The following is a 1,153,433-nucleotide window of genomic DNA, read 5'->3' as shown; positions in this document are numbered from 1 at the left end:
TGGTGTTGCCATCCCACGGTAAAAAATCTCTATTATTCAGCTTTTGGTAGTTTTTTCGGTAAAGAAAAACAGTAGTGTCTCCTGACTGTTGTGACACAAAAATATATTTGTTGAAAATAGTCTTGTGTAGGCCCGACATCCCAGTGTGGGTTTGCAGTTCCACGGGTCAAATCGCTGTACTATCCAGTTTTGGGCCTTTGGTATCTAAAAAAAAAGCAGTTTGAGTGTGTCGCTCACTGTTCAGCTGCAAATATCTCTATTTAAAAAAGTGTGGTATACCCCAGTAAACAATAACTGTGGTGTTGCCATCCTACGGTAAAAAATCTCTATTATTCAGGTATAGGTAGTTTTTTCCGTAAAGAAATACAATAGTGTCTCCTGACTGTTGTGACACAAAAATATATCTGTTGAAAATAGTTTTGTGTAGGCCCAACATCCCAGTGTGGTTTCGCAGTTCCACGGGTCAAATCGCTGTACTATCCAGTTTTGGGCCTTTGGTATCTAAAAAAAAAGCAGTTTGAGTGTGTCGCTCACTGTTCAGCCGCAAATATCTCTATTTAAAAAAGTGTGGTATACCCCAGTAAACAATAACTGTGGTTTTGCCATCCCACGGTAAAAAATCTCTATTATTCAGCTTTTGGTAGTTTTTCCGTAAAGAAAAACAGTAGTGTCTCCTGACTGTTGTGACACAAAAATATATCTGTTGAAAATAGTCTTGTGTAGGCCCGACATCCCAGTGTGGTTTCGTAGTTCCACGGGTCAAATCGCTGTACTATCCAGTTTTGGGCCTTTGGTATCTAAAAAAAAAGCAGTTTGAGTGTGTCGCTCACTGTTCAGCCGCAAATATCTCTATTTAAAAAAGTGTGGTATACCCCAGTAAACAATAACTGTGGTTTTGCCATCCCACGGTAAAAAATCTCTATTATTCAGCTTTTGGTAGTTTTTCCGTAAAGAAAAACAGTAGTGTCTCCTGACTGTTGTGACAAAAAAATATATCTGTTGAAAATAGTCTTGTGTAGGCCCGACATCCCAGTGTGGTTTCGCAGTTCCACGGGTCAAATCGCTGTACTATCCAGTTTTGGGCCTTTGGTATCTAAAAAAAAAGCAGTTTGAGTGTGTCGCTCACTGTTCAGCTGCAAATATCTCTAGTTAAAAAAGTGTGGTATACCCCAGTAAACAATAATTGTGGTGTTGCCATCCCACGGTAAAAAACCTCTATTATTCAGGTTTTGGTAGTTTTTTCCGTAAAGAAATACAGTAGTGTCTCCTGTCTGTTGTGACACAAAAATATATCTGTTGAAAATAGTCTTGTGTAGGCCCAACATCCCAGTGTGGTTTCGCAATTCCACGGGTCAAATCGCTGTACTATCCAGTTTTGGGCCTTTGGTATCTAAAAAAAAAGCAGTTTGAGTGTGTCGCTCACTGTTCAGCCGCAAATATCTCTATTTAAAAAAGTGTGGTATACCCCAGTAAACAATAACTGTGGTTTTGCCATCCCACGGTAAAAAATCTCTATTATTCAGCTTTTGGTAGTTTTTCCGTAAAGAAAAACAGTAGTGTCTCCTGACTGTTGTGACAAAAAAATATATCTGTTGAAAATAGTCTTGTGTAGGCCCGACATCCCAGTGTGGTTTCGCAGTTCCACGGGTCAAATCGCTGTACTATCCAGTTTTGGGCCTTTGGTATCTTAAAAAAAAGCAGTTTGAGTGTGTCGCTCACTGTTCAGCTGCAAATATCTCTATTTAAAAAAGTGTGGCATACCCCAGTAAACAATAACTGTGGTTTTGCCATCCCACGGTAAAAAATCTCTATTATTCAGCTTTTGGTAGTTTTTTCCGTAAAGAAAAACAGTAGTGTCTCCTGACTGTTGTGACACAAAAATATATTTGTTGAAAATAGTCTTGTGTAGGCCCGACATCCCAGTGTGGGTTTGCAGTTCCACGGGTCAAATCGCTGTACTATCCAGTTTTGGGCCTTTGGTATCTAAAAAAAAAGCAGTTTGAGTGTGTCGCTCACTGTTCAGCTGCAAATATCTCTATTTAAAAAAGTGTGGTATACCCCAGTAAACAATAACTGTGGTGTTGCCATCCTACGGTAAAAAATCTCTATTATTCAGGTATAGGTAGTTTTTTCCGTAAAGAAATACAATAGTGTCTCCTGACTGTTGTGACACAAAAATATATCTGTTGAAAATAGTTTTGTGTAGGCCCAACATCCCAGTGTGGTTTCGCAGTTCCACGGGTCAAATCGCTGTACTATCCAGTTTTGGGCCTTTGGTATCTAAAAAAAAAGCAGTTTGAGTGTGTCGCTCACTGTTCAGCCGCAAATATCTCTATTTAAAAAAGTGTGGTATACCCCAGTAAACAATAACTGTGGTTTTGCCATCCCACGGTAAAAAATCTCTATTATTCAGCTTTTGGTAGTTTTTCCGTAAAGAAAAACAGTAGTGTCTCCTGACTGTTGTGACACAAAAATATATCTGTTGAAAATAGTCTTGTGTAGGCCCGACATCCCAGTGTGGTTTCGTAGTTCCACGGGTCAAATCGCTGTACTATCCAGTTTTGGGCCTTTGGTATCTAAAAAAAAAGCAGTTTGAGTGTGTCGCTCACTGTTCAGCCGCAAATATCTCTATTTAAAAAAGTGTGGTATACCCCAGTAAACAATAACTGTGGTTTTGCCATCCCACGGTAAAAAATCTCTATTATTCAGCTTTTGGTAGTTTTTCCGTAAAGAAAAACAGTAGTGTCTCCTGACTGTTGTGACAAAAAAATATATCTGTTGAAAATAGTCTTGTGTAGGCCCGACATCCCAGTGTGGTTTCGCAGTTCCACGGGTCAAATCGCTGTACTATCCAGTTTTGGGCCTTTGGTATCTAAAAAAAAAGCAGTTTGAGTGTGTCGCTCACTGTTCAGCTGCAAATATCTCTAGTTAAAAAAGTGTGGTATACCCCAGTAAACAATAATTGTGGTGTTGCCATCCCACGGTAAAAAACCTCTATTATTCAGGTTTTGGTAGTTTTTTCCGTAAAGAAATACAGTAGTGTCTCCTGACTGTTGTGACACAAAAATATATCTGTTGAAAATAGTCTTGTGTAGGCCCAACATCCCAGTGTGGTTTCGCAATTCCACGGGTCAAATCGCTGTACTATCCAGTTTTGGGCCTTTGGTATCTAAAAAAAAAGCAGTTTGAGTGTGTCGCTCACTGTTCAGCCGCAAATATCTCTATTTAAAAAAGTGTGGTATACCCCAGTAAACAATAACTGTGGTTTTGCCATCCCACGGTAAAAAATCTCTATTATTCAGCTTTTGGTAGTTTTTCCGTAAAGAAAAACAGTAGTGTCTCCTGACTGTTGTGACAAAAAAATATATCTGTTGAAAATAGTCTTGTGTAGGCCCGACATCCCAGTGTGGTTTCGCAGTTCCACGGGTCAAATCGCTGTACTATCCAGTTTTGGGCCTTTGGTATCTTAAAAAAAAGCAGTTTGAGTGTGTCGCTCACTGTTCAGCTGCAAATATCTCTATTTAAAAAAGTGTGGCATACCCCAGTAAACAATAACTGTGGTTTTGCCATCCCACGGTAAAAAATCTCTATTATTCAGCTTTTGGTAGTTTTTCCGTAAAGAAAAACAGTAGTGTCTCCTGACTGTTGTGACAAAAAAATATATCTGTTGAAAATAGTCTTGTGTAGGCCCGACATCCCAGTATGGTTTTGCAGTTCCACGGGTCAAATCGCTGTACTATCCAGTTTTGGGCCTTTGGTATCTAAAAAAAAAAGCAGTTTGAATGTGTCGCTCACTGTTCAGCCGCAAATATCTCTATTTAAAAAAGTGTGGTATATCCCAGTAAACAATAACTGTGGTTTTGCCATCCCACGGTAAAAAAGTCTCTATTATTCAGCTTTTGGTAGTTTTTTCCGTAAAGAAAAACAGTAGTGTCTCCTGACTGTTGTGACACAAAAATATATCTGTTGAATATAGTCTTGTGTAGGCCCAACATCCCAGTGTGGTTTCGCAGTTCAACGGGTCAAATCGCTGTACTATCCAGTTTTGGGCATTTGGTATCTAAAAAAAAAAGCAGTTTGAGTGTGTCGCTCACTGTTCAGCCGCAAATATCTCTATTTAAAAAAGTGTGGTATATCCCAGTAAACAATGACTGTGGTTTTGCCATCCCATGGTAAAAAATCTCTATTATTCAGCTTTTGGTAGTTTTTTCCGTAAAGAAAAACAGTAGTGTCTCCTGACTGTTGTGACACAAAAATATTTCTGTTGAATATAGTCTTGTGTAGGCCCAAAATCCCAGTGTGGTTTCGCAGTTCCACGGGTCAAATCGCTGTACTATCCAGTTTTGGGCCTTTGGTATCTAAAAAAAAAGCAGTTTGAGTGTGTCGCTCACTGTTCAGCTGCAAATATCTCTATTTAAAAAAGTGTGGTATACCCCAGTAAACAATAACTGTGGTGTTGCCATCCCACGGTAAAAAAACCTCTATTATTCAGGATTTGGTAGTTTTTTCCATAAAGAAATACAGTAGTGTCTCCTGACTGTTGTGACACAAAAATATATCTGTTGAAAATAGTCTTGTGTAGGCCCAACATCCCAGTGTGGTTTCGCAGTTCCACGGGTCAAATCGCTGTACTATCCAGTTTTGGGCCTTTGGTATCTAAAAAAAAAGCAGTTTGAGTGTGTCGCTCACTGTTCAGCTGCAAATATCTCTATTTAAAAAAGTGTTGTATACCCCAGTAAACAATAACTGTGGTGTTGCCATCCCACGGTAAAAAATCTCTATTATTCAGGTGTTTGTAGTTTTTTCCGTAAAGAAAAACAGTAGTGTCTCCTGACTGTTGTGACACAAAAATATATCTGTTGAAAATAGTCTTGTGTAGGCCCGACATCCCAGTGTGGTTTCGTAGTTCCACGGGTCAAATCGCTGTACTATCCAGTTTTGGGCCTTTGGTATCTAAAAAAAAAACAGTTTGAGTGTGTCAGTCACTGTTCAGCCGCAAATATCTCTATTTAAAAAAGTGTGGTATACCCGAGTAAACAATAACTGTGGTTTTGCCATCCCACGGTAAAAAATCTCTATTATTCAGGTTTTTGTAGTTTTTTCCGTAAAGAAAAACAGTAGTGTCTCCTGACTGTTGTGACACAAAAATATATCTGTTGAAAATAGTCTTGTGTAGGCCCGACATCCCAGTGTGGTTTCGTAGTTCCACGGGTCAAATCGCTGTACTATCCAGTTTTGGGCCTTTGGTATCTAAAAAAAAAGCAGTTTGAGTGTGTCGCTCACTGTTGAGCCGCAAATTTCTCTATTTAAAAAAGTGTGGTATACCCCAGTAAACAATAACTGTGGTTTTGCCATCCCACGGTAAAAAATCTCTATTATTCAGGTTTTGGTAGTTTTTTCCGTAAAGAAAAACAGTAGTGTCTCCTGACTGTTGTGACAAAAAAATATATCTGTTGAAAATAGTCTTGTGTAGGCCCGACATCCTAGTGTGGTTTCGCAGTTCCACGGGTCAAATCGCTGTACTATCCAGTTTTGGGCCTTTGGTATCTAAAAAAAAAGCAGTTTGAGTGTGTCGCTCACTGTTCAGCCGCAAATATCTCTATTTAAAAAAGTGTGGTATATCCCAGTAAACAATGACTGTGGTTTTTCCATCCCACGGTAAAAAATCTCTAATATTCAGCTTTTGGTAGTTTTTTCCGTAAAGAAAAACAGTAGTGTCTCCTGACTGTTGTGACACAAAAATATTTCTGTTGAATATAGTCTTGTGCAGGCCCAAAATCCCAGTGTGGTTTCGCAGTTCCACGGGTCAAATCGCTGTACTATCCAGTTTTGGGCCTTTGGTATCTAAAAAAAAAGCAGTTTGAGTGTGTCGCTCACTGTTCAGCTGCAAATATCTCTATTTAAAAAAGTGTGGTATACCCCAGTAAACAATAACTGTGGTGTTGCCATCCCACGGTAAAAAAACCTCTATTATTCAGGATTTTTTTAGTTTTTTCCATAAAGAAATACAGTAGTGTCTCCTGACTGTTGTGACACAAAAATATATCTGTTGAAAATAGTCTTGTGTAGGCCCAACATCCCAGTGTGGTTTCGCAGTTCCACGGGTCAAATCGCTGTACTATCCAGTTTTGGGCCTTTGGTATCTAAAAAAAAAGCAGTTTGAGTGTGTCGCTCACTGTTCAGCTGCAAATATCTCTATTTAAAAAAGTGTTGTATACCCCAGTAAACAATAACTGTGGTGTTGCCATCCCACGGTAAAAAATCTCTATTATTCAGGTGTTTGTAGTTTTTTCCGTAAAGAAAAACAGTAGTGTCTCCTGACTGTTGTGACACAAAAATATATCTGTTGAAAATAGTCTTGTGTAGGCCCGACATCCCAGTGTGGTTTCGTAGTTCCACGGGTCAAATCGCTGTACTATCCAGTTTTGGGCCTTTGGTATCTAAAAAAAAAGCAGTTTGAGTGTGTCGCTCACTGTTCAGCCGCAAATATCTCTATTTAAAAAAGTGTGGTATACCCGAGTAAACAATAACTGTGGTTTTGCCATCCCACGGTAAAAAATCTCTATTATTCAGGTTTTTGTAGTTTTTTCCGTAAAGAAAAACAGTAGTGTCTCCTGACTGTTGTGACACAAAAATATATCTGTTGAAAATAGTCTTGTGTAGGCCCGACATCCCAGTGTGGTTTCGCAGTTCCACGGGTCAAATCGCTGTACTATCCAGTTTTGGGCCTTTGGTATCTAAAAAAAAAGCAGTTTGAGTGTGTCGCTCACTGTTCAGCCGCAAATTTCTCTATTTAAAAAAGTGTGGTATACCCCAGTAAACAATAACTGTGGTTTTGCCATCCCACGGTAAAAAATCTCTATTATTCAGGTTTTGGTAGTTTTTTCCGTAAAGAAAAACAGTAGTGTCTCCTGACTGTTGTGACGCAAAAATATATCTGTTGAAAATAGTCTTGTGTAGGCCCGACATCCCAGTGTGGTTTCGCAGTTTCAGGGGTCAAATCGCTGTACTATCCAGTTTTGGGCCTTTGGTATCTAAAAAAAAAGCAGTTTGAGTGTGTCGCTCACTGTTCAGCTGCAAATATCTCTATTTAAAAAAGTGTGGTATACCCCAGTAAACAATAACTGTGGTTTTGCCATCCCACGGTAAAAAATCTCTATTATTCAGCTTTTGGTAGTTTTTTCCGTAAAGAAAAACAGTAGTGTCTCCTGACTGTTGTGACACAAAAATATATTTGTTGAAAATAGTCTTGTGTAGGCCCGACATCCCAGTGTGGTTTTGCAGTTCCACGGGTCAAATCGCTGTACTATCCAGTTTTGGGCCTTTGGTATCTAAAAAAAAAGCAGTTTGAGTGTGTCGCTCACTGTTCAGCTGCAAATATCTCTATTTAAAAAAGTGTGGTATACCCCAGTAAACAATAACTGTGGTGTTGCCATCCTACGGTAAAAAATCTCTATTATTCAGGTATAGGTAGTTTTTTCCGTAAAGAAATACAGTAGTGTCTCCTGACTGTTGTGACACAAAAATATATCTGTTGAAAATAGTCTTGTGTAGGCCCAACATCCCAGTGTGGTTTCGCAGTTCCACGGGTCAAATCGCTGTACTATCCAGTTTTGGGCCTTTGGTATCTAAAAAAAAGCAGTTTGAGTGTGTCGCTCACTGTTCAGCCGCAAATATCTCTATTTAAAAAAGTGTGGTATACCCCAGTAAACAATAACTGTGGTTTTGCCATCCCACGGTAAAAAATCTCTATTATTCAGCTTTTGGTAGTTTTTCCGTAAAGAAAAACAGTAGTGTCTCCTGACTGTTGTGACACAAAAATATATCTGTTGAAAATAGTCTTGTGTAGGCCCGACATCCCAGTGTGGTTTCGTAGTTCCACGGGTCAAATCGCTGTACTATCCAGTTTTGGGCCTTTGGTATCTAAAAAAAAAGCAGTTTGAGTGTGTCGCTCACTGTTCAGCCGCAAATATCTCTATTTAAAAAAGTGTGGTATACCCCAGTAAACAATAACTGTGGTTTTGCCATCCCACGGTTAAAAAATCTCTATTATTCAGGTTTTGGTAGTTTTTTCCGTAAAGAAAAACAGTAGTGTCTCCTGACTGTTGTGACAAAAAAATATATCTGTTGAAAATAGTCTTGTCTAGGCCCGACATCCCAGTGTGGTTTCGCAGTTCCACGGGTCAAATCGCTGTACTATCCAGTTTTGGGCCTTTGGTATCTAAAAAAAAAGCAGTTTGAGTGTGTCGCTCACTGTTCAGCTGCAAATATCTCTATTTAAAAAAGTGTGGTATACCCCAGTAAACAATAACTGTGGTGTTGCCATCCCACAGTAAAAAACCTCTATTATTCAGGATTTGGTAGTTTTTTCCATAAAGAAATACAGTAGTGTCTCCTGACTGTTGTGACACAAAAATATATCTGTTGAAAATAGTCTTGTGTAGGCCCAACATCCCAGTGTGGTTTCGCAGTTCCACGGGTCAAATCGCTGTACTATCCAGTTTTGGGCCTTTGGTATCTAAAAAAAAAGCAGTTTGAGTGTGTCGCTCACTGTTCAGCTGCAAATATCTCTATTTAAAAAAGTGTTGTATACCCCAGTAAACAATAACTGTGGTGTTGCCATCCCACGGTAAAAAACCTCTATTATTCAGGATTTGGTAGTTTTTTCCATAAAGAAATACAGTAGTGTCTCCTGACTGTTGTGACACAAAAATATATCTGTTGAAAATAGTCTTGTGTAGGCCCAACATCCCAGTGTGGTTTCGCAGTTCCACGGGTCAAATCGCTGTACTATCCAGTTTTGGGCCTTTGGTATCTAAAAAAAAAGCAGTTTGAGTGTGTCGCTCACTGTTCAGCCGCAAATATCTCTATTTAAAAAAGTGTGGTATACCCCAGTAAACAATAACTGTGGTTTTGCCATCCCACGGTAAAAAATCTCTATTATTTCATTTTTTGGTAGTTTTTTCCGTAAAGAAAAACAGTAGTGTCTCCTGACTGTTGTGACACAAAAATATATTTGTTGAAAATAGTCTTGTGTAGGCCCGACATCCCAGTGTGGTTTCGCAGTTCCACGGGTCAAATCGCTGTACTATCCAGTTTTGGGCCTTTGGTATCTAAAAAAAAAGCAGTTTGAGTGTGTCGCTCACTGTTCAGCCACAAATATCTCTATTTAAAAAAGTGTGGTATACCCCAGTAAACAATAACTGTGGTTTTGCCATCCCACGGTAAAAAATCTCTATTATTCAGCTTTTGGTAGTTTTTCCGTAAAGAAAAACAGTAGTGTCTCCTGACTGTTGTGACACAAAAATATATCTGTTGAAAATAGTCTTGTGTAGGCCCGACATCCCAGTGTGGTTTCGCAGTTCCACGGGTCAAATCGCTGTACTATCCAGTTTTGGGCCTTTGGTATCTAAAAAAAAAAGCAGTTTGAGTGTGTCGCTCACTGTTCAGCTGCAAATATCTCTATTTAAAAAAGTGTGGTATACCCCAGTAAACAATAACTGTGGTGTTGCCATCCCATGGTAAAAAACCTCTATTATTCAGGATTTGGTAGTTTTTTCCATAAAGAAATACAGTAGTGTCTTCTGACTGTTGTGACACAAAAATATATCTGTTGAAAATAGTCATGTGTAGGCCCAACATCCCAGTGAGGTTTCGCAGTTCCACGGGTCAAATCGCTGTACTATCCAGTTTTGGGCCTTTGGTATCTAAAAAAAAAGCAGTTTGAGTGTGTCGCTCACTGTTCAGCCGCAAATATCTCTATTTAAAAAAGTGTGTTATACCCGAGTAAACAATAACTGTGGTTTTGCCATCCCACGGTAAAAAATCTCTATTATTCAGGTTTTGGTAGTTTTTTCCGTAAAGAAAAACAGTAGTGTCTCCTGACTGTTGTGACACAAAAATATATCTGTTGAAAATAGTCTTGTGTAGGCCCGACATCCCAGTGTGGTTTCGTAGTTCCACGGGTCAAATCGCTGTACTATCCAGTTTTGGGCCTTTGGTATCTAAAAAAAAAAGCAGTTTGAGTGGGTCGCTCACTGTTCAGCCGCAAATATCTCTATTTAAAAAAGTGTGGTATACCCCAGTAAACAATAACTGTGGTTTTGCCATCCCACGGTTAAAAAATCTCTATTATTCAGGTTTTGGTAGTTTTTTCCGTAAAGAAAAACAGTAGTGTCTTCTGACTGTTGTGACACAAAAATATATCTGTTGAAAATAGTCTTGTGTAGGCCCGACATCCCAGTGTGGTTTCGCAGTTTCACGGGTCAAATCGCTGTACTATCCAGTTTTGGGCCTTTGGTATCTAAAAAAAAAGCAGTTTGAGTGTGTCGCTCACTGTTCAGCCGCAAATATCTCTATTTAAAAATGTGTGGTATACCCCAGTAAACAATAACTGTGGTTTTGCCATCCCACGGTAAAAAGTCTCTATTATTCAGCTTTTGGTAGTTTTTTCCGTAAAGAAAAACAGTAGTGTCTCCTGACTGTTGTGACACAAAAATATATCTGTTGAAAATAGTCTTGTGTAAGCCCGACATCCCAGTGTGGTTTCGCAGTTCCATGGGTCAAATCGCTGTACTATCCAGTTTTGGGCCTTTGGTATCTAAAAAAAAATCAGTTTGAGTGTGTCGCTCACTGTTCAGCTGCAAATATCTCTATTTAAAAAAGTGTGGTATACCCCAGTAAACAATAACTGTGGTGTTTCCATTCCACGGTAAAAAACCTCTATTATTCAGGTTTTGGTAGTTTTTTCCGTAAAGAAATACAGTAGTGTCTCCTGACTGTTGTGACACAAAAATATATCTGTTGAAAATAGTCTTGTGTAGGCCCGACATCCCAGTGTGGTTTCGCAGTTCCACGGGTCAAATCGCTGTACTATCCAGTTTTGGGCCTTTGGTATCTAAAAAAAAAAGCAGTTTGAGTGTGTCGCTCACTGTTCAGCTGCAAATATCTCTATTTAAAAAAGTGTGGTATACCCCAGTAAACAATAACTGTGGTGTTGCCATCCCATGGTAAAAAACCTCTATTATTCAGGATTTGGTAGTTTTTTCCGTAAAGAAATACAGTAGTGTCTTCTGACTGTTGTGACACAAAAATATATCTGTTGAAAATAGTCTTGTGTAGGCCCAACATCCCAGTGAGGTTTCGCAGTTCCACGGGTCAAATCGCTGTACTATCCAGTTTTGGGCCTTTGGTATCTAAAAAAAAAGCAGTTTGAGTGTGTCGCTCACTGTTCAGCCGCAAATATCTCTATTTAAAAAAGTGTGTTATACCCGAGTAAACAATAACTGTGGTTTTGCCATCCCACGGTAAAAAATCTCTATTATTCAGGTTTTGGTAGTTTTTTCCGTAAAGAAAAACAGTAGTGTCTCCTGACTGTTGTGACACAAAAATATATCTGTTGAAAATAGTCTTGTGTAGGCCCGACATCCCAGTGTGGTTTCGTAGTTCCACGGGTCAAATCGCTGTACTATCCAGTTTTGGGCCTTTGGTATCTAAAAAAAAAAGCAGTTTGAGTGGGTCGCTCACTGTTCAGCCGCAAATATCTCTATTTAAAAAAGTGTGGTATACCCCAGTAAACAATAACTGTGGTTTTGCCATCCCACGGTTAAAAAATCTCTATTATTCAGGTTTTGGTAGTTTTTTCCGTAAAGAAATACAGTAGTGTCTTCTGACTGTTGTGACACAAAAATATATCTGTTGAAAATAGTCTTGTGTAGGCCCGACATCCCAGTGTGGTTTCGCAGTTTCACGGGTCAAATTGCTGTACTATCCAGTTTTGGGCCTTTGGTATCTAAAAAAAAAGCAGTTTGAGTGTGTCGCTCACTGTTCAGCCGCAAATATCTCTATTTAAAAATATGTGGTATACCCCAGTAAACAATAACTGTGGTTTTGCCATCCCACGGTAAAAAGTCTCTATTATTCAGCTTTTGGTAGTTTTTTCCGTAAAGAAAAACAGTAGTGTCTCCTGACTGTTGTGACACAAAAATATATCTGTTGAAAATAGTCTTGTGTAAGCCCGACATCCCAGTGTGGTTTCGCAGTTCCATGGGTCAAATCGCTGTACTATCCAGTTTTGGGCCTTTGGTATCTAAAAAAAAATCAGTTTGAGTGTGTCGCTCACTGTTCAGCTGCAAATATCTCTATTTAAAAAAGTGTGGTATACCCCAGTAAACAATAACTGTGGTGTTTCCATTCCACGGTAAAAAACCTCTATTATTCAGGTTTTGGTAGTTTTTTCCGTAAAGAAATACAGTAGTGTCTCCTGACTGTTGTGACACAAAAATATATCTGTTGAAAATAGTCTTGTGTAGGCCCAACATCCCAGTGTGGTTTCGCAGTTCCACGGGTCAAATCGCTGTACTATCCAGTTTTGGGCCTTTGGTATCTAAAAAAAAAAGCAGTTTGAGTGTGTCGCTCACTGTTCAGCTGCAAATATCTCTATTTAAAAAAGTGTGGTATACCCCAGTAAACAATAACTGTGGTGTTGCCATCCCACGGTAAAAAACCTCTATTATTCAGGATTTGGTAGTTTTTTCCGTAAAGAAATACAGTAGTGTCTTCTGACTGTTGTGACACAAAAATATATCTGTTGAAAATAGTCTTGTGTAGGCCCAACATCCCAGTGAGGTTTCGCAGTTTCACGGGTCAAATCGCTGTACTATCCAGTTTTTGGACTTTGGTATCTAAAAAAAAAGCTTTTTGAGTGTGTCGCTCACTGTTCAGCCGCAAATATCTCTATTTAAAAAAGTGTGGTATACCCCAGTAAACAATAACTGTGGTTTTGCCATCCCACGGTTAAAAAATCTCTATTATTCAGGTTTTGGTAGTTTTTTCCGTAAAGAAAAACAGTAGTGTCTTCTGACTGTTGTGACACAAAAATATATCTGTTGAAAATAGTCTTGTGTAGGCCCGACATCCCAGTGTGGTTTCGCAGTTTCACGGGTCAAATCGCTGTACTATCCAGTTTTGGGCCTTTGGTATCTAAAAAAAAAGCAGTTTGAGTGTGTCGCTCACTGTTCAGCCGCAAATATCTCTATTTAAAAAAGTGTGGTATACCCAGTAAACAATAACTGTGGTTTTGCCATCCCACGGTAAAAAGTCTCTATTATTCAGCTTTTGGTAGTTTTTTCCGTAAAGAAAAACAGTAGTGTCTCCTGACTGTTGTGACACAAAAATATATCTGTTGAAAATAGTCTTGTGTAAGCCCGACATCCCAGTGTGGTTTCGCAGTTCCATGGGTCAAATCGCTGTACTATCCAGTTTTGGGCCTTTGGTATCTAAAAAAAAATCAGTTTGAGTGTGTCGCTCACTGTTCAGCTGCAAATATCTCTATTTAAAAAAGTGTGGTATACCCCAGTAAACAATAACTGTGGTGTTTCCATTCCACGGTAAAAAACCTCTATTATTCAGGTTTTGGTAGTTTTTTCCGTAAAGAAATACAGTAGTGTCTCCTGACTGTTGTGACACAAAAATATATCTGTTGAAAATAGTCTTGTGTAGGCCGAACATCCCAGTGTGGTTTCACAGTTCCACGGGTCAAATCGCTGTACTATCCAGTTTTGGGCCTTTGGTATCTAAAAAAAAGCAGTTTGAGTGTGTCGCTCACTGTTCAGCCGCAAATATCTCTATTTAAAAAAGTGTGGTATACCCCAGTAAACAATAACTGTGGTTTTGCCATCCCACGGTAAAAAATCTCTATTATTCAGCTTTTGGTAGTTTTTCCGTAAAGAAAAACAGTAGTGTCTCCTGACTGTTGTGACACAAAAATATATCTGTTGAAAATAGTCTTGTGTAGGCCCGACATCCCAGTGTGGTTTCGCAGTTCCACGGGTCAAATCGCTGTACTATCCAGTTTTGGGCCTTTGGTATCTAAAAAAAAAAGCAGTTTGAGTGTGTCGCTCACTGTTCAGCTGCAAATATCTCTATTTAAAAAAGTGTGGTATACCCCAGTAAACAATAACTGTGGTGTTGCCATCCCACGGTAAAAAACCTCTATTATTCAGGATTTGGTAGTTTTTTCCGTAAAGAAATACAGTAGTGTCTTCTGACTGTTGTGACACAAAAATATATCTGTTGAAAATAGTCTTGTGTAGGCCCAACATCCCATTGAGGTTTCGCAGTTCCACGGGTCAAATCGCTGTACTATCCAGTTTTTGGACTTTGGTATCTAAAAAAAAAGCAGTTTGAGTGTGTCGCTCACTGTTCAGCCGCAAATATCTCTATTTAAAAAAGTGTGTTATACCCGAGTAAACGATAACTGTGGTTTTGCCATCCCACGGTAAAAAATCTCTATTATTCAGGTTTTGGTAGTTTTTTCCGTAAAGAAAAACAGTAGTGTCTCCTGACTGTTGTGACACAAAAATATATCTGTTGAAAATAGTCTTGTGTAGGCCCGACATCCCAGTGTGGTTTCGTAGTTCCACTGGTCAAATCGCTGTACTATCCAGTTTTGGGCCTTTGGTATCTAAAAAAAAAAGCAGTTTGAGTGGGTCGCTCACTGTTCAGCCGCAAATATCTCTATTTAAAAAAGTGTGGTATACCCCAGTAAACAATAACTGTGGTTTTGCCATCCCACGGTTAAAAAATCTCTATTATTCAGCTTTTGGTAGTTTTTTCCGTAAAGAAAAACAGTAGTGTCTCCTGACTGTTGTGACACAAAAATATATCTGTTGAAAATAGTCTTGTGTAAGCCCGACATCCCAGTGTGGTTTCGCAGTTCCACGGGTCAAATCGCTGTACTATCCAGTTTTGGGCCTTTGGTATCTAAAAAAAAATCAGTTTGAGTGTGTCGCTCACTGTTCAGCTGCAAATATCTCTATTTAAAAAAGTGTGGTATACCCCAGTAAACAATAACTGTGGTGTTTCCATTCCACGGTAAAAAACCTCTATTATTCAGGTTTTGGTAGTTTTTTCCGTAAAGAAATACAGTAGTGTCTCCTGACTGTTGTGACACAAAAATATATCTGTTGAAAATAGTCTTGTGTAGGCCCAACATCCCAGTGTGGTTTCGCAGTTCCACGGGTCAAATCGCTGTACTATCCAGTTTTGGGCCTTTGGTATCTAAAAAAAAAGCAGTTTGAGTGTGTCGCTCACTGTTCAGCCGCAAATATCTCTATTTAAAAAAGTGTGGTATACCCCAGTAAACAATAACTGTGGTTTTGCCATCCCACGGTAAAAAATCTCTATTATTCAGGTTTTGGTAGTTTTTTCCGTAAAGAAAAACAGTAGTGTCTCCTGACTGTTGTGACACAAAAATATATCTGTTGAAAATAGTCTTGTGTAGGCCCGACATCCCAGTGTGGTTTCGCAGTTCCACGGGTCAAATCGCTGTACTATCCAGTTTTGGGCCTTTGGTATCTAAAAAAAAAGCAGTTTGAGTGTGTCGCTCACTGTTCAGCTGCAAATATCTCTATTTAAAAAAGTGTGGTATACCCCAGTAAACAATAACTGTGGTGTTGCCATCCCACGGTAAAAAACCTCTATTATTCAGGATTTGGTAGTTTTTTCCGTAAAGAAATACAGTAGTGTCTCCTGACTGTTGTGACACAAAAATATATCTGTTGAAAATAGTCTTGTGTAGGCCCAACATCCCAGTGTGGTTTCGCAGTTCCACGGGTCAAATCGCTGTACTATCCAGTTTTGGGCCTTTTGTATCTAAAAAAACACAGTTTGAGTGTGTCGCTCACTGTTCAGCCGCAAATATCTCTATTTAAAAAAGTGTGGTATACCCCAGTAAACAATAACTGTGGTTTTGCCATCCTACGGTAAAAAATCTCTATTATTCAGCTTTTGGTAGTTTTTCCGTAAAGAAAAACAGTAGTGTCTCCTGACTGTTGTGACACAAAAATATATCTGTTGAAAATAGTCTTGTGTAGGCCCGACATCCCAGTGTGGTTTCGCAGTTCCACGGGTCAAATCGCTGTACTATCCAGTTTTGGGCCTTTGGTATCTAAAAAAAAAGCAGTTTGAGTGTGTCGCTCACTGTTCAGCCGCAAATATCTCTATTTAAAAAAGTGTGGTATACCCCAGTAAACAATAACTGTGGTTTTGCCTTCCCACGGTAAAAAACCTCTATTATTCAGGATTTGGTAGTTTTTTCCGTAAAGAAATACAGTAGTGTCTCCTGACTGTTGTGACACAAAAATATATCTGTTGAAAATAGTCTTGTGTAGGCCCAACATCCCAGTGTGGTTTCGCAGTTCCACGGGTCAAATCGCTGTACTATCCAGTTTTGGGCCTTTGGTATCTAAAAAAAAAGCAGTTTGAGTGTGTCGCTCACTGTTCAGCCGCAAATATCTCTATTTAAAAAAGTGTGGTATACCCCAGTAAACAATAACTGTGGTTTTGCCATCCCACGGTAAAAAAATCTCTATTATTCAGCTTTTGGTAGTTTTTCCGTAAAGAAAAACAGTAGTGTCTCCTGACTGTTGTGACACAAAAATATATCTGTTGAAAATAGTCTTGTGTAGGCCCGACATCCCAGTGTGGTTTCGCAGTTCCACGGGTCAAATCGCTGTACTATCCAGTTTTGGGCTTTTGGTATCTAAAAAAAAAGCAGTTTGAGTGTGTCGCTCACTGTTCAGCTGCAAATATCTCTATTTAAAAAAGTGTGGTATACCCCAGTAAACAATAACTGTGGTGATGCCATCCCACGGTAAAAAACCTCTATTATTCAGGATTTGGTAGTTTTTTCCGTAAAGAAATACAGTAGTGTCTCCTGACTATTGTGGCACAAAAATATATCTGTTGAAAATAGTCTTGTGTAGGCCCAACATCCCAATGTGGTTTCGCAGTTCCACGGGTCAAATCGCTGTACTATCCAGTTTTGGGCCTTTGGTATCTAAAAAAAAGCAGTTTGAGTGTGTCGCTCACTGTTCAGCCGCAAATATCTCTATTTAAAAAAGTGTGGTACACCCCAGTAAACAATAACTGTGGTTTTGCCATCCCACGGTAAAAAATCTCTATTATTCAGGTTTTGGTAGTTTTTTCCGTAAAGAAAAACAGTCGTGTCTTCTGACTGTTGTGACACAAAAATATATCTGTTGAAAATAGTCTTGTGTAGGCCCGACATCCCAGTGTGGTTTCGCAGTTTCACGGGTCAAATCGCTGTACTATCCAGTTTTGGGCCTTTGGTATCTAAAAAAAAAGCAGTTTGAGTGTGTCGCTCACTGTTCAGCCGCAAATATCTCTATTTAAAAAAGTGTGGTATACCCCAGTAAACAATAACTGTGGTTTTGCCATCCCACGGTAAAAAGTCTCTATTATTCAGCTTTTGGTAGTTTTTTCCGTAAAGAAAAACAGTAGTGTCTCCTGACTGTTGTGACACAAAAATATATCTGTTGAAAATAGTCTTGTGTAAGCCCGACATCCCAGTGTGGTTTCGCAGTTCCATGGGTCAAATCGCTGTACTATCCAGTTTTGGGCCTTTGGTATCTAAAAAAAAATCAGTTTGAGTGTGTCGCTCACTGTTCAGCTGCAAATATCTCTATTTAAAAAAGTGTGGTATACCCCAGTAAACAATAACTGTGGTGTTGCCATCCCACGGTAAAAAACCTCTATTATTCAGGATTTGGTAGTTTTTACCGTAAAGAAATACAGTAGTGTCTTCTGACTGTTGTGACACAAAAATATATCTGTTGAAAATAGTCTTGTGTAGGCCCAACATCCCAGTGAGGTTTCGCAGTTCCACGGGTCAAATCGCTGTACTATCCAGTTTTTGGACTTTGGTATCTAAAAAAAAAGCAGTTTGAGTGTGTCGCTCACTGTTCAGCCGCAAATATCTCTATTTAAAAAAGTGTGTTATACCCGAGTAAACAATAACTGTGGTTTTGCCATCCCACGGTAAAAAATCTCTATTATTCAGGTTTTGGTAGTTTTTTCCGTAAAGAAAAACAGTAGTGTCTCCTGACTGTTGTGACACAAAAATATATCTGTTGAAAATAGTCTTGTGTAGGCCCGACATCCCAGTGTGGTTTCGTAGTTCCACGGGTCAAATCGCTGTACTATCCAGTTTTGGGCCTTTGGTATCTAAAAAAAAAAGCAGTTTGAGTGGGTCGCTCACTGTTCAGCCGCAAATATCTCTATTTAAAAAAGTGTGGTATACCCCAGTAAACAATAACTGTGGTTTTGCCATCCCACGGTTAAAAAATCTCTATTATTCAGCTTTTGGTAGTTTTTTCCGTAAAGAAAAACAGTAGTGTCTCCTGACTGTTGTGACACAAAAATATATCTGTTGAAAATAGTCTTGTGTAAGCCCGACATACCAGTGTGGTTTCGCAGTTCCACGGGTCAAATCGCTGTACTATCCAGTTTTGGGCCTTTGGTATCTAAAAAAAAAGCAGTTTGAGTGTGTCGCTCACTGTTCAGCTGCAAATATCTCTATTTAAAAAAGTGTGGTATACCCCAGTAAACAATAACTGTGGTGTTGCCATCCCACGGTAAAAAACCTCTATTATTCAGGATTTGGTAGTTTTTTCCGTAAAGAAATACAATAGTGTCTCCTGACTGTTGTGACACAAAAATATATCTGATGAAAATAGTCTTGTGTATGCCCAACATCCCAGTGTGGTTTCGCAGTTCCATGGGTCAAATCGCTGTACTATCCAGTTTTGGGCTTTTGGTATCTAAAAAAAAGCAGTTTGAGTGTGTCGCTCACTGTTCAGCCGCAAATATCTCTATTTAAAAAAGTGTGGTATACCCCAGTAAACAATAACTGTGGTTTTCCCATCCCACGGTAAAAAATCTCTATTATTCAGCTTTTGGTAGTTTTTCCGTAAAGAAAAACAGTAGTGTCTCCTGACTGTTGTGACAAAAAAATATATCTGTTGAAAATAGTCTTGTGTAGGCCCGACATCCCAGTGTGGTTTCGCAGTTCCACGGGTCAAATCGCTGTACTATCCAGTTTTGGGCCTTTGGTATCTAAAAAAAAAGCAGTTTGAGTGTGTCGCTCACTGTTCAGCCGCAAATATCTCTATTTAAAAAAGTGTGGTATATCCCAGTAAACAATAACTGTGGTTTTGCCATGCCACGGTAAAAAATCTCTATTATTCAGCTTTTGGTAGTTTTTTCCGTAAAGAAAAACAGTAGATTCTCCTGACTGTTGTGACACAAAAATATATCTGTTGAATATAGTCTTGTGTAGGCCCAACATCCCAGTGAGCTTTCGTAGTTCCACGGGTCAAATCGCTGTACTATCCAGTTTTGGGCCTTTGGTATCTAAAAAAAAAGCAGTTTGAGTGTGTCGCTCACTGTTCAGCCGCAAATATCTCTATTTAAAAAAGTGTGGCATACCCGAGTAAACAATAACTGTGGTTTTGCCATCCCACGGTAAAAAATCTCTATTATTCAGGTTTTGGTAGTTTTTTCTGTAAAGAAGAACAGTATTGTCTCCTGACTGTTGTGACACAGAAATATATCTGTTGAAAATAGTCTTTTGTAGGCCCGACATCCCAGCGTGGTTTCGTAGTTCCACGGGTCAAATCGCTGTACTATCCAGTTTTGGGCCTTTGGTATCTAAAAAAAAAGCAGTTTGAGTGTGTCGCTCACTGTTCAGCTGCAAATATCTCTATTTAAAAAAGTGTGGTATACCCCAGTAAACAATAACTGTGGTTTTGCCATCCCACGGTAAAAAATCTCTATTATTCAGGTTTTGGTAGTTTTTTCCGTAAAGAAAAACAGTAGTGTCTCCTGACTGTTGTGACACAAAAATATATCTGTTGAAAATAGTCTTGTGTAGGCCCGACATCCCAGTGTGGTTTCGCAGTTCCACGGGTCAAATCGCTGTACTATCCTGTTTTGGGCCTTTGGTATCTAAAAAAAAAGCAGTTTGAGTGTGTCACTCACTGTTCAGCTGCAAATATCTCTAGTTAAAAAAGTGTGGTATACCCCAGTAAACAATAACTGTGGTGTTGCCATCCCACGGTAAAAAACCTCTATTATTCAGGTTTTGGTAGTTTTTTCCGTAAAGAAATACAGTAGTGTCTCCTGACTGTTGTGACACAAAAATAAATCTGTTGAAAATAGTCTTGTGTAGGCCCAACATCCCAGTGAGGTTTCGCAGTTCCACGGGTCAAATCGCTGTACTATCCAGTTTTGGGCCTTTGGTATCTAAAAAAAAAAGCAGTTTGAGTGGGTCGCTCACTGTTCAACCGCAAATATCTCTATTTAAAAAAGTGTGGTATACCCCAGTAAACAATAACTGTGGTTTTGCCATCCCACGGTTAAAAAATCTCTATTATTCAGGTTTTGGTAGTTTTTTCCGTAAAGAAATACAGTAGTGTCTTCTGACTGTTGTGACACAAAAATATATCTGTTGAAAATAGTCTTGTGTAGGCCCGACATCCCAGTGTGGTTTCGCAGTGTCACGGGTCAAATTGCTGTACTATCCAGTTTTGGGCCTTTGGTATCTAAAAAAAAAGCAGTTTGAGTGTGTCGCTCACTGTTCAGCCGCAAATATCTCTATTTAAAAATATGTGGTATACCCCAGTAAACAATAACTGTGGTTTTGCCATCCCACGGTAAAAAGTCTCTATTATTCAGCTTTTGGTAGTTTTTTCCGTAAAGAAAAACAGTAGTGTCTCCTGACTGTTGTGACACAAAAATATATCTGTTGAAAATAGTCTTGTGTAAGCCCGACATCCCAGTGTGGTTTCGCAGTTCCATGGGTCAAATCGCTGTACTATCCAGTTTTGGGCCTTTGGTATCTAAAAAAAAATCAGTTTGAGTGTGTCGCTCACTGTTCAGCTGCAAATATCTCTATTTAAAAAAGTGTGGTATACCCCAGTAAACAATAACTGTGGTGTTTCCATTCCACGGTAAAAAACCTCTATTATTCAGGTTTTGGTAGTTTTTTCCGTAAAGAAATACAGTAGTGTCTCCTGACTGTTGTGACACAAAAATATATCTGTTGAAAATAGTCTTGTGTAGGCCCAACATCCCAGTGTGGTTTCGCAGTTCCACGGGTCAAATCGCTGTACTATCCAGTTTTGGGCCTTTGGTATCTAAAAAAAAGCAGTTTGAGTGTGTCGCTCACTGTTCAGCCGCAAATATCTCTATTTAAAAAAGTGTGGTATACCCCAGTAAACAATAACTGTGGTTTTGCCATCCCACGGTAAAAAATCTCTATTATTCAGCTTTTGGTAGTTTTTCCGTAAAGAAAAACAGTAGTGTCTCCTGACTGTTGTGACACAAAAATATATCTGTTGAAAATAGTCTTGTGTAGGCCCGACATCCCAGTGTGGTTTCGCAGTTCCACGGGTCAAATCGCTGTACTATCCAGTTTTGGGCCTTTGGTATCTAAAAAAAAAAGCAGTTTGAGTGTGTCGCTCACTGTTCAGCTGCAAATATCTCTATTTAAAAAAGTGTGGTATACCCCAGTAAACAATAACTGTGGTGTTGCCATCCCACGGTAAAAAACCTCTATTATTCAGGATTTGGTAGTTTTTTCCGTAAAGAAATACAGTAGTGTCTTCTGACTGTTGTGACACAAAAATATATCTGTTGAAAATAGTCTTGTGTAGGCCCAACATCCCATTGAGGTTTCGCAGTTCCACGGGTCAAATCGCTGTACTATCCAGTTTTTGGACTTTGGTATCTAAAAAAAAAGCAGTTTGAGTGTGTCGCTCACTGTTCAGCCGCAAATATCTCTATTTAAAAAAGTGTGTTATACCCGAGTAAACAATAACTGTGGTTTTGCCATCCCACGGTAAAAAATCTCTATTATTCAGGTTTTGGTAGTTTTTTCCGTAAAGAAAAACAGTAGTGTCTCCTGACTGTTGTGACACAAAAATATATCTGTTGAAAATAGTCTTGTGTAGGCCCGACATCCCAGTGTGGTTTCGTAGTTCCACTGGTCAAATCGCTGTACTATCCAGTTTTGGGCCTTTGGTATCTAAAAAAAAAAGCAGTTTGAGTGGGTCGCTCACTGTTCAGCCGCAAATATCTCTATTTAAAAAAGTGTGGTATACCCCAGTAAACAATAACTGTGGTTTTGCCATCCCACGGTTAAAAAATCTCTATTATTCAGCTTTTGGTAGTTTTTTCCGTAAAGAAAAACAGTAGTGTCTCCTGACTGTTGTGACACAAAAATATATCTGTTGAAAATAGTCTTGTGTAAGCCCGACATCCCAGTGTGGTTTCGCAGTTCCACGGGTCAAATCGCTGTACTATCCAGTTTTGGGCCTTTGGTATCTAAAAAAAAATCAGTTTGAGTGTGTCGCTCACTGTTCAGCTGCAAATATCTCTATTTAAAAAAGTGTGGTATACCCCAGTAAACAATAACTGTGGTGTTTCCATTCCACGGTAAAAAACCTCTATTATTCAGGTTTTGGTAGTTTTTTCCGTAAAGAAATACAGTAGTGTCTCCTGACTGTTGTGACACAAAAATATATCTGTTGAAAATAGTCTTGTGTAGGCCCAACATCCCAGTGTGGTTTCGCAGTTCCACGGGTCAAATCGCTGTACTATCCAGTTTTGGGCCTTTGGTATCTAAAAAAAAAGCAGTTTGAGTGTGTCGCTCACTGTTCAGCCGCAAATATCTCTATTTAAAAAAGTGTGGTATACCCCAGTAAACAATAACTGTGGTTTTGCCATCCCACGGTAAAAAATCTCTATTATTCAGGTTTTGGTAGTTTTTTCCGTAAAGAAAAACAGTAGTGTCTCCTGACTGTTGTGACACAAAAATATATCTGTTGAAAATAGTCTTGTGTAGGCCCGACATCCCAGTGTGGTTTCGCAGTTCCACGGGTCAAATCGCTGTACTATCCAGTTTTGGGCCTTTGGTATCTAAAAAAAGAGCAGTTTGAGTGTGTCGCTCACTGTTCAGCTGCAAATATCTCTATTTAAAAAAGTGTGGTATACCCCAGTAAACAATAACTGTGGTGTTGCCATCCCACGGTAAAAAACCTCTATTATTCAGGATTTGGTAGTTTTTTCCGTAAAGAAATACAGTAGTGTCTCCTGACTGTTGTGACACAAAAATATATCTGTTGAAAATAGTCTTGTGTAGGCCCAACATCCCAGTGTGGTTTCGCAGTTCCACGGGTCAAATCGCTGTACTATCCAGTTTTGGGCCTTTTGTATCTAAAAAAACGCAGTTTGAGTGTGTCGCTCACTGTTCAGCCGCAAATATCTCTATTTAAAAAAGTGTGGTATACCCCAGTAAACAATAACTGTGGTTTTGCCATCCTACGGTAAAAAATCTCTATTATTCAGCTTTTGGTAGTTTTTCCGTAAAGAAAAACAGTAGTGTCTCCTGACTGTTGTGACAAAAAAATATATCTGTTGAAAATAGTCTTGTGTAGGCCCGACATCCCAGTGTGGTTTCGCAGTTCCACGGGTCAAATCGCTGTACTATCCAGTTTTGGGCCTTTGGTATCTAAAAAAAAAGCAGTTTGAGTGTGTCGCTCACTGTTCAGCCGCAAATATCTCTATTTAAAAAAGTGTGTTATACCCGAGTAAACAATAACTGTGGTTTTGCCATCCCACGGTAAAAAATCTCTATTATTCAGGTTTTGGTAGTTTTTTCCGTAAAGAAAAACAGTAGTGTCTCCTGACTGTTGTGACACAAAAATATATCTGTTGAAAATAGTCTTGTGTAGGCCCGACATCCCAGTGTGGTTTCGTAGTTCCACTGGTCAAATCGCTGTACTATCCAGTTTTGGGCCTTTGGTATCTAAAAAAAAAAGCAGTTTGAGTGGGTCGCTCACTGTTCAGCCGCAAATATCTCTATTTAAAAAAGTGTGGTATACCCCAGTAAACAATAACTGTGGTTTTGCCATCCCACGGTTAAAAAATCTCTATTATTCAGCTTTTGGTAGTTTTTTCCGTAAAGAAAAACAGTAGTGTCTCCTGACTGTTGTGACACAAAAATATATCTGTTGAAAATAGTCTTGTGTAAGCCCGACATCCCAGTGTGGTTTCGCAGTTCCACGGGTCAAATCGCTGTACTATCCAGTTTTGGGCCTTTGGTATCTAAAAAAAAATCAGTTTGAGTGTGTCGCTCACTGTTCAGCTGCAAATATCTCTATTTAAAAAAGTGTGGTATACCCCAGTAAACAATAACTGTGGTGTTTCCATTCCACGGTAAAAAACCTCTATTATTCAGGTTTTGGTAGTTTTTTCCGTAAAGAAATACAGTAGTGTCTCCTGACTGTTGTGACACAAAAATATATCTGTTGAAAATAGTCTTGTGTAGGCCCAACATCCCAGTGTGGTTTCGCAGTTCCACGGGTCAAATCGCTGTACTATCCAGTTTTGGGCCTTTGGTATCTAAAAAAAAAGCAGTTTGAGTGTGTCGCTCACTGTTCAGCCGCAAATATCTCTATTTAAAAAAGTGTGGTATACCCCAGTAAACAATAACTGTGGTTTTGCCATCCCACGGTAAAAAATCTCTATTATTCAGGTTTTGGTAGTTTTTTCCGTAAAGAAAAACAGTAGTGTCTCCTGACTGTTGTGACACAAAAATATATCTGTTGAAAATAGTCTTGTGTAGGCCCGACATCCCAGTGTGGTTTCGCAGTTCCACGGGTCAAATCGCTGTACTATCCAGTTTTGGGCCTTTGGTATCTAAAAAAAAAGCAGTTTGAGTGTGTCGCTCACTGTTCAGCTGCAAATATCTCTATTTAAAAAAGTGTGGTATACCCCAGTAAACAATAACTGTGGTGTTGCCATCCCACGGTAAAAAACCTCTATTATTCAGGATTTGGTAGTTTTTTCCGTAAAGAAATACAGTAGTGTCTCCTGACTGTTGTGACACAAAAATATATCTGTTGAAAATAGTCTTGTGTAGGCCCAACATCCCAGTGTGGTTTCGCAGTTCCACGGGTCAAATCGCTGTACTATCCAGTTTTGGGCCTTTTGTATCTAAAAAAACGCAGTTTGAGTGTGTCGCTCACTGTTCAGCCGCAAATATCTCTATTTAAAAAAGTGTGGTATACCCCAGTAAACAATAACTGTGGTTTTGCCATCCTACGGTAAAAAATCTCTATTATTCAGCTTTTGGTAGTTTTTCCGTAAAGAAAAACAGTAGTGTCTCCTGACTGTTGTGACAAAAAAATATATCTGTTGAAAATAGTCTTGTGTAGGCCCGACATCCCAGTGTGGTTTCGCAGTTCCACGGGTCAAATCGCTGTACTATCCAGTTTTGGGCCTTTGGTATCTAAAAAAAAAGCAGTTTGAGTGTGTCGCTCACTGTTCAGCCGCAAATATCTCTATTTAAAAAAGTGTGGTATACCCCAGTAAACAATAACTGTGGTTTTGCCATCCCACGGTAAAAAATCTCTATTATTCAGCTTTTGGTAGTTTTTCCGTAAAGAAAAACAGTAGTGTCTCCTGACTGTTGTGACACAAAAATATATCTGTTGAAAATAGTCTTGTGTAGGCCCGACATCCCAGTGTGGTTTCGCAGTTCCACGGGTCAAATCGCTGTACTATCCAGTTTTGGGCCTTTGGTATCTAAAAAAAAAGCAGTGTGAGTGTGTCGCTCACTGTTCAGCCGCAAATATCTCTATTTAAAAAAGTGTGGTATACCCCAGTAAACAATAACTGTGGTTTTGCCATCCCACGGTAAAAAACCTCTATTATTCAGGATTTGGTAGTTTTTTCCGTAAAGAAATACAGTAGTGTCTCCTGACTGTTGGGACACAAAAATATATCTGTTGAAAATAGTCTTGTGTAGGCCCAACATCCCAGTGTGGTTTCGCAGTTCCACGGGTCAAATCGCTGTACTATCCAGTTTTGGGCCTTTGGTATCTAAAAAAAAAGCAGTTTGAGTGTGTCGCTCACTGTTCAGCCGCAAATATCTCTATTTAAAAAAGTGTGGTATACCCCAGTAAACAATAACTGTGGTTTTGCCATCCCACGGTAAAAAAATCTCTATTATTCAGCTTTTGGTAGTTTTTCCGTAAAGAAAAACAGTAGTGTCTCCTGACTGTTGTGACACAAAAATATATCTGTTGAAAATAGTCTTGTGTAGGCCCGACATCCCAGTGTGGTTTCGCAGTTCCACGGGTCAAATCGCTGTACTATCCAGTTTTGGGCTTTTGGTATCTAAAAAAAAAGCAGTTTGAGTGTGTCGCTCACTGTTCAGCTGCAAATATCTCTATTTAAAAAAGTGTGGTATACCCCAGTAAACAATAACTGTGGTGATGCCATCCCACGGTAAAAAACCTCTATTATTCAGGATTTGGTAGTTTTTTCCGTAAAGAAATACAGTAGTGTCTCCTGACTATTGTGGCACAAAAATATATCTGTTGAAAATAGTCTTGTGTAGGCCCAACATCCCAGTGTGGTTTCGCAGTTCCACGGGTCAAATCGCTGTACTATCCAGTTTTGGGCCTTTGGTATCTAAAAAAAAGCAGTTTGAGTGTGTCGCTCACTGTTCAGCCGCAAATATCTCTATTTAAAAAAGTGTGGTACACCCCAGTAAACAATAACTGTGGTTTTGCCATCCCACGGTAAAAAATCTCTATTATTCAGGTTTTGGTAGTTTTTTCCGTAAAGAAAAACAGTAGTGTCTTCTGACTGTTGTGACACAAAAATATATCTGTTGAAAATAGTCTTGTGTAGGCCCGACATCCCAGTGTGGTTTCGCAGTTTCACGGGTCAAATCGCTGTACTATCCAGTTTTGGGCCTTTGGTATCTAAAAAAAAAGCAGTTTGAGTGTGTCGCTCACTGTTCAGCCGCAAATATCTCTATTTAAAAAAGTGTGGTATACCCCAGTAAACAATAACTGTGGTTTTGCCATCCCACGGTAAAAAGTCTCTATTATTCAGCTTTTGGTAGTTTTTTCCGTAAAGAAAAACAGTAGTGTCTCCTGACTGTTGTGACACAAAAATATATCTGTTGAAAATAGTCTTGTGTAAGCCCGACATCCCAGTGTGGTTTCGCAGTTCCATGGGTCAAATCGCTGTACTATCCAGTTTTGGGCCTTTGGTATCTAAAAAAAAATCAGTTTGAGTGTGTCGCTCACTGTTCAGCTGCAAATATCTCTATTTAAAAAAGTGTGGTATACCCCAGTAAACAATAACTGTGGTGTTGCCATCCCACGGTAAAAAACCTCTATTATTCAGGATTTGGTAGTTTTTACCGTAAAGAAATACAGTAGTGTCTTCTGACTGTTGTGACACAAAAATATATCTGTTGAAAATAGTCTTGTGTAGGCCCAACATCCCAGTGAGGTTTCGCAGTTCCACGGGTCAAATCGCTGTACTATCCAGTTTTTGGACTTTGGTATCTAAAAAAAAAGCAGTTTTAGTGTGTCGCTCACTGTTCAGCCGCAAATATCTCTATTTAAAAAAGTGTGGTATACCCCAGTAAACAATAACTGTGGTTTTGCCATCCCACGGTTAAAAAATCTCTATTATTCAGCTTTTGGTAGTTTTTTCCGTAAAGAAAAACAGTAGTGTCTCCTGACTGTTGTGACACAAAAATATATCTGTTGAAAATAGTCTTGTGTAAGCCCGACATACCAGTGTGGTTTCGCAGTTCCACGGGTCAAATCGCTGTACTATCCAGTTTTGGGCCTTTGGTATCTAAAAAAAAAGCAGTTTGATTGTGTCGCTCACTGTTCAGCTGCAAATATCTCTATTTAAAAAAGTGTGGTATACCCCAGTAAACAATAACTGTGGTGTTGCCATCCCACGGTAAAAAACCTCTATTATTCAGGATTTGGTAGTTTTTTCCGTAAAGAAATACAATAGTGTCTCCTGACTGTTGTGACACAAAAATATATCTGATGAAAATAGTCTTGTGTATGCCCAACATCCCAGTGTGGTTTCGCAGTTCCATGGGTCAAATCGCTGTACTATCCAGTTTTGGGCTTTTGGTATCTAAAAAAAAGCAGTTTGAGTGTGTCGCTCACTGTTCAGCCGCAAATATCTCTATTTAAAAAAGTATGGTATAGCCGATTAAACAATAACTGTGGTTTTGCCATCCCACGGTAAAAAATCTCTATTATTCAGCTTTTGGTAGTTTTTTCTGTAAAGAAAAACAGTAGTGTCTCCTGACTGTTGTGACACAAAAATATATCTGTTGAAAATAGTCTTGTGTAGGCCCGACATCCCAGTGTGGTTTCGCAGTTCCACGGGTCAAATCGCTGTACTATCCAGTTTTGGGCCTTTGGTATCTAAAAAAAAAGCAGTTTGAGTTTGTCGCTCACTGTTCAGCCGTAAATATCTCTATTTAAAAAAGTGTGGTATACCCCAGTAAACAATAACTGTGGTTTTGCCAACCCACGGTAAAAAATCTCTATTATTCAGGTTTTGGTAGTTTTTTCCGTAAAGAAAAACAGTAGTGTCTCCTGACTGTTGTGACACAAAAATATATCTGTTGAAAATAGTCTTGTGTAGGCCCGACATCCCAGTGTGGTTTCGTAGTTCCACGGGTCAAATCGCTGTACTATCCAGTTTTGGGCCTTTGGTATCTAAAAAAAAAGTAGTTTGAGTGTGTCGCTCACTGTTCAGCCGCAAATATCTCTATTTAAAAAAGTGTGGTATACCCCAGTAAACAATAACTGTGGTTTTGCCATCCCACGGTAAAAAATCTCTATTATTCAGCTATTGGTAGTTTTTTCCGTAAAGAAAAACAGTAGTGTCTCCTGACTGTTGTGACACAAAAATATATCTGTTGAAAATAGTCTTGTGTAGGCCCGACATCCCAGTGTGGTTTCGCAGTTCCACGGGTCAAATCGCTGTACTATCCAGTTTTGGGCCTTTGGTTTCTAAAAAAAAGCAGTTTGAGTGTGTCGCTCACTGTTCAGCCGCAAATATCTCTATTTAAAAAAGTGTGGTATACCCCAGTAAACAATAACTGTGGTTTTGCCATCCCACGGTAAAAAATCTCTATTATTCAGCTATTGGTAGTTTTTTCCGTAAAGAAAAACAGTAGTGTCTCCTGACTGTTGTGACACAAAAATATATCTGTTGAAAATAGTCTTGTGTAGGCCCGACATCCCAGTGTGGTTTCGCAGTTCCACGGGTCAAATCGCTGTACTATCCAGTTTTGGGCCTTTGGTATCTAAAAAAAAAGCAGTTTGAGTGTGTCGCTCACTGTTCAGCTGCAAATATCTCTATTTAAAAAAGTGTGGTATACCCCAGTAAACAATAACTGTGGTGTTGCCATCCCACGGTAAAAAACTCTATTATTCAGGTTTTGGTAGTTTTTTCCGTAAAGAAATACAGTAGTGTCTCCTGACTGTTGTGACACAAAAATATATCTGTTGAAAATAGTCTTGTGTAGGCCCGACATCACAGTGTGGTTTCGCAGTTCCACTGGTCAAATCGCTGTACTATCCAGTTTTGGGCCTTTGGTATCTAAAAAAAAATCAGTTTGAGTGTGTCGCTCACTGTTCAGCCGCAAATATCTCTATTTAAAAAAGTGTGGTATACCCCAGTAAACAATAACTGTGGTTTTGCCATCCCACGGTAAAAAATCTCTATTATTCAGCTATTGGTAGTTTTTTCCGTAAAGAAAAACAGTAGTGTCTCCTGACTGTTGTGACACAAAAATATATCTGTTGAAAATAGTCTTGTGTAGGCCCGACATCCCAGTGTGGTTTCGCAGTTCCACGGGTCAAATCGCTGTACTATCCAGTTTTGGGCCTTTGGTTTCTAAAAAAAAAGCAGTTTGAGTGTGTCGCTCACTGTTCAGCCGCAAATATCTCTATTTAAAAAAGTGTGGTATACCCCAGTAAACAATAACTGTGGTTTTGCCATCCCACGGTAAAAAATCTCTATTATTCAGCTTTTGGTAGATTTTCCATAAAGAAAAACAGTAGTGTCTCCTGACTGTTGTGACACAAAAATATATCTGTTGAAAATAGTCTTGTGTAGGCCCGACATCCCAGTGTGGTTTCGCAGTTCCACTGGTCAAATCGCTGTACTATTCAGTTTTGGGCCTTTGGTATCTAAAAAAAAAGCAGTTTGAGTGTGTCGCTCACTGTTCAGCTGCAAATATCTCTATTTAAAAAAGTGTGGTATACCCCAGTAAACAATAACTGTAGTGTTGCCATCCCACGGTAAAAAACCTCTATTATTCAGGTTTTGGTAGTTTTTTCCGTAAAGAAATACAGTAGAGTCTCCTGACTGTTGTGACACAAAAATATATCTGTTGAAAATAGTCTTGTGTAGGCCCAACATCCCAGTGTGGTTTCGCAGTTCCACGGGTCAAATCGCTGTACTATCCAGTTTTGGGCCTTTGGTATCTAAAAAAAAAGCAGTTTGAGTGTGTCGCTCACTGTTCAGCCGCAAATATCTCTATTTAAAAAAGTGTGGTATACCCGAGTAAACAATAACTGTGGTTTTGCCATCCCACAGTAAAAAATCTCTATTATTCAGGTTTTGGTAGTTTTTTCCGTAAAGAAAAACAGTAGTGTCTCCTGACTGTTGTGACACAAAAATATATCTGTTGAAAATAGTCTTGTGTAGGCCCGACATCCCAGTGTGGTTTCGTAGTTCCACGGTCAAATCGCTGTACTATCCAGTTTTGGGCCTTTGGTATCTAAAAAAAAAGCAGTTTGAGTTTGTCGCTCACTGTTCAGCCGCAAATATCTCTATTTAAAAAAGTGTGGTATACCCCAGTAAACAATAACTGTGGTTTTGCCAACCCACGGTAAAAAATCTCTATTATTCAGGTTTTGGTAGTTTTTTCCGTAAAGAAAAACAGTAGTGTCTCCTGACTGTTGTGACACAAAAATATATCTGTTGAAAATAGTCTTGTGTAGGCCCGACATCCCAGTGTGGTTCCGTAGTTCCACGGGTCAAATCGCTGTACTATCCAGTTTTGGGCCTTTGGTATCTAAAAAAAAAGTAGTTTGAGTGTGTCGCTCACTGTTCAGCCGCAAATATCTCTATTTAAAAAAGTGTGGTATACCCCAGTAAACAATAACTGTGGTTTCGCCATCCACGTAAAACATCTCTATTATTCAGGTTTTGGTAGTTTTTTCCGTAAAGAAAAACAGTAGTGTCTCCTGACTGTTGTGACACAAAAATATATCTGTTGAAAATAGTCTTGTGTAGGCCCGACATCCCAGTGTGGTTTCGCAGTTCCACGGGTGAAATCGCTGTACTATCCAGTTTTGGGCCTTTGGTATCTAAAAAAAAAGCAGTTTGAGTGTGTCGCTCACTGTTCAGCTGCAAATATCTCTATTTAAAAAAGTGTGGTATACCCCAGTAAAAAATAACTGTGGTGTTGCCATCCCACGGTAAAAAACTCTATTATTCAGGTTTTGGTAGTTTTTTCCGTAAAGAAATACAATAGTGTCTCCTGACTGTTGTGACACAAAAATATATCTGTTGAAAATAGTCTTGTGTAGGCCCGACATCACAGTGTGGTTTCGCAGTTCCACTGGTCAAATCGCTGTACTATCCAGTTTTGGGCCTTTGGTATCTAAAAAAAAAGCAGTTTGAGTGTGTCGCTCACTGTTCAGCCGCAAATATCTCTATTTAAAAAAGTGTGGTATACCCCAGTAAACAATAACTGTGGTTTTGCCATCCCACGGTAAAAAACCTCTATTATTCAGGATTTGGTAGTTTTTTCCGTAAAGAAATACAGTAGTGTCTCCTGACTGTTGTGACACAAAAATATATCTGTTGAAAATAGTCTTGTGTAGGCCCAACATCCCAGTGTGGTTTCGCAGTTCCACGGGTCAAATCGCTGTACTATCCAGTTTTGGGCCTTTGGTATCTAAAAAAAAAGCAGTTTGAGTGTGTCGCTCACTGTTCAGCCGCAAATATCTCTATTTAAAAAAGTGTGGTATACCCCAGTAAACAATAACTGTGGTTTTGCCATCCCACGGTAAAAAATCTCTATTATTCAGCTTTTCGTAGTTTTTCCGTAAAGAAAAACAGTAGTGTCTCCTGACTGTTGTGACACAAAAATATATCTGTTGAAAATAGTCTTGTGTAGGCCCGACATCCCAGTGTGGTTTCGCAGTTCCACGGGTCAAATCGCTGTACTATCCAGTTTTGGGCCTTTGGTATCTAAAAAAAAAAGCAGTTTGAGTGTGTCGCTCACTGTTCAGCTGCAAATATCTCTATTTAAAAAAGTGTGGTATACCCCAGTAAACAATAACTGTGGTGTTGCCATCCCACGGTAAAAAACCTCTATTATTCAGGATTTGGTAGTTTTTTCCGTAAAGAAATACAGTAGTGTCTTCTGACTGTTGTGACACAAAAATATATCTGTTGAAAATAGTCTTGTGTAGGCCCAACATCCCAGTGAGGTTTCGCAGTTTCACGGGTCAAATCGCTGTACTATCCAGTTTTTGGACTTTGGTATCTAAAAAAAAAGCAGTTTGAGTGTGTCGCTCACTGTTCAGCCGCAAATATCTCTATTTAAAAAAGTGTGGTATACCCCAGTAAACAATAACTGTGGTTTTGCCATCCCACGGTTAAAAAATCTCTATTATTCAGGTTTTGGTAGTTTTTTCCGTAAAGAAAAACAGTAGTGTCTTCTGACTGTTGTGACACAAAAATATATCTGTTGAAAATAGTCTTGTGTAGGCCCGACATCCCAGTGTGGTTTCGCAGTTTCACGGGTCAAATCGCTGTACTATCCAGTTTTGGGCCTTTGGTATCTAAAAAAAAAGCAGTTTGAGTGTGTCGCTCACTGTTCAGCCGCAAATATCTCTATTTAAAAAAGTGTGGTATACCCCAGTAAACAATAACTGTGGTTTTGCCATCCCACGGTAAAAAGTCTCTATTATTCAGCTTTTGGTAGTTTTTTCCGTAAAGAAAAACAGTAGTGTCTCCTGACTGTTGTGACACAAAAATATATCTGTTGAAAATAGTCTTGTGTAAGCCCGACATCCCAGTGTGGTTTCGCAGTTCCATGGGTCAAATCGCTGTACTATCCAGTTTTGGGCCTTTGGTATCTAAAAAAAAATCAGTTTGAGTGTGTCGCTCACTGTTCAGCTGCAAATATCTCTATTTAAAAAAGTGTGGTATACCCCAGTAAACAATAACTGTGGTGTTTCCATTCCACGGTAAAAAACCTCTATTATTCAGGTTTTGGTAGTTTTTTCCGTAAAGAAATACAGTAGTGTCTCCTGACTGTTGTGACACAAAAATATATCTGTTGAAAATAGTCTTGTGTAGGCCGAACATCCCAGTGTGGTTTCGCAGTTCCACGGGTCAAATCGCTGTACTATCCAGTTTTGGGCCTTTGGTATCTAAAAAAAAGCAGTTTGAGTGTGTCGCTCACTGTTCAGCCGCAAATATCTCTATTTAAAAAAGTGTGGTATACCCCAGTAAACAATAACTGTGGTTTTGCCATCCCACGGTAAAAAATCTCTATTATTCAGCTTTTGGTAGTTTTTCCGTAAAGAAAAACAGTAGTGTCTCCTGACTGTTGTGACACAAAAATATATCTGTTGAAAATAGTCTTGTGTAGGCCCGACATCCCAGTGTGGTTTCGCAGTTCCACGGGTCAAATCGCTGTACTATCCAGTTTTGGGCCTTTGGTATCTAAAAAAAAAAGCAGTTTGAGTGTGTCGCTCACTGTTCAGCTGCAAATATCTCTATTTAAAAAAGTGTGGTATACCCCAGTAAACAATAACTGTGGTGTTGCCATCCCACGGTAAAAAACCTCTATTATTCAGGATTTGGTAGTTTTTTCCGTAAAGAAATACAGTAGTGTCTTCTGACTGTTGTGACACAAAAATATATCTGTTGAAAATAGTCTTGTGTGGGCCCAACATCCCATTGAGGTTTCGCAGTTCCACGGGTCAAATCGCTGTACTATCCAGTTTTTGGACTTTGGTATCTAAAAAAAAAGCAGTTTGAGTGTGTCGCTCACTGTTCAGCCGCAAATATCTCTATTTAAAAAAGTGTGTTATACCCGAGTAAACAATAACTGTGGTTTTGCCATCCCACGGTAAAAAATCTCTATTATTCAGGTTTTGGTAGTTTTTTCCGTAAAGAAAAACAGTAGTGTCTCCTGACTGTTGTGACACAAAAATATATCTGTTGAAAATAGTCTTGTGTAGGCCCGACATCCCAGTGTGGTTTCGCAGTTCCACGGGTCAAATCGCTGTACTATCCAGTTTTGGGCCTTTGGTATCTAAAAAAAAATCAGTTTGAGTGTGTCGCTCACTGTTCAGCTGCAAATATCTCTATTTAAAAAAGTGTGGTATACCCCAGTAAACAATAACTGTGGTGTTTCCATTCCACGGTAAAAAACCTCTATTATTCAGGTTTTGGTAGTTTTTTCCGTAAAGAAATACAGTAGTGTCTCCTGACTGTTGTGACACAAAAATATATCTGTTGAAAATAGTCTTGTGTAGGCCCAACATCCCAGTGTGGTTTCGCAGTTCCACGGGTCAAATCGCTGTACTATCCAGTTTTGGGCCTTTGGTATCTAAAAAAAAAGCAGTTTGAGTGTGTCGCTCACTGTTCAGCCGCAAATATCTCTATTTAAAAAAGTGTGGTATACCCCAGTAAACAATAACTGTGGTTTTGCCATCCCACGGTAAAAAATCTCTATTATTCAGGTTTTGGTAGTTTTTTCCGTAAAGAAAAACAGTAGTGTCTCCTGACTGTTGTGACACAAAAATATATCTGTTGAAAATAGTCTTGTGTAGGCCCGACATCCCAGTGTGGTTTCGCAGTTCCACGGGTCAAATCGCTGTACTATCCAGTTTTGGGCCTTTGGTATCTAAAAAAAAAGCAGTTTGAGTGTGTCGCTCACTGTTCAGCTGCAAATATCTCTATTTAAAAAAGTGTGGTATACCCCAGTAAACAATAACTGTGGTGTTGCCATCCCACGGTAAAAAACCTCTATTATTCAGGATTTGGTAGTTTTTTCCGTAAAGAAATACAGTAGTGTCTCCTGACTGTTGTGACACAAAAATATATCTGTTGAAAATAGTCTTGTGTAGGCCCAACATCCCAGTGTGGTTTCGCAGTTCCACGGGTCAAATCGCTGTACTATCCAGTTTTGGGCCTTTTGTATCTAAAAAAACGCAGTTTGAGTGTGTCGCTCACTGTTCAGCCGCAAATATCTCTATTTAAAAAAGTGTGGTATACCCCAGTAAACAATAACTGTGGTTTTGCCATCCTACGGTAAAAAATCTCTATTATTCAGCTTTTGGTAGTTTTTCCGTAAAGAAAAACAGTAGTGTCTCCTGACTGTTGTGACCAAAAAATATATCTGTTGAAAATAGTCTTGTGTAGGCCCGACATCCCAGTGTGGTTTCGCAGTTCCACGGGTCAAATCGCTGTACTATCCAGTTTTGGGCCTTTGGTATCTAAAAAAAAAGCAGTTTGAGTGTGTCGCTCACTGTTCAGCCGCAAATATCTCTATTTAAAAAAGTGTGGTATACCCCAGTAAACAATAACTGTGGTTTTGCCATCCCACGGTAAAAAATCTCTATTATTCAGCTTTTGGTAGTTTTTCCGTAAAGAAAAACAGTAGTGTCTCCTGACTGTTGTGACACAAAAATATATCTGTTGAAAATAGTCTTGTGTAGGCCCGACATCCCAGTGTGGTTTCGCAGTTCCACGGGTCAAATCGCTGTACTATCCAGTTTTGGGCCTTTGGTATCTAAAAAAAAAGCAGTTTGAGTGTGTCGCTCACTGTTCAGCCGCAAATATCTCTATTTAAAAAAGTGTGGTATACCCCAGTAAACAATAACTGTGGTTTTGCCATCCCACGGTAAAAAACCTCTATTATTCAGGATTTGGTAGTTTTTTCCGTAAAGAAATACAGTAGTGTCTCCTGACTGTTGTGACACAAAAATATATCTGTTGAAAATAGTCTTGTGTAGGCCCAACATCCCAGTGTGGTTTCGCAGTTCCACGGGTCAAATCGCTGTACTATCCAGTTTTGGGCCTTTGGTATCTAAAAAAAAAGCAGTTTGAGTGTGTCGCTCACTGTTCAGCCGCAAATATCTCTATTTAAAAAAGTGTGGTATACCCCAGTAAACAATAACTGTGGTTTTGCCATCCCACGGTAAAAAAATCTCTATTATTCAGCTTTTGTTAGTTTTTCCGTAAAGAAAAACAGTAGTGTCTCCTGACTGTTGTGACACAAAAATATATCTGTTGAAAATAGTCTTGTGTAGGCCCGACATCCCAGTGTGGTTTCGCAGTTCCACGGGTCAAATCGCTGTACTATCCAGTTTTGGGCTTTTGGTATCTAAAAAAAAAGCAGTTTGAGTGTGTCGCTCACTGTTCAGCTGCAAATATCTCTATTTAAAAAAGTGTGGTATACCCCAGTAAACAATAACTGTGGTGATGCCATCCCACGGTAAAAAACCTCTATTATTCAGGATTTGGTAGTTTTTTCCGTAAAGAAATACAGTAGTGTCTCCTGACTATTGTGGCACAAAAATATATCTGTTGAAAATAGTCTTGTGTAGGCCCAACATCCCAGTGTGGTTTCGCAGTTCCACGGGTCAAATCGCTGTACTATCCAGTTTTGGGCCTTTGGTATCTAAAAAAAAGCAGTTTGAGTGTGTCGCTCACTGTTCAGCCGCAAATATCTCTATTTAAAAAAGTGTGGTACACCCCAGTAAACAATAACTGTGGTTTTGCCATCCCACGGTAAAAAATCTCTATTATTCAGGTTTTGGTAGTTTTTTCCGTAAAGAAAAACAGTAGTGTCTTCTGACTGTTGTGACACAAAAATATATCTGTTGAAAATAGTCTTGTGTAGGCCCGACATCCCAGTGTGGTTTCGCAGTTTCACGGGTCAAATCGCTGTACTATCCAGTTTTGGGCCTTTGGTATCTAAAAAAAAAGCAGTTTGAGTGTGTCGCTCACTGTTCAGCCGCAAATATCTCTATTTAAAAAAGTGTGGTATACCCCAGTAAACAATAACTGTGGTTTTGCCATCCCACGGTAAAAAGTCTCTATTATTCAGCTTTTGGTAGTTTTTTCCGTAAAGAAAAACAGTAGTGTCTCCTGACTGTTGTGACACAAAAATATATCTGTTGAAAATAGTCTTGTGTAAGCCCGACATCCCAGTGTGGTTTCGCAGTTCCATGGGTCAAATCGCTGTACTATCCAGTTTTGGGCCTTTGGTATCTAAAAAAAAATCAGTTTGAGTGTGTCGCTCACTGTTCAGCTGCAAATATCTCTATTTAAAAAAGTGTGGTATACCCCAGTAAACAATAACTGTGGTGTTGCCATCCCACGGTAAAAAACCTCTATTATTCAGGATTTGGTAGTTTTTACCGTAAAGAAATACAGTAGTGTCTTCTGACTGTTGTGACACAAAAATATATCTGTTGAAAATAGTCTTGTGTAGGCCCAACATCCCAGTGAGGTTTCGCAGTTCCACGGGTCAAATCGCTGTACTATCCAGTTTTTGGACTTTGGTATCTAAAAAAAAAGCAGTTTGAGTGTGTCGCTCACTGTTCAGCCGCAAATATCTCTATTTAAAAAAGTGTGTTATACCCGAGTAAACAATAACTGTGGTTTTGCCATCCCACGGTAAAAAATCTCTATTATTCAGGTTTTGGTAGTTTTTTCCGTAAAGAAAAACAGTAGTGTCTCCTGACTGTTGTGACACAAAAATATATCTGTTGAAAATAGTCTTGTGTAGGCCCGACATCCCAGTGTGGTTTCGTAGTTCCATGGGTCAAATCGCTGTACTATCCAGTTTTGGGCCTTTGGTATCTAAAAAAAAAAGCAGTTTGAGTGGGTCGCTCACTGTTCAGCCGCAAATATCTCTATTTAAAAAAGTGTGGTATACCCCAGTAAACAATAACTGTGGTTTTGCCATCCCACGGTTAAAAAATCTCTATTATTCAGCTTTTGGTAGTTTTTTCCGTAAAGAAAAACAGTAGTGTCTCCTGACTGTTGTGACACAAAAATATATCTGTTGAAAATAGTCTTGTGTAAGCCCGACATACCAGTGTGGTTTCGCAGTTCCACGGGTCAAATCGCTGTACTATCCAGTTTTGGGCCTTTGGTATCTAAAAAAAAAGCAGTTTGAGTGTGTCGCTCACTGTTCAGCTGCAAATATCTCTATTTAAAAAAGTGTGGTATACCCCAGTAAACAATAACTGTGGTGTTGCCATCCCACGGTAAAAAACCTCTATTATTCAGGATTTGGTAGTTTTTTCCGTAAAGAAATACAATAGTGTCTCCTGACTGTTGTGACACAAAAATATATCTGATGAAAATAGTCTTGTGTATGCCCAACATCCCAGTGTGGTTTCGCAGTTCCATGGGTCAAATCGCTGTACTATCCAGTTTTGGGCTTTTGGTATCTAAAAAAAAGCAGTTTGAGTGTGTCGCTCACTGTTCAGCCGCAAATATCTCTATTTAAAAAAGTGTGGTATATCCCAGTAAACAATAACTGTGGTTTTGCCATGCCACGGTAAAAAATCTCTATTATTCAGCTTTTGGTAGTTTTTTCCGTAAAGAAAAACAGTAGATTCTCCTGACTGTTGTGACACAAAAATATATCTGTTGAATATAGTCTTGTGTAGGCCCAACATCCCAGTGAGCTTTCGTAGTTCCACGGGTCAAATCGCTGTACTATCCAGTTTTGGGCCTTTGGTATCTAAAAAAAAAGCAGTTTGAGTGTGTCGCTCACTGTTCAGCCGCAAATATCTCTATTTAAAAAAGTGTGGCATACCCGAGTAAACAATAACTGTGGTTTTGCCATCCCACGGTAAAAAATCTCTATTATTCAGGTTTTGGTAGTTTTTTCTGTAAAGAAGAACAGTATTGTCTCCTGACTGTTGTGACACAAAAATATATCTGTTGAAAATAGTCTTTTGTAGGCCCGACATCCCAGCGTGGTTTCGTAGTTCCACGGGTCAAATTGCTGTACTATCCAGTTTTGGGCCTTTGGTATCTAAAAAAAAAGCAGTTTGAGTGTGTCGCTCACTGTTCAGCTGCAAATATCTCTATTTAAAAAAGTGTGGTATACCCCAGTAAACAATAACTGTGGTTTTGCCATCCCACGGTAAAAAATCTCTATTATTCAGGTTTTGGTAGTTTTTTCCGTAAAGAAAAACAGTAGTGTCTCCTGACTGTTGTGACACAAAAATATATCTGTTGAAAATAGTCTTGTGTAGGCCCGACATCCCAGTGTGGTTTCGCAGTTCCACGGGTCAAATCGCTGTACTATCCTGTTTTGGGCCTTTGGTATCTAAAAAAAAAGCAGTTTGAGTGTGTCACTCACTGTTCAGCTGCAAATATCTCTAGTTAAAAAAGTGTGGTATACCCCAGTAAACAATAACTGTGGTGTTGCCATCCCACGGTAAAAAACCTCTATTATTCAGGTTTTGGTAGTTTTTTCCGTAAACAAATACAGTAGTGTCTCCTGACTGTTGTGACACAAAAATAAATCTGTTGAAAATAGTCTTGTGTAGGCCCAACATCCCAGTGAGGTTTCGCAGTTCCACGGGTCAAATCGCTGTACTATCCAGTTTTGGGCCTTTGGTATCTAAAAAAAAAGCAGTTTGAGTGTGTCGCTCACTGTTCAGCCGCAAATATCTCTATTTAAAAAAGTGTGGTATACCCCAGTAAACAATAACTGTGGTTTTGCCATCCCACGGTAAAAAACCTCTATTATTCAGGATTTGGTAGTTTTTTCCGTAAAGAAATACAGTAGTGTCTCCTGACTGTTGTGACACAAAAATATATCTGTTGAAAATAGTCTTGTGTAGGCCCAACATCCCAGTGTGGTTTCACAGTTCCACGGGTCAAATCGCTGTACTATCCAGTTTTGGGCCTTTGGTATCTAAAAAAAAAGCAGTTTGAGTGTGTCGCTCACTGTTCAGCCGCAAATATCTCTATTTAAAAAAGTGTGGTATACCCCAGTAAACAATAACTGTGGTTTTGCCATCCCACGGTAAAAAAATCTCTATTATTCAGCTTTTGGTAGTTTTTCCGTAAAGAAAAACAGTAGTGTCTCCTGACTGTTGTGACACAAAAATATATCTGTTGAAAATAGTCTTGTGTAGGCCCGAAATCCCAGTGTGGTTTCGCAGTTCCACGGGTCAAATCGCTGTACTATCCAGTTTTGGGCTTTTGGTATCTAAAAAAAAAGCAGTTTGAGTGTGTCGCTCACTGTTCAGCTGCAAATATCTCTATTTAAAAAAGTGTGGTATACCCCAGTAAACAATAACTGTGGTGATGCCATCCCACGGTAAAAAACCTCTATTATTCAGGATTTGGTAGTTTTTTCCGTAAAGAAATACAGTAGTGTCTCCTGACTATTGTGGCACAAAAATATATCTGTTGAAAATAGTCTTGTGTAGGCCCAACATCCCAGTGTGGTTTCGCAGTTCCACGGGTCAAATCGCTGTACTATCCAGTTTTGGGCCTTTGGTATCTAAAAAAAAGCAGTTTGAGTGTGTCGCTCACTGTTCAGCCGCAAATATCTCTATTTAAAAAAGTGTGGTATACCCCAGTAAACAATAACTGTGGTTTTGCCATCCCACGGTAAAAAATCTGTATTATTCAGCTTTTGGTAGTTTTTCCGTAAAGAAAAACAGTAGTGTCTCCTGACTGTTGTGACAAAAAAATATATCTGTTGAAAATAGTCTTGTGTAGGCCCGACATCCCAGTGTGGTTTCGCAGTTCCACGGGTCAAATCGCTGTACTATCCAGTTTGGGCCTTTGGTATCTAAAAAAAAAGCAGTTTGAGTGTGTCGCTCACTGTTCAGCTGCAAATATCTCTATTTAAAAAAGTGTGGTATACCCCAGTAAACAATAACTGTGGTGTTGCCATCCCAGGGTAAAAAACCTCTATTATTCAGGATTTGGTAGTTTTTTCCGTAAAGAAATACAGTAGTGTCTCCTGACTGTTGTGACACAAAAATATATCTGTTGAAAATAGTCTTGTGTAGGCCCAACATCCCAGTGTGGTTTCGCAGTTCCACGGGTCAAATCGCTGTACTATCCAGTTTTGGGCCTTTGGTATCTAAAAAAAAAGCAGTTTGAGTGTGTCGCTCACTGTTCAGCCGCAAATATCTCTATTTAAAAAAGTGTGGTATACCCCAGTAAACAATAACTGTGGTTTTGCCATCCCACGGTAAAAAACCTCTATTATTCAGGATTTGGTAGTTTTTTCCATTAAGAAATACAGTATTGTCTCCTGACTGTTGTGACACAAAAATATATCTGTTGAAAATTGTCTTGTGTAGGCCCAACATCCCAGTGTGGTTTCGCAGTTCCACGGGTCAAATCGCTGTACTATCCAGTTTTGGGCCTTTGGTATCTAAAAAAAAGCAGTTTGAGTGTGTCGCTCACTGTTCAGCCGCAAATATCTCTATTTAAAAAAGTGTGGTATACCCCAGTAAACAATAACTGTGGTTTTGCCATCCCACGGTAAAAAATCTCTATTATTCAGCTTTTGGTAGTTTTTCCGTAAAGAAAAACAGTGGTGTCTCCTGACTGTTGTGACAAAAAAATATATCTGTTGAAAATAGTCTTGTGTAGGCCCGACATCCCAGTGTGGTTTCGCAGTTCCACGGGTCAAATCGCTGTACTATCCAGTTTTGGGCCTTTGGTATCTAAAAAAAAAGCAGTTTGAGTGTGTCGCTCACTGTTCAGCTGCAAATATCTCTATTTAAAAAAGTGTGGTATATCCCAGTAAACAATAACTGTGGTTTTGCCATCCCACGGTAAAAAATCTCTATTATTCAGCTTTTGGTAGTTTTTTCCGTAAAGAAATACAGTAGTGTCTCCTGACTGTTGTGACACAAAAATATATCTGTTGAAAATAGTCTTGTGTAGGCCCAACATCCCAGTGTGGTTTCGCAGTTCCACGGGTCAAATCGCTGTACTATCCAGTTTTGGGCCTTTGGTATCTAAAAAAAAGCAGTTTGAGTGTGTCGCTCACTGTTCAGCCGCAAATATCTCTATTTAAAAAAGTGTGGTATACCCCAGTAAACAATAACTGTGGTTTTGCCATCCCACGGTAAAAAATCTCTATTATTCAGCTTTTGGTAGTTTTTCCGTAAAGAAAAACAGTAGTGTCTCCTGACTGTTGTGACAAAAAAATATATCTGTTGAAAATAGTCTTGTGTAGGCCCGACATCCCAGTGTGGTTTCGCAGTTCCACGGGTCAAATCGCTGTACTATCCAGTTTTGGGCCTTTGGTATCTAAAAAAAAAGCAGTTTGAGTTTGTCGCTCACTGTTCAGCCGCAAATATCTCTATTTAAAAAAGTGTGGTATATCCCAGTAAACAATAACTGTGGTTTTGCCATCCCACGGTAAAAAATCTCTGTTATTCAGCTTTTGTTAGTTTTTTCCATAAAGAAAAACAGTAGTGTCTCCTGACTGTTGTGACACAAAAATATATCTGTTGAATATTGTCTTGTGTAGGCCCAACATCCCAGTGAGGTTTCGCAGTTCCACGGGTCAAATCGCTGTACTATCCAGTTTTGGGCCTTTGGTATCTAAAAAAAAAGCAGTTTGAGTGTGTCGCTCACTGTTCAGCTGCAAATATCTCTATTTAAAAAAGTGTGGTATACCCCAGTAAACAATAACTGTGGTGTTGCCATCCCACGGTAAAAAACCTCTATTATTCAGGATTTGGTAGTTTTTTCCGTAAAGAAATACAGTAGTGTCTCCTGACTGTTGTGACACAAAAATATATCTGTTGAAAATAGTCTTGTGTAGGCCCAACATCCCAGTGTGGTTTCGCAGTTCCACGGGTCAAATCGCTGTACTATCCAGTTTTGGGCCTTTGGTATCTAAAAAAAAGCAGTTTGAGTGTGTCGCTCACTGTTCAGCCGCAAATATCTCTATTTAAAAAAGTGTGGTATACCCCAGTAAACAATAACTGTGGTTTTGCCATCCCACGGTAAAAAATCTCTATTATTCAGCTTTTGGTAGTTTTTCCGTAAAGAAAAACAGTAGTGTCTCCTGACTGTTGTGACACAAAAATATATCTGTTGAAAATAGTCTTGTGTAGGCCCGACATCCCAGTGTGGTTTCGCAGTTCCACGGGTCAAATCGCTGTACTATCCAGTTTTGGGCCTTTGGTATCTAAAAAAAAAGCATTTTGAGTGTGTCGCTCACTGTTCAGCTGCAAATATCTCTATTTAAAAAAGTGTGGTATATCCCAGTAAACAATAACTGTGGTTTTGCCATCCCACGGTAAAAAATCTCTATTATTCAGCTTTTGGTAGTTTTTTCCGTAAAGAAAAACAGTAGTGTCTCCTGACTGTTGTGACACAAAAATATATCTGTTGAATATAGTCTTGTGTAGGCCCAACATCCCAGTGAGGTTTCGCAGTTCCACGGGTCAAATCGCTGTACTATCCAGTTTTGGGCCTTTGGTATCTAAAAAAAAAGCAGTTTGAGTGTGTCGCTCACTGTTCAGTCGCAAATATCTCTATTTAAAAAAGTGTGGCATACCCGAGTAAACAATAACTGTGGTTTTGCCATCCCACGGTAAAAAATCTCTATTATTCAGCTTTTGGTAGTTTTTTCCGTAAAGAAAAACAGTAGTGTCTCATGACTGTTGTGACACAAAAATATATCTGTTGAAAATAGTCTTGTGTAGGCCCGACATCCCAGTGTGGTTTCGTAGTTCCACGGGTCAAATCGCTGTACTATCCAGTTTTGGGCCTTTGGTATCTAAAAAAAAAGCATTTTGAGTGTGTCGCTCACTGTTCAGCCGCAAATATCTCTATTTAAAAAAGTGTGGTATACCCCAGTAAACAATAACTGTGGTTTTGCCATCCCACGGTAAAAATTCTCTATTATTCAGGTTTTGGTAGTTTTTTCCGTAAAGAAAAACAGTAGTGTCTCCTGACTGTTGTGACACAAAAATATATCTGTTGAAAATAGTCTTGTGTTGGCCCAACATCCCAGTGTGGTTTTGCAGTTCCACGGGTCAAATCGCTGTACTATCCAGTTTTGGGCCTTTGGTATCTAAAAAAAAAGCAGTTTGAGTGTGTCACTCACTGTTCAGCCGCAAATATCTCTATTTAAAAAAGTGTGGTATATCCCAGTAAACAATAACTGTGGTTTTGCCATCCCACGGTAAAAAATCTCTATTATTCAGGTTTTGGTAGTTTTTTCCGTAAAGAAAAACAGTAGTGTCTCCTGACTGTTGTGACACAAAAATATATCTGTTGAAAATAGTCTTGTGTAGGCCCGACATCCCAGTGAGGTTTCGCAGTTCACGGGTCAAATCGCTGTACTATCCAGTTTTGGGCCTTTGGTATCTAAAAAAAAAGCAGTTTGAGTGTGTCGCTCACTGTTCAGCCGCAAATATCTCTATTTAAAAAAGTGTGGTATACCCCAGTAAACAATAACTGTGGTTTTGCCATCCCACGGTAAAAAATCTCTATTATTCAGGTTTTGGTAGTTTTTTCCGTAAAGAAAAACAGTAGAGTCTCCTGACTGTTGTGACACAAAAATATATCTTTTGAAAATAGTCTTGTGTAGGCCCGACATCCCAGTGTGGTTTCGCAGTTCCACGGGTCAAATCGCTGTACTATCCAGTTTTGGGCCTTTGGTATCTAAAAAAAAGCAGTTTGAGTGTGTCGCTCACTGTTCAGCCGCAAATATCTCTATTTAAAAAAGTGTGGTATACCCCAGTAAACAATAACTGTTTTTTTGTCATCCCACGGTAAAAAATCTCTATTGTTCAGGTTTTGGTAGTTTTTTCCGTAAAGAAAAACAGTAGTGTCTCCTGACTGTTGTGACACAAAAATATATCTGTTGAAAATAGTCTTGTGTAGGCCCGACATCCCAGTGTGGTTTCGTAGTTCCACGGGTCAAATCGCTGTACTATCCAGTTTTGGGCCTTTGGTATCTAAAATAAAAGCAGTTTGAGTGTGTCGCTCACTGTTCAGCCGCAAATATCTCTATTTAAAAAAGTGTGGTATACCCCAGTAAACAATAACTGTGGTTTTGCCATCCCACGGTAAAAAAATCTCTATTATTCAGCTTTTGGTAGTTTTTTCCGTAAAGAAAAACAGTAGTGTCTCCTGACTGTTGTGACACAAAAATATATCTGTTGAAAATAGTCTTGTTTAGGCCCGACATCCCAGTGTAGTTTCGCAGTTCCACGGGTCAAATCGCTGTACTATCCAGTTTTGGGCCTTTGGTATCTAAAAAAAAAGCAGTTTGAGTGTGTCGCTCACTGTTCAGCCGCAAATATCTCTATTTAAAAAAGTGTGGTATACCCCAGTAAACAATAACTGTGGTTTTGCCATCCCATGGTAAAAAATCTCTATTATTCAGGTTTTGGTTTTTTTTTCCGTAAAGAAAAACAGTAGTGTCTCCTGACTGTTGTGACACAAAAATATATCTGTTGAAAATAGTCTTGTGTAGGCCCGACATCCCAGTTAGGTTTCGCAGTTCACGGGACAAATCGCTGTACTATCCAGTTTTGGGCCTTTGGTATCTAAAAAAAAAGCAGTTTGAGTGTGTCGCTCACTGTTCAGCCGCAAATATCTCTATTTAAAAAAGTGTGGTATACCCCAGTAAACAATAACTGTGGTGTTGCCATCCCACGGTAAAAAACCTCTATTATTCAGGATGCGGTAGTTTTTTCCGTAAAGAAATACAGTAGTGTCTCCTGACTGTTGTGACACAAAAATATATCTGTTGAAAATAGTCTTGTGTAGGCCCAACATCCCAGTGTGGTTTCGCAGTTCCACGGGTCAAATCGCTGTACTATCCAGTTTTGGGCCTTTGGTATCTAAAAAAAAGCAGTTTGAGTGTGTCGCTCACTGTTCAGCCGCAAATATCTCTATTTAAAAAAGTGTGGTATACCCCAGTAAACAATAACTGTGGTTTTGCCATCCCACGGTAAAAAATCTCTATTATTCAGCTTTTGGTAGTTTTTCCGTAAAGAAAAACAGTAGTGTCTCCTGACTGTTGTGACACAAAAATATATCTGTTGAAAATAGTCTTGTGTAGGCCCGACATCCCAGTGTGGTTTCGCAGTTCCACGGGTCAAATCGCTGTACTATCCAGTTTTGGGCCTTTGGTATCTAAAAAAAAAGCAGTTTGAGTGTGTCGCTCACTGTTCAGCCTCAAATATCTCTATTTAAAAAAGTGTGGTATATCCCAGTAAACAATAACTGTGGTTTTGCCATCCCACGGTAAAAAATCTCTATTATTCAGCTTTTGGTAGTTTTTTCCGTAAAGAAAAACAATAGTGTCTCCTGACTGTTGTGACACAAAAATATATCTGTTGAATATAGTCTTGTGTAGGCCCAACATCCCAGTGAGGTTTCGCAGTTCCACGGGTCAAATCGCTGTACTATCCAGTTTTGGGCCTTTGGTATCTAAAAAAAAAGCAGTTTGAGTGTGTCGCTCACTGTTCAGCCGCAAATATCTCTATTTAAAAAAGTGTGGCATACCCGAGTAAACAATAACTGTGGTTTTGCCATCCCACGGTAAAAAATCTCTATTATTCAGGTTTTGGTAGTTTTTTCCGTAAAGAAAAACAGTAGTGTCTCCTGACTGTTGTGACACAAAAATATATCTGTTGAAAATAGTCTTGTGTAGGCCCGACATCCCAGTGTGGTTTCGTAGTTCCACGGGTCAAATCGCTGTACTATCCAGTTTTGGGCCTTTGGTATCTAAAAAAAAAGCATTTTGAGTGTGTCGCTCACTGTTCAGCCGCAAATATCTCTATTTAAAAAAGTGTGGTATACCCCAGTAAACAATAACTGTGGTTTTGCCATCCCACGGTAAAAATTCTCTATTATTCAGGTTTTGGTAGTTTTTTCCGTAAAGAAAAACAGTAGTGTCTCCTGACTGTTGTGACACAAAAATATATCTGTTGAAAATAGTCTTGTGTTGGCCCAACATCCCAGTGTGGTTTTGCAGTTCCACGGGTCAAATCGCTGTACTATCCAGTTTTGGGCCTTTGGTATCTAAAAAAAAAGCAGTTTGAGTGTGTCGCTCACTGTTCAGCTGCAAATATCTCTATTTAATAAATTGTGGTATACCCCAGTAAACAATAACTGTGGTGTTGCCATCCCACGGTAAAAAACCTCTATTATTCAGCTTTTGGTAGTTTTTTCCGTAAAGAAATACAGTAGTGTCTCCTGACTGTTGTGACACAAAAATATATCTGTTGAAAATAGTCTTTTGTAGGCCCAACATCCCAGTGTGGTTTCGCAGTTCCACGGGTCAAATCTCTGTACTATCCAGTTTTGGGCCTTTGGTATCTAAAAAAAAAGCAGTTTGAGTGTGTCACTCACTGTTCAGCCGCAAATATCTCTATTTAAAAAAGTGTGGTATATCCCAGTAAACAATAACTGTGGTTTTGCCATCCCACGGTAAAAAATCTCTATTATTCAGGTTTTGGTAGCTTTTTCCGTAAAGAAAAACAGTAGTGTCTCCTGACTGTTGTGACACAAAAATATATCTGTTGAAAATAGTCTTGTGTAGGCCCGACATCCCAGTGAGGTTTCGCAGTTCACGGGTCAAATCGCTGTACTATCCAGTTTTGGGCCTTTGGTATCTAAAAAAAAAGCAGTTTGAGTGTGTCGCTCACTGTTCAGCCGCAAATATCTCTATTTAAAAAAGTGTGGTATACCCCAGTAAACAATAACTGTGGTTTTGCCATCCCACGGTAAAAAATCTCTATTATTCAGGTTTTGGTAGTTTTTTCCGTAAAGAAAAACAGTAGTGTCTCCTGACTGTTGTGACACAAAAATATATCTTTTGAAAATAGTCTTGTGTAGGCCCGACATCCCAGTGTGGTTTCGCAGTTCCACGGGTCAAATCGCTGTACTATCCAGTTTTGGGCCTTTGGTATCTAAAAAAAAGCAGTTTGAGTGTGTCGCTCACTGTTCAGCCGCAAATATCTCTATTTAAAAAAGTGTGGTATACCCCAGTAAACAATAACTGTTTTTTTGTCATCCCACGGTAAAAAATCTCTATTGTTCAGGTTTTGGTAGTTTTTTCCGTAAAGAAAAACAGTAGTGTCTCCTGACTGTTGTGACACAAAAATATATCTGTTGAAAATAGTCTTGTGTAGGCCCGACATCCCAGTGTGGTTTCGTAGTTCCACGGGTCAAATCGCTGTACTATCCAGTTTTGGGCCTTTGGTATCTAAAATAAAAGCAGTTTGAGTGTGTCGCTCACTGTTCAGCCGCAAATATCTCTATTTAAAAAAGTGTGGTATACCCCAGTAAACAATAACTGTGGTTTTGCCATCCCACGGTAAAAAAATCTCTATTATTCAGCTTTTGGTAGTTTTTTCCGTAAAGAAAAACAGTAGTGTCTCCTGACTGTTGTGACACAAAAATATATCTGTTGAAAATAGTCTTGTGTAGGCCCGACATCCCAGTGAGGTTTCGCAGTTCACGGGACAAATCGCTGTACTATCCAGTTTTGGGCCTTTGGTATCTAAAAAAAAAGCAGTTTGAGTGTGTCGCTCACTGTTCAGCCGCAAATATCTCTATTTAAAAAAGTGTGGTATACCCCAGTAAACAATAACTGTGGTTTTGCAATCCCACGGTAAAAAATCTCTATTATTCAGGTTTTGGTAGTTTTTTCCGTAGAGAAAAACAGTAGTGTCTCCTGACTGTTGTGACACAAAAATATATCTTTTGAAAATAGTCTTGTGTAGGCCCAAGATCCCAGTGTGGTTTCGCAGTTCCACGGGTCAAATCGCTGTAATATCCAGTTTGGGCCTTTGGTATCTAAAAAAAAGCAGTTTGAGTGTGTCGCTCACTGTTCAGCCGCAAATATCTCTATTTAAAAAAGTGTGGTATACCCCAGTAAACAATAACTGTGGTTTTGTCATCCCACGGTAAAAAAATCTCTATTATTCAGCTTTTGGTAGTTTTTTCCGTAAAGAAAAACAGTAGTGTCTCCTGACTGTTGTGACACAAAAATATATCTGTTGAAAATAGTCTTGTGTAGGCCCGACATCCCAGTGAGGTTTCGCAGTTCACGGGACAAATCGCTGTACTATCCAGTTTTGGGCCTTTGGTATCTAAAAAAAAAGCAGTTTGAGTGTGTCGCTCACTGTTCAGCCGCAAATATCTCTATTTAAAAAAGTGTGGTATACCCCAGTAAACAATAACTGTGGTTTTGCAATCCCACGGTAAAAAATCTCTATTATTCAGGTTTTGGTAGTTTTTTCCGTAGAGAAAAACAGTAGTGTCTCCTGACTGTTGTGACACAAAAATATATCTTTTGAAAATAGTCTTGTGTAGGCCCAAGATCCCAGTGTGGTTTCGCAGTTCCACGGGTCAAATCGCTGTAATATCCAGTTTGGGCCTTTGGTATCTAAAAAAAAGCAGTTTGAGTGTGTCGCTCACTGTTCAGCCGCAAATATCTCTATTTAAAAAAGTGTGGTATACCCCAGTAAACAATAACTGTGGTTTTGTCATCCCACGGTAAAAAAATCTCTATTATTCAGCTTTTGGTAGTTTTTTCCGTAAAGAAAAACAGTAGTGTCTCCTGACTGTTGTGACACAAAAATATATCTGTTGAAAATAGTCTTGTTTAGGCCCGACATCCCAGTGTGGTTTCGCAGTTCCACGGGTCAAATCGCTGTACTATCCAGTTTTGGGCCTTTGGTATCTAAAAAAAAAGCAGTTTGAGTGTGTCGCTCACTGTTCAGCCGCAAATATCTCTATTTAAAAAAGTGTGGTATACCCCAGTAAACAATAACTGTGGTTTTGCCATCCCATGGTAAAAAATCTCTATTATTCAGGTTTTGGTAGTTTTTTCCGTAAAGAAAAACAGTAGTGTTTCCTGACTGTTGTGACACAAAAATATATCTGTTGAAAATAGTCTTGTGTAGGCCCGACATCCCAGTGTGGTTTCGTAGTTCCACGGGTCAAATCGCTGTACTATCCAGTTTTGGGCCTTTGGTATCTAAAAAAAAAGCAGTTTGAGTGTGTCGCTCACTGTTCAGCCGCAAATATCTCTATTTAAAAAAGTGTGGTATACTCCAGTAAACAATAACTGTGGTTTTGCCATCCCACGGTAAAAAATCTCTATTATTCAGCTTTTGGTAGTTTTTTTCCGTAAAGAGAAACAGTAGTGTCTCCTGACTGTTGTGACACAAAAATATATCTGTTGAAAATCGTCTTGTGTAGGCCCGACATCCCAGTGTGGTTTCGCAGTTCCACCGGTCAAATCGCTGTACTATCCAGTTTTGGTCCTTTAGTATCTAAAAAAAAAGCAGTTTGAGTGTGTCGCTCACTGTTCAGCCGCAAATATCTCTATTTAAAAAAGTGTGGTATTCCCCAGTAAACAATAACTGTGGTTTTGCCATCCCACGGTAAAAAATCTCTATTATTCAGCTTTTGGTAGTTTTTTCCGTAAAGAAAAACAGTAGTGTCTCCTGACTGTTGTGGCACAAAAATATATCTGTTGAAAATATTCTTGTGTAGGCCCGACATCCCATTGTGGTTCCGCAGTTCCACGGGTCAAATCGCTGTACTATCCAGTTTTGGGCCTTTGGTATCTAAAAAAAAAGCAGTTTGAGTGTGTCGCTCACTGTTCAGCTGCAAATATCTCTATTTAAAAAAGTGTGGTATACCCAGTAAACAATAACTGTGGCTTTGCCATCCCATGGTAAAAAACCTCTATTATTCAGGATTTGGTAGTTTTTTCCGTAAAGAAATACAGTAGTGTCTCCTGACTGTTGTGACACAAAAATATATTTGTTGAAAATAGTCTTGTGTAGGCGCGACATCCCAGTGTGGTTTCGCAGTTCCACGGGTCAAATCGCTGTACTATCCAGTTTTGGGCCTTTGGTATCTAAAAAAAAAGCAGTTTGAGTGTGTCGCTCAATGTACAGCCGCAAATATCTCTATTTAAAAAAGTGTGGTATACCCCAGTAAACAATAACTGTGGTTTTGCCATCCCACGGTAAAAAATCTCTATTATTCAGCTTTTGGTAGTTTTTTCCGTAAAGAGAAACAGTAGTGTCTCCTGACTGTTGTTACACAAAAATATATCTGTTGAAAATAGTCTTGTGTAGGCCCGACATCCCAGTGTGATTTTGCAGTTCCACGGGTCAAATCGCTGTACTATCCAGTTTTGGGCCCTTGGTATCTAAAAAAAAAGCAGTTTTAGTGTGTCGCTCACTGTTCAGCCACAAATATCTCTATTTAAAAAAGTGTGGTATACCCCAGTAAACAATAACTGTGGTTTTGCCATCCCACGGTAAAAAATCTCTATTATTCAGCTTTTGGTAGTTTTTTCCGTAAAGAAAAACAGTAGTGTCTCCAGACGGTTGTGACACAAAAATATATCTGTTGAAAATAGTCTTGTGCAGGCCCGACATCCCAGTGTGGTTTCGCAGTTTCACTGGTCAAATCGCTGTACTATACAGTTTTGGGCCTTTGGTATCTAAAAAAAAAGCAGTTTGAGTGTGTCGCTCACTGTTCAGCCGCAAATATCTCTATTTACAAAAGTGTGGTATACCCCAGTAAGCAATAACTGTGGTTTTGCCATCCCACGGTAAAAAATCTCTATTATTCAGCTTTTGGTAGTTTTTTCCGTAAAGAAAAACAGTAGTGTCTCCAGACTGTTGTGACACAAAAATATATCTGTTGAAAATAGTCTTGTGTAGGCTCGACATCCCAGTGTGGTTTCGCAGTTCCACGGTTCAAATCGCTGTACTATCCAGTTTTGGGCCTTTGGTATCTAAAAAAAAAGCAGTTTGAGTGTGTCGCTCACTGTTCAGCCGCAAATATCTCTATTTAAAAAGTGTGGTATACCCCAGTAAACAATAACTGTAGTTTTGCCATCCCACAGTAAAAAATCTCTATTATTCAGCTTTTGGTAGTTTTTTCCGTAAAGAAAAACAGTAGTGTCTCCTGACTGTTGTGACACAAAAATATATCTGTTGAAAATAGTCTTGTGTAGGCCCGACATCCCAGTGTTTTTTCGCAGTTCCATGGGTCAAATCGCTGTACTTTCCAGTTTTGGGCCTTTGGTATCTAAAAAAAAAGCAGTTTGAGTGTGTCGCTCACTGTTCAGCCGCAAATATCTCTATTTAAAAAAGTGTGGTATACCCCAGTAAGCAGTAACTGTGGTTTTGCCATCCCTCGGTAAAAAATCTCTATTATTCAGGTTTTGGTAGTTTTTTCCGTAAAGAAAAACAGTAGTGTCTCCTGACTGTTGTGACACAAAAATATATCTATTCAAAATAGTCTTGTGTAGGCCCGACATCCCAGTGTGGTTTTGCAGTTCCACGTGTCAAATCGCTGTACTATCCAGTTTTGGGCCTTTGGTATCTAAAAAAAAAGCAGTTTGAGTGTGTCGCTCACTGTTCAGCCGCAAATATCTCTATTTACAAAAGTGTGGTATACCCCAGTAAGCAATAACTGTGGTTTTGCCATCCCACGGGAAAAAATCTCTATTATTCAGCTTTTGGTAGTTTTTTCCGTAAAGAAAAACAGTAGTGTCTCCAGACTGTTGTGACACAAAAATATATCTGTTGAAAATAGTTTTGTGTAGGCCCGACATCCCAGTGTGGTTTCGCAGTTCCACTGGTCAAATCGCTGTACTATCCAGTTTTGGGCCTTTGGTATCTAAAAAAAAAGCAGTTTGAGTGTGTGGCTCACTGTTCAGCCGCAAATATCTCTATTTACAAAAGTGTGGTATACCCCAGTAAGCAATAACTGTGGTTTTGCCATCCCACGGTAAAAAATCTCTATTATTCAGCTTTTGGTAGTGTTTTCCGTAAAGAAAAACAGTAGTGTCTCCAGACTGTTGTGACACAAAAATATATCTGTGGAGAATAGTCTTGTGTAGGCTCGACATCCCAGTGTGGTTTCGCAGTTCCACGGGTCAAATCGCTGAACTATCCAGTTTTGGGCCTTTGGTATCTAAAAAAAAAGCAGTTTGAGTGTGTCGCTCACTGTTCAGCCGCAAATATCTCTATTTAAAAAAGTGTGGTATACCCCAGTAAACAATAACTGTAGGTTTGCAATCCCACGGTAAAAAATCTCTATTATTCAGCTTTTGGTAGTTTTTTCCGTAAAGAAAAACAGTAGTGTCTCCTGACTGTTGTGACACAAAAATATATCTGTTGAAAATAGTCTTGTGTAGGCCCGACATCCCAGTGTGGTTTCGCAGTTCCACGGGTCAAATCGCTGTACTATCCAGTTTTGGGCCTTTGGTATCTAAAAATAAAGCAGTTTGAGTGTGTCGCTCACTGTTCAGCCGCAAATATCTCTATTTACAAAAGTGTGGTATACCCCAGTAAGCAATAACTGTGGTTTTGCCATCCCACGGTAAAAAATCTCTATTATTCAGCTTTTGGTAGTTTTTTCCGTAAAGAAAATCAGTAGTGTCTCCAGACTGTTGTGACACAAAAATATATCTGTTGAAAATAGTCTTGTGTAGGCTCGACATCCCAGTGTGGTTTCGCAGTTCCACGGGTCAAATCGCTGTACTATCCAGTTTTGGGCCTTTAGTATCTCAAAAAAAAGCAGTTTGAGTGTGTCGCTCACTGTTCAGCCGCAAATATCTCTATTTAAAAAAGTGTGGTATTCCACAGTAAACAATAACTGTGGTTTTGCCATCCCACGGTAAAAAATCTCTATTGTTCAGCTTTTGGTAGTTTTTTCCGTAAAGAAAAACAGTAGTGTCTCCTGACTGTTGTGACACAAAAATATATCTGTTGAAAATAGTCTTGCGTAGGCCGACATCCCAGTGTGGTTCCGCAGTTCCACGGGTCAAATCGCTGTACTATCCAGTTTTGGGCCTTTGGTATCTAAAAAAAAAGCAGTTTGAGTGTGTCGCTCACTGTTCAGCTGCAAATATCTCTATTTAAAAAAGTGTGGTATACCCCAGTAAACAATAACTGTGGCTTTGCCATCCCATGGTAAAAAACCTCTATTATTCAGGATTTGGTAGTTTTTTCCGTAAAGAAATACAGTAGTGTCTCCTGACTGTTGTGACACAAAAATATATCTGTTGAAATTAGTCTTGTGTAGGCCCGACATCCCAGTTTGGTTTCGCAGTTCCATGTGTCAAATCGCTGTACTATCCAGTTTTGGGCCTTTGGTATCTAAAAAAAAAGCAGTTTGAGTGTGTCGCTCACTGTTCAGCCGCAAATATCTCTATTTACAAAAGTGTGGTATACCCCAGTAAACAATAACTGTGGTTTTGTCATCCCACGGTAAAAAATCTCTATTATTCTATTATTCAGCTTTTGGTAGTTTTTTCCGTAAAGAAAAACAGTAGTGTCTCCTGACTGTTGTGACACAAAAATATATCTATTCAAAATAGTCTTGTGTAGGCCCGACATCCCAGTGTGGTTTTGCAGTTCCACGGGTCAAATCGCTGTACTATCCAGTTTTGGGCCTTTGGTATCTAAAAAAAAAGCAGTTTGAGTGTGTCGCTCACTGTTCAGCCGCAAATATCTCTATTTACAAAAGTGTGGTATACCCCAGTAAGCAATAACTGTGGTTTTGCCATCCCACGGTAAAAAATCTCTATTATTCAGCTTTTGGTAGTTTTTTCCGTAAAGAAAAACAGTAGTGTCTCCAGACTGTTGTGACACAAAAATATATCTGTTGAAAATAGTTTTGTGTAGGCCCGACATCCCAGTGTGGTTTTGCAGTTCCACGTGTCAAATCGCTGTACTATCCAGTTTTGGGCCTTTGGTATCTAAAAAAAAAGCAGTTTGAGTGTGTCGCTCACTGTTCAGCCGCAAATATCTCTATTTACAAAAGTGTGGTATACCCCAGTAAGCAATAACTGTGGTTTTGCCATCCCACGGGAAAAAATCTCTATTATTCAGCTTTTGGTAGTTTTTTCCGTAAAGAAAAACAGTAGTGTCTCCAGACTGTTGTGACACAAAAATATATCTGTTGAAAATAGTTTTGTGTAGGCCCGACATCCCAGTGTGGTTTCGCAGTTCCAATGGTCAAATCGCTGTACTATCCAGTTTTGGGCCTTTGGTATCTAAAAAAAAAGCAGTTTGAGTGTGTCGCTCACTGTTCAGCCGCAAATATCTCTATTTACAAAAGTGTGGTATACCCCAGTAAACAATAACTGTGGTTTTGCCATCCCACGGTAAAAAATCTCTATTATTCAGCTTTTGGTAGTTTTTTCCGTAAAGAAAAACAGTAGTGTCTCCAGACTCTTGTGACACAAAAATATATCTGTGGAGAATAGTCTTGTGTAGGCTCGACATCCCAGTGTGGTTTCGCAGTTCCACGGGTCAAATCGCTGTACTATCCAGTTTTGGGCCTTTGGTATCTAAAAAAAAAGCAGTTTGAGTGTGTCGCTCACTGTTCAGCCGCAAATATCTCTATTTAAAAAAGTGTGGTATACCCCAGTAAACAATAACTGTAGGTTTGCAATCCCACGGTAAAAAAATCTCTATTATTCAGCTTTTGGTAGTTTTTTCCGTAAAGAAAAACAGTAGTGTCTCCTGACTGTTGTGACACAAAAATATATCTGTTGAAAATAGTCTTGTGTAGGCCCGACATCCCAGTGTGGTTTCGCAGTTCCACGGGTCAAATCGCTGTACTATCCAGTTTTGGGCCTTTGGTATCTAAAAAAAAAGCAGTTTGAGTGTGTCGCTCACTGTTCAGCCGCAAATATCTCTATTTACAAAAGTGTGGTATACCCCTGTAAGCAATAACTGTGGTTTTGCCATCCCACGGTAAAAAATCTCTATTATTCAGCTTTTGGTAGTTTTTTCCGTAAAGAAAATCAGTAGTGTCTCCAGACTGTTGTGACACAAAAATATATCTGTTGAAAATAGTCTTGTGTAGGCTCGACATCCCAGTGTGGTTTCGCAGTTCCACGGGTCAAATCGCTGTACTATCCAGTTTTGGGCCTTTAGTATCTAAAAAAAAAGCAGTTTGAGTGTGTCGCTCACTGTTCAGCCGCAAATATCTCTATTTAAAAAAGTGTGGTATTCCACAGTAAACAATAACTGTGGTTTTGCCATCCCACGGTAAAAAATCTCTATTATTCAGCTTTTGGTAGTTTTTTCCGTAAAGAAAAACAGTAGTGTCTCCTGACTGTTGTGACACAAAAATATATCTGTTGAAAATAGTCTTGCGTAGGCCGACATCCCAGTGTGGTTCCGCAGTTCCACAGGTCAAATCGCTGTACTATCCAGTTTTGGGCCTTTGGTATCTAAAAAAAAAGCAGTTTGAGTGTGTCGCTCACTGTTCAGCTGCAAATATCTCTATTTAAAAAAGTGTGGTATACTCCAGTAAACAATAACTGTGGCTTTGCCATCCCACGGTAAAAAACCTCTATTATTCAGGATTTGGTAGTTTTTTCCGTAAAGAAATACAGTAGTGTCTCCTGACTGTTGTGACACAAAAATATATCTGTTGAAATTAGTCTTGTGTAGGCCCGACATCCCAGTGTGGTTTCGCAGTTCCATGTGTCAAATCGCTGTACTATCCAGTTTTGGGCCTTTGGTATCTAAAAAAAAAGCAGTTTGAGTGTGTCGCTCACTGTTCAGCCGCAAATATCTCTATTTAAAAAAGTGTGGTATACCCCAGTAAACAATAACTGTGGTTTTGCCATCCCACGGTAAAAAATCTCTATTATTCAGCTTTTGGTAGTTTTTTCCGTAAAGAAAAACAGTAGTGTCTCCTGACTGTTGTGACACAAAAATATATCTATTCAAAATAGTCTTGTGTAGGCCCGACATCCCAGTGTGGTTTTGCAGTTCCACGGGTCAAATCGCTGTACTATCCAGTTTTGGTCCTTTGGTATCTAAAAAAAAAGCAGTTTGAGTGTGTCGCTCACTGTTCAGCCGCAAATATCTCTATTTACAAAAGTGTGGTATACCCCAGTAAGCAATAACTGTGGTTTTGCCATCCCACGGTAAAAAATCTCTATTATTCAGCTTTTGGTAGTTTTTTCCGTAAAGAAAAACAGTAGTGTCTCCAGACTGTTGTGACACAAAAATATATCTGTTGAAAATAGTTTTGTGTAGGCCCGACATCCCAGTGTGGTTTCGCAGTTCCACTGGTCAAATCGCTGTACTATCCAGTTTTGGGCCTTTGGTATCTAAAAAAAAAGCAGTTTGAGTATGTCGCTCACTGTTCAGCCGCAAATATCTCTATTTACAAAAGTGTGGTATACCCCAGTAAGCAATAACTGTGGTTTTGCCATCCCACGGTAAAAAATCTCTATTATTCAGCTTTTGGTAGTTTTTTCCGTAAAGAAAAACAGTAGTGTCTCCAGACTGTTGTGACACAAAAATATATCTGTTGAGAATAGTCTTGTGTAGGCTCGACATCCCAGTGTGGTTTCGCAGTTCCACGGGTCAAATCGCTGTACTATCCAGTTTTGGGCCTTTGGTATCTAAAAAAAAAGCAGTTTGAGTGTGTCGCTCACTGTTCAGCCGCAAATATCTCTATTTAAAAAAGTGTGGTATACCCCAGTAAACAATAACTGTAGGTTTGCCATCCCACGGTAAAAAATCTCTATTATTCAGCTTTTGGTAGTTTTTTCCGTAAAGAAAAACAGTAGTGTCTCCTGACTGTTGTGACACAAAAATATATCTGTTGAAAATAGTCTTGTGTAGGCCCGACATCCCAGTGTGGTTGCGCAGTTCCACGGGTCAAATCGCTGTACTATCCAGTTTTGGGCCTTTGGTATCTAAAAAAAAAGCAGTTTGAGTGTGTCGCTCACTGTTCAGCCGCAAATATCTCTATTTACAAAAGTGTGGTATACCCCAGTAAGCAATAACTGTGGTTTTGCCATCCCACGGTAAAAAATCTCTATTATTTAGCTTTTGGTAGTTTTTTCCGTAAAGAAAAACAGTAGTGTCTCCAGACTGTTGTGACACAAAAATATATCTGTTGAAAATAGTTTTGTGTAGGCCCGACATCCCAGTGTGGTTTCGCAGTTCCACTGGTCAAATCGCTGTACTATCCAGTTTTGGGCCTTTGGTATCTAAAAAAAAAGCAGTTTGAGTGTGTCGCTCACTGTTCAGCCGCAAATATCTCTATTTACAAAAGTGTGGTATACCCCAGTAAGCAATAACTGTGGTTTTGCCATCCCACGGTAAAAAATCTCTATCATTCAGCTTTTGGTAATTTTTTCCGTAAAGAAAAACAGTAGTGTCTCCAGACTGTTGTGACACAAAAATATATCTGTTGAGAATAGTCTTGTGTAGGCTCGACATCCCAGTGTGGTTTCGCAGTTCCACGGGTCAAATCGCTGTACTATCCAGTTTTGGGCCTTTGGTATCTAAAAAAAAAGCAGTTTGAGTGTGTCGCTCACTGTTCAGCCGCAAATATCTCTATTTAAAAAAGTGTGGTATACCCCAGTAAACAATAACTGTGGTTTTGCCATCCCACGGTAAAAAATCTCTATTATTCAGGTTTTGGTAGTTTTTTCCGTAAAGAAAAACAGTAGTGTCTCCAGACTGTTGTGACACAAAAATATATCTGTTGAGAATAGTCTTGTGTAGGCTCGACATCCCAGTGTGGTTTCGCAGTTCCACGGGTCAAATCGCTGTACTATCCAGTTTTGGGCCTTTGGTATCTAAAAAAAAAGCAGTTTGAGTGTGTCGCTCACTGTTCAGCCGCAAATATCTCTATTTAAAAAAGTGTGGTATACCCCAGTAAACAATAACTGTGGTTTTGCCATCCCACGGTAAAAAATCTCTATTATTCAGGTTTTGGTAGTTTTTTCCGTAAAGAAAAACAGTAGTGTCTCCTGACTGTTGTGACACAAAAATATATCTGTTGAAAATAGTCTTGTGTAGGCCCGACATCCCAGTGTGGTTTCGCAGTTCCACGGGTCAAATCGCTGTACTATCCAGTTTTGGGCCTTTGGTATCTAAAAAAAAAGCAGTTTGAGTGTGTCGCTCACTGTTCAGCCGCAAATATCTCTATTTACAAAAGTGTGGTATACCCCAGTAAGCAATAACTGTGGTTTTGCCATCCCACGGTAAAAAATCTCTATTATTCAGCTTTTGGTAGTTTTTTCCGTAAAGAAAAACAGTAGTGTCTCCAGACTCTTGTGACACAAAAATATATCTGTGGAGAATAGTCTTGTGTAGGCTCGACATCCCAGTGTGGTTTCGCAGTTCCACGGGTCAAATCGCTGTACTATCCAGTTTTGGGCCTTTGGTATCTAAAAAAAAAGCAGTTTGAGTGTGTCGCTCACTGTTCAGCCGCAAATATCTCTATTTAAAAAAGTGTGGTATACCCCAGTAAACAATAACTGTAGGTTTGCAATCCCACGGTAAAAAAATCTCTATTATTCAGCTTTTGGTAGTTTTTTCCGTAAAGAAAAACAGTAGTGTCTCCTGACTGTTGTGACACAAAAATATATCTGTTGAAAATAGTCTTGTGTAGGCCCGACATCCCAGTGTGGTTTCGCAGTTCCACGGGTCAAATCGCTGTACTATCCAGTTTTGGGCCTTTGGTATCTAAAAAAAAAGCAGTTTGAGTGTGTCGCTCACTGTTCAGCCGCAAATATCTCTATTTACAAAAGTGTGGTATACCCCTGTAAGCAATAACTGTGGTTTTGCCATCCCACGGTAAAAAATCTCTATTATTCAGCTTTTGGTAGTTTTTTCCGTAAAGAAAATCAGTAGTGTCTCCAGACTGTTGTGACACAAAAATATATCTGTTGAAAATAGTCTTGTGTAGGCTCGACATCCCAGTGTGGTTTCGCAGTTCCACGGGTCAAATCGCTGTACTATCCAGTTTTGGGCCTTTAGTATCTAAAAAAAAAGCAGTTTGAGTGTGTCGCTCACTGTTCAGCCGCAAATATCTCTATTTAAAAAAGTGTGGTATTCCACAGTAAACAATAACTGTGGTTTTGCCATCCCACGGTAAAAAATCTCTATTATTCAGCTTTTGGTAGTTTTTTCCGTAAAGAAAAACAGTAGTGTCTCCTGACTGTTGTGACACAAAAATATATCTGTTGAAAATAGTCTTGTGTAGGCCCGACATCCCAGTGTGGTTTCGCAGTTCCACGGGTCAAATCGCTGTACTATCCAGTTTTGGGCCTTTGGTATCTAAAAAAAAAGCAGTTTGAGTGTGTCGCTCACTGTTCAGCCGCAAATATCTCTATTTACAAAAGTGTGGTATACCCCAGTAAGCAATAACTGTGGTTTTGCCATCCCACGGTAAAAAATCTCTATTATTCAGCTTTTGGTAGTTTTTTCCGTAAAGAAAAACAGTAGTGTCTCCAGACTCTTGTGACACAAAAATATATCTGTGGAGAATAGTCTTGTGTAGGCTCGACATCCCAGTGTGGTTTCGCAGTTCCACGGGTCAAATCGCTGTACTATCCAGTTTTGGGCCTTTGGTATCTAAAAATAAAGCAGTTTGAGTGTGTCGCTCACTGTTCAGCCGCAAATATCTCTATTTAAAAAAGTGTGGTATACCCCAGTAAACAATAACTGTAGGTTTGCAATCCCACGGTAAAAAAATCTCTATTATTCAGCTTTTGGTAGTTTTTTCCGTAAAGAAAAACAGTAGTGTCTCCTGACTGTTGTGACACAAAAATATATCTGTTGAAAATAGTCTTGTGTAGGCCCGACATCCCAGTGTGGTTTCGCAGTTCCACGGGTCAAATCGCTGTACTATCCAGTTTTGGGCCTTTGGTATCTAAAAAAAAAGCAGTTTGAGTGTGTCGCTCACTGTTCAGCCGCAAATATCTCTATTTACAAAAGTGTGGTATACCCCTGTAAGCAATAACTGTGGTTTTGCCATCCCACGGTAAAAAATCTCTATTATTCAGCTTTTGGTAGTTTTTTCCGTAAAGAAAATCAGTAGTGTCTCCAGACTGTTGTGACACAAAAATATATCTGTTGAAAATAGTCTTGTGTAGGCTCGACATCCCAGTGTGGTTTCGCAGTTCCACGGGTCAAATCGCTGTACTATCCAGTTTTGGGCCTTTAGTATCTAAAAAAAAAGCAGTTTGAGTGTGTCGCTCACTGTTCAGCCGCAAATATCTCTATTTAAAAAAGTGTGGTATTCCACAGTAAACAATAACTGTGGTTTTGCCATCCCACGGTAAAAAATCTCTATTATTCAGCTTTTGGTAGTTTTTTCCGTAAAGAAAAACAGTAGTGTCTCCTGACTGTTGTGACACAAAAATATATCTGTTGAAAATAGTCTTGCGTAGGCCGACATCCCAGTGTGGTTCCGCAGTTCCACAGGTCAAATCGCTGTACTATCCAGTTTTGGGCCTTTGGTATCTAAAAAAAAAGCAGTTTGAGTGTGTCGCTCACTGTTCAGCTGCAAATATCTCTATTTAAAAAAGTGTGGTATACCCCAGTAAACAATAACTGTGGCTTTGCCATCCCACGGTAAAAAACCTCTATTATTCAGGATTTGGTAGTTTTTTCCGTAAAGAAATACAGTAGTGTCTCCTGACTGTTGTGACACAAAAATATATCTGTTGAAATTAGTCTTGTGTAGGCCCGACATCCCAGTGTGGTTTCGCAGTTCCATGTGTCAAATCGCTGTACTATCCAGTTTTGGGCCTTTGGTATCTAAAAAAAAAGCAGTTTGAGTGTGTCGCTCACTGTTCAGCCGCAAATATCTCTATTTAAAAAAGTGTGGTATACCCCAGTAAACAATAACTGTGGTTTTGCCATCCCACGGTAAAAAATCTCTATTATTCAGCTTTTGGTAGTTTTTTCCGTAAAGAAAAACAGTAGTGTCTCCTGACTGTTGTGACACAAAAATATATCTATTCAAAATAGTCTTGTGTAGGCCCGACATCCCAGTGTGGTTTTGCAGTTCCACGGGTCAAATCGCTGTACTATCCAGTTTTGGTCCTTTGGTATCTAAAAAAAAAGCAGTTTGAGTGTGTCGCTCACTGTTCAGCCGCAAATATCTCTATTTACAAAAGTGTGGTATACCCCAGTAAGCAATAACTGTGGTTTTGCCATCCCACGGTAAAAAATCTCTATTATTCAGCTTTTGGTAGTTTTTTCCGTAAAGAAAAACAGTAGTGTCTCCAGACTGTTGTGACACAAAAATATATCTGTTGAAAATAGTTTTGTGTAGGCCCGACATCCCAGTGTGGTTTCGCAGTTCCACTGGTCAAATCGCTGTACTATCCAGTTTTGGGCCTTTGGTATCTAAAAAAAAAGCAGTTTGAGTATGTCGCTCACTGTTCAGCCGCAAATATCTCTATTTACAAAAGTGTGGTATACCCCAGTAAGCAATAACTGTGGTTTTGCCATCCCACGGTAAAAAATCTCTATTATTCAGCTTTTGGTAGTTTTTTCCGTAAAGAAAAACAGTAGTGTCTCCAGACTGTTGTGACACAAAAATATATCTGTTGAGAATAGTCTTGTGTAGGCTCGACATCCCAGTGTGGTTTCGCAGTTCCACGGGTCAAATCGCTGTACTATCCAGTTTTGGGCCTTTGGTATCTAAAAAAAAAGCAGTTTGAGTGTGTCGCTCACTGTTCAGCCGCAAATATCTCTATTTAAAAAAGTGTGGTATACCCCAGTAAACAATAACTGTAGGTTTGCCATCCCACGGTAAAAAATCTCTATTATTCAGCTTTTGGTAGTTTTTTCCGTAAAGAAAAACAGTAGTGTCTCCTGACTGTTGTGACACAAAAATATATCTGTTGAAAATAGTATTGTGTAGGCCCGACATCCCAGTGTGGTTGCGCAGTTCCACGGGTCAAATCGCTGTACTATCCAGTTTTGGGCCTTTGGTATCTAAAAAAAAAGCAGTTTGAGTGTGTCGCTCACTGTTCAGCCGCAAATATCTCTATTTACAAAAGTGTGGTATCCCCCAGTAAGCAATAACTGTGGTTTTGCCATCCCACGGTAAAAAATCTCTATTATTTAGCTTTTGGTAGTTTTTTCCGTAAAGAAAAACAGTAGTGTCTCCAGACTGTTGTGACACAAAAATATATCTGTTGAAAATAGTTTTGTGTAGGCCCGACATCCCAGTGTGGTTTCGCAGTTCCACTGGTCAAATCGCTGTACTATCCAGTTTTGGGCCTTTGGTATCTAAAAAAAAAGCAGTTTGAGTGTGTCGCTCACTGTTCAGCCGCAAATATCTCTATTTACAAAAGTGTGGTATACCCCAGTAAGCAATAACTGTGGTTTTGCCATCCCACGGTAAAAAATCTCTATCATTCAGCTTTTGGTAATTTTTTCCGTAAAGAAAAACAGTAGTGTCTCCAGACTGTTGTGACACAAAAATATATCTGTTGAGAATAGTCTTGTGTAGGCTCGACATCCCAGTGTGGTTTCGCAGTTCCACGGGTCAAATCGCTGTACTATCCAGTTTTGGGCCTTTGGTATCTAAAAAAAAAGCAGTTTGAGTGTGTCGCTCACTGTTCAGCCGCAAATATCTCTATTTAAAAAAGTGTGGTATACCCCAGTAAACAATAACTGTGGTTTTGCCATCCCACGGTAAAAAATCTCTATTATTCAGGTTTTGGTAGTTTTTTCCGTAAAGAAAAACAGTAGTGTCTCCAGACTGTTGTGACACAAAAATATATCTGTTGAGAATAGTCTTGTGTAGGCTCGACATCCCAGTGTGGTTTCGCAGTTCCACGGGTCAAATCGCTGTACTATCCAGTTTTGGGCCTTTGGTATCTAAAAAAAAAGCAGTTTGAGTGTGTCGCTCACTGTTCAGCCGCAAATATCTCTATTTAAAAAAGTGTGGTATACCCCAGTAAACAATAACTGTGGTTTTGCCATCCCACGGTAAAAAATCTCTATTATTCAGGTTTTGGTAGTTTTTTCCGTAAAGAAAAACAGTAGTGTCTCCTGACTGTTGTGACACAAAAATATATCTGTTGAAAATAGTCTTGTGTAGGCCCGACATCCCAGTGTGGTTTCGCAGTTCCACGGGTCAAATCGCTGTACTATCCAGTTTTGGGCCTTTGGTATCTAAAAAAAAAGCAGTTTGAGTGTGTCGCTCACTGTTCAGCCGCAAATATCTCTATTTACAAAAGTGTGGTATACCCCAGTAAGCAATAACTGTGGTTTTCCCATCCCACGGTAAAAAATCTCTATTATTCAGCTTTTGGTAGTTTTTTCCGTAAAGAAAAACAGTAGTGTCTCCAGACTGCTGTGACACAAAAATATATCTGTTGAAAATAGTCTTGTGTAGGCTAGACATCCCAGTGTGGTTTCGCAATTCCACGGGTCAAATCGCTATACTATACAGTTTTGGGCCTTTGGTATCTAAAAAAAAAAGCAGTTTGAGTGTGTCGCTCACTGTTCAGCCGCAAATATCTCTATTTAAAAAAGTGTGGTATACCCCAGTAAACAATATCTGTAGTTTTGCCATCCCACGGTAAAAAATCTCTATTATTCAGCTTTTGGTAGTTTTTTCCGTAAAGAAAAAGAGTAGTGTCTCCTGACTGTTGTGACACAAAAATATATCTGTTGAAAATAGTCTTGTGTAGGCCCGACATCCCAATGTGGTTTCGCAGTTCCACGGGTCAAATCGCTGTACTATCCAGTTTTGGGCCTTTAGTATCTAAAAAAAAAGCAGTTTTAGTGTGTCGCTCACTGTTCAGCTGCAAATATCTCTATTTAAAAAAGTGTGGTATTCCCCAGTAAACAACAACTGTGGTTTTGCCATGCCACGGTAAAAAATCTCTATTATTCAGGTTTTGGTAGTTTTTTCCGTAAAGAAAAACAGTAGTGTCTCCTGACTGTTGTGACACAAAAATATATCTGTTGAAAATAGTCTTGTGTAGGCCCGACATCCCAGTGTGGTTTCGCAGTTCCACGGGTCAAATCGCTGTACTATCCAGTTTTGGGCCTTTGGTATCTAAAAAAAAAGCAGTTTGAGTGTGTCGCTCACTGTTCAGCCGCAAATATCTCTATTTACAAAAGTGTGGTATACCCCAGTAAGCAATAACTGTGGTTTTCCCATCCCACGGTAAAAAATCTCTATTATTCAGCTTTTGGTAGTTTTTTCCGTAAAGAAAAACAGTAGTGTCTCCAGACTGTTGTGACACAAAAATATATCTGTTGAAAATAGTCTTGTGTAGGCTAGACATCCCAGTGTGGTTTCGCAGTTCCACGGGTCAAATCGCTATACTATACAGTTTTGGGCCTTTGGTATCTAAAAAAAAAAGCAGTTTGAGTGTGTCGCTCACTGTTCAGCCGCAAATATCTCTATTTAAAAAAGTGTGGTATACCCCAGTAAACAATATCTGTAGTTTTGCCATCCCACGGTAAAAAATCTCTATTATTCAGCTTTTGGTAGTTTTTTCCGTAAAGAAAAAGAGTAGTGTCTCCTGACTGTTGTGACACAAAAATATATCTGTTGAAAATATTCTTGTGTAGGCCCGACATCCCAATGTGGTTTCGCAGTTCCACGGGTCAAATCGCTGTACTATCCAGTTTTGGGCCTTTAGTATCTAAAAAAAAAGCAGTTTGAGTGTGTCGCTCACTGTTCAGCCGCAAATATCTCTATTTAAAAAAGTGTGGTATTCCCCAGTAAACAACAACTGTGGTTTTGCCATCCCACGGTAAAAAATCTCTATTATTCAGCTTTTGGTAGTTTTTTCCGTAAAGAAAAACAGTAGTGTCTCCTGACTGTTGTGACACAAAAATATATCTGTTGAAAATAGTCTTGCGTAGGCCGACATCCCAGTGTGGTTCCGCAGTTCCACGGGTCAAATCGCTGTACTATCCAGTTTTGGGCCTTTGGTATCTAAAAAAAAAGCAGTTTGAGTGTGTCGCTCACTGTTCAGCCGCAAATATCTCTATTTAAAAAAGTGTGGTATACCCCAGTAAACAATAACTGTGGTTTTGCCATCCCACGGTAAAAAATCTCTATTATTCAGCTTTTGGTAGTTTTTTCCGTAAAGAGAAACAGTAGTGTCTCCTGACTGTTGTGAAACAAAAATATATCTGTTGAAAATAGTCTTGTGTAGGCCCAACATCCCAGTGTGATTTTGCAGTTCCACGGGTCAAATCGCTGTACTATCCAGTTTTGGGCCTTTGGTATCTAAAAAAAAAGCAGTTTGAGTGTGTCGCTCACTGTTCAGCCACAAATATCTCTATTTAAAAAAGTGTGGTATATCCCAGTAAACAATAACTGTGGTTTTGCCATCCCATGGTAAAAAATCTCTATTATTCAGCTTTTGGTAGTTTTTTCCGTAAAGAAAAACAGTAGTGTCTCCAGACTGTTGTGACACAAAAATATATCTGTTGAAAATAGTCTTGTGTAGGCTAGACATCCCAGTGTGGTTTCGCAGTTCCACGGGTCAAATCGCTATACTATACAGTTTTGGGCCTTTGGTATCTAAAAAAAAAAGCAGTTTGAGTGTGTCGCTCACTGTTCAGCCGCAAATATCTCTATTTAAAAAAGTGTGGTATACCCCAGTAAACAATAACTGTAGTTTTGCCATCCCACGGTAAAAAATCTCTATTATTCAGCTTTTGGTAGTTTTTTCCGTAAAGAAAAAGAGTAGTGTCTCCTGACTGTTGTGACACAAAAATATATCTGTTGAAAATAGTCTTGTGTAGGCCCGACATCCCAATGTGGTTTCGCAGTTTCACGGGTCAAATCGCTGTACTTTCCAGTTTTGGGCCTTTGGTATCTAAAAAAAAAGCAGTTTGAGTGTGTCGCTCACTGTTCAGCCGCAAATATCTCTATTTAAAAAAGTGTGGTATACCCCAGTAAACAATAACTGTGGTTTTGCCATCCCACGGTAAAAAATCTCTATTATTCAGGTTTTGGTAGTTTTTTCCGTAAAGAAAAACAGTAGTGTCTCCTGACTGTTGTGACACAAAAATGTATCTGTTGAAAATAGTCTTGTGTAGGCCCGACATCCCAGTGTGGTTTCGCAGTTCCACGGGTCAAATCGCTGTACTATCCAGTTTTGGGCCTTTAGTATCTAAAAAAAAAGCAGTTTGAGTGTGTCGCTCACTGTTCAGCCGCAAATATCTCTATTTAAAAAAGTGTGGTATTCCCCAGTAAACAACAACTGTGGTTTTGCCATCCCACGGTAAAAAATCTCTATTATTCAGCTTTTGGTAGTTTTTTCCGTAAAGAAAAACAGTAGTGTCTCCTGACTGTTGTGACACAAAAATATATCTGTTGAAAATAGTCTTGCGTAGGCCGACATCCCAGTGTGGTTCCGCAGTTCCACGGGTCAAATCGCTGTACTATCCAGTTTTGGGCCTTTGGTATCTAAAAAAAAAGCAGTTTGAGTGTGTCGCTCACTGTTCAGCTGCAAATATCTCTATTTAAAAAAGTGTGGTATACCCCAGTAAACAATAACTGTGGCTTTGCCATCCCACGGTAAAAAACCTCTATTATTCAGGATTTGGTAGTTTTTTCCGTAAAGAAATACAGTAGTGTCTCCTGACTGTTGTGACACAAAAATATATCTGTTGAAAATAGTCTTGTGTAGGCCCGACATCCCAGTGTGGTTTCGCAGTTCCACGGGTCAAATCGCTGTACTATCCAGTTTTGGGCCTTTGGTATCTAAAAAAAAAGCAGTTTGAGTGTGTCGCTCACTGTTCAGCCGCAAATATCTCTATTTAAAAAAGTGTGGTATACCCCAGTAAACAATAACTGTGGTTTTGCCATCCCACGGTAAAAAATCTCTATTATTCAGCTTTTGGTAGTTTTTTCCGTAAAGAGAAACAGTAGTGTCTCCTGACTGTTGTGACACAAAAATATATCTGTTGAAAATAGTCTTGTGTAGGCCCAACATCCCAGTGTGATTTTGCAGTTCCACGGGTCAAATCGCTGTACTATCCAGTTTTGGGCCTTTGGTATCTAAAAAAAAAGCAGTTTGAGTGTGTCGCTCACTGTTCAGCCACAAATATCTCTATTTAAAAAATTGTGGTATATCCCAGTAAACAATAACTGTGGTTTTGCCATCCCATGGTAAAAAATCTCTATTATTCAGCTTTTGGTAGTTTTTTCCGTAAAGAAAAACAGTAGTGTCTCCTGACTGTTGTGACACAAAAATATATCTGTTGAAAATAGTCTTGTGTAGGCCCGACATCCCAGTGTGGTTTCGCAGTTCCACGGGTCAAATCGCTGTACTATCCAGTTTTGGGCCTTTGGTATCTAAAAAAAAAGCAGTTTGAGTGTGTCGCTCACTGTTCAGCCGCAAATATCTCTATTTACAAAAGTGTGGTATACCCCAGTAAGCAATAACTGTGGTTTTGCCATCCCACGGTAAAAAATCTCTATTATTCAGCTTTTGGTAGTTTTTTCCGTAAAGAAAAACAGTAGTGTCTCCAGACTGTTGTGACACAAAAATATATCTTTTGAAAATAGTCTTGTGTAGGCCCGACATCCAAGTGTGGTTTCGCAGTTCCACGGGTCAAATCGCTGTACTATCCAGTTTTGGGCCTTTGGTATCTAAAAAAAAAGCAGTTTGAGTGTGTCGCTCACTGTTCAGCCGCAAATATCTCTATTTACAAAAGTGTGGTATACGCCAGTAAGCAATAACTGTGGTTTTGCCATCCCACGGTAAAAAATCTCTATTATTCAGCTTTTGGTAGTTTTTTCCGTAAAGAAAAACAGTAGTGTCTCCAGACTGTTGTGACACAAAAATATATCTGTTGAAAATAGTCTTGTGTAGGCTCGACATCCCAGTGTGGTTTCGCAGTTCCACGGGTCAAATCGCTGTACTATACAGTTTTGGGCCTTTGGTATCTAAAAAAAAAAGCAGTTTGAGTGTGTCGCTCACTGTTCAGCCGCAAATATCTCTATTTAAAAAAGTGTGGTATACCCCAGTAAACAATAACTGTAGTTTTGCCATCCCACGGTAAAAAATCTCTATTATTCAGCTTTTGGTAGTTTTTTCCGTAAAGAAAAAGAGTAGTGTCTCCTGACTGTTGTGACACAAAAATATATCTGTTGAAAATAGTCTTGTGTAGGCTAGACATCCCAGTGTGGTTTCGCAGTTCCACGGGTCAAATCGCTGTACTATACAGTTTTGGGCCTTTGGTATCTAAAAAAAAAAAGCAGTTTGAGTGTGTCGCTCACTGTTCAGCCGCAAATATCTCTATTTAAAAAAGTGTGGTATACCCCAGTAAACAATAACTGTAGTTTTGCCATCCCACGGTAAAAAATCTCTATTATTCAGCTTTTGGTAGTTTTTTCCGTAAAGAAAAAGAGTAGTGTCTCCTGACTGTTGTGACACAAAAATATATCTGTTGAAAATAGTCTTGTGTAGGCCCGACATCCCAATGTGGTTTCGCAGTTTCACGGGTCAAATCGCTGTACTTTCCAGTTTTGGGCCTTTGGTATCTAAAAAAAAAGCAGTTTGAGTGTGTCGCTCACTGTTCAGCCGCAAATATCTCTATTTAAAAAAGTGTGGTATACCCCAGTAAACAATAACTGTGGTTTTGCCATCCCACGGTAAAAAATCTCTATTATTCAGGTTTTGGTAGTTTTTTCCGTAAAGAAAAACAGTAGTGTCTCCTGACTGTTGTGACACAAAAATATATCTGTTGAAAATAGTCTTCTGTAGGCCCGACATCCCAGTGTGGTTTCGCAGTTCCACGGGTCAAATCGCTGTACTATCCAGTTTTGGGCCTTTAGTATCTAAAAAAAAAGCAGTTTGAGTGTGTCGCTCACTGTTCAGCCGCAAATATCTCTATTTAAAAAAGTGTGGTATTCCCCAGTAAACAACAACTGTGGTTTTGCCATCCCACGGTAAAAAATCTCTATTATTCAGATTTTGGTAGTTTTTTCCGTAAAGAAAAACAGTAGTGTCTCCTGACTGTTGTGACACAAAAATATATCTGTTGAAAATAGTCTTGCGTAGGCCGACATCCCAGTGTGGTTCCGCAGTTCCACGGGTCAAATCGCTGTACTATCCAGTTTTGGGCCTTTGGTATCTAAAAAAAAAGCAGTTTGAGTGTGTCGCTCACTGTTCAGCTGCAAATATCTCTATTTAAAAAAGTGTGGTATACCCCAGTAAACAATAACTGTGGCTTTGCCATCCCACGGTAAAAAACCTCTATTATTCAGGATTTGGTAGTTTTTTCCGTAAAGAAATACAGTAGTGTCTCCTGACTGTTGTGACACAAAAATATATCTGTTGAAAATAGTCTTGTGTAGGCCCGACATCCCAGTGTGGTTTCGCAGTTCCACGGGTCAAATCGCTGTACTATCCAGTTTTGGGCCTTTGGTATCTAAAAAAAAAGCAGTTTGAGTGTGTCGCTCACTGTTCAGCCGCAAATATCTCTATTTAAAAAAGTGTGGTATACCCCAGTAAACAATAACTGTGGTTTTGCCATCCCACGGTAAAAAATCTCTATTATTCAGCTTTTGGTAGTTTTTTCCGTAAAGAGAAACAGTAGTGTCTCCTGACTGTTGTGACACAAAAATATATCTGTTGAAAATAGTCTTGTGTAGGCCCAACATCCCAGTGTGATTTTGCAGTTCCACGGGTCAAATCGCTGTACTATCCAGTTTTGGGCCTTTGGTATCTAAAAAAAAAGCAGTTTGAGTGTGTCGCTCACTGTTCAGCCACAAATATCTCTATTTAAAAAAGTGTGGTATATCCCAGTAAACAATAACTGTGGTTTTGCCATCCCATGGTAAAAAATCTCTATTATTCAGCTTTTGGTAGTTTTTTCCGTAAAGAAAAACAGTAGTGTCTCCTGACTGTTGTGACACAAAAATATATCTGTTGAAAATAGTCTTGTGTAGGCCCGACATCCCAGTGTGGTTTCGCAGTTCCACGGGTCAAATCGCTGTACTATCCAGTTTTGGGCCTTTGGTATCTAAAAAAAAAGCAGTTTGAGTGTGTCGCTCACTGTTCAGCCGCAAATATCTCTATTTACAAAAGTGTGGTATACCCCAGTAAGCAATAACTGTGGTTTTGCCATCCCACGGTAAAAAATCTCTATTATTCAGCTTTTGGTAGTTTTTTCCGTAAAGAAAAACAGTAGTGTCTCCAGACTGTTGTGACACAAAAATATATCTTTTGAAAATAGTCTTGTGTAGGCCCGACATCCAAGTGTGGTTTCGCAGTTCCACGGGTCAAATCGCTGTACTATCCAGTTTTGGGCCTTTGGTATCTAAAAAAAAAGCAGTTTGAGTGTGTCACTCACTGTTCAGCCGCAAATATCTCTATTTACAAAAGTGTGGTATACCCCAGTAAGCAATAACTGTGGTTTTGCCATCCCACGGTAAAAAATCTCTATTATTCAGCTTTTGGTAGTTTTTTCCGTAAAGAAAAACAGTAGTGTCTCCAGACTGTTGTGACACAAAAATATATCTGTTGAAAATAGTCTTGTGTAGGCTCGACATCCCAGTGTGGTTTCGCAGTTCCACGGGTCAAATCGCTGTACTATACAGTTTTGGGCCTTTGGTATCTAAAAAAAAAAGCAGTTTGAGTGTGTCGCTCACTGTTCAGCCGCAAATATCTCTATTTAAAAAAGTGTGGTATACCCCAGTAAACAATAACTGTAGTTTTGCCATCCCACGGTAAAAAATCTCTATTATTCAGCTTTTGGTAGTTTTTTCCGTAAAGAAAAAGAGTAGTGTCTCCTGACTGTTGTGACACAAAAATATATCTGTTGAAAATAGTCTTGCGTAGGCCGACATCCCAGTGTGGTTCCTCAGTTCCACGGGTCAAATCGCTGTACTATCCAGTTTTGGGCCTTTGGTATCTAAAAAAAAAGCAGTTTGAGTGTGTCGCTCACTGTTCAGCTGCAAATATCTCTATTTAAAAAAGTGTGGTATACCCCAGTAAACAATAACTGTGGCTTTGCCATCCCACGGTAAAAAACCTCTATTATTCAGGATTTGGTAGTTTTTTCCGTAAAGAAATACAGTAGTGTCTCCTGACTGTTGTGACACAAAAATATATCTGTTGAAAATAGTCTTGTGTAGGCCCGACATCCCAGTGTGGTTTCGCAGTTCCACGGGTCAAATCGCTGTACTATCCAGTTTTGGGCCTTTGGTATCTAAAAAAAAAGCAGTTTGAGTGTGTCGCTCACTGTTCAGCCGCAAATATCTCTATTTAAAAAAGTGTGGTATACCCCAGTAAACAATAACTGTGGTTTTGCCATCCCACGGTAAAAAATCTCTATTATTCAGCTTTTGGTAGTTTTTTTCGTAAAGAAAAACAGTAGTGTCTCCTGACTGTTGTGACACAAAAATATATCTGTTGAAAATAGTCTTGCGTAGGCCGACATCCCAGTGTGGTTCCGCAGTTCCACGGGTCCAATCGCTGTACTATCCAGTTTTGGGCCTTTGGTATCTAAAAAAAAAGCAGTTTGAGTGTGTCGCTCACTGTTCAGCTGCAAATATCTCTATTTAAAAAAGTGTGGTATACCCCAGTAAACAATAACTGTGGCTTTGCCATCCCACGGTAAAAAACCTCTATTATTCAGGATTTGGTAGTTTTTTCCGTAAAGAAATACAGTAGTGTCTCCTGACTGTTGTGAAACAAAAATATATCTGTTGAAAATAGTCTTGTGCAGGCCCGACATCCCAGTTTGGTTTCGCAGTTCCACGGGTCAAATCGCTGTACTATCCAGTTTTGGGCCTTTGGTATCTAAAAAAAAAGCAGTTTGAGTGTGTCGCTCACTGTTCAGCCGCAAATATCTCTATATAAAAAAGTGTGGTATACCCCAGTAAACAATAACTGTGGTTTTGCCATCCCACGGTAAAAAATCTCTATTATTCAGCTTTTGGTAGTTTTTTCCGTAAAGAGAAACAGTAGTGTCTCCTGACTGTTGTGACACAAAAATATATCTGTTGAAAATAATCTTGTGTAGGCCCAACATCCCAGTGTGATTTTGCAGTTCCACGGGTCAAATCGCTGTACTATCCAGTTTTGGGCCTTTGGTATCTAAAAAAAAAGCAGTTTGAGTGTGTCGCTCACTGTTCAGCCACAAATATCTCTATTTAAAAAAGTGTGGTATATCCCAGTAAACAATAACTGTGGTTTTGCCATCCCATGGTAAAAAATCTCTATTATTCAGCTTTTGGTAGTTTTTTCCGTAAAGAAAAACAGTAGTGTCTCCTGACTGTTGTGACACAAAAATATATCTGTTGAAAATAGTCTTGTGTAGGCCCGACATCCCAGTGTGGTTTCGCAGTTCCACGGGTCAAATCGCTGTACTATATAGTTTTGGGCCTTTGGTATCTAAAAAAAAAGCAGTTTGAGTGTGTCGCTCACTGTTCAGCCGCAAATATCTCTATTTACAAAAGTGTGGTATACCCCAGTAAGCAATAACTGTGGTTTTGCCATCCCACGGTTAAAAATCTCTATTATTCAGCTTTTGGTAGTTTTTTCCGTAAAGAAAAACAGTAGTGTCTCCAGACTGTTGTGACACAAAAATATATCTTTTGAAAATAGTCTTGTGTAGGCCCGACATCCCAGTGTGGTTTCACAGTTCCACTGGTCAAATCGCTGTACTATCCAGTTTTGGGCCTTTGGTATCTAAAAAAAAAGCAGTTTGAGTGTGTCGCTCACTGTTCAGCCGCAAATATCTCTATTTAAAAAAGTGTGGTATACCCCAGTAAACAATAACTGTAGTTTTGCCATCCCACGGTAAAAAATCTCTATTATTCAGCTTTTGGTAGTTTTTTCCGTAAAGAAAAACAGTAGTGTCTCCTGACTGTTGTGACACAAAAATATATCTGTTGAAAATAGTCTTGTGTAGGCCCGACATCCCAGTGTGGTTTCGTAGTTCCACGGGTCAAATCGCTGTACTATCCAGTTTTGGGCCTTTAGTATCTAAAAAAAAAGCAGTTTGAGTGTGTCGCTCACTGTTCAGCCGCAAATATCTCTATTTAAAAAAGTGTGGTATTCCCCAGTAAACAATAACTGTGGTTTTGCCATCCCACGGTAAAAAATCTCTATTATTCAGCTTTTGGTAGTTTTTTCCGTAAAGAAAAACAGTAGTGTCTCCTGACTGTTGTGACACAAAAATATATCTGTTGAAAATAGTCTTGCGTAGGCCGACATCCCAGTGTGGTTCCGCAGTTCCACGGGTCAAATCGCTGTACTATCCAGTTTTGGGCCTTTGGTATCTAAAAAAAAAGCAGTTTGAGTGTGTCGCTCACTGTTCAGCCGCAAATATCTCTATTTAAAAAAGTATGGTATACCCCAGTAAACAATAACTGTAGTTTTGCCATCCCACGGTAAAAAATCTCTATTATTCAGCTTTTGGTAGTTTTTTCCGTAAAGAAAAAGAGTAGTGTCTCCTGACTGTTGTGACACAAAAATATATCTGTTGAAAATAGTCTTGTGTAGGCCCGACATCCCAGTGTGGTTTCGCAGTTTCACGGGTCAAATCGCTGTACTTTCCAGTTTTGGGCCTTTGGTATCTAAAAAAAAAGCAGTTTGAGTGTGTCGCTCACTGTTCAGCCGCAAATATCTCTATTTAAAAAAGTGTGGTATACCCCAGTAAACAATAACTGTGGTTTTGCCATCCCACGGTAAAAAATCTCTATTATTCAGCTTTTGGTAGTTTTTTCCGTAAAGAAAAACAGTAGTGTCTCCTGACTGTTGTGACACAAAAATATATCTGTTGAAAATAGTCTTGTGTAGGGCCGACATCCCAGTGTGGTTTCGCAGTTCCACGGGTCAAATCGCTGTACTATCCAGTTTTGGGCCTTTAGTATCTAAAAAAAAAGCAGTTTGAGTGTGTCGCTCACTGTTCAGCCGCAAATATCTCTATTTAAAAAAGTGTGGTATTCCCCAGTAAACAACAACTGTGGTTTTGCCATCCCACGGTAAAAAATCTCTATTATTCAGCTTTTGGTAGTTTTTTCCGTAAAGAAAAACAGTAGTGTCTCCTGACTGTTGTGACACAAAAATATATCTGTTGAAAATAGTCTTGCGTAGGCCGACATCCCAGTGTGGTTCCGCAGTTCCACGGGTCAAATCGCTGTACTATCCAGTTTTGGGCCTTTGGTATCTATAAAAAATGCAGTTTGAGTGTGTCGCTCACTGTTCAGCTGCAAATATCTCTATTTAAAAAAGTGTGGTATACCCCAGTAAACAATAACTGTGGCTTTGCCATCCCACGGTAAAAAACCTCTATTATTCAGGATTTGGTAGTTTTTTCCGTAAAGAAATACAGTAGTGTCTCCTGACTGTTGTGACACAAAAATATATCTGTTGAAAATAGTCTTGTGTAGGCCCGACATCCTAGTGTGGTTTCGCAGTTCCACGGGTCAAATCGCTGTACTATCCAGTTTTCGGCCTTTGGTATCTAAAAAAAAAGCAGTTTGAGTGTGTCGCTCACTGTTCAGCCGCAAATATCTCTATTTAAAAAAGTGTGGTATACCCCAGTAAACAATAACTGTGGTTTTGCCATCCCACGGTAAAAAATCTCTATTATTCAGCTTTTGGTAGTTTTTTCTGTAAAGAGAAACAGTAGTGTCTCCTGACTGTTGTGACACAAAAATATATCTGTTGAAAATAGTCTTGTGTAGGCCCAACATCCCAGTGTGATTTTGCAGTTCCACGGGTCAAATCGCTGTACTATCCAGTTTTGGGCCTTTGGTATCTAAAAAAAAAGCAGTTTGAGTGTGTCGCTCACTGTTCAGCCACAAATATCTCTATTTAAAAAAGTGTGGTATATCCCAGTAAACAATAACTGTGGTTTTGCCATCCCATGGTAAAAAATCTCTATTATTCAGCTTTTGGTAGTTTTTTCCGTAAAGAAAAACAGTAGTGTCTCCTGACTGTTGTGACACAAAAATATATCTGTTGAAAATAGTCTTGTGTAGGCCCGACATCCCAGTGTGGTTTCGCAGTTCCACGGGTCAAATCGCTGTACTATCCAGTTTTGGGCCTTTGGTATCTAAAAAAAAGCAGTTTGAGTGTGTCGCTCACTGTTCAGCCGCAAATATCTCTATTTACAAAAGTGTGGTATACCCCAGTAAGCAATAACTGTGGTTTTGCCATCCCACGGTAAAAAATCTCTATTATTCAGCTTTTGGTAGTTTTTTCCGTAAAGAAAAACAGTAGTGTCTCCAGACTGTTGTGACACAAAAATATATCTTTTGAAAATAGTCTTGTGTAGGCCCGACATCCCAGTGTGGTTTCGCAGTTCCACTGGTCAAATCGCTGTACTATCCAGTTTTGGGCCTTTGGTATCTAAAAAAAAAGCAGTTTGAGTGTGTCGCTCACTGTTCAGCCGCAAATATCTCTATTTAAAAAAGTGTGGTATACCCCAGTAAACAATAACTGTAGTTTTGCCATCCCACGGTAAAAAATCTCTATTATTCAGCTTTTGGTATTTTTTTCCGTAAAGAAAAACAGTAGTGTCTCCTGACTGTTGTGACACAAAAATATATCTGTTGAAAATAGTCTTGTGTAGGCCCGACATCCCAGTGTGGTTTCGCAGTTCCACGGGTCAAATCGCTGTACTATATAGTTTTGGGCCTTTGGTATCTAAAAAAAAAGCAGTTTGAGTGTGTCGCTCACTGTTCAGCCGCAAATATCTCTATTTACAAAAGTGTGGTATACCCCAGTAAGCAATAACTGTGGTTTTGCCATCCCACGGTTAAAAATCTCTATTATTCAGCTTTTGGTAGTTTTTTCCGTAAAGAAAAACAGTAGTGTCTCCAGACTGTTGTGACAGAAAAATATATCTTTTGAAAATAGTCTTGTGTAGGCCCGACATCCCAGTGTGGTTTCGCAGTTCCACTGGTCAAATCGCTGTACTATCCAGTTTTGGGCCTTTGGTATCTAAAAAAAAAGCAGTTTGAGTGTGTCGCTCACTGTTCAGCCGCAAATATCTCTATTTAAAAAAGTGTGGTATACCCCAGTAAACAATAACTGTAGTTTTGCCATCCCACGGTAAAAAATCTCTATTATTCAGCTTTTGGTAGTTTTTTCCGTAAAGAAAAACAGTAGTGTCTCCTGACTGTTGTGACACAAAAATATATCTGTTGAAAATAGTCTTGTGTAGGCCCGACATCCCAGTGTGGTTTCGCAGTTTCACGGGTCAAATCGCTGTACTTTCCAGTTTTGGGCCTTTGGTATCTAAAAAAAAAGCAGTTTGAGTGTGTCGCTCACTGTTCAGCCGCAAATATCTCTATTTAAAAAAGTGTGGTATTCCCCAGTAAACAACAACTGTGGTTTTGCCATCCCACGGTAAAAAATCTCTATTATTCAGATTTTGGTAGTTTTTTCCGTAAAGAAAAACAGTAGTGTCTCCTGACTGTTGTGACACAAAAATATATCTGTTGAAAATAGTCTTGTGTAGGCCCGACATCCCAGTGTGGTTTCGCAGTTCCACGGGTCAAATCGCTGTACTATCCAGTTTTGGGCCTTTGGTATCTAAAAAAAAAGCAGTTTGAGTGTGTCGCTCACTGTTCAGCCGCAAATATCTCTATTTAAAAAAGTGTGGTATACCCCAGTAAACAATAACTGTGGTTTTGCCATCCCACGGTAAAAAATCTCTATTATTCAGCTTTTGGTAGTTTTTTCCGTAAAGAGAAACAGTAGTGTCTCCTGACTGTTGTGACACAAAAATATATCTGTTGAAAATAGTCTTGTGTAGGCCCAACATCCCAGTGTGATTTTGCAGTTCCACGGGTCAAATCGCTGTACTATCCAGTTTTGGGCCTTTGGTATCTAAAAAAAAAGCAGTTTGAGTGTGTCGCTCACTGTTCAGCCACAAATATCTCTATTTAAAAAAGTGTGGTATATCCCAGTAAACAATAACTGTGGTTTTGCCATCCCATGGTAAAAAATCTCTATTATTTAGCTTTTGGTAGTTTTTTCCGTAAAGAAAAACAGTAGTGTCTCCTGACTGTTGTGACACAAAAATATATCTGTTGAAAATAGTCTTGTGTAGGCCCGACATCCCAGTGTGGTTTCGCAGTTCCACGGGTCAAATCGCTGTACTATCCAGTTTTGGGCCTTTGGTATCTAAAAAAAAAGCAGTTTGAGTGTGTCGCTCACTGTTCAGCCGCAAATATCTCTATTTACAAAAGTGTGGTATACCCCAGTAAGCAATAACTGTGGTTTTGCCATCCCACGGTAAAAAATCTCTATTATTCAGCTTTTGGTAGTTTTTTCCGTAAAGAAAAACAGTAGTGTCTCCAGACTGTTGTGACACAAAAATATATCTTTTGAAAATAGTCTTGTGTAGGCCCGACATCCAAGTGTGGTTTCGCAGTTCCACGGGTCAAATCGCTGTACTATCCAGTTTTGGGCCTTTGGTATCTAAAAAAAAAGCAGTTTGAGTGTGTCGCTCACTGTTCAGCCGCAAATATCTCTATTTACAAAAGTGTGGTATACCCCAGTAAGCAATAACTGTGGTTTTGCCATCCCACGGTAAAAAATCTCTATTATTCAGCTTTTGGTAGTTTTTTCCGTAAAGAAAAACAGTAGTGTCTCCAGACTGTTGTGACACAAAAATATATCTGTTGAAAATAGTCTTGTGTAGGCTCGACATCCCAGTGTGGTTTCGCAGTTCCACGGGTCAAATCGCTGTACTATACAGTTTTGGGCCTTTGGTATCTAAAAAAAAAAGCAGTTTGAGTGTGTCGCTCACTGTTCAGCCGCAAATATCTCTATTTAAAAAAGTGTGGTATACCCCAGTAAACAATAACTGTAGTTTTGCCATCCCACGGTAAAAAATCTCTATTATTCAGCTTTTGGTAGTTTTTTCCGTAAAGAAAAAGAGTAGTGTCTCCTGACTGTTGTGACACAAAAATATATCTGTTGAAAATAGTCTTGTGTAGGCTAGACATCCCAGTGTGGTTTCGCAGTTCCACGGGTCAAATCGCTGTACTATACAGTTTTGGGCCTTTGGTATCTAAAAAAAAAAAGCAGTTTGAGTGTGTCGCTCACTGTTCAGCCGCAAATATCTCTATTTAAAAAAGTGTGGTATACCCCAGTAAACAATAACTGTAGTTTTGCCATCCCACGGTAAAAAATCTCTATTATTCAGCTTTTGGTAGTTTTTTCCGTAAAGAAAAAGAGTAGTGTCTCCTGACTGTTGTGACACAAAAATATATCTGTTGAAAATAGTCTTGTGTAGGCCCGACATCCCAATGTGGTTTCGCAGTTTCACGGGTCAAATCGCTGTACTTTCCAGTTTTGGGCCTTTGGTATCTAAAAAAAAAGCAGTTTGAGTGTGTCGCTCACTGTTCAGCCGCAAATATCTCTATTTAAAAAAGTGTGGTATACCCCAGTAAACAATAACTGTGGTTTTGCCATCCCACGGTAAAAAATCTCTATTATTCAGGTTTTGGTAGTTTTTTCCGTAAAGAAAAACAGTAGTGTCTCCTGACTGTTGTGACACAAAAATATATCTGTTGAAAATAGTCTTCTGTAGGCCCGACATCCCAGTGTGGTTTCGCAGTTCCACGGGTCAAATCGCTGTACTATCCAGTTTTGAGCCTTTAGTATCTAAAAAAAAAGCAGTTTGAGTGTGTCGCTCACTGTTCAGCCGCAAATATCTCTATTTAAAAAAGTGTGGTATTCCCCAGTAAACAACAACTGTGGTTTTGCCATCCCACGGTAAAAAATCTCTATTATTCAGCTTTTGGTAGTTTTTTCCGTAAAGAAAAACAGTAGTGTCTCCTGACTGTTGTGACACAAAAATATATCTGTTGAAAATAGTCTTGCGTAGGCCGACATCCCAGTGTGGTTCCGCAGTTCCACGGGTCAAATCGCTGTACTATCCAGTTTTGGGCCTTTGGTATCTAAAAAAAAAGCAGTTTGAGTGTGTCGCTCACTGTTCAGCTGCAAATATCTCTATTTAAAAAAGTGTGGTATACCCCAGTAAACAATAACTGTGGCTTTGCCATCCCACGGTAAAAAACCTCTATTATTCAGGATTTGGTAGTTTTTTCCGTAAAGAAATACAGTAGTGTCTCCTGACTGTTGTGACACAAAAATATATCTGTTGAAAATAGTCTTGTGTAGGCCCGACATCCCAGTGTGGTTTCGCAGTTCCACGGGTCAAATCGCTGTACTATCCAGTTTTGGGCCTTTGGTATCTAAAAAAAAAGCAGTTTGAGTGTGTCGCTCACTGTTCAGCCGCAAATATCTCTATTTAAAAAGTGTGGTATACCCCAGTAAACAATAACTGTGGTTTTGCCATCCCACGGTAAAAAATCTCTATTATTCAGCTTTTGGTAGTTTTTTCCGTAAAGAGAAACAGTAGTGTCTCCTGACTGTTGTGACACAAAAATATATCTGTTGAAAATAGTCTTGTGTAGGCCCAACATCCCAGTGTGATTTTGCAGTTCCACGGGTCAAATCGCTGTACTATCCAGTTTTGGGCCTTTGGTATCTAAAAAAAAAGCAGTTTGAGTGTGTCGCTCACTGTTCAGCCACAAATATCTCTATTTAAAAAAGTGTGGTATATCCCAGTAAACAATAACTGTGGTTTTGCCATCCCATGGTAAAAAATCTCTATTATTCAGCTTTTGGTAGTTTTTTCCGTAAAGAAAAACAGTAGTGTCTCCTGACTGTTGTGACACAAAAATATATCTGTTGAAAATAGTCTTGTGTAGGCCCGACATCCCAGTGTGGTTTCGCAGTTCCACGGGTCAAATCGCTGTACTATCCAGTTTTGGGCCTTTGGTATCTAAAAAAAAAGCAGTTTGAGTGTGTCGCTCACTGTTCAGCCGCAAATATCTCTATTTACAAAAGTGTGGTATACCCCAGTAAGCAATAACTGTGGTTTTGCCATCCCACGGTAAAAAATCTCTATTATTCAGCTTTTGGTAGTTTTTTCCGTAAAGAAAAACAGTAGTGTCTCCAGACTGTTGTGACACAAAAATATATCTTTTGAAAATAGTCTTGTGTAGGCCCGACATCCAAGTGTGGTTTCGCAGTTCCACGGGTCAAATCGCTGTACTATCCAGTTTTGGGCCTTTGGTATCTAAAAAAAAAGCAGTTTGAGTGTGTCGCTCACTGTTCAGCCGCAAATATCTCTATTTACAAAAGTGTGGTATACCCCAGTAAGCAATAACTGTGGTTTTGCCATCCCACGGTAAAAAATCTCTATTATTCAGCTTTTGGTAGTTTTTTCCGTAAAGAAAAACAGTAGTGTCTCCAGACTGTTGTGACACAAAAATATATCTGTTGAAAATAGTCTTGTGTAGGCTCGACATCCCAGTGTGGTTTCGCAGTTCCACGGGTCAAATCGCTGTACTATACAGTTTTGGGCCTTTGGTATCTAAAAAAAAAAGCAGTTTGAGTGTGTCGCTCACTGTTCAGCCGCAAATATCTCTATTTAAAAAAGTGTGGTATACCCCAGTAAACAATAACTGTAGTTTTGCCATCCCACGGTAAAAAATCTCTATTATTCAGCTTTTGGTAGTTTTTTCCGTAAAGAAAAAGAGTAGTGTCTCCTGACTGTTGTGACACAAAAATATATCTGTTGAAAATAGTCTTGCGTAGGCCGACATCCCAGTGTGGTTCCTCAGTTCCACGGGTCAAATCGCTGTACTATCCAGTTTTGGGCCTTTGGTATCTAAAAAAAAAGCAGTTTGAGTGTGTCGCTCACTGTTCAGCTGCAAATATCTCTATTTAAAAAAGTGTGGTATACCCCAGTAAACAATAACTGTGGCTTTGCCATCCCACGGTAAAAAACCTCTATTATTCAGGATTTGGTAGTTTTTTCCGTAAAGAAATACAGTAGTGTCTCCTGACTGTTGTGACACAAAAATATATCTGTTGAAAATAGTCTTGTGTAGGCCCGACATCCCAGTGTGGTTTCGCAGTTCCACGGGTCAAATCGCTGTACTATCCAGTTTTGGGCCTTTGGTATCTAAAAAAAAAGCAGTTTGAGTGTGTCGCTCACTGTTCAGCCGCAAATATCTCTATTTAAAAAAGTGTGGTATACCCCAGTAAACAATAACTGTGGTTTTGCCATCCCACGGTAAAAAATCTCTATTATTCAGCTTTTGGTAGTTTTTTCCGTAAAGAAAAACAGTAGTGTCTCCTGACTGTTGTGACACAAAAATATATCTGTTGAAAATAATCTTGTGTAGGCCCAACATCCCAGTGTGATTTTGCAGTTCCACGGGTCAAATCGCTGTACTATCCAGTTTTGGGCCTTTGGTATCTAAAAAAAAAGCAGTTTGAGTGTGTCGCTCACTGTTCAGCCACAAATATCTCTATTTAAAAAAGTGTGGTATATCCCAGTAAACAATAACTGTGGTTTTGCCATCCCATGGTAAAAAATCTCTATTATTCAGCTTTTGGTAGTTTTTTCCGTAAAGAAAAACAGTAGTGTCTCCTGACTGTTGTGACACAAAAATATATCTGTTGAAAATAGTCTTGTGTAGGCCCGACATCCCAGTGTGGTTTCGCAGTTCCACGGGTCAAATCGCTGTACTATATAGTTTTGGGCCTTTGGTATCTAAAAAAAAAGCAGTTTGAGTGTGTCGCTCACTGTTCAGCCGCAAATATCTCTATTTAAAAAAGTGTGGTATACCCCAGTAAGCAATAACTGTGGTTTTGCCATCCCACGGTTAAAAATCTCTATTATTCAGCTTTTGGTAGTTTTTTCCGTAAAGAAAAACAGTAGTGTCTCCAGACTGTTGTGACACAAAAATATATCTTTTGAAAATAGTCTTGTGTAGGCCCGACATCCCAGTGTGGTTTCGCAGTTCCACTGGTCAAATCGCTGTACTATCCAGTTTTGGGCCTTTGGTATCTAAAAAAAAAGCAGTTTGAGTGTGTCGCTCACTGTTCAGCCGCAAATATCTCTATTTAAAAAAGTGTGGTATACCCCAGTAAACAATAACTGTAGTTTTGCCATCCCACGGTAAAAAATCTCTATTATTCAGCTTTTGGTAGTTTTTTCCGTAAAGAAAAACAGTAGTGTCTCCTGACTGTTGTGACACAAAAATATATCTGTTGAAAATAGTCTTGTGTAGGCCCGACATCCCAGTGTGGTTTCGTAGTTCCATGGGTCAAATCGCTGTACTATCCAGTTTTGGGCCTTTAGTATCTAAAAAAAAAGCAGTTTGAGTGTGTCGCTCACTGTTCAGCCGCAAATATCTCTATTTAAAAAAGTGTGGTATTCCCCAGTAAACAATAACTGTGGTTTTGCCATCCCACGGTAAAAAATCTCTATTATTCAGCTTTTGGTAGTTTTTTCCGTAAAGAAAAACAGTAGTGTCTCCTGACTGTTGTGACACAAAAATATATCTGTTGAAAATAGTCTTGCGTTGGCCGACATCCCAGTGTGGTTCCGCAGTTCCACGGGTCAAATCGCTGTACTATCCAGTTTTGGGCCTTTGGTATCTAAAAAAAAAGCAGTTTGAGTGTGTCGCTCACTGTTCAGCCGCAAATATCTCTATTTAAAAAAGTATGGTATACCCCAGTAAACAATAACTGTAGTTTTGCCATCCCACGGTAAAAAATCTCTATTATTCAGCTTTTGGTAGTTTTTTCCGTAAAGAAAAAGAGTAGTGTCTCCTGACTGTTGTGACACAAAAATATATCTGTTGAAAATAGTCTTGTGTAGGCCCGACATCCCAGTGTGGTTTCGCAGTTTCACGGGTCAAATCGCTGTACTTTCCAGTTTTGGGCCTTTGGTATCTAAAAAAAAAGCAGTTTGAGTGTGTCGCTCACTGTTCAGCCGCAAATATCTCTATTTAAAAAAGTGTGGTATACCCCAGTAAACAATAACTGTGGTTTTGCCATCCCACGGTAAAAAATCTCTATTATTCAGGTTTTGGTAGTTTTTTCCGTAAAGAAAAACAGTAGTGTCTCCTGACTGTTGTGACACAAAAATATATCTGTTGAAAATAGTCTTGTGTAGGCCCGACATCCCAGTGTGGTTTCGCAGTTCCACGGGTCAAATCGCTGTACTATCCAGTTTTGGGCCTTTAGTATCTAAAAAAAAAGCAGTTTGAGTGTGTCGCTCACTGTTCAGCCGCAAATATCTCTATTTAAAAAAGTGTGGTATTCCCCAGTAAACAACAACTGTGGTTTTGCCATCCCACGGTAAAAAATCTCTATTATTCAGCTTTTGGTAGTTTTTTCCGTAAAGAAAAACAGTAGTGTCTCCTGACTGTTGTGACACAAAAATATATCTGTTGAAAATAGTCTTGCGTAGGCCGACATCCCAGTGTGGTTCCGCAGTTCCACGGGTCAAATCGCTGTACTATCCAGTTTTGGGCCTTTGGTATCTATAAAAAATGCAGTTTGAGTGTGTCGCTCACTGTTCAGCTGCAAATATCTCTATTTAAAAAAGTGTGGTATACCCCAGTAAACAATAACTGTGGCTTTGCCATCCCACGGTAAAAAACCTCTATTATTCAGGATTTGGTAGTTTTTTCCGTAAAGAAATACAGTAGTGTCTCCTGACTGTTGTGACACAAAAATATATCTGTTGAAAATAGTCTTGTGTAGGCCCGACATCCTAGTGTGGTTTCGCAGTTCCATGGGTCAAATCGCTGTACTATCCAGTTTTGGGCCTTTGGTATCTAAAAAAAAAGCAGTTTGAGTGTGTCGCTCACTGTTCAGCCGCAAATATCTCTATTTAAAAAAGTGTGGTATACCCCAGTAAACAATAACTGTGGTTTTGCCATCCCACGGTAAAAAATCTCTATTATTCAGCTTTTGGTAGTTTTTTCTGTAAAGAGAAACAGTAGTGTCTCCAGACTGTTGTGACATAAAAATATATCTTTTGAAAATAGTCTTGTGTAGGCCCGACATCCCAGTGTGGTTTCGCAGTTCCACTGGTCAAATCGCTGTACTATCCAGTTTTGGGCCTTTGGTATCTAAAAAAAAGCAGTTTGAGTGTGTCGCTCACTGTTCAGCCGCAAATATCTCTATTTAAAAAAGTGTGGTATACCCCAGTAAACAATAACTGTAGTTTTGCCATCCCACGGTAAAAAATCTCTATTATTCAGCTTTTGGTATTTTTTTCCGTAAAGAAAAACAGTAGTGTCTCCTGACTGTTGTGACACAAAAATATATCTGTTGAAAATAGTCTTGTGTAGGCCCGACATCCCAGTGTGGTTTCGCAGTTCCACGGGTCAAATCGCTGTACTATATAGTTTTGGGCCTTTGGTATCTAAAAAAAAAGCAGTTTGAGTGTGTCGCTCACTGTTCAGCCGCAAATATCTCTATTTACAAAAGTGTGGTATACCCCAGTAAGCAATAACTGTGGTTTTGCCATCCCACGGTTAAAAATCTCTATTATTCAGCTTTTGGTAGTTTTTTCCGTAAAGAAAAACAGTAGTGTCTCCAGACTGTTGTGACAGAAAAATATATCTTTTGAAAATAGTCTTGTGTAGGCCCGACATCCCAGTGTGGTTTCGCAGTTCCACTGGTCAAATCGCTGTACTATCCAGTTTTGGGCCTTTGGTATCTAAAAAAAAAGCAGTTTGAGTGTGTCGCTCACTGTTCAGCCGCAAATATCTCTATTTAAAAAAGTGTGGTATACCCCAGTAAACAATAACTGTAGTTTTGCCATCCCACGGTAAAAAATCTCTATTATTCAGCTTTTGGTAGTTTTTTCCGTAAAGAAAAACAGTAGTGTCTCCTGACTGTTGTGACACAAAAATATATCTGTTGAAAATAGTCTTGTGTAGGCCCGACATCCCAGTGTGGTTTCGTAGTTCCACGGGTCAAATCGCTGTACTATCCAGTTTTGGGCCTTTAGTATCTAAAAAAAAAGCAGTTTGAGTGTGTCGCTCACTGTTCAGCCGCAAATATCTCTATTTAAAAAAGTGTGGTATTCCCCAGTAAACAATAACTGTGGTTTTGCCATCCCACGGTAAAAAATCTCTATTATTCAGCTTTTGGTAGTTTTTTCCGTAAAGGAAAACAGTAGTGTCTCCTGACTGTTGTGACACAAAAATATATCTGTTGAAAATAGTCTTGCGTAGGCCGACATCCCAGTGTGGTTCCGCAGTTCCACGGGTCAAATCGCTGTACTATCCAGTTTTGGGCCTTTGGTATCTAAAAAAAAAGCAGTTTGAGTGTGTCGCTCACTGTTCAGCTGCAAATATCTCTATTTAAAAAAGTGTGGTATACCCCAGTAAACAATAACTGTGGCTTTGCCATCCCACGGTAAAAAACCTCTATTATTCAGGATTTGGTAGTTTTTTCCGTAAAGAAATACAGTAGTGTCTCCTGACTGTTGTGACACAAAAATATATCTGTTGAAAATAGTCTTGTGTAGGCCCGACATCCCAGTGTGGTTTCGCAGTTCCACGGGTCAAATCGCTGTACTATCCAGTTTTGGGCCTTTGGTATCTAAAAAAAAAGCAGTTTGAGTGTGTCGCTCACTGTTCAGCCGCAAATATCTCTATTTAAAAAAGTGTGGTATACCCCAGTAAACAATAACTGTGGTTTTGCCATCCCACGGTAAAAAATCTCTATTATTCAGCTTTTGGTAGATTTTTCCGTAAAGAGAAACAGTAGTGTCTCCTGACTGTTGTGACACAAAAATATATCTGTTGAAAATAGTCTTGTGTAGGCTCGACATCCCAGTGTGGTTTCGCAGTTCCACGGGTCAAATCGCTGTACTATACAGTTTTGGGCCTTTGGTATCTAAAAAAAAAAGCAGTTTGAGTGTGTCGCTCACTGTTCAGCCGCAAATATCTCTATTTAAAAAAGTATGGTATACCCCAGTAAACAATAACTGTAGTTTTGCCATCCCACGGTAAAAAATCTCTATTATTCAGCTTTTGGTAGTTTTTTCCGTAAAGAAAAAGAGTAGTGTCTCCTGACTGTTGTGACACAAAAATATATCTGTTGAAAATAGTCTTGTGTAGGCCCGACATCCCAGTGTGGTTTCGCAGTTTCACGGGTCAAATCGCTGTACTTTCCAGTTTTGGGCCTTTGGTATCTAAAAAAAAAGCTGTTTGAGTGTGTCGCTCACTGTTCAGCCGCAAATATCTCTATTTAAAAAAGTGTGGTATACCCCAGTAAACAATAACTGTGGTTTTGCCATCCCACGGTAAAAAATCTCTATTATTCAGGTTTTGGTAGTTTTTTCCGTAAAGAAAAACAGTAGTGTCTCCTGACTGTTGTGACACAAAAATATATCTGTTGAAAATAGTCTTGTGTAGGCCCGACATCCCAGTGTGGTTTCGCAGTTCCACGGGTCAAATCGCTGTACTATCCAGTTTTGGGCCTTTAGTATCTAAAAAAAAAGCAGTTTGAGTGTGTCGCTCACTGTTCAGCCGCAAATATCTCTATTTAAAAAAGTGTGGTATTCCCCAGTAAACAACAACTGTGGTTTTGCCATCCCACGGTAAAAAATCTCTATTATTCAGCTTTTGGTAGTTTTTTCCGTAAAGAAAAACAGTAGTGTCTCCTGACTGTTGTGACACAAAAATATATCTGTTGAAAATAGTCTTGCGTAGGCCGACATCCCAGTGTGGTTCCGCAGTTCCACGGGTCAAATCGCTGTACTATCCAGTTTTGGGCCTTTGGTATCTAAAAAAAAAGCAGTTTGAGTGTGTCGCTCACTGTTCAGCTGCAAATATCTCTATTTAAAAAAGTGTGGTATACCCCAGTAAACAATAACTGTGGCTTTGCCATCCCACGGTAAAAAACCTCTATTATTCAGGATTTGGTAGTTTTTTCCGTAAAGAAATACAGTAGTGTCTCCTGACTGTTGTGACACAAAAATATATCTGTTGAAAATAGTCTTGTGTAGGCCCGACATCCTAGTGTGGTTTCGCAGTTCCACGGGTCAAATCGCTGTACTATCCAGTTTTGGGCCTTTGGTATCTAAAAAAAAAGCAGTTTGAGTGTGTCGCTCACTGTTCAGCCGCAAATATCTCTATTTAAAAAAGTGTGGTATACCCCAGTAAACAATAACTGTGGTTTTGCCATCCCACGGTAAAAAATCTCTATTATTCAGCTTTTGGTAGTTTTTTCTGTAAAGAGAAACAGTAGTGTCTCCTGACTGTTGTGACACAAAAATATATCTGTTGAAAATAGTCTTGTGTAGGCCCAACATCCCAGTGTGATTTTGCAGTTCCACGGGTCAAATCGCTGTACTATCCAGTTTTGGGCCTTTGGTATCTAAAAAAAAAGCAGTTTGAGTGTGTCGCTCACTGTTCAGCCACAAATATCTCTATTTAAAAAAGTGTGGTATATCCCAGTAAACAATAACTGTGGTTTTGCCATCCCATGGTAAAAAATCTCTATTATTCAGCTTTTGGTAGTTTTTTCCGTAAAGAAATACAGTAGTGTCTCCTGACTGTTGTGACACAAAAATATATCTGTTGAAAATAGTCTTGTGTAGGCCCGACATCCCAGTGTGGTTTCGCAGTTCCACGGGTCAAATCGCTGTACTATCCAGTTTTGGGCCTTTGGTATCTAAAAAAAAAGCAGTTTGAGTGTGTCGCTCACTGTTCAGCCGCAAATATCTCTATTTAAAAAAGTGTGGTATACCCCAGTAAACAATAACTGTGGTTTTGCCATCCCACGGTAAAAAATCTCTATTATTCAGCTTTTGGTAGTTTTTTCCGTAAAGAGAAACAGTAGTGTCTCCTGACTGTTGTGATACAAAAATATATCTGTTGAAAATAGTCTTGTGTATGTCCAACATCCCAGTGTGATTTTGCAGTTCCACGGGTCAAATCGCTGTACTATCCAGTTTTGGGCCTTTGGTATCTAAAAAAAAAGCAGTTTGAGTGTGTCGCTCACTGTTCAGCCACAAATATCTCTATTTAAAAAAGTGTGGTATACCCCAGTAAACAATAACTGTGGTTTTGCCATCCCATGGTAAAAAATCTCTATTATTCAGCTTTTGGTAGTTTTTTCCGTAAAGAAAAACAGTAGTGTCTCCTGACTGTTGTGACACAAAAATATATCTGTTGAAAATAGTCTTGTGTAGGCCCGACATCCCAGTGTGGTTTCGCAGTTCCACGGGTCAAATCGCTGTACTATCCAGCTTTGGGCCTTTGGTATCTAAAAAAAAAGCAGTTTGAGTGTGTCGCTCACTGTTCAGCCGCAAATATCTCTATTTACAAAAGTGTGGTATACCCCAGTAAGCAATAACTGTGGTTTTGCCATCCCACTGTAAAAAATCTCTATTATTCAGCTTTTGGTAGTTTTTTCCGTAAAGAAAAACAGTAGTGTCTCCTGACTGTTGTGACACAAAAATATATCTGTTGAAAATAGTCTTGTGTAGGCCCGACATCCCAGTGTGGTTTCGCAGTTCCACGGGTCAAATCGCTGTACTATCCTGTTTTGGGCCTTTGGTATCTAAAAAAAAAGCAGTTTGAGTGTGTCGCTCACTGTTCAGCTGCAAATATCTCTAGTTAAAAAAGTGTGGTATACCCCAGTAAACAATAACTGTGGTGTTGCCATCCCATGGTAAAAAAACTCTATTATTCAGGTTTTGGTAGTTTTTTCCATAAAGAAATACAGTAGTGTCTCCTGACTGTTGTGACACAAAAATATATCTGTTGAAAATAGTCTTGTGTAGGCCCAACATCCCAGTGAGGTTTCGCAGTTCCACGGGTCAAATCGCTGTACTATCCAGTTTTGGGCCTTTGGTATCTAAAAAAAAAGCAGTTTGAGTGTGTCGCTCACTGTTCAGCCGCAAATATCTCTATTTAAAAAAGTGTGGTATACCCCAGTAAACAATAACTGTGGTTTTGCCATCCCACGGTAAAAAATCTCTATTATTCAGGTTTTGGTAGTTTTTTCCGTAAAGAAAAACAGTAGTGTCTCCTGAATGTTGTGACACAAAAATATATCTGTTGAAAATAGTCTTGTGTAGGCCCGACAACCCAGTGTGGTTTCGCAGTTCCACGGGTCAAATCGCTGTACTATCCAGTTTTGGGCGTTTGGTATCTAAAAAAAAAAGCAGTTTGAGTGTGTCGCTCAGTGTTCAGCTGCAAATATCTCTATTTAAAAAAGTGTGGTATACCCCAGTAAACAATAACTGTGGTGTTGCCATCCCACGGTAAAAAACCTCTATTATTCAGGTTTTGGTAGTTTTTTCCGTAAAGAAATACAGTAGTGTCTCCTGACTGCTGTGACACAAAAATATATCTGTTGAAAATAGTCTTGTGTAGGCCCAACATCCCAGTGTGGTTTCGCAGTTCCACGGGTCAAATCGCTGTACTATCCAGTTTTGGGCCTTTGGTATCTAAAAAAAAAGCAGTTTGAGTGTGTCGCTCACTGTTCAGCCGCAAATATCTCTATTTAAAAAAGTGTGGTATACCCCAGTAAACAATAACTGTGGTTTTGCCATCCCACGGTAAAAAATCTCTATTATTCAGCTTTTGGTAGTTTTTTCCGTAAAGAGAAACAGTAGTGTCTCCTGACTGTTGTGATACAAAAATATATCTGTTGAAAATAGTCTTGTGTAGGCCCAACATCCCAGTGTGATTTTGCAGTTCCACGGGTCAAATCGCTGTACTATCCAGTTTTGGGCCTTTGGTATCTAAAAAAAAAGCAGTTTGAGTGTGTCGCTCACTGTTCAGCCACAAATATCTCTATTTAAAAAAGTGTGGTATACCCCAGTAAACAATAACTGTGGTTTTGCCATCCCATGGTAAAAAATCTCTATTATTCAGCCTTTGGTAGTTTTTTCCGTAAAGAAAAACAGTAGTGTCTCCTGACTGTTGTGACACAAAAATATATCTGTTGAAAATAGTCTTGTGTAGGCCCGACATCCCAGTGTGGTTTCGCAGTTCCACGGGTCAAATCGCTGTACTATCCAGCTTTGGGCCTTTGGTATCTAAAAAAAAAGCAGTTTGAGTGTGTCGCTCACTGTTCAGCCGCAAATATCTCTATTTACAAAAGTGTGGTATACCCCAGTAAGCAATAACTGTGGTTTTGCCATCCCACTGTAAAAAATCTCTATTATTCAGCTTTTGGTAGTTTTTTCCGTAAAGAAAAACAGTAGTGTCTCCAGACTGTTGTGACACAAAAATATATCTTTTGAAAATAGTCTTGTGTAGGCCCGACATCCCAGTGTGGTTTCGCAGTTCCACTGGTCAAATCGCTGTACTATCCAGTTTTGGGCCTTTGGTATCTAAAAAAAAAGCAGTTTGAGTGTGTCGCTCACTGTTCAGCCGCAAATATCTCTATTTAAAAAAGTGTGGTATACCCCAGTAAACAATAACTGTGGTTTTGCCATCCCACGGTAAAAATCTCTATTATTCAGGTTTTGGTAGTTTTTTCCGTAAAGAAAAACAGTAGTGTCTCCTGACTGTTGTGACACAAAAATATATCTGTTGAAAATAGTCTTGTGTAGGCCCGACATCCCAGTGTGGTTTCGCAGTTCCACGGGTCAAATCGCTGTACTATCCTGTTTTGGGCCTTTGGTATCTAAAAAAAAAGCAGTTTGAGTGTGTCGCTCACTGTTCAGCTGCAAATATCTCTAGTTAAAAAAGTGTGGTATACCCCAGTAAACAATAACTGTGGTGTTGCCATCCCATGGTAAAAAAACTCTATTATTCAGGTTTTGGTAGTTTTTTCCATAAAGAAATACAGTAGTGTCTCCTGACTGTTGTGACACAAAAATATATCTGTTGAAAATAGTCTTGTGTAGGCCCAACATCCCAGTGAGGTTTCGCAGTTCCACGGGTCAAATCGCTGTACTATCCAGTTTTGGGCCTTTGGTATCTAAAAAAAAAGCAGTTTGAGTGTGTCGCTCACTGTTCAGCCGCAAATATCTCTATTTAAAAAAGTGTGGTATACCCCAGTAAACAATAACTGTGGTTTTGCCATCCCACGGTAAAAAATCTCTATTATTCAGGTTTTGGTAGTTTTTTCCGTAAAGAAAAACAGTAGTGTCTCCTGAATGTTGTGACACAAAAATATATCTGTTGAAAATAGTCTTGTGTAGGCCCGACAACCCAGTGTGGTTTCGCAGTTCCACGGGTCAAATCGCTGTACTATCCAGTTTTGGGCGTTTGGTATCTAAAAAAAAAAGCAGTTTGAGTGTGTCGCTCAGTGTTCAGCTGCAAATATCTCTATTTAAAAAAGTGTGGTATACCCCAGTAAACAATAACTGTGGTGTTGCCATCCCACGGTAAAAAACCTCTATTATTCAGGTTTTGGTAGTTTTTTCCGTAAAGAAATACAGTAGTGTCTCCTGACTGCTGTGACACAAAAATATATCTGTTGAAAATAGTCTTGTGTAGGCCCAACATCCCACTGTGGTTTCGCAGTTCCACGGGTCAAATCGCTGTACTATCCAGTTTTGGGCCTTTGGTATCTAAAAAAAAAGCAGTTTGAGTGTGTCGCTCACTGTTCAGCCGCAAATATCTCTATTTAAAAAAGTGTGGTATACCCCAGTAAACAATAACTGTGGTTTTGCCATCCCACGGTAAAAAATCTCTATTATTCAGCTTTTGGTAGTTTTTTCCGTAAAGAGAAACAGTAGTGTCTCCTGACTGTTGTGATACAAAAATATATCTGTTGAAAATAGTCTTGTGTAGGCCCAACATCCCAGTGTGATTTTGCAGTTCCACGGGTCAAATCGCTGTACTATCCAGTTTTGGGCCTTTGGTATCTAAAAAAAAAGCAGTTTGAGTGTGTCGCTCACTGTTCAGCCACAAATATCTCTATTTAAAAAAGTGTGGTATACCCCAGTAAACAATAACTGTGGTTTTGCCATCCCATGGTAAAAAATCTCTATTATTCAGCCTTTGGTAGTTTTTTCCGTAAAGAAAAACAGTAGTGTCTCCTGACTGTTGTGACACAAAAATATATCTGTTGAAAATAGTCTTGTGTAGGCCCGACATCCCAGTGTGGTTTCGCAGTTCCACGGGTCAAATCGCTGTACTATCCAGCTTTGGGCCTTTGGTATCTAAAAAAAAAGCAGTTTGAGTGTGTCGCTCACTGTTCAGCCGCAAATATCTCTATTTACAAAAGTGTGGTATACCCCAGTAAGCAATAACTGTGGTTTTGCCATCCCACGGTAAAAAATCTCTATTATTCAGCTTTTGGTAGTTTTTTCCGTAAAGAAAAACAGTAGTGTCTCCAGACTGTTGTGACACAAAAATATATCTTTTGAAAATAGTCTTGTGTAGGCCCGACATCCCAGTGTGGTTTCGCAGTTCCACTGGTCAAATCGCTGTACTATCCAGTTTTGGGCCTTTGGTATCTAAAAAAAAAGCAGTTTGAGTGTGTCGCTCACTGTTCAGCCGCAAATATCTCTATTTAAAAAAGTGTGGTATACCCCAGTAAACAATAACTGTGGTTTTGCCATCCCACGGTAAAAATCTCTATTATTCAGGTTTTGGTAGTTTTTTCCGTAAAGAAAAACAGTAGTGTCTCCTGACTGTTGTGACACAAAAATATATCTGTTGAAAATAGTCTTGTGTAGGCCCGACATCCCAGTGTGGTTTCGCAGTTCCACGGGTCAAATCGCTGTACTATCCTGTTTTGGGCCTTTGGTATCTAAAAAAAAAGCAGTTTGAGTGTGTAGCTCACTGTTCAGCTGCAAATATCTCTAGTTAAAAAAGTGTGGTATACCCCAGTAAACAATAACTGTGGTGTTGCCATCCCATGGTAAAAAATCTCTATTATTCAGGTTTTGGTAGTTTTTTCCATAAAGAAATACAGTAGTGTCTCCTGACTGTTGTGACACAAAAATATATCTGTTGAAAATAGTCTTGTGTAGGCCCAACATCCCAGTGAGGTTTCGCAGTTCCACGGGTCAAATCGCTGTACTATCCAGTTTTGGGCCTTTGGTATCTAAAAAAAAAGCAGTTTGAGTGTGTCGCTCACTTTTCAGCCGCAAATATCTCTATTTAAAAAAGTGTGGTATACCCCAGTAAACAATAACTGTGGTTTTGCCATCCCACGGTAAAAAATCTCTATTATTCAGGTTTTGGTAGTTTTTTCCGTAAAGAAAAACAGTAGTGTCTCCTGACTGTTGTGACACAAAAATATATCTGTTGAAAATAGTCTTGTGTAGGCCCGACAACCCAGTGTGGTTTCGCAGTTCCATGGGTCAAATCGCTGTACTATCCAGTTTTGGGCCTTTGGTATCTAAAAAAAAAAGCAGTTTGAGTGTGTCGCTCAGTGTTCAGCTGCAAATATCTCTATTTAAAAAAGTGTGGTATACCCCAGTAAACAATAACTGTGGTGTTGCCATCCCACGGTAAAAAACCTCTATTATTCAGGTTTTGGTAGTTTTTTCCGTAAAGAAATACAGTAGTGTCTCCTGACTGCTGTGACACAAAAATATATCTGTTGAAAATAGTCTTGTGTAGGCCCAACATCCCAGTGTGGTTTCGCAGTTCCACAGGTCAAATCGCTGTACTATCCAGTTTTGGGCCTTTGGTATCTAAAAAAAAAGCAGTTTGAGTGTGTCGCTCACTGTTCAGCTGCAAATATCTCTATTTAAAAAAAGTGTGGTATACCCCAGTAAACAATAACTGTGGTGTTGCCATCCCACGGTAAAAAACCTCTATTATTCAGGTTTTGGTAGTTTTTTCTGTAAAGAAATACAGTAGTGTCTCCTGACTGTTGTGACACAAAAATATATCTGTTGAAAATAGTCTTGTGTAGGCCCAACATCCCAGTGTGGTTTCGCAGTTCCACGGGTCAAATCGCTGTACTATCCAGTTTTGGGCCTTTGGTATCTAAAAAAAAAAGCAGTTTGAGTGTGTCGCTCACTGTTCAGCCGCAAATATCTCTATTTAAAAAAGTGTGGTATATCCCAGTAAACAATAACTGTGGTTTTGCCATCCCACGGTAAAAAATCTCTATTATTCAGCTTTTGGTAGTTTTTTCCGTAAAGAAAAACAGTAGTGTCTCCTGACTGTTGTGATACAAAAATATATCTGTTGAAAATAGTCTTGTGTAGGCCCAACATCCCAGTGTGATTTTGTAGTTCCACGGGTCAAATCGCTGTACTATCCAGTTTTGGGCCTTTGGTATCTAAAAAAAAAGCAGTTTGAGTGTGTCGCTCACTGTTCAGCCACAAATATCTCTATTTAAAAAAGTGTGGTATACCCCAGTAAACAATAACTGTGGTTTTGCCATCCCATGGTAAAAAATCTCTATTATTCAGCTTTTGGTAGATTTTTCCGTAAAGAAAAACAGTAGTGTCTCCTGACTGTTGTGACACAAAAATATATCTGTTGAAAATAGTCTTGTGTAGGCCCGACATCCCAGTGTGGTTTCGCAGTTCCACGGGTCAAATCGCTGTACTTTCCAGTTTTGGGCCTTTGGTATCTAAAAAAAAAAAGCAGTTTGAGTGTGTCGCTCACTGTTCAGCCGCAAATATCTCTATTTACAAAAGTGTGGTATACCCCAGTAAGCAATAACTGTGGTTTTGCCATCCCACGGTAAAAAATCTCTATTATTCAGCTTTTGGTAGTTTTTTCCGTAAAGAAAAACAGTAGTGTCTCCAGACTGTTGTGACACAAAAATATATCTTTTGAAAATAGTCTTGTGTAGGCCCGACATCCCAGTGTGGTTTCGCAGTTCCACTGGTCAAATCGCTGTACTATCCAGTTTTGGGCCTTTGGTATCTAAAAAAAAAGCAGTTTGAGTGTGTCGCTCACTGTTCAGCCGCAAATATCTCTATTTAAAATAGTGTGGTATACCCCAGTAAACAATAACTGTGGTTTTGCCATCCCACGGTAAAAATCTCTATTATTCAGGTTTTGGTAGTTTTTTCCGTAAAGAAAAACAGTAGTGTCTCCTGACTGTTGTGACACAAAAATATATCTGTTGAAAATAGTCTTGTGTAGGCCCGACATCCCAGTGTGGTTTCGCAGTTCCACGGGTCAAATCGCTGTACTATCCTGTTTTGGGCCTTTGGTATCTAAAAAAAAAGCAGTTTGAGTGTGTCGCTCACTGTTCAGCTGCAAATATCTCTAGTTAAAAAAGTGTGGTATACCCCAGTAAACAAAAACTGTGGTGTTGCCATCCCATGGTAAAAAACCTCTATTATTCAGGTTTTGGTAGTTTTTTCCGTAAAGAAATACAGTAGTGTCTCCTGACTGTTGTGACACAAAAATATATCTGTTGAAAATAGTCTTGTGTAGGCCCAACATCCCAGTGAGGTTTCGCAGTTCCACGGGTCAAATCGCTGTACTATCCAGTTTTGGGCCTTTGGTATCTAAAAAAAAAGCAGTTTGAGTGTGTCGCTCACTGTTCAGCCGCAAATATCTCTATTTAAAAAAGTGTGGTATACCCCAGTAAACAATAACTGTGGTTTTGCCATCCCACGGTAAAAAATCTCTACTATTCAGGTTTTGGTAGTTTTTTCCGTAAAGAAAAACAGTAGTGTCTCCTGACTGTTGTGACACAAAAATATATCTGTTGAAAATAGTCTTGTGTAGGCCCGACAACCCAGTGTGGTTTCGCAGTTCCACGGGTCAAATCGCTGTACTATCCAGTTTTGGGCCTTTGGTATCTAAAAAAAAAAGCAGTTTGAGTGTGTCGCTCAGTGTTCAGCTGCAAATATCTCTATTTAAAAAAGTGTGGTATACCCCAGTAAACAATAACTGTGGTGTTGCCATCCCACGGTAAAAAACCTCTATTATTCAGGTTTTGGTAGTTTTTTCCGTAAAGAAATACAGTAGTGTCTCCTGACTGCTGTGACACAAAAATATATCTGTTGAAAATAGTCTTGTGTAGGCCCAACATCCCAGTGTGGTTTCGCAGTTCCACGGGTCAAATCGCTGTACTATCCAGTTTTGGGCCTTTGGTATCTAAAAAAAAAGCAGTTTGAGTGTGTCGCTCACTGTTCAGCTGCAAATATCTCTATTTAAAAAAGTGTGGTATACCCCAGTAAACAATAACTGTGGTGTTGCCATCCCACGGTAAAAAACCTCTATTATTCAGGTTTTGGTAGTTTTTTCCGTAAAGAAATACAGTAGTGTCTCCTGACTGTTGTGACACAAAAATATATCTGTTGAAAATAGTCTTGTGTAGGCCCAACATCCCAGTGTGGTTTCGCAGTTCCACGGGTCAAATCGCTGTACTATCCAGTTTTGGGCCTTTGGTATCTAAAAAAAAAAGCAGTTTGAGTGTGTCGCTCACTGTTCAGCCGCAAATATCTCTATTTAAAAAAGTGTGGTATATCCCAGTAAACAATAACTGTGGTTTTGCCATCCCACGGTAAAAAATCTCTATTATTCAGCTTTTGGTAGTTTTTTCCGTAAAGAAAAACAGTAGTGTCTCCTGACTGTTGTGACACAAAAATATATCTGTTGAAAATAGTCTTGTGTAGGCCCGACATCCCAGTGTGGTTTCGCAGTTCCACGGGTCAAATCGCTGTACTATCCAGTTTTGGGCCTTTGGTATCTAAAAAAAAAGCAGTTTGAGTGTGTCGCTCACTGTTCAGCCGCAAATATCTCTATTTACAAAAGAGTGGTATACCCCAGTAAGCAATAACTGTGGTTTTGCCATCCCACGGTTAAAAATCTCTATTATTCAGCTTTTGGTAGTTTTTTCCGTAAAGAAAAACAGTAGTGTCTCCTGACTGTTGTGACAGAAAAATATATCTGTTGAAAATAGTCTTGTGTAGGCCCAACATCCCAGTGTGGTTTCGCAGTTCCACGGGTCAAATCGCTGTACTATCCAGTTTTGGGCCTTTGGTATCTAAAAAAAAAAGCAGTTTGAGTGTGTCGCTCACTGTTCAGCCGCAAATATCTCTATTTAAAAAAGTGTGGTATATCCCAGTAAACAATAACTGTGGTTTTGCCATCCCACGGTAAAAAATCTCTATTATTCAGCTTTTGGTAGTTTTTTCCGTAAAGAAAAACAGTAGTGTCTCCTGACTGTTGTGACACAAAAATATATCTGTTGAAAATAGTCTTGTGTAGGCCCAACATCCCAGTGTGATTTTGCAGTTCCACGGGTCAAATCGCTGTACTATCCAGTTTTGGGCCTTTGGTATCTAAAAAAAAAGCAGTTTGAGTGTGTCGCTCACTGTTCAGCCACAAATATCTCTATTTAAAAAAGTGTGGTATACCCCAGTAAACAATAACTGTGGTTTTGCCATCCCATGGTAAAAAATCTCTATTATTCAGCTTTTGGTAGTTTTTTCCGTAAAGAAAAACAGTAGTGTCTCCTGACTGTTGTGACACAAAAATATATCTGTTGAAAATAGTCTTGTGTAGGCCCGACATCCCAGTGTGGTTTCGCAGTTCCACGGGTCAAATCGCTGTACTATCCTGTTTTGGGCCTTTGGTATCTAAAAAAAAAGCAGTTTGAGTGTGTCGCTCACTGTTCAGCTGCAAATATCTCTAGTTAAAAAAGTGTGGTATACCCCAGTAAACAATAACTGTGGTGTTGCCATCCCATGGTAAAAAACCTCTATTATTCAGGTTTTGGTAGTTTTTTCCGTAAAGAAATACAGTAGTGTCTCCTGACTGTTGTGATACAAAAATATATCTGTTGAAAATAGTCTTGTGTAGGCCCAACATCCCAGTGAGGTTTCGCAGTTCCACGGGTCAAATCGCTGTACTATCCAGTTTTGGGCCTTTGGTATCTAAAAAAAAAGCAGTTTGAGTGTGTCGCTCACTGTTCAGCCGCAAATATCTCTATTTAAAAAAGTGTGGTATACCCCAGTAAACAATAACTGTGGTTTTGCCATCCCACGGTAAAAAATCTCTATTATTCAGGTTTTGGTAGTTTTTTCCGTAAAGAAAAACAGTAGTGTCTCCTGACTGTTGTGACACAAAAATATATCTGTTGAAAATAGTCTTGTGTAGGCCCGACAACCCAGTGTGGTTTCGCATTTCCACAGGTCAAATCGCTGTACTATCCAGTTTGGGGCCTTTGGTATCTAAAAAAAAAGCAGTTTGAGTGTGTCGCTCACTGTTCAGCTGCAAATATCTCTATTTAAAAAAGTGTGGTATACCCCAGTAAACAATAACTGTGGTGTTGCCATCCCACGGTAAAAAACCTCTATTATTCAGGTTTTGGTAGTTTTTTCCGTAAAGAAATACAGTAGTGTCTCCTGACTGTTGTGACACAAAAATATATCTGTTGAAAATAGTCTTGTGTAGGCCCAACATCCCAGTGAGGTTTCGCAGTTCCACGGGTCAAATCGCTGTACTATCCAGTTTTGGGCCTTTGGTATCTAAAAAAAAAGCAGTTTGAGTGTGTCGCTCACTGTTCAGCCGCAAATATCTCTATTTAAAAAAGTGTGGAATACCCCAGTAAACAATAACTGTGGTTTTGCCATCCCACGGTAAAAAATCTCTATTATTCAGGTTTTGGTAGTTTTTTCCGTAAAGAAAAACAGTAGTGTCTCCTGACTGTTGTGACACAAAAATATATCTGTTGAAAATAGTCTTGTGTAGGCCCGACAACCCAGTGTGGTTTTGCATTTCCACGGGTCAAATCGCTGTACTATCCAGTTTTGGGCCTTTGGTATCTAAAAAAAAAGCAGTTTGAGTGTGTCGCTCACTGTTCAGCTGCAAATATCTCTATTTAAAAAAGTGTGGTATACCCCAGTAAACAATAACTGTGGTGTTGCCATCCCACGGTAAAAAACCTCTATTATTCAGGTTTTGGTAGTTTTTTCCGTAAAGAAATACAGTAGTGTCTCCTGACTGTTGTGACACAAAAATATATCTGTTGAAAATAGTCTTGTGTAGGCCCAACATCCCAGTGAGGTTTCGCAGTTCCACGGGTCAAATCGCTGTACTATCCAGTTTTGGGCCTTTGGTATCTAAAAAAAAAGCAGTTTGAGTGTGTCGCTCACTGTTCAGCTGCAAATATCTCTATTTAAAAAAGTGTGGTATACCCCAGTAAACAATAACTGTGGTGTTGCCATCCCACGGTAAAAAACCTCTATTATTCAGGTTTTGGTAGTTTTTTCCGTAAAGAAATATAGTAGTGTCTCCTGACTGTTGTGACACAAAAATATATCTGTTGAAAATAGTCTTGTGTAGGCCCAACATCCCAGTGTGGTTTCGCAGTTCCACGGGTCAAATCGCTGTACTATCCAGTTTTGGGCCTTTGGTATCTAAAAAAAAAAGCAGTTTGAGTGTGTCGCTCACTGTTCAGCCGCAAATATCTCTATTTAAAAAAGTGTGGTATATCCCAGTAAACAATAACTGTGGTTTTGCCATCCCACGGTAAAAAATCTCTATTATTCAGCTTTTGGTAGTTTTTTCCGTAAAGAAAAACAGTAGTGTCTCCTGACTGTTGTGACACAAAAAAATATCTGTTGAAAATAGTCTTGTGTAGGCCCGACATCCCAGTGTGGTTTCGCAGTTCCACGGGTCAAATCGCTGTACTATCCAGTTTTGGGCCTTTGGTATCTAAAAAAAAAGCAGTTTGAGTGTGTCGCTCACTGTTCAGCCGCAAATATCTCTATTTAAAAAAGTGTGGTATACCCCAGTAAGCAATAACTGTGGTTTTGCCATCCCACGGTAAAAAATCTCTATTATTCAGCTTTTGGTAGTTTTTTCCGTAAAGAAAAACAGTAGTGTCTCCTGACTGTTGTGACACAAAAATATATCTTTTGAAAATAGTCTTGTGTAGGCCCGACATCCCAGTGTGGTTTCGCAGTTCCACTGGTCAAATCGCTGTACTATCCAGTTTTGGGCCTTTGGTATCTAAAAAAAAAGCAGTTTGAGTGTGTCGCTCACTGTTCAGCCGCAAATATCTCTAGTTAAAAAAGTGTGGTATACCCCAGTAAACAATAACTGTGGTGTTGCCATCCCATGGTAAAAAACCTCTATTATTCAGGTTTTGGTAGTTTTTTCCGTAAAGAAATACAGTAGTGTCTCCTGACTGTTGTGATACAAAAATATATCTGTTGAAAATAGTCTTGTGTAGGCCCAACATCCCAGTGAGGTTTCGCAGTTCCACGGGTCAAATCACTGTACTATCCAGTTTTGGGCCTTTGGTATCTAAAAAAAAAGCAGTTTGAGTGTGTCGCTCACTGTTCAGCCGCAAATATCTCTATTTAAAAAAGTGTGGTATACCCCAGTAAACAATAACTGTGGTTTTGCCATCCCACGGTAAAAAATCTCTATTATTCAGGTTTTGGTAGTTTTTTCCGTAAAGAAAAACAGTAGTGTCTCCTGACTGTTGTGACACAAAAATATATCTGTTGAAAATAGTCTTGTGTAGGCCCGACAACCCAGTGTGGTTTCGCATTTCCACGGGTCAAATCGCTGTACTATCCAGTTTGGGGCATTTGGTATCTAAAAAAAAAGCAGTTTGAGTGTGTCGCTCACTGTTCAGCTGCAAATATCTCTATTTAAAAAAGTGTGGTATACCCCAGTAAACAATAACTGTGGTGTTGCCATCCCACGGTAAAAAACCTCTATTATTCAGGTTTTGGTAGTTTTTTCCGTAAAGAAATACAGTAGTGTCTCCTGACTGTTGTGACACAAAAATATATCTGTTGAAAATAGTCTTGTGTAGGCCCAACATCCCAGTGAGGTTTCGCAGTTCCACGGGTCAAATCGCTGTACTATCCAGTTTTGGGCCTTTGGTATCTAAAAAAAAAGCAGTTTGAGTGTGTCGCTCACTGTTCAGCCGCAAATATCTCTATTTAAAAAAGTGTGGAATACCCCAGTAAACAATAACTGTGGTTTTGCCATCCCACGGTAAAAAATCTCTATTATTCAGGTTTTGGTAGTTTTTTCCGTAAAGAAAAACAGTAGTGTCTCCTGACTGTTGTGACACAAAAATATATCTGTTGAAAATAGTCTTGTGTAGGCCCGACAACCCAGTGTGGTTTCGCATTTCCACGGGTCAAATCGCTGTACTATCCAGTTTTGGGCCTTTGGTATGTAAAAAAAAAGCAGTTTGAGTGTGTCGCTCACTGTTCAGCTGCAAATATCTCTATTTAAAAAAGTGTGTTATACCCCAGTAAACAATAACTGTGGTGTTGCCATCCCACGGTAAAAAACCTCTATTATTCAGGTTTTGGTAGTTTTTTCCGTAAAGAAATACAGTAGTGTCTCCTGACTGTTGTGACACAAAAATATATCTGTTGAAAATAGTCTTGTGTAGGCCCAACATCCCAGTGAGGTTTCGCAGTTCCACGGGTCAAATCGCTGTACTATCCAGTTTTGGGCCTTTGGTATCTAAAAAAAAAGCAGTTTGAGTGTGTCGCTCACTGTTCAGCTGCAAATATCTCTATTTAAAAAAGTGTGGTATACCCCAGTAAACAATAACTGTGGTGTTGCCATCCCACGGTAAAAAATCTCTATTATTCAGGTTTTGGTAGTTTTTTCCATAAAGAAATATAGTAGTGTCTCCTGACTGTTGTGACACAAAAATATATCTGTTGAAAATAGTCTTGTGTAGGCCCAACATCCCAGTGTGATTTCGCAGTTCCACGGGTCAAATCGCTGTACTATCCAGTTTTGGGCCTTTGGTATCTAAAAAAAAAAGCAGTTTGAGTGTGTCGCTCACTGTTCAGCCGCAAATATCTCTATTTAAAAAAGTGTGGTATATCCCAGTAAACAATAACTGTGGTTTTGCCATCCCACGGTAAAAAATCTCTATTATTCAGCTTTTGGTAGTTTTTTCCGTAAAGAAAAACAGTAGTGTCTCCTGACTGTTGTGACACAAAAAAATATCTGTTGAAAATAGTCTTGTGTAGGCCCGACATCCCAGTGTGGTTTCGCAGTTCCACGGGTCAAATCGCTGTACTATCCAGTTTTGGGCCTTTGGTATCTAAAAAAAAAGCAGTTTGAGTGTGTCGCTCACTGTTCAGCCGCAAATATCTCTATTTAAAAAAGTGTGGTATACCCCAGTAAGCAATAACTGTGGTTTTGCCATCCCACGGTAAAAAATCTCTTTTATTCAGCTTTTGGTAGTTTTTTCCGTAAAGAAAAACAGTAGTGTCTCCTGACTGTTGTGACACAAAAATATATCTTTTGAAAATAGTCTTGTGTAGGCCCGACATCCCAGTGTGGTTTCGCAGTTCCACTGGTCAAATCGCTGTACTATCCAGTTTTGGGCCTTTGGTATCTAAAAAAAAAGCAGTTTGAGTGTGTCGCTCACTGTTCAGCCGCAAATATCTCTATTTAAAAAAGTGTGGTATACCCCAGTAAACAATAACTGTAGTTTTGCCCTCCCACGGTAAAAAATCTCTATTATTCAGCTTTTGGTAGTTTTTCTGTAAAGAAAAACAGTAGTGTCTCCTGACTGTTGTGACACAAAAATATATCTGTTGAAAATAGTCTTGTGTAGGCCCGACATCCCAGTGTGGTTTCGCAGTTCCACGGGTCAAATCGCTGTACTATCCTGTTTTGGGCCTTTGGTATCTAAAAAAAAAGCAGTTTGAGTGTGTCGCTCACTGTTCAGCTGCAAATATCTCTAGTTAAAAAAGTGTGGTATACCCCAGTAAACAATAACTGTGGTGTTGCCATCCCACGGTAAAAAACCTCTATTATTCAGGTTTTGGTAGTTTTTTCCGTAAAGAAATACAGTAGTGTCTCCTGACTGTTGTGACACAAAAATATATCTGTTGAAAATAGTCTTGTGTAGGCCCAACATCCCAGTGAGGTTTCGCAGTTCCACGGGTCAAATCGCTGTACTATCCAGTTTTGGGCCTTTGGTATCTAAAAAAAAAGCAGTTTGAGTGTGTCGCTCAGTGTTCAGCTGCAAATATCTCTATTTAAAAAAGTGTGGTATACCCCAGTAAACAATAACTGTGGTGTTGCCATCCCACGGTAAAAAACCTCTATTATTCAGGTTTTGGTAGTTTTTTCCGTAAAGAAATACAGTAGTGTCTCCTGACTGCTGTGACACAAAAATATAACTGTTGAAAATAGTCTTGTGTAGGCCCAACATCCCAGTGTGGTTTCGCAGTTCCACGGGTCAAATCGCTGTACTATCCAGTTTTGGGCCTTTGGTATCTAAAAAAAAAGCAGTTTGAGTGTGTCGCTCACTGTTCAGCTGCAAATATCTCTATTTAAAAAAGTGTGGTATACCCCAGTAAACAATAACTGTGGTGTTGTCATCCCACGGTAAAAAACCTCTATTATTCAGGTTTTGGTAGTTTTTTCCGTAAAGAAATACAGTAGTGTCTCCTGACTGTTGTGACACAAAAATATATCTGTTGAAAATAGTCTTATGTAGGCCCAACATCCCAGTGTGGTTTCGCAGTTCCACGGGTCAAATCGCTGTACTATCCAGTTTTGGGCCTTTGGTATCTAAAAAAAAAGCAGTTTGAGTGTGTCGCTCACTGTTCAGCTGCAAATATCTCTATTTAAAAAAGTGTGGTATACCCCAGTAAACAATAACTGTGGTGTTGCCATCCCACGGTAAAAAACCTCTATTATTCACGTTTTGGTAGTTTTTTCCGTAAAGAAATACAGTAGTGTCGCCTGACTGTTGTGACACAAAAATATATCTGTTGAAAATAGTTTTATGTAGGCCCAACATCCCAGTGTGGTTTCGCAGTTCCACGGGTCAAATCGCTGTACTATCCAGTTTTGGGCCTTTGGTATCTAAAAAAAAAGCAGTTTGAGTGTGTCGCTCACTGTTCAGCCGCAAATATCTCTATTTAAAAAAGTGTGGTATATCCCACTAAACAATAACTGTGGTTTTGCCATCCCACGGTAAAAAATCTCTATTATTCAGCTTTTGGTAGTTTTTTCCGTAAAGAAAAACAGTAGTGTCTCCTGACTGTTGTGACACAAAAATATATCTGTTGAAAATAGTCTTGTGTAGGCCCGACATCCCAGTGTGGTTTCGCAGTTCCACGGGTCAAATCGCTGTACTATCCAGTTTTGGGCCTTTGGTATCTAAAAAAAAAGCAGTTTGAGTGTGTTGCTCACTGTTCAGCCGCAAATATCTCTATTTAAAAAAGTGTGGTATACCCCAGTAAACAATAACTGTGGTTTTGCCATCCCACGGTAAAAAATCTCTATTATTCAGGTTTTGGTAGCTTTTTCCGTAAAGAAAAACAGTAGTGTCTCCTGACTGTTGTGACACAAAAATATATCTGTTGAAAATAGTCTTGTGTAGGCCCGACATCCCAGTGTGGTTTCGCAGTTCCACGGGTCAAATCGCTGTACTATCCAGTTTTGGGCCTTTGGTATCTAAAAAAAAGCAGTTTGAGTGTGTCGCTCACTGTTCAGCCGCAAATATCTCTATTTAAAAAAGTGTGGTATACCCCAGTAAACAATAACTGTGGTTTTGCCATCCCACGGTAAAAAATCTCTATTATTCAGGTTTTGGTAGTTTTTTCCGTAAAGAAAAACAGCAGTGTCTCCTGACTGTTGTGACACAAAAATATATCTGTTGAAAATAGTCTTGTGTAGGCCCGACATCCCAGTGTGGTTTCGCAGTTCCACGGGTCAAATCGCTGTACTATCCAGTTTTGGGCCTTTGGTATCTAAAAAAAAAGCAGTTTGAGTGTGTCGCTCACTGTTCAGCCGCAAATATCTCTATTTAAAAAAGTGTGGAATACCCCAGTAAACAATAACTGTGGTTTTGCCATCCCCCGATAAAAAATCTCTATTATTCAGGTTTTGGTAGTTTTTTTCCGTAAAGAAAAACAGTAGTGTCTCCTGACTGTTGTGACACAAAAATATATCTGTTGAAAATAGTCTTGTGTAGGCCCGACATCCCAGTGTGGTTTCGCAGTTCCACGGGTCAAATCGCTGTACTATCCAGTTTTGGGCCTTTGGTATCTAAAAAAAAGCAGTTTGAGTGTGTCGCTCACTGTTCAGCCGCAAATATCTCTATTTAAAAAAGTGTGGTATACCCCAGTAAACAATAACTGTGGTTTTGCCATCCCACGGTAAAAAAATCTCTATTATTCAGCTTTTGGTAGTTTTTTCCGTAAAGAAAAACAGCAGTGTCTCCTGACTGTTGTGACACAAAAATATATCTGTTGAAAATAGTCTTGTGTAGGCCCGACATCCCAGTGTGGTTTCGCAGTTCCACGGGTCAAATCGCTGTACTATCCAGTTTTGGGCCTTTGGTATCTAAAAAAAAAGCAGTTTGAGTGTGTCGCTCACTGTTCAGCCGCAAATATCTCTATTTAAAAAAGTGTGGTATACCCCAGTAAACAATAACTGTGGTTTTGCCATCCCACGGTAAAAACTCTCTATTATTCAGGTTTTGGTAGTTTTTTTCCGTAAAGAAAAACAGTAGTGTCTCCTGACTGTTGTGACACAAAAATATATCTGTTGAAAATAGTCTTGTGTAGGCCCGACATCCCAGTGTGGTTTCGCAGTTCCACGGGTCAAATCGCTGTACTATCCAGTTTTGGGCCTTTGGTATCTAAAAAAAAGCAGTTTGAGTGTGTCGCTCACTGTTCAGCCGCAAATATCTCTATTTAAAAAAGTGTGGTATACCCCAGTAAACAATAACTGTGGTTTTGCCATCCCACGGTAAAAAAATCTCTATTATTCAGCTTTTGGTAGTTTTTTCCGTAAAGAAAAACAGTAGTGTCTCCTGACTGTTGTGACACAAAAATATATCTGTTGAAAATAGTCTTGTGTAGGCCCGACATCCCAGTGTGGTTTCGCAGTTCCACGGGTCAAATCGCTGTACTATCCAGTTTTGGGCCTTTGGTATCTAAAAAAAAAGCAGTTTGAGTGTGTCGCTCACTGTTCAGCCGCAAATATCTCTATTTAAAAAAGTGTGGTATACCCCAGTAAACAATAACTGTGGTTTTGCCATCCCACGGTAAAAAATCTCTATTATTCAGGTTTTGGTAGTTTTTTTCCGTAAAGAAAAACAGTAGTGTCTCCTGACTGTTGTGACACAAAAATATATCTGTTGAAAATAGTCTTGTGTAGGCCCGACATCCCAGTGTGGTTTCGCAGTTCCACGGGTCAAATCGCTGTACTATCCAGTTTTGGGCCTTTGGTATCTAAAAAAAAGCAGTTTGAGTGTGTCGCTCACTGTTCAGCCGCAAATATCTCTATTTAAAAAAGTGTGGTATACCCCAGTAAACAATAACTGTGGTTTTGCCATCCCACGGAAAAAAATCTCTATTATTCAGCTTTTGGTAGTTTTTTCCGTAAAGAAAAACAGTAGTGTCTCCTGACTGTTGTGACACAAAAATATATCTGTTGAAAATAGTCTTGTGTAGGCCCGACATCCCAGTGTGGTTTCGCAGTTCCACGGGTCAAATCGCTGTACTATCCAGTTTTGGGCCTTTGGTATCTAAAAAAAAAGCAGTTTGAGTGTGTCGCTCACTGTTCAGCCGCAAATATCTCTATTTAAAAAAGTGTGGTATACCCCAGTAAACAATAACTGTGGTTTTGCCATCCCACGGTAAAAAATCTCTATTATTCAGGTTTTGGTAGTTTTTTTCCGTAAAGAAAAACAGTAGTGTCTCCTGACTGTTGTGACACAAAAATATATCTGTTGAAAATAGTCTTGTGTAGGCCCGACATCCCAGTGTGGTTTCGCAGTTCCACGGGTCAAATCGCTGTACTATCCAGTTTTGGGCCTTTGGTATCTAAAAAAAAGCAGTTTGAGTGTGTCGCTCACTGTTCAGCCGCAAATATCTCTATTTAAAAAAGTGTGGTATACCCCAGTAAACAATAACTGTGGTTTTGCCATCCCACGGTAAAAAATCTCTATTATTCAGGTTTTGGTAGTTTTTTCCGTAAAGAAAAACAGTAGTGTCTCCTGACTGTTGTGACACAAAAATATATCTGTTGAAAATAGTCTTGTGTAGGCCCGACATCCCAGTGTGGTTTCGTAGTTCCACGGGTCAAAACGCTGTACTTTCCAGTTTTGGGCCTTTGGTATCTAAAAAAAAAGCAGTTTGAGTGTGTCGCTCACTGTTCAGCCGCAAATATCTCTATTTAAAAAAGTGTGGTATACCCCAGTAAACAATAACTGTGGTTTTGCCATCCCACGGTAAAAAATCTCTATTATTCAGGTTTTGGTAGTTTTTTCCGTAAAGAAAAACAGTAGTGTCTCCTGACTGTTGTGACACAAAAATATATCTGTTGAAAATAGTCTTGTGTAGGCCCGACATCCCAGTGTGGTTTCGTAGTTCCACGGGTCAAATCGCTGTACTATCCTGTTTTGGGCCTTTGGTATCTAAAAAAAAAGCAGTTTGAGTGTGTCGCTCACTGTTCAGCTGCAAATATCTCTAGTTAAAAAAGTGTGGTATACCCCAGTAAACAATAACTGTGGTGTTGCCATCCCACGGTAAAAAACCTCTATTATTCAGGTTTTGGTAGTTTTTTCCGTAAAGAAATACAGTAGTGTCTCCTGACTGCTGTGACACAAAAATATATCTGTTGAAAATAGTCTTGTGTAGGCCCAACATCCCAGTGTGGTTTCGCAGTTCCACGGGTCAAATCGCTGTACTATCCAGTTTTGGGCCTTTGGTATCTTAAAAAAAAGCAGTTTGAGTGTGTCGCTCACTGTTCAGCTGCAAATATCTCTATTTAAAAAAGTGTGGTATACCCCAGTAAACAATAACTGTGGTGTTGCCATCCCACGGTAAAAAACCTCTATTATTCAGGTTTTGGTAGGTTTTTCCGTAAAGAAATACAGTAGTGTCTCCTGACTGTTGTGACACAAAAATATATCTGTTGAAAATAGTCTTATGTAGGCCCAACATCCCAGTGTGGTTTCGCAGTTCCACGGGTCAAATCGCTGTACTATCCAGTTTTGGGCCTTTGGTATCTAAAAAAAAAGCAGTTTGAGTGTGTCGCTCACTGTTCAGCCGCAAATATCTCTATTTAAAAAAGTGTGGTATATCCCAGTAAACAATAACTGTGGTTTTGCCATCCCACGGTAAAAAATCTTTATTATTCAGCTTTTGGTAGTTTTTTCCGTAAAGAAAAACAGTAGTGTCTCCTGACTGTTGTGACACAAAAATATATCTGTTGAAAATAGTCTTGTGTAGGCCCGACATCCCAGTGAGGTTTCGCAGTTCACGGGTCAAATCGCTGTACTATCCAGTTTTGGGCCTTTGGTATCTAAAAAAAAAGCAGTTTGAGTGTGTTGCTCACTGTTCAGCCGCAAATATCTCTATTTAAAAAAGTGTGGTATACCCCAGTAAACAATAACTGTGGTTTTGCCATCCCACGGTAAAAAATCTCTATTATTCAGGTTTTGGTAGCTTTTTCCGTAAAGAAAAACAGTAGTGTCTCCTGACTGTTGTGACACAAAAATATATCTGTTGAAAATAGTCTTGTGTAGGCCCGACATCCCAGTGTGGTTTCGCAGTTCCACGGGTCAAATCGCTGTACTATCCAGTTTTGGGCCTTTGGTATCTAAAAAAAAGCAGTTTGAGTGTGTCGCTCACTGTTCAGCCGCAAATATCTCTATTTAAAAAAGTGTGGTATACCCCAGTAAACAATAACTGTGGTTTTGCCATCCCACGGTAAAAAATCTCTATTATTCAGGTTTTGGTAGTTTTTTCCGTAAAGAAAAACAGTAGTGTCTCCTGACTGTTGTGACACAAAAATATATCTGTTGAAAATAGTCTTGTGTAGGCCCGACATCCCAGTGTGGTTTCGTAGTTCCACGGGTCAAAACGCTGTACTTTCCAGTTTTGGGCCTTTGTTATCTAAAAAAAAAGCAGTTTGAGTGTGTCGCTCACTGTTCAGCCGCAAATATCTCTATTTAAAAAAGTGTGGTATACCCCAGTAAACAATAACTGTGGTTTTGCCATCCCACGGTAAAAAAATCTCTATTATTCAGCTTTTGGTAGTTTTTTCCGTAAAGAAAAACAGTAGTGTCTCCTGACTGTTGTGACACAAAAATATATCTGTTGAAAATAGTCTTGTGTAGGCCCGACATCCCAGTGTGGTTTCGCAGTTCCACGGGTCAAATCGCTGTACTATCCAGTTTTGGGCCTTTGGTATCTAAAAAAAAAGCAGTTTGAGTGTGTCGCTCACTGTTCAGCCGCAAATATCTCTATTTAAAAAAGTGTGGTATACCCCAATAAACAATAACTGTGGTTTTGCCATCCCACGGTAAAAAATCTCTGTTATTCAGGTTTTGGTAGTTTTTTCCGTAAAGAAAAACAGTAGTGTCTCCTGACTGTTGTGACACAAAAATATATCTGTTGAAAATAGTCTTGTGTAGGCCCGACATCCCAGTGTGGTTTCGTAGTTCCACGGGTCAAATCGCTGTACTATCCAGTTTTGGGCCTTTGGTATCTAAAAAAAAAGCAGTTTGAGTGTGTCGCTCACTGTTCAGCCGCAAATATCTCTATTTAAAAAAGTGTGGTATACCCCAGTAAACAATAACTGTGGTTTTGCCATCCCACGGTAAAAAAATCTCTATTATTCAGCTTTTGGTAGTTTTTTCCGTAAAGAAAAACAGCAGTGTCTCCTGACTGTTGTGACACAAAAATATATCTGTTGAAAATAGTCTTGTGTAGGCCCGACATCCCAGTGTGGTTTCGCAGTTCCACGGGTCAAATCGCTGTACTATCCAGTTTTGGGCCTTTGGTATCTAAAAAAAAAGCAGTTTGAGTGTGTCGCTCACTGTTCAGCCGCAAATATCTCTATTTAAAAAAGTGTGGAATACCCCAGTAAACAATAACTGTGGTTTTGCCATCCCCCGATAAAAAATCTCTATTATTCAGGTTTTGGTAGTTTTTTTCCGTAAAGAAAAACAGTAGTGTCTCCTGACTGTTGTGACACAAAAATATATCTGTTGAAAATAGTCTTGTGTAGGCCCGACATCCCAGTGTGGTTTCGCAGTTCCACGGGTCAAATCGCTGTACTATCCAGTTTTGGGCCTTTGGTATCTAAAAAAAAGCAGTTTGAGTGTGTCGCTCACTGTTCAGCCGCAAATATCTCTATTTAAAAAAGTGTGGTATACCCCAGTAAACAATAACTGTGGTTTTGCCATCCCACGGTAAAAAAATCTCTATTATTCAGCTTTTGGTAGTTTTTTCCGTAAAGAAAAACAGCAGTGTCTCCTGACTGTTGTGACACAAAAATATATCTGTTGAAAATAGTCTTGTGTAGGCCCGACATCCCAGTGTGGTTTCGCAGTTCCACGGGTCAAATCGCTGTACTATCCAGTTTTGGGCCTTTGGTATCTAAAAAAAAAGCAGTTTGAGTGTGTCGCTCACTGTTCAGCCGCAAATATCTCTATTTAAAAAAGTGTGGTATACCCCAGTAAACAATAACTGTGGTTTTGCCATCCCACGGTAAAAACTCTCTATTATTCAGGTTTTGGTAGTTTTTTTCCGTAAAGAAAAACAGTAGTGTCTCCTGACTGTTGTGACACAAAAATATATCTGTTGAAAATAGTCTTGTGTAGGCCCGACATCCCAGTGTGGTTTCGCAGTTCCACGGGTCAAATCGCTGTACTATCCAGTTTTGGGCCTTTGGTATCTAAAAAAAAGCAGTTTGAGTGTGTCGCTCACTGTTCAGCCGCAAATATCTCTATTTAAAAAAGTGTGGTATACCCCAGTAAACAATAACTGTGGTTTTGCCATCCCACGGTAAAAAAATCTCTATTATTCAGCTTTTGGTAGTTTTTTCCGTAAAGAAAAACAGTAGTGTCTCCTGACTGTTGTGACACAAAAATATATCTGTTGAAAATAGTCTTGTGTAGGCCCGACATCCCAGTGTGGTTTCGCAGTTCCACGGGTCAAATCGCTGTACTATCCAGTTTTGGGCCTTTGGTATCTAAAAAAAAAGCAGTTTGAGTGTGTCGCTCACTGTTCAGCCGCAAATATCTCTATTTAAAAAAGTGTGGTATACCCCAGTAAACAATAACTGTGGTTTTGCCATCCCACGGTAAAAAATCTCTATTATTCAGGTTTTGGTAGTTTTTTTCCGTAAAGAAAAACAGTAGTGTCTCCTGACTGTTGTGACACAAAAATATATCTGTTGAAAATAGTCTTGTGTAGGCCCGACATCCCAGTGCGGTTTCGCAGTTCCACGGGTCAAATCGCTGTACTATCCAGTTTTGGGCCTTTGGTATCTAAAAAAAAGCAGTTTGAGTGTGTCGCTCACTGTTCAGCCGCAAATATCTATATTTAAAAAAGTGTGGTATACCCCAGTAAACAATAACTGTGGTTTTGCCATCCCACGGTAAAAAATCTCTATTATTCAGGTTTTGGTAGTTTTTTCCGTAAAGAAAAACAGTAGTGTCTCCTGACTGTTGTGACACAAAAATATATCTGTTGAAAATAGTCTTGTGTAGGCCCGACATCCCAGTGTGGTTTCGTAGTTCCACGGGTCAAAACGCTGTACTTTCCAGTTTTGGGCCTTTGGTATCTAAAAAAAAAGCAGTTTGAGTGTGTCGCTCACTGTTCAGCCGCAAATATCTCTATTTAAAAAAGTGTGGTATACCCCAGTAAACAATAACTGTGGTTTTGCCATCCCACGGTAAAAAAATCTCTATTATTCAGCTTTTGGTAGTTTTTTCCGTAAAGAAAAACAGTAGTGTCTCCTGACTGTTGTGACACAAAAATATATCTGTTGAAAATAGTCTTGTGTAGGCCCGACATCCCAGTGTGGTTTCGCAGTTCCACGGGTCAAATCGCTGTACTATCCAGTTTTGGGCCTTTGGTATCTAAAAAAAAAGCAGTTTGAGTGTGTCGCTCACTGTTCAGCCGCAAATATCTCTATTTAAAAAAGTGTGGTATACCCCAGTAAACAATAACTGTGGTTTTGCCATCCCACGGTAAAAAATCTCTATTATTCAGGTTTTGGTAGTTTTTTCCGTAAAGAAAAACAGTAGTGTCTCCTGACTGTTGTGACACAAAAATATATCTGTTGAAAATAGTCTTGTGTAGGCCCGACATCCCAGTGTGGTTTCGTAGTTCCACGGGTCAAATCGCTGTACTATCCAGTTTTGGGCCTTTGGTATCTAAAAAAAAAGCAGTTTGAGTGTGTCGCTCACTGTTCAGCCGCAAATATCTCTATTTAAAAAAGTGTGGTATACCCCAGTAAACAATAACTGTGGTTTTGCCATCCCACGGTAAAAAAATCTCTATTATTCAGCTTTTGGTAGTTTTTTCCGTAAAGAAAAACAGCAGTGTCTCCTGACTGTTGTGACACAAAAATATATCTGTTGAAAATAGTCTTGTGTAGGCCCGACATCCCAGTGTGGTTTCGCAGTTCCACGGGTCAAATCGCTGTACTATCCAGTTTTGGGCCTTTGGTATCTAAAAAAAAAGCAGTTTGAGTGTGTCGCTCACTGTTCAGCCGCAAATATCTCTATTTAAAAAAGTGTGGTATACCCCAGTAAACAATAACTGTGGTTTTGCCATCCCACGGTAAAAAAATCTCTATTATTCAGCTTTTGGTAGTTTTTTCCGTAAAGAAAAACAGCAGTGTCTCCTGACTGTTGTGACACAAAAATATATCTGTTGAAAATAGTCTTGTGTAGGCCCGACATCCCAGTGTGGTTTCGCAGTTCCACGGGTCAAATCGCTGTACTATCCAGTTTTGGGCCTTTGGTATCTAAAAAAAAAGCAGTTTGAGTGTGTTGCTCACTGTTCAGCCGCAAATATCTCTATTTAAAAAAGTGTGGTATACCCCAGTAAACAATAACTGTGGTTTTGCCATCCCACGGTAAAAAATCTCTATTATTCAGGTTTTGGTAGTTTTTTTCTGTAAAGAAAAACAGTAGTGTCTCCTGACTGTTGTGACACAAAAATATATCTGTTGAAAATAGTCTTGTGTAGGCCCGACATCCCAGTGTGGTTTCGCAGTTCCACGGGTCAAATCGCTGTACTATCCAGTTTTGGGCCTTTGGTATCTAAAAAAAAGCAGTTTGAGTGTGTCGCTCACTGTTCAGCCGCAAATATCTCTATTTAAAAAAGTGTGGTATACCCCAGTAAACAATAACTGTGGTTTTGCCATCCCACGGTAAAAAAATCTCTATTATTCAGCTTTTGGTAGTTTTTTCCGTAAAGAAAAACAGTAGTGTCTCCTGACTGTTGTGACACAAAAATATATCTGTTGAAAATAGTCTTGTGTAGGCCCGACATCCCAGTGTGGTTTCGCAGTTCCACGGGTCAAATCGCTGTACTATCCAGTTTTGGGCCTTTGGTATCTAAAAAAAAAGCAGTTTGAGTGTGTCGCTCACTGTTCAGCCGCAAATATCTCTATTTAAAAAAGTGTGGTATACCCCAGTAAACAATAACTGTGGTTTTGCCATCCCACGGTAAAAAATCTCTATTATTCAGGTTTTGGTAGTTTTTTTCCGTAAAGAAAAACAGTAGTGTCTCCTGACTGTTGTGACACAAAAATATATCTGTTGAAAATAGTCTTGTGTAGGCCCGACATCCCAGTGTGGTTTCGCAGTTCCACGGGTCAAATCGCTGTACTATCCAGTTTTGGGCCTTTGGTATCTAAAAAAAAGCAGTTTGAGTGTGTCGCTCACTGTTCAGCCGCAAATATCTCTATTTAAAAAAGTGTGGTATACCCCAGTAAACAATAACTGTGGTTTTGCCATCCCACGGTAAAAAAATCTCTATTATTCAGCTTTTGGTAGTTTTTTCCGTAAAGAAAAACAGCAGTGTCTCTTGACTGTTGTGACACAAAAATATATCTGTTGAAAATAGTCTTGTGTAGGCCCGACATCCCAGTGTGGTTTCGCAGTTCCACGGGTCAAATCGCTGTACTATCCAGTTTTGGGCCTTTGGTATCTAAAAAAAAAGCAGTTTGAGTGTGTCGCTCACTGTTCAGCCGCAAATATCTCTATTTAAAAAAGTGTGGTATACCCCAGTAAACAATAACTGTGGTTTTGCCATCCCACGGTAAAAACTCTCTATTATTCAGGTTTTGGTAGTTTTTTTCCGTAAAGAAAAACAGTAGTGTCTCCTGACTGTTGTGACACAAAAATATATCTGTTGAAAATAGTCTTGTGTAGGCCCGACATCCCAGTGTGGTTTCGCAGTTCCACGGGTCAAATCGCTGTACTATCCAGTTTTGGGCCTTTGGTATCTAAAAAAAAGCAGTTTGAGTGTGTCGCTCACTGTTCAGCCGCAAATATCTCTATTTAAAAAAGTGTGGTATACCCCAGTAAACAATAACTGTGGTTTTGCCATCCCACGGTAAAAAAATCTCTATTATTCAGCTTTTGGTAGTTTTTTCCGTAAAGAAAAACAGTAGTGTCTCCTGACTGTTGTGACACAAAAATATATCTGTTGAAAATAGTCTTGTGTAGGCCCGACATCCCAGTGTGGTTTCGCAGTTCCACGGGTCAAATCGCTGTACTATCCAGTTTTGGGCCTTTGGTATCTAAAAAAAAAGCAGTTTGAGTGTGTCGCTCACTGTTCAGCCGCAAATATCTCTATTTAAAAAAGTGTGGTATACCCCAGTAAACAATAACTGTGGTTTTGCCATCCCACGGTAAAAAATCTCTATTATTCAGGTTTTGGTAGTTTTTTTCCGTAAAGAAAAACAGTAGTGTCTCCTGACTGTTGTGACACAAAAATATATCTGTTGAAAATAGTCTTGTGTAGGCCCGACATCCCAGTGCGGTTTCGCAGTTCCACGGGTCAAATCGCTGTACTATCCAGTTTTGGGCCTTTGGTATCTAAAAAAAAGCAGTTTGAGTGTGTCGCTCACTGTTCAGCCGCAAATATCTATATTTAAAAAAGTGTGGTATACCCCAGTAAACAATAACTGTGGTTTTGCCATCCCACGGTAAAAAATCTCTATTATTCAGGTTTTGGTAGTTTTTTCCGTAAAGAAAAACAGTAGTGTCTCCTGACTGTTGTGACACAAAAATATATCTGTTGAAAATAGTCTTGTGTAGGCCCGACATCCCAGTGTGGTTTCGTAGTTCCACGGGTCAAAACGCTGTACTTTCCAGTTTTGGGCCTTTGGTATCTAAAAAAAAAGCAGTTTGAGTGTGTCGCTCACTGTTCAGCCGCAAATATCTCTATTTAAAAAAGTGTGGTATACCCCAGTAAACAATAACTGTGGTTTTGCCATCCCACGGTAAAAAAATCTCTATTATTCAGCTTTTGGTAGTTTTTTCCGTAAAGAAAAACAGTAGTGTCTCCTGACTGTTGTGACACAAAAATATATCTGTTGAAAATAGTCTTGTGTAGGCCCGACATCCCAGTGTGGTTTCGCAGTTCCACGGGTCAAATCGCTGTACTATCCAGTTTTGGGCCTTTGGTATCTAAAAAAAAAGCAGTTTGAGTGTGTCGCTCACTGTTCAGCCGCAAATATCTCTATTTAAAAAAGTGTGGTATACCCCAGTAAACAATAACTGTGGTTTTGCCATCCCACGGTAAAAAATCTCTATTATTCAGGTTTTGGTAGTTTTTTCCGTAAAGAAAAACAGTAGTGTCTCCTGACTGTTGTGACACAAAAATATATCTGTTGAAAATAGTCTTGTGTAGGCCCGACATCCCAGTGTGGTTTCGTAGTTCCACGGGTCAAATCGCTGTACTATCCAGTTTTGGGCCTTTGGTATCTAAAAAAAAAGCAGTTTGAGTGTGTCGCTCACTGTTCAGCCGCAAATATCTCTATTTAAAAAAGTGTGGTATACCCCAGTAAACAATAACTGTGGTTTTGCCATCCCACGGTAAAAAAATCTCTATTATTCAGCTTTTGGTAGTTTTTTCCGTAAAGAAAAACAGCAGTGTCTCCTGACTGTTGTGACACAAAAATATATCTGTTGAAAATAGTCTTGTGTAGGCCCGACATCCCAGTGTGGTTTCGCAGTTCCACGGGTCAAATCGCTGTACTATCCAGTTTTGGGCCTTTGGTATCTAAAAAAAAAGCAGTTTGAGTGTGTCGCTCACTGTTCAGCCGCAAATATCTCTATTTAAAAAAGTGTGGTATACCCCAGTAAACAATAACTGTGGTTTTGCCATCCCACGGTAAAAAAATCTCTATTATTCAGCTTTTGGTAGTTTTTTCCGTAAAGAAAAACAGCAGTGTCTCCTGACTGTTGTGACACAAAAATATATCTGTTGAAAATAGTCTTGTGTAGGCCCGACATCCCAGTGTGGTTTCGCAGTTCCACGGGTCAAATCGCTGTACTATCCAGTTTTGGGCCTTTGGTATCTAAAAAAAAAGCAGTTTGAGTGTGTCGCTCACTGTTCAGCCGCAAATATCTCTATTTAAAAAAGTGTGGTATACCCCAGTAAACAATAACTGTGGTTTTGCCATCCCACGGTAAAAAATCTCTATTATTCAGGTTTTGGTAGTTTTTTTCTGTAAAGAAAAACAGTAGTGTCTCCTGACTGTTGTGACACAAAAATATATCTGTTGAAAATAGTCTTGTGTAGGCCCGACATCCCAGTGTGGTTTCGCAGTTCCACGGGTCAAATCGCTGTACTATCCAGTTTTGGGCCTTTGGTATCTAAAAAAAAGCAGTTTGAGTGTGTCGCTCACTGTTCAGCCGCAAATATCTCTATTTAAAAAAGTGTGGTATACCCCAGTAAACAATAACTGTGGTTTTGCCATCCCACGGTAAAAAAATCTCTATTATTCAGCTTTTGGTAGTTTTTTCCGTAAAGAAAAACAGTAGTGTCTCCTGACTGTTGTGACACAAAAATATATCTGTTGAAAATAGTCTTGTGTAGGCCCGACATCCCAGTGTGGTTTCGCAGTTCCACGGGTCAAATCGCTGTACTATCCAGTTTTGGGCCTTTGGTATCTAAAAAAAAAGCAGTTTGAGTGTGTCGCTCACTGTTCAGCCGCAAATATCTCTATTTAAAAAAGTGTGGTATACCCCAGTAAACAATAACTGTGGTTTTGCCATCCCACGGTAAAAAATCTCTATTATTCAGGTTTTGGTAGTTTTTTTCCGTAAAGAAAAACAGTAGTGTCTCCTGACTGTTGTGACACAAAAATATATCTGTTGAAAATAGTCTTGTGTAGGCCCGACATCCCAGTGTGGTTTCGCAGTTCCACGGGTCAAATCGCTGTACTATCCAGTTTTGGGCCTTTGGTATCTAAAAAAAAGCAGTTTGAGTGTGTCGCTCACTGTTCAGCCGCAAATATCTCTATTTAAAAAAGTGTGGTATACCCCAGTAAACAATAACTGTGGTTTTGCCATCCCACGGTAAAAAAATCTCTATTATTCAGCTTTTGGTAGTTTTTTCCGTAAAGAAAAACAGTAGTGTCTCCTGACTGTTGTGACACAAAAATATATCTGTTGAAAATAGTCTTGTGTAGGCCCGACATCCCAGTGTGGTTTCGCAGTTCCACGGGTCAAATCGCTGTACTATCCAGTTTTGGGCCTTTGGTATCTAAAAAAAAAGCAGTTTGAGTGTGTCGCTCACTGTTCAGCCGCAAATATCTCTATTTAAAAAAGTGTGGTATACCCCAGTAAACAATAACTGTGGTTTTGCCATCCCACGGTAAAAAATCTCTATTATTCAGGTTTTGGTAGTTTTTTCCGTAAAGAAAAACAGTAGTGTCTCCTGACTGTTGTGACACAAAAATATATCTGTTGAAAATAGTCTTGTGTAGGCCCGACATCCCAGTGTGGTTTTGTAGTTCCACGGGTCAAATCGCTGTACTATCCAGTTTTGGGCCTTTGGTATCTAAAAAAAAAGCAGTTTGAGTGTGTCGCTCACTGTTCAGCCGCAAATATCTCTATTTAAAAAAGTGTGGTATACCCCAGTAAACAATAACTGTGGTTTTGCCATCCCACGGTAAAAAATCTCTATTATTCAGGTTTTGGTAGTTTTTTCCGTAAAGAAAAACAGTAGTGTCTCCTGACTGTTGTGACACAAAAATATATCTGTTGAAAATAGTCTTGTGTAGGCCCGACATCCCAGTGTGGTTTCGTAGTTCCACGGGTCAAATCGCTGTACTATCCAGTTTTGGGCCTTTGGTATCTAAAAAAAAAGCAGTTTGAGTGTGTCGCTCACTGTTCAGCCGCAAATATCTCTATTTAAAAAAGTGTGGTATACCCCAGTAAACAATAACTGTGGTTTTGCCATCCCACGGTAAAAAATCTCTATTATTCAGGTTTTGGTAGTTTTTTCCGTAAAGAAAAACAGTAGTGTCTCCTGACTGTTGTGACACAAAAATATATCTGTTGAAAATAGTCTTGTGTAGGCCCGACATCCCAGTGTGGTTTCGTAGTTCCACAGGTCAAATCGCTGTACTATCCAGTTTTGGGCCTTTGGTATCTAAAAAAAAAGCAGTTTGAGTGTGTCGCTCACTGTTCAGCCGTAAATATCTCTATTTAAAAAAGTGTGGTATACCCCAGTAAACAATAACTGTGGTTTTGCCATCCCACGGTAAAAAAATCTCTATTATTCAGCTTTTGGTAGTTTTTTCCGTAAAGAAAAACAGTAGTGTCTCCTGACTGTTGTGACACAAAAATATATCTGTTGAAAATAGTCTTGTGTAGGCCTGACATCCCTGTGTGGTTTCGTAGTTCCACGGGTCAAATCGCTGTACTATCCAGTTTTGGGCCTTTGGTATCTAAAAAAAAAGCAGTTTGAGTGTGTCGCTCACTGTTCAGCTGCAAATATCTCTATTTAAAAAAGTGTGGTATACCCCAGTAAACAATAACTGTGGTTTTGCCATCCCACGGTAAAAAAATCTCTTTTATTCAGCTTTTGGTAGTTTTTTCCGTAAAGAAAAACAGCAGTGTCTCCTGACTTTTGTGACACAAAAATATATCTGTTGAAAATAGTCTTGTGTAGGCCCGACATCCCAGTGTGGTTTCGTAGTTCCACGGGTCAAATCGCTGTACTATCCAGTTTTGGGCCTTTGGTATCTAAAAAAAAAGCAGTTTGAGTGTGTCGCTCACTGTTCAGCTGCAAATATCTCTATTTAAAAAAGTGTGGTATACCCCAGTAAACAATAACTGTGGTTTTGCCATCCCACGGTAAAAAAATCTCTATTATTCAGCTTTTGGTAGTTTTTTCCGTAAAGAAAAACAGTAGTGTCTCCTGACTGTTGTGACACAAAAATATATCTGTTGAAAATAGTCTTGTGTAGGCCCGACATCCCAGTGTGGTTTCGCAGTTCCACGGGTCAAATCGCTGCACTATCCAGTTTTGGGCCTTTGGTATCTAAAAAAAAAGCAGTTTGAGTGTGTCGCTCACTGTTCAGCCGTAAATATCTCTATTTAAAAAAGTGTGGTATACCGCAGTAAACAATAACTGTGGTTTTGCCATCCCACGGTAAAAAATCTCTATTATTCAGGTTTTGGTAGTTTTTTCCGTAAAGAAAAACAGTAGTGTCTCCTGACTGTTGTGACACAAAAATATATCTGTTGAAAATAGTCTTGTGTAGGCCCGACATCCCAGTGTGGTTTTGTAGTTCCACGGGTCAAGTCGCTGTACTATCCAGTTTTGGGCCTTTGGTATCTAAAAAAAAAGCAGTTTGAGTGTGTCGCTCACTGTTCAGCCGCAAATATCTCTGTTTAAAAAAGTGTGGTATACCCCAGTAAACAATAACTGTGGTTTTGCCATCCCACGGTAAAAAATCTCTATTATTCAGGTTTTGGTAGTTTTTTCCGTAAAGAAAAACAGTAGTGTCTCCTGACTGTTGTGACACAAAAATATATCTGTTGAAAATAGTCTTGTGTAGGCCCGACATCCCAGTGTGGTTTCGTAGTTCCACGGGTCAAATCGCTGTACTATCCAGTTTTGGGCCTTTGGTATCTAAAAAAAAAGCAGTTTGAGTGTGTCGCTCACTGTTCAGCCGCAAATATCTCTATTTAAAAAAGTGTGGTATACCCCAGTAAACAATAACTGTGGTTTTGCCATCCCACGGTAAAAAATCTCTATTATTCAGGTTTTGGTAGTTTTTTCCGTAAAGAAAAACAGTAGTGTCTCCTGACTGTTGTGACACAAAAATATATCTGTTGAAAATAGTCTTGTGTAGGCCCGACATCCCAGTGTGGTTTCGTAGTTCCACAGGTCAAATCGCTGTACTATCCAGTTTTGGGCCTTTGGTATCTAAAAAAAAAGCAGTTTGAGTGTGTCGCTCACTGTTCAGCCGTAAATATCTCTATTTAAAAAAGTGTGGTATACCCCAGTAAACAATAACTGTGGTTTTGCCATCCCACGGTAAAAAAATCTCTATTATTCAGCTTTTGGTAGTTTTTTCCGTAAAGAAAAACAGTAGTGTCTCCTGACTGTTGTGACACAAAAATATATCTGTTGAAAATAGTCTTGTGTAGGCCCGACATCCCAGTGTGGTTTCGTAGTTCCACGGGTCAAATCGCTGTACTATCCAGTTTTGGGCCTTTGGTATCTAAAAAAAAAGCAGTTTGAGTGTGTCGCTCACTGTTCAGCTGCAAATATCTCTATTTAAAAAAGTGTGGTATACCCCAGTAAACAATAACTGTGGTTTTGCCATCCCACGGTAAAAAAATCTCTATTATTCAGCTTTTGGTAGTTTTTTCCGTAAAGAAAAACAGTAGTGTCTCCTGACTGTTGTGACACAAAAATATATCTGTTGAAAATAGTCTTGTGTAGGCCCGACATCCCAGTGTGGTTTCGCAGTTCCACGGGTCAAATCGCTGTACTATCCAGTTTTGGGCCTTTGGTATCTAAAAAAAAAGCAGTTTGAGTGTGTCGCTCACTGTTCAGCCGCAAATATCTCTATTTAAAAAAGTGTGGTATACCCCAGTAAACAATAACTGTGGTTTTGCCATCCCACGGTAAAAAAATCTCTATTATTCAGCTTTTGGTAGTTTTTTCCGTAAAGAAAAACAGTATTGTCTCCTGACTGTTGTGACACAAAAATATATCTGTTGAAAATAGTCTTGTGTAGGCCCGACATCCCAGTGTGGTTTCGCAGTTCCACGGGTCAAATCGCTGTACTATCCAGTTTTGGGCCTTTGGTATCTAAAAAAAAAGCAGTTTGAGTGTGTCGCTCACTGTTCAGCCGCAAATATCTCTATTTAAAAAAGTGTGGTATACCCCAGTAAACAATAACTGTGGTTTTGCCATCCCACGGTAAAAAATCTCTATTATTCAGATTTTGGTAGTTTTTTCCGTAAAGAAAAACAGTAGTGTCTCCTGACTGTTGTGACACAAAAATATATCTGTTGAAAATAGTCTTGTGTAGGCCCGACATCCCAGTGTGGTTTTGTAGTTCCACGGGTCAAATCGCTGTACTATCCAGTTTTGGGCCTTTGGTATCTAAAAAAAAAGCAGTTTGAGTGTGTCGCTCACTGTTCAGCCGCAAATATCTCTGTTTAAAAAACTGTGGTATACCCCAGTAAACAATAACTGTGGTTTTGCCATCCCACGGTAAAAAATCTCTATTATTCAGGTTTTGGTAGTTTTTTCCGTAAAGAAAAACAGTAGTGTCTCCTGACTGTTGTGACACAAAAATATATCTGTTGAAAATAGTCTTGTGTAGGCCCGACATCCCAGTGTGGTTTCGTAGTTCCACGGGTCAAATCGCTGTACTATCCAGTTTTGGGCCTTTGGTATCTAAAAAAAAAGCAGTTTGAGTGTGTCGCTCACTGTTCAGCCGCAAATATCTCTATTTAAAAAAGTGTGGTATACCCCAGTAAACAATAACTGTGGTTTTGCCATCCCACGGTAAAAAATCTCTATTATTCAGGTTTTGGTAGTTTTTTCCGTAAAGAAAAACAGTAGTGTCTCCTGACTGTTGTGACACAAAAATATATCTGTTGAAAATAGTCTTGTGTAGGCCCGACATCCCAGTGTGGTTTCGTAGTTCCACAGGTCAAATCGCTGTACTATCCAGTTTTGGGCCTTTGGTTTCTAAAAAAAAAGCAGTTTGAGTGTGTCGCTCACTGTTCAGCCGTAAATATCTCTATTTAAAAAAGTGTGGTATACCCCAGTAAACAATAACTGTGGTTTTGCCATCCCACGGTAAAAAAATCTCTATTATTCAGCTTTTGGTAGTTTTTTCCGTAAAGAAAAACAGTAGTGTCTCCTGACTGTTGTGACACAAAAATATATCTGTTGAAAATAGTCTTGTGTAGGCCCGACATCCCAGTGTGGTTTCGTAGTTCCACGGGTCAAATCGCTGTACTATCCAGTTTTGGGCCTTTGGTATCTAAAAAAAAAGCAGTTTGAGTGTGTCGCTCACTGTTCAGCTGCAAATATCTCTATTTAAAAAAGTGTGGTATACCCCAGTAAACGATAACTGTGGTTTTGCCATCCCACGGTAAAAAAATCTCTATTATTCAGCTTTTGGTAGTTTTTTCCGTAAAGAAAAACAGTAGTGTCTCCTGACTGTTGTGACACAAAAATATATCTGTTGAAAATAGTCTTGTGTAGGCCCGACATCCCAGTGTGGTTTCGCAGTTCCACGGGTCAAATCGCTGTACTATCCAGTTTTGGGCCTTTGGTATCTAAAAAAAAAGCAGTTTGAGTGTGTCGCTCACTGTTCAGCCGCAAATATCTCTATTTAAAAAAGTGTGGTATACCCCAGTAAACAATAACTGTGGTTTTGCCATCCCACGGTAAAAAATCTCTATTATTCAGGTTTTGGTAGTTTTTTCCGTAAAGAAAAACAGTAGTGTCTCCTGACTGTTGTGACACAAAAATATATCTGTTGAAAATAGTCTTGTGTAGGCCCGACATCCCAGTGTGGTTTCGCAGTTCCACGGGTCAAATCGCTGTACTATCCAGTTTTGGGCCTTTGGTATCTAAAAAAAAGCAGTTTGAGTGTGTCGCTCACTGTTCAGCCGCAAATATCTCTATTTAAAAAAGTGTGGTATACCCCAGTAAACAATAACTGTGGTTTTGCCATCCCACGGTAAAAAATCTCTATTATTCAGGTTTTGGTAGTTTTTTCCGTAAAGAAAAACAGTAGTGTCTCCTGACTGTTGTGACACAAAAATATATCTGTTGAAAATAGTCTTGTGTAGGCCCGACATCCCAGTGTGGTTTCGTAGTTCCACGCGTCAAAACGCTGTACTTTCCAGTTTTGGGCCTTTGGTATCTAAAAAAAAAGCAGTTTGAGTGTGTCGCTCACTGTTCAGCCGCAAATATCTCTATTTAAAAAAGTGTGGTATACCCCAGTAAACAATAACTGTGGTTTTGCCATCCCACGGTAAAAAAATCTCTATTATTCAGCTTTTGGTAGTTTTTTCCGTAAAGAAAAACAGTAGTGTCTCCTGACTGTTGTGACACAAAAATATATCTGTTGAAAATAGTATTGTGTAGGCCCGACATCCCAGTGTGGTTTCGCAGTTCCACGGGTCAAATCGCTGTACTATCCAGTTTTGGGCCTTTGGTATCTAAAAAAAAAGCAGTTTGAGTGTGTCGCTCACTGTTCAGCCGCAAATATCTCTATTTAAAAAAGTGTGGTATACCCCAGTAAACAATAACTGTGGGTTTGCCATCCCACGGTAAAAAATCTCTATTATTCAGGTTTTGGTAGTTTTTTCCGTAAAGAAAAACAGTAGTGTCTCCTGACTGTTGTGACACAAAAATATATCTGTTGAAAATAGTCTTCTGTAGGCCCGACATCCCAGTGTGGTTTCGTAGTTCCATGGGTCAAATCACTGTACTATCCAGTTTTGGGCCTTTGGTATCTAAAAAAAAGCAGTTTGATTGTGTCGCTCACTGTTCAGCCGCAAATATCTCTATTTAAAAAAGTGTGGTATACCCCAGTAAACAATAACTGTGGTTTTGCCATCCCACGGTAAAAAAATCTCTATTATTCAGCTTTTGGTAGTTTTTTCCATAAAGAAAAACAGTAGTGTCTCCTGACTGTTGTGACACAAAAATATATCTGTTGAAAATAGTCTTGTGTAGGCCCGACATCCCAGTGTGGTTTCGTAGTTCCACGGGTCAAATCGCTGTACTATCCAGTTTTGGGCCTTTGGTATCTAAAAAAAAAGCAGTTTGAGTGTGTCGCTCACTGTTCAGCCGCAAATATCTCTATTTAAAAAAGTGTGGTATACCCCAGTAAACAATAACTGTGGTTTTGCCATCCCACGGTAAAAAAATCTCTATTATTCAGCTTTTGGTAGTTTTTTCCGTAAAGAAAAACAGTAGTGTCTCCTGACTGTTGTGACACAAAAATATATCTGTTGAAAATAGTCTTGTGTAGGCCCGACATCCCAGTGTGGTTTCGCAGTTCCACGGGTCAAATCGCTGTACTATCCAGTTTTGGGCCTTTGGTATCTAAAAAAAAAGCAATTTGAGTGTGTCGCTCACTGTTCAGCCGCAAATATCTCTATTTACAAAAGTGTGGTATACCCCAGTAAGCAATAACTGTGGTTTTGCCATCCCACGGTAAAAAATCTCTATTATTCAGCTTTTGGTAGTTTTTTCCGTAAAGAAAAACAGCAGTGTCTCCTGACTGTTGTGACACAAAAATATATCTGTTGAAAATAGTCTTGTGTAGGTCCAACATCCCAGTGTGGTTTCGCAGTTCCACGGGTCAAATCGCTGTACTATCCAGTTTTGGGCCTTTGGTATCTAAAAAAAAAGCAGTTTGAGTGTGTCGCTCACTGTTCAGCCGCAAATATCTCTATTTAAAAAAGTGTGGTATACCCCAGTAAACAATAACTGTGGTTATGCCATCCCACGGTAAAAAATCTCTATTATTCAGGTTTTGGTAGTTTTTTCCGTAAAGAGAAACAGTAGTGTCTCCTGACTGTTGTGACACAAAAATATATCTGTTGAAAATAGTCTTGTGTAGGCCCGACATCCCAGTGTGGTTTCGTAGTTCCACAGGTCAAATCGCTGTACTATCCAGTTTTGGGCCTTTGGTATCTAAAAAAAAAGCAGTTTGAGTGTGTCGCTCACTGTTCAGCCGTAAATATCTCTATTTAAAAAAGTGTGGTATACCCCAGTAAACAATAACTGTGGTTTTGCCATCCCACGGTAAAAAAATCTCTATTATTCAGCTTTTGGTAGTTTTTTCCGTAAAGAAAAACAGTAGTGTCTCCTGACTGTTGTGACACAAAAATATATCTGTTGAAAATAGTCTTGTGTAGGCCCGACATCCCTGTGTGGTTTCGTAGTTCCACGGGTCAAATCGCTGTACTATCCAGTTTTGGGCCTTTGGTATCTAAAAAAAAAGCAGTTTGAGTGTGTCGCTCACTGTTCAGCTGCAAATATCTCTATTTAAAAAAGTGTGGTATACCCCAGTAAACAATAACTGTGGTTTTGCCATCCCACGGTAAAAAAATCTCTATTATTCAGCTTTTGGTAGTTTTTTCCGTAAAGAAAAACAGCAGTGTCTCCTGACTTTTGTGACACAAAAATATATCTGTTGAAAATAGTCTTGTGTAGGCCCGACATCCCAGTGTGGTTTCGTAGTTCCACGGGTCAAATCGCTGTACTATCCAGTTTTGGGCCTTTGGTATCTAAAAAAAAAGCAGTTTGAGTGTGTCGCTCACTGTTCAGCTGCAAATATCTCTATTTAAAAAAGTGTGGTATACCCCAGTAAACAATAACTGTGGTTTTGCCATCCCACGGTAAAAAAATCTCTATTATTCAGCTTTTGGTAGTTTTTTCCGTAAAGAAAAACAGTAGTGTCTCCTGACTGTTGTGACACAAAAATATATCTGTTGAAAATAGTCTTGTGTAGGCCCGACATCCCAGTGTGGTTTCGCAGTTCCACGGGTCAAATCGCTGCACTATCCAGTTTTGGGCCTTTGGTATCTAAAAAAAAAGCAGTTTGAGTGTGTCGCTCACTGTTCAGCCGTAAATATCTCTATTTAAAAAAGTGTGGTATACCCCAGTAAACAATAACTGTGGTTTTGCCATCCCACGGTAAAAAATCTCTATTATTCAGGTTTTGGTAGTTTTTTTCCGTAAAGAAAAACAGTAGTGTCTCCTGACTGTTGTGACACAAAAATATATCTGTTGAAAATAGTCTTGTGTAGGCCCGACATCCCAGTGTGGTTTCGCAGTTCCACGGGTCAAATCGCTGTACTATCCAGTTTTGGGCCTTTGGTATCTAAAAAAAAGCAGTTTGAGTGTGTCGCTCACTGTTCAGCCGCAAATATCTCTATTTAAAAAAGTGTGGTATACCCCAGTAAACAATAACTGTGGTTTTGCCATACCACGGTAAAAAAATCTCTATTATTCAGCTTTTGGTAGTTTTTCCCGTAAAGAAAAACAGTATTGTCTCCTGACTGTTGTGACACAAAAATATATCTGTTGAAAATAGTCTTGTGTAGGCCCGACATCCCAGTGTGGTTTCGCAGTTCCACGGGTCAAATCGCTGTACTATCCAGTTTTGGGCCTTTGGTATCTAAAAAAAAAGCAGTTTGAGTGTGTCGCTCACTGTTCAGCCGCAAATATCTCTATTTAAAAAAGTGTGGTATACCCCAGTAAACAATAACTGTGGTTTTGCCATCCCACGGTAAAAAATCTCTATTATTCAGGTTTTGGTAGTTTTTTCCGTAAAGAAAAACAGTAGTGTCTCCTGACTGTTGTGACACAAAAATATATCTGTTGAAAATAGTCTTGTGTAGGCCCGACATCCCAGTGTGGTTTCGTAGTTCCACGGGTCAAATCGCTGTACTATCCAGTTTTGGGCCTTTGGTATCTAAAAAAAAAGCAGTTTGAGTGTGTCGCTCACTGTTCAGCCGCAAATATCTCTATTTAAAAAAGTGTGGTATACCCCAGTAAACAATAACTGTGGTTTTGCCATCCCACGGTAAAAAATCTCTATTATTCAGGTTTTGGTAGTTTTTTCCGTAAAGAAAAACAGTAGTGTCTCCTGACTGTTGTGACACAAAAATATATCTGTTGAAAATAGTCTTGTGTAGGCCCGACATCCCAGTGTGGTTTCGTAGTTCCACAGGTCAAATCACTGTACTATCCAGTTTTGGGCCTTTGGTATCTAAAAAAAAAGCAGTTTGAGTGTGTCGCTCACTGTTCAGCCGTAAATATCTCTATTTAAAAAAGTGTGGTATACCCCAGTAAACAATAACTGTGGTTTTGCCATCCCACGGTAAAAAAATCTCTATTATTCAGCTTTTGGTAGTTTTTTCCGTAAAGAAAAACAGTAGTGTCTCCTGACTGTTGTGACACAAAAATATATCTGTTGAAAATAGTCTTGTGTAGGCCCGACATCCCAGTGTGGTTTCGTAGTTCCACGGGTCAAATCGCTGTACTATCCAGTTTTGGGCCTTTGGTATCTAAAAAAAAAGCAGTTTGAGTGTGTCGCTCACTGTTCAGCTGCAAATATCTCTATTTAAAAAAGTGTGGTATACCCCAGTAAACAATAACTGTGGTTTTGCCATCCCACGGTAAAAAAATCTCTATTATTCAGCTTTTGGTAGTTTTTTCCGTAAAGAAAAACAGTAGTGTCTCCTGACTGTTGTGACACAAAAATATATCTGTTGAAAATAGTCTTGTGTAGGCCCGACATCCCAGTGTGGTTTCGCAGTTCCACGGGTCAAATCGCTGTACTATCCAGTTTTGGGCCTTTGGTATCTAAAAAAAAAGCAGTTTGAGTGTGTCGCTCACTGTTCAGCCGCAAATATCTCTATTTAAAAAAGTGTGGTATACCCCAGTAAACAATAACTGTGGTTTTGCCATCCCACGGTAAAAAATCTCTATTATTCAGGTTTTGGTAGTTTTTTCCGTAAAGAAAAACAGTAGTGTCTCCTGACTGTTGTGACACAAAAATATATCTGTTGAAAATAGTCTTGTGTAGGCCCGACATCCCAGTGTGGTTTCGCAGTTCCACGGGTCAAATCGCTGTACTATCCAGTTTTGGGCCTTTGGTATCTAAAAAAAAGCAGTTTGAGTGTGTCGCTCACTGTTCAGCCGCAAATATCTCTATTTAAAAAAGTGTGGTATACCCCAGTAAACAATAACTGTGGTTTTGCCATCCCATGGTAAAAAATCTCTATTATTCAGGTTTTGGTAGTTTTTTCCGTAAAGAAAAACAGTAGTGTCTCCTGACTGTTGTGACACAAAAATATATCTGTTGAAAATAGTCTTGTGTAGGCCCGACATCCCAGTGTGGTTTCGTAGTTCCACGCGGCAAAACGCTGTACTTTCCAGTTTTGGGCCTTTGGTATCTAAAAAAAAAGCAGTTTGAGTGTGTCGCTCACTGTTCAGCTGCAAATATCTCTATTTAAAAAAGTGTGGTATACCCCAGTAAACAATAACTGTGGTTTTGCCATCCCACGGTAAAAAAATCTCTATTATTCAGGTTTTGGTAGTTTTTTCCGTAAAGAAAAACAGTAGTGTCTCCTGACTGTTGTGACACAAAAATATATCTGTTGAAAATAGTCTTGTGTAGGCCCGACATCCCAGTGTGGTTTCGTAGTTCCATGGGTCAAATCACTGTACTATCCAGTTTTGGGCCTTTGGTATCTAAAAAAAAGCAGTTTGATTGTGTCGCTCACTGTTCAGCCGCAAATATCTCTATTTAAAAAAGTGTGGTATACCCCAGTAAACAATAACTTTGGTTTTGCCATCCCACGGTAAAAAAATCTCTATTATTCAGCTTTTGGTAGTTTTTTCCATAAAGAAAAACAGTAGTGTCTCCTGACTGTTGTGACACAAAAATATATCTGTTGAAAATAGTCTTGTGTAGGCCCGACATCCCAGTGTGGTTTCGTAGTTCCACGGGTCACATCGCTGTACTATCCAGTTTTGGGCCTTTGGTATCTAAAAAAAAAGCAGTTTGAGTGTGTCGCTCACTGTTCAGCTGCAAATATCTCTATCTAAAAAAGTGTGGTATACCCCAGTAAACAATAACTGTGGTTTTGCCATCCCACGGTAAAAAAATCTCTATTATTCAGCTTTTGGTAGTTTTTTCCGTAAAGAAAAACAGTAGTGTCTCCTGACTGTTGTGACACAAAAATATATCTGTTGAAAATAGTCTTGTGTAGGCCCGACATCCCAGTGTGGTTTCGCAGTTCCACGGGTCAAATCGCTGTACTATCCAGTTTTGGGCCTTTGGTATCTAAAAAAAAAGCAATTTGAGTGTGTCGCTCACTGTTCAGCCGCAAATATCTCTATTTACAAAAGTGTGGTATACCCAAGTAAGCAATAACTGTGGTTTTGCCATCCCACGGTAAAAAATCTCTATTATTCAGCTTTTGGTAGTTTTTTCCGTAAAGAAAAACAGCAGTGTCTCCTGACTGTTGTGACACAAAAATATATCTGTTCAAAATAGTCTTGTGTAGGACCGACATCCCAGTGTGGTTTCGCAGTTCCACGGGTCAAATCGCTGTACTATCCAGTTTTGGGCCTTTGGTAACTAAAAAAAAAGCAATTTGAGTGTGTCGCTCACTGTTCAGCCGCAAATATCTCTATTTACAAAAGTGTGGTATACCCCAGTAAACAATAACTGTGGTTTTGCCATCCCACGGTAAAAAAATCTCTATTACTCAGCTTTTGGTAGTTTTTTCCGTAAAGAAAAACAATAGTGTCTCCTGACTGTTGTGACACAAAAATATATCTGTTGAAAATAGTCTTGTGTAGGTCCGACATCCCAGTGTGGTTTCGCAGTTCCACGGGTCAAATCGTTGTACTATCCAGTTTTGGGCCTTTGGTATCTAAAAAAAAAGCAGTTTGAGTGTGTCGCTCACTGTTCAGCCGCAAATATCTCTATTTAAAAAAGTGTGGTATACCCCAGTAAACAATAACTGTGGTTTTGCCATCCCACGGTAAAAAATCTCTATTAATCAGGTTTTTTTAGTTTTTTCCGTAAAGAAAAACAGTAGTGTCTCCTGACTGTTGTGACACAAAAATATATCTGTTGAAAATAGTCTTGTGTAGGCCCGACATCCCAGTGTGGTTTCGTAGTTCCACGGGTCAAATCGCTGTACTATCCAGTTTTGGGCCTTTGGTATCTAAAAAAAAAGCAGTTTGAGTGTGTCGCTCACTGTTCAGCCGCAAATATCTCTATTTACAAAAGTGTGGTATACCCCAGTAAGCAATAACTGTGGTTTTGCCATCCCACGGTAAAAAATCTCTATTATTCAGCTTTTGGTAGTTTTTTCCGTAAAGAAAAACAGCAGTGTCTCCTGACTGTTGTGACACAAAAATATATCTGTTCAAAATAGTCTTGTGTAGGCCCGACATCCCAGTGTGGTTTCGCAGTTCCACGGGTCAAATCGCTGTACTATCCAGTTTTGGGCCTTTGGTAACTAAAAAAAAAGCAATTTGAGTGTGTCGCTCACTGTTCAGCTGCAAATATCTCTATTTAAAAAAGTGTGGTATACCCCAGTAAACAATAACTGTGGTTTTGCCATCCCACGGTAAAAAAATCTCTATTATTCAGCTTTTGGTAGTTTTTTCCGTAAAGAAAAACAGTAGTGTCTCCTGACTGTTGTGACACAAAAATATATCTGTTGAAAATAGTCTTGTGTAGGCCCGACATCCCAGTGTGGTTTCGCAGTTCCACGGGTCAAATCGCTGTACTATCCAGTTTTGGGCCTTTGGTATCTAAAAAAAAAGCAATTTGAGTGTGTCGCTCACTGTTCAGCCGCAAATATCTCTATTTAAAAAAGTGTGGTATACCCCAGTAAACAATAACTGTGGTTTTGCCATCCCACGGTAAAAAATCTCTATTATTCAGGTTTTGGTAGTTTTTTCCGTAAAGAAAAACAGTAGTGTCTCCTGACTGTTGTGACACAAAAATATATCTGTTGAAAATAGTCTTGTGTAGGCCCGACATCCCAGTGTGGTTTCGTAGTTCCACGGGTCAAATCGCTGTACTATCCAGTTTTGGGCCTTTGGTATCTAAAAAAAAAGCAGTTTGAGTGTGTCGCTCACTGTTCAGCCGCAAATATCTCTATTTACAAAAGTGTGGTATACCCCAGTAAGCAATAACTGTGGTTTTGCCATCCCACGGTAAAAAATCTCTATTATTCAGCTTTTGGTAGTTTTTTCCGTAAAGAAAAACAGCAGTGTCTCCTGACTGTTGTGACACAAAAATATATCTGTTCAAAATAGTCTTGTGTAGGCCCGACATTCCAGTGTGGTTTCGCAGTTCCACGGGTCAAATCGCTGTACTATCCAGTTTTGGGCCTTTGGTAACTAAAAAAAAAGCAATTTGAGTGTGTCGCTCACTGTTCAGCCGCAAATATCTCTATTTACAAAAGTGTGGTATACCCCAGTAAACAATAACTGTGGTTTTGCCATCCCAGGTTAAAAAAAAATCTCTATTAATCAGGTTTTGGTAATTTTTTCCGTAAAGAAAAACAGTAGTGTCTCCTGACTGTTGTGACACAAAAATATATCTGTTGAAAATAGTCTTGTGTAGGCCCGACATCCCAGTGTGGTTTCGTAGTTCCACGGGTCAAATCGCTGTACTATCCAGTTTTGGGCCTTTGGTATCTAAAAAAAAAGCAGTTTGAGTGTGTCGCTCACTGTTCAGCCGCAAATATCTCTATTTAAAAAGTGTGGTATACCTCAGTAAACAATAACTGTGGTTTTGCCATCCCACGGTAAAAAAATCTCTATTATTCAGCTTTTGGTAGTTTTTTCCATAAAGAAAAACAGTAGTGTCTCCTGACTGTTGTGACACAAAAATATATCTGTTGAAAATAGTCTTGTGTAGGCCCGACATCCCAGTGTGGTTTCGTAGTTCCACGGGTCAAATCGCTGTACTATCCAGTTTTGGGCCTTTGGTATCAAAAAAAAAAGCAGTTTGAGTGTGTCGCTCACTGTTCAGCTGCAAATATCTCTATTTAAAAAAGTGTGGTATACCCCAGTAAACAATAACTGTGGTTTTGCCATCCCACGGTAAAAAAATCTCTATTATTCAGCTTTTGGTAGTTTTTTCCGTAAAGAAAAACAGTAGTGTCTCCTGACTGTTGTGACACAAAAATATATCTGTTGAAAATAGTCTTGTGTAGGCCCGACATCCCAGTGTGGTTTCGCAGTTCCACGGGTCAAATCGCTGTACTATCCAGTTTTGGGCCTTTGGTATCTAAAAAAAAAGCAATTTGAGTGTGTCGCTCACTGTTCAGCCGCAAATATCTCTATTTACAAAAGTGTGGTATACCCCAGTAAGCAATAACTGTGGTTTTGCCATCCCACGGTAAAAAATCTCTATTATTCAGCTTTTGGTAGTTTTTTCCGTAAAGAAAAACAGCAGTGTCTCCTGACTGTTGTGACACAAAAATATATCTGTTCAAAATAGTCTTGTGTAGGACCGACATCCCAGTGTGGTTTCGCAGTTCCACGGGTCAAATCGCTGTACTATCCAGTTTTGGGCCTTTGGTAACTAAAAAAAAAGCAATTTGAGTGTGTCGCTCACTGTTCAGCCGCAAATATCTCTATTTACAAAAGTGTGGTATACCCCAGTAAACAATAACTGTGGTTTTGCCATCCCACGGTAAAAAAATCTCTATTACTCAGCTTTTGGTAGTTTTTTCCGTAAAGAAAAACAATAGTGTCTCCTGACTGTTGTGACACAAAAATATATCTGTTGAAAATAGTCTTGTGTAGGTCCGACATCCCAGTGTGGTTTCGCAGTTCCACGGGTCAAATCGCTGTACTATCCAGTTTTGGGCCTTTGGTATCTAAAAAAAAAGCAGTTTGAGTGTGTCGCTCACTGTTCAGCCGCAAATATCTCTATTTAAAAAAGTGTGGTATACCCCAGTAAACAATAACTGTGGTTTTGCCATCCCACGGTAAAAAATCTCTATTATTCAGGTTTTGGTAGTTTTTTCCGTAAAGAAAAACAGTAGTGTCTCCTGACTGTTGTGACACAAAAATATATCTGTTGAAAATAGTCTTGTGTAGGCCCGACATCCCAGTGTGGTTTCGTACTTCCACGGGTCAAATCGCTGTACTATCCAGTTTTGGGCCTTTGGTATCTAAAAAAAAAGCAGTTTGAGTGTGTCGCTCACTGTTCAGCCGCAAATATCTCTATTTACAAAAGTGTGGTATACCCCAGTAAGCAATAACTGTGGTTTTGCCGACCCACGGTAAAAAATCTCTATTATTCAGCTTTTGGTAGTTTTTTCCGTAAAGAAAAACAGCAGTGTCTCCTGACTGTTGTGACACAAAAATATATCTGTTCAAAATAGTCTTGTGTAGGCCCGACATCCCAGTGTGGTTTCGCAGTTCCACGGGTCAAATCGCTGTACTATCCAGTTTTGGGCCTTTGGTAACTAAAAAAAAAGCAATTTGAGTGTGTCGCTCACTGTTCAGCCGCAAATATCTCTATTTACAAAAGTGTGGTATACCCCAGTAAACAATAACTGTGGTTTTGCCATCCCAGGTTAAAAAAAAATCTCTATTATTCAGCTTTTGGTAATTTTTTCCGTAAAGAAAAACAGTAGTGTCTCCTGACTGTTGTGACACAAAAATATATCTGTTGAAAATAGTCTTGTGTAGGCCCGACATCCCAGTGTGGTTTCGTAGTTCCACGGGTCAAATCGCTGTACTATCCAGTTTTGGGCCTTTGGTATCTAAAAAAAAAGCAGTTTGAGTGTGTCGCTCACTGTTCAGCCGCAAATATCTCTATTTAAAAAGTGTGGTATACCTCAGTAAACAATAACTGTGGTTTTGCCATCCCACGGTAAAAAAATCTCTATTATTCAGCTTTTGGTAGTTTTTTCCGTAAAGAAAAACAGTAGTGTCTCCTGACTGTTGTGACACAAAAATATATCTGTTGAAAATAGTCTTGTGTAGGCTCGACATCCCAGTGTGGTTTCGCAGTTCCACGGGTCAAATCGCTGTACTATCCAGTTTTGGGCCTTTGGTATCTAAAAAAAAAGCAGTTTGAGTGTGTCGCTCACTGTTCAGCCGCAAATATCTCTATTTAAAAAAGTGTGGTATACCCCAGTAAACAATAACTGTAGTTTTGCCATCCCACGGTAAAAAATCTCTATTATTCAGCTTTTGGTAGTTTTTTCCGTAAAGAAAAACAGTAGTGTCTCCTGACTGTTGTGACACAAAAATATATCTGTTGAAAATAGTCTTGTGTAGGCCCGACATCCCAGTGTGGTTTCGTAGTTCCACGGGTCAAATCGCTGTACTATCCAGTTTTGGGCCTTTGGTATCTAAAAAAAAAGCAGTTTGAGTGTGTCGCTCACTGTTCAGCTGCAAATATCTCTATTTAAAAAAGTGTGGTATACCCCAGTAAACAATAACTGTGGTTTTGCCATCCCACGGTAAAAAAATCTCTATTATTCAGCTTTTGGTAGTTTTTTCCGTAAAGAAAAACAGTAGTGTCTGCTGACTGTTGTGACACAAAAATATATCTGTTGAAAATAGTCTTGTGTAGGCCCGACATCCCAGTGTGGTTTCGCAGTTCCACGGGTCAAATCGCTGCACTATCCAGTTTTGGGCCTTTGGTATCTAAAATAAAAGCAGTTTGAGTGTGTCGCTCACTGTTCAGCCGTAAATATCTCTATTTAAAAAAGTGTGGTATACCCCAGTAAACAATAACTGTGGTTTTGCCATCCCACGGTAAAAAATCTCTATTATTCAGGTTTTGGTAGTTTTTTTCCGTAAAGAAAAACAGTAGTGTCTCCTGACTGTTGTGACACAAAAATATATCTGTTGAAAATAGTCTTGTGTAGGCCCGACATCCCAGTGTGGTTTCGCAGTTCCACGGGTCAAATCGCTGTACTATCCAGTTTTGGGCCTTTGGTATCTAAAAAAAAAGCAGTTTGAGTGTGTCGCTCACTGTTCAGCCGCAAATATCTCTATTTAAAAAAGTGTGGTATACCCCAGTAAACAATAACTGTGGTTTTGCCATCCCACGGTAAAAAATCTCTATTATTCAGGTTTTGGTAGTTTTTTCCGTAAAGAAAAACAGTAGTGTCTCCTGACTGTTGTGACACAAAAAGATATCTGTTGAAAATAGTCTTGTGTAGGCCCGACATCCCAGTGTGGTTTTGTAGTTCCACGGGTCAAATCGCTGTACTATCCAGTTTTGGGCCTTTGGTATCTAAAAAAAAAGCAGTTTGAGTGTGTCGCTCACTGTTCAGCCGCAAATATCTCTATTTAAAAAAGTGTGGTATACCCCAGTAAACAATAACTGGTTTTGCCATCCCACGGTAAAAAATCTCTATTATTCAGGTTTTGGTAGTTTTTTCCGTAAAGAAAAACAGTAGTGTCTCCTGACTGTTGTGACACAAAAATATATCTGTTGAAAATAGTCTTGTGTAGGCCCGACATCCCAGTGTGGTTTCGTAGTTCCACGGGTCAAATCGCTGTACTATCCAGTTTTGGGCCTTTGGTATCTAAAAAAAAAGCAGTTTGAGTGTGTCTCTCACTGTTCAGCCGCAAATATCTCTATTTAAAAAAGTGTGGTATACCCCAGTAAACAATAACTGTGGTTTTGCCATCCCACGGTAAAAAATCTCTATTATTCAGGTTTTGGTAGTTTTTTCCGTAAAGAAAAACAGTAGTGTCTCCTGACTGTTGTGACACAAAAATATATCTGTTGAAAATAGTCTTGTGTAGGCCCGACATCCCAGTGTGGTTTCGTAGTTCCACAGGTCAAATCGCTGTACTATCCAGTTTTGGGCCTTTGGTATCTAAAAAAAAAGCAGTTTGAGTGTGTCGCTCACTGTTCAGCTGCAAATATCTCTATTTAAAAAAGTGTGGTATACCCCAGTAAACAATAACTGTGGTTTTGCCATCCCACGGTAAAAAAATCTCTATTATTCAGCTTTTGGTAGTTTTTTCCGTAAAGTAAAACAGTAGTGTCTGCTGACTGTTGTGACACAAAAATATATCTGTTGAAAATAGTCTTGTGTAGGCCCGACATCCCAGTGTGGTTTCGCAGTTCCACGGGTCAAATCGCTGCACTATCCAGTTTTGGGCCTTTGGTATCTAAAATAAAAGCAGTTTGAGTGTGTCGCTCACTGTTCAGCCGTAAATATCTCTATTTAAAAAAGTGTGGTATACCCCAGTAAACAATAACTGTGGTTTTGCCATCCCACGGTAAAAAATCTCTATTATTCAGGTTTTGGTAGTTTTTTTCCGTAAAGAAAAACAGTAGTGTCTCCTGACTGTTGTGACACAAAAATATATCTGTTGAAAATAGTCTTGTGTAGGCCCGACATCCCAGTGTGGTTTCGCAGTTCCACGGGTCAAATCGCTGTACTATCCAGTTTTGGGCCTTTGGTATCTAAAAAAAAAGCAGTTTGAGTGTGTCGCTCACTGTTCAGCCGCAAATATCTCTATTTAAAAAAGTGTGGTATACCCCAGTAAACAATAACTGTGGTTTTGCCATCCCACGGTAAAAAATCTCTATTATTCAGGTTTTGGTAGTTTTTTCCGTAAAGAAAAACAGTAGTGTCTCCTGACTGTTGTGACACAAAAAGATATCTGTTGAAAATAGTCTTGTGTAGGCCCGACATCCCAGTGTGGTTTTGTAGTTCCACGGGTCAAATCGCTGTACTATCCAGTTTTGGGCCTTTGGTATCTAAAAAAAAAGCAGTTTGAGTGTGTCGCTCACTGTTCAGCCGCAAATATCTCTATTTAAAAAAGTGTGGTATACCCCAGTAAACAATAACTGGTTTTGCCATCCCACGGTAAAAAATCTCTATTATTCAGGTTTTAGTAGTTTTTTCCGTAAAGAAAAACAGTAGTGTCTCCTGACTGTTGTGACACAAAAATATATCTGTTGAAAATAGTCTTGTGTAGGCCCGACATCCCAGTGTGGTTTCGTAGTTCCACGGGTCAAATCGCTGTACTATCCAGTTTTGGGCCTTTGGTATCTAAAAAAAAAGCAGTTTGAGTGTGTCTCTCACTGTTCAGCCGCAAATATCTCTATTTAAAAAAGTGTGGTATACCCCAGTAAACAATAACTGTGGTTTTGCCATCCCACGGTAAAAAATCTCTATTATTCAGGTTTTGGTAGTTTTTTCCGTAAAGAAAAACAGTAGTGTCTCCTGACTGTTGTGACACAAAAATATATCTGTTGAAAATAGTCTTGTGTAGGCCCGACATCCCAGTGTGGTTTCGTAGTTCCACAGGTCAAATCGCTGTACTATCCAGTTTTGGGCCTTTGGTATCTAAAAAAAAAAGCAGTTTGAGTGTGTCGCTCACTGTTCAGCCGTAAATATCTCTATTTAAAAAAGTGTGGTATACCCCAGTAAACAATAACTGTGGTTTTGCCATCCCACGGTAAAAAAATCTCTATTATTCAGCTTTTGGTAGTTTTTTCCGTAAAGAAAAACAGTAGTGTCTCCTGACTGTTGTGACACAAAAATATATCTGTTGAAAATAGTCTTGTGTAGGCCCGACATCCCAGTGTGGTTTCGTAGTTCCACGGGTCAAATCGCTGTACTATCCAGTTTTGGGCCTTTGGTATCTAAAAAAAAAGCAGTTTGAGTGTGTCGCTCACTGTTCAGCTGCAAATATCTCTATTTAAAAAAGTGTGGTATACCCCAGTAAACAATAACTGTGGTTTTGCCATCCCACGGTAAAAAAATCTCTATTATTCAGCTTTTGGTAGTTTTTTCCGTAAAGAAAAACAGTAGTGTCTCCTGACTGTTGTGACACAAAAATATATCTGCTGAAAATAGTCTTGTGTAGGCCCGACATCCCAGTGTGGTTTCGCAGTTCCACGGGTCAAATCGCTGTACTATCCAGTTTTGGGCCTTTGGTATCTAAAAAAAAAGCAGTTTGAGTGTGTCGCTCACTGTTCAGCCGCAAATATCTCTATTTAAAAAAGTGTGGTATACCCCAGTAAACAATAACTGTGGTTTTGCCATCGAACGGTAAAAAATCTCTATTATTCAGGTTTTGGTAGTTTTTTCCGTAAAGAAAAACAGTAGTGTCTCCTGACTGTTGTGACACAAAAATATATCTGTTGAAAATAGTCTTGTGTAGGCCCGACATCCCAGTGTGGTTTCGCAGTTCCACGGGTCAAATCGCTGTACTATCCAGTTTTGGGCCTTTGGTATCTAAAAAAAAGCAGTTTGAGTGTGTCGCTCACTGTTCAGCCGCAAATATCTCTATCTAAAAAAGTGTGGTATACCCCAGTAAACAATAACTGTGGTTTTGCCATCCCACGGTAAAAAATCTCTATTATTCAGGTTTTGGTAGTTTTTTCCGTAAAGAAAAACAGTAGTGTCTCCTGACTGTTGTGACACAAAAATATATCTGTTGAAAATAGTCTTGTGTAGGCCCGACATCCCAGTGTGGTTTCGTAGTTCCACGCGTCAAAACGCTGTACTTTCCAGTTTTGGGCCTTTGGTATCTAAAAAAAAAGCAGTTTGAGTGTGTCGCTCACTGTTCAGCCGTAAATATCTCTATTTAAAAAAGTGTGGTATACCCCAGTAAACAATAACTGTGGTTTTGCCATCCCACGGTAAAAAATTCTCTATTATTCAGATTTTGGTAGTTTTTTCCGTAAAGAAAAACAGTAGTGTCTCCTGACTGTTGTGACACAAAAATATATCTGTTGAAAATAGTCTTGTGTAGGCCCGACATCCCAGTGTGGTTTCGCAGTTCCACGGGTCAAATCGCTGTACTATCCAGTTTTGGGCCTTTGGTATCTAAAAAAAAAGCAGTTTGAGTGTGTCGCTCACTGTTCAGCCGCAAATATCTCTATTTAAAAAAGTGTGGTATACCCCAGTAAACAATAACTGTGGCTTTGCCATCCCACGGTAAAAAATCTCTATTATTCAGGTTTTGGTAGTTTTTTCCATAAAGAAAAACAGTAGTGTCTCCTGACTGTTGTGACACAAAAATATATCTGTTGAAAATAGTCTTGTGTAGGCCCGACATCCCAGTGTGGTTTCGTAGTTCCATGGGTCAAATCACTGTACTATCCAGTTTTTGGCCTTTGGTATCTAAAAAAAAGCAGTTTGATTGTGTCGCTCACTGTTCAGCCGCAAATATCTCTATTTAAAAAAGTGTGGTATACCCCAGTAAACAATAACTGTGGTTTTGCCATCCCACGGTAAAAAAATCTCTATTATTCAGCTTTTGGTAGTTTTTTCCGTAAAGAAAAACAGTAGTGTCTCCTGACTGTTGTGACACAAAAATATATCTGTTGAAAATAGTCTTGTGTAGGCCCGACATCCCAGTGTGGTTTCGTAGTTCCACGGGTCAAATCGCTGTACTATCCAGTTTTGGGCCTTTGGTATCTAAAAAAAAAGCAGTTTGAGTGTGTCGCTCACTGTTCAGCTGCAAATATCTCTATTTAAAAAAGTGTGGTATACCCCAGTAAACAATAACTGTGGTTTTGCCATCCCACGGTAAAAAAATCTCTATTATTCAGCTTTTGGTAGTTTTTTCCGTAAAGAAAAACAGTAGTGTCTCCTGACTGTTGTGACACAAAAATATATCTGTTGAAAATAGTCTTGTGTAGGCCCGACATCCCAGTGTGGTTTCGCAGTTCCACGGGTCAAATCGCTGTACTATCCAGTTTTGGGCCTTTGGTATCTAAAAAAAAAGCAGTTTGAGTGTGTCGCTCACTGTTCAGCCGCAAATATCTCTATTTAAAAAAGTGTGGTATACCGTAGTAAACAATAACTGTGGTTTTGCCATCCCACGGTAAAAAATCTCTATTATTCAGGTTTTGGTAGTTTTTTCCGTAAAGAAAAACAGTAGTGTCTAATGACTGTTGTGACACAAAAATATATCTGTTCAAAATAGTCTTTTGTAGGCCCGACATCCCAGTGTGGTTTCGCAGTTCCACGGGTCAAATCGCTGTACTATCCAGTTTTGGGCCTTTGGTATCTAAAAAAAAAGCAATTTGAGTGTGTCGCTCACTGTTCAGCCGCAAATATCTCCATTTACAAAAGTGTGGTATACCCCAGTAAGCAATAACTGTGGTTTTGCCATCCCACGGTAAAAAATCTCTATTATTCAGCTTTTGGTAGTTTTTTCCGTAAAGAAAAACAGCAGTGTCTCCTGACTGTTGTGACACAAAAATATATCTGTTCAAAATAGTCTTGTGTAGGCCCGACATCCCAGTGTGGTTTCGCAGTTCCACGGGTCAAATCGCTGTACTATCCAGTTTTGGGCCTTTGGTAACTAAAAAAAAAGCAATTTGAGTGTGTCGCTCACTGTTCAGCCGCAAATATCTCTATTTACAAAAGTGTGGTATACCCCAGTAAACAATAACTGTGGTTTTGCCATCCCACGGTAAAAAAATCTCTATTACTCAGCTTTTGGTAGTTTTTTCCGTAAAGAAAAACAGTAGTGTCTCCTGACTGTTGTGACACAAAAATATATCTGTTGAAAATAGTCTTGTGTAGGCCCGACATCCCAGTGTGGTTTCGCAGTTCCACGGGTCAAATCGCTGTACTATCCAGTTTTGGGCCTTTGGTATCTAAAAAAAAAGCAGTTTGAGTGGGTCGCTCACTGTTCAGCCGCAAATATCTCTATTTAAAAAAGTGTGGTATACCCCAGTAAACAATAACTGTGGTTTTGCCATCCCACGGTAAAAAATCTCTATTATTCAGGTTTTGGTAGTTTTTTCCGTAAAGAAAAACAGTAGTGTCTCCTGACTGTTGTGACACAAAAATATATCTGTTGAAAATAGTCTTGTGTAGGCCCGACATCCCAGTGTGGTTTCGTAGTTCCACGGGTCAAATCGCTGTACTATCCAGTTTTGGGCCTTTGGTATCTAAAAAAAAAGCAGTTTGAGTGTGTCGCTCACTGTTCAGCCGCAAATATCTCTATTTACAAAAGTGTGGTATACCCCAGTAAGCAATAACTGTGGTTTTGCCATCCCACGGTAAAAAATCTCTATTATTCAGCTTTTGGTAGTTTTTTCCGTAAAGAAAAACAGCAGTGTCTCCTGACTGTTGTGACACAAAAATATATCTGTTCAAAATAGTCTTGTGTAGGACCGACATCCCAGTGTGGTTTCGCAGTTCCACGGGTCAAATCGCTGTACTATCCAGTTTTGGGCCTTTGGTAACTAAAAAAAAAGCAATTTGAGTGTGTCGCTCACTGTTCAGCCGCAAATATCTCTATTTACAAAAGTGTGGTATACCCCAGTAAACAATAACTGTGGTTTTGCCATCCCACGGTAAAAAAATCTCTATTATTCAGCTTTTGGTAGTTTTTTCCGTAAAGAAAAACAGTAGTGTCTCCTGACTGTTGTGACACAAAAATATATCTGTTGAAAATAGTCTTGTGTAGGCCCGACATCCCAGTGTGGTTTCGTAGTTCCATGGGTCAAATCACTGTACTATCCAGTTTTGGGCCTTTGGTATCTAAAAAAAAGCAGTTTGATTGTGTCGCTCACTGTTCAGCCGCAAATATCTCTATTTAAAAAAGTGTGGTATACCCCAGTAAACAATAACTGTGGTTTTGCCATCCCACGGTAAAAAAATCTCTATTATTCAGCTTTTGGTAGTTTTTTCCGTAAAGAAAAACAGTAGTGTCTCCTGACTGTTGTGACACAAAAATATATCTGTTGAAAATAGTCTTGTGTAGGCCCGACATCCCAGTGTGGTTTCGTAGTTTCACGGGTCAAATCGCTGTACTATCCAGTTTTGGGCCTTTGGTATCTAAAAAAAAAGCAGTTTGAGTGTGTCGCTCACTGTTCAGCTGCAAATATCTCTATTTAAAAAAGTGTGGTATACCCCAGTAAACAATAACTGTGGTTTTGCCATCCCACGGTAAAAAAATCTCTATTATTCAGCTTTTGGTAGTTTTTTCCGTAAAGAAAAACAGTAGTGTCTCCTGACTGTTGTGACACAAAAATATATCTGTTGAAAATAGTCTTGTGTAGGCCCGACATCCCAGTGTGGTTTCGCAGTTCCACGGGTCAAATCGCTGTACTATCCAGTTTTGGGCCTTTGGTATCTAAAAAAAAAGCAGTTTGAGTGTGTCGCTCACTGTTCAGCTGCAAATATCTCTATTTAAAAAAGTGTGGTATACCGTAGTAAACAATAACTGTGGTTTTGCCATCCCACGGTAAAAAATCTCTATTATTCAGGTTTTGGTAGTTTTTTCCGTAAAGAAAAACAGTAGTGTCTAATGACTGTTGTGACACAAAAATGTATCTGTTCAAAATAGTCTTGTGTAGGCCCGACATCCCAGTGTGGTATCGCAGTTCCACGGGTCAAATCGCTGTACTATCCAGTTTTGGGCCTTTGGTATCTAAAAAAAAAAGCAATTTGAGTGTGTCGCTCACTGTTCAGCCGCAAATATCTCTATTTACAAAAGTGTGGTATACCCCAGTAAGCAATAACTGTGGTTTTGCCATCCCACGGTAAAAAATCTCTATTATTCAGCTTTTGGTAGTTTTTTCCGTAAAGAAAAACAGCAGTGTCTCCTGACTGTTGTGACACAAAAATATATCTGTTCAAAATAGTCTTGTGTAGGCCCGACATCCCAGTGTGGTTTCGCAGTTCCACGGGTCAAATCGCTGTACTATCCAGTTTTGGGCCTTTGGTAACTAAAAAAAAAGCAATTTGAGTGTGTCGCTCACTGTTCAGCCGCAAATATCTCTATTTACAAAAGTGTGGTATACCCCAGTAAACAATAACTGTGGTTTTGCCATCCCACGGTAAAAAAATCTCTATTATTCAGCTTTTGGTAGTTTTTTCCGTAAAGAAAAACAGTAGTGTCTCCTGACTGTTGTGACACAAAAATATATCTGTTGAAAATAGTCTTGTGTAGGCCCGACATCCCAGTGTGGTTTCGTAGTTCCACGGGTCAAATCGCTGTACTATCCAGTTTTGGGCCTTTGGTATCTAAAAAAAAAGCAGTTTGAGTGTGTCGCTCACTGTTCAGCCGCAAATATCTCTATTTAAAAAGTGTGGTATACCTCAGTAAACAATAACTGTGGTTTTGCCATCCCACGGTAAAAAAATCTCTATTATTCAGCTTTTGGTAGTTTTTTCCGTAAAGAAAAACAGTAGTGTCTCCTGACTGTTGTGACACAAAAATATATCTGTTGAAAATAGTCTTGTGTAGGCCCGACATCCCAGTGTGGTTTCGTAGTTCCACGGGTCAAATCGCTGTACTATCCAGTTTTGGGCCTTTGGTATCTAAAAAAAAGCAGTTTGAGTGTGTCGCTCACTGTTCAGCCGCAAATATCTCTATTTAAAAAAGTGTGGTATACCCCAGTAAACAATAACTGTGGTTTTGCCATCCCACGGTAAAAAATCTCTATTATTCAGGTTTTGGTATTTTTTTCCGTAAAGAAAAACAGTAGTGTCTAATGACTGTTGTGACACAAAAATATATCTGTTCAAAATAGTCTTGTGTAGGCCCGACAACCCAATGTGGTTTCGCAGTTCCACGGGTCAAATCGCTGTACTATCCAGTTTTGGGCCTTTGGTATCTAAAAAAAAAGCAGTTTGAGTGTGTCGCTCACTGTTCAGCCACAAATATCTCTATTTACAAAAGTGTGGTATACCCCAGTAAGCAATAACTGTGGTTTTGCCATCCCACGGTAAAAAATCTCTATTATTCAGCTTTTGGTAGTTTTTTCCGTAAAGAAAAACAGTAGTGTCTCCAGACTGTTGTGACACAAAAATATATCTGTTGAAAATAGTCTTGTGTAGGCTCGACATCCCAGTGTGGTTTCGCAGTTCCACTGGTCAAATCGCTGTACTATCCAGTTTTGGGCCTTTGGTATCTAAAAAAAAAGCAGTTTGAGTGTGTCGCTCACTGTTCAGCCGCAAATATCTCTATTTAAAAAAGTGTGGTATACCCCAGTAAACAATAACTGTAGGTTTGCCATCCCACGGTAAAAAATCTCTATTATTCAGCTTTTGGTAGTTTTTTCCGTAAAGAAAAACAGTAGTGTCTCCTGACTGTTGTGACACAAAAATATATCTGTTGAAAATAGTCTTGTGTAGGCCCGACATCCAAGTGTGGTTTCGTAGTTCCACGGGTCAAATCGCTGTACTATCCAGTTTTGGGCCTTTGGTATCTAAAAAAAAAGCAGTTTGAGTGTGTCGCTCACTGTTCAGCTGCAAATATCTCTATTTAAAAAAGTGTGGTATACCCCAGTAAACAATAACTGTGGTTTTGCCATCCCACGGTAAAAAAATCTCTATTATTCAGCTTTTGGTAGTTTTTTCCGTAAAGAAAAACAGTAGTGTCTCCTGACTGTTGTGACACAAAAATATATCTGTTGAAAATAGTCTTGTGTAGGCCCGACATTCCAGTGTGGTTTCGCAGTTCCACGGGTCAAATCGCTGTACTATCCAATTTTGGGCCTTTGGAATCTAAAAAAAAGCAGTTTGAGTGTGTCGCTCACTGTTCAGCCGCAAATATCTCTATTTAAAAAAGTGTGGTATACCCCAGTAAACAATAACTGTGGTTTTGCCATCCCACGGTAAAAAATCTCTATTATTCAGGTTTTGGTAGTTTTTTCCGTAAAGAAAAACAGTAGTGTCTCCTGACTGTTGTGACACAAAAATATATCTGTTGAAAATAGTCTTGTGTAGGCCCGACATCCCAGTGTGGTTTCGTAGTTCCACGGGTCAAATCGCTGTACTATCCAGTTTTGGGCCTTTGGTATCTAAAAAAAAAGCAGTTTGAGTGTGTCGCTCACTATTCAGCCGCAAATATCTCTTTTTAAAAAAGTGTGGTATACCCCAGTAAACAATAACTGTGGTTTTGCCATCCCACGGTAAAAAAATCTCTATTATTCAGCTTTTGGTAGTTTTTTCCGTAAAGAAAAACAGTAGTGTCTCCTGACTGTTGTGACACAAAAATATATCTGTTCAAAATAGTCTTGTGTAGGCCCGACATCCCAGTGTGGTTTCGCAGTTCCACGGGTCAAATCGCTGTACTATCCAGTTTTGGGCCTTTGGTATCTAAAAAAAAAGCAGTTTGAGTGTTTCGCTCACTGTTCAGCCGCAAATATCTCTATTTAAAAAAGTGTGGTATACCCCAGTAAACAATAACTGTAGTTGTGCCATCCCACGGTAAAAAATCTCTATTATTCAGCTTTTGGTAGTTTTTTCCGTAAAGAAAAACAGTAGTGTCTCCTGACTGTTGTGACACAAAAATATAGCTGTTGAAAATAGTCTTGTGTAGGCCCGACATCCCAGTGTGGTTTCGTAGTTCCACGGGTCAAATCGCTGTACTATCCAGTTTTGGGCCTTTGGTATCTAAAAAAAAGCAGTTTGAGTGTGTCGCTCACTGTTCAGCCGCAAATATCTCTATTTAAAAAAGTGTGGTATACCCCAGTAAACAATAACTGTGGTTTTGCCATCCCACGGTAAAAAATCTCTATTATTCAGGTTTTGGTAGTTTTTTCCGTAAAGAAAAACAGCAGTGTCTCCTGACTGTTGTGACACAAAAATATATCTGTTCAAAATAGTCTTGTGTAGGCCCGACATCCCAGTGTGGTTTCGCAGTTCCACGGGTCAAATCGCTGTACTATCCAGTTTTGGGCCTTTGGTATCTAAAAAAAAAGCAGTTTGAGTGTGTCGCTCACTGTTCAGCCGCAAATATCTCTATTTAAAAAAGTGTGGTATACCCCAGTAAACAATAACTGTGATTTTGCCATCCCACGGTAAAAAATCTCTATTATTCAGGTTTTGGTAGTTTTTTCCGTAAAGAAAAACAGTAGTGTCTCCTGACTGTTGTGACACAAAAATATATCTGTTGAAAATAGTCTTGTGTAGGCCCGACATCCCAGTGTGGTTTCGTAGTTCCACGGGTCAAATCGCTGTACTATCCAGTTTTGGGCCTTTGGTATCTAAAAAAAAAGCAGTTTGAGTGTGTCGCTCACTGTTCAGCAGCAAATATCTCTATTTAAAAAAGTGTGGTATACCCCAGTAAACAATAACTGTGGTTTTGCCATCCCATGGTAAAAAAATCTCTATTATTCAGCTTTTGGTAGTTTTTTCCGTAAAGAAAAACAGTAGTATCTCCTGACTGTTGTGACACAAAAATATATCTGTTGAAAATAGTCTTGTGTAGGCCCGACATCCCAGTGTGGTTTCGTAGTTCCACGGGTCAAATCGCTGTACTATCCAGTTTTGGGCCTTTGGTATCTAAAAAAAAGCAGTTTGAGTGTGTCGCTCACTGTTCAGCCGCAAATATCTCTATTTAAAAAAGTGTGGTATACCCCAGTAAACAATAACTGTGGTTTTGCCATCCCACGGTAAAAAATCTCTATTATTCAGGTTTTGGTAGTTTTTTCCGTAAAGAAAAACAGCAGTGTCTCCTGACTGTTGTGACACAAAAATATATCTGTTCAAAATAGTCTTGTGTAGGCCCGACATCCCAGTGTGGTTTCGCAGTTCCACGGGTCAAATCGCTGTACTATCCAGTTTTGGGCCTTTGGTAACTAAAAAAAAAGCAATTTGAGTGTGTCGCTCACTGTTCAGCCGCAAATGTCTCTATTTACAAAAGTGTGCTATACCCCAGTAAACAATAACTGTGGTTTTGCCATCCCACGGTAAAAAAATCTCTATTATTCAGGTTTTGGTAGTATTTTCCGTAAAGAAAAACAGTAGTGTCTCCTGACTGTTGTGACACAAAAATATATCTGTTGAAAATAGTCTTGTGTAGGCCCGACATCCCAGTGTGGTTTCGTAGTTCCACGGGTCAAATCGCTGTACTATCCAGTTTTGGGCCTTTGGTATCTAAAAAAAAAGCAGTTTGAGTGTGTCGCTCACTGTTCAGCCGCAAATATCTCTTTTTAAAAAAGTGTGGTATACCCCAGTAAACAATAACTGTGGTTTTGCCATCCCACGGTAAAAAAATCTCTATTATTCAGCTTTTGGTAGTTTTTTCCGTAAAGAAAAACAGTAGTGTCTCCTGACTGTTGTGACACAAAAATATATCTGTTGAAAATAGTCTTGTGTAGGCCCGACATCCCAGTGTGGTTTCGTAGTTCCACGGGTCAAATCGCTGTACTATCCAGTTTTGGGCCTTTGGTATCTAAAAAAAAGCAGTTTGAGTGTGTCGCTCACTGTTCAGCCGCAAATATCTCTATTTAAAAAAGTGTGGTATACCCCAGTAAACAATAACTGTGGTTTTGCCATCCCACGGTAAAAAATCTCTATTATTCAGGTTTTGGTAGTTTTTTCCGTAAAGAAAAACAGCAGTGTCTCCTGACTGTTGTGACACAAAAATATATCTGTTCAAAATAGTCTTGTGTAGGCCCGACATCCCAGTGTGGTTTCGCAGTTCCACGGGTCAAATCGCTGTACTATCCAGTTTTGGGCCTTTGGTAACTAAAAAAAAAGCAATTTGAGTGTGTCGCTCACTGTTCAGCCGCAAATATCTCTATTTACAAAAGTGTGGTATACCCCAGTAAACAATAACTGTGGTTTTGCCATCCCACGGGAAAAAAATCTCTATTATTCAGCTTTTGGTTGTTTTTTCCGTAAAGAAAAACAGTAGTGTCTCCTGACTGTTGTGACACAAAAAATATATCTGTTGAAAATAGTCTTGTGTAGGCCCGACATCCCAGTGTGGTTTCGCAGTTCCACGGGTCAAATCGCTGTACTATCCAGTTTTGGGCCTTTGGTATCTAAAAAAAAAGCAGTTTGAGTGTGTCGCTCACTGTTCAGCCGCAAATATCTCTATTTAAAAAAGTGTGGTATACCCCAGTAAACAATAACTGTGGTTTTGCCATCCCACGGTAAAAAATCTCTATTATTCAGGTTTTGGTAGTTTTTTCCGTAAAGAAAAACAGTAGTGTCTCCTGACTGTTGTGACACAAAAATATATCTGTTGAAAATAGTCTTGTGTAGGCCCGACATCCCAGTGTGGTTTCGTAGTTCCACGGGTCAAATCGCTGTACTATCCAGTTTTGGACCTTTGGTATCTAAAAAAAAAGCCGTTTGAGTGTGTCGCTCACTGTTCAGCCGCAAATATCTCTATTTAAAAAAGTGTGGTATACCCCAGTAAACAATAACTGTGGTTTTGCCATCCCACGGTAAAAAAATCTCTATTATTCAGCTTTTGGTAGTTTTTTCCGTAAAGAAAAACAGTAGTGTCTCCTGACTGTTGTGACACAAAAATATATCTGTTGAAAATAGTCTTGTGTAGGCCCGACATCCCAGTGTGGTTTCGTAGTTCCACGGGTCAAATCGCTGTACTATCCAGTTTTGGGCCTTTGGTATCTAAAAAAAAGCAGTTTGAGTGTGTCGCTCACTGTTCAATCGCAAATATCTCTATTTAAAAAAGTGTGGTATACCCCAGTAAACAATAAATGTGGTTTTGCCATCCCACGGTAAAAAATCTCTATTATTCAGGTTTTGGTAGTTTTTTCCGTAAAGAAAAACAGTAGTGTCTCCTGACTGTTGTGACACAAAAATATATCTGTTCAAAATAGTCTTGTGTAGGCCCGACATCCCAGTGTGGTTTCGCAGTTCCACGGGTCAAATCGCTGTACTATCCAGTTTTGGGCCTTTGGTATCTAAAAAAAAAGCAGTTTGAGTGTTTCGCTCACTGTTCAGCCGCAAATATCTCTATTTAAAAAAGTGTGGTATACCCCAGTAAACAATAACTGTAGTTTTGCCATCCCACGGTAAAAAATCTCTATTATTCAGCTTTTGGTAGTTTTTTCCGTAAAGAAAAACAGTAGTGTCTCCTGACTGTTGTGACACAAAAATATAGCTGTTGAAAATAGTCTTGTGTAGGCCCGACATCCCAGTGTGGTTTCGCAGTTCCACGGGTCAAATCGCTGTACTTTCCAGTTTTGGGCCTTTGGTATCTAAAAAAAAAGCAGTTTGAGTGTGTCGCTCACTGTTCAGCCGCAAATATCTCTATTTAAAAAAGTGTGGTATACCCCAGTAAACAATAACTGTGGTTTTGCCATCCCACGGTAAAAATCTCTATTATTCAGGTTTTGGTAGTTTTTTCCGTAAAGAAAAACAGTAGTGTCTCCTGACTGTTGTGACACAAAAATACATCTGTTGAAAATAGTCTTGTGTAGGCCCGACATCCCAGTGTGGTTTCGCAGTTCCACTGGTCAAATCGCTGTACTATACAGTTTTGGGCCTTTGGTATCTAAAAAAAAAGCAATTTGAGTGTGTCGCTCACTGTTCAGCGGCAAATATCTCTATTTAAAAAAGTGTAGTATACTCCAGTAAACAATAACTGTGGTTTTGCCATCCCACGGTAAAAAATCTCTATTATTCAGCTTTTGGTAGTTTTTTTCCGTAAAGAGAAACAGTAGTGTCTCCTGACTGTTGTGACACAAAAATATATCTGTTGAAAATAGTCTTGTGTAGGCCCGACATCCCAGTGTGGTTTCGCAGTTCCACGGGTCAAATCGCTGTACTATCCAGTTTTGGGCCTTTGGTATCTAAAAAAAAAGCAGTTTGAGTGTGTCGCTCACTGTTCAGCCGCAAATATCTCTATTTAAAAAAGTGTGGTATTCCCCAGTAAACAATAACTGTGGTTTTGCCATCTCACGGTAAAAAATCTCTATTATTCAGCTTTTGGTAGTTTTTTCCGTAAAGAAAAACAGTAGTGTCTCCTGACTGTTGTGACACAAAAATATATCTTTTGAAAATAGTCTTGTGTAGGCCCGACATCCCAGTGTGGTTTCGTAGTTCCACGGGTCAAATCGCTGTACTATCCAGTTTTGGGCCTTTGGTATCTAAAAAAAAAGCAGTTTGAGTGTGTCGCTCACTGTTCAGCCGCAAATATCTCTATTTAAAAAAGTGTGGTATACCCCAGTAAACAATAACTGTGGTTTTGCCATCCCACGGTAAAAAAATCTCTATTATTCAGCTTTTGGTAGTTTTTTCCGTAAAGAAAAACAGTAGTATCTCCTGACTGTTGTGACACAAAAATATATCTGTTGAAAATAGTCTTGTGTAGGCCCGACATCCCAGTGTGGTTTCGTAGTTCCACGGGTCAAATCGCTGTACTATCCAGTTTTGGGCCTTTGGTATCGAAAAAAAAGCAGTTTGAGTGTGTCGCTCACTGTTCAGCCGCAAATATCTCTATTTAAAAAAGTGTGGTATACCCCAGTAAACAATAACTGTGGTTTTGCCATCCCACGGTAAAAAATCTCTATTATTCAGGTTTTGGTAGTTTTTTCCGTAAAGAAAAACAGCAGTGTCTCCTGACTGTTGTGACACAAAAATATATCTGTTCAAAATAGTCTTGTGTAGGCCCGACATCCCAGTGTGGTTTCGCAGTTCCACGGGTCAAATCGCTGTACTATCCAGTTTTGGGCCTTTGGTAACTAAAAAAAAAGCAATTTGAGTGTGTCGCTCACTGTTCAGCCGCAAATATCTCTATTTACAAAAGTGTGGTATACCCCAGTAAACAATAACTGTGGTTTTGCCATCCCACGGTAAAAAAATCTCTATTATTCAGCTTTTGGTAGTTTTTTCCGTAAAGAAAACCAGTAGTGTCTCCTGACTGTTGTGACACAAAAATATATCTGTTGAAAATAGTCTTGTGTAGGCCCGACATCCCAGTGTGGTTTCGCAGTTCCACGGGTCAAATCGCTGTACTATCCAGTTTTGGGCCTTTGGTATCTAAAAAAAAGCAGTTTGAGTGTGTCGCTCACTGTTCAGCCGCAAATATCTCTATTTAAAAAAGTGTGGTATACCCCAGTAAACAATAACTGTGGTTTTGCCATCCCACGGTAAAAAATCTCTATTATTCAGGTTTTGGTAGTTTTTTCCGTAAAGAAAAACAGTAGTGTCTCCTGACTGTTGTGACACAAAAATATATCTGTTGAAAATAGTCTTGTGTAGGCCCGACATCCCAGTGTGGTTTCGTAGTTCCACGGGTCAAATCGCTTTACTATCCAGTTTTGGGCCTTTGGTATCTAAAAAAAAAGCAGTTTGAGTGTGTCGCTCACTGTTCAGCAGCAAATATCTCTATTTAAAAAAGTGTGGTATACCCCAGTAAACAATAACTGTGGTTTTGCCATCCCACGGTAAAAAAATCTCTATTATTCAGCTTTTGATAGTTTTTTCCGTAAAGAAAAACAGTAGTATCTCCTGACTGTTGTGACACAAAAATATATCTGTTGAAAATAGTCTTGTGTAGGCCCGACATCCCAGTGTGGTTTCGTAGTTCCACGGGTCAAATCGCTGTACTATCCAGTTTTGGGCCTTTGGTATCTAAAAAAAAGCAGTTTGAGTGTGTCGCTCACTGTTCAGCCGCAAATATCTCTATTTAAAAAAGTGTGGTATACCCCAGTAAACAATAACTGTGGTTTTGCCATCCCACGGTAAAAAATCTCTATTATTCAGGTTTTGGTAGTTTTTTCCGTAAAGAAAAACAGTAGTGTCTCCTGACTGTTGTGACACAAAAATATATCTGTTGAAAATAGTCTTGTGTAGGCCCGACATCCCAGTGTGGTTTCGTAGTTCCACGGGTCAAATCGCTGTACTATCCAGTTTTGGGCCTTTGGTATCTAAAAAAAAAGCAGTTTGAGTGTGTCGCTCACTGTTCAGCCGCAAATATCTCTTTTTAAAAAAGTGTGGTATACCCCAGTAAACAATAACTGTGGTTTTGCCATCCCACGGTAAAAAAATCTCTATTATTCAGCTTTTGGTAGTTTTTTCCGTAAAGAAAAACAGTAGTGTCTCCTGACTGTTGTGACACAAAAATATATCTGTTGAAAATAGTCTTGTGTAGGCCCGACATCCCAGTGTGGTTTCGTAGTTCCACGGGTCAAATCGCTGTACTATCCAGTTTTGGGCCTTTGGTATCTAAAAAAAAGCAGTTTGAGTGTGTCGCTCACTGTTCAGCCGCAAATATCTCTATTTAAAAAAGTGTGGTATACCCCAGTAAACAATAACTGTGGTTTTGCCATCCCACGGTAAAAAATCTCTATTATTCAGGTTTTGGTAGTTTTTTCCGTAAAGAAAAACAGCAGTGTCTCCTGACTGTTGTGACACAAAAATATATCTGTTCAAAATAGTCTTGTGTAGGCCCGACATCCCAGTGTGGTTTCGCAGTTCCACGGGTCAAATCGCTGTACTATCCAGTTTTGGGCCTTTGGTAACTAAAAAAAAAGAAGTTTGAGTGTGTCGCTCACTGTTCAGCCGCAAATATCTCTATTTACAAAAGTGTGGTATACCCCAGTAAACAATAACTGTGGTTTTGCCATCCCACGGGAAAAAAATCTCTATTATTCAGCTTTTGGTAGTTTTTTCCGCAAAGAAAAACAGTAGTGTCTCCTGACTGTTGTGACACAAAAAATATATCTGTTGAAAATAGTCTTGTGTAGGCCCGACATCCCAGTGTGGTTTCGCAGTTCCACGGGTCAAATCGCTGTACTATCCAGTTTTGGGCCTTTGGTATCTAAAAAAAAAGCAGTTTGAGTGTGTCGCTCACTGTTCAGCCGCAAATATCTCTATTTAAAAAAGTGTGGTATACCCCAGTAAACAATAACTGTGGTTTTGCCATCCCACGGTAAAAAATCTCTATTATTCAGGTTTTGGTAGTTTTTTCCGTAAAGAAAAACAGTAGTGTCTCCTGACTGTTGTGACACAAAAATATATCTGTTGAAAATAGTCTTGTGTAGGCCCGACATCCCAGTGTGGTTTCGTAGTTCCACGGGTCAAATCGCTGTATTATCCAGTTTTGGACCTTTGGTATCTAAAAAAAAAGCAGTTTGAGTGTGTCGCTCACTGTTCAGCCGCAAATATCTCTATTTAAAAAAGTGTGGTATACCCCAGTAAACAATAACTGTGGTTTTGCCATCCCACGGTAAAAAAATCTCTATTATTCAGCTTTTGGTAGTTTTTTCCGTAAAGAAAAACAGTAGTGTCTCCTGACTGTTGTGACACAAAAATATATCTGTTGAAAATAGTCTTGTGTAGGCCCGACATCCCAGTGTGGTTTCGTAGTTCCACGGGTCAAATCGCTGTACTATCCAGTTTTGGGCCTTTGGTATCTAAAAAAAAGCAGTTTGAGTGTGTCGCTCACTGTTCAGCCGCAAATATCTCTATTTAAAAAAGTGTGGTATACCCCAGTAAACAATAAATGTGGTTTTGTCATCCCACGGTAAAAAACCTCTATTATTCAGGTTTTGGTAGTTTTTTCCGTAAAGAAAAACAGTAGTGTCTCCTGACTGTTGTGACACAAAAATATATCTGTTCAAAATAGTCTTGTGTAGGCCCGACATCCCAGTGTGGTTTCGCAGTTCCACGGGTCAAATCGCTGTACTATCCAGTTTTGGGCCTTTGGTATCTAAAAAAAAAGCAGTTTGAGTGTTTCGCTCACTGTTCAGCCGCAAATATCTCTATTTAAAAAAGTGTGGTATACCCCAGTAAACAATAACTGTAGTTTTGCCATCCCACGGTAAAAAATCTCTATTATTCAGCTTTTGGTAGTTTTTTCCGTAAAGAAAAACAGTAGTGTCTCCTGACTGTTGTGACACAAAAATATAGCTGTTGAAAATAGTCTTGTGTAGGCCCGACATCCCAGTGTGGTTTCGCAGTTCCACGGGTCAAATCGCTGTACTTTCCAGTTTTGGGCCTTTGGTATCTAAAAAAAAAGCAGTTTGAGTGTGTCGCTCACTGTTCAGCCGCAAATATCTCTATTTAAAAAAGTGTGGTATACCCCAGTAAACAATAACTGTGGTTTTGCCATCCCACGGTAAAAATCTCTATTATTCAGGTTTTGGTAGTTTTTTCCGTAAAGAAAAACAGTAGTGTCTCCTGACTGTTGTGACACAAAAATACATCTGTTGAAAATAGTCTTGTGTAGGCCCGACATCCCAGTGTGGTTTCGCAGTTCCACTGGTCAAATCGCTGTACTATACAGTTTTGGGCCTTTGGTATCTAAAAAAAAAGCAGTTTGAGTGTGTCGCTCACTGTTCAGCGGCAAATATCTCTATTTAAAAAAGTGTAGTATACTCCAGTAAACAATAACTGTGGTTTTGCCATCCCACGGTAAAAAATCTCTATTATTCAGCTTTTGGTAGTTTTTTTCCGTAAAGAGAAACAGTAGTGTCTCCTGACTGTTGTGACACAAAAATATATCTGTTGAAAATAGTCTTGTGTAGGCCCGACATCCCAGTGTGGTTTCGCAGTTCCACGGGTCAAATCGCTGTACTATCCAGTTTTGGGCCTTTGGTATCTAAAAAAAAAGCAGTTTGAGTGTGTCGCTCACTGTTCAGCCGCAAATATCTCTATTTAAAAAAGTGTGGTATTCCCCAGTAAACAATAACTGTGGTTTTGCCATCTCACGGTAAAAAATCTCTATTATTCAGCTTTTGGTAGTTTTTTCCGTAAAGAAAAACAGTAGTGTCTCCTGACTGTTGTGACACAAAAATATATCTTTTGAAAATAGTCTTGTGTAGGCCCGACATCCCAGTGTGGTTTCGTAGTTCCACGGGTCAAATCGCTGTACTATCCAGTTTTGGGCCTTTGGTATCTAAAAAAAAAGCAGTTTGAGTGTGTCGCTCACTGTTCAGCCGCAAATATCTCTATTTAAAAAAGTGTGGTATACCCCAGTAAACAATAACTGTGGTTTTGCCATCCCACGGTAAAAAAATCTCTATTATTCAGCTTTTGGTAGTTTTTTCCGTAAAGAAAAACAGTAGTATCTCCTGACTGTTGTGACACAAAAATATATCTGTTGAAAATAGTCTTGTGTAGGCCCGACATCCCAGTGTGGTTTCGTAGTTCCACGGGTCAAATCGCTGTACTATCCAGTTTTGGGCCTTTGGTATCTAAAAAAAAAGCAGTTTGAGTGTGTCGCTCACTGTTCAGCCGCAAATATCTCTATTTAAAAAAGTGTGGTATACCCCAGTAAACAATAACTGTGGTTTTGCCATCCCACGGTAAAAAAATCTCTATTATTCAGCTTTTGGTAGTTTTTTCCGTAAAGAAAAACAGTAGTATCTCCTGACTGTTGTGACACAAAAATATATCTGTTGAAAATAGTCTTGTGTAGGCCCGACATCCCAGTGTGGTTTCGTAGTTCCACGGGTCAAATCGCTGTACTATCCAGTTTTGGGCCTTTGGTATCTAAAAAAAAGCAGTTTGAGTGTGTCGCTCACTGTTCAGCCGCAAATATCTCTATTTAAAAAAGTGTGGTATACCCCAGTAAACAATAACTGTGGTTTTGCCATCCCACGGTAAAAAATCTCTATTATTCAGGTTTTGGTAGTTTTTTCCGTAAAGAAAAACAGCAGTGTCTCCTGACTGTTGTGACACAAAAATATATCTGTTCAAAATAGTCTTGTGTAGGCCCGACATCCCAGTGTGGTTTCGCAGTTCCACGGGTCAAATCGCTGTACTATCCAGTTTTGGGCCTTTGGTAACTAAAAAAAAAGCAGTTTGAGTGTGTCGCTCACTGTTCAGCCGCAAATATCTCTATTTACAAAAGTGTGGTATACCCCAGTAAACAATAACTGTGGTTTTGCCATCCCACGGGAAAAAAATCTCTATTATTCAGCTTTTGGTAGTTTTTTCCGTAAAGAAAAACAGTAGTGTCTCCTGACTGTTGTGACACAAAAAATATATCTGTTGAAAATAGTCTTGTGTAGGCCCGACATCCCAGTGTGGTTTAGCAGTTCCACGGGTCAAATCGCTGTACTATCCAGTTTTGGGCCTTTGGTATCTAAAAAAAAAGCAGTTTGAGTGTGTCGCTCACTGTTCAGCCGCAAATATCTCTATTTAAAAAAGTGTGGTATACCCCAGTAAACAATAACTGTGGTTTTGCCATCCCACGGTAAAAAATCTCTATTATTCAGGTTTTGGTAGTTTTTTCCGTAAAGAAAAACAGTAGTGTCTCCTGACTGTTGTGACACAAAAATATATCTGTTGAAAATAGTCTTGTGTAGGCCCGACATCCCAGTGTGGTTTCGTAGTTCCACGGGTCAAATCGCTGTATTATCCAGTTTTGGACCTTTGGTATCTAAAAAAAAAGCAGTTTGAGTGTGTCGCTCACTGTTCAGCCGCAAATATCTCTATTTAAAAAAGTGTGGTATACCCCAGTAAACAATAACTGTGGTTTTGCCATCCCACGGTAAAAAAATCTCTATTATTCAGCTTTTGGTAGTTTTTTCCGTAAAGAAAAACAGTAGTGTCTCCTGACTGTTGTGACACAAAAATATATCTGTTGAAAATAGTCTTGTGTAGGCCCGACATCCCAGTGTGGTTTCGTAGTTCCACGGGTCAAATCGCTGTACTATCCAGTTTTGGGCCTTTGGTATCTAAAAAAAAGCAGTTTGAGTGTGTCGCTCACTGTTCAGCCGCAAATATCTCTATTTAAAAAAGTGTGGTATACCCCAGTAAACAATAAATGTGGTTTTGCCATCCCACGGTAAAAAATCTCTATTATTCAGGTTTTGGTAGTTTTTTCCGTAAAGAAAAACAGTAGTGTCTCCTCACTGTTGTGACACAAAAATATATCTGTTCAAAATAGTCTTGTGTAGGCCCGACATCCCAGTGTGGTTTCGCAGTTCCACGGGTCAAATCGCTGTACTATCCAGTTTTGGGCCTTTGGTATCTAAAAAAAAAGCAGTTTGAGTGTTTCGCTCACTGTTCAGCCGCAAATATCTCTATTTAAAAAAGTGTGGTATACCCCAGTAAACAATAACTGTAGTTTTGCCATCCCACGGTAAAAAATCTCTATTATTCAGCTTTTGGTAGTTTTTTCCGTAAAGAAAAACAGTAGTGTCTCCTGACTGTTGTGACACAAAAATATAGCTGTTGAAAATAGTCTTGTGTAGGCCCGACATCCCAGTGTGGTTTCGCAGTTCCACGGGTCAAATCGCTGTACTTTCCAGTTTTGGGCCTTTGGTATCTAAAAAAAAAGCAGTTTGAGTGTGTCGCTCACTGTTCAGCCGCAAATATCTCTATTTAAAAAAGTGTGGTATACCCCAGTAAACAATAACTGTGGTTTTGCCATCCCACGGTAAAAATCTCTATTATTCAGGTTTTGGTAGTTTTTTCCGTAAAGAAAAACAGTAGTGTCTCCTGACTGTTGTGACACAAAAATACATCTGTTGAAAATAGTCTTGTGTAGGCCCGACATCCCAGTGTGGTTTAGCAGTTCCACGGGTCAAATCGCTGTACTATCCAGTTTTGGGCCTTTGGTATCTAAAAAAAAAGCAGTTTGAGTGTGTCGCTCACTGTTCAGCCGCAAATATCTCTATTTAAAAAAGTGTGGTATACCCCAGTAAACAATAACTGTGGTTTTGCCATCCCACGGTAAAAAATCTCTATTATTCAGGTTTTGGTAGTTTTTTCCGTAAAGAAAAACAGTAGTGTCTCCTGACTGTTGTGACACAAAAATATAGCTGTTGAAAATAGTCTTGTGTAGGCCCGACATCCCAGTGTGGTTTCGTAGTTCCACGGGTCAAATCGCTGTACTATCCAGTTTTGGGCCTTTGGTATCTAAAAAAAAGCAGTTTGAGTGTGTCGCTCACTGTTCAGCCGCAAATATCTCTATTTAAAAAAGTGTGGTATACCCCAGTAAACAATAACTGTGGTTTTGCCATCCCACGGTAAAAAATCTCTATTATTCAGGTTTTGGTAGTTTTTTCCGTAAAGAAAAACAGCAGTGTCTCCTGACTGTTGTGACACAAAAATATATCTGTTCAAAATAGTCTTGTGTAGGCCCGACATCCCAGTGTGGTTTCGCAGTTCCACGGGTCAAATCGCTGTACTATCCAGTTTTGGGCCTTTGGTATCTAAAAAAAAAGCAGTTTGAGTGTGTCGCTCACTGTTCAGCCGCAAATATCTCTATTTAAAAAAGTGTGGTATACCCCAGTAAACAATAACTGTGATTTTGCCATCCCACGGTAAAAAATCTCTATTATTCAGGTTTTGGTAGTTTTTTCCGTAAAGAAAAACAGTAGTGTCTCCTGACTGTTGTGACACAAAAATATATCTGTTGAAAATAGTCTTGTGTAGGCCCGACATCCCAGTGTGGTTTCGTAGTTCCACGGGTCAAATCGCTGTACTATCCAGTTTTGGGCCTTTGGTATCTAAAAAAAAAGCAGTTTGAGTGTGTCGCTCACTGTTCAGCAGCAAATATCTCTATTTAAAAAAGTGTGGTATACCCCAGTAAACAATAACTGTGGTTTTGCCATCCCATGGTAAAAAAATCTCTATTATTCAGCTTTTGGTAGTTTTTTCCGTAAAGAAAAACAGTAGTATCTCCTGACTGTTGTGACACAAAAATATATCTGTTGAAAATAGTCTTGTGTAGGCCCGACATCCCAGTGTGGTTTCGTAGTTCCACGGGTCAAATCGCTGTACTATCCAGTTTTGGGCCTTTGGTATCTAAAAAAAAGCAGTTTGAGTGTGTCGCTCACTGTTCAGCCGCAAATATCTCTATTTAAAAAAGTGTGGTATACCCCAGTAAACAATAACTGTGGTTTTGCCATCCCACGGTAAAAAATCTCTATTATTCAGGTTTTGGTAGTTTTTTCCGTAAAGAAAAACAGCAGTGTCTCCTGACTGTTGTGACACAAAAATATATCTGTTCAAAATAGTCTTGTGTAGGCCCGACATCCCAGTGTGGTTTCGCAGTTCCACGGGTCAAATCGCTGTACTATCCAGTTTTGGGCCTTTGGTAACTAAAAAAAAAGCAATTTGAGTGTGTCGCTCACTGTTCAGCCGCAAATGTCTCTATTTACAAAAGTGTGCTATACCCCAGTAAACAATAACTGTGGTTTTGCCATCCCACGGTAAAAAAATCTCTATTATTCAGGTTTTGGTAGTATTTTCCGTAAAGAAAAACAGTAGTGTCTCCTGACTGTTGTGACACAAAAATATATCTGTTGAAAATAGTCTTGTGTAGGCCCGACATCCCAGTGTGGTTTCGTAGTTCCACGGGTCAAATCGCTGTACTATCCAGTTTTGGGCCTTTGGTATCTAAAAAAAAAGCAGTTTGAGTGTGTCGCTCACTGTTCAGCCGCAAATATCTCTTTTTAAAAAAGTGTGGTATACCCCAGTAAACAATAACTGTGGTTTTGCCATCCCACGGTAAAAAAATCTCTATTATTCAGCTTTTGGTAGTTTTTTCCGTAAAGAAAAACAGTAGTGTCTCCTGACTGTTGTGACACAAAAATATATCTGTTGAAAATAGTCTTGTGTAGGCCCGACATCCCAGTGTGGTTTCGTAGTTCCACGGGTCAAATCGCTGTACTATCCAGTTTTGGGCCTTTGGTATCTAAAAAAAAGCAGTTTGAGTGTGTCGCTCACTGTTCAGCCGCAAATATCTCTATTTAAAAAAGTGTGGTATACCCCAGTAAACAATAACTGTGGTTTTGCCATCCCACGGTAAAAAATCTCTATTATTCAGGTTTTGGTAGTTTTTTCCGTAAAGAAAAACAGCAGTGTCTCCTGACTGTTGTGACACAAAAATATATCTGTTCAAAATAGTCTTGTGTAGGCCCGACATCCCAGTGTGGTTTCGCAGTTCCACGGGTCAAATCGCTGTACTATCCAGTTTTGGGCCTTTGGTAACTAAAAAAAAAGCAATTTGAGTGTGTCGCTCACTGTTCAGCCGCAAATATCTCTATTTACAAAAGTGTGGTATACCCCAGTAAACAATAACTGTGGTTTTGCCATCCCACGGGAAAAAAATCTCTATTATTCAGCTTTTGGTTGTTTTTTCCGTAAAGAAAAACAGTAGTGTCTCCTGACTGTTGTGACACAAAAAATATATCTGTTGAAAATAGTCTTGTGTAGGCCCGACATCCCAGTGTGGTTTCGCAGTTCCACGGGTCAAATCGCTGTACTATCCAGTTTTGGGCCTTTGGTATCTAAAAAAAAAGCAGTTTGAGTGTGTCGCTCACTGTTCAGCCGCAAATATCTCTATTTAAAAAAGTGTGGTATACCCCAGTAAACAATAACTGTGGTTTTGCCATCCCACGGTAAAAAATCTCTATTATTCAGGTTTTGGTAGTTTTTTCCGTAAAGAAAAACAGTAGTGTCTCCTGACTGTTGTGACACAAAAATATATCTGTTGAAAATAGTCTTGTGTAGGCCCGACATCCCAGTGTGGTTTCGTAGTTCCACGGGTCAAATCGCTGTACTATCCAGTTTTGGACCTTTGGTATCTAAAAAAAAAGCCGTTTGAGTGTGTCGCTCACTGTTCAGCCGCAAATATCTCTATTTAAAAAAGTGTGGTATACCCCAGTAAACAATAACTGTGGTTTTGCCATCCCACGGTAAAAAATCTCTATTATTCAGGTTTTGGTAGTTTTTTCCGTAAAGAAAAACAGCAGTGTCTCCTGACTGTTGTGACACAAAAATATATCTGTTCAAAATAGTCTTGTGTAGGCCCGACATCCCAGTGTGGTTTCGCAGTTCCACGGGTCAAATCGCTGTACTATCCAGTTTTGGGCCTTTGGTAACTAAAAAAAAAGCAGTTTGAGTGTGTCGCTCACTGTTCAGCCGCAAATATCTCTATTTACAAAAGTGTGGTATACCCCAGTAAACAATAACTGTGGTTTTGCCATCCCACGGGAAAAAAATCTCTATTATTCAGCTTTTGGTAGTTTTTTCCGTAAAGAAAAACAGTAGTGTCTCCTGACTGTTGTGACACAAAAAATATATCTGTTGAAAATAGTCTTGTGTAGGCCCGACATCCCAGTGTGGTTTAGCAGTTCCACGGGTCAAATCGCTGTACTATCCAGTTTTGGGCCTTTGGTATCTAAAAAAAAAGCAGTTTGAGTGTGTCGCTCACTGTTCAGCCGCAAATATCTCTATTTAAAAAAGTGTGGTATACCCCAGTAAACAATAACTGTGGTTTTGCCATCCCACGGTAAAAAATCTCTATTATTCAGGTTTTGGTAGTTTTTTCCGTAAAGAAAAACAGTAGTGTCTCCTGACTGTTGTGACACAAAAATATATCTGTTGAAAATAGTCTTGTGTAGGCCCGACATCCCAGTGTGGTTTCGTAGTTCCACGGGTCAAATCGCTGTATTATCCAGTTTTGGACCTTTGGTATCTAAAAAAAAAGCAGTTTGAGTGTGTCGCTCACTGTTCAGCCGCAAATATCTCTATTTAAAAAAGTGTGGTATACCCCAGTAAACAATAACTGTGGTTTTGCCATCCCACGGTAAAAAAATCTCTATTATTCAGCTTTTGGTAGTTTTTTCCGTAAAGAAAAACAGTAGTGTCTCCTGACTGTTGTGACACAAAAATATATCTGTTGAAAATAGTCTTGTGTAGGCCCGACATCCCAGTGTGGTTTCGTAGTTCCACGGGTCAAATCGCTGTACTATCCAGTTTTGGGCCTTTGGTATCTAAAAAAAAGCAGTTTGAGTGTGTCGCTCACTGTTCAGCCGCAAATATCTCTATTTAAAAAAGTGTGGTATACCCCAGTAAACAATAAATGTGGTTTTGCCATCCCACGGTAAAAAATCTCTATTATTCAGGTTTTGGTAGTTTTTTCCGTAAAGAAAAACAGTAGTGTCTCCTCACTGTTGTGACACAAAAATATATCTGTTCAAAATAGTCTTGTGTAGGCCCGACATCCCAGTGTGGTTTCGCAGTTCCACGGGTCAAATCGCTGTACTATCCAGTTTTGGGCCTTTGGTATCTAAAAAAAAAGCAGTTTGAGTGTTTCGCTCACTGTTCAGCCGCAAATATCTCTATTTAAAAAAGTGTGGTATACCCCAGTAAACAATAACTGTAGTTTTGCCATCCCACGGTAAAAAATCTCTATTATTCAGCTTTTGGTAGTTTTTTCCGTAAAGAAAAACAGTAGTGTCTCCTGACTGTTGTGACACAAAAATATAGCTGTTGAAAATAGTCTTGTGTAGGCCCGACATCCCAGTGTGGTTTCGCAGTTCCACGGGTCAAATCGCTGTACTTTCCAGTTTTGGGCCTTTGGTATCTAAAAAAAAAGCAGTTTGAGTGTGTCGCTCACTGTTCAGCCGCAAATATCTCTATTTAAAAAAGTGTGGTATACCCCAGTAAACAATAACTGTGGTTTTGCCATCCCACGGTAAAAATCTCTATTATTCAGGTTTTGGTAGTTTTTTCCGTAAAGAAAAACAGTAGTGTCTCCTGACTGTTGTGACACAAAAATACATCTGTTGAAAATAGTCTTGTGTAGGCCCGACATCCCAGTGTGGTTTAGCAGTTCCACGGGTCAAATCGCTGTACTATCCAGTTTTGGGCCTTTGGTATCTAAAAAAAAAGCAGTTTGAGTGTGTCGCTCACTGTTCAGCCGCAAATATCTCTATTTAAAAAAGTGTGGTATACCCCAGTAAACAATAACTGTGGTTTTGCCATCCCACGGTAAAAAATCTCTATTATTCAGGTTTTGGTAGTTTTTTCCGTAAAGAAAAACAGTAGTGTCTCCTGACTGTTGTGACACAAAAATATAGCTGTTGAAAATAGTCTTGTGTAGGCCCGACATCCCAGTGTGGTTTCGTAGTTCCACGGGTCAAATCGCTGTACTATCCAGTTTTGGGCCTTTGGTATCTAAAAAAAAGCAGTTTGAGTGTGTCGCTCACTGTTCAGCCGCAAATATCTCTATTTAAAAAAGTGTGGTATACCCCAGTAAACAATAACTGTGGTTTTGCCATCCCACGGTAAAAAATCTCTATTATTCAGGTTTTGGTAGTTTTTTCCGTAAAGAAAAACAGCAGTGTCTCCTGACTGTTGTGACACAAAAATATATCTGTTCAAAATAGTCTTGTGTAGGCCCGACATCCCAGTGTGGTTTCGCAGTTCCACGGGTCAAATCGCTGTACTATCCAGTTTTGGGCCTTTGGTATCTAAAAAAAAAGCAGTTTGAGTGTGTCGCTCACTGTTCAGCCGCAAATATCTCTATTTAAAAAAGTGTGGTATACCCCAGTAAACAATAACTGTGATTTTGCCATCCCACGGTAAAAAATCTCTATTATTCAGGTTTTGGTAGTTTTTTCCGTAAAGAAAAACAGTAGTGTCTCCTGACTGTTGTGACACAAAAATATATCTGTTGAAAATAGTCTTGTGTAGGCCCGACATCCCAGTGTGGTTTCGTAGTTCCACGGGTCAAATCGCTGTACTATCCAGTTTTGGGCCTTTGGTATCTAAAAAAAAAGCAGTTTGAGTGTGTCGCTCACTGTTCAGCAGCAAATATCTCTATTTAAAAAAGTGTGGTATACCCCAGTAAACAATAACTGTGGTTTTGCCATCCCATGGTAAAAAAATCTCTATTATTCAGCTTTTGGTAGTTTTTTCCGTAAAGAAAAACAGTAGTATCTCCTGACTGTTGTGACACAAAAATATATCTGTTGAAAATAGTCTTGTGTAGGCCCGACATCCCAGTGTGGTTTCGTAGTTCCACGGGTCAAATCGCTGTACTATCCAGTTTTGGGCCTTTGGTATCTAAAAAAAAGCAGTTTGAGTGTGTCGCTCACTGTTCAGCCGCAAATATCTCTATTTAAAAAAGTGTGGTATACCCCAGTAAACAATAACTGTGGTTTTGCCATCCCACGGTAAAAAATCTCTATTATTCAGGTTTTGGTAGTTTTTTCCGTAAAGAAAAACAGCAGTGTCTCCTGACTGTTGTGACACAAAAATATATCTGTTCAAAATAGTCTTGTGTAGGCCCGACATCCCAGTGTGGTTTCGCAGTTCCACGGGTCAAATCGCTGTACTATCCAGTTTTGGGCCTTTTGTAACTAAAAAAAAAGCAATTTGAGTGTGTCGCTCACTGTTCAGCCGCAAATGTCTCTATTTACAAAAGTGTGCTATACCCCAGTAAACAATAACTGTGGTTTTGCCATCCCACGGTAAAAAAATCTCTATTATTCAGGTTTTGGTAGTATTTTCCGTAAAGAAAAACAGTAGTGTCTCCTGACTGTTGTGACACAAAAATATATCTGTTGAAAATAGTCTTGTGTAGGCCCGACATCCCAGTGTGGTTTCGTAGTTCCACGGGTCAAATCGCTGTACTATCCAGTTTTGGGCCTTTGGTATCTAAAAAAAAAGCAGTTTGAGTGTGTCGCTCACTGTTCAGCCGCAAATATCTCTTTTTAAAAAAGTGTGGTATACCCCAGTAAACAATAACTGTGGTTTTGCCATCCCACGGTAAAAAAATCTCTATTATTCAGCTTTTGGTAGTTTTTTCCGTAAAGAAAAACAGTAGTGTCTCCTGACTGTTGTGACACAAAAATATATCTGTTGAAAATAGTCTTGTGTAGGCCCGACATCCCAGTGTGGTTTCGTAGTTCCACGGGTCAAATCGCTGTACTATCCAGTTTTGGGCCTTTGGTATCTAAAAAAAAGCAGTTTGAGTGTGTCGCTCACTGTTCAGCCGCAAATATCTCTATTTAAAAAAGTGTGGTATACCCCAGTAAACAATAACTGTGGTTTTGCCATCCCACGGTAAAAAATCTCTATTATTCAGGTTTTGGTAGTTTTTTCCGTAAAGAAAAACAGCAGTGTCTCCTGACTGTTGTGACACAAAAATATATCTGTTCAAAATAGTCTTGTGTAGGCCCGACATCCCAGTGTGGTTTCGCAGTTCCACGGGTCAAATCGCTGTACTATCCAGTTTTGGGCCTTTGGTAACTAAAAAAAAAGCAATTTGAGTGTGTCGCTCACTGTTCAGCCGCAAATATCTCTATTTACAAAAGTGTGGTATACCCCAGTAAACAATAACTGTGGTTTTGCCATCCCACGGGAAAAAAATCTCTATTATTCAGCTTTTGGTTGTTTTTTCCGTAAAGAAAAACAGTAGTGTCTCCTGACTGTTGTGACACAAAAAATATATCTGTTGAAAATAGTCTTGTGTAGGCCCGACATCCCAGTGTGGTTTCGCAGTTCCACGGGTCAAATCGCTGTACTATCCAGTTTTGGGCCTTTGGTATCTAAAAAAAAAGCAGTTTGAGTGTGTCGCTCACTGTTCAGCCGCAAATATCTCTATTTAAAAAAGTGTGGTATACCCCAGTAAACAATAACTGTGGTTTTGCCATCCCACGGTAAAAAATCTCTATTATTCAGGTTTTGGTAGTTTTTTCCGTAAAGAAAAACAGTAGTGTCTCCTGACTGTTGTGACACAAAAATATATCTGTTGAAAATAGTCTTGTGTAGGCCCGACATCCCAGTGTGGTTTCGTAGTTCCACGGGTCAAATCGCTGTACTATCCAGTTTTGGACCTTTGGTATCTAAAAAAAAAGCCGTTTGAGTGTGTCGCTCACTGTTCAGCCGCAAATATCTCTATTTAAAAAAGTGTGGTATACCCCAGTAAACAATAACTGTGGTTTTGCCATCCCACGGTAAAAAAATCTCTATTATTCAGCTTTTGGTAGTTTTTTCCGTAAAGAAAAACAGTAGTGTCTCCTGACTGTTGTGACACAAAAATATATCTGTTGAAAATAGTCTTGTGTAGGCCCGACATCCCAGTGTGGTTTCGTAGTTCCACGGGTCAAATCGCTGTACTATCCAGTTTTGGGCCTTTGGTATCTAAAAAAAAGCAGTTTGAGTGTGTCGCTCACTGTTCAATCGCAAATATCTCTATTTAAAAAAGTGTGGTATACCCCAGTAAACAATAAATGTGGTTTTGCCATCCCACGGTAAAAAATCTCTATTATTCAGGTTTTGGTAGTTTTTTCCGTAAAGAAAAACAGTAGTGTCTCCTGACTGTTGTGACACAAAAATATATCTGTTCAAAATAGTCTTGTGTAGGCCCGACATCCCAGTGTGGTTTCGCAGTTCCACGGGTCAAATCGCTGTACTATCCAGTTTTGGGCCTTTGGTATCTAAAAAAAAAGCAGTTTGAGTGTTTCGCTCACTGTTCAGCCGCAAATATCTCTATTTAAAAAAGTGTGGTATACCCCAGTAAACAATAACTGTAGTTTTGCCATCCCACGGTAAAAAATCTCTATTATTCAGCTTTTGGTAGTTTTTTCCGTAAAGAAAAACAGTAGTGTCTCCTGACTGTTGTGACACAAAAATATAGCTGTTGAAAATAGTCTTGTGTAGGCCCGACATCCCAGTGTGGTTTCGCAGTTCCACGGGTCAAATCGCTGTACTTTCCAGTTTTGGGCCTTTGGTATCTAAAAAAAAAGCAGTTTGAGTGTGTCGCTCACTGTTCAGCCGCAAATATCTCTATTTAAAAAAGTGTGGTATACCCCAGTAAACAATAACTGTGGTTTTGCCATCCCACGGTAAAAATCTCTATTATTCAGGTTTTGGTAGTTTTTTCCGTAAAGAAAAACAGTAGTGTCTCCTGACTGTTGTGACACAAAAATACATCTGTTGAAAATAGTCTTGTGTAGGCCCGACATCCCAGTGTGGTTTCGTAGTTCCACGGGTCAAATCGCTGTACTATCCAGTTTTGGGCCTTTGGTATCTAAAAAAAAAGCAGTTTGAGTGTGTCGCTCACTGTTCAGCCGCAAATATCTCTATTTAAAAAAGTGTGGTATACCCCAGTAAACAATAACTGTGGTTTTGCCATCCCACGGTAAAAAAATCTCTATTATTCAGCTTTTGGTAGTTTTTTCCGTAAAGAAAAACAGTAGTATCTCCTGACTGTTGTGACACAAAAATATATCTGTTGAAAATAGTCTTGTGTAGGCCCGACATCCCAGTGTGGTTTCGTAGTTCCACGGGTCAAATCGCTGTACTATCCAGTTTTGGGCCTTTGGTATCGAAAAAAAAGCAGTTTGAGTGTGTCGCTCACTGTTCAGCCGCAAATATCTCTATTTAAAAAAGTGTGGTATACCCCAGTAAACAATAACTGTGGTTTTGCCATCCCACGGTAAAAAATCTCTATTATTCAGGTTTTGGTAGTTTTTTCCGTAAAGAAAAACAGCAGTGTCTCCTGACTGTTGTGACACAAAAATATATCTGTTCAAAATAGTCTTGTGTAGGCCCGACATCCCAGTGTGGTTTCGCAGTTCCACGGGTCAAATCGCTGTACTATCCAGTTTTGGGCCTTTGGTAACTAAAAAAAAAGCAATTTGAGTGTGTCGCTCACTGTTCAGCCGCAAATATCTCTATTTACAAAAGTGTGGTATACCCCAGTAAACAATAACTGTGGTTTTGCCATCCCACGGTAAAAAAATCTCTATTATTCAGCTTTTGGTAGTTTTTTCCGTAAAGAAAACCAGTAGTGTCTCCTGACTGTTGTGACACAAAAATATATCTGTTGAAAATAGTCTTGTGTAGGCCCGACATCCCAGTGTGGTTTCGCAGTTCCACGGGTCAAATCGCTGTACTATCCAGTTTTGGGCCTTTGGTATCTAAAAAAAAGCAGTTTGAGTGTGTCGCTCACTGTTCAGCCGCAAATATCTCTATTTAAAAAAGTGTGGTATACCCCAGTAAACAATAACTGTGGTTTTGCCATCCCACGGTAAAAAATCTCTATTATTCAGGTTTTGGTAGTTTTTTCCGTAAAGAAAAACAGTAGTGTCTCCTGACTGTTGTGACACAAAAATATATCTGTTGAAAATAGTCTTGTGTAGGCCCGACATCCCAGTGTGGTTTCGTAGTTCCACGGGTCAAATCGCTTTACTATCCAGTTTTGGGCCTTTGGTATCTAAAAAAAAAGCAGTTTGAGTGTGTCGCTCACTGTTCAGCAGCAAATATCTCTATTTAAAAAAGTGTGGTATACCCCAGTAAACAATAACTGTGGTTTTGCCATCCCACGGTAAAAAAATCTCTATTATTCAGCTTTTGATAGTTTTTTCCGTAAAGAAAAACAGTAGTATCTCCTGACTGTTGTGACACAAAAATATATCTGTTGAAAATAGTCTTGTGTAGGCCCGACATCCCAGTGTGGTTTCGTAGTTCCACGGGTCAAATCGCTGTACTATCCAGTTTTGGGCCTTTGGTATCTAAAAAAAAGCAGTTTGAGTGTGTCGCTCACTGTTCAGCCGCAAATATCTCTATTTAAAAAAGTGTGGTATACCCCAGTAAACAATAACTGTGGTTTTGCCATCCCACGGTAAAAAATCTCTATTATTCAGGTTTTGGTAGTTTTTTCCGTAAAGAAAAACAGTAGTGTCTCCTGACTGTTGTGACACAAAAATATATCTGTTGAAAATAGTCTTGTGTAGGCCCGACATCCCAGTGTGGTTTCGTAGTTCCACGGGTCAAATCGCTGTACTATCCAGTTTTGGGCCTTTGGTATCTAAAAAAAAAGCAGTTTGAGTGTGTCGCTCACTGTTCAGCCGCAAATATCTCTTTTTAAAAAAGTGTGGTATACCCCAGTAAACAATAACTGTGGTTTTGCCATCCCACGGTAAAAAAATCTCTATTATTCAGCTTTTGGTAGTTTTTTCCGTAAAGAAAAACAGTAGTGTCTCCTGACTGTTGTGACACAAAAATATATCTGTTGAAAATAGTCTTGTGTAGGCCCGACATCCCAGTGTGGTTTCGTAGTTCCACGGGTCAAATCGCTGTACTATCCAGTTTTGGGCCTTTGGTATCTAAAAAAAAGCAGTTTGAGTGTGTCGCTCACTGTTCAGCCGCAAATATCTCTATTTAAAAAAGTGTGGTATACCCCAGTAAACAATAACTGTGGTTTTGCCATCCCACGGTAAAAAATCTCTATTATTCAGGTTTTGGTAGTTTTTTCCGTAAAGAAAAACAGCAGTGTCTCCTGACTGTTGTGACACAAAAATATATCTGTTCAAAATAGTCTTGTGTAGGCCCGACATCCCAGTGTGGTTTCGCAGTTCCACGGGTCAAATCGCTGTACTATCCAGTTTTGGGCCTTTGGTAACTAAAAAAAAAGAAGTTTGAGTGTGTCGCTCACTGTTCAGCCGCAAATATCTCTATTTACAAAAGTGTGGTATACCCCAGTAAACAATAACTGTGGTTTTGCCATCCCACGGGAAAAAAATCTCTATTATTCAGCTTTTGGTAGTTTTTTCCGCAAAGAAAAACAGTAGTGTCTCCTGACTGTTGTGACACAAAAAATATATCTGTTGAAAATAGTCTTGTGTAGGCCCGACATCCCAGTGTGGTTTCGCAGTTCCACGGGTCAAATCGCTGTACTATCCAGTTTTGGGCCTTTGGTATCTAAAAAAAAAGCAGTTTGAGTGTGTCGCTCACTGTTCAGCCGCAAATATCTCTATTTAAAAAAGTGTGGTATACCCCAGTAAACAATAACTGTGGTTTTGCCATCCCACGGTAAAAAATCTCTATTATTCAGGTTTTGGTAGTTTTTTCCGTAAAGAAAAACAGTAGTGTCTCCTGACTGTTGTGACACAAAAATATATCTGTTGAAAATAGTCTTGTGTAGGCCCGACATCCCAGTGTGGTTTCGTAGTTCCACGGGTCAAATCGCTGTATTATCCAGTTTTGGACCTTTGGTATCTAAAAAAAAAGCAGTTTGAGTGTGTCGCTCACTGTTCAGCCGCAAATATCTCTATTTAAAAAAGTGTGGTATACCCCAGTAAACAATAACTGTGGTTTTGCCATCCCACGGTAAAAAAATCTCTATTATTCAGCTTTTGGTAGTTTTTTCCGTAAAGAAAAACAGTAGTGTCTCCTGACTGTTGTGACACAAAAATATATCTGTTGAAAATAGTCTTGTGTAGGCCCGACATCCCAGTGTGGTTTCGTAGTTCCACGGGTCAAATCGCTGTACTATCCAGTTTTGGGCCTTTGGTATCTAAAAAAAAGCAGTTTGAGTGTGTCGCTCACTGTTCAGCCGCAAATATCTCTATTTAAAAAAGTGTGGTATACCCCAGTAAACAATAAATGTGGTTTTGTCATCCCACGGTAAAAAATCTCTATTATTCAGGTTTTGGTAGTTTTTTCCGTAAAGAAAAACAGTAGTGTCTCCTGACTGTTGTGACACAAAAATATATCTGTTCAAAATAGTCTTGTGTAGGCCCGACATCCCAGTGTGGTTTCGCAGTTCCACGGGTCAAATCGCTGTACTATCCAGTTTTGGGCCTTTGGTATCTAAAAAAAAAGCAGTTTGAGTGTTTCGCTCACTGTTCAGCCGCAAATATCTCTATTTAAAAAAGTGTGGTATACCCCAGTAAACAATAACTGTAGTTTTGCCATCCCACGGTAAAAAATCTCTATTATTCAGCTTTTGGTAGTTTTTTCCGTAAAGAAAAACAGTAGTGTCTCCTGACTGTTGTGACACAAAAATATAGCTGTTGAAAATAGTCTTGTGTAGGCCCGACATCCCAGTGTGGTTTCGCAGTTCCACGGGTCAAATCGCTGTACTTTCCAGTTTTGGGCCTTTGGTATCTAAAAAAAAAGCAGTTTGAGTGTGTCGCTCACTGTTCAGCCGCAAATATCTCTATTTAAAAAAGTGTGGTATACCCCAGTAAACAATAACTGTGGTTTTGCCATCCCACGGTAAAAATCTCTATTATTCAGGTTTTGGTAGTTTTTTCCGTAAAGAAAAACAGTAGTGTCTCCTGACTGTTGTGACACAAAAATACATCTGTTGAAAATAGTCTTGTGTAGGCCCGACATCCCAGTGTGGTTTCGCAGTTCCACTGGTCAAATCGCTGTACTATACAGTTTTGGGCCTTTGGTATCTAAAAAAAAAGCAGTTTGAGTGTGTCGCTCACTGTTCAGCGGCAAATATCTCTATTTAAAAAAGTGTAGTATACTCCAGTAAACAATAACTGTGGTTTTGCCATCCCACGGTAAAAAATCTCTATTATTCAGCTTTTGGTAGTTTTTTTCCGTAAAGAGAAACAGTAGTGTCTCCTGACTGTTGTGACACAAAAATATATCTGTTGAAAATAGTCTTGTGTAGGCCCGACATCCCAGTGTGGTTTCGCAGTTCCACGGGTCAAATCGCTGTACTATCCAGTTTTGGGCCTTTGGTATCTAAAAAAAAAGCAGTTTGAGTGTGTCGCTCACTGTTCAGCCGCAAATATCTCTATTTAAAAAAGTGTGGTATTCCCCAGTAAACAATAACTGTGGTTTTGCCATCTCACGGTAAAAAATCTCTATTATTCAGCTTTTGGTAGTTTTTTCCGTAAAGAAAAACAGTAGTGTCTCCTGACTGTTGTGACACAAAAATATATCTTTTGAAAATAGTCTTGTGTAGGCCCGACATCCCAGTGTGGTTTCGTAGTTCCACGGGTCAAATCGCTGTACTATCCAGTTTTGGGCCTTTGGTATCTAAAAAAAAAGCAGTTTGAGTGTGTCGCTCACTGTTCAGCCGCAAATATCTCTATTTAAAAAAGTGTGGTATACCCCAGTAAACAATAACTGTGGTTTTGCCATCCCACGGTAAAAAAATCTCTATTATTCAGCTTTTGGTAGTTTTTTCCGTAAAGAAAAACAGTAGTATCTCCTGACTGTTGTGACACAAAAATATATCTGTTGAAAATAGTCTTGTGTAGGCCCGACATCCCAGTGTGGTTTCGTAGTTCCACGGGTCAAATCGCTGTACTATCCAGTTTTGGGCCTTTGGTATCTAAAAAAAAAGCAGTTTGAGTGTGTCGCTCACTGTTCAGCCGCAAATATCTCTATTTAAAAAAGTGTGGTATACCCCAGTAAACAATAACTGTGGTTTTGCCATCCCACGGTAAAAAAATCTCTATTATTCAGCTTTTGGTAGTTTTTTCCGTAAAGAAAAACAGTAGTATCTCCTGACTGTTGTGACACAAAAATATATCTGTTGAAAATAGTCTTGTGTAGGCCCGACATCCCAGTGTGGTTTCGTAGTTCCACGGGTCAAATCGCTGTACTATCCAGTTTTGGGCCTTTGGTATCTAAAAAAAAGCAGTTTGAGTGTGTCGCTCACTGTTCAGCCGCAAATATCTCTATTTAAAAAAGTGTGGTATACCCCAGTAAACAATAACTGTGGTTTTGCCATCCCACGGTAAAAAATCTCTATTATTCAGGTTTTGGTAGTTTTTTCCGTAAAGAAAAACAGCAGTGTCTCCTGACTGTTGTGACACAAAAATATATCTGTTCAAAATAGTCTTGTGTAGGCCCGACATCCCAGTGTGGTTTCGCAGTTCCACGGGTCAAATCGCTGTACTATCCAGTTTTGGGCCTTTGGTAACTAAAAAAAAAGCAGTTTGAGTGTGTCGCTCACTGTTCAGCCGCAAATATCTCTATTTACAAAAGTGTGGTATACCCCAGTAAACAATAACTGTGGTTTTGCCATCCCACGGGAAAAAAATCTCTATTATTCAGCTTTTGGTAGTTTTTTCCGTAAAGAAAAACAGTAGTGTCTCCTGACTGTTGTGACACAAAAAATATATCTGTTGAAAATAGTCTTGTGTAGGCCCGACATCCCAGTGTGGTTTAGCAGTTCCACGGGTCAAATCGCTGTACTATCCAGTTTTGGGCCTTTGGTATCTAAAAAAAAAGCAGTTTGAGTGTGTCGCTCACTGTTCAGCCGCAAATATCTCTATTTAAAAAAGTGTGGTATACCCCAGTAAACAATAACTGTGGTTTTGCCATCCCACGGTAAAAAATCTCTATTATTCAGGTTTTGGTAGTTTTTTCCGTAAAGAAAAACAGTAGTGTCTCCTGACTGTTGTGACACAAAAATATATCTGTTGAAAATAGTCTTGTGTAGGCCCGACATCCCAGTGTGGTTTCGTAGTTCCACGGGTCAAATCGCTGTATTATCCAGTTTTGGACCTTTGGTATCTAAAAAAAAAGCAGTTTGAGTGTGTCGCTCACTGTTCAGCCGCAAATATCTCTATTTAAAAAAGTGTGGTATACCCCAGTAAACAATAACTGTGGTTTTGCCATCCCACGGTAAAAAAATCTCTATTATTCAGCTTTTGGTAGTTTTTTCCGTAAAGAAAAACAGTAGTGTCTCCTGACTGTTGTGACACAAAAATATATCTGTTGAAAATAGTCTTGTGTAGGCCCGACATCCCAGTGTGGTTTCGTAGTTCCACGGGTCAAATCGCTGTACTATCCAGTTTTGGGCCTTTGGTATCTAAAAAAAAGCAGTTTGAGTGTGTCGCTCACTGTTCAGCCGCAAATATCTCTATTTAAAAAAGTGTGGTATACCCCAGTAAACAATAAATGTGGTTTTGCCATCCCACGGTAAAAAATCTCTATTATTCAGGTTTTGGTAGTTTTTTCCGTAAAGAAAAACAGTAGTGTCTCCTGACTGTTGTGACACAAAAATATATCTGTTCAAAATAGTCTTGTGTAGGCCCGACATCCCAGTGTGGTTTCGCAGTTCCACGGGTCAAATCGCTGTACTATCCAGTTTTGGGCCTTTGGTATCTAAAAAAAAAGCAGTTTGAGTGTTTCGCTCACTGTTCAGCCGCAAATATCTCTATTTAAAAAAGTGTGGTATACCCCAGTAAACAATAACTGTAGTTTTGCCATCCCACGGTAAAAAATCTCTATTATTCAGCTTTTGGTAGTTTTTTCCGTAAAGAAAAACAGTAGTGTCTCCTGACTGTTGTGACACAAAAATATAGCTGTTGAAAATAGTCTTGTGTAGGCCCGACATCCCAGTGTGGTTTCGCAGTTCCACGGGTCAAATCGCTGTACTTTCCAGTTTTGGGCCTTTGGTATCTAAAAAAAAAGCAGTTTGAGTGTGTCGCTCACTGTTCAGCCGCAAATATCTCTATTTAAAAAAGTGTGGTATACCCCAGTAAACAATAACTGTGGTTTTGCCATCCCACGGTAAAAATCTCTATTATTCAGGTTTTGGTAGTTTTTTCCGTAAAGAAAAACAGTAGTGTCTCCTGACTGTTGTGACACAAAAATACATCTGTTGAAAATAGTCTTGTGTAGGCCCGACATCCCAGTGTGGTTTCGCAGTTCCACTGGTCAAATCGCTGTACTATACAGTTTTGGGCCTTTGGTATCTAAAAAAAAAGCAGTTTGAGTGTGTCGCTCACTGTTCAGCGGCAAATATCTCTATTTAAAAAAGTGTAGTATACTCCAGTAAACAATAACTGTGGTTTTGCCATCCCACGGTAAAAAATCTCTATTATTCAGCTTTTGGTAGTTTTTTTCCGTAAAGAGAAACAGTAGTGTCTCCTGACTGTTGTGACACAAAAATATATCTGTTGAAAATAGTCTTGTGTAGGCCCGACATCCCAGTGTGGTTTCGCAGTTCCACGGGTCAAATCGCTGTACTATCCAGTTTTGGGCCTTTGGTATCTAAAAAAAAAGCAGTTTGAGTGTGTCGCTCACTGTTCAGCCGCAAATATCTCTATTTAAAAAAGTGTGGTATTCCCCAGTAAACAATAACTGTGGTTTTGCCATCTCACGGTAAAAAATCTCTATTATTCAGCTTTTGGTAGTTTTTTCCGTAAAGAAAAACAGTAGTGTCTCCTGACTGTTGTGACACAAAAATATATCTTTTGAAAATAGTCTTGTGTAGGCCCGACATCCCAGTGTGGTTTCGTAGTTCCACGGGTCAAATCGCTGTACTATCCAGTTTTGGGCCTTTGGTATCTAAAAAAAAAGCAGTTTGAGTGTGTCGCTCACTGTTCAGCCGCAAATATCTCTATTTAAAAAAGTGTGGTATACCCCAGTAAACAATAACTGTGGTTTTGCCATCCCACGGTAAAAAAATCTCTATTATTCAGCTTTTGGTAGTTTTTTCCGTAAAGAAAAACAGTAGTATCTCCTGACTGTTGTGACACAAAAATATATCTGTTGAAAATAGTCTTGTGTAGGCCAGACATCCCAGTGTGGTTTCGTAGTTCCACGGGTCAAATCGCTGTACTATCCAGTTTTGGGCCTTTGGTATCTAAAAAAAAGCAGTTTGAGTGTGTCGCTCACTGTTCAGCCGCAAATATCTCTATTTAAAAAAGTGTGGTATACCCCAGTAAACAATAACTGTGGTTTTGCCATCCCACGGTAAAAAATCTCTATTATTCAGGTTTTGGTAGTTTTTTCCGTAAAGAAAAACAGCAGTGTCTCCTGACTGTTGTGACACAAAAATATATCTGTTCAAAATAGTCTTGTGTAGGCCCGACATCCCAGTGTGGTTTCGCAGTTCCACGGGTCAAATCGCTGTACTATCCAGTTTTGGGCCTTTGGTAACTAAAAAAAAAGCAATTTGAGTGTGTCGCTCACTGTTCAGCCGCAAATATCTCTATTTACAAAAGTGTGGTATACCCCAGTAAACAATAACTGTGGTTTTGCCATCCCACGGTAAAAAAATCTCTATTATTCAGCTTTTGGTAGTTTTTTCCGTAAAGAAAACCAGTAGTGTCTCCTGACTGTTGTGACACAAAAATATATCTGTTGAAAATAGTCTTGTGTAGGCCCGACATCCCAGTGTGGTTTCGCAGTTCCACGGGTCAAATCGCTGTACTATCCAGTTTTGGGCCTTTGGTATCTAAAAAAAAAGCAGTTTGAGTGTGTCGCTCACTGTTCAGCCGCAAATATCTCTATTTAAAAAAGTGTGGTATACCCCAGTAAACAATAACTGTGGTTTTGCCATCCCACGGTAAAAAATCTCTATTATTCAGGTTTTGGTAGTTTTTTCCGTAAAGAAAAACAGTAGTGTCTCCTGACTGTTGTGACACAAAAATATATCTGTTGAAAATAGTCTTGTGTAGGCCCGACATCCCAGTGTGGTTTCGTAGTTCCACGGGTCAAATCGCTGTACTATCCAGTTTTGGGCCTTTGGTATCTAAAAAAAAAGCAGTTTGAGTGTGTCGCTCACTGTTCAGCAGCAAATATCTCTATTTAAAAAAGTGTGGTATACCCCAGTAAACAATAACTGTGGTTTTGCCATCCCACGGTAAAAAAATCTCTATTATTCAGCTTTTGGTAGTTTTTTCCGTAAAGAAAAACAGTAGTATCTCCTGACTGTTGTGACACAAAAATATATCTGTTGAAAATAGTCTTGTGTAGGCCCGACATCCCAGTGTGGTTTCGTAGTTCCACGGGTCAAATCGCTGTACTATCCAGTTTTGGGCCTTTGGTATCTAAAAAAAAGCAGTTTGAGTGTGTCGCTCACTGTTCAGCCGCAAATATCTCTATTTAAAAAAGTGTGGTATACCCCAGTAAACAATAACTGTGGTTTTGCCATCCCACGGTAAAAAATCTCTATTATTCAGGTTTTGGTAGTTTTTTCCGTAAAGAAAAACAGCAGTGTCTCCTGACTGTTGTGACACAAAAATATATCTGTTCAAAATAGTCTTGTGTAGGCCCGACATCCCAGTGTGGTTTCGCAGTTCCACGGGTCAAATCGCTGTACTATCCAGTTTTGGGCCTTTGGTAACTAAAAAAAAAGCAATTTGAGTGTGTCGCTCACTGTTCAGCCGCAAATATCTCTATTTACAAAAGTGTGGTATACCCCAGTAAACAATAACTGTGGTTTTGCCATCCCACGGTAAAAAAATCTCTATTATTCAGCTTTTGGTAGTTTTTTCCGTAAAGAAAACCAGTAGTGTCTCCTGACTGTTGTGACACAAAAATATATCTGTTGAAAATAGTCTTGTGTAGGCCCGACATCCCAGTGTGGTTTCGCAGTTCCACGGGTCAAATCGCTGTACTATCCAGTTTTGGGCCTTTGGTATCTAAAAAAAAAGCAGTTTGAGTGTGTCGCTCACTGTTCAGCCGCAAATATCTCTATTTAAAAAAGTGTGGTATACCCCAGTAAACAATAACTGTGGTTTTGCCATCCCACGGTAAAAAATCTCTATTATTCAGGTTTTGGTAGTTTTTTCCGTAAAGAAAAACAGTAGTGTCTCCTGACTGTTGTGACACAAAAATATATCTGTTGAAAATAGTCTTGTGTAGGCCCGACATCCCAGTGTGGTTTCGTAGTTCCACGGGTCAAATCGCTGTACTATCCAGTTTTGGGCCTTTGGTATCTAAAAAAAAAGCAGTTTGAGTGTGTCGCTCACTGTTCAGCAGCAAATATCTCTATTTAAAAAAGTGTGGTATACCCCAGTAAACAATAACTGTGGTTTTGCCATCCCACGGTAAAAAAATCTCTATTATTCAGCTTTTGGTAGTTTTTTCCGTAAAGAAAACCAGTAGTGTCTCCTGACTGTTGTGACACAAAAATATATCTGTTGAAAATAGTCTTGTGTAGGCCCGACATCCCAGTGTGGTTTCGCAGTTCCACGGGTCAAATCGCTGTACTATCCAGTTTTGGGCCTTTGGTATCTAAAAAAAAAGCAGTTTGAGTGTGTCGCTCACTGTTCAGCCGCAAATATCTCTATTTAAAAAAGTGTGGTATACCCCAGTAAACAATAACTGTGGTTTTGCCATCCCACGGTAAAAAATCTCTATTATTCAGGTTTTGGTAGTTTTTTCCGTAAAGAAAAACAGCAGTGTCTCCTGACTGTTGTGACACAAAAATATATCTGTTCAAAATAGTCTTGTGTAGGCCCGACATCCCAGTGTGGTTTCGCAGTTCCACGGGTCAAATCGCTGTACTATCCAGTTTTGGGCCTTTGGTAACTAAAAAAAAAGCAATTTGAGTGTGTCGCTCACTGTTCAGCCGCAAATATCTCTATTTACAAAAGTGTGGTATACCCCAGTAAACAATAACTGTGGTTTTGCCATCCCACGGTAAAAAAATCTCTATTATTCAGCTTTTGGTAGTTTTTTCCGTAAAGAAAACCAGTAGTGTCTCCTGACTGTTGTGACACAAAAATATATCTGTTGAAAATAGTCTTGTGTAGGCCCGACATCCCAGTGTGGTTTCGCAGTTCCACGGGTCAAATCGCTGTACTATCCAGTTTTGGGCCTTTGGTATCTAAAAAAAAAGCAGTTTGAGTGTGTCGCTCACTGTTCAGCCGCAAATATCTCTATTTAAAAAAGTGTGGTATACCCCAGTAAACAATAACTGTGGTTTTGCCATCCCACGGTAAAAAATCTCTATTATTCAGGTTTTGGTAGTTTTTTCCGTAAAGAAAAACAGTAGTGTCTCCTGACTGTTGTGACACAAAAATATATCTGTTGAAAATAATCTTGTGTAGGCCCGACATCCCAGTGTGGTTTCGTAGTTCCACGGGTCAAATCGCTGTACTATCCAGTTTTGGGCCTTTGGTATCTAAAAAAAAAGCAGTTTGAGTGTGTCGCTCACTGTTCAGCAGCAAATATCTCTATTTAAAAAAGTGTGGTATACCCCAGTAAACAATAACTGTGGTTTTGCCATCCCACGGTAAAAAAATCTCTATTATTCAGCTTTTGGTAGTTTTTTCCGTAAAGAAAAACAGTAGTGTCTCCTGACTGTTGTGACACAAAAATATATCTGTTGAAAATAGTCTTGTGTAGGCCCGACATCCCAGTGTGGTTTCGTAGTTCCACGGGTCAAATCGCTGTACTATCCAGTTTTGGGCCTTTGGTATCTAAAAAAAAGCAGTTTGAGTGTGTCGCTCACTGTTCAGCCGCAAATATCTCTATTTAAAAAAGTGTGATATACCACAGTAAACAATAACTGTGGTTTTGCCATCCCACGGTAAAAAATCTCTATTATTCAGGTTTTGGTAGTTTTTTCCGTAAAGAAAAACAGTAGTGTCTCCTGACTGTTGTGACACAAAAATATATCTGTTCAAAATAGTCTTGTGTAGGCCCGACATCCCAGTGTGGTTTCGCAGTTCCACGGGTCAAATCGCTGTACTATCCAGTTTTGGGCCTTTGGTATCTAAAAAAAAAAGCAATTTGAGTGTGTCGCTCACTGTTCAGCCGCAAATATCTCTATTTACAAAAGTGTGGTATACCCCAGTAAGCAATAACTGTGGTTTTGCCATCCCACGGTAAAAAATCTCTATTATTCAGCTTTTGGTAGTTTTTTCCGTAAAGAAAAACAGTAGTGTCTCCAGACTGTTGTGACACAAAAATATATCTGTTGAAAATAGTCTTGTGTAGGCTCGACATCCCAGTGTGGTTTCGCAGTTCCACTGGTCAAATCGCTGTACTATCCAGTTTTGGGCCTTTGGTATCTAAAAAAAAAGCAGTTTGAGTGTGTCGCTCACTGTTCAGCCGCAAATATCTCTATTTAAAAAAGTGTGGTATACCCCAGTAAACAATAACTGTGGTTTTGCCATCCCACGGTAAAAAAATCTCTATTATTCAGCTTTTGGTAGTTTTTTCCGTAAAGAAAAACAGTAGTATCTCCTGACTGTTGTGACACAAAAATATATCTGTTGAAAATAGTCTTGTGTAGACCCGACATCCCAGTGTGGTTTCGTAGTTCCACGGGTCAAATCGCTGTACTATCCAGTTTTGGGCCTTTGGTATCTAAAAAAAAGCAGTTTGAGTGTGTCGCTCACTGTTCAGCCGCAAATATCTCTATTTAAAAAAGTGTGGTATACCCCAGTAAGCAATAACTGTGGTTTTGCCATCCCACGGTAAAAAATCTCTATTATTCAGGTTTTGGTAGTTTTTTCCGTAAAGAAAAACAGCAGTGTCTCCTGACTGTTGTGACACAAAAATATATCTGTTCAAAATAGTCTTGTGTAGGCCCGACATCCCAGTGTGGTTTCGCAGTTCCACGGGTCAAATCGCTGTACTATCCAGTTTTGGGCCTTTGGTATCTAAAAAAAAGCAGTTTGAGTGTGTCGCTCACTGTTCAGCCGCAAATATCTCTATTTAAAAAAGTGTGGTATACCCCAGTAAACAATAACTGTGGTTTTGCCATCCCACGGTAAAAAATCTCTATTATTCAGGTTTTGGTAGTTTTTTCCGTAAAGAAAAACAGTAGTGTCTCCTGACTGTTGTGACACAAAAATATATCTGTTGAAAATAGTCTTGTGTAGGCCCGACATCCCAGTGTGGTTTCGAAGTTCCACGGGTCAAATCGCTGTACTATGCAGTTTTGGGCCTTTGGTATCTAAAAAAAAAGCAGTTTGAGTGTGTCGCTCACTGTTCAGCAGCAAATATCTCTATTTAAAAAAGTGTGGTATACCCCAGTAAACAATAACTGTGGTTTTGCCATCCCACGGTAAAAAAATCTCTATTATTCAGCTTTTGGTAGTTTTTTCCGTAAAGAAAAACAGTAGTATCTCCTGACTGTTGTGACACAAAAATATATCTGTTGAAAATAGTCTTGTGTAGGCCCGACATCCCAGTGTGGTTTCGTAGTTCCACGGGTCAAATCGCTGTACTATCCAGTTTTGGGCCTTTGGTATCTAAAAAAAAGCAGTTTGAGTGTGTCGCTCACTGTTCAGCCGCAAATATCTCTATTTAAAAAAGTGTGGTATACCCCAGTAAACAATAACTGTGGTTTTGCCATCCCACGGTAAAAAATCTCTATTATTCAGGTTTTGGTAGTTTTTTCCGTAAAGAAAAACAGTAGTGTCTCCTGACTGTTGTGACACAAAAATATATCTGTTGAAAATAGTCTTGTGTAGGCCCGACATCCCAGTGTGGTTTCGTAGTTCCACGGGTCAAATCGCTGTACTATCCAGTTTTGGGCCTTTGGTATCTAAAAAAAAAGCAGTTTGAGTGTGTCGCTCACTGTTCAGCCGCAAATATCTCTTTTTAAAAAAGTGTGGTATACCCCAGTAAACAATAACTGTGGTTTTGCCATCCCACGGTAAAAAAATCTCTATTATTCAGCTTTTGGTAGTTTTTTCCGTAAAGAAAAACAGTAGTGTCTCCTGACTGTTGTGACACAAAAATATATCTGTTGAAAATAGTCTTGTGTAGGCCCGACATCCCAGTGTGGTTTCGTAGTTCCACGGGTCAAATCGCTGTACTATCCAGTTTTGGGCCTTTGGTATCTAAAAAAAAGCAGTTTGAGTGTGTCGCTCACTGTTCAGCCGCAAATATCTCTATTTAAAAAAGTGTGGTATACCCCAGTAAACAATAACTGTGGTTTTGCCATCCCACGGTAAAAAATCTCTATTATTCAGGTTTTGGTAGTTTTTTCCGTAAAGAAAAACAGCAGTGTCTCCTGACTGTTGTGACACAAAAATATATCTGTTCAAAATAGTCTTGTGTAGGCCCGACATCCCAGTGTGGTTTCGCAGTTCCACGGGTCAAATCGCTGTACTATCCAGTTTTGGGCCTTTGGTAACTAAAAAAAAAGCAGTTTGAGTGTGTCGCTCACTGTTCAGCCGCAAATATCTCTATTTACAAAAGTGTGGTATACCCCAGTAAACAATAACTGTGGTTTTGCCATCCCACGGGAAAAAAATCTCTATTATTCAGCTTTTGGTAGTTTTTTCCGTAAAGAAAAACAGTAGTGTCTCCTGACTGTTGTGACACAAAAAATATATCTGTTGAAAATAGTCTTGTGTAGGCCCGACATCCCAGTGTGGTTTCGCAGTTCCACGGGTCAAATCGCTGTACTATCCAGTTTTGGGCCTTTGGTATCTAAAAAAAAAGCAGTTTGAGTGTGTCGCTCACTGTTCAGCCGCAAATATCTCTATTTAAAAAAGTGTGGTATACCCCAGTAAACAATAACTGTGGTTTTGCCATCCCACGGTAAAAAATCTCTATTATTCAGGTTTTGGTAGTTTTTTCCGTAAAGAAAAACAGTAGTGTCTCCTGACTGTTGTGACACAAAAATATATCTGTTGAAAATAGTCTTGTGTAGGCCCGACATCCCAGTGTGGTTTCGTAGTTCCACGGGTCAAATCGCTGTACTATCCAGTTTTGGGCCTTTGGTATCTAAAAAAAAAGCAGTTTGAGTGTGTCGCTCACTGTTCAGCAGCAAATATCTCTATTTAAAAAAGTGTGGTATACCCCAGTAAACAATAACTGTGGTTTTGCCATCCCACGGTAAAAAAATCTCTATTATTCAGCTTTTGGTAGTTTTTTCCGTAAAGAAAAACAGTAGTATCTCCTGACTGTTGTGACACAAAAATATATCTGTTGAAAATAGTCTTGTGTAGGCCCGACATCCCAGTGTGGTTTCGTAGTTCCACGGGTCAAATCGCTGTACTATCCAGTTTTGGGCCTTTGGTATCTAAAAAAAAGCAGTTTGAGTGTGTCGCTCACTGTTCAGCCGCAAATATCTCTATTTAAAAAAGTGTGGTATACCCCAGTAAACAATAACTGTGGTTTTGCCATCCCACGGTAAAAAATCTCTATTATTCAGGTTTTGGTAGTTTTTTCCGTAAAGAAAAACAGCAGTGTCTCCTGACTGTTGTGACACAAAAATATATCTGTTCAAAATAGTCTTGTGTAGGCCCGACATCCCAGTGTGGTTTCGCAGTTCCACGGGTCAAATCGCTGTACTATCCAGTTTTGGGCCTTTGGTAACTAAAAAAAAAGCAATTTGAGTGTGTCGCTCACTGTTCAGCCGCAAATATCTCTATTTACAAAAGTGTGGTATACCCCAGTAAACAATAACTGTGGTTTTGCCATCCCACGGTAAAAAAATCTCTATTATTCAGCTTTTGGTAGTTTTTTCCGTAAAGAAAACCAGTAGTGTCTCCTGACTGTTGTGACACAAAAATATATCTGTTGAAAATAGTCTTGTGTAGGCCCGACATCCCAGTGTGGTTTCGCAGTTCCACGGGTCAAATCGCTGTACTATCCAGTTTTGGGCCTTTGGTATCTAAAAAAAAAGCAGTTTGAGTGTGTCGCTCACTGTTCAGCCGCAAATATCTCTATTTAAAAAAGTGTGGTATTCCCCAGTAAACAATAACTGTGGTTTTGCCATCTCACGGTAAAAAATCTCTATTATTCAGCTTTTGGTAGTTTTTTCCGTAAAGAAAAACAGTAGTGTCTCCTGACTGTTGTGACACAAAAATATATCTTTTGAAAATAGTCTTGTGTAGGCCCGACATCCCAGTGTGGTTTCGTAGTTCCACGGGTCAAATCGCTGTACTATCCAGTTTTGGGCCTTTGGTATCTAAAAAAAAAGCAGTTTGAGTGTGTCGCTCACTGTTCAGCCGCAAATATCTCTATTTAAAAAAGTGTGGTATACCCCAGTAAACAATAACTGTGGTTTTGCCATCCCACGGTAAAAAAATCTCTATTATTCAGCTTTTGGTAGTTTTTTCCGTAAAGAAAAACAGTAGTATCTCCTGACTGTTGTGACACAAAAATATATCTGTTGAAAATAGTCTTGTGTAGGCCCGACATCCCAGTGTGGTTTCGTAGTTCCACGGGTCAAATCGCTGTACTATCCAGTTTTGGGCCTTTGGTATCTAAAAAAAAGCAGTTTGAGTGTGTCGCTCACTGTTCAGCCGCAAATATCTCTATTTAAAAAAGTGTGGTATACCCCAGTAAACAATAACTGTGGTTTTGCCATCCCACGGTAAAAAATCTCTATTATTCAGGTTTTGGTAGTTTTTTCCGTAAAGAAAAACAGCAGTGTCTCCTGACTGTTGTGACACAAAAATATATCTGTTCAAAATAGTCTTGTGTAGGCCCGACATCCCAGTGTGGTTTCGCAGTTCCACGGGTCAAATCGCTGTACTATCCAGTTTTGGGCCTTTGGTAACTAAAAAAAAAGCAATTTGAGTGTGTCGCTCACTGTTCAGCCGCAAATATCTCTATTTACAAAAGTGTGGTATACCCCAGGAAACAATAACTGTGGTTTTGCCATCCCACGGTAAAAAAATCTCTATTATTCAGCTTTTGGTAGTTTTTTCCGTAAAGAAAACCAGTAGTGTCTCCTGACTGTTGTGACACAAAAATATATCTGTTGAAAATAGTCTTGTGTAGGCCCGACATCCCAGTGTGGTTTCGCAGTTCCACGGGTCAAATCGCTGTACTATCCAGTTTTGGGCCTTTGGTATCTAAAAAAAAGCAGTTTGAGTGTGTCGCTCACTGTTCAGCCGCAAATATCTCTATTTAAAAAAGTGTGGTATACCCCAGTAAACAATAACTGTGGTTTTGCCATCCCACGGTAAAAAATCTCTATTATTCAGGTTTTGGTAGTTTTTTCCGTAAAGAAAAACAGTAGTGTCTCCTGACTGTTGTGACACAAAAATATATCTGTTGAAAATAGTCTTGTGTAGGCCCGACATCCCAGTGTGGTTTCGTAGTTCCACGGGTCAAATCGCTGTACTATCCAGTTTTGGGCCTTTGGTATCTAAAAAAAAAGCAGTTTGAGTGTGTCGCTCACTGTTCAGCAGCAAATATCTCTATTTAAAAAAGTGTGGTATACCCCAGTAAACAATAACTGTGGTTTTGCCATCCCACGGTAAAAAAATCTCTATTATTCAGCTTTTGGTAGTTTTTTCCGTAAAGAAAAACAGTAGTATCTCCTGACTGTTGTGACACAAAAATATATCTGTTGAAAATAGTCTTGTGTAGGCCCGACATCCCAGTGTGGTTTCGTAGTTCCACGGGTCAAATCGCTGTACTATCCAGTTTTGGGCCTTTGGTATCTAAAAAAAAGCAGTTTGAGTGTGTCGCTCACTGTTCAGCCGCAAATATCTCTATTTAAAAAAGTGTGGTATACCCCAGTAAACAATAACTGTGGTTTTGCCATCCCATGGTAAAAAATCTCTATTATTCAGGTTTTGGTAGTTTTTTCCGTAAAGAAAAACAGTAGTGTCTCCTGACTGTTGTGACACAAAAATATATCTGTTGAAAATAGTCTTGTGTAGGCCCGACATCCCAGTGTGGTTTCGTAGTTCCACGGGTCAAATCGCTGTACTATCCAGTTTTGGGTCTTTGGTATCTAAAAAAAAAGCAGTTTGAGTGTGTCGCTCACTGTTCAGCCGCAAATATCTCTTTTTAAAAAAGTGTGGTATACCCCAGTAAACAATAACTGTGGTTTTGCCATCCCACGGTAAAAAAATCTCTATTATTCAGCTTTTGGTAGTTTTTTCCGTAAAGAAAAACAGTAGTGTCTCCTGACTGTTGTGACACAAAAATATATCTGTTGAAAATAGTCTTGTGTAGGCCCGACATCCCAGTGTGGTTTCGTAGTTCCACGGGTCAAATCGCTGTACTATCCAGTTTTGGGCCTTTGGTATCTAAAAAAAAGCAGTTTGAGTGTGTCGCTCACTGTTCAGCCGCAAATATCTCTATTTAAAAAAGTGTGGTATACCCCAGTAAACAATAACTGTGGTTTTGCCATCCCACGGTAAAAAATCTCTATTATTCAGGTTTTGGTAGTTTTTTCCGTAAAGAAAAACAGCAGTGTCTCCTGACTGTTGTGACACAAAAATATATCTGTTCAAAATAGTCTTGTGTAGGCCCGACATCCCAGTGTGGTTTCGCAGTTCCACGGGTCAAATCGCTGTACTATCCAGTTTTGGGCCTTTGGTAACTAAAAAAAAAGCAGTTTGAGTGTGTCGCTCACTGTTCAGCCGCAAATATCTCTATTTACAAAAGTGTGGTATACCCCAGTAAACAATAACTGTGGTTTTGCCATCCCACGGGAAAAAAATCTCTATTATTCAGCTTTTGGTAGTTTTTTCCGTAAAGAAAAACAGTAGTGTCTCCTGACTGTTGTGACACAAAAAATATATCTGTTGAAAATAGTCTTGTGTAGGCCCGACATCCCAGTGTGGTTTCGCAGTTCCACGGGTCAAATCGCTGTACTATCCAGTTTTGGGCCTTTGGTATCTAAAAAAAAAGCAGTTTGAGTGTGTCGCTCACTGTTCAGCCGCAAATATCTCTATTTAAAAAAGTGTGGTATACCCCAGTAAACAATAACTGTGGTTTTGCCATCCCACGGTAAAAAATCTCTATTATTCAGGTTTTGGTAGTTTTTTCCGTAAAGAAAAACAGTAGTGTCTCCTGACTGTTGTGACACAAAAATATATCTGTTGAAAATAGTCTTGTGTAGGCCCGACATCCCAGTGTGGTTTCGTAGTTCCACGGGTCAAATCGCTGTACTATCCAGTTTTGGACCTTTGGTATCTAAAAAAAAAGCAGTTTGAGTGTGTCGCTCACTGTTCAGCCGCAAATATCTCTATTTAAAAAAGTGTGGTATACCCCAGTAAACAATAACTGTGGTTTTGCCATCCCACGGTAAAAAAATCTCTATTATTCAGCTTTTGGTAGTTTTTTCCGTAAAGAAAAACAGTAGTGTCTCCTGACTGTTGTGACACAAAAATATATCTGTTGAAAATAGTCTTGTGTAGGCCCGACATCCCAGTGTGGTTTCGTAGTTCCACGGGTCAAATCGCTGTACTATCCAGTTTTGGGCCTTTGGTATCTAAAAAAAAGCAGTTTGAGTGTGTCGCTCACTGTTCAGCCGCAAATATCTCTATTTAAAAAAGTGTGGTATACCCCAGTAAACAATAAATGTGGTTTTGCCATCCCACGGTAAAAAATCTCTATTATTCAGGTTTTGGTAGTTTTTTCCGTAAAGAAAAACAGTAGTGTCTCCTGACTGTTGTGACACAAAAATATATCTGTTCAAAATAGTCTTGTGTAGGCCCGACATCCCAGTGTGGTTTCGCAGTTCCACGGGTCAAATCGCTGTACTATCCAGTTTTGGGCCTTTGGTATCTAAAAAAAAAGCAGTTTGAGTGTTTCGCTCACTGTTCAGCCGCAAATATCTCTATTTAAAAAAGTGTGGTATACCCCAGTAAACAATAACTGTAGTTTTGCCATCCCACGGTAAAAAATCTCTATTATTCAGCTTTTGGTAGTTTTTTCCGTAAAGAAAAACAGTAGTGTCTCCTGACTGTTGTGACACAAAAATATAGCTGTTGAAAATAGTCTTGTGTAGGCCCGACATCCCAGTGTGGTTTCGCAGTTCCACGGGTCAAATCGCTGTACTTTCCAGTTTTGGGCCTTTGGTATCTAAAAAAAAAGCAGTTTGAGTGTGTCGCTCACTGTTCAGCCGCAAATATCTCTATTTAAAAAAGTGTGGTATACCCCAGTAAACAATAACTGTGGTTTTGCCATCCCACGGTAAAAATCTCTATTATTCAGGTTTTGGTAGTTTTTTCCGTAAAGAAAAACAGTAGTGTCTCCTGACTGTTGTGACACAAAAATACATCTGTTGAAAATAGTCTTGTGTAGGCCCGACATCCCAGTGTGGTTTCGCAGTTCCACTGGTCAAATCGCTGTACTATACAGTTTTGGGCCTTTGGTATCTAAAAAAAAAGCAGTTTGAGTGTGTCGCTCACTGTTCAGCGACAAATATCTCTATTTAAAAAAGTGTAGTATACTCCAGTAAACAATAACTGTGGTTTTGCCATCCCACGGTAAAAAATCTCTATTATTCAGCTTTTGGTAGTTTTTTTCCGTAAAGAGAAACAGTAGTGTCTCCTGACTGTTGTGACACAAAAATATATCTGTTGAAAATAGTCTTGTGTAGGCCCGACATCCCAGTGTGGTTTCGCAGTTCCACGGGTCAAATCGCTGTACTATCCAGTTTTGGGCCTTTGGTATCTAAAAAAAAAGCAGTTTGAGTGTGTCGCTCACTGTTCAGCCGCAAATATCTCTATTTAAAAAAGTGTGGTATTCCCCAGTAAACAATAACTGTGGTTTTGCCATCTCACGGTAAAAAATCTCTATTATTCAGCTTTTGGTAGTTTTTTCCGTAAAGAAAAACAGTAGTGTCTCCTGACTGTTGTGACACAAAAATATATCTGTTGAAAATAGTCTTGTGTAGGCCCGACATCCCAGTGTGGTTTCGTAGTTCCACGGGTCAAATCGCTGTACTATCCAGTTTTGGGCCTTTGGTATCTAAAAAAAAAGCAGTTTGAGTGTGTCGCTCACTGTTCAGCCGCAAATATCTCTTTTTAAAAAAGTGTGGTATACCCCAGTAAACAATAACTGTGGTTTTGCCATCCCACGGTAAAAAAATCTCTATTATTCAGCTTTTGGTAGTTTTTTCCGTAAAGAAAAACAGTAGTGTCTCCTGACTGTTGTGACACAAAAATATATCTGTTGAAAATAGTCTTGTGTAGGCCCGACATCCCAGTGTGGTTTCGTAGTTCCACGGGTCAAATCGCTGTACTATCCAGTTTTGGGCCTTTGGTATCTAAAAAAAAGCAGTTTGAGTGTGTCGCTCACTGTTCAGCCGCAAATATCTCTATTTAAAAAAGTGTGGTATACCCCAGTAAACAATAACTGTGGTTTTGCCATCCCACGGTAAAAAATCTCTATTATTCAGGTTTTGGTAGTTTTTTCCGTAAAGAAAAACAGCAGTGTCTCCTGACTGTTGTGACACAAAAATATATCTGTTCAAAATAGTCTTGTGTAGGCCCGACATCCCAGTGTGGTTTCGCAGTTCCACGGGTCAAATCGCTGTACTATCCAGTTTTGGGCCTTTGGTAACTAAAAAAAAAGCAGTTTGAGTGTGTCGCTCACTGTTCAGCCGCAAATATCTCTATTTACAAAAGTGTGGTATACCCCAGTAAACAATAACTGTGGTTTTGCCATCCCACGGGAAAAAAATCTCTATTATTCAGCTTTTGGTAGTTTTTTCCGTAAAGAAAAACAGTAGTGTCTCCTGACTGTTGTGACACAAAAAATATATCTGTTGAAAATAGTCTTGTGTAGGCCCGACATCCCAGTGTGGTTTCGCAGTTCCACGGGTCAAATCGCTGTACTATCCAGTTTTGGGCCTTTGGTATCTAAAAAAAAAGCAGTTTGAGTGTGTCGCTCACTGTTCAGCCGCAAATATCTCTATTTAAAAAAGTGTGGTATACCCCAGTAAACAATAACTGTGGTTTTGCCATCCCACGGTAAAAAATCTCTATTATTCAGGTTTTGGTAGTTTTTTCCGTAAAGAAAAACAGTAGTGTCTCCTGACTGTTGTGACACAAAAATATATCTGTTGAAAATAGTCTTGTGTAGGCCCGACATCCCAGTGTGGTTTCGTAGTTCCACGGGTCAAATCGCTGTACTATCCAGTTTTGGGCCTTTGGTATCTAAAAAAAAAGCAGTTTGAGTGTGTCGCTCACTGTTCAGCAGCAAATATCTCTATTTAAAAAAGTGTGGTATACCCCAGTAAACAATAACTGTGGTTTTGCCATCCCACGGTAAAAAAATCTCTATTATTCAGCTTTTGGTAGTTTTTTCCGTAAAGAAAAACAGTAGTATCTCCTGACTGTTGTGACACAAAAATATATCTGTTGAAAATAGTCTTGTGTAGGCCCGACATCCCAGTGTGGTTTCGTAGTTCCACGGGTCAAATCGCTGTACTATCCAGTTTTGGGCCTTTGGTATCTAAAAAAAAGCAGTTTGAGTGTGTCGCTCACTGTTCAGCCGCAAATATCTCTATTTAAAAAAGTGTGGTATACCCCAGTAAACAATAACTGTGGTTTTGCCATCCCACGGTAAAAAATCTCTATTATTCAGGTTTTGGTAGTTTTTTCCGTAAAGAAAAACAGCAGTGTCTCCTGACTGTTGTGACACAAAAATATATCTGTTCAAAATAGTCTTGTGTAGGCCCGACATCCCAGTGTGGTTTCGCAGTTCCACGGGTCAAATCGCTGTACTATCCAGTTTTGGGCCTTTGGTAACTAAAAAAAAAGCAATTTGAGTGTGTCGCTCACTGTTCAGCCGCAAATATCTCTATTTACAAAAGTGTGGTATACCCCAGTAAACAATAACTGTGGTTTTGCCATCCCACGGTAAAAAAATCTCTATTATTCAGCTTTTGGTAGTTTTTTCCGTAAAGAAAACCAGTAGTGTCTCCTGACTGTTGTGACACAAAAATATATCTGTTGAAAATAGTCTTGTGTAGGCCCGACATCCCAGTGTGGTTTCGCAGTTCCACGGGTCAAATCGCTGTACTATCCAGTTTTGGGCCTTTGGTATCTAAAAAAAAAGCAGTTTGAGTGTGTCGCTCACTGTTCAGCCGCAAATATCTCTATTTAAAAAAGTGTGGTATTCCCCAGTAAACAATAACTGTGGTTTTGCCATCTCACGGTAAAAAATCTCTATTATTCAGCTTTTGGTAGTTTTTTCCGTAAAGAAAAACAGTAGTGTCTCCTGACTGTTGTGACACAAAAATATATCTTTTGAAAATAGTCTTGTGTAGGCCCGACATCCCAGTGTGGTTTCGTAGTTCCACGGGTCAAATCGCTGTACTATCCAGTTTTGGGCCTTTGGTATCTAAAAAAAAAGCAGTTTGAGTGTGTCGCTCACTGTTCAGCCGCAAATATCTCTATTTAAAAAAGTGTGGTATACCCCAGTAAACAATAACTGTGGTTTTGCCATCCCACGGTAAAAAAATCTCTATTATTCAGCTTTTGGTAGTTTTTTCCGTAAAGAAAAACAGTAGTATCTCCTGACTGTTGTGACACAAAAATATATCTGTTGAAAATAGTCTTGTGTAGGCCCGACATCCCAGTGTGGTTTCGTAGTTCCACGGGTCAAATCGCTGTACTATCCAGTTTTGGGCCTTTGGTATCTAAAAAAAAGCAGTTTGAGTGTGTCGCTCACTGTTCAGCCGCAAATATCTCTATTTAAAAAAGTGTGGTATACCCCAGTAAACAATAACTGTGGTTTTGCCATCCCACGGTAAAAAATCTCTATTATTCAGGTTTTGGTAGTTTTTTCCGTAAAGAAAAACAGCAGTGTCTCCTGACTGTTGTGACACAAAAATATATCTGTTCAAAATAGTCTTGTGTAGGCCCGACATCCCAGTGTGGTTTCGCAGTTCCACGGGTCAAATCGCTGTACTATCCAGTTTTGGGCCTTTGGTAACTAAAAAAAAAGCAATTTGAGTGTGTCGCTCACTGTTCAGCCGCAAATATCTCTATTTACAAAAGTGTGGTATACCCCAGGAAACAATAACTGTGGTTTTGCCATCCCACGGTAAAAAAATCTCTATTATTCAGCTTTTGGTAGTTTTTTCCGTAAAGAAAACCAGTAGTGTCTCCTGACTGTTGTGACACAAAAATATATCTGTTGAAAATAGTCTTGTGTAGGCCCGACATCCCAGTGTGGTTTCGCAGTTCCACGGGTCAAATCGCTGTACTATCCAGTTTTGGGCCTTTGGTATCTAAAAAAAAGCAGTTTGAGTGTGTCGCTCACTGTTCAGCCGCAAATATCTCTATTTAAAAAAGTGTGGTATACCCCAGTAAACAATAACTGTGGTTTTGCCATCCCACGGTAAAAAATCTCTATTATTCAGGTTTTGGTAGTTTTTTCCGTAAAGAAAAACAGTAGTGTCTCCTGACTGTTGTGACACAAAAATATATCTGTTGAAAATAGTCTTGTGTAGGCCCGACATCCCAGTGTGGTTTCGTAGTTCCACGGGTCAAATCGCTGTACTATCCAGTTTTGGGCCTTTGGTATCTAAAAAAAAAGCAGTTTGAGTGTGTCGCTCACTGTTCAGCAGCAAATATCTCTATTTAAAAAAGTGTGGTATACCCCAGTAAACAATAACTGTGGTTTTGCCATCCCACGGTAAAAAAATCTCTATTATTCAGCTTTTGGTAGTTTTTTCCGTAAAGAAAAACAGTAGTATCTCCTGACTGTTGTGACACAAAAATATATCTGTTGAAAATAGTCTTGTGTAGGCCCGACATCCCAGTGTGGTTTCGTAGTTCCACGGGTCAAATCGCTGTACTATCCAGTTTTGGGCCTTTGGTATCTAAAAAAAAGCAGTTTGAGTGTGTCGCTCACTGTTCAGCCGCAAATATCTCTATTTAAAAAAGTGTGGTATACCCCAGTAAACAATAACTGTGGTTTTGCCATCCCATGGTAAAAAATCTCTATTATTCAGGTTTTGGTAGTTTTTTCCGTAAAGAAAAACAGTAGTGTCTCCTGACTGTTGTGACACAAAAATATATCTGTTGAAAATAGTCTTGTGTAGGCCCGACATCCCAGTGTGGTTTCGTAGTTCCACGGGTCAAATCGCTGTACTATCCAGTTTTGGGTCTTTGGTATCTAAAAAAAAAGCAGTTTGAGTGTGTCGCTCACTGTTCAGCCGCAAATATCTCTTTTTAAAAAAGTGTGGTATACCCCAGTAAACAATAACTGTGGTTTTGCCATCCCACGGTAAAAAAATCTCTATTATTCAGCTTTTGGTAGTTTTTTCCGTAAAGAAAAACAGTAGTGTCTCCTGACTGTTGTGACACAAAAATATATCTGTTGAAAATAGTCTTGTGTAGGCCCGACATCCCAGTGTGGTTTCGTAGTTCCACGGGTCAAATCGCTGTACTATCCAGTTTTGGGCCTTTGGTATCTAAAAAAAAGCAGTTTGAGTGTGTCGCTCACTGTTCAGCCGCAAATATCTCTATTTAAAAAAGTGTGGTATACCCCAGTAAACAATAACTGTGGTTTTGCCATCCCACGGTAAAAAATCTCTATTATTCAGGTTTTGGTAGTTTTTTCCGTAAAGAAAAACAGCAGTGTCTCCTGACTGTTGTGACACAAAAATATATCTGTTCAAAATAGTCTTGTGTAGGCCCGACATCCCAGTGTGGTTTCGCAGTTCCACGGGTCAAATCGCTGTACTATCCAGTTTTGGGCCTTTGGTAACTAAAAAAAAAGCAGTTTGAGTGTGTCGCTCACTGTTCAGCCGCAAATATCTCTATTTACAAAAGTGTGGTATACCCCAGTAAACAATAACTGTGGTTTTGCCATCCCACGGGAAAAAAATCTCTATTATTCAGCTTTTGGTAGTTTTTTCCGTAAAGAAAAACAGTAGTGTCTCCTGACTGTTGTGACACAAAAAATATATCTGTTGAAAATAGTCTTGTGTAGGCCCGACATCCCAGTGTGGTTTCGCAGTTCCACGGGTCAAATCGCTGTACTATCCAGTTTTGGGCCTTTGGTATCTAAAAAAAAAGCAGTTTGAGTGTGTCGCTCACTGTTCAGCCGCAAATATCTCTATTTAAAAAAGTGTGGTATACCCCAGTAAACAATAACTGTGGTTTTGCCATCCCACGGTAAAAAATCTCTATTATTCAGGTTTTGGTAGTTTTTTCCGTAAAGAAAAACAGTAGTGTCTCCTGACTGTTGTGACACAAAAATATATCTGTTGAAAATAGTCTTGTGTAGGCCCGACATCCCAGTGTGGTTTCGTAGTTCCACGGGTCAAATCGCTGTACTATCCAGTTTTGGACCTTTGGTATCTAAAAAAAAAGCAGTTTGAGTGTGTCGCTCACTGTTCAGCCGCAAATATCTCTATTTAAAAAAGTGTGGTATACCCCAGTAAACAATAACTGTGGTTTTGCCATCCCACGGTAAAAAAATCTCTATTATTCAGCTTTTGGTAGTTTTTTCCGTAAAGAAAAACAGTAGTGTCTCCTGACTGTTGTGACACAAAAATATATCTGTTGAAAATAGTCTTGTGTAGGCCCGACATCCCAGTGTGGTTTCGTAGTTCCACGGGTCAAATCGCTGTACTATCCAGTTTTGGGCCTTTGGTATCTAAAAAAAAGCAGTTTGAGTGTGTCGCTCACTGTTCAGCCGCAAATATCTCTATTTAAAAAAGTGTGGTATACCCCAGTAAACAATAAATGTGGTTTTGCCATCCCACGGTAAAAAATCTCTATTATTCAGGTTTTGGTAGTTTTTTCCGTAAAGAAAAACAGTAGTGTCTCCTGACTGTTGTGACACAAAAATATATCTGTTCAAAATAGTCTTGTGTAGGCCCGACATCCCAGTGTGGTTTCGCAGTTCCACGGGTCAAATCGCTGTACTATCCAGTTTTGGGCCTTTGGTATCTAAAAAAAAAGCAGTTTGAGTGTTTCGCTCACTGTTCAGCCGCAAATATCTCTATTTAAAAAAGTGTGGTATACCCCAGTAAACAATAACTGTAGTTTTGCCATCCCACGGTAAAAAATCTCTATTATTCAGCTTTTGGTAGTTTTTTCCGTAAAGAAAAACAGTAGTGTCTCCTGACTGTTGTGACACAAAAATATAGCTGTTGAAAATAGTCTTGTGTAGGCCCGACATCCCAGTGTGGTTTCGCAGTTCCACGGGTCAAATCGCTGTACTTTCCAGTTTTGGGCCTTTGGTATCTAAAAAAAAAGCAGTTTGAGTGTGTCGCTCACTGTTCAGCCGCAAATATCTCTATTTAAAAAAGTGTGGTATACCCCAGTAAACAATAACTGTGGTTTTGCCATCCCACGGTAAAAATCTCTATTATTCAGGTTTTGGTAGTTTTTTCCGTAAAGAAAAACAGTAGTGTCTCCTGACTGTTGTGACACAAAAATACATCTGTTGAAAATAGTCTTGTGTAGGCCCGACATCCCAGTGTGGTTTCGCAGTTCCACTGGTCAAATCGCTGTACTATACAGTTTTGGGCCTTTGGTATCTAAAAAAAAAGCAGTTTGAGTGTGTCGCTCACTGTTCAGCGACAAATATCTCTATTTAAAAAAGTGTAGTATACTCCAGTAAACAATAACTGTGGTTTTGCCATCCCACGGTAAAAAATCTCTATTATTCAGCTTTTGGTAGTTTTTTTCCGTAAAGAGAAACAGTAGTGTCTCCTGACTGTTGTGACACAAAAATATATCTGTTGAAAATAGTCTTGTGTAGGCCCGACATCCCAGTGTGGTTTCGCAGTTCCACGGGTCAAATCGCTGTACTATCCAGTTTTGGGCCTTTGGTATCTAAAAAAAAAGCAGTTTGAGTGTGTCGCTCACTGTTCAGCCGCAAATATCTCTATTTAAAAAAGTGTGGTATTCCCCAGTAAACAATAACTGTGGTTTTGCCATCTCACGGTAAAAAATCTCTATTATTCAGCTTTTGGTAGTTTTTTCCGTAAAGAAAAACAGTAGTGTCTCCTGACTGTTGTGACACAAAAATATATCTTTTGAAAATAGTCTTGTGTAGGCCCGACATCCCAGTGTGGTTTCGTAGTTCCACGGGTCAAATCGCTGTACTATCCAGTTTTGGGCCTTTGGTATCTAAAAAAAAAGCAGTTTGAGTGTGTCGCTCACTGTTCAGCCGCAAATATCTCTATTTAAAAAAGTGTGGTATACCCCAGTAAACAATAACTGTGGTTTTGCCATCCCACGGTAAAAAAATCTCTATTATTCAGCTTTTGGTAGTTTTTTCCGTAAAGAAAAACAGTAGTATCTCCTGACTGTTGTGACACAAAAATATATCTGTTGAAAATAGTCTTGTGTAGGCCCGACATCCCAGTGTGGTTTCGTAGTTCCACGGGTCAAATCGCTGTACTATCCAGTTTTGGGCCTTTGGTATCTAAAAAAAAGCAGTTTGAGTGTGTCGCTCACTGTTCAGCCGCAAATATCTCTATTTAAAAAAGTGTGGTATACCCCAGTAAACAATAACTGTGGTTTTGCCATCCCACGGTAAAAAATCTCTATTATTCAGGTTTTGGTAGTTTTTTCCGTAAAGAAAAACAGCAGTGTCTCCTGACTGTTGTGACACAAAAATATATCTGTTCAAAATAGTCTTGTGTAGGCCCGACATCCCAGTGTGGTTTCGCAGTTCCACGGGTCAAATCGCTGTACTATCCAGTTTTGGGCCTTTGGTAACTAAAAAAAAAGCAATTTGAGTGTGTCGCTCACTGTTCAGCCGCAAATATCTCTATTTACAAAAGTGTGGTATACCCCAGTAAACAATAACTGTGGTTTTGCCATCCCACGGTAAAAAAATCTCTATTATTCAGCTTTTGGTAGTTTTTTCCGTAAAGAAAACCAGTAGTGTCTCCTGACTGTTGTGACACAAAAATATATCTGTTGAAAATAGTCTTGTGTAGGCCCGACATCCCAGTGTGGTTTCGCAGTTCCACGGGTCAAATCGCTGTACTATCCAGTTTTGGGCCTTTGGTATCTAAAAAAAAAGCAGTTTGAGTGTGTCGCTCACTGTTCAGCCGCAAATATCTCTATTTAAAAAAGTGTGGTATACCCCAGTAAACAATAACTGTGGTTTTGCCATCCCACGGTAAAAAATCTCTATTATTCAGGTTTTGGTAGTTTTTTCCGTAAAGAAAAACAGTAGTGTCTCCTGACTGTTGTGACACAAAAATATATCTGTTGAAAATAGTCTTGTGTAGGCCCGACATCCCAGTGTGGTTTCGTAGTTCCACGGGTCAAATCGCTGTACTATCCAGTTTTGGGCCTTTGGTATCTAAAAAAAAAGCAGTTTGAGTGTGTCGCTCACTGTTCAGCAGCAAATATCTCTATTTAAAAAAGTGTGGTATACCCCAGTAAACAAGAACTGTGGTTTTGCCATCCCACGGTAAAAAAATCTCTATTATTCAGCTTTTGGTAGTTTTTTCCGTAAAGAAAAACAGTAGTATCTCCTGACTGTTGTGACACAAAAATATATCTGTTGAAAATAGTCTTGTGTAGGCCCGACATCCCAGTGTGGTTTCGTAGTTCCACGGGTCAAATCGCTGTACTATCCAGTTTTGGGCCTTTGGTATCTAAAAAAAGCAGTTTGAGTGTGTCGCTCACTGTTCAGCCGCAAATATCTCTATTTAAAAAAGTGTGGTATACCCCAGTAAACAATAACTGTGGTTTTGCCATCCCACGGTAAAAAATCTCTATTATTCAGGTTTTGGTAGTTTTTTCCGTAAAGAAAAACAGCAGTGTCTCCTGACTGTTGTGACACAAAAATATATCTGTTCAAAATAGTCTTGTGTAGGCCCGACATCCCAGTGTGGTTTCGCAGTTCCACGGGTCAAATCGCTGTACTATCCAGTTTTGGGCCTTTGGTAACTAAAAAAAAAGCAATTTGAGTGTGTCGCTCACTGTTCAGCCGCAGATATCTCTATTTACAAAAGTGTGGTATACCCCAGTAAACAATAACTGTGGTTTTGCCATCCCACGGTAAAAAAATCTCTATTATTCAGCTTTTGGTAGTTTTTTCCGTAAAGAAAACCAGTAGTGTCTCCTGACTGTTGTGACACAAAAATATATCTGTTGAAAATAGTCTTGTGTAGGCCCGACATCCCAGTGTGGTTTCGCAGTTCCACGGGTCAAATCGCTGTACTATCCAGTTTTGGGCCTTTGGTATCTAAAAAAAAAGCAGTTTGAGTGTGTCGCTCACTGTTCAGCCGCAAATATCTCTATTTAAAAAAGTGTGGTATACCCCAGTAAACAATAACTGTGGTTTTGCCATCCCACGGTAAAAAATCTCTATTATTCAGGTTTTGGTAGTTTTTTCCGTAAAGAAAAACAGTAGTGTCTCCTGACTGTTGTGACACAAAAATATATCTGTTGAAAATAGTCTTGTGTAGGCCCGACATCCCAGTGTGGTTTCGTAGTTCCACGGGTCAAATCGCTATACTATCCAGTTTTGGGCCTTTGGTATCTAAAAAAAAAGCAGTTTGAGTGTGTCGCTCACTGTTCAGCCGCAAATATCTCTATTTAAAAAAGTGTGGTATACCCCAGTAAACAATAACTGTGGTTTTGCCATCCCACGGTAAAAAAATCTCTATTATTCAGCTTTTGGTAGTTTTTTCCGTAAAGAAAAACAGTAGTATCTCCTGACTGTTGTGACACAAAAATATATCTGTTGAAAATAGTCTTGTGTAGGCCCGACATCCCAGTGTGGTTTCGTAGTTCCACGGGTCAAATCGCTGTACTATCCAGTTTTGGGCCTTTGGTATCTAAAAAAAAGCAGTTTGAGTGTGTCGCTCACTGTTCAGCCGCAAATATCTCTATTTAAAAAAGTGTGGTATACCCCAGTAAACAATAACTGTGGTTTTGCCATCCCACGGTAAAAAATCTCTATTATTCAGGTTTTGGTAGTTTTTTCCGTAAAGAAAAACAGCAGTGTCTCCTGACTGTTGTGACACAAAAATATATCTGTTCAAAATAGTCTTGTGTAGGCCCGACATCCCAGTGTGGTTTCACAGTTCCACGGGTCAAATCGCTGTACTATCCAGTTTTGGGCCTTTGGTAACTAAAAAAAATGCAATTTGAGTGTGTCGCTCACTGTTCAGCCGCAAATATCTCTATTTACAAAAGTGTGGTATACCCCAGTAAACAATAACTGTGGTTTTGCCATCCCACGGTAAAAAAATCTCTATTATTCAGCTTTTGGTAGTTTTTTCCGTAAAGAAAACCAGTAGTGTCTCCTGACTGTTGTGACACAAAAATATATCTGTTGAAAATAGTCTTGTGTAGGCCCGACATCCCAGTGTGGTTTCGCAGTTCCACGGGTCAAATCGCTGTACTATCCAGTTTTGGGCCTTTGGTATCTAAAAAAAAAGCAGTTTGAGTGTGTCGCTCACTGTTCAGCCGCAAATATCTCTATTTAAAAAAGTGTGGTATACCCCAGTAAACAATAACTGTGGTTTTGCCATCCCACGGTAAAAAATCTCTATTATTCAGGTTTTGGTAGTTTTTTCCGTAAAGAAAAACAGTAGTGTCTCCTGACTGTTGTGACACAAAAATATATCTGTTGAAAATAGTCTTGTGTAGGCCCGACATCCCAGTGTGGTTTCGCAGTTCCACGGGTCAAATCGCTGTACTATCCAGTTTTGGGCCTTTGGTATCTAAAAAAAAAGCAGTTTGAGTGTGTCGCTCACTGTTCAGCCGCAAATATCTCTATTTAAAAAAGTGTGGTATACCCCAGTAAACAATAACTGTGGTTTTGCCATCCCACGGTAAAAAATCTCTATTATTCAGGTTTTGGTAGTTTTTTCCGTAAAGAAAAACAGTAGTGTCTCCTGACTGTTGTGACACAAAAATATATCTGTTCAAAATAGTCTTGTGTAGGCCCGACATCCCAGTGTGGTTTCGCAGTTCCACGGGTCAAATCGCTGTACTATCCAGTTTTGGGCCTTTGGTATCTAAAAAAAAAGCAGTTTGAGTGTGTCGCTCACTGTTCAGCCGCAAATATCTCTATTTAAAAAAGTGTGGTATACCCCAGTAAACAATAACTGTGGTTTTGCCATCCCACGGTAAAAAATCTCTATTATTCAGGTTTTGGTAGTTTTTTCCGTAAAGAAAAACAGTAGTGTCTCCTGACTGTTGTGACACAAAAATATATCTGTTCAAAATAGTCTTGTGTAGGCCCGACATCCCAGTGTGGTTTCGCAGTTCCACGGGTCAAATCGCTGTACTATCCAGTTTTGGGCCTTTGGTAACTAAAAAAAAAGCAATTTGAGTGTGTCGCTCACTGTTCAGCCGCAAATATCTCTATTTACAAAAGTGTGGTATACCCCAGTAAACAATAACTGTGGTTTTGCCATCCCACGGTAAAAAAATCTCTATTATTCAGCTTTTGGTAGTTTTTTCCGTAAAGAAAACCAGTAGTGTCTCCTGACTGTTGTGACACAAAAATATATCTGTTGAAAATAGTCTTGTGTAGGCCCGACATCCCAGTGTGGTTTCGCAGTTCCACGGGTCAAATCGCTGTACTATCCAGTTTTGGGCCTTTGGTATCTAAAAAAAAAGCAGTTTGAGTGTGTCGCTCACTGTTCAGCCGCAAATATCTCTATTTAAAAAAGTGTGGTATACCCCAGTAAACAATAACTGTGGTTTTGCCATCCCACGGTAAAAAATCTCTATTATTCAGGTTTTGGTAGTTTTTTCCGTAAAGAAAAACAGTAGTGTCTCCTGACTGTTGTGACACAAAAATATATCTGTTGAAAATAGTCTTGTGTAGGCCCGACATCCCAGTGTGGTTTCGTAGTTCCACGGGTCAAATCGCTGTACTATCCAGTTTTGGGCCTTTGGTATCTAAAAAAAAAGCAGTTTGAGTGTGTCGCTCACTGTTCAGCAGCAAATATCTCTATTTAAAAAAGTGTGGTATACCCCAGTAAACAATAACTGTGGTTTTGCCATCCCACGGTAAAAAAATCTCTATTATTCAGCTTTTGGTAGTTTTTTCCGTAAAGAAAAACAGTAGTATCTCCTGACTGTTGTGACACAAAAATATATCTGTTGAAAATAGTCTTGTGTAGGCCCGACATCCCAGTGTGGTTTCGTAGTTCCACGGGTCAAATCGCTGTACTATCCAGTTTTGGGCCTTTGGTATCTAAAAAAAAGCAGTTTGAGTGTGTCGCTCACTGTTCAGCCGCAAATATCTCTATTTAAAAAAGTGTGGTATACCCCAGTAAACAATAACTGTGGTTTTGCCATCCCACGGTAAAAAATCTCTATTATTCAGGTTTTGGTAGTTTTTTCCGTAAAGAAAAACAGCAGTGTCTCCTGACTGTTGTGACACAAAAATATATCTGTGCAAAATAGTCTTGTGTAGGCCCGACATCCCAGTGTGGTTTCGCAGTTCCACGGGTCAAATCGCTGTACTATCCAGTTTTGGGCCTTTGGTAACTAAAAAAAAAGCAATTTGAGTGTGTCGCTCACTGTTCAGCCGCAAATATCTCTATTTACAAAAGTGTGGTATACCCCAGTAAACAATAACTGTGGTTTTGCCATCCCACGGTAAAAAAATCTCTATTATTCAGCTTTTGGTAGTTTTTTCCGTAAAGAAAACCAGTAGTGTCTCCTGACTGTTGTGACACAAAAATATATCTGTTGAAAATAGTCTTGTGTAGGCCCGACATCCCAGTGTGGTTTCGCAGTTCCACGGGTCAAATCGCTGTACTATCCAGTTTTGGGCCTTTGGTATCTAAAAAAAAAGCAGTTTGAGTGTGTCGCTCACTGTTCAGCCGCAAATATCTCTATTTAAAAAAGTGTGGTATACCCCAGTAAACAATAACTGTGGTTTTGCCATCCCACGGTAAAAAATCTCTATTATTCAGGTTTTGGTAGTTTTTTCCGTAAAGAAAAACAGTAGTGTCTCCTGACTGTTGTGACACAAAAATATATCTGTTGAAAATAGTCTTGTGTAGGCCCGACATCCCAGTGTGGTTTCGTAGTTCCACGGGTCAAATCGCTGTACTATCCAGTTTTGGGCCTTTGGTATCTAAAAAAAAAGCAGTTTGAGTGTGTCGCTCACTGTTCAGCAGCAAATATCTCTATTTAAAAAAGTGTGGTATACCCCAGTAAACAATAACTGTGGTTTTGCCATCCCACGGTAAAAAAATCTCTATTATTCAGCTTTTGGTAGTTTTTTCCGTAAAGAAAAACAGTAGTGTCTCCTGACTGTTGTGACACAAAAATATATCTGTTGAAAATAGTCTTGTGTAGGCCCGACATCCCAGTGTGGTTTCGTAGTTCCACGGGTCAAATCGCTGTACTATCCAGTTTTGGGCCTTTGGTATCTAAAAAAAAGCAGTTTGAGTGTGTCGCTCACTGTTCAGCCGCAAATATCTCTATTTAAAAAAGTGTGATATACCACAGTAAACAATAACTGTGGTTTTGCCATCCCACGGTAAAAAATCTCTATTATTCAGGTTTTGGTAGTTTTTTCCGTAAAGAAAAACAGTAGTGTCTCCTGACTGTTGTGACACAAAAATATATCTGTTCAAAATAGTCTTGTGTAGGCCCGACATCCCAGTGTGGTTTCGCAGTTCCACGGGTCAAATCGCTGTACTATCCAGTTTTGGGCCTTTGGTATCTAAAAAAAAAAGCAATTTGAGTGTGTCGCTCACTGTTCAGCCGCAAATATCTCTATTTACAAAAGTGTGGTATACCCCAGTGAGCAATAACTGTGGTTTTGCCATCCCACGGTAAAAAATCTCTATTATTCAGCTTTTGGTAGTTTTTTCCGTAAAGAAAAACAGTAGTGTCTCCTGACTGTTGTGACACAAAAATATATCTGTTGAAAATAGTCTTGTGTAGGCTCGACATCCCAGTGTGGTTTCGCAGTTCCACTGGTCAAATCGCTGTACTATCCAGTTTTGGGCCTTTGGTATCTAAAAAAAAAGCAGTTTGAGTGTGTCGCTCACTGTTCAGCCGCAAATATCTCTATTTAAAAAAGTGTGGTATACCCCAGTAAACAATAACTGTGGTTTTGCCATCCCACGGTAAAAAAATCTCTATTATTCAGCTTTTGGTAGTTTTTTCCGTAAAGAAAAACAGTAGTATCTCCTGACTGTTGTGACACAAAAATATATCTGTTGAAAATAGTCTTGTGTAGGCCCGACATCCCAGTGTGGTTTCGTAGTTCCACGGGTCAAATCGCTGTACTATCCAGTTTTGGGCCTTTGGTATCTAAAAAAAAGCAGTTTGAGTGTGTCGCTCACTGTTCAGTCGGAAATATCTCTATTTAAAAAAGTGTGGTATACCCCAGTAAACAATAACTGTGGTTTTGCCATCCCACGGTAAAAAATCTCTATTATTCAGGTTTTGGTAGTTTTTTCCGTAAAGAAAAACAGCAGTGTCTCCTGACTGTTGTGACACAAAAATATATCTGTTCAAAATAGTCTTGTGTAGGCCCGACATCCCAGTGTGGTTTCGCAGTTCCACGGGTCAAATCGCTGTACTATCCAGTTTTGGGCCTTTGGTAACTAAAAAAAAAGCAATTTGAGTGTGTCGCTCACTGTTCAGCCGCAAATATCTCTATTTACAAAAGTGTGGTATACCCCAGTAAACAATAACTGTGGTTTTGCCATCCCACGGTAAAAAAATCTCTATTATTCAGCTTTTGGTAGTTTTTTCCGTAAAGAAAACCAGTAGTGTCTCCTGACTGTTGTGACACAAAAATATATCTGTTGAAAATAGTCTTGTGTAGGCCCGACATCCCAGTGTGGTTTCGCAGTTCCACGGGTCAAATCGCTGTACTATCCAGTTTTGGGCCTTTGGTATCTAAAAAAAAAGCAGTTTGAGTGTGTCGCTCACTGTTCAGCCGCAAATATCTCTATTTAAAAAAGTGTGGTATACCCCAGTAAACAATAACTGTGGTTTTGCCATCCCACGGTAAAAAATCTCTATTATTCAGGTTTTGGTAGTTTTTTCCGTAAAGAAAAACAGTAGTGTCTCCTGACTGTTGTGACACAAAAATATATCTGTTGAAAATAGTCTTGTGTAGGCCCGACATCCCAGTGTGGTTTCGTAGTTCCACGGGTCAAATCGCTGTACTATCCAGTTTTGGGCCTTTGGTATCTAAAAAAAAAGCAGTTTGAGTGTGTCGCTCACTGTTCAGCAGCAAATATCTCTATTTAAAAAAGTGTGGTATACCCCAGTAAACAATAACTGTGGTTTTGCCATCCCACGGTAAAAAAATCTCTATTATTCAGCTTTTGGTAGTTTTTTCCGTAAAGAAAAACAGTAGTATCTCCTGACTGTTGTGACACAAAAATATATCTGTTGAAAATAGTCTTGTGTAGGCCCGACATCCCAGTGTGGTTTCGTAGTTCCACGGGTCAAATCGCTGTACTATCCAGTTTTGGGCCTTTGGTATCTAAAAAAAAGCAGTTTGAGTGTGTCGCTCACTGTTCAGCCGCAAATATCTCTATTTAAAAAAGTGTGGTATACCCCAGTAAACAATAACTGTGGTTTTGCCATCCCACGGTAAAAAAATCTCTATTATTCAGCTTTTGGTAGTTTTTTCCGTAAAGAAAAACAGCAGTGTCTCCTGACTGTTGTGACACAAAAATATATCTGTTCAAAATAGTCTTGTGTAGGCCCGACATCCCAGTGTGGTTTCGCAGTTCCACGGGTCAAATCGCTGTACTATCCAGTTTTGGGCCTTTGGTAACTAAAAAAAAAGCAATTTGAGTGTGTCGCTCACTGTTCAGCCGCAAATATCTCTATTTACAAAAGTGTGGTATACCCCAGTAAACAATAACTGTGGTTTTGCCATCCCACGGTAAAAAAATCTCTATTATTCAGCTTTTGGTAGTTTTTTCCGTAAAGAAAACCAGTAGTGTCTCCTGACTGTTGTGACACAAAAATATATCTGTTGAAAATAGTCTTGTGTAGGCCCGACATCCCAGTGTGGTTTCGCAGTTCCACGGGTCAAATCGCTGTACTATCCAGTTTTGGGCCTTTGGTATCTAAAAAAAAAGCAGTTTGGTGTGTCGCTCACTGTTCAGCCGCAAATATCTCTATTTAAAAAAGTGTGGTATACCCCAGTAAACAATAACTGTGGTTTTGCCATCCCACGGTAAAAAATCTCTATTATTCAGGTTTTGGTAGTTTTTTCCGTAAAGAAAAACAGTAGTGTCTCCTGACTGTTGTGACACAAAAATATATCTGTTGAAAATAGTCTTGTGTAGGCCCGACATCCCAGTGTGGTTTCGTAGTTCCACGGGTCAAATCGCTGTACTATCCAGTTTTGGGCCTTTGGTATCTAAAAAAAAAGCAGTTTGAGTGTGTCGCTCACTGTTCAGCAGCAAATATCTCTATTTAAAAAAGTGTGGTATACCCCAGTAAACAATAACTGTGGTTTTGCCATCCCACGGTAAAAAAATCTCTATTATTCAGCTTTTGGTAGTTTTTTCCGTAAAGAAAAACAGTAGTGTCTCCTGACTGTTGTGACACAAAAATATATCTGTTGAAAATAGTCTTGTGTAGGCCCGACATCCCAGTGTGGTTTCGTAGTTCCACGGGTCAAATCGCTGTACTATCCAGTTTTGGGCCTTTGGTATCTAAAAAAAAGCAGTTTGAGTGTGTCGCTCACTGTTCAGCCGCAAATATCTCTATTTAAAAAAGTGTGATATACCACAGTAAACAATAACTGTGGTTTTGCCATCCCACGGTAAAAAATCTCTATTATTCAGGTTTTGGTAGTTTTTTCCGTAAAGAAAAACAGTAGTGTCTCCTGACTGTTGTGACACAAAAATATATCTGTTCAAAATAGTCTTGTGTAGGCCCGACATCCCAGTGTGGTTTCGCAGTTCCACGGGTCAAATCGCTGTACTATCCAGTTTTGGGCCTTTGGTATCTAAAAAAAAAAGCAATTTGAGTGTGTCGCTCACTGTTCAGCCGCAAATATCTCTATTTACAAAAGTGTGGTATACCCCAGTAAGCAATAACTGTGGTTTTGCCATCCCACGGTAAAAAATCTCTATTATTCAGCTTTTGGTAGTTTTTTCCGTAAAGAAAAACAGTAGTGTCTCCAGACTGTTGTGACACAAAAATATATCTGTTGAAAATAGTCTTGTGTAGGCTCGACATCCCAGTGTGGTTTCGCAGTTCCACTGGTCAAATCGCTGTACTATCCAGTTTTGGGCCTTTGGTATCTAAAAAAAAAGCAGTTTGAGTGTGTCGCTCACTGTTCAGCCGCAAATATCTCTATTTAAAAAAGTGTGGTATACCCCAGTAAACAATAACTGTAGTTTTGCCATCCCACGGTAAAAAATCTCTATTATTCAGCTTTTGGTAGTTTTTTCCATAAAGAAAAACAGTAGTGTCTCCTGACTGTTGTGATACAAAAATATAGCTGTTGAAAATAGTTTTGTGTAGGCCCGACATCCCAGTGTGGTTTCGCAGTTCCACGGGTCAAATCGCTGTACTTTCCAGTTTTGGGCCTTTGGTATCTAAAAAAAAAGCAGTTTGAGTGTGTCGCTCACTGTTCAGCCGCAAATATCTCTATTTAAAAAAGTGTGGTATACCCCAGTAAACAATAACTGTGGTTTTGCCATCCCACGGTAAAAATCTCTATTATTCAGGTTTTGGTAGTTTTTTCCGTAAAGAAAAACAGTAGTGTCCCCTGACTGTTGTGACACAAAAATATATCTGTTGAAAATAGTCTTGTGTAGGCCCGACATCCCAGTGTGGTTTCGCAGTTCCACTGGTCAAATCGCTGTACTATCCAGCTTTGGGCCTTTGGTATCTAAAAAAAAAGCAGTTTGAGTGTGTCGCTCACTGTTCAGCGGCAAATATCTCTATTTAAAAAAGTGTGGTATACCCCAGTAAACAATAACTGTGGTTTTGCCATCCCACGGTAAAAATCTCTATTATTCAGGTTTTGGTAGTTTTTTCCGTAAAGAAAAACAGTAGTGTCTCCTGACTGTTGTGACACAAAAATATATCTTTTGAAAATAGTCTTGTGTAGGCCCGACATCCCAGTGTGGTTCCGCAGTTCCAAGGGTCAAATCGCTGTACTATCCAGTTTTGGGCCTTTGGTATCTAAAAAAAAAGCAGTTTGAGTGTGTCGTTCACTGTTCATCTGCAAATATCTCTATTTAAAAAAGTGTGGTATACCCCAGTAAAGAATAAGTGTGGTTTTGCCATCCCACGGTAAAAAATCTCTATTATTCAGCTTTTGGTAGTTTTTTCCGTAAAGAGAAACAGTAGTGTCTCCTGACTGTTGTGACACAAAAATATATCTGTTGAAAATAGTCTTGTGTAGGCCCGACATCCCAGTGTGATTTTGAAGTTCCACGGGTCAAATCGCTGTACTATCCAGTTTTGGGCCTTTGGTATCTAAAAAAAAACCAGTTTAAGTGTGTCGCTCACTGTTCAGCCACAAATATCTCTATTTAAAAAAGTGTGGTATACCGCAGTAAACAATTACTGTGGTTTTGCCATCCCACGGTAAAAAATCTCTATTATTCAGCTTTTGGTAGTTTTTTCCGTAAAGAAAAACAGTAGTGTCTCCTGACTGTTGTGACACAAAAATATATCTGTTGAAAATAGTCTTGTGTAGGCCCGACATCCCAGTGTGGTTTCGCAGTTCCACGGGTCAAATCGCTGTACTATCCGGTTTTGGGCCTTTGGTATCTAAAAAAAAAGCAGTTTGAGTGTGTCGCTCACTGTTCAGCCGCAAATATCTCTATTTACAAAAGTGTGGTATACCCCAGTAAGCAATAACTGTGGTTTTGCCATCCCACGGTAAAAAATCTCTATTATTCAGCTTTTGGTAGTTTTTTCCGTAAAGAAAAACAGTAGTGTCTCCAGATTGTTGTGACACAAAAATATATCTGTTGAAAATAGTTTTGTGTAGGCCCGACATCCCAGGGTGGTTTCGCAGTTTCACTGGTCAAATCGCTGTACTATCCAGTTTTGGGCCTTTGGTATCTAAAAAAAAAGCAGTTTGAGTGTGTCGCTCACTGTTCAGCCGCAAATATCTCTATTTACAAAAGTGTGGTATACCCCAGTAAGCAATAACTGTGGTTTTGACATCCCACGGTAAAAAATCTCTATTATTCAGCTTTTGGTAGTTTTTTCCGTAAAGAAAAACAGTAGTGTCTCCAGACTGTTGTGACACAAAAATATATCTGTTGAAAATAGTCTTGTGTAGGCTCGACATCACAGTGTGGTTTCGCAGTTCCACGGTTCAAATCGCTGTACTATCTAGTTTTGGGCCTTTGGTATCTAAAAAAAAAGCAGTTTGAGTGTGTCGCTCACTGTTCAGATGCAAATATCTCTATTTAAAAAAGTGTGGTATAGCCCAGTAAACAATAACTGTGGTTTTGCTATCCCACGGTAAAAAACCTCTATTATTCAGGTTTTGGTAGTTTTTTCCGTAAAGAAATACAGTAGTGTCTCCTGACTGTTGTGACACAAAAATATATCTGTTGAAAATAGTCTTGTGTAGGCCCAACATCCCAGTGTGGTTTCGCAGTTCCACGGGTCAAATCGCTGTACTATCCAGTTTTGGGCCTTTGGTATCTAAAAAAAAGCAATTTGAGTGTGTCGCTCACTGTTCAGCCGCAAATATCTCTATTTACAAAAGTGTGGTATACCCCAGTAAGCAATAACTGTGGTTTTGCCATCCCACGGTAAAAAATCTCTATTATTCAGCTTTTGGTAGTTTTTTCCGTAAAGAAAAACAATAGTGTCTCCAGACTGTTGTGACACAAAAATATATCTGTTGAAAATAGTCTTGTGTAGACTCCACATCCCAGTGTGGTTTCGCAGTTCCACTGGTCAAATCGCTGTACTATCCAGTTTTGGGCCTTTGGTATCTAAAAAAAAAGCAGTTTGAGTGTGTCGCTCACTGTTCAGCAGCAAATATCTCTATTTAAAAAAGTGTGGTATACCCCAGGAAAAAATAACTGTAGTTTTGCCATCCCACGGTAAAAAAATTTCTATTATTCAGCTTTTGGTATTTTTTTCCGTAAAGAAAAACAGTACTGTCTCCTGACTGTTGTGACACAAAAATATATCTGTTGAAAATAGTCTTGTGTAGGCCCGACATCCCATTTTGGTTTCGAAGTTCCACGGGTCAAATCGCTGTACTTTCCAGTTTTGGGCCTTTGGTATCTAAAAAAAAAGCAGTTTGAGTGTGTCGCTCACTGTTCAGCCGCAAATATCTCTGTTTAAAAAAGTGTGGTATACCCCAGTAAACAATAACTGTGGTTTTGCCATCCCACGGTAAAAAATCTCTATTATTCAGCTTTTGGTAGTTCTTTCCGTAAAGAGAAACAGTAGTGTCTCCTGACTGTTGTGACACAAAAATATATCTGTTGAAAATAGTCTTGTGTATGCCCGACATCCCAGTGTGATTTTGCAGTTCCACGGGTCAAATCGCTGTACTATCCAGTTTTGGGCCTTTGGTATCTAAAAAAAAAGCAGTTTGAGTGTGTCGCTCAAAGTTCAGCCACAAATATCTCTATTTAAAAAAGTGTGGTATACCCCAGTAAACAATAACTGTGGCTTTGCCATCCCACGGTAAAAAACCTCTATTATTCAGGATTTGGTAGTTTTTTCCGTAAAGAAATACAGTAGTGTCTCCTGACTGTTGTGACACAAAAATATATCTGTTGAAAATAGTCTTGTGTAGGCCCGACATCCCAGTGTGGTTTCGCAGTTCCACGGGTCAAATCGCTGTACTATCCAGTTTTGGGCCTTTGGTATCTAAAAAAAAAGCAGTTTGAGTGTGTCGCTCACTGTTCAGCCGCAAATATCTCTATTTAAAAAAGTGTGGTATACCCCAGTAAACAATAACTGTGGTTTTGCCATCCCACGGTAAAAAATCTCTATTATTCAGATTTTGGTAGTTTTTTCCGTAAAGAGAAACAGTAGTGTCTCCTGACTGTTGTGACACAAAAATATATCTGTTGAAAATAGTCTTGTGTAGGCCCGACATCCCAGTGTGATTTTGCAGTTCCACGGGTCAAATCGCTGTACTATCCAGTTTGGGCCTTTGGTATCTAAAAAAAAACCAGTTTAAGTGTGTCGCTCACTGTTCAGCCACAAATATCTCTATTTAAAAAAGTGTGGTATACCCCAGTAAACAATAACTGTGGTTTTGCCATCCCACGGTAAAAAATCTCTATTATTCAGCTTTTGGTAGTTTTTTCCGTAAAGAAAAACAGTAGTGTCTCCTGACTGTTGTGACACAAAAATATATCTGTTGAAAATAGTCTTGTGTAGGCCCGACATCCCAGTGTGGTTTCGCAGTTCCACGGGTCAAATCGCTGTACTATCCAGTTTTGGGCCTTTGGTATCTAAAAAAAAAGCAGTTTGAGTGTGTCGCTCACTGTTCAGCCGCAAATATCTCTATTTACAAAAGTGTGGTATACCCCAGTAAGCAATAACTGTGGTTTTGCCATCCCACGGTAAAAAATCTCTATTATTCAGCTTTTGGTAGTTTTTTCCGTAAAGAAAAACAGTATTGTCTCCAGATTGTTGTGACACAAAAATATATCTGTTGAAAATAGTCTTGTGTAGGCCCGACATCCCAGTGTGGTGTCGCAGTTTCACTGGTCAAATCGCTGTACTATCCAGTTTTGGGCCTTTGGTATCTAAAAAAAAAGCAGTTTGAGTGTGTCGCTCACTGTTCAGCCGCAAATATCTCTATTTACAAAAGTGTGGTATACCCCAGTAAGCAATAACTGTGGTTTTGCCATCCCACGGTAAAAAATCTCTATTATTCAGCTTTTGGTAGTTTTTTCCGTAAAGAAAAACAGTAGTGTCTCCAGACTGTTGTGACACAAAAATATATCTGTTGAAAATAGTCTTGTGTAGGCTCGACATCCCAGTGTGGTTTCGCAGTTCCACGGTTCAAATCGCTGTACTATCCAGTTTTGGGCCTTTGGTATCTAAAAAAAAGCAGTTTGAGTGTGTCGCTCACTGTTCAGCCGCAAATATCTTTATTTAAAAAAGTGTGGTATACCCCAGTAAACAATAACTGTAGTTTTGCCATCCCACGGTAAAAAATCTCTATTATTCAGCTTTTGGTAGTTTTTTCCGTAAAGAAAAACAGTAGTGTCTCCTGACTGTTGTGACACAAAAATATATCTGTTGAAAATAGTCTTGTGTAGGCCCGACATCGCAGGGTGGTTTCGCAGTGTCACTGGTCAAATCGCTGTACTATCCAGTTTTGGGCCTTTGGTATCTAAAAAAAAAGCAGTTTGAGTGTGTCGCTCACTGTTCAGCCGCAAATATCTCTATTTGCAAAAGTGTGGTATACCCCAGTAAGCAATAACTGTGGTTTTGACATCCCACGGTAAAAAATCTCTATTATTCAGCTTTTGGTAGTTTTTTCCGTAAAGAAAAACAGTAGTGTCTCCAGACTGTTGTGACACAAAAATATATCTGTTGAAAATAGTCTTGTGTAGGCTCGAAATCCCAGTGTGGTTTCGCAGTTCCACGGTTCAAATCGCTGTACTATCCAGTTTTGGGCCTTTGGTATCTAAAAAAAAGCAGTTTGAGTGTGTCGCTCACTGTTCAGCCGCAAATATCTCTATTTAAAAAAGTGTGGTATAGCCCAGTAAACAATAACTGTGGCTTTGCCATCCCACGGTAAAAAACCTCTATTATTCAGGATTTGGTAGTTTTTTCCGTAAAGAAATACAGTAGTGTCTCCTGACTGTTGTGACACAAAAATATATCTGTTGAAAATAGTCTTGTGTAGGCCCGACATCCCAGTGTGGTTTCGCAGTTCCACGGGTCAAATCGCTGTACTATCCAGTTTTGGGCCTTTGGTATCTAAAAAAAAAGCAGTTTGAGTGTGTCGCTCACTGTTCAGCCGCAAATATCTCTATTTAAAAAAGTGTGGTATACCCCAGTAAACAATAACTGTGGTTTTGCCATCCCACGGTAAAAAATCTCTATTATTCAGCTTTTGGTAGTTTTTTCCGTAAAGAGAAACAGTAGTGTCTCCTGACTGTTGTGACACAAAAATATATCTGTTGAAAATAGTCTTGTGTAGGCCCGACATCCCAGTGTGATTTTGCAGTTCCACGGGTCAAATCGCTGTACTATCCAGTTTTGGGCCTTTGGTATCTAAAAAAAAAACAGTTTAAGTGTGTCGCTCACTGTTCAGCCACAAATATCTCTATTTAAAAAAGTGTGGTATACCCCAGTAAACAATAACTGTGGTTTTGCCATCCCACGGTAAAAAATCTCTATTATTCAGCTTTTGGTAGTTTTTTCCGTAAAGAAAAACAGTAGTGTCTCCTGACTGTTGTGACACAAAAATATATCTGTTGAAAATTGTCTTGTGTAGGCCCGACATCCCAGTGTGGTTTCGCAGTTCCACGGGTCAAATCACTGTACTATCCAGTTTTGGGCCTTTGGTATCTAAAAAAAAAGCAGTTTGAGTGTGTCGCTCACTGTTCAGCCGCAAATATCTCTATTTACAAAAGTGTGGTATACCCCAGTAAGCAATAACTGTGGTTTTGCCATCCCACGGTAAAAAATCTCTATTATTCAGCTTTTGGTAGTTTTTTCCGTAAAGAAAAACAGTAGTGTCTCCAGATTGTTGTGATACAAAAATATATCTGTTGAAAATAGTCTTGTGTAGGCCCGACATCCCAGTGTGGTGTCGCAGTTTCACTGGTCAAATCGCTGTACTATCCAGTTTTGGGCCTTTGGTATCTAAAAAAAAAGCAGTTTGAGTGTGTCGCTCACTGTTCAGCCGCAAATATCTCTATTTACAAAAGTGTGGTATACCCCAGTAAGCAATAACTGTGGTTTTGCCATCCCACGGTAAAAAATCTCTTTTATTCAGCTTTTGGTAGTTTTTTCCGTAAAGAAAAACAGTAGTGTCTCCAGACTGTTGTGACACAAAAATATATCTGTTGAAAATAGTCTTGTGTAGGCTCGACATCCCAGTGTGGTTTCGCAGTTCCACGGTTCAAATCGCTGTACTATCCAGTTTTGGGCCTTTGGTATCTAAAAAAAAAGCAGTTTGAGTGTGTCGCTCACTGTTCAGCCACAAATATCTCTATTTAAAAAAGTGTGGTATACCCCAGTAAACAATAACTGTGGCTTTGCCATCCCACGGTAAAAAACCTCTATTATTCAGGATTTGGTAGTTTTTTCCGTAAAGAAATAGAGTAGTGTCTCCTGACTGTTGTGACACAAAAATATATCTGTTGAAAATAGTCTTGTGTAGGCCCGACATCCCAGTGTGGTTTCGCAGTTCCACGGGTCAAATCGCTGTACTATCCAGTTTTGGGCCTTTGGTATCTAAAAAAAAAGCAGTTTGAGTGTGTCGCTCACTGTTCAGCCGCAAATATCTCTATTTAAAAAAGTGTGGTATACCCCAGTAAACAATAACTGTGGTTTTGCCATCCCACGGTAAAAAATCTCTATTATTCAGCTTTTGGTAGTTTTTTCCGTAAAGAGAAACATTAGTGTCTCCTGACTGTTGTGACACAAAAATATATCTGTTGAAAATAGTCTTGTGTAGGCCCGACATCCCAGTGTGATTTTGCAGTTCCACGGGTCAAATCGCTGTACTATCCAGTTTTGGGCCTTTGGTATCTAAAAAAAATACAGTTTAAGTGTGTCGCTCACTGTTCAGCCACAAATATCTCTATTTAAAAAAGTGTGGTATACCCCAGTAAACAATAACTGTGGTTTTGCCATCCCACGGTAAAAAATCTCTATTATTCAGCTTTTGGTAGTTTTTTCCGTAAAGAAAAACAGTAGTGTCTCCTGACTGTTGTGACACAAAATTATATCTGTTGAAAATAGTCTTGTGTAGGCCCGACATCCCAGTGTGGTTTCGCAGTTCCACGGGTCAAATCGCTGTACTATCCAGTTTTGGGCCTTTGGTATCTAAAAAAAAAGCAGTTTGAGTGTGTCGCTTACTGTTCAGCCGCAAATATCTCTATTTACAAAAGTGTGGTATACCCCAGTAAGCAATAACTGTGGTTTTGCCATCCCACGGTAAAAAATTTCTATTATTCAGCTTTTGGTAGTTTTTTCCGTAAAGAAAAACAGTAGTGTCTCCAGACTGTTGTGACACAAAAATATATCTGTTGAAAATAGTCTTGTGTAGGCTCGACATCGCAGTGTGGTTTCGCAGTTCCACGGTTCAAATCGCTGTACTATCCAGTTTTGGGCCTTTGGTATCTAAAAAAAAAGCAGTTTGAGTGTGTCGCTCACTGTTCAGCCGCAAATATCTCTATTTAAAAAAGTGTGGTATACCCCAGTAAACAATAACTCTAGTTTTGCCATCCCACGGTAAAAAATCTCTATTATTCAGCTTTTGGTAGTTTTTTCCATAAAGAAAAACAGTAGTGTCTCCTGACTGTTGTGACACAAAAATATATCTGTTGAAAATAGTCTTGTGTAGGCCCGACATCCCAGTGTGATTTTGCAGTTCCACGGGTCAAATCGCTGTACTATCCAGTTTTGGGCCTTTGGTATCTAAAAAAAAAGCAGTTTGAGTGTGTCGCTCACTGTTCAGCCACAAATATCTCTAGTTAAAAAAGTGTGGTATACCCCAGTAAACAATAACTGTGGCTTTGCCATCCCACGGTAAAAAACCTCTATTATTCAGGATTTGGTAGTTTTTTCCGCAAAGAAATAGAGTAGTGTCTCCTGACTGTTGTGACACAAAAATATATCTGTTGAAAATAGTCTTGTGTAGGCCCGACATCCCAGTGTGGTTTCGCAGTTCCACGGGTCAAATCGCTGTACTATCCAGTTTTTGGCCTTTGGTATCTAAAAAAAAAGCAGTTTGAGTCTGTCGCTCACTGTTCAGCCGCAAATATCTCTATTTAAAAAAGTGTGGCATACCCCAGTAAACAATAACTGTGGTTTTGCCATCCCACGGTAAAAAATCTCTATTATTCAGCTTTTGGTAGTTTTTTCCGTAAAGAGAAACATTAGTGTCTCCTGACTGTTGTGACACAAAAATATATCTGTTGAAAATAGTCTTGTGTAGGCCCGACATCCCAGTGTGATTTTGCAGTTCCACGGGTCAAATCGCTGTACTATCCAGTTTTGAGCCTTTGGTATCTAAAAAAAAACCAGTTTAAGTGTGTCACTCACTGTTCAGCCACAAATATCTCTATTTAAAAAGTGTGGTATACCCCAGTAAACAATAACTGTGGTTTTGCCATCCCACGGTAAAAAATCTCTATTATTCAGCTTTTGGTAGTTTTTTCCGTAAAGAAAAACATTAGTGTCTCCTGACTGTTGTGACACAAAAATATATCTGTTGAAAATAGTCTTGTGTAGGCCCGACATCCCAGTGTGGTTTCGCAGTTCCACGGGTCAAATCGCTGTACTATCCAGTTTTGGGCCTTTGGTATCTAAAAAAAAAGCAGTTTGAGTGTGTCGCTCACTGTTCAGCCGCAAATATCTCTATTTAAAAAAGTGTGGTATACCCCAGTAAACAATAACTGTGGTTTTGCCATCCCACGGTAAAAAATCTCTATTATTCAGGTTTTGGTAGTTTTTTCCGTAAAGAAAAACAGTAGTGTCTCCTTACTGTTGTGACACAAAAATATATCTGTTGAAAATAGTCTTGTGTAGGCCCGACATCCCAGTGTGGTTTCGCAGTTCCACGGGTCAAATCGCTGTACTATCCAGTTTTGGGCCTTTAGTATCTAAAAAAAAAGCAGTTTGAGTGTGTCGCTCACTGTTCAGCCACAAATATCTCTATTTAAAAAAGTGTGGTATACCCCAGTAAACAATAACTGTGGCTTTGCCATCCCACGGTAAAAAACCTCTATTATTCAGGATTTGGTAGTTTTTTCCGTAAAGAAATAGAGTAGTGTCTCCTGACTGTTGTGACACAAAAATATATCTGTTGAAAATAGTCTTGTGTAGGCCCGACATCCCAGTGTGGTTTCGCAGTTCCACGGGTCAAATCGCTGTACCATCCAGTTTTGGGCCTTTGGTATCTAAAAAAAAAGCAGTTTGAGTGTGTCGCTCACTGTTCAGCCGCAAATATCTCTATTTAAAAAAGTGTGGTATACCCCAGTAAACAATAACTGTGGTTTTGCCATCCCACGGTAAAAAATCTCTATTATTCAGCTTTTGGTAGTTTTTTCCGTAAAGAGAAACATTAGTGTCTCCTGACTGTTGTGACACAAAAATATATCTGTTGAAAATAGTCTTGTGTAGGCCCGACATCCCAGTGTGATTTTGCAGTTCCACGGGTCAAATCGCTGTACTATCCAGTTTTGGGCCTTTGGTATCTAAAAAAAATACAGTTTAAGTGTGTCGCTCACTGTTCAGCCACAAATATCTCTATTTAAAAAAGTGTGGTATACCCCAGTAAACAATAACTGTGGTTTTGCCATCCCACGGTAAAAAATCTCTATTATTCAGCTTTTGGTAGTTTTTTCCGTAAAGAAAAACAGTAGTGTCTCCTGACTGTTGTGACACAAAATTATATCTGTTGAAAATAGTCTTGTGTAGGCCCGACATCCCAGTGTGGTTTCGCAGTTCCACGGGTCAAATCGCTGTACTATCCAGTTTTGGGCCTTTGGTATCTAAAAAAAAAGCAGTTTGAGTGTGTCGCTTACTGTTCAGCCGCAAATATCTCTATTTACAAAAGTGTGGTATACCCCAGTAAGCAATAACTGTGGTTTTGCCATCCCACGGTAAAAAATCTCTATTATTCAGGTTTTGGTAGTTTTTTCCGTAAAGAAAAACAGTAGTGTCTCCAGACTGTTGTGACACAAAAATATATCTGTTGAAAATAGTCTTGTGTAGGCTCGACATCGCAGTGTGGTTTCGCAGTTCCACGGTTCAAATCGCTGTACTATCCAGTTTTGGGCCTTTGGTATCTAAAAAAAAAGCAGTTTGAGTGTGTCGCTCACTGTTCAGCCGCAAATATCTCTATTTAAAAAAGTGTGGTATACCCCAGTAAACAATAACTCTAGTTTTGCCATCCCACGGTAAAAAATCTCTATTATTCAGCTTTTGGTAGTTTTTTCCGTAAAGAAAAACAGTAGTGTCTCCTGACTGTTGTGACACAAAAATATATCTGTTGAAAATAGTCTTGTGTAGGCCCGACATCCCAGTGTGATTTTGCAGTTCCACGGGTCAAATCGCTGTACTATCCAGTTTTGGGCCTTTGGTATCTAAAAAAAAAGCAGTTTGAGTGTGTCGCTCACTGTTCAGCCACAAATATCTCTAGTTAAAAAAGTGTGGTATACCCCAGTAAACAATAACTGTGGCTTTGCCATCCCACGGTAAAAAACCTCTATTATTCAGGATTTGGTAGTTTTTTCCGTAAAGAAATAGAGTAGTGTCTCCTGACTGTTGTGACACAAAAATATATCTGTTGAAAATAGTCTTGTGTAGGCCCGACATCCCAGTGTGGTTTCGCAGTTCCACGGGTCAAATCGCTGTACTATCCAGTTTTTGGCCTTTGGTATCTAAAAAAAAAGCAGTTTGAGTGTGTCGCTCACTGTTCAGCCGCAAATATCTCTATTTAAAAAAGTGTGGCATACCCCAGTAAACAATAACTGTGGTTTTGCCATCCCACGGTAAAAAATCTCTATTATTCAGCTTTTGGTAGTTTTTTCCGTAAAGAGAAACATTAGTGTCTCCTGACTGTTGTGACACAAAAATATATCTGTTGAAAATAGTCTTGTGTAGGCCCGACATCCCAGTGTGATTTTGCAGTTCCACGGGTCAAATCGCTGTACTATCCAGTTTTGGGCCTTTGGTATCTAAAAAAAAACCAGTTTAAGTGTGTCGCTCACTGTTCAGCCACAAATATCTCTATTTAAAAAGTGTGGTATACCCCAGTAAACAATAACTGTGGTTTTGCCATCCCACGGTAAAAAATCTCTATTATTCAGCTTTTGGTAGTTTTTTCCGTAAAGAAAAACAGTAGTGTCTCCTGACTGTTGTGACACAAAAATATATCTGTTGAAAAAAGTCTTGTGTAGGCCCGACATCCCAGTGTGGTTTCGCAGTTCCACGGGTCAAATCGCTGTACTATCCAGTTTTGGGCCTTTGGTATCTAAAAAAAAAGAAGTTTGAGTGTGTCGCTCACTGTTCAGCCGCAAATATCTCTATTTAAAAAAGTGTGGTATACCCCAGTAAACAATAACTGTGGTTTTGCCATCCCACGGTAAAAAATCTCTATTATTCAGGTTTTGGTAGTTTTTTCCGTAAAGAAAAACAGTAGTGTCTCCTGACTGTTGTGACACAAAAATATATCTGTTGAAAATAGTCTTGTGTAGGCCCGACATCCCAGTGTGGTTTCGCAGTTCCACGGGTCAAATCGCTGTACTATCCAGTTTTGGGCCTTTAGTATCTAAAAAAAAAGCAGTTTGAGTGTGTCGCTCACTGTTCAGCCGCAAATATCTCTATTTAAAAAAGTGTGGTATTCCCCAGTAAACAATAACTGTGGCTTTGCCATCCCACGGTAAAAAACCTCTATTATTCAGGATTTGGTAGTTTTTTCCGTAAAGAAATACAGTAGTGTCTCCTGACTGTTGTGACACAAAAATATATCTGTTGAAAATAGTCTTGTGTAGGCCCGACATCCCAGTGTGGTTTCGCAGTTCCACGGGTAAAATCGCTGTACTATCCAGTTTTGGGCCTTTGGTATCTAAAAAAAAAGCAGTTTGAATGTGTCGCTCACTGTTCAGCCGCAAATATCTCTATTTAAAAAAGTGTGGTATACCCCAGTAAACAATAACTGTGGTTTTGCCATCCCACGGTAAAAAATCTTTATTATTCAGCTTTTGGTAGTTCTTTCCGTAAAGAGAAACAGTAGTGTCTCCTGACTGTTGTGACACAAAAATATATCTGTTGAAAATAGTCTTGTGTAGGCCCGACATCCCAGTGTGATTTTGCAGTTCCACGGGTCAAATCGCTGTACTCTCCAGTTTTGGGCCTTTGGTATCTAAAAAAAAAGCAGTTTGAGTGTGTCGCTCACTGTTCAGCCACAAATATCTCTATTAAAAAAAGTGTGGTATACCCCAGTAAACAATAACTGTGGCTTTGCCATCCCACGGTAAAAAACCTCTATTATTCAGGATTTGGTAGTTTTTTCCGTAAAGAAATAGAGTAGTGTCTCCTGACTGTTGTGACACAAAAATATATCTGTTGAAAATAGTCTTGTGTAGGCCCGACATCCCAGTGTGGTTTCGCAGTTCCACGGGTCAAATCGCTGTACTATCCAGTTTTGGGCCTTTGGTATCTAAAAAAAAAGCAGTTTGAGTGTGTCGCTCACTGTTCAGCCGCAAATATCTCTATTTAAAAAAGTGTGGTATACCCCAGTAAACAATAACTGTGGTTTTGCCATAACACGGTAAAAAATCTCTATTATTCAGCTTTTGGTAGTTTTTTCCGTAAAGAGAAACATTAGTGTCTCCTGACTGTTGTGACACAAAAATATATCTGTTGAAAATAGTCTTGTGTAGGCCCGACATCCCAGTGTGATTTTGCAGTTCCACGGGTCAAATCGCTGTACTATCCAGTTTTGGGCCTTTGGTATCTAAAAAAAAACCAGTTTAAGTGTGTCGCTCACTGTTCAGCCACAAATATCTCTATTTAAAAAAGTGTGGTATACCCCAGTAAACAATAACTGTGGTTTTGCGATCACACGGTAAAAAATCTCTATTATTCAGCTTTTGGTAGTTTTTTCCGTAAAGAAAAACAGTAGTGTCTCCTGACTGTTGTGACACAAAATTATATCTGTTGAAAATAGTCTTGTGTAGGCCCGACATCCCAGTGTGGTTTCGCAGTTCCACGGGTCAAATCGCTGTACTATCCAGTTTTGGGCCTTTGGTATCTAAAAAAAAAGCAGTTTGAGTGTGTCGCTTACTGTTCAGCCGCAAATATCTCTATTTACAAAAGTGTGGTATACCCCAGTAAGCAATAACTGTGGTTTTGCCATCCCACGGTAAAAAATCTCTATTATTCAGCTTTTGGTAGTTTTTTCCGTAAAGAAAAACAGTAGTGTCTCCAGATTGTTGTGACACAAAAATATATCTGTTGAAAATAGTCTTGTGTAGGCCCGACATCCCAGTGTGGTGTCGCAGTTTCACTGGTCAAATCGCTGTACTATCCAGTTTTGGGCCTTTGGTATCTAAAAAAAAAGCAGTTTGAGTGTGTCGCTCACTGTTCAGCCGCAAATATCTCTATTTACAAAAGTGTGGTATACCCCAGTAAGCAATAACTGTGGTTTTGCCATCCCACGGTAAAAAATCTCTATTATTCAGCTTTTGGTAGTTTTTTCCGTAAAGAAAAACAGTAGTGTCTCCAGACTGTTGTGACACAAAAATATATCTGTTGAAATTAGTCTTGTGTAGGCTTGACATCCCAGTGTGGTTTCGCAGTTCCACGGTTCAAATCGCTGTACTATCCAGTTTTGGGCCTTTGGTATCTAAAAAAAAAGCAGTTTGAGTGTGTCGCTCACTGTTCAGCCACAAATATCTCTATTTAAAAAAGTGTGGTATACCCCAGTAAACAATAACTGTGGCTTTGCCATCCCACGGTAAAAAACCTCTATTATTCAGGATTTGGTAGTTTTTTCCGTAAAGAAATAGAGTAGTGTCTCCTGACTGTTGTGACACAAAAATATATCTGTTGAAAATAGTCTTGTGTAGGCCCGACATCCCAGTGTGGTTTCGCAGTTCCACGGGTCAAATCGCTGTACTATCCAGTTTTGGGCCTTTGGTATATAAAAAAAAGCAGTTTGAGTGTGTCGCTCACTGTTCAGCCGCAAATATCTCTATTTAAAAAAGTGTGGTATACCCCAGTAAACAATAACTGTGGTTTTGCCATCCCACGGTAAAAAATCTCTATTATTCAGCTTTTGGTAGTTTTTTCCGTAAAGAGAAACATTAGTGTCTCCTGACTGTTGTGACACAAAAATATATCTGTTGAAAATAGTCTTGTGTAGGCCCGACATCCCAGTGTGATTTTGCAGTTCCACGGGTCAAATCGCTGTACTATCCAGTTTTGGGCCTTTGGTATCTAAAAAAAAACCAGTTTAAGTGTGTCGCTCACTGTTCAGCCACAAATATCTCTATTTAAAAAAGTGTGGCATACCCCAGTAAACAATAACTGTGGTTTTGCCATCCCACGGTAAAAAATCTCTATTATTCAGCTTTTGGCAGTTTTTTCCGTAAAGAAAAACAGTAGTGTCTCCTGACTGTTGTGACACAAAAATATATCTGTTGAAAATAGTCTTGTGTAGGCCCGACATCCCAGTGTGGTTTCGCAGTTCCACGGGTCAAATCGCTGTACTATCCAGTTTTGGGCCTTTGGTATCTAAAAAAAAGCAATTTGAGTGTGTCGCTCACTGTTCAGCCGCAAATATCTCTATTTACAAAAGTGTGGTATACCCCAGTAAGCAATAACTGTGGTTTTGCCATCCCACGGTAAAAAATCTCTATTATTCAGCTTTTGGTAGTTTTTTCCGTAAAGAAAAACAATAGTGTCTCCAGACTGTTGTGACACAAAAATATATCTGTTGAAAATAGTCTTGTGTAGACTCGACATCCCAGTGTGGTTTCGCAGTTCCACTGGTCAAATCGCTGTACTATCCAGTTTTGGGCCTTTGGTATCTAAAAAAAAAGCAGTTTGAGTGTGTCGCTCACTGTTCAGCCGCAAATATCTCTATTTAAAAAAGTGTGGTATACCCCAGTAAACAATAACTGTGGTTTTGCCATCCCACGGTAAAAAATCTGTATTATTCAGCTTTTGGTAGTTTTTTCCGTAAAGAAATACAGTAGTGTCTCCTGACTGTTGTGACACAAAAATAAATCTGTTGAAAATAGTCTTGTGTTGGCGCGACATCCCAGTGTGGCTTCGCAGTTCCACGGGTCAAATCGCTGTACTATCCAGTTTTGGGCCTTTGGTATCTAAAAAAAAAGCAGTTTGAGTGTGTCGCTCACTTTTCAGCCGCAAATATCTCTATTTAAAAAAGTGTGGTATACCCCAGTAAACAATAACTGTGGTTTTGCCATCCCACGGTAAAAAATCTCTATTATTCAGCTTTTGGTAGTTCTTTCCGTAAAGAGAAACAGTAGTGTCTCCTGACTGTTGTGACACAAAAATATATCTGTTGAAAATAGTCTTGTGTAGTCCCGACATCCCAGTGTGATTTTGCAGTTCCACGGGTCAAATCGCTGTACTATCCAGTTTTGGGCCTTTGGTATCTAAAAAAAAAGCAGTTTGAGTGTGTCGCTCACTGTTCAGCCGCAAATATCTCTATTTAAAAAAGTGTGGTATATCCCAGTAAACAATAACTGTGGTTTTGCCATCCCATGGTAAAAAATCTTTATTATTCAGCTTTTGGTAGTTTTTTCCGTAAAGAAAAACAGTAGTGTCTCCTGACTGTTGTGACACAAAAATATATCTGTTGAAAATAGTCTTGTGTAGGCCCGACATCCCAGTGAGGTTTCGCAGTTCCACGGGTCAAATTGCTGTACTATCCAGTTTTGGGCCTTTGGTATGTAAAAAAAAAGCAGTTTGAGTGTGTCGCTCACCGTTCAGCCGCAGATATCTTTATTTAAAAAAGTGTGGTATACCCCAGTAAACAATAACTGTGGTTTTGCCATCCCACGGTAAAAAATCTCTATTATTCAGGTTTTGGTAGTTTTTTCCGTAAAGAAAAACAGTAGTGTCTCCTGACTGTTGTGACACAAAAATATATCTGTTGAAAATAGTCTTGTGTAGGCCCGACCTCCCAGTGTGGTTTCGCAGTTCCACGGGTCAAATCGCTGTACTATCCAGTTTTGGGCCTTTGGTATCTAAAAAAAAAGCAGTTTGAGTGTGTCGCTCACTGTTCAGCTGCAAATATCTCTATTTAAAAAAGTATGGTATACCCCAGTAAACAATAACTGTGGTTTTGCCATCCCACGGTAAAAAATCTCTATTTTTCAGCTTTTGGTAGTTTTTTCCATAAAGAAAAACAGTAGTGTCTCCTGACTGTTGTGACACAAAAATATATCTGTTGAAAATAGTCTTGTGTAGGCCCGACATCCCAGTGTGGTTTCGCAGTTCCACGGGTCAAATCGCTGTACTATCCAGTTTTGGGCCGTTGGTATCTAAAAAAAAAGCAGTTTGAGTGTGTCGCTCACTGTTCAGCCGCAAATATCTCTATTTAAAAAAGTGTGGTATACCCCAGTAAACAATAACTGTGGTTTTGCCATCCCACGGTAAAAAATCTCTATTATTCAGCTTTTGGTAGTTTTTCCGTAAAGAAAAACAGTAGTGTCTCCAGACTGTTGTGACACAAAAATATATCTGTTGAAAATAGTCTTGTGTAGGCCCGACATCCCAGTGTGGTGTCGCAGTTTCACTGGTCAAATCGCTGTACTATCCAGTTTTGGGCCTTTGGTATCTAAAAAAAAAGCAGTTTGAGTGTGTCGCTCACTGTTCAGCCGCAAATATCTCTATTTGCAAAAGTGTGGTATACCCCAGTAAGCAATAACTGTGGTTTTGCCATCCCACGGTAAAAAATCTCTATTATTCAGCTTTTGGTAGTTTTTTCCGTAAAGAAAAACAGTAGTGTCTCCAGACTGTTGTGACACAAAAATATATCTGTTGAAAATAGTCTTGTGTAGGCTTGACATCCCAGTGTGGTTTCGCAGTTCCACGGTTCAAATCGCTGTACTATCCAGTTTTGGGCCTTTGGTATCTAAAAAAAAAGCAGTTTGAGTGTGTCGCTCACTGTTCAGCCACAAATATCTCTATTTAAAAAAGTGTGGTTTACCCCAGTAAACAATAACTGTGGCTTTGCCATCCCACGGTAAAAAACCTCTATTATTCAGGATTTGGTAGTTTTTTCCGTAAAGAAATAGAGTAGTGTCTCCTGACTGTTGTGACACAAAAATATATCTGTTGAAAATAGTCTTGTGTAGGCCCGACATCCCAGTGTGGTTTCGCAGTTCCACGGGTCAAATCGCTGTACTATCCAGTTTTGGGCCTTTGGTATATAAAAAAAAAGCAGTGTGAGTGTGTCGCTCACTGTTCAGCCGCAAATATCTCTATTTAAAAAAGTGTGGTATACCCCAGTAAACAATAACTGTGGTTTTGCCATCCCACGGTAAAAAATCTCTATTATTCAGCTTTTGGTAGTTTTTTCCGTAAAGAAAAACAGTAGTGTCTCCTGACTGTTGTGACACAAAAATATATCTGTTGAAAATAGTCTTGTGTAGGCCCGACATCCCAGTGTGGTTTCGCAGTTCCACGGGTCAAATCGCTTTACTTTCCAGTTTTGGGCCTTTGGTATCTAAAAAAAAGCAATTTGAGTGTGTCGCTCACTGTTCAGCCGCAAATATCTCTATTTACAAAAGTGTGGTATACCCCAGTAAGCAATAACTGTGGTTTTGCCATCCCACGGTAAAAAATCTCTATTATTCAGCTTTTGGTAGTTTTTTCCGTAAAGAAAAACAATAGTGTCTCCAGACTGTTGTGACACAAAAATATATCTGTTGAAAATAGTCTTGTGTAGACTCGACATCCCAGTGTGGTTTCGCAGTTCCACTGGTCAAATCGCTGTACTATCCAGTTTTGGGCCTTTGGTATCTAAAAAAAAAGCAGTTTGAGTGTGTCGCTCACTGTTCAGCCGCAAATATCTCTATTTAAAAAAGTGTGGTATACCCCAGTAAACAATAACTGTGGTTTTGCCATCCCACGGTAAAAAATCTCTATTATTCAGCTTTTGGTAGTTTTTTCCGTAAAGAAATACAGTAGTGTCTCCTGACTGTTGTGACACAAAAATATATCTGTTGAAAATAGTCTTGTGTAGGCGCGACATCCCAGTGTGGTTTCGCAGTTCCACGGGTCAAATCGCTGTACTATCCAGTTTTGGGCCTTTGGTATCTAAAAAAAAAGCAGTTTGAGTGTGTCGCTCACTTTTCAGCCGCAAATATCTCTATTTAAAAAAGTGTGGTATACCCCAGTAAACAATAACTGTGGTTTTGCCATCCCACGGTAAAAAATCTCTATTATTCAGCTTTTGGTAGTTCTTTCCGTAAAGAGAAACAGTAGTGTCTCCTGACTGTTGTGACACAAAAATATATCTGTTGAAAATAGTCTTGTGTAGTCCCGACATCCCAGTGTGATTTTGCAGTTCCACGGGTCAAATCGCTGTACTATCCAGTTTTGGGCCTTTGGTATCTAAAAAAAAAAGCAGTTTGAGTGTGTCGCTCACTGTTCAGCCGCAAATATCTCTATTTAAAAAAGTGTGGTATATCCCAGTAAACAATAACTGTGGTTTTGCCATCCCATGGTAAAAAATCTTTATTATTCAGCTTTTGGTAGTTTTTTCCGTAAAGAAAAACAGTAGTGTCTCCTGACTGTTGTGACACAAAAATATATCTGTTGAAAATAGTCTTGTGTAGGCCCGACATCCCAGTGAGGTTTCGCAGTTCCACGGGTCAAATTGCTGTACTATCCAGTTTTGGGCCTTTGGTATGTAAAAAAAAAGCAGTTTGAGTGTGTCGCTCACCGTTCAGCCGCAGATATCTCTATTTAAAAAAGTGTGGTATACCCCAGTAAACAATAACTGTGGTTTTGCCATCCCACGGTAAAAAATCTCTATTATTCAGGTTTTGGTAGTTTTTTCCGTAAAGAAAAACAGTAGTGTCTCCTGACTGTTGTGACACAAAAATATATCTGTTGAAAATAGTCTTGTGTAGGCCCGACATCCCAGTGTGGTTTCGCAGTTCCACGGGTCAAATCGCTGTACTATCCAGTTTTGGGCCTTTGGTATCTAAAAAAAAAGCAGTTTGAGTGTGTCGCTCACTGTTCAGCTGCAAATATCTCTATTTAAAAAAGTATGGTATACCCCAGTAAACAATAACTGTGGTTTTGCCATCCCACGGTAAAAAATCTCTATTTTTCAGCTTTTGGTAGTTTTTTCCATAAAGAAAAACAGTAGTGTCTCCTGACTGTTGTGACACAAAAATATATCTGTTGAAAATAGTCTTGTGTAGGCCCGACATCCCAGTGTGGTTTCGCAGTTCCACGGGTCAAATCGCTGTACTATCCAGTTTTGGGCCTTTGGTATCTAAAAAAAAAGCAGTTTGAGTGTGTCGCTCACTGTTCAGCTGCAAATATCTCTATTTAAAAAAGTGTGGTATACCCCAGTAAACAATAACTGTGGTATTGCTATCCCACGGTAAAAAATCTCTATTATTCAGGTTTTGGTAGTTTTTTCCGTAAAGAAATACAGTAGTGTCTCCTGACTGTTGTGACACAAAAATATATCTGTTGAAAATAGTCTTGTGTAGGCACGACATCCCAGTGTGGTTTCGCAGTTCCACGGGTCAAATCGCTGTACTATCCAGTTTTGGGCCGTTGGTATCTAAAAAAAAAGCAGTTTGAGTGTGTCGCTCACTGTTCAGCCGCAAATATCTCTATTTAAAAAAGTGTGGTATACCCCAGTAAACAATAACTGTGGTTTTGCCATCCCACGGTAAAAAATCTCTATTATTCAGCTTTTGGTAGTTTTTCCGTAAAGAAAAACAGTAGTGTCTCCTGACTGTTGTGACACAAAAATATATCTGTTGAAAATAGTCTTGTGTAGGCCCGACATGCCAGTGTGGTTTCGCAGTTCCACGGTTCAAATCGCTGTACTATCCAGTTTTGGGCCTTTGGTATCTAAAAAAAAAGCAGTTTGAGTGTGTCGCTCACTGTTCAGCCACAAATATCTCTATTTAAAAAAGTGTGGTATACCCAGTAAACAATAACTGTGGCTTTGCCATCCCACGGTAAAAAACCTCTATTATTCAGGATTTGGTAGTTTTTTCCGTAAAGAAATAGAGTAGTGTCTCCTGACTGTTGTGACACAAAAATATATCTGTTGAAAATAGTCTTGTGTAGGCCCGACATCCCAGTGTGGTTTCGCAGTTCCACGGGTCAAATCGCTGTACTATCCAGTTTTGGGCCTTTGGTATATAAAAAAAAAGCAGTTTGAGTGTGTCGCTCACTGTTCAGCCGCAAATATCTCTATTTAAAAAAGTGTGGTATACCCCAGTAAACAATAACTGTGGTTTTGCCATCCCACGGTAAAAAATCTCTATTATTCAGCTTTTGGTAGTTTTTTCCGTAAAGAGAAACATTAGTGTCTCCTGACTGTTGTGACACAAAAATATATCTGTTGAAAATAGTCTTGTGTAGGCCCGACATCCCAGTGTGATTTTGCAGTTCCACGGTTCAAATCGCTGTACTATCCAGTTTTGGGCCTTTGGTATCTAAAAAAAAAGCAGTTTAAATGTGTCGCTCACTGTTCAGCCGCAAATATCTCTATTTAAAAAAGTGTGGTATAGCCCAGTAAACAATAACTGTGGTTTTGCTATCCCACGGTAAAAAACCTCTATTATTCAGGTTTTGGTAGTTTTTTCCATAAAGAAATACAATAGTGTCTCCTGACTGTTGTGACACAAAAATATATCTGTTGAAAATAGTCTTGTGTAGACTCGACATCCCAGTGTGGTTTCGCAGTTCCACTGGTCAAATCGCTGTACTATCCAGTTTTGGGCCTTTGGTATGTAAAAAAAAAGCAGTTTGAGTGTGTCGCTCACTGTTCAGCCGCAAATATCTCTATTTAAAAAAGTGTGGTATACCCCAGTAAACAATAACTGTGGTTTTGCCATCCCACGGTAAAAAATCTCTATTATTCAGCTTTTGGTAGTTTTTTCCGTAAAGAAATACAGTAGTGTCTCCTGACTGTTGTGACACAAAAAAATATCTGTTGAAAATAGTCTTGTGTAGGCGCGACATCCCAGTGTGGTTTCGCAGTTCCACGGGTCAAATCGCTGTACTATCCAGTTTTGGGCCTTTGGTATCTAAAAAAAAAGCAGTTTGAGTGTGTCGCTCACTTTTCAGCCGCAAATATCTCTATTTAAAAAAGTGTGGTATACCCCAGTAAACAATAACTGTGGTTTTGCCATCCCACGGTAAAAAATCTCTATTATTCAGCTTTTGGTAGTTCTTTCCGTAAAGAGAAACAGGAGTGTCTCCTGACTGTTGTGACACAAAAATATATCTGTTGAAAATAGTCTTGTGTAGTCCCGACATCCCAGTGTGATTTTGCAGTTCCACGGGTCAAATCGCTGTACTATCCAGTTTTGGGCCTTTGGTATCTAAAAAAAAAGCAGTTTGAGTGTGTCGCTCACTGTTCAGCCGCAAATATCTCTATTTAAAAAAGTGTGGTATATCCCAGTAAACAATAACTGTGGTTTTGCCATCCCATGGTAAAAAATCTTTATTATTCAGCTTTTGGTAGTTTTTTCCGTAAAGAAAAACAGTAGTGTCTCCTGACTGTTGTGACACAAAAATATATCTGTTGAAAATAGTCTTGTGTAGGCCCGACATCCCAGTGAGGTTTCGCAGTTCCACGGGTCAAATTGCTGTACTATCCAGTTTTGGGCCTTTGGTATGTAAAAAAAAAGCAGTTTGAGTGTGTCGCTCACCGTTCAGCCGCAGATATCTCTATTTAAAAAAGTGTGGTATACCCCAGTAAACAATAACTGTGGTTTTGCCATCCCACGGTAAAAAATCTCTATTATTCAGGTTTTGGTAGTTTTTTCCGTAAAGAAAAACAGTAGTGTCTCCTGACTGTTGTGACACAAAAATATATCTGTTGAAAATAGTCTTGTGTAGGCCCGACATCCCAGTGTGGTTTCGCAGTTCCACGGGTCAAATCGCTGTACTATCCAGTTTTGGGCCTTTGGTATCTAAAAAAAAAGCAGTTTGAGTGTGTCGCTCACTGTTCAGCTGCAAATATCTCTATTTAAAAAAGTATGGTATACCCCAGTAAACAATAACTGTGGTTTTGCCATCCCACGGTAAAAAATCTCTATTTTTCAGCTTTTGGTAGTTTTTTCCATAAAGAAAAACAGTAGTGTCTCCTGACTGTTGTGACACAAAAATATATCTGTTGAAAATAGTCTTGTGTAGGCCCGACATCCCAGTGTGGTTTCGCAGTTCCACGGGTCAAATCGCTGTACTATCCAGTTTTGGGCCTTTGGTATCTAAAAAAAAAGCAGTTTGAGTGTGTCGCTCACTGTTCAGCTGCAAATATCTCTATTTAAAAAAGTGTGGTATACCCCAGTAAACAATAACTGTGGTATTGCTATCCCACGGTAAAAAATCTCTATTATTCAGGTTTTGGTAGTTTTTTCCGTAAAGAAATACAGTAGTGTCTCCTGACTGTTGTGACACAAAAATATATCTGTTGAAAATAGTCTTGTGTAGGCCCGACATCCCAGTGTGGTTTCGCAGTTCCACGGGTCAAATCGCTGTACTATCCAGTTTTGGGCCGTTGGTATCTAAAAAAAAAGCAGTTTGAGTGTGTCGCTCACTGTTCAGCCGCAAATATCTCTATTTAAAAAAGTGTGGTATACCCCAGTAAACAATAACTGTGGTTTTGCCATCCCACGGTAAAAAATCTCTATTATTCAGCTTTTGGTAGTTTTTCCGTAAAGAAAAACAGTAGTGTCTCCTGACTGTTGTGACACAAAAATATATCTGTTGAAAATAGTCTTGTGTAGGCCCGACATCCCAGTGTGGTGTCGCAGTTTCACTGGTCAAATCGCTGTACTATCCAGTTTTGGGCCTTTGGTATCTAAAAAAAAAGCAGTTTGAGTGTGTCGCTCACTGTTCAGCCGCAAATATCTCTATTTACAAAAGTGTGGTATACCCCAGTAAGCAATAACTGTGGTTTTGACATCCCACGGTAAAAAATCTCTATTATTCAGCTTTTGGTAGTTTTTCCGTAAAGAAAAACAGTATTGTCTCCAGACTGTTGTGACACAAAAATATATCTGTTGAAAATAGTCTTGTGTAGGCCCGACATCCCAGTGTGGTTTCGCAGTTCCACGGTTCAAATCGCTGTACTATCCAGTTTTGGGCCTTTGGTATCTAAAAAAAAAGCAGTTTGAGTGTGTCGCTCACTGTTCAGCCGCAAATATCTCTATTTAAAAAAGTGTGGTATAGCCCAGTAAACAATAACTGTGGTTTTGCTATCCCACGGTAAAAAACCTCTATTATTCAGGTTTTGGTAGTTTTTTCCATAAAGAAATACAATAGTGTCTCCTGACTGTTGTGACAAAAAAATATATCTGTTGAAAATAGTCTTGTGTAGGCCCGACATCCCAGTGTGGTTTCGCAGTTCCACGGGTCAAATCGCTGTACTATCCAGTTTTGGGCCTTTGGTACCTAAAAAAAAGCAATTTGAGTGTGTCGCTCACTGTTCAGCCGCAAATATCTCTATTTACAAAAGTGTGGTATACCCCAGTAAGCAATAACTGTGGTTTTGCCATCCCACGGTAAAAAATCTCTATTATTCAGCTTTTGGTAGTTTTTTCCGTAAAGAAAAACAATAGTGTCTCCAGACTGTTGTGACACAAAAATATATCTGTTGAAAATAGTCTTGTGTAGGCCCGACATCCCAGTGTGGTTTCGCAGTTCCACGGGTCAAATCGCTGTACTTTCCAGTTTTGGGCCTTTGTTATCTTAAAAAAAAGCAGTTTGAGTGTGTCGCTCACTGTTCAGCCGCAAATATCTCTATTTAAAAAAGTGTGGTATACCCCAGTAAACAATAACTGTGGTTTTGCCATCCCACGGTAAAAAATCTCTATTATTCAGGTTTTGGTAGTTTTTTCCGTAAAGAAAAACAGTAGTGTCTCCTGACTGTTGTGACACCAAAATATATCTGTTGAAAATAGTCTTGTGTAGGCCCGACATCCCAGTGTGGTTTCGCAGTTCCACGGGTCAAATCGCTGTACTATCCAGTTTTGGGCCCTTAGTATCTAAAAAAAAAGCAGTTTGAGTGTGTCGCTCACTGTTCAGCCGCAAATATCTCTATTTAAAAAAGTGTGGTATTCCCCAGTAAACAATAACTGTGGTTTTGCCATCCCACGGTAAAAAATCTCTATTATTCAGGTTTTGGTAGTTTTTTCCGTAAAGAAAAACAGTAGTGTCTCCTGACTGTTGTGACACAAAAATATATCTGTTGAAAATAGTCTTGTGTAGGCCCGACATCCCAGTGTGGTTCCGCAGTTCCACGGGTCAAATCGCTGTACTATCCAGTTTTGGGCCTTTGGTATCTAAAAAAAAAGCAGTTTGAGTGTGTCGCTCACTGTTCAGCTGCAAATCTCTCTATTTAAAAAAGTGTGGTATTCCCCAGTAAACAACTGTGGCTTTGCCATCCCACGGTAAAAAACCTCTATTATTCAGGATTTGGTAGTTTTTTCCGTAAAGAAATACAGTAGTGTCTCCTGACTGTTGTGACACAAAAATATATCTGTTGAAAATAGTCTTGTGTAGGCGCGACATCCCAGTGTGGTTTCGCAGTTCCACGGGTAAAATCGCTGTACTATCCAGTTTTGGGCCTTTGGTATCTAAAAAAAAAGCAGTTTGAGTGTGTCGCTCACTTTTCAGCCGCAAATATCTCTATTTAAAAAAGTGTGGTATACCCCAGTAAACAATAACTGTGGTTTTGACATCCCACGGTAAAAAATCTCTATTATTCAGCTTTTGGTAGTTCTTTCCGTAAAGAGAAACAGTAGTGTCTCCTGACTGTTGTGACACAAAAATAAATCTGTTGAAAATAGTCTTGTGTAGTCCCGACATCCCAGTGTGATTTTGCAGTTCCACGGGTCAAATCGCTGTACTATCCAGTTTTGGGCCTTTGGTATCTAAAAAAAAAGCAGTTTGAGTGTGTCGCTCACTGTTCAGCCGCAAATATCTCTATTTAAAAAAGTGTGGTATATCCCAGTAAACAATAACTGTGGTTTTGCAATCCCATGGTAAAAAATCTTTATTATTCAGCTTTTGGTAGTTTTTTCCGTAAAGAAAAACAGTAGTGTCTCCTGACTGTTGTGACACAAAAATATATCTGTTGAAAATAGTCTTGTGTAGGCCCGACATCCCAGTGAGGTTTCGCAGTTCCACGGGTCAAATCGCTGTACTATACAGTTTTGGGCCTTTGGTATCTAAAAAAAAAGCAGTTTGAGTGTGTCGCTCACTGTTCAGCCGCAGATATCTCTATTTAAAAAAGTGTGGTATACCCCAGTAAACAATAACTGTGGTTTTGCCATCCCACGGTAAAAAATCTCAATTATTTAGGTTTTGGTAGTTTTTTCCGTAAAGAAAAACAGTAGTGTCTCCTGACTGTTGTGACACAAAAATATATCTGTTGAAAATAGTCTTGTGTAGGCCCGACATCCCAGTGTGGTTTCGCAGTTCCACGGGTCAAATCGCTGTACTATCCAGTTTTGGGCCTTTGGTATTTAAAAAAAAAGCAGTTTGAGTGTGTCGCTCACTGTTCAGTAGCAAATATATCTATTTAAAAAAGTGTGGTATACCCCAGTAAACAATAACTGTGGTTTTGCCATCCCACGGTAAAAAATCTCTATTATTCAGGTTTTGGTAGTTTTTTCCGTAAAGAAAAACAGTAGTGTCTCCTGACTGTTGTGACACAAAAATATATCTGTTGAAAATAGTCTTGTGTAGGCCCGACATCCCAGTGTGGTTTCGCAGTTCCATGGGTCAAATCGCTGTACTATCCAGTTTTGGGCCTTTGGTATCTAAAAAAAAAGCAGTTTGAGTGTTTCGCTCACTGTTCAGCCGCAAATATCTCTATTTAAAAAAGTGTGGTATACCTCAGTAAACAATAACTGTGGTTTTGCCATCCCACGGTAAAAAATCTCTATTATTCAGCTTTTGGTAGTTTTTTCCGTAAAGAAAAACAGTAGTGTCTCCTGACTGTTGTGACACAAAAATATATCTGTTGAAAATAGTCTTGTGTAGGCCCGACATCCCAGTGTGGTTTCGCAGTTCCACGGGTCAAATCGCTGTACTATCCAGTTTTGGGCCTTTGGGATCTAAAAAAAAAGCAGTTTGAGTGTGTCGCTCACTGTTCAGCCGCAAATATCTCTATTTAAAAAAGTGTGGTATACCCCAGTAAACAATAACTGTGGTTTTGCCATCCCACGGTAAAAAATCTCTATTATTCAGGTTTTGGTAGTTTTTTCCGTAAAGAAAAACAGTAGTGTCACCTGACTGTTGTGACACAAAAATATATCTGTTGAAAATAGTCTTGTGTAGGCCCGACATCCCAGTGTGGTTTCGCAGTTCCACGGGTCAAATCGCTGTACTATCCAGTTTTGGGCCTTTGGTATCTAAAAAAAAAGCAGTTTGAGTGTGTCACTCACTGTTCAGCCGCAAATATCTCTATTTAAAAAAGTGTGGTATACCCCAGTAAACAATAACTGTGGTTTTGCTATCTCACGGTAAAAAACCTCTATTATTCAGGTTTTGGTAGTTTTTTCCATAAAGAAATACAGTAGTGTCTCCTGACTGTTGTGACACAAAAATATATCTGTTGAAAATAGTCTTGTGTAGGCCCGACATCCCAGTGTGGTTTCGCAGTTCTACGGGTAAAATCGCTGTACTATTCAGTTTTGGGCCTATGGTATCTAAAAAAAAAGCAGTTTGAGTGTGTCGCTCACTGTTCAGCCGCAAATATCTCTATTTTAAAAAGTGTGGTATACCCCAGTAAACAATAACTGTGGTTTTGCCATCCCACGGTAAAAAATCTCTATTTTTCAGCTTTTGGTAGTTTTTTCCATAAAGAAAAACAGTAGTGTCTCCTGACTGTTGTGACACAAAAATATATCTGTTGAAAATAGTCTTGTGTAGGCCCGACATCCCAGTGTGGTTTCGCAGTTCCACGGGTCAAATCGCTGTACTATCCAGTTTTGTGCCTTTGGTATCTAAAAAAAAAGCAGTTTGAGTGTGTCGCTCACTGTTCAGCTGCAAATATCTCTATTTAAAAAAGTGTGGTATACCCCAGTAAACAATAACTGTGGTATTGCTATCCCACGGTAAAAAATCTCTATTATTCAGGTTTTGGTAGTTTTTTCCGTAAAGAAATACAGTAGTGTCTCCTGACTGTTGTGACACAAAAATATATCTGTTGAAAATAGTCTTGTGTAGGCCCGACATCCCAGTGTGGTTTCGCAGTTCCACGGGTCAAATCGCTGTACTATCCAGTGTTGGGCCGTTGGTATCTAAAAAAAAAGCAGTTTGAGTGTGTCGCTCACTGTTCAGCCGCAAATATCTCTATTTAAAAAAGTGTGGTATACCCCAGTAAACAATAACTGTGGTTTTGCCATCCCACGGTAAAAAATCTCTATTATTCAGCTTTTGGTAGTTTTTCCGTAAAGAAAAACAGTAGTGTCTCCTGACTGTTGTGACACAAAAATATATCTGTTGAAAATAGTCTTGTGTAGGCCCGACATCCCAGTGTGGTTTCGCAGTTCCACGGGTCAAATCGCTGTACTATCCAGTTTTGGGCCTTTTGTATCTAAAAAAAAAGCAGTTTGAGTGTGTCGCTCACTGTTCAGCCACAAATATCTCTATTTAAAAAAGTGTGGTATACCCCAGTAAACAATAACTGAGGTTTTGCCATCCCACGGTAAAAAATCTCTATTATTCAGCTTTTGGTAGTTTTTTCCGTAAAGAAAAACAGTAGTGTATCCTGACTGTTGTGATACAAAAATATATCTGTTGAAAATAGTCTTGTGTAGGCCCGACATCCCAGTGTGGTTTCACAGTTCCTCAGGTCAAATCGCTGTACTATCCAGTTTTGGGCCTTTGGTATCTAAAAAAATAGCAGTTTGAGTGTGTCGCTCACTGTTCAGCCGCAAATATCTCTATTTAAAAAAGTGTGGTATATCCCAGTAAACAATAACTGTGGTTTTGCCATCCCATGGTAAAAAATCTTTATTATTCAGCTTTTGGTAGTTTTTTCCGTAAAGAAAAACAGTAGTGTCTCCTGACTGTTGTGACACAAAAATATATCTGTTGAAAATAGTCTTGTGTAGGCCCGACATCCCAGTGAGGTTTCGCAGTTCCACGGGTCAAATCGCTGTACTATACAGTTTTGGGCCTTTGGTATCTAAAAAAAAAGCAGTTTGAGTGTGTCGCTCACTGTTCAGCCGCAGATATCTCTATTTAAAAAAGTGTGGTATACCCCAGTAAACAATAACTGTGGTTTTGCCATCCCACGGTAAAAAATCTCAATTATTTAGGTTTTGGTAGTTTTTTCCGTAAAGAAAAACAGTAGTGTCTCCTGACTGTTGTGACACAAAAATATATCTGTTGAAAATAGTCTTGTGTAGGCCCGACATCCCAGTGTGGTTTCGCAGTTCCACGGGTCAAATCGCTGTACTATCCAGTTTTGGGCCTTTGGTATCTAAAAAAAAAGCAGTTTGAGTGTGTCGCTCACTGTTCAGCAGCAAATATATCTATTTAAAAAAGTGTGGTATACCCCAGTAAACAATAACTGTGGTTTTGCCATCCCACGGTAAAAAATCTCTATTATTCAGGTTTTGGTAGTTTTTTCCGTAAAGAAAAACAGTAGTGTCTCCTGACTGTTGTGACACAAAAATATATCTGTTGAAAATAGTCTTGTGTAGGCCCGACATCCCAGTGTGGTTTCGCAGTTCCATGGGTCAAATCGCTGTACTATCCAGTTTTGGGCCTTTGGTATCTAAAAAAAAAGCAGTTTGAGTGTTTCGCTCACTGTTCAGCCGCAAATATCTCTATTTAAAAAAGTGTGGTATACCTCAGTAAACAATAACTGTGGTTTTGCCATCCCACGGTAAAAAATCTCTATTATTCAGCTTTTGGTAGTTTTTTCCGTAAAGAAAAACAGTAGTGTCACCTGACTGTTGTGACACAAAAATATATCTGTTGAAAATAGTCTTGTGTAGGCCCGACATCCCAGTGTGGTTTCGCAGTTCCACGGGTCAAATCGCTGTACTATCCAGTTTTGGGCCTTTGGTATCTAAAAAAAAAGCAGTTTGAGTGTGTCACTCACTGTTCAGCCGCAAATATCTCTATTTAAAAAAGTGTGGTATACCCCAGTAAACAATAACTGTGGTTTTGCTATCCCACGGTAAAAAACCTCTATTATTCAGGTTTTGGTAGTTTTTTCCATAAAGAAATACAGTAGTGTCTCCTGACTGTTGTGACACAAAAATATATCTGTTGAAAATAGTCTTGTGTAGGCCCGACATCCCAGTGTGGTTTCGCAGTTCTACGGGTAAAATCGCTGTACTATTCAGTTTTGGGCCTATGGTATCTAAAAAAAAAGCAGTTTGAGTGTGTCGCTCACTGTTCAGCCGCAAATATCTCTATTTTAAAAAGTGTGGTATACCCCAGTAAACAATAACTGTGGTTTTGCCATCCCACGGTAAAAAATCTCTATTTTTCAGCTTTTGGTAGTTTTTTCCATAAAGAAAAACAGTAGTGTCTCCTGACTGTTGTGACACAAAAATATATCTGTTGAAAATAGTCTTGTGTAGGCCCGACATCCCAGTGTGGTTTCGCAGTTCCACGGGTCAAATCGCTGTACTATCCAGTTTTGGGCCTTTGGTATCTAAAAAAAAAGCAGTTTGAGTGTGTCGCTCACTGTTCAGCTGCAAATATCTCTATTTAAAAAAGTGTGGTATACCCCAGTAAACAATAACTGTGGTATTGCTATCCCACGGTAAAAAATCTCTATTATTCAGGTTTTGGTAGTTTTTTCCGTAAAGAAATACAGTAGTGTCTCCTGACTGTTGTGACACAAAAATATATCTGTTGAAAATAGTCTTGTGTAGGCCCGACATCCCAGTGTGGTTTCGCAGTTCCACGGGTCAAATCGCTGTACTATCCAGTGTTGGGCCGTTGGTATCTAAAAAAAAAGCAGTTTGAGTGTGTCGCTCACTGTTCAGCCGCAAATATCTCTATTTAAAAAAGTGTGGTATACCCCAGTAAACAATAACTGTGGTTTTGCCATCCCACGGTAAAAAATCTCTATTATTCAGCTTTTGGTAGTTTTTCCGTAAAGAAAAACAGTAGTGTCTCCTGACTGTTGTGACACAAAAATATATCTGTTGAAAATAGTCTTGTGTAGGCCCGACATCCCAGTGTGGTTTCGCAGTTCCACGGGTCAAATCGCTGTACTATCCAGTTTTGGGCCTTTTGTATCTAAAAAAAAAGCAGTTTGAGTGTGTCGCTCACTGTTCAGCCACAAATATCTCTATTTAAAAAAGTGTGGTATACCCCAGTAAACAATAACTGAGGTTTTGCCATCCCACGGTAAAAAATCTCTATTATTCAGCTTTTGGTAGTTTTTTCCGTAAAGAAAAACAGTAGTGTATCCTGACTGTTGTGATACAAAAATATATCTGTTGAAAATAGTCTTGTGTAGGCCCGACATCCCAGTGTGGTTTCACAGTTCCTCAGGTCAAATCGCTGTACTATCCAGTTTTGGGCCTTTGGTATCTAAAAAAATAGCAGTTTGAGTGTGTCGCTCACTGTTCAGCCGCAAATATCTCTATTTAAAAAAGTGTGGTATATCCCAGTAAACAATAACTGTGGTTTTGCCATCCCATGGTAAAAAATCTTTATTATTCAGCTTTTGGTAGTTTTTTCCGTAAAGAAAAACAGTAGTGTCTCCTGACTGTTGTGACACAAAAATATATCTGTTGAAAATAGTCTTGTGTAGGCCCGACATCCCAGTGAGGTTTCGCAGTTCCACGGGTCAAATCGCTGTACTATACAGTTTTGGGCCTTTGGTATCTAAAAAAAAAGCAGTTTGAGTGTGTCGCTCACTGTTCAGCCGCAGATATCTCTATTTAAAAAAGTGTGGTATACCCCAGTAAACAATAACTGTGGTTTTGCCATCCCACGGTAAAAAATCTCAATTATTTAGGTTTTGGTAGTTTTTTCCGTAAAGAAAAACAGTAGTGTCTCCTGACTGTTGTGACACAAAAATATATCTGTTGAAAATAGTCTTGTGTAGGCCCGACATCCCAGTGTGGTTTCGCAGTTCCACGGGTCAAATCGCTGTACTATCCAGTTTTGGGCCTTTGGTATCTAAAAAAAAAGCAGTTTGAGTGTGTCGCTCACTGTTCAGCAGCAAATATATCTATTTAAAAAAGTGTGGTATACCCCAGTAAACAATAACTGTGGTTTTGCCATCCCACGGTAAAAAATCTCTATTATTCAGGTTTTGGTAGTTTTTTCCGTAAAGAAAAACAGTAGTGTCTCCTGACTGTTGTGACACAAAAATATATCTGTTGAAAATAGTCTTGTGTAGGCCCGACATCCCAGTGTGGTTTCGCAGTTCCATGGGTCAAATCGCTGTACTATCCAGTTTTGGGCCTTTGGTATCTAAAAAAAAAGCAGTTTGAGTGTTTCGCTCACTGTTCAGCCGCAAATATCTCTATTTAAAAAAGTGTGGTATACCTCAGTAAACAATAACTGTGGTTTTGCCATCCCACGGTAAAAAATCTCTATTATTCAGCTTTTGGTAGTTTTTTCCGTAAAGAAAAACAGTAGTGTCTCCTGACTGTTGTGACACAAAAATATATCTGTTGAAAATAGTCTTGTGTAGGCCCGACATCCCAGTGTGGTTTCGCAGTTCCACGGGTCAAATCGCTGTACTATCCAGTTTTGGGCCTTTGGGATCTAAAAAAAAAGCAGTTTGAGTGTGTCGCTCACTGTTCAGCCGCAAATATCTCTATTTAAAAAAGTGTGGTATACCCCAGTAAACAATAACTGTGGTTTTGCCATCCCACGGTAAAAAATCTCTATTATTCAGGTTTTGGTAGTTTTTTCCGTAAAGAAAAACAGTAGTGTCTCCTGACTGTTGTGACACAAAAATATATCTGTTGAAAATAGTCTTGTGTAGGCCCGACATCCCAGTGTGGTTTCGCAGTTCCATGGGTCAAATCGCTGTACTATCCAGTTTTGGGCCTTTGGTATCTAAAAAAAAAGCAGTTTGAGTGTGTCACTCACTGTTCAGCCGCAAATATCTCTATTTAAAAAAGTGTGGTATACCCCAGTAAACAATAACTGTGGTTTTGCTATCCCACGGTAAAAAACCTCTATTATTCAGGTTTTGGTAGTTTTTTCCATAAAGAAATACAGTAGTGTCTCCTGACTGTTGTGACACAAAAATATATCTGTTGAAAATAGTCTTGTGTAGGCCCGACATCCCAGTGTGGTTTCGCAGTTCTACGGGTAAAATCGCTGTACTATCCAGTTTTGGGCCTATGGTATCTAAAAAAAAAGCAGTTTGAGTGTGTCGCTCACTGTTCAGCCGCAAATATCTCTATTTTAAAAAGTGTGGTATACCCCAGTAAACAATAACTGTGGTTTTGCCATCCCACGGTAAAAAATCTCTATTATTCAGCTTTTGGTAGTTTTTCAGAAAAGAAAAACAGTAGTGTCTCCTGACTGTTGTGACACAAAAATATATCTGTTGAAAATAGTCTTGTGTAGGCCCGACATCCCAGTGTGGTTTCGCATTTCCACGGGTCAAATCGCTGTACTATCCAGTTTTGGGCCTTTGGTATCTAAAAAAAAAGCAGTTTGAGTGTGTCGCTCACTGTTCAGCCGCAAATATCTCTATTTAAAAAAGTGTGGTATACCCCAGTAAACAATAACTGTGGTTTTGCCATCCCACGGTAAAAAATCTCTATTATTCAGCTTTTGGTAGTTTTTCCGTAAAGAAAAACAGTAGTGTCTCCTGACTGTTGTGACACAAAAATATATCTGTTGAAAATAGTCTTGTGTAGGCCCGACATCCCAGTGTGGTTTCGCAGTTCCACGGGTCAAATCGCTGTACTATCCAGTTTTGGGCCTTTGGTATCTAAAAAAAAAGCAGTTTGAGTGTGTCGCTCACTGTTCAGCCACAAATATCTCTATTTAAAAAAATGTGGTATACCCCAGTAAACAATAACTGAGGTTTTGCCATCCCACGGTAAAAAATCTCTATTATTCAGCTTTTGGTAGTTTTTTCCATAAAGAAAAACAGTAGTGTATCCTGACTGTTGTGATACAAAAATATATCTGTTGAAAATAGTCTTGTGTAGGCCCGACATCCCAGTGTGGTTTCACAGTTCCTCAGGTCAAATCGCTGTACTATCCAGTTTTGGGCCTTTGGTATCTAAAAAAATAGCAGTTTGAGTGTGTCGCTCACTGTTCAGCTGCAAATATCTCTATTTAAAAAAGTGTGGTATATCCCAGTAAACAATAACTGTGGTTTTGCCATCCCATGGTAAAAAATCTTTATTATTCAGCTTTTGGTAGTTTTTTCCGTAAAGAAAAACAGTAGTGTCTCCTGACTGTTGTGACACAAAAATATATCTGTTGAAAATAGTCTTGTGTAGGCCCGACATCCCAGTGAGGTTTCGCAGTTCCACGGGTCAAATGGCTGTACTATCCAGTTTTGGGCCTTTGGTATCTAAAAAAAAAGCAGTTTGAGTGTGTCGCTCACTGTTCAGCCGCAGATATCTCTATTTAAAAAAGTGTGGTATACCCCAGTAAACAATAACTGTGGTTTTGCCATCCCACGGTAAAAAATCTCAATTATTCAGGTTTTGGTAGTTTTTTCCGTAAAGAAAAACAGAAGTGTCTCCTGACTGTTGTGACACAAAAATATATCTGTTGAAAATAGTCTTGTGTAGGCCCGACATCCCAGTGTGGTTTCGCAGTTCCACGGGTCAAATCGCTGTACTATCCAGTTTTAGGCCTTTGGTATTTAAAAAAAAAGCAGTTTGAGTGTGTCGCTCACTGTTCAGCAGCAAATATATCTATTTAAAAAAGTGTGGTATACCCCAGTAAACAATGACTGTGGTTTTGCCATCCCACGGTAAAAAATCTCTATTATTCAGGTTTTGGTAGTTTTTTCTGTAAAGAAAAACAGTAGTGTCTCCTGACTGTTGTGACACAAAAATATATCTGTTGAAAATAGTCTTGTGTAGGCCCGACATCCCAGTGTGGTTTCGCAGTTCCATGGGTCAAATTGCTGTACTATCCAGTTTTGGGCCTTTGGTATCTTAAAAAAAAGCAGTTTGAGTGTTTCGCTCACTGTTCAGCCGCAAATATCTCTATTTAAAAAAGTGTGGTATACCTCAGTAAACAATAACTGTGGTTTTGCCATCCCACGGTAAAAAATCTCTATTATTCAGCTTTTGGTAGTTTTTTCCGTAAAGAAAAACAGTAGTGTCTCCTGACTGTTGTGACACAAAAATATATCTGTTGAAAATAGTCTTGTGTAGGCCCGACATCCCAGTGTGGTTTCGCAGTTCCACGGGTCAAATCGCTGTACTATCCAGTTTTGGGCCTTTGGGATCTAAAAAAAAGCAGTTTGAGTGTGTCGCTCACTGTTAAGCCACAAATATCTCTATTTAAAAAAGTGTGGTATACCCCAGTAAACAATAACTGAGGTTTTGCCATCCCACTTTAAAAAATCTCTATTATTCAGCTTTTGGTAGTTTTTTCCGTAAAGAAAAACAGTAGCGTATCCTGACTGATGTGATACAAAAATATATCTGTTGAAAATAGTCTCGTGTAGGCCCGACATCCCAGTGTGGTTTCGCAGTTCCTCAGGTCAAATCGCTGTACTATCAAGTTTTGGGCCTTTGGTATCTAAAAAAAAGCAGTTTGAGTGTGTCGCTCACTGTTCAGCCGCAAATATCTCTATTTAAAAAAGTGTGGTATATCCCAATAAACAATAACTGTGGTTTTGCAATCCCACGGTAAAAAATCTTTATTATTCAGCTTTTGGTAGTTTTTTCCGTAAAGAAAAACAGTAGTGTCTCCTGACTGTTGTGACACAAAAATATATCTGTTGAAAATAGTCTTGTGTAGGCCCGACATTACAGTGAGGTTTCGCAGTTCCACGCGTCAAATCGCTGTACTATCCAGTTTTGGGCCTTTGGTATCTAAAAAAAAAGCAGTTTGAGTGTGTCGCTCACTGTTCAGCTGCAGATATCTCTATTTAAAAAAGTGTGGTATACCCAGTAAACAATAACTGTGGTTTTGCCATCCCACGGTAAAAAATCGCTATTATTCAGGTTTTGGTAGTTTTTTCCGTAAAGAAAAACAGTAGTGTCTCCTGACTGTTGTGACACAAAAATATATCTGTTGAAAATAGTCTTGTGTAGGCCCGACATCCCAGTGTGGTTTCGCAGTTCCACGGGTCAAATCACTGTACTATCCAGTTTTGGGCCTTTGGTATCTAAAAAAAAAGCAGTTTGAGTGTGTCGCTCACTGTTCAGCTGCAAATATCTCTATTTAAAAAAGTGTGGTATACCCCAGTAAACAATAACTGTGGTTTTGCCATCCCACGGTAAAAAATCTCTATTATTCAGGTTTTGGTAGTTTTTTCCGTAAAGAAAAACAGGAGTGTCTCCTGACTGTTTTGACACAAAAATATATCTGTTGAAAATAGTCTTGTGTAGGTCCGACATCCCAGTGTGGTTTCGCAGTTCCACGGGTCAAATCGCTGTACTATCCAGTTTTGGGCCTTTGGTATCTAAAAAAAAAGCAGTTTGAGTGTGTCGCTCACTGTTCAGCTGCAAATCTCTCTATTTAAAAAAGTGTGGTATACCCCAGTAAACAATAACTGTGGTATTGCTATCCCACGGTAAAAAACCTCTATTATTCAGGTTTTGGTAGTTTTTTCCGTAAAGAAATACAGTAGTGTCTCCTGACTGTTGTGACACAAAAATATATCTGTTGAAAATAGTCTTGTTTAGGCCCGACATCCCAGTGTGGTTTCGCAGTTCCACGGGTCAAATCGCTGTACTATCCAGTTTTGGGCCTTTGATATCTAAAAAAAAAGCAGTTTGAGTGTGTCGCTCACTGTTCAGCCGCAAATATCTCTATTTAAAAAAGTGTGGTATACCCCAGTAAACAATAACTGTGGTTTTGCCATCCCACGGTAAAAAATCTCTATTATTCAGCTTTTGGTTGTTTTTCCGTAAAGAAAAACAGTAGTGTCTCCTGACTGTTGTGACACAAAAATATATCTGTTGAAAATAGTCTTGTGTAGGCCCGACATCCCAGTGTGGTTTCGCAGTTCCACGGGTCAAATCGCTGTAGTATCCAGTTTTGGGCCTTTGGTATCTAAAAAAAAAGCAGTTTGAGTGTGTCGCTCACTGTTCAGCCACAAATATCTCTATTTAAAAAAGTGTGGTATACCCCAGTAAACAATAACTGAGGTTTTGCCATCCCACGGTAAAAAATCTCTATTATTCAGCTTTTGGTAGTTTTTTCCGTAAAGAAAAACAGTAGTGTATCCTGACTGTTGTGATACAAAAATATATCTGTTGAAAATAGTCTTGTGTAGGCCCGACATCCCAGTGTGGTTTCACAGTTCCTCAGGTCAAATCGCTGTACTATCCAGTTTTGGGCCTTTGGTATCTAAAAAAATAGCAGTTTGAGTGTGTCGCTCACTGTTCAGCCGTAAATATCTCTATTTAAAAAAGTGTGGTATATCCCAGTAAACAATAACTGTGGTTTTGCCATCCCATGGTAAAAAATCTTTATTATTCAGCTTTTGGTAGTTTTTTCCGTAAAGAAAAACAGTAGTGTCTCCTGACTGTTGTGACACAAAAATATATCTGTTGAAAATAGTCTTGTGTAGGCCCGACATCCCAGTGTGGTTTCGTAGTTCCACGGGTCAAATCGCTGTACTATCCAGTTTTGGGCCTTTGGTATCTAAAAAAAAAGCAGTTTGAGTGTGTCGCTCACTGTTCAGCCGCAAATATCTCTATTTAAAAAAGTGTGGTATACCCCAGTAAACAATAACTGTGGTTTTGCCATCCCACGGTAAAAAATCTCTATTATTCAGCTTTTGGTAGTTTTTTCCGTAAAGAAAAACAGTAGTGTCTCCTGACTGTTGTGACACAAAAATATATCTGTTGAAAATAGTCTTGTGTAGGCCCGACATCCCAGTGTGGTTTCGCAGTTCCACTGGTCAAATCGCTGTACTATCCAGTTTTGGGCCTTTGGTATTTAAAAAAAAAGCAGTTTGAGTGTGTCGCTCACTGTTCAGCCGCAAATATATCTATTTAAAAAAATGTGGTATGCCCCAGTAAACAATAACTGTGGTTTTGCCATCCCACGGTAAAAAATCTCTATTATTCAGGTCTTGGTAGTTTTTTCCGTAAAGAAAAACAGTAGTGTCTCCTGATTGTTGTGACACAAAAATATATCTGTTGAAAATAGTCTTGTGTAGGCCCGACATCCCAGTGTGGTTTCGCAGTTCCATGGGTCAAATCGCTGTACTATCCAGTTTTGGGCCTTTGGTATCTAAAAAAAAAGCAGTTTGAGTGTTTCGCTCACTGTTCAGCCGCAAATATCTCTATTTAAAAAAGTGTGGTATACCCCAGTAAACAATAACTGTGGTTTTGCCATCCCACGGTAAAAAATCTCTATTATTCAGCTTTTGGTAGTTTTTTCCGTAAAGAAAAACAGTAGTGTCTCCTGACTGTTGTGACACAAAAATATATCTGTTGAAAATAGTCTTGTGTAGGCCCGACATCCCAGTGTGGTTTCGCAGTTCCACGGGTCAAATCGCTGTACTATCCAGTTTTTGGCCCTTGGTATTTAAAAAAAAAGCAGTTTGAGTGTGTCGCTCTCTGTTCAGCAGCAAATATATCTATTTAAAAAAGTGTGGTATACCCCAGTAAACAATAACTGTGGTTTTGCCATCCCACGGTAAAAAATCTCTATTATTCAGGTTTTATTCGTTTTTTCCGTAAAGAAAAACAGTAGTGTCTCCTGACTGTTGTGACACAAAAATATATCTGTTGAAAATAGTCTTGTGTAGGCCCGACATCCCAGTGTGGTTTCGCAGTTCCATGGGTCAAATCGCTGTACTATCCAGTTTTGGGCCTTTGGTATCTAAAAAAAAAGCAGTTTGAGTGTTTCGCTCACTGTTCAGCCGCAAATGTCTCAGTTTAAAAAAGTGTGGTATACCCCAGTAAACAATAACTGTGGTTTTGCCATCCCATGGTAAAAAATCTCTATTATTCAGGTTTTGGTAGTTTTTTCCGTAAAGAAAAACAGTAGTGTCTCCTGACTGTTGTGACACAAAAATATATCTGTTGAAAATAGTCTTGTGCAGGCCCGACATCCCAGTGTGGTTTCGCAGTTCCACGGGTCAAATCGCTGTACTATCCAGTTTTGGGCCTTTGCGATCTAAAAAAAAAGCAGTTTGAGTGTGTCGCTCACTGTTCAGCCGCAAATATCTCTATTTAAAAAAGTGTGGTATACCCCAGTAAACAATAACTGTGGTTTTGCCATCCCACGGTAAAAAATCTCTATTATTCAGCTATTGGTAGTTTTTTCTGTAAAGAAAAACAGTAGTGTCTCCTGACTGTTGTGTCACAAAAATATATCTGTTGAAAATAGTCTTGTGTAGGCCCGACATCCCAGTGTGGTTTCGCAGTTCCATGGGTGAAATCGCTGTACTATCCAGTTTTGGGCCTTTGGTATCTAAAAAAAAAGCAGTTTGAGTGTTTCGCTCACTGTTCAGCCGCAAATATCTCTATTTAAAAAAGTGTGGTATACCCCAGTAAACAATAACTGTGGTTTTGCCATCCCACGGTAAAAAATCTCTATTATTCAGCTATTGGTAGTTTTTTCTGTAAAGAAAAACAGTAGTGTCTCCTGACTGTTGTGAAACAAAAATATATCTGTTGAAAATAGTCTTGTGTAGGCCCGACATCCCAGTGTGGTTTCGCAGTTCCACTGGTCAAATCGCTGTACTATCCAGTTTTGGGCCTTTGGTATCTAAAAAAAAAGCAGTTTGAGTGTTTCGCTCACTGTTCAGCCGCAAATATGTCTATTTAAAAAAGTGTGGTATACCCCAGTAAACAATAACTGTGGTTTTGCCATCCCACGGTAAAAAATCTCTATTATTCAGCTATTGGTAGTTTTTTCTGTAAAGAAAAACAGTAGTGTCTCCTGACTGTTGTGAAACAAAAATATGTCTGTTGAAAATAGTCTTGTGTAGGCCCGACATCCCAGTGTGGTTTCGCAGTTCCACTGGTCAAATCGCTTTACTATTCAGTTTTGGGCCTTTGGTATCTAAAAAAAAAGCAGTTTGAGTGTGTCGTTCACTGTTCAGCTGCAAAGATCTCAATTTAAAAAAGTGTGGTATACCCCAGTAAACAATAACTGTGGTTTTGCCATCCCACGGTAAAAAACTTCTATTATTCAGGTTTTGGTAGTTTTTTCCGTAAAGAAATACAGTAGTGTCTCCTGACTGTTGTGACACAAAAATATATCTGTTGAAAATAGTCTTGTGTAGGCCCGACATCCCAGTGTGGTTTCGCAATTCTACGGGTAAAATCGCTGTACTATTCAGTTTTGGGCCTATGGTATCTAAAAAAAAAGCAGTTTGAGTGTGTCGCTCACTGTTCAGCCGCAAATATCTCTATTTTAAAAAGTGTGGTATACCCCAGTAAACAATAACTGTGGTTTTGCCATCCCACAGTAAAAAATCTCTATTTTTCAGCTTTTGGTAGTTTTTTCCATAAAGAAAAACAGTAGTGTCTCCTGACTGTTGTGACACAAAAATATATCTGTTGAAAATAGTCTTGTGTAGGCCCGACATCCCAGTGTGGTTTCGCAGTTCCACGGGTCAAATCGCTGTACTATCCAGTTTTGGGCCTTTGGTATCTAAAAAAAAAGCAGTTTGAGTGTGTCGCTCACTGTTCAGCTGCAAATATCTCTATTTAAAAAAGTGTGGTATACCCCAGTAAACAATAACTGTGGTATTGCTATCCCACGGTAAAAAATCTCTATTATTCAGGTTTTGGTAGTTTTTTCCGTAAAGAAATACAGTAGTGTCTCCTGACTGTTGTGACACAAAAATATATCTGTTGAAAATAGTCTTGTGTAGGCCCGACATCCCAGTGTGGTTTCGCAGTTCCACGGGTCAAATCGCTGTACTATCCAGTTTTGGGCCGTTGGTATCTAAAAAAAAAGCAGTTTGAGTGTGTCGCTCACTGTTCAGCCGCAAATATCTCTATTTAAAAAAGTGTGGTATACCCCAGTAAACAATAACTGTGGTTTTGCCATCCCACGGTAAAAAATCTCTATTATTCAGCTTTTGGTAGTTTTTCCGTAAAGAAAAACAGTAGTGTCTCCTGACTGTTGTGACACAAAAATATATCTGTTGAAAATAGTCTTGTGTAGGCCCGACATCCCAGTGTGGTTTCGCAGTTCCACGGGTCAAATCGCTGTACTATCCAGTTTTGGGCCTTTTGCATCTAAAAAAAAAGCAGTTTGAGTGTGTCGCTCACTGTTCAGCCACAAATATCTCTATTTAAAAAAGTGTGGTATACCCCAGTAAACAATAACTGAGGTTTTGCCATCCCACGGTAAAAAATCTCTATTATTCAGCTTTTGGTAGTTTTTTCCGTAAAGAAAAACAGTAGTGTATCCTGACTGTTGTGATACAAAAATATATCTGTTGAAAATAGTCTTGTGTAGGCCCGACATCCCAGTGTGGTTTCACAGTTCCTCAGGTCAAATCGCTGTACTATCCAGTTTTGGGCCTTTGGTATCTAAAAAAATAGCAGTTTGAGTGTGTCGCTCACTGTTCAGCCGCAAATATCTCTATTTAAAAAAGTGTGGTATATCCCAGTAAACAATAACTGTGGTTTTGCCATCCCATGGTAAAAAATCTTTATTATTCAGCTTTTGGTAGTTTTTTCCGTAAAGAAAAACAGTAGTGTCTCCTGACTGTTGTGACACAAAAATATATCTGTTGAAAATAGTCTTGTGTAGGCCCGACATCCCAGTGAGGTTTCGCAGTTCCACGGGTCAAATCGCTGTACTATACAGTTTTGGGCCTTTGGTATCTAAAAAAAAAAGCAGTTTGAGTGTGTCGCTCACTGTTCAGCCGCAGATATCTCTATTTAAAAAAGTGTGGTATACCCCAGTAAACAATAACTGTGGTTTTGCCATCCCACGGTAAAAAATCTCAATTATTTAGGTTTTGGTAGTTTTTTCCGTAAAGAAAAACAGTAGTGTCTCCTGACTGTTGTGACACAAAAATATATCTGTTGAAAATAGTCTTGTGTAGGCCCGACATCCCAGTGTGGTTTCGCAGTTCCACGGGTCAAATCGCTGTACTATCCAGTTTTGGGCCTTTGGTATCTAAAAAAAAAGCAGTTTGAGTGTGTCGCTCACTGTTCAGCAGCAAATATATCTATTTAAAAAAGTGTGGTATACCCCAGTAAACAATAACTGTGGTTTTGCCATCCCACGGTAAAAAATCTCTATTATTCAGGTTTTGGTAGTTTTTTCCGTAAAGAAAAACAGTAGTGTCTCCTGACTGTTGTGACACAAAAATATATCTGTTGAAAATAGTCTTGTGTAGGCCCGACATCCCAGTGTGGTTTCGCAGTTCCATGGGTCAAATCGCTGTACTATCCAGTTTTGGGCCTTTGGTATCTAAAAAAAAAGCAGTTTGAGTGTTTCGCTCACTGTTCAGCCGCAAATATCTCTATTTAAAAAAGTGTGGTATACCTCAGTAAACAATAACTGTGGTTTTGCCATCCCACGGTAAAAAATCTCTATTATTCAGCTTTTGGTAGTTTTTTCCGTAAAGAAAAACAGTAGTGTCTCCTGACTGTTGTGACACAAAAATATATCTGTTGAAAATAGTCTTGTGTAGGCCCGACATCCCAGTGTGGTTTCGCAGTTCCACGGGTCAAATCGCTGTACTATCCAGTTTTGGGCCTTTGGGATCTAAAAAAAAAGCAGTTTGAGTGTGTCGCTCACTGTTCAGCCGCAAATATCTCTATTTAAAAAAGTGTGGTATACCCCAGTAAACAATAACTGTGGTTTTGCCATCCCACGGTAAAAAATCTCTATTATTCAGGTTTTGGTAGTTTTTTCCGTAAAGAAAAACAGTAGTGTCTCCTGACTGTTGTGACACAAAAATATATCTGTTGAAAATAGTCTTGTGTAGGCCCGACATCCCAGTGTGGTTTCGCAGTTCCATGGGTCAAATCGCTGTACTATCCAGTTTTGGGCCTTTGGTATCTAAAAAAAAAGCAGTTTGAGTGTGTCGCTCACTGTTCAGCCGCAAATATCTCTATTTAAAAAAGTGTGGTATACCCCAGTAAACAATAACTGTGGTTTTGCTATCCCACGGTAAAAAACCTCTATTATTCAGGTTTTGGTAGTTTTTTCCATAAAGAAATACAGTAGTGTCTCCTGACTGTTGTGACACAAAAATATATCTGTTGAAAATAGTCTTGTGTAGGCCCGACATCCCAGTGTGGTTTCGCAGTTCTACGGGTAAAATCGCTGTACTATCCAGTTTTGGGCCTATGGTATCTAAAAAAAAAGCAGTTTGAGTGTGTCGCTCACTGTTCAGCCGCAAATATCTCTATTTTAAAAAGTGTGGTATACCCCAGTAAACAATAACTGTGGTTTTGCCATCCCACGGTAAAAAATCTCTATTATTCAGCTTTTGGTAGTTTTTCAGAAAAGAAAAACAGTAGTGTCTCCTGACTGTTGTGACACAAAAATATATCTGTTGAAAATAGTCTTGTGTAGGCCCGACATCCCAGTGTGGTTTCGCATTTCCACGGGTCAAATCGCTGTACTATCCAGTTTTGGGCCTTTGGTATCTAAAAAAAAAGCAGTTTGAGTGTGTCGCTCACTGTTCAGCCGCAAATATCTATATTTAAAAAAGTGTGGTATACCCCAGTAAACAATAACTGTGGTTTTGCCATCCCACGGTAAAAAATCTCTATTATTCAGCTTTTGGTAGTTTTTCCGTAAAGAAAAACAGTAGTGTCTCCTGACTGTTGTGACACAAAAATATATCTGTTGAAAATAGTCTTGTGTAGGCCCGACATCCCAGTGTGGTTTCGCAGTTCCACGGGTCAAATCGCTGTACTATCCAGTTTTGGGCCTTTGGTATCTAAAAAAAAAGCAGTTTGAGTGTGTCGCTCACTGTTCAGCCACAAATATCTCTATTTAAAAAAATGTGGTATACCCCAGTAAACAATAACTGAGGTTTTGCCATCCCACGGTAAAAAATCTCTATTATTCAGCTTTTGGTAGTTTTTTCCATAAAGAAAAACAGTAGTGTATCCTGACTGTTGTGATACAAAAATATATCTGTTGAAAATAGTCTTGTGTAGGCCCGACATCCCAGTGTGGTTTCACAGTTCCTCAGGTCAAATCGCTGTACTATCCAGTTTTGGGCCTTTGGTATCTAAAAAAATAGCAGTTTGAGTGTGTCGCTCACTGTTCAGCTGCAAATATCTCTATTTAAAAAAGTGTGGTATATCCCAGTAAACAATAACTGTGGTTTTGCCATCCCATGGTAAAAAATCTTTATTATTCAGCTTTTGGTAGTTTTTTCCGTAAAGAAAAACAGTAGTGTCTCCTGACTGTTGTGACACAAAAATATATCTGTTGAAAATAGTCTTGTGTAGGCCCGACATCCCAGTGAGGTTTCGCAGTTCCACGGGTCAAATGGCTGTACTATCCAGTTTTGGGCCTTTGGTATCTAAAAAAAAAGCAGTTTGAGTGTGTCGCTCACTGTTCAGCCGCAGATATCTCTATTTAAAAAAGTGTGGTATACCCCAGTAAACAATAACTGTGGTTTTGCCATCCCACGGTAAAAAATCTCAATTATTCAGGTTTTGGTAGTTTTTTCCGTAAAGAAAAACAGAAGTGTCTCCTGACTGTTGTGACACAAAAATATATCTGTTGAAAATAGTCTTGTGTAGGCCCGACATCCCAGTGTGGTTTCGCAGTTCCACGGGTCAAATCGCTGTACTATCCAGTTTTAGGCCTTTGGTATTTAAAAAAAAAGCAGTTTGAGTGTGTCGCTCACTGTTCAGCAGCAAATATATCTATTTAAAAAAGTGTGGTATACCCCAGTAAACAATGACTGTGGTTTTGCCATCCCACGGTAAAAAATCTCTATTATTCAGGTTTTGGTAGTTTTTTCTGTAAAGAAAAACAGTAGTGTCTCCTGACTGTTGTGACACAAAAATATATCTGTTGAAAATAGTCTTGTGTAGGCCCGACATCCCAGTGTGGTTTCGCAGTTCCATGGGTCAAATTGCTGTACTATCCAGTTTTGGGCCTTTGGTATCTTAAAAAAAAGCAGTTTGAGTGTTTCGCTCACTGTTCAGCCGCAAATATCTCTATTTAAAAAAGTGTGGTATACCTCAGTAAACAATAACTGTGGTTTTGCCATCCCACGGTAAAAAATCTCTATTATTCAGCTTTTGGTAGTTTTTTCCGTAAAGAAAAACAGTAGTGTCTCCTGACTGTTGTGACACAAAAATATATCTGTTGAAAATAGTCTTGTGTAGGCCCGACATCCCAGTGTGGTTTCGCAGTTCCACGGGTCAAATCGCTGTACTATCCAGTTTTGGGCCTTTTGCATCTAAAAAAAAAGCAGTTTGAGTGTGTCGCTCACTGTTCAGCCACAAATATCTCTATTTAAAAAAGTGTGGTATACCCCAGTAAACAATAACTGAGGTTTTGCCATCCCACGGTAAAAAATCTCTATTATTCAGCTTTTGGTAGTTTTTTCCGTAAAGAAAAACAGTAGTGTATCCTGACTGTTGTGATACAAAAATATATCTGTTGAAAATAGTCTTGTGTAGGCCCGACATCCCAGTGTGGTTTCACAGTTCCTCAGGTCAAATCGCTGTACTATCCAGTTTTGGGCCTTTGGTATCTAAAAAAATAGCAGTTTGAGTGTGTCGCTCACTGTTCAGCCGCAAATATCTCTATTTAAAAAAGTGTGGTATATCCCAGTAAACAATAACTGTGGTTTTGCCATCCCATGGTAAAAAATCTTTATTATTCAGCTTTTGGTAGTTTTTTCCGTAAAGAAAAACAGTAGTGTCTCCTGACTGTTGTGACACAAAAATATATCTGTTGAAAATAGTCTTGTGTAGGCCCGACATCCCAGTGAGGTTTCGCAGTTCCACGGGTCAAATCGCTGTACTATACAGTTTTGGGCCTTTGGTATCTAAAAAAAAAGCAGTTTGAGTGTGTCGCTCACTGTTCAGCCGCAGATATCTCTATTTAAAAAAGTGTGGTATACCCCAGTAAACAATAACTGTGGTTTTGCCATCCCACGGTAAAAAATCTCAATTATTTAGGTTTTGGTAGTTTTTTCCGTAAAGAAAAACAGTAGTGTCTCCTGACTGTTGTGACACAAAAATATATCTGTTGAAAATAGTCTTGTGTAGGCCCGACATCCCAGTGTGGTTTCGCAGTTCCACGGGTCAAATCGCTGTACTATCCAGTTTTGGGCCTTTGGTATCTAAAAAAAAAGCAGTTTGAGTGTGTCGCTCACTGTTCAGCAGCAAATATATCTATTTAAAAAAGTGTGGTATACCCCAGTAAACAATAACTGTGGTTTTGCCATCCCACGGTAAAAAATCTCTATTATTCAGGTTTTGGTAGTTTTTTCCGTAAAGAAAAACAGTAGTGTCTCCTGACTGTTGTGACACAAAAATATATCTGTTGAAAATAGTCTTGTGTAGGCCCGACATCCCAGTGTGGTTTCGCAGTTCCATGGGTCAAATCGCTGTACTATCCAGTTTTGGGCCTTTGGTATCTAAAAAAAAAGCAGTTTGAGTGTTTCGCTCACTGTTCAGCCGCAAATATCTCTATTTAAAAAAGTGTGGTATACCTCAGTAAACAATAACTGTGGTTTTGCCATCCCACGGTAAAAAATCTCTATTATTCAGCTTTTGGTAGTTTTTTCCGTAAAGAAAAACAGTAGTGTCTCCTGACTGTTGTGACACAAAAATATATCTGTTGAAAATAGTCTTGTGTAGGCCCGACATCCCAGTGTGGTTTCGCAGTTCCACGGGTCAAATCGCTGTACTATCCAGTTTTGGGCCTTTGGGATCTAAAAAAAAAGCAGTTTGAGTGTGTCGCTCACTGTTCAGCCGCAAATATCTCTATTTAAAAAAGTGTGGTATACCCCAGTAAACAATAACTGTGGTTTTGCCATCCCACGGTAAAAAATCTCTATTATTCAGGTTTTGGTAGTTTTTTCCGTAAAGAAAAACAGTAGTGTCTCCTGACTGTTGTGACACAAAAATATATCTGTTGAAAATAGTCTTGTGTAGGCCCGACATCCCAGTGTGGTTTCGCAGTTCCATGGGTCAAATCGCTGTACTATCCAGTTTTGGGCCTTTGGTATCTAAAAAAAAAGCAGTTTGAGTGTGTCACTCACTGTTCAGCCGCAAATATCTCTATTTAAAAAAGTGTGGTATACCCCAGTAAACAATAACTGTGGTTTTGCTATCCCACGGTAAAAAACCTCTATTATTCAGGTTTTGGTAGTTTTTTCCATAAAGAAATACAGTAGTGTCTCCTGACTGTTGTGACACAAAAATATATCTGTTGAAAATAGTCTTGTGTAGGCCCGACATCCCAGTGTGGTTTCGCAGTTCTACGGGTAAAATCGCTGTACTATCCAGTTTTGGGCCTATGGTATCTAAAAAAAAAGCAGTTTGAGTGTGTCGCTCACTGTTCAGCCGCAAATATCTCTATTTTAAAAAGTGTGGTATACCCCAGTAAACAATAACTGTGGTTTTGCCATCCCACGGTAAAAAATCTCTATTATTCAGCTTTTGGTAGTTTTTCAGAAAAGAAAAACAGTAGTGTCTCCTGACTGTTGTGACACAAAAATATATCTGTTGAAAATAGTCTTGTGTAGGCCCGACATCCCAGTGTGGTTTCGCATTTCCACGGGTCAAATCGCTGTACTATCCAGTTTTGGGCCTTTGGTATCTAAAAAAAAAGCAGTTTGAGTGTGTCGCTCACTGTTCAGCCGCAAATATCTATATTTAAAAAAGTGTGGTATACCCCAGTAAACAATAACTGTGGTTTTGCCATCCCACGGTAAAAAATCTCTATTATTCAGCTTTTGGTAGTTTTTCCGTAAAGAAAAACAGTAGTGTCTCCTGACTGTTGTGACACAAAAATATATCTGTTGAAAATAGTCTTGTGTAGGCCCGACATCCCAGTGTGGTTTCGCAGTTCCACGGGTCAAATCGCTGTACTATCCAGTTTTGGGCCTTTGGTATCTAAAAAAAAAGCAGTTTGAGTGTGTCGCTCACTGTTCAGCCACAAATATCTCTATTTAAAAAAATGTGGTATACCCCAGTAAACAATAACTGAGGTTTTGCCATCCCACGGTAAAAAATCTCTATTATTCAGCTTTTGGTAGTTTTTTCCATAAAGAAAAACAGTAGTGTATCCTGACTGTTGTGATACAAAAATATATCTGTTGAAAATAGTCTTGTGTAGGCCCGACATCCCAGTGTGGTTTCACAGTTCCTCAGGTCAAATCGCTGTACTATCCAGTTTTGGGCCTTTGGTATCTAAAAAAATAGCAGTTTGAGTGTGTCGCTCACTGTTCAGCTGCAAATATCTCTATTTAAAAAAGTGTGGTATATCCCAGTAAACAATAACTGTGGTTTTGCCATCCCATGGTAAAAAATCTTTATTATTCAGCTTTTGGTAGTTTTTTCCGTAAAGAAAAACAGTAGTGTCTCCTGACTGTTGTGACACAAAAATATATCTGTTGAAAATAGTCTTGTGTAGGCCCGACATCCCAGTGAGGTTTCGCAGTTCCACGGGTCAAATGGCTGTACTATCCAGTTTTGGGCCTTTGGTATCTAAAAAAAAAGCAGTTTGAGTGTGTCGCTCACTGTTCAGCCGCAGATATCTCTATTTAAAAAAGTGTGGTATACCCCAGTAAACAATAACTGTGGTTTTGCCATCCCACGGTAAAAAATCTCAATTATTCAGGTTTTGGTAGTTTTTTCCGTAAAGAAAAACAGAAGTGTCTCCTGACTGTTGTGACACAAAAATATATCTGTTGAAAATAGTCTTGTGTAGGCCCGACATCCCAGTGTGGTTTCGCAGTTCCACGGGTCAAATCGCTGTACTATCCAGTTTTAGGCCTTTGGTATTTAAAAAAAAAGCAGTTTGAGTGTGTCGCTCACTGTTCAGCAGCAAATATATCTATTTAAAAAAGTGTGGTATACCCCAGTAAACAATGACTGTGGTTTTGCCATCCCACGGTAAAAAATCTCTATTATTCAGGTTTTGGTAGTTTTTTCTGTAAAGAAAAACAGTAGTGTCTCCTGACTGTTGTGACACAAAAATATATCTGTTGAAAATAGTCTTGTGTAGGCCCGACATCCCAGTGTGGTTTCGCAGTTCCATGGGTCAAATTGCTGTACTATCCAGTTTTGGGCCTTTGGTATCTTAAAAAAAAGCAGTTTGAGTGTTTCGCTCACTGTTCAGCCGCAAATATCTCTATTTAAAAAAGTGTGGTATACCTCAGTAAACAATAACTGTGGTTTTGCCATCCCACGGTAAAAAATCTCTATTATTCAGCTTTTGGTAGTTTTTTCCGTAAAGAAAAACAGTAGTGTCTCCTGACTGTTGTGACACAAAAATATATCTGTTGAAAATAGTCTTGTGTAGGCCCGACATCCCAGTGTGGTTTCGCAGTTCCATGGGTCAAATCGCTGTACTATCCAGTTTTGGGCCTTTGGGATCTAAAAAAAAAGCAGTTTGAGTGTGTCGCTCACTGTTCAGCCGCAAATATCTCTATTTAAAAAAGTGTGGTAAACCCCAGTAAACAATAACTGTGGTTTTGCCATCCCATGGTAAAAAATCTCTATTATTCAGGTTTTGGTAGTTTTTTCCGTAAAGAAAACAGTAGTGTCTCCTGACTGTTGTGACACAAAAATATATCTGTTGAAAATAGTCTTGTGTAGGCCCGACATCCCAGTGTGGTTTCGCTGTTCCACGGGTCAAATTGCTGTACTATCCAGTTTTGGGCCTTTGGTATCTAAAAAAAAAGCAGTTTGAGTGTGTCGCTCACTGTTCAGCTGCAAATATCTCTATTTAAAAAAGTGTGGTATAACCAAGTAAACAATAACTGTGGTTTTGCTATCCCACGGTAAAAAAACTCTATTATTCAGGTTTTGGTAGTTTTTTCCATAAAGAAATACAGTAGTGTCTCCTGACTGTTGTGACACAAAAATATATCTGTTGAAAATAGTCTTGTGTAGGCCCGACATCCCAGTGTGGTTTCGCAGTTCTACGGGTAAAATCGCTGTACTATCCAGTTTTGGGCCTATGGTATCTAAAAAAAAAGCAGTTTGAGTGTGTCGCTCACTGTTCAGCCGCAAATATCTCTATTTAAAAAAGTGTGGTATACCCCAGTAAAGAATAACTGTGGTTTTGCCATCCCACGGTAAAAAATGTCTATTATTCAGCTTTTGGTAGTTTTTCCGAAAAGAAAAACAGTAGTGTCTCCTGACTGTTGTGACACAAAAATATATCTGTTGAAAATAGTCTTGTGTAGGCCCGACATCCCAGTGTAGTTTCGCAGTTCCACGTGTCAAATCGCTGTACTATCCAGTTTTGGGCCTTTGGTATCTAAAAAAAAGCAGTTTGAGTGTGTCGCTCACTGTTAAGCCACAAATATCTCTATTTAAAAAAGTGTGGTATACCCCAGTAAACAATAACTGAGGTTTTGCCATCCCACTTTAAAAAATCTCTATTATTCAGCTTTTGGTAGTTTTTTCCGTAAAGAAAAACAGTAGCGTATCCTGACTGATGTGATACAAAAATATATCTGTTGAAAATAGTCTCGTGTAGGCCCGACATCCCAGTGTGGTTTCGCAGTTCCTCAGGTCAAATCGCTGTACTATCAAGTTTTGGGCCTTTGGTATCTAAAAAAAAGCAGTTTGAGTGTGTCGCTCACTGTTCAGCCGCAAATATCTCTATTTAAAAAAGTGTGGTATATCCCAATAAACAATAACTGTGGTTTTGCAATCCCACGGTAAAAAATCTTTATTATTCAGCTTTTGGTAGTTTTTTCCGTAAAGAAAAACAGTAGTGTCTCCTGACTGTTGTGACACAAAAATATATCTGTTGAAAATAGTCTTGTGTAGGCCCGACATCCCAGTGAGGTTTCGCAGTTCCACGCGTCAAATCGCTGTACTATCCAGTTTTGGGCCTTTGGTATCTAAAAAAAAAGCAGTTTGAGTGTGTCGCTCACTGTTCAGCTGCAGATATCTCTATTTAAAAAAGTGTGGTATACCCAGTAAACAATAACTGTGGTTTTGCCATCCCACGGTAAAAAATCGCTATTATTCAGGTTTTGGTAGTTTTTTCCGTAAAGAAAAACAGTAGTGTCTCCTGACTGTTGTGACACAAAAATATATCTGTTGAAAATAGTCTTGTGTAGGCCCGACATCCCAGTGTGGTTTCGCAGTTCCACGGGTCAAATCACTGTACTATCCAGTTTTGGGCCTTTGGTATCTAAAAAAAAAGCAGTTTGAGTGTGTCGCTCACTGTTCAGCTGCAAATATCTCTATTTAAAAAAGTGTGGTATACCCCAGTAAACAATAACTGTGGTTTTGCCATCCCACGGTAAAAAATCTCTATTATTCAGGTTTTGGTAGTTTTTTCCGTAAAGAAAAACAGGAGTGTCTCCTGACTGTTTTGACACAAAAATATATCTGTTGAAAATAGTCTTGTGTAGGTCCGACATCCCAGTGTGGTTTCGCAGTTCCACGGGTCAAATCGCTGTACTATCCAGTTTTGGGCCTTTGGTATCTAAAAAAAAAGCAGTTTGAGTGTGTCGCTCACTGTTCAGCTGCAAATCTCTCTATTTAAAAAAGTGTGGTATACCCCAGTAAACAATAACTGTGGTATTGCTATCCCACGGTAAAAAACCTCTATTATTCAGGTTTTGGTAGTTTTTTCCGTAAAGAAATACAGTAGTGTCTCCTGACTGTTGTGACACAAAAATATATCTGTTGAAAATAGTCTTGTTTAGGCCCGACATCCCAGTGTGGTTTCGCAGTTCCACGGGTCAAATCGCTGTACTATCCAGTTTTGGGCCTTTGATATCTAAAAAAAAAGCAGTTTGAGTGTGTCGCTCACTGTTCAGCCGCAAATATCTCTATTTAAAAAAGTGTGGTATACCCCAGTAAACAATAACTGTGGTTTTGCCATCCCACGGTAAAAAATCTCTATTATTCAGCTTTTGGTTGTTTTTCCGTAAAGAAAAACAGTAGTGTCTCCTGACTGTTGTGACACAAAAATATATCTGTTGAAAATAGTCTTGTGTAGGCCCGACATCCCAGTGTGGTTTCGCAGTTCCACGGGTCAAATCGCTGTAGTATCCAGTTTTGGGCCTTTGGTATCTAAAAAAAAAGCAGTTTGAGTGTGTCGCTCACTGTTCAGCCACAAATATCTCTATTTAAAAAAGTGTGGTATACCCCAGTAAACAATAACTGAGGTTTTGCCATCCCACGGTAAAAAATCTCTATTATTCAGCTTTTGGTAGTTTTTTCCGTAAAGAAAAACAGTAGTGTATCCTGACTGCTGTGATACAAAAATATATCTGTTGAAAATAGTCTTGTGTAGGCCCGACATCCCAGTGTGGTTTCACAGTTCCTCAGGTCAAATCGCTGTACTATCCAGTTTTGGGCCTTTGGTATCTAAAAAAATAGCAGTTTGAGTGTGTCGCTCACTGTTCAGCCGTAAATATCTCTATTTAAAAAAGTGTGGTATATCCCAGTAAACAATAACTGTGGTTTTGCCATCCCATGGTAAAAAATCTTTATTATTCAGCTTTTGGTAGTTTTTTCCGTAAAGAAAAACAGTAGTGTCTCCTGACTGTTGTGACACAAAAATATATCTGTTGAAAATAGTCTTGTGTAGGCCCGACATCCCAGTGTGGTTTCGTAGTTCCACGGGTCAAATCGCTGTACTATCCAGTTTTGGGCCTTTGGTATCTAAAAAAAAAGCAGTTTGAGTGTGTCGCTCACTGTTCAGCCGCAAATATCTCTATTTAAAAAAGTGTGGTATACCCCAGTAAACAATAACTGTGGTTTTGCCATCCCACGGTAAAAAATCTCTATTATTCAGCTTTTGGTAGTTTTTTCCGTAAAGAAAAACAGTAGTGTCTCCTGACTGTTGTGACACAAAAATATATCTGTTGAAAATAGTCTTGTGTAGGCCCGACATCCCAGTGTGGTTTCGCAGTTCCACTGGTCAAATCGCTGTACTATCCAGTTTTGGGCCTTTGGTATTTAAAAAAAAAGCAGTTTGAGTGTGTCGCTCACTGTTCAGCCGCAAATATATCTATTTAAAAAAATGTGGTATGCCCCAGTAAACAATAACTGTGGTTTTGCCATCCCACGGTAAAAAATCTCTATTATTCAGGTTTTGGTAGTTTTTTCCGTAAAGAAAAACAGTAGTGTCTCCTGATTGTTGTGACACAAAAATATATCTGTTGAAAATAGTCTTGTGTAGGCCCGACATCCCAGTGTGGTTTCGCAGTTCCATGGGTCAAATCGCTGTACTATCCAGTTTTGGGCCTTTGGTATCTAAAAAAAAAGCAGTTTGAGTGTTTCGCTCACTGTTCAGCCGCAAATATCTCTATTTAAAAAAGTGTGGTATACCCCAGTAAACAATAACTGTGGTTTTGCCATCCCACGGTAAAAAATCTCTATTATTCAGCTTTTGGTAGTTTTTTCCGTAAAGAAAAACAGTAGTGTCTCCTGACTGTTGTGACACAAAAATATATCTGTTGAAAATAGTCTTGTGTAGGCCCGACATCCCAGTGTGGTTTCGCAGTTCCACGGGTCAAATCGCTGTACTATCCAGTTTTTGGCCCTTGGTATTTAAAAAAAAAGCAGTTTGACTGTGTCGCTCTCTGTTCAGCAGCAAATATATCTATTTAAAAAAGTGTGGTATACCCCAGTAAACAATAACTGTGGTTTTGCCATCCCACGGTAAAAAATCTCTATTATTCAGGTTTTATTCGTTTTTTCCGTAAAGAAAAACAGTAGTGTCTCCTGACTGTTGTGACACAAAAATATATCTGTTGAAAATAGTCTTGTGTAGGCCCGACATCCCAGTGTGGTTTCGCAGTTCCATGGGTCAAATCGCTGTACTATCCAGTTTTGGGCCTTTGGTATCTAAAAAAAAAGCAGTTTGAGTGTTTCGCTCACTGTTCAGCCGCAAATGTCTCAGTTTAAAAAAGTGTGGTATACCCCAGTAAACAATAACTGTGGTTTTGCCATCCCACGGTAAAAAATCTCTATTATTCAGGTTTTGGTAGTTTTTTCCGTAAAGAAAAACAGTAGTGTCTCCTGACTGTTGTGACACAGAAATATATCTGTTGAAAATAGTCTTGTGCAGGCCCGACATCCCAGTGTGGTTTCGCAGTTCCACGGGTCAAATCGCTGTACTATCCAGTTTTGGGCCTTTGGGATCTAAAAAAAAAGCAGTTTGAGTGTGTCGCTCACTGTTCAGCCGCAAATATCTCTATTTAAAAAAGTGTGGTATACCCCAGTAAACAATAACTGTGGTTTTGCCATCCCACGGTAAAAAATCTCTATTATTCAGCTATTGGTAGTTTTTTCTGTAAAGAAAAACAGTAGTGTCTCCTGACTGTTGTGTCACAAAAATATATCTGTTGAAAATAGTCTTGTGTAGGCCCGACATCCCAGTGTGGTTTCGCAGTTCCATGGGTGAAATCGCTGTACTATCCAGTTTTGGGCCTTTGGTATCTAAAAAAAAAGCAGTTTGAGTGTTTCGCTCACTGTTCAGCCGCAAATATCTCTATTTAAAAAAGTGTGGTATACCCCAGTAAACAATAACTGTGGTTTTGCCATCCCACGGTAAAAAATCTCTATTATTCAGCTATTGGTAGTTTTTTCTGTAAAGAAAAACAGTAGTGTCTCCTGACTGTTGTGAAACAAAAATATATCTGTTGAAAATAGTCTTGTGTAGGCCCGACATCCCAGTGTGGTTTCGCAGTTCCACTGGTCAAATCGCTGTACTATCCAGTTTTGGGCCTTTGGTATCTAAAAAAAAAGCAGTTTGAGTGTTTCGCTCACTGTTCAGCCGCAAATATGTCTATTTAAAAAAGTGTGGTATACCCCAGTAAACAATAACTGTGGTTTTGCCATCCCACGGTAAAAAATCTCTATTATTCAGCTATTGGTAGTTTTTTCTGTAAAGAAAAACAGTAGTGTCTCCTGACTGTTGTGAAACAAAAATATGTCTGTTGAAAATAGTCTTGTGTAGGCCCGACATCCCAGTGTGGTTTCGCAGTTCCACTGGTCAAATCGCTTTACTATTCAGTTTTGGGCCTTTGGTATCTAAAAAAAAAGCAGTTTGAGTGTGTCGTTCACTGTTCAGCTGCAAAGATCTCAATTTAAAAAAGTGTGGTATACCCCAGTAAACAATAACTGTGGTTTTGCCATCCCACGGTAAAAAACCTCTATTATTCAGGTTTTGGTAGTTTTTTCCGTAAAGAAATACAGTAGTGTCTCCTGACTGTTGTGACACAAAAATATATCTGTTGAAAATAGTCTTGTGTAGGCCCGACATCCCAGTGTGGTTTCGCAGTTCCACGGGTCAAATCGCTGTACTATCCAGTTTTGGGCCTTTGGGATCTAAAAAAAAAGCAGTTTGAGTGTGTCGCTCACTGTTCAGCCGCAAATATATCTATTTAAAAAAATGTGGTATGCCCCAGTAAACAATAACTGTGGTTTTGCCATCCCACGGTAAAAAATCTCTATTATTCAGGTTTTGGTAGTTTTTTCCGTAAAGAAAAACAGTAGTGTCTCCTGATTGTTGTGACACAAAAATATATCTGTTGAAAATAGTCTTGTGTAGGCCCGACATCCCAGTGTGGTTTCGCAGTTCCATGGGTCAAATCGCTGTACTATCCAGTTTTGGGCCTTTGGTATCTAAAAAAAAAGCAGTTTGAGTGTTTCGCTCACTGTTCAGCCGCAAATATCTCTATTTAAAAAAGTGTGGTATACCCCAGTAAACAATAACTGTGGTTTTGCCATCCCACGGTAAAAAATCTCTATTATTCAGCTTTTGGTAGTTTTTTCCGTAAAGAAAAACAGTAGTGTCTCCTGACTGTTGTGACACAAAAATATATCTGTTGAAAATAGTCTTGTGTAGGCCCGACATCCCAGTGTGGTTTCGCAGTTCCAAGGGTCAAATCGCTGTACTATCCAGTTTTTGGCCTTTGGTATTTTAAAAAAAAGCAGTTTGAGTGTGTCGCTCTCTGTTCAGCAGCAAATATATCTATTTAAAAAAGTGTGGTATACCCCAGTAAACAATAACTGTGGTTTTGCCATCCCACGGTAAAAAATCTCTATTATTCAGGTTTTATTCGTTTTTTCCGTAAAGAAAAACAGTAGTGTCTCCTGACTGTTGTGACACAAAAATATATCTGTTGAAAATAGTCTTGTGTAGGCCCGACATCCCAGTGTGGTTTCGCAGTTCCATGGGTCAAATCGCTGTACTATCCAGTTTTGGGCCTTTGGTATCTAAAAAAAAAGCAGTTTGAGTGTTTCGCTCACTGTTCAGCCGCAAATGTCTCAGTTTAAAAAAGTGTGGTATACCCCAGTAAACAATAACTGTGGTTTTGCCATCCCACGGTAAAAAATCTCTATTATTCAGGTTTTGGTAGTTTTTTCCGTAAAGAAAAACAGTAGTGTCTCCTGACTGTTGTGACACAAAAATATATCTGTTGAAAATAGTCTTGTGCAGGCCCGACATCCCAGTGTGGTTTCGCAGTTCCACGGGTCAAATCGCTGTACTATCCAGTTTTGGGCCTTTGGGATCTAAAAAAAAAGCAGTTTGAGTGTGTCGCTCACTGTTCAGCCGCAAATATCTCTATTTAAAAAAGTGTGGTATACCCCAGTAAACAATAACTGTGGTTTTGCCATCCCACGGTAAAAAATCTCTATTATTCAGCTATTGGTAGTTTTTTCTGTAAAGAAAAACAGTAGTGTCTCCTGACTGTTGTGTCACAAAAATATATCTGTTGAAAATAGTCTTGTGTAGGCCCGACATCCCAGTGTGGTTTCGCAGTTCCATGGGTGAAATCGCTGTACTATCCAGTTTTGGGCCTTTGGTATCTAAAAAAAAAGCAGTTTGAGTGTTTCGCTCACTGTTCAGCCGCAAATATCTCTATTTAAAAAAGTGTGGTATACCCCAGTAAACAATAACTGTGGTTTTGCCATCCCACGGTAAAAAATCTCTATTATTCAGCTATTGGTAGTTTTTTCTGTAAAGAAAAACAGTAGTGTCTCCTGACTGTTGTGTCACAAAAATATATCTGTTGAAAATAGTCTTGTGTAGGCCCGACATCCCAGTGTGGTTTCGCAGTTCCATGGGTGAAATCGCTGTACTATCCAGTTTTGGGCCTTTGGTATCTAAAAAAAAAGCAGTTTGAGTGTTTCGCTCACTGTTCAGCCGCAAATATGTCTATTTAAAAAAGTGTGGTATACCCCAGTAAACAATAACTGTGGTTTTGCCATCCCACGGTAAAAAATCTCTATTATTCAGCTATTGGTAGTTTTTTCTGTAAAGAAAAACAGTAGTGTCTCCTGACTGTTGTGAAACAAAAATATATCTGTTGAAAATCGTCTTGTGTGGGCCCGACATCCCAGTGTGGTTTCGCAGTTCCACTGGTCAAATCGCTGTACTATCCAGTTTTGGGCCTTTGGTATCTAAAAAAAAAGCAGTTTGAGTGTGTCGTTCACTGTTCAGCTGCAAAGATCTCTATTTAAAAAAGTGTGGTATACCCCAGTAAACAATAACTGTGGTTTTGCCATCCCACGGTAAAAAAAATCTATTATTCAGGTTTTGGTAGTTTTTTCCGTAAAGAAATACAGTAGTGTCTCCTGACTGTTGTGACACAAAAATATATCTGTTGAAAATAGTCTTGTGTAGGCCCGACATCCCAGTGTGGTTTCGCAGTTCCACGGGTCAAATCGCTGTACTATCCACTTTTGGGCCTTTGGTATCTAAAAAAAAAGCAGTTTGAGTGTGTCGTTCACTGTTCAGCTGCAAAGATCTCAATTTAAAAAAGTGTGGTATACCCCAGTAAACAATAACTGTGGTTTTGCCATCCCACGGTAAAAAACCTCTATTATTCAGGTTTTGGTAGTTTTTTCCGTAAAGAAATACAGTAGTGTCTCCTGACTGTTGTGACACAAAAATATATCTGTTGAAAATAGTCTTGTGTAGGCCCGACATCCCAGTGTGGTTTCGCAGTTCCACGGGTCAAATCGCTGTACTATCCAGTTTTGGGCCTTTGGGATCTAAAAAAAAAGCAGTTTGAGTGTGTCGCTCACTGTTCAGCCGCAAATATCTCTATTTAAAAAAGTGTGGTATACCCCAGTAAACAATAACTGTGGTTTTGCCATCCCACGGTAAAAAATCTCTATTATTCAGGTTTTGGTAGTTTTTTCCGTAAAGAAAAACAGTAGTGTCTCCTGACTGTTGTGACACAAAAATATATCTGTTGAAAATAGTCTTGTGTAGGCCCGACATCCCAGTGTGGTTTCGCAGTTCCACGGGTCAAATCGCTGTACTATCCAGTTTTGGGCCTTTGGTATCTAAAAAAAAAGCAGTTTGAGTGTGTCACTCACTGTTCAGCCGCAAATATCTCTATTTAAAAAAGTGTGGTATACCCCAGTAAACAATAACTGTGGTTTTGCTATCCCACGGTAAAAAACCTCTATTATTCAGGTTTTGGTAGTTTTTTCCATAAAGAAATACAGTAGTGTCTCCTGACTGTTGTGACACAAAAATATATCTGTTGAAAATAGTCTTGTGTAGGCCCGACATCCCAGTGTGGTTTCGCAGTTCTACGGGTAAAATCGCTGTACTATCCAGTTTTGGGCCTATGGTATCTAAAAAAAAAGCAGTTTGAGTGTGTCGCTCACTGTTCAGCCGCAAATATCTCTATTTTAAAAAGTGTGGTATACCCCAGTAAACAATAACTGTGGTTTTGCCATCCCACGGTAAAAAATCTCTATTATTCAGCTTTTGGTAGTTTTTCCGAAAAGAAAAACAGTAGTGTCTCCTGACTGTTGTGACACAAAAATATATCTGTTGAAAATAGTCTTGTGTAGGCCCGACATCCCAGTGTGGTTTCGCAGTTCCACGGGTCAAATCGCTGTACTATCCAGTTTTGGGCCTTTGGTATCTAAAAAAAAAGCAGTTTGAGTGTGTCGCTCACTGTTCAGCCGCAAATATCTCTATTTAAAAAAGTGTGGTATACCCCAGTAAACAATAACTGTGGTTTTGCCATCCCACGGTAAAAAATCTCTATTATTCAGCTTTTGGTAGTTTTTCCGTAAAGAAAAACAGTAGTGTCTCCTGACTGTTGTGACACAAAAATATATCTGTTGAAAATAGTCTTGTGTAGGCCCGACATCCCAGTGTGGTTTCGCAGTTCCACGGGTCAAATCGCTGAACTATCCAGTTTTGGGCCTTTGGTATCTAAAAAAAAAGCAGTTTGAGTGTGTCGCTCACTGTTCAGCCACAAATATCTCTATTTAAAAAAATGTGGTATACCCCAGTAAACAATAACTGAGGTTTTGCCATCCCACGGTAAAAAATCTCTATTATTCAGCTTTTGGTAGTTTTTTCCATAAAGAAAAACAGTAGTGTATCCTGACTGTTGTGATACAAAAATATATCTGTTGAAAATAGTCTTGTGTAGGCCCGACATCCCAGTGTGGTTTCACAGTTCCTCAGGTCAAATCGCTGTACTATCCAGTTTTGGGCCTTTGGTATCTAAAAAAATAGCAGTTTGAGTGTGTCGCTCACTGTTCAGCTGCAAATATCTCTATTTAAAAAAGTGTGGTATATCCCAGTAAACAATAACTGTGGTTTTGCCATCCCATGGTAAAAAATCTTTATTATTCAGCTTTTGGTAGTTTTTTCCGTAAAGAAAAACAGTAGTGTCTCCTGACTGTTGTGACACAAAAATATATCTGTTGAAAATAGTCTTGTGTAGGCCCGACATCCCAGTGAGGTTTCGCAGTTCCACGGGTCAAATCGCTGTACTATCCAGTTTTGGGCCTTTGGTATCTAAAAAAAAAGCAGTTTGAGTGTGTCGCTCACTGTTCAGCCGCAGATATCTCTATTTAAAAAAGTGTGGTATACCCCAGTAAATAATAACTGTGGTTTTGCCATCCCACGGTAAAAAATCTCAATTATTCAGGTTTTGGTAGTTTTTTCCGTAAAGAAAAACAGAAGTGTCTCCTGACTGTTGTGACACAAAAATATATCTGTTGAAAATAGTCTTGTGTAGGCCCGACATCCCAGTGTGGTTTCGCAGTTCCACGGGTCAAATCGCTGTACTATCCAGTTTTAGGCCATTGGTATTTAAAAAAAAAGCAGTTTGAGTGTGTCGCTCACTGTTCAGCAGCAAATATATCTATTTAAAAAAGTGTGGTATACCCCAGTAAACAATGACTGTGGTTTTGCCATCCCACGGTAAAAAATCTCTATTATTCAGGTTTTGGTAGTTTTTTCCGTAAAGAAAAACAGTAGTGTCTCCTGACTGTTGTGACACAAAAATATATCTGTTGAAAATAGTCTTGTGTAGGCCCGACATCCCAGTGTGGTTTCGCAGTTCCATGGGTCAAATCGCTGTACTATCCAGTTTTGGGCCTTTGGTATCTTAAAAAAAAGCAGTTTGAGTGTTTCGCTCACTGTTCAGCCGCAAATATCTCTATTTAAAAAAGTGTGGTATACCTCAGTAAACAATAACTGTGGTTTTGCCATCCCACGGTAAAAAATCTCTATTATTCAGCTTTTGGTAGTTTTTTCCGTAAAGAAAAACAGTAGTGTCTCCTGACTGTTGTGACACAAAAATATATCTGTTGAAAATAGTCTTGTGTAGGCCCGACATCCCAGTGTGGTTTCGCAGTTCCACGGGTCAAATCGCTGTACTATCCAGTTTTGGGCCTTTGGGATCTAAAAAAAAAGCAGTTTGAGTGTGTCGCTCACTGTTCAGCCGCAAATATCTCTATTTAAAAAAGTGTGGTATACCCCAGTAAACAATAACTGTGGTTTTGCCATCCCATGGTAAAAAATCTCTATTATTCAGGTTTTGGTAGTTTTTTCCGTAAAGAAAACAGTAGTGTCTCCTGACTGTTGTGACACAAAAATATATCTGTTGAAAATAGTCTTGTGTAGGCCCGACATCCCAGTGTGGTTTCGCAGTTCCACGGGTCAAATTGCTGTACTATCCAGTTTTGGGCCTTTGGTATCTAAAAAAAAAGCAGTTTGAGTGTGTCGCTCACTGTTCAGCTGCAAATATCTCTATTTAAAAAAGTGTGGTATAACCAAGTAAACAATAACTGTGGTTTTGCTATCCCACGGTATTAAACCTCTATTATTCAGGTTTTGGTAGTTTTTTCCATAAAGAAATACAGTAGTGTCTCCTGACTGTTGTGACACAAAAATATATCTGTTGAAAATAGTCTTGTGTAGGCCCGACATCCCAGTGTGGTTTCGCAGTTCTACGGGTAAAATCGCTGTACTATCCAGTTTTGGGCCTATGGTATCTAAAAAAAAAGCAGTTTGAGTGTGTCGCTCACTGTTAAGCCACAAATATCTCTATTTAAAAAAGTGTGGTATACCCCAGTAAACAATAACTGAGGTTTTGCCATCCCACTTTAAAAAATCTCTATTATTCAGCTTTTGGTAGTTTTTTCCGTAAAGAAAAACAGTAGCGTATCCTGACTGATGTGATACAAAAATATATCTGTTGAAAATAGTCTCGTGTAGGCCCGACATCCCAGTGTGGTTTCGCAGTTCCTCAGGTCAAATCGCTGTACTATCAAGTTTTGGGCCTTTGGTATCTAAAAAAAAGCAGTTTGAGTGTGTCGCTCACTGTTCAGCCGCAAATATCTCTATTTAAAAAAGTGTGGTATATCCCAATAAACAATAACTGTGGTTTTGCAATCCCACGGTAAAAAATCTTTATTATTCAGCTTTTGGTAGTTTTTTCCGTAAAGAAAAACAGTAGTGTCTCCTGACTGTTGTGACACAAAAATATATCTGTTGAAAATAGTCTTGTGTAGGCCCGACATCCCAGTGAGGTTTCGCAGTTCCACGCGTCAAATCGCTGTACTATCCAGTTTTGGGCCTTTGGTATCTAAAAAAAAAGCAGTTTGAGTGTGTCGCTCACTGTTCAGCCGCAGATATCTCTATTTAAAAAAGTGTGGTATACCCAGTAAACAATAACTGTGGTTTTGCCATCCCACGGTAAAAAATCGCTATTATTCAGGTTTTGGTAGTTTTTTCCGTAAAGAAAAACAGTAGTGTCTCCTGACTGTTGTGACACAAAAATATATCTGTTGAAAATAGTCTTGTGTAGGCCCGACATCCCAGTGTGGTTTCGCAGTTCCACGGGTCAAATCGCTGTACTATCCAGTTTTGGGCCTTTGGTATCTAAAAAAAAAGCAGTTTGAGTGTGTCGCTCACTGTTCAGCTGCAAATATCTCTATTTAAAAAAGTGTGGTATACCCCAGTAAACAATAACTGTGGTTTTGCCATCCCACGGTAAAAAATCTCTATTATTCAGGTTTTGGTAGTTTTTTCCGTAAAGAAAAACAGGAGTGTCTCCTGACTGTTCTGACACAAAAATATATCTGTTGAAAATAGTCTTGTGTAGGTCCGACATCCCAGTGTGGTTTCGCAGTTCCACGGGTCAAATCGCTGTACTATCCAGTTTTGGGCCTTTGGTATCTAAAAAAAAAGCAGTTTGAGTGTGTCGCTCACTGTTCAGCTGCAAATCTCTCTATTTAAAAAAGTGTGGTATACCCCAGTAAACAATAACTGTGGTATTGCTATCCCACGGTAAAAAACCTCTATTATTCAGGTTTTGGTAGTTTTTTCCGTAAAGAAATACAGTAGTGTCTCCTGACTGTTGTGACACAAAAATATATCTGTTGAAAATAGTCTTGTTTAGGCCCGACATCCCAGTGTGGTTTCGCAGTTCCACGGGTCAAATCGCTGTACTATCCAGTTTTGGGCCTTTGATATCTAAAAAAAAAGCAGTTTGAGTGTGTCGCTCACTGTTCAGCCACAAATATCTCTATTTAAAAAAGTGTGGTATACCCCAGTAAACAATAACTGAGGTTTTGCCATCCCACGGTAAAAAATCTCTATTATTCAGCTTTTGGTAGTTTTTTCCGTAAAGAAAAACAGTAGTGTATCCTGACTGTTGTGATACAAAAATATATCTGTTGAAAATAGTCTTGTGTAGGCCCGACATCCCAGTGTGGTTTCACAGTTCCTCAGGTCAAATCGCTGTACTATCCAGTTTTGGGCCTTTGGTATCTAAAAAAATAGCAGTTTGAGTGTGTCGCTCACTGTTCAGCCGTAAATATCTCTATTTAAAAAAGTGTGGTATATCCCAGTAAACAATAACTGTGGTTTTGCCATCCCATGGTAAAAAATCTTTATTATTCAGCTTTTGGTAGTTTTTTCCGTAAAGAAAAACAGTAGTGTCTCCTGACTGTTGTGACACAAAAATATATCTGTTGAAAATCGTCTTGTGTGGGCCCGACATCCCAGTGTGGTTTCGCAGTTCCACTGGTCAAATCGCTGTACTATCCAGTTTTGGGCCTTTGGTATCTAAAAAAAAAGCAGTTTGAGTGTGTCGTTCACTGTTCAGCTGCAAAGATCTCTATTTAAAAAAGTCTGGTATACCCCAGTAAACAATAACTGTGGTTTTGCCATCCCACGGTAAAAAAAATCTATTATTCAGGTTTTATTCGTTTTTTCCGTAAAGAAAAACAGTAGTGTCTCCTGACTGTTGTGACACAAAAATATATCTGTTGAAAATAGTCTTGTGTAGGCCCGACATCCCAGTGTGGTTTTGCAGTTCCATGGGTCAAATCGCTGTACTATCCAGTTTTGGGCCTTTGGTATCTAAAAAAAAAGCAGTTTGAGTGTTTCGCTCACTGTTCAGCCGCAAATGTCTCAGTTTAAAAAAGTGTGGTATACCCCAGTAAACAATAACTGTGGTTTTGCCATCCCACGGTAAAAAATCTCTATTATTCAGGTTTTGGTAGTTTTTTCCGTAAAGAAAAACAGTAGTGTCTCCTGACTGTTGTGACACAAAAATATATCTGTTGAAAATAGTCTTGTGCAGGCCCGACATCCCAGTGTGGTTTCGCAGTTCCACGGGTCAAATCGCTGTACTATCCAGTTTTGGGCCTTTGGGATCTAAAAAAAAAGCAGTTTGAGTGTGTCGCTCACTGTTCAGCCGCAAATATCTCTATTTAAAAAAGTGTGGTATACCCCAGTAAACAATAACTGTGGTTTTGCCATCCCACGGTAAAAAATCTCTATTATTCAGCTATTGGTAGTTTTTTCTGTAAAGAAAAACAGTAGTGTCTCCTGACTGTTGTGAAACAAAAATATATCTGTTGAAAATAGTCTTGTGTAGGCCCGACATCCCAGTGTGGTTTCGCAGTTCCACTGGTCAAATCGCTGTACTATCCAGTTTTGGGCCTTTGGTATCTAAAAAAAAAGCAGTTTGAGTGTGTCGCTCACTGTTCAGCCGCAAATATCTCTATTTAAAAAAGTGTGGTATACCCCAGTAAACAATAACTGTGGTTTTGCCATCCCACGGTAAAAAATCTCTATTATTCAGGTTTTGGTAGTTTTTTCCGTAAAGAAAAACAGTAGTGTCTCCTGACTGTTGTGACACAAAAATATATCTGTTGAAAATAGTCTTGTGTAGGCCCGACATCCCAGTGTGGTTTTGCAGTTCCACGGGTCAAATCGCTGTACTATCCAGTTTTGGGCCTTTGGTATCTAAAAAAAAAGCAGTTTGAGTGTGTCACTCACTGTTCAGCCGCAAATATCTCTATTTAAAAATGCGTGGAATACCCCAGTAAACAATAACTGTGGTTTTGCCATCCCACGGTAAAAAATCTCTATTATTCAGCTTTTGGTAGTTTTTTCCGTAAAGAAAAACAGTTGTGTCTCCTGACTGTTGTGACACAAAAATATATCTGTTGAAAATCGTCTTGTGTGGGCCCGACATCCCAGTGTGGTTTCGCAGTTCCACTGGTCAAATCGCTGTACTATCCAGTTTTGGGCCTTTGGTATCTAAAAAAAAAGCAGTTTGAGTGTGTCGTTCACTGTTCAGCTGCAAAGATCTCTATTTAAAAAAGTGTGGTATACCCCAGTAAACAATAACTGTGGTTTTGCCATCCCACGGTAAAAAAAATCTATTATTCAGGTTTTGGTAGTTTTTTCCGTAAAGAAATACAGTAGTGTCTCCTGACTGTTGTGACACAAAAATATATCTGTTGAAAATAGTCTTGTGTAGGCCCGACATCCCAGTGTGGTTTCGCAGTTCCACGGGTCAAATCGCTGTACTATCCACTTTTGGGCCTTTGGTATCTAAAAAAAAAGCAGTTTGAGTGTGTCGTTCACTGTTCAGCTGCAAAGATCTCAATTTAAAAAAGTGTGGTATACCCCAGTAAACAATAACTGTGGTTTTGCCATCCCACGGTAAAAAACCTCTATTATTCAGGTTTTGGTAGTTTTTTCCGTAAAGAAATACAGTAGTGTCTCCTGACTGTTGTGACACAAAAATATATCTGTTGAAAATAGTCTTGTGTAGGCCCGACATCCCAGTGTGGTTTCGCAGTTCCATGGGTCAAATCGCTGTACTATCCAGTTTTGGGCCTTTGGTATATAAAAAAAAAGCAGTTTGAGTGTGTCGTTCACTGTTCAGCTGCAAAGATCTCAATTTAAAAAAGTGTGGTATACCCCAGTAAACAATAACTGTGGTTTTGCCATCCCACGGTAAAAAACCTCTATTGTTCAGGTTTTGGTAGTTTTTTCCGTAAAGAAATACAGTAGTGTCTCCTGACTGTTGTGACACAAAAATATATCTGTTGAAAATATTCTTGTGTAGGCCCGACATCCCAGTGTGGTTTCGCAGTTCCATGGGTCAAATCGCTGTACTATCCAGTTTTGGGCCTTTGGTATATAAAAAAAAAGCAGTTTGAGTGTGTCGTTCACTGTTCAGCTGCAAAGATCTCAATTTAAAAAAGTGTGGTATACCCCAGTAAACAATAACTGTGGTTTTGCCATCCCACGGTAAAAAACCTCTATTGTTCAGGTTTTGGTAGTTTTTTCCGTAAAGAAAAACAGTAGTGTCTCCTGACTGTTGTGACACAAAAATATATCTGTTGAAAATAGTCTTGTGTAGGCCCGACATCCCAGTGTGGTTTCGCAGTTCCACGGGTCAAATCGCTGTACTATCCAGTTTTGGGCCTTTGGTATCTAAAAAAAAAAGCAGTTTGAGTGTGTCGCTCACTGTTCAGCCGCAAATATCTCTATTTAAAAAAGTGTGGTATACCCCAGTAAACAATAACTGTGGTTTTGCCATCCCACGGTAAAAAATCTCTATTATTCAGGTTTTGGTACTTTTTTCCGTAAAGAAAAACAGTAGTGTCTCCTGACTGTTGTGACACAAAAATATATCTGTTGAAAATAGTCTTGTGTAGGCCCCACATCCCAGTGTGGTTTCGCAGTTCCATGGGTCAAATCGCTGTACTATCCAGTTTTGGGCCTTTGGTATCTAAAAAAAAGCAGTTTGAGTGTTTTGCTCACTGTTCAGCCGCAAATATCTCTATTTAAAAAAGCGTGGTATACCCCAGTAAACAATAACTGTGGTTTTGCCATCCCACGGTAAAAAATCTCTATTATTCAGCTATTGGTAGTTTTTTCTGTAAAGAAAAACAGTAGTGTCTCCTGACTGTTGTGAAACAAAAATATATCTGTTGAAAATAGTCTTGTGTAGGCCCGACATCCCAGTGTGGTTTCGCAGTTCCACTGGTCAAATCGCTGTACTATACAGTTTTGGGCCTTTGGTATCTAAAAAAAAAGCAGTTTGAGTGTGTCGCTCACTGTTCAGCCGCAAATATCTCTATTTAAAAAAGTATGGTATACCCCAGTAAACAATAACTGTGGATTTGCCATCCCACGGTAAAAAATCTCTATTATTCAGGTTTTGGTAGTTTTTTCTGTAAAGAAAAACAGTAGTGTCTCCTGACTGTTGTGACACAAAAATATATCTGTTGAAAATAGTCTTGTGTAGGCCCGACATCCCAGTGTGGTTTTGCAGTTCCACGGGTCAAATCGCTGTACTATCCAGTTTTGGGCCTTTGGTATCTAAAAAAAAAGCAGTTTGAGTGTGTCACTCACTGTTCTGCCGCAAATATCTCTATTTAAAAAAGCGTGGTATACCCCAGTAAACAATAACTGTGGTTTTGCCATCCCATGGTAAAAAAATCTCTATAATTCAGCTTTTGGTAGTTTTTTCCGTAAAGAAAAACAGTAGTGTCTCCTGACTGTTGTGACACAAAAATATATCTGTTGAAAATAGTCTTGTGTGGGCCCGACATCCCAGTGTGGTTTCGCAGTTCCACGGGTCAAATCGCTGTACTATCCAGTTTTGGGCCTTTGGTATCTAAAAAAAAAGCAGTTTGAGTTTGTCGCTCACTGTTCAGCTGCAAAGATCTCTATTTAAAAAAGTGTGGTATACCCCAGTAAACAATAACTGTGGTTTTGCCATCCCACGGTAAAAAACCTCTATTATTCAGGTTTTGGTAGTTTTTTCCGTAAAGAAATACAGTAGTTTCTCCTGACTGTTGTGACACAAAAATATATCTGTTGAAAATAGTCTTGTGTAGGCCCAACATCCCAGTGTGGTTTCGCAGTTCCACGGGTCAAATCGCTGTACTATCCAGTTTTGGGCCTTTGGTATCTAAAAAAAAGCAGTTTGAGTGTGTCGCTCACTGTTCAGCTGCAAATATCTCTATTTAAAAAAGTGTGGTATACCCCAGTAAACAATAACTGTGGTTTTGCCATCCCACGGTAAAAAATCTCTATTATTCAGCTTTTGGTAGTTTTTTCCATAAAGAAAAACAGTAGTGTCTCCTGACTGTTGTGACACAAAAATATATCTGTTGAAAATAGTCTTGTGTAGGCCCGACATCCCAGTGTGGTTTTGCAGTTCCACGGGTCAAATCGCTGTACTATCCAGTTTTGGGCCTTTGGTATCTAAAAAAAAAGCAGTTTGAGTGTGTCGCTCACTGTTCAGCCGCAAATATCTCTATTTAAAAAAGTGTGGTATACCCCAGTAAACAATAACTGTGGTTTTGCCATCCCACGGTAAAAAATCTCTATTATTCAGCTATTGGTAGTTTTTTCTGTAAAGAAAAACAGTAGTGTCTCCTGACTGTTGTGACACAAAAATATATCTGTTGAAAATAGTCTTGTGTAGGCCCGACATCACAGTGTGGTTTCGCAGTTCCGCTGGTCAAATCGCTGTACTATCCAGTTTTGGGCCTTTGGTATCTAAAAAAAAAGCAGTTTGAGTGTGTCACTCACTGTTCAGCCGCAAATATCTCTATTTAAAAAAGTGTGGTATACCCCAGTAAACAATAACTGTGGTTTTGCCATCCCACGGTAAAAAATCTCTATTATTCAGGTTTTGGTAGTTTTTTCCGTAAAGAAAAACAGTAGTGTCTCCTGACTGTTGTGACACAAAAATATATCTGTTGAAAATAGTCTTGTGTAGACCCGACATCCCAGTGTGGTTTCGAAGTTCCACTGGTCAAATCGCTGTACTATCCAGTTTTGGGCCTTTGGTATCTAAAAAAAAAGCAGTTTGAGTGTGTCGCTCACTGTTCAGCCGCAAATATCTCTATTTAAAAAAGTGTGGTATACCCCAGTAAACAATAACTTTGGTTTTGCCATCCCACGGTAAAAAATCTCTATTAATCAGGTTTTGGTAGTTTTTTCCGTAAAGAAAAACAGTAGTGTCTCCTGACTGTTGTGACACAAAAATATATCTGTTGAAAATAGTCTTGTGTAGGCCCGACATCCCAGTGTGGTTTCGCAGTTCCACGGGTCAAATCGCTGTACTATCAAGTTTTGGGCCTTTGGTATCTAAAAAAAAAGCAGTTTGAGTGTGTCGCTCACTGTTCAGCCGCAAATAGTTCTATTTAAAAAAGTGTGGTATACCCCAGTAAACAATAACTGTGGTTTTGCCATCCCACGGTAAAAAATCTCTATTATTCAGGTTTTGGTAGTTTTTTCCGTAAAGAAAAACAGTAGTGTCTCCTGACTGTTGTGACGCAAAAATATATCTGTTGAAAATAGTCTTGTGTAGGCCCGACATCCCAGTGTGGTTTCGCAGTTCCACGGGTCAAATCGCTGTACTATCCAGTTTTGGGCCTTTGGTATCTAAAAAAAAAGCAGTTTGAGTGTGTCGCTCACTGTTCAGCCGCAAATATGTCTATTTAAAAAAGAGTGGTATACCCCAGTAAACAATAACTGTGGTTTTGAAATCCCACAGTAAAAAAATCTCTATTATTCAGGTTTTGGTAGTTTTTTCCGTAAAGAAAAACAGTAGTGTCTCCTGACTGTTGTGACACAAAAATATATCTGTTGAAAATAGTCTTGTGTAGGCCCGACATCCCAGTGTGGTTGTGCAGTTCCACGGGTCAAATCGCTGTACTATCCAGTTTTGGGCCTTTGGTATCTAAAAAAAAAGCAGTTTGAGTGTGTCACTCACTGTTCAGCCGCAAATATCTCTATTTAAAAAAGCGTGGTATACCCCAGTAAACAATAACTGTGGTTTTGCCATCCCACGGTAAAAAATCTCTATTATTCAGCTTTTGATAGTTTTTTCCGTAAAGAAAATCAGTACTGTCTCCTGACTGTTGTGACACAAAAATATATCTGTTGAAAATAGTCTTGTGTAGGCCCGACATCCCAGTGTGGTTTCGCAGTTCCATGGGTCAAATCGCTGTACTATCCAGTTTTGGGCCTTTGGTATCTAAAAAAAAAGCAGTTTGAGTGTGTCGCTCACTGTTCAGCCGCAAATATCTCTATTTAAAAATGTGTGGTATACCCCAGTAAACAATAACTGTGGTTTTGCCATCCCACGGTAAAAAATCTCTATTATTCAGCTTTTGGTAGTTTTTTCCATAAAGAAAAACATTACTGTCTCCTGACTGATGTGACACAAAAATATATCTGTTGAAAATAGTCTTGTGTAGGCCCGACATCCCAGTGTGGTTTTGCAGTTCCACGGGTCAAATCGCTGTACTATCAAGTCTTGGGCCTTTGGTATCTAAAAAAAAAGCAGTTTGAGTCTGTCGCTCACTGTTCAGCCGCAAATAGTTCTATTTAAAAAAGTGTGGTATACCCCAGTAAACAATAACTGTGGTTTTGCCATCCCACGGTAAAAAATCTCTATTATTCAGGTTTTGGTAGTTTTTTCCGTAAAGAAAAACAGTAGTGTCTCCTGACTGTTGTGACGCAAAAATATATCTGTTGAAAATAGTCTTGTGTAGGCCCGACATCCCAGTGTGGTTTCGCAGTTCCACGGGTCAAATCGCTGTACTATCCAGTTTTGGGCCTTTGGTATCTAAAAAAAAAGCAGTTTGAGTGTGTCGCTCACTGTTCAGCCGCAAATATGTCTATTTAAAAAAGTGTGGTATACCCCAGTAAACAATAACTGTGGTTTTGAAATCCCACAGTAAAAAAATCTCTATTATTCAGGTTTTGGTAGTTTTTTCCGTAAAGAAAAACAGTAGTGTCTCCTGACTGTTGTGACACAAAAATATATCTGTTGAAAATAGTCTTGTGTAGGCCCGACATCCCAGTGTGGTTGTGCAGTTCCACGGGTCAAATCGCTGTACTATCCAGTTTTGGGCCTTTGGTATCTAAAAAAAAAGCAGTTTGAGTGTGTCACTCACTGTTCAGCCGCAAATATCTCTATTTAAAAAAGCGTGGTATACCCCAGTAAACAATAACTGTGGTTTTGCCATCCCACGGTAAAAAATCTCTATTATTCAGCTTTTGATAGTTTTTTCCGTAAAGAAAATCAGTACTGTCTCCTGACTGTTGTGACACAAAAATATATCTGTTGAAAATAGTCTTGTGTAGGCCCGACATCCCAGTGTGGTTTTGCAGTTCCATGGGTCAAATCGCTGTACTATCCAGTTTTGGGCCTTTGGTATCTAAAAAAAAGCAGTTTGAGTGTGTCGCTCACTGTTCAGCTGCAAATATCTCTATTTAAAAAAGTGTGGTATACCCCAGTAAACAATAACTGTGGTTTTGCCATCCCACGGTAAAAAACCTCTATTATTCAGGTTTTGGTAGTTTTTTCCGTAAAGAAATACAGTAGTGTCTTCTGACTGTTGTGACACAAAAATATATCTGTTGAAAATAGTCTTGTGTAGGCCCAACATCCCAGTGTGGTTTCGCAGTTCCACGGGTCAAATCGCTGTACTATCCAGTTTTGGGCCTTTGGTATCTAAAAAAAAAGCAGTTTGAGTGTGTCGCTCACTGTTCAGCCGCAAATATCTCTATTTAAAAAAGTGTGGTATACCCCAGTAAACAATAACTGTGGTTTTGCCATCCCACGGTAAAAAATCTCTATTATTCAGGTTTTGGTAGTTTTTTCCGTAAAGAAAAACAGTAGTGTCTCCTGACTGTTGTGACACAAAAATATATCTGTTGAAAATAGTCTTGTGTAGGCCCGACATCCCAGTGTGGTTTCGCAGTTCCATGGGTCAAATCGCTGTACTATCCAGTTTTGGGCCTTTGGTATCTAAAAAAAAAGCAGTTTGAGTGTTTCGCTCACTGTTCGGCCGCAAATATCTCTATTGAAAAAAATGTGGTATACCCCAGTAAACAATAACTTCGGTTTTGCCATCCCACGGTAAAAAATCTCTATTATTCAGCTATTGGTAGTTTTTTCCGTAAAGAAAAACAGTAGTGTCTCCTGACTGTTGTGAAACAAAAATATATCTGTTGAAAATAGTCTTGTGTAGGCCCGACATCCCAGTGTGGTTTCGCAGTTCCACTGGTCAAATCGCTGTACTATCCAGTTTTGGGCCTTTGGTATCTAAAAAAAAAGCAGTTTGAGTGTGTCGCTCATTGTTCAGCCGCAAATATCTCTATTTAAAAAAGTGTGGTATACCCCAGTAAACAATAACTGTGGTTTTGCCATCCCACGGAAAAAATCTCTATTATTCAGGTTTTGGTAGTTTTTTCCGTAAAGAAAAACAGTAGTGTCTCCTGACTGTTGTGACACAAAAATATATCTGTTGAAAATAGTCTTGTGTAGGCCCGACATCCCAGTGTAGTTTTGCAGTTCCACGGGTCAAATCGCTGTACTATCCAGTTTTGGGCCTTTGGTATCTAAAAGAAAAGCAGTTTCAGTGTGTCACACACTGTTCAGCCGCAAATATCTCTATTTAAAAAAGCGTGGTATACCCCAGTAAACAGTAACTGTGGTTTTGCCATCCCACGGTAAAAAATCTCAATTATTCAGCTATTGGTAGTTTTTTCCGTAAAGAAAAACAGTAGTGTCTCCTGACTGTTGTGACACAAAAATATATCTGTTGAAAATAGTCTTGTGTAGGCCCGACATCCCAGTGTGGTTTCGCAGTTCCACGGGTCAAATCGCTGTACTATCCAGTTTTGGGCCTTTGGTATCTAAAAAAAAAGCAGTTTGAGTTTGTCGCTCACTGTTCAGCTGCAAAGATCTCTATTTAAAAAAGTGTGGTATACCCCAGTAAACAATAACTGTGGTTTTGCCATCCCACGGTAAAAAACCTCTATTATTCAGGTTTTGGTAGTTTTTTCCGTAAAGAAATACAGTAGTGTCTCCTGACTGTTGTGACTCAAAAATATATCTGTTGAAAATAGTCTTGTGTAGGCCCGACATCCTAGTGTGGTTTCGCAGTTCCACGGGTCAAATCGCTGTACTATCCAGTTTTGGGCCTTTGGGATCTAAAAAAAAGCAGTTTGAGTGTGTCGCTCACTGTTCAGCTGCAAATATCTCTATTTAAAAAAGTGTGGTATACCCCAGTAAACAATAACTGTGGTTTTGCCATCCCACGGTAAAAAATCTCTATTATTCAGCTTTTGGTAGTTTTTTCCATAAAGAAAAACAGTAGTGTCTCCTGACTGTTGTGACACAAAAATATATCTGTTGAAAATAGTCTTGTGTAGGCCCGACATCCCAGTGTGGTTTCGCAGTTCCACGGGTCAAATCGCTGTACTATCCAGTTTTGGGCCTTTGGTATCTAAAAAAAAAGCAGTTTGAGTTTGTCGCTCACTGTTCAGCTGCAAAGATCTCTATTTAAAAAAGTGTGGTATACCCCAGTAAACAATAACTGTGGTTTTGCCATCCCACGGTAAAAAACCTCTATTATTCAGGTTTTGGTAGTTTTTTCCGTAAAGAAATACAGTAGTGTCTCCTGACTGTTGTGACACAAAAATATATCTGTTGAAAATAGTCTTGTGTAGGCCCGACATCCCAGTGTGGTTTCGCAGTTCCACGGGTCAAATCGCTGTACTATCCAGTTTTGTGCCTTTGGTATCTAAAAAAAAAGCAGTTAGAGTGTGTCGCTCACTGTTCAGCCGCAAATATCTCTATTTAAAAAAGTGTGGTATACCCCAGTAAACAATAACTGTGGTTTTGCCATCCCACGGTAAAAAATCTCTATTATTCAGGTTTTGGTAGTTTTTTCCGTAAAGAAAAACAGTAGTGTCTCCTGACTGTTGTGACACAAAAATATATCTGTTGAAAATAGTCTTGTGTAGGCCCGACATCCCAGTGTGGTTTCGCAGTTCCATGGGTCAAATCGCTGTACTATCCAGTTTTGGGCCTTTGGTATCTAAAAAAAAAAGCAGTTTGAGTGTTTCGCTCACTGTTCGGCCGCAAATATCTCTATTTAAAAAAGTGTGGTATACCCCAGTAAACAATAACTGTGGTTTTGCCATCCCACGGTAAAAAATCTCTATTATTCAGCTATTGGTAGTTTTTTCTGTAAAGAAAAACAGTAGTGTCTCCTGACTGTTGTGAAACAAAAATATATCTGTTGAAAATAGTCTTGTGTAGGCCCGACATCCCAGTGTGGTTTCGCAGTTCCACTGGTCAAATCGCTGTACTATCCAGTTTTGGACCTTTGGTATCTAAAAAAAAAGCAGTTTGAGTGTGTCGCTCACTGTTCAGCTGCAAATATCTCTATTTAAAAAAGTGTGGTATACCCCAGTAAACAATAACTGTGGTTTTGCCATCCCACGGTAAAAAATCTCTATTATTCAGGTTTTGGTAGTTTTTTCCGTAAAGAAAAACAGTAGTGTCTCCTGACTGTTGTGACACAAAAATATATCTGTTGAAAATAGTCTTGTGTAGGCCCGACATCCCAGTGTGGTTTTGCAGTTCCACGGGTCAAATCGCTGTACTATCCAGTTTTGGGCCTTTGGTATCTAAAAAAAAAGCAGTTTGAGTGTGTCGCTCACTGTTCAGCTGCAAATATCTCTATTTAAAAAAGTGTGGTATACCCCAGTAAACAATAACTGTATTTTTGCCATCCCACGGTAAAAAACCTCTATTATTCAGGTTTTGGTAGTTTTTTCGGTAAAGAAATACAGTAGTGTCTCCTGACTGTTGTGACACAAAAATATATCTGTTGAAAATAGTCTTGTGTAGGCCCGACATCCCAGTGTGGTTTCGTAGTTCCACGGGTCAAATCGCTGTACTATCCAGTTTTGGGCCTTTGGTATCTAAAAAAAAACAGTTTGAGTGTGTCGCTCACTGTTCAGCCGCAAATATCTCTATTTAAAAATGTGTGGTATACCCTAGTAAACAATAACTGTGGTTTTGCCATCCCACGGTAAAAAATCTCTATTATTCAGCTATTGGTAGTTTTTTCCGTAAAGAAAAACAGTAGTGTCTCCTGACTGTTGTGACACAAAAATATATCTGTTGAAAATAGTCTTGTGTAGGCCCGACATCCCAGTGTGGTTTCGCAGTTCCACGGGTCAAATCGCTGTACTATCCAGTTTTGGGCCTTTGGTATCTAAAAAAAAAGCAGTTTCAGTGTGTCGCTCACTGTTCAGCCGCAAATATCTCTATTTAAAAGAGTGTGGCATACCCCAGTAAACAATAACTGTGGTTTTGCCATCCCACGGTAAAAAATCTCTATTATTCAGGTTTTGGTAGTTTTTTCCGTAAAGAAAAACAGTAGTGTCTCCTGACTGTTGTGACACAAAAATATATCTGTTGAAAATAGTCTTGTGTAGGCCCAACATCCCAGTGTGGTTGTGCAGTTCCACGGGTCAAATCGCTGTACTATCCAGTTTTGGGCCTTTGGTATCTAAAAAAAAAGCAGTTTGAGTGTGTCACTCACTGTTCAGCCGCAAATATCTTTATTTAAAAAAGCGTGGTATACCCCAGTAAACAATAACTGTGGTTTTGCCATCCCACGGTAAAAAATCTCTATTATTCAGGTTTTGGTAGTTTTTTCCGTAAAGAAAAACAGTAGTGTCTCCTGACTGTTGTGACGCAAAAATATATCTGTTGAAAATAGTCTTGTGTAGGCCCGACATCCCAGTGTGGTTTCGCAGTTCCACGGGTCAAATCGCTGTACTATCCAGTTTTGGGCCTTTGGTATCTAAAAAAAAAGCAGTTTGAGTGTGTCGCTCACTGTTCAGCCGCAAATATGTCTATTTAAAAAAGTGTGGTATACCCCAGTAAACAATAACTGTGGTTTTGAAATCCCACAGTAAAAAAATCTCTATTATTCAGGTTTTGGTAGTTTTTTCCGTAAAGAAAAACAGTAGTGTCTCCTGACTGTTGTGACACAAAAATATATCTGTTGAAAATAGTCTTGTGTAGGCCCGACATCCCAGTGTGGTTGTGCAGTTCCACGGGTCAAATCGCTGTACTATCCAGTTTTGGGCCTTTGGTATCTAAAAAAAAAGCAGTTTGAGTGTGTCACTCACTGTTCAGCCGCAAATATCTCTATTTAAAAAAGCGTGGTATACCCCAGTAAACAATAACTGTGGTTTTGCCATCCCACGGTAAAAAATCTCTATTATTCAGCTTTTGATAGTTTTTTCCGTAAAGAAAATCAGTACTGTCTCCTGACTGTTGTGACACAAAAATATATCTGTTGAAAATAGTCTTGTGTAGGCCCGACATCCCAGTGTGGTTTCGCAGTTCCATGGGTCAAATCGCTGTACTATCCAGTTTTGGGCCTTTGGTATCTAAAAAAAAAGCAGTTTGAGTGTGTCGCTCACTGTTCAGCCGCAAATATCTCTATTTAAAAATGTGTGGTATACCCCAGTAAACAATAACTGTGGTTTTGCCATCCCACGGTAAAAAATCTCTATTATTCAGCTTTTGGTAGTTTTTTCCATAAAGAAAAACATTACTGTCTCCTGACTGATGTGACACAAAAATATATCTGTTGAAAATAGTCTTGTGTAGGCCCGACATCCCAGTGTGGTTTTGCAGTTCCACGGGTCAAATCGCTGTACTATCAAGTCTTGGGCCTTTGGTATCTAAAAAAAAAGCAGTTTGAGTCTGTCGCTCACTGTTCAGCCGCAAATAGTTCTATTTAAAAAAGTGTGGTATACCCCAGTAAACAATAACTGTGGTTTTGCCATCCCACGGTAAAAAATCTCTATTATTCAGGTTTTGGTAGTTTTTTCCGTAAAGAAAAACAGTAGTGTCTCCTGACTGTTGTGACGCAAAAATATATCTGTTGAAAATAGTCTTGTGTAGGCCCGACATCCCAGTGTGGTTTCGCAGTTCCACGGGTCAAATCGCTGTACTATCCAGTTTTGGGCCTTTGGTATCTAAAAAAAAAGCAGTTTGAGTGTGTCGCTCACTGTTCAGCCGCAAATATCTCTATTTAAAAATGTGTGGTATACCCCAGTAAACAATAACTGTGGTTTTGCCATCCCACGGTAAAAAATCTCTATTATTCAGCTTTTGGCAGTTTTTTCCATAAAGAAAAACATTACTGTCTCCTGACTGATGTGACACAAAAATATATCTGTTGAAAATAGTCTTGTGTAGGCCCGACATCCCAGTGTGGTTTTGCAGTTCCACGGGTCAAATCGCTGTACTATCAAGTCTTGGGCCTTTGGTATCTAAAAAAAAAAGCAGTTTGAGTGTGTCGCTCACTGTTCAGCCGCAAATAGTTCTATTTAAAAAAGTGTGGTATACCCCAGTAAACAATAACTGTGGTTTTGCCATCCCACGGTAAAAAATCTCTATTATTCAGCTTTTGGCAGCTTTTTCCATAAAGAAAAACATTACTGTCTCCTGACTGATGTGACACAAAAATATATCTGTTGAAAATAGTCTTGTGTAGGCCCGACATCCCAGTGTGGTTTTGCAGTTCCACGGGTCAAATCGCTGTACTATCAAGTCTTGGGCCTTTGGTATCTAAAAAAAAAAGCAGTTTGAGTGTGTCGCTCACTGTTCAGCCGCAAATAGTTCTATTTAAAAAAGTGTGGTATACCCCAGTAAACAATAACTGTGGTTTTGCCATCCCACGGTAAAAAATCTCTATTATTCAGGTTTTGGTAGTTTTTTCCGTAAAGAAAAACAGTAGTGTCTCCTGACTGTTGTGACGCAAAAATATATCTGTTGAAAATAGTCTTGTGTAGGCCCGACATCCCAGTGTGGTTTCGCAGTTCCACGGGTCAAATCGCTGTACTATCAAGTTTTGGGCCTTTGGTATCTAAAAAAAAAGCAGTTTGAGTGTGTCGCTCACTGTTCAGCCGCAAATATGTCTATTTAAAAAAATGTGGTATACCCCAGTAAACAATAACTGTGGTTTTGAAATCCCACAGTAAAAAAATCTCTATTATTCAGGTTTTGGTAGTTTTTTCCGTAAAGAAAAACAGTAGTGTCTCCTGACTGTTGTGACACAAAAATATATCTGTTGAAAATAGTCTTGTGTAGGCCCGACATCCCAGTGTGGTTGTGCAGTTCCACGGGTCAAATCGCTGTACTATCCAGTTTTGGGCCTTTGGTATCTAAAAAAAAAGCAGTTTGAGTGTGTCACTCACTGTTCAGCCGCAAATATCTCTATTTAAAAAAGCGTGGTATACCCCAGTAAACAATAACTGTGGTTTTGCCATCCCACGGTAAAAAATCTCTATTATTCAGCTTTTGATAGTTTTTTCCGTAAAGAAAATCAGTACTGTCTCCTGACTGTTGTGACACAAAAATATATCTGTTGAAAATAGTCTTGTGTAGGCCCGACATCCCAGTGTGGTTTCGCAGTTCCATGGGTCAAATCGCTGTACTATCCAGTTTTGGGCCTTTGGTATCTAAAAAAAAAGCAGTTTGAGTGTGTCGCTCACTGTTCAGCCGCAAATATCTCTATTTAAAAATGTGTGGTATACCCCAGTAAACAATAACTGTGGTTTTGCCATCCCACGGTAAAAAATCTCTATTATTCAGCTTTTGGTAGTTTTTTCCATAAAGAAAAACATTACTGTCTCCTGACTGATGTGACACAAAAATATATCTGTTGAAAATAGTCTTGTGTAGGCCCGACATCCCAGTGTGGTTTTGCAGTTCCACGGGTCAAATCGCTGTACTATCAAGTCTTGGGCCTTTGGTATCTAAAAAAAAAGCAGTTTGAGTGTGTCGCTCACTGTTCAGCCGCAAATAGTTCTATTTAAAAAAGTGTGGTATACCCCAGTAAACAATAACTGTGGTTTTGCCATCCCACGGTAAAAAATCTCTATTATTCAGGTTTTGGTAGTTTTTTCCGTAAAGATAAACAGTAGTGTCTCCTGACTGTTGTGACACAAAGATATATCTGTTGAAAATAGTCTTGTGTAGGCCCGACATCCCAGTGTGGTTTCGCAGTTCAACGGGTCAAATCGCTGTACTATCCAGTTTTGGGCCTTTGGTATCTAAAAAAAAAGCAGTTTAAGTGTGTCGCTCACTTTTCAGCTGCAAATATCTCTATTTAAAAAAGTGTGGTATAACCCAGTAAACAATAACTGTGGTTTTGCCATCCCATGGTAAAAAACCTCTATTATTCAGGTTTTGGTAGTTTTTTCCGTAAAGAAATACAGTAGTGTCTTCTGACTGTTGTGACACAAAAATATATCTGTTGAAAATAGTCTTGTGTAGGCCCAACATCCCAGTGTGGCTTCACAGTTCCACGGGTCAAATCGCTGTACTATCCAGTTTTGGGCCTTTGGTATCTAAAAAAAAAGCAGTTTGAGTGTGTCGCTCACTGTTCAGCCGCAAATATCTCTATTTAAAAAAGTGTGGTATACCCCAGTAAACAATAACTGTGGTTTTGCCATCCCACGGTAAAAAATCTCTATTATTCAGCTTTTGGTAGTTTTTTCCGTAAAGAAAAACAGTAGTGTCTCCTGACTGTTGTGACACAAAAATATATCTGTTGAAAATAGTCTTGTGTAGGCCCGACATCCCAGTGTGGTTTCGCAGTTCCACGGGTCAAATCGCTGTACTATGCAGTTTTGGACCTTTGGTATCTAAAAAATAAGCAGTTTGAGTGTGTCGCTCACTGTTCAGCCGCAAATATCTCTATTTAAAAAAGAGTGGTATAACCCAGTAAACAATAACTGTGGTTTTGCCATCCCACGGTAAAAAATCTCTATTATTCAGGTTTTGGTAGTTTTTTCCGTAAAGAAAAACAGTAGTGTCTCCTGACTGTTGTGACACAAAAATATATCTGTTGAAAATAGTCTTGTGTAGGCCCGACATCCCAGTGTGGTTCTGCAGTTCCACGGGTCAAATCGCTGTACTATCCAGTTTTGGGCCTTTGGTATCTAAAAAAAAAGCAGTTTGAGTGTGTCACTCACTGTTCAGCCGCAAATATCTCTATTTAAAAAAGCGTGGTATACCCCAGTAAACAATAACTGTGGTTTTGCCATCCCACGGTAAAAAATCTCTATTATTCAGCTTTTGGTAGTTTTTTCCATAAAGAAAAACATTACTGTCTCCTGACTGTTGTGACACAAAAATATATCTGTTGAAAATAGTCTTGTGTAGGCCCGACATCCCAGTGTGGTTTCGCAGTTCCACGGGTCAAATCGCTGTACTATCAAGTCTTGGGCCTTTGGTATCTAAAAAAAGCAGTTTGAGTGTGTCGCTCACTGTTCAGCAGCAAATAGTTCTATTTAAAAAAGTGTGGTATACCCCAGTAAACAATAACTGTGGTTTTGCCATCCCACGGTAAAAAATCTCTATTATTCAGGTTTTGGTAGTTTTTTCCGTAAAGAAAAACAGTAGTGTCTCCTGACTGTTGTGACACAAAGATATATCTGTTGAAAATAGTCTTGTGTAGGCCCGACATCCCAGTGTGGTTTCGCAGTTCAACGGGTCAAATCGCTGTACTATCCAGTTTTGGGCCTTTGGTATCTAAAAAAAAAGCAGTTTAAGTGTGTCGCTCACTTTTCAGCTGCAAATATCTCTATTTAAAAAAGTGTGGTATACCCCAGTAAACAATAACTGTGGTTTTACCATCCCACGGTAAAAAATCTCTATTATTCAACTTTTGGTAGTTTTTTCCGTAAAGAAAAACAGTAGTGTCTCCTGACTGTTGTGACACAAAAATATATCTGTTGAAAATAGTCTTGTGTAGGCCCGACTTCCCAGTGTGGTTTCGCAGTTCAACGGGTCAAATCGCTGTACTATCCAGTTTTGGGCGTTTGGTATCTAAAAAAAAAGCAGTTTGAGTGTGTAACTCACTGTTCAGCCGCAAATATCTCTATTTAAAAAAGTGTGGTATACCCCAGTAAACAATAACTGTGGTTTTGCCATCCCACGGTAAAAAATCTCTATTATTCAGCTTTTGGTAGTTTTTTCCGTAAAGAAAAACAGTAGCGTATCCTGACTGTTGTGACACAAAAATATATCTGTTGAAAATAGTCTTGTGTAGGCCCGACATCCCAGTGTGGTTTCGCAGTTCCATAGGTCAAATCGCTGTACTATCCAGTTTTGGGCCTTTGGTATATAAAAAAAAAGCAGTTTGAGTGTGTCGCTCACTGTTCAGCCGCAAATATCTCTTTTTAAAAATGTTTGGTATATCCCAGTAAACAATAACTGTGGTTTTGCCATCCCACGGTAAAAAATCTCTATTATTCAGCTATTGGTAGTTTTTTCCGTAAAGAAAAACAGTAGTGTCTCCTGACTGTTGTGACACAAAAATATATCTGTTGAAAATAGTCTTGTGTAGGCCCGACATCACAGTGTGGTTTCGCAGTTCCGCTGGTCAAATCGCTGTACTATCCAGTTTTGGGCCTTTGGTATCTAAAAAAAAAGCAGTTTGAGTGTGTCACTCACTGTTCAGCCGCAAATATCTCTATTTAAAAAAGTGTGGTATACCCCAGTAAACAATAACTGTGGTTTTGCCATCCCACGGTAAAAAATCTCTATTATTCAGGTTTTGGTAGTTTTTTCCGTAAAGAAAAACAGTAGTGTCTCCTGACTGTTGTGACACAAAAATATATCTGTTGAAAATAGTCTTGTGTAGACCCGACATCCCAGTGTGGTTTCGAAGTTCCACTGGTCAAATCGCTGTACTATCCAGTTTTGGGCCTTTGGTATCTAAAAAAAAAGCAGTTTGAGTGTGTCGCTCACTGTTCAGCCGCAAATATCTCTATTTAAAAAAGTGTGGTATACCCCAGTAAACAATAACTTTGGTTTTGCCATCCCACGGTAAAAAATCTCTATTAATCAGGTTTTGGTAGTTTTTTCCGTAAAGAAAAACAGTAGTGTCTCCTGACTGTTGTGACACAAAAATATATCTGTTGAAAATAGTCTTGTGTAGGCCCGACATCCCAGTGTGGTTTCGCAGTTCCACGGGTCAAATCGCTGTACTATCAAGTTTTGGGCCTTTGGTATCTAAAAAAAAAGCAGTTTGAGTGTGTCGCTCACTGTTCAGCCGCAAATAGTTCTATTTAAAAAAGTGTGGTATACCCCAGTAAACAATAACTGTGGTTTTGCCATCCCACGGTAAAAAATCTCTATTATTCAGGTTTTGGTAGTTTTTTCCGTAAAGAAAAACAGTAGTGTCTCCTGACTGTTGTGACGCAAAAATATATCTGTTGAAAATAGTCTTGTGTAGGCCCGACATCCCAGTGTGGTTTCGCAGTTCCACGGGTCAAATCGCTGTACTATCCAGTTTTGGGCCTTTGGTATCTAAAAAAAAAGCAGTTTGAGTGTGTCGCTCACTGTTCAGCCGCAAATATGTCTATTTAAAAAAGTGTGGTATACCCCAGTAAACAATAACTGTGGTTTTGAAATCCCACAGTAAAAAAATCTCTATTATTCAGGTTTTGGTAGTTTTTTCCGTAAAGAAAAACAGTAGTGTCTCCTGACTGTTGTGACACAAAAATATATCTGTTGAAAATAGTCTTGTGTAGGCCCGACATCCCAGTGTGGTTGTGCAGTTCCACGGGTCAAATCGCTGTACTATCCAGTTTTGGGCCTTTGGTATCTAAAAAAAAAGCAGTTTGAGTGTGTCACTCACTGTTCAGCCGCAAATATCTCTATTTAAAAAAGCGTGGTATACCCCAGTAAACAATAACTGTGGTTTTGCCATCCCACGGTAAAAAATCTCTATTATTCAGCTTTTGATAGTTTTTTCCGTAAAGAAAATCAGTACTGTCTCCTGACTGTTGTGACACAAAAATATATCTGTTGAAAATAGTCTTGTGTAGGCCCGACATCCCAGTGTGGTTTCGCAGTTCCATGGGTCAAATCGCTGTACTATCCAGTTTTGGGCCTTTGGTATCTAAAAAAAAAGCAGTTTGAGTGTGTCGCTCACTGTTCAGCCGCAAATATCTCTATTTAAAAATGTGTGGTATACCCCAGTAAACAATAACTGTGGTTTTGCCATCCCACGGTAAAAAATCTCTATTATTCAGCTTTTGGTAGTTTTTTCCATAAAGAAAAACATTACTGTCTCCTGACTGATGTGACACAAAAATATATCTGTTGAAAATAGTCTTGTGTAGGCCCGACATCCCAGTGTGGTTTTGCAGTTCCACGGGTCAAATCGCTGTACTATCAAGTCTTGGGCCTTTGGTATCTAAAAAAAAAGCAGTTTGAGTCTGTCGCTCACTGTTCAGCCGCAAATAGTTCTATTTAAAAAAGTGTGGTATACCCCAGTAAACAATAACTGTGGTTTTGCCATCCCACGGTAAAAAATCTCTATTATTCAGGTTTTGGTAGTTTTTTCCGTAAAGAAAAACAGTAGTGTCTCCTGACTGTTGTGACGCAAAAATATATCTGTTGAAAATAGTCTTGTGTAGGCCCGACATCCCAGTGTGGTTTCGCAGTTCCACGGGTCAAATCGCTGTACTATCCAGTTTTGGGCCTTTGGTATCTAAAAAAAAAGCAGTTTGAGTGTGTCGCTCACTGTTCAGCCGCAAATATCTCTATTTAAAAATGTGTGGTATACCCCAGTAAACAATAACTGTGGTTTTGCCATCCCACGGTAAAAAATTTCTATTATTCAGCTTTTGGCAGTTTTTTCCATAAAGAAAAACATTACTGTCTCCTGACTGATGTGACACAAAAATATATCTGTTGAAAATAGTCTTGTGTAGGCCCGACATCCCAGTGTGGTTTTGCAGTTCCACGGGTCAAATCGCTGTACTATCAAGTCTTGGGCCTTTGGTATCTAAAAAAAAAAGCAGTTTGAGTGTGTCGCTCACTGTTCAGCCGCAAATAGTTCTATTTAAAAAAGTGTGGTATACCCCAGTAAACAATAACTGTGGTTTTGCCATCCCACGGTAAAAAATCTCTATTATTCAGCTTTTGGCAGTTTTTTCCATAAAGAAAAACATTACTGTCTCCTGACTGATGTGACACAAAAATATATCTGTTGAAAATAGTCTTGTGTAGGCCCGACATCCCAGTGTGGTTTTGCAGTTCCACGGGTCAAATCGCTGTACTATCAAGTCTTGGGCCTTTGGTATCTAAAAAAAAAAGCAGTTTGAGTGTGTCGCTCACTGTTCAGCCGCAAATAGTTCTATTTAAAAAAGTGTGGTATACCCCAGTAAACAATAACTGTGGTTTTGCCATCCCACGGTAAAAAATCTCTATTATTCAGGTTTTGGTAGTTTTTTCCGTAAAGAAAAACAGTAGTGTCTCCTGACTGTTGTGACGCAAAAATATATCTGTTGAAAATAGTCTTGTGTAGGCCCGACATCCCAGTGTGGTTTCGCAGTTCCACGGGTCAAATCGCTGTACTATCAAGTTTTGGGCCTTTGGTATCTAAAAAAAAAGCAGTTTGAGTGTGTCGCTCACTGTTCAGCCGCAAATAGTTCTATTTAAAAAAGTGTGGTATACCCCAGTAAACAATAACTGTGGTTTTGCCATCCCACGGTAAAAAATCTCTATTATTCAGGTTTTGGTAGTTTTTTCCGTAAAGAAAAACAGTAGTGTCTCCTGACTGTTGTGACGCAAAAATATATCTGTTGAAAATAGTCTTGTGTAGGCCCGACATCCCAGTGTGGTTTCGCAGTTCCACGGGTCAAATCGCTGTACTATCCAGTTTTGGGCCTTTGGTATCTAAAAAAAAAGCAGTTTGAGTGTGTCGCTCACTGTTCAGCCGCAAATATGTCTATTTAAAAAAGTGTGGTATACCCCAGTAAACAATAACTGTGGTTTTGAAATCCCACAGTAAAAAAATCTCTATTATTCAGGTTTTGGTAGTTTTTTCCGTAAAGAAAAACAGTAGTGTCTCCTGACTGTTGTGACACAAAAATATATCTGTTGAAAATAGTCTTGTGTAGGCCCGACATCCCAGTGTGGTTGTGCAGTTCCACGGGTCAAATCGCTGTACTATCCAGTTTTGGGCCTTTGGTATCTAAAAAAAAAAGCAGTTTGAGTGTGTCACTCACTGTTCAGCCGCAAATATCTCTATTTAAAAAAGCGTGGTATACCCCAGTAAACAATAACTGTGGTTTTGCCATCCCACGGTAAAAAATCTCTATTATTCAGCTTTTGATAGTTTTTTCCGTAAAGAAAATCAGTACTGTCTCCTGACTGTTGTGACACAAAAATATATCTGTTGAAAATAGTCTTGTGTAGGCCCGACATCCCAGTGTGGTTTCGCAGTTCCATGGGTCAAATCGCTGTACTATCCAGTTTTGGGCCTTTGGTATCTAAAAAAAAAGCAGTTTGAGTGTGTCGCTCACTGTTCAGCCGCAAATATCTCTATTTAAAAATGTGTGGTATACCCCAGTAAACAATAACTGTGGTTTTGCCATCCCACGGTAAAAAATCTCTATTATTCAGCTTTTGGTAGTTTTTTCCATAAAGAAAAACATTACTGTCTCCTGACTGATGTGACACAAAAATATATCTGTTGAAAATAGTCTTGTGTAGGCCCGACATCCCAGTGTGGTTTTGCAGTTCCACGGGTCAAATTCCTGTACTATCAAGTCTTGGGCCTTTGGTATCTAAAAAAAAAGCAGTTTGAGTCTGTCGCTCACTGTTCAGCCGCAAATAGTTCTATTTAAAAAAGTGTGGTATACCCCAGTAAACAATAACTGTGGTTTTGCCATCCCACGGTAAAAAATCTCTATTATTCAGCTTTTGGCAGTTTTTTCCATAAAGAAAAACATTACTGTCTCCTGACTGATGTGACACAAAAATATATCTGTTGAAAATAGTCTTGTGTAGGCCCGACATCCCAGTGTGGTTTTGCAGTTCCACGGGTCAAATCGCTGTACTATCAAGTCTTGGGCCTTTGGTATCTAAAAAAAAAAGCAGTTTGAGTGTGTCGCTCACTGTTCAGCCGCAAATAGTTCTATTTAAAAAAGTGTGGTATACCCCAGTAAACAATAACTGTGGTTTTGCCATACCACGGTAAAAAATCTCTATTATTCAGGTTTTGGTAGTTTTTTCCGTAAAGAAAAACAGTAGTGTCTCCTGACTGTTGTGACGCAAAAATATATCTGTTGAAAATAGTCTTGTGTAGGCCCGACATCCCAGTGTGGTTTCGCAGTTCCACGGGTCAAATCGCTGTACTATCAAGTTTTGGGCCTTTGGTATCTAAAAAAAAAGCAGTTTGAGTGTGTCGCTCACTGTTCAGCCGCAAATATGTCTATTTAAAAAAATGTGGTATACCCCAGTAAACAATAACTGTGGTTTTGAAATCCCACAGTAAAAAAATCTCTATTATTCAGGTTTTGGTAGTTTTTTCCGTAAAGAAAAACAGTAGTGTCTCCTGACTGTTGTGACACAAAAATATATCTGTTGAAAATAGTCTTGTGTAGGCCCGACATCCCAGTGTGGTTTCGCAGTTCCACGGGTCAAATCGCTGTACTATCAAGTCTTGGGCCTTTGGTATCTAAAAAAAGCAGTTTGAGTGTGTCGCTCACTGTTCAGCAGCAAATAGTTCTATTTAAAAAAGTGTGGTATACCCCAGTAAACAATAACTGTGGTTTTGCCATCCCACGGTAAAAAATCTCTATTATTCAGGTTTTGGTAGTTTTTTCCGTAAAGAAAAACAGTAGTGTCTCCTGACTGTTGTGACACAAAGATATATCTGTTGAAAATAGTCTTGTGTAGGCCCGACATCCCAGTGTGGTTTCGCAGTTCAACGGGTCAAATCGCTGTACTATCCAGTTTTGGGCCTTTGGTATCTAAAAAAAAAGCAGTTTAAGTGTGTCGCTCACTTTTCAGCTGCAAATATCTCTATTTAAAAAAGTGTGGTATACCCCAGTAAACAATAACTGTGGTTTTACCATCCCACGGTAAAAAATCTCTATTATTCAACTTTTGGTAGTTTTTTCCGTAAAGAAAAACAGTAGTGTCTCCTGACTGTTGTGACACAAAAATATATCTGTTGAAAATAGTCTTGTGTAGGCCCGACTTCCCAGTGTGGTTTCGCAGTTCAACGGGTCAAATCGCTGTACTATCCAGTTTTGGGCGTTTGGTATCTAAAAAAAAAGCAGTTTGAGTGTGTAACTCACTGTTCAGCCGCAAATATCTCTATTTAAAAAAGTGTGGTATACCCCAGTAAACAATAACTGTGGTTTTGCCATCCCACGGTAAAAAATCTCTATTATTCAGCTTTTGGTAGTTTTTTCCGTAAAGAAAAACAGTAGCGTATCCTGACTGTTGTGACACAAAAATATATCTGTTGAAAATAGTCTTGTGTAGGCCCGACATCCCAGTGTGGTTTCGCAGTTCCATAGGTCAAATCGCTGTACTATCCAGTTTTGGGCCTTTGGTATATAAAAAAAAAGCAGTTTGAGTGTGTCGCTCACTGTTCAGCCGCAAATATCTCTTTTTAAAAATGTTTGGTATATCCCAGTAAACAATAACTGTGGTTTTGCCATCCCACGGTAAAAAATCTCTATTATTCAGCTATTGGTAGTTTTTTCCGTAAAGAAAAACAGTAGTGTCTCCTGACTGTTGTGACACAAAAATATATCTGTTGAAAATAGTCTTGTGTAGGCCCGACATCACAGTGTGGTTTCGCAGTTCCGCTGGTCAAATCGCTGTACTATCCAGTTTTGGGCCTTTGGTATCTAAAAAAAAAGCAGTTTGAGTGTGTCACTCACTGTTCAGCCGCAAATATCTCTATTTAAAAAAGTGTGGTATACCCCAGTAAACAATAACTGTGGTTTTGCCATCCCACGGTAAAAAATCTCTATTATTCAGGTTTTGGTAGTTTTTTCCGTAAAGAAAAACAGTAGTGTCTCCTGACTGTTGTGACACAAAAATATATCTGTTGAAAATAGTCTTGTGTAGACCCGACATCCCAGTGTGGTTTCGAAGTTCCACTGGTCAAATCGCTGTACTATCCAGTTTTGGGCCTTTGGTATCTAAAAAAAAAGCAGTTTGAGTGTGTCACTCACTGTTCAGCCGCAAATATCTCTATTTAAAAAAGTGTGGTATACCCAGTAAACAATAACTTTGGTTTTGCCATCCCACGGTAAAAAATCTCTATTAATCAGGTTTTGGTAGTTTTTTCCGTAAAGAAAAACAGTAGTGTCTCCTGACTGTTGTGACACAAAAATATATCTGTTGAAAATAGTCTTGTGTAGGCCCGACATCCCAGTGTGGTTTCGCAGTTCCACGGGTCAAATCGCTGTACTATCAAGTTTTGGGCCTTTGGTATCTAAAAAAAAAGCAGTTTGAGTGTGTCGCTCACTGTTCAGCCGCAAATAGTTCTATTTAAAAAAGTGTGGTATACCCCAGTAAACAATAACTGTGGTTTTGCCATCCCACGGTAAAAAATCTCTATTATTCAGGTTTTGGTAGTTTTTTCCGTAAAGAAAAACAGTAGTGTCTCCTGACTGTTGTGACGCAAAAATATATCTGTTGAAAATAGTCTTGTGTAGGCCCGACATCCCAGTGTGGTTTCGCAGTTCCACGGGTCAAATCGCTGTACTATCCAGTTTTGGGCCTTTGGTATCTAAAAAAAAAGCAGTTTGAGTGTGTCGCTCACTGTTCAGCCGCAAATATGTCTATTTAAAAAAGTGTGGTATACCCCAGTAAACAATAACTGTGGTTTTGAAATCCCACAGTAAAAAAATCTCTATTATTCAGCTTTTGGTAGTTTTTTCCGTAAAGAAAAACAGTAGTGTCTCCTGACTGTTGTGACACAAAAATATATCTGTTGAAAATAGTCTTGTGTAGGCCCGACATCCCAGTGTGGTTGTGCAGTTCCACGGGTCAAATCGCTGTACTATCCAGTTTTGGGCCTTTGGTATCTAAAAAAAAAGCAGTTTGAGTGTGTCACTCACTGTTCAGCCGCAAATATCTCTATTTAAAAAAGCGTGGTATACCCCAGTAAACAATAACTGTGGTTTTGCCATCCCACGGTAAAAAATCTCTATTATTCAGCTTTTGATAGTTTTTTCCGTAAAGAAAATCAGTACTGTCTCCTGACTGTTGTGACACAAAAATATATATGTTGAAAATAGTCTTGTGTAGGCCCGGCATCCCAGTGTGGTTTCGCAGTTCCATGGGTCAAATCGCTGTACTATCCAGTTTTGGGCCTTTGGTATCTAAAAAAAAAGCAGTTTGAGTGTGTCGCTCACTGTTCAGCCGCAAATATCTCTATTTAAAAATGTGTGGTATACCCCAGTAAACAATAACTGTGGTTTTGCCATCCCACGGTAAAAAATCTCTATTATTCAGCTTTTGGTAGTTTTTTCCATAAAGAAAAACATTACTGTCTCCTGACTGATGTGACACAAAAATATATCTGTTGAAAATAGTCTTGTGTAGGCCCGACATCCCAGTGTGGTTTTGCAGTTCCACGGGTCAAATCGCTGTACTATCAAGTCTTGGGCATTTGGTATCTAAAAAAAAAGCAGTTTGAGTGTGTCGCTCACTGTTCAGCCGCAAATAGTTCTATTTAAAAAAGTGTGGTATACCCCAGTAAACAATAACTGTGGTTTTGCCATCCCACGGTAAAAAATCTTTATTATTCAGGTTTTGGTAGTTTTTTCCGTAAAGAAAAACAGTAGTGTCTCCTGACTGTTGTGACACAAAGATATATCTGTTGAAAATAGTCTTGTGTAGGCCCGACATCCCAGTGTGGTTTCGCAGTTCAACGGGTCAAATCGCTGTACTATCCAGTTTTGGGCCTTTGGTATCTAAAAAAAAAGCAGTTTGAGTGTGTCGCTCACTGTTCAGCCGCAAATATCTCTATTTAAAAAAGTGTGGTATACCCCAGTAAACAATAACTTTGGTTTTGCCATCCCACGGTAAAAAATCTCTATTAATCAGGTTTTGGTAGTTTTTTCCGTAAAGAAAAACAGTAGTGTCTCCTGACTGTTGTGACACAAAAATATATCTGTTGAAAATAGTCTTGTGTAGGCCCGACATCCCAGTGTGGTTTCGCAGTTCCACGGGTCAAATCGCTGTACTATCAAGTTTTGGGCCTTTGGTATCTAAAAAAAAAGCAGTTTGAGTGTGTCGCTCACTGTTCAGCCGCAAATAGTTCTATTTAAAAAAGTGTGGTATACCCCAGTAAACAATAACTGTGGTTTTGCCATCCCACGGTAAAAAATCTCTATTATTCAGGTTTTGGTAGTTTTTTCCGTAAAGAAAAACAGTAGTGTCTCCTGACTGTTGTGACGCAAAAATATATCTGTTGAAAATAGTGTTGTGTAGGCCCGACATCCCAGTGTGGTTGTGCAGTTCCACGGGTCAAATCGCTGTACTATCCAGTTTTGGGCCTTTGGTATCTAAAAAAAAAGCAGTTTGAGTGTGTCGCTCACTGTTCAGCCGCAAATATCTCTATTTAAAAATGTGTGGTATACCCCAGTAAACAATAACTGTGGTTTTGCCATCCCACGGTAAAAAATCTCTATTATTCAGCTTTTGGTAGTTTTTTCCATAAAGAAAAACATTACTGTCTCCTGACTGATGTGACACAAAAATATATCTGTTGAAAATAGTCTTGTGTAGGCCCGACATCCCAGTGTGGTTTTGCAGTTCCACGGGTCAAATCGCTGTACTATCAAGTCTTGGGCATTTGGTATCTAAAAAAAAAGCAGTTTGAGTGTGTCGCTCACTGTTCAGCCGCAAATAGTTCTATTTAAAAAAGTGTGGTATACCCCAGTAAACAATAACTGTGGTTTTGCCATCCCACGGTAAAAAATCTTTATTATTCAGGTTTTGGTAGTTTTTTCCGTAAAGAAAAACAGTAGTGTCTCCTGACTGTTGTGACACAAAGATATATCTGTTGAAAATAGTCTTGTGTAGGCCCGACATCCCAGTGTGGTTTCGCAGTTCAACGGGTCAAATCGCTGTACTATCCAGTTTTGGGCCTTTGGTATCTAAAAAAAAAGCAGTTTGAGTGTGTCGCTCACTGTTCAGCCGCAAATATGTCTATTTAAAAAAGTGTGGTATACCCCAGTAAACAATAACTGTGGTTTTGAAATCCCACAGTAAAAAAATCTCTATTATTCAGGTTTTGGTAGTTTTTTCCGTAAAGAAAAACAGTAGTGTCTCCTTACTGTTGTGACACAAAAATATATCTGTTGAAAATAGTCTTGTGTAGGCCCGACATCCCAGTGTGGTTGTGCAGTTCCACGGGTCAAATCGCTTTACTATCCAGTTTTGGGCCTTTGGTATCTAAAAAAAAAGCAGTTTGAGTGTGTCACTCACTGTTCAGCCGCAAATATCTCTATTTAAAAAAGCGTGGTATACCCCAGTAAACAATAACTGTGGTTTTGCCATCCCACGGTAAAAAATCTCTATTATTCAGCTTTTGATAGTTTTTTCCGTAAAGAAAATCAGTACTGTCTCCTGACTGTTGTGACACAAAAATATATCTGTTGAAAATAGTCTTGTGTAGGCCCGACATCCCAGTGTGGTTTCGCAGTTCCATGGGTCAAATCGCTGTACTATCCAGTTTTGGGCCTTTGGTATCTAAAAAAAAAGCAGTTTGAGTGTGTCGCTCACTGTTCAGCCGCAAATATCTCTATTTAAAAATGTGTGGTATACCCCAGTAAACAATAACTGTGGTTTTGCCATCCCACGGTAAAAAATCTCTATTATTCAGCTTTTGGTAGTTTTTTCCATAAAGAAAAACATTACTGTCTCCTGACTGATGTGACACAAAAATATATCTGTTGAAAATAGTCTTGTGTAGGCCCGACATCCCAGTGTGGTTTCGCAGTTCCACGGGTCAAATCGCTGTACTATCAAGTTTTGGGCCTTTGGTATCTAAAAAAAAAGCAGTTTGAGTGTGTCGCTCACTGTTCAGCTGCAAATAGTTCTATTTAAAAAAGTGTGGTATACCCCAGTAAACAATAACTGTGGTTTTGCCATCCCACGGTAAAAAATCTCTATTATTCAGGTTTTGGTAGTTTTTTCCGTAAAGAAAAACAGTAGTGTCTCCTGACTGTTGTGACGCAAAAATATATCTGCTGAAAATAGTCTTGTGTAGGCCCGACATCCCAGTGTGGTTTCGCAGTTCCACGGGTCAAATCGCTGTACTATCCAGTTTTGGGCCTTTGGAATCTAAAAAAAAAGCAGTTTGAGTGTGTCGCTCACTGTTCAGCCGCAAATATGTCTATTTAAAAAAGTGTGGTATACCCCAGTAAACAATAACTGTGGTTTTGAAATCCCACAGTAAAAAAATCTCTATTATTCAGCTTTTGGTAGTTTTTTCCGTAAAGAAAAACAGTAGTGTCTCCTGACTGTTGTGACACAAAAATATATCTGTTGAAAATAGTCTTGTGTAGGCCCGACATCCCAGTGTGGTTGTGCAGTTCCACGGGTCAAATCGCTGTACTATCCAGTTTTGGGCCTTTGGTATCTAAAAAAAAAGCAGTTTGAGTGTGTCACTCACTGTTCAGCCGCAAATATCTCTATTTAAAAAAGCGTGGTATACCCCAGTAAACAATAACTGTGGTTTTGCCATCCCACGGTAAAAAATCTCTATTATTCAGCTTTTGATAGTTTTTTCCGTAAAGAAAATCAGTACTGTCTCCTGACTGTTGTGACACAAAAATATATATGTTGAAAATAGTCTTGTGTAGGCCCGACATCCCAGTGTGGTTTCGCAGTTCCATGGGTCAAATCGCTGTACTATCCAGTTTTGGGCCTTTGGTATCTAAAAAAAAAGCAGTTTGAGTGTGTCGCTCACTGTTCAGCCGCAAATATCTCTATTTAAAAATGTGTGGTATACCCCAGTAAACAATAACTGTGGTTTTGCCATCCCACGGTAAAAAATCTCTATTATTCAGGTTTTGGTAGTTTTTTCCGTAAAGAAAAACAGTAGTGTCTCCTGACTGTTGTGACACAAAGATATATCTGTTGAAAATAGTCTTGTGTAGGCCCGACATCCCAGTGTGGTTTCGCAGTTCAACGGGTCAAATCGCTGTACTATCCAGTTTTGGGCCTTTGGTATCTAAAAAAAAAGCAGTTTGAGTGTGTCGCTCACTGTTCAGCCGCAAATATCTCTATTTAAAAAAGTGTGGTATACCCCAGTAAACAATAACTTTGGTTTTGCCATCCCACGGTAAAAAATCTCTATTAATCAGGTTTTGGTAGTTTTTTCCGTAAAGAAAAACAGTAGTGTCTCCTGACTGTTGTGACACAAAAATATATCTGTTGAAAATAGTCTTGTGTAGGCCCGACATCCCAGTGTGGTTTCGCAGTTCCATGGGTCAAATCGCTGTACTATCAAGTTTTGGGCCTTTGGTATCTAAAAAAAAAGCAGTTTGAGTGTGTCGCTCACTGTTCAGCCGCAAATAGTTCTATTTAAAAAAGTGTGGTATACCCCAGTAAACAATAACTGTGGTTTTGCCATCCCACGGTAAAAAATCTCTATTATTCAGGTTTTGGTAGTTTTTTCCGTAAAGAAAAACAGTAGTGTCTCCTGACTGTTGTGACGCAAAAATATATCTGTTGAAAATAGTCTTGTGTAGGCCCGACATCCCAGTGTGGTTGTGCAGTTCCACGGGTCAAATCGCTGTACTATCCAGTTTTGGGCCTTTGGTATCTAAAAAAAAAGCAGTTTGAGTGTGTCGCTCACTGTTCAGCCGCAAATATCTCTATTTAAAAATGTGTGGTATACCCCAGTAAGCAATAACTGTGGTTTTGCCATCCCACGGTAAAAAATCTCTATTATTCAGCTTTTGGTAGTTTTTTCCATAAAGAAAAACATTACTGTCTCCTGACTGATGTGACACAAAAATATATCTGTTGAAAATAGTCTTGTGTAGGCCCGACATCCCAGTGTGGTTTTGCAGTTCCACGGGTCAAATCGCTGTACTATCAAGTCTTGGGCATTTGGTATCTAAAAAAAAAGCAGTTTGAGTGTGTCGCTCACTGTTCAGCCGCAAATAGTTCTATTTAAAAAAGTGTGGTATACCCCAGTAAACAATAACTGTGGTTTTGCCATCCCACGGTAAAAAATCTTTATTATTCAGGTTTTGGTAGTTTTTTCCGTAAAGAAAAACAGTAGTGTCTCCTGACTGTTGTGACACAAAGATATATCTGTTGAAAATAGTCTTGTGTAGGCCCGACATCCCAGTGTGGTTTCGCAGTTCAACGGGTCAAATCGCTGTACTATCCAGTTTTGGGCCTTTGGTATCTAAAAAAAAAGCAGTTTGAGTGTGTCGCTCACTGTTCAGCCGCAAATATGTCTATTTAAAAAAGTGTGGTATACCCCAGTAAACAATAACTGTGGTTTTGAAATCCCACAGTAAAAAAATCTCTATTATTCAGGTTTTGGTAGTTTTTTCCGTAAAGAAAAACAGTAGTGTCTCCTTACTGTTGTGACACAAAAATATATCTGTTGAAAATAGTCTTGTGTAGGCCCGACATCCCAGTGTGGTTGTGCAGTTCCACGGGTCAAATCGCTTTACTATCCAGTTTTGGGCCTTTGGTATCTAAAAAAAAAGCAGTTTGAGTGTGTCACTCACTGTTCAGCCGCAAATATCTCTATTTAAAAAAGCGTGGTATACCCCAGTAAACAATAACTGTGGTTTTGCCATCCCACGGTAAAAAATCTCTATTATTCAGCTTTTGATAGTTTTTTCCGTAAAGAAAATCAGTACTGTCTCCTGACTGTTGTGACACAAAAATATATCTGTTGAAAATAGTCTTGTGTAGGCCCGACATCCCAGTGTGGTTTCGCAGTTCCATGGGTCAAATCGCTGTACTATCCAGTTTTGGGCCTTTGGTATCTAAAAAAAAAGCAGTTTGAGTGTGTCGCTCACTGTTCAGCCGCAAATATCTCTATTTAAAAATGTGTGGTATACCCCAGTAAACAATAACTGTGGTTTTGCCATCCCACGGTAAAAAATCTCTATTATTCAGCTTTTGGTAGTTTTTTCCATAAAGAAAAACATTACTGTCTCCTGACTGATGTGACACAAAAATATATCTGTTGAAAATAGTCTTGTGTAGGCCCGACATCCCAGTGTGGTTTCGCAGTTCAACGGGTCAAATCGCTGTACTATCCAGTTTTGGGCCTTTGGTATCTAAAAAAAAAGCAGTTTAAGTGTGTCGCTCACTTTTCAGCTGCAAATATCTCTATTTAAAAAAGTGTGGTATACCCCAGTAAACAATAACTGTGGTTTTGCCATCCCATGGTAAAAAAACTCTATTATTCAGGTTTTGGTAGTTTTTTCCGTAAAGAAATACAGTAGTGTCTTCTGACTGTTGTGACACAAAAATATATCTGTTGAAAATAGTCTTGTGTAGGCCCAACATCCCAGTGTGGCTTCGCAGTTCCACGGGTCAAATCGCTGTACTATCCAGTTTTGGCCTTTGGTATCTAAAAAAAAAGCAGTTTGAGTGTGTCGCTCACTGTTCAGCCGCAAATATCTCTATTTAAAAAAGTGTGGTATACCCCAGTAAACAATAACTGTGGTTTTGCCATCCCACGGTAAAAAATCTCTATTATTCAGCTTTTGGTAGTTTTTTCCGTAAAGAAAAACAGTAGTGTCTCCTGACTGTTGTGACACAAAAATATATCTGTTGAAAATAGTCTTGTGTAGGCCCGACATCCCAGTGTGGTTTCGCAGTTCCACGGGTCAAATCGCTGTACTATGCAGTTTTGGACCTTTGGTATCTAAAAAATAAGCAGTTTGAGTGTGTCGCTCACTGTTCAGCCGCAAATATCTCTATTTAAAAAAGAGTGGTATAACCCAGTAAACAATAACTTTGGTTTTGCCATCCCACGGTAAAAAATCTCTATTATTCAGGTTTTGGTAGTTTTTTCCGTAAAGAAAAACAGTAGTGTCTCCTGACTGTTGTGACACAAAAATATATCTGTTCAAAATAGTCTTGTGTAGGCCCGACATCCCAGTGTGGTTCTGCAGTTCCACGGGTCAAATCGCTGTACTATTCAGTTTTGGGCCTTTGGTATCTAAAAAAAAAGCAGTTTGAGAGTGTCACTCACTGTTCAGCTGCAAATATCTCTATTTAAAAAAGCGTGGTATACCCCAGTAAACAATAACTGTGGTTTTGCCATCCCACTTTAAAAAATCTCTATTATTCAGCTTTTGGTAGTTTTTTCCGTAAAGAAAATCAGTACTGTCTCCTGACTGTTGTGACACAAAAATATATCTGTTGAAAATAGTCTTGTGTAGGCCCGACATCCCAGTGTGGTTTCGCAGTTCCATGGGTCAAATCGCTGTACTATCCAGTTTTGGGCCTTTGGTATCTAAAAAAAAAGCAGTTTGAGTGTGTCGCTCACTGTTCAGCCGCAAATATCTCTATTTAAAAATGTGTGGTATACCCCAGTAAACAATAACTGTGGTTTTGCCATCCCACGGTAAAAAATCTCTATTATTCAGCTTTTGGTAGTTTTTTCCATAAAGAAAAACATTACTGTCTCCTGACTGTTGTGACACAAAAATATATCTGTTGAAAATAGTCTTGTGTAGGCCCGACATCCCAGTGTGGTTTCGCAGTTCCACGGGTCAAATCGCTGTACTATCAAGTCTTGGGCCTTTGGTATCTAAAAAAAGCAGTTTGAGTGTGTCGCTCACAGTTCAGCCGCAAATAGTTCTATTTAAAAAAGTGTGGTATACCCCAGTAAACAATAACTGTGGTTTTGCCATCCCACGGTAAAAAATCTCTATTATTCAGGTTTTGGTAGTTTTTTCCGTAAAGAAAAACAGTAGTGTCTCCTGACTGTTGTGACACAAAGATATATCTGTTGAAAATAGTCTTGTGTAGGCCCGACATCCCAGTGTGTTTTCGCAGTTCAACGGGTCAAATCGCTGTACTATCCAGTTTTGGGCCTTTGGTATCTAAAAAAAAAGCAGTTTAAGTGTGTCGCTCACTTTTCAGCTGCAAATATCTCTATTTAAAAAAGCGTGGTATACCCCAGTAAACAATAACTGTGGTTTTACCATCCCACGGTAAAAAATCTCTATTATTCAACTTTTGGTAGTTTTTTCCGTAAAGAAAAACAGTAGTGTCTCCTGACTGTTGTGACACAAAAATATATCTGTTGAAAATAGTCTTGTGTAGGCCCGACTTCCCAGTGTGGTTTCGCAGTTCCATAGGTCAAATCGCTGTACTATCCAGTTTTGGGCCTTTGGTATATAAAAAAAAAGCAGTTTGAGTGTGTCGCTCACTGTTCAGCCGCAAATATCTCTTTTTAAAAATGTTTGGTATATCCCAGTAAACAATAACTGTGGTTTTGCCATCCCACGGTAAAAAATCTCTATTATTCAGCTATTGGTAGTTTTTTCCGTAAAGAAAAACAGTAGTGTCTCCTGACTGTTGTGACGCAAAAATATATCTGTTGAAAATAGTCTTGTGTAGGCCCGACATCACAGTGTGGTTTCGCAGTTCCGCTGGTCAAATCGCTGTACTATCCAGTTTTGGGCCTTTGGTATCTAAAAAAAAAGCAGTTTGAGTGTGTCACTCACTGTTCAGCCGCAAATATCTCTATTTAAAAAAGTGTGGTATACCCCAGTAAACAATAACTGTGGTTTTGCCATCCCACGGTAAAAAATCTCTATTATTCAGGTTTTGGTAGTTTTTTCCGTAAAGAAAAACAGTAGTGTCTCCTGACTGTTGTGACACAAAAATATATCTGTTGAAAACAGTCTTGTGTAGGCCCGACATCCCAGTGTGGTTTCGAAGTTCCACGGGTCAAATCGCTGTAATATCCAGTTTTGGGCCTTTGGTATCTAAAAAAAAAGCAGTTTGAGTGTGTCGCTCACTGTTCAGCCGCAAATATCTCTATTTAAAAAAGTGTGGTATACCCCAGTAAACAATAACTTTGGTTTTGCCATCCCACGGTAAAAAATCTCTATTAATCAGGTTTTGGTAGTTTTTTCCGTAAAGAAAAACAGTAGTGTCTCCTGACTGTTGTGACACAAAAATATATCTGTTGAAAATAGTCTTGTGTAGGCCCGACATCCCAGTGTGGTTTCGCAGTTCCACGGGTCAAATCGCTGTACTATCCAGTTTTGGGCCTTTGGTATCTAAAAAAAAAGCAGTTTGAGTGTGTCGCTCACTGTTCAGCCGCAAATATCTCTATTTAAAAAAGTGTCGTATACCCCAGTAAACAATAACTTTGGTTTTGCCATCCCACGGTAAAAAATCTCTATTATTCAGGTTTTGGTAGTTTTTTCCGTAAAGAAAAACAGTAGTGTCTCCTGACTGTTGTGACACAAAAATATATCTGTTGAAAATAGTCTTGTGTAGGCCCGACATCCCAGTGTGGTTTCGCAGCTCCACGGGTCAAATCGCTGTACTATCCAGTTTTGGGCCTTTGGTATCTAAAAAAAAAGCAGTTTGAGTGTGTCGCTCACTGTTAAGCCGCAAATATCTCTATTTAAAAAAGTGTGGTATACTCCAGTAAACAATAACAGTGGTTTTGCCATCCCACGGTAAAAAATCTCTATTATTCAGGTTTTGGTAGTTTTTTCCGTAAAGAAAAACAGTAGTGTCTCCTGACTGTTGTGACACAAAAATATATCTGTTGAAAATAGTCTTGTGTAGGCCCGACATCCCAGTGTGGTTTTGCAGTTCCACGGGTCAAATCGCTGTACTATCCAGTTTTGGGCCTTTGGTATCTAAAAAAAAAGCAGTTTGAGTGTGTCGCTCACTGTTCAGCCGCAAATATCTCTATTTAAAAAAGTTTGGTATACCCCAGTAAACAATAACTGGTTTTGCCATCCCACGGTAAAAAATCTCTATTATTCAGCTTTTGGTAGTTTTTTCCGTAAAGAAAAACAGTAGTGTCTCCTGACTGTTGTGACACAAAGATATATCTGTTGAAAATAGTCTTGTGTAGGCCCGACATCCCAGTGTGGTTTCGCAGTTCCACGGGTCAAATCGCTGTACTATCCAGTTTTGGGCCTTTGGTATCTAAAAAAAAGCAGTTTGAGTGTGTCACTCACTGTTCAGCCGCAAATATCTCTATTTAAAAAAGCGTCGTATACCCCAGTAAACAATAACTGTGGTTTTGCCATCCCACGGTAAAAAATCTCTATTATTCAGGTTTTGGTAGTTTTTTCCGTAAAGAAAAACAGTAGTGTCTCCTGACTGTTGTGACACAAAAATATATCTGTTGAAAATAGTCTTGTGTAGGCCCGACATCCCAGTGTGGTTTTGCAGTTCCACGAGTCAAATCGCTGTACTATCCAGTCTTGGGCCTTTGGTATCTTAATAAAAAGCAGTTTGAGTGTGTCGCTCACTGTTCATCCGCAAAGAGTTCTGTTTAAAAAAGTGTGGTATACCCCAGTAAACAATAACTGTGGTTTTCCATCCCACGGTAAAAAATCTCTATTATTCAGTTTTTGGTAGTTTTTTCCGTAAAGAAAAACAATAGTGTCTCCTGATTGTTGTGACACAAAGATATATCTGTTGAAAATAGTCTAGTGTAGGCCCGACATCCCAGTGTGGTTTCGCAGTTCAACGGGTCAAATCGCTGTACTATCCAGTTTTGGGCCTTTGGTATCTAAAAAAAAAGCAGTTTGAGTGTGTCGCTCACTTTTCAGCTGCAAATATCTCTATTTAAAAAAGTGTGGTATACCCCAGTAAACAATAACTGTGGTTTCACCATCCCACGGTAAAAAATCTCTATTATTCAACTTTTGGTAGTTTTTTCCGTAAAGAAAAACAGTAGTGTCTCCTGACTGTTGTGACACAAAAATATATCTGTTGAAAATAGTCTTGTGTAGGCCCGACTTCCCAGTGTGGTTTCGCAGTTCAACGGGTCAAATTGCTGTACTATCCAGTTTTGGGCCTTTGGTATCTAAAAAAAAGCAGTTTGAGTGTGTCACTCACTGTTCAGCCGCAAATATCTCTATTTAAAAAAGCGTCGTATACCCCAGTAAACAATAACTGTGGTTTTGCCATCCCACGGTAAAAAATCTCTATTATTCAGCTTTTGGTAGTTTTTCCGTAAAGAAAAACAGTATTGTCTCCTGACTGTTGTGACACAAAAATATATCTGTTGAAAATAGTCTTGTGTAGGCCCGACATCCCAGTGTGGTTTTGCAGTTCCACGAGTCAAATCGCTGTACTATCCAGTCTTGGGCCTTTGGTATCTTAAAAAAAAGCAGTTTGAGTGTGTCGCTCACTGTTCATCCGCAAAGCGTTCTATTTAAAAAAGCGTGGTATACCCCAGTAAACAATAACTGTGGTTTTCCATCCCACGGTAAAAAATCTCTATTATTCAGTTTTTGGTAGTTTTTTCCGTAAAGAAAAACAATAGTGTCTCCTGATTGTTGTGACACAAAGATATATCTGTTGAAAATAGTCTAGTGTAGGCCCGACATCCCAGTGTGGTTTCGCAGTTCAACGGGTCAAATCGCTGTACTATCCAGTTTTGGGCCTTTGGTATCTAAAAAAAAAGCAGTTTGAGTGTGTCGCTCACTTTTCAGCTGCAAATATCTCTATTTAAAAAAGTGTGGTATACCCCAGTAAACAATAACTGTGGTTTCACCATCCCACGGTAAAAAATCTCTATTATTCAACTTTTGGTAGTTTTTTCCGTAAAGAAAAACAGTAGTGTCTCCTGACTGTTGTGACACAAAAATATATCTGTTGAAAATAGTCTTGTGTAGGCCCGAAATCCCAGTGTGGTTTCGCAGTTCAACGGGTCAAATTGCTGTACTATCCAGTTTTGGGTGTTTGGTATTTAAAAAAAAAAGCAGTTTGAGTGTGTCACTCACTGTTCAGCTGCAAATATCTCTATTTAAAAAAGTGTGGTATACCCCAGTAAACAATAACTGTGGTTTTGCCATCCCACGGTAAAAAATCTCTATTATTCAGGTTTTGGTAGTTTTTTCCGTAAAGAAAAACAGTAGTGTCTCCTGACTGTTGTGACACAAAAATATATCTGTTGAAAATAGTCTTGTGTAGGCCCGACATCCCAGTGTGGTTTCGCAGTTCCACGGGTCAAATCGCTGTACTATCCAGTTTTGGGCCTTTGGTATCTAAAAAAAAAGCAGTTTGAGTGTGTCGCTCACTGTTCAGCCACAAATATCTCTATTTAAAAAAGTGTGGTATACCCCAGTAAAGAATTACTGTAGTTTTGCCATCCCACGGTAAAAAATCTCTATTATTCAGCTTTTGGTAGTTTTTTCCGTAAAGAAAAACAGTAGTGTCTCCTGACTGTTGTGACACAAAAATATATCTGTTGAAAATAGTCTTGTGTAGGTCCGACATCCCAGTGTGGTTTTGCAGTTGCCCGGGTCAAATCGCTGTACTATCCAGTTTTGGGCCTTTGGTATCTAAAAAAAAAGCAGTTTGAGTGTGTCGCTCACTTTTCAGCTGCAAATATCTCTATTTAAAAAAGTGTGGTATACCCCAGTAAACAATAACTGTGGTTTTGCCATCCCACGGTAAAAAATCTCTATTATTCAGGTTTTGGTAGTTTTTTCCGTAAAGAAAAACAGTAGTGTCTCCTGACTGTTGTGTCACAAAAATATATCTGTTGAAAATAGTCTTGTGTAGGCCCAACATCCCAGTGTGGTTTCGCAGTTCCACGGGTCAAATCGCTGTACTATCCAGTTTTGGGCCTTTGGAATCTAAAAAAAAAGCAGTTTGAGTGTGTCGCTCACTGTTCAGCCGCAAATATCTCTATTTAAAAAAGTGTGGTATACCCCAGTAAACAATAACTGTGGTTTTGCCATCCCACGGTAAAAATCTCTATTATTCAGGTTTTGGTAGTTTTTTCCGTAAAGAAAAACAGTAGTGTCTCCTGACTGTTGTGACACAAAAATATATCTGTTGAAAATAGTCTTGTGTAGGCTCGACATCCCAGTGTGGTTTCGCAGTTCCACGGGTCAAATCGCGTTACTATCCAGTTTTGGGCCTTTGGTATCTAAAAAAAAGCAGTTTGAGTGTGTCGCTCACTGTGCAGCTGCAAATATCTCTATTTAAAAAAGTGTGGTATACCCCAGTAAACAATAACTGTGGTTTTGCCATCCCACGGTAAAAAATCTCTGTTATTCAGGTTTTGGTAGTTTTTTCCGTAAAGAAAAACACTAGTGTCTCCTGACTGTTGTGACACAAAAATATATCTGTTGAAAATAGTCTTGTGTAGGCCCGACATCCCAGTGTGGTTTCGCAGTTCAACGGGTCAAATTGCTGTACTATCCAGTTTTGGGCCTTTGGTATCTAAAAAAAAAAGCAGTTTGAGTGTGTCACTCACTGTTCAGCTGCAAATATCTCTATTTAAAAAAGTGTGGTATACCCCAGTAAGCAATAACTGTGGTTTTGCCATCCCACGGTAAAAAATCTCTATTATTCAGGTTTTGTAAGTTTTTTCCGTAAAGAAAAACAGTAGTGTCTCCTGACTGTTGTGACACAAAAATATATCTGTTGAAAATAGTCTTGTGTAGGCCCGACATCCCAGTGTGGTTTCGCAGTTCCACGGGTCAAATCGCTGTACTATCCAGTTTTGGGCCTTTGGAATCTAAAAAAAAAGCAGTTTGAGTGTGTCGCTCACTGTTCAGCCGCAAATATCTCTATTTAAAAAAGTGTGGTATACCCCAGTAAACAATAACTGTGGTTTTGCCATCCCACGGTAAAAAATCTCTATTATTCAGGTTTTGGTAGTTTTTTCCGTAAAGAAAAACAGTAGTGTCTCCTGACTGTTGTGACACAAAAATATATCTGTTGAAAATAGTCTTGTGTAGGCTCGACATCCCAGTGTGGTTTCGCAGTTCCACGGGTCAAATTGCTGTACTATCCAGTTTTGGGCCTTTGGTATCTAAAAAAAAAGCAGTTTGAGTGTGTCGCTCACTGTTCAGCTGCAAATATCTCTATTTAAAAAAGTGTGGTATACCCCAGTAAACAATAACTGTGGTTTTGCCATCCCACGGTAAAAAATCTCTGTTATTCAGATTTTGGTAGTTTTTTCCGTAAAGAAAAACACGAGTGTCTCCTGACTGTTGTGACACAAAAATATATCTGTTGAAAATAGTCTTGTGTAGGCCCGACATCCCAGTGTGGTTTCGCAGCTCCACGGGTCAAATCGCTGTACTATCCAGTTTTGGGCCTTTGGTATCTAAAAAAAAAGCAGTTTGAGTGTGTCGCTCACTGTTCAGCCGCAAATATCTCTATTTAAAAAAGTGTGGTATACCCCAGTAACCAATAACTGTGGTTTTACCATCCCACGGTAAAAAATCTCTATTATTCAACTTTTGGTAGTTTTTTCCGTAAAGAAAAACAGTAGTGTCTCCTGACTGTTGTGACACAAAAATATATCTGTTGAAAATAGTCTTGTGTAGGCCCGACATCCCAGTGTGGTTTCGCAGTTCCACTGGTCAAATCGCTGTACTATCCAGTCTTGGGCCTTTGGTATCTAAAAAAAAAGCAGTTTGAGTGTGTCGCTCACTGTTCAGCCGCAAATATCTCTATTTAAAAAAGTGTGGTATACCCCAGTAAACAATAACTGTGGTTTTGCCATCCCACGGTAAAAAATCTCTATTATTCAGGTTTTGGTAGTTTTTTCCGTAAAGAAAAACAGTAGTGTCTCCTGACTGTTGTGACACAAAAATATATCTGTTGAAAGTAGTCTTGTGTAGGCCCGATATCCCAGTGTGGTTTCGCAGTTCAACGGGTCAAATCGCTGTACTATCCAGTTTTGGGCGTTTGGTATCTAAAAAAAAAGCAGTTTGAGTGTGTCACTCACTGTTCAGCAGCAAATATCTCTATTTAAAAAAGTGTGGTATACCCCATTAAACAATAACTGTGGTTTTGCCATCCCACGGTAAAAAATCTCTATTATTCAGGTTTTGGTAGTTTTTTCCGTAAAGAAAAACATTAGTGTCTCCTGACTGTTGTGACACAAAAATATATCTGTTGAAAATAGTCTTGTGTAGGCCCGACATCCCAGTGTGGTTTCGCAGTTCCACGGGTCAAATCGCTGTACTATCCAGTTTTGGGCCTTTGGTATCTTAAAAAAAAGCAGTTTGAGTGTGTCGCTCACTGTTCAGCCGCAAATATCTCTATTTAAAAAAGTGTGGTATAACCCAGTAAACAATAACTGTGGTTTTGCCATCCCACGGTAAAAAATCTCTATTATTCAGCTTTTGGTAGTTTTTTCCGTAAAGAAAAACAGTAGCGTATCCTGACTGTTGTGACACAAAAATATATCTGTTGAAAATAGTCTTGTGTAGGCCCGACATCCCAGTGTGGTTTCGCAGTTCCATGGGTCAAATCGCTGTACTATCCAGTTTTGGGCCTTTGGTATCTAAAAAAAAAGCAGTTTGAGTGTGTCGCTCACTCTTCAGCCACAAATATCTCTATTCAAAAATGTGTGGTTTATCCCAGTAAACAATAACTGTGGTTTTGCCATCCCACGGTAAAAAATCTCTATTATTCAGCTATTGGTAGTTTTTTCCATAAAGAAAAACAGTAGTGTCTCCTGACTGTTGTGACACAAAAATATATCTGTTGAAAATAGTCTTGTGTAGGCCCGACATCCCAGTGTGGTTTCGCAGTTCCACTGGTCAAATCGCTGTACTATCCAGTTTTGGGCCTTTGGTATCTAAAAAAAAAGCAGTTTGAGTGTGTCGCTCACTGTTCAGCCGCAAATATCTCTATTTAAAAAAGTATGGTATACTCCGGTAAACAATAACTGTGGTTTTGCCATCCCACGGTAAAAAATCTCTATTATTCAGGTTTTGGTAGTTTTTTCCGTAAAGAAAAACAGTAGTGTCTCCTGACTGTTGTGACACAAAAATATATCTGTTGAAAATAGTCTTGTGTAGGCCCGACATCCCAGTGTGGTTTCGCAGCTCCACGGGTCAAATCGCTGTACTATCCAGTTTTGGGCCTTTGGTATCTAAAAAAAAAACAGTTTGAGTGTGTCGCTCACTGTTCAGCCGCAAATATCTCTATTTAAAAAAGTGTGGTATACCCCAGTAAACAATAACTGTGGTTTTACAATCCCACGGTAAAAAATCTCTATTATTCAAATTTTGGTAGTTTTTTCCGTAAAGAAAAACAGTAGTGTCTCCTGACTGTTGTGACATAAAAATATATCTGTTGAAAATAGTCTTGTGTAGGCCCGACATCCCAGTGTGGTTTCGCAGTTCCACGGGTCAAATCGCTGTACTATCCAGTTTTGGGCCTTTGGTATCTAAAAAAAAAGCAGTTTGAGTGTGTCGCTCACTGTTCAGCCGCAAATATCTCTATTTAAAAAAGTGTGGTATACCCCAGTAAACAATAACTGTGATTTTGCCATCCCACGGTAAAAAATCTCTATTATTCAGGTTTAGGTAGTTTTTTCCATAAAGAAAAACAGTAGTGTCTCCTAACTGTTGTGACACAAAAATATATCTGTTGAAAATAGTCTTGTGTAGGCCCGAAATCCCAGTGTGGTTTCGCAGTTCCACGGGTCAAATCGCTGTACTATCCAGTTTTGGGCCTTTGGTATCTAAAAAAAAAGCAGTTTGAGTGTGTCGCTCACTGTTCAGCCGCAAATATCTCTATTTAAAAAAGTGTGGTATACCCCAGTAAACAATAACTGTGGTTTTGCCATCCCACGGTAAAAAATCTCTATTATTCAGGTTTTGGTACTTTTTTCCGTAAAGAAAAACAGTAGTGTCTCCTGACTGTTGTGACACAAAAATATATCTGTTGAAAATAGTCTTGTGTAGGCCCAACATCCCAGTGTGGTTTTGCAGTTCCACGGGTCAAATCGCTGTACTATCCAGTTTTGGGCCTTTGGTATCTAAAAAAAAAGCAGTTTGAGTGTGTCACTCACTGTTCAGCCGCAAATATCTCAATTTAAAAAAGCGTGGTATACCCCAGTAAACAATAACTGTGGTTTTGCCATCCCACGGTAAAAAATCTCTATTATTCAGCTTTTGGTAGTTTTTTCCGTAAAGAAAAACAGTAGTGTCTCCTGACTGTTGTGACACAAAAATATATCTGTTGAAAATAGTCTTGTGTAGGCCCGACATCCCAGTTTGATTTCGCACTTCAACGGGTCAAATCGCTGTACTATCCAGTTTTGGGCCTTTGGTATCTAAAACAAAAAGCAGTTTGAGTGTGTCACTCACTGTTCAGCCGCAAATATCTCTATTTAAAAAAGTGTGGTATACCCCAGTAAAGAATTACTGTAGTTTTGCCATCCCACGGTAAGATATCTCTATTATTCAGCTTTTGGTAGTTTTTTCCGTAAAGAAAAACAGTAGTGTCTCCTGACTGTTGTGACACAAAAATATATCTGTTGAAAATAGTCTTGTGTAGGCCCGACATCATAGTGTGGTTTCTCAGTTCCCCGGGTCAAATCGCTGTACTATCCAGTTTTTGGCCTTTGGTATCTAAAAAAAAAGCAGTTTGAGTGTGTCGCTCACTTTTCAGCCGCAAATATCTCTATTTAAAAAAGTGTGGTATACCCCAGTAAACAATAACTGTGGTTTTACCATCCCACGGTAAAAAATCTCTATTATTCAGGTTTTGGTAGTTTTTTCCGTAAAGAAAAACAGTAGTGTGTCCTGACTGTTGTAACACAAAAATATATCTGTTGAAAATAGTCTTGTGTAGGCCCGACATCCCAGTGTGGTTTCGCAGTTCCACGGGTCAAATCGCTGTACTATACAGTTTTGGGCCTTTGGTATCTAAAAAAAAAGCATTTTGAGTGTGTCGCTCACTGTTCAGCCGCAAATATCTCTATTTAAAAACGTGTGGTATACCCCAGTAAACAATAACTGTGGGTTTGCCATCCCACGGTAAAAAATCTCTATTATTCAGGTTTTGGTAGTTTTTTCCGTAAAGAAAAACAGTAGTGTCTTCTGACTGTTGTGACACAAAAATATATCTGTTGAAAATAATCTTGTGCAGGCCCGACATCCCAGTGTGGTTTTGCAGTTCCACGGGTCACATCACTGTACTATCCAGTTTTGGGCCTTTGGTATCTAAAAAAAAAGCAGTTTGAGTGTGTCACTCACTGTTCAGCCGCAAATATCTATATTTAAAAAAGCGTGGTATACCCCAGTAAACAATAACTGTGGTTTTGCCATCCCACGGTAAAAAATCTCTATTATTCAGCTTTTGGTAGTTTTTTCCGTAAAGAAAAACAGTAGTGTCTCCTGACTGTTGTGACACAAAAATATATCTGTTGAAAATAGTCTTGTGTAGGCCCGACATCCCAGTGTGGTTTCGCAGTTCAACGGGTCAAATCGCTGTACTATCCAGTTTTGGGCCTTTGGTATCTAAAAAAAAGCAGTTTGAGTGTGTCGCTCACTGTTCAGCCGCAAATATCTCTATTTAAAAAAGTGTGGTATACCCCAGTAAAGAATAACTGTAGTTTTGCCATCCAACGGTAAAAAATCTCTATTATTCAGCTTTTGGTAGTTTTTTCCGTAAAGAAAAACAGTAGTGTCTCCTGACTGTTGTGACACAAAAATATATCTGTTGAAAATAGTCTTGTGTAGGCCCGACATCCCATAGTGGTTTCGCAGTTCCCCGGGTCAAATCGCTGTACTATCCAGTTTTGGGCCTTTGGTATCTAAAAAAAAAAGCAGTTTGAGTGTGTCGCTCACTTTTCAGCCGCAAATATCGCCATTTAAAAAAGTGTGGTATACCCCAGTAAACAATAACTGTGGTTTTGCCATCCCACGGTAAAAAAATCTCTATTATTCAGCTTTTGGTAGTTTTTTCCGTAAAGAAAAACAGTAGTGTCTCCTGACGGTTGTGACACAAAAATATATCTGTTGAAAGCAGTCTTGTGTAGGCCCGACATCCCAGTGTGGTTTCGCAGTTCAACGGGTCAAATCGCTGTACTATCCAGTTTTGGGCGTTTGGTATCTAAAAAAAAAGCAGTTTGAGTGTGTCGCTCACTGTTCAGCCGCAAATATCTCTATTTAAAAAAGTGTGGTATACCCCAGTAAACAATAACTGTGGTTTTGCCATCCCACGGTAAAAAATCTCTATTATTCAGGTTTTGGTAGTTTTTTCCGTAAAGAAAAACAGTAGTGTCTCCTGACTGTTGTGACACAAAAATATATCTGTTGAAAGTAGTCTTGTGTAGGCCCGATATCCCAGTGTGGTTTCGCAGTTCAACGGGTCAAATCGCTGTACTATCCAGTTTTGGGCGTTTGGTATCTAAAAAAAAAGCAGTTTGAGTGTGTCACTCACTGTTCAGCAGCAAATATCTCTATTTAAAAAAGTGTGGTATACCCCATTAAACAATAACTGTGGTTTTGCCATCCCACGGTAAAAAATCTCTATTATTCAGGTTTTGGTAGTTTTTTCCGTAAAGAAAAACATTAGTGTCTCCTGACTGTTGTGACACAAAAATATATCTGTTGAAAATAGTCTTGTGTAGGCCCGAAATCCCAGTGTGGTTTCGCAGTTCCACGGGTCAAATCGCTGTACTATCCAGTTTTGGGCCTTTGGTATCTTAAAAAAAAGCAGTTTGAGTGTGTCGCTCACTGTTCAGCCGCAAATATCTCTATTTAAAAAAGTGTGGTATACCCCAGTAAACAATAACTGTGGTTTTGCCATCCCACGGTAAAAAATCTCTATTATTCAGCTTTTGGTAGTTTTTTCCGTAAAGAAAAACAGTAGCGTATCCTGACTGTTGTGACACAAAAATATATCTGTTGAAAATAGTCTTGTGTAGGCCCGACATCCCAGTGTGGTTTCGCAGTTCCATGGGTCAAATCGCTGTACTATCCAGTTTTGGGCCTTTGGTATCTAAAAAAAAAGCAGTTTGAGTGTGTCGCTCACTGTTCAGCCACAAATATCTCTATTCAAAAATGTGTGGTTTATCCCAGTAAACAATAACTGTGGTTTTGCCATCCCACGGTAAAAAATCTCTATTATTCAGCTATTGGTAGTTTTTTCCATAAAGAATAACAGTAGTGTCTCCTGACTGTTGTGACACAAAAATATATCTGTTGAAAATAGTCTTGTGTAGGCCCGACATCCCAGTGTGGTTTCGCAGTTCCACTGGTCAAATCGCTGTACTATCCAGTTTTGGGCCTTTGGTATCTAAAAAAAAAGCAGTTTGAGTGTGTCGCTCACTGTTCAGCCGCAAATACCTCTATTTAAAAAAGTATGGTATACCCCAGTAAACAATAACTGTGGTTTTGCCATCCCACGGTAAAAAATCTCTATTATTCAGGTTTTGGTAGTTTTTTCCGTAAAGAAAAACAGTAGTGTCTCCTGACTGTTGTGACACAAAAATATATCTGTTGAAAATAGTCTTGTGTAGGCCCGACATCCCAGTGTGGTTTCGCAGCTCCACGGGTCAAATCGCTGTACTATCCAGTTTTGGGCCTTTGGTATCTAAAAATAAAACAGTTTGAGTGTGTCGCTCACTGTTCAGCCGCAAATATCTCTATTTAAAAAAGTGTGGTATACCCCAGTAAACAATAACTGTGGTTTTACAATCCCACGGTAAAAAATCTCTATTATTCAAGTTTTGGTAGTTTTTTCCGTAAAGAAAAACAGTAGTGTCTCCTGACTGTTGTGACACAAAAATATATCTGTTGAAAATAGTCTTGTGTAGGCCCGACATCATAGTGTGGTTTCTCAGTTCCCCGGGTCAAATCGCTGTACTATCCAGTTTTTGGCCTTTGGTATCTAAAAAAAAAGCAGTTTGAGTGTGTCGCTCACTTTTCAGCCGCAAATATCTCTATTTAAAAAAGTGTGGTATACCCCAGTAAACAATAACTGTGGTTTTACCATCCCACGGTAAAAAATCTCTATTATTCAGGTTTTGGTAGTTTTTTCCGTAAAGAAAAACAGTAGTGTGTCCTGACTGTTGTGACACAAAAATATATCTGTTGAAAATAGTCTTGTGAAGGCCCGACATCCCAGTGTGGTTTCGCAGTTCCACGGGTCAAATCGCTGTACTATACAGTTTTGGGCCTTTGGTATCTAAAAAAAAAGCATTTTGAGTGTGTCGCTTACTGTTCAGCCGCAAATATCTCTATTTAAAAAAGTGTGGTATACCCCAGTAAACAATAACTGTGGGTTTGCCATCCCACGGTAAAAAATCTCTATTATTCAGGTTTTGGTAGTTTTTTCCGTAAAGAAAAACAGTAGTGTCTTCTGACTGTTGTGACACAAAAATATATCTGTTGAAAATAATCTTGTGCAGGCCCGACATCCCAGTGTGGTTTTGCAGTTCCACGGGTCACATCACTGTACTATCCAGTTTTGGGCCTTTGGTATCTAAAAAAAAAGCAGTTTGAGTGTGTCACTCACTGTTCAGCCGCAAATATCTATATTTAAAAAAGCGTGGTATACCCCAGTAAACAATAACTGTGGTTTTGCCATCCCACGGTAAAAAATCTCTATTATTCAGCTTTTGGTAGTTTTTTCCGTAAAGAAAAACAGTAGTGTCTCCTGACTGTTGTGACACAAAAATATATCTGTTGAAAATAGTCTTGTGTAGGCCCGACATCCCAGTGTGGTTTCGCAGTTCAACGGGTCAAATCGCTGTACTATCCAGTTTTGGGCCTTTGGTATCTAAAAAAAAGCAGTTTGAGTGTGTCGCTCACTGTTCAGCCGCAAATATCTCTATTTAAAAAAGTGTGGTATACCCCAGTAAAGAATAACTGTAGTTTTGCCATCCAACGGTAAAAAATCTCTATTATTCAGCTTTTGGTAGTTTTTTCCGTAAAGAAAAACAGTAGTGTCTCCTGACTGTTGTGACACAAAAATATATCTGTTGAAAATAGTCTTGTGTAGGCCCGACATCCCATAGTGGTTTCGCAGTTCCTCGGGTCAAATCGCTGTACTATCCAGTTTTGGGCCTTTGGTATCTAAAAAAAAAAGCAGTTTGAGTGTGTCGCTCACTTTTCAGCCGCAAATATCTCTATTTAAAAAAGTGTGGTATACCCCAGTAAACAATAACTGTGGTTTTGCCATCCCACGGTAAAAAAATCTCTATTATTCAGGTTTTGGTAGTTTTTTCCGTAAAGAAAAACATTAGTGTCTCCTGACTGTTGTGACACAAAAATATATCTGTTGAAAGCAGTCTTGTGTAGGCCCGACATCCCAGTGTGGTTTCGCAGTTCCACGGGTCAAATCGCTGTACTATCCAGTTTTGGGCCTTTTTTATCTTAAAAAAAAGCAGTTTGAGTGTGTCGCTCACTGTTCAGCCGCAAATATCTCTATTTAAAAAAGTGTGGTATACCCCAGTAAACAATAACTGTGGTTTTGCCATCCCACGGTAAAAAATCTCTATTATTCAGCTTTTGGTAGTTTTTTCCGTAAAGAAAAACAGTAGCGTATCCTGACTGTTGTCACACAAAAATATATCTGTTGAAAATAGTCGTGTGTAGGCCCGACATCCCAGTGTGGTTTCACAGTTCCATGGGTCAAATCGCTGTACTATCCAGTTTTGGGTCTTTGGTATCTAAAAAAAAAGCAGTTTGAGTGTGTCGCTCACTGTTCAGCCACAAATATCTTTTTTAAAAATGTGTGGTTTAACCCAGTAAACAATAACTGTGGTTTTGCCATCCCACGGTAAAAAATCTCTATTATTCAGCTATTGGTAGTTTTTTCCGTAAAGAAAAACAGTAGTGTCTCCTGACTGTTGTGACACAAAAATATATCTGTTGAAAATAGTCTTGTGTAGGCCCGACATCCCAGTGTGGTTTCGCAGTTCCACTGGTCAAATCGTTGTACTATCCAGTTTTGTGCCTTTGGTATCTAAAAAAAAAGCAGTTTGAGTGTTTCGCTCACTGTTCAGCCGCAAATATCTCTATTTAAAAAAGTGTGGTATACCCCAGTAAACAATAACTGTGGTTTTGCCATCCCACGGTAAAAAAATCTCTATTATTCAGCTTTTGGTAGTTTTTTCCGTAAAGAAAAACAGTAGTGTCTCCTGACGGTTGTGACACAAAAATATATCTGTTGAAAGCAGTCTTGTGTAGGCCCGACATCCCAGTGTGGTTTCGCAGTTCAACGGGTCAAATCGCTGTACTATCCAGTTTTGGGCGTTTGGTATCTAAAAAAAAAGCAGTTTGAGTGTGTCGCTCACTGTTCAGCCGCAAATATCTCTATTTAAAAAAGTGTGGTATACCCCAGTAAACAATAACTGTGGTTTTGCCATCCCACGGTAAAAAATCTCTATTATTCAGGTTTTGGTAGTTTTTTCCGTAAAGAAAAACAGTAGTGTCTCCTGACTGTTGTGACACAAAAATATATCTGTTGAAAGTAGTCTTGTGTAGGCCCGATATCCCAGTGTGGTTTCGCAGTTCAACGGGTCAAATCGCTGTACTATCCAGTTTTGGGCGTTTGGTATCTAAAAAAAAAGCAGTTTGAGTGTGTCACTCACTGTTCAGCAGCAAATATCTCTATTTCAAAAAGTGTGGTATACCCCATTAAACAATAACTGTGGTTTTGCCATCCCACGGTAAAAAATCTCTATTATTCAGGTTTTGGTAGTTTTTTCCGTAAAGAAAAACATTAGTGTCTCCTGACTGTTGTGACACAAAAATATATCTGTTGAAAATAGTCTTGTGTAGGCCCGACATCCCAGTGTGGTTTCGCAGTTCCACGGGTCAAATCGCTGTACTATCCAGTTTTGGGCCTTTGGTATCTTAAAAAAAAGCAGTTTGAGTGTGTCGCTCACTGTTCAGCCGCAAATATCTCTATTTAAAAAAGTGTGGTATACCCCAGTAAACAATAACTGTGGTTTTGCCATCCCACGGTAAAAAATCTCTATTATTCAGCTTTTGGTAGTTTTTTCCGTAAAGAAAAACAGTAGCGTATCCTGACTGTTGTGACACAAAAATAAATCTGTTGAAAATAGTCTTGTGTAGGCCCGACATCCCAGTGTGGTTTTGCAGTTCCATGGGTCAAATCGCTGTACTATCCAGTTTTGGGCCTTTGGTATCTAAAAAAAAAGCAGTTTGAGTGTGTCGCTCACTGTTCAGCCACAAATATCTCTATTCAAAAATGTGTGGTTTATCCCAGTAAACAATAACTGTGGTTTTGCCATCCCACGGTAAAAAATCTCTATTATTCAGCTATTGGTAGTTTTTTCCATAAAGAAAAACAGTAGTGTCTCCTGACTGTTGTGACACAAAAATATATCTGTTGAAAATAGTCTTGTGTAGGCCCGACATCCCAGTGTGGTTTCGCAGTTCCACTGGTCAAATCGCTGTACTATCCAGTTTTGGGCCTTTGGTATCTAAAAAAAAAGCAGTTTGAGTGTGTCGCTCACTGTTCAGCCGCAAATATCTCTATTTAAAAAAGTATGGTATACCCCAGTAAACAATAACTGTGGTTTTGCCATCCCACGGTAAAAAATCTCTATTATTCAGGTTTTGGTAGTTTTTTCCGTAAAGAAAAACAGTAGTGTCTCCTGACTGTTGTGACACAAAAATATATCTGTTGAAAATAGTCTTGTGTAGGCCCGACATCCCAGTGTGGTTTCGCAGCTCCCCGGGTCAAATCGCTGTACTATCCAGTTTTGGGCCTTTGGTATCTAAAAAAAAAACAGTTTGAGTGTGTCGCTCACTGTTCAGCCGCAAATATCTCTATTTAAAAAAGTGTGGTATACCCCAGTAAACAATAACTGTGGTTTTACAATCCCACGGTAAAAAATCTCTATTATTCAAGTTTTGGTAGTTTTTTCCGTAAAGAAAAACAGTAGTGTCTCCTGACTGTTGTGACATAAAAATATATCTGTTGAAAATAGTCTTGTGTAGGCCCGACATCCCAGTGTGGTTTCGCAGTTCCACGGGTCAAATCGCTGTACTATCCAGTTTTGGGCCTTTGGTATCTAAAAAAAAAGCAGTTTGAGTGTGTCGCTCACTGTTCAGCCGCAAATATCTCTATTTAAAAAAGTGTGGTATACCCCAGTAAACAATAAATGTGGTTTTGCCATCCCACGGTAAAAAATCTCTATTATTCAGGTTTTGGTAGTTTTTTCCGTAAAGAAAAACAGTAGTGTCTCCTGACTGTTGTGACACAAAAATATATCTGTTGAAAATAGTCTTGTGTAGGCCCGACATTCCAGTGTGGTTTTGCAGTTCCACGGGTCAAATCGCTGTACTATCCAGTTTTGGGCCTTTGGTATCTAAAAAAAAAGCAGTTTGAGTGTGTCGCTCACTGTTCAGCCACAAATATCTCTATTCAAAAATGTGTGGTTTATCCCAGTAAACAATAACTGTGGTTTTGCCATCCCACGGTAAAAAATCTCTATTATTCAGCTATTGGTAGTTTTTTCCATAAAGAAAAACAGTAGTGTCTCCTGACTGTTGTGACACAAAAATATATCTGTTGAAAATAGTCTTGTGTAGGCCCGACATCCCAGTGTGGTTTCGCAGTTCCACTGGTCAAATCGCTGTACTATCCAGTTTTGGGCCTTTGGTATCTAAAAAAAAAGCAGTTTGAGTGTGTCGCTCACTGTTCAGCCGCAAATATCTCTATTTAAAAAAGTATGGTATACCCCAGTAAACAATAACTGTGGTTTTGCCATCCCACGGTAAAAAATCTCTATTATTCAGGTTTTGGTAGTTTTTTCCGTAAAGAAAAACAGTAGTGTCTCCTGACTGTTGTGACACAAAAATATATCTGTTGAAAATAGTCTTGTGTAGGCCCGACATCCCAGTGTGGTTTCGCAGCTCCACGGGTCAAATCGCTGTACTATCCAGTTTTGGGCCTTTGGTATCTAAAAAAAAAACAGTTTGAGTGTGTCGCTCACTGTTCAGCCGCAAATATCTCTATTTAAAAAAGTGTGGTATACCCCAGTAAACAATAACTGTGGTTTTACAATCCCACGGTAAAAAATCTCTATTATTCAAGTTTTGGTAGTTTTTTCCGTAAAGAAAAACAGTAGTGTCTCCTGACTGTTGTGACATAAAAATATATCTGTTGAAAATAGTCTTGTGTAGGCCCGACATCCCAGTGTGGTTTCGCAGTTCCACGGGTCAAATCGCTGTACTATCCAGTTTTGGGCCTTTGGTATCTAAAAAAAAAGCAGTTTGAGTGTGTCGCTCACTGTTCAGCCGCAAATATCTCTATTTAAAAAAGTGTGGTATACCCCAGTAAACAATAACTGTGATTTTGCCATCCCACGGTAAAAAATCTCTATTATTCAGGTTTAGGTAGTTTTTTCCATAAAGAAAAACAGTAGTGTCTCCTAACTGTTGTGACACAAAAATATATCTGTTGAAAATAGTCTTGTGTAGGCCCGAAATCCCAGTGTGGTTTCGCAGTTCCACGGGTCAAATCGCTGTACTATCCAGTTTTGGGCCTTTGGTATCTAAAAAAAAAGCAGTTTGAGTGTGTCGCTCACTGTTCAGCCGCAAATATCTCTATTTAAAAAAGTGTGGTATACCCCAGTAAACAATAACTGTGGTTTTGCCATCCCACGGTAAAAAATCTCTATTAATCAGGTTTTGGTAGTTTTTTCCGTAAAGAAAAACAGTAGTGTCTCCTGACTGTTGTGACACAAAAATATATCTGTTGAAAATAGTCTTGTGTAGGCCCAACATCCCAGTGTGGTTTTGCAGTTCCACGGGTCAAATCGCTGTACTATCCAGTTTTGGGCCTTTGGTATCTAAAAAAAAAGCAGTTTGAGTGTGTCACTCACTGTTCAGCCGCAAATATCTCTATTTAAAAAAGCGTGGTATACCCCAGTAAACAATAACTGTGGTTTTGCCATCCCACGGTAAAAAATCTCTATTATTCAGCTTTTGGTAGTTTTTTCCGTAAAGAAAAACAGTAGTGTCTCCTGACTGTTGTGACACAAAAATATATCTGTTGAAAATAGTCTTGTGTAGGCCAGACATCCCAGTTTGGTTTCGCACTTCAACGGGTCAAATCGCTGTACTATCCAGTTTTGGGCCTTTGGTATCTAAAACAAAAAGCAGTTTGAGTGTGTCACTCACTGTTCAGTCGCAAATATCTCTATTTAAAAAAGTGTGGTATACCCCAGTAAAGAATTACTGTAGTTTTGCCATCCCACGGTAAAATATCTCTATTATTCAGCTTTTGGTAGTTTTTTCCGTAAAGAAAAACAGTAGTGTCTCCTGACTGTTGTGACACAAAAATATATCTGTTGAAAATAGTCTTGTGTAGGCCCGACATCATAGTGTGGTTTCTCAGTTCCCCGGGTCAAATCGCTGTACTATCCAGTTTTTGGCCTTTGGTATCTAAAAAAAAATCAGTTTGAGTGTGTCGCTCACTTTTCAGCCGCAAATATCTCTATTTAAAAAAGTGTGGTATACCCCAGTAAACAATAACTGTGGTTTTACCATCCCACGGTAAAAAATCTCTATTATTCAGGTTTTGGTAGTTTTTTCCGTAAAGAAAAACAGTAGTGTGTCCTGACTGTTGTGACACAAAAATATATCTGTTGAAAATAGTCTTGTGTAGGCCCGACATCCCAGTGTGGTTTCGCAGTTCCACGGGTCAAATCGCTGTACTATACAGTTTTGGGCCTTTGGTATCTAAAAAAAAAGCATTTTGAGTGTGTCGCTCACTGTTCAGCCGCAAATATCTCTATTTAAAAAAGTGTGGTATACCCCAGTAAACAATAACTGTGGGTTTGCCATCCCACGGTAAAAAATCTCTATTATTCAGGTTTTGGTAGTTTTTTCCGTAAAGAAAAACAGTAGTGTCTTCTGACTGTTGTGACACAAAAATATATCTGTTGAAAATAATCTTGTGCAGGCCCGACATCCCAGTGTGGTTTTGCAGTTCCACGGGTCACATCACTGTACTATCCAGTTTTGGGCCTTTGGTATCTAAAAAAAAAGCAGTTTGAGTGTGTCACTCACTGTTCAGCCGAAAATATCTATATTTAAAAAAGCGTGGTATACCCCAGTAAACAATAACTGTGGTTTTGCCATCCCACGGTAAAAAATCTCTATTATTCAGCTTTTGGTAGTTTTTTCCGTAAAGAAAAACAGTAGTGTCTCCTGACTGTTGTGACACAAAAATATATCTGTTGAAAATAATCTTGTGCAGGCCCGACATCCCAGTGTGGTTTTGCAGTTCCACGGGTCACATCACTGTACTATCCAGTTTTGGGCCTTTGGTATCTAAAAAAAAAGCAGTTTGAGTGTGTCACTCACTGTTCAGCCGAAAATATCTATATTTAAAAAAGCGTGGTATACCCCAGTAAACAATAACTGTGGTTTTGCCATCCCACGGTAAAAAATCTCTATTATTCAGCTTTTGGTAGTTTTTTCCGTAAAGAAAAACAGTAGTGTCTCCTGACTGTTGTGACACAAAAATATATCTGTTGAAAATACTCTTGTGTAGGCCCGACATCCCAGTGTGGTTTCGCAGTTCAACGGGTCAAATCGCTGTACTATCCAGTTTTGGGCCTTTGGTATCTAAAAAAAAGCAGTTTGAGTGTGTCGCTCACTGTTCAGCCGCAAATATCTCTATTTAAAAAAGTGTGGTATACCCCAGTAAAGAATAACTGTAGTTTTGCCATCCAACGGTAAAAAATCTCTATTATTCAGCTTTTGGTAGTTTTTTCCGTAAAGAAAAACAGTAGTGTCTCCTGACTGTTGTGACACAAAAATATATCTGTTGAAAATAGTCTTGTGTAGGCCCGACATCCCATAGTGGTTTCGCAGTTCCCCGGGTCAAATCGCTGTACTATCCAGTTTTGGGCCTTTGGTATCTAAAAAAAAAAGCAGTTTGAGTGTGTCGCTCACTTTTCAGCCGCAAATATCTCTATTTAAAAAAGTGTGGTATACCCCAGTAAACAATAACTGTGGTTTTGCCATCCCACGGTAAAAAAATCTCTATTATTCAGGTTTTGGTAGTTTTTTCCGTAAAGAAAAACATTAGTATCTCCTGACTGTTGTGACACAAAAATATATCTGTTGAAAGTAGTCTTGTGTAGGCCCGACATCCCAGTGTGGTTTCGCAGTTCCACGGGTCAAATCGCTGTACTATCCAGTTTTGGGCCTTTTTTATCTTAAAAAAAAGCAGTTTGAGTGTGTCGCTCACTGTTCAGCCGCAAATATCTCTATTTAAAAAAGTGTGGTATACCCCAGTAAACAATAACTGTGGTTTTGCCATCCCACGGTAAAAAATCTCTATTATTCAGCTTTTGGTAGTTTTTTCCGTAAAGAAAAACAGTAGCGTATCCTGACTGTTGTCACACAAAAATATATCTGTTGAAAATAGTCGTGTGTAGGCCCGACATCCCAGTGTGGTTTCGCAGTTCCATGGGTCAAATCGCTGTACTATCCAGTTTTGGGTCTTTGGTATCTAAAAAAAAAGCAGTTTGAGTGTGTCGCTCACTGTTCAGCCACAAATATCTTTTTTTAAAAATGTGTGGTTTAACCCAGTAAACAATAACTGTGGTTTTGCCATCCCACGGTAAAAAATCTCTATTATTCAGCTATTGGTAGTTTTTTCCGTAAAGAAAAACAGTAGTGTCTCCTGACTGTTGTGACACAAAAATATATCTGTTGAAAATAGTCTTGTGTAGGCCCGACATCCCAGTGTGGTTTCGCAGTTCCACTGGTCAAATCGTTGTACTATCCAGTTTTGTGCCTTTGGTATCTAAAAAAAAAGCAGTTTGAGTGTGTCGCTCACTGTTCAGCCGCAAATATCTCTATTTAAAAAAGTGTGGTATACCCCAGTAAACAATAACTGTGGTTTTGCCATCCCACGGTAAAAAATCTGTATTATTCAGGTTTTGGTAGTTTTTTCCGTAAAGAAAAACAGTAGTGTCTCCTGACTGTTGTGACACAAAAATATATCTGTTGAAAATAGTCTTGTGTAGGCCTGACATCCCAGTGTGGTTTCGCAGTTCCACGGGTCAAATCGCTGTACTATCCAGTTTTGGGCCTTTGGTATCTAAAAAAAAAGCAGTTTGAGTGTGTCGCTCACTGTTCAGCCGCAAATATCTCTATTTAAAAAAGTGTGGTATACCCCAGTAAACAATAACTGTGGTTTTGCCATCCAACGGTAAAAAATCTCTATTATTCAGGTTTTGGTAGTTTTTTCCGTAAAGAAAAACAGTAGTGTCTCCTGACTGTTGTGACACAAAAATATATCTGTTGAAAATAGTCTTGTGTAGGCCCGACATCCCAGTGTGGTTTCGCAGTTCCACGGGTCAAATCGCTGTACTATCCAGTTTTGGGCCTTTGGTATCTAAAAAAAAAGCAGTTTGAGTGTGTCGCTCACTGTTCAGCCGCAAATATCTCTATTTAAAAAAGTGTGGTATACCCCAGTAAACAATAACTGTGGTTTTGCCATCCCACGGTAAAAAATCTCTATTATTCAGGTTTTGGTATTTTTTTCCGTAAAGAAAAACAGTAGTGTCTCCTGACTGTTGTGACACAAAAATATATCTGTTGAAAATAGTCTTGTGTAGGCCCGACATTCCAGTGTGGTTTTGCAGTTCCACGGGTCAAATCGCTGTACTATCCAGTTTTGGGCCTTTGGTATCTAAAAAAAAGGCAGTTTCAGTGTGTCGCTCACTGTTCAGCCGCAAATATCTCTATTTAAAAAAGTGTGGTATACCCCAGTAAACAATAACTGTGATTTTGCCATCCCACGGTAAAAAATCTCTATTATTCAGGTTTAGGTAGTTTTTTCCGTAAAGAAAAACAGTAGTGTCTCCTAACTGTTGTGACACAAAAATATATCTGTTGAAAATAGTCTTGTGTAGGCCCGACATCCCAGTGTGGTTTCGCAGTTCCACGGGTCAAATCGCTGTACTATCCAGTTTTGGGCCTTTGGTATCTAAAAAAAAAGCAATTTGAGTGTGTCGCTCACTGTTCAGCCGCAAATATCTCTATTTAAAAAGTGTGGTATACCCCAGTAAACAATAACTGTGGTTTTGCCATCCCACGGTAAAAAATCTCTATTATTCAGGTTTTCGTAGTTTTTTCCGTAAAGAAAAACAGTAGTGTCTCCTGACTGTTGTGACACAAAAATATATCTGTTGAAAATAGTCTTGTGTAGGCCCGACATCCCAGTGTGGTTTTGCAGTTCCACGGGTCAAATCGCTGTACTATCCAGTTTTGGGCCCTTGCTATCTAAAAAAAAAGCAGTTTGAGTGTGTCACTCACTGTTCAGCCGCAAATATCTCTATTTAAAAAAGCGTGGTATACCCCAGTAAACAATAACTGTGGTTTTGCCATCCCACGGTAAAAAATCTCTATTATTCAGCTTTTGGTAGTTTTTTCCGTAAAGAAAAACAGTAGTGTCTCCTGACTGTTGTGACACAAAAATATATCTGTTGAAAATGGTCTTATGTAGGCCCGACATCCCAGTGTGGTTTCGCAGTTCAACGGGTCAAATCGCTGTACTATCCAGTTTTGGGCCTTTGGTATCTAAAAAAAAAGCAGTTTGAGTGTGTCGCTCACTTTTCCGTTGCAAATATCTCTATTTAAAAAGTGTGGTATTCCCCAGTAAACAATAACTGTGGTTTTGCCATCCCACGGTAAAAAATCTCTATTATTCAGGTTTTGGTAGTTTTTTCCGTAAAGAAAAACAGTAGTGTCTCCTGACTGTTGTGACACAAAAATATATCTGTTGAAAATAGTCTTGTGTAGGCCCGACATCCCAGTGTGGTTTCGCAGTTCCAGGGGTCAAATCGCTGTACTATCCAGTTTTGGGCCTTTGGTATCTAAAAAAAAAGCAGTTTGAGTGTGTCGCTCACTGTTCAGCCGCAAATATCTCTATTTAAAAAAGTGTGGTATACCCCAGTAAACAATAACTGTGGTTTTGCCATCCCATGGTAAAAAATCTCTATTATTCAGGTTTTGGTAGTTTTTTCCGTAAAGAAAAACAGTAGTGTCTCCTGACTGTTGTGACACAAAAATATATCTGTTGAAAATAGTCTTGTGTAGGCCCGACATCCCATAGTGGTTTCGCAGTTCCCCGGGTCAAATCGCTGTACTATCCAGTTTTGGGCCTTTGGTATCTAAAAAAAAAAGCAGTTTGAGTGTGTCGCTCACTTTTCAGCCGCAAATATCTCTATTTAAAAAAGTGTGGTATACCCCAGTAAACAATAACTGTGGTTTTGCCATCCCACGGTAAAAAAATCTCTATTATTCAGGTTTTGGTAGTTTTTTCCGTAAAGAAAAACATTAGTATCTCCTGACTGTTGTGACACAAAAATATATCTGTTGAAAGTAGTCTTGTGTAGGCCCGACATCCCAGTGTGGTTTCGCAGTTCCACGGGTCAAATCGCTGTACTATCCAGTTTTGGGCCTTTTTTATCTTAAAAAAAAGCAGTTTGAGTGTGTCGCTCACTGTTCAGCCGCAAATATCTCTATTTAAAAAAGTGTGGTATACCCCAGTAAACAATAACTGTGGTTTTGCCATCCCACGGTAAAAAATCTCTATTATTCAGCTTTTGGTAGTTTTTTCCGTAAAGAAAAACAGTAGCGTATCCTGACTGTTGTCACACAAAAATATATCTGTTGAAAATAGTCGTGTGTAGGCCCGACATCCCAGTGTGGTTTCGCAGTTCCATGGGTCAAATCGCTGTACTATCCAGTTTTGGGTCTTTGGTATCTAAAAAAAAAGCAGTTTGAGTGTGTCGCTCACTGTTCAGCCACAAATATCTTTTTTTAAAAATGTGTGGTTTAACCCAGTAAACAATAACTGTGGTTTTGCCATCCCACGGTAAAAAATCTCTATTATTCAGCTATTGGTAGTTTTTTCCGTAAAGAAAAACAGTAGTGTCTCCTGACTGTTGTGACACAAAAATATATCTGTTGAAAATAGTCTTGTGTAGGCCCGACATCCCAGTGTGGTTTCGCAGTTCCACTGGTCAAATCGTTGTACTATCCAGTTTTGTGCCTTTGGTATCTAAAAAAAAAGCAGTTTGAGTGTGTCGCTCACTGTTCAGCCGCAAATATCTCTATTTAAAAAAGTGTGGTATACCCCAGTAAACAATAACTGTGGTTTTGCCATCCCACGGTAAAAAATCTGTATTATTCAGGTTTTGGTAGTTTTTTCCGTAAAGAAAAACAGTAGTGTCTCCTGACTGTTGTGACACAAAAATATATCTGTTGAAAATAGTCTTGTGTAGGCCTGACATCCCAGTGTGGTTTCGCAGTTCCACGGGTCAAATCGCTGTACTATCCAGTTTTGGGCCTTTGGTATCTAAAAAAAAAGCAGTTTGAGTGTGTCGCTCACTGTTCAGCCGCAAATATCTCTATTTAAAAAAGTGTGGTATACCCCAGTAAACAATAACTGTGGTTTTGCCATCCAACGGTAAAAAATCTCTATTATTCAGGTTTTGGTAGTTTTTTCCGTAAAGAAAAACAGTAGTGTCTCCTGACTGTTGTGACACAAAAATATATCTGTTGAAAATAGTCTTGTGTAGGCCCGACATCCCAGTGTGGTTTCGCAGTTCCACGGGTCAAATCGCTGTACTATCCAGTTTTGGGCCTTTGGTATCTAAAAAAAAAGCAGTTTGAGTGTGTCGCTCACTGTTCAGCCGCAAATATCTCTATTTAAAAAAGTGTGGTATACCCCAGTAAACAATAACTGTGGTTTTGCCATCCCACGGTAAAAAATCTCTATTATTCAGGTTTTGGTATTTTTTTCCGTAAAGAAAAACAGTAGTGTCTCCTGACTGTTGTGACACAAAAATATATCTGTTGAAAATAGTCTTGTGTAGGCCCGACATTCCAGTGTGGTTTTGCAGTTCCACGGGTCAAATCGCTGTACTATCCAGTTTTGGGCCTTTGGTATCTAAAAAAAAGGCAGTTTCAGTGTGTCGCTCACTGTTCAGCCGCAAATATCTCTATTTAAAAAAGTGTGGTATACCCCAGTAAACAATAACTGTGATTTTGCCATCCCACGGTAAAAAATCTCTATTATTCAGGTTTAGGTAGTTTTTTCCGTAAAGAAAAACAGTAGTGTCTCCTAACTGTTGTGACACAAAAATATATCTGTTGAAAATAGTCTTGTGTAGGCCCGACATCCCAGTGTGGTTTCGCAGTTCCACGGGTCAAATCGCTGTACTATCCAGTTTTGGGCCTTTGGTATCTAAAAAAAAAGCAATTTGAGTGTGTCGCTCACTGTTCAGCCGCAAATATCTCTATTTAAAAAGTGTGGTATACCCCAGTAAACAATAACTGTGGTTTTGCCATCCCACGGTAAAAAATCTCTATTATTCAGGTTTTCGTAGTTTTTTCCGTAAAGAAAAACAGTAGTGTCTCCTGACTGTTGTGACACAAAAATATATCTGTTGAAAATAGTCTTGTGTAGGCCCGACATCCCAGTGTGGTTTTGCAGTTCCACGGGTCAAATCGCTGTACTATCCAGTTTTGGGCCCTTGGTATCTAAAAAAAAAGCAGTTTGAGTGTGTCACTCACTGTTCAGCCGCAAATATCTCTATTTAAAAAAGCGTGGTATACCCCAGTAAACAATAACTGTGGTTTTGCCATCCCACGGTAAAAAATCTCTATTATTCAGCTTTTGGTAGTTTTTTCCGTAAAGAAAAACAGTAGTGTCTCCTGACTGTTGTGACACAAAAATATATCTGTTGAAAATGGTCTTATGTAGGCCCGACATCCCAGTGTGGTTTCGCAGTTCAACGGGTCAAATCGCTGTACTATCCAGTTTTGGGCCTTTGGTATCTAAAAAAAAAGCAGTTTGAGTGTGTCGCTCACTTTTCCGTTGCAAATATCTCTATTTAAAAAGTGTGGTATTCCCCAGTAAACAATAACTGTGGTTTTGCCATCCCACGGTAAAAAATCTCTATTATTCAGGTTTTGGTAGTTTTTTCCGTAAAGAAAAACAGTAGTGTCTCCTGACTGTTGTGACACAAAAATATATCTGTTGAAAATAGTCTTGTGTAGGCCCGACATCCCAGTGTGGTTTCGCAGTTCCAGGGGTCAAATCGCTGTACTATCCAGTTTTGGGCCTTTGGTATCTAAAAAAAAAGCAGTTTGAGTGTGTCGCTCACTGTTCAGCCGCAAATATCTCTATTTAAAAAAGTGTGGTATACCCCAGTAAACAATAACTGTGGTTTTGCCATCCCATTGTAAAAAATCTCTATTATTCAGGTTTTGGTAGTTTTTTCCGTAAAGAAAAACAGTAGTGTCTCCTGACTGTTGTGACACAAAAATATATCTGTTGAAAATAGTCTTGTGTAGGCTCGACATCCCAGTGTGGTTTCGCAGTTCCACGGGTCAAATCGCTGTACTATCCAGTTTTGGGCCTTTGGTATCTAAAAAAAAAGCAGTTTGAGTGTGTCGCTCACTGTTCAACTGCAAATATCTCTATTTAAAAAAGTGTAGTATACCCCAGTAAACAATAACTGTGGTTTTGCCATCCCACGGTAAAAAATCTCTATTATTCAGGTTTTGGTAGTTTTTTCCGTAAAGAAAAACACTAGTGTCTCCTGACTGTTGTGACACAAAACTATATCTGTTGAAAATAGTCTTGTGTAGGCCCGACATCCCAGTGTGGTTTCTCAGCTCCACGGGTCAAATCGCTGTACTATCCAGTTTTGGGCCTTTGGTATCTAAAAAAAAAGCAGTTTGAGTGTGTCGCTCACTGTTCAGCCGCAAATATCTCTATTTAAAAAAGTTTGGTATACCCCAGTAAACAATAACTGTGATTTTGCCATCCCACGGTAAAAAATCTCTATTATTCAGGTTTAGGTAGTTTTTTCCGTAAAGAAAAACAGTAGTGTCTCCTATCTGTTGTGACACAAAAATATATCTGTTGAAAATAGTCTTGTGTAGGCCCAACATCCCAGTGTGGTTTTGCAGTTCCACGGGTCAAATCGCTGTACTATCCAGTTTTGGGCCTTTGGTATCTAAAAAAAAAGCAGTTTGAGTGTGTCGCTCACTGTTCAGCCGCAAATATCTCTATTTAAAAAAGTGTGGTATACCGCAGTAAACAATAACTGTGGTTTTGCCATCCCACGGTAAAAAATCTCTATTATTCAGGTTTTCGTAGTTTTTTCCGTAAAGAAAAAAAGTAGTGTCTCCTGACTGTTGTGACACAAAAATATATCTGTTGAAAATAGTCTTGTGTAGGCCCGACATCCCAGTGTGGTTTTGCAGTTCCACGGGTCAAATCGCTGTACTTTCCAGTTTTGGGCCTTTGGTATCTAAAAAAAAAGCAGTTTGAGTGTGTCACTCACTGTTCAGCCGCAAATATCTCTATTTAAAAAAGCGTGGTATACCCCAGTAAACAATAACTGTGGTTTTGCCATCCCACGGTAAAAAATCTCTATTATTCAGGTTTTGGTAGTTTTTTCCGTAAAGAAAAACAGTAGTGTCTCCTGACTGTTGTGACACAAAAATATATCTGTTGAAAATAGTCTTGTGTAGGCCCGACATTCCAGTGTGGTTTTGCAGTTCCACGGGTCAAATCGCTGTACTATCCAGTTTTGGGCCTTTGGTATCTAAAAAAAAAACAGTTTGAGTGTGTCGCTCACTGTTCAGCCGCAAATATCTCTATTTAAAAAAGTGTGGTATACCCCAGTAAACAATAACTGTGATTTTGCCATCCCACGGTAAAAAATCTCTATTATTCAGGTTTAGGTAGTTTTTTCCGTAAAGAAAAACAGTAGTGTCTCCTAACTGTTGTGACACAAAAATATATCTGTTGAAAATAGTCTTGTGTAGGCCCGACATCCCAGTGTGGTTTCGCAGTTCCACGGGTCAAATCGCTGTACTATCCAGTTTTGGGCCTTTGGTATCTAAAAAAAAAGCAGTTTGAGTGTGTCGCTCACTGTTCAGCCGCAAATATCTCTATTTAAAAAAGTGTGGTATACCCCAGTAAACAGTAACTGTGGTTTTGCCATCCCACGGTAAAAAATCTCTATTATTCAGGTTTTGGTAGTTTTTTCCGTAAAGAAAAACAGTAGTGTCTCATGACTGTTGTGACACAAAAATATATCTGTTGAAAATAGTCTTGTGTAGGCCCGACATTCCAGTGTGGTTTTGCAGTTCCACGGGTCAAATCGCTGTACTATCCAGTTTTGGGCCTTTGGTATCTAAAAAAAAAGCAGTTTGAGTGTGTCGCTCACTGTTCAGCCGCAAATATCTCTATTTAAAAAAGTGTGGTATACCCCAGTAAACAATAACTGTGGTTTTGCCATCCCACGGTAAAAAATCTCTATTATTCAGGTTTTGGTAGTTTTTTCCGTAAAGAAAAACAGTAGTGTCTCCTGACTGTTGTGACACAAAAATATATCTGTTGAAAATAGTCTTGTGTAGGCCCGACATCCCAGTGTGGTTTTGCAGTTCCACGGGTCAAATCGCTGTACTATCCAGTTTTGGGCCTTTGGTATCTAAAAAAAAAGCAGTTTGAGTGTGTCACTCACTGTTCAGGAGCAAATATCTCTATTTAAAAAAGCGTGGTATACCCCAGTAAACAATAACTGTGGTTTTGCCATCCCACGGTAAAAAATCTCTATTATTCAGCTTTTGGTAGTTTTTTCCGTAAAGAAAAACAGTAGTGTCTCCTGACTGTTGTGACACAAAAATATATCTGTTGAAAATAGTCTTGTGCAGGCCCGACATCCCAGTGTGGTTTTGCAGTTCCACGGGTCAAATCGCTGTACTATCCAGTTTTGGGCCTTTGGTATCTAAAAAAAAAGCAGTTTGAGTGTGTCACTCACTGTTCAGCCGCAAATATCTCTATTAAAAAAGCGTGGTATATCCCAGTAAACAATAACTGTGGTTTTGCCATCCCACGGTAAAAAATCTCTATTATTCAGCTTTTGGTAGTTTTTTCCGTAAAGAAAAACAGTAGTGTCTCCTGACTGTTGTGACACAAAAATATATCTGTTGAAAATAGTATTGTGTAGGCCCGACATCCCAGTGTGGTTTCGCAGTTCAACGGGTCAAATCGCTGTACTATCCAGTTTTGGGCCTTTGGTATCTAAAACAAAAAGCAGTTTGAGTGTGTCACTCACTGTTCAGCCGCAAATATCTCTATTTAAAAAAGTGTGGTATAATCCAGTAAAGAATTACTGTAGTTTTGCCATCCCACGGTAAAATATCTCTATTATTCAGCTTTTGGTAGTTTTTTCCGTAAAGAAAAACAGTAGTGTCTCCTGACTGTTGTGACACAAAAATATATCTGTTGAAAATAGTCTTGTGTAGGCCCGACATCCCAGTGTGGTTTCTCAGTTCCCCGGGTCAAATCGCTGTACTATCCAGTTTTTGGCCTTTGGTATCTAAAAAAAAAGCAGTTTGAGTGTGTCGCTCACTTTTCAGCCGCAAATATCTCTATTTAAAAAAGAGTGGTATACCCCAGTAAACAATAACTGTGGTTTTGCCATCCCACGGTAAAAAATCTCTATTATTCAGGTTTTGGTAGTTTTTTCGTAAAGAAAAACAGTAGTGTGTCCTGACTGTTGTGACACTAAAATATATCTGTTGAAAATAGTCTTGTGTAGGCCCGACATCCCAGTGTGGTTTCGCAGTTCCACGGGTCAAATCGCTGTACTATCCAGTTTTGGGCGTTTGGTATCTAAAAAAAAAGCAGTTTGAGTGTGTCACTCACTGTTCAGCCGCAAATATCTCTATTTAAAAAAGTGTGGTATACCCCATTAAACAATAACTGTGGTTTTGCCACCCACGGTAAAAAATCTCTATTATTCAGGTTTTGGTAGTTTTTTCCGTAAAGAAAAACATTAGTGTCTCCTGACTGTTGTGACACAAAAATATATCTGTTGAAAATAGTCTTGTGTAGGCCCGACATCCCAGTGTGGTTTCGCAGTTCCACGGGTCAAATCGCTGTACTATCCAGTTTTGGCCCTTTGGTATCTTAAAAAAAAGCAGTTTGAGTGTGTCGCTCACTGTTCAGCCGCAAATATCTCTATTTAAAAAAGTGTGGTATACCCCAGTAAACAATAACTGTGGTTTTGCCATCCCACGGTAAAAAATCTCTATTATTCAGCTTTTGGTAGTTTTTTCCGTAAAGAAAAACAGTAGCGTATCCTGACTGTTGTGACACAAAAATATATCTGTTGAAAATAGTCTTGTGTAGGCCCGACATCCCAGTGTGGTTTCGTAGTTCCATGGGTCAAATCGCTGTACTATCCAGTTTTGGGCCTTTGGTATCTAAAAAAAAAGCAGTTTGAGTGTGTCGCTCACTGTTCAGCCACAAATATCTCTATTCAAAAATGTGTGGTTTATCCCAGTAAACAATAACTGTGGTTTTGCCATCCCACGGTAAAAAATCTCTATTATTCAGCTATTGGTAGTTTTTTCCATAAAGAAAAACAGTTGTGTCTCCTGACTGTTGTGACACAAAAATATATCTGTTGAAAATAGTCTTGTGTAGGCCCGACATCCCAGTGTGGTTTCGCAGTTCCACTGGTCAAATCGCTGTACTATCCAGTTTTGGGCCTTTGGTATCTAAAAAAAAAGCAGTTTGAGTGTGTCGCTCACTGTTCAGCCGCAAATATCTCTATTTAAAAAAGTGTGGTATACCTCAGTAAACAATAACTGTGGTTTTGCCATCCCACGGTAAAAAATCTCTATTATTCAGGTTTTGGTAGTTTTTTCCGTAAAGAAAAACAGTAGTGTCTCCTGACTGTTGTGACACAAAAATATATCTGTTGAAAATAGTCGTGTGTAGGCCCGACATCCCAGTGTGGTTTCGCAGCTCCACGGGTCAAATCGCTGTACTATCCAGTTTTGGGCCTTTGGTATCTAAAAAAAAAACAGTTTGAGTGTGTCGCTCACTGTTCAGCCGCAAATATCTCTATTTAAAAAAGTGTGGTATACCCCAGTAAACAATAACTGTGGTTTTACCATCCCACGGTAAAAAATCTCTATTATTCAACTTTTGGTAGTTTTTTCCGTAAAGAAAAACAGTAGTGTCTCCTGACTGTTGTGACACAAAAATATATCTGTTGAAAATAGTCTTGTGTAGGCCCGACATCCCAGTGTGGTTTCGCAGTTCCACGGGTCAAATCGCTGTACTATCCAGTTTTGGGCCTTTGGTATCTAAAAAAAAAGCAGTTTGAGTGTGTCGCTCACTGTTCAGCCGCAAATATCTCTATTTAAAAAAGTGTGGTATACCCCAGTAAACAATAACTGTGGTTTTGCCATCCCACGGTAAAAAATCTCTATTATTCAGGTTTTGGTAGTTTTTTCCGTAAAGAAAAACAGTAGTGTCTCCTGACTGTTGTGACACAAAAATATATCTGTTGAAATTAGTCTTGTGTAGGCCCGACATTCCAGTGTGGTTTTGCAGTTCCACGGGTCAAATCGCTGTACTATCCAGTTTTGGGCCTTTGGTATCTAAAAAAAAAGCAGTTTGAGTGTGTCGCTCACTGTTCAGCCGCAAATATCTCTATTTAAAAAAGTGTGGTATACCCCAGTAAACAATAACTGTGATTTTGCCATCCCACGGTAAAAAATCTCTATTATTCAGGTTTAGGTAGTTTTTTCCGTAAAGAAAAACAGTAGTGTCTCCTAACTGTTGTGACACAAAAATATATCTGTTGAAAATAGTCTTGTGTAGGCCCGACATCCCAGTGTGGTTTCGCAGTTCCACGGGTCAAATCGCTGTACTATCCAGTTTTGGGCCTTTGGTATCTAAAAAAAAAGCAGTTTGAGTGTGTCGCTCACTGTTCAGCCGCAAATATCTCTATTTAAACAAGTGTGGTATACCCCAGTAAACAATAACTGTGGTTTTGCCATCCCACGGTAAAAAATCTCTATTATTCAGGTTTTGGTAGTTTTTTCCGTAAAGAAAAACAGTAGTGTCTCCTGACTGTTGTGACACAAAAATATATCTGTTGAAAATAGTCTTGTGTAGGCCCGACATCCCAGTGTGGTTTTGCAGTTCCACGGGTCAAATCGCTGTACTATCCAGTTTTGGGCCTTTGGTATCTAAAAAAAAAGCAGTTTGAGTGTGTCACTCACTGTTCAGCCGCAAATATCTCTATTTAAAAAAGCGTGGTATACCCCAGTAAACAATAACTGTGGTTTTGCCATCCCACGGTAAAAAATCTCTATTATTCAGGTTTTGGTAGTTTTTTCCGTAAAGAAAAACAGTAGTGTCTTCTGACTGTTGTGACACAAAAATATATCTGTTGAAAATAGTCTTCTGTAGGCCCGACATCCCAGTGTGGTTTCGCAGTTCAATGGGTCAAATCGCTGTACTATCCAGTTTTGGGCCTTTGGTATCTAAAAAAAAGCAGTTTGAGTGTGTCGCTCACTGTTCAGCCGCAAATATCTCTATTTAAAAAAGTGTGGTATACCCCAGTAAAGAATAACTGTAGTTTTGCCATCCAACGGTAAAAAATCTCTATTATTCAGCTTTTGGTAGTTTTTTCCGTAAAGAAAAACAGTAGTGTCTCCTGACTGTTGTGACACAAAAATATATCTGTTGAAAATAGTCTTGTGTAGGCCCGACATCCCATAGTGGTTTCGCAGTTCCCCGGGTCAAATCGCTGTACTATCCAGTTTTGGGCCTTTGGTATCTAAAAAAAAAGCAGTTTGAGTGTGTCGCTCACTTTTCAGCCGCAAATATCTCTATTTAAAAAAGTGTGGTATACCCCAGTAAACAATAACTGTGGTTTTGCCATCCCACGGTAAAAAAATCTCTATTATTCAGGTTTTGGTAGTTTTTTCCGTAAAGAAAAACATTAGTGTCTCCTGACTGTTGTGACACAAAAATATATCTGTTGAAAGTAGTCTTGTGTAGGCCCGACATCCCAGTGTGGTTTCGCAGTTCCACGGGTCAAATCGCTGTACTATCCAGTTTTGGGCCTTTTTTATCTTAAAAAAAAGCAGTTTGAGTGTGTCGCTCACTGTTCAGCCGCAAATATCTCTATTTAAAAAAGTGTGGTATACCCCAGTAAACAATAACTGTGGTTTTGCCATCCCACGGTAAAAAATCTCTATTATTCAGCTATTGGTAGTTTTTTTCCTAAAGAAAAACAGTAGTGTCTCCTGACTGTTGTGACACAAAAATATATCTGTTGAAAATAGTCTTGTGTAGGCCCGACATCCCAGTGTGGTTTCGCAGTTCCACTGGTCAAATCGTTGTACTATCCAGTTTTGGGCCTTTGGTATCTAAAAAAAAAGCAGTTTGAGTGTGTCGCTCACTGTTCAGCCGCAAATATCTCTATTTAAAAAAGTGTGGTATACCCCAGTAAACAATAACTGTGGTTTTGCCATCCCACGGTAAAAAATCTGTATTATTCAGGTTTTGGTAGTTTTTTCCGTAAAGAAAAACAGTAGTGTCTCCTGACTGTTGTGACACAAAAATATATCTGTTGAAAATAGTCTTGTGTAGGCCTGACATCCCAGTGTGGTTTCGCAGTTCCACGGGTCAAATCGCCGTACTATCCAGTTTTGGGCCTTTGGTATCTAAAAAAAAAGCAGTTTGAGTGTGTCGCTCACTGTTCAGCCGCAAATATCTCTATTTAAAAAAGTGTGGTATACCCCAGTAAACAATAACTGTGGTTTTGCCATCCAACGGTAAAAAATCTCTATTATTCAGGTTTTGGTAGTTTTTTCCGTAAAGAAAAACAGTAGTGTCTCCTGACTGTTGTGACACAAAAATATATCTGTTGAAAATAGTCTTGTGTAGGCCCGACATCCCAGTGTGGTTTCGCAGCTCCACGGGTCAAATCGCTGTACTATCCAGTTCTGGGCCTTTGGTATCTAAAAAAAAAGCAGTTTGAGTGTGTCGCTCACTGTTCAGCCGCAAATATCTCTATTTAAAAAAGTGTGGTATACCCCAGTAAACAATAACTGTGGTTTTGCCATCCCACGGTAAAAAATCTCTATTATTCAGGTTTTGGTAGTTTTTTCCGTAAAGAAAAACAGTAGTGTCTCCTGACTGTTGTGACACAAAAATATATCTGTTGAAAATAGTCTTGTGTAGGCCCGACATCCCAGTGTGGTTTTGCAGTTCCACGGGTCAAATCGCTGTACTATCCAGTTTTGGGCCTTTGGTATCTAAAAAAAAAGCAGTTTGAGTGTGTCACTCACTGTTCAGCCGCAAATATCTCTATTTAAAAAAGCGTGGTATACCCCAGTAAACAATAACTGTGGTTTTGCCATCCCACGGTAAAAAATCTCTATTATTCAGCTTTTGGTAGTTTTTTCCGTAAAGAAAAACAGTAGTGTCTCCTGACTGTTGTGACCCAAAAATATATCATTTGAAAATAGTCTTCTGTAGGCCCGACATCCCAGTGTGGTTTCGCAGTTCAATGGGTCAAATCGCTGTACTATCCAGTTTTGGGCCTTTGGTATCTAAAAAAAAGCAGATTGAGTGTGTCGCTCACTGTTCAGCCGCAAATATCTCTATTTAAAAAAGGGTGGTATACCCCAGTAAAGAATAACTGTAGTTTTGCCATCCAACGGTAAAAAATCTCTATTATTCAGCTTTTGGTAGTTTTTTCCGTAAAGAAAAACAGTAGTGTCTCCTGACTGTTGTGACACAAAAATATATCTGTTGAAAATAGTCTTGTGTAGGCCCGACATCCCATAGTGGTTTCGCAGTTCCCCGGGTCAAATCGCTGTACTATCCAGTTTTGGGCCTTTGGTATCTAAAAAAAAAGCAGTTTGAGTGTGTCGCTCACTTTTCAGCCGCATATATCTCTATTTAAAAAAGTGTGGTATACCCCAGTAAACAATAACTGTGGTTTTGCCATCCCACGGTAAAAAAATCTCTATTATTCAGGTTTTGGTAGTTTTTTCCGTAAAGAAAAACATTAGTGTCTCCTGACTGTTGTGACACAAAAATATATCTGTTGAAAGTAGTCTTGTGTAGGCCCGACATCCCAGTGTGGTTTCGCAGTTCCACGGGTCAAATCGCTGTACTATCCAGTTTTGGGCCTTTTTTATCTTAAAAAAAAGCAGTTTGAGTGTGTCGCTCACTGTTCAGCCGCAAATATCTCTATTTAAAAAAGTGTGGTATACCCCAGTAAACAATAACTGTGGTTTTGCCATCCCACGGTAAAAAATCTCTATTATTCAGCTATTGGTAGTTTTTTCCGTAAATAAAAACAGTAGTGTCTCCTGACTGTTGTGACACAAAAATATATCTGTTGAAAATAGTCTTGTGTAGGCCCGACATCCCAGTGTGGTTTCGCAGTTCCACTGGTCAAATCGTTGTACTATCCAGTTTTGGGCCTTTGGTATCTAAAAAAAAAGCAGTTTGAGTGTGTCGCTCACTGTTCAGCCGCAAATATCTCTATTTAAAAAAGTGTGGTATACCCCAGTAAACAATAACTGTGGTTTTGCCATCCCACGGTAAAAAATCTGTATTATTCAGGTTTTGGTAGTTTTTTCCGTAAAGAAAAACAGTAGTGTCTCCTGACTGTTGTGACACAAAAATATATCTGTTGAAAATAGTCTTGTGTAGGCCTGACATCCCAGTGTGGTTTCGCAGTTCCACGGGTCAAATCGCCGTACTATCCAGTTTTGGGCCTTTGGTATCTAAAAAAAAAGCAGTTTGAGTGTGTCGCTCACTGTTCAGCCGCAAATATCTCTATTTAAAAAAGTGTGGTATACCCCAGTAAACAATAACTGTGGTTTTGCCATCCAACGGTAAAAAATCTCTATTATTCAGGTTTTGGTAGTTTTTTCCGTAAAGAAAAACAGTAGTGTCTCCTGACTGTTGTGACACAAAAATATATCTGTTGAAAATAGTCTTGTGTAGGCCCGACATCCCAGTGTGGTTTCGCAGCTCCACGGGTCAAATCGCTGTACTATCCAGTTCTGGGCCTTTGGTATCTAAAAAAAAAGCAGTTTGAGTGTGTCGCTCACTGTTCAGCCGCAAATATCTCTATTTAAAAAAGTGTGGTATACCCCAGTAAACAATAACTGTGGTTTTGCCATCCCACGGTAAAAAATCTCTATTATTCAGGTTTTGGTTGTTTTTTCCGTAAAGTAAAACAGTAGTGTCTCCTGACTGTTGTGACACAAAGATATATCTGTTGAAAATAGTCTTATGTAGGCCCGACATCCCAGTGTGGTTTCGCAGTTCAACGGGTCAAATCGCTGTACTATCCAGTTTTGGGCCTTTGGTATCTAAAAAAAAAGCAGTTTGAGTGTGTCGCTCACTTTTCCGCTGCAAATATCTCTATTTAAAAAAGTGTGGTATACCCCAGTAAACAATAACTGTGGTTTTACCATCCCACGGTAAAAAATCTCTATTATTCAACTTTTGGTAGTTTTTTCCGTAAAGAAAAACAGTAGTGTCTCCTGACTGTTGTGACACAAAAATATATCTGTTGAAAATAGTCTTGTGTAGGCCCGACATCCCAGTGTGGTTTCGCAGTTCAACGGGTCAAATTGCTGTACTATCCAGTTTTGGGCGTTTGGTATCCAAAAAAAAAAGCAGTTTGAGTGTGTCACTCACTGTTCAGCTGCAAATATCTCTATGTAAAAAAAGTGTGGTATTCCCCAGTAAACAATAACTGTGGTTTTGCCATCCCACGGTAAAAAATCTCTATTATTCAGGTTTTGGTAGTTTTTTCCGTAAAGAAAAACAGTAGTGTCTCCTGACTGTTGTGACACAAAAATATATCTGTTGAAAATAGTCTTGTGTAGGCCCGACATCCCATAGTGGTTTCGCAGTTCCCCGGGTCAAATCGCTGTACTATCCAGTTTTGGGCCTTTGGTATCTAAAAAAAAAGCAGTTTGAGTGTGTCGCTCACTTTTCAGCCGCATATATCTCTATTTAAAAAAGTGTGGTATACCCCAGTAAACAATAACTGTGGTTTTGCCATCCCACGGTAAAAAAATCTCTATTATTCAGGTTTTGGTAGTTTTTTCCGTAAAGAAAAACATTAGTGTCTCCTGACTGTTGTGACACAAAAATATATCTGTTGAAAGTAGTCTTGTGTAGGCCCGACATCCCAGTGTGGTTTCGCAGTTCCACGGGTCAAATCGCTGTACTATCCAGTTTTGGGCCTTTTTTATCTTAAAAAAAAGCAGTTTGAGTGTGTCGCTCACTGTTCAGCCGCAAATATCTCTATTTAAAAAAGTGTGGTATACCCCAGTAAACAATAACTGTGGTTTTGCCATCCCGCGGTAAAAAATCTCTATTATTCAGCTATTGGTAGTTTTTTCCGTAAATAAAAACAGTAGTGTCTCCTGACTGTTGTGACACAAAAATATATCTGTTGAAAATAGTCTTGTGTAGGCCCGACATCCCAGTGTGGTTTCGCAGTTCCACTGGTCAAATCGTTGTACTATCCAGTTTTGGGCCTTTGGTATCTAAAAAAAAAGCAGTTTTGAGTGTGTCGCTCACTGTTCAGCCGCAAATATCTCTATTTAAAAAAGTGTGGTATACCCCAGTAAACAATAACTGTGGTTTTGCCATCCCACGGTAAAAAATCTGTATTATTCAGGTTTTGGTAGTTTTTTCCGTAAAGAAAAACAGTAGTGTCTCCTGACTGTTGTGACACAAAAATATATCTGTTGAAAATAGTCTTGTGTAGGCCTGACATCCCAGTGTGGTTTCGCAGTTCCACGGGTCAAATCGCCGTACTATCCAGTTTTGGGCCTTTGGTATCTAAAAAAAAAGCAGTTTGAGTGTGTCGCTCACTGTTCAGCCGCAAATATCTCTATTTAAAAAAGTGTGGTATACCCCAGTAAACAATAACTGTGGTTTTGCCATCCAACGGTAAAAAATCTCTATTATTCAGGTTTTGGTAGTTTTTTCCGTAAAGAAAAACATTAGTGTCTCCTGACTGTTGTGACACAAAAATATATCTGTTGAAAATAGTCTTGTGTAGGCCCGACATCCCAGTGTGGTTTCGCAGTTCCACGGGTCAAATCGCTGTACTATCCAGTTTTGGCCCTTTGGTATCTTAAAAAAAAGCAGTTTGAGTGTGTCGCTCACTGTTCAGCCGCAAATATCTCTATTTAAAAAAGTGTGGTATACCCCAGTAAACAATAACTGTGGTTTTGCCATCCCACGGTAAAAAATCTCTATTATTCAGCTTTTAGTAGTTTTTTCCGTAAAGAAAAACAGTAGCGTATCCTGACTGTTGTGACACAAAAATATATCTGTTGAAAATAGTCTTGTGTAGGCCCGACATCCCAGTGTGGTTTCGTAGTTCCATGGGTCAAATCGCTGTACTATCCAGTTTTGGGCCTTTGGTATCTAAAAAAAAAGCAGTTTGAGTGTGTCGCTCACTGTTCAGCCACAAATATCTCTATTCAAAAATGTGTGGTTTATCCCAGTAAACAATAACTGTGGTTTTGCCATCCCACGGTAAAAAATCTCTATTATTCAGCTATTGGTAGTTTTTTCCATAAAGAAAAACAGTTGTGTCTCCTGACTGTTGTGACACAAAAATATATCTGTTGAAAATAGTCTTGTGTAGGCCCGACATCCCAGTGTGGTTTCGCAGTTCCACTGGTCAAATCGCTGTACTATCCAGTTTTGGGCCTTTGGTATCTAAAAAAAAAGCAGTTTGAGTGTGTCGCTCACTGTTCAGCCGCAAATATCTCTATTTAAAAAAGTGTGGTATACCTCAGTAAACAATAACTGTGGTTTTGCCATCCCACGGTAAAAAATCTCTATTATTCAGGTTTTGGTAGTTTTTTCCGTAAAGAAAAACAGTAGTGTCTCCTGACTGTTGTGACACAAAAATATATCTGTTGAAAATAGTCGTGTGTAGGCCCGACATCCCAGTGTGGTTTCGCAGCTCCACGGGTCAAATCGCTGTACTATCCAGTTTTGGGCCTTTGGTATCTAAAAAAAAAACAGTTTGAGTGTGTCGCTCACTGTTCAGCCGCAAATATCTCTATTTAAAAAAGTGTGGTATACCCCAGTAAACAATAACTGTGGTTTTACCATCCCACGGTAAAAAATCTCTATTATTCAACTTTTGGTAGTTTTTTCCGTAAAGAAAAACAGTAGTGTCTCCTGACTGTTGTGACACAAAAATATATCTGTTGAAAATAGTCTTGTGTAGGCCCGACATCCCAGTGTGGTTTCGCAGTTCCACGGGTCAAATCGCTGTACTATCCAGTTTTGGGCCTTTGGTATCTAAAAAAAAAGCAGTTTGAGTGTGTCGCTCACTGTTCAGCCGCAAATATCTCTATTTAAAAAAGTGTGGTATACCCCAGTAAACAATAACTGTGGTTTTGCCATCCCACGGTAAAAAATCTCTATTATTCAGGTTTTGGTAGTTTTTTCCGTAAAGAAAAACAGTAGTGTCTCCTGACTGTTGTGACACAAAAATATATCTGTTGAAATTAGTCTTGTGTAGGCCCGACATTCCAGTGTGGTTTTGCAGTTCCACGGGTCAAATCGCTGTACTATCCAGTTTTGGGCCTTTGGTATCTAAAAAAAAAGCAGTTTGAGTGTGTCGCTCACTGTTCAGCCGCAAATATCTCTATTTAAAAAAGTGTGGTATACCCCAGTAAACAATAACTGTGATTTTGCCATCCCACGGTAAAAAATCTCTATTATTCAGGTTTAGGTAGTTTTTTCCGTAAAGAAAAACAGTAGTGTCTCCTAACTGTTGTGACACAAAAATATATCTGTTGAAAATAGTCTTGTGTAGGCCCGACATCCCAGTGTGGTTTCGCAGTTCCACGGGTCAAATCGCTGTACTATCCAGTTTTGGGCCTTTGGTATCTAAAAAAAAAGCAGTTTGAGTGTGTCGCTCACTGTTCAGCCGCAAATATCTCTATTTAAACAAGTGTGGTATACCCCAGTAAACAATAACTGTGGTTTTGCCATCCCACGGTAAAAAATCTCTATTATTCAGGTTTTGGTAGTTTTTTCCGTAAAGAAAAACAGTAGTGTCTCCTGACTGTTGTGACACAAAAATATATCTGTTGAAAATAGTCTTGTGTAGGCCCGACATCCCAGTGTGGTTTTGCAGTTCCACGGGTCAAATCGCTGTACTATCCAGTTTTGGGCCTTTGGTATCTAAAAAAAAAGCAGTTTGAGTGTGTCACTCACTGTTCAGCCGCAAATATCTCTATTTAAAAAAGCGTGGTATACCCCAGTAAACAATAACTGTGGTTTTGCCATCCCACGGTAAAAAATCTCTATTATTCAGCTTTTGGTAGTTTTTTCCGTAAAGAAAAACAGTAGTGTCTCCTGACTGTTGTGACACAAAAATATATCTGTTGAAAATAGTCTTCTGTAGGCCCGACATCCCAGTGTGGTTTCGCAGTTCAATGGGTCAAATCGCTGTACTATCCAGTTTTGGGCCTTTGGTATCTAAAAAAAAGCAGTTTGAGTGTGTCGCTCACTGTTCAGCCGCAAATATCTCTATTTAAAAAAGTGTGGTATACCCCAGTAAAGAATAACTGTAGTTTTGCCATCCAACGGTAAAAAATCTCTATTATTCAGCTTTTGGTAGTTTTTTCCGTAAAGAAAAACAGTAGTGTCTCCTGACTGTTGTGACACAAAAATATATCTGTTGAAAATAGTCTTGTGTAGGCCCGACATCCCATAGTGGTTTCGCAGTTCCCCGGGTCAAATCGCTGTACTATCCAGTTTTGGGCCTTTGGTATCTAAAAAAAAAGCAGTTTGAGTGTGTCGCTCACTTTTCAGCCGCAAATATCTCTATTTAAAAAAGTGTGGTATACCCCAGTAAACAATAACTGTGGTTTTGCCATCCCACGGTAAAAAAATCTCTATTATTCAGGTTTTGGTAGTTTTTTCCGTAAAGAAAAACATTAGTGTCTCCTGACTGTTGTGACACAAAAATATATCTGTTGAAAGTAGTCTTGTGTAGGCCCGACATCCCAGTGTGGTTTCGCAGTTCCACGGGTCAAATCGCTGTACTATCCAGTTTTGGGCCTTTTTTATCTTAAAAAAAAGCAGTTTGAGTGTGTCGCTCACTGTTCAGCCGCAAATATCTCTATTTAAAAAAGTGTGGTATACCCCAGTAAACAATAACTGTGGTTTTGCCATCCCACGGTAAAAAATCTCTATTATTCAGCTATTGGTAGTTTTTTTCCTAAAGAAAAACAGTAGTGTCTCCTGACTGTTGTGACACAAAAATATATCTGTTGAAAATAGTCTTGTGTAGGCCCGACATCCCAGTGTGGTTTCGCAGTTCCACTGGTCAAATCGTTGTACTATCCAGTTTTGGGCCTTTGGTATCTAAAAAAAAAGCAGTTTGAGTGTGTCGCTCACTGTTCAGCCGCAAATATCTCTATTTAAAAAAGTGTGGTATACCCCAGTAAACAATAACTGTGGTTTTGCCATCCCACGGTAAAAAATCTGTATTATTCAGGTTTTGGTAGTTTTTTCCGTAAAGAAAAACAGTAGTGTCTCCTGACTGTTGTGACACAAAAATATATCTGTTGAAAATAGTCTTGTGTAGGCCTGACATCCCAGTGTGGTTTCGCAGTTCCACGGGTCAAATCGCCGTACTATCCAGTTTTGGGCCTTTGGTATCTAAAAAAAAAGCAGTTTGAGTGTGTCGCTCACTGTTCAGCCGCAAATATCTCTATTTAAAAAAGTGTGGTATACCCCAGTAAACAATAACTGTGGTTTTGCCATCCAACGGTAAAAAATCTCTATTATTCAGGTTTTGGTAGTTTTTTCCGTAAAGAAAAACAGTAGTGTCTCCTGACTGTTGTGACACAAAAATATATCTGTTGAAAATAGTCTTGTGTAGGCCCGACATCCCAGTGTGGTTTCGCAGCTCCACGGGTCAAATCGCTGTACTATCCAGTTCTGGGCCTTTGGTATCTAAAAAAAAAGCAGTTTGAGTGTGTCGCTCACTGTTCAGCCGCAAATATCTCTATTTAAAAAAGTGTGGTATACCCCAGTAAACAATAACTGTGGTTTTGCCATCCCACGGTAAAAAATCTCTATTATTCAGGTTTTGGTAGTTTTTTCCGTAAAGAAAAACAGTAGTGTCTCCTGACTGTTGTGACACAAAAATATATCTGTTGAAAATAGTCTTGTGTAGGCCCGACATCCCAGTGTGGTTTTGCAGTTCCACGGGTCAAATCGCTGTACTATCCAGTTTTGGGCCTTTGGTATCTAAAAAAAAAGCAGTTTGAGTGTGTCACTCACTGTTCAGCCGCAAATATCTCTATTTAAAAAAGCGTGGTATACCCCAGTAAACAATAACTGTGGTTTTGCCATCCCACGGTAAAAAATCTCTATTATTCAGCTTTTGGTAGTTTTTTCCGTAAAGAAAAACAGTAGTGTCTCCTGACTGTTGTGACCCAAAAATATATCATTTGAAAATAGTCTTCTGTAGGCCCGACATCCCAGTGTGGTTTCGCAGTTCAATGGGTCAAATCGCTGTACTATCCAGTTTTGGGCCTTTGGTATCTAAAAAAAAGCAGATTGAGTGTGTCGCTCACTGTTCAGCCGCAAATATCTCTATTTAAAAAAGGGTGGTATACCCCAGTAAAGAATAACTGTAGTTTTGCCATCCAACGGTAAAAAATCTCTATTATTCAGCTTTTGGTAGTTTTTTCCGTAAAGAAAAACAGTAGTGTCTCCTGACTGTTGTGACACAAAAATATATCTGTTGAAAATAGTCTTGTGTAGGCCCGACATCCCATAGTGGTTTCGCAGTTCCCCGGGTCAAATCGCTGTACTATCCAGTTTTGGGCCTTTGGTATCTAAAAAAAAAGCAGTTTGAGTGTGTCGCTCACTTTTCAGCCGCATATATCTCTATTTAAAAAAGTGTGGTATACCCCAGTAAACAATAACTGTGGTTTTGCCATCCCACGGTAAAAAAATCTCTATTATTCAGGTTTTGGTAGTTTTTTCCGTAAAGAAAAACATTAGTGTCTCCTGACTGTTGTGACACAAAAATATATCTGTTGAAAGTAGTCTTGTGTAGGCCCGACATCCCAGTGTGGTTTCGCAGTTCCACGGGTCAAATCGCTGTACTATCCAGTTTTGGGCCTTTTTTATCTTAAAAAAAAGCAGTTTGAGTGTGTCGCTCACTGTTCAGCCGCAAATATCTCTATTTAAAAAAGTGTGGTATACCCCAGTAAACAATAACTGTGGTTTTGCCATCCCACGGTAAAAAATCTCTATTATTCAGCTATTGGTAGTTTTTTCCGTAAATAAAAACAGTAGTGTCTCCTGACTGTTGTGACACAAAAATATATCTGTTGAAAATAGTCTTGTGTAGGCCCGACATCCCAGTGTGGTTTCGCAGTTCCACTGGTCAAATCGTTGTACTATCCAGTTTTGGGCCTTTGGTATCTAAAAAAAAAGCAGTTTGAGTGTGTCGCTCACTGTTCAGCCGCAAATATCTCTATTTAAAAAAGTGTGGTATACCCCAGTAAACAATAACTGTGGTTTTGCCATCCCACGGTAAAAAATCTGTATTATTCAGGTTTTGGTAGTTTTTTCCGTAAAGAAAAACAGTAGTGTCTCCTGACTGTTGTGACACAAAAATATATCTGTTGAAAATAGTCTTGTGTAGGCCTGACATCCCAGTGTGGTTTCGCAGTTCCACGGGTCAAATCGCCGTACTATCCAGTTTTGGGCCTTTGGTATCTAAAAAAAAAGCAGTTTGAGTGTGTCGCTCACTGTTCAGCCGCAAATATCTCTATTTAAAAAAGTGTGGTATACCCCAGTAAACAATAACTGTGGTTTTGCCATCCAACGGTAAAAAATCTCTATTATTCAGGTTTTGGTAGTTTTTTCCGTAAAGAAAAACAGTAGTGTCTCCTGACTGTTGTGACACAAAAATATATCTGTTGAAAATAGTCTTGTGTAGGCCCGACATCCCAGTGTGGTTTCGCAGCTCCACGGGTCAAATCGCTGTACTATCCAGTTCTGGGCCTTTGGTATCTAAAAAAAAAGCAGTTTGAGTGTGTCGCTCACTGTTCAGCCGCAAATATCTCTATTTAAAAAAGTGTGGTATACCCCAGTAAACAATAACTGTGGTTTTGCCATCCCACGGTAAAAAATCTCTATTATTCAGGTTTTGGTTGTTTTTTCCGTAAAGTAAAACAGTAGTGTCTCCTGACTGTTGTGACACAAAGATATATCTGTTGAAAATAGTCTTATGTAGGCCCGACATCCCAGTGTGGTTTCGCAGTTCAACGGGTCAAATCGCTGTACTATCCAGTTTTGGGCCTTTGGTATCTAAAAAAAAAGCAGTTTGAGTGTGTCGCTCACTTTTCCGCTGCAAATATCTCTATTTAAAAAAGTGTGGTATACCCCAGTAAACAATAACTGTGGTTTTACCATCCCACGGTAAAAAATCTCTATTATTCAACTTTTGGTAGTTTTTTCCGTAAAGAAAAACAGTAGTGTCTCCTGACTGTTGTGACACAAAAATATATCTGTTGAAAATAGTCTTGTGTAGGCCCGACATCCCAGTGTGGTTTCGCAGTTCAACGGGTCAAATTGCTGTACTATCCAGTTTTGGGCGTTTGGTATCCAAAAAAAAAAGCAGTTTGAGTGTGTCACTCACTGTTCAGCTGCAAATATCTCTATGTAAAAAAAGTGTGGTATTCCCCAGTAAACAATAACTGTGGTTTTGCCATCCCACGGTAAAAAATCTCTATTATTCAGGTTTTGGTAGTTTTTTCCGTAAAGAAAAACAGTAGTGTCTCCTGACTGTTGTGACACAAAAATATATCTGTTGAAAATAGTCTTGTGTATGCCCGACATCCCAGTGTGGTTTCGCAGTTCCATGGGTCAAATCGCTGTACTATCCAGTTTTGGGCCTTTGGTATCTAAAAAAAAACAGTTTGAGTGTGTCGCTCACTGTTCAGCCGCAAATATCTCTATTTAAAAAAGTGTGGTATACCCCAGTAAACAATAACTGTGGTTTTGCCATCCCACGGTAAAAAATCTCTATTATTCAGGTTTTGGTAGTTTTTTCCGTAAAGAAAAACAGTAGTGTCTCCTGACTGTTGTGACACAAAAATATATCTGTTGAAAATAGTCTTGTGTAGGCTCGACATCCCAGTGTGGTTTCGCAGTTCCACGGGTCAAATCGCTGTACTATCCAGTTTTGGGCCTTTGGTATCTAAAAAAAAAGCAGTTTGAGTGTGTCGCTCACTGTTCAGCTGCAAATATCTCTATTTAAAAAAGTGCAGTATACCCCAGTAAACAATAACTGTGGTTTTGCCATCCCACGGTAAAAAATCTCTATTATTCAGGTTTTGGTAGTTTTTTTCGTAAAGAAAAACACTAGTGTCTCCTGACTGTTGTGACACAAAACTATATCTGTTGAAAATAGTCTTGTGTAGGCCCGACATCCCAGTGTGGTTTCGCAGCTCCACGGGTCAAATCGCTGTACTATCCAGTTTTGGGCCTTTGGTATCTAAAAAAAAAGCAGTTTGAGTGTGTCGCTCACTGTTCAGCCGCAAATATCTCTATTTAAAAAAGTGTGGTATACCCCAGTAAACAATAACTGTGGTTTTACCATCCCACGGTAAAAAATCTCTATTATTCAACTTTTGGTAGTTTTTTCCGTAAAGAAAAACAGTAGTGTCTCCTGACTGTTGTGACACAAAAATATATCTGTTGAAAATAGTCTTGTGTAGGCCCGACATCCCAGTGTGGTTTCGCAGCTCCACGGGTCAAATCGCTGTACTATCCAGTTCTGGGCCTTTGGTATCTAAAAAAAAAGCAGTTTGAGTGTGTCGCTCACTGTTCAGCCGCAAATATCTCTATTTAAAAAAGTGTGGTATACCCCAGTAAACAATAACTGTGGTTTTGCCATCCCACGGTAAAAAATCTCTATTATTCAGGTTTTGGTAGTTTTTTCCGTAAAGAAAAACAGTAGTGTCTCCTGACTGTTGTGACACAAAAATATATCTGTTGAAAATAGTCTTGTGTAGGCCCGACATCCCAGTGTGGTTTCGCAGCTCCACGGGTCAAATCGCTGTACTATCCAGTTCTGGGCCTTTGGTATCTAAAAAAAAAAGCAGTTTGAGTGTGTCGCTCACTGTTCAGCCGCAAATATCTCTATTTAAAAAAGTGTGGTATACCCCAGTAAACAATAACTGTGGTTTTGCCATCCCACGGTAAAAAATCTCTATTATTCAGGTTTTGGTAGTTTTTTCCGTAAAGAAAAACAGTAGTGTCTCCTGACAGTTGTGACACAAAAATATATCTGTTGAAAATAGTCTTGTGTAGGCCCGACATCCCAGTGTGGTTTTGCAGTTCCACGGGTCAAATCGCTGTACTATCCAGTTTTGGGCCTTTGGTATCTAAAAAAAAAGCAGTTTGAGTGTGTCACTCACTGTTCAGCCGCAAATATCTCTATTTAAAAAAGCGTGGTATACCCCAGTAAACAATAACTGTGGTTTTGCCATCCCACGGTAAAAAATCTCTATTATTCAGCTTTTGGTAGTTTTTTCCGTAAAGAAAAACAGTAGTGTCTCCTGACTGTTGTGACCCAAAAATATATCTGTTGAAAATAGTCTTCTGTAGGCCCGACATCCCAGTGTGGTTTCGCAGTTCAATGGGTCAAATCGCTGTACTATCCAGTTTTGGGCCTTTGGTATCTAAAAAAAAGCAGTTTGAGTGTGTCGCTCACTGTTCAGCCGCAAATATCTCTATTTAAAAAAGTGTGGTATACCCCAGTAAAGAATAACTGTAGTTTTGCCATCCAACGGTAAAAAATCTCTATTATTCAGCTTTTGGTAGTTTTTTCCGTAAAGAAAAACAGTAGTGTCTCCTGACTGTTGTGACACAAAAATATATCTGTTGAAAATAGTCTTGTGTAGGCCCGACATCCCATAGTGGTTTCGCAGTTCCCCGGGTCAAATCGCTGTACTATCCAGTTTTGGGCCTTTGGTATCTAAAAAAAAAGCAGTTTGAGTGTGTCGCTCACTTTTCAGCCGCAAATATCTCTATTTAAAAAAGTGTGGTATACCCCAGTAAACAATAGCTGTGGTTTTGCCATCCCACGGTAAAAAAATCTCTATTATTCAGGTTTTGGTAGTTTTTTCCGTAAAGAAAAACATTAGTGTCTCCTGACTGTTGTGACACAAAAATATATCTGTTGAAAGTAGTCTTGTGTAGGCCCGACATCCCAGTGTGGTTTCGCAGTTCCACGGGTCAAATCGCTGTACTATCCAGTTTTGGGCCTTTTTTATCTTAAAAAAAAGCAGTTTGAGTGTGTCGCTCACTGTTCAGCCGCAAATATCTCTATTTAAAAAAGTGTGGTATACCCCAGTAAACAATAACTGTGGTTTTGCCATCCCACGGTAAAAAATCTCTATTATTCAGCTATTGGTAGTTTTTTCCGTAAAGAAAAACAGTAGTGTCTCCTGACTGTTGTGACACAAAAATATATCTGTTGAAAATAGTCTTGTGTAGGCCCGACATCCCAGTGTGGTTTCGCAGTTCCACTGGTCAAATCGTTGTACTATCCAGTTTTGGGCCTTTGGTATCTAAAAAAAAAGCAGTTTGAGTGTGTCGCTCACTGTTCAGCCGCAAATATCTCTATTTAAAAAAGTGTGGTATACCCCAGTAAACAATAACTGTGGTTTTGCCATCCCACGGTAAAAAATCTGTATTATTCAGGTTTTGGTAGTTTTTTCCGTAAAGAAAAACAGTAGTGTCTCCTGACTGTTGTGACACAAAAATATATCTGTTGAAAGTAGTCTTGTGTAGGCCCGACATCCCAGTGTGGTTTCGCAGTTCCACGGGTCAAATCGCTGTACTATCCAGTTTTGGGCCTTTTTTATCTTAAAAAAAAGCAGTTTGAGTGTGTCGCTCACTGTTCAGCCGCAAATATCTCTATTTAAAAAAGTGTGGTATACCCCAGTAAACAATAACTGTGGTTTTGCCATCCCACGGTAAAAAATCTCTATTATTCAGCTATTGGTAGTTTTTTCCGTAAAGAAAAACAGTAGTGTCTCCTGACTGTTGTGACACAAAAATATATCTGTTGAAAATAGTCTTGTGTAGGCCCGACATCCCAGTGTGGTTTCGCAGTTCCACTGGTCAAATCGTTGTACTATCCAGTTTTGGGCCTTTGGTATCTAAAAAAAAAGCAGTTTGAGTGTGTCGCTCACTGTTCAGCCGCAAATATCTCTATTTAAAAAAGTGTGGTATACCCCAGTAAACAATAACTGTGGTTTTGCCATCCCACGGTAAAAAATCTGTATTATTCAGGTTTTGGTAGTTTTTTCCGTAAAGAAAAACAGTAGTGTCTCCTGACTGTTGTGACACAAAAATATATCTGTTGAAAATAGTCTTGTGTAGGCCTGACATCCCAGTGTGGTTTCGCAGTTCCACGGGTCAAATCGCCGTACTATCCAGTTTTGGGCCTTTGGTATCTAAAAAAAAAGCAGTTTGAGTGTGTCGCTCACTGTTCAGCCGCAAATATCTCTATTTAAAAAAGTGTGGTATACCCCAGTAAACAATAACTGTGGTTTTGCCATCCAACGGTAAAAAATCTCTATTATTCAGGTTTTGGTAGTTTTTTCCGTAAAGAAAAACAGTAGTGTCTCCTGACTGTTGTGACACAAAAATATATCTGTTGAAAATAGTCTTGTGTAGGCCCGACATCCCAGTGTGGTTTTGCAGTTCCACGGGTCAAATCGCTGTACTATCCAGTTTTGGGCCTTTGGTATCTAAAAAAAAAGCAGTTTGAGTGTGTCACTCACTGTTCAGCCGCAAATATCTCTATTTAAAAAAGCGTGGTATACCCCAGTAAACAATAACTGTGGTTTTGCCATCCCACGGTAAAAAATCTCTATTATTCAGCTTTTGGTAGTTTTTTCCGTAAAGAAAAACAGTAGTGTCTCCTGACTGTTGTGACCCAAAAATATATCTGTTGAAAATAGTCTTCTGTAGGCCCGACATCCCAGTGTGGTTTCGCAGTTCAATGGGTCAAATCGCTGTACTATCCAGTTTTGGGCCTTTGGTATCTAAAAAAAAGCAGTTTGAGTGTGTCGCTCACTGTTCAGCCGCAAATATCTCTATTTAAAAAAGTGTGGTATACCCCAGTAAAGAATAACTGTAGTTTTGCCATCCAACGGTAAAAAATCTCTATTATTCAGCTTTTGGTAGTTTTTTCCGTAAAGAAAAACAGTAGTGTCTCCTGACTGTTGTGACACAAAAATATATCTGTTGAAAATAGTCTTGTGTAGGCCCGACATCCCATAGTGGTTTCGCAGTTCCCCGGGTCAAATCGCTGTACTATCCAGTTTTGGGCCTTTGGTATCTAAAAAAAAAGCAGTTTGAGTGTGTCGCTCACTTTTCAGCCGCAAATATCTCTATTTAAAAAAGTGTGGTATACCCCAGTAAACAATAACTGTGGTTTTGCCATCCCACGGTAAAAAAATCTCTATTATTCAGGTTTTGGTAGTTTTTTCCGTAAAGAAAAACATTAGTGTCTCCTGACTGTTGTGACACAAAAATATATCTGTTGAAAGTAGTCTTGTGTAGGCCCGACATCCCAGTGTGGTTTCGCAGTTCCACGGGTCAAATCGCTGTACTATCCAGTTTTGGGCCTTTTTTATCTTAAAAAAAAGCAGTTTGAGTGTGTCGCTCACTGTTCAGCCGCAAATATCTCTATTTAAAAAAGTGTGGTATACCCCAGTAAACAATAACTGTGGTTTTGCCATCCCACGGTAAAAAATCTCTATTATTCAGCTATTGGTAGTTTTTTCCGTAAAGAAAAACAGTAGTGTCTCCTGACTGTTGTGACACAAAAATATATCTGTTGAAAATAGTCTTGTGTAGGCCCGACATCCCAGTGTGGTTTCGCAGTTCCACTGGTCAAATCGTTGTACTATCCAGTTTTGGGCCTTTGGTATCTAAAAAAAAAGCAGTTTGAGTGTGTCGCTCACTGTTCAGCCGCAAATATCTCTATTTAAAAAAGTGTGGTATACCCCAGTAAACAATAACTGTGGTTTTGCCATCCCACGGTAAAAAATCTGTATTATTCAGGTTTTGGTAGTTTTTTCCGTAAAGAAAAACAGTAGTGTCTCCTGACTGTTGTGACACAAAAATATATCTGTTGAAAGTAGTCTTGTGTAGGCCCGACATCCCAGTGTGGTTTCGCAGTTCCACGGGTCAAATCGCTGTACTATCCAGTTTTGGGCCTTTTTTATCTTAAAAAAAAGCAGTTTGAGTGTGTCGCTCACTGTTCAGCCGCAAATATCTCTATTTAAAAAAGTGTGGTATACCCCAGTAAACAATAACTGTGGTTTTGCCATCCCACGGTAAAAAATCTCTATTATTCAGCTATTGGTAGTTTTTTCCGTAAAGAAAAACAGTAGTGTCTCCTGACTGTTGTGACACAAAAATATATCTGTTGAAAATAGTCTTGTGTAGGCCCGACATCCCAGTGTGGTTTCGCAGTTCCACTGGTCAAATCGTTGTACTATCCAGTTTTGGGCCTTTGGTATCTAAAAAAAAAGCAGTTTGAGTGTGTCGCTCACTGTTCAGCCGCAAATATCTCTATTTAAAAAAGTGTGGTATACCCCAGTAAACAATAACTGTGGTTTTACCATCCCACGGTAAAAAATCTCTATTATTCAACTTTTGGTAGTTTTTTCCGTAAAGAAAAACAGTAGTGTCTCCTGACTGTTGTGACACAAAAATATATCTGTTGAAAATAGTCTTGTGTAGGCCCGACATCCCAGTGTGGTTTCGCAGTTCCACGGGTCAAATCGCTGTACTATCCAGTTTTGGGCCTTTGGTATCTAAAAAAAAAAGCAGTTTGAGTGTGTCGCTCACTGTTCAGCCGCAAATATCTCTATTTAAAAAAGTGTGGTATACCCCAGTAAACAATAACTGTGGTTTTGCCATCCCACGGTAAAAAATCTCTATTATTCAGGTTTTGGTAGTTTTTTCCGTAAAGAAAAACAGTAGTGTCTCCTAACTGTTGTGACACAAAAATATATCTGTTGAAAATAGTCTTGTGTAGGCCCGACATCCCAGTGTGGTTTCGCAGTTCCACGGGTCAAATCGCTGTACTATCCAGTTTTGGGCCTTTGGTATCTAAAAAAAAAGCAATTTGAGTGTGTCGCTCACTGTTCAGCCGCAAATATCTCTATTTAAAAAAGTGTGGTATACCCCAGTAAACAGTAACTGTGGTTTTGCCATCCCACGGTAAAAAATCTCTATTATTCAGGTTTTGGTAGTTTTTTCCGTAAAGAAAAACAGTAGTGTCTCCTGACTGTTGTGACAGAAAAATATATCTGTTGAAAATAGTCTTGTGTAGGCCCGACATTCCAGTGTGGTTTTGCAGTTCCACGGGTCAAATCGCTGTACTATCCAGTTTTGGGCCTTTGGTATCTAAAAAAAAAGCAGTTTGAGTGTGTCGCTCAATGTGCAGCCGCAAATATCTCTATTTAAAAAAGGTGGTATACCCCAGTAAACAATAACTGTGGTTTTGCCATCCCACGGTAAAAAATCTCTATTATTCAGGTTTTCGTAGTTTTTTCCGTAAAGAAAAACAGTAGTGTCTCCTGACTGTTGTGACACAAAAATATATCTGTTGAAAATAGTCTTGTGTAGGCCCGACATCCCAGTGTGGTTTTGCAGTTCCACGGGTTAAATCGCTGTACTATCCAGTTTTGGGCCTTTGGTATCTAAAAAAAAAGCAGTTTGAATGTGTCACTCACTGTTCAGCCGCAAATATCTCTATTTAAAAAAGCGTGGTATACCCCAGTAAACAATAACTGTGGTTTTGCCATCCCACGGTAAAAAATCTCTATTATTCAGCTTTTGGTAGTTTTTTCCGTAAAGAAAAACAGTAGTGTCTCCTGACTGTTGTGACACAAAAATATATCTGTTGAAAATAGTCTTATGTAGGCCCGACATCCCAGTGTGGTTTCGCAGTTCAACGGGTCAAATCGCTGTACTATCCAGTTTTGGGCCTTTGGTATCTAAAAAAAAAGCAGTTTGAGTGTGTCGCTCACTGTTCAGCCACAAATATCTCTATTTAAAAAAGTGTGGTATACCCCAGTAAACAATAACTGTGGTTTTACCATCCCACGGTAAAAAATCTCTATTATTCAACTTTTGGTAGTTTTTTCCGTAAAGAAAAACAGTAGTGTCTCCTGACTGTTGTGACACAAAAATATATCTGTTGAAAATAGTCTTGTGTAGGCCCGACATACCAGTGTGGTTTCGCAGTTCCACTGGTCAAATCGCTGTACTATCCAGTTTTGGGCCTTTGGTATCTAAAAAAAAAGCAGTTTGAGTGTGTCGCTTACTGTTCAGCCATAAATATCTCTATTTAAAAAAGTGTGGTATACCCCAGTAAACAATAACTGTGGTTTTACCATCCCACGGTAAAAAATCTCTATTATTCAACTTTTGGTAGTTTTTTCCGTAAAGAAAAACAGTAGTGTCTCCTGACTGTTGTGACACAAAAATATATCTGTTGAAAATAGTCTTGTGTAGGCCCGACATACCAGTGTGGTTTCGCAGTTCCACGGGTCAAATCGCTGTACTATCCAGTTTTGGGCCTTTGGTATCTAAAAAAAAAGCAGTTTGAGTGTGTCGCTCACTGTTCAGCCGCAAATATCTCTATTTAAAAAAGTGTGGTATACCCCAGTAAACAATAACTGTGGTTTTGCCATCCCACGGTAAAAAATCTCTATTATTCAGGTTTTGGTAGTTTTTTCCATAAAGAAAAACAGTAGTGTCTCCTGACTGTTGTGACACAAAAAATATATCTGTTGAAAATAGTCTTGTGTAGGCCCGACATTCCAGTGTGGTTTTGCAGTTCCACGGGTCAAATCGCTGTATTATCCAGTTTTGGGCCTTTGGTATCTAAAAAAAAAGCAGTTTGAGTGTGTCGCTCACTGTTCAGCCGCAAATATCTCTATTTAAAAAAGTGTGGTATACCCCAGTAAACAATAACTGTGATTTTGCCATCCCACGGTAAAAAATCTCTATTATTCAGGTTTAGGTAGTTTTTTCCGTAAAGAAAAACAGTAGTGTCTCCTAACTGTTGTGACACAAAAATATATCTGTTGAAAATAGTCTTGTGTAGGCCCGACATCCCAGTGTGGTTTCGCAGTTCCACGGGTCAAATCGCTGTACTATCCAGTTTTGGGCCTTTGGTATCTAAAAAAAAAGCAGTTTGATTGTGTCGCTCACTGTTCAGCCGCAAATATCTCTATTTAAAAAAGTGTGGTATTCCCCAGTAAACAATAACTCTGGTTTTGCCATCCCACGGTAAAAAATCTCTATTATTCAGGTTTTCGTAGTTTTTTCCGTAAAGAAAAACAGTAGTGTCTCCTGACTGTTGTGACACAAAAATATATCTGTTGAAAATAGTCTTGTGTAGGCCCGACATCCCAGTGTGGTTTTGCAGTTCCACGGGTCAAATCGCTGTACTATCCAGTTTTGGGCCTTTGGTATCTAAAAAAAAAGCAGTTTGAGTGTGTCACTCACTGTTCAGCCGCAAATATCTCTATTTAAAAAAGCGTGGTATACCCCAGTAAACAATAACTGTGGTTTTGCCATCCCACGGTAAAAAATCTCTATTATTCAGCTTTTGGTAGTTTTTTCCGTAAAGAAAAACAGTAGTGTCTCCTGACTGTTGTGACACAAAAATATATCTGTTGAAAATAGTCTTGTGTAGGCCCGACATCCCAGTGTGGTTTCGCAGTTCAACGGGTCAAATCGCTGTACTATCCAGTTTTGGGCCTTTGGTATCTAAAAAAAAAGCAGTTTGAGTGTGTCGCTCACTGTTCAGCCGCAAATATCTCTATTTAAAAAAGCGTGGTATACCCCAGTAAACAATAACTGTGGTTTTACCATCCCACGGTAAAAAATCTCTATTATTCAACTTTTGGTAGTTTTTTCCGTAAAGAAAAACAGTAGTGTCTCCTGACTGTTGTGACACAAAAATTTATCTGTTTAAAATAGTCTTGTGTAGGCCCGACATCCCAGTGTGGTTTCACAGTTCCACGGGTCAAATCGCTGTACTATCCAGTTTTGGGCCTTTGGTATCTAAAAAAAAAGCAGTTTGAGTGTGTCGCTCACTGTTCAGCCGCAAATATCTCTATTTAAAAAAGTGTGGTATACCCCAGTAAACAATAACTGTGGTTTTGCCATCCCACGGTAAAAAATCTCTATTATTCAGGTTTTGGTAGTTTTTTCCGTAAAGAAAAACAGTAGTGTCTCCTGACTGTTGTGACACAAAAATATATCTGTTGAAAATAGTCTTGTGTAGGCCCGACATCCCAGTGTGGTTTTGCAGTTCCACGGGTCAAATCGCTGTACTATCCAGTTTTGGGCCTTTGGTATCTAAAAAAAAAGCAGTTTGAGTGTGTCACTCACTGTTCAGCCGCAAATATCTCTATTTAAAAAAGCGTGGTATACCCCAGTAAACAATAACTGTGGTTTTGCCATCCCACGGTAAAAAATCTCTATTATTCAGCTTTTGGTAGTTTTTTCCGTAAAGAAAAACAGTAGTGTCTCCTGACTGTTGTGACACAAAAATATATCTGTTGAAAATAGTCTTGTGTAGGCCCGACATCCCAGTGTGGTTTCGCAGTTCAACGGGTCAAATCGCTGTACTATCCAGTTTTGGGCCTTTGGTATCTAAAAAAAAAGCAGTTTGAGTGTGTCGCTCACTGTTCAGCCGCAAATATCTCTATTTAAAAAAGTGTGGTATACCCCAGTAAACAATAACTGTGGTTTTACCATCCCACGGTAAAAAATCTCTATTATTCAACTTTTGGTAGTTTTTTCCGTAAAGAAAAACAGTAGTGTCTCCTGACTGTTGTGACACAAAAATTTATCTGTTGAAAATAGTCTTGTGTAGGCCCGACATCCCAGTGTGGTTTCACAGTTCCACGGGTCAAATCGCTGTACTATCCAGTTTTGGGCCTTTGGTATCTAAAAAAAAAGCAGTTTGAGTGTGTCGCTCACTGTTCAGCCGCAAATATCTCTATTTAAAAAAGTGTGGTATACCCCAGTAAACAATAACTGTGGTTTTGCCATCCCACGGTAAAAAATCTCTATTATTCAGGTTTTGGTAGTTTTTTCCGTAAAGAAAAACAGTAGTGTCTCCTGACTGTTGTGACACAAAAATATATCTGTTGAAAATAGTCTTGTGTAGGCCCGACATCCCATTATGGTTTTGCAGTTCCACGGGTCAAATCGCTGTACTATCCAGTTTTGGGCCTTTGGTATCTAAAAAAAAAGCAGTTTGAGTGTGTCACTCACTGTTCAGCCGCAAATATCTCTATTTAAAAAAGCGTGGTATACCCCAGTAAACAATAACTGTGGTTTTGCCATCCCACGGTAAAAAATCTCTATTATTCAGCTTTTGGTAGTTTTTTCCGTAAAGAAAAACAGTAGTGTCTCCTGACTGTTGTGACACAAAAATATATCTGTTGAAAATAGTCTTGTGTAGGCCCGACATCCCAGTGTGGTTTCGCAGTTCAACGGGTCAAATCGCTGTACTATCCAGTTTTGGGCCTTTGGTATCTAAAAAAAAAGCAGTTTGAGTGTGTCGCTCACTGTTCAGCCGCAAATATCTCTATTTAAAAAAGTGTGGTATACCCCAGTAAACAATAACTGTGGTTTTACCATCCCACGGTAAAAAATCTCTATTATTCAACTTTTGGTAGTTTTTTCCGTAAAGAAAAACAGTAGTGTCTCCTGACTGTTGTGACACAAAAATTTATCTGTTGAAAATAGTCTTGTGTAGGCCCGACATCCCAGTGTGGTTTCACAGTTCCACGGGTCAAATCGCTGTACTATCCAGTTTTGGGCCTTTGGTATCTAAAAAAAAAGCAGTTTGAGTGTGTCGCTCACTGTTCAGCCGCAAATATCTCTATTTAAAAAAGTGTGGTATACCCCAGTAAACAATAACTGTGGTTTTGCCATCCCACGGTAAAAAATCTCTATTATTCAGGTTTTGGTAGTTTTTTCCGTAAAGAAAAACAGTAGTGTCTCCTGACTGTTGTGACACAAAAATATATCTGTTGAAAATAGTCTTGTGTAGGCCCGACATCCCATTATGGTTTTGCAGTTCCACGGGTCAAATCGCTGTACTATCCAGTTTTGGGCCTTTGGTATCTAAAAAAAAAGCAGTTTGAGTGTGTCACTCACTGTTCAGCCGCAAATATCTCTATTTAAAAAAGCGTGGTATACCCCAGTAAACAATAACTGTGGTTTTGCCATCCCACGGTAAAAAATCTCTATTATTCAGCTTTTGGTAGTTTTTTCCGTAAAGAAAAACAGTAGTGTCTCCTGACTGTTGTGACACAAAAATATATCTGTTGAAAATAGTCTTGTGCAGGCCCGACATCCCAGTGTGGTTTTGCAGTTCCACGGGTCAAATCGCTGTACTATCCAGTTTTGGGCCTTTGGTATCTACAAAAAAAAGCAGTTTGAGTGTGTCACTCACTGTTCAGCCGCAAATATCTCTATTTAAAAAAGCGTGGTATACCCCAGTAAACAATAACTGTGGTTTTGCCATCCCACGGTAAAAAATCTCTATTATTCAGGTTTTGGTAGTTTTTTTTGTAAAGAAAAACAGTAGTGTCTCCTGACTGTTGTGACACAAAAATATATCTGTTGAAAATAGTCTTGTGTAGGCCCGACATCCCAGTGTGGTTTTGCAGTTCCACGGGTCAAATCGCTGTACTATCCAGTTTTGGGCCTTTGGTATCTAAAAAAAAAGCAGTTTGAGTGTGTCACTCACTGTTCAGCCGCAAATATCTCTATTTAAAAAAGCGTGGTATACCCCAGTAAACAATAACTGTGGTTTTGCCATCCCACGGTAAAAAATCTCTATTATTCAGCTTTTGGTAGTTTTTTCCGTAAAGAAAAACAGTAGTGTCTCCTGACTGTTGTGACACAAAAATATATCTGTGGAAAATAGTCTTGTGTAGGCCCGACATCCCAGTGTGGTTTCGCAGTTCAACGGGTCAAATCGCTGTACTATCCAGTTTTGGGCCTTTGGTATCTAAAAAAAAAGCAGTTTGAGTGTGTCGCTCACTGTTCAGCCGCAAATATCTCTATTTAAAAAAGTGTGGAATACCCCAGTAAACAATAACTGTGGTTTTACCATCCCACGGTAAAAAATCTCTATTATTCAACTTTTGGTAGTTTTTTCCATAAAGAAAAACAGTAGTGTCTCCTGACTGTTGTGACACAAAAATTTATCTGTTGAAAATAGTCTTGTGTAGGCCCGACATCCCAGTGTGGTTTGGCAGTTCCACGGGTCAAATCGCTGTACTATCCAGTTTTGGGCCTTTGGTATCTAAAAAAAAAGCAGTTTGAGTGTGTCGCTCACTGTTCAGCCGCAAATATCTCTATTTAAAAAAGTGTGGTATACCCCAGTAAACAATAACTGTGGTTTTGCCATCCCACGGTAAAAAATCTCTATTATTCAGGTTTTGGTAGTTTTTTCCGTAAACAAAAACAGTAGTGTCTCCTGACTGTTGTGACACAAAAATATATCTGTTGAAAATAGTCTTGTGTAGGCCCGACATCCCAGTGTGGTTTTGCAGTTCCACGGGTCAAATCGCTGTACTATCCAGTTTTGGGCCTTTGGTATCTAAAAAAAAAGCAGTTTGAGTGTGTCACTCACTGTTCAGCCGCAAATATCTCTATTTAAAAAAGCGTGGTATACCCCAGTAAACAATAACTGTGGTTTTGCCATCCCACGGTAAAAAATCTCTATTATTCAGCTTTTGGTAGTTTTTTCCGTAAAGAAAAACAGTAGTGTCTCCTGACTGTTGTGACACAAAAATATATCTGTTGAAAATAGTCTTGTGCAGGCCCGACATCCCAGTGTGGTTTTGCAGTTCCACGGGTCAAATCGCTGTACTATCCAGTTTTGGGCCTTTGGTATCTAAAAAAAAAGCAGTTTGAGTGTGTCACTCACTGTTCAGCCGCAAATATCTCTATTTAAAAAAGTGTGGTATACCCCAGTAAACAATAACTGTGGTTTTGCCATCCCACAGTAAAAAATCTCTATTATTCAGCTTTTGGTAGTTTTTTCCGTAAAGAGAAACAGTAGTGTCTCCTGACTGTTGTGACACATAAATATATCTGTTGAAAATAGTCTTGTGCAGGCCCGACATCCCAGTGTGGTTTCACAGTTCCACGGGTCAAATCGCTGTACTATCCAGTTTTGGGCCTTTGGTATCTAAAAAAAAAGTAAGTTTGAGTGTGTCGCTCACTGTTCAGCCGCAAGTATCTCTATTTAAAAAAGTGTGGTATACCCCAGTAAACAATAACTGTGGTTTTGCGATCCCACGGTAAAAAATCTCTATTATTCAACTTTTGGTAGTTTTTTCCGTAAAGAAAAACGGTAGTGTCTCCTGACTGTTGTGACCCAAAAATATATCTGTTGAAAATAGTCTTGTGTAGGCCCGACATCCCAGTGTGGTTTCGCAGTTCCACGGGTCAAATCGCTGTACTATCCAGTTTTGGGCCTTTGGTACCTAAAAAAAAAGTAGTTTGAGTGTGTCGCTCACTGTTCAGCCGCAAAAATCTCTATTTAAAAAAAGTGTGGCATACCCCAGTAAACAATAACTGTGGTTTTGCCATCCCACGGTAAAAAATCTCTATTATTCAGCTTTTGCTAGTTTTTTCCGTAAAGAAAAACAGTAGTGTCTCCTGACTGTTGTGACACAAAAATATATCTGTTGAAAATAGTCTTGTGTAGGCCCGAAATCCCAGTGTGGTTTCGCAGTTCCACGGGTCAAATCGCTGTACTATCCAGTTTTGGGCCTTTGGTATCTAGCAAAAAGCAGTTTGAGTGTGTCGCTCACTGTTCAGCCGCAAATATCTCTATTTAAAAAAGTGTGGTATACCCCAGTAAACAATAACTGTGGTTTTGCCATCCCACGGTAAAAAATCTCTATTATTCAGGTTTTGGTAGTTTTTTCCATAAGGGAAAAACAGTAGTGTCTCCTGACTGTTGTGACACATGAATATATCTGTTGAAAATAGTCTTGTGTAGGCCCGACATCCCAGTGTGGTTTCACAGTTCCACGGGTCAAATCGCTGTACTATCCAGTTTTGGGCCTTTGGTATCTAAAAAAAAAGCAGTTTGAGTGTGTCGCTCACTGTTCAGCCGCAAGTATCTCTATTTAAAAAAGTGTGGTATACCCCAGTAAACAATAACTGTGGTTTTGCCATCCCACGGTAAAAAATCTCTATTATTCAACTTTTGGTAGTTTTTTCCGTAAAGAAAAACAGTAGTGTCTCCTGACTGTTGTGACACAAAAATATATCTGTTGAAAATAGTCTTGTGTAGGCCTGTCATTCCAGTGTGGTTTCGCAGATCCACGGGTCAAATCGCTGTACTATCCAGTTTTGGGCCTTTGGTATTTAAAGAAAAGCAGTTTGAGTGTGTCGCTCACTGTTCAGCCGCAAATATCTCTATTTAAAAAAGTGTGGTATACCCCAGTAAACAATAACTGTGGTTTTACCATCCCACGGAAAAAAATCTCTATTATTCAGCTTTTGGTAGTTTTTTCCGTAAAGAAAAACAGTAGTGTCTCCTGACTGTTGTGACACAAAAATATATCTGTTGAAAATAGTCTTGTGTAGGCCCGACATCCCAGTGTGGTTTCGCAGTTCAACGGGTCAAATCGCTGTACTATCCAGTTTTGGGCCTTTGGTATCTAAAAAAAAGCAGTTTGCGTGTGTCGCTCACTGTTCAGCCGCAAATATCTCTATTTAAAAAAGTGTGGTATACCCCAGTAAACAATAACTGTGGTTTTGCCATCCCATGGTAAAAAATCTCTGTTATTCAACTTTTGGTAGTTTTTTTCGTAAAGAAAAACAGTACTGTCTCCTGACAGTTGTGACACAAAAATATATCTGTTGAAAATAGTCTTGTGTAGGCCCGACATCCCAGTGTGGTTTCGCAGTTCCACGGGTCAAATCGCTGAACTATCCAGTTTTGGGCCTTTGGTATGTAAAAAAAAAAGCAGTTTGAGTGTGTCGATCACTGTTCAGCCGCAAATATCTCTATTTAAAAAAGTGTGGTATACCCCAGTAAACAATAACTGTGGTTTTGCCATCCCATGGTAAAAAATCTCTATTATTCAGGTTTTGGTAGTTTTTTCCATAAGGGAAAAACAGTAGTGTCTCCTGACTGTTGTGACACATAAATATATCTGTTGAAAATAGTCTTGTGTAGGCCCGACATCCCAGTGTGGTTTCACAGTTCCACGGGTCAAATCGCTGTACTATCCAGTTTTAGGCCTTTGGTATCTAAAAAAAAAGCAGTTTGAGTGTGTCGCTCACTGTTCAGCCACAAGTATCTCTATTTAAAAAGTGTGGTATACCCCAGTAAACAATAACTGTGGTTTTGCGATCCCACGGTAAAAAATCTCTATTATTCAACTTTTGGTAGTTTTTTCCGTAAAGAAAAACAGTAGTGTCTCCTGACTGTTGTGACCCAAAAATATATCTGTTGAAAATAGTCTTGTGTAGGCCCGACATCCCAGTGTGGTTTCGCAGTTCCACGGGTCAAATCGCTGTACTATCCAGTTTTGGGCCTTTGGTACCTAAAAAAAAAGCAGTTTGAGTGTGTCGCTCACTGTTCAGCCGCAAATATCTCTATTTAAAAAAGTGTGGTATACCCCAGTAAACAATAACTGTGGTTTTGCCATCCCACGGTAAAAAATCTCTATTATTCAGCTTTTGGTAGTTTTTCCCGTAAAGAAAAACAGTAGTGTCTCCTGACTGTTGTGACACAAAAATATATCTGTTGAAAATAGTCTTGTGTAGGCCCGACATCCCAGTGTGGTTTCGCAGTTCCATGGGTCAAATCGCTGTACTATCCAGTTTTGGGCCTTTGGTATCTAAAAAAATGCAATTTGAGTTTGTCGCTCACTGTTCAGCCGCAAATATCTCTATTTAAAAAAGTGTGGTATACCCCAGTAAACAATAACTGTGGTTTTGCCATCCCACGGTAAAAAATCTCTATTATTCAACTTTTGGTAGTTTTTTCCGTAAAGAAAAACAGTAGTGTCTCCTGACTGTTGTGACACAAAAATATATCTGTTGAAAATAGTCTTGTGTAGTCCCAACATCCCAGTGTGGTTTCGCAGTTCCACGGGTCAAATACCTGTACTATCCAGTTTTGGGCCTTTGGTATCTAAAAAAAATGCAGTTTGAGTGTGTCGCTCACTGTTCAGCCGCAAATATCTCTATTTAAAAAAGTGTGGTATACCCCAGTAAACAATAACTGTGGTTTTGCCATCCCACGGTAAAAAATCTCTATTATTCAGCTTTTGGTAGTTTTTTCCGTAAAGAAAAACAGTAGTGTCTCCTGATTGTTGTGACACAAAAATATATCTGTTGAAAATAATCTTGAGTAGGCCCGACATCCCATTATGGTTTCGCAGTTCCATGGGTCAAATCGCTGTACTATCCAGTTTTGGGCCTTTGGTATCTAAAAAAAAAGTAGTTTGAGTGTGTCGCTCACTGTTCAGCCGCAAATATCTCTATTTAAAAAAGTGTGGTATACCCCAGTAAACAATAACTGTGGTTTTGCCATCCCACGGTAAAAAATCTCTATTATTCAGCTTTTGGTAGTTTTTTCCGTAAAGAAAAACAGTAGTGTCTCCTGACTGTTGTGACACAAAAATATATCTGTTGAAAATAGTCTTGTGTAGGCCTGTCATTCCAGTGTGGTTTCGCAGATCCACGGGTCAAATCGCTGTACTATCCAGTTTTGGGCATTTGGTATCTAAAAGAAAAGCAGTTTGAGTGTGTCGCTCACTGTCCAGCCGCAAATATCTCTATTTAAAAAAGTGTGGTATACCCCAGTAAACAATAACTGTGGTTTTGCCATCCCACGGAAAAAAATCTCTATTATTCAGCTTTTGGTAGTTTTTTCCGTAAAGAAAAACAGTAGTGTCTCCTGACTGTTGTGACACAAAAATATATCTGTTGAAAATAGTCTTGTGTAGGCCCGACATCCCAGTGTGGTTTCGCAGTTCCACGGGTCAAATCGCTGTACTATCCAGTTTTGGGCCTTTGGTATCTAAAAAAAAGCAGTTTGAGTGTGTCGCTCACTGTTCAGCCGCAAATATCTCTATTTAAAAAAGTGTGGTATACCCCAGTAAACAATAACTGTGGTTTTGCCATCCCACGGTACAAAATCTCTGTTATTCAACTTTTGGTAGTTTTTTCCGTAAAGAAAAACAGTACTGTCTCCTGACTGTTGTGACACAAAAAAATATCTGTTGAAAATAGTCTTGTGTAGGCCCGACATCCCAGTGTGGTTTCGCAGTTCCACGGGTCAAATCGCTGTACTATCCAGTTTTGGGCCTTTGGTACCTAAAAAAAAAGTAGTTTGAGTGTGTCGCTCACTGTTCAGCCGCAAATATCTCTATTTAAAAAAGTGTGGTATACCCCAGTAAACAATAACTGTGGTTTTGCCATCCCACGGTAAAAAATCTCTATTATTCAGGTTTTGGTAGTTTTTTCCATAAGGGAAAAACAGTAGTGTCTCCTGACTGTTGTGACACATAAATATATCTGTTGAAAATAGTCTTGTGTAGGCCCGACATCCCAGTGTGGTTTCACAGTTCCACGGGTCAAATCGCTGTACTATCCAGTTTTAGGCCTTTGGTATCTAAAAAAAAAGCAGTTTGAGTGTGTCGCTCACTGTTCAGCCACAAGTATCTCTATTTAAAAAGTGTGGTATACCCCAGTAAACAATAACTGTGGTTTTGCGATCCCACGGTAAAAAATCTCTATTATTCAACTTTTGGTAGTTTTTTCCGTAAAGAAAAACAGTAGTGTCTCCTGACTGTTGTGACCCAAAAATATATCTGTTGAAAATAGTCTTGTGTAGGCCCGACATCCCAGTGTGGTTTCGCAGTTCCACGGGTCAAATCGCTGTACTATCCAGTTTTTGGGCCTTTGGTACCTAAAAAAAAAGCAGTTTGAGTGTGTCGCTCACTGTTCAGCCGCAAATATCTCTATTTAAAAAAGTGTGGTATACCCCAGTAAACAATAACTGTGGTTTTGCCATCCCACGGTAAAAAATCTCTATTATTCAGCTTTTGGTAGTTTTTCCCGTAAAGAAAAACAGTAGTGTCTCCTGACTGTTGTGACACAAAAATATATCTGTTGAAAATAGTCTTGTGTAGGCCCGACATCCCAGTGTGGTTTCGCAGTTCCATGGGTCAAATCGCTGTACTATCCAGTTTTGGGCCTTTGGTATCTAAAAAAAAGCAATTTGAGTGTGTCGCTCACTGTTCAGCCGCAAATATCTCTATTTAAAAAAGTGTGGTATACCCCAGTAAACAATAACTGTGGTTTTGCCATCCCACGGTAAAAAATCTCTATTATTCAACTTTTGGTAGTTTTTTCCGTAAAGCAAAACAGTAGTGTCTCCTGACTGTTGTGACACAAAAATATATCTGTTGAAAATAGTCTTGTGTAGGCCCGAAATCCCAGTGTGGTTTCGCAGTTCCACGGGTCAAATCGCTGTACTATCCAGTTTTGGGCCTTTGGTATCTAAAAAAAAAGCAGTTTGAGTGTGTCGCTCACTGTTCAGCCGCAAATATCTCTATTTAAAAAAGTGTGGTATACCCCAGTAAACAATAACTGTGGTTTTGCCATCCCACGGTAAAAAATCTCTATTATTCAGCTTTTGGTAGTTTTTTCCGTAAAGAAAAACAGTAGTGTCTCCTGATTGTTGTGACACAAAAATATATCTGCTGAAAATAATCTTGAGTAGGCCCGACATCCCATTATGGTTTCGCAGTTCCATGGGTCAAATCGCTGTACTATCCAGTTTTGGGCCTTTGGTATCTAAAAAAAAAGTAGTTTGAGTGTGTCGCTCACTGTTCAGCCGCAAATATCTCTATTTAAAAAAGTGTGGTATACCCCAGTAAACAATACCTGTGGTTTTGCCATCCCACGGTAAAAAATCTCTATTATTCAGCTTTTGGTAGTTTTTTCCGTAAAGAAAAACAGTAGTGTCTCCTGACTGTTGTGACACAAAAATATATCTGTTGAAAATAGTCTTGTGTAGGCCTGTCATTCCAGTGTGGTTTCGCAGATCCACGGGTCAAATCGCTGTACTATCCAGTTTTGGGAATTTGGTATCTAAAAGAAAGGCAGTTTGAGTGTGTCGCTCACTGTCCAGCCGCAAATATCTCTATTTAAAAAAGTGTGGTATACCCCAGTAAACAATAACTGTGGTTTTGCCATCCCACGGAAAAAAATCTCTATTATTCAGCTTTTGGTAGTTTTTTCCGTAAAGAAAAACAGTAGTGTCTCCTGACTGTTGTGACACAAAAATATATCTGTTGAAAATAGTCTTGTGTAGGCCCGACATCCCAGTGTGGTTTCGCAGTTCCACGGGTCAAATCGCTGTACTATCCAGTTTTGGGCCTTTGGTATCTAAAAAAAAGCAGTTTGAGTGTGTCGCTCACTGTTCAGCCGCAAATATCTCTATTTAAAAAAGTGTGGTATACCCCAGTAAACAATAACTGTGGTTTTGCCATCCCACGGTAAAAAATCTCTATTATTCAGGTTTTGGTAGTTTTTTCCATAAGGGAAAAACAGTAGTGTCTCCTGACTGTTGTGACACATAAATATATCTGTTGAAAATAGTCTTGTGTAGGCCCGACATACCAGTGTGGTTTCACAGTTTCACGGGTCAAATCGCTGTACTATCCAGTTTTAGGCCTTTGGTATCTAAAAAAAAAGCAGTTTGAGTGTGTCGCTCACTGTTCAGCCGCAAGTATCTCTATTTAAAAAGTGTGGTATACCCCAGTAAACAATAACTGTGGTTTTGCGATCCCACGGTAAAAAATCTCTATTATTCAACTTTTGGTAGTTTTTTCCGTAAAGAAAAACAGTAGTGTCTCCTGACTGTTGTGACCCAAAAATATATCTGTTGAAAATAGTCTTGTGCAGGCCCGACATCCCAGTGTGGTTTCGCAGTTCCACGGGTCAAATACCTGTACTATCCAGTTTTGGGCCTTTGGTACCTAAAAAAAAAGCAGTTTGAGTGTGTCGCTCACTGTTCAGCCGCAAATATCTCTATTTAAAAAAGTGTGGTATACATCAGTAAACAATAACTGTGGTTTTGCCATCCCACGGTAAAAAATCTCTATTATTCAACTTTTGGTAGTTTTTTCCGTTAAGAAAAACAGTAGTGTCTCCTGACTGTTGTGACACAAAAATATATCTGTTGAAAATAGTCTTGTGTAGTCCCGACATCCCAGTGTGGTTTCGCAGTTCCACGGGTCAAATACCTGTACTATCCAGTTTTGGGCCTTTGGTATCTAAAAAAAAAGCAGTTTGAGTGTGTCGCTCACTGTTCAGCCGCAAATATCTCTATTTAAAAAAGTGTGGTATACCCCAGTAAACAATAACTGTGGTTTCGCCATCCCACGGTAAAAAATCTCTATTATTCAGCTTTTGGTAGTTTTTTCCGTAAAGAAAAACAGTAGTGTCTCCTGTTTGTTGTGACACAAAAATATATCTGTTGAAAATAGTCTTGTGTAGGCCTGTCATTCCAGTGTGGTTTCGCAGATCCACGGGTCAAATCGCTGTACTATCCAGTTTTGGGCCTTTGGTATCTAAAAGAAAAGCAGTTTGAGTGTGTCGCTCACTGTTCAGCCGCAAATATCTCTATTTAAAAAAGTGTGGTATACCCCAGTAAACAATAACTGTGGTTTTACCATCCCACGGAAAAAAATCTCTATTATTCAGCTTTTGGTAGTTTTTTCCGTAAAGAAAAACAGTAGTGTCTCCTGACTGTTGTAACAAAAATATATCTGTTGAAAATAGTCTTGTGTAGGCCCGACATCCCAGTGTGGTTTCGCAGTTCCACGGGTCAAATCGCTGTACTATCCAGTTTTGGGCCTTTGGTATCTAAAAAAAAGCAGTTTGCGTGTGTCGCTCACTGTTCAGCCGCAAATATCTCTATTTAAAAAAGTGTGGTATACCCCAGTAAACAATAACTGTGGTTTTGCCATCCCACGGTAAAAAATCTCTGTTATTCAACTTTTGGTAGTTTTTTCCGTAAAGAAAAACAGTACTGTCTCCTGACTGTTGTGACACAAAAATATATTTGTTGAAAATAGTCTTGTGTAGGCCCGACATCCCAGTGTGGTTTCGCAGTTCCACGGGTCAAATCGCTGAACTATCCAGTTTTGGGCCTTTGGTATCTAAAAAAAAAGCAGTTTGAGTGTGTCGCTCACTGTTCAGCCGCAAATATCTCTATTTAAAAAAGTGTGGTATACCTCAGTAAACAATAACTGTGGTTTTGCCATCCCACGGTAAAAAATCTCTATTATTCAGGTTTTGTTAGTTTTTTCCGTAAAGAAAAACAGTAGTGTCTCCTGACTGTTGTGACACAAAAATATATCTGTTGAAAATAGTCTTGTGTAGGCCCGAAATCCCAGTGTGGTTTCGCAGTTCCACGGGTCAAATCGCTGTACTATCCAGTTTTGGGCCTTTGGTATCTAAAAAAAAAGCAGTTTGAGTGTGTCGCTCACTGTTCAGCCGCAAATATCTCTATTTAAAAAAGTATGGTATACCCCAGTAAACAATAACTGTGGTTTTGCCATCCCACGGTAAAAAATCTCTATTATTCAGCTTTTGGTAGTTTTTTCCGTAAAGAAAAACAGTAGTGTCTCCTGACTGTTGTGACACAAAAATATATCTGTTGAAAATAGTCTTGTGTAGGCCTGTCATTCCAGTGTGGTTTCGCAGATCCACGGGTCAAATCGCTGTACTATCCAGTTTTGGGCATTTGGTATCTAAAAGAAAAGCAGTTTGAGTGTGTCGCTCACTGTCCAGCTGCAAATATCTCTATTTAAAAAAGTGTGGTATACCCCAGTAAACAATAACTGTGGTTTTGCCATCCCACGGAAAAAAATCTCTATTATTCAGCTTTTGGTAGTTTTTTCCGTAAAGAAAAACAGTAGTGTCTCCTGACTGTTGTGACACAAAAATATATCTGTTGAAAATAGTCTTGTGTAGGCCCGACATCCCAGTGTGGTTTCGCAGTTCCACGGGTCAAATCGCTGTACTATCCAGTTTTGGGCCTTTGGTATCTAAAAAAAAGCAGTTTGAGTGTGTCGCTCACTGTTCAGCCGCAAATATCTCTATTTAAAAAAGTGTGGTATACCCCAGTAAACAATAACTGTGGTTTTGCCATCCCACGGTAAAAAATCTCTATTATTCAGCTTTTGGTAGTTTTTTCCGTAAAGAAAAACAGTAGTGTCTCCTGACTGTTGTGACACAAAAATATATCTGTTGAAAATAGTCTTGTGTAGGCCTGTCATTCCAGTGTGGTTTCGCAGATCCACGGGTCAAATCGCTGTACTATCCAGTTTTGGGCATTTGGTATCTAAAAGAAAAGCAGTTTGAGTGTGTCGCTCACTGTCCAGCCGCAAATATCTCTATTTAAAAAAGTGTGGTATACCCCAGTAAACAATAACTGTGGTTTTGCCATCCCACGGAAAAAAATCTCTATTATTCAGCTTTTGGTAGTTTTTTCCGTAAAGAAAAACAGTAGTGTCTCCTGACTGTTGTGACACAAAAATATATCTGTTGAAAATAGTCTTGTGTAGGCCCGACATCCCAGTGTGGTTTCGCAGTTCCACGGGTCAAATCGCTGTACTATCCAGTTTTGGGCCTTTGGTATCTAAAAAAAAGCAGTTTGAGTGTGTCGCTCACTGTTCAGCCGCAAATATCTCTATTTAAAAAAGTGTGGTATACCCCAGTAAACAATAACTGTGGTTTTGCCATCCCACGGTACAAAATCTCTATTATTCAGGTTTTGGTAGTTTTTTCCATAAGGGAAAAACAGTAGTGTCTCCTGACTGTTGTGACACATAAATATATCTGTTGAAAATAGTCTTGTGTAGGCCCGACATCCCAGTGTGGTTTCACAGTTCCACGGGTCAAATCGCTGTACTATCCAGTTTTAGGCCTTTGGTATCTAAAAAAAAAGCAGTTTGAGTGTGTCGCTCACTGTTCAGCCACAAGTATCTCTATTTAAAAAGTGTGGTATACCCCAGTAAACAATAACTGTGGTTTTGCGATCCCACGGTAAAAAATCTCTATTATTCAACTTTTGGTAGTTTTTTCCGTAAAGAAAAACAGTAGTGTCTCCTGACTGTTGTGACCCAAAAATATATCTGTTGAAAATAGTCTTGTGTAGGCCCGACATCCCAGTGTGGTTTCGCAGTTCCACGGGTCAAATCGCTGTACTATCCAGTTTTGGGCCTTTGGTACCTAAAAAAAAAGCAGTTTGAGTGTGTCGCTCACTGTTCAGCCGCAAATATCTCTATTTAAAAAAGTGTGGTATACCCCAGTAAACAATAACTGTGGTTTTGCCATCCCACGGTAAAAAATCTCTATTATTCAGCTTTTGGTAGTTTTTCCCGTAAAGAAAAACAGTAGTGTCTCCTGACTGTTGTGACACAAAAATATATCTGTTGAAAATAGTCTTGTGTAGGCCCGACATCCCAGTGTGGTTTCGCAGTTCCATGGGTCAAATCGCTGTACTATCCAGTTTTGGGCCTTTGGTATCTAAAAAAAAGCAATTTGAGTGTGTCGCTCACTGTTCAGCCGCAAATATCTCTATTTAAAAAAGTGTGGTATACCCCAGTAAACAATAACTGTGGTTTTGCCATCCCACGGTAAAAAATCTCTATTATTCAACTTTTGGTAGTTTTTTCCGTAAAGAAAAACAGTAGTGTCTCCTGACTGTTGTGACACAAAAATATATCTGTTGAAAATAGTCTTGTGTAGGCCCGAAATCCCAGTGTGGTTTCGCAGTTCCACGGGTCAAATCGCTGTACTATCCAGTTTTGGGCCTTTGGTATCTAAAAAAAAAGCAGTTTGAGTGTGTCGCTCACTGTTCAGCCGCAAATATCTCTATTTAAAAAAGTGTGGTATACCCCAGTAAACAATAACTGTGGTTTTGCCATCCCACGGTAAAAAATCTCTATTATTCAGCTTTTGGTAGTTTTTTCCGTAAAGAAAAACAGTAGTGTCTCCTGATTGTTGTGACACAAAAATATATCTGCTGAAAATAATCTTGAGTAGGCCCGACATCCCATTATGGTTTCGCAGTTCCATGGGTCAAATCGCTGTACTATCCAGTTTTGGGCCTTTGGTATCTAAAAAAAAAGTAGTTTGAGTGTGTCGCTCACTGTTCAGCCGCAAATATCTCTATTTAAAAAAGTGTGGTATACCCCAGTAAACAATAACTGTGGTTTTGCCATCCCACGGTAAAAAATCTCTATTATTCAGCTTTTGGTAGTTTTTTCCGTAAAGAAAAACAGTAGTGTCTCCTGACTGTTGTGACACAAAAATATATCTGTTGAAAATAGTCTTGTGTAGGCCTGTCATTCCAGTGTGGTTTCGCAGATCCACGGGTCAAATCGCTGTACTATCCAGTTTTGGGCATTTGGTATCTAAAAGAAAGGCAGTTTGAGTGTGTCGCTCACTGTCCAGCCGCAAATATCTTTATTTAAAAAAGTGTGGTATACCCCAGTAAACAATAACTGTGGTTTTGCCATCCCACGGAAAAAAATCTCTATTATTCAGCTTTTGGTAGTTTTTTCCGTAAAGAAAAACAGTAGTGTCTCCTGACTGTTGTGACACAAAAATATATCTGTTGAAAATAGTCTTGTGTAGGCCCGACATCCCAGTGTGGTTTCGCAGTTCCACGGGTCAAATCGCTGTACTATCCAGTTTTGGGCCTTTGGTATCTAAAAAAAAGCAGTTTGAGTGTGTCGCTCACTGTTCAGCCGCAAATATCTCTATTTAAAAAAGTGTGGTATACCCCAGTAAACAATAACTGTGGTTTTGCCATCCCACGGTAAAAAATCTCTATTATTCAGGTTTTGGTAGTTTTTTCCATAAGGGAAAAACAGTAGTGTCTCCTGACTGTTGTGACACATAAATATATCTGTTGAAAATAGTCTTGTGTAGGCCCGACATACCAGTGTGGTTTCACAGTTTCACGGGTCAAATCGCTGTACTATCCAGTTTTAGGCCTTTGGTATCTAAAAAAAAAGCAGTTTGAGTGTGTCGCTCACTGTTCAGCCGCAAGAATCTCTATTTAAAAAGTGTGGTATACCCCAGTAAACAATAACTGTGGTTTTGCGATCCCACGGTAAAAAATCTCTATTATTCAACTTTTGGTAGTTTTTTCCGTAAAGAAAAACAGTAGTGTCTCCTGACTGTTGTGACCCAAAAATATATCTGTTGAAAATAGTCTTGTGCAGGCCCGACATCCCAGTGTGGTTTCGCAGTTCCACGGGTCAAATCGCTGTACTATCCAGTTTTGGGCCTTTGGTACCTAAAAAAAAAGCAGTTTGAGTGTGTCGCTCACTGTTCAGCCGCAAATATCTCTATTTAAAAAAGTGTGGTATACATCAGTAAACAATAACTGTGGTTTTGCCATCCCACGGTAAAAAATCTCTATTATTCAACTTTTGGTAGTTTTTTCCGTAAAGAAAAACAGTAGTGTCTCCTGACTGTTGTGACACAAAAATATATCTGTTGAAAATAGTCTTGTGTAGTCCCGACATCCCAGTGTGGTTTCGCAGTTCCACGGGTCAAATACCTGTTCTATCCAGTTTTGGGCCTTTGGTATCTAAAAAAAAAGCAGTTTGAGTGTGTCGCTCACTGTTCAGCCGCAAATATCTCTATTTAAAAAAGTGTGGTATACCCCAGTAAACAATAACTGTGGTTTCGCCATCCCACGGTAAAAAATCTCTATTATTCAGCTTTTGGTAGTTTTTTCCGTAAAGAAAAACAGTAGTGTCTCCTGATTGTTGTGACACAAAAATATATCTGTTTAAAATAGTCTTGTGTAGGCCTGTCATTCCAGTGTGGTTTCGCAGATCCACGGGTCAAATCGCTGTACTATCCAGTTTTGGGCCTTTGGTATCTAAAAGAAAAGCAGTTTGAGTGTGTCGCTCACTGTTCAGCCGCAAATATCTCTATTTAAAAAAGTGTGGTATACCCCAGTAAACAATAACTGTGGTTTTACCATCCCACGGAAAAAAATCTCTATTATTCAGCTTTTTGTAGTTTTTTCCGTAAAGAAAAACAGTAGTGTCTCCTGACTGTTGTAACAAAAATATATCTGTTGAAAATAGTCTTGTGTAGGCCCGACATCCCAGTGTGGTTTCGCAGTTCCACGGGTCAAATCGCTGAACTATCCAGTTTTGGGCCTTTGGTATCTAAAAAAAAAGCAGTTTGAGTGTGTCGCTCACTGTTCAGCCGCAAATATCTCTATTTAAAAAAGTGTGGTATACCTCAGTAAACAATAACTGTGGTTTTGCCATCCCACGGTAAAAAATCTCTATTATTCAGGTTTTGTTAGTTTTTTCCGTAAAGAAAAACAGTATTGTCTCCTGACTGTTGTGACACAAAAATATATCTGTTGAAAATAGTCTTGTGTAGGCCCGAAATCCCAGTGTGGTTTCGCAGTTCCACGGGTCAAATCGCTGTACTATCCAGTTTTGGGCCTTTGGTATCTAAAAAAAAAGCAGTTTGAGTGTGTCGCTCACTGTTCAGCCGCAAATATCTCTATTTAAAAAAGTATGGTATACCCCAGTAAACAATAACTGTGGTTTTGCCATCCCACGGTAAAAAATCTCTATTATTCAGCTTTTGGTAGTTTTTTCCGTAAAGAAAAACAGTAGTGTCTCCTGACTGTTGTGACACAAAAATATATCTGTTGAAAATAGTCTTGTGTAGGCCTGTCATTCCAGTGTGGTTTCGCAGATCCACGGGTCAAATCGCTGTACTATCCAGTTTTGGGCATTTGGTATCTAAAAGAAAAGCAGTTTGAGTGTGTCGCTCACTGTCCAGCTGCAAATATCTCTATTTAAAAAAGTGTGGTATACCCCAGTAAACAATGACTGTGGTTTTGCCATCCCACGGAAAAAAATCTCTGTTATTCAACTTTTGGTAGTTTTTTCCGTAAAGAAAAACAGTACTGTCTCCTGACTGTTGTGACACAAAAATATATCTGTTGAAAATAGTCTTGTGTAGGCCCGACATCCCAGTGTGGTTTCGCAGTTCCACGGGTCAAATCGCTGTACTATCCAGTTTTGGGCCTTTGGTATCTAAAAAAAAAGCAGTTTGAGTGTGTCTCTCACTGTTCAGCCGCAAATATCTCTATTTAAAAAAGTGTGGTATACCCCAGTAAACAATAACTGTGGTTTTGCCATCCCACGGTAAAAAATCTCTATTATTCAGCTTTTGGTAGTTTTTCCATAAAGAAAAACTGTAGTGTCTCCTGACTGTTGTGACACAAAAATATATCTGTTGAAAATAGTCTTGTGTAGGCCCGACATCCCAGTGTGGTTTCGCAGTTCCACGGGTCAAATCGCTGTACTATCCAGTTTTGGGCCTTTGGTATCTAAAAAAAAATCAGTTTGAGTGTGTCGCTCACTGTTCAGCCGCAAATATCTCTATTTAAAAAAGTGTGGTATACCCCAGTAAACAATAACTGTGGTTTTGCCATCTCACGGAAAAAAATCTCTTTTATTCAGCTTTTGGTAGTTTTTTCCGTAAAGAAATACAGTAGTGTCTCCTGACTGTTGTGACACAAAAATATATCTGTTGAAAATAGCCTTGTGTAGCCCCGACATCCCAGGGTGGTTTCGCAGTTCCACGGGTCAAATCGCTGTACTATCCAGTTTTGGGCCTTTGGTATCTAAACAAAAGCAGTTTGAGTGTGTCGCTCACTGTTCAGCCACAAATATCTCTATTTAAAAAAATGTGGTATACCCCAGTAAACAATAACTGTGGTTTTGCCATCCCACGGTAAAAAATCTCTATTATTCAGGCTTTGGTAGTTTTTTCCATAAGGGAAAAACAGTAGTGTCTCCTGACTGTTGTGACACATAAATATATCTGTTGAAAATAGTCTTGTGTAGGCCCGACATCCCAGCGTGGTTTCGCAGTTCCACGGGTCAAATCGCTGTACTATCCAGTTTTGGGCCTTTGGTATCTAAAAAAAAAGCAGTTTGAGTGTGTCACTCACTGTTCAGCCGCAAATATCTCTATTTAAAAACGCGTGGTATACCCCAGTAAACAATAACTGTGGTTTTGCCATCCCACGGTAAAAAATCTCTATTATTCAGCTTTTGGTAGTTTTTTCCGTAAAGAAAAACAGTAGTGTCTCCTGACTGTTGTGACACAAAAATATATCTGTTGAAAATAGTCTTGTGTAGGCCCGACATCCCAGTGTGGTTTCGCAGTTCAACAGGTCAAATCGCTGTACTATCCAGTTTTGGGCCTTTGGTATCTAAAACAAAAAGCAGTTTGAGTGTGTCACTCACTGTTCAGCCGCAAATATCTCTATTTAAAAAAGTGTGGTATACCCCAGTAAAGAATTACTGTAGTTTTGCCATCCCACGGTAAAATATCTCTCTTATTCAGCTTTTGGTAGTTTTTTCCGTAAAGAAAAACAGTAGTGTCTCCTGACTGTTGTGACACAAAAATATATCTGTTGAAAATAGTCTTGTGTAGGCCCGACATCCCAGTGTGGTTTCTCAGTTCCCCGGGTCAAATCGCTGTACTATCCAGTTTTTGGCCTTTGATATCTAAAAAAAAAGCAGTTTGAGTGTGTCGCTCACTTTTCAGCCGCAAATATCTCTATTTAAAAAAGTGTGGTATACCCCAGTAAACAATAACTGTGGTTTTGCCATCCCACGGTAATAAATCTCTATTATTCAGGTTTTGGTAGTTTTTTCCATAAGGGAAAAACAGTAGTGTCTCCTGACTGTTGTGACACATAAATATATCTGTTGAAAATAGTCTTGTGTAGGCCCGACATCCCAGTGTGGTTTCGCAGTTCCACGGGTCAAATCGCTGTACTATCCAGTTTTGGGCCTTTGGTATCTAAAAAAAAAGCAGTTTGAGTGTGTCACTCACTGTTCAGCCGCAAATATCTCTATTTAAAAACGCGTGGTATACCCCAGTAAACAATAACTGTGGTTTTGCCATCCCACGGTAAAAAATCTCTATTATTCAGCTTTTGGTATTTTTTTCCGTAAAGAAAAACAGTAGTGTCTCCTGACTGTTGTGACACAAAAATATATCTGTTGAAAATAGTCTTGTGTAGGCCCGACATCCCAGTGTGGTTTCGCAGTTCAACAGGTCAAATCGCTGTACTATCCAGTTTTGGGCCTTTGGTATCTAAAACAAAAAGCAGTTTGAGTGTGTCACTCACTGTTCAGCCGCAAATATCTCTATTTAAAAAAGTGTGGTATACCCCAGTAAAGAATTACTGTAGTTTTGCCATCCCACGGTAAAATATCTCTATTATTCAGCTTTTGGTAGTTTTTTCCGTAAAGAAAAACAGTAGTGTCTCCTGACTGTTGTGACACAAAAATATATCTGTTGAAAATAGTCTTGTGTAGGCCCGACATCCCAGTGTGGTTTCTCAGTTCCCCGGGTCAAATCGCTGTACTATCCAGTTTTTGGCCTTTGATATCTAAAAAAAAAGCAGTTTGAGTGTGTCGCTCACTTTTCAGCCGCAAATATCTCTATTTAAAAAAGTGTGGTATACCCCAGTAAACAATAACTGTGGTTTTGCCATCCCACGGTAATAAATCTCTATTATTCAGGTTTTGGTAGTTTTTTCCATAAGGGAAAAACAGTAGTGTCTCCTGACTGTTGTGACACATAAATATATCTGTTGAAAATAGTCTTGTGTAGGCCCGACATCCCAGTGTGGTTTCGCAGCTCCACGGGTCAAATCGCTGTACTATCCAGTTTTGGGCCTTTGGTATCTAAAAAAAAAGCAGTTTGAGTGTGTCACTCACTGTTCAGCCGCAAATATCTCTATTTAAAAACGCGTGGTATACCCCAGTAAACAATAACTGTGGTTTTGCCATCCCACGGTAAAAAATCTCTATTATTCAGCTTTTGGTATTTTTTTCCGTAAAGAAAAACAGTAGTGTCTCCTGACTGTTGTGACACAAAAATATATCTGTTGAAAATAGTCTTGTGTAGGCCCGACATCCCAGTGTGGTTTCGCAGTTCAACAGGTCAAATCGCTGTACTATCCAGTTTTGGGCCTTTGGTATCTAAAACAAAAAGCAGTTTGAGTGTGTCACTCACTGTTCAGCCGCAAATATCTCTATTTAAAAAAGTGTGGTATACCCCAGTAAAGAATTACTGTAGTTTTGCCATCCCACGGTAAAATATCTCTATTATTCAGCTTTTGGTAGTTTTTTCCGTAAAGAAAAACAGTAGTGTCTCCTGACTGTTGTGACACAAAAATATATCTGTTGAAAATAGTCTTGTGTAGGCCCGACATCCCAGTGTGGTTTCTCAGTTCCCCGGGTCAAATCGCTGTACTATCCAGTTTTTGGCCTTTGATATCTAAAAAAAAAGCAGTTTGAGTGTGTCGCTCACTTTTCAGCCGCAAATATCTCTATTTAAAAAAGTGTGGTATACCCCAGTAAACAATAACTGTGGTTTTGCCATCCCACGGTAATAAATCTCTATTATTCAGGTTTTGGTAGTTTTTTCCATAAGGGAAAAACAGTAGTGTCTCCTGACTGTTGTGACACATAAATATATCTGTTGAAAATAGTCTTGTGTAGGCCCGACATACCAGTGTGGTTTCACAGTTTCACGGGTCAAATCGCTGTACTATCCAGTTTTAGGCCTTTGGTATCTAAAAAAAAAGCAGTTTGAGTGTGTCGCTCACTGTTCAGCCGCAAGTATCTCTATTTAAAAAGTGTGGTATACCCCAGTAAACAATAACTGTGGTTTTGCGATCCCACGGTAAAAAATCTCTATTATTCAACTTTTGGTAGTTTTTTCCGTAAAGAAAAACAGTAGTGTCTCCTGACTGTTGTGACCCAAAAATATATCTGTTGAAAATAGTCTTGTGCAGGCCCGACATCCCAGTGTGGTTTCGCAGTTCCACGGGTCAAATCGCTGTACTATCCAGTTTTGGGCCTTTGGTACCTAAAAAAAAAGCAGTTTGAGTGTGTCGCTCACTGTTCAGCCGCAAATATCTCTATTTAAAAAAGTGTGGTATACCCCAGTAAACAATAACTGTGGTTTTGCCATCCCACGGTAAAAAATCTCTATTATTCAGCTTTTGGTAGTTTTTCCCGTAAAGAAAAACAGTAGTGTCTCCTGACTGTTGTGACACAAAAATATATCTGTTGAAAATAGTCTTGTGTAGGCCCGACATCCCAGTGTGGTTTCGCAATTCCATGGGTCAAATCGCTGTACTATCCAGTTTTGGGCCTTTGGTATCTAAAAAAAAAGCAGTTTGAGTGTGTCGCTCACTGTTCAGCCGCAAATATCTCTATTTAAAAAAGTCTGGTATACCCCAGTAAACAATAACTGTGGTTTTGCCATCCCACGGTAAAAAATCTCTATTATTCAGCTTTTGGTAGTTTTTTTCGTAAAGACAAACAGTAGTGTCTCCTGACTGTTGTGACACAAAAATATATCTGTTGAAAATAGTCTTGTGTAGGCCTGTCATTCCAGTGTGGTTTCGCAGATCCACGGGTCAAATCGCTGTACTATCCAGTTTTGGGCCTTTGGTATCTAAAAGAAAAGCAGTTTGAGTGTGTCGCTCACTGTTCAGCCGCAAATATCTCTATTTAAAAAAGTGTGGTATACCCCAGTAAACAATAACTGTGGTTTTACCATCCCACGGAAAAAAATCTCTATTATTCAGCTTTTGGTAGTTTTTTCCGTAAAGAAAAACAGTAGTGTCTCCTGACTGTTGTAACAAAAATATATCTGTTGAAAATAGTCTTGTGTAGGCCCGACATCCCAGTGTGGTTTCGCAGTTCCACGGGTCAAATCGCTGTACTATCCAGTTTTGGGCCTTTGGTATCTAAAAAAAAGCAGTTTGCGTGTGTCGCTCACTGTTCAGCCGCAAATATCTCTATTTAAAAAAGTGTGGTATACCCCAGTAAACAATAACTGTGGTTTTGCCATCCCACGGTAAAAAATCTCTGTTATTCAACTTTTGGTAGTTTTTTCCGTAAAGAAAAACAGTAGTGTCTCCTGACTGTTGTGACACAAAAATATATCTGTTGAAAATAGTCTTGTGTAGGCCCGACATCCCAGTGTGGTTTCGCAATTCCATGGGTCAAATCGCTGTACTATCCAGTTTTGGGCCTTTGGTATCTAAAAAAAAAGCAGTTTGAGTGTGTCGCTCACTGTTCAGCCGCAAATATCTCTATTTAAAAAAGTGTGGTATACCCCAGTAAACAATAACTGTGGTTTCGCCATCCCACGGTAAAAAATCTCTATTATTCAGCTTTTGGTAGTTTTTTCCGTAAAGAAAAACAGTAGTGTCTCCTGATTGTTGTGACACAAAAATATATCTGTTGAAAATAGTCTTGTGTAGGCCCGACATCCCATTGTGGTTTCGAAGTTCCATGGGTCAAATCGCTGTACTATCCAGTTTTGGGCCTTTGGTATCTAAAAAAAAAGCAGTTTGAGTGTGTCGCTCACTGTTCAGCCGCAAATATCTCTATTTAAAAAAGTCTGGTATACCCCAGTAAACAATAACTGTGGTTTTGCCATCCCACGGTAAAAAATCTCTATTATTCAGCTTTTGGTAGTTTTTTTCGTAAAGAGAAACAGTAGTGTCTCCTGACTGTTGTGACACAAAAATATATCTGTTGAAAATAGTCTTGTGTAGGCCTGTCATTCCAGTGTGGTTTCGCAGATCCACGGGTCAAATCGCTGTACTATCCAGTTTTGGGCCTTTGGTATCTAAAAGAAAAGCAGTTTGAGTGTGTCGCTCACTGTTCAGCCGCAAATATCTCTATTTAAAAAAGTGTGGTATACCCCAGTAAACAATAACTGTGGTTTTACCATCCCACGGAAAAAAATCTCTATTATTCAGCTTTTGGTAGTTTTTTCCGTAAAGAAAAACAGTAGTGTCTCCTGACTGTTGTAACAAAAATATATCTGTTGAAAATAGTCTTGTGTAGGCCCGACATCCCAGTGTGGTTTCGCAGTTCCACGGGTCAAATCGCTGTACTATCCAGTTTTGGGCCTTTGGTATCTAAAAAAAAGCAGTTTGCGTGTGTCGCTCACTGTTCAGCCGCAAATATCTCTATTTAAAAAAGTGTGGTATACCCCAGTAAACAATAACTGTGGTTTTGCCATCCCACGGTAAAAAATCTCTGTTATTCAACTTTTGGTAGTTTTTTCCGTAAAGAAAAACAGTACTGTCTCCTGACTGTTGTGACACAAAAATATATTTGTTGAAAATAGTCTTGTGTAGGCCCGACATCCCAGTGTGGTTTCGCAGTTCCACGGGTCAAATCGCTGAACTATCCAGTTTTGGGCCTTTGGTATCTAAAAAAAAAGCAGTTTGAGTGTGTCGCTCACTGTTCAGCCGCAAATATCTCTATTTAAAAAAGTGTGATATACCTCAGTAAACAATAACTGTGGTTTTGCCATCCCACGGTAAAAAATCTCTATTATTCAGGTTTTGTTAGTTTTTTCCGTAAAGAAAAACAGTAGTGTCTCCTGACTGTTGTGACACAAAAATATATCTGTTGAAAATAGTCTTGTGTAGGCCCGAAATCCCAGTGTGGTTTCGCAGTTCCACGGGTCAAATCGCTGTACTATCCAGTTTTGGGCCTTTGGTATCTAAAAAAAAGCAGTTTGAGTGTGTCGCTCACTGTTCAGCCGCAAATATCTCTATTTAAAAAAGTATGGTATACCCCAGTAAACAATAACTGTGGTTTTGCCATCCCACGGTAAAAAATCTCTATTATTCAGCTTTTGGTAGTTTTTTCCGTAAAGAAAAACAGTAGTGTTTCCTGACTGTTGTGACACAAAAATATATCTGTTGAAAATAGTCTTGTGTAGGCCTGTCATTCCAGTGTGGTTTCGCAGATCCACGGGTCAAATCGCTGTACTATCCAGTTTTGGGCATTTGGTATCTAAAAGAAAAGCAGTTTGAGTGTGTCGCTCACTGTCCAGCTGCAAATATCTCTATTTAAAAAAGTGTGGTATACCCCAGTAAACAATAACTGTGGTTTTGCCATCCCACGGAAAAAAATCTCTATTATTCAGCTTTTGGTAGTTTTTTCCGTAAAGAAAAACAGTAGTGTCTCCTGACTGTTGTGACACAAAAATATATCTGTTGAAAATAGTCTTGTGTAGGCCCGACATCCCAGTGTGGTTTCGCAGTTCCACGGGTCAAATCGCTGTACTATCCAGTTTTGGGCCTTTGGTATCTAAAAAAAAGCAGTTTGAGTGTGTCGCTCACTGTTCAGCCGCAAATATCTCTATTTAAAAAAGTGTGGTATACCCCAGTAAACAATAACTGTGGTTTTGCCATCCCACGGTACAAAATCTCTGTTATTCAACTTTTGGTAGTTTTTTCCGTAAAGAAAAACAGTACTGTCTCCTGACTGTTGTGACACAAAAATATATCTGTTGAAAATAGTCTTGTGTAGGCCCGACATCCCAGTGTGGTTTCGCAGTTCCACGGGTCAAATCGCTGTACTATCCAGTTTTGGGCCTTTGGTATCTAAAAAAAAAGCAGTTTGAGTGTGTCTCTCACTGTTCAGCCGCAAATATCTCTATTTAAAAAAGTGTGGTATACCCCAGTAAACAATAACTGTGGTTTTGCCATCCCACGGTAAAAAATCTCTATTATTCAGCTTTTGGTAGTTTTTCCATAAAGAAAAACAGTAGTGTCTCCTGACTGTTGTGACACAAAAATATATCTGTTGAAAATAGTCTTGTGTAGGCCCGACATCCCATTGTGGTTTCGCAGTTCCACGGGTCAAATCGCTGTACTATCCAGTTTTGGGCCTTTGGTATCTAAAAAAAAATCAGTTTGAGTGTGTCGCTCACTGTTCAGCCGCAAATATCTCTATTTAAAAAAGTGTGGTATACCCCAGTAAACAATAACTGTGGTTTTGCCATCTCACGGAAAAAAATCTCTTTTATTCAGCTTTTGGTAGTTTTTTCCGTAAAGAAAAACAGTAGTGTCTCCTGACTGTTGTGACACAAAAATATATCTGTTGAAAATAGCCTTGTGTAGCCCCGACATCCCAGGGTGGTTTCGCAGTTCCACGGGTCAAATCGCTGTACTATCCAGTTTTGGGCCTTTGGTATCTAAACAAAAGCAGTTTGAGTGTGTCGCTCACTGTTCAGCCACAAATATCTCTATTTAAAAAAGTGTGGTATACCCCAGTAAACAATAACTGTGGTTTTGCCATCCCACGGTAAAAAATCTCTATTATTCAGGCTTTGGTAGTTTTTTCCATAAGGAAAAAACAGTAGTGTCTCCTGACTGTTGTGACACATAAATATATCTGTTGAAAATAGTCTTGTGTAGGCCCGACATCCCAGTGTGGTTTCGCAGTTCCACGGGTCAAATCGCTGTACTATCCAGTTTTGGGCCTTTGGTATCTAAAAAAAAAGCAGTTTGAGTGTGTCACTCACTGTTCAGCCGCAAATATCTCTATTTAAAAAAGCGTGGTATACCCCAGTAAACAATAACTGTGGTTTTGCCATCCCACGGTAAAAAATCTCTATTATTCAGCTTTTGGTAGTTTTTTCCATAAAGAAAAACAGTAGTGTCTCCTGACTGTTGTGACACAAAAATATATCTGTTGAAAATAGTCTTGTGTAGGCCCGACATCCCAGTGTGGTTTCGCAGTTCAACAGGTCAAATCGCTGTACTATCCAGTTTTGGGCCTTTGGTATCTAAAACAAAAAGCAGTTTGAGTGTGTCACTCACTGTTCAGCCGCAAATATCTCTATTTAAAAAAGTGTGGTATACCCCAGTAAAGAATTACTGTAGTTTTGCCATCCCACGGTAAAATATCTCTATTATTCAGCTTTTGGTAGTTTTTTCCGTAAAGAAAAACAGTAGTGTCTCCTGACTGTTGTGACACAAAAATATATCTGTTGAAAATAGTCTTGTGTAGGCCCGACATCCCAGTGTGGTTTCTCAGTTCCCCGGGTCAAATCGCTGTACTATCCAGTTTTTGGCCTTTGATATCTAAAAAAAAAGCAGTTTGAGTGTGTCGCTCACTTTTCAGCCGCAAATATCTCTATTTAAAAAAGTGTGGTATACCCCAGTAAACAATAACTGTGGTTTTGCCATCCCACGGTAAAAAATCTCTATTATTCAGGTTTTGGTAGTTTTTTCCGTAAAGAAAAACAGTAGTGTGTCCTGACTGTTGTGACACAAAAATATATCTGTTGAAAATAGTCTTGTGTAGGCCCGACATCCCAGTTTGGTTTGCAGTTCCACGGGTCAAATCGCTGTACTATCCAGTTTTGGGCCTTTGGTATCTAAAAAAAAAAGCAGTTTGAGTGTGTCACTCACTGTTCAGCCGCAAATATCTCTATTTAAAAAAGCGTGGTAAACCTCAGTAAACAATAACTGTGGTTTTGCCATCCCACGGTAAAAAATCTCTATTATTCAGCTTTTGGTAGTTTTTTCCGTAAAGAAAAGCAGTAGTGTCTCCTGACTGTTGTGACACAAAAATATATCTGTTGAAAATAGTCTTGTGTAGGCCCGACATCCCAGTGTGGTTTTGCAGTTCCACGGGTCAAATCGCTGTACTATCCAGTTTTGGGCCTTTGGTATCTAAAAAAAAAGCAGTTTGAGTGTGTCACTCACTGTTCAGCTGCAAATATCTCTATTTAAAAAAGTGTGGTATACCCCAGTAAACAATAACTGTGGTTTTGCCATCCCACAGTAAAAAATCTCTATTATTCAGCTTTTGGTAGTTTTTTCCGTAAAGAGAAACAGTAGTGTCTCCTGACTGTTGTGACACAAAAATATATCTGTTGAAAATAGTCTTGTGTAGGCCCGACATCCCAGTGTGGTTTCACAGTTCCACGGGTCAAATCGCTGTACTATCCAGTTTTGGGCCTTTGGTATCTAAAAAAAAGCAGTTTGAGTGTGTCGCTCACTGTTCAGCCGCAAATATCTCTATTTAAAAAAGTGTGGTATGCCCCAGTAAACAATAACTGTGGTTTTGCCATCCCACGGTAAAAAATCTCTATTATTCAGGCTTTGGTAGTTTTTTCCATAAGGGAAAAACAGTAGTGTCTCCTGACTGTTGTGACACATAAATATATCTGTTGAAAATAGTCTTGTGTAGGCCCGACATCCCAGTGTGGTTTCGCAGTTCCACGGGTCAAATCGCTGTACTATCCTGTTTTGGGCCTTTGGTATCTAAAAAAAAGGCAGTTTGAGTGTGTCGCTCACTGTTCAGCCGCAAATATCTCTATTTAAAAAAGTGTGGTATACCCCAGTAAACAATAACTGTGGTTTTGCCATCCCACGGTAAAAAATCTCTATTATTCAGCTTTTGGTAGTTTTTTCCGTAAAGAAAAACAGTAGTGTCTCCTGATTGTTGTGACACAAAAATATATCTGTTGAAAATAATCTTGAGTGGGCCTGACATCCCATTATGGTTTCGCAATTCCATGGGCCAAATCGCTGTACTATCCAGTTTTGGGCCTTTGGTATCTAAAAAAAAAGCAGTTTGAGTGTGTCGCTCACTGTTCAGCCGCAAATATCTCTATTTAAAAAAGTGTGGTATACCCCAGTAAACAATAACTGTGGTTTTGCCATCCCACGGTAAAAAATCTCTATTATTCAGCTTTTGGTAGTTTTTTCCGTAAAGAAAAACAGTAGTGTCTCCTGACTGTTGTGACACAAAAATATATCTGTTGAAAATAGTCTTGTGTAGGCCTGTCATTGCAGTGTGTTTTCGCAGATCCACGGGTCAAATCGCTGTACTATCCAGTTTTGGGCATTTGGTATCTAAAAGAAAAGCAGTTTGAGTGTGTCGCTCACTGTCCAGCCGCAAATATCTCTATTTAAAAAAGTGTGGTATACCCCAGTAAACAATAACTGTGGTTTTGCCATCCCACGGAAAAAAATCTCTATTATTCAGCTTTTGGTAGTTTTTTCCATAAGGGAAAAACAGTAGTGTCTCCTGACTGTTGTGACACATAAATATATCTGTTGAAAATAGTCTTGTGTAGGCCCGACATCCCAGTGTGGTTTCACAGTTCCACGGGTCAAATCGCTGTACTATCCAGTTTTAGGCCTTTGGTATCTAAAAAAAAAGCAGTTTGAGTGTGTCGCTCACTGTTCAGCCACAAGTATCTCTATTTAAAAAGTGTGGTATACCCCAGTAAACAATAACTGTGGTTTTGCGATCCCACGGTAAAAAATCTCTATTATTTAACTTTTGGTAGTTTTTTCCGTAAAGAAAAACAGTAGTGTCTCCTGACTGTTGTGACCCAAAAATATATCTGTTGAAAATAGTCTTGTGTAGGCCCTACATCCCAGTGTGGTTTCGCAGTTCCACGGGTCAAATCGCTGTACTATCCAGTTTTGGGCCTTTGGTATCTAAAAAAAAGCAGTTTGAGTGTGTCGCTCACTGTTCAGCCGCAAATATCTCTATTTAAAAAAGTGTGGTATACCCCAGTAAACAATAACTGTGGTTTTGCCATCCCACGGTAAAAAATCTCTATTATTCAACTTTTGGTAGTTTTTTCCGTAAAGAAAAACAGTAGTGTCTCCTGACTGTTGTGACACAAAAATATATCTGTTGAAAATAGTCTTGTGTAGTCCCCACATCCCAGTGTGGTTTCGCAGTTCCACGGGTCAAATACCTGTACTATCCAGTTTTGGGCCTTTGGTATCTAAAAAAAAAGCAGTTTGAGTGTGTCGCTCACTGTTCAGCCGCAAATATCTCTATTTAAAAAAGTGTGGTATACCCCAGTAAACAATAACTGTGGTTTCGCCATCCCACGGTAAAAAATCTCTATTATTCAGCTTTTGGTAGTTTTTTCCGTAAAGAAAAACAGTAGTGTCTCCTGATTGTTGTGACACAAAAATATATCTGTTGAAAATAGTCTTGTGTAGGCCCGACATCCCATTGTGGTTTCGAAGTTCCATGGGTCAAATCGCTGTACTATCCAGTTTTGGGCCTTTGGTATCTAAAAAAAAAGCAGTTTGAGTGTGTCGCTCACTGTTCAGCCGCAAATATCTCTATTTAAAAAAGTCTGGTATACCCCAGTAAACAATAACTGTGGTTTTGCCATCCCACGGTAAAAAATCTCTATTATTCAGCTTTTGGTAGTTTTTTTCGTAAAGAAAAACAGTAGTGTCTCCTGACTGTTGTGACACAAAAATATATCTGTTGAAAATAGTCTTGTATAGGCCTGTCATTCCAGTGTGGTTTCGCAGATCCACGGGTCAAATCGCTGTACTATCCAGTTTTGGGCCTTTGGTATCTAAAAGAAAAGCAGTTTGAGTGTGTCGCTCACTGTTTAGCCGCAAATATCTCTATTTAAAAAAGTGTGGTATACCCCAGTAAACAATAACTGTGGTTTTCCCATCCCACGGAAAAAAATCTCTATTATTCAGCTTTTGGTAGTTTTTTCCGTAAAGAAAAACAGTAGTGTCTCCTGACTGTTGTGACACAAAAATATATCTGTTGAAACTAGTCTTGTGTAGGCCCGACATCCCAGTGTGGTTTCGCAGTTCCACGGGTCAAATCGCTGTACTATCCAGTTTTGGGCCTTTGGTATCTAAAAAAAAGCAGTTTGCGTGTGTCGCTCACTGTTCAGCCGCAAATATCTCTATTTAAAAAAGTGTGGTATACCCCAGTAAACAATAACTGTGGTTTTGCCATCCCACGGTAAAAAATCTCTGTTATTCAACTTTTGGTAGTTTTTTCCGTAAAGAAAAACAGTACTGTCTCCTGACTGTTGTGACACAAAAATATATCTGTTGAAAATAGTCTTGTGTAGGCCCGACATCCCAGTGTGGTTTCGCAGTTCCACGGGTCAAATCGCTGAACTATCCAGTTTTGGGCCTTTGGTATCTAAAAAAAAAGCAGTTTGAGTGTGTCGCTCACTGTTCAGCCGCAAATATCTCTATATAAAAAAGTGTGGTATACCTCAGTAAACAATAACTGTGGTTTTGCCATCCCACGGTAAAAAATCTCTATTATTCAGGTTTTGGTAGTTTTTTCCGTAAAGAAAAACAGTAGTGTCTCCTGACTGTTGTGACACAAAAATATATCTGTTGAAAATAGTCTTGTGTAGGCCCGAAATCCCAGTGTGGTTTCGCAGTTCCACGGGTCAAATCGCTGTACTATCCAGTTTTGGGCCTTTGGTATCTAAAAAAAAAGCAGTTTGAGTGTGTCGCTCACTGTTCAGCCGCAAATATCTCTATTTAAAAAAGTGTGGTATACCCCAGTAAACAATAACTGTGGTTTTGCCATCCCACGGTACAAAATCTCTGTTATTCAACTTTTGGTAGTTTTTTCCGTAAAGAAAAACAGTACTGTCTCCTGACTGTTGTGACACAAAAATATATCTGTTGAAAATAGTCTTGTGTAGGCCCGATATCCCAGTGTGGTTCGCAGTTCCACGGGTCAAATCGCTGAACTATCCAGTTTTGGGCCTTTGGTATCTAAAAAAAAAGCAGTTTGAGTGTGTCTCTCACTGTTCAGCCGCAAATATCTCTATTTAAAAAAGTGTGGTATACCCCAGTAAAGAATAACTGTGGTTTTGCCATCCCACGGTAAAAAATCTCTATTATTCAGCTTTTGGTAGTTTTTCTGTAAAGAAAAACAGTAGTGTCTCCTGACTGTTGTGACACAAAAATATATCTGTTGAAAATAGTCTTGTGTAGGCCCGACATCCCAGTGTGGTTTCGCAGTTCCACGGGTCAAATCGCTGTACTATCCAGTTTTGGGCCTTTGGTATCTAAAAAAAAAGCAGTTTGAGTGTGTCGCTCATTGTTCAGCCGCAAATATCTCTATTTAAAAAAGTGTGGTATACCCCAGTAAACAATTACTGTGGTTTCGCCATCCCACGGTAAAAAATCTCTATTATTCAGCTTTTGGTTGTTTTTTCCATAAAGAAAAACAGTAGTGTCTCCTGACTGTTGTGACACAAAAATATATCTGTTGAAACTAGTCTTGTGTAGGTCCGACATCCCAGTGTGGTTTCGCAGTTCCACGGGTCAAATCGCTGTACTATCCAGTTTTGGGCCTTTGGTATCTAAAAAAAAAGCAGTTTGAGTGTGTCGCTCACTGCTCAGCCGCAAATATCTCTATTTAAAAAAGTGTGGTATACCCCAGTAAACAATAACTGTGGTTTTGCCATCCCACGGTAAAAAATCTCTATTATTCAGCTTTTGGTAGTTTTTTCCGTAAAGAAAAACAGTAGTGTCTCCTGACTGTTGTGACACAAAAATATATCTGTTGAAAATAGTCTTGTGTAGGCCTGTCATTCCAGTGTGGTTTCGCAGATCCACGGATCAAATCGCTGTACTATCCAGTTTTGGGACTTTGGTATCTAAAAGAAAAGCAGTTTGAGTGTGTCGCTCACTGTTCAGCCGCAAATATCTCTATTTAAAAAGTGTGGTATACCCCAGTAAACAATAACTGTGGTTTTGCCATCCCACGGAAAAAAATCTCTATTATTCAGCTTTTGGTAGTTTTTTCCGTAAAGAAAAACAGTAGTGTCTCCTGACTGTTGTGACACAAAAATATATCTGTTGAAAATAGTCTTGTGTAGGCCCGACATCCCAGTGTGGTTTCGCAGTTCCACGGGTCAAATCGCTGTACTATCCAGTTTTGGGCCTTTGGTATCTAAAAAAAAAAGCAGTTTGAGTGTGTCGCTCACTGTTCAGCCGCAAATATCTCTATTTAAAAAAGTGTTGTATACCCCAGTAAACAATAACGGTGGTTTTGCCATCCCACGGTAAAAAATCTCTATTATTCAGCTATTGGTAGTTTTTTCCGTAAAGAAAAACAGTAGTGTCTCCTGACTGTTGTGACACAAAAATATATCTGTTGAAAATAGTCTTGTGTAGGCCCGACATCCCAGTGTGGTTTCGCAGTTCCACAGGTCAAATCGCTGTACTATCCAGTTTTGGGCCTTTGGTATCTAAAAAAAAGCAGTTTGAGTGTGTCGCTCACTGTTCAGCCGCAAATATCTCTATTTAAAAAGGTGTGGTATACCCCAGTAAACAATAACTGTGGTTTTGCCATCCCACGGTAAAAAATCTCTATTATTCAGCTTTTGGTAGTTTTTCCGTAAAGAAAAACAGTAGTGTCTCCTGACTGTTGTGACACAAAAATATATCTGTTGAAAATAGTCTTGTGTAGGCCCTACATCCCAGTGTGGTTTCGCAGTTCCACGGGTCAAATCGCTGTACTATCCAGTTTTGGGCCTTTGGTATCTAAAAAACAGCAGTTTGAGTGTGTCGCTCACTGTTCAGCCGCAAATATCTCTATTTAAAAAAGTGTGGTATACCCCAGTAAACAATAACTGTGGTTTTTTGCATCCCACGGTAAAAAATCTCTATTATTCAACTTTTGGTAGTTTTTTCCGTAAAGAAAAACAGTAGTGTCTCCTGACTGTTGTGACACAAAAATATATCTGTTGAAAATAGTCTTGTGTAGGCCCGACATCCCAGTGTGGTTTCGCAGTTCCACGGGTCAAATCGCTGTACTATCCAGTTTTGGGCCTTTGGTATATAAAAAAAAAGCAGTTTGAGTGTGTCGCTCACTGTTCAGCCGCAAATATCTCTATTTAAAAAAGTGTGGTATACCCCAGTAAACAATAACTGTGGTTTTGCCATCCCACGGTAAAAAATCTCTATTATTCAGCTTTTGGTAGTTTTTTCCGTAAAGAAAAACAGTAGTGTCTCCTGACTGTTGTGACACAAAAATATATCTGTTGAAAATAGTCTTGTGTAGGCCCGACATCCCAGTGTGGTTTCGCAGTTCCACGGGTCAAATCGCTGTACTATCCAGTTTTGGGCCTTAGAGATATTTGCGGCTGAACAGTGAGCGACACACTCAAACTGCTTTTTTTTTAGATACCAATTTAAAAAAGTGTGGTATACCCCAGTAAACAATAACTGTGGTTTTGCCATCCCACGGTAAAAAATCTCTATTATTCAGCTTTAGGTAGTTTTTTCCATAAAGAAAAACAGTAGTGTCTCCTGACTGTTGTGACACAAAAATATATCTGTTGAAAAGAGTCTTGTGTAGGCCCGACATCCCATTGTGGTTTCGCAGTTCCATGGGTTAAATCGCTGTACTATCCAGTTTTGGGCCTTTGGTATCTAAAAAAAAGCAGTTTGAGTGTGTCGCTCACTGTTCAGCCGCAAATATCTCTATTTAAAAAAGTGTGGTATACCCCAGTAAACAATAACTGTGGTTTTGCCATCCCACGGTAAAAAATCTCTATTATTCAGCTTTTGGTAGTTTTTTCCGTAAAGAAAAACAGTAGTGTCTCCTGACTGTTGTGACACAAAAATATATCTGTTGAAAATAGTCTTGTGTAGGCCCAACATCCCAGTGTGGTTTCGCAGTTCCACGGGTCAAATCGCTGTACTCTCCAGTTTTGGGCCTTTGGTATCTAAAAATCAGCAGTTTGAGTGTGTCGCTCACTGTTCAGCCGCAAATATCTCTATTTTAAAAAGTGTGGTATACCCCAGTAAACAATAACTGTGGTTTTGCCATCCCACTGTAAAAAATCTCTATTACTCAACTTTTGGTAGTTTTTTCCGTAAAGAAAAACAGTAGTGTCTCCTGACTGTTGTGACACAAAAATATATCTGTTGAAAATAGTCTTGTGTAGGCCCGACATCCCAGTGTGGTTTCGCAGTTCCACGGGTCAAATCGCTGTACTATCCAGTTTTGGGCCTTTGGTATCTAAAAAAAAAAGCAGTTTGAGTGTGTCGCTCACTGTTCAGCCGCAAATATCTCTATTTAAAAAAGTGTTGTATACCCCAGTAAACAATAACGGTGGTTTTGCCATCCCACGGTAAAAAATCTCTATTATTCAGCTTTTGGTAGTTTTTTCCGTAAAGAAAAACAGTAGTGTCTCCTGACTGTTGTGACACAAAAATATATCTGTTGAAAATAGTCTTGTGTAGGCCCGACATCCCAGTGTGGTTTCGCAGTTCCACAGGTCAAATCACTGTACTATCCAGTTTTGGGCATTTGGTATCTAAAAAAAAGCAGTTTGAGTGTGTCGCTCACTGTTCAGCCGCAAATATCTCTATTTAAAAAAGTGTGGTATACCCCAGTAAACAATAACTGTGGTTTTGCCATCCCACGGTAAAAAAATCTCTATTATTCAGCTTTTGGTAGTTTTTTCCGTAAAGAAAAACAGTAGTGTCTCCTGACTGTTGTGACACAAAAATATATCTGTTGAAAATAGTCTTGTGTAGGCCCAACATCCCAGTGTGGTTTCGCAGTTCCACGGGTCAAATCGCTGTACTCTCCAGTTTTGGGCCTTTGGTATCTAAAAAACAGCAGTTTGAGTGTGTCGCTCACTGTTCAGCCGCAAATATCTCTATTTTAAAAAGTGTGGTATACCCCAGTAAACAATAACTGTGGTTTTGCCATCCCACTGTAAAAAATCTCTATTATTCAACTTTTGGTAGTTTTTTCCGTAAAGAAAAACAGTAGTGTCTCCTGACTGTTGTGACACAAAAATATATCTGTTGAAAATAGTCTTGTGTAGGCCCGACATCCCAGTGTGGTTTCGCAGTTCCATGGGTCAAATCGCTGTACTATCCAGTTTTGGGCCTTTGGTATCTAAAAAAATAGCAGTTTGAGTGTGTTGCTCACTGTTCAGCCGCAAATATCTCTATTTAAAAAAGTGTGGTATACCCCAGTAAACAATAACTGTGGTTTTGCCATCCCACGGTAAAAAATCTCTATTATTCAGCTTTTGGTAGTTTTTTCCGTAAAGAAAAACAATAGTGTCTCCTGACTGTTGTGACACAAAAATATATCTGTTGAAAATAGTCTTGTGTAGGCCCGACATCCCAGTGTGGTTTCGCAGTTCCACGGGTCAAATCGCTGTACTATCCAGTTTTGGGCCTTTGGTATCTAAAAAAAAGCAGTTTGAGTGTGTCGCTCACTGTTCAGCCGCAAATATCTCTATTTAAAAAAGTGTGGTATACCCCAGTAAACAATAACTGTGGTTTTGCCATCCCACGGTAAAAAATCTCTATTATTCAGCTTTTGGTAGTTTTTTCCGTAAAGAAAAACAGTAGTGTCTCCTGACTGTTGTGACACAAAAATATATCTGTTGAAAATAGTCTTGTGTAGGCCCAACATCCCAGTGTGGTTTCGCAGTTCCACGGGTCAAGTCGCTGTACTCTCCAGTTTTGGGCCTTTGGTATCTAAAAAACAGCAGTTTGAGTGTGTCGCTCACTGTTCAGCCGCAAATATCTCTATTTAAAAAAGTGTGGTATACCCCAGTAAACAATAACTGTGGTTTTGCAATCCCACTGTAAAAAATCTCTATTATTCAGCTTTTGGTAGTTTTTTCCGTAAAGAAAAACAGTAGTGTCTCCTGACTGTTGTGACACAAAAATATATCTGTTGAAAATAGTCTTGTGTAGGCCTGTCATTCCAGTGTGGTTTCGCAGATCCACGGGTCAAATTGCTGTACTATCCAGTTTTGGGACTTTGGTATCTAAAAGAAAAGCAGTTTGAGTGTGTCGCTCACTGTTCAGCCGCAAATATCTCTATTTAAAAAAGTGTGGTATACCCCAGTAAACAATAACTGTGGTTTTGCCATCCCACTGTAAAAAATCTCTATTATTCAGCTTTTGGTAGTTTTTTCCGTAAAGAAAAACAGTAGTGTCTCCTGACTGTTGTGACACAAAAATATATCTGTTGAAAATAGTCTTGTGTAGGCCCGACATCCCAGTGTGGTTTCGCAGTTCCACGTGTCAAATCGCTGTACTATCCAGTTTTGGGCCTTTGGTATCTAAAAAAAGATCAGTTTGAGTGTGTCGCTCACTGTTCAGCCGCAAATATCTCTATTTAAAAAAGTGTTGTATACCCCAGTAAACAATAACGGTGGTTTTGCCATCCCACGGTAAAAAATCTCTATTATTCAGCTTTTGGTAGTTTTTTCCGTAAAGAAAAACAGTAGTGTCTCCTGACTGTTGTGACACAAAAATATATCTGTTGAAAATAGTCTTGTGTAGGCCCGACATCCCAGTGTGGTTTCGCAGTTCCACAGGTCAAATCGCTGTACTATCCAGTTTTGGGCCTTTGGTATCTAAAAAAAAGCAGTTTGAGTGTGTCGCTCACTGTTCTGCCGCAAATATCTCTATTTAAAAAAGTGTGGTATACACCAGTAAACAATAACTGTGGTTTTGCCATCCCACGGTAAAAAATCTCTATTATTCAGCTTTTGGTAGTTTTTTCCGTAAAGAAAAACAGTAGTGTCTCCTGACTGTTGTGACACAAAAATATATCTGTTGAAAATAGTCTTGTGTAGGCCCAACATCCCAGTGTGGTTTCGCAGTTCCACGGGTCAAATCGCTGTACTCTCCAGTTTTGGGCCTTTGGTATCTAAAAAACAGCAGTTTGAGTGTGTCGCTCACTGTTCAGCCGCAAATATCTCTATTTAAAAAAGTGTGGTATACCCCAGTAAACAATAACTGTGGTTTTGCCATCCCACTGTAAAAAATCTCTATTATTCAACTTTTGGTAGTTTTTTCCGTAAAGAAAAACAGTAGTGTCTCCTGACTGTTGTGACACAAAAATATATCTGTTGAAAATAGTCTTGTGTAGGCCCGACATCCCAGTGTGGTTTCGCAGTTAAATGGGTCAAATCGCTGTACTATCCAGTTTTGGGCCTCTGGTATCTAAAAAAAAAGCAGTTTGAGTGTGTTGCTCACTGTTCAGCCGCAAATATCTCTATTTAAAAAGTGTGGTATACCCCAGTAAACAATAACTGTGGTTTTGCCATCCCACGGTAAAAAATCTCTATTATTCAGCTTTTGGTAGTTTTTTCCGTAAAGAAAAACAATAGTGTCTCCTGACTGTTGAGAAACAAAAATATATCTGTTGAAAATAGTCTTGTGTAGGCCCGACATCCCAGTGTGGTTTCGCAGTTCCACGGGTCAAATCGCTGTACTGTCCAGTTTTGGGCCTTTGGTATCTAAAAAAAAGCAGTTTGAGTGTGTCGCTCACTGTTCAGCCGCAAATATCTCTATTTAAAAAAGTGTGGTATACCCCAGTAAACAATAACTGTGGTTTTGCCATCCCACGGTAAAAAATCTCTATTATTCAGCTTTTGGTAGTTTTTTCCGTAAAGAAAAACAGTAGTGTCTCCTGACTGTTGTGACACAAAAATATATCTGTTGAAAATAGTCTTGTGTAGGCCCAACATCCCAGTGTGGTTTTGCAGTTCCACAGGTCAAATCGCTGTACTATCCAGTTTTGGGCCTTTGGTATCTAAAAAAAAGCAGTTTGAGTGTGTCGCTCACTGTTCAGCCGCAAATATCTCTATTTAAAAAAGTGTGGTATACCCCAGTAAACAATAACTGTGGTTTTCCCATCCCACGGTAAAAAATCTCTATTATTCAGCTTTTGGTAGTTTTTCCGTAAAGAAAAACAGCAGTGTCTCCTGACTGTTGTGACACAAAAATATATCTGTTGAAAATAGTCTTGTGTAGGCCCGACATCCCAGTGTGGTTTCGGAGTTCCACGGGTCAAATCGCTGTACTATCCAGTTTTGTGCCTTTGGTATCTAAAAAAAAGCAGTTTGAGTGTGTCGCTCACTGTTCAGCCGCAAATATCTCTATTTAAAAAAGTGTGGTATACCCCAGTAAACAATAACTGTGGTTTTGCCATCCCACGGTAAAAAAATCTCTATTATTCAGCTTTTGGTAGTTTTTTCCGTAAAGAAAAACAGTAGTGTCTCCTGACTGTTGTGACACAAAAATATATCTGTTGAAAATAGTCTTGTGTAGGCCCAACATCCCAGTGTGGTTTCACAGTTCCACGGGTCAAATCGCTGTACTATCCAGTTTTGGGCCTTTGGTATCTAAAAAACAGCAGTTTGAGTGTGTCGCTCACTGTTCAGCCGCAAATATCTCTATTTAAAAAGTGTGGTATACCCCAGTAAACAATAACTGTGGTTTTGCCATCCCACGGTAGAAAATCTCTATTATTCAACTTTTGGTAGTTTTTTCCGTAAAGAAAAACAGTAGTGTCTCCTGACTGTTGTGACACAAAAATATATCTGTTGAAAATAGTCTTGTGTAGGCCCGACATCCCAGTGTGGTTTCGCAGTTCCACGGGTCAAATCGCTGTACTATCCAGTTTTGGGCCTTTGGTATCTAAAAAAAAAGCAGTTTGAGTGTGTCGCTCACTGTTCAGCCGCAAATATCTCTATTTAAAAAAGTGTGGTATACCCCAGTAAACAATAACTGTGGTTTTGCCATCCCACGGTAAAAAATCTCTATTATTCAGCTTTTGGTAGTTTTTCCGTAAAGAAAAACAGTAGTGTCTCCTGACTGTTGTGACACAAAAATATATCTGTTGAAAATAGTCTTGTGTAGGCCCGACATCCCAGTGTGGTTTCGCAGTTCCACGGGTCAAATCGCTGTACTATCCAGTTTTGGGCCTTTGGTATCTAAAAAAAAAGCAGTTTGAGTGTGTCGCTCACTGTTCAGCCGCAAATATCTCTATTTAAAAAAGTGTGGTATACCCCAGTAAACAATAACTGTGGTTTTGCCATCCCACGGTAAAAAATCTCTATTATTCAGCTTTTGGTAGTTTTTTCCATAAAGAAAAACAGTAGTGTCTCCTGACTGTTGTGACACAAAAATATATCTGTTGAAAATAGTCTTGTGTAGGCCCGACATCCCAGTGTGGTTTCGCAGTTCCACGGGTCAAATCGCTGTACTATCCAGTTTTGGGCCTTTGGTATCTAAAAAAAAAGCAGTTTGAGGGTGTCGCTCACTGTTCAGCCGCAAATATCTCTATTTAAAAAAGTGTGGTATACCCCAGTAAACAATAACTGTGGTTTCGCCATCCCACGGTAAAAAATCTCTATTATTCAGCTTTTGGTAGTTTTTTCCATAAAGAAAAACAGTAGTGTCTCCTGACTGTTGTGACACAAAAATATATCTGTTGAAAAGAGTCTTGTGTAGGCCCGACATCCCATTGTGGTTTCGCAGTTCCATGGGTCAAATCGCTGTACTATCCAGTTTTGGGCCTTTGGTATCTAAAAAAAAGCAGTTTGAGTGTGTCGCTCACTGTTCAGCCGCAAATATCTCTATTTAAAAAAGTGTGGTATACCCCAGTAAACAATAACTGTGGTTTTGCCATCCCACGGTAAAAAATCTCTATTATTCAGCTTTTGGTAGTTTTTTCCGTAAAGAAAAACAGTAGTGTCTCCTGACTGTTGTGACACAAAAATATATTTGTTGAAAATAGTCTTGTGTAGGCCCAACATCCCAGTGTGGTTTCGCAGTTCCACGGGTCAAATCGCTGTACTCTCCAGTTTTGGGCCTTTGGTATCTAAAAAACAGCAGTTTGAGTGTGTCGCTCACTGTTCAGCCGCAAAAATCTCTATTTAAAAAAGTGTGGTATACCCCAGTAAACAATAACTGTGGTTTTGCCATCCCACTGTAAAAAATCTCTATTATTCAACTTTTGGTAGTTTTTTCCGTAAAGAAAAACAGTAGTGTCTCCTGACTGTTGTGACACAAAAATATATCTGTTGAAAATAGTCTTGTGTAGGCCCGACATCCCAGTGTGGTTTCGCAGTTCCATGGGTCAAATCGCTGTACTATCCAGTTTTGGGCCTTTGGTATCTAAAAAAAAAGCAGTTTGAGTGTGTTGCTCACTGTTCAGCCGCAAATATCTCTATTTAAAAAAGTGTGGTATACCCCAGTAAACAATAACTGTGGTTTTGCCATCCCACGGTAAAAAATCTCTATTATTCAGCTTTTGGTAGTTTTTTCCGTAAAGAAAAACAGTAGTGTCTCCTGACTGTTGTGACACAAAAATATATCTGTTGAAAATAGTCTTGTGTAGGCCCAACATCCCAGTGTGGTTTTGCAGTTCCACAGGTCAAATCGCTGTACTATCCAGTTTTGGGCCTTTGGTATCTAAAAAAAAGCAGTTTGAGTGTGTCGCTCACTGTTCAGCCGCAAATATCTCTATTTAAAAAAGTGTGGTATACCCCAGTAAACAATAACTGTGGTTTTCCCATCCCACGGTAAAAAATCTCTATTATTCAGCTTTTGGTAGTTTTTCCGTAAAGAAAAACAGCAGTGTCTCCTGACTGTTGTGACACAAAAATATATCTGTTGAAAATAGTCTTGTGTAGGCCCGACATCCCAGTGTGGTTTCGGAGTTCCACGGGTCAAATCGCTGTACTATCCAGTTTTGGGCCTTTGGTATCTAAAAAAAAGCAGTTTGAGTGTGTCGCTCACTGTTCAGCCGCAAATATCTCTATTTAAAAAAGTGTGGTATACCCCAGTAAACAATAACTGTGGTTTTGCCATCCCACGGTAAAAAAATCTCTATTATTCAGCTTTTGGTAGTTTTTTCCGTAAAGAAAAACAGTAGTGTCTCCTGACTGTTGTGACACAAAAATATATCTGTTGAAAATAGTCTTGTGTAGGCCCAACATCCCAGTGTGGTTTCACAGTTCCACGGGTCAAATCGCTGTGCTATCCAGTTTTGGGCCTTTGGTATCTAAAAAACAGCAGTTTGAGTGTGTCGCTCACTGTTCAGCCGCAAATATCTCTATTTAAAAAGTGTGGTATACCCCAGTAAACAATAACTGTGGTTTTGCCATCCCACGGTAGAAAATCTCTATTATTCAACTTTTGGTAGTTTTTTCCGTAAAGAAAAACAGTAGTGTCTCCTGACTGTTGTGACACAAAAATATATCTGTTGAAAATAGTCTTGTGTAGGCCCGACATCCCAGTGTGGTTTCGCAGTTCCACGGGTCAAATCGCTGTACTATCCAGTTTTGGGCCTTTGGTATCTAAAAAAAAAGCAGTTTGAGTGTGTCGCTCACTGTTCAGCCGCAAATATCTCTATTTAAAAAAGTGTGGTATACCCCAGTAAACAATAACTGTGGTTTTGCCATCCCACGGTAAAAAATCTCTATTATTCAGCTTTTGGTAGTTTTTCCGTAAAGAAAAACAGTAGTGTCTCCTGACTGTTGTGACACAAAAATATATCTGTTGAAAATAGTCTTGTGTAGGCCCGACATCCCAGTGTGGTTTCGCAGTTCCACGGGTCAAATCGCTGTACTATCCAGTTTTGGGCCTTTGGTATCTAAAAAAAAAGCAGTTTGAGTGTGTCGCTCACTGTTCAGCCGCAAATATCTCTATTTAAAAAAGTGTGGTATACCCCAGTAAACAATAACTGTGGTTTTGCCATCCCACGGTAAAAAATCTCTATTATTCAGCTTTTGGTAGTTTTTCCATAAAGAAAAACAGTAGTGTCTCCTGACTGTTGTGACACAAAAATATATCTGTTGAAAATAGTCTTGTGTAGGCCCGACATCCCAGTGTGGTTTCGCAGTTCCACGGGTCAAATCGCTGTACTATCCAGTTTTGGGCCTTTGGTATCTAAAAAAAAAGCAGTTTGAGGGTGTCGCTCACTGTTCAGCCGCAAATATCTCTATTTAAAAAAGTGTGGTATACCCCAGTAAACAATAACTGTGGTTTCGCCATCCCACGGTAAAAAATCTCTATTATTCAGCTTTTGGTAGTTTTTTCCATAAAGAAAAACAGTAGTGTCTCCTGACTGTTGTGACACAAAAATATATCTGTTGAAAAGAGTCTTGTGTAGGCCCGACATCCCATTGTGGTTTCGCAGTTCCATGGGTCAAATCGCTGTACTATCCAGTTTTGGGCCTTTGGTATCTAAAAAAAAGCAGTTTGAGTGTGTCGCTCACTGTTCAGCCGCAAATATCTCTATTTAAAAAAGTGTGGTATACCCCAGTAAACAATAACTGTGGTTTTGCCATCCCACGGTAAAAAATCTCTATTATTCAGCTTTTGGTAGTTTTTTCCGTAAAGAAAAACAGTAGTGTCTCCTGACTGTTGTGACACAAAAATATATTTGTTGAAAATAGTCTTGTGTAGGCCCAACATCCCAGTGTGGTTTCGCAGTTCCACGGGTCAAATCGCTGTACTCTCCAGTTTTGGGCCTTTGGTATCTAAAAAACAGCAGTTTGAGTGTGTCGCTCACTGTTCAGCCGCAAAAATCTCTATTTAAAAAAGTGTGGTATACCCCAGTAAACAATAACTGTGGTTTTGCCATCCCACTGTAAAAAATCTCTATTATTCAACTTTTGGTAGTTTTTTCCGTAAAGAAAAACAGTAGTGTCTCCTGACTGTTGTGACACAAAAATATATCTGTTGAAAATAGTCTTGTGTAGGCCCGACATCCCAGTGTGGTTTCGCAGTTCCATGGGTCAAATCGCTGTACTATCCAGTTTTGGGCCTTTGGTATCTAAAAAAAAAGCAGTTTGAGTGTGTTGCTCACTGTTCAGCCGCAAATATCTCTATTTAAAAAAGTGTGGTATACCCCAGTAAACAATAACTGTGGTTTTGCCATCCCACGGTAAAAAATCTCTATTATTCAGCTTTTGGTAGTTTTTTCCGTAAAGAAAAACAATAGTGTCTCCTGACTGTTGTGAAACAAGAATATATCTGTTGAAAATAGTCTTGTGTAGGCCCGACATCCCAGTGTGGTTTCGCCGTTCCACGGGTCAAATCGCTGTACTATCCAGTTTTGGGCCTTTGGTATCTAAAAAAAAGCAGTTTGAGTGTGTCGCTCACTGTTCAGCCGCAAATATCTCTATTTAAAAAAGTGTGGTATACCCCAGTAAACAATAACTGTGGTTTTGCCATCCCACGGTAAAAAATCTCTATTATTTAGCTTTTGGTAGTTTTTTCCGTAAAGAAAAACAGTAGTGTCTCCTGACTGTTGTGACACAAAAATATATCTGTTGAAAATAGTCTTGTGTAGGCCCAACATCCCAGTGTGGTTTCGCAGTTCCACAGGTCAAATCGCTGTACTATCCAGTTTTGGGCCTTTGGTATCTAAAAAAAAGCAGTTTGAGTGTGTCGCTCACTGTTCAGCCGCAAATATCTCTATTTAAAAAAGTGTGGTATACCCCAGTAAACAATAACTGTGGTTTTCCCATCCCACGGTAAAAAATCTCTATTATTCAGCTTTTGGTAGTTTTTCCGTAAAGAAAAACAGCAGTGTCTCCTGACTGTTGTGACACAAAAATATATCTGTTGAAAATAGTCTTGTGTAGGCCCGACATCCCAGTGTGGTTTCGCAGTTCCACGGGTCAAATCGCTGTACTATCCAGTTTTGGGCCTTTGGTATCTAAAAAACAGCAGTTTGAGTGTGTTGCTCACTGTTCAGCCGCAAATATCTCTATTTAAAAAAGTGTGGTATACCCCAGTAAACAATAACTGTGGTTTTGCCATCCCACTGTAAAAAATCTCTATTATTCAACTTTTGGTAGTTTTTTCCGTAAAGAAAAACAGTAGTGTCTCCTGACTGTTGTGACACAAAAATATATCTGTTGAAAATAGTCTTGTGTAGGCCCGACATCCCAGTGTGGTTTCGCAGTTAAATGGGTCAAATCGCTGTACTATCCAGTTTTGGGCCTTTGGTATCTAAAAAAAAAGCAGTTTGAGTGTGTTGCTCACTGTTCAGCCGCAAATATCTCTATTTAAAAAAGTGTGGTATACCCCAGTAAACAATAACTGTGGTTTTGCCATCCCACGGTAAAAAATCTCTATTATTCAGCTTTTGGTAGTTTTTTCCGTAAAGAAAAACAATAGTGTCTCCTGACTGTTGAGAAACAAAAATATATCTGTTGAAAATAGTCTTGTGTAGGCCCGACATCCCAGTGTGGTTTCGCAGTTCCACGGGTCAAATCGCTGTACTATCCAGTTTTGGGCCTTTGGTATCTAAAAAAAAGCAGTTTGAGTGTGTCGCTCACTGTTCAGCCGCAAATATCTCTATTTAAAAAAGTGTGGTATACCCCAGTAAACAATAACTGTGGTTTTGCCATCCCACGGTAAAAAATCTCTATTATTCAGCTTTTGGTAGTTTTTTCCGTAAAGAAAAACAGTAGTGTCTCCTGACTGTTGTGACACAAAAATATATCTGTTGAAAATAGTCTTGTGTAGGCCCAACATCCCAGTGTGGTTTTGCAGTTCCACAGGTCAAATCGCTGTACTATCCAGTTTTGGGCCTTTGGTATCTAAAAAAAAGCAGTTTGAGTGTGTCGCTCACTGTTCAGCCGCAAATATCTCTATTTAAAAAAGTGTGGTATACCCCAGTAAACAATAACTGTGGTTTTCCCATCCCACGGTAAAAAATCTCTATTATTCAGCTTTTGGTAGTTTTTCCGTAAAGAAAAACAGCAGTGTCTCCTGACTGTTGTGACACAAAAATATATCTGTTGAAAATAGTCTTGTGTAGGCCCGACATCCCAGTGTGGTTTCGGAGTTCCACGGGTCAAATCGCTGTACTATCCAGTTTTGGGCCTTTGGTATCTAAAAAAAAGCAGTTTGAGTGTGTCGCTCACTGTTCAGCCGCAAATATCTCTATTTAAAAAAGTGTGGTATACCCCAGTAAACAATAACTGTGGTTTTGCCATCCCACGGTAAAAAAATCTCTATTATTCAGCTTTTGGTAGTTTTTTCCGTAAAGAAAAACAGTAGTGTCTCCTGACTGTTGTGACACAAAAATATATCTGTTGAAAATAGTCTTGTGTAGGCCCAACATCCCAGTGTGGTTTCACAGTTCCACGGGTCAAATCGCTGTACTATCCAGTTTTGGGCCTTTGGTATCTAAAAAACAGCAGTTTGAGTGTGTCGCTCACTGTTCAGCCGCAAATATCTCTATTTAAAAAGTGTGGTATACCCCAGTAAACAATAACTGTGGTTTTGCCATCCCACGGTAGAAAATCTCTATTATTCAACTTTTGGTAGTTTTTTCCGTAAAGAAAAACAGTAGTGTCTCCTGACTGTTGTGACACAAAAATATATCTGTTGAAAATAGTCTTGTGTAGGCCCGACATCCCAGTGTGGTTTCGCAGTTCCACGGGTCAAATCGCTGTACTATCCAGTTTTGGGCCTTTGGTATCTAAAAAAAAAGCAGTTTGAGTGTGTCGCTCACTGTTCAGCCGCAAATATCTCTATTTAAAAAAGTGTGGTATACCCCAGTAAACAATAACTGTGGTTTTGCCATCCCACGGTAAAAAATCTCTATTATTCAGCTTTTGGTAGTTTTTCCGTAAAGAAAAACAGTAGTGTCTCCTGACTGTTGTGACACAAAAATATATCTGTTGAAAATAGTCTTGTGTAGGCCCGACATCCCAGTGTGGTTTCGCAGTTCCACGGGTCAAATCGCTGTACTATCCAGTTTTGGGCCTTTGGTATCTAAAAAAAAAGCAGTTTGAGTGTGTCGCTCACTGTTCAGCCGCAAATATCTCTATTTAAAAAAGTGTGGTATACCCCAGTAAACAATAACTGTGGTTTTGCCATCCCACGGTAAAAAATCTCTATTATTCAGCTTTTGGTAGTTTTTTCCATAAAGAAAAACAGTAGTGTCTCCTGACTGTTGTGACACAAAAATATATCTGTTGAAAATAGTCTTGTGTAGGCCCGACATCCCAGTGTGGTTTCGCAGTTCCACGGGTCAAATCGCTGTACTATCCAGTTTTGGGCCTTTGGTATCTAAAAAAAAAGCAGTTTGAGGGTGTCGCTCACTGTTCAGCCGCAAATATCTCTATTTAAAAAAGTGTGGTATACCCCAGTAAACAATAACTGTGGTTTCGCCATCCCACGGTAAAAAATCTCTATTATTCAGCTTTTGGTAGTTTTTTCCATAAAGAAAAACAGTAGTGTCTCCTGACTGTTGTGACACAAAAATATATCTGTTGAAAAGAGTCTTGTGTAGGCCCGACATCCCATTGTGGTTTCGCAGTTCCATGGGTCAAATCGCTGTACTATCCAGTTTTGGGCCTTTGGTATCTAAAAAAAAGCAGTTTGAGTGTGTTGCTCACTGTTCAGCCGCAAATATCTCTATTTAAAAAAGTGTGGTATACTCCAGTAAACAATAACTGTGGTTTTGCCATCCCACGGTAAAAAATCTCTATTATTCAGCTTTTGGTAGTTTTTTCCGTAAAGAAAAACAGTAGTGTCTCCTGACTGTTGTGACACAAAAATATATTTGTTGAAAATAGTCTTGTGTAGGCCCAACATCCCAGTGTGGTTTCGCAGTTCCACGGGTCAAATCGCTGTACTCTCCAGTTTTGGGCCTTTGGTATCTAAAAAACAGCAGTTTGAGTGTGTCGCTCACTGTTCAGCCGCAAATATCTCTATTTAAAAAAGTGTGGTATACCCCAGTAAACAATAACTGTGGTTTTGCCATCCCACTGTAAAAAATCTCTATTATTCAACTTTTGGTAGTTTTTTCCGTAAAGAAAAACAGTAGTGTCTCCTGACTGTTGTGACACAGAAATATATCTGTTGAAAATAGTCTTGTGTAGGCCCGACATCCCAGTGTGGTTTCGCAGTTCCATGGGTCAAATCGCTGTACTATCCAGTTTTGGGCCTTTGGTATCTAAAAAAAAAGCAGTTTGAGTGTGTTGCTCACTGTTCAGCCGCAAATATCTCTATTTAAAAAAGTGTGGTATACCCCAGTAAACAATAACTGTGGTTTTGCCATCCCACGGTAAAAAATCTCTATTATTCAGCTTTTGGTAGTTTTTTCCGTAAAGAAAAACAATAGTGTCTCCTGACTGTTGTGAAACAAAAATATATCTGTTGAAAATAGTCTTGTGTAGGCCCGACATCCCAGTGTGGTTTCGCCGTTCCACGGGTCAAATCGCTGTACTATCCAGTTTTGGGCCTTTGGTATCTAAAAAAAAGCAGTTTGAGTGTGTCGCTCACTGTTCAGCCGCAAATATCTCTATTTAAAAAAGTGTGGTATACCCCAGTAAACAATAACTGTGGTTTTGCCATCCCACGGTAAAAAATCTCTATTATTCAGCTTTTGGTAGTTTTTTCCGTAAAGAAAAACAGTAGTGTCTCCTGACTGTTGTGACACAAAAATATATCTGTTGAAAATAGTCTTGTGTAGGCCCAACATCCCAGTGTGGTTTCGCAGTTCCACAGGTCAAATCGCTGTACTATCCAGTTTTGGGCCTTTGGTATCTAAAAAAAAGCAGTTTGAGTGTGTCGCTCACTGTTCAGCCGCAAATATCTCTATTTAAAAAAGTGTGGTATACCCCAGTAAACAATAACTGTGGTTTTCCCATCCCACGGTAAAAAATCTCTATTATTCAGCTTTTGGTAGTTTTTCCGTAAAGAAAAACAGCAGTGTCTCCTGACTGTTGTGACACAAAAATATATCTGTTGAAAATAGTCTTGTGTAGGCCCGACATCCCAGTGTGGTTTCGCAGTTCCACGGGTCAAATCGCTGTACTATCCAGTTTTGGGCCTTTGGTATCTAAAAAAAAGCAGTTTGAGTGTGTCGCTCACTGTTCAGCCGCAAATATCTCTATTTAAAAAAGTGTGGTATACCCCAGTAAACAATAACTGTGGTTTTGCCATCCCACGGTAAAAAAATCTCTATTATTCAGCTTTTGGTAGTTTTTTCCGTAAAGAAAAACAGTAGTGTCTCCTGACTGTTGTGACACAAAAATATATCTGTTGAAAATAGTCTTGTGTAGGCCCAACATCCCAGTGTGGTTTCACAGTTCCACGGGTCAAATCGCTGTACTATCCAGTTTTGGGCCTTTGGTATCTAAAAAACAGCAGTTTGAGTGTGTCGCTCACTGTTCAGCCGCAAATATCTCTATTTAAAAAAGTGTGGTATACCCCAGTAAACAATAACTGTGGTTTTTCCATCCCACGGTAGAAAATCTCTATTATTCAACTTCAGGTAGTTTTTTCCGTAAAGAAAAACAGTAGTGTCTCCTGACTGTTGTGACACAAAAATATATCTGTTGAAAATAGTCTTGTGTAGGCCCGACATCCCAGTGTGGTTTCGCAGTTCCACGGGTCAAATCGCTGTACTATCCAGTTTTGGGCCTTTGGTATCTAAAAAAAAAGCAGTTTGAGTGTGTCGGTCACTGTTCAGCCGCAAATATCTCTATTTAAAAAAGTGTGGTATACCCCAGTAAACAATAACTGTGGTTTTGCCATCCCACGGTAAAAAATCTCTATTATTCAGCTTTTGGTAGTTTTTCCGTAAAGAAAAACAGTAGTGTCTCCTGACTGTTGTGACACAAAAATATATCTGTTGAAAATAGTCTTGTGTAGGCCCGACATCCCAGTGTGGTTTCGCAGTTCCACGGGTCAAATCGCTGTACTATCCAGTTTTGGGCCTTTGGTATCTAAAAAAAAAGCAGTTTGAGTGTGTCGCTCACTGTTCAGCCGCAAATATCTCTATTTAAAAAAGTGTGGTATACCCCAGTAAACAATAACTGTGGTTTTGCCATCCCACGGTAAAAAATCTCTATTATTCAGCTTTTGGTAGTTTTTTCCATAAAGAAAAACAGTAGTGTCTCCTGACTGTTGTGACACAAAAATATATCTGTTGAAAATAGTCTTGTGTAGGCCCGACATCCCAGTGTGGTTTCGCAGTTCCACGGGTCAAATCGCTGTACTATCCAGTTTTGGGCCTTTGGTATCTAAAAAAAAAGCAGTTTGAGGGTGTCGCTCACTGTTCAGCCGCAAATATCTCTATTTAAAAAAGTGTGGTATACCCCAGTAAACAATAACTGTGGTTTCGCCATCCCACGGTAAAAAATCTCTATTATTCAGCTTTTGGTAGTTTTTTCCATAAAGAAAAACAGTAGTGTCTCCTGACTGTTGTGACACAAAAATATATCTGTTGAAAAGAGTCTTGTGTAGGCCCGACATCCCATTGTGGTTTCGCAGTTCCATGGGTCAAATCGCTGTACTATCCAGTTTTGGGCCTTTGGTATCTAAAAAAAAGCAGTTTGAGTGTGTCGCTCACTGTTCAGCCGCAAATATCTCTATTTAAAAAAGTGTGGTATACCCCAGTAAACAATAACTGTGGTTTTGCCATCCCACGGTAAAAAATCTCTATTATTCAGCTTTTGGTAGTTTTTTCCGTAAAGAAAAACAGTAGTGTCTCCTGACTGTTGTGACACAAAAATATATTTGTTGAAAATAGTCTTGCGTAGCCCCAACATCCCAGTGTGGTTTCGCAGTTCCACGGGTCAAATCGCTGTACTCTCCAGTTTTGGGCCTTTGGTATCTAAAAAACAGCAGTTTGAGTGTGTCGCTCACTGTTCAGCCGCAAATATCTCTATTTAAAAAAGTGTGGTATACCCCAGTAAACAATAACTGTGGTTTTGCCATCCCACTGTAAAAAATCTCTATTATTCAACTTTTGGTAGTTTTTTCCGTAAAGAAAAACAGTAGTGTCTCCTGACTGTTGTGACACAAAAATATATCTGTTGAAAATAGTCTTGTGTAGGCCCGACATCCCAGTGTGGTTTCACAGTTCCATGGGTCAAATCGCTGTACTATCCAGTTTTGGGCCTTTGGTATCTAAAAAAAAGCAGTTTGAGTGTGTTGCTCACTGTTCAGCCGCAAATATCTCTATTTAAAAAAGTGTGGTATACCCCAGTAAACAATAACTGTGGTTTTGCCATCCCACGGTAAAAAATCTCTATTATTCAGCTTTTGGTAGTTTTTTTCCGTAAAGAAAAACAATAGTGTCTCCTGACTGTTGTGACACAAAAATATATCTGTTGAAAATAGTCTTGTGTAGGCCCGACATCCCAGTGTGGTTTCGCAGTTCCACGGGTCAAATCGCTGTACTATCCAGTTTTGGGCCTTTGGTATCTAAAAAAAAGCAGTTTGAGTGTGTCGCTCACTGTTCAGCCGCAAATATCTCTATTTAAAAAAGTGTGGTATACCCCAGTAAACAATAACTGTGGTTTTCCCATCCCACGGTAAAAAATCTCTATTATTCAGCTTTTGGTAGTTTTTCCGTAAAGAAAAACAGTAGTGTCTCCTGACTGTTGTGACACAAAAATATATCTGTTGAAAATAGTCTTGTGTAGGCCCGACATCCAAGTGTGGTTTCGCAGTTCCACGGGTCAAATCGCTGTACTATCCAGTTTTGGGCCTTTGGTATCTAAAAAAAAGCAGTTTGAGTGTGTCGCTCACTGTTCAGCCGCAAATATCTCTATTTAAAAAAGTGTGGTATACCCCAGTAAACAATAACTGTGGTTTTGCCATCCCACGGTAAAAAAATCTCTATTATTCAGCTTTTGGTAGTTTTTTCCGTAAAGAAAAACAGTAGTGTCTCCTGACTGTTGTGACACAAAAATATATCTGTTGAAAATAGTCTTGTGTAGGCCCAACATCCCAGTGTGGTTTCGCAGTTCCACGGGTCAAATCGCTGTACTATCCAGTTTTGGGCCTTTGGTATCTAAAAAACAGCAGTTTGAGTGTGTCGCTCACTGTTCAGCCGCAAATATCTCTATTTAAAAAAGTGTGGTATACCCCAGTAAACAATAACTGTGGTTTTGCCATCCCACGGTAGAAAATCTCTATTATTCAACTTTTGGTAGTTTTTTCCGTAAAGAAAAACAGTAGTGTCTCCTGATTGTTGTGACACAAAAATATATCTGTTGAAAATAGTCTTGTGTAGGCCCGACATTCCAGTGTGGTTTCGCAGATCCACGGGTCAAATCGCTGTACTATCCAGTTTTGGGCCTTTGGTATCTAAAAAAAAAGCAGTTTGAGTGTGTCGCTCACTGTTCAGCCGCAAATATCTCTATTTAAAAAAGTGTGGTATACCCCAGTAAACAATAACTGTGGTTTTGCCATCCCACGGTAAAAAATCTCTATTATTCAGTTTTTGGTAGTTTTTCCGTAAAGAAAAAAAGGAGTGTCTCCTGACTGTTGTGACACAAAAATATATCTGTTGAAAATAGTCTTGTGTAGGCCCGACATCCCAGTGTGGTTTCGCAGTTCCACGGGTCAAATCGCTGTACTATCCAGTTTTGGGCCTTTGGTATCTAAAAAAAAGCAGTTTGAGTGTGTCGCTCACTGTTCAGCCGCAAATATCTCTATTTAAAAAAGTGTGGTATACCCCAGTAAACAATAACTGTGGTTTTCCCATCCCACGGTAAAAAATCTCTATTATTCAGCTTTTGGTAGTTTTTCCGTAAAGAAAAACAGTAGTGTCTCCTGACTGTTGTGACACAAAAATATATCTGTTGAAAATAGTCTTGTGTAGGCCCGACATCCCAGTGTGGTTTCGCAGTTCCACGGGTCAAATCGCTGTACTATCCAGTTTTGGGCCTTTGGTATCTAAAAAAAAGCAGTTTGAGTGTGTCGCTCACTGTTCAGCCGCAAATATCTCTATTTAAAAAAGTGTGGTATACCCCAGTAAACAATAACTGTGGTTTTGCCATCCCACGGTAAAAAAATCTCTATTATTCAGCTTTTGGTAGTTTTTTCCGTAAAGAAAAACAGTAGTGTCTCCTGACTGTTGTGACACAAAAATATATCTGTTGAAAATAGTCTTGTGTAGGCCCAACATCCCAGTGTGGTTTCGCAGTTCCACGGGTCAAATCGCTGTACTATCCAGTTTTGGGCCTTTGGTATCTAAAAAACAGCAGTTTGAGTGTGTCGCTCACTGTTCAGCCGCAAATATCTCTATTTAAAAAAGTGTGGTATACCCCAGTAAACAATAACTGTGGTTTTGCCATCCCACGGTAGAAAATCTCTATTATTCAACTTTTGGTAGTTTTTTCCGTAAAGAAAAACAGTAGTGTCTCCTGACTGTTGTGACACAAAAATATATCTGTTGAAAATAGTCTTGTGTAGGCCCGACATCCCAGTGTGGTTTCGCAGATCCACGGGTCAAATCGCTGTACTATCCAGTTTTGGGCCTTTGGTATCTAAAAAAAAAGCAGTTTGAGTGTGTCGCTCACTGTTCAGCCGCAAATATCTCTATTTAAAAAAGTGTGGTATACCCCAGTAAACAATAACTGTGGTTTTGCCATCCCACGGCAGAAAATCTCTATTATTCAACTTTTGGTAGTTTTTTCCGTAAAGAAAAACAGTAGTGTCTCCTGACTGTTGTGACACAAAAATATATCTGTTGAAAATAGTCTTGTGTAGGCCCGACATCCCAGTGTGGTTTCGCAGATCCACGGGTCAAATCGCTGTACTATCCAGTTTTGGGCCTTTGGTATCTAAAAAAAAAGCAGTTTGAGTGTGTCGCTCACTCTTCAGCCGCAAATATCTCTATTTAAAAAAGTGTGGTATACCCCAGTAAACAATAACTGTGGTTTTGCCATCCCACGGTAAAAAATCTCTATTATTCAGCTTTTGGTAGTTTTTCCGTAAAGAAAAACAGTAGTGTCTCCTGACTGTTGTGACACAAAAATATATCTGTTGAAAATAGTCTTGTGTAGGCCCGACATCCCATTGTGGTTTCGCAGTTCCACGGGTCAAATCGCTGTACTATCCAGTTTTGGGCCTTTGGTATCTAAAAAAAAGCAGTTTGAGTGTGTCGCTCACTGTTCAGCCGCAAATATCTCTATTTAAAAAAGTGTGGTATACCCCAGTAAACAATAACTGTGGTTTTCCCATCCCACGGTAAAAAATCTCTATTATTCAGCTTTTGGTAGTTTTTCCGTAAAGAAAAACAGTAGTGTCTCCTGACTGTTGTGACACAAAAATATATCTGTTGAAAATAGTCTTGTGTAGGCCCGACATCCCAGTGTGGTTTCGCAGTTCCACGGGTCAAATCGCTGTACTATCCAGTTTTGGGCCTTTGGTATCTAAAAAAAAGCAGTTTGAGTGTGTCGCTCACTGTTCAGCCGCAAATATCTCTATTTAAAAAAGTGTGGTATACCTCAGTAAACAATAACTGTGGTTTTGCCATCCCACGGTAAAAAAATCTCTATTATTCAGCTTTTGGTAGTTTTTTCCGTAAAGAAAAACAGTAGTGTCTCCTGACTGTTGTGACACAAAAATATATCTGTTGAAAATAGTCTTGTGTAGGCCCAACATCCCAGTGTGGTTTCGCAGTTCCACGGATCAAATCGCTGTACTATCCAGTTTTGGGCCTTTGGTATCTAAAAAAAAAGCAGTTTGAGTGTGTCGCTCACTGTTCAGCCGCAAATATCTCTATTTAAAAAAGTGTGGTATACCCCAGTAAACAATAACTGTGGTTTTGCCATCCCACGGTAGAAAATCTCTATTATTCAACTTTTGGTAGTTTTTTCCGTAAAGAAAAACAGTAGTGTCTCCTGACTGTTGTGACACAAAAATATATCTGTTGAAAATAGTCTTGTGTAGGCCCGACATCCCAGTGTGGTTTCGCAGATCCACGGGTCAAATCGCTGTACTATCCAGTTTTGGGCCTTTGGTATCTAAAAAAAAAGCAGTTTGAGTGTGTCGCTCACTGTTCAGCCGCAAATATCTCTATTTAAAAAAGTGTGGTATACCCCAGTAAACAATAACTGTGGTTTTGCCATCCCACGGTAAAAAATCTCTATTATTCAGCTTTTGGTAGTTTTTCCGTAAAGAAAAACAGTAGTGTCTCCTGACTGTTGTGACACAAAAATATATCTGTTGAAAATAGTGTTGTGTAGGCCAGACATCCCAGTGTGGTTTCGCAGTTCCACGGGTCAAATCGCTGTACTATCCAGTTTTGGGCCTTTGGTATCTAAAAAAAAAGCAGTTTGAGTGTGTCGCTCACTGTTCAGCCGCAAATATCTCTATTTAAAAAAGTGTGGTATACCCCAGTAAACAATAACTGTGGTTTTGCCATCCCACGGTAAAAAATCTCTATTATTCAGCTTTTGGTAGTTTTTTCCGTAAAGAAAAACAGTAGTGTCTCCTGACTGTTGTGACACAAAAATATATCTGTTGAAAATAGTCTTGTGTAGGCCCGACATCCCAGTGTGGTTTCACAGTTCCACGGGTCAAATCGCTGTACTATCCAGTTTTGGGCCTTTGGTATCTAAAAAAAAAGCAGTTTGAGTGAGTCGCTCACTGTTCAGCCGCAAATATCTCTATTTAAAAAAGTGTGGTATACCCCAGTAAACAATAACTGTGGTTTCGCCTTCCCACGGTAAAAAATCTCTATTATTCAGCTTTTGGTAGTTTTTTCCATAAGGAAAAACAGTAGTGTCTCCTGACTGTTGTGACACAAAAATATATCTGTTGAAAAGAGTCTTCTGTAGGCCCGACATCCCATTGTGGTTTCGCAGTTCCATGGGTTAAATCGCTGTACTATCCAGTTTTGGGCCTTTGGTATCTAAAAAAAAGCAGTTTGAGTGTGTCGCTCACTGTTCAGCCGCAAATATCTCTATTTAAAAAAGTCTGGTATACACCAGTAAACAATAACTGTGGTTTTGCCATCCCACGGTAAAAAATCTCTATTATTCAGCTTTTGGTAGTTTTTTCCATAAAGAAAAACAGTAGTGTCTCCTGACTGTTGTGACACAAAAATATATCTGTTGAAAATAGTCTTGTGTAGGCCCAACATCCCAGTGTGGTTTCGCAGTTCCACGGGTCAAATCGCTGTACTCTCCAGTTTTGGGCCTTTGGTATCTAAAAAACAGCAGTTTGAGTGTGTCGCTCACTGTTCAGCCGCAAATATCTCTATTTAAAAAAGTGTGGTATACCCCAGTAAACAATAACTGTGGTTTTGCCATCCCACGGTAAAAAATCTCTATTATTCAACTTTTGGTAGTTTTTTCCGTAAAGAAAAACAGTAGTGTCTCCTGACTGTTGTGACACAAAAATATATCTGTTGAAAATAGTCTTGTGTAGGCCCGACATCCCAGTGTGGTTTCGCAGTTCCATGGGTCAAATCGCTGTACTATCCAGTTTTGGGCCTTTGGTATCTAAAAAAAAAGCAGTTTGAGTGTGTTGCTCACTGTTCAGCCGCAAATATCTCTATTTAAAAAAGTGTGGTATACCCCAGTAAACAATAACTGTGGTTTTGCCATCCCACGGTAAAAAATCTCTATTATTCAGCTTTTGGTAGTTTTTTCCGTAAAGAAAAACAGTAGTGTCTCCTGACTGTTGTGACACAAAAATATATCTGTTGAAAATAGTCTTGTGTAGGCCCAACATCCCAGTGTGGTTTCGCAGTTCCACAGGTCAAATCGCTGTACTATCCAGTTTTGGGCCTTTGGTATCTAAAAAAAAGCAGTTTGAGTGTGTCGCTCACTGTTCAGCCGCAAATATCTCTATTTAAAAAAGTGTGGTATACCCCAGTAAACAATAACTGTGGTTTTGCCATCCCACGGTAAAAAATCTCTATTATTCAGCTTTTGGTAGTTTTTCCGTAAAGAAAAACAGTAGTGTCTCCTGACTGTTGTGACACAAAAATATATCTGTTGAAAATAGTCTTGTGTAGGCCCGACATCCCAGTGTTGTTTCGCAGTTCCACGGGTCAAATCGCTGTACTATCCAGTTTTGGGCCTTTGGTATCTAAAAAAAAAGCAGTTTGAGTGTGTCGCTCACTGTTCAGCCGCAAATATCTCTATTTAAAAAAGGGTGGTATACCCCAGTAAACAATAACTGTGGTTTTGCCATCCCACGGTAAAAAATCTCTATTATTCAGCTTTTGGTAGTTTTTCCGTAAAGAAAAACAGTAGTGTCTCCTGACTGTTGTGACACAAAAATATATCTGTTGAAAATAGTCTTGTGTAGGCCCAACATCCCAGTGTGGTTTCGCAGTTCCACGGGTCAAATCGCTGTACTCTCAAGTTTTGGGCCTTTGGTATCTAAAAAACAGCAGTTTGAGTGTGTCGCTCACTGTTCAGCCGCAAATATCTCTATTTAAAAAAGTGTGGTATACCCCAGTAAACAATAACTGTGGTTTTGCCATCCCACGGTAAAAAATCTCTATTATTCAACTTTTGGTAGTTTTTTCCGTAAAGAAAAACAGTAGTGTCTCCTGACTGTTGTGACACAAAAATATATCTGTTGAAAATAGTCTTGTGTAGGCCCGACATCCCAGTGTGGTTTCGCAGTTCCATGGGTCAAATCGCTGTACTATCCAGTTTTGGGCCTTTGGTATCTAAAAAAAAAGCAGTTTGAGTGTGTTGCTCACTGTTCAGCCGCAAATATCTCTATTTAAAAAAGTGTGGTATACCCCAGTAAACAATAACTGTGGTTTTGCCATCCCACGGTAAAAAATCTCTATTATTCAGCTTTTGGTAGTTTTTTCCGTAAAGAAAAACAGTAGTGTCTCCTGACTGTTGTGACACAAAAATATATCTGTTGAAAATAGTCTTGTGTAGGCCCAACATCCCAGTGTGGTTTCGCAGTTCCACAGGTCAAATCGCTGTACTATCCAGTTTTGGGCCTTTGGTATCTAAAAAAAAGCAGTTTGAGTGTGTCGCTCACTGTTCAGCCGCAAATATCTCTATTTAAAAAAGTGTGGTATACCCCAGTAAACAATAACTGTGGTTTTGCCATCCCACGGTAAAAAATCTCTATTATTCAGCTTTTGGTAGTTTTTCCGTAAAGAAAAACAGTAGTGTCTCCTGACTGTTGTGACACAAAAATATATCTGTTGAAAATAGTCTTGTGTAGGCCCGACATCCCAGTGTTGTTTCGCAGTTCCACGGGTCAAATCGCTGTACTATCCAGTTTTGGGCCTTTGGTATCTAAAAAAAAAGCAGTTTGAGTGTGTCGCTCACTGTTCAGCCGCAAATATCTCTATTTAAAAAAGGGTGGTATACCCCAGTAAACAATAACTGTGGTTTTGCCATCCCACGGTAAAAAATCTCTATTATTCAGCTTTTGGTAGTTTTTCCGTAAAGAAAAACAGTAGTGTCTCCTGACTGTTGTGACACAAAAATATATCTGTTGAAAATAGTCTTGTGTAGGCCCGACATCCCAGTGTGGTTTCGCAGTTCCACTGGTCAAATCGCTGTACTATCCAGTTTTGGGCCTTTGGTATCTAAAAAAAAAGCAGTTTGAGTGTGTCGCTCACTGTTCAGCCGCAAATATCTCTATTTAAAAAAGTGTGGTATACCCCAGTAAACAATAACTGTGGTTTTGCCATCCCACGGTAAAAAATCTCTATTATTCAGCTTTTGGTAGTTTTTTCCATAAAGAAAAACAGTAGTGTCTCCTGACTGTTGTGACACAAAAATATATCTGTTGAAAAGAGTCTTGTGTAGGCCCGACATCCCATTGTGGTTTCGCAGTTCCATGGGTCAAATCGCTGTACTATCCAGTTTTGGGCCTTTGGTATCTAAAAAAAGCAGTTTGAGTGTGTCGCTCACTGTTCAGCCGCAAATATCTCTATTTAAAAAAGTGTGGTATACCCCAGTAAACAATAACTGTGGTTTTGCCATCCCACGGTAAAAAATCTCTATTATTCAGCTTTTGGTAGTTTTTTCCGTAAAGAAAAACAGTAGTGTCTCCTGACTGTTGTGACACAAAAATTTATCTGTTGAAAATAGTCTTGTGTAGGCCCGACATCCCAGTGTGGTTTCACAGTTCCATGGGTCAAATCGCTGTACTATCCAGTTTTGGGCCTTTGGTATCTAAAAAAAAGCAGTTTGAGTGTGTCGCTCACTGTTCAGCCGCAAATATCTCTATTTAAAAAAGTGTGGTATACCCCAGTAAACAATAACTGTGGTTTTCCCATCCCACGGTAAAAAATCTCTATTATTCAGCTTTTGGTAGTTTTTCCGTAAAGAAAAACAGTAGTGTCTCCTGACTGTTGTGACACAAAAATATATCTGTTGAAAATAGTCTTGTGTAGGCCCGACATCCCAGTGTGGTTTCGCAGTTCCACGGGTCAAATCGCTGTACTATCCAGTTTTGGGCCTTTGGTATCTAAAAAAAAGCAGTTTGAGTGTGTCGCTCACTGTTCAGCCGCAAATATCTCTATTTAAAAAAGTGTGGTATACCCCAGTAAACAATAACTGTGGTTTTCCCATCCCACGGTAAAAAATCTCTATTATTCAGCTTTTGGTAGTTTTTCCGTAAAGAAAAACAGTAGTGTCTCCTGACTGCTGTGACACAAAAATATATCTGTTGAAAATAGTCTTGTGTAGGCCCGACATCCCAGTGTGGTTTCGCAGTTCCACGGGTCAAATCGCTGTACTATCCAGTTTTGGGCCTTTGGTATCTAAAAAAAAGCAGTTTGAGTGTGTCGCTCACTGTTCAGCCGCAAATATCTCTATTTAAAAAAGTGTGGTATACCTCAGTAAACAATAACTGTGGTTTTGCCATCCCACGGTAAAAAAATCTCTATTATTCAGCTTTTGGTAGTTTTTTCCGTAAAGAAAAACAGTAGTGTCTCCTGACTGTTGTGACACAAAAATATATCTGTTGAAAATAGTCTTGTGTAGGCCCAACATCCCAGTGTGGTTTCGCAGTTCCACGGGTCAAATCGCTGTACTATCCAGTTTTGGGCCTTTGGTATCTAAAAAAAAAGCAGTTTGAGTGTGTCGCTCACTGTTCAGCCGCAAATATCTCTATTTAAAAAAGTGTGGTATACCCCAGTAAACAATAACTGTGGTTTTGCCATCCCATGGTAGAAAATCTCTATTATTCAACTTTTGGTAGTTTTTTCCGTAAAGAAAAACAGTAGTGTCTCCTGACTGTTGTGACACAAAAATATATCTGTTGAAAATAGTCTTGTGTAGGCCCGACATCCCAGTGTGGTTTCGCAGATCCACGGGTCAAATCGCTGTACTATCCAGTTTTGGGCCTTTGGTATCTAAAAAAAAAGCAGTTTGAGTGTGTCGCTCACTGTTCAGCCGCAAATATCTCTATTTAAAAAAGTGTGGTATACCCCAGTAAACAATAACTGTGGTTTTGCCATCCCACGGTAAAAAATCTCTATTATTCAGCTTTTGGTAGTTTTTCCGTAAAGAAAAACAGTAGTGTCTCCTGACTGTTGTGACACAAAAATATATCTGTTGAAAATAGTGTTGTGTAGGCCCGACATCCCAGTGTGGTTTCGCAGTTCCACGGGTCAAATCGCTGTACTATCCAGTTTTGGGCCTTTGGTATCTAAAAAAAAAGCAGTTTGAGTGTGTCGCTCACTGTTCAGCCGCAAATATCTCTATTTAAAAAAGTGTGGTATACCCCAGTAAACAATAACTGTGGTTTTGCCATCCCACGGTAAAAAATCTCTATTATTCAGCTTTTGGTAGTTTTTTCCGTAAAGAAAAACAGTAGTGTCTCCTGACTGTTGTGACACAAAAATATATCTGTTGAAAATAGTCTTGTGTAGGCCCGACATCCCAGTGTGGTTTCACAGTTCCACGGGTCAAATCGCTGTACTATCCAGTTTTGGGCCTTTGGTATCTAAAAAAAAAGCAGTTTGAGTGAGTCGCTCACTGTTCAGCCGCAAATATCTCTATTTAAAAAAGTGTGGTATACCCCAGTAAACAATAACTGTGGTTTCGCCTTCCCACGGTAAAAAATCTCTATTATTCAGCTTTTGGTAGTTTTTTCCATAAAGAAAAACAGTAGTGTCTCCTGACTGTTGTGACACAAAAATATATCTGTTGAAAAGAGTCTTGTGTAGGCCCGACATCCCATTGTGGTTTCGCAGTTCCATGGGTTAAATCGCTGTACTATCCAGTTTTGGGCCTTTGGTATCTAAAAAAAAGCAGTTTGAGTGTGTCGCTCACTGTTCAGCCGCAAATATCTCTATTTAAAAAAGTCTGGTATACACCAGTAAACAATAACTGTGGTTTTGCCATCCCACGGTAAAAAATCTCTATTATTCAGCTTTTGGTAGTTTTTTCCGTAAAGAAAAACAGTAGTGTCTCCTGACTGTTGTGACACAAAAATATATCTGTTGAAAATAGTCTTGTGTAGGCCCAACATCCCAGTGTGGTTTCGCAGTTCCACGGGTCAAATCGCTGTACTCTCCAGTTTTGGGCCTTTGGTATCTAAAAAACAGCAGTTTGAGTGTGTCGCTCACTGTTCAGCCGCAAATATCTCTATTTAAAAAAGTGTGGTATACCCCAGTAAACAATAACTGTGGTTTTGCCATCCCACGGTAAAAAATCTCTATTATTCAACTTTTGGTAGTTTTTTCCGTAAAGAAAAACAGTAGTGTCTCCTGACTGTTGTGACACAAAAATATATCTGTTGAAAATAGTCTTGTGTAGGCCCGACATCCCAGTGTGGTTTCGCAGTTCCATGGGTCAAATCGCTGTACTATCCAGTTTTGGGCCTTTGGTATCTAAAAAAAAAGCAGTTTGAGTGTGTTGCTCACTGTTCAGCCGCAAATATCTCTATTTAAAAAAGTGTGGTATACCCCAGTAAACAATAACTGTGGTTTTGCCATCCCACGGTAAAAAATCTCTATTATTCAGCTTTTGGTAGTTTTTTCCGTAAAGAAAAACAGTAGTGTCTCCTGACTGTTGTGACACAAAAATATATCTGTTGAAAATAGTCTTGTGTAGGCCCAACATCCCAGTGTGGTTTCGCAGTTCCACAGGTCAAATCGCTGTACTATCCAGTTTTGGGCCTTTGGTATCTAAAAAAAAGCAGTTTGAGTGTGTCGCTCACTGTTCAGCCGCAAATATCTCTATTTAAAAAAGTGTGGTATACCCCAGTAAACAATAACTGTGGTTTTGCCATCCCACGGTAAAAAATCTCTATTATTCAGCTTTTGGTAGTTTTTCCGTAAAGAAAAACAGTAGTGTCTCCTGACTGTTGTGACACAAAAATATATCTGTTGAAAATAGTCTTGTGTAGGCCCGACATCCCAGTGTTGTTTCGCAGTTCCACGGGTCAAATCGCTGTACTATCCAGTTTTGGGCCTTTGGTATCTAAAAAAAAAGCAGTTTGAGTGTGTCGCTCACTGTTCAGCCGCAAATATCTCTATTTAAAAAAGGGTGGTATACCCCAGTAAACAATAACTGTGGTTTTGCCATCCCACGGTAAAAAATCTCTATTATTCAGCTTTTGGTAGTTTTTCCGTAAAGAAAAACAGTAGTGTCTCCTGACTGTTGTGACACAAAAATATATCTGTTGAAAATAGTCTTGTGTAGGCCCGACATCCCAGTGTGGTTTCGCAGTTCCACTGGTCAAATCGCTGTACTATCCAGTTTTGGGCCTTTGGTATCTAAAAAAAAAGCAGTTTGAGTGTGTCGCTCACTGTTCAGCCGCAAATATCTCTATTTAAAAAAGTGTGGTATACCCCAGTAAACAATAACTGTGGTTTTGCCATCCCACGGTAAAAAATCTCTATTATTCAGCTTTTGGTAGTTTTTTCCATAAAGAAAAACAGTAGTGTCTCCTGACTGTTGTGACACAAAAATATATCTGTTGAAAAGAGTCTTGTGTAGGCCCGACATCCCATTGTGGTTTCGCAGTTCCATGGGTCAAATCGCTGTACTATCCAGTTTTGGGCCTTTGGTATCTAAAAAAAGCAGTTTGAGTGTGTCGCTCACTGTTCAGCCGCAAATATCTCTATTTAAAAAAGTGTGGTATACCCCAGTAAACAATAACTGTGGTTTTGCCATCCCACGGTAAAAAATCTCTATTATTCAGCTTTTGGTAGTTTTTTCCGTAAAGAAAAACAGTAGTGTCTCCTGACTGTTGTGACACAAAAATTTATCTGTTGAAAATAGTCTTGTGTAGGCCCGACATCCCAGTGTGGTTTCACAGTTCCATGGGTCAAATCGCTGTACTATCCAGTTTTGGGCCTTTGGTATCTAAAAAAAAGCAGTTTGAGTGTGTTGCTCACTGTTCAGCCGCAAATATCTCTATTTAAAAAAGTGTGGTATACCCCAGTAAACAATAACTGTGGTTTTGCCATCCCACGGTAAAAAATCTCTATTATTCAGCTTTTGGTAGTTTTTTCCGTAAAGAAAAACAATAGTGTCTCCTGACTGTTGTGACACAAAAATATATCTGTTGAAAATAGTCTTGTGTAGGCCCGACATCCCAGTGTGGTTTCGCAGTTCCACGGGTCAAATCACTGTACTATCCAGTTTTGGGCCTTTGGTATCTAAAAAAAAGCAGTTTGAGTGTGTCGCTCACTGTTCAGCCGCAAATATCTCTATTTAAAAAAGTGTGGTATACCCCAGTAAACAATAACTGTGGTTTTGCCATGCCACGGTAAAAAATCTCTATTATTCAGCTTTTGGTAGTTTTTTCCGTAAAGAAAAACAGTAGTGTCTCCTGACTGTTGTGACACAAAAATATATCTGTTGAAAATAGTCTTGTGTAGGCCCAACATCCCAGTGTGGTTTCGCAGTTCCACGGGTCAAATCGCTGTACTCTCCAGTTTTGGGCCTTTGGTATCTAAAAAACAGCAGTTTGAGTGTGTCGCTCACTGTTCAGCCGCAAATATCTCTATTTAAAAAAGTGTGGTATACCCCAGTAAACAATAACTGTGGTTTTGCCATCCCACTGTAAAAAATCTCTATTATTCAACTTTTGGTAGTTTTTTCCGTATAGAAAAACAGTAGTGTCTCCTGACTGTTGTGACACAAAAATATATCTGTTGAAAATAGTCTTGTGTAGGCCCGACATCCCAGTGTGGTTTCGCAGTTCCATGGGTCAAATCGCTGTACTATCCAGTTTTGGGCCTTTGGTATCTAAAAAAAAAGCAGTTTGAGTGTGTTGCTCACTGTTCAGCCGCAAATATCTCTATTTAAAAAAGTGTGGTATACCCCAGTAAACAATAACTGTGGTTTTGCCATCCCACGGTAAAAAATCTCTATTATTCAGCTTTTGGTAGTTTTTTCCGTAAAGAAAAACAATAGTGTCTCCTGACTGTTGTGACACAAAAATATATCTGTTGAAAATAGTCTTGTGTAGGCCCAACATCCCAGTGTGGTTTCGCAGTTCCACGGGTCAAATCGCTGTACTATCCAGTTTTGGGCCTTTGGTATCTAAAAAAAGCAGTTTGAGTGTGTCGCTCACTGTTCAGCCGCAAAAAGCTCTATTTAAAAAAGTGTGGTATACCCCAGTAAACAATAACTGTGGTTTTGCCATCCCACGGTAAAAAATCTCTATTATTCAGTTTTTGGTAGTTTTTTCCGTAAAGAAAAACAGTAGTGTCTCCTGACTGTTGTGACACAAAAATATATCTGTTGAAAATAGTCTTGTATAGGCCCGACATCCCAGTGTGGTTTCGCAGTTCCACGGGTCAAATCGCTGTACTATCCAGTTTTGGGCCTTTGGTATCTAAAAAAAAGCAGTTTGAGTGTGTCGCTCACTGTTCAGCCGCAAATATCTCTATTTAAAAAAGTGTGGTATACCCCAGTAAACAATAACTGTGGTTTTGCCATCCCACGGTAAAAAATCTCTATTATTCAGCTTTTGGTAGTTTTTCCGTAAAGAAAAACAGTAGTGTCTCCTGACTGTTGTGACACAAAAATATATCTGTTGAAAATAGTCTTGTGTAGGCCCGACATCCCAGTGTGGTTTCACAGTTCCACGGGTCAAATCGCTGTACTATCCAGTTTTGGGCCTTTGGTATCTAAAAAAAAAGCAGTTTGAGTGTGTTGCTCACTGTTCAGCCGCAAATATCTCTATTTAAAAAAGTGTGGTATACCCCAGTAAACAATAACTGTGGTTTTGCCATCCCACGGTAAAAAATCTCTATTATTCAGCTTTTGGTAGTTTTTTCCGTAAAGAAAAACAATAGTGTCTCCTGACTGTTGTGACACAAAAATATATCTGTTGAAAATAGTCTTGTGTAGGCCCAACATCCCAGTGTGGTTTCGCAGTTCCACGGGTCAAATCGCTGTACTATCCAGTTTTGGGCCTTTGGTATCTAAAAAAAGCAGTTTGAGTGTGTCGCTCACTGTTCAGCCGCAAAAAGCTCTATTTAAAAAAGTGTGGTATACCCCAGTAAACAATAACTGTGGTTTTGCCATCCCACGGTAAAAAATCTCTATTATTCAGTTTCTGGTAGTTTTTTCCGTAAAGAAAAACAGTAGTGTCTCCTGACTGTTGTGACACAAAAATATATCTGTTGAAAATAGTCTTGTATAGGCCCGACATCCCAGTGTGGTTTCGCAGTTCCACGGGTCAAATCGCTGTACTATCTAGTTTTGGGCCTTTGGTATCTAAAAAAAAGCAGTTTGAGTGTGTCGCTCACTGTTCAGCCGCAAATATCTCTATTTAAAAAAGTGTGGTATACCCCAGTAAACAATAACTGTGGTTTTGCCATCCCACGGTAAAAAATCTCTATTATTCAGCTTTTGGTAGTTTTTCCGTAAAGAAAAACAGTAGTGTCTCCTGACAGTTGTGACACAAAAATATATCTGTTGAAAATAGTCTTGTGTAGGCCCGACATCCCAGTGTGGTTTCGCAGTTCCACGGGTCAAATCGCTGTACTATCCAGTTTTGGGCCTTTGGTATCTAAAAAAAAAGCAGTTTGAGTGTGTCGCTCACTGTTCAGCCGCAAATATCTCTATTTAAAAAAGTGTGGTATACCCCAGTAAACAATACCTGTGGTTTTGCAATCCCACGGTAAAAAATCTCTATTATTCAGGTTTTGGTAGTTTTTTCCGTAAAGAAAAACAGTAGTGTCTCCTGACTGTTGTGACACAAAAATATATCTGTTGAAAATAGTCTTGTGTAGGCCCGTCATTCCAGTGTGGTTTCGCAGATCCACGTGTCAAATCGCTGTACTATCCAGTTTTGGGCCTTTGGTATCTAAAAGAAAAGCAGTTTGAGTGTGTCGCTCACTGTTCAGCCGCAAATATCTCTATTTAAAAAAGTGTGGTATACCCCAGTAAACAATAACTGTGGTTTTGCCATCCCACGGTAAAAAATCTCTATTATTCAGCTTTTGGTAGTTTTTCCGTAAAGAAAAACAGTAGTGTCTCCTGACTGTTGTGACACAAAAATTTATCTGTTGAAAATAGTCTTGTGTAGGCCCGACATCCCAGTGTGGTTTCACAGTTCCATGGGTCAAATCGCTGTACTATCCAGTTTTGGGCCTTTGGTATCTAAAAAAAAGCAGTTTGAGTGTGTCGCTCACTGTTCAGCCGCAAATATCTCTATTTAAAAAAGTGTGGTATACCCCAGTAAACAATAACTGTGGTTTTCCCATCCCACGGTAAAAAATCTCTATTATTCAGCTTTTGGTAGTTTTTCCGTAAAGAAAAACAGTAGTGTCTCCTGACTGTTGTGACACAAAAATATATCTGTTGAAAATAGTCTTGTGTAGGCCCGACATCCCAGTGTGGTTTCGCAGTTCCACGGGTCAAATCGCTGTACTATCCAGTTTTGGGCCTTTGGTATCTAAAAAAAAGCAGTTTGAGTGTGTCGCTCACTGTTCAGCCGCAAATATCTCTATTTAAAAAAGTGTGGTATACCCCAGTAAACAATAACTGTGGTTTTCCCATCCCACGGTAAAAAATCTCTATTATTCAGCTTTTGGTAGTTTTTCCGTAAAGAAAAACAGTAGTGTCTCCTGACTGTTGTGACACAAAAATATATCTGTTGAAAATAGTCTTGTGTAGGCCCGACATCCCAGTGTGGTTTCGCAGTTCCACGGGTCAAATCGCTGTACTATCCAGTTTTGGACCTTTGGTATCTAAAAAAAAGCAGTTTGAGTGTGTCGCTCACTGTTCAGCCGCAAATATCTCTATTTAAAAAAGTGTGGTATACCCCAGTAAACAATAACTGTGGTTTTGCCATCCCACGGTAAAAAATCTCTATTATTCAGCTTTTGGTAGTTTTTTCCGTAAAGAAAAACAGTAGTGTCTCCTGACTGTTGTGACACAAAAATATATCTGTTGAAAATAGTCTTGTGTAGGCCCGACATCCCAGTGTGGTTTCACAGTTCCACGGGTCAAATCGCTGTACTATCCAGTTTTGGGCCTTTGGTATCTAAAAAAAAAGCAGTTTGAGTGAGTCGCTCACTGTTCAGCCGCAAATATCTCTATTTAAAAAAGTGTGGTATACCCCAGTAAACAATAACTGTGGTTTCGCCTTCCCACGGTAAAAAATCTCTATTATTCAGCTTTTGGTAGTTTTTTCCATAAAGAAAAACAGTAGTGTCTCCTGACTGTTGTGACACAAAAATATATCTGTTGAAAAGAGTCTTGTGTAGGCCCGACATCCCATTGTGGTTTCGCAGTTCCATGGGTTAAATCGCTGTACTATCCAGTTTTGGGCCTTTGGTATCTAAAAAAAAGCAGTTTGAGTGTGTCGCTCACTGTTCAGCCGCAAATATCTCTATTTAAAAAAGTCTGGTATACACCAGTAAACAATAACTGTGGTTTTGCCATCCCACGGTAAAAAATCTCTATTATTCAGCTTTTGGTAGTTTTTTCCGTAAAGAAAAACAGTAGTGTCTCCTGACTGTTGTGACACAAAAATATATCTGTTGAAAATAGTCTTGTGTAGGCCCAACATCCCAGTGTGGTTTCGCAGTTCCACGGGTCAAATCGCTGTACTCTCCAGTTTTGGGCCTTTGGTATCTAAAAAACAGCAGTTTGAGTGTGTCGCTCACTGTTCAGCCGCAAATATCTCTATTTAAAAAAGTGTGGTATACCCCAGTAAACAATAACTGTGGTTTTGCCATCCCACGGTAAAAAATCTCTATTATTCAACTTTTGGTAGTTTTTTCCGTAAAGAAAAACAGTAGTGTCTCCTGACTGTTGTGACACAAAAATATATCTGTTGAAAATAGTCTTGTGTAGGCCCGACATCCCAGTGTGGTTTCGCAGTTCCATGGGTCAAATCGCTGTACTATCCAGTTTTGGGCCTTTGGTATCTAAAAAAAAAGCAGTTTGAGTGTGTTGCTCACTGTTCAGCCGCAAATATCTCTATTTAAAAAAGTGTGGTATACCCCAGTAAACAATAACTGTGGTTTTGCCATCCCACGGTAAAAAATCTCTATTATTCAGCTTTTGGTAGTTTTTTCCGTAAAGAAAAACAGTAGTGTCTCCTGACTGTTGTGACACAAAAATATATCTGTTGAAAATAGTCTTGTGTAGGCCCAACATCCCAGTGTGGTTTCGCAGTTCCACAGGTCAAATCGCTGTACTATCCAGTTTTGGGCCTTTGGTATCTAAAAAAAAGCAGTTTGAGTGTGTCGCTCACTGTTCAGCCGCAAATATCTCTATTTAAAAAAGTGTGGTATACCCCAGTAAACAATAACTGTGGTTTTGCCATCCCACGGTAAAAAATCTCTATTATTCAGCTTTTGGTAGTTTTTCCGTAAAGAAAAACAGTAGTGTCTCCTGACTGTTGTGACACAAAAATATATCTGTTGAAAATAGTCTTGTGTAGGCCCGACATCCCAGTGTTGTTTCGCAGTTCCACGGGTCAAATCGCTGTACTATCCAGTTTTGGGCCTTTGGTATCTAAAAAAAAAGCAGTTTGAGTGTGTCGCTCACTGTTCAGCCGCAAATATCTCTATTTAAAAAAGGGTGGTATACCCCAGTAAACAATAACTGTGGTTTTGCCATCCCACGGTAAAAAATCTCTATTATTCAGCTTTTGGTAGTTTTTCCGTAAAGAAAAACAGTAGTGTCTCCTGACTGTTGTGACACAAAAATATATCTGTTGAAAATAGTCTTGTGTAGGCCCGACATCCCAGTGTGGTTTCGCAGTTCCACTGGTCAAATCGCTGTACTATCCAGTTTTGGGCCTTTGGTATCTAAAAAAAAAGCAGTTTGAGTGTGTCGCTCACTGTTCAGCCGCAAATATCTCTATTTAAAAAAGTGTGGTATACCCCAGTAAACAATAACTGTGGTTTTGCCATCCCACGGTAAAAAATCTCTATTATTCAGCTTTTGGTAGTTTTTTCCATAAAGAAAAACAGTAGTGTCTCCTGACTGTTGTGACACAAAAATATATCTGTTGAAAAGAGTCTTGTGTAGGCCCGACATCCCATTGTGGTTTCGCAGTTCCATGGGTCAAATCGCTGTACTATCCAGTTTTGGGCCTTTGGTATCTAAAAAAAGCAGTTTGAGTGTGTCGCTCACTGTTCAGCCGCAAATATCTCTATTTAAAAAAGTGTGGTATACCCCAGTAAACAATAACTGTGGTTTTGCCATCCCACGGTAAAAAATCTCTATTATTCAGCTTTTGGTAGTTTTTTCCGTAAAGAAAAACAGTAGTGTCTCCTGACTGTTGTGACACAAAAATTTATCTGTTGAAAATAGTCTTGTGTAGGCCCGACATCCCAGTGTGGTTTCACAGTTCCATGGGTCAAATCGCTGTACTATCCAGTTTTGGGCCTTTGGTATCTAAAAAAAAGCAGTTTGAGTGTGTTGCTCACTGTTCAGCCGCAAATATCTCTATTTAAAAAAGTGTGGTATACCCCAGTAAACAATAACTGTGGTTTTGCCATCCCACGGTAAAAAATCTCTATTATTCAGCTTTTGGTAGTTTTTTCCGTAAAGAAAAACAATAGTGTCTCCTGACTGTTGTGACACAAAAATATATCTGTTGAAAATAGTCTTGTGTAGGCCCGACATCCCAGTGTGGTTTCGCAGTTCCACGGGTCAAATCACTGTACTATCCAGTTTTGGGCCTTTGGTATCTAAAAAAAAGCAGTTTGAGTGTGTCGCTCACTGTTCAGCCGCAAATATCTCTATTTAAAAAAGTGTGGTATACCCCAGTAAACAATAACTGTGGTTTTGCCATGCCACGGTAAAAAATCTCTATTATTCAGCTTTTGGTAGTTTTTTCCGTAAAGAAAAACAGTAGTGTCTCCTGACTGTTGTGACACAAAAATATATCTGTTGAAAATAGTCTTGTGTAGGCCCAACATCCCAGTGTGGTTTCGCAGTTCCACGGGTCAAATCGCTGTACTCTCCAGTTTTGGGCCTTTGGTATCTAAAAAACAGCAGTTTGAGTGTGTCGCTCACTGTTCAGCCGCAAATATCTCTATTTAAAAAAGTGGGGTATACCCCAGTAAACAATAACTGTGGTTTTGCCATCCCACTGTAAAAAATCTCTATTATTCAACTTTTGGTAGTTTTTTCCGTATAGAAAAACAGTAGTGTCTCCTGACTGTTGTGACACAAAAATATATCTGTTGAAAATAGTCTTGTGTAGGCCCGACATCCCAGTGTGGTTTCGCAGTTCCATGGGTCAAATCGCTGTACTATCCAGTTTTGGGCCTTTGGTATCTAAAAAAAAAGCAGTTTGAGTGTGTTGCTCACTGTTCAGCCGCAAATATCTCTATTTAAAAAAGTGTGGTATACCCCAGTAAACAATAACTGTGGTTTTGCCATCCCACGGTAAAAAATCTCTATTATTCAGCTTTTGGTAGTTTTTTCCGTAAAGAAAAACAATAGTGTCTCCTGACTGTTGTGACACAAAAATATATCTGTTGAAAATAGTCTTGTGTAGGCCCAACATCCCAGTGTGGTTTCGCAGTTCCACGGGTCAAATCGCTGTACTATCCAGTTTTGGGCCTTTGGCATCTAAAAAAAGCAGTTTGAGTGTGTCGCTCACTGTTCAGCCGCAAAAAGCTCTATTTAAAAAAGTGTGGTATACCCCAGTAAACAATAACTGTGGTTTTGCCATCCCACGGTAAAAAATCTCTATTATTCAGTTTTTGGTAGTTTTTTCCGTAAAGAAAAACAGTAGTGTCTCCTGACTGTTGTGACACAAAAATATATCTGTTGAAAATAGTCTTGTATAGGCCCGACATCCCAGTGTGGTTTCGCAGTTCCACGGGTCAAATCGCTGTACTATCCAGTTTTGGGCCTTTGGTATCTAAAAAAAAGCAGTTTGAGTGTGTCGCTCACTGTTCAGCTGCAAATATCTCTATTTAAAAAAGTGTGGTATACCCCAGTAAACAATAACTGTGGTTTTGCCATCCCACGGTAAAAAATCTCTATTATTCAGCTTTTGGTAGTTTTTCCGTAAAGAAAAACAGTAGTGTCTCCTGACTGTTGTGACACAAAAATATATCTGTTGAAAATAGTCTTGTGTAGGCCCGACATCCCAGTGTGGTTTCGCAGTTCCACTGGTCAAATCGCTGTACTATCCAGTTTTGGGCCTTTGGTATCTAAAAAAAAAGCAGTTTGAGTGTGTCGCTCACTGTTCAGCCGCAAATATCTCTATTTAAAAAAGTGTGGTATACCCCAGTAAACAATAACTGTGGTTTTGCCATCCCACGGTAAAAAATCTCTATTATTCAGCTTTTGGTAGTTTTTTCCATAAAGAAAAACAGTAGTGTCTCCTGACTGTTGTGACACAAAAATATATCTGTTGAAAAGAGTCTTGTGTAGGCCCGACATCCCATTGTGGTTTCGCAGTTCCATGGGTCAAATCGCTGTACTATCCAGTTTTGGGCCTTTGGTATCTAAAAAAAGCAGTTTGAGTGTGTCGCTCACTGTTCAGCCGCAAATATCTCTATTTAAAAAAGTGTGGTATACCCCAGTAAACAATAACTGTGGTTTTGCCATCCCACGGTAAAAAATCTCTATTATTCAGCTTTTGGTAGTTTTTTCCGTAAAGAAAAACAGTAGTGTCTCCTGACTGTTGTGACACAAAAATTTATCTGTTGAAAATAGTCTTGTGTAGGCCCGACATCCCAGTGTGGTTTCACAGTTCCATGGGTCAAATCGCTGTACTATCCAGTTTTGGGCCTTTGGTATCTAAAAAAAAGCAGTTTGAGTGTGTTGCTCACTGTTCAGCCGCAAATATCTCTATTTAAAAAAGTGTGGTATACCCCAGTAAACAATAACTGTGGTTTTGCCATCCCACGGTAAAAAATCTCTATTATTCAGCTTTTGGTAGTTTTTTCCGTAAAGAAAAACAATAGTGTCTCCTGACTGTTGTGACACAAAAATATATCTGTTGAAAATAGTCTTGTGTAGGCCCGACATCCCAGTGTGGTTTCGCAGTTCCACGGGTCAAATCACTGTACTATCCAGTTTTGGGCCTTTGGTATCTAAAAAAAAGCAGTTTGAGTGTGTCGCTCACTGTTCAGCCGCAAATATCTCTATTTAAAAAAGTGTGGTATACCCCAGTAAACAATAACTGTGGTTTTGCCATGCCACGGTAAAAAATCTCTATTATTCAGCTTTTGGTAGTTTTTTCCGTAAAGAAAAACAGTAGTGTCTCCTGACTGTTGTGACACAAAAATATATCTGTTGAAAATAGTCTTGTGTAGGCCCAACATCCCAGTGTGGTTTCGCAGTTCCACGGGTCAAATCGCTGTACTCTCCAGTTTTGGGCCTTTGGTATCTAAAAAACAGCAGTTTGAGTGTGTCGCTCACTGTTCAGCCGCAAATATCTCTATTTAAAAAAGTGTGGTTTACCCCAGTAAACAATAACTGTGGTTTTGCCATCCCACTGTAAAAAATCTCTATTATTCAACTTTTGGTAGTTTTTTCCGTATAGAAAAACAGTAGTGTCTCCTGACTGTTGTGACACAAAAATATATCTGTTGAAAATAGTCTTGTGTAGGCCCGACATCCCAGTGTGGTTTCGCAGTTCCATGGGTCAAATCGCTGTACTATCCAGTTTTGGGCCTTTGGTATCTAAAAAAAAAGCAGTTTGAGTGTGTTGCTCACTGTTCAGCCGCAAATATCTCTATTTAAAAAAGTGTGGTATACCCCAGTAAACAATAACTGTGGTTTTGCCATCCCACGGTAAAAAATCTCTATTATTCAGCTTTTGGTAGTTTTTTCCGTAAAGAAAAACAATAGTGTCTCCTGACTGTTGTGACACAAAAATATATCTGTTGAAAATAGTCTTGTGTAGGCCCAACATCCCAGTGTGGTTTCGCAGTTCCACGGGTCAAATCGCTGTACTATCCAGTTTTGGGCCTTTGGTATCTAAAAAAAGCAGTTTGAGTGTGTCGCTCACTGTTCAGCCGCAAAAAGCTCTATTTAAAAAAGTGTGGTATACCCCAGTAAACAATAACTGTGGTTTTGCCATCCCACGGTAAAAAATCTCTATTATTCAGTTTTTGGTAGTTTTTTCCGTAAAGAAAAACAGTAGTGTCTCCTGACTGTTGTGACACAAAAATATATCTGTTGAAAATAGTCTTGTATAGGCCCGACATCCCAGTGTGGTTTCGCAGTTCCACGGGTCAAATCGCTGTACTATCCAGTTTTGGGCCTTTGGTATCTAAAAAAAAGCAGTTTGAGTGTGTCGCTCACTGTTCAGCCGCAAATATCTCTATTTAAAAAAGTGTGGTATACCCCAGTAAACAATAACTGTGGTTTTGCCATCCCACGGTAAAAAATCTCTATTATTCAGCTTTTGGTAGTTTTTCCGTAAAGAAAAACAGTAGTGTCTCCTGACTGTTGTGACACAAAAATATATCTGTTGAAAATAGTCTTGTGTAGGCCCGACATCCCAGTGTGGTTTCACAGTTCCACGGGTCAAATCGCTGTACTATCCAGTTTTGGGCCTTTGGTATCTAAAAAAAAAGCAGTTTGAGTGTGTTGCTCACTGTTCAGCCGCAAATATCTCTATTTAAAAAAGTGTGGTATACCCCAGTAAACAATAACTGTGGTTTTGCCATCCCACGGTAAAAAATCTCTATTATTCAGCTTTTGGTAGTTTTTTCCGTAAAGAAAAACAATAGTGTCTCCTGACTGTTGTGACACAAAAATATATCTGTTGAAAATAGTCTTGTGTAGGCCCAACATCCCAGTGTGGTTTCGCAGTTCCACGGGTCAAATCGCTGTACTATCCAGTTTTGGGCCTTTGGTATCTAAAAAAAGCAGTTTGAGTGTGTCGCTCACTGTTCAGCCGCAAAAAGCTCTATTTAAAAAAGTGTGGTATACCCCAGTAAACAATAACTGTGGTTTTGCCATCCCACGGTAAAAAATCTCTATTATTCAGTTTCTGGTAGTTTTTTCCGTAAAGAAAAACAGTAGTGTCTCCTGACTGTTGTGACACAAAAATATATCTGTTGAAAATAGTCTTGTATAGGCCCGACATCCCAGTGTGGTTTCGCAGTTCCACGGGTCAAATCGCTGTACTATCCAGTTTTGGGCCTTTGGTATCTAAAAAAAAGCAGTTTGAGTGTGTCGCTCACTGTTCAGCCGCAAATATCTCTATTTAAAAAAGTGTGGTATACCCCAGTAAACAATAACTGTGGTTTTGCCATCCCACGGTAAAAAATCTCTATTATTCAGCTTTTGGTAGTTTTTCCGTAAAGAAAAACAGTAGTGTCTCCTGACAGTTGTGACACAAAAATATATCTGTTGAAAATAGTCTTGTGTAGGCCCGACATCCCAGTGTGGTTTCGCAGTTCCACGGGTCAAATCGCTGTACTATCCAGTTTTGGGCCTTTGGTATCTAAAAAAAAAGCAGTTTGAGTGTGTCGCTCACTGTTCAGCCGCAAATATCTCTATTTAAAAAAGTGTGGTATACCCCAGTAAACAATACCTGTGGTTTTGCAATCCCACGGTAAAAAATCTCTATTATTCAGGTTTTGGTAGTTTTTTCCGTAAAGAAAAACAGTAGTGTCTCCTGACTGTTGTGACACAAAAATATATCTGTTGAAAATAGTCTTGTGTAGGCCCGTCATTCCAGTGTGGTTTCGCAGATCCACGTGTCAAATCGCTGTACTATCCAGTTTTGGGCCTTTGGTATCTAAAAGAAAAGCAGTTTGAGTGTGTCGCTCACTGTTCAGCCGCAAATATCTCTATTTAAAAAAGTGTGGTATACCCCAGTAAACAATAACTGTAGTTTTGCCATCCCACGGAAAAAAATCTCTATTATTCAGCTTTTGGTAGTTTTTTCCGTAAAGAAAAACAGTAGTGTCTCCTGACTGTTGTGACACAAAATTATATCTGTTGAAAATAGTCTTGTGTAGGCCCGACATCCCAGTGTGGTTTCGCAGTTCCACGGGTCAAATCGCTGTACTATCCAGTTTTGGGCCTTTGGTATCTAAAAAAAAAGCAGTTTGAGTGTGTCGCTCACTGTTCAGCCGCAAATATCTCTAATTAAAAAAGTGTGGTATACCCCAATAAACAATAACTGTGGTTTTGCCATCCCACGGTAAAAAATCTCTATTATTCAGCTTTTAGTAGTTTTTTTCCGTAAAGAAAAACAGTAGTGCCTCCTGACTGTTGTGACACATAAATATATCTGTTGAAAATAGTCTTGTGTAGGCCCGACATCCCAGTGTAGTTTCGCAGTTCCACGGGTGAAATCGCTGTACAATCCAGTTTTGGGCCTTTGGTATCTAAAAAAAAAGCAGTTTGAGTGTGTCGCTCACTGTTCAGCCGCAAATATCTCTATTTTAAAAAGTGTGGTATACCCCAGTAAACAATAACTGTGGTTTCGCCATCCCACGGTAAAAAATCTCTATTATTCAGCTTTTGGTAGTTTTTTCCGTAAAGAAAAACAGTAGTGTCTCCTGACTGTTGTGACACAAAAATATATCTGTTGAAAATAGTCTTGTGTAGGCCCGACATCCCATTGTGGTTTCGCAGTTCAACGGGTCAAATCGCTGTACTATCCAGTTTTGGGCCTTTGGTATCTAAAAAAAAGCAGTTTGAGTGTGTCGCTCACTGTTTAGCCGCAAATATCTCTATTTAAAAAAGTGTGGTATACCCCAGTAAACAATAACTGTGGTTTTGCCATCCCATGGAAAAAAATCTCTATTATTCAGCTTTTGGTAGTTTTTTCCGTAAAGAAAAACAGTAGTGTCTCCTGACTGTTGTGACACAAAATTGTATCTGTTGAAAATAGTCTTGTGTAGGCCCGACATCCCAGTGTGGTTTCGCAGTTCCACGGGTCAAATCGCTGTACTATCCAGTTTTGGGCCTTTGGTATCTAAAAAAAAATCAGTTTGAGTGTGTCGCTCACTGTTCAGCCGCAAATATCTCTATTTAAAAAAGTGTGGTATACCCCAGTAAACAATAACTGTGGTTTTGCCATCCCACGGTAAAAAATCTCTATTATTCAGCTTTTGGTAGTTTTTTCCGTAAAGAAAAACAGTAGTGTCTCCTGACTGTTGTGACACAAAATTATATCTGTTGAAAATAGTCTTGTGTAGGCCCGACATCCCAGTGTGGTTTCGCAGTTCCACGGGTCAAATCGCTGTACTATCCAGTTTTGGGCCTTTGGTATCTAAAAAAAAAGCAGTTTGAGTGTGTCGCTCACTGTTCAGCCGCAAATATCTCTAATTAAAAAAGTGTGGTATACCCCAGTAAACAATAACTGTGGTTTTGCCATCCCACGGTAAAAAATCTCTATTATTCAGCTTTTAGTAGTTTTTTTCCGTAAAGAAAAACAGTAGTGTCTCCTGACTGTTGTGACACATAAATATATCTGTTGAAAATAGTCTTGTGTAGGCCCGACATCCCAGTGTGGTTTCGCAGTTCCACGGGTGAAATCGCTGTACAATCCAGTTTTGGGCCTTTGGTATCTAAAAAAAAAGCAGTTTGAGTGTGTCGCTCACTGTTCAGCCGCAAATATCTCTATTTAAAAAAGTGTGGTATACCCCAGTAAACAATAACTGTGGTTTTGCCATCCCACGCAAAAAAATCTCTATTATTCAGCTTTTGGTAGTTTTTCCGTAAAGAAAAACAGTAGTGTCTCCTGACTGTTGTGACACAAAAATATATCTGTTGAAAATAGTCTTGTGTACGCCCGACATCCCAGTGTGGTTTCGCAGTTCCACGGGTCAAATCGCTGTACTATTCAGTTTTGGGCCTTTGGTATAAAAAAAAAAGCAGTTTGAGTGTGTCGCTCACTGTTCAGCCGCAAATATCTCTATTTAAAAAAGTGTGGTATACCCCAGTAAACAATAACTGTGGTTTCGCCATCCCACGGTAAAAAATCTCTATTATTCAGCTTTTGGTAGTTTTTTCCGTAAAGAAAAACAGTAGTGTCTCCTGACTGTTGTGACACAAAAATATATCTGTTGAAAATAGTCTTGTGTAGGCCCGACATCCCATTGTGGTTTCGCAGTTCAACGGGTCAAATCGCTGTACTATCCAGTTTTGGGCCTTTGGTATCTAAAAAAAAGCAGTTTGAGTGTGTCGCTCACTGTTCAGCCGCAAATATCTCTATTTAAAAAATTGTGGTATACCCCAGTAAACAATAACTGTGGTTTTGCCATCCCATGGAAAAAAATCTCTATTATTCAGCTTTTGGTAGTTTTTTCCGTAAAGAAAAACAGTAGTGTCTCCTGACTGTTGTGACAAAAATTTGTATCTGTTGAAAATAGTCTTGTGTAGGCCCGACATCCCAGTGTGGTTTCGCAGTTCCACGGGTCAAATCGCTGTACTATCCAGTTTTGGGCCTTTGGTATCTAAAAAAAAAGCAGTTTGAGTGTGTCGCTCACTGTTCAGCCGCAAATATCTCTATTTAAAAAAGTGTGGTATACCCCAGTAAACAATAACTGTGGTTTTGCCATCCCACGGTAAAAAATCTCTATTATTCAGCTTTTAGTATTTTTTTCCGTAAAGAAAAACAGTAGTGTCTCCTGACTGTTGTGACACAAAAATATATCAGTTGAAAATAGTCTTGTGTAGGCCCGACATCCCAGTGTGGTTTCGCAGTTCCACGGGTCAAATCGCTGTACTATCCAGTTTTGGGCCTTTGGTATCTAAAAAAAAATCAGTTTGAGTGTGTCGCTCACTGTTCAGCCGCAAATATCTCTATTTAAAAAAGTGTGGTATACCCCAGTAAACAGTAACTGTGGTTTTGCCATCCCACGGTAAAAAATCTCTATTATTCAGCTTTTGGTAGTTTTTTCCGTTAAGAAAAACAGTAGTGTCTCCTGACTGTTGTGACACAAAAATATATCTGTTGAAAATAGTCTTGTGTAGGCCCGACATCCCAGTGTGGTTTCGCAGTTCCACGGGTCAAATCGCTGTACTATCCAGTTTTGGGCCTTTGGTATCTAAAAAAAAAGCAGTTTGAGTGTGTCGATCACTGTTCAGCCGCAAATATCTCTATTTAAAAAAGTGTGGTATACCCCAGTAAACAATACCTGTGGTTTTGCAATCCCACGGTAAAAAATCTCTATTATTCAGGTTTTGGTAGTTTTTTCCATAAAGAAAAACAGTAGTGTCTCCAGACTGTTGTGACACAAAAATATATCTGTTGAAAATAGTCTTGTGTAGGCCCGACATCCCAGTGTGGTTTCGCAGTTCCACGGGTAAAATCGCTGTACTATCCAGTTTTGGGCCTTTGGTATCTAAAAAAAAAGCAGTTTGAGTGTGTCGCTCACTGTTCAGCCGCAAATATCTCTTTTTAAAAAAGTGTGGTATACCCCAGTAAACAATAACTGTGGTTTTGCCATCCCACGGTAAAAAATCTCTATTATTCAGCTTTTAGTAGTTTTTTCCGTAAAGAAATACAGTAGTGTCTCCTGACTGTTGTGACACATAAATATATCTGTTGAAAATAGTCTTGTGTAGGCCCGACATTCCAGTGTGGTTTCGCAGTTCCACGGGTCAAATCGCTGTGCTATCCAGTTTTGGGCCTTTGGTATCTAAAAAAAAAAGCAGTTTGAGTGTGTCGCTCACTGTTCAGCCGCAAATATCTCTATTTAAAAAAGTGTGGTATACCCCAGTAAACAATAAGTGTGGTTTTGCCATCCCACGGTAAAAAATCTCTATTATTCAGCTTTTGGTAGTTTTTCCGTAAAGAAAAACAGTAGTGTCTCCTGACTGTTGTGACACAAAAATATGTCTGTTGAAAATAGTCTTGTGTAGGCCCGACATCCCAGTGTGGTTTTGCAGTTCCACGGGTCAAATCGCTGTACTATCCAGTTTTGGGTCTTTGGTATCTAAAAAAAAAAGCAGTTTGAGTGTGTTGCTCACTGTTCAGTCGCAAATATCTCTATTTAAAAAAGTGTGGTATACCCCAGTAAACAATAACTGTGGTTTCGCCATCCCACGGTAAAAAATCTCTATTATTCAGCTTTTGGTAGTTTTTTCCGTAAAGAAAAACAGTAGTGTCTCCTGACTGTTGTGACACAAAAATATATCTGTTGAAAATAGTCTTGTGTAGGCCCGACATCCCATTGTGGTTTCGCAGTTCCACGGGTAAAATCGCTGTACTATCCAGTTTTGGGCCTTTGGTATCTAAAAAAAAAGCAGTTTGAGTGTGTCGTTCACTGTTCAGCTGCAAATATCTCTATTTAAAAAAGTGTGGTATACCCCAGTAAACAATAACTGTGGTTTTGCCATCCCACGGAAAAAAATCTCTATTATTCAGCTTTTGGTAGTTTTTTCTGTAAAGAAAAACAGTAGTGTCTCCTGACTGTTGTGACACAAAAATATATCTGTTGAAAATAGTCTTGTGTAGGCCCGACATCCCAGTGTGGTTTCGCAGTTCCACGGGTCAAATCGCTGTACTATCCAGTTTTGGGCCTTTGGTATCTAAAAAAAAAGCAGTTTGAGTGTGTCGCTCACTGTTCAGTCGCAAATATCTCTATTTAAAAAAGTGTGGTATACCCCAGTAAACAATAAATGTGGTTTCGCCATCCCACGGTAAAAAATCTCTATTATTCAGCTTTTGGTAGTTTTTTCCGTAAAGAAAAACAGTAGTGTCTCCTGACTGTTGTGACACAAAAATATATCTGTTGAAAATAGTCTTGTGTAGGCCCGACATCCCATTGTGGTTTCGCAGTTCCACGGGTCAAATCGCTGTACTATCCAGTTTTGGGCCTTTGGTATCTAAAAAAAAAGTAGTTTGAGTGTGTCGCTCACTGTTCAGCCGCAAATATCTCTATTTAAAAAAGTGTGGTATACCCCAGTAAACAATAACTGTGGTTTTGCCATCCCACGGAAAAAAATCTCTATTATTCAGCTTTTGGTAGTTTTTTCTGTAAAGAAAAACAGTAGTGTCTCCTGACTGTTGTGACACAAAATTGTATCTGTTGAAAATAGTCTTGTGTAGGCCTGACATCCCAGTGTGGTTTCGCAGTTCCACGGGTCAAATCGCTGTACTATCCAGTTTTGGGCCTTTGGTATCTAAAAAAAAAGCAGTTTGAGTGTGTCGCTCACTCTTCAGCCGCAAATATCTCTATTTAAAAAAGTGTGGTATACCCCAGTAAACAATAACTGTGGTTTTGCCATCCCACGGTAAAAAATCTCTATTATTCAGCTTTTAGTATTTTTTTCCGTAAAGAAAAACAGTAGTGTCTCCTGACTGTTGTGACACATAAATATATCTGTTGAAAATAGTCTTGTGTACGCCCGACATCCCAGTGTGGTTTCGCAGTTCCACGGGTCAAATCGCTGTACTATCCAGTTTTGGGCCTTTGGTATCTAAAAAAAAAGCAGTTTGAGTGTGTCGCTCACTGTTCAGCCGCAAATATCTCTATTTAAAAAAGTGTGGTATACCCCAGTAAACAATAACTGTGGTTTTGCCATCCCACGGTAAAAAATCTCTATTATTCAGCTTTTGGTAGTTTTTCCATAAAGAAAAACAGTAGTGTCTCCTGACTGTTGTGACACAAAAATATATCTGTTGAAAATAGTCTTGTGTAGGCCCGACATCCCAGTGTGGTTTCGAAGTTCCACGGGTCAAATCGCTGTACTATCCAGTTTTGCGCATTTGGTATCTAAAAAAAAAGCAGTTTGAGTGTGTCGCTCACTGTTCAGCCGCAAATATCTCTATTTAAAAAAGTGTGGTATACCCCAGTAAACAATAACTGTGGTTTCGCCATCCCACGGTAAAAAATCTCTATTATTCAGCTTTTGGTAGTTTTTTCCGTAAAGAAAAACAGTAGTGTCTCCTGACTGTTGTGACACAAAAATATATCTGTTGAAAATAGTCTTGTGTAGGCCCAACATCCCATTTTGGTTTCGCAGTTCAACGGGTCAAATCGCTGTACTATCCAGTTTTGGGCCTTTGGTATCTAAAAAAAAAGCAGTTTGAGTGTGTCGCTCACTGTTCAGCCGCAAATATCTCTATTTAAAAAAGTGTGGTATACCCCAGTAAACAATAACTGTGGTTTTGCCATCCCACGGAAAAAAATCTCTATTATTCAGCTTTTGGTAGTTTTTTCCGTAAAGAAAAACAGTAGTGTCTCCTGACTGTTGTGACACAAAATTGTATCTGTTGAAAATAGTCTTGTGTAGGCCCAACATCCCAGTGTGGTTTCGCAGTTCCACGGGTCAAATCCCTGTACTATCCAGTTTTGGGCCTTTGGTATCTAAAAAAAAGCAGTTTGAGTGTGTCGCTCACTGTTCAGCCGCAAATATCTCTATTTAAAAAAGTGTGGTATACCCCAGTAAACAATAACTGTGGTTTTGCCATCCCACGGTAAAAAATCTCTATTATTCAGCTTTTGGTAGTTTTTTCCGTAAAGAAAAACAGTAGTGTCTCCTGACTGTTGTGACACAAAAATATATCTGTTGAAAATAGTCTTGTGTAGGCCCAACATCCCAGTGTGGTTTCAAGTTCCACTTGTCAAATCGCTGTACTATCCAGTTTTGGGCCTTTGGTATCTAAAAAACAGCAGTTTGAGTGTGTCGCTCACTGTTCAGCCGCAAATATCTCTTTTTAAAAAAGTGTGGTATACCCCAGTAAACAATAACTGTGGTTTTGCCATCCCACGGTAAAATTCTCTATTATTCAACTTTTGGTAGTTTTTTCCGTAAAGAAAAACAGTAGTGTCTCCTGACTGTTGTGACACAAAAATATATCTGTTGAAAATAGTCTTGTGTAGGCCCGACATCCCAGTGTGGTTTCGCAGTTCCACGGGTCAAATCGCTGCACTATCCAGTTTTGGGCCTTTGGTATCTAAAAAAAAAGCAGTTTGAGTGTGTCGCTCACTGTTCAGCCGCAAATATCTCTATTTAAAAAAGTGTGGTATACCCCAGTAAACAATAACGGTGGTTTTGCCATCCCACGGTAAAAAATCTCTATTATTCAGCTTTTGGTAGTTTTTCCCATAAAGAAAAACAGTATTGTCTCCTGACTGTTGTGACACAAAAATATATCTGTTGAAAATAGTCTTGTGTAGGCCCGACATCCCAGTGTGGTTTCGCAGTTCCACGGGTCAAATCACTGTACTATCCAGTTTTGGGCCTTTGGTATCTAAAAAAAAGCAGTTTGAGTGTGTCGCTCACTGTTCAGCCGCAAATATCTCTATTTAAAAAAGTGTGGTATACCCCAGTAAACAATAACTGTGGTTTTGCCATCCTACGCTAAAAAATCTCTATTATTCAGCTTTTGGTAGTTTTTTCCGTAAAGAAAAACAATAGTGTCTCCTGACTGTTGTGACACAAAATTATATCTGTTGAAAATAGTCTTGTGTAGGCCCGACATCCCAGTGTGGTTTCGCAGTTCCACGTGTCAAATCGCTGTACTATCCAGTTTTGGGCGTTTGGTATCTAAAAAAAAAGCAGTTTGAGTGTGTCGCTCACTGTTCAGCCGCAAATATCTCTATTTAAAAAAGTGTGGTATACCCCAGTAAACAATAACTGTGGTTTCGCCATCCCACGGTAAAAAATCTCTATTATTCAGCTTTTGGTAGTTTTTTCCGTAAAGAAAAACAGTAGTGTCTCCTGACTGTTGTGACACAAAAATATATCTGTTGAAAATAGTCTTGTGTAGGCCAGACATCCCATTGTGGTTTCGCAGTTCCACGGGTCAAATCGCTGTACTATCCAGTTTTGGGCCTTTGGTATCTAAAAGAAAAGCAGTTTGAGTGTGTCGCTCACTGTTCAGCCGCAAATATCTCAATTTAAAAAAGTGTGGTATACCCCAGTAAACAATAACTGTGGTTTTGCAATCCCACGGAAAAAAATCTCTATTATTCAGCTTTTGGTAGTTTTTTCCGTAAAGAAAAACAGTAGTGTCTCCTGACTGTTGTGACACAAAATTGTATCTGTTGAAAATAGTCTTGTGTAGGCCCGACATCCCAGTGTGGTTTTGCAGTTCCACGGGTCAAATCGCTGTACTATCCAGTTTTGGGCCTTTGGTATCTAAAAAAAAGCAGTTTGAGTGTGTCGCTCACTGTTCAGCCGCATATATCTCTATTTAAAAAAGTGTGGTATACCCCAGTAAACAATAACTGTGGTTTTGCCATCCCACGCTAAAAAATCTCTATTATTCAGCTTTTGGTAGTTTTTTCCGTAAAGAAAAACAGTAGTGTCTCCTGACTGTTGTGACACAAAATTATATCTGCTGAAAATAGTCTTGTGTAGGCCCGACATCCCAGTGTGGTTTCGCAGTTCCACGTGTCAAATCGCTGTACTATCCAGTTTTGGGCCTTTAGTATCTAAAAAAAAAGCAGTTTGAGTGTGTCGCTCACTGTTCAGCCGCAAATATCTCTATTTAAAAAAGTGTGGTATACCCCAGTAAACAATAACTGTGGTTTTGCCATCCCACGGTAAAAAATCTCTATTATTCAGCTTTTAGTAGCTTTTTCCGTAAAGAAAAACAGTAGTGTCTCCTGACTGTTGTGACACATAAATATATCTGTTGAAAATAGTCTTGTGTAGGCCCGACATCCCAGTGTGGTTTCGCAGTTCCACGGGTCAAATCGCTGTACTATCCAGTTTTGGGCCTTTGGTATCTAAAAAAACAGCAGTTTGAGTGTGTCGCTCACTGTTCAGCCGCAAATATCTCCATTTAAAAACGTGTGGTATACCCCAGTAAACAATAACTGTGGTTTCGCCATCCCACGGTAAAAAATCTCTATTATTCAGCTTTTGGTAGTTTTTTCCGTAAAGAAAAACAGTAGTGTCTCCTGACTGTTGTGACACAAAAATATATCTGTTGAAAATAGTCTTGTGTAGGCCCGACATCCCATTGTGGTTTCGCAGTTCCACGGGTCAAATCGCTGTACTATCCAGTTTTGGGCCTTTGGTATCTAAAAGAAAAGCAGTTTGAGTGTGTCGCTCACTGTTCAGCCGCAAATATCTCTATTTAAAAAAGTGTGGTATACCCCAGTAAACAATAACTGTGGTTTTGCAATCCCACGGAAAAAAATATCTATTATTCAGCTTTTGGTAGTTTTTTCCGTAAAGAAAAACAGTAGTGTCTCCTGACTGTTGTGACACAAAATCGTATCTGTTGAAAATAGTCTTGTGCAGGCCCGACATCCCAGTGTGGTTTTGCAGTTCCACGGGTCAAATCGCTGTACTATCCAGTTTTGGGCCTTTGGTATCTAAAAAAAAGCAGTTTGAGTGTGTCGCTCACTGTTCAGCCGCAAATGTCTCTATTTAAAAAAGTGTGGTATACCCCAGTAAACAATAACTGTGGTTTTGCCATCCCACGGTAAAAAATCTCTATTATTCAGCTTTTAGTAGTTTTTTCCGTAAAGAAAAACAGTAGTGTCTCCTGATTGTTGTGACACATAAATATATCTGTTGAAAATAGTCTTGTGTAGGCCCGACATCCCAGTGTGGTTTCGCAGTTCCACGGGTCAAATCGCTGTACTATCCAGTTTTGGGCCTTTGGTATCTAAAAAAAAATCAGTTTGAGTTTGTCGCTCACTGTTCAGCCGCAAATATCTCTATTTAAAAAAGTGTGATATACCCCAATAAACAATAACTGTGGTTTTGCCATCCCACGGTAAAAAATCTCTATTATTCAGGTTTTGGTAGTTTTTTCCGTAAAGAAAAACAGTAGTGTCTCCTGACTGTTGTGACACAAAAATATATCTGTTTAAAATAGTCTTGTGTAGGCCCGACATCCCAGTGTGGTTCCGCAGTTCCACGGGTCAAATCGCTGTACTATCCAGTTTTGGGACTTTGGTATCTAAAAAAAAGCAGTTTGAGTGTGTCGCTCACTGTTCAGCCGCAAATATCTCTATTTAAAAAAGTGTGGTATACCCCAGTAAACAATAACTGTGGTTTTGCCATCCCACGGTAAAAAATCTCTATTATTCAGCTTTTGGTAGTTTTTTCCGTAAAGAAAAACAGGAGTGTCTCCTGACTGTTGTGACACAAAAATATATCTGTTGAAAATAGTCTTGTGTAGGCCCAACATCCCAGTGTGGTTTCGCAGTTCCACGGGTCAAATCGCTGTACTATCCAGTTTTGGGCGTTTTTTATCTTAAAAACAGCAGTTTGAGTGTGTCGCTCAATGTTCAGCTGCAAATATCTCTATTTAAAAAAGTGTGGTATACCCCAGTAACCAATAACTGTGGTTATGCCATCAAACAGTAAAATTCTCTATTATTCAACTTTTGGTAGTTTTTTCCGTAAAGAAAACAGTAGTGTCTCCTGACTGTTGTGACACAAAAATATATCTGTTGAAAATAGTCTTGTGTAGGCCCGACATCCCAGTGTGGTTTCGCAGTTCCACTTGTCAAATCGCTGTACTATCATGTTTTGGGCCTTTGGTATCTAAAAAACAGCAGTTTGAGTGTGTCGCTCACTGTTCAGCCGCAAATATCTCTATTTAAAAAAGTGTGGTATACCCCAGTAAACAATAACTGTGGTTTTGCCATCCCACGGTAAAATCTCTATTATTCAACTTTTGGTAGTTTTTTCCGTAAAGAAAAACAGTAGTGTCTCCTGACTGTTGTGACACAAAAATATATCTGTTGAAAATAGTCTTGTGTAGGCCCGACATCCCAGTGTGGTTTCGCAGTTCCACGGGTCAAATCGCTGTACTATCCAGTTTTGGGCCTTTGGTATCTAAAAGAAAAGCAGTTTGAGTGTGTCGCTCACTGTTCAGCCGCAAATATCTCTATTTAAAAAAGTGTGGTATACCCCAGTAAACAATAACGGTGGTTTTGCCATCCCACGGTAAAAAATCTCTATTATTCAGCTTTTGGTAGTTTTTTCCATAAAGAAAAACAGTATTGTCTCCTGACTGTTGTGACACAAAAATATATCTGTTGAAAATAGTCTTGTGTAGGCCCGACATCCCAGTGTGGTTTCGCAGTTCCACGGGTCAAATCACTGTACTATCTAGTTTTGGGCCTTTGGTATCTAAAAAAAAGCAGTTTGAGTGTGTCGCTCACTGTTCAGCCGCAAATATCTCTATTTAAAAAAGTGTGGTATACCCCAGTAAACAATAACTGTGGTTTTGCCATCCCATGCTAAAAAATCTCTATTATTCAGCTTTTGGTAGTTTTTTCCGTAAAGAAAAACAGTAGTGTCTCCTGACTGTTGTGACACAAAATTATATCTGTTGAAAATAGTCTTGTGTAGGCCCGACATCCCAGTGTGGTTTCGCAGTTCCACGTGTCAAATCGCTGTACTATCCAGTTTTGGGCCTTTGGTATCTAAAAAAAAAGCAGTTTGAGTGTGTCGCTCACTGTTCAGCCGCAAATATCTCTATTTAAAAAAGTGTGGTATACCCCAGTAAACAATAACTGTGGTTTTTCCATCCCACGGTAAAAAATCTCTATTATTCAGCTTTTAGTAGCTTTTTCCGCAAAGAAAAACAGTAGTGTCTCCTGACTGTTGTGACACATAAATATATCTGTTGAAAATAGTCTTGTGTAGGCCCGACATCCCAGTGTGGTTTCGCAGTTCCACGGGTCAAATCGCTGTACTATACAGTTTTGGGCCTTTGGTATCTAAAAAAAAGCAGTTTGAGTGTGTCGCTCACTGTTCAGCCGCAAATATCTCCATTTAAAAAAGTGTGGTATACCCCAGTAAACAATAACTGTGGTTTCGCCATCCCACGGTAAAAAATCTCTATTATTCAGCTTTTGGTAGTTTTTTCCGTAAAGAAAAACAGTAGTGTCTCCTGACTGTTGTGACACAAAAATATATCTGTTGAAAATTGTCTTGTGTAGGCCCGACATCCCATTGTGGTTTCGCAGTTCCACGGGTCAAATCGCTGTACTATCCAGTTTTGGGCCTTTGGTATCTAAAAGAAAAGCAGTTTGAGTGTGTCGCTCACTGTTCAGCCGCAAATATCTCTATTTAAAAAAGTGTGGTATACCCCAGTAAACAATAACTGTGGTTTTGCAATCCCACGGAAAAAAATCTCTATTATTCAGCTTTTGGTAGTTTTTTCCGTAAAGAAAAACAGTAGTGTCTCCTGACTGTTGTGACACAAAATTGTATCTGTTGAAAATAGTCTTGTGTAGGCCCGACATCCCAGTGTGGTTTTGCAGTTCCACGGGTCAAATCGCTGTACTATCCAGTTTTGGGCCTTTGGTATCTAAAAAAAAGCAGCTTGAGTGTGTCGCTCACTGTTCAGCCGCAAATATCTCTATTTAAAAAAGTGTGGTATACCCCAGTAAACAATAACTGTGGTTTTGCCATCCCACGGTAAAAAATCTCTATTATTCAGCTTTTAGTAGTTTTTTCCGTAAAGAAAAACAGTAGTGTCTCCTGATTGTTGTGACACATAAATATATCTGTTGAAAATAGTCTTGTGTAGGCCCGACATCCCAGTGTGGTTTCGCAGTTCCACGGGTCAAATCGCTGTACTATCCGGTTTTGGTCCTTTGGTATCCAAAAAAAAATCAGTTTGAGTGTGTCGCTCACTGTTCAGCCGCAAATATCTCTATTTAAAAAAGTGTGATATTCCCCAGTAAACAATAACTGTGGTTTTGCCATCCCACGGTAAAAAATCTCTATTATTCAGGTTTTGGTAGTTTTTTCCGTAAAGAAAAACAGTAGTGTCTCCTGACTGTTGTGACACAAAAATATATCTGTTGAAAATAGTCTTGTGTAGGCCCGACATCCCAGTGTGGTTCCGCAGTTCCACGGGTCAAATCGCTGTACTATCCAGTTTTGGGCCTTTGGTATCTAAAAAAAAGCAGTTTGAGTGTGTCGCTCACTGTTCAGCCGCAAATATCTCTATTTAAAAAAGTGTGGTATACCCCAGTAAACAATAACTGTGGTTTTGCCATCCCACGGTAAAAAATCTCTATTATTCAGCTTTTGGTAGTTTTTTCCGTAAAGAAAAACAGGAGTGTCTCCTGACTGTTGTGACACAAAAATATATCTGTTGAAAATAGTCTTGTGTAGCCCCGACATCCCAGTGTGGTTTCGCAGTTCCACGGGTCAAATCGCTGTCCTATCCAGTTTTGGGCCTTTGGTATCTAAAAAAAATGCAGTTTGAGTGTGTCGCTCACTGTTCAGCCGCAAATATCTCTATTTAAAAAAGTGTGGTATACCCCAGTAAACAATAACGGTGGTTTTGCCATCCCACGGTAAAAAATCTCTATTATTCAGCTTTTGGTAGTTTTTTCCATAAAAAAAACAGTATGGTCTCCTGACTGTTGTGACACAAAAATATATCTGTTGAAAATAGTCTTGTGTAGGCCCGACATCCCAGTGTGGTTTCGCAGTTCCACGGGTCAAATCACTGTACTATCCAGTTTTGGGCCTTTAGTATCTAAAAAAAAGCAGTTTGAGTGTGTCGCTCACTGTTCAGCCGCAAATATCTCTATTTAAAAAAGTGTGGTTTACCCCAGTAAACAATAACTGTGGTTTTGCCATCCCACGGTAAAAAAATCTCTATTTTTCAGCTTTTGGTAGTTTTTTCCGTAAAGAAAAACAGTAGTGTCTCCTGACTGTTGTGACACAAAATTATATCTGTTGAAAATAGTCTTGTGTATGCCCAACATCCCAGTGTGGTTTCGCAGTACCACGGGTCAAATCGCTGTACTATCCAGTTTTGGGCCTTTGGTATCTAAAAAAAAAGCAGTTTGAGTGTGTCGCTCACTGTTCAGCCGCAAATATCTCTATTTAAAAAAGTGTGGTATACCCCAGTATACAATAACTGTGGTTTTGCCATCCCACGGTAAAAAATCTCTATTATTCAGCTTTTAGTAGTTTTTTCCGTAAAGAAAAACAGTAGTGTCTCCTGACTGTTGTGACACATAAATATATCTGTTGAAAATAGTCTTGTGTAGGCCCGACATCCCAGTGTGGTTTCGCAGTTCCACGGGTCAAATCGCTGTACTATCCAGTTTTGGGCCTTTGGTATCTAAAAAAAAAGCAGTTTGAGTGTGTCGCTCACTGTTCAGCCGCAAATATCTCTATTTAAAAAAGTGTGGTATACCCCAGTAAACAATAACTGTGGTTTTGCCATCCCACGGTAAAAAATCTCTATTATTCAGCTTTTAGTAGTTTTTTCCGTAAAGAAAAACAGTAGTGTCTCCTGACTGTTGTGACACATAAATATATCTGTTGAAAATAGTCTTGTGTAGGCCCGACATCCCAGTGTGGTTTCGCAGTTCCACGGGTCAAATCGCTGTACTATCTAGTTTTGGGCCTTTGGTATCTAAAAAAAAAAGCAGTTTGAGTGTGTCGCTCACTGTTCAGCCGCAAATATCTCTATTTAAAAATGTGTGGTATACCCCAGTAAACAATAACTGTGGTTTTGCCATCCCACGGTAAAATTCTCTATTATTCAACTTTTGGTAGTTTTTTCCGTAAAGAAAAACAGTAGTGTCTCCTGACTGTTGTGACACAAAAATATATCTGTTGAAAATAGTCTTGTGTAGGCCCGACATCCCAGTGTGGTTTCGCAGTTCCACGGGTCAAATCACTGTACTATCCAGTTTTGGTCCTTTAGTATCTAAAAAAAAGCAGTTTGAGTGTGTCGCTCACTGTTCAGCCGCAAATATCTCTATTTAAAAAAGTGTGGTATACCCCAGTAAACAATACCTGTGGTTTTGCCATCCCACGGTAAAAAATCTCTATTATTCAGCTTTTGGTAGATTTTTCCGTAAAGAAAAACAGTAGTGTCTCCTGACTGTTGTGACACAAAAATATATCTGTTGAAAATAGTCTTGTGAAGGCCCGTTATTCCAGTGTGGTTTCGCAGATCCACGGGTCAAATCGCTGTACTATCCAGTTTTGGGCCTTTGGTATCTAAAAGAAAAGCAGTTTGAGTGTGTCGCTCACTGTTCAGCCGCAAATATCTCTATTTAAAAAAGTGTGGTATACCCCAGTAAACAATAACTGTGGTTTTGCCATCCCACGGAAAAAAATCTCTATTATTCAGCTTTTTTTAGTTTTTTCCGTAAAGAAAAACAGTAGCGTCTCCTGACTGTTGTGACACAAAATTGTATCTGTTGAAAATAGTCTTGTGTAGGCCCGACATCCCAGTGTGGTTTCGCAGTTCCACGGGTCAAATCGCTGTACTATCCAGTTTTGGGCCTTTGGTATCTAAAAAAAAAGCAGTTTGAGTGTGTCGCTCACTGTTCAGCCGCAAATATCTCTATTTGAAAAAGTGTGGTATACCCCAGTAAACAATAACTGTGGTTTTGCCATCCCATGGTAAAAAATCTCTATTATTCAGCTTTTAGTAGTTTTTTCCGTAAAGAAAAACAGTAGTGTCTCCTGACTGTTGTGACACAAAAATATATCTGTTGAAAATAGTCTTGTGTAGGCCCGACATCCCATTGTGGTTTCGCAGTTAAACGGGTCAAATCGCTGTACTATCCAGTTTTGGGCCTTTGGTATCTAAAAAAAAGCAGTTTGAGTGTGTCGCTCACTGTTCAGCCGCAAATATCTCTATTTAAAAAAGTGTGGTATACCCCGTAAACAATAACTGTGGTTTTGCCATCCCACGGTAAAAAATCTCTATTATTCAGCTTTTGGTAGTTTTTTCCGTAAAGAAAAACAGTAGTGTTTCCTGACTGTTGTGACACAAAAATATATCTGTTGAAAATAGTCTTGTGTAGGCCTGTCATTCCAGTGTGGTTTCGCAGATCAACGGGTCAAATCGCTGTACTATCCAGTTTTAGGACTTTGGTATCTAAAAGAAAAGCAGTTTGAGTGTGTCGCTCACTGTTCAGCCGCAAATATCTCTATTTAAAAAAGTGTGGTATACCCCAGTAAACAATAACTGTGGTTTTGCCATCCCACGGAAAAAAATCTCTATTATTCAGCTTTTGGTAGTTTTTTCCGTAAAGAAAAACAGTAGTGTCTCCTGACTGTTGTGACACAAAAATATATCTGTTGAAAATAGTCTTGTGTACGCCCGACATCCCAGTGTGGTTTTGCAGTTCCACTGGTCAAATCGCTGTACTATCCAGTTTTGGTCCTTTGGTATCTAAAAAAAAAGCAGTTTGAGTGTGTCGCTCACTGTTCAGCTGCAAATATCTCTATTTAAAAAAGTGTTGTACACCCCAGTAAACAATAACGGTGGTTTTGCCATCCCACGGTAAAAAATCTCTATTATTCAGCTTTTGGTAGTTTTTTCCGTAAAGAAAAACATTATTGTCTCCTCACTGCTGTGATACAAAAATATATCTGTTGAAAATAGACTTGTGTGGGCCCGACATCCCAGTGTGGTTTCGCAGTTCCATGGGTCAAATCACTGTACTATCCAGTTTTGGGCCTTTGGTATCTAAAAAAAAGCAGTTTGAGTGTGTCGCTCACTGTTCAGCCGCAAATATCTCTATTTAAAAAAGTGTGGTATACCGCAGTAAACAATAACTGTGGTTTTGCCATCCCACGGTAAAAAATCTCTATTATTCAGCTTTTGGTAGTTTTTTCCTTAAAGAAAAACAGTAGTGTCTCCTGACTGTTGTGACACAAAAATATATCTGTTGAAAATAGTCTTGTGCAGGCCCGACATCCCAGTGTGGTTTCGCAGTTCCACGGGTGAAATCGCTGTACTATCCAGTTTTGGGCCTTTGGTATCTAAAAAAAAGCAGTTTGAGTGTGCCGCTCACTGTTCAGCCGCAAATATCTCTATTTAAAAAAGTGTGGTATACCCCAGTAAACAATAACTGTGGTTTTGCCATCCCACGGTAAAAAATCTCTATTATTCAGCTTTTGGTAGTTTTTTCCGTAAAGAAAAACAGTAGTGTCTCCTGACTGTTGTGACACAAAAATATATCTGTTGAAAATAGTCTTGTGTAGGCCCGACATCCCAGTGTGGTTCCGCAGTTCCACGGGTCAAATCGCTGTACTATCCAGTTTTGGGCCTTTGGTATCTAAAAAACAGCAGTTTGAGTGTGTCGCTCACTGTTCAGCCGCAAATATCTCTATTTAAAAAAGTGTGGTATACCCAAGTAAACAATAACTGTGGTTTTGCCATCCCACGGTAAAATTCTCTATTATTCAACTTTTGGTAGTTTTTTCCGAAAAGAAAAACAGTAGTGTCTCCTGACTGTTGTGACACAAAAATATATCTGTTGAAAATAGTCTTGTGTAGGCCCGACATCCCAGTGTGGTTTCGCAGTTCCACGGGTAAAATCGCTGTACTATCCAGTTTTGGGCCTTTGGTATCTAAAAAAAAAGCAGTTTGAGTGTGTCGCTCACTGTTCAGCCGCAAATATCTCTATTTAAAAAAGTGTGGTATACCCCAGTAAACAATAACTTTGGTTTTGCCATCCCATGGTAAAAAATCTCTATTATTCAGCTTTTGGTAGTTTTTCCGTAAAGAAAAACAGTAGTGTCTCCTGACTGTTGTGACACAAAAATATATCTGTTGAAAATAGTCTTGTGTAGGCCCGACATCCCAGTGTGGTTTCGCAGTTCCACGGGTCAAATCGCTGTACTATCCAGTTTTGGGCCTTTGGTATCTAAAAAAAAAGCAGTTTGAGTGTGTCGCTCACTGTTCAGCCGCAAATATCTCTATTTAAAAAAGTGTGGTATACCCCAGTAAACAATAACTGTGGTTTCGCCATCCCACGGTAAAAAATCTCTATTATTCAGCTTTTGGTAGTTTTTTCCGTAAAGAAAAACATTATTGTCTCCTGACTGTTGTGACACAAAAATATATCTGTTGAAAATAGTCTTGTGTAGGCCCGACATCCCAGTGTGGTTTCGCAGTTCCACGGGTCAAATCACTGTACTATCCAGTTTTGGGCCTTTGGTATCTAAAAAAAAGCAGTTTGAGTGTGTCGCTCACTGTTCAGCCGCAAATATCTCTATTTAAAAAAGTGTGGTATACCCCAGTAAACAATAACTGTGGTTTGCCATCCCACGGTAAAAAATCTCTATTATTCAGCTTTTGTTAGTTTTTTCCGTAAAGAGAAACAGTAGTGTCTCCTGACTGTTGTGACACAAAAATATATCTGTTGAAAATAGTCTTGTGTAGGCCCGACATCCCAGTGTGGTTTCGCAGTTCCACGGGTAAAATCGCTGTACTATCCAGTTTTGGGCCTTTGGTATCTAAAAAAAAGCAGTTTGAGTGTGTCGCTCACTGTTCAGCCGCAAATATCTCAATTTAAAAAAGTGTGGTATACCCCAGTAAACAATAACTGTGGTTTTGCCATCCCACGGTAAAAAATCTCTATTATTCAGCTTTTGGTATTTTTTTCCGTAAAGAAAAACAGTAGTGTCTCCTGACTGTTGTGACACAAAAATATATCTGTTGAAAATAGTCTTGTGTAGACCCAACATCCCAGTGTGGTTTCGCAGTTCCACGGGTCAAATCGCTGTACTATCCAGTTTTGGGCCTTTGGTATCTAAAAAACAGCAGTTTGAGTGTGTCGCTCACTGTTCAGCCGCAAATATCTCTATTTAAAAAAGTGTGGTATACCCCAGTAAACAATAACTGTGGTTTTGCCATCCCACGGTAAAAAATCTCTATTATTCAGCTTTTGGAAGTTTTTCCGTAAAGAAAAACAGTAGTGTCTCCTGACTGTTGTGACACAAAAATATATCTGTTGAAAATAGTCTTGTGTAGGCCTGTGATTCCAGTGTGGTTTTGCAGATCCACGGGTCAAATCGCTGTACTATCCAGTTTTAGGACTTTGGTATCTAAAAGAAAAGCAGTTTGAGTGTGTCGCTCACTGTTCAGCCGCAAATATCTCTATTTAAAAAAGTGTGGTATACCCCAGTAAACAATAACTGTGGTTTTGCCATCCCACGGAAAATAATCTCTATTATTCAGCTTTTGGTAGTTTTTTCCGTAAAGAAAAACAGTAGTGTCTCCTGACTGTTGTGACACAAAAATATATCTGTTGAAAATAGTCTTGTGTAGGCCCGACATCCCAGTGTGGTTTCGCAGTTCCACTGGTCAAATCGCTGTACTATCCAGTTTTGGTCCTTTGGTATCTAAAAAAAAAGCAGTTTGAGTGTGTCGCTCACTGTTCAGCTGCAAATATCTCTATTTAAAAAAGTGTTGTATACCCCAGTAAACAATAACAGTGGTTTTGCCATCCCACGGTAAAAAATCTCTATTATTCAGCTTTTGGTATTTTTTTCCGTAAAGAAAAACAGTAGTGTCTCCTGACTGTTGTGACACAAAAATATATCTGTTGAAAATAGTCTTGTGTAGGCCCGACATCCCAGTGTGGTTTCGCAGTTCCACGGGTCAAATCGCTGTACTATCCAGTTTTGGGCCTTTGGTATCTAAAAAAAAAGCAGTTTGAGTGTGTCGCTCACTGTTCAGCCGCAAATATCTCTATTTAGAAAAGTGTGGTATACCCCAGTAAACAATAACTGTGGTTTTGCCATCCCACGGTAAAAAATCTCTATTATTCAGCTTTTGGTAGTTTTTCCGTAAGAAAAACAGTAGTGTCTCCTGACTGTTGTGACACAAAAATATATCTGTTGAAAATATTCTTGTGTAGGCCCAACATCCCATTGTGGTTTCGCAGTTCCACGGGTCAAATCGCTGTACTATCCAGTTTTGGGCCTTTGGTATCTAAAAAAAAAGCAGTTTGAGTGTGTCACTCACTGTTCAGCCGCAAATATCTCTATTTAAAAAAGTGTGGTATACCCCAGTAAACAATACCTGTGGTTTTGCCATCCCACGGTAGAAAATCTCTATTATTCAGCTTTTGGTAGTTTTTTCTGTAAAGAAAAACAGTAGTGTCTCCTAACTGTTGTGACACAAAAATATATCTGTTGAAAATAGTCTTGTGTAGGCCCGTCATTCCAGTGTGGTTTCGCAGATCCACGGGTCATATCGCTGTACTATCCAGTTTTGGGCCTTTGGTATCTAAAAGAAAAGCAGTTTGAGTGTGTCGCTCACTGTTCAGCCGCAAATATCTCTATTTAAAAAAGTGTGGTATACCCCAGTAAACAATAACTATGGTTTTGCCATCCCACGGAAAAAAATCTCTATTATTCAGCTTTTGGTAGTTTTTTCCGTAAAGAAAAACAGTAGTGTCTCCTGACTGTTGTGACACAAAATTATATCTGTTGAAAATAGTCTTGTGTAGGCCCGACATCCCAGTGTGGTTTCGCAGCTCCACAGGTCAAATCGCTGTACTATCCAGTTTTGGGCCTTTGGTATCTAAAAAAAAAGCAGTTTGAATGTGTCGCTCACTGTTCAGCCGCAAATATCTCTATTTAAAAAAGTGTGGTATACCCCAGTAAACAATAACTGTGGTTTTGCCATCCCACGGTAAAAAATCTCTATTATTCAGCTTTTAGTAGTTTTTTCCGTAAAGAAAAACAGTAGTGTCTCCTGACTGTTGTGACACATAAATATATCTCTTGAAAATAGTCTTGTGTAGGCCCGACATCCCAGTGTGGTTTCGCAGTTCCACGGGTCAAATCGCTGTACTATCCAGTTTTGGGCCTTTGGTATCTAAAAAAAAATCAGTTTGAACGTGTCGCTCACTGTTCAGCCGCAAATATCTCTATTTAAAAAAGTGTGGTATACCCCAGTAAACAATAACTGTGGTTTTGCCATCCCACGGTAAAAAATCTCTATTATTCAGGTTTTGGTAGTTTTTTCCGTAAAGAAAAACAGTAGTGTCTCCTGACTGTTGTGACACAAAAATATATCTGTTGAAAATAGTCTTGTGTAGGCTCGTCATCCCAGTGTGGTTTCGCGGTTCCCTGGGTCAAATCGTTGTACTATCCAGTTTTGGGCCTTTGGTATCTAAAAAAAAGCAGTTTGAGTGTGTCGCTCACTGTTCAGCCGCAAATATCTCTATTTTAAAAAGTGTGGTATACACCAGTAAACAATAACTGTGGTTTTGCCATCCCACGGTAAAAAATCTCTATTATTCAGCTTTTGGTAGTTTTTTCCGTAAAGAAAAACAGTAGTGTCTCCTGACTGTTGTGACACAAAAATATATCTGTTGAAAATAGTCTTGTGTAGGCCCGACATCCCAGTGTGGTTTCGCAGTTCCATGGGTCAAATCGCTGTACTATCCAGTTTTGGGCCTTTGGTATCTAAAAAAAAGCAGATTGAGTGTGTCGCTCACTGTTCAGCCGCAAATATCTCTATTTAAAAAAGTGTGGTATACCCCAGTAAACAATAACTGTGGTTTTGCCATCCCACGGTAAAAAATCTCTATTATTCAGCTTTTGGTAGTTTTTCCGTAAAGAAAAACAGTAGTGTCTCCTGACTGTTGTGACACAAAAATATATCTGTTGAAAATAGTCTTGTGTAGGCCCGACATCCCAGTGTGGTTTCGCAGTTCCACGGGTCAAATCGCTGTACTATCCAGTTTTGGGTCTTTGGTATCTAAAAAAAAAGCAGTTTGAGTGTGTCGCTCACTGTTCAGCCGCAAATATCTCTATTTAAAAAAGTGTGGTATACCCCAGTAAACAATAACTGTGGTTTCGCCATCCCACGGTAAAAAATCTCTATCATTCAGCTTTTGGTAGTTTTTTCCGTAAAGAAAAACAGTAGTGTCTCCTGACTGTTGTGACACAAAAATATATCTGTTGAAAATAGTCTTGTGTAGGCCCAACATCCCATTGTGGTTTCGCAGTTCCACGGGTCAAATCGCTGTACTATCCAGTTTTGGGCCTTTGGTATCTAAAAAAAAAGCAGTTTGAGTGTGTCACTCACTGTTCAGCCGCAAATATCTCTATTTAAAAAAGTGTGGTATACCCCAGTAAACAATACCTGTGGTTTTGCCATCCCACGGTAAAAAATCTCTATTATTCAGCTTTTGGTAGTTTTTTCTGTAAAGAAAAACAGTAGTGTCTCCTGACTGTTGTGACACAAAAATATATCTGTTGAAAATAGTCTTGTGTAGGCCCGTCATTCCAGTGTGGTTTCGCAGATCCACGGGTCATATCGCTGTACTATCCAGTTTTAGGCCTTTGGTATCTAAAAGAAAAGCAGTTTGAGTGTGTCGCTCACTGTTCAGCCGCAAATATCTCTATTTAAAAAAGTGTGGTATACCCCAGTAAACAATAACTGTGGTTTTGCCATCCCAAGGAAAAAAATCTCTATTATTCAGCTTTTGGTAGTTTTTTCCGTAAAGAAAAACAGTAGTGTCTCCTGACTGTTGTGACACAAAATTATATCTGTTGAAAATATTCTTGTGTAGGCCCGACATCCCAGTGTGGTTTCGCAGCTTCACAGGTCAAATCGCTGTACTATCCAATTTTGGGCCTTTGGTATCTAAAAAAAAAGCAGTTTGAATGTGTCGCTCACTGTTCAGCCGCAAATATCTCTATTTAAAAAAGTGTGGTATACCCCAGTAAACAATAACTGTGGTTTTGCCATCCCACGGTAAAAAATCTCTATTATTCAGCTTTTAGTAGTTTTTTCCGTAAAGAAAAACAGTAGTGTCTCCTGACTGTTGTGACACATAAATTTATCTCTTGAAAATAGTCTTGTGTAGGCCCGACATCCCAGTGTGGTTTCTCAGTTCCACGGGTCAAATCGCTGTACTATCCAGTTTTGGGCCTTTGGTATCTAAAAAAAAATCAGTTTGAGCGTGTCGCTCACTGTTCAGCCGCAAATATCTCTATTTAAAAAAGTGTGGTATACCCCAGTAAACAATAACTGTGGTTTTGCCATCCCAGGGTAAAAAATCTCTATTATTCAGGTTTTGGTAGTTTTTTCCGTAAAGAAAAACAGTAGTGTCTCCTGACTGTTGTGACACAAAAATATATCTGTTGAAAATAGTCTTGTGTAGGCTCGACATCCCAGTGTGGTTTCGCAGTTCCACGTGTCAAATAGTTGTACTATCCAGTTTTGGGCCTTTGGTATCTAAAAAAAAGCAGTTTGAGTGTGTCGCTCACTGTTCAGCCGCAAATATCTCTATTTAAAAAAGTGTGGTATACACCAGTAAACAATAACTGTGGTTTTGCCATCCCACGGTAAAAAATCTCTATTATTCAGCTTTTGGTAGTTTTTTTCGTAAAGATAAACAGTAGTGTCTCCTGACTGTTGTGACACAAATATATATCTGTTGAAAATAGTCTTGTGTAGGCCCGACATCCCAGTGTGGTTTCGCAGTTCCACGGGTCAAATCGCTGTATTATCCAGTTTTGGGACTTTGTTATCTAAAAAAAAGCAGTTTGAGTGTGTCGCTCACTGTTCAGCCGCAAATATCTCTATTTAAAAAAGTGTGGTATACCCCAATAAACAATAACAGTGGTATTGCCATCCCACGGTAAAAAATCTCTATTATTCAGCTTTTGGTAGTTTTTTCCGTAAAGAAAAACAGTAGTGTCTCCTGACTGTTGTGACACAAAAATATATTTGTTGAAAATAGTCTTGTGTAGGCCCGACATCCCAGTGTGGTTTCGCAGTTCCATGGGTCAAATCGCTGTACTATCCAGTTTTGGGCCTTTGGTATCTAAAAAAAAGCAGATTGAGTGTGTCGCTCACTGTTCAGCCGCAAATATCTCTATTTAAAAAAGTGTGGTATACCCCAGTAAACAATAACTGTGGTTTTGCCATCCCACGGTAAAAAATCTCTATTATTCAGCTTTTGGTAGTTTTTCCGTAAAGAAAAACAGTAGTGTCTCCTGACTGTTGTGACACAAAAATATATCTGTTGAAAATAGTCTTGTGTAGGCCCGACATCCCAGTGTGGTTTCGCAGTTCCACGGGTCAAATCGCTGTACTATCCAATTTTGGGCCTTTGGTATCTAAAAAAAAAGCAGTTTGAGTGTGTCGCTCACTGTTCAGCCGCAAATATCTCTATTTAAAAAAGTGTGGTATACCCCAGTAAACAATAACTGTGGTTTCGCCATCCCACGGTAAAAAATCTCTATTATTCAGCTTTTGGTAGTTTTTTCCGTAAAGAAAAACAGTAGTGTCTCCTGACTGTTGTGACACAAAAATATATCTGTTGAAAATAGTCTTGTGTAGGCCCGACATCCCAGTGTGGTTTCGCAGTTCCACGGGTCAAATCGCTGTACTATCCAGTTTTGGGCCTTTGCTATCTAAAAAAAAAGCAGTTTGAGTGTGTCGCTCACTGTTCAGCCGCAAATATCTCTATTTAAAAAAGTGTGGTATACCCCAGTAAACAATAACTGTGGTTTCGCCATCCCACGGTAAAAAATCTCTATCATTCAGCTTTTGGTAGTTTTTTCCGTAAAGAAAAACAGTAGTGTCTCCTGACTGTTGTGACACAAAAATATATCTGTTGAAAATAGTCTTGTGTAGGCCCAACATCCCATTGTGGTTTCGCAGTTCCACGGGTCAAATCGCTGTACTATCCAGTTTTGGGCCTTTGGTATCTAAAAAAAAAGCAGTTTGAGTGTGTCACTCACTGTTCAGCCGCAAATATCTCTATTTAAAAAAGTGTGGTATACCCCAGTAAACAATACCTGTGGTTTTGCCATCCCACGGTAAAAAATCTCTATTATTCAGCTTTTGGTAGTTTTTTCTGTAAAGAAAAACAGTAGTGTCTCCTGACTGTTGTGACACAAAAATATATCTGTTGAAAATAGTCTTGTGTAGGCCCGTCATTCCAGTGTGGTTTCGCAGATCCACGGGTCATATCGCTGTACTATCCAGTTTTGGGCCTTTGGTATCTAAAAGAAAAGCAGTTTGAGTGTGTCGCTCACTGTTCAGCCGCAAATATCTCTATTTAAAAAAGTGTGGTATACCCCAGTGAACAATAACTGTGATTTTGCCATCCCAAGGAAAAAAATCTCTATTATTCAGCTTTTGGTAGTTTTTTCCGTAAAGAAAAACAGTAGTGTCTCCTGACTGTTGTGACACAAAATTATATCTGTTGAAAATATTCTTGTGTAGGCCCGACATCCCAGTGTGGTTTCGCAGCTTCACAGGTCAAATCGCTGTACTATCCAGTTTTGGGCCTTTGGTATCTAAAAAAAAAGCAGTTTGAATGTGTCGCTCACTGTTCAGCCGCAAATATCTCTATTTAAAAAAGTGTGGTATACCCCAGTAAACAATAACTGTGGTTTTGTCATCCCACGGTAAAAAATCTCTATTATTCAGCTTTTAGTAGTTTTTTCCGTAAAGAAAAACAGTAGTGTCTCCTGACTGTTGTGACACATAAATATATCTCTTGAAAATAGTCTTGTGTAGGCCCGACATCCCAGTGTGGTTTCGCAGTTCCACGGGTCAAATCGCTGTACTATCCAGTTTTGGGCCTTTGGTATCTAAAAAAAAATCAGTTTGAGCGTGTCGCTCACTGTTCAGCCGCAAATATCTCTATTTAAAAAAGTGTGGTATACCCCAGTAAACAATAACTGTGGTTTTGCCATCCCAGGGTAAAAAATCTCTATTATTCAGGTTTTGGTAGTTTTTTCCGTAAAGAAAAACAGTAGTGTCTCCTGACTGTTGTGACACAAAAATATATCTGTTGAAAATAGTCTTGTGTAGGCTCGACATCCCAGTGTGGTTTCGCAGTTCCACGTGTCAAATAGTTGTACTATCCAGTTTTGGGCCTTTGGTATCTAAAAAAAAGCAGTTTGAGTGTGTCGCTCACTGTTCAGCCGCAAATATCTCTATTTAAAAAAGTGTGGTATACACCAGTAAACAATAACTGTGGTTTTGCCATCCCACGGTAAAAAATCTCTATTATTCAGCTTTTGGTAGTTTTTTCCGTAAAGATAAACAGTAGTGTCTCCTGACTGTTGTGACACAAATATATATCTGTTGAAAATAGTCTTGTGTAGGCCCGACATCCCAGTGTGGTTTCGCAGTTCCACGGGTCAAATCGCTGTACTATCCAGTTTTGGGACTTTGTTATCTAAAAAAAAGCAGTTTGAGTGTGTCGCTCACTGTTCAGCCGCAAATATCTCTATTTAAAAAAGTGTGGTATACCCCAATAAACAATAACAGTGGTTTTGCCATCCCACGGTAAAAAATCTCTATTATTCAGCTTTTGGTAGTTTTTTCCGTAAAGAAAAACAGTAGTGTCTCCTGACTGTTGTGACACAAAAATATGTCTGTTGAAAATAGTCTTGTGAAGGCCCGACATTCCAGTGTGGTTTCGCAGTTCCACGGGTCAAATCGCTGTACTATCCAGTTTTGGGCCTTTGGTATCTAAAAAAAAAGCAGTTTGAGTGTGTCACTCACTGTTCAGCCGCAAATATCTCTATTTAAAAAAGTGTGGTATACCCCAGTAAACAATACCTGTGGTTTTGCCATCCCACGGTAAAAAATCTCTATTATTCAGCTTTTGGTAGTTTTTTCTGTAAAGAAAAACAGTAGTGTCTCCTGACTGTTGTGACACAAAAATATATCTGTTGAAAATAGTCTTGTGTAGGCCCATCATTCCAGTGTGGTTTCGCAGATCCACGGGTCATATCGCTGTACTATCCAGTTTTGGGCCTTTGGTATCTAAAAGAAAAGCAGTTTGAGTGTGTCGCTCACTGTTCAGCCGCAAATATCTCTATTTAAAAAAGTGTGGTTTACCCCAGTAAACAATAACTGTGGTTTTGCCATTCCACGCTAAAAATTCTCTATTATTCAGCTTTTGGTAGTTTTTTCCGTAAAGAAAAACAGTAGTGTCTCCTGACTGTTGTGACACAAGATTATATCTGTTGAAAATATTCTTGTGTAGGCTCGACATCCCAGTGTGGTTTCGCAGCTTCACAGGTCAAATCGCTGTACTATCCAGTTTTGGGCCTTTGGTATCTAAAAAAAAAGCAGTTTGAATGTGTCGCTCACTGTTCAGCCGCAAATATCTCTATATAAAAAAGTGTGGTATACCCCAGTAAACAATAACTGTGGTTTTGCCATCCCACGGTAAAAAATCTCTATTATTCAGCTTTTAGTAGTTTTTTCCGTAAAGAAAAACAGTAGTGTCTCCTGACTGTTGTGACACATAAATATATCTCTTGAAAATAGTCTTGTGTAGGCCCGACATCCCAGTGTGGTTTCGCAGTTCCACGGGTCAAATCGCTGTACTATCCAGTTTTGGGCCTTTGGTATCTAAAAAAAAATCAGTTTGAGCGAGTCGCTCACTGTTCAGCCGCAAATATCTCTATTTAAAAAAGTGTGGTATACCCCAGTAAACAATAACTGTGGTTTTGCCATCCCAGGGTAAAAAATCTCTATTATTCAGGTTTTGGTAGTTTTTTCCGTAAAGAAAAACAGTAGTGTCTCCTGACTGTTGTGACACAAAAATATATCTGTTGAAAATAGTCTTGTGTAGGCTCGACATCCCAGTGTGGTTTCGCAGTTCCACGTGTCAAATAGTTGTACTATCCAGTTTTGGGCCTTTGGTATCTAAAAAAAAGCAGTTTGAGTGTGTCGCTCACTGTTCAGCCGCAAATATCTCTATTTAAAAAAGTGTGGTATACACCAGTAAACAATAACTGTGGTTTTGCCATCCCACGGTAAAAAATCTCTATTATTCAGCTTTTGGTAGTTTTTTCCGTAAAGATAAACAGTAGTGTCTCCTGACTGTTGTGACACAAATATATATCTGTTGAAAATAGTCTTGTGTAGGCCCGACATCCCAGTGTGGTTTCGCAGTTCCACGGGTCAAATCGCTGTACTATCCAGTTTTGGGACTTTGTTATCTAAAAAAAAGCAGTTTGAGTGTGTCGCTCACTGTTCAGCCGCAAATATCTCTATTTAAAAAAGTGTGGTATACCCCAATAAACAATAACAGTGGTATTGCCATCCCACGGTAAAAAATCTCTATTATTCAGCTTTTGGTAGTTTTTTCCGTAAAGAAAAACAGTAGTGTCTCCTGACTGTTGTGACACAAAATATATCTGTTGAAAATAGTCTTGTGTAGGCCCGACATCCCAGTGTGGTTTCGCAGTTCCACGGGTCAAATCGCTGTACTATCCAGTTTTGGGCCTTTGGTATCTAAAAAAAAAGCAGTTTGAGTGTGTCGCTCACTGTTCAGCCGCAAATATCTCTATTTAAAAAAGTGTGGTATACCCCAGTAAACAATAACTGTGGTTTTGCCATCCCACGGTAAAAAATCTCTATTATTCAACTTTTGGTAGTTTTTTCCATAAAGAAAAACAGTAGTGTCTCCTGACTGTTGTGATACAAAAATATATCTGTTGAAAATAGTCTTGTGTAGGCCCGACATCGCAGTGTGGTTTCGCAGTTCCACGTGTCAAATCGCTGTACTATCCAGTTTTGGGCCTTTGGTATCCAAAAAAAAAGCAGTTTGAGTGTGTCGCTCACTGTTCAGCCGCAAATATCTCTATTTAAAAAAGTGTGGTATACCCCAGTAAACAATAACTGTGGTTTTGCCATCCCACGGTAAAAAATCTCTATTATTCAGCTTTTGGTAGTTTTTTCCGTAAAGAAAACAGTAGTGTCTCCTGACTGTTGTGACACAAAAATATATCTGTTGAAAATAGTCTTGTGTAGGCCCGACATCCCAGTGTGGTTTCGCAGTTCCACGGGTCAAATCGCTGTACTATCCAGTTTTGGGCCTTTGGTATCTAAAAAAAAAGCAGTTTGAGTGTGTCGCTCACTGTTCAGCCGCAAATATCTCTATTTAAAAAAATGTGGTATACCCCAGTAAACAATAACTGTGGTTTTGCCATCCCACGGTAAAAAATCTCTATTATTCAGCTTTTGTTAGTTTTTTCCGTAAAGAAAAACAGTAGTGTCTCCTGACTGTTGTGACACAAAAATATGTCTGTTGAAAATAGTCTTGTGAAGGCCCGACATTCCAGTGTGGTTTCGCAGTTCCACGGGTCAAATCGCTGTACTATCCAGTTTTGGGCCTTTGGTATCTAAAAAAAAACAGTTTGAGTGTGTCACTCACTGTTCAGCCGCAAATATCTCTATTTAAAAAAGTGTGGTATACCCCAGTAAACAATACCTGTGGTTTTGCCATCCCACGGTAAAAAATCTCTATTATTCAGCTTTTGGTAGTTTTTTCTGTAAAGAAAAACAGTAGTGTCTCCTGACTGTTGTGACACAAAAATATATCTGTTGAAAATAGTCTTGTGTAGGCCCGTCATTCCAGTGTGGTTTCGCAGATCCACGGGTCATATCGCTGTACTATCCAGTTTTGGGCCTTTGGTATCTAAAAAAAAAGCAGTTTGAGTGTGTCACTCACTGTTCAGCCGCAAATATCTCTATTTAAAAAAGTGTGGTATACCCCAGTAAACAATAACTGTGGTTTTGCCATCCCACGGTAAAAAATCTCTATTATTCAACTTTTGGTAGTTTTTTCCATAAAGAAAAACAGTAGTGTCTCCTGACTGTTGTGATACAAAAATATATCTGTTGAAAATAGTCTTGTGTAGGCCCGACATCCCAGTGTGGTTTCGCAGTTCCACGTGTCAAATCGCTGTACTATCCAGTTTTGGGCCTTTGGTATCTAAAAAAAAAGCAGTTTGAGTGTGTCGCTCACTGTTCAGCCGCAAATATCTCTATTTAAAAAAGTGTGGTATACCCCAGTAAACAATAACTGTGGTTTTGCCATCCCACTGTAAAAAATCTCTATTATTCAGCTTTTGGTAGTTTTTTCCGTAAAGAAAACAGTAGTGTCTCCTGACTGTTGTGACACAAAAATATATCTATTGAAAATAGTCTTGTGTAGGCCCGACATCCCAGTGTGGTTTCGCAGTTCCACGGGTCAAATCGCTGTACTATCCAGTTTTGGGCCTTTGGTATCTAAAAAAAAAGCAGTTTGAGTGTGTCGCTCACTGTTCAGCCGCAAATATCTCTATTTAAAAAAATGTGGTATACCCCAGTAAACAATAACTGTGGTTTTGCCATCCCACGGTAAAAAATCTCTATTATTCAGCTTTTGTTAGTTTTTTCCGTAAAGAAAAACAGTAGTGTCTCCTGACTGTTGTGACACAAAAATATGTCTGTTGAAAATAGTCTTGTGAAGGCCCGACATTCCAGTGTGGTTTCGCAGTTCCACGGGTCAAATCGCTGTACTATCCAGTTTTGGGCCTTTGGTATCTAAAAAAAAAGCAGTTTGAGTGTGTCACTCACTGTTCAGCCGCAAATATCTCTATTTAAAAAAGTGTGGTATACCCCAGTAAACAATACCTGTGATTTTGCCATCCCACGATAAAAAATCTCTATTATTCAGCTTTTGGTAGTTTTTTCTGTAAAGAAAAACAGTAGTGTCTCCTGACTGTTGTGACACAAAAATATATCTGTTGAAAATAGTCTTGTGTAGGCCCGTCATTCCAGTGTGGTTTCGCAGATCCACGGGTCATATCGCTGTACTATCCAGTTTTGGGCCTTTGGTATCTAAAAGAAAAGCAGTTTGAGTGTGTCGCTCACTGTTCAGCCGCAAATATCTCTATTTAAAAAAGTGTGGTATACCCCAGTAAACAATAACTGTGGTTTTGCCATTCCACGCTAAAAATTCTCTATTATTCAGCTTTTGGTAGTTTTTTCCGTAAAGAAAAACAGTAGTGTCTCCTGACTGTTGTGACACAAAAATATATCTGTTGAAAACAGTCTTGTGTAGGCCCGACATCCCAGTGTGGTTTCGCAGTTCCACGGGTCAAAACGCTGTACTATCCAGTTTTGGGCCTTTGGTATCTAAAAAAAAAGCAGTTTGAGTGTGTCGCTCACTGTTCAGCCGCAAATATCTCTATTTAAAAAAGTGTGGTATACCCCAGTAAACAATAACTGTGGTTTTGCCATCCCACGGTAAAAAATCTCTACTATTCAGCTTTTGGTAGTTTTTTCCGTAAAGAAAAACAGTAGTGTCTCCTGACTGTTGTGACACAAAAATCTATCTGTTGAAAATAGTCTTGTGTAGGCCCGACATCCCAGTGTGGTTTCGCAGTTCCACGGGTCAAATCGCTGTACTATCCAGTTTTGGGCCTTTGGTTTCTAAAAAAAAAGCAGTTTGAGTGTGTCGCTCACTGTTCAGCCGCAAATATCTCTATTTAAAAAAGTGTGGTATACTCCAGTAAACAATAACTGTGGTTTTGCCATTCCACGGTAAAAATTCTCTATTATTCAGCTTTTGGTAGTTTTTTCCGTAAAGAAAAACAGTAGTGTATCCTGACTGTTGTGACACAAAAATATATCTGTTGAAAACAGTCTTGTGTAGGCCCGACATCCCAGTGTGGTTTCGCAGTTCCACGGGTCAAATCGCTGTACTATCCAGTTTTGGGCCTTTGGTATCTAAAAAAAAAGCAGTTTGAGTGTGTCGCTCACTGTTCAGCCGCAAATATCTCTATTTAAAAAAGTGTGGTATACCCCAGTAAACAATAACTGTGGTTTTCCTCTTCCACGGTTCTAATCTAATCTTTATTACCCTTTTTCCATTGATAGTGCAAGTGTAAGCTATTTTACTTCATTTACAATGGGCAAGGCGCTTGGCAAAGGACGTTGAAGTGGACGTTCTGGTGATGGTTCGTGCAGAGGACGGGGCCGTGGCCAAGGTGAAAATGTGCCACAACCAACAGCCACATCTTCTCGCTCCCACTTCTTGACCGAATTACTAGGGAAGCACAGAACAACACCAGTATTGAGAACTGATCAGTGTGAACAGGTTATTAATTGGATAGCAGATAATACTTCCAGTTATCTGGGCATCACCACCTCCGGTCTGTCTTCCACACGGTCAACTCTTAGTAGCCGTGAGTCTCGACCGCATACTCCTCCTCACCCTGATGCTCCTTCCTCCCACCATGCCGAGTGTCGTCAGACAGCAAGTGATCCCACACTTGGACACTCTGAAGAGCTGTTCACTGGTCCATTTCCATATTTGGGCCCCTCGCCTGATACGCTTGAAGTGGTGGAAGAGGAGATCCCATCTTGCGATGCCCAAATATTTGAACAGCCACGGCCACAGGAAGTCGACGTTGACAATCTGTCACAAGAGGTGGATGATGACGAGACACAATTGCCAGGAAGTGAGGAGGAGGATCGTGGTGCGCAAGTGGATGAGGAGGAGGTGGTGGATGATCTAGTAACTGACCCAACATGGAAGGAGGACATGCAGAGTGAGGCCAGCAGCACACAGGGGGAGGGAGGCAGAGTACCCCAACAGGCAGGAAGAAGCAGTGTGGTGGCCGCTGACAGAAGGCAGGCAACCGTTCCCCGTAAAACCAACACGAGGGACGTTGCCAGTACAAGCGGTAGGTCTTCCAGAGTCTGGAATTTTTTTAAAGACTCTGCTGATAACCCCAAAAAGGCCATATGTTCCACCTGCCATGCCAGCATCAGCAGGGGTGACAAAACTACCAGCCTGACCACCACCAGCATGATCAGGCACATGGCTGCAAAGCACCCGACTTTGTGGGGCGAATCCCGGGGTCCACGACCAGTGTCAGCGGGTGTCACCACTGCTTCTTCCACTGTTGTGCGTGCAATAGAACCCCCTGTTGTGTGTGCAAGGCAATCCCCTGTCCATACTGCATGTAAAGATGCCCCCTCCTCTCAGTCTTCACTTGTTATGGCAGTTTCTCAAGAAATAGCATCAACGTCCTCGTCCATGTCCCAACGCAGCGTTCAGTTGTCCATATCCCAGACCTTTGAACGAAAGCGGAAATTCGCAGCTAACGCCCCACAGGCCACAGTCCTAAATTCGCACATTTCACGACTGCTTGCATTGGAAATGCTGCCTTTTAGGCTGGTGGAGACGGAATCCTTCCGCAATCTTATGGCGGTGGCCGTCCCTCGGTACTCGGTCCCCAGCCGACACTATTTTGCCCGGTGTGCCATCCCCGCACTACACAAGCACGTGTCCCAAAGCATCTGCCGTGCTCTCAACAACGCAGTTACTGGGAGAGTCCACCTGACAACGGACACGTGGACAAGTGCTTGTGGCCAGGGACGGTACATCTCTCTGACGGCACACTGGGTAAACATAGTGGAAGCCGGGACCCAGTCGGACCTTGGGACGGAACACATCCTCCCCACGCCGAGGATTGCGAGCCCTATGTCAGTCAGAGTTGCCCCCACAGTGTACAGCTCCTGCGCATCCTCCTCCTCCTCATGTTCAGCCTCCATCTCAGATATCACCACATCAGTTACAAGCTGGAAGCATTGCAGTACTGCCTCCGCCAAGCGGCAACAGGCTGTGCTGAAACTCATAAGCTTAGGTGATAAACCTCACACTGCTTGTGAGTTGTGGACAGCTGTGAAAGAGCAGGCAGATCTGTGGCTGAAACCGCTGAACCTACATCCCGGCATGGTCGTGTGTGACAATGGCCGTAACCTGGTGGCAGCTCTGAGGCGAGGTGAGATCACACACGTATCATGCCTGGCTCATGTGTTTAACCTCGTGGTTCAGCGGTTTCTTAAATCGTACCCCGAGTTGCCAGATCTGCTAGTGAAAGTACGCCGCCTGTCAGCTCATTTTTGCAAGTCGGCTACAGCTTCCGCCGCCCTTGCTGTGTTGCAGCAGCGTTTGCAGCTTCCGGCACACCGACTGGTGTGTGATGTCCCCACACGTTGGAACTCTACCCTCCACATGTTGCAAAGGATTTGTGAGCAGAAGAGAGCAGTTGTGGAGTACCAGCTGCAACAAGGCCGTCGATATTCAGGTCAGACTCCACACTTAAGACCTCAGGAGTGGACCTGGATGTCTGACATATGTACCATCCTGACAAACTTTGAGGAGGCCACCAAGATGGTGAGTGGCGATGACGCCATCATTAGTGTCAGCATCCCACTTGTCTGTCTTTTGCAACGCTATCTGCAGAGAATTAAAGAGGAGGCATTGAAGCCAGAGTATGATGAGATGGATCAAGAAGCCGTAGCGGGCGATTACACACAGCCCAGCCTCATCTCATCCCAACGTGCATTGGGGGACAATGAGGGAGAGGAGAAGGAAGAGGAGGAGGAAGAACAGGAGCTGCTATCATGCGTTGTAGACGGTAGTACCTGTACAACTGTCATACCGTCGGTTCAGCATGGGTGGCCTGAGGACAGGGGGGGAGGAGGAAGAGGAGGAGGAGGAGGAGGAGGAGAGCATGGTCAGTCGTCATCTTGGTGAGGACACGGAAATCTTGCCCGTTACCAGTCTGGCACGCATTGCTGACTTTATGTTACGCTGCCTTAACCGTGACCCTCGCGTTGTCAAAATGTTGGGTGACAGTCATTACTGGTTGGTGTACACTTGTAGACCCCCGCTACAAGGAGAACTTTCACTCTCTTATTCCTGAGGTGGAGAGGTCTACAAAAATGGGGCAATACCAGAAGGCCCTTACTGCAGAACTCTTAAAAAAAATCCCATCTGAACACGCTAGCGGCAGAGGTCACAGTTCGTTGCCCAACCAAGGCGTACAGGCGAGAGAGATGCAACTCCAATCCAGCAGAGGCAGGGGAACACTGTCAACGTTCTGGGACAGTTTTCTGACACCCGCCCAGCTTACAGGCCCTGAGGCGCGGGGTACTCTCACAAGGAGTGGAAAGTTTCAAAAGATGGTGAGAGAGTACCTTGCCGATCGTACCAGCGTCCTCCGTGATTCCTCTGTGCCTTTTAATTATTGGGTATCCAAGCTGGACACTTGGAATGAACTCGCTCTGTACGCCTTGGAGGTCCTGGCCTGCCTTGCCGCTAGAGTGTTATCGGAGCGTGTTTTTAGTGCCGCTGGGGGAATTATAACTGATAAGCGCACTCGCCTGTCAACTGACAATGCTGACAAGCTGACCCTTATCAAAATGAACAAGGGCTGGATTGGGCCAGACTTCTCATCACCACCAAATGACAGCAGAGTAACATAAAGTCAAATCCACTGTGTTATTTCGGGAGGTGTATTCACATGCACCGCTTCACACCCACACATGGGTATACGCTTCCTCATTTCGGCTGTTTAATCTTCTTCTCCTTATCCTCAGCCTCCACAACCACTATACCACCAGGGTGCCAGCATTGCAAGTTCCTCCGTCCTTATTTTTGGCAGCTTTTGCTTGCAAGGCATAAGCAAATACTATGGGACACCCACTCCCCAATAATGGGACTTATGTTTGTAATATGCTGTACTGCATGGCTCTTGTAAGGGGCACTGCAAGTTGCTCGGTCCTAATTTTTGGCAGCTTTTGCTTGGAAAGCATAAGCAAATACTATGGGACACCCACTCCCCAATAATGGGACTTATGTTTGTAATATGCTGTACTGCACGGCTCTTGTAAGGGGCATTGCAAGTTGCTCCATCCTAATTTTTGGCAGCTTTTGCTGGGAAAGCATAAGCAAATACTATGGGACACCCACTCCCCAATAATGGGACTTATGTTTGTAATATGCTGTACTGCATGGCTCTTGTAAGGGGCATTGCAAGTTGCTCCGTCCTAATTTTTGGCAGCTTTTGCTGGGAAAGCATAAGCAAATACTATGGGACACCCACTCCCCAATAATGGGACTCATGTTTGTAATATGCTGTACTGCATGGCTCTTGTAAGGGGCATTGCAAGTTGCTCCGTCCTAATTTTTGCCAGCTTTTGCTGGGAAAGCATAAGCAAATACTATGGGACACCCACTCCCCAATAATGGGACTCATGTTTGTAATATGCTGTACTGCATGGCTCTTGTAACGGGCATTGCAAGTTGCTCCGTCCTAATTTTTGGCAGCTTTTGATGGGAAAGTATAAGCAAATACTATGGGACACCCACTCCCCAATAATGGGACTTATGTTTGTAATATGCTGTACTGCATGGCTCTTGTAAGGGGCATTGCAAGTTGCTCCGTCCTAATTTTTGGCAGCATTTGCTGGGAAAGCATAAGCAAATACTATGGGACACCCACTCCCCAATAATGGGACTTATGTTTGTAATATGCTGTACTGCATGGCTCTTGTAAGGGGCATTGCAAGTTGCTCCGTCCTAATTTTTGGCAGCTTTTGCTGGGAAAGCATGAGCAAATACTATGGGACACCCACTCCCCAATAATGGGACTTATGTTTGTAATATGCTGTACTGCATGGCTCTTGTAAGGGGCATTGCAAGTTGCTCCGTCCTAATTTTTGGCAGCTTTTGCTGGGAAAGCATAAGCAAATACTATGGGACACCCACTCCCCAATAATGGGACTTATGTTTGTAATATGCTGTACTGCATGGCTCTTGTAAGGGGCATTGCAAGTTGCTCCGTCCTAATTTTTGGCAGCTTTTGCTGGGAAACCATAAGCAAATACTATGGGACACCCACTCCCCAATAATGGGACTTATGTTTGTAATATGCTGTACTGCATGGCTCTTGTAAGGGGCATTGCAAGCTGCTCCGTCCTAATTTTTGGCAGCTTTTGCTGGGAAAGCATAAGCAAATACTATGGGACACCCACTCCCCAATAATGGGACTTATGTTTGTAATATGCTGTACTGCATGACTCTTGTAAGGGGCATTGCAAGTTGCTCCGTCCTAATTTTTGGCAGCTTTTGCAGGGAAAGCATAAGCAAATACTATGGGACACCCACTCCCCAATAATGGGACTTATGTTTGTAATATGCTGTACTGCATGGTTTTTGTAAGGGGCATTGCAAGTTGCTCCGTCCTAATTTTTGGCAGCTTTTGCTGGGAAAGCATAAGCAAATACTATGGGACACCCACTCCCCAGTAATTTGACTTATGTTTGTAATATGCTGTACTGCATGTGAAGCGCCCCATGGGCCGTGTGTACACGTGTGTGGGATACCCGGTGCCCGGTCTCTGGGGTCTGTAGTCTCCGTGGCGGTGACCCGGTCCCGTTGCTCAGGCTGGTCAAACCAGTGGCAGTCTTTCTTAGGTTTTGAGGTTAATTGTCCGACTGCGCCACCCGTGGATTGCCGTCAGGGAGTACCACCGCTGCGAGGCAGACCGCTGAGGCTGGTGTTGTGTGCGCAGCATAGAATGGGATAACTCCCCTCGGGAGGAGTATAGCCTCAGGGCAGTGAGTGTGGATGATGGGGGTGATGGTGCACGAGCGCAGCAGGAATGACTCAGAATCTTTGCAGTACAGTTCAGGGTCTTTACTGATGATTATAAGGTAGACCCTCCCGGGAGTACTGGCTAGCATAAGAGGCCTGGTCAGTCTGTGAGCAAGCAGGAGTTCCCCTGGCCAGGTGGAGTTGTAGGCCTCCCCGTCTGTCTGCACTCTTCCTTGCTACCTTGCTGTAAGCGGGTAGAAGTAGCCCACGTCCCTGAGTGTACCGTGTAGTGCTCACCCGTATGGCTGGTGACTTGGGGCCTTCTGTTAGCCTCCGCTCCACGACGGCGGTGCTGGTCCCTTGCTTGTGACTGAGCCTCCGGGCTTCTATGGCCAGAGGACCTGAAATCCCCTGCCGGCTGGTTTCTGCTGCTGGATATATAAGTCCTCACAGCTTCGGACTCCTGTGTCCGGTTCCTATTGTCTTCTGCCAGGGCGAGCTCTGCTCAGCTTCCAGCCCCTGGTCTTTAGCTCCTAGCTCCTACAGAGCTCCTTGCTGTTACTTTCCCTTGCTCTCACTCTGATTCTGACTGTTCTCTGACTCACTCAACCCCACCCCAGATCCAGTTTATAAGGGCAGAATTCTCCCCTCCCAGGATTGGGGCAGGAGGATGTTGCATGTTTAAGGGATCCTGACCAGGAAACCTCCCACTTGCTCTCCGACGTAATATCTCTATTACTGTGGTGACCAGACCCCTGGAGTGCCACACATGGCTCTTGTAAGGGGCATTGCAGTTCCTCATAATTTTTGGAAAGCCTTCCATTCACTGGTTAGGCCAACAGTGCACGGGAGACCCAGTTGCTATAAATGGAAAAAATGGTTTAGTTAACGCCCTCTGACGTCTGACCTCCATGTCATTTCCAAGAGGCATTGGAGTGGCTCGAAATTTTTGGTAGGCATTGCACTCACTGTATGCCCTATAACTGTGTAGCCGAACCGCTCCTTTTGTTACAGAAACATATCCTACAAGACATATCTGGTTGACTGGCCTGATATTGATGTGAATGGTCCCTGTTCCTCCTGCTCTTTCTCCTTTGCCACTACCTCATCCATCATTTATCACCTGAAGCTTTGTTTTAACGGGAGTCATAGAACTTGGATAGTAGCAGGAAAACATCCAGCAATCCTCGGAGGAGGTAGGATATGCGCCAAAACGCTGACCACCTCAGGCCTAGCCGCTACTACATACATGCACTTGCATTACAACAAAACAAAGCAGATGCTAACTTCTATCATCCTCATCATGCTCCTCACCTTGGCACTCTCAACTCCCCTGATGGAGAAGCCAGGGCCCACCGGAGGAGTCTGATAGTCCGGTGGGCTTGGCCAATGCTGCCCTAAAGCAGGCCAGTCTAAGAAAAGTGTGGGAAAGGTTACCGGGACAAATAGGGGTGGCTGGGGACCGAGTATGGACACCCGGCCACCCCCTGGAGGCTGGGGACCAAGCGGGGACACCCGGCCACCAGGCTGCTGGGGACTAAGTATGGATACCAGGCCGCCGACACAGCCATGGCGTGGTGGCAAGATTCCGCCTCCACATGCCTAAAAGGCCCAATTTAAAGTGCAAGCAAGCAAGCAGTACGGTATTGCAGCCTGGGGGTGGGTGGGTGGCAGGCTGCATACTTGCGCTTGCATTGCAAGGAATGGGAGAGGTGCAATTGAACACTGCCCTGGGACAAGGACTTGAATGGGGATAGTTGCAAGTCTGCAACGACAGGTGCAAGGTGGGAGGAATCTTCACATGTACCATGAACAGGGGTTTGGCATGCACACACTACAGCGGAATAGGCTCTCCTTCCCACTAAATGCACTGGGGAGGGCACAGGTAATGTTTTGGTATACGCGCTTAATCTTATGTATAAGGCACACCAGGACAAATATGGGCGGCTGGGGACTGAGTATGGATACCTCGCTGCCGAAGCAGCCATGAGGTAGTGGCCAGCTTCGGCCTCCTCCAAACTAAAAGGCCCCATTTCAAGTGCAAGCTAGCAGTATGGAATTGCAGTCTGGGGGTGGGTGGGTGGCAGGCTGCACACTTACACTTGCATTAAAAGAAAACATAGCAGATGCTAACTTCTGTCATCATCATCATGCTCCTCACCTTGGCACTCTCAACTCCACCGATGGAGAAGTCAGGGGTCACGGAGGAGTCTGGTTCTCTGGTGGGCTCGTCCAATGCTGCCTAAAGCAGGCCGGGCTAAGAAAAGTGTGTGGGGGGATGTTCCAAGGAGAAATAGGGGCGGCTGGGGACCCCTTTATGGACACCCGGCTGCCCCCAGGCGGCTTGGGACCGTGTGTGGACACCCGGCCGCGGGGCGGCTGGGGACCGAGTATGGACACCCAGCCGCCGGGCGGCTGGGGACTGAGTATGGATTCCAGGCCGCCAACACAGCCATGACGTGGTGGCCAGATTCCGCCTCCACAAGCCTAAAAGGCCCAATTTCAAGTTCAAGCAAGCAAGCAGTATGGTATTGCAGCCTGGGGGTGGGTGGGTGGCAGGCTGCATACTTGAGCTTGTATTGCAAGGAATGGGGGAGGTACAATTGAACACTGCCCTGGGACTAGAACTTGCATGGGGATAGTTGCAAGTCTGCATCTTCTGATGCGGTAAGGATCACTTATGATGGGCACACTTTTAGACAGTGACCTGGGAGTCAGAGATGCTTCCAGGGGTCTTCCCCATGCTGTTCCCTTGTCTTTTCAGCACTTTATGCATGTGTCACACAGCACATGGCCAGATAAGGTTGTAAAATGTTAAAATGACATTTCACGGTGAATGCATTTGTCATAGCAATACAAAAGTGCAAAAACGCATAAAAAATGCTACTTGTGAACATAGCCGAAGGTGCGGAGGAGTATTTTTGCTTTTGGTCATTTATTTTAACTTATACACAAGTCTTTACCCTGGAAAGGATGTTCCTTAACATATTTCACAGGAAAAAAGTTTCACTTTCGTTTTTGAACGCTTTATTGTGAGCCTGTAAAAGTGGCTTAATACCTCTTACCACGTTGTTGACAGCAGTGACCTGGGGGTCAGAAATGCTTCCTGGGGCGATCCCCATGCTGTCCCCATGTCATTTGAGCACTGTCACTATCGTTTTGGGCACTTGTTAGGCTTTTAAAAGACTGCCGGGGGTGCCACCGCAAAAATGCTCGAGTCTCCCTTAGACTAACATTGGGCTCGTTGCTCGGGTCGAGCACCCGAGTATCACGGCGAGCTCGGCCCAAGCTTCGAGCACCCGAGCATTTTAGTGCTCGCTCATCACTAGTGCAGAGCGATTCCACACCACGTTCATATTGCACAGTCATGGCTCACCGCAATCAGGCAATCTTAAAGTTAATATGCCTTGGAGATCGCAGTGAAGAGTTGAGGGCAGCTCTCCAGGCTCAGTTTGAGCAATGGTTGTCTCCACTGAACTTACAGCAAGGGAAAGCCATGTGCAATATCGGTAGAAACCTGTTAGCGGCCGTAGGCTGAGGCAAACTCACACAGTTGCCTTGTATGGCTCATGTCCTCAACCTGGTGGTACAGCGATTTCTCCACCACTATCCTGACCTGGATGAGCTGCTTCACAAAGAATGGAAGCTGTTTGCTCACTTCCACCGTTAGCACCTCTCATGTCATCGCTTTGCATTGATACAGAGGTCTTTGTCCATGCCCGTTAACAGGTTGATCTGTGATGTGCCGACACGGTGGAATTCCACTCTGCACATTTTAAAGCGACTGTGTCAGCAGCAACGAGCTCTGACGCAGTATGTCATGTAGCATAGCCTGGGCCAACGCAGTACCGGCGTGGGGCATATCACATTTATGGAGTGGAAACAGATTAGCACCCTTCTGCACAGTTTTGAAATGGCTAATAAACTGGTTAGCGTTGATGATGTCGGCATCAGCATCACTATTCCGATCATCTACATGCTGGAGCAGACTTTGAATACCCTGCGGCACAAAGTGGGGGTCCCAGAAGAAGAGGAGTATGCGGACGGGATGAGAATGTCTCAAAGTTCCAGACTCTCGTCACACAGGCGGATGCCAAGTGACGGTGGATTCATGTGATAGAGGTGGTTTGGTGATACCTGGCAAACAGTTAGTGAAGGTGCAAGAGCTGAGGAAGTAATGGAGGAGGAAGAGGTGATGGGCGAGCAGAAGTCAGTGGATGAGGAGGATAATCATCCCCTCTCGGTTGAACGTGGTTGGCAGGCGGAGACGGAGAAAACAAGCATCAGTGTTACGCAGCCCAAAATACAGTCTGGCTTTGGACCTCCTGCAAGAGTCCAACATATGAGTGCCTTCTTGATGCACTATCTGCAACAAATCCCCGTATAGTTAGGATTCAAAATAATGCTGACTACTGGGTTGCCAGATTCTTCCCGCCCTGGAAAGGGACCCGCTTATGTTGGAATATCGAAACAAGCTTTTAAGCAACCTTAATAGAGCTTTTCACCAAGATAGCAGTGAGGCACACAGTGTGCATCCCAGCTGTAGTCTTTCAACCTCCAGCAATTCAGTTTGTCAATGCCAAAACATTAGCAGCAGCAGCAGAGTAAGTGGCAGAAGCAATTTCTGTGAGTCCTTTCACACATTTTTTAGTCCACCTCATGCACCAGCACAACAGAGTACAAGTCTGACAGGTGGTGAATGACTGGAGAGGATGGTGGATGGGTATATAGAGCTTAATATGAACGATTTGGACCCTTTTACATTTTGATCTTCAAAAATGGATGAATAGCCTGAGGTCGCCTGTCACGCCTTGGAGGTTTTATCATGCCGGGCATCTAGCGTTCTCTCAGAACGTGTCTTCAGTGCTGCTGGTGTTGTCTTGATGGATAAGCACAGCCAGCTGTCCAGTGAAAGTGTAGACCACCTAACTTTCATCAAGATGAACATGTCATGGATCTACAAGGACTTTTGCACCCCAATTGCAGACTGTACAGAGTAGGCGATTTATAGTTTTTAGTGTGCTGCATTGATCTCTTGGAATTTCAGTCTGCCGTATGGCTTCTGTGACTGACTTGCTGCTGCTGCAGGTTTTGGGCCCTAATTTTGGGAAATGTGAAGGATCGTGATTGGGTCTACATCCATTGGGTTGGCTGTAGTGGGAGAGGTTTGGGTGTCCATTAAACTACTTGTACTCTGATGAAATTGATGCCACTTCAGTGGTGTTAGGCCCTCATTTAGGGACATGTGAACACTCCTGGTTAGGTCTCCATCTCCTGGGTTTTATGTACTGGAAGTGGTGTGGGTCTTATTTACACTATTTCTACTGTAGTGAAATTGATTACACTTTGCTAGCTTCTGCCACTAATTTTTGGAAATAACTTCGAAGATCAGAAACATCACGTCCAGATCTGCGTCTCCTAAATTCTCCATTGCAAGAAGCTGCGGCTGCAGTAACCAGGCCAATGAAGTAATAATGCGGGATGTGAATATTTTCACAGCATTGACACCATTAGACACGTCTTCTTTCTGGAGGCGCTGACAGGAGCCGCAGTAACTCACACTCCAACCCTGCCTAATTTTTGGAAATGCGGAGAATCCTGATTGAGTCTCAATTAGTGATGAGCGAATGTGCTCGTTACTGCTCGTTACTCGCCCGAGCATCACTGTGCTTGACGAGCTCTGCACTCGGTGAGTATTTCCGGGTTGCTCGGCCGGGAACTCGGGTTCCCTCCCTGCATGTTTGGCACTCTTTAGAGAGCCAATGAACATGCAGGGATTGCCTGCAATGCACTGTAATGCCGTAGTCATGTTGGTTGTGGGCATTACAGTGATTGGCTGGCTGCACAGCATCATCAGGTGTATATAAAACCGGGAGTCACCATGCTCATCACAGTCTACACCAGAACCAGGCAGAATAGGGAGAGCTGCTGCTGCATCAGGGAGAGATTTGCTTGTTATAGTTTGTGTAGGTATTCCACAACATATATACAGTATATATATCCAACTGAACTAACAGTCCTTCTGAGGACTAATCCAGCTGCATATATTGGTGGTGATAGCAGGAGTTAGGCAGGCAGGCAGTGTATGTGGCAGACTGCAGTGCATGATACAGCACAAGAGGGTCCATTGAACGTGCTGTTAGTATAGGTATTACACAACATATACTGTAATTTATATATCTCCATCTGAACTAACAGTCCTTCTGAGGACTAATCCAGCGGCATATATTCAGTGATGATAGCAAGAATTAGGCAGGCAGTGGATATAGTGCAAGAGGATGCATGGAACGTTCGTGCTGTTTCTGTTCTTACAGATATTTATAGACATAGCCAAAGATATCAGGAACCAGGGAAAATTTTCTTTGATCTTAATCCTGGTTATTTGCTTAAAGAGCAATCCAGAGTACAGCATTTTTCTGCTTCATTTGCTTGTTCTCACTGCGGAATAAAGCCAGATCTGTTCCATATTTCAGCGATAAAAATTCAGAAATTTAAACTGAACGTGGAAAATATTGGCCTCTTTTTCCATTCTGTTGCAGTGTGTCTGTCAAGCTATTCACACTAGATGTCTGTGAAGGATAGTATTAGCAAATTACAGGCCTGCTATTTAAAACCGTGGTTCTCTGTCAGACATAACACCTATAAGAGTGTTCCAAAATCAGACATTTCTTCCATTTTCATTCCATTGCAGTTCATCGGTCAAGCTATTCACACTACGTGTCTGTGAAGGATAGTATTAGCAAATTACAGGCCTGCTATTTAAAACCGTTGTTCTCTGTCAGACATAACACCTATAAGAGTGTTCCAAAATCAGACATATCTTCCATTTTCATTCCGTTGCAGTGTGTCGGTCAAGCTATTCACACTAGGTGTCTGTGAACGATAATATTAGAAAATTAAAGGCTTGATATTTAAAACCGTTGTTCTCTGTCAGACGTAACACCTATAACAATGTCCCAAAGTCAGACGTTTCTTCCATTTTCATTCCATTGCAGTGTGTCGGTCAAACTATTCACACTAGGTATCTGTGAAAGATAGTATTAGCAAATTACAGGCCTGCTATTTAAAACCGTTGTTCTCTGTCAGACATAACTCCTATAAGAGTGTTCCAAAATCAAACATATCTTCCATTTTCATTCCATTGCAGTGTGTCGGTCAAGCTATTCACACTAGGTGTCTGTGAACGATAATATTAGAAAATTAAAGGCTTGCTATTTAAAACCGTGGTTCTCTGTCAGACGTAACACCTATAACAATGTCCCAAAGTCAGACGTTTCTTCCATTTTCATTCCGTTGCAGTGTGTTGGTCAAACTATTCACACTAGGTATCTGTGAAGGATAGTATTAGCAAATTACAGGCCTGCTATTTAAAACCGTGGTTCTCTGTCAGACATAACACCTATAAGAGTGTTCCAAAATCAGACATATCTTCCATTTTCATTCCGTTGCAGTGTGTCGGTCAAGCTATTCACACTAGGTGTCTGTGAAGGATAGTATTAGCAAATTAAAGGCTTGCTATTTTAAACCATGGTTCTCTGTCAGACGTGACACCTATAACAATATCCCAAAATCAGACATTTCTTCCATTTTCATTCTGTTGCAGTGTATCAGTCATGCCATTCACACTAGGTGTCTGTGAAGGATAGTATTAGCAAATTACAGGCCTGCTATTTAAAACCGTGGTTCTCTGTCAGACATAACACCTATAAGAGTGTTCCAAAATCAGACATTTCTTCCATTTTAATTTCATTGCAGTGTGTCGGTCAAGCTATTCACACTTGGTGTCTGTGAAGGATTTTATTAGCAAATTACAGGCCTGCTATTTAAAATTGTGGTTCTCTGTCAGACGTATCACATATAACTGCGTTCCAAAATCAGCCATTTCTTGTGAACGTGGAAAATATTGTCCTCCATTAAAAATGGGCAAGGTGCGTGACAAGGGACGGGGAAGTGGACGTGATGGTGACGGTGCGTGCAGAGGCCGTGGACGTGGCCGTGGACAAGCTGAAATTGTGCCACAACAAACAACCACATCTTGTAGCTCAACCTTCCTGTCCCAATTACTAGAGGACCTCAAAACACCACTACTGAACATAGAGCAGTGTCAAAAGGTTATTGGTTGGATAGCAGATAATGTTTCCAGTCACTTAGCCACCACCACCACCCTGTCTTCCACACAGTCAAGTCTCAGTAACTGTGAGTCTGGACCACATATTCCTCACCCTGATCCTCCTTCCTCCCACCATGCCGAGTACCTGGAGACAACTAATCCCACACTTGGACACTCAGAAGAACTGTTCACTTTTCCATTTATAGATTTGGGCTTTTCACCCAGCCAGCTTCAAGGCAGTCAAGAGGAGAACGCGTGTAGTGATGCCCAAATATTGGAGCAGCCGCGGTCACACGAAGGCAACAGTGGAAAAGTGCAGTTACTGTCGCAAGAGGTGGATGATGATGAGACAATTGCCAGAAAGTCAGGAGGAGGACCAGGGTGCAGATGTGGAAGACGGGGTGGATGATATAGTAACTGACCCAACATGGCAGAGGGACATACAGAGCGAGGAGAGCAGAAAACATGGAGGAAGGCGTAGCACCACAACAAGCAGGAAAAAGCAGTGTGGTCGCTGCAGACACAGGGTAGGAAAGCGTTCCTCGTAACACCAACTGAAGTTGCCAGTACAACTGTTAGGTCATCCTGAGTCTGGTTATTTTTTAAAGACTCTTCAGATAACACCAAAAAGGCCATTTGTAGCACCTGCCAGGCCAGCATCAGCAGGGGTAGCAAAACTAGCAGCCTGACCACTACCAGCATGATCAGGCACATGGCAGCAAAGCACTCGACTAAGTGAGCCAAACCTCAGGGTCCAGCAACAGTGTCTGCAATCCCCTGTCCATGGCGCATGCCAAGATGCCTCCCGCCCTGCAGCTGTCGTTGCACACTCTCAGCTAGCACCAACAGCAAGCACGTCAATGTTCTTGTCCCAGCGCAGCGTTCAGTTGTCCTCACCCAGTCCTTGGAATGCAAGTGCAAATATGCAGCCAACGCCCCACAGCCCACACTACTAAATTCACACATTTCGAGAAAGCTTGCGCTCTAAATGTTACGTTTTAGGCTCATGGAGATGGAAGCTTTCTGTAACCTGATGGCGGCTGGAAGCTACTAGTTCTCTCGGTGTGCTGTCCCCGCATTACACAAGCAAGTGTCCCTTAACATTAGACATGCCCTCAACAACATGGTTACTGAGAAAGTACTCATAATCACAGACACGTGGACAAGTGCTTGTGGGCAGGGACGGTACATCTCGCTGACGGCACACTGGGTTAATATAGTGGAAGCCATGACCCAGTCGGACCTTGGGACAGAACAAGTCCTCCCGATGCCGAGAATTGCGGGCCCTGGGTCAATCAGGGTTTCCCCCACATTCTACAGTTCCTGCACCTCCTCCTCTTCAGCCTCTATCTCTGAAATTACCACATCAGACACAAGCTGGAAGCACTGCAGCACTGCCTTGGCCGAGTAGCAACAGGCTGTGCTGAAACTAATATGCTTAGGTGACAAACCGCACAATGCTGAAGAGTTGTGGACAGCTCTGAAAGAGCAGGCAGATCTGTGGCTGTCACCGCTGACCCTACGACCAGGCATAGTCGTGTGTAACAGTGGCCGGAACCTGGTAGCGGCTCTGAGGCTAGGCAAGCTCACAATGTTCCATGCCTGGTGCATGTGCTTAACCTCGTGGTTCAGCGGTTTCTCAAAACCTACCCAGATCTGTCGGATCTGCTTGTCAAAGTACGCTGGCTGTGTGCCCATTTTAGAATGTCAGCTAGAGCTTCCGCCGCCCTTGCTGTGCTTCAGCATCGTTTGCAGCATCCAGCTCACCGATTGATCTGCGTTGTCCCCACGCGTTGAACCTCTACATTGCAAATGTTGAGAAGGATTTGTGAGCAGAATAGTTAAGTTGTTCACTGCCTGCATCAAGAAGGCCGTCATTATTCAGGTCAGACTCCACACATAAAACCTCAGGAGTGGACATTGATGTCAGACATATGTACCATCCATCCTTTGAGGACTCCAACAAGATGGTGAGCGGCGATGACACCATGATTAGCTTCACCATCCCGATTCTCTGCCTTCTGATATGCTCTCTGCTCACAATTAAAGAGGATGCATTGCAGGCGGATCATGATGAGATGGAGCAAGGAATCATACAGGGTGATTTCACACAGCCCAGTCTCATCTCATCTCAATGTTGATTGGGTGACAATGAGGAAGAGGAGGAAGAACAGGAGCTAGTTTCCTATGATATAGACGGTACTACCAGCACAACTATCATACCGTCTATTCAGCGTGGATGGCCTGAGGACAGGAATGAGGAGGAAGAGGAGGAGGACGAGGAGGAGAACATGGTCAGTCTGGCACACATGGCTGAGTTTATGCTACAATGCCTGTCCCGTGACTCTCGTGTTGTCCAAATTTTGGGTGAGAGTCATTACTGGTTGGTGACATATCTAGATCCACTCTAAAAGGAGAACTTTCTGTCTCTTATTCCCTTGCAGGACAGGCATAATAAAATGGGGCAGTAAGAGAAGGCCCTTGTTGTGGAATTATTTAAAAAATTCCTATCTGAATACGCTGGCGGCAGAGGTCACAGTTCGTTGGACAAACAATTAGAACAGGCAAGAGAGAGACAAATGCAATCCAGCAGAGGCAGGGGAACACTGCAAAAAATGTTCTGGGACAGTTTTCTCAGACCCTCCAATTACACAGGTCCTGAGGCGCGAGGTATTCTCCTAAGGAAAGAAAAGTTTCGGAAGATAGTGAGGGTGTACCTTGCCGACCGTACCAACATCCTCCGTCATTCCTCTGTGCCTTATAATTATTGGGTATCCAAGCTGGACACGTGGCATGAACTGGCTCTATACTCCTTGGAGGTCCTATCCTGCCCTGCCGCTAGCATTTTATCAGAGTGGGTTTTTAGTGCCGTTGTTGGAATTATAACCGATTGGCGCATCCACCTGTCAACTGAAAATGCTGACAGGCTGACTCTTATAAAAATGAACAAATGGGCCAGACTTCTCAACACCACCGAATGATAACAGCGTAACAAACTCAAATACAGTGTCTTTTTTTGGGAGAACTAACTCTTTTCACATGCACCTCTGTCTTCACACCCAGACATGGGTATACGCTTCCTGATTTTGTCTATATGATCTTGTCCTCCTCCATCTCCGCATCCTCATCCTAAACCACCATATCACCACCATATGTACCATATCAACATATCTACGTCTCTTGCAAAGGGCATTGGAGTTCCTCCAAACTTATGGCAGCCGTTGCTTCATTGCATAGTCAAACAGCATGGGAGACTCACTTCCTAATAATGGGAGCATTTTTTTCTGGAGGCCCTCTGACCTCTACGTCTCTTGCAAGGGGCATTGGAGTTCCTCCAAATTTTTAGCAGCCATTGCTTCACTGCATAGGCAAACAATATTGGACACAAACTTCCTAATAATGGGAACTTTGTTTTCAGGAGGCCCTCCGACATCTATGTCTCTTGAAAGGGGCATTGGAGCTCCTCCAAATTTTTGGCAGCCGTTGCTTCACTGCATAGGCAAACAGTATGGGAGACACACTTCCTAATAATGGGAGCATTTTTTGTAGGATGCCCTCCGACCTTTTTGTCTCTTGCAAGGGGCATTGGAATTCCTCCAAATTTTTGGCAGCCGTTGCTTCACTGCATAGGCAAACAGTATGGGAGACATACTTCCTAATAATGAGAGCATTTTTTGCAGGAAAATGACATTTCTCGGTGAATGAATTTGTCTTGGTTGAAAGCAATGCAAAAGTGCAAATACGCATCAAAACGCTACGTATGAACATAGCCCATGGTGTGGAGGAGCATTTTTGTTTTTGGTTATTTATTGTGCCTTATATACAAGTCATTACCTTGGAAAGAATGTTCCTTAACATATTTCCCTGGAAAATACATTTTGATTTAATATTTGGATGTTTTATAGTGAATCCGTAAAAGTGGCGTAATACCTCTGACAATGTTGTTGACAGCAGTGACCTGGGAGTCAGAAATGCTTCCAGGGGTCTTCCCCATGCTGTTCCCATGTCATTTGAGCACTGTTACTATCAATTTCGGTTATTTTTTTGGCCCTCTGCAGACCGCCGGGGGGAGCTGCTGGAAAAATGCTTGAGTTTCCCATAGACTTACATTGGGCTCGTTACTCGGTCCGAGCACTCAAGCATTCCAATTAGCTTGACTCGAACAACGAGTACCAGAGAATTTTAGTGCTCACTCATCACTTATCTCCATCTATTGGGTTGGCTGTAGTGGTAGAGGTTTGGGTCTCCATTATTGATGACCGAGTATGTTTTGTTAACCCTTTCGCCGAGTATGCTCGGGCCGAGCACCGAGTAGTTACAGCTGCTCGGTGTTATGTGTGAATCACTCCCGTGTGTATTATTTGCAACTGTTTGACAGCTTTAATACATGTGAGGAATGTGTAACCCATAACAAGCGTCATCATCCCGCTTCTCTGTCTACTGAAATGCTTGTTGCTCACAGTTAAAGAGAAGGCATTGCAGGTAGAACAAGGAACTATGCAGCCCAGCCTCATCTCAATGCAGATTGGGTGATAATGAGGAGGAGGGGGATGAGGAGGAGAACATGGACAGTCATCCTCTTGGGAAGGACAGTGAAGTCTTGCCTGTCTTGGAAGTCTTGATACTCCTTTATCAGTCTGTGGGAAAGCTGTATGAGTTTTGCTTAATGACCTTCAGTGGTCTAAACCGTGGCTTTGCTTATGCATGTTATTTCTCAAAACGCATTGCAGATCAAGACATTGTTCAACTCTGTAGTGATTAAATTCAAGGCGTAAAGAAAGATCTTTGTCTGTGGCTAAGCATCAATGAGAAGTGTGAGCTGATATTGGAAGAGCTGCCATTGCTTAAGCAAGAAGCTGCATTAGAGGACTTCCTTGGGAGAAATGACAGCTGGAGGAGATATGGGTTTCCCAAGTCCTTTTACTGAGCTAAAGAATATGGCTGTGGTGAAATACAACTCTCACCGACAAGCTGTGGACTGGCTCCTTACCGTCCCTGGCCACATTCACTCTTCCATGTGTTTGTGGTTAGGCGGTCCTTCCCAGTAAGAGCACTGGGGAGGGCACGGGTAATGTTCTAGGACCCAGGCTCTTCTCCATCTACACGTTCAGCCTGGGACAGCTCATGGTCTCATGGCTTTCAGTATCACCTCTATGCTGATGACACACAGATCTACCTCTCTGGACCTGATATCACCTCCTTACTAACCACAATCCCACAATGTGTGTCCTGTATTTCATCTTTCTTCTCTGCTAGCTTTGTGAAAGTTAACATGGATAGAACCGAATGCATCGTCTTTCCACCATCTCATTCATCCCCCCCCAACTGACCTATCCATCAAAGTGAATGGCTGCCCACTCTTCCCAGTCCCACAAGCTTGACTCTGATCTGTCCTTCAAATGTCAGATCCAAGCCCTTTCCACTTGCTGCTGACTCTAACTCCAAAGTATCTCGGGGATCCGCACATTCCTCAACCATATATCTAGAAAAATAACAGTACATGCCTTCATCATCTCCCGCCTCTTTTACTACAAACTCCTGCTCTGTGGCCTCCTTTCTACCACTCTCACACCTCTCCAATCTATCCTAAAGTGTGATGACTGATTAATCCACCTGTCACCCCGCAACTCCCAGGCTTCTCCCCTCTGTCAATCCCTGTGTGTGCTCCCTGTTGCCAGACACTCCAGTTGAAAAGAATAACTTTGACATACCAAGCCAAGCCATCGAAAACCTGTTTCCTCCATACATGTGTGACCTAGTCTCCCTGTTCTAGTTACCTGCACACAACCTCCCATCCTTCCAAGATCTCCTTCTTGTAACGGGTCTGGGAGGCGGAACCTCAAAGCTACTATACAAGGGGGCGGTCCTTGTAAGGGAGCGGGTGGCGACCAGGGAAGACGGGCAGGCAGTCACAGCAGGTGACCGGGACAGTCTCTGGGTGAATGGGCAGGTGGTCACGGTAGATGACCGGGGCAGTCTCTGGATGAACGAGCTGGAGGTCACGGCAAGTGACCGGGGCAGTCTCTGGAAGAACGGGCTGGAGGTCACGGCAAGTGACCGGGGCAGTCTCTGGGTAAAGGGTAGGTACGACCTGTGATGGCTGAACCTCCAGGTAGGCTAGCAGGCAGATGGAAGATGTATGCTCCCAGGTGAGCAAGCGAGAGTCTCTGGATGAACGGGTGGTCACAGCATGTGACGGCGGATCTTCCAGGTAGGCAAACAGGCAGGTAGCGGAGGAGCGCTCCCAGGTGAGCGGGCAAGAGTCTCTGGAATAGCAGGTGGTCACAGCACGTGACGGCGGAGCCTCCAGGTAGGCAAGCAGGCAGGTAGCGGAGAAGCGCTCCCAGGTGAGCGGGCAGGAGTCTCTGGAATAGCAGGTGGTCACAGCACGTGACGGCGGAGCCTCCAGGTAGGCTAGCAGGCAGGTAGCAGATGTGCGCTCCCAGGTGAGCGGCCAAGCTGGTCCATAGACAGACTGACAGGAGTAGGAAGGCAGACCGTCGGACCTCAGGCTAGCAAGCAGGTAGCAGGAATATCAGGCAGGAAACAGACAGCAAACTGGCAGGACTCTGGCAGGAATCAGGCAGGTAACTGACAGGTAACTGGCAACGGGACCTGAGGGCTGAAGCAGAGTAGTGAACAGTGCAACAACATTGCTCGGGCACCTCCATTTTGGAGGAGGTGCCTTATATATGGTGAAGTCCTCCGGCCATTGGCCGGGGATTCCTTAGGACGGCGCCCTTTTAAGAGGGAGGGAGAGCGCGCGCGCGCGCCCTAAGCACAGTGGCCGGGAAGGAGCGCGCGCTGCCAGCAGAGCGGGAGGAGGACGCCGGGCTCGGAGCAGAGAGGTGAGGGGAACAGCGTCCCTGCCTAGCAGAGGGCAGGGACGCCGACGCTACACTTCTCTACTTCCCTCTTATCTCATCTTGTCACAATCACAATCACATACAAGATTTGTCCGGTGCATCTACGCTAGTGTTTAAATCTATACCCCAACATATCAGACTGTCGCCTGTCATGGAAACCTTGAAAAGGAAGCTGAAGACCAACTTCTTGTGACAAGCGTACAATCTGCGGTAAGCCTTGCTCCTGCACACCGCTGCACGACTAGCTGTACCCTGACTTACTGTATCCTCACCCATTCCTTGCAGATTGTTTGTGCGCCCTCACAATCAGGTTCCTCTCTCCTCTTGTACCAGTCGGTGACCCGTTTTGACATGAAAAGCGCACTGGAATAAATGTCGCTGTCATAGTAATAATAATTATAGTACTTGAACTCTGGGTCAATTGATGGCACTTCCCTGCTGTCTACACCTAATTTGATGTGTTTTGGCAGCTTTGGGCCCGTTTGTAGGTGTTGAATATGCATTTTTTTGGTCCCCACATTGACTCCTATGGTGTTCGGGAATGCTCGTCTAATGTTCGACGAACAAATTCGGCAAATGTCTATTTCTTTGGTGAACTTTTTAGACTGAAACATTGAAATGTTCGCACATCTCTAGTACTCAGAAGGTCTGTTAGTTCAGATGGATATATAGATATGCTGTGGAACACCTATGCTAACTATAAGCAAGAAAATCTCTTCCTGACTCAGCAGCAGCTCTCCCTACTCTGCCTGTTTCTGTGATGAGCCTAGCATCACCAGGTCTTAAATAAACCCGATGACGCTGTTTGGCCAGCCAATCACTGCAATGCCCACAACCACGCGTGGCAGGCAATCCCTGCATGTTCATTGGCTCTCTAAAGAGCACCAGACATGCAGGGCAGGGACTCGAGCTCCTGCCCGAGCAGCCTAGAAATACTCGCCGAGCTTCGAGCTTGTCGAGCACCGTGATGCTCTGGCGAGTACCGAGAAGTGGCGAGCACATTCGCTCATCACTAATTTTCATCCATTTCTTCCTTGGAAATTTCTTTCAATAATGTGAGATTCCTGGGTCATCTTGCATGCACTGCTATTTTGAGGTCTAGCCACAGATGTTCAATGATGTTCAGATCAGGGGACTTTGTAGCCCAATTTAAAACCTTCAGCTTGCGCTTTTTGAGGTAGTCTATTGTGTATTTTGATGTGTGTTTATGATCGTTATCCATTTGTAGAATCCATCCTCTTTACAACTTCAGCTTTTTTACAGATGGTGATGCTTACATCAAGAATTTGTTGAAATTTCATTCAATCCATTCTTCCCTCTACTTGTGAAATGTTCCCCGTGCCATTGGCTGCTACACAACTCCAAAGTATGATTGATCCACCCCCATGCTTAATGGTTGGAGAGATCTTCTTCATACATAACTTTTAAATATTGTGGCCAAAGAGTTCTATTGTTCCTCATCAGTCCACAGGACTTGTTTCCAAAATGCACCAGGCTTGTTTAATGTTGTTTTGCATACTTCTGATGCTGAATTTCATGGTGCAGATGCAGAAGAGGTTTTGTTCTGATGACTATTCCATGAAGGCCATATTCGTTCAGGTGTCTCTAAACAGTAGAACAATTTACCAAAACTCCAGAGTTTGACAAATCTTTCTGAAGGTCTTTTGCAGTTAAGTGGGAGTTCTGATTTGCCTCCCTAGCTATCCTGTGTGCAGCTGTCACTAAAATTTTGCTTGGTCTTTCAGACTCTATCTTGACCTTCACTGTTCCTCTTAGCTGCAATTTCTTAATTACATGTTAAACTGAGGAAAGGGCACATTGAAAATGCTTTGCTATCTTCTAATAGCCTTCTGCTTTGTGAGCCTCCATCATATTTATATTCAGAGTGCTGGGAATCTGCTTAGAAGAACCCATCTTTGCTGTTTTTTGGCACAAGGTTAGAGGAGGCAGGGTTTTTATAAAGCTGGGAAATTCACATACCCTTGCCTTTCCTAACAATAATAGTGAACAAGCCATAACCGTAACAAGCTTATTAAGGTCTGAAACACAAATCTCCAAGGGTGTCCAAAATTTTGCATTGGCCCATTTTCCTTTTTGTAATTTTTAAAATGTAAAAAATTAAAATATATATTTTTTTGCCTAAAATACAGAGGAAATGTGTCATCTTTAACGCCAGGCCTTTTAGAGATCATTTCAACTTCAACTTGCCTAACTGTTCACAATAATAGTAATTTTGACCAGGGGTGCCCAAACTTTTACATGCAACTGTATATGTATACTATTGTCATATTTTATAAAAATAATTCACTTTTCACTGTATTTGTTAGTCCCATTGGGGACTTGAACCTGTGATCGTCTGATCACTTGTACTATACACAGCAGTACTACTGTACTACAGTACTGTTGTGTATGGCACAAATCATGGTCTCCTATGAACACAAGTCAGAAGATGTTGTTAGCAGGAGATCCGTCAGTTCAGGCAATGTAATCCCTGTAAATGGGTTAAGTTGTGAAAATCAGGAAACTCCTTAGATTCTTCTAAGCAAAGTTCACTGCTTAGTAGAATATAAGGAGTCTGGTTGCTTTCAGCCATCACATGATGTACATAAATGCTATATTGCTTATGTCAGGGATTATATAAAATGCTAAGGTAATTGATGGACAGGACATCATCACCTCCATTGCTCGCTGTGGAACAGGGGTGATGGGAGATTCAAGGTGTAAGTAATTATTATTTTTATAGCATTCCCTACTTTGGGACCAATTTTTTTAAATACTGGAAAACCCCTTTAATTTTACATAACATTCATTTTTGTAAACTATTCCTTAATGTTTGCAGCCACTAACAGTGCAACATATTCCAAGCAGCTATCCAGTAATGTATTAGTGGAGCTGGGTTAAAATCAATTCCCTGAAGAAATCAATAGAAATAATTAACTATCCTTGGTTGGAGCTCTGAAGTATAGCCCCTCAGGGGTGTTTTTTTGCATATATATGTGTCTTTGTTTGCAGGGTGAAAAGAAGTGAAAATTTATTTTATTGTACAAATAAGAAAGATCAGAACAGAAGCATAAATGAAGAAAAAGATATCATCTAAGCAAAGGAAATTAAGAGACTCAAGAAAATATTTCTTCTTTACAAGCAATCTTCATGTAGTCTGCTAAAGGGAATAATTTCAGTCTTTAGAATGGTGTTCCCATTATTTTTAACTCTATTCACAATTACAGAAACATTGGTTTAGCTACTGATTCAATAAAGTTACTTCTGAACCTAATCAAGAGTGCATCCAGGTCAAAAGTTAAATAAATGAGAAAGCATATTTTTTAAAGCATTTTCTGAAAAATGTATTGATGGTAAAAAAAAAATGTTCACCTTATGTTACGCTTAAATATGAAATAACTATAAATTTTAGATCTCATTTTCATTTGTGTAATTTGGTTGATTACTTGCTTGAGTGTTTGTATACCAAAACCAGAATTGGGTCCAAATATAGATGAGCTTCAAATGTCATTTTTATTTTACATTTTTTTTATTTTGGAATGCAATTTCATTGTTAGGATTTCTTCATCATAGACTACTATCATTGAAACAAAAAACCTCTATCATATATATTTTTTTAGAATTTACAGTTTTTCTTTAGAAATTAGTCCATCATACAATAAAATAAAATACCATACAAAAATAGCATAAATTATTGTTGCATTTGTTTAGGGTCTGTCATTGTCACTTGAATAATTCATAAATGTATAATTATCATTTTGTATAAATAGATTCCACTAATGAGGAAATCAATTTTGCTTTCAGATGTCTGCCTGATGAGATCGTAATGGTAATTAACCCAGATTTTTTACAATAGCATTTGCCATGAAGAGTAGGACACACAATGTCAATGAAGAAACACATACTTAACAAGTGTTCGGGATTAATACTTCAAGTGACTAATGTTACCAAAAGCAGAGCTTTCGAAATACAGTATGTTACTAAATCATTGTATACATTTATAAAAATGTAAATTAATAGAAAAAACAAGTCCAAGCTCCAAAGGCAATCTGTGTCACAGGTTGTCCTATTTTCAAATACAGTTGGAAAATTAATATGCTCCTAGTATCTATTGAATCTGAGGACTTATAGCTGGGTAAGTATTGTTTAATTGGAACGTGTGTACTAGTTTAGGTTGACTAATATTGTACTACGACATTATTAGTGAAATCATTTACTCTGTGATAAGTGTTTATTGTGGGGAAAAAAATGGAACTTAGAATCTAACTACAGATTCGGAACTCTTTGGGCTCATGCTTATAAGTCAAATTATGTTGTATATTAAATGGATTATCTGATACTATTATTATTATTTTTTAGCCATGGGCTGTTGATAAAATCAGTAATGACATACTCATTTCTTATCACTAAAGTTAAGACAGCGAAAGAACAAGAGGCTCTCCCTGTGTAACACCATTGATAACAGGTGGAGGTGAGAGAGAGGGTTGGTTGCTCACCTAAGCAGGTTGTGCTTGGCACAACTTCACGGAAAAGTGATAAGATCTCCGATCATGGCTGTTGCTGTGGCTGCTTTGCTCACACCAGATGAAGGGAGGACATGACGAAGGAGAAAGGAGTATGGTGGATCATGCCTGAGGAAGAAGTAAAACCTATTCTGAAATGCGTTGCAATAAAGTATGAATTTTTTATACTTACCGCCTGGTATACATCTTGTCTGCGCCAGAGCCCAGAAAACACAACACTCATATCTTCTTCATTTATCACCAAAATTTGGAACTCAATGGCTGGCGAATGCTTCCACTGACAGGATCAACTATTTGCCGCAGGGGTTGGAAGTCAAATCTGCTGCAATAAGCTTATCACTATGTCAGATTTCATATTAAATGGTACGTCTTTGATGAGATAACCCTTTAAAAATTGAGTAAACATTCTTAACAAAATTAGCTGCAAGATTTGTCCAAATTTATTGTGAGCTATTTTCTTTTTTGTCATTCCAGGTTTTATTTCAATTAAAGACATCAGCAATATATTTTGAATTATGACTTTTATTTTGGTCAATTCATTTTGTAGGCTGCAAAATACCTGAATACAGACCAAAGATTTGAAATAAATGATAGGATGTTTCTGTCATGCTGGGTTATTGGATTATAGTACAGTTGTAGCAATTAAATTGAGAAAATGAAAAACACTGCCAATGTGGATGCCAAGAGATAGCAATGAACTGCAGAGAATAAATGGTCACATAGCAACAATTATGACTTGGAGGTGTATTCCATAATTGACTACTGGGCTAATCTTCACTAATCTGAATTGCATCCCAGCACTGCAATAATTAACAAAGTGAATTTGTTCTCATTGACCTATCAGCTAAACAGCATTAAAACAAATGTTACAAGGTGCTTGACACTTATTGTTAGCTCATATGTGGAAAACATGGTCTTGTCAGCCTTGCTTTAACTTTAATAAATATATTTCAAAGTCAAAAGCTTTTAGGGAAAATACTGCTGTGATAAAAGTGGACTGAAATGCTGAAGAGTTAGAAATTCATGACAAAAAATACCTATGAAATTATATTATTGGAAGTACGCATGGACAAAAGCACAACAGAGAAAACTGCGAACAGAAATCATATTTACATGTGTTCTTTTCAGCTTTTTGACCACTTGTTGATCTATATGCTTTACTATAAATGTGAGACATCTCAAAAGGAAATGTGTCACCTGTAAAAGAGTATATAAAACATGTTTTTTAGTCTATAAGACTATACATTATTACACCGTTCGTTAAGAGAAACAAACAACACATATTCAATTTTTTGCAACTCACATTTTAACTTTACTGTGTTGACTCTAAATACGTAGACATAGTGGGTATAGAGATTTAGTAACAATACACTGCACATTGAAATTAATCTATGTATTCATATCTATGTATGTACTCATTGACTTTCTGGAGACTATAATAATGACACTTTTTTGTAAATCAAAAGGAATCTGTCAATAGGATCAACTTTTCTAAGCCGTCATAGGAAGCTGAATAAAATTATACCTTGATATCTGTGATCCAATGTTTTATTCCAGAGAAATCCACATTTTTCTTATAAGTAAATGAGCTGTTAAGATCTATAGGCTGTACAATGATCTGCATGAGAATCTGCCTCCAGAGCTTATAATAAATGAAAAAGGGTGATACCACTGTGAGACATGTAACTAACACAGAACAGTAGAACTAAAGCTTGTCTCATAACAAATACATTAGCAACTGCAGCCCTGCTGTAATACAACACTGGCTGTCTGTGAGATGGAAGATGAAACACTGAGAGGAACCTGCAGATGAGTCAGTTATAATCTGTAGCGTCGGCGCCCTGCCCTCTGCTAGGCAGGGACGCTGTTCCCCTCACCTCTCTGCTCCGAGCCCGGCGTCCTCCTCCCGCTCTGCTGGCAGCGCGCGCTCCTTCCCGGCCACTGTGCTTAGGGCGCGCGCGCGCTCCCTCCCTCTTAAAGGGGCCGCGCGTGCCGTCCTAAGGAGTCCCCGGCCAATGGCCGGAGGACTTCACCATATATAAGGCACCTCCTCCAAAATGGAGGTGCCCGAGCAATGTTGTTGCACTGTTCACTACTCTGCTTCAGCCCTCAGGTCCCGTTGCCAGTTACCTGCCTGATTCCTGCCAGAGTCCTGCCAGTTTGCTGTCTGTTTCCTGCCTGATATTCCTGCTACCTGCTTGCTAGCCTGAGGTCCGACGGTCTGCCTTCCTACTCCTGTCAGTCTGTCTATGGACCAGCTTGGCCGCTCACCTGGGAGCGCACATCTGCTACCTGCCTGCTAGCCTTCCTGGAGGCTCTGCCGTCACGTGCTGTGACCACCTGCTATTCCAGAGACTCCTGCCCGCTCACCTGGGAGCGCTCCTCCGCTACCTGCCTGCTTGCCTACCTGGAGGCTCCGCCGTCACGTGCTGTGACCACCTGCTATTCCAGAGACTCTTGCCCGCTCACCTGGGAGCGCTCATCTGCTACCTGTCTGTTGGACTTCCTGGAGGCTCCGCCGTCACATGCTGTGACCACCCGATTATCCAGAGACTCTCGCCTGCTCACCTGGGAGCTCACGTCTATCATCTGCCGCCACAGGTCGTACCAATCCTTTACCCAGAGACTGCCCCGGTCACTTGCCGTGACCTCCTGCCCGTTCATCCAGAGACTGCCCCGGTCACTTGCCGTGACCTCCTGCCCGTTCATCCAGAGACTGCCCCGGTCACTTGCCGTGACCTCCTGCCCGTTCATCCAGAGACTGCCCCGGTCACTTGCCGTGACCTCATGTTCGTTCTTTCAGAGACTGTCCCAGTCACCTGCTGTGACTGCCTGCCCGTCTACCCTGGTCGCCACCCGCTCCCTTACAAGGACCGCCCCCTTGTATAGTAGCTCAGAGGTTCCGCCTCCCAGACCCGTTACAGTTTGCTCGGGCCATGGAACCCGGTGGCACCCAAGCTCCCTCGCTCTCGGACCTCTGTCATGAACTGTCCCGTCAGAGGTCCCAACAGGAGTCCATCCTGGGTCACCTGCGGAATGTCAATTCTCACCTGGACACTCTGACTGCTCCACCAGCAACCACCGCCAATACCATGGTATCATACCCCGGACCCCGGCTTTCTGCACCTCCTCGCTTCGGAGGCGACTCCGCCCAGGCTCGGGGCTTCATAAATCAGTGCACCCTGCACTTTGAACTCCTGTCCCACCAGTTTAACTCCGACCGGGCCAAAATTGCCTTCATCATGTCCCATCTCACCGGGGAGGCCCTGGCCTGGCTAAATCCTCTATGGGAGAGAGGAGACCCCCTGGTGTCCGACTTGCCTGCCTTTCTCATGGCTTTCCGGAAAGTCTTCGACGAACTCGGACGGAAGACCTCATCCGCATCATCTCTGCTACGCCTCCGTCAGGGAAGTCTCACCGTGGGCCAATATGCCATACGGTTCCGTACCCTTGCCTCGGAGCTGGCCTGGGATAACGACGCTCTGGTATCCGTCTTCTATGAGGGTCTGTCCGGCCGTATTAAAGATGAACTTGCCGGTCGGGACATTCCTACCACTCTCGATGACCTAATAACTCTTGCCACCCGGATTGACCTACGGTTCCAGGAGCGTGCCAAAGAGGTCACCCGTGAGAGGAGGTTTCCACGTCTAGCTCCTACTTTTCAGAAATCCGTCTCTCCCCAGGTACACTCTCCTGAGCCTATGCAGGTCGACCAGACCAAGATGGTCAACACCCGTCAGGACTTACGCCGTGCCGAAGGGAGCTGCTTCTACTGTGGCAGTAAGGAGCACCGGATCCGTACCTGCCCGGAGAGGTCGGGAAACGCCTGTGTCTAGGTTCGCTCAGAGAGGTCAACCTAGACAAGACTAAATCCTCTCCATCTCTGTTACTGTCAGTCTCTATTATCTGCGGGGAGAATCGTTATTTCGAACTATCCCAACTTGACTCTGGAGCGGCCGAGAATCTTATCTCACAGTCCCTGGTAGAAAAATACCGCATTCCCACCAAACCTCTGGCTGTACCATTATCTGTCGCTGCTGTGGATGGGGGCCTCTTACCACGTCCCATCCAACTCATCACCGAATCCGTAACTCTGCAGGTGGGAATGCTGCATTCTGAGAGCATCTCTTTTCATGTTCTGCCTGGACTCTCTCACGCCCTCTTACTAGGTCTACCTTGGCTCCAGAGACATGCACCCGTGCTTGACTGGCAGACCGGAGAAGTCCTTCGCTGGGGACCGGACTGTCATAAGACTTGTTTGGTTCCTGTTCATCCCGTCCGTCCTTCTCCTACCCCAACTAATCTACCTGGACTTCCGATTCCCTATTGGTCATTTGCTGATGTCTTTAATAAAAAGGAGGCAGAAACATTACCCCCTCATAGACCATACGACTGTCCTATCGACCTGTTACCCGGTACTACTCCTCCCCGTGGGCGTATTTACCCATTGTCCGCTGCTGAGACCCGGTCGATGTCCGAATATATTGAGGAGAATTTGGCCAGGGGATTCATCCGGAAATCTACCTCCCCGGCGGGAGCAGGCTTCTTCTTCGTAAAAAAGAAGGACGGCTCTCTCCGTCCCTGTATAGACTATAGAGGCCTTAACCAGATCACGGTGAAGAATAAGTACCCCCTTCCGCTCATTCCAGAATTATTTGATCGCCTGAGGGGGGCTAGAGTCTTCACCAAACTGGACCTCCGTGGGGCGTACAACCTGGGCCGTATCCGTCAAGGGGATGAATGGAAGACTGCATTCAACACCCGGGACGGCCACTATGAATATCTGGTAATGCCCTTTGGTCTCTGTAACGCTCCTGCCGTCTTTCAAGAGTTGGTCAATGACATCTTCCGGGACCTTCTCTACTCCTGCGTTGTGGTGTACCTGGACGACATCTTGGTCTTCTCTCCGGATCTCCAGACTCACCGGAGGGACGTTCGTCAGGTCCTGCTCAGGCTCAGGCAGAACCACCTCTTCGCTAAATATGAGAAGTGCCTCTTTGAGCAGACCTCGCTTCCGTTTTTGGGCTACATTATTTCTCAGACCGGCCTACGAATGGATCCAGAGAAACTGTCTGCCATCGAGAAATGGCCCCGACCGGAGGGGTTGAAGGCCATTCAGCGGTTCCTGGGCTTCGCCAACTACTACCGCCTCTTCATACCGCACTTCTCTTCCCGGACTGCCCCAATTTCCGCGCTCACCCGTAAGGGTACTAATCCCAAAGAGTGGCCGCCCGAAGCAGAGGAGGCCTTTCTTTCCTTAAAACAGGCCTTCTCTTCCGCCCCGGTGCTGCATCGTCCGGACGGCAACAAGCAGTTCTTTCTGGAGGTTGATGCCTCCTCCTCTGGAGCCGGAGCTGTACTTACTCAAAAATCTTCTTCCGGGAGGATGGTAACTTGCGGCTTCTTCTCCAAACTCTTCTCCTCTTCTGAGCGCAATTATTCCATAGGAGACCGAGAGTTATTGGCCATCAAGCTGGCATTGGAGGAGTGGCGTTAACTACTCGAGGGGGCTCTTCATCCGGTAATAATTTACACTGACCACAAGAACTTGGCTTATCTCCAGCATGCCCAGAGACTTAATCCGCGCCAAGCCCGGTGGTCCTTGTTTTTTGCTCGCTTTGATTTTGTTCTACATTTTCGCCCGTCTGACAAGAACATCAAAGCAGACGCCTTGTCCCGATCCTTTCTGGTATCTGATCTCGAGGAAGAACCTAAACATATCATCGATCCCGCCAGAGTAATGCAGGTGGCTCCCGTGAGTCTAAATCGTCTCCCTCCCGGTAAGACTTTCGTATCGGTACCTGATCGGGAGAAGATCCTACACTGGGGTCATTCGTCTAAACTAGCTGGCCACGCCGGTCAGAAAAAGACCCTCCAGCTTATTTCCCGGCACTACTGGTGGCCTAACCTGCGCAAGGATGTAATAGACTTTGTTTCTGCCTGTGTGTCCTGTGCCCGCAACAAAGTTCCGAGACACCTGCCAGCCGGTCGCCTTCTTCCTCTGCCAGTACCTGCTGCCCCCTGGCAGCATATAGCGATGGACTTCATAACTGATCTTCCCGTCTCTGCCGGTTGTACGGTCATTTGGGTGGTCGCTGACCGCTTTTCCAAGATGGCTCACTTCATTCCCCTGCCAGGCCTCCCGTCTGCACCCGAGCTGGCTAAAGACTTTATCCGCCACATCTTCCGTCTTCATGGCCTGCCCCGTCACATCGTGTCGGATCGTGGGGTACAGTTCACTTCTCGTTTCTGGAGAGCCACTTGTAAATTGCTAGACGTCACCCTGGACTTCTCCTCCGCTTACCACCCACAGTCTAATGGTCAAGTGGAGCGGATCAATCAGATCCTGACCAGTTACCTCCGGCACTTCGTTAATGCCCACCATTCTGACTGGGTGGATCTCCTGCCATGGGCCGAATTCTCGTACAACAATCACGAGAGCGAATCTTCCTCCAAATCCCCGTTTTTTGTAGTCTTCGGTCAGCATCCTCGGATCCCGTTTCCCGTCTCCACCTCGGTGGACAATCCGGCTGCGGAATCTCTTGTTAACAAATTTTCCTCCACATTGGAGAGTACCCGGTCCGCACTCCTTCTGTCATCCGAGCGTATGAAAAGACATGCTGACAAAAAACGTCTGGATCCTCCTCAATTCCGTCCAGGGGATAAGGTCTGGCTCTCGTCCAAGTATGTCCGGCTCAAGATTCCTTCCTATAAGTTAGGGCCTCGGTTCATCGGTCCTCTGGAAGTCATCAGTCAGATCAACCCGGTGGCCTATAAATTGAAACTCCCGGCCAACTTGCGGATCCCTAAATCCTTCCATGTATCTCTCCTCAAACCTGTGGTACTTAACTCTTTTTCCAAGTCTACAGGCATGCCTCCTGCTCCGGTTTCCGCTGAAAACGAATTTGAGGTAGAGAACATTCTGGCCACCAAAAGGGTAAGAGGGAAGACCTTTTTTCTAGTAGATTGGAAGGGGTTTGGTCCTGAAGAGAGAACGTGGGAGCCCCGGGAGAACATCCATGCCCCTCTCATCCTTGCTAAATTTCTGTCTGGCCTAAAATAGGGGGGGCCTAAAGGGGGGGGGGTACTGTAGCGTCGGCGTCCCTGCCCTCTGCTAGGCAGGGACGCTGTTCCCCTCACCTCTCTGCTCCGAGCCCGGAGTCCTCCTCCCGCTCTGCTGGCAGCGCGCGCTCCTTCCCGGCCACTGTGCCTAGAGCGCGCGCGCTCGCGCTCCCTCCCTCTTAAAGGGGCCGCGCGCGCCGTCCTAAGGAGTCCCCGGCCAATGGCCGGAGGACTTCACCATATATAAGGCACCTCCTCCAAAATGGAGGTGCCCGAGCAATGTTGTTGCACTGTTCACTACTCTGCTTCAGCCCTCAGGTCCCGTTGCCAGTTACCTGCCTGATTCCTGCCAGAGTCCTGCCAGTTTGCTGTCTGTTTCCTGCCTGATATTCCTGCTACCTGCTTGCTAGCCTGAGGTCCGACAGTCTGCCTTCCTACTCCTGTCAGTCTGTCTATGGACCAGCTTGGCCGATCACCTGGGAGCGCACATCTGCTACCTGCCTGCTAGCTTTCCTGGAGGCTCTGCCGTCACGTGCTGTGACCACCTGCTATTCCAGAGACTCCTGCCCGCTCACCTGGGAGCGCTCCTCCGCTACCTGCCTGCTTGCCTACCTGGAGGCTCCGCCGTCACGTGCTGTGACCACCTGCTATTCCAGAGACTCTTGCCCGCTCACCTGGGAACGCTCATCTGCTACCTGTCTGTTGGACTTCCTGGAGGCTCCGCCGTCACATGCTGTGACCACCCGATTATCCAGAGACTCTCACCTGCTCACCTGGGAGCTCACGTCTATCATCTGCCGCCACAGGTCGTACCAATCCTTTACCCAGAGACTGCCCCGGTCACTTGCCGTGACCTCCTGCCCGTTCATCCAGAGACTGCCCCGGTCACTTGCCGTGACCTCCTGCCCGTTCATCCAGAGACTGCCCCGGTCACTTGCCGTGAACTCCTGCCCGTTCATCCAGAGACTGCCCCGGTCACTTGCCGTGACCTCCTGTCCGTTCTTTCAGAGACTGTCCCAGTCACCTGCTGTGACTGCCTGCCCGTCTACCCTGGTCGCCACCCGCTCCCTTACAAGGACCGCCCCCTTGTATAGTAGCTCAGAGGTTCCGCCTCCCAGACCCGTTACATAATCACACACAGCTCTGCAGTGAGATCAGGAGAGCAGAGATCGGCCATTACAAGTGACACTGGTAACACTGGTAACCTCTACATGTCTCACATTTGTAATTTCCTCTTTTATTTAAAACAAACTCAGGAGACAGATTCTCAATCAGATCAGTGTACGGCCCATAGATCTGAATAGCACATTAACATTTAAGAAAGTATGGATTTCTCTGAAATAAGACATCTGATTGTAGATATCAAGGTATCATTTTATTCAGCGTCCTATTACCTACATGCCCATATAGATGGCTTAGGATGGTTGATCCTACTGACAAATTCCCTTTAAAGGGGTACTCCGAGAAATGCAATAAAAATAAATAATTCAAAGAAATAAAGTACATTTAAATATTTTAAATTTTACTTAATATCTTTATTTAGCAAAAATTTAGCAAAAAGGTAATCTTTAGTTAATACACTATTAGGATTTTAAATATGCCTACTTGACTGACATATACAGCAAATACAGTGTAACATACATTTTTACTCAGGAGAGGCTAAAGACAGTTTGTATAGTTAATTCGAGCAGCTCAATGGCGTCTTCCTGCCCTCCAATAAATTTATCGGGCTGATGAGGTAAATGTTGAATCTCAGTCAGCTAGAAAGGTTATCTCCTGCTTTAGTCCATACTCGCTCCTCCTGTTGTCCTGTCAGGTTTAGTGAACAGAATGCACATTAACAATACTTGACAGGACGCTGCCCTCACCTGATGTCTGTATCGAGCAGACGTCTTTACACAGCCTGTCCCACAACCTCACAGTTGAGACGGCTAGGAAACTGCTCGGTGCTGACATATTTAAAATCACGATAGTGCACTAACTAAAGATTATCTTTTTGCAGAATTTTTGCTAAATAAAGGTATCTAGTAAAATTTTAAATATTTAACCCTGCTGTTCTGTTTGGGTCTACTATACACCTATAATGTTCCGGTCAACTTTGACCGGACCTATTAAAGTCTTGATTTTTAGCTAAATTAAGGGTTTTATTTGAATATCTTTTGCATTATTATACTGTATGTGAACATGGTTGTTCATAATCAAATGAAAAATGAAATCAAAAACTTATTTTTTTTTTTTATTGTATCAAAAAATGTTACACTGACCTATTTAAATATTCATGCAAATTGCACATTTGCACATAAAAACATACTCTTTATATAACTGTAAACTATAACTAATAGCATCAAACTGTATGTAAATATATTTAAAAAAAAAAAATTAAAAAAATATAAAATGGTAAATCTTTGGCATAAGTACTTTGCACAACTGCAATATATCACATTTGTTTTGTGATTACTTGATGTTGGACAGAAGGCGCATTGTTTCCGTTTTAGGCTGGTTGCGTTGCTGGTGGAGGCCATGGGTATCATAGCAGTACTGGTGGAAGCCGTTAGTTCACTTTCTTTAGCATGCTGTTTGATCCTGTGGACAATGGCTGCCGCTCCATCATCTTTGGGTGTTACTTTTCTTTTTTCGATATATGGGCCAACCAGTGATTTCCCAACTCCTCTATAAAAATTCTTCTTTTATATAGTTTACTTTTGTTGCAATATGGGTGTATTTCATCCCATAACACAAATGCATTGTATGCCGACTAGTGATGAGCGAGCATGCTCGCTACTGCTCTGTGCTCGCCCCAGCATCTCACTGCTCGAGATGCTCACCGAGTATTTCCGGGTTGCTCGGGCGGTAACTCGGGTCCCCTCCCTGCATGTTTGGCGCTCTTTAGAGAGCCAATGAACATGCAGGGATTGCCTGCCATGCACTGTAATGCCGTAGCCATGTTGGTTGTGGGCATTACAGTGATTGGCTGGTCGCACAGCGCCATCAGGTCTATATCAGACCAGGCGCCGCCATGCTCGTCACAGTTACTACGGAATCAGACAGTGTAGGGAGAGGTGCTGCTGCGTCAGGGAGAGATTTGCTTGTGTATTAGGTAGTGTTGGGAGAAAAAACGTACGTTACACATATCCATCTTAACAAACAGTCCTTCTGAGGACTAATCCATCTGCAGAGATATCAGACAGGCAGGGTGTATAGGCAGGCAATGTATATAGCAGACTGCAGTGCATATAGCACAAGAGGCTCCATTCTAATTCTGCCTTCTGCTGCTGTTCGATATTTCTATACAAAGGCCAAGGTCTCAGGGGCTAGGAATACTTTTCTTTGGATCTTAATCCTCATTATTTGCTTAAAAAGCAATCCAGAGAACACAGTTTTTGTGCGCCATTTGCTTGTTGGCACTGCAGAATACAGCCAGGTCCTTTCCATATTACAGCGCTAGAAATCCAGCTATTTAAAACTGTGTTTTCTCCATCAAATGGATCGCATATATGTTGTCAGAAAATACTGCCATTTCTGGCCTCCATTAAAAATTTCTTTCAGTGTGTCAGTGAAACAATGCACAGCAGTTTGCTGTTCAAACTACTTACTTACAGGCCAAGTATTTAAAACTCTGTTTTCTCTGTCACACGGATCACATATACATTGTCGGAAAATACTGCCATTTCTGGCCTCCATTAAAAATTTCCTTTAGTATGTCAGTGAAGCAATTCACAGCAGTTTGCTGTTCAAACAACTTACCTACAGGCCAGGTATTGAAAACTCTGTTTTCTCCGTCACACGGATCACATATACATTGTCAGAAAATACTGCCATTTCTGTCCTCCATAAAAAATTTCCTTTAGTTTGTCAGTGAAGCAATTCACAGCAGTTTGCTGTTCAAACTACTTACCTACAGGCCAGGTATTTAAAACTCTGTTTTCACCATCACACGGATCACATATACGTTGTCAGAAAATACTGCCATTTCTGGCCTCCATTAAAAATTTCTTTCAGTGTGTCAGTGAAGCAATTCACAGCAGTTTGCTGTTCAAACTACTTACCTACAGGCCAGGTATTTAAAACTCTGTTTTCTCTGTCACACGGATCACATATACGTTCGCTCCAAACTCAGTCATTTGTAGTGAGCGTGGAAGATTCTGTCCTCCATTTAAAATGGGCAAGGCACGTGGCAAGGGACAGGGAACTGGACGTGATGGTAATGGTGCATGCAAAAGCCGAGGACAAGGCCGTGGCAAGCCGAAATTGTGCCACAACAAACACCCACATCTTCTCGCCTGACCTTCCTGTCCCAATTTCTATGGGACCGCAGCACACCACTATTGAACCCAGAGCAGTGTCAAAAGGTTGTTGGTTGGATAGGGGATAATGCTTCCAGTCACTTTTCCATCACCACTACAAACACCCTGTCTTCCACATGGTCAAGTCTCAGTAGCCGTGAGTCTGGACCGCATATTCCTCACCCTGATCCTCCTTCCTCCCACCATGCCGAGTACCCAGAGACAATTAATCCCACACTTTGACACTTTGAAGAGCTGTTCACTTTTCCATTTATAGATTTGGGCCTCTCACCCGGTTTACTTGAAGCGGGGCAAGAGGAGATCGCGTGTAGCGATGCCCAAATATTTGAGCAGCCACGGTCACATGAAGGCAATGGTGGGAAAATGTCACAAGAGGTGGACGATGATGAGACACCATTGCCAGAAAGTCAGGAGGAGGACCAGGGTGTGGAAGTGGAAGACGATGTGGTGGATGATATAGTAACTGACCCAACCTGGCAGAAGGACATATAGAGCGAGGAAAGCAGCACACAGGGTGAGGGAGGCAGAGCACCCCAACAGGCAGGAAGAAGCAGTGTGGTGGCAGCAGACAGAATGCAGGCAACCGTTCCCCATAACACCAACACAAAGGAAGTTGCCAGTACAACTGGTAGGTCTTCCAGAGTCTGGTTGTTTTTTAAAGACTCTGCAGATAACCCCAAAAAGGCCATTTGCACCACCTGCCAGGCTAGCATCAGCAGGGGTGGCAAAAGACCAGCCTGACCACCACCAGCATGATCAGGCACATGGCAGCAAAGCACCCGACTTTGTGGGCAGAACCTCAGGGTCCAGGAACAATGTCTGCTGATGGTACCATTGCTTCTTCCGCTGTTGTGCATGCAAGCCAATCCCCTGTCCATGGTACAAGCGAATATACCTCTTGCCCTGCACCTGTCATTGCACACTCTCAAGTAGCAGCATCAGCAAGCACGTCCATGTCCTTGTCCCAGCGCAGCGTTAAGTTGTCCATACCCCAGTCCTTTGAATGCAAGTGCAAATTTGTAGCCAACGCACCACAGGCCACACTACTAAATTCTCACATTTCACGACTGCTTGCGCTCGAAATGTTGCCTCTTAGGCTCGTGGAGACGGAAGCATTCTGCAACCTGATGGTGGCAGTCCCTCGGTACTCAGTCCCCAGTTGCCACTATTTCTCCTGCTGTGCCGTCCCCGCATTACACAAGCACGTGTCCCAAAACATTAGCCGTACCCTCCACAACGCAGTTAAGGGTAAAGTCCACCTAACCATGGACACGTGGACAAGTGCTTGTGGGCAGGGATGGTACATCTCGCTGACGGCACACTGGGTTAAAATAGTGGAAGCCAGGACTCAGTCGGACCTTGGGACGGAACACATCCTCCCGACGCCAAGGATTGCGGGCCCTAGGTCAATCAGGGTTGCCCCCACAGTCTACAGCTCCTGCGCCTCATCCTCCTCAGGCTCCTCCTCCTCATCAGCCTCCATCTCTGAAATGACCACATCAGTCACAAGCTGAAAGCACTGCAGCACTGCCTCGGCCAAGCGGCAACAGGCTGTGCTGAAGCTAATATGCTTAGGTGACAAACTGCTCAATGCTGAAGAGTTGTGGACAGCTCTGAAAGAGCAGGAAGATCTGTGGCTCTCACCGCTGAATCTTCAGCCAGGCATGGTTGTGTGTGACAATGGCCGGAACCTGGTGGCGGCTCTGAGGCGAGGCGAGCTCACACACGTACCATGCCTGGCCCATGTGCTTAACCTCGAGGTTTGGCGATTTCTCAAATCCTACCCGGGGCTGCCGGAACTGCTTGTTAAAGTACGCCACCTGTGTGCCCATTTTAGAAAGTCAGATACATCTTTCGCCGCCCTTGAAGTGTTTCAGCAGCGTTTGCAGCTTCCGGCTTACAGACTGGTGTTTGATGTCCCCATGCATTGGAACTCTACACTGCAGATGTTGGGAAGGATTTGTGAGCAGAAGAGGGCAGTTGTTGACTATCAGCATCAACAAGGCCGTCGGTATTCAGTTCAGACTCCACACATAAGACATTAGGACTGGACATGGATGTCAGACATATGTACTATCCTCCAAAACTTTGAGGACTCCACCAAGATGGTGAGCGTCGATGACGCCATAATTAGCGTCACCATCCCACTTCTCTGTCTTCCTAAACGCTCTCTGCTCACAATCAAAGGGGATGCATTGCAGGCAGAGAACGATGAGATGGAGCAAGTAACCATACAGGGTGATTAAACACAGCCAAGCCTCATCTCATTCCAATGTGGATTGGATGACAATTAGGAAGAGGAGGAGAAGGAGGAAGGAAAGGAGCTAGTTTCATGCACTATAGATGGTACTACCTGCACAGCTGTCATACCGTCTGTTCAGCGTGGATGGCCAGAGGACAGACATGAGGAGGAGGAGGAGAGCATGGTCAGTCATCCTCTTGGTGAGGACACGAAAGTCTTGCCTGTTAGTAGTCTGGCACGCATGGCTGAGTTTATGTTATGCTGCCTTTCCCATGACCCTCGCGTTCTCAAAATTTTGAGTAACAGTCATTACTGGTTGGTGACACTTATAGACCCAAGCTACAAGGAGAACTTTATATCTCTTATTCCTGAGGCGGACAGGTCTACAAAAATGGGGTTGTACCAGAAGGCCCTAAATGCGGAACTATTAAAAAAATTCCCATATGAAAACGCTGGCGGCAGAGGGCACACATCGTTGGACAACCAAGGAGTACAGGCGAGAGAGACACAAATGCAATCCAGCAGAAGCAGGTGAACACTGTCAAATTTCTGGGAGAGTTTTCTCAGACCCTCCCATCGGACAGGCCCTGAGGCGCGGGGTACTCTCACAAGGAGTGCAAAGTTTGGGAAGATGCTGAGGGAGTACCTTGCCGACCATGCCAACGTCCTCCGTGATTCCACTGTGCCTTATAATTATTGGGTATCCAAGGTGGATACATGGCTCTCTATGCCTTGGATGTATTGGCCTGCCCTGCTGCTAGGGTTTTATCAGAGCGGGTTTTTAGTGCCGCTGGTGGAATTATAACTGATAAGCACATCCGCCTGTCAACTGAAAATGCTGACAGGCTGACTCTTATAAAAATTAACAAGGGCTAGATTGGGCTAGATTGGGCCAGACTTCTCAACACCACCGAATGATAGTAGCATAACATAAGCTCAAATCCAGTGTCTTTTCTTGGGAGCTGTATTCCCATGCCCCTTTTCACACCCACACATGGGTATACGCTTCCTGATTTTGGCTATTTGCTCTTGTCCTCCTCCTTCTCCTCATCCTCCACCACCATATCACCAGGGTGACCATGGTCCGTGATGTCTTAAAATTCTTAGTGGGGTTTTTCCTAAAATTGTTCAGCCGTTGGACTCACTGCATACCCTATAACTGCATTGCAGACCCTCTCCTTTCTAATGGGAACATGTTGTACCTTGTTACTGTGGCCCTGCTCTATGTGTCTTTAAATTCTTAGTGGAGTTTTTCCTAAAATTGGTCAGCCGTTGGACTTGCTACATATCCTATAACTGTATAGCAGTCCCTCTCCTTTCTAATTGGAACATGTCGTACCTTGTTACTGTGGCTCTGCTCTGTGTGTCTTTAAATTCTTAGTGGGGTTTTTCCTAAAATTGTTCAGCCGTTGGACTAACTGCATACCCTATAACTGCATAGCAGACCCTCTCCTTTCTAATGGGAACATGTCATACCTTGTTACTGTGGCCCTGCTCTAAGTGTCTTTAAATTCTTAGTGGGGTTTTTCCTAAAATTGGTCAGCCGTTGGACTCACTGCATACCCTATAACTATATAGCAGACCCTCTCCTTTTTAATGGGAACATGTCGTACTTGTTACTGTGGCCCTGCTCTGTGTGTCTTTAAATTCTTAGTGGGGTTTTTCCCCAATTTTGGCAGCCCTTGCAGTCACAGCATGTTCATTACCACTATCGGAGACCCGCTCCATTATAATGGGAAATTTTTTTTTACTGAGACCCTCCTCTATGTCTTTTCAAAGGGGTATTGGGTTGCGTCCAAATTTTTGGAGGCCCTTGCAGTCACTGGATATGCAATAACAGTATAGGAGACCCACTTGTTAATAATGGGAACAACAAAGCATACCGTGTTTCCCCGAAAGTAAGGCCCTGTCTTACATTAATTTTACCCCCAAAAGTCCCACCCTGCCTTACTTTCGGGGGGTGCCCTACATTGGCGGACCCCCCCCCCCCGAAACCCCCCACCCTGCCTTACTTTCGGGGGGGTCTTACTTTCGAGGAAACACGGTATCGTACCGGTACCGTACACACACTGACACATACAGCCCCATACGGCACCCATACACATACCGTACACATACCGTACACACACACACACACACACACACAGAGAGAGTTTCGGAACTTACCGTTACTTTCCTTCTGTTTCGATCTCCTCTGCGGTGCCGGGCTGACGATTCGGATGCCGGGGAAGCTGGACCAATCGGAGCGAGCCTGTAGGCGGTGACGTCGCAGCTGATTCGGCCAATCAGCTGCGAGCCGGCTGACTGGCCAATCACAGCTCGAGCTGGTGGCCAGCAGGGACTAGGGAGCCTGTGACGAACAGGCTGATCGGCCAATCAGCCTTACATTCCCCGCCCCCCCCCCGCTACCCTGCCTTACAATCGGGGGGTGCCCTACATTGGCGGACCCCCCCCCCCCCGAAACCCCCCACCCTGCCTTACTTTCGGGGGGGTCTTACTTTCGAGGAAACACGGTAGCTGGCTGATGGCTCTCTAACAATAGCGAGGGCAAACTGCTGGCCTTTTAAGAATTGTAAGGTCGTCTGATGTCCCTATAAAAATGGGCTTTATGACTTTCAGAGTCCCTCCATCATAAATCAAACAGGATGTGTCTGATGATTGCCACCACATTGCCAGATAAAGTTGTAAAATGTTAAAATGACATTTCCCGGTGAATGCATTTGTCTTAAAAAATAACACAAAAAAGACAAAACAATAGGATCTTTCTTTAGTATGAAAAACAGCGTCACCAATTTAACCTCAGTGTAATCACATTGTTCAGCTCATGCACCTCCTCCTCCATCTCTGAAATGACCACATCAGTCACAAGCTGAGAGCACTGCCGCACTGCCTTGGCCAAGCGGCAACAGGCTGTGCTGAAGATAACATGCTTAATGCTTAATTGACAAACCCCCAGCAGTGCAGAGTTGTTGGAAGCCTTACCACAGCAGCCTGATCTCTCTCCCACTGAACATACAGCCAGGCATGGTCGTGTGTGACAATGGGCGGAACATGGTGACGGAGAAATGACAGCTGGAGTAGATACGGTTTCCCTCTATGCCTGTCCTTTCACCGAGCTAAATACAACTCTCAGCAAAAAAAGTTGTGGACTGGCTCAGTACCGTCCCTGGCCACATTCACCTGTCCACGTGTTTGTGGTTAGGGGGTCCTTCCCAGTGCACTGGGGAGGGCACGGGTAATGTTGCAGGACCCGTGCTTGTGAAAGGCGGAGGCGACACTGGGAGAAATAGTGGCGGCTGGGGACCGAGTATGGACACCTGGCTGCCGCCGGCATGAGGTTCTGAAAAGCTTCCGCCTCCTCGAGCTTAAAAGGCCATATTTCAAGTGCAAGCAGCTGCCCAGAAATCTGGCAATATAGTATTGCAGCCTGTGGGTGGGTGGCTGGCTGCATACTTGCGCTTGCATTCCAAGGAATGGTGTAGGGACAACTAAACACTTCACTGGGACAATGACATGGATGGTGATTGTGGCAAGTCTGCAACGACAGGTGCATGGCAGGAGGCATCTTCGCATGCACCAAGGATCACTTATGATGGCACACTTTTAGGCAGTGACCTGGGAGTCAGAAATGCTTCCAGAGGTCTTCCCCATGCTGTTCCCATGTCTTTTCAGCACTGTATGCATGTGTCTGGTGTTGTGTCACACACCACATGGCCAGATAAGGTTGTAAAATGTTAAAATGACCTTTCCCAGTGAATGCATTTGTCTTTGTTGAAAGCAATGCAAAAGTGCAAAAACGCATCAAAAACGCTACGTGTGAACATAGCCCAAGGTGTGGAGGAGTATTTTTGTTTTTGTTTATTTATTTTGCTTTATATACATTGTACATGTCATGGAAAGGATGTTCCTTAACATATTTCCCAGGAAAATCCATTTAGGTTTCGTTTTGGAATGTTTTATTGTGAGTCCGTAAAAGTGGCGTAATACCTCTGACAACGTTGTTGATAGCAGTGATCTGGGAGTCAGAAATGCTTCCAGGTGTCTTCCCCATGCTGTTCCCATGTCATTTGAGCACTGTTCCAATCGATTTGGGCAATTTTTAGGCCCTCTGCAGACCGCCGGGGGGAGCCACCTGAAAAATGCTTGAGTTTCCCATAGACTTACATAGGGCTCGTTGCTCGGGTCGAGCACCCGAGTTTTCCAATTTGCTCGACCCAAGCAACGAGTACCCGAGCATTTTAGTGCTCGCTCATCACTAATGCCGACACATCAAGAATGTTAAAAAAAACAACCATTGGCCACCGATTTGTTTTACGTTTACAAGTGTAAGTGCCTATCAGTTGATCTAGAGCAGTGATGGTGAACCTTTTAGAGACTGAGTGCCCAACCAGCAACCCAAAACCCACTTATTTATCGTAAAGTGCGAACACGGCAATTTAACTTGGGGCTGAAGTAGGCATCACAGGAGACTTGCAAAATACTCCCCACACACTGCCCCTCTGCAAAATACACACACATACTGCCCCGCTGCAAAATACACACACACACACACTGTTCCTCTGCAAAATACCCACGGTGCCCCTCTGCAAAATACACAAACACATTGCCCCTCTGCAATATATATTCACACACATAGGGCCTGCTTCAGGTTTCTGTAGACCCAGGGCAAAGAGTCTGTGGGCTACTTTCACACATACCACGATTCATGATGCAAAGATACATCAGAGAAATATAGGTTTACAACATAGGGCCCAGGCTGTCCCCTCATCCTTCACAATGCACACACACGGTAAGCAGACATGCACACACACAGTACACAGATATGCACACACACACACGTTACGCAGACATGCACACACACGGTACGCAGACATGCACACACACACGGTACTCTAACATGTATACACGGTATTCAGATTTGCACACATACAATACGCAGACATGTATACTCAGTGCGCAGACATGCACACACATACAATACGCAGACATGCACACACATACAATACGCAGACATGTACACATATACAATACGCAGGCGTGAACACATACAATATGCAGACATGCCCACTCTTACAGTACACAGACATGTATACACAGTATGCAGACATGTATACACAGTACGCCGACATGCGCCCACATAGTACGCAGACATGCGCACACACAGTACACAGACATGTGCACACAATATGCAGACATGTGCACACACAGTATGCAAACATGTGCACACACAGTATGCAGACATGTGCACACACAGTATGCAGACATGTGCACACACAGTACGCAGATATGCGCACACACACATACACAGATACATATACATACAGTACATATACATATTTGAAGACAAATTCACAAAAAAACATATAAACAGACATGAATATATACACTGCTACACTGACATATACACTGACATACATAGATATTGTAATGCAGCGGCATTACGGTAATGGTCCAGGATGTGTTTTGGCTGACCATGTACCTCCCCCTTAGGTGACTGGTCACATGACTGTGATATAGCACAGTTCCTGTGCACACAGAATGTCTGATCACATGACTGTGACATCAGCACAGGTCCTGTGTGCGTTGGAAGATATATAAACCCTGTTAGTTTTGAGGCAGGTGAGAGGCGTGAGGCCTGTTCCCGTGTGGGACACCGCTAGAGTGTGAGTCCTAGTGAAGCATATTGAAGCCTGTTGAGCCTGAAAGGCGGAGGCTGGATACTAAGGTGTAAGCGATCCCAGCAGCCTTGGAGGGCCAGAGACTTGGAAGGCAAGAGTCCTGGAAGGCTAAGGCTGGATGTGGGGTGAGACCACATACCAGTAGCCTTTGAGGGAGCGAGGGCTGGAGACCACTATCTGGGAAGCCGTAAAGCCACAGCGGTGGCCAAACAAACCTGAAGCAGCTAGAACCCGGCGAAGGTAAAAACACTGATTGATGTGAACATTTATGTTGTTGCCTGGCTGAGGGCTGTATCTGGAGCCAAGTGGACGTGTCTGTCACTGGAGAGGCTCTTGGACATTATGTGTATGAAATGTCGGCGAGCCACTGAGTTGGACTCGGCTATAGCAGTTATGATGTATAATAAACTGCTGGAGTGTGAAAACTGGAAAAACGTTGCTGGTGTGCTTTAATTGACCCGGTGCAGCGAGTATCCCCCAGTATGATGACTATCGCTGCCTTACATGTGGTTGGAGAATGCGGGCAACGGCATCCCGGTTGCTAGGGGCAATGGCACAGAACGACGAGTGTGGATACAAGCATCTTGCTGTGACTCGGCGGGGTCACGAAAATTAAAGCATCTTGCTGTAACTCGGCGGGGTTACGAAAATTGTCTTCGCACTCAAACCTGGTTTGCTGTGGCTCGGCGGGGTCACAAAAATTAAAGCATCTGGCTGGAGCTCGGCGGGGTTACGAAAATTGTCCTCGCACTCAAACCTGGTTTGCTATAACTTGGCGGGGTTACAAAAATTGTCCTCGCACTCAAATCTGGTTTACTGTGGCTCGGCAGGGCCTCGAAAATTTTTCCAGGGAAAGTGGTGAAGTGTCTAGTGTGAATAGTGTACCGCGATGGCTATGAATGGAGCAGTATTCCCAGACGGAATGGAGATGTGGTTAGATGTCCAGCTGCAAACGTTCTGCGGCAAAATGGAGCATCCTGAAGAAACGCAGGAGCTGATAAAAATGACTGTGAAGGCAGCAGCAGATGAGAATGAAGCTGTTGAACGATTAAAGTGCCTGTTAAAATCGCAGCAGCAGGCATCTGAGAAACAACAGCTGGCAATTGAGAAACGACAAAAGGACTCGCAGCAGGCATTTGAGAAACGACATCAGGTCTTGGTACAGGAAGGGCAGGAGCTGTGGGGCCTTTACAGAATGGCAGTAGCAGACCATTCCTTGAGCTCTCCTGTTGCGCCAGTGCTATCCCAGAGTGCCCAGGGAGGTAGTAAGATATGTTGTGAACTGGATCCTTAGACTATTGTTGATTTTTTTTGTAAAATTCCCCCTACAGGTGTGGGTGTCCAAAAGGGGGCGGAGTCTCAAAAGGGGGCAGATTTTCACAATAGCATATAGAAAACCAAAATTTGTTACTGGTTGTGAATTGGTGCCGCCTAAAAATGACGATTTGACCGTTGATAACGGGGTAGCTCCAGTAGAAGGGGTTGACGTCAAAGTGGGAGGTGACCTGTTAGTCCACAAAACCATGGGGAGTGACAAAGACCCCGTAGCTGACAGTGACACTATGAAAGTAGAAAGAGAGGTCAGTCAGGTGGGGCTAGACGAGGGGAGAGAGTCCCCCTCTCGTTGTCGACGGCGCAAGGGCCACAAAAAGATTGCTCCTGTAGTCTTTGCTGAAAGTGAAAATAAAGAAAATGTAGTACCGTGTGCCTTCGTTTCAAGTGTGAATCCTCCTTTAGAGGCAGAAGAGGAGGTGACGTTGCCGGTAGCAACCTCCGGTACAGTACTGAGACAGAAGGATCAGGATCTGAAAAAGGAAGCGGGGAGTCATGACCAAGAGCTGGAGCCTATCAGGCAGCAGTGTCAGAGTGACGTGCAGCAACTATGGGAAAACCTGGAGGGAAGCAACGAGGAAATTAACCAATGGATGGAAATGTTCCAGGAAATTAAGGAGGACCGCCGCAAAACCAAGGAGGAGGTGTTGCAGTTGAAGCTTGAGAAGGAGGCGCTGCAGGATGAAGTTTCTGGGTGTGAACAAAACCTAGAACGACTGCGCGAACAGTTCAACCCGGAACTGTGTGAATCCAAGAAGGAATATGGTGAACGCAGTGGGGAACTGCAACAAATTAAGAGAGACTATGAGAATCTCCTCAGGGTTAAATAAAAACTAGAGGATGATAAGGCGGATGCAGAGGACATGCGCCAAGTGGTTGAGACCACTCTGCAGGACACCCGTGTTGAAAATGGTGATCTTCGCAGAAAGACCCTAGGTCTGGAAGCTCAGGTGAAGCAGCTGCAGACGTTCTGTGATAACCTCCAGAGGGCTGAAACGTGCCTCAAGGAAAGAATCAGCAAGATGGAAGCTGAGCGGAAAAAGATGGAGGAGTCTATCGGAGAAGAAACAGACCAGGGCCAGGAGTTGGCCACTGGAGATGGGAGGTATGAAACAAATACCTACTCGAATAATGCGAGCTCGGATGATTCGGTGGATGAAGGAGCCGAGATCAAGGAGCTCAAGGAGTCGCTACAAGCCCATTTGAAGCAAGAGAAGCTTGAGAGACTGGCTGTTGAGAGCCGAGTGGGCGCATTGGAGACAGAGAGGTCTGAGAGAACTCTACTGTTAAAGGAGCAGATGAAGCAGGAAGAGCTTCAGAGATGGGCTGCTGAGAGGCGAGTAGCTGAGCTAGAGGAAGAAGTTTTCAAGCTCAAAAGTCGCCTGGCAAAGTATCACTCAGTGAATGAGGCCTCCTTGGAGAAGGAAAAGGGAAAAAAGGTTGCACTCACTCCCTTATACCATGAGAAGATGGACCTGAGGAGAGCTAAGAGAATGTTAACACAAGATAAATATGAATTGGATGTGGTCAAGATGGAAATTCTTGAAGTTGTAGCTGTGAGTTAGCTCAGGTGAAGCATACAGGGTGAAGAAGCTGAATGTCTGTTGTCCCTGAAACCTGAGCTGGTTGATCGTCTGGAAACCACTGGTGAGACAGAAACATCTTGGTACAAATGCCTCATAGATGTACCCGAGGATTTGAGAGAAGAATGCACCAGTGAGTCCGTGCATGAAGAGTTTAAGAAGGCCGTGGGAGCCTGTAAGGTGTACTCGACCTCAGAAGCTAAACAGCTGGTTGCCCTGTCCACGACCGAAGTCACAGTGAAGAGGGTGGCGATCCTAAGTGACATACACTTGCGATGTATTCGCACAAAGCGGTTTCTCCTGTTGAAGATGGAACAAGCCGTTAGACAACTGGAGCATATAAGAAAAGCTCACAGTATGCGGGAAGAGGTCATCCGGGTGCCTCATGTTCTGGTGAGAAAGCTCATTGGGAGAAATGGCCGAGCCATGCAGATGATGGTAAAGAAGTCTGGTGTGATGAGAGTAAGCAGTCCATGTGATCGACAGGACTGGATACCAGATGAAGACGGCATGGTGTCATTCTCCGCTGTAGGAACGGAAGAAAGTCTTGCATATATATGCATGCTGATGGAGTACCGAGTGACCTACCTGCGAGAGGTAGAACAGTTAAATCTCGCAAGACTGCGAGTGGAAAGAAAGAATCGCCTGAGCGGCAGAAAGTGGCAGCCGTCTAGAAATTGTGAGACCAGACAGAGAAAGGGCCCCCTAAATAACAGAACAGCTACAGCTGAAGTTAGGGACCTTTCAAGATGTCCTGAGAGTAGTAGGCGTGGGTTTAGAGGTAGTGAGACCCCCAGAATCTCAGGTTTGAGTGGCCCATACAAACGACCTAATAGAGGACGGGACAGTACAGAGTTGAACCGGACCTTAGATACCAGGGCATGTGAGTCACACTGCTGTATTGACCGCTGGGAGCGGGGGAGGTCTGACAAGGTTATGACTGACCGCTGGGAGCGGGGGAGGTCTGACAAGGTTACGACCCGGAAATGTGACTTGACAAAGTCAGTGACAATGACAGATGGTAGGTCCCTAAGGAATGGGTTAATGTCGGTGACTAATGTTCCAGGGGCTGAGCAGCGCAATTGTCAAGTACATGGTCTCGGTGTGAACTGGGGGTTATAATGTGATTGTGTATATTATGTGTTCAACCTCACAAGTTTGAACAGGGGGGGGATATGTAATGCAGCGGCATTACGGTAATGGTTCAGGATGTATTTTGGCTGACCATGTACCTCCCCCTCAGGTGACTGGTCACATGCCTGTGCCATAGCACAGGTCCTGTGCACACAGAATGTCTGATCACATGACTGTGACATCAGCACAGGTCCTGTGTGAGTCCTAGTGAGGCCTATTGAAGCCTTGTGGAGCCTGAAAGGCGGAGGCTGGATCCTAAGGTGTAAGCGATCCCAGTAGCCTTGGAGGGCCAGAGGCTTGGAAGGCAAGAGTCCTGGAAGGCAAAGGCTGGATGTGGGGTGAGACCACACACCAGTAGCCTTTGAGGGAGTGAGGGCTGGAGACCCCCATCTGGGAAGCCGTAAAGCCACAGCGGTGGCCGAACACACCTGAAGCAGCTAGAACCCGGCGAAGGTAAAAACACTGATTGATGTGGACATTTATGTTGTTGCCTGGCTGAGGGCTGTATCTGGAGCCAAGTGGACGTGTCTGTCGCTGGAGAGGCTCTTGGACATTATGTGTATGAAATGTCGGCAAGCCACTGAGTTGGACTCGGTTATAGCAGTTATGATGTATAATAAACTGCTGGAGTGTGAAAACTGGAAAAGCGTGGCTGGTGATGAAAAGCGTGGTGGTGATGACTAGCGCAGCCTTACAATATACACGTAATACATGCCTACACACAGACACATTAGACTTTTTTTAATATGATAACTCCAGCAGCAAGCCTCCCTCACATCCCCCCGGCTTGTGTCACGTCCAGCTCCCCTGGCATGTGGCTGTGGCGGGTGCGCTGCTTTATTGCTGTCACTTAAATAGACATGGCAGCATGCAGTGCACTGTGCGGCTGTGTCTGCTAGTAATGATGCTGCCGGGTTGGCACTGCACCCTTAATTTTGCTTGTACATTGACCTGGCTGCGTCATTACTAGCAGAGAAAGTGCACTGCGCGCGGCCATCTCTGCTTAAGCAACAGAAATCAAGCAGCGCCGTCGACCCTTTACAGCTGCTGGGGAGCAGCCCAGGCCCCGATGGTGAGTGGGCCCCTCCCTTTATCCAGGGCACTGGCACTTGCCCGGGTGCTGACCCCGGCCCTGAATACACACACTGTCCCTCTGCACAATATATATACACACACACATATACACACACACACACACACACACACACACACACACAGATGCTCACTGTTCCTCTGCAAAATATACACAGACACTCATTGTTCCTCTGCAAAATATGACACACCCCAAGTGGGGTACTCGGTAGCCGGGCCGGTCAGTGCTTGGGATGTCACAGTGGCAGTGACCCGGTCCATGACCCAGGGCGGTCAATTCAATGGAAAGTAAAAGGGGAATAAAGTTTTTTGAGATAATGTTCGTGATGCCACCTGTGGTATGCGGCTATATGGGGGCACCGCTGCGGAATAGATCCACTGGAGCTGATGGTGACACAGCAGAGTTGGTTCAGCTCTCCACAGGCAGAGCTAAGCTCCGGGCAGTATATGTAGAATTGTGGAGGTAGATGTTGTTGGTGCGATGTAATGCAGGTGATGGCGCAGAAAATGACCAGTCCTCAACTTAATGGCGGTTTCCTCTTATCTTTCCTTGCGGTTTGTTAAGCAGACCGGGGCACGGGTACTAGCTGGTAGTAGAGGTCCAGGTGGCCTGGGAGCAAGTTGGGGATCCACCTCGCCAGGTGAAGTTGTGGGCCTTCCCTCTGCACTAATCTCTTTGGCCCTGCTGCTTGAAGCTATGCTGCGGCCCTCGTGCCTGAGTAAAACGTCTTTTTCCTCACCCAGATGGCAGGCAGCTTGGGCCTTTCTTAAGTGTCACTCCCACGTGGCGGTGCTGGGCCCTATGATGCTGCTGAGCCACCGGGCGTCTGGTGGGGCCAGGAGACCAGCAGTCTCCTGCCCTCCGGATTCAGCTGCTGGGCCTTCAGTGCCCCACAACCACGGACTCCGGTGTCCGGTTCCTTTGAGCTTCTCTCCGGGGTGAGCTTATCCACAGCTCCCTACCCCAGGTCCCTCCTCGTCACTCTCCTGTCTCCAACTCCTCTCAACTCACTCTTACTAACCCCACCTCCAGGTTCCAGTGTAAAGGGGAGGAGCTCCCCTTTCTGGTCTGGAGCCAGGAAAGTGTTGTATGCTGGTAAACCTGATTAGGGGGCCCCTCCTTGCTTCCAGGCATGGCATCACCCCCTGTGAGGAAGGCAATGCCACTGTGGCAACAGGACTCCTGGGATGCCACATTTATATATAAATATATATATATATATATATATATATATACATACATACATATACACACACAGTTCTTCATCAAAACATATATATACACACACTCTCAGCCTTCTGGAAAATACACACAGACACACACACTGCCCCTCTGAATAAAGAAGCCCCCCATCCTGACACATTGCCACTAGCCAAACTCCTGCTGGAGCTCTTACCAATTCCCCACGCACAGCACGCTGTTTCTTCTCCGCTGCGGCCCCGGCACAGGCAGCAGTGTGATGAGGTCAGTGGCTAGATGACGTCAATACACTGCTGCACATTGGACCCAGGCCTGACAGGCACTCTCTCTGCCCCAGTCCACACAGCACTGTTCAAATGTATTCACGTTTAAAACACGCAAATGCATTTGAACATGGGAGCGGAGCGGTGTACGCGTGGTGGGCCTGGCGTGCATGCCCACAGGGAGGGCTCTGAGTGCCACCTCTGGCACGCGTGCCATAGGTTCGCTAATGCTGATCGAGAGTATCAACTACCCCTTTTGTGGCATTGTAATGTAAAATCATGTCCGCCTTTCTGTCGTCTCGATTACTGATTGCACTATCATAGTGCAGTGTGCTCATCAGAATGACCTGTTTGTGTTTTTTGGGAACGTAAGAAACTACTGTTGTATCCTTAGTAAAATAAAACATAGAACTATAAACGTCTCTCTTACTGAGGATACCTTGCGGCAGTTCTGGTTTATACGAAAATATTTTCATTTACAATGTGAAATGTTGGCAACTGGATTGTACTATTTCTATATGAACAGCAGGGTAAATAAGATACAGCGAAAAAATTTTACACATAACTATACTGGAAGCGAATCCATCTGCTGTATCGTAATTTGAAAATGTATGTATGTGTAAATGTACACGGACCAAAATGACCTAGATAAATTGATAAATAGTAGTAGATGCAAGATATAGTCCAAAATGAGATTATAACTCCTTTATTTTACTCAAAAAATGGCTGGAGATTAATATAAAAGGCTATCGGACCAAACAGTACAAGTGTAAAAAAACGTGGAGCAAAAAGTAAACAAAAAAAAAAATACCCATAGTAATAACCCCTCAAATGAGGAAAAGTCAATTAACCACAAGTTTCAGAACCCCATAATGAATATTTAAAAAAATATCACATTTCAAATTCGGTCATTTTTGACCGAACAGAACAGCAGAGTTAAATGTGCTTTATTTATTTTAATTATTTATTTTTATTACATTTCTCAGAGTACCCCTTTAACTATCACTATCCACGTTCACTATAAAGTAATCACATAGTAGCAAACTCGCTATGAAGACATAGACAATATATGTGTGGCCTATGCTTTTCCATCCACTTAACTTTTTCAGAATAAAAATTAAAATATCTACAACAGGAAAATGCTAAGCATTAGAAGAAGTCATCAGGGGGAAGTATAACAGGGACAATAAATGATGAGGGTGGGGAATGCAGCGATCATGTTAGGATTTTACAGTCTAAAAATAGGAGGACAGAGCACAAAGCTCATCATTACAGATAGGAGATATAAAGCCTAAGGCCACGGCCCCACTATCATTATTTGGTCAGTATTCGGTCAGTATTTCTTCTCAACAGCCCCAAACACCATGTCTGCAAATTGAGATTCTGATTTGGCTTATATCCTAAGTCATATTGCATGACTCGTTAAAGGGTTGATTGTGACTTGTAGGATTGCTGCTTCCAATAGGTGGCGCTATAGAGTACAAGTCCTATTTTTCTCTGAAGAGGCAATTTGCATGTTTCTCAGGAGTGGGAGCCAAACCAGGTGAGGAACAATCAGACAAAAGGTATAATAGAAACACGTCACCAATTCTGTATTTATCATTTATCAACCACTTCTGATTTTGGCTCCCACTGCTGAGAAAAAATACTGACCAAATACTGATAGTGAGGCCATGGCCTTAATCTGATTGTGGTGTTCTACTGCAGCAATTAAAAACATGTACCATATAATATGAGGGAAGTTCAAGCTGTTGCATTTAAGGATTTTACACTCTAACAATAATAGGTCAGAGCTCACAGCTCATTACACATAAATATAAAAAAAAGCCTAAATCTGAAATGGTAAAGCACGCTGAAAACAGTAGTGGTAGTCTCAGTCTGTAAATAATAATTAGAGATGAGCGTTGTTCTACTCGAACTGTTCGCCAATCTCAAATTCGAGCTGTTTTGGGCGGTGTTCGAGCCGGTCGGCGAACACGAACAATTTGAGAAAAATTCGGCTGTTCGAGGTTATGTTCGATAACTGTTCGTGCACCAAAATCATAACTGGATTTTTTCTCAGTAATGATGAAAATTAATGTTAATACGCAGTTTGAGTGTACAGCGGGGCGGGGGGAGGGGCAGGGGATGGATCTCTGCAGGAACAATGAAGATCTCCATTTTTTTTTCTCTTTCCCGCATTTGCAGTGGGGAGGTGCAATCTGTCAGCCTATCAGCAGCGCACACACGGAGCGAAGTGCTTTTTTTCACACAAGCAAGGGCATGTGTGATTGGCAGTGTATGTCACATGTCCTTGCCCTATAAGACCAAGCCATTTTCCCCGTCGCCACCATTTTCTCACTGCTGCAGCTGCGTGTTAGACGCCACCGCTGTTGCTGTGTGCGCTATACCTTGTTAATTTCAAGCCAATTTTCGCACAAATATACAGATAGCTTGGGAGTAGGGAATAGTTGTGATTGCAGTCCTTTTAAGGACTAGGTTACAGCATTTCCTACGACTTTTATCAGGCAGGTCTGTGCTCTTAAATAGATAGATTGTGGGAGTAAAGACTAATTGTAATTGGAGTCCTTTTCAGGACTAGGTTACATCAGTTCCTATCAGTTTTTGCCAGGCAGGTCTGTGCCAGTGCTGTGCAAGTTTTTTTCACAGCATTTGGCTGAATCTAGCAAAGCTAATCCTTTTTGGCCTATTGCAGAGTGTGTTAGTCAGTGGAGTAGTCTATCTGTGTTGCAAGATATAACACCTGTGTATAGAATACCAATTTTTTTACTGCACCTAGTGAAGTAAAATCTTTTGGGCATAGCATCATTCTATTAGTCCATCTATACTGACCTCCATCAGGTTGCAAACTGAATATAATTTTTTTCTGCATCTAGCTCTGAAAAAATATTTGGGCTTCTAGCAGTGTGTGGGACTTGGTCTATTAGTCCATCTATACTGACCTCCATCAGGTTGCAAATTAAAAATAATTTTTTTCTTCATTTAGCTCTGAAAAAATATTTGGGCTTCTAGCAGTGTGTGGGACTTGTTCTATTAGTCCTTCTATACTGACCTCCAGCAGGTTGCACATTGAATATAATTTTTTTCTGCATCTAGCTCTGAAAAAATATTTGGGCTTCTAGCGGTGTGTGGGACTTGGTCTATTAGTCCATCTATACTGACCTCCATCAGGTTGCAAATTAAAAATAATTTTTTTCTGCATCTAGCTCTGAAAAAATATTTGGGCTTCTAGCGGTGTGTGGGACTTGGTCTATTAGTCCATCTATACTGACCTCCATCAGGTTGCAAACTGAATATAATTTTTTTCTGCATCTAGCTCTGAAAAAATATTTGGGCTTCTAGCAGTGTGTGGGACTTGGTCTATTAGTCCATCTATACTGACCTCCATCAGGTTGCAAATTAAAAATAATTTTTTTCTTCATTTAGCTCTGAAAAAATATTTGGGCTTCTAGCAGTGTGTGGGACTTGTTCTATTAGTCCTTCTATACTGACCTCCAGCAGGTTGCACATTGAATATAATTTTTTTCTGCATCTAGCTCTGAAAAAATATTTGGGCTTCTAGCGGTGTGTGGGACTTGGTCTATTAGTCCATCTATACTGACCTCCATCAGGTTGCAAATTAAAAATAATTTTTTTCTGCATCTAGCTCTGAAAAAATATTTGGGCTTCTAGCGGTGTGTGGGACTTGGTCTATTAGTCCATCTATACTGACCTCCATCAGGTTGCAAATTAAAAATAATTTTTTTCTGCATCTAACCCAGCCAATAGTTTTGGCCTAATACCACAGTTTGGCCACTCAGCTCTGCTCGGTTACCATCCATTGTTTTTTTGTGCAAACAACTCCAGAGTTGTGAATTAGTTAACCACCAAAATGAGTGGAAAAAGGCCTGCTGCTGGTGGAAAGGGGAATAGGTGTGTTGGGAAGGGGAAAAAAGGTTGTGTCCGTGGGGTAGGTGCAGAAGAAAGACCATCTTCCAGCCAAACTAAAATGTCTACTTCTTTTAGCGGACAATGTGATAAGATCCCTTTCTTACGGCCACGCCAATCGCTACAAATTCCAGATGAGGCACAAAAACAGCAGGTGCTTCAACGGATATCAAGTGCTCCTTTAAGTGGGCTCTCCTCCACATCAACTTCAACATCACAAATACTCCAGTCCTCAAAGGTGTCACCCAAATCGCACTTGCTTCCTCACAGCTCCCAAATCTCCAGCTGCCCGTCTGAGTATGAGGTAGAACAGATGGTTGAGTCTGCAGAGCTGTTTACTCATACTATAGCCTGGGAATCAGAGGTCGACTCCAGCGCTTCTGTGAATCCAGACGAGGAAATGATCTGCACTGATGCCCAGAATCTTTATGAGTCGGATCCAGGACCAGACGCAGAAGGTTCTGACCATAATGTAGACCCTCATTCCCAAACTGTAACTCCTGTTGGTGGAGACAATGAGGAAGACGATGATAAGACTCAAATACCTGATTGGAGCGACAACTTTAGTTTTTTGTCAGGGCAGGAACAGGTTGGCTCTGAGGACGACGGGTGTGATAACGCACAGGGTGATGATGATGAGGTCGGAGATCCCACTTACTGTCAACCCACAGTCAGCCAAGAGATGAGGTCAGCAGAGGAGGTGGAGGAAGATGCTAGTGACGACGAGGTCAGGTTGCGCCTTCCTGGACAGAGACGTAGTACTGGAAGCACGTCAACAACTGCATCCTCAAACACAACTCTGCCTCTCACCACAAGTCGTGGTGGCTCTTCAGGTCGCATGGGTGCTAAGCCTTGCATAGCCTGGGCATTTTTTCAGATCGATAAAGATGACCCAACTCGTGTTATCTGTAACATTTGTCAGCAAAAGCTAAGTAGAGGCCAAAAAATACATAGTTTGAGTACTTCATGCATGAACCGGCACATGGACATGAAGCATAAGTTGCAGTGGGAAGCTCAGTGTGCTACAATGCGGTCTAGCCGGCCGGGCCAACCACCGTCTGCCATATCTTGTGCATCCGCGGCCTCTTCATCCTCTGTGACTGGGGGGACAGCAGTCACACCTGTTTTGGGGCGCAGACCTGCCACCTCTTTACCCGCAACAGCCAGCGTGATTGGCAGGTCATCATTTTCTTTGGAGGTGGTAACACCAGCTGGTCTTGAGCGCTGTCCGACATCGATAGCACCACCTTTGGATCAAGGCAACCTAACATGTCCGCCTGCATCTTCCTCACAGACCGGCATTTTGCCGGGGACACCCTTATCAACCCCGTCTAAGCACAATAGCCAGCCCTCGGTCCCTCAGATGTGGACAAGTAAAAGACCATTTCCTCCTAGCCATGAGAAAGCTAAGAGGTTGAATTTCACCATCTGCAAGCTCTTGGCTACAGAAATGCTGCCTTTCCGCCTGGTGGACACAGAGGATTTTCGAGACCTTATGTCCTTCGCAGTGCCCCAGTACCAGATGCCCAGTCGGCACTACTTCTCAAAGAAAGGTGTGCCTGCGCTCCACCAGCATGTCGCACACAACATCACCGCTTCTTTGAGAAACTCTGTGTGTGACAGGGTGCATTTCACCACAGACACTTGGACGAGTAGGCATGGACAGGGGCGTTACATGTCGCTGACTGGGCACTGGGTAACTATGGTGACAGCAGGACAAGGGGCTGCTGTCCAAGTCTTGCCGTCCCCACGAGTTGTGCGTCAATCCTCTTTATGTCATTTTTCCTCCACTGCTTCTGCCTCCTCAACCCCCTCTCGGTCTTCCACCTGCACCCAAAGCCTGTCTGGTCATGCCACAAGCTTTCTAACTGCGCAGAAGGGATCCTGCACACCTCCTCACTATGCTGGCAGTAGGGCTCAACGTCATCAGGCGGTTTTTACATTGAAATGTCTGGGAAATGTGAGTCACACAGCTGAGGAGTTGTGGTCAGCTCTGGAGAACCAATTTCATGAATGGTTGTCTCCACTGGACCTGAAACCAGGGAAGGCCATGTGCGACAATGCTGCAAACCTGGGTGCGGCCCTTCGCCGGGGCAATGTCACACACGTGCCTTGTATGGCTCACGTGTTGAACCTGGTTGTCCAGCAATTTTTAGCCCACTATCCCAGACTAGATGGCCTTCTGCAGAGGGCACGGTCGCTGTGTGCTCACTTCCGCCGTTCGCATCCCGCAGCTCAGCGACTTACGTCTCTACAGAAGTCGTTGGGCCTGCCACTTCACCGGCTAAAATGCGATGTGCCTACCCGGTGGAATTCAACTCTGCACATGTTGCAGCGACTGTGGCAGCACCTACAAGCCCTGGTGCAATACGTTCTGACGTATAGCCTGGGCCAACGAGATTCAGAGGTGGGGCAAATCACGCTGGAGGAGTGGTCTCAGATCAGGGACCTATGCACCCTTCTGCACAGTTTTGAAATGGCGACGAAGATGTTTAGTGCTGACGATGCCATTATCAGCATGACTATTCCGGTGATTTACATGCTGGAGCACATGTTAAACAGAATTCGGAGTCAGGTGGTGGCACAAGAGGAGGTGGAGGAAGTAGAGGAGGAGGAGTTGTATGCGGAAGGGCTAACATCTGCAAGGTCCAGACGGTCGGCAGCACCAGGGCGGCAGGCATGTGAGGGTGGGGGAGATGGTTTTACCAGGGCGCATGGTAGCAGCCAAACTAGTGAGGAAGGTGCAGGAGCCCAGGAAGAAGTGGAGGACGAACTGATGGAAGACTCATCAGATGAGGGAGACCTTGATCACATTTCTGTTGTGCGAGGTTGGGGGGAGAGGACAGAGGAAGGAAGCATGATTGTTACCTCGCCACCAACACAACAGGGACTTGGTGCTCCTGGATGCGCAACACACATGAGTGCCTTCTTGCTGCACTACCTGCAACATGACCCTCGAATTGTGAGAATTAGAAATAATCCTGACTACTGGGTTGCCACACTGTTAGATCCCCGGTACAAAAGTAAATTTGCAGAAATTATTCCTGCCATAGAAAGGGATGCACGCATGCAGGAGTATCAGCAGAGACTGTTGCAGAATCTTACATGTGCTTTTCCACAAAATACCAGTGGTGCACGTAGTGAATCTCACAGTTCCAACTTGCCAACCGTGGGACCGTCAAGTGTTCAGCACTCAAACCGTAACAGAACCACAGTATCTGCTGGTAACATCAATTTTGCGGAATCATTTCACCACTTTTTTAGCCCATCCTTTGCAAGGCCACAGGAGACAAGAAGTCTGACACATAGTCAACGCCTAGAGACGATGGTACAGGAGTATCTCCAAGTAAACATTGAAGCCACGACTGTGTCACTGGACCCTTGCTCTTTTTGGGCTTCCAATCTGGATAAATGGCCGGAGCTAGCCACTTACGCCTTGGAGATCTTGTCATGCCCCGCAGCCAGCGTTCTGTCTGAACGTGTGTTCAGCGCTGCTGGTGGTGTGCTGACAGATAAGCGCACGCGGCTCTCCACTGATAATGTAGACAGACTCACGTTCATAAAGATGAACAAATCATGGATCCGAAACGACTTTTCTACCCCTGTGTCATCCTGGGGAGAGTAAAAGCTTGATGATTGGTTAAAATCACCCTACCAACCGTTTTAAGCTTTCAAATTACTAATCATGTTTATCTGTATCTTGACTGGAAAATAATTTGGGCTTTGTAGCAGTGTGCAGCACTGATCCTATTAGGCCATCTATAATAAGCTTCACCAGATTTAAAATTAAAAATAATTTTTAGCTGCATCTAGCCCGGAAAATAATTTTGGGGCTCCGAGATGCGCAAGACACATAAGTGCCTTCTTGCTGCACTACCTGCAGCATGACCCTCATATTGTCAGAATTCGAAGTAATCATGACTACTGGGTTGCCACACTCTTAGATCCCCCAAACTTTTCGATCAACCTTTTCATTTTAATAAAGACCAAAAAAATGGTCATTTTTGAAATTATAAGCATTAGCAGGTTGTTAGAAACTGAAATCAAACAGTTTTCAACTCAAAACTTTATTCTAGGTGATGTTACATTTTCACATAGGACCCCTTGTTCGAAAGGAGCTTCTGAACTCTCTCGTCCATTGAATTTGTCAGGTTTTGGATGGTTTCTGCTTCAATTGTTTTGCATGAGGACAGAATACCCTCCCAGAGCTGTTGCTTAGATGTGAACTGCCTCCCGCCATCATAGACACTCCTTTTAATGATGCTCCAAAGGTTCTGAATGGGGTAGAGGTCAGGGGAGCATGGGGGTCACACCATAAGTTTGTCCCCTTTTATGCCCATATCAGCCAGAGATGCAGATGTTTTATGTGCAGCATGAGATGGTGCATTATCATGCAGAAAAATGATCTTGCTGTGAAATACACGGTTCTTCTTCTTGAACCATGGCAGGAAGTGCTGTTTGAGAAAATCCACATACATTATGGAGTTCATCTTTAGCGCCTTCAGGGATCCTAAAGGGGCCGACAATCTCTCTCCCCATGATTCCAGCCCAAAACATTACTCCACCTCCTCCTTGTTGGCGCTGTAGCCGTGTTTGCGTGGGGTGTCCATCAACCAGCCATCCTCCACTCCATTCATCTGGACCATCGAGCGCTGCAGGGCACTCATCCGTGAACAAAACAGTTTTGAAATCAGTCTTCATGTAATGTTTGGCCCACTGGAGCCGTTTCTGCTTGTGTGAAGTGGATAGAGGAGGTCGACAGGATGGCGTATGCACAGCTGCAAACCTCTGAAGGACCCTGCATCTTGTTGTTCGGGGGACGTTGGAGGCACAAGCAGCTTCAAAAACTTGTCTGCTGCTATGACAAGGCTTTTTTGCCGCTGCTCTTTCAACCTGACGTAATTGCCTGTAGGAAAGAGTCCTCAATTTGCCCTTATCAGCACGCACACGTGTGTACTGTGAATCAGCTACATACTTCTTGATTGCCAAGACACTTCATCCTGATCATCGCACAATGTTGATTGTAGTCATGCCTTGACCTAAGCACTCCACAATTTGTTGCTTCTCAGCAGCCGACACATCCTTTTTCTTTCCCATTTTGGCAGAAAATGTAGGCTGCTTAATAATGTGAGAGAGCCTTCTTAAGTAGTCTTGCCTTTCATTGGACACACCTGCCAAACTAATTAGCACAGGTGTCTGCAATTGCTTACAGTGATATAAAGAGCCCTGACACACATCACCATCAATGAGTTTAACTGACAAACAAACAAATTCTTCCCTTATCACTCCTAAACACTTTTTGCATAATAATTTGGAACGCGGTGTACATGTGCTTTTCCACAAAACACCAGTGGTTCACGTAGTGAATCTTACAGTTCTAACTTGCCAACCGTGGTCTGTATGGAATTGTTCAATAAAGGGCCCAAAATTAAGATAACATAGATGGGAGAGGTCTCTATGAATAGGAATTCCTAAGTATTTGATACCCTGTGAGGGCCAGGCAAAGGGAAAGTTGGACTGGATGGAATCCTATATGGATTTAGGGAGGGAGACATCGAGGGCCTCAGACTTCGCTGCATTGATTTTAAAATTTTACCATGTAACAAAGTGATCTATTTCAGCCATAACAGCAGGGATGGATATATGTGATTGAGTGATATATACTAGGACATCATCAGCAAATAGAGAGCACTTGTACTCGGTGCCTCCCACCTCAATCCACCTAATATTGGGGTTATGGCGAATTGATGAGAGCAGGTGCTCCGTCACTAGGATGTATAAGAGAGGGGACAGAGGACATCCCTGCCTTGTCCCATTGGTGATTGTGAAAGGTGATGAAAATGTTCTGACGCACCCCCTGGGCCTTGGGACACCTGGAGCCGGACCCTTTTTGGTGGATGCTGGTGGTTGTAGTCTTCGTGGCGGCGATCCGGTTCCGTGGCTCAGGGCGGTCAAACCAGTGGCGGAACTATTTATGTGGTTTTGATGTTTAAATGTCCGACTACGCCACCCGTGGATTGCGGTCAGAGTGAACCGCCGCTACAGGGCAGACCGCTAAGGCTGGTGTTGTGGGTGCAGCAGAGCGTAGCATAACTCCCCACGGGAGGAGTATAGCCTCAGGGCAGTGTATGCGGAGGATGGGGGTGATGGTGCAGGGCAGCAGCAGTAACGACACGGAGTCAGTGATGCAGTTCAGGGCCTTTACTCACAGTTCTTATTATCCAGACCACGTCTGCAGGTAACGGCTGCCCACGTCGTACTGTGCTCACCAGGTGAGGGGCTCAGACAACTCCCAGATAACTTTGGAGCGCTTCACAGGACCCCCTTTGTGTGTCCTTTGTCTGGCCTTTCTTACCAACACTTCTGTCCGGCTGCCTCGGGCCTCCTCTTGGTAAACTTGGCGCCAGTTTCCCTGACCCTATGTGGTGCCTTCCTAGCGGGTGGAGCAAGGGGCTGCGCCACATAAAATGTCAGAGCCTCCGGTTTCTAGCTGAGGGTCGTTTCCTGCCTCCACTAGTTCGGGGACCGGTCTCCCCCTTTGGCCTGACCCCTCCACGCAGGTGGATTCGGGCGTGCGGTGGCGACTCGCCCGTCCGCACCCCTGGGATCCCTTCATTCCTCGTTCCTGGAGCCTTCTCCGCTCCTCTTCCTTCCTTCTCCCTCTTGCAGGCCTGGGCCTCTGTTACTAGGCCCGCCTCCGGAGCAGAGCTCATGCAGAGCCCCTGCTCCCTGCCACTTCTGCTCAGACTTCTCTGCACTGAACTAAGATGGTGCCCACCTTTTATACTCCCTTCTCAATGCACCCAGGAACTGCTTCCTCCCTGCTCCTGCACTGCAGGGTTCCCCTTCCTCAGTGTTCCCTCCCCCCACTCCAGCCAGGGACAGGGACTGTCGTGCCCATCTCAGGGGCATATTGGTCGCCCTGCCCCACGGCAATGTGGTGTAATGCATGCAGGTGTCGGGTCCTGATCCACACTCCATCCTTATCTGAGAGTGAGATATCACACCTCTGGGTGAGGTGCAATACGTCTGTAGCAACCGAGCCCTCGGTGCTACAGTTCCATTTATCTTCAGCCTAGGTGACGTATTGTGATACAGGGCCATGATTTTGGCTATAAAAGGGTCCCCTAGACCCCTACCCCAAGCTTTTTAAGAGAATCATATATGGCGTGCCAGGAGACTCTATGGAATGCTTTCTCAGCATCCAACGAGAGTATCTACTTACAAATTTTTAACTGCATCTAGCCCAGGAAATACTTTGTGCCTAGTAGCAGTGTCTGCTAGTCAGCGGATTATCCCGGCTGTTAAGCAAGCTACACCACCTGTAGTTTGGACACTTAATTTTTTCAAAGGAAATGCTTCGGGACCACGGGATACTTAGTGAAGAGCATCAGGAGGCACCCCAAGGCATAGGGGCTGGGACTGGCACTAGGATGCCTTGCGGTGGACAGCCGAGCTCGATCCTTATAAAAGCTTTTTAACTGCAGCAGCTTTAGTGGACGCTACTGGAGCTGGAATTACGCGGCTGCTGGCATGAGACTTGCCCTCCAATAGATCCTTGTAAATGGATTTAAAGTGTATTCATTCAAATTAGAGGGACAATTTAAATTAAAAAGCTTAGAGCTGCCTCCACCACAGGGGGGCTCTCTCGACCCACCAGCGGACAGGCACCAGTATTGGGAGAGGGGGGCTGGCCGTCAGGGTTCACCGCGGCTCTGGCACAAACCCGGCGACACGGAGGTGGCATGGGCAGGAGCGGACTGGCCGTCTCGGCTTCTCACTTTTTGGATTTTAGAAGGGCATGACATGCCTATATCTGTGTCTCCCCCTCCTTTTACTCCTCCACCTCTTTTCTTTTCGCATGACTATATGTACTTGTCACTTTTCCATGTGTTAGTTGTGTCTTCTGAGCAGTTTGTCAGCTTTTGGACACCTTTGAAGGTGTTTTCTATGTGTTTCTATGTGTTTTTGTTTGCCTGCCATTGGTTTTAACGGTGTTCGAAGGTGTTCGACGAACAGTTCGACGAACAGTTCGGCGAACACACGGGTGTTCGACGAACCGAACCGAACTCGAACACTACGGGGGTGGCTCAACACTAATAATAATACAACGATTCAAGTGATAATAAGGTGCAGGACCTGCAGAATCATTGTGACTGTGTATTTATAAATGTGTGATACACTGAATTTTGAGCCTTAAAACCACCATTTTTATTATTCTTGATGCACAATAACAAGGGGGGCAGTTTATCACTCCTCTGTCATAATTTTGTGTTTTCATTAAAGTGCTCAAATAGGGTACAAAATATGACTATGAAACTCAGAGTGTTATGTACATCTTTTCTGGGCAACCAGAAGATATGCACTGTTGAGACTCAATTTATTTATTAACTGCAAATCAAATTTTTGGAGGAAAATTTGGTTAAGCCGTCAAATTTGAATTTTAAAGATTAGCTCCTCTCTATAAACATTTTATTTTCTTTCTACAACTTAAATCTTATGAACATAACTCAACATTAACAGTGTTTTTTAGAATTATGTCTGTTATATTACAAACATAAATAACACCTAAAAAATATTACAAACATAGTAATGCATTATACAATGCAGTATTAAACTTTTCATTACAAATCGTCCTTGTATAGCAATCTCCAGTACTACTAGCTTTGTATTTCAATGACAGAACTTTACACTAATATTGTCTAATTGCCATACAGTCAACTCAAGCCCATATGTACCTAAAATGCCACATACATCACATCAATTGCATCATAAGATGAAAAGAAAAGGCACCGACTTTGAGGCATTAGGATGATCTATTCAGAATAGATGTGTAACATGCAAGGAATATAGCAACTCTGATTTTGTACATTTTCTGCCTGTGGTATAAATATTGTATGCTGTTTTATGTTAGGTGTGCATTACAATAGAAAATGTTTTCAGGATTTCATAAAACACCAGTGATATTTTAAGAGCTTCCATGAAATCTTCCTTCAAGTCATTGAGAAAGCTATATATCATTCCTTTAAATATTTAACTTGACAATGTAATTGCCTGTGACAATATACTTCATACGTCAGTAGTCATCAATCAAGACCAATGATCCTGAGCAATGTTAGAATCTTGAATTGATGTATACCATTATTTTACCTTGGTAAGTATAATAATTAATCTCTTGTGGTTTGTTGTCATCTGGTCACACTCAGAAGTGATGTAGGTCTACAACAAGATACAGGTGGCATTGTGTATTAGCAGAACATAAATATAGACTCAAAAGCATTAGAATTGTTATATATTTGTGGAAAATCCTTTTATGAAACATGGACCATAGACTGTTAAAAAGAAAAAAAGTATGGTGAATATATGGTGCTATATATATATCCAGAAGCTTGAATAAGCACTCTCAACTTAAGTCAAGTTTCTGTGACATTTGTACATGATTTTTTTGGGTTATTTTTGTTAAAATAAGAAACACTAAAATTCTTAACACATAGTTCTTTGCTTCATTCGTGTTATGGGTTTGCTAAGATCTCACCTATCATGCAGCGCACTATAAGGCACTTCATGATGGATTCCCTTGGTAATGCGCCTCTCTTCCCATGATACGGCACGACTCTGAGTGTGTCACTGAGATGCATTCCTTTGGTAACGAGCGGTGCTCTTGAGTAATGTGGACATGAGATTGATCTCACCACTCAGAACTTATCTAGAACGCCGGTTACAAGTGAGCTAATGTGCACCCTATTTAATACATCCAGTTCAAGTGAAAATGCCTTGTGACTACACTTTTATTGTATGCCATGCAACACCCTGCCGGCTTCTGCTAGCGTTTCGTGTAACTAGAGGACCCTATCTACTACTTTCCCTTACCCCACCACAAAACATACTCACCTGAAGAATTCAACTTCAGCCTGGTCCAGCTTTAAAAAGTCAAAGGTGATGAATTCAGAAGATTTTCCTGGGTTACTTGAGAAACATGGACTGCTGAAAAAGGAGGTGGCCATAGGAGAAGGGAGTAAGTATAAAATGTATATACTTTACTAGGCATGGATTAAAATTCTAAATAAACTGCAGTATCAAAAGTGTATCTGTATTAAAAAATGTTATCCTGTATTGCTCAAGAGAGTACAGCCTATGTATTAAACAGACCCTTGCTTCATTTATTCGTTCACTGAAAGAATCTCCCATACAGTGCTAATTAAGCTAAATCTGAAACACTCTCAACCATTCTCATGAGAACCAGATTGATTATAAGTTCTGAACCTGTGGAATCGATCTTGTTTCCTGTTTGGGCTTCATGGATCTCTCACTCATTGCTTGAGTATTGTGTCTAGCTGTTTAGAATAGTTCCAGTCTTCAGCTTCTGGACTGTCTTACTCAGACTGTTCTCACCTATCTATGGATTGTTTCCTACAACTCCTTTGCTAACTCCAAGAACTTCTACTTTGGTGCTCACCCTGCTCACTTCCATACTGACAGATCAAGGGTATTGTGTATCATTATGCTACTGACACATAAAGCTTTAGCTTGGGCCAGCCCCCTTATTGATACTCATGATTATCAACTTAATGATCTAGAGGCTTTCCTAGGAGCCATGAACCAGGTGTTTGATGATTCAAATTGTTGTGCAACAGCTTTAGCTACACTGATAGTTTTAAGTTACGGTAAGCACTCTGTTGCAGAATACGCCACAGAAATCAGATTGTGGGTGATTGATACCGAATGGAATAATGCTGGAAAATTATCTTTTTTTAAGAACAGACTCACCAGTGCTCTCAAAGATGAACTAGCCCGGGCCGATGCTCAGACAAATTTTGATGATTTCATTCACCATTGTATTCGTATGGACACCCGATTATCAGAGAGAAAATTGGTAAAATGGAATTCAAACTGGTCCCGTAACAGTAACCGTTATCTATCTGCTGCAACCCCCAGTCCCAAAGACTTTGAGTTAAAGAGTCCTCACATATCTGAAGTTGAATCCATGCTGTTTTGACAGGCTGTTAAAATGTGAAAGTGCTGAGAGAAAAGAACGAATGCCTCAAGGTTTTTATTGTGGCAAGACTGACCACTTTCTCATTTGTCCTTCTCAATTGTCCTTCTCGACTACATAAAACAGTGGCAGTGGTAGAGGATCCCAACTTTTCCGACAAAGTATCAGTCTTGCCTGAACCAGCTCCTCCAGTGAATGCCGTCATCCAATAAATTTCCTCTCTTGCACCCAACATTAAAAAAGAAAACAAGGACTCTCATTGCTTGCTTTCTATCAAGTTTAAAGTTGATTCTCAATGGATTTCCACATCTGCCATGGTTCATTCAGGAGCTAACAGAAATTTTATGGACATTACTTTTGCAAAGGAACATGGGGTAAAAAATTCAAAACAGACTTTCATCCATTATGAAAACTTTTGACAGATCTAGACTAAATTTGGGACCAGCGAATCAAGAGTCTGAACCTTTAGAGATAGTTATGGAACCCAATCACCATGAGGTTTTATCATTCCTAATAATCTCATCTCCACATTTTCCAATCCTGGGGTTGCCATGGCTACAGACTCAAAATCTCACAATAAATTGGGAAATCAAAGAAGTGTCTTTTTCATGTACTGTACACTTCCCATAGTCTTCATCAACTGAAGAGGTTATAGAGGATCCTGAACAATGTTCTATATTACCATCTATATATAGGGAATTTGCTGATGTATGTGCCAAGAAAATTGCACAAACCCCCTCCTAAGGTGTCGTATGATTGCTCAATTTATCTATTGGCTGGAGCAGCAATATCCTTTGGAAGCATTTACCCACTGGCAGAGCAGGAATTAAAAACACCCATGGAATACATCAATGAAAATTTAGCTAAAGGGTTTATTCGACCATCTTCATCCCCATCAGATGAGCCTATATTTTTTGTCAAAAAGAAAAACTGTTCCTTAAGACCCTGCTTTGATTACAGAGAATTGAATAAAATTACTTTAAAAAATCATTATCCTCTGCCTTTGATCCCTGAGTTGCTGGACAGAGATTGTCATGCTCATTCGGCCATTGAATTCAAGCAGTGCTATGCCAGTATCATAACAAATGTATTCTTCACATAGATATCCTTTCTTTCTTTTTGTCTTTACTCAATATATCTCAAGATATGGGGCATAAGATTAAGCTGTTGAGAAAAAAAATATTTTATGAAATTCTGTTATATGTTTATTCTGTTATGATCCCTTTGGATCTCTATAACGAAACCAAAAGCTTAGTTGTATTCAAGTCTTAACAATGTATCTGGCTAGGAAGGAATGGTAACCAACAGCCTATTTAACAACACTGTACTAACAGACTTTTTAGACTACTTAAATCATACAGTTGGTCCAAAAATTATCCCTTTTTGGGCATAGATACCTATATTGCTTGTGCTTATACACATCCGGTGCAAAAAAAAGAAGCTGGGGCTTTTTCACACGATATGGTGCCAGGTAGGTTCACATCTAAAAAACAAGCAACAGCAAAGGGCTGCTGTAATCAGGTGGTGTATACAGGTTGTAAATCGGACTATTACAGCAAGGAAGTGAGGAAAAAAATTTTTTTACAACACACACACTTAATGAGGTCAACAATAGAGATGAGCGAACCTTTCAAGGTTTGGTTTGGTTCTGTTTGGCGAATTTCCAAATATTCGCAGAACAATTCGCCCAACAGTTCATCAAAGATATTTGAACCCCATTGAATTCAATGGGAGGCAAAACCAAAGGCAAAGACAACAGCTTCAAAGGGGCCCAAAAGCTGCCAAAACAGATCAAATTAGGTGCAGACACTAGGAAAAGCGGCATCAATTGACTCACAGTCTAAATTTTATAATGGCACAGCAGCAGTCAGCCATGGGCCATGCATAAGGTATCAGGGTTTGGGCCAGAATTTACAGCTTTGAATTTAACTTCAAATTAAGATGAGATGGATGAGGGACTGGTGTAGGCCTGCTGTGCTGGGAGCGTTGGTACCATATGCAACAACTCAAGCTGCATTTCTGCTCAGCCATACTCAGGTGGCACAAATATCAGTTTTGTAGACTACTATTGCTAGAAAAATTTAAGAATAGTAACCCAGGTAATTGACTCAAAGTAAATGCAGGCCTGCCAGTCTGGGAGCCCTACTGCTTCATGCAGCACACATAAAGGAGACCCAACTTGGAGTGCAAACATTTCCAAAAATTATTGCCACACACCACTAAAGTGGCATCAATTTCACCAGAGTAGAAGTAGTATAATGGGGCACTGACACTCCTTCCACTACAGGCAACACACCAGATGTAGACCCAACTATGAGTCTCAACATTTTAAAAAATTACTGATAACTAGTGATGTACGAGCACTAAAATGCTCGGGTACTCGTTGCTCGGGTCGAGTAATGAGCCCAATGTAAGTCTATGGGAAACTCGGACATTTTTCCGGCGGCTCCCCCCGGCGGTCAGAAGAAGGCCTAAAAATTGCGCAAATTGATGGGAACAGTGCTCAAATGACATGGGAACAGCATGGGGAAGACACCTGGAAGCATTTCTGACTCCCAGATCACTGCTGTCAACAATTTTGTCAGAGGTATTATACCACTTTTATGGACTCACAATAAAAAAACAAGACCAAAATGGGATTTCCTGGGAAATATGTTAAGGAACATCCTTTCCAGGGTAATTGCTAGTATATAAGGCAAAATAAATAGCAAATACCAAAAATTCTAATCCTCACATTGGGCTATGTTCACATGTAGCGTTTTTGCACTTTTGCATTGCTTTCAATGGTGAAAAATACATTCACCAGTAAATGTAATTTTAACATTTTACAACCTTATCTGGCAATGTTGTGTGTGAAACATCATAAGACACATTCTGTTTCATTTATGACGGAGGGATTGTGAAAGTCACAAACATTATTTTTACAGCCTTACTATTCTTAAAGAGCCAGCAGTCGGCTATGCTTTGTTGTTACCATTATTAAAGAGTGGGTCTCGTATACTGTTATTGCGTATGCAGTGACTGCAAGGGCTGCCAAAAATTAGGACGCAACCCAATACTCCTTTGAAGAGACATAGAGGAGGGTCTCAGCGAAAAAAAATGTTCCACTTATAAAGGAGTGGGTCTCCTATAGTGGTAATGCCCATGCCGTGACTGCAAGGGCTGCCAAAATTTGGGAAAAAACCCACTAACAATTTAAAGACACATAGAGCTGGGCTACAGTAACGAGTACGACATGTTCCCATTAAAAAGGAGTGAGTCTCCCATACTGTTTGCCTATGGAGTGAATGCAATGGCAAAAATGTGGAGGAACTCCAGTGTCCCTTGCAAGAGACGTAGAGGTTGGAGGGCCTCCTGAAAACAATGTTCCCATTATTAGGAAGTGGGTCTCCCATACTGTTTGTCTATGCAGTAAATGCAACAGCTGCCAAAAATTTGGAGGAACTCCAATGCCCCTTGCAAGAGACATAGATATGGTCATATGGTAGATATGGTGGTGATATGGAGGAGGATATTGAGGATGAGGAGAAGGAGGAGGACAAGAGCAGGAAGCGTTTACCCATGTGTGGGTGTGAAGACAGAGGTGCATGGAAATAGAGTTAGACCTCCCAAAAAAAAACCATTGTATTTGAGTTTGTTTTGCTGCTATCATTCGGTGGTGTTGAGAAGTCCCAATCTAGTCCTTGTTTATTTTTATAAGAGTCAGCCTGTCCGCATTTTCACTTGACAGGCAGATGCGCCTATCGGTTTTAATTCCACCTGTGGCACTAAAAACCCGCTCTGACAAAACGCTAGTGGCAAGGGCAGGCCTGGACTTCCAAGGCGTAGAGAGCCAGTTCATGCCACGTGTCCAGCTGGTATGCGCAATAATTCTAAGGCACATAGGAATCACGGAGGACGTTGGTACAGTTAACAAGGCACTCCCTCACCATCTTCCCAAACTTTTCCCTCCTTGGGAGAGTACCCCACGCCCCAGGGCCTGTGCAATAGTAGGGTCATGGGATGAAGATAGTATTCAATAAATTTACATGTTGAATCGCATAGCCATCCAATGCCAGAGACAATCGGACGACCTGGGGGTGTCTCTGAATTTGTCTGACCCTTATCTGTACCAGATGCACTTTATTTTCCCTCTTTTGCCTTCGTGTTATTCTTTTCCCCTACCTTGCCTCTCTGCTCAGTCCTTTGTTTATCCCATTATTGCCTCCAAGATTTGTATAAACTGTCCACAATGTAACCGATTAATAAACAGAATTGCATTTTGAGCACTAGCATGGACATTCTTGGTATTCTTATTTGGCCCATTATGTACTCATTATTTTTTGGTTTAAATTTGAATATGGAGTAGAAGGCCCTTCCTTAACTATGTTGACGTCCTGGTTGTGTCCTTTTATTTATTATTGTGTATCATCATCATCATCATCCACTTCTTGTGATAGTAATTGCACTTTCCCACCATTGCCGTCGTCTGAATGTGGCTACACCAATATTTGAGCATTGCTACACGCGTTCTCCTCTTGACTCGCTTGAAGTTGGCCGGCCGAGAGACCTGAATCTACAAATGGAAAAGTGAACAGCTCTTGTGAGTGTCCAAGTGTGGGATCAGTTGTCTCCGGGCACCCGGAATGGTGGGAGTAAGGAGGATCAGGGTGAGGAATATGCGGTCCACACTAACAGATACTGAGACTTGACCGTGTGGAAGACAGGATGATGGTGGTGGCAAAGTGACTGGAAGCATTATCTGTAGTGTTGAGCGAGCATGCTCGACACTGCTCGGTACTTGCCCGAGCATCTCACTACTCAGGATGTTCGGCGAGCAGTGAGCATTTCCGGGTTACTCGGGCAGGAGCTCGGGTCTCCGCCCTGCATGTTTGGCGCTCTTTACAGAGCCAATGAACATGCAGGGATAGCCAGCCAGTCACTGTAATGCCGCAGCCATGTTGTTTGTGGGCATTACAGTGATTGGCTGGCTGCACAGCGTCACCTCGAGTATTTAAAACCGGGCGCCGCCATCTTGGACACAGTCGCTCCGGATCAGACAGTGTAGGGAGAGTGCTGCTGAGCTTGGGAGAGATTTATACTGCGAAATAAGTAGTGTAGGGTCTCTAAAGCCTGCAAAATCAAACAAACAGTCCTTCTCAGGACTAATATCCATCCCAGATATTAGGCAGGCAGGCAGGCTGTATAGGAGATGCAGTGGTTATAGCAACAAACACTGAATTACAGTCCTGTGTGCTCCTGCTGGTCAAATTGCTAGACTTAGCCCCGGGTCTCAGGAGCCAGAAAAAATCCTTTTTTTTCCATCTAAATCCTGTTTTGTTTTGTTTTTCCTCAGTCAGACTGTACAAATACCTGTCTTATTAACATTTTGGTATTTCCCCCCCCCCCCAAAAAAAAAATTCAGTGTGTCTGTGAGTGTTCAGACACAAATATATCTGTTTAAAAGCGTCTGGTGTAGGCCAGATAACTAGAACTGTGGTTTTCCTTTTCCACGGTTCAAATCTGGGTGTTATCAACTTACTTGCCTTTTTTCCATAAAAAAAAACAGTTTGAGTGTGTTGCTGACTGTTCAGACACAAATATATCTATTTTAACAAGTCTGGTACACACCAGGAAATTATAACTGTGGTTTTGCAGTTCCACGGTTCAAATCTCTGTATTATCCACTTTTTTGTCTTTTTTCCATAAAAAAAAACATTTTCAGTGTCTCGCTGACTGTTCAGGCACCAATATATCTGTTTAAAAGATTCTGGTGTAGGCCAGATAGCTAGAATTGTGTTTTTCCTCTTCCACGGTTCAAATCTGGGTGTTATCCAACTGCTTGCCTTTTTTTCCATAAAAAAAACTGTTTGAGTGTGTCGCAGACTGTTCAGACACAAATATATCTATTTTAACAAGTCTGGTATACACCAGGAAATTATAACTCTGGTTTTGCAGTTACACTGTTCAAATCTCTGTATTATTCACTTTTTTGTCTTTTTTTCATAAAAAAACATTTTCATTGTCTCGCTGACTGTTCAGACACCAATATATCTGTTTAAAAGATTCTGGTGAAGGCTAGAGAAATAGAACTGTTGTTTTCCTCTTCCACGGTTCTAATCTCCTTTTTATTACCCTTTTGCCATTGATAGTGTGAGTGTAATCTATTTTACTTCATTTACAATGGGCAAGGTGCATGGCAAGGGACGTGGAACTGGACGTTCTGGTGATGGTGCGCACAGAGAACGGGGCCGTGGCCAAGGTGAATATGTGCCACAACCATCAGCCACATTTTCTTGCTCCCAGTTCTTGACTGAATTACTAGGGAAGCACACAACAACAAGACCACTATTGCGAAATGATCAGTGTGAACAGGTTATTAATTGGATAGCAGATAATACTTCCAGTCACCTGGGCACTACCACCTCTGGTCTGTCTTCCACATGGTCAAGTGTTAGTAGCCGTGAGTCTCGACCACATACTCCTCCTCACCCTGATGCTCCTTCCTCCCACCATGCCGAGTGTCGTCAGACAGCAACTGATCCCACAGTTGGACACTCTGAAGAGCTGTTCACTGGTCCATTTCCATATTTGGGCCACTCGCCTGCTCCGCTTGAAGTGGTGGAAGAGGAGATCCCATGAAGCGATGGCCAAATATTTGAACAGCCACGGCCACAGGAAGGCGACGCTGACGAGACACAATTGCCACAAAGTGAGGAGGAGGACCGTGGTGCAGAAGTGGAAGAGGAGGAGGTGGGGGATTATCTAGTAACTGACCCAATGTGGCAGGAGGACATGCAGAGCGAGGCCAGCAGCACACATGGGGAGGGAGGCAGAATACCCCAACAGGCAGGAAGAGGCAGTGTGGTGGCCACAGACAGAAGGCGGGCAACCATTCCCCATAAGACCAACACGAGTGACGTTGCCGGTACAACCAGTAGGTGTTCTAGAGTCTGGAATTTTTTTAAAGACTCTGCTGATAACCCCAAAAAGGCCATTTGTACCACCTGCCAGGCCAGCATCAGCAGGGGTGACAAAACTACCAGCCTGACCACCACCAGCATGATCAGGCACATGTCAGCAAAGCACCCGACTTTGTGGGGCGAACCTCAGGGTCCACGACCAGTGTCAGCGGGCGTCACCACTGCTGCTTCCACTGTTGTGCATGTAAGAGAACCCCCTGTTGTGCATGCAAGGCAATCCCCTGTCCATAGTGCATGAAAAGATGCCCCCACCTCTCAGTATTCACTTGTTATGGCAGTTTCTCAAGAAACAGCATCAACATCCACGTCCACGTCTCACTGTAACGTTCAATTGTCCATATCGCAGCCAACGCCCCACAGGCCACCGTCCTAAATTCGCACATTTCACGACTGCTTGCGTTGAAAATGCTGCCTTTTAGGCTGGTGGAGATGGAATCCTTCTGCAACTTTATGGCGGTGGCCGTCCCTCGGTACTCAGTCCCCAGCTGACACTATTTTGCGTGGTGTGCCATCCCCGCACTACACAAGCACGTGTCCCAAAACATCTGCCGTGCCCTCAACAACGCAGTTACTGGGAGAGTCCACCTGACAACGGACACGTGGACAAGTGCTTGTGGCCAGGGACGGTACATCTCCCTGACGGCACACTGGGTAAACATAGTGGAAGCCGGGACCAGTCGGACCTTGGGACGGAACACATCCTCCCCACACCGAGGATTGCGGGCCCTATGTCAGTCAGAGTTGCCCCCACAGTGTACTGCTCCTGCGCATCATCCTCCTACTCCTCCTCATGTTCAGCCTCCATCTCAGATATCACCACATCAGTTACAAGCTGGAAGCACTGTAGTACTGCCTCCGCCAAGCAGCAACAGGCTGTGCTGAAACTCATAAGCTTAGGTGATAAACCTCACACTGCTTGTGAGTTGTGGACAGCTGTGAAAGAGCAGGCAGATCTGTGGCTGAGACTGCTGAACCTACATCCAGGCATGGTCGTGTTTGACAATGGCATTAACCTGGTGACGGCTCTGAGGCAAGGTGAGATCACACACGTACCATGCCTGGCTCATGTGCTTAAACTAGTGGTTCAGCGGTTTCTTAAATCATACCCCGATTTGCCCGATCTGCTCGTCAAAGTACGCTGCCTGTCAGCTCATTTTCGGAAGTCGGCTACAGCTTCCGCCGCCCTTGCTGTGTTGCAGCAGCGTTTGCAGCTTCCGGCACACAGACTGGTGTGTGATGTCCCCACACGTTGGAACTCTACCACATGTTGCAAAGGATTTGTGAGCAGAAGAAAGCAGTTGTGGAGTACCATCTGCAACAAGGCCGTCGATATTCAGGTCAGACTCCACACATAAGACCTCAGGAGTGGACCTGGATGTCTGACATATGTACCATCCTGACAAACTTTGAGGAGTCCACCAAGATGGTGAGTGGCGATGACGCCGTCATTAGCGTCAGCATCCCACTTGTCTGTCTTTTGCATGCTCTCTGCAGAGAATTAAAGAGGAGGCATTGCAGCCAGAGTATGATGAGATGGATCAAGAAGCTGTAGAGGGCGATTACACACAGCCCAACCTCATCTCATCCCAACATGCATTGAGGGACAATGAGGGAGAGGAGGAGGAGGAGGAGGGGGAAAAACAGGAGCTGGTATCATGCGCTGTATAAGGTAGTACCTGTACAACTGTCATACCCTCAGGTCAGCGTGGGAGGCCTGAGAACAGGGGGAGGAGGAGGAGGAGAGCATAGTCAGTCGTCATCTTGGTGAGGACACGGAAGTCTTGCTCGTTACCAGTCTGGCACGCATGGCTGACTTTATGTTATGCTGCCTTATCTATGACCCTCGCGTTGTCAAAATGTTGGGTGACAGTCATTACTGGTTGGTAACACTTTTAGACCCCCGCTACAAGGAGAACTTTCACTCTATTATTCCTGAGGTGGAGAGGTCTACAAAAATGTGGCAGTACCAGAAGGCCCTTGCTGCAGAACTGTTAAAAAAATTCCCATCTGAACACGCTAGCGGCAGAGGTCACAGTTCGTTGACGAACCAAGTCGTACAGGCGAGAGAGACGCAACTCCAATCCAGCATAGGCAGGGGATCACTGTCAACATTCTGGGACAGTTTTCTGAGACCCGCCCAGCTTAAAGGCCCTGAGGCGTGGGGTACTCTTACAAGGAGTGGAAAGTTTCAAAAGATGGTGAGGGAGTGCCTTGCCAACCATACCAGCATCCTCTGTGATTCCTCTGTGCCTTTTAATTATTGGGTATCCAAGCTGGACACTTGGAATGAACTCGCTCTGTGCGCCTTGGAGGTCCTGGCCTGCCCTGCCGCTAGCGTGTTATCGAAGCGTGTTTTTAGTGCCACTGGGGGGAATTATAACTGATAAGCGCACTCGCCTGTCAACTGACAATGCTGACAAGCTGACCATTATCAAAATGAACAAGGGCTGGATTGGGCCAGACTTCTCATCACCACCAAATGACAGTGGAGTAACATAAAGTCAAATCCACTGTGTTGTTTCGGGAGTTGTATTCCCATGCACCACTTCACACCCACACATGGGTATATGATTCCTCATTTCGGCTGTTTTTTGCTCTTCTCCTTATCCTCAGCCTCCACCACCACTATACCACCAGGGTGACCATGGTCCATGCAGTCAGCATTGCAAGTTCCTCCGTCCTAATTTTTGGCAGCTTTTGCTTGGAAGGCATAGGCAAAGACTATGGGAGACCCACTTCCTCATAATTGGAATAATGTTTTTAATATGCTGCACTACATGGCTCTTGTATGGGGCATTGCAAGCTCCTCCGTCCTAATTTTTGGCAGCTTTTGCTTGGAAGGCATAGGCAAAGACAATGGGAGACCCACTTCTTCTTAATGGAAATAATGTTTTTAATATGCTGTACTGCATGGCTCTTGTAAGGGGCATTAACATCAGCTTGTTAAGCTACTGTGACCTCCACCTCTTATCCACGGGGCATTGATATTGTCTTTTTATTCCACTGTGACCTCCACCACTTTTCCAAGGGGCATTAAAACCGTCTTGTTAAGCTACTGTGACCTCCACGTCTCTTCCACGGGGCATTGATATTATCTTTTTATTACACTGCGACCTCCACCACTCTTCCAAGGGGCATTAAAACGTCTTGTTAAGCTACTGTGACCTACACGTCTCTTCCAAGGGGCATTAAAACCGTCTTGCTAAACCACTCTGAACTAGAAAGCTCTTCCAAGGGGCATTGAAATGTTGTTTTTAATTACCTCTAACCTCCATGACTCTTCCAACGGGCATTGCATTTCCTCCTAATTTTAGTCAGCTTTTGCTTTTCAATGCATAGGCGAACACTAAGGGAGACCCACTCCCCAATAATTGGTAGAAGGTTTTTAGTACACTGTAATCCACGTCTGTTTCAAGGGGCATTGCAGTTCCTCATAATATTTGGAAAGCCTTCCATTCACTGCTTAGGCCAACAGTGTACAGGAGACCCACTTGCTATAAAGGGAAAAAAACAGTTTAGTTAAGGCCCTCTGACCTCCATGTCACTTCCAAGGGGCATTGGAGTGCCTCGAAATTTTTGGTAGGCATTGCACTCACTGTATGCCCTATAACTGTGTAGCCAAACCGCTCCTTTTGGTACAGAAACATATCCTACAAGACATGTGTGGTTGACTGGCCTGATATTGATGTGAATGGTCCCTGTTCCTCCTGCTCTTTCTCCTATGCCACCACCTCATCCATCATTCATCACCTGAAGTTTTGTTTTAACAGGAGTCATAGAACTGGGATAGTAGCAGGAAAACATCCAGCAATCCTCGGAGGAGGTAGGATATGCGCCAAAACACTGACCACCTCAGGCCTAGCCGCTACTACATACATGCGCTTACATTCCAAGGAACAGAAAGCTGAGGAGATGGATGGCCTCATGATCATGAATAATTTACTCATTGTGTAGGAGGCTGACCACTGCTGCTGTCTACCTTCTGAACTTTGTGTTGAAGCCTGATTGACACAGGACCCGCAATCCTCTATGTCTGGAGGACGTGTTGCATCCCAGTGTCCAGCTGTGTCCCGGCTTCCACAATATTAACCCAGTGTGAAGGCGTCAGTGAGATGGACCATCCCTGGCCACATTCACTTGTCCACGTGTTTGTGGTTAGGCTGTCCGTCCCACTAAATACCCTGGGGAGGGCACAGGTAATGTTTTGGTATGCACACTTGTGTATAAGGTGCACCGAGACAAATAGGGGCGGCTGAGGACCGTTTATGGACACCTGGCCGCCCCCAATCGGCTGGGGATCGTGTGTGGGCATCCGGCCGCGGGGCGACTGGGGACCGAGTATGGACACCCGGCCGCCCCCTGGCGGCTGGGGACCAAGCGTGGACATCCGGCCGCCGGGCGGCTGGGGACTGAGTATGGATACCAGGCCGCCGACGCAGCCATGATGCGGTGGCCGGCATCTGCCTCCACAAGCCTAAAAGGCCTCATTTCAAGTGCAAGCAAGCTAGCAGTTTGGTATTGCTGCCTGGGGGTGGCTGGGTGGCAGGCTGCACACTTACACTTGCATTCCAAGAAAACATAGCAGATGCTAACTTCTATCCTCATCATCATGCTCCTCACCTTGGCACTCTCAACTCCCCTGATGGAGAAGCCAGGGCCCACCGGAGGAGTCTGGTTGTCTGGTGGGCTCGGCCAATGCTGCCCTAAAGCAGGCCAGGCTAAGAAAAGTGTGGGGAAGGTTACCGGGACAAATAGGGGTGGCTGAGGACCGAGTATGGACACCCGGCCACCCGCTGGCGGCTGGGGACGAAGCATGGAAACCTGGCCGCTGGGCGGCTGGGGACTGAGTATGGACACCAGGCCGCCGACGCAGCCATGACGTTGTGGCCAGATTCCGCCACCACATGCCTAAAAGGCCCAATTTCAAGTGCAAGCAAGCAACCATTATGGTTTTGCAGCCTGGGGGTGGGTGGGTGGCAGGCTGCATACTTGTGCTTGCATTGCAAGGAATGGGGGAGGTACAATTGAACACTGCCCTGGGACAAGGACTTGCACTTGGATAGTTGCAAGTCTGCATCTTCTGAAGCGGCAAGGATCCCTTCTGATGGGCACACTTTTAGGCAGTGACCTGGGTGTCAGAGATGCTTCCAGGGGTCTTCCCCACGCTGTTCCCATGTCTTTTCAGCACTGTATGCATGTGTCACACAGCACATGGCCAGATAAGGTTGTAAAATGTTAAAATGACATTTCCCGGTGAATGCATTTGTCACGGTTGAAAGCAATACAAAAGTGCAAAAACGCATAAAAAATGCTACTTGTGAACATAGCCCAAGGTGTGGAGGAGTATTTTTGTCCCTCCTTTTATGAAGGAGGGACTTTGAAACTTACAAAGCTTATGCGGACAATGCTGGAACAGCCAAAAATTAGAAGCAAGAGGGACACTGATACACCCTGAATTAGACATAAAGGATACCCTCATACACATTCTGGTAAAATTGTTAGGTAGTTAGTGCATAGGCATTATGGGTCTAGGAGTCCAAGTGCAAGGGCTGCCAAAAATTAGAAGGAGGGACTGCAATACATAATGGAAGACACATATAGGAGGGCATCTGAAAACATTTTTTTCCCATTTTTAATGAGTGGGAACCCTAGACTGGGAACACCTAAGTACTAAGTGCAAGTGCTTAAAACATTTACCCTTGGAGGATATGCATATATATATATATATATATATATATATATATATTTTTTTATTTTTTTTTTTTCAGATGTAAGAGATATGTAAGAGGTAAGCTTCATACACATCAAGTCATGCTAAGTATGGGAAGGTCCCAGTGAACGACAATGGGAAAAGGGGGGAAGCACTGTAACTAGGGAAACGGAGAGTGGAGACCTCTAGGAATATCCAACAGCACCATGACTCCCCTAACATCCATAGATAGGTTCCTCACCTATCGCCGAGCAGGATACCTAAGCCTCGGCTGTCCCCAGAACTGGGCCCTAGGTAGGGAGGAGGAGGTGTGAGCACTAGAGATGAGCGTTGTTCGACTAGAACTGTTCGCCAATCTCAAATTCGAGCTGTTTTGGGCGGTGTTCGAGTTGTTCGACGAACCCGAACGATTTGCAAAAAATTCGGCTGTTCGAGGTTATCTTCGATAACTGTTCGTGCACCAAAAGCGTGTCCTGCATGTCTGGCGCTATTTAGAGCACCAATCATGCAGGGATTGTCTGCCACTCACTGTAATGCCACAGCCATGGTGGTTGTGGCATTACAGTGATTGCCCAAATCAATGGGAACAGTGCCAACAGTGAAACATGAAAAGCCGGCAATTCAGCAGCGGCATACACCGGTACCCGACAATTTAGAACCGAAAGAATAGAGCTTCACACATAGATTAGATAGATATAAACATGTCAGTCACATATATATGAAGTACAGTGAAAGTGCTGCTTACTGTACTTGTCATTTAGTGTAAAGGATTTATTAAAAAAAATAATAGTGTTTTCATGCACCGTCTCTTTAAGAAAGCCGGCGGCAATTCAGCGTCTGTACCCGACAATTTATAACAGACAGAATAGAGCTTCACACATAGATTAGATAGATAGAAACATGTCAGTCACATATATATGAAGTACAGTGATAGTGTTGGTTACTGTACTTGTCATTTAGTATTAAAATAAAGGATTTATTATTAAAAAAATTGGCGTGGGGTTCCCCTTAATTTTAGGCTCTAGCGGAGGTTAAGCAGACAGCTGGGGCAGATGTTTGAAGCCTGGGAAGGGGGTAATACCCACGGAGCTTCCCAGGCTACTAATATCAGCCCCCAGCTGAATACATAGCCTTTACTAGCTATTAAAATGGGGGACCCCCCCCAAAAAATGACGTGGGGTCCCCCCTAATTTAATAGCTAGCAAAGGCTAGGCAGACAGCTGGGGGCTGATATTAATAGCCCAGGAAGGGAGCCATGAATATTGGCCCCCTCCCAGGCTAGAAACACCAGCCGTCAGCCGCCCCAGAAATGGCGCATTCATAGGATGCGCCAATTCTAGCACTTAGCCTCGCTCTTCCACGCTGCCCTGGTGTGGTGGCAGGGGGTAATAGGGCTGGGGTTGATGTCAGCTTATAATGCCAGCTGACATCAAGCCCAGGTTAGTAATGGAGAGGCGTCTATAAGACATCCCCATTACTAACCCCATAGTCAAAGTTAAAAAAAAAAAACACAAACACCCAGAATAAAGTCCTTTAATTGAAATAAAGACACAATTCTTTATTGTTCTAAATTAAACCATACTTACCGTCACGCCCATTCCAGCTGAAGCCAACGATCTCCTGTAATAAAAATAAAATAATAAACCAACCTCATCCTTACCTTTCCATGGTTCCCACGACAGCTTCAGCTCTGCTACATCGAGATGACAGGCTGGACTGCAGCAGAACGCCGCCATCCAGCCTGTCATCCCGCAGACACTGAGAAGAGCAGGCATGCTTGTGCTCCACATTGTCTCTCTGTGACGGCATAAAGATGAGCCGAGGTCATGTCCAATGAACTCGGCTCACCTCATGCACGTCACTGACAGCGTGGGAGAATTCTCACGCTGAAGCGCTGAGTGCAGGAGAATTTTCCCACGCTGTCAGTGAGGTGCATGAGGTGAGCTGAGTTCATTGGACATGAGCTCACCTCATGCACGTCACTGACAGCGTGGGAGAATTCTCCTGCACTCAGCACTTCAGCGTGAGAATTTTCCCACGCTGTCAGTGACGTGCATGAGGTGAGCCGAGTTCATTGGACATGACCTCGGCTCATCTTTATGCCGTCACAGCGAGACACTGAGGAGCGCAAGCATGCCTGCTCTTCTCAGTGTCTGCGGCATGACAGGCTGGATGGCAGCGTTCTGCTGCGGTCCAGTCTGTCATCTCGATGTAGCAGAGCTGAAGCTGTCGTGGGAACCATGGAAAGGTAAGGATGAGGTTGGTTTATTATTTTTCTTTTATTGCAGGAGATCGTTGGCTTCAGCTGGAATGGGCGTGATGGTAAGTATAGTTTAATTTAGAACAATAAAGAATTGTGTGTTTATTTCAATTAAAGGACTTTATTCTGGGTGTTGTGTTTTTTTTAAATACTTTACTAGAAATTCATGGCGGTCATGTCTAATACTGGCGTGACCCCATGAATTTTGGGCTTGGGGCCAGCTGATAATACCAAGCTGGCCCTAACCCCTTTATTACCCAGTGAGCCACCGCACCAGGGCCCTGGATGAGTTGGGTACAGCGCCAGAAGATGGCGCTTCTATGAACGCGCCATTTTCCGGGGTGGCTGCGGACTGCAATTTGCAGCGGGGGGGGCCCAGAAAGCTTGGGCCTCCCTGCGCTGCAGATTCCAGCCCCCAGCTGCCTAGTTGTACCTGGCTGGACACAAAAATAGGGCGAAGCCCCACGTATTTTTTTTTTAATTATTTCATGAAATTCATGAAATAATTAAGAAAAAAAGGCCTTCCCTATATTGTTGTGTCCGGCCAGGTACAAATAGTCAGCTGGTGGTTGGGGGCAGCCCGTTCCTGCCTGCTGTACCTGGCTGGACACAAATATAGTGCGAAGCCCCACTTCAATTTTTTTTAATTATTTCATGAAATTCATGAAATAATTAAGAAAAAAAGGCCTTCCCTATATTGTTGTGTCCGGCCAGGTACAAATAGGCAGCTGGTGGTTGGGGGCAGCCCGTTCCTGCCTGCTGTACCTGGCTGGACACAAATATAGTGCGAAGCCCCACTTCAATTTTTTTAAATTATTTCAGGAAATTCATGAAATAATTAAAAAAAAATTGACGTGGGGCTTCGCACTATATTTGTGTCCAGTCAGGTGCAGCAGGCAGGAACGGGCTGCCCCCAACCACCAGCTGCCTATTTGTACCTGGCCGGACACAACAATATAGGGAAGCCCTTTTTTTCTTAATTATTTCATGAAATAATTTAAAGAAAATTGACGTGGGGCTTCGCCCTGTTTTTGTGTCCAGCCAGGTACAACTAGGCAGCTGGGGGCTGGAATCTGCAGTGCAGGGAGGCCCAAGCTTTCTGGGCCACCCCCGCTGCAAATTGCAGTCCGCAGCCACCCCGGAAAATGGCACGTTCATAGAAGCGCCATCTTCTGGCGCTGTACCCAACTCATCCAGGGCCCTGATGCGGTGGCTCACTGGGTAATAAAGGGGTTAGGGCCAGCTTGGCATTATCAGCTGGCCCTAAGCCCAAAATTCATGGGGTCACGCCAATATTAGACATGACCACCATGAATTTCTAGTAAAGTATTTAAAAAAAACACAACACCCAGAAAAAAGTCCTTTAATTGAAATAAACACACAATTCTTTATTGTTCTAAATTAAACCATACTTACCGTCACGCCCATTCCAGCTGAAGCCAACGATCTCCTGAAATAAAAGAAAAATAATAAAGCAACATCATCCTTACCTTTCCATGGTTCCCATGACAGCTTCAGCTCTGCTACATCGAGATGACAGGCTGGACCGCAGCAGAACGCTGCCATCCAGCCTGTCATCCCGCAGACACTGAGAAGCGCAGGCTTGCTTGCGCTCCACAGTGTCTATCTGTGAGGGCATCCAGATGAGCCGAGTTAATGTCCAATGAACTCGGCTCACCTCATGCACGTCACTGACAGAGTGGGAAAATTCTCCTGCACTCAGCGCTTCAGCGTAGGAGAATTCTCACACTGAAGCGCTGAGTGCAGGAGAATTCTCCCACGCTGTCAGTGACGTGCAGGAGGTGAGCTGAGTTCATTGGACATGAGCTCACCTTATGCACGTCACTGACAGCGTGGGAAAATTCTCCTGCACTCAGCACTTCAGCGTGGGAGAATTCTCACGCTGAAGCGCTGAGTGCAGGAGAATTCTCCCACGCTGTCAGTGACGTGCAGGAGGTGAGCTGAGTTCATTGGACATGAGCTCACCTTATGCACGTCACTGACAGCGTGGGAGAATTCTCCTGCACTCAGCGCTTCAGCATGAGAATTTTCCCACGCTGTCAGTGACGTGCATGAGGTGCGCCGAGTTCATTGGACATGAACTCGTCTCATCTTTATGCCGTCACAGCCAGACACTGCAGAGCGCAAGCAAGCCTGCGCTTCTCAGTGTCTGCGGGATGACAGGCTGGATGGCAGCTTTCTGCTGCGGTCCAGCCTGTCATCTCGATGTAGCAGAGCTGAAGCTGTCGTGGGAACCATGGAAAGGTAAGGATGATGTTGCTTTATTATTTTACTTTTATTGCAGGAGATCGTTGGCTTCAGCTGGAATGGGCGTGACGGTAAGTATGGTTTAATTTAGAACAATAAAGGATTGTGTCTTTATTTCAATTAAAGGACTTTATTCTGGGTGTTTGTGTTTTCTTTTAACTTTGACTATGGGGTTAGTAATGGGGGTGTCTTATAGACGCCTCTCCATTACTAACCTGGGCTTGATGTCAGCTGGCATTATAAGCTGACATCAACCCCAGCCCTATTACCCCCTGCCACCGCTACAGGGCAGCGTGGAAGAGCAAGGCTAAGTGCCAGAATTGGCGCATCCTATGAATGCGCCATTTCTGGGGCGGCTGATGGTTGGTGTTTCTAGCCTGGGAGGGGGCCAATATTCATGGCACCCTTCCTGGGCTATTAATATCAGCCCCCAGCTGTCTGCCTAGCCTTTGCTAGCAATTAAATTAGGGGGGACCCCACGTCATTTTTTTGGGGGGGTCCCCCATTTTAATAGCTAGTAAAGGCTATTTATTCAGCTGGGGGCTCATATTAGTAGCCTGGGAAGCTCCGTGGGTATTACCCCCTTCCCAGGCTTCAAACATCTGCCCCAGCTGTCTGCTTAACCTCCGCTAGAGCCTAAAATTAAGGGGAACCCCACGCCAATTTTTTTTTAATAATAAATCCTTTATTTTAATACTAAATGACAAGTACAGTAACCAACACTATCACTGTACTTCATATATATGTGACTGACATGTTTCTATCTATCTAATCTATGTGTGAAGCTCTATTCTGTCTGTTATAAATTGTCGGGTACAGTTGCTGAATTGCCGGCCGGCTTTTTTAAAGAGACGGTGCATGAAAACACTATTATATTTTTTAATAAATCCTTTACACTAAATGACAAGTACAGTAAGCAACACTGTCACTGTACTTCATATATATGTGACTGACATGTTTCTATCTATCTAATCTATGTGTGAGGCTCTATTCCTTCTTGTCTAAATTGTCGGGTACCGGTGTATGCCGCTGCTGAATTGCCGGCCGGCTTTTTTAAAGAAAGCGTCTTCTGAGCAGTTTGTCAGCTTTTGGATACCTTTGAAGGTGTTTTCTATGTGTTTCTATGTGTTTTTGTTTGCCTGCCATTGGTTTTAACGGTGTTCGACGGTGTTCTAAGGTGTTCGACGAACAGTTCGACGAACAGTTCCTCGAACATCCCGGTGTTCGACGAACCGAACCGAACCCGAACACTACGGGGGTGGCTCAACACTAGTGAGCACTAGTCAGCCCCACTGCAACTAGAGACAAACAAGGGAAACAGGGGATACACTTAGCTTTGAGAAGACACCAGAGAGATGACGACTACAATCCTCAAAGGAACTCCAAGATGAATCTAGCCGACTGCTAGCACACCAGACCTGACCAGAGGATTTTACTCTATCAGCGGCGATTCTCTGGAGACACTGAGGGTTTTTAAGGATCCAGCAAGGGTGTGTTAATTAGCAGCAGAAGGTGGAGATCACTGCTGGGTCCTAGAGAGCGAAGGATGATGAAAGGATCAAGAAGGTGTCTGCAAGGCCATGCTCAGCGACCTTGTACAGCTGGATCCAGAATGACTGTCTTTCAAACCTCATACACCCATGACACATCTCTAAAAATTATGAAGGAGGGCATCATACACACCCTGGAAAAATTAAGATGAGGGTCGCATGATGACACTTTAAAAATTCTAAACGATGGCCGCCTGATGACTCTCTAAAAATTATGCATGAGAACCACCTTTTTACCCTCTAAAAATTATGAGTGAGGACCACCTGATGACCCTCTAAAAATTATGAGCACGGGCCATCTGTTTACCCTCTAAAAATTATAAGTGAAGGAAGGGTCACATGGGAACCCTCTTGATATGGTGGAGGAGGAGCAGGACAAGAAAAAGTAGAAACCATGAACCATATATTCTTTTTTGGGTGGGAAGAGGTGCATCGGAATACAGCAGAAAAAGAAAGAATATTTGAATTGGCTTTATGTTCAACTGCTGTCATCCGGAGGGGTTGAGAAGTCTGGGTCAATCCAGACCTTGTTCATTTTGATAAGACTCCAGTCATCATTTTCAGTTGACAGGCAGATGTGCCTATCGGTTATTATGCCCCTGGTGGCACTAAAAACCTGCTCTAACAAAATGCTAGCATCAGGGCAGACCAGAACCTCCAAAGCTTAGAGGGACAATTAATGCCACGTGTCCATCTTGGAGTAACCCTTGCTCCACCATACCGCTGCGTGACCAGCTCTACCTTCACCTACTGTTTCCTCACCCATCCCTTGTAGATTGTGAGCCCTCGGGGGCAGAGTCCACGCTTCCCCTGTACCAGTCGCTGACTCGTTTTTGTTCAATTTATTGTACAGTACTTGTTGTTTGCTATGTATATCTCTTTTAAACATGTAAAGCGCCATGGAATTAATGGCGCTATAATAATAAATAAATAATAATAATACCCAATAATTGTACGGCACAGAGGAATCATGTTAGATGCTGATACGGTTGGCTAGGAACTCATTCACCATGTTCAAAAACTGTTCCCACCTTGTCAGACTATCCCGCAGGGTCTAATGAAATTGTCCCAGACCTTTGATAGCAATCCCCTGCCTCTTTTGGACCTGATGGTCTCTCCCTCGTCTCGCCTCTTTGGTTTCCTAAGGAACAATGACCTCTGCCACCAGCATTTTCAGATGGGAATTTTTGTACTAATTGTTCAACTAGGCTCTTCTGGTATTGCATCATTTTGGTAGCCCTATCCACCTCAGGAAGGGGAGATAGAAAGGTCTCATTGTAGTGTGCGTCGAGAAGGATGAAAAAACAGTAATTAATGTTGGCCAAAATGAATATAAAGCGAAGGTCACGGGAAATGCTACAGGACAAAAAGTCAGCCATGTGTGCGAGACTCCCAACAGGCAAGACTTCCCTGTCCCCACCAGGAGGACGACTCTCCATCTCCTCCTTCTTCTCCTCCTCTTCAGCCCATCCATGCTGAACAGATGGTGTAATGACACAGCTTTTAACCTTAATTATCCAGACATCTAAATTCAGTAGGCCAGGAGAAATACACTATTATATAAACCTATAAAAAGTGTCACTCAAGGTGACCATAACCCAAATCAATGAGTATACCAAAAAAGAAGCTATTATTCCCAAATCTCTAGTATGAACAGCAATGTGACTCAAAGAGCAGGGAATTAAATAAACTGTGGAGCCAGTTTATGCAAAAGTGATACGTTTTATTTTTAATAGTACATAATAACAAAATCAGAAAAAGACAGTGTCAAAAACAGGTCTGGAAAAAGAGAAAAGACTGTTAAAAAATGGTAAGGTGTGGGGAAATGAGATCTCTAATGTACCCAAAAGATCAAAAAGACCAAATGAGTTCCTGTCACCGGAGACAGAGCATAAAGGTCTAAGTGTGGGGCATAAATCAAAGTACGTTATGATCATACGGCTAGTAACTCATGACAGAAAATAAACATGATACAAATAACATATATGAAAGCATGATGCATAGCCGAATGTGTATAGCCAAAGAAAGCCCCTCCATGTTAGAAATGCAAAACCAGCCAATGTGATAGATTGCCGGTATTACCTTGAGTCATGATGCTCCGGTGGAGAAGGAAACCCACGTGCAGCCTCGACGCGCGTTTCACCTTCCGGCTTCGTCAGGAGGCGTGGCGTGAATAAGAAATGGGGGCCATAAATATGAATGGAGCGGGGACTATAGCGAATCGACGCGCTACATGTCATGATGTCCCACCCCGGGGCGCGGCCAGCCGGCGGTTACAGGAAGTGACGGAGGGGAGGACAGACGTCATCCCCCCCGTCTCCCAGGCAACCCGCCCGGCCAGCGACGCCGCAGGACACGGGCAGCGCATGATCAAGTGCACGTCTGCGCTGGGAGAATGCAGTGCAGAAGGTAAATGGTAAATAGAAAAAGTGCATGTGCCTGGTCTATACAATGTGAACATACTGCATGGGAACAAGGGGGAAAGATGATGACAGAAGGAGGAAATATTAAATAACCATGTATGCTGCAGAAATGGAGGAGATCTGGTGACAACCTACCGGGATGTTTTACTATAATTGTGAAATTCAAAGCATTAGATTGAATTAATTAAAGCTATGGAGAAGTAAATATGAATAAGACATACGTAGTATAAGATAAAATTCATATAATAACAAAAGAAATCCTTTGAACAACATCACTTAGTCATATATGATATAGTGATTCATAGATAAAAAGATGCTCGGTCTAGCCTGTAAGGTGGTCATCAGATCCCCCACCAACAGCAATATATATTCCCATAATATGAATCCAGTACGGATAGCCAAGTATATACATATCAATTACTCAAAGATGAGCAAGTATATAAAGCATTTTGCCCCAAATCATAGCATTTTACATAGCCGTGTTAATATCATATGCATAAGATAATACATATATTATATATATTATATATATTAGAAGGATCATATGCCATAGTATATCCCATTTATATTAATCGGCCTACCGTATATAGTCAGGCAAAAGTATTTGCAAAAGGCCATATTATAAGGGGGTATACTATATCCATCTTGCCCAGTATATCCATCTTGTGCCATAGTATATCCCATTTATATTAATCGACCTACCGTGCATAGTCAAGCAAAAATATTTGTAAAAGGCCATATTATAAGGGGGTATACTATATCCATCTTGCCCAGGAAAAACGGAAATGTCAAAACATAAGGACATAATTAAGTCATGCATGCAAGATAAAGTAATATATCAAATTCCTCCCGGATAAGTGCAGAGAGAGAAAGTCCTCTTTATGTATGTTCATCTTTTCTCCGTTATTCAGACATGTTGGCGGATCCAAAAGGCTCATGCGTTCTTGCATTAAGTAGATCTCACTCCCCCGACAGCGATAAAAGATGTAACGAAATAAAGTACTAGCTCTAAAGAAAGCAAAACAACATAATGAAAATCCAAACACTACCTGAGACAAAAATTAATTAAAAAAACATATGGCCACCCATGATAAAAACACACAAAAAGCACTGAAGAGGAATTTAAAGAAAAGATTTGAAACTAATAGCCTCATTGAGGCCGTTGGGGACACCCGTATCTAACATAACCATCCACTTGGTCTCCTTTTGGAGGAGTTTCTGCCTGGCGTTCCCACCCCTAATCCCCATATAGACGTGATCTATACCACAGGCCTTGAGGCCCTTGGGATTGGAATTGTGGTAATGAAAAAAATGTCTGGGGATGGTCTTTAAAATTTGGGGTTCCTTGGAATTAGCCGCATTCTTTATATCTCGGATATGTTCTTGAATCCTAATTTTTAGAGCCCTTGTGGTCATACCTATATAAAGAAGACCACAGGGACATCTAATTTGATAGATTACGGCCTCTGTTTCACATGTAATGTGATGAACGATTTTGAAATCTTTATCGTGTTTAGAATTAGAGAAAGATTTAGTTCTCTGTATATATTGGCACACTGAGCATTTCCCACAAGAAAAACAGCCCCAAGGTGGACCTGGACCATCAAAGAGAAACTTACTTTTAGGTGGAGTGTAATGACTTCTGCATAGTATGTCACCCAGTGTACGTGACTTACGCCATGTAATAGAGGGGTGTTTAGGAAGTTCATATTGTAGACACCTGTCTGTCCGCAATATTGACCAATGTTTTTGTAGAATGTCTTGTATTTCCTTCCATTTTGAATTGAAGGTGGTAATAAATCGTGGGGGGACAGACGTGGCAAGAGGTTTTTTCTTTTTTTGACTCATAATAAGGGTCTTTCTATCAGTTCCTTTGGCGCGATTAAAACCCTTACAGATATCTCGTTGTTTATACCCCCTTTCCTTGAATCTAGTGGAAAGCTCCTGAGGTTGTTCGCAGAATCTTAGATCATCAGAGCAGATACGACGTGCTCTGAGGTACTGACTAATGGGAATAGATTTCTTCAGGTTAGGTGGATGCGAAGATTCAAAGTGTAGAAGAGAATTAGCTGATGTCTCTTTCCTGAAGATGTCAGTACTGATGGTACCATCCAAAGATTTGGTGATCAATAAATCCAAAAAATCAATCCGTGTCTTGCTATATTTCCAAGTGAGCTTCACATTGATGTCATTAATATTGAGCAAGTCAAGGAAGCTGTCTAGCTGCGACGCGGAGCCCTGCCAAATAAATAGCATATCATCGATATACCGCGACCATGAGATCACATGATCATGGCCTGGAGTACCAAGGACCACATCCCTCTCCCACAGCCCCAGGAAGAGGTTGGCGTATGAGGGCGCACAAGTGGCCCCCATCGCCGTTCCCTGGAGCTGAAGGAAGGGGCGGTCCTTAAATACAAAAAAGTTGTGTGTCAGAACAAATTGTAAAAGTGAAACAATAAAGGTGATCAGATCAGGTTCCAGATTAGTCATACTCAAAAAGATTCTAGCGGCCCTGATCCCATGGTCGTGGCATATCGATGTGTAGAGGGACTCCACGTCGCAGGTAACTAGCCACATATCATCATCTAATGTAACCCCCTCCAATCTCCTCAGTACATCAGTAGTGTCCTTGACAAATGAGGGCAAGGTTTCTACACATTTTTGCAGGTAGAAATCAATGAATTGGCAGGCAGGTTCACAAAGACCCCCAATCCCAGAGACAATGGGTCTGCGCATGATCAAGTGCACGTCTGCGCTGGGAGAATGCAGTGCAGAAGGTAAATGGTAAATAGAAAAAGTGCATGTGCCTGGTCTATACAATGTGAACATACTGCATGGGAACAAGGGGGAAAGATGATGACAGAAGGAGGAAATATTAAATAACCATGTATGCTGCAGAAATGGAGGAGATCTGGTGACAACCTACCGGGATGTTTTACTATAATTATGAAATTCAAAGCATAAGATTGAATTAATTAAAGCTATGGAGAAGTAAATATGAATAAGACATACGTAGTATAAGATAAAATTCATATAATAACAAAAGAAATCCTTTGAACAACATCACTTAGTCATATATGATATAGTGATTCATAGATAAAAAGATGCTCGGTCTAGCCTGTAAGGTGGTCATCAGATCCCCCACCAACAGCAATATATATTCCCATAATATGAATCCAGTACGGATAGTACGGATTCATATGCATAAGATAATACATATATTATATATATTATATATATTAGAAGTAGAGATGAGCGTTGTTCTACTCGAACTGTTCGCCAATCTCAAATTCGAGCTGTTTTGGGCGGTGTTCGAGCCGTTCGGCGAACACGAACGATTTGAGAAAAATTCGGCTGTTCGAGGTTATGTTCGATAACTGTTCGTGCACCAAAATCATAACTGGATTTTTTCTCAGTAATGATGAAAATTAATGTTAATACGCAGTTTGAGTGTACAGCGGGGTGGGGGGAGGGGCAGGGGATGGATCTCTGCAGGAATAATGAAGATCTCCATTTTTTTTTCTCTATCCCGCATTTGCAGTGGGGAGGTGCAGTCTGTCAGCCTATCAGCAGCGCACACACGGAGCGAACTGCTGTTTTTCACACAAGCAAGGGCATGTGTCATTGGCAGTGTATGTCACATGTCCTTGCCCTATAAGACCAAGCCATTTTCCCCGTCGCCACCATTTTCTCACTGCTGCAGCTGCGTGTTAGACGGCACCGCTGTTGCTGTGTGCGCTATACCTTGTTAATTCAAGCCAATTTTCGCACAAATCTACAGATAGCTTGGGAGTAGGGAATAGTTATGATTGCAGTCCTTTTAAGGACTAGGTTACAGCATTTCCTACGACTTTTATCAGGCAGGTCTGTGCTCTTAAATAGATAGATTGTGGGAGTAAAGACTAATTGTAATTGCAGTCCTTTTCAGGACTAGGTTACATCAGTTCCTATCAGTTTTTGCCAGGCAGGTCTGTGCCAGTGCTGTGCAAGTTTTTTTCACAGCATTTGGCTGAATCTAGCAAAGCTAATCCTTTTTGGCCTATTGCAGAGTGTGTTAGTCAGTGGAGTAGCCTATCTGTGTTGCAAGATATACCACCTGTGTATAGAATACCAATTTTTTTACTGCACCTAGTGAAGTAAAATCTTTTGGGCATAGCATCATTCTATTAGTCCATCTATACTGACCTCCATCAGGTTGCAAATTGAATATAATTTTTTTCTGCATCTAGCTCTGAAAAAATATTTGGGCTTCTAGCAGTGTGTGGGACTTGTTCTATTAGTCCATCTATACTGACCTCCATCAGGTTGCAAACTGAATATAATTTTTTTCTGCATCTAGCTCTGAAAAAATATTTGGCCTTCTAGCAGTGTGTGGGACTTTCTCTATTAGTCCATCTATACTGACCTCCATCAGGTTGCAAATTAAAAATAATTTTTATCTGCATCTAGCTCTGAAAAAATATTTGGCCTTCTAGCAGTGTGTGGGACTTTCTCTATTAGTCCATCTATACTGACCTCCATCAGGTTGCAAATTAAAAATAATTTTTATCTGCATCTACCTCTGAAAAAATATTTGGGCTTCTAGCTGTGTGTGGGACTTGTTCTATTAGTCCATATATACTGACCTCCATCAGGTTGCAAACTGAATAGAATTTTTTTCTGCATCTAGCTCTGAAAAAATATTTGGCCTTCTAGCAGTGTGTGGCACTTTCTCTATTAGTCCATCTATACTGACCTCCATCAGGTTGCAAATTAAAAAAAAAATTTTTTCTGCATCTACCTCTGAAAAAATATTGGGCTTCTAGCTGTGTGTGGGACTTGTTCTATTAGTCCATCTATACTGACCTCCATCAGGTTGCAAACTGAATATAATTTTTTTCTGCATCTAGCTCTGAAAAAATATTTGGCCTTCTAGCAGTGTGTGGGACTTTCTCTATTAGTCCATCTATACTGACCTCCATCAGGTTGCAAATTAAAAATAATTTTTTTTCTGCATCTACCTCTGAAAAAATATTGGGCTTCTAGCTGTGTGTGGGACTTGTTCTATTAATCCATCTATACAGACCTCCATCAGGTTGCAAACTGAATATAATTTTTTTCTGCATCTAGCTCAGAAAAAATATTTGGCCTTCTAGCAGTGTGTGGGACTTTCTCTATTAGTCCATCTATACTGACCTCCATCAGGTTGCAAATTAAAAATAATTTTTATCTGCATCTACCTCTGAAAAAATATTTGGGCTTCTAGCTGTGTGTGGGACTTGTTCTATTAGTCCATCTATACTGACCTCCATCAGGTTGCAAACTGAATATAATTTTTTTCTGCATCTAGCTCTGAAAAAATATTTGGCCTTCCAGCAGTGTGTGGGACTTGTTCTATTAGTCCACCTATACTGACCTCCATCAGGTTGCAAATTCAAAATAATTTTTTGTCTGCATCTAGCTCTGAAAAAATATTTGGCCTTCTAGCAGTGTGTGGGACTTTCTCTATTAGTCCATCTATACTGACCTCCATCAGGTTGCAAACTGAATATATTTTTTTTCTGCATCTACCTCTGAAAAAATATTTGGGCTTCTAGCTGTGTGTGGGACTTGTTCAATTAGTCCATCTATACTGACCTCCATCAGGTTGCAAATCGAATATAATTTTTTTCTGCATCTAACCCAACCAATAGTTTTGGCCTAATACCACAGTTTGGCCACTCAGCTCTGCTCGGTTTCCATCCATTGTTTTTTTGTGCAAACAACTCCAGAGTTGTGAATTAGTTAAACACTAGTGTTGAGCCACTCCCGTAGTGTTCGAGTTCGGTTCGGTTCGTCGAACACCCGTGTGTTCGCCGAACTGTTCGTCGAACTGTTCGTCGAACACCTTCGAACTCCGTTAAAACCAATGGCAGGCAAACAAAAACACATAGAAACACATAGAAAACACCTTCAAAGGTGTCCAAAAGCTGACAAACTGCTCAGAAGACACAACTAACACATGGAAAAGTGACAAGTACATATAGTCATGCGAAAAGAAAAGAGGTGGAGGAGTAAAAGGAGGGGGAGACACAGATATAGGCATGTCATGCCCTTCTAAAATCCAAAAAGTGAGAAGCCGACACGTTCAGTCCGCTCCTGCCTGTGCCACCTCCGTGTCGCCGGGTTTGTGCCAGAGCCGCGGTGAACCCTGACGGCCAGCCCCCCTCTCCCAATACTGGTGCCTGTCCGCTGGTGGGTCGAGCGAGCCCCCCTGTGGTGGAGGCAGCTCTAAGCTTTTTAATTTAAATTGTCTCTCTAATTTGAATAAATACACTTTAAATCCATTTACAAGGATCTATTGGAGGGCAAGTCTCATGCCAGCAGCCGCGTAATTCCAGCTCCAGTAGCGTCCACTAAAGCTGCTGCAGTTAAAAGGCTTTTATAAGGATCGAGCTCGGCTGTCCACCGCAAGGCATCCTACTGCCAGTCCGAGCCCCTATGCCTTGGGGTGCCTCCTTATGCTCTTCACTGAGTATCCCGTGGTCCCGAAGCATTTCCTTTGAAAAAATTAAGTGTCCAAACTACAGGTGGTGTAGCTTGCTTAACAGCCGGGATAATCCGCTGACTAGCAGACCCTGCTACTAGGCACAAAGTATTTCCTTGGCTAGATGCAGTTAAAAATTTGTAATTAGATACTCTCGTTGGATGCTGAGAAAGCATTCCATAGAGTCTCCTGGCACGCCATATATGATTCTCTTAAAAAGCTTGGGGTAGGGGTCTAGGGGACCCTTTTATAGCCAAAATCACGGCCCTGTATCGCAATACGTCACCTAGGCTGAAGATAAATGGAACTGTAGCACCCTGAGGGCTCGGTTGCTACAGAGGTATTGCACCTCACCCAGAGGTGTGATATCTCACTCTCAGGTAAGGATGTAGTGTGGATCAGGACCCGACACATGCATGCATTACACCACATTGCCGTGGGGCAGGGCGACCAATATGCCCCTGAGATGGGCACGACAGTCCCTGTCCCTGGCTGGAGTGGGGGGAGGGAACACTGAGGAAGGGGAACCCTGTAGTGCAGGAGCAGGGAGGAAGCAGTTCCTGGGTGCATTGAGAAGGGAGTATAAAAGGTGGGCACCATCTTAGTTCAGTGCAGAGAAGTCTGAGCAGAAGTGGCAGGGAGCAGGGGCTCTGCATGAGCTCTGCTCCGGAGGCGGGCCTAGTAACAGAGGCCCAGGCCTGGACGAGGGAGAAGGAAGGAAGAGGAGCGGTGAAGGCTCCAGGAACGAGGAACGAAGGGATCTCAGGGGTGCGGAAGGGCGAGTCGCCACCGCACGCCCGAATCCACCTGCGTGGAGGGGTCAGGCCAAAGGGGGAGACCGGTCCCCGAAACTAGTGGAGGCAGGAAATGACCCTCAGCTAGAAACAGGAGGCTGTGACATTTTATGTGGCGCAGCCCCTCGCTACACCCGCTAGGAAGGCACCACATAGGGTCAGGGAAACTGGCGCCAAGTTTACCAAGAGGACGCCCGAGGCAGCCGGACAGAAGGGTTGATAAGAAAGGCCAGACAAAGCACACAGAAAGGGGGTCCTGTGAAGCACTCCAAAGTTATCTGGGAGTTGTCTGAGCCCCTCACCTGGTGAGCACAGTACGACATGGGCAGCCGTTACCTGCAGACGTGGTCTGGATAATAAGAACTGTGAGTAAAGGCCCTGGACTGCATCACTGACTCCGTGTCATTACTGCTGCTGCCCTGCACCATCACCCCCATCCTCCGCATACACTGCCCTGAGGCTATACTCCTCCCGTGGGGAGTTATGCTATGCTCTGCTGCACTCACAACACCAGCCTCAGCGGTGTGCCCTGGAGCGGCGGTTCACTCTGACCGCAATCCACGGGTGGCGTAGTCGGACATTTAAACATCAAAACCACATAAATAGTTCCGCCACTGGTTTGACTGCCCTGAGCCACGGAACCGGGTTGCCGCCACGGAGACTACAACCACCAGCATCCACCAAAAAGGGTCCGGCTCCGGGTGTCCCAAGGCCCAGGGGGCGCGTCAGAACATTTTCATCACCTTTCACAATCACCAATGGGACAAGGCAGGGATGTTCTCTGTCCCCTCTCTTATACATCCTAGTGACGGAGCACCTGCTCTCATCAATTCGCCATAACCCCAATATTAGGTGGATTGAGGTGGGAGGCACCGAGTACAAGTGCTCTCTATTTGCTGATGATGTCCTAGTATATATCACTCAATCACATATATCCATCCATGCTGTTATGGCTGAAATAGATCACTTTGTTACATGGTCAAATTTTAAAATCAATGCAGCGAAGTCTGAGGCCCTCGATGTCTCCCTCCCCAAATCCATATAGGATTCCATCCAGTCCAACTTTCCCTTTGCCTGGCCCTCACAGGGTATCAAATACTTAGGAATTCCTATTCATAGAGACCTCTCCCATCTATGTTATCTTAATTTTGGGCCCTTTATTGAACAACTCCATACAGACCACGGTTGGCAAGTTAGAACTGTAAGATTCACTACGTGAACCACTGGTGTTTTGTGGAAAAGCACATGTACACTGTGTTCCAAATTATTATGCAAAAAGTGTTTAGGAGTGATAAGGGAAGAATTTGTTTGTTTGTCAGTTAAACTCATTGATGGTGATGTGTGTCAGGGCTCTTTATATCACTGTAAGCAATTGCAGACACCTGTGCTAATTAGTTTGGCAGGTGTGTCCAATGAAAGGCAAGACTACTTAAGAAGGCTGTCTCACATTATTAAGCAGCCTACATTTTCTGCCAAAATGGGAAAGAAAAAGGATGTGTCGGCTGCTGAGAAGCAACAAATTGTGGAGTGTTTAAGTCAAGGCATGATACAATCAACATTATGCGATGATCAGGATGAAGTGTCTTGGCAATCAAGAAGTATGTAGCTGATTCACAGTACACACGTGTGCGTGCTGATAAGGGCAAATTGAGGACTCTTTCCTACAGGCAATTACGTCAGGTTGAAAGAGCAGCGGCAAAAAAGCCTTGTCATAGCAGCAGACAAGTTTTTGAAGCTGCTTGTGCCTCCAACGTCCCCCGAACAACAAGATGCAGGGTCCTTCAGAGGTTTGCAGCTGTGCATACGCCATCCTGTCGACCTCCTCTATCCACTTCACACAAGCAGAAACGGCTCCAGTGGGCCAAACATTACATGAAGACTGATTTCAAAACTGTTTTGTTCACGGATGAGTGCCCTGCAGCACTCGATGGTCCAGATGGATGGAGTGGAGGATGGCTGGTTGATGGACACCCCGCGCAAACACGGCTACAGCGCCAACAAGGAGGAGGTGGAGTAATGTTTTGGGCTGGAATCATGGGGAGAGAGATTGTCGGCCCCTTTAGGATCCCTGAAGGTGCTAAAGATGAACTCCATAATGTATGTGGATTTTCTCAAACAGCACTTCCTGCCATGGTTCAAGAGGAAGAACCGTGTATTTCACAGCAAGATCATTTTTCTGCATGATAATGCACCATCTCATGCTGCACATAAAACATCTGCATCTCTGGCTGATATGGGCATAAAAGGGGACAAACTTATGGTGTGACCCCCATGCTCCCCTGACCTCTACCCCATTCAGAACCTTTGGAGCATCATTAAAAGGAGTGTCTATGATGGCGGGAGGCAGTTCACATCTAAGCAACAGCTCTGGGAGGGTATTCTGTCCTCATGCAAAACAATTGAAGCAGAAACCATCCAAAACCTGACAAATTCAATGGACAAGAGAGTTCAGAAGCTCCTTTCGAACAAGGGGTCCTATGTGAAAATGTAACATCACCTAGAATAAAGTTTTGAGTTGAAAACTGTTTGATTTCAGTTTCTAACAACCTGCTAATGCTTATAATTTCAAAAATGACCATTTTTTTGGTCTTTATTAAAATGAAAAGGTTGATCGAAAAGTTTGGGGGATCTAAGAGTGTGGCAACCCAGTAGTCATGATTACTTCGAATTCTGACAATATGAGGGTCATGCTGCAGGTAGTGCAGCAAGAAGGCACTTATGTGTCTTGCGCATCTCGGAGCCCCAAAATTATTTTCCGGGCTAGATGCAGCTAAAAATTATTATTAATTTTAAATCTGGTGAAGCTTTAGTATAGATGGCCTAATAGGATCAGTGCTGCACACTGCTACAAAGCCCAAATTATTTTCCAGTCAAGATACAGATAAATATGATTAGTAATTTTAAATCTGGTGGAGCTTATTATAGATGGCCTAATAGAATCAGTGCTGCACACTGCTACAAAGCCCAAATTATTTTCCAGCCAAGATACAGATAAACATGATTAGTAATTTGAAAGCTTAAAACGGTTGGTAGGGTGATTTTAATCAATCATCAAGCTTTTACTCTCCCCAGGATGACACAGGGGTAGAAAAGTCGTTTCGGATCCATGATTTGTTCATCTTTGTGAACGTGAGTCTGTCTACATTATCAGTGGAGAGCCGCGTGCGCTTATCTGTCAGCACACCACCAGCAGCGCTGAACACACGTTCAGACAGAACGCTGGCTGCGGGGCATGACAAGATCTCCAAGGCGTAAGTGGCTAGCTCCGGCCATTTATTCAGATTGGAAGCCCAAAAAGAGCAAGGGTCCAGTGACACAGTCGTGGCTTCAATGTTTACTTGGAGATACTCCTGTACCATCGTCTCTAGGCATTGACTATGTGTCAGACTTCTTGTCTCCTGTGGCCTTGCAAAGGATGGGCTAAAAAAGTGGTGAAATGATTCCGCAAAATTGATGTTACCAGCAGATACTGTGGTTCTGTTACGGTTTGAGTGCTGAACACTTGACGGTCCCACGGTTGCCAAGTTGGAACTGTGAGTTTCACTACGTGCACCACTGGTATTTTGTGGAAAAGCACATGTAAGATTCTGCAACAGTCTCTGCTGATACTCCTGCATGCGTGCATCCCTTTCTATGGCAGGAATAATTTCTGCAAATTTACTTTTGTACCAGGGATCTATCAGTGTGGCAACCCAGTAGTCAGGATTATTTCTAATTCTCACAATTCGAGGGTCATGTTGCAGGTAGTGCAGCAAGAAGGCACTCATGTGTGTTGCGCATCCAGGAGCACCAAGTCCCTGTTGAGTTGGTGGCGAGGTAACAATCATGCTTCCTTCCTCTGTCCTCTCCCCCCAACCTCGCACAACAGAAATGTGATCAAGGTCTAACTCATCTGATGAGTCTTCCATCAGTTCGTCCTCCACTTCTTCCTGGGCTCCTGCACCTTCCTCACTAGTTTGGCTGCTACCATGCACCCTGGTAAAACCATCTCCCCCACCCTCACATGCCTGCCGCCTTGGTGCTGCCGACCGTCTGGACCTTGCAGATGTTAGCACTTCCGCATACAACTCCTCCTCCTCTACTTCCTCCACCTCCTCTTGTGCCACCACCTGACTCCGAATTCTGTTTAACATGTGCTCCAGCATGTAAATCATCGGAATAGTCATGCTGATAATGGCATCGTCAGCACTAAACATCTTCGTCGCCATTTCAAAACTGTGCAGAAGGGTGCATAGGTCCCTGATCTGAGAACACTCCTCCAACGTGATTTGCCCCACCTCTGGATCTCGTTGGCCCAGGCTATACGTCAGAACGTATTGCACCAGGGCTTGTCGGTGCTGCCACAGTCGCTGCAACATGTGCAGAGTTGAATTCCACCGGGTAGGCACATCGCATTTTAGCCGGTGAAGTGGCAGGCCCAACGACTTCTGTAGAGATGTAAGTCGCTGAGCTGCGGGATGAGATCGGCGAAAGTGAGCACACAGCGACCGTGCCCTCTGCAGAATGCCATCTAGTCTGGGATAGTGGGCTAAAAATTGCTGGACAACCAGGTTCAACACGTGAGCCATACAAGGCACGTGTGTGACATTGCCCCGGCGAAGGGCCGCACCCAGGTTTGCAGCATTGTCGCACACGGCCTTCCCTGGTTTCAGGTCCAGTGGAGACAACCATTCATGAAATTGGTTCTCCAGAGCTGACCACAACTCCTCAGCTGTGTGACTCACATTTCCCAGACATTTCAATGTAAAAACTGCCTGATGATGTTGAGCCCTACTGCCAGCATAGTAAGGAGGTGTGCAGGATCCCTTCTGCGCAGTTAGAAAGCTTGTGGCATGACCAGACAGGCTTTGGGTGCAGGTGGAAGACCGAGAGGAGGTTGAGGAGGCAGAAGCAGTGGAGGAACTTTGACATAAAGAGGATTGACGCACAACTCGTGGGGACGGCAAGACTTGGACAGCAGCCCCTTGTCCTGCTGTCACCATAGTTACCCAGTGCCCAGTCAGCGACATGTAACGCCCCTGTCCATGCCTACTCGTCCAAGTGTCTGTGGTGAAATGCACCCTGTCACACACAGAGTTTCTCAAAGAAGCGGTGATGTTGTGTGCGACATGCTGGTGGAGCGCAGGCACACCTTTCTTTGAGAAGCAGTGCCGACTGGGCATCTGGTACTGGGGCACTGCGACGGACATAAGGTCTCGAAAATCCTCTGTGTCCACCAGGCGGAAAGGCAGCATTTCTGTAGCCAAGAACTTGCAGATGGTGAAATTCAACCTCTTAGCTTTCTCATGGCTAGGAGGAAATGGTCTTTTACTTGTCCACATCTGAAGGACCGAGGGCTGGCTATTGTGCTTAGACGGGGTTGATAAGGGTGTCCCCGGCAAACTGCCGGTCTGTGAGGAAGATGCAGGCGGACATGTTAGGTTGCCTTGATCCAAAGGTGGTGCTATCGATGTCGGACAGCGCTCAACACCAGCTGGTGTTACCACCTCCAAAGAAAATGATGACCTGCCAATCACGCTGGCTGTTGCGGGTAAAGAGGTGGCAGGTCTGCGCCCCAAAACAGGTGTGACTGCTGTCCCCCCAGTCACAGAGGATGAAGAGGCCGCGGATGCACAAGATATGGCAGACGGTGGTTGGCCCGGCCGGCTAGGCCGCATTGTAGCACACTGAGCTTCCCACTGCAACTTATGCTTCATGTCCATGTGCCGGTTCATGCATGAAGTACTCAAACTATGTATTTTTTGGCCTCTACTTAGCTTTTGCTGACAAATCTTACAGATAACACGAGTTGGGTCATCTTTATCGATCTGAAAAAATGCCCAGGCTATGCAAGGCTTAGCACCCATGCGACCTGAAGAGCCACCACGACTTGTGGTGAGAGACAGAGTTGTGTTTGAGGATGCAGTTGTTGACGTGCTTCCAGTACTACGTCTCTGTCGAGGAAGGCGCAACCTGACCTCGTCGTCACTAGCATCTTCCTCCACCTCCTCTGCTGACCTCATCTCTTGGCTGACTGTGGGTTGACAGTAAGTGGGATCTCCAACCTCATCATCATCACCCTGTGCGTTATCACACCCGTCGTCCTCAGAGCCAACCTGTTCCTGCCCTGACAAAAAACTAAAGTTGTCGCTCCAATCAGGTATTTGAGTCTTATCATCGTCTTCCTCATTGTCTCCACCAACAGGAGTTACAGTTTGGGAATGAGGGTCTACATTATGGTCAGAACCTTCTGCGTCTGGTCCTGGATCCGACTCATAAAGATTCTGGGCATCAGTGCAGATCATTTCCTCGTCTGGATTCACAGAAGCGCTGGAGTCGACCTCTGATTCCCAGGCTATAGTATGAGTAAACAGCTCTGCAGACTCATACTCATTCTACCTCATACTCAGACGGGCAGCTGGAGATTTGGGAGCTGTGAGGAAGCAAGTGCGATTGGGGTGACACCTTTGAGTACTGGAGTATTTGTGATGTTGAAGTTGATGTGGAGGAGAGTCCACTTAAAGGAGCACTTGATATCCGTTGAAGCACCTGCTGTTTTTGTGCCTCATCTGGAATTTGTAGCGATTGGCGTGGCCGTAAGAAAGGGATCTTATCACATTGTCCGCTAAAAGAAGTAGACATTTTAGTTTGGCTGGAAGATGGTCTTTCTTCTGCAGATGTTACTGTTGCTTTAACACCTACCCCACGGACACAACCTTTTTTCCCCTTCCCAACACGCCTATTCCCATTTCCACCAGCAGCAGGCCTTTTTCCACTCATTTTGGTGGTTAATAGAGATGAGCGTTGTTCTACTCGAACTGTTCGTCAATCTCAAATTCGAGCTGTTTTGGGCGGTGTTCGAGCCATTCGGCGAACACGAACAATTTGAGAAAAATTCGGCTGTTCGAGGTTATGTTCGATAACTGTTCGTGCACCAAAATCATAACTGGATTTTTTCTCAGCTCTGAGGATGACGGGACGACGGGTGTGATAACGCACAGGGTGATGATGATGAGGTTGGAGATCCCACTTACTGTCAACCCACAGTCAGCCAAGAGATGAGGTCAGCAGAGGAGGTGGAGGAAGATGCTAGTGACGACGAGGTCAGGTTGCGCCTTCCTGGACAGAGACGTAGTACTGGAAGCATGTCAACAACTGCATCCTCAAACACAACTCTGCCTCTCACCACAAGTCGTGGTGGCTCTTCAGGTCGCATGGGTGCTAAGCCTTGCACAGCCTGGGCATTTTTTCAGATCGATAAAGATGACCCAACTCATGTTATCTGTAACATTTGTCAGCAAAAGCTAAGTAGAGGCCAAAAAATTCATAGTTTGAGTACTTCATGCATGAACCGGCACATGGACATGAAGCATAAGTTGCAGTGGGAAGCTCAGTGTGCTACAATGCGGCCTAGCCGGCCGGGCCAACCGCCGTCTGCCATATCTTGTGCATCCGCGGCCTCTTCATCCTCTGTGACTGGGGGGACAGCAGTCACACCTGTTTTGGGGCGCAGACCTGCCACCTCTTTACCCGCAACAGCCAGCGTGATTGGCAGGTCATCATTTTCTTTGGAGGTGGTAACACCAGCTGGTGTTGAGCGCTGTCCGACATCGATAGCACCACCTTTGGATCAAGGCAACCTAACATGTCCGCCTGCATCTTCCTCACAGATCGGCAGTTTGCCGGGGACACCCTTATCAACCCCGTCTAAGCACAATAGCCAGCCCTCGGTCTCTCAGATGTGGACAAGTAAAAGACCATTTCCTCCTAGCCATGAGAAAGCTAAGAGGTTGAATTTCACCATCTGCAAGCTCTTGGCTACAGAAATGCTGCCTTTCCGCCTGGTGGACACAGAGGATTTTCGAGACCTTATGTCCGTCGCAGTGCCCCAGTACCAGATGCCCAGTTGGCACTACTTCTCAAAGAAAGGTGTGCCTGCGCTCCACCAGCATGTCTCACACAACATCACCGCTTCTTTGAGAAACTCTGTGTGTGACAGGGTGCATTTCACCACAGACACTTGGACGAGTAGGCATGGACAGGGGCGTTACATGTCGCTGACTGGGCACTGGGTAACTATGGTGACAGCAGGACAAGGGGCTGCTGTCCAAGTCTTGCCGTCCCCACGAATTGTGCGTCAATCCTCTTTATGTCAAAGTTCCTCCACTGCTTCTGCCCCGTCAACCTCCTCTCGGTCTTCCACCTGCACCCAAAGCCTGTCTGGTCATGCCACAAGCTTTCTAACTGCGCAGAAGGGATCCTGCACACCTCCTTACTATGCTGGCAGTAGGGCTCAATGTCATCAGGCGGTTTTTACTTTGAAATGTCTGGGAAATGTGAGTCACACAGCTGAGGAGTTGTGGTCAGCTCTGGAGAACCAATTTCATGAATGGTTGTCTCCACTGGACCTGAAACCAGGGAAGGCCATGTGCGACAATGCTGCAAACCTGGGTGCGGCCCTTCGCCGGGGCAATGTCACACACGTGCCTTGTATGGCTCACGTGTTGAACCTGGTTGTCCAGCAATTTTTAGCCCACTATCCCAGACTAGATGGCCTTCTGCAGAGGGCACGGTCGCTGTGTGCTCACTTCCGACATTTGCATCCCGCAGCTCAGCGACTTACATCTCTAGAGAAGTCGTTGGGCCTGCCACTTCACCGGCTAAAATGCGATGTGCCTACCCGGTGGAATTCAACTCTGCACATGTTGCAGCGACTGTGGCAGCACCGACAAGCCCTGGTGCAATACGTTCTGACGTATAGCCTGGGCCAACGAGATCCAGAGGTGGGGCAAATCACGCTGGAGGAGTGGTCTCAGATCAGGGACCTATGCACCCTTCTGCACAGTTTTGAAATGGCGACGAAGATGTTTAGTGCTGACGATGCCATTATCAGCATGACTATTCCGGTGATTTACATGCTGGAGCACATGTTAAACAGAATTCGGAGTCAGGTGGTGGCACAAGAGGAGGTGGAGGAAGTAGAGGAGGAGGAGTTGTATGCGGAAGGGCTAACATCTGCAAGGTCCAGACGGTCGGCAGCACCAAGGCGGCAGGCATGTGAGGGTGGGGGAGATGGTTTTACCAGGGCGCATGGTAGCAGCCAAACTAGTGAGGAAGGTGCAGGAGCCCAGGAAGAAGTGGAGGACGAACTGATGGAAGACTCATCAGATGAGGGAGACCTTGATCACATTTCTGTTGTGCGAGGTTGGGGGGAGAGGACAGAGGAAGGAAGCATGATTGTTACCTCGCCACCAACACAACAGGGACTTGGTGCTCCTGGATGCGCAACACACATGAGTGCCTTCTTGCTGCACTACCTGCAACATGACCCTCGAATTGTGAGAATTAGAAATAATCCTGACTACTGGGTTGCCACACTGTTAGATCCCCGGTACAAAAGTAAATTTGCCGAAATTATTCCTGCCATAGAAAGGGATGCACGCATGCAGGAGTATCAGCAGAGACTGTTGCAGAATCTTACATGTGCTTTTCCACAAAACACCAGTGGTGCACGTAGTGAAACTCACAGTTCCAACTTGCCAACCGTGGGACCGTCAAGTGTTCAGCACTCAAACCGTAACAGAACCACAGTATCTGCTGGTAACATCAATTTTGCGGAATCATTTCACCACTTTTTTAGCCCATCCTTTGCAAGGCCACAGGAGACAAGAAATCTGACACATAGTCAACGCCTAGAGACGATGGTACAGGAGTATCTCCAAGTAAACATTGAAGCCATGACTGTGTCACTGGACCCTTGCTCTTTTTGGGCTTCCAATCTGGATAAATGGCCAGAGCTAGCCACTTATGCCTTGGAGATCTTGTCATGCCCCGCAGCCAGCGTTCTGTCTGAACGTGTGTTCAGCGCTGCTGGTGGTGTGCTGACAGATAAGCGCACGCGGCTCTCTACTGATAATGTAGACAGACTCACGTTCATAAAGATGAACAAATCATGGATCTGAAACGACTTTTCTACCCCTGTGTCATCCTGGGGAGAGTAAAAGCTTGATGATTGGTTAAAATCACCCTACCAACCGTTTTAAGCTTTCAAATTACTAATCATGTTTATCTGTATCTTGGCTAGAAAATAATTTGGGTTTGTAGCAGTGTGCAGCACTGATTCTATTAGGCCATCTATAATAAGCTCCACCAGATTAAAAATTACTAATCATGTTTATCTGTATCTTGGCTGGAAAATAATTTGGGCTTTGTAGCAGTGTGCAGCACTGATCCTATTAGGCCATCTATACTAAGCTCCACCAGATTTAAAATTAATAATAATTTTTAGCTGCATCTAGCCCGGAAAATAATTTTGGGGCTCCGAGATGCGCAAGACACATAAGTGCCTTCTTGATGCACTACCTGCAACATGACCCTCATATTGTCAGAATTCGAAGTAATCATGACTACTGGGTTGCCACACTCTTAGATCCCCCAAACTTTTCGATCAACCTTTTCATTTTAATAAAGACCAAAAAAATGGTCATTTTTGAAATTATAAGCATTAGCAGGTTATTAGAAACTGAAATCAAACAGTTTTCAACTCAAAACTTTATTCTAGGTGGTGTTACATTTTCACATAGGACCCCTTGTTCGAAAGGAGCTTCTGAACTCTCTCGTCCATTGAATTTGTCAGGTTTTGGATGGTTTCTGCTTCAATTGTTTTGCATGAGGACAGAATACCCTCCCAGAGCTGTTGCTTAGATGTGAACTGCCTCCCGCCATCATAGACACTCCTTTTGATGATGCTCCAGAGGTTCTGAATGGGGTAGAGGTCAGGGGAGCATGGGGGTCACACCATAAGTTTGTCCCCTTTTATGCCCATATCAGCCAGAGATGCAGATGTTTTATGTGCAGCATGAGATGGTGCATTATCATGCAAAAAAATGATCTTGCTGTGAAATACACGGTTCTTCTTCTTGAACCATGGCAGGAAGTGCTGTTTGAGAAAATCCACATACATTATGGAGTTCATCTTTAGCGCCTTCAGGGATCCTAAAGGGGCCGACAATCTCTCTCCCCATGATTCCAGCCCAAAACATTACTCCACCTCCTCCTTGTTGGCGCTGTAGCCGTGTTTGCGTGGGGTGTCCATCAACCAGCCATCCTCCACTCCATCCATCTGGACCATCGAGCGCTGCACGGCACTCATCCGTGAACAAAACAGTTTTGAAATCAGTCTTCATGTAATGTTTAGCCCACTGGAGCCGTTTCTGCTTGTGTGAAGTGGATAGAGGAGGTCGACAGGATGGCGTATGCACAGCTGCAAACCTCTGAAGGACCCTGCATCTTGTTGTTTGGGGGACGTTGGAGGCACAAACAGCTTCAAAAACTTGTCTGCTGCTATGACAAGGCTTTTTTGCCGCTGCTCTTTTAACCTGACGTAATTTCCTGTAGGAAAGAGTCCTCAATTTGCCCTTATCAGCAAGCACACATGTGTACTGTGAATCAGCTACATACTTCTTGATTGCCAAGACACTTCATCCTGATCATCGCAAAATGTTGATTGTAGTCATGCCTTGACCTAAACACTCCACAATTTGTTGCTTCTCAGCAGCCGACACATCCTTTTTCTTTCCCATTTTGGCAGAAAATGTAGGCTGCTTAATAATGTGAGACAGCCTTCTTAAGTAGTCTTGCCTTTCATTGGACACACCTGCCAAACTAATTAGCACAGGTGTCTGCAATTGCTTACAGTGATATAAAGAGCCCTGACACACATCACCATCAATGAGTTTAACTGACAAACAAACAAATTCTTCCCTTATCACTCCTAAACACTTTTTGCATAATAATTTGGAACACAGTGCACATGTGCTTTTCCACAAAACACCAGTGGTTCACATAGTGAATCTTACAGTTCTAACTTGCCAACCGTGGTCTGTATGGAGTTGTTCAATAAAGGGCCCAAAATTAAGATAACATAGATGGGAGAGGTCTCTATGAATAGGAATTCCTAAGTATTTGATACCCTGTGAGGGCCAGGCAAAGGGAAAGTTGGACTGGATGGAATCCTATATGGATTTGGGGAGGAAGACATCGATGGCCTCAGACTTCGCTGCATTGATTTTAAAATTTGACCATGTAACAAAGTGATCTATTTCAGCCATAACAGCATGGATGGATATATGTGATTGAGTGATATATACTAGGACATCATCAGCAAATAGAGAGCACTTGTACTCGGTGCCTCCCACCTCAATCCACCTAATATTGGGGTTATGGCGAATTGATGAGAGCAGGTGCTCCGTCACTAGGATGTATAAGAGAGGGGACAGAGGACATCCCTGCCTTGTCCCATTGGTGATTGTGAAAGGTGATGAAAATGTTCTGATGCACCCCCTGGGCCTTGGGACACCCGGAGCCGGACCCTTTTTGGTGAATGTTGGTGGTTGTAGTCTTCGTGGCGGCGACCCGGTTCCGTGGCTCAGGGTGATCAAACCAGTGGCGGAACTATTTATGTGGTTTTGATGTTTAAATGTCCGACTACGCCACCCGTGGATTGCGGTCAGAGTGAACCACCGCTGCAGGGCAGACCGCTGAGGCTGGTGTTGTGGGTGCAGCATAGCGTAGCATAACTCCCCACGGTAGGAGTATAGCCTCAGGGCAGTGTATGCGGAGGATGGGGGTGATGGTGCAGGGCAGCAGCAGTAACGACACGGAGTCAGTGATGCAGTCCAGGGCCTTTACTCACAGTTCTTATTATCCAGACCACGTCTGCAGGTAACGGCTGCCCACGTCGTACTGTGTTCACCAGGTGAGGGGCACAGACAACTCCCAGATGACTTTGGAGCGTTTCACAGGACCCCCTTTGTGTGTCCTTTGTCTGGCCTTTCTTACCAACCCTTCTGTCCGGCTGCCTCGGGCCTCCTCTTGGTAAACTTGGCGCCAGTTTCCCTGACCCTATGTGGTGCCTTCCTAGCGGGTGTAGCGAGGGGCTGCGCCACATAAAATGTCACAGCCTCCGGTTTCTAGCTGAGGGTCGTTTCCTGCCTCCACTTGTTTCGGGGACCGTTCTTCTCCTTTGCCCTGACCCCTCCACGCAGGTGGATTTGGGCGTGTGGTGGCGACTCGCCCGTCCGCACCCCTGGGATCCCTTCGTTCCTCGTTCCTGGAGCCTTCTCCGCTCCTCTTCCTTCCTTCTCCCTCTTCCAGGCCTGGGCCTCTGTTACTAGGCCCGCCTCCGGAGCAGAGCTCATGCAGAGCCCCTGCTCCCTGCCACTTCTGCTCAGACTTCTCTGCACTGAACTAAGATGGTGCCCACCTTTTATACTCCCTTCTCAATGCACCCAGGAACTGCTTCCTCCCTGCTCCTGCACTACAGGGTTCCCCTTCCTCAGTGTTCCCTCCCCCCACTCCAGCCAGGGACAGGGACTGTCGTGCCCATCTCAGAGGCATATTGGTCGCCCTGCCCCACGGCAATGTGGTGTAATGCATGCCGGTGTCTGGTCCTGATCCACACTCCATCCTTACCTGAGAGTGAGATATCACACCTCTGGGTGAGGTGCAATACCTCTGTAGCAACCGAGCCCTCAGGGTGCTACAGTTCCATTTATCTTCAGCCTAGGTGACGTATTGTGATACAGGGCCGTGATTTTGGCTATAAAAGGGTCCCCTAGACCCCTACCCCAAGCTTTTTAAGAGAATCATATATGGCGTGCCAGGAGACTCTATGGAATGCTTTCTCAGCATCCAACGAGAGTATCTAATTACAAATTTTTAACTGCATCTAGCCCAGGAAATACTTTGTGCCTAGTAGCAGTGTCTGCTAGTCAGCGGATTATCCCGATGTTCGAACAGTTCGGCGAACACACGGGTGTTCGACGAACCGAACCGAACTCGAACACTACGGGGGTGGCTCAACACTAATTAGAAGGAGCATATGCCATAGTATATCCCATTTATATTAATCGGCCTACCGTATATAGTCAGGCAAAAGTATTTGCAAAAGGCCATATTATAAGGGGGTATACTATATCCATCTTGCCCAGTATATCCATCTTGTGCCATAGTATATCCCATTTATATTAATCGACCTACCGTGCATAGTCAAGCAAAAATATTTGTAAAAGGCCATATTATAAGGGGGTATACTATATCCATCTTGCCCAGGAAAAACGGAAAAGTCAAAACATAAGGACATAATTAAGTCATGCATGCAAGATAAAGTAATATATCAAATTCCTCCAGGATAAGTGCAGAGAGAGAAAGTCCTCTTTATGTATGTTCATCTTTTCTGGGTTATTCAGACATGTTGGCGGATCCAAAAGGCTCATGCGTTCTTGAATTAAGTAGATCTCACTCCCCCGACAGCGATAAAAGATGTAACAAAATAAAGTACCAGCTCTAAAGAAAGCAAAACAACATAATGAAAATCCAAACACTACCTGAGACAAAAATTAATTAAAAAAACATATGGCCACCCATGATAAAAACACACAAAAAGCACTGAAGAGGAATTTAAAGAAAAGATTTGAAACTAATAGCCTCATTGAGGCCGTTGGGGACACCCGTATCTAACATAACCATCCACTTGGTCTCCTTTTGGAGGAGTTTCTGCCTGGCGTTCCCGCCCCTAATCCCCATATAGACGTGATCTATACCACAGGCCTTGAGGCCCTTGGGATTGGAATTGTGGTAATGAAAAAAATGTCTGGGGATGGTCTTTAAAATCTGGGGTTCCTTGCAATTAGCCGCATTCTTTATATCTCAGATATGTTCTTGAACCCTAATTTTTAGGGCCCTTGTGGTCATACCTATATAAAGAAGACCACAGGGACATCTAATTTGATAGATTACGGCCTCTGTTTCACATGTAATGTGATGAACGATTTTGAAATCTTTATCGTGTTTAGAATTAGAGAAAGATTTAGTTCTCTGTATATATTGGCACACTGAGCATTTCCCACAAGAAAAACAGCCCCAAGGTGGACCTGGACCATCAAAGAGAAACTTACTTTTAGGTGGAGTGTAATGACTTCTGCATAGTATGTCACCCAGTGTACGTGACTTACGCCATGTAATAGAGGGGTGTTTAGGAAGTTCATATTGTAGACACCTGTCTGTCCGCAATATTGACCAATGTTTTTGTAGAATGTCTTGTATTTCCTTCCATTTTGAATTGAAGGTGGTAATAAATCGTGGGGGGACAGACATGGCAAGAGGTTTTTTCTTTTTTTTTTTTGTTGACTTTTGAATTTATGTGTTTTTATTTGGTGGGTCAAGAAGGACAGACTATTATTTGTATAAACCTGAATGCTGACACTTATGTTGATATTTACTGCAATTTATTGTCTGGATTACAGCAACTCAGGGTCTTTGAACAATGATTTTTGTCAATATGCTAATTACATATTGTACTAGGCCTGCTAGTTTGTTGACTTGTAGAAGCAGTGGGATACAAACTAGTCAAATTGATTAAATGCTCAAACAATGAGACATGAGCCCCTGCCACCTTTCCCCTGACCCATGAATGATGACCTGAGCCACAGATTTAAATATAAAAAGAGATTTCCATCTTGCTGCAAGGAGATTCAGAGAGACTCTTCAGGACAGCAACATGGACACATGCCTCCATGAAGAGGGATACAGTTGTGACTTTACAGGATGTCAGCTTAGAGGACCCCTGCCCCAGCTAAAAGGATACAAATCTGCTCCATTGACTGTCACTGACCCTATGGATACATTGGGGGAAGCCAGGATTGTGACCCTCCACTCACCTGGTCCCAGGGATATGTTCTGAGAAGCCAGGTTTTGACCATCCGGTCACCTGGCCCCATGGAGATGTTTGGGAAAGCCAGAATTGTGACCCTCTGTTCTCCTGGTCCATGGATATGCTCGGAGAAGCCAGGTTGGGACCATCCAGTCACCTGGCCTCATGGATATGTTTGGGGTAGTCAGGTTGGGATCCTCCGGTCACCTGGAACCCATGAATATGCGCTGAGAAAGCCAGGTTGGGGCCATCCATTCACCTGGTTCCATGGATATGTTCAAAGCAGCCAGGGTTGGACACTCGGGTCTCCTGGCATTGTACCTCAATGTACTGTCAGCTTCCTAAGCTTGTCTTTACCTCTGCTGTGTGGGAGCCCGCAGAATGGCACTGGTGGAGGTAGTGGAAGGCTGAGCCAGCGGAAGGGTGAGACTCTGTAATTTTGCACCATCTTTGGTATTTTCTGGAACTGTTCTATATGTTTATTTTCTGTTTGGTTGTTCAATAAAGTATTGACACGCTGTTTTACCCTCTCTTTGTGTTGTCTGAGTAGTATTACACCCACGGGAGACTCCCGTGTCTCCACAGACGAGATGAAGGTGGTGTGGATAGTATCCTCTGTAGCGCAGACTACCATTTTCTGTTCCTCTTCTTCATTATCACCTAATCTGTGCTGAGAAGATGAGATGAGGATGGGCTGGGTAGTATCACCCTGTGTACTTTCTTCCTCCATCTTCACCTGGTCCACATGCAAAGCTTCCTCTTTAATTTTGAGCAGCGAGCATTTGAGTAGACACAGAAGTGGGATGGTTGCGCTGATCATGGCGTCATCGCTGCTCACCATCTTGGTTGCTTCCTTAAAGTTTTGTAGAGCCTCAAAGATGTCAGACATACATGCCCACTCGTCAGTTATTGCAGCACTGCTAGACGGGCGGCAGCTGTAGCTGACTTGTGGAAATGGGGCGGCGTACCTTCACAAGGAGCTCAGGAAAATCTGGGTAGGTTTTCAGAAACTACTGAACCACTAAGTTGAGCACGTGGGCAATGGCATAGTACGAGTGCAAACTTGTCAAGCTTCATAGCTGCCACCAGGATATGGCCATTAGACACACATGGCAATTCTTGGTTGCAGGTTAAGCAGCGAGAGCCACAGATCTCTCTGGCCTGTTATAATTTTCCACAACTCTGCGGCATTGTGCTATTTGTCACTTAAACAAATTAGTTTCGGCAAAGTCTGTTACAGAGGCAGTGCTGCACTGCTTCCAGCTTGTGACTGATATGTATGACGTGCTCTGAGATGATAATTCGGAATAGAGGATGAGTAAGGTGTGCAGGAACGGGTGTAGGAGGTGGAGGAAACCCTGATATAGCTAGGACCCGCAATCCTTGCCGTCGGTAGCACGTGTGCCATCTCAGTGTCTAACTCAGTCTCGGTCTCCTCAAGGTTCACCCAGTGTGCTGTCAGGGAAATGGAGAATCCCTTGCCACAAGCAATTGTCTACTTGTTGATCATTAAGTGGACCTTTCTTTCCAGTAACTTCGTTGGTCAGGGCACATGTGAGGTTATGGGACACATGATGGTGTAAGGTGGGGATGGAACACAGTGAAAAATAGTGGTGTCTGGGGAAAAAGTACTGAATGACAGCCGCCACCATCAGGCTGCGGAAAGCCTCTGTGTCCGCAAGTCTTAAAGGCAACATTTCCTGGGCAAGCAGTCTGGAAATGTGCTTATTTAGTGTTTGGTCTTGTGTGTGGGGGGGCTAGGTATTTGCGTTTGCCTTCCAAGGCCTGGGGTAGGGACCGATGAATGCTGCACTGTAACAAAGTATTGGAGGTGATTGCTGATGGTGCTTGCAAATATGCAATGACAGGTGCAGATCAAGAGGCATCCATGTCTGCATCCTGGACAGGGGATTGGCAAACAAAAAGCACAGGGGAAGAGGCAGTGGTGTCTCCTGCAGACACTGTTTGTGGACATAGGTGCTCAGCTTACCTAGTCGGATGCTTTGATGACATGTGCCTGAGCATGCTGGTGGTGGTCAGGATGGTAGTGGTAAAGCCCCTACTGATCTTGGTACCACACAGGTTTCAAATGACCATTCGTTTATCTTCTGCACTTTCTTTATAAAAGTGACAGACTGGGGAACAACTAACCCTTGCTCTGGGCACTTCATTTGTGTGGGTGCTCTGAGGAACAGTTGCCCGCCTTCTCCATTGGCCACACCACTACCTCTTCCTGCCTGTTGTGGTGCTTCTGATCCCTCTCCCACTGTGCTGCTGGCCTTGCTCTGCATAACACCTTCCCAGGTTGGATCTGTGACTTCATCATCCACCACCCCATCTTCCACTTCCACACTCTGGTCCTTCTGACTTGTTGACTTAACAGCATAGGTTGTTGGCAAATGTGTCTCGTCATCATCTACCTCTTGAGGCACTAATTGCTGTTCCCCACAGTCATCTTCTACTGACTGTGAGTGCTTAAATATTTGGGCATCACTACACATGAGCTCCTCATGTGCTTCTTTAAACGTGCAGGGTGAGAGACCAGAATCAATAAATGGAAATGTAGAGAGCTCCTCAGAATGTCCAAGTGTGGGATCACCTGTCTCCTGGGACTCACCATGGTGGGAGGAAGAAAGATCAGGGTGAGGATTATGTGGTCCAGACTATTGGCTAGAGAGACTGCATTGTATGGAAGACAGTGTCGTGCTGGGAAACATACTGGAAACATTATCTGCTATCCAACTGACTACCTGTTCGCATTCTTCTGGCTTCAAGAGTGGTGTCAGTGTCCCCCTGCAAAGTGGGACAGGAACAGCAGGCACAGTTTCAACTGGTCCACGGCCTTGGCCTCCCTGCCTCCTACCGCACACCTTGTGGATTTTAAATTAGGTAACTAATATATGCCTGCAAACTTTCCAGAATTAATAGTTAAAATAAAATATGTAGCCTTAAAAAGGACTTTTGCTTTTTTGTTGTATCAGCAATATACCTATAGAAGGACTGTAAGGCAATAAACACTGCCTATTGTCATGCTTCTGAATTCAAACCCCCTGCTTCTGTGTCCTGTGGTTGACGTCTCTTTCTTCTGAGCCACAACAGAAACACATTTTCTTTCGATGTTTTATTTCTGTTATTTTTGTTTCTGTCGATTTTGAGTAACAAGCGTTTTTCATTTACTCTGTTTGCCTCATCACTTTTCGGGTGCAGCTTTAAATATCTTCCCATACTGGTGTTTTCTGCTGGTGATAGAGTTTGTTGGATTTGTTCACTTTGTGTTGATTGCAGTAGTTTTTGTCTGTGATTTCTTTATTTCTTAGGGTGCTGCTACTCCAGCGATTCTAGGAGCTGCTAAGAAAATTCAGGGTAAGCCGCCGTCTAGTTGGGGGCGCCATTATGTTATCTTAGGGTGCCAACCTTTTCAGTCAGGCAGGGACAGGCCAGGGACAGAGAATGTATGTTCCAGGGGCGGACACAGACTGTAGTGGGCCCCTGTGCAAGAAATTTTGGGGGGCCCCCCCTGCCCTTCATAAGGCAACAAAGTTATGTAAACATAACCCCCCATGTGCATCTCTCACCCCCCCATGTGCAGCTCTCATCCCACCCATGTGCAGCTCTCATCCCACCCATGTGCAGCTCTCACCCCCCCATGTGCATCTCTCATCCCCCCCATGTGCATCTCTCATCCCCCCCATGTGCATCTCTCATCCCCCCCATGTGCATCTCTCACCCCCCCATGTGCATCTCTCACCCCCCCATGTGCATCTCTCATCCCCCCCATGTGCATCTCTCACCCCCCATGTGCATCTCTCACCCCCCCATGTGCATCTCTCACCCCCCCATGTGCATCTCTCACCCCCCCATGTGCATCTCTCACCCCCCATGTGCATCTCTCACCCCCCCCATGTGCATCTCTCACCCCCCCATGTGCATCTCTCACCCCCCCCATGTGCATCTCTCATCCCCCCCGTGCATCTCTGATTCCCCCCACTCCTAGTTAATTAATTGTATTTAAAAAAAATAAAACTTGTTATACTTACCCCCATGCAATCCCTGCAGAATCCTGGCGCTCGTCCACGTCGCTGCCACCAGGTTCTCCTGACGTTCGGCCATGTGACGGCGCCACATACATAGCCATCAGCTTTTGTTTTGGCCAAAAGATTTTTAAAGCCGCCACCACGATAAGGTAGACTCTTCTGGGCGGGCCCTACTCTAACCTATTAAAATTTTCTTAAAATATCCAATACTCTTTTTAGATATATTTTTATTTAGTTTTCTTTAAGGGAATGTGTCATATACATTTTTTTTTTAAATGACCAATAATACCACATACAGGGAATACCGCCACACCATGACCAGACCACATATTACCACAACATAGTGACCGAATAATACCACACAGAAGGGAGAAAAACTGCCACACCATGACCAGACCACATATTACCACTACATTACTAATATTACCACCACATTACTAATATTACCATAAGTGTCATTATACACGGGAGCTCTATACATGGTATGTATAACGTAAGTGTCCAGGTAATCTAGTGATCACCAGTGAAATTATACACAGGAGCTCTGTATATAGTGTCAGTGTACAGGTAATACAGTGACATTATACACAGGAGCTCTGTATATAGTGTACAGGTAATACAGTGATCATCAGTGACATTATACACAGGAGCTCTGTATATAGTGTCAGTGTACAGGTAATACAGGGATCACCAGTGACATTATACACAGGAGCTCTGTATATAGTGTCAGTGTACAGGTAATACAGTGATCACCAGTGAAATTATACACAGGAGCTCTGTATATAGTGTCAGTGTACAGGTAATACAGTGATCACCAGTGACATTATACACAGGAGCTCTGTATATAGTGTCAGTGTACAGGTAATACAGTGATCACCAGTGACATTATACACAGTGTACATGTAATAGACTGACTCACCGGTGACGTCTCTAGGTGAAGTCCTTCATCTTCGCTTTTCTCCTTCATCCAGCACAGACCGCCATCACGTCTTCCAGCCAGGACTCGTCTCTGCATAAAATAACACAGTTATCTAGAGCACATTCCCCAACTTCTACATTACGCAGCTGAATACAGACGTGCATCCACCATCAATATATGGTTAGTTATTAGGCAACCTACCATTCCAAATATAAATTGTAATCCACCACTGTGCCCCCATTAACTGTAAATAGGCACTTAATATATAATTTAATTAGAACCTCTACTCTTTCTGCCAATGTGTTACCAGTCACACTCCTGCATCCGCAACGCCCCCTACTCTATACTTCCTGCTCCCCGCATTCAATATTTACATGCACCCCCTGCCCCAATTTATTATATCATGTCCGTGCTCTCCCCACCCCATCATCATTTATCATTTACTCTCCCCCACCCCACATTCGTTATGTGCAGCTCATTATCCCCCTACTCCCAATTCCCCCATGTGCAGCTCTCAAACCCCCCCATGTGCAGCTCTCATCCCCCTCCATGTGCCCCTCTCTCACCCCCTCCCCCCCACATGTGCCCCTCTCTCATCCCCCTCCCCCACATGTGCCCCTCTCTCATCCCCCTCCCCCACATGTGCCCCTCTCTCATCCCCCTCCCCCACGTGTGCCCCTCTCTCATCCCCCTCCACCACATGTGCACCTCTCTCACCCCCCCCACATGTGCATCTCCCATCTCCCCCCCCCCACACATGTGCATCTCCCATCTCCCCCCCCACACATGTGCATCTCCCATCTCCCCCCCCACACATGTGCATCTCCCATCTCCCCCACACATGTGCATCTCCCATCTCCCCCCCCACACACGTGCATCTCCCATCCCCCCCCACATGTGCATCTCCCATCCCCCCCACATGTGCATCTCCCATCCCCCCCCACACACATGTGCATCTCCCATCTCCCCCCCCCACACACATGTGCATCTCCCATCTCCCCCCCCACATACATGTGCATCTCCCATCCCCCCCCCACACACATGTGCATCTCCCATCTCCCCCCCCCACACACATGTGCATCTCCCATCTCCCCCCCCCACACACGTGCATCTCCCATCTCCCCCCCCACACATGTGCATCTCCCATCTCCCCCCCCCACACACATGTGCATCTCCCATCTCCCCCCCCACACACACACATGTGCATCTCCCATCTCCCTCCCCACACACATGTGCATCTCCCATCTCCCCCCCACACACACACATGTGCATCTCCCATCCCCCCCCCACACACACATACACACATGTGCTTCTCCCATCTCTCCACTCCTAGTTAATTGTATTTTAAAAAAAATAAAACTTGTTATACTTACCCCCATGCGATTCCTGCAGAATCCTGGCGCTCGTCCAAATCGCTGACAGCAGGTTCTCCTGACTTCCGGCCATGTGACGGCACCGTCACATGACCGGAAGTCAGGGGAATCATGAAGGCGCTGCTGCAACAGCGCAGCTCAGCGCTGAAATGTCCCGGACCCGGCGCATAGCATGGGGCCGGGGGCCCCATGAGGAGAGAGACGCACAAGAGGGGGGCCCCCGAGGGGGCCCCTACCGGCCGGGCCCCATACTGGAGTCAGGGCAGTCATGCCCTGATGGCGGCCCTGCTGGAGGCTGGAGGGGCCCCCTCTCCCTCGGGGCCCCCGTTCAATGAACCGGCTACACGGGCGGTAGTTCCGCCCCTGGTATGTTCCTAGTCTTAACAGTGAACTGTCAGGCTCAGGTATTTTTCTTCCTACTTTGTACATTACCCGTATGAATGTGCTTTGGCAGTCATAATGCCTATATGTCTTTAATCCAAAACTATCTCTTCTCCACAAGCTATCCCTACACTGAATTCAGGTAACAGTGGTTTTATTAGAGAAATGACAAGCTGTATAGAAGTACTGCAATAGCAATTAATCACTGCATGCGCGCCTGTTCTAATCTAAGCTCTCCCTCCTAGATCAACTCTCCCTGAACAGTATCCAGAGGAGATTGTGCCAAGCATTGCATCATCGAGTCTTATATAACACCCGATAACGCGATGCGGCTGGTTAATTACAGTAATGCCAGTAGCCAAAATGGCTATGACATTACCATGTATGGCAGGCAATCATTGCATGTTTATTGGCTGTCTAACAGCTACAAAACAGGCAGGGTGGGGACTTGCGCATGGCGCTTGAGCACCCATGATACTCGATAGATTAACGACTGTACCCGAGCACACCGATGCTCGGTCAAGTAACGAGCAGTGGAGAGCATACTCACTCATCACTACTGATCTTGTCTTTTGGAATTTATATTCCCCAGATTCTGTGTATTTTTTCAAAAATGTTGATTCACAGTGAATAAATTGAATACTGCAAAGCTTCCAATTGCTTTGAAAAGAGCACTGAAGTTTGCTAAGGCTGAATGCAACACTTTTCAAGCTCTTTAACACAAACATAATCTTAGTAATGTCAAAGTGACACTATCATAGAAATAAATGGTAAACCAGTAGTAACTAGTGATGAGCGAGCACTAAAATGCTCGGGTATTCGTTGCTTGGGTCGAGTAAATTGGAATACTCGGGTGCTCGACCCGAGCAACGAGCCCAATGGGAAACTCGAGCATTTTTCAGGCGGCTGCCCCCGGCGGTCTGCAGAGGGCCTAAAAATTGCCCAAATCGATGGGAACAGTGCTCAAGTGACATGGGAACAGCATGGGGAAGACGCCTGGAAGCATCTCTGACTTCCAGATCACTGCTGTCAGCAAAAGTGGTCAGAGTATTAAGCCACTTTTACAGACTCACAATAAAACATACAAAAAAAAACCATGGATTTTCCTGGGAAATATGTTAAGGAACATCCTTTCCAGGGTAATGACTTGTATATAAGGCAAAAAAAATAACCAAAAACAAAAATACTCATCCACAATTTTTGAATTGCTTTCAACCAAGACAAATGCATTCACCAGGAAATGTCATTTAAACATTTTACAACCTTATCTGGCCATGTGGTGTGTGACACATCATCAGACACATGCATACAGTGCTGAAAAGACATGGGAACAGCATGGGGAAGACCTCTGGAAGCATATCTGACTCCCAGGTCACTGCCTAAAAGTGTGCCCATCATAAGTGATCCTTGGCGCATGCGAAGATGCCTCCCGCCATGCACCTGTCGTTGCAGACTTGCAACAATCACTGTCCACATCCTTGTCCCAGTGCAGCATTCAGTTGTCCCTACCCCATTCATTGGAATGCAGGTGCAAGTATGCAGCCAACGCCCCACAGGCCACACTACTAAATTCTCACATTTCATGACTGCTTGCACTCAAGATGTTGCCTTTTAGGCTTGAGGAGATGGAAGCATTCCACAACCTGATGGCGGCGGCTGTCCCTCAGTACTCGGTCCCCAGCCGCCACTATTTCTCCCGGCTTCCTGATGCTGCAACTTGAGAGTGTGCAATGAAAGGTGCAGGGTAGGAGGCATCTTCGCATGCATCATGGACAGGGGATTGGCTTGCATGCACAACAGTGGATAAAGCAATGGTGCCACCCGCAGACACTGTTCCTGGACCCTGGCGTTCGGCCCACAAAGTCGGGTGCTTTGCTGCTATGTGCCTGATCATGCTGGTGGTGGTCAGGCTGGTCGTTTTGCCACCCCTGCTGATGCTGACCTGGCAGGTGGTGCAAAAGGCCTTTTTGGGGATATCAGCAGACTCGGGAAGACCTAACAGTTGTACTGGCAACTTCCTTTGTGTTGGTGTTATGGGGCATGGTTGCCTGCCTTCTATCTGAGGCCACCACACTGCTTCTTCCTGCCTGTTGGGGTGCTCTGTCTCCCTCCCCATGTCTGCTGCTGTCCTCGCTCTACATGTCCTCCTGCCAGGTTGGGTCAGTTACTATATCATCCACCACCTCGTCTTCCACTTTCGCACCCTGGTCCTCCTCCTGACTTTCTGGCAATTTTGTCTCATCGTCATCCACCTCTTGTGACACTTTCCCACCGTCGCCACCGTCGCTCATCAAGAGAATGCCGAGAGTGTGCAAAGCAGTCAACAAAGCAGAAGGTGGCTACTTTCAAGAACCTAGAATATAAGACATATTTTCAGTTGTTTTACACTTTTTTATTAAGTATATAATTTCACATGTGTTAATTCATAGTTTTGATGCCTTCAGTGTGAATGTACAATTTTCATAGTCATGAAAATACAGAAAAAAATCTTTAAATGAGAAGGTGTGAACAAACTTTTGGTCTGTACTGTATGTGATCTGTTTGTTGGAGAAAACACAGTTTTAAATACCTGGCCTGTAAGTAAGTAGTTTGAACAGCAAACTGCGGTGAATTGCTTCAATGACATACTAAAGGAAATGTTTAATGGAGGCCAGAAATGGCAGTATTTTCTGACAAAGTATATGTGATCCGTTTGACGGAGAAAACAGAGTTTTAAATACCTGGCCTGTAGGTAAGTAGTTTGAACAGCAAACTGCGGTGAATTGCTTCAATGACACACTAAAGAAAATTTTTAATGGAGGCCAGAAATGGCAGTATTCTCTGACAACGTATATGTGATCCGTTTGACGGAGAAAACAGAGTTTTAAACACCTGGCCTGTAGGTAAGTGGTTTGAGCAGCAAACTGCGGTGAATTGCTTCAATGACACACTAAAGTAAATTTTTAATGGAGGCCAGAAATGGTAGTATTTTCTGACAACGTATATGTGATCCATTTGACAGAGAAAAAACAGTTTTAAATAGCTGGATTTCTAGCTCTCTAATATGGAAAGGACCTGGCTGTATTCTGCAGTGCCAACAAGCAAATGGTGCAGAAAAAATGGTGTTCTCTGGATTGTTTTTTAAGCAAATAATGAGGATTAAGATCCAAAGAAAAGTATTCCTGGCCCCTGAGACCTGGGGCTTTGTATAGAAATATCTAACAGCAGCAGAAGGCAGAATTGGAATGGAGCCTCTTGTGCTATATGCACTGCAGTCTGCTATATAAACTGCCTGCCTATACACCCTGCCTGATATCTCTTCAGATAGATTAGTCCTCAGAAGGACTGTTTGCTAAGATGGATATGTGTAATGTACGTTTTTTCTCCCTACACTACCTATTACACATGCAAATCTGTCCCTGATGCAGCAGCACCTCTCCCAAAACAAGCAAATGGCACAGAAAAACTGGTGATCTCTGGTATGCTTTTTAAGCAAATAATGAGGATTAAGATCCAAAGAAAAGTATTCCTGGCCCCTGAGACCTGGGCCTTTGTATACAAATATCTAACAGCAACAGAAGGCAGAATTAGAATGGAGCCTCTTGTGCTATATGCACTGCAGTCTGCTATATACACCGCCTGCCTATACACCCTGCCTGCCTGACATCTCTGCAGATGGATTAGTCCTCAGAAGGACTGTTTATTAAGATGGATATGTGTAATGTACGGTTTTTATCCCTACACTACCTAATGCACGATCAAATTTCTAACTGACACAGCAGCAGCTCTCCCTACACTGTCTGATCCGGAGTAACTGTGACGAGCATGGCGGCGCCAGGTCTGATATAGACCTGATGACGCTGTGCGGCCAGCCAATCACTGTAATGCCCACAACCAACATGGCTACAGCATTACAGTGCATGGCAGGCAATCCCTGCATGTTCATTTGCTCTCTAAAGAGCACCAAACATGCAGGGAGGGGACCCGAGTTCCTGCCCGAGCAACCCGGAAATACTCGGCGAGCGCCGAGCATCTCGAGCAGTGAGATGCTCGGGCGAGCACCAAGCAGTAGCGAGCATGCTCGCTCATCACTCGTAGTAACCAATAGACCGTTTAGTTACACAGTGCACTGAAGTATTTTTCATGTTTTTAAAATAAAAAAAATGATTCAGAAAGTATACCTTGTAGTGATTTTTGATTAAGCAGAATGTTCTGAACAGAATACTGACTCAAACTAATGGTGGTTCTGTCAAAGGTAACATCATCCCGCTTTGAATGAGATTAGAGATGTGCCATATATTCCATAATGCTTGCTACCTCTTCCCTATTAATGTGCTTCCCTGTGGCAAAGGAGGCCAATTTTGGTGCTGGTGCCTGTGGTGGAAGTGCTGCAGTTGTTGCTAGTGGCTCTTATATTCTTAGGCATTGTATGGGGATTTTTTTTCTTTTACACTACCATGTCCATTGCCATTGCCACTTATTCTGTTATCATACATTATCTACAATATTATGATTAACTTTTCACAAACTTTTCAACCCCAATTATTCAACTTCAAACCCTTGCCAATAAAGAAGACACAAGAGTGCTAATATAAATACTGTAGATGCAAAAAAAGAAAGCAAAATGTATTAGCAGGATACAATATAAGAGCAGTTTCACACGTCAGGATATTTCCGGTACCGTAAAAACCCGGAGATATCTGGGTCCCTGTGTCCGTGTGTGGCACACGTGAGCCGCCCATGTGCCACATCAGGAGAACATGTACCGGCATCTGGGAATCAGTGGTACACTTAGCGCTGTTCCCAAGTGCCAGGTGCTGAACGCTGCCCTCATCATGATTCCCTGCCAGCGCTTCGATCAGCACCAGCAGGGACAATGATGAGAGTAGTAGTAGTCTGCTCCCGCAGTGTCCAACTGTAAGAGTAAAATAAAAAATTCTTATACTCACCTGTGCTAAGTGTCCCCCGCTGTAATTCATGCAACCACTCAGCAGAGGACCTGGGGAGAATGAGCCGCTCCAGCACTAGCTCTACACTGATTCCCAAACTGTCACCACATGGAATGGAAACACTGACATGTGAAAGAGCACTAAGTGTGTGCAGCTGTCAAACTGGACTGGTAAAAAAAGGTGTGCAAAACATACATGAATAGTTTAATGTGTAAATATAAATGCTCTTGTTTTTTTTAAAAAAAAAAAATTAAATTCTTTCCCAAAAATCGTATAATAAGAAATTCTCGATAAGTACATGCCAAAAAATCAGCCACTACAGCAGGACATAAAATTTGGTTAGGTGCAAAAACAAATATTGTCTGGATTTTGGGGAATTTTCACTTTTTTTAGAAAACAATTATTACCTCTTTATATAAGAAAAAATGACACAAGAAATTTTAAATCTCAGAACAATCACTTGTGACAAGCAAGCATAACGACTCTTATTGACACCAATTTGAGATTTTTTCCTGTAAAAATATTGTGCTGTCTTGCTCATTTCTTGTGAATTAAGAATGAGATTAAAAATGGTGTAATTGTAATTTACATGCAGCAGGACAAAAGTCAGCTCTGTAACATCAATGATCAATCACACTGAGTCTGGATTCTAAATTCCCTATCAATATGTCTTTGGAGCAATTATTCAAAGACTTCTACACTGATTTTCTTTAATGCTGCAATTATATAACATCATCTCACAATCCTAAATCACTCTAAAATAATGAAAATAATGGCTGCGTGCATTGCTTGGACTTTTATACATGGTATGGTAGTCCACCTGATTCACTTCATTATACCTTGTGATATGAAAGCTGCAAGGCATTATGTCGGAGATCACGGGGTTGCACTTGAGATCATGTAAGCCTCCTATGGCTGTAACTAGCAAATTTCATAAAAATAACCCCTTTACCCACAAAGGCTGTTTGCACATTAATTACCTGGCTAATTTTTACAATTCTGACCAGTGTCAATTTATAAGATAATAACTCTGGAACCCTTCAAGGATCCCACTGATTCTGAGAATGTTCTTTTGTGACATATTGTACTTTATGATAGTTGTAAAATTTATTTGATATGACTGGCGTTTATTTGTTAAAAACTGCAAAAATTTCTTCATTTTCAAACTTTGAATTTTCATGCCCTTAAATCAGAGAGATATGTCACACAAAATACTTAATAAATAATATTTCCCACATGTCAACTTTACATCAGCACAGCTTTGGAACCAATTTTTTTTTGTTAGAAAGTTATAAGGGTTAAATGTTGACAAGCGATTTCTAATATTTCCAACAAAATTTACAAAAGCATTTTTCTAGGGACCACATCACATTTGAAGTGAATAACCAAAAGTGACACCATTCTAAAAATTGCACCCCTCAAGGTGCTCAAAACCACATTCAAGAAGTTTATTAACCCTTCAGGTGCTTCACAGTAATTTTTGGAATGTGTAAGAAAACAACGAACATTTACATTTTTTTCACAAAAATGTAACGTTAGACACACATTTTTTTTTGCAAAGGTAACAGGAAAAAAAGGACCCCAAAATTTGTTGTGCAATTTCTCCTGAGTACACCAATACACCATATGTAGGGGAAAACTGCTGTTTGGGGACATAGCAAGTTTATAACATTGAGCCGTAAAAATAAAATTTTCACATTTTACCCACAAAAATGTTTTTCAGCCCAAAATTTGGCATTTTTATAAGGGTAACAGGAGATAATGCACCATACCATTTGTTCTTCACTTTCTCCTGAGTAAGGTGATACCCCATATGTGGGGGAAAACCTCTGTTTGGGCACACAGCAGGGCTCAGAAGGGAAGGAGCGCTATTTAACTTTTTGAATGTAAAATTTGCTTGAATAATTAGGAGATGCCATGTCGCATTTGGAGAGCCCCTGATGTGCCTAAACAGTGGAAATTCCCCACAAGTGACTGCATTTTGGAAATTAGACCCCATAAGGAACTTATCTAGATGTGTGGTGAGTAGTGATGAGAAAGCACTAAAATGCACGGGTACTCGTTGCTCGGGTTGAGCAAATTGGAATGCTCGAGTGCCCGGTCCGAGTAACGAGCCCAATGTAAGTCTATGGGAAACTCGAGCATTCTTCCGGCGGCTCCCCCCGGTGGTCTGCAGAGTGTTTAATAATTGCCAAAATCGACGGGAACAGTGCTCAAATGACATGAGACAAGAATGGGGAAGACCCCTGGATGCTTTTCTGACTCCCAGGTCACTGCTATCAACAACGTTGTAAGAGGTATTACGCCACTTTTATGGACTCACAATAAAACATGCAAAAACTAAACCAAAATGTGTTTTCCTGGGAAATATGCTAAAGAACATCCTTTCCAGGGTAATGACTTGTATATAAGGCAAAATAAATAACCAAAAACAAAAATGCTTCTCCACAGCTTGGGCTATGTTCACAAGTAGCGTTTTTGATGCATTTTTGCACTTTTACATTGCTTTCAACCAAGACAAATACATTCACAGGAAATGTCACTTTAACATTTTACAACCTTATCTGGCTATGTGGTGTATGACACATCATCAGACACATGCATACAGTCCTGAAAAGACATGGGAACAGCATGAGGAAGACCCCTGGAAGCATTTCTGACTCCCAGGTCACTGCCTAAAAGTGTGCCCATCATAAGTGATCCTTGACGCATGCGAAGATGCCTCCCACCATGCACCTGTCATTGCAGACTTGCCACGATCACCGTGCACGTCCTTGTCCCAGCACAGCGCTCTGTTGTCCCTACCCCATTCCTTGGAATGCAAGTGCAAGTACGCAGCCCACCACCCATCCACCCACAGGCTGGAATACTATACTGCCAAATTTTTGACAGGTGCTTTCACTTGAAATGTGGCCTTTTAGGCTCGTGGAGGCAGACGCTGTCACAACCTCATGGTGGCGGCGGCCGGGTGTCCATACTCGGTCCCCAGCAGCCACTATTTCTTTTGGTGTAGGCTCCGCCTTCCACAGGCACAAGTCCCACAACATATTTCCTGTGCCCAGGGCTAGCTCCAGGTTTTTGTGGGCCCTGGGCATAAAAGAGTCTCAGTGGGCCCCTTTAACATATACCACGATTCATGATGCACAGATACCACATAGAAATACATACAGTACAGACCAAAAGTTTGGAAACACACCTTGTCATTTAAAGATTTTTCTGTATTTTCATGACTATGAAAATTGTACATTCACACTGAAGGCATCAAAACTATGAATTAACACATGTGGAATTATATACTTAACAAAAAAGTGTGAAACAACTGAAAATATGTCTTATATTCTAGGTTATTCAATATAGCCACCTTTTGCTTTGATGACTGCTTTGCACACTCTTGGCATTCTCTTGATGAGCTTCAAGAGGTAGTCACCAGAAATGGTCTTCCAACAATCTTGATGGAGTTCCCAGAGATGCTTAGCACCAGTTGGCCCTTCTGCCTTCACTCTGCGGTCCAGCTCACCCCAAACCATCTCGATTGGGTTCAGGTCTGGTGACTGTGGAGGCCAGGTCATCTGGCGTAGCACCCCATCACTCTCCCTCTTGGTCAAATAGCCCTTACACAGCCTGGAGGTGTGTTTGGGGTCATTGTCCTGTTGAAAAATTAATGATGGTCCAACTAAACGCAAACCGGATGGAATAGCATACCGCTGTAAGATGCTGTGGTAGCCATGCTGGTTCAGTATGCCTTCAATTTTGAATAAATCCCCAACAGTGTCACCAGCAAAGCACCCCCACACCATCACACCTCCTCCTCCATGCTTCATGGTGGGAACCAGGCATGTAGAGTCCACCTGTTCACCTTTTCTGCGTCAGCAAAAAGCACGGTGGTTGGAACCAAAGATCTCAAATTTGGTCTCATCAGACCAAAGCACAGATTTTCACAGGTCTAATGTCCGTTCCTTGTGTTCTTTAGCCCAAACAAGTCTCTTCTGCTTGTTGCCTGTCCTTAGCAGTGGTTGCCTAGCAGCTATTTTACCATGAAGGCCTGCTGCACAAAGTCTCCTCTTAACAGTTGTTGTAGAGATGTGTCTGCTGCTAGAACTCTGCGTGGCACTGACCTGGTCTCTAATCAGAACTGCTGTTAACCTGAAATTTCTGAGGCTGGGGACTCAGATAAACTTATCCTCAGAAGCAGAGGTGACTCTTGGTCTTCTTTCCTGGGGCGTTCCTCATGTGAACCAGTTTCTTTGTAGCGCTTGATGGTTTTTGCAACTGCACTTGGAGACACTTTCAAAGTTTGCCCAATTATTCAGACTGACTGACCTTCATTTCTTAAAGTAATGATGGCCACTCGTTTTTCTTTACTTAGCTGCTTTTTTCTAGCCATAATACAAATTCTAACAGTCTATTCAGTAGGACTATCAGCTGTGTATCCACCTGACTTCTGCACAACACAACTGATGGTCCCAACCCCAGTTATAAGGAAAGAAATCCCACTTATTAAACCGGACAGGGCACACCTGTGAAGTGAAAACCATTTCCGGTGACTACCTCTTGAAGCTCATTAAGAAAATGCCAAGAGTGTGCAAAGCAGTCATCAAAGCAAAAGGTGGCTACTATGAAGAACCAAGAATATAAAACATATTTTCAGTTGTTTCACACTTTTTTGTTAAGTATATAATTCCACATGTGTTAATTTATAGTTTTGATGCCTTCAGTGTGAATGTACAATTTTCAAAGTCATGAAAATACAGAAAAATCTTTAAATGAGAAGGTGTGTCCAAACTTTTGGTCTGTACTGTATATATATCTATATATATATATGTATATATATATATATATAGATAGATAGATAGATAGATAGATAGATAGTTAGATAGAAAGATATATATGCAAGGCCAAAGATTTCACTTCTTACATTACATGAGTGATATCTATTGTAAATTCTACAATAGCTCAGAAACCAGCTAATCGCTCTACACAGTATACTGGCACCCATATAACGCTCCATACAGGATACTGGCCCTCATATAATGCTCCATGCAGGCTGTGCCCCCCACATAATGCCTCATGCAGGCTTTTCCCCCCACATAATGCCTCATGCAGGCTGTTCCCCCCACATAATGCCCCACGCAGGCTGTTCCCCCACATAATTCCCCACACAGGCTGTTCCCCGCAGATAATGCCCCATGCAGGCTGTTCCCCCCATATAATGCCCCATGTAGGATGTCACCCCCCCTTATAATGCCCCATGCAGGATGTCACCCCCCTCCCTTATAATACCCCATGCTGGATGTCACCCCCCCTCCCTTATAATGCCCCATGCAGGATGTCGCATCCCCCCTCCCTTTTAATGCCCCATGCAGGATGTCACACCCCCCTACCTTATAATGCCCCATGCAGGATGTCGCACCCCCCCTCCCTTTTAATGCCCCATGCAGGATGTCACCCCCCTTTATAATGCCCCATGCAGGATGTCACACCCCCCTCCCTTATAATGCCTCAAACAGGATGTCACACCCCCCTTATAATGCCCCATGCAGGATGTCACAAACCCCCCTCCCTTTTAATGCCCCATGCAGGATGTCACACCCCCCTCCCTTATAATGCCCCATGCAGGATGTCACACACCCCCATCCTCCCTTATAATGCCCCATGCAGGATGTCACAGCCCCCCACCCTACCCCACCCCACCATAAAATGCCCCATGCCCTATGCCTCCATACAATAAAAAAAAAATCAAATACTCACCTCACTTCTCACCTGCTGCCACTGCTCCAAGCTCCTCAAGCACGCTGGCATCTTCCTGCTCTGCGCTGTGATGGCTCAGGAGAGAGCACAGTGGAAAGACGTCACCGTGCCCTCTGACCTGAGACGTCACTGTGCAGCAGCCACAGAAGAGACAGGACCTGCTGCGGAGGCACGGGAGAGGTAAGTATTGCGCCAGGTTCTGGGGCCCTGAGCAAGCGGGGGGGGCAGGCGCTGGCACTGCTCTCCTCTGCTCATGGGTCCCATAGCGTGGCGGGGTGCCTGACAGCGAGTGGGCCCCCCCGCCTGCTCAGGGCCCCAGCACTTGCCCGGGTGTGCCGGGTGCTGATGCCCGCCCTTCCTGTGCCCTCCCCAGTGCACTCACTGTGAATGACCTCCTAACCACAAACACGTGGTCAAGTGAATGTTGCCAGGGATGGTACGGAGCCAGTCCACAGCTTTTTTTCTGAGAGTTGTATATCACCACAGCCATATTCTTTAGCTTGGTGAAAGGACTTTGGAAACCAAATCTACTTCAGCTGTTATTTCTCCCAGGAAGTCCTCTAAAGCTGCTTGCACTTGAAATGTTGCCTTTCAGGCTCGTGGAGGCAGAAGCTGTCCACAACCTCATGGCGGCGGATGGGTGTCCATATTTGGTCCCCAGCCACCACTATTTCTCCCGGTGTCTTCTACGCCTTCTACAAGCACGGGTCCCACAACATTACCCGTGCCCTCCCCAAAGCACTTAATGGGAAAGGACAACCTAACCACAAACCTGTGGTCAATAGTTATGAGCGAGCATATTCGCTACTGCTTGGTGCTCGCCCGGGTTGCTCGGCGGGAGCTCGGATCTCCTCCCTGCATGTTTAGCGCTCTTTAGAGCAGGAATTGCCTGTCACACACTGTAATGCCGTAGCCATGTTGGTTGTGGCATTACAGTGATTGGCTGGCCGCACAGCGTCATCAGGTCTGTATCAGACCTGGCGCAGCCATGCTCGTCACAGTCACTTCGGAATCAGATAGTGTAGGGAGAGCTGCTGCTGAGCTAGGGAGAGATTTGCTTGTTTCTAGTTAGTGTAGGTGTACCAAACTATATTAGAGACACATATCCATGTCAACAAACAGACCTTCTGAGGACTGATCCATCTGCAGAGATATCAGGCAGGCAGTGTATATAGGCAGGCAGGCATTGTATAAAGCAGACTCCAGTGCATATAGCACAAGAGGCTCCATTCCAGTTCTGTCTGCTGCTGCTGTTATATTTCTAGAAATAGGCCCAGGTCTCAGGGGCCAGGAATAATTTTTTTTTGGATCTTAATCTTAATTATTTGCTTAAAAAGCAATCCAGAGGACACAGTTTTTCTGTGCCGTTTGCTTGTTGGCGCTGCAGAATACAGCCAGGCCCTTTCCATATTACAGAGCTAAAAATCCAGCTATTTGAAACTGTGTTTTCTCCGTCACACGGATAACAAATACGTTTTCAGAAAATACTGCCATTTCTGGCCTCCATTACATTTTTTTTCAGTGTGTCAGCAAAGTTTTTGTCACCGGTTTGCTGTTCAAAATAGTTACCTACAGGCCAGGTATTTAAAACTGTGTTTTCTCCATCACACGGGTCACGCATACGTTTTCAGAAAATACTGCCATTTCTGGCCTCCATTAAAAAAAAATTTTTCAGTGTGGCAGCAAAGTTTTTGACACCGGTTTGCTGTTCAAAATAGTTATTTACAGGCCAGGTATTTAAAACTGTGTTTTCTCCGTCACACGGATCACATATACGTTTTCAGAAAATACTGCCATTTCTGACATCCATTAAATTTTTTTTTCAATGTGTCAGCAAAGTTTTTGACACTGGTTTGCTGTTCAAAATAGTTACCTACAGGCCAGGTATTTAAAACTGTATTTTCTCCGTCAGACAGATCACATATACGTTTTCATTAAATACTGCCATATCTGACATTCATTAATAATTAGTTTCAGTGTGTCAGTGAAGCAATTGACACCAGTTTGCTGTTCAAACTAGTTACCTACAGGCCAGGTATTTAAAACTCTGTTTTCTCTATCACACGGATCACATACAAGTTCGCTCCAAACTCAGTCATTTGTAGTGACCCCATATTCCTCACCCTGAACCTCCTTCCTCCCACCATGCCGAGTGCCCAGAGATGATTGATCCCACATTTGGACACTCCGAAGAGCTGTTCACTTTCACATTTTTAAATTCGGGCCTCTCGCCCGGTCCACTTGAAGCGGGGCAAGAGGAGATAACATGTAGCAATGCCAAAATATTTGAGCAGCCACGGTCACATGAAGGTGATGGTGGGAAAGTGTCACAAGAGGTGGATGATGATGAGACATAATTGCTAGAAAGTCAGGAGAAGGACCAGAGTGCGAAAGTGGAAGACGAGGTGGTGGATGGTATAGTAACTGACCGAACCTGGCAGGAGGACATGCAGAGCGAGGACAGCAGCAGACATGGGGAGGGAGGCAGAGAACCCCAACAGGCAGGAAGAAGCAGTGTGGTGGCCACAGAAAAAAGGCAGGCAACCACTCCCTGTAACACCAACACGAAGGAAGTTGCTAGTACAACTGTTAGGTCTTCCCAAGTCTGGTTGTTTTTTTAAGACTCTGACGATAACCCCAAAAAGGCCATTTGCACCACCTGCCAGGCCAGCATCAGCAGGGGTGACAAAATGACCAGCCTGACCACCACCAGCTTGATCAGGCACATGGCAGCAAAGCACCCGACTTTGTGGGCCGAACCCCTGGGTCCAGGAACAGTGTCTGCGGGTGGCACCATTGCTTCATCCGCTGTTGTGCATGCAAGCCAATCCCCTGTCCATGGTGCATGCAAAGATGCCTCCTGCCCTGCACCTGTCATTGATCACTCTCAATTAGCAGCATCAGGAAGCACATCCACGTCCTTGTCCAAGCTCAGCGTTCAGTTGTCCATACCCCAGTCCTTGAAATGCGAGTGCAAATACGCAGCCAATGCCCCACTAGCCACAGTACTAAATTCCGACATTTCACAAATGTTGCCTTTTAGGCTCGTGGAGACGGAAGCATTCCACAACCTGATGGTGGAGGCCGTCCCTTGGTACTCGGTCCCCAACCACCGCTATTTCTCACGGTGTGCCGTCCCCGCATTACACAAGCACATCTCCCAAAACATTAGCCGTGCCCTCAACAACACAGTTACCGGCAAAGTCCACCAAAACAAAGGACACGTGAATAAGTGCTTGTGGACAGGGATGGTACATCTCGCTGATGGCACACTGGGTTAACATAGTGGAAGCCGGGACCCAGTCAGACCTTGGGACGGAACACGTCCTCCCGACGAAAAGGATTGCGGGCCCTAGGTCAATCAGGGCTGCCTCCACAGTCTACAACTGCTGCACCAAATCCTCCTCAGCCTCCTCCTGCTCTTCAGCCTCCATCTTTGAAATGACCACATCAGTCACAAGCTGGAAGCACTGCAGCACTGGCTCGGCCAAGGGGGAACAGGCTGTGCTGAAGCTTATATGCTTAGGTGACAAACCGCACAATGCTGAAGAGTTGTGGACAGCTCTCAAAGAGCAGGCATATCTGTGGCTCAACCTACAACCAGGCATGGTCATGTGTGACAATGGCCGGAACCTGGTGGCGGCTCTGAGGCGAGGCGAGCTCACACATACCATGCCTTGTCCATGTGCTTAACTTCGTGGTTCAGTGGTTTCTCAAATCCTACCCGGAGCTGCGGGATCTTCTTGTTAAAGTACGCCTCCTGTGTGCCCATTTTAGAAAGTCACCTACAGCTTCCGCCGCCCTTGCCATGTTTCAGCAGCGTTTGCAGCTTCCGGCTCACAGACTGGTATGTAATGACCCCAAGCTTTGGAACTCTACTCTGCAGATGTTGGGAGGGATTTGTGAGCAAGAGAGGGCAGTTGTTGAGTACCAGCATCAACAAGGCCGTCGGTATTCAGTTCAGACTCCACACATAAGACCTCAAGAGTGGACATGGATGTCAGACATATGTACCATCCTCCAAAACTTTGAGGACTCCACCAAGATGGTGAGCGGTGAAGATGCCATAAATAGCATTACCATCCCGCTTCTCTGTCTTCTGAAATGCTCTCTGCTCACAATCAAAGAGGATGCATTGCAGGCAGAGCATGATGAGACGGAGCAAGGAACCATACAGGGTGATTACACACAGCCCAACCTCATCTCATCCCAACGTGGATTGGGTGACAATGAGGAAGAGGAGGTGGAAGAACAGGAGCTAGTTTCCTGCGCAATAGACGGTACTACCTGCACAACTGTCATACCGTCTGTTCAGCGTGGATTGCCAGAGGACAGAGGAGGAGAAGGAGAGCATGGTCAGTCATACTCTTAAGGACATGGAAGTCTTGCCTGTTAGCAGTCTGGAATGCATGGCTGAGTTTATGTTATGCTGCCTTTCCCATGACCCTCGCATTCTCAAAATTTTGGGTGACAGTCATTACTGGTTGGTGACACTTCTAAACCCACGCTACAAGGAGAACTTTCTATTTCTTATTCCTGAGGCGGACAGGTCTACAAAAATGGGGCAGTACCAGAAGGCTTTTGTTGCGAAACTATTAAAAAAATTCCTATCTGAAAACGCTGGCAACAGTGGTCACAGTTCGTTGGACAACCAAGGGGTACAGGCGAGAGAGACACAAATGCAATCCAGCAGAGGCAGGGGAACTCTGTAAAAGTTCTGGAACAGTTTTCTCATCCTTTTCCAACGCACAGGCCGAGGCGTGGGGTAATCTCACCAGGAGTGCAAAGTTTGGGAAGATGCTGAGGGAGTACCTTGCCGACCGTACCAACATGCTCCGTGATTCCTCTGTGCCTTTTAATTATTGGGTATCCAAGCTGGACATGTGGAATGAACTGGCTCTCTAAGCCTTGGAGGTACTGGGCAGCCCTGCCGCAAGCGTTTTATCAGAGCGGGTTTTTAGTTCCGCTGGTGGAATTATAACTGATAAGCGCTTCCGCCTGTCAACTGAAAATGCTGACAGGCTGACTCTTATAAAAATGAACAAGGGCTGGATGGGGCCAGACTTCTCAACACCACCGAATTAGAGCAGCGTAACATAAACTCAAATCCATGGTCTTTTTTTGGGAGGTGTATTCCCAAGCACCTCTTCTTCGTCTATTTGCTCCTGTCCTCCTACTTCTCCTCATCCTCATCCTCCACCACGTCACCAGGGTGACCGTGGTCCGTGATGCAACACCCACATAATTTTTTTGAAGGGTGTTTATGATGCCCGTAAAAAAAATAATTATACATTATGATCATGTATACCCCCCCGGGGTAAATGTTTGTCAGCCCATACACTTAGTGCATGGGCATTACACGTATAGGAGACTCGCTCCATTATAATGGGAACATTTTTTTATGACGCTCTGCTCCACGTCTCTTCCAAGGGGCATTGGAGTGCCTCCCAATTTTTGGCAGCCCTTACATTCACTGCATAGGCCAATACTATGGGAGACCCTCTCCTGTCTAATGGGAATTTGTCATTACTGTGGCCCTGCTCTATGTGTCTTTAAATTCTTAGTTGGGTTTTTCCTAAATTTGGTCAGCCGTTGGTCTCACTGCATACCCTATAACTGTATAGCAGACCCTCTCCTTTCTAATAGGAACATGTCGTACTCATTACTGTGGCCCTGGTCTATGTGTCTTTAAATTCTTAGTGGGGTTTTTTCTAAAATTGGTCAGCCGTTGGACTCACTGCATACTCTATAACTGTGTAGCAGACTCTGTCCTTTCTAATATGAATTTGTCGTTACTGTGGCCCTGCTCTATGTGTCTTTAAATTCTTAGTGGGGTTTTTCACAAATTTTGGCAGCCCTTGCAGTCACAGCATGGGCATTACCACCTTTATAATGGGAACATTTTTTTTTACTGAGACCCTCCTCTATGTCTCTTCAAAGGGGTATTGGGTTGCGTCCAAATTTTTGGCTTGCAGTCACTGCATATGCAATAACAGTAGAGGAGACCCACTTGTTAATAATGGCAACAACAAAGCATAGACGGCTGATGGCTCTTTAACAATAGTGAGGGCCGACTGCTGGCCTTTTAAGAATAGTAAGGGTCGTCTGATGGCCCTATAAAAATAAGCTTCATGACTTTCATTGTCCCTTCATCATAAATAAAACTGGATGTGTCTGATGATGTGTGACCAACCACATTACCAGATAAGGTTGTAAAATGTTAAAATGACATTTCCCGGTGAATGCATTTGTCTTAAAAAATAACGTAAAAAAAAACAAAATAATAGGATCTTTCTTTAGTATAAAAAACAATGTCACCAATTTAACCTCAATGTAATCACATTGTTCAGTTCCTGCACCTACTCCTCCATCTTCGAAATGACCACATCAGTCGCAAGCTGACAGCACTGCAGCACTGTCTTGGCAAAGCGTCAACAGGCTGTGCTGAAGATAACATGCTTAATGCTTAGGTGACCAACCGACCAGCGCTGCAGAGTTGTTGAAAGTTGTAACACAGCAGCCTGATCTGTGGCTCTCAACGCTGAACATAGAGCCAAGTATGGTTGTGTGTGACAATGGGCGGAACCTGGTGACGGAGAAATGACAGCCAGAGTAGTTACCGTTTCCCTCTATGCCAGTCCTTTCACCGAGCTAAAGAATATGGCTGTGGTGAATTACAACTCCGAATGAGAAGCTGTTTCAGATTGAAAAACATTGTGCCCAGCAGAGGATTTGATTCTGAGGGCTCACCTTTCTCCCCCGCTCAAGAGCCCCATAGCAGCTGCAAAGTTAGTTCTATCATGAACTCTCCTGAAGTAGAAGCCAGAGCACACCAGAGGATTCTCTGGTGGGACTGTCCAACCGTGACGAGAAGAAGCCCTGGCTAAGAAAAGTGTTGGGGAAGGTTCCTGCACACTCTATCGTTGCTTTTTTAATGTGGATCGGACGTGCTTATGCATGTTATTTCCCAAACGGCATCACAGATCAGGCCATTGAACAACTCTGCAGTCATGAAATTAAATGCTCTAGGAAAGATGTTTGTATGTCAAAGCACCAAAGACAAGTGCGAGTTGATGTTGGACGTGCTGCCATTGTTTCTGCTACAAGCTGCATTAGAGGACTTCCTGGTAGAAATGACACCCATAGCAGATACAGTTTCCCTCTATGCCAGTCCTTTCACCGAGCTAAATACAACTCAGCAAAAAAAGCTGTGGACTGGCTCCGTACCGTCCCTGGCCACATTCACCTGTCCATGTGTTTGTGGTTAGGCGGGCCTTCCCAGTAAGTGCACTGGTGAGCGCACGGGTAATGTTGTGGGACCCGTGATTGTGGAAGGCAGAGATGATACCGGGAAAAATAATGGCGGCTGGGGACCGAGTATGGATACCCGGTCGCCACCGCCATAAGATTGAGGACAGCTTCCGCCTCCACGAGCCCAAAGGGCCACATTTCAAGTGCAGGCAGCTGTCAAAAATTTGACAGTATAGTATTGCAGCCTGTGGGAGGGTGGGTGGCTGGCTGCATACTTGCGCTTGCATTCTAAGGAATGGGCTAGGGACAACTGAACGCTGCACTGGCACAAGGATGTTGACGGTGATTGTTGCAAGTTTGCAACAACAGGTGCAAGGCGGGAGGCATCTTCGCATGCGCCAAGGATCACTTATGATGGTTTTAGGCAGCGACCTGGGAGCAGAAATGCTTCCAGAGGTCTTCCCCATGCTGTTCCCATGTCTTTTCAGCACAGTATGCATGTGTCTGATGATGTGTCACACACCACATGGCCAAATAAGGTTGTAAAATGTTAAAATGACATTTCCCAGTGAATGCATTTGTCTTGGTTGAAAGCAATGCAAAAGTGCAAAAACGCTACGTGTGAACATAGCCCAAGGTGTGGAGGAATTCTTTTGGTTTTGATTATTTCTTTTGCCTTATATAAAAGTCATTACCCTGGAAAGGATGTTCCTTAACATATTACCTAGGAAAATCCATTTTGGTTTAGTTTTTGCATGTTTTATTGTGAGTCCGTAAAAGTGGCGTAATACTCTGACAACATTATTGGCAGCAGTGACCTGGAAGTCATAAATGACTCAAGGGGTCTTCCCCAAGCTGTTCCTATGTCATTTGAGCACTGTTCCCATCGACTTGGGTAATTTTTAGGCCCTCTGCAGACCGCCGGGGGAGGCGCCTGAAAAATGCTCGAGTTTCCCATAGACTTACATTGGGCTCGTTGCTGGGTCGAGCACCCGAGTATTCCAATTTGCTCGACTCGAGCATTTTAGTACTCGCTCATCACTAGTGGTCAAGTGAATGTGGCCAGGGATGGTACGGAGTCAGTTCACAGCTTTTTCTCTGAAAGTTGTATTTCACCACAGCCATAATCTTTAGCTTGGTGAAAGTACTTCGGAAACCGTATCTACTTCAGCTGTCATTTCTCCCAGGAAGTCCTCTAAAGCTGATGGCACTTGAAATGTGGCATTTTAGGCTCGTGGAGGCGGAACTGTCCACAACTCCCTGGCGGCGGTGGCCGGGTGTCCGTATTCGGTCGCCAGCCGCCACTATTTCTCCCGGTGTCGTCTCCGCCTTCCACAAGCATGGGTCCCACATCACCTGTGCCCTCCCAGTGCACTTACTGGGAAGGACTGCCTAACCACAAACACGTGGTCAAGTGAATGTGGCCAGGGACGGTACGGAGTTGTATTTCACCACAGCCATATTTTTTAGCTCGGTGAAAGGACTGACTTTTGGGAAACGGTATCTACTACAGCTCTCATTTCTCCGTCACCAGGTTCCGCCCGTTGTCACAAACGACCATGCCTGGTTGTATGTTCAGCGGTGAGAGCCACAGATCAGGCTGTTGTGTTACAGCTTTCAACATCTCTACAGCGGTGGGCGGTTTGTCACCTAAGCATTAAGCATGTCATCTTCAGCACAGCCTGTTGCTTGGCCAACACAGTACTGCAGTGCTTTCAGTTTGTGACTGAAGTGGTCTTTCGTAGTGATGAGCGAGCACTAAAATGCTCGGGTGCTCGATGCTCGGGTCGAGCACATTGGAATTCTCGGGTGCTCGACCCGAGCAGGGAGCCCAATGTAAGTCTATGGGAAACTCAAGCATTTTTCAGGCGGCTCCCCCCGGTGGTCTGCAGAGGGCCTAAAAACTGCCCAATTCGATGGGAACAATGCTCAAATGACATTGGGACAGCATGGGGAAGAACCGTGGTAGCATTTCTGACTCCCAGGTCACTTCTGTCAACAACGTTGTCAGAGGTATTATGCCATTTTTACAGACTCACAATAAAACATACCAAAACAAAACCAAAATGGATTTTCCTGGGAAATATGTTAAGGAACATCCTTTCCATGACATGTACAATGTATATAAAGCAAAATAAATAACCAAAAACAAAAATGCTCCTCCACTCCTTGGGCTATGTTCACACGTAGCGTTTTTGATGCATTTTTTCAATTTTGCATTGCTTTCAACTGTGACAAATGCATTCACGAGGAAATGTCATTTTAACATTTTACAACCTTATCTTGCCATGTGGTATGTGAGATATCATCAGACACATCGTGATTCATTTATGAAAGAGGGAATCTGAAATTCACAAAACCTATTTTTATAGGGCCATCAGGTGGCCTTTACTATTCTTAAAGGGCCAGAAGTCGGCCCTCACTATTCTTAGAGAGCCATCAGCCGGCTATGTTTTATTGTTCCCATTACTAAAGAGTGGGTCTCCTATACTGTTATTGCGTATGCAGTGAGTGCCAGGGCTGCCCAAAATTTGGATGCACCCCAATACCACTTTGAAAGTTTGGATGCACCCCAATACCCCTTTGAAGAGACATAGAGGAGGGCATCCTGAAAACAATGTTCCCATTATTATGAAGTAGGTCTCCCATTGTGTTTGCCTATGCAGTGAATGTAAGGGCTGCCAAAAATTGGGAGGCACTCCAATGCCCCTTGAATGAGACGTGAAGAAGGGCCTCATAAAAAAAATGTTCCCATTGGAAAGGAGTGGGCTTCCTATACGTGTAATGCCCATGCACCAAGTGTATGTGCTGACAAACATTAATCCCTGGGGTATATACATGAACATACTGTATACAATTTTTTTTTTACGGGCATCATAACCACCCTTTAAAAAAATTATGTGGGTGATGCATCACAGACCACGTTCACTCTGATGATATGATGGTGGAGGATAAGGATGAGGAGAAAGAGGAGGACAAGAGCAAATAGCCAAAATCAGGAAGCGTATACCCTTGTGTGGATGTGAGGATGTGCATGGGAATACACAGCTATCATTCGGTGGTGTTAAGAAGTCTGGCCCAATCCAGCCCTTGTTCATTTTTATTAGAGTCAGCCTGTCAGCATTTTTAGTTGAGAGGCGGATGCGCTTATCAGTTATAATTAGAGATGAGCGTTGTTCTACTCGAACTGTTCGCCAATCTCAAATTCGAGCTGTTTTGGGCGGTGTTCGAGCCGGTCGGCGAACACGAACAATTTGAGAAAAATTCGGCTGTTCGAGGTTATGTTCGATAACTGTTCGTGCACCAAAATCATAACTGGATTTTTTCTCAGTAATGATGAAAATTAATGTTAATACGCAGTTTGAGTGTACAGCGGGGCGGGGGGAGGGGCAGGGGATGGATCTCTGCAGGAACAATGAAGATCTCCATTTTTTTTTCTCTTTCCCGCATTTGCAGTGGGGAGGTGCAATCTGTCAGCGTATCAGCAGCGCACACACGGAGCGAAGTGCTTTTTTTCACACAAGCAAGGGCATGTGTGATTGGCAGTGTATGTCACATGTCCTTGCCCTATAAGACCAAGCCATTTTCCCCGTCGCCACCATTTTCTCACTGCTGCAGCTGCGTGTTAGACGGCACCGCTGTTGCTGTGTGCGCTATACCTTGTTAATTTCAAGCCAATTTTCGCACAAATATACAGATAGCTTGGGAGTAGGGAATAGTTGTGATTGCAGTCCTTTTAAGGACTAGGTTACAGCATTTCCTACGACTTTTATCAGGCAGTTCTGTGCTCTTAAATAGATAGATTGTGGGAGTAAAGACTAATTGTAATTGGAGTCCTTTTCAGGACTAGGTTACATCAGTTCCTATCAGTTTTTGCCAGGCAGGTCTGTGCCAGTGCTGTGCAAGTTTTTTTCACAGCATTTGGCTGAATCTAGCAAAGCTAACCTTTTTGGCCTATTGCAGAGTGTGTTAGTCAGTGGAGTAGCCTATCTGTGTTGCAAGATATACCACCTGTGTATAGAATACCAATTTTTTTACTGCACCTAGTGAAGTAAAATCTTTTGGGCATAGCATCATTCTATTAGTCCATCTATACTGACCTCCATCAGGTTGCAAACTGAATATAATTTTTTTCTGCATCTAGCTCTGAAAAAATATTTGGGCTTCTAGCAGTGTGTGGGACTTGGTCTATTAGTCCATCTATACTGACCTCCATCAGGTTGCAAATTAAAAATAATTTTTTTCTGCATCTAGCTCTGAAAAAATATTTGGGCTTCTAGCAGTGTGTGGGACTTGGTCTATTAGTCCATCTATACTGACCTCCATCAGGTTGCAAATTAAAAATAATTTTTTTCTTCATTTATCTCTGAAAAAATATTTGGGCTTCTAGCAGCGTGTGGGACTTGTTCTATTAGTCCATCTATACTGACCTCCATCAGGTTGCAAATTAAAAATAATTTTTTTCTGCATCTAGCTCTGAAAAAATATTTGGGCTTCTAGCAGTGTGTGGGACTTGGTCTATTAGTCCATCTATACTGACCTCCATCAGGTTGCAAATTAAAAATAATTTTTTTCTGCATCTAGCTCTGAAAAAATATTTGGGCTTCTAGCAGTGTGTGGGACTTGGTCTATTAGTCCATCTATACTGACCTCCATCAGGTTGCAAATTGAATAAAAAAATTTTCTGCATCTAGCTCTGAAAAAAATATTTGGGCTTCTAGCGGTGTGTGGGACTTGGTCTATTAGTCCATCTATACTGACCTCCATCAGGTTGCTAATTAAAAATAATTTTTTTCTGCATCTAGCTCTGCAAAAATATTTGGGCTTCTAGCAGTGTGTGGGACTTGGTCTATTAGTCCATCTATACTGACCTCCATCAGGTTGCAAATTAAAAATAATTTTTTTCTGCATCTAGCTCTGATAAAATATTTGGGCTTCTAGCAGTGTGTGGGACTTGGTCTATTAGTCCATCTATACTGACCTCCATCAGGTTGCAAATTGAATAAAAAAATTTTCTGCATCTAGCTCTGAAAAAATATTTGGGCTTCTAGCGGTGTGTGGGACTTGGTCTATTAGTCCATCTATACTGACCTCCATCAGGTTGCAAATTAAAAATAATTTTTTTCTGCATCTAGCTCTGAAAAAATATTTGGGCTTCTAGCAGTGTGTGGGACTTGGTCTATTAGTCCATCTATACTGACCTCCATCAGGTTGCAAATTAAAAATAATTTTTTTCTTCATTTAGCTCTGAAAAAATATTTGGGCTTCTAGCAGTGTGTGGGACTTGTTCTATTAGTCCTTCTATACTGACATCCAGCAGGTTGCAAATTGAATATAATTTTTTTCTGCATCTAGCTCTGAAAAAATATTTGGGCTTCTAGCGGTGTGTGGGACTTGGTCTATTAGTCCATCTATACTGACCTCCATCAGGTTGCAAATTAAAAATAATTTTTTTCTGCATCTAGCTCTGAAAAAATATTTGGGCTTCTAGCAGTGTGTGGGACTTGGTCTATTAGTCCATCTATACTGACCTCCATCAGGTTGCAAATTAAAAATAATTTTTTTCTGCATCTAGCTGTGAAAAAATATTTGGGCTTCTAGCGGTGTGTGGGACTTGGTCTATTAGTCCATCTATACTGACCTCCATCAGGTTGCAAATTAAAAATAATTTTTTTCTGCATCTAGCTCTGAAAAAATATTTGGGCTTCTAGCAGTGTGTGGGACTTGGTCTATTAGTCCATCTATACTGACCTCCATTAGGTTGCAAATTGAATAAAAAAAATTTCTGCATCTAGCTCTGAAAAAATATTTGGGCTTCTAGCGGTGTGTGGGACTTGGTCTATTAGTCCATCTATACTGACCTCCATCAGGTTGCAAATTAAAAATAATTTTTTTCTGCATCTAACCCAGCCAATAGTTTTGGCCTAATACCACAGTTTGGCCACTCAGCTCGGCTCGGTTACCATCCATTGTTTTTTTGTGCAAACAACTCCAGAGTTGTGAATTAGTTAACCACCAAAATGAGTGGAAAAAGGCCTGCTGCTGGTGGAAAGGGGAATAGGCGTGTTGGGAAGGGGAAAAAAGGTTGTGTCCGTGGGGTAGGTGCAGAAGAAAGACCATCTTCCAGCCAAACTAAAATGTCTACTTCTTTTAGCGGACAATGTGATAAGATCCCTTTCTTACGGCCACGCCAATCGCTACAAATTCCAGATGAGGCACAAAAACAGCAGGTGCTTCAACGGATATCAAGTGCTCCTTTAAGTGGGCTCTCCTCCACATCAACTTCAACATCACAAATACTCCAATCCTCAAAGGTGTCACCCAAATCGCACTTGCTTCCTCACAGCTCCCAAATCTCCAACTGCCCGTCTGAGTATGAGGTAGAACAGATGGTTGAGTCTGCAGAGCTGTTTACTCATACTATAGCCTGGGAATCAGAGGTCGACTCCAGCGCTTCTGTGAATCCAGACGAGGAAATGATCTGCACTGATGCCCAGAATCTTTATGAGTCGGATCCAGGACCAGACGCAGAAGGTTCTGACCATAATGTAGACCCTCATTCCCAAACTGTAACTCCTGTTGGTGGAGACAATGAGGAAGACGATGATAAGACTCAAATACCTGATTGGAGCGACAACTTTAGTTTTTTGTCAGGGCAGGAACAGGTTGGCTCTGAGGACGACGGGTGTGATAACGCACAGGGTGATGATGATGAGGTCGGAGATCCCACTTACTGTCAACCCACAGTCAGCCAAGAGATGAGGTCAGCAGAGGAGGTGGAGGAAGATGCTAGTGACGACGAGGTCAGGTTGCGCCTTCCTGGACAGAGACGTAGTACTGGAAGCACGTCAACAACTGCATCCTCAAACACAACTCTGCCTCTCACCACAAGTCGTGGTGGCTTTTCAGGTCGCATGGGTGCTAAGCCTTGCATAGCCTGGGCATTTTTTCAGATCGATAAAGATGACCCAACTCGTGTTATCTGTAACATTTGTCAGCAAAAGCTATGTAGAGGCCAAAAAATACATAGTTTGAGTACTTCATGCATGAACCGGCACATGGACATGAAGCATAAGTTGCAGTGGGAAGCTCAGTGTGCTACAATGCGGTCTAGCCGGCCGGGCCAACCACCGTCTGCCATATCTTGTGCATCCGTGGCCTCTTCATCCTCTGTGACTGGGGGGACAGCAGTCACACCTGTTTTGGGGCGCAGACCTGCCACCTCTTTACCCGCAACAGCCAGCGTGATTGGCAGGTCATCATTTTCTTTGGAGGTGGTAACACCAGCTGGTCTTGAGCTCTGTCCGACATCGATAGCACCACCTTTGGATCAAGGCAAACTAACATGTCCACCTGCATCTTCCTCACAGACCGGCAGTTTGCCGGGGACACCCTTATCAACCCCGTCTAAGCACAATAGCCAGCCCTCGGTCCCTCAGATGTGGACAAGTAAAAGACCATTTCCTCCTAGCCATGAGAAAGCTAAGAGGTTGAATTTCACCATCTGCAAGCTCTTGGCTACAGAAATGCTGCCTTTCCGCCTGGTGGACACAGAGGATTTTCGAGACCTTATGTCCGTCGCAGTGCCCCAGTACCAGATGCCCAGTCGGCACTACTTCTCAAAGAAAGGTGTGCCTGCGCTCCACCAGCATGTCGCACACAACATCACCGCTTCTTTGAGAAACTCTGTGTGTGACAGGGTGCATTTCACCACAGACACTTGGACGAGTAGGCATGGACAGGGGCGTTACATGTCGCTGACTGGGCACTGGGTAACTATGGTGACAGCAGGACAAGGGGCTGCTGTCCAAGTCTTGCCGTCCCCACGAGTTGTGCGTCAATCCTCTTTATGTCATTTTTCCTCCACTGCTTCTGCCTCCTCAACCTCCTCTCGGTCTTCCACCTGCACCCAAAGCCTGTCTGGTCATGCCACAAGCTTTCTAACTGCGCAGAAGGGATCCTGCACACCTCCTTACTATGCTGGCAGTAGGGCTCAATGTCATCAGGCGGTTTTTACATTGAAATGTCTGGGAAATGTGAGTCACACAGCTGAGGAGTTGTGGTCAGCTCTGGAGAACCAATTTCATGAATGGTTGTCTCCACTGGACCTGAAACCAGGGAAGGCCGTGTGCGACAATGCTGCAAACCTGGGTGCGGCCCTTCGCAGGGGCAATGTCACACACGTGCCTTGTATGGCTCACGTGTTGAACCTGGTTTTCCAGCAATTTTTAGCCCACTATCCCAGACTAGATGGCCTTCTGCAGAGGGCACGGTCGCTGTGTGCTCACTTCCGCCGTTCGCATCCCACAGCTCAGCGACTTACATCTCTACAGAAGTCGTTGGGCCTGCCACTTCACCGGCTAAAATGCGATGTGCCTACCCGGTGGAATTCAACTCTGCACATGTTGCAGCGACTGTGGCAGCACCGACAAGCCCTGGTGCAATACGTTCTGACGTATAGCCTGGGCCAACGAGATTCAGAGGTGGGGCAAATCACGCTGGAGGAGTGGTCTCAGATCAGGGACCTATGCACCCTTCTGCACAGTTTTGAAATGGCGACGAAGATGTTTAGTGCTGACGATGCCATTATCAGCATGACTATTCCGGTGATTTACATGCTGGAGCACATGTTAAACAGAATTCGGAGTCAGGTGGTGGCACAAGAGGAGGTGGAGGAAGTAGAGGAGGAGGAGTTGTATGCGGAAGGGCTAACATCTGCAAGGTCCAGACGGTCGGCAGCACCAAGGCGGCAGGCATGTGAGGGTGGGGGGGATGGTTTTACCAGGGCGCATGGTAGCAGCCAAACTAGTGAGGAAGGTGCAGGAGCCCAGGAAGAAGTGGAGGACGAACTGATGGAAGACTCATCAGATGAGGGAGACCTTGATCACATTTCTGTTGTGCGAGGTTGGGGGGAGAGGACAGAGGAAGGAAGCATGATTGTTACCTCGCCACCAACACAACAGGGACTTGGTGCTCCTGGATGCGCAACACACATGAGTGCCTTCTTGCTGCACTACCTGCAACATGACCCTCGAATTGTGAGAATTAGAAATAATCCTGACTACTGGGTTGCCACACTGTTAGATCCCCGGTACAAAAGTAAATTTGCAGAAATTATTCCTGCCATAGAAAGGGATGCACGCATGCAGGAGTATCAGCAGAGACTGTTGCAGAATCTTACATGTGCTTTTCCACAAAATACCAGTGGTGCATGTAGTGAATCTCACAGTTCCAACTTGCCAACCGTGGGACCGTCAAGTGCTCAGCACTCAAACCGTAACAGAACCACAGTATCTGGTGGTAACATCAATTTTGCGGAATCATTTCACCACTTTTTTAGCCCATCCTTTGCAAGGCCACAGGAGACAAGAAGTCTGACACATAGTCAACGCCTAGAGACGATGCTACAGGAGTATCTCCAAGTAAACATTGAAGCCACGACTGTGTCACTGGACCCTTGCTCATTTTGGGCTTCCAATCTGGATAAATGGCCGGAGCTAGCCACTTACGCCTTGGAGATCTTGTCATGCCCCGCAGCCAGCGTTCTGTCTGAACGTGTGTTCAGCGCTGCTGGTGGTGTGCTGACAGATAAGCGCACGCGGCTCTCCACTGATAATGTAGACAGACTCACGTTCATAAAGATGAACAAATCATGGATCCGAAACGACTTTTCTACCCCTGTGTCATCCTGGGGAGAGTAAAAGCTTGATGATTGTTTAAAATCACCCTACCAACCATTTTAAGCTTTCAAATTACTAATCATGTTTATCTGTATCTTGACTGGAAAATAATTTGGGCTTTGTAGCAGTGTGCAGCACTGATCCTATTAGGCCATCTATAATAAGCTCCACCAGATTTAAAATTAAAAATAATTTTTAGCTGCATCTAGCCCGGAAAATAATTTTGGGGCTCCGAGATGCGCAAGACACATAAGTGCCTTCTTGCTGCACTACCTGCAGCATGACCCTCATATTGTCAGAATTCGAAGTAATCATGACTACTGGGTTGCCACACTCTTAGATCCCCCAAACTTTTCGATCAACCTTTTCATTTTAATAAAGACCAAAAAAATGGTCATTTTTGAAATTATAAGCATTAGCAGGTTGTTAGAAACTGAAATCAAACAGTTTTCAACTCAAAACTTTATTCTAGGTGATGTTACATTTTCACATAGGACCCCTTGTTCGAAAGGAGCTTCTGAACTCTCTCGTCCATTGAATTTGTCAGGTTTTGGATGGTTTCTGCTTCAATTCTTTTGCATGAGGACAGAATACCCTCCCAGAGCTGTTGCTTAGATGTGAACTGCCTCCCGCCATCATAGACACTCCTTTTAATGATGCTCCAAAGGTTCTGAATGGGGTAGAGGTCAGGGGAGTATGGGGGTCACACCATAAGTTTGTCCCCTTTTATGCCCATATCAGCCAGAGATGCAGATGTTTTATGTGCAGCATGAGATGGTGCATTATCATGCAGAAAAATGATCTTGCTGTGAAATACACGGTTCTTCTTCTTGAACCATGGCAGGAAGTGCTGTTTGAGAAAATCCACATACATTATGGAGTTCATCTTTAGCGCCTTCAGGGATCCTAAAGGGGCCGACAATCTCTCTCCCCATGATTCCAGCCCAAAACATTACTCCACCTGCTCCTTGTTGGCGCTGTAGCCGTGTTTGCGTGGGGTGTCCATCAACCAGCCATCCTCCACTCCATCCATCTGGACCATCGAGCGCTGCACGGCACTCATCCGTGAACAAAACAGTTTTGAAATCAGTCTTCATGTAATGTTTGGCCCACTGGAGCCGTTTCTGCTTGTGTGAAGTGGATAGAGGAGGTCGACAGGATGGCGTATGCACAGCTGCAAACCTCTGAAGGACCCTGCATCTTGTTGTTCGGGGGACGTTGGAGGCACAAGCAGCTTCAAAAACTTGTCTGCTGCTATGACAAGGCTTTTTTGCCGCTGCTCTTTCAACCTGACGTAATTGCCTGTAGGAAAGAGTCCTCAATTTGCCCTTATCAGCACGCACACGTGTGTACTGTGAATCAGCTACATACTTCTTGATTGCCAAGACACTTCATCCTGATCATCGCACAATGTTGATTGTAGTCATGCCTTGACCTAAACACTCCACAATTTGTTGCTTCTCAGCAGCCGACACATCCTTTTTCTTTCCCATTTTGGCAGAAAATGTAGGCTGCTGAATAATGTGAGAGAGCCTTCTTAAGTAGTCTTGCCTTTCATTGGACACACCTGACAAACTAATTAGCACTGGTGTCTGCAATTGCTTACAGTGATATAAAGAGCCCTGACACACATCACCATCAATGAGTTTAACTGACAAACAAACAAATTCTTCCCTTATCACTCCTAAACACTTTTTGCATAATAATTTGGAACACAGTGTACATGTGCTTTTCCACAAAACACCAGTGGTTCACGTAGTGAATCTTACAGTTCTAACTTGCCAACCGTGGTCTGTATGGAGTTGTTCAATAAAGGGCCCAAAATTAAGATAACATAGATGGGAGAGGTCTCTATGAATAGGAATTCCTAAGTATTTGATACCCTGTGAGGGCCAGGCAAAGGGAAAGTTGGACTGGATGGAATCCTATATGGATTTGGGGAGGGAGACATCGAGGGCCTCAGACTTCGCTGCATTGATTTTAAAATTTGACCATGTAACAAAGTGATCTATTTCAGCCATAACAGCATGGATGGATATATGTGATTGAGTGATATATACTAGGACATCATCAGCAAATAGAGAGCACTTGTACTCGGTGCCTCCCACCTCAATCCACCTAATATTGGGGTTATGGCGAATTGATGAGAGCAGGTGCTCCGTCACTAGGATGTATAAGAGAGGGGACAGAGAACATCCCTGCCTTGTCCCATTGGTGATTGTGAAAGGTGATGAAAATGTTCTGACGCGCCCCCTGGGCCTTGGGACACCCGGAGCCGGACCCTTTTTGGTGGATGCTGGTGGTTGTAGTCTTCGTGGCGGCGATCCGGTTCCGTGGCTCAGGGCGGTCAAACCAGTGGCGGAACTATTTATGTGGTTTTGATGTTTAAATGTCCGACTACGCCACCCGTGGATTGCGGTCAGAGTGAACCGCCGCTACAGGGCAGACCGCTAAGGCTGGTGTTGTGGGTGCAGCAGAGCGTAGCATAACTCCCCACGGGAGGAGTATAGCCTCAGGGCAGTGTATGCGGAGGATGGGGGTGATGGTGCAGGGCAGCAGCAGTAACGACACGGAGTCAGTGATGCAGTTCAGGGCCTTTACTCACAGTTCTTATTATCCAGACCACGTCTGCAGGTAACGGCTGCCCACGTCGTACTGTGCTCACCAGGTGAGGGGCTCAGACAACTCCCAGATAACTTTGGAGCGCTTCACAGGACCCCCTTTGTGTGTCCTTTGTCTGGCCTTTCTTACCAACACTTCTGTCCGGCTGCCTCGGGCCTCCTCTTGGTAAACTTGGCGCCAGTTTCCCTGACCCTATGTGGTGCCTTCCTAGCGGGTGGAGCAAGGGGCTGCGCCACATAAAATGTCAGAGCCTCCGGTTTCTAGCTGAGGGTCGTTTCCTGCCTCCACTAGTTCGGGGACCGGTCTCCCCCTTTGGCCTGACCCCTCCACGCAGGTGGATTCGGGCGTGCGGTGGCGACTCGCCCGTCCGCACCCCTGGGATCCCTTCATTCCTCGTTCCTGGAGCCTTCTCCGCTCCTCTTCCTTCCTTCTCCCTCTTGCAGGCCTGGGCCTCTGTTACCAGGCCCGCCTCCGGAGCAGAGCTCATGCAGAGCCCCTGCTCCCTGCCACTTCTGCTCAGACTTCTCTGCACTGAACTAAGATGGTGCCCACCTTTTATACTCCCTTCTCAATGCACCCAGGAACTGCTTCCTCCCTGCTCCTGCACTGCAGGGTTCCCCTTCCTCAGTGTTCCCTCCCCCCACTCCAGCCAGGGACAGGGACTGTCGTGCCCATCTCAGGGGCATATTGGTCGCCCTGCCCCACGGCAATGTGGTGTAATGCATGCAGGTGTCGGGTCCTGATCCACACTCCATCCTTATCTGAGAGTGAGATATCACACCTCTGGGTGAGGTGCAATACGTCTGTAGCAACCGAGCCCTCGGTGCTACAGTTCCATTTATCTTCAGCCTAGGTGACGTATTGTGATACAGGGCCGTGATTTTGGCTATAAAAGGGTCCCCTAGACCCCTACCCCAAGCTTTTTAAGAGAATCATATATGGCGTGCCAGGAGACTCTATGGAATGCTTTCTCAGCATCCAACGAGAGTATCTACTTACAAATTTTTAACTGCATCTAGCCCAGGAAATACTTTGTGCCTAGTAGCAGTGTCTGCTAGTCAGCGGATTATCCCGGCTGTTAAGCAAGCTACACCACCTGTAGTTTGGACACTTAATTTTTTCAAAGGAAATGCTTCGGGACCACGGGATACTTAGTGAAGAGCATCAGGAGGCACCCCAAGGCATAGGGGCTGGGACTGGCACTAGGATGCCTTGCGGTGGACAGCCGAGCTCGATCCTTATAAAAGCTTTTTAACTGCAGCAGCTTTAGTGGACGCTACTGGAGCTGGAATTACGCGGCTGCTGGCATGAGACTTGCCCTCCAATAGATCCTTGTAAATGGATTTAAAGTGTATTCATTCAAATTAGAGGGACAATTTAAATTAAAAAGCTTAGAGCTGCCTCCACCACAGGGGGGCTCTCTCGACCCACCAGCGGACAGGCACCAGTATTGGGAGAGGGGGGCTGGCCGTCAGGGTTCACCGCGGCTCTGGCACAAACCCGGCGACACGGAGGTGGCACGGGCAGGAGCGGACTGGCCGTCTCGGCTTCTCACTTTTTGGATTTTAGAAGGGCATGACATGCCTATATCTGTGTCTCCCCCTCCTTTTACTCCTCCACCTCTTTTCTTTTCGCATGACTATATGTACTTGTCACTTTTCCATGTGTTAGTTGTGTCTTCTGAGCAGTTTGTCAGCTTTTGGACACCTTTGAAGGTGTTTTCTATGTGTTTCTATGTGTTTTTGTTTGCCTGCCATTGGTTTTAACGGTGTTCGAAGGTGTTCGACGAACAGTTCGACGAACAGTTCGGCGAACACACGGGTGTTCGACGAACCGAACCGAACTCGAACACTACGGGGGTGGCTCAACACTAGTTATAATTCAACCAGCGGCACTAAAAGCCCGCTCTGATAAAATGCTGGCGGCAGGGCTGGCCAGTACCTCCAAGGCATAGAGAGCCAGTTCATTCCACGTATCCAGCTTCAATACCAAATAATTATAAGGCACAAAAGAATCTCGGAGGACGTTGGTATGGTCGGCAAGGTACTCCCTCAGCATCTGTTTGAACCCTCCTGTTAGTTTTTGCTATCTTGTGTTTAGCGGTCACATGACCAGCTGCCTATATATTCCAGCTCCGCCCTTCTGGCTTTGCTGGACTTCAGTGTTTTTGCCTATCTCTTTAGCCAGATGCTTCGGTGCCTATCTCTGTCTAGTTCGCTTGGTCCTCTGGGACCTCTAGTACTTTTTGTCTGTTTGTCTTTTGCTCTGCAACAACTTGTGTTAGGAGGTGTCCCATTTTTATCCCAATCCTTAGTTCTTTTTGGGACCCCTCCCTTTATTCTATAGGTCTCCGCTCAGACTAGCCGAGGACGAAAGGAACAGGCTGCCCGCTACATCGTAGGGATTCAGCTTAGTCTTAATGTAGGGACAGCCTTCCCCTTTCTTTCCTTAGTTTATGTTGCAGATCATAACAGTAAGTCCAGCCCAAAAAATAAAACTAAAAGGAAAGAAATTCGAGAATCAGTATGGTTTCCGTCCAGGAGTTGGCTCAACGCCTGCAGGGATTGTCTCTGGAGGTGGCCGAGCCACAGCAACACGTGAGTAGCTGTCCTGGAGCGCATTTTGTCGAACCAAAGGTAGGACTGCCTGATGTTTTTTATGGTAAACAGCAAGATTTTTTTTCCTGTTATGATCTGCAACATAAACTAAGGAAAGAAAGGGGAAGGCTGTCCCTACAGTAAGACTAAGCTGAATCCCTACAATGTAGCGGGCAGCCTGTTCCTTGTGAACAGACCCACCTTCGTCCTCGGCTAGTCAGAACGGAGACCTATAGAATAAAGGGAGGGGTCCCTAAAAGAAATAAGGACTGGGATAAAAATGGAACACCTCCTAACAGAAGTTGTTGCAGAGCAAAAGACAAACAGACAAAAAGTACTAGAGGTCCCAGAGGACCAAGCGAACTAGACAGAGATAGGCACCGAAGCACCTGGCTAGATAGATAGGCAAAAAACACTGAAGTCCAGCAAAGCCAGAAGGGCGGAGCTGGAATATATAGGCAGCTGGACACGTGACCGCAAAACACAAGATAGCAAAAACTAACAGGAGGGTTCTAACAGCATCTTCCCAAACTTTGCACTCCTTGTGAGAGTACCCCGCACCTCAGGGTCTGTGCGATGGGATGGGATGAGAAATTTCTCACAGAACTTTGATAGACTTCCCCTGCCTCTGTTGTATTGAAGTTGTGTCTCTCTCGCCTGTACTCCTCGGTTGTCCAACGAACTGTGACCTCTGCCACCCGCGTTTTCAGATGGGAATTTTTTTAATAGTTCCGCAACAAGGGCCTTCAGGTACAGCCCCATTTTTGTAGACCTGTGCACCTCAGGAAAAAGCGATATAAAGTTCTCCTTGTAGCGTGGGTCTAGAAGTGTCACTAACCAGTAATGACTGTCATCCAAAATTTTGAGAACGCGAGGGTCATGGGAAAGGCAGCGTAACATAAACTCAGCCATGCGTTCCCGACTGCTAACAGGCAAGACTTCTATGTCCTCACCAAGAGTATGACTGACCATGCTCACCTCCTCCTCCACTCTGTCCTCTGGCCATCCACGCTGAACAGACGGTAAGACAGTTGTGCAGGTAGTACTGTCTATAGTGCAGGAAACTAGCTCCTGTTCTTCCTCCTCCTCTTCCTCATTGTCACCCAATCCACGTTGGGATGAGATGAGGCTGGGCTGTGTGTAATCACCCTCTATGGTTCCTTGCTCCATCTCATCGTGCTCCGCATGGAATGCATCTTCTTTGATTGTAAGCAGAGAGCATTGCAGAAGACAGAGAAGAGGGATGGTGATGCTAAATATGGCGTCATCGCCGCTCACCATCTTGGTGGTGTCCTCAAAGTTTTGGAGAATGGTATATATGTCTGACATCCATGTCCACTCCTGAAGTTTTCTTTGTGTATATGCTGAACTGAATACCGATGGCCTTGTTGATGCTGGTACTCAACAACTGCTCTCTTCTGCTCACAAATCCTTCCCAACATCTACAGTGTAGAGTTCCAACGCGTGGGGACATCACACACCAGTCTGTGAGCCGGAAGCTGCAAACGCTGCAGAAACACGGCAACGAAGGCGGAAGCTGTAGGTGACTTTCTAAAATGGGCACACAGGCAGCGTACTTTAACAAGCAGATCCGGTAGGATTTTAGAAACCGCTGAATCACGAGGTTAAGCATATGGGCCATGCATGGGACGTGTGTGAGCTTGCCTCGCCTCAGAGCCGCCACCAGGTTCCGGCCATTGTCACACACGACCATGCCTGGCTGTAGGTTCAGCGGAGTTAGCCACAGATATGCCTGCTCTTTCAGAGCTGTCCACAACTTTTCAGCATTGCGTCGTTTGTCACCTAAGCATATTAGTTTCAACACAGCCTATTGCCGCTTGGCCGAGTCAGTACTGCAGTGCTTCCAGCTTGCGACTGATGTGGTCATTTCGGAGATGGATGCTGAAGAGGAGGAGGAGCTGCAAGAGCTGTAGAATGTGGGGGCAACCCTGATTGACCTAGGGCCCGCAATCCTTTTCATCGGGAGGACATGTTCCGTCCCAAGGTCCGACTGGGTCCCGGCTTTCACTATGTTAGCCCAGTGTGCCGTCAGCAAGATGTACCATCCCTGCCCACAAGCACTTGTCCACGTTTCCATGGTTAGGTGGACTTTCCCAGTAATGGCGTTGTTGAGGGCATGGCTAATGTTTTGGGACACGTGCTCGTGTAATGCGGGGACGGCACACCAGGAGATATAGTGGCGGCTGGGGACCGAGTACTGAGAAACTGCCGCTGCCATCAGGTTGCGGAATGCTTCTGTCTCCATGAGCCTAAAAGGCAACATTTTGAGCGCAAGCAGTCATAAAATGTGAGAATTTAGTAGTGTGGCCTGTGGGGCGTTGGCTGCATATTTGCGCTTGCGTTCCAAGGACTGGGGTATGGACAACAGAATGCTGAACTGGGACAAGGACATGTACGTGCTTCCTGTTGCTGCTACTTGAGAGTGTGCAACGACAGCTGCAGGGCAGGAGGCATATTCGCATGCACCATGGACAGGGGATTAGCTTGCATGCACAACAGCGGAAGAAGCAATGGTGCCACCCGCAGACACTGTTCCTGGACCCAGGGGTTTGGACCACAAAGTCAGGTGCTTTGCTGCCATGTGCCTGATCATGCTGGTGGTGGTCAGGCTGGTCGTTTTGTCACCCCTACTGATGCTGGCCTGGCAGGTGGTGCAAATTGCCTTTTTGGGGTTATCAGCAGAGTCTTTAAAAAACAACCAGACTCGGGAAGACCTGACAGTTGTACTGGCAACTTCCTTTGTGTTGGTGTTACAGGGAACGGTTGCCTGCCTTCTGTCTGCGGCCACCACAATACTTCTTCCTGCCTGTTGGGTTGCTCTGCCTCCCTCCCCCTGTGTGCTGCTTTCCTTGCTCTACATGTCCTCCTGCCAGGTTCGATCAGTTACCATATCTTCCACCACATGTCTCATAATCGTCCACCTCTTGTGACACTTACCCACCGTCACCTTCGTGTGACCTTGGCTGCTCAAATATTTGGGCATCACTACATGTGATCTCCTTTTGCCCCGCTTCAAGTGGACCGGACGAGAGGCCCGAATCTATAAATGGAAAAGTGAACAGCTCTTCAGAGTATCCAATTGTGGGATAATTTGTCTCCGGGCGTTCGGCATGGTGGGAGAAAGGAGGATCAGGGTGAGGAATATGCGATCCATATTTAAGGCTACTGAGACTTGACCGTGTGGAAGACAGGGTGGTGGTGGTGGCAAAGTGACTGGAAGCATTATCTGTAGTGTTGAGCAAGCGTGTCCATGCTCACTAGAAATAGGTTGAATTTGGAGCAAAGTTATATGTAATCCATGTGATGGAGAAACCACAGTTTTAAATATCTGGCCTGTATGTAACTATTTTGAACAGCAAACCGGTGCCAAAAACTTTGATGACACACTGAAAAAAAATTTAAATGGAGGCCAAAAATGGCAGTATTTTCAGCGCAATTATATGTGAATGTGATCCGTGTGACGGAGAAATCACAGTTTTAAATACCTGGCCTGTAGGTAACTATTTTGAACAGCAAACCTGTGTCAAAAACTTCACTGACAAACTGAAAAGAAATTTGAATGAACGCCAAAAATGGCAGTATTTTCAGCGCAATTATATGTAATCCATGTTAAGGACAAACCACAGTTTTAAATAGCTGATTTTTTACCGCTGTAATATGGAAAGGACCTGGCTGTATTCTATAGTGCCAACAAGCAAATGGTGCAGAAAAACGGTGTTCTCTGGATTGCTTATGAAGCAAATAATGAGGATTTAGATCCAAAAAAAATTGTTCCTGGCACCTCAGACCTGGGCCTTTGTCTTGAAATATCTAATAGCAGCAGAAGGCAGAACTGGAACGGAGCCTCTTGTGCTATATGCACTGCAGTCTGCTATATACCCTGCCTGCCTGCCTATATACACTGCCTGCCTGATATCTCTGCAGATGGATTAGTCCTCAGAAGGACTGTTTGTTGAGATGAATATGTGTAATGTACTTGTTTTCTCCCTACACTACCTAATACACAACCAAATCTCTCCCTAGCTCAGCAGCACTTCTCCCTACACTGCCTGATTGCAGAGTAGACTGACGAGCACAGAGGTGCCAGGTCTGATATAGACATGATGACGCTGTGCGGCCAGCCAATCACTGTAATGCCACAACCAACATGGCTGCGGCATTACAATGAGTGGCAGGCAAACCCTGCATGTTGATTGGTGCTCCAAAGAGTGCCAAACATGCAGGGAGGGAACCCGAGCATCCGCCCGAGCATCCCGCAAGTACTCGGCGAGCTCCGAGCATCTCGAGTACTGAGATGCTGGGGCAAGTACCAAGTACTTGCGAGTATGCTTGCTAATCACTAGTCTTTGAGAGATGGAGGCCAAACTGGAGGAAGAAGTGCAGAAGCTGAACAACGTGATTACATTAAGGTTACATTGGCGACTCTGATTTTTATACTAAAGAAAGATCCTACTGTGTTTTTTTTTTACGTTATTTTTTAAGACAAATGTCATTTTAACATTTTCCAACCTTATCTGGCCATGTGGTGTGTGATACATCATCAGACACATAATGTTTCATTTATGATGGAGGAACTCTGAAAGTCACAAAGCCTATTTTTATAGGGCCATCAGGCGGCCTTTACTATTCTTAAAGGGCCATTAGTCGGCCCTTGCTATTGTTAGAGAGCCATCAGCCGGCTATGCTTTGTTGTTCCCATTATTAACGAGTGGGTCTCCTATACTGTTATTGCACACGCAGTGACTGCAAGGGCTGCCAAAAATTTGGAGGCACACCAATGCCCCTTGCAAGAGACGAAGAGATCAGAGAGCCTCCTAAAAACAATGTTCCCATTATTAGGAAGTGGGTCTCCCATAGTGTTTGCCTATGCAGTGAAGCAACGGCTGCCAAAAAATTTGGAGGAACTCCAATGCCCCTTGCAAGAGACGTAGAGGTCAGAGAGCTTCCTAAAAACGATGTTCCCATTATTAAGAAGTGGGTCAGCCATAGTGTTTGCCTATGCAGTGAAGCAACGGCTGCCAAAAATTTGAAGGAACTCCAATGCCCCTTGCAAGAGACGTAGATATGTTGATATATTACATATGGTGGTGGAGGATGAGAATGCAGAGAAGGAGGAGGACAAGAGAAAATAGACAAAATAAGGAAGCATATATCCATGTCTGAGTGTGAAGACAGAGGTGCATGGGAATACAGTTAGACCTCCCAAAAAAAGACACTGTATTTGAGTTTATGTTACGCTGCTCTCATTCAGTGGTGTTGAGAAGTCTGGCCAAATCCAGCCCTTGTTCATTTTTATAAGAGTTAGCCTGTCAGCATTTTCAGTTGACAGGCGAATGCGCCTATTGGTTATAATTCAACCAGCCGCACTAAAAACTCGCTCTGACAAAACGCTAGCGGCAGGGCAGGCCAGGAACTCAAAGGCGTAGAGAGCCAGTTCATGCCATGTGTCCAGCTTGGATACCCAATAATTATAAGGCACCGAGGAATCACGGAGGACGTTGGTACGGTCGAAAAGGTACTCTCTCACCATCTTCCAAAACTTTGCACTCCTTGTGAGAGCACCCCCCGCCTCAGGGCCTGTGCGATGGGAGGGTCTGTGAAAACTGTCCCAGAACTTTGACAGTGTTCCCCTGCCTCTGCTCGATTGCATTTGTGGTTCTCTCGCCTGTACGCCTTGGTTGTCCAACGAACTGTGACCTCTGACGCCAGCGTTTTTAGTTGGGAATTTTTTCACTAATTCCGCAAAAAGGGCCTTCATGTGCTGCCCCATTTTATTAGACCTGTCATGCAAAGGAATAAGAGACATAAAGTTCTCCCTGTAGCGTGGGTCTAGAAGGGTCACCAACCAGTGACTGTCACCCAAAATTTGTACAACGCGAAGGTCACGGGAAAGGCAGCGTAACATAAACTCAGCCATGTGTGCCAGACTGCAAAGAGGCAAGACTTCCATATCATCACCAAGAGGATGACTGACCATGCTCTCCTCCTCATCCCCCTCTTTCTCATCATCCCTGTTCTTCTGTCCTCAGGCCATCCACGCTGTACAGACAGTATGACAGTTGTGCAGGTAGTACCGTCTATAGCGCAGGAAACTAGCTCCTGTTCATCCTCCTCCTCCTCCTCTTCCTCATTGTCATCCAGTCCACGTTGGGATGAGATGAGGCTAGCCTGTGTGTAATCACCCTGTATAGTTCCTTTCTCTGTCTCATCATGCTCCGCTTGCAATGCATCCTCTTTAATTGAGAGCAGAGAAGCGGGATGGTGACGCTAATTATGGCGTCATCACCGCTCACCGTATTGGTGGAGTTCTCAAAGTTTTGGAGAATGGTACAGATGTCTGACATCCATGTCCACTCCTGAGGTCTTATGTGTGGAGTCTGACCTGAATACCGACGGCCTTGTTGATGCAGGTACTCAACAACTGACCTCTTCTGCTCACAAATCCTTCCCAACATCTACAATGTACAGTGGGTATTGAAATTATTCAAACCCCTTTAAATTTTTCACTCTTTGTTTCATTGCAGCCATTTGGTAAATGGTAAATTCTAAAAAGTTATTTTTTTTCTCATTAAAGTATACTCTGCACCCCATCTTGACAGAAAAAAACAGAAATGTAGAATATTTTGCAAGTGTATTAAAAAAGAAAAACTGAAATATCACATGGTCATAAGTATTCAGACCCTTTACTCAGACACATATTTAAGTCACATTGTGTCCATTTCCTTGTGATGATCCTTGAGATGGTTCTACTCCTTCATTGGAGCCCAGCTATGTGTAATTAAACCGATAGGACTTGATTTGGAAAGGCACACACCTGTCTATATAAGACCTCACAGCTCACAGTGCATGTCAGATCAAATGAGAATCATGAGATCCAAAGGAACTGCCCAAGGAGCTCAGAGACAGAATTGTGGCAAGGCACAGATCTGGCCAAGGTTATAAAATAATTTCTGCATTACTCAAGGTTCCTAAGAGCACAATATGCCTCTAAATCCTTAAATGAAAGAAGTTTGGGACCACCAGAAGTCTTCCTAGACATCACACACAAGTCGGTGAGCCAGAAGCTGCAAACGCTGCTGAAGCACGGCAAGAGCGGCGGATGCTGTAGCTGACTTTCTAAAATGAGCACATAGGTGGTGTAATTTAAAAAGCAGATCCGACAGATCTGGGTAGGGTTTGAGAAACCGCTGAACCACGATGTAAAACACATGGGCCAGGCATGGTACATGTGTGAGCTTGCCTTGCCTCAGAGCCGCCACCAGGTTCCCGCCATTGTCACACACAACCATGCCTGGCTGTAGATTCAGTGGAGTGAGCCACAGATCTGCCTGCTCTTTCAGAGCTGTCCACAACTCTTCAGCATTGGGTCGTTTGTCACCTAAGCATATTAATTTCAACACAGCCTGTTGCTGCTTGGCCGAGGCAGTACTGCAGTGCTTCCAGCTTGCGGCTGATGTGGTCATTTCAGAGATGGATGCTGAAGAGGAGGAGGAGTTGCAAGAGCTGTAGAATGTGTGGGCAACCCTGATTGACCAAGGGCCTGCAATCCTCGGCGTCGGGAGGACGTGTTCCGTCCCAAGGTCCGACTGGGTCCCGGCTTCCATGTGTTAACCCAGTGTGCCATCAGCAAGATGTACCGTACCTGCCCACAACCACTTGTCCACGTGTTAAAGGTTAGGTGGACTTTCCTAATAACTGCATTGTTGAGGACATGTCTAATGTTGTGGGACACGTGCTACTGTAATGCTGGGATGGCACACCGGTAGAAATAGTGGCGGCTAGGGACCAAGCACCGAGGGACAGCCGCCGCCAACAGGTTGTGGAAATCTTCCATCTCCACGAGCCTAAAAGGCATCATACTTAGCGCAAACATTCACAAAATGTGTGAATTTAGTAGTGTGGCCTGTTGTGCTATACCTGCGTATTTGCGCTTGCGTTCCAAGGACTGGGGTAGGGACCATTGAATGTTTCGCTGGGACAAAGACATGGACGTGCTTGCTGATGAAGGATAGTTGAGAGTGTTCAACTACAGATGCAGGGCGGGAGGCATCTTGGCATGTGCCATGGACAGTGGATTGGAGTGCACGCACAACAGCGGTACAAACAGTGGTGTCACCCGCAGACACTGTTGCTGGACCCTGGGGTTTGGCCCACTTAGTCGGGTGCTTTGCTGCCATCTGCCTGATCATGCTGGTGGTGGTCAGACTGCTAGTTTTGCTACCCCTGCTGATGCTGACCTGGCAGGTGGTGAAAATGGCCTTAGTGTTATTGGCAGATTCTTTAAAAAACAACCAGACAAGGAAAGACCTAACAGTTTTACTGGCAACCTCCGTCGTGTTGATGTTACGGGGAATGGTTGCCCGCCTTCTGTCTGCGGCCACTACACTGTTTGTTCTTGCCTGTTGTGGTGCTACGCCTCCCTCCCCCTGGGTGCTGCTGTCCGCGCTCTGCATGTCACCTTGCCAGGTTGGGTCAGTGACTTCATCGGCCACCACCTCATCTTCCTCTTCCGCACCCTGGTCCTCCTCCTGACTTTCTGGCAATTGTGTCTCATCATCATCCACCTCTTTTCCCTCGCCTTCGTGTGACCGTGGCTGCTCAAATATTTGCCCCGCTTCAAGTGGACCAGGCGAAAGGCTTGAATCTATAAATGGAAAAGTAAACAGCTCTTGGGAGTGTCCAAGTGTGGGATCAGTTGTCTCCGGGCTCTTGGCATGGTGGCAGGAAGGAGGGTTAAATGAGGAATATGCAGTCCAGACTCACGGCTACTGAGACTTGACCGTGTGGAAGACAGGGTGGTGGTAGTGGTGGCTAAATGACTGGAAGCATTATCTGCTATCCAACCAATAACCAGCAGTGGTGTTCTGCGGTCCCCTATTAATTGGGACAGGAAGGTCGAGCGAGAAGATGTGGGTGTTTGTTGTGGCACAATTTCAGCTTTCCCACGACCTCGGTCTCGTCCTCTGCATGCACCATCACCACCATCACGTCCACTTCCCCGTCCCTTTCCACGCGCCTTGCCCATTTTAAATTGAGAACAATATTTTACACATTCACTACAAATGGCTGGATTTGAACCGCAGTGATATGTGATACGTGTGACGGAAAACCACAGTTTTAAATAGCTGGCCTGTAGGTTACTATTTTTCACAGCGACCTGGTGTCAATAACTTTACTAACACACTGCAACAAAATTTACATGGAGGCTGAAATGGCTGAATTTGAGGCGAACTTATTTGTGATACGTGTGACAGAAAACCAGCTTTAAATATCTGGCCTGTAGGTTACTATTTTTCACAGCGATCCGGAGTCAATAACTTTGCTAACACACTGCAACAAAATTTACATGGAGGCCAGAAGTAGTTGAATTTGGAGCGAACTTATATGTGATACGTGTGACAGAAAACCACAGTTTTAAATAGCTGGCCTTTAGGTTACTGATTTTCACAGCGACCTGGTGTCAATAACTTCACTGACACACTGCAACAAAATTTAAATGGAGGCCAATGTTTTCCACGTTCACTACAAATTTCTGGATTTTTATCGCTGTAATATGGAAAGAATTTGGCTGTATTCTGCTGTGGCAACAAGCAAATGGAGCAGAAAAACAATGTTCTCTGGATTGCTTTTTAACGAAATAATCAGGATTAAGATCAAAAAAATAATTATGATTCCTGGGGCTTTTTGTAGAAATATCTGAAACAGCAGCAGACAGAACTGGAATGGAGCATCTTGTGCTGTATTATACACTGCAGTCTGCCACATATACTTCCTGCCTGCCTAATTCCTGCTATCACTACTGAATTTATGCAGCTGGATTAGTTCTCAGGAGGACTGTTAGTTCAGAAGGATATTATAGATATATGTTGTGGAATACCTATACTATTTCTAAACAAGCAAATCTCTCCCTGACGCAGCAGCACCTCTCCCTACTCTGCCTGATTCCTGGGTAGACTGTGACGAGCATGGCGGGGCCAGGTCTTATATAGACCTGATGATGCTATGCAGCCAGCCAATCACTGTAATGCCCACAACCAACATGGCTATGGCATTACAGTGTGCGGCAAGCAATCTCTACATATTCATTGGCCCTCTAAAGAGCACCAAACATGCAGGGAGGGGACCCGAGCTCCTGCCCGAGCAACAAGGAAATACTCGCAGAGCGCAGAGCATCTCATGCAGTGAGATGCTCGGGCGAGTACCGAGCAGTGGCGAGCACGTTCGTTCATCACTAGTTTTTATGTCTGGCAGCTGTCACACGCTAAAAAATGCTTTTTTTTTGCATTACCATATTTTGATAGCTATAATTTTTCTCATATTTTGGCCAACAGAGTCATGTAAGGACTTGTTTTTTGCGGGACAAGTTGACTTTTTTATTGGTACCATTTTCGGGCATGTGACTGTCTTTGATGACATATAATAACATATAATGGCACAACGCGTTTCTGCTCTCAAGGAGCCTTCATCAGGTGCACCTTATATGTCAACCACTCATCTCTTGAGTGGTTTTTAATTCCAAATAAATTTTTATATCTTGAACCTATGCGCTTTTGAGCAGTCACCTGCGAGCCTATTGGAACGTTTTCACTAAACTTACAGTGGAGTCTCTATCATTATCCACGGGAGAGCCTCCGGTAATCTCTTTCACGATAAAATTGATAAGGTAGCTTTATTCTTCAGATCAGTACATTTACAGCGATACCACATTTAGATTGTTTTTTATGTTTTGGCGCTTTTAAACAATAAAAACAATTTTATGGAGAAAATTTTTTTTTGCATTGCTTTATACTGATAGCTATAACTTTTTTATTTTTCGGTTTATGGATCTGTATGGTGGCTTGTTTTTTGCGGGACAAGATGCCATTTTCAGCTGTACCATTTTTATTTACATTCGTCTTTTTGGTCGTGTTTTATTCCACTTTTTGTTCAGCGGGATGATGATAAAGCATTGATTTTTGCTTTATTTTTATTTATTTTTTTACCGTGTACACTAAAGGGGTTAATTTGTGGGATAGTTTAATAGATCAGGTCATTCCGGAGGCAGCGATACCAAATATGTGTACTTTTATTGTTTATTTATTTAGTTTTTCATAATATTTATGGGAACAAATATAAATGTCTATATATAAATATATATATCTACATATATATATAGATATATAGATATCTATATATATATATATATATATATCTATAATAGAACGGTAGATGCATCCCTCTGTCCAAAGCCTCTATAGAATGCGCTCCAGACAGAAGAGCACATTACAGGTAAGAGGAGTATATGGTGCCAGAGATCTCTGTTTGTATAGGCACTGAACGCATACCGCAATCTCCGGCACCATAAGGGCATACTTACCTGACCCGGAGGAGTGCTGCTGGAATCAGCAAAAGCGCATAGCGCGCCATCCGGTGCAATTTTACTGAAGAGTGTGGCTTCAGTAAAGTCTTTATTTGCAGTGTGTCTTCAACAAAATGGCGTCAGACAGAGCGGTATGGGCACACACGTACTCAGCACAGGGAGCACAGGGAAGAAAGGTGAGTAGAAGTGTTTGTTTTTTGTGTGTGTGCAGCGTGATGGGGATGAGAGGCCATGCATGCCAGGATTCGGGGATGAGGAGTACCATGCTTACCAGGATATGGTTGAGGGGCCATACATACCAGGATTTGGGATGAGGGGCCATACATACTAGGATTGGGATGAGGGGGGCCATACATACCAGGATTGGGGGATCAGGGGTACAATGCTTAACAGGATAGGGATGAGGGGTACCATGCTTACCAGGATACGAATGAGGGGCCATGCAAATCAGGATACGGATGATCGGCCATGCTTTCCAGGATTGGGGATAAGGTGGCCATACATACCAGGATTGGGTGATGAGGAGGCCATACATACCAGGATACGGATGAGGGGCCATGCATACCATGATACGGATGAGGGCCCATACATACCAGGATGGAGATGAGGGGTTACCATGCATACCAGGATTGGGATGAGGGGGGCCATACACACCAGGATAGGGATGAGGGGTACCATGCTTACCAGGATTGGGATGAGGGGCCATACATACCAGGATAGGGATGAGGGGCCATGCATTCCAAGATATGGATGAGGGGCCATGCATACCATGATACGGATGAGGGCCCATACATACCAGGATGGAGATGAGGGGGTACCATGCATACCAGGATTGGGATGAGGGGGGTCATACACACCAGGATAGGGATGAGGGGTACCATGCTTACCAGGATTGGGATGAGGGGCCATACATACCAGGATAGGGATGAGGGGCCATGCATACCAAGATATGGATGAGGGGCCATGCATACCAGGATTAGGGATAAGGGGGCCATACATACCAGGATTAGAGGATGAGGATGCCATACATACCAGGATAGGGATGAGGGGTGCCATACATACCAGGATACGGATGAGGGGCCATGCATATCAGGATCGGGGATGAGAGGGTACCATGCATACCAGGATAGGGATGAAGGGTGCCATGAATACCAGTATAAGGATGAGTAGTGCCATACATACCAGGATTGAGGATAAGGGGGGCCATATATACCAGGATTGGGGATGAAGGATACCATGCATACCAGTATGGGAGATGAGGGGTACCATGCATACCAGGATTGGAGATGAAGGGGGCCATACATACCAGGATAAGGATGAGGGGCCATGCATACCAGGATTGGGGATAAGGGGGGCCATACATAACCAAGATTGGGGATGAGGGGTACCATGCATAGCAGGATTGGGGATGAGGTGGGATGCATACCAGGAATACGGATGAGGGGTGCCATACATATCAGGATTGGGGATGACTGGTACCATGCATACCAGTATTGGGGATGAGGGGTACCATGCATACCAGGATTGGGGATGAGGTGGGCCATACATACCAGGATACGGATGAGGGGCCATACCTACCAGGATATGGATGAGGGGTCATGCATACCATGATACGGATGAGTTCCTATACATATCAGGATAGGGATGAGGGGGTAACATGCATACCAGGATAGGGAGGAGGGGGGCCATGCATACCAGGATTGGGGATGAGGGGGCCTATACATACCAGGATAGGAGTGAGGGGGCCATACATACCTAGATTGGGGTTGAGGGGTACCATGCATACCAGGATACGAATGAAGGGCCATACATACCAGGATTGGGATGAGGGATGCCATATGTACCAGGATTGGGATGAGGGGATGAGGGGGGCCATACATACCAGGATACGGATGAGGGGCCATACATACCAGGATAGGGATGAGGTGCCATGCATACCAGGATTGGGATGAGGGGTGCCGTACATACCAGGATAGGGGATGAGGGGCCATGCATACCAGGATAGGGGATGAGGGTCCATGCATACCAGGATAGGGATGAGGGGGTACCATGCATACCAGGATAGGGATGGGGTGTGCCATGCATACCAGGATTGGGGATGAGGGGTTCCATGCATACCAGAATAGGGATGAGGGGTGCGATGCATACCAGGAAAAGGGGTGCCATGCATACCAGGATAGGGATGAGGGGTGCCATGCATACCATGATAAGGATAAGGGGTGCCATTCATACAAGGATAGGGATAAGGGAGGCCTTGCATACCAGGATAAGAATGATGGGGGCCGTGCATATAAGGATAATGGGGGCCTTGCATATAAGGATCAGGGGTGCCATGCATATCGGGATAGAGGGGTGCCATATACAAGGATGGGGGATGTTAACAGAATTGGGGGACATCTATAATATAATGAGGGATGTGTCCTTCTGTCCGAAGCCTCTATAGACTGCACATGCGTGACGTGCCTGGGCAGTCTGGCTCCAGACAGAAGAGCGCATCCAGACGATACAGGTAAGAGATGTATATGGCGCCGTAGATTGCGGTATGCGTAGACACAATGCATACCACGAGCTCCGGCGCCATAAATACATACCTGACCCGAAGGAATGTTGCCACGGCACCTTTGTTTTGGCCGGAGTCCAGGGGAGGAGTGCGATGTCGGAATCGGCGCATGCGCATAGCGCGTTATCCGGCTCCATTTTAGTGAAGACACATTGGCTCCGGACAGCACGGTATGGGCACTTGCATACTCTGGTGCCACACTCCTCCCCCGGCCTCTGGATGGGGGCAGCACATAACAGGATGGGGACGCAGGATGGGGGCTGCACATAGCATGATGGGGGCTGCACATAACAGGATGGGGGTTGCACATAACAGGTTGGGGGCGCAGGATGGGGGCTGCACATAACAGGATGGGGGCGGCACATAGAAGGATGGGGCTGCGCATAGCAGGATGGGGGCTACACATAGCAGGATAGGGCTGCACATAGCAGGATGGGGGCTGCACATAACAGGATGGGGGCAGCACGTAACAGGATGGGGGAGCATATACCAATAAAAATGCTTACCACCCGGGCATAGAACGGGTTCAATAGCTAGTATATACTGTATAAATATAGAGTACAGACCAAAAGTTTGGACACACCTTCTCATTTAAAGATTTTTCTGTATTTTCATGACTTTGAAAATTGTACATTCACACTGAAGGCATCAAAACTATGAATTAACACATGTGGAATTATATACTTAACAAAAAAGTGTGGACCAACTGCAAATATGTCTTATATTCTTCGTTCTACAAAGTAGCCACCTTTTGCTTTGATGACTGCTTTGCACACTCTTGGCATTCTCTTGATGAGCTTTAAGAGGTAGTCACCAGAAATGGTTTTCACTTCACAGGTGTGCCCTGTCAGGTTTAATAAGTGGGATTTCTTGCCTTATAAATGGGGTTGGGACCATCAGTTGTGTTGTGCAGAAGTCAGGTAGATACACAGCTGATAGTCCTACTGAATAGACTGTTAGAATTAGTATTATGGCAAGAAAAAAGCAGCTAAGTAAAGAAAAATGAGTTTTTTGTGTGTGTGCAGCGTGATGGGGATGAGAGGCCATGCATGCCAGGATTGGGGGATGAGGAGTACCATGCTTACCAGGATATGGTTGAGGGGCCATACATACCAGGATTTGGGATGAGGGGCCATACATACTAGGATTGGGATAAGGGGGGCCATACATACCAGGATTGGGGGATCAGGGGTACAATGCTTACCAGGATAGGGATGAGGGGTACCATGCTTACCAGGATACGAATGAGGGGCCATGCAAACCAGGATACAGATGATCGGCCATGCTTTCCAGGATTGGGGATAAGGTGGCCATACATACCAGGATTGGGTGATGAGGAGGCCATACATACCAGGATACGGATGAGGGGCCATGCATACCATGATACGGATGAGGGCCCATACATACCAGGATGGAGATGAGGGGGTACCATGCATACCAGGATTGGGATGAGGGGGGCCATACATACCAGGATAGGGATGAGGGGTACCATGCTTACCAGGATTGGGATGAGGGGCCATACATACCAGGATAGGGATGAGGGGCCATGCATACCAAGATATGGATGAGGGGCCATGCATACCAGGATTAGGGATAAGGGGGCCATACATACCAGGATTAGAGGATGAGGAGGCCATACATACCAGGATAGGGATGAGGGGTGCCATACATACCAGGATATGGATGAGGGGCCATGCATATCAGGATCGGGGATGAGAGGCTACCATGCATACCAGGATAGGGATGAAGGGTGCCATGCATACCAGTATAAGGATGAGTAGTGCCATACATACCAGGATTGAGGATAAGGGGGGCCATATATACCAGGATTGGGGATGAAGGATACCATGCACACTAGTATGGGAGATGAGGGGTACCATGCATACCAGGATTGGAGATGAAGGGGGCCATACATACCAGGATAAGGATGAGGGGCCATGCATACCAGGATTGGGGATAAGGGGGGCCATACATAACCAAGATTGGGGATGAGGGGTACCATGCATAGCAGGATTGGGGATGAGGTGGGATGCATACCAGGAATACGGATGAGGGGTGCCATACATATCAGGATTTGGGATGACTGGTACCATGCATACCAGTATTGGGGATGAGGGGTACCATGCATACCAGGATTGGGGATGAGGGGGGCCATACATACCAGGATACGGATGAGGGGCCATACCTACCAGGATATGGATGACCCATGCATACCATGATACGGATGAGTTCCTATACATATTAGGATAGGGATGAGGGGGTAACATGCATACCAGGATAGGGAGGAGGGGGGCCATGCATACCAGGATTGGGGATGAGGGGGCCTATACATACCAGGATAGGAGTGAGGGGGCCATACATACCTAGATTGGGGTTGAGGGGTACTATGCTTACCACGATAGGGATGAGGGGTACCATGCATACCAGGATACGAATGAAGGGCCATACATACCAGGATTGGGATGAGGGATGCCATACATACCAGGATTGGGATGAGAGGATGAGGGGGGCCATACATACCAGGATACGGATGAGGGGCCATACATACCAGGATAGGGATGAGGTGCCATGCATACCAGGATTGGGATGAGGGGTGCCGTACATACCAGGATAGGGGATGAGGGGCCATGCATACCAGGATAGGGGATGAGGGTCCATGCATACCAGGATAGGGATGAGGGGGTACCATGCATACCAGGATAGGGATGGGGTGTGCCATGCATACCAGGATTGGGGATGAGGGGTTCCATGCATACCAGAATAGGGATGAGGGGTGCGATGCATACCAGGAAAAGGGGTGCCATGCATACCAGGATAGGGATGAGGGGTGCCATGCATACCATGATAAGGATAAGGGGTGCCATTCATACAAGGATAGGGATAAGGGAGGCCTTGCATACCAGGATAAGAATGATGGGGGCCGTGCATATAAGGATAATGGGGGCCTTGCATATAAGGATCAGGGGTGCCATGCATATCGGGATAGAGGGGTGCCATATACAAGGATGGGGGATGTTAACAGAATTGGGGGACATCTATAATATAATGAGGGATGTGTCCTTCTGTCCGAAGCCTCTATAGACTGCACATGCGTGACGTGCCTGGGCAGTCTGGCTCCAGACAGAAGAGCGCATCCAGACGATACAGGTAAGAGATGTATATGGCGCCGTAGATTGTGGTATGCGTAGACACAATGCATACCACGAGCTCCGGCGCCATAAATACATACCTGACCCGAAGGAATGTTGCCGCGGCACCTTTGTTTTGGCCGGAGTCCAGGGGAGGAGTGCGATGTCGGAATCGGAGCATGCGCATAGCGCGTTATCCGGCTCCATTTTAGTGAAGACACATTGGCTCCAGACAGCACGGTATGGGCACTTGCATACTCTGGTGCCACACTCCTCCCCCGGCCTCTGGATGGGGGCAGCACATAACAGGATGGGGACGCAGGATGGGGGCTGCACATAGCATGATAGGGGCTGCACATAACAGGATGGGGGTTGCACATAACAGGTTGGGGGCGCAGGATGGGGGCTGCACATAACAGGATGGGGGCTGCACATAGAAGGATGGGGCTGCACATAGCAGGATGGGGGCTACACATAGCAGGATAGGGCTGCACATAGCAGGATGGGGGCTGCATATAATAGGATGGGGGCGGCACATAACAGGATGGGGGCAGCACATAACAGGATGGGGGAGCATATACCAATAAAAATGCTTACCACCCGGGCATAGAATGGGTTCAATAGCTAGTATATACTGTATAAATATACAGTACAGACCAAAAGTTTGGACACACCTTCTCATTTAAAGATTTTTCTGTATTTTCATGACTTTGAAAATTGTACATTCACACTGAAGGCATCAAAACTATGAATTAACACATGTGGAATTATATACTTAACAAAAAAGTGTGGACCAACTGCAAATATGTCTTATATTCTTCGTTCTACAAAGTAGCCACCTTTTGCTTTGATGACTGCTTTGCACACTCTTGGCATTCTCTTGATGAGCTTCAAGAGGTAGTCACCAGAAATGGTTTTCACTTCACAGGTGTGCCCTGTCAGGTTTAATAAGTGGGATTTCTTGCCTTATAAATGGGGTTGGGACCATCAGTTGTGTTGTGCAGAAGTCAGGTAGATACACAGCTGATAGTCCTACTGAATAGACTGTTAGAATTTGTATTATGGCAAGAAAAAAGCAGCTAAGTAAAGAAAAACGAGTGGCCATCATTACTTTAAGAAATGATGGTCAGTCAGTCCAAATAATTGGGCAAACTTTGAAAGTGTCCCCAAGTGCAGTTGTAAAAACCATCAAGCGCTGCAAAGAAACTGGCTCACATGAGGACCGCCTCAGAAATGGAAGACCAAGGGTCACCTCTGCTTCTGAGGATAAGTTTATCCGAGTCACCAGCCTCAGAAATCGCAGGTTAACAGCAGCTCAGATTAGAGACCCGGTCAATGCCACACAGAGTTCTAGCAGCAGACACTGCTCTACAACAACTGCTAAGAGGAGACTTTGTGCAGCAGGCCTTCATGGTAAAATAGCTGCTAGGAAACCACTGCTAAGGACAGGCAACAAGCAGAAGAGACAAGTTTGGGCTAAGGAACAAAAGGAATGGACAGTAGACCGGTGGAAATCTGTGCTTTGGTCTGATGAGTCCAAATTTGAGATCTTTGGTTCCAACCACCATGTCTTTGTGCGATGCAGAAAAGGTGAACGGATGGACTCTACATGCCTGGTTCCCACTGTGAAGCATGGAGGATGAGGTGTGATGGTGTGGGGGTGCTTTGCTGATGACACTGTTGGGGATTTATTCAAAACTGAAGGCATACTGAACCAGCATGGCTACCACAGCATCTTGCAGCAGCATGCTATTCCATCCGGTTTGCGTTTAGTTGGACCATCATTTATTTTTTAACAGGACAATGACCCCAAACACAACTCCAGGCTGTGTAAGGGCTATTTGACCAAGAAGGAGAGTGATGGGGTGCTACGCCAGATGACCTGGCATCCACAATCACCAGACCTGAACCCAATCGAGATGGTTTGGGGTGAGCTGGACCACAGAATGAAGGCAAAAGGGCCAACAAGTGCTAAACATCTCTGGGAACTCCATCAAGATTGTTGGAAGACCATTTCCGGTGACTACCTCTTGAAGCTCATCAAGAGAATGCCAAGAGTGTGCAAAGCAGTCATCAAAGCAAAAGGTGGCTACTTTGAAGAACGAATAATATAAGACATATTTGCAGTTGGTCCACACTTTTTTGTTAAGTATATAATTCCACATGTGTTAATTCATAGTTTTGATGCCTTCAGTGTGAATGTACAATTTTCATAGTTATGAAAATACAGAAAAATCTTTAAATGAGAAGGTGTTTCCAAACTTTTGGTCTGTACTATATATATATATAAATATATATATATACATACATATATATATATATATATATATATATATATATATATATATACATATATATATATAAAGAATCAGCACTAGCAAACTATGGAAGGAATGCGGATGCCAGTCTTCCAGGCAAATGCTAAACCTCAAAATAGATACAAAAAAATGTAGACAGCACTCCATTTTCAAAAAGGAGTGCTGTCTTTGTTTTTTTTAATCTATATATGTCTATATATATATTTTTATTATTGTTATTATTATTATTAATTTTTGATTTTTAAAAAAATATTTTTACAACTTTTTTCCCTTTTTTTTCACTTTTCCACTGTTGGACTTTTCTTTTAGCACTCTGATCGCAGTTATGAGTGGCTTATCACTGCTATACCTCATAACTGTCAGTGCTGCAGACACAAGTTAGTTTGATCATGCACTGTGCATGATCAAACTACTTTGCTGGTGCCTGGTGACCCAGATGTCATCATGATGACATCGGGTCACAATGGCAACAATCGGGACCCTGCAATGACGTCGTGGGTACTCCGATCCAAGAGCGGTGGGCTTCTGTCCCTTTGCTCGCTTGCTAAATGCTCTGATCGCAGCATGTTAAAGTGCCGGGAGCAGTGCGGGCTCCTGGCACTGAGTGCCAGGGGTCAGCTATCAGAATCGGCCTCTGTGCAGGTGCGATTGACGAGATGTAATAATACGTACCTGGTCATTAAGGCCCAGGCCACAGGGGATATATTATTACTCCTCACATCAGAAAGGGGTTAAAGTTGAATTTGATTTGCCTAAAATCAATTCAATCATCTTTATTATCTAATTATCTGTCCATCGGTCTGTCCGCCCATCTGTTTATCTATCCATCTATCTATCTGTCTTCTGTCTGTTCGTCTGTCTGTCGAATCTATTTTACATGAAGATTTTCACCATCTACTGTATGTTTACTGATAATATTTCAGAGACTTCTATCACGCTATATAGCTTACAAATTTTATGTTAAGAGCTACACATTAGACTTGTGAAGTATACATGGCTCAACTTATTGATCTTGAATTACACCAATGGCACATGAAGCAGAATCCATTTCAAGGAAAAGTGAGCCCATTAGACTCCTCAAGCATTCAATTAAACTATTATTTTATTTACTTCAACTGCTGCTTCTAATACTATCATATATAATTGAACAGTAATTGCATGTTAATGAATGTTAGTTAATTTACAGAATAAAACCTGAGAAATTACTATAGACCTATACATTAGTATGCAATTATCCTGTTAGTGAGAGCTCTAAATCCTTGTTCATTTTACAAACTTTGAGTACGGATATACATTAACAAAAAATCACACAGCTTTTTGTGCATTTGTGTTCGTTTAGTTTTACTACATGAAGAAAATAACATTTTTTTAATGATTTTATTGTTGAAAATTTAGAACAATATGTTAGATTTTAACCCCTTCACAATATTTGACGTACCTATACGTCATGGTCGGGTAGGGGTTCCCAACCAATGACGTATAGGTACGTCATGGCGATCGTGCATGGCACAGAGGGCATTGCCAGCACAATCACTACTGGGAGCTTACATGATAGCCAGGCCCAATTGTCACAGACAGGTTTGGTGCCCCCACCGCCCCGAGCTGTTTAATCCCTAAATGCAGCAATTAATATAGATCGCAATGTTTAGGAGGCTAGGTTAGAAAGGAGGTTACCTCTCCCTTCTGAGCGGTGACCTCGAGACGTCATTGCGAGGGCCCGATGGTCACCATGGACACCCGAGGTCAAGTCTGCCAGCGACGGTAGCCTGCTTAGACCATGCCAGGTGCATGCGATCAAAAAGTCACATGTAAATAAAAATGATATAGCTGAAAACATCATCTTGTCCAGCATAAAACAAGCCATAAAATAGCTCTCTCAGTGGATAAATAAAAAAGTTATATCTGTCAGAATACAACGATGGAAAAAAATTATTTTTTATATAAAATAGTGTTTATCGTGCTAAAGCCGCAAAACATAAAAAAATATATAAATGTGGTATCGCTGTAATTGCACTGACCTGAAGAATAAAGCTGTCTTATCACTTTTATCACATGGCAAAAGGCATAAAAAATCCAAAAAACAATTCCTGATTTGCTGCTTCATAATGTTTCCCAAAAATCGGAAAAGAAAGCGTTCATAAAATATTATCTGCTCGAAAAATAATAGCAATAAAAACATCAACTCATTCTGCAAAAAACAAGCTCTTTCATGAATCTGTTGGCTGCAGATGCGTAGCTAGGGTTTTGGTTCAGGGGGGTTGAAATTTCTGAGTGGGCCCCTAACCAGGTAACCCTGATTACAGCTATGGTGGCGCAGCCAGATAGTGGATGTAGGAGAACGTCAGCAGATGACGGCGCTGTTACTGAAAATAATCTCTATACAAAGACCAGCACTGATACTACTGCCATATGGTGACATATATTGATGTATGCCAGTCCTGCAGAACATATGAGAGATCACAGCACCATTATATATTGTAACTTACATCTGACGTTCTTTCTGACTAAATTGTTCATTTTCCCTATGTTTTCCATCTGGCCCAGACCAACACGACAACTCCAACATCCAGGACTCAGTCTCAGGTCTGCAGAGATCACAACAAAGACACATTTGACTCCTTACATTTCAGGCCCGTCCCTATCTATTTCTAACCTGCACAAACTCCTCATCCTGCTGATAATCCAATACTGAGCCGCTGCTGTATGTGTCCCTATTACTGCACCTGCTGTGTGCCCTCTAGATGGTTAAACAAACCTCTACAATATAGTAATGCCATGTGCAAGTGCCCTAGAAAACAGTGCCCACATTTTGCCCCCTAGAAAGTAATAATTCCCTCTGTGTGCCCCTTTGACAGTCATAATAACCTGAGTTCCCCTATAACAATAACTGCCCATTTAACATTAAAAAATGTGCTGAGTCTCCCCCCATGTACAGTTCCCCTCTACACAGTATGATGCTCTCCAATACACAGTATAATGCTCCCTCAACGTATAGTACCCCACACTTTATACTGACCCCTTAGTAGCCTCCAAACTGATGGCTCCAACAATGTATGATGCCCCCCACACTGCACAAAGACCCCACATTATCTCCCACACTGTATGATGGTGTGGCGCCCCTGCGGGTCCAGTTGCCACAGAGGTACTGCATCTCAGCCAGAGGTGTGGTACCCCACTCTCAGGAAAGGGTGGGAGTACTACCCGGGACCCACACACCCACATCCAACACCACATCACTCCAGTAGGGAAGGGAGAGATTGCTCCTGAGGGAGAGCACAGTCCCGGTCTCTGTCTGGAGGATGGAACTAAGTGGAGGAGGTGGGTGGAGGAAGTAGTTTAGGAAAGCACTGAAGGAAGGATTGAAGGTAGAGGGGACCACTTAGAGTGACAGCTGGTGACGTGGGTCACATGACAGGCAGTATAAAAGGAAAGGTAGAAAGATCTAGAGGCGTCCTAGGAGCAAGAGCGCAGAGAGTGAGGACCGTCGAAGAGTTAGTTAGTCAGACAGAGCAGTTGGTGACAGGAGTCTGTCACAGGGAGTGAAGAGAGAAGACCGGAGCAGTGAGAAGGGCTCCAGAGACAGAGAAAGGATCTTAGGAGCACGGGAATTGCGGAGTCCACCTGTGCGCCTGAGTTCACGCCAACCGTGAAGGGATCAGGTCGCAGTAGGGGACCGGCCACAGACTAGTGGAGGACTGCAAGACTCAGCTAGCAAACCAGAGGTTGTGGTATCTCTAAGTGTCTTAGTCAAAACCACACACATTCGCTGAAAAGGTGGCCATATAAGACCAAGGGGACAGTGAGGACATCACCTGACAAGGCCCGGGGCCACTAGCTCGGGACACTGTGTGTGAGGCGCAGGGCAAGAGGGCGAGAGCCTGCACAGAGAGACGACCCGGGAAGGTGAAGGTACACAAGAAGGGGGTCCAAATCAAGTGCACCCAAGTTATCTGAGAGTTGGTTGGATCACTTCCCTGGAGGACACAGGACTCGGTGTGCTGTTATTACATGGCTAGCAGTTGTAACCTGGAGCACCATAAAAACTGTGAGTAAAACTTGAAGACTGCACCCCGCTGTGTCCATGACTTAATTGCTGTGTCGCCTAACTTGCACTAAACTACCAACATCTTTAACTGCCCTGGGGCCTAGCTCTACCCGCGGAGAGCTGAACAATCTCTGCTGCGTCACCAACGGCCCCAGTGGATTTGAACAGTAGCAGCGAACACATATAGCCGCGTACTACGGGTGGCGTAACAAAAGTTTATCCCCAAAACTTTAAATCCCCTCTTTTCTTTATTTATTGACCACCCGGGGTGACGGACCGGGTCACGCCACCGTGACTACCCCAAAAGGAACCGACCGGCCCAGATTCCGAGTACCCCACGGCCCCAGGGGGCGCGTCAGTGATCCCCACACTGTGCCAAAACCCCACATTATCTTCCACACTGTATGATGGCCCCCACACTGTGCAAAGACCCCACATTATCTCCCACACTGTATGATGGCCCCCACATTATACAAAAACCCCACCTCATCTCCCACACTGTATGATGGCCCCCACGCTATACAAAGACCCCACATTATCTCCCACACTGTATGAAAGCCCCCACACTGTGGAAAGATCCCACATTATCTCCCACATCGTATGATGGTTCCCAAACTGTGCAAGGACCCCACATTATCTCTCACACTGTATGACCCTAACTGTAATCCCAACACTGTATAACTAGCCTCCATAGAGTATAATGCACCAGATAGTCCTTCATATAGTATAATCCCCTGATAGGCAGAGTCCGTAGCATAATCCCCCCCCATAGGCAGTCTGTAGCATAATCCCTCACATAGGCAGTCTGTAGCATAATCCCTCACATAGGCAGTCTGTAGCATAATCCCCCCATAGGCAGTCTGTAGCATAATCCCCCAAATAGGCAGTCTGTAGCATAACCCCCCTATAGGCAGTCTGTAGCATAATCCCCCCAATAGGCAGTCTGTAGCATAATCCCCCTCATAGGCAGTCTGTAGCATAATCTCCCCATAGGCAGTCTCTAGTATAATCCCCCCATAGGCAGTCTGTAGCATAATCTCCCCCCCATAGGCAGTCTGTAGCATAATCCCCCCCATAGGCAGTCTGTAGCATAATCCCCCTCAGAGGCAGTCTGTAGCATAATCCCCCCATAGGCAGTCTGTAGCATAATCCCCCCCATAGGCAGTTTGTAGCATAATCTCCCCCCATTGGCAGTCTGTAGCATAATCCCCCCATAGGCAGTCTGTAGCATAATTTCCCCCCCATAGGCAGTCTGTAACATAATCTCCCCCCCATAGGCAGTCCATAGCATAATCCCCCCATAGGCAGTCTGTAGCATAATCCCCCCCCATAGGCAGTCTGTAGCATAATCCCCCCATAAGCAGTCTGTAGCATAATCTCCCCCCATAGGCAGTCTGTAGTATAATCTCCTCCACCCCATAGGCAGTCTGTAGCATAATCCCCCCTATAGGCAGTTTTTAGTGTAATCTCCCCCCCATAGGCAGTCTGTAGTATAATCTTCTTCCCCATAGGCAGTCTGTAATTTAATCTCCTCCCACCCATAAGCAAAGTACGTAGCATTATATCCCCTACAATAGGAAAAATAAAAAAATAAACACAGTACTCACTTCTCCTTCTCGTTCCCTTGCAGCTCCAGGCGCCCGGCCAGCACACATCTACAGCACAGTGGCCGGGTGCCATGTGATGACGTCATTGATGTCAGACGCAGAGGGGGGACTGATGGGAGAGAGAGCGTCAAGCTCCTTCTCTCATCAGTTAACTTGCGGCGGTGATGGGTGGAGGAGCCTAGTGCTTGCACCGGGCCTCCCCCCTCCTGCTCAAGGGCCGCATATCGGCCTCTGGGAAGTGCAGGGAAATCCAGTCTCCCTGCTCTGTCCAGAATGTAACTGTAAAGGCACGCTGATACAGTTACTTTAGCGTAGCTCCGGGTGGGCCCAGTCAGAGCGCGGGGCCAGGGGCGACCAGCCCCTCTGCCCCCCCGGTAGCTATGCTACTAGTTGGCTGAAATATAGAAAAATGTTAGCTCTCAAAATTTGTCGATACAAAAACTTGTTTTTACAAAAAAAAAGCGTCTTTTAATGTGTGTGTTAACAATCAAACATAAAAAAACATAGCTGAAAGTATTGCCTCCAGTGATGAGTGAGCACTAAAATGCTCGGGTACTTGTTGTTCGAACTGAGAAAATTGGAATGCTCGAGTGCTCGGACCGAGTAACGAGCCCAATGTAAGTCTATGGGAAACTCGAGCACTTTTCTGGTGGCTCCCCCCGGCGGTCTGCAGAGAGCCTAAAAATTGTCCAAATCGATGGGAACAGTACTCAAATTACATGGGAACAGCATGGGGAAGACCTCTGGAAGCATTTATGACTCCTTGGTCACTGCTGTCAACAATGATGTCCGAGATATTACGCCACTTTTACGGACTCACAATAATGCGTACAAAAACTAAACCAAAATGGATTTTCCTGGGAAATATGTTAAGGAACATCCTTTCCAAGGTAATCACTTGTAAATAAGGCAAAATAAATATACCAAAACAAAAATGCTCCTCCACATGTTGGGCAATTTTCACACGTAGCGTTTTTGTTGCGTTTTTGCACTTTTGCATTCCTTTCAACAAAGGCAAATGCATTCACCTGGAAATGTCATTTTAACATTTTACAACCTTATCTGGCCATGTGGTGTGTGACACATCATCAGACACATCCTGTTTCATTTATGAATGAGTGACTCTGAAAGTCACAAAGCCTATTTTTATAGGGTCATCAGGCGGCCTTTACTATTCATAAAGGGCCAGCAGTCGGCCCTCGCTATTATTAGAGAGCCATCAGCTGGCTATGCTTTGTTGTTCCCATTATTAACAAGTGGGCCTCCTATACTGTTATTGTGTATGCAGTGAAGCAACGGCTGCCAAAAAAATTGGAGGAACTCCAATGTCCCCTGCAAGAGACGTAAAGGTCGGAGGGCCTCCTGCAAAAAATGCTCCCATTATTAGAAAGTGTGTCTCCCATACTGTTTGCCTATGCAGTGAAGCAACGGCTGCTAATAATTTGGAGGAACTCCAATGTTACTTGCAAGAGATGTAGAGGTCAGAGGGCCTCCTAAAAACATTGTTTTCATTATTAGGAAGTGTGTCTCCCATACTGTATGCCTATGCATGGAAGCAACTGCTGCCAAAAATTTGGAGGAACTCCAATTTCCCTTGCAAGAGACGGAGATATGTTGATATGGTACATATGGTGGTGATATGGTGGTTGAGGATGAGGATGCAGAGAAGGAGGAGGAGAAGAGCAAATAGACAAAATCAGGAAGCATATACCCATGTCTGGGTGTGAAGACAGAGGTGCATGGGAATAGAGTTAGACCTCCCCAAAAAAAGACACTGTATTTGAGTTTATGTTATGCTGCTATCATTCGGTACTGTTGAGAAGTCTGGCCCAATCCAGCCCTTGTTCATTTTTATAAGAATCAGCCTGTCAGCATTTTCAGTTGACAGGCAGATGCGCCTATTGGTTATAATTTCACCGGCGGCACTAAAAACAAGCTCTGACAGAACGTTAGCAGCAGGGCAGGCCAGGACCTTCAAGGCATAGAGAGACAGTTCATGCCACGTGTCCAGCTTGATATCCAATAATTATAAGGCACAGAGGAATTATGGAGGACATTGGTACTATCGGCAAGGAACTCCCTCACCATCTTCCGAAACTTTTCATTCCTTGAGAGAATACCCTGCGCATCAGGGCTCGTGCGATGGGAGGGTTTGAGAAAACGGCCCCAGAACTTTAACAGTGTTCCTCTGCCTCTGCTCAATTGCATTTATGGCTCTCTTGCCTGTACTCCTTGATCATCTAACGAACTGTGACCTCTGCCGCCAGCATTTTCAGATGGGAATTTTTTTAATAATTCTGCATCAAAGGGCTTCTTGTACTGCACCATTTTATCAGGCCTGTCCTGCAAAGGAATAAGAGACAGAAAGTTCTCCTTGGGTCTAAAAGTGTCACCAACCAATAATGACTGTCACGAAAAATTTGAACAACGCGAGGGTCACGGGAAAGACAGTGTAGCATAAACTCAACCATGTGTGCCAGACTACAAAGAGGCAAGACTTCCGTGTCCTCACCCAGTGGACGACTGACAATGTTCTCCTCCTCATCCTCCTCCTCTTCCTCCTCCTCCCTGTCCTCAGGCCATCCACACTGAACAGACGGTATGACAGTCTAGTACCGTCTATATTGCAGGAAACTAGCTTCTGTTCTTCCTCCTCCTTCTCCTCTTCCTCATTGTCACCCAATCCACATTGGGATGAGATGAGACTGGCCTGTGTGTAATCACCCTGTATGGTTCCTTGCTCCATCTCATCGTGAGCAATACATCCTCTTTAATTGTGAGGAGAGAGCGTTTCAGAAGAAAGAGAAGCGAGATGGTGACGCTAACTATGGCATCATCGCCGCTCACCATTTTGGTGGAGTCCTCAAAGTTTTGGTTACATATGTCTGACATCCATGTCCACTCCTGAGATCTTACGTGTGGAGTCTGACCTGAATACCGACGGCTTTGTTGATGCTGGTAGTCAACAACTGCCCTCTTCTGCTCACAAATCCTTACGAACATCTGCAATGTAGAGTTCCAATGCGTGGGGATGTGAGAGTGTGAATTGTGATAGTGTTAAGATCTGCTACAAGCACTAAGGAAAGAAAGGAGATCTGTCCCTACAATAGAACTAAGCTAGATCCCTATGATATAACGGGGAACCTGATCCTGCGATCAGACCCGCTAAAGTCCTCGGCTAGTCTGTACGAAGACCTATAGATGCAAGGGAGGGATCCCTACAAGAACTAGGGACTGGGATAAAGTTGGGCACCTCCTAGCAGAAATTGTAGCAGTAAAAGACAAACACACAACATAGAACAAAACGGTCCGAAGACCAAGCTAAACAGACTGAGAAAGGTAACTAAGCACCGGGTTAACTTAAGAGTAGAAATTACAATGAAGTCCAGCAAGGCCAGGAGGGCGGAGCAGGATTAAATAGGCAAACAAGGTCATGTGACCAGCAAGATAGAAAAAACCTAACAGGAGAGTTCTAACAGTACCCCCTCTTCTAAGAGGATCCTCCGGATCCCCTAGGCCCAGGCTTATCAGGAAACCTCTTGTGAAACGCTCTGACTAGTCTGGAAGCAGAAACATCATCCGCCCTCACCCATGAGTTATCCTCGGGTCCGAAACCTTTCCAAGCGACGAGATACTGCAAACTCCCTCTATACCGTCTAGAATTTAGGATGCGGGAAATTTCGTATTCCCTGTCCTCCACCACCGGAGGAACAGTTTCAGAGACGTCTCCATCCGACACACAAGCTCTTTTCAACAGAGAAACATGAAACACCGGATTAATCTTCCAGGAGGTAGGAACCTCCAACCTAACAGCAGATTGGTTAACTACCTGAAGCACCTTAAAGGGCCCTACAAACTTGGGACCCAATTTTTTAGAAGGAATCCTCAACCGCAGATTCTTAGAGGACAACCAAACCATGTCACCAATAGCAAACAAAACCTCTTGCCGTTTCCTATCAAAGTACCTCTTAGATTTTTTGTTAGCCTCCTGAAGATTACCACGCACATCCGTCCAAACTCTCTCCAAGTCACCGGAAAAACTCTCCTCCTCAGGCACAGCCGATACCAATTTGGAGAATGACCCAAAAGACGGATGTCTCCCAGAACAACAAAAAAAAGGCGAACAACCAGCAGAAGAGGATGTATGGTTGTTAAGAGCAAACTCAGCAAGTGGCAGAAACTCAGACCACCCCTCCTGATTGTCTGACACAAAACAACGCAAGAACTGCTCAACATCCTGATTCTTCCTTTCTGTAAGGCCATTAGACTCAGGATGATATCCGGATGAAAACGAAAAATGAACTCCCAACCTGTCACAAAAAGCACGCCAAAAACGAGCCACGAACTGAGGTCCCCTATCCGAAACAATATCAGTAGGAACGCCATGTAGTCTGACAATTTCCTTGACAAAAGGCCTTAGCGAGTGTCTTAGCGCAGGGCAGTTTGATGAAAGGAACCAAGTGACACATCTTGCTAAAACGGTCCACGACCACCCAGATGACTGTGAAACCCTCAGAGGGGGGAAGGTCAGTAATAAAGTCCATAGCCAGATGTGTCCAAGGTGCACTAGGAACCTCCAGAGTGCAAAGCAACCCCCCTGCAGGAGTATGTGAAGACTTAGATCTAGCACACACCGTACATTGACGCACCCACTTAATGACCTCCTTCTGCCATCCAGGCCACCAAAAACTGCGACCCACAAGTCTCTTGGTCTCAGAAATTCCAGGATGACCTGCCAACCGAGACTCATGACACTCAACAAACAAATCTCTCCTAAAGGTCCTAGGCACAAACAACCTCCCATGGGGAGTGTTAGATGGGGTATTCTCCTGTGCTTTAAGAATCTCATCTTCCAAAACGGAGTCCAATTCAGCAATCACAACACCTTCTTGTAAAATGCTCCCCTCCTCCTCAGCACCGACCATGGGAAAAAAGCTGCGAGACAAAGCATCAGCTTTAACATTCTTGGTACCCGGGATGTAAGTAACGGAAAAATTAAACCGCGAGAAAAAAAGTGCCCACCTAGCCTGACGGGCATTCAAGCGCTTGGCAGCATCAAGATAGATCAGATTTTTATGATCAGTGAAAACCTGAATGGGAAATTCAGCACCTTCCAAGAGATGACGCAAGCGTTCAAATGCGAGTTTAATAGCCAGCAATTCCCGATTACCAATATCGTAATTAAGTTCAGTCTCAGAAAATTTTTTTGAAAAAAAAGCCCAGGGATGAACTCCATCCTTGATTTCCTGAGACAACACTGCACCGACCCCCACCGAAGAAGCATCAACCTCAACCAAAAATGGCTTAGTCACATCAGGCTGCATAAGGATAGGAGCAGAGCTGAACCTCTCCTTTAGAAACACAAAAGCTTCAATGGCCTCAGTAGTCCACTGAACCGCATTAGCACCTTTCCTGGTGAGATCGGTCAGTGGTTTGACAATAATAGAAAATTTTTTAATGAATTTTCTGTAATAATTGGCGAAACCCAAAAACCTCTGTATCGATTTCAAACCAATAGGCCTAGGCCATTCCTGAACCGCCTGAACCTTCACAGGGTCCATCTCAAAGCCTTCGCTGGAGATAATGTAGCCCAAAAAACTAATTCTCTGTACAGCAAACTCACATTTCTCCAGCTTAGCAAAAAGCGAATTGTCAATTAATAACTGTAATACCTCACGTACGCTCCGCCAATGAGACTCCAGATCAGGCGAATAAATCAAAATGTCATCCAAATACACAACCACATTTTTGCCGATCAAAGGTCTAAGGATGTCATTAATAAGATTCTGAAAAAATGCTGGAGCATTGGTAAGACCAAAAGGCATAACCAGGTTCTCAAAATGACCCACAGGAGTGTTAAAAGCAGTCTTCCATTCATCACCCTCCTTCATGCGCAACAAATTGTATGCCCCCCGGAGATCAATTTTAGAGAACCACTTGGCCCCCACTAACTGGTTAAACAAATCAAGAATCAATGGCAGTGGGTAAGGATTGCGTACAGTAATTTTATTAATCTCACGAAAGTCCAGACAAGGACGTAAACCGCCGTCCTTTTTTTTAACAAAAAAAAATCCAACAGCCACAGGAGACTTGGAAGGCCTAATGTGACCGGCGGCCAAGCTTGTCTGTATGTATTCCTCCAAAGCCTTTCTCTCAGGAATAGTAAGATTAAATAAACGACTTTTAGGAAGAGTCACTCCAGGGACAAATTCAATGGTACAATCATAATCTCTATGGGGAGGCAATATTTGTGACTCCTCCTCAGAAAAAACTCTCCAAAAATCCTGAATAGGTACAGGTAATTCCCCTTTTTCCACCGCAGCAATACGTCCGTTACAAAACTTGTCATAACACTTAGGACTCCAGGACTTAATTTCATTGGTAGACCAATCCAGTACAGGATTGTGCAATTTTAACCAGGATAACCCCAAAATTACTGGAGAAGGCAAATTATTTAATACCACCAAATCCAAATTTTCTTGATGAACACCATTAATAGTGAGGGGAAATTCACAGACCTTGTGAGTAACACTCTTCAAGGGGGAGCCATCGACAGAAACCACAGCAATAGGGGATGACAAAGGTTTGGGTTTTAATTTAAGTTTTTCCAAGAATCCCCCATCAATCACATTCAGAGTAGAACCACAATCCACAAATATCCGAAATTCAGTTAATTCTTCCTGAGCAGTGGTAGTAGCAGAAAGAAATACCCCCTTAGAATTTAAACAGGCAATACGGGCGTAATTGACCTTTTTTTTTTCTTTGTTCATACGAAGTACACAGTTCTTAATAAAATGATCAGATTTTCCGCAAGAAAAGCACAAACCTTCAGAAGATCTGCGGTCTTTTTCCTGAGAGCGGGGTGCCATCACCCCGATCTCCATTGGCTCTCCAATGTCAGTACAGACCCTCTCAAGACTCGGAGCAGACATGGCAGAGGATTTACTTTCATTAACCCTTGCACGCAGTCTCCTGTCCACCCGTATAGCTAATTGCATAGCCTCCTGCAAGTTTCCAGGTGTGGGATAAGCAATCAGCAAATCCTTATCCCTTTCACCTAGCCCCGCAAGAAACAAACTTTTCAAAGCTGAATCGTTCCACACCACCTGGGCAGACCACCGACGGAAGTGAGAACAATATTTTTCCACATTACCTGATCCCTGCCTCAAATGTCTTAATTCAGTCTCAGCTGATGAGGCACGATCAGGATCATCATACAACAAACCCAAAGCAGAAAAAAAACTATCCACTGATCTAAAGCATGGATCACTAGGTTGGAGAGAAAAAGCCCATCCCTGAGGTTCTTTGCGCAAAAGTGACATTATGAACCCTATGTGCTGTGATTCATCACCAGAGGATCTGGGTCTCAAACGAAAATACAATAAACAAGCATTTTTAAAGGAAAAAAATTCCTGTTGATCACCAAAGAATAAATCAGGCAAACGTACCTTTGGCTCCACAAAAAGTGCTCCAGAACAGCTACTCACATGTTGTTGGAGCTCGGCCACCTCCAGAGAGAGTCGCTGCAGGCGTTGTGCCAAATCCTGAACCGACACCATGATGGAAACTGGAAGTCTTTCCTTAGAGATATTTTTGGGCTGGACTTACTGTTAAGATCTGCTACAAGCACTAAGGAAAGAAAGGAGATCTGTCCCTACAATAGAACTAAGCTAGATCCCTATGATGTAACGGGGAACCTGATCCTGCGATCAGACCCGCTAAAGTCCTCCGCTAGTCTGTACGAAGACCTATAGATGCAAGGGAGGGATCCCTGCAAGAACTAGGGACTGGGATAAAGTTGGGCACCTCCTAGCAGAAATTGTAGCAGTAAAAGACAAACACACAACATAGAACAAAAAGGTCCGAAGACCAAGCTAAACAGACTGAGAAACGTAACTAAGCACCAGGCTAACTTAAGAGTAGAAATTACAATGAAGTCCAGCAAGGCCAGGAGGGCAGAGCAGGATTAAATAGGCAAACAAGGTCATGTGACCAGCAAGATAGAAAAAACCTAACAGGAGAGTTCTAACAGATAGCAGTAGGAGAGCATTAGGACCTTATGAGTTTTGCCTCGCTGAGCTCAGAGAAGGGGCAGATCAGGAGACCCTGTGTGTTCTGAGGGTGTCTGCTGTGTGAGACGCTGGAAGGGGAGTCTGAGGAGAACTGTGAGGACTGAACAAGACTCTCTCTACAAGCTTTCCTGTGGGGGGTTGTTAACCCCTGGCCCTGGTGAAGCTGTGTCCCTGCTTAAGAACGAGTGCTGAGCTGGGGAAAGCTGTGTGGCTCTTTGGAGTTTTGTGGAAGTCCATGCTGAGTGGACTAGAGACTTTATGCTGAACGAGCCAAGGTTCGAGTGAGAGGGAAAGAGACTGAGGATATCATCTCTGTGATGGCGAGCATGGTCGGTGGTCTGGAAAACAGTGAGTGACTGGGAGAGAAGAGATGGGGTCCGGTGCCATTCACATTGAGAGGATACTGACAAGCCTGGTGAAGAGCTTTTCCCAGACATTAACCTGAGGCTACAGGACTAAAGTCCCCGGCGTGTGGGCTCGGCATCGGCCGACAAGACAAGGAACCTTTGCTGTTTTTGTGAACGTTGCTTTTTCTTTGGCGCCAAAGTTTTCCGGTACTAGCTGCAGCCACCGCAATTCACAGGCCTGTGACAGACGACATCTGAGGTTAACGGTACCGTAGCTTTAATATACCTGGGTACCCCTATACTAGGGGTATAAGAGCAATTGGTATTGTTTCATGCATTGTTATTGTTAATAGTGGTAGGATTGTACTCAGTGTGCCATCTCACCCATATTAGACTGACACAGTGTTTAGGTAAAATTGGTCCAGATCTTTAGTATAATTCACATAAACTGGAAACCTTGAGATTGGCACAATGATTGCAATCACTTTTGCTGATTGTGTGTAGTTAGTAGAGACAGTGTTCCAGGTAGAACCTGAGACTGATTCATGCAATACTGAATTTTAGTCTAATCCCTGTTTTAGTATAGAAAGAGTTGTTTATTTCTGTCTCTGTCTCAGTTTGTGTCTCACTGGATCTCTCTCGGACCTCCGGTCCTTAAAGGGACATCACAAATTAGTCAGTGAGCTGGAAGCTGTGAACACTGCAGAAGCATGGCAAAGGCGGCCAAAGCTGTAACTGACTTTCTAAAATGGGCACACAGGCGGTGTACTTTGACATGCAGATCCGACACATCTGGGTAGGTTTTGAGAAACCGCTGAACCATGAGGTTAAGCACATGGGCCAGGCATGGTATGTGTGTGAGCCCGCCTCGCCTCAGAGCCTCCTCCATGTTCCGGCCATTGTTACACACGACCATGCCTGACTGTAGGTTCAGCGGTGTCAGCCACTGATCTGCCTGCTGTTTCAGAGCTGTCTACAAATCTTCAGCGTTGTGCGGTTTGTCACCTAAGCATATTAGCTTCAGCACAGCCTGTTGCCGCTTGGCCGAGGCAGTGCTGCAGTGCTTCCAGCTTGCGACTGATGTGATCATTTCGGAGATGGATGCTGAAGAAGAGGAGGAGGAGGTGCAGGAGCTGTAGAATGAGGGGACAACCCTGATTGACCCAGGGCCCGCAATCCTCAGCGTAGGGAGGATGTGTTCCGTCCCAAGGTCCGACTGGGTCCCGGCTTCCACTATTTTAACCCAGTGTGCTGTCAGAGAGATGTACCATCCCTGCCACAAGCACTTGTCCACGTGTCCATGGTTAGGTAGACTTTCCCAGTCACTGCATTGTTGAGGGCACGTCTAATGTTGTGGGACATGTGCTCGTGTAATGCAGGGATGGCACATTGGGAGAAATAGTGGCAGCTGGGGGCCAAGTACCGAGGGACGGCCGCCGCCATTAGTTTGCGGAAAGCTTCCGTATACACAAGTTTAAATGGCAACATTTCAAGCGCAAGCATCCACGAAATGTGTGAATTTAGTAGTGTGGCCTGTGGGGCGTTGGTTGCGTATTTGCGCTTATATTCCAAGGACTGGGGTATGGACAACTGAACGCTGTGCTGGGACTAGAGATGAGCGTTGTTCTACTCGAACTGTTCGCCAATCTCAAATTCGAGCTGTTTTGGGCGGTGTTCGAGCCGGTCGGCGAACACGAACAATTTGAGAAAAATTCGGCTGTTCGAGGTTATGTTCGATAACTGTTCGTGCACCAAAATCATAACTGGATTTTTTCTCAGTAATGATGAAAATTAATGTTAATACGCAGTTTGAGTGTACAGCGGGGCGGGGGGAGGGGCAGGGGATGGATCTCTGCAGGAACAATGAAGATCTCCATTTTTTTTTCTCTTTCCCGCATTTGCAGTGGGGAGGTGCAATCTGTCAGCCTATCAGCAGCGCACACACGGAGCGAAGTGCTTTTTTTCACACAAGCAAGGGCATGTGTGATTGGCAGTGTATGTCACATGCCCTTGCCCTATAAGACCAAGCCGTTTTCCTCGTCGCCACCATTTTCTCACTGCTGCAGCTGCGTGTTAGACGGCACCGCTGTTGCTGTGTGCGCTATACCTTGTTAATTTCAAGCCAATTTTCGCACAAATATACAGATAGCTTGGGAGTAGGGAATAGTTGTGATTGCAGTCCTTTTAAGGACTAGGTTACAGCATTTCCTACGACTTTTATCAGGCAGGTCTGTGCTCTTAAATAGATAGATTGTGGGAGTAAAGACTAATTGTAATTGGAGTCCTTTTCAGGACTAGTTTACATCAGTTCCTATCAGTTTTTGCCAGGCAGGTCTGTGCCAGTGCTGTGCAAGTTTTTTTCACAGCATTTGGCTGAATCTAGCAAAGCTAATCCTTTTTGGCCTATTGCAGAGTGTGTTAGTCAGTGGAGTAGCCTATCTGTGTTGCAAGATATACCACCTGTGTATAGAATACCAATTTTTTTACTGCACCTAGTGAAGTAAAATCTTTTGGGCATAGCATCATTCTATTAGTCCATCTATACTGACCTCCATCAGGTTGCAAACTGAATATAATTTTTTTCTGCATCTAGCTCTGAAAAAATATTTGGGCTTCTAGCGGTGTGTGGGACTTGGTCTATTAGTCCATCTATACTGACCTCCATCAGGTTGCAAATTAAAAATAATTTTTTTCTGCATCTAGCTCTGAAAAAATATTTGGGCTTCTAGCAGTGTGTGGGACTTGGTCTATTAGTCCATCTATACTGACCTCCATCAGGTTGCAAATTAAAAATAATTTTTTTCTGCATCTAGCTCTGAAAAAATATTTGGGCTTCTAGCAGTGTGTGGGACTTGGTCTATTAGTCCATCTATACTGACCTCCATCAGGTTGCAAATTAAAAATAATTTTTTTCTTCATTTATCTCTGAAAAAATATTTGGGCTTCTAGCAGCGTGTGGGACTTGTTCTATTAGTCCATCTATACTGACCTCCATCAGGTTGCAAATTAAAAATAATTTTTTTCTGCATCTAGCTCTGAAAAAATATTTGGGCTTCTAGCAGTGTGTGGGACTTGGTCTATTAGTCCATCTATACTGACCTCCATCAGGTTGCAAATTAAAAATAATTTTTTTCTGCATCTAGCTCTGAAAAAATATTTGGGCTTCTAGCAGTGTGTGGGACTTGGTCTATTAGTCCATCTATACTGACCTCCATCAGGTTGCAAATTAAAAATAATTTTTTTCTTCATTTATCTCTGAAAAAATATTTGGGCTTCTAGCAGCGTGTGGGACTTGTTCTATTAGTCCATCTATACTGACCTCCATCAGGTTGCAAATTAAAAATAATTTTTTTCTGCATGTAGCTCTGAAAAAATATTTGGGCTTCTAGCAGTGTGTGGGACTTGGTCTATTAGTCTATCTATACTGACCTCCATCAGGTTGCAAATTAAAAATAATTTTTTTCTGCATCTAGCTCTGAAAAAATACTTGGGCTTCTAGCAGTGTGTGGGACTTGGTCTATTAGTCCATCTATACTGACCTCCATCAGGTTGCAAATTGAATAAAAAAAATTTCTGCATCTAGATCTGAAAAAATATTTGGGCTTCTAGCAGTGTGTGGGACTTGGTCTATTAGTCCATCTATACTGACCTCCATCAGGTTGCAAATTGAATAAAAAAATTTGCTGCATCTAGCTCTGAAAAAATATTTGGGCTTCTAGCGGTGTGTGGGACTTGGTCTATTAGTCCATCTATACTGACCTCCATCAGGTTGCAAATTAAAAATAATTTTTTTCTGCATCTAGCTCTGAAAAAATATTTGGGCTTCTAGCAGTGTGTGGGACTTGGTCTATTAGTCCATCTATACTGACCTCCATCAGGTTGCAAATTAAAAATAATTTTTTTCTGCATCTAGCTCTGAAAAAATATTTGGGCTTCTAGCAGTGTGTGGGACTTGGTCTATTAGTCCATCTATACTGACCTCCATCAGGTTGCAAATTAAAAATAATTTTTTTCTTCATTTATCTCTGAAAAAATATTTGGGCTTCTAGCAGCGTGTGGGACTTGTTCTATTAGTCCATCTATACTGACCTCCATCAGGTTGCAAATTAAAAATAATTTTTTTCTGCATCTAGCTCTGAAAAAATATTTGGGCTTCTAGCGGTGTGTGGGACTTGGTCTATTAGTCCATCTATACTGACCTCCATCAGGTTGCAAATTAAAAATAATTTTTTTCTGCATCTAGCTCTGGAAAAATATTTGGGCTTCTAGCAGTGTGTGGGACTTGGTCTATTAGTCCATCTATACTGACCTCCATCAGGTTGCAAATTAAAAATAATTTTTTTCTGCATCTAGCTCTGAAAAAATATTTGGGCTTCTAGCAGTGTGTGGGACTTGGTCTATTAGTCCATCTATACTGACCTCCATCAGGTTGCAAATTAAAAATAATTTTTTTCTTCATTTATCTCTGAAAAAATATTTGGGCTTCTAGCAGCGTGTGGGACTTGTTCTATTAGTCCATCTATACTGACCTCCATCAGGTTGCAAATTAAAAATATTTTTTTTCTGCATCTAGCTCTGAAAAAATATTTGGGCTTCTAGCAGTGTGTGGGACTTGGTCTATTAGTCCATCTATACTGACCTCCATCAGGTTGCAAATTAAAAATAATTTTTTTCTGCATCTAGCTCTGAAAAAATATTTGGGCTTCTAGCAGTGTGTGGGACTTGGTCTATTAGTCCATCTATATTGACCTCCATCAGGTTGCAAATTAAAAATAATTTTTTTCTTCATTTATCTCTGAAAAAATATTTGGGCTTCTAGCAGCGTGTGGGACTTGTTCTATTAGTCCATCTATACTGACCTCCATCAGGTTGCAAATTAAAAATAATTTTTTTCTGCATGTAGCTCTGAAAAAATATTTGGGCTTCTAGCAGTGTGTGGGACTTGGTCTATTAGTCCATCTATACTGACCTCCATCAGGTTGCAAATTAAAAATAATTTTTTTCTGCATCTAGCTCTGAAAAATACTTGGGCTTCTAGCAGTGTGTGGGACTTGGTCTATTAGTCCATCTATACTGACCTCCATCAGGTTGCAAATTAAATAAAAAAATTTTCTGCATCTAGCTCTGAAAAAATATTTGGGCTTCTAGCAGTGTGTGGGACTTGGTCTATTAGTCCATCTATACTGACCTCCATCAGGTTGCAAATTGAATAAAAAAATTTTCTGCATCTAGCTCTGAAAAAATATTTGGGCTTCTAGCGGTGTGTGGGACTTGGTCTATTAGTCCATCTATACTGACCTCCATCAGGTTGCAAATTAAAAATAATTTTTTTCTGCATCTAGCTCTGAAAAATTATTTGGGCTTCTAGCAGTGTGTGGGACTTGGTCTATAAGTCCATCTATACTGACCTCCATCAGGTTGCAAATTAAAAATAATTTTTTTCTGCATCTAGCTCTGAAAAAATATTTGGGCTTCTAGCAGTGTGTGGGACTTGGTCTATTAGTCCATCTATACTGACCTCCATCAGGTTGCAAATTAAAAATAATTTTTTTCTTCATTTATCTCTGAAAAAATATTTGGGCTTCTAGCAGCGTGTGGGACTTGTTCTATTAGTCCATCTATACTGACCTCCATCAGGTTGCAAATTAAAAATATTTTTTTTCTGCATCTAGCTCTGAAAAAATATTTGGGCTTCTAGCAGTGTGTGGGACTTGGTCTATTAGTCCATCTATACTGACCTCCATCAGGTTGCAAATTAAAAATAATTTTTTTCTGCATCTAGCTCTGAAAAAATATTTGGGCTTCTAGCGGTGTGTGGGACTTGGTCTATTAGTCCATCTATACTGACCTCCATCAGGTTGCAAATTAAAAATAATTTTTTTCTGCATCTAGCTCTGAAAAAATATTTGGGCTTCTAGCAGTGTGTGGGACTTGGTCTATTAGTCCATCTATACTGACCTCCATCAGGTTGCAAATTGAATAAAAAAATTTTCTGCATCTAGCTCTGAAAAAATATTTGGGCTTCTAGCAGTGTGTGGGACTTGGTCTATTAGTCCATCTATACTGACCTCCATCAGGTTGCAAATTGAATAAAAAAATTTTCTGCATCTAGCTCTGAAAAAATATTTGGGCTTCTAGCGGTGTGTGGGACTTGGTCTATTAGTCCATCTATACTGACCTCCATCAGGTTGCAAATTAAAAATAATTTTTTTCTGCATCTAGCTCTGAAAAAATATTTGGGCTTCTAGCAGTGTGTGGGACTTGGTCTATTAGTCCATCTATACTGACCTTCATCAGGTTGCAAATTAAAAATAATTTTTTTCTTCATTTATCTCTGAAAAAATATTTGGGCTTCTAGCAGCGTGTGGGACTTGTTCTATTAGTCCATCTATACTGACCTCCATCAGGTTGCAAATTAAAAATAATTTTTTTCTGCATCTAGCCCAGCCAATAGTTTTGGCCTAATACCACAGTTTGGCCACTCAGCTCTGCTCGGTTACCATCCATTGTTTTTTTGTGCAAACAACTCCAGAGTTGTGAATTAGTTAACCACCAAAATGAGTGGAAAAAGGCCTGCTGCTGGTGGAAAGGGGAATAGGCGTGTTGGGAAGGGGAAAAAAGGTTGTGTCCGTGGGGTAGGTGCAGAAGAAAGACCATCTTCCAGCCAAACTAAAATGTCTACTTCTTTTAGCTGACAATGTGATAAGATCCCTTTCTTACGGCCACGCCAATCGCTACAAATTCCAGATGAGGCACAAAAACAGCAGGTGCTTTAACGGATATCAAGTGCTCCTTTAAGTGGGCTCTCCTCCACATCAACTTCAACATCACAAATACTCCAGTCCTCAAAGGTGTCACCCAAATCGCACTTGCTTCCTCACAGCTCCCAAATCTCCAGCTGCCCGTCTGAGTATGAGGTAGAACAGATGGTTGAGTCTGCAGAGCTGTTTACTCATACTATAGCCTGGGAATCAGAGGTCGACTCCAGCGCTTCTGTGAATCCAGACGAGGAAATGATCTGCACTGATGCCCAGAATCTTTATGAGTCGGATCCAGGACCAGACGCAGAAGGTTCTGACCATAACGTAGACCCTCATTCCCAAACTGTAACTCCTGTTGGTGGAGACAATGAGGAAGACGATGATAAGACTCAAATACCTGATTGGAGCGACAACTTTAGTTTTTTGTCAGGGCAGGAACAGGTTGGCTCTGAGGACGACGGGTGTGATAACGCACAGGGTGATGATGATGAGGTCGGAGATCCCACTTACTGTCAACCCACAGTCAGCCAAGAGATGAGGTCAGCAGAGGAGGTGGAGGAAGATGCTAGTGACGACGAGGTCAGGTTGCGCCTTCCTGGACAGAGACGTAGTACTGGAAGCACGTCAACAACTGCATCCTCAAACACAACTCTGCCTCTCACCACAAGTCGTGGTGGCTCTTCAGGTCGCATGGGTGCTAAGCCTTGCATAGCCTGGGCATTTTTTCAGATCGATAAAGATGACCCAACTCGTGTTATCTGTAACATTTGTCAGCAAAAGCTAAGTAGAGGCCAAAAAATACATAGTTTGAGTACTTCATGCATGAACCGGCACATGGACATGAAGCATAAGTTGCAGTGGGAAGCTCAGTGTGCTACAATGCGGCCTAGCCGGCCGGGCCAATCACCGTCTGCCATATCTTGTGCATCCGCGGCCTCTTCATCCTCTGTGACTGGGGGGACAGCAGTCACACCTGTTTTGGGGCGCAGACCTGCCACCTCTTTACCCGCAACAGCCAGCGTGATTGGCAGGTCATCATTTTCTTTGGAGGTGGTAACACCAGCTGGTGTTGAGCGCTGTCCGACATCGATAGCACCACCTTTGGATCAAGGCAACCTAACATGTCCGCCTGCATCTTCCTCACAGACCGGCAGTTTGCCGGGGACACCCTTATCAACCCCGTCTAAGCACAATAGCCAGCCCTCGGTCCCTCAGATGTGGACAAGTAAAAGACCATTTCCTCCTAGCCATGAGAAAGCTAAGAGGTTGAATTTCACCATCTGCAAGCTCTTGGCTACAGAAATGCTGCCTTTCCGCCTGGTGGACACAGAGGATTTTCGAGACCTTATGTCCGTCGCAGTGCCCCAGTACCAGATGCCCAGTCGGCACTACTTCTCAAAGAAAGGTGTGCCTGCGCTCCACCAGCATGTCGCACACAACATCACCGCTTCTTTGAGAAACTCTCTGTGTGACAGGGTGCATTTCACCACAGACACTTGGACGAGTAGGCATGGACAGGGGCGTTACATGTCGCTGACTGGGCACTGGGTAACTATGGTGACAGCAGGACAAGGGGCTGCTGTCCAAGTCTTGCCGTCCCCACGAGTTGTGCGTCAATCCTCTTTATGTCAAAGTTCCTCCACTGCTTCTGCCTCCTCAACCTCCTCTCGGTCTTCCACCTGCACCCAAAGCCTGTCTGGTCATGCCACAAGCTTTCTAACTGCGCAGAAGGGATCCTGCACACCTCCTTACTATGCTGGCAGTAGGGCTCAACGTCATCAGGCGGTTTTTACATTGAAATGTCTGGGAAATGTGAGTCACACAGCTGAGGAGTTGTGGTCAGCTCTGGAGAACCAATTTCATGAATGGTTGTCTCCACTGGACCTGAAACCAGGGAAGGCCCTGTGCGACAATGCTGCAAACCTGGGTGCGGCCCTTCGCCGGGGCAATGTCACACACGTGCCTTGTATGGCTCACGTGTTGAACCTGGTTGTCCAGCAATTTTTAGCCCACTATCCCAGACTAGATGGCCTTCTGCAGAGGGCACGGTCGCTGTGTGCTCACTTCCGCCGTTCGCATCCCGCAGCTCAGCGACTTACATCTCTACAGAAGTCATTGGGCCTGCCACTTCACCGGCTAAAATGCGATGTGCCTACCCGGTGGAATTCAACTCTGCACATGTTGCAGCGACTGTGGCAGCACCGACAAGCCCTGGTGCAATACGTTCTGACGTATAGCCTGGGCCAACGAGATTCAGAGGTGGGGCAAATCACGCTGGAGGAGTGGTCTCAGATCAGGAACCTATGCACCCTTCTGCACAGTTTTGAAATGGCGACGAAGATGTTTAGTGCTGACGATGCCATTATCAGCATGACTATTCCGGTGATTTACATGCTGGAGCACATGTTAAACAGAATTCGGAGTCAGGTGGTGGCACAAGAGGAGGTGGAGGAAGTAGAGGAGGAGGAGTTGTATGCGGAAGGGCTAACATCTGCAAGGTCCAGACGGTCGGCAGCACCAAGGCGGCAGGCATGTGAGGGTGGGGGAGATGGTTTTACCAGGGCGCATGGTAGCAGCCAAACTAGTGAGGAAGGTGCAGGAGCCCAGGAAGAAGTGGAGGACGAACTGATGGAAGACTCATCAGATGAGGGAGACCTTGATCACATTTCTGTTGTGCGAGGTTGGGGGGAGAGGACAGAGGAAGGAAGCATGATTGTTACCTCGCCACCAACACAACAGGGACTTGGTGCTCCTGGATGCGCAACACACATGAGTGCCTTCTTGCTGCACTACCTGCAACATGACCCTCGAATTGTGAGAATTAGAAATAATCCTGACTACTGGGTTGCCACACTGTTAGATCCCCGGTACAAAAGTAAATTTGCAGAAATTATTCCTGCCATAGAAAGGGATGCACGCATGCAGGAGTATCAGCAGAGACTGTTGCAGAATCTTACATGTGCTTTTCCACAAAATACCAGTGGTGCACGTAGTGAATCTCACAGTTCCAACTTGCCAACCGTGGGACCGTCAAGTGTTCAGCACTCAAACCGTAACAGAACCACAGTATCTGCTGGTAACATCAATTTTGCGGAATCATTTCACCACTTTTTTAGCCCATCCTTTGCAAGGCCACAGGAGACAAGAAGTCTGACACATAGTCAACGCCTAGAGATGATGGTACAGGAGTATCTCCAAGTAAACATTGAAGCCACGACTGTGTCACTGGACCCTTGCTCTTTTTGGGCTTCCAATCTGGATAAATGGCCGGAGCTAGCCACTTACGCCTTGGAGATCTTGTCATGCCCCGCAGCCAGCGTTCTGTCTGAACGTGTGTTCAGCGCTGCTGGTGGTGTGCTGACAGGTAAGCGCACGCGGCTCTCCACTGATAATGTAGACAGACTCACGTTCATAAAGATGAACAAATCATGGATCCGAAATGACTTTTCTACCCCTGTGTCATCCTGGGGAGAGTAAAAGCTTGATGATTGGTTAAAATCACCCTACCAACCGTTTTAAGCTTTCAAATTACTAATCATGTTTATCTGTATCTTGACTGGAAAATAATTTGGGCTTTGTAGCAGTGTGCAGCACTGATCCTATTAGGCCATCTATAATAAGCTTCACCAGATTTAAAATTAAAAATAATTTTTAGCTGCATCTAGCCCGGAAAATAATTTTGGGGCTCCGAGATGCGCAAGACACATAAGTGCCTTCTTGCTGCACTACCTGCAGCATGACCCTCATATTGTCAGAATTCGAAGTAATCATGACTACTGGGTTGCCACACTCTTAGATCCCCCAAACTTTTCGATCAACCTTTTCATTTTAATAAAGACCAAAAAAATGGTCATTTTTGAAATTATAAGCATTAGCAGGTTGTTAGAAACTGAAATCAAACAGTTTTCAACTCAAAACTTTATTCTAGGTGATGTTACATTTTCACATAGGACCCCTTGTTCGAAAGGAGCTTCTGAACTCTCTCGTCCATTGAATTTGTCAGGTTTTGGATGGTTTCTGCTTCAATTGTTTTGCATGAGGACAGAATACCCTCCCAGAGCTGTTGCTTAGATGTGAACTGCCTCCCGCCATCATAGACACTCCTTTTAATGATGCTCCAAAGGTTCTGAATGGGGTAGAGGTCAGGGGAGCATGGGGGTCACACCATAAGTTTGTCCCCTTTTATGCCCATATCAGCCAGAGATGCAGATGTTTTATGTGCAGCATGAGATGGTGCATTATCATGCAGAAAAATGATCTTGCTGTGAAATACACGGTTCTTCTTCTTGAACCATGGCAGGAAGTGCTGTTTGAGAAAATCCACATACATTATGGAGTTCATCTTTAGCGCCTTCAGGGATCCTAAAGGGGCCGACAATCTCTCTCCCCATGATTCCAGCCCAAAACATTACTCCACCTCCTCCTTGTTGGCGCTGTAGCCGTGTTTGCGTGGGGTGTCCATCAACCAGCCATCCTCCACTCCATTCATCTGGACCATCGAGCGCTGCACGGCACTCATCCGTGAACAAAACAGTTTTGAAATCAGTCTTCATGTAATGTTTGGCCCACTGGAGCCGTTTCTGCTTGTGTGAAGTGGATAGAGGAGGTCGACAGGATGGCATATGCACAGCTGCAAACCTCTGAAGGACCCTGCATCTTGTTGTTCGGGGGACGTTGGAGGCACAAGCAGCTTCAAAAACTTGTCTGCTGCTATGACAAGGCTTTTTTGCCGCTGCTGTTTCAACCTGACGTAATTGCCTGTAGGAAAGAGTCCTCAATTTGCCCTTATCAGCACGCACACGTGTGTACTGTGAATCAGCTACATACTTCTTGATTGCCAAGACACTTCATCCTGATCATCGCACAATGTTGATTGTAGTCATGCCTTGACCTAAACACTCCACAATTTGTTGCTTCTCAGCAGCCGACACATCCTTTTTCTTTCCCATTTTGGCAGAAAATGTAGGCTGCTTAATAATGTGAGAGAGCCTTCTTAAGTAGTCTTGCCTTTCATTGGACACACCTGCCAAACTAATTAGCACAGGTGTCTGCAATTGCTTACAGTGATATAAAGAGCCCTGACACACATCACCATCAATGAGTTTAACTGACAAACAAACAAATTCTTCCCTTATCACTCCTAAACACTTTTTGCATAATAATTTGGAACGCGGTGTACATGTGCTTTTCCACAAAACACCAGTGGTTCACGTAGTGAATCTTACAGTTCTAACTTGCCAACCGTGGTCTGTATGGAATTGTTCAATAAAGGGCCCAAAATTAAGATAACATAGATGGGAGAGGTCTCTATGAATAGGAATTCCTAAGTATTTGATACCCTGTGAGGGCCAGGCAAAGGGAAAGTTGGACTGGATGGAATCCTATATGGATTTAGGGAGGGAGACATCGAGGGCCTCAGACTTCGCTGCATTGATTTTAAAATTTTACCATGTAACAAAGTGATCTATTTCAGCCATAACAGCAGGGATGGATATATGTGATTGAGTGATATATACTAGGACATCATCAGCAAATAGAGAGCACTTGTACTCGGTGCCTCCCACCTCAATCCACCTAATATTGGGGTTATGGCGAATTGATGAGAGCAGGTGCTCCGTCACTAGGATGTATAAGAGAGGGGACAGAGGACATCCCTGCCTTGTCCCATTGGTGATTGTGAAAGGTGATGAAAATGTTCTGACGCACCCCCTGGGCCTTGGGACACCCGGAGCCGGACCCTTTTTGGTGGATGCTGGTGGTTGTAGTCTTCGTGGCGGCAATCCGGTTCCGTGGCTCAGGGCGGTCAAACCAGTGGCGGAACTATTTATGTGGTTTTGATGTTTAAATGTCCGACTACGCCACCCGTGGATTGCGGTCAGAGTGAACCGCCGCTACAGGGCAGACCGCTAAGGCTGGTGTTGTGGGTGCAGCAGAGCGTAGCATAACTCCCCACGGGAGGAGTATAGCCTCAGGGCAGTGTATGCGGAGGATGGGGGTGATGGTGCAGGGCAGCAGCAGTAACGACACGGAGTCAGTGATGCAGTTCAGGGCCTTTACTCACAGTTCTTATTATCCAGACCACGTCTGCAGGTAACGGCTGCCCACGTCGTACTGTGCTCACCAGGTGAGGGGCTCAGACAACTCCCAGATAACTTTGGAGCGCTTCACAGGACCCCCTTTGTGTGTCCTTTGTCTGGCCTTTCTTACCAACACTTCTGTCCGGCTGCCTCGGGCCTCCTCTTGGTAAACTTGGCGCCAGTTTCCCTGACCCTATGTGGTGCCTTCCTAGCGGGTGGAGCAAGGGGCTGCGCCACATAAAATGTCAGAGCCTCCGGTTTCTAGCTGAGGGTCGTTTCCTGCCTCCACTAGTTCGGGGACCGGTCTCCCCCTTTGGCCTGACCCCTCCACGCAGGTGGATTCGGGCGTGCGGTGGCGACTCGCCCGTCTGCACCCCTGGGATCCCTTCATTCCTCGTTCCTGGAGCCTTCTCCGCTCCTCTTCCTTCCTTCTCCCTCTTGCAGGCCTGGGCCTCTGTTACTAGGCCCGCCTCCGGAGCAGAGCTCATGCAGAGCCCCTGCTCCCTGCCACTTCTGCTCAGACTTCTCTGCACTGAACTAAGATGGTGCCCACCTTTTATACTCCCTTCTCAATGCACCCAGGAACTGCTTCCTCCCTGCTCCTGCACTGCAGGGTTCCCCTTCCTCAGTGTTCCCTCCCCCCACTCCAGCCAGGGACAGGGACTGTCGTGCCCATCTCAGGGGCATATTGGTCGCCCTGCCCCACGGCAATGTGGTGTAATGCATGCAGGTGTCGGGTCCTGATCCACACTCCATCCTTATCTGAGAGTGAGATATCACACCTCTGGGTGAGGTGCAATACGTCTGTAGCAACCGAGCCCTCGGTGCTACAGTTCCATTTATCTTCAGCCTAGGTGACGTATTGTGATACAGGGCCGTGATTTTGGCTATAAAAGGGTCCCCTAGACCCCTACCCCAAGCTTTTTAAGAGAATCATATATGGCGTGCCAGGAGACTCTATGGAATGCTTTCTCAGCATCCAACGAGAGTATCTACTTACAAATTTTTAACTGCATCTAGCCCAGGAAATACTTTGTGCCTAGTAGCAGTGTCTGCTAGTCAGCGGATTATCCCGGCTGTTAAGCAAGCTACACCACCTGTAGTTTGGACACTTAATTTTTTCAAAGGAAATGCTTCGGGACAACGGGATACTTAGTGAAGAGCATCAGGAGGCACCCCAAGGCATAGGGGCTGGGACTGGCACTAGGATGCCTTGCGGTGGACAGCCGAGCTCGATCCTTATAAAAGCTTTTTAACTGCAGCAGCTTTAGTGGACGCTACTGGAGCTGGAATTACGCGGCTGCTGGCATGAGACTTGCCCTCCAATAGATCCTTGTAAATGGATTTAAAGTGTATTCATTCAAATTAGAGGGACAATTTAAATAAAAAAGCTTAGAGCTGCCTCCACCACAGGGGGGCTCTCTCGACCCACCAGCGGACAGGCACCAGTATTGGGAGAGGGGGGCTGGCCGTCAGGGTTCACCGCGGCTCTGGCACAAACCCGGCGACACGGAGGTGGCACGGGCAGGAGCGGACTGGCCGTCTCGGCTTCTCACTTTTTGGATTTTAGAAGTGCATGACATGCCTATATCTGTGTCTCCCCCTCCTTTTACTCCTCCACCTCTTTTCTTTTTGCATGACTATATGTACTTGTCACTTTTCCATGTGTTAGTTGTGTCTTCTGAGCAGTTTGTCAGCTTTTGGACACCTTTGAAGGTGTTTTCTATGTGTTTCTATGTGTTTTTGTTTGCCTGCCATTGGTTTTAACGGTGTTCGAAGGTGTTCGACGAACAGTTCGACGAACAGTTCGGCGAACAAACGGGTGTTCGACGAACCGAACCGAACTCGAACACTACGGGGGTGGCTCAACACTAGCTGGGACAAGGACGTGGACGAGCTTGCTGGTGGTGATACTTGAGGCTGTGCAATGACAGGTACAGGGCGAGAGGCATCTTGGCATGTGCCATGGACAGGGGATTGTCTTGCACGCACAACAGCGGAAAAACCAGTGGTGTCTCCCGCAGACACTGTTGCTGAATCCTGGGGTTCGGCCCACATAGTCGGGTGCTTTGTTGCCATGTGCTTGATCATGCTGGTGGTGGTCAGGCAGCTAGATTTGCTACCCCTGCTGATGCTGACCTGGCAGGTGGTGCAAATGGCCTTTTTGGGGCTTTCTGCAGAGTCTTTAAAAAAGAACCAGACAAGGGAAGACCTAACAGTTGTACTGGCAACTTCCATCGTGTTGGTGTTTCGAGGATTGCTTTCCCACCTTGTGTCTGCGGCCACCACGCTGCTTCTTCCTGCCTGTTGTGGTGTTATGCCTCCCTACCCTTGTGTGCTGCTGTCCTCGCTCTGTATGTCCCCCTGCCAGGTTGGGTCAGTTACTATATCATCCACCACCTCGTCTCCCACTTCCGCACCCTTGTCCTCCTCCTGACTTTCTGGCAATTGTGTCTCATGATCATCATCATCATCCATCTCTTGCGACAGTAATTGCACTTTCCCACCGTTGCCTTCATGTGGCCGTGGCTGCTCCAATATTTGGGCATCGCTACATGCGTTCTCCTCTTGACTCGCTTGAAGCTGGCCGGGTGAGAGGCCTTCTACAAATGGAAAAGTGAACAGATTTTCTGAGTTTCCAAGTGTTGGATCAGTTGTCTCCGGGTACTCGGCATGGTGGAAGGAAGGAGGATGAGGGTGAGGAATATGCAGTCTAGACTCATGGCTACTGAGACTTGACTGTTTGGAAGACAGGGGTGGCTAAGTGACTGGAAACATTATCTGCTATCCAACCAATAACCTTTTGACACTTCTCTGTGTTCAATAGTGGTGTTCTGCAGTCCCCTATTGATTGGGACAGGAAAGTCAAGAGAAAAGATGTGGGTGTTTATTGTGGCACAATTTCAGTTTGCCCACGGCCATGAGCTCGGCCTCTGCATGCACCATCACCATCTCATTCACTTCTCCGTCCCTTGCCATGAACTTTGCCCATTTTTAATGGAGGACAATATTTTCCACATTCACAAGAAATGGCTGATTTTGGAATGCAGTTATATGTGATACGTCTGAAAGAGAACCACAATTTTAAATAGCAGGCCTGTAATTTGCTAATACTATTATTCACAGACACCTAGTGTGAATGGCTTGACCGACACACTGCAACTAAATGAAAATGGAAGAAATGTCTGATTTTGGAACACTCTTATAGGTGTTTTGTTCGACAGAGAACCACGGTTTTAAATAGCAGGCCTGTAATTTGCTAATACTATCCTTCACAGACACCTAGTGTAAATAGCTTGACCGACACACTGCAACGGAATGAAAATGGAAGAAATGCCAGATTTTGGAACACTCTTATAGGTGATATGTCTGACAGAGAACCACGGTTTTAAATAGTAGGCCTGTAATTTACTAATATTATTTTACACAGAGACCTAGTGTGAGTAGCTTCACCGACACACTGCAACAGAATGAGAATGGAAGAAATGTTTGATCTTTGAACAGTTTTATAGGTGATATGTCTGACAGGGAACCACGTTTTTAAATAGTAGACCTAGTGTGAATAGCTTCACCGACACACTGCAACCGAATGAAAATGGAAGGAATGTCAGATTTTGGAACACTCTTATAGGTGATATGTCTGACAGAGAACCACGGTTTTAAATAGTAGGCCTGTAATTTACTAATATTATTCTTCACAGAGACCTAGTGTGAGTAGCTTTACCGACACACTGCAACAGAATGAAAATGGAAGAAATAAATGATTTTTGAACAGTCTTATAAATAATATCTCTGAAAGAGAACCACGGTTTTAAACAGTAGGCCTGTAATTTATTAATATCATTTTACACAGAGACCTAGTGTGAATAGCTTTACCGACACACTGCAACGGAATGAAAATGGAAGAAATATCAGATTTTGGAACACTCTTATAGGTGATATGTCTGACAGAGAACCATGGTTTTAAATAGTAGGCCTGTAATTTACTAATATTATTCTACACAGAGACTTAGTGTAATGAGCTTCACCGACACCCTGCAACAGAATGAAAATGGAAGAAATAAATTATTTTTGAACACTCTTATAGGTAATATCTCTGACAGAGAACTACAGTTTTAAATAGTAGGACTGTAATTTACTAATATTATTCTACACAGATATCTAATGTGAATAGCTTCACCGACACACTGCAACGGAATGAAAATAAAAGAAATGTCTGATTTTTGAACAGTGTTATAGGTTATATGTCTGACAGAGAACCACGGTATAAAATAGTAGGCCTGTAATTTACTAATATTATTCTACACAGAGACCTAGTATGAATAGCTTCACCGAAACACTGCAACGGAATGAAAAAGGAAGAAAGGTCTGATTTTTGAACAGTTTTATAGGTGATATGTCTGACAGAGAACCAGGGTTTTAAATAGCAGGCCTGTAATTTACTAATATTATTCTACACAGAGACCTAGTGTGAATAGCTTCACTGACACAGTGCAACAGAATAGAAAAGGAGGCCAATATTGTTACGCACACGCCCAGGCAGACTGGCGTGAGCGTGATTAGTGATTTCACTGGAACATGAACCGAGGAGTGCCTGGAGGGGCGTGACTAAGTATCAACCCGGTCCGACCAAGGTCGCACGGCAGCTCAATCGACTCCGTGAACCAGGGAGGAACTGAGCAGAGGGAACAGGTGCTACTCCAGGTCAGACCCCGGTCACAGCTGTTGTCCCAAACCGGGGAATGCAGGAACAGGCAGGTTAGGCTGGCATACAGACAGGTGGTTATTGGCAGACCCGGCTGGTATGCAGACAGGTAGGTACTGGCAGGCACGGCTGGTATGCAGACAGGTGGGTACTGGCAAGCACAGCTGATATGCAGACAGGTGGGTACTGGCAGGTAGGAACACAGGCAAGATAGGAACAAGTACAAACTAGGATACAGGAATAGGGCCGCAGGTGCGGTGGACAAGCAGAGCAGAGAAAAACCGCAGGTGCGGTGGACAAGTAGAGCAGAGCAAAACCGCAGGTGCAGTGGACAAGCAGAGCAGAGCAATACCTTAGGTGCGGTAGACTAGCAGAGCAGAGCAAAACCCGCAGGAGCGGTAGACAAGCAGAGCCGAGCAAAACCCGCCGGTGCGGTAGACAAGCAGAGCAGAGCAAAACCCGCAGGTGGGGTAGACAAGCAGAGCAGAGCAAAACCCGCAGATGCGGTAGACAAGCAGAGCAGAGCAAAACCCGCAGGTGCGGTAGACAAGCAGAGCAGAGCAAAACCCGCAGAAGCGGTAGACAAGCAGGGTAGAGCAAAACCCACAGATGCGGTAGACAGGACATGGCTCTGTTCACATGGGACAGACTGGAAAACATAAGAAGATAGCTAGAACACAGGAGTTAGATACGGAGGCAGGGAAACAGAACGAGCAGAACCAGATACAAACAAGGTACTTGCAATGAAGTAGCGAGTGGACACAAAACTCACAAACAGAAGTACAGAGACAACGAGTTGGAGTTAGGTGCAGGTTCAGATACTGCAGGAAAAGGGGAAGGTACAGACATAGAGACAAACAGGTAACGGACTAGGACACTGTTCAGACAGGATCTGAACCAGGAACAAGATACAGGAACGAGCCTGGGAACTCAGCCCCCAGGATGGCGGACACTGACTAGAAGTCACAGGTACAGGTAACAGGCCTGGGTATACTGCCCCCAGGGTGGCAGAAGCAGACTAGATACAGGACAGGACCTGGCAACCCTGTTGCAAGGACCACACAGATGGAAAGTGTTGCTCAGGCACCTCCTACTAGGTGGACGGTGTTTAAGTATCCAGTGACTCACAGCAATAGGCTGGGGACGCATTAGGACTGCGCACACTTTAGCTTTATGAATCAGGAAGTAAGCCAGCAGACAAGAGACATACAAACAGCAGGTACTGGAGCAAAGTGTGCAGCCTGGCCTGATAGGTAAGATTGCAGTCTTGCATGATGGGAGGTGGTAAGCCATGCAAGCACGCCGCCAGGGATGTTACAAATATTTTCCATGTTCAGTTCAAATTTCTGGATTTTTATCGCTGAAATACGGAACAGATCTGGCTTTATTCTGCCATGAGAACAAGCAAATGGAGCAGAAAAATGGTGTACTCAGGATTACGTTTTAAGCAAATAACCAGAATTAAGATAAAAAAAAAATTGCCTTTCTATGTCTAGAAATATCTGTAATTAATACTGCAGCAGCAGACAGGACGTTCAATGGACCCTGTTATGCTGCATCATACACTGCAGTCTGCCACATCCACTGCTTACCTGCCTAACTCCTGCTAATACAACTGAATATATGCAGCTGGGTTAGTCCTCAGAAGGACTTTTAGTTCAGATGGATATAGATATATGTTGTGGAATACCTATACTAACTATAAACAAGCAAATCTCTCCCTGACACAGCAGCAGCTCTCCCTACTCTGCCTGATTCCGGGGTAGACTGTGACGAGCATGGTGGTGCCCGATCTTATATACACCTGATGATGCTGTGCTTCCAGCCAATCACTGTAATGCCCTCAACCAACATGGCTATGGCATTACAGTGCATGGCAGGCAATCCCTGCATGTTCATTGGCTCTCTAAAGAGCAGAAACATGCAGGGAGGGGACCCAAGTTCCCACCTGAGCAACCCGGAAATACTCGCCGAGCGCCCAGCCCGTTGAGCACAGTGATGCTCTTGCGAGTACCGAGCAGTGGCGAACACGTTTGCTCATCACTAGTTGGCACTAGAGATGAGCGTTGTTCTACTCGAACTGTTCGCCAATCTCAAATTCGAGCTGTTTTGGGCGGTGTTCGAGCCGGTCGGCGAACACGAACAAATTGAGAAAAATTCGGCTGTTCGAGGTTATGTTCGATAACTGTTCGTGCACCAAAATCATAACTGGATTTTTTCTCAGTAATGATGAAAATTAATGTTAATACGCAGTTTGAGTGTACAGCGGGGCGGGGGGAGGGGCAGGGGATGGATCTCTGCAGGAACAATGAAGATCTCCATTTTTTTTTCTCTTTCCCGCATTTGCAGTGGGGAGGTGCAATCTGTCAGCCTATCAGCAGCGCACACACGGAGCGAAGTGCTTTTTTTCACACAAGCAAGGGCATGTGTGATTGGCAGTGTATGTCACATGTCCTTGCCCTATAAGACCAAGCCATTTTCCCCGTCGCCACCATTTTCTCACTGCTGCAGCTGCGTGTTAGACGGCACCGCTGTTGCTGTGTGCGCTATACCTTGTTAATTTCAAGCCAATTTTCGCACAAATATACAGATAGCTTGGGAGTAGGGAATAGTTGTGATTGCAGTCCTTTTAAGGACTAGGTTACAGCATTTCCTACGACTTTAATCAAGCAGGTCTGTGCTCTTAAATAGATAGATTGTGGGAGTAAAGACTAATTGTAATTGGAGTCCTTTTCAGGACTAGGTTACATCAGTTCCTAGCAGTTTTTGCCAGGCAGGTCTGTGCCAGTGCTGTGCAAGTTTTTTTCACAGCATTTGGCTGAATCTAGCAAAGCTAATCCTTTTTGGCCTATTGCAGAGTGTGTTAGTCAGTGGAGTAGCCTATCTGTGTTGCAAGATATACCACCTGTGTATAGAATACCAATTTTTTTACTGCACCTAGTGAAGTAAAATCTTTTGGGCATAGCATCATTCTATTAGTCCATCTATACTGACCTCCATCAGGTTGCAAACTGAATATAATTTTTTTCTGCATCTAGCTCTGAAAAAATATTTGGGCTTCTAGCAGTGTGTGGGACTTGGTCTATTAGTCCATCTATACTGACCTCCATCAGGTTGCAAATTAAAAATAATTTTTTTCTTCATTTAGCTCTGAAAAAATATTTGGGCTTCTAGCAGTGTGTGGGACTTGTTCTATTAGTCCTTCTATACTGACCTCCAGCAGGTTGCAAATTGAATATAATTTTTTTCTGCATCTAGCTCTGAAAAAATATTTGGGCTTCTAGCGGTGTGTGGGACTTGGTCTATTAGTCCATCTATACTGACCTCCATCAGGTTGCAAATTAAAAATAATTTTTTTCTGCATCTAGCTCTGAAAAAATATTTGGGCTTCTAGCGGTGTGTGGGACTTGGTCTATTAGTCCATCTATACTGACCTCCATCAGGTTGCAAATTAAAAATAATTTTTTTCTGCATCTAGCTCTGAAAAAATATTTGGGCTTCTAGCAGTGTGTGGGACTTGGTCTATTAGTCCATCTATACTGACCTCCATCAGGTTGCAAATTAAAAATAATTTTTTTCTTCATTTAGCTCTGAATAAATATTTGGGCTTCTAGCAGTGTGTGGGACTTGTTCTATTAGTCCTTCTATACTGACCTCCAGCAGGTTGCAAATTGAATATAATTTTTTTCTGCATCTAGCTCTGAAAAAATATTTGGGCTTCTAGCGGTGTGTGGGACTTGGTCTATTAGTCCATCTATACTGACCTCCATCAGGTTGCAAATTAAAAATAATTTTTTTCTGCATCTAGCTCTGAAAAAATATTTGGGCTTTTAGCAGTGTGTGGGACTTGGTCTATTAGTCCATCTATACTGACCTCCATCAGGTTGCAAATTAAAAATAATTTTTTTCTGCATCTAGCTCTGAAAAAATATTTGGGCTTCTAGCAGTGTGTGGGACTTGGTCTATTAGTCCATCTATACTGACCTCCATCAGATTGCAAATTGAATAAAAAATTTTTCTGCATCTAGCTCTGAAAAAATATTTGGGCTTCTAGCGGTGTGTGGGACTGGGTCTATTAGTCCATCTATACTGACCTCCATCAGGTTGCAAATTAAAAATAATTTTTTTCTGCATCTAGCTCTGAAAAAATATTTGGGCTTCTAGCAGTGTGTGGGACTTGGTCTATTAGTCCATCTATACTGACCTCCATCAGGTTGCAAATTAAAAATAATTTTTTTCTTCATTTAGCTCTGAAAAAATATTTGGGCTTCTAGCAGTGTGTGGGACTTGTTCTATTAGTCCTTCTATACTGACCTCCAGCAGGTTGCAAATTGAATATAATTTTTTTCTGCATCTAGCTCTTAAAAATTATTTGGGCTTCTAGCGGTGTGTGCGACTTGGTCTATTAGTCCATCTATACTGACCTCCATCAGGTTGCAAATTAAAAATAATTTTTTTCTGCATCTAGCTCTGAAAAAATATTTGGGCTTCTAGCAGTGTGTGGGACTTGGTCTATTAGTCCATCTATACTGACCTCCATCAGGTTGCAAATTGAATAAAAAAATTTTCTGCATCTAGCTCTGAAAAAATATTTGGGCTTCTAGCGGTGTGTGGGACTTGGTCTATTAGTCCATCTATACTGACCTCCATCAGGTTGCAAATTAAAAATAATTTTTTTCTGCATCTAACCCAGCCAATAGTTTTGGCCTAATACCACAGTTTGGCCACTCAGCTCTGCTCGGTTACCATCCATTGTTTTTTTGTGCAAACAACTCCAGAGTTGTGAATTAGTTAACCACCAAAATGAGTGGAAAAAGGCCTGCTGCTGGTGGAAAGGGGAATAGGCGTGTTGGGAAGGGGAAAAAAGGTTGTGTCCGTGGGGTAGGTGCAGAAGAAAGACCATCTTCCAGCCAAACTAAAATGTCTACTTCTTTTAGCGGACAATGTGATAAGATCCCTTTCTTACGGCCACGCCAATCGCTACAAATTCCAGATGAGGCACAAAAACAGCAGGTGCTTCAACGGATATCAAGTGCTCCTTTAAGTGGGCTCTCCTCCACATCAACTTCAACATCACAAATACTCCAGTCCTCAAAGGTGTCACCCAAATTGCACTTGCTTCCTCACAGCTCCCAAATCTCCAGCTGCCCGTCTGAGTATGAGGTAGAACAGATGGTTGAGTCTGCAGAGCTGTTTACTCATACTATAACCTGGGAATCAGAGGTCGACTCCAGCGCTTCTGTGAATCCAGACGAGGAAATGATCTGCACTGATGCCCAGAATCTTTATGAGTCGGATCCAGGACCAGACGCAGAAGGTTCTGACCATAATGTAGACCCTCATTCCCAAACTGTAACTCCTGTTGGTGGAGACAATGAGGAAGACGATGATAAGACTCAAATACCTGATTGGAGCGACAACTTTAGTTTTTTGTCAGGGCAGGAACAGGTTGGCTCTGAGGACGACGGGTGTGATAACGCACAGGGTGATGATGATGAGGTCGGAGATCCCACTTACTGTCAACCCACAGTCAGCCAAGAGATGAGGTCAGCAGAGGAGGTGGAGGAAGATGCTAGTGACGACGAGGTCAGGTTGCGCCTTCCTGGACAGAGACGTAGTACTGGAAGCACGTCAACAACTGCATCCTCAAACACAACTCTGCCTCTCACCACAAGTCGTGGTGGCTCTTCAGGTCGCATGGGTGCTAAGCCTTGCATAGCCTGGGCATTTTTTCAGATCGATAAAGATGACCCAACTCGTGTTATCTGTAACATTTGTCAGCAAAAGCTAAGTAGAGGCCAAAAAATACATAGTTTGAGTACTTCATGCATGAACCGGCACATGGACATGAAGCATAAGTTGCAGTGGGAAGCTCAGTGTGCTACAATGCGGCCTAGCCGGCCGGGCCAACCACCGTCTGCCATATCTTGTGCATCCGCGGCCTCTTCATCCTCTGTGACTGGGAGGACAGCAGTCACACCTGTTTTGGGGCGCAGACCTGCCACCTCTTTACCCGCAACAGCCAGCGTGATTGGCAGGTCATCATTTTCTTTGGAGGTGGTAACACCAGCTGGTCTTGAGCGCTGTCCGACATCGATAGCACCACCTTTGGATCAAGGCAACCTAACATGTCCGCCTGCATCTTCCTCACAGACCGGCAGTTTGCCGGGGACACCCTTATCAACCCCGTCTAAGCACAATAGCCAGCCCTCGGTCCCTCAGATGTGGACAAGTAAAAGACCATTTCCTCCTAGCCATGAGAAAGCTAAGAGGTTGAATTTCACCATCTGCAAGCTCTTGGCTACAGAAATGCTGCCTTTCCGCCTGGTGGACACAGAGGATTTTCGAGACCTTATGTCCGTCGCAGTGCCCCAGTACCAGATGCCCAGTCGGCACTACTTCTCAAAGAAAGGTGTGCCTGCGCTCCACCAGCATGTCGCACACAACATCACCGCTTCTTTGAGAAACTCTGTGTGTGACAGGGTGCATTTCACCACTGACACTTGGACGAGTAGGCATGGACAGGGGCGTTACATGTCGCTGACTGGGCACTGGGTAACTATGGTGACAGCAGGACAAGGGGCTGCTGTCCAAGTCTTGCCGTCCCCACGAGTTGTGCGTCAATCCTCTTTATGTCAAAGTTCCTCCACTGCTTCTGCCTCCTCAACCTCCTCTCGGTCTTCCACCTGCACCCAAAGCCTGTCTGGTCATGCCACAAGCTTTCTAACTGCGCAGAAGGGATCCTGCACACCTCCTTACTATGCTGGCAGTAGGGCTCAACGTCATCAGGCGGTTTTTTCATTGAAATGTCTGGGAAATGTGAGTCACACAGCTGAGGAGTTGTGGTCAGCTCTGGAGAACCAATTTCATGAATGGTTGTCTCCACTGGACCTGAAACCAGGGAAGGCCGTGTGCGACAATGCTGCAAACCTGGGTGCGGCCCTTCGCCGGGGCAATGTCACACACGTGCCTTGTATGGCTCACGTGTTGAACCTGGTTGTCCAGCAATTTTTAGCCCACTATCCCACACTAGATGGCCTTCTGCAGAGGGCACGGTCGCTGTGTGCTCACTTCCGCCGTTCGCATCCCGCAGCTCAGCGACTTACATCTCTACAGAAGTCGTTGGGCCTGCCACTTCACCGGCTAAAATGCGATGTGCCTACGCGGTGGAATTCAACTCTGCACATGTTGCAGCGACTGTGGCAGCACCGACAAGCCCTGGTGCAATACGTTCTGACGTATAGCCTGGGCCAATGAGATTCAGAGGTGGGGCAAATCACGCTGGAGGAGTGGTCTCAGATCAGGGACCTATGCTCCTTTCTGCACAGTTTTGAAATGGCGACGAAGATGTTTAGTGCTGACGATGCCATTATCAGCATGACTATTCCGGTGATTTACATGCTGGAGCACATGTTAAACAGAATTCGGAGTCAGGTGGTGGCACAAGATTAGGTGGAGGAAGTAGAGGAGGAGGAGTTGTATGCGGAAGGGCTAACATCTGCAAGGTCCAGACGGTCGGCAGCACCAAGGCGGCAGGCATGTGAGGGTGGGGGAGATGATTTTACCAGGGCGCATGGTAGCAGCCAAACTAGTGAGGAAGGTGCAGGAGCCCAGGAAGAAGTGGAGGACGAACTGATGGAAGACTCATCAGATGAGGGAGACCTTGATCACATTTCTGTTGTGCGAGGTTGGGGGGAGAGGACAGAGGAAGGAAGCATGATTGTTACCTCGCCACCAACACAACAGGGACTTGGTGCTCCTGGATGCGCAACACACATGAGTGCCTTCTTGCTGCACTACCTGCAACATGACCCTCGAATTGTGAGAATTAGAAATAATCCTGACTACTGGGTTGCCACACTGTTAGATCCCCGGTACAAAAGTAAATTTGCAGAAATTATTCCTGCCATAGAAAGGGATGCACGCATGCAGGAGTATCAGCAGAGACTGTTGCAGAATCTTACATGTGCTTTTCCACAAAATACCAGTGGTGCACGTAGTGAATCTCACAGTTCCAACTTGCCAACCGTGGGACCGTCAAGTGTTCAGCACTCAAACCGTAACAGAACCACAGTATCTGCTGGTAACATCAATTTTGCGGAATCATTTCACCACTTTTTTAGCCCATCTTTTGCAAGGCCACAGGAGACAAGAAGTCTGACACATAGTCAACGCCGAGAGACGATGGTACAGGAGTATCTCCAAGTAAACATTGAAGCCACGACTGTGTCACTGGACCCTTGCTCTTTTTGGGCTTCCAATCTGGATAAATGGCCGGAGCTAGCCACTTACGCCTTGGAGATCTTGTCATGCCCCGCAGCCAGCGTTCTGTCTGAACGTGTGTTCAGCGCTGCTGGTGGTGTGCTGACAGATAAGCGCACGCGGCTCTCCACTGATAATGTAGACAGACTCACGTTCATAAAGATGAACAAATCATGGATTCGAAACGACTTTTCTACCCCTGTGTTATCCTGGGGAGAGTAAAAGCTTGATGATTGGTTAAAATCACCCTACCAACCGTTTTAAGCTTTCAAATTACTAATCATGTTTATCTGTATCTTGACTGGAAAATAATTTGGGCTTTGTAGCAGTGTGCAGCACTGATCCTATTAGGCCATCTATAATAAGCTTCACCAGATTTAAAATTAAAAATAATTTTTAGCTGCATCTAGCCCGGAAAATAATTTTGGGGCTCCGAGATGCGCAAGACACATAAGTGCCTTCTTGCTGCACTACCTGCAGCATGACCCTCATATTGTCAGAATTCGAATTAATCATGACTACTGGGTTGCCACACTCTTAGATCCCCCAAACTTTTCGATCAACCTTTTCATTTTAATAAAGACCAAAAAAATGGTCATTTTTGAAATTATAAGCATTAGCAGGTTGTTAGAAACTGAAATCAAACAGTTTTCAACTCAAAACTTTATTCTAGGTGATGTTACATTTTCACATAGGACCCCTTGTTCGAAAGGAGCTTCTGAACTCTCTCGTCCATTGAATTTGTCAGGTTTTGGATGGTTTCTGCTTCAATTGTTTTGCATGAGGACAGAATACCCTCCCAGAGCTGTTGCTTAGATGTGAACTGCCTCCCGCCATCATAGACACTCCTTTTAATGATGCTCCAAAGGTTCTGAATGGGGTAGAGGTCAGGGGAGCATGGGGGTAACACCATAAGTTTGTCCCCTTTTATGCCCATATCAGCCAGAGATGCAGATGTTTTATGTGCAGCATGAGATGGTGCATTATCATGCAGAAAAATGATCTTGCTGTGAAATACACGGTTCTTCTTCTTGAACCATGGCAGGAAGTGCTGTTTGAGAAAATCCACATACATTATGGAGTTCATCTTTAGCACCTTCAGGGATCCTAAAGGGGCCGACAATCTCTCTCCCCATGATTCCAGCCCAAAACATTACTCCACCTCCTCCTTGTTGGCGCTGTAGCCGTGTTTGCGTGGGGTGTCCATCAACCAGCCATCCTCCACTCCATTCATCTGGACCATCGAGCGCTGCACGGCACTCATCCGTGAACAAAACAGTTTTGAAATCAGTCTTCATGTAATGTTTGGCCCACTGGAGCCGTTTCTGCTTGTGTGAAGTGGATAGAGGAGGTCGACAGGATGGCGTATGCACAGCTGCAAACCTCTGAAGGACCCTGCATCTTGTTGTTCGGGGGACGTTGGAGGCACAAGCAGCTTCAAAAACTTGTCTGCTGCTATGACAAGGCTTTTTTGCCGCTGCTCTTTCAACCTGACGTAATTGCCTGTAGGAAAGAGTCCTCAATTTGCCCTTATCAGCACGCACACGTGTGTACTGTGAATCAGCTACATACTTCTTGATTGCCAAGACACTTCATCCTGATCATCGCACAATGTTGATTGTAGTCATGCCTTGACCTAAACACTCCACAATTTGTTGCTTCTCAGCAGCCGACACATCCTTTTTCTTTCCCATTTTGGCAGAAAATGTAGGCTGCTTAATAATGTGAGAGAGCCTTCTTAAGTAGTCTTGCCTTTCATTGGACACACCTGCCAAACTAATTAGCACAGGTGTCTGCAATTGCTTACAGTGATATAAAGAGCCCTGACACACATCACCATCAATGAGTTTAACTGACAAACAAACAAATTCTTCCCTTATCACTCCTAAACACTTTTTGCATAATAATTTGGAACGCGGTGTACATGTGCTTTTCCACAAAACACCAGTGGTTCACGTAGTGAATCTTACAGTTCTAACTTGCCAACCGTGGTCTGTATGGAATTGTTCAATAAAGGGCCCAAAATTAAGATAACATAGATGGGAGAGGTCTCTATGAATAGGAATTCCTAAGTATTTGATACCCTGTGAGGGCCAGGCAAAGGGAAAGTTGGACTGGATGGAATCCTATATGGATTTAGGGAGGGAGACATCGAGGGCCTCAGACTTCGCTGCATTGATTTTAAAATTTTACCATGTAACAAAGTGATCTATTTCAGCCATAACAGCAGGGATGGATATATGTGATTGAGTGATATATACTAGGACATCATCAGCAAATAGAGAGCACTTGTACTCGGTGCCTCCCACCTCAATCCACCTAATATTGGGGTTATGGCGAATTGATGAGAGCAGGTGCTCCGTCACTAGGATGTATAAGAGAGGGGACAGAGGACATCCCTGCCTTGTCCCATTGGTGATTGTGAAAGGTGATGAAAATGTTCTGACGCACCCCCTGGGCCTTGGGACACCCGGAGCCGGACCCTTTTTGGTGGATGCTGGTGGTTGTAGTCTTCGTGGCGGCAATCCGGTTCCGTGGCTCAGGGCGGTCAAACCAGTGGCGGAACTATTTATGTGGTTTTGATGTTTAAATGTCCGACTACGCCACCCGTGGATTGCGGTCAGAGTGAACCGCCGCTACAGGGCAGACCGCTAAGGCTGGTGTTGTGGGTGCAGCAGAGCGTAGCATAACTCCCCACGGGAGGAGTATAGCCTCAGGGCAGTGTATGCGGAGGATGGGGGTGATGGTGCAGGGCAGCAGCAGTAACGACACGGAGTCAGTGATGCAGTTCAGGGCCTTTACTCACAGTTCTTATTATCCAGACCACGTCTGCAGGTAACGGCTGCCCACGTCGTACTGTGCTCACCAGGTGAGGGGCTCAGACAACTCCCAGATAACTTTGGAGCGCTTCACAGGACCCCCTTTGTGTGTCCTTTGTCTGGCCTTTCTTACCAACACTTCTGTCCGGCTGCCTCGGGCCTCCTCTTGGTAAACTTGGCGCCAGTTTCCCTGACCCTATGTGGTGCCTTCCTAGCGGGTGGAGCAAGGGGCTGCGCCACATAAAATGTCAGAGCCTCCGGTTTCTAGCTGAGGGTCGTTTCCTGCCTCCACTAGTTCGGGGACCGGTCTCCCCCTTTGGCCTGACCCCTCCACGCAGGTGGATTCGGGCGTGCGGTGGCGACTCGCCCGTCCGCACCCCTGGGATCCCTTCATTCCTCGTTCCTGGAGCCTTCTCCGCTCCTCTTCCTTCCTTCTCCCTCTTGCAGGCCTGGGCCTCTGTTACTAGGCCCGCCTCCGGAGCAGAGCTCATGCAGAGCCCCTGCTCCCTGCCACTTCTGCTCAGACTTCTCTGCACTGAACTAAGATGGTGCCCACCTTTTATACTCCCTTCTCAATGTACCCAGGAACTGCTTCCTCCCTGCTCCTGCACTGCAGGGTTCCCCTTCCTCAGTGTTCCCTCCCCCCACTCCAGCCAGGGACAGGGACTGTCGTGCCCATCTCAGGGGCATATTGGTCGCCCTGCCCCACGGCAATGTGGTGTAATGCATGCAGGTGTCGGGTCCTGATCCACACTCCATCCTTATCTGAGAGTGAGATATCACACCTCTGGGTGAGGTGCAATACGTCTGTAGCAACCGAGCCCTCGGTGCTACAGTTCCATTTATCTTCAGCCTAGGTGACGTATTGTGATACAGGGCCGTGATTTTGGCTATAAAAGGGTCCCCTAGACCCCTACCCCAAGCTTTTTAAGAGAATCATATATGGCGTGCCAGGAGACTCTATGGAATGCTTTCTCAGCATCCAACGAGAGTATCTACTTACAAATTTTTAACTGCATCTAGCCCAGGAAATACTTTGTGCCTAGTAGCAGTGTCTGCTAGTCAGCGGATTATCCCGGCTGTTAAGCAAGCTACACCACCTGTAGTTTGGACACTTAATTTTTTCAAAGGAAATGCTTCGGGACCACGGGATACTCAGTGAAGAGCATCAGGAGGCACCCCAAGGCATAGGGGCTGGGACTGGCACTAGGATGCCTTGCGGTGGACAGCCGAGCTCGATCCTTATAAAAGCTTTTTAACTGCAGCAACTTTAGTGGACGCTACTGGAGCTGGAATTACGCGGCTGCTGGCATGAGACTTGCCCTCCAATAGATCCTTGTAAATGGATTTAAAGTGTATTCATTCAAATTAGAGGGACAATTTAAATTAAAAAGCTTAGAGCTGCCTCCACCACAGGGGGGCTCTCTCGACCCACCAGCGGGCAGGCACCAGTATTGGGAGAGGGGGGCTGGCCGTCAGGGTTCACCGCGGCTCTGGCACAAACCCGGCGACACGGAGGTGGCACGGGCAGGAGCGGACTGGCCGTCTCGGCTTCTCACTTTTTGGATTTTAGAAGGGCATGACATGCCTATATCTGTGTCTCCCCCTCCTTTTACTCCTCCACCTCTTTTCTTTTCGCATGACTATATGTACTTGTCACTTTTCCATGTGTTAGTTGTGTCTTCTGAGCAGTTTGTTAGCTTTTGGACACCTTTGAAGGTGTTTTCTATGTGTTTCTATGTGTTTTTGTTTGCCTGCCATTGGTTTTAACGGTGTTCGAAGGTGTTCGACGAACAGTTCGACGAACAGTTCGGCGAACACACGGGTGTTCGACGAACCGAACCGAACTCGAACACTACGGGGGTGGCTCAACACTAGTTGGCACCCTTGAAATAGTTACAGAAAATGAAGTATTTCTCCCAGAAATGTATTGCAATTACACATGCTTTGTTATCCACATGGTTGTTTCCCTTGTGTGTATTGGAACAATACAAAAACACAGAAAAAAATGACATTCAACATCATTTCACACAAAACTCCAAAAATGGGCTAGACAAAATTGTTGACACCTTTCCAAAATTATTGGAAAAACAACTTTGTTTCAAGCATGTGATGCTCATTTAAACTCACCTGTGGCAAGTAACATGTGTGGGCAATATGAAAATCACATCTGAAACCAGATAAAAGTGGAAGAAGTTGACCCAATTTTTGAATTTTGTGTCTGTGTGTGCCACAAAAAGCATGGAGAACAGAAAGAGTAGCAGAGAACTATCTGAGGACTTAAGAACCAATATTGTTGAAAAATATCAACATTCTCAATGTTACAAGTCCATTTCCACAGATCTTGATTTTCCTTTGTCCATGGTGCGCAACATAATCAAGAAGTTTACATCCCATGGCACTATAGCTAATCTCCCTGGAAGTGGATGGCAGAGAAAAAGTGTTGGAAGGTTGCAACGCAGGATAGTCCGATATTGAATAAGCAGCCCTAATCAAGTTCCGAAGAAACGCCAGATGTCCTACAGCCTCAGGGTGCATCAATGTCAGTGCAAACTAACCTTCGACATTTGAATGAAATGACACGTTATGGCAGGAGACTCAGTAAGACCTCACTATTGACATAGAGACATAAAAAAGCTAGACTGCAGTTTGCCAAAATGTATGTGAGTAAGCCAAAATCTTTTGGGGAAAGCTTCTTGTGGACAGATGAGACCAAGATAGAGTTGTTTTGTGAAGCACGTCATTCTAATGTTTACTGAAAACAGAAGGAGGCCTAGAAATAAAAGAACACAATACCTACAGTCATACAGTCAAATATGGTAGAGGTTCTAAGATGTGTTTAGGTTCTTTTGCTGCCTCTGAGATTGGGTGCCTTGACTGCTTGCAAGGCATCATGAAATCTGAAGATTACCAAAGGATTTTGGGACGCAATGTAGTGCCCAGTGTCAGAAAGCTGGGTTTGCATCCTAGGTCATGGGTCTTCCAGCAGGACAATGACCACAAATCTACTTCAAGAAGCACCCAGAAATGGATGAAATCAAAGTGCTGGAGCAGGGGCAGACAAACCGTCGATGAAGAAAATGCAGCTGCATCGGGGCCCAGAGGTGAAGGAGTGCACTTGCGAAGCGACTGATAATGAGGGCAACCTGGCCTGTTTCTCGGAGCACAAGGCTCTTTGGGGCCCATGGCCAGATTGCCCTCATCGTATGTGGCGGGCAGGGAGCTATCCCTGAAGCTCAGATGCGTACAAGAGAAATTGCCAGCAGAGCCGCAGGAACATGTCCTCTGTTTCCTGCCTGGCACTTTCTGTCTGACACAGGAGTGGGCTTCTTGATGACATCAGCATACATCGCGTGCCTCTGTCAGGAAGAAAATTGCCGGCAATAACGATGCTTCGGGGGAACGAACGGAGAGGTGAGTGTGGTGTATTTTTTTTTTACCAATACACTGAGTAGAACAATGAGGGGTGATGGGGAAGACAATGATGGGGATGGTGTGAAAGAAGAATGATGGGATTGGGGAGAACAATGATGGGGCTGGTGGAGAGGATTATGGAGATGGTGGGGGAGAACAGTGATGGGGTGGTGAGGGAGAACACTGATGGGGGTGGTGGAGAGGAAGATGGGGGTGGTGGGGGAGAACAATGATCAGGTGGTGGGAGAAGACAATGATGGAGATGGTTGGGGAAAACAATGATGGTGGTGGAGGGGGAGAACAATAGTGGAGTAGAGGACAATGATGGGGTGGTGGGGGAAAACAATGATGAGGGTGCTGAGGAGAACAATGGTGTGAAGTGGGGGAGAACAATAATGGGTTGGGGGAGAGTACACTGAGGTGGGTTGGGGAGAAGACAATGATTGGGGTGGTGGAGAGGAAAATGAGAGATGTCGGTGAGAGGACAATAATGGATGTGGGGGAGTGGACAATGATGGATGTGGGGGAGACGACAATAAGGGATGTTGAGGAGATGACAATGAGGGATGTGGGGGAAGAGGACAATGAGGGATGTGGGGGAGAGGACAATGATGGATGTGGGGGAGAGAACAATGATGGTGTGATGGAGAGGACAATGATGGATGTGGGGGAGAGGACAATGATGGATGTGGGAAGAGGATAATGAAGAATGTGAGGGAGAGGACAATAAGGGATGTGGGAGAGAGGACAATAGAGGATTGGGATGGGAGTAAGGGGGACTTATAATGGACTCATGAATAGGGGGGGAGGATGTTAGATATGGATGCAAAATGAATTAGGTGATGGAGGAGAGTACCAGGCCTCTGATAGCATTAAAATGAATTATGAGATGGGAAGGACGCTATCAGGGACTTAAAATGTATTGGAGATTTGGAAAGGAGGGGGTAAGGTGGATAAGACACATTATGACATCCTCGACTCTGGTTTCAGGATGGGCCCCCAGGCACGTAGCTTCCACTAGCTCCCTGTTTTGCCAAGGTTTGAGCAGGTTAACGTGGTACACCTGATCTACTTTCTTCTTCCTGGTTGGTGCACCTTGTTGTTGACATCACTCAACTTTTCGACCACCTCATATGGCCTTTTCCACTTGGCCAGGAATTTACTATCCACTGTTGGGATCAAAATCAACACCAGATCTCCAGGGCTAAACTGCCTCAGTCTCGCTGACCGACTGTAGACCCTTGCATGAACCTCTTGTGCTTGAAGGAGGCTCTCTCTTACAATCGGCATCACTCTCGTGATCCGGTCTTGAATCTGGACCACATGCTCAATGATGCTCCAGTGGGGTGTTACCTTGGTTTCCCAGGTCTCCTTCACAATGTGCAACAGTGCCAGAGGGTGCCATCCACAATGCAATTCAAAGGTTGAGAACCCCGCTGAGGCCTAGGGAATTTTCCTAATGGAGAATAGCTGGTAGGGGAGTAGGCAATCCCAGTCTCATCCATCCTTCTCCACGACCTTTTTAAGCATAGACCTTAGGGTCTTGTTGAACCTCTCCATCTGCGTATGGTACACTGACATCCTGAGTTGTGTAATGTGGAAAGCCTTACAATCTGTAAGGATTAGAGTTGAGCGAATGTTTCAATATTCAGTTTGGATTACGATCGTCGAAATTGCAATATTCACTGATTTATTCGTCAAATTTTCGCTGAACATTACCGAACCCCATTGGATTCAATGGGTGGCAAAAACAAACGCATACACAACACCTTCAAATGGGTCCAAAAGCTGCCAAAACACATCCAATTAGGGGCATACACCAGGAAAGTGCCATCAATTGACCCAGAGTAAAAGTACTATAAATATTATTTATTATTATTATAGCGACATTTATTCCGTGGCGCTTTACATGTGATAAGGGGTCACCGACTCGTACAAGAGGAGAGAGGACCCTGCCTGCAAGGGCGCACAAACAGCACAAACAATCTACAAGGGATGGGTGAAGATACAGTAGGTCAGGATACATCATCCAAGAGCTCACAACTGAGCAGATTAACCCCTGCACTGATTAATATGAAGGCAAAATGCTTCTAATGACTGCAAAAGTGGGAGGAATCAGACGCTGCCGTCTTCTGGCTACTTCCTGTCACGGTAAACCTGTGACACCTTGCAGGCTTCAACACAATGTTAGCAAGGCAGACAACAACAGTGGTCGTTCTCCTAGACAATGAGCTATCTCCTTAGCTTGCTGCTGGTATTTTTCTGTGGAAATGATCTAGTCTCCAACCAGTCTGGAATATTTCCAGTGAATTATGGCACGACGCCATGGTATTAGCAATGCACCAAGTACAAGAAGCGAAGCCATCCACAATTTTCTTCTCAGGAATTTTATTTGGTAGATTGAGTGGCCCAAATACATTAGTTTCTCACAAAGGATTGGAGACACTGAGTGGGAATAGGTGCAAGTTTCTCCAGCATGTCAGATATCAGAACCAGGAGAACAGAGAGAGCAGCACAGTGGCTTAGTGGCTAGCACTGCAGCGTTGCAGCGCTGGAGTCCTGGGTTCAAATCCCACGAAGGATAACATCTGCAGGTAGTTTGTATGTTCTTGCCGTGTTTGTGGGGCTTTCCCCCAGTTTCTCCGGTTTCCTCCTCAGTAAAAAAAGCAGCCATATAGGAGTGTTCACAGTTCAAAAAATTAGGGCCTGACATCACCATTTCCGTGGCCAACAGATTGGAGATAGTAGAGTTCAACCTCTTAGCTTTGTCATGTGTGGGAGGAAACAATCTTTTACATGAATGCAACTATGGGACAGAGGGCTTGCTGCTGTGTTGAGAGAGGATGGAGTACGGTGAACAGGAAAAACTGCTGGACCATGACTGACATGCAGGCGGAGATGTTACAATAGATTGATAAAGTTGTGGTGTGCTCATTATCTGAGATCAGTAAAAAAACAGCAGGCACATCCGCTTCCATTACAGCTGACTTGCTCTCACTCAGCCTTACTAGAGCGTGTAAAGAAACAGAGGTTCTGCGGTGGGAGACCTGCATGACAATACTTGGCATGGTAACCGAGGAGAAGGAAGAAGCAGCGGATGCGGTTTATGGGGGGGGCTGATGGTTGTTGAGGTCTGCATTCTATTACAGTGAGATTGCCAGAGTAACACATGTTGCTTGCGCATGTGAAGGTTCATGCATGTAGTAGTCAAATTATTGCACTTTTTCCCTTTATTGAGTTTTTATAGCAAAGTGTGGAGATAACAGGAGTTGGCTCATCCTTTGCAGTGACAAAAAAAGGCCCAGCCTAGGCACCCCTTGCCGTCCCTGCGAGCTGCAGACCCGCGAACTCTGCTGGCCACAGCCACAGTTGTGGCTAAGGATGCAGTGCTCCTCATTCTTGCATCACTCCGTGTCTGCACTCTAGGGTGAAACATAACCTCCTCATCTTCCTCCTCCACCTCCAACGATGAGCTACTCGGCTGCGTAACTCTGGATTCACACCAAGTAGGATCTTCAACCTCGTCATCATCCAATATGTTATCCCATTCCTCACCCTCAGAATGACCCTTCTCCTTTTGTTGCCTTGACAGCACAGTACAGTCTGCATGAGCCTCAGGTATCTGAGTCTCATCAGGATCACCTCCCTCTCCGGTGGTTAACGTCTGGTGACGAGGGTCCAGAACCTTATCGGACCCTACTCAGTCCTGCCCCGAATCCAACCGAAATAAATTTTGGGCATCGGTGAAGAAGCTTTCCTCCCCTTGACTCTGTGACTGTTTGGAGTACACTTCTGATGCCCATGGTGTAGAATAGGTGAAGAGTTCTACAGACTTGACCATCTATGGTTCGCTACAGTCAGTTGGGCAGTTGGACAGTTTTGACACGGGGGGAAGTCAGAGTAATTGGGGTACCATCTCTGTGTGGACTATACTGTGTGTAATGTTGAGGTGGAGGAAGAAGAGGAGAGGCCACTTGAAGCAGCGCTTTCCATCCACTGGAGCACCTGCTTGTTCTGACCCTTATCAACAAGACGTATCGCTGTGCAGCTGCCAAAGAAAGGGAGTGGAGTAGCCTGTCCACTAACAGAAGTTATCAGTTATTTTCGGATATGATATGACGGTGTTGGTTCACTAGTGCTTTCACTAACATTACCACCTACCCTACGTATACCTTGAACACCAAGCCTATTCCCCCTTCCACAGCACCTCTCTTTTTCCCACTCATGTTGCTCAGTGGGAAGGAGCACACTATTTGCAAAACAAATTTAGATTTTTTCCTCTGCAAAAGGTCTGCACACACCTGAATTTCAGCATCACTGAAAGACAAGGTAAGATATGGCTTGCTGTATAACGTTACTAATAGAAGAAAGTATTTTTTTCAGTGTGGATGAGGCCTATATAACATACGAGATATTCTCCAAACTATTTCAAACTGAGATGTCCCCTGCTGTATAACGTAAGGAACTGAAGAAAGTATTTTTTTTACTGTGGATGAGGCCTCTATAACATACGAGATATTCTCCAAACTATTTGAAACTGAGATGTCCCCTGCTGTATAATGTTAGGAACTGAACAAAGTATTTTTTTTACCGTGGATGAGGGATTGTATAACATAGAATATATGCTCCAAAATATTTAAAACTCAGATCTAGCCTGCTATATCACATTAGGAACAGCAAAAAATAGATTTTTTTTACTCTGCATAATTTCTGCATACAGCTGAATTTCACCGCCACTAAAGGACTAGGTGGCTTTTAGCAGAGTGTATCAGGCTTGCAACCGATAAAAATACTTTTTTTATTCTGGCTAGCAATAGAAAAAAATCAATTTTTTTACTCTGAAAAAACTGAACTTCAACAGCACTAATGTAGTAGGTGGCTTATAGCAGAGTGTATAACGTTTGCGACACAAAAATAATTTATTTTGGACTCTGACTAGCTATAGAAAAAATATTTTTTTTTACTCTGAAAACAGCTGACGTTCAACAGCACTAATGTAGTAGGTGGCTTTTAGCAGAGTGTATCATGTTTGTCACAGAAAAAAAATTTTTTTGGACTCTGCATAGCAAGACCAAAAATCTTTTTTTTTACTCTAAAACAGCTGAAGTTCACCGCCACTAAAATAGTAGGTGGCTTATAGAAGAGTGTATCACGTTTGTGACAAAAAAAAATCTTTTATGGACTCTGCCTAGCAAGACAAAAAATCTATTTTTTTACTCTGAAAACAGCTGCAGTTCACCTTATGGGACAGTATGAACAGTAAGCTTTCTCTAACAAAATCAATGTATCTGTCCTCTTTCCTTATTTTAGGGCCTAACACCACCAAAGTGGCATAAATTTCACTTGACTAGTAGTAGTATAATGGAGACCAAAACCTCTTCCACTACAGCCAACTCAGTAGATGGAGACCCAATCAAGATTCTCCACATTTCCAAAAATTAGTAGCAGACACCAACAAAGTGGCATCAATTTCAGTACAGTAGAAATACTATGATTAGGACCGACACCTCTTCCACTACAGCCAACGCAGCAGATGGAGACACAATCAGGAGTGTTGTTCACATTTCCAAAAATTTGTTTCAACATCTGCAGGAGCAGCAAGAGCAGGCACAGAAGCCATATCACAGACTGCAATTACATGAGATCAATGCAGCACACAAAAAACTACAACATCGCCTAGTCTGTACAGTCTCTGATTGGGGTGCAAAAATCCTTGGAGATCCATGACTTGTTCAACTTGATGAAAGTTAGGCGGTCTACACTTTCAGGGGACAACCGGCTGCACTTATGAATTAGGACACTACCAGAAGCGCTGAAGACATGTTCTGAGAGAATGCTTGCTGTCGGGCATGATAAAACCTCCAAGGCATGAGAGTTGATCTCAGGCCATTCATCCATTTTTGAAGACCAAAATGTAAAAGGGTCCAAATCCTCCCTGATGGTATGATATTGAGTTCTAGATACTCCTGCACCATCCTCTCCATACATTCACCACGTGTCAAACTTGTACTCTGTTGTGCTGGTGCACATGCTGGTGTAACAAATGTGTGAAAGAATTCACAGAAACTGCTTCTGCCACTTACGCTGTTGCTGCTGCCAATGTTTTGGCGTTGATAAATTGACGTGCCGGAGGTTGACAGTCTACAGCTGCGATGCCCACTGTGTGCCTCACTGCTATCTTGGGGAAAACCTCTTTTAAGATTGCTTAAAAGCTTTTTTAGATAATTCAGCATTCATGGGTCCCTTTCCAGGGCGGGAAACATCTGACCAAATTTACTCTTATAATGTGGATCTAACAGAGTGGTAACCCAGTAGTCAGCATTATTTTGAATCATAACTATATGGGGATCATGCTGTAGATAGTGCAGCAAGAATGCACAGGAGGTCCAAGGCCATGTTGTATTGATGGCTGGCTAACACTGATGCTTGTTTCCTCCATCCCCTCTCGACATCCACGAACAACAGAGAGGGGATGATTATCTTCTTCATCTTCTGACTGTTGCTTTCCCATCACCTCTTCCTCCTCCATTTGTTCCTCGGCTATGACACCTTCACTAACAGTTTGTCTGATATCACCAACCCCCCTTGATCACAGTAATCCACCCTCACTTGGCATCTGCCTGCGTGACAAAAGCCTGTAACTTTGAGACATTGTTTTCCCTTCCGCATCCTCCTCATCTTCTGGGACTATCACCTCTCCTGCCGCAGGCTATTCAAAGTCTGGTCCAGCATGTAGATAACCTGAATAGTGATGCTGATGACGGCATCATCAGCGCTAACCATCTTAGTAGCCATTTCAAAACTGTGCAGAAGGGTGCAGAGGTCCTTAATCCGTGTCCACTTCGTAAACGTGATATGCCCCACATCCGCATGGCATTAACCCAAGCTATACGACATGACATACTGCATCAGAGCTCGCTGCTGCCACATTCACTGCAACAAGTGCAAAGTGGAATTCCACCATGTCGGCACATCGCATATCAACCCGTTAACTGGTATGGACAAAGACCTCTGTATCGATGCAAGTCGATGACCTGAGGGGTGCGAATGGCGGAAGTGAGCACACAGCTTCCATGCTTTCTGAAGCAGCTCATCCAGGCCAGGATAGTGGTGGAGAAATTGCTGTACCACAAGATTGAGGATGTGAGCCATGCAAGGCACATATGTGAGTTCGCCTCGGCGTAGGGCCATCAACAGGTTTGCACCGTTATTGCACACAGCCTTCCCTAGCTCCAGGTTCCGTGGAGACAGCCAGTGGAAGACAGCCTGGAGAGCTGTCCACAACTCTTCAGCTATATGACTGCGATCTCCAAGGCACATAAATTTTAACACTGCTTGATTATGGTCAGCCCTGGCTGCACAGTACAGAGGTGGTGTGGATTCGCTCTGCACTGTTGGAATGTGTCTCATTAAGGCAGAGGTTGAGTACGTTGGTGGAGGTGGAGGAGGCAGAAGCAGTGGAGGAAGTGTGAAATATAGAGGTTTGTTCTGCAAGCCTTGGGGATTCCAAGATTTGTGGAGCAAATCATACACAAGCAGTATGCTAACCAAACTGTTAAAAACACTTTAGTTGCACCACAATAATTTTCCCGCACTTTTTCACCGAATGTTACCGATTTTTCTGATTTTAAGAAAAAATGCTCGTGTTTACGATCACGAATCTGAATGTGCCATATTTGTGTTGAATTTAACATTTGTGATCAGATTGTAATGGGTAATGGAACCAGGGGACATCGGAAGTGGGACACGGGAGCAGTTAGCTGACAAGGAGGGTAAAATAGGCAGAAAATAACAATGTCTCGGTGACACCCAGGCCAATGGGACCTCTGCAAGACCCCCTCTTGGGTTTTGTCTACTCCCAGATGCCCCCCTAAGACATGCAAATGGGCCTAATCTAATATCCTACGTCTATCTGGACCCGGCACCAACAACTGCTCTATCACTTCCCCTTTCGATTAAGTGACCCGATAAAGTAGCTCCTCATTTAAGGTGAAATATGGGAATCTGGTGTCAGTCCCCGACTCTTGAGCAACCCCATTTATCACAGTCACATTGTCAAATGCGGCTTTCAACGTAAGATCTAGCATTTGTGCTGTACCAAACTTCCCCCAGAAACCCCCAGTTCAGGAATCTAATCCCCATGGGTCCCTGTCTCGTCCTCGTCACCAGCAAGGACACACAGGGAGAACTCACCTGCCTCTGGCTGTAATGGGGATTCTTCATAAACGAACCGGCTCTGGTCTGAGCTATTTGTTAACCCCGCCTTTTTCCCCAAAGTCCCAGAACAACAGGAAGTCCCGCCCGATTATAACCATGTGTAACAAGTCTCTGACTACCCTGACCTCTTGGAACTCAGTACCATGGTTCATTTTGATAGTCACTTGGGCGACGGGGTAGTCCTTGGCTTCACCGTGCATACAGCGGATGCTCATGTGTTTCCCTGGGATCAACTGGTGGGAGAGTGTGGCTCTTACCAAAGTCACCAAACTCCACAAGTCCAAAAGTCCCAACACCAATATCCGATTTATGGTCACGGGACATGGCTGTGGCCCCTCACTTGGCTGATAGTCCACACTGCTGGTGGGATAGGCATAGTATGAGCACCGCCTCCCTATACTGCAGTCCATTTGTTCAGAGGACATCGGACAATGGGTGGCTATGTGTCCAGGACTGTGACAACTCCAGAAGATTAAGTCTTTCCCAGCGGCTTTTGGCAGACCCTCAGTGACCACTTGGGACCTAGGACTCCCCCCTCTCGCTCTGCTACTTGCTCTAAAACAGTCAAAAATGCTTCAACATCAACCCCCAGGGTCATTTTTTGCATTGCTCGTCTTACCGCTTTCTGGACGTACGAGTCATCACCTGGAGTTGGGCGAGGGGCCGCTGGCCACCCACGAACCGCCTCTGCGAGCAGTTCCATCTGCTGCTGCTGTCATAACTGGTCTTGATTGATGGATTTGGTGCAATAGCATCTTGCTTGTCTCCTGCTGGGCTAGCACCAGGTGCTTGATCAGGTCCTTCATACCATCTGTCTTAGTTTCCTGGCTTATGGCTGTCTTTACCCAGAATTTGCGGTTTGTCCTCCGCTGCTACACATGGCCCTGGGGATCTTGCCCGCACGTCTATCACCACCTGTGGTAGATTGGCTCACTTGGTTGCACATAGAGGTATACAGGAACACTGTTTGTTTAAATCCTTCCCAGATTTATTAGACAGGCAGCATAAACCATGGGAAGTAAAACAAACATGGCCCTTTTGGCAAAAACAAGAAAAAAAAACAAAGTGATGATACCAAACACAGTCCTTGTGGTGGCGGGGATCCACAGAACACACATCTCCTGTCTGGAGTATGCCTCTCCAGATACACTGAACACTGAATGCCTCAGCAGACCGAGTATTTAAACCCCATACCACACCATGAGGTGGTATATGGTGAATGACCTCCCACCTTTCACAATGTTCATTCACAAAAAGCACTCCCTTTTAAAATAGAGGTTTAACCCTTTCAGCAATTACCATGCTGCAGCAAACTTCATGGTTTCAATTTACGGAAGCTAATAACCTCTGTGAAGCATATCGTCCCTCTATCACCTTACCAGTGACTTTTTCACAGGCCTTAGACATAAGGCAGGAGTGCTCAACCAAACATAATGGCACTCACGACAGATGAGCGGATTTGTAACAGAAGGAAGGGTGGTAGACAGTGGTGAGAGATACTAGTTTTTCTTCATCACCCTGGCCCGCTACAGAAATATGGGGACTTGCTTGTCTCTGGGTGCGTGTGGTGTGCTTTACTCTGTAGGAGTCTTTACTCACTGTCTTCCTTGGTTCCTTTTAGTGAGAGACAACACAGTTCTTAAAAACAACAGAGTCACTTTACTTGAACGGCCTTGAAAACAGAGGATTACAGGTACAATACAGATTGTATATAACAGCACTTGATGTTTTTTTAGTGTTTTAGTTACAGTCACAGTCTCCACACAGCGATCCTCCACTGTGTGTCTCAGCCCTAAGGGAAAACTACCTCTGGAAACTTCAAGTAGAGGGGCTCCTGCTTCACCCCACTGTTCCCACTGCCTGACTCTTTCAGGGACCACCTCGCTGATAACGCTGCCCTAGTTCAGACACGTTCAATGATGCCTACTGGCTGAAAGAGGTCAGAGTCCTCAGATTGACTTGTTTAGTCCAGACTGTGCTGTTGTGTGTCTGCTGTTGCTAATCCTCCATGTTCCCACACACACCAATCCTTGTTCTTCCCTGTGCTCCAGGCACATCTGTCACCGCTCACTGTCCCTTCCCAACTAACTAAAATGGCCAAACTAACATCCCTCAGTCTCCAACTGTCACTGGGGGCGGCCAAAATTGGTTAACTCCCTGTGTCCAAACTGACATACAGGAGACAGCAGTATAAATATGAAAACTGCTGCCATCTAATGGCCATATCATAAACAACACATTTTATGATGACTATAATACACATATTCACTAAAACAGCTCAATAGTGGAGTGGAGTAGGAATTCTCCACACGCCCCTCACACCCTCCTACTCTTGAAACATTCCTGTCCCTGGAACCTATAACAACGACAGTCCAATTTTAAAAGGTCACTTAGTCCATTTTTTAGACAAAAACTCTTTTAATACATCCCTATGAAGGTCACTGATTGCTTTTACAGTATTACAATGGAAATAATTAGATATTATAGGTGGTTTTATAACCTGTTCCTGTCAAGTGCATTGCACAGGAGTGCCAGAGGTGCACCTGATGGAGGGTTAAGTAGCTGGGCAATCTCCAGAGCAGAGACTACCTAGAGAAAGTCCTGCAGCAAAATAGTCACTCACTGAGCGGAGGAATCAAGACAGAAAGCATGCTCCGTGGGTGAAATTTTTAATAAGATTCTTTGGGGGTACTCTGCCCTATGCTCTGTGGGTCCTTTGTTGGGTGAAGAGAATGGGGCATCAGACTGCGCTGCTCGCCTATCAGAATAATGTACCAGAGGAATCCAAATCGATGTAATGATGAAATAGTCTTTATTTCTACACGTTTCGTGGTGATCACACCACTTCCTCAGGACAGTCTATACACATACATGTATAGAACCCTAGAAGCATCTCTGACTCATAGGTCACTGCTGTGAACAATGTTGTCAGAGTATTGTGCCACTTTTACGGACTCACAATAAAACATACAAAAACAAAGCAAAAATGGATTTTACTGGAAAAAATGTTAAGAAGCATTCTTTCCAAGGTAATGACTTTTATATATACGGCAAAATAAATAACCAAAAACAAAAATGCTCCTCCACACCTTGGGCTATGTTCACACGTAGCGTTTTTGATGCGTTTTTGCACTTTTGCACTTATTCAACGGTGAAAAATACATTCACTAGTAAATGTCATTTTAACATTTTATTACCTTATCTGGCCATGTGGTGTGTGAGATATGATCAGACACATCCAGAATGAACACTTATTTACAGCTGATAATACCATCTATACCTGTCCCTATTTTAAAAGCAGCTAACAGTGTTATCAATAGGGAATAGATTTTTTTTTAGCATGGAGTATAATACAGTAATCCCTGACTAGATGCCTGTAAGACGCTATCCCTACTGCTATATGTCACCTGTAAACTAATCTCAAATAAGAGAAGTAATATTGTACAATAAAAAATAGATTTTAACCGGTCCAAAAACGTTTTTTTTGGACGTGGCAGCAGCAAACTCTGAAGGGATGCAAGCAACCCTGCCGGCTTTCAAAAATTTGTGAGTAAATATCACTGTTAAAAAATATGAATCTGTCATTGAGTGCATGGAAAATATCAATCGAGTAATGCACTGTGGAAGACATGTATTCAATGACAATGAACAACACTAATTTCCAGCTGATAATACTTAGCAACTCTCCCTATTGTAAATGCAGCTAACAGCGTTATCAATAGGAAATATAATAGATTTTTTTTTTGCAGCAGCAGTAGTATGCAGTATAAGGCAATAATACCTGGCTCGATTGGTTTAATACACTATCCATACTGCGATAGTTCACCCGTAAATGAATTTCAGATAAGAGAGGTAATATTGTAGAATATCGAATAAATTTGAATTAGCCCTCCCATTATTAAGGAGTGGGTTTCCTATACTGTTATAGCATATATTTTATAATACCCCTGGTGGCACTAAAAACCATCTCTGACAAAACGCTAGTGGCCAGGACCTCCAAGGAATAAAAAGACAGTACATGCCTCATGTCCTGCTTGGATACCCAATAGTTGTAAGGCACAGAGGAATCATGGAGGACGTTTGTATGGTTCCCAATGTATCTTCCAAAACTTTTCCCTCCTTGTCAGAGTAACCCACACATCAGGGCCTGGGCTCTGTGAGGGTCTGAGAAAACTGTCCCAGACCTTTGACAGCATTCCCCTGCTTCTGCTGCATCTGCTTTGCTTCTCCCTCAGCTGTACTCCTTGGTTGTCCAAGAAACTGTGACCTCTGCTGCCAGCATTGTCAGATGGTATTTTTTTTAATAATTCATCAACAAGGGCCATCTGGTTCTGCAACATACAAAATAGGATTGGGTATCCTAAACTATTATTGCATATGGAGCAAGTTCAAGGGCTGCTAAAAATTAGGACGCACTCCAATACCACTTTGAATAGATGTAGTGAAGTGCCCCAGTACTTTTTTTTTTTGCTTATTAGTGAGTGGGTCTCCTATACTATTATTGCGTATGCAGCAAGTTCAAGGGCTGCACTCCCATACCAATTTGAAGAGATGTAATGGAGGGCCTCAGTTAAAACTTTATTTTCCATTATTAAGGAGTGGGTCTGCTATACTGTTATTGCGTATGCAGTGACTGCAAGGGCTGCCAAAAATTAGGATTCACTCCAATACCTCTTTGAAGAGACGTAAAGGAGGGCCTCATTAAAAAAAAAGGCATCATAAACGCCCTTAAAAAAATTATATGGGTGTTGCATGATGGTCACCCTGTTGATATGGTGGTGGAGGAAGAGGAGAAGGAGAAAGAGTAGGAGGAGGGTGACATAAAATAGAAAAAATCAGGAAGCATATACCCATGTCTGGGTGTTAAGAGGTGCATGGGAATAGACCCCCTCAAAAAAAACACTGGATTTGACTTTATGTTCCACTGCTATCATCCGGTGGTGTTTAGAAGTCTGGCCCAGTCCAGCCCTTGTTCATTTTGATAAGAGTCAGGCAGATGTGGCTATCAGTTATAATGCCCCCGGCGGCACTAAAAATCCGCTCTGACAAAACTCTAGCGGCAGGGCAGGCCAGGACCTCCAATGCGTAGAGAGACAGTTAATGCCATGTGTCCAGCTTGGATACCTAATAGTTATAATGCACGGAGGAATCACGGAGGACTCTGGTATGGTCGGCAAGGTACTCCCTCAGCATCTTCCAAAACTTTTCCCTCCTTGTCTGAGTACCCCGCGCATCAGGGCCTGGGCGCTGGGCTCGTCTGACAAAACTGTGCCAGACCTTTGACAGCATTCCCCTGCCTCTGCTGCATCGTATTTGTGTCTCCCTCGCCTGTACTCCTTGGTTGTACAACAAACTGTGACCTCTGCCACCATCGTTTTCAGATGGGAATTTTTTTAATAATTTTTCAACAAGATCCTTCTGGTACCGCAACATTTTATTAGACCTCTCCGCCACTGGACGGAGAGATAGCAAGTTCTCCTTGTATCGTGGGTCTAGAAGTGTGACCAACCAGTAACACTGAATAGCAATGTTTTTTTCTCTTGAATGAATTTGGGTGTTCTATATAGAATTCATGGTCCCAATTTCAGAAATGAAATCAGAATTTCTGTATCACGTAAGGTTTTTGAGATATGACGTGAAACATACTATTTATTGCTAATATGTTAAAGCTGTTAAATATGTTGAATTTTTTTCTGTCACAGCTAATTTTAAATTTTTCCACCTAACTCATTTGAAAAATATGCAGTCTTCTCTTTATGGTAGATTTGGATATTGATACGCCTACCTCCTGGAGAGTGTTGTTCACTTGGTTGGTTGTTGTGAAGGGGTTTCTCTTCACCATGGAGATTATTCTGCGATCATCCACCACTATTGTCATCCGTGGGCGCCCAGGTTTATTTGCATTGATGAGTTCACCAGTGCTTTCTTTCTTTCTCAGGATGTAGATTTTGCCACTCCTAATATTGTAGCAATTTCTCGGATGGGTTTTTTCTGTTTTTTTGCAGCTTAAGGATGGCTTGTTCACCTGCATGGAGAGCTCCTTTGACCGCATGTTTACTTCACAGCAAAACCTTCCAAATGCAAACACCACACCTCAAATTAACTCCAGGACTTTTATCTGCTTAATTGAGAATGACATAACGAAGGGATTGCCCACACCTGTCCATGAAATAGCCTTGGAGTCAATTGTCCAATTACTTTTGGTTCCTTTAAAAACAGGGTGGCACATGTTAAGGAGCTGAAACTCCTAAACCATTCATCCAATTTTAATGTGGATACCCTCAAATGAAAGCTGAAAGTCTGAACTTCAACTGCATCTGAATTGTTTTGTTTAAAATTCATTGTGGTAATGTCTAGAACCAAAATTAGAAAAATGTTGTCTCTGTCCAAATATATATGGACCTAACTGTACATGTATAGTACAAATTCAATGAGAAATCTTGTCTGGACATGTAACAGACATGTCCAGACCTATCTATAATCGTGCCATGTTGCCATAGATACGACAGCATTATATATTCGACGTCGGATGTAGCGGGTCAAATTTTGAGTTCATGAGCATTACCGTTTCTGTGATCCTCATTCAATTGCTTGATATATCACTAGTATTTTGTAATAAATCAACTCTGAAATGTCTCGTCAGTGTCGTAATAGCCGTGACACTTTCTGTTATATTTGCAGTGAGTACCCTCTGAAAAGTCAGAGAAGAAACATAAGTCCATTCATCAATAAAGCATATGAACTATATTTTAGTTGTGCAATTGGGGACAAGATAAGTCCTGGTCACCTCATATATGTTGCACTTCTTGCTCTGCCAATCTAAGACTCTGGATAACAGGATCGAGATCTTCAATGCCGTTTGCTGTCCCAATGATATGGAGGGAGCAGAGGGATCACGTTAGTGATTGTTACTTCTGTATTACAAATGTGTCTGGGTTTTCAGTAACGACTAAGAAATTCATAGACTATCCTAACATTCCATCAGCCATGTGACCAGTACCTCATGATGACAGTCTCCCAGTTCCAAAGCCACCCGAAGTATGGATGACGACAAAGCAACAATAGAGGTGTCGGCAGAAAAGGAGACTTCTGCTGATCCAGACTTAGAACCATCAACATCCTGTGAGCCATATCTTCTATGTCAAGCTGATCTGTATGACCTGGTGAGGGATTTGAACTTATCAAATAGCCAGGCAGAATTACTGGCTTCAAGGATAGAATCTGTTGTCACGAGGAACGAAAATGTATGTTTTTCTTAGTCGTGAAGAAGATCTGAAATAATTCTTCAGTCAGGTTGATGATTTAGCTTTTTGTCATGACATCATGGGTTTGTTTAGTGCGCTAGGATGGGATCATGACCCAACAGAATGGTGACTGTTTATTAACTCGTCCATCAGAAGCCTGAAGGCAGTTTTATTACACAACGGCAATATATATCCTTCTATACAAGTCGGAGACTTAGAGAGACTTATGAAAACATGCAGTTACTGTTGAACCGCATTCATTACAGCAATTACAACTGGAATATATGCAGAGATTTGAAGGTAGTGGCAGTTCTCCTTGGAATGCAACTTGGCTATGCCAAGTACTGCTGCTTTCTCTGTGAAGGGGGCAGTCATGCAAAAGATCAACACTTTGTCAGAAAGGACTGGCCACTACATGCAAAACTGGTTGCTGGACAAAAAAATATAAAACATGATGCACTTGTAAATCCGTCAAAAATATTTCTTCCTCCTCTACACATAAAACTCGGGCTAAAGAAGATTGAAGAGCTTTGTTAAGGGACTGAACAAGCAAGGGGAGGCATTTTGTTTTTTGCAACGGAAGTTTCCACGCATCAGTGATGCAAAGATTAGACAGGAAATTTTTGTTGGCCCACAGATTAAAGAGATAATGAAAGAAAGTCATTTCGTTAGGCTTCTCCAAGGCACTGAAAAAGTTGCATGGACAGCCTTAAAAAATGTGATTTCTAACTTTCATGGCATTAGAAGAGTGCCGAACCTTGTCCAACTGGTGGAAAACATGATCTCTGCGTTCAAATCGATGAAAATACATTTTCTGCGTTCCCACTTGAACTTTTTCCCTAACAATCTTTGATCTGATAGCAATGAACACGATGAAAGGTTTCATCAGGACATTGCAAAGATGAAGAAACGATACCAGGGCAAGTGGAGTTCTTCCATTCTTTCTGACTACTGTTGGCATCTGATTTGTGATTCGCCAATGGCTGATTATAGGTGAAAATCGGCAGCAAAACATTTTTTACTCTCTATATATTTACATGGTTTACAGCTCAATATGCTGTCTTTATCATTATGACTTTAATTAAGTCATACTGTTATTATATACTGTATATGTATGGTAGTGATGTGCAAAATGTTTAATTTGCTGCATCTTAAAAGCTCTACATCATAGATATTGTTGGCTTACATATTCTTGTTCAGCATTGTAAAATCTATATGAATCACCCAAAACTATCAAAGAGACCAAAAAATTATAAAAATTTGCTGTTCAGTGTAATTAGAGTTGGCCAAAATGCGTACAATGCGAGGGTCACGGGAAAGGCAGCAGAACATAAAGTCAGCCATGTGTGCCAGACTGCCAACAGCCAAGACTAAACTGTCCTGACCAATAGGATGACTGTGCATGATCTCCTCATCCTCTTCCTGGTCCTTCTCCTCACTCTCCCTCTACTCAGGCCAAGAACAGACAGTATGAATATTGTGTGGGTAGTACCATTTGTAGCGCAGGAAACCAGCTCCTGCTCCTCCTCCTCATTATCACCCAATCTGTGTCGAGGTGAAATAAGGATGGGCTGTGTAGCATCACCCTGTATAGTTCCTTGCTCCACCTCATCGTGTCCCGTCTGCCTCCTCTTTAATTGTGAGTAGCAAGCGTTTCAGTAGACGGAGAAGCGGGATGGTGATGCTAATTATGGCATCATTGCCGCTCACAAGTGGAGTCCTAAAAATTTCAGAGGACGGCACAGATGTCAGACATCCATGCACACTCATCAGCTCTTATGTGCAGAGGCTGATCTGAATACTGACGGGCGTGTTGAAGCTAGTACTAAACAACTGCCCTCTGCTGCTCACAAAATCTTCTCAAAATATGCAACATTGAGTTCCAATGCGTGGTAACATCGCACACCAATCGGTGAGCTGGAAGCTGCAAACACTGCTAAAGCACAGTGAAGGTGGCGGAAGCTGAAGGTGACTTTCTGAAAATGGCATACACGGGGCGTACTTTGACAGGCAGCTCAGGCAGATCCGGTTAGCTTTTGAGAAACCGCTGAACCAATATATTGATCACATGGGCCAGGCATGGTATGTGTACAAGATTGCCAATCCTCAGAGCCGCCACCAGGTTCTGACCATTGTCAAACAAGACCATGCCTGACTGTTGGTTCAGCAGTGAGAGCCACATATCTGCCTGCTCTGTCAACAACTCTGCAGCGGTGTGCAGTTTGTCACCTAACCATATTATCTTCAGCACAGCCTGTTGCCGCTTGGCCGAGGCAGTGCTGCAGTGCTTCCAGCTTCCGACTGATGTGGTTATTTTGGAGATGGAGGCTGAAGAGTAGGAGGAGGAGTTGCAGGAGCTTAGGAAAACCCTGATTGACCCAGGGCCCACAATCCTTGGCGTCGGGAGGACGTGTTCTGTCCCAGGGTCCAACTTGGTCCCGGCTTACACAATATTAACCCAGTGTGCCATCAGTAAGATGTACCATCCCTCACCACATGCACTTCTCCACGTTTACTTGGTTAGGTGGAGCTTCACAGTAACTGAGTTGGTGAGGGCATGGCTAATGCTCTGGGACATGTGCTTGTGTAAGTTGGGGACGGCACACCAAAATAAATAGTGGAGGCTGAGGACCGAGTACTGAGAGATGGCCACTGCCATCAGGTTGAGGAAAGCTTCCGTCTCCATGAGATTAAAAGGCAAGTAGTCGAGAAATGTGGCAGTTTAGTATTGTGGACAGTGGGTGGTTGGCTGCATTTTTGTGCTTGCATTCAAAGGACTGGGGTAGGGATAACTGAACTCTGTGCTGGGACAAGGATGTGGATGTGGTTGCTGATTGTGGGATTGGCGTGTACGCACAACAGTGGAACAGGCAGTGGTATCACTCGCAGACACTGTTTTAAGACCCTGGCGTTTGGCCAAACTAGTCAGGTGCTTTGCAGTCATTTGCCTGAGCATGATGATGGTGGTCAGGCTGATAGTTTTTCTGCCTGATTCTGGCATGGCAGATGTTGCAAATAGCCTTTTTGGGGTTAACTGGAAGGTCTTCCAGAGTCTGGCTCTTTTTTAAAGACTGAACAGTTGGACTGGCAAGTTCCCTCGTGTTGGTGTTCTGGGGAACAGTTGCACACTGTTTCTTCCGGTCTTTTGTGGGGCTGTGGCTCCCTCCCCCTCTGTCTTGCTGTCCTTGCTATGCACGTCACCTTCCCAGGTTGGGTCAGTGACTTCATCGTCCACCACCTCATCTTCCACGTACGCACCCTGGGCCTCCACATGACTTGCTGGCAATTGTGTCTCATCATCATCCACCTCTTTTCCCTTGCCTTCGTGTGACCGTGGCTGCTCAAATATTTGCCCCGCTTCAAGACCACCTCTTGCAACAGTAATAGCACTTTCCCACTGTTGCCTTTGTGTGACTGTGGCTGCTCATATGTTTGGCCATCGCTACATGTGATATCCTCATGCCCCTCTTCAAGCGGGCTGGGCGAGAGGCCCGAATATAGAAAAGTGAACAGCTCTTCGGAGTGTCCAAGTGTGGGATCACTTGTCCTTGGGCACTCGGCATGGTGGGATGAAGAAGGGTCAGGGTGAGGAATATGTGGTCCAGACTCACGGCTACTGAGACTGGAACGTGTGGAAGACAGAATGGTGGTGGTGGTAAACTGACTGGAAGCATTATCTGCTATCCAATCAACAACCTTTTCACACTGGTCTGGCTTCAAGAGTAGTGCTCCGCGGTCCCCTAGAAAGTGGCACAGGAAGGTAGGGCAACAAGGTGTGGGTGCTTGTTGTGCTCCCTCAGCAGGCATAATTTCAACTTGCTCACGGCCTTGGCCTCTGCATCACCATCACGCCCACTTCCCTGTCCCTTGCCACGCCTCTTGCCCATTTTAAATGGAGTATAATATTTGTCACGTTCCCAAAAATTTCTGTATTATTACCGCAGTAATATAGGATCACGTCTGATGATGGACAAGTTTCTCTGCTTCCATAATACAGCAATGCAATTAAAATCAACCAAATCTGGTTGTAGGCTGCTAACAAGCAAATGGAGCAGTAAAAATTGTGTATGATATTGATTTTCACTCAAAAAATCAGGATTAAGAGCAAAAAGATTATTAGCCCTGATATCTAGGGCTATGGATATGAGTAACTGCAGCAGAAAGCACGTGCAATAGACTCTATTCTGTTGTATATGCTCTCCACAAACTTTTCCTGCCTAACTAATGCTATCACCAGGATTAATATTCAGTAGAATTAGTCCTTATAAGGACTGTTAGTGTAGATTTGTAAGGCTGTGGAATACCTCACTAAAGCAACCACCAATTCTCTCCCTCGCTCAGCAGCACCTCTCCCTACTCTACCTGTTTCCGGGGTAGACTGTAACGAGCCTAGGGTCCCGGGTCTTATAGACCCGATGACGCTATTCGGCCAGTCAATCACTGTAATGCCACAATCAACATGGCTGCGGCATTACAGTGACTGACAGGCAATCCATGTTAATTGGCTGCCTAAAAAGTGCCCAACATGTGGGATGGGGACTCGAACTCCCGCTCGAGCATTCCAAACATACTATCTGAGCATCTCGAGTGCTGAGATGCTCGGGCCAGTACCGAATAGTGGCGTGCATGCTCGTTCATCACTAAAGACTATAGATAAATAAATAAAATCATGTAGAGGAAATAAGTGCTGTATTAGACCTATGCTGATCTATAGTTTTAAAAGTTTTTAAAACTCTAAAAAAATAACAACAAAGTTCAAATCATCCCCATTACAAATAACAAAATAAAAAAATAAACACATTTGGTAATGCTGCATTCAGAAAAGTCTGATCAATTAAAATAAGGAATTAATTAACCCAATCAGTAAACACCATAAATATTGCAGTTTTTGGTCACTTCATCTCCCTAAAAAAATGATTATAAGTAATCAATGCATTTTATGTACACAAAACTGATAGCAATAAAAGCATCAGCTCACCATGCACAAAACAAGCCATCGATCAACTTTTTTAACAGAAAATTTAAAATGTTACAGGTCTCGGTCAGAAAATTGTGAAACAAAGCAAAAATAAAAAAGTCTACAACATTCTGAACTTATTTTCATCACTTATGTAGAATTAAAAATGGATGCATGTTTTGTATTGATGTAATCAAACTGAAGTGGACAATAATGTTTCCAGATCATTTTTAACGTACTATGAATGCAGTAAAAACTCCTAAAAAAACAATGGCAGACTTGCATTTTTTTTACCATTACATTACACTTGCAATATGTTTGAAATGTTTCAATACATTATATAACAATACTAATGGTGTTATTCAGAATTTCTGCAAAAGACAAGCACTCAAATGTTTATGTCGATGGAAAAATAAAAAAGTTATGGCTCTTGAAGAAGGCAAGGGAAAAATTAAAGCACACAAAATGAAAAATAGCCTTGTCCATTAAGAATAGACATGATCTGTGAAAAGTTCAATAAAATAACAACTACAGACTTCCTTATCCATTTTCTTACATCTTACTGAAATGAGTTACAGAGCAATTGGCTATTAAATAACCATGGTCTTTTTTAAAGATAAGCAAATGTATTTGTTTAGAATTTAAATTCACTCAAATTTTTCAAAAATCTCCAGAATACAGATTTTTTGCAGCTCTCTCCATAAGAATACAGCAAAATGGCAGTCAGCTGCTTGCCATTCTCCTGAACCGTAGAAGGCCTTACGGACCTCGGCAGCTCTTCTTACTGCTGCCATGCAGTGAAACCCCAGGTCTCTTTGTTCTAAACCCGGACTTTAGGCCGCTAACAGGGCAATGACATCCCCGCACATGCGCATTATAAGATTGCAATTTTACGGGAAAAGGCCTACCATGATGAGTCTCGGGGTTTCATCATGATACGGCAGTAAGAAGAGGCACCAAGGTCCCTACTGAGAATAATGAGCAGTGGGTGTGCCTGGAAAGGTGAGCAGTGAGATGATTATTAGTTAATTCTTTTTTTCTGCATGTTATGCTTATTATACTCTGGGATCTCTCCAGACCCTAGAGCATAATAGGGTTCATTCAATTTGCAGAGAATACATTTTCTGTATATTAATATTTCTGGTATAATCCGCACAATTTAGCAAACTCAACTTTCATCAGATCCACTCATGTCTAGATCTTTTGCCTTATTATCTCATAGTCCATTCAACAAGCAGTCTATTTGCATATTTATTGGTCGGTTTTAAAAAAATCCACTCGAAGGCTAGATATAAAATATGTAAAAAAAAATAGGCAAGTAATCTTCCTTTTTTCTTTCCTACACTCAAGGAAACAGAAGTCATTTGAAGAATTATAAGCTTGCAGGTTTGCATTTGATTATGCCTTTATTTTTTAATCCTTTTTACTTTTGTAAATATTTAACCTTAATTAGTCAAGTCTATTACGCTCTAAAAAAATCCTTATTTTGGTGGGTAACAATGAGTCCAAAACTCGATTGGTTGTGGAAAGGAGTTGTGCACCTGCAGTGTATGGACTGGTTGGAATGAGATCTATAGTTTTCAACTTGACTGAAAGTGATGATAGACAGTGTTAGTGGATGAAACATTTATAAAACCTAATTTCGCTTGATAATTGTATATATTTTCTATATAGTTTGTTGGACAATTTTGAACTGAAATGGCTTCTACAACAAGCTACACTACAGAATTTCTGCAGCATATATCGTGATAACCTAGCATTTTCAATAACATTTTGTGCTATCAAAAGATTAGCATTTCTTTTGATAGCACAAAGGAAACATATTCTTATTCTGAATAATTAATATTGCTTTTATTTAGGAAAGAAAACTGCCCATCAAACAAGTTACTGTAAATGTCTCTTCCCACCTTCCTGGCCTATCCACTAATATCTATCTAAACTACAACAATTGCTACAGAGGGACAGATATTATACAATGTTTTACAGTAATAAATTATAGTAATGGAAGGAAATGTTCTAAAAATTGCAATTTAGTATAAATAAATAATGACCTAATTTTCCATTGTCAGATATTTTTTTCCCCTTGAGAACGATATAGATATCTTGTAAATGATTTTTTTATTGCAAAACCTCAAGCTCAGTTATAGTTTGCGAAATGTCATTGTAGTATTAAGGGAGGTTGCACTTTGTAAGTATTAAAGTTTATAGTAGCTGAAAAAAGAATTAACTACAAAATTACTTTCACCTAGATTTCAAAATAATGTTCAAGGGTAAAAAGAGACTTTCACATCAGTATCAGTATTTAAATATATAAGTGTATAAATGTTACATGAGCAGTAATGAATTTCCCACTTTGAGTAGACATGCAGTGAAATATACATCTTTATTTGAAACAATTTTTCCGATGCTAGCAGTTCTTTTCAAAATTTACCATCCTAAAGAGTTGACTGTGCTCCAGACTGACTGACACAATCCAGGAAAAGCAATTGCAAGTAGTAACATCATCAATAGCACTTAAGTTCACATGACTCACCAAAGGGAAGCAGTTTCAATCATCACATAAAGGTAGAATAAAGGTTCCTCCTCACTACTGCCCTAAATAATTATATGTTAAATATTCAGAAAAACCTGTTTATCACTGATGATGCAATTCTCTTATATAACTTCTCATCTTTGTTTAGTCCTGCACCATTATTTCAGTAGTTAATAATTAAGCATTTTATTGTAGCACTATAACATGACATCCAATAGAGCAGGTCATGAAATGTGGTGCTACTGTATAGCTTCATAAAAGTCAATGCATTACTTTTGTGCAACATTCCTAGAGCATAACACAAGATAATAGTGACAAAACATTTTTTTCTGAATGCTCAATTATATACCTGCATCATCTTCTTTATTGTACAAATATTGTACAGTGTGCAGAAAAAAGTAGCTATCTGCTTGGATAATGAGTAGTGTTGAGCCACCCCCGTAGTGTTCGAGTTCTGTTCGGTTCGTCGAACACCCGTGTGTTCGCCGAACTGTTCGTCGAACACCTTCGAACACCGTTAAAACCAATGGCAGGCAAACAAAAACACATAGAAACACATAGAAAACACCTTCAAAGGTGTTCAAAAGCTGACAAACTGCTCAGAAGACACAACTAACACATGGAAAAGTGACAAGTACATATAGTCATGCGAAAAGAAAAGAGGTGGAGGAGTAAAAGGAGGGGGAGACACAGATATAGGCATGTCATGCCCTTCTAAAATCCAAAAAGTGAGAAGCCGACACGTTCAGTCCGCTCCTGCCCGTGCCACCTCCGCGTCGCCGGGTTTGTGCCAGAGCCGCGGTGAACCCTGACGGCCAGCCCCCCTCTCCCAATACTGGTGCCTGTCCGCTGGTGGGTCGAGCGAGCCCCCCTGTGGTGGAGGCAGCTCTAAGCTTTTTAATTTAAATTGTCTCTCTAATTTGAATGAATACACTTTAAATCCATTTACAAGGATCTATTGGAGGGCAAGTCTCATGCCAGCAGCCGCGTAATTCCAGCTCCAGTAGCGTCCACTAAAGCTGCTGCAGTTAATAAGATTTTATAAGGATCGAGCTCGGCTGTCCACCGCAAGGCATCCTACTGCCAGTCCCAGCCCCTATGCCTTGGGGTGCCTCCTGATGCTCTTCACTGAGTATCCCGTGGTCCCGAAGCATTTCCTTTGAAAAAATTAAGTGTCCAAACTACAGGTGGTGTAGCTTGCTTAACAGCCGGGATAATCCGCTGACTAGCAGACACTGCTACTAGGCACAAAGTATTTCCTGGGCTAGATGCAGTTAAAAATTTGTAATTAGATACTCTCGTTGGATGCTGAGAAAGCATTCCATAGAGTCTCCTGGCACGCCATATATGATTCTCTTAAAAAGCTTGGGGTAGGGGTCTAGGGGACCCTTTTATAGCCAAAATCACGGCCCTGTATCGCAATACGTCACCTAGGCTGAAGATAAATGGAACTGTAGCACCCTGAGGGCTCGGTTTCTACAGAGGTATTGCACCTCACCCAGAGGTGTGATATCTCACTCTCAGGTAAGGATGTAGTGTGGATCAGGACCCGACACCTGCATGCATTACACCACATTGCCGTGGGGCAGGGCGACCAATATGCCCCTGAGATGGGCACGACAGTCCCTGTCCCTGGCTGGAGTGGGGGGAGGGAACACTGAGGAAGGGGAACCCTGTAGTGCAGGGAGGAAGCAGTTCCTGGGTGCATTGAGAAGGGAGTATAAAAGGTGGGCACCATCTTAGTTCAGTGCAGAGAAGTCTGAGCAGAAGTGGCAGGGAGCAGGGGCTCTGCATGAGCTCTGCTCCGGAGGCGGGCCTAGTAACAGAGGCCCAGGCCTGGAAGAGGGAGAAGGAAGGAAGAGGAGCGGAGAAGGCTCCAGGAACGAGGAACGAAGAGATCCCAGGGGTGCGGACGGGCGAGTCGCCACCGCACGCCCAAATCCACCTGCGTGGAGGGGTCAGGCCAAAGGGGGAGACCGGTCCCCGAAACTAGTGGAGGCAGGAAACGACCCTCAGCTAGAAACAGGAGGCTGTGACATTTTATGTGGCGCAGCCCCTCGCTACACCCGCTAGGAAGGCACCACATAGGGTCAGGGAAACTGGCGCCAAGTTTACCAAGAGGAGGCCCGAGGCAGCCGGACAGAAGGGTTGGTAAGAAAGGACACACAAAGGGGGTCCTGTGAAGCGCTCCAAAGTTATCTGGGAGTTGTCTGAGCCCCTCACCTGGTGAGCACAGTACGACGTGGGCAGCCGTTACCTGCAGACGTGGTCTGGATAATAAGAACTGTGAGTAAATGCCCTGGACTGCATCACTGACTCCGTGTCGTTACTGCTGCTGCCCTGAACCATCACCCCCATCCTCCGCATACACTGCCCTGAGGCTATACTCCTCCCGTGGGGAGTTATGCTACGCTTTGCTGCACCCACAACACCAGCCTCAGCGGTCTGCCCTGGAGCGGCGGTTCACTCTGACCGCAATCCACGGGTGGCGTAGTCGGACATTTAAACATCAAAACCACATGAATAGTTCCGCCACTGGTTTGACCGCCCTGAGCCATGGAACCGGGTCGCCGCCATGGAGACTACAACCACCAGCATCCACCAAAAAGGGTCCGGCTCCGGGTGTCCCAAGGCCCAGGGGGCGCATCAGAACATTTTCATCACCTTTCACAATCACCAATGGGACAAGGCAGGGATGTTCTCTGTCCCCTCTCTTATACATCCTAGTGATGGAGCGCCTGCTCTCATCAATTCGCCATAACCCCAATATTAGGTGGATTGAGGTGGGAGGCACCGAGTACAAGTGCTCTCTATTTGTTGATGATGTCCTAGTATATATCACTCAATCACATATATCCATCCATGCTGTTATGGCTGAAATAGATCACTTTGTTACATGGTCAAATTTTAAAATCAATGCAGCGAAGTCTGAGGCCCTCGATGTCTCCCTCCCCAAATCCATATACGATTCCATCCAGACCAACTTTCCCTTTGTCTGGCCCTCACAGGGTATCAAATACTTAGGAATTCCTATTCATAGAGACCTCTCCCATCTATGTTATCTTAATTTTGGGCCCTTTATTGAACAACTCCATACAGACCACGGTTGGCAAGTTAGAACTGTAAGATTCACTACGTGAACCACTGGTGTTTTGTGGAAAAGCACATGTACACTGTGTTCCAAATTATTATGCAAAAAGTGTTTAGGAGTGATAAGGGAAGAATTTGTTTGTTTGTCAGTTAAACTCATTGATGGTGATGTGTGTCAGGGCTCTTTATATCACTGTAAGCAATTGCAGACACCTGTGCTAATTAGTTTGGCAGGTGTGTCCAATGAAAGGCAAGACTACTTAAGAAGGCTGTCTCACATTATTAAGCAGCCTACATTTTCTGCCAAAATGGGAAAGAAAAAGGATGTGTCGGCTGCTGAGAAGCAACAAATTGTGGAGTGTTTAGGTCAAGGCATGACTACAATCAACATTGTGCGATGATCAGGATGAAGTGTCTTGGCAATCAAGAAGTATGTAGCTGATTCACAGTACACATGTGTGCTTGCTGATAAGGGCAAATTGAGGACTCTTTCCTACAGGCAATTACGTCAGGTTGAAAGAGCAGCGGCAAAAAAGCCTTGTCATAGCAGCAGACAAGTTTTTGAAGCTGCTGGTGCCTCCAACGTCCCCCGAACAACAAGATGCAGGGTCCTTCAGAGGTTTGCAGCTGTGCATACGCCATCCTGTCGACCTCCTCTATCCACTTCACACAAGCAGAAACGGCTCCAGTGGGCCAAACTTTACATGAAGACTGATTTCAAAACTGTTTTGTTCACGGATGAGTGCCGTGCAGTGCTCGATGGTCCAGATGGATGGAGTGGAGGATGGCTGGTTGATGGACACCCCACGCAAACACGGCTACAGTGCCAACAAGGAGGAGGTGGAGTAATGTTTTGGGCTGGAATCATGGGGAGAGAGATTGTCGGCCCCTTTAGGATCCCTGAAGGCGCTAAAGATGAACTCCATAATGTATGTGGATTTTCTCAAACAGCACTTCCTGCCATGGTTCAAGAAGAAGAACCGTGTATTTCACAGCAAGATCATTTTTTTGCATGATAATGCACCATCTCATGCTGCACATAAAACATCTGCATCTCTGGCTGATATGGGCATAAAAGGGGACAAACTTATGGTGTGACCCCCATGCTCCCCTGACCTCTACCCCATTCAGAACCTTTGGAGCATCATTAAAAGGAGTGTCTATGATGGCGGGAGGCAGTTCACATCTAAGCAACAGCTCTGGGAGGGTATTCTGTCCTCATGCAAAACAATTGAAGCAGAAACCATCCAAAACCTGACAAATTCAATGGACGAGAGAGTTCAGAAGCTCCTTTCGAACAAGGGGTCCTATGTGAAAATGTAACATCACCTAGAATAAAGTTTTGAGTTGAAAACTGTTTGATTTCAGTTTCTAACAACCTGCTAATGCTTATAATTTCAAAAATGACCATTTTTTTGGTCTTTATTAAAATGAAAAGGTTGATCGAAAAGTTTGGGGGATCTAAGAGTGTGGCAACCCAGTAGTCATGATTACTTCGAATTCTGACAATATGAGGTCATGCTGCAGGTAGTGCAGCAAGAAGGCACTTATGTGTCTTGCGCATCTCGGAGCCCCAAAATTATTTTCCGGGCTAGATGCAGCTAAAAATTATTATTAATTTTAAATCTGGTGAAGCTTTAGTATAGATGGCCTAATAGGATCAGTGCTGCACACTGCTACAAAGCCCAAATTATTTTCCAGTCAAGATACAGATAAACATGATTAGTAATTTTAAATCTGGTGGAGCTTATTATAGATGGCCTAATAGAATCAGTGCTGCACACTGCTACAAAGCCCAAATTATTTTCCAGCCAAGATACAGATAAACATGATTAGTAATTTGAAAGCTTAAAACGGTTGGTAGGGTGATTTTAACCAATCATCAAGCTTTTACTTTCCCCAGGATGACACAGGGGTAGAAAAGTCGTTTCGGATCCATGATTTGTTCATCTTTATGAACGTGAGTCTTTCGACATTATCAGTGGAGAGCCGCGTGCGCTTATCTGTCAGTACACCACCAGCAGCGCTGAACACACGTTCAGACAGAACGCTGGCTGCGGGGCATGACAAGATCTCCAAGGCGTAAGTGGCTAGCTCCGGCCATTTATCCAGATTGGAAGCCCAAAAAGAGCAAGAGTCCAGTGACACAGTCATGGCTTCAATGTTTACTTGGAGATACTCCTGTACCATCGTCTCTAGGCGTTGACTATGTGTCAGACTTCTTGTCTCCTGTGGCCTTGCAAAGGATGGGCTAAAAAAGTGGTGAAATGATTCCGCAAAATTGATGTTACCAGCAGATACTGTGGTTCTGTTACGGTTTGAGTGCTGAACACTTGACGGTCCCACGGTTGGCAAGTTGGAACTGTGAGATTCACTACGTGCACCACTGGTATTTTGTGGAAAAGCACATGTAAGATTCTGCAACAGTCTCTGCTGATACTCCTGCATGCGTGCATCCCTTTCTATGGCAGGAATAATTTCTGCAAATTTACTTTTGTACCGGGGATCTAACAGTGTGGCAACCCAGTAGTCAGGATTATTTCTAATTCTCACAATTCGAGGGTCATGTTGCAGGTAGTGCAGCAAGAAGGCACTCATGTGTGTTGCGCATCCAGGAGCACCAAGTCCCTGTTGTGTTGGTGGCGAGGTAACAATCATGCTTCCTTCCTCTGTCCTCTCCCCCCAACCTCGCACAACAGAAATGTGATCAAGGTCTCCCTCATCTGATGAGTCTTCCATCAGTTCGTCCTCCACTTCTTCCTGGGCTCCTGCACCTTCCTCACTAGTTTGGCTGCTACCATGCGCCCTGGTAAAACCATCTCCCCCACCCTCACATGCCTGCCGCCTTGGTGCTGCCGACCGTCTGGACCTTGCAGATGTTAGCCCTTCCGCATACAACTCCTCCTCCTCTACTTCCTCCACCTCCTCTTGTGCCACCACCTGACTCCGAATTCTGTTTAACATGTGCTCCAGCATGTAAATCACCGGAATAGTCATGCTGATAATGGCATCGTCAGCACTAAACATCTTCGTCGCCATTTCAAAACTGTGCAGAACGGTGCATAGGTCCCTGATCTGAGACCACTCCTCCAGCGTGATTTGCCCCACCTCTGGATCTCGTTGGCCCAGGCTATACGTCAAAACGTATTGCACCAGGGCTTGTCGGTGCTGCCACAGTCGCTGCAACATGTGCAGAGTTGAATTCCACCAGGTAGGCACATCGCATTTTAGCCGGTGAAGTGGCAGGCCCAACGACTTCTGTAGAGATGTAAGTCGCTGAGCTGCGGGATGCGAACGGCGGAAGTGAGCACACAGCGACCGTGCCCTCTGCAGAAGGCCATCTAGTCTGGGATAGTGGGCTAAAATTTCCTGGACAACCAGGTTCAACACGTGAGCCATACAAGGCACGTGTGTGACATTGCCCCGGCGAAGGGCCACACCCAGGTTTGCAGCATTGTCGCACACGGCCTTCCCTGGTTTCAGGTCCAGTGGAGACAACCATTCATGAAATTGGTTCTCCAGAGCTGACCACAACTCCTCAGCTGTGTGACTCACATTTCCCAGACATTTCAATGTAAAAACCGCCTGATGACGTTGAGCCCTACTGCCAGCATAGTAAGGAGGTGTGCAGGATCCCTTCTGCGCAGTTAGAAAGCTTGTGGCATGACCAGACAGGCTTTGGGTGCAGGTGGAAGACCGAGAGGAGGTTGAGGAGGCAGAAGCAGTGGAGGAACTTTGACATAAAGAGGATTGACGCACAACTCGTGGGGACGGCAAGACTTGGACAGCAGCCCCTTGTCCTGCTGTCACCATAGTTACCCAGTGCCCAGTCAGCGACATGTAACGCCCCTGTCCATGCCTACTCGTCCAAGTGTCTGTGGTGAAATGCACCCTGTCAAACACAGAGTTTCTCAAAGAAGCGGTGATGTTGTGTGCGACATGCTGGTGGAGCGCAGGCACACCTTTCTTTGAGAAGTAGTGCCGACTGGGCATCTGGTACTGGGGCACTGCGACGGACATAAGGTCTCGAAAATCCTCTGTGTCCACCAGGCGGAAAGGCAGCATTTCTGTAGCCAAGAGCTTGCAGATGGTGAAATTCAACCTCTTAGCTTTCTCATGGCTAGGAGGAAATGGTCTTTTACTTGTCCACATCTGAGGGACCGAGGGCTGGCTATTGTGCTTAGACGGGGTTGATAAGGGTGTCCCCGGCAAACTGCCGGTCTGTGAGGAAGATGCAGGCGGACATGTTAGGTTGCCTTGATCCAAAGGTGGTGCTATCGATGTCAGACAGCGCTCAACACCAGGTGGTGTTACCACCTCCAAAGAAAATGATGACCTGCCAATCACGCTGGCTGTTGCGGGTAAAGAGGTGGCAGGTCTGCGCCCCAAAACAGGTGTGACTGCTGTCCCCCCAGTCACAGAGGATGAAGAGGCCGCGGATGCACGAGATATGGCAGACGGTGGTTGGCCCGGCCGGCTAGGCCGCATTGTAGCACACTGAGCTTCCCACTGCAACTTATGCTTCATGTCTATGTGCCGGTTCATGCATGAAGTACTCAAACTATGCATTTTTTGGCCTCTACTTAGCTTTTGCTGACAAATGTTACAGATAACACGAGTTGGGTCATCTTTATCTGATCTGAAAAAATGCCCAGGCTATGCAAGGCTTAGCACCCATGCGACCTGAAGAGCCACCACGACTTGTGGTGAGAGGCAGAGTTGTGTTTGAGGATGCAGTTGTTGACGTGCTTCCAGTACTACGTCTCTGTCCAGGAAGGCGCAACCTGACCTCGTCGTCACTAGCATCTTCCTCCACCTCCTCTGCTGACCTCATCTCTTGGCTGACTGTGGGTTGACAGTAAGTGGGATCTCCAACCTCATCATCATCACCCTGTGCGTTATCACACCCGTCGTCCTCAGAGCCAACCTGTTCCTGCCCTGACAAAAAACTAAAGTTGTCGCTCCAATCAGGTGTTTGAGTCTTATCATCGTCTTCCTCATTGTCTCCACCAACAGGAGTTACAGTTTGGGAATGAGGGTCTACATTATGGTCAGAACTAGTGTTGAGCCACCCCCGTAGTGTTCGAGTTCGGTTCGGTTCGTCGAACACCCGTGTGTTCGCCGAACTGTTCGTCGAACTGTTCGTCGAACACCTTCGAACACCGTTAAAACCAATGGTAGGCAAACAAAAACACATAGAAACACATAGAAAACACCTTCAAAGGTGTCCAAAAGCTGACAAACTGCTCAGAAGACACAACTAACACCTGGAAAAGTGACAAGTACATATAGTCATGCGAAAAGAAAAGAGGTGGAGGAGTAAAAGGAGGGGGAGACACAGATATAGGCATGTCATGCCCTTCTAAAATCCAAAAAGTGAGAAGCCGACACGTTCAGTCCGCTCCTGCCCGTGCCACCTCCGTGTCGCCGGGTTTGTGCCAGAGCCGCGGTGAACCCTGACGGCCAGCCCCCCTCTCCCAATACTGGTGCCTGTCCGCTGGTGGGTCAAGCGAGCCCCCCTGTGGTGGAGGCAGCTCTAAGCTTTTTAATTTAAATTGTCTCTCTAATTTGAATAAATACACTTTAAATCCATTTACAAGGATCTATTGGAGGGCAAGTCTCATGCCAGCAGCCGCGTAATTCCAGCTCCAGTAGCGTCCACTAAAGCTGCTGCAGTTAAAAAGCTTTTATAAGGATCGAGCTCGGCTGTCCACCGCAAGGCATCCTACTGCCAGTCCGAGCCCCTATGCCTTGGGGTGCCTCCTGATGCTCTTCACTGAGTATCCCGTGGTCCCGAAGCATTTCCTTTGAAAAAATGAAGTGTCCAAACTACAAGTGGTGTAGCTTGCTTAACAGCCGGGCTAATCCGCTGACTAGCAGACCCTGCTACTAGGCACAAAGTATTTCCTGGGCTAGATGCAGTTAAAAATTTGTAACTAGATACTCTCGTTGGATGCTGAGAAAGCATTCCATAGAGTCTCCTGGCACGCCATATATGATTCTCTTAAAAAGCTTGGGGTAGGGGTCTAGGGGACCCTTTTATAGCCAAAATCACGGCCCTGTATCGCAATACGTCACCTAGGCTGAAGATAAATGGAACTGTAGCACCCTGTGGGCTCGGTTGCTACTGAGGTATTGCACCTCACCCAGAGGTGTGATATCTCACTCTCAGGTAAGGATGTAGTGTGGATCAGGACCTGACACCTGCATGCATTACACCACATTGCCGTGGGGCAGGGCGACCAATATGCCCCTGAGATGGGCACGACAGTCCCTGTCCCTGGCTGGAGTGGGGGGAGGGAACACTGAGGAAGGGGAACCCTGTTGTGCAGGAGCAGGGAGGAAGCAGTTCCTGGGTGCATTGAGAAGGGAGTATAAAAGGTGGGCACCATCTTAGTTCAGTGCAGAGAAGTCTGAGCAGAAGTGGCAGGGAGCAGGGGCTCTGCATGAGCTCTGCTCCGGAGGCGGGCCTAGTAACAGAGGCCCAGGCCTGGAAGAGGGAGAAGGAAGGAAGAGGAGCGGAGAAGGCTCCAGGAACGAGGAACGAAGGGATCTCAGGGGTGCGGACGGGCGAGTCGCCACCGCACGCCCGAATCCACCTGCGTGGAGGGGTCAGGCCAAAGGGGGAGACCGGTCCCCGAAACTAGTGGAGGCAGGAAACGACCCTCAGCTAGAAACAGGAGGCTGTGACATTTTATGTGGCGCAGCCCCTCGTTACACCCGCTAGGAAGGCACCACATAGGGTCAGGGAAACTGGCGCCAAGTTTACCAAGAGGAGGCCCGAGGCAGCCGGACAGAAGGGTTGGTAAGAAAGGCCAGACAAAGGACACACAAAGGGGGTCCTGTGAAGCACTCCAAAATTATCTGGGAGTTGTCTGAGCCCCTCACCTGGTGAGCACAGTACGACGTGGGCAGCCGTTACCTGCAGACGTGGTCTGGATAATAAGAACTGTGAGTAAAGGCCCTGGACTGCATCAATGACTCCGTGTCATTACTGCTGCTGCCCTGCACCATCACCCCCATCCTCCGCATACACTGCCCTGAGGCTATACTCCTCCCGTGGGGAGTTATGCTACGCTCTGCTGCACCCACAACACCAGCCTCAGCGGTCTGCCCTGGAGCGGCGGTTCACTCTGACCGCAATCCACGGGTGGCGTAGTCGGACATTTAAACATCAAAACCACATAAATAGTTCCGCCACTGGTTTGACCGCCCTGAGCCACGGAACCGGGTTGCCGCCACGGAAACTACATCCACCAGCATCCACCAAAAAGGGTCCGGCTCCGGGTGTCCCAAGGCCCAGGGGGCGCGTCAGAACATTTTCATCACCTTTCACAATCACCAATGGGACAAGGCAGGGATGTTCTCTGTCCCCTCTCTTATACATCCTAGTGACGGAGCATCTGCTCTCATAAATTCGCCATAACCCCAATATTAGGTGGATTGAGGTTGGAGGCACCGAGTACAAGTGCTCTCTATTTGCTGATGATGTCCTAGTATATATCACTCAATCACATATATCCATCCATGCTGTTATGGCTGAAATAGATCACTTTGTTACATGGTCAAATTTTAAAATCAATGCAGCGAAGTCTGAGGCCCTCGATGTCTCCCTCCCCAAATCCATATAGGATTCCATCCAGTCCAACTTTCCCTTTGCCTGGCCCTCACAGGGTATCAAATACTTAGGAATTCCTATTCATAGAGACCTCTCCCATCTATGTTATCTTAATTTTGGGCCCTTTATTGAACAACTCCATACAGACCACGGTTGGCAAGTTAGAACTGTAAGATTCACTACGTGAACCACTGGTGTTTTGTGGAAAAGCACATGTACACTGTGTTCCAAATTATTATGCAAAAAGTGTTTAGGAGTGATAAGGGAAGAATTTGTTTGTTTGTCAGTTAAACTCATTGATGGTGATGTGTGTCAGGGCTCTTTATATCACTGTAAGCAATTGCAGACACCTGTGCTAATTAGTTTGGCAGGTGTGTCCAATGAAAGGCAAGACTACTTAAGAAGGCTGTCTCACATTATTAAGCAGCCTACATTTTCTGCCAAAATGGGAAAGAAAAAGGATGTGTCGGCTGCTGAGAAGCAACAAATTGTGGAGTGTTTAGGTCAAGGCATGACTACAATCAACATTGTGCGATGATCAGGATGAAGTGTCTTGGCAATCAAGAAGTATGTAGCTGATTCACAGTACACACGTGTGCGTGCTGATAAGGGCATATTGAGGACTCTTTCCTACAGGCAATTACGTCAGGTTGAAAGAGCAGCGGCAAAAAAGCCTTGTCATAGCAGCAGACAAGTTTTTGAAGCTGCTTGTGCCTCCAACATCCCCCGAACAACAAGATGCAGGGTCCTTCAGAGGTTTGCAGCTGTGCATACGCCATCCTGTCGACCTCCTCTATCCACTTCACACAAGCAGAAACGGCTCCAGTGGGCCAAACATTACATGAAGACTGATTTCAAAACTGTTTTGTTCACGGATGAGTGCCGTGCAGCGCTCGATGGTCCAGATGGATGGAGTGGAGGATGGCTGGTTGATGGACACCCCACGCAAACACGGCTACAGCGCCAACAAGGAGGAGGTGGAGTAATGTTTTTGGCTGGAATCATGGGGAGAGAGATTGTCGGCCCCTTTAGGATCCCTGAAGGCGCTAAAGATGAACTCAATAATGTATGTGGATTTTCTCAAACAGCACTTCCTGCCATGGTTCAAGAAGAAGAACCGTGTATTTCACAGCAAGATCATTTTTCTGCATGATAATGCACCATCTCATGCTGCACATAAAACATCTGCATCTCTGGCTGATATGGGCATAAAAGGGGACAAACTTATGGTGTGACCCCCATGCTCCCCTGACCTCTACCCCATTCAGAACCTTTGGAGCATCATTAAAAGGAGTGTCTATGATGGCGGGAGGCAGTTCACATCTAAGCAACAGCTCTGGGAGGGTATTCTGTCCTCATGCAAAACAACTGAAGCAGAAACCATCCAAAACCTGACAAATTCAATGGACTAGAGAGTTCAGAAGCTCCTTTCGAACAAGGGGTCCTATGTGAAAATGTAACATCACCTAGAATAAAGTTTTGAGTTGAAAACTGTTTGATTTCAGTTTCTAACAACCTGCTAATGCTTATAATTTCAAAAATGACCATTTTTTTGGTCTTTATTAAAATGAAAAGGTTGATCGAAAAGTTTGGGGGATCTAAGAGTGTGGCAACCCAGTAGTCATGATTACTTCGAATTCTGACAATATGAGGGTCATGCTGCAGGTAGTGCAGCAAGAAGGCACTTATGTGTCTTGCGCATCTCGGAGCCCCAAAATTATTTTCCGGGCTAGATGCAGCTAAAAATTATTATTAATTTTAAATCTGGTGAAGCTTTAGTATAGATGGCCTAATAGGATCAGTGCTGCACACTGCTACAAAGCCCAAATTATTTTCCAGTCAAGATACAGATAAACATGATTAGTAATTTTAAATCTGGTGGAGCTTATTATAGATGGCCTAATAGAATCAGTGCTGCACACTGCTACAAAGCCCAAATTATTTTCCAGCCAAGATACAGATAAACTTGATTAGTAATTTGAAAGCTTAAAACGGTTGGTAGGGTGATTTTAACCAATCATCAAGATTTTACTTTCCCCAGGATGACACAGGCGTAGAAAAGTCGTTTCGGATCCATGATTTGTTCATCTTTATGAACGTGAGTCTGTCTACATTATCAGTGGAGAGCCGCGTGCACTTGTCTGTCAGCACACCACCAGCAGCGCTGAACACACGTTCAGACAGAACGCTGGCTGCGGAGCATGACAAGATCTCCAAGGCGTAAGTGGCTAGCTCCGGCCATTTATCCAGATTGGAAGCCCAAAAAGAGCAAGGGTCCAGTGACACAGTCGTGGCTTCAATGTTTACTTGGAGATACTCCTGTACCATCGTCTCTAGGCGTTGACTATGTGTCAGACTTCTTGTCTCCTGTGGCCTTGCAAAGGATGGGCTAAAAAAGTGGTGAAATGATTCCGCAAAATTGATGTTACCAGCAGATACTGTGGTTCTGTTACGGTTTGAGTGCTGAACACTTGACGGTCCCACGGTTGGCAAGTTGGAACTGTGAGATTCACTACGTGCACCACTGGTATTTTGTGGAAAAGCACATGTAAGATTCTGCAACAGTCTCTGCTGATACTCCTGCATGCGTGCATCCCTTTCTATGGCAGGAATAATTTCTGCAAATTTACTTTTGTACCGGGGATCTAACAGTGTGGCAACCCAGTAGTCAGGATTATTTCTAATTCTCACAATTCGAGGGTCATGTTGCAGGTAGTGCAGCAAGAAGGCACTCATGTGTGTTGCGCATCCAGGAGCACCAAGTCCCTGTTGTGTTGGTGGCGAGGTAACAATCATGCTTCCTTCCTCTGTCCTCTCCCCCCAACCTCGCACAACAGAAATGTGATCAAGGTCTCCCTCATCTGATGAGTCTTCCATCAGTTCGTCCTCCACTTCTTCCTGGGCTCCTGCACCTTCCTCACTAGTTTGGCTGCTACCATGCGCCCTGGTAAAACCATCTCCCCCACCCTCACATGCCTGCCGCCTTGGTGCTGCCGACCGTCTGGACCTTGCAGATGTTAGCCCTTCCGCATACAACTCCTCCTCCTCTACTTCCTCCACCTCCTCTTGTGCCACCACCTGACTCCGAATTCTGTTTAACATGTGCTCCAGCATGTAAATCACCGGAATAGTCATGCTGATAATGGCATCGTCAGCACTAAACATCTTCGTCACCATTTCAAAACTGTGCAGAAGGGTGCATAGGTCCCTGATCTGAGACCACTCCTCCAGCGTGATTTGCCCCACCTCTGGATCTCGTTGGCCCAGGCTATACGTCAGAACGTATTGCACCAGGGCTTGTCGGTGCTGCCACAGTCGCTGCAACATGTGCAGAGTTGAATTCCACCGGGTAGGCACATCGCATTTTAGCCGGTGAAGTGGCAGGCCCAACGACTTCTGTAGAGATGTAAGTCGCTGAGCTGCGGGATGCGAACGGCGAAAGTGAGCACACAGCGACCGTGCCCTCTGCAGAAGGCCATCTAGTCTGGGATAGTGGGTTAAAAATTGCTGGACAACCAGGTTAAATACGTGAGCCATACAAGGCACGTGTGTGACATTGCCCCGGCGAAGGGCCGCACCCAGGTTTGCAGCATTGTCGCACACGGCCTTCCCTGGTTTCAGGTCCAGTGGAGACAACCATTCATGAAATTGGTTCGCCAGAGCTGACCACAACTCCTCAGCTGTGTGACTCACATTTCCCAGACATTTCAATGTAAAAACCGCCTGATGACGTTGAGCCCTACTGCCAGCATAGTAAGGAGGTGTGCAGGATCCCTTCTGCGCAGTTAGAAAGCTTGTGGCATGACCAGACAGGCTTTGGGTGCAGGTGGAAGACTGAGAGGAGGTTGAGGAGGCAGAAGCAGTGGAGGAACTTTGACATAAAGAGGATTGACGCACAACTCGTGGGGACGGCAAGACTTGGACAGCAGCCCCTTGTCCTGCTGTCATCATAGTTACCCAGTGCCCAGTCAGCGACATGTAACGCCCCTGTCCATGCCTACTCGTCCAAGTGTCTGTGGTGAAATGCACCCTGTCACACACAGAGTTTCTCAAAGAAGCGGTGATGTTGTGTGCGACATGCTGGTGGAGCGCAGGCACACCTTTCTTTGAGAAGTAGTGCCGACTGGGCATCTGGTACTGGGGCACTGCGACGGACATAAGGTCTCGAAAATCCTCTGTGTCCACCAGGCGGAAAGGCAGCATTTCTGTAGCCAAGAACTTGCAGATGGTGAAATTCAACCTCTTAGCTTTCTCATGGCTAGGAGGAAATGGTCTTTTACTTGTCCACATCTGAGGGACCGAGGGCTGGCTATTGTGCTTAGACGGGGTTGATAAGGGTGTCCCCGGCAAACTGCCGGTCTGTGAGGAAGATGCAGGCGGACATGTTAGGTTGCCTTGATCCAAAGGTGGTGCTATCGATGTCGGACAGCGCTCAACACCAGCTGGTGTTACCACCTCCAAAGAAAATGATGACCTGCCAATCACGCTGGCTGTTGCGGGTAAAGAGGTGTCAGGTCTGCGCCCCAAAACAGGTGTGACTGCTGTCCCCCCAGTCACATAGGATGAAGAGGCCGCGGATGCACAAGATATGACAGACGGTGGTTGGCCCGGCCGGCTAGGCCGCATTGTAGCACACTGAGCTTCCCACTGCAACTTATGCTTCATGTCCATGTGGCGGTTCATGCATGAAGTACTCAAACTATGTATTTTTTGGCCTCTACTTAGCTTTTGCTGACAAATGTTACAGATAACACGAGTTGGGTCATCTTTATCGATCTGAAAAAATGCCCAGGCTATGCAAGGCTTAGCACCCATGCGACCTGAAGAGCCACCACGACTTGTGGTGAGAGGCAGAGTTGTGTTTGAGGATGCAGTTGTTGACGTGCTTCCAGTACTACGTCTCTGTCCAGGAAGGCGCAACCTGACCTCGTCGTCACTAGCATCTTCCTCCACCTCCTCTGCTGACCTCATCTCTTGGCTGACTGTGGGTTGACAGTAAGTGGGATCTCCAACCTCATCATCATCACCCTGTGCGTTATCACACCCGTCGTCCTCAGAGCCAACCTGTTCCTGCCCTGACAAAAAACTAAAGTTGTCGTTCCAATCAGGTATTTGAGTCTTATCATCGTCTTCCTCATTATCTCCACCAACAGGAGTTACAGTTTGGGAATGAGGGTCTACATTATGGTCAGAACCTTCTGAGTCTGGTCCTGGATCCGACTCATAAAGATTCTGGGCATCAGTGCAGATCATTTCCTCGTCTGGATTCACAGAAGCGCTGGAGTCGACCTCTGATTCCCAGGCTATAGTATGAGTAAACAGCTCTGCAGACTCAACCATCTGTTCTACCTCATACTCAGACGGGCAGCTGGAGATTTGGGAGCTGTGAGGAAGCAAGTGCGATTGGGGTGACACTTTTGAGGACTGGAGTATTTGTGATGTTGAAGTTGATGTGGAGGAGAGCCCACTTAAAGGAGCACTTGATATCCGTTGAAGCACCTGCTGTTTTTGCGCCTCATCTGGAATTTGTATCGATTGGCTTGGCCGTAAGAAAGGGATCTCATCACATTGTCCGCTAAAAGAAGTAGACATTTTAGTTTGGCTGGAAGATGGTCTTTTTTCTGCAGATGTTACTGTTGCTTTAACACCTACCCCACGGACACAAACTTTTTTCCCCTTCCCAACACGCCTATTCCCCTTTCCACCAGCAGCAGGCCTTTTTCCACTCATTTTGGTGGTTAACTAATTCACAACTCTGGAGTTGTTTGCACAAAAAAACAATGGATGGGAACCGAGCAGAGCTGAGTGGCCAAACTGTGGTATTAGGCCAAAACTATTGGCTGGGTTAGATGCAGAAAAAAATTATATTCAATTTGCAACCTGATGGAGGTCAGTATATATGGACTAATAGAGAAAGTCCCACACACTGCTAGAAGGCCAAATATTTTTCCAGAGCTAGATGCAGAAAAAAATATATTCAGTTTGGAACCTGATGGAGGTCTGTATAGATGGATTAATAGAACAAGTCCCACACACAGCTAGAAGCCCAATATTTTTTCAGAGGTAGATGCAGAAAAAAATATATTCAGTTTGCAACCTGATGGAGGTCAGTATAGATGGACTAATACAACAAGTCCCACACACAGCTAGAAGCCCAATATTTTTTCAGAGGTAGATGCAGAAAAAAATATATTCAGTTTGCAACCTGATGGAGGTCTGTATAGATGGATTAATAGAACAAGTCCCACACACAGCTAGAAGCCCAATATTTTTTCAGAGGTAGATGCAGAAAAAAATATATTCAGTTTGCAACCTGATGGAGGTCAGTATAGATGGACTAATACAACAAGTCCCACACAGAGCTAGAAGCCCAATATTTTTTCAGAGGTAGATGCAGAAAAAAATATATTCAGTTTGCAACCTGATGGAGGTCTGTATAGATGGACTAATACAACAAGTCCCACACACAGCTAGAAGCCCAATATTTTTTCCAGAGGTAGATGCAGAAAAAAATATATTCAGTTTGCAACCTGATGGAGGTCAGTATAGATGGACTAATTCAACAAGTCCCACACACAGCTAGAAGCCCAATATTTTTTCAGAGGTAGATGCAGAAAAAAATATATTCAGTTTGCAACCTGATGGAGGTCTGTATAGATGGATTAATAGAACAAGTCCCACACACAGCTAGAAGCCCAATATTTTTTCAGAGGTAGATGAAGAAAAAAATATATGCAGTTTTCAACCTGATGGAGGTCAGTATAGATGGACTAATACAACAAGTCCCACACACAGCTAGAAGCCCAATATTTTTTCAGAGCTAGATGCAGAAAAAAATTATATACAATTTTCAACCTGATGGAGGTCAGTATAGATGGACTAATAGAATGATGCTATGCCCAAAATATTTTACTTCACTAGGTGCAGTAAAAAAATTGGTATTCTATACACAGGTGGTATATCTTGCAACACAGATAGGCTACTCCACTGACTAACACACTCTGCAATAGGCCAAAAAGGATTAGCTTTGCTAGATTCAGCCAAATGCTGTGAAAAAAACTTGCACAGCACTGGCACAGACCTGCCTGGCAAAAACTGATAGGAACTGATGTAACCTAGTCCTGAAAAGGACTCCAATTACAATTAGTCTTTACTCCCACAATCTATCTATTTAAGAGCACAGACCTGCCTGATAAAAGTCGTAGGAAATGCTGTAACCTAGTCCTTAAAAGGACTGCAATCACAACTATTTTCTACTCCCAAGCTATCTGTAGATTTGTGCGAAAATTGGCTTGAAATTAACAAGGTATAGCGCACACAGCAACAGCGGTGCCGTCTAACACGTAGCTGCAGCAGTGAGAAAATGGTGGTGACGGGGAAAGTGGCTTGGTCTTATAGGTCAAGGACATGTGACATACACTGCCAATGACACATGCCCTTGCTTGTGTGAAAAAAAGCACTTCGCTCCGTGTGTGCGCTGCTGATAGGCTGACAGATTGCACCTCCCCACTGTAAATGCGGGAAAGAGAAAAAAAAAATGGAGATCTTCATTGTTCCTGCAGAGATCCAACCCCTGCCCCTCCCCCCACCCCGCTGTACACTCAAACTGCGTATTAACATTAATTTTCATCATTACTGAGAAAAAATCCAGTTATGATTTTGGTGCACGAACAGTCATCGAACATAACCTCGAACAGCCGAATTTTTCTTAAATTGTTCGTGTTCGCCGAACGGCTCGAACACCGCCCAAAACAGCTCGAATTTGAGATTGGCGAACAGTTCGAGTAGAACAACGCTCATCTCTAGTCAGAACCTTCTGCGTCTGGTCTTGGATCCGACTCATAAAGATTCTGGGCATCAGTGCAGATCATTTCCTCGTCTGGATTCACAGAAGCGCTGGAGTCGACCTTTGATTCCCAGGCTATAGTATGAGTAAACAGCTCTGCAGACTCAACCATCTGTTCTACCTCATACTCAGATGGGCAGCTGGAGATTTGGGAGCTGTGAGGAAGCAAGTGCGATTGGGGTGACACCTTTGAGGACTGGAGTATTTGTGATGTTGAAGTTGATGTGGAGGAGAGCCCACTTAAAGGAGCACTTGATATCCGTTGAAGCACCTGCTGTTTTTGTGCCTCATCTGGAATTTGTAGCGATTGGCGTGGCCGTAAGAAAGGGATCTTATCACATTGTCCGCTAAAAGAAGTAGACATTTTAGTTTGGCTGGAAGATGGTCTTTCTTCTGCAGATGTTACTGTTGCTTTAACACCTACCCCACTGACACAACCTTTTTTCCCCTTCCCAACACGCCTATTCCCCTTTCCACCAGCAGCAGGCCTTTTTCCACTCATTTTGGTGGTTAACTAATTCACAACTCTGGAGTTGTTTGCACAAAAAAACAATGGATGGGAACCAAGCAGAGCTCAGTGGCCAAACTGTGGTATTAGGCCAAAACTATTGGCTGGGTTAGATGCAGAAAAAAATTATATTCAATTTGCAACCTGATGGAGGTCAGTATAGATAGACTAATAGAACAAGTCCCACACACAGCTAGAAGCCCAGATATTTTTTCAGAGGTACTGTAGATGCAGATAAAAATTATTTTTAGTTTGCAACCTGATGGAGGTCAGTATAGATGGACTAATACAACAAGTCCCACACACTGCTAGAAGGCCAAATATTTTTTCAGAGCTAGATGCAGAAAAAAATTATATTCAGTTTGCAACCTGATGGAGGTCAGTATAGATGGACTAATAGAGAAAGTCCCACACACTGCTAGAAGGCCACATATTTTTTCAGAGGTAGATGCAGAAAAAAATATATTCAGTTTGCAACCTGATGGAGGTCTGTATAGATGGATTAATAGAACAAGTCCCACACACAGCTAGAAGCCCAATATTTTTTCAGAGGTAGATGCAGAAAAAAATATATTCAGTTTGCAACCTGATGGAGGTCAGTATAGATGGACTAATACAACAAGTCCCACACACAGCTAGAAGCCCAATATTTTTTCAGAGGTAGATGCAGAAAAAAATATATTCAGTTTGCAACCTGATGGAGGTCTGTATAGATGGATTAATAGAACAAGTCCCACACACAGCTAGAAGCCCAATATTTTTTCAGAGGTAGATGCAGAAAAAAATATATTCAGTTTGCAACCTGATGGAGGTCAGTATAGATGGACTAATACAACAAGTCCCACACACAGCTAGAAGCCCAATATTTTTTCAGAGGTAGATGAAGAAAAAAATATATACAGTTTGGAACCTGATGGAGGTCTGTATAGATGGATTAATAGAACAAGTCCCACACACAGCTAGAAGCCCAATATTTTTTCAGAGGTAGATGCAGAAAAAATATATTCAGTTTGCAACCTGATGGAGGTCAGTATAGATGGACTAATACAACAAGTCCCACACACAGCTAGAAGCCCAATATTTTTTCAGAGCTAGATGCAGAAAAAAATTATATACAATTTGCAACCTGATGGAGGTCAGTATAGATGGACTAATAGAATGATGCTATGCCCAAAAGATTTTACTTCACTAGGTGCAGTAAAAAAATTGGTATTCTATACACAGGTGGTATATCTTGCAACACAGATAGGCTACTCCACTGACTAACACACTCTGCAATAGGCCAAAAAGGATTAGCTTTGCTAGATTCAGCCAAATGCTGTGAAAAAAACTTGCACAGCACTGGCACAGACCTGCCTGGCAAAAACTGATAGGAACTGATGTAACCTAGTCCTGAAAAGGACTCCAATTACAATTAGTCTTTACTCCCACAATCTATCTATTTAAGAGCACAGACCTGCCTGATAAAAGTCGTAGGAAATGCTGTAACCTAGTCCTTAAAAGGACTGCAATCACAACTATTCCCTACTCCCAAGCTATCTGTAGATTTGTGCGAAAATTGGCTTGAAATTAACAAGGTATAGCGCACACAGCAACAGTGGTGCCGTCTAACACGCAGCTGCAGCAGTGAGAAAATGGTGGCGACGGGGAAAATGGCTGGGTCTTATAGGGCAAGGACATGTGACATACACTGCCAATGACACATGCCCTTGCTTGTGTAAAAAAAAAGCACTTCGCTCCGTGTGTGCGCTGCTGATAGGCTGACAGATTGCACCTCCCCACTGTAAATGCGGGAAAGAGAAAAAAAAAATGGAGATCTTCATTGTTCCTGCAGAGATCCATCCCCTGCCCCTCCCCCCACCCCGCTGTACACTCAAACTGCGTATTAACATTAATTTTCATCATTACTGAGAAAAAATCCAGTTATGATTTTGGTGCACGAACAGTTATCAAACATAACCTCGAACAGCCGAATTTTTCTCAAATTGTTCGTGTTCGCCGAACGGCTCGAACACCGCCCAAAACAGCTCGAATTTGAGATTGGCGAACAGTTCGAGTAGAACAACGCTCATCTCTAATAATGAGCAACAATCTATCACTAAAATCTCTGGTGTAAATGTGGCACCCCAGGGGTCTGGTTTCCACAGTAATAGCAGTATTACGTCTGTGAGCAGGTGGGAGGTCTCCTGGGCAGGAATCCTAAGCATGCCACACCTCCTGCCCAGTCCTGGGAGGGGAAGAACTTCCCCTATATAAACTTGGGCTGAAGCAGGGTTAGAGTGAGGAGTTCCAGACAGAGACGGAGTCTGGTCTGGACACGCAGAAACAGGGACAGATAGACCTCAGGAGCTCTGTAGGAGCCAAGGAGAAGCGCCAGGGGCTGGAGCTGTGCAGAGCTCGCCCTGGGAGAAGGTACTAAAACCGGACACAGGAGTCCGAGGCTGTGGGGACTAAGATATACCCAGCAGCAGAATCCATCCGGCAGGGGATTCCAGGTCCTCTGGCCATAAAAGCCCGGAGGCTCAGTCACAACGAAGGGACCAGCACCGCCATCCCGGAGCGGAGGCTAACAGGAGGCCCCAGGTCACCAGCCATACGGGTGAGCACCACACGGTATACCCAGGGACGTGGGCTACTTGTAACCGCCGAAAGCAGGGTAGCCAGGAAGGGTACAGACTAACGGGAAGGCCTACAACTCCACCTGGCCAGGGGAACTCCGGCTTACTCGCAGACTAACCAGGCCCCAACTACTAGCCAGTACTCCCGGGGGAATTTGCCTTGTACCATCAGTATAGACCCTGAACTGTACCCTCGCGTTTCCGTGCTTCCTTGTCGCACCGTTAGTGCTGGGACATCCACACCATCACTCCCAACATCATCCACATCCGCTGCCCTGAGGCCATACCTCTCCCGTTGGGGGTTATGTCAACATTGCTGCACACCTATACCACCGGCCTCAGCGGTCTGCCCTGCAGCGGCGGTTTCATAACCGCATTCAACGGGTGGCGTAGTCAGACACTAATACCATCATACCAATAACCGCCACTAAGTTTGACCACCCTGGGCGCGGACCGGGTCACCGCCACACGAAGACTACTACCCCCATCGGATCCGGCTCCGGGTATCCCCCGCGCGCACGCGCGCCGCACTACAGCACTGGCCCAGGGGGTGAGTCAATTTTGGCGTAGTCGGCAGGATTACGTGCCCGCAACAACCGGGTACTGCGTGCCTGAAAAAAGAGACTTTTATACTTACCTGTGGTGAAGTTTCCCGCCGTCCCGAGTCGTTTCCCGCCATCTGGAGCCGATTCCCGCCATCCGACGCCATCTTCTGCCTTCTTCCCGCCATCCGTGAAGTTTTCCCGCCATTGGACGCCATCTTGAGGGCGCCGCGTGGGAAGAAGAGGGGCGTGGACTCCGAAAGCCCGCGAGAACTGAAGCCCCGCCTCACGTCCGGACGTTGCGTAAGGTCCTGGAAGGAGCCCAGCAGACGCCGACGTCACAGAAGCGCGACGGAAGGTCCTCAACCCTGACGATCCACTGCGGAGCAGCGGCCTATGGAAGAGGATCATCGCAAGGTAGGCCACGGTCCACTAGGGGGGAGGAGGATGTCGGATACGGAGGAGAGCTTCACCGCCACAGCCGCCGCCAGCGCCACCGCTGCTGCGGTCATGCCTTTCACCATGACCTATAGCCCGGGGGCAGCCTGGCTACCCCAGTACTCAGGGGAGTCACATACCCTAAATGACTTCAGAGAAAGGCTGGATAGCCTCTTCCAGGTGTATCCCCTCACGGAGGCGCAAAAAGTGAGCATCCTGGTGGCCCAATTAATCGGGGCAGCCCAAAGGGAGGTAAAGTCCTGGCCACCTGGGAGGAAGATGACTGTCAGAGACATACTAACCCGTCTGAAAGACACATTTGACACCCGCACCTCAGCCGAAATAAAACTAAGATTTTATGGGTGCAAACAACGGGCACATGAGAGTATAAGAGACTATGCTCTAAACCTACAAGAGGCCCTGAGAGCCATTAAGCAGGCAGACCCTGACAGCGTGGGAAATGAAGATAAGCTGTTGACTGAACAATTCATTGAGGGTCTACTGTGCAATGCCCACCGAACCCAGTTGCGGGCAATGGCCTTACAGGACCCTGACCTGGACTTTGCACAGTTCAAGGACAGAGCCATCCGGGTGCTCTGAGAACCGGCACCAGGTGGCGCTGTGACCCACAGGCGCCCTGCTATCACTTATCACCAGGAGACGGTGCCCTTGTCTGCAGGGCCTGTGGGAGCTGATGCGCAGGCTTTAAACAGTGACCCGGCTACAGACCTGCACCATCAGGTCCAAGAGCTAACTAAAAGCGTTGCTGCGCTAACCTGAACTGTGCAGTCTTTACAGGTTTCTACTGCAGGGAAGATCGAGCTGGCATCCGGACCGGAGGACATCCCGTGGCGCCGACCAAGGAGGACCCCACCGGCCAGAGGAAGACCCAGCGATCGATACAACGAGGACGGACGACCTATTTGCCGCCGCTGCAATCAACCCGGACATGTGGCAAGGTACTGTCATTTAAACGGGCACAACCTGGGGTAGAGGGCCAACCCCCAGGCATAAGACCATCAGGCCCATCAAACTGGCGTGATAAATACGTAGGGGGACGTCAAATCTTGCCTGTGGTACTGGATGGCATTCCTATGAGTGCCCTACTAGACACTGGGTCACAGGTCACCACCATCCCGTACGTGCTCTTCAAGCAGTACTGGAATGATTCGGACATAACCCGCTACCCAGACGACGACCTGAGTATCATCGCCAGCAATGGTCAGCCCGTGCCGCAGGTGGTATTCAAGGAGGTGACCATTAAAATCGGTAAAGTCGAACTGGCGGCACAAGGACTGATTATAGTGGACATAGACCGTCATGAGAGTCACCCTAGAATCACCCTGGGAACCAATGTAATTGAAAATTGTCTTGCAGAGGTGATTCTCATTTTACAGCAGGTTGCCAAGAACGCCAGTTCCGGCCAGCAGAGTGTGCTCCAAAAAGAGATCCGGGCACTGATGAAGCGGCAACAGGTGGAACTATCTGGTGGTGAGATAGGTAGCGTGAGAATGTGTGACCCGTTCCCTATTGCCATGCCCCCAAAAAGTGAGATGATGATTTGGTGCCGGGCAGCTATTGGTCTAAGAGGTAGAGACTACCAAGCAATGGTAGAACCCGTCTACTCAGACAGTAGGCCCACCATTTTGACAGCACGGGGGGTGGTCGATGTACGCCATGGGAGGGTGCCCGTTCGCATCATAAATATCGGTGAGAGAGAAGTACACCTGCCCCGGTATGCCACGCTAGCTAAATTGTTCACCATAAACCAGAATTCTGTACAGGCCGTGGAACCCTTGCCTCCATCTCAACCAGAGGAAGGTAACGGCTCTAAGAAACCAGTGGGGGACTGGTGTCAGCAACTACATCTGGGTACCGACTCCACTCCCTCACACCAGAAACAAGGAGTCTATCGGGTGGTTCAAGAGTACGAGAGAGTGTTTAGTAAACACCCGTTAGACTTCGGGCGAGTAAAGGGGGTAGAACACCACATCCCCACGGGAGACCATCCTCCCATAAAGGAGAGATACCGACCCGTACCCCCTGCACACTACCAACACGCCAAGGGGATGCTTAGAGACATGAAGGAGACTGGGGTAATCAGAGACAGCTGTAGCCCCTGGGCAGCTCCACTAGTCTTAGTAAAAAAAAAGGACAACACTATGAGAATGTGTGTAGACAACAGGAAGGTCAACCGTATCACACACAAAGATGCGTACCCGTTACCAAGGATAGAAGAGTCCTTAGCTGCATTAAAATCTGCTAACTTCTTCTCTACTTTGGATCTCACTAGCGGGTACTGGCAGGTTCCTGTAGCAGAGGCAGACCGGGAGAAGACCGCATTCACCACCCCGATGGGTCTCAGCGAATTTAACTGCATGCCGTTCGGGCTCTGCAACACACCAGGAACCTTCCAACGGTTGATGGAATGCTGTCTGGGACACCGGAACTTCGAGACGGTCCTGTTATACCTGGACGATGTCATCGTCTATTCCAAGACCTACGAGGACCACCTGAAACACCTGGCAGAAGTGTTCGAAGCTCTGGCAAACTACGGCCTAAAGGTGAAACCCTCCAAGTGTCATCTCCTGAAACCAAAGGTGCAATACCTGGGACACGTGGTGAGTGCTGACGGAGTGGCTCCCGACCCTGATAAGATCACCGTAATTAAGGACTGGCCAAGACCCTCCAGCATAAAGGAAGTGCGGCAGTTCCTCGGGTTGGTAGGCTACTACCGAAGATTCATTCCCGGTTTCACCAAAATGGCAGCCCCTATGCAGGACCTCCTGATAGGTCAATCTCGGAAAGCCAAAAACCAGAAGCCGCCCTTCAGGTGGGAAAAGCTGGAAGAGGAGTCCTTCTGCCAGCTGAAGATGGCCCTCACGGGGGATGAAATCCTGGCATATCCAGACTACAGCCAGCCCTTTATCCTCCACACGGACGCAAACAACATCGGGCTAGGAGCCGTACTGTCCCAGATCCAGCAGGGGAAAGAACGGGTAATCGCTTACGCCAGCCGAAAGCTACGGCCCACGGAGAGGAACCCTGAGAATTATAGCTCATTTAAGCTGGAGTTCCTGGCAGTAGTGTGGGCAGTGACCGAACGTTTCAAGCATTACCTTTCCTCCTCCAAATTCACTGTGTACACGGATAACAACCCGTTGACACACCTGGACACTGCAAGGCTCGGTGCCCTGGAACAGAGATGGATGGCCCGCCTGTCCAACTTTGAATTCACCATCAAATACCGGGCAGGACGCTCAAATGCCAACGCGGATGCCCTGTCTAGAATGCCGAACTTACCGGATGTAGGGGAAGATCCAGAAGATCTGGAAGAAGTTGAGCTCCCTGCGTTCCACCGTCATGGGATTACCCTGTATTCCAACCGTGTGAAGGACAGGCGCTCCGCGACGTTCAATCCCTTGCCCCACTACAACTGGGCGGAGACGCAAGACAGTGATCCTGCAGTCCGCCTGGTGAAGGAAATGCTGACCCAAGCCGATGCCAGTCTGGACCCAGACGCCCCAGAGGAGACTAAGCAACTGTGGAAGGAGAAAAGTAGGCTGTTCCTCTACAGGGAGAAGTTGTGCCGGAGAATGGTTAACTCTCGAACGCATGAGTTGACCTGGCAGGTAGTGGTCCCCAGACGAGACGCGGCTATGATTCTGGAGGCGTACCACAACGGAGCAGGATATTTCGGGTGGAAGAAGCTGGAGTTCTTATTGCGTGAACGGTTCTACTGGGTAGGCATGAGAGGAGCCATCGAGAGGTGGTGCAGAGACTGTGGACCGTGCCACCTAAGAAGGAAGGACCGTGCCAGCCAGAAGACTCCCTTGCAGCCCATCATCACCCGACAGCCACTGGAACTGGTAGCCCTGGACCATGTGAAACTGGCTCCAAGCAGATCTGGGTATGTCTACGCCCTCACAATCGTAGATCATTACTCCCGGTTCCTGGTGGTGGTCCCGGTCAAGGACTTAACGGCTCAAACAGCAGCTGGAGCCTTCCAGCAGCACTTCTGCCGTCCACACGGGTACCTGGACCAAGTGCTGACAGACCAAGGGCCAGCCTTCGAAGCGGAAGTCTTCCAGGAGTTCTGCAACCTGTATGGCTGCACGAAGATAAGAACAACGCCCTATCACCCACAAACTAATGGACTCTGCGAGAAGATGAACCAGGTGGTGATAGACCTCCTGAAAACATTGCCCCTGGAAGAACGCAGTATATGGCCTGAGAAGCTGCCTGATCTGGTGGACCTATACAACCACATCCCTGTAGGTTCTACCAACGGTACCCCGGCTTACCTAATGAGAGCGAGACCTGGTAAGCTGCCTATCGACCTGGATATGGGAGTCCTGACGCCCGAGGACACCTCGCCAGAGGCAGACTGGGATACAGGGCGGCAGCAGCAGTATCGGAAAGTGCAGGAGAGCGTGGAGCGAAGTCTGTCTCAAGCTAGAGAAAGGCAAGAGAGGGCTTATAATCAGTTTGCTCCCGCTGTTCCCCTGGTACCTGGAGAGCAGGTCTTGAAGAGGAAAAGACGGCTCCACAAGTTGGACGACCAGTGGGAGAAGGACCCGTACACCGTACTGCCATCAAGCCATGAGAGCCCAAAGATTTGCGTGATCAGTAAGGATGGAGGAGAAACCACAGCCGTTGTCTCCAGAGACCACCTGAAGAAGTGTCCCGAGCAGCTGCAAAGCCCTGAAGAAGAAGATCAAGAAAACCCTCGACCCGCAGAGGAAAGGGAAGAAATGATCAGGACTGTACTCGGAGACTTCCCCCGGTCTTGGACACAAGTAAACGGTGCTGTCGTGGTACCCGTCCTCACCTTTCTCCAGCCAGCCCCGCAAGTGCCTACAGAAGAACCAGTAGAGCTGGAAGAGCAGCCGGCCCAAGAGGCAGAAGAGTCCACACCAGCAGTACAGGAGGATCAACCCTCTGCTAGTAGTGAGCCTGCCGTGCCCCTAGTGAGCCAAAGAGTGCGCAGAAAGCTGCCCAGCCTGCCCATAACACCTCCTACACCCTGTAGTGCAGGACCAGTTAGTGAGCTCCGTAGGTCCACTAGGGTTACCAGAGGCCAGATGCCCGTACGTTGGAGAATCTAAGTTGGCTAGTTGCTTTAACTATTTTATGTTTACCTGTTTTGTTGTAGCCGTTGCTAATTATGTTTTTCAGTTACAGGTTTCTTTATATGGACTGACAGGTTATGGACAGTGAGTAACCGGAACTCTGTTGTAAATATGTTTGGAGCGTAACCCAGGAATGGACTACAGACTGTTAAAGACTCGGGGCAGGACAGACCCCTGCCTGGTTACGGCTCCCTGTTCTTTGGTGAAATGGACACCCTTATTGCTTCCCGGTTACGGACACGCCGTGACCATCTCATGTATTTAATTGTTATTGTTTATACCCTGTTATGTTTAGTCCGGGAGTACTAAATTTCACTAGGGGGGAATGTGGCACCCCAGGGGTCTGGTTTCCACAGTAATAGCAGTATTACGTCTGTGAGCAGGTGGGAGGTCTCCTGGGCAGGAATCCTAAGCATGCCACACCTCCTGCCCAGTCTTGGGAGGGGAAGAACTTCCCCTATATAAACTGGGGCTGAAGCAGGGTTAGAGAGAGGAGTTCCAGACAGAGATGGAGTCTGGTCTGGACACGCAGAAACAGGGACAGATAGACCTCAGGAGCTCTGTAGGAGCCAAGGAGAAGCGCCAGGGGCTGGAGCTGTGCAGAGCTCGCCCTGGGAGAAGGTACTAAAACCGGACACAGGAGTCCGAGGCTGTGGGGACTAAGATATACCCAGCAGCAGAATCCATCCGGCAGGGGATTCCAGGTCCTCTGGCCATAAAAACCCGGAGGCTCAGTCACAACGAAGGGACCAGCACCGCCATCTCGGAGCGGAGGCTAACAGGAGGCCCCAGGTCACCAGCCATACGGGTGAGCACCACACGGTATACCCAGGGACGTGGGCTACTTGTAACCGCCGAAAGCAGGGTAGCCAGGAAGGGTACAGACTAACGGGAAGGCCTACAACTCCACCTGGCCAGGGGAACTCCGGCTTACTCGCAGACTAACCAGGCCCCAACTACTAGCCAGTACTCCCGGGGGAATTTGCCTTGTACCATCAGTAAAGACCCTGAACTGTACCCTCGCGTTTCCGTGCTTCCTTGTCGCACCGTTAGTGCTGGGACATCCACACCATCACTCCCAACATCATCCACATCCGCTGCCCTGAGGCCTTACCTCTCCCGTTGGGGGTTATATCAACATTGCTGCACACCTATACCACCGGCCTCAGCGGTCTGCCCTGCAGCGGCGGTTTCATAACCGCATTCAACGGGTGGCGTAGTCGGACACTAATACCATCATACCAATAACCGCCACTAAGTTTGACCACCCTGGGCGCGGACCGGGTCACCGCCACACGAAGACTACTACCCCCATCGGATCCGGCTCCGGGTATCCCCCGCGCGCACGCGCGCCACACTACAGCACTGGCCCAGGGGGTGAGTCATAAACAGTTCTCTTTGCATGTATAAACCTTGCTAGATTGGTGCAATGGGCATATAAGAGGTGCCTGATCTTCCAATCTGTAGTATACAAATTCTCACTGGACAGTTTCCTCTGCTCCCATCTAGCACATGACAGCTGCTTCTATTTCCAGTTCCTGGAAGTAAAGTAGCCCAAGCATATTTCTTTTCAATGAAAGGTACTGAAGAATGAAATGAAAGCAAGGGAGCATGGCTTTAGAGAAAAATAAATTGTGAACAACTTCTGTAGAGTATATATTAAGAAGTTCCCTATATGCACATTAGCAATTCTGTTTTTGCAATGCTATATAAAGTGTACAATCCTTTTATAACAAGCAGCAACCAAATCCTATTTGAACCAAGTCCTATTTGAAAGCATTCCAAGGTGTGTTCATGCTCAAGCACCACTCCAGCATTTTTTTATTTGGAGTGGTGCTTTAAATGTAAGTCCCCTGCCGCCTGTCTGATGGTCACCTGACGCCACCTACATCTGTTTCTAGCATCACTCTCATCATTCTCCGGAGAAAAGTGACCTGCTCGCAGATTCAGTATTTCATGGAGCTGCGCGGATGTCTGGCTCTCATAGACTTGTATTGAGAACGTGTAATGTATCCTCTGACTTCCGGTCAGTAAAAAGCTAATGTCAGAAGATGGCGCAGGGGGACCGTAGCAGCACAGTAAAAACTGTAAAGATGCCAGATGGTGAGTATAGGAACGGGGGCTTAGATTTAAAGTGCCACTCTGGCACTGAAAAAAAACAAAACCAGCGGAGTAGTGCTTTAAAGAAGTTGTCCACTATCCTAACTTAGTTACTCATTTTGTCATAAATGCCTGAGAATAATGCCCTTTCTGAACCCCATATATTTTGCCTGTCAGTTTTTATGTTATTTTATACCTATCTGCTTCACTTCCTCTACCCAAACATCAGTTCTGCTGCCACAGCCATCACTCCATTCTCCATTCTAATTATATTTCCCAATAGCTATTCTGCTGGGCAAATTTCAATTAGTGAGCTTGGGTCCTGTAACTCCAAATAAATCCCTCCTACTCTTCCCCCAGCTTTATATACAGCCTAAGCTTAACATTCTGTCTAGGAGACTATTGCACAAGAGTCACTGATACAGGTAACAGAAGTAAAACAAAGCACCAGAACACTAGCCCTGACAATAAAGTTTATCAGTTATTCTTCCTCACTGACTAATCATGTTCTACTATATCAGGATAGATGGATATATGGATGGATGATGGATGAAGAGAGAGATGTCTGAATGTATGTATATAATAGAGGAAATACAGCAGGATGAATATATACAGTTGAAACCAGAAGTTTACATACACTATATAAAAAGACACATGTTCATGTTTTTCTCAATATCTGACATGAAATCAGAATAAACCTTTCCCGTTTTTGGTCAATTAGGATTACCATAATTTTTAAAATTTGCCAAATGCCAGAATAATGAGAGAAAGAGAATGTTTTAAGGCATTTTTATTACTTACTGCAAAGTCAAAAGTTTGCATACATTTCACTAGTATTTGGCACCATTGCCCTTAAACTGAAAGACTTGGGTCAAACATTTGGGATATCCTTCCACAAGCTTCTCACAATAGTTGGTCAGAATTTGGGCCCATTCCACCTGACAAAACTGGTGTAACTGATCCAGGTTTGTAGGTCGCCTTGCTTGCACCTGCCTTTTCAGCTTTGCCCATAAATTTTCAATAGGATTGAGATCAGGGCTTTGTGATGGCCACTCCAAAACATTGACTTTGTTATCCTTAAGCCACTTTGCTACCATTTTGGCAGTATGCTTCGGGTCATTGTCCATTTGGAAGACCTATTTGCCCCCAAGCTTTAACTTGCTGGCTGATGTTTTGAGATGCTGCTTCAGTATGGCCACATAATCTTCTTTACTCATGATGCCTTCTATTTTGTGAAGGGCACCAATCCCTCATGCAGCAAAACAACCCCGCAACATGATGCTCCTGTGTTTCACAGTTGGGATAGTGTTCTTAGGCTTCCAAGCTTCTCCCTTTTTCCTCTAAATGTAATGATGGTCATTATGTCAAAAAAGTTCAATTTTAGTTTCATCGGACCACAGGACATGTCTCCAAAGATTAAGCCATGTCCTGTGTGCATTTGAAAACATTAATCTGGCTTTTGTATGTTTCTTTTGGAGTAATGGCTTTTTAATGGCAGAGTGGCCTTTCTTTTAAGTTGATACAGTACTCGTTTCACAGGGAATAATGACAAAATCTTATCAACTTCCTCCATGATCTGCACAAGGTCTTTTGTCTTTTGCTTTTGTCCTTGGGTTGATATGCACATGTCGGACCAAAGCACCTTCATCTCTGGGACACAGAACCCGTCTCCTTCCTAAGTGGTATGATAGCTGGACATTTCCATCTTTTTTGTACTTACGTATAATTGTTTGTACAGATGAACAAGGCACCTTCAGGTATCTTGAAATTGTACCCAAGGATGAGCCAGACTTGTGCAAGTAGATAATTCTCTTCCTGATATATTGGCTGATTTCTTTAGATTTTCCCATTATGTTACACAAAGAAGCAGTGTGTTTCAGGTGTGCATTAAAATACATCGACATGTGAGTCTCTAATTAATTTAGATGCTGCCACAAGAAATCAGAAGCTTCCAAACACATGACATCATCATATGGGCAGTGCAGAGTTGTTTAAAGGCATAGTAATTAGTGATAAGAGAATGTGCTCGCCACTGCTCGATGCTCGCCTGAGCATCACGGTGCTCGACAAGCACGTTGCTCGGCGAGTATTTTTGGGTTGCTGGGGCGGGAACTCGAGTCCAAGACCAACATGTTTAGCGCTCTTTAGAGAGCCAATGAACATGCAGTGATTGCTTGCCATGCACTGTAATGCCGTAGCCATGTTGGTTGTGGGTATTACAGTGATTGGCTGCAGAGTAGGGAGAGCTGTTGCTGAGTGAGGGAGAGATTTGCTCGTTTATAGTTTTTAAAAGTATTTCACAGCATATCTATATATCCATCTGAACTAACAGTCTTTCTGAGGATTAATCCAGCTGCATATATTCAGTGGTGATAGGAGGAGTTAGGCAGGCAGTGTATAAGGCAGACTGCAGTGCATATAGTGAAAGAGCATAGTCCATAGCATGTTCCTGCTGTTGCTGTTCTTACAGATATTTGTAGACATAGCCCCATATATCAGGGGCCAGGGTAATTTTTTCATGTTTTATCTTAATCCTGGTTATTTGCTTAAAAAGCAAACCATAGTAAACCATTTTTCTGCTCCATTTGCTTGTTAGCACTACAGAATACAGCCAGATCTGTTCCATATTCCAGCGTTAAATATCCAGAAATTTGAACTGAACGTGGAAAATAATGGCCTCCTTTTCCATTCTGTTGCAGTGTGTCGGTGAAGCTATTCACACTAGGTCTCTGTGTACAATAATATTAGTAAGTTACAGGCCTGCTATTTAAAACCGTGTCAGACATATCACATATAACAGTGTTCCAAAATCAGCCATTTCTGCCTTCCATTTCATTACAGTGTGTTGGTCTAGCTATTCACACTAAGTCTCTGTGAAGAATAATATTAGTAAATTACAGGGCTGCTATTTAAAAACGTGGTTCTCTGTCAGATATATCACATATAACAGTGTTCCAAAATCAGCCATTTCTGCCTTCCATTTCGTTGCAGTGTCGGTCAAGCTATTCACACTAGGTCTCTGTAGAATAATATTAGTAAATTACAGGCCTGCTATTTAAAACTGTGGTTCTCTGTCAGACATATCACATATAACAGTGTTCCAAAATCAGCCATTTCTGCCTTCCATTTCCCTGCAGTGTGTCGGTCAAGCTATTCACACTAGGTCACTGAAGAATAGTATTAGTAAACTACAGGCCTGCTATTTAAAAACGTGGTTCTCTGTCAGATGTATCACATATAACTGTGGTTCAAATCCAGCCATTTGTAGTGAACATGGAAAATATTGTTCTCCATTTATAGATTGTAACAGTGTGTCAGTGTACACCATTTTACAGCTCCATTTGCTTGTTTGCAGAATAAAGCCAGATTATTTTAGTTTTATTCATTTTACTGTATTGTGGAAGCAGAGGAACTTTTTTCAATGATCAGATGCACGTGATCCATATAACTGCCATAATAATACATAAATTTTGTGGAGCATGGCAAATATTCCACTCCATTTAAAGTCAGCCACCTGTGTTTTGTTGAACCCATTGACATTTGGTCGCTGAAAAATACCATACTATAATGCGACTGCCTGAAACCGTGGCCATAAAACGTTATCCAATATGACTGCCCTAATACTCCAGCAATTATTGTGAGCGTGTCAAATATTACACTCCATTTAAAGTATTACAGTTGTGGGTTCAAACCTATTCTCAGTTGGCTGCTGACAAATAGCATATCTGTGAGCAATGTTGTCAAGCTAAAATAGAAAAATTGTTAAGCAACATTCTTTCCAGGGTAATGACTTGTATATGAGGCCAAAGAAATAAAAAAAATAAAGTTATGGCATGTGGAAGACATTTATACGACCAGAATGAACACTCATCTGTAGCTGGTGATGATACCACCTAGCAGCACCTGTCCCTATTGTAAATGCATCTAATAGCGTTATCGATAGGGAATAGAATAGATTTAAATTTTTTGGAGGCAGCACCAGCAGCACACAGTATAAGGCAATAATACCTGGCTGTATCGGTGTAATATACTATCCAAAGTGAGATACATCACCCATAAAAGAATTTCAGATAAGTATAATATATAGAATCTATTTAAATTGTCCTTCTCATAATTAAGGAGTATGTCTCCTATACTAATATTTCATATGAAACAATTTCAACGGCTGCCAAAAATTAGGACACACCCCAATACACATTTGAAGAGACATTAAAAACGAAAAAAAAAAAAAAAACACAGTAGGATCTTTCTTGCACCTCCTCCTCCAGTTCGAACTTTTGTGGTGCTATGCCTCACTCACAATGTGTGCTGCTGTCCTCCCTCTACATGTCTCCTTGCCAGGTTGGGTTAGTGAATTCATCGTCCACCACTTCGTTTTCCACTTCCACACCCTGGCCCTCCTCCTGACTTTCAGTCCATTATGTATCATCATTATGCACCTCTTACGACAGTAATTGGACTTTCCCACCGTCACCTTCAGGTGACCTTGGCTGCTCAAATCCCTACATGTGATTTTCTGTTGCCCTGCTCGAAGCTGGCCAGTCGAGAGGCCCAAATTTATCGATGGAAAAGTGAACATCTCTGGACTCTAATCTCTCCTTAAAACCACATATTCAAGCTCTTTCCACTTGTGAGCAGACCAAACGAGATGCCAGAATGTATAAATCGAAAGATGAACAGTGTGGGATCACTCTTAGGGAACTCGGAATGGTGGGAGGAAAGAGGATCAGGGTGAGGAAGATGCCGACTCCAAGTAAAAATAATCTCCCGGATGGGAACATTCCTCAACCATGAATCTACAAAAACACTAATGCACGCACTCATCATCTGCCTTCTCGACGACTGCAACCTCCTGCTCTGTGGCCTCCCTTCTAATGCTCTCCCATTCCTCCATTCTATCCTAAACTCTGTTGCCCGACTAATCCACCTGTCCCCTCACTATTCCCTGGCCTCTCATCTCTGTCAATCCCTTCAGTTCAAAACCCTAAACTTAGCATGCAAAGCTATACACAACCTGTCTCCTCCATACATCTGTGACCTAGTCTCCCGTTACTTAACTGCAAGAAATCTCCGATCCTCACAAGATCTCCTTCTCTACTCCCCTCTTATCTCCTCTTCCCAAAATGCATACAAGATTTCTCCTGTGCATCTCCCCTTCTCTGGAACCCTCTACCCCACCATTTCTGACTCTCGCCTACTGTTGTAACCTTCAAAAATCACCTGAAGACCCACCTCTTGCGACATGTGCACAACCTGCAGTAACCCTCGCTCCACCATACTGCAGAACATCCAGCTCTACCCTGACCTACTGTATCCTCACCCATCCATTGTAGACTGTGAGCCCTCGTAGGCATGGTTCTCTCCTCTCCTGTACCAGTTGCTGTCACATTTTTGTTCAAGATTATTGTAATTGTTTTTGTGATGTATACCCCTTTTTCACATGTAAAGCGCCATGGAATAAATAGCGATAAAGTAATAATAATAATGTGGTCCAGACTCACATCTACTGAGATTGGACCATGTGGAACACAGGGTGGTGGTGGTGGCAAACTGACTGGAAACTTTATCCAACCAACAACCTTTTCACACTGCTGTGTCTTCAATAGTGGTGTTCCGTGGCCCCCTAGAAATTGAGACCATTAGTTCTACATGACGTAGGTGTTTGTTGTGCTCCTTCAGCAGGCACAGTTTCATCTTGCCCACGGCCTCTGTGTGCATTATCACCATCACTATAACATCCACTTTCCCGTCCCTTGACACACATCTTGCCAAATTTAAATGGAGTTTAAGATTTGTCACGTTGCCAAAAATGTCTATATTATTACCGCAATAATATAGGATCACGTCTGATGAGATGATCACAGTTTTAGGCAGTGCCCTGGGAGTCAGAGATGCTTACAGCGGTCTCCTCCATGCTGTTCCCATGTCACACACCATATGACCAGATAAGGTAGTAAAATGCTAAAATGACATTTCCTGGTGAATGCATTTTTCGAGGTTGAAAGTACAGTAATACAAAAGTGCAAAAACCGCACTATCAGACCTTGCGCCGCCATGTTCGTCACAGTCTTCTCCAGAATCAGGCAGTGTAGGGAGAGATGCTGCTGAGCTAGGGAGAGATTTGCTTGTTTCTTAGTTAGTGTAGGTATACCACCATATATTATACACATATCCATCTCAACTAACATTCCTTCTATGGACTATTCCAGCTGCATAGAAATCAGTGCTAATCAGGCAGGCAAGCAGTGTATGAGGCAGACTGCAGTGCATATAGCAAGAGGGTCCATTCCAGTTCTGTCTGCTGCTGGTGCTTTTACAGATATTTAGAGAAATAGTCCCAGGTATCAGTAGCCAGGAATAATTTTTTTTGGGATCTTAATCCTGATTATTTGCTTAAAAAGCAATCCAGAGAACACCGTTTTTCTGCTCCATTTGCTTGTTGGCACTGCAGAATACAGCCAGATCCTTTCTATACTACAGTGCTAAAAATCCATCTATTTAAAACTGTGGTTTGTCCATCACACAGATCACATATAAGTGCGCTAAAAATTCTGCCATTTCTGGCCTCCATTGACATTTTGTTGCAGTGTGCTAGCGAAGTTATTGACACCAGTTCACTGTTAAAAAAAGTTACTTACAGGCCAGCTATTTAAAACTGTGGTTTGTCCGTCACACGGATCACATATAAGTGCGCTGAAAATTCTTCCATTTCTGGCCTCCAATGAAATTTGGTTGCAGTGTGTTAGCAAAGTTATTGACACCAGTTTGCTGTTAAAAATAGATACCTACAGGCCAGCTATTTAAAACTATGGTGGCCCTATAAAAATAGGCTTTGTGACTTTCAGAGTCCCTCCATCATAAATGAAACAGGATGTGTCTGATGATGTGTCACACACCACATGGCCAGATAAGGTCGTAAAATGTTAAAATGACATTTCCCGGTAAATGCATTTGTCTTGGTTGAAAGCAATGCAAAAGTGCATAAAACGCATCAAAAATGCATGTGTGAACATAGCCCAAGATGTGGAGGAGCATTTTTGTTTTTAGTTATTTATTTTGCCACATATATAAGTCATTACCCTGGAAAGGATGTTCCTTAATATATTTCCCAGGAAAATCTATTTTGGTTTCATTTTTGTTTGTTTTATTGTGAGTCCGTAAAAGTGGCATAGCCACATTGTTGACAGCAGTTACCTGGGAGTCAGAAATGCTTCCATGGGTCTTCCCCATGCTTTTCCCATGTCATTTGAGCACCGTTCCCATCGATTTGGGCAATTTTTAGGCCCTATGCAGACCTCCGGGGGAGTCGCCGGAAAAATGCTCAAGTTTCCCATAGACTTACATTGGGCTCGTTGCTCGGGTCGAGCACCCGAGCATTCCAATTTGCTCAACCTGAACAACGAGTACCTGAGCATTTTAGTGCTCGCCCATCACTAATAGTAATCTTAGTGTATGTAAATTTTTGACTTGGCACTAAGTAATAAAAATGCCTTAAAACATTCTCTCTCTCATTTTTCTGGCATTTGGCAAATATTAAAAATTATGGCAATCCTAATTGACCTAAAACGGGAAAAGGTTTATTCTGATTTAATGTCAGATATTCAGAAAAACAAGCATATGTGTATTTTATATAGTGTATGTAAACTTCTGGTTTCAACTGTATTACACAGGTTGTAAAACAGTGTGTATGCATAAATATTTAAACTGTGTGCACAATTATTAGACAAATGATTTATTTGAATATGTAATTATTCCTATGCAAATTTTCCAACTCCAAGCTGTATAAATTTGAATGCTTATTGAATGAAGCAGATCACATCATGTGAACTTGTGTTATGAGTGAAGGTGTAGCCTAAGGATATCAACACCCTTTATCAAGGTGTGCATTATTATTAGGCAGCTACTTTTCCTCAAACTTCAAGTCAAAAAGTGCTACAGAGGGATGCCGCACTCTTGAAATTGCTATGACATTGGGGCGTCATCACAGAAACATCAAAGGTTTTGTTGCAAATAGTCAACATGTAAATAGCCAAAACATGATAATAAAAAAAGATGCACATTAACTGCCAAAGATTTGAGAAGAATCAAATGTGAAGTGGCACAGGAACCCATTCTTCTCCAATTCTGTCATATTCCAAAACTGCCACCTCCCTGGAGTGCCCAGAAGTATGAGATGTTCAGTGCTCAGAGACATGGCCGAGGTAAGGGAAGCTGAAACCCGACCATCACTGAACATGACACATATGTTAAAATGTCAAAACTGGGTCAATAAATTTCTGCTGATAGATTTTTTAATGGTTTTATGGACTGATGAGATGAGAGTGAATCTTGATGGACCATATGGATGGGACTATGGTTGGATCAATAATGGTCACAGACGCCCATTTTAACACCAACAAGGTGGAGATAGGTTACAGCTTTGGGCTTTAATTATTAGAGATGAGAAAGTTGGACCTTTTCTGGTTAAAGATGGACTCAAAATCAACCCCAAAACCTACTGCCAGATTTTAGAAGATACTTTCTTCAAACAGTGGTACAGGGAAAAGTCTGCATCTCTGAAGAAAAACATGCTTTTTATGTAGGACATTTCTCCACTACATGCATTGAAGAATTCCACTGCTTGGCTAGCCAGTAAGGCTCTTAAAGATGAAAAAAATGACATTGTCCCCTTTCTTATCTGACCTAAACTGTATTGAGAATTTGTTTGTCTTTCTTAAATGAAACCTGTCACGTACTAGCTACTATCTACACTGTCCCCATAGCATTGTTAGTGATGCAATGTGCATCATTCAGTTACAGCTAGCGCCGCCCACAAATTTGAATATTGAAACTGCAAACTACACCACCTCACTGCTCACGCCCGGGAACATAGCGCATGCACAGTGAAGCTGGTAATCACACATCCTCACTGTGCACGGACGGGGAATAGAGCATCATAGCACATGCGCAGTGAAGCTGAGCACTACACAGCTTCACTACGCACGAGCGGGGAACATAGTGCGTGAGCAGTGAAGCTGGTAATCACAGAACCTCACTGCCCAGGCGGCCGGACATATACAAATGCGCATGCACCCCACAATAATAGCACTTGGGGGAGCAATATTTAGATATTTGGGTGGTGCCAGCAGTAACTGAATGTTGCGCCCGCCCATGATTGAATGTGAGAATCACACCCCTATGACTGAATACGAGCAGGTAGGACAAAGTATATATAAGGTTATAAAATCATTATACTACCACCGATTTTAATGAAAAAAGCTTGTTAGTGATGCACATTGCATCACTAACAACGCTGTGGGGCCAGTGTAGATAGTAGCTAGGATGTTTCCTTTAAATGGGAGATTTTTCTCACTTTTACTTTTTAAATATTCAGGTTTCAGATTTATTAACCTTTTGGATTGACCGACAGCACTGTAGTTGTTGAATAATAAAATGAATCATCAAAAAAACAAATTGTCTATTAATTGTGCACACAGTGTACACCCTGTTGTATGCAGACATATACAACGAACAATTGTGGAAGGACACATGTGCAAGACAATGGGAGATTGTGTCTGCACCATATGCACAGAAGCAGAGAGTGAGATTCACTGAATAGAGCCCCGCCCAAGCACACAGTATAAAAGTCACATGTTGATAATATCTCTTCAGATTCCAGAGCCAGGAAGTTAGGAAGAAACTTATATGACATCACAGGAAATTAACCGGTTCCCGACCGCCCACTGTACATAAACGTCGGCGCTTGCTGGGCTCTGTGCAGCGCCGACGTTTAAAAACGGTGGGTGGTCCCGCAGCGCTTAGGACCCCCAGGGTCCTGCTAGCGCTGCGGTACCAGTTCAGAGCAATAGCTCTGACATGTGGCATCATGGGGACCTGATTGGATCAGGTCCCCATGATGTTAGCCTGTTCCTATCTTCTAGATGCCGCGATCCATAGCAATCGCGGCATTTAAAAGATAGTGACAGCCGGTGGTCGGCGATCGGGACTCCCCACATACCTCAACAGTGGCGGGGATCCCGGTGCTGTGACCTCTGACGTCATCGAGACCTGATTGGCTCAGGTCTCGATGATGTCAGCGTCACACCAGCCAATCAGAGAGATCACCAGGGAAGTTTGTTTTAGCAACAAACTTTCCCGGGCGATCTGGCTGATAAATACACTATTTCTCCTCCGATCTCAGTGAGAGAGCAGAGGAGAAACAGTGTGACAAGAGCTGTCAGCCTTGCCACAGTAAAAGTGAAAAAAATAAAATAAAAAAGAAAGTAAGAGTTAGGGTTAGTCAGTCCTGTCAGATCAGTCAGTCAGTCAGTCCTGTCAGATCAGTCAGTCAGTCCTGTCAGATCAGTCAGTCAGTCCTGTGAGATCAGTCAGTCCTGACAGATCAGTCTGTCCTGTCTGATCAGTCAGTCAGTCAGTCCTGTCAGATCAGTCAGTCCTGTCAGATCAGTCAGTCCTGTCTGTCAGTCAGTCCTGTCAGATCAGTCAGTCCTGTCAGTCAGTCAGTCCTGTCAGATCAGTCAGTCCTGTCAGATCATTCAGTCCTGTCAGATCTGTCAGTCCTGTCAGATCATTCAGTCCTGTCAGTCAGTCAGTCCTGTCAGATCAGTCTGTCCTGTCAGTCAGTACTGTCAGATCAGTCTGTCCTGTCAGTCAGTCCTGTCAGATCAGTCAGCCCTGTCAGTCAGTCAGTCCTGTGAGTCAGTCAGTCCGGTCAGTTCAGTCCGGTCCCGTCCGTTCAGTCCGGTCCGTTCAGTCCAGTCAAAAAATATAAAAATAAAATGGCCCATCAGACTTATACTGCGGAAGAGGTGTATGCCCTGCTGTGTTCTGATACTGATGACAGTGTAATCTCAGATGGAGATATGGATTGTGAGGGCTTTAGTAGCGGTGACACTGAGAACTCAGAAATGAGCAGTGATTCTGGTCCATCCTCAAGCCCAAGGACCAGTGCAGCAATAGGGGCAAATAGCGCTACTGGAGAAATGTCTCCAAATCAGGGAACACTGCCCAGTACAAGCGCTGTCCCTGCTACTAGTGAATTGGCGCACGCCAGTGTACAAGAGGTTTTGCCACATGATCTAGCATTTCCCAGATGGGAGGCTTCAGATTCGTCTGCTCCATTCAGCCCTGATTTCAACTCCATTCCTGGTATAAATGTGGAGGTGGAAGATTTTGGACCAATTCATTTTTTTAATTTGTTTTTTACAGACAGCTTGCTAGAGCATATTGTCGTGCAAACAAATTTATATGCATCCCAATTCATAAGCCAGAATCCCTGATCTTACTATGCTAGGGCAAATTTATGGACACCAACTAATGTCCCGGAAATAAAAAAATTTTTAGGACTTACATTTGCCATGGGGCTTGTTAAAAAACCGAGCATTCGATCCTACTAGTCCAACCACCCTGTTCAAGCCACCCCTATGTTTTCAGTCGTTCTGCCTAGGACCCGTTATGAAATGCTCATGCGGTTTTGGCATTTTAACGACAATAGTCAATGCCTGCCCAGAAATGCCCCAGAACATGACAGGTTATATAAAACTAGACCCATCATTGAAAATTTGTCAGAAAAATTCTTAAGGCTCTACACCCCAACACAAAATATTTCTATAGATGAGTCCCTTGTAAAATTCAAAGGAAGACTACACCTCAAGCAATTTATCCCATCTAAAAGGGCAAGGTTTGGAATAAAGATCTATAAAATGTGCGAAAGTTCAACCGGATACACATCCGCTTTTTGCATATACGAGGGGAAAGATAGCCAACTAAACCCACCAGGATGCCCTATTTATCTGGGGACATCTGGAAAAATTGTTTGGGAGCAGATAAGTCCATTTTTTCAAAAAGGCTACAATCTATATGTGGACAATTATTACACCAGCATACCCCTATTTAAAAGTCTGGTTGAACACAACATCGGGGCTTGTGGGACCATTCGTAAAAACCGTCAGGGGTCTCCACAGCCATTGGTCAACCAAAAGTTCCAAAAGGGGCAGTCAGGGGCTGTACGCAATGGAGAGCTGCTTGCCCGGAAATATAGGGACAAGAGGGATATTTTTGTCCTCAGCTCGATCCACACAGATGCCACAAGGGCCATTGTAGAAATAGGATCCACCACTCCGAAGCAAAAACCTGTGTCAGTCATTGACTACAACAAACACATGGGGGGGTGGACCTTGCAGACCAGGTTCTACAGCCATACCAGGTATCAAGAAAGTCCTATACCTGGTATAAAAAGTTGGTTATTTATTTGTTTCAGGTGGCCACATACAATTCTTTTGTGATGTACAAAAAAGCAGGAAATTCAGATCCTTTTCTTGATTATCAAGAAAAGGTAATTGAAAATCTTGTCTTTCAAAGTGTTAGCCCCGCTCATCCATTAGAATCTGAGGATGTGAAAAGACTCACTGAGCGACATTTTATTGCACTTATTCCAGCAACGGAAACAAGAAGGAACCCCCAGAAAAGATGTCGTGTATGTACTAAGAGAGGAATGAGGAGTGATACCCGCTACTATTGCCCACAATGCCCATCATTGCCAGCCTTATGCGTCACTGACTGCTTTAAAATCTTCCACACAGAACCACGTTTTTAAACTGTAAAAATGTATCCCAATTTGTCATTCAAACATTTGGTTCATTTAGTGAATGACACATTCGAGTAGAGCTCACTTAATTTCCAGGGGGGGTTCTCCAGAATCTAAACCTTCCATTGCGTGCTTGTTTCTGGAAATCATCCATTGAGTTAAAATGGTCACTAAACCCAGAGATGAATTCCCAGAGGGGTGTCATTTCCAAAATGGGGTCACTTGTTGGGGGTTTCCTCTGTTTAGGCACCTCAGGGGCTCTCCAAATGCAACATGGCGTCCGCTATCGATTCCAGCCAAATTTCCATTCCAAAAGTCAAATGGAGCTCCTTACCTTCCGAGCCATGCCGTGCGCCCAAACAGTGGTTTTGCACCACATATGGGGTATCAGCGTGCTCAGGAGAAATTTCACAACACATTTTGGGGTCCATTTTTTCTGGCTGCCCTTGTGAAAATTAAAAATTTGAGGCTAAAGTACCAGTTTTGTGTTAAAAATGTGTTTTTTTATTTTCACACTGCAACATTATAAAATTCTGTGAAGCCCCTGGGGGTTCAAGGTGCTCACCACACATCTAGATAAGTTCCATGAGGGGTCTAGTTTCCAAAATGGGGTCACTTGTTGGGGGTTTCCACTGTTTAGGCACCTCAGGGGCTCTCCAAATGCAACATGGCGTCCGCTATCGATTCCAGCCAAATTTCCATTCCAAAAGTCAATTGGCGCTCCTTACCTTTCGAGCCATGCCATGCGCCCAAACAGTGGTTTTGCACCACATATCGGGTATCTGCGTGCTCAGGAAAAATTGCACAACACATTTTGTGGTCCATTTTTTCTGGCTGCCCCTGTGAAAATTAAAAATTTGAGGATAAATTAGCAGTTTTGTGTTAAAAATGTGTTTTTTTATTTTCACACTTCAACATTATAAAATTCTGTGAAGCCCCTGGGGGTTCAAGGTGCTCACCACACATCTAGATAAGTTCCATGAGGGGTCTAGTTTCCAAAATGGCGTCACTTGTTGGGGGTTTCCACTGTTTAGGCACCTCAGGGGCTCTCCAAATGCAACATGGCGTCCGCTATCGATTCCAGTCAAATTTCCATTCCAAAAGTCAAATGGCGCTCCTTACCTTCCGAGCCATGCCGTGCACCCAAACAGTGGTTTTGCACCACATATGGGGTATCAGCGTGCTCAAGATAAATTGCACAACACATTTTGGGGTCCATTTTTTCTGGCTGCCCTTGTGAAAATAAAAATTTGAGGCTAAAGTAGCAGTTTTGTGTTAAAAATGTGTTTTTTTATTTTCACACTTCAACATTATAAAGTTCTGTGAAGCCCCTGGGGGTTCAAGGTGCTCACCACACATCTAGATAAGTTCCTTGCGGGGTCTAGTTTCCAAAATGGGGTCACTTTTTGGGGGTTTCCACTGTTTAGGCACCTCAGGGGCTCTCCAAATGCAACATGGCGTCCGCTATCGATTCCAGCCAAAATTTCCTTTCCAAAAGTCAAAGGGCGCTCCTTACCTTCCGAGCCATGCCATGCGCCCAAACAGTGGTTTTGCACCACATATGGGGTATCAGCGTGCTCAGGAGAAATTGCACAACTCATTTTGGGGTCCATTTATTCTGGCTGCCCTTGTGAAAATTAAAAATTTGAGGCTAAAGTAGCAGTTTTGTGTTAAAAATGTGTTTTTTTATTTTCACACTTCAACATTATAAAATTCTGTGAAGCCCCTGGGGGTTCAAGGTGCTCACCACACATCTAGATAAGTTCCTTGAGGGGTCTAGTTTCCAAAATGGCGTCACTTGTTGGGGGTTTCCACTGTTTAGGCAACTCAGGGGCTCTCCAAATGCAACATGGCGTCCGCTATCGATTCCAGTCAAATTTCCATTCCAAAAGTCAAATGGCGCTCCTTACCTTCCGAGCCATGCCGTGCGCCCAAACAGTGGTTTTGCACCACATATGGGGTATCAGCGTGCTCAAAATAAATTGCACAACACATTTTGAGGTCCATTTTTTCTGGCTGCCCTTGTGAAAAGAAAAAATTTGAGGCTAAAGTAGCAGTTTTGTGTTAAAAATGTGTTTTTTATTTTCACACTTCAACATTATAAAGTTCTGTGAAGCCCCTGGGGGTTCAAGGTGCTCACCACACATCTAGATAAGTTCCTTGCGGGGTCTAGTTTCCAAAATGGGGTCACTTGTTGGGGGTTTCCACTGTTTAGGCACCTCAGGGGCTCTCCAAATGCAACATGGCGTCCGCTATCGATTCCAGCCAAAATTTCCTTTCCAAAAGTCAAAGGGCGCTCCTTACCTTCCGAGCCATGCCATGCGCCCAAACAGTGGTTTTGCACCACATATGGGGTATCAGCGTGCTCAGGAGAAATTGCACAACACATTTTGGGGTCCATTTATTCTGGCTGCCCTTGTGAAAATTAAAAATTTGAGGCTAAAATAGCAGTTTTGTGTTAAAAATGTGTTTTTCTATTTTCACACTTCAACATTAAAAAATTCTGTGAAGCCCATGGGGGTTCAAGGTGCTCACCACACATCTAGATAAGTTCCTTGAGGGGTCTAGTTTCCAAAATGGGGTCACTTGTTGGGGGTTTCCACTGTTTAGGTACCTCAGGGGCTCTCCAAATGCAACATGGCGTCCGCTATCGATTCGAGCCAAATTTCCATTCCAAAAGTCAAATGGCGCTCCTTACCTTCCGAGCCATGCAGTGCGCCCAAACACTGGTTTTGCACCACATATGGGGTAACAGCGTGCTCAGGAGAAATTACACAACACATTTTGGGGTCCATTTTTTCTGGCTGCCCTTGTGAAATATAAAAATTTGAGGCTAAAGTAGCAGTTTTGTGTAAAAAATGTGTTTTTTTATTTTCACACTTCAACATTATAAAAATCTGTGAAGCCCCTGGGGGTTCAAGGTGCTCACCACACATCTAGATAAGTTCCTTGATGGATCTAGTTTCCAAAATGGGGTCACTTGTTGGGGGTTTCCACTGTTTAGGCACCTCAGGGGCTCTCCAAATGCACCATGGCGTCGGCTATCGATTCCAGCCGAATTTCCTTTCCAAAAGTCAAAGGGCGCTCTTTACCTTCCGAGCCATGCCATGCGCCCAAACAGTGGTTTTGCACCACATATGGGGAATCAGCGTGCTCAGGAGAAATTGCACAACACATTTTGGGTTCCATTTTTTCTGGCTGCCCTTGTGAAAATTAAAAATTTGAGGCTAAAGTAGCAGTTTTGTGTTAAAAATTTGTTTTTTTATTTTCACACTTCAACATTATAAAATTCTGTGAAGCCCCTGGGGGTTCAAGGTGCTCACCACACATCTAGATTACATAAGTTCCTTGAGGGGTCTAGTTTCCAAAATGGGGTCACTTGTTGGGAGTTTCCACTGTTTAGGCACCTCAGGGGCTCTCCAAATGCAACATGGCGTCCGCTATCGATTCCAGTCAAATTTCCATTCCAAAAGTCAAATGGCGCTCCTTACATTCCAAGCCATGCCGTGCGCCCAAACAGTGGTTTTGCACCACATATGGGGTATCAGCGTGCTCAGAAGAAATTGCACAACACATTTTGGGATCCATTTTTTCTGGCTGCCCTTGTGCAAATTAAAAATTTTAGGCTAAAGTAGCAGTTTTGTGTTAAAAATGTGTTTTTTTATTTTCACACTTCAACATTATAAAATTCTGTGAAGCCCCTGGGGGTTCAAGGTGCTCACCACACATCTAGATAAGTTCCTTGAGGGGTCTAGTTTCCAAAATGGGGTCACTTGTTGGGGGTTTCCACTGTTTAGGCACCTCAGGGGCTCTCCAAATGCAACATGGCGTCCGCTATCGATTCCAGTCAAATTTCCATTCCAAAAGTCAAATGGCGCTTCTTACCTTCCGAGCCATGCCGTGCGCCCAAACAGTGGCTTTGCACCACATATGGGGTATCAGCGTGCTCAGGAGAAATTGATCAACACATTGTGGGGTCCATTTTTTCTGGCTGCCCTTGTGAAAATTAAAAATTTGAGGTTAAATTAGCAGTTTTGTGAAAAAAAGTTAAATGTTCATTGTTTTCTTCCACATTCCAAAAATTCCTGTGAAGCACCTGAAGGGTTAATAAACTTCTTGAATGTGGTTTTGAGCACCTTGAGGGGTGAAGTTTTTAGAATGGTATCACTTTTGGGTATTTTCTGTCATAAAGGCCCCTCAAAGTCACTTCAAATAAGATGTGGTCCCTAAAAAAAATGTTTTTGTAAATTTTGTTGTAAAAATGAGAAATCGCTGGTCAACTTTTAACCCTTATATCTTCCTAACAAAAAAAAATTTTGGTTCCAAAATTGTGCTGAGGTGAAGTAGACATGTGGGAAATGTTATTTATTAACTATTTTGTTATCTCTCTGATTTAAGGGCATGAAAATTCAAAGTTTGAAAATTGCAAAATTTTCAAAATTTTCGCCAAATTTCCAATTTTTCACAAATAAACGCAAGTGATATCGAAGAAATTTTACCACTATCATGAAGCACAATATGTCATGAAAAAACAGTCTCAGAATCAGCGGAATCCGTTGAAGCGTTCCAGAGTAATTACCTCATAAAGTGACAGTGGTCAGAATTGAAAGAATTGGCCCGGTCACGACGGCAAAAACAGGCTCTGGTGCGAAGTGGTTAAAGGATTCTCAGCCAGAGATTATGGGATAAAGGAAGCAGCTCAGGTTATAAAAGGATTTGGGAAAGCAAGATATAACAACAGAGCTTATTTATGGCAGTTACGAGGGGCATTCATTAAAGATTTCCTCTGACCCACTTCCTGTGGACTGAGAGCAATGAAACTTGGCACAGTTATTAGTTCTTCTCTACATAGGTGCCACCTAGGGACACACACTTCTCCCATCTCTTTAGGCAACTGTAAACACCTCGCTTGTAGAAGTCGACAGGTTGCTCCAAAAGCCATTCTGTGACTTTGGAAATCAGAGTCTCATCATCTGGAAAATGCTTGCCCTTCAAAAATAATTTTATTTTTGGAAAGAGGTGGAAGTCCGATGGTGTGAGGTCAGGTGAAAAAGGCAAATGTGGTAGAATTTCATAGCCACTTCTATTTGGGCAACATGTGAGTTGTGAACTGGTGCATTGTGTTGCAGAAATCAAAACCAAGCATGCCACATCTCTTGGTTTTGATGGCCTCCCACAATTTCTGCAATAGTGAAGCATAGCATGCCCCAGTGATCATGGTACCCTTTGCTAGAAAATCTATCAATACTACTCTGTGCTGGTCCCAAAATACTGTGAGAATGACCTTGTCTGCTGAGGGTTGGGCACATGCCTTCTTTGGAGGCAGTGATTCATGATGCTTCCATTACATCGACTGGACTTTAGTCTCAGGATCATAGTGATGGACCCAGCTTTCATCCTGTGTGATCAGTCTGTTGAAAAAGTCCTCCTGATTTCCATGGCACATTGTCAATAGAGACTGAGAGCATTCGACTTGTTGCTGCTTCTGGAAAGGTGTGAGCAGCCGGGGAACCCAACGAACGGATACCTTATGCATGTGAAGATGGTCTTGGATGATTGTTTTCACGGACCCCACAATAATCTTGACATTTTGGGCTAGGTGGCGATTGGTTACACTGTGATTTTCCAAAACGGCGACGTCCACTTGCTGGATGGTGTGTTCTTCAAAAGCAGAATGGGGTCGCCCTGGAATTGAAGCTGTTTGCACCAAAGTCCGACCACATTTCAATTGACGATGCAAGTTCTTGACTACATCATATGATGGGGAATCATCACCATAAACCTCTTTCATCTCATCGAATGTCTCCTTTGGTGTGTGGCCTTTCAAGTAAAGGAACTTGATGACTGCTCTGTATTCCACTGGGTCCATTGTCAAACCTCACACCACTTCAGCACCTGTAAAATCAAGACCGTTATCAGTTCTGAGTTGCAAATTAGAACGTAACCTATAGAGACTTATATCATTACACATGTGAAGTTTCAGCATCCTGTGATAAATAGAAGTGGGTTAGGGAAAATCTTAAATGAACGCCCCTCGTAGTTTATAATAGAGGAATTTATATATTAGTGAATAACACCTTTAAGCCATATTCCATATTTACCATATTTAGTGGAAACCAAAAGTTTTGCATTTTTTTTAAAAGTGTGATTACTTCTGTCTGGTTTCTGTGATGCCATTTCTCTGGTGATGAATCGAAAGTGCATGAAGTTGTCATCATGTAAGACCTTAATTTTAACCAAAATGCTTTTGAATATAGGTATGGTTATTTAATTAAAGAAAACTGACTGTCAAATATATTGCATATACTATTTATTTATCACAACTTAGGGAGTAATTAATTGTTTACAATGTCATAATTTATGTGGTAAAGTGACTTGCTCGGTTCTCCGGAGGCAGACACAGAACAAACGGTTCAGGTAAAGTTCCTGTGGGTTTATTGTGCGGCATAAACTCTGGCAACGTCACATAAAAATAATAAACAGGCCCTCTCGGGGTTAAAGGGAACAGTCATGGGGGCTTCATTTGCACCGGCTTACGCCAATCTTTTCCTGGGGCTGTGAGAGAGGGACCTCTTTCTGTCAGATCGATACGCACCAATGGACCGCATCCCTTTGTGGGTGCGGTACATTGATGATGTATTTCTGATCTGGCAGGATTCCATTGAATCTCTTGAGTTATTCATGTCCGAATTGAACCAGAATTCAATGAACATACATTTAACATATCAGTATGATAGGAGGATAATAGAATTCCTAGATGTATTGGTGTCGAAGGATATGAATAATTACTTACAGACCAATTTGTTTCGTAAAACTACAGCTGTGAATTCTTTACTTCAAGCATCCTCTTCACATCCGCCAGCCATGATAAGATCAATTCCTACGGGTCAATTTCTTCGTATCCGTAGGATATGTTCCACCAACGAAGATTTTGAAAAACAGGCTGCAGAATTGAAACAAAGATTTGTGGAAAGAGGATACAGCAACCGTTCAATTAAGCAAGCCTATAATCGGGCTAGGCATACATCTCGAGATAAATTATTATACGGAAAGAAAATACCATCACCATCCAGAAAAGTAAGATTTATTACTTCATACCATGGACAAACAGCTGGGGTGCGTGAGAGCCTAAAAAAATTTTGGCCCTTGTTGTTGGCGGATCCCACCATAGCAAAATATATAGGGGAGTCACCAAACATTACGTTTCGTAGATCACGAAACTTAGGTGACAGTCTCGTAATGAGTCATTATACAAATAGCCCAACTACCTTTTTAGACAATATGAGGCCTAGTTGGGGATGTAAACCCTGTGGGAGATGTGTGGCATGCCCTAATGTCACACGGACCGATTCCTTCCCCAATGCCAATGGATCTAGAACATTTAAAATTAGGCATTCGATCACTTGTACATCCAAAGCGGTAGTATACCATGCCACGTGCCCCTGTTCATTAGTATATATTGGATTGACAACGAGGCAACTTAAAGTCCGTATCAGGGAACACGTGAATGGTATTATTGCCGCTAAGGAAGTTGTAGATGTCTCACTGTTGAAAACCATACCTAGACACTTCAGAAATTTTCATGATTGTGATGCTACACAGCTACAAGTACGAGGGATTGACATGATATTGCCAACCGAGCGTGGTGGCAACATCAGTAACCGGTTGGCAAGACTTGAGGCCAAGTGGATTTGGACTCTCGATACTATATGTCCTCGCGGTCTCAATGAAAACCTCAGTTTCGCCCCATTCTTATGAGGACCTTGCCAGTTTTTATGTTGGGCTAGTTTTTATATGTATCCTTATTTGCTTGTTTTTAATTCTTTTTTATTTGCAGCTTGGAATTGGAGGAGCTATACATGGTCGATCTAGTATTTGGCTCGATGTGATGACATTATACCCATAGAAGTTCGCTATCAGAGCGTAGATGACATCATAAACAACATAATATCTCTAATACTATTGGATTTGTACTGACATCTGGACAAATCTGAACTATAGATACGTACCTCAATTCAAGTGTGGAAACATCAAAATGGACACCTGATGGAACGTGAATAACTTATGGACATTGTACAGTTATATGAAAAAGTTTGGGCACCCCTATTAATCTTAAGCTTATTGTTTTATAAAAATTGGTGTTTTTGCAACAGCTATTTCAGTTTGATTTATGTAATAACTGTTGGACACAGTAATGTTTCTGCCTTGAAATGAGGTTTATTGTACTAACAGAAAATGTGCAATCTGCATTCAAACAAAATTTGACAGGTGCATAAGTATGGGCACCTCACCAGAAAAGTTACATTAATATTTAGTAGATCCTCCTTTTGCAAAAATAACAGCCTCTAGTCGCTTCCTGTAGCTTTTAATGAGTTCCTGGATCCTGGATGAAGGTATTTTTGACCATTCCTCTTTACAAAACAATTCCAGTTCAGTTAAGTTTAATGGTCGCCGAGCATGGACAGCCCTCTTCAAATGATCCCACAGATGTTTAATGATATTCAGGTCTGGGGACTGGGATGGCCATTCCAGAACATTGTAATTGTTCCTCTGCATGAATGCCTGAGTAGATTTGGAGTGGTGTTTTGGATCATTGTCTTGTTGAAAGATCCATCCCCTGCGTAACTTCAACTTTATCACTGATTCTTGAACATTATTGTCAAGAATCTGCTGATACTGAGTGGAATCCATGCGTCCTTCAACTTTAACAAGATCCCCGGTGCCGGCATTGGCCACACAGCCCCAAAGCATGATGGAACCTCCACCAAATTTTACTGTGGGTAGCAAGTGTTTTTCTTGGAATGCTGTGTTTTTTTGCCGCCATGCATAACGCCTTTTTGTATGACCAAACAACTCAATCTAGGTTTCATCAGTCCACAGGACCTTCTTCCAAAAAGAAATTGGCTTCTCCAAATGTGCTTTTGCATACCTCAGCCGACTCTGTTTGTGGCGTGCTTGCAGAAACGGCTTCTTTCGCATCACTCTCCCATACAGCTTCTCCTTGTGCAAAGTGCGTTGTATAGTTGACCAATGCACAGTGACACCATCTGCAGCAAGTTGATGCTGCAGCTCTCTGGAGGAGGTCTGAGGATTGTCCTTGACTGATCTCACCATTCCTCTTCTCTGCCTTTCTGATGTTTTTCTTGGCCTGCCACTTCTGGCCTTAACAAGAACTGACCCTGTGTTCTTCCATTTCCTTACTATGTTCCTCACAGTGGAAACTGACAGGTTAAATCTCTGAGACAGCTTTTTGTATCCTTCCCCTGAACAACTATGTTGAATAATCTTTGTTTTCAGATCATTTGACAGTTGTTTTGAGGAGCCCATGATGCCACTCTTCAGAGGAGATTCAAACAGGAGAACAACTTGCAAGTGGCCACTTTAAGTAGCTTTTCTCATGATTGCATACACCTGGCTATGAAGTTCAAAGCTCAATGAGGTTACAAAACCAAAAAAAGTTCTTTAGTAAGTCAGTAAAAAGTAGGTAGGAGTATTTAAAACAAGAAAATGATAAGGGTGCCCATACTTATGCACCTGTCAAATTTTGTTTGAATGCAGATTGCACATTTTCTGTTAGTACAATAAACCTCACTTCAAGGCAGAAACATTACTGTGTCCAACAGTTATTACATATATCAAACTGAATTAGCTGTTGCAAAAACACCAATTTTTATAAAACATTAAGCTTAAGATTAATAGGGGTGCCCAAACTTTTTCATTTAACTGTATGTGACAGATTTTGTTGTGCTGTTACCGGGGTTTGCACCCTAGTGGAGACACCCATGGGATATGTGATATATATCAGTTACCTACCTGTTGTGGGGTGGCTTGGGCTTTGGACGTCCAGTTGGGGATTCATGCCTGGGGGGTGGTCGTGTAGAGTCCTGTCCATGGTTTTCTCCTACAGGATCTATATGCAGCCTAGGTTACAAGATTTACGATTACTATGAGATGTGGGCATCCATATGTTAGAGGAGGTCTACACACACCACAAAATCTCTCTCCCCAACCCCTCAGCTCCCCACCACACCCACAATCCCAACCCCCAACCCCACCCCACCCCACCCACCCCTCCCCCCCCCTCCCCTTCCCCCTTCGCCCTTCTCTTCTTTTCCCCCCATGAGTGTCTCCACATGGATGTAGGCTCAGTTGGGGTAGACATACTCTGCAGACTATTGAAGACAATACAATTCACTGATTACCAGTTTATTCAATACTTTATTGATGGAAAGGTGTAATGAAATACCTGAGATGAAACCAAGATGGATATATGTTTGTACATTTTTGTCCCATATACTGCAGAGTAGGTCTGGGCGATAATTCTTTCTGTATGACCGATGTATTCTTTGTTTGAGATATAACACTTTCCATTGTGTGTCCTCCACATAACTATGGATGTTTAAATATATGATCATTTGTATGTCCAATGTGACGGCTGTGAGGGTAAATAGAATCATATTCACCTATGGTCTGTTTTGTATAAATATGGAAGCATATATACTATTTATCCTCCAGGATTATAAGGTTTTCCCACTAATAAGATGGCTGTATGCGTACTTCCGCCCTTCAAATTGATCTGACTAGCACGCATGCGCTGCCTTGGATCCGGAGGCCACGGCGCCGGTGTCTCTACGATGCGCACGTCATCGGGTCATGTGACCTGATGCGATGCGCACGTGACGCCGAAACCGGACGTGCCTCCGATGAATCGTTGACAGCGTGCGCGTCATCTGAGTCACACCTCCCTCTTCTTATTGGTTGCGATAACAGTTTTAAACTCCTCTTCCTGAGCATAGCCCCACCCCCTGACGAAGGTGCGATACCGAAACGCGCGTCGGGGTAGGCGCCACTGTGCTCTGGTATAGTATATAGATATATATGTGTATGCCACAGACAATCCCTGTTATTTATATATGAGCTTTACTGGACAAGCCGTTAGTATGGAATTTAACCCATGATATTCTATCATTCCTATTTGAGTGGCCGGTGAATAAGAGTGGATTACTATATATGACCATATGGTCAAATACATTATGATGCATTGAACATTTTTTCCATTTGCTGATGAGTGATTTACTATGTTGCACCTATTTAGGTTGGTAAAGTCTTGTCCTATTATCTACGATATTGTGGACCTATTACTAGGTTTTTACATTTATATTGCTTAAAGCTATAGATATGTATTTTTCTACTTATGATATATACTATGCACTTTAGATATACAGGATATACTCTTAGGTCTGACTGTATATGCATTTTATGACTAGCTATTACACTGATATACATAATTGGATATGATACTTTCTTGCTTTCTTTTAAATGTACCAGAGATATGTGAGTGCCTCTCTATGCAGTGCCACCTATGGCCAAACCATAATTGAATAAAGGTTTTTTAATGCATCCGTTTACTTTTGGTCTATTTTTGTTCGGTTGCTCTCTTTTTGTGTTTTGGATTGTGTATATGTTCCGAATTGACCAGGTCCAATGCAGATGTGGTTATAAGATAAGTAGTAATGTTTACAATAAACCTACATAATGCATTTCTTGTACTAAGTACATTAATACATGTGAAGTTTCAGCATCCTGTGATAAATAGAAGTGGGTTAGGGAAAATCTTAAATGAACGCCCCTCGTAGTTTATAATAGAGGAATTTATATATTAGTGAATAACACCTTTAAGCCATATTCCATATTTACCATATTTAGTGGAAACCAAAAGTTTTGCATTTTTTTTAAAAGTGTGATTACTTCTGTCTGGTTTCTGTGATGCCATTTCTCTGGTGATGAATCGAAAGTGCATGAAGTTGTCATCATGTAAGACCTTAATTTTAACCAAAATTCTTTTGAATATAGGTATGGTCATTTAATTAAAGAAAACTGACTGTCAAATATATTGCATATACTATTTATTTATCACAACTTAGGGAGTAATTAATTGTTTACAATGTCATAATTTATGTGGTAAAGTGACTTGCTCGGTTCTCCGGAGGCAGACACAGGACAAACGGTTCGGGTAAAGTTCCTGTGGGTTTATTGTGCGGCATAAACTCTGGCAACGTCACATAAAAATAATAAACAGGCCCTCTCGGGGTTAAAGGGAAAGTAAAAGAGAAAGTACAACAAAGTCTATTGGCAAGCAAGGCACGTCCTGCTCCGGGTAGCACAGTGAAGTCTCAGCAACACCAATCCTCTGATGTTGCTCTCTGGCTTCAGCCCAACACAGCCTGGAGACTTCCCTCTCCAGACCACACACTACACAGAGAAAAAAACTGACTGAACATTTAACCCTGCTCAGCCGCACCCTGAGGGGAGGTAGGGGAATGGCCTCCCACACTCTTTGCCATTCCCATAAAACCACACCCTTTTAAGAGAGTTAACCCCCAGCATATAACATGCTGTCAGAAATTCAGTAGGTTTCAGTTCACACAGGAGAGCAACCTGGGTGACACATACCTCCCCTTGTATATCAGACCAGTGACTCTGTCACACTTAGTATTTTGTAGCATAACCTTTTCCTTTAATTACTGCACCACACCGATGGGACATTGAAGCCACTAGGGTATTCAAGACATCTTGAGGGATCTTGTTCCATTATATTTGCAAATCTGCAAACAACTCATCTTTATTGCCATGGGTACACGCCCCAACTCATTGCCCTAACTCAACCCAAATGTGCTCTATAGGGTTTAAATCCGGTGATTGGCTTGGCCATTGCAACAGGAGAACATTTTTATATCCTAACCAATTTTTTACTAAATTGCATGTGTGCTTAGAATCATTGTCTTGCTGGAATTTCCATCCCTTGCCTACTTTGGTTTTACCATGTGGCAGCATTACATTCTCCAGTATATCCTTGTACATGGTAGCATTCATATTTCTTTCAATTCTATGCAGAGAGCCAATGGCAGATGCAGAAAAGCAACCCCAAACCATGACATTGCCATCATCATGTTCACTGTAGATGTTTGGTACCATACATCATTACGTTTTCAAACTGGGTGATATATATAGTGCTTGCCGTCACTAACAAACTTGGATTCATCCGACCATAACACCTTAAACCAATTTGTCTCTTTCCATTGGCTGTGTTCTTTGGCAAACTCAAGTTGGACCTTCCAGTTCTTTGCAGAGATGAAAGGCTTCTTGACTAGAACTTGTGCATTCAACCCTACTGGTCTTAGCTGTCACACCAGTTTGGCGATTCACTTTATCTCCCTATTCTTCATTCATTTCGTGCAAAATCTGTAGAGCAATTTTATGGCATTTTATGGATGCATCATTTCTAGGGCTGCTGAGGGCTGATATTATTAGCCTCGGAGGGAGCCAGGTTCCATGGCCCTTTCTTTGGATATTAACCCCTTTTCCCCCGAAGGTGGTTTGCACGTTAATGACCAGGCCAATTTTTACAATTCTGACCACTTTATGAGGTAATAACTCTGGAACGCTTCAATGAATCCAACTGATTCGGAGACATTTTTTTTCATGACATATTGTATTTCATGATAGTGGTAAAATTTCTTCGATATGACTTGCTTTTATTTGTGAAAAAAATCAGAAATTTGTGAATTTTCATGTCCTTAAATCAGAGAGATATGTCAAACAAAATAGTTAATAAATAACATTTCACACATCTCTACTTTACATCAACACAATTTTGGAACCAAAATTTTTTTGGGTTAGGAAGTTATAAGGGTTAAAAGTTGACAAGCGATTTCTCATTTTTCCAACAGAATTTACTAAACCATTTTTTTAGGGACCCCATCACATTTGAAGTGATTTTGAGGGACCTTTATGACAGAAAATACCCAAAGTGACACCATTCTAAAAGCTGCACCCCTCACGGTGCTCAAAACCACATTCAAAAAGTTTATTAACTCTTCAGGTGCTTCACAGGAATTTTTGGAATGTGGAAGAAAAAAATGAGCATTTAACTTTTTTCACAAAAATGTTACTTTAGACCCAAATTTTTTTATTTTCGCAAAGGTGACAGGAAAAATGAAACCCAAAATTTCATGTTCAATTTCTCCTAAGCACATCAATACCCCATATGTGGGGAAAAAACACTGTTTTGGCGCACGGCAGGGTTCAGAATTTTTTGAATGTAAAATTTGCTTGAATAATTAGCGGACACCATGTTGCGTTTGGAGAGCCCCTGATGCACCTAAACAATGGAAACTGCCCACAACTGGCCCCATTTTGGAACTAGACCCCTCAAGGAACTTTTCTAGATGTGTGGTGAGCACCCTGAACCCCCAGGTGCTTCACAGAACTTTATAACGTAGAGCCGTGAAAATAAAAAAAATCTAACTTTTTCCATAAAAATTATCTTTTAGCCCCAATTTTTTTATTTTCATAATGGTATCAAGAGAAAATGGACCCCGAAACTGTTGTGCAATTTCTCCTGAGCACACCGATGCCCCATATGTGGGGAAAATACACTGTTTGGGCACACAGCAGGGTTCAGAATGGAAGGAGCACTGTGTGACTTTCTGAACGCAAAATTGTCTGGAATCGAGAGTGGACGGCATGTCCCTTTTGAAAAGCCCCTGCGCCTAAACAGTGGAAACCCCGCACAAGTGACCCCATTTTGGAAACTAGTCCCCTGAAGGATTTTGACAAGGGGTATAGTGAACATTTTGAACCCAGAGATACGACACAGAATTTGATAACATTAGGTCATCATATTGAATGAGTTGTCATTAGTCTTGAGCGCAAGTGCTCGCTACTTGAGTTTGCATCTGGTAGTCAGTTAACCCTAGAACAACCCTAACCCTAGAGTTTATATTTTACACCATTCCTCATGCAGTATAAGTGATTAGACGACTTTATTCTTTGGGTTGGTGCGATTATAGCGATACAAGATCCATATCAGGTTTTCATGTTTTGCAGCTGTCACACACTAAAAGATGCTTTTTTTTTTTTTTGCAAAGACTAGTTTTTACAATCATTTTTCCATATTTCGGCCGACAGAGTCATGTAAGGGCTTGTAATAAACAAAAACCAACAATTCAGGAATTGCTTTCTTGGTTTATTTTTATGCTGTTCCACATGTGGTAAAATTGATAAGGCAGCTTTATTCTTTGGGTCAGTACCTTTACAGTGATACAACATTTATATATTTTTTATGTTTTGGCACTCTTACACAATAAAAACTATTTTATAGAAAAAATAAATTTTTGTATCGCTTTATTCTGAGAGCTATAAATGGAGATGTATGGCAGCTTGCTTTTTGTGTGACAATATGGCTTTTTCAGGGGTACCATTTTTATTTACATTTGTCTTTTTGATCGTGTTTTATTCTATTTTATATTTGGCGGTATGATGATAAAGCATCTTTTTTGCTTTATTTTTTTTACAGTGTTCACTAAAGGGGTTAACTAGTGAGACAATTTTATAGCTCAGATTTTGGCAATACCAAATATGTTTACTTTTATTGGTTTGTTGTTTTTTTTTCATAATAATATTTATTTATGGGTTCAGTATGTTTTTATTTTTTTGGATTATCTTTTCTTTATATATATATATATATATATATATATATATATATATATATATATATATATATTTTTTTTAATTTTTTTTTATTCACTTTCTGACACTTTTTTTTAACTTTTATACTTTGTCCCACTATGGGACTTTTCCTTTTTTGCAGCAGGCTAATCGCTAGCACATCATAGAGATGCAGCAGCATCCCTATGCTGTGCAGGCTGTCAGCCCTGCAGAAAAAAGTTAGGTAGAACGTGCACTGAGCACAATTTACCTAACTTCCTGATGCTTGGAGACCCGTATGTTGTGATTACGATATCGGGTCCCCATGTCCCGGGTCACAGCACGAGGTCGCCAATCCAAGGCAACAGGGGCGCTCTTACCTCTGCTTGCCCTGGAAATGCTACAATCAACTTTCTCAAGCTTGTTATTGCTTGAGTTTTTGCCACGATTTTGTCGCATTTTTGTTGCTATTTTACCTGCGTTTTTTCAGTGCATTCAATGCACAGAGAATTGTCATGCTGAAGATTATTTTCTATTTTCACTTTTGGTGTTTTGTCTGTATTTTCCTTGCGTTTGCAACCATTAAATGCACTGACAAAACACAGGCAAAAAATGTGCCAAAAACGCACAGAGAATTGATTGCTGATGATTATTTTCGGCACCAAATCGGCAAGTCAAATATACTCAAGGTGTGCATGAAACTTCACGTTTCTCATTCGCTTTGCTGCAGAGTTTTTGATGCGTTTTTCCATGCATTTTTGTACAGGAAATTAATACTTTTGGAGATAAAGATATTTGAAAAAGAATCATGGGACATCGCTTTAAAGATATGTGCACACGATCAGGAGCCACTGCGGGTTTGACGCTGTGTGCTTTTGCAGCGTCAAACCCACAGCGGGCAGATGTTACAGCATAGTGGATAGGATTTGTAGAAATCTCATGTTCACTATGCATTCATCTGTGCCTGCGGATCACCCACAGACACTGACATGCAGTGCCAAGACTGCACCATGTCAATTTCTCTTGCGGAGTCACTAGTTTCCGCAAGTGTAGTCTGACCAGTGCAATGTATTGAACACATGCGGATTCACGTGCATTTAATAGAACGCAACTCTTCGTGTGCACATAACCTAACCTTTGGATTACCGTCGGACCCGGGGTGAGTATTTTCGCTGAATCCAAAACACTCCGTTTTGTCAGTACATACGGATCCACCCCATGTAATGACATTTCAATTGGTCAAAATCTGCCGCGGGAGACTTGCGTCTCTGCTACAGAAATTGACATGCTGCTGGTGAGTTTATACAGCGTTAAAAACAAGCACAGCAGGCATGAGATTTCTTATAAATGAAATAAAATGAAGAATTAAATAAAAAAAATGGTGTGGGCTCCCGGGTCATTTTCATATCCAGCAGAGAGAAAGCTGACCACTGGGGGCTGTTATTACTAGCCGGGAAGGGGCCATTAGCCAAAGATGCTCCCTTGCTATTATTAACAACTCACAGATGTTTACTTAACCTTTACTGGGTAAATAACAGGGGGACACCAGAAAAAAATTGATGTAGGGTCTCCCTATAAAATCTAACCAGCAAAGTCTAAACAGACAGCTGTAAGCTAATATTAACCCCTTTCTGATATCAGGCATAATAATATGTATCTGCGGACCTGGGCCTATTGGACCAGATACATATTATTACGCCCTGGCGATCACGCCCGTACAGAGGCGGTACATCTCGCTGATAGCACACTGGGTTAATATTATAGAAGCTGGGACCCAGTCGGACCCTGGGGCAGAACACGTCCTCCCGATGCCGAGGACTGTGGGCCCTGGTCAATCAGGGTCGGCCTCACATTCTTTAGCTCCTGAACCTCCTTCCTCCATTTCCAAAATTACCACATCAGTCGGTAGCTGGAAGCAGTGCAGCACTGCCTCGACCAAGCAGAAACAGGCTGTGCTGAAGCTAACATGCTTAGGGGACAAACCACACACTGCTGCAGAGTTGTTGACAGCTATAACAGAGCAGGCAGATCTGTAGCTGTCACTGCTGAACCTACATACAGGCATGGTCGTGTGTGACAATGGCCGGAGCCTCGTGGCAGCTCTGAAGCTAGGCAAGCTCGCACACGTAACATGCCTGGCCCATTTGCTAAACCTAGTGGTTCACCGGTTTCTCAAAACCTACCTGGATCTGCCTGAGCTGTTTGTCAAACTACGCTGAGTGTCTGCCCATTTCAGAAAGTTAGCTACAGCTTCCACCGCTCTTGCTGTCCTTCAGCAACATTTTCAGCTTTCAGCTCACCTACTGACGTGCAATCTCACCATGCATTGAAACTCAACGTTACAGATGTTGGGATGGATTTGTGAGCAGCAAAGGGCAGCTGTTGAGTGCCAGCTTCAACACACCCATCGGTATTCAGTAGTGTTGAGCCACCCCCGTAGTGTTCGGGTTCGGTTCGGTTCGTCGAACACCGGGATGTTCGAGGAACTGTTTGTCGAACTGTTCGTCGAACACCTTAGAACACCGTCGAACACCGTTAAAACCAATGGCAGGCAAACAAAAACACATAGGAACACATAGAAAACACCTTCAAAGGTGTCCAAAAGCTGACAAACTGCTCAGAAGACGCTTTCTTTAAAAAAGCCGGCCGGCAATTCAGCAGCGGCATACACCGGTACCCGACAATTTAGACATGAAGGAATAGAGCATCACACATAGATTAGATAGATAGAAACATATCAGTCACATATATATGAAGTACAGTGACAGTGTTGCTTACTGTACTTGTCATTTAGTGTAAAGGATTTATTAAAAAATATAATAGTGTTTTCGTGCACCGTCTCTTTAAAAAAGCCGGCTGGCAATTCAGCAGCGGTACCCGACAATTTATAACAGACAGAATAGAGCTTCACACATAGATTAGATAGATAGAAACATGTCAGTCACATATATATGAAGTACTGTGACAGTGTTGCTTACTGTACTTGTCATTTACTGCAAAGGATTTATTAAAAAAAATAATAGTGTTTTCATGCACCGTCTCTTTAAAAAAGCCGGCTGGCAATTCAGCATCTGTACCCGACAATTTAGAATAGAAGGAATAGAGAATCACACATAGATTAGATAGATAGAAACATGTCAGCCACATATATACGAAGTACAGTGACAGTGTTGCTTACTGTACTTGTCATTTAGTGTAAAGGATTTATTAAAAAATATAATAGTGTTTTCGTGCACCGTCTCTTTAAAAAAGCCGGCCGGCAATTCAGCAGCGGTACCCGACAATTTATAACAGACAGAATAGAGCTTCACACATAGATTAGATAGATAGAAACATGTCAGTCACATATATATGAAGTACTGTGACAGTGTTGCTTACTGTACTTGTCATTTACTGCAAAGGATTTATTAAAAAAAATAATAGTGTTTTCATGCACCGTCTCTTTAAAAAAGCCGGCAGGCAATTCAGCATCTGTACCCGACAATTTATAACAGACAGAATAGAGCTTCACACATAGATTAGATAGATAGAAACATGTCAGTCACATATATAATAAGTACAGTGACAGTGTTGGTTACTGTACTTGTCATTTAGTATTAAAATAAAGGATTTATTATTAAAAAAAATTGGCGTGGGGTTCCCCGTAATTTTAGTCTCTAGCGGAGGTTAAGCAGACAGCTGGGGCAGATGTTTGAAGCCTGGGAAGGGGGTAATACCCACGGAGCTTCCCAGGCTACTAATATCAGCCCCCAGCTGAATACCTAGCCTTTACTAGATATTAAAATGGAGGACCCCCCCCAAAAAATGACGTGGGGTCCCCCCTAATTTAATAGCTAGCAAAGGCTAGGCAGACAGCTGGGGGCTGATATTAATAGCCCAGGAAGGGAGCCATGAATATTGGCCCCCTCCCAGGCTAGAAACACCAGCCGTCAGCCGCCCCAGAAATGGCGCATCCATAGGATGCGCCAATTCTGGCACTTAGCCTCTCATTCATGTCCAATGATCTCAGCTCACCTCATGCACGTCACTGACAGCGTGGGAAAATTCTCCTGCACTCAGCGCTACAGCGTGAGAATTCTCCCACGCTGTCAGTGACGTGCATGAGGTGAGCTCATTCATGTCCAATGAACTCAGCTGACCTCATGCACGTCACTGACAGCGTGGGAGAATTCTCACGCTGAAGTGCTGAGTGCAGGAGAATTCTCCCACGCTGTCAGTGACGTGCATGAGGTGCGCCGAGTTCATTGGACATGAACTCGTCTCATCTTTATGCCGTCACAGCCAGACACTGCAGAGCGCAAGCATGCCTGCGCTTCTCAGTGTCTGCGGGATGACAGGCTGGATGGCAGCGTTCTGCTGCGGTCCAGCCTGTTATCTCGATGTAGCAGAGCTGAAGCTGTCGTGGGAACCATGGAAAGGTAAGGATGAGGTTGCTTTATTATTTTTCTTTTATTGCAGGAGATCGTTGGCTTCAGCTGGAATGGGCGTGACGGTAAGTATGGTTTAATTTAGAACAATAAAGGAATGTGTCTTTATTTCAATTAAAGGACTTTATTCTGGGTGTTTGTGTTTTCTTTTAACTTTGACTATGGGGTTAGTAATGGGGGTGTCTTATAGACGCCTCTCCATTACTAACCTGGGCTTGATGTCAGCTGGCATTATAAGCTGACATCAACCCCAACCCTATTACCCCCTGCCACCGCCCCAGGGCAGCGTGGAAGAGCGAGGCTAAGTGCCAGAATTGGCGCATCCTATGGATGTGCCATTTCTGGGGCGGCTGACGGCTGGTGTTTCTAGCCTGGGAGGGGGCCAATATTCATGGCTCCCTTCCTGGGCTATTAATATCAGCCCCCAGCTGTCTGCCTAGCCTTTGCTAGCTATTAAATTAGGGGGGACCCCACGTCATTTTTTTGGGGGGGGTCCTCCATTTTAATAGCTAGTAAAGGCTAGGTATTCAGCTGGGGGCTGATATTAGTAGCCTGGGAAGCTCCATGGGTATTACCCCCTTCCCAGGCTTCAAACATCTGCCCCAGCTGTCTGCTTAACCTCCGCTAGAGACTAAAATTACGGGGAACCCCACGCCAATTTTTTTTAATAATAAATCCTTTATTTTAATACTAAATGACAAGTACAGTAACCAACACTGTCACTGTACTTATTATATATGTGACTGACATGTTTCTATCTATCTAATCTATGTGTGAAGCTCTATTCTGTCTGTTATAAATTGTCGGGTACAGATGCTGAATTGCCGGCTGGCTTTTTTAAAGAGACGGTGCATGAAAACACTATTATTTTTTTTAATAAATCCTTTACACTAAATGACAAGTACAGTAAGCAACACTGTCACTGTACTTCGTATATATGTGGCTGACATGTTTCTATCTATCTAATCTATGTGTGATTCTCTATTCCTTCTATTCTAAATTGTCGGGTACAGATGCTGAATTGCCAGCCGGCTTTTTTAAAGAGACGGTGCATGAAAACACTATTATTTTTTTTGATAAATCCTTTACACTAAATGACAAGTACAGTAAGCAACACTGTCACTGTGCTTCTTATATGTGTGACTGACATGTTTCTATCTATCTAATCTATGTGTGAAGCTCTATTCTTTCGGTTCTAAATTGTCGGGTACCGGTGTATGCCGCTGCTGAATTGCCGGCTTTTCATGTTTCACTGTGAGCACTGTTCCCATCGATTTGGGCAATCACTGTAATGCCACAACCACCATGGCTGTGGCATTACAGTGAGTGGCAGACAATCCCTGCATGATTGGTGCTCTAAATAGCGCCAGACATGCAGGACACGCTTTTGGTGCACGAACAGTTATCGAACATAACCTCGAACAGCCGAATTTTTTGCAAATCGTTCGGGTTCGTCGAACAACTCGAACACCACCCAAAACAGCTCGAATTTGAGATTGGCGAACAGTTCTAGTCGAACACCGCTCATCTCTAGTATTCAGGTCAGCCTCCGCATATAAATGCTGATAAGTGGGCATGGGTGTCTGATGTCTGTGCTGTCCTCAAAACTTTGAAGACTCCACCAAGATGGTGAGCGGTGATGACACCATAATTAGCGTCACCATCCCGTTTCTCTGTCTACTGAAACACTCGCTACTTACAATTCAAGAGGAGGCATTGCAGGCGGAGCACAATGAGATGGAGCAAGGAACTCTGCAGGGTGATGCCACACAGTCCAGCCTTATTTCATCTCAATGCGGATTGAGAGATAATGAGAAGGAAGAGTAAAAGGAGGAGGAGGAACAGGAGATAGTTTGCTGCGTTACAGACAATACTACCCACACAACAATCATACCGTCTGTTCAGCGTGGATTGCCTGAGGAGAGGAAGAAAGAGGAGGACCAGGAGGAATATGAGGAGGAGAGCATGGAAAATCATATTTTTGGTCAGGGCAGGGGAATCTTGTCTGTTGGCAGTCTGGCACACATGGCTGACTTTATGTTCTGCTGCCTTTCTTGTGACCCTCATGTTGTACGCATTTTGGATGACAGTAATTACTGGTTGGACACACTTCTAGACCCATGCTACGAGTAGAACTTTCTATCTCTCCTTCCTGTGGTGGAGAGGTCTAATAAAATGTTGCAGTACCAGAAGGCCCTTGTCGAGGAATTATTAAAAAAAAATCCCATCTGAAAACACTGGCAGCAGAAGTCACAGTTCGTTGGACAACCAATGGGTACAGGCGAGGGAAACACAACTAGGATGCAGCAGAGACAGGGGAACACTATCAAAGGTGTGGCACCATTTTCTCAGACCCTTCTAGCACCCAGGCCCTGATGAGTGGGGTACTCTGAAAATGGAGGGAAAAGTTTTGGAAGTTGCTGAAGGAGTCAGTTGACGACCGTACCAACATCCTCTGTGATTCCTCTGTGCCCAATAACTATTGTATATCCAAGCTGGACACATGGCATGAACTAGCTTGGAGGTCCTGGCTAGAGATGAACGAATATGCTTGAAATTTGATCTCAAAAGTTAAATTTGGCACGAGTGTGACACATTCGTATTCATGATCGGAAAGGCGAACATTTTAACCTAAATTTGGTGGGCAACAACTTTGCAGGGCAACTACAGCGATTTTAGCAATTTGGCTAGCATAGTGCTTGTATATGATGAGCGGGGGGATGTGTTGGATGAGTGGAGGGGTTGGGGAGAGCTCAGAAGAGGTCAGAGCAGCGGTGCGCTTGTAATCTTTTTTTTTTCTGTAATTTTAAGTGAGGAAAGAGTGGTTAGCCAATTAGAGCACAGAAAGCATCCACACTTTTCAGACACAAGGGCTTCTGCTATTGGCTGCTGAAATCCCATGTTATCTTTATATAAAGAGTGGCCATGTTCCCTCAGTGCCATTTTATTCATGTCACTGGTGATAGACACTGCTGCTCAGTGTGCTCCGGTTTAATGAGAGATATTATCTAGATAGATGGGCGCTTGTTTTGAAGTTATAGTGTAGTTAAGGCCTTTGCTGTGTACCTGTGAAATCAATCTTGCAGCACACTTTTTCTTGTGCAATTACTGAGATTCAGACAGAAATAGCAGGGCTCATGGCACAGAACTGTGTTGTGCATTGCTTGTATTGTGCTGTATGCACCAGTATCCCTTCAATCTATTTTTCTACTTGCTAATGTGATAAAGCAAGCAAGCCCTTGTAGACCACCTTTTGATTTTGTGGGATTGAAATTCAGCTGTATGCATAATCTGCAGTGCTTCTGAGTGCAGAGCATAAATATATTTTTTTTCATTTTCTAATGTGATAGTGCAAGCTATAGCAGCCCACTTTGTCATTTTTTGTTGGTTAAATTCAGTTGTATGCACAGTAAAAAAATTATATTTTTTCTGTTGCTTGCCAGAGTCCACAAAAGATCATTTGTGTCGCAAACGTGATACACTCTGCTATAAGCCAGGTAGTACTTTAGTGGCATTGAACTTCAGCTGTTTTCAGATTAAAAAAAAAAGATTTTTTCTGTTGCTAGCCACAGTAAAAAAAATATTTTATTCTATCGCAAACGTATTACACTCTGCTATAAGCCACCTAGTCCTTTAATGGCGGTGAAATTCAGCTGTATGCAGAGATTATGCAGAGTTAAAAAATCATTTTTTTGCTGTGCCTAACGTAATACAGCAGGCTAGATCTGAGTTTGAAATATCTTGGTGCATATATTCTATGTTATACAGGCCTCATCCACAGAAAAAATTTGTTCGGTTCCTAACGCTCTACAGCAGGTGACATCTCTGTAAGAAATAGTTTGGAGAATATCTTGTATGTTATACAGGCCTCATCGACACTAAAAAAATACTTTCTTCCGTTCCTAAAGTTATACACCAGGGAACATCTCTGTTTGAAATAGTTTGGAGATATATTGTATGCTATACAGGCCTCATCCACACTAAAAAAATACTTTCTTCTGTTAGTAACTGTAACATCCCTGGCAGCGTGCTTGCATAGTGCACCACCTCCCACCATGCAAGACCGCAATCTTACCCATCAGTCCAGCCTGCAAACCTTGCTCCAGTTCATGCTGTGTGCATGTCTCTTTTCTGATTGCTTAGGGCGGCGGCCCGGTTACTTCCTAATTCTTATAGCTGCAGTGGGCGCACTCCTAATGCGTCCCCAGCCTATTGCTGTGAGTCACTGGATATTTAAACCCCCCTCCACCCAGAAGGAGGGGCTTGAGCATCACTATCTATCAGTGTGGTCCTTGTCTCTGAGTTGCCAGGTCTTGTCCTGTATCTTGTCTGTTTCTGCCACCCTGGGGGCTGCATTCCCAGGCCTGTTATCTCTGACTTCTAGTCTGTTTCCGCCACCCTGGGGGCTGTATACCCAGGCTGTTATCTGTGACTTCTAGTCCATTTCTGCCACCCTGGGGGCTGTATACCCAGGCTCGTTCCTGTATCTCATTGCAGTGTCAGTTTCTGTCTGAACTGTCTCCTAGCCTGTTACCTGTTTTTCTCTATGTCCGTATCCTCCCTTTTCCTGCAGTGTCTGAACCTGCACCTAACTCCAACTCTTTGTCTCTGTACTTCTGTTTGTGAGTTTTGTGTCCACTCGCTACTTCATTGTAAGTATTTTGTGTGTATCTGGTTCTGTTTGTCCCTTTTCCCTTCCTCCGTATCTACATCCTGTGTTCTAACCATCTTCCTATATTTTCCAGTCTGTTCCATGTGAACAGAGCCCTGTCCTCTCTGCCTGCACCTGCAGTCCTGTTCTGCTCTGCTTGCTCACCGCGCCAGCGGTTTCTCTCTGCTCTGCCTTGCCCACCGCTCCGGTGGTTCCTCTCTGCTCTGCCTTGTCCACCGCACCTGCGGTTTCGCTCTGCTCTGCTTGCTCACCGCACTTGCGGTTTCGCTCTGCTCTGCCTTCTCCACCGCTCTGGTGGTTCCTCTCTGCTCTGCCTTGTCCACCGCTCCAGTGGTTTCGCTCTGCTCTGCCTTGTCTACCGCACCTGCGGGTTCGCTCTGCTTGCTCACCGCATCTGTGGTTCCTTTCTGCTCTGCCTTGTCCACCGCTCCGGCGGCTCCTCTCTCCTCTGCCTTGTCCACCGCTCCGGCGGTTTCACTCTGCTCTGCCTTGTCCACCGCACCTGCGGTTTCGCTCCGCTCTGCTTGCTCACCGCACCAGCGGTTCCTCTCTGCACTGCCTTGTCCTCCGCTCCGGGGGTTCCTCTCTGCTCTGCCTTGTCCACCGCTTCGGCGGTTTCGCTCTGCTCTGCCTTGTCCACCACACCTGCGGTTTTGCTCTGCTCTGCTTACTCACCGCACCGTCGGTTTCGCTCTGCTCTGCCTTGTCCTCCGCTCCGGCGGTTCCGCTCTGCTCTGCCTTGTCCTCCGCTCCGGCGGTTTCTATTTACTCTTCTTATCTACCGCATCTGCGCCTCTGTTCCTGTCTCCCAGTCTGTACTGGACCCTTTCCAGCCTGCGCTCCAACCTGCTAGTACCTCCCTCTCTGCACTCCAGCCGTGCTTGCTAGTATCTCCCTGTGTGCACTCTAGCCTTGCTTGCCAGTACCCACCTGTCTGCATACCAGCCGTGCTTGTCAGTACCCACCTGTCTGCATGCCAGCCGTCCTTGCCTGTACCCACCTGTCTGCATACCAGCCGTGCTTAACAGTAACCACCTGTCTGTATACCAGCCGTGCCTGCCAATACCCACCTGTCTGTATGCCAGCCTAACCTGCCTGTTCCTGCATTCCCCGGTGTGGGCCAACAGTTGTGACCAAGGTCTGACCTGGAGTAGCACCTGGTCCCTCTGCTCGGTTCCTCCTTGGTTCACGGAGTCGACTGAGCCCCTGTGCGACCTTGGTCGGATCGGGTTGATACTTAGTTATGCCCCTTCAGGCACTCCTCGGTTCATGGTACAGTGGGATCACTAATCACGCTCACGCCAGTCAGTCCAGGCGCGAGCGTAACAGTAATATTATACAGCAAGACATATCTTACCTAGTCATTTAGTCCCTCTGAAATTCAGGTGTGTGCAGAGCTGTTGCAGAGGAAAAAATCTAATTTTGTTTTGCTAATAGTGTACTTCTACCATATTATCTGACAAACATGAGTGTGAAAAAGAGAGGTCGTGGTGGAAGGGGGAGTAGGCTTGGTGTTCAAGGTTTACGTGGGGTAGGTGGTAGATGAAGAATTGTGGACAGCTCTCCAGTCTGACTTTGAGCAATGGCTGTCTCCGCTGAACCTAGAGCCAAAAAAGGCAGTGTGCGACAACGGTGCGAACCTTGTGACAGCCCTAGGCCAAGACAAGCTCACACACGTGCCTTGCATGGCTCGCGTCCTCAACCTGGTGGTACAGTAATTTCTCCACCACTATCCCGGTCTTGATCAGCTGCTTCAGAAAGCACAAAAGCTGTGTGCTCACTTCCGCCATTCGCACCCCTCATGTCATCGACTTGCATCAATACAGAGGTCTTTCTCCATGTCAGTTAACAGGTTGATATGCGATGTGCCGACACGGTGGAATTCCACTCTGCACATGTTGCAGCGACTGTGGCAGCAGCAATGAGCCCTGACACAGTATATCATGCTGTATAGCCTGGTCCAACTCAGTATGGACGTGGGGAATATCACGTTTACGGAGTTTGGACAGATTAAGGACTTCTGCACTCTACTGCACAGTTTTGAAATGGCTAATAAAATGGTTAGCGCTGGCGATACCATTATCAACATCACTATTCCAGCCATCTACATGCTGGAACAGACTTTGAATATCCTGTGGCAGGAGGTGGTTGTCCCAAATGAAGAGGAGGATGAGGAAAGGATAAGAATGTCTCAAAGTTCCAGACTGTCGTCACACAGGTGGATGCCAAGTGATGATGGATTACTGCGATCAAGGGGGCTTGGTGATACCAGACAAACTGTTAGTGAGGTGCAAGAGCTGAGGAACAAATGGATGAGGAAGAGATTATGGGAGAGCAATAGAAGATTAAGTAGATAATCATCCCCTCTCTGTTGAACGTGGTTGGCAGGAGGGAAAGGAGGAAACATGCATCAGTGTTATGCAGCCTGTCTTTGGACCTCATGGAAGAGCCTGATATACGAGTACCTTCTTGCTCCACTATCTGCAACATGATCTCCACATTAGGGATTCAAAATAATGATGACTACTGGGTTGACACTCTGTTAGATCCACGTTATAAGAGTAAATTTTGCTAAATGCTTCCTGCCCTGGAAAGGGACCCGTTAATGCTGGAGTATCAAAACAAGCTTTTAAGCAACATTAAGAAGGGTTTTCCCTGACATTGCAGTGAGGCACACAGTGTGCATCGCAGGAGTAGTCTTTTAACTTCTGGCATGTCAGTTCGTCAAGGCCAAAGCAATAGCATCAGAGTAAATGGCAGAAGCAATTTCTGTGAGTCCTTTCACACATTTTTACAACAGCTCGTGCACCACCACAACAGAGTACAAGTCTGACACATGGTGAACCACTGGAGACAATGGTTCAGTAGGCCTGAGCTCGCCAGTCATGCCTTGGAGGTTTTATCATGCCGGGCAGCCAGCGTTCTCTCAGAACGTGTATTCAGCGCTGATGGTGGTGTCCTGATGGATAAGCACAACTGGCTGCCCCCTGAAAGTGTAGACTGCCTACCTTTCATCAAGATGAACAAGTTATGGATCTTCAAGGACTTTTGCACCCCAATCGTAGACTGTACAGACTAGATGATGTTGTAGTTTTTAGTGTGCTGCATTGATCCTGCGGAATTGCAGTCTGTGATATGGCTTCTGTGCCTGCTCTTGCTGCTGCAGGCTTTAGGCCCTAATTTTTTTAAATGTGAACACTGCTGATTGTATCTCCATCTTCTGGATTGGCTGTAGTGGAAGAGGTGTTGGTCCTCAACATACTACTTCTACTCTGGTGAAATTGTTGCCACTTTGGTGGTGTTCGGCCCTAATTTAGGGATATGTGAACACTCCTGGTTAGGTCTCCATCTCCTGGGTTGGCTGTAGTGGAAGAGGTGTTGGTCTAATCATACTATTTTTACTGTAGTGAAATTAATGTCACTTTGTTGGAGTCTGCCATAAATTTTTGTTAATGTGGCGAATCCTGATTGGGTCTCCATCTATTGCGTAGGCTCTAGTGGAAGAGGTTTTTGTCTCCATTACAATATTTATACTCTAGTGAAATCAATTTTTTGGTGCAGATATTGTTCTCCACACAGGGGTATACAGACATGATTAACTGGAAATTGTTTTCCTTTCTACCATGGTATATAAGGCCGGCTACATCACAGTTTAACATTCTTTGGTGCAAATATTGTTCTCCAAATAGAGGAAAAAAAAAGGTCCACGCAGCTTCCTGATCATTGTCAGCAGATGTTAAGTTAACCCCCGGGGAAAGGGGGTGATCCTGATGAGACTCAAAAACCTGAGGGTCATGAAGATTGTACTGTGCTGTCAGGACAAGAAGAGCAGGTAGGTGACCCTCAGGTTGTAGATCCCACTTGGTGTGAACCCAGAGCCACGCAGCTGAGTAGCTCATCTGAGTAGGTGGAGGAGGAGGAAGACAAGGAGTTGATGCAATTGTGATGAGCACTACATCCTTAGCTACAACCATGGCAGTGACCAGCACTGTTTGCGTGTCTGCAGCTTGCAAGGGCGCAGGGGTTGTATAGCATGGGCCTTTTTTGACACCGTAAAGGATGGGCCAACTCACGTTATCTTCACACTTTGCAAGAAAAAACTCAGTAGAAGGAAAAAGTGCAATAATTTGACTACTACATGCATAAACCTTCACATGCGCAATCAACATGTGTTACTCTGGAAATCTCACTGCGATTAAATACGGACCTCAACAACTAACAGCCGCCCCATCAACCACATCTGCTGCTTCTTCCTCCTCCTCTGTTACCATGCCAAGCATTGTAACGCAGGTCTCCCATCACTGAACCTCCGGTTATTTACCCCCTCCCGTCAGGCTGAGTGAGAGCCCGTCAGCTGTAACGGAAGCGAACATGCCTGCTGATTTTGACCGATCTCAGAAAATGAGCACATCACAACTTTATCAATCCATAGTAACATTTCCGGCTGCATCTCACTCAGCAGTTTGTCCAGTTCACTGTACTCTGCCCTCTCTCAGCACAGCAGCCAGCCCTTGGTCCCTTAGTTGTGGTCACGTAAAAGATTGTTTCCTCCTACACATGACAAAGCTAAGAGGTTGAACTCAACCATCTCCAATCTGTTGGCCACTGAAATGGTGGTGTCAGGCCCTAATTTTTGGAACTGTGAACACTCCTGGTTGGGTCTCCATCTGCTGGGTTGGCTGTAGTGGAAGAGTTGTCAGTCCGGTCCCCATTGTACTAATTCTACTCTTGTGAAATTAATTCTTTGGTGCAGATATTGTTGTCATAGGGGTACACATGATATAATCGAAATTGGTTTTCTTACTACCATGGTAAATAAAGCAGGCTAAATTTCATCTTTTAATTATTTGGTGCTGATATTGTTCTCCACACAAGGGTACACATTAGTGATGAGCAAGCACTAAATGTTCTCAACTTAGTGGCTCAGCGGTTTCTTAAAACCTACCCAGATCTGCCAGAGCTGCTTGTGAAAGTATGCCGCATGTGTGCCCATTTCAGAAAGTTAGCTACAGCTTCTACCACCCTGGCAGTGTTTCAGCAGCATTTGCAGCTTCCAGCTCACCGACTGGTGTGCGACGTGACCACATGTTGTAAATCAATGTGGCAGATGTTGGGAAGGATTTGTGAGCAGCAGAGGGCAGTTGTTGATTACCAGCTTCAACACCCCTGTTGGAATTCAAGTCAGCCTGCATAAATAACAGCTGATGAGTGCGCATGGATGTCTGACATCTGTGCCGTACTCCAAAACTTTGAGGACTCCACCAAGATGGTGAGTAGTGATGACACCATAATTAGCATCACCATACCACTTCTCTGTCTACTGAAATGCTCGCTGGTCACAATTAAAGAGGAGACATTTCAAGCGGAGCAAGGAACTATACAGGGTGATGCTACACAGCCCAGCCTCATCTCATCTCTACGTGGACTGGGTGATAATGAGGAGGAGGAGGTGGAGAAAATGGTCATACTCTTTGTGAGGACAGGAAAGTCTTGGCTGTCTTGGAAGTTTTGATGTCACTCTTTCAGTTTGTGGGAAAGCTGTATGAGTTTTGCTTCATGATAACCTTCAGTAGCCTAAACCATTGCTTTGGTACAGCCGGAGAAGGTATGGTTTTCCTCTATGCTAGTCCTTTCACCGAGCTAAAGAATATGACTGAGGTGAAGTACAACTGTCACCAAGAAGCAGTGTCAGACTGAAGAACATTGGGCCCACTAAATGATTTGATCCTGAGGGTCCACCATTCTCACTTGCTCAAGAGCCCTATAGCAGATGCAAGGTTTGTGCTACAAACTACCTGCAGATGCTGTCCTTGATGGGATTTAAACACAGGCCAGGACCCCAGCGCTGCAAGACTGCAGTGCTAACCACTGAGCCACCGTGCTGCTTCCTCTGATATCTAACATGCTGGAGAAACTTGCAACTACTGCCACTCAGTATCTTCAGCTCCTTTGTGAGACACTAATGTTTGGGCAGCCACTTAGTCTACCAAATAATATTCCTGGGAAGGAAATTGTGGATGGCTTCGCTTCTGGTACTAGGTGCACTGCTAATACCAGGGCGTGCCATAATTCACCGGAAATATTCCAGGCTAGTTGGAGACAAGCTCATTCCCACAGAAAAGTACCAGCAGCAAACAAAGGAGATGGTGGCCTCTATCAGCATAAAGGAGTTAGGTTGTTTTCTAGGAGAACGACCACCGATGTTGTCTATCTTGTGAATATTGTGTTGAAGCTTGCAAGGTGTCACAGGTTTATGGTGACATAGAGGAGCCAGAAGACTGCAGAGTCTGATTCCTCCCACTCCTGCAGTCATTAGAAGCCTTTCGCCTTCATATTAATCGGTGCAGGGGTTAATCTGCTCAGTTGTGAGCTCCTGGAAGCTTCCCTTCATTTAGTCTCTCAGCAGATTTGTCCCATGCATCTCCCCTACTGTGTAATGCTGTACTCCAACACATCAGACTGTCGCCTATCATAGAAACCTTGAAAAGGAAGCAGAAGAAGACCCACTTCTTCTGATAAGCATAATCCTCGCTCCAGCATACCGCTGCCTGACTAGCTGTACCCTGACCTACTGTATCCTCACCCATCCCTTGTAGATTATTTGTTCGCCCTCGCGGGCAGAGTCCTCTCTCCTATTGTACCAGTTGGTGACTCCTTTTCACATGGAAAGCGCCACGGAATAAATGTCGCTGTAATAATAATAATAATTATAGTACTTGTACTCTGGGTCAATTGATGGCACTTTCCTGGTGTCTACCCCTAATTTGATGTGTTTTTGCAGCTTTTGGGCTCATTTTAAGGTGCTGTATAGTACAGACAAAAAGTTTGGACACACCTTCTCATTTAAAGATTTTTCTGTATTTTCATGACTATGAAAATTGTACATTCACACTGAATGCATCAAAACTATGAATTAACACATGTGGAATGAAATACTTAACAAAAAAGTGTGAAACAACTGAAAATATGTCTTATATTCTAGGTTCTTCAAAGTAGCCACCTTTTGCTTTGATGACTGCTTTGCACACTCTTGGCATTCTCTTGATGAGCTTCAAGTGGTAGTCACCGGAAATGGTCTTCCAACAATCTTGAAGGAGTTCCCAGAGATGCTTAGCACTTGTTGGCCCTTTTGCCTTCACTCTGCGGTCCAGCTGACCCCAAACCATCTAGATTGGGTTCAGGGTTTGATTCCCCCCGCCCCCATTATCCTATGGTGTTCTGAAATGTTTGGCGAATATTCGATGAATACATCATCGAATATTGCAGATTTGACAACCGTAATCCGAACTGAATATTGAAACATTCGCTCATCTCTAGTCCTGGCCTGCCATGCCGCTAGAGTTTTGTCAGAGCGTGTTTTTAGTGCCGCCAGGGTGTTATAACTAGTGTTGAGCCACCCCCGTAGTGTTCGAGTTCGGTTCGGTTCGTCGAACACCCGTGTGTTCGCCGAACTGTTCGTTGAACTGTTCGTCGAACACCTTCGAACACCGTTAAAACCAATGGCAGGCAAAGAAAAACACATAGAAACACATAGAAAACACCTTCAAAGGTGTCCAAAAGCTGACAAACTGCTCTGAAGACACAACTAACACATGGAAAAGTGACAAGTACCTATAGTCATGCGAAAAGAAAAGAGGTGGAGGAGTAAAAGGAGGGGGAAACACAGATATAGGCATGTCATGCCCTTCTAAAATCCAAAAAGTGAGAAGCCGACACGTTCAGTCCGCTCCTGCCCGTGCCACCTCCGCGTCGCCGGGTTTGTGCCAGAGCCGCGGTGAACCCTGACGGCCAGCCCCCCTCTCCCAATAATGGTGCCTGTCCGCTGGTGGGTCGAGCGAGCCCCCCTGTGGTGGAGGCAGCTCTAAGCTTTTTAATTTAAATTGTCTCTCTAATTTGAATGAATACACTTTAAATCCATTTACAAGGATCTATTGGAGGGCAAGTCTCATGCCAGCAGCCGCGTAATTCCAGCTCCAGTAGCGTCCACTAAAGCTGCTGCAGTTAAAAAGCTTTTATAAGGATCGAGCTCAGCTGTCCACCGCAAGGCATCCTACTGCCAGTCCCAGCCCCTATGCCTTGGGGTGCCTCCTGATGCTCTTCAATGAGTATCCCGTGGTCCCGAAGCATTTCCTTTGAAAAAATTAAGTGTCAAAACTACAGGTGGTGTAGCTTGCTTAACAGCCGGGATAATCCGCTGACTAGCAGACACTGCTACTAGGCACAAATTATTTCCTGGGCTAGATGCAGTTAAAAATTTGTAATTAGATACTCTCGTTGGATGCTGAGAAAGCATTCCATAGAGTCTCCTGGCACGCCATATATGATTCTCTTAAAAAGCTTGGGGTAGGGGTCTAGGGGACCCTTTTATAGCCAAAATCACGGCCCTGTATCGCAATACGTCACCTAGGCTGAAGATAAATGGAACTGTATTACCCTGAGGGCTCGGTTGCTACAGAGGTATTGCACCTCACCCAGAGGTGTGATATCTCACTCTCAGGTAAGGATGGAGTGTGGATCAGGACCCGACACCTGCATGCATTACACCACATTGCCGTGGGGCAGGGCGACCAATATGCCCCTGAGATGGGCACGACAGTCCCTGTCCCTGGCTGGAGTGGGGGAAGGGAACACTGAGGAAGGGGAACCCTGTAGTGCAGGAGCAGGGAGGAAGCAGTTCCTGGGTGCATTGAGAAGGGAGTAAAAAAGGTGGGCACCATCTTAGTTCAGTGCAGAGAAGTCTGAGCAGAAGTGGCAGGGAGCAGGGGCTCTGCATGAGCTCTGTTCCTGAGGTGGGCCTAGTAACAGAGGCCCAGGCCTGGAAGAGGGAGAAGGAAGGAAGAGGAGCGGAGAAGGCTCCAGGAACGAGGAATGATGGGATCCCAGGGGTGCGGACGGGCGAGTCGCCACCGCACGCCCGAATCCACCTGCGTGGAGGGGTCAGGCCAAAGGGGGAGACCGGTCCCCGAAACTAGTGGAGGCAGGAAACGACCCTCAGCTAGAAACCGGAGGCTGTGACATTTTATGTGGCGCAGCCCCTCGCTACACCCGCTAGGAAGGCACCACATAGGGTCAGGGAAACTGGCGCCAAGTTTACCAAGAGGAGGCCCGAGGCAGCCGGACAGAAGGGTTGGTAAGAATGGCCAGACAAAGGACACACAAAGGGGGTCCTGTGAAGCGCTCCAAAGTTATCTGGGAGTTGTCTGAGCCCCTCACCTGGTGAGCACAGTACGACGTGGGCAGCCGTTACCTGCAGACGTGGTCTGGATAATAAGAACTGTGAGTAAAGGCCCTGGACTGCATCACTGACTCCGTGTCGTTACTGCTGCTGCCCTGCACCATCACCCCCATCCTCCGCATACACTGCCCTGAGGCTATACCCCTCCCATGGGGAGTTATGCTACGCTCTGCTGCACCCACAACACCAGCCTCAGCGGTCTGCCCTGGAGCGGCGGTTCACTCTGACCGCAATCCACGGGTGGCGTAGTCGGACATTTAAACATCAAAAACACATAAATAGTTCCGCCACTGGTTTGACCGCCCTGAGCCACGGAACCGGGTCGCCGCCACGGAAACTACAACCACCAGCATCCACCAAAAAGGGTCCGGCTCCGGGTGTCCCAAGGCCCAGGGGGCGCGTCAGAACATTTTCATCACCTTTCACAATCACCAATGGGACAAGGCAGGGATGTTCTCTGTCCCCTCTCTTATACATCCTAGTGACGGAGCACCTGCTCTCATCAATTCGCCATAACCCCAATATTAGGTGGATTCAGGTGGGAGGCACCGAGTACAAGTGCTCTCTATTTGCTGATGATGTCCTAGTATATATCACTCAATCACATATATCCATCCATGCTGTTATGGCTGAAATAGATCACTTTGTTACATGGTCAAATTTTAAAATCAATGCAGCGAAGTCTGAGGCCCTCGATGTCTCCCTCCCCAAATCCATATAGGATTCCATCCAGTCCAACTTTCCCTTTGCCTGGCCCTCACAGGGTATCAAATACTTAGGAATTCCTATTCATAGAGACCTCTCCCATCTATGTTATCTTAATTTTGGGCCCTTTATTGAACAACTCCATACAGACCACGGTTGGCAAGTTAGAACTGTAAGATTCACTACGTGAACCACTGGTGTTTTGTGGAAAAGCACATGTACACTGTGTTCCAAATTATTATGCAAAAAGTGTTTAGGATTGATAAGGGAAGAATTTGTTTGTTTGTCAGTTAAACTCATTGATGGTGATGTGTGTCAGGGCTCTTTATATCACAGTAAGCAATTGCAGACACCTGTGCTAATTAGTTTGGCAGGTGTGTCCAATGAAAGGCAAGACTACTTAAGAAGGCTGTCTCACATTATTAAGCAGCCTACATTTTCTGCCAAAATGGGTAAGAAAAAGGATGTGTCGGCTGCTGAGAAGCAACAAATTGTGGAGTGTTTAGGTCAAGGCATGATTACAATCAACATTGTGCGATGATCAGGATGAAGTGTCTTGGCAATCAAGAAGTATGTATTCACAGTACACACGTGTGCGTGCTGATAAGGGCAAATTGAGGACTGTTTCCTACAAGCAATTACGTCAGGTTAAAAGAGAAGCGGCAAAAAAGCCTTGTCATAGCAGCAGACAAGTTTTTGAAGCTGCTGGTGCCTCCAACGTCCCCCGAACGACAAGATGCAGGGTCCTTCAGAGGTTTGCAGCTGTGCATACGCCATCCTGTCGACCTCCTCTATCCACTTCACACAAGCAGAAACGGCTCCAGTGGGCCAAACATTACATGAAGACTGATTTCAAAACTGTTTTGTTCACGGATGAGTGCCGTGCAGCGCTCGATGGTCCAGATGGATGGAGTGGATGGATGGCTGGTTGATGGACACCCCACGCAAACACGGCTACAGCGCCAACAAGGAGGAGGTGGAGTAATGTTTTGGGCTGGAATCATGGGGAGAGAGATTGTCGGCCCCTTTAGGATCCCTGAAGGCGCTAAAGATGAACTCCATAATGTATGTGGATTTTCTCAAACAGCACTTCCTGCCATGGTTCAAGAAGAAGAACCGTGTATTTCACAGCAAGATCATTTTTTTGCATGATAATGCACCATCTCATGCTGCACATAAAACATCTGCATCTCTGGCTGATATGGGCATAAAAGGGGACAAACTTATGGTGTGACCCCCATGCTCCCCTGACCTCTACCCCATTCAGAACCTCTGGAGCATCATCAAAAGGAGTGTCTATGATGGCGGGAGGCAGTTCACATCTAAGCAACAGCTCTGGGAGGGTATTCTGTCCTCATGCAAAACAATTGAAGCAGAAACCATCCAAAACCTGACAAATTCAATGGACGAGAGAGTTCAGAAGCTCCTTTCGAACAAGGGGTCCTATGTGAAAAAGTAACATCACCTAGAATAAAGTTTTGAGTTGAAAACTGTTTGATTTCAGTTTCTAATAACCTGCTAATGCTTATAATTTCAAAAATGACCATTTTTTTGGTCTTTATTAAAATGAAAAGGTTGATCGAAAAGTTTGGCGGATCTAAGAGTGTGGCAACCCAGTAGTCATGATTACTTCGAATTCTGACAATATGACGGTCATGTTGCAGGTAGTGCAGCAAGAAGGCACTTATGTGTCTTGCGCATCTCGGAGCCCCAAAATTATTTTCCGGGCTAGATGCAGCTAAAAATATTTATTAATTTTAAATCTGGTGGAGCTTAGTATAGAAGGCCTAATAGGATCAGTGCTGCACACTGCTGCAAAGCCCAAATTATTTTCCAGCCAAGATACAGATAAACATGATTAGTAATTTTAAATCTGGTGGAGCTTATTATAGATGGCCTAATAGAATCAGTGCTGCACACTGCTACAAAGCCCAAATTATTTTGCAGCCAAGATACAGATAAACATGATTAGTAATTTTAAATCTGGTGGAGCTTATTATAGATGGCCTAATAGAATCAGTGCTGCACACTGCTACAAAGCCCAAATTATTTTGCAGCCAAGATACAGATAAACATGATTAGTAATTTGAAAGCTTAAAACGGTTGGTAGGGTGATTTTAACCAATCATCCATCTTTTACTCTCCCCAGGATGACACAGGGGTAGAAAAGTCGTTTCGGATCCATGATTTGTTCATCTTTATGAACGTGAGTCTGTCTACATTATCAGTGGAGAGCCACGTGCGTTTATCTGTCAGCACACCACCAGCAGCGCTGAACACACGTTCAGACAGAACGCTGGCTGCGGGGCATGACAAGATCTCCAAGGCGTAAGTGGCTAGCTCCGGCCATTTATCCAGATTGGAAGCCCAAAAAGAGCAAGGGTCCAGTGACACAGTCATGGCTTCAATGTTTACTTGGAGATACTCCTGTACCATCGTCTCTAGGCGTTGACTATGTGTCAGACTTCTTGTCTCCTGTGGCCTTGCAAAGGATGGGCTAAAAAAGTGGTGAAATGATTGCGCAAAATTGATGTTACCAGCAGATACTGTGGTTCTGTTATGGTTTGAGTGCTGAACACTTGACGGTCCCACGGTTGGCAAGTTGGAACTGTGAGATTCACTACGTGCACCACTGGTGTTTTGTGGAAAAGCACATGTAAGATTCTGCAACAGTCTCTGCTGATACTCCTGCATGCGTGCATCCCTTTCTATGGCAGGAATAATTTCTGAAAATTTACTTTTGTACCGGGGATCTAACAGTGTGGCAACCCAGTAGTCAGGATTATTTCTAATTCTCCCAATTCGAGGGTCATGTTGCAGGTAGTGCAGCAAGAAGGCACTCATGTGTTGCGCATCCAGGAGCGCCAAGTCCCTGTTGTGTTGGTGGCGAGGTAACAATCATGCTTTCTTCCTCTGTCCTCTCCTCCCAACCTCGCACAACAGAAATGTGATCAAGGTCTCCCTCATCTGATGAGTCTTCCATCAGTTCGTCCTCCACTTCTTCCTGGGCTCCTGCACCTTCCTCACTAGTTTGGCTGCTACCATGCGCCCTGGTAAAACCATCTCCCCCACCCTCACATGCCTGCCGCCTTGGTGCTGCCGACCGTCTGGACCTTGCAGATGTTAGCCCTTCCGCATACAACTCCTCCTCCTCTACTTCCTCCACCTCCTCTTGTGCCACCACCTGACTCCGAATTCTGTTTAACATGTGCTCCAGCATGTAAATCACCGGAATAGTCATGCTGATAATGGCATCGTCAGCACTAAACATCTTTGTCGCCATTTCAAAACTGTGCAGAAGGGTGCATAGGTCCCTGATCTGAGACCACTCCTCCAGCGTGATTTGCCCCACCTCTGGATCTCGTTGGCCCAGGCTATACGTCAGAACGTATTGCACCAGGGCTTGTCGGTGATGCCACAGTCGCTGCAACATGTGCAGAGTTGAAATCCACCGGGTAGGCACATCGAATTTTAGCCGGTGAAGTGGCAGGCCCAACGACTTCTGTAGAGATGTAAGTCGCTGAGCTGCGGGATGCGAACGGCGGAAGTGAGCACACAGCGACCGTGCCCTCTGCAGAAGGCCATCTAGTCTGGGATAGTGGGCTAAAAATTGCTGGACAACCAGGTTCAACACGTGAGCCATACAAGGCACGTGTGTGACATTGCCCCGGCGAAGGGCCGCACCCAGGTTTGCAGCATTGTCGCACACGGCCTTCCCTGGTTTCAGGTCCAGTGGAGACAACCATTCATGAAATTGGTTCTCCAGAGCTGACCACAACTCCTCAGCTGTGTGACTCACATTTCCCAGACATTTCAAAGTAAAAACCGCCTGATGACGTTGAGCCCTACTGCCAGCATAGTAAGGAGGTGTGCAGGATCCCTTCTGCGCAGATAGAAAGCTTGTGGCATCACCAGACAGGCTTTGGGTGCAGGTGGAAGACTGAGAGGAGGTTGAGGAGGCAGAAGCAGTGGAGGAACTTTGACATAAAGAGGATTGACGCACAACTCGTGGGGACGGCAAGACTTGGACAGCAGCCCCTTGTCCTGCTGTCACCATAGTTACCCAGTGCCCAGTCAGCGACATGTAACGCCCCTGTCCATGCCTACTCGTCCAAGTGTCTGTGGTGAAATGCACCCTGTCACACACAGAGTTTCTCAAAGAAGCGGTGATGTTGTGTGCGACATGCTGGTGGAGCGCAGGCACACCTTTCTTTGAGAAGTAGTGCCGACTGGGCATCTGATACTGGGGCACTGCGACGGACATAAGGTCTCGAAAATCCTCTGTGTCCACCAGGCGGAAAGGCAGCATTTCTGTAGCCAAGAGCTTGCAGATGGTGAAATTCAACCTCTTAGCTTTCTCATGGCTAGGAGGAAATGGTCTTTTACTTGTCCACATCTGAGGGACCGAGGGCTGGCTATTGTGCTTAGACGGGGTTGATAAGGGTGTCCCCGGCAAACTGCCGGTCTGTGAGGAAGATGCAGGCGGACATGTTAGGTTGCCTTGATCCAAAGGTGGTGCTATCGATGTCGGACAGCGCTCAAGACCAGCTGGTGTTACCACCTCCAAAGAAAATGATGACCTGCCAATCACGCTGGCTGTTGCGGGTAAAGAGGTAGCAGGTCTGCGCCCCAAAACAGGTGTGACTGCTGTCCCCTCAGTCACAGAGGATGAAGAGGCCGCGGATGCACAAGATATGGCAGACGGTGGTTGGCCCGGCCGGCTAGGCCGCATTGTAGCACACTGAGCTTCCCACTGCAACTTATGCTTCATGTCCATGTGCCGGTTCATGCATGAAGTACTCAAACTATGTATTTTTTGGCCTCTACTTAGCTTTTGCTGACAAATGTTACAGATAACACGAGTTGGGTCATCTTTATCGATCTGAAAAAATGCCCAGGCTATGTAAGGCTTAGCACCCATGCGACCTGAAGAGCCACCAAGACTTGTGGTGAGAGGCAGAGTTGTGTTTGAGGATGCAGTTGTTGACGTGCTTCCAGTACTACGTCTCTGTCCAGGAAGGCGCAACCTGACCTCGTCGTCACTAGCATCTTCCTCAACCTCCTCTGCTGACCTCATCTCTTGGCTGACTGTGGGTTGACAGTAAGTGGGATCTCCAACCTCATCATCATCACCCTGTGTGTTATCACACGCATCGTCCTCAGAGCCAACCTGTTCCTGCCCTGACAAAAAACTAAAGTTGTCGCTCCAATCAGGTATTTGAGTCTCATCATCGTCTTCCTCATTGTCTCCACCAACAGGAGTTACAGTTTGGGAATGAGGGTCTACATTATGGTCAGAACCTTCTGCGTCTGGTCCTGGATCCGACTCATAAAGATTCTGGGCATCAGTGCAGATCATTTCCTCGTCTGGATTCACAGAAGCGCTGGAGTCGACCTCTGATTCCCAGGCTATAGTATGAGTAAACAGCTCTGCAGACTCAACCATCTGTTCTACCTCATACTCAGATGGGCAGCTGGAGATTTGGGAGCTGTGAGGAAGCAAGTGCGATTGGGGTGACACCTTTGAGGACTGGAGTATTTGTGATGTTGAAGTTGATGTGGAGGAGAGCCCACTTAAAGGAGCACTTGATATCCGTTGAAGCACCTGCTGTTTTTGTGCCTCATCTGGAATTTGTAGCGATTGGCGTGGCCGTAAGAAAGGGATCTTATCACATTGTCCGCTAAAAGAAGTAGACATTTTAGTTTGGCTGGAAGATGGTCTTTCTTCTGCAGATGTTACTGTTGCTTTAACACCTACCCAACGGACACAACCTTTTTTCCCCTTCCCAACACGCCTATTCCCCTTTCCACCTGCAGCAGGCCTTTTTCCACTCATTTTGGTGGTTAACTAATTCACAACTCTGGAGTTGTTTGCACAAAAAAACAATGGATGGGAACCGAGCAGAGCTGAGTGGCCAAAACTGTGGTATTAGGCCAAAACTATTGGCTGGGTTAGATGCAGAAAAAAATTATATTCAATTTGGAACCTGATGGAGGTCAGTATAGATGGACTAATAGAAGAAGTCCCACACACAGCTAGAAGCCCAAATATTTTTTCAGAGGTAGATGCAGAAAAAAAAATATTCAGTTTGCAACCTGATGGAGGTCAGTATAGATGGACTAATAGAGAAAGTCCCACACACTGCTAGAAGGCCAAATATTTTTTCAGAGCTAGATGCAGACAAAAAATTATTTTGAATTTGCAACCTGATGGAGGTCAGTATAGGTTGATTAATAGAACAAGTCCCACACACTGCTAGAAGGCCAAATATTTTTTCAGAGCTAGATGCAGAAAAAAATTATATTCAGTTTGCAACCTGATGGAGGTCAGTATAGATGGACTAATAGAGAAAGTCCCACACACTGCTAGAAGGCCAAATATTTTTTCAGAGCTAGAGGCAGAAAAAAATTATATTCAGTTTGCAACCTGATGGAGGTCTGTATAGATGGATTAATAGAACAAGTCCCACACACAGCTAGAAGCCCAATATTTTTTCAGAGGTAGATGCAGAAAAAAATATATTCAGTTTGCAACCTGATGGAGGTCAGTATAGATGGACTAATACAACAAGTCCCACACACAGCTAGAAGCATAATATTTTTTCAGAGCTAGATGCAGAAAAAAATTATATTCAATTTGCAACCTGATGGAGGTCAGTATAGATGGAGTAATAGAACAAGTCCCACACACAGCTAGAAGCCCAAATATTTTTTCAGAGCTAGATGCAGATAAAAATTATTTTTAATTTGCAACCTGATGGAGGTCAGTATAGATGGACTAATAGAGAAAGTCCCACACACTGCTAGAAGGCCAAATATTTTTTCAGAGCTAGATGCAGAAAAAAATTATATTCAGTTTGCAACCTGATGGAGGTCTGTATAGATGGATTAATAGAACAAGTCCCACACACAGCTAGAAGCCCAATATTTTTTCAGAGGTAGATGCAGAAAAAAATATATTCAGTTTGCAACCCGATGGAGGTCAGTATAGATGGACTAATACAACAAGTCCCACACACAGCTAAAAGCCCAATATTTTTTCAGAGCTAGATGCAGAAAAAAATGATATTCAATTTGCAACCTGATGGAGGTCAGTATAGATGGAGTAATAGAACAAGTCCCACACACAGCTAGAAGCCCAAATATTTTTTCAGAGGTAGAGGCAGAAAAAAATTATATTCAGTTTGCAACCTGATGGAGGTCTGTATAGATGGATTAATAGAACAAGTCCCACACACAGCTACAAGCCCAATATTTTTTCAGAGTTAGATGCAGAAAAAAATATATTCAGTTTGCAACCTGATGGAGGTCAGTATAGATGGACTAATAGAGAAAGTCCCACACACTGCTAGAAGGCCAAATATTTTTTCAGAGTTAGATGCAGAAAAAAATTATATTCAATTTGCAACCTGATGGAGGTCAGTATAGATGGACTAATAGAATGATGCTATGCCCAAAAGATTTTACTTCACTAGGTGCAGTAAAAAAATTGGTATTCTATACACAGGTGTTATATCTTGCAACACAGATAGGCTACTCCACTGACTAACACACTCTGCAATAGGCCAAAAAGGATTAGCTTTGCTAGATTCAGCCAAATGTTGTGAAAAAAACTTGCACAGCACTGGCACAGACCTGCCTGGCAAAAACTGATAGGAACTGATGTAACCTAGTCCTGAAAAGGACTTCAATTACAATTAGTCTTTACTCCCACAACCTATCTATTTAAGAGCACAGACCTGCCTGATAAAAGTCGTAGGAAATGCTGTAACCTAGTCCTTAAAAGGACTGCAATCACAACTATTTCCTACTCCCAAGCTGTCTGTAGATTTGTGCGAAAATTGGCTTGAAATTAACAAGATATAGCGCACACAGCAACAGCGGTGCCGTCTAACACGCAGCTGCAGCAGTGAGAAAATGGTGGCGACGGGGAAAATGGCTTGGTCTTATAGGGCAAGGACATGTGACATACACTGCCAATGACACATGCCCTTGCTTGTGTGAAAAAAAGCACTTCGCTCCGTGTGTGCGCTGCTGATAGGCTGACAGATTGCACCTCCCCACTGTAAATGCGGGAAAGAGAAAAAAAAATGGAGATCTTCATTATTCCTGCAGAGATCCATCCCCTGCCCCTCTCCCCACCCCGCTGTACACTCAAACTGCGTATTAACATTAATTTTCATCATTACTGAGAAAAAATCCAGTTATGATTTTGATGCACGAACAGTTATCGAACATAACCTCAAACAGCCAAATTTTTCTCAAATCGTTCGTGTTCGCCGAACGGCTCGAACACCGGCCAAAACAGCTCGAATTTGAGATTGGCGAACAGTTCGAGTAGAACAACGCTCATCTCTAGTTATAACTGATAGGTGCATCCGCCTGTCAACTGAAAATGCTGACAGGCTGACTCTTATCAAAATGAACAAGGTCTGGATTGGGTCAGACTTCTCAACACCACCGGATGAACATAAAGTCAAATCCAGTGTTTCTTTTGGGATCTATTCCCATGCACTTCTTCACACCAAGACTTGGGTATGCGCTTCCTGATTTTGTCTACTTTCTGTTGTCCTCCTCCTTCTCCACCACAATATCACCAGGATGAACTTCATGCAATACCCACATAATTTTTGTTAAGGGTGTTGTTCATGATGCCCGTAGGAATTTTTTTTTAGAGATCTACCTCTAACATTCTGTATGTTATAAAGTATATTCATGTATACCCCCCCAGGCGTAAATGTTTTTCAGCCCATTCACTTAGTGCATGGGCATTACCAGTAATGATAGACAACCAACAGAAGATTAGACCCCTAAAATATAACTTTTATTCGAATATGCTAAAAAGGACTCAGTAGTCACCATAACAACAAACACAAAAACAAGACACCGACGTTGAGCGGGGGCGCCACGGAGCAAAAATTAGGGTGCCAACCTCCGCTGTAAGGAAGGGAGAGAATTTAGGGACAAAATAGGGACAGATAGAGCCCGTAATCCTTCCTGGCTGATGTGTGACTTATCCCTGTTCCCTGGCATTTTGTCTTGTTTTTGTGTTTGTTGTTATGGTGACTACTGAGTCCTTTTTATCATATTCGAATAAAAGTTATATTTTAGGGGTCTAATCTTCTGTTGGTTGTCTAGTTTTGCAATTGGGCCCCGCTTATACATTCCTTGTTCAGGTGTTTATTACCAGTAATGAGAATTTTTTTCTCATTATTGGTAATAAACATTTCTTCAAAAGGGTATTGCAGTTCATTCACATTTTTGGCAGCCCTTGCAGTCACTGCATGCGCAATAACAGTATAGGAGACCCAATCCTTTATATTGGGAATATTTTTTTACTGAGGCTCACCTCTATGTCTCTTCAATGGGGTACTGGGTTGAGTCCAAATTTTTGGCAGCCCTTGCAGTCACTGCATACGCAATAACAGTATAGGAGACCCACTCTTTTATAATGGGAACAACAAAACATAGCCTGCTGGCCCTCTAACTATAGTAAGAGCCGCCTCATGGCCTTGTAAGTATAGTCTTTGTGACTTTCAGAGTCTCTCCTTCATAAATGAAACAGGATGTGTCTGATCATGTCTCTCACTCGCCACATGGGCAAATAAGGTAGTAAAATATTAAAATTACATTTACTGGTGAATAGTGATGAGTGAATATGATCGAAATTCGATCTCAAATGTTACGTTCAACACGAATGTGGCACATTCGGATTTGTGATTGGAAAGGCGAGCAAAATTTGTTACATTTTGGAAAATCGATAAGGTTCTGCGAATTTACGTGGTTACGTGATTGGGGGGCAACTACTGCGTTTTTTACAGTTTTGCTAGCATAGTGCTTGTGTATGATTAGTGGGAAGATGTGGCAGAAGAGTAGGGGAGCTGGTGAAAGCTCAGAACAGGTCAAATCAGCAGCATGCTGTTTTTTTTGTTTGTTTTTTTTTTCCTTCCTATAGGCGGTAACTTTAAGTCAGGAAAGCGCGGCTAGCCAATCAGAGCACAGGAAGCATGCACATTGTCCCAGACACAAGGGCTTCTGCAATTGGCTGCTGAAATGAAATCACATGTCCTATCCAAATAAAAACTGTCCATGTTTTCTCAGCGCCATTTTATGCATGTCACTGAAGGAGATATAAGCTGCTGAGTGTGCTGTGTCCTGTGTAATGAGAGATATTAGCTAGATAGATGACCGCTTCTGTGGAAGTCAGATAGTGCTGATAAGTCCTGTGCTGTGTACCTGTTCAATTGAGCCTTTTTTTTGTTGTGCAATTCCTGAGATTCTCACAGAAAGAGCAGGGTCTATGGCTCAGAACAGTGCTGTGCATCGGTTGTCCTGTGCAAACATTTTTTTTTCATTTGCTAATATGATAGTGCAAGCTGTGTTAGCCCAGTTTGTTATTTTTTTTGTGGATGAACTTCAGCTTTATGCACAGTAAAAGAAATATTTTTTTGCTGTTGCTAGCCACAGTCCACCAAAGATTTTTTTTGTGTCGCAGATGTGTTGCAGTCTGCTATAAGCCACCTAGTGCTTTTAGTGGCGGTGAAATTCAATTGTTTCCAGAGAAAAAAAATAGATATTTTCTGTTGCTAGCCGCAGTCCACCAAAGATTTTTTTTTATGTCACAGACATGTTACACTCTGCTATAAGCTACCTAATGCTTTTAGTGGCGATGAAATTCAATTGTTTTCAGAGTAAAAATATAGATATTTTCTGTTGTTAGCCACAGTCCACCAAAGATTTTTTTGTGTCGCAGACGTGTTACACTCTGCTATAAGCCACATAGTACTTTTAGTGGCTGTGAAATTCAGCTGTTTTTAGAGTTAAAAAAAATAGATTTTTGCTGTTGCTGGCCACAGCCCACCAAAGATTTTTTTGTGTTGCAGATGTGTTACACTCTGCTATAACCCACTCAGTGCTTTTAGTGACGGTGAAATTCAACTGCATTCAGAGCTTGTGCAGAGTAAAAAAATATATATATTTTGCTGTTGCTAACGTTATACGGCAACCTTTCAATCTCCGGCACTTCAGTTTGTCAATGCCAAAACATTAGCAGCAGCAGAGAAAGTGACAGAAGCAATTTCTGTGAGTCCTTTTTCACATTATTAGATCAGCTCGTGCACCAGCACAATAGAGTACAAGTCTGTCACGTGGTGAATGACTGGAGAAGGTGGTGGAGGACTATCTAGAGCTCAATATGAATACCATCAGTGAAGATTTTGACCCTTTTACATGTTGGTCTTAAAAAATGGATGAATGGCCTGAGCTCGCCGGTCACGCCTTGGAGGTTTTATCATGCCCGGCAGCCAACGTTCTCTCAGAACGTGTGTTCAAGACTGCTGGTGGTGTCCTGATGGATAAGCACACCTTGCTGACCCCTGAAAGTGTAGACAGCCTAATTTTCATCAAGATGAACAAATGATGGATCTCAAAGGACTTTTGCACCCCAATTGCAGACTGTACAGAGTAGGTGATGTAGATTTAGTGTGCTGCATTGATCTTGCGGAATAGCAGCCTGTGATATGTTGAGCTTGTGTGCCTGCTTTTGCTGCGACTGCAGGTTTTAGGCCTTAATTTTGGAAATGTGGGGAAACCTGATTTGGTCTCCATCTACTGTGTTTGCTGTAGGGGAAGAGGTGTCGTTCCTGTGCAATTGCTACTGTGCAATTGCTATTGTACAATTGCTACTGCACTGAAATTGATGCCACTTTGTTGGTGACTGCCAGTAATTTTTCTAAATATGAGGAATCCTGATTGGGTCTCCATCTATTGGGTTGGCTGTAGTGGAAGAGGTGTCGTTCCTAATTGTACAATTTCTGCTGTACGGAAATTGATGCCATTTTGTTGGTGTCTGCCAGTAATTTTTGAAAATGTGGGGAATCTTGATTGGGTCTCCATCTATTGGGTTGGCTGTAGTGAAAAAGGTGTCGGTCCCCATTTATACTACTTAAACTCTAGTCAAATTGATGCCACTTTGGTGGTTTTAGTCCCAATTGTTTTCAAATAAGAACAGTCCTGATTGGGTCTCCATCTACTATGTTGGGTGCAGGGGATGAAGTGTCGTTCCTAATTGTACAATTTCTACTCTACTGAAATTAATGCAACATTGTTGGTGTCTGCCAGTAAATTTTGGAAATGTGGGGAATCCTGATTGGGTCTCCATCTATTGGGTTGGCTTTAGTGGAAGAGGTGTCGGTCCCCATTATACTACTTATACTCTAGTGAAGTTGATACCATTTTGGTGATTTTAGGCCCAAATGTTTTCAAATGGGATCAGTCCTGATTGGGTCTCCATACTGATATTGATGCCACTTCGGTGGTATTAGGTCTAGTGTTGAGCGAACATGCTCGACACTGCTCGGTACTCGCCCGAGCATCACGCTACTCGGGATGTTCGGCGAGCACCGAGCATTTCCGAGTTACTCGGGCGGGAGCTCGGGTCTCCGCCCTGCATGTTTGGCGCTCTTTATAGAGCCAATGAACATGCAGGGATTGCCAGCCAGTCACTGTAATGCTGCAGCCATGTTGGTTGTGGGCATTACAGTGATTGGATGGCCGCACAGCGTCACCTCGAGTATTTAAAACGGGGCGCCGCCATCTTGGACACAGTCGCTCCAGATTAGACAGTGTAGGGACAGTGCTGCTGATTTAGGGAGAGATATAAACTGCGAAATAGTTAGTGTAGGGTCTGTAAAGGCTGCCAGAACAAACAAACAGTCCTTTTCAGGACTAATATCCATCCCAGATACCAGGCAGGCAGGCTGTATAGGAGACACAGTGGTTATAACAGCAAATGCTGCATTACAGTCCTGTGTGCTCCTGTTGCTGAAATTGCTGGACTTAGCACCAGGTGTCGGGGGCCAGGAAAAATTCTTTTTTTTTCATCTAAATCCTCCTTTTTTTTTCCTCCTTCACACTGTAAAAATACCCGTCTTATTAACTTTTTGGTGTGTCTCCCCCCCAAAAAAAGAGCGTGTCTCTGACTTTTCAGACACAAATATAACTGTTGAAAATAGTCTGGTGTAGGCTAGAGAAACAGAAGTGTTGTTTTGCACTTCCACGGTTCAAACCTCTGTATTATCCATTTTGGGCCATTGGTATCTAAAAAAAAAAAAGTTTGAGTGTGTTGCTCACTGTTCAGCCGCAAATATCTCTATTTAAAAAAGTGTGGTATACCCCAGTAAACAATAACTGTGGTTTTGCCATCCCACGGTAAAAAATCTCTATTATTCAGGTTTTGGTAGTTTTTTCCGTAAAGAAAAACAGTAGTGTCTCCAGACTGTTGTGACACAAAAATATATCTGTTGAAAATAGTCTTGTGTAGGCCCGACATCCCAGTGTGGTTTCGCAGTTCCACGGGTCAAATCGCTGTACTATCCAGTTTTGGGCCTTTGGTATCTAAAAAAAAAGCAGTTTGAGTGTGTCGCTCACTGTTCAGCCGCAAATATCTCTATTTAAAAAAGTGTGGTATACCCCAGTAAACAATAACTGTGGTTTTGCCATCCCACGGTAAAAAATCTCTATTATTCAGCTTTTGGTAGTTTTTTCCGTAAAGATAAACAGTAGTGTCTCCTGACTGTTGTGACACAAAAATATATCTGTTGAAAATAGTCTTGTGTAGGCCCGACATCCCTATGTGGTTTCGCAGTTCCACGGGTCAAATCGCTGTACTATCCAGTTTTGGGCCTTTGGTATCTAAAAAAAAGCAGTTTGAGTGTGTCTCTCACTGTTCAGCCGCAAATATCTCTATTTAAAAAAGTGTGGTATACCCCAGTAAACAATAACTGTGGTTTTGCCATCCCACGGTAAAAAATCTTTATTATTCAGGTTTTGGTAGTTTTTTCCGTAAAGAAAAACAGTAGTGTCTCCTGACTGTTGTGACACAAAAATATATCTGTTGAAAATAGTCTTGTGTAGGCCCGACATCCCAGTGTGGTTTCACAGTTCCACGGGTCAAATCACTGTACTATCCAATTTTGGGCCTTTGGTATCTAAAAAAAAAAGCAGTTTGAGTGTGTCGCTCACTGTTCAGCCACAAATATCTCTATTTAAAAAAGTGTGGTATACCCCAGCAAACAATAACTGTGGTTTTCCTCTTCCACAGTTCTAATCTACTCTTTATTACCCTTTTTCCATTGATAGTGCAAGTGTAAGCTATTTTACTTCAATTACAATGGGCAAGGCGCGTGGCAAGGGACGTGGAAGTGGACGTTCTGGTGATGGTTCGTGCAAAGGACGGGGCCGTGGCCAAGGTGAAAATGTGCCACAACCAACAGCCACATCTTCTCGCTCCCACTTCTTGACCGAATTACTAGTGAAGCATAGAACAACACCAGTATTGAGAACTGATCAGTGTGAACAGGTTATTAATTGGATAGCAGATAATACTTCCAGTTACCTGGGCACCACCACCTCTGGTCTGTCTTCCACACGGTCAACTCTTAGCAGCTGTGAGTCTCGACCGCATACTCCTCCTCACCCTGATGCTCCTTCCTCCCACCATGCCGAGTGTTGTCAGACAGCAAGTGATCCCACACTTGGACACTCTGAAGAGCTGTTCACTGGTCCATTTCCATATTTGGGCCCCTCGCCTGATACGCTTGAAGTGGTGGAAGAGGAGGTCCCATGTTGCGATTCCCAAATATTTGAACAGCCACGGCCACAGGAAGTCGACGTTGGCAATCTGTCACAAGAGGTGGACGATGACGAGACACAATTGCCAGGAAGTGAGGAGGAGGATCGTGGTGCACAAGTGGAAGAGGAGGAGGTGGTGGATGATCTAGTAACTGACCCAACGTGGAAGGAGGACATGCAGAGTGAGGCCAGCAGCACACAGGGGGAGGGAGGCAGAGTACCCCAACAGGCAGGAAGAAGCAGTGTGGTGGCCGCAGACAGAAGGCAGGCAACCGTTCCCCGTAACACCAAAACGAGGGACGTTGCCAGTACAAGCAGTAGGTCTTCCAGAGTCTGGAATTTTTTTAAAGACTCTGCTGATAACCACAAAAAGGCCATATGTTCCACCTGCCATGCCAGCATCAGCAGGGGTGACAAAACTACCAGCCTGACCACCACCAGCATGATCAGGCAAATGGCAGCAAAGCACCCGACTTTGTGGGGTGAAACCCAGAGTCCACGACCAGTGTCAGCGGGTGTCACCACTGCTTCTTCCACTGTTGTGCGTGCAATAGAACCCCCTGTTGTGTGTGCAAGGCAATCCCCTGTCCATACTGCATGTAAAGATGCCCCCTCCTCTCTTCTCAAGAAACAGCATCAACGTCCACGTCCACGTCCCACCGCAGCGTTCAATTGTCCAAATCCCAGACCTCTGAACGAAAGCGGAAATTCGCAGCTAACGCCCCACAGGCCACAGTCCTAAATTCGCTCATTTCACGACTGCTTGCATTGGAAATGCTGCCTTTTAGGCTGGTGGAGACGGAATCCTTCCGCAATCTTATGGCGGTGGCCGTCCCTCGGTACTCGGTCCCCAGCCGACACTATTTTGCCCGGTGTGCCATCCCGGAACTGCACAAGCACGTGTCCCAAAGCATCTGCCGTGCCCTCAACAACGCAGTTACTGGGAGAGTCCACCTGACAACGGACACGTGGACAAGTGCTTGTGGCCAGGGACGGTACATCTCTCTGACGGCACACTGGGTAAACATAGTGGAAGCAGGGACCCAGTCGGACCTTGGGACGGAACACATCCTCCCCACACCGAGGATTGCGGGCCCTATGTCAGTCAGAGTTGCCCCCACAGTGTACAGCTCCTGCGCATCCTCCTCCTCATGTTCAGCCTCCATCTCCGATATCACCACCTCAGTTACAAGCTGGAAGCATTGCAGTACTGCCTCCGCCAAGCGGCAACAGGCTGTGCTGAAACTCATAAGCTTAGGTGATAAACCTCACACTTCTTGTGAGTTGTGGACAGCTGTGAAAGAGCAGGCAGATCTGTGGCTGAGACTGCTGAACCTACATCCCGGCATGGTCGTGTGTGACAATGGCCGTAACCTGGTGGCGGCTCTGAGGCGAGGTGAGATCACACACGTACCATGCCTGGTTCATGTGCTTAACCTCGTGGTTCAGCGGTTTCTTAAATCGTACCCCGAGTTGCCAGATCTGCTCGTGAAAGTACGCCGCCTGTCAGCTCATTTTCGCAAGTCGGCTACAGCTTCTGCCGCCCTTGCTGTATTGCAGCAGCTTTTGCAGCTTCCGGCACACCGACCGGTGTGTGATGTCCCCACAAGTTGGAACTCTACCCTCCACATTTTGCAAAGGATTTGTGAGCAGAAGAGAGCAGTTGTGGAGTACCAGCTGCAACAAGGCCGTCGATATTCAGTTCAGACTCCACACATAAGACCTCAGGAGTGGACCTGGATGTCTGACATATGTACCATCCTGACAAACTTTGAGGAGGCCACCAAGGTGGTGAGTGGTGATGACGCCATCATTAGTGTCAGCATCCCACGTGTCTGTCTTTTGCAACGCTCTCTGCAGAGAATTAAAGAGGAGGCATTGCAGCCAGAGTATGATGAGATGGATCAAGAAGCCGTAGCGGGCGATTACACACAGCCCAGCCTCATCTCATCCCAACATGCATTGGGGGACATTGAGGGAGAGGAGGAGGAGGAGGAAGAACAGGAGCTGCTATCATGAGTTGTAGACGGTAGTACCTGTACAAGTGTCATACCGTCGGTTCAGCGTGGGTGGCCTGAGGACAGGGGGGAGGAGGAAGAGGAGGAGGAGGAGGAGAGCATGGTCAGTCGTCATCTTGGTGAGGACACGGAAATCTTGCCCGTTACCAGTCTGGCACGCATGGCTGACTTTATGTTACGCTGCCTTAACCGTGACCCTCGCGTTGTCAAAATGTTGGGTGACAGGCATTACTGGTTGGTGACACTTGTAGACCCCCGCTACAAGGAGAACTTTCACTCTCTTATTCCCGAGGTGGAGATGTCTACAAAAATGGGGCAATACCAGAAGGCCCTTGCTGCAGAACTCTTAAAAAAATTCCCATCTGAACACGCAAGCGGCAGAGGTCACAGTTCGTTGTCCAACCAAGGCGTACAGGCGAGAGAGATGCAACTCCAATCCAGCAGAGGCAGGGGAACACTGTCAATGTTCTGGGACAGTTTTCTGACACCCGCCCAGCTTATAGGCCCTGAGGCGCGGGGTACTCTCACAAGGAGTGGAAAGTTTCAAAAGATGGTGAGGGAGTACCTTGCCGATCGTACCAGCGTCCTCCGTGATTCGTCTGTGCCTTTTAATTATTGGGTATCCAAGCTGGACACTTGGAATGAACTCGCTCTGTACGCCTTGGAGGTCCTGGCCTGCCCTGCCACTAGCGTGTTATCGGAGCGTGTTTTTAGTGCCGCTGGGGGAATAATAACTGATAAGCGCACTCGCCTGTCAACTGACAATGCTGACAAGCTGACCCTTATCAAAATGAACAAGGGCTGGATTGGGCCAGACTTCTCATCACCACCAAATGACAGCAGAGTAACATAAAGTCATATCCACTGTGTTTTTTCGGGAGGAGTATTCACATGCACCGCTTCACACCCACACATTGGTATACGCTTCCTCGTTTCGGCTGTTTAATCTTCTTCTCCTTATCCTCAGCCTCCACCACCACTATATCACAAGGGTGCCAGCATTGCAAGTTCCTCCGTCCTTATTTTTGGCAGCTTTTGCTTGCAAGGCATAAGCAAATACTATGGGACACCCACTCCCCAATAATGGGACTTATGTTTGTAATATGCTGTACTGCATGGCTCTTGTAAGGGGCATTGCAAGTTGCTCCATCCTAATTTTTGGCAGCTTTTGCTCGGAAAGCATAAGCAAATACTATGGGACACCCACTCCCCAATAATGGGACTTATGTTTGTAATATGCTGTACTGCATGGCTCTTGTAAGGGGCATTGCAAGTTGCTCCGTCCTAATTTTTGGCAGCTTTGCTTGGAAAGCATAAGCAAATATTATGGGACACCCACTCCCCAATAATGGGACTTATGTTTGTAATATGCTGTACTGCATGGCTCTTGTAAGGGGCATTGCTAGTTGCTCCGTCCTAATTTTTGGAAGCTTTTGCTGGGAAAGCATAAGCAAATACTATGGGACACCCACTCTCCAATAATGGGACTTATGTTTGTAATATGCTGTACTGCATGGCTCTTGTAAGGGGCATTGCAAGTTGTTCCGTCCTAATTTTTGGCAGCTTTTGCTCGGAAAGCATAAGCAAATACTATGGGACACCCACTCCCCAATAATGGGACTTATGTTTGTAATATGCTGTACTGCATGGCTCTTGTAAGGGGCATTGCAAGTTGCTCCGTCCTAATTTTTGGCAGCTTTTGCTTGGAAAGCATAAGCAAATACTATGGGACACCCACTCCCCAATAATGGGACTTATGTTTATAATATGCTGTACTTTATGGCTCATGTAAGGGGCATTGCAAGTTGCTCCGTCCAAATTTTTGTCAGCTTTTGCTGGGAAAGCATAAGCAAATACTATGGGACACCCACTCCCCAATAATGGGACTTATGTTTGTAATATGCTGTACTGCAAGGCTCATGTAAGGGGCATTGCAAGTTGCTCCATCCTAATTTTTGGCAGCTTTTGCAGGGAAAGCATAAGCAAATACTATGGGACAACCACCCCCCAATAATGGGACTTATGTTTGTAATATGCTGTACTGCATGGCTCTTGTAAGGGGCATTGCAAATTGCTCCGTCCTAACTTTTGGCAGCTTTTGCTGGGAAAGCATAAGCAAATACTATGGGACACCCACTCCCCAGTAATGGGACTTATGTTTGTAATATGCTGTACTGCATGGCTCTTGTAAGGGGCATTGCAAGTTGCTCCATCCTAATTTTTGGCAGCTTTTGCTAGGAAAGCATAAGCAAATACTATGGGACACCCACTCCCCAATAATGGGACTTATGTTTGTAATATGCTGTTCTGCATGGCTCTTGTAAGGGGCATTGCAAGTTGCACCGTCCTAATTTTTGGCAACTTTTGCTTGGAAAGCATAAGCAAATACTATGGGACACCCACTCCCCAATAATGCCACTTATGTTTGTAATATGCTGTACTGCATGGCTCTTGTAAGGGGCATTGCAAGTTGTTCCGTCCTAATTTTTGGCAGCTTTTGCTGGGAAAGCATAAGCATATACTATGGGACACCCACTCCCCAATAATGGGACTTATGTTTGTAATATGCTGTACTGCATGGCTCTTGTAAGAAGCTTTGCAAGTTTCTCCGTCCTAATTTTTGGCAGCTTTTGCTGGGAAAGCATAAGCAAATACTATGGGACACCCACTCCCCAATAATGGGACTTATGTTTGTAATATGCTGTTCTGCATGGCTCTTGTAAGGGGCATTGCAAGTTGCTCCGTCCTAATTTTTGGCAGCTTTTGCTTGGAAAGCATAAGCAAATACTATGGGACACCCACTCCCCAATAATGGGACTTATGTTTGTAATATGCTGTACTGCCTGGCTCTTGTAAGGGGCATTGCAAGTTGCTCCGTCCTAATTTTTGGCAGCTTTTGCTCGGAAAGCATAAGCAAATACTATGAGACACCCACTCCCCAATAATGGGACTTATGTTTGTAATATGCTGTACTGCATGGCTCTTGTAAGGGGCATTGCAAGTTGCTCCATTCTAATTTTTGTCAGCTTTTGCTGGGAAAGCATAAGCAAATACTATGGGACACCCACTCCCCAATAATGGGACTTATGTTTGTAATATGCTGTACTGCATGGCTCTTGTAAGGGGCATTGCAAGTTGCTCCGTCCTAATTTTTGGCAGCTTTTGCTTGGAAAGCATAAGCAAATACTATGGGACACCCACTCCCCCATAATGGGACTTATGTTTGTAATATGCTGTACTGCATGGCTCTTGTAAGGGGCATTGCAAGTTGCTCCGTCCTAATTTTTGACAGCTTTTGGTGGGAAAGCATAAGCAAACACTATGGGACACCCACTCCCAAATAATGGGACTTATGTTTGTAATATGCTGTAATGCATGTGACGCGCCCCCTGGGCCGTGTGTACACGTGTGTGGGATACCCGGTGCCGGGTCTCTGCGGTCTGTAGTCTCCGTGGCGGTGACCCGGTCCCGTGGCTCAGGCTGGGCAAACCAGTGGCAGTCTTTCTTAGTTTTTGAGGTTAATTGTCCGACTGTGCCACCTGTGGATTGCGGTCAGGGAGTACCACCGCTGCGAGGCAGACCGCTGAGGCTGGTGTTGTGTGTGCAGCATAGAATGGGATAACTCCCCTCGGGAGGAGTATAGCCTCAGGGCAGTGAGTGTGGATGATGGGGGTGATGGTGCACGAGCGCATCAGGAATGACTCAGAGTCTTTGCAGTGCAGTTCAGAGTCTTTACTGATGATTATAAGGTAGACCCTCCCGGGAGTACTGGCTAGCATAAGAGGCCTGGTCAGACTGTGAGCAAGCAGGAGTTCCCCTCTCCAGGTGGAGTTGTAGGCCTCCCTGTCTGTCTGCACTCTTCCTGGCTATCTTGCTGTAAGCGGGTAGAAGTAGCCCACGTCCCTGAGTGTACCGTGTAGTACTCACCCGTATGGCTGGTGACTTGGGGCCTTCTGTTAGCCTCCGCTCCACGACGGCGGTGCTGGTCCCTTGCTTGTGACTGAGCCTCCGGGCTTCTATGGCCAGAGGACCTGAAATCCCCTGCCGGCTGGTTTCTGTTGCTGGATATATAAGTCCTCACAGCTTCAGACTCCTGTGTCCGGTTCCTATTGTCTTCTGCCAGGGCGAGCTCTGCTCAGCTTCCAGCCCCTGGTCTTTAGCTCCTAGCTCCTACAGAGCTCCTTGCTGTTACTTTCCCTTGCTCTCACTCTGACTCTGACTGTTCTCTGACTCACTCAACCCCGCCCCAGATCCAGTTTATAAGGGCAGAATTCTCCCCTCCCAGGATTGGGGCAGGAGGATGTTGCATGTTTAAGGGATCCTGACCAGGAAACCTCCCACTTGCTCTCCGACGTAATATCTCTATTACTGTGGTGACCAGACCCCTGGGGTGCCACACATGGCTCTTGTAAGGGGCATTGCAGTTCCTCATAATTTTTGGAAAGCCTTCCATTCACTGCTTAGGCCAACAGTGCACGGGAGACCCAGTTGCTATAAATGGAAAAAAAGGTTTAGTTAATGCCCTCTGACCTCCATGTCATGTCCAAGGGGCATTGGAGTGGCTCGAAATTTTGGGTAGGCATTGCACTCACTGTATGCCCTATAACTGTGTAGCCGAACCGCTCCTTTTGTTACAGAAACATATCCTACAAGACATATCTGGTTGAATGGCCTGATATTAATGTGAATGGTCCCTGTTCCTCCTGCTCTTTATCCTTTGCCACTACCTCATCCATCATTTATCACCTGAAGCTTTGTTTTAACGGGAGTCATAGAACTTGGATAGTAGCAGGAAAACATCCAGCAATCCTCGGAGGAGGTAGGATATGCGCCAAAACGCTGACCAAATCAGGCCTAGCCGCTACTACATACATGCACTTGCATTACAACAAAACAAAGCAGATGCTAACTTCTATCATCCTCATCATGCTCCTCACCTTGGCACTCTCAACTCCCCTGATGGAGAAGCCAGGGCCCACCGGAGGAGTCTGATAGTCCGGTGGGCTCGGCCAATGCTGCCCTAGAACAGGCCAGGCTAAGAAAAGTGTGGGAAAGGTTACTGGGACAAATAGGGGTGGCTGGGGACCGAGTATGGACACCCGGCCACCCCCTGGAGGCTGGGGAGCAAGCGGGGACACCCGGCCACCAGGCGACTGGGGACTGAGTATGGATACCAGGCCGCCGACACAGCCATGGCGTGGTGGCCAGATTCCGCCTCCACATGCCTAAAAGGCCCAATTTAAAGTGCAAGCAAGCAAGCAGTATGGTATTGCAGCCTGGGGGTGAGTGGGTGGCAGGCTGCATACTTGTGCTTGCATTGCAAGGAATGGGAGAGGTACAATTGAACACTTCCCTGGGACAAGGACTTGAATGGGGATAATTGCAAGTCTGCAACAACAGGTGCAAGGTGGGAGGCATCTTCGCATGTACCATGAACAGGGGTTTGGCATGCACACACTACAGCAGAATAAGCCCTCCTTCCCACTAAATGCACTGGGGAGGGCACAGGTAATGTTTTGGTATACGCGCTTAATCTTATGTATAAAGCACACCAGGACAAATATGGGCGGCTGGGGACTGAGTATGGATACCTCGCTGCCGAAGCAGCCATGAGGTCGTGGCCATCTTCAGCCTCCTCCAAACTAAAAGGCCCCATTTCAAGTGCAAGCTAGCAGTATGGAATTGCAGTCTGGGGGTGGGTGGATGGCAGGCTGCACACTTACACTTGCATTAAAAGAAAACATAGCAGATGCTAACTTCTGTCATCATCATCATGCTCCTCACCTTGGCACTCTCAACTCCACCGATGGAGAAGTCAGGGCCCACTGGAGGAGTCTGGTTCTCTGGTGGGCTCGTCCAATGCTGCCTAAAGCAGGCCGGGCTAAGAAAAGTGTGTGGGGGGATGTTCCAAGGAGAAATAGGGGCGGCTGGGGACCGTTTATGGACACCCGACTGCCCCCAGGCGGCTGGGGACCGTGTGTGGACACCCGGCCGCGGGGCGGCTGGGGACCGACTATGGACACCCAGCCGCCGGGCGGCTGGGGACTGAGTATGGATTCCAGGCCGCCAACACAGCCATGGCGTGGTGGCCAGATTCCGCCTCCACATGCCTAAAAGGCCCAATTTCAAGTTCAAGCAAGCAAGCAGTATGGTATTGCAGCCTGGGGGTGGGTGGGTGGCAGGCTGCATACTTGAGCTTGTATTGCAAGGAATGGGGGAGGTACAATTGAACACTGCCCTGGGACTAGAACTTGCATGGGGATAGCTGCAAGTCTGCATCTTCTGATGCGGTAAGGATCACTTATGATGGGCACACTTTTAGACAGTGACCTGGGAGTCAGAGATGCTTCCAGCGGTCTTCCCCATGCTGTTCCCTTGTCGTTTCAGCACTTTATGCATGTGTCACACAGCACATGGCCAGATAAGGTTGTAAAATGTTAAAATGACATTTCACGGTGAATGCATTTGTCATAGTTGAAAGCAATACAAAAGTGCAAAAACGCATAAAAAATGCTACTTGTGAACATAACCGAAGGTGTGGAGGAGTATTTTTGTTTTTGGCTATTTATTTTAACTTATACACAAGTCTTTATCCTGGAAAGGATGTTCCTTAACATATTTCAGAGGAAAAAAGTTTCACTTTCGTTTTTGAACATTTTATTGTGAGCCTGTAAAAGTGGCTTAATACCTCTGACCACGTTGTTGACAGCAGTGACCTTGGGGTCAGAAATGCTTCCTGGGGTGATCCCCATGCTGTCCCCATGTCATTTGAGCACTGTCACTATCGTTTTGGGCACTTGTTAGGCTTTTAAAAGACTGCCGCGGGTGCCACCGCAAAAATGCTCGAGTCTCCCATAGACTAACATTGGGCTCGTTGCTCGGGTCGAGCACCCGAGTATCACGGCGAGCTCGGCCCAAGCTTCGAGCACCCGAGCATTTAGTGCTCGCTCAACACTAATTAGGTCATAATTTATTGAAATCTCGTTTACAATAGTTATACTCTAGTGAAAATAATTTTTTGGTGCAGATATTGATCTCCACACAGGGGTACGCAGACCTGATAATCTCAACATGGGTATACAAAGCAAACTGCATTTCTGCTTAAAATTGTTTGGGGCAGATATTCTTCTCCACACAGTGGGAAAAAAATTATGGGTCCAAGTAGCTTCCTGAACCTCGACTGTACTGTGCAGTCAGGGCAAGAAGAAGAGGAGGGTGACTCTGATGGTGAGGAATGGGATATCATATTGAATGATGATGAGGTTGCACATCCAACTTGGTATGAACCCAGAGGCACGCAGTTGAGTAGCTCATCTGAGGAGGTGGAGGAGGAAGATGAGGAGGTTACGTTGTGTCTTATGGCTCAGACACGGGGTGATGCAAGCACGAGGAGCACTACATCCTTAGCCACAACTGTGGCTGTAACCAGCAGTGGTCGCTGGTCTGCAGCTCACAGTGGGTGGCAAGGGTTGCCTAGTCTGGGCCTTTTTTGAGACCGCAAATGATGAGCTAACTTATGTTATCTGAAAATTTTGCTATAAAAAACTCAGTAGAGGGAAAAAGTGCAATAATTTGACTACTACATGCATGAACCTACATGCGCAATCAACATGCATTACTCTGGCAATATCATTGCGATAAAATGTGGACCAACGGACCTCAACAACCATCAGCTGCCCCATCAGCCGCATCCGCTGCTTCTTCCGCCTCCTCTGTTACCATGCCAAGTATTGACACGCAGGTTTCCCACTGCGGAACCACTGCCTCTCTACGTGCTCCAGTCTTGCTGAGTAAGAACCTGTCAGCTGTAACGGAAGCAGGAATGCATGCTGTGCTTGTTTCACCGAGCACACCACACATTTCTCAATCCACTGTAACCTGTCCTCCTGCACCTCACAGTCCAGCAGTTTGTCCATTTCACTGTACTCCACCCTCTCTCAGCACCGCAGCCAGCCCTTGGTCCCGCAATTGTGGTCACATAAAACATTGTTTCCTCCCACACATACCAACGCTAAGAGGTGAAAATCCACCATCTCTAATCTGTTGGCCTCGGAAATGGTGGTGTCAGGCCCTAATTTTATGATTTGTGAACACTCCTGTGAGGCTGTTTTTTTACTGAGGTGGTAACCAGAGAACCTGAAAGAAACCCCCGCAAACACGGGGAGAACATACAAACTACTTACAGATGTTGTCCTTTTTAATCATCATAAAGGATTTAGCTCATTGTCTAGGAGACCGATCACCGCTGCTGTCTACCTTGTGAACATTGTGTTGAAGTTTGCAAGGTGTCATGGGTTTACCGTGACAGAGAGGAGCCAGATGACCACAGCGTCTGATTCCTCCCACTCCTGCAGTCATTGAAAAGAAGCCTTACGCCTTCATATTAATATGTGCAGGGGTTAATCTGCTCAGTTGTGAGCTCCTGGAAGCTTAACGTGATTTAGACTCTCAACAGATTTGTCTCATGCATCTCCCCTAGTGTTATAATGCTGTACCCAAACACATCAGACTGTCGCCTACCATGGAAACCTTAAAAAGGAAGCTGAAGACCCACTTCTTGTGACAAGCATACAATCTGCGGTAACCCTCGCTCCAGCATACTGTTGCACAACTTGCTGTACCCTGACCTACTGTGTCCGCACCCATCCCTTGTAAATTGTTTGTGTACCAATGCGGGCAGGATCCTCTCTCCTCTTGTACTAGTCGGCGACCCCTTTGGACATGTAGCGCGCCACGGAATAATTGTCACTGCAATAGTAATAATAATTATAGTACTTGTACTCTGGTTCAAATGATGGCACTTTCCAGGTGTCTACCCCTAATTTGATGTGTTTTGGCAGCTTTTGGGCCGGTTTTAAGGTGTTGCATAGGCGTTTTTTTGTTCCTCCATTGAATCCTATGGCATTCGGTATGGTTCGTCTAACATTCGAAGAATGAATCAGCGAATATCGCAAATTTGGCAAACGTAATTGGAATTGAATATTGAAACATTCGCTCATCTCTACTGGTGAATGTAATTTTTACCGTTGAAAGCAATACAAAAGTGCAAAAACGCCTCAAAAATGCTACGTGAGTGGTGTGGAGGAGGAGACTTTTTTGTGTTTTTATTGCCTTATATACAAGTCATTACCCTGAAATGAATGTTCCTTAATGTTTTTTTCCAGTAAAATCCATTTTGGCTTCATTTTTGTATTTTTTATTGTGAGTCCATAAAAGTGGCATAATACTTTGACAACATTTTTCATAGCAGTGTCTTGGGAGTCTGAGATGCTTCCAGGAGTCTTTCCCATGCTTTCCCATGTAATTTCAGCAGTGTTCGATCTTGGCAATTTTGAGGCCCACCCGTAGACCTCCTGGGGAGCTGCTGGAAAGATGCTCGAGTTTCCCATTGACTTACATTGGGCTCTTTGCTTGGGTCGAGCACCCGAGCATTACGATTTGCTTGACCTGATCAACGAGCACCTGAGCATTTTAGTGCTTGCTCATTACTAGTCTTTACAAGTGCACAGAGCCTAGGAAACAAACAAGGAGTATTGGAGCTGCTAACACAGGAAGAGAGATATGATGTCATAAGCAGCATCACTGTAACTTCGTGGGATGATACACATGATTGCTATACAAACTTTGAAGTGTACAACTTATTTATTAGAAACAGGCTTAACAGGAGGGGAAGAGGTGTTGCATTGTATGTTAGAAAAGCGTATATCTCCACAGATATCCAAGCTTCAGAGAATGGAGAAGTGGAAAATTCTACAACTGGGCAAGAAAAATGAAAATTTAATCTACAGAATGGGAGGAATAGAACTAAACAGCAGCACGTGTGAAAAATACTTGGGTATATTGATAGATCATAGACTGCACTTGAGTCAACAGTGTGATGCAGCAGCAAAAAAGGTAAACATTGTTCTGGGATATATTAAGAGAAGCATAGAGTCTAGATCACATGAAGTAATTAAACCTCTCTACTCCTCCTTGGTCAGACCACATCTGGAATTCTGTGTCATCGAAAAACTTGAACAAGTTCAGAGAAGAGCTGCCAGAATGGTGAGAGGACTGCAAAGGATTTCCTACGAGGAACCGTTAAAGAACCTGAGAGTGTTTAGATTGGAAAAAAGAAGAGGATACTTAATAGCTATCTACAAATATCTTAAAGGATGTCACAGTATAGAGGAATCACCCTTATTATCAGCTGCACATGGAAACACAAGAAGCAATGGAATAAAATTGGAAGGGAAAAGATACAGATTAGATATTAAAAAAACCTTTTTGATAGTGAGGGTGATCAATGAGTGGAACCGGCTGCCACGAGAGGTGGTGAGTTTTCCTTCAATGGAAGTCTTCAAATAGAGGCTGGAAAGACATCTGTCTAAGATGGTTTAGTGAATCCTGTTTTGAGCAGAGGATGGACACAATGACCCTGGGGGTCCTTCCAACTCTAACAGTCTATGATTCTATCATTTTATGTACAGTCTTCAAGTAACACCCGACTTTCATAGCAACCCATCAGCTATTCTCGATCACATCACAGCGTGGGCTAATGTTTGCTCGAATGAACAGCTGGGCCTGATCGCAGTACTTAAATGCAACTGTCAGTGATTTAAGAAGTTAATAATAGAGATCATCAATAGCGTTGATTGCTGCTGTTAAAGGGCAATGCCCGCTATGTAATATAGTCAACATTTGCCATGTTTGGAGCAGACTCAGCTCATGAGCTAGCTCCAAACACCGAGCCATGTTCCAAGACAAAATAGTACATCATGGATAATTAAATATTAAGTATTAAGTCCATAGGTTGCATAAACATTTGTGAAAGAAAGTATTCTTTCTTACTGAATTTGAGCTAGATACTCTAATAAGATGATAACATTGCAACAAGTCAGTTCTTGGAATTTCTTCCCTCCCAAGTATTCAACAATCATTTGTGAATGGTAATATTTAAGAATTAAGCATTAAAGAACCATAGAAATTCAGCCATGAAGTGAAGACTAAAAAGAGTTACAGATCAGGGTTGCTGAGTAGTGTTGAGCCACCTTCATAGTGTTTGGGTTCGGTTCGGTTTGTCGAACACCGGGATGTTCGTGGAACTGTTCGTTGAACACCTTAGAACACCATCGAACACCGTTAAAACCAATGGCAGGCAAACAAAAACACATAGAAAACACCTTCAAAGGTGTCCAAAAGCTGACAAACTGCTCAGAAGACACTCTCTTCAAAAAAGCCGGCCGGCAATTCAGCATCGGTACCCGACAATTTAGAACAGAAATAATAGAGCATCACACATAGATTAGATAGATAGAAACATGTTAGTCACATATATAAGAAGTACAGTGACAGTGTTGGTTACTGTACTTGTCATTTAGTGTTAAAGGATTTATTTAAAAAAATAATAGTGTTTTCATGCACCCGTCTCTTTAAAAAAGCCGGCCAGCAATTCAGCATCGGTATCCGACAATTTAGAACAGAAAGAATAGAGCATCACACATAGATAGAAACATGTCAGTCACATATATAATAAGTACAGTGATAGTGTTGATTACTATACTTGTCATTTAGTATTAAAATAAAGGATTTATTAAAAAAAAAAATTGGAGTGGGGTTCCCCGTAATTTTAGTCTCTAGCGGAGGTTGAAGCCTGGGAAGGGGGTAATACCCATGGAGCTTCTCAGGCTACTAATATTAGCCCCCAGCTGAGTACCTAGCCTTTACTAGCTATTAAAGTGGGGGACTCCCCCAAAAAATGAGATGGGGTCTCCCCTATTTTAATAGCTAGCAAAGGCTAGGCAGACAGCTGGGGGCTGATATTAATAGCCCAGGAAGGGTGCCATGAATATTGGCCCCCTCCCTGGCTAGAAACACCAGCCGTCAGCCGCCCCAGAAATGGCACATCCATAGGATGCGCCAATTCTGGCACTTAGCCTCGCTCTTCCCACTGCCCATGCTTGCGCTCTGCAGTGTCTCTGAAGGATGACAAGCTGGATGGCAGCACTCAGCTGCGATCCAGCCTGTCATCTCAATGCCATCCCAGCGTGGGAGAATTCTCCTGCTCAAGCGCTGAGCACAGGAGAATTCTCCCACGCTGTCAGTGACCTGCATGAGGTGAGCTGAGTTCATTGGACATGAACTCGGCTCATCTGGATGCCGTCACAGTGAGACACTGAGGAGCGCAAGCATGCCTGCGCTTCTCAGTGTCTGCGGCATGGCAAGCTGGATGGCAGCTTTCTGCTGCGCTCCAGCCTGTCATGTCAATGTAGCAGAGCTGAAGCTGTCCTGGGAACCATGGAAAGGTAAGGATGAGGTTGGTTTATTATTTTACTTTAATTGCAGAAGGCATTGGCTTCAGCTGGAATGGGCATGACGGTAAGTATGGTTTAATTTAGAACATTAAAGGAATGTGTGTTTATTTCAATTAAAGGACTTTATTCTGGGTGTTGTTTTTTTTTTAAATATTTGACTAGAAATTCATGGCGGTCATGTCTAATATTGGCATGACCCCATGAATTTCAGGCTTAGGGCCAGCTGATTATACCAAGCTGGCCCTAACCCCTTTATTACCCAGTGAGCCACCGCACCAGGGCCCTGGATGAGTTGAGTACAGCGCCAGAAGATGGCGCTTCTATGAACGCGCCAATTTCTGGGGTGGCTGCGGACTGCAATTTGCAGCAGGGGGGTCAGAAAGCTTGGGCCTCCCTGCACTGCGGATTCCAGCCCCCAGCTGCTTAGTTATACCTGGCTGGACACAAGAATAGGGCGAAGCACCTCGTCAATTTTTTTAAAATTATTTCATGAAATTCATTAAATAATTAAAACAAAGAGCTTCCCTGTATTTTTGTTTCCAGCCAGGTACAAATAGGCATCTTGGGGTTGGGGGCAGCCCATTCCTGCCTGCTGTACCTGGCTGGACACAAAAATATGGCGAAGGCCACGTCAAATTTTTGGTGAAAAAATTATATGCTTCCATATAATTTTGGACAATTATATGCTTCCATTTTCAGTGGGAACAGTTTAGGGAAGGCCCTTTTCTTTTCCAGCATAATTGTGCGCCAGATATCAAAACATGGTTGGGTTAGATTGTTGTTGGAAAAATTTTACTTTCTTGCAGAAAGCAATGGTCTCAACTAGAGATGAGCGAACTTTTAAATGTTAGGTTTGTCACAGCTCAGCGAACTTCCTGATGTTCGCCGAATATTTCGCTGAATGGTTCGTCGAACATACCAAAACCCATTGGATTCAATGGGAGGCAAAACCAAACGCATACACAACACCTTCAAATGGGCCCAAAAGCAGCCAAAACAGCTCAAATTAGGGGCAGACACCAGGAAAAGAGTCATCAATTAACACACAGTACAAATAGTATACTTATTATTATTTAAGATTATATTGCCATTTATTCCATGGCGGTTTACATGTGAAAATGGGTCACCGACTGGTAGAGGAGGAGAGAGGACCCTGCCCGTGAGGGCTCACAAACAATCTACAAGGGATGGGTAAGGGTAAGGTTGGTGAGGGTACAGCTGGTAGTACAGCGGTATGGTGGAGCGAGGGTTACTTCAGGTAGTTTGCTTTTCGGAGGAGGTGGGTCTTCAGGTTCCTTTTGAAGGTTTCCACGGTAGGCGAAAGTCTGATGTTTTGGGGTAAAGAGTTCCACAGTAGGGGAGATGCAGGGGATAAATCTTGTATGCGATTGTAGGAAGATGAGATCAGAGGGAAGAAGAGAAGGAAATCTTGTGAGGATCGAAGGTTACGTGCAGGTAAGTACCGGGAGACTAGATCACAGATATATGGAGGAGATAGGTTTTGGATGGCTTTGTATGCCAAAGTTAGGATTTTCAACTTGAGTCTCTGGGCAATGGGGAGCCAGTGCAGGGATTGACAGAAAGGAGAAGCTGAGGAATACCGTTGTGACACACGTATTAGTCAGCCAGCAGATTTTAGGATAGATTGGAGGGTTGTGAGAGTGGTAGAAGGGAAGTCACAGAGCATGAGGTTGCAGTAGTCGAGGCGGGAGATGATGACGGTGTGCACTGGTGTTTTTTCAGATTCATGGTTGAGGGAAGTGTGGATCGTGGAGATTTTTTGGAGTTGGAGTCAGCAGGAAGTGGAAAGGGCTTGGATCTCAGGTTTGAAGGAGAGATCAGAGTCAAGCTTGCGGGACTGGTGAGGCTGAGCAGCTATTGACTTTGATGGATAGATCAGTTGGGGGGGTGAATGAGATGGTGGAAAGATGATGAATTTGGTTTTATCCATGTTAAGTTTTAGAAATCTAGCAGAGAAGAAAGATGTAATAGCAAACACACATTCTGGGATTCTGGTTAGTAAGGAGGTGATATCGGGTCCAGAGCAGCAGATCTGTGTGTCATCAGCATAGAGGTGACACTGGAAGTCATGAGACTCTATGAGCTGTCCCAGGCTTAAAGTGTAGATGGAGAAGAGCAGGGGTCCTAGAAATGAACCTTGGGGGACACCGACACATAGGGGGCAAGATGAGAAGGTGGAGTGTGAGTGGGAGACATTGAATGTGCTGTCTGTTTGGTATGAGGAGATTCAAGAAAGGGCCAAGTCTGTAATTCTAAGAGATCAGAGAGATCTGTAGTTAGAAGGAATGGTCTACTGTGTTTAAGGCAGATGCCAGGTCCAGGAGGAGGAAGACAAACTAGTGTCGCTTGGATTTGGCAGTTAGTATGTTATTGGTGACTTTAGTCAGGGCAGTTTCAGTGGAATGATGCCGTCGAAAGCCAGATTGTAAGCAGTCAAAGAAGAAGCAGGGGGAGAGGTGGGAGGACAGATCAAAATGAACTTGTTGTTCCAGTAGTTTTGAGGCATAGGGTAGAAGTGATTTTGGGCGATAGGTAGAAACAGAAGATGGGTCAAGGGAGGACTTTTTGACGATGGGTGTGATCAAGGTATGTTTGAAGCATGAGAGAAGACACCTGCTAGTGACAGGTTGAAGAGGTCGGTTAGGTTGGGACGAAGACTGTGATAAGGTTTGGAATGAGGTGGGACGGAATTGGGTCAAGTTCACAGGTGGTGAGATGTGATTTGGAGAGTAAAAAGGAAAGCTTATCTTCCGTGACAGTGGAAAAGCTGATTTTGGAGGAGGAGAGTTGAATAGTTGTGAGGAGGTTCTGTGGGGACTTCAAGCAAAAGCTTTGTCTTATGTTCTAAATTTTCTGCTTGAAGAAGGAGGCTAAGTCTTCAGCTGAGATGAGAGGAGAGGGAGGGGGGCTGGTGGACAGAGGAGAGAATTGAAAGTGCTGAATAGCTGTTTAGGGTTGTGAGACAGGGATGATACAAGAGATGATAAGTAGGTTTGTTTTGCTGAGCAATTGCAGAGCATTTTGACAACCTCTGATACTGGATGGGCTATCCACTTCTTTTCTTTGGCAGTCGCACGGTGGTACGCTTTGTAGATGAGGGCCAGAAAGAATATATGCTCCAATAGATGGCAAGCGCTGCACCTTAAAATCGCACACAGTGCAATCCTCAGAGGTGGCACCCCAATTACCCTTGTTTCCCCCATGTCACAACTCTCCAACTGGCCAACTAACTGTGGGGAATCACAGATGTGCGAGTCTGCAGAGCTGTTCACAAGAGGAGGAAAGCATGTGCAGGGATGCCCGAAGCCCAAAATTTTTTTCAGTTAGATCTGGGGCTGGATGAAGTAGGGTCGGTTACAAGCAGAATCCAAACCCTTGTCACCAGACATTAACCCACGGGGGTGGAGGTGATCCTGATGAAACTGTAATACTTGAGACGCATGCAGACTGTACTGTGTTGTCAGGGCAGAACCAGGAGGAGGGTGACTCTCAGGGTGAGAAGTGGGAGAACAAAGAGGATGATGATGAGGTTGTAGATCCCACTTGGTGTGAACCCAGAGGCATGCAGCTGACTAGCTCAGCAGAGGAGGTGGAGGATGAGGAAGACGAGGAGGTTATATTGTGGCTTCCTACACAGACACGGAGTGATGCAAACACAACAACCACTGTATTCTCAGCCCCAACACTGGCAGTGGTCATCAGAGTTTGCGGGTCTGCAGTTCACAGGGGTGGCAAGGGTTGCCTAGCCTGGGTCATTTTTGAGACCGAAAAAAATGACACAACTCACGTTATCTGCCAACTTTGTTAAAAACTACAGAATAGAGTAAAAAAATGAAATAATCTGATTACTACATGCATGATCTGACACATGCGCTAATCTGGGAATCTCACTGCGCTAAAATGCAGACTAGCGAGCCTCGCCAACCAGTGGCCACCCAATCAACTGCATCTTCTGCTTCTTCCTCCTCTGTCACTGTGGCAAGTGTTCTCACACAGGTCTCCGGCCACAGAACTTCCACTTGTTTACCCGCTACAGTCAGGGTGAGTGAGAGCGAGTGAGACAGGTCAGAGAGCGAAGGAGCCTGGGGGCCACCGGGTTACTTGGCCTGTGCAAACTGTTACCGGTCCGGATGGTGGAACCTCTGTGCTTCGGTGCAAGTAGGGACTAGAGGGATGTGACTAAGTGCCTACTTGGCCTGACCAAAGTCACATTGCGGCTTAGTCAACTCCATAAACCAGGGAGGGAATGGGCAGGTGAACCAGGTGCCACTCTGGGTCCGACCTTGTGTGAGAGCAGGTGACTCCAACGGGTCAGATCGCAGGAACTGACCGGTACAGTGGATAAGCATGGCAGGAAGGCTGACGGGTGGTCTGGGTAGATAAGCAAGCTGGTACGGCAGGTAACTCTCAGGTGCTCCGGGTAGGCTGGCTAGCGGGCACGACAGGTAACAGTGTAACATTGGCTCTATAGGACGGCGCGCGCGGCCCCTTTAAGAGGGAGGGAGCGCGCACGCGCGCGCCCAAAGCACAGTGCCCGGGAAGCTGAGCGCGGTGCACACCACAGTAGCAGGGGAGCAGGAAGACCAGGACCAGGACCGCGGCGGTGAGGGGAACGGCGTCTCTGTCCGGCAGGAGGCAGAGATTCCGATGCTACAAAAGAGTCTGACAAATGAATGCTTTCTTGCTGCACTATCACTGCACAAGATGATCCCAGTATAGTTATGATTCGAAAAAATGATAACTACTGGGTGCCCACTCTGTTCAATCCACAGTACAAGAGTAGATTTTGCCAGATGCATCCCACCCCTGGGAAAGGGACGCACCCATGCTGGAGTATCAAAACATGCTTGAAGACAATCTTGAAAGTGGTTTTCCCCAATACAGCAGTGGGGCACACCCTGTGCATCGCAGTTATAGACTTCCAAACCTGGTAACGATGAATCTTCAATGCACAAACATTACCATCTTTGCAGCGCTAGGGTCTTGCTTTTCAATCTCATCAAGGACAACATCTGCAAGGAATTTGTATGTTCTCCCCGTGTAAGGGTTTCCTCCGGGTACTCATTTTTCTTCCCACACTCCAAAGATATACTGATAAGAAATTTAGATTGTGAGCCCCAATGGGGACAGTGTCACTAATGTCTGTAAATGTCTGTAAAGCGCTGTGGAATTAATGGTGCTATGTGAGTAAAATAAATGTAAAAAAAAAAAATTCTGGGAGTCGTTTCACTCCTTTTTTAGACCCCAGACCATGCACCTGCAAAACAGAGTACAAGTCTTAGACGTAGTGAATGACTGGAGAAGATGGTGCAGGAGTATCTCAAGCTCCATAACAATCCCATCAGGGATGTTTGGACCCTTTTGAATTTTGGCCTAGAAAAATAGAAGAGTGCCCTGAGCTTGCCTGTCACACCTTAGAAGTTTTGTCATGGGCGGCAGCCAGCGTTCTCTCACAACGTGCCTTCAGTGCTGCTGGTGTGCTCATGGATAAGTGCATCTGGCTGTCCCCTGAAAGTGCAGACAGCCTACCTTTCATCAAGATGACCAAGTCATGGATCGCCAATGACTTTTGCACCCCAATCACAGACCGGGAAGACTAGGCGAGGTGTACCTTTAAGTGTGCTGCATTGATCTCGCGTAATTGCAGTATGTGACACCTTTGTCGTGGCTTCTGTGCCTGTTGTTGCTAGTGCTGCTGATGTTGCTAAAAAAAATTTGAAATGCGTAGACTTCAAGTTGGGTCTCCAAGTTGGTTGCCTATAGTGGAAGGGGTGTCAGAGCCCCATTATACTATTTCTACTATGGGGAAATTGATATTTTCTGTAAAGAGTTGTGGAATTATTGGCGCTATATAAGTAAGTAAAGTAAATAAATAGAAATTGATGCCACTTTAGTGGTATCTGCCCATAATTATTGGAAAAGTTTGGTCTCCAATTTGGGTGTCCTTCATGTGTGTTACCTGATTTTGGCAGAGCTCTCAGAGCACCAGGCCTACACCTGTCACTCATCCTCCAGTTACTGATCAAAGTTTAATCTAGAAATGCTGCTTCAAGTCATGTCCAATGCTGAAATGTGACATGGTTTAAGGACCACACTATTAGCACAACCAATTAGGATTCCGAAATGTGGACTCCTTGCTGTAGCACAATACTAGCACAAAATAATTAAAACCTGAAATGTGGCTTAGTTTCTGTAGCATGGTAGTAACACAAAAAATTTTGATTTTATAATGTCAACCCCTGAATGGAGCAGAATATCAACACTAAAGAATTAAAAGATGAAATGTAGCCTGCTTTAGGTAGCATGATACTAATAAAACCTATTTCGATTTTATCATGTGCACTCCTGTATGGAGAACAATATCTGCACCAAATAATTAAAAGATTAAATGTAGCCTGTTTTAGGGAGCATGGTAGTAAGAAAACCAATGTTGATTTCATCATGTGTACCCCCTGTATGGAGAACAATATCTACACAAAAGAAATAAACAATGAAATGTAGCCTGCTTTAGGTAGCACGGTATTAATAAAACCAATTTTTATTTTTATTATGTGAACCCCTGGATGGAGAACAATATCGGCAACAAAAAATTTCAAACTGATATGTGGCCTGCTGTTTCACCTCAGTACCAGAAGAAATTATTATTTTTTTTACTGTTGATGAGGCCTGTATAAAATAGAATATATGCTCCAAAAAATTTTAAGTTCCGATCTGGCCTCCTGTATCAACTTATTAACAGAAGAATTTATTTTTTTTTCTGTGGATGTGGCCTGTATACAATAGAATATATGCTCCAAACAATTTTAAACTGAGATGTGGTGTACTGTATCATGTTAGTAACAGAAGAAATTAGACTTTTTTTTTTCTGTGAACAAGCTCTGCATCCAGCTGAATTTCACCACCAGAAAATTACAAGCTGAGATTTGGCATGCTGTATCATGTTAGTAACAGAAAAAATTAGATTTTTTTACTGTGAATGAGCTTTGCATCCAGCTGAATTTCACCGACAGAAAATTGCAAGCTGTGATGTGACATGCTGTGGCATGTTGTATCACGTTAGTAACAGAAAAAAATGATTTTTTTACTGTGAATGAGCTCTGCATACAGGAGAATATGTGAGCCAAAAAATGTCAAGCTGAGATGTGACCTGCTTTATGTATTACAGTAGTAACAGCAAAAATTTGAGTTTCAAAGGTGTACTGGTGCATGGAGCACAACAGAGTTCTATACTGAAAGGTGCCCTGCTGTCTATGTTTGGACCTAACTAATAGCAAAAAAAAGATCTGCTGGAAGGTCGATTTCCAAGCCACACAGGACACTATCTATTTAAACTATCTGACTTAGAGGCAACCACCTAGCTAACTATCTAAAATCTCTCAGTATCCAGGAGCAGGGTCAGAAGCATCCTCTGTGAGCTGTTATACTAACAAAATGATGCTAAAACCACATGTCTGCTCCTTCTATGGATAGAAACATGTGATTTCAGCAGCCAATCGCACAAGCCCTTGAGTCTGGACATTGTGGATGGTTCCTGCTTGCCGCAATCTGCAAACATTAGGTTAAAAAAAAAAATTAGATTAACAGCATACCACCCCTCTGACCTATCCCTACCCTCTCCCCTCATCAAATATGTCCCCCCCTGCTCATCATACAGCACCACTATCCTAGCCAAAGTGCTAAAAATACTGTAGTGGAAATGCAATCATTTGCCGAACTTTTACCAAATTTTCCCAATTTTAAGTAAAAACGCTCTGGTGTCCGATCATGAATCTGAATGTGCAACGTTCCTGACGAATTTGAAATTGGCGAAAGTTTTTCTAACATGTTCGCTCATCTCTAGCCTCAACTGCATTGAACACCTTTGTGATGAACTTGTCCACTCTTGGAACCCTCGCATTCAACATCAGCTAGACTTCACAATTTCTCTTCAGGATGAATGGGCAAAAATTCCCAAAGACACACTCCAAATTCTTGTAGAAAGTTTTCCAGAAGAGTTGAAGCTGTTTAGTACCTCTGGGTGAACAAACTTCTTAATATTCCCTATTGATTTAGAATGGGATGTCATAAAAGAGCCTGTAGGTTTAATATGCAAGTGTCCCATTAAGTTTGTCCATATAGTTTATTTTGCTGAATCATGTTATGTAATATCTGTATGCATATTCAAACATCTACAAAAATGAATAGTGATGGGCGAACCCGAACATTAAAGAAGTTGGCCACAACTTTTTATTATGCCCTCAATAAAGCCAATAGGGGCGCATAAGTGTCTTTGTAATTACCTTCTGTTGCAGGCATCATGTGACTCCGCGCTGCCGTCATGACAAGTGAGGCGTCACTCAGCGCTGGGGTCCCCTCGGTGGCTGCTGGGATGAGGGCAGGGTTTTTCCCTCGTCTCACCCAGCATCCACCGTGCACTTTCCCAATGTATGGGGAGAGGGAGAGTGCGCGGTGGATGGTGGGTGTTACGTGTGGGGTAACGTGTGGGGTAACCCCCGCCCACAACCTAGCATCCACCGTGGAACGCAGAAGAGGGACCCTCGGCTGCAGCCTGGACTGTCGTGACGTCAACGGATGTCAGAGCCGGCTGCAGCCGGGGGTCACGTGATGCCTGTGAGCAGCCGTCGATAGCGCTGCTCACAGGCAGAACCTGCAACAGAAGGTAATTACAAAGACATTTATGGGCCCTGGGGGGATACATTGGGGAGGGGATAATAAGTAGTGGACAACTCCTTTAAAGCCTTCTCCAGTATCTTACTGCCAATCAGAGCCCGTGTTTACTGAGCTCTCACACAGATGACAGCACGGGAAGCAACGGCTGTTCGGGCCTCCCAGTTATATAAATGGAATCTGTGTTTGGGTTTGAGTTCAGGTACTGTACTGGTACCCAAACCAAACTTTTTTTAAATGTTCGACCAAACCCTCCAGACTCGAAAGCCACAGGTTTGCCCATCACTAAAAACAAACAGCATTATGTGGTCCATATCAGAATTTTTCTTATTTATAGATGGGAAAGTGTACATAGAAATCAAAGTTTGAGAACTTAAATGGAATACGTTGAAGAAGCAAGTGGCTCAGGCTCACACCAGGATTTATGAACAACTTTTTGAACACTCTTCAAAATATAGTATCACACCAGAATAATGTCAGATTTTGGAGCTTCTCACACATCACAATCACGACCAATTAAGGGGATGCTTCTGTTGCTTTGCTGTCTGTTTGCATTTTGTTGCTTTTTTACTCAGAGTAATTTGTAAAATTGTTTAGCTATCTGATCAATAGTTTATTAGTAAATCTTGTGAAATGTTTATTAATATGTTATTTTAAGGAACAAAACTTTCTTTATTTTCATTCTTTCTCTTTCTATCTTTCTATCTTTTTCCCTACTCCGCTCTCTTTTTCTTTAGAAGTTTTAAAACAATTTACCACAAAATGCCAGCGACAAAGTTTGAAGTCAAGAATTTAGGACAAAAAAATGTGATACTGTCACAGACATGTAGTAGTCTTAAAAATATCATCCTACATTTACTGTCACGAAAATACATCATGCTGTGACAGATTAATTGAGCATATCTAAACCAGTACTCCATCAGCCTTTTGCGTCAAAAAAGCTGATGTATCCATTTTGACACGCTTATTTCCATTACACTCTACACAATTTTTAAACAAAATGTTTATTTTTTTTGTTTTGATTGTGTATAGTTCTACAAAACTGGCAATAAAGCAAATAACAATTTTATTCTTGTTATTTTGCTAACTTTTCTTAATGACTTTTCCCATGATAAAGTATTACAACATGGAAAGTGGAATGAATAAAACAACATAACATGTTTGAAACAAGAATATGTAGACACATGCATGCAAAAAAGGTGCTTTTAAGGAGCCAAAAGGGAATGCAATTTTTAATAAGATGCAATATCCTTTTGGAGTTCTTTTAATTATTTTAGGGCCTACCTTTATCTGGTGTTATTTTTTAAGTATTATTTAGAATAATGTAAAAGTAAACAATTAGGTACACAATTTTATTAAGTTTTATTACATAATATGTTAGAAAAAAATCATTGCTTGATCTATGTAATTTTTGAGGAATATGTTGGAAATATATATATATATATTTATATAAACATATCTATATACACATATCTATATGCATATAATATTTATAAATGCACATACATATATATATATATATATATATTTTTTTTTTTTTTCAAATATACATAGACAGATAGATAACACTGTATATATGGGTATATATATATATATATATATATATATATGTATATATATATATATATATATATATATATATATATATATATATATATATGTGTGTGTGTGTACAAATAAAAAAAGTGCAGCAGCACTCCACTATGGTCAAGATACACAAAGTCAGTGTGAACATTGAATTTAGACTATATTATTGCTCAGAAAACTGTACTTACAAAAAGCGAAGGCTCTTAGTGCATAAATTGGCCAATTCACATGCACCCATCAACCGCGGCAAGGTGACCTTCCTTCTGATGACATACCATGCCACTTTTGGGCTACAAGCCTACATCTTTGGACAACACACATCACTTCTGGGATAAAATGCCTACAATTTAAATGGGCAGGTAAAACTGATTATAAATCACTTGTTGGTCAATGGGAGGAGTGCAGTGTCTGGTAGACGGTAATTAAACCTCCTATAGAGATATATTGTAAAATAAAACCTGACCAGCACCTCCTAGGTGTGAACTGCTGCCAGCTGCATGAATTGCATAATACAAATAAAAAAAGAGCAGCAGTACTCCACTATGACCAAGATACACAAAGTCAGTGTGAACATTGAATTTAGACTATATTACTGCTCAGAAAACTGTACTTGCAAAAAGTGAAGGTTCTTAGAGCCTAAATTGGTTAATTCATGTGTTCCCATCAAGGTGAGCTCCCGTCTTATGGGTCGCGGTTATGGGTAGCCACTTTTGGGCTACAAGCCTTCATCATTGGACAACACATGTCATTTCTGGGCTAAAATGTTTACAATTTAAATGGGCAGGTAAAACTGATTATAAATCACCTGCTGGTCAATGGGAGGAGTGCAGTGTCAGATAGAAGGCAATTCAACCTCCTATAGAGATAAATAGAAAAAAAAAACCTGACCAGAACCTCCTAAGTGTGAACTGGTGCCAGCTGTAAAATACAAATAAAAAAAAAAAGCGCAGCAGCACTCACTCCACTATTGCCAAGATACACAAAGTCAGTGTGAACATTGACTTTTGACTATATTATTGCTCAGAAAACTGTACTTACAAAAAGCGAAGGTTCTTAGCACATAAATTGGCCAATTCATGTGTGGCCATCAACCGCTGCAAGGTGACCTCCTGTCTAATTGGTCCGTTCTACATACCATGCCACTTTTGGGCTACAAGCCTACATCTTTGAACAGCACACGTCACTTCTGGGCTAAAACGCGTGTCTGTGTGTGTGTGTGTATATATATACACTAGCTATTGAACCTGTTATATGCCCGGGTGGCGAGCATTTTTATTGGTACATGGTCTCCCATGCTGGTATCTGCTGCCCCCCTCCTGGTATTTGTGCTGCCCCCATCCTGTCCCCACCATCCTATCCTGGTATGCATGGCACCCCTCATTCCTATCCTGGTATGCATGGCACCCTTCACCCCCAATCCTGGATTGCATGGCACCCCTCACCCCCACTCCTGTTATGCATGGCACCCCTCACCCCCAATCCTGGTATGCATGGCATCCCTCACCCCCAATCTTGGTATGCATGGCACCCCTCTTCCCCAATCCTGGCATATGTGGCACCCCTCATCCCCAATCCTGGTACGTGTGGTACTCCTCATCCCTATCCTGGTATACATTGCCCCTCATCCGAATCCTGATATGCATGGCTCCCTCATCCCCAATCCTGGTATTCATGGCTCCCTCAACCCCAATCCTGGTAGGCATGGCACCCTCATCCCCAATGTTGGTATGCATGGCTCCCTCATCCCTAATCCTGGTATGTATGGCTCCCTCATCCCCAATCCTGGTATGCATGGCTCCCTCATCCCCAATCCTGATATGCATGGCTCCCTCATCCTCAATCCTGGTATATATGGCACCCCTCATCCCCAATCATGGTATGCATGGCTCCCTCATCCCCAATCCTGATATGCATGGCTCCCTCATCCTCAATCCTGGTATATATGGCACCCCTCATCCCCAATCCTGGTATGTATGGCACCCCTCATCCCCAATCCTGGTATGCATGGCACCCCTCATCCCCAATCCTGGTATGCATGGCACCCCTCATCCCCAATCCTGGTATGCATGGCACCCCACATCCCCAATCCTGGTATTCATGGCTCCCTCATCCCCAATCCTGGTATGCATGGTTCCCTCATCCCCAATTCTGGTATGCATGGCACCCCATCCCTCATGCTGGTATGCATGGTACCCCTCATCCCTATTCTGGTATGTATGGTACCCCTCATCCTGGTATGCATGGCACCCCTCATCCCAATTCTGGTATGTATGACCTCCTCATCACAGAAACCTGGTATGCATGGCACCCAATCCCTCATCCTAGTATGAATGGCACCCCTCATCCCTATCCTGGTATGCATGGCACTCCATCGCTTATCCTTGCATGCATGGCACCCCTCATCCTAATCCTGGTATGTATGGCACCCCTCATCCCCCTATCCTGGAATGTATGGTACCCAATCCCTCATCCTGTTATGCATGGCACCACTCATCACCCAATCCTGGTATGCATGGCACCCCATCCCTCATCCTGGTATGTATGATACCCCTCATCCCTATACTGGTATGTATGGTACCCCTCATGCTGGTATGCATGGCACCCTATTCCTCATCCTGGTTTGCTTGGTACCCCTTATCCCTATTTTAGTATATATTGTACCCCTCATCCTCCAATTCTGGTATATATGGCCTCCTCATCCCCCAATTCTGGTATGCATGGCACCCCATCCATCATCCTGGTATGTATGGTACCCCTCATCCTGGCACCCCTCATCCCAATTCTGGTATGTATGGCCTCCCCATCAAAGAAACCTGGTATGCATGGCACCCAATCCCTCATCCTAGTATGCATGACACCCCTCATCCCTATCCTGGTATGCATGCACCCCAACCTTTATCCTGGTATGCATTGTACCCCTCATTACAATTCTGGTATGCATGGTACCGCTCATCCTAGTATGCATTGCACCCCATCCCTCATCCTGGTATGTATGGTACCCCTCCTCCCTATTCTGGTATGCATGGTCCTCCTCACTCCCCAATCCTGATATGCATGGTCCCCTCACCCCCCAATCCTGTTATGCATGGTCCCCTCACCCCAATCCTGGTATTCATGGTCCCTTACTCCCCAATCCTAGTATGCATGGTCCCCTCACCTCCCATTCTTGGTATGCATGGTCCCCTCACTCGCTAATCCTGATATGCATGGTCCCCTCACCTCCCAATCCTGGTATGCATGGTCCCCTCATCCCCCAATCTTGGTATGCATGGTCCCCTCATCCCCCAATCCTGGTATGCATGGTCCTCTCACCCCCCAATCCTGGTATGTGTGGTAACCCTCCTCCTGGTATGCATGATCCCCTCACCCCACAATCCTGGTATGTGTGGTACCCCTCATCCCCCAATCCTGGTATGCATGGTCCCCTCACCCCACAATCCTGGTATGTGTGGTACCCCTCATTCCCCAATCCTGGTATGCATGGTCCCCTCAACCCCCAATCCTGGTAAGCATGGTCCCCTCACTCCCCAATCCTGGTATGTGTGGTACCCCTCATCCATGTATGTGTGGCCCCCTCACTCCACAATCCTGGTATGTATGGCACCCCTCATCCCTTTCACGCTGCACACACATACAAAAAAATAAACACTTATACTCACCTTTCTTCCCTGTGCTCCAGCGCTGCTGTGCCCTGTTCTGCCAGAGGCCAGAGGAGGAGTGTGGCACCGGAGTACGTGCTTGCTCATACCACGCTGACCGGTGCCATTTTGCTGAAGACACACTGCATATGCGCCGATTCCGACGCCTCACTCCTTCCCGGTCTCCGGCGAAGAGAGGCACCATGACAACACTCCTCCTGGTCAGGTAGGTATTTAAGTATGGCGCCAGAGATCGCGGTATGCGTTCAGTGTCTATGCATACCGTGATCTCCGGCGTCATACACTCCTCTTACCTGTAAGGGCTGGTTGTAGTCTTCTGTCTGGAGCCAGACTGTGCAGGCATGTTGCGCTTGCGCAGTCTATAAAGGCTTCAGACAGAGACACGCATCTCCCGTTTTTTCTTGCCATAATACAAATTCTAACAGTCTTTTCAGTAGGACTATCAGCTGTGTATCCACCTGACTTCTGCACAACAGAACTGATGGTCCCAACCCCATTTATAAGGCAAGAAATCCCACTTATTAAACCTGACAGGGCACACCTGTGAAGTGAAAACCATTTCCAGTGACTATCTCTTGAAGCTCATCAAGAGAATGCCAAGAGTGTGCAAAGCAGTCATCAAAGCAAAAGGTGGCTACTTTGAAGAACCTAGAATATAAGACATATTCTCAGTTGTTTCACCTTTTTTGTTAAGTATATAATTCCACATTTGTTAATTCATAGTTTTGATGCATTCAGTGTGAATGTACAATTTTCATAGTCATGAAAATATAGAAAAATCTTTAAATGAGAAGGTGTGTCCAAACTTTTGGTCTGTACTGTATATATATATATATATATATATATATATATATATATATATATATATACTGCACATATCTTTGTTTAGTACTTGCAGCAAGTAAAGTGTTTATATTATATAATATTTCATACCATGATTCTATACTTAGATATTCAGTTACTGTAGGTCCTGAAATATTTTGACAGTGACAAAAGTTTGGCATTATAGCAGTTTACCAACCATATTCAAGATATAGTTATATAATCAATATGGACTTAAACTGCAGATTTTCAACTTTAATTTGAGGCTATTCATATACTATTTGGAGTAAGGGTTTTGGAATTACAGCTCTTTAATATGTAGCTGCCTTTTTTTTAAAGGGACTAAAAGTAATTGAACAATTGTTTCAAAAGCTCTTTTATGGGCTGCATTGGTTATTCTGGGCAGGTCCAGGTGGGGCATTTGGAAGCTGTTATTGTGAACCTACAACATACAGAAATGTTAGGAGTGGCCAAATCAACACTCTGGTAGATTCTGCAAAAAAAAGAGCGCCCTCGTGAGCTTGGGAACTCAAAAAGGCCTGGATATCCATGGAAAAAAAACAGTGTTGGATGATCATAGAATCCTTCCTTTGGTGAAGGAAAACCCCTTCACAAAATACACCCAAGTGAAGAACACTCTCCAGGAATAGGTGTGTCAGTATCTAAGTCTACCATAAAGAGAAGACTTCATGAGAGCAAATACATAGGGTGCAAACCATTAATCAGTCTTAAAGGTAATCTGTCACCCCCTGGGACTTTTCAGACCTCTAATATGGCATACAGGTGATAGAAATGTAAATCTATAATTACCTGTATGGCCCATATTAGAGGTCTGCTTGCTTTGATATATCTATTTTCCTAGGCTTGGCGACCAGGGGACTCCAAGAAATGCCCACTTAATTTAAATATTCCCTCCTCCCCTGCCCTCCTGTGCACGTCACAGGGCCCTGTACGCATGCGCAATGCGCCTATAAATTAAGCCGTGTTTTTTATTCTCCCTGCCTTACTTTACTGCTGTGCTCTAGTATGCAGGTGCCGGGGAGTCACTGTGACTTCTGCTCCAGTGACCTCCGGCATGCGCAACAATAAGATTTAGTCCCCATTTCCTCCCGGATAGTTGCAAACTATCAGGATGCCGGAAGGAAGTGGGGACCAAACCTCATTGTTGCGAACGCCGGAGGTCACTGGAACGGAAGTCACAGTGACTCATGGGCGCCCGCACTGTACAGCACAGCAGTAAAATAGAGCAGGGAGAAAAAAAACACGGCTTAAGTTATAGGCGCATTGCGCATGCGTGGGAAGTGCAGATCTAGAGTGCACGGCACAGGGCCCTGTCACATGCAAGGAGGTGGGAATATTTAAATTAAGTAGGTAGGCGGGGATTTCTTGGCGTCCCCTGGTCGCCAAGCCTAGGAAAATGGATTTTATAAAAAGATATATCAAAGCAAGCAGACCTCTAATATGGGCCATAAAGGTATGTATAGATTAACATGTCTATCACCTAAATGCCCATATTAGAGGTCTGAAAAGTCCCAGGGGGTGACAGATTTAATTTAAAATAGCAAGGCCAGATTAGACTTACATAAAACATCTAAACAAGCCAGCCCAGTTCTGGAAAAGCATTCTTTAAGCAGATGAAACTAAGATCAACCTGTATCAGAATGATGGGAATAAGAAATTATGGAGAAGGCTTAGAACAGCTCATGATCCATAGAATACCACACACTCTGTAATACATAGTGGAGACAGTGAGATGGCATTGGGTCACTAGTAGTGATGAGCGAGCATGCTCGCTACTGCTCGGTGCTCGCCCGAGCATCTCACTGCTAGAGATGCTCGGCGCTCGCCGAGTATTTCCGGGGTTGCTCGGCAGGAGCTCAGATCTCCTCCCTGCATGTTTGGCGCTCTTTTCAGAGCCAATGAACATGCAGGGGTTGCCAGCCATGTTGGTTGTGGCATTACAGTGATTGGCTGGCCTCACAGCGTCATCAGGTCTATATCAGACCTGGCGCCTCCATGCTCGTCACAGTCACTCTGGAATCAGACAGTGTAGGGAGATGTGCTGCTGAGCTAGGGAGATATTTGCTTGTTTCAAGTTAGTGTAGGTGTACCAAAATATATTAGAGACACATATTAATCTCAACAAACAGTCCTTTTGAGGACTAATCCATCTGCAGAGAAATCAGTCAGGCAGTGTATATAGCAACCTGCAGTGCACATAGCACAAGGAGCTCCATTCCAATTTTGTTTGCTGATGCTGTTAGATATTTCTATAAATAGGCCTAGGTCTCAGGGGCCAGGAATACATTTCTTTGTATCTTAATCCTCATTATTTGCTTAAAAAGCAATCCAGAGAACACTGTTTTTCTGCACCATTTACTTGCAGAATACAGCCAGGTCTTTCCATATTACAGCGCTAAAAATCCAGCTATTTAAAACTGTGATTTGTCCGTCACACGGATCACATATAATTGCGCTGAAAATACTGCCATTTCTGGCCTCCATAAAAAATTTGTTTCAGTGTGTCAGTGAAGCAATTGGCACCAGATTGCTGTTCAAAATAGTTACCTACAGGCCAGGTATTTAAAACTGCACTTTGTCCGTCACAAGGATCACATATACGTTTTCAGAAAATACTGCCATTTCTGGCCTCCATTAAAAAAATTTTTCAAGTTGTCAGTGAAGCAATTGATACCAGTTTGCTGTTCAAAATAGTTACCTACAGGCCAGCTATTTAAAACTGTGGTTTGTCCGTCACACGGATAACATATAAGTTCACTCCAAATTCAGTCATTTGTAGTGAGCGTAGAAGATAATGTCATCAATTTAAAATAGTCAAGGCATGTGGCAAAGGACGGGGAACTGAACGTGAAGGTGATGGTGCATGCAGAGGCCGAAGCAGTGGTCAAGCTGAAATTGTGCCACAACAAACACCCGCATCTTCTCGCTCGACCTTCCTGGTCCAATTAATAGGGGACCACAGAACACCACTATTGAACACAGAGCAGTGTGAAAAAGTTATTGGTTGGATAGCAGATAATGCTTCCAGTCACTTAGCCACCATCACCACCTAGTCTTCCACATGGTCAAGTCTCAGTAGCTGTGAGTCATGGCCGCATATTCCTCACCCTGAACCTCCTTCCTCCCACCATGCCGAGTACCCGGAGACAAGTGATCCCACACTTGGACACTGCAAAGAGCTTTTCATTTTTCCATTTATAGATTCAGGCCTCTTGCATGGTCCACTTGAAGTGGGGCAAGAAGAGATCGCATGTAGCGATGCCCAAATATTTGAGCAGCCACGGTCCCACGAAGGCGATGGTGGGAAAGTGTCACAAGAGGTGGACGATGATGAGACACAATTGCCAGAAAGTCAGGAGGAGGACCAGAGTGCGCAAGTGGAAGATGAGGTGGTGGATAATATAGTCACTGACCCAACCTGGCAGGAGGACATGCAGAGCGAGGACAGTAGCACACATGGGGAGGGAGGCAGAGCACCCCAACAGGCAGGAAGAAGCAACTATTCCCCATAACACCAACATGAAGGAAGATGCCAGAACAATGTTTAGGTCTTCCTGAGTCTGGTTGTTTTTTAAAGACTCTGCCGATAACCCCAAAAAGGCCATTTGCACTACCTGCCAGGCTAGCATCAGCAGGGGTGGCAAAAAAAAAACAGCCTGTACATCAACAGCATGATCAGGCACATGGCAGCAAAGCATCCAACTTTGTGGGTCGAACCCCAGGGTCCAAGTACAGTGTCTGCGGATGGCACCACTGCTTCTTCCGCTGTTGTGCATGCAAGCCTATCCCCTGTCCATGGTGCATGCGAAGTTGCCTCCTGCCCTGCACCTGTTATTGCACACTCTCAAGTAGCAGCATCAGGAAGCATGTCCATGTCATAGTCCCAGTGAAGCGTTCAGTTGTCCATACACCAGTCCTTGGAACGCAAGCGCAAATACTCAGCCAACACCCCACAGGCCACACTACTAAATTCCAACATTTCGCGACTGCTTGCGCTAAAATTGTTGCATCCTGCAACCTGATGGTGGCAACCGTACTCGGTCCCCAGATGCCACTCTTTCACTCTGTGTTCCGACCCCGCATTACACAAGCACGTGTCCCAAAACATTAGCCGTATCCTCAACAATACAGTTACCAGGAACGTCCACATAACCACGGACATGTGGACAAGTGCTTGTAGGCAGGGACGGTACATCTCACTGACGGCACACTGGGTTAACATAGAGGAAGCTCGGACCCAGTTGGACCTTGGGATAGAACACGTCCTTCTGACGCCAAGGATTGCAGGCTCTAAGTCAATCAGTGTTGCCCCCACAGTTTACGGCTCATACACCTCATTCTCCTCAGCCTCCTCCTGCTATTCAGACTCCATCTCCAAAATGACCACATCAGTTACAAGCTGGAAGTACTGCAGCAGTGCCTCGGCCAAGCGGCAACAGGCTGTGCTGAAGCTAATATGCTTAGGTGACAAACCGCTCAATGCTGAAGAGTTGTGGACAGCTTTGAAAGAGCAGGCAGATCTGTGGCTCCCACCGCTGAACCTACAGTCAGGCATGGTCATGTGTGACAATGGCCGGAATCTGGTGGCGGCTCTGAGGCGAGGCGAGCTCACACATGTACCATGCCTGGCCTATTTTCTTAACTTCGTGGTTCAACTATTTCTTAAATCCTACACGGAGCTGCCGGATCTGCTTGTTAAAGTACGCCGCCTGTGTGCCCAATTTAGAAAGTCACCTACAGCTTCCGACACCCTTGCCGTGTTTCAGCAGCGTTTACAGCTTCCGGCTCACAGACCGGTGTGTGATATTCCCACGCATTGGAACTCTACACTGCAGATGTTGGGTAGGATTTGTGAGCAGAATAGGGCAGTTGGTGAGTTCCAGCATCAACAAGGCCGTCAGTATTCAATTCAGACTCCACACATAAAACCTCAGGAGTTTACATGGATGTCAGACATATGTACCATCCTCTAAAACCTTGAGGACTCCACCAAGATGGTGAGCGGCGATGATGCCATAATTAGAGTCACCATCCCGCTTCTCTGTCTTCTGAAACACTCTCTGCTCGCAATCAAAGAGGATGCATTGCAGGAGGAGCACGATGAGATGGAGCAAGGAACCATGCAGGGTGATTGCACACAGCCCAGCCTCATCTCATGCCAACGTGGATTGGGTGACAATGAGGAAGAGTAGGAGGAAGAGCTAGTTTCATGAGCTATAGAGGGTACTGCCTGCACAACTGTCATACCGTCTGTTCAGCCTGGATGGCCTGAGGACAGTGAGGAGGAGGAAGAGGAGGATGAGGAGCAGGAGAGCATGGTCAGTCATCCTCTTTGTGAGGACACTGAAGTCTTGCCTGTTAGCAGTCTGGCACAGATGGCAGAGTTTATGTTACGCTGCCTTTCCCATGACCCTCGAGTTTTCCAAGTTTTGGGTGACAGTCATTACTAGTTGGTGACACTTCTAGACCCATGCTACAAGGAGAACTTTCTGTCTATTATTCCCTTGCAGGACAGGCCTTATAAAGTGGGGCAGTACGAGAAGGCCCTTGATGCGGAATTATTTAAAAAATTCCCATCTGAAAACGCTGGCGGCAGAGGTCACAGTTCAATGGACAACCAAGGAGTGCAGGCAAGAGAGACACAAATGCAATCCAGCAAAGGCAGAGGAACACTGTCAAAGTTCTTGGACAGTTTTCTCAGACCCTCCCATCGCACAGGTCCTGAGGCGCGGGGTATTCTCCCAAGGAAAGAAAAGTTTCGGAAGATGGTGAGGGAGTACATTGCCGACCGTACTAATGTCCTCCGTGATTCCTCTGTGCCTTACAATTATTGAGTATCAAAGCTGGACACGTGGTATGAACTGGCTCTCTAAACCTTGGAGTTCCTTGCCTGCCCTGCCACTAGCATTTTGTCAGAGCGGGTTTTTAGTGCTGCCGGTGGAATTCTAACCGATAGGCGCATCTGCCTGTCAACTGAAAATGCTCACAGGCTGACTCAAAAATGAACAATGGCTGGATTAGGACTTCTCAACACCACCGAATGATAGCAGCATAAACTCAAATACAGTGTCTTTTTTTGGGAGGTCTAACTCTATTCCCATGCACCTACAGTACAGACCAAAAGTTTGGACACACCTTCTCATTTAAAGATTTTTCTGTATTTTCTTGACTATTAAAATTTTACATTCACACTGAAGGGCATCAAAACTATGAATTAACACATGTTGAATTATATACTTAACAAAAAAGTGTGAAACAACTGAAAATATGTCTTATATTCTAGGTTCTTCAAAGTATCCACCTTTTGCTTTGATGACTGCTTTGCACACTCTTGGCATTCTTTTGATGAGCTTCAAGTGGTAGTCACCAGAAATGGTCTTCCAACAATCTTGAAGGAGTTCCCAGAGATGCTTAGCACTTGGTGGCCCTTTTGCCTTCTCTCTGCGGTCTCGCTCACCCCAAACCATCTTGATTGGGTTCAGGTCTGGTGACTGTGGAGGCCAGGTCATCTGGCGTAGCACCCCATCACTCTCTTTCTTGGTCAAATAGCCCTTACACAGCCTGGAGGTGTGTTTGGGGTCATTGTCCTGTTGAAAAATAAATGATGGTCCAACTAAACGCAAACCGGATGGAATAGCATGCCGCTGCAAGATGCTGTGGTAGCCATGCTGGTTCAGTATGCCTTCAATTTTGAATAAATCCCTAGCAGTGTCACCAGCAAAGCACCCCCACACCATCACACCTCCTCCTCCATGCTTCATGGTGCGAACCAGGCATGTAGAGTCTATCCGTTCACCTTTTCTGTGTCGCACAAAGGCACGGTGGTTGGAACCAAAGATCTCAAATTTGGACTCATCAGACCAAAGCACAGATTTCCACTGGTCTAATGTCCATTCCTTGTGTTCTTTAGCCCAAACTTGTCTCTTCTGCTTGCTGCCTGTCCTTAGCAGTGGTTTCCTAGCAGCTATTTTACCATGAAGGCCTGTTGCACAAAGTCTCCTCTTAACAATTGTTGAAGAGATGTGTATGCTGCTAGAACCTGGTCTCTAATCTGAGCTGCTGTTAACCTGCGATTTCTGAGGCTGGTCACTCGGATAAACTTATCCTCAGAAGCAGAGGTGACTCTTGGTCTTCCTTTCCTGGGGCGGTCCTCATGTGAGCCAGTTTCTTTGTAGCGCTTGATGGTTTTTGCAACTGCACTTGGGGACACTTTCAAAGTTTTCCCAATTTTTCACACTGACTGACCTTCATTTCTTAAAGTAATGATGGCCACTCATTTTTCTTTACTTAGCTGCTTTTTTCTTGCCATAATACAAATTCTAACAGTCTATTCAGTAGGACTATCAGCTGTGTATACACCAGACTTCTGGTCCCAACCCCATTTATAAGGCAAGAAATCCCACTTATTTAACCTGACAGGGCACACCTGTGAAGTGAAAACCATTTCCGTTGACTACCTCTTGAAGCTCATCAAGAGAATTGCAAGAGTGTGCAAAGCAGTCATCAAAGCAAAAGGTGGCTACTTTGAAGAACCTAGAATATAAGACAAATTTTCAGATGTTTCACACTTTTTTGTTAAGTATATAATTCCACATGTGTTAATTCATAGTTTTGATGCCTTCAGTGTGAATGTACAAATTTCATAGTCATGAAAATACAGAAAAATCTTTAAATGAGAAGGTGTGTCCAAACTTTTGGTTTTGTACTGTATGTCTTCACACCTAGACATGGGTATACGCTTTCTGATTTTGTCTTTTTGCTCTTGTCGTCCTCCTTCCCCGCATCTTCATCCTTGACCACCATATCACCACCATATTTACCATATCAACATATCTACATCTTTTGCAAGGGGCACTGTAGTTCCTCCACATTTTTGGCAGCCGTTGCTTCACTGCATACGCAATAACCGTATAGGAGTCCCACTCGTTAATAATGGGAACAACAAAACATAGCCGACTGCTGGCCCTTTAAGAATATTAAGGGCCACCTGAAGGCCCTATAAAAAAAAGTCTTTGAGACTTTAAGAGTCCCTCCATCATAAATTAAACAGGATCTGTCTGATGATGTGTCACACACCACGTGGCCAGATAAGGTTGTAAAATGTTACAATGACATTTCCCGGTGAATGCATTTGTCTTGGTTGAAAGCTATGCAAAAGTGCAAAAACGCATCAAAACACTATATGTGAACATAGCCCAAGGTGTGGAGGATCATTTTTGTTTTTGTATATTTATTTTGCCTTTTATACAAGTTATTACCCTGGAAAACATAAGGACACAGTAAAACAAACGTATAAAAAAACTCTGTTGTAAAAAAGTAACAGTAAACAGCAAGTGCTAGTAAAAAGGTGATAAAAACAGGGTATTTAGTTGACACGTTTTTTGCAAAAAATGTATACTAAGCTGCTCTACCAACGTCAAGGTAACCCACATCAGAACAGTCCCTATCTGATGGATTTAAAAACTGATCATTTGTATAGTACCTATATGACCAGATCTGACAGGTAATGTCCATGTGGACACGCTGCAGAGAAAGGTATTTATGTGCATGGCCCACAAGGGAGGGGTGGAGACATCCCTAATCTTGCAAAAGCAAGAAACAAATTGAAAACAAACACATGGGCCATGCACACGGTGAACAAGTCTGTAGGACAGTGTTCACACCACCAAAAGACTGGAAAACACAATGACACAGTAAAACAAATGTATAAAAATACTCTGTTGTAAAAAGTAACAGTAAACAGCAAGTGCTAGTAAAAAGGTGATAAAAAACAGGGTATTTAGTTGACACGTTTTTTGCAAAAAATGTACACTAAGCCGCTCTGTCCTACAGACTTGTTCACCGTGTGCATGGCCCATGTGTTTGTTTTCAAATTATTACCCTGGACAGGATGTTCCCTAGCATATTTCCCAGGAAAATCCATTTTTTTTCGCTTTTGTATGTTTTATTGTGAGTCCGTAAAAGTGGCATAATACCTCTGACAGCGTTGTTGACAGCAGTGACCTGTGAGTCAGAAATGCTTCCAGGGGTCTTCTCCATGCTGTTCCCATGTCATTTGAGCACTGTTCCCATCGATTTGGGCAATTTTTAGGCCCTCTGCAGACCGCCGGGGGGAGTCACCGGAAAAATGCTCGAGTTTCCCATAGACTTACATTGGGCTTATTTCTCGGTCCAAGCACTCGAGCATTCCAATTTGCTCGGCTCGAACAACGAGTACCTGAGCATTTCAGTGCTCGCTCATCACTTGTACAGACCCAACAAACAAATTGGTCTTATCACTTTTACTGCATAGTGAGTGGAGCAAAAAATAAAAAATAAAAACAATAACTGAACTGCAGGTTTTTGTTCATTCTGTGTTTGCTTTTTATTCAGATATTTCCATTAGTGATGAGCGAGTATCTTAATCGCTATACTCGTAACGAGTACTTTGTAATAATCGCATATTCGTATATAGCGAGTACAATGTAAGTCAAAGTGAAATGCAAGTAATTTTCTGCTGGACCCTACAAAGGAGTCTGGGGGCCTGAGGAAAAGGCTGAAATGGATGGGAAAGTGATGAAACAGAATGGGAAGAGCCTGGAGAATGTGCCTTTATGCATTTCTGACTCACATATGGTTTCTGGGAATAAGTTTGTAGCAGTGTTAAGCCACTTTTTCAGACACACAAGAACAACTACCAAACATAACCTAAATCGCATTTAACAGGCCAGAAAGGTTAAGAAACAGTTTTTCCTGCACAATAACTTGTATATAAGTCTAAATAAACCAGAGGAACCAAAAAAAAATCCCTTTTAGCCTTTGTTCACACATACTGTTGTGGCTTTTTTTAGCCTTTTACAATTGGAAGGGCCCTGACTTATACATTTTGTAGGTCCCTCTATCCTCTATCCCCTATGTATGACCATGTGATTAGGGATGAGCGAGTAGTGAAATAATCGGACTCGCTAGACTCGTAATGAGTAGGTCCCAATACTCGGGTACTCGTTACGAGTAGCGAGTCCAATGTAAGTCAAAGGAAAAAGCGAGTAAGCCGAGTAAGTGTCTGCTGAAGCCTATAAAGCAGCCTGGGGGCTGAGGAAAAGGCGGAAATGGGTGCATGATTGTTTAAAAGCCGGGGGTAAAAAGCCGCCGGCTTTTGAACAATCACTCAGCCCCATATTCGCTTCCCCGCAGCCTCCCATCCCGATCCTCTGCTCCTCCGTTGCCTCCCATCCCGATCCTAAGTTAGGACTGAGCAGGGAGCTCAGCACCAGGGAGCGGGGAGCGAAGGACCCGGGTGGAGAAGCCGGCAGTGAAAAGACTTCACCGCCGGCTTTCCCGTTTGGTGCTGCACTCCCCCCCCCCCTTATGTGTGCTCCCCGCTCCCTGGTGCTTCACTCCCCGCCCGGTCCTAACTTAGGATTGGGATGGGAGGTGGCGGGGGAGCGGGGAGCGTACAAAATTGCCCAAATCGATGGGAACAGTGCTCAATCAAACATCAGGCAGGCAGAATATATAGGCAGACAGGCAGGCAGGGTATATAGGAGGGTGCATGAAAATCATAGCAGGGCACTTAGAACTCAATAGTGCCCTCTGATTTTCATGCACCCGTCTCTTTAAAAAAGCCGGCCGGCAATTCATCAGCGGCATACACCGGTACCCGACAATTTAGAACAGAAAGAATAGAGCATTACACATATATTAGATAGATAGAAACATGTCAGTCACATATATAATAAGTACAGTGACAGTGCTGGTTACTGTACTTGTCATTTAGTGTTAAAGTAAAGGATTTATTAAAAAAAAAATTGGAGTGGGATCCCCCGTAATTTTAGTCTCTAGCGGAGGTTAAGCAGACGGCTGGGGCAGATGTTTGAAGCCTGGGAAGGGGGTAATACCCATGGAACTTCCCAGGCTACTAATATCCACCCCCAGCTGAATACCTAGCCTTTTCTAGCAATTAAAATGGGGGACCCAAAAAAAATGACGTGGAGTCCCCCTATTTTAATAGCTAGCAAAGGCTAGGCAGACAGCTGGGGCTGATATTAGCCCAGGAAGGGTGCCACGAATATTGGCCCCCTCCCAGGCTAGAAACACCAGTCCTCAGCCGCCCCAGAAATGGTGCATCCATAGGATGTGACAATTCTGGCACTTAGTCTCGCTCTTCCCACTGCCCGGTAGCGGTGGCAGTGGGGTAGTAGGGCTGGGGTTGATGTCAGCTTAAAATGCCTGCTGACATCAAGCCCAGGTAAGCAATGGAGAGGTGTCTATAAGACACCCCCATTACTAACCCCATAGTGAAAGTTAAAAAAAACACAAACACCCAGAATAAAATCCTTTAATTGAAATAAACACACATTCCTTTACTGTTCTAAATTAAACTCTACTTACCATATCGCCCATTCCAGCTGAAGCCAATGTCTTCTGCAATAAAAGTAAAATAATAAACCAACCTCATCCTTACCTTTCCATGGTTCCCAGGACAGTTTCAGCTCTGCTACATTGACATGACAGGCTGGATCGCAACAGAATGCTGCCATCCAGTTTGCCATGCCGCAGACACTGAGAAGCTCCTCAGTGTCTCGCTGTGACGACATCCAGATGAGCCGAGTTCCTGTCCAATGAACTCAGCTCACCTCATGCACGTCACTGCGAAGCACCAGGGAGCGGGGAGCGTACATCAGGGAGCGGGAAAGCTGGCGGTGAAGTCTTTTCACTGCCGGCTTCCCCGCCTGGGTCCTTCGCTCCCTGCTCCCCGCTCCCTGATGCTGCGCTCCACGCTCCCTGGTGCTTCGCTCCCCGCCCAGTCCTAACTTAGGATTGGGATGGGAGGCGGGTGGGGGGAGTGGAGGATCGGGATGGGAGGCTGCGGGGAAGCGAGTATGGGGCTGAGTGATTGTTTAAACAATCATGCACCCATTTCAGCCTCCTCAGCCCCCAGACAGCTTTATAGGCTCCAGCAGACACTTACTCGGCTTACTCGCATTTTCCACTGACTTACATTGTACTCATTACTCCTAGCGAGTAACCACAAGGAAACTCGGGGAGTAACGAGTAGCACGAGTACCGTACTATTCGGCGAGTACCGAATAGTAACGAGTATACTCGCTCATCCCTTCATGTGATATTTCAGTTTTTCAAATTTCTACATTTTTGTTTTTTTTTCAGTCAAGATGGAGTGCAGCATGTACTTTAATGAGATAAAAATGAACTTTTTAGAACTTACCAAATGGCTTCAATGAAACAAAGAGTGAAAAATTTAAAGGGGTCTGAATACTTTTCGTACCCACTGTATTCCACTATCTGAGTGTCAATGAAGGAGTAGAACCATCTCAAGGAGGATTACAAGGAAATGGACAGCATGTGACTTAAATATGAGTGTCTGAGTAAAGAATCTGAATACTTACGACCATGTGATATTTCAGTTTTTCTTTTTTAATAAATTTGCAAAAATTTCTACATATCTGTTTTTTTCCAGTCAAGATAGGGTGCAGAGTGTACTTTAATGAGAAAAAAAAGTGAACTTTTTAAAATTTACCAAATGGCTGCAATGAAACAAAGAGTGAAAAATTTAAAGGGGTCTGAATACTTTCCGTACCCACTGAACATATTCAATAGCAGTTTCCAATGTGCCCATTGTAGCTTTGGGCTTGACCCTCCTCCTCCACCACCATGTGATACTGCGGCCCTAAATTCAAATGTTTAGAGGCCCTGCAGTAGGCAGGAAAGCTGGGTTTTGTGAGAGCCTTCATGTGGATCTGTAACATACATTTCAAAATTGTGAGAGCCTTCATGTGGATCTGTAACATACATTTCAAAGTGCCCTCCTCTAGAGATTTTGGAGGTCCCTCTTGTGTACAATACATTTGAAAGTGCCCTCACTTATTCATATTGTAGGGCCCTCACTCTATTATTTAACTCATTTAAGGGCAGAGACTACAGAAAAAAAGGCCAAGATATATGGAGAACTAGAAGGTAGCAGTGAGTGCGGCCTGCGATCCTCAGGTATGTCTTAACTCTGTGAACCGGAAAAATAAAGCTACACTAGTCAACTAGATGACAAGCTCAAATATATCACTTGTGCAAGTCAAAGGACAAAGGATATATGGTGCCCTCCTCCAGGATGGGTTCGAGAAGCTTATGTAGGAAGAGAAGACTTCTTGATACTGTACTACTTGGCCCAGTGCATAATGTGCATCGTATTTCCAAAAAATTACTTTTAGGGGCTGTGTCATAGGTGCAGGGAGATTCCATGACAAGGGCCTACCATGTCAAACATTATCTATTATGGAGTACTGTAGTAGTTGTGGCCCTCAATTCAAGTCTTCATAGGGCCATCAGTCGATCATCAACAGTCAGTGTAAATTTCTATTGAATATGTATCCCCTATCTCAGTCCCAATGTGGCACAAGCCAGGCATGCTTTTTGCCAAATTAGGTGACTGAAAATACATTTCTATTGAATATGTATCCCCTATCTCAGTCACAATGTGGCAATACCTGTGACAAGGGCCTATAATGACAAATATTAGTTTGGTAGGACCTCTGTACATTTCAGATTTGTCCACTGCACAATGTGCATACGGTTTCTAAAAATGAGCCCTATAGGCTGAGTCATGGTTAACGTAGGTAGCCACCATCTCAAGGGCCTCCAATCACAAATAGTAGTTAGATTGGTGTAGGAATACTGTCGTGGTTTGTCCACTGCACAATGTGCATAGGGTTTGTAAAAATTAGCCCTATGGGCTAAGTCATGGTTGCCACAGGAAGTCACCATCCCAAGGGCCTCCAATCATAAATAGTAGTTAGGCTGGAGTAGGAATACTGTCCTAGTTTGTCCACTGCAAAATGTGCAAAGGGTTTGTAAAAATGAGCCCTATGAGTTAAGTCATGGTTGAAGTAGGTTGCCATCATGCCAAGGGCCTCCAATCACAAATAGTAGTTAGGCTGGAGTAGGAATACTGTCCTGGTTTGTCCACTGCACAATGTGCATAGGGTTTGTAAAAATTAGCCCTATGGGCTTAGTCATGGTTAACGTATGTAGCCACCATCTCAAGGGCCTCCAATCACAAATAGTAGTTAGGCTGGTGTAGGAATACTGTCCTGGTTTGTCCACTGCACAATTTGCATAGGGTTTGTAAAAATTAGCCCTATGGGCTGAGTCATGGTTGATGCAGGAAGCCACTATTCCAAGGGCCTCCAATCACAAATAATAGTAAAGCTGGAGTAGGAATGCTGTCCTAGTATGTCCACTGCACAATGTGCATAGGGTTTGTAAAAAATAGCCCTATAGGCTGAGTTATGGTTGACATAGGTAGCCACCATCCCAAGGGCCTCCAATCACAAATAGTAGTTAGGCTGGAGTAGGAATACTGTCCTGGTTTGTCCACTGCATAATGTGCATAGGGTTTGTAAAAATTAGCCTTATGGGCTGAGTCATGGTTGACGCAGGAAGCCACCATCCCAAGGGCCTCCAATCACAAATAGTAGTTAGGCTGGCGTAGGAATACTGTCCTAGTTTGTCCACTGCACAATGTGCATAGGGTTTGTAAAAATTAGCCCTATGGGCTGAGTCATGGTTGACGAAGGAAGGAAACGGGTTTTTATGGGAATTGGGTGATGTTAACAGCAGCAGCATGAATCTGCATCCCAATCTGGAGGGATTACAAACTGTGGAGATATCCAGTCCTTTTTGAATTTAATCAGAGTAAGTCTTTCTGCATTTTCTGTGGAGAGGCGTGTGCGCCTATCAGTGATGTTTGCCCCAGCGGAACTGAAAACACACTCAGACACCACACTAGCAGCCGGGCAGGTCATCACCTCCAAGGCATATAAGGGGAGGTCGAGCCAAGTGTTCAGCTTAGACACCCAATAATTAAAGGGAACTGAAGCGTCAGAAAGGACGCACGTATGGTCACTTAAGTACCCCTTGAACATGTTCTGCAACTTATCCCTCCTTGGCATTATTACAGGTACAGGTAGCCCTTGCAATTGTGCTGGTTTATTGAAAATTGCCCAATTTGTGCACATTTTCCCCCCACCTCTGTTGGAGCTGGTGTTCGTGTCTCTCCCCATTATCCATTGGTGTTGAAAAGAGCCGGTACCTCAGCCACCAGTCTGAGGATGTTGTTTTCAGCAACTGATCTACAATGGCCCTCTTGAACGATTCCATTGTAAAACTCTTTGGTGACTCCAAAAGGAGAGAGGAAATTTCTCCTTGTACCGTGGATCGAGAAAGGTGGCCAACCAGTATAGGTTGTTGGATAAAATGTGTATCACGCGAGGGTCTTGCCACAGACACTTACACATGAACTGTGCCATGTGGGCCAAGCTGCAAAAAGGCAAATGTTCTGTGTCCCCAACAGTAGAAAAAGTACCCTTCCTCTCCTCATGCTGACTCACCTCCTCCTCCTCCACCTCCTTGTTCTCCTCTCCAACCCATCCAGCCTGGACAGACATAAAGCTTGGGTTGGGTGTCCCCTCTGTAGCATTACGAGCCCCCTCGGTAGCACAGAAAAACAAGTCCTCTCCCTCCTCATCCTCCTCATCACCCATTGTTGCCTCAGATTATTGGCTAGGCTGGGTAGTAACACCCATTGGGAAATCTGGCTCCATACCAACATGCTGGGCACTCAAAGCTCCTCTTTGACATTATGCAGTGATTGTTTCCAGAGACACAGCAGCGGGATGGTTACGCTGATAAAAGCCTGATCACCGCTCACGAGGTTGGTGCAGTACTCAAAGTTCTCAAGAACCTCACAAATGTCAGCGATCCACACCAACTCAACAGTTATCATGTGTAGTGGCTGACTATCAGTCAGACAGGCATGCTGAAGCTGGTATTCAGTGACTGCCCTCTGCTGTTCACTAATCCTTGCCAACATATGATAGGTGGAGTTCCACTGTGTGGGCAGGTCGCAAATGAGTCTGTGACTTGGCAAATTCAAGCTCTTTTGCAGCGCTGTAAGAGCAGCAAAAGCAGTAGGGGAATGGCAGAAATGGGAGCTAAAAAATACTCTGTTCGGTTCCTAACGTTAAACAACAGGGAACATCTCAGCTTGAAATAGTTTGGAGAATATCTCGTATGTTATACAGGCCTTATCCACAGGAAAAAAATACTTTCCTCTGTTCTTAATGTGACGCAGCAGGGGACATCTCAGTTTGAAATTGTTTGTAGCATATCTCCTATATTCTACAGGCCTCATCCACAGTAAAAAAAAAAAATACTTTGGTTCCTAATGTGACACAGCAGGGGATATCTCAGTTTGAAATAGTTTGGCGAATATCTCGTTAATTATACAGGCCTCATCCACATTAAAAAATGTTTGGTTCCTAATGTGATATAGTGGCTGACACCCTCTGACACTGCCTCCCCGGCTGCACTGTGTTACGGGGCCTCCACTTCACTCCCACTCCTTGCCCTGGCAACAAACATGGTGGAGGAGTGGGTCTTCTCCTTTCCAACAACTGCACCTTTAACCCAAACCCACCTCCACCCTCCCTTATTCTCTCTTCTTTTGAAGTCCACTCTGTCTGCATCTGCTCTCCCTCTAACCTCCAAGTGGCTGTCATATACCGACCACCGGGCTCAGTCACTGCATTTATTGACCAATTCTCCACCTGGCTTCTTCACTTTCTATCTGCTGACATTTCCACCATCATCATGGGCGACTTCAACATCCTCATTGACACCCACCAGTCAGCAGTCTCCAAACGCCTGTCACTTACTTCATCTTTTGGACTTACTCAGTGGTCTTCGTCAGCCACCCACACAGACGGACATATATTGAACCTTATCTTTACCCATCTCTGCTCCCTACCTAACTTCACAACCTCCCCTTTCCCCCTATCTGATCACCATCTACTCACCTTCTCATCCCTGTCCTCCACTCCTGTCACCCATGTCCAGCAACTAGCAGACCCCCGCAGAAACCTCTCACATCTAGACACTCACACACTCTCTGACTCTATTCTACCATTGACATCCATATCTTCACTCAATGAAACAGACACCGCCACTGCCTTCAACAATGCCACTCTCACATCAGATATTGATGCAGTCATCCCTCTTATGCATAGCATATTGCGACAAACCATTAGGCAACACTGGTACAATAACCTCGCTAAAAAGCTTCGGCAAGTGTCCAGGGTTGCGGAGCGGCATTGTAAGAAAACACATTCACAAGATGACTTCACTGTATTCAAACAAGCAACACTCACTTTTAAATCAGCCATCACCTCTGCTAAACAAGCCTACTTCACAACTCTTGTATCTTCCTTATCCTACAATCCCAATCAGTTATTCAACACTTTTAACTCCCTCCTCTGCCCTCCACTGCCCCTCTGACCCTCCTCATCTCTGCTGAGGACTTTACCACACACTTCAAAAATAAGATCGACCAAACAAGGCAAGTATACCATCCCACCTCCTCCCCAACCTCGCTACCACACTTATCCCGGACCTAACCCACCTCTTCAACCTATCACTAACTTCTGGTACCTTACCTTCTGCTTTCAAACATGCCATAATCACACCTATCCTCAAAAATCCATCCCTTGACCTCACCGCTATGTCAAGCTATAGCCCCATATTGCTTCTCCCTTTTGCTTCCAAACTCCTTGAGCTAAACTTTCCTCCCATCTCTCATCTAGCTCTCTCTTTGGAAACCTACAATCTGGTTTGTGCTGATCATTCCACTGAAACTGCCCTGACCAAAATTACTAATGACCTACTTACAGCCAAAGCTTACAGACAATTTTCTATACTCTTCGTTCTAGACCTGTCCTCTGGCTTTGACACAGTTGACCACTGCCTCCTACTACAGATCCTCTCTTTCTTTGGCGTCAAAAACCTTGCCCTAACTTGGATCTCCTCATACCTTCCAACTGCACATTTAGCGTCTCCCTCTCCCACACTACCTCCTCATCCCGCCCTCTCTCTGTCGGATTCCCTCAAGGATCTATCCTAGGACCCCTACTCTACTCCATCCATACCCTTGGCCTGGGACAACTCATATTTTCCCATGGCTTCCAGTACCACCTGTATGCTGATGACATTCAGATCTACCTCTCTGGCCCAGACGTCACCTCTCTTCTGTCCAGAGTCCCAGAGTTTCTATCAGCCATATTCTCCTTCTTCTCCTCTCGCTTCCTCAAGCTCCATGTGGACAAAACTGAACTCATCATCTTTCCTTCATCTCACATATCTTCCCCACCTGATCTTTCTATCACAATAAATAACATCACACTTTCCCCTGTACCAGCAGTCCACTGCCTCGGAGTAACCTTTGACTCTGCCCTGTCCTTCAAACCCCACATCAAAGCTCTCGCCACCTCCTTTCACCTACAGCTCAAAAATATTTCCAAAATACGTCCTTTCTTCAACCCTTAATATACTAAACTGCTTGTGCATGCCCTCATCATCTCCCGCCTCAACTTCTGCAACACCCTCCTCTGTGGCCTACCTGCTAATACACTCACACCCCTCCAGTCCATCCTTAACTCTGCTGCGTGGCTAGTTCATCCCTCGCCTTGCTACTCCTCTGCTACCCCTCTTTGCAAATCCCTTCACTGGCTCCCAATTTCCCAGCATATCCAGTTCAAACTACTAACACTGACCTACAAAGCTATCCATAACCTTTCTCCTCCGTATATCTCTGAACTAATCTCTCAATATATTAGGTCATGTAATCTCCTGTACTCCCAAGACCTCCTTCTCTCCTGCACACTTATTCGTTCCTCACCCAATCGCCTCCAAGAATTCTCCCGAATATCCCCCATCCACTGGAATTCTGTGCCCCAACACGTCCGATTATCCATCACACTCAGATCCTTCAGACGGAACATGAAAACTCATCTCTTCAAGAAAGTCTACAGCCTGCCATGACCCCGCTGTCTCCTCAACACCACTGGAGCTGCTCCCTTGCCAACACCAGACCTGTGCCTCACCATCACCAGAGCTGCTGCAACCCCCCTCCTACTGTCTCCTTCCCCATTATCCTGTAGAATGTAAGCCAGCAAGGGCAGAGTCCTCTTCCCTCTGTACTAGGCTATCATTGTTTATTTGTTACTGTAAGTGATATATTTATTTTGCATGTAACCCCTTCTCATGTACAGCACCATGGAATCAATGGCGCTATGTAAATAAATAATAATAATAATAATAATAATACAGCAGGGGACATCTCAGTTTGAAATTGTTCGTAGGATATCTCTTATGTTCTACAGGCCTCATCCACGTAAAAAAAAAACTTTGTATGGGCAGCACGGTGGCTCAGTGGTTAGCACTGGGGTCCTGGGTTCAAATCCCACCAAGGACAACATCCTCAAGGAGTTTGTATGTTCTCCCCTTGTTTGAGTGGGTTTACTCCAGATTCTCCAGTTTCCTCCCACACTACAAGGATATACTGATAGGGAATGTAGATTGTGAGCCCCATTGGGGACAGCAATGGTATTGTATGTATAGCAATGCAGAATATGTTGGCGCTATATAAAAATAAAGATTATTATTATTATTCCTAACATTATACAGCAGGGGACATCCCAGTTTGAAACAATTTAGAGAATATCTCGTATGTTATACAGGCCTCATGCACGTTAAAAAATACTTTATTCGGTTCCTAAGGTTATACAGCAGGGGACATCTCAGTTTAAAATAGTTTGGAGAATATCTCCTATGTTTACAGGCCTTATCCACAGTAAAAAAATACTTTCTTCTGTTCCTAACGTGATATAGCAGGGGACATCTCAGTTTGAAATTGTTCGTAGCATATCTCATATATTCTACACGCCTCATCCACCCTAAAATAATACATTGTTCTTTACCTAACGTGATCAAGCAGGGGACATCTCAGTTTGAAATAGTTTGGAGAATATCTCGTATGTTATTCAGGCCTCATCCACAGGAAAAAAATACTTTCCTCTGTTCTTAATGTGACGCAGCAGGGGACATCTCAGTTTTAAATTATTCGTAGCATATCTCATATGTTCTACAGGCCTCAACCACAGTAAAAAATAATACTTTGCTTGGTTCCTAACATTATACAGCTGGGGACATCTCAGTTTGAAATTGTTCGTAGCATATCTCCTATGTTCTACAGGCCTCATCCACAGTAAAAAAAAAATACTTTGTTCGGTTCCTAATGTTATACAGCAGGGGACATCTCAGTTTGAAATCATTTGGAAAATATCTCGTATGTTATCAGGCCTCATCCACACTAAAAAAATACTTTGGTTCCTAACGTTATACAGCAGGGGACATCTCAGTTTGAAATGTTTTGGAGAATATCTCATATGTTATATAGGCCTCATTCATACTAAAAAAATAGTTTCTTCTGTTAGTAACATTAAACAGCAAGCCATATCTTACCTTGTCATTTAGTGCTGCTGAAATTCAGGTGTGTGCAGAACTGTTACAGAGGAAAAAATCAAATTTCCTGTTCCTTGACTAAATCTATATCTGCCAGGGTGCTTTTCACCACAGTCACCTGGACGAGTAAGCATGGCCAAGGGTGTTACAACTCACTGACTGGGCACTGGGTGACTCTGGTGGCTGTGGGGACAGGCGGGAAGGGGCTGATCCACAAATCTTGGAATCCCTATTGCTGGCAGAACAAACCTCTGTTTCACACTTCCTCTACTGCTTCTGCATCCTCTACCTCCTCTAGGGCCTCCACCTGCACACTCAACCTCTGCATTAACAAGACATACGTTCCAACAGTGCAGAGCAAATCCACACCACCTTCGTACTGGGCAGTCAGGCAGTCTTAAAATTAATATGCCTTAGAGATCACAGTCATACAGGTGAAGGGTTGTGGACTGCTCTCCAAGCTCAGTATGAGCAATGGCTGTCTCCGCCGAACCTAAAACCAGGTAAGGCCATGTGCGATAACAGTGCGAACCTGGTGGCGGCCATAGGCCAAGGAAAGTTCACGCACATGCCCTGCATGGCTGACGTTCTCAACCAGGTGGTACAGTGATTTCTCTGCCACAATCCCGGCCTGGATGAGCTGCTTCAGAAAGAACGGAAGCTGTATGCTCACTTCCACTGTTTGCACCCCTCAACTCATCAACTTATATCGATACAGAGGTCTTTGTCCATGCCAGTTTACAGCTTGATATGCAATGTGCCGACATAGTGGAATTCCACTCTGTACATGTTGCAGTGATTGTGGCAGCAGCAATGAGCCCTGACGCAGTATGTCATGTCGTATAGCTTAGGCCAACGCAGTACGAATGTGGGGCATATCTCGTTTACGGAGTGGGAACAGATTAAGTGTTAGAACTCTCCTGCTAGGTTTTTTCTATTATGCTGGTCACATTACCGTTTTTTCCTATTTAATCCTGCTCCGCCCTTCTGGCCATGCTGGACTTCATTGTAATTTCTACTCTTAAGCTAGCCAGGTGCTTTGTTACCTTACTCAGTCAGTTTAGCTAGGTCTTTTGACCTCTATGTTCTATGTTGTTTGTTTGTCTTTTTACTGCTACAATTTCTACTAGGAGGTGTCCATCTTTCTCCCAGTCCCTAGTTCTTGTAGGGATCCCTCCCTCACATCTATAGGTCTTCGTTCAGACTAGCTGAGGACTTTAGCGGGTCTGATCGCAGGATCAGGTTCCCCGTTACATCGTAGGGATCTAGCTTAGTTCTATTGTAGGGACAGATCTCCTGTCTTTCCTTAGTGCTTGTAGCAGATCATAACAGTAAGTCCAGCCCAAAAAAATTCTCTAAGGAAAGACCTTCAGTTTCCATCATGGTGTCGGTTCAGGATTTGGCTCAACGCCTGCAGGTACTCTCTCTGGAGGTGGCCAAGCTCCAGCAACACGTGAGTAGCTGTTCTGGAGCGCATTTTGTGGCGCCAAAGGTACGATTGCCTGATTTATTTTTTAGTGAACAACAAGATTTTTTTTCCTTTAAAAATGCTTGTTTATTGTATTTTCATTTGAGACCCAGATCCTCTGGTGATGAATCACAGCGCATAGGGTTCATAATGTCACTTTTGCGCAAAGAACCTCAGGGATGGGCCTTTTCTCTCCAATCTAGTGATCCGTGATTTAGATCAGTGGATAGTTTTTTTTCTGCTTTGGGGTTGTTGTATGATGATCCTGATCGTGTCTCATCAGCTGAGACGGAATTGAGACATTTGAGGCAGGGATCAGGTAATGTGGAAAATTATTGTACTCACTTCCGTCGGTGGTCTGCTCAGGTGGGGTGGAACGATTCAGCTCTGAAAAGTTTGTTTCTTGCTGGGCTAGGTGAAAGGGTTAAGGATCTGCTGATTGCTTATCCTACACCTGGAGACTTGCAGGAGGCAATGCAATTAGCTATACGGGTGGACAGGAGACTGTGTGCAAGGGTTAATGAGAGTAAATCCTCTGCCATGTCAGCTCCGAGTCTTGAGAGGGTCTGTACTGACACTGGAGAGCCGATGGAGATTGGGCCGATGTCACCCCGCTCTCAGGAAAAAGACCGCAGGTTTTCTGAAGGTTTGTGCTTTTATTGCGGCAAATCTGACCATTTCGTTAAGAACTGTGTGCTTCGTATGAACAAAGAAAAAAAAAAGGTCAGTTACGCCCGCATAGCCTGTTTAAACACTAAGAGTGTATTTCTTTCTGCTACTACCGCAGCTCAGGAAGAATTAATTGAATTTCGGGTATTTGTGGATTGTGGTTCAACTCTGAATGTGATTGATGGGGGATTCTTGGAAAAACTTAATTTAAAACCCAAACCTTTGTCATCCCCTATTGCCGTCTTTTCTGTCGATGGCTCTCCCTTGAAATGTGTTACTCACAAGGTTTATGAATTTCCCCTGACTATTAATGGTATTCGCCAAGAAAATTTGGATTTGGTGGTATTAAATAATTTGCCTTCTCCAGTAGTTTTGGGGTTGCCCTGGTTAAAATTGCACAATCCTGTACTGGATTGGTCTACCAATGAAATTAAGTCCTGGAGCCCTAAGTGTTATGACAAGTGTTGTAACGGGCTCATTGCTGCTGTGGATAAAGGGGAATTACCTGTACCTATTCAGGATTTTTGGAAAGTTTTTTCTGAGGAGGAGTCGCAAACTTTGCCTCCCCATAGAGACTACTATTGTACCATTGAATTTGTCCCTGGAGTAACTCTTCCTAAAAGTCGTTTATTTAATCTGACTATTCCTGAGAGAAAGGCTTTGGAGGAATACATACAGACGAGCTTGGCCGCCGGTCATATCAGACCCTCTAAGTCACCTGTGGCTGTTGGATTTTTTTTTGTTTAAAAAAAGGACGGCGGTTTACGTCCTTGTTTGGACTTTCGCGAGATTAATAAAATTACTGTACGAAATCCCTACCCACTGCCATTGATTCCTGATTTGTTTAACCAGTTAGTGGGGGCCAAGTGGTTCTCTAAAATTGATCTCCGGGGGGCATACAATTTGTTGCGCATTAAGGAGGGTGATGAATGGAAGACTGCTTTTAACACTCCTGTGGGTCATTTTGAGAATTTGGCTATGCCTTTTGGTCTTACCAATGCACCAGCATTTTTTCAGAATCTTATTAATGACATCCTTAGATCTTTGATCAGCAAAAATGTGGTTGTGTATTTGGATGACATTTTCATTTATTCGCCTGACCTGGAGTCTCATTGGTGGAGCGTACGTGAGGTATTGCAGTTATTGATTGACAATTCACTTTTTGCTAAGCTGGAGAAATGTGAGTTCGCTGTACAGAGAATTATTTTTTTGGGCTACATTATCTCCAGCGAGGGCTTTGAGATGGACACGGTGAAAGTTCAAGCTGTGCAGGAATAGCCTAGGCCTATTGGTTTGAAATCGATACAGAGGTTTTTGGGTTTCGCCAATTATTACAGAAAATTCATTAAAAAATTTTCTATTATTGTTAAACCACTGACCGATCTCACCAGGAAAGGTTCTAATACGGTTCAGTGGACTACTGAGGCCATTGAAGCTTTTGTGTTTCTAAAGGAGAGGTTCAGCTCTGCCCCCATTCTTATGCAGCCTGATGTGACTAAGCCATTTTTGGTTGAGGTTGATGCTTCTTCTGTGGGGGTCGGTGCGGTGTTGTCTCAGGAAAACAAGGATGGAGTACATCCCTGTGCCTTTTTTTCAAAAAAATTTTCTGAGACTGAACTTATTTACGATATTGGTAATCGGGAATTGCTGGCTATTAAACTCACATTTGAACACTGGCGTCATCTCTTGGAAGGTGCTGAATTTCCCATTCAGGTTTTCACTGATCATAAAAATCTGATCTATCTTGATGCTGCCAAGCGCTTGAATTCCCATCAGGCTAGGTGGGCACTTTTTTTTTCGCAGTTTAATTTTTCCGTTACTTACATCCCGGGTACCAAGAATGTTAAAGCTGATGCGTTGTCTCGCAGCTTTTCTCCCATAGTCGGTGCTGAGGAGGAGGAGGAGAGCATTTTACAAGAAGGTTTTGTGATTGCTGCTTTGGACTCCGTTTTGGAAGACGAGATTCTTAAAGCACAGGAGAATGCCCCATCTAACACTCCCCATGGGAGGTTGTTTGTGCCTAGGACCTTTAGGAGAGATTTGTTTGTTGAGTGTCATGAGTCTCGGTTGGCAGGTCATCCTGAAATTTCTGAGACCAAGAGACTTGTGGGTCGCAGTTTTTGGTGGCCTGGATGGCAGAAGGAGGTCATTAAGTGGGTGCGTCAATGTACTGTGAGTGCTAGATCTAAGTCTTCTCATACTCCTGCTGCGGGGTTGCTTTGCCCTCTGGAGGTTCCTAGTGCACCTTGGACACATCTGGCTATGGACTTTATTACTGACCTTCCCCCCTCTGAGGGTTTCACAGTCATCTGGGTGGTCGTGGACCGTTTTAGCAAGATGTGTCACTTGATTCCCTTCATCAAACTGCCCTGCGCTAAGACACTCGCTAAGGCCTTTGTCAAGGAGATTGTCAGACTCTATGGTGTTCCTACTGACATTGTTTCTGATAGGGGACCTCAGTTCATGGCTCATTTTTGGCGTCCCTTTTGTGACAGGTTGGGAGTTCATTTGTCGTTTTCATCGGTTATCATCCTGAGTCTAATGGCCAGACAGAAAGGAAGAATCAGGATGTTGAGCAGTTCTTGCGTTGTTTTGTGGCAGACAATCAAGAGGGGTGGTCTGAGTTTCTGCCGCTTGCTGAATTTGCTCTTAACAACCATACATCCTCTTTTGCTGGGTGTTCGCCTTTTTTTTGTTGTTCTGGGAGACATCCGTCTTTTGGGTCATTCTCCAAATTGGTATCGGCTGTGCCTGAGGAGGAGAGTTTTTCCGGTGATTTGGAAAGAGTTTGAACGGATGTGCGTGGTAATCTTCAGGAGGCTAACAAAAAATCTAAGAGGTACTTTGACAGGAAATGTCAAGAGGTTTTGTTTACGGTTGGTGACATGGTTTGGTTGTCCTCTAAGAATCTGCGGTTGAGGATTCCTTCTTAAAAATTGAATCCCAAGTTTGTAGGGCCCTTTAAGGTGCTTCAGGTAGTTAACCAATCTGCTGTTAGGTTGGAGGTTCCTACCTCCTGGAATATTAAACCGGTGTTTCATGTTTCTCTATTGAAAAAAGCTTATGTATCAGATAGAGACGCCACTGCCACTGTTCCTCCGGTGGTGGAGGACGGGGAATATGAAATTTCCCGCATCCTTAATTCTAGACGGTATAGAGGGAGTTTGCAGTATCACGTCGCTTGGAAGGGTTCCGGTCCCGAGGATAACTCATGGGTGAGGGCAGATGATGTTTCTGCTTCCAGACTTGTCAGAGCGTTTCACAAGAGGTTTCCTGATTAGCCTGGGCCTAGGGGATCCGGAGGATCCTCATAGAAGAGGGGGTACTGTTAGAACTCTCCTGTTAGGTTTTTTCTATTATGCTGGTCACATGACCGTTTTTTCCTATTTAATCCTGCTCTGCCCTTCTGGCCATGCTGGACTTCATTGTAATTTCTACTCTTAAGCTAGCCAGGTGCTTTGCTACCTTACTCAGTCAGTTTAGCTAGGTCTTTTGACCTCTATGTTCTATGTTGTTTGTTTGTCTTTTTACTGCTACAATTTCTGCTAGGAGGTGTCCATCTTTCTCCCAGTCCCTAGTTCTTGTAGGGATCCCTCCCTCACATCTATAGGTCTTCGTTCAGACTAGCTGAGGACTTTAGCGGGTCTGATCGCAGGATCAGGTTCCCCGTTACATCGTAGGGATCTAGCTTAGTTCTATTGTAGGGACAGATCTCCTGTCTTTCCTTAGTGCTTGTAGCAGATCATAACATTAAGGACCTCTGCGCCTTTCTGCACAGTTTTGAAATGGCTACTAAAATGGTTAGCGCTTACAATGCCATCATCAGCATCACTAATCTGGTCATTGACATGCTGGAGGAGACTTTGAATAGTCTGCGGCAGGAGAGCTTTTGGTCCCAGAAGAAGAGGAGGATGCGGAACAGATAAGAATGTCTCAAAATTGCAGACTGTCGTCACACAGGCGGATGCCAAGTGATGGTGGATTACTGTGATCGAGGGGGGTTGGTGATACCAACCAAGCTGTTAGCGAAGGTGCAAGAGCCGAGGAACAAATGGAGGAGGAAGAGTTGATTGGCAGGAGGGGACAGCATCAGTGTTATGCAGCCATCAATACAGCTTGGCTTTGGACCTCCTGGAGGAGCCCGACATATGAGTGTCTTCTTTCTACACTATCTGCAACATGACCCCGTATAGTTAGGACTCGAAATAATGCTGATTACTGGGTTGCCACTCTGTTAGATCCACTTGATAAGAGTTAATTTTGCCAGATGCTTCCCGACCTGGAGTATGCTGGAGTATCGAAAAAGGCTTTTAATCAACCTTAAGAGAGATTTTCCCCAAGATAGTGTGGCGCCCTGCTGCGCACGGTGCCACAGAGCCCAGAAGGGTGCATGGATGTATTTCTCCACAAGAGGCTCTCAATACATGCAAACACCTCCACCTTCCACCTCATACCAGCAGAGGGAGCCCTGATAGGGATATATAAAGGGAAAGTGGAGCCAGGCAGCTCAGTTAGTCTTCAGTTTGTTTGCAGTTAAGTCTAGTGTTGAGTTACAGTGTGCTCTGAAGTAAGAGCAGCACGCAGGCTGCTGTGTGAGGCAAGCTAGGCCTCCAGCAGCCCTGAAGCCTAGTGAGGGCCCCGAGCGTGGCCGACGGCGAGGAGGAAAGTAGAGTGGAACTAAGGGGGCAGAGGAGCATACCAGGCTCACCCCAGTATATATACTGGACACCGGGTCCAAGCCTACAGGGACCCTTTACACCCAGTAGGGATAACCGGAACCCCAGGAGGACTACAAGTCCCTGGCAAACTTGAAGCTAGACACATACAGGACCAGGTACCACGAAGGCCCCGACGTCCAGGGAAAGTGGTTACCAACCAGAGGTCATACTTCAGAGCAACCGGTGGAGTAAAAAAAGCAAGACACATAAGCTAGGCACAGTTGCAGGCTGGCCAGGAGCTTACACAGAGGCAGACATGGATCAGGAGGCCTTATACCCGCTCCCTGGGGAGAAGTCCAAAAGAGAGCCCTTCACCTGGAGTACCCCGGACCGTATCTAACAGCTGTACCAGTAAAGGTAATGATGTAAAAACCCCTGTCTCTGTCCTTTACTCCGGCTGCGCCATCTACCTGCACTACAACGCCCAGCACACCTTCCACCACCCATCTATCTATCTACACTGCCCTGAGGCCCGCTCCACCTGTGGGAGCTGTACCATCTTTAGCTGCCTTTTCACCTGCCTCAGTGGACTGTTGCAGCGCTGGTGACCTTCACCAGACACCACAGGTGGCGTCACGAATTCTCAGAGCTTTTACTAATAATTGACACCCCTTTGTGCACTGTCCGCCCTGGGCCTGCCACCATGATATATACTGTCCCCAAACAGTAAGGCTCCCGGGGGCGCGTCATCCCATCTGGCATCACGAACAGGATTGCGTGCCCGTTGCCACCGGGTACTGTGCGCCTTAAAAAGACTGTAAATCTTACTGTGGTGAAGTTTTTCCCACCAATTGTCGCTGTTTCCCGCCATTATCCGCCATTTTCAGGTCGCCGTGCGGGAGGAAGAGGGGCGTAACCACTGGAAGCGCAAAGTCGAGGACACGCCCCGCCCCTGATGTCGAACCAGGAAGCGTCAGGTCCTGGAAGGAGCCAGAGGATGCCCTGATGTCAGAAGCGAGCGACGCAAGGTCCTGAAAGAAGACCGTCACCCGCGGAGCTGCGGCCGACCTAAAAGAAAAGTTCAGGAGGTAGGCTCCCGTTCTCTAGGGGGGGCGCAACGATGTCCGAAGCCCAGCAGAGCGCCGGAATACCGGTTAACGGCCCCGATTTCCCACTAGCGCTCGGCGCTGAGCAGGCTGAATCGGCCACTCCACCAGCAGGGCCTGTAACCCCTGTCATACCTATGGCCCTGCTGTATATCCCGGGAGCGAAGTGGTTCCCCCAGTATAACGGCAAACCGGACACGCTGTCCGGATTCAAGAGGAAGATATGCGCCATACTGGACATGTACTTTATGACTGGCAAACAGAGAGCCGCTGTAGTGTTAGGACAATTGACTGGTGCCGCTGAGCGAGAAGTTGAAACCTAGCCAGCCGCAGACCAGGAATCAGTGTGCACCATCTTTAAGAGACTGCAAACAGCATTTGAAAACCACACTGAAACAGATCTCAGGATGAGGTTCTACCATTGTGTCCAGAAACCCTAGGACAGTCTCTGGGACTATGCCTGGCACTTACAGGAGGCCCTGCGGTCCCTGAAACAGGTTAGTCAAGCCAGCATCCATGATGAAAATAAAATGCTGATGGAACAGTTCATCCGGGGGTTAAAGTCCCAGGAGGAGAGCAGAATTGTACGGTGGTGGGCCTTAGACCATCCAGATGCCACCTTTGACACCCTTAAGGACATGGCTATAAAGGACCTGCAGCCCCTGGAAACCACAGACACTGCTTTCCAGCGTTAACAGGGTGGGGCCACCCCCGTGCCTGCAGCACCCACCGCTCCTTCACTAACGGCCAAAACAAGGATGCAAACAGTGCCCCCTAGCGAGCTAGACAGCCTACGCTCTGAGGTGCGCCAGCTAAGTAAAACCCTGGCCACTGTCATGAGCACCCTGCAGCTACAGACGGAGCCTGAGCCGGAAGGAAGCATCTTGCTAGCCGACAGCCCTGAGGATGTCCCCTGGATGAGAAGAAGAAGAAGGACAGCGCCACCCCATAGGAGGACAACACCACCCCGGAGGGGGACAACGCCGCCCCGTGGGAGGACCAACGGCGCCCTCCAGAGGACTTCATCTGCTACCGCTGCCATAAAGGGGGCCACACCACACGGAGGTGTCCTTTAAACGAGGAAACCCTGAGACCGAGGGCCGACACCCAGGAGTAGACGAACCAGGCCCATCAAACTGGTACCGCCGGTTCGTGGGAGGGAGACCTTTCCTGTCCATTGTGCTGGATGGCATCACGACCCCTGCCCTGCTGGACACAGGATCTCAGGTAACCATCATGCCTGATGTCTTCTACAAAAGGTTCTGGTCCATAGACGAACTGAGCCCGCCAGCTCCAAACCTTTCCGTGTATGCCTCCAATGGCCTTCCCCTTAACCTAGTCGGGGTTAAGGATGTGGCAGTAAAGGTGGGAAGAGTGGAACTGAAGGACCAGGGACTAATTGTAGTAGAGACTAATCCTGATGATACAGACTTGTATATGGTACTTGGCACAAATATTGTTAGTAACTGTTTGGGAGAAGTGTTGTTCTTGCTCCAACAGATGGCTGACACCGCCAGACCAGGGCAGAGGAGGGTGCTCCAGAAAGAGATCCGAGCCCTTATGTACCAGCAACAGGTAAAGCTAACAGGTGGTGAAATCGGTAATGTACGGGTGACAGACCCGATACCCATTGTGATCCCCCCGATGATTGAGATGCAGATTTGGTGTAGAGCAGCTATAGGTCTCAAAGGACAGAGCTACCAGGCGGTAGTAGAGCCCCTTAGCTCGGAGCATAGACCTACACTCTTGACTGCCAGAGGGGTAGTGGATGTACGCAATGGGAGGGTGCCCGTATGCCTCCTAAACTATGGGGAGGACGAGATTAGATTACCACGCTACGCCACTGTTGCCAAACTGTACACATTAAATAACAACTCCATACACACGGTGGAGTCCTTAACCTCACCAGATGAAGCGGAGGATAATGACCCGGGAACCCAGGTGGAGTATTGATGTCAACAGCTCCATGTTGGGACAGACACCACTCCTGCCCATCAGAAACAGGGTGTACACCGGGTGGTTCAGGAATACGAGCAGGTATTCAGTAAACACCCACTTGACTTTGGGAGGATTAAAGGGGTACAACACCATATCCCCACAGGTGACCATTCACCCATCAAAGAACGTTACAGCCCTATACCACCAGCACACTACCAGAAGGCGAAGGAGATGTTGCATGACATGAAGAAGGTAGGGGTAGTAAGGGATAGTTGTAGTCCCTGGGCAGCTCCCCTAGTTCTAGTCAGGAAAAAGGACGGAAGCATGAGAATGTGTGTAGATTACAGACAAGTAAATCGCATTACAAATAAAGATGCATACCCTTTACCACGTATAGAGGAATCCCTGGCTGCCTTAAAGTCTGCAAATTACTTCTCCACCCTTGACCTCACTAGTGGGTACTGGCAAGTAGCTGTTGCTGAGGAGGATCGGGAGAAGACGGCCTTTACCACCCCGATGGGACTCTGCGAGTTCAACAGCATGCCGTTCGGACTCTGCAACGCCCCCGGAATGTTCCAGAGATTGATGGAGTGCTGCCTGGGACACCGTAACTTTGAGACTGTACTACTATACCTGGATGACGTGATAGTGTACTCCAGAACGTATGAGGACCACTTGAAGCACCTGGCAGGGGTATTTGAGTCGCTGTCCCGGTATGGGATGAAGCTGAAGCCCTCAAAGTGCCACCTGCTCAAGCGAAAGGTACAGTACCTGGGGCACATCGTTAGTCCAGAGGGAGTAGCACCAGACCGGGAGAAGGTCACTGTCATGCAGAAATGGCCGGAGCCGAAGAGCCTCAAGGAGGTAAGTCAGTTCCTGGGACTAGTCGGGTATTAACGGAGGTTTGTGAAGGACTATACGAAGAAAGTGGCGCCTTTGCAAGATCTCCTGGTAGGACAGTCCGGGAGAGGCAGAAACCCCCCCGTTCCAGTGGGGTAAGGAGCAAGTTGAACACTTTAAGCTGATGAAGGAGATCCTGACCGGAGAAGAGATCCTAGCCTACCCTGACTACAGCCAACCGTTCCTGCTGTACACTGATGCCAGCAACGAGGGATTAGGAGCTGTGTTAAGTCAGAAGCAGAAGGGCCAAGAAAAGGTGATCGCCTATGCAAGCAGGAAACTCCGCCCGACCAATAGGAACACAGAGAACTATAGCAGCTTCAAGTTGGAGTTCCTGGCCCTGGTATGGGCCATCACCAAGCGGTTCAAGCACTACCTAGCCTCCAGTAAGTTCACTGCCTACACACAATAACCCCTTGACTCATCTGGAAACAGCCAAGTTAGGAGCCATGGAACAACGATGGATGGCTCGGCTGTCAAACTACCAGTTCACCATTAAGTACCGGGCAGGCCGCAAGAATGCCAATGCCGATGCCCTGCCCAGGATGCCTCACCAATCGGACACTGAAGAAGAAGTGGATGATCTGGAAGAGATTGAGCTACCTGCCTTCCACTGTAATGGAATGGTCCACGAGCAACGAGCCTCCAGGAGGCATCGCGGTAAGACGCTAAACCCTTTGCCTCACCATAGCTGGAAGGAGACCCAGGACAGCGACCCGGTTGTCAGCCGTATCAAGGAACTAATAAACCAGGAAGGTTCCTCCCTGGAGAAGGAAGCGTCTCCACAAGCCAAGTAACTGTGGGGTGAGGAAGCCGGCTGTTCATCTATAGGGAGAAGCTGTGCCGAAGGTATGTCAACCCGAGGACCCATGAGATGGTGTGGCAGATTGTAATGTCCAGGACGGACATCCAGATGGTGTTGGAGGCCTACCACGATCAAGCGGGGCACTTTGGCTGTAAGATCACTGGTGGATCACTACTCCCCGTTCCTGGTGGTAGCCCCCGTCAAGGATTTGATGGCAGAAACTGCGGCGAAGACGTTTCAGGCGTACTTCTGCAGGACCCACGGATACCCGGAGCAGGTGCTGACAGATCAAGGCTCAGCCTTCAAAGCCGAATTGTTCAAGGAGTTCTGTCATCTGTATGGGTGTAAAAAGACTACACCGTACCACCCCCAAACCAACGGTCTCTGTGAAAAGATAAATAACATTGTCATCGACCTGCTGAAGATCTTACCATTAGAGGAGAGAAATTAGTGGCCAGACCTACTACCTGACCTGGTAGATCTGTACAACCACATACCTGTGAGTTCCACCAATTGTCCTCCAGCATATCTCATGCGAGCAAGACCCGGGAAGTTGCCCATGGACCTGGAGCTTGGTGTAGTAGAACCGGAAGCAGATATGTCCACTGAGGACTGGGACACGACCAGACAGGAGCAGTACAGAAGAGTACAGGCCTGTGTCGAAGACAGTCTCACTCGGGCAAGGGACAAGCAGGAAGCCCACTACAATAAAAGTGCGCCCGCAGAACCCTTCACACAAGGAGAAGCGGTGTTAAAGAGGAAAAGGAGAAACCACAATCTTGATGACCAGTGGGAGAGAGAACCCTACACTGTGTTAAAGTCAAGATTTGATAGCAGGAAGACTTGTCTAATTACCAAGGACGGAGGAAGAACGAGTGCAATGGTATCAAGAGACCACCTGAAGTTGTGTCCAGACCAGCTAAAGCCCCAAGAAGAACCACCTCTCACCGTACCGGAGGAGTCTAAAGAAGCAGTAATACATACTGAATTAGGAGATTTCCCGGCAGATTGGCCCCAAATAGGAAAAGCAGTGATAATACCTGTGATCCCCTTCTTCCAACAGCCAGAAGACCCTCCACAGCAAGAAGAACCTGTAAGTGCTCCAGAAGAGCCTGCTCAGCAAGAATCCCCGGAAGAAGGATCCCCGGTTGGAGCAGAGCAAGAAGGCCCAGCCAATGGTACACATGCCAGTCCCATGGAGAGGTTAACATAGTAACATAGTTTTTAAGGTTGAAGGAAGACTAAGTCCATCTAGTTCCACCCATAGCCTCTCATGTTGATCCAGAGGAAGGCAAAAAAAAACCATGTGGCAAACACTAAGCTCCACACTGGGGAAAAAAATTCCTTCCCGACTCCATACGACAGTCAGACTAGTTCCCTGGATCAACGCCCTATCAAGGAATCTAGTATTTATAACCTGTAACATTATACTTTTCAAGAAAGGCATCCATGCCCTTCTTAAATTTTAACAGTGAATCACTCATTACAACATCATGCGGCAGAGAGTTCCATAGTCTCACTGCTCTTACAGTAAAGAATCCCCGTCTGTGATTATAATTAAACCTTCTTTCCTCCAGACGTAGAAGATGCCCCCTTGTCCCTGACTCGCCCCCTGGGCCGTGGGGCACTCGGATCCGGGCAGTAGGGGAACGATGGGAGTAGTAGTGGCAACCCGATTCCGTGGCTCAGGGTGGTCAGGCCAGTGGTAGTCCGTTATGTGCTGATGATTATGTCCGACTACGCCACCCGTGGATTTGCGGTCATTAGGAACCGCCGCTGCAAGGCAGACCGCTTGGGCTGATGATGTATGCAGCTGGGCTGGTGTGACTCCCCACGGGAAGAGTGCGGCCCCAGGGCAGTGTAGTGGATGTTGGGAGTGATGGTACTGAGAGTCACAGTGCTGATAGTGCTGGAGGAGCAAGGAGCACGCAGACAACAGGTTGCAGTCCAGGGTCTTTACTAGAACAGGTAAATTGACCCACAAACAGTCCCAGCTAGGAGGGGACCTGGATGTCTGAGAGCAACGGGGAAATTGGCCCTGGTCAGGGTGAGGGTGTAGGCCTACCGTGCTTTCTGCGCTCCTTCTGACTATCTCCTCGTTATAGGGTAACAGCCCAAGTTTCCGAGCTTTCTGTGTATTCTCGCCTGTATGGCCTGCGACGTGGGTTCCTTTCTGCTCCCAGCCTTGTACGGCTTTACTGGTCCCTTCGGTTGTGGCAGGGCCTCCAGGCTTCTTAGGCCAAGGAATATACAGTCCCCTGCGGACTGGTTATCTGCTGGAGGATGTAGAATCCTCCCAGCCTCAGACACCAAAGTCTGGTAAATTTAAGTCCTTTATCTGCCAAGACAGGCTCTCTTCGCCTCTTGTCTCTGGCTTGTGGCTCTCCTCCTGCCACACTTCCTCTTAGGTGCAATACGACTTTCTGTCCCTGCTCTGCTTCGGGACACGTCTCAGTGCTGAGACAGGTCATCCAGTTCTCCGTAACCCTGCCCCCAGTACCAGCTTTTATAGGGGCAGCCAGCTCCCCCTACTGGCCTGAGACAGGAGGCATTGCATGCTAATGTTCTCCTGACTAGAGAACCTCCCCCTTGCTCTCAGACACAGCTTTATTTACACTTTTGGCATCCAGGCCAGGGTGACACATTCCCCTCTAGTGAAATTTAGTACTCCGGGACTAAACAATAAACAAAGACAATATGCATAACGATAAAACATTAACAGACAGACGACGCACAGATTGAGTTCTTAAGGTCACAGTGTGGTCTGTGACTGGGTGTCCATATCACCAATACAACGGGGAGCCTTAACCAGGTGGGGGTCTGTCCTACCCCGAGTCCTTCACAGTCTTACTTCACTCCTGGGTTAGGCTCCGAACGCAGTCCATACAAGGTCCCGGTTATAAAAAGTCCATAACCATTGAGTCCTTACGGTAGCTGCAAGAAACTGAAACACAGAATTACCAAACATGCATGTAACTTGGCAAACAATTCAACATTTGGCAACAGGGTTATTTACATTTTCAGCGCGCTCTATATTTTCCAGCGAGCGGGTATCTGCTCCTTTGTGCTCCTGGTTTACCTACGTAGCCCACTGTCTGGTGGTGGACCAACCTGGCTTTCCCCACTAGCATTAGGGGTACAGCTACCAGCTGGATGTACAGGTAGGGCAGGCAGCTGTCTGCGGGTCCTTTGGCTTACCGCAGGCATGGCAGGCTCACTGTCAGCAGAGGGTTGACTCTCCTGGGCTGCTGGTACAGGCTCTTCTGCCTCTGGAACCGCTTGCTCCTCTTCACCTTCCGGCTCTGGTGTTGGTTGTTGCTGTGCCGGTTGCAGGAAATGCAGGACGGGTACCACTATGGCATCATTTATGCGAGTCCAGGACAGAGGGAACTCTCCGAGAACGGTGCTGAATATTTCTTCCTTGTCCTCTGCGGGTTCAAGGTCACTCTGATCCTCTTCTGCACTACGGAGTTGCTCGGGACATCTTTTGAGGTGGTCCCTGGAGACGACACTAGTGGTTTCTCCCCCGTCCTTGGTGATTACGCACACCTTTGGGTTGTCGTGGTCAGACTGCAGTACGGTGTAGGGTTCCCTTTCCCACTGGTCGTCCAACTTATGTAGCCTTCTCTTCTGCTTGAGGACCTGCTCACCAGGTTCTAGGGGACCAGCAGGGGCGTGTTGGTTGAAGAGTCTTTCTTGCCTTTCTCTCACCTGGGCCTGGCTCCTCTCCACACTCTCCTGTACCTTCTTGTACTGCAGTTGCCTTTCCGTATCCCAGTCCGCATCCGGGAAGGTGTCCTCAGGCGTTAGGACTCCCATCTCCAGGTCTACGGGCAGCTTACCTGGTCTGGCTCGCATCAGGTAAGCCGGGGTGCAGTTTGTAGCATTCACCGGGATATTGTTGTATAGGTCTATTAGGTCCGGCAGTTTTTCTGGCCACAGGCTGCGTTCCTCCAGGGGCAATGTCTTCAGGAGGTCAATGGCTATATTGTTCATCTTCTCACACATCTCGTTGGTTTGGGGGTGGTAAGGCGTTGTACGAATCTTCTTACAGCCATAGACGTTGCAGAATTCTTGGAAGATTTCAGCCTCGAACGCTGGACCCTGGTCGGTCAGGACCTGTTCCGGATACCCGTGTGGACGACAGAAGTATTGCTGGAAGGCTCTGGCCGCTGTTTGGGCTGTCAAGTCTTTTACCGGGACCACCACGAGAAAACGGGAATAGTGGTCCACGATTGTCAGGGCGTAGATGTACCCTGACTGGCTTGGAGCCAACTTGACGTGGTCTAGAGCTACCAGCTCAAGAGGCTGCGTGGTGACGATGGGCCTCAAGGGTGTCTTCTGGCTGGTGCGGTCCTTCCTCCTTAGGTGACAAGGGCCACAGTCTCTGCACCACTTTTCTACAGCCCCTCTCATTCTGACCCAAAAGAACCGGCCTCTTAGCAGGAACTCCAGTTTCTTCCAACCGAAGTGCCCCGCTCTGTCATGGTAAGCCCCCAGGACCATAGCTGCATCCCGCCTTGGGACCACGACTTGCCAGGTCATCTCATGGGTCCGGTGGTTGACAATCCTTCTGCACAGCTTGCCTTCGTAGAGGAACAGCTTGCTCTTCTCCTTCCACAGCTGCTTGGCTTCCTCTGGAGCATCCGGATCCATGCGGGCGTCTTCCTGGGTCAGCAGATCTTTCACCAGGCGGATGGCAGGGTCACTATCTTGGGTCTCGGCCCAGCTGTGGTGAGGTAGGGGATTGATCATCACGGTTGTTAGATCCTCCTCCTTCACGCGGTGGGAGTATTGAGCGGCTCCATACCGGTGAAACGCGGGGAGTTCTACCTCCTCCAGCTCTTCTGGGTCTTCGTCACCTTCAGGTAAGTGAGGCATCCTCGATAGGGCGTCAGCATTGGCATTGGTTTTGCCGGCCCGATACTTGATCACGAAGTCATAGTTGGAGAGACGGGCCACCCACCGCTGTTCTAGGGCACCCAGTCTTGCATTGTCCAGGTGTGTCAACGGGTTGTTGTCCGTGTACACGGTGAACTTTGCGGAGGCCAGGTAATGCTTGAAGCGTTCCATCACGGCCCACACCACTGCCACGAATTCTAGCTTGATGGAGCTGTAATTCTCCAGGTTCCTCTCTGTGGGCCTCAGCTTCCGGCTGGCGTACGCGATCACCCTTTCTCTGCCCTGTTGATTTTGGGACAGTACGGCTCCCAGTCCCACGTTACTGGCGTCTGTGTGGAGAATGAAAGGCTGGCCATAATCAGGGTAGGCCAGGATCTCATCCCCTGTGAGGGCCATCTTTAACTGGCGGAAGGACTCCTCTTCCGGTTTATCCCACTTGAAGGGTGGCTTTTGACTTCTGGACTTTGACTGTCCGATCAGGAGGTCCTGCATAGGAGCTGCCATCTTAGTGAACCCGGGGATGAACCTTCGGTAGTAGCCTACCAACCCGAGAAACTGTCTCACCTCCTTGATGTTCGAGGGGCTTGGCCAGCTCTTGATTGCCATGACCTTGTCAGGGTCGGGGGCCACTCCTTCCGCGCTTACCACGTGCCCTAGGTACTGGACCTTTGGTTTCAGCAGGTGACACTTCGATGGTTTCACCTTCAGGCCATAGCCTGCCAGGGCTTCGAACACCTCAGCCAGGTGCTTTAGATGGTCCTCGTAGGTTTTTGAATAGACGATCAAGTCGTCCAGGTAAAGGAGGACCGCCTCGAAGTTTCGGTGCCCTAGACAGCATTCCATCAGACTCTGGAATGTACCTGGTGCGTTGCAGAGCCTGAAGGGCATTCAATTGAACTCACTCAGTCCCATCGGGGTGGTGAAGGCGGTCTTCTCCTTGTCAGCCTCTGCCACAGGAACCTGCCAGTACCCGCTAGTAAGGTCCAAAGTAGAAAGGAAGTTAGCTGATTTTAGTGCGGCTAAAGACTCCTCTATTCTAGGCAGCGGATATGCGTCTTTGTGGGTGATGCGGTTGATTTGTCCATAGTCCACGCACATTCTCATGGTGCCGTCCTTCTTTTTCACCAGAACCAAGGGGGCTGCCCAGGGGCTACAGCTATCTCTAATGACCCCAGCTTCTTTCATTTCTCTTAGCATACCCTTGGCGTTCTGATAATGTGCAGGGGGTAAAGGCCTGTGTCTCTCTTTTATTGGTGGGTGGCTCCCGGTGGGGATGTGGTGTTCTATCCCCTTTACTCTGCCGAAGTCTAGCGGGTGCTTACTAAAGACTCTCTCGTACTCCTGTACCACTTGGTAGACTCCTTGTTTTTGGTGCAGGGGAGTGGAGTCAGCACCCACATGGAGTTTCTGGCACCAGTCCTCCTTTTGTTTCTGGGAGCCATTACCCTCCGCCTGTGGAGATGGAGGCAAGGGTTCCACGGCCCTGATAGCTTTGTGTTCGACGACAAACAGTTTGGCGAGTGTAGCGTACCTGGGTAAGTGTACTTCCCTCTCCCCAATGTTGAGGATGCGGACGGGCACCCTCCCATGACAGACATCAACCACCCCCCGAGCTGTCAAAATAGTGGGCCTGCTGTCTGAGTACACGGGTTCTACCATGGCTTGGTAGTCTCTACCTCTCAACCCAATTGCAGTCCGACACCAGATCATCATTTCACTTTTGGGAGGCATGGAAATGGGGAATGGGTCACTCAGTCTTACGCTACCGATCTCACCACCAGACAGTTCTACCTGCTGCCGTCTCATCAGGGCTTTTATCTACTTGTTGAGGACTCTCTGTTGGCTGGAACTAGCATTCACCGCCACCTGATGTAGAATTACAATTACCTCTGAAAGACAATTTTCAATCACGTTAGTACCCACAGTTATTTTAGGGTGACTTTCACGACGGTCAATGTCCACAATAATTACTCCCTGTGCCGGCAGTTCAACTTTACCAATTTTAATGGTCATCTCCTTGAACCCCATCTGCGGCACGGGTAAGCCATTACTGGCGATGATGCTCAAGTTACTGTCTGGATACCGTGTGATATCAGCATCAGTCCAATGCTGCTTAAAAAGTACATAAGGGATAGTGGTTACTTGTGACCCAGTATCCAGCAAGGCGCTCATGGGGATACCGTCCAGCACCACGGGTAAAGCCGGGCGCCCCCCAACGTACTTATTACGCCAATTATAAGGGCCTGGTGATCTTATGCCTGGGGGTTGGCCCTCTGCCCCAAGTTGGACCCGTTTAAATTACAGTACCTGGAAATGTGTCCGGGCTGGTTGCATCGACAGCAAATGGGCTGTCCATCCTCTGCGTAGCGGTCTGTGGGCCTCCCTCGGAACGACGGGATCCTCCTCTGTCGACGCCACGGGACATCCTCCGGACTTGAAGCCAGCTCGATGGGTCTTGACGGGTCCACTTGTAGCGCCTGGACGGTCCTGGTCAACGCCGCGACGCTCCTGGTCAGCTCCTGGACTTGGTGGTGCAGGTCTTTCGACGGGGCTTGGTTCAGGGCCTGTGCATCAGCCCCCACGGGGTCCATAGAGGAGGGCGCTGCCTCCTGGTGGTAGGTGAGAGCAGGGCGCCGGGGGTTTATAGAACCACTGGTTGCAGATTCACGGAGCACCCTTATGGCCCTGTCCTTAAATTGGGCAAAGGTCAGGTCGGGGTTCTGAAAGAACATGAGGCGCAGTTGGGCCCTGTGGGCACTAGACGGCAGACCTTCTATGAATTGTTCTGTTAGCAGCTTATCCGTTTCCTGTACGCTGCCAGGGTCAGTTTGTTAGATAGCCCTCAAGGCTTCCTGCAGATTTAGGGCATAGTCTCTGATGCTGTCCTGTGCCCGCTGCTTACATCCATAGAACCTCATTTTAATCTCAGCGGAGGTACGTGTGTCAAAGGTACCCCACAGCCGGGCCAGAATACCCTTCACAGTCCTTTTCTCCTCAGTGGGCCATGACTTTACCTCCCTTTGGGCTGCGCCAGTTAACTGCCCTGTTAGTATGCTGAACTTCTGTTCCTCTGTCAGGGGGTAGACTTGGAACAAACTGTACAGCCTTTTCTTAAGGTCAGTTAGGGCATGGGGCTCCCCTGAGTACTTGGGCAGCCAGGCCACTCCAGGGATGTAGGGCAGGGAAAAGGGCATCACCGCTGCTGCAGCTGCGTTGGTGGTAGTGGGCGCCTCTGTGTCCGACATCTTCCTCCCCCCTAGTTAAGTGTGGCCTACCTTCCGACGATCCTCTTCGGTAGGCCGCGGCTCCGCTGCTGCTGCTTTGGACGAGGACCTTGCGTCGCGTCCTGATGACGTCAGCGTCGCTCTCTCTCCCTTCCAGGACCTTGCGCAGCGCCGGTGCATGGGGCGGAGCTTCGGATCTCGCACGGTTTGGACGTCCATGCCCCTCTTCTTCCCGCGCGGCGTCCTGAAGATGGCGTCCGATGGCGGGAAAACGGCTGAAGATGGCGGGAACCGATGGAAGATGGCGGGAGACGGCTGGAAATGGCGGGAAACGGCTCCGGATGGAGGGAAACCTCTTTTCAGGTAAGTGCAAAGTCTCTTTCAGGCACGCAATACCCGTTTGTGGCGGGTTGGTTGCAATACTGCCGACTACGCCAAAGCTGACTAGCCCCCAGGGCCGTGGGGCACTCGGATCCGGGCAATAGGGGAACGATGGGAGTAGTAGTGGCAACCCGGTTCCGTGGCTCAGGGTGGTCAGGCCAGTGGTAGTCCGTTATGTGCTGATGATTATGTCCGACTACGCCACTCGTGGATTTGCGGTCATTAGGAACCGCAGCTGCAAGGCAGACCGCTGGGGCTGATGATGTATGCAGCTGGGCTGGTGTAACTCCCCACGGGAAGAGTGCGGCCCCAGGGCAGTGTACTGGATGTTGGGAGTGATGGTAGTGAGAGTCCCAGGGCTGATAGTGCTGGAGGAGCAAGGAGCACGCAGACAACTGGTTGCCGTCCAGGGTCTTTACTAGAACAGGTAAATTGACCCACAAACAGTCCCAGCTAGGAGGGGACCTAGATGTCTGAGAGCAACGGGGAAATTGGCCCTGGTCAGGGTGAGGGTGTAGGCCTACCGTGCTTTCTGCGCTCCTTCTGGCTATCTCCTTGTTATAGGGTAACAGCCCACGTTTCCGAGCTTTCCGTGTATTCTCGCCTGTATGGCCTGCGACGTGGGTTCCTTTCTGCTCCCAGCCTTGTACGGCTTTACTGGTCCCTTCGGTTGTGGCAGGGCCTCCAGGATTCTTAGGCCAAGGAATATACAGTCCCTTGCGGACTGGTTATCTGCTGGAGGATGTAGAATCCTCCCAGCCTCAGACACCAAAGTCTGGTAAATTTAAGTCCTTTATCTGCCAAGACAGGCTCTCTTCGCCTCTTGTCTCTGGCTTGTGGCTCTCCTCCTGCCACACTTCCTCTTAGGTGCATTACGACTTTCTGTCCCTGCTCTGCTTCGGGACACATCTCAGTGCTGAGACAGGTCATCCGGTTCTCCCTAACCCTGCCCCCAGTACCAGCTTTTATAGGGGCAGCCAGCTCCCCCTACTGGCCTGAGACAGGAGGCATTGCATGCTAATGTTCCCCTGACTAGAGAACCTCCCCCTTGCTCTCAGACACAGCTTTATTTAAACTTGTGGCATCCAGGCCAGGGTGACACATCCCCGTCTCAGGCCTCAGAGTAAAAAGATCAGTAGTAAGGTCTTTGTACTGTCCCCTCATATACTTGTACATAGTAATAAGATCACCCCTAAGCCTTCTTTTTTCCACAGTAAATAACCCCAAGCGTAATAACCTAACATCCTGTCTTGGTATTGCAGACCCCCCAGTCCTCTAATAACCTTGGTCGCTCTTCTCTGCACCCGCTCTAGTTCAGCTATGTCTTTCTTATACACCGGAGACCAGAACTGTACACAGTATTCTAAGTGTGGTCGCACTAATGACTTATATAGAGGTAAAATTATGTTCTCCTCATGAGCATCTATGCCTCTTTTAATGCATCCCATTATTTTATTTGCCTTTGTAGCAGCAGCCTGACACTGGCCACTAAACGTGAGCTTGTCGTCCACCAATACACCCAGGTCTTTTTCAGTTACAGTTTTGCCCAGTGTTTTACAATTAAGCATATAATTATACATTTTATTTCCTCTGCCCAAGTGCATTACCTTACATTTATCCCCATTAAAGTCCCATGGAGAGTTTAAGGCATTTTTACAATCTACCCACACATAGAACTGACAGGGTAGCAAACACAGATACCATCCAGACTCCCGTACTACGCAGATCAACATGGAGCCCCAAAGGCCAGGCCCCTGCAGAAATACCTACAGTATAAATAGTTGCCCCTGGGGTATGTTATTATTGAAAAATTTTCATGTATTCATTTATTGCTGTCTTTTGCCTTGCCGATGGATCACAAAAGTGACATGGACACTTTTCTGTTGTATTTAGTCACCCGTAAGGGTATATATATAAAGACTCTGTGGCTGAGGACTGTGAGCAGCTTAAAAACTGTTCATGTAAATAGCTGCACTCCCTGGAGTGCCTTTGTTACTGACCACTGCACAAAAACCCGTTTGGCGTGGCAGAAGATGTGATCCATCACCTGGATCACCAATACCCTGCAGCCACGCCCAGGGCCTACGTGGAGGGTTTGCAGACGGGTCCCTCATGCTACCATGTACTTTTGGTGAAAAGGACACCAGGTTACGGGACTTGCTGTAACCATATTGTTATTATTGTAAATGTTAATGTTATTGTTTAACTTGTTATTGCAAAAATGCTTCAGTCCAGGAGTAATGAGTTTTACTAGGGGGGAATGTCGCTCCCTGCTGCGCAAGGCGCCACAGAACCCAGAAGGGTGCATGGATGAATTTCTCCACAAGAGGCCCTCACTACATGCAAACACCTCCACCTTCCACCTCATACCAGCAGAGGGAGCCCTGATAGGGATATATAAAAGGAAGGTGGAGCCAAGCAGCTCAGTTGGTCTTCAGTTTGTTTCCAGTTAAGTCTAGTGTTGAGTTACAGTGTGCTCTGAAGTGAGAGCAGCACGCAGGCTGCTGTGTGAGACAAGCTAGGCCTCCAGCAGCCCTGAAGCCTAGTGAGGGCCCCGAGCGTGGCCGACGGCGTGGAGGAAAGGAGAGTGGAACTAAGGGGGCAGAGGAGCATACCAGGCTCACCCCAGCATATATACCAGACACCGGGTCGGAGCCTACAGAGACCCTTTACACCCAGTAGGGATAACAGGAACCCCAGGAGGACTACAAGTCCCTGACAAACCTGAAGCTAGACACATACAGGACCAGGTACCACGAAGTCCCTGACGTCCAGGGAAAGTGGTTACCAACTGGAGGTCCTACTTCAGAGCAACAGGTGGAGTAGAAAAAGCAAGACACATAAGCTAGGCATAGTTGCAGGCTGGCCAGGAGCTTACACAGAGGCAGACACGGATCAGGAGGCCTTATACCCGCTCCCTGAGGAGAAGTCCAAAAGTGCGCCCTTCACCTGGAGTACCCTGGACCGTATCTAACAGCTGTACCAGTAAAGGTAACGAAGCAAAACCCCCTGTCTCTGTCCTTTACTCCGGCTGCGCCATCTACCTGCACTATAACGCCCAGCGCACCTTCCACCACCCATCTATCTATCTACACTGCCCTGAGGCCCGCTCCACCTGTGGGGAGCTGTACCATCTTTAGCTGCCTTGTCACCTGCCTCAGTGGACTGTTGCAGCGCTGGTGACCTTCACCTGACACCACAGGTGGCGTCACGAATTCTCAGAACTTTTGCTATTAATTGACACCCCTTTGTGCACTGTCCGCCCTGGGCCAGCCACCGTGATATATACTGTCCCCAAACAGTAAGGCCCCCGGGGGCACGACAATAGCAGTTAGGCACACAGTGTGCATCCCAGCTGTAGTCTTTCAATCTCTGGCACGTCAGTTTGTCAACAGCAGTGTAAGTGGCATGAGAAATTTCTGTGAGTTTTTTCACACATTTTTTACACCAGATGGTGCACCAGCACAGCAGAGTACAAGTCTATCACGCGGTGAATGACTGGAGAGGATGGTGGAGGAGTATCTATAGCTCAATATAAATAAAATCAGGGATTATTTGAACCCTTTCACATTTTGGTCTTCAAAAATGGATGAATGGTCTGAGCTCGCCTGTCACGCCTTGGAGGTTTTATCATGCCTGGCAGCCAGCGTTCTCTCAGAACGTGTCTTCAGCGCTGCTAGTGGTGTCCTGACGGATAAGCGCACCTGGCTGTCCCATGACAGTGTAGACTGCCTAACTTTCATCAAGATGAACAAGCGATGGATCTCCAATGACTTTTGCACCCCAACTACAGACTGTACAGACTTGGCGATGTTGTGCTTTTTAGTGTGTTGCATTAATCTTGCTTAATTAAGTCTGTGATATGGCTTCTGTGCCTGCTCTGGCTGCTGCTGCAGGATTTAGGCCCTCATTTTTTTAAATGTGAACACTCCTGATTGAGTCTCCATCTATTGGGTTGGCTGTAGTGGAACAGGTGTCGTTCTTAATTCTACAATTTCTACTATAGTAAAATTGATGACGCTTTGGTGTGTTAGGGCAAAATGTAGGGAAATGTGAACACTCCTGATTAGGTCTCCTTCTCCTGGGTTGGCTGTACTGGTAGAGGTGCCGGTCCTAATTACACTATTTCTATGGTAATGAAATTGATGTCACTCTGCTGGTGTCTGCCACAAAATTTTGGAAATGTGGAGAATCCTGATTCGATCTCCATCTATTCGATTGGCTGTAGTGGAGGAGGTATTGGTCTCCATTATACTACTTCTACTGTAGTGAAATTGATGCCACTTTGGTGGTGTTAGGCACTAATTTAGGGAAATGTGAACACTCCTGGTTAGGTCTCCATCTCCTGCGTTGGCTGTACTGGACGAGGTGTCGGTCCTAATTACACTATTTCTACTGTTGTGAAAGTGATGCCACTTTGCTGGTGTCTGCCACTAATTTTTGGAAATGTGGAGAATCCTGCTTGGGTCTCTCCATCTGCTGGGTTGGCCATAGTGGAAGAGGTTTCGGTCTCCATTAACTACTTCTACTCTAATGAAATTGATGCCACTTTGGTGGTTTTAGGCCCTAATTTTTTGAAATGTGGAGAATCCTGATTGAGTCTTCATCTATTGGGTTGGCTGTAGTGGAAGAGGTGTCATTTCTAATTCTACAATTTCTACTGTTCTGAAATGCCACTGATGCCACTTTGCTGATATCTGACACTAATTTAGGGAATTGTGAACACTCCTGATTGAGTCTCCATCTACTGGGTTGGCTGTAGTGGAATCGGTGTTGGTCCCCATTATAATAGATATACTCTATTGAAATTAACTATTTGGTGTAGATATTGTTCTCACAGGGGTACACATGATAAAATAGAAATTGGTTTTCTTTCTACCGTGGAATATAAAACAGGTTATATTTCATCTTTTAATTCTTTGGTGCAAATATTGTTCTTTACAAAGGGGTACACAGACATGATAAACTCAAAATTGGTATAGAAAGCAGACTACATCTAAGCTTAAAATTCTTTGAGGCAAATATTGCTCTCCATACATGAAAAAAAAAAAAAGTTGGGTCCAAGCAGCTTCCTGACCATTGTCCCGAGACATTAACCCTTGGGTAGGGGGAGGTGATCCTGAAGAGACTCAGACACCTGAGGGTCACGAGGACTGTACTGTGCTGTCAGGGCAAGAAGAGGAGAAGAACGAGGAATGGGATAACACATTGGATGATGTTGACGTTGTGTATCCAACCCAGAGGCACACAGCTGAGAAGATCATGTGAGTAGGTGGAGGAGGAGGAAGACGAGATTACGTTGCATCCTACGGCGCACAGAAGGAGTGATGCAACTGCGACAAGCACTGCATCCTTAGCCACAATTATGACTGTGGCCAGCAGCGGTTTTGGGTCTGCAGCTCGCAGGGGTGGCAAGGGTTGCCTAGCCTGGGCCTTTTTTGAGACTGCAAAGGATGAGCCAACTCACATTATCTGAAAACTTTGCAAGAAAAAACTCAGTAGAGGGACTACTACATGCATGAACCTTCACATGCGCAATCAACATGCGTTACTCTGGCAATCTCACTGCGATAAAATGCGGACCTCAAAAACCATCAGCCGCCCCGCATCTGCTGCTTCTTTCTCCTCCTCTGTTACCCTGCCAAGTATTGTCATGCAGGTCTCTCACCTCAGAACCCCTGAACCCCCAGTTCTTTACCCACTCCAGTCAGGCCAAGTGAGAGCCCATCAGCTGTAATGGATATGGACATACCAGCTGTTTTTGACCAATCTCTGAAAACGAGCACCCCACAACTTTATCAATCCATCGGAACATCTCCGCCTGCATCTCACGGTCCAGCAGTTTGTCCGTTTCACCGTACTCCACCCTCTCTCAGCACAGCAGCCAGCCCTCGGTCCTGTAGTTGTGGTCATGTAAAAGATTGTTTCCTCCTACACATGACAAAGCTAAGAGGTTGAACTCCACCATCTCCAATCTGTTGGCCACGGAAATGGTGGTGTCAGGCCCTAATTTTTTGAAATATGAGCACTCCTGTATGGCAGCTTTTTTACCGAGGAGTAGTTATGAGTGAATATGTTCGAAATTCGATCTCAAATATTAAGTTCGACATGAATGTGGCACATTCCGATTCATGATCGGAATGGCGAGCAAAATTAGTTAAATTCGGTAAAATCAGTAACGTTCGGCAAATTTACGAGGTTACGTGATTGCGGGGCAACTGCTGCATTTTTTACAGTTTTGCTACTATAGTGCTTGTGTATGATGAGCTGGGAGACATTGCAGATGAGTAGGGGGGTTGGTGAAAGCTCAGAACAGGTCAGATCAACAGCGCGCTGTTTTTTATTTTATTTTTTTTTTCTTCCTGTAAGCGGTAAGTCAATTAGAGTGCTGGAAGCATCCACAGTGTCCCAGACACAAGGGCTTCTGCAATTGGCTGCTGAAATCACATGTCCTCTCCATATAAAAACCAGCCATGTTCCCTCAGCGCCATTTTATGCATGTCACTGAAGGAGATATATGCTGCTCAGTGTGCTGTGTCCTGTGTAATGAGAGATATTAGCTTGATAGATGGGCACTTCTGTGAAAGTCAGATAGTGTAGATAAATCCTGTGCTGTGTACCTGTTCAATCGACCTTGCATGCAGCCTTTTTTATGTTTTTGTACAATTACTGAGATTCTCACAGAAAGAGCAGCGTCTATGGCTCAGAACAGTGCTGTGCATCGGTTGTACTGTGCTCCATGCAGACCTACAATCTATTTTTGCACTTGCTAATGTGATAAAGCAAGCAAGCCCTTGTAAGCCACTTTTTGTTTTTGAGGGGTTGAAATTCAGTTATCTGCAGAGTGCAAAAAACTTTTTTTTTCATTTGCTAATATGATAGTGCAAGCTGCGTTAGCCCAGTTTGTCATTTTTTTGGTGGATGAACTTCAGCTTTATGCACAGTAAAACCAATATTTTTTTGCTGTTGCTAGCCACAGTCCACTAAAGATTTTTTTGTGTCGCAGACATGTTACATTCTGCTATAAACCACCTAGTGTTTTTATGTGGCGATGAAATTCAACTGTTTTCAGAGTAAAAAAAATAGATTTTTGCTGTTGCTGGTCACAGTCCACCAAAAAGTTTTTTGTGTCACAGACGTGTTACACTCTGCTATAAGCCACCTGGTGCTTTCAGTGGCAGTGAAATTCAGCTGTATTCAGAGCTTGTGCAGAGTCAAAAAAATATATTTTTTGCTGTTGCTAACGTTATACAGCAGCATAGATTTCATAAAACCAATTTGCATGTGATCAACTTCATAGTAACATAATAACGTAGGTTGAATAAAGACCTAGGTCCATCAAGTTCAACCTTTCTCCCCCAATTGTACTCCCCATACCAACACTGCACTAACTTACTGGAAATAGGCCTCACAAATGAATTACCATTTTTATTTTTATCATTACTGCACTATTACAATTGCAAATAAACCAATAAACCTGTTTATAATTTTTTAAATAGTTTTATTTTTATAATTACTGTTATGGTATTACTAAAATCCCTATACCTAAATCTGTTGATCAAGAAGAAGGCAAAAAACCCAGAATACATTTGCATCGCGGGGAAAAATTCCTTTTTGACCCTGAGAAAGACGATCAGTACAAGAACCCTGGATCAAAAGTACTACTATAGGTGTAACATTTTGCCTAATTTAACTGTAGCCCACAATGTTATGTGTATCGAGGAAATCATCCAGCCCTTTTTTGAATGCTGTTATAGTATCTGCCATTACTACTTCGTGCGATAGGGAATTTCATAGTCTGACTGCTCTGACTGTAATAAACCCTTTCCTGTTTAGGTGCCGGAATTGCCTTTCTTCCACCCGTAATGAGTGTCGCCTGGTCCTTAGTATAGTCTTTGGAAGGAATAAGTCATGGGCTAGACCTTTGTACTGACCACACACATATTTATACATGAAAATGAGATCCCCTCTAAGCTAAACAAGCTCAACTTTTTCAACCTCTCATCATATGAGAGGCCTTCCATCCCTTGTAATATTTTAGTTGCCCGCTTTTGAAATGACTCTAACTTCTGAATATCTTTTTTAAAATGTGGAGCCCAAAACTGGATTCCATATTCTAGATGTGACCTCACCAGTGATATATCAAGGGGTAACAATACGTTGGGATCACAGGATTTAATTTCTCTTTTTATACACCCTAAAATCTTATTTGCTTTTGCGGCAGCTGCTTGACATTGAGTACTGCTGCTCAGCTTACTCGTAACCAGAATACCCAAATCCTTCTCCTGTCTTGTAGTCCCGAGTTTACTCCCATTTAATGTGTATGCAGCAATACGATTACTCTGTCCTAGGTGCATTACTCTACATTTATCTATATTAAACTTCATCTGCCAAGTGTTTGCCCATTCAGTCATCTTATCCAGATCGTTCTGCAATATCGTAATGTCAAGATTAGATTTTAATAACCTACGTAGTTTGGTATCGTCAGCAAAAACTGACACTTTACTCACAATCCCATCCCCCAGACCATTAATAAAGAGGTTAAAGAGAATTGGTCCTAGCACAGATCCCTGCGGCTCCCCACTGCTGACTAGGTCCCATTTAGGGAATATGCCATTTATGATGACCCTTTGTTTCGCAGATCTGAGTTTGAAATAGTTTGGAGAATATCTCCTAAGTTATACAGTCATCATCTGCAATTAAAAAATACTTTGTTCGGTTCCTAACGTTATACAGCAGGAACATCTCAGTTTGAAAAAGTTTGAAGAATATCTCCTATGTTATACAGGCCTAATCCACAGTACAAAAATACTTTGGTTCCTAATCTTATACAGCAGGGACATATCAGTTTGAAATAGTTTGGAGAATATCTCCCATGTTATACAAGCGTCATCCCTAGTAAAAAAAAATAATGTATTCAGTTTTTAACACTATACAGCAGGAACATCTAAGTTTTAAATAGTTTGGAGAAAATCTCCTATGTTATATAGGCATCATCCACAGTAAAAAAAAATACTTTGTTCGGTTAGTAACGATATACAGCAAGCCATATCTTAACTTGTCATTTAGTGCTGCTGAAATTCAGGTGTGTTCATTGCTGTTGCCAAGGAAAAAATCTATTTTTGGTTTTGCTAATAGCGTGCTTCTGTTACCATACCAAGTATTGGCATGCATGTCTCCCACCACAAAACTTCTTGTTCTCTACCCGCTCCAGTCAGGCTGAGTGAGAGCCTATCAGCTGTAACTGAATCGGACATGCCTGCTGTGTTTGTTTCACCGAGCCACCACACGTTTCTCAATCCACCGTAACATCTACACCTCACTCACAGCCCAGCAGTTTGTCCGTTTCACCGCACTCCGTCCTCTTACAGTACCGCAGCCAGCCCTCGGTCCCACATTTGTGGTCACGTAAAAGATTGTTTCTTCCTACACATGACAAAGCAAAGAGTTTGAACTCCACCATCTCAAATCTGTTGGCCACGAAAATGTTGCCTTTCCGTCAGGTAGATACAGAAGTTTTCTGAATGCTCATGGCTGTTGCACTCCTCCCAGTACCAGTTGCCCATTACTTCTCTAAGAAAGCTGTGCCTGCGCTACACCAGCATGTCGGAGACAACATCACCCGTTCCTTGACTAAATCTATATCTGCCAGGGTGCATTTCACCACAGACACCTGGACGAGTAAGCCATTCCAATGGAGTTACAGCTCGCTGATTGGGCACTGGGTGAATCTAGTGGCTGTGGGGACAGGCGGGGAAGGGGCTGATCCACAAATCTTGGAATTCCCAAGGCTTGCAGAACAAGCCTCTGTATTTCACACTTCCTCCACTGCTTCTGCGTCCTCTACCTCCTCTAGGGCCTTCACCTGCGCAATCAACATCTGCCTTAATGAGACATGCTTTCCAACAGTGCAGAGCGAATCCACACCACCTCCTTACTGCGCCGCCAGGGCTCACCGCAATCAGGCAGTTTTCAAATTAATAATCCTTGGAGATCGCATTCATACAGCTGAAGAGTTGTGGATAGCTCTCCAGGCTCAGTTTCAGCAATGGCTGTCTCCGCTGAACCTGGAGCCAGGGAAGACCATGTGCCATAACGGTGAGAACTTGTTAGCGGCCCTATGCCAAGGCGAACTCACATATGTGCCTTGCATGGCTCATGTCCTCAACCTGGTGGTACAGCGATTTCTCCACCACTATCCTGGCCTGGATGAGCTGCTTCAGAAAGAACGAAAGCTGTGTGGTTACTTCCACCGTTCACATCTCTCATGTCATCGACTTGCATCGATACAGAGGTTTTTTTCCATGCCAGTTAACAGCTTGATATGCGATGTGCCGACGTGGTGGTATTCCTCTCTGCACATGATGCAGTGACTGTGCCAGCAGCAACGAGCCCTGACGCAGTATGTCATGTCGTATTGCCTAGGCCAATGTAGTATGGATGTGGGGCATATCACATTTATGGAGTGGGAACAGATTAAGGACCTCTGCACCCTTTTGCATAGTTTTGAAACGGCTACTAAACTAGTTAGCACTGACAATGCCATCATCAGCATCACTATTACGGTCATCTACATGCAGGAGAAGACTTTGAATAGCGTGCGGTAGGAGGTAGTTGTCACAGAAGAAGAGGAGGATGCGGAAAGGATTAGAATGTCTCAAAGTTCCAGACTTTCGCCACACGGGCAGATGCCAAGTGATGGTGGCTTTCTGCGATCGAGGGGTTTGGTGATACCAGATATAATGTTAGTGAAGGTGCAAGAGCCGAGGAACAAATGGAGGAGGAAGAGGTGATGGGCGATCAACAGTCAGAAGATGAAAATGATAATCATCCCCTCTCTGTTGAACATGGTTGGCAGGAGGCGACGGAGGAAACATGCATCAGTGTTACGCAGCCAACAATAGAGTCTGGCTTTGGACCACCTGGAAGAGCCCGACATATGAGTGCCTTCTTGCTGCACTTTCTGCAACATGATCCCCGTATAGTTAGGATTCAAAATAATGCTGACCACTGGGTTGCCACTCTGTTAGATCCAGGTCTTAAGAGTCAATTTTGAAAGATGCTTCCTGCCCTGGAAAGGGACATGCTAATGTTGGATTATCGAAACATGCTCTTAAGCAACCTTAATAGAGCTTTTCCCAAAGATAGGAGTGAGGCACACAGTGTGCATCGCAGCTGTATGCTTTCAACCTCCGGCACGTCAGTTTGTCAACGCCAAAACATTAGCAGCAGCAGCAGAGAAAGTGGCAGAAGCAATTTCTGTGAGACCTTTCACACATTTTTTAGACCAGCTCGAGCACCAGCACACCAGAGTACAAGTCTGACATGTGGAGAATGACTGGAGAGGATGGTGATGGACTATCTAGAGCTCGAATACCATCAGTGAGGATTTTGACCCTTTCACATTTTGGTCTTCAAAAATGGATGAATGGCCTGAGGTCGCCTGTCACGCCTTGGAGATTTTATCATGCCCGGCAACCAGCGTTCTCTCAGAACGTGTCTTCAGCGCTGCTGGTGGTGTCCTGATGGATAAGCGCACCCGGCTGTCCCATGAAAGTGTTGAATGCCTAACTTTCATCAAGATGACAAAGTGATGGATCTCAAAAGACTTTTGCACCCCAATTGCAGACTGTACAGAGTAGGCGATGTTGTAGGTTTTAGTGTGTTGCATTGCTCTTGCGGAATTGCAGCCTGTGATATGGCTTGTGTGCTTGCTCTTGCTATGGCTGTAGGTTTTAGGCCTTAATTTTGGGAAATGTGAACACTCCTGATTGGGTCTCCATCTGCTAGGTTGGCAGTAGTGTAAGTGTTATACTACTTATACTCTAGTGAAATTGATGCCACTTTGCTAGTTTTAGGCCCAAATGTTTTCAAATGGGAACAGTCCTGATTGTGTCTTCATCTACTATGTTGGCTGTAGGGGAAGAGATGTAGTTCTTAATTGTACAATTTCTACTGTACTAAAATTGATGCCACTTTGTTGGTTTCTGCCATTAATTTTTGGAAATGTGGGGAATCCTGATTGGGTCTCCATCTAGTGGGTTGGCTGTAGTGGAAGAGTCTTCGGTCCCCATTTATACTACTTATACTCTAGTGAAATTGATGCCGCTTTGGTGGTTTTAGGCCCAATTTTTCAAAATGGGAACAGTCCTGATTTGGTCTCCATCTACTGTGTTGGGTGCAGGGGAAGAAGTGTCATTCCTAATTGTACAATTTCTACTGTACTGAAATTGATGCCACTTCAGTGGTATTAGGCCCCAATTTAGGGAAATGTGAACACTCCTGATTGGGTCTCCATGTTCTGGGTTGGCTGCAGTGGAAGAGGTTTTGGTTTCCTTTACAATAGTTATACTCAAATGAAAATAATTTTTTGGTGGAGATATTGATCTCCACAAAGGGGTACACAGACCTGATAAACTCAATATGGGTATACAAAGCAGACTGCATCTCAGTTTAAAATTGTTTGGGGCAGATATTCTTCTCCACACAGGGGGAATAAAAAAGGTTGGGGCCGAGCAGCTTCCTGACCCTCGACTGTACTATGCTGTCTGGACATGAAGAAGAGGAGAGTGACTCTGAGGGCGAGGAATGGGATATCACATTGGATTATGATGAGGTTGCACATCCAACTTGGTGTGAACCCAGAGGCATGCAGCTGAATAGCTCATCTGAGGAGGTGGAGGAGGAAGATGAGGAGGTTACGTTGCCTCTTATGGCGCAGACACGGAGTGATGCAAGCATGAGGAGCACTACATCCTTAGCCACAACTGTGGCAGTGACCAGCAGCGGTCGCGGGTCTGCAGCTCGCAGAAGGGGGCAAGGGTTGCCTAGCCTGGGCCTTTTTTGAGACCGCAAAGGATGAGCCAACTCACGTTATCTGAAAACTTTGCAAGAAAAAACTCAGTAGAGGGAAAAAGTGCAATAATTTGACTGCTACATGCATGAACCTTCACATTCACAATCAACACTGGTGGCAGTCTCACTGCGATAAAATGTGGACCAGCGGACCTCAACAACCATCAGCTGACCCATCAGCCACATCCACTGCTTCTTCCTCCTCCTCTGTTACCATGTCAAGTATTGGCATGCAGGTCTCCCACTGCAGAACCTGTTCCAGTCAGGTTGAGTGAGAGCCCGTCAGCTATAATGGAAGTGGACATGCATGCTGTGTTTTGTTTCACCAAGTACACCACACATTTCTCAATCCACCGTAACATGTCCCCCTGCACCTCACTCACAGTCCAGCAGTTTGTTTGTTTCACCGTACTCCGCCCTCTCTCAGCACCGCAGCCAGCCACTGGTCCCACATTTATGGTCATGTAAAAAATTGTTTCCTCCCACACATAACAAAGCTAAGAGGTGGAAATCCACTGTCTCCAATCTGTTGGCCATGGAAATGGTGATGTCAGGCCCTAATCGGTGAATATTGCAAATTTGGCGGTCATAATCTGAATTGAATATTGAAACATTCACTCATCTCTACTGTGAAGGAAAGGAAACCAGAGAACTTGGGGTAAACCCCTGCAAACTACTTGCAGATGTTGTCCTTAGTGGGATTTGAACCCAGGACTCCTGCACTGCAAGGCTGCAGTGCTAATAACTGAGCCACCGTGCAGATCTCTCTGTTCTCCCTGCTTTGATGTCTAACATGCTGGAGAAAAATGCACTTTCTGCCACTCAGTGTCTTCAGATCCTTTGCGAGAAACTGATGTTTGGGCAGCCACTCAGTCTACCAAATAAAGGTGCCACTCTGGGATCAACCTCGTGTGAGAGCAGGTGACTCCCACGGGTCAGATGGCAGGAACTGACCGGTACAGCAGATGAGCAAGGCTGGAAGGCTGATGGGTGGTCCGGGTAGACAACCTAGCGGGCATTACAGGTAACAGGCAGGTGCTCCAGGTAGGCAGACAGGCGGGCACAACAGGTAACAGGCAGGTGCTTCCAGGTAAGCAGTCTGGTGAGCACGGCAGGTATCTGGCGAGCAGGACTGACAGGCAGACTGGCGGGCAGGACTGACAGGCAGTGGGACCTGAGGGCTGAAGCAAGTGGAACAACACCCATTGCACAAGCACCTCCATATTGGAGGAGGTGCTTTAAATAGGGGGAGTCCTCCGGCCACTGGCCGGGGACTTTTTAGGATGGCGCGCACGGCCCCTTTAAGAGGGAGGGAGCTCGCACGCCCTTAGCATAGTGCCCACGAAGCTGCGTGAAGTGCGCGCCACAGTAGCTGCAGGACAGGAGCTGGAAGACGGTGGACCAGGGCTGTGGCGGTGAGGGGAACGGCGTCTCTGCCCGGCAGGAGGCTACAGCCTGTATCATTATAAAGAGTTAGCTCATTGTCTATGAGACCGACCGTCGCTGCTGTCTACCTTGTGAACATTGTGTTGAAGCTTGTGAGGTGTCATGGGTTTACCGAGACAGAGAGGAGCCAGAAGACCGCAGAGTCTGATTCCTCCCACTCCTTCAGTCATTAGAAGCCTTTTGCCTTCACGGAATAAATGTCGCTGTAATAATAATAATTATAGTACTTGTTCTCTGGGCCAATTGATGGCACTTTCCAGGTGTCTACCCCTAATTTGATGTGTTTTGGCAGCTTTTTAGCCTGTTTGAAAGTGTTGTATATGCGTTTTTTTTTTGTCTCCCCATTGAATCCTATGGCATTCGGTAATGTTCGACGAATGTTCGACCAATAAATAGGCGAATATTGCAGATTCGACAATTGTAATCAGAACAGAATATTAAAACATTCACTCATCCATAGTTTTTAATAGCATTGCTGTATTGTGGAAGTAGAGAAACTTGTCCATTATCAAACGGGATCTGATTACCGTATTTTTTGGACTATAAGACGCACTGGACCATAAGACGCACCTAGGTTTTAGAGGAGGAAAAAAAAAAAAATTGAAGCAAAAAATGTGGTCATCATGCACTTTTAAGGGGGAGGGGGTCTTCTGCTGACACTGGTATAGGGGTAATGTCCCCCAATTCCTACAATATCCCCCATCCTGGTATATATGCCCCCCCCACTTCCTTTTATACGTGGTCCCCATCCTTGTATGCCTGGCTTCCCTCCATCCTGGTATGCATGGCACCCCTCATCCCTATCCTGATATGCATGGCACCCCTCATCCCTGTCCTGGTATGTATGGCACCCCTAATCCCCATCCTGGTATGCATGGCACCGCTAATCCCTATCCTGGTATGCATGGGACCCCTCATCCCTGTCCTGGTATGTATGGCACCCCTAATCTCCATTCTTGTATGCATGGCACCCCTCATCCCTGTCCTTGTATGCATGGCACCCCTCATCCCTGTCCTGGTATACATGGCACCCCTCATCCCTGTCCTGGTATGTATGGCACCCCTAATCCCCATCCTGGTATGCATGGCACCCCTAATCCCTATCCTGGTATGCATTGGACCCCTCATCCCTGTCCTGGTATGCATGGCACCCCTCATCCCTGTCCTAGTATGCATGGCACCCCTAATCCCCATCCTGGTATGCATGACACCCCTAATCCCTATCCTGGTCCCCCTAATCCCCATCATGCTGCACATAAAAAAAAATAAACACTCCTACTCACCTTTCTTGTCTACTCCAGCTCTCCATCCGGTCTGCCCGTACTGATCTCTCCATGTGAGCCGCGCATGACGTCACTGCCATGCGCGGCTCACAAGGAGAAATCAGCTGCCGGAAGTCACTGCTCCCCACGCCGGGACTGTGTGCACGGGGAGCAATGACTTCACTCTCCTTCATAGCCTGCACACAATGTAGCCGCGCTGCCGGCTATCTCGTGTGCCCGCTTATCAAAGGGCATAAATTTTCACTCCCTTCCCACGCCCATGGGAATGGAGAGAGGTTGAATATTCATGCCCTTTAACAGTGGGTCACATTTCCGCAAGTAAGTACCAATGACCATTATCTGGTATTGCGGAGTCTGTATAGATTGACTTTGATAGAGGCAGGATATCTGACGGAGTCTAATCAAAGATATAACCATATCATTAGATGTGCTGGATACTAGCCACAGGGATATATAAATATTTATTAAAAACTGACGGGGACTATATAAGCCCAATGAAGAAATTATGTTTGCACTATGCATTATGCACTATGCACTGGTCACTTTAATCTAAATGAGATGGAGAAATAATGATTTGAGCTGGTATCGTTACTAAGACATATATTGTATGCAATAATCATGTTCCCTTGATATCTTTATGCACTTTAATTACGTTGGATTATAATTTGAACAACAATAGAGTCAGCAGTGTCCTCTTTATGCAGCACCATGATGTTTTAAACCATGTTATAATGTTTAAATAAAGCAGTAATTTTCCTAAAAAAAACTCTGGTCGTATAAGCTCTCTTATTTCTGAGGGCTTTCTTCCTCTTTTTGTGATATAGATTAATAAAGGGAGTTTAACGTGATATTGCAGAAATCCTTATAAGTATGTCCATTTAAAGCTTGCCAGTTTTGTGTTGTTCACTTGAAACCTATTCACACTTGGTCGGTGACCAATACCATAATACAAGGCCACTGCCTAAAACCGTGGTCATCAGACGTTATCCGATATTACGGCGGTAATAATCGTGACATTTTGGGGAGCGTGCCAAATATTATACTCCATTTAAAGACTGCCAGTTGTGTTTTGTTCAAGCTTTTCACACTTGGTCACTGACCAATACCATACTACAAGGCCACTGCCTAAAACCATGATCAGACATTATCCAATATTACTGCAATAATAATCCTGACATTTTGGGAAGCATGACAAATATAATACTCCATTTAAAATGGGCAAGGCGGGAGGCAAAGGATGGGGAAGTGGACCTGATGGTGATGGTACATGGAGAGGCCGAGGCATTGTGCAAGCTAAAATTGTGCTTGCTGAGGCAGCACAACAAGAATCAACATAATGTCGCCCTACCTTCCAGTCCCACTTTGTAGGGTGCCACGAAACACCACTATTGAATCCAGAGCAATGTGATAAGGAAGTTTGTTGGATTGCCACCATTACCACCCTGTCTTCCACACGGTCCAGTCTTAGTAACCATTAGTCTGGACCACATATTTTTCACCCCAGGTCACACAAAGGCGACGGTGGGAAAGTGCAATTGCTGTAGCAAGAGGTGGATGGTGATGAGACACAATTTCCAGCAAGTCAGGAGGAGGCCCAGGGTGCGTACGAGGAAGACAAGGTGGTGTGCGATGAAGTCACTGACTCAACCTGGCAAGGTGATATGCATAGCAAGGACAGCAGCACAGAGGGGGAGGGAGGCGTAGCACCACAAAAGGCAGGAACAAGCAGTGGTGTGGCCACAGACACAAGGCAGGGAACTGTTCCCCAGAACATCAACATGAGGGAAGTTGCCAGTCCAACTGTTAGGTCTTCTCGAGTCTGGCTTTTTTTAAAGACTGTCAAGTTAACCTCAAAAAAGCAATTTTCAATGTATGCCAGGCCAGCATCAGCAGGGGCAGCAAAACAACCAGCCTGACCACTACTAGCATGCTCAGGCACATGACAGCAAAGCAACCAACTAGTTGTGCCGAACCCCAGGGTCCAGAAACGGTGTCTGCAGGTGTCACCACTGCCTGTTCCGCTGTTGTGCATGCGAATCAATCTCCTGTCCATAGCAAAGGTGAAGATGCCTTCCATTCTGCTCCTGTCATTGCACACTTGCATTCATCACCATCAGCAACCACATCCATGTCCTTGTCCCAGTGCAGCGTTCCGTTGTCCCTACCCCAGTCCTTGAAATGCAAGCGCAAATGCACAGCCAATCACCTACGGTCAAGAGCACTAAACTGCCACATTTCTCAAATGCTTGCACTTGAAATGTTGCCTTTTAGGCTCGTGGAGACGAAATCTTTCGGCAACCTCATGGTGGCAGCCATCCCTCGGTACTTGGTCCCTAGCCGCCACTATTTCTCCCTGTGTGCCATCCCCGCCTTACACAAGCACTTGTCCCAGAACATTAGCCGTGCCTTCACAATCATATTTCCTGGGAAGGTCCACTTAACCACGTGGACAAGTGTTTGTGGCCAGGCACGGTACATCTCACTGACGGCACACTGGGTTAATATAGTAGAAGCCGGGACCCAGTCAGACCTTTGGACAGAACACGTCCTTCGGACGCAGAGGATTGTGGGCCGTGGGTCAATCAGGGTTTCCCCTACATTCTACTGCTCCTGCTTCTCCTCTTCAGCCTCTATCTTTGAAATGACCTCATCAGTCGGATGCTGGAAGCACTGCAGCACTGCCTTGTCCAAGTGGCAACAGGCTGTGCTGAAGCTAATATGCTTAGGTGACAAACCTTACACCACTGCAGAGTTGTTAACAGCTGTAACAGAGCAGCCAGATTGATGGCTGTCACCGCACAACCTGCAGCTAGGCATGGTCATGTGTGACAATGGCCAGAACCTAGTGGCAGCTCGGATCTGAACCTTGGCAAACTCGTACACGTACCATGCCTGGCCCATTTGCTCAACCTAGTGGTTCAGCGGTTTCTCAAAACCTACCTGGATTTGCCTGAGATGCTTGTGAAAGTACGCCGCATGTGTGCCCATTTCAGAAAGTCACCTGAAGCTTCCGCCGCCCTAAACGTGCTTCAGCAGAGTTTGCAGCTTCCAGATTACTGACTGATGTGCAATGTCACCACGCATTGGAGCTCAACGTTCCATATGTTGGAAAGGATTTGTGAGCAGCAGAGGACAGTTGTTGAGTACCAGCTTCAACAGGCCCATCAGTATTCAGGTCAGCCTCTGCACACAAGAGCTGATGAGTGGGCATGGATATCTGACATCTGTGGCATCCTCCAAAACTTTGAGGACTCCACCAAGATGGTGAGTGATGATGATACCATCATTAGCGTCACCATTTTCGCTTCTTTGTATACTGAAATGCTCGCTGCTCATAATTAAAGAGGAGGCATTACAGGCAGAGCACGATGAGATGGAGCAAGGAACCATACAGGGTTGAAGCCACAGAGCCCACCCTCATCTCATCTCAACGAGGATTGGGTGATAATGAGGAGGAGGAGGAAGAGGAGGAGGAGGAACAAAAGCTGCTTCCCTGCGCTACAGATGGTACTACCCACACAACAGTCATACTGTTTGTTCAGCATGGACTGAGGAAAGGGAGAATGATGAGGAGAACCAGGAGGAGGATGAGGAGGAGGAGAGCATGGACAGTTGTCATCTTGGTCAGGACAGGGAAGTCTTGGCTGCTGGCAATCTGGCACACATGGCTGAATTAATGTTCTGCTGCCTTTCCCGTGACCCTTGCATCGTATGCATTTTTGCCAACAATAATTACTGCTTGGTCACACTTGTAGACCCAATCTACAAGGAGAACTTTCTCTCTCTCCTTGCTGTGGCAGATAGGTCTAATAAAATATTTGAATAAAGAGAAAATTTCAGCTCACCCTTTAGATGTAATCCCAGTCTGGCATGGAGCACGACGTTCTCGTTGCTGCACAGCATCTGTGTCAATGAGGAAGTAGAGATGGATCCAGCTCAACACATCGGGCAATTATTTAAAATTCAACAATCTTTATTGGCAAATCCTTTTAAATACTTGTAGAAAAGACAAAAAATGGACATCTCAGACGACAAAGCATATATTATGGGGCGGTGTGTATGAAAAATTCCTTACGCGTTTCGAGTGAAAAACTCTTGAACACTGGCTATGAAAAAAAAATATTCTGAACTGGACTTAAGTATACTAACAAATAATCATGGATACAAAAAACACATTTAAACAATCAAGAAAATACCAATCACAGAGGAGACTAGACTGAATATATAAAAATAAAAAGGTGGAAACAAAACAAAAAATGTACCCTGGAAAAACTGAATGAGAAATATGTAATGCAATACATACAGTGGTGGCCAAAAGTATTGGCACCCCTGCAATTCTGTCAGAAAATACTCAGTTTCTTCCTGAAAATGATTGCAATCACAAATTCTTGGGATTATTGTGGCGCCCCTGAGGGTTCGACCGCCACAGGGATGCTGCACTTCTCTAATGGAGTGTGGTGTTCCTCCTCTGATGTAAGGACAGTGTGATAGTCGTGACCCAGCCTTTGCATCCAACACCACACTTCTCCACCAGAGGGAGCTAGTATGCACTAGGTGCTGCTCCCCTGGTTACAGGGAGACTGGGGAACCAAGAGTTAGGGGAACCAGTTAGTGGGTGAGGGTGGAGGACCTACAAGTTAGTTACACTTTAAATTTCATATTTAATAAAAAGCCATCTTTGGTCTTGGTCTTTTGCTAGTCTTTCGGCTGTTCTCTGTGCTGTCAAATACTGTGTGTAATGTGACCTCACTCCCGGAGCGCAGAACTTGTGTGGGCCTGCATCGGTAAGGGACACAGCCCTCGTACCCTGGCCTCGGGACGAGGGGCAGGTTGTAGACCAGGAATGTCTCAACCCGGCCAAGGACCAGGACCAAGAAGGGCCGGAGCTTAAGAATGTGGCTCCACAGCAAATGGATCCCAGGCAGGATGCAGACGGTGCGGAGTACGCCACCTGTCCTCGCCATGCTGATATATTCAGAGGGAGTCCGGCTGCAAGAGGGGTACCAGCCCCCGACACCCGACCTTGCTACTCTATGCAATGTACGGGAAAGCCCGGTAGGCCCAGAGGATCCCACGGGGTATCGGACGGAGCGGAGCTGCCACCCATGCCCTTGTTCTGAGAGGAGCTCAGAGGGAGTCCCGGCCTATTTGCACACACACGGACAGGAAAGGATTCGGTCTGTAGTTCAGGAACACTCTGGTGTAGGGTCCCGACTGAATGCTGGACTTACTCGGAGGTTGTCGAACCCTCGTCCCTGGTGACCGCAGGACTTCGCGGGGAGCAGGGAGTCACCTTCCTTTTGCCACCTCTAAAGTGAGTAAAGCCTTGGAAGTTCACCCCTATGGCCTCCGGACTGTTTATTCTGTGCTACACCGCACGACGCGGCGTCCGTTCTCCTCTACTACTACCCCCTCCATCCTGTCCCTCTGCCCTGAGGCCTTGCTCCGCCTGTGGGGAGTAGTAATAACTTTGGCCGTCATAACACCATGCCTCAGCGGACTGCAGCGGCGCTGGTGACCCTTCACCAGGTACCACAGGTGGCGTAGTCGTTAATCAGCCACTCAACCTGGATGAGCCCACACCATCTCTTTTAATGTGACGGCCCTGAGCACGGGTCGGGTCCGGGCAACGGCTGCACCCCATCTCTCCTTTACAGGACCCGACTCCGAGTCCCCCATCACCCAGGGTAAACTAAAAGGGCTTTTTTGAGTAAGAGGCGTCACATTATTATCTTCATTTAATTTGTCTTCAATGAAAAAACACAAAAAGAATTGTCCTAAAGCCAAATTGGATACAATTCCACACCATACCTAAAAAAGGGGGTGGACAAAAGTATTGGCACTGTTTGAAAAATCATGTGATGCTTCTCTAATTCGTGTAATTAACAGCACCTGTAACTTACCTGTGGCACCTAACAGGTGTTGCCAATAACTAAATGACACTTGCAGCCAGTTAACATGGATTAAAGTTGACTCAACCTCTGTCCTGTGTCCTTGTGTGTACCACATTGAGCATGGAGAAAAGAAAGAAGACCAAAGAACTGTCTGAGGACTTGAGAAACCAAATTGTGAGGAAGCATGAGCAATCTCAAGGCTACAAGTCCATCTCCAAAGATCTGAATGTTCCTGTGTCTTCCGTGCGCAGAGTCATCAAGAAGTTTAAAGCCCATGGCACTGTGGCTAATCTCCCTTGATGTGGACGGAAAATAAAAATTGACGAGAGATTTCAACGCAAGATTGTGCAGATGGTGGATAAAGAACCTCGACTAACATCCAAACAAGTTCAAGCTGCCCTGCAGTCCGAGGGTACAACAGTGTCAACCCGTACTATTCGTCGGCGTCTGAATGAAAAGGGACTGTATGGTAGGATACCCAGGAAGACCCCACTTCTTACCCCGAGACATAAAAAAGCCAGGCTGGAGTTTGCCAAAACTTACCTGAGAAAGCCTAAAATGTTTTGGAAGAATGTTCTCTGGTCAGATGAGACAAAAGTAGAGCTTTTTGGCAAAAAGCATCAACATAGAGTGTACAGGAAAAAAATAAGGCATTCAAAGAAAAGAACACGGTCCCTACAGTAAAACATGGCGGAGGTTCCCTGATGTTTTGGGGTTGCTTTGCTGCCTCTGGCACTGGACTGCTTGACCGTGTGCATGGCATTATGAAGTCTGAAGACTACCAACAAATTTTGCAGCATAATGTAGGGCCCAGTGTGAGAAAGCTGGTTCTCCCTCAGAGGTCATGGGTCTTCCAGCAGGACAATGACCCAAAACACACTTCCAAAAGCACTATAAAATGGTTTGAGAGAAAGCACTGGAGACTTCTAAGGTGGCCAGCAATGAGTCCAGACCTGAATCCCATAGAACACCTGTGGAGAGATCTCAAAATGGCAGTTTGGAGAATGCACCCTTCAAATATCAGGGACCTGGAGCAGTTTGCTAATGAAGAATGGTCTACAATTCCAGCAGAGCATTGTAAGAAACTCATTGATGGTTCCCGGAAGCGGTTGTTCGCAGTTATTTTGGCTAAAGGTTGTGCAACCAAGTATTAGGCTGAGGGTGCCAATACTTTTGTCTGGCCCATTTTTGGAGTTTTGTGTGAAATGATCAATGATTTGATTTTTGCTTCATTCTCTTTTGTGTTTTTTCCTTGCAAGCCACTTAAATGAAGATAATAATACCAAAGAATTTGTGATTGCAATTATTTTCAGGAAGAAACTGAGTATTATCTGACAGAATTGCAGGGGTGCCCATACTTTTGGCCACCACTGTATGAACAACTATGTACGTATACATGTATACATATGAGAAAGTCCTAGAGAAAAAACTTGTACAAGTAAGGGCAGAAAATATCCCAAAGGAAAAAGAGAGAAAAAGGGGGGAAAAAAAAGAAAAAAGAAAAAATTGTTTTATCCTTTTTCTTTGTCTTTTTCCTTTTGGACTCAGTATTATGCTTTTGATAGTATAACATAATTTCTCATCTGAAATGAAGCCCTAATATGTGTTGAGAGAAAAATGAATAAATAAAAAATAAATAAATAAAATAAAAATAAATAAAAAATTATCCTTTTTCTCCTTTCTCTCTTTCCTTTTGGACTCAGTATTATGCTTTTGATAGTATAACATAATTTCTCATCTGAGATTAAGCCCTAATGGAGCATATATGTTGAGAGAAAAATGAATAAATAAAAAAAAGAGGGAGAAAGACTCGTATTTGGTGGGACCATACTACCCTGGAGAACTATCTGCAAAAAAACCTGATCCCGCGGGGATTGCGAATTAAAAAAATCCCAACTACAATTTATTCTAATGAATTTGTACAGGAATAGAATACGATTCTATCAGAGTGTTCCACTAAGTTAATCCAGCTTATTGTTCGATATGAAGACATTGAACTTAAAAAAGTTCAAAGTGCCATTTTTATACAGAAGGATTTAATAAAAAATGCTGTTTCTGTTGAAAGGTTTGAATCTTTGAGTAAGGAAATTGAGGGCAATATTGCCGATCTTGAAAATCAGATCATTTCCTACAAAAAAAAGTAAACTAGGTTGTGACATTATGGACTATGAGAAGGATCAAGTATATTAATGGGCAGATGGGAGAAGTTGCCTCATACTCCCAAGTTTATTTTGAAGAATCGTAAAAACAGAAACAAGAACAAAAATAGAAATTTTCAAACCCTCTTCAGTCACTTTCTCCTCACCTGAGACTATTACTTCTGATGTGTTAGCAGATGAATCTAATTGTGAGACTCCGAATACTAGTCCACAATTCAACTACTTCAAAAATCTGCGGCCGACAAAAATGCGGTAGAAGAAAGGGACGCAAACACCGTACTACCATCAGACAGGTTACTACGGAGTCAGAGCAAACGACAATAAATGTTATAAATCTGTCATCTCATCAAATGTCAACTGCTGAGCAGTCTTCTCTCTAGGGGAATAAACTTTGCTCTTTTTGATCATAGACTGGATATTATCAATACTGTTAAGGATATAAACAAATTCATTCGGGATTTAACCATCAAAAGACACTTTTGGTCAGAAGAGCCTGAGGTTATAAGCCCTTCTTTAATCATTACCAATAATTTTAAGAATCTTGATTTTTGTGAACAACAGGCTTTATTTCATCTAAAATAATTAAATCCCTCTCAGAATGCCTCCTCTGACCAATAGAGTGACTGATTTTTTACAAAGAATCTGTATTTTTATCCAGTTCAAAGTAGAACATCTGCAAGGGATAGATTCCAGGATATTTTTACCAGAGATCTAAAGAATCTCTGTGAAACATCTATTCAGAAAAAAATAGCTAATTTAACCAAAGATGAAAGTATTGCATTGAAAAACCTAATGAAAAATAAAAATCTGGTTATAAGAATGTCTGATAAGGGTGGTTCTGTAGTGGTCATGAATGATATTGATTATGTGGCTGCTATAGAGTCGCACTTACAGGACAAAAAAACTTATTTACCACTTGCTAGTGACCCTACTTTGTTTTTCGCAGAAAAAAATAAAAAAATAATTGATGAAGGTTTTTCTTTGGGTATACTAACAAAAAAAGAAACAGAACTCCTTGAGGTAACATCACCCATTATTCCTATCTTCCATGCGCTGCCTAAAACACATAAATCGTTATCACCTATTTCTATAAGACCAATAGTCTCAGGAATAGGCTCATTAAATGAGCATTTGGGCGCATGGCTAGAAAGTGCCTTACAATCATTGTTACATTCTCGTGATGTTTTGCATATGTTTCAAGATTTCAAATGGTCCCACAGATACACCTGGGTTTCTTGTGATGTTTCTTCTCTTTACACCAGCATTCCCCAACACATAGCTATTATGGCTGTCCAATACCACCTGGACAGGTACAGTTCTTACACACCTGAACTTAAAGAGTATATAGAAAATGTGCTCTCATTTCTACTCCGCCATAATTATTTTATGTTTAATGGAAAGTTCTTTTTGCAAATTAGCGGAGTGGCGATGGGAGCCAAATTCTCACCATCCATAGCCAATTTAACTATGGCATGGTGGGAAGAGTGTTTTATGTATACTATCCATAATACATTCTCATCTTCTATAAAACTATATGCTAGGTATATAGATGTTATGATCATTGTCTGGGAGGGGGCGGTATCAGAGATTCCAAATTTAATCTCTTATCTTAATGACAACCAGTTTAACTTGCATTTCACACATAGTCATCATGGTGAAAAAATGGTATTCCTGGATTTGGAACTTATTGGTGTCAATAATTGCACAATTGTAACTAAAACCTACAGAAAACCTTAAGCAGGTAATACAATTTTGGATGCTCGTTCATTCCACCCTTTTCATGTTACCAAAGCTGTTCCTGTGGGTGAATTTATTAGAGCTAAGCATAATTGCAGCTCAAGTACAAGCTTTGACATAGAATCCAGGACTATCAGACAGCGCCTTTCTGATCAACACTATCCCAATTGGAGCTTAAACAGGGGACAACAGATTGCAAACACTATGAATAGGACGGACTTAATTAAACTAGGATGAAATCAAATAAAAAAAAACAGCTTGTCAGTTTTGGTTCTTACCCATAGTCCGTATTTTAGGTCCATTTCCAAGATAGTGCTACGCAATCTTCACATTTTGCAAGATGATCCCGTCATTACAAACATCTTAAAAGATGGAGTGAGAATAGTACCAAGGAAAGCAAAAATGCAAGGAAATGTATTATCACCTAGTTTGCATGTTAACTATCACAAAAAATCCACATCTCAAACATGGTTGACATTAAAGGATTATTTTAAGTGTGGACAAACTCTGTGCAAAACCTGCACAGTGTCGTTTAAAGCCAGTCATTTGTACAATTACAATCAGAGTGAAAAATTCAGTATAAAAAGCATCTTAAACTGCAATAGTGATCACGTAGTTTATGTTGCGGAATGCACAATCTGTAACCTCAAATATGTTGGTTCAATTATCCGTAAGCTCAAATTTAGAATCAGGGAGCGCCTTTATGACATTGAAGAGCCCACAGAAAGGAACATCTCTAATATCTCAAAACATTTTGTGGAATGTCATAATCGCAGTAAAATTGGTATGTGTGTATATGCGATAGAACAAATACCGAAACATGTTAAAGGAGGTAGTCATACTAATGCAGTCCGCAACAAAGAAGCTTTCTGCATATTTTCTCTGCACACATATGTTCCATCAGGGCATAATCTCAGACGAAAAATTATGTTAAATTACTAAAAGCATAATATTGAGCCCTGAAAGGAAAGAGAGAAAGGAGAAAAAGGATAATTTTTTTTTTTTTTTTTTATTTATTCAATTTTCTCTCAACACATATGCTCCATTAGGGCTTAATCTCACATGAGAAATTATGTTATACTATCAAAAGCATAATACTGAGTCCAAAAGGAAAAAGACAAAGAAAAAGGATAAAACTATTTTTTTTTCCCCTTTTTCTCTCTTTTTCCTTTGGGATATTTTCTGCCCTTACTTGTACAATTTTTTTCTTTAGGACTTTCTCATATGTATAGATGTATACATACATAGTTGTTCATATGTATTGTAGTACATATTTTTCAATAAGTTTTTCCAGGGTACATTTTTCTGTTTTGTTTCCACCTTTTTATTTTTATATATTCAGTCTAGTCTTCTCTGTGATTGGTATTTTCTTGATTGATTTCATGTGTTTTTGTATCCATGATTATTTGTTAGTATACTTAAGTCCAGTTCAGAATATTTTTTTTTCATAGCCAGTATTCAAGAGTTTTTCACTCAAAACAAGTTTGGCATTTTTCATACACACCGCCCCATAATATATGCTTTGTCATCTGAGATGTCCATTTTTTGTCTTTTCTACAAGTTTTTAAAAGGATTTGCCAATAAAGATTGTTGAATTTTAATGAATTGCCAAGTGTGTTGAGCTGGATCCATCTTCACTTCCCTAATAAAATGTTGCAGTACCATGAGGCCCTTGTGGAAGAATTATTAAAAAAATTCCCATCTAAAAACGCTGGCGGCAGAGGTCACAGTTTGTTGGACAACCAAGGAGTACAGACGAGGGAGACACAAATACGATGCAGCAGAGGCATGGGAACAATGTCAAAGGTCTGGGACCATTTTCTCTGACCCTTCCAGTGCCTAGGCCCTGATGAGTGGGGTACTCTAACAAGGAGGGAAAAGTTTTAGAGGATGGTGAAAGGGTACCTTGCCGAACCAACATCCTACCTGATTTCTCTGTGCCCCATAACTATTGGGTTTCCAAGCTGGAAACATGGCATGAACTGTCTCTCTCTACGCCTTGGAGGTCCTGGCCTGCCGTGCTGCTAGCATTTTGTCAGAGCGAGTTTTTACTGCCTCCAGGGGTATTATAACTGATAAGTGCACCCCACTGTCAACTGAAAATACTGACAGGCTGACTTATAAAAATGAACAAGTGCTGGATTGGGCCAGACTTCTCAACACCACCGGATGATAACAACGGAACATAAAATGAAGTCCAGTGGTTTTTTTTGAGGAGTCTATTTCCATGCACCTCTTCACACCCTGACATGGGTATGCGCTTCCTGATTTTGTCTATGTTATGTCATCCTCCTCCTTCTCCGTCTCCTCATCCTCCACCATCATATCAACAGGGTGACCATCATGAAACACCCACATATTTTTTTTAAGGGTGGTTATGGTGACCATAGGAAATATTTTAATGGCTCATCTCTAACATTCTGTATGTTATACAGTATGTTCATGTATACTCCCCAGGGGTATATGTTTTTCAGCCCTTTATATTGCCTAGTTTTCAGCAATAAGGTTCGGATATGGCTTTAAAGAAGTCAATCACTTGTAATATAACGCAATTTTATTTATAATAGTTAATTTGAAAGATTAAATATAGAATCAAAGGAATAGTATGATATTATGATATTACGTACACTTTTGTAGATTAAAGGTTACAAAGGTTAAATACTTATAAAGGTTACATACTTACTATTAGATAGAAGAAGAAAAAGATTTCCCTAGTAGCATGTACATCATCTGTCCGGAAACTTCAGCTGGAGAAGAGTTCAGCGATGGGCAGAGAATGCGTACTAGGTCCTACACTGTGAAGAGCGTCCTCTTCACAGGTCCACAATGCTTCTGCCATAACTGAATTCTTCAACAGCTTTATACATTTTAGAAAAAGGCTTACACAACCTAATATTACGTAAGCATGAAAGTTCATAGGTAGTTGTCCAACATTACAATCCCGTGACAGTGGCCAGCTATCACAGATTAGTAATACTGGACAAGACCTGTTCACAGACCATTATACTTCTGTCATAATGTTTACATATGATAAGAGTAAATGATACATCGGGTTATTAATCAAAACAAGGTTTTCTTCCCAGACAGTATATTGTGTTAAGAAGCTATGTATCAGTGAGATACATTCACAGATAAAGTAAACCTTAACACAGAATATATAATCAGAATATTAATTAAAGGTTGGATACATCATAATGGGTTTCAGATAGCCACTTATATTTTTGGTACTACAATAAGCTTCTCCATCTTAAGCTATATGCCTGTAGTCTTATATAAAATATTGTGCAATAGTCTGTGTTTGGTTGTACATCGGATCTCTCATGACTAGTGTTGAGCGAGCATGCACGACACTGCTCGGTACTCGCCCGAGCATCTCACTACTCGGGATGTTCTGCGAGCACCGAGCATTTTCGGGTTACTCGGGCGGGAGCTCGGGTCTCCGCCCTGCATGTTTTGAGGCTCTTTACAGAGCCATTGAACATGCAGGGTTTGCCAGCCAGTCACTGTAATGCCGCAGCCATGTAGGTTGTGGGCATTACAGTGATTGGCTGGCCGCACAGCGTCACCTCGAGTATTTAAAAGCGGGCGCCGCCATCTTGGACACAGTCGCTCCGGATCAGGCAGTGTAGGGAGAGTGAGGCTGAGCTAGGGAGAGTTTTATACTGCGAAATAGGTAGTGTAGGGTCTCTAAAGCCTGCAATATCAAACAAACAGTCCTTCTGAGGACTAATATCCATCCCAGATATCAGGCAGGCAGGCAGGCAGGCTGTATAGGAGACGCAGTGGTTATACCAACAAACACTGCATTACAGTCCTGTGTGCTGCTGCTGCTCAAATTGCTAGACTTAGCCTCAGGTCTCAGGGGCCAGGAAAAATCCTTTTTTTTTCATCTAAATCCTCTTTTTTTTTTTTTTTCCTCAGTCAGACTGTACAAATACCCGTCTTATTAACCTTTTGGTTTCCCCCCCCCCCCAAAAAAAAAAATTGAGTGTGTCTGAGTGTTCAGTAGAGATGAGCAGTGTTCGACTCGAACTGTTCGCCATTCTCAAATTCAAGCTGTTTTGGGCGGTGTTCGAGCCGTTCGGTGAACACGAACGATTTGAAAAAGATTCGGCTGTTCGAGGTTATGTTCGATAACTGTTCGTGCACCAAAATCATAACTGGATTTTTTCTCATTAATGCTGAAAATTAATGTTAATACGCAGTTTGAGTGTACAGCGGGGTGGGTGGAGGGGCAGGAGATGGATCTCTGCAGGAATAATGAAGATCTCCATTTTTTTTTCTCTTTCCCGCATTTACAGTGGGGAGGTGCAATCAGTCAGTCTATCAGCAGCGCACACATGGAGCGAAGAGCTTTTTTTCACTTTCAAGCCAATTTTTGCACAAATCTACAGATAGCTTGGGAGAAGGGAAGAGTTGTGATTGCAGTCATTTAAGGACTAGGTTACAGCATTTCCTATGACGTTTATCAGGCAGGTCTGTGCTCTTAAATAGATAGGTTGGGAGTAAAGACTAATTGAAATTGCAGTCCTTTTCAGGACTAAGTTACATCAGTTCTTATCAGTTTTTGCTGTGCAAGTTTTTTTCACAGCATTTGGCTAAATCTAGCAAAGCAAATCCTTTTTGGCCTATTTCAGAGTGTGTTAGTCAGTGGAGTAGCCTATCTATGTTGCAAGCTACACCACCTGTGTATAGAATACCAATTTTTTTACTGCACCTAGTAAAGTAAAACCTTTTGGGCATAGCATCATTCTATTAGTCCATCTATACTAACCTCCACCAGGTTGCAAATTCAATATAATATTTTTCTGCATCGAACTCTGAAAAAATATTTCGGCTTATAGAAGTGTGTGGGACTTGTTCTATTAGTCCATCGATACTGACCTCCATCAGGTTGCAAATTCAATATAACGTTTTTCTGCATCTAGCTCTGAAAAAATATATGGGCTTCTAGCAGTGTGTGGGACTTTTTCTATTAGTCCATCTATACTGACCTCCATCAGGTTGCAAATTCAATATAATTTTTTTCTGCATCTAGCTCTGAAAAAATATTTGGGCTTCTAGAAGTGTGTGGGACTTGGTCTATTAGTCCATCTATACTAACCTCCACCAGGTTGCAAATTAAAAATAAGTTTTATCTGCATCTAGCTCTGAAAAAATATTTGGGCTTCTAGCAGTGTGTGGGACTTGGTCTATTCATCCATCTATACTAACCTCCACCAGGTTGCAAATTCAATATCATTTTTATCTGCATCTAACCCAGCCAATACTTTTGGCGTAATACCACAGTTTGGCCACTCAGCTCTGCTCGGTTCCCATCCATTTTTTTTTGTGCTAACAACTCCAGAGTTGTGAATTAGTTAACCACCAAAATGAGTGGAAAAAGGCCTGCTGCTGGTGGAAAGGGGAATAGGCATGTTGGAAAGGTGAAAAAAGGTTGTGTCCGTGGGGTAGGTGTTAAAGCAGCAGTAACATCTGCAGAAGAAAGACCATCTTCCAGCCAAACTAAAATGTCTACTTCTTTTAGCTGACAATGTGATAAGATCCCTTTCTTACGGCTACGCCAATCGCTACAAATTCCAGATGAGGCACAAAAACAGCAGGTGCTTCAACGGATATCAAGTGCTCCTTTAAGTGGGCTCTCCTCCACCTCAACTTCAACATCACAAATACTCCAGTCCTCAGAGGTGTCACCCCAATCGCACTTGCTTCCTCACAGCTCCCAAATCTCCAGCTGCCCGTCTGAGTATGGGGTAGAACAGATGATTGAGTCTGCAGAGCTGTTTACTGATACTATAGCCTGATAATCAGAGGTCGGCTCCAGAGCTTCTGTGAATCCAGACGAGGAAATGATCTGCACTGATGCCCAGAATCTTTATGAGTTGGATCCAGGACCAGATTCAGAAGGTTCTGACCATAATGTAGACCCTCATTCCCAAACTGTAACTCCTGTTGGTGGAGACAATGAGGAATACGATGATGAGACTCAAATACCTGATTGGAGCGACAATTTTAGTTTTTTGTCAGGGCAGGAACAGGTTGGCTCTGAGGACGACGGGTGTGATAACACACAGGGTGATGATGATGAGGTTGGAGAGCCCACTTACTGTTAACCCACAGTCAGCCAAGAGATAAGGTCAGCAGAGGAGGTGGAGGAGGATGCAAGTGACGACGAGGTCAGGTTGCGCCTTCCTATACAGAGACGTAGTACTGGAAGCACGTCAACAACTGCATCCTCAAGCACAACTCTGCCTCTGACCACAAGTCGTGGTGGCTCTTCAGGTCGCATGGGTGCTAAGCCTTGCATAGCCTGGGCATTTTTTCAGATGGATAAAGATACCCAACTTGTGTTATCTGTAACATTTGTCAGCTAAAGCTAAGTAGAGGCCAAAAAATACATAGTTTGAGTACTTCATGCATGAACCGGCACATGGACATGAAGCATAAGTTGCAGTGGGAAGCTCAGTGTGCTACAATGCGGCCTAGCCGGCCGGGCCAACCACCGTCTGCCACATATTGTGCATCCGCGGCCTCTTCATCCTCTGTGACTGGGGGGACAGCAGTCACACCTGTTTTGGGACGCAGACCTGCCACCTCTTTACCCTCAACAGCCAGTGTGATTTCAGGTCATCATTTTCCTTGGAGGTGGAAACACCAGCTGGTGTTGAGCGCTGTCCGACATCGATAGCACCACCTTTGGATCAAGGCAACCTAACATGTCCGCCTGCATCTTCCTCACAGACCGGCAGTTTGCCGGGGACACCCTTCTCAACCCCGTCTAAGCACAACAGCCAGCCCTCGGTCCCTCAGATGTGGACAAGTAAAAGACCATTTCGTCCTAGCCATGAGAAAGCTAAGAGGTTGAATTTCACCATCTGCAAGCTCTTGGCTTCAGAAATGCTTCCTTTCCGCCTGGTGGAAACAGAGGATTTTCGAGACCTTATGTCCGTCGCAGTGCTCCAGTACCAGATGCCCAGTCGGCACTACTTCTCAAAGAAAGGTGTGCCTGTGCTCCACCAGCATGTCGCACACAACATCACCGCTTCTTTGAGAAACGCTGTGTGTGACAGGGTGCATTTCACCACAGACACTTGGACGAGTAGGCAGGAGACAAGAAGTCTGACACATAGTCAACGCCTAGAGACGATGGTACAGGAGTATCTCCAAGTAAACATTGAAGCCATGACTGTGTCACTGGACCCTTGCTCTTTTTGGGCTTCCAATCTGAATAAATGGCCGGAGCTCGCCACTTATGCCAAGGAGATCTTGTCATGCCCTGCAGCTAGCGTTCTGTCTGAACGTGTGTTCAGTGCTGCTGGTGGTGTGCTGACAGATAAGCGCACGCAGCTCTCCACTGATAATGTAGACAGACTCACGTTCATAAAGATGAACAAATCATGGATCCGAAACGACTTTTCTACCCCTGTGTCATCCTGGGGAGAGTAAAAGCTTGATGATTTGTTAAAATCAGCTCACCAACCATTTTAAGCTTTCAAATTACTAATCATGTTTATCTGTATCTTGGCTGGAAAATAATTTGGGCTTTGTAGCAGTGTGCAGTACTTATTCTATTAGGCCATCTATACTAAGCTCCACCAGGTTTAAAATTACTAATCATGTTTATCTGTATCTTGGCTGGAAAATAATTTGGGCTTTGTAGCAGTGTGCAGTACTGATTCTATTAGGCCATCTATGCTAAGCCCCACCAGATTTAAAATTACTAATCATGTTTATCTGTATCTTGGCTGGAAAATAATTTGGGCTTTGTAGCAGTGAGCAGTACTGATTCTATTAGGCCATCTATACTAAGCTCCACCAGATTTAAAATTAATAATAATTTTTAGCTGCATTTAGCCCGGAAAATAATTTTGGGGCTCCTAGATGCGCAAGACACATGAGAGCCTTCTTGCTGCGCTACCTGCAACATGACCCTCATATTCTCAGAATTCAAAGTAATCCTGACTACTGGGTTGCCACACTCTTAGATCCCCCACACTCTTCGATCAACCTTTTCATTTTAATAAAGACCAAAAAAATGGTCATTTTTGAAATTATAAGAATTAGCAGGTTATTAGAAACTGAAATCAAACAGTTTTCAACTCAAAACTTTATTCTAGGTGATGTTACATTTGCACATAGAACCCCTTGTTCAAAAGGAGCTTCTGAACTGTCTCGTCCATTGAATTTGTCAGGTTTTGGATGGTTTCTGCTTCAATTGTTTTGCATGAGGACAGAATACCCTCCCAGAGCTGTTGCTTAGATGTGAACTGCCTCCCGCCATCATAGACACTCTTTTTGATGATGCTCCAGAGGTTCTGAATGGGGTAGAGGTCAGGGGAGCATAGGGGTCACACCATAAGTTTGTCCCCTTTTATGCCCATATCAGCCAGAGATGCAGATGTGTTATGTGCAGCATGAGACGGTGCATTATCAAGCATGAAAATGATCTTGCTCTGGAATACACGGTTCTTCTTCTTGAACCATAGCAGGAAGTGCTGTTTGAGAAACTCCACATACATTATGGAGTTCATCTTTACCCCTTCAGGGATCCTAAAGGGGCCGACAATCTCTCTCCCCATGATTCCAGCCCAAAACATTACTCCACCTCCTCCTTTGTGGCGCTGTAGCCGTGTTTGCATGGGGTGTCCATCAACCAGCCATCCTCCACTCCATCCATCTGGACCATCGAGCATTGCACGGCACTCATCAGTGAACAAAACAGTTTTGAAGTCAGTCTTCATGTATTGTTTGGCCCACTGGAGCCGTTTCTGCTTGTGTGCAGTGGATAGAGGAGGTCGACAGGATGGCTTACGCACAGCTGCAAACCTTTGAAGGACCCTGCATCTTGTTGTTCGGGGGACTTTGGAGGCACCAGCAGCTTCAAAAACTTGTCTGCTGCTATGACAAGGCTTTTTTGCCGCTGCTCTTTTAACCTGACGTAATTGCCTGTAGGAAAGAGTCCTCAATTTGCCGTGTGTACTGTGAATCGGCAACATAATTCTTGATTGCCAAGACACTTCATCCTGATCATCGCACAATGTTGATTGTAGTCATGCCTTGATCTAAACACTCCACAATTTGTAGCTTCTCAGCAGCCGACACATCCTTTTTCTTTCCCATTTTGGCCGAAAATGTAGGCTGCTTAATAATGTGGGACAGCCTTCTTAAGTAGTCTTGCCTTTCATTGGACACACCTGCCAAACTAATTAGCACAGGTGTCTGCAATTGCTTACAGTGATATAAAGAGCCCTGACAAACATCACCATCAATGAGTTTAACTGACAAACAAAAAAATTCTTACCTTTTCACTCCTAAACACTTTGTGCATAATAATTTGGAACACGGTGTACATGTGCTTTTCCACAAAACACCAGTGGTTCACGTAGTGAATCTTACAGTTCTAAATTGCCAACCATGGTCTGTATGGAGTTATTCAATAAAGGGCCCAAAATTAAGATAACATAGACGGGAGAGGTCTCTATGAATAAGAATTCCTATGTATTTGATACCCTGTGAGGGCCAGGCAAAGGGAAAGTTGGACTGGATGGAATCCTGTATGGATTTGGGGAGGGAGACATCGAGGGCCTCAGACTTCGCTGCATTGATTTTAAAATTTGACCATGTAACTAAGTGATCTATTTCAGCCGTAACAGCAGGGATGTATATATGTGATTGAGTGATATATACTAGGACATCATCAGCAAATATAGAGCACTTGTACTCGGTGCCTCCCACCTCAATCCACCTAATATTGGGGTTATGGCGAATTGATGAGAGCAGGTGCTCCGTCACTAGGATGTATAAGAGTGGGGACGGAGGACATCCCTGCCTTGTCCCATTAGTGATTATGAAAGGTGATGAAAATATTCTGACGCGCCCAATGGACCTTGGGACACCCGGAGCCGGACCCTTTTTGGTGGATGCTGGTGGTTGTAGTCTCCGTGGCGGCGACCCGGTTCCGTGGCTCAGGGCGGTCAAACCAGTGGTGGAACTATTTATGTGGTTTTCATGTTTAAATGTCCGACTACGCCACCCGTGGATTGCGGTCAGAGTGAACCGCCGATGCAGGGCAGACCGCTGAGGCTGGTGTTGTGGGTGCAGCAGAGCGTAGTATAACTCCCCACGGGAGGAGTATAGCCGTAGGGCAGTGTATGCGGAGGATGGGGGTGATGGTGCAGGGCAGCAGCAGTAACGACACGGAGTCAGTGATGCAGTCCAGGGTCTTTACTCACAGTTCTTATTATCCAGACCACTTCTGCAGGTAACGGCTGCCAACTTCGTACTGTGCTCACCAGGTGAGGGGCTTAGACAACTCCCAGATAACTTTGGAGTGCTTCACAGGACCCCCTTTGTGTGTCCTTTGTCTGGACTTTCTTACCAACGCTTCTGTCCGGCTGCCTCGGGCCTCTTCTTGGTAAACTTGGCGCCAGTTTCCCTGACCCTATGTGGTGCCTTCCTAGCGGGTGTAGCGAGGGGCTGCACCACATAAAATGTCACAGCCTCCGGTTTGTAGCTGAGGGTCGTTTCCCGCCTCCACTAGTTTCGGGGACCGGTCTCCCCCTTTGGCCTGACCCCTCCACGCAGGTGGATTCGGGCATGCGGTGGCGACTCGCCCGTCCGCACCCCTGGGATCCCTTCGTTCCTTGTTCCTGGAGCCTTCTCCACTCCTCTTCCTTCCTTCTCCCTCTTCCAGGCCTGGGCCTCTGTTACTAGGCCCGCCTCCGGAGCAGAGCTCATGCAGAGCCCTTGCTCCCTGTCGCTTCTGCTCAGACTTCTCTGCACTGAACTAAGATGGTGCCCACCTTTTATACTCCCTTCTCAAGGCACACAGGAATTGCTTCCTCCCTGCTCCTGCACTACAGAGTTCCCCTTGCTCAGTGTTCCCTCCCCCTACTCCAGCCAGGGACAGGGACTGTCGTGCCCATCTCAGGGGCATATTGGTCGCCCTGCCCCACGGCAATGTGGTGTAATGCATGCAGGTTTCGGGGTCCTGATCCACACTCCATCCTTACCTGAGAGTGAGATATCACATCGCTGGGTGAGGTGCAATAACTCTGTAGCAACCGAGCCCTCGGGGTACTACAGTTCCATTTATCTTCAGCCTAGTTGACGTATTGCGATACAGGGCCGTGATTTTGGCTATAAAAGGGTCCCCTAGATCCCTACCCCAAGCTTTTTAAGAGAATAATATATGGCGTGCCAGGAGACTCTATGGAATGCTTTCTCAGCATCCAATGAGAGTATCTAATTACAAATTTTTAACTGCATCTAATCAAGGAAATACTTTGTGCCTAGTAGCAGTGTCTGCTAGTCAGCGGATTATCCCAGCTGTTAAGCAAGCTACACCACCTGTAGTTTGGACACTTAATTTTTTCAAAGGAAAGGCTTCGGGACCCCGGGATACTTAGTGAAGAGCATCAGGAGGCACCCCAAGGCATAGGGGCTGGGACTGGCGGTAGGACGCCTTGCAGTGGACCACCGAGCTCGATCCTTATAAAAGCTTTTTAACTGCAGCAGCTTTAGTGGATGCTACTGGAGCTGGAATTACGAGGCCACTGGCATGAGACTTGCCCTCCAATGGATCCTTGTAAAAGGATTTAAAGTGTATTCATTCAAATTAGAGAGACAATTTAAATTAAAAAGCTTAGACCTGCCTCCACCACAGGGGGGCTCGCTCGACCCACCAGCGGACAGGCACTAGTATTGGGAGAGGGGGGCTGGCCATCAGGATCCACCGCGCCTCTGGCACAAACCTGGCGACACGGAGGTCGCACGGGCAGGAACGGACTGGCCGTGTCGGCTTCTCACTTTTTGGGTTTTAGAAGGGCATGACATGCCTATATCTGTGTCTCCCCCTCCTTTTACTCCTCCACCTCTTTTCTTTTCGCATGACTATATGTACTTGTCACTTTTCCATGTGTTAGTTATGTCTTCTGAGCAGTTTGTCAGCTTTTGGACACCTTTGAAGGTGTTTTCTATGTGTTTTTGTTTGCCTGCCATTGGTTTTAATGGTGTTCGACGGTGTTCGACGAACAGTTCGACGAACAGTTCGGCGAACACACGGGTGTTCGACGAACCGAACCGAACTCGAACACTACGGGGGTGGCTCAACACTAGTGTTCAGACACAAATATCTCTGTTTAAAAGAGTCTGGTTTCAGCCGCATAACTAGAACTGTGGTTTGCAGTTCCATGGTTCAAATCTCTGTATTATCCTCTTTTTTGCCTTTTTTCCATAGAAAAATAGTTTGAGTGTCTCGCTGACTGTTCAGACACAAATATATATATTTAAAAAAGTCTGGTATGTACCAGGAAATTAGAACTGTGGTTTTCCTCTTCCACGGTTCAAATCTGGGTGTTATCCACCTTTTTGCCTTTTTTACATAAGAAAAAACAGTTTGAGTGTCTCGCTGACTGTTCAGACACAAATATATCTGTTTAAAAGATTCTGGTGTAGGCCAGAGAAATAGAAATGTGGTTTTCCTCTTCCACGGTTCAAATCTCGGTGAAATCCACCTTTTTGCTTTTTTTTACATAAAAAAAACAAAAAACCAAGCAAAGTGATCTGAGGTCTAAGATGGTACACATGCAAGAAATAGGAGCATGTTCACACTAGCAAAAAGATGCAAAACCTACAAAAGACAAAAAATCTATCTCATACCCTACCATTATTATATATAAATGTAAAGCAAAGTTGCATATGAAATATAGGGTACTTAGTGAGCTATTTTTGATCAAAAAAAGTATACAAGCCATCTCACCAGCGACAAGGTGACCCTAAATTGGGACGGTCCTACACTGTCTATATTTAAAACCTTGCTGTATATCAAAGTTGAAGTAATGCATATAAAAGGGTAGACAAATAGAACCGGGTCCCAATATCAGACCACCTAAGCCCGTGGTAAGCTACATATATAGAAACCAGCTCAATAAGGGGGATGTCACACCCCTAATTTGCACAGAATGCAAACCAGACAAAAAACCAAGCAATGTGAACTGAGGTCTAAGATGGTACACATGCAAGAAATAGGAGCATGTTCACACTAGCAAAAAGATGCAAAACCTACAAAAGACAAAAAATATATCTCATACCCTACCATCATTATATATAAATGTAAAGCAAAGTTGCATATGAAATATAGGGTACTTAGTGAACTATTTTTGATCAAAAAAAGTATACAAGCCGTCCCACCAGCGACAAGGTGACCCTAAATTGCGACGGTCCTACACTGTCTATATTAAAAACCTTACTGTATATCAAAGTTGAAGTAATGCATATAAAAGGGTAGACAAATAGAACCGGATCCCAAAATCAGACCACCTAAGCCCGTGGTAAGCTACATATATACTAACCAGCTCAACAAGGGGGATGCCACACCCCTAATTTGCACAGAATGCAAACAAGACAAAAAACCAAGCAATGTGAACTGAGGTCTAAGATGGTACACATGCAAGAAATAGGAGCATGTTCACACTAGCAAAAAGATGCAAAACCTACAAAAGACAAAAAATATATCTCATACCCTACCATCATTATATATAAATGTAAAGCAAAGTTGCATATGAAATATAGGGTACTTAGTGAACTATTTTTGATCAAAAAAAGTATACAAGCCGTCCCACCAGCGACAAGGTGACCCTAAATTGGGACGGTCCTACACTGTCTATATTAAAAACCTTACTGTATATCAAAGTTGAAGTAATGCATATAAAAGGGTAGACAAATAGAACCGGGTCCCAATATCAGACCACCTAAGCCCGTGGTAAGCTACATATATTCTAACCAGCTCAACAAGGGGGATGCCACACCCCTAATTTGCACAGAATGCAAACAAGACAAAAAACCAAGCAATGTGAACTGAGGTCTAAGATGGCACACATGCAAGAAATAGGAGCATGTTCACACTAGCAAAAAGATACAAAACCTACAAAAGTCAAAAAATTTATCTCATACCCTACCATCATTATATATAAATGTAAAGCAAAGTTGCATATGAAATATAGGGTACTTAGTGAACCATTTTTGATCAAAAAAAGTATACAAGCAGTCCCACCAGCGACAAGGTGACCCTAAATTGGGATAGTCCTACACTGTCTATATTAAAAACCTTACTGTATATCAAAGTTGAAGTAATGCATATAAAAGGGTTGACAAATAGAACCGGGTCCCAATATAAGACCATCTAAGCCCGTGGTAAGCTACATATATACTAACCAGCTCAACAAGGGGGATGCCACACCTCTAATTTGCACAGAATGCAAACAAGACAAAAAACAAAGCAATGTGAACTGAGGTCTAAGATGGTACACATGCAAGAAATAGGAGCATGTTCACACTAGCAAAAAGAAGCAAAACCTACAAAAGACAAAAAATATATCTCATATCCTACCATCATTATATATAAATGTAAAGCAAAGTTGCATATGAAATATAGGGTACTTAGTGAACTATTTTTGATCAAAAAAAGTTTACAAGCCGTCCCAGCAGCGACAAGGTGACCCTAAATTGCGACGGTCCTACACTGTCTATATTAAAAACCTTACTGTATATCAAAGTTGAAGTAATGCATATAAAAGGGTAGACAAATAGAACCAGGTCCCAATATCAGACCACCTAAGCCCGTGGTAAAGTACATATATATTAACCAGCTCAACAAGGGGGATGCCACACCCCTAATTTGCACAGAATGCAAACAAGACAAAAAACCAAGCAATGTGAACTGAGGTCTAAGATGGTACACATGCAAGAAATAGGAGCATGTTCACACTAGCAAAAAGATGCAAAACCTACAAAAGACAAAAAATATATTTCATACCCTACCATCATTATATATAAATGTAAAGCAAAGTTGCATATGAAATATAGGGTACTTAGTGAACTATTTTTGATCAAAAAAAGTATACAAGCCGTCCCACCAGCGACAAGGTGACCCTAAATTGGGATGGTCCTACACTGTCTATATTAAAAACCTTACTGTATATCAAAGTTGAAGTAATGCATATAAAAGGGTAGACAAATAGAACCGGGTCCCAATATCAGACCACCTAAGCCCGTGGTAAGCTACATATATACTAACCAGCTCAACAAGGGGGATGCCACACCCCTAATTTGCACAGAATGCAAACAAGACAAAAAAACAAGCAATGTGAACTGAGGTCTAAGATGGTACACATGCAAGAAATAGGAGCATGTTCACACTAGCAAAAAGATATAAAACCTACAAAAGTCAAAAAAATTATCTCATACCCTACCATCATTATATATAAATGTAAAGCAAAGTTGCATATGAAATATAGGGTACTTAGTGAACTATTTTTGATCAAAAAAAGTATACAAGCCGTCCCACCAGCGACAAGGTGACCCTAAATTGGGATGGTCCTACACTGTCTATATTAAAAACCTTACTGTATATCAAAGTTGAAGTAATGCATATAAAAGGGTAGACAAATAGAACCGGGTCCCAATATAAGACCATCTAAGCCCGTGGTAAGCTACATATATACTAACCAGCTCAACAAGGGGGATGCCACACCTCTAATTTGCACAGAATGCAAACAAGACAAAAAACCAAGCAATGTGAACTGAGGTCTAAGATGGTACACATGCAAGAAATAGGAGCATGTTCACACTAGCAAAAAGATGCAAAACCTACAAAAGACAAAAAATATATCTCATATCCTACCATCATTATATATAAATGTAAAGCAAAGTTGCATATGAAATATAGGGTACTTAGTGAACTATTTTTGATCAAAAAAAGTATACAAGCCGTCCCACCAGCGACAAGGTGACCCTAAATTGCGACGGTCCTACACTGTCTATATTAAAAACCTTACTGTATATCAAAGTTGAAGTAATGCATATAAAAGGGTAGACAAATAGAACCAGGTCCCAATATCAGACCACCTAAGCCCGTGGTAAGCTACATATATACTAACCAGCTCAACAAGGGGGATGCCACATTTTTGTCTTTTGTAGGTTTTATAAAAAAAAAACAGTTTGAGTGTCTCGCTGACTGTTCAGACACAAATATATCTGTTTAAAAGATTCTGGTGTACGCCAGAGAAAAAGAACTGTGGTTTTACTCTTCCACGGTTCTAATCTTCATTATATTACCTTTTGCCATTGATAGTGTGAGTGTAAGCTATTTTAATTCATTTACCATGGGCAATGCGCGTGGCAAGGGACGTGGAACTGGACATTCTGGGGTTGGTGCGTGCAGAGGACAGGGCCGTGGCCAAGGTGAAAATATGCCACAACCAACAGCCACATCTTCTCACTCCCAGTTCTTGACCAAATTACTAGGGAAGCACACAACAATACCACTATTGCCAACTGTTCAGTGTGAACAGGTTATTAATTGGATAGCAGATAATACTTCCAGTCACCAGGGCACCACCACCTCCGGTCTGTCCTCCACACGGTCAAGACTTAGTAGCCGTGAGTCTCAACCGCATACCCCTCCTCACCCTGATGCTCCTTCCCCCAACCATGCCGAGTATCGTCAGACAGCAACTGATCCCACAGTTGGACTCTCTGAAGAGCTGTTCACTGGTCCATTTCCATATTTGGGCCCCTCGCCTGCTCCGCTTGAAGTGGTGGAAGAGGAGATCACATGTAGCGATGGTCAATATTTGAAAAGCCATGGACACTGGAAGGCGCCGCTGGCAATTTGTCACAAGAGGTGGACGATGACAAGACACAATTGCCACGAAGTGAGGAGGAGGACCGTGGTGCGTAAGTGGAAGAGGAGGAAGTGGTGGATGATCTAGTAACTGACCCAACATGGCAGGATGACATGCAGAGCGAGGCCAGCAGCACACAGGGGGAGGGAGGCAGAGTACCCCAACAGGCAGGAAGAAGCAGTGTGGTGGCTGCAGACAAAAGGCGGGCAACCGTTCCCCGTAACACCAACACGAGGGACGTTGCCAGTACAACTGTTAGGTCTTCCAGAGTCTGGAATTTTTTTAAAGACTCTGCTGATAACCCCAAAAGGGCCATTTTTACCACTTGCCAGGTGAGCAACAGCAGGGCTTACAAAACTACCAGCCTGACCGCCACCAGCATGATCAGGCACATGTCAGCAAATCACCCGATATTATGGGGCAAACCCCAGGGTCCACGACCAGTGTCAGCGGATGTCATCACTGCTTCTTCCGATGTTGTGCGTGTAAGAGAACCCCCTGTTGTGCGTGCAAGGCAATCCCCTGTCCATACTGCATGCAAAGATGCCCCCTCCTCTCAGTCTTCGCTTGTTATGGCAGTTTCTCGAGAAACAGCATCAACGTCCCTTTCCACGTCCCACCGCAGCATTCAATTGTCCATATCCCAGACCTTTGAATGAAAGCGCAAATTCGCAGCCAACGCCCAACAGGCCACAGTCCTAAATTCGCACATTTCATGACTGCTTGGGTTGGAAATGCTGCCTTTTAGGTTGGTGGAGACGGAATCCTACCGCAACCTTATGGCGGTGGCCGCCCCTCGGTACTTGTTTCCCAGCCGACACTACTTTGCCCGGTGTGCCATCCCAGCACTACACAAGTACGTGTCCCAAAATATCTGCCGTGCCCTCAACAACGCAGTTACTGGGAGAGTCCACCTGACAACGGACACGTGGACAAGTGCTTGAGGCCAGGGACGGTACATCTCCCTTATGGCACACTGGGTTAACATAGTGGAAGTCGGGACCCAGTCGGACCTTGGGACGGAACATATCCTCCCCACAACGAGGATTGCGGGCCCTATGTCGGTCAGAATTGCCCCCACAGTGTACAGCTCCTGCGCATCATCATCCTCCTCATGTTCAGCCTCCATGTCAGATATCACCACATCAGTTACAAGCTGGAAACACTGCAGTACTGCCTCAGCCAAGCGGAAACAGGCTGTGTTGAAACTCATAAGCTTAGGTGATAAACCTCACACTGCTTGTGAGTTGTGGACAGCTGTGAAAGAGCAGGCAGATATGTGGCTGAGACCGCTGAACCTACATCCAGGCATGGTCGTGTATGACAATTGCTGTAACCTCATGGCGGCTCTGAGGCGAGGCGAGATCACACACGTACCATGCCTGGTTCATGTGCTTAACCTCGTAGTTCAGCGGTTTCTTAAATCGTACCCCGAGTTGCCAGATCTGCTCGTCAAAGTACGCCACCTGTCAGCTCATTTTCGCAAGTCGGCTTCAGCTTCCGCTGCCCTTGCTGTGCTGCAGCAGCGTTTGCAGCTTCCGGCACACCAACTGGTATGTGATGTCCCCACACGTTGGAACTCTACCCTCCACATGTTGCAAAGGATTTGTGAGCAGAAGAGAGCAGTTGTGGAGTACCAGCTGCAACAAGGACGTTGATATTCAGGTCAGACTCCACACATAAGACCTCAGGAGTGGACCTGGATGTCTGACATATGTACCATCCTGACAAACTTTGAGGAGTCCACCAAGATGGTGAGTAGCGATGACGCCATCATTAGCGTCAGCATCCCACTTGTCTGTCTTTTGCAACGCTCTCTGCAGAGAAGTAAAGAGGAGGCATTGCAGCCAGAGTATGATGAGATGGATCAAGAAGCTGTAGCGGGTGATTACACACAGCCCAGCCTCATCTCATCCCAACGTGCATTGGGGGACAATGAGGGAGAGGAGGAGGAGGAGGAAGAACAGGAGCTGGTATCATGCGCTGTAGACGGTAGTACCTGTACAACTGTCATACCGTCGGTTCAGCGTGGGTGGCCTGAGGACAGGGGGGAGGAGGAGGAGGAGAAGGAGGAGAGCATGGTCAGTTGTCATCTTGATGAGGACACGGAAGTCTTGCCCGTTACCAGTCTGGCACACATGGCTGACTTTATGTTACGCTGCCTTAACCGTAACCCTCGCATTGTCAAAATGTTGGGTAACAGTCATTACTGGTTGGTGATACTTTTAGACCCCCGCTACAAGGAGAACTTTCACTCTCTTATTCCTGAGGTGGAGAGGTCTACAAAAATGGGGCAGTACCAGATGGCCCTTGCTGCAGAACTGTTAAAAAAATTCCCATCTGAACATGCTAGGGGCAGAGGTCACAGTTCATTGCCCAAACAAGGTGTACAGGCGAGAGAGATGCAACTCCAATCCAGCAGAGATAGGGGAACACTGTCAACGTTCTGGGACAGTTTTCTGAGACCCACCCAGCTTGCAGGCCGTGATGCGCAGGGTAATCTCACAAGGAGTGGAAAGTTTCAAAAGATGGTGAGGGAGTACCTTGCCGACCGTACCAGCGTCCTAAGTGATTCCTCTGTGGCTTTTAATTATTGCATATCCAAGCTGGACTCTTTGAATGAACTCGCTCTGTACGCCTTGGAGGTCCTGGCCTGTCCTGCCACTAGCGTGTTATCGGACCTTGCTTTTAGTGCCGCTGGGGGAATTATAACTGATAAGCGCACTCGCCTGTCAACTGACAATGCTGACAAGCTGACCCTTATCAAAATGAACAAGGGCTGGATTGGGCCAGACTTCTCATCACCACCAAATGACAGCAGAGTAACATAAAGTCAAATCCACCGTGTTATTTCGGGAGGTGTATTCCCATGCACCGCTTCACACCCACACATGGGTATACACTTCCTCATTTCAGCTGTTTTTTGCTCTTCTCCTTATCCTGAGCCTCCACAACCACTATACCACCAGGGTGACCATGGTCCGTGTTGCCAGCATTGCAAGTTCCTCCTTCCTAATTTTTGGCAGCTTTTGCTTGGAACGCATAGGCGAAGACTATGGGAGACCCACTCCCCAATAATGGGAATAATGTTTTTAATTTTCTGTACTGCATGGCTCTTGTAAGGGGCATTAAAATCATCTTGTTAAGCTACTGTGACCTCCACATATCTTCCAAGGGTCATTGATATTGTCTTTTTTTTCCACTGGGACCTCCACGTCTCTTCCAAGGGGCATTGAAATGTTGTTTTTAATTACCTCTAACCTCCACGACTCTTCCAAGGGGCAATAAAACCGTCTTGTTAAACCACTCTGAACTCCACAGCTCTTCCAAGGGGCATTGAAATGTTGTTTTTAATTACCTGTAACCTCTACGACTCTTCCAATGGGCATTGCATTTCCTCCTAATTTTAGTCAGCTTTTGCTTTTCAATGCATAGGCGAACACTAAGGGAGACCCACTCCCCAATAATGGGTAGAAGGTTTTTAGAATGCTGTAATCCACGTCTGTTTCAAGGGTCATTGCAGTTCCTCAAAATTTTTGGAAAGCCTACCATTCACTGCTTAGGCCAACAGTGTACAGGAGATCCAGTTGCTATAAATGGAAAAAACGGTTTAGTTAAGGCCCTCTGACCTCTATGTAACTTCCAAGGGGCATTGGAGTGCCTCGAAATTTTTGGTAGGCATTGCACTCACTCTATGCCCTATAACTGTGTAGCCGAACCTCTCCTTTTGGTGCAGAAGCATATCCTACAAGACATGTGTGGTTGACTGGCCTGATATTGATGTGAATGGTCCCTGTTCCTCCTGCTCTTTCTCCTTTGCCACCACCTCATCCATCATTCATCACCTGAAGCTTTGTTTTAACGGGAGTCATAGAACTGGGATAGTAGCAGGAAAACATCCAGCAATCCTCGGAGGAGGTAGGATATGCGCCAAAACGCTGACCACCTCAGGCCTAGCCGCTACTACATACATGTGCTTGAATTCCAAGGAACAGAAAGCTAAGGAGATGGATGGCCTCATGATCATGAATAATTTGCTCGTTGTGTAGGAGGCCGACCACTGCTGCTGCCTACCTTCTGAACTTTGTGTTGAAGCCTGATTGACCCAGGACCCGCAATCCTCTATGTCTGGAGGACGTGTTGCATCCCAGTGTCCAACTGTGTCCCGGCTTCCAAAATATTAACCCAGTGTGAAGGCATCAGTGAGATGGAACATCCCTGGCCACATTCACTTGTCCACGTGTTTGTGGCTAGGCTGTCCTTCCCACTAAATGCACTGGGGAGGGCACAGGTAATGTTTTGGTACGCACGCTTGTGTATAAGGCGCACAGGGACAAATAGTGGTGGCTGGGGACTGTTTATGGACACCCAGCTACCCCCAGGCGGCTGTGGACAGTGTGTGGGCACCCTGCCACGGGGCGGCTGGGGACCGATTATGGACACCAGGCCGCCGGGCGGCTAGGGACTGAGTATGGATACCAGGCCGCCGACGAAACCATGACGTGGTGGCCAGATTTGGCCTCCACATGCTTAAAAGGCCCAATTTCAAGTGCAAGCAAGCAGTATGGTATTGATGACTGGGGTTGGGTGGGTGGCAGGCTGCATACTTGTGCTTGCATTGCAGGAATGGGGGAGGTGCAATTGAACACTGCCCTGGAACAAGGACTTGAACGGGGAGAGTTGCAATTCTGCAGCGACAGAAGAGGGCGTGAGGCATCTTCGCATGTGCCATGAACAGGGGGGTTGGCGTGCACACACTACAGCGGAATAGGCTGTCCTTCCAACTAAATGCACTGGGGAGGGCACAGGTAATGTTTTGGCATGCGCGCTTTTGTATAAGGTTCACCGGGACATATAGGGGCAGCTGGGGACCGAGTATTGACACCGCGGGGCAGCTGGGGACTGAGTATGGATACCAGGCCGCCGACGCAGCCATGACATGATGGGTGGCGTCTGCCTTCACCAGCCTAAAAGGCCTCATTTCAAGTGCAAGCAAGCTAGCAGTATGGTATTGCAGCCTGGGGTGGGTGGGTGGCAGGCTGCGCACTTACGCTTGCATTCCAAGAAAACAAAGCAGATGCTAACTTCTATCATCATCATCATGCTCCTCACCTTGGCACTCTCAACTCCCCTGATGGAGAAGCCAGGGCCCACCGGAGGAGTCTCTGGTTGTCTGGTGGGCTCGTCCAATGCTGCCCTAAAGCAGGCCAGGTTAAGAAAAGTGTGGGGAAGGTTCCCGGGACAAATAGTGGCGGCTGCGGACTGAGTATGGAGACCTTGCCACCGACGCAGCCATGAGGTAGTGGCCAGCTTCGGCCTCCTCCAAACTATAAGGCCCCATTTCAAGTGCAAGCTAGCAGTATAGTATTGCAGCCTGCGGGTGGGTGGGTGGTTGGCTGCATATTTGCGCTTGCATTGCAAGGAATGGGGGAGGTACAATTGAACACTGCCCTTGAGTTCCCATTGACTTAGGTTGGGCTCGTTGCTCGGGTCCAAGACCCGAGCATTATGATTTGTTAGACCCGAGCAACCAGCACCCGAGCATTTTAGTGCTCGCTCATCACTAATGGGCACTAAACTGGCATATTTGCAATTCTGCAGAAAAAAAGCCTTGCGTGGATGATAAAATATAGTCACTGCAGCCATAGATTAATTCATTAAAAGGTGCAATTTCTACAATGGGGTCACTTTTGGAGTTTGGTTTTTCTGCGGTTCTGGCACCTTCTGGGCTTCACAAATGTCACCCACAAACTTCTAGCCAAATCTGAGCTCTAAAAGTCAAATAGCGCTCCATCCTTCTCAGGTCTGACATGAGGCTTTAACAGTAATTCTGATGACATACGGGCAGCACCGCATTCAAGAGAAATTGCACAATAAATTATGGGGTCCAGTTTCACCTTTTAGCCCTTGTTTATCTGACAAATTTGTAGCAAATACAATAATTAAATTTTTACCATTAAAATGTCATATTTCCTTGTCTCAATGCTATAAAATTCTAGGAGGCACCAATGGGTTCAAAATACTCACTACACCTCTAGATGAATTCCTTAGGCAGTGTAGTTTCCAATATTGGGTCACATGGGGGTTTGTGCTGTTCTGACACATCAGTGTCTCAGCTAATGGAGCTAACAATCTATTCAAACTAAATCTGTATTGTAAAATCCTTAGTAGCACTCCTTCCCATGTGATTACTGCCGTGTTCTCAAACAGTTATGTACTGCCACATATGGGGTACTGCCACATTTGAAATAACTATATTATGTACTATATATATATATATAGTACAGACCAAAAGTTTGGACACACCTCCTCATTTAAAGATTTTTCTGTATTTTCATAACTATGAAAATTGTACATTCACACTGAAGGCATCTAAACTATGAATTAACTCATGTGGAATTATATACTTAATAGTGTTGAGCGAACATGCTACTCGGGATGTTCGGAGAGCACCGAGCATTTCCGGGTTACTCGGGCGGGAGCTCGGGTCTCCGCCCTGCATGTTTGGCGCTCTTTACAGAGCCAATGAACATGCAGGGATTGCCAGCCAGTCACTGTAGTGCAGCAGCCATGTAGGTTGTGGGCATTACAGTGATTGGCTGGCCGCACAGCGTCACCTCGAGTATTTAAACCCGGGCACCGCCATCTTGGACACAGTCGCTCCGGATCAGACAGTGTAGGGACAGCGCTGCTGATTTAGGGAGAGATATAAACTGCGAAATAGTTAGTGTAGGGTCTGTAAAGGCTGCCAGATCAAACAAACAGTCCTTCTCAGGACTAATATCCATCCCAGATATCAGGCAGGCTGGCTGTATAGGAGACGCAGTGGTTATACCAGCAAACGCTGCATTACAGTCCTGTGTGCTGCTCCTGTTGCTGAAATTGCTGGACATAGCTCCAGGTCTCCTTTTTTTTTTCATCTAAATCCTCTTTTTTTTTTCCTCCTTCACACTGTACAAATACCTGTCTTATTAACGTTTGGGTGTCCCCCCCCCCCCAAAAAAAAAGCGTGTCTCTGATTTTTCAGACACAAATACAGTACAGACCAAAAGTTTGGACACACCTTCTCATTTAAAGATTTTTATATATTTTCATGACTATGAAAATTGTACATTCACTCTGAAGGCATCAAAACGATGAATTAACACTTGTGGAATTATATACTTCACAAAAAGGGTGAAACAACTGAAAATATGTCTTATATTCTAGGTTCTTCAAAGTAGCCACCTTTTGATTTAATGACTGCTTTGCACACTCTTGGCATTCTCTTGATGATCTTCAAGAGGTAGTCACCGGAAATGGTTTTCACTTCACAGGTGTGCCCTGTCAGGTTCAATAAGTGAGATTTCTTGCCTTATAAATGGGGTTGGGACCATCAGTTGTGCTGTGCAGAAGTCTGGTGGATACACAGCTGATAGTCCTACTAAATAGGCTTAGAATTTGTATTATGGCAAGAAAAAAGCAGCTAAGTAAAGAAAAACCAATGGCCATCATTACTTTAAGAAATGAAGGTCAGTCAGTCCGAAAAATTGGGAAAACTTTGAAAGTGTCCGCAAGTGCAGCTGCAAAAACCATCAAGCGCTACAAAGAAACTGGCTCACATGAGGACCGCCCCAGGAAAGGAAGACCAAGAGTCACCTCTGCTTCTGAGGATAAGTTTATCCGAGTTACCAGCCTCAGAAATTGCAGGTTAACAGCAGCTCAGATTAGAGACCAGGTCAATGCCACACAGAGTTCTAGCAGCAGACACATCTCTACAACAACTGTTAAGAAGAGACTTTGTGCAGCAGGCCTTCATGGTAAAATAGCTGCTAGGAAGCCACTACTAAGTACAGGCAACAAGCAGAAGAGACATGTTTGGGCTAAAGAACACAAGGAATGGATGTTAGTCCAGTGGAAATCTGTGCTTTGGTCTGATGAGACCAAATTTGAGATCTTTGGTTCCAACCACCGTGTCTTTGTGTGACGCAGAAAAGGTGAATGGATGGACTCTACATGCCTGGTTCCCACCGTGAAGTATGGAGTAGGAGGTGTGATGGTGTGGGGGTGCTGTGCTGGTGACACTGTTGGGAATTTATTCAAAATTGAAGGCATACTGAACCAGCATGGCTACCACAGCATCTTGCAGCGGCATGCTATTCCATCCGGTTTCCGTTTAGTTGGACCATAATTTATTTTTCAACAGGACAATGACCCCAAACACACCTCCAGGCTGTGTAAGGGCTATTTGATCATAAAGGAGAGTGATGGGGTGCTACGCCAGATGACTTGGCCTCCACAGTCACCAGACCTGAGCCCAATCGAGATGGTTTTGGGTGAGCTGGACCGCAGAGTGAAGGCAAAAGGGCCAACAAGTGCTAAGCATCTCTGGGAACTCCTTCAAGATTGTTGGAAGACCATTTCCGGTGACTACCTCTTGAAGCTCTTCAAGAGAATGCCAAGAGTGTGCAAAGCAGTCATCAAAGCAAAAGGTGGCTACATTGAAGAACCTAGAATATAAGACATATTTTCAGTTGTTTCACACTTTTTTGTTAAGTATATAATTCCACATGTGTTAATTCATAGTTTTGATGCCTTCAGTGTGAATGTACAATTTTCATAGTCATGAAAATACAGAAAAATCATTAAATGAGAAGGTGTGTCCAAACTTTTGGTCTGTACTGTATATCTGTTGAAAATAGTCAGGTGTAGGCTAGAGAAACAGAAGTGTTGTTTTGCACTTCCATGGTTCATAACTCTGTATTATCCACTTTTGGGCCATTTGTATCTAAAAAAAAAACTGTTTGAGCGTGTTGCTCACTGTTCAGCTGCAAATATATCTATTTAAAAAAGTCTGGTATGCTCCAGTAAACAATAACTGTGGTTTTGCCATCCCACGGTAAAAAATCTCTATTATTCTGGTTTTGGTATTTTTTCCGTAAAGAGAAACAGTAGTGTCTCCTGACTGTTGTGACACAAAAATATATCTGTTGAAAATAGTCTGGTGTAGGCCAGACAAATCCCAGTGTGGTTTTGCAGTTCCACGGGTCAAATCTCTGTACTATCCAGTTTTGGGCCTTTGGTATCTAAAAAAACACAGTTTTAGTGTGTCGCTCACTGTTCAGCCCCAAATCTATATATTTAAAAAAGTCTGGTATACCCCAGTAAACAATAACTGTGGTTTTGCCATCCCAGGGTAAAAAATCTCTATTATTCAGGTTTTGGTATTTTTTACGTAAAGAAAAACAGTAATAGTTTCTCCCTGATAGTTCAGATTGTTTAAAAGAGTCGGGTGAAGGCCAGAGAAATAGAACTGTGGTTTTCCTCTTCCACGGTTCTAATCTACTTTTTATTACCATTTTTCCATTGATAGTGCAAGTGTAAGCTATTTTACTTCCTTTACAATGGGCAAGGCGCGTGGCAAGGGACGTGGAAGTGGACGTTCTGGTGATGGTTCGTGCAGAGGACGGGGCCGTGGCCAAGGTGAAAATGTGCAACAACAAACAGCCACATCTTCTTGCTCCCACTTCTTGACCGAATTACTAGGGAAGCACAGAACAACACCAGTATTGAGAACTGATCAGTGTGAACAGGTTATTAATTGGATAGCAGATAATACTTCCAGTTAGCTGGGCACCGCCACCTCCGGTCTGTCTTCGACACGGTCAACTCTTAGTAGCCGTGAGTCTCGACTGCATACTCCTCCTCACCCTGATGCTCCTTCCTCCCACCATGCCGAGTGTCGTCAGACAGCAATTGATCCCACACTTGGACTCTCTGAAGAGCTGTTCACTGGTCCATTTCCATATTTGTGCCTCTCGCCTGATAAGCTTGAAGTGGTGGAAGAGGAGATCCCATGTAGCGATGCCCAAATATTTGAACTGCCACGGCCACAGGAAGTCGACGCTGGCATTTTGTCACAAGAGGAGGACGATGACGAGACACAATTGCCAGGAAGAGAGGAGGAGCATCGTGGTGCGCAAGTGGAAAAGGAGGAGGTGATGGATGATCTAGTAACTGACCCAACGTGGCAGGAGGACTTGCAGAGTGAGGCCAGCAGCACACAGGGGGAGGGAGGCAGAGTACCCCAACAGGCAGGAAGAAGCAATGTGGTGGCCGCAGACAGAAGGCGGGCAACCATTCCCCGTAACACCAACACGAGGGACGTTGCCAGTACAAGCGGTAGGTCTTCCAGAGTATGGAATTTTTTAAAGACTCTGCTGATAACCCCAAAAAGGCCATATGTTCCACCTGCCATGCCAGCATCAGCAGGGGTGACAAAACTACCAGCCTGGCTACCGCCAGCATGATCAGGCACATGGCAGCAAGGCACCCGACTTTGTGGGGCGAAACCCAGGGTCCACGACCAGTGTCAGTGGGTGTCATCACTGCTTCTTCCACTGTTGTGCGTGCAATAGAACCCCCTGTTGTGTGTGCAAGGCAATCCCCTGTCCATACTGCATGTAAAGATGACCCCTCCTCTCAGTCTTCACTTGTTATGGCAGTTTCTCAAGAAACAACATCAACGTCCACGTCCACGTCCCACCGCAGCGTTCAATTGTCCATATCCCAGACCTTTGAACGAAAGCGGAAATTCGCAGCTAACGCCCCACAGGCCACAGTCCTAAATTCGCCCATTTCACGACTGCTTGCGTTGGAAATGCTGCCTTTTAGGCTGGTGGAGACGGAATCCTTCCGCAATCTTATGGCGGTGGCCGGCCCTCGGTACTCGGTCCCCAGCCGACACTATTTCGCCTGGTGTGTCATCCCGCACTACAAAAGCACGTGTCCCAAAGCATCTGCCGTGCCCTCAACAACGCAGTTACTGGGAGAGTCCATCTGACAACGGACACGTGGACAAGTGCTTGTGGCCAGGGACGGTACATCTCTCTGACGGGACACTGGGTAAACATTGTAGAAGCCGGGACCCATTCGGACCTTGGGACGGAACACATCCTCCCCACGCTGAGGATTGCGGGCCCTATGTCAGTCATAGTTGCCCCCACAGTGTATAGCTCCTGCACATCATCCTCCTCCTCCTCCTCCTCATGTTCAGCCTCCATCTCAGATATCACCACATCAGTTACAAGCTGGAAGCTCTGCAGAACTGCCTCCGCCAAGCGGCAACAGGCTGTGCTGAAACTCATAAGCTTAGGTGATAAACCTCACACTGCTTGTGAGTTGTGGACAGCTGTGAAAGAGCAGGCAGATCTGTGGCTGAGAAAGCTGAACCTACATTCTGGCATGGTCGTGTGTGACAATGGCAGAAACCTGGTGGCGGCTCTGAGGCGAGGAGAGATCACACACATACCATGCCTGGCTCAAGTGCTTAACCTCATGGTTCAGCGGTTTCTTAAATCGTACCCCGAGTTGCCAGATCTGCTCGTGAAAGTACGCCGCATGTCAGGTCATTTTCGCAAGTCGGTAACAGCTTCCGCCGTCCTTGCTGTGTTGCAGCAGCGTTTGCAGCTTCCGGCACACCGACTGGTGTGTGAGGTCCCCACACGCTGGAACTCTACCCTCCACATGTTGCAAAGGATTTGTGAAGAGAGCAGTTGTGGAGTACCAGATGCTACAAGGACATCGATATTCAGGTCAGACTCCACACATAAGACCTCAGGAGTGGACCTGGATGTCTGACATATGTACCATCCTGACAAACTTTGAGGAGTCCACCAAGATGGTGAGTGGCGATGACGCCATCATTAGTGTCAGCATCCCACTTGTCTGTCTTTTGCAACGCTCTCTACAGAGAATTAAAGAGGAGGCATTGCAGCCAGAGTATGATGAGATGGATCAAGAAGCCGTAGTGGTCGATTACACACAGCCCAGCCTTATCTCATCCCAACATGCATTGGGGGACAATGAGGGAGAGGAGGAGGAGGAGGAGGAGGAGGAAGAACAGGAGCTGCTATCATGCGCTGTAGATGGTAGTACCTGTACAAGTGTCATACCGTCGGTTCAGCGTGGGTGGCCTGAGGACAGGGGGGAGGAGGAGAGCATGGTCAGTCGTCATCTTGGTGAGGACACGGAAATCTGGCCCGTTACCAGTCTGGCACGCATAGCTGACTTTATGTTACGCTGCCTTAACCATGACTCTCGCGTTGTCAAAATGTTGGGTGACAGTCATTACTGGTTGGTGACACTTTTAGACCCCCGCTACAAGGAGAACTTTCAATCTCTTATTCCTGAGGTGGAGAGGTCTACAAAAATGGGGCAGTACCAGAAGGACCTTGCTGCAGAAGTCTTAAAAAAATTCCCATCTGATCACGCTAGCGGCAGAGGTCACAGTTCGTTGCTCAACCAATGCGTACAGGCGAGAGAGATGCAACTCCAATCCAGCAGAGGCAGGGGAACACTGTCAACTTTCTGGGACAGATTTCTGACACCCGCCCAGCTTACAGGCCCTGAGGCTCGGGGTACTCTCACAAGGAGTGGAAAGTTTCAAAAGATGGTGAGGGAGTACCTTGCCGACTGTACCAGCGTCCTCCGTGATTCCTCTGTGCCATTTATTTATTAGGTATCCAAGCTGGACACTTGGAATGAACTCGCTCTGTATGCCTTGGAGGTCCTGGCCTGCCCTGCCGCTAGCGTGTTATCGGAGCGTGTTTTTAGTGCCGCTGGGGGAATTATAACTGATAAGCGCACTCGCCTGTCAACTGACAATGCTGACAAGCTGACCCTTATCAAAATGAACAAGGGCTGGATTGGGCCAGACTTCTCATCACCACCAAATGACAGCAGAGTAACAAAAAAGTCAAATCCACTGTGTTATTTCGGGAGATGAATTCACATGCACCGCTTCACACCCACACATGAATATACGCTTCCTCATTTCGGCTGTTTTATGTTCTTCTCCTTATCCTCAGCCTTCACCACCACTATACCACCAGGGTGCCAGCATTGCAAGTTCCTCCGTCCTTATTTTTGTCAGCTTTTGCTTTGAAGGCATAAGCAAAGACTGTGGGAGACCCACTCCCCAATAATGGGACTTATGTTTGTAATATGCTGTACTGCATGGTTCTTGTAAGGGGCATTGCAAGTTGCTCTGTCCTAATTTTTGGAAGCTTTTGCTTGGAAGGCATAAGCAAATACTATGGAAGACCCACTCCCCAATATTGGGACTTATGTTTGTAATATGCTGTACTGCATGGTTCTTGTAAGGGGCATTGCAAGTTGCTCCGTCCTAATTTTTGGAAGCTTTTGCTTGGAAGGCATAAGCAAATCCTATGGGAGACCCACTCCCCAATAATGGGACTTATATTTGTAATATGCTGTACTGCATGGCTCTTGTAAGGGGCATTGCAGTTCCTCATAATTTTTGGAAAGCCTTTCATTCACTGCTTAGGCCAACAGTGCACAGAAGACCCAGTTGCTATAAATGGAAAAAATGGTTTAGTTAAGGCCCTCTGACCTCCATGTCATTTCCAAGGGGCATTGGAGTGCCTCGAAATTTTGGTAGGCATTGCACTCACTGTATGCCCTATAACTGTGTAGCCGAACCGCTCCTTTTGTTACAGAAACATAACCTACAAGACATATCTGATTGACTGGCCTGATATTGATGTGAATGGTCCCTGTTCTTCCTGCTCTTTCTCCTTTGCCACTACCTCATCCATCATTTATCACCTGAAGCTTTTCTTTAACAGGAGTCATAGAACTTGGATAGTAGCAGGAAAACATACAGCAATCCTCGGAGAAGGTAGGATACGCGCCAAAACGCTTACCACTTCAGGCCTAGCCGCTACTACATACATGCGCTTGCATTCCAACAAAACAAAGCAGATGCTAACTTCTATCATCCTCATCATGCTCCTTACCTTGGCACTCTGAACTCCCCTGATGGAGAAGCCAGGGCCCACCGGAGGAGTCTGGTTGTCTGGTGGGCTCGGCCAATGCTGCCCTAAAGCAGGCCAGGCTAAGAAAAGTGTGGGAAAGGTTAGCGGGACAAATAGGGGTGGCTGGGGACCGAGTATGGACACCCGGCCTCCCCCTGGAGGCTGGGGAGCAAGCGGGGACATTCGGCCACCGGGCGGCTGGGGACTGAGTATGGATACAAGGCCGCCGACGCACCCATGACGTGGTGGCCAGATTCCACCTCCACATGCCTAAAAGGCCCAATTTCAAGTGCAAGCAAGCAAGCAGTATGGTATTGCAGCCTGGGGGTGGGTGGGTGGCAGTCTGCATACTTGCGCTTTCATTGCAAGGAATGGGAGAGGTAAAATTGAACACTGCCCTGGGACAAGGACTTGAACGGGGATAGTTGCAAGTCTGCAATGACAGGTGCAGGGTGGGATGCATCTTCGCATGTACCATGAACAGGGGTTTGGCAGGGGACTGAGGGGTGGCTGGGGACTAAGTATGGATTCCAGGCCACCAACGCAGCCATGACATGATGGCCAGATTCCGCCTCTACATGCCTAAAAGGCCCAATTTCAAGTGCAAGCAATCAAGCAGTATAGTATTGCAGCCTGGGGGTGGGTGGGTGGCAGGCTGCATACTTGCGCTTGTATTGCAAGGAATGGGGGAGGTACAATTGAACACTGCCCTGGGACTAGAACTTGCACGTGGATAGTTGCAAGTCTGCATCTTCTGATGCGGCAAGGATCACTTATGATGGGCACACTTGTAGACAGTGACCTGGGTGTCAGAGATGCTTCCAGGGGTCTTCCTTATGCTGTTCCCCTGTCTTTTCAGCACTTTATGCATGTGTCACACAGCACATGGCCAGATAAGGTTGTAAAATGTTAAAATGACATTTTCCGGTGAATGCATTTGTCACAGTTGAAAGCAATACAAAAGTGCAAAAAAGCATAAAAAATGCTACTTGTGAACATAGCCCAAGGTGTGGAGGAGTATTTTTCTTTTTGTTTATTTATTTTACCTTATACACAAGTCTTTACCCTGGAAAAGAAATTCCTTAACATATTTCACAGGAAAAAAGTTTCACTTTCGTTTTTGAACGTTTTATTGTGAGCCCGTAAAAGTGGCTTAATACCTCTTACCACGTTGTTGACAGCAGTGACCTGGGGGTCAGAAATGCTTCCTGGGCGATCCCCATGCTGTCCCCATGTCATTTGAGCACTGTCACTATCGTTTTGGGCACTTGTTAGGCTTTTAAAAGACTGCCGGGGGTGCCACCGCAAAAATGCTCGGGTCTCCCATAGACTAACATTGGGCTCATTGCTCGGGTCGAGCACCCGATTATCAAGGCGAGCTCGGCCCGAGCTTCGAGCACCCAAGCATTTTAGTGCTTGATCAATAGTGTTGAGCCACCCCCGTAGTGTTCGAGTTCGGTTCGGTTCGTCGAACACCCGTGTGTTCGCCGACCTGTTCGTCGAACTGTTCGTCGAACACCTTCGAACACCGTTAAAACCAATGGCAGGCAAACAAAAACACATAGAAACACATAGAAAACACCTTCAAAGGTGTCCAAAAGCTGACAAACTGCTCAGAAGACACAACTAACACATGGAAAAGTGACAAGTACATATGGTCATGCGAAAAGAAAAGAGGTGGAGGAGTAAAAGGAGGGGGAGACATAGATATAGGCATGTCATGCCCTTCTAAAATCCAAAAAGTGAGAAGCCGACACGTTCAGTCCGCTCCTGCCCGTGCCACCGCCGCGTCGCCGGGTTTGTGCCAGAGCCGCGGTGAACCCTGACGGCCAGCCCCCCTCTCCCAATACTGGTGCCTGTCCGCTGGTGGGTCGAGCGAGCCCCCCTGTGGTGGAGGCAGCTCTAAGCTTTTTAATTTAAATTGTCTCTCTAATTTGAATGAATACACTTTAAATCCATTTACAAGGATCTATTGGAGGGCAAGTCTCATGCCAGCAGCCGCGTAATTCCAGCTCCAGTAGCGTCCACTAAAGCTGCTGCAGTTAAAAAGCTTTTATAAGGATCGAGCTCGGCTGTAAACCGCAAGGCATCCTACTGCCAGTCCCAGCCCCTATGCCTTGGGGTGCCTCCTGATGCTCTTCACTGAGTATCCCGTGGTCCCGAAGCATTTCCTTTGAAAAAATTAAGTGTCCAAACTACAGGTGGTGTAGCTTGCTTAACAGCCGGGATAATCCGCTGACTAGCAGACACTGCTACTAGGCACAAAGTATTTCCTGGGCTAGATGCAGTTAAAAATTTGTAATTAGATACTCTCGTTGGATGCTGAGAAAGCATTCCATAGAGTCTCCTGGCACGCCATATATAATTCTCTTAAAAAGCTTGGGGTAGGGGTCTAGGGGACCCTTTTATAGCCAAAATCACGGCCCTGCATCACAATACGTCACCTAGGCTGAAGATAAATGGAACTGTAGCACCCTGAGGGCTCGGTTGCTACAGAGGTATTGCACCTCACCCAGAGGTGTGATATCTCACTCTCAGGTAAGGATGTAGTGTGGATCAGGACCCGACACCTGCATGCATTACACCACATTGCCGTGGGGCAGAGCGACCAATATGCCCCTGAGATGGGCACGACAGTCCCTGTCCCTGGCTGGAGTGGGGGGAGGGAACACTGAGGAAGGGGAACCCTGTAGTGCAGGAGCAGGGAGGAAGCAGTTCCTGGGTGCATTGAGAAGGGAGTATAAAAGGTGGGCACCATCTTAGTTCAGTGCAGAGAAGTCTGAGCAGAAGTGGCAGGGAGCAGGGGCTCTGCATGGGCTCTGCTCCGGAGGCGGGCCTAGTAACAGAGGCCCAGGCCTGGAAGAGGGAGAAGGAAGGAAGAGGAGCGGAGAAGGCTCCAGGAACGAGGAACGAAGGGATCCCAGGGGTGCGGACGGGCGAGTCGCCACCGCACACCCGAATCCACCTGCGTGGAGGGGTCAGGCCAAAGGGGGAGACCGGTCCCCGAAACTAGTGGAGGCAGGAAACGACCCTCAGCTAGAAACAGGAGGCTGTGACATTTTATGTGGCGCAGCCTCTCGCTAAACCCGCTAGTAAGGCACCACATAGGGTCAGGGAAACTGGCGCCAAGTTTACCAAGAGGAGGCCCGAGGCAGCCGGACAGAAGGGTTGGTAAGAAAGGCCAGACAAAGGACACACAAAGGGGGTCCTGTGAAGCGCTCCAAAGTTATCTGGGAGTTTTCTGAGCCCCTCACCTGGTGAGCACAATACGACGTGGGCAGCCGTTACCTGCAGACGTGGTCTGGATAATAAGAACTGTGAGTAAAGGCCCTGGACCGTGGGGAGTTATACTACGCTCTGCTGCACCCACAACACCAGCCTCAGCGGTCTGCCCTGGAGCGGCGGTTCACTCTGACCACAATCCACGGGTGGCGTAGTCGGACATTTAAACATCAAAACCACATAAATAGTTCCGCCACTGGTTTGACCGCCCTGAGCCACGGAACCGGGTCGCCGCCACGGAGACTACAACCACCAGCATCCACCAAAAAGGGTCCGGCTCCGGGTGTCCCAAGGCCCAGGGGGCACATTAGAACATTTTCATCACCTTTCACAATCACCAATGGGACAAGGCAGGGATGTTCTCTGTCCCCTCTCTTATACATCCTAGTGACGGAGCACCTGCTCTCATCAATTCGCCATAACCCCAGTATTAGGTGGATTGAGGTGGGAGGCACCGAGTACAAGTGCTCTCTATTTGCTGATAATGTCCTAGTATATATCACTCAATCACATATATCCATCCATGCTGTTATGGCTGAAATAGATCACTTTGTTACATGGTCAAATTTTAAAATCAATGCAGCGAAGTCTGAGGCCCTCGATGTCTCCCTCCCCAAATCCATATAGGATTCCATCCAGTCCAACTTTCCCTTTGCCTGGCCCTCACAGGGTATCAAATACTTAGGAATTGCTATTTATAGAGACCTCTCCCATCTATGTTATCTTAATTTTGAGCCCTTTATTGAACAACTCCATTGACCACGGTTGGCAAGTTAGAACTGTAAGATTCACTACGTGAACCACTGGTGTTTTGTAGAAAAGCACATGTACACTGTGTTCCAAATTATTATGCAAAAAGTGTTTAGGAGTGATAAAGGAAGAATTTGTTTGTTTGTCAGTTAAACTCATTGATGGTGATGTGTATCAGGGCTCTTTATATCACTGTAAGCAATTGCAGACACCTGTGCTAATTAGTTTGGCAGGTGTGTCCAATGAAAGGCAAGACTACTTAAGAAGGCTGTCTCACATTATTAAGCAGCCTACATTTTCTGCCAAAATGGGAAAGAAAAAGGATGTGTCGGCTGCTGAGAAGCAACAAATTGTGGAATGTTTAGGTCAAGGCATGACTACAATCAACATTGTGCGATGATCAGGATGAAGTGTCTTGGCAATCAAGAAGTATGTAGCTGATTCACAGTACACACGTGTGCGTGCTGATAAGGGCAAATTGAGGACTCTTTCCTACAGGCAATTACGTCAGGTTGAAAGAGCAGGAGCAAAAAAGCCTTGTCATAGCAGCAGACAAGTTTTTGAAGCTGCTGGTGCCTCCAACGTCCCCCGAACAACAAGATGCAGGGTCCTTCAGAGGTTTGCAGCTGTGCATACGCCATCCTGTCGACCTCCTCTATCCACTTCACACAAGCAGAAACGGCTCCAGTGGGCCAAACATTACATGAAGACTGATTTCAAAACTGTTTTGTTCACGGATGAGTGCCGTGCAGCGCTCGATGGTCCAGATGGATGGAGTGGAGGATGGCTGGTTGATGGACACCCCACGCAAACACGGCTACAGCGCCAACAAGGAGGAGGTGGAGTAATGTTTTGGGCTGGAATCATGGGAAGAGAGATTGTCGGCCCCTTTAGGATCCCGGAAGGTGCTAAAGATGAACTCCATAATGTATGTGGATTTTCTCAAACAGCACTTCCTGCCATGGTTCAAGAAGAAGAACCGTGTATTTCACAGCAAGATCATTTTTTTGCATGATAATGCACCATCTCATGCTGCACATAAAACATCTGCATCTCTGGCTGATATGGGCATAAAAGGGGACAAACTTATGGTGTGACCCCCATGCTCCCCTGACCTCTACCCCATTCAGAACCTTTGGAGCATCATTAAAAGGAGTGTCTATGATGGCGGGAGGCAGTTCACATCTAAGCAACAGCTCTGGAAGGGTATTCTGTCCTCATGCAAAACAATTGAAGCAGAAACCATCCAAAACCTGACAAATTCAATGGACGAGAGAGTTCAGAAGCTCCTTTCGAACAAGGGGTCTTATGTGAAAATGTAACATCACCTAGAATAATGTTTTGAGTTGAAAACTGTTTGATTTCAGTTTCTACCAACCTGCTAATGCTTATAATTTCAAAAATGACCATTTTTTTGGTCTTTATTAAAATGAAAGGGTTGATCGAAAAGTTTGGGGGATCTAAGAGTGTGGCAACCCAGTAGTCATGATTACTTCGAATTCTGACAATATGAGGGTCATGCTGCAGGTAGTGCAGCAAGAAGGCACTTATGTGTCTTGCGCATCTCGGAGCCCAAAAATTATTTTCCGGGCTAGATGCAGCTAAAAATTATTATTAATTTTAAATCTGGTGAAGCTTTAGTATAGATGGCCTAATAGGATCAGTGCTGCACACTGCTACAAAGCCCAAATTATTTTCCATCCAAGATACAGATAAACATGATTAGTAATTTGAAAGCTTAAAACGGTTGGTAGGGTGATTTTAACCAATCATCAAGCTTTTACTCTCCCCAGGATGACACAGGGGTAGAAAAGTCGTTTCGGATCCATGATTTGTTCATCTTTATGAACGTGAGTCTGTCTACATTATCAGTGGAGAGCCGCGTGCGCTTATCTCTCAGCACACCACCAGCAGCGCTGAACACACGTTCAGACAGAACGCTGGCTGCGGGGCATGACAAGATCTCCAAGGCGTAAGTGGCTAGCTCCGGCCATTTATCCAGATTGGAAGCCCAAAAAGAGCAAGGGTCCAGTGACACAGTCATGGCTTCAATGTTTACTTGGAGATACTCCTGTACCATCGTCTCTAGGCGTTGACTATGTGTCAGACTTCTTGTCTCCTGTGGCCTTGCAAAGGATGGGCTAAAAAAGTGGTGAAATGATTCCGCAAAATTGATTTTACCAGCAGATACTGTGGTTCTGTTACGGTTTGAGTGCTGAACACTTGACGGTCCCACGGTTGGCAAGTTGGAACTGTGAGATTCACTACGTGCACCACTGGTATTTTGTGGAAAAGCACATGTAAGATTCTGCAACAGTCTCTGCTGATACTCCTGCATGCGTGCATCCCTTTCTATGGCAGGAATAATTTCTGCAAATTTACTTTTGTACCGGGGATCTAACAGTGTGGCAACCCAGTAGTCAGGATTATTTCTAATTCTCACAATTCGAGGGTCATGTTGCAGGTAGTGCAGCAAGAAGGCACTCATGTGTGTTGCGCATCCAGGAGCACCAAGTCCCTGTTGTGTTGGTGGCGAGGTAACAATCATGCTTCCTTCCTCTGTCCTCTCCCCCCAACCTCGCACAACAGAAATGTTATCAAGGTCTCCCTCATCTGATGAGTCTTCCATCAGTTCGTCCTCCACTTCTTCCTGGGCTCCTGTACCTTCCTCACTATTTTGGCTGCTACCATGCGCCCTGGTAAAACCATCTCCCCCACCCTCACATGCCTGCCGCCTTGGTGCTGCCGACCGTCTGGACCTTGCAGATGTTAGCCCTTCCGCATACAACTCCTCCTCCTCTACTTCCTCCACCTCCTCTTGTGCCACCACCTGACTCCGAATTCTGTTTAACATGTGCTCCAGCATGTAAATCACCGGAATAGTCATGCTGATAATGGCATCGTCAGCACTAAACATCTTCGTCGCCATTTCAAAACTGTGCAGAAGGGTGCATAGGTCCCTGATCTGAGACCACTCCTCCAGCGTGATTTGCCCCACCTCTGGATCTCGTTGGCCCAGGCTATACGTCAGAACGTATTGCACCAGGGCTTGTCGGTGCTGCCACAGTCGCTGCAACATGTGCAGAGTTGAATTCCACCGGGTAGGCACATCGCATTTTAGCCGGTGAAGTGGCAGGCCCAACGACTTCTGTAGAGATGTAAGTCGCTGAGCTGCGGGATGCGAACGGCGGAAGTGAGCACACAGCGACCGTGCCCTCTGCAGAAGGCCATCTAGTCTGGGATAGTGGGCTAAAAATTGCTGGACAACCAGGTTCAACACGTGAGCCATACAAGGCACGTGTGTGACATTGCCCCGGCGAAGGGCCACACCCAGGTTTGCAGCATTGTCGCACACGGCCTTCCCTGGTTTCAGGTCCAGTGGAGACAACCATTCATGAAATTGGTTCTCCAGAGCTGACCACAACTCCTCAGCTGTGTGACTCACATTTCCCAGACATTTCAATGTAAAAACCGCCTGATGACGTTGAGCCCTACTGCCAGCATAGTAAGGAGGTGTGCAGGATCCCTTCTGCGCAGTTAGAAAGCTTGTGGCATGACCAGACAGGCTTTGGGTGCAGGTGGAAGACCGAGTGGAGGTTGAGGAGGCAGAAGCAGTGGAGGAACTTTGACATAAAGAGGATTGACGCACAACTCGTGGGGACGGCAAGACTTGGACAGCAGCCCCTTGTCCTGCTGTCACCATAGTTACCCAGTGCCCAGTCAGCGACATGTAACGCCCCTGTCCATGCCTACTCGTCCAAGTGTCTGTGGTGAAATGCACCCTGTCACACACAGAGTTTCTCAAAGAAGCGGTGATGTTGTGTGCGACATGCTGGTGGAGCGCAGGCACACCTTTCTTTGAGAAGTAGTGCCGACTGGGCATCTTTTACTGGGGCACTGCGACGGACATAAGGTCTCGAAAATCCTCTGTGTCCACCAGGCGGAAAGGCAGCATTTCTGTAGCCAAGAGCTTGCAGATGGTGAAATTCAACCTCTTAGCTTTCTCATGGCTAGGAGGAAATGGTCTTTTACTTGTCCACATCTGAGGGACCGAGGGCTGGCTATTGTGCTTAGACGGGGTTGATAAGGGTGTCCCCGGCAAACTGCCGGTCTGTGAGGAAGATGCAGGCGGACATGTTAGGTTGCCTTGATCCAAAGGTGGTGCTATCGATGTCGGACAGCGCTCAACACCAGCTGGTGTTACCACCTCCAAAGAAAATGATGACCTGCCAATCACGCTGGCTGTTGCGGGTAAAGAGGTGGCAGGTCTGCGCCCCAAAACAGGTGTGACTGCTGTCCCCCGAGTCACAGAGGATGAAGAGGCCGCGGATGCACAAGATATGGCAGACGGTGGTTGGCCCGGCCGGCTAGGCCGCATTGTAGCACACTGAGCTTCCCACTGCAACTTATGCTTCATGTCCATGTGCCGGTTCATGCATGAAGTACTCAAACTATGTATTTTTTGGCCTCTACTTAGCTTTTGCTGACAAATGTTACAGATAACACGAGTTGGGTCATCTTTATCGATCTGAAAAAATGCCCAGGCTATGCAAGGCTTAGCACCCATGCGACCTGAAGAGCCACCACGACTTGTGGTGAGAGGCAGAGTTGTGTTTGAGGATGCAGTTGTTGACGTGCTTCCAGTACTACGTCTCTGTCCAGGAAGGCGCAACCTGACCTCGTCGTCACTAGCATCTTCCTCCACCTCCTCTGCTGACCTCATCTCTTGGCTGACTGTGGGTTGACAGTAAGTGGGATCTCCAACCTCATCATCATCACCCTGTGCGTTATCACACCCGTCGTCCTCAGAGCCAACCTGTTCCTGCCCTGACAAAAAACTAAAGTTGTCGCTCCAATCAGGTATTTGAGTCTCATCATCGTCTTCCTCATTGTCTCCACCAACAGGAGTTACAGTTTGGGAATGAGGGTCTGCATTATGGTCAGAACGTTCTGCGTCTGGTCCTGGATCCGACTCATAAAGATTCTGGGCATCAGTGCAGATCATTTCCTCGTCTGGATTCACAGAAGTGCTGGAGTCGACCTCTGATTCCCAGGCTATAGTATCAGTAAACAGCTCTGCAGACTCAACCATCTGTTCTACCTCATACTCAGATGGGCAGCTGGAGATTTGGGAGCTGTGAGGAAGCAATTGCGATTGGGGTGACACATTTGAGGACTGGAGTATTTGTGATGTTGAAGTTGATGTGGAGGAGAGCCCACTTAAAGGAGTACTTGATATCCGTTGAAGCACCTGCTGTTTTTGTGCCTCATCTGGAATTTGTAGCGATTGGCGTAGCCGTAAGAAAAGGATCTTATCACATTGTCCGCTAAAAGAAGTAGACATTTTAGTTTGGCTGGAAGATGGTCTTTCTTCTGCAGATGTTACTGTTGCTTTAACACCTACCCCACGGACACAACCTTTTTTCCCCTTCCCAACACGCCTATTCCCCTTTCCACCAGCAGCAGGCCTTTTTCCACTCATTTTGGTGGTTAACTAATTCACAACTCTGGAGTTGTTTGCACAAAAAAACAATGGATGGGAACCGAGCAGAGCTGAGTGGCCAAACTGTGGTATTAGGCCAAAACTATTGGCTGGGTTAGATGCAGAAAAAAATTATATTCAATTTGCAACCTGATGGAGGTCAGTATAGATGGACTAATAGAACAAGTCCCACACACAGCTAGAAGCCCAAATATTTTTTCAGAGGTAGATGCAGAAATTTTTTTTATTCAGTTTGCAACCTGATGGAGGTCTGTATAGATGGATTAATAGAACAAGTCCCACACACAGCTACAAGCCCAATATTTTTTCAGAGGTAGATGCAGAAAAAAAATATATTCAGTTTGCAACCTGATGGAGGTCAGTATAGATGGACTAATAGAGAAAGTCCCACACACTGCTAGAAGGCCAAATATTTTTTCAGAGCTAGATGCAGACAAAAAATTATTTTGAATTTGCAACCTGATGGAGGTCAGTATAGGTGGACTAGTAGAACAAGTCCCACACACTGCTAGAAGGACAAATATTTTTTCAGAGCTAGATGCAGAAAAAAATTATATTCAGTTTGCAACCTGATGGAGGTCTGTATAGATGGATTAATAGAACAAGTCCCACACACAGCTAGAAGCCCAAATATTTTTTCAGAGGTAGATGCAGATAAAAATTATTTTTAATTTTCAACCTGATGGAGTTCAGTATAGATGGACTAATAGAGAAAGTCCCACACACTGCTAGAAGGCCAAATATTTTTTCAGAGCTAGATGCAGATAAAAATTATTTTTAATTTGCAACCTGATGGAGGTCAGTATAGATGGACTAATAGAACAAGTCCCACACACAGCTAGAAGCCCAAATATTTTTTCAGATGTACTGTAGATGCAGATAAAAATTATTTTTAATTTGCAACCTGATGGAGGTCAGTATAGATGGACTAATACAACAAGTCCCACACACAGCTAGAAGCCCAATATTTTTTCAGAGGTAGATGCAGAAAAAAATATATTCAGTTTGCAACCTGATGGAGGTCAGTATAGATGGAGTAATAGAACAAGTCCCACACACAGCTAGAAGCCCAAATATTTTTTCAGAGGTAGATGCAGATAAAAATTATTTTTAATTTGCAACCTGATGGAGGTCAGTATAGATGGACTAATAGAGAAAGTCCCACACACTGCTAGAAGGCCAAATATTTTTTCAGAGCTAGATACAGATAAAAATTATATTGAATTTGCAACCTGATGGAGGTCAGTATAGATGGACTAATAGTACAAGTCCCACACACAGCTAGAAGCCCAAATATTTTTTCAGAGGTACTGTAGATGCAGATAAAAATTATTTTTAATTTGCAACCTGATGGAGGTCAGTATAGATGGACTAATACAACAAGTCCCACACACAGCTAGAAGCCCAATATTTTATCAGAGGCAGATGCAGAAAAAAATATATTCAGTTTGCAACCTGATGTAGGTCAGTATAGATGGAGTAATAGAACAAGTCCCACACACAGCTAGAAGCCCAAATATTTTTTCAGAGGTAGATGCAGATAAAAATTATTTTTAATTTGCAACCTGATGGAGGTCAGTATAGATGGACTAATAGAGAAAGTCCCACACACTGCTAGAAGGCCAAATATTTTTTCAGAGGTAGATGCAGATAAAAATTATATTCAATTTGCAACCTGATGGAGGTCAGTATAGATGGACTAATAGAGAAAGTCCCACACACTAGAAGGCCAAATATTTTTTCAGAGCTAGATGCAGATAAAAATTATATTCAATTTGCAACCTGATGGAGGTCAGTATAGATGGACTAATAGAACAAGTCCCACACACAGCTAGAAGCCCAAATATTTTTTCAGAGGTACTGTAGATGCAGATAAAAATTATTTTTAATTTGCAACCTGATGGAGGTCAGTATAGATGGACTAATAGAGAAAGTCCCACACACTGCTAGAAGGCCAAATATTTTTTCAGAGCTAGATGCAGAAAAAAATTATATTCAGTTTGCAACCTGATGGAGGTCAGTATAGATGGACTAATAGAGAAAGTCCCACACACTGCTAGAAGGCCACATATTTTTTCAGAGGTAGATGCAGAAAAAAATATATTCAGTTTGCAACCTGATGGAGGTCTGTATAGATGGATTAATAGAACAAGTCCCACACACAGCTAGAAGCCCAATATTTTTTCAGAGGCAGATGCAGAAAAAAATATATTCAGTTTGCAACCTGATGGAGGTCTGTATAGATGGATTAATAGAACAAGTCCCACACACAGCTAGAAGCCCAATATTTTTTCAGAGGTAGATGCAGAAAAAAATATATTCAGTTTGCAACCTGATGGAGGTCAGTATAGATGGACTAATACAACAAGTCCCACACACAGCTAGAAGCCCAATATTTTTTCAGAGGCAGATGCAGAAAAAAATATATTCAGTTTGCAACCTGATGGAGGTCTGTATAGATGGATTAATAGAACAAGTCCCACACACAGCTAGAAGCCCAATATTTTTTCAGAGGTAGATGCAGAAAAAAATATATTCAGTTTGCAACCTGATGGAGGTCAGTATAGATGGACTAATACAACAAGTCCCACACACAGCTAGAAGCCCAATATTTTTTCAGAGCTAGATGCAGAAAAAAATTATATTCAATTTGCAACCTGATGGAGGTCAGTATAGATGGACTAATAGAATGATGCTATGCCCAAAAGATTTTACTTCACTAGGTGCAATAAAAAAATTGGTATTCTATACACAGGTGGTATATCTTGCAACACAGATAGGCTACTCCACTGACTAACACACTCAGCAATAGGCCAAAAAGGAGTAGCTTTGCTAGATTCAGCCAAATGCTGTGAAAAAAACTTGCACAGCACTGGCACAGACCTGCCTGGCAAAAACTGATAGGAACTGATGTAACCTAGTCCTGAAAAGGACTCCAATTACAATTAGTCTTTACTCCCACAATCTATCTATTTAAGAGCACAGACCTGCCTGATAAAAGTTGTAGGAAATGCTGTAACCTAGTCCTTAAAAGGACTGCAATCACAACTATTCCCTACTCCCAAGCTATCTGTAGATTTGTGCGAAAATTGGCTTGAAATTAACAAGGTATAGCGCACACAGCAACAGCGGTGCCGTCTAACACGCAGCTGCAGCAGTGAGAAAATGGTGGCGACGGGGAAAATGGCTTGGTCTTATAGGGCAAGGACATGTGACATACACTGCCAATGACACATGCCCTTGCTTGTGTGAAAAAAAGCACTTCGCTCCGTGTGTGCGCTGCTGATAGGCTGACAGATTGCACCTCCCCACTGTAAATGCAGGAAAGAGAAAAAAAAAATGGAGATTTTCATTATTCCTGCAGAGATCCATCCCCTGCCCCTCCCCCCACCCCGCTGTACACTCAAACTGCGTATTAACATTAATTTTCATCATTACTGAGAAAAATCCAGTTATGATTTTGGTGCACGAACAGTTATCGAACATAACCTCGAACAGCCGAATTTTTCTCAAATTGTTCGTGTTCGCCGAACGGCTCGAACACCGCCCAAAACAGCTCGAATTTGAGATTGGCGAACAGTTCGAGTAGAACAACGCTCATCTCTATTGATCAACACTAATACTTGACAAAAAAGTGAGAAACAACTGAAAATATGTCTTATATTCTAGGTTCTTCAAAGTAGCCACCTTTTGCTTTGATGACTGCTTTGCACACTCTTGGCATTCTCTTGATGAGCTTCAAGAGGTAGTCACCGGAAATGGTCTTCCAACAATCTTGAAGGAGTTCCCAGAGATGCTTAGCACTTTTTGGCCCTTTTGCCTTCACTCTGCAGTCCAGCTCACCCTAAACCATTCTTGATTGGATTCAGGTCTGGTGACTGTGGAGGCAAGGTCATCTGGCGTAGCACCCCATCACTCTCCTTCTTGGTCATATAGCCCTTACACAGCCTGGAGGTATGTTTGGGGTCATTGTCCTGTTGAAAAATAAATGATGTTCCAACTAAACGCAAACCGGATGGAATAGCATGCCACTGCAAGATGCTGTGGTAGCCTTGCTGGTTCAGTATGCCTTCAATTTTGAATAAATCCCCAACAGTGTCACCAGCAAAGCAACCCCACACCATCACACCTCCTCATCCATGCTTCACGGTGGGAACCAGGCATGTAGAGTCCATCCGTTCACCTTTTCTGCGTCGCACAATGACACGGTGGTTGGAACCAAAGATCTCAAATTTAGACTCATCAGACCAAAGCACAGATTTCCACTGGTCTAATGTCCATTCCTTGATTTATTTAGCTCAAACAAGTCTCTACTGCTTTTTGCATGTCCTTAGCAGTGGTTTCCTAGCAGCTATTTTACCATGAAGGCCTGCTGCACAAAGTCTGCTATTGCTGGGGGCTTAGCCTCAAGACCAGGAACTGCAAATTGGGCGACCCAGATTATTCTACACATCGAGAGATGGAAAGACCTTGCAGAATCGTCAACAGATAAGAACTGTGTTTAAGACTTTAAAATCTAAATTGCTGGATCATTATGGACTTTTATGTGACCAATAGAGAGAAATTTAGATTATCTCTGATCAATACAGCCCTTAGTAAAGACTCTAAAGATGGCGACAGATGCATATATAATAATCCAACTATGCTGAATGATATAGATCAAAAAAGGTTACGTGGACTGTTTTTGAACTTAGAAAATAATAGCAAAATAGAAATAACTAATCACGTAGAGACGATGTTTTTAGAACATTACATTAAGGATAACATAATACCCAAGGGATTGAGAATGAATCTCCACTCATCCTTTCCTCAGGATATTGTTTTTACTGAAAGATGGGACAGGTGTATTTCTGATTGCTCAACAACACTTATCAGATTGTTGATTGATAAAAGGAATACTCTGGCTATGCATGCTTTAGAAACATTAGCTAAAATTAAAGGGGATTTGGAGTTCTTTTCTTCATCTGCGGAATATTTTGCCACAGATAATGAGGTAAAACTAAGACTGGCTAAGTTTGAAAATGATTTAATAAATAAAAAAACAAAAAAATTGGAAAGAGATATAAAAGACTCTAAAAAAGAAAAAATCCAATCACCACTTCAAATTTCACCTGTTCCCATCATCTCTATGCAGAGAACAACTAGGGATAATCCATCATCCCCTATTCTAAGCAATGATACTGATAACCATACAAAGCAAGTGAATAGTTTTCAAAAACAGTTTTTTATGAATAAAAAACAACAAGCAATATATGAGACTCATAAAAAGAAATTATCCATTAACCATAATTACAAGAAAAATACTGTATTTAATTCTAATTTGGAATAAAATAATGACCTTATAATAGAGGGAATGTGTATGGAAATTACTCCTCCCTCCATATTGATTACTGATCCACCTATTTTATCCACACAAGCAGCAGATGTAGAATTTATTGCTAATCCGCCTACTATTTCCACACAAGTAGCAGATATTGATGAACTGAACTTCACATTACATATTAATACACAGGAGATATCCCATAGTGGATCTAATATCTCAGAGCTTTCTAGTGCAATACAGATTCCTATTGCTGGGGAGTCATCTGGACAGATCCCGATAGCGGATACACTGAATATTTTAAATCAAGGGAGACCCTCTGATATAGCAAGTGGTATAAACCACATTAAACCCCCTATAAACAGAATGACATCCTTGGAATTATCTCCGATTTTGAATGAAAATAGTATCTTGATAAATCCTCAAACACAGAATGCAGTTGCATCCCAAACTAATAAAACGAAAATTACACATTTTTTTCACGTGGTCCCCGGATGTTGTCCAAAACGAAAAAGAAATTTAGGGGTTGTAGAGGGAGTGGAAAAACCAGAGGCCTCACAACAAAAATAGTCCAAATGCCGAAATTGAGACACAATCCAAATATAAAGAGAATGAAATCTTGCCAATGAACCAGAATACAAATTCCCTGCAGATAGAAAACCCTATCGGTTGTGGGGGTATTTTTAATATTTCTAGCTATGTGCTATCTGAAGCTGAACGATCCTTGTTAGGTCGAGGATTATCTTTCTGTCCAGCTGTCCCATTTAATAATTTCACTTTGTTCTGTGATTTAAATGAATTTACACTAAAAAGACATTTTCTATTGGAAGATAAGAGAAAATCACATCCTATTAGTTCATGCTCAACAGTATCCCCCTCCATTCAAGAATCTAATATACCAGGCCCCCCATTACTGGACCCTTTCACTCATGTAAATGTGAAGGGGAAAAATAATTTTTGTCCATTACATCATAAAGGTTCACACCTTGAAACTTTCCAACAATTAATTTTGAGGGACCTTAGGACATTCCCCCCAATTTCTAAAAAAGTTAATAACTTGAGCTACCAGGAGAAATGTGCATTAAAAACCCTTCAGGATAATAAAGAAATAATTATAAAGAGAGCAGATAAGGGAGGGGGGACTGTGATAATGAACAGAGGCTGGTACATCAAGGAGAGCTTATATCGAGTGTAATAAGAAGACAGCCTGGAAGAGGGGGTAATTCTCTCAATAGTCTAATTAAATGTGTGGAATCCTTTAAATGAGAATCTAGGGATAAAACGTACTTCTGTAAAAAAAGATCAATATAGTGGGATAAATTGGATGTGATAGAATTAATACCAGAAATAATAGGACGTCCAGGGGGATTAAATTTATCTTTATGAATTTTGGGTAAAAAATAAAAATAAGGGACTTTGAATTTTTTAATGTCTAAAAAGGATTTTTCTTTTTTATTGAGGAAGTCAGCTGTAGAGGCCCCTGCTACAAGTCCTTTGTACTCCAAAAAAATGGTTACAGATGGGTCTGCTTCTAATTTCATGTAGTAGTTTGAGTCGTCTAAGATTCTGAGGCCCTCCTTGATGTACCAGCCTCTGTTCATTAACACAGTCCCCCCTCCCTTATCTGCTCTCTTTATAATTATTTCTTTATTATCCTGAAGTGTTTTTAATACACATTTCACGTGGTCAGATTAGTAGCATGTAACGCCGAGATGGACATGCTACTAACCTGACCACGTGATCCACCACCGAGAGATCAGGATCTGTGAACGCCGCTGGAAATAGATGACAGCCACCAACAGAGCGGAGCTTGTGGAGCTTTACACTGGGGTTGTGCAGAGGTGCACAACTTCATAAGGTTAGTAGCCATCCCCACACCCTTCTAACAATTGCAATACTGAGTCACCCATTGCGCCTTGTTCTCTCCTCTCTTTACATATCAAAGCAAAATGTGGCTACTTTGAAGAACCTAGAATATAAGACATATTTTCAGTTGTTTCACACTTTTTTCTTAAGTATATAATTCCACATGTGTTAATTCATAGTTTTGGTGCCTTCAGTGTGAATGTACAATTTTCATAGTCATGAAAATACTGAAAAATCTTTAAATAAGAAGGTGTGTCCCAAGTTTTGGTCTGTACTGTATGTTCCTTGAAAAAGACGCCAATACAAACCTTTCTGTGAACTCAAAAAAAAGGTTCATTCCCATACCTACATTTCCCGCAATGTAGTAATAAACAGCGGGGGGATACTTTTTCTCACCCCCATACAGGAGCGGGATTAGAATTAAATTTTTTTTTACTTGTGATTCTACTTTTGCAGTGTATGCGATCAAATGTCCTTGCGGTCTCGAATATGTTGGTGAGACCACCCAACATATACGAGACCGCATATCACAACACAAGTCGAGTATAAGATGTGGGAAGACTTATCTCCCCTTACCTTACCATTTTAATTTAAAGAAACATTCCATAGCACAAGTCAAATTTCAGGTACTGGAGCATGTACAACCATTAAGACGTGGGGGTAATAGGATCCAGGCGTTAAAATGACTTGAAGTCTTTTGGATCCATACGTTGGATACATTGGAACCTCTGAGTCGAAATAGAGAGTATGAGTCATCTAGCTTTCTGTAAACTGTATTAATTGTTGTTTTTTTCTATTTCAGACAAGTACTACTTGTTTCCTTTCTCTGGAACTGCATGAAATCACATTTTTTCTCATAGAACCTTATTCACTCCTGTGGGTGATGATGTTGTCTGTTGATTAATTCTAGATATCATCTACTCCTCTATTTTCTCCTCTCCCTTTCCTTTATTTTATTTCAATCTAATACTACATTGGGTAGTGATCAGTATATTTCCCCAAATTATTTTTCCATATATTTTTTCATATCTTTTTCCCCTGGTCTAGTTTATCCTCAAACATGTGTTACTATATTTCTCATTAGGCTTTATTAATAGCTGTGATTACATTATATATATTTCCCACTCATTTTTACTGAATTTTACCTATTTTTTTCTTTTCTATTTGGATCTGGGCTATTGCAGATCCAATAAAATGACACCGAGTGGCAACATAAACCTTTATGCTTGTTACTTCCAGGTTTGCGATCATGTGACTTGATCATATGACCAGAAGTGAGTCATCAGGTCCTTTTGCTCTGATTACATTGCAACTAATGAAACAGCAAGTGGCCGTTTGGCAGGTCCTTAATTCATTACACTGAACATATAAAAACCCAGAGGCTTACTCAGACATTTTCTCCCTGCACTTTGGTGCTTTTCCTCACATCACCATACCGAACTTCCTGATGCATGTATTTTGCTAACAATTCCTGGGTAAGCTTATATGTCTGCACTAGTGATGAGCGAGCACTAAAATGCTTGGGTACTCGTTGCTCGGGTCGAGCAAATTGGAAAACTCGGGTGCCCGACCCGAGCAATGAGCCCAATGTAAGTCTATGGGAAACCCGAGCAATTTTCAGATGGCTCCCCCCGGCGGTCTGCAGAGGGCCAAAAATTGCCCAAATCGATGGGAACGGTGCTCAAATTACATAGGAACAGCATGGGAAAGACCCCTGAAAGTTTCTCTGACTCCCAGGTCACTGCTGTCAACAACGTTGTCAGAGGTATTACGCCACTTTTACAGACTCACAATAAAACATACAAAAACAAATCCAAAATGGATTTTCCTGGGAAATATGTAAAGGAACATCCTTTCCAGGGTAATAACTTGTGTATAAGGCAAAATAAATAACTAAAACCAAAAATGCTCCTCCACACTTTGGGCTATGTTCACGCATAGAGTTTTTGCATTGCTTTCAACCAAGACAAATGCATTCACCAGGAAATGTAATTTTAACATTTTACAACCTTTTATGGCCATGTGGTGTGTGACACATCATCAGACACATGCATACAGTGCTGAAAAGGCATGGGAACAGCATGGGGAAGACCCCTGGAAGCATCTCTGACTCCCAGGACACTGCCTAAAAGTGTACCCATCATAAGTGATCCTTGGCGCATGCGAAGATGCCTCCCGAAATGCACCTGTCGTTGCAGACTTGCAACAATCACCGTCCATGTCCTTGTCCCAGTGCAGCTTTCAGTTGTCCCTACACCATTCCTTGGAATGCAAGCGCAAATATGCAGCCAGCCAAACAGGCTGCAATACTATACTGCCAAATTTTTGACAGCTGCTTGCACTTGAAATGTGGCCTTTTAGGCTCGTGGAGGTGGAAGCTTTTCATAACCTCAGGCTAGCGGCGGCCAGGTGTCCATACTCGGTCCCCAGCCGCCGCTATTTCTCCTGGTATCATCTCCGCCTTCCACAAACACGGGTCCCACAACATTACCCGTGCCCTTCCCAGTGCACTTGCTGGGAAGGACTGCCAAACCACAAACACTTGGACAGGTGAATGTGGCCAGGGACGGTACAGAGCCAGTCCATAGCTTTTTTTGCTGAGCTGCATTTCACCACAGTCATATTCTTTAGCTTGGTGAAAAGACTTGGGAAACCATATCTACTCCAGCTGTCATTTCTCCCAGGAAGGTCTCTAAAGCTGCTTTCACTTGAAATGTGGCCTTTTAGGCTCGTGGAGGTGGAAGCTTTTCACAACCTCATGCCTCATGACTCGTGTCCATACTCTGTCCCCAGCCGCCACAATTTCTCCCGGTATTGTCTCCACCTTCTACAAGCGTGGGTCCCTGAGCATTACTGCTGGTACTTTTCTGTGGGAATCTGCTTGCCTCCTACCAGCCCGGAATATTTCCAGTAAAATATTTCTAGTAAACTAGTACGACGCCATGGTATTAGCACTGCCCCTAGTACCAGTAGCGAAGCCATCCCCAATTTCCTTCTCAGGAATTTTATTTGGTAGACTGAGTGGCTTCCCAAATACATTAGTTTCTCACAAAGAAGCTTAAGATAGAGTGGCAGTAGGTGCAAGTTTCTCCAGCCTGTTAGATTCCAGAGGGTGAACGGCAGCACATTGGATCAGTCGTTACCACTGAAGCCTTGCAGCGCTGGGATCCTGGATTCAAATCCCAGCAAGAAGAACATCTGCAAGGATTTTGTGTGTTCTCCCCGTGTTTGCGTAGGTTTCCACCTCAGTAAAAAAGCAGCCATAGAGTGTCCGGGAACCTTCTCACACACTTTTCTTGGCCAGGACTGCTTCTCGGCAGGGTTGGACGGTCCCACCACAGAATCCTCTGGTGTGCCCTGGCTTCTACATCAGGAGACTTCATTATAGCGCTAACTTTGGAGCTGCTGTGTTCCTCCAAGTCCAAGCTAACTGTGACTTAGCGGGCAATTACTGGGTTTCTCGCTTTATCAAAGCCGTGTTTAGATCCAGGCCCGTCATCAAAAGCAAATTAGTACGCTGGGATCTAAATTTATTTCTAAAGGCACTAACTAGCTCGCCCTTTGAACCAATAGAACTAGCAAACATTAAGTCCCTCTCCCTTAAAACAGCGCTTCTAATAGCTCTAACATCAGGTAGGAGGATCAGTAATATCCAGGCTCTGTCTTCGGCTTCACCTTTCACTCAGATCCTGGATGATAGAATAATTCTTAAATCTGATCCAGCTTATCTCCCTAAGGTGGCTTCCCGTTTCCATAAACTCCAAGAGATAATCCTACCCTCTTTCTGCCCTAATCCGAGTAACCAGAAAGAGGTGTCAGCTGTGACAATCAGCTGACACCCAGCGGCGATCTCGCCCGCACAGCCTGTGTGATGGCAAAATTGCAATGATATACTAATACGTATCTGACTCTAAAGTCCCAGGGAGCAGATACGTACTAGTACGTCATGGGCTAGAAAGGGGTTAATGATAGGGATGATCCAAAAACAGTCAAGAAAGTTATTGCTTTCTATTAATAATATAAAAGGCATTAATAATAAAATTACATTCTCAAATGTATGGATATTTAAAAGGTAAACCATTAACTTGTAGGATCATTATCTATATGTTGCATCAGTGAGACACTTTTCTGTTCTAATTTTTATTTAGCATAGGTAGACTGATACAGTTTACAGTAGAAATATAAAATAATATTGTTGGAATCTCCTAAATAATTGTTTAAAGTTTGCTTAAAATGTAAATCTGTTGCTTTGTCTATATCAACTTTGTCACTAGAGCTGGATCTTTATTAGTCTTAGATGTTGGGATCTGAATAATTTACAATGTACCCCTTCTACCTAATCAATAACGCGTATTGATTTAATAGCACCTTCATTTATTAACTTGCAAATTTGACCTGACCAGATTCACATTTATTCCATGAATATATTTACATAGAAGACATTGATAAAGTACCATGTAATGATTTTTCTGATGAAACTAATATATTATAGGGATAAATGTATATTCCAAGATAAATTAATCATTAGTTGTCCTATAATTGACAGAAACTTTGCACATTTATTTAATTTGAAACATTTTATCAAAATATTTTGTCAATAAGTTAAAGATGCAGAAGTATTTATTCTGAACAGCAAAGTTCTACTGAATTAGTACTCAATTTCAGTGAGTGTCGGTATGTAGTTAATTCACATTTAAATAAAGTATGTTTGGTAATGTTTATATTATGTAATTGTTTGTTAAAGGGGTTGTCTCAAGTTCTGAAATGAGTAAAATTGCAAAGTGCTGGAAGAAAACAAGTATAAAAAAATATCTGTTCTTTAGAATAAAATAGAAAATAATCCAAAAGCAGCACAGAGAAATATTTAGATGCAAATAATCTCCCCAGGTATATACCAAACCTTAAAACATCCAGAAAAATAAAGGCAGCACTCAATTGTACAGTCAAAAAATAGTTGTTTTAATAGCCTATGTGGATGTGGCAGCGTTTCGGTCCCAAGCTGGAGAAACGTTGCCATAGCCACATGGGCTATTGAAACAACTATTTTTTGACTCTACATTTGAGTGCTGCCTCCATTTTTCTGTATGTTCTTTAGCATAGAGGTATTTATCATTTTATAGTTTACAGTTCATTTCCAAGACTAATGGCCAGCCGTCAGTGTCAGAGTGACCAGTCATCTAGGCAAAATGCATGTGTTGCTTGCATTCTCTATACTATAGAGCCTGCTTACTCTACTCTGAAGAATGAATCATTGGATCTGACAAGCTTCAGTCCATCTGCATTTTTCTGTCGGTGGCCACTGCTATCAGCTGAGAAACTGTTAGAAAAATAATTAATAAAATAATTTATAAATTAGTAAAAAGAATAAAAAACATCAAATTAGTTTTTTTCATCTAATAACCCTTTTCTAATGCAGTCAGTTTATTTTTTGTGTTATATTTTTCCCCTTCCCTTCTTCCAAAAGCTATTATTTTTTTTTCTGTCAATATAGCTGTAGGCACATGTAATGGCGCAATCCCCAGGCCTCGGGCTGTAAATACAGCTGACAAAGAATAGCATTTGACAGATTAACAGCCGTGATAAGAGCTCAACTGCATCCAGTGTTGTTAGAGATAGATGATGGCTTTATAACACACCCTCTGAACTTGTTCCATACACCCGCTTCTGACGTGCGCCATATATATGTTACAATACTTTGTGATCCATTTAGGAAGTTCGCTGTTTCCTTAGTCATAGAAATGTCCCAATATTTTCAATGAAACACATTATAAACCAATTAAAAGCATATTGACATATTATTGAGCAAGAATATTGATAAATCATAAAGTCAAGACTTAAAAATGACTTTGACTGAGAACAGAACTCTGCTTAATGTAGCTTACTGAACAATTGATTGTGATCACAGAGCCATAACCACTTTGAGAAAATGTGATACAGTATTGAAAGTTGCATTAAGTATTATAGTACAGAAATTTGCTATATGCCATTAACAGATCACTTAAATCTGGGGCAAGTTAAAGGCTTGTTGAATACCCTGAAAAAGTAGACCTGTTCCTCCAACCATTCCTTTACAGTTTTGGCAGTGCTGCAGGATGCATTATCCTGCTGAAATACACCATTGCATTAAAGGGGGTGTCCACTACTATTTAAAATATGCCAAAGTGTTTTTATGATGAAAAGCAGCTTCTTTCTAATTACCTCCTGCTGTCCTTCTTGCCTGTGAGCGACGCTATCACTGGCCGCTCACAGGCATCACGTGACCCCCGGCTACAGCCGGCTCTGGCATCCGCTGACATCACGTCAAGTCCAGGCTGCAGCCGGAGGTGTCTCTTCCGCGTTTCATGGCGGCTGCTGGGTTGTGTGCAGGGTTATCCCCACGCATCATACCCAGCATCCACTGTGCACTCTCCCTTTCCCCATTCATTGGGAAAGCGTGTGGTGGATGTTGGGTGTGACGCGGTGGGGTAACCCCACGCACAACCCAGTAGCCACCGCGGTGACCCCAGCGCTGAGTCACGCCTCAATAAACGGAACGTCAGCTGGGGGTCACGTGCTGCTTGGGAGCGGCCACCGATAGCGCCGCTCACAGGCAGAGGGAGGTAATTATAAAGAAGTTGCTTTTCATCATGAAAACGTATTTTAAATAGTAGTGTACAACCCCTTTAAAAAATACAGTTGATATGAAGGGGTTAACTTGCTCTGCAACAATGTGCAATTGTTTTGGTTTGTGATATCTGTCAAAGAAGCATCATAAAGCCCAAAAGCCAAGTTTTCCAAGCAGAACATTGCCTAGAGCCTCAGAAGGCATTTTTGCTTTTTTTTCATATTGCATCTTGGTACTATGTCTTTCTCAGGTTCCAAGCCACCCACAAGATGTAAAAAATATAAGAATAATCAGACAAAGTTACCTTCTTTCAATGCGCCATCAGAGGCAGACGTATCAAATTGCCCAGGGGCCTAAGAGTTAAGGAGGGCCTCTTCTACCTACAAAGTAGGTGGCTTATTGCATTATAATGAGCTATTGGATTGCAAAGGGCCCATATCCTGTTCTTGCACAGGGGCCATTTTCGGTTTGTATCCACCAGTGTGCATCATGATTTGGTTTTCATACTCACATGCAGTTTGTTAACATTTCCAAGAGTGAAAAAGGGTCAACATTGGTGTTCTTATCAAATAGAACCCGGCACTCATGATGACACTTTCACTCATGGTTTATTTATAGCAATACCAAAAACACAATTGTCTTAATATTTCTGTCTCAACCAGACCTTTAACATACAATCAAACTACTATTGGAGATCTGGCATACAGAGAGTTAATAGCACTGAAGAAAATTATAATATATAGCTTAAATATACTCCACAATATGAGAACGCTGACTTCTCTGCAGCTATTCAGCCCATTTGCAGCAAAATTTGATGTATATTCTGACTCCATTCTACCATAGGAAACATTATTTTGTAAGTAATTAGTTCTATTGTAGCTTCTTCTGAGAAATTGGAGCAGAAAGACTACCTTTGCTCTCCACACTTATCCATGGGCCTTTGCCACCCATCATCTTGTCACCGATTGACGTATTGACCTTCCTTGGACTATTAAACATTCATAGCACAGTTTACACCATAGGAAGTGCCAAGAGAGTGTACCATAGTGAGCACCAGCAAAATGTACTCACAATAACAGTGCCATATTAATGCCAATTCATTGATCCAGAAGATTTTTTCAGCATAGTTCTAGCACTGTTTTATTTTTAGCAAATAGGTCATAATATAATTTTAAAGGTTTGCACCCATCTCTGTGATACACCCGTAATGTTAATATGATCACTGTACTGTTATATTAATTAACTGAGTTCCACTGTTCTGGCACCTCAGGGGCTGTTCAGTGGATCATGGCACCCATAAAAAACCATAACAACAAAACATGCACTATATTATATGGCTCCGTCCCTTCTGAGCTTCCCATTGAACCTGTAAAGTAGTTCCTGATTCGATGAAGAGTATTGGCGCTCTCAGAAAAAATTGCACAATAAAATGAGGTCCATTTTTTCTTATTAGCACTTTTAAAATTAAAAACTTGGGCTAAAACAACATGTTAGTGGTAAAAATGTAATTATTTTTTCTTTAGCGCTCAATGGTATAAAATTCTGTGAGGAGCATGTGGTATAAACATGTTTATTGCACCCCTAGATTAATTAATTTGGGGATTTAGTTTGTAAAATAGGGTCTGTAAAATGGGTTTATAAAATGGGGTTCTGCTGCTCTTGCACTTCAGGGGCGCTGTCAATGTGGCATGGCACGAACAATGCCAAAAATCCAGTAAAATCGGCACTCTAAAATGGCACTTCTTCCCTTCTGAGCTTTGCACTGCACCTCGAAAGTAGTTTTTGACCACAAATGGGGTATTGGCACACTCAAGAAAAACTGTCAAATAACAAAAGAATGCCATAGATGTCAAGAAAGGGAAAGTGGACAATATTCTGTAAAATTACAGATGATTGTCCACATGCATGCTGAAAAATAACATAAAAAAGAGGAGTATAGCCCAGAAATAATTTGCTAAAAATATTCAATGCTTTATTAAATATAAAACACAGAAAAGGTAAAAATGAAGTACAAACATAGAGGTAGTGTCAGATGGTAAAGTGCTTCCAGGTAGGATAAATATAGTAATGCATTCACAACAATTCCGTGATATGGCAAAATTGGACATTGCCCACAAAGTGGCCTAGTTGCAAATATTTATGTTACAAAAAAAAGTCAGTGAAAAGGGGCAGGAATCACAGAATTTCCATGAATCACCCAAATGTAGTGGGAATCATAACCTCACTGAATGCTATATCGGGGGAAAATGAAGAAAAACATAACAGTATAGGTATACTCTCTGCCCTTGAGAAAGCGGCTTGGGACTCTGCGAAACGTGCATTGGGCTATCACCTTCACCACTCCCATACCCCCCGCTGTGCTCCCCTGGTAGGTAATTACCTCCTTCTCTGCTATATGTTATGGCTGCATGGATATATATAGGCTATATGCCATGAATACCTATACTGTTATGTTTTTTCTTCATTTTCACTCCATATAGCATTCAGTGAGGTTATGATTCCCACAAAGGACAACATCTGCAAGGAGTTTGCATGTTCTCCTCATGTTTGCGTTGGTTTCCTCCAACACTCTAAAACATACTGATAGGGAATTTAGATTGTAAGCCCCATTGGGGACAGCGATGAAAGTGAATGTAAACCGCTGTGGAATATGATAGCGCTATATAAGCAATGCAGAGTAATATTAATAGTCTCATTATTAAAAGTGATACCATAGGACTTTTAGGTCTAAATTAGTGTTGAGCGAACATGCTCGACACTGCTCGGTACTCGCCCGAGCATCACGCTACTCGGGATGCTCGGCGAGCACCGAGCATTTCCGGGTTACTCGGGCGGGAGCTCGGGTCTCCGCCCTGCATGTTTGGCGCTCTTTACAGAGCCAATGAACATGCAGAGATTGCCAGCCAGTCACTGGAATGCTGCAGCCATGTTGGTTGTGGGCATTACAGTGATTGGCTGGCCGCACAGCGTCACCTAGAGTATTTAAAACCGGGCGCCGCCATCTTGGACACAGTCGCTCCGGATTAGACAGTGTAGGGACAGCGCTGCTGATTTAGGGAGAGATATAAACTGCAAAATAGTTAGTGTAGGGTCTGTAAAGGCTGCCAGAACAAACAAACAGTCCTTTTGAGGACTAATATCCATCCCAGATTCCAGGCAGGCAGGCTGTATAGGAGACACAGTGGGTATACCAGCAAACGCTGCATTACAGTCCTGTGTGCTCCTGTTGCTGAAATTGCTGGACTTAGCACCAGGTGTCGGGGGCCAGGAAAAATCCTTTTTTTTTCACCTAAATCCTCCTTTTTTTTTCCTCCTTCACACTGTACAAATACCCGTCTTATTAACCTTTTGGTGTGTCCCCCCCCCCCCAAAAAAAAATCGTGTCTCTGATTTTTCAGACACAAATATAACTGTTGAAAATAGTCTGGTGTAGGCTAGAGAAACAGAAGTGTTGTTTTGCACTTCCACGGTTCAAACCTCTGTATTATCCATTTTGGGCCATTTGTATCTAAAAAAAAAAACAGTTTCAGTGTGTCGCTCACTATTCAGCCACAAATCTATATATTTAAAAAAGTCTGGTATACCCCAGTAAACAATAACTGTGGTTTTGCCATCCCACGGTAAAAAATCTCTATTATTCAGGTTTTGGTATATTTTCCTTAAAGAAAAACAGTAGTGTCTCCTGACTGTTGTGACACAAAAATATATCTGTTGAAAATAGTCTTGTGTAGGCCCGACATCCCAGTGTGGTTTCGCAGTTCCACGGGTCAAATTCCTGTACTATCCAGTTTTGGGCCTTTGGTATCTAAAAAAAGCAGTTTGAGTGTGTCGCTCACTGTTCAGCCGCAAATATCTCTATTTAAAAAAGTGTGGTATACCCCAGTAAACAATAACTGTGGTTTTCCTCTTCCACGGTTCTAATCTACTCTTTATTACCCTTTTTCCATTGATAGTGCAAGTGTAAGCTATTTTACTTCATTTACAATGGGCAAGGTGCGTGGCAAGGGACGTGGAAGTGGACGTTCTGGTGATGGTTCGTGCAGAGGACGGGGCCGTGGCCAAGGTGAAAATGTGCCACAACCAACAGCCACATCTTGTCGCTCCCACTTCTTGACCGAATTACTAGGGAAGCACAGAACAACACCAGTATTGAGAACTGATCAGTGTGAACAGGTTATTAATTGGATATCAGATAATACTTCCAGTCACCTGGGCACCACCACCTCTGGTCTGTCTTCCACACGGTCAACTCTTAGTAGCCGTGAGTCTCAACTGCATACTCCTCCTCACCCTGATGCTCCTTCCTCCCACCATGCCGAGTGTCGTCAGACAGCAAGTGATCCCACACTTGGACACTCTGAAGAGCTGTTCACTTGTCCATTTCCATATTTAGGCCCCTCGCCTGATCCGCTTGAAGTGGTGGAAGAGGAGATCCCATGTAGCGATGCCCAAATATTTGAACAGCCATGGCCACAGGAAGTCGACGTTGGCAATCTGTCACAAGAGGTGGACGATGACGAGACACAATTGCCAGGAAGTGAGGATGAGGATCGTAGTGCGCAAGTGGAAGAGGAGGAGGTGGTGGATGATCTAGTAACTGACCCAATGTGGAAGGAGTACATGCAGAGTGAGGCCAGCAGCAAACAGGGGGAGGGAGGCAGAGTACCCCAACAGGCAGGAAGAAGCAGTGTGGTGGCCGCAGACAGAAGGCAGGCAACCGTTCCCCGTAAGACCAACACGAGGGACGTTGCCAGTACAAGCGGTAGGTCTTCCCGAGTCTGGAATTTTTTTAAAGACTCTGCTGATAACCCCAAAAAGGCCATATGTTCCACCTGCCATGCCAGCATCAGCAGGGGTGACAAAACTACCAGCCTGACCACCACCAGCATGATCAGGCACATGGCAGCAAAGCACCCGACTTTGTGGGGCGAAACCCAGGGTCCACGACCAGTGTCAGCGGGTGTCACCACTGCTTCTTCCACTGTTGTGCGTGCAATAGAACCCCCTGTTGTGTGTGCAAGGCAATCCCCTGTCCATACTGCATGTAAAGATGCCCCCTCCTCTCAGTCTTCACTTGTTATGGCAGTTTCTCAAGAAAAAGCATCAACGTCCACATCCATGTCCCACCGCAGCGTTCAATTGTCCATATCCCAGACCTTTGAACGAAAGCGGAAATTTGCAGCTAACGCCCCACAGGCCACAGTCCTAAATTTGCACATTTCACGACTGCTGGCGTTGGAAATGCTGCCTTTTAGGCTGGTGGAGACGGATTCCTTCCGCAATCTTATGGCGGTGGCCGTCCCTCGGTACTCTGTCCCCAGCCGACACTATTTTGCCCTGTGTGCCATCTCCGCACTACACAAGCACGTGTCCCAAAGCATCTGCCGTGCCCTCAACACCGCAGTTACTGGGAGAGTCCACCTGACAACAGACATGTGGACAAGTGCTTGTGGCCATCTCTCTGACGGCACACTGGGTAAACATAGTGGAAGCCGGGACCCAGTCGGACCTTGGGAGGGAACACATCCTCCCCACACCAAGGATTGCGGGCCCTATGTCAGTCAGATTTGCCCCCACAGTGTACAGCTCCTGCGCATCCTCCTCCTCCTCCTCATGTTCAGCCTCCATCTCAGATATCACCACATCAGTTACAAGCTTGAAGCATTGCAGTACTGCCTCCACCAAGCGGCAACAGGCTGTGCTGAAACTCATAAGTTTAGGTGATAAACCTCACACTGCTTGTGAGTTGTGGACAGCTGTGAAAGAGCAGGCAGATCTGTGGCTGAGACCGCTGTACCTACATCCCGGCATGGTCGTGTGTGACAATGGCCGTAACCTGGTGGCGGCTCTGAGGTGAGGTGAGATCACACACGTACCATGCCTGGCTCATGTGCTTAACCTCGTGGTTCAGCGGTTTCTAAAATCGTACCCCGAGTTGCCAGATCTGCTCATGAAAGTACGCCGCCTGTCAGCTCATTTTCGCAAGTCGGCTACAGCTTCCGCCGCCCTTGCTGTGTTGCAGCAGCGTTTGCAGCTTCCGGCACACCGACTGGTGTGTGATGTCCCCACACGTTGGAACTCTACCCTCCACATGTTGCAAAGGATTTGTGAGCAGAAGAGAGCAGTTGTGGAGTACCAGCTGCAGCAAGGCCGTCTATATTCAGGTCAGACTCCACACATAAGACCTCAGGAGTGGACCTGGATGTCAGACATATGTACCATCCTGACATAATTTGAGGAGGCCACCAAGATGGTGAGTGGCGATGACGCCATCATTAGTGTCAGCATCCCACTTGTCTGTCTTTTGCAACGCTCTCTGTAGAGAATTAAAGAGGAGGCATTGCAGCCAGAGTATGATGAGATGGATCAAGATGCCGTAGCTGGCGATTACACACAGCCCAGCCTCATCTCATCACAACGTGCATTGGGGGACAATGAGGGAGAGGAGGAGGAGGAGGAGGAGGAAGAACAGGAGCTGCTATAATGCGTTGTAGACGGTAGTACCTGTACAAGTGTCATACCGTCGGTTCAAGGTGGGTGGCCTGAGGACAGGGGGGAGGAGGAAGAGGAGGAGGAGGAGAAGGAGGAGGAGAGCATGGTCAGTCGTCATCTTGGTGAGGACAAGGAAATCTTGCCCGTTACCAGTCTGGCACGCATGGCTGACTTTATGTTACGCTGCCTTAACCGTGACCCTCGCGTTGTCAAAATGTTGGGTGACAGGCATTACTGGTTGGTGACACTTGTAGACCCCCGCTACAAGGAGAACTTTCACTCTCTTATTCCCGAGGTGGAGATGTCTACAAAAATGGGGCAATACCAGAAGGCCCTTGCTGCAGAACTCTTAAAAAAATTCCCATCTGAACACGCTAGCGGCAGAGGTCACAGTTCGTTGCCCAACCAAGGCGTACAGGCGAGAGAGATGCAACTCCAATCCAGCAGAGGCAGGGGAACACTGTCAACGTTCTGGGACAGTTTTCTGACACCTGACCAGCTTACAGGCCCTGAGGCGCGGGGTACTCTCAAAAGGAGTGGAAAGTTTCAAAAGATGGTGAGGGAGTACCTTGCCGACCGTACCAGTGTCCTCCGTGATTCCACTGTGCCTTTTAATTATTGGGTATCCAAGCTGGACACTTGGAATGAACTCGCTCTGTACGCCTTGGAGGTCCTGGCCTGCACTGCCGCTAGCGTGTTATCGGAGCGTGTTTTTAGTGCCGCTGGGGGAATTATAACTGATAAGCGCACTCGCCTGTCAACTGACAATGCTGACAAGCTGACCCTTATCAAAATGAACAAGGGCTGGTTTGGGCCAGACTTCTCATCACCACCAAATGACAGCAGAGTAACATAAAGTCAAATCCACTGTGTTATTTCGGGAGGTGTATTCACATGCACCGCTTCACACCCACACATGGGTATACTCCTCCTCGCTTCGGCTGTTTTATCTTCTTCTCCTTATCCTCAGCCTCCACCACCACTATACCACCAGGGTGCCAGCATTGTAAGCTCCTCCGTCCTTATTTTTGGCAGCTTTTGCTTGCAAGGCATAAGCAAATACTATGGGACACCCACTCCCCAATAATGGGACTTATGTTTGTAATATGCTGTACTGCATGGCTCTTGTAAGGGGCATTGCAAGTTGCTCCGTCCTAATTTTTGGCAGCTTTTGCTTGGAAAGCATAAGCAAATACTATGGGAGACCCACTCCCCAATAATAGGACTTATGTTTGTAATATGCTGTACTGCATGGCTCTTGTAAGGGGCATTGCAAGTTGCTCCATCCTAATTTTTGGCAGCTTTTGCTTGCAAGGCAAAAGCAAATACTATGGGACACCCACTCCCCATTAATGGGACTTATGTTTGTAATATGCTGTACTGCATGGCTCTTGTAAGGGGCATTGCAAGTTGCTCCGTCCTAATTTTTGGCAGCTTTTGCTTGGAAAGCATAAGCAAATACTATGGGAGACCCACTCCCCAATAATGGGACTTATGTTTGTAATATGCTATACTGCATGGCTCTTGTAAGGGGCATTGCAAGTTGCTCCGTCCTAATTTTTGGCAGCTTTTGCTTGGAAAGCATAAGCAAATACTATGGGAGACCCACTCCCCAATAATAGGACTTATGTTTGTAATATGCTGTACTGCATGGCTCTTGTAAGGGGCATTGCAAGTTGCTCCATCCTAATTTTTGGCAGCTTTTGCTTGCAAGACAAAAGCAAATACTATGGGACACCCACTCCCCATTAATGGGACTTATGTTTGTAATATGCTGTACTGCATGGCTCTTGTAAGGGGCATTGCAAGTTGCTCCGTCCTAATTTTTGGCAGCTTTTGCTTGGAAAGCATAAGCAAATACTATGGGAGACCCACTCCCCAATAATGGGACTTATGTTTGTAATATGCTGTACTGCATGGCTCTTGTAAGGGGCATTGCAAGTTGCTCCGTCCTAATTTTTGGCAGCTTTTGCTTGGAAAGCATAAGCAAATACTATGGGAGACCCACTCCCCAATAATGGGACTTATGTTTGTAATATGCTGTACTGCATGTGACGCGCCCACTGGGCCGTGTGTACACGTGTGTGGGATACCCGGTGCCGGGTCTCTGGGGTCTGTAGTCTCCGTGGCGGTGACCCGGTCCCGTGGCTCAGGTTGGTCAAACCAGTGGCAGTCTTTCTTAGGTTTTGAGGTTAATTGTCCGACTGCGCCACCCATGGATTGCGGTCAGGGAGTACCACCGCTGCGAGGCTGGTGTTGTATGCGCAGCAGAGAATGGGATAACTCCCCACGGGAGAAGTATAGCCTCAGGGCAGTGAGTGTGGATAATGGGGGTGATGGTGCACGAGCGCAGCAGGAACGACTCAGAGTCTTTGCAGTGCAGTTCAGGGTCTTTACTGATGATTATAAGGTAGACCCTCCCGGGAGTACTGGCTAGCATAAGAGGCCTGGTCAGTCTGTGAGCAAGCAGGAGTTCTCCTGGCCAGGTGGAGTTGTAGGCCTCCCCGTCTGTCTGCACTCTTCCTGGCTACCTTGCTGTAAGCGGGTAGAAGTAGCCCACGTCCCTGAGTGTACCGTGTAGTGCTCACCCGTATGGCTGGTGACTTGGGGCCTTCTCTTAGCCTCCGCTCCACGACGGCGGTGCTGGTCCCTTGCTTGTGACTGAGCCTCCGAGCTTCTATGGCCAGAGGACCTGAAATCCCCTGCCGGCTGGTTTCTGCTGCTGGATATATAAGTCCTCACAGCCTCGGACTCCTGTGTCCGGTTCCTATTGTCTTCTGCCAGGGCAAGCTCTGCTCAGCTTCCAGCCCCTGGTCTTTAGCTCCTAGCTCCTACAGAGCTCCATGCTGTTACTTTCCCTTGCTCTCACTCTGACTCTGACTGTTCTCTGTTCTCTGATTCACTCAACCCCGCCCCAGATCCAGTTTATATGGGCAGAATTCTCCCCTCCCAGGACTGGGGCAGGAGGATGTTGCATGTTTAAGGGATCCTGACCAGGAAATCTCCCACTTGCTCTCCGACATAATATCTCTATTACTGTGGTGACCAGACCCCTGGGGTGCCACACATGGCTCTTGTAAGGGGCATTGCAGTTCCTCATAATTTTTGGAAAGCCTTCCATTCACTGCTTAGGCCAACAGTGCACAGGAGACCCAGTTGCTATAAATGGAAAAAAGGTTTAGTTAACGCCCTCTAACTTCCATGTCATTTCCAAGGGGCATTGGAGTGCCTCAAAATTTTTGGTAGACATTGCACTCACTGTATGCCCTATAACTGTGTAGCCGAACCGCTCCTTTTGTTACAGAAACATATCCTACAAGACATATCTGATTGACTGGCCTGATATTGATGTGAATGGTCCCTGTTCTTCCTGCTCTTTCTCCTTTGCCACTACCTCATCCATCATTTATCACCTAAAGCTTTGTTTTAACGGGAGTCATAGAACTTGGATAGTAGCAGGAAAACATCCAGCCTTCCTTGGAGGAGGAAGGATATGCACCAAAACGCTGACCACCTCAGGCCTAGCCGCTACTACATACATGCGCTTGCATTACAACAAAACAAAGCAGATGCTAACTTCTATCATCCTCATCATGCTCCTCACCTTGGCACTCTGAACTCCCCTGATGGAGAAGCCAGGGCCCACCGGAGGAGTCTGATAGTCTGGTGGGCTCGGCCAATGCTGCTCCAAAGCAGGCCAGGCTAAGAAAAGTGTGGGAAAGGTTACCGGGACAAATAGGGGTGGCTGGGGACCGAGTTTGGACACCCGGCCACCCCCTGGAGGCTGGGGAACAAGCGGGGACACCCGGCCACCAGGTGGCTGGGGACTGAGTATGGATACCAGGCCGCCGAAACAGCCATGGCATGGTGGCCAGATTCCGCCTCCACATGCCTAAAAGGCCCAATTTCAAGTGCAATCAAGCAGTATGGTATTGCAGCCTGGGGGTGGGTGGGTGGCAGGCTGCATACTTGCGCATGCATTGCAAGGAATGGGAGAGGTACAATTGAACACTGCCCTGGGACAAGAACTTGAATGGGGATAGTTGCAAGTCTGCAATGACAGGTGCAAAGAGGGAGGCATCTTCGCATGTACCATGAACAGGGGTTTGGCATGCACACACTACAGCGGAATAGGCTCTCCTTCCTACTAAATGCACTGGGGAGGGCACAGGTCATGTTTTGGTATACGCGATTAATCTTATGTATAAGGCACACCAGGACAAATAGGGGCGGCTGGGGACTGAGTATTGATACCTCGCTGCCGAAGCAGCCATGAGGTAGTGGCCAGCTTCGGCCTCCTCCAAACTAAAAGGCCCCATTTCAAGTGCAAGCTAGCAGTGTGGAATTGCAGTCTGGCGGTGGGTGGGTGGCAGGCTGCACACTTACACTTGCATTAAAAGAAAACATAGCAGATGCTAACTTCTGTCATCATCATCATGCTCCTCACCTTGGCACTCTCAACTCCACCGATGGAGAAGTCAGGGCCCACCGGAGGAGTCTGGTTCTCTGGTGGGCTCGTCCAATGCTGCCTAAAGCAGGCCGGGCTAAGAAAAATGTGTGTGGGGATGTTCCAAGGAGAAATAGGGGTGGCTGGGGACCGTTTATGGACACCCGGCTGCCCCCAGGCGGCTGGGGACCGTGTGTGGACACCCGGCCGCGGGGCGGCTGGGGACCGAGTATGAACACCCGGCCGCCCGGCGGCTGGGGACTGAGTATGGATTCGAGGCCGCCAACACAGCCATGACGTGGAGGCCAGATTCCGCCTCCACATGCCTAAAAGGCCCAATTTCAAGTTCAAGCAAGCAAGCAGTATGGTATTGCAGCCTGGGGGTGGGTGGGTGGCAGGCTGCATACTTGCACTTGTATTGCAAGGAATGGGGGAGGTACAATTGAACACTGCCCTGGGACTAGAACTTGCATGGGGATAGTTGCAAGTCTGCATCTTCTGATGCGGCAAGGATCACTTATGATGGGCACACTTTTAGACAGTGACCTGGGAGTCAGAGATGCTTCCAGGGGTCTTCCCCATGCTGTTTCCATGTCTTTTCAGCACTTTATGCATGTGTCACACAGCACATGGCCAGATAAGGTTGTAAAATGTTAAAATGACATTTCCCGGTGAATGCATTTGTCATAGTTGAAAGCAATACAAAAGTGCAAAAACGCATAAAAAATGCTATTTGTGAACATAGCCGAAGGTGTGGAGGAGTATTTTTGTTTCTGGTCATTTATTTTAACTTATACACAAGTCTTTTCCCTGGAAAGGATGTTCCTTAACATATTTCACAGTAAAAAAGTTTCACTTTCATTTTTGAACGTTTTATTGTGAGCCCGTAAAAGTGGCTTAATACCTCTGACCACGTTGTTGACAGCAGTGACCTGGAGGTCAGAAATGCTTCCTGGGGCGATCCCCATGCTGTCCCCATGTCATTTGAGCACTGTCACTATCGTTTTGGGCACTTGTTAGGCTTTTAAAAGACTGCCGGGGGTGCCACCGCAAAAATGCTCGAGTCTCCCATAGACTAACATTGGGCCCGAGTATCACGGCGAGCTCGGCCCGAGCTTCGAGCACCCGAGCATTTTAGTGCTCGCTCAACACTAGTCTAAATGACAAAAATGAGCACCACTTATCCCATATTCCAGAAGTATCTGGAATAAAGCGCATTTAATTCACAGATGAGTGCCGCAAGTTTTCTATTCACTTTTTACAATTGATGGTCTGTGACTTTTGCTGAGCACCATAGTTATTTGTGCCTGTGTCCTTGGAAATCAGTATGATTCTCAGATAAAAACAGATGTAATCTGTGATGATATGGATCCAACAGTGCTGGTGAAGAACTTGTTCATTACTGATTTGTTGCCTTTTTCATTCTTTAAAAGTGATGTACGCTTTGTGAAAATATTCTTAAAAAACAGAAAAATTATTCTATTTTGAGTGTGTTAGTGAAATAGAAAAACAAGAATTCAATTACATACCCCATTGTTTTCATTTGATGCATTGACACAACAGTGAAATTACATTTCAATTTGATTCAGACACTGTAAGGTAGCCAATAAAGCAGGAAAAAACAGCAATATTACTTCTACATGTACACAAATGTAACACAGGTACTTTAGATGCAGTGACACAGAAACACAGAGCAGCCAGTACAGGGTTAATAAACAGGGGGCATTTATTGTAACAGGGTCAATCTCCACGCAGGGAGTAACAGGGGAAATATGGAGACAATAAAGGGACTAGCAGGTAACAGACTAGAGCCGGCAATTCACAGTTTGGCTAGATGTAGCAGAGTCGACACGGTTGTAATCGGCTGTTTTACACTTAGCTGACTCTTGTTCCTCACAAGCAGTTGCTAGCTGATGCCAGTGTTGTTTTTTTCAAGCTTCCTCGCCTAAACAATGCTCCATCTTCTGGCAGCAGCTGGCGGTCTCCGGTTTGAACCGCTGAGCCTCTAGTCCATAGCACTGCACCTCACTTGCTCGTCTCCACGGACTCTGCGTCTCTTCTCCCTCTAGCGGGGCTTGACTCAAACTGTCAACTCTCTGCTTTCCCACGCAAAATTCCTTTTTCTCCCCCTTCCTAGACACACCCCCAGCTCGGGCTCTGGAGACGCCCCCAGCTTCCCGGTCACCTGACTCCTGTGCTCGCAGTCTGTCTTCCCCCTGCAACCAGAGGAACGGCCCCGGCAGTTCCGGATCACTTGTTGTGAAAGTACTTACACCCCAGTCTTTCCCCTTACCCTCCCACTCTCTTTTAACTCGCCATTCCACGGGCGAGAGTTCCTTCGCTAAACGTTCACATCTTGGACTTCCTGGACGATACATTGCCATATAAACTGTTCTTGTTTGTAACGGTGAGGAGGCACTCCTGCTGTTGTCCGTTCTGACCGGCGTAACTCAGTTTGACCGATGGGGGGTGCAGGGTCACTTGGATTCCCAATCTCCGCCTGCCGGGTGGCTTCAACCGATGGTGTTCCTTCGCCGCTTGCACTGGGGACTGCACGTAATCGAGTGCTGGGGCTCGGAGGTAGAATCAACAATTCTTCTTCATGCACATTATGGCTTGGGGCAACTGTGACAGGACCCTCTCTAGAAGCAGGTGATCCTTCTTCATCTTCGTCATCTTTAGACAGACCCCTCAGGTTGAACTTCATACACAGGTCCTTCAGCGCCAACCCTGCGCTTCACTCGGTGCGGGGTCCGTTCCCACCGCCAACTAAATTTGCCTCGCTGCCGCCTGTGTTGAACCAACACCCTCTCCCCGGGCCTCAGAGCTGTCCCTCGAAGTGGCAATGTCTCATGATGTTTGAGCTCCCAAAACTTTTGTTGTACCAACCGTAGGAGGGTCTGCAGTCGATGCCGGTGTTCCCGGCCCCAGGAAGACATCCCCCGTCCGTGGATAGTCCTCCTCGGGGTCCAGCTCTAACTCGGTAATCTCTCGCCCCTTTCGCCCAAACAGTAAGCTATAAGGAGTGAACCCTATCATACTATTCACTCGGTTGTTGTAGACCCACACCAGCTCAGCCACAAACTCAGGCCATCGTACCTTCCGATCTTCCTCCAACTTGCGGAGCATTTGGATCAGTGTCCAATTAAAGTATTCATAGGCCCCACTTCCTTGAGGGTGGTAAGGAGTAGTCCGTAACTTCTCAATCCTGTACAAATGGTGCAGCTCTTCCATCAGCCGGCCCTGGAAGCAGGCACCTTGATCGGAATGGATCCTCTTTGGGCAGCCGTACACCCGAATGAAGTCTCGGCAGATGGCCTGCGCAGCCGATTCAGCAGTCTGGTCTCTGGTCGAGGTCACCACCGCAAACTTTGTGAAGTGGTCTGTCATCACTAGGCAATGTTCATACCCGAGATGCGCCGGTCCAACAGTTAAATAGTCCATCATCAGCACCTCCAAGGGGGCAGAAGTCACAATGGTTTGTATGGGGACCCGCTGCTCCGGGGGCTTAACCAGCTCACAGCTTCGACATCTTCGACAAGTGTCTTCTATTGTTGCTCGCAATCGGGGGTGATACACCAGCCTCTGCAACCACTGAAATATCTTCTATGGTCCGAAGTGAGCCCCTCGTTCATGAGCCTCCTTAGCCACTACTCCGACCAACTTCTCTGGGATCTCAACTTGCCAAGTGATCCCGAACTCTCGCAGTAGCTGTATCCGTCGGTACTGCAGCCCGTCTCACAAACAAAGTCTCTCCCATTGTCCCAGCATTTTCAGGGCCCCCAGGGACAGGGTACTCCTCTCCTTTCGACTGGGGACCTGTCTCAAAACCACCCACTGACGTAATTGGGCAACTTATTTGTCAGTCTGTTGAAGTCGGACCCAGTCGTCTCTTGGCTGCCCTAGCACTTGTTCTTCCGACGTCTCTCCGATCTGTCCCTGCGCCGCGACCAGCGGTCCCATGAAACTTCGGAAGCTAGGGACCTCATCCGCCTCCAAATCTTCATCGTGGTCATGATCAGGCCATTCACTCTGGAGAGGGCTTTGGCGTGAGTATTCTCTGCCTTAGACCGGTAGGCGATCTTATACCGGTACCTAGCCATGCGGGCCACCCATCGTTGCTCCAGGGCCCCCAATTTCGCATTCTCCAGGTGAGCCAGCGGATTGTTATCTGTTCTCACCAGTACTTCAGACCCGGACAAATACTCTGCAAACTTTTCAATTATTGCCCAAACCAGAGCCAGCAACTCTAATTTGAAAGAGCGATAATTATCTGGGTTCCTCTCAGAGTAGTGAAGGGAGCGACTGGCATGCGCAATCACGCGTTCTTTCTCCTCCTGTACTTGGGATAACACGGCTCGCAGACCATGTAGGCTTCCATCAGTGTGAAGTATGAATGGTTGGGAGAAGTCCGCAGAGGCAAGTATTGGGGCCTCGGTCAGGGCCATTTTTAGGGCACTGAAGGCCTCTTCCTGGCTGCTTCCCCACTGAACCACCTGATTCTTGGAGCCCGCCGGCACTCCCTTAAGTAGCTCCAGCAATGGGTTGGCTATGCGGGTGAAGTTCTTCATGAATCTTCGGTCGTACCCGGCAAGTCCCAGGAAGGCACGAACGTCCTTCACTGTCTTCGGGGTAGGCTACTCCTGTACGGCGGCCACCTTTTCCCGAGTGGGCCTGACTCCTTCACTGGACACAGTATGACTGAGATATTCGATCTGTTTGCGGAACAGGTGGCACTTCTGGGGCTTCACCTTTAGGCCATGACTCTGTAGGCGACTCAGTACTTGCTCCAGTCGCTGGAGGTGCTCCTCGAAGGTGGAGGTGTGGCACCCCAGGGGTCTGGTTGCCACAGTAATATAAATATTACGTATGAGAGCAAGTGGGAGGTTTCTCTGGTCAGGAGCCCTTAAGCATGCAACACTTCCTGCCCAGACCTGGGAGGGGAGGAATCTGCCCATATAAACTGTATCTGGGGCGGGATTAGTCAGTTGAGTCAGAGCCTGGAGTCAGTTCCAGACATAGGGAGAGTTACAGCAGGAGCTCTGTAGGAGCAGTAGCTGAAGACCAGGGGCTGGAGCTGAGCAGAGCTCGCCCTGGCAGATGAACCTGATAACCGGACAACGGAGTCCGAGGCTGTGGGGACTGATATCCACCCAGCAGCAGAAACCAGCCAGCAGGGGATTCCAGGTCCTCTGGCCATAGAAGCCCGGAGGCTCAGTCACAAGGAAGGGACCAGCACCGCCATCCAGGAGCGGAGGCTAACAGAAGGCCCCAAGTCACCAGCCATACTGGTGAGCACCACATGGTATACTCAGGGACGTGGGCTACTTCTACACGCTTACAGCAATGTAGCCAGAAAGAGTGCAGATAGACGGGGAGGCCTACAACTCCACCTGGCCAGGGGAACTCCTGTTTGCTCGCAGACTGACCAGGCCCCTTATGCTAGCCAGTACTCCCGGGAGGGTCTGCCTTCATATCACCAGTAAAGACCCTGAACTGCACCGCAAAGACTCTGAGTCGTTCCTGCTCATCGCCGCACCAGCACTACTAGTGCTGGGACTCCCTTGCACTATCACCCTCACCATCAACTACACTGCCCTGGGGCTGCACTCTTCCCGTGGGGAGTCACACTACCTCAGCTGCATACACCATCAGCCCCAGCGGTCTGCCTTGCAGCGCCGGTCCGCACTGACCGCAATCCACGGATGGCGTAGTCGGACAATTAACCTAAAACCTCCCCTAAAAGACTGCCATCGGCCTGGCCACCCTGAGCCACGGGACCGGGTCGCCGCTACGGAGACTACAATCCCCAGAGACCCGGCTCTGGGTAACCCACACACGTTCACACTAGGCCCAGGGGGCAAGTCAGCTTTGGCGTAGTCGGCAGGATTTCGTCCCCGCAACCACCGGGTACTGCGTGCCTTCAAAAGACTGTCATACCTGCCGTGGTGAAGGTCCCCGCCATCCGGAGCCGTCTCCCGCCATCTTCAGTCAGTTCCCGCCATCCAGAGCCGTTTCCCACCATCTTCAGTCAGTTCCCGCCATCCACAGCTGTTTTCCCGCCATCCCAAGTCGTTTTCCCGCCATCGGACGCCATCTTCAGGATGCCGCGCTGGAAGAAGAGGGGCATGGACGCCGAAAGCGCGGGAAACCCGAAGCTCCGCCCCACGCACCGACGCTGCGCAAGGTCCTGGAAGGGAGAGAGAGCGACGCTGACGTCACCAGAGCACGACGCAAGGTCCTCCACCCTGACAATAGTCTGCGGAGCCGCGGCCTACGGAGAAGAAGCAACAGAAGGTAGGCCACACTTAACTAGGGGGGAGGAAGATGACGGATACGGAGGGACCCTCTACCACCAGCGCGGCCGCTGCCACAGTAATGCCATTTACAATGCCCTATATCCCCAGAGCGGCCTGGCTGCCCCAGTACTCAGGGGAGTCGCATACCCTAAGCGACTTTAAAGAGAGACTGTACAGCCTGTTTAAGGTATACCCCCTGACAGAAGGACAAAAAGTGAGCATATTGGTAGGCCAGCTAACCCAGGCAGCCCAACGTGAAGTAAAGTCCTGGTCAGTCCGGGACAAGGAGACTGTAAAAGAAATCTTAACCCATCTGAGGGACACTTTTGATACCCGTACCTCAGCAGAGATCAAAATGAAATTCTATGGGTGCAAGCAGCGGGCCCAAGACAGTAAAAGAGACTATGCTTTGAACTTGCAAGAGGCCCTGGGAGCCATTAAACAGGCAGACCCTGACAGTGTGCGGAATGCAGATGAACTGTTAAGTGAGCAATTCATTGAGGGTCTGCTGTCCAATGCCCACTGAACCCAGTTATGTGCAATGGCCTTGCAGAACCCTGGTTTGGACTTTGCAAAGTTCAAAGATAGGGCCATCCGGGTGCTCCGAGAACCGGCACCGGGTAGCGCTGTAACCCACCGGCGCCCTGCTATTGCCTATCATCAGCAGGCGGCGCCCTTGTCTACAGAGTCTGTAGGAGCTGGTGCGCAGGCTTTGGATACCAACCCGGCTACCGACCTGCACCATCAGGTCCAAGAGCTAACCAAAAGTGTAGCCGCGCTAGCCAGAACTGTGCAGTCTTTACAGGTCTCTCCTCCAGGGTAGATCCAGCTGGCATCCGGACTGGAGGACGTCCCGTGGCGCCGACAGAGGAGGATCCCAACGTCGAGAGGAAGACCCAGCGACAGATACAACGAGGACGGACAACCCATCTGCCGCCGCTGCAATCAACCCGGACATATGGCAAGGTACTGTCATTTAAACGGGCACAACCTGGGGTAGAGGGCCAACCCCCAGTCCTAAGATCATCAGGCCCATCGAACTGGTGTGATAAATACGTTAGGGGACATCCGGTCTTGCCTGTGGTACTGGATGGCATTCCCATGAGTGCCCTACTAGACACTGGGTCACAGGTGACTACCATCCCGTACGTGCTCTTTAAGCGGTACTGGAATGACTCGGACCTAACCTGCTACCCAGATGACGACCTGAGTATCATCGCCAGCAATGGTCAGCCCGTGCCGCAGGCGGGGTTCAAAGAGGTGACCATTAAGATCGGTATAGTCGAACTAGCGGCACAAGGACTGATTATTGTGGACATTGACCATCATGAGAGTCACCCTAGAATAAACCTTGGGAACTAATGTGATTGAAAATTGTTTTGCAGAGGTGATTCTCATTTTACAGCAGGTTGCCAAGAACACCAGTTCCAGCCAGCAGCGTGTTCTCCAAAAAGAGATTCGGGCACTGATGAAGCGGCAACAAGTGGAATTATCTGGTGGTGAGATAGGTAGCATGAGAATGTGTGACCCGTTCCCTATTGCCATGCCCCCGAAAAGTGAGATGATGTTCTGGTGCCGGGCAGCTATTGGTCTAAGAGGTAGAGACTACCAAGCAATGGTAGAACCCGTCTACTCAGACAGTAGGCCCACCATTTTGACAGCACGGGGGGTGGTCGATGTACGCCATGGGAGGGTGCCCATCCGCATCATAAATATCGGGGAGAGAGAAGTATACCTGCCCCGGTATGCCACACTAGCCAAATTGTTCACCATAAACCAAAATTCTGTAAGGGCCGTGGAACCCTTGCCTCCTTCTCAACCAGAGGAAGGTAACGGCTCTAAGAAACAAATGGAGGACTGGTGTCAGCAACTGCATTTGGGTACTGACTCCACCAAAAACAGGGAGTCTACCGGGTGGTTCAGGAGTACGAAAGAGTCTTTAGTAAACATCTGCTAGACTTCGGGCGAGTAAAGGGGGTAGAACATCACATCCCCACAGGAGACCATCCACCCATAAAGGAAAGATACCGACCTGTACCCCCTGCACACTATCAGCATGCAAAGGGGATGTTGTGGGACATGAAGGAGGCTGGGGTAATCAGGGACAGCTGTAGCCCCTGGGCAGCTCCACTAGTTCTAGTGAAAAAGAAGGACAACACAATGAGAATGTGTGTAAACTACAGAAAGGTCAACCGTATCACACACAAAGATGCGTACCCGTTACCTTGAATAGAAGAATCTTTAGCTGCATTAAAATTTGCTAACTTCTTCTCCACTTTGGATCTTACTAGCGGGTACTGGCAGGTTCCTGTAGCAGAGGCAGACAAGGAGAAGACCGCATTCACCACCCCGATGGGTCTCAGCGAATTCAACTGTATGCCGTTCGGGATCTGCAAAGCACCAGGAACCTTCCAACGGTTGATGGAATGCTGTCTGGGACACCGGAATTTTCGAGACGGTCCTGTTATACCTGGACAATGTCATCGTGTATTCCAAAACCTACGAGGACCATCTGAAACACCTGGGAGAAGTGTTTGACGCCCTGGCAAGCTACGGCCTAAAGGTGAAACCCTCCAAGTGTCACCTCCTGAAACCAAAGGTGCAGTACCTGGGACACGTGGTGAGTGCTGATGGAGTGGCTCCCGACCCCGATAAGATCACTGTGATTAAGGACTGTCCAAGACCCTCCAGCATAAAGGAAGTGCGGCAGTTCCTCGGGTTGATAGGCTACTACCGAAGAGTCATTCCCGGTTTCACCAAAATGGCAGCCCCTATGCAGGACCTCCTGATAGGCCTATCCAGGAAGGCCAAAAACCAGAAGCCGCCCTTCAGATGGGAAAATCTGGAAGAGGAGTCCTTCTGCCAGCTGAAGATGGCCCTCATGGGGGATGAAATCCTGGCATACCCTGACTACAGCCAGCCCTTTATCCTCCACACGGAAGCGAGCAACATCGGGCTAGGAGCCGTACTGTCCCAGATCCAGCAGGGGAAAGAACGGGTAATTGCTTACGCCAGCCGAAAACTACGGCCCACAGAAAGAAACCCTGAGAATTATAGCTCATTCAAGCTAGAGTTCCTGGCGGTGGTGTGGGCAGTGACCAAACGTTTCAAGCATTACCTTGCCTCTTCCAAGTTCACCGTGTACACGGATAACAACCCGTTGACACACCTGGACACTGCAAAACTTGGTGCCCTGGAGCAGAGATGGATGGCCCGCCTGTCCAACTATGAATTCACCATCAAATACCGGGCGGGACGCTGAAATGCCAACGCGGATGCCCTGTCGAGAATGCCAAACCTACCGGACGTAGGAGAAGATCCAGAAGAACTGGAAGAAATCTAACTCCCCGCGTTCCACCGCCATGGGATTACCTTGTATTCCCACCATGTGAGGGACAGGCGCTCTGCTACATTCAATCCCTTACCCCACTACAGCTGGGCAGAGACACAAGACAGTGATCCCGCAGTCCGTCTGGTGAAGGAAATGCTGACACAGGCTGATGCCCGTCTTGACCCGGACGCTCCGGAAGAGACCAAGCAACTGTGGAAGGAGAAAAGCAGGCTGTTTCTTTACAAGGAGAAGCTGTGCCGGAGAATGGTCAACTCTAGAACACATGAGCTGACCTGGCAGGTAGTGGTCCCAAGACGAGACGCGGCTATGGTTCTGGAGGCATACCACGACGGAGCAGGACACTTCGGATGGAAGAAGCTGGAGTACTTGTTGCGTGAACGGTTCTACTGGGTAGGCATGAGAGGAGCCATCGAGAGGTGGTGCAAAGACTGTGGCCCGTGCAACCTAAGAAGAAAGGACCGTGCCAGCCAGAAGAGTCCCCTGCAGCCCATCATCACCAGGCAGCCACTGGAACTGGTAGCCCTGGACCATGTGAAACTGGCTCCAAGCAAATCTGGGTACGTCTACGCCCTTACCATCGTAGATCACTACTCCCGGTTCCTGGTGGTGGTCCCTGTCAAGGACTTAACGGCCAAAACAGCAGCCAGGGCCTTCCAGCTGCACTTCTGCCGTCCACACGGGTATCCGGAGCAAGTGCTGACTGACCAAGGACCAGCCTTCGAAGCGGAGGTCTTCCAGGAGTTCTGCAATCTGTATTGCTGCAGGAAGATAAGAACAACGCCCTATCACCCTCAGACCAACTGACTATGTGAGAAAATGAACCAGGTGGTGATGGACTTGATGAAAACGTTGCCCCTGGAGGAACGCAGTCTGTGGCCTGAAAAACTGCCTGATTTGGTGGACTTGTACAATCACATCCCCATAGGCTCCACCAACTGTACCCCGGCTTACCTAATGAGAGCAAGACCTGGTAAGCTGCCTATTGACCTGGATATGGGAGTCCTGACACCTGAGGACACCTCGCCAGAGGCTGACTGGGATACAGAACGGTGGCAGCAGTATCAGAAAGTACAGGAGAGCATCGAGCGAAGTCTGTCTCAAGCAAGAGAAAGGCAAGAGAAGGCTTATAACCAGTATGCTCCCGCTGTTCCCCTGGTACCTGGAGAGCAGGTCTTGAAGAGAGAGAGATGGCTCCACAAGTTGGATGACCAGTGGGAGAAGGACCCGTACACCGTACTGCCCTCAAGTCATGAGAACCCAAAAGTATGTGTCATCAGTAAAGATGGTGGAGAGACCACGGCCATTGTCTCCAGAGAATACCTGAAGAAGTGTCCCGAGCAGCTGCAAAGCCCTGAAGAAGATCGAGAAAACCCTCAACCCGCAGAGGAAAGGGAAGAAATGATCAGTACCGTACTCGGAGACTTTCCCCGGTCCTGGACTCAAATCAACAAAGCAGTCGTGGTACCCTTCCTCACATTTCTCCATCCAGCCCCTCAAGGGCCTACAGAAGAACAGGTAGTGTCAGAAGAGCAGCCGGCCCAGGAGGCAGAAGAATCCATACCAGCAGCCCAGGAGAATCAACCCTCTGCTAGTAGTGAGCCTGCCATGCCCCTAGTAAGCCAAAGAGTATGCAGAAAGCTGCCAGACCAACCCGCAACACCTCCTACACCCTGTAGTGCAGAGCCAGATAGTGGGTTACGTAGGTCCACCAGGAGCACTAGAGGACAAATGCCTGCTCGCTGGAGAATCTAAAATGTCATCTGTAACTTGCAAATGTTGAAAATAGTTTATGTTTTTGTTACCTGGTTACTAATTATGTTTCTCTAGTTACCCTTCAGGTTTATTTGGACTGACAGGTTATGGACGCTGAGTAACCGGAACTACATTGTAGATACTTGCACCTTGGTGCCTCTTGCGAAGATGTCCGCGGAAGAGAAAACCTGTCTGGCATGGCCTCCTTGTGGCCCAAAGTAGCTAGCCTCAGCCTTGCAGCCACGCCCAGGGCCAACGCTTGGGGTTTGCTTTGGACAGGTCCCCTACTCTGTGCCAAGACTTGACCTTGTTGGGTGATATGGACACCCGGTTACGGAAACGCCGTGACCTCTAAAGACTAAAGCTTCTTGTATATATGTTGTTGGTTTATTGTTTATACCCTGTGTTTGTGTTTTCTTAAAAATGTGTTTAGTCCCGGAGTACTAAAATTCACTAGGGGGGAATGTGGCACCCCAGGGGTCTGGTTTCCACAGTAATAGAAATATTACGTCTGAGAGCAAGCGGGAGGTTTCTCTGGTCAGGAGCCCTTAAGCATGCAACAATTCCTGCCCAGACCTGGGAGTGGAGGAATCTGCCCTTATAAACTGGGTCTGGGGCGGGATTAGTCAGTTGAGTCAGAGCCTGGAGTCAGTTCTAGACATAGGGAGAGTTACAGCAGGAGCTCTGTAGGAGCAGTAGCTGAAGACCAGGGGCTGGAGCTGAGCAGAGCTCGCCCTGGCAGATGAACCTGATAACCGGACACCGGAGTCCGAGGCTGTGGGGACTGATATCCACCCAGCAGCAGAAACCAGCCGGCAGGGGATTCCAGGTCCTCTGGCCATAGAAGCCCGGAGGCTCAGTCACAAGGAAGGGACCCAGGCTAACAGAAGGCCCCAAGTCACCAGCCATACTGGTGAGCACCACACGGTATACTCCGGGACGTGGGCTACTTCTACACGCTTACAGCAAGGTAGCCAGAAAGAGTGCAGATAGACGGGGAGGCCTACAACTCCACCTGGCCAGGGGAACTCCTGTTTGCTCGCAGACTGGCCAGGCCCCTTATGCTAGCCAGTACTCCTGGGAGGGTCTGCCTTCATATCACCAGTAAAGGCCCTGAACTGCACTGCAAAGACTCTGAGTCGTTCCTGCTCATCTCCGCACCAGCACTACTAGTGGTGGGACTCCCGTGCACTATCACCCTCACCATCAACTACGCTGCCCTGGGGCTACACTCTTCCCGTGGTGAGTCACACTACCTCAGCTGCATACACCATCAGCGCCAGCGGTCTGCCTTGCAGCGGCGGTCCGCACTGACCGCAATCCAAGGGTGGCGTAGTCAGACAATTAACCTAAAACCTCCCCTAAAAGACTGCCATCGGCCTGACCACCCTGAGCCACGGGACCGGGTCGCCACCACGGAGACTACAATCCCCAGAGACCCGGCTCCGGGTAACCCACACACGTTCACACTAGGCCCAGGGGGCGAGTCAGAGGCATAGACAATTATGTCGTCAAGATAAATCAGTGTCGCCTCGAATCTCAAATCGCCCAGGCACCTCTATATCAGATGCTGGAACATCCCCGGGGTGTTAGGCCGAAGGGCATCTGATTGAACTCGAACAGTCCCATGGGTAATATGAACGCCGTCTTCGCACGGTCATGTTTAGCCACGGGCACTTGCCAATACCCGCTGGCCAGATCCAAGGAGGAGAAGTATCTTGCCTTCCCTAAGGCCGACAGTGACTCTTTGATTCGGGGTAGTGGGTAAGAGTCTCGTACTGTACAGGCATTCAGTCGTCAATAGTCCACACAGAAACACAGGGTCCCATCTTTATTCCTAACCAGGACAATCGGGGCTGTCCACGGACTCTGACTCTCCCGTAACACACCATTCTGTAACATATGGGCTAGCATTTCCTTAACCTCTTTATATATCTGGGGAGGTATCTGCCGGTATCTCTCCCACACTCGGGCAGCGCTCCCCGTGGGAATCTCAAGGGTAATGGCTTTTGCGCAACCAAAATCATCCTTAAGGCGAGCAAAGACTTCTTGGTACCGCTCCAGTACCTCTTCAACCTGCTGCACCTGTCGAGGTGAAAGTCCCGTCAATTCAGCCTGCATTTGTTCTAGGATTCTTTGTCCCCCCTTCGCACTCGCACGGTGGGATTCCGGCAGCACGGTGACTGCCAGAGTCCAGGGGTCTCCTCGTACAGTGGACAGCTGTACCACATCAGGTCCAACAACTTCTCTGGCTTTCCTAGAATCTGGGCTATTTCCGCCCTGGGAGGGAGTGTGAGATCACCTTCGACCAGATTAATGCACCGCACTATAACATTGCCACCCTGGACGATGGCTAGTGTCCGAGTCACCAGGAGTCCGGGGGGTACTTTGTCCATCGATGTTGGTCCTATCTGAACTTCAACCCCCTCAAGAGGTGTGCAGGTAACGTGAGTACATTTTGTCCTGGTGGTAAGGTGAGCGCAGTAGCTGCTGGTACTATTATTTTCCCCAGGACCTTCCTTTCACTCGACGTCTCCTGAGCCTGGGCGGCTCGGATTAATTGTTGAAAAACCCTCCTTTGGGGGGTTCATGGGTCCCGCCAGTCTAGAATAATCTCCTTTTGCTCACTAATCAGGATTTGCCCAATCTCTTTCAGCACATTCATTCTGAGGGTCACTGGTGGGTCCACTTCTGGTTCCCCCTGCGACCAAGACGACCCTTTTTTTCCCCACATCTTTTCCATACACTCGGATCGTCATCCATACCACCCCTGCGACTGGGATTGGTAATTGATTAGCTGCCGTAAGTTTAATTACTGGTCCCCATTCAGGCCGCACTATCTCTGGAAATTGTTTTTGATAGTAGGCTTCTGTCTTTGAAGTCACCTGTGATCCCATGTCAATCAGGCAGTGAACAGCCCGACCGCTTATTTCAGCCCAGACAGTCGGGCTGGTGGAAACTAGGTCCTTGTCTCTGTCTGTGTAGGGCTGCCTCACTTCTCTATGGAACTCTCCTGCAGGGTATTGCCTGAATTCAATTCTTTCCCTAACTGGGGCAATCGGTTTGGGTATCTCTGGTGTCGGTGCAGGGGTCTTCTTGAGACTGGACCATTCACCCCGCATCTTCTGTATCTCCTTTCGCATCTCTCGAGTCCATTCCAGTTCAGCTGCAGGTGGGGTGGGTACCTCGTTACTCCGGACCATCCCTGCCAGGGCTGTCACCCCCATCTCCTGCTCTCTCATACGTGTCTCCGCCCCCACTTCTAGAAAAGTCATATGTGGGTTAGCGCACAGGCGCGCCCGCAAGGCCTGCTTCAGCTGCAAATCCCTGAGGCCTGACACAAATTGGTCCCTTAAGATCACATCAGGGGGGCCCATTCCCAAATTCCCCATGTCGTCTTTTCTAGTGATATATGCATGCACCCTCTGTAATGCATTAACATACTGCGTCACAGTCTCCCCCTCCTGCTGCACTTGGTGAAAAAGCCGAATCCTCAGCTCTCCTACATTGGTGGGATCCCCATGCATCTCCTCCAATATCCGCATTTTACAGTATCCCGGTCTGATGCCGGCTGATGCCAGTGTTGTTTTCTTCTGGCTTCCCCGCCTAAACAATGCTCCGTCATCAGGCGGCAGCGGGCGGTCTCCGGTTTGACCCGCTGAGCACCTAGTCCATAACACTGCACCTCACTTGCTCGGCTCCACAGACCCTGCGTCTCTTGTCCCTCTAGCGGGGCTTGACCCCAACTGACAACTCTCTGCTTTCCCGCGCAAAACTCCTTTTTCTCCCTCTTCCTAGACATGCCCCCAGCTCCCCAGTCACCTGAACCCTGAGCTCTGGCTCTAGAGATGCCCTAAGCTTCCCGGTCACCTGACTCCTGTGCTCGCAGTCTGTCTTCCCCCTGCAACCAGAGGCACGGCCCTGGCAGTTCCGGATCTCTTGTTCTGAAAGTACTCACACCCCGGTCTTCCCCCTTACACATAAGTAAAACTTACAAATTTTTAAATTACAGAGGAAACCAGCAGTAATTATGATTTTGGAGAGGAGTGTTAAAAAATTAACTCCCAGACACTTTCGATAAAAATATAGATTTTTTTTAGGAGAAAAGATACACAGACAATCGTATTGATGAATTGCAGTCCAAAATTGCCTATATTTGTTTTAGTATTTTGGACACTAACAGATCAAAATCCAGATACCAGACCGAAAACTAAGTGGCGCTAGAAAAAAAAAAAAAACAGTGCTAATTAGCGATGAGAGAGAACTAAAATGCTCGGGTACTCGTTGCTCGGGTCGAGCAAATTGGAATGCTCGAGTGCTCGGTCCGAGTAACGAGCCAAATATAATTCCATGGGAAACTCTAGCATTTTTCCGGTGGCCTCCCTCCGGCGGTCTGCAGAGGGTCTAAAAGTTGCCCAAATCTATGGGAACAGTGTTCAAATGACATGGGATCAGCATGGGAAAGACCCCTGGAAGCATTTCTGACTCCTAGATCACTGCTGTCAACAATGTTGTCAGATGTATTACGCCACTTTTACGGACACACAATAACACATACAAAAACTAAACCAAAATGGATTTTCTGGGAAATATGTTCAGGAACATCCTTTCCAAGATAATGACTTATATAAGGCAAAATAAATAATCAAAAACTAAAATGCTCCTCCACATCTTGGGCTATGTTCACATGCAGCATTTTTGATGCGTTTTTGCACTTTTGCATTGCTTTCAACCGTGAAAAATGCACTCACCAAGAAATGTCATTTTAACATTTTACTACCTTATTTGGCCATGTGGTGTGTGACATGGGAACAGCAAGGGGAAGACCCCTGGATACATCTCTGACTCCCAGGGCACTGCCTAAAACTGGTCATCTCATCAGAAGTGATCCTATATTACTAGGGCAATAATACAGACATTTTTGGCAACATGACAAATCTTAAACTCCATTTAAATGGGGCAAGGTGTGTGTCAAGGGACGGGGAAGTGGACGTTATGGTGATGATAATAGTGCACGCAGAGGCCGTGGGTAAGAGGTAACTTTGGGAGCACAACAAATACCCACATCATGTCGAACTTCCTGTCCCAATTTCTATTGAAGCCAGAGCAGTGTAAAAAGGTTGCTGGTTGGATAGCGGATAAAGTTTCCAGTCAGTTTGCCGTCACCACCACCATGTGTCCCACAAGGTCCAGTCTCTGTAGATGTGAGTCTGGACCACATTATTATTATTATTATTTTATAGCCATTTATTCCATGGCACTTTACATGTGACAAAGGGGTATACATCGCAAAAACAATTTCAATAATCTTGAAAAAAAATGTAACAGCGACTTGTACAGGAGAGGAGAGGGGAGGGATCACAGTCTATAAGGGATACAGTAGGTGAGGATAGAGCTGGTCTTGCAGCAGTATGGTGGAGCGAGGGTTACTGCAGGTTGTACGCATGTTGCAAGAGGTGAGTCTACAGGTGTTTTTTGAAGGTTTCAACAGTAGGCGAGAGTCAGAAATCGTGGGATAGAGAGTTCCAGAGAAGGGGTGATGCACGGGAGAAATCTTGTATGTGATTGTGGGAAGAGGAGATAAGAGGGAAAAAGAGAAGGAGATCTTGTGAAGATCGGAAGTTGCGTGCAGATAAGTATCGGGAGATTAGGTCACAGATATATGGAGGAGACAGGTTGTGGATAGCTTTGTCTGCCAAGGTTAGGGTTTTGTACTGGAGCCAGTGTAGGAATTGACAGAGAGGAGAGGCCAGGGAATAGCGAGGGGACAGGTTGATTAGTCGGGCAAAAGAGTTTAGGATAGATTGGAGGAATGCGAGAGTGTTAGAAGGGAGGCCACAGAGCAGGAGGTTGCAGTTGTCGAGAAGGGAGATGATGAGATCGTGCACTAGTGTTTTTGTAGATTCGTGGTTGAGGAATGTGCGGATCCGGGAGATTTTTTTTACTTGGAGTCGGAATATTTCTCACCCTGATCCTCCTTCCTCCCACCATTCCGAGTGCCCTGAGACAACTGATCCCACACTTGGGCACTCCGAAGAGCTGTTTTGCTCATCTTTCCATTTATAGATTCGGGCCTCTTGCTCGGTCCACTCGGAAGTGGAAAGAGCTTGGATATGTGGTTTGAAGGCGAGAATAGAGTCCAGGGTTACCCCAAGAGCTGTTCACTTTTCCATAGATTAATTTAGGGCCTCTCGACCAGCCAGCCTCGAGCAGGGCAACAGAAAATCACATGTAGCGGTTTGAGCAGCCATGGTCACCCGAAGGTGACGGTGGGAAAATGAAATTACTGTTGCAAGAGGTGGATAATGATGAAACACAATGGACAGATAGTCAGGAGGAGGACCAGGGTGCAGAAGTGGAAGACGAAGCGGTGGATGATGAAGTCACTAACCCAACCTGGCAAGGGAACATGTAGAGCGAGGACAGCAGCACAGAGGGGGAGGGAGGCGTAGCACCACAACAGGCAGGAACAAGCAGTGTGGTGGCCACAGGCACAAGGCAGGCAACTGCTCCCCGTAACACCAACACGACAGAAGTTTCCAGTACAACTGTTAGGTCTTCCCGAGTCTGGTTATTTATTAAAAACTGTTTAGATAACCCCAAAAAGGCCATTTGCAACATCTGCCAGGCAAGAATCAGCAAGAGCACTAAAACTACCAGCCTGACCGCCACCAGCATGCTCAGGCACATGACAGCAAAGCACCTGACTAGCTGGGCCGAACACCAAGGTCCAGAAACAGTGTCTGTGGGTGACACCACTGCCTCTTCCGCTGTTATGCGTGCAGACCAATCTCCTGTCCATGGCGCATGCAAAGATGCCTCCCACCCTGCACCTGTCATTGCACACTTGCAACCATCACCGTCCACGTCCTTGTCCCTTTGCAGCATTCAGTTGTCCCTACCACAGTCCTTTGAATGCAGGCGCAAGTATGCAGCCAACCAGCCACCCACAGGCTGCAATACTAAACTGCAAAATTTCTGGACTGCTTGCACTTGAAATGTTGCCTTTTAGGCTCGTGGAAAAAAGAGAGGGGTCGCTCACTGGTCTATTCGGGTGCTCTGAAGAAAAAAGTAATCTCAATTGCAAAAAGAACTTCGGCACTCCATACATGAAAATATAAGAAATATTGTATCTGGACTAATGTCACTTTGAAAAATGAAGGTTTTTTGCGCATAATTTGGCCAATTTATGTGTGCCCATCAACCACGACAAGGTCACCTTCGTATGATGGGAAACTACGCTACACTACCACTGGATATGCCATTCTTGGGCTGTAAGCCTGTATGGACAATATGTCTCTGCTTGGGCTTTTAACCTACAATGTATGGGCTGGTAGAGCTAGTTAAAACCACCTGTGACTGAATGGGAGGGACACATGGTCAGGAAAAAGGCTGTCAAACTTCTAATAGTGTGAACACGTACCTGCTGCAATGCTCCAAGAGTGGGATCCCAAAAATGATTAATAGAAAAAAAGAGAGGGGTCGCTCACTGGTCTATTCGGGTGCTCTGAAGAAAAAAGTAATCTCAATTGCAAAAAGAACTTCGGCACTCCATACATGAAAATATAAGAAATATTGTATCTGGACTAATGTCACTTTGAAAAATGAAGGTTTTTTGCGCATAATTTGGCCAATTTATGTGTGCCCATCAACCACGACAAGTTATGTGTGCCATCATACGAAGGTGACCTTGTCGTGGTTGATGGGCACACATAAATTGGCCAAATTATGCGCAAAAAACCTTCATTTTTCAAAGTGACATTAGTCCAGATACAATATTTCTTATATTTTCATATATGGAGTGCCGAAGTTCTTTTTGCAATTGAGATTACTTTTTTCTTCAGAGCACCCGAATAGACCAGTGAGCGACCCCTCTCTTTTTTCTATTAATCATTTTTGGGATCCCGCTCCTGGAGCATTGCAGCAGGTACGTGTTCACACTATTAGAAGTTTGACAGCCTTTTTCCTGACCATGTGTCCCTCCCATTCAGTCACAGGTGGTTTTAACTAGCTCTACCAGCCCATACATTGTAGGTTAAAAGCCCAAGCAGAGACATATTGTCCATACAGGCTTACAGCCCAAGAGTGGCATATCCAGTGGTAGTGTAGCGTAGTTTCCCATCATATGAAGGTGACCTTGTCGTGGTTGATGGGCACACATAAATTGGCCAAATTATGCGCAAAAAAACCTTCATTTTTCAAAGTGACATTAGTCCAGATACAATATTTCTTATATTTTCATGTATGGAGTGCCGAAGTTCTTTTTGCAATTGAGATTACTTTTTTCTTCAGAGCACCCGAATAGACCAGTGAGCGACCCCTCTCTTTTTTCTATTAATCATTTTTGGGATCCCGCTCCTGGAGCATTGCAGCAGGTACGTGTTCACACTATTAGAAGTTTGACAGCCTTTTTCCTGACCATGTGTCCCTCCCATTCAGTCACAGGTGGTTTTAACTAGCTCTACCAGCCCATACATTGTAGGTTAAAAGTAGAGATGAGCGGTGTTCGACTAGAACTGTTCGCCAATCTCAAATTCGAGCTGTTTTGGGCGGTGTTCGAGTTGTTCGACGAACCCGAACGATTTGCAAAAAATTCGGCTGTTCGAGGTTATGTTCGATAACTGTTCGTGCACCAAAAGCGTGTCCTGCATGTTTGGCGCTATTTAGAGCACCAATCATGGAGGGATTGTCTGCCACTCACTGTAATGCCACAGCCATGGTGGTTGTGGCATTACAGTGATTGCCCAAATCGATGGGAACAGTGCCAACAGTGAAACATGAAAAGCCGGCAATTCAGCAGCGGCATACACCGGTACCCGACAATTTAGAACCGAAAGAATAGAGCTTCACACATAGATTAGATAGATATAAACATGTCAGCCACATATATACGAAGTACAGTGAAAGTGCTGCTTACTGTACTTGTCATTTAGCGTAAAGGATTTATCAAAAAAAATAATAGTGTTTTCATGCACCGTCTCTTTAAGAAAGCCGGCCGGCAATTCAGCAGCGGTACCCGACAATTTAGAATAGAAAGAATAGAGAATCACACATAGATTAGATAGATAGAAACATGTCAGTCACATATATATGAAGTACAGTGACAGTGCTGCTTACTGTACTTGTCATTTAGCGTAAAGGATTTATCAAAAAAATAATAGTGTTTTCATGCACCGTCTCTTTAAAAAAGCCGGCCGGCAATTCAGCAGCGGTACCCGACAATTTATAACAGACAGAATAGAGCTTCACACATAGATTAGATAGATAGAAACATGTCAGTCACATATATATGAAGTACAGTGATAGTGTTGGTTACTGTACTTGTCATTTAGTATTAAAATAAAGGATTTATTATTAAAAAAATTGGCGTGGGGTTCCCCTTAATTTTAGGCTCTAGCGGAGGTTAAGCAGACGGCTGGGGCAGATGTTTGAAGCCTGGGAAGGGGGTAATACCCACGGAGCTTCCCAGGCTACTAATATCAGCCCCCAGCTGAATACATAGCCTTTACTAGCTATTAAAATGGGGGACCCCCCCAAAAAAATGACGTGGGGTCCCCCCTAATTTAATAGCTAGCAAAGGCTAGGCAGACAGCCGGGGGCTGATATTAATAGCCCAGGAAGGGAGCCATGAATATTGGCCCCCTCCCAGGCTAGATACACCAGCCGTCAGCCGCCCCAGAAATGGCGCAGTCATAGGATGCGCCAATTCTGGCACTTAGCCTCGCTCTTCCACGCTGCCCTGGTGCGGTGGCAGGGGGTAATAGGGTTGGGGTTGATGTCAGCTTATAATGCCAGCTGACATCAAGCCCAGGTTAGTAATGGAGAGGCGTCTATAAGACACCCCCATTACTAACCCCATAGTCAAAGTTAAAAAAAACACAAACACCCAGAATAAAGTCCTTTAATTGAAATAAAGACACAATCCTTTATTGTTCTAAATTAAACCATACTTACCGTCACGCCCATTCCAGCTGAAGCCAACGATCTCCTGCAATAAAAGAAAAATAATAAAGCAACCTCATCCTTACCTTTCCATGGTTCCCACGACAGCTTCAGCTCTGCTACATCGAGATGACAGGCTGGACCGCAGCAGAACGCTGCCATCCAGCCTCTCATCCCGCAGACACTGAGAAGCGCAGGCTTGCTTGCGCTGCTCAGCGTCTCTCTGTGACGACATCCAGATGAGCCGAGTTCATGTCCAATGAACTCGGCTAACCTCATGCACGTCACTGACAGCGTGGGAAAATTCTCACGCTGAAGCGGTGAGTGCAGGAGAATTCTCCCACGCTGTCAGTGACGTGCATAAGGTGAGCTCATGTCCAATGAACTCAGCTCACCTCCTGCACGTCACTGACAGCGTGGGAGAATTCTCCTGCACTCAGCGCTTCAGCGTGAGAATTCTCCCACGCTGAAGCGCTGAGTGCAGGAGAATTTTCCCACGCTATCAGTGACGTGCATAAGGTGAGCTCATGTCCAATGAACTCAGCTCACCTCCTGCACGTCACTGACAGCGTGGGAGAATTCTCCTGCACTCAGCGCTTCAGTGTGAGAATTCTCCCACGCTGAAGCGCTGAGTGCAGGAGAATTTTCCCACGCTGTCAGTGACGTGCATGAGGTGAGCCGAGTTCATTGGACATTAACTCGGCTCATCTGGATGCCCTCACAGAGAGACACTGTGGAGCGCAAGCAAGCCTGCGCTTCTCAGTGTCTGCGGGATGACAGGCTGGATGGCAGCGTTCTGCTGCGGTCCAGCCTGTCATCTCGATGTAGCAGAGCTGAAGCTGTCATGGGAACCATGGAAAGGTAAGGATGATGTTGCTTTATTATTTTTCTTTTATTTCAGGAGATCGTTGGCTTCAGCTGGAATGGGCGTGATGGTAAGTATGGTTTAATTTAGAACAATAAAGAATTGTGTGTTTATTTCAATTAAAGGACTTTTTTCCGGGTGTTGTGTTTTTTTTAAATACTTTACTAGAAATTCATGGTGGTCATGTCTAATATTGGCGTGACCCCATGAATTTCGGGCTTAGGGCCAGCTGATAATGCCAAGCTGGCCCTAACCCCTTTATTACCCAGTGAGCCACCGCATCAGGGCCCTGGATGAGTTGGGTACAGCGCCAGAAGATGGCGCTTCTATGAACGCGCCATTTTCCGGGGTGGCTGCGGACTGCAATTTGCAGCGGGGGTGGCCCAGAAAGCTTGGGCCTCCCTGCGCTGCGGATTCCAGCCCCCAGCTGCCTAGTTGTACCTGGCTGGACACAAAAACAGGGCGAAGCCCCACGTCAATTTTCTTTAAATTATTTCATGAAATAATTAAGAAAAAAAGGGCTTCCCTATATTGTTGTGTCCGGCCAGGTACAAATAGGCAGCTGGTGGTTGGGGGCAGCCCGTTCCTGCCTGCTGTACCTGGCTGGACACAAATATAGTGCGAAGCCCCACGTCAATTTTTTTTAAATTATTTCATGAATTTCCTGAAATAATTTAAAAAAATTGAAGTGGGGCTTCGCACTATATTTGTGTCCAGCCAGGTACAGCAGGCAGGAACGGGCTGCCCCCATCCACCAGCTGCCTATTTGTACCTGGCCGGACACAACAATATAGGGAAGCCCTTTTTTTCTTAATTATTTCATGAATTTCAAGAAATAATTAAAAAAAATTGAAGTGGGGCTTCGCACTATATTTGTGTCCAGCCAGGTACAGCAGGCAGGAACGGGCTGCCCCCAACCACCAGCTGCCTATTTGTACCTGGCCGGACACAACAATATAGGGAAGGCCTTTTTTTCTTAATTATTTCATGAATTTCATGAAATAATTAAAAAAAAAGTACGTGGGGCTTCGCCCTATTTTTGTGTCCAGCCAGGTACAACTAGGCAGCTGGGGGCTGGAATCTGCAGCGCAGGGAGGCCCAAGCTTTCTGGGCCCCCCCCCCGCTACAAATTGCAGTCCGCAGCCACCCCGGAAAATGGCGCGTTCATAGAAGCGCCATCTTCTGGCGCTGTACCCAACTCATCCAGGGCCCTGGTGCGGTGGCTCACTGGGTAATAAAGGGGTTAGGGCCAGCTTGGTATTATCAGCTGGCCCCAAGCCCAAAATTCATGGGGTCACGCCAGTATTAGACATGACCGCCATGAATTTCTAGTAAAGTATTTAAAAAAAACACAACACCCAGAATAAAGTCCTTTAATTGAAATAAAGACACAATTCTTTATTGTTCTAAATTAAACCATACTTACCATCACACCCATTCCAGCTGAAGCCAACGATCTCCTGCAATAAAAGAAAAATAATAAACCAACCTCATCCTTACCTTTCCATGGTTCCCACGACAGCTTCAGCTCTGCTACATCGAGATGACTGGCTGGACCGCAGCATAACGCTGCCATCCAGTCTGTCATCCCGCAGACACTGAGAAGCGCAGGCATGCTTGCGCTCCTCACTGTCTCGCTGTGACGGCATCCAGATGAGCCGAGGTCATGTCCAATGAACTCGGCTCACCTCATGCACGTCACTGACAGCGTGGGAAAATTCTCACGCTGAAGTGCTGAGTGCAGGAGAATTCTCCCACGCTGTCAGTGATGTGCATGAGGTGAGCTCATGTCCAATGAACTCAGCTCACCTCCTGCACGTCACTGACAGCGTGGGAAAATTCTCCTGCAATCAGCGCTTCAGCGTGAGAATTTTCCCACGCTGTCAGTGACGTGCATGAGGTGAGCCGAGTTCATTGGACATGAACTCGGCTCATCTGGATGTCGTCACAGAGAGACGCTGAGCAGCGCAAGCAAGCCTGCGCTTCTCAGTGTCTGCGGGATGACAGGCTGGATGGCAGCGTTCTGCTGCGGTCCAGCCTGTCATCTCGATGTAGCAGAGCTGAAGCTGTCGTGGGAACCATGGAAAGGTAAGGATGAGGTTGCTTTATTATTTTTCTTTTATTGCAGGAGATCGTTGGCTTCAGCTGGAATGGGCGTGATGGTAAGTATGGTTTAATTTAGAACAATAAAGGATTGTGTCTTTATTTCAATTAAAGGACTTTATTCTGGGTGTTTGTGTTTCTTTTAACTTTGACTATGGGGTTAGTAATGGGGGTGTCTTATAGACGCCTCTCCATTACTAACCTGGGCTTGATGTCAGCTGGTATTATAAGCTGACATCAACCCCAACCCTATTACCCCCTGCCACCGCACCAGGGCAGCGTGGAAGAGCGAGGCTAAGTGCCAGAATTGGCGCATCCTATGAATGCGCCATTTCTGGGGCGGCTGACGGCTGGTGTTTCTAGCCTGGGAGGGGGCCAATATTCATGGCTCCCTTCCTGGGCTATTAATATCAGCCCCCAGCTGTCTGCCTAGCCTTTGCTAGCTATTAAATTAGGGGGGACCCCATGTCATTTTTTTTGGGGGGTCCCCCATTTTAATAGCTAGTAAAGGCTATGTATTCAGCTGGGGGCTGATATTAGTAGCCTGGGAAGCTCCGTGGGTATTACCCCCTTCCCAGGCTTCAAACATCTGCCCCAGCCGTCTGCTTAACCTCCGCTAGAGCCTAAAATTAAGGGGAACCCCACACCAATTTTTTTAATAATAAATCCTTTATTTTATTACTAAATGACAAGTACAGTAACCAACACTATCACTGTACTTCATATATATGTGACTGACATGTTTCTATCTATCTAATCTATGTGTGATGCTCTATCTTTCTGTTCTAAATTGTCGGGTACCGCTGCTGAATTGCCGGCCAGCTTTTTTAAAGAGACAGTGCATGAAAACACTATTATTTTTTTAAATAAATCCTTTACACTAAATGACAAGTACAGTAAGCAACACTATCACTGTACTTATTATATATGTGACTGACATGTTTCTATCTATCTAATCTATGTGTGAAGCTCTATTCTTTCTGTTCTAAATTGTCGGGTACAGATGCTGAATTGCCGGCCGGCTTTTTTAAAGAGACGGTGCATGAAAACACTAATATTTTTTTTAATAAATCCTTTACACTAAATGACAAGTGCAGTAACCAACACTGTCACTGTGCTTCTTATATGTGTGACTGACATGTTTCTATCTATCTAATCTATGTGTGATGCTCTATTCCTTCTTGTCTAAATTGTCGGGTACCGGTGTATGCCGCTGCTGAATTTGCCGGCCGGCTTTTTTAAAGAGAGTGTCTTCTGAGCAGTTTGTCAGCTTTTGGACACCTTTGCAGGTGTTTTCTATGTGTTTCTATGTGTTTTTGTTTGCCTGCCATTGGTTTTAACGGTGTTCGACGGTGTTCTAAGGTGTTCGACGAACAGTTCGACGAACAGTTCCTCGAACATCCCGGTGTTCGACGAACCGAACCGAACCCGAACACTACGGGGGTGGCTCAACACTAGTTAAAAGCCCAAGCAGAGACATATTGTCCATACAGGCTTACAGCCCAAGAGTGGCATATCCAGTGGTAGTGTAGCGTAGTTTCCCATCATACGAAGGTGACCTTGTCGTGGTTGATGGGCACACATAAATTGGCCAAATTATGCGCAAAAAACCTTCATTTTTCAAAGTGACATTAGTCCAGATACAATATTTCTTATATTTTCATGTATGGAGTGCCGAAGTTCTTTTTGCAATTGAGATTACTTTTTTCTTCAGAGCACCCGAATAGACCAGTGAGCGACCCCTCTCTTTTTTCTATTAATTATTTTTGGGATCCCGCTCCTGGAGCATTGCAGCAGGTACGTGTTCACACTATTAGAAGTTTGACAGCCTTTTTCCTGACCATGTGTCCCTCCCATTCAGTCACAGGTGGTTTTAACTAGCTCTACCAGCCCATACATTGTAGGTTAAAAGCCCAAGCAGAGACATATTGTCCATACAGGCTTACAGCCCAAGAGTGGCATTTCCAGTGGTAGTGTAGCGTAGTTTCCCATCATACGAAGGTGACCTTGTCGTGGTTGATGGGCACACATAAATTGGCCAAATTATGCTCAAAAAACCTTCATTTTTCAAAGTGACATTAGTCCAGATACAATATTTCTTATATTTTCATGTATGGAGTGCCGAAGTTCTTTTTGCAATTGAGATTACTTTTTTCTTCAGAGCACCCGAATAGACCAGTGAGCGACCCCTCTCTTTTTTCTATTAATCATTTTTGGGATCCCGCTCCTGGAGCATTGCAGCAGGTACGTGTTCACACTATTAGAAGTTTGACAGCCTTTTTACTGACCATGTGTCCCTCCCATTCAGTCACAGGTGGTTTTAACTAGCTCTACCAGCCCATACATTGTAGGTTAAAAGCCCAAGCAGAGACATATTGTCCATACATTCTTACAGCCCAAGAGTGGCATATCCAGTGGTAGTGTAGCGTAGTTTCCCATCATACGAAGGTGACCTTGTCGTGGTTGATGGGCACACATAAATTGGCCAAATTATGCGCAAAAAACCTTCATTTTTCAAAGTGACATTAGTCCAGATACAATATTTCTTATATTTTCATGTATGGAGTGCCGAAGTTCTTTTTGCAATTGAGATTACTTTTTTCTTCAGAGCACCCGAATAGACCATTGAGCGACCCCTCTCTTTTTTCTATTAATCATTTTTGGGATCCCGCTCCTGGAGCATTGCAGCAGGTACGTGTTCACACTATTAGAAGTTTGACAGCCTTTTTCCTGACCATGTGTCCCTCCCATTCAGTCACAGGTGGTTTTAACTAGCTCTACCAGCCCATACATTGTAGGTTAAAAGCCCAAGCAGAGACATATTGTCCATACATTCTTACAGCCCAAGAGTGGCATATCCAGTGGTAGTGTAGCGTAGTTTCCCATCATACGAAGGTGACCTTGTCGTGGTTGATGGGCACACATAAATTGGCCAAATTATGCGCAAAAAACCTTCATTTTTCAAAGTGACATTAGTCCAAATACAATATTTCTTATATTTTCATGTATGGAGTGCCGAAGTTCTTTTTGCCATTGAGATTACTTTTTTCTTCAGAGCACCCGAATAGACCAGTGAGCGACCCCTCTCTTTTTTCTATTAATCATTTTTGGGATCCCGCTCCTGGAGCATTGCAGCAGGTACGTGTTCACACTATTAGAAGTTTGACAGCCTTTTTCCTGACCATGTGTCCCTCCCATTCAGTCACAGGTGGTTTTAACTAGCTCTACCAGCCCATACATTGTAGGTTAAAAGCCCAAGCAGAGACATATTGTCCATACAGGCTTACAGCCAAGAGTGGCATATCCAGTGGTAGTGTAGCGTAGTTTCCCATCATACGAAGGTGACCTTGTCGTGGTTGATGGACACACATAAATTGGCCAAATTATGCGCAAAAAACCTTCATTTTTCAAAGTGACATTAGTCCAGATACAATATTTCTTATATTTTCATGTATGGAGTGCCGAAGTTCTTTTTGCAATTTTAGGCTCGTGGAGGCAGAAGCTTTCCAAACCTACCTGCCCATACTTGGTCCCAGCCACAACTATTTCTCCCGGTATCGTCTACGTCTTCAATAAGCGCGAGTCCCAGAACATTACCCATTCCCTCCCCAGTGCACTTAAGTGGGAAGGACCGCCTAACCACAAATACATGGACAAATGAATGTGGCCAGGGATGGGACATATCACTGGTGCATGTCACTGGGTTAATATTGTGCTCAGTCTCCTAGACAACAACCAAATTATTCATGATGGTTGGATCATCCATCTCTTTAGCTTTGTGTTACTTGGAATGCAAGCACAAGTATGCAGCCAAACACCCACCCACAGACCGCAATACTAAACTGCCACATTTCTGGACTTCTTGCACTTGAAATCTTGCCTTTTAGGCTAATGGAGGCGGAAGCTTTCCACAACCTCATGGTGGCGGTGGCCAGGTGTCAATACTCGGTCCCCAACCGCCACTCTTTCTCCCGGTATCGTCTCCACCTTCCACAAGCACAGGTCCCACAACATTTCCCGTGCCCTCCCCAGTGTACTTACTGGGACGGACTGCCTAACCACAAACACGTGGACAAGTTAATGTGGCCAGGGACGGTTCATCTCACTGACGGATTCCACTGGGTTAATATTGTGGAAGCAGGGACCCAGTGGGACCCTGGGACGGAACACATCCTCCCGACGCAGAGGATTGCGGGCCCTGGGTCAATCAGGGTTACCCCTACATTCTACAGCTTCTGCAACATCTCCTCCTCCTCCTCTTCAGCCTCCATCTCCATCACTTGATTCATTTTTTCAGGACATATTCCAGATTATTTACTTAAACTTCCCGTGTGCCAATAACAATAAGCAGGACTGTATGCTTAGGCAACAAACCGCACACCGTTGCAGAGTTGTTGAAAGCTGTATCAGAGAGCCTCGTGGCGGCTCTGAACCTAGGCAAGCTCGCACATGTAGCATGCCTGGCACAGGGTAGATGCGTCGGTGAAGCAGCTTGATAAAAATACAACCCTGGCTGCAGCATTCAGTAGGGATTGGAGAGGAGACAGCTTATTTAGAGGGAGACCGATTAGAAGAGAGCTGCACTAGTGAATAAGAGCGACGGTAAGAGTTTTTGCAGTATCAAAGGTGAGAAAAGGTCGACTTCTGGAAAGTTTTTAAGGTGCAGGTGGCATGAGCGAGTGAGTGATTTCCCATGTGGCAGCACCTAAAGGAAATTGCAAAGTCAGGTATAGGTAGGTTAGTAAAAGCAGGATACCAAAGAAGTTAGAGATTATAACAAAAAAAATTCCCATCTGACAATGCTGGCGGCAGAGGTCACAGTCAGACAGTTCATTGGATAACCAGGGAGCACAAGCGAGGGAGAAACAAACCAGATGCTGCAGAGGCAGGAAAATGCTGTCAAAGATTTGGGACAGTTTTTTCAGACCCTCCCAGCACCCAGGCCCTGATACACGGGGTACTCTGACAAGTAGGGAAGAGTTTTGGAAGAAGCAAGATGGATACGTGGCATGAACTATCTTTCTACGCTTTAGAGGTCCTGGCCGCTAGCGTTTTGTCAGAGATTGTTTTTAGTGCCACCCAGGGCATTATAACTGATAAAACTGATAGGCGCATCCACCTGTCAGCTGAAAATGCTGATAGGCTAACTCTTATAAAAATGAACAAGGGCTGAATTGGGCCAGACTTCTCAACACCACCATATGATAGCATCAAACATAAACTCAAATCCAGTGGTTATTTTTGGGGGGGTCTATTCCCATGCACCCCTTCACAGCCAGACATGGGTATACCCTTCAGGAATTGTTCTATTCTATGGCACCCCCCTCCTTCTCCTCATCCTCCACCACCTTATCGCCAGGGAGACCGTGATGCAACACCCACTTAATTTTTTTAAGGGTGTTTCTTATTAGAGAAGAGCGAATATTTCAATATTCGTTTTGGATTACAATTAGTGATGAGCGAGCACTAAAATGCTCGGGTACTCGTTGCTCGGGTCGAGCACATTGGAATACTCGGGTGCTCAACCCGAGCAACGAGCCCAATGTAAGTCTATGGGAAACTCGAGCATTTTTCAGGCGGCTCCCCCCGACGTTCTGCAGAGGGCCTAAAAATTGCCCAAATCGATGGGAACAGTGCTCAAATGACATGGGAACAGCATGGGGAAGACCCTTGGAAGCATCTCTGACTCCCAGATCACTGCTGTCAACAACGTTGTCAGAGTATTATGCCACTTTTACAGACTCACAATAAAACATACAAAAACGAAACCAAAATGGATTTTCCTGGGAAATATGTTAAGGAACATACTTTCCAGCATAATGACTTGTACATATATAAGGCAAAATAAATAACCAAAATCAAAAATACTCTTCCACACCTTGGGCTATGTTCACACATAGCGTTTTTAAATCGTTTTTGCACTTTTGCATTGCTTTCAACCAAGACAAATACAATCACCAGGAAATGTCATTTTAACATTTTACAACAGTATCTGGCCATGTGTTGTGTGACACATCATCAGACACATGCATACAGTGCTGAAAAGACATGGCAACAGCATGGGGAAGACCTCTGGAAGCATCTCTGACTCCAAGGTCACTGCTTAAAAGTTTGCCCATCATAAGTGATCCTTGGCGCATGCGAAGATGCCTCCCGCCATGCACCAGTCATTGCAGACTTGCAACAATCACCATCCATGTACTTGTCCCAGCGCAGCGTTCAGTTGTCCCTACCCCAAGCACAAGTATGCAGCCAGCCATCCACCATCCCACAGGATGCAATACTATACTGCCAAATTTTTGACAGCTGCTTGCACTTGAAATGTGGACTTTTAGGCTCGTGGAGGCAGAAGCTGTCCACAATCTTATGGCGGCGGCGACCGGGTATCCATACTCGGTCCCCAGCCACCACTATTTGTCCTGGTGTCATCTCCGCCTTCCACAAGCACGGGTCCCACAGCATTACCCGTGCCCTCCCCAGTGCACTTACTGGAAAGTACCGCCTAACCACAAACACGTGGACAGGTGAATGTGGCCAGGGACGGTACAGAGCCAGTCCACAGCTTTTTTTGTTGAGTTGTATTTCACCACAGCCATATTCTTTAGTTTGGTGAAAGGACTTCGGAAACCATATCTATCCAACTGTCATTTCTCCCAGGAAGTCCTCTAAAGCTGCTTTCACTTGAAATGTGGCCTTTTAGGCTCGTGGAGGTGGAAGCTTTTCATAACCTCATGCCGGCGGCGGCTGGGTGTCCATACTTGGTCCCCAGTCGCCACCGTTTCTCCCGGTGTCATCTCCGCCTTCCTCAAACACATGTTCCACAACATTACCCGTGCCCTCCCCAGTGCACTAACTGGGAAGGACCACCTAACCACAAACACATTGACAGGTGAATGTGGCCAAGGACGGTACAGAGCCAGTCCACAGCTTTTTTTGCTGAGTTGTATTTCACCACAGCCATATTCTTTAGCTTGGTGAAATGACTTGGGAAACCATATCTACCCAGCTGTCATTTCTCCCAGGAATTCCTCTAAAGCTGCTTTCACTTGAAATGTGTGCTTTTAGGTTCGTGGAGGTGGAAGCTTTTCATAACCTCATGCAGGCGGCCGGGTGTCTATACTCTGTCCCCAGCCGCCACTGTTTCTCCCGGTATCTTCTACATCTTCCAAAAGCACGGGTCCCACAACATTACCTGTGCTCTCCCCAGTGCACTTACTGGGAAGGACCGCCTAACCACAAACAAGTGGAGAGGTGAATGTGGCCAGGGACGGTACGGAGCCAGTCCACAGCTTTTTTTGCTGAGTTGTATTTCACCACAGTCATATTCTTTAGCTTGGTGAAATGACTTGGGAAACCATATCTACCCAGCTGTCATTTCTCCCAGGAATTCCTCTAAATCTTCTTTCAATTTAAATTTGTGCTTTTAGGCTCGTGAAGGCGGAAGCTTTTCATAACCTCATGCAGGCGGCCGGGTGTCCATACTCTGTCCCTAGACGCCACTGTTTCTCCTGGTACCATCTACATCTTCCACAAGCATGGGTCCCACAACATTACCCGTGCCATCCACAGTGCACTTACTTGGATGGACCGCCTAGCCACAAACACAGGGACAGGTGAATGTGGCCAGGGACGGTAAGGAGCCAGTCCACAGCTTTTCTTGCTGAGTTGTATTTCACCACAGCCATGTTCTTTAGCTTGGTGAAAGGACTTGGGAAACCATATCTACCCAGCTGTCATTTCTCCCAGGAAGTCCTCTAAAGCTGCTTTCACTTGAAATGTGATCTTTTAGGTTCGTGGGGGTGGAACCTTTTATAACCTCATGCCGGCGGCGGCCGGGTGTCCATACTCGGTCCCCAGCCGACACTGTTTCTCCTGGTATTGTCTCCGAATCCCACAAGCACGGGTCCCACGACATTACCCGTGCCCTCCCCAGTGTACTTTCTGGGAAGGACCGCCTAACCACAAACACGTGGACAGGTGAATATGGCCAGGGATGGTACGGAGCCAGTCCACAGCTTTTTTCGCTGAGTTGTATTTCACCACAGCCATATTCTTTAGTTTGGTTAAAGGACTTGGGAAACCATATCTACCCAACTGTCATTTCGCCCAGGAAGTCCTTTAAAGCTGGTTTCACTTGAAATGTGGCCTTTTAGGCTCGTGGAAGCGGAAGCTTTTCATAACCTCTTGTAGCCGGCGGTGGCTGGGTGTCCATACTCAGTCCCCAGCCGCCATCGTTTCTCCCGGTGTCATCTCCGTCTTCCTGAAGCACATGTTCCACAACATTACCTGTGCCCTCCCCAATGCACTAACTGAGAAGGACCACCTAACCACAAACATGTGGACAGGTGAATGTGGCCAGGGACGGTACAGAGCCAGTCCACAGCTTTTTTTGCTGAGTTGTATTTCACCACAGCCATATTCTTTAGCTTGGTGAATGGACTTGGGAAACCATATCTACCCAGCTGTCATTTAACCCAGGAAGTCCTCTAAAGCTGCTTTCACTTGAAATATGTGCTTTTAGGTTCGTGGAGTCGGAAGCGTTTCATAACCTCTTGTAGGCGGCGGCTGGGTGTCCATATTCGGTCTCCAACCGCCACTGTTTCTCCCGGTGTCGTCTACATCTTCCAGAAGCACGGGTTCCACAACATTACCCATGCCCTCCCCAGTGCACTTATTGGGAAGGACCGCCTAACCACAAACACATGGACAGGTGAATGTGGCTAGGTACGGTACGGAGCCAGTCCACAGCTTTTTTTGCTGAGTTGTATTTCACCATAGCCATATTCTTTAGCTTGGTGAAAGGACTTGGTAACCATCAGCTTAGTTTTCTGTTAATTGGAATGCAAGCGCAAGTATGCAGCTAGCCACCCACCCACAGGCTGCAATACTAAACTGCCAGATTTCTAAGCAGCTGCTTGCACTTGAAATGTGGCCTTTTATGCTCATGGAGGCAGAAGCTTTTCACAACCTCATGCCTCATGCCTCGTGTCCATACTCGGTCCCCAGCCGTCACTATTTCTTTCGGTGTTGTCTCCGCTTTCTACAAGCACATGTCCCTGAACATTACTGCTGGTACTTTTCTGTGGGAATCTGCTTGCCTCCTACCAGAGTAAAGATGAGAAAAACCAATGATCATAGAGCCTACAAATTTATATATAACATTATCAAAGTTTATTAGGAATCATACAAAAAACAGACATAGGGGTAGGGTGTAAGGTACAGCCACTAGGTACCAAATACGTCCAGCTACACGCAGTACAGCATGAGATTTTTATAAAAGTTATATTATATTAAATAGATGATCACAAAATAGTGCAATAAAGTCAGAAGAGGATATTACATTACAACACTTTAGAGATCAACAGAACCACATCATCATCAGGTGCCCTTGTAATATAAATCCTACTACCAAACATAATCATATACATACCAGGGAGTCTCACACTATCAATGAAGGCAGAAGGACAGGGCACCAGGGAGGAGGGCACTTGTAGGAGACCTGTACGCGTGGAGCTGCAGCCCCGACGCGGGTTTCAGTTAGCCCTTCGTCAGGGGGTGTGACGATGTGTTAACCGGTTTGATATTTATAGGCGCCCGAAGACGCTAAACACCGGAGATTGGCCATGGTGTTAAGGATGCTAGCGCATATCGGCATCACGTGATACATGATGACAAATCACACGTGACCAGGAAGTGATGCGTGCGTAACCACAGCAACCGGGACGCTGGCCGGCGTCCGTGTCACGCAGCGCGTGGCAGCAGGTCAAAGGTGACCCGACGTCAAGCGGCTCTAAAGACACAGAAAGCCGGCAGCCGCCACGGAGCAGTGCCACGCACGCGTGCAGGGCACGTAATCATCATATATTAGAGGTGTTCCCACTAGTGCGCAGCATTAATGAAGGTGCACATACACCACAAAAAAAACGCAAACACTAGATATAGTAAAACATATGTGGGAATTTGCGGGGCAGTGCAGAAGTAAAGGGACAAGGGAAATAATGTTTAAATGCACGGGGTAATGAATATAGCCAAGATACTATCCACATCTGGCACATCACAATATCTACAGTAAATATGTAGTTAGACCTTATTAAGGTGTAAATATATAGTAATGTATACAGCATCTATATCCATCCCCATAAAGAAATTACTATACAAAAATATGATGCTAGGCAAAGAATGTTTCTGTAAAAAATCAAGAAGCCATCATTTTGGTTTTGCAGGTGCCCACTGGGATTGGATAGTCCTATAACACCAATTCAACATATAGCACAGAGGAGGGGTGTACACATCAAGGACAAGAAAGGATGAAGATCCTACATAACATAAACAAAAATGTAAGTTAAAATACAATAAAAGAGGTCCTAATATAAAATCAAGGTTCAGTCATGTGGCATAATATAGACGAAAAAATTGAATACGGTTGTATAAAGCATATCTCTATGTATTACAAATGGAATGAACAATCAGAGGAAGGGGGCATAGCTTTTGTTCTCATTCAATCCGTTTGGACTGAAAACCGTATTCAAGGTCCAGATCCAGCGGGATTCAAGCTGGGCCAATTTTTGTCCCGTCCTGCCACCCCGTATACTTGATAGAATAGAGTCAATCCCCCTAATCAGCAACAATGAGGCGTCACACTTATGACGGTCCCTAAAGTGACGCGGTATTGTCTTCAATGTGGATGAATCCGTGTGGTCAGCGGCAGCAATAATCCCCAACACATGTTCACGAATGCGCACCTTGAGTTGGCGGGTCGTCATACCCTTATAGACCAGTCCGCACGGACACGTGGCAAAATATACCACATTCCTGGTAGTACACGTGATATATTTGTTCATTGTTTATGTTTTAGATCCTTCAGATTTAAAGAAAATATCGCTTCGTTCAACATTGGGGCATGCCAGACACCAACCACACGGAACACATCCCCTTCTCCTTGGTTGTTGGTCCAAGAATGTACCGCTAGAACCCTCATAATGTGAGCGCACCAAGTAGTCACGGATGTTTCTAGAACGTCTGGCGGTAATAGATGGCCTATCAGATATGTATCTTGCAATCACAGGGTCTGCCCTCAGGATGTGCCACGAACGGGATAGTAAATCTCTGAGGCGATGGAACTGTGCATGAAAATCAGTAACAAATCTGACCTGTTCAGTACCACCAGTCGTATCGCTCTTTTTATATAGCAAATTATTTCTAGGAGTAAATCTGGCCCTATTATACGCCTTCTTTATCATGCGCCGGCTATAACCCCGGGCATAAAATCTATCCTTAAGCTCCAGGGCCTGTTTCTCAAATTCCGTGTCGGTGGAGCATATCCTCCGGATACGGAGAAACTGCCCAACTGGCACGGATTGGAGCATATGTCTGGGGTGTGGGGAGGAGGCATGTAACATGTTAGTCAAAGTTGGCTTGCGGAACACTGTAGTCTGTATACAGTCAGTGTTGTCCCTCCTCAAGGACACATCGAGGAACTCAATTTGGTTTGCATCAAAATGATATATTAAATATTCCGATCGTTTGAATTTAAATAATCCATAAATGCTTTCAAAGAGATAGTAGATCCCTGCCAGATCAGAAGGATATCGTCGATGTACCGCGTCCACAAAAGGGTGAGGCACATCGACTCCCCATGATCCAACAGGAAAAGGTCCCTCTCCCACAGCCCCAGGAACAGACAAGCGTAGGCCGGAGCGAAGGCCGCACCCATCGCTGTTCCCTGGAGCTGCAGGAAGAAGGACCCCTTAAATACAAAAAAATTATGACTTAAAGTAAACTGAAGCAAATCAAGAATAAGATCCCTTAATGAACTGGGCAGGGATGATGTCCCCAAAAAGAATTGAACAGCCGTAAGTCCATCTACATGTCTCATATTGGTGCAGAGTGACTCCACATCTACAGTCACCAAAATGGTATCGCCCCCGATGTATAAATCATCCACCTTCCTTAATAATTCACCTGTGTCTTTAAGAAATGATGGCAGGCTCTCTACCAGTGGCTGCAGATGCGAGTCAATCGAACTATTGACATGCTCCAAGAAATTCCCCTCTCCTGAAATAATGGGGCGACCTGGAGGAATTCCTGTTAGAACTCTCCTGTTAGGTTTTTTCTAGTTTGCTGGTCACATGACCTTTTTTGCCTATTTAATCCTGCTCCGCCCTTCTGGCCTTGCTGGACTTCATTGTAATTTCTACTCTTTAGCTAGCCAGGTGCTTTGTTACCTAACTCCGTCTGTTTAGCTAGGTCTCTTGACCTCTATGTTCTATGTTGTTTGTTTGTCCTTTTCTGCTACAATTTCTGCTAGGAGGTGTCCATCATTCCCAGTCCCTAGTTCTTGTAGGGATCCCTTCCTCACATCTATAGGTCTTCATACAGACTAGCTGAGGACTTTAGCGGGTCTGATCGCAGGATCAGGTTCCCCGTTACATCGTAGGGATCAAGCTTAGTTCTATTGTAGGGACAGATATCCTGTCTTTCCTTAGTGCTTGTAGCAGATCATAACAGTAAGTCCAGACCAAAAATTTCTCTAAGGAAAGACCTCCAGTTTCCATTATGGTGTCGGTTCAGGATTTGGCTCAACGCTTGCAGGGACTCTCTCTGGAGGTTGCCGAGCTCCAACAACACGTGAGTAGCTGTTCTGGAGCGCATTTTGTAGAGCCAAAGGTACGTTTGCCTGATTTATTTTTTGGTGAACAACAAGATTTCTTTTCCTTTAAAAATGCTTGTTTATTGTATTTTCATTTAAGACCCAGATCCTCTGGTGATGAATCACAGCGCATAGGGTTCATAATGTCACTTTTGCGCAAGGAACCTCAGGGATGGGCCTTTTCTCTCCAACCTAGTGATCCGTGCTTTAGATCAGTGGATAGTTTTTTTTCTGCTTTGGGGTTATTGTATGATGATCCTGATCGTGTCTCATCAGCTGAGACGGAATTGAGACATTTGAGGCAGGGATCAGGTAATGTGGAAAATTATTGTACTCACTTCCGTCGGTGGTCTGCTCAGGTGGGGTGGAGCGATTCTGCTCTGAAAAGTTTGTTTCTTGCAGGGCTAGGTGAAAGGGTTAAGGATCTGCTGATTGCTTATCTTACACCTGGAAACTTGCAGGAGGCAATGCAATTAGCTATACGGGTGGACAGGAGACTGCGTGCAAGGGTTAATGAGAGTAAATCCTCTGACGTGTCAGCTCCGAGTTCTGAGAGGGTCTGTACTGACATTGGAGAGCTGATGGAGATTGGGGCGATGGCACCCCGCTCTCAGGAAAAAGACCGCAGGTTTTCTGAAGGCTTGTGCTTTTATTGCGGAAAATCTGACCATTTCATTAAGAACTGTGTGCTTCATATGAACAAATAAAAAAAAAGGTCAGTTAAGCCCGCATAGCCTGTTTAAATACTAAGGGTGTATTTCTTTCTGCTACCACCGCTGCTCAGGAAGAATTAATTGAATTTCGGGTATTTGTGGATTGTGGTTCTACTCTGAATGTGATTGATGGGGGATTCTTGGAAAAACTTAAATTAAAACCCAAACCTTTGTCATCCCCTATTGCCGTGGTTTCTGTCGATGGCTCTCCCTTGAAATGTGTTACTCACAAGATTTATGAATTCCCCTCACTATTAATGGTATTCACCAAGAAAATTTGGATTTGGTGGTATTAAATAATTTGCCTTCTCCAATAGTGTTGGGTTTGCCCTGGTTAAAATTGCACAATCCTGTACTGGATTGGTCTACCAATGAAATTAAGTCCTGGAGCCCTAAGTGTTATGACAAGTGTTGCAACGGGCGCATTGCTGCTGTGGATAAATGGGAATTACCTGTACCTATTCAGGAGTTTTGGAAAGTTTTTTCTGAGGAGGAGTCGCAAGTTTTGCCTCCTCATAGAGACTGTTTGTACCATTGAATTTGTCCCTGGAGCGACTCTCCCTAAGAGTCGTTTATTTAATCTTATTATTCCTGAGAGAAAGACTTTGGAGGAATACATACAGATGAGCTTGGCCGCCGATCATATCAGACCCTCTAAGTCACCTGTGGCAGTTGGATTTTTTTTGTTAAAAAAAAGGACGGCGGTTTACGTCCTTGTCTGGACTTTCGCGAGATTAATAAAATTACTGTATGCAATCCCTTCCCACTGCCATTGATTCCTGATTTGTTTAACCAGTTAGTGGGGGCCAAATGGTTCTCTAAAATTGATCTCTGGGGGGCATACAATTTGTTGCGTATGAAGTAGGGTGATGAATGGAAGACTGCTTTTAACACTCCTGTGGGTCATTTTGAGAATCTGGTTATGCCCTTTGGTCTTACCAATGCACCAGCATTTTTTCAGAATCTTATTAATGATATCCTTAGACCTTTGATCGGCAAAAATGTGGTTGTGTATTTGGATGATATTTTGATTTATTCGCCTGATCTGGAGTCTCATTGGCGGAGCGTACGTGAGGTATTACAGTTATTAATTGACAATTCGCTTTTTGCTAAGCTGGAGAAATGTGAGTTCGCTGTACAGAGAATTAGTTTTTTGGGCTACATTATCTCCAGCGAGGGCTTTGAGATGGACCCGGTGAAAGTTCAAGCTGTGCAGGAATGGCCTAGGCCTATTGGTTTGAAATCGATACAGAGGTTTTTGGGTTTCGCCAATTACTACAGAAAATTCATTAAAAATTTTTCTATTATTGTTAAACCACTGACCGATCTCACCAGGAAAGGTTCTAATACGGTTCAGTGGACTACTGAGGCCATTGAAGCTTTTGTGTTTCTAAAGGAGAGGTTCAGCTCTGCCCCCATCCTTATGCAGCTTGATGTGACTAAGCCGTTTTTGGTTGAGGTTGATGCTTCTTCTGTGGGGGTCGGTGCGGTGTTGTCTCAGGAAAACAAGGATGGAATACATCCCTGTGCCTTTTTTTTAAAAAAATTTTTCTGAGACTGAACTTAATTACGATATTGGTAATGGGGAATTGCTGGCTATTAAACTCGCATTTGAACACTGGCGTCATCTCTTGGAAGGTGCTGATTTTCCCATTCAGGTTTTCACTGATCATAAAAGTCTGATCTATCTTGATGCTGCCAAGCGCTTGAATGCCCGTCAGGCTAGGTGGGCACTTTTTTTTTCGCGGTTTAATTTTTCCGTTACTTACATCCCGGGTACCAAGAATGTTAAAGCTGATGCTTTGTCTCGCAGCTTTTCTCCCATGGTCGGTGCTGAGGAGGAGGAGAGCATTTTACAAGAAGGTGTGGTGATTGCTGCATTGGACTCCGTTTTGGAAGATGAAATTCTTAAAGCACAGGAGAATGCCCCATCTAACACTCCCTATGGGAGGTTGTTTGTGCCTAGAACCTTTAGGAGAGATTTGTTTGTTGAGTGTCATGAGTCTCGGTTGGCAGGGCATCCAGGAATTTCTGAGACCAAGAGACTTGTGGGTCGCAGTTTTTGGTGGCCTGGATGGCAGAAGGAAGTCATTAAGTGGGTGCGTCAATGTACTGTGTGTGCTAGATCTAAGTCTTCTCATACTCCTGCTGCGGGTTTGCTTTGTCCTCTGGAGGTTCCTAGTGCACCTTGGACACATCTGGCTAAGGACTTTATTACTGATCTTCCCCCCTCTGAGGGTTTCACGGTCATCTGGGTGGTCGTGGACTGTTTTAGCAAGATGTGTCACTTGGTTCCCTTCATCAAACTGCCCTGCGCTAAGACACTCGCTAAGGCCTTTGTCAAGGAGATTGTCAGACTCCATGGTCTTCTTACTGACATTGTTTCTGATAGGCGACCTCAGTTCGTGGCTCGTTTTTGGCGTGCCTTTTGTGACAGGTTGGGTGTTCACTTGTCATTTTCATCTGGATATCATCCTGAGTCTAATGGCCAGACAGAAAGGAAGAACCAGGATGTTGAGCAGTTCTTTCATTGTTTTGTGGCAGACAATCAAGAAGGGTGGTCTGAGTTTCTGCCGCTTTCTGAATTTGCTCTTAACAACCATACATCCTCTTCTGCTGGGTGTTCGCCTTTTTTTTGTTGTTCTGGGAGACATCCGTCTTTTGGGTCATTCTCCAAATTGGTATCGGCTGTGCCTGAGGAGGAGAGTTTTTCCGGTGATTTGGAAAGAGTTTGGACGGATGTGCGTGGTAATCTGCAGGAGGCTAACAAAAAATCTAAGAAGTACTTTGACAGGAAACGTCAAGAGGTTTTGTTTACGGCTGGTGACATGGTTTGGTTGTCCTCTAAGAATCTGCGGTTGAGGATTCCTTCTAAAAAATTGGGTCCCAAGTTTGTAGGGCCCTTTAAGGTGCTTCAGGTAGTTAACCAATCTGCTGTTAGGTTGGAGATTCCCACCTCCTGGAAGATTAATCCGGTGTTCCATGTTTCTCTATTGAAAAAAGCTGATGTGTCTGATAGAGACACCACTGCCACTGTTCCTCCGGTGGTGGAGGACGGGGAATATGAAAATTCCCGCATCCTTAATTCTAGACGGCTTAGAGGGAGTTTGCAGTATCTTGTCGCTTGGAAGGGTTTTGATCCCGAGGATAACTCATGGGTGAGGGCGGATGATGTTTCTGCTTCCAGACTTGTCAGAGCGTTTCACAGGAGGTTTCCTGATAAGCCTGGGCCTAGGGGATCCAGAAGATGCTCATTGAAGAGGGGGTACTGTTAGAACTCTCCTGTTAGTTTTTTTCTAGTTTGCTGGTGACATGACCTTTTTTGCCTATTTAATCCTGCTCCACCCTTCTGGCCTTGCTCGACTTCATTGTAATTTCTACTCTTTAGCTAGCCAGGTGCTTTGTTACCTTACTCCGTCAGTTTAGCTAGGTCTCTTGACCTCTATGTTCTATGTTGTTTGCTTGTCCTTTTCTGCTACAATTTCTGCTAGGAGGTGTCCATCTTACTCCCAGTCCCTAGTTCTTGTAGGTATCCCTTCCTCACATCTATAGGTCTTCGTACAGACTAGCTGAGGACTTTAGCGGGTCTGATCGCAGGAACAGGTTCCCCGTTACATCGTAGGGATCAAGCTTAGTTCTATTGTAGGGACAGATATCCTGTCTTTCCTTAGTGCTTGTAGCAGATCATAACAGTTGCCACATCCTTATGAATTTTAGGCAGTAGATATAGTGTAGGGATCGTCAGTTCAGATACAAGGAGGGCCGAGGCTAGTTCCTTAGTGATGATTTCATTATCCACTGCCTTATTAATGATAGATTTAAGTTCCGTCTCATAGGATGTAAGGGGATTATACGTAAGTTTACGATAGCACATTTTATTATTCAATTGTCGGTATGCCTCCTTCTCATACATCGATCTAGGCCATATGGCAATATTGCCACCTTTATCTGCTGGTTTAATTAGTATATCAGGCAACTTTTGCAAAATGCTCAGCCTGGCACGCTCCTCCCTTGACAGGTTGTCACGGGGGATATGGCGAGGGAGTGCCATTAATTCACCCGAGACAATCCAGACAAAAAGATCAACATTGGCACAGGTCGTCATAGGGGGGAATTTCTTGGAGCGGGGTCATATAGATGTAGAGATATTACCTCCTGTAGGGGTATTATGCTCAACAGAGAGTTCCTCAAGTGTCCTTATCGCGGCCTGTTCCTCCTCTGTGGGAAAAAGATCATGGAGACCACCATCAGAGAAATGCTTCTTAAAGATCAAAGCCCTAGCAAATATATGTAGATCCTTGATTGCCGTAAATGGATCGAAACGGGCAACTGGTGCAAATGATAACCCCTTACTCGGCAAAGAATAATCTGACTGAGTTAAAACATGACTACTGAGGTTGATTACCTTAAAATCATTCCTTTTCCGATCAGGTGATTTCTGATCTTGACGTCTGTATGGATGAAAATTGACCTCCCGCAGCCTCTTATTGGAGGTACCAGACCTTGTTGTCATGGATGAAGAGGAAGCCTCAGAGTAGTCACTCAGTGATGTAACTGAAGAGTTTGAGGATTTTCTCGGGAGGTTAGACATTTGCACTCCAGATTTACGCCAGAAATATACCTTCCTCTGATGGTAGTCCCTCATGTCTCTCACAAATTTAGTCACCTGTAGGTCATGTTTTTTTTCACAGTTTAATCCAATATTTTATCAATCTGGGAGTCAAACTTCAAAATTTTCTCAGATGAGTAATTGGATCTGAGATCTGTTTGCGCAGAATCTATCTGAGTATCCAATTCTGAAATGGATCTAGAGTTCAGATCTACCAATAGTTGTAGAAGTGACATGGAACAATTTGTACATGCCTCCTCCCACTTTGCAATGAATAGTTCATCATCCACCGGGAATGTGGTGGTGATACGCATACGTTTAGTTCTTTTGACCAGTAGATTTTGAATTGCCATGGATTTATCATCCCATCCCTGATCATCCGCCGCTTGTGTATCCGTCGTGTTACCCCCCAAAGGCCTGTTCGAACTGAGACAGCCAAGATTTTTCCTTGGCCTTATAGTCCATGATACCAGGAAAGAGAATACCTGTGCAAAACATAGCATAAATTATACATACACAATTCATGGAGAAAGTTACTATATTTCACCCTAACTGGGAATTATATATATATATATAGCATATAGCAATATTATTTCGATTCAAGACTACCAATTATGGACAGTAGAGGCTAAATTGTGAACAACAACAAGAGTAAAGATGAGAAAAACCAATGATCATAGAGCCTACAAATTTATATATAAAATTATCAAAGTTTATTAGGAATCATACAAAAAACAGACATAGGGGTAGGGTGTAAGGTACAGCCACTATGAACCAAATGCGTCCAGCTACACGCAGTACAGCATGAGATTTTTATAAAAGTTGTATTATATTAAATAGATAATCACAAAATAGTGCAATAAATTCAGTACAGGATATTACATTACAACACTTTAGTGATCAACAGAACCACATCATCATCAGGTGCCCTTATAATATAAATCCAACTACCAAACATAATCATATACATACCAGGGAGTACCACACTATCAATGAAGGCAGAAGGACAGGGCACCAGGGAGGAGGGCACTTGTAGGAGAGCTGTACGCGTGGAGCTGCAGCCTTGACGCGCGTTTCGGTTAGCCCTTCGTCAGGGGGCGTGACGATGTGTTCACCGGTTTGATATTTATAGGCGCCCGAAGACGCTAAACACCGGAGATTGGCAGTGGTGTTAAGGACGCTAGCGCACATCCGCATCACGTGATACATGATGACAAATCACACGTGACCAGGAAGTGATGCGTGCGTAACCACAGCAACCGGGACGCCGGCAGGCGTCCGCGTCACGCAGCGCTTGGCGGCAGGTCAAAGGTGACCCGACGTCAAGCGCCGCTAAAGACACAGAAAGCCGGCAGCCGCCACGAAGCAGTGGCACGCACGCGTGCATGGCATGTAATCATCATATATTAGAGGTGTTCCCACTAGTGCGCAGCATTAATGAAGGTGTACATACACCACAAAAAAAACGCAAACACTAGATATAGTAAAACATATGTGGGAATTTGCGGGGCAGCGCAGAAGTAAAGGGAGAAGGGAAATAATGTATAAATTCACGGGGTAATGAATATAGCTAAGATACTATCCACATCTGGCACATCACAATATCTACAGTAAATATGTAGTTAGACCTTATCAAGGTGTAAATATATAGTAATATATACAGCATCTATATCCATCCCCATAAAGAAATTACTATACAAAAATATGATGTTAGACAAAGAATGTTTCTGTAAAAAATCAAGAAGCCATGATTTTGGTTTTGCAGGTGCCCGCTGGGATTGGATCGTCCTATAACACCAATTCAACATATAGCACAGAGGAGGGGTGTACACATCAAGGACAAGAAAGGATGAAGATCCTACATAACATAAACAAAAATGTAAGTTAAAATACAATAAAAGAGATCCTAATATAAAATCAAGGCTCAGTCATGTGGCATAATATAGACGAAAAAATTGAATACGGTTGTATAAAGCATTTCTCTATGTATTACAAATGGAATGAACAATCAGAGGAAGGGGGCATAGCTTATGTTCTCATTCAATCCGTTTGGATGCACCGTATTTAAGGTCCAGATACAGCGGGATTCAAGCTGGGCCAATTTTTGTCCCGTCCTGCCACCCCGTATACTTGGTAGAATAGAGTCAATCCCCCTGATCAGCAACAATGAGGCGTCACACTTATGACGGTCTCTAAAGTGACGCGGTATCGTCTTCAATGTGGATGGATCCGTGTGGTCAGCGGCAGCAATAATCCCCAACACATGTTCACGAATGCGCACCTTGAGATGGCAGGTCGTCATACCCACATAGACTCCTACCAGCCTGGAATATTTCCAGTAAACTATGGCACGACGCCATGGTATTAGCACTGCAACCAGTTACAGTAGCAAAGCCATCCCCAATTTGCTTCTCAGGAATTTTATTTGGTTGACTGAGTGGCTGCCCAAATACATTAGTTTCTAACAAAGGAGCTGAAGATAGAGTGGCAGTAGGTGCAAGTTTCTCCAGGCTGTTAGATATTAGAGGGTGAACGGCAGCACATTGGATCAGTTGTTAGCACTGAAGCCTTGCAGCGCTGGGATCCTGGGTTCAAATCCCAGCAAGGACAACATCTGCAAGGACTTTGTATGTTCTCCCCATGTTTGCGTGGGTTTCCACCTCAGTAAAAAAACAGCCATAGAGTGTCCAGGAAACTTCCCACACATTTTTCTTAGCCAGGACTGCTTCTCAGCTGGGTTGGACGGTCCCACCAGAGAATCCTCTGATGTGCTCTGGCTTCTACATCAGGAGAGTTCATGATAGCACTAACTTTGCAGCTGCTATGGCGCTCTTGAGCGGGGGAGAAAGGTGAGCCTCAGAATCAAATCCTCTGGTGGGCACAATGTTTTTCAATCTGAAACAGCTTCTCATTGGGAGTTGTATTTCACCACAGCCATATTCTTTAGCTCGGTGAAAGGACTGGCATAGAGGGAAACCGTATCTACACCGGCTGTCATTTCTCCGTCACCAGGTTTCTCCCATGGTCAAACAACCATGCCTGGCTGTATGTTCAGCGGTGAGAGCCACAGATCAAGCTGCTGTGTTACAGCTTTCAACAACTCTGCAGCGCTGGGCGGTTTGTCACCTAAGCATTAAGCATGTTATCTTCAGCACAGCCCGTTGCCCCTTGGCCAAGGCAGTGCTGCAGTCCTTTCAGCTTGTGACTGATGTGGTAATTTCGGAGATGGAGGAGGAGGTGCAGGAGCTCAACAATGTGATTACATTGAGGTTACATTGGCGACTCTGTTTTTATACTAAAGAAAGATCCTACTGTTTTGTTTTTTTTTACGTTATTTTTTAAGGCAAATGCATTCACCGGGAAATGTCATTTTAACATTTTACAGTCTTATTTGCTTATTTGGCAATGTGGTGTGTGACACATCATCAGACACATCCTGTTTCATTGATGATGGAGGCACTCTGAAAGACACATACAGCATGGCCACAGTAACGAGTATGACATGTTTCCATTAGAAAGGAGAGAGTCTGCTATACAGTTATAGGGTATACAGTGAGTCCAACAGCTGACCAAATTTAGGAAAAACCCCACTAAGAATTTAAAGACACATTAAGCAGGGCCACAGTAACAAGTACGACATGTTCCCATTAGAAAGGAGAGGGTCTGCTATACAGTTATAGGGTATGCAGTGAGTCCAACGGCTGACCAAATTTTGGAAAAACCCCACTTACAATTTAAAGACACAGATCTCATGGAGCTATTGATAATAAATTGAGTGAGTTTTTGATTAATCACATCCGGTCATTCCGGTTTTCTATATCCTCCCTAAAATACATAAAAACTTACACTCTCCCCCAGGCCGACCAATAGTGGCATCCACTAATTCTTTATCACCCCTAGCCATTACCTTAGAAAAAATTCTAACCCCACTGCTTTGTCTTATACCATCATACCTTAGAGATACCTCCCATTTTTTGGCCTTTATACGAAATTTGAATTCTATCCCATCAGGTTGTCTGCTTGTTACTTTAGATGTAAATAGCTTATACACAAGCATTGAACATGTGAGAGGTATCGAAGCAGTTGAAATATTCCTCGATAAATTTACAGACTTTGGTACTCTACGTAAGGGATTTTGCATATCGTTATTGACACTTATCTTATCCAAAAATTATTTCATGTTCGAAGATCAATTCTTTATGCAAAAGACCGGCACAGCAATGGGCTCGAACGTGGTGCCGCCATATGCCAATATCTATATGGCACATTTTGAATCTACCTTTATATATACCAATGTCCTCTTGCAGAGACACGTTCTACTCTGGAAAAGATACATTGATGATATTTTTCTCATTTGGCATGGTGAACAAACTACACTGGATTCTTTTTTTGATGTAGTCAATCTTGCGGTTCCGAATTTAACTTTTACGCTACATTCGCACCACCATAAAATAAATTTTCTGGACACATATGTCATTCTTAATCAGGATGGAACATTAACTACAGATCTTTTCATCAAACCGACAGACAGGAATAGTCTCCTCAATTTCTCCAGTGGTCATCCCGGTCATGTCAAGAGATCCTTACCACGTTCACAATTCTACAGGGTTAACCGCATCGTTTCTGATAATCACACCCATGAGATCAGACTGAGAGAAATGCAGAATAAATTTAGGGATCGGGGTTACCCCGAAACTTGCTTATCTCTCACTTCAAAGACACTTATAGAGAAAATTGAAGGTCCAAGAGTGACATTTGTGAATACTTATCACCCTTTTATGCGTGCCATTCATACAGCCATCTATACCCATTGGGCTCTTTTAGGGAATTCCTACCCCAACATATCTGAATTTCAGAAACCACCCCTGATATGTCACAAAAAAACCCGGAACCTCCGTAATATGCTGGTTAGGGCCGATATTGGCTCTAAAGTGACTAAAGACACACAGACCTTTATGGCTACGCAGATAAAGGGAACATTTCCATGTCTCCATTGTTTACAATGTTCCAATATTTCTAAAGCTGACTCGTTCACAAAGAAATTCCCTATCGGTAGATTTTTTACATATTACTCGTCATTTGTCGTGTACCTCATTAAATGTCCTTGCGGTCTCGGATATGTTGAAGAGACCACCCAACATATCCGAGACCACATTTCTCAACACAAATCTACGATACGATGTAAGAGAACAATGTTACCTATACCAGCAGACTTTATCTCGAGAGGTCATGATATTTCGCTGCTCCGTTTTCAGGTTCTGGAACATGTCTCTCCTTCTAGGGGGGGGGGGGAATAGAATTCTTAGATTGAAAGAAAGAGAGTCATATTGGATTTATAGACTGAACACACTGGAACACTATGGTTTAAATAGGGAATATGAAGTTTTCTATTGAAATTTTCTATTTGACTTTCTTCCTTTAGTACTGTACCTCTTGTTACAGGTATGCCATCTTAGTCTGGATATACCCCCATCAAATGTGTGAGAATTCTTTTTATATATAAATATATTTCTACATATAAATACATTTCTTTTCTTTTCTTTCATACTCTTTTTTATGACTTACAGGTTAATTAAGGGTCCCTGAGGTATTATGTTTATACTTTCTCCGCTTCTTTCTTTCCTTCCCCCCCTTTTTTTTCCCTGTTTTTTCTCCCTTTTTTTCTCCCTTTTTTTCCTTCCTTTTCCATTTGTGCTTCTTTTTTCTCTTGTTTCCCTGCCCTCTTTTCTATTTTTCGTCATTTACCTCTTTTTTAAAATCTTTTCTGGCCCTTTAATATATTTTGCATTAATATATTTTGTTATTTCAATATATTTTTTATTTTATTTTTAGTTTTTTCATTGTTTTTTACTTTTCCCAGATTAACTTATTTTCCCAAATACTTTATTTGATTATCGTTTTTTTCCCCTGTTTATTTTCTATTATTTTTCCTCCTTGGTACCTAGAGGTTTTATTGTCTTCTATTCCTTTTTTTCTTTCACGCTCTTTCTCTCTTTTTCCATTCCTTGTGTTCCCTTTCCTTTTGCTTAGCTCCCATTTCATTCTTTTGTTTCTTTAAAAGCCTTGCGCATGCCCTGTTCTGTTTTCTCTCCCTGTCCCGGCTGCCTTGACCTTAAGCTTCGGCTGCTATTGGCTTTTTCCGGCCGTGCCTGTCGGCGCATGCGCAGTACCGTCATGCGTGTCACTGCACAGCTGATTCGAGTTGCCGGGAACACACTTCTGCCTTTGGCACTATATAAACCGGCACCTCCGATGTGAGAGCACACACCGCCCATACCCGGCCACCATTTATTTTCTGGACCATGCAGGATTGACCAGGTGTTGTTTTGATACTCTTGGGGAGTTTTCATACATTTTAGTTTGGACTTCTCATATATTTATCCTTTGTATATACTAACAAGATATATTATGCTCTTTATAGATATCCTTCATTTTCCCAGCCTTAGTGGACAGGTAATTATCCTTCCCAGCTTCACGATATTACTAGATTATGACACTTTTTTTCATTTTCATTTTTTCTATTTTCCCTTTTTTCTTTTATTTTTTCCCATTTTTTTCATTTTTTCAATTTTATCTTTTTTGATTATTTTTATATTTGATTTTGTTATGCCATCTCTTTCTGTTTCCCCTTTTTTCTTTTTATCCCCCCTTTTTTCTCCTTCCTTTCCTTATTTTTCCTTTTCTTTTTCCTCCCCTTTCCTTTTTCTTTCTTCTCTTCTTTATCTTCTCTTTTCCAATACCAGAGGACCACAGAATCAAATATTACATGAATCATATATTTTATTTATTTGCTCACTTATTACTTAATTCGTTTACAGAACAATTCTTACCTGGACATGATGGCTCAAATTTCTCTCCAGTGTCATCACCATCATATCTGCATTTGTTTATATTTATATTTGTTATTTTAATATTTTTGTGTACATATGGTGCCAACTGTAGGCAGACTGATGTAATTTTTTGTTTGTTAATTTCCTTTGCATTCCCTTTGTATTTGTTTCATTAAAAATATACTAACAATTGACTAATTTGTTGTATACAGATAACATTGATAAAGGCTTTTGATAGCCGAAACGTTGGTTTGAAGTCTGTCTGACTATTTTGGCAATAAATTTGGAAAACTTCAAATAAATCGTTGACTAAGGACATTATACTGTGCCTAGGTGTTACTCTAATTATTATGCAGTGAGTCCAATGGCTATCCAAATTTATGAAAAACCCCACAAAGAATTTAAAGACACATTAAGCAGGGCCACAGTAACAAGTACGACATGTTCTCATTAGAAAGGAGAGGGTCTGCTATACAGATATAGGGTATGCAGTGAGTCCAACGGCTGACCAAATTTAGGAAAAACCCCACTAACATTTTAAAGAGACATAGCGCACGGCTATAGTAACGACAAATTCCCATTAGAAAGTAGAGAGCCTCCCATAGTGTTGGCCTATGCAGTGAATGCAAGGGCTGCAAAAAATTTGGAGGCACTTCAATGCCCCTTAGAAGAGACATGGAGGTCAGATGGCCTCCTCAAAACAATGTTCCCATTACTAGAAAGTGGGTCTCCCATATTGTTGGCCTATGCATTAAATGTAAGGGTTGAAAAAAATTTGGAGACAGTCCAATGCCCCTTGGAAGAGACGTGGAGGAGGGCCTCATAAAAAAATGTTCCCATTAAAAAGGAGTGGGCCTCCTATACTTGTAATGCGCATGCACTAAGTGTATGGGCTGACAAACATTTACCTCTGGGGGTATATATGAACATATTGTATAAAAAATTTTTTTTACTGCCATCATAAACACCCTTTTAAAAAATTATGTGGGTGTTGCATCACGGACCACGGTCACCCTGGTGATATGGTGGTGGAGGATGAGGAGAAGGAGGAAGACAAGAGCAAATAGCCAAAATCAGGAAGCATATACCCATGTCTGGGTGTGAAAAGGTGCATGGGAATACAGCTCCAAAGAAAAGACATTGGATTTGAGTTTATGTAACGCTGCTATCATTCGGTGGTGTTGAGAAGTCTGGCCCAATCCAGCCCTTGTTCATTTTTATAAAAGTCAGCCTATCAGCATTTTCAGTTGACAGGTGGATGTGCTTATCAGTTAGAATTCCACCAGCGGTACTAAAAACCTGCTCTGATAAAATGCTGGCGGCAGGATAGGACATGACCTCCTAGGCATAGAGAGCCAGTTCATTCCACGTATCCAGCTTGGAAACCCAATAATTATAAGGCACAGAGGAATCACGGAGGATGTTGGTACGGTCAGCAAAGTACTCCCTCAGCATCTTCCCAAACTTTGCACTCCTTGTGAGAGTACCCCACGCCTAAGTGCGTGCGTGATGGGAGGGTCTGAGAAAACTCTTCCAGAACTTTGACAGTGCTCCCCTGCCTCTGCTGGATTGAAGTTGTGTCTCTCTCGACTGTACTCTTTGATTGTCCAACGAAGTGTGCCCCCTGCCGCCAGTGTTTACAGATGGGAATTTTTTTCATAGTTCCGCAACAAGGGCCTTCTGGTACAGCCCCATTTTTGTAGACCTGTCAGCCTCAGGACTAAGAGATATAAAGTTCTCCTTGTAGTGTGGGTCTAGAAGTGTCACCAACCAGTAATGACTGTCACCTAAAATTTTGAGAATGCAAGGGTCATGGGAAAGGCAGCGTAACATAAACTCAGCCATGCGTGCCAGACTACTAACAGGCAAGACTTCCGTGTCCTCACCAAGAGGATGACTGACCATGCTCTCCTCTTCCTCACTGTCACCCAATCCACATTGGGTTGAGATGAGGCTGGGCTGTGTGTAATCACCCTATATGGTTCCTTGCTTCATCTCATCATGCTCCGCCTGCAATGCATCCTCTTTGATTGTGAGCTGAGAGCGTTTCAGAAGACAGAGAAGAGGGATGGTGATGCTAATTATGGCTTCATCGCCGCTCACCGTCTTGGTGGAGTCCTCAAAGTTTTGGAGGATGGTACATATGTCTGACATCCATGTCCACTCCTGAGGTCTTATGTGTGGAGTCTGAACTGAATACCGACAGCCTTGTTGATGCTGGTACTCAACAACTGCCCTCTTCTGCTCACAAATCCTTCCCAACATCTGCAGTGTAGAGTTCCAATGTGTGGGGACATCACACACCAGTCTATGAGCCGGAAGTTGCAAACACTGCTGAAACACGGCAAGGGCGGCGGAATCTGCAGCTGACTTTCTAAAATGGGCACACAGGCGGCGTTCTTTAACAAGTAGATCCGGCAGCTCCGGGTAGGATTTGAGAAACCGCTGAACCACGAGGTTAAGCACAGGGGCCAGGCATAGTACGTGTGTGAGCTTGGCTCTCCTCAGAGCCGCCCCCTGGTTCCAGCCATTGTCACACATGACCATGCCTGGCTATAGGTTCAGCGGTGTGAGCCACAGATCTGCCGGCTCTTTCAGAGCTGTCCACAACTCTTCAGCATTGTGCGGTTTGTCACCTAAGTATATTAGCTTCAGCACAGCCTGTTGCTGCTTGGTCGAGGCAGTGCTGCAGTGCTTCTAGCTTGTGACTGATGTGGTCAATTTGGAGATGGAGGCTGAAGAGGAGAAGGAGACTGAGGGGGATGAGATGCAGGAGCTGTAGACCATGGGGGCAACCCTGATTGACCTAGGGCCCGCAATCCTTGGAGTCGGGAGGATGTGTTCCGTCCCAAGGTCCGACTGGGTCCTGGCTTCCACTATATAAACCCAGTGTGCAGTCAGAGAGATATACCGTCCCTGCCCACAAGCACTTGTTCTCGTGTCCGTGTTTAGGTGGACTTTCCCCGTAACTGCGTTGTTGAGGGCATGGCTAATGTTTTGGGACACGTGCTTGTGTAATGCAGGGACTGCACACCGGGAGAAATAGTGGTGGCTGGGTACCGAGTACGGAGGGACAGCCGCCACCATCAGGTTGCGGAATGCTTCCGTCTCCACGAGCCTAAAAGGCAACATTTCGAGTGCAAGTAGTTGTGAAATGTGAGAATTTAGTAGTGTGGCCTGTGGGGCGTTGGCTGCATATTTTCGCTTGGGTTCCAAGGACTGGGGAATGGACAACTGAACGCTGCAGTGGGACAAGGACATGGATGTGCTTCCTGATGCTGCTACTTGAGAGTGCGCAACGACAGGGGCAGGGCAGGTTGCATCTTGGCATGCCCCATGGACAGGTGATTGGCTTGCATGCACAACAGTGGAAGAAGCAATGGTGAGACCTGCAAACACTGTTCCTGGACCCTGGGGTTCGGCCCACAAAGTCGGGTGCTTTGCTGCCATTTGCCTGATCATGCTGGTGGTGGTCAGGCTGGTCGTTTTGCCACCCCTGCTGATTCTGGCCTGGCAAGTGGTGCAAATGGCCTTTTTGGGGTTATCGGCAGAGTCTTTAAAAAACAACCAGACTCAGGAAGACCTACCAGTTGTACTGGCAATTTCCTTCGTGTTGTTGTTATGGGGAACGGTTGCCTGACTTCTGTCTGCGGCCACCACACTGCTTCTTCCTGCCTGTTGGGGTGCTCTGCCTCCCTCTCCCTGTGTGCTGCTGTCCTCGCTCTGCATGTCCTCCTTCCAAGTTGGGTCAGTTACTATATCATCCACCACCTCGTCTTCCACTTCCGTACCCTGGTCCTCCTCCTGACTTTCTGGCAATTGTGTCTCATCATCGTCCACCTCTTCTGACACTTTCCCACCGTCATCTTCATGTCACTGTGGCTGCTCAAATATTTGGTCATCGCTACACGCGATCTCCTCTTGCCTCGCTTCAAGTGGACCGGGCGAGAGGCCCGAATCTATAAATGGAAAAGTGAACAGCTCTTCAGAGTGTCCAAGTGTGGGATCAGTTGTCTCTGGGCACTCGGCATGGTGGGAGGAAGGAGGATCAGGGTGAGGAATTTGCGGTCCAGACTCACAGATACTGAGACTTGACCGTGTGGAAGAGAGGGTGGTGGTGGCTAAGTGACTTGAAGCATTATCCGCTATCCAACCAGCAACCTTTTGACCCTGCTCTGGGTTCAATAGTGGTGTGCTGCGGTCCACTAGGAATTGGGACAAGAAGGTCTGGCGAGTAGATGTGGGTGTTTGTTATGGCACAATTTCAGCTTGCACACGACCTTGTCCTCGGCCTCTGCATGCACCATCACCATCACGTCCAGTTCCCCGTCCCTTGCCATGTGCTTTGCCAATTTTAAATAGAGGATAGTATCTTCCACACTCAATACAAATGACTGAGTTTGGAGCGAACTTATATGTGATCCGTGTGACGGAGAAGACAGAGTTTTAAATACCTGGATTGCAGGTAACTAGTTAGAACAGCAAACTGCTGTGAATTGCTTCTCTGACGCACTGAAGGAAATTTTTAATGGAGGACAGAAATTGCAGTATTTTCTGACAACGTATATGTGATCCGTGTGACAGAGAAAACAGAGTTTTAAATACCTGGCCTGTAGGTAACTAGTTTGAACAGCAAACTGCTGTGAATTGCTTCACTGACACACTGAAAGAAATTTTTAATGGAGGCCAGAAATGGCAGTATTTTCTGACAAGGTATATGTGATCCGTGTGATGGAGAAAACAGAGTTTTAAATACCTGGCCTGTAGTTAACTATATTGAACAGTAAGCCTGTGTCAAAAACTTCGCTGACACAGTGAAAAAAAATTGGAATGGAGGCCAAAAATGGCAGTATTCTCTGAAAACGTATATGTGATCCGTGTGACGGAGAAAACACAGTTTTAAATGGCTGGATTTCTAGCACTGTAATTTGGAAAGGACCTGGCTGTATTCTGCAGTGCCAACAAGCAAATGGCACAGAAAAAAGGTGTTCTCTGGATTGTTTTTTAAGCAAATAATGAGGATTAAGATCCAAAAAAAGTATTCCTGGCCCCTGAGACCTGGGCCTTTGTATAGAAATATCTAACAGCAGCAGAAGGCAGAATTGGAATGGAGCCTCTTGTGCTATATGCACTGCAGTCTGCTATATACAGTCATGGCCAAAAGTTTTGAGAATGACACCAAAATTATATTTTCACATGATCTGCTGGCCTCTGGTTTTTATTAGTGTTTGTCTGATGTTTATATCACATACAGAAATATAATTGCAATCATATTATGAGTACCAATAGGTTATATTGACAGTTAGAATGAGTTAATGCAGCAAGCCAATATTTGCAGTTTTGCCCCTTCTTCTTCAAGACCTCTGTAATTCTCCCTGGCATGCTCTCAATCAACTTTTGGACCAAATCCTGACTGATAGCAGTCCATTCTTGCATAATCAATTCTTGCATTTTGCCAGAATTTGTTGGTTTTTGTTTGTCCACCCGTCTCTTGATGATTGACCACAAGTTCTCAATGGGATTAAGATCTGGGGAGTTTCCAGGCCATGGACCCAAAATCTCTATGTTTTGTTCCATGAGCCATTTAGTTATCACCTTTGATTTATGGCAAGGTGCTCCATCATGCTGGAAAAGGCATTGTTGGGCGCCCAACTGCTCTTGGACGGTTGGGAGAAGTTGCTCTTGGAGGACATTCTGGTACCATTCTTTATTCATGGCTGTGTTTTTAGGCAAGACTGTGAGTGAGCCGACTCCCTTGGCTAAGAAGCAACCCCACACATGAATGGTTTCAGGATGCTTTACAGTTGGCATGAGACAAGACTGGTGGTAGCGCTCACCTCTTCTTCTCCGAATAAGCTGTTTTCCAGATGTCCCAAATAGAGATGAGCGTTGTTCTACTCGAACTGTTCGCCAATCTCAAATTCGAGCTGTTTTGGGCGGTGTTCGAGCCGTTCGGCGAACACGAACAATTTGAGAAAAATTCGGCTGTTCGAGGTTATGTTCGATAACTGTTCGTGCACCAAAATCATAACTGGATTTTTTCTCAGTAATGATGAAAATTAATGTTAATACGCAGTTTGAGTGTACAGCGGGGTGGGGGGAGGGGCAGGGGATGGATCTCTGCAGGAACAATGAAGATCTCCATTTTTTTTTCTCTTTCCCGCATTTGCAGTGGGGAGGTGCAATCTGTCAGCCTATCAGCAGCGCACACACGGAGCGAAGTGCTTTTTTTCACACAAGCAAGGGCATGTGTCATTGGCAGTGTATGTCACATGTCCTTGCCCTATAAGACCAAGCCATTTTCCCCGTCGCCACCATTTTCTCACTGCTGCAGCTGCGTGTTAGACGGCACCGCTGTTGCTGTGTGCGCTATACCTTGTTAATTTCAAGCCAATTTTCGCACAAATATACAGATAGCTTGGGAGTAGGGAATAGTTGTGATTGCAGTCCTTTTAAGGACTAGGTTACAGCATTTCCTACGACTTTTATCAGGGAGGTCTGTGCTCTTAAATAGATAGGTTGTGGGAGTAAAGACTAATTGTAATTGGAGTCCTTTTCAGGACTAGGTTACATGAGTTCCTATCAGTTTTTGCCAGGCAGGTCTGTGCCAGTGCTGTGCAAGTTTTTTTCACAGCATTTGGCTGAATCTAGCAAAGCTAATCCTTTTTGGCCTATTGCAGAGTGTGTTAGTCAGTGGAGTAGCCTATCTGTGTTGCAAGATATAACACCTGTGTATAGAATACCAATTTTTTTACTGCACCTAGTGAAGTAAAATCTTTTGGGCATAGCATCATTCTATTAGTCCATCTATACTGACCTCCATCAGGTTGCAAACTGAATATAATTTTTTTCTTCATTTAGCTCTGAAAAAATATTTGGACTTCTAGCAGTGTGTGGGACTTGGTCTATTAGTCCATCTATACTGACCTCCATCAGGTTGCAAATTGAATATAATTTTTTTCTGCATCTAGCTCTGAAAAAATAGTTGGGCTTCTAGCGGTGTGTGGGACTTGGTCTATTAGTCCATCTTTACTGACCTCCATCAGGTTGCAAATTAAAAATAATTTTTTTCTGCATCTAGCTCTGAAAAAATATTTGGGCTTCTAGCAGTGTGTGGGACTTGGTCTATTAGTCCATCTATACTGACCTCCATCAGGTTGCAAATTAAAAATAATTTTTTTCTGCATCTAGCTCTGAAAAAAAATTTGGGCTTCTAGCAGTGTGTGGGACTTGGTCTATAAGTCCATCTATACTGACCTCCATCAGGTTGCAAATTAAAAATAATTTTTTTCTGCATCTAGCTCTGAAAAAATATTTGGGCTTCTAGCAGTGTGTGGGACTTGGTCTATTAGTCCATCTATACTGACCTCCATCAGGTTGCAAATTAAAAATAATTTTTTTCTTCATTTAGCTCTGAAAAAATATTTGGGCTTCTAGCAGTGTGTCGGACTTGTTCTATTAGTCCTTCTATACTGACCTCCAGCAGGTTGCAAATTGAATATAATTTTTTTCTGCATCTAGCTCTGAAAAAATAGTTGGGCTTCTAGCGGTGTGTGGGACTTGGTCTATTAGTCCATCTATACTGACCTCCATCAGGTTGCAAATTAAAAATAATTTTTTTCTGCATCTAGCTCTGAAAAAATATTTGGGCTTCTAGCAGTGTGTGGGACTTGGTCTATTAGTCCATCTATACTGACCTCCATCAGGTTGCAAATTAAAAATAATTTTTTTCTGCATCTAGCTCTGAAAAAATATTTGGGCTTCTAGCGGTGTGTGGGACTTGGTCTATTAGTCCATCTATACTGACCTCCATCAGGTTGCAAATTAAAAATAATTTTTTTCTGCATCTAGCTCTGAAAAAATATTTGGGCTTCTAGCAGTGTGTGGGACTTGGTCTATTAGTCCATCTATACTGACCTCCATCAGGTTGCAAATTTAAATAATTTTTTTCTGCATCTAGCTCTGAAAAAATATTTGGGCTTCTAGCGGTGTGTGGGACTTGTTCTATTAGTCCATCTATACTGACCTCCATCAGGTTGCAAATTAAAAATAATTTTTTTCTGCATCTAGCTCTGAAAAAATATTTGGGCTTCTAGCAGTGTGTGGGACTTGGTCTATTAGTCCATCTATACTGACCTCCATCAGTTTGCAAATTAAAAATAATTTTTTTCTTCATTTAGCTCTGAAAAAATATTTGGGCTTCTAGCAGTGTGTGGGACTTGTTCTATTAGTCCTTCTATACTGACCTCCAGCAGGTTGCAAATTGAATATAATTTTTTTCTGCATCTAGCTCTGAAAAAATAGTTGGGCTTCTAGCGGTGTGTGGGACTTGGTCTATTAGTCCATCTATACTGACCTCCATCAGGTTGCAAATTAAAAATAATTTTTTTCTGCATCTAGCTCTGAAAAAATATTTGGGCTTCTAGCAGTGTGTGGGACTTGGTCTATTAGTCCATCTATACTGACCTCCATCAGGTTGCAAATTAAAAATAATTTTTATCTGCATCTACAGTACCTCTGAAAAAATATTTGGGCTTCTAGCAGTGTGTGGGACTATTTGTATTAGTCCATCTATACTGACCTCCATCAGGTTGCAAATTCAAAATAATTTTTTTCTGCATCTAACCCAGCCAATAGTTTTGGCCTAATACCACAGTTTGGCCACTCAGCTCTGCTCGGTTACCATCCATTGTTTTTTTGTGCAAACAACTCCAGAGTTGTGAATTAGTTAACCACCAAAATGAGTGGAAAAAGGCCTGCTGCTGGTGGAAAGGGGAATAGGCGTGTTGGGAAGGGGAAAAAAGGTTGTGTCCGTGGGGTAGGTGTTAAAGCAACAGTAACATCTGCAGAAGAAAGACCATCTTCCAGCCAAACTAAAATGTCTACTTCTTTTAGCGGACAATGTGATAAGATCCCTTTCTTACAGCCACGCCAATCGCTACAAATTCCAGATGAGGCACAAAAACAGCAGGTGCTTCAACGGATATCAAGTGCTCCTTTAAGTGGGCTCTCCTCCACATCAACTTCAACATCACAAATACTCCAGTCCTCAAAGGTGTCACCCAAATCGCACTTGCTTCCTCACAGCTCCCAAATCTCCAGCTGCCCATCTGAGTATGAAGTAGAACAGATGGTTGAGTCTGCAGAGCTGTTTACTCATACTATAGCCTGGGAATCAGAGGTCGACTCCAGCGCTTCTGTGAATCCAGACGAGGAAATGATCTGCACTGATGCCCAGAATCTTTATGAGTCGGATCCAGGACCAGACGCAGAAGGTTCTGACCATAATGTAGACCGTCATTCCCAAACTGTAACTCCTGTTGGTGGAGACAATGAGGAAGACGATGATAAGACTCAAATACCTGATTGGAGCGACAACTTTAGTTTTTTGTCAGGGCAGGAACAGGTTGGCTCTGAGGACGACGGGTGTGATAACGCACAGGGTGATGATGATGAGGTCGGAGATCCCACTTACTGTCAACCCACAGTCAGCCAAGAGATGAGGTCAGCAGAGGAGGTGGAGGAAGATGCTAGTGACGACGAGGTCAGGTTGCACCTTCCTGGACAGAGACGTAATACTGGAAGCACGTCAACAACTGCATCCTCAAACACAACTCTGCCTCTCACCACAAGTCGTGGTGGCTCTTCAGGTCGCATGGGTGCTAAGCCTTGCATAGCCTGGGCATTTTTTCAGATCGATAAAGATGACCCAACTCGTGTTATCTGTAACATTTGTCGGCAAAAGCTAAGTAGAGGCCAAAAAATACATAGTTTGAGTACTTCATGCATGAACCGGCACATGGACATGAAGCATAAGTTGCAGTGGGAAGCTCAGTGTGCTACAATGCGGCCTAGCTGGCCGGGCCAATCACCGTCTGCCATATCTTGTGCATCCGCGGCCTCTTCATCCTCTGTGACTGGGGGGACAGCAGTCACACCTGTTTTGGGGCGCAGACCTGCCACCTCTTTACCCGCAACAGCCAGCGTGATTGGCAGGTCATCATTTTCTTTGGAGGTGGTAACACCAGCTGGTGTTGAGCGCTGTCCGACATCGATAGCACCACCTTTGGATCAAGGCAACCTAACATGTCCGCCTGCATCTTCCTCACAGACCGGCAGTTTGCCGGGGACACCCTTATCACCCCCATCTAAGCACAATAGCCAGCCCTCGGTCCCTCAGATGTGGACAAGTAAAAGACCATTTCCTCCTAGCCATGAGAAAGCTAAGAGGTTGAATTTCACCATCTGCAAGCTCTTGGCTACAGAAATGCTGCCTTTCCGCCTGGTGGACACAGAGGATTTTCGAGACCTTATGTCCGTCGCAGTGCCCCAGTACCAGATGCCCAGTCGGCACTACTTCTCAAAGAAAGGTGTGCCTGCGCTCCACCAGCATGTCGCACACAACATCACCGCTTCTTTGAGAAACTCTGTTTGTGACAGGGTGCATTTCACCACAGACACTTGGACGAGTAGGCATGGACAGGGGCGTTACATGTCGCTGACTGGGCACTGGGTAACTATGGTGACAGCAGGACAAGGGGCTGCTGTCCAAGTCTTGCCGTCCCCACGAGTTGTGCGTCAATCCTCTTTATGTCAAAGTTCCTCCACTGCTTCTGCCTCCTCAACCTCCTCTCGGTCTTCCACCTGCACCCAAAGCCTGTCTGGTCATGCCACAAGCTTTCTAACTGCGCAGAAGGGATCCTGCACACCTCCTTACTATGCTGGCAGTAGGGCTCAACGTCATCAGGCGGTTTTTACATTGAAATGTCTGGGAAATGTGAGTCACACAGCTGAGGAGTTGTGGTCAGCTCTGGAGAACCAATTTCATGAATGGTTGTCTCCACTGGACCTGAAACCAGGGAAGGCCGTGTGCGACAATGCTGCAAACCTGGGTGCGGCCCTTCGCCGGGGCAATGTCACACACGTGCCTTGTATGGCTCACGTGTTGAACCTGGTTGTCCAGCAATTTTTAGCCCACTATCCCAGACTAGATGGCCTTCTGCAGAGGGCACGGTCGCTGTGTGCTCACTTCCGCCATTCGCATCCTGCAGCTTAGCGACTTACATCTCTACAGAAGTCGTTGGGCCTGCCACTTCACCGGCTAAAATGCGATGTGCCTACCCGGTGGAATTCAACTCTGCGACTGTGGCAGCACCGACAAGCCCTGGTGCAATACGTTCTGACGTATAGCCTGGGCCAAAGAGATTCAGAGGTGGGGCAAATCACGCTGGAGGAGTGGTCTCAGATCAGGGACCTATGCACCCTTCTGCACAGTTTTGAAATGGCGACGAAGATGTTTAGTGCTGACGATGCCATTATCAGCATGACTATTCCGGTGATTTACATGCTGGAGCACATGTTAAACAGAATTCGGAGTCAGGTGGTGGCACAAGAGGAGGTGGAGGAAGTAGAGGAGGAGGAGTTTTATGCGGAAGGGCTAACATCTGCAAGGTCCAGACGGTCGGTAGCACCAAGGCGGCAGGCATGTGATGGTGGGGAAGATGGTTTTACCAGGGCGCATGGTAGCAGCCAAACTAGTGAGGAAGGTGCAGGAGCCCAGGAAGAAGTGGAGGACAAACTGATGGAAGACTCATCAGATGAGGGAGACCTTGATCACATTTCTGTTGTGCGAGGTTGGGGGGAGAGGACAGAGGAAGGAAGCATGATTGTTACCTCGCCACCAACACAACAGGGACTTGGTGCTCCTGGATGCGCAACACACATGAGTGCCTTCTTGCTGCACTACCTGCAACATGACCCTCGAATTGTGAGAATTAGAAATAATCCTGACTACTGGGTTGCCACACTGTTAGATCCCCGGTACAAAAGTAAATTTGCAGAAATTATTCCTGCCATAGAAAGGGATGCACGCATGCAGGAGTATCAGCAGAGACTGTTGCAGAATCTTACATGTGCTTTTCCACAAAATACCAGTGGTGCACGTAGTGAATCTCACAGTTCCAACTTGCCAACCGTGGGACCGTCAAGTGTTCAGCACTCAAACCGTAACAGAACCACAGTATCTGCTGGTAACATCAATTTTGCGGAATCATTTCACCACTTTTTTAGCCCATCCTTTGCAAGGCCACAGGAGACAAGAAGTCTGACACATAGTCAACGCCTAGAGACGATGGTACAGGAGTATCTCCAAGTAAACATTGAAGCCACGACTGTGTCACTGGACCCTTGCTCTTTTTGGGCTTCCAATCTGAATAAATGGCCGGAGCTAGCCACTTACGCCTTGGAGATCTTGTCATGCCCCGCAGCCAGCGTTCTGTCTGAACGTGTGTTCAGCGCTGCTGGTGGTGTGCTGACAGATAAGCGCACGCGGCTCTCCACTGATAATGTAGACAGACTCACGTTCATAAAGATGAACAAATCATGGATCCGAAACGACTTTTCTACCCCTGTGTCATCCTGGGGAGAGTAAAAGCTTGATGATTGGTTAAAATCACCCTACCAACCGTTTTAAGCTTTCAAATTACTAATCATGTTTATCTGTATCTTGACTGGAAAATAATTTGGGCTTTGTAGCAGTGTGCAGCACTGATCCTATTAGGCCATCTATACTAAAGCTTCACCAGATTTAAAATGAAAAATAATTTTTAGCTGCATCTAGCCCGGAAAATAATTTTTGGGCTCCGAGATGCGCAAGGCACATAAGTGCCTTCTTGCTGCACTACCTGCAGCATGACCCTCATATTGTCAGAATTCGAAGTAATCATGACTACTGGGTTGCCACACTCTTAGATCCCCCAAACTTTTCGATCAACCTTTTCATTTTAATAAAGACCAAAAAAATGGTCATTTTTGAAATTATAAGCATTAGCAGGTTGTTAGAAACTGAAATCAAACAGTTTTCAACTCAAAACTTTATTCTAGGTGATGTTACATTTTCATATAGGACCCCTTGTTCGAAAGGAGCTTCTGAACTCTCTCGTCCATTGAATTTGTCAGGTTTTGGATGGTTTCTGCTTCAATTGTTTTGCATGAGGACAGAATACCCTCCCAGAGCTGTTGCTTAGATGTGAACTGCCTCCCGCCATCATAGACACTCCTTTTAATGATGCTCCAAAGGTTCTGAATGGGGTAGAGGTCAGGGGAGCATGGGGGTCACACCATAAGTTTGTCCCCTTTTATGCCCATATCAGCCAGAGATGCAGATGTTTTATGTGCAGCATGAGATGGTGCATTATCATGCAGAAAAATGATCTTGCTGTGAAATACACGGTTCTTCTTCTTGAACCATGGCAGGAAGTGCTGTTAGAGAAAATCCACATACATTATGGAGTTCATCTTTAGCGCCTTCAGGGATCCTAAAGGGGCCGACAATCTCTCTCCCCATGATTCCAGCCCAAAACATTACTCCACCTCCGCCTTGTTGGCGCTGTAGCCGTGTTTGCGTGGGGTGTCCATCAACCAGCCATCCTCCACTCCACTCTGGACCATCGAGCGCTGCACGGCACTCATCCGTGAACAAAACAGTTTTGAAATCAGTCTTCATGTAATGTTTGGCCCACTGGAGCCGTTTCTGCTTGTGTGAAGTGGATAGAGGAGGTCGACAGGATGGCGCATGCACAGCTGCAAACCTCTGAAGGACCCTGCATCTTGTTGTTCGGGGGACGTTGGAGGCACAAGCAGCTTCAAAAACTTGTCTGCTGCTATGACAAGGCTTTTTTGCCGCTGTTCTTTCAACCTGACGTAATTGCCTGTAGGAAAGAGTCCTCAATTTGCCCTTATCAGCACGCACACGTGTGTACTGTGAATCAGCTACATACTTCTTGATTGCCAAGACACTTCATCCTGATCATCGCACAATGTTGATTGTAGTCATGCCTTGACCTAAACACTCCACAATTTGTTGCTTCTCAGCAGCCGACACATCCTTTTTCTTTCCCATTTTGGCAGAAAATGTAGGCTGCTTAATAATGTGAGAGAGCCTTCTTAAGTAGTCTTGCCTTTCATTGGACACACCTGCCAAACTAATTAGCACAGGTGTCTGCAATTGCTTACAGTGATATAAAGAGCCCTGACACACATCACCATCAATGAGTTTAACTGACAAACAAACAAATTCTTCCCTTATCACTCCTAAACACTTTTTGTATAATAATTTGGAACGCAGTGTACATGTGCTTTTCCACAAAACACCAGTGGTTCACGTAGTGAATCTTACAGTTCTAACTTGCCAACCGTGGTCTGTATGGAGTTGTTCAATAAAGGGCCCAAAATTAAGATAACATAGATGGGAGAGGTCTCTATGAATAGGAATTCCTAAGTATTTGATACCCTGTGAGGGCCAGGCAAAGGGAAAGTTGGACTGGATGGAATCCTATATGGATTTGGGGAGGGAGACATCGAGGGCCTCAGACTTCGCTGCATTGATTTTAAAATTTTACCATGTAACAAAGTGATCTATTTCAGCCATAACAGCATGGATGGATATATGTGATTGAGTGATATATACTAGGACATCATCAGCAAATAGAGAGCACTTGTACTCGGTGCCTCCCACCTCAATCCACCTAATATTGGGGTTATGGCGAATTGATGAGAGCAGGTGCTCCGTCACTAGGATGTATAAGAGAGGGGACAGAGGACATCACTGCCTTGTCCCATTGGTGATTGTGAAAGGTGATGAAAATGTTCTGACGCACCCCCTGGGCCTTGGGACACCCGGAGCCGGACCCTTTTTGGTGGATGCTGGTGGTTGTAGTCTTCGTGGCGGCGACCCAGTTCCGTGGCTCAGGGCGGTCAAACCAGTGGCGGAACTATTTATGTGGTTTTCATGTTTAAATGTCCGACTACGCCACCCGTGGATTGCGGTCAGAGTGAACCGCCGCTACAGGGCAGACCACTGAGGCTGGTGTTGTGGGTGCAGCAGAGCGTAGCATAACTCCCCACGGGAGGAGTATAGCCTCAGGGCAGTGTATGCGGAGGATGGGGGTGATGGTGCAGGGCAGCAGCAGTAACGACACGGAGTTAGTGATGCAGTTCAGGGCCTTTACTCACAGTTCTTATTATCCAGACCACGTCTGCAGGTAACGGCTGCCCACGTCGTACTGTGCTCACCAGGTGAGGGGCTCAGACAACTCCCAGATACCTTTGGAGCACTTCACAGGACCCCCTTTGTGTGTCCTTTGTCTGGCCTTTCTTACCAACACTTCTGTCCGGCTGCCTCGGGCCTCCTCTTGGTAAACTTGGCGCCAGTTTCCCTGACCCTATGTGGTGCCTTCCTAGCGGGTGTAGCGAGGGGCTGCGCCACATAAAATTTCAGAGCCTCCGGTTTCTAGCTGAGGGTCGTTTCCTGCCTCCACTAGTTCGGGGACCGGTCTCCCCCTTTGGCCTGACCCCTCCACGCAGGTGGATTTGGGCGTGCGGTGGCGACTCGCCCGTCCGCACCCCTGGGATCCCTTCATTCCTCGTTCCTGGAGCCTTCTCCGCTCCTCTTCCTTCCTTCTCCCTCTTCCAGGCCTGGGCCTCTGTTACTAGGCCCGCCTCCGGAGCAGAGCTCATGCAGAGCCCCTGCTCCCTGCCACTTCTGCTCAGACTTCTCTGCACTGAACTAAGATGGTGCCCACCTTTTATACTCCCTTCTCAATGCACCCAGGAACTGCTTCCTCCCTGCTCCTGCACTACAGGGTTCCCCTTCCTCAGTGTTCCCTCCCCCCACTCCAGCCAGGGACAGGGACTGTCGTGCCCATCTCAGGGGCATATTGGTCGCCCTGCCCCACGGCAATGTGGTGTAATGCATGCAGGTGTCGGGTCCTGATCCACACTCCATCCTTACCTGAGAGTGAGATATCACACCTCTGGGTGAGGTGCAATACGTCTGTAGCAACCGAGCCCTCAGGGTGCTACAGTTCCATTTATCTTCAGCCTAGGTGACGTATTGCGATACAGGGCCGTGATTTTGGCTATAAAAGGGTCCCCTAGACCCCTACCCCAAGCTTTTTAAGAGAATCATATATGGCGTGCCAGGAGACTCTATGGAATGCTTTCTCAGCATCCAACGAGAGTATCTAATTACAAATTTTTAACTGCATCTAGCCCAGGAAATACTTTGTGCCTAGTAGCAGTGTCTGCTAGTGAGCGGATTATCCCGGCTGTTAAGCAAGCTGCACCACCTGTAGTTTAGACACTTAATTTTTTCAAAGGAAATGCTTCGGGACCATGGGATACTTAGTGAAGAGCATCAGGAGGCACCCCAAGGCATAGGGGCTGGGACTGGCAGTAGGATGCCTTGCGGTGGACAGCCGAGCTCGATCCTTATAAAAGCTTTTTAACTGCAGCAGCTTTAGTGGACGCTACTGGAGCTGGAATTACCGCGGCTGCTGGCATGAGACTTGCCCTCCAATAGATCCTTGTAAATGGATTTAAAGTGTATTCATTCAAATTAGAGAGACAATTTAAATTAAAAAGCTTAGAGCTGCCTCCACCACAGGGGGGCTCGCTCGACCCACCAGCGGACAGGCACCAGTATTGGGAGAGGGGGGCTGGCCGTCAGGGTTCACCGCGGCTCTGGCACAAACCCGGCGACACGGAGGTGGCACGGGCAGGAGAGGACTGGCCGTGTCGGCTTCTCACTTTTTGGATTTTAGAAGGGCATGACTTGCCTATATCTGTGTCTCCCCCTCATTTTACTCCTCCGCCTCTTTTATTTTCGCATGACTATATGTACTTGTCACTTTTCCATGTGTTAGTTATGTCTTCTGAGCAGTTTGTCAGCTTTTGGACACCTTTGAAGGTGTTTTCTATGTGTTTCTATGTGTTTTTGTTTGCCTGCCATTGGTTTTAACGGTGTTCGAAGGTGTTCGACGAACAGTTCGGCGAACACACGGGTGTTCGACGAACCGAACCGAACTCGAACACTACGGGGGTGGCTCAACACTAGTCCCAAACAATCGAAAAGGGGATTCATCTGAGAAAATGACTTTGCCCCAGTCCTCAGCAGTCCACTCCCTGTACCTTTTGCAGAATATCAGTCGGTCCCTGATGTTTTTTCTGGAGAGAAGTGGCTTCTTTGCTGCCCTCCTTGAAACCAGCCCTTGCTCAAAGAGTCTCCGCCTCACAGTGCGTGCAGAAGCACTCACACCAGCCTGCTGCCATTCCTGAGCAAGCTCGGCACTGCTGGTAGTCCGATCCCACAGCTGAAACAGTTTTAAGATACGGTCCTGGCGCTTGCTGGTCTTTCTTGGGCGCCATGGAGCCTTTTTGACAACAATGGAAGCTCTCTCCTTGAAGTTCTTGATGATGCGATAGATTGTTGGCTGTGGTGCAATCTTTGTAGCTGCGATACTCTTCCCTGTTAGGCCATTTTTGTGCAGTGCAATGATGGCTGCACGTATTTCTTTAGAGATAACCATGGTTAACTGAAGAGAAACAATGATACCAAGAACCAGCCTCCTTTTAAAGTGTCCAGTGATGTCATTCTTACTTAATCATGACTGATTGATCGCCAGCCCTGTCCTCATCAACACCCACACCTGTGTTAATGGATCAATCACTAAAATGATGTTAGCTGCTCCTTTTAAGGCAGGACTGCAATGATGTTGAAATGTGTTTTGGGGGTTAAAGTTCATTTTCTGGGCAAATATTGACTTTGCAAGTACAGTAATTGCTGTTAAGCTGATCACTCTTTGACATTCAGGAGTATATGCAAATTGCCATTACAAAAAATGAAGCAGTAAACTTTGGAAAAATTACTATTTGTCTCATTCTCAATACTTTTGGCCATGACTGTACACTACCTGCCTATATACCCTGCCTGTCTGATATCTCTGCAGATGGATTAGTTAGTCCTCAAAAAGGACTGATTGTTAAGATGGATATGTGTAATGTACTGTTTTTCTCCCTACACTACCTAATATACAAGCAAATCTCTCCCTGATGCAGCAGCACCTCTCCCTACTCTGCCTGATTCCGGAGTGACTGTGATGAGCACAGCGGCGCCAGGTCTGATATAGACTTGATGACGCTGTGCGGCCATCCAATCACTGTAATGCCACAACCACCATGGCTGTGGCATTACAATGAGTGGCATGTAGTGATGAGCGAGTATGTTTTGTTAACCCTTTCGCCGAGTATGCTCGGGCCGAGCACCGAGTTTTTACAGCTGCTTGGTGTTATGTTTGCATCACTCCCGTGTGCATGATTTGCGACTGTTTGACAGTTTTAATACATGTGAGGAATTTCTGCTTCTTACACATTCCTCACATGTATTAAAACTGTCAAACAGTCGCAAATCATGCACACGGAAGTGATTCAAACATTTCACCGAGCACGCTGTAAATACTCGGTGCTCGCCCGAGTATACTCGGCGAAAGGGTTAACAAAATATTCTCGCTCATCACTAGTGGCAGGCAATCCCTGCATGTTGATTGGCGCTCTAAAGACTAGTGATGAGCGAGTATGTTTTGCTAACCCTTTCGCTGAGTATGCTCGGGCGAGCACCAAGTAGTTACAGCTGCTCGGTGTTATGTTTGAATCACTCCCGTGTGCATGATTTGCAGCTGTTTGACACCTTTAACACATTTGAGGAATGTGTAAGAGATAGACATTCCTCACATGTATTAAAACTGTCAAACAGTCGCAAATCATGAGCATGGGAGTGATTCAAACATAACACCGAGCAGCTATAACAACTCTGTGCTCGTCCGAGCATACTCGGCGAAAGGGTTAACAAAACATACTCGCTAATTACTACTAAAGAGCACCAAACATGCAGGGAGGGGACCCAAGCAACCCCGGAAATACTTGGCGAGCACCGAGCATCTCGAGCAGTGAGATGCTCAGGCAAGCACCGAGCAGTAGCTAGCATGCTCGCTCATCACTAATTACAATCGCCGTTTTTACAATATTCACCAATGTAATTGTCGAATATTCGTCAAACATTGCCAAACCCCATTGGATTCAATGAGCGCCAAAACCAAACATATACCCAACACTTTCAAATGGGACAAAAAGTTGCCAAAACACATCAATTTAGGGGCAGTCACCAGGAAAGTGCCATCAATTGACCCAGAGTACAAGTAGTATAATTATTATTTTTTATTATAGAACTAATTATTCCATTGTGCTTTAAATGCGAAAAGAGGTCATTGACTGGTACAAAAGCAGAGAGGACCCTGCCCGTGAGGGCACCCAAACAGTCTATAAGGGATGGGTGAGGATACAGTAGGTGAGGGTACAGCTGGTCGTGCAGCGGTATGGTGGAGCGAGGGTTATTGCAGATTGTAGGCTTGTCAGAGGTGCGTCTTCAGCTTCCTTTTAAAGGTTTCAACAGTAGGCGAGAGTCTGATATGTCGGGGTACACAGTTCAAGAGTAGAAGGGCTGCACGGGAAAAATCTTGAATGCGTTTGAGGGAAGAGAAGAGTAGAGAAGGAGATCTTGTGAGCATCGGAGGTTGCGTGTTGGTATGTACCTGGAGACTAGGTCATAGATATATGGAGCAGACAGGTTGTGGATGGCTTTGCATGTCATGGTTAAGGTTTTGAACTGAAGTCTCTGGCCAATGGGGAGCCAGTGAAGGGATCATAGATTGCAATCTTATAGATTGCAGGAGCCAGTCCACAGTAAAAAAAACAGCCATAGAGTGTCCAGGAACCTTAACACAAACTTTTCTTAGCTAGGGCTGTTTCTCCGCAGGGTTGGACGGGCCCTCCAGGGAGTCAGAGATTGCTCTGGTGGGCCCTGGCTTCTCCTTCAGGAGAGTTCATAGTGCCGAGGTGAGGTTGTGACGATGATAGAGGCCACCATCTCCTTAGCTTGCTGATGGTACTTTTCTATGGGAATCAGCTTGGCTCCAACCAGGCTAGAATATTTCCAGTGAATGATGGAATGATTTCATGATATTAGCAGTGCCCCCAGTACCAGTTGCGAAGCCATCCACAATTTCCTTTTCTTCTGCCAAAATACATTAGTTTCTCAAAAGGGAGCTGAAGATACTGACTGGCAATAGGTGCAAGTTTCTCCAGAATGTTAGATATCAGATGGAGAACAGAGAGGGCAGCACAATGGCTGAGTGGTAAGCACTGAAGCCTTGCAGGGCTGGAGTCCTGGGTTCAAATCCCACTAAGGACAACATCTGCAAGTGTTTTGTATGTTCTCCCCATATTTGCGCGGATTTCCCCCTCAGTAATAAAACAGCCATAGAGAGTCCAGGAACCTTCCCACACACTTTTCTTAGCCAGGGCTGCTTCTTGGCAGGGTTGGATGGACCCTCCAGAGAATCCTCGGGTGGGCCCTGGCTTCTCCATCAGGAGAGTTCATGATAGCGCAAACTTTGCAGCTGCTCTGGGGCTCTTGAGTGAGGGAAAAAGCTGGGCCCTCAGAATCAAATCCTCTGGTGGGGCCAATGTTTTTCAGTCTGACACTGCTTCTTGGTGAGAGTTGTATTTCACCACAGCCATTTTCTTTAGCTCGATGAAAGGACTGGCATAAAGGGAAACTGTATCTACTTCGACAGTCATTTCTCTGTCACCAGGTTCCACCCATTGTCACACACGACCATGCCTAGCTGCATGTTCAGCGGTGAGAGCCACAGATTAGGCTGCTGTGTTAAAGCTTTCAACAACTTTGCAGCGGTGGGCAGTTTTTCACATAAGCATTAAGCATGTTATCTTCAGCACAGCCTGTTGCTTCTTGGCCAAGACAGTGCTGCAGTGCTTCCAGCTTGCGACTGATGTGGTCATTTCGGAGATGGAGGCCGAACTGGAGGAGGAGGAGCAGGAGCTGAACAATGTGATTACATTGAGGTTACATTGGCGAGTCTGGTTTTTATACTAAAGAAAGATCCTACTGTGTTTTTATTTATTTATTTTTTTATGTCTCTTCAAATGTGTATTGGAGTTCTTTATAATTTTTGTCAGCCCTTGAAATTGTTGCATATGCAATAACAGTATAGGAGGCACACTCCTTAATAATGGGAAAGGCAATCCAAATAGATTCTACATTCCAGAATATTAACTGTCTTATCTGAAATTCTTTTACTGGTGAGGTATCGCAGTATGGATAGCGTATTACACCAATCCAGCCGGGTATTATTACCTTATACTGCGTGCTGCTGGTGCTGCCAAAATTTTTAAAAAATCTATTCTATTCCCTATTGATAATGCTGTTAGATGCATTTACAATAGGGACAGGTGCTGCTAGGTGTTATCATCACCAGCTACAGATGAGTGTTCATTCTGGTCGCATAAATGTTTTCCACAGTCCATAACTTTATTTTTTTTATTTTAGCTTGTTTTTTGTATGTTTTTTTTGTCAGTCCGAAAAATTGGCGTAATACTCTGACAACATTGTTCACAGATATGCTATTTGTCAGCGGCCAACTCAGAATAGGTTTGAACCCACAACTGCAATACTTTAAATGGAGTGTAATATTTGACACACTCACAATAATTACTGGATTATTAGGGCAGTCATAAGGGATAATGTCTGATGGCCACGGTTTCAGACAGTCGCCTGATAGTATGGTATCTGTCAGCGACCAAGTGTCAATTGGTTCAACAAAACACAGGTGGCTGACTTTAAATGGAGTGGAATTTTTGCTACACTCCACAAAATTTTTGCATTATTACTAGTGTTGAGCGAGTATGTTCTATTAACGCTTTCGCTGAGTATGCTCGGGCCGAGCTCCGAGTATTTATAGCTGCTCGGTGATAAGGTTAAATCGCTCCCGTGTGCATGATTTGCAACTGTTTGACAGCTTTATTACATGTGAGGAATGTCTATTTCTTACACATTCCTCACATGTAATAAAGCTGTCAAGCAGTTGCAAATCATGCACACGGGAGCAATTTAACCTTATCACCGAGCAGCTATAAATACTCGGAGCTCGGCCCGAGCATACTCAGACAGAACATACTCACTCAACCCTAATTATTACGGCAGCATTATGGATCACATGCGTCTGATCATTGAAAAAAGTTCCTCTGCTTCCACAATACAGTAATATGAATAAAACAGAAAAAATCTGGCTGTATTCTGCGAACAAGCAAATGGAGCTGTAAAATGGTGTATACTGATACACTGCTACAATCTATAAATGGAGGACAATATTTTCCACGTTCACTACAATTGGCTGCATTTGAACCGCAGATATATGTGATACATCTGACAGAGAACCACGTTTTTAAAAAGAAGGCCTGTAGTTTACTAATATGATTCTTCGGAGACCTAGTGTGAATAGCTTGACCGACACGCTGCAACAAAATGGATGGCAGAAATGGCTGATTTTTGAACACTGTTATATGTGATGTCTGACAGAGAACCATGATTTTAAATAGCAGGCCTGTAATTTACTAATATTATTCTACACAGAGACCTAGTGTGAATAGCTTGACCGACACACTGCAACGAAATGGAAGGCAGAAATGGCTGATTTTGGAACACTGTTATATGTGATATGTCTGACAGAGAACCACGGTTTTAAATAGCAGGCCTGTAATTTACTAATATTATTCTAAACAAAGACCTAGTGTGAATAGCTTGACCAAATACCTCTTAGCCATTATTCCTGTTATAGAGGAGCACATACTATCACCGGGATGTACACAGAATTACAATAGTTTGCATTAAAGGGTTCTTTGATGAAAACAAATCATCACCGATCGACAGGTTAGATAGGTGATAACTTATTGATGGGTCAAATTTGAGCACTGGAAACCACACCGATCGGAAGAATGGGGAATTTTTATCCCTATTTTAAAATGAAGCGGCTGCAGGGATGTCTGACCGCAGCTTCATTCATCCTCTTTGGGATTTTCCAGAAAAAGCCAAGTGCAGCCCCTTAGATAATGAATGGATCAGTGGTCGAGTCGCACATGCCTCTTCATACTAATGGGAATAAAAGCTCCACATTCTGCAGGTCATTGCATGTCCCAGCAGTCGCCCCCCCCCCCCCCCACCACCAATCAATAACTTATCACTCATCCTTTGGCCACGTTCAGTATTTGATCAGTATTTTATCTCCTTATTTGTAAGCCAAAACCAGGAGTGGAACAATCAGAGGAAAAGTATAATAGAAACATGTCACCACTTCTGCATTTATCACTCCTGGTTTAAGCTTACAAATACTGACCAAATTCTGAATGTATGAATGGGGAATTAGGATAGGTGAATATTTGTGTTCACCGTAGAACACCTGTAAGTGCATATTTGCTACTGTGTAATAGTCACAGGACAGGGAGGGGTTAAACATCCGAGTATTTATTCTCTTATTGATATCAGAGAGAACAAATGGCCGCCATACACAACACAATCCGCTATACCAAGAGCAATACCTCCACATACAGGCATAAATATCACCACATCGTGACCAGACTACATATTAACACCACACTGTGACCGAATAATACCACATACAAGAAACAAATATCGCCACACTATGACTAGACCACATAGTGACCGAATACTTCTTATAGGCTATTAATACAGTCACACCATGACAAGACCACATATTACCTCCACATAGTGACTGAATAATGCCGTTACACCATGACCAGACCACATAGAGACAGAATAATACTGTCACATCATGACCAGATCATAAATTACCACCACATAGTGATTGAATAATACCGTCACACCATGACCAGACCATGTATTACCACCACAGTGACCGAATAATACCATATATAAGGAACAAATACCTACACCATGACCAATTCATATATTACCACCTCATAGTAACCGAATAATACAATAGTAATCATTAGTGTTGAGCGAGCACTAAAATGCTCGGGTGCTCGAAGCTCGGGCCGAGCTCACCGTGATACTCGGGTGCTCGACCCGAGCAACGAGCCCAATGTTAGTCAATGGGAGACCCGAGCATTTTTGCGGCTGCACCCTCGGCAGTCTGTAGAAAGCCTAAAAAGTGCCCAAAACGATAGTGACAGTGCTCAAATGACATGGGGGCAGCATGGGGATCGCACAAGAAAGCATTTCTGACCCCCAGGTCACTGCTGTCAACAATGTGGTCAGAGGTATTAAGCCACTTTTACGGACTCACAATAAAACGTTAAAAAATGTAACTGAAACGGTTTTCCTATGAAATATGTTAAGGAACATCCTTTCCAGGGTAAAGACCTGTGTATAAGGTAAAATAAATAACCAAAAACAAAAATACTCCTCCACACCTTGGGTCATGTTCACAAGTAGCATTTTTTATGCGTTTTTGCACTTTTGTATTGCTTTCAACCGTGACAAATGCATTCACCGGGAAATGGCATTTTAACATTTTACAACCTTATCTGGCCATGTGCTGTGTGACACATGTATACAGTGCTGAAAAGACATGGGAACAGCATGGGGAAGACCTCTGGAAGCATCTCTGACACCCAGGTCACTGCCTAAAAGTGTGCCCATCAGAAGTCATCCTTGCCGCATCAGAAGATGCAGACTTGTAACTATCCCCGTGCAAGCCCTTGTCCCAGGGCAGTGTTCAATTGTGCCTCCCCAATTCCTTGCAATGCAAGCGCAAGTATGCAGCCTGCCACCCACCCAACCCCAGGCTGCAATACTATACTGCTTGCTTGCTTGCACTTGAAATTGGGCCTTTTAGGCATGTGGAGGCGGAATCTGGCCACCACGTCATGGCTGCATCGGCAGCCTGGTATCCATACTCAGTCCACAGCTGCCGGGCGGCCGGGTGTCCACGCTTGGTCCCCAGCCGATAGTAGGCGGCCGGTTGTCCATATTCGGTCCCCAGCCTCCACACGGTCGGGTGCCCACACACGGTCCCCAGCCGCCTGGGGGTGGCCGTGTGTCCATAAACAGTCCCCAGCCGCCCCTATTTGTCCCGGTGCCCCTTATACACAAGCGCGCATACCAACACATTACCTGTGCCCTCCCCAGTGCATTTAGTGGGAAGGACAGCCTAACCACAAACACGTGGACAAGAGAATGTGGCCAGGGATGGTCCATCTCACTCACGCCTTCACACTGGGTTAATATTGTGGAAGCCAGGACACAGTTGGACACTGGGATGCAGCACGTCCTCAAGACATAGAGGTTTGCGGGTCCTGGGTCAATCAGGCTTCAACACAAAGTTCAGAAGGTAGACAGCAGCAGTGGTCGGCCTCCTACACAATGAGTAAATTATTCATAATCAAGAGGCCATCCATCTCCTTAGCTTTCTGTTCCTTGGAATGCAAGTGCATGTATGTAGTAGCGGCTAGGCCTGAGGTGGTCAGCGTTTTGGCGCATATCCTACCTCCTCCGAGGATTGTGGGATGTTTTCCTGCTACTATCCCAGTTCTATGACTCCCGTTAAAACAAAGCTTCAGGTGATGAATGATGGATGACGTGGTGGCAAAGGAGAAAGAGCAGGAGGAAAAGGGACCATTCACATCAATATCAGGCCAGTCAACCACACATGTCTTGTAGTATAAGTTTCTGTACCAAAAGGAGCAGATTGGCTACACAGTTATAGGGCATACAGTGAGTGCAATGCCTACCAAAAATTTCGAGGCACTCCAATGCCCCTTGGAAGTGACATGGAGGTCAGAGGACCTTAACTAAACCGTTTTCTCCATTTATTGCAACTGGGTCTCCTGTACACTGTTGGCATAAGCAGTGAATGGAAGGCTTTCCAAAAATTTTGAGGAACTGCAATGCCCCTTGAAACAGATGTGGATTACAGCGTACTAAAAACCTTGTACCCATTATTGGGGAGTGGGTCTCCCTTAGTGTTCGCCTATGCATTGAAAAGCAAAAGCTGACTAAAATTAGGAGGAAATGGAATGCCCGTTGGAAGAGTCGTGGAGGTTAGAGGTAATTAAAAACAACCTTTCAATGCCCATTGGAAGAGCTGTGGAGTTCAGAGTGGTTTAACAAGATGGTTTTAATGCCCCTTTGAAGAGACGTGGAGGTCAGAGTGGTTTAACAAGATGGTTTTAATGCCCCTTGGAAGAGACGTGGAGGTCACAGTAGCTAAACAAGACAGTTTTAATGCCCCTTGGAAGAGTGGTGGAGGTTACAGTGGAATAAAAAGACAATCTCAATGCCCCGTGGAAGAGAAATGGAGGTCACAGTAGCTTAAAAAGACGGTTTTAATGCCCCTTGGAAGAGTGGTGGAGGTCGCAGTGAAATAAAAAGACAATATCAATGCCCCATGGAAGAGTGGTGGAGGTCGCAGTGGAATAAAAAGACAATATCAATGCCTCGTGGAAGAGATGTGGAGGTCACAGTAGCTTAACAAGACGGTTTTAATGTCCCTTGGAAGAGACGTGGAGGTCACAGTAGCTTAACAAGACTGTTTTAATGCCCCTTGGAAGAGTGGTGGAGGTCGCAGTGGAATAAAAAGACAATATCAATGCCCCGTGGAAGAGACGTGGAGGTCACAGTAGCTTATCATGACGGTTTAATGCCTCTTGGAAGAGACATGGAGGTCACAGTAGCTTAAAAAGATGGTTTTAATGCCCCTTGGAAGAGTGATGGAGGTTACAGTGGAATAAATAGACAATATCAATGTCCCGTGGAAGAGACGTGGAGGTCACAGTAGCTTAACAAGACTGTTTTACTGCCCCTTGGAAGAGGGGTGGAGGTCACAGTGTAATAAAAAGGCAATATCAATGCCCTTTGGAAGATTGGTGGAGGTCGCAGTGGAATAAAAAGACAATATCAATGCCCCGTGGAAGAGACATGAAGGTCACAGTATCTTAACAAGATGGTTTTAATGCCCCTTGGAAGAGTGGTTGAGGTTACAGTGGAATAAAAAGACAATATCAATGCCCCGTGGAAGAGACGTGGAGGTCACAGTAGCTTAACAAGATGGTTTTATTGCCCCTTGGAAGAGTGGTGGAGTTCGCAGTAGAATAAAATGACAATATCAATGCCCTTTGGAAGAGTGGTGGATAGTGTTGTGCCACCCCCGTAGTGTTTGATTTCGGTTCGGTTCGTCGATCACCGGTATGTTCGCCGAACTGTTCGTCGAACACAGTCGAACACCGTTAAAACCAATTGCAGGCAAACAAAAACACATAGAAACACATAGAAAACACCTTCAAAGGTGTCCAAAAGCTGACAAACTGCACAGAAGACACAACTAACACCTGGAAAAGTGACAAGTACATATAGTCATGCGAAAAGAAAAGAGGTGGAGGAGTAGAAGGAGGGTGAGACACAGATATAGGCATGTAATGCCCTTCTAAAACCAAAAAAGTGCGAAGCCGACACGGCCAGTCCGTTCCTGCCCGTGCCACCTCCGTGTCGCCGGGTTTGTGCCAGAGCCGTGGTGCCTGTCCGCTGGTGGGTCGAGCGAGCCCCCCTGCGGTGGAGGCAGGTCTAATCTTTTTAATTTAAATTGTCTCTCTAATTTGAATGAGTACACTTTAAATCCTTTTACAAGGATCTATTGAAGGGCAAGTCTCATGCCAGCAGCCGCGGTAATTCCAGCTCCAGTAACGTTCACTAAAGCTGCTGCAGTTAAAAAGCTTTTATAAGGATCGAGCTTGGCGGTCCACCGCAAGGCGTCCTACCACCTGTCCCAGCCCCTGTGCCTTGGGGTGCCTCCCCGATGCTCTTCACTGAGTATCCCGGGGGCCCGAACCATTTCCTTTGAAAAAATTAAGTGTCCAAACTACAGGTGGTGTAGCTTGCTTAACAGCTGGGATAATCGGCTGACTAGCAGACACTGCCACAAGGCACAAAGTATTTCCTGGGTTAGATGCAGTTAAAAATTTGTAATTAGATACTCTCGTTGGATGCTGAGAAAGCATTCCATAGAGTCTCCTGGCACGCCATATATTATTCTCTTAAAAAGCTTTGGGTAGGGGTCTAGAGGACCCTTTTATAGGCAAAATCACGGCCCTGTATAGCAATACGTCACCTAGGCTGAAGATAAATTGAACATTTTCATCACCTTTCATAATCACCAATTGGACAAGGCAGGGATGTCCTCTGTCCCCTCTTTTATACATCCTAGTGACGGAGCACCTGCTCTCATCAATTCTCCATAACCCCAATATTAGGTGGATTGAGGTAGGAGGCACCGAGTACAAGTGCTCTGCATTTGCTGATGATGTCCTAGTATGCATCACTCAATCACATATATCCATTCCTGCTGTTATGGCTGAAATAGATCACTTTGATACATGGTCAAATTTTAAAATCAATGCAGCGAAGTCTGAGGCCCTCGATGTCTCCCTCCCCAAATCCATACAGGATTCCATCCAGTCCAACTTTCCCTTTGCCTGGCCCGCACAGGGTATCAAATACTTAGGAATTCGTGTTCAAAGACACCTCTCCCGTCTATGTTATCTTAATTTTGGGCCCTTTATTGAACAACTCCATACAGACCATGGTTGGCAAGTTAGAACTGTAAGATTCACTACGTGAACCACTGGTGTTTTGTGGAAAAGCACATGTACACTGTGTTCCAAATTATTATGCAAAAAGTGTTTAGGAGTGATAAGGGAAGAATTTTTTTGTTTGTCAGTTAAACTCATTGATGGTGATGTGTGTCAGGGCTCTTTATATCACTGTAAGCAATTGCAGACACCTGTGCTAATTAGTTTGGCAGGTGTGTCCAATGAAAGGCAAGACTACTTAAGAAGGCTGTCCCACATTATTAAGCAGCCTACATTTTCTGCCAAAATGGGAAAGAAAAAGGATGTGTCGGCTGCTGAGAAGCAACAAATTGTGGAGTGTTTAGGTCAAGGCATGACTACAATCAACATTGCCAAGACACTTAATCTTGATCATCGCACAATCAAGAAGTATGTAACTGATTCAAAGTACACACGTGTGCGTGCTGATAAGGGAAAATTAAGGACTCTTTCCTACAGGCAATTACGTCAGGTTAAAAGAGCAGTGGCAAAAAAGCCTTGTCATAGCAGCAGACAAGTTTTTGTAGCTTCTGGTGCCTCCAACGTCCCCCGAACAACAAGATGCAGGGTCCTTCAGAGGTTTGCAGCTGTGTGTAAGCCATCCTGTTGACCTCCTCTATCCACTGTACACAAGCAGAAACGGCTCCAGTGGGCCAAACAATACATGAAGACTGACCTCAAAACTGTTTTGTTCACCGATGAGTGCCGTGCAACGCTCGATGGTCCAGATGGATGGAGTGGAGGATGGCTGGTTGATGGACACCCCATGCAAACACGGCTATGGCGCCAACAAGGAGGAGGTGGAGTAATGTTTTGGGCTGGAATCATGGGGAGAGAGATTTTCGGCCCCTTTAGGATTCCTGAAGGGGTAAAGATGAACTCCATAATGTATGTGGAGTTTCTCAAACAGCACTTCCTGCCATGGTTCAAGAAGAAGAACCGTGTATTCCGCAGCAAGATCATTTTCATGCATGATAATGCACAGTCTCATGCTGCACATAACACATCTGCATCTCTGGCTGATATGGGCATAAAAGGGGACAAACTTATGGTGTGACCCCCATGCTCCCCTGACCTCAACCCCATTGAGAACCTCTGGAGCATCATCAAAAGGAGTGTCTATGATGGCAGGAGGCAGTTCACATCTAAGCAACAGCTCTGGGAGGGTATTCTGCCCTCATGCAAAACAATTCAAGCAGAAACCATCCAAAACCTGACAAATTCAATGGACGAGACAGTTCAGAAGCTCCTTTCGAACAAGGGGTCCTATGTGCAAATGTAACATCACCTAGAATAAAGTTTTGAGTTGAAAACTGTTTGATTTCAGTTTCTAATAACCTGCTAATGCTTATAATTTCAAAAATGACCATTGTTTTGTTCTTTATTAAAATGAAAAGGTTGATCGTAGAGTGTGAGGGATCTAAGAGTGTGGCAACCCAGTAGTCAGGATTATTTCGAATACTGACAATCTGAGGGTCATGTTGCAGGTAGTGCAGCAAGAAGACACTCATGTGTCTTGCGCATCTAGGAGCCCCAAAATTATTTTCCGGGCTAGGTGCAGCTAAAAATTATTATTAATTTGAAAGCTGGTGGAGCTTAGTATAGATGGCCTAATAGAAACAGTAGTGCAAACTGCTACAAGGCCCAAATTATTTTCCAGCCAAGATACAGATAAACATGATTAGTAATTTTAAATCTGGGGGAGTTTAGTATAGATGGCCTAATAGAATCAGTACTGCACACTGCTACAAGGCCCAAATTATTTTCCAGCCAAGATACAGATAAACATGATTAGTAATTTTAAATCTGGTGGAGTTCAGTATAGATGGCCTAATAGAATCAATACTGCACACTGCTACAAGGCCCAAATTATTTTCCAGCCAAGATAAAGATAAACATGATTAGTAATTTGAAAGCTTAAAATGGTTGGTGAGGTGATTTTAACAAATCATCAAGCTTTTACTCTCCCCAGGATGACACATGGGTAGAAAAGTCATTTCGGATCCATGATTTGTTCATCTTTATAAACGTGAGTCTGTCTACATTATCAGTGGATAGCCGCATGCGCTTATCTGTTAGCACACCACCAGCAGAGCTGAACACACGTTCAGACAGAACGCTGGCTGCAGGTCAGGACAAGATCTCCAAGGCGTGAGTGGCGAGCTCCAGCCATTTATCCAGATTTGAAGCCCAAAAAGAGCAAGGGTCCAGTGACACAGTCATGACTTCAATGTTTACTTGGAGATACTCGTGTACCATCGTCTCTAGGTGTTGACTATGTGTCAGACTTCTTGTCTACTGTGGCCTTGCAAAGGATGGGCTAAAAAAGTGGTGAAATGATTCCGCAAAATTGATGTTACCAGCAGATACTGTGTTTATGTTACGTTCTGAGTGCTGAACACTCGACGATCCCACGGTTGGCAAGTTGGAACTGTGAGATTCACTACGTTCACCACTAGTGTTTTGGGGAAAAGCACATGTAAGATTCTGCAACAGTCTCTGCTGATACTCCTGCATGTGTGCATCTCTTTCTATGGCAGGAATAATTTCTGCAAATTTACTTTTGTACCGGGGATTTAACAGTGTGGCAACCCAGTAGTCAGGATTATTTCTAATTCTCACAATTCGAGGGTCATGTTGCAGGTAGTGCAGCAACAAGGCACTCATGTGTCTTGCGAATCCAGGAGCACCAAGTCCCTGTTGTGTTGGTGGCGAGTTAACAATCATGCTTCCTTCCTCTGCCCTCTCTCCCCAACCTCGCACAACAGAAATGTGATCAAGTTCTCCCTCATCTGATGAGTCTTCCATCAGTTTGTCCTCCAATTCTTCCTGGGCTCCTGCACCTTCCTCACTAGTTTGGCTGCTACCATGTGCCCTCGTAAAACCATCTCCACCACCCTCACATGCCTGCCGCCTTGGTGCTGCCGACCGTCTGGACCTTGCAGATGTTAGCCCTTCCGCATACAATTCCTCCTCCTTTACTTCCTCCACCTCCTCTTGTGCCACCACCTGACTCCGAATGCTGTTTAACATGTGCTCCAGCATGTATATCACCGGAATAGACATGCTGATAATTGCATCGTCAGCACTAAACATCTTCGTGGCCATTTCAAAACTGTGCAGAAGGGTGCATAGGTCCCTGATCTGAGACCACTCCTCCAGCGTGATTTGCCCCACCTCTGAATCTCGTTGGCCCAGGCTATACGTCAGAACGTATTGCACCAGGGCTTGTCGGTGCTGCCACAGTAGCTGCAATATGTGCAGAGTTGAATTCCACCGGGTAGGCACATCGCATTTTAGCCAGTGAAGTGGCAGGCCCAACGACTTCTGTAGAGATGTAAGTCGTTGAGCTGCGGGATGCGAACGGCGGAAGTGAGCACACAGCGACTGTGCCCTCTGCAGAAGGCCATCTAGTCCGGGATAGTGGTCTAAAAATTGCTGGACAACCAGGTTCAACACGTAAGCCATACAAGGCACGTGTGTGACATTGCCCCGGCGAAGGGCCGCAGCGAGGTTTGCAGCATTGTCGCACACGGCCTTCCCTGGTTTCAGGTCCAGTGGAGACAACCATTCATGAAACTGGTTCTCCAGAGCTGACCACATCTCCTCAGCTGTGTGACTCACATTTCCCAGACATTTCAAAGTAAAAACCGCCTGATGACGTTGAGCCTTGCAGCCAGCATAGTAAGGAGGTGTGCAGGATTCCTTCTGCGCAGTTAGAAAGCTTGTGGCATGACCAGACAGGCTTTGCGTGCAGGTGGAGGACCGAGAGGAGGTTGAGGAGGGAGAAGCAGTGGAGGAACTTCGAGATAAAGAGGATTGACGCACAACTCGTGGGGACGGCAAGACATGGACAGCAGCCCCTTGTCCTGCTGTCACGATAGTTACCCAGTGCCCAGTCAGCGACATGTAACGCCCCTGTCCATGCCTACTCGTCCAAGTGTCTGTGGTGAAATGCACCCTGTCACACACAGAGTTTCTCAAAGAAGCGGTGATGCTGTCTGCGACATGCTGGTGGAGCGCAGGCACAACTTTCTTTGAGAAGTAGTGCCGACTGGGCATCTGGTACTGGGGCACTGCGACGGACATAAGGTCTCGAAAATCCTCTGTGTCCACCAGGCGGAAAGGCAGCATTTCTGTAGCCAAGAGCTTGCAGATGGTGAATTTCAACCTCTTAGCTTTCTCATGGCTAGGAGGAAATGGTCTTTTACTTGTCCACATCTGAGGGACCGAGGGCTGGCTGTTGTGCTTAGACGGGCTTGAGAAGGTTGTTCCCGGCAAATTGCCGGTCTGTGAGGAAGATGCAGGCGGACATGTTAGGTTGCCTTGATCCAATGGTGGTGCTATCGATGTCGGAAAGCGCTGAACACCAGCTGGTGTTTCCACCTCCAAAGAAAATGATGACCTGCCAATCACGCTGGCTGTTGCGGGTAAAGAGGAGGCAGGTCTGTGTCCCAAAACAGGTGTGACTGCTGTCCCCCCAGTCACAGAGGATGAAGAGGCCGCGGATGCACAAGATGTGGCAGACGGTGGTTGGCCCGGCCGGCTAGGCCGCATTGTAGCACAGTGAGCTTCCCACTGCAACTTATGCTTCGTATTCATGTGTCGGTTCATGCATGAAGTACTCAAACTATGTATTTTTTGGCCTCTACTTAGCTTTTGCTGACAATGTTGCAGATAACAAAGTTGGGTCATCTTTATCGATCTGAAAAAATGCCCAGGCTATGCAAGGCTTAGCACCCATGCGACCTGAAGAGCCACCACGACTTGTGATCAGAGGCAGAGTTGTGTTTGAGGATGCAGTTGTTGACGTGCTTCCAGTACTATGTCTCTGTCCAGGAAGGCACAACCTGACCTCTTCGTCACTAGCATCCTCCTCCACCTCCTCTGCTGACCTCATCGACTGGCTGACTGTGGGTTGACAGTAAGTGGGATCTCCAACCTCGACATCATCACCCTGTGTGTTATCACACCCGTCGTCCTCAGAGCAAACCTCTTCCTGCCCTGACAAAAAACTAAAGTTGTCGCTCCAATCAGGTATTTGAGTCTCATCATGGTCTTCCTCATTGTCTCCACCAACAGGAGTTACAGTTTGGGAACGAGGGTCTACATTATGGTCAGAACCTTCTGCATCTGGTCCTGGATCCGACTCATAAAGATTCTGAGCATCAGTGCAGATCATTTCCTCGTCTGGATTCACAGAAGCTCTGGAGCCGACCTCTGATTCCCAGGCTATAGTATGAGTAAACAGCTCTGCAGTCTCAACCATCTGTTCTACCCCATACTCAGATGGGCAGCTGGAGACTTGGGAGCTGTGAGGAAGCAAGTGCGATTGGGGTGACACCTCTGAGGACTGGAGTATTTGTGATGTTGAAGTTGAGGTGGAGGAGAGCCCACTTAAAGGAGCACCTGATAACCATTGAAGCACCTGCTGTTTTTGTGCCTCATCTGGAATTTGTAGCAATTGGCATGGCTGTAAGAAAGGGATCTTATCACATTGTCCGCTGAAAGAAGTAGACATCTTAGTTTGGCTGGAAGATGGTCTTTCTTCTGCAGATGTTACTGTTGCTTTAACACCTACCCCACGGACACAACCTTTTTTTCCCTTCCTAACACGCATATTCCCCTTTCCACCACCAGCAGGCCTTTTTCCACTCATTTTGATGGTTAACTAATTCACAACTCTGGAGTTGGTTGCACAAAAAACAATGGATGGGAACCGAGCAGAGCTGAGTGGCCAAATTAAGGTATTAGCCCAAAAGTATTGGCTGGGTTAGATGCAGATGAAAATTATATTGAATTTGCAACCTGGTGGAGGTTAGTATAGATGGACTAATAGAATAAGTCCCACACACTGCTACAAGCCGAAACATTTTTTCAGAGCTAGATGCTGAAAAAAATTATTTTGAATTTGCAACCTGATAGAAGTTAGTATAGATGGACTAATAGAACAAGTCCCAGACACTGCTGCAAGCCGAAATATTTTTTCAGAGCTAGATGTAGAAAAAAATTATATTGAATTTGCAACCTGGTGGAGGTCAGTGTAGATGGACTAATAGAAAGATGATATGCCCAAAACGTTTTACTTCACTAGGTGCAGTAAAAAAAATTCTATTCTATACACAGGTGGTGTAGCTTGCAACACAGATAGGCTACTCCACTGACTAACACACACTGCAAGAGGCCAAAAAGGATTTGCTTTGCTAGATTTAGCCAAATGCTCTGAAAAAAAACTTGCACAGCACTGGCACAGACCTGCCTTGCAAAAAGTGATAGGAACTGATGTAACCTAGCCTTCAAAAGGACTGCAATTACAATTAGTCTTTACTCCCAACATATCTATTTAAGAGCACAGACCTGCCTGATAAAAGTGATAGGAACTGATGTAACCCAGCCCTGAAAAGGACTGCAATTACAATTAGTCTTTACTCCCAACCTATCTATTTAAGAGCACAGACCTGCCTGATAAAAGTCGTAGGAAATGATGTAACCTAGTCCTTAAAAGGACTGCAATCACAACTATTCCCTACTCCCAAGCTATCTGTAGATTTGTGCGAAAATTGGCTTGAAATTAACAAAGTATAGCGCACATAGAAACAGCGGTGCCGTTTAACACGCAGCTGCAGCAGTGAGAAAATGGTGGCGACGTGGGAAAATGGCTGAGTCTTATAGGGCAAGAACATGTGACATACACTGCCAAAGACACATGCCCTTGCTTGTGTGAAAAAAAGCAGTTAGCTCCGTGTGTGCTCTGCTGATAGTCTGGCAGATTGCACCTCCCCACTGTAAATGCGGGAAAGAGAAAAAAAAATGGACATCCTCAATATTTCTGCAGAGATCCATCCCCTGACCCTCCCCCCACCCCGCTGTACAATCAAACTGCGCATTAACATTAATTTTCAGCATTACTGAGAAAAAATCCAGTTATGATTTTGGTGCCCGAACAGTTATCGTACATAACCTCGAACAGCCGAAATTTTTTCAAATTGTTCGTGTTCGCCGAACTGCTCGAACACCGCCCAAAACAGCTCAAATTTGAGATTGGCGAACAGTTCGAGTCGAACACCGCTCATCTTTAGTGGTGGAGGTCGCTGTGGGATAAAAAGACAATATCAATGCCTCGAGGAAGAGACGTGGAGGTCACAGTAGCTAAACAAGTCGGTTTTAATGCCCATTGGAAGAGACGTGGAGGTCACAGTAGCGTAACTAGATGGTTTTAATGCCCCTTGGAAGAGACGTGGAGGTCACAGTAGCTTAACAAGACTGTTTTAAAGCCCCTTGGAAGAGTGGTGGAAGTCGCAGTGGAATAATAAGACAATATCAATGCCCCATGGAAGACACGTGGAGGTCACAGTAGCTTAACAAGATGGTTTTAATGCCCCTTGGAAGAGTGGTGGAGGTCGCAGTGGAATAATAAGACAATATCAATGCCTCTTGGAAGAGTGGTGGAGTTCGCAGTGGAATAAAAAGACAATATGAATGCCTCGTGGAAGAGACGAGGAGGCCACAGTAGCTTAACAAGATGGTTTAATGCCCCTTGGAAGAGACGTGGAGGTCACAGTAGCTTAACAAGATGGTTTTAATGCCCCTTGGAAGAGTGCTGGAGGTCGCAGCGGAATAAAAAGACAATATCAATGCCACTTGGAAGAGTGGTGGAGGTCGCAGTGGAATAAAAAGACAATATCAATGCGCCGTGGAAGAGACGTGGAGGTCACAGTAGCTTAACAAGATGGTTTTAATGCCCCTTGGAAGAAACGTGGAAGTCACAATAGCTTAATAAGATGGTTTTAATGCCACTTGGAAGAGTGGTGGAGGACGCATTGGAATAAAAAGACAATATCAATGCCCCGTGGAAGAGATGTGGAGGTCACAGTAGCTTAACAAGACAGTTTAAATGCCCCTTGGAAGAGACGTGGAGGTCACAGTAGCTTAACAAGACGGTTTTAATGCCTCATTGAAGAGTGGTGGAGGTAACAGTGGAATAAAGACAATATCAATGCGCCGTGGAAGAGTGGTTGAGGTCAAAGTAGCTTAACAAGATGGTTTTAATGCCCCTTGGAAGAGAGGTGGAGGTCGCAGTGGAATAAAAAGACAATATCAATGCCCCTTGGAAGAGTGGTGGAGGTCACAGTAGCTTAACAAGACGGTTTTAATGCCCCTTGGAAGAGACGTGGAGGTCACAGTAGCTTAACAAGACGCTTTTAATGCCCCATGGAAAAGTGGTGGAGGTTACAGTGGAATAAAAAGACAATAACTTTGCCCCGTGGAAGAGACGTGGAGGTCACAGTAGCTTAACAAGATGGTTTTAATGCCCCTTGGAAGAGAAGTGGAGGTCACAGTAGCTTAAGAAGACAGTTTTAATGCCCCTTGGAAGAGTGGTGGAGGTCGCAGTGGAATAAAAAGACAATATCAATGCCCCTTGGAAGAGTGGTTGAGGTCGCAGTGGAATAAAAAGACAATATCAATGCCCCATGGAAGAGACGTGGAGGTCACAGTAGCTTAACAAGATGAATTTAATGCCCCTTGGAAGAGACGTGGAGGTCACAGTAGCTTAACAAGAAGGTTTTAATGCCCGATGGAAGAGTGGTAGAGGTCGCAGTGGAATAAAAACACAATATCAATGCCCCTTGGAAGAGTGTTTTAGGTCGCAGTGGAATAAAAAGACAATATCAATGCCCCGTGGAAGAGATGTGGAGGTCACAGTAGCTTAACAAGACAGTTTAAATGCCCCTTGGAAGAGACGTGGAGGTCACAGTAGCTTAACAAGACGGTTTTAATGCCTCATTGAAGAGTGGTGGAGGTTACAGTGGAATAAAGACAATATCAATGCGCCGTGGAAGAGTGGTTGAGGTCAAAGTAGCTTAACAAGATGGTTTTAATGCCCCTTGGAAGAGAGGTGGAGGTCGCAGTGGAATAAAAAGACAATATCAATGCCCCTTGGAAGAGTGGTGGAGGTCACAGTAGCTTAACAAGACGGTTTTAATGCCCTTGGAAGAGACGTGGAGGTCACAGTAGCTTAACAAGACGCTTTTAATGCCCCATGGAAAAGTGGTGGAGGTTACAGTGGAATAAAAAGACAATAACTTTGCACCGTGGAAGAGACGTGGAGGTCACAGTAGCTTAACAAGATGGTTTTAATGCCCCTTGGAAGAGAAGTGGAGGTCACAGTAGCTTAAGAAGACAGTTTTAATGCCCATTGGAAGAGTGGTGGAGGTCGCAGTGGAATAAAAAGACAATATCAATGCCCCTTGGAAAAGTGGTTGAGGTCGCAGTGGAATAAAAAGACAATATCAATGCCCCATGGAAGAGACGTGGAGGTCACAGTAGCTTAACAAGATGAATTTAATGCCCCTTGGAAGAGACGTGGAGGTCACAGTAGCTTAACAAGAAGGTTTTAATGCCCGATGGAAGAGTGGTAGAGGTCGCAGTGGAATAAAAACACAATATCAATGTCCCTTGGAAGAGTGTTTTAGGTCGCAGTGGAATAAAAAGACAATATCAATGCCCCGTGGAAGAGATGTGGAGGTCACAGTAGCTTAACAAGACAGTTTAAATGCCCCTTGGAAGAGACGTGGAGGTCACAGTAGCTTAACAAGACGGTTTTAATGCCTCATTGAAGAGTGGTGGAGGTTACAGTGGAATAAAGACAATATCAATGCGCCGTGGAAGAGTGGTTGATGTCAAAGTAGCTTAACAAGATGGTTTTAATGCCCCTTGGAAGAGAGGTGGAGGTCGCAGTGGAATAAAAAGACAATATCAATGCCCCTTGGAAGAGTGGTGGAGGTCACAGTAGCTTAACAAGACGGTTTTAATGCCCCTTGGAAGAGACGTGGAGGTCACAGTAGCTTAACAAGACGCTTTTAATGCCCCATGGAAAAGTGGTGGAGGTTACAGTGGAATAAAAAGACAATAACTTTGCCCCGTGGAAGAGACGTGGAGGTCACAGTAGCTTAACAAGATGGTTTTAATGCCCCTTGGAAGAGAAGTGGAGGTCACAGTAGCTTAAGAAGACAGTTTTAATGCCCCTTGGAAGAGTGGTGGAGGTCGCAGTGGAATAAAAAGACAATATCAATGCCCCTTGGAAGAGTGCTTGAGGTCGCAGTGGAATAAAAAGACAATATCAATGCCCCATGGAAGAGACGTGGAGGTCACAGTAGCTTAACAAGATGAATTTAATGCCCCTTGGAAGAGACGTGGAGGTCACAGTAGCTTAACAAGAAGGTTTTAATGCCCGATGGAAGAGTGGTAGAGGTCGCAGTGGAATAAAAACACAATATCAATGCCCCTTGGAAGAGTGTTTTAGGTCGCAGTGGAATAAAAAGACAATATCAATGCCCCGTGGAAGAGACGTGGAGGTCATAGTAGCTTAAGAAGACGGATTTAATTCCCCTTGGAAGAGATGTGGAGGTAACAGTAGCTTAACAAGACGGTTTTAATGCCCCTTGGAAGAGTGGTGGAGGTATCAGTGGAATAAAAAGACAATATCAATACCCCGTGGAAGAGTATTGGAGGTCGCAGTGGAATAATAACACAATATCAATTCCCGTGGAAAAGACGTGGAGGTCACAGTAGCTTAACAAGATGGTTTTAATGCCCCTTGGTAGAGCGGTGGAGGTCGCAGTGGAATAAAAACACAATATCAATGCCCCTTGGAAAAATGGTGGAGGTCACAGTGGAATAAAAAGACAATATCAATGCCCCTTGGAATAGTGGTGGAGGTCGCAGTGGAATAAATAGACAATATCAATGCCTAGTGGAAAATTGGTGGATGTCTCAGTAGCTTAACAAGATGGTTTTAATGCCCCTTGGAAGAGACGTGGAAGTCACAATAGCTTAATAAGATGGTTTTAATGCCACTTGGAAGAGTGGTGGAGGACGCATTGGAATAAAAAGACAATATCAATGCCCCGTGGAAGAGATGTGGAGGTCACAGTAGCTTAACAAGACAGTTTAAATGCCCCTTGGAAGAGACGTGGAGGTCACAGTAGCTTAACAAGACGGTTTTAATGCCTCATTGAAGAGTGGTGGAGGTTACAGTGGAATAAAGACAATATCAATGCGCCGTGGAAGAGTGTTTGAGGTCAAAGTAGCTTAACAAGATGGTTTTAATGCCCCTTGGAAGAGAAGTGGAGGTCACAGTAGCTTAAGAAGATGGTTTTAATGCCCCTTGGAAGAGTGGTGGAGGTCGCAGTGGAATAAAAAGACAATATCAATACCCCTTGGAAGAGTGGTTGAGGTCGCAGTGGAATAAAAAGACAATATCAATGCCCCGTGGAAGAGACGTGGAGGTCACAGTAGCTTAACAAGATGAATTTAATGCCCCTTGGAAGAGACGTGGAGGTCACAGTAGCTTAACAAGAAGGTTTTAATGCCCGATGGAAGAGTGGTAGAGGTCGCAGTGGAATAAAAACACAATATCAATGCCCCTTGGAAGAGTGTTTTAGGTCGCAGTGGAATAAAAAGACAATATCAATGCCCCGTGGAAGAGACGTGGAGGTCATAGTAGCTTAAGAAGACGGATTTAATTCCCCTTGGAAGAGATGTGGAGGTAAGAGTAGCTTAACAAGACGGTTTTAATGCCCCTTGGAAGAGTGGTGGAGGTTTCAGTGGAATAAAAAGACAATATCAATACCCCATGGAAGAGTATTGGAGGTCGCAGTGGAATAATAACACAATATCAATTCCCGTGGAAAAGACGTGGAGGTCACAGTAGCTTAACAAGATGGTTTTAATGCCCCTTGGTAGAGTGGTGGAGGTCGCAGTGGAATAAAAACACAATATCAATGCCCCTTGGAAAAGTGGTGGAGGTCACAGTAGAATAAAAAGACAATATCAATGCCCCTTGGAATTGTGGTGGAGGTCGCAGTGGAATTAATAGACAATATCAATGCCTAGTGGAAAAGTGGTGGATGTCTCAGTAGCTTAACAAGATGGTTTTAATGCCCCTTGGGAGAGACGTGGAGGTCACAGTAGCTTAACAAGGCGGTTTTAATGCCCCTTAAAAAAGTGGTGGAGGTTACAGTGGAATAAAAAGACAATATCAATGCCCCGTGGAAACGTGGTGGAGGTCGCAGTAGCTTAACAAGACAGTTTTAATGCCCCTTGGAAGAGTCGTGGAGGTCACAGTAGCTTAACAAGACGGTTTTAATGCCCCTTGGAAGAGTGGTGGAGGTCTCAGTGGAATAAAAAGACAATATCAATGCACCGTGGAAGAGACGTGGAGGTCACAGTAGCTTAACAAAATGGTTTTAATGCCCCTTGGAAGAGTGGAGGAGGTCGCAGTGGAATAAAAAGACAATATCAATGCCCCTTGCAAAAGTGGTGGAGGTCACAGTGGAATGAAAAGACAATATCAATGCCCTGTGGAAGAGACGTGGAGATCACAGTAGCTTAACAAGACGGTTAGAATGCCCCTGGAAGAGTGGTGGAGGTTTCAGTAGAATAAAATGACAATATCAATGCCAAGTGGAAAAGTGGTGGAGGTCGCAGAAGCTTAACAAGATGGTTTTAATGCCCCTTGGAATAGACGTGGAGGTCGCAGTAGTTAATAAGACGGTTTTAATGCACCCTGGAAGAAATGTGGAGGTCACAGTAGCTTAACAAGAAGGTTTTAATTCCCCTTGGAAGAGTGGTGGAGGTCACAATGGAATAAAAAGACAATATCAATGCCCCGTGGAAGAGACGTGATGGTCACAGTAGGTTAACAAGATGGTTTTAATGCCCCTTGGAAGAGACCTGGATGTCACAGTATCTTAACAAGGCAGTTTTAATGCCCATTGGAAAAGTGGTGGAGGTTACAGTGGAATAAAAAGACAATATCAATGCCCCGTGGAAGAGTGGTGGAGGTCGCAGTTGCTTAACAAGACGGTTTTAATGCCCCTTGGAAGAGACTTGGAGGTCACAGGAGCTTAACAAGATGGTTTTAATGCCCCTTGGAAGAGTGGAGGAGGTCACAGTGGAATAAAAAGACAATATCAATGCCCCTTGGAAAAGTGGTGAAGGTCGCAGTGGAATAAAAATACAATATCAATTCCCCTTGGAAGAGTGGTGGAGGTCGCAGTGGAATAATAAGACAATATCAATGCCACTTGGAAGAGTGGTGGAGGTCGCAGTGGAATAAAAAGACAATATGAATGTCTCGTGGAAGAGACGAGGAGGCCACAGTAGCTTAACAAGATGGTTTAATGCCCCTTGGATGAGACGTGGAGGTCACAGTAGCTTAATAAGTTGGTTTTAATGCCCCTTGCAAGAGTGGTGGAGGTCGCAGTGGAAGAAAAAGACTATATCAATGCCCCGTGGAAGAGATGTGGAGGTCACAGTAGCTTAACAAGACGGTTTAATGCCCCTTGGAAGAGACGTGGAGGTCACAGTAGCTTAACAAGACGGTTTTAATGCCCGATGGAAAAGTGGTGGAGGTCGCAGTGGAATAAAAAGACAATATCAATGCCCCTTGGAAGAGTGTTTTAGGTCGCAGTGGAATAAAAAGACAATATCAATGCCCCGTGGAAGAGACGTGGAGGTCACAGTAGCTTAAGAAGACGGATTTAATTCCCCTTGGAAGAGATGTGGAGGTAACAGTAGCTTAACAAGACGGTTTTAATGCCCCTTGGAAGAGTGGTGGAGGTTTCAGTGGAATAAAAAGACAATATCAATACCCAGTGGAAGAGTGGTGGAGGTCGCAGTGGTATAATAACACAATATCAATTCCCCGTGGAAGAGACGTGGAGGTCACAGTAGGTTAACAAGACGGTTTTAATGCCTCTTGGTAGAGTGGTGGAGGTCGCAGTGGAATAAAAACACAATATCAATGCCCCTTGAAAAAGTGGTGGAGGTCGCAGAGGAATAAAAAGACAATATCAAAGTCCCATGGAAGAGACGTGGAGGTCACAGTAGCTGAAAAAGACGGTTTTAATGCCCCTTGGAAGAGACGTCGAGGTCACAGTAGCTTAACAAGACGGTTTTAATGCCCCTTGGAAGAGTGGTGGTGGTCGCAGTGGAATAAAAAGACAATATCAATGCCCCTTTGAAGAGTCGTGGAGGTCGTATTGGAATAAAAAGACAATATCAATGTCCCGTGGAACAGACGTGGAGGTCACAGTAGCTTAACAAGACGGTTTTAGTGCCCCTTGGAAGTGTGGTGGTGGTAGCATTGGAATAGAAAGAAAATATCAATTCCCCTTGGAAGAGTGGTGGTCGTCGAAATGGAATAAAAAGACAATATCAATGACCCTTGGAAGAGTGGTGGAGGTCGCATTGGAATAAAAAGACAATATTAATGCTCCTTGGTAGAGACATGGAGGTCACAGTAGCTTAACAAGATGGTTTTAATGCCCCTTGGAAGAGACGTGGAGGTCACAGTAGCTTAACAAGATGGTTTTAATGCTTCTTGGAATAGTGGTGGAGGTTGCAGTGGAATAAAAAGACAATATCAATGCCCCGTGGAAGAGACGTGGAGGTCACAGTAGCTTAACAAGATGGTTTTAACGCCCCTTGGAAGAGACATGGAGTACACAGTAGATCAACAAGACAGTCTTAACGCCCCTTGGAAGAGTGGTGGATGTCGCAGTTAATTAAAATACAATATCAATGCCCCGTGGAAGAGTGGTGGAGGTCGCAGTGGCTTTACAAGATGCTTTTAATGCTCCTTGGAAGAGGTGTGGAGGTCAAAGTAGCTGAACAAGATGGTTTTAATGCCCCTTGCAACAGTGGTGGAGGTCGCAGTTGAACAAAAATACAATATCAATGCCCTGTGGAAGAGACGTGGAGGTCACAGTAGCTTAACAAGATGGCTTTAATGCCCCTTGGAAGAGACGTGGAAGTCACAGTAGCTTAACAAAACGATTTTAATTCCCCTTACAAGAGCCATGCAGTACAGCATATTAAAAACATTATTTCCATTAATGGGGAGTGGGTCTCCCATAGTCTTTGCCTATGCCTTCCAAGAAAAAGCTGCCAAAAATTAGGACAGAGGAACTTGCATTGCTGGCAACACGGACCACGGTCACCCTGTTGGTATAGTAGTGGTGGAGGCTGAGGATAAGGAGAAGAGAAAATAATAGCCGAAATGAGGAAGTGTATACCCATGTGTGGGTGTGAAGCGGTGAATGTGAATACACCTCACGAAATAACACAGTGGATTTGACTTTATGTTACTCTGCTGTCATTTGGTGGTGATGAGAAGTCTTCACCAATTCAGCCCTTTTTCATTTTGATAAGGGTCAACTTGTCAGCATTGTCAGTTGACAGGCGAGTGCGCTTGTCAGTATTAATTCCCCCAGTGGCACTAAAAACACGCTCCGATAACACGCCAGCGGCAGGGCAGACCAGGACCTCCAAGGCGTACAGAGCGAGTTCATTCCAAGTGTCCAGCTTGGATACCCAATAATTAAAAGGCACAGTGGAATCACGGAGGATGCTGGTATGGTCGGCAAGGTACTCCCTCACCATCTTTTGAAACTTTCCACTCCTTGTGAGTGGACCCTGCGCCTCAGGGCCTGTAAGCTGGGCGGGTCTCAGAAAACTGTCCCAGAACGTTTACAGTGTTCCCCTGCCTCTGCTGGATTGGAGTTGCATCTCTCTCGCCTGTACGCCTTGGTTGGTCAACGAACTGTGACCTCTGCCGCTAGCGTGTTCAGATGGGAATTTTTTTAACAGTTCTGCAGCAAGGACCTTCTGGTACTGCCCCATTTTTGTAGACCTCTCCACCTCAGGAATAAGAGAGTGAAAGTTCTCCTTGTAGCGGGGGTCTAAAAGTGTCACTAACCAGTAATGACTGTCACCCAACATTTTGACAATGCGAGGGTCACGGTTAAGGCAGCGTAACATAAAGTCAGCCATGCGTGCCAGACTGGTAACGGGCAAGACTTCCGTGTCCTCACCAAGATGACGACTGACCATGCTCTTCTCCTCCTCCTCCTCCCCCCTGTACTCTGGCCACCCACGCTGAACCGACGGTATGACAGTTGTACAGGTACTACTGTCTACAGAGCATGATACCAGCTCCTGTTCTTCCTCCTCCTCCTCCTTCTCTCCCTCATTGTCCCCCAATGCACGTTTGGATGAGATGAGGCTGGGCTGTGGGTAATCGCCCGCTACGGCTTCGTGATTCATCTCATAATACTCTGGCTGCAATGCCTCCTCTTTAATTCTTTGCAGAGAGAGTTGCAAAAGATAGACAAGTGGGATGCTGACGCTAATGACATCGTCATCGCCACTCACCATCTTGGTGGACTCCTCAAAGTTTATCAGGATTGTACATATGTCAGACATCCAGGTCCACTCCTGAGGTCTTATGTGTGGAGTCTGACCTGAATATTGACGGCCTTGTTGCAGCTGGTACTCCACAACTGCTCACTTCTGCTCACAAATCCTTTGCAACATGTGGAGGGTAGAGTTCCAACGTGTGGGAACATCACACACCAGTCAGTGTGCTGGAAGCTGCAAACGCTGCTGCAACACAGCAAGGGTGGCGGAAGCTGTAGCCGACTACCGAAAATGAGCTGACAGGCGGCGTACTTTGACTAGAGATGAGCGGTGTTCTACTCGAGCTGTTCGCCAATCTCAAATTCGAGCTGTTTTGGGCGGTGTTTGAGCCGTTCGGCGAACACGAACGATTTGAGAAAAATTCGGCTGTTCGAGGTTATGTTCGATAACTGTTCGTGCACCAAATCATAACTGGATTTTTTCTCAGTAATGATGAAAATTAATGTTAATACGCAGTTTGAGTGTACAGCGGGGTGGGGGGAGGGGCAGGGGATGGATCTCTGCAGGAACAATGAAGATCTCCATTTTTTTTTCTCTTTCCCGCATTTACAGTGGGGAGGTGAAATCTGTCAGACTATCAGCAGCGCACACACGGAGCGAAGTGCTTTTTTTCACACAAGCAAGGGCATGTGTCATTTGCAGTGTATGTCACACATTTTCCCCGTCGCCACCATATTCTCATTGCTGCAGCTGCTTGTTAGACGGCACCACTGTTGCTGTGTGCGCTATACCTTGTTAATTTCAAGCCAATTTTCGCACAAATCTACAGATAGCTTGGGAGTAGGGAATAGTTGTGATTGCAGTCCTTTTAAGGACTAGGTTACAGCATTTCCTACGACTTTTATCAGGCAGGTCTGTGCTCTTAAATAGATAGATTGTGGGAGTAAAGACTAATTGTAATTGCAGTCCTTTTCAGGACTAGGTTACTTCAGTTCCTATCAGTTTTTGCCAGGCAGGTCTGTGCCAGTGCTGTGCAAGTTTTTTTCACAGCATTTGGCTGAATCTAGCAAAGCTAATCCTTTTTGGCCTATTGCAGAGTGTGTTAGTCAGTGGAGTAGCCTATCTGTGTTGCAAGATATACCACCTGTGTATAGAATACCAATTTTTTTACTGCACCTAGTGAAGTAAAATCTTTTGGGCATAGCATCATTCTATTAGTCCATCTATACTGACCTCCATCAGGTTGCAAATTGAATATAATTTTTTTCTGCATCTAGCTCTGAAAAAATATTTGGGCTTCTAGCAGTGTGTGGGACTAATTCTATTAGTCCATCTATACTGACCTCCATCAGGTTGCAAACTGAATATAATTTTTTTCTGCATCTAGCTCTGAAAAAATATTTGGCCTTCTAGCAGTGTGTGGGACTTGTTCTATTAGTCCATCTATACTGACCTCCATCACGCTGCAAATTCAAAATAATTTTCTGTCTGCATCTAGCTCTGAAAAAATATTTGGCCTTCTAGCAGTGTGTGGGACTTTCTCTATTAGTCCATCTATACTCACCTCCATCAGGTTGCAAATTAAAAATAATTTTTATCTGCATCTACCTCTGAAAAAATATTTGGGCTTCTAGCTGTGTGTGGGTCTTGTTCTATTAGTCCATCTATACTGACCTCCATCAGGTTGCAAACTGAATATAATATTTTTCTGCATCTAGCTCTGAAAAAATATTTGGCCTTCTAGCAGTGTGTGGGACTTTCTCTATTAGTCCATCTATACTGACCTCCATCAGGTTGCAAATTAAAAATAATTTTTATCTGCATCTAGCTCTGAAAAAATATTTGGCCTTCTAGCAGTGTGTGGGACTTTCTCTATTAGTCCATCTATACTGACCTCCATCAGGTTGCAAATTCAAAATAATTTTTTGTCTGCATCTAGCTCTGAAAAAATATTTGGCCTTCTAGCAGTGTGTGGGACTTTCTCTATTAGTGCATCTATACTAACCTCCATCAGGCTGCAAATTAAAAATAATTTTTATCTGCATCTACCTCTGAAAAATTATTTGGCCTTCTAGCTGTGTGTGGGACTTGTTCTATTAGTCCATCTATACTGACCTCCATCAGGTTGCAAACTGAATATAATTTTTTTCTGCATCTAGCTCTGAAAAAATATTTGGCCTTCTAGCAGTGTGTGGGACTTTCTCTATTAGTCCATCTATACTGACCTCCATCGGGTTGCAAACTGAATATAATTTTTTTCTGCATCTAGCTCTGAAAAAATATTTGGCCTTCTAGCAGTGTGTGGGACTTTCTCTATTAGTCCATCTATACTGACCTCCATCAGGTTGCAAATTAAAAATATTTTTTATCTGCATCTAGCTCTGAAAAAATATTTGGCCTTCTAGCAGTGTGTGGGACTTTCTCTATTAGTCCATCTATACTGACCTCCATCAGGTTGCAAATTCAAAATAATTTTTTGTCTGCATCTAGCTCTGAAAAAATATTTGGCCTTCTAGCAGTGAGTGGGACTTTTCTATTAGTCCATCTATACTAACCTCCATCAGGCTGCAAATTAAAAATTATTTTTATCTGCATCTACCTCTGAAAAAATATTTGGCCTTCTAACTGTGTGTGGGACTTGTTCTATTAGTCCATCTATACTGACCTCCATAAGGTTGCAAACTGAATATAATTTTTTTCTGCATCTAGCTCTGAAAAAATATTTGGCCTTCTAGCAGTGTGTGGGACTTTCTCTATTAGTCCATCTATACTGACCTCCATCAGGTTGCAAATTAAAAATAATTTATATCTGCATCTAGCTCTGAAAAAATATTTGGCCTTCTAGCAGTGTGTGGGACTTTCTATATTAGTCCATCTATACTGACCTCCATCACGTTGCAAATTAAAAATAATTTTTTGTCTGCATCTAGCTCTGAAAAAATATTTGGCCTTCTAGCAGTGCGTGGGACTTTCTCTATTAGTCCATCTATACTGACCTCCATCAGGATGCAAACTGAATATATTTTTTTTCTGCATCTAACTCTGAAAAAATATTGGGCTTCTAGCTGTGTCTGGGACTTGTTCTATTAATCCATCTATACAGACCTCCATCAGGTTGCAAACTGAATATAATTTTTTTCTGGATCTACCTCTGAAAAAATATTTGGGCTTCTAGCTGTGTGTGGGACTTGTTCTATTAATCCATCTATACTGACCTCCATCAGGTTGCAAATTCTAAATAATTTTTTGTCTGCATCTAGCTCTGAAAAAATATTTGGCCTTCTAGCAGTGTGTGGGACTTTCTCTATTAGTCCATCTATACTGACCTCCATCAGGTTGCAAATTCAAAATAATTTTTTGTCTGCATCTAGCTCTGAAAAAATATTTGGCCTTCTAGCAGTGTGTGGGACTTTCTCTATTAGTCCATCTATACTAACCTCCATCAGGCTGCAAATTAAAAATAATTTTTATCTGCAGCTACCTCTGAAAAAATATTTGGCCTTCTAGCTGTGTGTGGGACTTTCTCTATTAGTCCATCTATACTGACCTCCATCGGGTTGCAAACTGAATATAATTTTTTTCTGCATCTAGCTCTGAAAAAATATTTGGCCTTCTAGCAGTGTGTGGGACTTTCTCTATTAGTCCATCTATACTGACCTCCATCAGGTTGCAAATTAAAAATATTTTTTATCTGCATCTAGCTCTGAAAAAATATTTGGCCTTCTAGCAGTGTGTGGGACTTTCTCTATTAGTCCATCTATACTGACCTCCATCAGGTTGCAAATTCAAAATAATTTTTTGTCTGCATCTAGATCTGAAAAAATATTTGGCCTTCTAGCAGTGTGTGGGACTTTCTCTATTAGTCCATCTATACTAACCTCCATCAGGCTGCAAATTAAAAATTATTTTTATCTGCATCTACCTCTGAAAAAATATTTGGCCTTCTAACTGTGTGTGGGACTTGTTCTATTAGTCCATCTATACTGACCTCCATCAGGTTGCAAACTGAATATAATTTTTTTCTGCATCTAGCTCTGAAAAAATATTTGGCCTTCTAGCAGTGTGTGGGACTTTCTCTATTAGTCCATCTATACTGACCTCCATCAGGTTGCAAATTAAAAATAATTTATAGCTGCATCTAGCTCTGAAAAAATATTTGGCCTTCTAGCAGTGTGTGGGACTTTCTCTATTAGTCCATCTATACTGACCTCCATCAGGTTGCAAATTAAAAATAATTTATATCTGCATCTAGCTCTGAAAAAATATTTGGCCTTCTAGCAGTATGTGGGACTTTCTATATTAGTCCATCTATACTGACCTCCATCAGGTTGCAAATTCAAAATAATTTTTCGTCTGCATCTAGCTCTGAAAAAATATTTGGCCTTCTAGCAGTGTGTGGGACTTTCTCTATTAGTCCATCTATACTGACCTCCATCAGGTTGCAAATTAAAAATAATTTTTTGTCTGCATCTAGCTCTGAAAAAATATTTGGCCTTCTAGCAGTGTGTGGGACTTTCTCTATTAGTCCATCTATACTGACCTCCATCAGGTTGCAAACTGAATATATTTTTTTTCTGCATCTACCTCTGAAAAAATATTGGGCTTCTAGCTGTGTGTGGGACTTGTTCTATTAATCCATCTATACAGACCTTCATCAGGTTGCAAACTGAATATAATTTTTTTCTGCATCTACCTCTGAAAAAATATTTGGGTTTCTAGCTGTGTGTGGGACTTGTTCTATTAGTCCATCTATACTGACCTCCATCAGGTTGCAAACTTAATATAATTATTTTCTGCATCTAACTCTGAAAAAATATTTGGCCTTCTAGCAGTGTGTGGGACTTTCTCTATTAGTCCATCTATACTGACCTCCATCAGGTTGCAAATTCAAAATAATTTTTTGTCTGCATCTAGCTCTGAAAAAATATTTCGCCTTCTAGCAGTGTGTGGGACTTTCTCTATTAGTGCATCTATACTGACCTCCATCACGTTGCAAATTAAAAATAATTTTTTGTCTGCATCTAGCTCTGAAAAAATATTTGGCCTTCTAGCAGTGTGTGGGACTTTCTCTATTAGTCCATCTATACTGACCTCCGTCAGGTTGCAAACTGAATATATTTTTTTTCTGCATCTAACTCTGAAAAAATATTGTGCTCCTAGCTGTGTCTGGGACTTGTTCTATTAATCCATCTATACAGACCTCTATCAGGCTGCAAACTGAATATAATTTTTTTCTGCATCTACCTCTGAAAAAATATTTGGGCTTCTAGCTGTGTGTGGGACTTGTTCTATTAGTCCATCTATACTGACCTCCATCAGGTTGCAAATTCAAAATAATTTTTTGTCTGCATCTAGCTCTGAAAAAATATTTGGCCTTCTAGCAGTGTGTGGGACTTTCTCTATTAGTCCATCTATACTGACCTCCATCAGGTTGCAAATTCAAAATAATTTTTTGTCTGCATCTAGCTCTGAAAAAATATTTGGCCTTCTAGCAGTGTGTGGGACTTTCTCTATTAGTCCATCTATACTAACCTCCATCAGGCTGCAAATTAAAAATAATTTTTATCTGCATCTACCTCTGAAAAAATATTTGGCCTTCTAGCTGTGTGTGGGACTTGTTCTATTAGTCCATCTATACTGACCTCCATCAGGTTGCAAACTGAATATAATTTTTTTCTGCATCTAGCTCTGAAAAAATATTTGGCCTTCTAGCAGTGTGTGGGACTTTCTCTATTAGTCCATCTATACTGACCTCCATCGGGTTGCAAACTGAATATAATTTTTTTCTGCATCTAGCTCTGAAAAAATATTTGGCCTTCTAGCAGTGTGTGGGACTTTCTCTATTAGTCCATCTATACTGACCTCCATCAGGTTGCAAATTAAAAATATTTTTTATCTGCATCTAGCTCTGAAAAAATATTTGGCCTTCTAGCAGTGTGTGGGACTTTCTCTATTAGTCCATCTATACTGACCTCCATCAGGTTGCAAATTCAAAATAATTTTTTGTCTGCATCTAGCTCTGAAAAAATATTTGGCCTTCTAGCAGTCAGTGGGACTTTTCTATTAGTCCATCTATACTAACCTCCATCAGGCTGCAAATTAAAAATTATTTTTATCTGCATCTACCTCTGAAAAAATATTTGGCCTTCTAACTGTGTGTGGGACTTGTTCTATTAGTCCATCTATACTGACCTCCATCAGGTTGCAAACTGAAGATAATTTTTTTCTGCATCTAGCTCTGAAAAAATATTTGGCCTTCTAGCAGTGTGTGGGACTTTCTCTATTAGTCCATCTATACTGACCTCCATCAGGTTGCAAACTAAAAATAATTTATATCTGCATCTAGCTCTGAAAAAATATTTGGCCTTCTAGCAGTGTGTGGGACTTTCTATATTAGTCCATCTATACTGACCTCCATCACGTTGCAAATTAAAAATAATTTTTTGTCTGCATCTAGCTCTGAAAAAATATTTGGCCTTCTAGCAGTGTGTGGGACTTTCTCTATTAGTCCATCTATACTGACCTCCATCAGGTTGCAAACTGAATATATTTTTTTTCTGCATCTAACTCTGAAAAAATATTGGGCTTCTAGCTGTGTCTGGGACTTGTTCTATTAATCCATCTATACAGACCTCCATCAGGTTGCAAACTGAATATAATTTTTTTCTGCATCTACCTCTGAAAAAATATTTGGGCTTCTAGCTGTGTGTGGGACTTGTTCTATTAATCCATCTATACTGACCTCCATCAGGTTGCAAATTCAAAATAATTTTTTGTCTGCATCTAGCTCTGAAAAAATATTTGGCCTTCTAGCAGTGTGTGGGACTTTCTCTATTAGTCCATCTATACTGACCTCCATCAGGTTGCAAATTCAAAATAATTTTTTGTCTGCATCTAGCTCTGAAAAAATATTTGGCCTTCTAGCAGTGTGTGGGACTTTCTCTATTAGTCCATCTATACTAACCTCCATCAGGCTGCAAATTAAAAATAATTTTTATCTGCATCTACCTCTGAAAAATTATTTGGCCTTCTAGCTGTGTGTGGGACTTTCTCTATTAGTCCATCTATACTGACCTCCATCGGGTTGCAAACTGAATATAATTTTTTTCTGCATCTAGCTCTGAAAAAATATTTGGCCTTCTAGCAGTGTGTGGGACTTTCTCTATTAGTCCATCTATACTGACCTCCATCAGGTTGCAAATTAAAAATATTTTTTATCTGCATCTAGCTCTGAAAAAATATTTGGCCTTCTAGCAGTGTGTGGGACTTTCTCTATTAGTCCATCTATACTGACCTCCATCAGGTTGCAAATTCAAAATAATTTTTTGTCTGCATCTAGCTCTGAAAAAATATTTGGCCTTCTAGCAGTGTGTGGGACTTTCTCTATTAGTCCATCTATACTAACCTCCATCAGGCTGCAAATTAAAAATTATTTTTATCTGCATCTACCTCTGAAAAAATATTTGGCCTTCTAACTGTGTGTGGGACTTGTTCTATTAGTCCATCTATACTGACCTCCATCAGGTTGCAAACTGAATATAATTTTTTTCTGCATCTAGCTCTGAAAAAATATTTGGCCTTCTAGCAGTGTGTGGGACTTTCTCTATTAGTCCATCTATACTGACCTCCATCAGGTTGCAAATTAAAAATAATTTATAGCTGCATCTAGCTCTGAAAAAATATTTGGCCTTCTAGCAGTGTGTGGGACTTTCTCTATTAGTCCATCTATACTGACCTCCATCAGGTTGCAAATTAAAAATAATTTATATCTGCATCTAGCTCTGAAAAAATATTTGGCCTTCTAGCAGTGTGTGGGACTTTCTATATTAGTCCATCTATACTGACCTCCATCAGGTTGCAAATTCAAAATAATTTTTCGTCTGCATCTAGCTCTGAAAAAATATTTGGCCTTCTAGCAGTGTGTGGGACTTTCTCTATTAGTCCATCTATACTGACCTCCATCAGGTTGCAAATTAAAAATAATTTTTTGTCTGCATCTAGCTCTGAAAAAATATTTGGCCTTCTAGCAGTGTGTGGGACTTTCTCTATTAGTCCATCTATACTGACCTCCATCAGGTTGCAAACTGAATATATTTTTTTTCTGCATCTACCTCTGAAAAAATATTGGGCTTCTAGCTGTGTGTGGGACTTGTTCTATTAATCCATCTATACAGACCTTCATCAGGTTGCAAACTGAATATAATTTTTTTCTGCATCTACCTCTGAAAAAATATTTGGGTTTCTAGCTGTGTGTGGGACTTGTTCTATTAGTCCATCTATACTGACCTCCATCAGGTTGCAAACTTAATATAATTATTTTCTGCATCTAACTCTGAAAAAATATTTGGCCTTCTAGCAGTGTGTGGGACTTTCTCTATTAGTCCATCTATACTGACCTCCATCAGGTTGCAAATTCAAAATAATTTTTTGTCTGCATCTAGCTCTGAAAAAATATTTGGCCTTCTAGCAGTGTGTGGGACTTTCTCTATTAGTGCATCTATACTGACCTCCATCACGTTGCAAATTAAAAATAATTTTTTGTCTGCATCTAGCTCTGAAAAAATATTTGGCCTTCTAGCAGTGTGTGGGACTTTCTCTATTAGTCCATCTATACTGACCTCCGTCAGGTTGCAAACTGAATATATTTTTTTTCTGCATCTAACTCTGAAAAAATATTGTGCTTCTAGCTGTGTCTGGGACTTGTTCTATTAATCCATCTATACAGACCTCTATCAGGTTGCAAACTGAATATAATTTTTTTCTGCATCTACCTCTGAAAAAATATTTGGGCTTCTAGCTGTGTGTGGGACTTGTTCTATTAGTCCATCTATACTGACCTCCATCAGGTTGCAAATTCAAAATAATTTTTTGTCTGCATCTAGCTCTGAAAAAATATTTGGCCTTCTAGCAGTGTGTGGGACTTTCTCTATTAGTCCATCTATACTGACCTCCATCAGGTTGCAAATTCAAAATAATTTTTTGTCTGCATCTAGCTCTGAAAAAATATTTGGCCTTCTAGCAGTGTGTGGGACTTTCTCTATTAGTCCATCTATACTGACCTCCATGAGGTTGCAAATTAAAAGTAATTTATATCTGCATCTAGCTCTGAAAAAATATTTGGCCTTCTAGCAGTGTGTGGGACTTTCTCTATTAGTCCATCTATACTGACCACCATCAGGTTGCAAATTAAAAATAATTTATATCTGCATCTAGCTCTGAAAAAATATTTGGCCTTCTAGCAGTGTGTGGGACTTTCTCTATTAGTCCATCTATACTGACCTAAATCAGGTTGCAAATTCAAAATAATTTTTTGTCTGCATCTAGCTCTGAAAAAATATTTGGCCTTCTAGCAGTGTGTGGGACTTTCTCTATTAGTCCATCTATACTGACCTCCATCAGGTTGCAAATTAAAAATAATTTATATCTGCATCTAGCTCTGAAAAAATATTTGGCCTTCTAGCAGTGTGTGGGACTTTCTCTATTATTCCATCTATACTGACCTCCATCAGGTTGCAAATTCAAAATAATTTTTTGTCTGCATCTAGCTCTGAAAAAATATTTGGCCTTCTAGCAGTGTGTGGGACTTTCTCTATTAGTCCATCTATACTGACCTCCATCAGGTTGCAAATTAAAAATAATTTTTTGTCTGCATCTAGCTCTGAAAAAATATTTGGCCTTCTAGCAGTGTGTGGGACTTTCTCTATTAGTCCATCTATACTGACCTCCATCAGGTTGCAAAGTGAATATATTTTTTTTCTGCATCTACCTCTGAAAAAATATTGGGCTTCTAGCTGTGTGCGGGACTTGTTCTATTAATCCATCTATACAGACCTCCATCAGGTTGCATACTGAATATAATTTTTTTCTGCATCTACCTCTGAAAAAATATTTGGGCTTCTAGCTGTGTGTGGGACTTGTTCTATTAGTCCATCTATACTGACCTCCATCAGGATGCAAACTAAATATAATTTTTTTCTGCATCTAGCTCCGAAAAAATATTTGGCCTTCTAGCAGTGTGTGGGACTTTCTCTATTAGTCCATCTATACTGACCTCCATCAGGTTGCAAATTCAAAATAATTTTTTGTCTGCATCTAGCTCTGAAAAAATATTTGGCCTTCTAGCAGTGTGTGGGACTTTCTCTATTAATCCATCTATACTGACCTCCATCAGGTTGCAAATTAAAAATAATTTTTTGTCTGCATCTAGCTCTGAAAAAATATTTGGCCTTCTAGCAGTGTGTGGGACTTTCTCTATTAGTCCATCTATACTGACCTCCATCAGGTTGCAAATTCAAAATAATTTTTTGTCTGCATCTAGCTCTGAAAAAATATTTGGCCTTCTAGCAGTGTGTGGGACTTTCTCTATTAGTCCATCTATACTAACCTCCATCAGGCTGCAAATTAAAAATAATTTTTATCTGCATCTACCTCTGAAGAAATATTTGGCCTTCTAGCAGTGTGTGGGACTTTCTCTATTAGTCCATCTATACTGACCTCCATCAGGTTGCAAATTCAAAATAATTTTTTGTCTGCATCTAGCTCTGAAAAAATATTTGGCCTTCTAGCAGTGTGTGGGACTTTCTCTATTAGTCCATCTATACTGACCTCCATCAGGTTGCAAATTAAAAATAATTTTTTGTCTGCATCTAGCTCTGAAAAAATATTTGGCCTTCTAGCAGTGTGTGGGACTTTCTCTATTAGTCCATCTATACTGACCTCCATCAGGTTGCAAACTGAATACATTTTTTTTCTGCATCTACCTCTGAAAAAATATTGGGCTTCTATCTGTGTGTGGGACTTGTTCTATTAATCCATCTATACAGACCTCCATCAGGTTGCAAACTGAATATAATTTTTTTCTGCATCTACCTCTGAAAAAATATTTGGGCTTCTAGCAGTGTGGGACTTGTTCTATTAGTCCATCTATACTGACCTCCATCAGGTTGCAAACTGAATATAATTTTTTTCTGCATCTAACTCTGAAAAAATATTTGGCCTTCTAGCAGTGTGTGGGACTTTCTCTATTAGTCCATCTATACTGACCTCCATCAGGTTGCAAATTCAAAATAATTTTTTGTCTGCATCTAGCTCTGAAAAAATATTTGGCCTTCTAGCAGTGTGTGGGAATTTCTCTATTAGTCCATCTATACTGACCTCCGTCAGGTTGCAAATTAAAAATAATTTTTTGTCTGCATCTAGCTCTGAAAAAATATTTGGCCTTCTAGCAGTGTGTGGGACTTTCTCTATTAGTCCATCTATACTGACCTCCATCAGGTTGCAAACTGAATATATTTTTTTTCTGCATCTAACTCTGAAAAAATATTGGGCTTCTAGCTATGTCTGGGACTTGTTCTATTAATCCATCTATACAGACCTCCATCAGGTTGCAAACTGAATATAATTTTTTTCTGCATCTACCTCTGAAAAAATATTTGGGCTTCTAGCTTTGTGTGGGACTTGTTCTATTAGTCCATCTATACTGACCTCCATCAGGTTGCAAACTGAATATAATTTTTTTTTGCATCTAGCTCCGAAAAAATATTTGGCCTTCTAGCAGTGTGTGGGACTTTCTCTATTAGTCCATCTATACTGACCTCCATCAGGTTGCAAATTCAAAATAATTTTTTATCTGGATCTAGCTCTGAAAAAATATTTGGCCTTCTAGCAGTGTGTGGGACTTTCTCTATTAGTCCATCTATACTGACCTCCATCAGGCTGCAAATTAAAAATAATTTTTATCTGCATCTACCTCTGAAAAATATTTGGCCTTCTAGCTGTGTGTGGGACTTGTTCTATTAGTCCATCTATACTGACCTCCATCAGGTTGCAAATTGAATATAATTTTTCTCTGCATCTAACCCAGCCAATAGTTTTGGCCTAATACCACAGTTTGGCCACTCAGCTCTGCTCGGTTCCCATCCATTGTTTTTTTGTGCAAACAACTCCAGAGTTGTGAATTAGTTAACCACTAAAATGAGTGGAAAAAGGCCTGCTGCTGGTGGAAAGGGGAATAGGCGTGTTGGGAAGGGGAAAAAAGGTTGTGTCCGTGGGGTAGGTGTTAAAGCAACAGTAACATCTGCAGAAGAAAGACCATCTTCCAGCCAAACTAAAATGTCTACTTCTTTTAGCGGACAATGTGATAAGATCCCTTTCTTACGGCCACGCCAATCGCTACAAATTCCAGATGAGGCACAAAAACAGCAGGTGCTTCAACGGATATCAAGTGCTCCTTTAAGTGGGCTCTCCTCCACATCAACTTCAACATCACAAATACTCCAGTCCTCAAAGGTGTCACCCCAATCGCACTTGCTTCCTCACAGCTCCCAAATCTCCAGCTGCCCGTCTGAGTATGAGGTAGAACAGATGGTTGAGTCTGCAGAGCTGTTTACTCATACTATAGCCTGGGAATCAGAGGTCGACTCCAGCGCTTCTGTGAATCCAGACGAGGAAACGATCTGCACTGATGCCCAGAATCTTTATGAGTCGGATCCAGGACCAGACGCAGAAGGTTCTGACCATAATGTAGACCCTCATTCCCAAACTGTAACTCCTGTTGGTGGAGACAATGAGGAAGACGATGATGAGACTCAAATACCTGATTGGAGCGACAACTTTAGTTTTTTGTCAGGGCAGGAACAGGTTGGCTCTGAGGACGACGGGTGTGATAACGCACAGGGTGATGATGATGAGGTTGGAGATCCCACTTACTGTCAACCCACAGTCAGCCAAGAGATGAGGTCAGCAGAGGAGGTGGAGGAAGATGCTAGTGACGACGAGGTCAGGTTGCGCCCTCCTGGACAGAGACGTAGTACTGGAAGCACGTCAACAACTGCATCCTCAAACACAACTCTGCCTGTCACCACAAGTCGTGGTGGCTCTTCAGGTCGCATGGGTGCTAAGCCTTGCATAGCCTGGGCATTTTTTCAGATCGATAAAAATGACCCAACTCGTGTTATCTGTAACATTAGTCAGCAAAAGCTAAGTAGAGTACAAAAAATACATAGTTTGAGTACTTCATGCATGAACCGGCACATGGACATGAAGCATAAGTTGCAGTGGGAAGCTCAGTGTGCTACAATGCGGCCTAGCCGGCCGGGCCAACTACCGTCTACCATATCTTGTGCATCCGCGGCCTCTTCATCCTCTGTGACTGGGGTACAGCAGTCACACCTGTTTTGGGGCGCAGACCTGCCACCTCTTTACCCGCAACAGCCAGCGTGATTGGCAGGTCATCATTTTCTTTGGAGGTTGTAAAACCAGCTGGTGTTGAGCGCTGTCCGACATCGATATCACCACCTTTGGATCAAGGCAACCTAACATGTCCGCCTGCATCTTCCTCACAGACCGGCAGTTTGCCGGGGACACCCTTATCAACCCCGTCTAAGCACAATAGCCAGCCCTCGGTCCCTCAGATGTGGACGAGTAAAAGACCATTTCCTCCTAGCCATGAGAAAGCTAAGAGGTTGAATTTCACCATCTGCAAGCTCTTGGCTACAGAAATGCTGCCTTTCCACCTGGTGGACACACAGGATTTTCGAGACCTTATGTCCGTCGCAGTGCCCCAGTACCAGATGCCCAGTCGGCACTACTTCTCAAAGAAAGGTGTGCCTGCGCTCCACCAGCATGTCGCACACAACATCACCGCTTCTTTGAGAAACTCTGTGCGTGACAGGGTGCATTTCACCACAGACACTTGGACGAGTAGGCATGGACAGGGGCGTTACATGTCGCTGACTGGGCACTGGGTAACTATGGTGACAACAGGACAAGGGGCTGCTGTCCAAGTCTTGCCGTCCCCACGAGTTGTGCGTCAATCCTCTTTATGTCAAAGTTCCTCCACTGCTTCTGCCTCCTCAACCTCCTCTCGGTCTTCCACCTGCACCCAAAGCCTGTCTGGTCATGCCACAAGCTTTCTAACTGCGCAGAAGGGATCCTGCACACCTCCTTACTATGCTGGCAGTAGGGCTCAACGTCATCAGGCGGTTTTTACTTTGAAATGTCTGGGAAATGTGAGTCACACAGCTGAGGAGTTGTGGTCAGCTCTGGAGAACCAATTTCATGAATGGTTGTCTCCACTGGACCTGAAACCAAGGAAGGCCGTGTGCGACAATGCTGCAAACCTGGGTGCGGCCCTTCGCTGGGGCAATGTCACACACGTGCCTTGTATGGCTCACGTGTTGAAACTGGTTGTCCAGCAATTTTTAGCCCACTATCCCAGACTAGATGGCCTTCTGCAGAGGGCACGGTCGCTGTGTGCTCACTTCCGCCGTTCGCATCCCGCAGCTCAGCAACTTACATCTCTACAGAAGTCGTTGGGCCTGCCACTTCACCGGCTAAAATGCGATGTGCCTACCCGGTGGAATTCAACCCTGCACATGTTGCAGCGACTGTGGAAGCACCGACAAGCCCTGGTGCAATACGTTCTGACGTATAGCCTGGGCCAATGAGATCCAGAGGTGGGGCAAATCACGCTGGAGGAGTGGTCTCAGATCAGGGACCTATGCATCCTTCTGCACAGTTTTGAAATGGCGATGAAGATGTTTAGTGCTGACGATGCCATTATCAGCATGACTATTCCGGTGATTTACATGCTGGAGCACATGTTAAACAGAATTCGGAGTCAGGTGGTGGCACAAGAGGAGGTGGAGGAAGTAGAGGAGGAGGAGTTGTATGCGGAAGGGCTAACATCTGCAAGGTCCAGACGGTCGGCAGCACCAAGGCGGCAGGCATGTGAGGGTGGGGGAGATGGTTTTACCAGGGCGCATGGTAGCAGCCAAACTAGTGAGGAAGGTGCAGGAGCCCAGGAAGAAGTGGAGGACGAACTGATGGAAGACTCATCAGATGAGGGAGACCTTGATCACATTTCTGTTGTGCGAGGTTGGGGGGAGAGGACAGAGGAAGGAAGCATGATTGTTACCTCGACACCAACACAACAGGGACTTGGTGCTCCTGGATGCGCAACACACAAGAGTGCCTTCTTGCTGCACTACCTGCAACATGACCCTCGAATTGTGAGAATTAGAAATAATCCTGACTACTGGGTTGCCACACTGTTAGATCCCCGGTACAAAAGTAAATTTGCAGAAATTATTCCTGCCATAGAAAGGGATTCACGCATGCAGGAGTATCAGGAGAGACTGTTGCAGAATCTTACATGTGCTTTTCCACAAAACACCAGTGGTGCACGGAGTGAATCTCACAGTTCCAACTTGCCAACCGTGGGACCGTTAAGTGTTCAGCACTCAAACCGTAACAGAACCACAGTATCTGCTGGTAACATCAATTTTGCGGAATCATTTCACCACTTTTTTAGCCCATCCTTTGCAAGGCCACAGGAGACAAGAAGTCTGACACATAGTTAACGCCTAGAGATGATGGTACAGGAGTATCTCCAAGTAAACATTGAAGCCATGACTGTGTCACTGGACCCTTGCTCTTTTTGGGCTTACAATCTGGATAAATGGCCGTAGCTAGCCACTTACGCCTTGGAGATCTTGTCATGCCCCGCAGCCAGCGTTCTGTCTGAACGTGTGTTCAGCGCTGCTGGTGGTGTGCTGACAGATAAGCGCACGCGGCTCTCCAATGATAATGTAGACAGACTCACTTTCATAAAGATGAACAAATCATGGATCCGAAACGAATTTTCTACCCCTGTGTCATCCTGGGGAGAGTAAAAGCTTGATGATTGGTTAAAATCACCTCACCAACCGTTTTAAGCTTTCAAATTACTAATCATGTTTATCTGTATCTTGGCTGGAAAATAATTTGGGCTTTGTAGCAGTGTGCAGCACTGATTCTATTAGGCCATCTATAATAAGCTCCACCAGATTTAAAATTACTAATCATGTTTATCTGTATCTTGGCTGGAAAATAATTTGGGCTTTGTAGCAGTGTGCAGCACTGATCCTATTAGGCCATCTATACTAAGCTCCACCAGATTTAAAATTAATAATAATTTTTAGCTGCATCTAGCCCGGAAAATAATTTTGGGGCTCCGAGATGCCCAAGACACATAAGTGCCTTCTTGCTGCACTACCTGCAACATGACCCTCATATTGTCAGAATTCGAAGTAATCATCACTACTGGGTTGCCACACTCTTAGATCCCCCAAACTTTTCGATCAACCTTTTCATTTTAATAAAGACCAAAAAAATGGTCATTTTTGAAATTATAAGCATTAGCAGGTTATTAGAAACTGAAATCAAACAGTTTTCAACTCAAAACTTTATTCTAGGTGATGTTACATTTTCACATAGGACCACTTGTTCGAAAGGAGCTTCTGAACTCTCTCGTCCATTGAATTTGTCAGGTTTTGGATGGTTACTGCTTCAATTGTTTTGCATGAGGACAGAATACCCTCCCAGAGCTGTTGCTTAGATGTGAACTGCCTCCCGCCATCATAGACACTCCTTTTGATGATGCTCCAGAGGTTCTGAATGGGGTAGAGGTCAGGGGAGCATGGGGGTCACACCATAAGTTTGTCCCCTTTTATATCAGCCAGAGATGAAGATGTGTTATGTGCAGCATGAGATGGTGCATTATCATGCATAAAAATGATCTTGCTGTGGAATACATGGCTCTTCTTCTTGAACCATGGCAGGAAGTGCTGTTTGAGAAAATCCACATACATTATGGAGTTCATCTTTACCCCTTCAGGGATCCTAAAGGGGCCGACAATCTCTCTCCCCATGATTCTAGCCCAAAACATTACTCCACCTCCACCTTGTTGGCTCTGTAGCCGTGTTTGCGTGGGGTGTCCATCAACCAGCCATCCTCCACTCCATCCATCTTGACCATCGAGCGCTGCACGGCACTCATCCGTGAACAAAACAGTTTTGAAATCAGTCTTCTTGTAATGTTTGGCCCACTGGAGCCGTTTCTGCTTGTGTGAAGTGGATAGAGGAGGTCGATAGGATGGCGTATGCACAGCTGCAAACCTCTGAAGGACCCTGCATCTTGTTGTTCGGGGGATGTTGGAGGCACCAGCAGCTTCAAAAACTTGTCTGCTGCTATGACAAGGCTTTTTTGCCACTGCTCTTTTAACCTGACGTAATTGCCTGTAGGAAAGAGTTCTCAATTTGTCCTTATCAGCACGCACACGTGTGTACTGTGAATCAGCTACATACTTCTTGATTGCCAAGACACTTCATCCTGATCATCGCACAATTTTGATTGTAGTCATGCCTTGACCTAAACACTCCACAATTTGTTGCTTCTCAGCAGCCGACACATCCTTTTTCTTTCCCATTTTGGCAGAAAATGTAGGCTGCTTAATAATGTGAGAGAGCCTTCTTAAGTAGTCTTGCCTTTCATTGGACACACCTGCCAAACTAATTAGCACAGGTGTCTGCAATTGCTTACAGTGATATAAAGAGCCCTGACACACATCACCATCAATGAGTTTAACTGACAAACAAACAAATTCTTCCCTTATCACTCCTAAACACTTTTTGCATAATAATTTGGAACGCGGTGTACATGTGCTTTTCCACAAAACACCAGTGGTTCACGTAGTGAATCTTACAGTTCTAACTTGCCAACCGTGGTCTGTATGGAATTGTTCAATAAAGGGCCCAAAATTAAGATAACATAGATGGGAGAGGTCTCTATGAATAGGAATTCCTAAGTATTTGATACCCTGTGAGGGCCAGACAAAGGGAAAGTTGGACTGGATGGAATCCTGTATGGATTTAGGGAGGGAGACATCGAGGGCCTCAGACTTCGCTGCATTGATTTTAAAATTTGACCATGTAACAAAGTGATCTATTTCAGCACAATTTTGGAACCAAAATTTTTTTTATTAGGGAGATATAAGGGTTAAAAGTTGACCAGCGATTTCTCATTTTTCCAACAAAATTTACAAAACCATTCTTTTAGGGACCACATCACATTTGAAGTCACTTTGAGGGGTCTTTATGACAGAAAATACCCAAAAGTGACACTGACACCATTCTAAAAACTGCACCCCTCAAGGTGCTCAAAACCACATTCAAGAACTTTATTAACCCTTCAGGTGCTTCACAATAATTTTTAGAATGTGGATGAATAAAAGTAACATTTAACTTTTTTCACAAAAATGTTACTTTAGACCCAATTTTTTTTATTTTCGCAGGGGTAACAGGAAAAAATGGACCCCAAAATTTGTTGTGCAATTTCTCTTGAGCACACCGATACCCCATATGTGGGGAAAAAACACTGTTTGCACGCACGGCAGGGTTCAGAAGGGAAGGAACGCCACTTGACTTTTTGATTGTAAAATTTGCTTGAATAATTAGCGGATGCCATGTTGCGTTTGGAGAGCCGCTGATGTGCTTAAACAGTGGAAATCCCCCACAATTGACACCATTTTGGAAATTATACCCATCAGGGAACTTATCTAGATGTGTGGTAAGCACCTTGAACCCCTAGGTGCTTCACAGAAGTTTAGAACATTGAGCCGTAAAAATAACATTTTCACATTTTTGCAACAAAAATGTTTTTCAGCCTCCAATGTTGCATTTTCATGAGGATAACAGGAGAAATTGCACCATGCAGTTTGTTTTGCAATTTCTCCTGAGTAAGCCGATACCCCATATGTAGGGGAAAACCACTGCTTGTGTGCACGGCAGTGTTCGGAAGGGAACGAGCACCATTTGACTTTTTTAATGTAAAATTTGCATGAATAATTAGCGGATGCCATGATGCGTTTGGAGAGTCCCTGATGTGCCTAAACAGTGGAAACCCCCCACAAGTGACACCATTTTGGAAACTAGACCCCTCAGGGAACTTATCTTGATATGTGGTGAGCACCTTGAACCCCCAGGTGCTTCACAGAAGTTTAGAACATTGAGCCGTAAAAATAAAATTTTCCCAATTTTCCACAAAAATGTTTTTTAGCCCCCAATTTTGGATTTTCATAAGGGTAACAGGAGAATTTGCACCAAGCAGTTTGTTGTGCAATTTCTCCTAAGAAGATACCCCATATGTAGGGAAAAACCACTGATTGGGTGCACGGCTGGGTTCGGAAGGGAAGGAGCGCCATTTGACTTTTTGAATGGAAAATTTGCTTGAATAATTAGCGGATGTGCCCCTGATGTGCCTAAACAGTGGAAAACTCCCACAAGTGACACCATTTTGGAAACTAGACCCCTCAGGAAACTTATCTAGATGTGTGGTGAGCACCCTGATCCCCCAAGTGCTTTACAGAAGTTTATAACATGGAGCCGTGAAAATAAAAAAATCAAACTTTTTCCACAAAAATGATGTTTTAGCCCCAATTTTTTTATTTTCACAAGGGTAAGAGGAGAAATTGGACCCGAAAAACTGTTGTTCAATTTCCCCTGAGTACGCCAATATCCCATATGTGGAAAAAATACAGTGTTTGGGGCCCGGCAGAGTTCAGAAGGGAAGGAGCACTGTGTGACTTTTTGAACGCAAAATTGGCTGGAATTGAGAGCAGATGCCATGTCGCGTTTGCAGAGCCCCTGACGTGCCTAAATAGTGGAAACCCCCCACAAGTGACCCCATTTTGGAAACTACACCCCTCAAGGATATTATCAAGGGGTATAGTGAACATTTTGAACCCAGAGGTATGACACAGAATTTGATAACATTAGGTCATCATATTGAATAAGTTGTCATTAGTCTTCAGCGCAAGTGCTCGCTACTTGAATTTACATCGGATACTTGGGTATGCACCATGTATTGCACGTGTTCTAGTGACATGCTCGAGGCCCCGCTCGCATGTTTTACTGTTATAAGACACCCAAAAAAATACATGCGGGGATCGCTCGTGCATGGCAGGCAATCCCCTCAAGTTATTTTTGGCCACGAAGCATATGGGGCAGAGAGTCGAGCATGTCATTCGAGCACCTGCGATACTCAGTGCGTACCCGAGCATCCGTTGCAAATTCAAGTAGTGAGCACTTGCGCTCAACACTAATCGCCATATCGTCATCTTTTTTTTTTTTTTACTTTTGAAAAAAATTCCAACCCTAATTCAACCCTAACCCTAGCCCAACCCCAACCCTAACCCATCCCTTGCCCAACCCTAATCCTAGCCCAACCCTAACCCCAACCCTAGCCCAACCCTAACTCTAACCCTAACCCTAGCCCAACCCTAACCCTATCCCAACCCTAACCCCAACCTCAACCCTAGCCCAACCCTAACCCCAACCCTAACACAACCCTAACCCTAGAGTTTATTTTTTACATTGTTCCTCTTGCGGTATAATTGATTAGATGACTTTATTCTTCGGGTCGGTGCGATTACAGCGATATTAGAATCATATTGGGTTTTTATGATTGACAGCTGTCACACACTAAAAGACGCATTTTTTTGTAAAATCTAGTTTTTGCATCGCCATATTTTGAGAGCTATAATATTTCCATATTTTGGCCGATAGAGTTTTTGCGGGATGAGTTGACGTTTTTATTGGTACCATTTTCAGGCACTTGACATTTTTTGATCGCTTTCTATTCCGATTTTTGGGAGGCAGAATAAGCAAAACCAGCAATTCCGGAATTGTTTTTATGTTTTTTTTTTAAGCTGTTCCATGTGTGGTAAAATTGATAAGGTAGCTGTATTATTTGGGTCAGTTCGTTTACAGCGGTACCACATTTTTATAGTTTTTCTTTGTTTTGGCGCTTTTACACAATAAAAGCTATTTTTATAGAAAAAAATATTTTTTTGCATCGCTTTATTCCGAGAGCTATAACTTTTTTATTTTTTGGCTGATAGAGCTGTATGATTGCTTGCTTTTTGCAGGACAAGATGATGTTCTCAGCGGTACCATTTTTATTTATATTCGTCTTTTTGATCACGTGTTATTCCATTTTTTGCTTGGCGGTATGATGATAAAGGATTGTTTTTTCCTTTGTTTTTTATTTTAATTTTTTACCGTGTTCTCTAAAGGGGTTAACTAGTAGGACAGTTTTATAGGTCAGGTCATTCTGGACGCGGCGATTCCGAATATGTGTACTTTTATAGGTTTTTTTTTTTCATAATAATATTTATTGATGGATACATTATATTTTTATTTTTGGTGGATTATTTTTATTTATTTTTTTATATTTTTACACACTTTTTTTCATTTTTTTTTTATTTTTTAACACTTTTTGGACTTTTATTCTATGTCCCACTATGGGACTTTCACTTTTTTTTATTCTGATCGCCTGTATAGCACAGGGATGGAGCACCATCCCTGTGTTATTAAAGCTGTCAGCGCTGCAGATGCAGAAGATACTTTGGTCATGTACTGTCATAGCAGGATCACTGAGAAGTTGAACATGTAATGGACCCTCTTGTGCTGTATCATGCACTACAGTCTGTCACATACCCTGCCTGCCTTGGTTTTTAAGCAAATAACCAGGATTAAGATAAAAAAAAAATTTGCCCTGGCCCCTGATATCTGCGGCCATGTCTACAAATATCTGTAAGAAAAGCAGCAGCAGGAACGTTCTATGGACTCTTTTGCACTGCAGTCTGCCATATACACTGCCTGCCTACATAACTCCTGCTATCAACTTCACCACTGAAAATATGCACCTGGATTAGTCCTCAGAAGGACTGTTGGTTCTGATGGATATATAGATATATGTTGTGGAATACATATACTAACTCTAAACAAGCAAATCTCTCCCTGACTCAGCAGCAACTCTCCCTACTCTGCCTGATTCTGGGGTAGACTGTGACGAGCGTAGCAGCGCTAGGTCTTATATAGACTTGGTCATGCTGTGTGGCCAGCCAATCACTGTAATGCCCACAACCAACATGGCTATGGCATTACAGTGTGTGGCAAGCAATCCCTGCATGTTCAATGGCTCTCTAAAGAGCGCCAAACATGCAGGGCGGGACCCAAGTTCCCGCCTGAGCAACCTGGAAATACTCACCGAGTTCGTCAAGCACCGTGATGCTCGGGCCAGTACCAAGCAGTGTCGGGCACGTTCGCTCATCACTAGTGCTAATATTAGAACTAGTGAGTAATAGCTAAGTATACCGAATACTATTGTGCAGGCATCCATGCTCTAAATGGCATAAATGTGATGGAAACAATGCTGCACTGATTTATGCAGTAGAATCGTGTCATATTTCACAAGATTGACTAACTTTTGATTGGCTGGATACATTGAGCAGATCTTTTGAAATTCAAATACTCCAACTTTGCAAAATTTTCTACCAAAAAATCATTTGGCGGCAAATAAATTTGTTCAAATTTCATTACTGGAAGGCTTGTAATTGTTCAGAAAATACACGTGGGGGAGAGGAGAGAGAGAGAATCTCACTGACTATAAAAGCTTACACTCTGTAAGAGAGACAGGACCCCGCTGACCATAAGAGTTTACAGTCTAAAGGAAAGAGAGAACTCCACTGACCATAAATGTGTACACACTACAGAAGAGAGAGGAACCTGCTCACCAAAAGAGCTTACACTCTACAGGAGAGAGAGACTTTCCCAGTGACTCTGGAGATGGCAAACAACTCTGCCATACAAACTGTGCTACACTGGGAACCAGTGATATCACATGAATGAGTTACTGACCACCACTCTACAAGTTATGGTAATCCATAAAATGTCATAGCTGCAGAACATTAAGGTTAGGCCAGCAGAGCAGCGCAAAATTACATTAGCCTGCTCTCTTATGCTTCAGCAGTGTGGGAAATAATGCAGGGTGAGGTTTTTTTTTTTTGCAAATCGTGAATCGAATATCAATATGTTTGAATTTGCGTGGAAACATAAATTTCAATAAATAGGAACTTCTTTCTCTGCAAATCAATTGGCTCATCTCTTACCATATAAGATTAAGGCCAGATGAGGCAGCCAAATCAATCAGCAGCTTGAAACTGCTTTGCAGCCTGCTAAATTACTTTCTCAAAAATGAATTGAAAGAACTATATCTCCTAAGCAAGGCAAATTCTTTAAAGCACCACTCTAGCATTTTTTCAACAGTGGAGTGGTGTTTTTAACCTAAGTTCTCTGTCCCCTCTTTTATAGTTACCCTCCTGTGTTTTCACCATTTTTCGCTGCCAGTCTGGTCCTGTGACACCATCTTGTGACCTTAGCTTCTGACTGGATGGATGTCAGAAGTTACATCAAAAGCTCTCAATGCAAATCTGTGAAAGCCAGGACAAGGCTCTCATAGACTTGTATTGAAGAGTGACCTTCTGCTTGGTCCATGAAAAACTTTAGCAGCCAGCAGGTCACAAACTGCCAGAGACCGAGAGGAGCGGCGGTGATAACAGATGAAGACACTGGAAGGTAAGTATAAGACAGGGAGCAGGGGACTTAGATTTGAAGCTACATTCCAGCAGTAAAATAAAATACCCCTGGAGTAGTGCTTTAACTGATCTATTCTCCTGGCAATGAATCAAACAACACCAGACAACCAATTATTCAAACAGTTAGTACCGTAAACCTGGTAAAAAACTGTTTAAAATATCACATTTTTTTCTCAACAGGTAGTTGCACAAAAATGTACAACTTTTTCCTTTCTCTTTTTACTTTTTCAAAAGAAGACAGTTTAATGGATGTTGCATGCCAGAGTACAGCCTGACAACTTTATCATAATTTTCATCACAAATATAGTATAAATTATGTACGGCAGAAATGTACTCCAGTACATTTACTCCAGTACATTCCAGTCCACGACTGGAGTACATTTCTGATGCAGATGTAAGGTGCCTCAGCGAAAGTCATGAGCGAGCTGTATCCCATACTCGCTTTGGCACCCTACAGACAAAGTGTGTTCTCGCTCTGATGTGCTACTGTGTATGTGGTGCTTTCCACTTACTTCTGACCAGCCAGTCTCTTCTGACTCCAGGAATTTCTCTTCTGGAACCAGGGCAGCAATGAATTCAGAGGACACAAAGTTCATAACGATAACTTGAACTTTACTTAATAACTCTCTCCCCTGTAGTCCTTCACTTTTTACTAATCCCCCTAATCCCTACACCTCTTATGGAACTCTTCACCTCTCCCTCCACCCTCCCCATTCATCTTACCTCCTCCTCACAACTATTTCTCAATATTCACTCCTGCTTCTCCAAACACAGACAGCCGCCTCATGCCCTCTCCTGCTCCCACCTACTAAGACTTTCCCTGCTCCTTCTGACTGACGGAGATATCTCACCAAATCCTGGCCTTCCACAGCACATCTTCACAGTCACTTTCGCCTAATATCCACGATCTGTCACAAACTCTCGCAACCTTTCAAACCTTATACCCCTCCGCCCACCCCCCACTCCCCCAGTGCCACTAACAGGAGCTCTATGGAACGCTCACTCCATCTGCAACAAACTTTCCTACATCCATGATCTTTTCATTACTAACAAACTCTCCTTCCTTGGCATCACCGAAACATGGCTCACCCCCTCTGACACAGCCTCCTCAGCTGCACTTTCGTTCAGTGGATTCCATCTTTCTCACACACCCTGCTCCAATGGCAAGCATGGTGGAGGAGTAGGTTTTCTCCTGTCAGATAACTGCTCCTTCACCCAAATCCCACTGCCACCCTCCATTGCTCTCCCCTCTTTTGAGATGAATTGTGTGCACATCTACTCCCCCTCCAACCTCCAACTGACTGTCATTTACTGCCCCCCAGGACCAGCCACCACCTTCTTTGACCACTTAGCTACCTGGCTGCTTCATTTCCTTTCCGCTGACATCCCCACTATCATCATGGGTGACTTCAACATCCCCATTGACAATTCCCACTGATCTGTCTCCAAGCTTCTATCCCTCATTTCCTCCTTCAGCCTTGCTCAATGGTCTTCTGCCCCCACTCACAAAGATTTCCACAAACTGGACCTCATCTTCACCCGCTCTGTTCCCTATCTAACCTCTCTAGCTCACCTCTCCTTCTTTCTGACCACAGCCTACTCACATTCTCTTACCTCTCCGCTGCAGGTGCACAAGACCCACTCCATAAACTTGCACACCCTCGCAGAAATCATGAACACCTTGACCTACACTCACTCTCTGAATCCCTTCTCCCTCTCTCAAGCATAAGTTCATTACACGATGCAGATGCTGCTGTCACTTTATATAACACCACAGCTGGAACTCTCAATTCAGTCGCCCCCCTTACACATACCACAGCTTGCCCACTCAACAGGCAAGCCTGGCACACCAATCTGACTAAAGAACCGCAAAGGGCCTCCAGGGTGGCTGTGCGGAAATGGCAAAGGTTCCACTCCAATGAGCATTTCATGGCATTCAAACAGTCCCTCACTACTTTTAATTCAACACTTACTGCAGCAAAACAAGCCTACTTCTCATCTCTCATATCCTCCCTGTCTCACAACCCTAAACAGCTATTCAACACTTTCAATTCTATACTCCCTCCCCCAGGGCCTCCTCCCTCTCCTCTCATCTCAGCTGAAGACTTTGCCTCATTCTTCAAGCAGAAGATTGACACCATCAGACAAAGCTTTTGCCTATAGTCCCCACATTCTCTCCTCAAATCTACTCAATCCTCCTCCTTTAAAACCAGCTTTTCCACCATTACGGACAATCAACTTTCCTCTTTACTCTCCAAATCACACCTCACCACCTGCGAACTTGACCCAATCCCGTCCCACCTCATCCCTAACCTCACTGCAGTCTTCATCCCAACCCTGACCCACCTTTTCAACCTGTCACTAACAACTGGTGTCTTCCCCTCATGGTTGAAATATGCCTCGATCACACCCATCCTCAAAAAGCCATCCCTTAACCAATCTTCTCTGACTAGCTATCGCCCCATATCACTTCTCCCTTATGTCTCAAAACTACTGGAACAGCACGTCCATTCTGAACTGTCCCCCCACCTCTCCTCCTGCTCCCTCTTTTACCGCTTATAATATGGCTTCCAACCGCACCACTCCACTGAAACTGCCCTGACTAAAGTCACCAACTGTTACGGGTCCGGGTGGTGGAACCTCTGTGCTTCAGTGCAAGGAGGGACCAGAGGGGTGTGACTAAGTGCCTACTCGGACCAACCAGGTCAAACGGTGGCTTAGTCGACTCCGTGAACCAGGGAGGGACCGGGCAGGTGAACCAGGTGCCACTCTGGGACTGACCTTGTGTGAGAGCAGGTGACTCCCACAGGTCAGATGACAGGAGCTGACCGGTACAGTGGATGAGCACAGCAGGAAGGCTGGCGGGAGGTCCAGGTAGATAAGCAGGCAGGTACGGCTGATAGCCAGACAGGTGCTCTGGATAGGCAAGCAGGCAGGTATGGCAGATAGCCAGACAGGTGCTCTGGGTAGGCAAGCTGGCGGGCACGGCAGGTTACTTAGCAGGTGCTCCGGGTTGGCAGGCTGGCGGACATGGCTGGTTACTTGGCAGGAGCTCCTAGTAGGCAGGCTGGCGGGCACGGCAGGTAACTGGCAGGTGCTCCAGGTAGGCAGGCTGGTGGACATTGCTGATTACTTGGCAGGTGCTCTGGGTAGGCAGACTGGCGGGCACAGCAGGTAACTGGCTGGTGTTCCAGGTAGGCAGGCTGACGGACACAGCTGGTTACTTGGCAGGTGCTCCAGGTAAGCAGGCTGGCGCGCATGGCTGTTAGACAGACTGGCGGGCAGAAGTCTTAGACTGAATGGTGGGCTTGACTGACAGACAGACTGGCGGGCAGTACTGACAGGCAGCAGGACCTGAGGGCTGAGGAAAGTGTTAGCACACAAACAACAACCTTGCACAGGCACCTCCATTTTGGAGGAGGAGTCTTATATAGGAGAAGTCCTCCGGCCATTGGCCGGGGACTGTTTTGGACGGAGCGAGCGGCCCCTTTAAGAGGGAGGGAACGCGCGAGTGCCCTAAGCATAGTGCCCGAGAAGCTGCGCCACAGCTGCAGCAGGGGAGCAGGAAGACGCCGGACTGGGATGCGGAGGTGAGGGGAACGGCGTCTCTGCCCGGCAGGAGGCAGAGACGCCGATGTTACACCAACGACTTACTAACTGCCAAATCCAAGCAACACTACGCTGTCCTCCTCCTCCTGGACCTGTCATCTGCCTAAGACACAGTGGACCACTCCCTCTTACTACAGACTCTCTAAACCCTTAGCATCAAAGACTTGGCCCTATCTTGGATCTCCTCATACCTAACAGACTGGACATTCACTGTCTCCTACTCACACACCAGCTCCTCATCTCGCCCGCTATCTGCCGGTGTCCCCCAAGGTTTACTCCTTGGACCCCTGCTTTTCTCCATCTACACCTTCGGCCTGATGGCTTTAGGTATCATCTCTATGCTAATGATACACAGATCTACCTCTCTGGACCCGATATCTCCTCCCTACTAACCAGAATCCCACAATGTCTGTCTGCTATTTCATCCTTCTTCTGTCAGATTTCTAAAACTTAACATGAATTAAACTGAATTCATCATCTTTCCACTGTCTCACTCAACCCCCCCAACTGACCAATCCATCAAAGTCAATGGCTGCCCACTCTCCCCTGTCCCGCAAGCTCGATTCCTTGGGGTAGCCCTGGGCTCCAATCTCTCCTTCAAACCACATAACCAAGCCCTTTCCACTTCCTGACGACTCCAACTCAAAAATATCTCTTATCTCCTCTTCCCACAATCGTATACAAGATTTCTCCCGTGCATCCCACCTACTCTGGAACTCTCTACCCCAACACATCAGTAGTGTTGAGCCACCCCCATAGTGTTCTGGTTCGGTTCGGTTCGTCGAACACTGGTATGTTCGCCAAACTTTTCGTTGAACGATTCGTCGAACACCATCGAACACCGTTTAAACCAATGGCATGCAAACAAAAACACATAGAAACACATAGAAAACACATAGAAAACTCCTTAAAAGGTGTCCAAAAGCTGACGAACTGCTCAGAAGACACAACTAACACATGGAAAAGTGACAAGTACATATAGTCATGCTAAAAGAAAAGAGGTGGAGGAGTAAAAGGAGGAGGAGACACAGATATAGGCATGTCATGCCCTTCTAAAATCACGAAAGGCTGGAGTAAAAATCTAAAATCAGCCTACCAACACCCAGACGTCGTGACAAGAAAATTAAAAAAAGAAATATCTTTAGGTAGAATGGCGGTTCCATTCAGAACACTTTCCATACAAGACATAGTGGTATCCCCGTTGGGAGTCGTGCCAAAAACGGAACCCAATACATTCGGACTAATCCACCATTTGTCATATCTAAGGGGCAGGTCAGTAAACGACAACATCGACGCGGAACCAAGTACAGTAGTATATACTGTACATCCTTTGACAATGCAATCAGGCAGGTCAAGAAGTTGGGAAGGGGCACCCTAATGGCCAAAACAGACATTGAGGGGGCGTTCCAGTTACTTACTACCTGTGCCTCCGAATAGTGTCCGCCTTTTGGGCTGCTTCTGGGAAAGAGCATACTATATAGATCGCTGTTTGCCAATCGGGTGCTCCAGATCCTGCTCACTATTTGAGGCGCTTAGTTGCTTCCTCGAATGGGTCGCCTAGGACGTTTCTAAGGGGGCACATATTATCCATTACCTCGACGACTTCTTATACCTGGGCCCAAAAGATTCGCCACAGTGTGAATACATGCGGTAGTCCACCTGTGAGAAGGAGAGAGCTGGAGGGAGAGCGGACACCACAGAGCCGAGGGGTTAGATGGAGAAGGGAAGAAGGAAAGAGGGCGAGGGAGGTAAGGGAGTACGGTGGAAGGCCTACCTGACCTCCCCCACATTCCTGCTGGGTGGGGAACAGCCCTGGGAAGAAAAGCCGCTTGCGCATTCCTTTGAGGTTACGGGCGCGAGTGGGCAGAGGGACTACGCTGGAGTGCGAAGCCGACACGGCCAGGCCGTTCCTTCCTGTGCTACCTCTGTGTCGCCGGGGCCACAGTGGACCCTGACGGCCAGCCCCCCTCTCCCAATACTGGTGCCTGTCCGCTGGTGGGTTGAGACCCCCCGCGGTGGAGGCAGGTCTAAGCTCTGTAATTTGAATGAGTACACTTTAAATCCTTTTACAAGGATCTATTGGAGGGCAAGTCTGGTGCCTGCAGCCGCAGTAATTCCAGCTCCAGTAGCGTCCACTAAAGCTGGTACAGTTATAAAGCTTTTATAAGGATCGCGCTTGGCAGTCTGCTGCAAGGCGTGCTACCACCAGTCCCAGCCCCCTTGCCTTGGGGCTCCTCCCCAATGCTCTTCACTGAGTGTCCCGGGGCCCGAAGCGTTTCCATTGAAAAAATTAAGTGTCCAAACAACAGGTGGTTGCTTAACAGCTGGGCTACTCCACTGACTAGCAGACACTGCTACTAGGCCCAAAGTATTGCCTGGGCTGGATGCAGTTAAAAAATTGTAATTAGATCTACAGGCGGTGTAGCATTCAAAACAGCTGGGCTACTCCGCTGACTAGCAGACACTGCTACTAGGCCCAAAGTATTGCCTGGGCTAGATGCAGTTAAAAATTGTTATTAGATACAAAGGCGGTGTAGCTTGCTTCAGATGGGCTACTCCACTGACTACCAGACACTGCTACTAGCCCAAAATGATTGGCTGGGTTTGAGATACAGTAAAAAATTGTTATTAGATACAAAGGCGGTGTAGCTTGCTTCAGATGGGCTATGCCGCTGACTACGAGACACTGCTAATAGCCCAAAATGATTGACTGGGTTAGATGCAGTAAAAAATTATTAGATACACAGGCGGTGTAGCTTGCTTCACAGCTGGGCTACTATGGTGACTAGTGGACACTGAAGCTTTGGAGCAGACCTCTCATTCCCATGAGTAAACAGCTCTCCAGACTCAACCATCTGTGTTACCCCAAGACATAGTGTATGTAGTTTCTTACAGTTAAAGGGGGGGGGAGCGACCCGACCCACCAGGAATTGACGATGCCAACATCATGTAAAACACAGCAAGGGACTCCAAAAAGAGTCACCATTTTTTCTAAAAATTGTGGCACAGACACCACTTAAGTGGCATCAATTGCCGCAGAGTTGTTAAAATGGTTGGTGAGGCAATTTTCCAAAATCCTCAAGCTTTTAGTCTCCCCAGGATGACACAGGGGTAGAAAAGTCCTTGCGGATCCATGATTTGTTCATCTTTATGAACGTGAGTCTGTCTACATTGTCTGTGGACAGCCGCGTGCGCTTATCTGTCAGCACACCACCAGCAGCGCTGAACACACGTTCAGAGAGAACGCTGGCTGCGGGGCACGACAAGATCTCCAAGGCGTGAGTGGCGAGCTCAGGCCATTTTTCCAGATTGGAAGCCCAAAATGAGAAAGGGTCCAGTGACACAGTCATGGCTTCGATGTTCACTTGGAGATACTCCTGTACCATCCTCTCTAGGCGTTGACTATGTGTCAGACTTCTTGTCTCCTGTGGCCTTGCAAAGGATGGTCTAAAAAATTGGTGAAACGATTCCACAAAATTGCTGTTACCAGTAGAGATGAGCGGTGTTCGACTAGAACTGTTCGCCAAACTCAAATTCGAGCTGTTTTGGGCGGTGTTCGAGTTGTTCGACGAACCCGAACAATTTGCAAAAAATTCGGCTGTTCGAGGTTATGTTCGATAACTGTTCTGTTGATTACTGTACTTGTCATTTAGTGTAAAGGATCTATCTGACAGCGTGGGAAAATTCTCCTGCACTCATCGCTTCAGCGTGGGAGAATTCTCACGCTGAAGCGCTGAGTGCAGGAGAATTTTCCCATGCTGTCAGTGACGTGCATGAGGTGAGCTGAGTTCATTGGACATGAGCTCACCTTATGCACGTCACTGACAGCGTGGGAGAATTCTCCTGCACTCAGTTCTTCAGCGTGAGAATTTTCCCACGCTGTCAGTGACGTGCATGAGGTGCGCCGAGTTCATTGGACATGACCTCGGCTCATCTGGATGCCGTCACAGCGAGACACTGAGGAGCGCAAGCATGCCTGCTCTTCTCAGTGTCTGCGGGTTGACAGGCTGGATGGCAGCGTTCTGCTGCGGTCCAGCCTGTCATCTCGATGTAGCAGAGCTGGAGCTGTCCTGGGAACCATCGAAAGGTAAGGATGATGTTGGTTTATTATTTTATTTTTATTACAGGAGATCGTTGGCTTCAACTGGAATGGGCGTGACGGTAAGTATGGTTTAATTTAGAACAATAAAGAATTGTGTGTTTATTTCAATTAAAGGACTTTATTCTGGGTGTTTGTGTTTTTTTTAACTTTCACTATGTGGTTAGTAATGGGGGTGTCTTATAGACGCCTCTCCATTACTAACCTGGGCTTGATGTCAGCTGGCATTATAAGCTGACATCAACCCCAGCCCTATTACCCCACTGCCACCGCTACAGGGCAGTGGGAAGAGCGAGGCTAAGTGCCAGAATTGGCGCATCCTATGGATGCGCCATTTCTGGGGCGGCTGACGGCTGGTGTTTCTAGCCTGGGAGGGGGCCAATATTCATGGCACCCTTCCTGAGCTATTAATATCAGCCCCCAGCTGTCTGCCTAGCCTTTGCTAGCTATTAAAATAGGGGGGACCCCACGTCAATTTTTTGGGGGGTCCCCCATTTTAATATCTAGTAAAGGCTAGGCATTCAGCTGGGGGCTGATATTAGTAGCCTGGGAAGCTCCGTGGGTATTACCCCTTCCCAGGCTTCAAACATCTGCCCCAGCTGTCTGCTTAACCTCCGCTAGAGACTAAAATTACGGGGAACCCCACGCCAATTTTTATTTTAATAAATCCTTTATTTTAACACTAAATGACAAGTACAGTAACCAGCACTGTCGCTGTACTTATTATAAATGTGACTGACATGTTTCTAGCTATCTAATCTATGTGTGATGCTCTATCTTTCTGTTCTAAATTGTCGGGTACAGATGCTGAATTGCCGGCCGGCTTTTTTAAAGAGACAGTGCATGAAAACACTATTATTTTTTTAAATAAATCCTTTACACTAAATGACAAGTACAGTAAGCAACACTGTCACTGTACTTATTATATATGTGACTGACATGTTTCTATCTATCTAATCTATGTGTGAAGCTCTATTCTGTGTGTTATAAATTGTCGAGTACCGCTGCTGAATTGCCGGCCGGCTTTTTTAAAGAGACGGTGCATGAAAACACTAATATTTTTTTTAATAAATCCTTTACACTAAATGACAAGTGCAGTAACCAACACTGTCACTGTGCTTCTTATATGTGTGACTGACATGTTTCTATCTATCTAATCTATGTGTGAAGCTCTATTCCTTCTTGTCTAAATTGTCGGGTACCGGTGTATGCCGCTGCTGAATTTGCCGGCCGGCTTTTTTAAAGAGAGTGTCTTCTGAGCAGTTTGTCAGCTTTTGGACACCTTTGCAGGTGTTTTCTATGTGTTTCTATGTGTTTTTGTTTGCCTGCCATTGGTTTTAACGGTGTTCGACGGTGTTCTAAGGTGTTCGACAAACAGTTCAACGAACAGTTCCTCGAACATCCCGGTGTTCGACGAACCGAACCCGAACACTAGGGGGGTGGCTCAACACTAGTTACCAGCAGATACGGTGTTATTGTTACGGTTTGAGTGATGAAGACTCGACAGTCCCACGGTTGGCAAGTTAGAACTTTGAGATTCACTACATGCACCACTGGTGTTTTGTGGAAAAGCAAATGTAAGATCTTGTAACAGCATCTGCTGATACTCCTGCATGTGTGAATACCTTTCTATGGCAGGAATTATTTCGGCAAATTTACTTTTGTACTGGGGATCTAAGAGTGTTGCAACCCAGTAGTCGGGATTACTTCGAATTCTGACAATCCAAGGGTCATGTTGCAGGTAGTGCAGCAAGAAGGCACTCATGTGTCTTGCGCATCCAGGAGGACCAAGTCCTTTTTGTGTTGGTGGCGAGGTAAGAATCAAGCTTCCTTCCTCTGCCCTCTCCCCCCAACCTCGCACAACAGAAATGTGATCAAGGTCTCCCTCATCTGATGAGTCTTCCATGCCCATCGCCAGTTCGTCCTCCACTTCTTCCTCTGCTCCTGCACCTTCCTCAACAGTTTGGCTGCTACCATGCGCCCTCGATAATCCCTCTCCCCCACCCTCACATGCCTGCCGCCTTGGTGCTACCGACCGTCTGGACATTGGAAATGTTATCCCTTCCACATACGACTCCTCCTGTACTTCCTCCCCCTCCTCTTGTCCCACCACCTGACTCCGAATTCTGTTTAAAGTGTGCTCCAGCATGTAAATCACCGGAATAGTCATGCTGATAATGGCATCGTCAGCACTAAACATCTTCATCGCCATTTCAAAACTGTGCAGAAGGGTGCATAGGTCCCTGATCTGAGACCACTCCTGCAGCATGATTTGCCCCACCTCTGGATCTCGTTGGCCCAGGCTAAACGTCAGAACGTATTGCACCAGCGCTCGTCGGTGCTGCCACATTCGCTGCAACATGTGCAGAGTTGAATTCCACCGTGTCGGCACATCGCATTTCAGCCGGTGAACTGGCAGGCCCAACGACTTCTGTAGAGATGTAAGTCGTTGAGCTGCAGGATGCGAACGGCGGAAGTGAGCACACAGCGACCGTGCCCTCTGCAGAAGGCCATCTAGTCTGGGATAGTGGGCTAAAAATTGCTGGACAACCAGGTTCAATACGTGAGCCATACAAGGCAGTTGTGTGACATTGTCCCGGCGAAGGGCCGCACCCAGGTTTGCAGCATTGTCGCACAAGGCCTTCCCTAGCTGAAGGTTCAGTGGAGACAACCATTCATGAAACTCGGTCTCCAGAGCTGACCACAACTCCTCAGCTGTGTGACTCACATTTCCCTGACATTTCAATGTAAAAACCGCCTGATGCAGTTGAGCCCTGCTGCTAGCATAGTTAGGAGGTGTGCAGGATTCCTTCTGCGCAGTTAGAACGCGGGTGGCATTGCCAGTCAGGCTTTGGGTGCAGGTGGAGGACAAAGAGGAGGTTGAGGAGGCAGAAGCAGTGGAGGAGCTTCAAGATAAAGAGGATTGACGCACAACTCGTGGAGACGGCAAGACTTGGACAGCAGCCCCTTGTCCTGCTGTCACCATAGTTACCCAGTGCCCAGTCAGCGACATGTAATGCCCCTGTCCATGCCTACTCGTCTAAGTGTCTGTGGTGAAATACACCTTGTCACACAGAGAGTTTCTCAAGGAAATGGTGATGTTGTGTGCGACATGCTGGTGTAGCGCAGGCACACCTTTCTTTTAGAAGTAGCGGTGACTGGGCATCTGGTACTGGGGCACTGCGACAGACATAAGGTCTCGAAAATCCTTTGTGTCCACCCAGCGGAAAGGCAGCATTTCTGAAGCCAACAGCTTGCAGATGGTGAAATTCAACCTCTTAGCTTTGTCATGGCTAGGAGGAAATCGTCTTTTACTTGTCCACATCTGAGGGACCGAGGGCTGGCTGTTGTGCTTAGACGGGGTTGAGTAGGGTGTCCCCGGCAAACTGCCGGTCTGTGAGGAAGATGCAGGTGGACATGTTATGTTGCCTTGATCCAAAGGTGGTGCTCTCGATGTCAGAGAGCGCTCAACACCAGCAGGTGTTTCCACTTCCAAATGAACTGACAACCTGCCAGTCACACTGGCTGTTGCGGGTAAAGAGGTGGCAGGTCTGCGTCCAAAAACATGTGCGACTGCTGTCCCCCCAGTCACAGAGGAAGAAGAGGCTGCGTATGCACAAGATGGGGCAGACGGAGGTTGGCCCGGCCCGCTAGGCCACATTGTAGCACAGTGAGCTTCCCACTGCATCTTATGCTTCATATCCTTGTGACGGTTCATGCATGAAGTAGTTAAACTATGGATTTTTTGGCCTCTACTTAGGTTTTGGTGACAAATGTTACAGATAGCATGAGTTGGTTCATCCTTATCGATCTCAAAAAATGCCCAGGCTATGCAAGGCTTAGAGCCCATGCGACCTGAAGAGCTACCATGACTTGTGGTCAGAGGCAGAGTTGTGGTTGAAGATGCAGTTGTTGACGTGCTTTCAGTACTCTGTCTCTGTCCAGGAAGGCGCAATCTAACCTCGTCGTCAATAGCATTCTCCTCCACCTCCTCTGCTGACCTCATCAACTGGCTGACTGTGGGTTGACAGTAAGCGGGATCTCCAACCTTGTCATCATCCCCCTGTGTGTTCTTACACCCGTCGCCCTCAGAGCCAACCTCTTCCTGCCCTGACCGAAAAGTCAAGTTGTCGCTCCATTCAGGTATCTGAGTCTCAACATCGTCTTCCTCATTGTCTCCACCAACAGGAGTTACAGTCTGGGAACGAGGGTCTACATTATGCTCAGAACCTTCTACATTTGGGCCTGGATCCGACTCATAAACATTCTGGCCATCAGAGCAGATCATTTCCTCGTCTGGATTCACAGAAGCTCTGGAGAAGACCTCTGATTCCCAGGCTATAGTATGAGTAAACAGCTCTTCAGACTCAACCATCTGTGTTACCCTATACTCAGACGGGCAGCTGGAGACTTGGGAGCTGTGAGGAAGCAAGTGCGATTGGGGTGACACCTCTGAGGACTGGAGTATTTGTGATGTTGAAGTTGAGGTGGAGGAGAGCCAACTTGAAGGAGGACTTGATATCCATTGAAGCACCTGCTGTTTTTGTGCTTCATCTGGAATTTGTAGCGATTGGCGTGTCCATAAGAAAGGGATCGTATCACATTGTCCATGAAAAGAAGTAGACATCTTAGTTTGGCTGGAAGATGGTCTTTTTCCTGCAGATGGTTTTTTTTTCCCTTTCCAACACGCCTATTCCCCTTTCCACCAGCAGCAGGCCTTTTGCCACTCATTTTGGTGGCTAACTAATTGGCAACTCTGTAGTTGTTTGCACAAAAAACAATGGATGGAAACCGAGCAGAGCTGAGTGGCCAAACTGTGGTACTAGCCCAAAAGGATTGGCTGGGTTAGATGCAGTAAAACAATTTTATTAGATACACAGGCGGTGTAGCTTGCTTCACAGGTGGGCTACTCCGCTGACTACGAGACACTGCTACTATGCCCAAAAGGATTTACTGGGCTAGATGCAGTAAAAAAAAATTATTAGATACACAGGTGGTGTAGCTTGGTTCAGATGGGCTACTCCACTGACTAACAGACACTGCTACAGGCCCAAAAGGATTTACTGGGCTAGATGCAGTAAAAAATTGTTATTAGATACACAGGTGGTGTAGCTTGGTTCAGATGGGCTACTCCAATGACTAACAGACACTGCTACAGGCCCAAAAGAATTTACTGGGCTAGATGCAGTAAAAAAATGTTATTAGATACACAGGTGGTGTATATTGGTTCACATGGGCTACTCCACTGACTACAAGACACTGCTTCAGTCCCAAAAGGATTTACTGGGTTTGATGCAGTAAAAAATTGTTATTAGATACACAGGTGGTGTAGCTTGGTTCAGATGGGCTACTCCACTGACTAACAGACACTGCTACAGGCCCAAAAGGATTTACTGGGCTAGATGCAGTAAAAAATTGTTATTAGATACACAGGTGGTGTAGCTTGGGTCAGATGGGCTACTCCAATGACTACCAGACACTGCTACAGGCCCAAAATGATTTACTGGGCTAGATGCAGTAAAAAAAATGTTATTAGATACACAGGTGGTCTAGCTTGGTTCAGATGGGCTACTCCACTGACTACCAGACACTGCTACTATGCCCAAAAGGATTTACTGGGCTAGATGCAGTAAAAAATTGTTATTAGATACACAGGTGGTATAGCTTGGTTCAGATGGGCTACTCCACTGACTACCAGACACTGCTACAGGCCCAAAAGGATTTACTGAGCTAGATGCAGTAAAAAATTGTTATTAGATACACAGGTGGTGTAGCTTGGTTTAGATGGGTTCTTCCGCTGACTACCAGATACTGCTACAGGCCCAAAAGGATTGGCTGGCTTAGATGCAGTAAAAAATTGGTATTAGATACACAGGTGGTGTAGCTTGCAACACAGATAGGCTACTCCAATGACTAACAGACACTGCTACAGGCCCAAAAGGATTGGCATAGCTACATTTAGCCAAATACTGTAAAAAACACTTGCACAGCACTGGCACAGACCTGCCTGGCAAAAAGTGCTAGGAACTGCAGGAACCTAGCCCTCAAAAGGACTGCAGTTACAACTAGTCCCTACTCCCTAAACCTATCTCTCTATTTAACTGCAAATTCGCTCGCAATTCACAGTTATACTGTATAGCGCCCACAGCAGCAGCGGTGCCGTCTAACACTCAGCTGCAGCAGTGAGAAAATGGTGGCGACGGGGAAAATGACTGGGTCTTATAGGGCAAGGACATGTGACATACACAGCCAATGACACATGCCCTTGCTGGTTTGAAAAAAAAGCACTTTGCTGCGTGTGTGCGCTGCTGATAGGCTGACAGACTGCACCGCCCCACTGTAAATGCGGGAAAGAAAAAAAAAATGGAGATCGGCACTATTTCTGCAGAGATCCATCCCCTGCCACTCCCCCCGCCCACTCTACAATGAAACTGTCTATTAACATTGATTAACAGTTTTACTGTGAAAAAATCCAGTTACGCTTTTGGTGCATGAACAGTTATCGAACATAACCTCGAACAGCCAAATTTTTTGCAAACTGTTCTGGTTCGTCGAACGGCTCGTTCACTGCCCCAAATAGCTTGAATTTGAGATTGTCGAACAGTTCGAGTCGAACACCACTGAACTCTACACATCAGACTCTCGCCTACCGTGGAAACCTTCAAAAGGAACCTGAAGACCCACCTCTTCCGACAAGCGTACACCTGCAGTAACCAACGCTCAACCATACCACAACCAGCTCTACTCTCACCCACTGTATCCTCACCTATCCCCTGTAGATTGTGAGCCCTCATGCACAGGGTCCTCGCTCCTCCTGTACCAGTCGCCGACTTGTATTGTTCAAAATTTATGGTAATTGTTTGTGCTATGTATATCAGTTTCACATGTAAAGCGCTATGGAAAAAATGGCGCTATAATAATAATAATTAATAATAATAACTGGCAGTATTTACAATATTTACAGGCAGGTATAAAGGATAAGACCCAATGGGTTGTCATTAGTGTTGAGCCACCCCCGTAGTGTTCGAGTTCGGTTCGGTTCGTCGAACGCCCGTGTGTTCGCCGAAATGTTCATCGAACTGTTCGTCAAACACCTTCAAACACCGTTAAAACCAATGGCAGGCAAAAAAAACACATAGAAACACATAGAAAACACATTCAGAGGTGCCCAAAACCTGACAAACTGCTCAGAAGACACAACTAACACATGGAAAAGTGCCAAATACATATAGTCATGCGAAAAGAAAAGAGGTGGAGGAGTAAAAGGAGGGGGAGACACAGATATAGGCATGCCATGCTCTTCTAAAAGCAAAGAAGTGTGAAGCCGACACGGCCAGTCCGTTCCTGCCCGTGCCCCCTCCGTGTCGCCGGGTTTGTGCCAGAGCCGCGATGGACCCTGACGGCCAGCCACCCTCTCCCAATACTGGTGCCTGTCCGCTGGTGGGTCGAGCGAGCCCCCCTGTGGTGGAGGCAGGTCTAAGCTTTTTAATTTAAATAGTCTCTCTAATTTGAATGAATACACTTTAAATCCTTTTACAAGGATCTATTGGAGGGCAAGTCTCATGCCAGCAGCCGCGTAATTCCAGCTCCAGTAGCGTCCACTAAAGCTGCTGCAGTTAAAAAGCTTTTATAAGGATCAAGCTCTGCGGTCCACCGCAAGGCGTCCTACCGCCAGTCCCAGCCCCTATGCCTTGGAGTGCCTCCTGATGCTCTTCACTGAGTATCCCGGGGTCCCGAAGCATTTCCTTTGAAAAAAATAAGTGTCCAAACTACAGGTGTTGTAGCTTGCTTAACAGATGGGATAATCCGCTGACTAGCAGACACTGCTACTAGGCACAAAGTATTTCCTGGGATTGATGCAGTTAAAAATTTGTAATTAGATACTCTCGTTGGATGCTGAGAAAGCATTCCATAGAGTCTCCTGGCATGCCATATATTATTCTCTTAAAAAACTTGGGGTAGGGGTCTAGGGGACCCTTTTATAGCCAAAATCACGGCACTGTATCGCAATACGTCACCTAGGCTGAAGATAAATGGAACTGGAGCACCCTGAGGGCTCGGTTGCTACAGAGGTATTGCACTTCACCCAGAGGTGTGATATCTCACTCTCAGGTAAGGATGGAGTGTGGATAAGGACCCCGACACCTGCATGCATTACACCACATTGCCGTGGGGCAGGGTGACCAATATGCCCCTGAGATGGGCACGACAGTCCCTGTCCCTGGCTGGAGTGGGGGGAGGGAACACTGAGGAAGGGGAACCCTGTAGTGCAGGAGCAGAGAGGAAGCAGTTCCTGGGTTCATTGAGAAGGGAGTATAAATGGTGGGCACCATCTTAGTTCAGTGCAGAGATGTCTGAGCAGAAGTGACAGGGAGCAGGGGCTCTGCATGAGCTCTGCTCTAGAGGCGGGCCTAGTAACAGAGGCCCAGGCCTGTAAGAGAAAGAAAGAAGGAAGAGGAGAGGAGAATGCTCCAGGAACGAGGAACGAAGGGATCCCAGGGGTGTGGACGGGCGAGTCGCCACCGCACGCCCGAATCCACCTGCTTTGAGGGGTCAGGCCAAAGGGGGAGACCGGTCCCCGAAACTAGTGGAGGCGGGAAACGACCCTCAGCTTGAAACCGGAGGCTGTGACATTTTATGTGGCGCAGCCCCTTGCTACACCCACTAGGAAGGCACCACATAGGGTCAGGGAAACTGGCGCCAAGTTTACCAAGAGGAGGCCCGAGGCAGCCAGACAGAAGTGTTGGTAAGAAAGGCCAGACAAAGGACACACAAAGGGGGTCCTGTGAAGCGCTCCAAAGTTATCTGGGAGTTGTCTGAGCTCCTCACCTGGTGAGCACAGTACGACGTGGGCAGCCGTTACCTGCAGAAGTGGTCTGGATAATAAGAACTGTGAGTAAAGGCCCTGGACTGCATCACTGACTCCGTGTCGCTACTGCTGCTGCCCTGCAACATCATCCCCATCCTCCGCATACACTGCCCAGAGGCTATACTCCTCCCGTGGGGAGTTATACTATGCTCTGCTGCACCCACAACACCAGCCTCAGCGGTCTGCCCTGCAGCGGCGTAGTCGGACATTTAAACATCAAAACCACATAAATAGTTCCGCCACTGGTTTGACCGCCCTGAGCCACGGAACCGGGTCTCCGCCACGGAGACTACAACCACCAGCATCCACCATAAAGGGTCCGGCTCCGGGTGTCCCAGGGCCCAGGGGGCGAGTCAGAACATTTTCATCACCTTTCATAATCACCAATGGGACAAGGTAGGGATGTCCTCTGTCCCCTCTCTTATACATCCTAGTGACGGAGCACCTGCTCTCATCAATTCGCCATAACCCCAATATTAGGTGGATTGAGGTGGGAGGCACCGATTACAAGTGCTCTGCATTTGCTGATGATGTCCTAGTATATATCACTCAATCATATATATCCATCCCTGCTGTTATGGCTGAAATAGATCACTTTGTTACATTGTCAAATTTTAAAATAAAAGCAGTGAAGTCTGAGGCTCTCGATGTCTCCCTCCCCAAATCCATACAGGATTCCATCCAGTCCAACTTTTCCTTTGCCTGACTCTCACAGGGTATCAAATACTTAGGAATTCCTATTCATAGAGACCTCTCCCGTCTATGTTATCTTAATTTTGGGCCCTTTATTGAACAACTCCATACAGACCACGGTTGGTAAGTTAGAACTGTAAGATTCACTACGTGAACCACTGGTGTTTTGTGGAAAAGCACATGTACACTGTGTTATGCAAAAAGTGTTTAGGAGTGATAAGCGAAGAATTTGTTTGTTTGTCAGTTAAACTCATTGATGGTGATGTGTGTCAGGGCTCTTTATATCACTGTAAGCAATTGCAGACTCCTGTGCTAATTAGTTTGGCAGGTGTGTCCAATGAAAGGCAAGACTACTTAAGAAGGCTGTCCCACAATATTAAGCAGCCTACATTTTATGCCAAAATGAGAAAGAAAAAGGATGTGTAGGCTGCTGAGAAGCAACAAATTGTGGAGTGTTTAGGTCAAGGCATGACTACAATCAACATTGTGCGATGATCAGGATGAAGTGTCTTGGCAATCAAGAAGTATTTAGCTGATTCACAGTACACACGTGTGCGTGCTGATAAGGGCAAATTGAGAACTCTTTCCTACAGGCAATTACGTCAGGTTAAAAGACCAGCGGCAAAAAAGCCTTATCATAGCAGCAGACAAGTTTTTGATGCTGCTGGTGCCTCCAACAGCCCCCGAACAACAAGATGCAGGGGTCTTCAGAGGTTTGCAGCTGTGCGTAAGCCATCCTGTTGACCTCCTCTATCCACTGCACACAAGCAGAAACGGCTCCAGTGGGCCAAACAATACACGAAGACTGACTTCAAAACTGTTTTGTTCACGGATGAGTGCCGTGCAACGCTCGATGGTCCAGATGGATGAAGTGGAGGATGGCTGGTTGATGGACACCCCACGCAAACATGGCTACAGCGCCAACAAGGAGGAGGTGGAGTAATGTTTTGGGCTGGAATCATGGGGAGAGAAATTGTCGGCCCCTTTAGGATCCCTGAAGGGGTAAAGATGAACTCCAAAATGTATGTGGAGCTTCTCAAGCAGCACTTCCTGCGATGGTTCAAGAAGTAGAACCGTGTATTCCACAGCAAGATCATTTTCATGCATGATAATGCACCGTCTCATGCTGTACATAATACATCTGCATCTCTGGCTGATATGGGCATAAAAGGGGACAAACTTATGGTTTGACCCCCATGCTCCCTTGACCTCAACCCCATTCAGAACCTCTGGAGCATCATCAAAAGGAGTGTCTATGATGGCAGGAGGCAGTTCACATCTAAGCAACAGCTCTGGGAGGGTATTCTGTCCTCATGCAAAACAATTGAAGCAGAAACCATCCAAAACCTGACAAATTCAATGGACGAGAGAGTTCAGAAGCTCCTTTCGAACAAGGGGTCCTATGTGCAAATGTAACATCACCTAGAATAAAGTTTTGAGTTGAAAACTGCTTGATTTCAGTTTCTAATAACCTACTAATGCTTAGAATTTCAAAAATGACCACTTTTTTGTTCTTTATTAAAATGAAAAGGTTGATCGAAGAGTGTTGGGGATCTAAGAGTGTGGCGACCCAGTAGTCAGGATTACTTCGAATTCTGACAATCTGAGGGTCATGTTGCAGGTAGTGCAGCAAGAAGGCACTCATGTGTCTTGCGCATCTAGCAGCCCAAAAATTATTTTTCGGGCTAGATGCAGCTAAAAATTATTATTAATTTTAAATTTGGTGGAGCTTAGTATAGATGGCCTAATAGAATCATTACTGCACACTGCTACAAAGCCCAAATTATTTTCCAGCCAAGATACAAATAAACATGATTAGTAATTTTAAATCTGGTGGAGCTTAGTATAGATGGCCTAATAGAATCAGTACTGCACTCTGCTACAAAGCCCAAATAATTTTCCAGCCAAGATACAGATAAACATGATTAGTAATTTGAAAGCTTAAAACGGTTGGTGAGGTGATTTTAACCAATCATCAAGCTTTTACTCTCCCCAGGATGACAGAGGGGTAGAAGAGTCGTTTCGGATCCATGATTTGTTCATCTTTATGAACGTGAGTCTGTCTACATTATCAGTGGAGAGCCGCGTGCGCTTATCTGTCAGCACACCACCAGCAGTGCTGAACACATGTTCAGACAGAACACTGGCTGCGGGGCATGACAAGATCTCCAAGGCGTAAGTGGCGAACTCTGGATATTTTTCCAGATTGGAAGCCCAAAAAGAGCAAGGGTCCAGTGACACAGTCATGGCTTCAATTTTTACTTGGAGATACTCCTGTACCATGGTCTCTAGGCGTTGACTATGTGTCAGACTTCTTGTCTCCTGTGGCCTTGCAAAGGATGGGCTAAAAAAGTGATGAAATGATTCCGCAAAATTGATGTTACCAGCAGATACTGTGTTTCTGTTACGGTTTGAGTGCTGAACACTCGACGGTCCCACGGTTGGCAAGTTGGAACTGTGAGATTCACTAGGTGCATCACTGGTGTTTTGTGGAAAAGCACATGTAAGATTCTGCAACAGTCTCTGCTGATACACCTGCATGCGTGCATCCCTTTCTATGGCAGGAATAATTTCTGCAAATTTACTTTTGTACCGGGGATCTAACAGTGTGGCAACCCAGTAGTCAGGATTATTTCTAATTCTCACAATTCGAGGGTCATGTTGCAGGTAGTGCAGCAAGAAGGCCCTCATGGGTCTTGCGCATCCAGGAGCACCAAGTCCCTGTTGTGTTGGTGGCGACGTAACAATCATGCTTCCTTCCTTTGTCCTCTCCCCCCAACCTCGCACAACAGAAATGTGATCAAGGTCTCCCTCATCTGATGAGTCTTCAATCAGTTCGTCCTCCACTTCTTCCTGGGCTCCTGCACCTTCCTCACTAGTTTGGCTGCTACCATGCGCCCTGGTAAAACCATCTTCCTCACCCTCACATGCCTGCCGCCTTGGTGCTGCCGACCGTCTGGACCTTGCAGATGCTAGCCCTTCCACATACAACTCCTCCTCCTCTAATTCCTCCACCTCCTCTTGTGCCACCACCTGACACTGAATTCTGTTTAACATGTGCTCCAGCATGTAAAACACCGGAATAGTCATGCTGATAATGGCATCGTCAGCACTAAACATCTTCGTCGCCATTTCAAAACTGTGCAGAAGGGTGCATAGGTCCCTGATCTGAGACCACTCCTCCAGCGTGATTTGCCCCACCTCTGGATCTCGTTGGCCCAGGCTATACGTCAGAACGTATTGCACCAGGGCTTGTGGGTGCTGCCACAGTCGCTGCAATATGTGCAGAGTTGAATTCCACCGGATAGGCACATCGCATTTTAGCCGGTGAAGTGGCAGGCCCAACGACTTCTGTAGAGATGTAAGTCGCTGAGCTGCGGGATGAGAACGGCGGAAGTGAGAACTCAGCGACCGTGCCCTCTGCAAAAGGCCATCTAGTCCGGGATAGTGGTCTAAAAATTGCTGGACAACCAGGTTCAACACGTGAGCCATACAAGGCACGTGTGTGACATTGCCCCGGCGAAGTGCCGCACCCAGTTTTGCAGCATTGTCGCACACGGCCTTCCCTGGTTTCAGGTCCAGTGGAGACAACCATTCATGAAATTGGTTCTCCAGAGCTGACCACAACTCCTCAGCTGTGTGACTCACATTTCCCAGACATTTCAAAGTAAAAACCGCCTGATGATGTTGAGCCCTACTGCAAGCATAGTAAGGAGGTGTGCAGGATCCCTTCTGCGCAGTTAGAAAGCTTGTGGCATGACCAGACAGGCTTTGGGTGCAGGTGGAGGACCGAGAGGAGGTTGAGGAGGCAGAAGCAGTGGAGGAACTTTGAGATAAAGAGGATTGACGCACAACTCGTGGGGACGGCAAGACTTGGACAGCAGCCCCTTGTCCTGCTGTCACCATAGTTACCCAGTGTCCAGTCAGCGACATGTAATGCCCCTGTCCATGCCTACTCGTCCAAGTGTCTGTGGTGAAATGCACCCTGTCTCACACAGAGTTTCTCAAAGAAGCGGCATCTGGTACTGGGGCACTGCGACGGACATAAGGTCTCGAAAATCCTCTGTGTCCACCAGGCAGAAAGGCAGAATTTCTGTAACCAAGAGCTTGCAGATGGTGAAATTCAACCTCTTAGCTTTCTCATGGCTAGGAGGAAATGATATTTTACTTGTCCACATCTGAGGGACCGAGGGCTGGCTGTTGTGCTTAGACGGGGTTGATAAGGGTGTCCCCAGCAAACTGCCGGTCTGTGAGGAAGATGCAGGCGGACATGGTAGGTTGCCTTGATCCAAAGGTGGTGCTATCGATGTCAGACAGCGCTCAACACCAGCTGGTGTTACCACCTCCAAAAAAAATGATGAACTGCCAATCACGCTGGCTGTTGCAGGTAAAGAGGTGGCAGGTCTGCGTCCCAAAACAGGTGTGACTGCAGTCCTTCCAGTCACAGAGGATGAAGAGTCCACGGATGCACAAGATGTGGCAGACGGTGGTTGGCCCGGCCGGCTAGGCCGCATTGTAGCACAGTGAGCTTCCCACTGCAACTTATGCTTCATGTCCATGTGCCGGTTCATGCTTGAAGTACTCAAACTATGTATTTTTTGACCTCTACTTAGCTTTTGCTGACAAATGTTACAGATAACACGAGTAGGGTCATCTTTATCGATCTGAAAAAATGCCCAGGCTATGCAAGGCTTAGCACCCATGCGACCTGAAGAGCCACCACGACTTGTGGTCAGAGGCAGAGTTGTGTTTGAGGATGCAGTTGTTGAGGTGCTTCCAGTACTACGTCTCTGTCTAGGAAGGCGAAACCTGACCTCGTCGTCACTAGCATCCTCCTCCACCTCCTCTGCTGACTTCATCTCTTGGCTGACTGTGGGTTGACAGTAAGTGGGATCTCCAACCTCATCATCATCACCCTGTGTGTTATCACACCCGTCGTCCTCAGAGCCAACCTGTTCCTGCCCTGACAAAAAACTAAAGTTGTCGCTCCAATCAGGTATTTGAGCCTCATCATCGTCTTCCTCATTGTCTCCACCAACAGGAATTACAGTTTGGAAATGAGGGTCTTCATTATGGTCAGATCCTTCTGCGTCTGGTCCTGGATCTGACTCATAAAGATTCTGGGCATCAGTGCAGATCATTTGCTCATCTGGATTCACAGAAGCTCTGAAGCCGACTTCTGATTCCCAGACTATAGTATGAGTAAACAGCTCTGCAGACTCAACCATCTGTTCTACCCCATACTCAGATGGGCAGCTGGAGATTTGGGAGCTGTGAGGAAGCAAGTGCGATTGGGGTGACACCTCTGAGGACTGGAGTATTTGTGATGTTGAAGTTGAGGTGGAGGAGAGCCCACTTAAAGGAGCACTTGATATTCGTTGAAGCACCTGCTGTTTTTGTGCCTCATCTGGAATTTGTAGCGATTGGCGAGGCCGTAAGAAAGGGATCTTATCGCATTGTCCTCTAAAAGAAGTAGACATTTTAGTTTGGCTGGAAGATGGTCTTTCTTCTGCAGATGTTACTGTTGCTTTAACACCTACCCCACAGACACAACCTTTTTTCCCCTTCCCAGCATGCCTATTCCCCTTCCCACCAGTAGCAGGCCTTTTTCCACTCATTTTGGTGGTTAACTAATTCACAACTCTGGAGTTGTTTGCACAAAAAAACAATGGGATGGGAACCGAGCAGAGCTGAGTGGCCAAACTGTGGTATTAGGCCAAAAGTATTGGCTGTGATAGATGCAGATAAAAATGATATTGAATTTGCAACTTGATGGAGGTCAGGATAGATGGACTAATAGAACAAGTTCCACATACTGCTAGAAGACCAAATGTTTTTTTCATAGCTAGATGCAGAAAAAAATTATATTCAATTTGCAACCTGATGGAGGTCAGTATAGATCGACTAATAGACCTCGTCCCACACACTGCTAGAAGCCCAAATATTTTTTCAGAGCTAGATGCAGAAAAAAATTATATTCAATTTGCAACCTGATGGAGGTCAGTATAGATGGACTAATAGAACAAGTCCGACACACTGCTAGCAGCCCAAATATTTTTTCAGAGCTCGATGCAGAAAAAAATTATTTTCAATTTGCAACCTGATGGAGGTCAGTATAGATGGACTAATAGACCAAGTCCCACACACTGATAGAAGCCCAAATATTTTTTCAGAGCTAGATGCTGAAAAAAATTATTTTTAATTTGCAACCTGATGGAGGTTAGTATAGATGGACTAATAGACCAAGTCCCACACAATGCTAGAAGCCCAAATTTTTTTTCAGAGCTAGATGCAAAAAAAAATTATATTCAATTTGCAACCTGATGGAGGTCAGTATAGATGGACTAATAGAACAAGTCCCACACACTGCTAGAAGCCCAAATTTTTTTTCAGAGCTAGATGCAGAAAAAAATTATTTTTAATTTGCAACCTGATGGAGGTCAGTATAGCTGGACTAATAGACCAAGTCCCACACACTGCTAGAAGCCCATTTTTTTGTTCAGAGCTAGATGCAGAAAAAAATTATATTCAATTTGCAACCTGATGGAGGTCAGTATAGATGGTTTAATAGAACAAGTCCCACACACTGCTAGAAGCCCAAATATTTTTTCAGAGCTAGATGCAGAAAAAAATTATTTTTAATTTGCAACTTGATGGAGGTCAGTATAGATGGACTAATAGACCAAGTCCCACACACTGCTAGAAGCCCATTTTTTTGTTCAGAGCTAGATGCAGTAAAAAATTATATTCAATATGCAATCTGATGGAGGTCAGTATAGATGGATTAATAGAACAAGTGCCACACACTGCTACAAGCCCAAATATTTTTTCAGAGCTAGATGCAGAAAAAAAATATTTTTAATTTGCAACCTGATGGAGGTCAGTATAGATGAACTAATAGACCAAGTCCCACACACTGCTAGAAGCCCAAATATTTTTTCAGAGCTAGATGCAGAAAAAAATTATATTCAATATGCAACCTGATGGAGGTCAGTATAGATGGACTAATAGACCAAGTCCCACACAATGCTAGAAGCCCAATTTTTTTTAGAGCTAGATGCAGAAAAAAAATATATTCAATTTGCAACATGATGGAGTTCAGTATAGATGGACTAATAGAACAAGTCCCACACACTGCTAGTAGCCCAAATATTTTTTCAGAGCTAGATGCAGAAAAAAATTATTTTTAATTTTCAACCTGATGGAGGTCAGTATAGATGGATTAATAGACCAAGTCCCACACACTGCTAGAAGCCCATTTTTTTGTTCAAAGATAGATGCAGAAAAAAATTATATTCAATTTGCAACCTGATGGAGGTCAGTATAGATGGACTAATAGAACAAGTCCCACACACTGCTAGAAGCCCAAATTTTTTTCAGAGCTAGATGCAGAAAAAAATTATATTCAATATGCAATCTGATGGAGGTCAGTATAGATGGACTAATAGAACAAGTCCCACACACTGCTACAAGCCCAAATATTTTTTCAGAGCTAGATGCAGAAAAAAAATATTTTTAATTTGCAACCTGATGGAGGTCAGTATAGATGGACAAATAGACCAAGTCCCACACACTGCTAGAAGCCCAAATTTTTTTTCAGAGCTAGATGCAAAAATTTTTTTTATTCAATTTGCAACCTGATGGAGGTCAGTATAGATGGACTAATAGAACAAGTCCCTCACACTGATAGAAGCCCAAATAATTTTTCAGAGCTAGATGCAGAAAAAAATTATTTTTAATTTGCAACCTGATGGAGGTTAGTATAGATGGACTAATAGACCAAGTCCCACACACTGCTAGAAGCCCAAATTTTTTTTCAGAGCTAGATGCAGAAAAAAATTATATTCAATTTGCAACCTGATGGAGGTCAGTATAGATGGACTAATAGAACAAGTCCCACACACTGCTAGAAGCCCAAATTTTTTTTCAGAGCTAGATGCAGAAAAAAATTATATTCAATATGCAATCTGATGGAGGTCAGTATAGATGGGCTAATAGAACAAGTCCCACACACTGCTACAAGCCCAAATATTTTTTCAGAGCTAGATGCAGAAAAAAAATATTTTTAATTTGCAACCTGATGGAGGTCAGTATAGATGGACAAATAGACCAAGTCCCACACACTGCTAGAAGCCCAAATTTTTTTTCAGAGCTAGATGCAAACATTTTTTTTATTCAATTTGCAACCTGATGGAGGTCAGTATAGATGGACTAATAGAACAAGTCCCTCACACTGATAGAAGCCCAAATAATTTTTCAGAGCTAGATGCAGAAAAAAATTATTTTTAATTTGCAACCTGATGGAGGTTAGTATAGATGGACTAATAGACCAAGTCCCACACACTGCTAGAAGCCCAAATTTTTTTTCAGAGCTAGATGCAGAAAAAAATTATATTCAATTTGCAACCTGATGGAGGTCAGTATAGATGGACTAATAGAACAAGTCCCACACACTGCTAGAAGCCCAAATTTTTTTTCAGAGCTAGATGCAGAAAAAAATTATATTCAATATGCAATCTGATGGAGGTCAGTATAGATGGGCTAATAGAACAAGTCCCACACACTGCTAGAAGCCCAAATATTTTTTCAGAGCTAGATGCAGAAAAAAATTATATTCAATATGCAACCTGATGGATATCAGTATAGATGGACTAATAGACCAAGTCCCACACACTGCTAGAAGCCCAACTTTTTTTCAGAGTTAGATGCAGAATAAAATTATATTCAATTTGCAACCTGATGGAGGTCAGTATAGATGGACTAATAGAACAAGTCCCACACACTGCTAGAAGCCCAAATATTTTTTCAGAGCTAGATGCAGAAAAAAATTATTTTTAATTTGCAACTTGATGGAGGTCAGTATAGATGGACTAAAAGACCAAGTCCCACACACTGCTAGAAGCCCATTTTTTTGTTCAGAGCTAGATGCAGAAAAAAATTATATTCAATATGCAATCTGATGGAGGTCAGTATAGATGGATTAATAGAACAAGTGCCACACACTGCTACAAGCCCAAATATTTTTTCAGAGCTAGATGCAGAAAAAAATTATATTCAATATGCAATCTGATGGAGGTCAGTATAGATGGACTAATAGACCAAGTCCCACACACTGCTAGAAGCCCAAATTATTTTTCAGAGCTAGATGCAAAAATTTTTTTTATTCAATTTGCAACCTGATGGAGGTCAGTATAGATGGACTAATAGAACAAGTCCCTCACACTGATAGAAGCCCAAATATTTTTTCAGAGCTAGATGCAGAAAAAAATTATTTTTAATTTGCAACCTGATGGAGGTTAGTATAGATGGACTAATAGACCAAGTCCCACACACTGCTAGAAGCCCAAATTTTTTTTCAGAGCTAGATGCAAAAAAAAATTATATTCAATTTGCAACCTGATGGAGGTCATTATAGATGGACTAATAGAACAAGTCCCACACACTGCTAGAAGCCCAAATTTTTTTTCAGAGCTAGATGCAGAAAAAAATTATTTTTAATTTGCAACCTGATGGAGGTCAGTATAGCTGGACTAATAGACCAAGTCCCACACACTGCTAGAAGCCCATTTTTTTGTTCAGAGCTAGATGCAGAAAAAAATTATATTCAATTTGCAACCTGATGGAGGTCAGTATAGATGGTTTAATAGAACAAGTCCCACACACTGCTAGAAGCCCAAATATTTTTTCAGAGCTAGATGCAGAAAAAAATTATTTTTAATTTGCAACTTGATGGAGGTCAGTATAGATGGACTAATAGACCAAGTCCCACACACTGCTAGAAGCCCATTTTTTTGTTCAGAGCTAGATGCAGTAAAAAATTATATTCAATATGCAATCTGATGGAGGTCAGTATAGATGGATTAATAGAACAAGTGCCACACACTGCTACAAGCCCAAATATTTTTTCAGAGCTAGATGCAGAAAAAAAATATTTTTAATTTGCAACCTGATGGAGGTCAGTATAGATGAACTAATAGACCAAGTCCCACACACTGCTAGAAGCCCAAATATTTTTTCAGAGCTAGATGCAGAAAAAAATTATATTCAATATGCAACCTGATGGAGGTCAGTATAGATGGACTAATAGACCAAGTCCCACACAATGCTAGAAGCCCAATTTTTTTTAGAGCTAGATGCAGAAAAAAAATATATTCAATTTGCAACATGATGGAGTTCAGTATAGATGGACTAATAGAACAAGTCCCACACACTGCTAGTAGCCCAAATATTTTTTCAGAGCTAGATGCAGAAAAAAATTATTTTTAATTTTCAACCTGATGGAGGTCAGTATAGATGGATTAATAGACCAAGTCCCACACACTGCTAGAAGCCCATTTTTTTGTTCAAAGATAGATGCAGAAAAAAATTATATTCAATTTGCAACCTGATGGAGGTCAGTATAGATGGACTAATAGAACAAGTCCCACACACTGCTAGAAGCCCAAATTTTTTTCAGAGCTAGATGCAGAAAAAAATTATATTCAATATGCAATCTGATGGAGGTCAGTATAGATGGACTAATAGAACAAGTCCCACACACTGCTACAAGCCCAAATATTTTTTCAGAGCTAGATGCAGAAAAAAAATATTTTTAATTTGCAACCTGATGGAGGTCAGTATAGATGGACAAATAGACCAAGTCCCACACACTGCTAGAAGCCCAAATTTTTTTTCCGAGCTAGATGCAAACATTTTTTTTATTCAATTTGCAACCTGATGGAGGTCAGTATAGATGGACTAATAGAACAAGTCCCTCACACTGATAGAAGCCCAAATAATTTTTCAGAGCTAGATGCAGAAAAAAATTATTTTTAATTTGCAACCTGATGGAGGTTAGTATAGATGGACTAATAGACCAAGTCCCACACACTGCTAGAAGCCCAAATTTTTTTTCAGAGCTAGATGCAGAAAAAAATTATATTCAATTTGCAACCTGATGGAGGTCAGTATAGATGGACTAATAGAACAAGTCCCACACACTGCTAGAAGCCCAAATTTTTTTTCAGAGCTAGATGCAGAAAAAAATTATATTCAATATGCAATCTGATGGAGGTCAGTATAGATGGGCTAATAGAACAAGTCCCACACACTGCTACAAGCCCAAATATTTTTTCAGAGCTAGATGCAGAAAAAAAATATTTTTAATTTGCAACCTGATGGAGGTCAGTATAGATGGACAAATAGACCAAGTCCCACACACTGCTAGAAGCCCAAATTTTTTTTCAGAGCTAGATGCAAACATTTTTTTTATTCAATTTGCAACCTGATGGAGGTCAGTATAGATGGACTAATAGAACAAGTCCCTCACACTGATAGAAGCCCAAATAATTTTTCAGAGCTAGATGCAGAAAAAAAATATTTTTAATTTGCAACCTGATGGAGGTTAGTATAGATGGACTAATAGACCAAGTCCCACACACTGCTAGAAGCCCAAATTTTTTTTCAGAGCTAGATGCAGAAAAAAATTATATTCAATTTGCAACCTGATGGAGGTCAGTATAGATGGACTAATAGAACAAGTCCCACACACTGCTAGAAGCCCAAATTTTTTTTCAGAGCTAGATGCAGAAAAAAATTATATTCAATATGCAATCTGATGGAGGTCAGTATAGATGGGCTAATAGAACAAGTCCCACACACTGCTAGAAGCCCAAATATTTTTTCAGAGCTAGATGCAGAAAAAAATTATATTCAATATGCAACCTGATGGATATCAGTATAGATGGACTAATAGACCAAGTCCCACACACTGCTAGAAGCCCAACTTTTTTTCAGAGTTAGATGCAGAATAAAATTATATTCAATTTGCAACCTGATGGAGGTCAGTATAGATGGACTAATAGAACAAGTCCCACACACTGCTAGAAGCCCAAATATTTTTTCAGAGCTAGATGCAGAAAAAAATTATTTTTAATTTGCAACTTGATGGAGGTCAGTATAGATGGACTAAAAGACCAAGTCCCACACACTGCTAGAAGCCCATTTTTTTGTTCAGAGCTAGATGCAGAAAAAAATTATATTCAATATGCAATCTGATGGAGGTCAGTATAGATGGATTAATAGAACAAGTGCCACACACTGCTACAAGCCCAAATATTTTTTCAGAGCTAGATGCAGAAAAAAATTATATTCAATATGCAATCTGATGGAGGTCAGTATAGATGGACTAATAGACCAAGTCCCACACACTGCTAGAAGCCCAAATTATTTTTCAGAGCTAGATGCAAAAATTTTTTTTATTCAATTTGCAACCTGATGGAGGTCAGTATAGATGGACTAATAGAACAAGTCCCTCACACTGATAGAAGCCCAAATATTTTTTCAGAGCTAGATGCAGAAAAAAATTATTTTTAATTTGCAACCTGATGGAGGTTAGTATAGATGGACTAATAGACCAAGTCCCACACACTGCTAGAAGCCCAAATTTTTTTTCAGAGCTAGATGCAGAAAAAAATTATATTCAATTTGCAACCTGATGGAGGTCAGTATAGATGGACTAATAGAACAAGTCCCACACACTGCTAGAAGCCCAAAATTTTTTTCAGAGCTAGATGCAGAAAAAAATTATATTCAATATGCAATCTGATGGAGGTCAGTATAGATGGGCTAATAGAACAAGTCCAACACACTGCTAGAAGCCCAAATATTTTTTCAGAGCTAGATGCAGAAAAAAAATATTTTTAATTTGCAACCTGATGGAGGTCAGTATAGATGGACTAATAGACCAAGTCCCACACACTGCTAGAAGCCCAAATATTTTTCAGAGCTAGATGCAGAAAAAAATTATTTTTAATTTGCAACCTGATGGAGGTCAGTATAGATGGACTAATAGACCAAGTCAGTATAGATGGACTAATAGAACAAGTCCCACACACTGCTAGAAGCCCAAATTTTTTTTAAGAGCTAGATGCAGAAAAAATTATATTCAATTTTCAACCTGATGGAGGTCAGTGTAGATGGACTAATAGAATGATGCTATGCCCAAAAGGTTTTACTTCACTAGGTGCAGTAAAAAATTGGCATTCTATACACAGGTGGTGTAGCTTGCAACACAGATAGGCTACTCCACTGACTAACACACTCTGCAATAGGCCAAAAAGGATTAGCTTTGCTAGATTTAACCAAATGCTGTGAAAAAAAACTTGCACAGCACTGGCACAGACCTGCCTGGCAAAAACTGATAGTAACTGATGTAACCTAGTCCTGAAAAGGACTGCAATTATTCAATATGCAACCTGATGGAGATCAGTATAGATGGACTAATAGACCAAGTCCCATACACTGCTAGAAGCCCAATTTTTTTTCAGAGTTAGATGCAGAATAAAATTATATTCAATTTGCAACCTAATGGAGGTCAGTATAGATGGACTAATAGAACAAGTCCCACACACTGCTAGAAGCCCAAATATTTTTTCAGAGCTAGATGCAGAAAAAAATTATTTTTAATTTGCAACTTGATGGAGGTCAGTATAGATGGACTAAAAGACCAAGTCCCACACACTGCTAGAAGCCCATTTTTTTGTTCAGAGCTAGATGCAGAAAAAAATTATATTCAATATGCAATCTGATGGAGGTCAGTATAGATGGATTAATAGAACAAGTGCCACACACTGCTACAAGCCCAAATATTTTTTCAGAGCTAGATGCAGAAAAAAAATATTTTTAATTTGCAACCTGATGGAGGTCAGTATAGATGGACTAATAGACCAAGTCCCACACACTGCTAGAAGCCCAAATTTTTTTTCAGAGCTAGATGCAAAAATTTTTTTTATTCAATTTGCAACCTGATGGAGGTCAGTATAGATGGACTAATAGGACAAGTCCCTCACACTGATAGAAACCCAAATATTTTTTCAGAGCTAGATGCAGAAAAAAATTATTTTTAATTTGCAACCTGATGGAGGTTAGTATAGATGGACTAATAGACCAAGTCCCACACACTGCTAGAAGCCCAAATTTTTTTTCAGAGCTAGATGCAGAAAAAAATTATATTCAATTTGCAACCTGATGGAGGTCAGTATAGATGGACTAATAGAACAAGTCCCACACACTGCTAGAAGCCCAAATTTTTTTTCAGAGCTAGATGCAGAAAAATATTATATTCAATATGCAATCTGATGGAGGTCAGTATAGATGGGCTAATAGAACAAGTCCAACACACTGCTAGAAGCCCAAATATTTTTTCAGAGCTAGATGCAGAAAAAAAATATTTTTAATTTGCAACCTGATGGAGGTCAGTATAGATGGACTAATAGACCAAGTCCCACACACTGCTAGAAGCCCAAATATTTTTCAGAGCTAGATGCAGAAAAAAATTATTTTTAATTTGCAACCTGATGGAGGTCAGTATAGATGGACTAATAGACCAAGTCAGTATAGATGGACTAATAGAACAAGTCCCACACACTGCTAGAAGCCCAAATTTTTTTTAAGAGCTAGATGCAGAAAAAATTATATTCAATTTTCAACCTGATGGAGGTCAGTGTAGATGGACTAATAGAATGATGCTATGCCCAAAAGGTTTTACTTCACTAGGTGCAGTAAAAAATTGGCATTCTATACACAGGTGGTTTAGCTTGCAACACAGATAGGCTACTCCACTGACTAACACACTCTGCAATAGGCCAAAAAGGATTAGCTTTGCTAGATTTAACCAAATGCTGTGAAAAAAAACTTGCACAGCACTGGCACAGACCTGCCTGGCAAAAACTGATAGTAACTGATGTAACCTAGTCCTGAAAAGGACTGCAATTATTCAATAGGAAACCTGATGGAGATCAGTATAGATGGACTAATAGACCAAGTCCCACACACTGCTAGAAGCCCAATTTTTTTTCAGAGTTAGATGCAGAATAAAATTATATTCAATTTGCAACCTAATGGAGGTCAGTATAGATGGACTAATAGAACAAGTCCCACACACTGCTAGAAGCCCAAATATTTTTTCAGAGCTAGATGCAGAAAAAAATTATTTTTAATTTGCAACTTGATGGAGGTCAGTATAGATGGACTAAAAGACCAAGTCCCACACACTGCTAGAAGCCCATTTTTTTGTTCAGAGCTAGATGCAGAAAAAAATTATATTCAATATGCAATCTGATGGAGGTCAGTATAGATGGATTAATAGAACAAGTGCCACACACTGCTACAAGCCCAAATATTTTTTCAGAGCTAGATGCAGAAAAAAAATATTTTTAATTTGCAACCTGATGGAGGTCAGTATAGATGGACTAATAGACCAAGTCCCACACACTGCTAGAAGCCAAAATTTTTTTTCAGAGCTAGATGCAAAAATTTTTTTTATTCAATTTGCAACCTGATGGAGGTCAGTATAGATGGACTAATAGAACAAGTCCCTCACACTGATAGAAGCCCAAATATTTTTTCAGAGCTATATGCAGAAAAAAATTATTTTTAATTTGCAACCTGATGGAGGTTAGTATAGATGGACTAATAGACCAAGTCCCACACACTGCTAGAAGCCCAAATTTTTTTTCAGAGCTAGATGCAGAAAAAAATTATATTCAATTTGCAACCTGATGGAGGTCAGTATAGATGGACTAATAGAACAAGTCCCACACACTGCTAGAAGCCCAAATTTTTTTTCAGAGCTAGATGCAGAAAAAAATTATATTCAATATGCAATCTGATGGAGGTCAGTATAGATGGGCTAATAGAACAAGTCCAACACACTGCTAGAAGCCCAAATATTTTTTCAGAGCTAGATGCAGAAAAAAAATATTTTTAATTTGCAACCTGATGGAGGTCAGTATAGATGGACTAATAGACCAAGTCCCACACACTGCTAGAAGCCCAAATATTTTTCAGAGCTAGATGCAGAAAAAAATTATTTTTAATTTGCAACCTGATGGAGGTCAGTATAGATGGACTAATAGACCAAGTCAGTATAGATGGACTAATAGAACAAGTCCCACACACTGCTAGAAGCCCAAATTTTTTTTAAGAGCTAGATGCAGAAAAAATTATATTCAATTTTCAACCTGATGGAGGTCAGTGTAGATGGACTAATAGAATGATGCTATGCCCAAAAGGTTTTACTTCACTAGGTGCAGTAAAAAATTGGCATTCTATACACAGGTGGTGTAGCTTGCAACACAGATAGGCTACTCCACTGACTAACACACTCTGCAATAGGCCAAAAAGGATTAGCTTTGCTAGATTTAACCAAATGCTGTGAAAAAAAACTTGCACAGCACTGGCACAGACCTGCCTGGCAAAAACTGATAGTAACTGATGTAACCTAGTCCTGAAAAGGACTGCAATTATTCAATATGCAACCTGATGGAGATCAGTATAGATGGACTAATAGACCAAGTCCCACACACTGCTAGAAGCCCAATTTTTTTTCAGAGTTAGATGCAGAATAAAATTATATTCAATTTGCAACCTGATGGAGGTCAGTATAGATGGACTAATAGAACAAGTCCCACACACTGCTAGAAGCCCAAATATTTTTTCAGAGCTAGATGCAGAAAAAAATTATTTTTAATTTGCAACTTGATGGAGGTCAGTATAGATGGACTAAAAGACCAAGTCCCACACACTGCTAGAAGCCCATTTTTTTGTTCAGAGCTAGATGCAGAAAAAAATTATATTCAATATGCAATCTGATGGAGGTCAGTATAGATGGATTAATAGAACAAGTGCCACACACTGCTACAAGCCCAAATATTTTTTCAGAGCTAGATGCAGAAAAAAAATATTTTTAATTTGCAACCTGATGGAGGTCAGTATAGATGGACTAATAGACCCAGTCCCACACACTGCTAGAAGCCCAAATTTTTTTTCAGAGCTAGATGCAAAAATTATTTTTATTCAATTTGCAACCTGATGGAGGTCAGTATAGATGGACTAATAGAACAAGTCCCTCACACTGATAGAAGCCCAAATATTTTTTCAGAGCTAGATGCAGAAAAAAATTATTTTTAATTTGCAACCTGATGGAGGTTAGTATAGATGTACTAATAGACCAAGTCCCACACACTGCTAGAAGCCCAAATTTTTTTTCAGAGCTAGATGCAGAAAAAAATTATATTCAATTTGCAACCTGATGGAGGTCAGTATAGATGGACTAATAGAACAAGTCCCACACACTGCTAGAAGCCCAAATTTTTTTTCAGAGCTAGATGCAGAAAAAAATTATATTCAATATGCAATCTGATGGAGGTCAGTATAGATGGGCTAATAGAACAAGTCCAACACACTGCTAGAAGCCCAAATATTTTTTCAGAGCTAGATGCAGAAAAAAAATATTTTTAATTTGCAACCTGATGGAGGTCAGTATAGATGGACTAATAGACCAAGTCCCACACACTGCTAGAAGCCCAAATATTTTTCAGAGCTAGATGCAGAAAAAAATTATTTTTAATTTGCAACCTGATGGAGGTCAGTATAGATGGACTAATAGACCAAGTCAGTATAGATGGACTAATAGAACAAGTCCCACACACTGCTAGAAGCCCAAATTTTTTTTAAGAGCTAGATGCAGAAAAAATTATATTCAATTTTCAACCTGATGGAGGTCAGTGTAGATGGACTAATAGAATGATGCTATGCCCAAAAGGTTTTACTTCACTAGGTGCAGTAAAAAATTGGCATTCTATACACAGGTGGTGTAGCTTGCAACACAGATAGGCTACTCCACTGACTAACACACTCTGCAATAGGCCAAAAAGGATTAGCTTTGCTAGATTTAACCAAATGCTGTGAAAAAAAACTTGCACAGCACTGGCACAGACCTGCCTGGCAAAAACTGATAGTAACTGATGTAACCTAGTCCTGAAAAGGACTGCAATTATTCAATATGCAACCTGATGGAGATCAGTATAGATGGACTAATAGACCAAGTCCCACACACTGCTAGAAGCCCAATTTTTTTTCAGAGTTAGATGCAGAATAAAATTATATTCAATTTGCAACCTGATGGAGGTCAGTATAGATGGACTAATAGAACAAGTCCCACACACTGCTAGAAGCCCAAATATTTTTTCAGAGCTAGATGCAGAAAAAAATTATTTTTAATTTGCAACTTGATGGAGGTCAGTATAGATGGACTAAAAGACCAAGTCCCACACACTGCTAGAAGCCCATTATTTGTTCAGAGCTAGATGCAGAAAAAAATTATATTCAATATGCAATCTGATGGAGGTCAGTATAGATGGATTAATAGAACAAGTGCCACACACTGCTACAAGCCCAAATATTTTTTCAGAGCTAGATGCAGAAAAAAAATATTTTTAATTTGCAACCTGATGGAGGTCAGTATAGATGGACAAATAGACCAAGTCCCACACACTGCTAGAAGCCCAAATTTTTTTTCAGAGCTAGATGCAAAAATTTTTTTTATTCAATTTGCAACCTGATGGAGGTCAGTATAGATGGACTAATAGAACAAGTCCCTCACACTGATAGAAGCCCAAATATTTTTTCAGAGCTAGATGCAGAAAAAAATTATTTTTAATTTGCAACCTGATGGAGGTTAGTATAGATGGACTAATAGACCAAGTCCCACACACTGCTAGAAGCCCAAATTTTTTTTCAGAGCTAGATGCAGAAAAAAATTATATTCAATTTGCAACCTGATGAGGTCAGTATAGATGGACTAATAGAACAAGTCCCACACACTGCTAGAAGCCCAAATTTTTTTTCAGAGCTAGATGCAGAAAAAAATTATATTCAATATGCAATCTGATGGAGGTCAGTATAGATGGGCTAATAGAACAAGTCCAACACACTGCTAGAAGCCCAAATATTTTTTCAGAGCTAGATGCAGAAAAAAAATATTTTTAATTTGCAACCTGATGGAGGTCAGTATAGATGGACTAATAGACCAAGTCCCACACACTGCTAGAAGCCCAAATATTTTTCAGAGCTAGATGCAGAAAAAAATTATTTTTAATTTGCAACCTGATGGAGGTCAGTATAGATGGACTAATAGACCAAGTCAGTATAGATGGACTAATAGAACAAGTCCCACACACTGCTAGAAGCCCAAATTTGTTTTAAGAGCTAGATGCAGAAAAAATTATATTCAATTTTCAACCTGATGGAGGTCAGTGTAGATGGACTAATAGAATGATGCTATGCCCAAAAGGTTTTACTTCACTAGGTGCAGTAAAAAATTGGCATTCTATACACAGGTGGTGTAGCTTGCAACACAGATAGGCTACTCCACTGACTAACACACTCTGCAATAGGCCAAAAAGGATTAGCTTTGCTAGATTTAACCAAATGCTGTGAAAAAAAACTTGCACAGCACTGGCACAGACCTGCCTGGCAAAAACTGATAGTAACTGATGTAACCTAGTCCTGAAAAGGACTGCAATTATTCAATATGCAACCTGATGGAGATCAGTATAGATGGACTAATAGACCAAGTCCCACACACTGCTAGAAGCCCAATTTTTTTTCAGAGTTAGATGCAGAATAAAATTATATTCAATTTGCAACCTGATGGAGGTCAGTATAGATGGACTAATAGAACAAGTCCCACACACTGCTAGAAGCCCAAATATTTTTTCAGAGCTAGATGCAGAAAAAAATTATTTTTAATTTGCAACTTGATGGAGGTCAGTATAGATGGACTAAAAGACCAAGTCCCACACACTGCTAGAAGCCCATTTTTTTGTTCAGAGCTAGATGCAGAAAAAAATTATATTCAATATGCAATCTGATGGAGGTCAGTATAGATGGATTAATAGAACAAGTGCCACACACTGCTACAAGCCCAAATATTTTATCAGAGCTAGATGCAGAAAAAAATTATATTCAATATGCAATCTGATGGAGGTCAGTATAGATGGGCTAATAGAACAAGTCCAACACACTGCTAGAAGCCCAAATATTTTTTCAGAGCTAGATGCAGAAAAAAAATATTTTTAATTTGCAACCTGATGGAGGTCAGTATAGATGGACTAATAGACCAAGTCCCACACACTGCTAGAAGCCCAAATATTTTTCAGAGCTAGATGCAGAAAAAAATTATTTTTAATTTGCAACCTGATGGAGGTCAGTATAGATGGACTAATAGACCAAGTCAGTATAGATGGACTAATAGAACAAGTCCCACACACTGCTAGAAGCCCAAATTTTTTTTAAGAGCTAGATGCAGAAAAAATTATATTCAATTTTCAACCTGATGGAGGTCAGTGTAGATGGACTAATAGAATGATGCTATGCCCAAAAGGTTTTACTTCACTTGGTGCAGTAAAAAATTGGCATTCTATACACAGGTGGTGTAGCTTGCAACACAGATAGGCTACTCCACTGACTAACACACTCTGCAATAGGCCAAAAAGGATTAGCTTTGCTAGATTTAACCAAATGCTGTGAAAAAAAACTTGCACAGCACTGGCACAGACCTGCCTGGCAAAAACTGATAGTAACTGATGTAACCTAGTCCTGAAAAGGACTGCAATTATTCAATATGCAACCTGATGGAGATCAGTATAGATGGACTAATAGACCAAGTCCCACACACTGCTAGAAGCCCAATTTTTTTTCAGAGTTAGATGCAGAATAAAATTATATTCAATTTGCAACCTGATGGAGGTCAGTATAGATGGACTAATAGAACAAGTCCCACACACTGCTAGAAGCCCAAATATTTTTTCAGAGCTAGATGCAGAAAAAAATTATTTTTAATTTGCAACTTGATGGAGGTCAGTATAGATGGACTAAAAGACCAAGTCCCACACACTGCTAGAAGCCCATTTTTTTGTTCAGAGCTAGATGCAGAAAAAAATTATATTCAATATGCAATCTGATGGAGGTCAGTATAGATGGATTAATAGAACAAGTGCCACACACTGCTACAAGCCCAAATATTTTTTCAGAGCTAGATGCAGAAAAAAAATATTTTTAATTTGCAACCTGATGGAGGTCAGTATAGATGGACTAATAGACCAAGTCCCACACACTGCTAGAAGCCCAAATTTTTTTTCAGAGCTAGATGCAAAAATTTTTTTTATTCAATTTGCAACCTGATGGAGGTCAGTATAGATGGACTAATAGAACAAGTCCCTCACACTGATAGAAGCCCAAATATTTTTTCAGAGCTAGATGCAGAAAAAAATTATTTTTAATTTGCAACCTGATGGAGGTTAGTATAGATGGACTAATAGACCAAGTCCCACACACTGCTAGAAGCCCAAATTTTTTTTCAGAGCTAGATGCAGAAAAAAATTATATTCAATTTGCAACCTGATGGAGGTCAGTATAGATGGACTAATAGAACAAGTCCCACACACTGCTAGAAGCCCAAATTTTTTTTCAGAGCTAGATGCAGAAAAAAATTATATTCAATATGCAATCTGATGGAGGTCAGTATAGATGGGCTAATAGAACAAGTCCAACACACTGCTAGAAGCCCAAATATTTTTTCAGAGCTAGATGCAGAAAAAAAATATTTTTAATTTGCAACCTGATGGAGGTCAGTATAGATGGACTAATAGACCAAGTCAGTATAGATGGACTAATAGAACAAGTCCCACACACTGATAGAAGCCCAAATTTTTTTTAAGAGCTAGATGCAGAAAAAATTATATTCAATTTTCAACCTGATGGAGGTCAGTGTAGATGGACTAATAGAATGATGCTATGCCCAAAAGGTTTTACTTCACTAGGTGCAGTAAAAAATTGGCATTCTATACACAGGTGGTGTAGCTTGCAACACAGATAGGCTACTCCACTGACTAACACACTCTGCAATAGGCCAAAAAGGATTAGCTTTGCTAGATTTAACCAAATGCTGTGAAAAAAAACTTGCACAGCACTGGCACAGACCTGCCTGGCAAAAACTGATAGTAACTGATGTAACCTAGTCCTGAAAAGGACTGCAATTACAATTAGTCTTTACTCTCAACCTGTCTATTTAAGAGCACAGACCTGCCTGATGAAAGTCGTAGGAAATGCTGTAACCTTGTCCTTAAAAGGACTGCAATCACAACTCTTCCCTACTCCCAAGCTATCTGTAGATTTGTGCGAAAATTGGCTTGAAATTAACAAGGTATAGCGCACACAGCAACAGCGGTGCCGTCTAACACGCAGCTGCAGCAGTGAGAAAATGGTGGCGACGGGGAAAATGGCTGGGTCCTATAGGGCAAGGACATGTGACATACACTGCCAATGACACATGCCCTTGCTTTTGTGAAAAAAAGCACTTTGCTCCGTGTGTCCGCTGCTGATAGGCTGACAGATTGCACCTCCCCACTGTAAATGCGGGAAAGAGAAAAAAAAATGGAGATCTTCATTATTCCTGAAGAGATCCATCCCCTGCCCCTCCCCCCGCCCCGCTGTACAATCAAACTGCGTATTAACATTAATTTTCAGCATTACTGAGAAAAAATCCAGTTATGATTTTGGGGCACGAACAGTTATCGAACATAACCTCGAACAGCCAAATTTTTTTCAAATCGTTCGTGTTCGCCGAACGGCTCGAACACCGCCCAAAACAGCTCAAATTTGAGATTGGCGAACAGTTCGAGTCGAACAACGCTCATCTCTAGTTGTCATCTTTCCCACAGGTACTTGATAGAACTTCAGCCCTGGTTCCCAATTTAGTTGAAGCATCTCTGTTGCTTTCTTCTCTAGCCCTAGAGAATCTTCCTCACCAAAGACAGTATATCCTAAACTTTGTTCTCTCCATGTCCTAGACTCAAGTCCTAACTTCTTCTGCAAGCCTGCAGAAGAATGCGCCTCTAGGTCACCAACGACTCTCTCGAGGTACCCAAGCTGGCTAAGAGGACTCTTGTGGAGGGATTCTTTTATCTGATCATTCACTGTATGGTATACTAGGCCCACGTCTGCCCTAGCAGCCAGAATAGAGCCTGTCAGCTTTCTGAAGTATTGCACACTACTCCTCAGCTCTCTTCCTGTACTCAACACTAGAATTAAGTTCCCCCTCCCTCCACTGCGCTGGCTGTAATTGTTAACCCCTACCTGGACTGAACTGCAGCCCCAAAGGGTTCTAAGTTTTGTAGAACATGCTTTTAACCTCTTTTCAGAGCCAGAGGAAAACTACCATATTCACCAATACTACATTCCCCCAAACTTTAATTATGGTCATCCTCAGCCATACTAGACAACTAATACAAGTGTAAACATTTATAATATAACATGTTATTAAAACATTTTAGTAGAAGACTGGTCCTGATGTATTCTTCTTGGGTAAGACCCGGTCCTTCTTGGTTAAGTTCCGGAACAGCAATCAGGACAGTTCATTGTTATAACATTTGAAACTCTTCAGTAACACCAATCCTTCTCGGTAATGACCCCGGAAGCACAATGTCCATTTCCATTTTATCAACATAGGTCAACTCAACAACAGCCCTTTATTTACTTAAAGGCAGAGTCCCGAGGTACACAGTCTTAGTGGTAGAGAATATCAATCCTCAAGGCTTGCCTCAGTGCTTCAAATTCGAGCAGAAAAAGGGGCAACAGGCGCAATAACAACAAAAATAAAAGAAACAATCAACTCTTGCTGCTTTAGGCCTCCCCAGCCCTGAAGGTAGTAGAACAGTCCTCCAAAACAGCAAGCTTATCTTGAACCTGGGGCATTTTGCCTCCATCAGGGATTAATAACAGTCCTGAAAAGGAACCATACAGAAAAGGGTCCCAAAAAATGGAACTTGGAGGTCAACGGACCTCTGCATAGCCACCACATTTTTTTCTTCAGGCCTCCCTCTTCTCTTTCATAAAGGCAGCCCACGCTGTGGATGAAGGGGGAGTCTTCCACCTCCAAGGTTGGTCAGGGTACCTACTAGGCCCAGGGTTCTCGTCCAAGGACATTGCGCTGCCACAGCCAACCTGGGTTGGACCATAACTGGTGACCATGAACTTCTGGACCACATGACTGGTTGTGGCCTGAGGGTCCCCAGCCATATCAACCTCCTCCTGTTGTTTGGGTAGGAGGCCGACTGCCTGCACCTTACTGAGAGAGTCAGCTTCGTCGCAGCTTTCAAAGCTCTCTTCCTTCTCTTTCTCGGACTCCTCTCAGTGGCATCTCACCTAGGGCTTCTCCACTCGGGGTCCACCGGCCTTAGGTGGTGGCAAGAAACCTTTAGGAGATTCTCTAGCCCATGTCCGTTAGACCTCTCACTTAGCCCTCTTCTGAAGAACCTCTTGGTCTCTCTACAGGACGTCCTCCCATTCATTCAGGTGAATCAGGGCTTCACAAAATAAACAATGTCCCCTACATGCAAATTATGCAGACAAGAGGGCAGTTACTTTCTTTTGACGATGTCCCGACTGACGTGCACCTCATCACCCGTCCATTCTTCCTCCAGGAATCTATACCCTTCTGGAAGTTGAACTCCACTACCTATCCCTGAGTCTGAGAGTCCTATACTGATTCCTGCTGCATTGGAGCCTTCCAACCACCCCTCAGGAAAGTATCCGTCCACTTTTGGTGCTCCAGCAGCATCATCGAGGGGAGGACACACAGCTAATCACTTCGGTTTATATCCGGGATGGCTCTCTACAGGGGGGTACTCATTATGTCTTGCTCGTTTCCCCACCAGTTGATATAGGGAGCTCTCCACTTGGCCACCCTCACTTCCAACTCGCCTCCTTTGGGCCCCGAAATGCTTGCCGTCAAGGTAGGAAACACTGCCAATTGCTCCGGGAATGGAACCAGCCCAGAGGGAAAGCACTCATAATCCTCTTCTGGCCGTGTTGCGGTTGCTGCACCATGTCCATCTGGAGTTCCTCCTACCTCAGCCGAGGGAGTATCGCTTCCTGGCATCTGGCACCAATACAGCTCCCGGAGCTCATGGATTAGTAGTTCCATATCTGGGTGGGGCATAGTGGACCACTGCATGGTGACAGGTAGTAGCGGAGTTGGTCCATGAGTGACGCCCATCGATCAGTGACTTCAAGCTGTGGCCCCTGGGGTGACTATTTCTGGAATGTCTTCCTTGTCGCTCACCTCCATTGGGCAGTCTGTCTCACAAGATGCCATCTTCTGGAGAAGTTTGTCGCAGTACCTCCTTCTCCTCATTTGCTGAACATAAAATGGCACTGGGTGCTTCCTGCTCACCCAGCTCCACCTTATTCTGGGCTGATCTTATGATGTGACTGGTGCGTCACACTTCACTCTCGGCGGCTACGCCTTCAGCCGTGCTCCTTTCTTGTCAAGCTGTCACTCGCTGGGATGGACTTTACTCTGCGCCATGCCGTCTTCTTCAACATACCTCCCATTTTGGGACTAATCTTGACTGCTGGGCCCATCCTTCTTTGGACCGGGACTCGTGGCGGCTGGACAGCTTTTCACGCTCTCGGGCACCATCCACTCCCACATTTTTTCTCCTTCTCTTCTGACTCGAGGAATTTCTCTTCTGGAACCAGGGCAGCAATGAATCAGAGGATGTAAAGTTCATAACGATAACTGGAACTTTACTTAATAACTGGCAGTATTTACAATATTTACAGGCAGGTATAAAAGATAAGGCCCAATGGATTGTCATCTTTCCCACAGGTACTTGTTACAACTTCAGACCTGGTTCCCAATTTAGGTGAAACATTTCTGTTGCTTTTTTCTCTAGACCTAGAGAATCTTCCTCACCAAAGACAATATATCCAGATCTTAGTTCTCTTCACGTCCTAGACTTGAGTCCTAACTTCTTCTGCAAGCCTTCAGACATAATGCGCCCCTAGGTCCCCAACAACTCTCTTGAGGCTCCCAGGCTGGCTAAGGGGACTCTTGTGGAGGGATCCTTTTATCTGATGATCTACTGTACAGGATACTAGGCCCACATCTAACCTAGCAGCCAGAATACAGCCTGTCAACTTTCTGAAGTATTGCACACTACTCCTGAGCTCACTTCCTGTACTCAACACTAGCACTAAGTTACCCCTCCCTCTACTGGGCTGTCTGTAACAGTTAACTCTTACCTGGACTAAACTGTGGCCCCAGAGGGTTCTAACTTTTGTGAATATGCTTTTAACCTCTTTTCAGTTCCAGAGGGGAACTATCTCCTTCACCACTACTACACAGGCTCAAGGCAAAAGAAAGATGCGCCAAATACATTAACTAATGATTAATGAGGGCTAGCTTTGAAGAATCAGCCCTATGATATCTATAAATGAGATGGTCATTCAAAAAATGGATTTTATTCAAAGTTCATAAAATTCAGGAAGAAAACCAATTAGATTAGCTACTACACTTACAGCAGGTAAGGTTATTCTATCACCCCAGCCCTTTGGATATTGATATTTATCCTAATGGATAAATTTATTTCAGATAAAATGTATAATATATTCAGTGATTATAACTAGTGTTGAGCGAGCATGCTCGACACTGCTCGGTACTCGCCCGAGCATCTCACTAATCGGGATGTTCGGCGAGCACCGAGCATTTCCGGGTTACTCTGGCGGGAGCACGGGTCTCCGCCCTGCATGTTTGGCGCTCTTTACAGAGCCAATGAACATGCAGGGATTACCAGCCAGTCACTGTAATGCCGCAGCCATGTTGGTTGTGGGCATTACAGTGATTGGCTGACTGCACAGCGTCACCTCGAGTATTTAAAACCGGCGCCGCCATCTTGGACACAGTCACTCCGGATCACACAGTGTAGGGAGAGTGCTGCTGAGCTAGGGAGAGATTTCCACTGCAAAATAGGTAGTGTAGGGTATCTAAAGCCTGCAAAATCAAACAAACGGTCCATCTTAGTACTAATATCCATCACAGATATCAGGCAGGCAGGCAGGCTGTATAGGAGACACAGTGGTTATACCAACAAACACTGCATTACAGTCCTGTGTGCTGCTGCTGCTCAAATTGCTAGACTTAGCTCCAGATCTCAGGAGCCAGGAAAAATCCTTGTTTTTCATCTAAATAGTCTTTTTTTTTTTTTCCTCAGTCAGACTGTACAAATACCCGTCTTATTAACCTTTTGGTATTTTTTCTCAAAAAAAAAAAAAATTGAGTGTGTCTGTGAGTGTTCAGACACAAATATACTGTATCTGTTTAAAAGAGTCTGGTTTCGGCCAGATAACTAGAACTGTGGTTTGGCAGTTCCACGGTTCAAATCTCTGTATTATCCAATATTTTGCCTTTTTTCCATAAAAAAAAACAGTTTGAGTGTCTCGCTGACTGTTCAGACTCAAATATATCTATTTAAAAAAGTCTGGTATACGCCAGGAAATTATAACTGTGTTTTTTCTTTTCCACGGTTCAAATCTAGGTGTTATCCACCTTTTTGCCTTTTTTACATAAAAAAAAACTGTTTAAGTGTCTCTCTGACTGTTCAGACACAAATATATCTGTTTAAAAGATTCTGGTGTAGGCCAGAAAAATAGAACTGTGGTTTTCCTCTTCCACGGTTCTAATCTCCTTTTTATTACCCTTTTGCCATTGATAGTTCGAGTGTAAGATATTTTACTTCATTTACAATGGGCAAGGCACGTGGTAAGGAACGTGGAACTGGACGTTCTGGCGATGGTGCGTGTAGAGTATGGGGCCGTGGCCAAGGTGAAAATGTGCCACAACCAACAGCCACATCTTCTCGTTCCCAGTTCTTGACCGAATTAGTAGGGAAGCACACAACAACACCACTATTGGGAACTGATCAGTGTGAACCGGTTATTAATTGGATAGCAGATAATACTTCCAGTCACCTGGGCACCACCTCTGGTCTGTCTTCCACACGGTCAAGTGTTAGTAGCCGTGAGTCTCGACCGCATACTCCTCCTCACCCTGATGCTCCTTCCTCCCACCATTCCGAGTGTCGTCAGACAGCAACTGATCCCACAGTTGGACACTCTGAAGAGCTGTTCACTGGTCCATTTCCATATTTGTGCCACTCGCCTGCTCCGCTTGAAGTGGTGGAAGAGGAGATCCCATGTAGCGGTGACCAAATATTTGATCAGCCACGGACACAGGAAGGCGATGCTGGCAATTTGTCTCAAGAGGTGGACGATGACGAGACACAATTGCCACAAAGTGAGGAGGAGGACCGTGGTGCAGAAGTGGAAGATGAGGAGGTGGTGGATGATCTAGTAACTGACCCAACATGGCAGGAGGACACGCAGAGCGAGGCCAGTAGCACAAAGGGGGAGGGAGGCAGAGTACCCCAACAGGCAGGATGAAGCAGTGTGGTGGGCGCAGACAGAAGGCGGGCAACCGTTCCCCGTAACACCAACACGAGGGACGTTGCCAGTACAACCGGTAGTTCTTCCAGAGTCTGGAATTTTTTTAAAGACTCTGCTGATAACCCCTAAAAGGCCATTTGTACCAACTGACATGCCAGCATCAGCAGGGGTGACAAAACTACCAGCCTGTTCACCACCAGCATGATCAGGCACATGTCAGCAAAGCACCCGACTTTGTGGGGCGAACCCCAGGGGCCACGACCAGTGTCAGCGGGTGTCACCACTGCTTCTTCCGCTGTTGTGCGTTTAAGAGAACCCCATGTTGTGCATGCAAGGCAATCCCCTGTCCATACTGCATGCAAAGATGCCCCTTCCTCTCAGTGTTTACGTGTTATGGCAGTTTCTCAAGAAACAGCATAAAGGTCCACGTCCATGTCCCACTGCAGCGTTCAATTGTCCATATCCCAGACCTTTGAACAAAAGAGCAAATTCGCAGCCAACGCCCCACAGGCCACAGTCCTAAATTTGAACATTTCACGACTGCTTGCATTGGAAATGCTGCTTTTTAGGCTGGTGGAGACGGAATCCTTCCACAAACTTATGGCGGTGGCCGCCCCTCGGTACTCGGTCCCCAACCAACACTATTTTGCTCGGTGTGCCATCCCCGCACTACACAATCACGTGTCCCAAAACATCTGCCGTGCCCTCAACAATGCAGTTACTGGGAGAGTCCACCTGACAACGGACACGTGGACAAGTGCTTGTGGCCAGGGATGGTACATCTCCCTGATGGCACATTAGGTAAACATAGTGGAAGCCGGGACCCAGTCGGATCCTGGGACGGAACACATCCTCCCCACACCGAGGATTGCGGGCCATATGTCAGTCAGATTTGCCCACACAGTGTACAGCTCCTGTGCATCATTCTCCTCCACCTCCTCATGTTCAGCCTCCATCTCAGATATCACCACATCAGATACAAGCTGGAAGCACTGCAGTACTACCTCAGCCAAGCGACAACAGGCTGTGCTGGAACTCATAAGCTTAGGTGATAAACCACACACTGCTTGTGAGTTGTGGACAGCTGTGAAAGAGCAGGCAGATCTGTGGCTGAGACTGCTGAACCTACATCCAGGCCTGGTCGTATGTGACAATGGCCGTAACCTGGTGGCGGCTCTGAAGTGAGGCGAGATCACACACATACCATGCATCGCTCATGTGCTTAACCTCGTGGTTCAGCGTTTTCTCAAATCGAACCCAAAGTTGCCAGATCTGTTCGTCAAAGTACGCTGCCTGTCAGCTCATTTTTACAAGTCGGCTACAGCTTCCGCCGCCCTTGCTGTGTTGCAGCAGCGTTTGCAGCTTCCCGCACACCGACTGGTGTGTGATGTCCCCACACGTTGGAACTCTAACCTCCACATGTTGCAAAGGATTTGTGAGCAGAAGAGAGCAGTTGTGGAGTACCAGCTGCAACAAGGCTGTCGATATTCAGGTCAGACTCCACACATAAGACCTCAGGAGTGGACCTGGATGTCTGACATATGTACCATCCTGACAACCTTTGAGGAGTCCACCAAGAACGTGAGTGACAATGATGCCATCATTAGCATCAGGATCCTACTTGTCTGTCTTTTGCAACGCTCTCTGCAGAGAATTAAATAGGAGGCATTGCAGCCAGAGTATGATGAGATGGATCAAGAAGCCGTAGCGGGCGATTACACACAGCCCAGCCTCATCCCATCCCAACGTGCATTGGGGGTCAATGAGAGAGAGAAGGAGGAGGAAGAACAGGAGCTGGTATCATGCGCTGTAGACGGTAGTACCTGTACAACCTTCATACCGTCGGTTCTGTGTCGGTGGCCTGAGGAAAGGGGGGAGGAGGAGGAGGAGAGCATGGTCAGTCGTCATCTTAGTGAGGACATGGAAGTCTTGCCCGTTACCAGTCTGGCACGTATGGCTGACTTTATGTTAGGCTGCCTTAACCGTGACCCTTGCGTTGTCAAAATGTTGGGTGATAGTCAATACTGGTTGGTGACACTTTTAGACCCCCGCTACAAGGAGAACTTTCACTCTCTTATTCCTGAGGTGGAGAGGTCTACAAAAAAGGGGCAGTACCAGAAAGCCTTTGTTGTAGAACTGTTAAAAAAATTCCCATCTGAACACGCTAGTGGCAGAGGTCACAGTTCGTTGCCCAACCAAGGCGTACAGGTGAGAGAGACACAACTCCAAACCAGCAAAGGCAGGGGAACACTGTCAACGTTCTGGGACAGTTTTCTCAGACCCGCCCAGCTTACAGGCCCTGAGGCGCGGGGTACTCTCACAAGGAGTGGAAAGTTTCAAAAGATGGTGAGGAAGTACCTTGCCGACCGTACCCGTGTCCTCCGTGATTCATCTGTGCCTTTTAATTATTGGGTATCCAAGCTGGAAACTTGGAATGAACTTGCTCTGTACGCCTTGGAGGTCCTGGCCTGCCCTGCCGCTAGCGTGTTATCGGAGCGAGTTTTTAGTGCCGCTGGGGGAATTTAAACTGATAAGCGCACTCGCTTGTCAACTGACAATGCTGACAAGCTGACCCTTATCAAAATGAACAAGGGCAGGATTGGGCCAGACTTCTCATCACCACCAAATGACAGCAGAGTAACATAAAGCCATATTCACTGTGTAATTTTGGGAGGTGTATTCACATGCACCGCTTCACACCCACACATGGGTATACGCTTCCTCATTTCGGCTGTTTTATGCTCTTCTCCTTATCCTCAGCCTCCACCACCACTACACCACCAGGGTGACCATGGTCCATGCTGCCAGCATTGCAAGTTCCTCCGTCCTAATTTTTGGCAGCTTTTGCTTGGAAGGCATAGGCAAAGACTATGGGAGACCCACTCCCCAATAATGGGAATAAAGTTTTTAATATGCTGTACTGCATGGCTCTTGTAAGGGGCATTAAAATTGTCTTGTTAAGCTACTGTGACCTCCACGTCTCTTCCAAGGGTCATTGATATTGCCTTTTTATTCCACTGGGACCTCCACGTCTCTTCCAAGGGGCATTTATACTGTCTTTTTATTCCACTCTGACCTCCATGTCTCTTCCTAGGGGCATTAAAAATGTCTTTCTAAACCCTTCTGAACTCCACGTCTCTTCCAAGGGGCTTCAAAACCGTCTTGTTAAACCACTCTGAACTCCACGTCTCTTCCAAGGGGTATTAAAATCATCTTGTTAAGCTGCTGTGACCTCCACGTCTCTTCCAAGGGTCATTGATATTGTCTTTTTATTCCACTGGGACCTCCACCACTCTTCCAAGGGACATTGATATTGTCTTTTTATTCCACTGCGACCTCCTCCACTCTTCCAAGGAGCATTGATATTGTCTTGTTAAGCTACTGTGACCTCCATGTCTCTTCCAAGGGTCATTAATATTTTCTTTTTAGTCCACTGGTACCTCCACCACTCTTCCAAGGGGCATTGATATTGTCTTTTTATTCCACTGCGACCTCCACCACTCTTCCTAGGGGCATTGATATTGTATTTTTATTCCACTGCGACCTCCACCACTTTTCCAAGGGGCATTGATATTGTCTTTTTTTTCCACTGGGACCTCCACTTCTCTTCCAAGGGGCATTAGAACCATCTTTTTAACCACTCTGAACTCCACGACTCTTCCAAGTGGCATTAAAACCGTCTTGTTAAGCTACTGTGACCTCCACGTCTCTTCCAATGGGCATTTAAATCATCTTGTTAAACCACTCTGAACTCCACAGCTGTTCCAAGGGGCATTGAAATGTTGTTTTTCATTACCTCTAACCTCCACGACTCTTCCAACGGTCATTGCATTTCCTCCTAATTTTAGTCAGCTTTTGCTTTTCAATGCATAGGCGAACACTAAGGGAGACCCACTCCCCAATAATGGGTAGAAGGTTTTTAGTACGCTGTAATCCACATCTGTTTCAAGGGGCATTGCAGTTCCTCATAATTTTTGGAAAGCCTTCCATTCACTGCTTAGGCCAACAGTGTACAGGAGACCCAGTTGCTATAAATGGAAAAAATGGTTTAGTTAAGGCCCTCTGACCTCCATGTCACTTCTAAGGGACATTGGAGAGCCTCAAAATTTTTGGTAGGCATTGCACTCACTGTATGCCCTATAACTGTGTAGCCGAACCGCTCCTTTTGGTACAGAAACATATCCTACAAGACATGTGTGATTGACTGGCCTGATATTGATGTGAATGGTCCCTGTTCCTCCTGCTCTTTCTCCTTTGCTACCACCTCATCCATCATTCATCTCCTTAAGCTTTGTTTTAATGGGAGTCATAAAACTGGGATAGTAGCAGGAAAACATCCAGCAATCCTCGGAGGAGGTAGGATATGCGCCAAAACGCTGACGATCTCAGGCCTAGCCGCTACTACATACATGCGCTTGCATTCCAAGGAACAGAAATCTAAGGAGATGGATGGCCTCAAGATCATGAATAATTTATTCGTTGTGTAGGAGGACGACCACTGCTGCTGTCTATCTTCTGAACTTTGTGTTAAAGCCTGATTGACCCAGGACCCGCAATCCTCTATGTCTGGAGGACGTGTTGCATCCCAGTGTCCATCTGTCTCCCGGCTTCCACAATATTAACCCAGTGTGAAGGCGTCAGTGAGATGGACCATCCCTGGCCACATTCACTTGTCCACGTGTTTGCGGTTAGTCTGTCCTCAGGCCACTCTACCATTTTTGAAGAAAATTATATAAAAGGGTCCAAACCCTCTATGATGGTATTGACATTGAGGTCGAGATACTCTTGCACCATCCCATCCAGTCGTTCACCACGTGTCAGAATTGTACTCTGTTGTCCTGATGCATGAGCTGGTCTAAAAAATGTGTGAACTGACACTTACACTGCTGATGAAATGTTTTTGTGTTGATGAATTGACCCTGGGGTTGTAAGTTTAGAGCTGCAATGCACATTGTGTGCCTCACTGCTGTCTTGGATAAAATCTCTTTTATGTTTGTCTAAAAGCATGTTTCGATACTCCAGCATGCGCGGGTCCTTTTCCTGGGCGGGAAGCATCTGGCAAAATTTATTCTTGTAATGTGGATCTAACAGAGTGGCAGCCCAGCAGTCAGCACTATTTTGAATCCTAACTATACGGGGATCATGTTGGAGATAGTGCAGCAAGAAGGCACTCATATGTCGGGCTTTTCCATGAGGTCCAAGCCCATGGTGTGTTGGTGACTGGGTAACACTGATGCTTGTTTCTTCCATCCGCTCCCACATACCACGGACAACAGAGAGGGGATCATTATCCTTTTCATTTCTGACTGTTGCTCACCCATCACCTCTTTCTCCTCATCCTCCTCCATTTGTTCCTCGGCTCCTGCACTTTCACTAACAGTGTGTCTGGTAACAAGAGCCCCCATCAATCGCTGTAATAGACCCTGCCTTGTCACCTGCTTGTGTGACGACAATGTGGAGCTTAGAGACATTGTTATTCCTCAGCATCCTCCTCTGCTTCCTCCTCTGCCTCTTGGACCCCCACCTTCTCCCGCAGACTATTCAAAATGTGCTCCAGCATATAGATGACCAGAATAGTGATGCTGATGACGGCATCGTCAGCGCTAACCATCTTAGTAGCCATTTCAAAACTGTGCAGAAGGGTGAAGAGGCCCTTAATCTGCACCCATTCCATAAACGTGATTTGCACCATGTCCATGCTGCATTGGCTCAGGCCATATGACAGGTCTCATCACTGTGTCAGGGCTCATCGCTGCTGCAACAGTCGCTGCAACATGTGCTGAGTGGAATTCCACCATGTTGGCACATCGCATATCAACCAGTTAACCAGTATGGACAAAGACTTCTGTATCCATGCAAGCCGACGACCTGCAGGGTGTGAACGGCGGAAGTGAGCACATATGAACCATACTTTCTGCAGCAGTACATCTAGACCGGGATAGTGGCAGAGAAATTGCTGTATGTTAGGTTAAGGACGTGAGCCATGCAAGGCACATATGTGAGGTAGCCCCGGCATAGGGCCGCCACCAGGTTTGCACACGGTCTTCCCTGGCTCCAAGTTCAGTGGAGACAGTCATTGCTCAAACTCAGCCTGCATAGCTGTCCTCAACTCTTGACCTGTGTGACTGTGATCTCCAAGACATATTAATTTAACACTGCCTGATTGAAGTGAGCCTTGGCTGTGCAGTACATAAGTGGTGGGGATTCGCTCTACACTTTTGGAATGCATGTCTCATTAAGGCGGAGGTTGAGAATGCAGGTGGAGGCATAGAGGAGGTGGAGGAGGCAGAAGCAGTAGATTAAGTGTTAGATGCAGAGGTTTGTGTGGCAAGCCTTGGGCATTCTAAGACTTGTGGAGCAGCCCATTCCCCACCTGACCCCAAAGCCACCAGAGTCATCCAGTGCCCAGTCAGTGAGAGGAAACGTCCCTGGCTATGCTTACTCGTTCAGGTGTCTGTGGTGAAATGCACCCTGGCAGACATCGATTTTTTTTCATTTAATGGGTAATGCTGTCTGTGACATGCTGGTGTAGCGCAGGCACAGCTTTCTTAGAGAAGTAATGGTGACTGGGCAACTGGTACTGGGGAACTGAGACAGCCATCAGCTTTCAGAAACTGTTTCTATCCACCAGATAAGAAAGGCAGCATTTCTGAGGTCAACAAATTAGATATGGTGGAATTCAACCTCTTAGCTTTGGCATGTGTAGGATGAAAAAATCTTTTACGTTACCACAACTGCGGGACCGAGGGATGCCTGCTGTGCTGAGAGAGGTTAAACATGACTAACTGCCACACTGTGAGTGAGGTGCAGGCGGAGATGTTATGCTGGATTGAGAAATATGTGTTGTGGTCGGTGAATAAAAAACACCTGGCATGTCCACTTCCATTACAGCTTATGGGCTCTCACTCAGCCTGACTGGAGCGAGTAAAAAAGTGGAGGTTCTGCCGGAGACCTGTGTGACAACACTTGGCACAGTGACAGAGGAGGAAGAAGCAACAGATGCGGTTGATGGGGCGGCCGATGGATGGTGAGGCCCACTGGTCCACATTTTATCGCAGTGAGATTGCCAGAGTAATGCATGTTGATTGCGCATGTGAAGATTCATGCATGTAGTAGTCAAATTATTGCAATTTTTTCCTCTACTGAGTCGTTTTTAATAAGTCGGGAGATAACGTGAGTTGGCTCATCCTTTGCGGTGTCAAAAAAGGCCCAGGCTAGGCAACCCATGCCGCCCCTTCAAGCTGCAGACCTACAACCGCTGCTTGCCATAGCCACATTTGTAGCTAAGGATGCAGTGCTTGGCGTGGTTGCATCACTCCGTGTCTGTGCAGTAGGCCACAACGTAACCTCCTCGTCTTCCTCCTCCTCCTTTTCCTCTGCTGAGCTACTCAGCTGCGTGCCTCTGGGTTCCCATTAAGTGAGATCTACAACCTCAACATCCTCTCAGTTCTCCCATTCCTCGCCCTGAGAGTTACCATCCTCCTTTTCCTGTCCTGACAACACAGTACAGTCTGCGTATGCCTCACTTATCTGAGTCTCATCAGGATCAACTCCCCCTGGGGGTTAACATCTGGTGACAAGGGTCAGGATTCTGCTCAGACCCTACTTCGTCCTGACCTGGATCTGACAGAAAAAAAATTTGGGCATCGGTGCAGATACTTTCCTCCTCTTGAGTCTGTGAATCTTTGAAGCAGACCTCTTATGCCTATGGCATAGAATATGTGAACAGCTCTTCAGATTCGCCCATCTGTGGTTCCCTACAGTCAGTTGGGAGGTTGGAGAGTTGTGACGTGAGGGGAAATGAGGGTAATTAGAGTGCCACGTCTGAGGACTGAATTGTGTGTGATGTTGATGTGGAGGAAGAGGAGAGGCCACTTGATGCAGCGCTTGTCATCCACTGGAGCACATGCTTTTTCTAGCTCTCATCTACAAGCTGATGTGCTGCTGCCAAAGAAAGGGAATGCGGTAGCCTGTCCAGTAGAGATGAGCGTTGTTCTACTCGAACTGTTCGCCAATCTCAAATTCGAGCTGTTTTGGGCGGTGTTCGAGCCGTTCGGCGAACACAAACGATTTGAGAAAAATTCGGCTGTTCGAGGTTATGTTCGATAACTGTTCGTGCACCAAAATCATAACTGGATTTTTTCTCAGTAATGATGAAAATTAATGTTAATACGCAGTTTGAGTGTACAGCGGGGTGGGGGGAGGGGCAGGGGATGGATCTCTGCAGGAATAATGAAGATCTCCATTTTTTTTCTCTTTCCCGCATTTACAGTGGGGAGGTGCAATCTGTCAGCCTATCAGCAGCGCACACACGGAGCGAAGTGCTTTTTTCACACAAGCAAGGGCATGTGTCATTGGCAGTGTATGTCACATGTCCTTGCCCTATAAGACCAAGCCATTTTCCCCGTCGCCACCATTTTCTCACTGCTGCAGCTGCGTGTTAGACGGCACCGCTGTTGCTGTGTGCGCTATACCTTGTTAATTCAAGCCAATTTTCGCACAAATCTACAGATAGCTTGGGAGTAGGGAATAGTTGTGATTGCAGTCCTTTTAAGGACTAGGTTACAGCATTTCCTACTACTTTTATCAGGCAGGTCTGTGCTCTTAAATAGATAGATTGTGGGAGTAAAGACTAATTGTAATTGCAGTCCTTTTCAGGACTAGGTTACATCAGTTCCTATCACTTTTTGCCAGGCAGGTCTGTGCCAGTGCTGTGCAAGTTTTTTTCACAGCATTTGGCTGAATCTAGCAAAGCTAATCCTTTTTGGCCTATTGCAGAGAGTGTTAGTCAGTGGAGTAGCCTATCTGTGTTGCAAGATATACCACCTGTGTATAGAATACCAATTTTTTTACTGCAGCTAGTGAAGTAAAATCTTTTGGGCATAGCATCATTCTATTAGTCCATCTATACTGACCTCCATCAGGTTGCAAATTGAATATAATTTTTTTCTGCATCTAGCTCTGAAAAAATATTTGGGCTTCTAGCAGTGTGTGGGACTTGTTCTATTAGTCCATCTATACTGACCTCCATCAGGTTGCAAACTGAATATAATTTTTTTCTGCATCTAGCTCTGAAAAAATATTTGGCCTTCTAGCAGTGTGTGGGACTTTCTCTATTAGTCCATCTATACTAACCTCCATCAGGATGCAAACTGAATATATTTTTTTTATGCATCTACCTCTGAAAAAATATTGGGCTTCTAGCTGTGTGTGGGACTTGTTCTATTAATCCATCTATACAGACCTCCATCAGGTTGCAAACTGAATATAATTTTTTTCTGCATCTACCTCTGAAAAAATATTTGGGCTTCTAGCTGTGTGTGGGACTTGTTCTATTAGTCCATCTGTACTGACCTCCATCAGGTTGCAAATTAAAAATAATTTTTATCTGCATCTACCTCTGAAAAAATATTTGGGCTTCTAGCTGTGTGTGGGACTTGTTCTATTAGTCCATCTATACTGACCTCCATCAGGTTGCAAACTGAATATAATTTTTTTCTGCATCTAGCTCTGAAAAAATATTTGGCCTTCTAGCAGTGTGTGGGACTTGTTCTATTAGTCCATCTATACTGACCTCCATCAGGTTGCAAATTAAAAATAATTTTTTGTCTGCATCTAGCTCTGAAAAAATATTTGGCCTTCTAGCAGTGTGTGGGACTTTCTCTATTAGTCCATCTATACTGACCTCCATCAGGTTGCAAACTGAATATATTTTTTTTCTGCATCTACCTCTGAAAAAATATTGGGCTTCTAGCTGTGTGTGGGACTTGTTCTATTAATCCATCTATACAGACCTCCATCAGGTTGCAAACTGAATATAATTTTTTTCTGCATCTACCTCTGAAAAAATATTTGGGCTTCTAGCTGTGTGTGTGACTTGTTCTATTAGTCCATCTATACTGACCTCCATCAGGTTGCAAACTGAATATAATTTTTTTCTGCATCTAACTCTGAAAAAATATTTGGGCTTCTAGCTGTGTGTGGGACTTTCTCTATTAGTCCATCTATACTGACCTCCATCAGGTTGCAAATTAAAAATAATTTTTTGTCTGCATCTAGCTCTGAAAAAATATTTGGCTTTCTAGCAGTGTGTGGGACTTTCTCTATTAGTCCATCTATACTGACCTCCATCAGGTTGCAAACTGAATATATTTTTTTTCTGCATCTACCTCTGAAAAAATATTGGGCTTCTAGCTGTGCGTGGGACTTGTTCTATTAATCCATCTATACAGACCTCCATCAGGTTGCAAACTGAATATAATTTTTTTCTGCATCTACCTCTGAAAAAATATTTGGGCTTCTAGCTGTGTGTGGGACTTGTTCTATTAGTCCATCTATACTGACCTCCATCAGGTTGCAAACTGAAAATCATTTTTTGACTGCATCTAGCTCTGAAAAAATATTTGGCCTTCTAGCAGTGTGTGAGACTTTCTCTATTAGTCCATCTATACTGACCTCCATCAGGTTGCAAATTAAAAATAATTTTTATCTGCATCTACCTCTGAAAAAATATTTGGGCTTCTAGCTGTGTGTGGGACTTGTTCTATTAGTCCATCTATACTGACCTCCATCAGGTTGCAAACTGAATATAATTTTTTTCTGCATCTAGCTCTGAAAAAATATTTGGCCTTCTAGCAGTGTGTGGGACTTTCTCTATTAGTCCATCTATACTGACCTCCATCAGGTTGCAAATTAAAAATAATTTTTTGTCTGCATCTAGCTATGAAAAAATATTTGGCCTTCTAGCAGTGTGTGGGACTTTCTCTATTAGTCCATCTATACTGACCTCCATCAGGTTGCAAATTAAAAATAATTTTTTGTCTGCATCTAGCTATGAAAAAATATTTGGCCTTCTAGCAGTGTGTGGGACTTTCTCTATTAGTCCATCTATACTGACCTCCATCAGGTTGCAAACTGAATATATTTTTTTTCTGCATCTACCTCTGAAAAAATATTGGGCTTCTAGATGTGTGTGGGACTTGTTCTATTATCCATCTATACAGACCTCCATCAGGTTGCAAACTGAATATAATTTTTTTCTGCATCTACCTCTGAAAAAATATTTGGGCTTCTAGCTGTGTGTGGGACTTGTTCTATTAGTCCATCTATACTGACCTCCATCAGGTTGCAAACTGAAAATAATTTTTTGTATGCATCTAGCTCTGAAAAAATATTTGGCCTTCTAGCAGTGTGTGGGACTTTCTCTATTAGTCCATCTATACTGACCTCCATCAGGTTGCAAATTAAAAATAATTTTTATCTGCATCTACCTCTGAAAAAATATTTTGGCTTCTAGCTGTGTGTGGGACTTTCTATATTAGTCCATCTATACTGACCTCCATCAGGTTGCAAACTGAATATAATTTTTTTCTGCATCTACCTCTGAAAAAATATTTGGCCTTCTAGCAGTGTGTGGGACTTTCTCTATTAGTCCATCTATACTGACCTCCATCAGGTTGCAAACTGAATATATATTTTTTCTGCATCTACCTCTGAAAAAATATTGGGCTTCTAGCTGTGTGTGGGACTTGTTCTATTAATCCATCTATACAGACCTCCATCAGTAGAGATGAGCGTTGTTCTACTCGAACTGTTCGCCAATCTCAAATTCGAGCTGTTTTGGGCGGTGTTCGAGCCGGTCGGCGAACACGAACAATTTGAGAAAAATTCGGCTGTTCGAGGTTATGTTCGATAACTGTTCGTGCACCAAAATCATAACTGGATTTTTTCTCAGTAATGATGAAAATTAATGTTAATACGCAGTTTGAGTGTACAGCGGGGCGGGGGGAGGGACAGGGGATGGATCTCTGCAGGAACAATGAAGATCTCCATTTTTTTTTCTCTTTCCCGCATTTGCAGTGGGGAGGTGCAATCTGTCAGCCTATCAGCAGCGCACACACGGAGCGAAGTGCTTTTTTTCACACAAGCAAGGGCATGTGTGATTGGCAGTGTATGTCACATATCCTTGCCCTATAAGACCAAGCCATTTTCCCCGTCGCCACCATTTTCTCACTGCTGCAGCTGCGTGTTAGACGGCACCGCTGTTGCTGTGTGCGCTATACCTTGTTAATTTCAAGCCAAGTTTCGCACAAATATACAGATAGCTTGGGAGTAGGGAATAGTTGTGATTGCAGTCCTTTTAAGGACTAGGTTACAGCATTTCCTACGACTTTTATCAGGCAGGTCTGTGCTCTTAAATAGATAGATTGTGGGAGTAAAGACTAATTGTAATTGGAGTCCTTTTCAGGACTAGGTTACATCAGTTCCTATCAGTTTTTGCCAGGCAGGTCTGTGCCAGTGCTGTGCAAGTTTTTTTCACAGCATTTGGCTGAATCTAGCAAAGCTAATCCTTTTTGGCCTATTGCAGAGTGTGTTAGTCAGTGGAGTAGCCTATCTGTGTTGCAAGATATACCACCTGTGTATAGAATACCAATTTTTTTACTGCACCTAGTGAAGTAAAATCTTTTGGGCATAGCATCATTCTATTAGTCCATCTATACTGACCTCCATCAGGTTGCAAACTGAATATAATTTTTTTCTGCATCTAGCTCTGAAAAAATATTTGGGCTTCTAGCAGTGTGTGGGACTTGGTCTATTAGTCCATCTATACTGACCTCCATCAGGTTGCAAATTAAAAATAATTTTTTTCTGCATCTAGCTCTGAAAAAATATTTGGGCTTCTAGCGGTGTGTGGGACTTGGTCTATTAGTCCATCTATACTGACCTCCATCAGGTTGCAAATTAAAAATAATTGTTTTCTGCATCTAGCTCTGAAAAAATATTTGGGCTTCTAGCGGTGTGTGGGACTTGGTCTATTAGTCCATCTATACTGACCTCCATCAGGTTGCAAATTAAAAATAATTTTTTTCTGCATCTAGCTCTGAAAAAATATTTGGGCTTCTAGCAGTGTGTGGGACTTGGTCTATTAGTCCATCTATACTGACCTCCATCAGGTTGCAAATTAAAAATAATTTTTTTCTTCATTTATCTCTGAAAAAATAGTTGGGCTTCTAGCAGCGTGTGGGACTTGTTCTATTAGTCCATCTATACTGACCTCCATCAGGTTGCAAATTAAAAATAATTTTTTTCTGCATCTAGCTCTGAAAAAATATTTGGGCTTCTAGCAGTGTGTGGGACTTGGTCTATTAGTCCATCTATACTGACCTCCATCAGGTTGCAAATTAAAAATAATTTTTTTCTGCATCTAGCTCTGAAAAAATATTTGGGCTTCTAGCAGTGTGTGGGACTTGGTCTATTAGTCCATCTATACTGACCTCCATCAGGTTGCAAATTGAATAAAAAAAATTTCTGCATCTAGCTCTGAAAAAATATTTGGGCTTCTAGCGGTGTGTGGGACTTGGTCTATTAGTCCATCTATACTGACCTCCATCAGGTTGCAAATTAAAAATAATTTTTATCTACATCCAGCTCTGAAAAAATATTTGGCCTTCTAGCAGTGTGTGGGACTTTCTCTATTAGTCCATCTATACTGACCTCCATCAGGTTGCAAATTAAAAATAATTTTTTGTCTGCATCTAGCTATGAAAAAATATTTGGCCTTCTAGCAGTGTGTGGGACTTTCTCTATTAGTCCATCTATACTGACCTCCATCAGGTTGCAAACTGAATATATTTTTTTTCTGCATCTACCTCTGAAAAAATATTGGGCTTCTAGATGTGTGTGGGAATTGTTCTATTATCCATCTATACAGACCTCCATCAGGTTGCAAACTGAATATAATTTTTTTCTGCATCTACCTCTGAAAAAATATTTGGGCTTCTAGCTGTGTGTGGGACTTGTTCTATTAGTCCATCTATACTGACCTCCATCAGGTTGCAAACTGAAAATAATTTTTTGTCTGCATCTAGCTCTGAAAAAATATTTGGCCTTCTAGCAGTGTGTGGGACTTTCTCTATTAGTCCATCTATACTGACCTCCATCAGGTTGCAAATTAAAAATAATTTTTATCTGCATCTACCTCTGAAAAAATATTTTGGCTTCTAGCTGTGTGTGGGACTTTCTCTATTAGTCCATCTATACTGACCTCCATCAGGTTGCAAACTGAATATAATTTTTTTCTGCATCTACCTCTGAAAAAATATTTGGCCTTCTAGCAGTGTGTGGGACTTTCTCTATTAGTCCATCTATACTGACCTCCATCAGGTTGCAAACTGAATATATATTTTTTCTGCATCTACCTCTGAAAAAATATTGGGCTTCTAGCTGTGTGTGGGACTTGTTCTATTAATCCATCTATACAGATCTCCATCAGTAGAGATGAGCGTTGTTCTACTCGAACTGTTCGCCAATCTCAAATTCGAGCTGTTTTGGGCGGTGTTCGAGCCGGTCGTCGAACACGAACAATTTGAGAAAAATTCGGCTGTTCGAGGTTATGTTCGATAACTGTTCGTGCACCAAAATCATAACTGGATTTTTTCTCAGTAATGATGAAAATTAATGTTAATACGCAGTTTGAGTGTACAGCGGGGCGGGGGGAGGGACAGGGGATGGATCTCTGCAGGAACAATGAAGATCTCCATTTTTTTTTCTCTTTCCCGCATTTGCAGTGGGGAGGTGCAATCTGTCAGCCTATCAGCAGCGCACACACGGAGCGAAGTGCTTTTTTTCACACAAGCAAGGGCATGTGTGATTGGCAGTGTATGTCACATATCCTTGCCCTATAAGACCAAGCCATTTTCCCCGTCGCCACCATTTTCTCACTGCTGCAGCTGCGTGTTAGACGGCACCGCTGTTGCTGTGTGCGCTATACCTTGTTAATTTCAAGCCAATTTTCGCACAAATATACAGATAGCTTGGGAGTAGGGAATAGTTGTGATTGCAGTCCTTTTAAGGACTAGGTTACAGCATTTCCTACGACTTTTATCAGGCAGGTCTGTGCTCTTAAATAGATAGATTGTGGGAGTAAAGACTAATTGTAATTGGAGTCCTTTTCAGGACTAGGTTACATCAGTTCCTATCAGTTTTTGCCAGGCAGGTCTGTGCCAGTGCTGTGCAAGTTTTTTTCACAGCATTTGGCTGAATCTAGCAAAGCTAATCCTTTTTGGCCTATTGCAGAGTGTGTTAGTCAGTGGAGTAGCCTATCTGTGTTGCAAGATATACCACCTGTGTATAGAATACCAATTTTTTTACTGCACCTAGTGAAGTAAAATCTTTTGGGCATAGCATCATTCTATTAGTCCATCTATACTGACCTCCATCAGGTTGCAAACTGAATATAATTTTTTTATGCATCTAGCTCTGAAAAAATATTTGGGCTTCTAGCAGTGTGTGGGACTTGGTCTATTAGTCCATCTATACTGACCTCCATCAGGTTGCAAATTAAAAATAATTTTTTTCTGCATCTAGCTCTGAAAAAATATTTGGGCTTCTAGCGGTGTGTGGGACTTGGTCTATTAGTCCATCTATACTGACCTCCATCAGGTTGCAAATTAAAAATAATTCTTTTCTGCATCTAGCTCTGAAAAAATATTTGGGCTTCTAGCGGTGTGTGGGACTTGGTCTATTAGTCCATCTATACTGACCTCCATCAGGTTGCAAATTAAAAATAATTTTTTTCTGCATCTAGCTCTGAAAAAATATTTGGGCTTCTAGCAGTGTGTGGGACTTGGTCTATTAGTCCATCTATACTGACCTCCATCAGGTTGCAAATTAAAAATAATTTTTTTCTTCATTTATCTCTGAAAAAATATTTGGGCTTCTAGCAGCGTGTGGGACTTGTTCTATTAGTCCATCTATACTGACCTCCATCAGGTTGCAAATTAAAAATAATTTTTTTCTGCATCTAGCTCTGAAAAAATATTTGGGCTTCTAGCAGTGTGTGGGACTTGGTCTATTAGTCCATCTATACTGACCTCCATCAGGTTGCAAATTAAAAATAATTTTTTTCTGCATATAGCTCTGAAAAAATATTTGGGCTTCTAGCAGTGTGTGGGACTTGGTCTATTAGTCCATCTATACTGACCTCCATCAGGTTGCAAATTGAATAAAAAAAATTTCTGCATCTAGCTCTGAAAAAATATTTGGGCTTCTAGCGGTGTGTGGGACTTGGTCTATTAGTCCATCTATACTGACCTCCATCAGGTTGCAAATTAAAAATAATTTTTTTCTGCATCTAACCCAGCCAATAGTTTTGGCCTAATACCACAGTTTGGCCACTCAGCTCTGCTCGGTTACCATCCATTGTTTTTTTGTGCAAACAACTCCAGAGTTGTGAATTAGTTAACCACCAAAATGAGTGGAAAAAGGCCTGCTGCTGGTGGAAAGGGGAATAGGCGTGTTGGGAAGGGGAAAAAAGGTTGTGTCCGTGGGGTAGGTGCAGAAGAAAGACCATCTTCCAGCCAAACTAAAATGTCTACTTCTTTTAGCGGACAATGTGATAAGATCCCTTTCTTACGGCCACGCCAATCGCTACAAATTCCAGATGAGGCACAAAAACAGCAGGTGCTTCAACGGATATCAAGTGCTCCTTTAAGTGGGCTCTCCTCCACATCAACTTCAACATCACAAATACTCCAGTCCTCAAAGGTGTCACCCAAATCGCACTTGCTTCCTCACAGCTCCCAAATCTCCAGCTGCCCGTCTGAGTATGAGGTAGAACAGATGGTTGAGTCTGCAGAGCTGTTTACTCATACTATAGCCTGGGAATCAGAGGTCGACTCCAGCGCTTCTGTGAATCCAGACGAGGAAATGATCTGCACTGATGCCCAGAATCTTTATGAGTCGGATCCAGGACCAGACGCAGAAGGTTCTGACCATAATGTAGACCCTCATTCCCAAACTGTAACTCCTGTTGGTGGAGACAATGAGGAAGACGATGATAAGACTCAAATACCTGATTGGAGCGACAACTTTAGTTTTTTGTCAGGGCAGGAACAGGTTGGCTCTGAGGACGACGGGTGTGATAACGCACAGGGTGATGATGATGAGGTCGGAGATCCCACTTACTGTCAACCCACAGTCAGCCAAGAGATGAGGTCAGCAGAGGAGGTGGAGGAAGATGCTAGTGACGACGAGGTCAGGTTGCGCCTTCCTGGACAGAGACGTAGTACTGGAAGCACGTCAACAACTGCATCCTCAAACACAACTCTGCCTCTCACCACAAGTCGTGGTGGCTCTTCAGGTCGCATGGGTGCTAAGCCTTGCATAGCCTGGGCATTTTTTCAGATCGATAAAGATGACCCAACTCGTGTTATCTGTAACATTTGTCAGCAAAAGCTAAGTAGAGGCCAAAAAATACATAGTTTGAGTACTTCATGCATGAACCGGCACATGGACATGAAGCATAAGTTGCAGTGGGAAGCTCAGTGTGCTACAATGCGGTCTAGCCGGCCGGGCCAACCACCGTCTGCCATATCTTGTGCATCCGCGGCCTCTTCATCCTCTGTGACTGGGGGGACAGCAGTCACACCTGTTTTGGGGCGCAGACCTGCCACCTCTTTACCCGCAACAGCCAGCGTGATTGGCAGGTCATCATTTTCTTTGGAGGTGGTAACACCAGCTGGTCTTGAGCGCTGTCCGACATCGATAGCACCACCTTTGGATCAAGGCAACCTAACATGTCCGCCTGCATCTTCCTCACAGACCGGCAGTTTGCCGGGGACACCCTTATCAACCCCGTCTAAGCACAATAGCCAGCCCTCGGTCCCTCAGATGTGGACAAGTAAAAGACCATTTCCTCCTAGCCATGAGAAAGCTAAGAGGTTGAATTTCACCATCTGCAAGCTCTTGGCTACAGAAATGCTGCCTTTCCGCCTGGTGGACACAGAGGATTTTCGAGACCTTATGTCCGTCGCAGTGCCCCAGTACCAGATGCCCAGTCGGCACTACTTCTCAAAGAAAGGTGTGCCTGCGCTCCACCAGCATGTCGCACACAACATCACCGCTTCTTTGAGAAACTCTGTGTGTGACAGGGTGCATTTCACCACAGACACTTGGACGAGTAGGCATGGACAGGGGCGTTACATGTCGCTGACTGGGCACTGGGTAACTATGGTGACAGCAGGACAAGGGGCTGCTGTCCAAGTCTTGCCGTCCCCACGAGTTGTGCGTCAATCCTCTTTATGTCATTTTTCCTCCACTGCTTCTGCCTCCTCAACCTCCTCTCGGTCTTCCACCTGCACCCAAAGCCTGTCTGGTCATGCCACAAGCTTTCTAACTGCGCAGAAGGGATCCTGCACACCTCCTTACTATGCTGTCAGTAGGGCTCAACGTCATCAGGCGGTTTTTACATTGAAATGTCTGGGAAATGTGAGTCACACAGCTGAGGAGTTGTGGTCAGCTCTGGAGAACCAATTTCATGAATGGTTGTCTCCACTGGACCTGAAACCAGGGAAGGCCGTGTGCGACAATGCTGCAAACCTGGGTGCGGCCCTTCGCCGGGGCAATGTCACACACGTGCCTTGTATGGCTCACGTGTTGAACCTGGTTGTCCAGCAATTTTTAGCCCACTATCCCAGACTAGATGGCCTTCTGCAGAGGGCACGGTCGCTGTGTGCTCACTTCCGCCGTTCGCATCCCGCAGCTCAGCGACTTACATCTCTACAGAAGTCGTTGGGCCTGCCACTTCACCGGCTAAAATGCGATGTGCCTACCCGGTGGAATTCAACTCTGCACATGTTGCAGCGACTGTGGCAGCACCGACAAGCCCTGGTGCAATACGTTCTGACGTATAGCCTGGGCCAACGAGATTCAGAGGTGGGGCAAATCACGCTGGAGGAGTGGTCTCAGATCAGGGACCTATGCACCCTTCTGCACAGTTTTGAAATGGCGACGAAAATGTTTAGTGCTGACGATGCCATTATCAGCATGACTATTCCGGTGATTTACATGCTGGAGCACATGTTAAACAGAATTCGGAGTCAGGTGGTGGCACAAGAGGAGGTGGAGGAAGTAGAGGAGGAGGAGTTGTATGCGGAAGGGCTAACATCTGCAAGGTCCAGACGGTCGGCAGCACCAAGGCGGCAGGCATGTGAGGGTGGGGGAGATGGTTTTACCAGGGCGCATGGTAGCAGCCAAACTAGTGAGGAAGGTGCAGGAGCCCAGGAAGAAGTGGAGGACGAACTGATGGAAGACTCATCAGATGAGGGAGACCTTGATCACATTTCTGTTGTGCGAGGTTGGGGGGAGAGGACAGAGGAAGGAAGCATGATTGTTACCTCGCCACCAACACAACAGGGACTTGGTGCTCCTGGATGCGCAACACACATGAGTGCCTTCTTGCTGCACTACCTGCAACATGACCCTCGAATTGTGAGAATTAGAAATAATCCTGACTACTGGGTTGCCACACTGGTAGATCCCCGGTACAAAAGTAAATTTGCAGAAATTATTCCTGCCATAGAAAGGGATGCACGCATGCAGGAGTATCAGCAGAGACTGTTGCAGAATCTTACATGTGCTTTTCCACAAAATACCAGTGGTGCACGTAGTGAATCTCACAGTTCCAACTTGCCAACCGTGGGACCGTCAAGTGTTCAGCACTCAAACCATAACAGAACCACAGTATCTGGTGGTAACATCAATTTTGCGGAATCATTTCACCACTTTTTTAGCCCATCCTTTGCAAGGCCACAGGAGACAAGAAGTCTGACACATAGTCAACGCCTAGAGACGATGGTACAGGAGTATCTCCAAGTAAACATTGAAGCCACGACTGTGTCACTGGACCCTTGCTCTTTTTGGGCTTCCAATCTGGATAAATGGCCGGAGCTAGCCACTTACGCCTTGGAGATCTTGTCATGCCCCGCAGCCAGCGTTCTGTCTGAACGTGTGTTCAGCGCTGCTGGTGGTGTGCTGACAGATAAGCGCACGCGGCTCTCCACTGATAATGTAGACAGACTCACGTTCATAAAGATGAACAAATCATGGATCCGAAACGACTTTTCTACCCCTGTGTCATCCTGGGGAGAGTAAAAGCTTGATGATTGTTTAAAATCACCCTACCAACCGTTTTAAGCTTTCAAATTACTAATCATGTTTATCTGTATCTTGACTGGAAAATAATTTGGGCTTTGTAGCAGTGTGCAGCACTGATCCTATTAGGCCATCTATAATAAGCTCCACCAGATTTAAAATTAAAAATAATTTTTAGCTGCATCTAGCCCGGAAAATAATTTTGGGGCTCCGAGATGCGCAAGACACATAAGTGCCTTCTTGCTGCACTACCTGCAGCATGACCCTCATATTGTCAGAATTCGAAGTAATCATGACTACTGGGTTGCCACACTCTTAGATCCCCCAAACTTTTCGATCAACCTTTTCATTTTAATAAAGACCAAAAAAATGGTCATTTTTGAAATTATAAGCATTAGCAGGTTGTTAGAAACTGAAATCAAACAGTTTTCAACTCAAAACTTTATTCTAGGTGATGTTACATTTTCACATAGGACCCCTTGTTCGAAAGGAGCTTCTGAACTCTCTCGTCCATTGAATTTGTCAGGTTTTGGATGGTTTCTGCTTCAATTGTTTTGCATGAGGACAGAATACCCTCCCAGAGCTGTTGCTTAGATGTGAACTGCCTCCCGCCATCATAGACACTCCTTTTAATGATGCTCCAAAGGTTCTGAATGGGGTAGAGGTCAGGGGAGCATGGGGGTCACACCATAAGTTTGTCCCCTTTTATGCCCATATCAGCCAGAGATGCAGATGTTTTATGTGCAGCATGAGATGGTGCATTATCATGCAGAAAAATGATCTTGCTGTGAAATACACGGTTCTTCTTCTTGAACCATGGCAGGAAGTGCTGTTTGAGAAAATCCACATACATTATGGAGTTCATCTTTAGCGCCTTCAGGGATCCTAAAGGGGCCGACAATCTCTCTCCCCATGATTCCAGCCCAAAACATTACTCCACCTCCTCCTTGTTGGCGCTGTAGCCGTGTTTGCGTGGGGTGTCCATCAACCAGCCATCCTCCACTCCATCCATCTGGACCATCGAGCGCTGCACGGCACTCATCCGTGAACAAAACAGTTTTGAAATCAGTCTTCATGTAATGTTTGGCCCACTGGAGCTGTTTCTGCTTGTGTGAAGTGGATAGAGGAGGTCGACAGGATGGCGTATGCACAGCTGCAAACCTCTGAAGGACCCTGCATCTTGTTGTTCGGGGGACGTTGGAGGCACAAGCCGCTTCAAAAACTTGTCTGCTGCTATGACAAGGCTTTTTTGCCGCTGCTCTTTCAACCTGACGTAATTGCCTGTAGGAAAGAGTCCTCAATTTGCCCTTATCAGCACGCACACGTGTGTACTGTGAATCAGCTACATACTTCTTGATTGCCAAGACACTTCATCCTGATCATCGCACAATGTTGATTGTAGTCATGCCTTGACCTAAACACTCCACAATTTGTTGCTTCTCAGCAGCCGACACATCCTTTTTCTTTCCCATTTTGGCAGAAAATGTAGGCTGCTGAATAATGTGAGAGAGCCTTCTTAAGTAGTCTTGCCTTTCATTGGACACACCTGACAAACTAATTAGCACTGGTGTCTGCAATTGCTTACAGTGATATAAAGAGCCCTGACACACATCACCATCAATGAGTTTAACTGACAAACAAACAAATTCTTCCCTTATCACTCCTAAACACTTTTTGCATAATAATTTGGAACACAGTGTACATGTGCTTTTCCACAAAACACCAGTGGTTCACGTAGTGAATCTTACAGTTCTAACTTGCCAACCGTGGTCTGTATGGAGTTGTTCAATAAAGGGCCCAAAATTAAGATAACATAGATGGGAGAGGTCTCTATGAATAGGAATTCCTAAGTATTTGATACCCTGTGAGGGCCAGGCAAAGGGAAAGTTGGACTGGATGGAATCCTATATGGATTTGGGGAGGGAGACATCGAGGGCCTCAGACTTCGCTGCATTGATTTTAAAATTTGACCATGTAACAAAGTGATCTATTTCAGCCATAACAGCATGGATGGATATATGTGATTGAGTGATATATACTAGGACATCATCAGCAAATAGAGAGCACTTGTACTCGGTGCCTCCCACCTCAATCCACCTAATATTGGGGTTATGGCGAATTGATGAGAGTAGGTGCTCCGTCACTAGGATGTATAAGAGAGGGGACAGAGAACATCCCTGCCTTGTCCCATTGGTGATTGTGAAAGGTGATGAAAATGTTCTGACGCGCCCCCTGGGCCTTGGGACACCCGGAGCCGGACCCTTTTTGGTGGATGCTGGTGGTTGTAGTCTTCGTGGCGGCGATCCGGTTCCGTGGCTCAGGGCGGTCAAACCAGTGGCGGAACTATTTATGTGGTTTTGATGTTTAAATGTCCGACTACGCCACCCGTGGATTGCGGTCAGAGTGAACCGCCGCTACAGGGCAGACCGCTAAGGCTGGTGTTGTGGGTGCAGCAGAGCGTAGCATAACTCCCCACGGGAGGAGTATAGCCTCAGGGCAGTGTATGCGGAGGATGGGGGTGATGGTGCAGGGCAGCAGCAGTAATGACACGGAGTCAGTGATGCAGTTCAGGGCCTTTACTCACAGTTCTTATTATCCAGACCACGTCTGCAGGTAACGGCTGCCCACGTCGTACTGTGCTCACCAGGTGAGGGGCTCAGACAACTCCCAGATAACTTTGGAGCGCTTCACAGGACCCCCTTTGTGTGTCCTTTGTCTGGCCTTTCTTACCAACACTTCTGTCCGGCTGCCTCGGGCCTCCTCTTGGTAAACTTGGCGCCAGTTTCCCTGACCCTATGTGGTGCCTTCCTAGCGGGTGGAGCAAGGGGCTGCGCCACATAAAATGTCAGAGCCTCCGGTTTCTAGCTGAGGGTCGTTTCCTGCCTCCACTAGTTCGGGGACCGGTCTCCCCCTTTGGCCTGACCCCTCCACGCAGGTGGATTCGGGCGTGCGGTGGCGACTCGCCGTCCGCACCCCTGGGATCCCTTCATTCCTCGTTCCTGGAGCCTTCTCCGCTCCTCTTCCTTCCTTCTCCCTCTTGCAGGCCTGGGCCTCTGTTACTAGGCCCGCCTCCGGAGCAGAGCTCATGCAGAGCCCCTGCTCCCTGCCACTTCTGCTCAGACTTCTCTGCACTGAACTAAGATGGTGCCCACATTTTATACTCCCTTCTCAATGCACCCAGGAACTGCTTCCTCCCTGCTCCTGCACTGCAGGGTTCCCCTTCCTCAGTGTTCCCTCCCCCCACTCCAGCCAGGGACAGGGACTGTCGTGCCCATCTCAGGGGCATATTGGTCGCCCTGCCCCACGGCAATGTGGTGTAATGCATGCAGGTGTCGGGTCCTGATCCACACTCCATCCTTATCTGAGAGTGAGATATCACACCTCTGGGTGAGGTGCAATACGTCTGTAGCAACCGAGCCCTCGGTGCTACAGTTCCATTTATCTTCAGCCTAGGTGACGTATTGTGATACAGGGCCGTGATTTTGGCTATAAAAGGGTCCCCTAGACCCCTACCCCAAGCTTTTTAAGAGAATCATATATGGCGTGCCAGGAGACTCTATGGAATGCTTTCTCAGCATCCAACGAGAGTATCTACTTACAAATTTTTAACTGCATCTAGCCCAGGAAATACTTTGTGCCTAGTAGCAGTGTCTGCTAGTCAGCGGATTATCCCGGCTGTTAAGCAAGCTACACCACCTGTAGTTTGGACACTTAATTTTTTCAAAGGAAATGCTTCGGGACCACGGGATACTTAGTGAAGAGCATCAGGAGGCACCCCAAGGCATAGGGGCTGGGACTGGCACTAGGATGCCTTGCGGTGGACAGCCGAGCTCGATCCTTATAAAAGCTTTTTAACTGCAGCAGCTTTAGTGGACGCTACTGGAGCTGGAATTACGCGGCTGCTGGCATGAGACTTGCCCTCCAATACATCCTTGTAAATGGATTTAAAGTGTATTCATTCAAATTAGAGGGACAATTTAAATTAAAAAGCTTAGAGCTGCCTCCACCACAGGGGGGCTCTCTTGACCCACCAGTGGACAGGCACCAGTATTGGGAGAGGGGGGCTGGCCGTCAGGGTTCACCGCGGCTCTGGCACAAACCCGGCGACACGGAGGTGGCACGGGCAGGAGCGGACTGGCCGTCTCGGCTTCTCACTTTTTGGATTTTAGAAGGGCATGACATGCCTATATCTGTGTCTCCCCCTCCTTTTACTCCTCCACCTCTTTTCTTTTCGCATGACTATATGTACTTGTCACTTTTCCATGTGTTAGTTGTGTCTTCTGAGCAGTTTGTCAGCTTTTGGACACCTTTGAAGGTGTTTTCTATGTGTTTCTATGTGTTTTTGTTTGCCTACCATTGGTTTTAACGGTGTTCGAAGGTGTTCGACGAACAGTTCGACGAACAGTTCGGCGAACACACGGGTGTTCGACGAACCGAACCGAACTCGAACACTACAGGGGTGGCTCAACACTATCCATCAGGTTGCAAACTGAATATAATTTTTTTCTGCATCTACCTCTGAAAAAATATTTGGGCTTCTAGCTGTGTGTGGGACTTGTTCTATTAGTCCATCTATACTGACCTCCATCAGGTTGCAAACTGAAAATAATTTTTTGTCTGCATCTAGCTCTGAAAAAATATCTGGCCTTCTAGCAGTGTGTGGGACTTTCTCTATTAGTCCATCTGTACTGACCTCCATCAGGTTGCAAATTAAAAATAATTTTTATCTGCATCTACCTCTGAAAAAATATTTGGGCTTCTAGCTGTGTGTGGGACTTGTTCTATTAGTCGATCTATACTGACCTCCATCAGGTTGCAAACTGAATATAATTTTTTTCTGCATCTAGCTCTGAAAAAATATTTGGCCTTCTAGCAGTGTGTGGGACTTTCTCTATTAGTCCATCTATACTGACCTCCATCAGGTTGCAAATTCGAAATAATTTTTTGTCTGCATCTAGCTCTGAAAAAATATTTGGCCTTCTAGCAGTGTGTGGCACTTTCTCTATTAGTCCATCTATACTGACCTCCATCAGGTTGCAAACTGAATATACATTTTTTCTGCATCTACCTCTGAAAAAATATTGGGCTTCTAGCTGTGTGTGGGACTTGTTCTATTAATCCATCTATACAGACCTCCATCAGGTTGCAAACTGAATATAATTTTTTTCCGCATCTACCTCTGAAAAAATATTTGGGCTTCTAGCTGTGTGTGGGACTTGTTCTATTAGTCCATCTATACTGACCTCCATCAGGTTGCAAATTGAAAATAATTTTTTGTCTGCATCTAGCTCTGAAAAAATATTTGGCCTTCTAGCAGTGTGTGGGACTTTCTCTATTAGTCCATCTATACTGACCTCCATCAGGTTGCAAATTAAAAATAATTTTTATCTGCATCTACCTCTGAAAAATTATTTTGTCTTCTAGCTGTGTGTGGGACTTGTTCTATTAGTCCATCTATACTGACCTCCATCAGGTTGCAAACTGAATATAATTTTTTTCTGCATCTACCTCTGAAAAAATATTTGGCCTTCTAGCAGTGTGTGGGACTTTCTCTATTAGTCCATCTATACTGACCTCCATCAGGTTGCAAACTGAATATATTTTTTTTCTGCATCTACCTCTGAAAAAATATTTGGGCTTCTAGCTGTGTGTGGGACTTTCTCTATTAGTCCATCTATACTGACCTCCATCAGGTTGCAAATTGAATATAATTTTTTTCTGCATCTAACCCAGCCAATAGTTTTGGCCTAATACCACAGTTTGGCCACTCAGCTCTGCTCGGTTCCCATCCATTGTTTTTTTGTGCAAACAACTCCAGAGTTGTGAATTAGTTAACCACCAAAATGAGTGGAAAAAGGCCTGCTGCTGGTGGAAAGGGGAATAGGCGTGTTGGGAAGGGGAAAAAAGGTTGTGTCCGTGGGGTAGGTGTTAAAGCAACAGTAACATCTGCAGAAGAAAGACCATCTTCCAGCCAAACTAAAATGTCTACTTCTTTTAGCGGACAATGTGATAAGATCCCTTTCTTACGGCCACGCCAATCGCTACAAATTCCAGATGAGGCACAAAAACAGCAGGTGCTTCAACGGATATCAAGTGCTCCTTTAAGTGGGCTCTCCTCCACATCAACTTCAACATCACAAATACTCCAGTCCTCAAAGGTGTCACCCCAATCGTACTTGCTTCCTCACAGCTCCCAAATCTCCAGCTGCCCGTCTGAGTATGAGGTAGAACAGATGGTTGAGTCTGCAGAGCTGTTTACTCATACTATAGCCTGGAAATCACAGGTCGACTCCAGCGCTTCTGTGAATCCAGACGAGGAAATGATCTGCACTGATGCCCAAAATCTTTATGAATCGGATCCAGGACCAGACACAGAAGGTTCTGACCATAATGTAGACCCTCATTCCCAAACTGTAACTCCTGTTGGTGGAGACAATGAGGAAGACGATGATGAGACTCAAATACCTGATTGGAGCGACAACTTTAGTTTTTTGTCAGGGCAGGAACAGGTTGGCTCTGAGGACGACGGGTGTGATAACGCACAGGGTGATGATGATGAGGTTGGAGATCCCACTTACTGTCAACCCACAGTCAGCCAAGAGATGAGGTCAGCAGAGGAGGTGGAGGAAGATGCTAGTGACGACGAGGTCAGGTTGCGCCTTCATGGACAGAGACGTAGTACTGGAAGCACGTCAACAACTGCATCCTCAAACACAACTCTGCCTCTCACCACAAGTCGTGGTGGCTCTTCAGGTCGCATGGGTGCTAATCGATAAAGATGACCCAACTCGTGTTATCTGTAACATTTGTCAGCAAAAGCTAAGTAGAGGCCAAAAAATACATAGTTTGAGTACTTCATGCATGAACCGGCACATGGACATGAAGCATAAGTTGCAGTGGGAAGCTCAGTGTGCTACAATGCAGCCTAGCCGGCCGGGCCAACCACCGTCTGCCATATCTTGTGCATCCACGGCCTCTTCATCCTCTGTGACTGGGGGGACAGCAGTCACACCTGTTTTGGGGCGCAGACCTGCCACCTCTTTACCCGCAACAGCCAGCGTGATTGGCAGGTCATCATTTTCTTTGGAGGTGGTAACACCAGCTGGTGTTGAGCGCTGTCCGACATCGATAGCACCACCTTTGGATCAAGGCAACCTAACATGTCCACCTGCATCTTCCTCACAGACCGGCAGTTTGCCGGGGACACCCTTCTCAACCCCGTCTAAGCACAATAGCCAGCCCTCGTTCCCTCAGATGTGGACAAGTAAAAGACCATTTCCTCCTAGCCATGAGAAAACTAAGAGGTTGAATTTCACCACCTGCAAGCTCATGGCTACAGAAATGCTGCCTTTCCGCCTGGTGGACACAGAGGATTTTCGAGACCTTATGTCCGTCGCAGTGCCCCAGTACCAGATGCCCAGTCGGCACTACTTCTCAAAGAAAGGTGTGCCTGCGCTCCACCAGCATGTCGCACACAACATCACCGCTTCTTTGAGAAACTCTGTGTGTGACAGGGTGCATTTCACCACAGACACTTGGACGAGTAGGCATGGACAGGGGCGTTACATGTCGCTGACTGGGCACTGGGTAACTATGGTGACAGCAGGACAAGGGGCTGCTGTCCAAGTCTTGCCGTCCCCACGAGTTGTGCGTCAATCCTCTTTATGTCAAAGTTCCTCCACTGCTTCTGCCTCCTCAACCTCCTCTCGGTCTTCCACCTGCACCCAAAGCCTGTCTGGTCATGCCACAAGCTTTCTAACTGCGCAGAAGGGATCCTGCACACCTCCTTACTATGCTGGCAGTAGGGCTCAACGTCATCAGGCGGTTTTTACTTTGAAATGTCTGGGAAAAATGAGTCACACAGCTGAGGAGTTGTGGTCAGCTCTGGAGAACCAATTTCATGAATGGTTGTCTCCACTGGACCTGAAACCAGGGAAGGCCGTGTGCGACAATACTGCAAACCTGGGTGCGGCCCTTCGCCGGGGCAATGTCACACATGTGCCTTGTATGGCTCACGTGTTGAACCTGGTTGTCCAGCAATTTTTAGCCCACTATCCCAGACTAGATGGCCTTCTGCAGAGGGCACGGTCGCTGTGTGCTCACTTCCGCCGTTCGCATCCCGCAGCTCAGCGACTTACATCTCTACAGAAGTCGTTGGGCCTGCCACTTCACCGGCTAAAATGCGATGTGCCTACCCGGTGGAATTCAACTCTGCACATGTTGCAGTGACTGTGGCAGCACCGACAAGCCCTAGTGCAATACGTTCTGACATATAGCCTGGGCCAACGAGATCCAGAGGTGGGGCAAATCACGATGGAGGAGTGGTCTCAGATCAGGGACCTATGCACCCTTCTGCACAGTTTTGAAATGGCGACGAAGATGTTTAGTGCTGACGATGCCATTATCAGCATGACTATTCCGGTGATTTACATGCTGGAGCACATGTTAAACAGAATTCGGAGTCAGGTGGTGGCACAAGAGGAGGTGGAGGAAGTAGAGGCGGAGGAGTTGTATGCGGAAGGGCTAACATCTGCAAGGTCCAGACGGTCGGCAGCACCAAGGCGGCAGGCATGTGAGGGTGGGGGAGATGGTTTTACCAGGGCACATGCTAGCAGCCAAACTAGTGAGGAAGGTGCAGGAGCCCAGGAAGAAGTGGAGGACGAACTGATGGAAGACTCATCAGATGAGGGAGACCTTGATCACATTTCTGTTGTGCGAGGTTGGGGGGAGAGGACAGAGGAAGGAAGCATGATTGTTACCTCGCCACCAACACAACAGGGACTTGGTGCTCCTGGATGCGCAACACACATGAGTGCCTTCTTGCTGCACTACCTGCAACATGACCCTCGAAGTGTGAGAATTAGAAATAATCCTGACTACTGGGTTGCCACACTGTTAGATCCCCGGTACAAAAGTAAATTTGCAGAAATTATTCCTGCCATAGAAAGGGATGCACGCATGCAGGAGTATCAGCAGAGACTGTTGCATAATCTTACATGTGCTTTTCCACAAAACACCAGTGGTGCACATAGTGAATCTCACAGTTCCAACTTGCCAACCGTGGGACCGTCAAGTGTTCAGCACTCAAACCGTAACAGAACCACAGTATCTGCTGGTAACATCAATTTTGCGGAATCATTTCACCACTTTTTTAGCCCATCCTTTGCAAGGCCACAGGAGACAAGAAGTCTGACACATAGTCAACGCCTAGAGACGATGGTACAGGAGTATCTCCAAGTAAATATTGAAGCCATGACTGTGTCACTGGACCCTTGCTCTTTTTGGGCTTCCAATCTGGATAAATGGCCGGAGCTAGCCACTTACGCCTTGGAGATCTTGTCATGCCCCGCAGCCAGCGTTTTGTCTGAACGTGTGTTCAGCGCTGCTGGTGGTGTGCTGACAGATAAGCGCACGTGGCTCTCCACTGATAATGTAGACAGACTCATGTTCATAAAGATGAACAAATCATGGATCCGAAACGACTTTTCTACCCCTGTGTCATCCAGGGGAGAGTAAAAGCTTGATGATTGGTTAAAATCACCCTACCAACCATTTTAAGCTTTCAAATTACTAATCATGTTTATCTGTATCTTGACTGGAAAATAATTTGGGCTTTGTAGCAGTGTGCAGCACTTATCCTATTAGCCCATCTATACTAAGCTCCACCAGATTTAAAATTAATAATAATTTGTAGCTGCATCTAGCCCGGAAAATAATTTTGGGGCTCCGAGATGCGCAAGACACATAAGTGCCTTCTTTCTGCACTACCTGCAACATGACCCTCATATTGTCAGAATTCGAAGTAATCATGACTAGTGGGTTGCCACACTCTTAGATCCCCCAAACTTTTCGATCAACCTTTTCATTTTAATAAAGACCAAAAAAATGGTCAGTTTTGAAATTATAAGCATTAGCAGGTTATTAGAAACTGAAATCAAACAGTTTTCAACTCAAAACTTTTTTCTAGGTGATGTTACATTTTCACATAGGACCCCTTGTTCGAAAGGAGCTTCTGAACTCTCTCGTCCATTGAATTTGTCAGGTTTTGGATGGTTTCTGCTTAAATTGTTTTGCATGAGGACAGAATACCCTCCCAGAGCTGTTGCTTAGATGTGAACTGCCTCCCGCCATCATAGACACTCCTTTTGATGATGCTCCAGAGGTTCTGAATCGGGTAGAGGTCAGGGGAGTATGGGGGTCACACCATAAGTTTGTCCCCTTTTATGCCCATATCAGCCAGAGATGCAGATGTTTTATGTGCAGCATGAGATGGTGCATTATCATGCAAAAAAATGATCTTGCTGTGAAATACATAGTTCTTCTTCTTGAACCATGGCAGGAAGTGCTGTTTGAGAAAATCCACATACATTATGGAGTTCATCTTTAGCGCCTTCAGGGATCCTAAAGGGGCCGACAATCTCTCTCCCCATGATTCCAGCCCAAAACATTACTCCACCTCCTCCTTGTTGGCGCTGTAGCCGTGTTTGCGTGGGGTGTCCATCAACCAGCCATCCTCCACTCCATCCATCTGGACCATCGAGCGCTGCACGGCACTCATCCGTGAACAAAACAGTTTTGAAATCAGTCTTCATGTAAAGTTTGGCCCACTGGAGCCGTTTCTGCTTGTGTGAAGTGGATAGAGGAGGTCGACAGGATGGCATATGCACAGCTGCAAACCTCTGAAGGACCCTGCATCTTGTTGTTCGGGGGACGTTGGAGGCACCAGCAGCTTCAAAATCTTGTCTGCTGCTATGACAAGGCTTTTTTGCCGCTGCTCTTTTAACCTGACGTAATTGCCTGTAGGAAAGAGTCCTCAATTTGCCCTTATCAGCATGCACACGTGTGTACTGTGAATCAGCTACATACTTCTTGATTGCCAAGACACTTCATCCTGATCATCGCACAATGTTGATTGTAGTCATGCCTTGACCTAAACACTCCACAATTTGTTGCTTCTCAGCAGCCGACACATCCTTTTTCTTTCCCATTTTGGCAGAAAATGTAGGCTGCTTAATAATGTGAGAAAGCCTTCTTAAGTAGTCTTGCCTTTCATTGGACACACCTGCCAAACTAATTAGCACAGGTGTCTGCAATTGATTACAGTGATATAGAGAGCCCTGACACACATCACCATCAATGAGTTTAACTGACAAACAAATTCTTCCCTTATCACTCCTAAACACTTTTTGCATAATAATTTGGAACACAGTGTACATGTGCTTTTCCACAAAACACCAGTGGTTCACGTAGTGAATCTTACAGTTCTAACTTGCCAATCGTGGTCTGTATGGAGTTGTTCAATAAAGGGCCCAAAATTAAGATAACATAGATGGGAGAGGTCTCTATGAATAGGAATTCCTAAGTATTTGATACCCTGTGAGGGCCAGGCAAAGGGAAAGTTGGACTGGATGGAATCCTATATGGATTTGGGGAGGGAGACATTGAGGGCCTCAGACTTCGCTGCATTGATTTTAAAATTTGACCATGTAACAAAGTGATCTATTTCAGCCATAACAGCATGGATGGATATATGTGATTGAGTGATATATACTAGTACATCATCAGCAAATAGAGAGCACTTGTACTCGGTGCCTCCCACCTCAATCCACCTAATGTTGGGGTTATGGCGAATTGATGAGAGCAGGTGCTCCGTCACTAGGATGTATAAGAGAGGGGACAGAGGACATCCCTGCCTTGTCCCATTGGTGATTGTGAAAGGTGATGAAAATGTTCTGATGCACCCCCTGGGCCTTGGGACACCCGGAGCCGGACCCTTTTTGGTGGATGCTGGTGGTTGTAGTCTTTGTGGCGGCGACCCGCTTCCGTGGCTCAGGGTGGTCAAACCAGTGGCGGAACTATTTATGTGGTTTTGATGTTTAAATGTCCGACTACGCCACCCGTGGATGGAGGTCAGAGTGAACCGCCGCTGCAGGGCAGACCGCTGAGGCTGGTGTTGTGGGTGCAGCAGAGCGTAGCATAACTCCCCACGGGAGGAGTATAGCCTCAGGGCAGTGTATGCGGAGGATGGGGGTGATGGTGCAGGGCAGCAGCAGTAACGACACGGAGTCAGTGATGCAGTCCAGGGCCTTTACTCACAGTTCTTATTATCCAGACCACGTCTGCAGGTAACGGCTGCCCACGTCGTACTGTGCTCACCAGGTGAGGGGCTCAGACAACTCCCAGATAACTTTGGAGCGCTTCACAGGACCCCCTTTGTGTGTCCTTTGTCTGGCCTTTCTTACAAACCCTTCTGTCCGGCTGCCTCGGGCCTCCTCTTGGTAAACTTGGCGCCAGTTTCCCTGACCCTATGTGCTGCCCTCCTAGCGGGTGTAGCGAGGGGCTGCGCCACATAAAATGTCACAGCCTCCGGTTTCTAGCTGAGGGTCGTTTCCTGCCTCCACTAGTTTCGGAGACCGGTCTCCCCCTTTGGCCTGACCCCTCCATGCAGGTGGGTTCGGGCGTGCGGTGGCGACTCGCCCGTCCGCACCCCTGGGATCCCTTCATTCCTCGTTCCTGGAGCCTTCTCCGCTCCTCTTCCTTCCTTCTCCCTCTTCCAGGCCTGGGCCTCTGTTACTAGGCCCGCCTCCGGAGCAGAGCTCATGCAGAGCCCCTGCTCCCTGCCACTTCTGCTCAGACTTCTCTGCACTGAACTAAGATGGTGCCCACCTTTTATACTCCCTTCTCAATGCACCCAGGAACTGCTTCCTCCCTGCTCCTGCACTACAGGGTTCCCCTTCCTCAGTGTTCCCTCCCCCCACTCCAGCCAGGGACAGGGACTGTCGGGCCCATCTCAGGGGCATATTGGTCGCCCTGCCCCACGGCAATGTGGTGTAATGCATGCAGGTGTCGGGTCCTGATCCACGCTCCATCCTTACCTGAAAGTGAGATATCACACCTCTGGGTGAGGTGCAATACCTCCGTAGCAACCGAGCCCACAGGGTGCTACAGTTCCATTTATCTTCAGCCTAGGTGACGTATTGCGATACAGGGCCGTGATTTTGGCTATAAAAGGGTCCCCTAGACCCCTACCCCAAGCTTTTTAAGAGAATCATATATGGCGTGCCAGGAGACTCTATGGAATGCTTTCTCAGCATCCAACGAGAGTATCTAATTACAAATTTTTAAATGCATCTAGCCCAGGAAATAATTTGTGCGTAGCAGCAGTGTCTGCTAGTCAGCGAATTATCCCAGCTGTTAAGCAAGCTACACCACCTGTAGTTTGGACACTTAATTTTTTCAAAGGAAATGATTCGGGACCCCGGGATACTCAGTGAAGAGCATCAGGAGGCACCCCAAGGCATAGGGGCTGGGACTGGCGGTAGGACGCCTTGCGGTGGACCGCCGAGTTCGATCCTTATAAAAGCTTTTTAACTGCAGCAGCTTTAGTGGACGCTACTGGGGCTGGAATTACGCGGCTGCTGGCATGAGACTTGCCCTCCAATAGATCCTTGTAAAATGATTTAAAGTGTATTCATTCAAATTAGAGAGACAATTTAAATTAAAAAGCTTAGACCTGCCTCCACCACAGGGGGGCTCGCTCGACCCACCAGCGGACAGGCACCAGTATTGGGAGAGGGGGGCTGGCCGTCAGGGTCCACCGCGGCTCTGGCACAAAGCCGGCGACACAGAGGTCGCACGGGCAGGAATGGACTGGCCGTGTCGGCTTCGCACTTTTTTGGTTTTAGAAGGGCATGACATGCCTATATCTGTGTCTCCCCCTCCTTTTACTCCTCCACCTCTTTTCTTTTCGCATGACTATATGTACTTGTCACTTTTCCATGTGTTAGTTGTGTCTCCTGAGCAGTTTGTCAGCTTTTGGACACCTTTGAAGGTGTTTTCTATGTGTTTCTATGTGTTTTTGTTTGCCTGCCATTGGTTTTAACGGTGTTCGAAGGTGTTCGACGAACTGTTCGATGAACAGTTCGGCGAACATACAGGTGTTCGATAAACCGAACCGAATTTGAACACTACGGGTGTGGCTCAACACTAGTGGAAACGCAATCATTTACCGCACTTTTGAAGAATTTGGCAGATGTTCAGTAAATACGCTCGGGTGTCCAATCATGAATCTGAATGTGCAACGTTCGAGCCGAATTTGAAAAAAACGGAACGTTTTCTGAACATGTTTGCTCATCTCTAATTATGATGCCCTCACAACCTACCACACACAGTAAACTGTTCCCAAATACACTTACATGGTATTATGCAGGTGTCGGGTCCTGATCCACGCTCCATCCTTACCTGAAAGTGAGATATCACACCTCTGGGTGAGGTGCAATACCTCTGTAGCAGCCTGAGCCCTCAGGGTGCTACAGTTCCATTTATCTTCAGCCTAGGTGACGTATTGCGATACAGGGCCGTGATTTTGGCTATAAAAGGGTCCCCTAGACCCCTACCCCAAGCTTTTTAAGAGAATCATATATGGCGTGCCAGGAGACTCTATGGAATGATTTCTCAGCATCCAACGAGAGTATCTAATTACAAATTTTTAACTGCATCTAGCCCAGGAAATACTTTGTGCCAAGTAGCAGTGTCTGCTAGTCAGCGGATTATCCCGGCTGTTAAGCAAGCTACACCACCTGTAGTTTGGACACTTAATTTTTTCAAAGGAAATCCTTCGGGACCGCGGGATTCTCAGTGAAGAGCATCAGGAGGCACCCCAAGGCATAGGGGCTGGGACTGGCAGTAGGATGCCTTGCAGTGGACAGCCGAGCTCGATCCTTATAAAAGCTTTTTAACTGCAGCAGCTTTAGTGGACGCTACTGGAGCTGGAATTACGCGGCTGCTGGCATGAGACTTGCCCTCCAATAGATCCTTGTAAATGGATTTAAAGTGTATTCATTCAAATTAGAGAGACAATTTAAATTAAAAAGCTTAGAGCTGCCTCCACCACAGGGGGGCTCGCTCGACCCACCAGCGGACAGGCACCAGTATTGGGAGAGGGGGGCTGGCCGTCAGGGTTCACCGCGGCTCTGGTACAAACCCGGCGACACGGAGGTGGCACGGGCAGGAGCGGACTGAACGTGTCGGCTTCTCACTTTTTGGATTTTAGAAGGGCATGACATGCCTATATCTGTGTCTCCCCCTCCTTTTACTCCTCCACCTCTTTTCTTTTCTCATGACTATATGTACTTGTCACTTTTCCATGTGTTAGTTGTGTCTTCTGAGCAGTTTGTCAGCTTTTGGACACCTTTGAAGGTGTTTTCTATGTGTTTCTATGTGTTTTTGTTTGCCTGCCATTGGTTTTAACGGTGTTCGAAGGTGTTCGACGAACCGAACTCGAACACTACGGGGGTGGCTCAACACTACTGTCCAGTTACTGAAGTTGTCAGTTGTCTTTGGATAGGACATGAAAATGTTGGTTCAGTTGAGCTTTCACTAACATTACCACCTACACCTTCCACCATGACCTTACTTTTTCCCACTCATGTTGGATGTACCCTTCCCCTCTTTTTACCAGCTGTTTAATAAATCTATGTCCAGACCTGTGAGTCACTTGTCAGTAAATTACCAATCAGTATTTATTTGCTCATATAGTAGTGCTGGAGCACGCTATTAGCAGCCAAAAAAATAGATTTTATACTGTGGAGCCGTGGATACAGCAGAATCTCAGTAACAGAAGAAATTAGATTTTTTACTGTAGATGAGGCTCTGATACAGCAGAATCTCAGCTCAAAAGAATTACAAGATGAGATGTAGTGTAGCCTGCTGTTTGTATCACAGCAGTAACAGAATAAATTATTTTTTTTTACTGTGGATGAGGCCTGGATACAGCTGAATCTTAGTGCAAAAAAATTACAAGCTGAGATGTGGCTTGCTGTTTGTATCACAGTAGTAGCAGAATAAATTAGATTTTTTACTGTGGACGAGCCCTGTATACAGCTGAATCTCAGTACAAAAAAATGACAAGCTCAGATGTGCCCTGCTTTATGTAGCATGGTAGGAACAGAAAAAAAAATAGAGTTTCAAAGGTGTACTCCTGCATGGAGCACAATATCAGCACAATATCAGCACAACAGAGTTCTATGGAGAAATGTGGTCTGGTGTCTTTGCCTGGACCACCCTAATAGCAAAAACGATTGATCTGCTGAAAAATCAATTTCACAGCCACACAGGATCCTATTTATCTAAACTATCTGACTTACAAACAACTGCCTAGCTAACTAACTATCTCAATCTCTCAGTATCCAGGAGCAGCAGCAGGAGCAACCTCTCTGCACTGTTACACTAAAACATCATGTTCGCTCCTTATATGGAGAGGGACATGTGACTCCAGCAGCCAATGACAGAAGACCTTGTGTCTTTACATTGTGGATGGTTCTTGCGCCCTGATTGGCTTGCCGGAATCTCCACACATTAAGTTAAGAAAAAAAAAATAAAAATTAAGATTAACAGCCTGACGCTACTCTGACCTCTCCCCACCCTCTCTCCTCATCAAACACATTCCCCTGCTCATCATACAGCACCACTATCCTAGCCAAAGTCATAAAAAGTACAGTAGTGGATACTAGAGATGAGCGGTGTTCGACTCGAACTGTTCGCCAATCTCAAATTCGAGCTGTTTTGAGCGGTGTTCGAGCCGTTCGGCGAACACGAACGATTTGAAAAAAATTCAGCTGTTCGAGGTTATGTTCGATAACTGTTCGTGCACCAAAATCATAACTGGATTTTTTCTCAGTAATGCTGAAAATTAATGTTAATACGCAGTTTGAGTGTACAGCGGGGCGGGGGGAGGGGGAGGGGATGGATCTCTGCAGGAATAATGAAGATCTCCATTTTTTTTTCTCTTTCCCGCATTTACAGTGGGGAGGTGAAGTCTGTCAGCCTATCAGCAGCGCACACACGGAGCGAACTGCTTTTTTTCACACAAGCAAGGTCATGTGTCATTGGCAATGTATGTCACAAGTCCTTGCCCTATAAGACGCAGCAATTTTCCCCGTCGCCACCATTTTCTCACTGCTGCAGCTGCGTGTTAGACGGCACCGCTGTTGCTGTGTGCGCTATACTTTGTTAATTTCAAGCCAATTTTCGCACAAATCTACAGATAGCTTGGGAGTAGGGAAGAGTTGTGATTGCAGTACTTTTAAGGACTAGGTTACATCATTTCATACGACTTTTATCAGGCAGGTCTGTGCTCTTAAATAGATAGGTTGAGAGTAAAGACTAATTGTAATTGCAGTCCTTTTCAGGGCTAGGTTACATCAGTTCCTATCACTTTTTGCCAGGCAGGTCTGTGCCAGTGCTGTGCAAGTTTTTTTCACTGCATTTGGCTAAATCTAACAAAGCAAATCCTTTTTGGCCTATTGCAGAGTGTGTTAGTCAGTGGAGTAGCCTATCTGTGTTGCAAGCTACACCACCTGTGTATAGAATACAATTTTTTTTACTGCACCTAGTGAAGTAAAACCTTTTGGGCATAGCATCATTCTATTAGTCCATCTATACTAACCTCCACCAGGTTGCAAATTCAATATAATTTTTTTCTGCATCGAGGTCTGAAAAAATATTTAGGCTTCTAGCAGTGTGTGGGACTTGTTCTATTAGTCCATCTATACTAACCTCCATCAGGTTGCAAATTCAATATAATTTTTTTCTGCATCTAGCTCTGGAAAAATATTTGGGATTCTAGCAGTGCGTGGGACTTGTTCTACTAGTCCATCTATACTAACCTCCATCAGGTTGCAAATTCAATATAATTTTTTTCTCCATGTAGCTTTGAAAAAATATTTCAGCTTGTAGCAGTATGTGGGACTTGTTCTATTAGTCCATCTATGCTAACCTCCATCAGGTTGCAAATTCAATATAATTTTTTTCTGCATCTAGCTCTGAAAAAATATTACAGCTTGTAGCAGTGTGTGGGACTTATTCTATTAGTCCATCTATACTGACCTCCATCAGGTTGCAAATTCAATATATTTTTTTTCTGCATCTAGCTCTGAAAAAATATTTTGGCTTCTAGCAGTGTGTGGGACTTGTTCTATTAGTCCATCTATACTAACCTCCATCAGGTTGCAAATTCAATATAATTTTTTTCTGCATCTAGCTCTGAAAAAATATTTCAGCTTGTAGCAGTGTGTGGGACTTGTTCTATTAGTCCATCTATACTGACCTCCATCAGGCTGCAAATTCAATATAATTTTTTTCTGCATCTAGCTCTGAAAAAATATTTCTTATTGTAGCAGTGTGTGGGACTTGTTCTATTAGTCCATCTATACTGACCTCCATCAGGTTGCAAATTCAATATAATTTTTTTCTCCATCTAGCTCTGAAAAAATATTTCAGCTTGTTGCAGTGTGTGGGACTTGTTCTATTAGTCCATCTATACTGACCTCCATCAGGTTGTAAATTCAATATAATTTTTTTCTGCATCTAGCTCTGAAAAAATATTTAGGCTTCTAGCAGTGTGTGGGACTTGTTCTATTAGTCCATCTATACTGACCTCCATCAGGTTGCAAATTCAATATAATTTTTTTCTGCATCTAGCTCTGTAAACATATTTAGGCTTCTAGTAGTGTGTGGGACTTGTTCTGTTAGTCCATCTATACTGACCTCCATCAGGTTGCAAATTCAATATAATTTTTTTCTGCATCTAGCTCTGTAAACATATTTAGGCTTCTAGCAGTGTGTGGGACTTGTTCTGTTAGTCCATCTATACTGACCTCCATCAGGTTGCAAATTCAATATAATTTTTTTCTGCATCTAGCTCTGAAAAAATATTTAGGCTTCTAGCAGTGTGTGGGAATTTTTCTATTAGTCCATCTATACTAACCTCCATCAGGTTGCAAATTCAATATAATTTTTATCTGCATCTAACCCAGCCAATACTTTTGGCCTAATACCACAGTTTGGCCACTCAGCTCTGCTCGTATCCCATCCATTGTTTTTTTGTGCAAACAACTCCAGAGTTGTGAATTGGTTAACCACCAAAATGAGTGGAAAAAGGCCTGCTGCTGGAGGAAAGGGGAATAGGCGTGTTGGAAAGGGTCATAAAGGTTGTGTCCGTGGGGTAGGTGTTAAAGCAACAGTAACATCTGCAGAAGAAAGACCATCTTCCAGCCAAACTAAAATGTCTACTTCATTTAGCGGACAATGTGATAAGATCCATTTCTTACGGCCACGCCAATCACTACAAATTCCAGATGAGGCACAAAAACAGCAGGTGCTTCAACGGATATCAAGTGCTCCTTTAAGTTGGCTCTCCTCCACCTCAACTTCAACATCACAAATACTCCAGTCCTCAGAGCTGTCACCCCAATCGCACTTGCTTTCTCTCAGCTCCCAAGTCTCCAGCTGCCCGTCAGAGTGTGGGGTAGAACAGATGGTTGAGTCTGCAGAGCTGTTTACTCATACTATAGCCTGGGAATCAGAGGTTAGCTCCAGAGCTTCTGTGAATCCAGACGAGGAAATGATCTGCACTGATGCCCAGAATCTTTATGAGTCTGATACAGGACCAGACGCAGAAGGTTCTGACCATAATGTAGACCCTCGTTCCCAAACTGTAACTCCTGTTGGTGGAGACAATGAGGAAGACGATGATGAGACTCAAATACCTGATTGGAGCGACAACTTTAGTTTTTTGTCAGGGCAGGAACAGGTTGTCTCTGAGGACAACGGGTGTGATAACACACAGGGTGATGATGAGGAGGTTGGAGATCCCACTTACTGTCAACCCACAGTCAGCCAAGAAATGAGGTCAGCAGAGGAGGTGGAGGAAGATGCTAGTGACGACACGGTCAGGTTGCGCCTTCCTGGACAGAGACATAATACTGGAAGCAAGTCAACAACTGCATCCTCAAACACAACTCTGCCTCTGACCACAAGTCGTGGTGGCTCTTCAGGTCGCATGGGTGCTAAGCCTTGCATAGCCTGGGCATTTTTTCAGATCGATAAAGATGACCCAACTCGTGTTATCTGTAACATTTGTCAGCAAAAGCTAAGTAGAGGCCAAAA

The sequence above is a fragment of the Phyllobates terribilis genome, unplaced genomic scaffold, assembly GCF_046119375.1.
Source record: "Phyllobates terribilis strain yellow unplaced genomic scaffold, ASM4611937v1 Scaffold_1__5_contigs__length_1240528914, whole genome shotgun sequence".
Taxonomy (NCBI): Eukaryota; Metazoa; Chordata; class Amphibia; order Anura; family Dendrobatidae; genus Phyllobates; species Phyllobates terribilis.
The sequence above is the reverse complement of the archived record's forward strand: the minus strand, read 5'-3'. Positions refer to the sequence as shown.